We start from the raw sequence: 887,500 nt of genomic DNA, 5'->3' as shown, positions 1-887,500 counted from the left end.
AGAAAATTTGAACTTGAACCATATATTATAGCAAGTAAACCTCACAGGTAATTATAGAATATTCTATTCAACAGTAGCAGCATACACAAGTGCACATAGTACATTTTCCAGGACAGATCATATAAGACATAAAATCATCCTTAGCAAATTTGAGAAGACTGAAATTATGCCAAGTATCATTTCTGACCACAGTGGTATGAAATTAGAGGTTAACAACAAGAGAAAAACTGGAAAATATACACTTAACACAAAAATTAGAAAACATAGTCCTGACCAAAGAATGGGTCAAAGAAAAAATAAGGAATTCAAAAATACTTTGAGACAAATGAAAATGGGAACACAACATACCAAGATTTATGGACTGCTACAAAAGTGGTTCTGAGAGGAAGTTTATAGTGATAAATATTTTTAAAAATAGAAATATCTCAAGAAACCTTACTTTGCCTCTCAAAGGACTGGAAAAGTAAAGAACTAAGCCCAAGTTTACCAGAAGGAAGGATATACTGAAGATTAGAGCAAAAATAATGAAATTGAGATGAGAAAAATAATAGAAAAAAACAAACAGCTAATTTAAAAATACACATTTGACAAATCTTTAGCTAGACTAAGAGGAAAAGAGAAGACAAAATCAGAAATGAGAGAGATGTTAAAACAGCACAGAAATATAAAGTTTCATAAGACTCCTATAAAGTGAGATACTAACAAATTGGATAACCTAACAAATGGATAAATTTCTAAAACCCACCAGCACTAAAGTGGAGAGAAATAGAAAATCTGAATAGACAAATGTGAGGAAGAAGACTAGATCAGTAAACAAAAACCTCCCAATACAGAACCTTTAGGAACAGATGGCATTGTTCATTGACAAATTCCAACAATTATTTAAAGAATATTTCAAACTTTTCAAACTCTTCATTTCCAAACTCATTTTACAGGGCAGGATTACTCTGTTACTAAGCTAGATATAAGGACACTATAATAAAACTAAATACCCATATACCTAATGTAAAACATAGATGCAAAGATTCTAAACAAAATATTAGCCAACCAAATTCAACAGAATATTAAAAGGATTATGCACCATGATCGAAAGGAATTAATTCCTGGGATACAAAGATGTCTCAATGTATGCAAATATCCACATTAACAGAAAATAAAAATCATATGATTATCTGAATAGATACAGAAAAAACATTTGACAAAATACAGTATTTTTTCATTAAAAAAAAAAAACACCTATCACCAGCCTGGATATAAAGGGAATCTACCTCAGCACAACATAATACAGGCCATATAAAACAAACCAATAGGTAGCATTGTATTCAGTGGTGAAATATTAAAAGATTTTACCCTAAGACAAAGAACAAGACAAGGATACCCACTCTCACTGCTCTTATTCAATGTGGTATTAGCAGTCTTAGCTGTAGCATTTAGGCAAGACGAAAAAATAAAAAACATCCAAATCAGAGTAAAAGAATTTAAATTGTCTTCATTTGCAGTTAATATGATATTAGTAACATCCTAAAGATTCAACCAATAAATTGTTGGAACTAATCAACAAAGTTAGTAAAGTTGCACAATATAAAGTCAGCATACAGAAAATCAGATGCGTTTCCATACACAAAGTTGAAAAATAAAGAAAACTATCTTATTCACAATAGTATGAACAACAATAGGAATACATTTAGCTAAATAAAAACTTGTACAAAAACTCTGATGAAAGAAGTTTATGAATACACAAAGATATCCCTTGTTCACAGACTGGAAGAATTTTGTTAAAATGTCCATACTATATTAAACAATCTATAGATTCAATGCAACTCCCCAACCCCAATTACAATGGCATTCTTTACAGAAACAGAAAAATTAATCCTAAAATATGTATGGAACCACAGAAGACCCCAAATAGCTAAAGCAATTATGAGAACTAAGAACAAATCTGGAGGCATCAAACTTCCTGATATAAAATACTATAAGCTACAGTAATCAAAGCATGCACACAAAGACAAACCAAACAGAATTGAGAGCTCAGAAAACAAAACAAAACAAAAAAACCCCTGTACATTTAAAGTCAACTAAGATTTGACAAGCCCAAATCCTCAATAGCAGAAGGATAGCCTCTTTAACAAATGGTGCTGGGGGCACGTAGGTGGCTCAGTTGGTTAAGCATCAGATGGTGATCTCATGGTTCGTGGGTTTGAGTCCCACATCAGGCTCTGTGCTAACAACTCAGATTCTGTCTCTTCTTTGTCTCCCCCTTTCTCTGTCCCTCCTCCACTTGTGCTCCCTTGCTTGCTGGCTCTCTCATAAATAAATAAATAAATAAATAAATGTGCTGGAAACTCTGGATAATCATATGCAGCAAAATGAAAATGGACCTCTATCTTACACAACTCATAAAAATGAACTCATATTACAGATTTTAACATAAGATCTCATACCATAAAAGTGTTAGAAGAGTTCAAAAGGAAGTGCTCCTTGACTTTGGTCTTAGAAATGCATTTTTTGATGTAACACCAAAAGGACAAGTGACAAAAACAAAAATGAACAAGTGGGCTTATATCAAACTAAAAGCTTATATACAGTGAAAGAAACAATCAGAAAAATGAAAAGACAGAATTGGAGAAAATATTTGCAAACCATATATGGACAAGGATTAATATCTGAAATATATAAAGAAGTCATAACTCAATGGAAAAAAAATGGGAAGAACTAAATAGACACTTTTTTTTCAAAGAAGAATCCAAACAGCTAATAGGAATCTAAAAAGATGTTCAGCATCACTAATCATCAGAGAAATGCAGTCAAAACCATAATGGGTATCACCTTATATCTGTCAGAATGACTATCATCAAGAAGAGAATTGGCAAGGATGCCAATTGGCAAGAGATTGGCAAGGATGTGGAGAAAAGGGAATGGAAACTTTGTACATTGTTGGTGGGAATGTAAGTTGGTTCAACCACTATGGAGTTGAATATGGAGTTTCCTTGAAACCAATATGGAATTTCCTTGAAAAATTACAAATAGATCTACCATATGATCTAGCAATTCCACTTCTGGTTATATAACCAAAAGAAATGAAAAGAGGATATTGAAGACATGTATGCACTCCCATGTTTATTGCAGCATTTATTCATAGTAGCCAAGATATGGAACCTAAGTGTCTATCAATGGATGGCCAAATAAAGGAGAGGTGATCATTCTCCCTCCCTCACCACCCTCTCTCTCATGCCTGTGTGCACACTTGCGCACACATACACACACACACACAATGTATTATTCGACTGTGAAAGAGAAGGACATCCTGCCGTTTGGGACAGTATGGATGAATCCTGAGCACATTATGCTAAATAAGTCAGAGAAAGACAAATACTGTATGATATCACATATATGTGGAAGTTTTAAGAAGTCAGACTCATAAAAACAGAAGAATTGTGATTACCAGGCTCAAGAGGGTAGGAGAATTGGGAAGATACACTGTTGAAGGTATAAATCTGCAACTAGTAGGATAAATAAGCCCTGAAGATCTAATGTACAGCAGAGTGATGAAAGCAATTTGAAGTGTATGATACAGCATTGTTATCTAAGACTAGAGCTTAATTTATGGTACCACACACACAAAAATTCTGTGATGTAATAGAAGTGTCAGGTAAAGCTAGGATGGTAATCATATTGCGATATATAAATGTATCAAATCAACATGTAGCATACCTTAAATTTACATGTAATTTTTTAAAGACACAAAACACACAAAAGAAATAAATTATATAAATACAATATATCTTAGACAAGCCTGATTAATATAATTTTCTGTGTTGATGAAAATATCCTTGGCCTGCAATGGTGTCTGTCCACCAGTAACAATGGAGTGTTTGAATAATGGTTAGTGACACGAAAATCAAAATTTTTAATTTTGGATTTTAATTATTGAGAAAAGGGTACTGAGTAATAGAGAGTTGATGTGTCTCATTTCTAAAAGTAGGTAGTTAACAGATTTAAAAATAGCACAGAATCTTTTAATATAAAATCTGGGTAAAAGCATGGTTTCTGAAGAAGAAACCACAACATGGGTAAATTTTACTTTTTTTGAGTAGGGTCAATATATATGATAAGAGATATTAACTTATATTTTGCTCAAACTTTCTGAAAAATGATAAAATGTTTTCATATTCAAAGATCTAAATTTTTAAAATTATCATGCAGTTAGGATAATTTTTATTAATGATCTAGAGATTAAATGCTTGATTATCTAATGGAATTTCTTTTCGCTTTTTTAGGCCTCTATATTTACATTCCATTGACCTGTGTAGGGTTACTTTCATAAGATTTTTCTAAATTAACTGTATCCATGTACACCCCCCCCCCCATTCTGTCTACAAACACTGAATTCCTTAGGTAAATATACACCCACAGTATAGGTGAGTATAAGTAAATAACACCCACAGAATAATGTGTTCTCATCTTGTGTTTCCACCATGTATCCTTAAGTCCGTTCTTTTTTTGTTTCCTCCTCTACTACTTTCTTTCTACCATGCCTTTTGGAACTTCTTGTCAAGCCTTTTACTTAAGTTATTAATATTTATATTATTTTAATTTATAGACATTAGTAGAGATTAAAGTTACTCTTGGAGAAAACTTCAGAATCATCTGTTAATACACAATTATTCATTACATTCTTAAGCGTATTAATATAATAAAAGGGTTATGTATCTCTGCTTTATGTACTCAGAAAGCACAGAAACTTTCCACTTGTCATTGAAAATTCAATTTGATTCCTCACAAGAGCATTCTGTTGATATTTAGATTCTATCAACAGGATTAAAAACGTTAGATCTATAATGCATATATGGTTTATGACATTTCTCTAATTCATTTATTTTTCCATTAAATCTTTTTTTTCTCTAGGCTTTTATTTTTTTCAAAGGAATATGTTCTTTACTTTTCAATCATTCATAAAGTTTTCATACCTCATGTTTCAGAATGTTAGACTTTATTTTTATTTTGCAATTCTCTGTAGTTTTAATTCTTCTGAAACAGTAATTTTTTAGCAGTAAAATCTAGGTGGAAGAAAAATTGGCAGCTACAATAAAGTATGTGTTTCAGATGTACAATAAGTATATCTCTTTTTAATATCAAGATCATGCACTGAATTTTCAGTGAGTTTATCATGAATATAAAAAAATCCCTTTGACTTTCTTAAACAATATCACACTATATTCATGTCTGTGTCTTTTAAATTTTTTAAAAGACAGAAAATGATTTTTCTTAAAGAGCGTGGAGCTGTCCACGTTTCTCTAAATAACCTAAATGCTGACCTAACCCAGAAATGCACCCATTTAAGTAGGCATAGGATTCATTCAGGTATATTGCACCATCTGTTGTATTAATGTTTTATAAGTATTTTAGCAAAACACATTAACAGTTCACACTTTTAAACATTCATTTATATCTGTAATATGTCTGAAATTATTTGTGTCAAGTTCAGTAATTTGATGTACACATGTATGACAAGTTAGACATCCATCCTTACTTCCCTCTAAATTCACAAGCATTTGGATAATAATGTATCCCAGGAAAGCCTGTCTTTCTGGGAAGTTATCATGCTCATCTAATTACACAGAGATTCATCCATGAGGTTCCAACTTAGTGCAATCAATGAGAACATATGGAATCACAGGTGTTTGGTTCTCCATGAATGAATTATACCTACAGGATGCATTGACTGTATGAAGAACCTTTTATACAACACTCAAGCTTAGGTCTAAAGCTTGTATGAGAACTAAATCACGTAGATCCACTTTTTCTCTACAGAAATTATCTTCATTGTAAAAGTAGTATTAGAAGAAATTGGGGGAGGGATCTCATAGAAAAATAATTTTATGTTCTGAGTGTAACAAATAAGCAAAACTTCCATGAAACAGCAATAAATTTGTGTTTGATTCATAGTTCCTTTTATTTTGCTAGAGGGTAATATTAAAATACTTTCATTTGTAGAAAAAAATGGCAAGGTACGAGAACCCAGCTTCCACATCTCTCCATAAAGAGAAGTGATTGGACAGCTATCCACAAATAAAAATAGCTCCAGAAGACCTTGAAAACACATTTAGGAAATTTTAGCCACAGCATGGAATGAAAACAAACCTGAGAATAATTATACAAGAAGTAAAAGAAGACTTCGTTTAGCCTGCATCATCACATTCCCCAAGTTGTCACTGTTCTCTGACAATGAGGGTCTAACCAGCTAGAAAGAGTTCTCACCAGGAAAGGAAGAGTGGGGTGACAAACCAGCCTCTTCAGGCATGATGCAAAACAAAAGTCCAGCTTTGGTTTTATAAAACCCAGACTGGCAAAGCTAATGCATATAAATCTCTTTAGGAACAAACAAGAAAGTAAAGACAATTGTTACCAGATAGGCAGGGGGAATGTCTGTGGTTCCCAAAGATCTGCTCTGTATATAGACTCAGCAGCTTCCACCACTGACAAAGTCACCAGCCTGTACAATCACTGTAGATCCCCCTCATATCTTGGCAGTTATTAGCTTACAGGTATTTTTGTTTCCTAAAATCAGATACTTCAGTCCTTCCCTGACCCTCCCACTGTGCACCTGTATATTCTCAGACTGATCCTCATCACTAGCCTCCATTGCAGTGTGCATGCCCAGTGGGAGAGTATACATAACTAGGAAAGCACATTGGCATTGTGGGCCCCCACAACTGCTTGCAGGCCCAGATCAGGCCCTCCATTCTGTCGTTGGCAACACCATGACAACATATAATTAGCCCCTCCCTCCATGTGTGCACCTGCATACTCCCCAGTGTGACTCCTGTGACTGCACTTCACTGCACAATACACAACTAGGGATGGGGTGTGAAGCCATAGGAGAGCACACTAACATCTGGGGCCTCCGCAGATTCCAGTGAGCCCATAGTTGGTTCTGACCTTGCTACCTGCCCTGATCTACATCTCCATGAGTTTGTCTCTAACTGGTCTCTGCCACTACATAGACACCTACATCTAGCCTCCACAGCTAAGTGTGTGAATACCACGGGCCATGGACACCATTGCTCCCTGCCCTGGTTTCTAGCTACTGGACTCGAAGGCACCACTTAAGACTAATCAACCCTTGAAACCTTTGAAGATTCTCCACAATCCTTGCCAAGGAAAACTTAATTATCAATATTGTGGACCCAGTTGCTTGAGTTGAAGAGATATCACACTTCCCCTGCATTGGCACACTCTACAACCAGACCCAGGGTCACAGCATGATACAATATGCCCCCATCTTCAGGGGAAAGACTTTCATTATCAAAATCAGCCCATAAATCTGGAAGAGGTGACTGATTCTTCAAATGTGCAGACATCTACACAAGGCTACAGGAACCACATAGAAACAGGGGAACATATATCCAAAAGGAATATAGTAAACATCTAGTAACTGACCCCATGGAAATGGAAATAAAAAAATTCAAAGTAACTGATATACAGATGCTCAAACTGTTACAAAGCATACAAGCAATTTAACATCAAAAATACAAGAATAAAATAGAAGTTAAATAAAGAGGAAAAAAACCCCAAAAAATCTAAAAAAAATTGGAGCTGAAGAATGCAATGACTGAACTGAAGAATTCCATAGAGAACTTAACAGCAATTTTGTAAAAGCAGAAGAATCATGAAAAGAAATAATATATGTATTACTGGAGTCCCAGAAAGAGAACAAAGAAAGAAAGGTGGAACACTTATTTAAAGAAATAATGGTTGAGAACTTCTCAAACCTAAGGGGATTTTTGGAAAAAGAAGTTCATGAAACTAATAGGTCACCTTAAAATTTGAATCCAAAATGCTCTTCTCCAAGACACACAATAATAAAACTGTCTGACATTAAAGGAAGAACTTTTTAAAAGCAGCAAGAAAAAAAAATTATCAAAAAAAGAAAACCCAGTGAATTTATCAGATTTCTCAACAGAGACCAGGAAAGAAATGGGGTGATATATTCAAAGAGCTAAAGAAAGAAACTGCCAATCAAAAATATTTTGCCCAAAGTTGTCCTTCAGAATTAAATAGGGGCGCCTGGGTGACTCGGTTAAGTGTCTGACTTCGGCTGAGGTCATGATCTCCTGGTTTGTGGGTTCAAGCCCTGCGTCAGGCTCTGTGCTGACAGCAAAGAGCCTGGAGCCTGCTTTGGATACTGTGTCTCCCTCTATCTCTGCCCCTCTTCTGCTCTCATTCTCTCTCCCTCTGAAAATTAACATTAAAAAAAAGCTGAAGGAATCCTTTGTTATTAAACTGTCTTGGAGCTCTCTTGGAAGATGGCGGCCTAGGAGGACGCTGGGCTCACCGCGCGTCCTGCTGATCACTTAGATTCCATCTACACCTGCCTAAATAACCCAGAAAACCACCAGAGGATTAGCAGAATGGAGTCGCCAGACCCAAGCGCAGACGAGAGGCCCACGGAAGAGGGTAGGAAGGGTGGCGAGGCGGTGCACGCTCCACGGACTGGCAGGAGGGAGCTGGGGCGGAGGGGCGGCTCACCGGCCAAACAGAGTCCCTGAGTCTGGCTTGCAAAAGCTGAGGGGCCGGGCGGACTGTGTTCCGACAGCAAGCGCGACTTAGCTTCTGGGAGGTCATAAGTTGGCAGCTCTGCTCAGAAAGCGGGAAGGCTGGAGGACAAAGGGAGGGAGAGCTGCTGAGCCCCCGGACTACAGAGCTCAGTTTGGCGGGGAACAAAGGCGCTCACCAGCGCCATCTCCCCCGCCCATCCCCCAGCCAAAATCCCAAAGGGAACCAGTTCCTGCCACGGAACTTGCTCGCTCCGCGCAAACACCCAACTCTGTGCTTCTGCAGAGCCAAACCTCCGGCAGCAGATCTGACTCCCTCCCGCTGCCACAGGGCCCCTCCTGAAGTGGATCACCTAGGAAGCGAGCTAAGCCCGCCCCCCCTGCCACCGTGCACCTTGCCTACCCACCCCAGCTAATATGCCAGATCCCCAGCATCACAAGCCTGGCAATGTGCAAGTAGCCCAGACGGGCCACGCCACACCACAGTGAATCCCGCCCCTAGGAGAGAGGAAGAGAAGGCACACACCACTCTGACTGTGGCCACAGCGGTGGGCTGGGGGCAGACATCAGGTCTGACTGCGGCCCCACCCACCAACTCCAGTTATACACCACAGCACAGGAGAAGTGCCCTGTAGGTCCTCACCACACCAGGCATTATCCAAAATGACCAAGTGGAAGAATTCCCCTCAGAAGAATCTCCAGGAAATAACAACAGCTAATGAGCTGATCAAAAAGGATTTAAATAATATAACAGAAAGTGAATTTAGAATAATAGTCATAAAATTAATCGCTGGGCTTGAAAACAGTATACAGGACAGCAGAGAATCTCTTGCTACAGAGATCAAGGGACTAAGGAACAGTCACGAGGAGCTGAAAAACGCTTTAAATGAAATGCAAAACAAAATGGAAACCACCACGGCGCGGATGGAAGAGGCAGAGGAGAGAATAGGTGACCTAGAAGATAAAGTTATGGAAAAAGAGGAAGCTGAGAAAAAGAGAGATAAAAAAATCCAGGAGTATGAGGGGAAAATTAGAGAACTAAGTGACACTCTGAAAAGAAATAATATACACATAATTGGTATCCCAGAAGAGGAAGAGAGAGGGAAAGGTGCTGAAGGGGTACTTGAAGAAATAATAGCTGAGAACTTCCCTGAACTGGGGAAGGAAAAAGGCTTTGAAATCCAAGAGGCACAGAGAACTCCCTTCAGATGTAACTTGAATCGATCTTCTGCATGACATATCATAGTGAAACTGGCAAAACAAGGATAAAGAGAAAATTCTGAAAGCAGCAAGGGGTAAACGTGCCCTCAAATATAAAGGGAGACCTATAAGACTCGTGACTGATCTCTCTTTTGAAACTTGGCAGGCCAGAAAGAATTGGCACAAGATTTTCAGGGTGCTAGACAGAAAAAATATGCAGCCGAGAATCCTTTATCCAGCAAGTCTGTCATTTAGAATAGAAGGAGAGATAAAGGTCTTCCCAAACAAACAAAAACTGAAGGAATTTGTCACCACTAAACCAGCCCTACAAGAGATCCTAAGGGGGACCCTGTGAGACAAAGTACCAGAGGCATCACTACAAGCATAAAACATACAGACATCACAATGACTCTAAACCCGTATCTTTCTATAATAACACTGAATGTAAATGGATTAAATGCGCCAACCAAAAGACATAGGGTATCAGAATCGATAAAAAAAACAAGACCCATCTATTTGCTGTCTACAAGAGACTCATTTTAGACCTGAGGACACCTTTAGATTGAGAGTGAGGGGATGGAGAACTATTTATCATGCGACTGGAAGCCAAAAGAAAGCTGGAGTAGCCATACTTATATCAGACAAACTAGACTTTAAATTAAAGGCTGTAACAAGAGATGAAGAAGGGCATTATATAATAGTTACAGGGTCTATCCATCAGGAAGAGCTAACAATTATAAATGTCTATGCGCCGAATACCGGAGCCCCCAAATATATAAAACAATTACTCATAAACATAAGCAACCTTATTGATAAGAATGTGGTAATTGCAGGGGACTTTAACACCCCACTTACAGAAATGGATAGATCATCTAGACACACGGTCAATAAAGAAACAAGGGCCCTGAATGAGACATTGGATCAGATGGACTTGACAGATATATTTAGAACTCTGCATCCCAAAGCAACAGAATATACTTTCTTCTCAGGTGCACATGGAACATTCTCCAAGATAGATCATATACTGGGTCACAAAACAGCCCTTCATAAGTTTACAAGAATTGAAATTATACCATGCATACTTTCAGACCACAATGCTATGAAGCTTGAAATCAACCACAGAAAAAAGTCTGGAAAACCTCCAAAAGCATGGAGGTTAAAGAACACCCTACTAACGAATGAGTGGGTCAACCAGGCAATTAGAGAAGAAATTAAAAAATATATGGAAACAAACGAAAATGAAAATACAACAATCCAAACGCTTTGGGACGCAGAAAAGGCAGTCCTGAGAGGAAAATACATTGCCATCCAGGCCTATCTCAAGAAACAAGAAAAATCCCAAATACAAAATCTAACAGCACACCTAAAGGAACTAGAAGCAGAACAGCAAAGGCAGCCTAAACCCAGCAGAAGAAGACAAATAATAAAGATCGGAGCAGAAATAAACAATATAGAATCTAAAAAAACTGTAGAGCAGATCAACGAAACCAAGAGTTGGTTTTTTGAAAAAATGAACAAAATTGACAAACCTCTAGCCAGGCTTCTCAAAAAGAAAAGGGAGATGACCCAAATAGATAAAATCATGAATGAAAATGGGATGATTACAACCAATCCCTCAGAGATACAAACAATTATCAGGGAATACTATGAAAAATTATATGCCAACAAATTGGACAACCTGGAAGAAATGGACAAATTCCTGAACACCCACACTCTTCCAAAACTCAATCAGGAGGAAATAGAAAGCTTGAACAGACCCATAACCAGCGAAGAAATTGAATCGGTTATCAAAAATCTCCCAACAAATAAGAGTCCAGGACCAGATGGCTTCCCAGGGGAGTTCTACCAGACGTTTAAAGCAGAGATGATACCTATCCTTCTCAAGCTATTCCAAGAAATAGAAAGGGAAGGAAAACTTCCAGACTCATTCTATGAAGCCAGTATTACCTTGATTCCTAAACCAGACAGAGACCCAGTAAAAAAAGAGAACTACAGGCCAATATCCCTGATGAATATGGATGCAAAAATTCTCAATAAGATACTAGCAAATCGAATTCAACAGCATATAAAAAGAATTATTCACCATGATCAAGTGGGATTCATTCCTGGGATGCAGGGCTGGTTCCACATTCGCAAATTAATCAACGTTATACATCACATTAACAAAAAAAAAAAGAGAAGAACCATATGATCCTGTCAATCGATGCAGAAAAGGCCTTTAACAAAATCCAGCACCCTTTCTTAATAAAAACCCTTGCGAAAGTCGGGATAGAAGGAACATACTTAAAGATCATAAAAGCCATTTATGAAAAGCCCACAGCTAACATCATCCTCAACGGGGAAAAACTGAGAGCTTTTTCCCTGAGATCAGGAACATCACAGGGATGCCCACTCTCACCGCTGTTGTTTAACATAGTGCTGGGAATTCTAACATCAGCAATCAGACAACAAAAGGAAATCAAAGGCATCAAAATTGGCAAAGATGAAGTCAAGCTTTCGCTTTTTGCAGATGACATGATATTATACATGGAAAATCCGATAGACTCCACCAAAAGTCTGCTAGAACTGATACAGGAATTCAGCAAAGTTGCAGGATACAAAATCAATGTACAGAAATCAGTTGCATTCTTATACACTAACAATGAAGCAACAGAAAGACAAATAAAGAAACTGATCCCATTCACAATTGCACCAAGAAGCATAAAATACCTAGGAATAAATCTAACCAAAGATGTAAAGGATCTGTATGCTGAAAACTATAGAAACCTTATGAAGGTAATTGAAGAAGACTTAAAGAAATGGAAAGACATTCCCTGCTCTGGATTGGAAAAATAAATATTGTCAAAATGTCAATACTACCCAAAGCTATCTACACATTCAATGCAATCCCAATCAAAATTGCACCAGCATTCTTCTCGAAACTAGAACAAGCAATCCTAAAATTCGTATGGAACCACAAAAGGCCCTGAATAGCCAAAGGAATTTTGAAGAAGAAGACCAAAGCAGGAGGCATCACAATCCCAGACTTTCGCCTCTACTACAAAGCTGTCATCATCAAGACAGCATGGTATTGGCACAAAAACAGACACATGGACCAATGGAATAGAATAGAAACCCCAGAACTAGACCCACAAACATATGGCCAACTCATCTTTGACAAAGCAGGAAAGAACATCCAATGGAAAAAAGACAGCCTCTTTCACAAATGGTGCTGGGAGAACTGGACAGCAACATGCAGAAGGTTGAAACTAGACCACTTTCTCACACCTTTCACAAAAATAAACTCAAAATGGATAAAGGACCTAAATGTGAGACAGGAAACCATCAAAACCTTAGAGGAGAAAGCAGGAAAAGACCTCTCTGACCTCAGCCGTAGCAATCTCTTACTCGACACATCCCCAAAGGCAAGGGAATTAAAAGCAAAAGTGAATTACTGGGACCTTATGAAGATAAAAAGCTTCTGCACAGCAAAGGAAACAACCAATAAAACTAAAAGGCAACCGACGGAATGGGAAAAGATATTTGCAAATGACATATCGGACAAAGGGCTAGTCTCCAAAATCTATAAAGAGCTCACCAAACACCACACCCGAAAAACAAATAACCCAGTGAAGAAATGGGCAGAAAACATGAATAGACACTTCTCTAAAGAAGACATCCGGATGGCCAACAGGCACATGAAAAGATGTTCAGCGTCTCTCCTTATCAGGGAAATACAAATCAAAACCACACTCAGGTATCACCTCACGCCAGTCACAGTGGCCAAAATGAACAAATCAGGAGACTATAGATGCTGGAGAGGATGTGGAGAAACGGGAACCCTCTTGCACTGTTGGTGGGAATGCAAATTGGTGTAGCCGCTCTGGAAAGCAGTGTGGAGGTTCCTCAGAAAATTAAAAATAGACCTACCCTATGACCCAGCAATAGCACTGCTAGGAATTTATCCAAGGGATACAGGAGTACTGATGCATAGGGCCACTTGTACCCCAATGTTCATAGCAGCACTCTCAACAATAGCCAACTTATGGAAAGAGCCTAAATGTCCATCAACTGATGAATGGATAAAGAAATTGTGGTTTATATACACAATGGAATACTACGTGGCAATGAGCAAAAATGAAATATGGCCTTTTGTAGCAACGTGGATGGAACTGGAGAGTGTGATGCTAAGTGAAATAAGCCATACAGAGAAAGACAGATACCATATGGTTTCACTCTTATGTGGATCCTGAGAAACTTAACAGGAACCCATGGGGGAGGGGAAGGAATAAAAAAAAGAGAGGTTAGAGTGGGAGAGAGCCAAAGCGTAAGAGACTGTTAAAAACTGAGAACAAACTGAGGGTTGATGGGGGGTGGGAGGGAGGGGAGGGTGGGTGATGGGTATTGAGGAGGGCACCTTTTGGGATGAGCACTGGGTGTTGTATGGAAACCAATTTGTCAATAAATTTCATATATTAAAAAAATAAATAAATAAACTGTCTTAAAAATGGTAAGAGAAGTTATTCAAGATGAGGCAAAGTATCACAATTAGTACCATAAAAACATATGTAGATATGCAACACTGATAATGTTAATCATGCAGTCAGATTCAGAATCCTTTAACTGTAATACAATGATGTGCTACTTAACTCTAGAACAAAAGCTAAAAGGTCAAAATTATTAAAAATAGCCATAGCTTAAACAATTTGTTAACAGATACACAGTAAAAACTATGTAAATGGTGACATCAAAAATATAAAAGAGGTAAAATAACAATAAACTTAAACTAAAATTTTAAATGCAATTGGGTGCCTGGGTGGCTCAGTCAGTTAAGCATCCAACTTTGACACAGGTTATGATCTCACGACTAGTGAGTTTCACCCTGCATCAGGCTCTGTGATGACAGTGCAGAGCCTGGAGCTGCTTCGGATTCTGTGCCCACCCCCCCCCCCCCCCGACCTTCCCCTGCTCTCACTCTGCTCTGTCTCTCACTCTCTGAAAAATAAACATTAAAAAAATTGAATTTAAATGCAATAAAAATTAAATTATCTGTATAAAATGGATATATGTGATTATATATTATATATATAAAACATGACTTTTTTGTGTAAACCTCTTGGGAGCTACACAGAGAAATATACAATACGTACACAAAAGATAAAGACAAGCACACACTGTGGAAAATCATCACATACATAGAAGGCAATGAAGGGTAGGAAGGAATGAACCACAAAACAGCCAGAAAACAATAAGGTGGCTTCAGTAAATATTTAAATGTTAAAAATACTCTAAATGGATTGCATTCTGCAATAAAAGATATAGAGTGGCTGGATGTATTGAAAAAAAAAACTCCAGCTTCAGGACATATATAGGTTAAAAGTGAAGGAATGCAAAAAGATATTCCATCCAAGTGAAGATCAAAACAAAGTGGAAGAAATGATACTTTCATCCAATTGACTTTAGGCCAAAAACATTGATAAGAGAAAACAAACCATTGCATAATGAAATAGGAGTCATTTCATGACAACATATAACAATTATATATGTACCCAACACTGGAGCATCTGAATTCATTAAACAAATTCTAACAGATCTGAAAGGAGAATTAACAATAATAGCAGAGAACTTCAGTAGCCCACTTTCAACAATGGACAGATCACACAAAAAATCAACAAAGAAACACTAGACTTGAACCACTCATTGGTCCAAATGGACCTAACAGACAAGTATAGAATATTTCATCCAATAGTAGTAGCATGCACATTTTCCTTAAGGGCACACAGGGCATTGCATAAGATAGATCACATGCTAGGTCACAAAACACCTTGGCAAATGTGAAAAGACTGAAATAAATCGAAATATTTTTTCTGCCCACAGTGATAGGAAACTAGCAGCCAATAATAGGAGGAAACCTGAATAACTTACAAGTGTGTGGAGATTAAACAGATAATCAATGGATCAAACATGAAATCAAAAGGGGTATCAAGAAATATCTTTAAACAGATGAAAATGGAAGCAAAACATATCAAAACTTCTGGGATGCGGCATAAGAAGTTCTATAGGGGAGTTTCTAAGCACTTACACATTAAGAAACCAGAAAGATCTCAAATAAAAAACCTCACTTTATACCTCAATGAACTAGAAAATAAAGAGGAAACTAAGCCCAAACTTAGAGGGAAGGAAATAGAGTTAAGAGCAGAAATAAGTAAAATGGAATCCAGAAAAAATAATAAGAAAATAAAAGAAAGGATTGATAAAACTAAGAGCTGGTTTTTGAAAAAAAAATTAACAAAAGTAACAAAACTTTAGCTGGACTAAGGAAAAAAAAAGAAGACTCAAAATTATAAATGAAAGAGGAGGCATTACAACTGATAATACTGAAATACAAAGGGTCCTGAGATAGACTGCAATGAACATATATATGCTAACAAAGTGGATAACCTAGAAGAGAGTATTCCTAGAAACAAAACCTATTAAGACTGAATCATAAAGAAATGGAAAATCTGAATAGATGAAATACTAGTAAGATTGAATTAGTCGTCAAAACCACCCAACATGGAAAAGCCACAGATTGTTTCATTGATGGGTTCTATGAAACTAAAAAAATAACCTAGCCAATCGTTTTCAAAATCTTCCCAAAAATGTAAGAAAAATCAACATTCTCAATTTTACATGGCTAGCATTACCCTGATACCAAAACCAGATAAAGAAACTATAAGAAAAAAAATACAGACCAGTATCACTAAATATTGAAGAAAATTCTCAATAAAATATTAGTAAGTCAAATTCAGCAGCCCATTAAAATGTAATTCACCATGATCAAGTGGGATTGATGCCTGGAAGAGAAGGATAGTTCAACACACACAAATCAATAAATGTGATAACACCACATAAATAGAGAGCTAAAAATCCTATGATCATATCAAAAAAGCATTTGATAAAATATATCCTTTCATGATAAAAACATTCAGTAAGTTGTTTATATAAGAAATATACCTTATCAAAATAAAGACCATGTACAATAACCCCACAGCCAACATCATACTTAATGGTGAAAGGTCAAAAGTTTTTCCTCTAAGATCAGAAAAGACCAGGGTACTCACCATTACCACTCCTATTCAATATAGCACTGAAATCTTGGGATTCTTTGTCTCTCTCCCTCTGCCCATCTCCCTGGCTCACCCTTTCTATTAAAAAAAAACACAAAAAACAGCAACTTCAGCACAGCAAAAGAACAATCAACAAAATGGAAAGGTATATTATAGAATGGAATATATCAGCAAATCATGTATTTGAAAAAAAGGTTAATATCTAAGATATAAAAACTCATACACCTTAATAGCAAAGAAATCTAATAACTTGTTAAAGGTGGGCAGAGGAACTAAATAGACATTTCTCTGAAGAAAAACTGCAAATTGTCAACAGGCAGAAGAAAAAGATGCTCAACATCACTCATTATCAGGGAAATCTAATCAAAACCACAATGCGTTATCACCTCACATCTGTTAGACTTTCTTATCAAAAAGACTAGAGATAACAAGTGTTGGTGAGGGATGAAGAAAAGGGAACCCTTCTGCATGGATAGTAGAATGAAAATTGGTATAGCTTCTATGGAAGATAGTATGGAGTTCCTCAAAAAATAAAAATAGAACTACCATATGATCTAACAATCTTACTTCTGGGTAGGTATCCAAAGGAAACAAAATCAGTATCTCAGAGATCTCTGCACACTTATGTTTATCGCAGCATTATTTATACTAGCCAAGATATGGAAACCTGTGTGTGTCAATGTATGAATGTGTAAATAAGATGTGATACCTACACATACATACATACACACACATATACACAATGGAATGTTTTTCAGGCATGAAGAAGAAGGAAGTCCTACCACTTGTGGCAAAATGGATGGATTTGAGGACATCATACTAAGTGAAATAAGCCAGACAGAGAAAGAAATATGGCATGGTATCACTTACATACTGAATCTAAAAAAAAAAAGCCAAACTTACAGAAAAAAGGACTATAATGATGGTTGCCAGGGACTGAGGTCAGTCAGAGGGTACAAACACCCAGCTATAAGATGAATAACTTCTGGAGATCTAATGTTCACCACAGTAATTACAGTTAATAATACTATATTATATACTTGAATATTGCTAAGAAAGTGTGACCTTACACATGAAAAGATGCTGAACATCTCTCATCATCAGGGAAATGCAAATCAAAACTAAAATGAGTTATCACTTCACACCTGTCAGAATGGCTAAAATAAAAAAAAAACAAGAAACAACAGGTATTGGTGAGGATGCAGAGAAGGAGGAACCCTCTTACACTGTTGGTGGGAATGCAAACTGGCACAGCTACTGTGGAAAACAGTATGGAGGTTTCTCAAAAAGTTAAAAATAGAACTTTCCTAGGATCCAGAATTGCACTACTAGAGATTTATTCAAAGGATACAATACTACTTTGAAGGGATACATGCACCCCAATGTTTATAGCAGCATTATCAACAATAGCCTGAACGTCCATTGACCAACAAACGGATAAAGAAGATGTGGAATGTATATGTATGTATATGTGTGTGTGTGTGTGTGTGTTACTCAACCATAAAAAGAATGAAAATCTTGCCATTTGCAACAATGTGAATGGAGCTAGAGAATATTATGCTAAGTGTAATCAGTCAGAAAAAGATAAATACCATATGGTTTCACTTAAAGGTGGAATTTAAGAAACAAAACAAATGAGCATGGGGAAAAAGAAGAGGAAAAAAAATAAGAAACAAGAGAACAAGTTGATGGTTACTGGAGGAGAGGTGGGTGGGGTGATGGGTTAAATAAGTGATGGGGATTAAGGAGTACACTTGTTATGAGGAGCACTGGGTGTTTTATAGATGTACAGAATGACTGCATTGGACACCTGAAAAAAATATTACACTGTATGTTAACTAAATGGAATTTAAATCACTTTTTAAAAAGTTTCAAATACTTTAAATAATTTTAAACGAAAAAAGGAAGTATAATTTTAAATGTCCTCCCTACAAAAAGAAATGATAACTTTATGATGGGAGGCAGGTGTTAATGTTATTCTGGTAATCATTTTACAATATAGAAATGTACTAAATTAACACTTAGTACACCTTCAACTTAAAAACGTTATGCATCAATTTTATCTCAAGAAAACTGGGAGAGGGGTGGGAAGACATAAAAGAAAAGCAAAAGAAAACATAAAGCATAATTTTTTAATGAGATCTACTACTTTCCAGTATTAGAAATTTACATCTTTCCAAAGTAATTTCAAACTTATGGAAAAGTTTCTAGAAAAGGCTATGAAACTGTTTATGACCTTCAACTACATTACCCATCTATTAAAATTTTTCCATACATTCTATTTATCTTTCCATATGTCTAATTGAGTATTTTTCCATGAATCACTGGAGGATAATTTGCAGATAGGACACTTTATTACCCCAATAATTATTATATATTTCCTAAGAAAATAGGAGAGGTTTCTACACTCTCTTCTATAACCATTATCCCATGATAAAAATCATAAAATTATTGATATACTACCATCTAAACCACAGATTTTATTGAGATTAAACCTAGGTATCCTAATAACATCTAAATAAAGCAAACAGGAGAAAAGTTACTGTGGTCCAGGATCTGTGATTCAATTACTGGCATCCCCTTTAGACTCCATTCTAGTTCTTCAAAATGATTTTTTGTCTTTTGCATCTTTGACATTTTGAAAACACAGCCAGTTATTTTGCAGAATGTCCAATTATTGGATTTGTTTAATATTTCCTTGTGATCAGAACCAGGTGACTCATATTTGGCAGAATTATCACAGAAGTAGTGTTATGTCCTTTTCTGTGTATATTGTCAGAAGGCGATATCTTGTCTTAATCCTGTTTATGGCAACTTTAATCACATGGTTCAGGTGGTGTCTGCCAGCTATTCCTATTTTTGCTTTTGTAATTTATAAGCATTTCTTGCGGAGATACTTTCAGGCTGTATCTTGTTTCTCATCAAATTTTCACTGTTAGTTTGAGCATTAATTTAGGATCATTTTCTGAATAAATTAGTGTCTTGATTGCCAAAATGGGATTTTCTAACTACATCATTTCTTCTACACTTACAAGTTGTTATTCCACTGGAGAGAGAGCAAGGGGGGAGATGGAGAGAGAATATATACACATACTAACTAGAATTCAAAATTTGTTGAAATACTTTATAATCTTTGGCCTTAGGATAAATAGTAAAAAACTGTACTCCAAAATGTACTTGTGTCCAAACTCCACTTTCAGTTAGAATGTAGAATGTTGCAAAAGATTCCACACTACTAAATGTAAAATCTGTAATGTATGCAATCAGATACTTTTAAAGCTCAGGGACAGAAAAGACAATGAAGTGACATGCCTAGTGACAAAGGTATGCAGACTTAGGTGATGTTGGGTGATATACCAAAGCTTATTTGTTTATTAAGTTATTTGTTTATTAAGTTTATTAAGTTATTAAGTTACTTGTTATTAAGTTATAAGCTTATTTGTTTATGCCCTGGACATTTCTCTGATATGAAGTTAAAGGGGAAAAAAAAGATTATTGCAGAGGGAATGACAACAAGCCTTCTTTTCTTCTCTTTCCTCCTCCTCTCACTTGGGGATATACATAAGCAAATAACTTTCCACTGTGTAAAGGTCAGGAACCTCCTTGTACCTGGGATTTTCTGAGGATACAATGCAGGGTGCTGCTATCACTGAAGACAGAGCAGGAAACTCTTATGCTTAAACTCACCAAAGGGAAAAGACAAGGAAGGCTGAGCAAAGTTTACTCTAGGACTCAGGTGCACAAGATATGAGGAAGCATGAAGATACTATAGGAGGACTGAGAAAAATACCCCAATTATCACAATGAAAATTTTCCTGAGCCAAGTACCAACCAATAGTCTACCTCTGGGAGACTGACCCTCTAGAAAGTGTCAAAAAGATGGCAGGGTAAGAGGACCCGGAGCTCACCTCATCCCATGGATACACAAGGTAACAGCCACATTTGTTCAACTCACTCTGAAAATGACCTGAGGATCAGCAGAACAGACCTTTCATAGTTAATCATACACAGGAAGCCACATTAAACAGGTTAGGAATGGGGTGCATGGGTGGCTCATCTAGTTAAGCATCCAACTTTTGATTTTGGCTCAGGTCATGATCTCACAGTTTGTGGGTTTGAGCCCTGAGTCAGGCTCCATGCTGACAGTGCAGAGCCTGCTTGGGATTCTCTTCTCTCTCTGCCCCTACACCACTCACAATTTCTCTCGCTCTCTGAAAAATAAATAAACAAACTTAAAAAAATTTTTTAAAGGGTAGGAGAGGCAGGTACGCAGTTGGGAACCAAATCGCTGATGAGACTAATCACAAATGAGACATCACAAGCATGGAGAAGCCTGAGGATCACGTTATTGGGACGACTGCTCACCACATGAGATTTTGAAAACCAGTGGGGCTAAAATTCATGAGCTTTAAAAATTAGTGGATATTAACTCTGGACACTTTAAAAATCAGCAGGCTTAGCTCCTGGGAAGGTGGGGGACAATAGGAAACAGTCTTAAAGAAGCAGCATAATTCAACTGAGACATAGCACAAAAGCAGCAGTTTGAAAAGCACTTGAGTTATACATGAAGGAAAGTTATTTACTAATCTCAGAAAGTGATTTGAGGGGCAGAGAACTCAGGAGACTTCTTCAAAAACAAAAGTGCTAACAGGCACCATTTCTTTTTCTTTCCTCTCAGTCTAGATATGGGATTTGTGTGAACCAGCAGGAACACTTTCCACCTATTTTTCCAGCACTGAGTGCCCTGTCCCCCATGTTTCCCCTGTGGATCTACCTCATCAACCTGCCGGTCTCAGCAGATATCCTCTAAAGCAGCTTGGACTTTGACACACATTGAAAGCAGTCCAGGCTGGAACCAGCACCACTCCAGAGTGACTCCTGCCCTGGGGAAAGGGGAGATAACCACATCCACCAGCACGCCATCAGTCCCAGCTGCCTAGTTTCTCAGCTGGCCGTGCAGGAAGAGTATCCTCCCATTTAGTAAGCCTGCATCTCTGGAAAACAGATGGGATGCAGACATCTGGTCTGATTATCAACCCTGCCTACCAATGAAAACCTATCAGGAGGCCTTACAGGGAAAACACATAGCCATTTGAGGCACATGCTTCTGTAGCAGACAGAGTAGGTGCACACTACTAACCAGATTGCTCATACTACCTACCTTCAAGCCCATGGAACCTCAGACAGACCCCTTACCAGTTCAGGGACCAAAATCTACCCAGTGCACCCACAGCAGGTAAATTGCAGCTTACTGGACTGAAAGCAAATGCCAGTTAGCCAAACAGGAGGGCACAGGCAGCTCACACAGGAAACACCCATGGACTGCCTGGTTCTGTGACCAGAGGCATCGCACAACAGGGTACCATAGGATTTCTTTTTCATAAGGCCAGTACTTTTAGAACAGAAGATGTAGCTGACTTTTCTAACAAATAGAATCAAACATAGAATCAGACAAAATGAAGAGACAAAGGAATATGACCCAAATAAAAAACCAAGACAAAATGACAGCACAAGAGTTAAATGAAACAAAGATCAGCAATATGCCTGATAAAGAATTCAAAGTAGTGGTCATAAATATACTCAGTGGACTTGACAAGAGAGTTGAGGATCTCACTGAGGCCCTCAACAAAGAGATAGAAAATATAAAAAAGAAGCAGAACTGAAGAACTCAACACCTTAAATTAAAAAATACACTAGAGGAAATAAATAGCAGATTAGAGGATGAAGAATGAATCAGTGATCTGGAAGACAGGGTCATATAAAGCAACCAAGGTGAAGAGAAAAAAAACGAATAAAAAATGGGAATAGGTTATGGTAACTCGGTGATAGCCTCAATCAAAACATTTGCCTTATAGGAATCCTAAAAAGAGAAGAGAGAAGGGGGCAGAAACTTATTTGAAAAATTAATAGCTGAAAACTTTCTTAATGTGGGTAAAGGAGACAAATAAACAGATTGAGGCACCACAGAGAGTGCTGAACAAAATGTACCCTTGGAGGACCATACCAAGACACATAATAATTTAAATGGCAAAAAGCAGTGATAGAGAATGTTAAAAGCAGTAAGAGCAAAAAAAAAGTTGTGGCATAGAAGAAAATCTCTATAAGGCTATGAGCTGATTTTTCAGCAGAAGATTTATAGGCTAGAAGAGATTGGCATGATATATCCGAAGTGTTGAAAGGAAAAAAAAAGTTGCAACCAAGAATTCTCTATCATAATAGAAGGAGAGATAGTTTCCCAGACAAACCAAAATTTAAAAAGTTCATCACTACTAAACCACTCTTATAAGAATTGTTAAAGGGCATTATTTGAGTGAAAAAGTCGTAACTATAAGTGAGAAAATAATGAAAGAAAAAAATTTCACTGGTAAATGCAACCATGTGGTCAAATTAGATTAATTACTTATAAAACCAGTATGAAAGTCATAACACAAAAGCCATAAAATTAATTATATGTATAAATATCAGTCAAGGGATGCACAAAATGAAAGAATGTAGAACAGGACATTATATGTATAAAATGTGGGGGGGGGAGCAGAGTAAAATTTAGTGCTTTTAGAATGTGCTAAACTTAAGTGACAATAACTTAATATGGACTGCTATACACATAAAATGTTCTAATATGAACCTAATGATAACCACAAATCAAAAACCTGTAATAAATACACAAAAAAAGGAACCCATGCATACATTAAAGAAAGCCATCAAGGCACAAGGAAAGAGCAAGAGAAGAAAAGAGTAAAAAAGAACTACAAATATAACCAAAAAACAATTAACAAAATGGCAATTGGTACATACATATCAATAATTATTTACTTATTTACTTATTTATTTAGAGAGCACAAGCAGGGGAGAGGGGCAAAGGGAGAGAGGGAGAGAGACAGAGAATCATAAGCAGACTCCATGCTCTCTGTGGAGCCCAAGGTAGGGTTCAATTCCGTGACCTTGAGATCATGACCTAAGCTGAAGTTAAGAGTCAGATGCTCATCCAACTGAACCACCCATGTTCCCCAATATGGGCTAATGCTTCAAGAAAAAAACACACACATACATATAAGGTGACTGAAAGGATTAAAAAACGAAACCCATATATATGCTATCTACAGGAAACTCACTTCAAATCTCAAGACACATGCAGATTGAAAGTAAATGAATGGGAAAATATTTACCATGCAACTGGAAGTGAAAAAAAATCTGGGGTAGCAATACTTATATTAGACAAAGTAGATTTAAAAACAAAGACTGTATGGAGTGTCTAGGTGGCTCAGTTGGTTAAGTGTCCGACTTCAGCTCAGGTCATGATCTCGTTGCTCATGGGTGTGAGCCCGGCATCGGGCTCTGTGCTGACAGCTCAGAGCCTGGAGCCTGTTTCAGATTCTGTGTCTCCCTATCTCTGTGCCCCTCCCTCACTCATGCTCTGTCTCCCTTTCTCTCTCAAAAATAAATAAACATTAAAAAAAAAGACTGTAGCAAGAGACAAAGGAAGGCACATGTAATGATAAAGGGAACAATCCAAATAGAGTTATAACAACTGTAAATATCTGCGCACTTAACATGGAAACATACAGTGAATATCAACAGATATAAAGGGAAAAATTGTCAACAATACAATTATGGTAGATGACTTGACAACCAACCTACATCAATGTATAAAGATCATACACAGAGGAAATCAACAAAGAGACAATATTTGTTTTAAGTTTTTTATTTATTTAAGTAATCTCTACACTCCATGTGGGATTCAATCTCATGACCCTTAGATTAGGAGTCATATGCTCTTCCAACTGAGCCAGCCAGATGCCCCAGGAAACAATGGTTTTGAATGACCCAATAGACCAGATGGACCTAACAGATATATACAGAACATTCTATTCCAAAGCAGCAGAATACATAGTCTTTGAAGTGCACATGGAACATTCTCCAGGATGTTAGGCCACAAAACAAGTCTCGATAAATCATATGAAGCTTCTTTTCTGACCATAATGTTATAAAACTAGATACCAATTACAAGAAAAAATCTGTAAAGAATACATACATGAAGACTAAATAAGATGCTACTAAAGAACAAATAGGTCATGCATAACATCAAAGAGGATATTAAAAAATACATGGAGACTAAGGAAAATGAAAATATTATGGTCCAAAATCTTTGAGCTGAAGTTAAAAGCAGTTCTAAAAGGAAAGTTTATATAAATATGGGCCTACTCCAAGAAATAAGCAAATCTCAAATAAGCAACCTAACCTTACACCTTATAGGAGGTAGAAAAAGAACAAAGCCCAAAGCCAGAAGAAAGGAAATAATAAATATTAGAGTAGAAAAATGTGAGAGACTAAAAATACAATAGAAAAGATCAATGAAAACAGTATCTGTTTCTTTACAAAGATAAACAGAATTGGTAAAACTTTAACCAGACTCATAAAAAGAAAAAAAGAGAGAAGACAAATATAAATAATAACATAAGTGAAGGATGAGAAATACCACCTGACACTATGGATATACAAAAGGCTTATTAAAGAATATTATAAAAACTAATATGCCAACAAACTGGATTAGTGAGAAGAAATGAGTAAATTCTTAGAAACATACAACCTTTCAAAACTGAATTAAAAAATAGAGAATTTGGACAAACTGATTACTTGCAATGAAATTTAATAAATCATCATCATCATCATCATCATCATCATCATCTCCTAACAAACAAATGTTCAGACCAGATGGTTTCACAGGTAAATTCTACCAAGTATTTAAAGAAGAGTTAGTCCTTATTCTCTAACTAAAAAAAAAATAAGAGGAAGAAAAACATTCAAAATCATTCTACAAAGCATTACCCTGAATTCAAAACCAAAGACATTATAAAAATAAATAAATAAAACTATAGGCCAATATCTCTGATGAACAGAGATGCAAAAAATCCTCAAGAAAATATTAGCAAATCAAATTAAACAACACATTAAAAAATCATTCAGTAAGATCAAGTAAGGTTTATTTAAGGGATACAAAGGTGGTTTAATATTTGCAAATCAATCAATGTGATTTATTACATCAAGAAGAGAAAGAATAAAAACTGTATGATCATCTCAATAGATGCATAAAAAGCAATGAACAAAATACAACATCCATTTCTGTTAAAAATTCTCAACAAGGTAGGTTTAGAGGGAACGCAAGTCAACATAATAAGAGCCATATGTGAAAAACCTGCAGTTTACAATACTCAATGATAAAAAATTGAGAGCTTTCCCTCTGAGATCAGGAACAAGAGAAGTATTTTTACTCAACACTTTTACACAACATAGTCCTGGAGGTCCTAGCTATACCAATCATACAGAGAAAAGAGCTAAAAGACATCCAGATTGGTAGGGAAGAATTAAATCTCACTATCTGCAGATAAGGTAATAATATATATAGAAAACCCTAAAGACTCCACCAAAAAGAAACTATTAGAATTGATAAATGAATTCAGTAAAGTTGCAGGATACAAAATTAATACACAGAAATCTGTTGCATTTTTATACACTAATAATGAAGCAGCAAAAGAGAAGGAAGAAAGCAATCACATTTACAATTGCACCAAAAAGAATAATATAGGACCAAACTTAACTAAAGAAGTAAAATACCTGTAACTCTGAAAACTATAAAACATTGATAAAAGAAATTGAAGACCACACAAATAAATGCAAAGATATTCCATGCTCATGGACTGGGAGAACTGGTATTGTTAAAATATCCATATTACCCAAATCAATCTATAGATTTGATGCAATCCCTCTCAAAATACCTACAGCATTTTTCATCGAACTAGAAAAAATAACATTAAAGTTTCTAGAAACCATAGAAGACCTTGAATGGCCAAAGCAGTCTTCAGAAAAAAAATGAATAAAGCTGAAGGTTTCACAATCCCAGATTTCAGGATGTACTATAAAGCTGCAGCAATCAAAACAGTATGGTACCAGCACAAAAATAGACACCTAGATCAATGGAACAGAATAGAGAACCCAGAAATAAATACACATATAGTCAATTAAACTACAACAAAGTTGTCAAGAATATACAATGGGAAAAAGACAATCTCTTCAACAAGTGGTGCTGGGAAAAATGGACAGCTACACGCAAAAGCATGAAACTGGGCCATATTTTTACACCATATACAAAATAAATTCAAAAAGGCTTAAAGACTGAAATGTGAGACCTGAAATCATAAAAACCCTGAGAATAAAACATAGGCAGTAGCAACATTTTTCTAGATAGGTGTCCTGAGGCAAGGGAAGCAAAAGCAAAAATATACTTGGTACTGCACCAAAATGAAAAACTTTTGCACAGTGAAAGGAACCATCGACAAAACAAAGAGGCAACCAACTAAATGGGAGAATGTGTTTGCAAATGAAATATCCAATAAGAGGTTAATATCCAAAATATTAAAAATCTTATACAACTCAACACACACACGCACACGCACACACACACCAAGCAATCCAATTAAAAAATGGATGGGAACCTGAATGGACATTTTCCCAAAAAAGACATATAGATGGCCAATAGGCACATGTAAAGATTCTCAACATCACTTATCATCAGAGAAGTGCAAATAAATTTCTTCAAACATAAAGTGAAAATATAGTCAAAGTTTTCTAAACTTCTCTACCTCTCTCTGACTTCAGTCTGAATAATGACATTATTGCAGTTGACAAGCTCCCCTTTCCCAAATGCCTTTATTTGGGAATCTCCGTAATTTCCTAATGTCTAATCTTTTATTCTGTTCCGTCTTGGATTTTTCCCCCTTTAGTTGTCTAGGTGATAGCTATAAAATATGTTACAGATTCAGCACAATGTAGAAGGAAGACTTCAGAATGAGGGAAGGAAAATGACCCAGTCCAGATATTTCTTCATTTCTACCCCAGACAATGATCTGAGTTATTTTATAAAGTCCACTTCTACACTTATAAGGGGACTTATGACAATGCACTGAAATAATTATCAGGAATGCCCAACACAAATAGAAAACATTATTAGCAGTGTTTAGACTGAAGGCAAGGATTGTGAATCTCTGCTTGATGGGAAATTAAAAGAAATATTAGTTACATGGATGCCTAAGTGGCTCAGTGGTTGAATGCCCAGCTCTAGATTTTGGCTCAAGATCCATGTCAGCATGGAGACTACCCGGGGCTCTTTCTCTCCCTCTCCCTCTGACCCTCCTCCAGTCACACTCTCTCTCTTTCTCTCTCTCTTAAAAAAATAGTTACATATTGATACAGTAAAATATTTCTACATCCTATCAATACATTAACATATTGCTGCAATTTGTCATTTAATGCTTTCTTATAAAACCTTTGAAAAGTGTTTTATGATATACAATAACTATGAAATTATAATATTGAGAACTCTACCTAATTGTTACTTTTCTAGTAAGACTTCATATTGAAAGGTCCCTATCTGAAACTTTAACAGTTGGTTAATCCAGGAGAATAATTCACTGGGGGCTGCAGAAGCAGCTATGGCCTTTTCAAAGCCCCAAATCCTTTAAACCTCTTTTCTCCTTCATTTTAGAAACATGAATAGCAAGACACAAATCTCACAGCCAGATTTTTGCAGGGTATTCTTTTTTCTCTCACAATTTGAGTAACATATTTCTTATGACGGTCTTTACAATAAGCAAATGTTTATGGAAAAGCCAAGTGTTAAGGCAGCCATGCAAATTAACCATCTGGAAAGAACAACACTGTTTTGTCTAATATCGAGCTCAACAGATTTATAGGCTTATAAAATATCTTCATCTTTTAGCCTTTGCAATATTTGGGGATATATGACCAATCCTTATGAGTCATCAAATATAAATTAACCTTAAGAGGTGGGAGAAAATAGTTGACTGAGCCTTCCTGTTTCTTTGTATCAAGACAGTTATTTTGGAAATCATGACCAAAATAATAGGCAGTATCTAAAAACATATTTGAGAAGAATATTTTATTTTTGCTCAATGCATTTTTTTCAAGAAATGCCTAAAACCCACCATCATGTTTTAATTTGGTTGTGTGAACATATATTTAAGAGCCCTGCTGATAGTAATTGTGAGGAAGGCTGACATGATACAAACAAGTGAATAATGTGACTTATGGTCAGGGAACTCATGCATACCAGAGGCCAAAAAGACCCTACCATTTAAGGAAGAATTATAACATTCTTCCTTCCACGGTTTGCTGGAGACCCACCTATGTTCCTTCATAGACAGGAAAATGTCTGAGAATGTTACTTCACAGTTGAAAATGGGAAGGGCAAACAGAATAAATTGATGTCCTGTCATTTGTTGACAAAATATCTGAGATGTTTATTCTGATATTCATGACTTTCCATGTTCTAACTCTAACTTTTCAATTTGTGCAGCAACAAATCCTGTTGATTTATCTTTTATTCTAGTCATGAAATTCACTACTGCTACATACCCTATACCTATACCATATGATTTCTTCCCTAGGTACCTTTATTCACAGGTTTTCCTTTTTCCTATCTATCCCCTCTGTCCAGCAACCAATCTATATTCAATATTTAAATTTAAAATGTATTGAAGTATGATTTACAAGAAAATAAACACATTTAAAGTGTACAGTTTGATGAGTTTTGACAAATTATAGGAATTTCTATATTCAAAATAAAGAATATATTCACTATCTTTTACACATAATTCTTATAATCATATCTGCTTTTAACCCCATTCCTCTTCACACATACCCTGAACCCAAGGCAAAAACTGATCTTGTGAATATTCATATTATGAATAACTGATAGTATGATATTATGAATTTCTGATATTATGACTTAGTTTTGCCTTTTCTAAAAATCCTAATAAATGAATTTTTGTAGTATATACTCTTTTGTATCTGGTGTCTAGTGTTTAGCATGTTTTTCTGAGATTCATCCATGAGGCTAATGTATTAGTACTACATTCCAATTTATTCTTATACTCCATTCCGATTATTTATATGCAATGTATACATATTACCAAAATTTATTTATCCACCCATCTCTTATTGGACACAGTTTCCACTTTTTGAATATTATCAATAAAACTTTTATGAGCATCATATGTAAGTTCTTATGTGCATATATACCTTTTATTTCTCTTTAATAAATTTCTAAGGGTAGGACTGTTGAATCATATATTAAGTGTATCTTTAGGCTTTTTAGAAATTGCAAAAATTATATCCCCAAGTGATTACACCTCTTAAACTCCTACTAGAAATATATAAGATTTTCAGTTACTACACATATTCAACACTTGGTACAGTCAGTCTTTCTTATTTTAACCATGCTGATGGATGCCTATAGTATACTGTGGATTTCATGCACATCTTTCCCATGACTAATAATTCCAAGCACCTTTTCATGTGTTCTTTAAAGTGATTTATATATCATTATCTTTAGTTAAGTTTCTGTTCAAATCCTTTATAAATTTTTACTGTATTGTTTTTCTTATTTTGACTTTCTTCTTATGCATTCCTTGGAAATAGGCCATCTAGGAATAAAGGCAGTTTTTCTGCATCTTTCTATCTACAAGTTATGTGCATTTTCTGTTCTATTATTTCACTAGGGCCTCCAAAAACACGATGAGTAGAAATATTGAGAGTAGACTTTACTTTCCCCTGATCTTGGGTGAAAACATTTGATGTTTCATCATTAAGCATAATGTTGGCTAGTTTGCCACAAATTAATGTTTTGTGTTTGTTGTTTATTATCACCAAGCTGTTGTATTGTGGCAAAACATCTGAATCTATTGAAATAATATTAAGGTTTTTAAAAATGGATTAATAATTTGAATTACATTAATTGTACTGTTAAACTAACCTTGAATTCCTAGAATTGCATATTTGTCAAAAATCTCTGAACTGTACAATTGGTCATGGGATATTATTTTTCCATATTTCCTGAGTTCATTTTGCTAGAATTTTAAAGAATTCTGTTTTTATGTTCATAATGGATATTTAACTGTGTCTTAAAATTTATTTTTCCAGCTTTATTAAAGTATAATTGACATAAAGCTGTAAGATATTTAGAATATATACCTGATTAATTTATATATATGGTAAAAGAATCCCCCATCAAATTATTTAACATATCCATCACTTCACATGTTTCCTTTTTTTAAAAAAATAATGCCCATTGGATTTTGTTATCATGGTAACAGTGGCTTCATAAAATCAATTGGGAAATAGTTCCTCTTCTTCTAATATTTTGGTGGGCACCCATAGAATAGTTATTTCTTTCTTTAAATTTTTTTTAATGTTTATTTTTGAGAGAGACAGAGCATGAGTGGGAAAGGGACAGAGAGAGAGGGAGACACAATCTGAAACAGGCTCCAGCCTCTGAGCTGTCATCAAAGAGCCTGATGCCAGGCTCGAACTTGGGAAGGCCAGATCATGACCTAGGCTGATGTTGGACCCTTAACCAACTAAGCCACCTAGGCACTCCAGGTACTTCTTTTTTATGTTATAGAATTAACAATTGGATCCATGTAAGTCTGGACCTTTCTTTTTGGAAGGTGGTGAAGTATAAATTTAATTAATAGATTTAAAAAGTGAATTAATTCCTAAGTGTTGACACTTAAAGTTTGGAACTTTCCCATTTTATTTATATTATTGAATTTATTGCTGGAATTTGTTCCTAATGATCTCTTATTACACCTTTAACATCCTAGGGTCTGTAGGATCTTTTTTTCTGAACTCTGGAAGTTTATCAATTTTCCTGTTATGTCAAAAAATAGAATGATATTTTTGGGTAAACTCATCTTCGTTTTTTGCTTTTTATTTTACTAATATCTGTTCATTTTAAAATTATTAACCCCTTCCTTCTACCTAGATTTTAATTTGGTTTTTTAAAATCATTTTTAATGTGGAGGTTTAGATTCTAATTTAAACTTTATTTTCCATGTACTGCTGTAAATATTCTTCTAGGCACTGATTAAAATCCATTTTTGAAAACTGGATAGGTCGTGTTTTAACTTGCATTTAATTCAATATATTTTCTCATTTTGCTCGTAATTTCTCCTTTGACCCATGGGCTGTATAAAACAATGAGACCAAAACAAATGTTGTTTGGAACTCTGAGTAACAAATGGGATAGAAAATAAAGGAAGGATGGTTTGAATTTATCTGCTTATAGCGACAATGATACTTAGGAAACTGCATTAAAAACTCAGGATTAAAGTTACTATATTCACTCAATGTAAATTATATATATATATACTTATATTTATGTCAGAATTTTCACCAGTTAGTAGTACAGTAAGATAAGGAAGATAAAATCCCTCTTCTCAGAGTAACTTTAGTCTAGTGGCGACAAAAGAGCAAACATATGGGGCAGATGCTGTACAACAGAAATATTTTTAATTTTTAACTTTGTAGTAATGATATTAATAAAGTAAATGAAAAAAATTAAGTTTAATAATAATATATCTTATTTAACCCTATATATGTAAATATCATTTCAACATGCAATTAATGTAAAATTATTAATGAGGTGTTTTATTTTGTCACTAAGTCTTCAAATAGTTGAGAAGTATTTAATATTTCCAGTACATCATAATTCAGACTAGTTACATTTCAAGCGCTCAATAGCCACAAGTGGCTGGTAGCTACTTTATTGAACCTCAGTATGCTTGAAATAAACAGAAAGTGCTAATTTAGTTTTTACAGAAATATATCTCCATTGGACAAATTCCAGTGGAGTTCCATGGAACTAGCCCATGATTTTTCAGCATGTAAGAGATGTGATTTGAACCAAATTTTTTTTTTAAATCTAAATCTTGTGTTATTTTTATGACCCTCGATATATCTACAGTTTCTGGTTTCCCTGCCTCCTACCTTTTTAGATCATTAACTCCTCACTTTCTAAAATCATTATTTGAACTCATGTAATCAAAACTGATGGGCTTTTGGACTACACAGAGCGTTGAAGCAAAAAGCTCATCTCACTGATGTGAACACAAGGTAAGGACAGGAATGTAATAATGCTTCTCTTGACATGACTAGGGAATCAAGTTCTTCATATCTCGAAGTATAAAAGTGCATTGCAAAGGTATAATAGTGTGTTCTGGCTGAATCTGTTTTACTGCATAGGCTTTTAAAGAATAATTGGGAAAATTCTATTTGGACAAGCATGATAATAAAGTGGATTATACTTGGTTAAAAACATGAAAATGGGTTTTTTATCCACAAATGGGTAAAAAAGTTTTCTTATTGACTGAGAAGCTCAGAATAGTTGATAGGTTTAAGGGCCTTATACTTCAAGATGTCACTGGTACAATCTAGACTTATTTTTAAGCCACCAGATCTATGTCATATTTTGGGGATATACTTTGTGTCCAAAGAAGTTTTTTACATATTATGAATGTCACATCTGCAAAATCTAATTCTAAAAATGAACTGACTCACAGAATAAATTTAAACTCATTAATGCAGTCATCGAGACATATATAGTTGACTCTCGAACAACATGGTTAGAATCATGCAGGTCTGCGTATGCAGATTTTTTTCAATAAATACAGTACTATAAATGTACTTTCTCTTCCTTATAATTTCCTTAAGATTTTATTTTCTCTAACTTATTTTTTTATAAGAATACAGCATATAATACATATATAAAACATGTTAATTGATTGTTTCTGTTATTGGTAAGGCTACTGGTCTACAGTAGGCTATTAATAGTTAAGATTTTCAGGAGTCAGAAGTTATATGCAGATTTTGAACCTACATCAGGGGTGGTCAACCTCCCCCTAACTCCCATCATTGTTCAAGAGTCAAATGTGGACATATTTATTAAGCATGACAGACTTGGGTGCTGGAATTGCTTACTGAAATCACACAAGTTCTGATTTCTAATACTGCCTCTGGTGAAATGTCTGATTTTGACATATCTCTTAACTTCTCAGGCAGTCTTTAGTGAATATAGCCTGGAAACTATGCGCCTATAGCTCATATTCCATCGAGCACTTGAGGAACAGAGAAAAATATGTTTCCATTGTAGTCTAGTCAGACGTGTAAGCACAAATATTTGATTATTCAAAAACTCCCATGAGAGGTTTGTTTCTGAGATTTCTGTTTACTAGCTCTCAGATCTTGTCACACTTCTTTTTTTTTCCAACGTTTATTTATTTTTGGGACAGAGAGAGACAGAGCATGAACGGGGGAGGGGCAGAGAGAGAGGGAGACACAGAATTGGAAACAGGCTCCAGGCTCTGAGCCATCAGCCCAGAGCCCGATGCGGGGCTCGAACTCCCGGACCGCGAGATCGTGACCTGGCTGAAGTCGGACGCTTAACCGACTGCGCCACCCAGGCGCCCCAAATCTTGTCACACTTCTAAGCAATGTGATTGTTGCCAATTTTTAAAAACTTTATTGAAAAATATTTTAAGACAGCTGAATAAATAGCTTCCATATTCTCGGAAGGAGAGACTCAATATAGTGTATATGTATACATATTTTCATATAGTTTTATATATCTAGATTTACATTGTTATATGTCATATAATAATTTGTCCTATAATAGTCATATAATAAATGTGTCTTGAATTAGCCAGTGTTGTGAGATTTGACTGCTATGTTTTACCTCCAGGTCAGAACAAAAATTTTAGAGAAAAAATGCTCTATGAAAGGTGTCCGCTAGCCTGCTTCCTTAGATACTAGGTAAAGCAGCTGACTTAGAACATCAGTTGACACATTGCAGTTAGTTTGACTCACTTCCACTATGCTGTTTCTAAGCCAGTTTAAATTTGATAAGAAAGCCAAGTTGTGCGTTAGAGAGGGTAGGTTTAAAGACTAGCCATTTACAGCTCATTTGGATAACTAAAGAGCTTTGCTAAACTTTAAGACTGAACTTCAACATATAAGATCCTTCAAAAACTGGTTCAAGATAAGCAGACATGATGAAAACAGAGTCTTAAGAAAAATAGTGATAGGTAATACATGCAGAAAACAGGCATGACACTACAAATATTAAACAAAACAGCGCATGATTGGGTTCAGAGAGCTGTTTGAGGCAATGAAATAGTTACCTGTGCTTGGGCAAATGTAGGTGAAATGAGGTGTAGAATTTGCTTTGCAAGAAGGCATACCTAAGAAGAATAATAAAGACGTGAACATTGAAATGGATACGAGTAAGGAAGGCAAATCTTATCAGAGATGCTGATTACAGATACAGGTCATGAAACTGAAAAATAGCATTTACAAGTAGCACCAAAGGCAATTTCACAGGGCAGTATTCATTCAGATACAACCAGAATCATGCAAGTTTTTATTTCTATTGCAAAGATCATCTCTCTGCTAGTACAAAAGGATGGTTGAAAATGACTGGATCTGCTAATGTGAAAGGATTAGCAACTTACCAAAGTGAAGTGCCTGTTCTTTTGGGGAAGGTAGAGAGCATCTGTGGAGAAATGGTGGTGGTAAGTCTGGGAATCTCTTGAGTGGTGAATGTGGTGACCAAGTATTTAGTTTGTTTGCCATTGAGCTGAACCAGAGGAGAGAAAGTTGCTTAATTAAAGCTATCCTTAATAGTCATGACTCCCAATCAATTATTCCTTCCTACCTGCCTCACTGCCTTAAAAACAAAAACACAACATCTCCTTTGCATTAATCATTGTTCTTGCATCTGAGGCTTTACCAGTAGGCAAACTAAATAGTATTTTCTCTAACTTGTGGAGGTTATATTTAAATCAGGGCAAACAGACACCTAAACAATAGATAAAATGTATATATGTGTAAGTTAGTAATAAATAAATTTGCAAATGAGGTAAGGGAAAGAGGGATAGAAAGCTACTTACAAAACAGTCATCAAGGAAGGAGTCTCTCTCTAGTAAGGTGGCATTTGACACTTGAACGAAGTAGAGTGAGACATGGTATCTGGGGAAAGAGAGCACCAGGCAGAGATAACTTGTATGTATGACTTTGTTCATGCTATTATTGTATTATCTATGCCAGGAATGTTCTTTTGTCTTCTCTGCCTACCAGTATCTTATTTTGCAAAGCTAGGATTGAATACTCTTTCTTCTTTGGAATTTTTCTTAATTTCAACCAAACTGTTACTTGATAGGCTAATACAGCCTTTTATTCATGTGCTATAACATCTTTTTAGGCTTATTTATTTTGAAAAGGAGAGCAAGCAAGCACAAGCAGGGGAGGGGCAGAGAGAGCAAGGAACAGAAAATCTCAAGCAGTCTCCACATTCAGTGTAGCATGGGGACTTGATCTCACGACTCTGAGATCATGACCTAAGCAGATATCCAGAGTCCATGCTTAACTGACTGAGCCACCCAGGCACCACTAGAATAGTATCTTTTAAATCACCAAATAATAAAGCATGTGCTAGAGGCTGGGAACATGAAGAATAGGAACTCATGCCCTCACAGAGCCAGTGAAATCATACTCCCCTCAAGGAAGTTATGCTGAGTTTTAATTTTCTAGGATCCTGTCGTCCTCTTTTAGGAGACTATAAGCAATTCGAAGATAGAGACTAGATTTAATTCATGTTAGTATTGCCATATAATTGTAGCATGCCATGTGTTGCAAAATCGTAAAAATATTGACTGATATTGATAGAGAACAGCATTAATATTCATCCAGTAGTATCAAGAAGTTACATGTCAGAATATAGTGTTAGCTATGGCTCTACTTGGAAAGTGGTTCTTTCTGTTTAAGGAAATAAAGTTATCTCCTTTATAGTGAAGAACATGAACCAAATGGAGGAAACTTAATGCTGGTACAGACAAGACCTTATATGAAAGACATAGGGCTTAGCATGTAGGTAGCATTTTGAAGAGAACATTGAAGGGATCAAAGCTGCTATGGAAATCAGCTGAAAAGTGTGTTCTTAAAGTCAGCTTTGAAAAACTGCAAGAGTGTAGACCAAGAATACAAAAGCAAAGAACCAAATCCAGTGCAGATAATCATAGAACAAGCTTTAAAGAAAAAGATCAGCAGTAAGATTGCTACTTTTTCCTATGCAGGCTGCATTCAATGCACAACAGCAGGGGGTGATATTAACATACAACACTATGTGAATGGAGCATTCTGAAGTTGTGCAATGTGGCAGTTACTACTACCGTTGTCCCATCACAACTCCAAAGCTTCAAAATCCAGAAAAGAATATGACTGGTTCTTCTGTCACCCAGGCTAAAAATTTTCCCCATTGCATTTGTCAGAACACTTTGTAATTAGTATTAGAATTCTATTTTTTATTCAAATTCATTTTAAAATATGATGTTCTTTTGTATGTGGTTATTGTCAATGTATATAAATAATTTTTCCATTTTTATGAAATTTCACATTAAAGATCCCTTTTCCTGTTGTCATAAATTGCTTCCCTTAGAGAGAGAACACTTCTTTATTATTATGGAAAAAAATAGGGAGCTCAAAAAAGTAAAAAAAAAAAAGAGTGGCATGATGCTGTTTCAATAGGAAAGTTTATTTCTGTCCAATGAGCTGCATATTATAGGCATTTAGTACAGATGGTCAAATTATGATTGTTCAACTATGAATTTTTGATTTTATGATAGTACTATATATATATATTATATATATATATATAGAGAGAGAGAGAGATATTATATTATATATATATCTAGAGAGAGAGAGAGAGAGAGAGAGAGAGAGAGAGAGAGAGAGAGAGAGAAGGCTTCTATATATATATAGAAGGCTAATTAGGACTTCCAGGGAAAATGGCAGAGGAGAAACCTGGGCTCATCTCCTCCTAATGGATACAACAAAATAACACTCACATCAGTGTAAATAACCTGTAAAATGACTCAATGACTGGCAGAATGAACTCCACAATTAAATGTAGATGAGGCCACAGTGAAGAGGGTAAGAAAGGCAGAGACATAGTCAAGAGCTAAATGGACTCCTAGGACTGTTCAGGGAGGGAGAGGGATGCCACTGAGGCAGAAAGGGGAAAGAAACAGATTTTCACACTAGGGCACCCAGAAGGGGAATATGAATTTTCATATTTGGCTTTGAAAACCAGAAGGGCTAATTTCCTGAGTTCTTAAAAGCAGTGGGACTTCAAGCCTAGAATTAAAAAAGGGGAGGGGGGATGTGCCTGGGTGGCTCAGTTGGTTGAGCATCCAACTTCGGTCCAACTTTGGTTCAGGTCATGAACTTGCAGTTTGTGAGTTTGAGCCCTACATTGGGCTCTGTGGTGACAGCTCAGAGCCAGGAGCCTGCTTTGGATTCTGTGTCTCCCTCTCCCTTTCTTCCTCCCCCACTTGCACTCTGTCTCTTTGTCTCTCAAAAATAAATAAAGATTAATTTTTTTTTTTTAATCAGCAGGCTATGCTTTAGGAGAGCCAGGAAGATGATAGGAAACTGAGAATATGTCCTTAAAGAGAAAACACAAAAAAAGGCCCATGGAGATAACAGCATGGAAGCAGCAGTTTGAAAGGTGCCTGCAGCATATGGGAAGGAGAATTATTTACTAATCCCAGAGCCAGTCCCAGTAGGACAGACATCTCCATGGACCTCCTCCAGGGACAAAGGAAATGGCAGATGCCATTTCCTACCCCACTCCCCAGAGTAAATACATGACCACCTGAGGGACTGAGTACCTAACTTGTTGGCACTGCCGCCCGACTGCACCACCCCTGCACTGTGCTTCCCTGGGTCCACCCTCTCCAATACAGTCTTGTCTTGGCCAGATCCCAAACAGGGTGGTGCCACAGGCCTGGCAGTGTGCAAGCATCCCCTACAGTGGCCAGCACCACTCCCAAGTAACTACTGCACTAGGAAGAGGGAAAGATAATCCCACTCACACTAGTAAGACGGCAGCCCCAGCAGTGGGCAGGAGGCAGAAAACTGGATTCACTGCCCACGAAAGAAAGCTTATTAGGAACAACACAGGGAAAGCACCCTTAAGTTTGGTGCTATTGCATCTCTGGCAAACACCTGTCTGACTCAACTCAAGCCCAAGGCAGCCCCAGACTGGCCTACAAACACCACAGGGACCAAGCACTGTGCCCACAAAGGCAAGGGAGCAATTGTCGACAACTGTCTGAAGGAAAACGTGGGTGAGCCACAATAGCAGGGCACATGCAACACACATAGGAGATACCCCAGAAATTCCAGGTTCTGGTGAATAGGGGACAATACACAGCAGGACATGACAGGACCTTTTCTTGGTAAGACCATTATTTTCCCGTGCAGGAGATGTAGCTGTCTTTCCTAACATCCTAACACACAGAAACAGACACAGAGATTTAGAAAAAATAAGGAGACAGAAGGATAGGTTCTAAATGAAAAAAACAAAAACAAACAATGAAAAAACAAAAAAAAAACAAACAGAAAAAAAAACAGGACAAAATCACAGCAAGAGACCTAAGCCAAATTGATATAAGTAAAATGCCTAATAGGTAATTTAGAGTAATGTTCAACAAGTTACTCACTGGACTTGGGAAGAGTGGAGGACATCAGTGAGACCATTAACAGTGAGATAAAAAATAACCAATCAGACATGAAGAACACAATAAATGAAATTAAAAATACGCTAGATGGAATAAATAGTAGACCATGTGAAATAGAAGAACATATCAGTGAATTAGAGCACAGAGTAATGGAAAGTAATCAAGCTAAGCTGTAGAGAGAAAAAAAATGCAAAATGAGAAGAGACTTAGGCAACTCAGTGATACCCTCAAGCATAATAACATTCACATTATAGAAATCTCAGAAGAAAAGAAAAAAAGGACAGAAAATTTATTTAAAGAATTAATAGCTGAAAACTTCCCTAATCTGAGGAAAGAAACAGAAATCCAGATCCAGGAAGTACAACAAAATCAATTCAAAGATATCTACACCAAAAGGCATAATCGTTAAGATGGGAAAATATACTGTTAAAGAGGTAATTTTAAGAGAGATAAGAGGAAAGAAAGCAGTTCCATACATGAGAAGACCAATAAGCCTGTCAGCAGATTTTTCAGCAGAAATCTTGTAGGCCAGAAGGAAGTGGCATGATATATTCAAGGTGCTGAATGGGAAAAATCTGCCACCAAGAATACTCTATCCAGCAAGGCTATCATTCCAAATAGAAGGAGACATAAAGAGTTTCCCAGACATACAAAAGTTACAAGAATTCATGACCACTAAGCCAGTCCACTAAGAAATGCTTCAGAGGACTCTTTGAGTAGAAAGAAAAGACCATAAGCAAGAGTATGGTAAGTAGGAAACATAAAAACAGTAAAATAAATGTATCTATAAAAATCAGTCAAAGGACTCACCAAATAAAAAGTATGACACCATACACCTAAAATATGGGAGGAGGAGTAAAGAATGAGTTCAAATTTAAGCAACCATCAACTTAATATTGACTGCTACATATTGATGTTATATACAAACTGAATGGTAACCAGCAATAAAAAATGAGTAATAGATATGCAAAAATTAAAGAGAAAGGAATCCAAGTATATCACTAAAGAAAGCCAGCAAACCAAGAGATAACAAGAGATTAAAAGAATGAAATACTATAAAAACAATCATAAAACAAGTAACAAAATGGCAATAAATACATACCTATCAATAGTTTCTTTGAATGTAAATGGACAAAATACTCCAATCAAAATATATAGGGTGATGGAATGGATTAACAAAAAGACCCAACTATATCTACAAGAGATTCATTTCAGAGCTAAAGATATAGGCATGATTGAAAGTGAGGAGATGGAGAAATATTTATCAAGCAAATAGATGTGAAAAAAAAAGCTGATGTAGCAATATTTATATCAGAAAAATAGACTTTAAGCAGACTGTGACAAGAGACAAAAAAAGGATGCTATATAATCATTAAGAGGACAATCCAGCAAGAAGTTATAATAATTATAAAAATTTGTGCACCCAACGTGTGGCACCCAAATACTTAAAGCAGTTAAAATAAACATAAGCGAAATAATTGATAATAATAAAATAGTACTAGGCCACTTTAACACTCTATTTATTTATTTATCTATTTATTTATTTATTTAAAAATTTTTAATATTTATTTTTGAGAGACAGAGTGTGAGTGGGGGAGGAGGAGAGAGAGAGGGAGACACAGAATCTGAAGCGGGCCCCAGGCTCCTAGCTGTCACCACAGAGCCTGATATGGGGCTCAAGCTCACGAGCTGTGAGATCATGAACTGAGTTGAAGTCGGACGCTTAACCAACTGGGTGCCACCCAGGCACCCCTTAAGACTTTATTTACGTCAATGGACAGATCATCCATATACCAAATCGACAAGGAAACAGTTACATTCAGAACACTCCATCTTAAAAAATAGCATTTTAAAAAAAGTATATTCTTTTCAAATGTACACAAAGCATTCTCCAGAATAGATTACATATTAGGTCACAAAGTAACTCTCAACAAATTTAACAAGATAGAAGTCATTCCATGCAACTTTTCTAACAGCAAAGCTATGAAACCAGACATCAACCACACGAAAAAATCTGAAAAGACCACAAATACATGGAGGTTAAATAACATGCTACTAAAAAATGAATGGGTCAATGAAAACTCAAAGGGGAAATAAAAAAAATATATATGGAGACAAATAAAAATGAAAACACAACATTCCAAAATCTTTAAGATGTGATAAAACTTATTCTAAGAGGAAAGTTTGTAGCAATACAGACCTACTTCAAGATATTAAAAAAAAAAATCAAATACCCCATCCTTACACCTAAAGGAGCTAGAAAAAGAAGAACAAGCAAAACCCAAAACCAGTAGAAGGAAATAAGAAAAATTAAAGCAAAAATAAATGAAATATAAATTAAAAACAAAAAAAATAGAACAGATCAATGAAACTAGGTGCTAGTTCTTTAAAAAGATCAACAAAATTGATAGATAAGCCTTTAGCCAGACCCATCAAAAAGAAGAGAGGACTCAAATAAAATTGCAAATGAAAGAGGAGAAATAACCAACACCACAGAAATATAAAGGATTATATAATATTCTGAAAGATTATACACAAATTGGACAACCTAGAGGAAATTGATAAATTCCTACAAACATAATGTTCCCAAACTGAAGAAAAAATAGAAAATTTGAACACACTTATTACCAGCAATGATATTGAATCAGTAATTAAACTCTCAACAAACAGAAGTCTAGGACCAGATGGCTTAACAGGTGAATTCTACCAAATATTTAAGAAAGAGTTAATACTTATTTAAACTTTTCTAAAAAATAGAAGGGAAGAAAAACTTTCAAATGCATTCTATGAGGCCAGCATTACCCTGAGAGCGAAACCCAATAAAGACACTATAAAAAAATTGCAGGCCAATATCTCTGAGGAACATAGATATAAAAATCTTTAGTAAAATCTTACCAAACCAAATCCAACAATATATTAAAAAATCATTCACCACAATCAAGTGAGATTTATTCCCAGGATGCAAGGATGGTTCAATATTCACAAATCAGTCAATGTGATACATCACATCAACAAGAGAAATTTAAAAAAACATATATATGATTATTTCAATAGATACAGAAAAAGCATAGACAAAGTATGACATCCTTTCAAGATATAACCCTCAACAAAGTAGGTTTTGAGGGAACATACCTCAATATAATAAACATCCTCTATGAAGAACCCACTGCTAACATCATACTCAATGGGGAAAAACTGAATTTCCTCTTAACATCATGAATAAGACAAGGATGTCCACTCTCACTACTTTTATTCAATATGTTACTCAAAGTCCTAGCCACAGCAATCAGACAACAAAAAGTAATAAAAGACCTCCAGACTGGTAAGGAAGGAGTAATAGTTTCACTGTGTGGAGATGACATGATACTATATATGGAAAACTGTAAATACTCCACCAAAAAAATGCTAGAACTGATACATGAATTCTATAAGGTCTCAGGATACAAAATTGTACAGAAATCCATTGCATTTCTATACACTAATAATGAAGCAACAGAAAGAGAAATTAAGAAAGCAATCCCATTTACAGTTGCACCAAAAATAATAAAATATCTAGGAATAAAGCTAACCAAGGAATTAAAAGATCTGTACTCTGAAAACTATAAAATATTGATGAAAGGAATTGAAGAAGACACAAATGGAATATATTTCATGCTCAAGTATTGGAAGAATAAATGTTGCTAAGATGTCTATATTACCTAAAGCAATCTTCTTGTCTAATGCAATCTCTATCAAAATCCAAAAAGCTTTTTTTCACAAACTAGAATAATCCTAAAGTTTTTATGGAACCCCAAAAGACCCCAAATAGTCAAAACAATCTTGAAAAAGAAAAAGCTGAAGGCATCACAATTGTGCACTTCAAATTATATTACAAAGCTATAGTGATCAAAACAGTGTAATACTGGCACAAAATAGACACCTAGATCAATGGAACACGATAGAATGTCCAGAAACAAACCTGTGATTATATGGTCAATTTATCCTGGACAAGAGGCAAGAATACACAATGGGAAAAAGACAGTGTCTTCTATTAATGGTGTTGGGAACACTGGACAGCTGTGCGCAAAAGAGTGAAACTGTACCAATTTTTTACACCACATACAAAAATAAATTCAAGGTTGATTAAAGACCTAAATGTGAGACCTGAAACCATAAAAATACTAGAAAAAAGCACAGGCAGGAATTTCCCTGAGTTCAACAATAGCAACATTTTCTAGCTATGTCACATGAGGTAAGGGCAATCAAAGCAAAAATGAATTATTTGGATTTGTCAAAACAAAAAGCTTCTGCATATTGAAGGAAGCAATCAATAAAACTAAAAGACAACCTACAGAATGGGATACATTCCGTATCCATGATACATCCAATAAAAGATTAGTATTCAAAATATATGAAGAACCTATACAACTCAACACCCAAAAGAGAAAACAATTAAAAAATGGGCAGAAGACATTAATAGACATTTCTCCAGAGACATCCAGATGGCCAACAGGCACATGAAGAGATGTTCAACATCACTCATCATCAGGGAAATGCAAGTCAAATCTACAATGAGATATCACCTCACACCTGTCAGTATGGCTAAAATAAAAATACAAGAAATAACAAGTGTTGGTGAGGCTGTGGAGAAAAAGGAATACTTGTGCACTGTTGTTGGGAAAGCAAACTGGTGCAGGTACTGTGAAAGACTGTATAGAGTTTCTTCCTAAATTAAAAAAAAAGAAGTACCCTACAATCCAGTAATCACAGTACTGAGTATTTACCTAAAAAATACAAAGACGATAACTCAATGTGTACATGCACCCCTGTGTTTATTGCAGCTTTACAACAGACATATAACAGAAGCAGCCCAAGTATCTATCAATAGTTGAATGGATACAAAAGATGTGGTATGTATGTATGTATGTATGTATGTATGTGTGTGTATATATAAATACACACACAATGGAATATTATGTGCAGTATGGATACAACTAGAAATTATAATGCTAAGTGAAAAAAGAGAAAAACACTCATGATTTCACTCTTATGTGTACTTTAAGAAACAAAATAAATGAAGGAAAAACAGACAGACAAACCAAGAAACAGACTTAGTTACAGAGAACAACCTGATGGTTACCTGAGGGGAGGTAGGTGGGGCGATGGGTGGAACAGGTGATGGGGATTAAAGAGTGCACTGATCATAATGAGCACTGAGTTACTATATATTGTACACCTGAAACTAATATAAAATAAACATTGTATGTTAACTACACTGGTATAAAAACAGAAAACTCAAAAGTGATACACATTCAGTAAAAATTGTCCTCAAAATTGAATTTTGATATTTTCCTGAGCTATCGATATGCAGTATTATACTCCCGTGATGGTGTCAGCAATGGCAAGACAGTTCCCCATCAGCCATGTGATCAGAAGAGTAATCAACTGATACATTTGCAACCATTCTGTAAACATAGAGCCATTTTGATTTTCACTTTCTGTACATATTCAATTAATTACAGGAGATATTCGACAGTTTATTACAAAATAGGCTTTATGTTAAATGACTTTACCCAAGTGTAGGCTAATTTAAGCATTCTGAGCACATTTAAGGTAGGCTACGTCCATTAATTTCATTTTTGACTTCTGTTTTCAACTTATAATAATCTGTATTTGAAATCCATTGAGTTTTATAATAATTATGGCCAACCAGTGGTCCCTGAAAATCAGCCTGTGTGCTTTGATACGCTCTAGGCTTCATTCTGTCAGAGCCTGATTGCTTCTATCTCCAATCCAGCTAAATGTAGCCGTTTTCTCTTGGCACACTGAAGTCACATAAGGTTGAACTTGGTTCTTGCCTTCATAGGAAATGTCCTTAAATGAAGTAGAGTTTTAGAGCAGTATCTCAGGAGGGTAAATTGCCTTGTTGCTGTTCATGTATCTTTGTCTTCATGACCCACCTTCCCAGGCTAGATTCTGTCCTCTTAATTGTTGAGTTGCTGAATCTTGCTGTCTTTTTTCCTAGGCCTTTGAGATCAATTGCCAGGCTACCTTGAGCATCAGTACTTGTGGTGTCATAAGTACCTACTCTCATATACCAATTTCCATTCTTCTCTGGTAGTTGGTCCTCAGCTCATCCACTACCACCAACCTCCATACTCAAGGCAGCCTTTCCCATCTTTCAGGTCCCCTTTCTTAACACTGGCTCTCCTGTTACCACTTCTGACTGCTGAGTACTTCAGCTGTTGTCTATGGCCTGGCACAAAAAGACAAGTGGAATATCAAATTGTCAGATACCTTGATGCAGTCTGGATTGCCTCAAAGGTGATTATGAATGAGGCTGCTATATAATTTAAAAAAAAAAGCTTTGGATCTTGGAGAAAATGAATGACCAGTAAAGTTATAGAATTTTTTAATTGTCTGATAATCTAATTACATCTCCTCTATAATCATAGATGAAAAGGTAGGTTTATGATGCAATTTTAGAAAGGAATATAATTTTTATTATGATATGAAGAAACTGTGAAATGTTCACTGTAAAAAATATGATTATGTAGAGGTTGTGATTTTGTGTATATAGGTATGAAAACTAGACATGCTTGTCTATGTCAAGAGCCCATCAAGATTGTTACAGCCAAACACTGTCCTATTGTTTCCATATTATTTAATCTGTATAACCAACCTTGTTGATAGGCATGATTATGAGCCCAGTTGCAGAAATGAAGAAACTACGGCAAAGGGAATATGCTCACATCTGCAGAAATGCCAAGCAGCAGAGAGATTTGAACTCAGGCTGTGTAGCTGACTACATGGTCTTACCTACTCATTGTCATTCTCATGCTAGTAAATACAGGAAAGGCCCAGAAAGGATATGCTCCAAAGCACTAAGAGTGTTCATTTCTGGAAAGTGGATTGAGAAGTAGGAAAGATAGGAAAGGTACTGCACTTTTTACTATACATAATTTTGTATTATTTTCACTGATAAAGAAAGAGAAGTCTTTAAATTAGGAAGGTCCTTCCCTTATCTTTTTTTAAATTAAAATCTTTGATTTATGGGGCGCCTGGGTGGCGCAGTGGGTTAAGCGTCCGACTTCAGCCAGGTCACGATCTCGCGGTCCGTGAGTTCGAGCCCTGCGTCGGGCTCTGGGCTGATGGCTCAGAGCCTGGAGCCTGTTTCCGATTCTGTGTCTCCCTCTCTCTCTGCCCCTCCCCCGTTCATGCTCTGTCTCTCTCTGTCCCAAAAATAAATAAAAAAAAAAATGAAAAAAAAAATCTTTGATTTATTTACATATATATACTTAACATATAGTTATACTACAGCACAATTCTCAAGTTATTTTACTTGAAATATTTCTGTTTTGTTTCTAATTTTCTTTCTAATTGTGAAATTGACATTCAGCTTCTGAATAACCTCACTTTTTGAACATGGTACATCTATACCATTAATTCAAATGGCAGACAAATTTTATCTATATCTATATATCTATCTATAACTATATATAGATAGATATTAATATACATATGGCCACATATGGACTCTTAAAAATGATCTGATGAATGAACATTGAAGATGAATGATTCCATGCAGAAAAAATGGAAGTGCACACACTGCTTATATATAGCACAAGTATCACAAATTAATACAGTTTATACAAGGGAAGAAAATATTTTGTATCCAAAAAACAGAAAATCTTTACCTTCAGTGAGATGCTCAAGGATTTAACTTATTGACAAAGTGTGCAATTAAAAAAAAACACAGAATGCAATTAAAGAATATATATAGTGTTTAAAAATACCTTGTTGAAAATTATACTTAAAATGTGATGTGTAATTAAGGAAATAATATCTTAACTGTCTGGAAACAAAAGCATGCATTATAACATGCAAACATCATTTATGAGTCCACAGTTTCAGGAATGCATCATGTATAAAAGGAGGCAGGCAGTTGAATTACCTTGGTGAATCCTTTAAAATAGGCAAAGAGCTGGCTACTTTCCACATAAGTTATTATATTCTTTTGGTTGCAAATAATGGAAACTATATGAGCTTAAGTGAAAAGAAGAATTTATTATTAGAATAGCAGGTGACAATCTCCACTCTTTAAGCCAAGGAAGAAGGCTTTGGAGCAAGGTTTCTCAAAGTGTGGTCCACAGCTTGGTATCAGTCAGTTAGTTACTGGATATTGTCTGGATCTTCTACCAGCTTTTGAAGACATGGAAGCTTATCCTTGTTAATATCATCCAGTCCTGTACCACAGCACCCTGCCATGAGGGAAGCCTAAAAGGGCGCCTACTAAGGAGAAGCATAGGGAGATTTGCCTTCTTCAAGAGTTGCCATTAAACCTCTCTGAAGTGGTAGTGAGGGTTTAAATTGAGTATTGTACATCAAGGGCTTGGCTCCGCCCTAGCTTGTTGAGAGTGGTCCACTCATATTATCATTACCCCAAGCAAGAATAACCAGCCAGAACCCAGGATTGGGATTTGGGGTAGAGTTATGGGGCCCGGCTTCCTCTAAAGAGATTCATTGTAAAGGCCCAGCAGCTGCAGATGCATGCCGAGGGCCATCTACTTGCATCTGTCTTTATTATTACTGACCATGATTTGGTTTTGGTAGAGTGCATCCTGGATATCTGATAATCACGAACCTACAGAAAAGTCACAAGTGCATTGCAAAGACTTTCTCTCTGATGTTATTTGAGGATCACAGCAAACCTGGTGCCTTCGATATTTTGGTGTGTCTTTTCTACAAACAATACATTATCCTATGTAACCACAATATAACCTTCCAAAACAGGAAATTACCATTGGTATATTGCTGTCAATTAAGCCTCAGAAGTCATTAAGATTTTGTTGCCCAATAATATCCCTCAGAGCAGAATAAACAGAAATAAAATTTTTTCTCTAGTTTTTTTTTCAATACTTAATAGCCCCTCAGTCTCTTCTTGGCTTTTATGATTTTGACACCTTTGCAGATAACTGACCAATTATTTTGCATTATGTTCTTCTACTTGGAATTGGCTCACATTCCTTAAGAAGCACATGAAATAGAGGGTTTTTCTCACTGTATCTTTTATAGTGGCAAACTATCTCAATTTACCTAGTTATTGATGATGTTAACTTTGATTACTTGATTAATATGGTATATTCCAGGCTTCTTCACTGTTAAGTTACATTTTCTCATTGGAATTAGTCAGCATTTTGTGAGGAGATGCTTTGAAATTATATAAATATACCATTTCTCACTAAACTTTATGGTTTTCCACTTATTTATAACATCATATACTTATGTATTCTTATTCAATGAGCCATAATTAATTTTAATAATTAACTACTTTAATATTTTAATTTCAAATTGTTTCCCATTTGGTTTGTGGAAGACACCTGTGACTAGCCCCTATATCCTTTTGATATACCCCTATCATTTTTGGAGCACAACCTTATAGCCCAAGATGTTCTGGGTTTGCATTTTTTCCCTTCTGCCATAGTCATGTTCCTTTCCATGAAGTAGGCACTACATGAACTCATTCCTTCTGAGGTGGGAAACATGGATTTTTCCTGAAAAAAAATTGTGGAATCAACTGCTGGGTGGAATTGAAAACTGAGATGATATAATACAAGTATAGTTTTTCAAAGACAAATTTAAACAAGACTGACTACAATGCAATTTAGATTCATTCTAAAGTCCTTCTCAGAAACCCTTTTTGGATAAGTTGTTTTATTTTTCTTCTCCTTTATCATCACCAGGACTTTGGTGTCTGAGTGCTCTTGATCTGTAGTAGCTATCATTTTAAATCTCAGGACCTCAGGGGAAACTGTTGGTCTAAAAGCCATAGACTAATACACCACTGAAGTAAGGACCCACAAAAGTGAGAAGATGGAGCAAAGACCCATTTAGTCATTGTCCTATTCTTTGATCCAAACAAAAGAAACCAGTGTTCTATTGATGTCTTTAAATGTGACTACAGGCAAAATTGAAGGCAACTAAAGGAAAGGTTTAAAAGTAGTATTTATTTTCCTTTCTTGTGACTTGCTGCAAAATCAATACATGGCATTGAGTAAAAATTCCAATTTAAAAAAGAATCTCATCCTGAATTACGAATAGAGAAATAGTTATTGACTGGCTTTCTAAAAATAGTGCTATCAAATATCAAAAAAAGTCTCTTGGTTGTTAGCACAGCTGATTCTGATGCATAATAAATTTTCTAGGAAGAAGTATTATTTTACAAGCTATCCTACAATTAGATATACTTTACATAGAAAATTCTGCAATCTTTCTGAGTAATAGATAACATGTAAAGGGTTCTATAGCTAAATTATATAATCATATCTCATATTCTCTCTGAGAAATCTGATGATGTAAGTATTATTCAGCTCATATTCTGTTTAAATAAAGGTAAACCTACATGCTATGACACCAAACATGATTCAAAACAAATAAATGAACAGATGTGGAGGTAGAATCACAAAGGATATAAGAGATTTGTCCATGATCACTAAGCTACTGCTGGTAAAGCAGCATCTTCTTTTTTTTATTTATTTTTTTATTTTTTTTATTATTTTTTTTCTGAAATTTATTGACAAATTGGTTTCCATACAACACCCAGTGCTCATCCCAAAAGGTGCCCTCCTCAATACCCATCACCCACCCTCTCCTCCCTCCCACCCCCCATCAACCCTCAGTTTGTTCTCAGTTTTTAACAGTCTCTTATGCTTTGGCTCTCTCCCATTCTAACCTCTTTTTTGTTTTTTTTCCTTCCCCTCCCCCATGGGTTCCTGTTAAGTTTCTCAGGATCCACATAAGAGTGAAACCATATGGTATCTGTCTTTCTCTGTATGGCTTATTTCACTTAGCATCACACTCTCCAGTTCCATCCACGTTGCTACAAAAGGCCATATTTCATTTTTTCTCATTGCCACGTAATATTCCATTGTGTATATAAACCACAATTTCTTTATCCATTCATCAGTTGATGGACATTTAGGCTCTTTCCATAATTTGGCTATTGTTGAGAGTGCTGCTATGAACATTGGGGTACAAGTGGCCCTATGCATCAGTGCTCCTGTATCCCTTGGATAAATTCCTAGCAGTGCTATTGCTGGGTCATAGGGTAGGTCTATTTTTAATTTTCTGAGGAACCTCCACACTGCTTTCCAGAGTGGCTGCACCAATTTGCATTCCCACCAACAGTGCAAAGGGTTCCCGTTTCTCCACATCCTCTCCAGCATCTATAGTCTCCTGATTTGTTCATTTTGGCCACTCTGACTGGCGTGAGGTGATACCTGAGTGTGGTTTTGATTTGTATTTCCCTGATAAGGAGCGACGCTGAACATCTTTTCATGTGCCTGTTGGCCATCCGGATGTCTTCTTTAGAGAAGTGTCTATTCATGTTTTCTGCCCATTTCTTCACTGGGTTATTTGTTTTTTGGGTGTGGAGTTTGGTGAGCTCTTTATAGATTTTGGATACTAGCCCTTTGTCCGATATGTCATTTGCGAATATCTTTTCCCATTCCGTTGGTTGCCTTTTAGTTTTGTTGGTTGTTTCCTTTGCTGTGCAGAAGCTTTTTATCTTCATAAGGTCCCAGTAATTCACTTTTGCTTTTAATTCCCTTGCCTTTGGGGATGTGTCGAGTAAGAGATTGCTACGGCTGAGGTCAGAGAGGTCTTTTCCTGCTTTCTCCTCTAAGGTTTTGATGGTTTCCTGTCTCACATTTAGGTCCTTTATCCATTTTGAGTTTATTTTTGTGAATGGTGTGAGAAAGTGGTCTAGTTTCAACCTTCTGCATGTTGCTGTCCAGTTCTCCCAGCACCATTTGTTAAAGAGGCTGTCTTTTTTCCATTGGATGTTCTTTCCTGCTTTGTCAAAGATGAGTTGGCCATACGTTTGTGGGTCCAGTTCTGGGGTTTCTATTCTATTCCATTGGTCTATGTGTCTGTTTTGGTGCCAATACCATGCTGTCTTGATGATGACAGCTTTGTAGTAGAGGCTAAAGTCTGGGATTGTGATGCCTCCTGCTTTGGTCTTCTTCTTCAAAATTCCTTTGGCTATTCGGGGCCTTTTGTGGTTCCATATGAATTTTAGGATTGCTTGTTCTAGTTTCGAGAAGAATGCTGGTGCAATTTTGATTGGGATTGCATTGAATGTGTAGATAGCTTTGGGTAGTATTGACATTTTGACAATATTTATTTTTCCAATCCATGAGCAGGGAATGTCTTTCCATTTCTTTAAATCTTCTTCAATTTCCTTCAGAAGCTTTCTATAGTTTTCAGCATACAGATCCTTTACATCTTTGGTTAGATTTATTCCTAGGTATTTTATGCTTCTTGGTGCAATTGTGAATGGGATCAGTTTCTTTATTTGTCTTTCTGTTGCTTCATTATTAGTGTATAAGAATGCAACTGATTTCTGTACATTGATTTTGTATCCTGCAACTTTGCTGAATTCCTGTATCAGTTCTAGCAGACTTTTGGTGGAGTCTATCGGATTTTCCATGTATAATATCATGTCATCTGCAAAAAGCGAAAGCTTGACTTCATCTTTGCCAATTTTGATGCCTTTGATTTCCTTTTGTTGTCTGATTGCTGATGCTAGAACTTCCAGCACTATGTTAAACAGCAGCGGTGAGAGTGGGCATCCTTGTCGTGTTCCTGATCTCAGGGAAAGAGCTTTCAGTTTTTCCCCATTGAGGATGATGTTAGCTGTGGGCTTTTCATAAATGGCTTTTATGATCTTTAAGTATGTTCCTTCTATCCCGACTTTCTCAAGGGTTTTTATTAAGTAAGGGTGCTGGATTTTGTCGAAGGCCTTTTCTGCATCGATTGACAGGATCATATGGTTCTTCTCTCTTTTATGTTAATGTGATGTATCACGTTGATTGATTTGCGAATGTTGAACCAGCCCTGCATCCCAGGAATGAATCCCATTTGATCATGGTGAATAATTCTTTTTATATGCCATTGAATTCGATTTGCTAGTATCTTATTGAGAATTTTTGCATCCATATTCATCAGGGATATTGGCCTGTAGTTCTCTTTTTTTACTGGGTCTCTGTCTGGTTTAGGAATCAAAGTAATACTGGCTTCATAGAATGAGTCTGGAAGTTTTCCTTCCCTTTCTATTTCTTGGAATAGCTTGAGAAGGATAGGTATGATCTCTGCTTTAAACGTCTGGTAGAACTCCCCTGGGAAGCCATCTGGTCCTGGACTCTTATTTGTTGGGAGATTTTTGATAACCGATTCAATTTCTTCGCTGGTTATGGGTCTGTTCAAGCTTTCTATTTCCTCCTGATTGAGTTTTGGAAGAGTGTGGGTGTTCAGGAATTTGTCCATTTCTTCCAGGTTGTCCAATTTGTTGGCATATAATTTTTCATAGTATTCCCTGATAATTGTTTGTATTCTGAGGGATTGGTTGTAATCATTCCATTTTCATTCATGATTTTATCTATTTGGGTCATCTCCCTTTTCTTTTTGAGAAGCCTGGCTAGAGGTTTGTCAATTTTGTTTATTTTTTCAAAAAACCAACTCTTGGTTTCGTTGATCTGCTCTACAGTTTTTTTAGATTCTATATTGTTTATTTCTGCTCCGATCTTTATTATTTGTCTTCTTCTGCTGGGTTTAGGCTGCCTTTGCTGTTCTGCTTCTAGTTCCTTTAGGTGTGCTGTTAGATTTTGTATTTGGGATTTTTCTTGGTTCTTGAGATAGGCCTGGATTGCAATGTATTTTCCTCTCAGGACTGCCTTTGCTGCGTCCCAAAGCGTTTGGATTGTTGTATTTTCATTTTCGTTTGTTTCCATATATTTTTTAATTTCTTCTCTAATTGCCTGGTTGACCCACTCATTCGTTAGTAGGGTGTTCTTTAACCTCCATGCTTTTGGAGGTTTTCCAGACTTTTTTCTGTGGTTGATTTCAAGCTTCATAGCATTGTGGTCTGAAAGTAAGCATGGTATAATTTCAATTCTTGTAAACTTATGAAGGGCTGTTTTGTGACCCAGTATATGATCTATCTTGGAGAATGTTCCATGTGCACTCGAGAAGAAAGTATATTCTGTTGCTTTGGGATGCAGAGTTCTAAATATATCTGTCAAGTCCATCTGATCCAATGTCTCATTCAGGGCCCTTGTTTCTTTATTGACCGTGTGTCTAGATGATCTATCCATTTCTGTAAGTGGTGTATTAAAGTCCCCTGCAATTACCACATTCTTATCAATAAGGTTGCTTATGTTTATGAGTAATTGTTTTATATATTTGGGGGCTCCGGTATTCGGCGCATAGACATTTATAATTGTTAGCTCTTCCTGATGGATAGACCCTGTAACTATTATATAATGTCCTTCTTCATCTCTTGTTACAGCCTTTAATTTAAAGTCTAGTTTGTCTGATATAAGTATGGCTACTCCAGCTTTCTTTTGGCTTCCAGTTGCATGATAAATAGTTCTCCATCCCCTCACTCTCAATCTAAAGGTGTCCTCAGGTCTAAAATGAGTCTCTTGTAGACAGCAAATAGATGGGTCTTGTTTTTTTATCCATTCTGATACCCTATGTCTTTTGGTTGGCGCATTTAATCCATTTACATTCAGTGTTATTATAGAAAGATACGGGTTTAGAGTCATTGTGATGTATGTTTTATGCTTATAGTGATGTCTCTGGGACTTTGTCTCACAGGGTCCCCCTTAAGATCTCTTGTAGGGCTGGTTTAGTGGTGACAAATTCCTTCAGTTTTTGTTTGTTTGGGAAGACCTTTATCTCTCCTTCTATTCTAAATGACAGACTTGCTGGATAAAGGATTCTCGGCTGCATATTTTTTCTGTCTAGCACCCTGAAAATCTCGTGCCAATTCTTTCTGGCCTGCCAAGTTTCAAAAGAGAGATCAGTCACGAGTCTTATAGGTCTCCCTTTATATGTGAGGGCACGTTTACCCCTTGCTGCTTTCAGAATTTTCTCTTTATCCTTGTATTTTGCCAGTTTCTCTATGATATGTCGTGCAGAAGATTGATTCAAGTTACGTCTGAAGGGAGTTCTCTGTGCCTCTTGGATTTCAATGCCTTTTTCCTTCCCCAGTTCAGGGAAGTTCTCAGCTATTATTTCTTCAAGTACCCCTTCAGCACCTTTCCCTCTCTCTTCCTCCTCTGGGATACCAATTATGCGTATATTATTTCTTTTTAGTGTATCACTTAATTCTCTAATTTTCCCCTCATACTCCTGGATTTTTTTATCTCTCTTTTTCTCAGCTTCCTCTTTTTCCATAACTTTATCTTCTAGTTCACCTATTCTCTCCTCTGCCTCTTCAAGCCGAGCTGTGGTGGTTTCCATTTTGTTATGCATTTCGTTTAAAGCATTTTTCAGCTCCTCGTGACTGTTCCTTAGTCCCTTGATCTCTGTAGCAAGAGATTCTCTGCTGTCCTGTATACTGTTTTCAAGCCCAGCGATTAATTTTATTATTCTGAATTCACTTTCTGTTATATTATTTAAGTCCATTTGATCAGCTCATTAGCTGTTGTTATTTCCTGGAGATTCTTCTGAGGGGAGTTCTTCCGCTTGGTCATTTTGGATAGTCCCTGGCGTGGTGAGGACCTGCAGGGCACTTCCCCTGTGCTGTGGTGTATAACTGGAGTTGGTGGGCGGGGCCGCAGTCAGACCTGATGTCTGCCCCCAGCCCACCGCTGGGGCCACAGTCAGAGTGGTGTGTGCCTTCTCTTCCCCTCTCCTAGGGGCGGGATTCACTGTGGGGTGGTGTGGCTCGTCTGGGCTACTCGCACCCTGCCAGGCTTGTGATGCTGGGGATCTGGCGTATTAGCTGGGGTGGGTAGGCAAGGTGCTCGGGGGCAGGAGGGGCAGGCTTAGATCGCTTCTCCTTAGGTGATCCACTTCAGGAGGGGCCCTGTGGCAGCGGGAGGGAGTCAGATCCGCTGCCGGAGGTTTGGCTCCACCGAAGCGCAGAGTTGGGTGTTTGCGCAGAGCGAGCAAGTTCCCTGTCAGGAACCGGTTCCCTTTGGGATTTCGGCTGGGGGATGGGCGGGGGAGATGGAGCTGGCGAGCGCCTTTGTTCCCCACCAAACTGAGCTCTGTTGTCAGGGGGCTCAGCAGCTCTCCCTCCCTTTGTCCTCCAGCCTTCCCGCTTTCCGAGCAGAGCTGTTAATTTATGACCTCCCAGACGCTAAGTCGCGCTTGCTGTCGGAACACAGTCCGCCCGGCCCCTCCGCTTTTGCCAGCCAGACTCGGGGGCTCTGCTTGGCCGGCGAGCCGCCCCTCCGCCCCGGCTCCCTCCCGCCAGTCCGTGGAGCGCGCACCGCCTCGCCGCCCTTCCTACCCTCTTCCGTGGGCCTCTCTTCTGCGTTTGGCTCCGGCGACTCTGTTCTGCTAATCCTCTGGCGGTTTTCTGGGTTATTTAGGCAGGTGTAGATGGAATCTAAGTGATCAGCAGGACGTGCGGTGAGCCCAGCGTCCTCCTAAGCCGCCATCTTGCCGCAACTCTAAAGCAGCATCTTCTAATTCCAAGTTTTTACTACTCCTATACTTGCCTTTACACACTGCTTTCCATCTTTTACCTTTACCCAGTGCATACTTTTTTAAGACTGTTTTTTAGTATCATTAAGTTTACAACAAAACTGAGAAAAAGGTACAGAGATTTCCCATATGCTCTTGGCTGCCACCCATTCATAGTCTCCCTGTTGTCAGCATCACTCACAAGAATAGTGCTTATTTTTTAAAATAACAAGGATAAACCTACATTGAAAAAAAAAAGTCACAGTCCATAGTTTACCTGAGGATTCGCTATTGGTGTTGTACATTTAATAGGTTTGGCTACCATTGATATTTAAATTTTCTCCATAGATTTGTTTTTTTCAAGAATGTCATACAGTTGGAATCAAAGTAACGTTGACCCTTGAACAATGTGGGGTTAGGGTCACTGACCTCCCATGCAGTTGAAAATCCATGTATAACTTTTAACCCCCAAATCTTTACTAACTGAATACTGTTGACTGGAAGCCTTACTAAAAACATACCATAGTTTAACACATATTCTATATGTTATTTTCTTATATATTACATTTTACAATAAGCCAAAGAAAATATTCTGAAAATCTTAAAAGAAAATGCATTAACAGTATTGTATTTATTTTAAAAAATCCACATGTGAGTGGACCCACACAGTAAAACCTGTATTGTTCAAAGTCCACTATAAATAGCCTTCTCAGAATATCTTCTTTCACTTTGCAATGTGCATTTAAGGTTATTATATGTATTTCCATGGCTTATTAGATCACTTTTTTTTTTTTGGTCATATTGCATTGTGTGGATGTATCACACCCAATTTAGTAGGGTTCAGTTGACTGGATTTGCCAATTCAGCTAAAAGTTATCAGCAACATGATCTTAAAGCATTAAGAGAATTTTTTTTAATGAAAGTTTGTGATCTTTTCTCAAAACAGGTAGATTCAGTAGGTTCATGATTATACAGAACATTTCACAGGATTTGTAGTCATAAGAAGTGAAACATTTTGCCCTGTGAGCTTACTTATGATTATTTCTACCAGAAATCACTGTGGCAGACAAGATTCTATACACAGAGAAAACAAGCTGAGATTTGGCTAATCAAGAAAGTAGATGTTGATAATTTGTTTTTTGCCTCAAATATGTCAAGCACCCTTCCATCTGTTGTAAGAAAGCACTTTAACAGTGTAGAGTCAAGACCCAATGGGGAACTTAAAAACTACGTTTTGTTTTGGAAATTTTAACTAATTGAACAAATAATATAAAACATTCCTATCAACCAGTGAGTTAAAATGTCACATACAAGCCTCTTTGATCACATTAGGCCTAGCACAGGAGGGGAACAAGACTTTATTTAATTAAGTGATACCTTCATAGCATTCCCAAATACTCAGAAAGCTTAAAGATATATTTTTGGCATTCACTATTTCTCCAAATTGTCTTTTCTATAGAAGCAAGAAAAATGAAAGACATGTTTTCTTATCTACCACATGCTGCTCAGAGCACCACAGTTTGTGAATTTTTAAGCAAAAATGGAAATTGTTTTTATTTCTCTGATTCTTATTTGCAAGTTTTATGCCCCAAACCTGTGTGCCTTCTGATCAAAAGTGACAGCTGGAAGTAGCAACTCGTTTAAGAGTGACATGTTGTGTTACACTCAGCACATCTCTGGTTTAGGAAATTAAAGGACAAAAAAAATATGAAAACAGAGGAGGGAAGATTGCCACTTTTCTTGATTTTTTTCTTTATATTGAAGTTTAAATGAAGGTAACCTACATGCTATGACACCAATCATGATTCAAAATAAATAAATGAACAGGGTTGGGAGCCCCTGTATACATTCCTTTGGCCCTTTCCTGAATATCCTATCCAATTTTTCCAAATTCTCCCCCGCCAAAAATAAAGAAAAAGATGACACACAGAAGATTAGATAAATAAAATATATTCTCAAAGCGTTATCTAATTTGTATTTTCATCTGTAAAAACCAAATTGCCTTTGAACTTAATTTCTTTATACAGACTAGAGGCATCATTTAAGTAATTTGAAATTACAGCAAATACTGCTGACCAGTTCAGTTTACAGACTAGTTTGATTACGTTTGACTTCTCAGTGTATATTGAAATACACCAAACACTTGTTTTTATGAGAAATAAAGGGGATTCATCATTCCCTATTTTTTTTGTATCTTGAATTATTTTTAGGGGGATATTATGTTTCTTTATAAATAAATGCATGCAGAAAAAGAAGTCTTTTATTTTATATATATATATATATATATATATATATATATATATTAATGTTTATTTATTTTGTGAGAGAGAGAGACAGACAGACAGAGCATGAGCAGGGGAGGGGCAGAGAGAGAGGGAGACACAGAATCTGAAGAAGACTCCAGGCTCTAAGCTGTCAGCACAGAGCCCGACGTGGGGCTCGAACTCACAAACCATGAGATCACAACCTGAGCTGAAGTCAGATGCTTAACCAACTGAGCCACCCAGGTGCCTCAAGAAATCTTTTAGTTTTATCTTAGAACATTAGAATAATACAATTTTGTCTTTCATTTAAAGAGTTTTAACAGGATATCTTACATTGGGTTCTCCTGAAATAAGTCTCTGAGTCATATATTTGAATACAACTGGTGTTTGGCAGGGAGGTAATCCCAGAAAGCCAAACTGATAGATGAAGAGAGTAAAACACAGAAGGGAGAGTGAATAAAAAGGTGTGTAAATGTGTTGGCCTTCACCATGCAACCAGTACTCTTTCACAGTTGCTTCTAAGAGGTCTTACATATCTCAAAACGGTCTACCCAGATGATGAAGGGTACATGCAGTTAACCATCAGCTGTGTATCACTTGGTTGGCACTGGAAGTGTTAATTACCCTGGATTTCCTGGGTACATACGCTTGAGTGATAATCAAGATGCCGTAGAGTTTTATACACAAGGGTGTCAAAGAAAGTATCAATCACAGTGTAAAACAAGAAGTATCCAGTATGTTCTGAGGAAAGGATCTGCTTATTGGTCTATGAAATATATCCATTATTGATGTTTGTCAGAGGCTCCACCTGGCATGTGATACATTATAGAAAAGGCTAGTATCATCATATCTGTTGGGCTACATGGCCTGAGTGACAGAGAAACTTTCACCATATTCTGGACTTGGAATTATAAAGTAGCTTCTTCCTCTGAACCCCGCTTTTGCCTAGAACTTTTCCAAGTTACCCATTACTAGAGGATTCTGAAAACTATGACTTGTAGGCCAATTCCAGTATGCTTTTTTCTTCAAATCAAATTTTATTAGAACATAACCACATCTACTTGTTAATGTGTTGTCTATGGCTACTTTTTTTTCCACAATAGCAAAGTTGCATAGTTCCAACGAAACCATTTTGTCTGCAAAGCCTAAAATATATACTATCTTACTCTTTATAGAAAATGTTGGATAACTTCTAGAATAATAAACTGAAGACAGGAAGAATTTTCCTAAGTGTAGAATGTAGTGTTTTAAAACTGGGAAGTAAACTCAAGTAAAGTGTCTCAGTATGAATGGTATGTGATAGAAGGTATGACATTTGTCTTTTATCTTAAAGGGAGATATCCTGATATGCCAAAGACCCCAAATCCTTTGCCAATGTGAAAGATGCCATATTAGGGTTTATATTCCTATTTTTATTAAATCATTTACCTGACTTAAGCATAATCTTAAATGCAGATATAAGATTTCAGAGTCTCCTTAAAAGATACCAGAGAGGCTACTAGATCTCAGAGTTCAGTGAGTTGATAGATGACTGACTTGATCCTTACACTCCTTTATTTAGTGTTTCTATATTAGTTAACAAAAAAGATAACTTATAATACATGATAACCACCTCTGTCATACTGTTTAAGGACTATAGCCACCTTCGATCCTTATGCATTACTTCACAATCCACCATGGGTGAGAATCTTGGTAATTGTAATGCTATTGTATGCTAGGGGTATCTCACCATCCTACTTATCAAGAACCATGTCCACACTGCTGTGTGACCTGTGAGTGACCCGACTCTATAATCACATGTTAAAGGTCTGATTACTAAGACCACATAGGGCATAAAACTACATTAGTCTAAGCTTGGATTCCCTGAAAGCAGAGCTGGAGACAAAGATGTGTATGCACATCATTAACTTCAAAGTATCATCCCAAGGCCCAGTGATCAACCAGGATCCTGAAGCAGAGAATGGGATAAAACAAATACAAAAGGCCCATTATTAAACTGGCCACTGTTACAAAGAAATGGCATTTAGTTACACAGTCCCATGGGATCTTTTAAGGAACCTTTCGAAGTATTACTGGGGCATTACATTTTTAGAATGTATTAGTCATAAGTGAGTACTGAGCCTTTTCACTGGCATTTTGTAACATAACCACAGTCTCAGAGCAGAAAATGCAAAGTTCATGGCATGTGTCCAAAGCAAGGGGACATTAGGTTGCATGCACCAGTGTGAATCCAATAAAATAAACCTTGGCTTGAGGAAGAAAGGAAACAGATGTACCGAATGGGAGATGTCCAACACAGTATCAATTTTGAATTTTCCTGTTTTATTTTGATAAAATTGGTTGCAACCAATACAACAGCAACACATCACATATATTTAAAGTTCTAACCATTCACCTTCTGGTATGGAGAAGTAATAAACATTAATGCTAGTACAAATAAATTCTAGAAAACATTCAAAAAGTGAGGACAACGAGTGGGTTTCAAAGGAGAGTCAAGATTATAGGAAGCAATGGAATGTTTCATATTTTGTAACTGGGCAGAGGAACTGAATACACATTTTTCTAAAGACAACAAATAGCCAACAGGTACAGAGAGGGGCTCAACATCACTAATTGTGAGGAAAATGCAAACTGAAAGCAAAATGAGATACCACCTCACATTTGTTAGAATGACTGTCATCAAAAAGACAAACAATAAATGTTGTCAAGAATGTGGAAAAAAAGGAACTCTAGTAGTCTGTTGGTAGGAATGTAAATTAGTGTAGCTATTGAAATAAAGTATGGAGGTTTCTCAGAAAATTAAAAATCAAAGTACCATATAATACGGCAATTCCACTTTTAGGTATATTGCCAATGAAATGTAAACAAGATCTCAAAGAGATCTCTACAGTACCAGGTATATTGTAGCATTATTCAGAATGTATATTGACCACATTCTGACTATTAGTGCACTCCCGTGACCAAGGTGACACAATGCCACCAAGAGGGCTCCCCTAGGCCCTTGATCTCCCCACTGAGAATAAGAGTTCAAGATGAACATTCAGGTCCCCCATAGCTGTGGCTTACTTTCTGGGAGGCCCACTAGGGTCATACTTCACAGGAAAATAGGTGGTAATCAATGGGGCTTGGTAACTGGAGAGCAGGTTATAATGGGGAAGGGTGGGACTGGCTGCAACCAATCTTGATAGACTGAGTTACTACTTGTAGAAGTACCTGAAGATAAATCCCTGACCGTGGCTTTACCTATCTGCAGAGCTAAGAGGGTGACCCCACTGATCAGAGAAATCAGTTTACAGTTCTTGCTGGCCTTGGAGCCTGTTCCACCACTGCATCCAGGCAAGGAAGTTAATTCATATCCCTGTCTACTGCTGAGTGTCACCTGAGCCCCACCTGTCCAGGAAATCTATGGCCACAACACCTGGAAATCTATGTAGCCCAGAACTTTAGTGGAGAGTCTGGCTAGCAGTACTGCCCTTTTGTAAAGCCAAGTCAGAGGTTCTGTCTGACCAGGGAGCTCAGGTACTGTTCTGCCTGATTTGGAATCCCAAACACTGAGCCTTGTTAGACGAGGCTCATTCTATGTACCACTCAAGCAAGGGATATAATCTGTAGTGCCACTAAGTCATGAAAACAGCCCTGGCTGACCAGGAAATCTAACCAGACCACCTGGAAAGCTGTGTAGTCCATCCTATAGCCTAACAGTGTAATAGAGCAAAGAGGCCAGCCAGCAGCTCTGCCAATCTGTAGAACAAAGGCAGTCGCTCTGTCTGCCCAGAGAGCTCAGTGAACATTTCTGCATGAGTTAGGTCCTCAAACCACAAGCCAGGTTGGCCTATGGTTTGCACTGTTGCCCTGCCTAGACAGTGAGGCTAATTCCTAGGCCTATCTACTGCTAAGTATGGCACCCAATCCTACGTAAGGAGCCTGATCTGACAATCCAGGCAACTATAGAGACCATAATGCAGCCACTCTCATGCAGGGAACCAAGCATGTGCTATCCAACTGTTTCCATCCAATGGTACCATTCCTCCCAACCTCAGAGACTCAACAGGCATCTCACCCAAATATAGACCTTGACAGCAAGACACATCTGACCAGGGATGTTGCTAGCTTACCCATCCAGAACCCTGAATTGAGGTGATTGGTAAGGCTCTACAAAAGCAGACTTTTAAAGTAAGGGAAAGGAGACTCTTTACTCAAATGTAAAGATACCAATATAAGGAATCAAGAATCATAAAAAATCAGGCAAACATGATACCACCAAAATAACCTAATCAAGCTGAAATAACTGACCCTAAAGAAATGGGTATCTCTGAACTGTCTCACAGAAATCAAAATAATTCTCATAAAGAAGTGAAGTACAAGAACACAGGCCAGAAGAGAATGGGATAATGTATGAATAGTACTGGTAAACAAACAAACAAAAAAACCTGTCCACCAAGAATATTATACCTGGCAAAGCTGACCTTGAGAAATGAAGAGATACTTTTTCAAACAAACAAAAGCTGAGGGAGTTCATCACCACTAGCCCTGCCTTACGATAAATGCTAAATGTAATTCTTCAAGCATAAATAAAGAATGTTGGGGTGCCTGAATGGCTCAGTTGGTTAAGTATCTGACTCTTGACTTTGGCTTAGGCCACGATCTCATGGTTTATGAGATTGAGCCCTTCATTGGGCTCTGCGCTGACAGCATGGAGCCTGATTGGGATTCTCTCTCTCCCTCTCTCTCTCTGCTGCCCCTCCACCTCAAAATAAATAAAAATTTAAAAACAAAAGAATGTTAACATCATAAAAAAACTTATGAAGGTATAAAACTTATGTGTAATAGTAAATATATAGTCAAAGATTCTCTAATATTGTAATGCTCATATGTAATTCAACACAACTTTAAGTTAAAAAATGTATTAAAATAACCACAACTATAATAATTTCTTATTGTGCACTAATATAAAAAGTTATAATACACATAATACATATAATACACATAATAAAAATACACATAGTATTTTTTATTAACAAGTGTTGCAGAGGATATACAGAGAAAAAAACTCTCATGTACTTTTAGTGGGAATGTAAATTTGTGCAGCCACTATGGAAAATAGTATGGAGGTTCCTCACAAAATTAAAAATAGAAACACCATATGATTCAATAATTCCATTACTAGAACCACCCTAAGAAAATGAAAACACTAATTTGAAAACATATATGCACCCCTATGTTTATTGCAGCATTATTTACAATAGCTAAAATATCTAAGCAATCTAAGTACCTATCAGCAGATGAATGAATAAGGAAAATGGGGTATATGTACACAGCTATAAAAATGGATGAAATCATGCCACTTGAGACAATATGGATAGATCTAGAGGGTTTTGTGCTGAGTGCAATAAGTCAGGCTGAGAATGACAAATACCTTATGATTCTAATCATAAAGGGAATCTAAAAAAATTATACAAACAAACAAAAAAAAAGAAGCAGACTGATGAAAAGAGAGAATAAACAGATATTTTCCAGAGAGGAGAGGTGGGTGGTTGGGAAAAATGGGGTAAAGAGAGAGAGAGAGAGAGAGAGAGAGAGAGAGAGAGAGAGAGAGATACAGATGTCTAGTTATGGAATGAATAAGCCATGCATCTAAAAGGCACAGCATAAGGAATACAGTCAATGATATTATAATATTGATTTAACAGGATAGATGGGAGCTACAACTGTGGTGAACATAGCATAAGTATAAATTTGTCAAGTCACTAAGTTGTTCACCTGAAACAAATGTAACTGTGTGTCAACTCTACTAAAAAAAATAGATGAATTGTAACATTAATAACCTAAAAGAAAGAGGTAAAAGTGTGAAGTTTAGGAATGCTATTGAAGTTAAGTTGCTATCAGCTTAAAATAGAATGTAAGAAATACTTTTTTATGTAAACCTGGTGTTGACTACAAAAGAAAAATCAGTAGTAGTTATGTAAAACATTATGATAAAGGAGTAAGAGCAAATTTCCACAAAAGTCATTAAATTCACAAAAGATAGCTTGCACAAACATGCATCTACAACACAGGGAAAAAATGAAAAAAAAATCGTGACAGTTGTTACCTATCAACAATTACTTTAAACATAAATAAATTAAATTCTAAAAAGACAGTATTATTATCCATAGCTGAATGGATAAAAAAAGTTCCAGCAATATGCTGCCTATCAAAGACCCATTGTAACTTTAATAACAAATACAGAGTCAAAGAAAATGGGGAAAGATATTTCAAGCAAATGATATGTAAAAGAAAGCTGGTGTAGCTATAATTCTATCAGACAAAATATACTTCAACTTAAAAATGATCAAAAGAGACAAAGATCTTCATTATTAAGGGATTAATCTGTCAAGAAGATATAACAACTCCACATATTTATGCTTCTAACATATATAAAGCAAATACTGACAGAACAGAAAGGAGAAAGAAACCGCAACACAAAAAGATTTGGGGACTTTAATACCTCACTTTTGACAATGGATAGATCCTCCAGTCAGATTATTAATAAGGGAAGAGTAGACTTGAACAACACTACAGATCAAAAGGACCTAACAGACACATACAGACGTTCCACACAATAGTAGAGTGTGCATACTTCTCAAGTGCACACAGAACATTTTTAAGACTAGATTATATTTTAAACCACAAAAGAAATATTAGCAAATTTAAGAAGACTGAAATCATACCAAGTGGGTTTTCTGACCACAATACTATGAAACTAGAAATGAGTAGTAGGAGGAAAGCTGAAAATTTCAAAACACATGGAAATTAAATAACATACTTCTGAATAACAAATGGATCAAGGAAGAAATTAAAGAGGACATGAAGTGTCTTTAGACAAATGAAAATGGAAACACAATATACCAAGTTATGGTATGCAACAAAAGCAGCTTTAACATTGAAGTTATAGACATAAATGCATACATCAAAAAAACAGACCTCAAAAAAACAATCTAACTTTATACCTAAAGGAACTGGAAAAAGAGCAAATGAAGCTCAAAGTAAGCAGAAGGAAAAAAAAATCATAATCATAAAAAAATAACACAAATGACATAGAGTACAGGAAACTAATAAATAAAAATAAATGAAACTAAGAGCTGGCTGTTTGAAAAGATATAGAAAGGTGAGAAACCTTCAGCTAGACTAAAAAAAAATAAAGAAAAAATAGCACATAAATAAAGTTATAAATGGAGGAGACATTAAAACCAATACTGCAGAAAGAGGGTCATAAAAGACTATTGTGAACAACTATATGTCAACAAAATGAACAACCCAGAAGAAATGGAAAGCTTTCTAGAAACCTATAACTCACCAAGACTGAATCAGAGGAAAGAGAACAACTGAACAGGCCAATAAGAAGATTGAATCAGTAATCAAAATTCTCCCAAGAAAGTGAACCCCTGAACCCTGGATATATAACTCCATTGGTGAATTCTACCAAATATTTGAAGAATTAACACCAATATTTCTCAATTCTTCCTAAAAAATTCAAGAGGAGGAAATACTTCCCAATTCATTTTACCAGACCCACATTATCATGATACCAAAGTTGTAAGAGGGCACTATGAGAAAATCAGAGGCCAATAACCTTATGAATATAGATGCAGAAATTCCCAAAAGAATAACAAAATTTAGCAGACTTTAAAAATTTCATACCCCATGATCAAGTAGGCTTCATTCCTTGGATGTAAGAATGGTTCAATATAGGTAAAATTAATCTGATAACCAATCTATCCAATATTCTATATCACTCTATCTCTCTATCTCCCAATCTATATATCCATGCTTAATATATGTGATATGTGATATGTGATATATGCTTAATATATGTGATATACAATTTGATAAAAATCCTAATATTATCTCAATAAATGGAGAGAAAATATTAGATAAAATTCAACATCCAATTATGATAAAAACTTTCAACAAATTAGGTATAGAAGGAAGGTATACCATAATAAAGGCTTATATTCTCACCAAAAAAATGTGAAATGATGGATGTATATGTGGTAATCACCTAGATAGTAGGTATCCATACACAATGTATTAATAAAAGAATTAGAGATAGTAATGGGAAGTTTCAACTTGTGATTTTCCCCTGGGAGAGGATCCAGTTGTTGTGGAGGTGTAGTGTATACCTGATGTCTGATAGGAAAAACTCACCATCTTTCATGTCAGAGGACCACTGGAAACGGATTGGAGAAAGTAAGATTTCTGAAGAGTCAAGAGAGGCATTTCAGAATGGAGAGAGCCAGGGAACTCCAAACGTAAAACCTAAAAGTATAAAATGTCTAGAAGAAAATTTGATGGGATAAAATCTTTTTGATGTTGGTTTAGACAAAGATTTAACTGCAGTGCTAAAAGTATGATCCTTAGAAGAAAACAGAAAACTAAGTTTGACTTTACCAAAATGAACTTTCATCCTTTCAGAGATGGTGCTGAGAATAAAAACCCAAGACACAGACTGAGAGAAAATATATGTTAATTACATACCTGATATAAAGGACTTGCACCTAGAATATATAAAGTCCCCCAAATTCGAGGATAACAACTCAAGAAAAAAAAAAGGCATAAGGGTTTGAATACTCACCAAAGAACCTATATGAATGGCAAAAATTAAATGATGTTCAAGATTAGTTAGTAGGGAAATTAAAACCATGATGATGTTTCATTATATACCAAATAAAATGTTTAATATTTTTAAAATGTCCACTCCAACTATTTGCAAGAATGTGTCACAACTGGAACTCATATACAATATTGGTGGGAATGTTAAAATGAAGCAATTCTTTGTAAAACAATTATGCCATGTTTAAATATGTACCTATGTTAGCACTATTCTATTCCAGTGGAATAGATGGAAAATTAATGGAAATGGAAATGGAACAATGGAAAATAATGGAAAATTAATATGTGAATGGATGAACAAATTGTGGTATAGTCACATGATAAAATATTACCAAGCAGTGGAAACATGAACTTTGCGGTGGGGGGTGTATATTCTTGTCTTAACAGCAGAGATGGTTTTAGAATGTATAAAAATGTAAAAATTACATAATTATAAACTTTTTACAGGTTTAGTTTGTTGTATATCCATATATTTCCAATAAGCATGCCTTAAAATAGTCATAGGATATAAACAAGTAATGCTGAAAAAATAGAATTTATGCAATGTGAAATTCAAAATATTATTTCTAGTTTTCTTACTTTAAGAATCCAGTGTAGAGGGTAGAAAGATGACAGAATAGGTGGACGCTAATCTTGCCTCATCTCATGGATACAACTAGATAACACTAACATCAGTGTAAATAACACCCCCCCCCCCCAAAAAAAAAAAAAGACACAAAGACTGGCAGAACAAACTCCACAACTAAAGGTAGAGGCCACATCAAAGAAGATAGGAAGGGCAAAGACTCAGTTTGGGAGCAAAACAGACAGGGGTTGTCCGTGATGGGGAGGGAGCTAGGGGGACAGAGAATAGCAAAAACCAAGACTATCACATTTTGGAGTCTGCATGGGGAAGACAAATTCTTTTAATATTTGTCCTTAAAGAAGGGCCAATCTCATGAGTTCTTACAACCAGCAAGACTTAAACCCTGGAATTTTAAGTATCAGCCAGCTCAGATATTAAAGAGCCTAGGGGGTGTTAGGAAGCTGAGTTCATACTCTAAAAGAGATAGCAAAATAAAGAGCCGGCAGGGGCACCTGGGTGGCTCAGTGGGTTGAGTGTCCTACTTCTGCTCAGGTCATGATCTCATGGTTGGTAAGTTCAAGCCCCATGTCAGGCTCTGTGCGGACAGCTCAGAACCTGGAGCCTGCTTCAGATTCTGTGTCTTCCTCTCTCTCTGTTTCTCTCCCACTTGTGTTCTCTCCATCTCTCAAAAATAAATAAATGTTTAAAAAAAAATAAAGATCCAGCAGATATACTGTATGGAAGCTCTCTCCATCTCTCAAAAATAAATAAATGTTAAACAATTTTTTTAAAAAAGATTCAGCAGAGATACTGGAAGCAGTTTTTGAAAAAATGCTGTAGGTAGATGGGAGAGAATTATTTACTCATCTTAGACAATGGTCTGAAGAGACAGGGATCATGGGGATACTCCTCCAGGAACAAATGAGCTATAAAGTGCCATTTCCTCCCCTTCCCCACCAGCATAAACACACTGCCACCTGTGGTGACCAGTATGGTATTGACACCCACTACCTAACTTACATAGACCATGCTTTCCTCCCTCCATGCTTTGGTGTATTTGCCCTTCCCAGTCACATCTGCCTCAGTCCCAAGGCTGAAGGTCTTCTACCCCAAAAGACTGTGGAAATATCACCAGCACCATGTCCCTGACCTATACCATTTGCAGGGCCTTAGATTCAGAAGCAGTGGTGACAGGTAACATTCTGCAAAAAGGCCAGCACACAATTTGGTAAAATGCACTCCACCCAGTCAGGGACCAAACACTGGACACAACAAGCAGAGTCTCCACAGACAATAGGACTGAGGAAAAAGAGGCTAGAACTCAACAGTGGAACATATGAAACACACACACAGGAGACATTCCTTAAATCAGTAGATCCTGAGGAACAGAGGACACTGCACTTCAGGGCGCTATAGGATATCTTCTTCATAAAGCCATTACCTTCAAGAGCAGGAGACATAGGTGACTTTCCTAACACAGAGAAACCGACAGAGTGCTAAACAAAATGAGGAGACAGAGAAATATGTCCCAAATGAAAACAGGACAAAACCATAGCAAGAGCCTTAAGCAAAACAGATAAAAGTAATATGCCTGATAGAGAATTAAAAGTAATGATAAGAGCACTAGGTGTTGTATGTAAGTGATAAATCACTAAATTCTACACCTTAAACATATATCACAGTATATGTTAACTAACTTGAATTTAAGTAAAGACTTGAAAAAAATATTGATCATAAAGATACTCACTAGACTTAAGAAAAGAGTGGGGGCTCTTGCCACAGAGATAAAAAAGAACCAGAAATGAAAAACACAATAAATGAAATTAAAAATAGACTTGATGGAATAAAAACTCAGGCTATATGAAGCAGGGGAACAAATTAGTGACATGGAACTCAGAATAATGGAAAGTAACCAAACTGAGCAAATAAGAGAAAAAAATATGCAAAGTGTGAAAAAATTTAGGGAATTTAGTGACACCATCAAGTGTAATAACATTCACATTATAGGGAACTTAGAAGAAGAGAAAAGGAGACAGAAAATTTATTTAAAGAGTTAATAGGTAAAAAGTACCTGATCTGGGAAAGGACACAGATATCTAGATCCATGAAGCACAGAGATCTCCCCAAAAATTCAACCCAAGGAAGTCCACAACCAAGACCTACAGTAATTAAAATGGCAAAAAGCAGAGATAAAGAAAAAAAAACTTTACATCAGTAATTGTAAAGAAAGCAGGCTTTTTTTGTGTGTGTGTGTGCAAAAAAATAAGGATCTCAGTGGATTTTTCAGCAGAAATTTTGCAGACCAGAAGAGAATGGCATGATAAATTCAAAGTACTGAAAGGGAAAATCTCCAGCCAAGAATACTCTATCCAGCAAGGCTATCATTCAGAACAGAAAGACAGATAAAGGGTTTCTCAGACAAACAAACAAACAAACTAGAGTTCATGACCACTAAATCAGCCCTACAACTATTAAAGGGGATTCTGTGAGTGGAAAGGAAAGACCATAAGTGAGAATATGAAAAGTAAAAAACACAAAGCAGTAAAAATAAACATTTCAGTAAAAATCAGTCAAGGGACTTAAAAATATAAGGATGTAAAATACCTAAAATTTGGTATATACCTAAAATTTGGTATATACCTATAATGCAGAGAGGAGAGGAAAGGAATAAAGAATGGGTTTACATTTAAGCAACCATCAACTTCATATAGATTTCTGTATGCAGAAGATGTTTTATATAAACCTAATGGTAATTCAAAATCAGAAACCACTGATATGCAAAGAATAAAGATAAAGAATCGATATCACTAAAACAAGCCAGTAAACCACGAAAGAGAGCAAGAAAGGATCAGAGAAAGACTACAAAAGCCACAAAACCAGTAAAAAAAATAGTAACAAATACTTATTTATCAATAATTACTTTGTAAATGGAATAAATATTCCAATCAAAAGATATAGAGTGACAGAGTTGATTAAGAAAAAAAAAATACCTATCTGTATGCTGTCTACAAGAGACTCATTTCACAGACACATGCAGATTGAAAGTGAGGGATGGAGAAATATTTATCATGCAAATGGATGTCAAAAAAAAAGCTGAGGTATAATTACTTATATTGGACAAAATAGACTTTAAAACAAGGACTGTAACAAGAGACAAAGAAGGACACTATATAGTTATAATGGGGACAATCCAACAAGAAGAAATAACTGTATTTATGCACCCAATATGATAGCACTGAAATACATAAAATAGTTAATAACAAACATAAAGGATCTAATTGGCAGTAATACAATTATAGTAGGGAATTTTTAACCCTGCACTTACATCAACGGACAGACCATCGAAAGAGAAAATTAATAGGAATCAGTGGCTTTGAATGGCATACTGGATCACATGGATTTAACAGATACGTTCAGAATGTTCTATCCTAAAGCAGCAGAATACAGGTTCTTTTCAAGTGTGTATGGAACAGTCTCCAGAATAGATCACATACTAGCTACAAAACAAGTCTCAACCAATTCAAAATGATCAAAGTCATACCAGGCATTTTTTCTGACCACAATTCTATGAAACCAGATATGAGCCAATAAGAAAAAAATCTGGTAAGATGACAAATACATGAAGGTTAAATAACATGCTACCAAACAACACATCAACCAAGAAATCAAAGATGACATGAAAAATAACATTGAAATAAATGAAAACAAAAGCAAAATCTTTGGGATGCAATAAAAGCCGTTCTAAGACAGAAGTTTATAGCAACACAGGTCTATCTCAAGAAGAAAAATCTCACCCAGTATAACCTTACACCTCAAGGAGCTAGAAAAAGAAGAACAAACCAAACCCCAAAACAGAAGAAGGAAGAAAATTGTGAAGATTAGAAAAGAAATAACATAGAAACTAAAAAACAATAGAACAGATCAATGAAATTAAAAGCTGCTTCTTTAAAGATCAACAAAACTGATAAACTTCTAGCAAGACACATCAAAAAAAAAATAAAGGGGGGACCCAAATAAATAAAATAATGCAAATAATTATAATAATATTATAAAAAATTATATACCAACAAACTAGAACAAATTGATAAATTCCTATAAACGTGTAACATTACAAAAGTGAAACGTGAACAAATAGAAAATTTGAACAGATTTTTTACCAGTAATAAAATTGCATCAGTAATAAAAAAATTCCTAACAAAAGTCCTGGAGCAGGTAGCTTCACAGGCAAATTTTACCAAACATCTAAAGAAGGGTTAATGCCCATTCTCAAAGTAAACTAAAAAATAAGAGGAAGGAAAACTTCCAAATTCATTCTGAGGCCAGCATTACCCTGATTCCAAAACCAAATGAAGATACCAGAAAAAGAGAGAACTACTGGCCAATATCTCTGATAAACATAGATGCAAAAACCCTAAACAAAATACTAGCAAACCGAATCCAACAATATATTTAAAACATTATTCACCACAATCAAGTGGGATTTATTCCCAGGATGCAAGGGTGGTTCAATATTCACAAATCAATCAAAGAAATACAACACATTAACAAAAGCAAGGATAAAAAACCCATTTACACTTCAATAGATGAAGAAAAAGCATTTGACAAAGTAGGACATCCATTATGATGAAACCCTCAACAAAGTAGTATTAGAGAAAAAAATACCTCCTTTATATGAAAAACCCACAGCAAACACCATCCTCAGTGGTGAAAAACTAGAGTTTTTCTAGAACTCTGAAGGTCAGGAACAAGACAAGGATGTCCACTCTCACCACTTTTATTCAACAGAGTAGTGGAAAGCTGTAGAAATCTGTCAGATCCTATACAGTAATAATAAGGCTGCAGAGAGGGAAATTAAGAAAAAAAAATGTTATTTAAAATTGTACTCAAAAAACAATAAAATATCTAGGACTGAACTTAATCAAAGAGGTGAAGACCCATACTTTGAAAACTTTAAAAACTGATGAAAGAAACTGAAGATCACACAAACAAATGGAAAGCTATTCCATGTTCATGAATTGGAAGAACACATACTGTTAAAATGTCTATGCTACCTAACGCAACCTACAGATTTAATGTAATCCCTATCAAAATGCCAATAGCATATTTCACAAAACTGAAATTTCAAATTCCAAAATTTGTACAGAACCACAAAAGACCCCAAATAACCAAAGCAAACTTGAAAAAGAAAAACAAAACTGGAAGTATCTCAATTCCAGATTTCAAGTTATATTACAAAGCTGTAGCATGGTATTGGCATAAAAATAGATATCTAGATCATTAGAACAGAAAAGAAAACCTAGTAATAACCCCACAATTATGTTGCCAATTACCTTCAATACAGGAGAGAATATACAATGGGAAAAAAAAAACAGTCTCTAACAAATGGTGTGGGGAAAACTGAACAGCTACATACAAAAGATAAACTAAACCACTTTCTTACACCATACAGAAAAATAAACTCAAAAGACCTAAGTGTGAGACCTAAAACCATAAAAATCCTAGAAGAGAACAAAGCAAGGGAAATAAAAACAAAAATTATCTATTGGGACTACATCAAAATAAAGTCTTTTACACTGTAAAGGAAAAAAATCATTAAAAGGCAACCCAGGAATAGGAGAAAATATTTACAAATGACATACCTGATAAAGGGCTAGTATGCATAATGTATAAAGATGGGGCTCCCAGTTTGTGAGTTCAAGCCCTGTACTAGGCTCTACGCTGACAGCTGAGATCCTGGAACCTGCTTCGGATTCTGTGTTTCCCTCTCTCTCTACTCCCTCTCTTTCTACTCCTTCCCAACTCATGCTCTTTCTTTCTCAAAAATAAATAAACATTAAAAAAATTAAAAATGAAACAACCCCCCCCAAGATGTATAAAGAACTTATATAAATCAACACCCAAAAAACAATCCAGTTTAAAAATGAGCAGAAACTGGGGCGCCTGGGTGGCTCAGTCGGTTAAGCAGCCGACTTTGGCTCAGGTCATGATCTCGCGGTCCATGAGTTCGAGCCCTGCATCGGGCTCTGGGCTGACAGCTCAGAGCCTGGAGCCTGTTTCAGATTCTGTGTCTCTGCCCCTCCCCTGTTCATGCTCTGTCTCTCCTTGTCTCAAAAATAAATAAAATGTTAAAAAGAATTTAAAAAAAAATGAGCAGGAAACATGAACAAACATTACTCCAAATAACACATACAAATAGCCAACAGAGACGTAGAGAGATATTCAAGGTTACTGATCAGAATGCAAATCATCAACTGATGAATGGATAAAGAAATTGTGGTTTATACACACATGGAGTACTACGTGGCAATGAGAAAGAATGAAATATGGCCCTTTGTAGCAACATGGATGGAACTGGAGAGTGTTATGCTAAGTGAAATAAGCCATACAGAGAAAGACAGATACCATATGGTTTCACTCTTATGTGGATCCTGAGAAACTTAACAGAAACCCATGGGGGAGGGGAAGGAAAAAAAAAGAGGTTAGAGTGGAAGAGAGCCAAAGCATAAGAGACTCTTAAAAACTGAGAACAAACTGAGGGTTGATGGGGGGTGGGAGGGATGGGAGGGTGGGTGATGGGTATTGAGGAGGGCACCTTTTGGGATGAGCACTGGGTGTTGTATGGAAACCAATTTGACAATAAACTTCATATATTAAAAAAAAAGAAGCACAAAAAAAAAGAAATGCAAATCAAAACTACAAGGAGGTATCCTCTGTCACCTGTTAGAATCACTAAAATCAAAAACACAAGAAATAACAAGTGTTGGTGAGGATGTGGAGAAAAAGGAACCCTCTTACATTGTTGGTGGGAATGCAAACTGGTCTAGACACTGTGAAAGACAGTATGGAGTTTCCTCCAAAGGTTAAAAATACAACTACCCCATCCAGTAATCACACTAGTAAGCATTTACCCCAAAAATACAGAAACACTGATTCAAAGGGATACTTGCACCCCTATTTTATTGCAGCATTATTTGCAATAGCCAAATTATGGAAACAGCCTAAGTGTCCATTGGTAGATGAATGGATAAAGAAGATTTAGTATATATACATACAATGGAATATCATTTGGCCATAAAAATAATGAAATCCTGCCATTTGCAGCAACATGGATTGAGCTCTAGAGCATTATGCTAAATTAAATAGGTCAGAAAAAGATGAATACCATATGATCACACATATGGAATTTAAGAAACAAAATAGATGAGAAAAGAAAAAAAAAAGAGAGACAGAGAGACAAACCAAGAAACAGACTTAACTGTAGAGAACAAACTGATGGTTACCACAGGGGATGTGGGTGGGGGATGGGTAAAATAGGTGATAGGTGATGGGGATTAAGAATATACTTTATAGGAATGATGTATAGAATTGTTGAATTACTGTACTATACACCTGAAACTAATCCAGCACTGTATGTTAACTATACTGGAAATAAATAAATAAATAAATAAATAAATAAATAAATAAATAAATAAAATAAATAAATAAAACCTTTTTAAAAAGTTTAAGAATAAAAACAAAATACAGTTTTGTAGCTACCCAAAGGTCATTATTTCCTTTATTTTTTGTAATGGTATACTGAATTCTGTGTGGGTTAATGGGCTCTCCTCCACTGTTGCAGTCCCAAAGTCTCCCTTCATTATAGAGGAGAAACATAACCCACATAGAGTTGTTAGTGGATTCCTTAATTCCCTAGGCGTTAAATCTTAAATAAAGAGATGAAAGGTGGGGGAAACAGCTGGAGTTCATGAATCTTGCAGCAGAGCCTTGAAAACCAAAACCAAAACCAAAATAAAAATGAACAATGAAACAAAACTATCGATAAGTTTCTGTAACTAGAACTCTGAATCTTTTCCATTTCCTATTGTTTCTAGTTCTATAGCCTTTTTTTAATTCTATGAGTGAGTTGCTAATTTAGTAGATTATTTTATGATTAATTTATCCAAAGAAATTTTTGGTTACTTATGGAAAAACAACAAAAATTGTTAAAAGGGAAAAAATGGGAGGAACATGTAAAATTTAGTGTTTCCTAATTCAATATGATTGAAACATATCTTTATTTCCCTTAATATTTTGTGAGTAAAACAGAGCATTTCTCTTTTTCTGTTTTGTTTTGTTTTTAGAGAGAATGCAAGAAGTGAATCAGGCACAGAGAGAGAATCTTAAACAGGCTCCACAGTCAGGTGGAGTTCAACATGGAGCTCAATCTCATGACCCCAGGATCATGACCTGAGCTGAAATAGAGTCAGATGCTCAACTGACTGAGCCACCTAGGCACCCCAAAACATTTTTGTTTTTAAGTGAACTAATGAAGTTTGGTATGTTGGGAAGAAACAAGAGCTTTCAGCCATTCTCAAATAAGCAGGAGTTGGGTCAAAGACATTATAAGAATTCTTTCAGACAAAGATTATTTTTGCTGTTATTGAATTTTCATTTCTCTTATTTGTTGATAATGATGGAGATAAAGAATTTTCATGTATGTTTACCCATCATTCCTTACTTTGGAATACTTGCTTTGCTAGGCTTACCAGAAACAAAGCTAGAGATTTATACTAAATCCATGACCTTTCCTTAGTAATCTCCTTTGTAACTATCTTCCTTCACTTAGGCCCTCTAAGCTTACCTTTATACAGAGATACTTCATGTTCCCCTTAGTTCTCTGTACACACCTTACTTGTATAACATCATCTAATCTTTGATAGCTATGTAGGACTTGGTGACCCCTAAGTCTATTTCTCCCTTAGATCACTTTCATGGCTCCAGACTTATTAAGCCACCTGCTTGTTAGACATCTTGCTTTAACGGCAATATGACTAAAACTGAACTCATCATCTATCCCCACCATACGGCCTGACATCTATTCCGAACTTCACATTTCCTGAATCCAAGTTACTCGATCTTCTTTTTTCACACCCCATCCCAAAAAATCACAGAGCATTATAGTCTTAATTTATGTTTCTATTGCCTGTGGTGATTCACTATTGTATGCAGAGTATATTGCCTGAAATATAATGACTCTTCAATGAGTATCTCCTAAGTGTATTAAGGAATGTTCCAGATGACTATTTCAATTTCACTGGCCTACTTTGAACCAGCTATTAACCTTCTTCTTGACTGTTTTTAGTTTCGTACCTTTCTTAAAGGTTTTCCATACTTTTTTCCAGAGTGATTTTTTGAAAACAAATACAACTGATCACTCCCTTTTATAAGGCTTGCCAATTACCTACCAATTACTGGCAGACGCCTTAGTTGGTTCTACCTGAACACTGTTTCCCTTTCTCTCTAATAATCTTGACCATCCTCCATTATGCCATCTGTACTTACTGAATTTAAGTTTCTTAAATGCTTCGTAGGTTTGTTTGGGTTTTTTTTGCTTCAAAAATTATTGAAGATGATTTTTCCCTGCTAACACAACTGTATTTCCCGGAAAACCCTTATCATAATTCAGATATCAGATTAAGTATCATTATTTTCCAATCAACCATCTTAGATTTCATTAATTTAGTGAAGTATCTTCATTTTGTTCTCCTATAGCCTTTTGTAATTCCTTGTGCTTAAATTAAATACCATTTCTAATTAACAGTAAGCTCCATGAGGGCAGGGGCCCATCTTATTCACAGACACATGATGAGACTCTAATACAATGTCTGATACAAGGCATTGCAATGCAGAGCATTAACCTTTGTTATTAAATAAATTATTCAAAATTATTTTAAATGTGTCTGTGATTGACAAAATTGAAAATTTAGATCATTTAAGATCTTTTACATTCTTCAATTTCATATGGTCAAAGTTGTGATTAGACCACTTTTCCTATTTTAATGGTGAAGTTTTACTCAGAAATTTGGATAGTAAGAAAATTACAAGAGCCATAAGAACAATGCACTTTTTAAAATCAAATATATTTCACGGTGCCTAGGGTTATGACAAGTGTTAAATAGGAGAACAAATACACAAATGAATTGATGTGGTACAACTCATTCCAGTAACAAAATGAATAGATGTTTAGTCCAAACACAGAAACATTCTTAATATTTTCCCAGTGGTACTGAGATCAAGTGCAAAAAGAACTTTGTGAAAGTGGTGCAAGAGGAAAGGGCGAAACATTCAAGTTCAGTGAACAAAGGAGTCAAAAACTCAAAATCTTTTGATAGTTAAAACCCTCCAAATAAACAATCCAAAGTTCTACATATAGAACTTTAGTGCATTTGGTGATTCTTTTAAAAATCTGAAAATAACACAACTCTGGATACCACTGTCTTGCAAAAAATCTGTAACCCTCTTTTTTAAAAACCAAAATGTTCAGAGTTTGATCTGTGCAACAGTCAAATGAACCAGTTCCCTATTAAATTACTGTGAATTTTTTTAAAAAAATATCTATAATATAAAGAAAGGACTCTTTCAGTATTAACACAAAATGAATTATTTCAATTTATTTTCAAGTATTCTTATTCTGGGGAGTAATACTGAGCTCACCTTGAACAATTCTTTCCTTTTTTTTTTTTTTTTTTTGCTTTGAGCTATTTGACCTCATCTCCAGTGGAAATTATCTCCATTCTACCTCAATCATCCACTATTGTGTTTATACCCTTTATGTTGACATCATTATTTAAAGAACACCTTCAATATTCCAATTTCAAGCCCTTGCCTTCTTTTCTTCCCCTCTTCCTCCTCCTCTCATTCCAGCTGGATTAAATCACTCATTTTTTTCATGATCAAGCTTCCAAGTTAACTTCCAAGTCAAATTGTATATTTCATTATTAAAATCCTTTACTTGCAAAAATCCTTCTGTTGACATCTTCCCTCCTTTATGTTCACTGGTTGAACTGCAAATCTAAGTAATCTAACACTTTTCTTATATTATACCTGCATGTAGGAAGCTAAATTTTGCTATAGCAAAATGCAGACATATTAAGTGGACTTTCAGTTCATAACCACAAGTCTCAAATTGGTACTCAACACTATCTAGACAATTTTGGTATATTTCCATAATAAGTGAGAATTCTCATGGACAACCTTTTATGCTACAACACAGCATTTGGCTCTTTTTCTTACCTTTTCCCAGAATAATATAAAAGTAATCTATAGTTGCTATCTCCTTATCTGCATTTTCTTTCAAATCCTTTTTGATCAGGCTTTTGTCTTCTCTACTTTGCTGAAATTGCTCTCATTAAATTCACTAATGATTTCCATGCTTCTCAGCAGACTTGAACACAACTGGCAACTATATAATTCCTGCTTTTTTTCTTTCTTTTTTTGTTTTGTGCAACTACACTTTCTTGACTTTTTCTCCTTACCTTTTTGGATTGTTCCCTTTGTCTACCCAATCTTTGAAAATTGAAGTGACTTAGAACTTGGTTTTAAGCTCTATTCTATTATTTCTCTAAAAAGTCTTCCTCTATAATCTCACCCAATTGCATTGCTTGAAATACCAGGAATTGGGCAGTAAGTTCCAAACATACCTCCTCCTATCTAACTATTCCCCTAAGCTCCAAATTCATAAACCCAACTGTTACTTAAATGACTAATAGGGATCTCAAATTAACCATGTCTAAAGTATAACTTTTTGATTTGTGTCTCTCTTCCAATGACATGATTTTTCATCAATCTTCCCTATCTCACTAAAGAATATTATCTTCCACTCAGTTCCTCGAACCAAGAGGACCGTTGTCATTCTTAGTAACTTTATTTCCCTTACCACCACTCCCCTCAACACACACACACACACACACACACACACACACACACACACACACACCACTATTAAATCATGTCACATTACCTCTAACACACACACCAAATTTGATTACTTTTTTAATTCTTTGTTGCCATCACCCTCGTCTAAGACACCATCATTACTCACTGGGCCATAGCAATGGCATCTTAACTGAGTTTCTCACTTTGTAAACTTGGTTAGATAAAATTTATTCATTTAGAGCAACCAAATTAATCTTTTACAATGAAGGGAAAAATTAGATAATTTCAGCCCTTGCTGAAAACTTTTGAATAGTCTTTATGGGCACTTAGAAAATCCAGATTATTACCATGGTTTATATGTCATTTTTCTTTAGGATCTCACCCCTGCCAAACTCAGTCACCTGATTGCTCAACCCTCTCCTCTTTGTTTTAGGTATGTTGGTGTCTCATTGGTCTCTAAGTCAGTGCTCTTGTCCCAGCATCATACCTTTGCATTTGCCATGCCTTTTGCCTAGAATATACTTTCTTTTGTCTGTTCCTTGTCATTCATGTCACAGAAAGAAAATTATAAACAATGTGGCCTTCTTATGTCCTGTTTTATTGCACGAATTTAGTTTATTCACAGTACTTTTCAAAATCTAAAATCATCTTTTGTGTATTTATTCATTTGACATCTTGTTTCCTTCTTCCCCACCACTTCTCCCAAGAAATAAATATCTTAAGGGCAAGGACCTTGCCTGTTTTCTAATCCTATTTTGAGTGCTAACAACAGTAATAAAAATGAGTATAAAATTGGTATAAAATATGCAAAATTATGGACAAAAGACTTCTTACTAGGATGTCCTTATCAATAACTAAGTATTTGACAATTTAGTTTTGAGCTACTAGAATTAGCCATTTCAAAGTGATATTTTGTAAATGGGATGTTCTGTTTACTCCAAAGGATAATATTCTTAGAATGTATGGTACTCATGTAAAAATATCTTTGAGAAATTTCATACACACAGGTATATGCATTTATATTATATAACTCTTCTTTTTTTTTTTTTTTTCAACATTTATTTATTTTTGGGACAGAGAGAGACAGAGCATGAACGGGGGTGGGGCAGAGAGAGAGGGAGACACAGAATCAGAAACAGGCTCCAGGCTCTGAGCCATCAGCCCGGAGCCCGACGCGGGGCTCGAACTCACAGACCGTGAGATCATGACCTGGCTGAAGTCGGACGCTTAACCGACTGCGCCACCCAGGCGCCCCTATATAACTCTTCTTGATATAATAGTTTCAAAATTTCTTAATTTTAATGATACATCACAGGCATTTATCCCTTTATGATAACGTTCCATAGCATTTCAATTAATTTCCTTTGCTACCAGTAATAGATAAAGTGAATGACTTAAAAACAGACTTTTGAGATAAGCGCAAACATATACTTATGTTCTACTCTTATTGTAGCCATACCCACCTGGAGAAACAATTTAGAGAAAAACAAGAAGGAAAATTTTGCTTTTCTGCTTTTGTTGAAGTATCTTTAGAAATGCACTGTTGAAGGAAAGTAAAGCTTAGGGAAGGGAATCAAGAGTTACCAATCATGAAACATAATCACATGTGAATTTTGAAAATTTCTTAATGGCAAAGTTCCACATATTAAGTTACACTGGCACTTAAGTATTAAAGATTAAAGATAACATCTAACAAAGTATATTGCAGTAAAGAAATTATTTTTCAAATAGTTTTTATTCCTTTTTATCATAGATTATACTTACTCATGAAAGTCTTCATTTAAAATTCTAAATGTCATATCATCCCTTTCTAGAAGTCGAAAATGCTCAGCTCCTTATAGGCCCTATAGGATGTGCCAGGAGGATATATTGAAATTCAAAACTATGGGAAGTTTTTTCTAGAAATGAGTTAAGGCATATTTGAGATATAAAATTTTTAATTTTCTGAGTTTTTTTTTTTAATTTTTTTTCTCATCGTTTATTTATTTTTGGGACAGAGAGAGACAGAGCATGAACGGGGGAGGGGCAGAGAGAGAGGGAGACACAGAATCGGAAACAGGCTCCAGGCTCTGAGCCATCAGCCCAGAGCCTGACGCGGGGCTCGAACTCAGGGACCGCGAGATCGTGACCTGGCTGAAGTCGGACGCTTAACCGACTGCGCCACCCAGGCACCCCTTAATTTTCTGAGTTTTAAAAATTGATTTATCGCGTCCTGTTTTTAAAAACGATAGTAAATATACCTTTAAAATGGTTTTTTTTTGCACCTGCTTTATTTTTATTCTTCAGGACAAGGGAGATAAAAATATTATCGTCATCCAAAGAGACTTGAGCATGTTAGCCTAGCAAAGAAATCTTGGAAACTTAGAATATTTTATGAAAATACGTCATTTTGTAAAAGACACTTGGACAGCTTCCTTACTAATATTTGTCTAGGAATGCATTCAGCTCTTCCTCTGCCAAGAATTAGTTTATACCTATCATTTGGTTCCTCTATTTATTAAATTAATTTTGTTCTATATTATTCATTTTAAGCTAGACATTGATATAGGCACTGGGGATAAACACACACAAATAAAAATACTGTTCTACTGGAGAAGTAGTTTAAAATCTAGTAGTTTAAAATATAGTGGAGAGTTACAAATGTACCAAACGGACAATACTATCATCGCTACAATGTATGTGCATGTGTATGTGCATGTGTATGTGCATGTGTGCATATATAGAATATGTAGATTATATTTATTATATATAAATACACAATGTAGTAGGAGCACAAGATTGGATCTCCTAATCTTCTCAGTTGGGGTAGTGTCCCAGAACCTGCTCACACCTGTGTAGCCCAGTCCACCATCCCTCATCCCAACAATGAGTTGTCTGCTCCAGTATGAGCTTATTGAAAAGGACTGGAGATGGCTTAAAGCAAAAACTGGGTAGCAAAGACATGCAGGAAAGCTAAAGAACAAAACTGCAAGAACTACAGATCAAAGCAAGTTGAGATTTCCATTGTCCACACCAGCGAAAAAACAATTATGCAGTATGTAAGAGTTTAAAGAATGGAATCAGGATGGTGGTCAAATGAACATAGATGAAGTGGTGTAAGGTGACAGGTTTAGAGCACAGTCACAGCAGCTGGGAAACCACCATACTGGTTGGCAATTTACTGCTTGATCCTATCTACCTTGTATCTTTCATCCATCTGAGAACTAGCTCTGAAACAATGTGGTCAGGTTTCTTTTGATCACTTCAAACAACTGGGAAATGATAATATAGAAAGAATCAAACATCTTCCTTGCAAAGAGTTATAGTTATAAATAAGTAAAATTTGAAATCAAGGGCAGTATATACCACAGTAATCAAGTTCCAGAGATGTTGACTTTGATCTCTGTTCACTGTTAGATCTTGTTAAATACCTGGTAAATTCCCTGACCTTAGCCAGACTATGTTCTGCCCATCAACCTTGTACATATTTCCACTCTGTTTAATTTTGCTGTCTATATTCTAGAGGATACTCAGAACCCGAACCGCATCTGAATGTTATTGGTTGGTGCCTTCAAAAACAGCAATCTCCTTCCTTCTCCATACCCCAAAGAAAATGGACTTCTACCACTTATATAACCCTGGCCTGTGCCTACTTTGCTTGCTTACTCATTCTTGTATCTATCTGGAGCGAATTATTAATGTTTCTTTGGACTCCCACTCTGTTTTACATTTCTTCTCATCCTGGATATTCACAGTGAACAAAAATTTCTAATGTCAAATGACAGCCATTAACCAGCTGCTTGATTTTATATATATATGTATATATACACCTACACACATGCATACCCATACACACACACGCATGCATATATATATATATATATATATATATATATATATATAACCAAATATAGTGGCTGCCTCCCCTTGTTTAGCTGACAGTACTATTTTTCTTTTATTCTTCTGTAAAATAGTGCCTTTATTACTTATCTGTACCAGGTACTACTGTTAACAGTTTATGTATATTAACTCACTGAATTCCTATAACAACCTTACTGAGTTAGCTAATATTATTTCTATTTCATACATAGAAAAAAAAAAACCTCAAAGTACTAGTAGGTTAAATGGATTGAGAAGTTTCCAAAACTGCTAGGTAAGAGAGCTATGATTCACATCTAGGCAGTCTGGCTGCATGTTCAAAATTTTAAGGGTGACTCCATCAGATAGGAGTTTTAGAAAATCCTTATGAAAGCACTAAAAAAAGGACTGGTTTTTGGGGAGAGGGGGCTATGATAGGGAAGAATGAAAGTAGAGATAACAGTGAGTCTACTTAAATCAAGGCAAAATTTTGAACTTAAGCAGTGTCATTGGAGATGAGAGGAGAAAGCACTGAGATGAAATCAATAGGACACAATGACAGACTAATAATATGGTCTTGACTTGTCCTGACATTCTTGATGTCACAAGAATAATAATAAAAAAAAACCAATGATTGACAAAATTTCTATCATGTCAAGGAATAATACTTTACTTAGTTTTGAACACTATTAACAATTCCATTTATCATGTCCTTTAAGAATATGTTGAAACTTTTCCCCCCAAGGCTTCATTTCTCGTAATCTGATTAAACCCTTCAAAATCCATTTCTAAAATAGTTTTCACATTCCAGCTTTATGTTGAAGAGGACTAAAAAGAAACACATGAGCAATAAATGACATGGCATTTGGGACTTGTCACTATGAATACATACTAGATACTATTTGCATACAAGAGTTTAAATTTAATAAATGTGTCATTTTCAAATATGTTTGCTTGTGGAAGACATATTATAGGTTCTATTATTTCATGTAAAATTATGACAAGGTAATAAATTAGTCATGATTTTGTATTCTATTACATGACAACATCATTCTTGTCTTATTTCTGTTAGGCATTTTGAAAAGACTTCTCCCTGTTTCCATATATGACACCTTTATATGCTAATAGTTGCTAAAGAGTATCAGGGAAATACTTGATTTTTAGTGGAACTATACTCAGATATATGGAATAAAAAATGAGAAAAGTATCCCTACCTCACAACAATTACAGCACTTTCATTATTTCTATGAAACTCCTTAATGTATTTTTTTTTTTTTTTTTTTTAGTTCTTAAACTATATTTCCCAGCAGCTCTCATTGATGTTTCAATGGAAGGGAGCATGGACTCTCTTTTAACAATCCTCATATTATTCTAAGATGCAAATTCTTTTTAAAATAAGTTTTGTCTTATTTTAGAGCAAAACAGAATTTCATAAATTTAGTAAACAGTAAAAGATATTTTATTTTTTCAATATATTTTATGCAAATTTGTTATCTGTTTATAAAAACAAAGATAAAATTTAATCATGAATGTAAGGTAATAGGACCACAAAGTCAATTTTACCAAAATCTGTATTCTTGGTGGTAGCACTTTATAGTCTACAACCTTAGGTAAGTTGCTTAAGCTTTCTGTGCTTTAGTTTCATTATATTCAAAATGGAGATAGTACTGCCTGTTTTATGAGGTTATTTTCAATGAGATAAAATATGGAAAGCATTCAAATAATTCTTGGGACAGCCTTTTTCCAGGCGGCCGGGAAGATGGCGGACATTCAGACTGAGCGTGCCTACCAAAAGCAGCCAACCATCTTTCAAAATAAGAAGAGGGTCCTGCTTGGAGAAACTGGCAAGGAGAAACTCCCACGATACTACAAAAGCATGGGTTTGGGCTTCAAGACGCCCAAGGAGGCCATTGAGGGCACCTATATTGACAAGAAATGCCCCTTTACTGGTAACGTTTCCATCCGAGGGCGGATTCTGTCTGGTGTGGTGACCAAGATGAAGATGCAGAGGACCATTGTCATCCGCCGGGACTACCTCCATTATATCCGAAAGTACAACCGCTTTGAGAAACGCCACAAGAACATGTCCGTGCACCTGTTCCCCTGCTTCAGGGATGTCCAGATCGGCGACATTGTCACAGTGGGCGAGTGCCGGCCCTTGAGCAAGACTGTGCGCTTCAACGTGCTCAAAGTCACAAAGGCTGCTGGCACCAAAAAGCAATTCCAGAAGTTCTGAGACTAGACGTCTGTCCACACCCCCGAAGAAAATAAAGTTATTTTCCCAGTAAAAAAAAAAAAAAAAAAAAAAAAATTCTTGGGACATAATGGATATTAAAGAAAAGTTACCTACTATTTGTATATTATGGGGATAAATCTCATCTTGTAAATTGCTTTGCTACAAATGGCCATGAACAATATAAAAAATATTTCTTTAAAACTGTATTTTAAAAATTAATTACAGAAATGTATATTCATGTGCTTTATGAGAAATCACTGTGTTGCTAAATAATAAAGACTTTTCAGGTTTTTGAGGCAGGGATCCTAAAGAGGACACTTAGAAAAAAATGCTCTGGGATAAAGTAAAGTATAAAAACAGAAATTTATCCAGGAGAATTTAAGACACTAGAGTGTCCTAAAAAGTAAAAAGCATAAGTAGAGTGACCAGTATCTAGTTCTTATGGTTGAACACATAGGAAGTCATGGAGGGAAGGAGACGGAAATGTGTAAGAGCAAATCAAACAGAAGAAGGAAATCAGAAAATCATTTCAGTTTCCAGAACTTTCTCAGACAAGACAAAAGACACAGAATCAGAACACCAGAAACAAGGTAACATAGCTTTAGACAATCAAAGGAGAGAAAAGTATTCATAATAATCTGTTTGTTAAAATAAGGTATAAATTCTTCAGTTTTTAATACAGACCCAATAAGCCCAAGCAAGTTATGGACCAGTTATAAATCTAGAACCACTTCCTATGGGGAATGATTAAAATCTCTGAAAGCACATCAATCATAAAAATTATCTGAAAGGGATTCCAACAGGCAGAGTGTGCTTAAATTAGAATTTTATATGTTGAATTGATAAAACTTTTTTTGAAAGAAAAATAACATTTTGTAAAATCCACACGTGATCATTTTTAAGTTTATAGGAACACTAAAAGGTGCATATTTATTAGCAAAGTCTTACACTTACACTATCCATAAACAACTGAATTTTCCATTAGGTAACCACAGCCACCTGTCTAGAATTTATAAAAATAAAATAGAGATAAATATTGTTGATTATTGATTGATAACCATTGATAAGTAGATAAAGGGAATATTTGAACTCTAGATAAAAATATACAATATTTAATTTTTAAAACGTTTAAAATTTTTTTGGAGAGAGAGTACATGCAAGCAGTGGAGGGGGAGAGAGAATCCCAAGCAGGATCCACAGTCTCAGTGCAGAGCCTAATGAAGGGCTCAATCCCACAAACCACGAGATCATGACCTGAGCCAAGATCAAGAGTCAGACGCTTAATAGATTGAGCCACCCAGGTACCCCTAATTTAAGAAAAAAATAAAGTATAGTTGATATACATTATCATTTTGGATGTACAACGATTCAACATTTACATACATTACAAAATGCTTACCATAAGTGTCATGTGTCACAATAGCGTCTTTACAATATTGACTAGGTTCTCTAGACTGTGACTTCCATCTCCATGACTTATAACTGGAAGTTTGTATTTCTTAATTCCTTTCTATTTCACTCATACCTCCACAATTTTCCCTATAGCAACCATAAGGTTGTTTTCTGTATTTATGAGTCTTTCCTACGTGTTTTAATTTTTAACTTCTAAACATAGGTGAAATAATACGGTATTTGTCTTTTTCTGGCTTATTTCACTTAGCATAATACTTTCTAGGTCTATCCATGTTACCATAAATGACAAGGTCTCATTCTTTTTCATGACTAATATTCCATTAGATATGTACACACCACACCTTTATCCATTCATCTATAAATGGATATTTCGGTTGCTTCCTTATCTTGACTATGCATATATTCCACAATAAACATAGGGGTTGTATATATCTTTTCAAATTAGTGTTTTCATCTTTTTCAGGTAAATGTCCAGAAATAGAATTATTGGATACATTGTGGTTTTTGACTTGTATATCTTTATATGTATCTAATAACTCCTAATAATTAACATTGCATATCTTTTTATGTATCTGTTGGTTAATCTGTATGTCTTCTTTGGAAAAGTATCTATTCAGGTCCTCTGCCCATTTTTTTTTTAATCAGATTTTTTCTTTTGGTGTTGAGTTAAAGAAGTTCTTTATATCTTTTAGATATTAACCTCTCACTAGATATACTGTCTGCAAATATCTTCTCCCATTCAGTAGGCTTTTTGTTTCATTGATTGTTTCCTTTACTGTGCAAAAGCTTGCTAGTTTGATGTGGTCCCACTTGTTTATCTTTGCTTTTATTTCCCTTGCACGAAGACACCAATCACAAAAATATTGCTAAGACCCATGTGTAAGAGCTTACTATGTTTTCTTTTAGGACTTTTAAGATCTCAGGTCTTACACATTTAGATTTTTAATCCATTTTGAGTCTATTTTTGTAAATGGTGTAAGAAAGTGATCCATTTAATTCTTATGCATGTAGTTGTCCAGTTTTTCCATCACCATCTGTTGAAGAGACCATCTTTTCCCTATTGTAATCTTGCCTCCTGTATTGTAGATGATGAATTGACCATATAAGCATGGATTTCTGGATCTATATTCTGTCTATTGATCTGTGTATCTATTTTTGTGTCAACACCACCACACTATTTTGATGACTAAAACTTTGTTGAAATCTGAGATTATGATACCTCCAGCTTTTTTCTTGTTTCTCAAAATTGCTTTGTCCATTTGAAGTCTTTTGTGGTTGCACAGAAATTTTAGTATGATTTGTTCTAGTTCTGTATAAAATGCTATTGGTATTTTGATAGGGCTTACATTTAATCTACAGATTCCTTTAGGTAATATGGGTATTTTAATAATATTCTTACAACACCTGAGCATAGGACATCTTTCCCTTTATTTGTGTCATCTTCAGTTTCTTTGATCTGTGTCCTATAGTTTTCAGAGTATAGATTTTTTACCTCCTTGGTTAAATTTATTCCTAGGTATTTTATTCCTTTTGGTGCAATTGTAAATGAAATTGTTTTCTCAATTACTCTTTCTTTTAGGTCATTAGGGTATAAAAATGCCACAGATTTCTGTGTATCAGTTTCATATTTTGCAACTTTACTGAATTTATTTTTCTAATAGTTTTTTGATGGTGTTTTTAGAGTTTTCTATCTACAGTATTGTCTCATCTGTAAATAGTGAGTTTTACTTATGAATTTGGATAGCTTTTTGTATGATGGGTACTATAACTTTCAGTACTATGTTAAATAAAAGTGATAAAGTGGTGGAAGCAGACATCCTTATCTTAATCCTGATCTTAGAGAAAAAACTTACAGATGTTCAGCATTAAATATGATGTTATCTGTGGCTTTATTACATTGAAGTATGTTCCCTCTATACCCACTTTGTTGGGTTTTTATCATGAACAGATGCTGAATTTTGTCAAATGTTTTTTCTTCATCTATTGGTATCAGGACTTTTAGCCTTCATTTTACTAACGTGTTATGCCATATTGATTGACTTACAGATACTGAACCATCCTTGCATTCTTGGAAAGAATCCCTTAATATTTGTGGTAAATGATCCTTTTAGTGTATTCTTGAATTTGGTTTGCTAATACTTGGTTGAGGATTTTTGAATCTATGTTTATCAAGGATATTGGCCTCTTTTTTTTTTTTGGTTAATTTTTTGTTGTGTGTGTGATTTTGATATCAGGATAATGCTGGCCTTATAAAATGAATTTGAAAGCATGGCTTCCTCTTCAATTTTTTTTTGTAATAGTTTGAGAAAAATACATAGTAACTCTTTTTTAAACGTTAGGATTCACCTATGAAGCCACTAGGTTGATTTTGATCACTAATTTCATTGTTATGAATCAGGTTGTTCAGATTTTCTTTCTTCATGATTTGGTCTTGGAAGTTTGTGTTTCTAAGACTTTATCCATTTCATCTAAACTGTCCAGTTTGTTGGCATATAAATTTTGTAATGGTCTCTTAAAATTCTTTATTTACGTGGTGTTGGTTGTAACTTTTTCTTCATTTCTGATTTTGAGTACCGTTTCCTGACAAGTCTGACAAAGGTTTATCAATTTTATTTCTTTTCAAAGAACAAGCTCTTAATTTCACTGCTCTTTTCGATTGCTTTGTTAGTCTATTAGTTTATTTCTGCTCTGATCTTTATAATTTTCTTTCTTCTATTAACTTGCGGTTGGTTTGTTCTTCATTTTTTATATCCCTCTAGGTTTAAGGTTAGGTTGCTTTAAATTTTTCATGTTTTTTTTTTTAATTTATTTTTAATGTTTATTTTTGACAGAGAGAGAGCACAAGAGGGGGGGTGGGTGGGCAGAGAGAGACACACACACAGAATCCGAGGCAGGCTCCAGGCTCTGAGCTGTCAGCACAGAGCCCAACACGGGGCTTGAACTCACGGACTGAGAGATCATGACCTGAGCTGAATTCAGATGCCCAACTGACTGAGCCACCCAAGCATGCCTGGGATTTTTCATGTTTTTTAATGTAGGCCTTGAATCACTATAAAATTACTTCTTAGAACTGCTTTTGCTGTCTCCCAAAGATTTTAGACTGTTGTGTTTTCATTTTAATTTGTCTCCAGGTATTTTATTTCATCTTTGATTTCTTTGTTAACTTACTGGTTGTTTAGTAGCATGTTATTTAGCCTCCACCTTTGTGGGTTTTTTTTCCATTTTTTTATTATAATTGATTTCTAGTATACCATTGGGGTTAGAAATGATGCCTCAATGATTTCAATCTTCTTAAGTTTATTGAGGCTTGTTTTATGTCCTAACATGTGATCTATCCTGGAGAATGTTTCAGGTACACCTAAAAAATGTGTTATATCATGTTGATTTGCAGATATTGAACCATCCTTGCATCCTTGGAAAGAATCCCTTATGAATGTTGTTTTTATACAGAATGTTCTATATAGATCTGTTAAGTTTATCTGGTCTAAGGGTCATTCAAAGCCACTATTTCCTTACTGATTTTATGTCTAATCTATCCATTGAATGTAAGTTGGGTGTTAAAGTTCCCTACTATAATTATATTACTGTCAGTTTCTCCCTTATGTTTGGCAATATTTATTTAGTCACTCCAAAGTTTCATGCATAGTTACACTTGTTATACAGCTTGTTGGATTTGTCCTTTTATCATTATGTAATGCCCTTTTGTCTTGTTAGATCACACAAAATAGATTTAAAAACAAATACTAAGTATGGCTATCCTAGCTTTCTGTTTCCATTTTTATGGTATAGGTTCTATTCCTTCACTTTTAGTCTGTATGTGTGTTTAGGTCTGAAGTGTGTCTCTTGTAGGAAAACTATAAACAGGTCTTGTTTTTTTTTTATCTTTTCAGTCATCCTAGGTCTTTTGATTCGAACATTTAGTTCATTTGCATTTAAAGTAATAATCGATAGGTATATATTTAGTGCCATTTTGTTCATTGTTTTCTGGATATTTTTGTAGCTCTTCCCTGTTCCTTTCTGTTTCTCTTGTTCTCTTCCTCTGCAACTGATGACTTCATGTTCTTCTTGGATTCCTTTCTATTTAGCTTTTGTCTATCTATTATAGGTTTTGGTTGGTGATTACCAAGAAGTTCATCTAGAACATCCTCTCTCTATATAAAATCAATTGGTATCTATATTTTCAATTGGTCACCCAAGTTTGAACACATTCTAAGGGCACACTATATTTTTACAAAGTTGTTTTATGCATACAAAGTCTTATCTTTATTGTATGCATCTTTTAATTTTTGTAGATAAAACCAAGTTTGCGCATTATGTCTTTCAACCTTTATACACCAGCTTGAAGGATTTTCTTTACAACCTTTACTATTTGTCTGCTTTTATTAGTGATATTTTTCTTTCATTTTTTTAACTTTTAGTTATGGCCATTTCTTTTCCACTTAAAAGAAATATTAGAGGAACTTCTTTAAGACTGTAAGACTGCTTTAATAGTAATAAACTTCTTTGACTTTTGTCTGGAAATTATCTCTCCAATTCTGAGTGATAATTTTGGTAGAGTGTTTGTAGTTATAGGTTTTTTTTTCTTTTCAGGACTTTAAATTATGCCATTCCCTTCTGGCCTGCAAGATGTCTGTTGAAACAGCAGGTGAAAATATAATGGACTATCTAAAACAAATATAATACTGTCTTGTTGTGCTTATGACAGGCAAAATTCAGATGTATGAGAGACACAGCATAAAAGAGGACATGGAGACATTGGAGTATATTGTTGCAAAGCTTCAATACTAAGTGAAATGATACAATATTGTTTAAAGTAAATTAGAATATATTAATGTTATATTGTTTGTGTTGGTGAAACCATTAAAATTAAAAAAAGATAAAAGTAAGAAGTCAATAGTGGAAATAACACAGAATCATAATAACCATTTTGTTTTTCAAAATGGTATATAAAAGGGAAAAAGCACAGGAAAGACTAAAAACTACCAAGAAAAATTTAAATTGTAACAAAAACCTATAGTTTTATATATAATATTCTAAACACCCAACCCCAAACATTGTCTAATTAAATTTTAAAAGACAAAAAAACCCCACAACTCATACTATTAAAATAAATCTAATATATGAAAACATAGATATGTTAAATTAAAATGATGGGAAAGATGTTTAATAGCACTAGTAATTAGAATAAAGATGGATTGGCTATACCAGTACCAGACAATGCAGATTCCAAACAAAAGATATTATCAGAGGTAAGAAGGGAAAAATCATAATCATAAAAAGAAATCATTAAGAAGATACAATTTTATGTGTATATTCACAGTTCCTTCAAAAACTATGAAAAAATTGAGAGAACTGGTGAAAAAAATAATTTATAATTATAGGGAGAGACTGCACTCCCTCCCAGAGAAAGGAATGCATGATGACTATCATTAATCACCATGAGCTAAGTGAATGTGTCAAACAACAACAGCACAACACACAATTTCAAGCACTCACCAAACTTTCACCAGGTGACCATATTTTGGACCTTAAAATGAACTTAATCAGATTTAAAACATTCTAAACAAAAAACAAACTAGAGTTAGTAATAATTTAAAAAGATATCTTGAACATTCCTCAGAGACTTGAATGTTAAAAGGACACTTCTAAATAAGATTGGATCAAAGAGAAAGTCACAAGAGACATTAGTAAACATTTTGAATTAAATAAAAAATACATTTTTAAACATGTGTGCAATGCAGCTCTAGTGCCTAGAGTTTATACATCATAAGTTTATATTAGAAAACAAGAATAATCTCAAAGTACATCTATCTCATCTTGTACCTTAAGAAATTAGAAGAAAATTAAAGCCAAAGCAGTAAGGAAAGAGAAGAAAACTTGGAGCTAACATGAATATAAATACAGCTATAAAAATAGAGAAGGATTTGCCAAAGGCAATGATAAATGACTTGTATACAGAAAATATAAAGAACTCTCAAATTTTGCCGAAGAGAATATAAATATCCTATTTATTTATTTATTTATTTATTTATTTATTTATTTATTTATTTTTAAAGTTTATTTGAGAGAGAGAGAGAGAGAGAGAGAGAGAGCGAGCAGGTAGGGGCAGACAGAGAGGGGAGAGAGAGAATCCCAAACAGGCTACACTGTCAGCATAGAGTCCAACATGGGCCTTGAACTCACAATCTGTGAGGTCATGACCTGAGCTGAAATAATGAGTCAGACACTTAACTGACTGAGCCACCCAGGCACCCCAAACATCCAATTTAAAACAACAATTTACAAAAGGACAGAAACTCACACAGACATGCTGGCAAAGATATGGGTAGCAAATAAGCCTGTGAACCTAAATTTACTCAGTATCATAAGTCATTACATCCATGAAAATATAAGCTATAATGAGATATCACTACACATCTATTAGAATGGCTATAAAACAAAAGCAAAACAAAAACAAATAAACCAACAAACAAACCCTGGCAATTCTGAGTTCTGGTGAGGATGAGGTACAGATAGGGCCCTCAGACCTATTTTTGAGAATCCAAGGGGATATGACCATCTTGGAAAACAGTTTTACAGTACCACAAGAAGTACAACACACTATGGTGTGATGCAGCAATCCAACTCGTAGGAATGCCATGTTTCTCCAAGAGAAAATTTCTCCCAGAGAAATGAAATAAGACTTGCATACAAAACAAAAAACAAAAAACAAAAAAACTATTGGTGAATATTTTTAGCAGCTTTCTAATTGCCAAGAACAGGAGAGAATCCAAATGTCAACCAAGTGGTGAGTGGATAAACAAATTGTGGTGCAGCTAAATGATGATTTATCATTTAGCCAATGACACGAAATAACTATTAACACATGTAGCAACACTGAGGAAACTAAAGGGCATTATATTGAGTGAAAAAAGTCAAATTTGAAAGTCTGTGTGCTTTAAGATTTCATTTATATAACATTCTGTAGAAGACAAAGTCATAGGCATGGACTTCTTACCAGTGGTTGTCAGGGGACATGAGTGGAGGGAGGGGATGACCACAGACTTGGGCTCAGGAACCTTTTTTTTTTTTTTTTTAATTTTTTTTTTCAACGTTTATTTTTGGGACAGAGAGAGACAGAGCATGAACGGGGGAGGGGCAGAGAGAGAGGGAGACACAGAATCGGAAACAGGCTCCAGGCTCTGAGCCATCAGCCCAGAGCCCGACGCGGGGCTCGAACTCACGGACCGCGAGATCGTGACCTGGCTGAAGTCGGACGCTTAACCGACTGCGCCACCTAGGCGCCCCTGCTCAGGAACCTTTTGATGTAATAAAAATATTATCTATATTCATTATGGTGGTGGTTATGCAAATTATTTGTCAAAACTCAAAACTATACACTTACAGGTAAATTTTACTCTAAGTAAAGAGTTACTGAAAAACATGAGAAAATGGGGAGCATCTAGGTTGTACATATACAGGTTTTAATGTACATTTTTCAACTTTGTTCTATGCTTGGAAGTTTTCATATAAAATATTTAAAAACAAAAATTTTCCCCCCCAAAGAAAATCCTTATGATAATATCAGGAGAAAAAAGTTACTAATAAAAATAAAAAAAATTTTAGATGAATTTAGCCTAAACAAACTACAAAGTATATAATTTTCCACTTCAGAGTCACAGGAGCAAGTAAATGACTCTAAGATGCCATTTTATCAACATTCATCTAGTCATAAAAATTCACATTTGTATTTACCTTCAAGTTTATAAATTCAATGTTACATATAGGATCTCTTTTGACCTAAATAATAATTAAGTTGGATAAATGGCATTACATTCCAGATCTAGAAACATCTACAGAGCAATTTAGTAACATGCATTAGGTCTATAAACCAAGACCAATGACTCCAAATCCTGTGTCAATTTTTTTTGTAAATTTCTATATTGAAGCATAATATTCAGAAAAATACATATATTGAAACAGAATATGTACTCAGAGAAGTGCACAGATAAAGGTACAGTTCAATGGATTTTCACAAACATCCATGTAGCCAGAAATGAGATCAAGAACTAGAATATCCCCAGCATACCAGAGGTACTTCAGTCTTTTTTAAGGAAGATCAGTGTAGGAAATAAAAGTTTCATAAAATTTAACGCAGTGGTGCTATCGTCAGTGTAAATAACCCTCCCTTTAAGGGGTCTTTAAATAGTCAACTATTTTACTATATTTTAAATGATTACTTATATTTATTTGCATACAGCATTTTAGGAACATAGATACAGGCAGAGCAATAGGAAAACACCTCCCAAATAGCATCGATTGGTAGTCAGCATTTATACAATTACAAGCAAGTCTATATAAAAAATTTCTATTGATTGTTTTTAGCCATAAGCATGGTTAGAATGCATTGACTAATGGGATTCACTTCACTAGTCAAACACAATTTTTAAGATATTTATAAGCATAACCAAGATGACCTTAACGTTCTTCTCATTTTGACTACACCTTAGACAAATGTCTTCCTGAGTATGGAATTAAGCACAGAAATAAACTCATTCATGTAAGGTCAACTAATATTTTGACAAGAGAACCATTGTTCAATGGGGATAAGATAGCAACTTTAATAAATTTTCTGGGAAATTACCTCAAAATTAAGCAAAGACTGAAGCAGGAGACCTGAATCCATAAAACTTTTAAAAGAAAACATAGAGGAAAAGCTTCCTGATTTGTTTGTCTTGGCAATGATGTTTTTGGATAGAACACCTAAACACAAGCTATAAAAATCAAAATTAAACAAGCATGACATGCAAAAAAAAAAAACAAGAAAAAACAAAAATAAAAATAAAGAAAAACAGAAAGAAGAAAAAAACCCACAAATCACTCAATTTAAAAAGTGTAAAAGACCTGAATAGACATTTCTCTGAAAATATTCAAATGACCAACAGGTACATAAAAAGATGCTCAACATCACTCATCAGGGAAACACAAAATTACAACCAGAAGGAGATCTCCCTTCATACCTATCAGAGTGTTTAGCATCAAAAACATAAGAGATAACAAATGCTAGTGAAGATGTGAAGAAAAGGGAATCCTCATACACTGCTGGTGGGAATGTAAGCCGATGCAGCCACTATGGAGAACAGTGTGCAGGTTCCTCAAAAAATTAAAATTAGAACTCCCCTATGAACTAGCAATTCCACATCTGAGTATGTATCCAAAGGCAACAACGAAAATCACTCTCTTGAAAATGTATCTGCACCCTGGTGTTCATTGCAGCATTTATAATAACCAAGACCTGGAAACAACCCAAGTGTCCAGGACTAAGAAAATAGGATTCACACACACACACACACACACACACACACACACACACACACACTATTCAGCCTAAAAGGAAGAATTAAGTACTGCTATTTGTGACCACACAGATGGACCTTGAGAACCTAACGCTAAGTGACAGAAGTCATATTGAGAAAGACAAATACTGTATGACCTCACTTCTTATATGTGGAATCTATAAAAACAAAACAAAGCTCAAACTCATAGATACAGAGAATAAATTGGTGACTGACAGAGGTGGGAAGGAGGATTGGGGAAATTAGTGATTAGTGAAGGTGATTGTCTATTTCAAGGTTGCTGACAGATTTAAATGTTTTTATCACAAGGAAAAAAATTACAATTATATGAGGTGAGGAATGTTAATTACATTTGTAACAATTTCACCATATATCAAATCATTTTGTTATAAATCTTAAACTTACACAATGCTAGGTGTCAATTATATCTCAATAAAGCTGGACAAAAAAAAGACCTGGAAAGTATCTCTTGGAAACATAACCACCACAAGAAACAGAGCCCCTATATGCCAGGGTCTGTGGGAGGGTGGAGACCCAACTTTGATAACTGCGGATTAGTCAGCACAGAAGGCAGTAACCACATGACCATCCCCGCTCCTCCAACATCCTCCAGTACTTTTCTACTAGCTCACCCCCGTGCTTCACAACTCTCTTGTCTTTTGTTGCAGGGGAGTTGAATTTTCTCTCTCTCTGCTACTACAAGGGCCTTAAGGTAAGTCTTCCTTGCCTATTTAATTCCTTCTTGCAGTTTTTCTTTGCTAAGCACCGCCTATATTCTAGGTGATATGCCATAAACTCAGACCTTGGATCTACTCAGGTAAATAATTAAGCAAATATGAATGAGTGTGATCAGTGCAGTATTCACACATTTACAAACTTGCTATAAAAAAGCAGCTAAGACAGGGTCTCCCCCTCAACCCCCACTCTCTGGAGTAGGAGGGATGTTAGGAAGTTACAGATTAGAAGACAAAGCTGAACCATGAAGGAATTATGGAAAAAAGCTTCATCATATGAGGGGAATTTACCAAGACAATACAGCATGAATGACAACATGGGGGTGCAGCAGGATTCTCCCACAGAGGGACAGAACACCGAGGCCTTTCTTTCCAGGAAGCAGCTTTATACTTGCCAGTACAGGCTCAGTGGGCTAAGACCCCAAAAGGCTGAGCCCCTAGCAGAGTGGGGTATAGCCTTTTATGCAATTTCTACTTGTTTGTCTTTCATATATGGTGACACATTTAGTCTGATCGGACACGGTCCAAGTTACAGAGTGTGTCAGAGCTATGCATACGTATATAGGAGTTGATTGGGTCACCTTGCTGTTCTTTGTTCTGAGAAGGCTTCCACCGCATTCCTTAGGGAGGGGCTCTACCTCTGCCACAGGGGCACAGAACACAGAGATCATGATATTTGGGGAATAAGAGGTCAAGAGTCGCTGTAACATAGTGTCAGCATGTTGGTGAACCAACGAGTGAGATCTTGTTGGGGTGGCTGGTAGACCGACCGCATTCAATTTATGAAAATTTAAGTAATCCCAAGTAGTCTGGATGCCAGGAATTGTAAAGGGAACAGAATTAGATCAAACGTGATGAAATACTTGTATCTGAATATTCCTTTGCTAGCAGTGTAAAGGTTTATTGCTGGTACACTGCATCTTCATTAGGATATGGGTGGGAGAAAGCCCTCACTTTGTAGGGCTTACAGATTTCCCTGATGTCAACACTCCCACTGTGGCTGATTTCAAGCTGCCAAATGTTTAATAACCAGATTTCAGATCTTCCTTACTATTTAACAATTGTGTTCTCATGAGCCAGTGCAGTCTGTGCTAGAATACCACTGGTGTCAGGGGAAGAGAATGGGCTTTGTCTAGGTGAAATAGAGGAGAATATGGACTCATAAAGCAGCTGTGTTTATGGATAGGAGGAAATCTAATTAGGGGCATTATAGAAGTGAAGCTAAGGGTCCACTAAGAGGTGTTAATCACATTATAAGCAGTCTTTTCCCTAAGGGCCTTTTAAACAGACAACTACTTAAAAGTCAAATAATGCACATCAGAGGTCAAGTAATGCACCCATGGTCACCAACTTTCTCAGTGTCAAAGCCTGGATTTAAACCCAGTCTGGCGCATTCCAAAATCCTACACAAGGTTGAGGGGTTTGACTCAGGTTCACCTGGAAAATGAACCTAACGGGATTGTTCTAACAATTAACATACTATATATTCAAAACACCTAAAACAACACCTGATATCTTTAAACATTTATGAAAGGGCAGCTAGCATTAATATTGTAATTACCATTATTCTGGTCTTGCCATGACCAACATGTTTAGTTGAAGGTGTCAGGACAGTGACACAACAATACATCAGAAGATGTTAATACAGAAAGCAATTTTCTGTGCTTAAGAGGTTTACAAGCTGGGGAGAATAGTACATTTAAAGTGAGGTGGGTTTTGGATTTTATTTGTTAATCCTCTCTGCTCCAAGTATAAACTAAATCTTATAAAAACAAATCTACTTAAATTGGAAGATCAGCTTCTTTTCTATCATCACAGTGGAATAGGCTTCACTGGTAATGGTCAGCTCATCACATTCCCTCAGCTTAAAAGCTAAGATAATGGCCCTGTAAACAAACATTGTTCCTTTTATTGTCCTGCTAAAATCAGAAGTAGAATTGAGTTTTGAATTATTCAGGTAATGTCCATAATCCTCAAGTAACTGAAAACTGTGTGCCCCACGGAATATTTCCAACAGGAGAAAGACACCAACGCCCAGCCCAGCTTTGACCACTGGAAATTATATAACCTGTTGTCTATGTCACACACCACTGAGTTTAGCATCTGGGCAACGAGTTAGCTGCACCGCGGGTGAGATAAACCTTTTAATCTATGTACAAAGTAAGAATCTTTTTGGCCACAGCTTTATAACCTCTGGTGCTTTGGACCTACAAATAAATCACTCATAAAATAGAAAATCTGGCAGAAAATTTGGGACACTAAAATAGCCTGCAAATTATTTAATTTTAGAAATTCAATAACTGCTATCAAACACACATGATGAAGATGAATGTATCTCTTGGAATTTTCACAGTTTGGCCCACCAGAGAATACCTGCAAGGCAAGGTCACCAGAGCTGGGATTGTGTTCACACTTTTGAAATTAAGTCCTTGATAAAGAAAATATCTTCACTCAAAATTGAAACATACATTCACAAACAAGAATCAACACACAATAAAGTACTGCTTCTGACTGAACAATTCCTGATAGTACTCAATGCAAGTCAATGCCAAAAGAATGCATGTCACATTACTTACTGCAGAAAAATTGCTATGTTATGTAATTACATTCTTTCTATATTCACTAGTTTTGTTTAATGTTTATTATTATCACCCCAAGTTTCAGCCTTGGCATACACATTCTCACTGTGAAAACAGTGAGTCATTTGTTATTTTGTTCTGACCAAAAATAAACATACTACAGATTTGCAATAAAAATTATAACTGTTTTGCATGTAAGCATGAAAGGGATGTTTGCAACCAAAGCATGATGTTCCAAAAAAAAATTATTTAAATTCTGGCACAGAGGGCAAGTTGAATTTCTTTTCTCAGCAAAGTCTCAAGTGGGAAACAAATATTTGCCCTATCTCTGGAGTGAACTTTGATTCTGTTTGTTTAAAAGGAAAGGGGAGTCACATGATGAGAATTATGTTAAGTAAAATTTTATACGGCATCCGTTTGAAATCTTTTTCCCCTTAACCACCCCCAATTGAAATTTTAATTCAAATCGGTGGAGGTGAACTGCCAGTTGGCCTCACACCCTCTGTGGCATGACTCTTGAATCTACTTTCTTGATCTTTTGTGCATCCCTTATGGAGGGGATTGTGGTGAAGAGATGTTTTAAATACAGCATGCTAACAAAAAGTTTTAGGGGTAGTGAGGTCAACAGATCAGGAAAACAACTGCTATTGAAAATAATAATAAAACAGTACTCACAGTTGCCAAGAGGAGAGGGCACAGCATGCCACAGGAAGCCCCACGGATGAGCAGGGAGGGGAAGGTCTGCCGGGGGGGGGGGGGGGGGGGGGGAGGGGGGGGGAGGTCTGCCAGGGGGGGCGAGGTAGGGAGAGGAGCTGTGGGCAGGAGTCTTTATTGTGGTTTCCCGGGATAAGCACAGGTGAGGCAGGGCAAGCAGATTTAGCACTGGCTAGTTTGATATTTTCACTGGGCCCCGGGACCCTCGTTTTCTGGTACCGGGCCTTGGGGCTCATTAAGGCAGCTGTGTAATGGCCTGGAGTACAAGAGCCCAACTCGTTAGTCATATGGACTCTGCATTGGTTGGTCTGTATTTGAAAAATACATCCTTAGGAGGAGGACTCCTCCTGAGAACGGGGCGGGGAAGGCAGAAAGACAAGGCAAAGTGATTTAAACATATTATCCACTTTTCCAGAATGAGGCAGGTCCAGCACATGCATGCAGGGCAGCTATTAATTGGGGAAATTTACAAAAGCTACAAACACGGTAAATACAAGAGGGATGACTTACTGTCGTAAAACCGAAGCATATGACACACGTAGAGGGTGCTGTGGGCAGACCACGTTGATTCCTGTCACAGGGCTGTTGAACCAACACTGCTTGAGATCAGCTGCTAAGGGATCACAGCTTTCTCCTCTGGAGATGTGCTCTCAGCCAGTGGTGCTCAGACTTTGCTGTGTATCAGAATCACCTGAGGAGCTTGTTAAAACTACAGATCACTCGGCCCCACCCCCAGAGTTTCTGATTCAGCAGGTCTGGGCTGAGGTCCAAGAAACTATCATTTCTAACGAGTTCCCTGGTGATGCTGATGTGCTGGTCTGGGGACCGTACATTGAGAACAACTGCTCTAAACTGACAGGAGTCACCTCCACTGGGGATTATACCCTCCAGAGTCAAGGAATGACTGATAGGGAGTGTAAAAGTCCAGCTAACTTGCCTCAGATCAGGATAATTCTGTGCTGCGATCCATGCTCCAGAGCTCTACATGAGAACAGCCTGTGGCAGCTTACTCTGTGTTTTTACCAGGTGTCTTGCCCCACCCAGAGCTGTTTCCCTCAGTCCCTTAAAGGTTTCTCCTTAGTAAACCATGGACGCAACACATACTACTCAGTTTTTGTTTTTAGGATTCCCAACTTAAGAAAACAGATTTCTACACAAACTATCTATTACCAAAACTTCATCTAAGAATTAGTTTATCATTTTAAAATTTGTTTATCCTCAATATTCTTATTGATCCTTAAACACAGCAATGGTTTTTGATGGTGGTCAGTAGTAGTCAAAATGCTCAGAAGGATGGAAAGTGTAAATAATGGAAAAAAATGGAGGTAATTGGGGATATTTGTAGAATAGAAAACAAAAGGGAGATTAGTTACCCTTGTCAAGAATATCCAAGATCTACTTACTGATGGCATTTTTTTTTTAACCAGGTGAATTAAAAAGAAATGATTCTACCTTCTGGCACTTCACACTATAAGGGATTGCCTGAAAAGGAATTTACATTTTTGGGAGGGGATGAATTCACACACTGAGTATTAGGGGCAATAGTTTGATATCTAAACTAACTCCCCACAGTTGATTTATTTCAATTAATAAAATTTAATTAAATTATATGCATGAAAGAATAAATGAATTAATATACACTTAATAATCTGAATATATCAGATATCGGGCTACCCATTTTCTCCTATACCATTTATTTCATCCTTACGATTAAGGACTCTGAACAAGTTTTCAGAAAACAAAGAAATTTGGTGTATTTTTAAAAGATAAAGCAGAGAAAGAGCACAGACCCACTTAGTGTTGCTATTTTCCTGTCAATAATATAATGCTGTTAATACTGTTAACTGATTCTAATGAAGTAATATATGATTAGTGTCCTAATTAGTGTTACGGATGCATGAATAATTAATGTCATGCTTACCAATGATTTCAGCAAAACAGTGCAAAATGTGGGACTACCTCTCCCTCACCCTCTTTCAAACTTTTGAACAAAAGTTACTAAATTTAATTCCAACTCCAGAAGAAAAAAGGACAAGTATTTTTGACCTCTACTTCCTTATCAGAAGCTAAAACATGTGATGGATGAGGTGGAATAGTGAGAAAGAATTGGAGTAGATATTTCTTAAATTACTACTGAGGACAATTCATGCAATGAATTTATGCAGTTCAGGCACCAACCTGTGTTCCAAGGCTATGGTTTAAGAAAAATAGTTTTGGTCTCATCAGACTGTTTTAAGATGCAGCATGTTGTAGTAGAATGAGTCCAATATTGTGTGTTCAAATTCATGTTTTCCCACTATTTTCTGTTTTATCTAAATCAAGTTATGATTGTTCTGGATCTCAATTTCTTTATCTCTAAGTTGGTGATGTTAATGCCCATCTCGATAGTATGTTGTGAAAATAAAGTAATATATGTAGAGTTTTATACATCATAGCCAAAATATCACAGGTTCACAATTTCCCCTACTTTTAATTTTGTCTATGGCCCCTTCTTTTAATCAACACATACTATGTGCTCCAGTCAAGCTAAACTACTATTATCTATAAACAAATCCTGTAGGATCTAGCCCTCCTACCTCTTTACACCTCATGCAATCCACCTTAATTGCTGTTCTATTTTTCCTAGCCTTTCTAAACTACTGTCCACAATTCTCTAATGCAGTGTGGTTTATTCCTCCTACGAATATCCAAGGACACATCTTACATGGAATTTGGCCCATTTTGCCATGTATTACTCTTGTACACAGGTTATATCGTTGATGTTATTGAGTGCTGTGTTTTATTCTACCTTTTACAAGGGTGCCCTTTGTATATGTCCCTGTAGAAATAATGACATGAAAAAGCATGATAACTATGTTAGCAGTTGTCTGTTTGCCTCCCACACTATATCATAAGCTCTTGGAAAGGACTATGCATTTCTTCTATTTCTATGTTCTCTATTTCTCTACATATTCCTCTACATTCTCTGTGTCTCTCTGCATTTGACCTCAGTAGTGTGCTTGCATTGGTACTTCCACTTTTGCAACCATATGGAAGTTCCATTGTAGAGGCATATATATCCAAGTCAATGTTTCATCTTGACAAATTTAGTGGAAGTTTTAATATGTTCAATAATTTAATGGCTAAAATTGGTAGCTACTAATCTGAAGAAGGGACATTTGATACATACATGATGGGAGAGCTCCTATTGTGTTTGATCTTCTCTGTGAGACAATCACAGATCCAGAGGCATTAGATCCTAAGGGACCTGGAATCTCCAAGAAGTAACTCACAAGTCATAAACAGGTGGAGTTAAAAGTACCTACCATGTCATTGGAGTCAGAGCTTCCAGGACCCCTCCTCTTAGATGGTGACTGTCCTATCTTCCTCCTGAATTTCCTCAACCTCTGTAGCTACTCTTGCTGATTTATGCTTAGTGGATCTGACTCTACTTCCCAGTATTACTCATCATGATGTGTTATCCTCATTTGGACGTCCTGATCGCTTTATGTTTTACTCCAGAGTGAGACTGGTGTGATTTTGACCCTATACTGATACCTAATATCAGACTGCTTTCCATTCATCTTTTTTAGTACTGCCCGTTGTCTGACTGCTGAATCCTTCCTAGCATTACAACCAAATGTAATCTTTTTTTCTGTGAAAACAACCGTGTAAAAATATGGACATAGAATATTCCCCCCCACCTTTTTTCCCCAGACATAGCAGAACTTCTTCTGACTTATTTGGGTCCTCCTCATCATCTTGCCACTGAGGCTTATTAATTTTGTGTGCGATGTCAGGAAAGAGAGGTGCACAAACCACACTGAGAAACCACCTCACACCTGTCAGAATGGCTAAAATGAACAACTCAGGCAACAACAGATGTTGGCAAGGATGCAGAAAAAGGGCAACACTTTTGCACTGCTTGTGGGAATGCAAACTGGTGCAGCCACTCTGGAAAACAGTATGGAGGTTCCTTAAAAAATTAAAAATACAACTAACTTAATCCCAGCAATTGCACTACTAGGTATTTATCCAAAGGATAAAAAAAATACTGATTCAAATGGGCACATGCATCCCAATTTTGATAGCAGCACTATCGACAATACCCAAATTATGGAAAGAGCACAAATGATTATCAACTAACAAATGGATAAAGAAGATGTGGTGTGTTATATATAAATATACACACACATAACGCAATATTAATCAGTGATCAAAAATAATGAAATCTTGTCATTTGCAACAAGGTGGATGGAACTAGATTGTATTATGCTAAGTGAAATAAGTCAGAGAAACATAAATATATGATTTGACTTTTATGTGGAATTTAAGAAACAAAACCGAGGAACATAGAGGAAGGGAAGGAAAAATAAAAACAGAGAGGAAGACAAACCATAAGAGACTCTTGAATACAGAGAACCAACTGGGGATTGCTGGAGGGATATCGGCTGGTGGGATGAGCTAAATGGGTGATGGGTATCAGGGAAGGCACTTGGGATGAGCAGTGGGTGTTGTATGTAAGTGGTGGGTCACTAAATTCTACTCCTGAAATCATTATTACACTATATGTTAACTAACTTGGATTTAAATAAATGAATGAATGAATGAATGAATGAATAAATAAATAATAAATAAAAAGATGGGTGTGTTTTTCCATAGACATCTCAAGGAATAGGGACTCTACAGGCCTCCCCAGTTCCTCAAGGCATATAACTTTCGGAACCAATTCACAGGCAAAACCTGAATCTGAATCTGCCATATAGAGCCAGGAAGAAACATCTGGATGAATGTTTTGGAGACATACAAACTATAGCTATGTGTTTCAGGAATCACTCATAAAGAAGGCATAGGCAATGTTGTCTCTAGCAAGCAGAGTAATGTAATTATGACACCTCTAACAACACTTAGGCGTAAATATTCAACCTATGTGGACAGGTAATAGATCACACCTTTTGGCAGAAACAAAAGCAGAAAGTACATTTGTTTGGTTTTCAGTGATATGAAATACCATATTTTTAAAAAAATTTTGGACTCCCAAAGAATATGCGTTGCACTGCTGGAGAGTATGCTGAAAATAAGTTTTCACCGGGGTAACTAGAGAGTTGAGAAATGTAACCAGATGTTTCAAGCAAAAGAACATCAATCCAGTCAGAGATAATATGTTGGTGGGTTATGTCAACATGAGCTATAATGAGGCCAAGACCAAGGCCATGCCCATGGAAAAACCATCAGGGATGAGAAACAGTGATGAGCAGGAGATGACTGTATAATGATCCATGCTAAAATGCATAACCTTTTTCAGAGAATAAATCTGGGCATGCAAGAAAAACATCACCAAATCAAACAAAAATCCTCTTAGACACCTCCACACTCCAGCCTCAACAAAGTGGCCAATTTCCAATTGTTGGATATTGGATAAGCATGATTCCAAGTGTTCTGCATGGTTGTACTTCCATTGTTCTGCTGAGCTTTGACTTTGTAGACAGATTGTCTGGGTCTCATTTGAACCTATAGGTCTTTTAATAAACATGTACATTCCACTCTCTGAAATGCAAATCACTTTCATGATCACTGGGGAAACGTGAACTGCAAGCTATTTTTCTATTTTATCTCATTAGCAAGAATTCATTTTCCCTTTAGATATAAATATGATATTTGGGTAAAAAAATACAGGATTCTGTGAGATACATATTTTTAAGTTATATTTGCATTATAGTTATTTTTAAATTTAATTCCATTTTCAAAGGAAAATAAGGCAACCTGGTTCTTCATTGAGATATATTTTAACTTCATGAGTTTATGTGTCTTACAGACAAGGCTTGAATAATACATGAAAACTTGACTTCACCATTTGTTTAAAACTTGAAATCAAGATGCATTTTACTTTCATCTCAAGCATTAGTAGAAAAGGCGAGGAACATCATTTTCCTAACTCTAAAGTCCAACCGCATGGCCAATCAAGGTTGATTGATTGAAGATGTCAAAAGAGTGGCAGCCAATATCCTCCAGTCTGCTGACCTTGCGTTCCAGAAGACAGATTAAAGCAGGCTGTCTTTTTCTAAATTCAAATGGATTGGGGGGAAAAAAATCTTTGTGCCTTGATCCATTAGGGGGTCTGTGCTTAATTGATCTTTGACTCTACTGCAGCTGAACAACTTAGTGACACTGACATGAGCACTTGTTTACAAAATGGTAAGTTGGGATGATAGTTCACCTCCAGCTTTTAAACAGAGTAACAACTTAATAAGGTGATGAAAACAAACTATATAAAAACTATGAAACAGCCCCAATCAAGCAATATTCTATTAAATTGCCAACATTTAAAAGTTTTCATTAGCAGTGATAGTTTGCATGCCTTGGTAAGCTTCATATCCATACACCTAGCATATTTGCTGCTGATGTTTTCAGTATTTAGCCTCAATATTATTTTCAATATTTAAAATCAGCTTGCTATAATGCAAAAATAATTCCTGCATACCTACTGTACAGTGACTACAGGCAGTGTGCAACTCACTACTCTTCGGTTAAATAATGAGTTGTTTGCTACTTCAAGTTACATAAGAACTTCGGATGACTGTATAACTTGAAAATAATTTTTGATGTCAATTTTTATTATAAAAACCAATTCTTAAAAGTTTTAAGGTAATATCCTGTTGTAGATTACCATGACAAAAAGTTGCAAGTGTTCTTTCATGGCCATGATTTTCCTTTATTTATAGCAAATTGAAAATATTCAATTGCTTTCTATCAAATTATATATTTATTACTTGCAAAATTTATAAGGATATTTTGAATTAATTTCCTTGGCAGATAGAGAAGTGAGTTGTCATTGGATGTAATCTCAGCATAATATATTCACCATAAAATTATAAAGTTTGGATGTAATAAGAAACATACAGATAATATACTATGTGACTTTAGAATATCCTCCTCCTCAAACATATGTAGTGATTCATTCATTTCCTATTATTTTATGTTAAGAAAATAAAATTTCCCTCATGGATCCTTAAGCATTCTCAAGAAAGAGTGTTCAAATACTTAATGTATTTGATATGTGTGTGTGTGTGTGTGTGTGTGTGTGTGAGAGAGAGAGAGAGAGAGAGAGAGAGAGAAAGAAGGAATTATATTAATTTATCCATGTGTGTACTCTGTTGAATAGTCATCATAATAAATTTCATTAGATCTAAAACAGCATTAATTGCAAGATGCATTATTTTATTTACTAACATAAAAGATAACGTCTGCCAATTAAACTGTGACAAAGTACTAAGCTGACATCAATTGTATGATACATTCTGATTTCAGGGATGTAGGACATGCAAAAGAAAGTACACCTTAGACTAACTGAACTATGGTAACTTCATCATGTAGGTCACACAACCGTGCTCTTCCCAGTGATTCCTCTGGCCAATAAGAATGTGAACAAGAAACACACTATGCTGGTGTTCTTTCATTTGTGTCACAGTCTCCCGTGTTGTGTCATCGTCTTCACTGCTTCTGACAGTTGGAGTGTTCCAAAGTTCACTCCTCAGTTCCAAAGTTCACTTCTCTCCTCTGCCTATTTTCACTCCATAAGTGGTCTTACCTAATTCCTTGCCTTTAAATATCACCTATGTGGCAGATGGATCAATCTTCAATTGTGAGATCATTTCCAACCTCTCTCTGACCACTGTTCCAACTACCAGTGTGATCCTTCCACCAGACACCTAAAAGCCCCCAATTCTGAATCACCACAGAATTCTTGGTGGCTGGTCTTCCCAGTTCTCCTAATCTCAGTAAATGGCACCAGCCATCCAGCAGTTTCGACCAACAATTTAGGAGCCTTTCGTGATTTTTTTTTCTCAAGTCCCCTATTCACTCCTGTCAGGTCTAATTTCAAAATTGGTTCGAAACTGGCCAACTTTTTGATCACCTCCACCACTCTCACTTAAGTCCTAAATTCCCTCAGCTTTCTCATGTGCTGCTGTCTTGGACTCTCAGCTGGTCTTTGTGCCTCTGCACTTTTACATTCTCCACAGTGGGGCCAAAGGGATATTTCTGCAAAGTCAATCTTATGTTATACTCCTGCTCAAATCCCTTCATTAGTTTCCAAACTTAGAAAAGTACAAACCTTTCTCTTCTATGGTGTATAAAGTCTTACAGTATCTGGTCCATTGGTATCTCCTAGTATCATTTCCTAGAACTCACTTATGTGCACACACACACACACACACACACACACACACACAGATTCACTAGGACTCCACTAGACTGTAGGATTCACAATTCATGACTGCTACTGGAACTTGGTTTTATCTTATTTGCCACTCAATAGCCAGTGCTTGAAACACTGACCGACATATAGCAGATATTGAATAAATACTGATGATGGAATGAATAAAAGAATGAGTGGATGGATGGACAGATAAAACAGGAAAAGAAAAGGCTTTGTAAACGTGGATTCATTGTCTCCTCTTCCCACCGCTGGGATCTGGTGCAATACCGAGTGGTAACATATCTAAAGCTGAATCTGGGAGTGCTGAAGAAATGTACAGAGTTATGAAGGTCAAAGACTCTTGACTTGTGTCCAGGAATAGAGATGTTTTGGTTAAAGAACTGTCTTGAGACTACTGGTGTTTTTAGTCAGTGCTGCTAACATCTTTAGTATAATGGTCAGTTACAATATTTGCTCCTAAAAGTCCCCAACTAACATTAAAAACATGCTCTTCCAAATCTCAGGCGCTCTTCAGATGATCATTTCCCTTGTTTGTCAGCCTGGCAGTTGCGAAGTTAATGATCTGCCAGCTATCAAGCACCAAGGCGGGGAAGATGTCTACCAGACATTCAACTAGATTGCTGTCCAGACTGCTGAACCTAAGGCTAGGAATTTGATGTCAAAGCTCCTCACTGCTGTCTGGCTATTAGGCGTGTGAGCAGCAGAATAACTGTTGTTACTGAAATTCATCACAAAATGCTCTGTCCAAAACTTATGCTGAGGCACTCAGTGAAATCTGTCTCTGTGGGGCAGAGGGTCATCTGTCATCTTGAAAGAAGCTTGTGTGAGCTCTGGCACTCTCAAAGGGTTTCTCTAATATGAAATATTTATGTGAGAACAGGGACTGGGTGTGACTCTGGGGCTGTGGAGCAAATGATGGTACTATTTTTGCTCTAAATCAGAATGTTCTGGCAGTAGATAAAGCAGTCTGAGATTCTGAAGCTGTTCCAGTCATGTGATTTTCTGGCTTCACAGTTCCCACCCGATGCTGTGTGCTCCTCCCCCATGGCTGTGAGCTTATTAGCCTCTACCATTAAGGGAAGCTACCAGCAAATCACCGCAGGTAGAGAGACACCATTTATGATGACTTTCTGTAATGAAATGAGCATTTTCTTCCCTTGGTAGAAATTACATTTCTTAATGGTTTGGTGATAGTAAGTTGTCTTTACACTGGAAACTGTGGGGTTTTTTGTTTGTTTTTCCACTTTAAAACCATTTCTCTTAGGTGGATATGAGAAGCCTGAAGGTTTGGAAAGATGGGCAACTAATGACCCTATCTAGGGAGACCTGGATGACTCATTTAGTCTCAGGATACCTAAGTCACAGAAAGAGAAGACAAAAGGTATCTCAAGAATTTCATGGGTATTACAGGGCAACCAAATGATAAATATTAGCAGAAAAATCAACTTGACAGAAATGACACAGTGAGTCAGGATCACTTCTCAGAACTTCTAGGAAGTTCTAGGCTGAGACCTGATTTTAAAGTAATTGGAGAAGGAATCGTGTCTCACAAACACTTCCTCATGTGAAACTCCAGGATAATAATAGCTAATCCACAAAATTGTTGTGAGAATTCAAAAGAAGAAAACACACAGAAAAGCACCTGGTAAATTGTGAATGGCAAAACAATATTCAAAAGTAGTTTTTGTTATTACTTTTGTTGAGTGGGAATGAACCTCAATTACTGCCACAGCTCCCAGAGAGATGTTGAACTTCAACTTAAGGAGGAAATGGCTAATTGGACACATCCAGGTTTAGAGCATCAAACACAGTTTACATCTCTATCTACATCTCTAGGTCTCAATCTCTCTCTCTCTCTCTTTCCCTGACAAAAAGATACATATATATATATTTTTTCCCTCTGGTCTCTTCTTGAAATATAATAAGAGATAATTGGTCAGGGATTAGGATGTGGTCTGAAAAAGGAAATTTGCTTTAGGTGAGCCCAGATCATAAGAAATAGCAATGCAGTCTTAGAATGTATTTAGAAGAATATTTAAACTATGTAGGTAAATGTCTCTAGCAAACATTGACAGGCTGTAGCAATGCATTCCTACTATACTCCTAACTTGGGGCATATTAAAAGTGACAATATGTGTACCATCCTCAATTGTAAAAAAATGAAGCTTCTTACAGCTGAGGGCAACTAGTTAGGTGATTAGTGGCACCTAAACTCTGCCAGGCAGCCTAAAAGCTGAGGAGATCAAAATACCGGAACACACTGCTTAGAGATCTCAGGCTTTAGATCTACAAAGCATCAGATGCTGGCAGCAACACTTACTACCTTGTGAAAGTCACCTAATCTCTCTGAACCTGCATCGCCACATTTGTAAGACTCGGATAATAATCTTTTCCCCCAGGTACTCTACATGAGGTTCAGATGACATGGTGTTTGTGAAAGATGAGAAAAGTAAAGCAACGTATAAATTTTTGATATGGATACCGAAGGTAATTTGAGTTTTTCTGCTGATTTATCAAGGTTTGGGTGCAACTGAGCAACTTGGAGCTGTGACTATACTTAAAAATGAAGAAGTTCTATAATGGAAAGTGGTAAAAGCATATTGGACAGGGTGGAAATGGAAGAAAATGAGCATGATTTTATCACCACATTTGTTGTTGAAGTTGTCGCCACCCAAATGAGATGGAATTTTGTTTTTGAAAATGAAAGACAATTATTTCCCCACATTTCCAAAATATGCAATTTCTGCTGTTATTTTACTATCTTATATTTCAATATTTAGGTCTCTGAATGTCAATCCAGAATATACCGTGTTGAAATGTTGGGTCAGTGTCTGAACCTTGTTCTTTTTCAAAGAGGACAACTGCCTAATCTCCTTTCCAGCCAAATGATAAAGTAAGGCATTCTAAAAGAAACAAGCTCAACTTACTGTATATTTAATACATGAAATATTCCTCTTTTGTCCAATTACAGAGCTAAAAGCTTTACTTTGGGAGTCAAAAAATAGATTTGTAGAATAAAAGACCTATTATTTGCATTCTGTCCCTACTTTTTCTTACAATACCAGCAAAAATAATAAAGGGGCAGGGGATGGGGGAGAAAATAGGGAAAGGAATTCTGTTTACCTTTCTCTCAAGCTGGCCTGGCTGAAAATTCTAGCAATGGATGGCTTGATGGTTAAGAACACCAAGCACTATCTCCCTTGGCTGAAGATCAAGTCTTGTCTCATTTGTAATTTTCTCAGTACCCTTGGCTAAGGAAGAAGTACCATGAGGTTGAACATACCTGCTTTCACCCTGAGTCCCAGTGAGAACAACCTCTAAGTAGACCCTCTTGCAGATGAGGATAAAAAGCAAAATATACCGGAAAACACACACACACACACACACACACACACACACACACACACACACACACAAAAGAACTAAAAGCCATAGTAGAGAGAGCTGAAGAGAGATTACATGGTATTATTATTTCATTTCTCACTTCATGGAGAGTTATAATTTGATGAATCACATATGCACTGTCTTTAAAATGTAGAAGGACTCTTCAGAGGCAAGGGAGAACATTTTTACTAATAAAAGCAATGATGAATTAATTATATTATCAACATGAAACTTTAAGTAGGTGTTTTATCATATTCAGCCTTGGTATGTTTTTTTGAATTTGTGATAATGGAAAATATGAACTATACAACCTATATTCCAAATATATTTTATGGCATTGTTTTTAGGTTCTTTAAAATAAGAAGTATCATATTTCCACTGAACAGAACTAAAATAACATGTATATTCACACAAAATAACCATAAGGAAGAAAACTGGATTACACAACGTGGACATGGGAACATGACAAGAACAGGATAGGAAACCACATGTGGTCAAATAGTCAGAGGCCAAAGCGATCTTGTTTCTTTGGCAAACTGTTGGACCTTCTTTTTTGGGGTGCTCTAGCATCTCCCTTGCAAGTTACTACATTTTGTCATGTCTACTTCTAACAAATAGAAAGAAGGTGAAATTCTTGTGTGATGCATAGAAGGCAGCAGTGCCTAGCTAAAGATGACTGTGTTTATTTCCCATGTACAGATATAAGTGGGAAGGGAAACACAGCCCATAGGAATATTATTTTACCAGTTGACACATTTGTTGAGAAGGGTCATTTCTTGGTGATTGTCTTAATCTTATGTGATTCAACTTTTCAACTTTTTTTTTAATACTATATCTGTCTTCAAGTTCTACGCACTCATGAAAACACCTATGATGATATAAACTAGAAAGGTATTTCCAATGACCATTCTTAATCTTCTTTTCTCTTGTCTTCTGAATTTGTTTCTTTCCTAATTCCACCATAAAACAAACCTACTTTTAGAAAGATCCTAGAGGAAGTGGTTACTTAGGATAAGAGAAGACTCTACAATAGAAATGGGGACCAGGAAGGAAGAAAAACCAGGCACCCAGAATCAAAATATAATGAACCTTCTTTCTCGGGCCACTGAGGAGTTTTGCTTAGGCAAGTACATTCTGGAAAGTTACTGTGATTATTTATTTTAGTTTAACAAAATAGATATTCACTCTCAGAAAAGTGATGACCCAAACTGATGGGAACCACAGTTACCTGCCTTTGTGAGAAGCTGCATTGTCCAAAGATACGGAATAGAGAAAGATAAGCAAACCCAGGCTCCCTGAAGAGTCTAATCACATAACTGACTTAGAAGCAACTTCAAAGCTGCCAGAGAAACTATTTGAAAAGCCTGCCAGTGTGTCAGATCCTGCTGCTAGCAAAAGGTCTTTCAAAGGCTGGCATCTGGGTCCTGTGATTGCTATTCAGAAAGGGTCGCTGGGACTTCATGCTTAATCTCTGGTGATCATGTGCTCTGGCCATTACTGGACTATTTGGACTGTGAAGACGGTTGTCTTGATTCACGATGAAAGCCTATCTTGTTGTTTCACTTCTGAATAGGATTCTTTCACACTGTCCTTTTAATTTACTTACCATTTTGCAGTGACTTGAGCATGTGTTTTCTCTGTGCCATGAATTGAGTAAACTCTCTTTTTCACAAAACAGGGTTAAAGTTAAAAACCCAGCCTTTTGCACACCTGTGGTTCAGAAATCTCATAAATGATGAGCTTCATGTCCTCTCTTTTTAAAATACTATTTTGAGACAGTTCTTTTATTATGACAGATCGTCACATTTGTTTTATTCACAAATTTCTTTAATTCACCTCCATGTAGCAAGCAATATCATGTAGCTATTACACACGTGAAAAAGCCTGTCGTATCTCCTGTCCCTTTCCCCCACAATACTCCCTGCCATGTCCCATGTTGACATGGTCTCCCCTGACTGTGTCAGTAATGGAAATCCTCATGCCAGTATTTTGGGAAAAAAATTGTTCTAATCTATGTTAGGCTTGACTAAAGAGGTTACCAAAACTGCACTTCTCTAGTTAACCTTCGTTTAGCCATCCTGTTGAGGTAGCTTGCAGACAACTCATTTCACTCCCTTTTGTCTGCAAGGCTCACTACCACTTTCACCTGCCTTTAGCTCACTTCTAATGACTTGTCATACAACATCCTCCCCAATCGTACATAGTCCATTAGACAATTACATCTGCTTGGAATCCCTCCACAGAAGGGATTCTCCTTCACAATTCTCCTTCAAGTGCACATACCAATAACTGGCCAATATTTCAATGGTTTTCTTCCTCTTAGGTCTGTTTTATTCTTGGCTACCCATCATCCTCTCTTTCCAAATATCAGTCTGTGGTTCTAACCCATTGTACTGAAACAATCCTGGTCTTGAGATGAACTCCTGTGTGATTAATGTCACTAGCTTGAGGCTCCTGCAATAATCTTCATGCAAGTATATAAAATTCAGTATAAAACTAAGATGTCACTGAGAAAACTCTACTTGAACACTGGCACTTTTCTTAAGTCTGTTCATTATTTTTTTTGAGAGTATAATTATTATTCACAAAATTGTGGAGAATTCGTGAACCGTAGAGAATTTTGAAAGGATTACTGATTTCTAAGATATTTACCAACCAATATCCAAATTTATAGAATTATAGCCATGGGAAATGTAAATAGAGCTGTAGGCATCTGTTTATTTGTGTAAAATTGTCTGTAATGTTAACTGAAGTTTCGACTCATATTTAAAAGAGAAACAGAGCCATAGATGTGGTTTTGCAACCTTTAATTAAAATCCTTGACATGCTGGCATCTTTGGCTTTTCAATTACTATCATGAACACTTAGGCCTGAAGAAAAGAATAAGGGTTGATAAGCTACACTCACTTTTATAGCATGTCCATCCAAGCTTTTAATTTTGATGTGCAACTTATGAGGGAAACAGAGTTACATACATAACAGTGGAGGAAATACATACCTGATATTTAGATTAACCCAATTTTTAATTCATAAAATATAAATGAATGGTCAAGTATAATTAGACAAATGAGGAAAATCAACAGCATATAAAAGGAAGACTAACCAGAACTGTTCACCCAAAAGATGAAAAATCTCAGAAGTAATTCAGGAAACAGAAAAGATTTTTAAAATTCTAACTCACTCATATACACACAAATTTATAAAATAAGAGTCAAATGCTTTCAAAAGGTAACAAGGGAAACTTCAGGGAGCAGGAAAGAGTCCTTTGAAATTAAAACACACATATTGAGAGAGAGAGAGAAAGCGAGAGGGAAATGGCAGAATGCAAAAGTTAATAAAAAGGGGATAGAATCTTAGTTACAGAAGACTAATATAGGAAGTAGAAATCCAGCTAAGAGAAAAATAGAAGGGAATATTTTCTAAGAAATAATTGACTTAATTTTTCATAGTTGAAGACAAATATCTTTAGATAATATGGTGCTTCAGGGACCTGTAGGAAAAATGAAGAAAATCCCATGTTTTGATAAAACCTAAACTGTCAGAGTGCAAAGATTAGAAAACACAAAAGATTGTAAAAAATTTCCAGAGAAACATGGCATGTCTCTGATAAATGTACAAGTAATCAATTTGCACTAGACTTTGTGATCGCTAATGTGATATGTTGAAACAAAGGAGTAATATCTCCTGAGTTTTAATAGAAAATGGTTGTATACCAAAACAGTAAATGCAGCCTGGGTTATTTCATTTAAAAGAGGTAGAGAAGGAGGATTTGTGGCTGTTTGTATAATTATACATAAAATACAAAATATAAATATTCAAGAGAGTACTGAATCTCGGTTGGTGTCTCAGTATTACTGTTTAAAAGAAATAGTCTTTGGGGTGCCTAAGTAGCTCAGACGGTTAAAGCGTCTGACTTTGGCTCAGGTCATGATCTCATAGTTCATGGGTTCAAGCCCTGCACTGGGCTCTGTGCTGACCTCCCAGAGCCTGGAGCCTGCTTTGGATTCTGTGTATTCCTCTCTCTCTGCCCTTCCCCCACTTCTGCTCTGTCTCTCTCAAAAATAAGTAAACATTAAAAAACTTTTAAAAAATAGCCTTTGTTATTTCATTAACCCCATAGTCTTAGTTCACTTGTTTGTGAAGTGTTCCACCGGCTCACAGCATAGTTTTGAGGATGATGTGAAGTAATTAGTTTGAACATGCTTTAATGACTGTTAAAAACATAATTTAAAGGTAAGTTTCTCACCTCTGTTTCTTATAACTCCACTCAACAAGCTACTCAGTCAACATCACCATTTTATTTCAGGAGGATTCTTGGATAGAATATTTCTTGTGAAATTTTGATCTTTAGATAGTATATCTTCTGATACACTATGATGGGTTGGGAGCTATGGAATTAAAAGGGAAGGCAAAGTGTTTGTAGTGCTCTGTTAATTATCTATGTCCTGTATCAGTAAAAAGTTTGATTTTTGTTTAAAAATTTAGGTTACAATGGACATATACTACTGTTAATCTACTCGCTTTTGAATCTGTATTCCCTGATCTTTTTGCAATGAACTAATGAAAACACAGTACTTTCTCAGAAACCGAGGTGATTCCACGGCCTAGGAGAACTTGGGTGGCTCCCCTTCTCTATGAAACATGTGCCTATTTCAGGGACAGTTTGGGAGCACATAATGGATTCTGGAAGTGATGCAGGTTGTTCAGTGAACAATGAAATGCCTTTCTTTATCTCAAAACACTTGCACTGTCCCAGTTCTTTTATGCATTGCTAGCCTGCTTTACTCAAGCCTGATGGCCAATTTCTCTGTTTACATCTTCTTTTCTGTAAGGTGAGTACATGCACATATTGCTTTCATTGAAGTTTTAATCCACTTTTTGTAAGTACTATCCTAGCAGCTGCTATTTCTCTCTAAATTTCCATTATTTTTCACTTGAAGGGGGCACACTAGTGTGTTTCAAAATACACATTCCTAGGGGAGTGCCAGTTAGTTTTTATTTATGAATGGATGAAAGTGTCAAATGGATTCTTTTGATTGAAAGAGTGCCAGTGATATATTGCTTTGTCATCAGAATTTAATTTCATTATAGGAATATGAGTGGCCGCTGAACATTTTTCCTTTGGATGACTACAAGTGCAATGCAGATTCCAGCAGGTGGCTGAGTAGCATATATATAAACTCTTATGATCAGAGTAGGGATTAGCTATTATGGATTGTCCATATCGATGAATAATTTTGCATATAAGTGATGTTTGTGGGAGTCTATGATTGCATACATCATTTCTCCCAATTAACTTACATTAAATTTCAATTGTCTTTTGAATTTCAGCAATCCCTGGGAAGGGGGTGTGAGCGTGTGTAGGTGCCCTTTGAAAGAAGTATCATTTAGCCTCTGCCTTCAAGTATAGAAACAGGGACATAATATTCTTTGCAATAAAAATTAATCTATGTTGCTGCTATGTTCTTTCCATAAATGCGTAGATGGGTAACATTAAAAGGGCTGTTTTGCTGTCCCTAAGAGAGGATGCAGTGGCCACAAGAAGTTTCTGTGTAGTGCCTTCAGCCACTCGTTTTATCAGGTGCTTTTGGAATGTGTATCAGTTCTATCTGCTTGTCTTTGTGCAAAGCATGTGTATTCACTTCTGCTTCTCTAGTGGTCACTTCTGTTTGAAGATTACCATATTTCTTTGTAAGAACTCTGATCTGTTCCCTGTTATCTTCGTGTGACTGATAAGGTATGTTACTTTTATCACCCCTAAGACCTTTGGAAATAAATAATTTAATTTGCATGAATAAATTTCTTATGGAGATACATTAGATAGGCAGCTAAAGGAAGGTGACTTGGATAGTTAATTGAATCTGCTCAAGTAGTCACAAAATACATTTTTCAACTGAATTCTTCTTTTGTATATATTATTAATTCCCTGCTTCTCTATGAACATGTCTGCTGCAACTTTAAAATAAAAGACATACAAACAGATGCTAAGACAAGAGTTAAAGACTAAATCAATATTATGTCCACTTCCTAAATTGCACATATATGTTCTTCAAAAGCAGCTCAGATAGGGGCGCATGGGTGGCTTAGTCGGTTAAGCGTCCGATGTCAGGTCAGGTCATGATCTCACGGTTTGTGAGTTCGAGCCCTGCATTGGGGTCTGTGCTGACAGCTCAGAGCCTGGAGCCTGCTTCACATTCTGTGTCTCCCTCTCTCTGTCTCTCCCATGCTCATGCTCTGTCTCTCAATAATAAATAAACGCCAATTTTTATTTAAAGCAGCTCGGATAGAATAGATGGAACTATTCACAGGAGTTATCTGTGAATTACAGTAATGTCAACAATTTAACTTTTTTTCTCCACAACTGCTGCCTTAAACATGCTCAGCAATGAGCATTCAAGACTTTTATGATCAAGATACTATTTGAATAATTTTTTATTTAAAATTTAAAGAAAGAAATTATTTGCAAAAAAGAAAGTTTACCTAAACACTATAAAAAATATGACTGGTTCAAGCCCTTGGGGTCCTCTACTACATAAATCACAGAAATCTTAGCATACTATTATCAGATCATGAAACTGCTTCCCCCCTGCCCAGGTGAGTAGACTGAGTAGGTGATAAAAATGTTAAATTACCTTTCCAATGTCTCAGTGGCTGGATCCAGGGTTCCTAACCTCTGACAAGAGGTTTTACATTATATAAGGCTCCCTTTTTTTCCTTTTGAGTTTGTTTGTTTTTGAGAGAGAGAGAACGCACATGTGAGCAAGTGGGGGTGGGGGGCAGAGAGAGAGGGAGACACAGAATCTGAAGCAGGCTCCAGGCCCTGAGCTGTCAACACAGAGCTCAATGTGGGGCTGGAACTCACAAATCATGAATCATGACCTGAGCTGAAGTCGGATGTTTAACCGACTGAGCCACCCAGGCATCCCTAAAAGCCTCCTCTTGATGGAGAAGATACTTCTAAGAATCTGACAACAACCTAAGTAAACAAAAAAATTCATCTTTCCTGCCTGACCTGTTATTCCTTTATTTCTTATGCTGAATTTTCATTCTCAAATGAAAATATCCCTATTTGTTGCTAGAACAGCAGATAGCATAGTAAATGGAGAAATACCACACTGAATCAATATTAATTTTTCCACATATTCTCATCCATTTACCTCTTACCAAGTGTCTCAGACATGTAAAGTAATGGGTAATAATTAAGTAATGCAGGACGACATGGGATATAACATGTATGTTGAACGAATCCTGGAAAAGAAGCTGTTGGGCTTTGCTTGCTGGTAGGAGCTCTCTGAAGCCTGCAAGCTGGTGAGGTTCTATCTTCTCTATCATTTCAGCAGAACTTGCCAGGGAAACGAGCCAGCACAGACGCTGATAGCGTTAGTTAACTGCATAAATCGAGATGTTCTCAGGACCTGCACATTTCCTAGACTTTTCATTTGCCCGATCTTACAAGTTTCCTGCTACAGTTTATGATAAAGTGAGGGATTGTGTTTTGTTTTGATCACTTTTATTTAAAATACTCTTGACGAATACGTGGACTTTGTTGTCAGCTTCTGTGTTTGCGTGCTAGGGCTGCCAGAACAAACTGCCACAGACTTTATGGCTTAAATGACAGAAATGGATTGCTCACGGCTCTGGAGATGAGAAGGGCGCGATCCAGGTGTAAGCAGAGTTGGGTTCCTTCTGAGGGCGTGGGAGGAAGAATTTGTTCCGAGCCTCTCATTTCACTTGCTGCTTTGCTGTCAATCATTCATGTTCTTTGGCCTGTAGGTCTCTCACTCCAATCTCTGCCTCCTGTTCACATACTGTTCTCCCTGTTTACGGGTCTGTCTCCAGGTTGATCCTTTTTATAAGGACACCAGTCACATTGGATTAGAGTCCACCCTAATGACTTTATTTCAACTTGATTACCTCTGTAAAGACCTTATCACATTCCTATTACATTATGAGATGCTGGGGGATTAGGATTTCAATATATAAAATTTTGAAGGACATGATTCAACCCATAACAGCTTCTGACTGAAGCCCCAACTAGGCTATGCCTTTAACACTTCTAACCTTCAATGAAATGAAGCCCAGAACCTCTCAAAATTTACATAAAGAGACCATTCTTTTATGCTCTGACACATTTTCGAGAATGACTGAATGTTATCCTAAGGTTTCCCTCCTTGGCTTTTAGTTCGCCTTCTCTGTTGCCAGGTTGGCCCACTCAGGCCTCTGTACCTTGCTGGAGATTGGGTTCTCCAATCCAATTCTCTCATCAGTTCCAGGGAGGCATGTTGCTTGCAGGAGTTTTGGCTTCCACTGCTCAGTGAACCTGCTCAGGCAGCTGTTCTGCGTTGGGACCCAGCAACTGCCTTTGTATCGTGAGAGTATGGACTTTCTATGAAATCGACCCTACCTGCCAAGGAATACTATGTCAAACTCTAATTCCCCCTCTCTTGCAATTGCCTGCAGGTACTTGGGGTTAGTTTGACAATCTACCTTCTCTACAACTGGATCAAAGGTCACTCTGTGCTTTCCCTTGCATACCATCCCTCATTCTTACCACCCATGCAATGAGTCTGCCATTTTGTGAACAGAGTGTTAGTCATTTCTCTGTTTGCCACACCAGCGAGTTCTCAGGCACCCACCTGGGAGCAAAACCAACTCCACTTGATTTAATTGCCATTTATAGCCTAGTTACAGAAACCAATATGTATTTGTTTGGTGAAACAAACACTTTCTTTCCCTCACTGTTCTGCTTTGAATTTATCATCTTGCTAAAGCTCACACAAACTAACTCTGTGTACATAGAATCAATTAAACCCTTCAGTAAAAGTAATAGCGTGGAGTGCCTACTATATGTGAGGAAGTCTGAAAAACACTTCATAGATAACACAGCTTTAGTCTACAGAAGATCCTCATGAGGGATGCAGTATTGCTTACTGGTTACATGTTTTCCATGGATAAATTACTAACATTTATTGCAGGTTTACTATAATCAAGGCACAATTCCACTCATTTCATGTTTGTTAATTTATTTAAGCCTTACAAAAAAACCTTATGGCTATTATTTGTGTCATTCAGGGTCTCTGCAGGAAAAGGGTGGCTCAAACTAAGATGTTTTAATGCAGAGCTATAATGAGGAAATAACACTGAGGTACCCAGATCCTCTTGAGATGGTAAGATGTACCACCTCGAGAGCCAAAGGGACTAGGGAAGGAAGATAACTGATGTAGCCAGAAAGCAACTGGAGCCCCCATGGGAGCTAGAGCATGATGTAGGGGTCGATTGGCAGCTGCAGAAGTCTGGAAGCGATGATGATGCCGTTGAAGACAAGAAGGAGAGAAGAATGAGCAAATCATCTTTAAAGACAGATTCTTGAGGATGCGCATATTATTTCTGCTTCTGTCCCACTGATCAGAACTTAGCCTTGACACCATGCCTAGATGCAAGGGTGTTTGGGGATTTCAAATTACACTGTTAATTATGGACAGTCATGTACCTAAATCAAGTCTAGAGAGAGAGGATATTTGAAGGCAAAGGAGAGTTTCAAGCAATTGGATTGAAGTTAATTATTGCCTTAATTTATTCTCATACATTATTGCTCTTAGGATATATTAGTTTCTTCCCTCTAATATTTTTTCAATAATTCTGATTTGTTCCAACTCTTAAAAAAATTCTTCTCCACTCCCCTTCATACACAATGTACTTTCTCAATATATATGTTTCCTGGACTTTACTTTTTTTTTTTTTAATTTTTTTTTCAACGTTTATTTATTTTTGGGACAGAGAGAGACAGAGCATGAACGGGGGAGGGGCAGAGAGAGAGGGAGACACAGAATCGGAAACAGGCTCCAGGCTCTGAGCCATCAGCCCAGAGCCCGACGCGGGGCTCGAACTCACGGACCGCGAGATCGTGACCTGGCTGAAGTCGGACGCTTAACCGACTGCGCCACCCAGGCGCCCCTGGACTTGTTTACTTTTGATTAGCCTCTAAGCACCTCTCCCAGGTAAATTACAGCTGAGGAAAGATACACTAAAGAAGAGAGGCCTTAAATAATTATAAATAAAAATGCACATCTGTATGCATTTTAAGGGCTCAGAACCATCTTAAAACTTTTTTTTAAATCTATTTAGTTACCTTTCACAAGTAACAGGTACTTGTCGGTAGATATGAGCTTCTTGTGCTGAAGGAAATCAGGGTTTATGCCTACTTATAAACTACTTTCCTGAACCCTGAAAGCTAATTTAGCATTTCATGTCACTTTCAAAGTTTTTCTCACTTCAACAAGAAGCACTCATGTTGTCTGGGATGTTTGGTAATTGAGTTTCTCAAGGAATATGTGACACATTGTGATGTAGTGTAAAAGGATTTTAGAGCTATCCATTCCCAGACCCTTCATAATCGGCTAAAAATATATTTCAGTGTCCCTTGCCTGTGCCTCAGGAGGCCCTTCCAACCTCATATTTCTTAATCTGATCTTATTTTCTGGCCATCAATTTGATTTCTCAGCAACTGGCAGTGCTTGGTCTTTTTTGAATAGCCTCATGTCTATAAATCTTTATCTCTATTTTTTCAATTTTCCTCCCAGTGTCTGTTGATCTTAACCCCTGAATTTTTATCACTTGTAGCCTGAATTACAGGTGACCTTTTCATTGCTCTCGGTCAAGTTTCCACTTAATAAGGCTGGAATGGCCCTTGTCATTTAAAAAAAGAATAATGAGCAGTCCTGAATGAAAGGTGGAGAATAGAAATACCCAGGAAGAGGGAGGGAGGCAGGGGGTAGAGGGAGAGAGAGAGACAGTAAGGGAGAGAGAAAGAAAGGAAAAAAACCCAGTGCCTTAAAAGTTGAGAGCTTCACTGACTGTGTATTTTTCCTTCTTGTTTATATCTAATCTACTCCATTTCCTGTTTTCTGGAAAAATAGCTGAAAACTTGAATCTCATACTGAGCCACTGTGAATAAACCAAATATGTTATATGGTGAATAAACTACGATTTGAGGGAGAAAAAGATCAACACTTTTTCTGTTGACCTAAATGTACCTTTGTATAGTAGCAAAAGGTAAATCACTTATAATTTTGTATTTTCTGTGTGATTTTTTTGTAGTCACGGAGTTTTTAAAAAGTGCTTCAAAGAGGTAACTATTTCCTTGTGTAAAACATGTCTAGTCCCTCCCAACCTTCTTTGGACCTGAGAAATTTAATTATGAGGCTGGACAGCATCTGATAGACATCCATTTTATGCAAACAAAGTTTTCTTTTTAAGTGTTCACCTTCTCTCCTCCTGATTCTCCGACAAATCTGTCAGATTTGTAGTTTGTTGTTCCACATGCATGAAGCCGTTAGTCTATGATAACTGCTACAAGAATAAAGCAGAGGTTTCACTGCCTAGGAATTTGGGCCCAAGGGAAATAGACAGGCTGTTAAAAGAGTTCACCTGAGGATGGGAATACTTCAGCTTAATTCTTTAGATACACTTCTTATTGTTTAATATACAAAGCAAGAACTTAACGACAACATCAGAAGAAAATAAATCTGATTCAGAATACTTTGGCAACATGAAAATCATGCTAAGTTAAGATAATGACAATCAATACCATTTGTAAAAAAAATGAAGGGATAAATACAGAAGAGTGACATATAGTATGATGTGCGTGTAACAGTCCCAGCAAGGCTGCCTCTCCTGCTCAACACCATTGCTGGGTTGCCTCTCTTGAGCGATGTGGAAATGAAGCCACTGTGTATATTCCATTCAATGGGTGTTTATTAAACAACTACCATGTATTTAGGCTTAGTTTGGTCTAAGAGATTAATAAAACTATACTTTGAAAACTTTCTAACTTAAGTAACAACCTGTAGCAGCTATTGAGGGAAATGACACACATCTAGAAAACTAGTTTTATATATATATATATATAATATTTTACAGAACATATAATGTATAAATAATATATATTGTATAAATAACATACAAGATACATATATATCTTACAATAGGTTATATTAACATATATGTGTATATGTGTAGATAGATAGATAGATATACACATGCAAAAAAAATCGAGGACTCCAAACAAAAGCATCTATTGTTTTCTGGGAAGTCCCCTTAAATAATTAATCAAGATTCTCTAAGCTCAAGACAGAAGATTATACATATATTTTAAAATGCTATCAAGGAAATGGTCTATTATTAAGATCTGTTAAAAAAAAACATACTGTCAATTGAACTATTTCACATTTTCTTACCACAAAATTTTACTTTATACTTAATGAAAGATATATTTTTGTGGAATTTTATCCCATATTACTTCTGTACATGCATAAAAATATATGTGAAATAAATTAAAATTTTCCTAAAAATTTCTTCATATTTAGAGGTTCAAATTTGTAATCTTTGGAATCTAGACATATTTTTCTATCTAGAGTCATGAATGCCCACAATTTTCACAAAATATCAACCTCTGTTCCATCAAAAGCATCGGTGGCACAGAATTTCCTAAAATAATCTATAGAAGCACTAAAAGGCCTTAGAGGTGACTCCTAAGGTGGCTTCACAACTGAAGGAAGTCAGCCTGCTTGCTTTCTTAATTTGGGGATAAAGCACAGCCCTCCACTTCCCCACATGTTCCACCTCATCCACAGTCTTTTGATTCCCAGGAAATACAAGAGGGCTATGGTATTGTCTGTGAGATTCTCTTCTAAGCCACTGACACCCAAACTGGACATTCTGATCTTACACTGCACGTGAGCAGGCGATGACAATCATCACCTCACCACAAGTGTAAGGCACATTGGATTTCAAGGGACATTAATATGTGGAGGGAAATGCACTGCAGAACTAATAATACACATCATTCCTTTTAAAGGTCAAGCATGGCATTAGAATGGGGATGCTCTGACCCTCAACCAAACATTCTAAAATCAGTGAGTGTGCAAAGGAATGACGGCAAATTTCCTTCAGTGAGCTTGACCTCAACACTTCTATCTTCTATCTAATGACAGAGAATTCCTTTAGGGGGGGAGGCAACATAAGAGTAAAGCAGAAGTTTATCTGTAAGAAACAGTGTATACTAAAAAGGCATTCCTTCATGTATTTAAAATGTGAGTAATTTGTTTCAGATATTCTCAATACTCATCTCCAGGACTTGCCATTAGCCTTAGGGGGGTGGGGGGAAGTTGTTGTTGTTGTTTTTTTTGGAAAATCTAACATATTATAGTATAGTAAAAAAAATTGAAACTAACATTTTGGATGTCTGAATCTTTTCTGCATATAGTGTGTTAAACAACAGGGACTCCTAACAAAAATTAAAAAAAATGTTTTCAACATTAATAAATCTACTTCCCAGATATAAAAATACACATGACTGTAGCCAACTTCTGTTTCCAAGAGGTTACAGTAGATGTAGTTTTTCCTATTCCTCTAAGTACAACAGAAAATTATATATAAAACATTATGTATAAAACAATCATTAAAAGATGCTAAAAGGTAGAGAAAACAAAGCAGACTGACTAAGAAACTTGCAACCTGAGGAATGACATTGTGCTGTGTTCCCTGGATTTTCTTTTTGCCTCTTATATCCCACAGTGGGAACTGAAGATGATAACAATCTGTAAAGGCCAACAGGTACATGGTAGGAAAAAAAAAAGCACCAGAAAAGTCTGCTTTTTTAAGCCAAGGGAACAAGCTAGGGCAGTCTAGTAAAACAGAAGACTTTTAGACAATAACTACTCTAGTCCAGCCATACACTGCAGAAAAAACCTGGGGCTCTCACCCCATTCAACCCAGCAATGGCTATGTGGTTAACCTAGACTTTCACCCTATGAAGTTGTAAAAGGTACCCCCTAACTCCCGGGTTAGTGTCAGAAAAGGTTAAGATAGGAGACTGGACTTCTTTTCCCGCCAACTGGTTAATGAAGCTCTCCACCACCTGTGATATCAGTGCTGACCATGTGGGTACTCTAAATGTCACCAGCATCTGGCAGTTAGGAGGTGTCCCTCTCCCTTACCGGTGGGACGATGTGAAGAAAAGGCCTAGTGGAACCCGTTAACTCCACTATTTGCTCTCCCTTCTTTGCCATCAAAAGCTTCTAAGGGATGCCTGCTATCTCAAGAAGCCTTGGTCTCTTTCATCTCTAGTCCTGCAAGCTTTCAAGGCTCTGCCTTTTGGTTCCTCAGTAGCCAGTACTAACTATGCTTTGTCAAGTTTCATACAACACTGACGTCAACTCTAAGTACAAATAGTACATGTATTTTTCTCTTTGTTGCCTACGGTTAATTGGATTTTAGAAAGTTTTGTGACTATATAGCCTGCAATGGCATTCTACTTTTTTGAGAATGTGTCTTCTCAAATGTTGATTATATTTTGTTTAATGCCAGTGTAAAATTTTGAAAAAAAGAAAAGAAAAACAAATGAGGTGAAAACTTGAGAAAAAAGCCACTTACTGTAGAAGACTGAACAGAAGGCTTGAGGGAAGCTGGATTTTAATGGTTCCATGAGGATGACAGTAAAATACCAACTTCTTATGTACAAGAAGAAAATAAACTGATTAAAAATTTAAGACATCATTTTCCAGATTGTCTGTCACTTGTAGAAAAATACAATCCTGGTTGATGTATCTGCCATTGTGTGTTCCACGCCCTCGCAGAGATGTGACTTGTTCACAGTGTTTCCCGTTTTTAGCTGTTAAATTAAGGCAGTAATTAGATTTGAAAGTGCCCTGCAGGTATTTAGATATTCAAGGGAACAGTATGAACAAGCTTTCTAGAGTGACTGCCATTTTCCACACATGGATTAGCATGGGGTATAGTTAAATCAAAAATGAGATGAAGTCCTGAATCTTGACTCCGTTTCAGAAGAGTAACATGAAACTCTGACATTCCAAAAGCAACAATTCTGTAATGGCTTAGGCTCTGTCTCTTGATAGCAGATTGACAGAACTTACCATTTGTTGTTGGTCTGAACAAAACCAGAGTGCTCAGGGAGAAAGATGCTGTGTGGTCTAATGCCCTCTTGATTCTCAGCCCCTCACTTAGAGCAGCATGTGGCTGAGAGACCTAAAACCTTCTTCAGGTTGATACACGAATAAAGGATTATTGTGGGACTGTCCATAGGATTAGAGGGCTGAGAAACTATAGAATCCAAGTTAAAGGAAACCATAAATCATTTTATTCTAGTTTTAAATATTGAAAGGGTTTTTCATTCTCCCATAGGTTGTTGATTTCATGAAATAGTTCTAATTTCTTAGGAAATTCCTATTCCTTTGGAAAACTCCTTAGAAAATAAACTTCAACATGCTGCTTCACGTTTTGCATGTTTCCTTAGAGGAATTGCTGATCACCTCATTTATTGGGTGGTACTGGGTCCAATAACTGTCACACTCTCTAATGTCATGTCTTCATTTCCTTCATGGCATTCATCATATTCTCGTTATTACACCTATTTTTCTACCTGTTTATTGTCTCATGCTTCCAACTTGAATGTTAATTTTCTTAGTGAAGAGATTACATCTGATCTGTTCATCCTTGACTTTTTAAGTTATAACACGTAGTAGGTTCATGATGCATTTGTTGAATAAGTGAAGGCATGGGTTATTAAGCAAAAATGAAAGCCAGGATTTATGACATGCTATTAATTTCAAGAATAAATGTATAACTTTGGAATTACTGTGAAATGACTTGAAAAATTACTTGAGATCCTGACCTACCCGGTATTATAAAAGCTCACAGAATTCTTAGTGGTATAAGAAATGGAATGTTCCTGCCGAGTGACCACTGTAATCTTTGAATATGCTTTTTAAAAAACATTCTAAATGGCTTAGTAATACTTTCAATTCTTGTATGTAGTTTTAAGAAACTTGTTAAGTTACCTGGATTTAGTCAAAAGAATGTTGTTACAATGGCCAAATATATCTCAGTTGGAATACTTTACTGCAAAGCTACATACACAAAGAGACTTGAATGAAAGTGATAGTATACCAGAAAACGGTGCTTGATTGATTTTTTCCCCCAAATTCACCTGAAACCATGTATCTGTCCTTTGAATGTAGTCTTCAAATCCATCATACAACTTTTTAGTAGAAGAGTTTTAGTCTTATTTGAAAACTCATGGCATTTCTGACAACTTCCAAAGGAAAAAAAAATCTATTCAAGCTGGAATTAAAAAAAAATGCAATCCTACAGTCAATATACAGCCACAGACATAAAAATATTAGCCAGTAGAGAATCATTCCTTTGTTGGGCAGAAAATTACAATTATTCCTCAAAGTTAGTTAACAGAACATCATTCTTGTGTCCCTACATCCCATTGAGATTTATGGCTTATATAGGATCTTCATGTGGATATTTTTAGGCAGATCATTTTTCCACTCAGGCAACATGGACACTAAGAGTCTATATTAGGACATCATTTTGCAAAACAACAAGGCTTCTTTTAAATGGGAGGCTAAATAATTTACCAAACCCTTGTATCTGACCATTACACATTCTGTTATTTTTTAACATTTCTCAACTATCACAATATGTTTTGTCCTGGATGCTAAATGGCTTAAGAATATGACCTATAGTTCTATTAATGTCACATTAAAGCCTCACCTTTTAAAATTTGAATTATAGTGTGGCCCAGAGGTCTGTGTTAAAATCCCAACATACCACTTTTGGAAGCATGATCTATTAAACGTGTTTGGCAAATTATGGTCCATTAGCCAAATATGGCTCATTGCCTATTTTTGTACATAAAGTTTTAATGGAACATAGCCATGTCTGTTCATTTACAAATTGTCTATGGCTGCTTTTGTGTCACAAGGACAGCGTTGAGTAGGTGCAACAGAGACAGTATGTCCTCAAAACTGAAAATATTCACTATCTGGCCATTTACCGAGAAAATTGCTTACCCTGTATTAAAACATTAGTGACAGCTAACCTGAAACTTAACTATGCTTATGAGATTCCATATATTCCACATTGTAGAGGACAAGACAAGTGAAAGCACAAAGGAACAATGTCTACTTATATCTACTTATGTGGCCCTGGGTACACCAATTGGGAATCCTGGAGAGGCACATGGAGTGCATGCTACCCCAGGGGTTAAATGAAGAAAGAGTTGAATCAATGGGAGTGCACCCCAAATCAACTTCAGCTACTCAATTATTTTGCCATCAGGGTCTTGGTAAACAAAGGGGTAAAATTAAAAAGAAAAACAATGCAGGGTCTTTAGTAAGTTTCTATCTGAGTCACTTTTGATTACAAGGGCTGCTCAATGATACCCTGATTATATATATATACTGCTTCTACATGAAGAATGACAGCAACAAAATATCAAAAAAACTACACCATTTGGTTCTCTCCTGAATAAAATAAGAAGGAAAAAAAACCTGATTAAAAAATTAAACTACCATTATTTTACATTTTGGCATCACACATTTTATTAGCTTACTCATATTCATAAAAAATTAAGAAACAGCTTTAGTTTTATAGCACTTTAATAAGCAATCCAAAGCACTTTCTATTGTTTTATCATAAAATTTAATAATACACAAAAATAGCATTTTCTAATGTCACCAACACATAAAAACATAAGGAAAGCAAGTTCAGATATGTGGTCTCATTGAAAACCCCCAAACTAAAACTCAGTTATCAGTTAGAAATTTACGTCTCCTTTTGGGAGAAATATAAACATGTGCTTTACAATGAGATATATTTTTCATCAAATATGTGGAAGGAAAACTTTCAGTTTCTTGATGACCTCCCGGGAAAAGAAAAGGCAAATTCAAATATCAAAATAACAAACCAATTATGTATGAATTAGCAGCTTTAAATTATTGGCAAAAATTCCTAGAACTGAGACACATGTCATCCCACCAGAGTGCCATTAGGGTAACAGCAGCTACATGTGCTATGACCCAGCAGGAAGATGGAACAGTCACAGCAGTTAGCCCACAAAAAGTTACACACATAAGCTTTTAGCAAAGATGGATGATTAATATGGACCAATTTAACTTCCTGCCAATAAGCAACTAAAAGCCAGTTAAATATTTGAAACAAAGTTTCTAAGATATTGGACAGTAGGTAGTACAGAACAGTTATTCCTGAGAGAGAGGAAGCAAAAGAGATAAACCCTGTGATTCGCCTACCTTACCACATTGGGAGAGTTTCCTTTTACCTAAAGCAGGAATCCTCAAAGATCTTATTGTGAGACTGGGACAGCCAGGTCACAGGGCATCATTATCTGGACTTTAACTTATCCTGCAAGAGGTTGTATAAATTTATACTCCCTGCAACAGTGCATGGCAGTATTTTTTCCCTATTTTAACCACTTTGGGTGTAATATCTTACGATTTTGATTTGCATTTTCCTAATGACTAATACCTTTCACATTTTTTAAATGTGAAAAGGCTTTTATTTGGCTTTTTGTTTATTTGGATGTCTTTGTTCATCGGCTATTTGGATGTCTTTTTTGTAAAACGTCTCTAAGTCTTTTATACATGTTTTTCTCTGAGTTTGAATTATTATTTTTCTGACTGATTTGCAACAATTTTTGTGTGTTCCAGATTTGAATGATGTGTCATTTGTATTGCAGAGATTTTTCTCCCACTCTTTGGCTTGCTTTTTTATTCTTTCGATGGTGTCTTCTGATCAACAGAAGTTTGTAACATCACTAACACCCAATTTGTCATGTATGTTTTTTTCTTAATACATTTTAGATTCTCTTCAAGAAATATTTACCTATTCACACAGTGAGAGATTTTAAAATAATCATCTAAAAAGTAGACAGAAATTAGGGGCACCTGGGTGGCTCAGTTGGGTAAGTGTCCGACTTTTGGTTTTGGCTCAGGTCATAATCTCACGGTTTGTGAGATTGAGACCCACATCAGGCTCTGCACTGACAGTGAGGAGCATGCTCAGGATTCTCTCTCTCCCTTTCTCTCTGTCTGTGGGAGGCCGGACCCCGGTGCCAGGCTGAGACCGGGTTGAGCAACGGCTCCCTGTTGACTCAGCCAACCCAGTGGTTCCCCCTCCCACTCCCCCACTTGCAAAGGCATACGAAAGCCTTGTCAAGGCTGAGAAATCTAATTCCTGAAGCCTGTGGTCTGTGGGTGTTGGCAGTAATGTTACCCCCCTTTCTACCCCGGGTCAAATAGAAACAAACATGGGAACTGTGTTTTGCTAGGAATCTATCAACAGGACCTTGCTGTGACCCGTTTAGAAAGTTCACAATGTACACAGAACTAAATGTTTTGGTTGGCAGTGATCATGTGAAACCTGTTTATTCTTAGAATGACCTGACCCATAAGAGTCTTGATATAAAAGATTGTGTACGGCAGCAATAAAGCCATCACTTGGGCCATCAGCCTAGGGGACCCTCCTGTTCCCAAACTGGCTTCTCTTCTTTTCTTTCTTACATTCCCCTACCCTCAGGACCCTGATCTCGGCGTTTGTTGCGCCGGTCGCGACACTGTCCCTTCCCTACTCTCTTGCATGTTCTCTCTCTCTCTTAAAATAAATAAACAAGCTTAAAATGTAGACAGAATTTAGTAAGGATATAGAAGCTTCCAATGACAGCACAACTAACAAGTTGATGTGATGGACTAGTATAGAACCTTGTACCAAAGGACAAAGGAAATAAAATACTTTTTAAATATACACTCCTTGGGTCTATTTCATAATGGCTGGCTAATACCAATCAATACATACCAATAGAGCTTAAATTTTCAACTACTTCTCCTAGTGCTACACATTCATTGAATATATGAATAACATGCAAGTTATAGCAGCTGATAGTTTTATTAAGTGTTTTGTTAATGTATAACATCAATTGTCACCTTTTTCACTTCTAGGACTATACCAATATCACCCCATATCCACAATATCGGAATTGACTTATAATCCTATAGTAACACAAAAAACCAAAATCTTAATCGGTTAATGAAACAAAAATGTATTTCATACCAGTTCTACATAATAGTGCATGCAACTGAACATTGAGTCATGGTTATTATAAGAACATGGTAATACAGTACAATCTAAACTTCATGCCAACTGGTAAAGGCTAGAAATATTTTCTTTCAAAGTACTACTGACTACTGCATACAAGAGACATATAAAAATTAATCAAGTACTAGATTACATGTCATAAGAAATATCAAAGAATCTGAATCACATAGAAATAACCCAAAGTCACATAAGTTTAAAAGTAGGGAATCAACAACTGAAAGCTAACATCCACTCCTCAAGATATTTGGAATAAAGATAATCATGTAAAATCTTCCAAATCAAAACAACAGACCAAATAAGAAGTTTTCATAGAGAATGAAACATATTTAGAACTAAACTAACAATGAAAACGCAATATGTCCAAACTTGTTAAATGTGGATAAAACAGCAGTTTCACAATTCAAAAAACCCTTTGGTCTTAAATGTTTAAATCAGAAAATAATAAATATGGAGGACGAATCTTAACTCAAGAAATTAGGAAAAAGAGAGAAGACTGGGTGGCTCAGTTGGTGAGTGTCAGACTCTTGATTTTGGCTCAGGTCATGTCCTCAAAGTTCATGAGATGAAGCCCTGCATCAGGCTCTGTGCTAACAGAGTGTGGGGCCGGCTTGAGAGTCTCACTCTCCCTGTCTCTCTGTCCCTCCCCTGTTCACTAGCAGTCTTTCTCTCTCTGTCTCTCTCAAAATAAATAAAGGTTAAAAAAATAGGAAAAAGAAAACAGAGTAAACCTAAAGAAGGTGATCATAAAAAATTAAAAATAAGAGCAAAAATCAATAGAAATTAATGAAAAAAAGCAATTTTATGTAGAAAGACAAAAGTGAAGTTGCTAAAAGAGACACTATGATAATATGATACCATTTATGCATATTTAAACTCTTTAAGCAGTAATGTGTACTATATATGGGCACATACATACAAATGCAGTAAAATACATAGACATGCCTGAGAATGATACACACCATCTATAGGAAAGAACATAAGGTGAAGACCAGAAAATGAACTGTTTGAAAGCATGGACCTGAGGTCTCTAACATTTTGTTTTAAAAGAAAAAAAGGATATCTGAATTAAACATGCAAAATGTTACAATTTATTAAATAAAATCTCACTGATGTGTGTTAGGTAGCAGTTTTATTTTCATATTTCTCTATTTTAAGTGTTTGATAACTAAAATATTAGTTTTAATAAGGATAAAATATATATCAAAAGTTGTTTAAATGTTCCTACTATTAATCAAATAATTCCATTCCTGACAATTTATTCTAAAAAATTAATCGTTAAGAAAACACTGAAGGGCATGGGGAATTAGAATATAGATACACGTGTTAAAAGCAGATAAAAATATTAACATTACAAAGTAACATGGGTCTTTGTTTTGAGTAGTGACAATCAAGTTTTGGAAATGAAAACTTTGCTTCTCTGAGTTTTGATTCTACAGGAAAAGAATAGCAGTGTCAAAGCCCTCATCAGCTATTATTTGGTGAGGTAGGCTGTGACAAAGCAAAATGTTATTTTATAGCTGTAAGAAATATAATTATTACCTGAAAATACACTGAGGCTATAAGTAAGGGGAAATGAAAGGAAAACTGTGAGTTGCAAAGCTGATCTTGTCCCAAGGCCTAGAGCAGAACAAGTTTGGTGACAGACTCTGTTATATGATTTGCTAAAACTTTCCCAAACACAGCTTCTACACAGACAGCATGTAAAGGCCTCTTTCTGATTCACTCACCATCCTAAACACAAGCACCAAATACTGTAATCATCTTTACATTCACACAGGAAGAACAAGTCCCTTGGCTTTCTACCCACACTCCAGTTAAATTATAAAAGTTGTCAGAATACTCTTTAGTACAATAGTTTCTATTGCTATATTCAGAGAGCCTGAAATGGAAGCAAACCTTTTCCTTTAAAAAAGAAATTAAGAGGATAAAATTTGAGTTTAAAATGGAGTTAAAATGGAGACATCTCAGTGATGTTTTTGTTATTTCAACTCAATGAAACACAAAAGCTGTAAAGACATCAATAAAATTTACAGGAACTATGAAATTGATTTGACTTGATATAATCCTGAGTGATAGCTTTAGGTAAGCCTTCCTCTTTCTTATAAATTACCTTGAGCAGAACTCTTTATGAAATAACATGCCATTTACCAAAATCCTATCATGTTATCCTGCTCTGCTGGTGAATGTCTCCCATTAAAGTTGGGCCAATTACAAAATACAAATGCTTGATTTTTTTTTTTTTCTTCTTGCCAACACAGAGGCCAAGTGTCTGAGAACCTGTTGTGTGGGTGGAATTAATTTTCTTCTTGTTCCAAATGAGACTGTATACCTGCATTTCTTTGGATGCTACCAATTCTTGGAGAAGGCTTCTATAGCTCATGACATCATTGTTACATCCTTCCTCAGGCTACAGCTGAGCAAGTGATGGATTAGCTATGAGGATTTTTGCATGATGTAGCAATCCTGGTACCTGGTGATACAGTGGATAGTAACAAAGGGATTTCCCAGAAAAGTATTGATTCTCCTTCAATTTGTAAAATTAATTGAGGAGAAGCTGTAGCTAGTTAAGATCACTCTCTTAGTACATAATTGATAGATTATTTTTATTAGTATAATTTCATGTAGTTGTATACTTAATTGCATAAAATTCTATTGCTGTTGATATTTCTTTAGCTAGAGTTTTTCTAACCAGAATATTTTATAGTATTCTGATCATTTTTAATGTGATAATTTCATGCATTCCAGTGATAGCATATTTCTATTTCCTATTGGGAAACTGTGAAGGAAAAACTTAGATTTTTCCTTCCTATGTAAAGAAAAACACAGTTCTTCCCTACTATGCCTTTCTTCCCTGAGAATCTCCTTTACCACTCCCACGGAACACTTCTGACACTTCTGCTCACTGTGTGTGTGTGTGTGTGTGTGTGTGTGTGTGTGTGTGTGTTGTTCCCCCCACAACAAGCAAGTCTTCGACACAGGCGGGTGTTCTACAGTTTTAAATTCTGACACTATCTACCTGGAGAAGCATCAGATCTCACAAGTAAGGGCTCAGTGCCCAAGACTGCCCCCTACCTCCATTTCAGATGTCAGTTACCACTCATAGTTCTGACCAAATAGTTACAGATCAGAGCCTCCAACCATCTCCTATTCAGGTTTGGTGAATCTGCCAGAGAAGCTCAGAGAACTTCAGGAAGCACTTGCTTAATGTTTATCAGTTTATTAAAAGATATGATAAAGGATACAGATGAACAGCCAGATGAAGAGATAAATAGGGTTCTGTAAGAATCCTTCATGCAAGAGTTTCTGTCCCCATGGAGCTGGGGTACATCACCCTCCCAGTGTGGATGTGTTGGCCAAGCTGGAAGCATTCCAGACCCCCTACTATTGTAATTTTATGAAGGCTTCCTCATGTAGGCATAATCAACTATTACCTCCATTTTCTGCCTCTGTCCCCTCTCTGGAAGATGGAAAACATGACTGAGAATTCAAAGTTCTCATTTCTAATCATGACTTAATCTTTCTGATGACCAGTCTCCATCCACAAGCCCACCAAGAATCACATCAATAGAACAAAAGTTGCTCCTAATGCTGTTAGGAATTTACAAGGGTTTCAGAAGCCTCATGTCAGGAATTGGGTCAAAGATAAATATTAGAACAACAGATATTCTTAATGTTCTTATCACTTAGGAAATAAGAGTTTTATAAGCTCTGTGCCAGGAACTGGGGAGATATATATATATATATATATATATATATATATATATATATATATATATTCATTCATTCTATTATCTCACAGATACTAACTTCAACTACTTGAAATGATCAAACTTTTATAAATTGTATCTGAGACAAAGCAAATAATAAATAAAAGACTCCATATGTTTACTATGCTTGTTAGAGGTTAATTATTTCTACTGGGAGGTGGTCACGAATAGATTAACATTTCCATGTCCATAGATACAAACTAGAACACCAAAGCAAGTGTAGGCACACCTTTAGTAAACTTCTGCAGCTGCTCTTTCCCATTACTGAGATATTTCCTTATTCATTTGTGTATAGACAGATTCAACGTTTCTGCCAGCAATGGATAGTTAGATACTTAATTATTCAATATAGCTTCATGTTTGAGTGTAAATAAACATTCCTGAAAATTCCTAAAGATAACTTTGTGAAGGCCCCTAAAAATGTGATGAAAATACTGTCTAGGGCAAGATGCGATTTCAGTCAACGCTGTCTTCCCATTGCTAATGGAGTACAGTGATAGCAGATATAATCCAGGGCACAGGGATAATCCTATGTCCTATAGATTTGACTTGAAGAACATCATATTTTATAAAGCAGATTTACTTTTCTGGTTAGCTGACTCAGGGCTAACAATCAAATGTGTTGGTTTTTCCTTGGAGAGTGAAACCTGAACTACATTGGGTACCAGAGTAAACGAACTTGTCACTGCTACATCTGTGGTTCCCTGGCCACAGAAATGGATGGGCTGCATTTGTTCACAAAGTATTCAAAATATATTAGATGGTAATAATTTTCATTAAATTCATTGTTCTTAATGCATTTTAAATCACTTCCAAGATGATTTCATTCGGACCTTTCAATAAATTAGAGACAACTTAAATTTAGCCACTAAAAAAGAAATAACTTGGGAAAAGTTTTAGCATACGTTATGGCTATAAAAAATTCACCTTATTGTATGTAATATTGCCATTCTTTATTCTAGAAAATTCTTCCAAGGATGATACTAGTCATGATCACCAAATTACATAGCACTGTTAACATTTCATATACTTTAAGAGTTTTATGATTTCTATTGCAGGACTATCAACTTTCTGCTTGTCAGCATCCAGTCATTTATTATAAAAAAACAGGATATCCTTGTCAGGTGCCCATCTGTCAAACTCCTAGGGACATCGTGATTTACTCTCCTATAGAAAAAAGCATTATTGCCTACAACCACGATTATGCTTCCTGTGCTTCTCACAGGTAAGTTCTTCTACCTGTGCTGTGCCACTCTGGAATCCCATCACCCATTAGGTACCCTGATTCCCCAGCAGATCTCTCACAGCCTCTGGACTACAGAGGACAGCCATCACTGAACTTCTCAGAGTTCAGATGTGACCCTTATTTAAGCATTCCTTACCACTTTAATATAATTTAGAAGTTTCTTCTAGGCCCACTTTATAAAAATAGAAAGATTTGTCATTCTTAGGCATTACAGGTAAATCCATTTTAACTTTCACAACTCCTTAAATCTTCTGAGTCTTTCAATACTATGTTAAAAATATATATATATACAGCGTCTCTCCCTCATTTGCTACAGGCTGTTTTCAGGCTCAGGCTTCAAAGAGCCATTCATTAAAATTAAGTCCAGCTATAGGTATTTATGCTGATATTTTATTTTATTTAGTTTAGTTTATTTATTTTTGAGAGGGAGAGGGGCAGAGACAGAGGGAGACACAGAATCTGAAACAGGTTCCAGGCTCTGAGCTATCAGCACAGAGCCCAACACGGGGCTCGAACTCATGAAATGCGAGCTCATGACCTGAACTGAAGTTGGATGCTTAACCGACTGAGCCATCCAGGTGCCCCTATGCTGACATTTGAAATCCAGAGTCATGGGCAAATACTCTCATATGAATGAATTATCTTCTATTTAGCTTTATTTTCTGTATTTCCTGCTCTAATACTTCAAGGTCCATGATCTTGCATGTTCACTCAGTACCACCAGTTCATATCTTCCAGGTGTCCTCTTCCTTCACACATTTATAGAATCGCTTTCCAGCTGACGTGAGATATACTAAAATCAGATTCTGGTTTTTGGCCTACAGGCAATATGGTGGTGAATTTCAGGAGAATGACAATGTTTTACTAGACACTGGAGGTCTTTGCATTGTTTCCATATTGAATTCAGAGATTTAATAATCTTGGGCTCATCCACTCAAAATTTCCCATTTAATGAACTTTGCTATTATGATGCTGGCATTGACATCAAAGATCTTTGGAGACTGCTAATTTAATATCGATGGTGGCCCTGACAGCCTTATGATTATAATCTGGGCCTGTCTTTAATCATAATCTGCTATGTGTCTGCAGTGTATTGGAATCTCCTTTAAACCATAAAAGTTGTCTGGTTTCCATAGCATCCCTTATGTTAGCTGCATTGACCTTATAATTTTATGTTCCAAGCTCTCTGACTTCATTAAAACAGATATCTCAAACCACAATCTCCATAATTATCATTGTCTCCATAGTGATTAAATGATGTACCCATCCGATTTCCTTAAGCTTTAGATACCACTTGCATTCATCAAAATTAACCATGGGTCAAATTTTCAGTAGTTGTGGTGTTACTTCATTCCAAGAGTTACTATCATCTTGGAGTGCCCGAGTGGCTCAGTTGGTTAAACGTCGGCTTAGGCTCAGGTCATGATCTCGTGGCTTGAGTTTGAGCCCTGCATTGGGCTCTGTGCTAACAGCTTGGAACTTGGAGCCCCGAGCTACCTTTGGATTCTGTGTTTCCATATCTCTCTTTGCCCCTCCCCTGCTTGTGCTCTGTTTCTCTCTCTCAAAAATAAATAAACTTAAAAAAAAATTTAAAAACCAAACAAACAGGGGCGCCTGGGTGGTTCAGTCGGTTGGGTGTCCGACTTCGGCCCAGGTCATGATCTCACGGTTTGTGAGTTCGAGCCCCACATGGGGCTCTATGCTGACAGCTTGGAGCCTGGAACCTGCTTCGGATTCTGTGTCTCCCCCTCTCTCTGCCCCTCCCCTGCTCATGCTCAGTCTCTATCTCTCAATAGTGAATAAATGTTAAAATTTTTTTTTTAAATAATAAAAAACAAACAAACAAAAAAGTAGTTACTATCATCTCACTTACCAAAAGACAGGTGAGCAATACAATACTAAAATCAAACTCCAATATCTGCATTTGTGAGATATTCCTAGTACAAGTTGCTTCAACCCAAAATCCCTAAAGTGTAGAGCTTGAGGAATAGATTGTGAGCTGGGGCTTTGTGGGAACGAAGATGGGTAGTTACAGGAACTAAATTTACTTAATAGCTTTGGGCTATACAAATGATCTATTTCATATTCAGTGAATTGTAGTTAAATTCTGGTTTTCAAGAAAGGTTCCATTTCACCTAAGTTGTCAAATTTTCTTTCTCTCTTTTGCTCAGTCTTACTAGACGTTTGCCAATTTTTTTCATCTTTTTCAATGAGCCAGATCTTTATTTTAGTGTTTATTCTCTATGTTATTGTTTTCAAATTCATTGATTAATGCTCTTATTATTTTTCTCCTGCTACTTGGCTTAGGTGTATTTTGCTCTTATTCTCTATGTTTTTGAGATAAAAGCTTAGAATATTTATTCTTTTATAATTTGTGTATTTAATACTATAAAATTTCCTCTCAATCCTACTTGTGATATATGCAAATTTTGATATACTATATTTTCCTTTATATACAGTTTGATACATTTTTAATATTTCTCCTGTGACTTCATCTTTTAATAACGAGTTATTTAGTGGTATGTCGTTTAGCTAAAAATGTTCATTAAATTAATATATTAAGCTGCAGCTACTATGCTATATACCTGATTATGGGACATCAAGTAATTATGCATGATATGATGATACTAGCAGGAATTGATCTGTCGATACATTATAATCCCGTTAAAGGGTTATTTTTAAAAATGGTGTGAAGGAACATTCTTCTAGTGGCTAAATTTGTGAGCAGTACACTGGAACATCCACTTCATCTGAAGGGAGAAACAGTCATAGATACAGATACATACTTGTGGAAAATAATGAATACCTCTGCTACTTGTCCAGGAGCCTGAAGAAAAACAATGAAATGAAAAAAGAAAAAGAAGCTTTTGGAAGAAGTAAGTGAACAGACTGACATAAACAGGCACAAATAGTCTTGAGGTCTTTATATCCTGTGTAGATGACTACCAGAAAGCAGCCGCCATAGAAGGAACTCTCAACTGGATGGACAGAATAACCTGTCCTCTGCAACCTACTTCTTGGCAGCGTAGTGCTTATGTAATGGATCTATAAACGAAAGAATCATAGAGGCATAGTTGGAAGCTACACAGGCATACCTCATTTTATTGTGTTTTGCTTTATTTCACTTCGCAAGTACTGAAGTGTTGTTATTATATTTTTAACCAAATTGAAGATTTATGATAATCCTGCATGACTAAGTCTATCAGGGACATTTTTATAACAGTATTTGCTCACTTTATGTCTCTCTGTGTCCCATTTTCACAATTCTCATAATATTTCAAACTTTTTCATTATTGTTTGTTACAGTGATCTGTGATCAGCAATTTTTGGTGTTACTATTATAATTCTTTGGGCACCATGAAATGTGCTTATCTAAGACAGTAAACCTTGTCAATAAATATTGTGTGTGTCCTGACTGTTCCACTGAATGGCTGCTTCCTTCTCTCTCCCTCCCCTAAGGCTTCCCTATTTCCTGAGACACAACTATATTGAAATTAGACCAATTAACAACTCTACAGTAGCCTCTAAGTCTTTAAGTGAAAGGAAGAGTCACATGTCTATCATTTTATTTTTATTTTTTTAAGTATTTTTTTTTAATTAAATTTTTGAGAGAGAGACAAAGCACCAGCCAGGGAGGGGCAGAGAGAGAGGGAGACACAGAATCTGAAGTAGGCTCCAGGCTCTAAGCTATCAGCACAGAGCCCTACGCAGGGCTCAAACCCACGAACTGTGAGGTCATGACCCGAACCAAAGTCAGACGCTTAACCGACTGAGCCACCCTGGTGCCCCACATGTCTCTCATTTTAAATCAAAAGCTAGAAATAATTTAGCTTAGGAGGAAGGTGTGTTAAAAGCTGAGACAGGCCAAAATCTAGGCCTCTTATGCCCAGCAGTTAGCCAAGCTGTGAATGTAATAGAAATGTTCTTAAAGGAAATTAAAAGTTCTACTCCAGTGAACATACAGATGATAAGAAAGCAAAGCAGTCTTACTGCTAATATGGAGAAAGATTTAATGGTTTGGATAGAAGACCAAACTAGCCACAATATTCCCTTAAGCCAAAGCCTAATCCAGAACAAGTTCCTATTTCTCTCCAATTCTGTGAAGGTTGAGGGAGGTGACAAAGCTACAGAAGAAAAGTGGGAAGTTAGCAGAGGTTGGTTCACCAGGTATAAAGAAAGAAGCAATTTCCATAATGTGAAGGTACATGGAGAAGGAGCAAAAGCTGGTGTAGAATATGCAGTGAGTTATCCAGAATGTCTAGCTAAGATAAGTAACGAAGATGGATAGACTAAACAGTTTCAAAGTAGACAAAACAGTCTTCCACTGGAAGAAGATGCCATCTAGGACTTTCACAGCTAGAGAGGACAAGTCAATGCCTGGCTTCAAAGCTTCCAAGGACAGGGCGACACTCTTATTAGGGGCTAATGCAGCTGGTGACTTTAAGTTGAAGTCAATGCTTCTTTACTATTCCATAAGTCCTAGGGCTCTTAGGAATTATGTGAAATGTAGTCTGCCTGTGCTCTATAAATGGAATAACAAAGCCTGGGTGACAGCCTATCTATCTACAACATAGTTTGCTGAATATTTTAAGCCCATTGTAAGAACGACTTTTCAGAAAACAAAGATTCCTTTCAAAATATTACTGTTCATTGATAATGCCCCTGGCCTCCCAAGAACTATGATGGAAATGTACAAGATTAATATCATTTTCATGCCTGCCAACACTCATTATGCAGCCCATGAATCAAAGAATCATTTCAACCTTCAAGTCTTATTACTTAAAAAATGCATTTTGTAAGGCAGTAGCTGCCATAGATAGTGATTCCATCTGCTGTATCTGGGCAAAGTAAAGGATTCACCATAGACGAATAAAGAACATCTAGATGCCACAAAGAACATCTGTGATTCATGGGAAGAGGTCAAAATATCAACATAAGCAGGACTTTGGAAGAAGTTGATTCCAAACCTCATGGATGACTTTGAGGGATTCAAGACTTCAGTAAAGGAAGCAACTGCAGATGTGATATAAGTAGCAAGGGAACTAGAATTAGAAGTGGGACCTGAAGATGTATTCACCTGAAGTGAATTGCTGCAGTCTCATGATAAAACTTTAGTGGATGAGCACCGGCTTTTTTGGGATGAGCAAAGGCAGTGGTTTCTTGAGATGAAATCTTCTCTTGGTGAAGATGTCAAGATTGCTGAAGTGACAGCAAAGGATTTAGAATATTGCATAAAGTTAGTTGTAAAGCATTGGCAGAGTTTGAGAGGATTGGCTCCAATATTAAAAGATGGGTCAAATTCTGTCAAACATCATCACATGCTACACACAAATTGTTCATGCAAGGAAGAGCCCACTGATGTGGCAAACATTATTGCTGTCTTATTTTAAGAAATGGCCATGGTCACTCCAACTCTCAGCAACCACCATTCTTATCAGTCAGCAGCCATCAACATCAAGACAAGACCTTCCATAAGCAAAACATATTACAATTTACTGAAAACTCAGGTGATGATTAGCATTTTTATCAATGAAATATTTTAATTAAGGTATGTACATAAAAACATAATTCTATTGAACAATTAATAGAATGCAGTGTAAATATAAATTTTATATGCACTGGGAAGCCAACAAATTCATTTGTCTCACTTTCCTGCCATATTCACTTTATTGTCATGGTCTAGAACCAAACCTGGAGTATCTCTGAGGTATGCCAGTACCTGGCCCAAGCAACATGAATTCCCACACCTACAATGATCTATCTATTGCTACTGATTATTACCCAAACCTCTGTAGCACAGATTGATACTTAATCTCTGATTTGGTATAATTGTTCGATGAGATGAAATAGCTTACTCAGTGAAAGTTTGATGACATTGGATCATTTCCACCACGGTGGAAGGGACACTTTTTATTTACTGGAACTGATACTGAATATCAGTGCCTCTACCAGTACCACATACTGAAATTATACAGAGTACCAGATTTGGGGGGAGTCATCCTACAATAATGCCTCAGTTCAAGGGCTCATTTAATAACCAAGTAGTTCCATTAATAGATAGGTCTAAAGGATTTATTGGAGAAGCAGACAGGTGGATAGATGCATGGAACTGACTGCTAAAGACTCAGCTTTTGTATCAGCTTAGCTTAAACACATAAATCTTGAATATTATCTTCCAGGATTTGGGATATGATCTAAACCAATGGCCAAAACTATGTCTTGTGTCTGGACCAAATTGAATAGATGAGTCTAAAGCCTATGGATATAAGTAGGAATGATCTTGTCACTACAGTAGCTAGTAACTTTACTCATGGAATTTAAACTTTCTATCCCCGAAATTTTAATTTGTAAGCTCCAATAGAAGTCTTGATTCTTTGTCAGACATGGGGGGATACTTCCACCATAGAACATAATAACTCTGTTGATACCTGAAACTATCACCTGATTACTTTTGGCTTCTCATGCAAAAAGAATAGCAGTTATTTAACTGTAAAGGGAAGTTGACTTCAATCATCAAAAAGACCTACAGTTACAACTACACAATGGAAGCAAAGTCGATCCAGAACCCAGGTGATTCACTGGATGTCTTTTGGTACTTCTGTGACCAGTGAAATATGTGAATAGATCTCTGCACAACTGAAAAAATCATGCTCCTCTGGGTTGGAATTTAACATCTAAGTTACTCTAGAAAGCAAGCAAGCCAGGTGAGAGAAAGTAATATCCAAGGAAGAGAGCAATCCTAAATGGGCAGTGGAAGAAGGAGACAATAAATTTAAGTGTTGGCTGTATGGCTAGCTGAGGCATTTTAGACTATAGTTTTAGTTTCATGAAATTTGTGAATACCTTTAAAGAGATAAAACCTGTGCATTCCCTGTTAGAGATGATATGATTGCATCCTGTTCTCATGCGAAATCCAAATATCATAAAGGGTTGTAAGCAGATCTGAAAGGCAACAAGAGACGGACTATACCAGACTGAGTTTGTCTCTTCAGTCTCAGTCTTTCACTTGATGGAGAATAGTGGATGCCACTCTTTCATTTCCTCTTCTGTCACTACCTACAGTGGCAGCCTACCTTCGGATAAGAATTAAAACTTAGGGGCGCCTGGGTCGCGCAGTCGGTTAAGCGTCCGACTTCAGCCAGGTCACGATCTCGCGGTCCGTGAGTTCGAGCCCCGCGTCGGGCTCTGGGCTGATGGCTCAGAGCCTGGAGCCTGTTTCCGATTCTGTGTCTCCCTCTCTCTCTGCCCCTCCCCCATTCATGCTCTGTCTCTCTCTGTCCCAAAAATAAATAAACGTTGAAAAAAAAAAATTTAAAAAAAAAAAATAAAATAAAACTTAACATAGACCCTGTTGCTATCATCACAGAGTGGGCCAAAGCAACACAAATACTAAGTCTCATGAACTGGACCCACAGAGACTCTATTCCTTTCCATCTCTTTCTGACTCAGTGGTAGTACTAAGACCCGGCATTTAACATGTAGCTTGTCCAGCAATTGCCTAGCCAGGCTGCGGAACACAACCCAGAAGACCTTAATGCCCATGGAGAGAATATTTTTAAATGAAGGACAGAAAATTCAAGAATTCTGGCAGGTAAATATCTTTCCCTTCCTTCTCCCAATGGACTTTACTAAGGCAATGTGATTCTACATGGCTTTTCTGGAAGACATTTTTCATTACAAATAAACATCTGTTTGCTTTCCTTCCTTCTCTCCTCACTTCCTTTTCCTCCCTAATCCTCAGCCTGGAACTGCACCTCTCAATAAAACCTTAGCACAAAGCTTTTCCTCATGCCTTGCTTACCAGGGAACACTTGATAAAAAGTAAAATAACAGTAACAAAATTAATATGAAGTAAAATACGTAAGAAAGTAAAATAGTCAATTTATCAAACAAAATATACATCTTATATTCTACAAAAATATTGGAGGTATACTTTCTAGAAGTAGACATAAAGAAACAAAATCCTTGCCTAAGCCACGAGTTCATAAGGTAATAAAAAACATAATAATCAGAAATTAACTTTACTCTGCAAAGTAGGTAACATCAGACAATCCTAGATTTCACAAATGACAGAAAATACCTGGTCTCCTCCCATTTGTTTAAATTTTTGAGAATTAATACTATGGAGTGGTATCCCAGAGAGTTACCACTTATTTTCAGGGAGATTGGAAAATAATCCAGAAAGCATTTTGTAATAAAAAATCAATTTCCAAAACTTGTGTTTTCTGCCAAGTGCTATAGTACATACTAGGTTCTGTTGAAACAAATATGTCCAATGTCAAAAACTCTTATAAACCAATGTATACATATACGGGTGTACATGTATAAAGGAGAACAGCATGGTTTCTAACACAAGTATGCCAAGGGTTTAGAGGCGGTACAATAAATGGATTAGTTAGTTCTGCATGAGAACAGCAGGAAACAGCCACTTCATCAATGACGTGAATTGTATAATGAAATTTGAATACACACACACACACACACACACACACACACACACACACACACACAACGTGCACGCATGCACACACACAAAGGTTTTAATTTTCCTGGCAAAGGAATCAGTGTGAGGCTTGACACCGTAACATTTTGGGAGATTTGATGAATTCAAAGTTGGATCTTGAGGTCCTGGAATACCAGGTGAATGGGAATGGTGAGAAATAATGTTTAATAGGTTAATATAGGGCAGATTGCCAGATAGCAAAGAACCATTTACACTCTGTCAAAGTTTAAACTTTCTCCTTGGGAAATGGGAGTGGTGATGTTTGACAAGTAAAGATAGGGCAGATGGCATAGGGCTGGTTATAGCATGAAAGGATCTATGCCTTCCTACTGGGAACCATTTAGGGGTCTTAACCAGTGAGCCATAACATAAATTTCATTTTGGAAAAAATCATTGTGACAGTAATATGAAGAACAGGAATGGCTTTGGGAAGAGGTGGCAAAACTAGGGGTAAGAAATCATGTGGACATTGTTATGATAATCAAGCCAAGAGATGACAAAAGCCTGAATTATGGTTAGTAATGGAGACCTAAGAAAGGAGTTGCTGGGATGTTAGGCAGTTAATATAGAGAGAAGCAGAGCACACCTTGGATGCAAAGGAGAATTCTAACACTATGATGATGATCATCATAAAAAAATTATACAGAGCTCACTTTGTGTTAGGTATTGCAGTAAGCACTTTGCATAAATTAATATATTTATGTTTAATCTTAGTTTGGTGACCAGATGGATGGCAGTTCCATTTATAATTCAGTATACCTGGGAAAAAACAAGTTTATAGGACAAACCACACTTCTCCTACTTAGTAGCAAAGTCAGACAGCTTCTCTGAATCTCAGTTTTTATCAGCTGAGGATAATTCCAAACTTGCAAAATCACTGTGCTATTTCTTTAAATTTCTTTTTTAACATTTATTCATTTTTGAAAGGCAGAGAGAGTCAGAGCGTGAATGAGGGAGGGGCAGAGAGAGAGGGAGACACAGAATCTGAAGCAGGCTCCAGGCTCTGAGCTGTCAGCACAGAGCCCAAAGCAGGGTTTGAACTCATGGACCGCGAGATCATGACCTGAGCCAAAGTCGGACACTTAACCTACTGAGCCACCCAGGCACCCCAGTTTTTTTAAGGAGATACAATACAGAATGCACCATAACACATTGTAAGCATTCAAAAAATAGTGCCTTCCCTCCCTTCTTTTTACTTTTTAATTAAAAAAAATATATCTACAGCAGAAAGTGCTTTTTCGCAAAAGAAAGACTTTAATCATAATATTAAAATGCTAGATTATGCTAATATTGTGCCATGGTTTTCAAATTTGGGTTCATGATGGCAATTCTAGGTATTACTTCTAGATATTTCAATTTGTTTTTTGGTAAAATTCTACTGGAATAATTTAAAAACTTAATACTATGAATTTTAAGTTCAAAGCTATAGCAAAGTTACTGCAACATTATATCCCAATAGGCAAAAGACAAATTTATTGTGATTATCTTACAGCTTTTTTTCCTTTTTTAGTAATTCAAAGCATAGCTTTGGATAAGTCTAAACTATTATGTAGTCCATATATCTTATTGGAATTGCAATTTGTGTTTAAATAATTTTTCTTTTTTCTTTTCTTCCCTTCCCTTCCCTTCCTTTCCCTTCCTTTCCCTTTCCTTTCCTCTTACTTCTTTACTTTCTTACTTTAACATCTCATTAGCCAGTTCGATTGCTGTTGTACCACTAAGCCTTTATTTAAATTTACCAGTTGGGCTGTTATGAAAATATGAGATACTATAAAGCACCCTCACTGGGTGGGTAGTACGGCTTAATTGTCCAAAGCATGGATTCAATCTCCTTGAAAGTACTTGTGACCTGTGATAGCTCACTATTATTGCCAAGTAAATTATGTCTGTGTCTCTAGCACATGAAAATGTTAAGAATGCAGTACATCCATTTTGTGCGTTTATTCCTGAAACGCTCATGACCTTGACTGAGGACAAACAGATAATTTTTACAAATAATACTTTTTGTTTGCCAACAATCCTCTGGAGGGAAAAGAAAACATTCTCTGGAGTCCCCAGGGATTATCAACTCACCACTGAGCTCTCAGCCATCCCCTTGCTGGCTTTTCACTGTTCAGAGATGGCCAGATTCTCCTAATATGGCAAGTATTCATTGAGATTACAGTATCTATTTTGGAATCTATGACCTCAAAGTACCAATTAGCACACTGTTGTCATCACTGACTAGATCAGACACAACAAGGGTTTTCTGAAGACAACCAGTTCACAGATATTAACTAAAGCCAAACTGAATTAGTCACTCCATGTTCCTTAGGGCAGACATTCCAGATGTAATGAGGAGATTTCCAGGGGAAAGTCTATATCATAAATTGTCAGATACCAGAAAGAAAAATAAAAGCTTGAAATCAGCTAGAGACTTCAGACCAACAATGTTTTGCTGATACTAATGAAAGTGTCAAGTGTGAACTAGCATATCTATGTTAAAAAATACAGACTGCCTGTCTATTTGATTAATATATTTACACAGCTATTTATAGGTTTAGAAGTTATAATTCTGAAAAAAAACTGTTATCTCTCCTGAGCAACCTAACCTCAGAATCAAAGTGTTTTAAGCATAAAGTTAGCTTCATATTTCGTTAGTTCCAAATTGAAAATAGTTGATCAGATTTTTATATCATATGATTTTCATGCTTTTTTAAGAAGAAAAACAGAAGTTTATATACACTTTAGCTTTTATTATCATTATTGAATCATACTACACATTTCATCATTTTTTTTTATTTTGGCCAAGAATATCTGATTTATTAAGAATACTTTTGTTGAGGGACATTTAATCTTTCTCCGATTTTTAATGAGAGAGCAAAAGAAAAAGGGAACTAAAGCGATCTTTCTGCTAGTAAGTGTTAAAATAAAAATAACTATTTCATGTAAATACAGCTTGAATAATTAATCACAGATGGTGTTGAAGTTCCTGTTTTAATCAATGAGAATTTAGCCACAAGAAGAAGAAACATTTTGTGCTCCTGCTTAAAGGAAAATTTATGTTTTGGGAAGTTAGGTCACAGAGCACTAAATTGTATTCTGTGTCAGTATCTTTTTCTTAAGTCTACGGCAATAATCTGTCACAATGAACCAGCATGAAACACCAGAGCCAATTTTAGCAAGGTAAATTTGAGATACAAATTGAATGAGAATAAAATATTGAAATAAATAAACCATCAGCCCGCTTTTCCTTAAGTGAACTATGGGTAGGAACAATTCAGGTGGTGGGGGGTAGTATTTATTAATACTACCATCTTACACAGCATTTACTTCTTTCAGCTTTTCAGCCTAGAAAAAGAAAACTGCTAATAAATCTACCTCACATATAAATTGGTTTTCTTGGTTTTTACAGAAGAGTTCCTGGTTTTGTTAAGAAGTCAATTACATTTTCTGTAATGTGTCCCTTAACATAATAGACCTTTCATACTGTAGCTCTATTATAAGTACATTTGAATTGTATTTCACTCAGGTTTATGAAAGTATAATTAAAATATATACTATAGAGTACAGAGTTTTAATTTTCAAAATATCACTACTGGTTAAGATGTAAAGGAATCTGAATCAGCAGCAGAATTTTATTCCATGTGTGTCCTATACTATGTTTCATAAAATTATCATATATCTAAAAATAATATACAAGGACACTGAGGTAAGGAATAAATGGGACCAATCAAAATAATTACACTTATTGGCAAAATGCATCTGGAGGTTTTACAGCATATATGCTAAATATTGGCTAATGGTGTTGATGTATTATTTTCTGTTAAAGGTATATTATTTCTTTTAAAGGTGTATTGTTTCCTTTCAAGTTATATTATTACATCACTAATAATCTTATTTTAATAATTATATTTGAACCTCGTATACCTTTAAAAGAGTCCGAAACATGTACTTTTTCAACAGTCCAGAAAATGACATTTTTAAAAAAAATGTAAGTTATAAATATATAAATTTTAAATTTAAAACTAATGCAAAATCCATTTCATAACTAAGCTATGAAAACTTACAGGACAATATTAACAAGTCCAAATCAAGGAGTCATATGTGGAGAAGCCATTATCAAACATATTATAGCTGTTCAGATAGTGCAGGAAAGAGACATATGACACTGTTTTATAAAAATTCTTCCTTTTGGCTACCTTCATGGTGTATAGAATAGCACATCACAGCATAGAAGAAAAAAGAGATTTAACTTACCCACTTGTACAGAGAAAATATTTCCCTGAGTTTGGAATTATGTCAAAAATGTCTGGAAGTTTGGTCCTTGCTTTAAGGCAGATTCAGAAAGGCATCAATGCAGTCTATTCCCTTGGATTTTGTGTCAAGGTCTCCCTTTCCAAAATCCCATCTAATTATTTTCCTCTTTGCAAGATTCTAAAGTGTTTATAATATCTACAGACCTGGGTTCTTGATGTTCATGAGCAAAGAAAAGGAAGGTTTTATAGACAAAAGAGGGTTACGCATAACTTGCTGGTACTCTATGTACAGTAAGCAAAAGAAAATCCTCAGCATTATCATCAAAGTTTTCGTGAAAGGATTTGACTGGCTCTGGTATGAATAATTGGTGCTAGAATTGTTACCATACACAATATAAATGGAGCAAAAGATTTGTAAACAGATTCAGTGACAACTGTATAAACCAACATATGTAATACTGAGATACGGCAATGGACTTTGTGTCAACATTGCCAATTATCATAGCTCCACTCGCTTTTTTAAAAAAAAGGAATGAATTTTCAAGAAAAAGCTGGCAAAGATGTAGAGAAATGGGAACGCTATTGCACTGTTGGTGGGAATGCAAACTGGTGCAGCCGCTCTGGAAAACAAGGTGGAAGTTCCTCAAAATTTAAAAACAGAACTAGCCTATGACCCAGCAATAGCACTGCTAGGAATTTACCCAAGGGGCTACAGGAGTACTGATGCATAGGGGCACTTGTACCCCAATATTTATAGCAGCACTCTCAACAATAACCAAATTATGGAAAGAGCCTAAATGTCCATCAACTGATGAACGGATTAAGAAGATGTGGTTTATATATGCAATAGAATACTACTTGGCAATGAGAAAGAATGAAATCTCACCACTTGCAGTAACGTGGATGGAACTGAAAGATATTATGCTAAGTGAAATAAGTCAGTCAGAGAAAGACAGATACCATATGTTTTCACTCATATGTGGATCTTGAGCGATTTAACAGAAGACCATGGGGAAGGAGAAGGGGGGAAAAAGTTACAGACAGGGAGGGAGGCAAATCATAAGAGACTCTTGGATACTGAGAACAAACTGAGGGTTGATGGGGGGTGGGAGAGAGGGGAAACTGGGTGATGGGCATTGAGGAGGGCACTTGTTGGGATGAGCAGTGGGTGTTGTATGGAAGCCAGTCTGTCGGTAAATTATATTTTAAAAAAAGAAAAAGAATGCTTCAAAGCTTTTGTAATCAAATCGAATTATGGTTATGACAGCAATTTGTAAATGTAAGCTCATATATAAATTTTAGCTGTTATTAAGCCATATAACATGGGTAGGGGCATCATACCCAACGGTTGACAACTTTAGCTATTCACATTACCTAGGAAGCTGTAAAAAATATTGGTGCTTGGGGCCCACCCCCAGATATTCTGATGAAATTAGTTTGGGATGCAGATGGACATCAGATCTCTTGGTAATTCTAATATTCTTTCAAGGATGAGAACTTCATTTGAGTATATAATATGGGCTTATTAATTTGCCCATATTATTTCTAATACCTATCATGACTAGAAGTAACTATCATCCCCATGTTTGAGAATGAAGAATCTGAAAATCAGAGAAGTTAAGAAAAATTTCCAGGTCCACACTGGTAGCAAATTCAGAGCCTGGAAATGGAGCCAAGTATCTTGGTCCTCACACTTAACCCTGGCATTTTGAAAATATCATACTACATATGTGATTATAGAGCAAAATATGTATGACTATTATTTCCTGGGTAAAATAAAAAATCAAGTGTTTAACAGGCGAGAGTTTATTGTTATGCATTATTAGTGCAATGTGCATTGCTGCGCTCATTTTGGAAAGTCATTTGCAAAATCTGTGAAAAGATTCGTAAGTTGTTTTATAATAACTAACAGTAATTGCATGCTTACTCTCTGATGATCCATTCCCAGGCACTGCATGTGGATGACCTCATTTGCCTATCACAGGAAATTTATAATACAGATGCTATTATTCCTATTTTACAGATAAAATGAAAATGTTTTACAAAAAAAGCTTGAAGGGTTTAATCAACTACCTGAATATAATACAGACAATCAATGACAGAATTTGATTCAAACCCATCAGCCTGGAGTTTGGCCCTATTTTCTTTTAACTAAGTAATTTTGCATTTATGAATATGTCCTAAGGAAATAATCCTGAATAAAAAATAAGCTATATACATAAATATCTTTACTGTAGTATTCTTTTTTAAAGGTAAAAAAATTGGTGACAAAATCAAAATATTCAGCAACAGTGGAACTGTCAACGATATGATGAATATTTGCACACCTAGTAAAGATAATGTTTACAACAATTATAAATGCGAACAAATGTTTATGAGGTCACTTCCACCTATACATAGGAAGCTAAAAATTGTAAAAACTGTCTCTTTTTCACTTGCAACAAGAAAAATCCAGATAATTTGTAGAATCATAATTTTTATTGATCTCATAATGGGGCTAGTGAACCTAATCAGATTTACCGATTCCAAAGATGGACAAGCCTATCCAAGGAGACACAGGGCTCGCAGAAGGTCTCTCCTGTGGCAGAGCAGGGTAGAAAGAGGTGGCTGCCATACAAATGAGTAAGAAGAAATTAACATTTTCATGAATTTTAAAACATCAAGTATGTACCAACTTGTCATTTGGTTGTTCTGGGACCCCAACACTCACTTCCCACTCACTTAAAAACACATCACTACGTGTATCTATCAGACACTCATTTAGGGCAATATGTAACACTGGTCAAGGTTCACTGATTTTGGTTGTTATTAGGTAAGTGGGAGACAAGAGAAGGAAATCATCTTTTTTTTTAAATTTTTTGATGTTTATTTTATTTTTGACAGAGACAGAGCATGAGCAGGGGAGGGGCAGAGAGAGAGGGAGACACAGAATCCGGAGCCGGCTCCAGGCTCCGAGCTGTCAGTACAGAGCCCAACGCGGGGCTTGAACTTACAGACCTCGAGATCATGACCTGAGCCAAAGTCAGATGCTCAATCAACTGAGCCACCCAGGTGGCCCAAAAAGGAAATCAGTTTAAGTGATTAGTAGGCATGCATTTTTGCGATTATGAACATCACTACCTAGTATAATATTATATAAACCGTATCATCCCATGATTTTGGTGTTGGCTCCTACTGTGTGTTCCATCAACTTTAGGTAGCAGAGCTAGAGGTACCTGCCTTACCAATGAAAGAATATTGACCCTTTTCAAAAAACTAATTTTTTTAAAGCCAGGTTTTAGGTTCACAGCAAAATTGAGGGGCAAGTACAGAGATTTCTCTTATACCCTCAGCCCCCACACATGCATACCTTCCCCTATTATCAACATCAGTCACCAGAGTGGTATGTCTTTTTATCAAAGATGAACGGGGCGCCTGGGTGGCTCAGTCAGTTGAGCTTCTGACTTCGGCTCAGGTCGTGATCTCACGGTCTGTGAGTTGGAGCCCCGCTCGGGCTCTGTGCTGACAGCTCAGAGCCTGGAGCCTGCTTCAGATTCTGTGTCTCCCTCTCTCTCTGACCCCCCCCCGTTCATGCTCTGTCTCTCTCTGTCTCAAAAATAAATAAACATTAAAAAAAAAAGATGAACCTACACTGACACATGATGATCACCTAAACCTCACAGCTTACATTACAGTTCATCCTTGGCACTGTATGTTCTATGGGCTTGGACAAACATATAACGCCATTTATCCACTACGATAGTATCATACAGAGTATTTTTAGTACCTTAAAAATCTTCTGTGCTCCAGCTATTCATCCCTCATATCTGCTACCCCACCCCACAATCTCTGATATTTTTACTCTCTTCACAGTTTTGCCTCTCCTAGAATGTCATATAGTTGGAATCATACAGTAAGTAGCCTTTTAGATTGGCTTCTTTCACTTAGTGTTGTGCATTTAAGGTTCCTTTATGTCTTTTCATGATGTGATAGTTCATTTCTTCTTACTGCTGAATCATATTCTGTTGTCTGGATGTACCACAGTTTATTTATTCTTTCCCCTACTAAGGGACAACTTGGTTGTTTACAAGTTTGGACACATGAATAAAGCTGCTGTGAAAATCCATGTGCAGATTTTGTGTGGATGTAAGTTTTCAATTCCTTTGGGTAAATACCAAGGAGCATGGATGCTGGATCGTATGGTAACAGTACATTTAATTTTATATGAAATCGGCAAACTGTCTAAAAGTGGCTGGACTAATTTCACTTTCCCACCAGCACTGAATGAGAATTCCTGTTGTTCCACGTGCTCATGGCATTTGGTGTTTTCAGTGTTCTGGTTTCAGCCATTTTATTTTCTCATCTGTATCTTTTTCTGGGAAGTATTGGCTTTTGTTTAAACTATATTTTTTCAAATCCACCTTGATAGGAATTAGAGGTATTATAAATATTCGTAAGTATGATGTTCTAGGTTCTCTGATTCCATATTCTACAATGGATTTTGCCAATTCACAAGGGAAAGCCAGGCTGAATTAAATGATTGTTTACTATTTTAATTGCAACACGCATGTTGTGATTTGGCCCCTTAAACAGTTAATTATCCATTGATTTAATTCTGAAACTACTTAGTGTAGTTTCAAAAGATGGTTATATCATTTCTCAAACATGTCACTTATCCTCTAGTGGTGAGTGAAATCATTTCACATAGCATTTGGCTGTAAGACCTTTCATTTAGGAAGGCTAAGATAATTTTTCTCCATTTTGTTACATTGATGGGATAAAGAGGAGACGTACATATACACAAATTACTCACCCAAAAGGAAAATCACACATACAAACCCACAATAGGCATATATAATGCTATACCAGCATGTATTTTCTTGAACTAAAGCTTTTCTACCACAGATTTTGGGTAAAACTATTTCTGCCATCTGTGTACAATATTTAGAGATGGTGAGATGTTGCAAATTCAGATGACAGTAAGTTCTGGTTCTTCACACTCATTGCATCTGGGAGACAGGTTTGAATTAATCTTGAGTAGCTTGACTGCCATGAAATAAATCTTCAGAATAAAACTGAATTGATTGTGTCTGTGTTTTTGCAAGTGTCTTTTCAGAATAAAATTTGACACTTTTCCCTTCTCCTGGGGGTGGCAGTTTGTTGCTGGTTATCATTGCTGTTTAATGAAAGGGCTTTCAAATGAAGAAACTAATTACTGTATAGTTTCAAGAGGTTTCATTTCTCCCTCCCATTCCTTCCCCCTCTCCACATCCCACCCCACACATGCATCATGGGAGAAAAGAGTTATGTTTACTTATAATGAATAGAAACATATTCTGGCAATAATGCATTTTTTTGTAAACTTCGATGATAAGAGATTGAGAAGAGGTATATCATCAGTTTCTCAGGAACCTAGGCTTGGGTTAAGCTCAGGGAAATGAGAATGACAATGGGAGCCTGCCTCTCTGGGTTCCTTTAAGACTCTTTAACTAGCAGAAACAAAATATACCCTGGGTTTCTTTGAGCTTACAATTTCAATTCTAATTCTGGCTACTCATCTTTGAAGAAACAGGAGGCACCCAGCTCAGGCCCAGCATGTAATTGGACCTAAGTCATAGCTTCTGCCTGTAATTATGTCCCTGAAGTCTGATGGTTTAAAGTGGGATCAGGGCCATGTTTTTAGCTTCTTAAATGTAGGCTTATATTTTTGGAATGAAAAAGATTGCTTGATTAATTTCTAGGATATATATCCTCTAAATATTTAAAAGTAGACTGTTAAATTATAATAATTAGTAAATTAGAATCAGAGGTGAGGGGTGTGAAGAATAAACATAGAGAAATAAAAACGAAACACCCCAACAAAAATGACACCTGCTATTAGAATTTACTTATTGGAGAAAAAAATGGCCATGGACTTCGTCAATATCGAGATACTATAGACTGGTAAACCATGCTGTCTATAGCATGGTTTTGGAGGCTTTGGATGTGAGCTGGAAGGCACTGAAGCTTAGCAATTAATTTTATTAATATTGGATTATGCTATGAAAAATGAACAGCCAATCCCCAGCCGCAGAGATACCAAACTCCAGTTTTAACCCATTTTGATAGTCTTAGGAAAAGATTCTGATGAGGCCCCAAAAGATGCTTTCTCCATATCACCTAGAAAATTCCAAAATGGAAATAAATACTTTATGATAGCAAATTAAGGGAAAGCATCAAGCTGAATAAACAAATGGGGAGGGAAGTAATGAGCGTAGAGTTCAAAAACAAAACAAAACAACAAAAAAGAGAATACAGATGGCATATTGTCTTAGAATTCAAGCAAGGGATTGGCATGTTTTCTTAATCGGTTTTTGTTATAGTTATTACCCTTAATGTAATACCCAGTGAGTGATTATTAAGACATAATAGTACTTACTCTCTGGAAAGTTCAGAATTTTAACTTCTAGGAAGGAAAAATCTAGATGAGCAGCCAAATCATCAAAGGCATTCTCCAAGGCAGGAATAAGATTTGAGTCTTTGTGTCTAGAATTATGTGCTCTTTATGAATATTCCATTCTGAAAGGGTTTATCAGGGTTGCATTGTATGTGAGGACAATAAAAATAATAACCCCTGAATCAGCATGGTGTATTTATGTATAGAATGTATTTTCACATGCATTCTCTCATTTGAGACTAACAGTGAGGCCACTGTTTAATGAAGTGACACTAGAAAGAGGTATGTATATCTTAGTGTTAAAGACAAATAATATCCAGAAAGAATGATATGATCCCTTGAGTTGGGTTAAACAGAAAGTGAGAATCTAATGCCTTCTAAATACCTGGGACTGAGAGTATTTCAACTCTAAACTTCATTACAGCACAGCATATCTCAATACACAGTATATCAATGCACCAACCTAAGGGGAAATACCATGACTTTAATTCCTGCTTATTCTGAGAGGCTTCTAGCTCAATGGTCTTTTTAATAGTCCTATTTTTATCTTTTAGAAACTCTTGCCCAAGGGTGTTCTGATGGCTAAAAATACTGAAACTCCTCTATATCTTAGTCTCTCCAAAAAAATAAATAAATTAGAAAAATATAAATCATTTTTGTCACATTGCAAATTAACTTAGAGATATCAGTAATGACTTAGGCTGCTTTAACTTATTGCCTATTTATATGTTTAGCAATCTAATTCATGTAAAGTCTTTCTATTTGAAAGGTAAGATGGATGGGACTCCTGATAGGTTCAGATGTTTACAGTAGTAATTTTACATGACTAAAGAGAATGCCTTTACCTTTCGGCAACATCAACTTCAGGTAATATTGGTGTATATGTTTTTATATTAATATGAGAGCTAAACAAGAAGGGTTAACATTTTTGTGAAGGGAAGAAACTGTCAATCATCAAATCAAACATATTCTATACTACTAATAAAATTACGAAAGCAAAAGAGATAGAACAAGATTTATGAACCAAACTTTTTCTTGGAATTGGACCACCTATCCAGGCTATATCCAGTTGCCAATTAGGAAGTTGAAAGGACACGTAAATGTTAGTGGTGTGGCAAATGTGTGTATGTTAATCCGAAATGCTTGGGCTTTCAATCTATGCTATATTTCCCATTAAAATGCTGACTCAAGGTCATTCTTTTCCTTCCTTATCCCTCACATGTACCCATCAACAAAAGGTTTTAATGAAAGTGATGCCACTTCAATAGATACACCAGTAGGTGAGATAGTATGTGACAAGTTGTTTGAATTGAGTGGATGGAAGAAACAGCATAAGATCATGATATAAATTTCAGCTATATAGTTTATCATTTCTATTTTGAGACTTTGGAAAAATTAATCCAGTACAGGTGAAACAAATTGGTCAGAAGTCTGCTAACAAATTAGTAGAGACTTAATTAAGGTTTTGGCCTGTGGACTGTGAGCCTGTAGCTAAACCATAGACCATTCCTATGTTGTACTTCACTTATATCACTGCTATCTCACAAAAAAAGCATATTATTCTTCCATAGATTCCTTGGAGGTAGGGCTAGTATAAATCAAATTTTCCCCAGCTTCTGCTCCTCTTTTCGAATAAAATCTTAGGTTAAACAGAATAAAATAACCTCTTTACCCACAAGACATTTGGGGCTGGACCAAAGAGAAAGTTTAGATTAGGAAAGAAGTGAGGGGCTAACATTAATATTGACATTCTCCCTCTATCTCTTGCAGGTGGCATGGCGCTGGAGGAGGAAAGGCACTGTTACAACTAAAACCTCAGATACTGGAAGACAGTTACTCTTCTTCAACAAATAGACTATAATTCTGGCTCCAGATATCTGTTCATTTTCTACTTCTTACTGGTTACAAAATTTTGGCCAGTGACAGACCTAACAGGCTTCAGAAAAAGAGAGAAACTCTAAACACAACATATCTAATGGTTCTTTTGCAAGTACTTCCACTAATTAATTTAGATGTATGATCTACGAAATAACACATACTAATTTTTATATCTACAGTAATATGCAAGGTCCCTTTTAACACACCTGAGATAGGTCTGGAGTATCTGGTCATCCCACATAAGTCAGCCAAAATCATTGTTGCTCATGTCTAAAGAGGTCATTCAGGACTGAAGAAGTTTTCTCACTAACTCTACATACACATTTGTCGAAGAAACTGTGGGTGCAACTCTCTCTTCAGGGAAGACCCTGAATGCCGCAGCTGCTGGGGGTGCTGACAGTAGACAACTTCCCCCTATCAGATCCTTCAGGGGCTGTCTTAGCTGCAGAGAGCTGCCCTACCCAAGGTCATGTCCCTTCTTAGGATGACCTATGTACAATAACTAAACGACATGGGTATGTAAAAGCTTGGTTATCTTAGACCAACTCAGGACAACTCTGAGGCACCCTTCTAACTCCAGAACTCTCCAAGCTGATACTGTTGTTGGGATTCACAGCACCTTCATTTCTCTCACTGCTTGATTCTACTTTCTTCCCTTCCCTTCCCTTCCCTTCCCTTCCCTTCCCTTCCCTTCCCTTCCCTTCCCTTCCCTTCCTTTCCCTTCCCTTCCCTTTACTTCCCTTTACTTCCCTCCCCTCCCCTCTCCTCTCCTCTCCTCTCCTCTCCTCTCCTCTCCTCTCCTCTCCTCTCCTCTCCTCTCCTCCCCTCCCCTCCCCTCCTCTTCCCTTTCCCAGGCATCAATGGATGCTCAATTGCATGTTCAATTCTCTCCAAATCCACTTCCTGGCAAACATGCCTGTGACAGTACCTCACCATTTTTTTAAATTTGCCTCAATTTCTTTGGGCTATGATCTACTTTTAAAAGCAAGTAGTTACAACTTCTGGATAGGATATCAACCTAAGCATCTTTGCCCATCTCCTTAAAATTATTCCAACAATGTTCAGTCCATACTTTATGTAATAAAAGGAAATATGCACTATAACTAGATTCTAGGGATTAGTGACAAGCAAAAATTATTAGCTTAAAATAAGATAATAAAACAAGTAATTATAATCCAGAACTGCAAGAGTGATTCAGTATTAGAAAACCTAACAATACCAGCATCCAGAGTTACATATTAATAGAGAAACAGTATACGACTTTATTACAATTGCAGAAAAAAAGCATTAAACATTTCTACAAATATTTTTAATTTAAATGATCATAAATGAGAAACAAACTTCCTTAATTTGATAAAATATATTTGTAATACCATAAAAAAATCTTACATAATTGTACAGCTTTAGACATAGTTGCATTAAAGTTAAAAACAAGTATGGGGTGCCTGCGTGGCTCAGTTGGTTAAGCATCTGACGCTTGGTTTCAGCTCAGGTCATGATCTCACAGTTTGTGAGTTTGAGCCCTGAATTGCTCTCTACCTTGGCAATGTAGAACTTGCTCTCTCTGTCTCCCTTTCTCTCTGCCCCTCCTGCTCCCGTTCTCTCTCTCTCAAAATAAATAAATAAACTTAAAAAAAACCACAAGTAATAATATTAGTTTTCTATTGCTGTTTAACAAATTTTCATAACCTCAGTGACTTAAAATAATACTTCTTTGTCAGCTCACACTTCTATAACTCATCAAGTTTATTGAGATCTACATGTTAAAAATGAACATCATTCTACCCACCAGCAATACTCAACTAAAAATATAGTAAGTGAAAAATTATAACTTTTAATAGTATACATAATATTTTTATTTATATTATTCTATTTTTTCATGTTCACAAATAGCATTTTGAACATGTTTCCATGTTTTATTTACCAGTAAATGTATATATAATATATATTATAATATATTTATATTACACTGAACATTATATAATAAACATACAAATATATTAAGTGGGAAATAAGTAAAACAAAGAATTATTAAAAATGCTATTTAGAAACATGAAAAATCTGTAATTTGGGGCTTATATCATTTCTGTTGATAAGAAACTCAATTGATCTCAAATTATTTGTGTATTTTATGAAACTAGGGTCAAATTTAATTTTTCAAGGAACATGAAGAAATTATTTTAAAATTCATAGAGAACTGAAGTTCAAGCATCACTAAAGAGCAGACTCAAACTAACAGATCCCTAAATCCTTCTTAGAAGAACATAGTAAAAACATATCTTTTCATAGTAAACTGTTAAATATTTCAGCAGAAAAATAAGCATGTAATTAAAAGAAGAGGAAACAAGAATGGCCAATAAAGTTATGAGTAATATACAATGACACAGGGAAATACAAATCAAACCATTAATGAGACAACATTTTATACCCATTGAATATCCGGAAAGTGTAAAAATCTAGTAATACTAAGTATAGTTAAGGAGGTGGGGAAAGATATAATTGTATATAGAGTTGTATACAAACACTGAAGTCTATTCTGGAGAGTAATTCAACATTAGAGAGTATTTAAATATGTCTAAATGATTAGACATTTAGGAATTGCATCTTGGAATACACTGGCACCCTTCAATATAGTAGTTACTAGTCACATTTGACTATTTAAATTAGATTTATTTTCAATACATAAAATTTTAAATTCCATACCATATTCTCACTAGATATATTTCCAGTGCTGGTGGCCACCTTATTTGAGAGCACAATTTATAGAATAGTTCAATTATCACAGGAAATTCTTATTGCACAACCCTGTATAGACCCTGAGGAAATTCTAATATATGTATATTGAGCGTGTCAATATATAATGCTTTATATTGTCTTTGCTTGTAACTACACAAAAATAAATAAGGACAGAGGGAAAGGAAAGGGAAGGGAAGGAAAGGGAAGGGAAGGGAAGGAACAAAAAAAGGAAAAGAAAAGGAAGAAAGGGAGAGAGGAAGGAAGGAAGCAACCATGAACCAAAAATGTGGTGAGGGTTCAAAGAAAAGTAAATTTGGGGAGGAAGAAGATAGATATTGGTCATTGTTTTGGGGATGTTAAAGTTTGATATGCCCACTAATCGCCCTAGCAGGCATGCTGTGTAAGAATTACACAAGGTTAGAACTCAGGGGAAGTGTGATTTAAGTCCACAATTAATACATTTCCATTTGTTCATTTTTTTAAAAAAATGTGTATTAATTTATTTTGAGAGAGTGAGAGAGAGAGAGCAAGGGGGGAGAGAGGAAGAGAGAGAGAGAGAGAGAGAGAGAGAGAGAGAGAGCGAGCAAAGAGGAGAGAATTCCAAGCAGGTTGAGCCCTGTCAGGGTGCAGCCCTATGCAAGGCTTCATCTCAGGAATCCTGAGATCACGACCTGAGCTGAAATCAAGACGCAGACCCTCAACTGATAGAGCGATCCAGCCTTCCTAGACAGCTCAATTTGTTCAACTAACCCTTAAGAACAAGGAAGTTTTCATGAATGGTTGTTATATCCCTATATTGTATTTTCAGTAAAACGAAATAAAAGATTAGATGTTTTATGAATGTTTCTCCCATCACTATCAAGAGTTAAAGATTTGTGAGTGTGGTTGTGTTCGCTGAGGAGAATGAAAACAAAGTTAATAGTGAGACTTTTTTTTTAAGTGGATATATTGCAATGCAAATGCTCCAAATCTATTTTAAAGAATTTCTTTACATATAGCAAACTTGCTCAAATGCCATATACACAAAATGAAAAGGCCCACTGTATACTCTTCCCAAACATCAAAAAATTAACAATACCTGTTCTTTTCCTTATGAATGTGAGATAGATAAAAGTGATGGGTTATTTTCATGTTCAGTTATTTTCAAACATACAGGCAAAAAACAGGAGTCTATTTCCATGAGGTATATATTATTGGAATAAAACACAAATCACTTTTAACCCCGTTTCAAAGACAGCCTAGAATTTTACATCTGCTTTGTAAGGCAGTTTCAAAAAGGCAGGCTGGCAGTGTGTCTAAGTAATATTATGAGACATTCTGATAAAAGGCTTAAGGATGACTTTCCTTTTCACTATGAACAATGGTTTATATTGAATAATAGGTGAATAAAATATAAACCTCTGATGTCTTACAATGTAACTAGGATTTGTTGGTTCTTTGCTGATGTATTCTTTGTAAACAGCTTCCAGAAATGTGTTCCCTGAGGCTAGATGCCACTGTTTCTCCCCCCCCCAATAAATAAATAAATAAATAAATAAATAAATAAATAAATAAATGCATACATACATACATACATAAAACAGCAGGGGCTGCAAAATTCCATATCCCTTATTCTTATCTAGCTTTGGCCTGATGGAACTTTTGAAAATTATCATTAGAGCAAAGATTATTTTTGTCACTGTAGTCAAGTATCTATTAGTATTTCCTTTCAAAAGTGCTTATGCCTCTGGTTTTTAAATTTAGGCCTACACATGCTATGGCACGTGCCCCATAAAAGACTCTCCTGGTTTTCTTCGGATGCTTCCATCTGGTTGTATACTGTTCCATGCTAAATACAGTAAATAAGCTGTAATTATGTGTTATGCACAATTCACTATGCATCTTCATTTTGCAACATTAAGCAACAAAACAATGTGCTTTCTCAAAGGAACTTGCCATCTGCATTTTGCACTCCAAGATGGGAACAGTGAATGTAAAAGGTAATACGATGATAATGAAAATGAGAATTGTTATAGACCTAATAAATGACTGCAATTATCAGGCATTACTGCACTGCTACTTGTCTATACCATCTACAGAAATCTTGAGACCAGGAAAGGGATGGGTGCATTCAGTCAGAGGAGCAGAGGTGATCGCGACCACAAAACGTGGCTTCACACCCCCGCTTCCTTGTTTGTGCACATTTTCCTGTTCCTTTTTTCCTCCTTGGTTCTCTTTCTCTTTCTGTGATTTCCTTCCACCTCCCCCACATCTTCCTCAAACACAAAACTGCATGTGTTATTAGGAGGCTAGGGGAACAATAATTATTGCTGTATTTTCCATCCTGACTTGGAAGTTCTGGGTCACTGTTGGGGGTGATTTTACAGTTACGCATTTGTTCTAGAAGTTTTTATCATCTTTCTGCAGCCAAAAATCCACTTGGGGAAACAACATCCAGAAATGAGTTTCAATGGGAGGAAACCTCATCTCTGCATTGGAAGTGCTTCTTGTCAGTTCCCTTGTTATTCAATGGGTGGCATGTATTTCTTTTTTTTAGTTTCTCCTTTGGAAAACAGAGACTGGAATGACATAAATTACAGAAATCATTGAGAAGTGATTTTCAGTTTTTTCCCAAACTTGGAGTTCTTCTGCCCATGAAGTCATTAATTATGTCATTTTCTTATTTTTTAAATTCATGAATAATTTGGTTAATAAGTTTAGGGGACATTAGTCTATCAGCATGAGAGTCTGAACATAGCTGTACTTTAAAAATTTTTTTTTTACATTTATTTAATTTTTGAGACAGTGTGAGTGAGGGAGGGGCAGAGAGAGAGGGAGACACAGAATCTGAAGCAGCCTCCAGGCTTTGAGCTGTCAGCACAGAGCCCAATACAGGGCTCGAACCCACAGACTGGGAGACCATGACCAGAGCTGAAGTCAGACACTAACCGACTGAGCCACCCAGGCACCCTGAACATAGCTGTACTTTTAAGTCTTATTTCTATGTGTTATTAGAAAAAAAAATTCAGAATTTATGATCTTTCATAGCATGCAATGCAGGTAGCTCTATTTCCCATACAATTTTGGAAAATGATCTTATAAACAGTTTTGTCACAGAAGTGGGGGGAACAAGTAGCAGTGAAGCCAATTTCTCAAATATTAAAATATAATCTTTCACTCTTACTCATCAGCTCCCAACTGTCCCTCATCCTGCCAATCAGTCTACTTCATTGTTTTGGGGGAAGCAAAGCCAGATTTTGTAACATTACACGTCCTTATTTTGTCATCTAAGCATTATGTGAAGGCCCACAACTTTTGATATTCCAAGCTAAGCTTTTTGAACTCAGAAAACTTTCTTCCTTTCAGAAATGTGTATGATTGAAAAATCAAAAAAAGATTTTAGAAGTGGTAACTTGCTATAAGTTATAAGAAACACATGTAGATTCTCAGCTAACTGTCCTATTTTTACTGGGTTATTTTGTATCTCCCTATCTCGGGCAAATATGTGCTTCCTCAAGTAATGGTGACTTTTAATTCAATAGGCGGTGGTTTGTGAGGCAATGGCAAAATTCCATGAAGGAACAGCTTATCAACCTGGTATTATATCCCCTGCCCCGTTAACATTGTCATAAGCCAGAGAGCTAATGGAATCATCCTTCATGAAGGTTTCTTTGCTATTCCTCCTGAAGGACCAAGGATTCTATAAGCTAGGTATAGTGATCTCTAAGAATCGTGGTGGCAAATAATTGCTTAACTTCCAACTTACTTCCTATTTACATTATTTCTGTAAATAACAATTTTTTAGAAAATTACATCATTTTTATTACAAATAATCCATTGGGAAAATACAATTTCTATAGTATATATTAAGTAGGCAATGCTTAACTGATTTGTAAAATAATGTTACAAACATTGATATAATGTTTGAAAACATATCCAAGTCTATGAATATTCTCTTTCTCTGAGTTTGGGACATACATTTCAGGTGAGACTTATTACAAAGGGATAGACTTTAAAGAATAATTTCACATTTTTACATGTATAAGAATTGTATTTTTACAAGTACATGGAATGAGCAGTTGACCATTTTCTAAGTTCTCACACTTGTTAATGTTGACATCTTAAGTGCAAATGAACAAAAGTCTTTGTTGTGAAGGTTTCCCAGGATCTGATACAGTAAGCCTCCTACAAATATTCATCTCTTAATTGTTTATTAATAGGGGGTATACATTAAGCCCTATTTATAAACTTATACCTTATTAATTTATTTTCATAATATTGCTGGCTAGTAGCAAAGGTAAACAATTGTCCATTTTAGCACTCTTTTCCTTTCCATCTGGTGGACATAATACTTATTAATTAAATTAATACAATGGCAGCAGGTGATAAATACTAGTAAAGTTAGTAAAGTAAATAATATATAAAGTGAATTATATGCAATTTAATCATTGAAAGCAAAACCCAAGAAATCCAGTTTATGAGTTTTATAACTTTTTAGCTCTCTTTTATGATAACATCTCTAGTTGTCACCTGAGATTAATACATAGTAAATCATGATTTTTTTTTTTTTTATCAACAACATGGGTATTTTGCCAGGACAAAACAGCCTGGGAGATCTTTCAAAAGAAATTTGCCTCTCTGATGAATTTTACTCCCTCCGTAGAAAATGACCTCCCACCATCCCATGGTTTTTCTGTCTTCAAACTCCATTCATTCTACCTCTGTAATATTCATATCTGTCTCTCCTTCGTATTTTCAGCATTAAGAATCTCATTTATTTATCTTTTATGGACAAATTAGTGTAGTAGCTCCTTAACTAGATACCTTTCCTCTATCTTTTTATAGCCTATCTCTTTCCATTATCATCATCAACATAATCTTTCTACAATAGATTTCAGATGACTTCCCTACTTAAAAAAGAAAAAAGAAAACTTTTTTTCATCTTCCTCGTTGGGTATTGACTGAAGTCCAAACTTCTTAGTAAAGACGTTTAAGAACTCTTTTTAATATCTACTTCATATGGGAACTTTTCCATAAGACTTCTGCAGTCTCCAGTTGATGTAAATTATTAATTTTATTGCTTATTTAGCATTTTGATTCAACTTGTGCTTTACTTTTGTCAGATACATAAGACACTTTATATTATAACCACTTCAGTTATTGCATACCATACTCACTAAATATAACCTATTCAAGGACAGACACACACTACTATCTACCAAATTACATACTGAATATACTAAAATATGCTTAAATTTGCTTGTGTGTGTGTGTGTGTGTGTGTGTGTGTGTGTGTGTGCTCATGTATCCCAACCGATGAGGTGTGAAGTTTCATCTTACAATTTTAACATTCACTTTCTATACTATTTCCCAGAAATGGATTCATTCATCAATCATAAATGTTCATGTTGTGTTTATATAACTGCCTAAAAATATCTTTTTCTTTGCTACTTATGATGAGGTTGTTCGCATGGTGATGTTATAATTTGTACAAATAATAATTACCTACCAAAATGATAGGATTCATTTTCTCCTCCTACTTTTTAAGGCCCTGCTCACCATTTTTTAATTAATGTCATCATTTTTCCATTTCAAGCACTGAGCACTCAACATGTATCAGGCATTACATTAAATTATATATACATATACATAATATTTTACATTATATACTATATATGCGTATATATACACATATATATATATATACATATATATGTGTGTGTATATATGTATGTGTGTGTATATAGATACACACACACACATATATATATATATACACACACACACACATATATATATATATATATATATATATATAAACCTTTATCCCAACAATCCCATAACAGATATTATTCCCATTTATAGATAATAAAATTGAAGTTTACAGAGGATAAATAACTGCCTCACATCACAGAAATGGAATTTGAACATCCATCTTTCTGGCTTCAGAACTTATGCTTAAGTTATGCGTAAACCCTCTTTTTATGATTTTCTCCTACTTCTATTGTCCTCCTTCCCTTGCTTATTTTCTACCTTTTCCCATTCTATTGTCACCACTCTGAATTTCATACCTAGTGGCTAATCCCTTGATCAAGACCCATCTTCTACAGAAACTGTCTCTGATTCTCTTAGTGCAAATGACAATGGAAATGATGGCAGTCATGCCTTCACACTATTTGTTGAGTGCTTGCCCTGTGCTAAGAATTTTATATCCATTGTATCTTAGCTTTTTCTTAAAATTTTGAGGATTATACACATATATCGGTTTGCAGATAAGAATATTGAGGCTTAGGGTGATTTTGTAAACGTCAATAGCAGACATACTTTCTGGTCTGGATATAAAAGTTTTATCTAACTACTGTCCATTTTTTATCCTTCTTTTAAACTTATTGCTACCTAATAATTGTGTGTGATTTTAGCTTGATTGCAAAAAAATAATTGCAAATTCTCTTGGAGTCTAGCTGCCTTAGGTAAATAACAGGAGACATTTTACAATTTTTTGAAAAATGAGTTAAAAATTCTTATTTAGAGACACATTATGGACACACAACCATCTAAATACAGATCTCACTGAAATTTGTAATTGTTAATGGTTTAGGTTTTTAAAAACAAGAAAGTATACTTCTAGGGCTTATATAAATAACATAAAGATCTAATGACAATGTCAGATTCGATTAACAATTTGACAGAAAACTAAAGGCAATGAAAACCATGACTTGAGTGATATATTTTTCTTTAAGACTGTGATTGATGTTTCCACCTTGTCATAGGTGGCATTCCTTCTATGTTACATCAAATAAAGACATCTTAATTTGCTCAGTCATACCTTCAGTAGAGGAAGTAGGGGTGCATTTGTAAGAGGTCTCAATGTGTGTACAGCAAAGAATCTAGTTTCCCTGCTTCTCAGGCTAAATGTGATTTATTAGCACAAAGCACATTATCAGCATTTACACAGTTTAAATATTATCAAGAATCTGGCATGCCTAGATGGCTCAGTTGGTTAAGTGTCCGACTCTTGATTTCAGCTCAGGTCATGATCTCACAGTTCATGAGTTTGAGCTTTGTGTCATCTCTGCACTGCTGGTGAGGAGCCTGCTTGGGATTCTCTCTCTCTCTCTCTCTCTCTCTCTCTCTCTCTCTCTCTCTCTCTTTCTCTCTCTCTCTCTCTCTTCCCTACCCCTCCCTCTTTCTCTCTCTCAACAAACAAACAAACAAAAAAACAAGCAAGAAGCATAAGAAGCTATTTCAATTCCTGTAAATAAGGTAGGCTGTGGTATAGCAACAGTTAAACCCCAAAATATCAGTGGCTTAAAAACACAGGTTTCTTTCTTGCTCATGTTATATATACTGTGCATCGAGCAGCCCTCCTAAGTAGTCCTCCTACAAGTGGTAGTTCATTAAGCCAAACCTCTCCCATCTGTAGCTATGCTACTGGAACGCAAGGTCACAAACATTACAGCAAAAGAGAAAGAGAGAGGTGGAAGATGCCATGGGACGCCTTACATGGTCAGACTTGGAAGTGGCTTATGTTGCTTTCTCCAACATATGTACCTTTGATGAGCACTCTCTATGACACATTATATTAGTTTATTACTATTATAATAAATTATCATGAACTTAGAGGTTTAAGTAATACAGATTTAGTATTTTGCAATACCAGATGTCAAATCCCTGAAATGGATTTCAATGGGCTGAAATTAAGGGGTCAGTAGGGCTGCATTCCTTCTAGATACCTTAGAGAAGAACCCACATCTTTACCTTTCCCAGCTGATGGTGGCTACCCACTGTCCTTGTCTTATGGCCTCTCTCCTCCATCAATATCAGGCCAAGTCCTCAACCCACCATCTCTCTCAACTGCTTCCCTCTTCTAGTTTTAAGGATTCTGTAATTACATTGAGCCCACCCCAATAATCTAGGTTAATTTCCTTATTTTAAGATCAGGTAATTAGTAATCCAATTCCATCTGCAATCTTAATCTCATATGCCAGGTTGCCTAACAGATTCAGAGGTCCTATGGATCAGAAGGTAGCCATCTTTGGAGGGTCCTTATTTTGCCCACCATACATACATCATTTTACCCTAAATTTTATGGTACATATTCCAGTTAAAGGGTCAAGATTGTCATATTGGCTAAAAATAAGTGAGACCAAAAATAGCCTGTCTATAAGAAATCCACATTAAATATAAAAACATAGAAATGTTAAAAGTAAAATAACAGAAAATGATATAACATGAATACACTAAATAAAAAAGAGCTAGAGGACTCAACCATACATACTTCAAAATCGACTATTACAAGAGATAAAGAGAAATTTCAAAATTTCATTATATTTTCCTTTATTTTTTTATTATTTTTTAAATGTTTACTTATCTTTGAGAGAGGAAGAGACAGAGCATGAGCAGACGAGGGGCAGAGAGAGAGAGGGAGACACAGAATCCAAAGCAGGCTCCAGGCTCTGAGCTGTCAGCACAGAGCCTGATGCAGGGCTCAAACTCATGAACTGCAAGATCATGACCTGAGCCAAATTCGGACGCTTAATCGACTGAGCCACCCAGGCACCCAATATGTTTTATTTTAATACATACAAACATCAAATATTTGAGCAATTCCGGGGTTACTGGCGCTGATTCCCCACAGTCAAAAGTCCATGTATAACTTTTTGACTCCAAATACGTAACTACCAATAGCCTACAATTGAGTGAAAACCTTACCAAATACATAAACAGTCAATTAACACAAATTTCATATGTTGCTGGGTTTTATACTATATTCTTATCTAAAGTAAGGTGGAGAAGAGAAAATGTTTTTAAGAAAATCACAAGGAAGATAAAGCATTTTTACAATGGTGTACTGTTTATTGAAAAAAAAAATCCGCATATAAGTGGACGCACCCAGACACACCCAGTTCAAACCCATGTGGTTTAAGGGTCAAGTCTAAATCAAAAATCTGTTGGAACTAAAAAGAGAAATTGATAAATCTATAGTTGTATTTGCAGAATTGAATACTCTTTTTTCAATAATTGCTAACATAGAAAAAGTAAACAAAAATCTGTAAGAGTGTAGAAGATTCAAATGACACTGTCACTTAAAGTGTTCAAACTGAGATTTATAGAAAAAAAGTCTATCCGACAAAGCAGAATATGCATCCTTTCCAAGTGCACATGGAACATTCAAAAAGAAATACTCCATTCTGTACTATAAATTGCCAAAAATATTAAACATTGAAATCATACAAAGTGTGTCCCACTAATACAATAGAATCTAACTGTAAATCAAAAGCAGAAAAATATCTGGAAGGTCTTCAGATGTTTGATAATGTCACAACATATGTCACCAGGGAAACTATTTACCCTAAATAAATGAAAATACATGTTTACACAAAGTTATGTAATCAAGTATTCACAGCATTAATAGCATCTTTGTTATAGCAAAAAATGAAGAAAAAACCAATGTCTATCAAATGTACAATGGAAATGTTACTTAGCAGTAAGAAGACATGAAATCTCAATATATGCGGACACATGGAGAGAGAGATTGAGAGAGAATGTGCACATGTTTGTATGTTTCTGGGGTAGGAAGAGGTTGAAAACTACTTGCTTTGGACACAATTTTATTACACATTTTACCTTAACTAGATGTTATGCAATTTTCCCTATTCTCTGATACAGAATATTCTTTTCAAATGCTTTGTTGCCATTTTGCTTTTCCTAAAGGACCAAAAGAAGATATTAGTCCCCTTAAAAATTTCTCTCAGCTGGCACTTTACAATTTAATCTATTCAAAAATAATTTGTTTTCTGTATACAGGTGGGGTTTTACTTTGTTTTCAACTGCCGCTTAGTCTACAGACATCAGCTTAATGGACTGAGAGTTCCAGCAACTTGTAGCTCAACTCACCCGTGGCAAACTGAAAGCCATTCTTGTCCCCATCAAATGATTGCTTACAGTCATGAGAGCCCTTATAATGTTTGCTAAGAATGGGAAAAGATTGTGTCTTTTAGATGGAGATAGGATTCTATGTGAGAACTGCAGTTATTTTGCAGAGTATCGTTAGATTCCGTGTAGCCACTGGAGACACAAAGCGTACGGGGATGGATGGAAAACTTAAAATTCTTCAGCAGTAAGATAGGAGCTGCGTTGAGGTTCCTTCACCTTTGTTCCAGTTGCCATGTGTTCACTCGGGGCTATTTTTAGCTGCGTTAAACTTTCTATACTTTGCAAAAAATTATAATTCCTTGTTATTTCAACATGGCTGCGGTACCAGTTAGAATCAAATAGTGGGTTTATTTCATGAGCTCCTTTTCTTGAGAACCGCAAATCTTCTTACCCCCTCATTAGACTTTCACACATAGGCTGATGGAACTCAACATGAAAACACCACAGCTCCAGTAAATTAAGGAGCAAGGACTTCAAAGTCATTTATAATTTAACAGCCCCACGCATGTACCCACAAACATGTACATCGCCACCATCAGCACCATCACAAACAACAACCAAAAACTTGGGTTTTGAAAGCTGAAGTGGATCTGCTTATTCAATATTTACAGTTTGTTTTTGTGAAGATATTTTAAGTACACAGTTTTTTTTGTTTCCAGTTCTCAATGTTTTATGAGTTTCTTTGGAGTAAGTAACACATTTAAACACGCTTTCCAAACATTCACGAATTGTTGCCAATTTATGAAATAAACAAACTGGCAAAGTGATATTAGTTTTTTTTCCTGTTGAACTTTCTTTATATCTAATTTTTTAAAGATTTCTTGAAATAAGTATTCAACAAAAAAGATACCCTCTTGCATGGCCAAATATAAGAATGTCTACATACTCAGTCTGTTCAGGATGTCTACCATATTCTATATGAGGTCCACAAGAGCTAGAGGCTGGGACACACACATGGAACTTTCCCTTCTGAACAATGTTCAAGGTCCCTTACCTAGGGATCCTTTATGATATCCCTCTAGCAATATCCTTATCCTATTCCTTATATAATCTCTAACCCACAGTTCCCTAATCAGAAATCAAACTTCAAATATCAGTATATCTGAGAATGGTGGTATGTAAAGGGCAGCAGTCAGAATCGAGCATAAAAGACCTAAAGATCCTGAGAGCAGTAGAGAGGGGTTAGTCTGTTGTGGGAAACAGCTCTAAATAGAGTCCTAAAGGGCCTGAAGTCAGCTGTTAATTATCGTCAAGTTTGGTCAAGATACGGCCTTGTCTAGACACGAATAACAGTAGTAGAGGCTACTTACTCTCCTTTAAAGGGTTAATATTATCTAAAATATTCTGGCGTGGAGCCATCTTCATCTTTTCTTTTTCCTCCTCCTGATCTTTTTTCTCTTTTTATTTTTTTATTCCAGGCAGAAGGATCATGGTATCTAGAGGTATAGGTTAGAAATAGAGATCTCTATCTATTGCACATTGCAAGTTGTAATGGTTATTTTTAGAGAAATATGTATCTGCGAGAAGATTTCAAAATATTAGTAATAATTACAGTTATCACTTATTTAATATCTACCATTCTACATTCTTTATACTGATGGATCAAATTAAATATCTCAACAACCCTGCCAGTCAGATATTTGTAGATCCATTTTAAAGGTAAGGCAATTGAGGCTTAGTGAGACCGTGTAACTAACTGAGGCCACAAAGCTAGTACAAGTTTTGAATTCAGGTAAGTCTGTCTCTAAAAACCATACTTTCCCACTTTAGAATTTTAATTACTTTTTTCTCAATAAGTAGAAGACAGGATTTTTTTTTTTAACATACCAAAAGTACCTATTTTACCAGGGAATTAGTTGTTGGTATTTTCAACGTTTTTTTTGTTGTTGTTGTTTTTTTGTTTTTAATTTTATTTTTGGGACAGAGAGAGACAGAGCATGAACGGGGGAGGGGCAGAGAGAGAGGGAGACACAGAATCGGAAACAGGCTCCAGGCTCCAAGCCATCAGCCCAGAGCCTGACGCGGGGCTCGAACTCACGGACCGCGAGATCGTGACCTGGCTGAAGTCGGACGCTTAACCGACTGCGCCACCCAGGCGCCCCAGGTGTTGGTATTTTCATTTTATCTCTACTTTGGGATTAGCACGGATAAGTGACTCTCTCTACAAGATCTCTTCTCATTCACAGGATTCTCTATAACTTTAACATTCACAACCAAATTTTAGTGTTTTCTTTTATTATGCTTTAATGTCAAAAGGTTGTATAACCCAGAGAGAGGGGAGGGAGGATAGTGAAGCATTCCAGATGAAAAACTCTGGGTTTTTCAAGAAATGAGAGAATGTTTTACTTAAGAGACTATTCTTTTCTGGTTGGAACAGGTGGTGTGTGAAACTTACTAAAATGATGAATAATGAGTTCTTTTTCCATCTGTCTATATTAAAATAAGTAACTTAACTGAGATTAATATTATCAATTTTATTAGACCAACTTTATATATTTTAAAATAGAAATAATTGTACTCTTGATAAAATATATTACTGTTATATTTCTCCCTAATGATCATGAGTTATAAAAAAAAAAAGCCTTACATGAAAAACAGAGAGAGGAAAAGCAAGAAGGAGACAAAGATAATAAAAAAGAAAAAGCAGCATCCATGGTTATTTTATTCATTAGTATTGTATATTTTCCAATATTTAGGTCTGAGATTCATTGGAAAGGTGCTGGCTCTGGGACCATATTTAAGTTTGGCTTATTTTAAAAAAATATTTATTTATTTTCGAGAGAGAGAGGGTGAGTGGGGAGGAGCAGAGAGAGAGGGAGGGAGGGAGAATTCCAAGCATGTTCAACGCTGTCAGTGCAGAGCCTGATGTGGGGCTTGAACCCATGAACCTGGAGATCATGACCTGAGCTGAAATCAAGAGTCTGATGCTTAACAGAATGAGCTGCCCAGGCATCCCAGAGTTTGGTTTATTTATAAAAATTGATACTACTTCTTAAAGCAGGAAGAAATCTGTGCTGGGAGTGAGTGAAAGCAAAGTTGTGAGTCATCTGAAGTCTCAACCTTAGACACTCCCCTGACATCCCACTGCTAATTTCTTTTGTCCACCACACAGGGAGAAAACAAGAAAAGGAAAAGGAAGAAGCGTTGATACTATTTTTACTCCATTTGATCAAAATATTTTAAAATAAGTGACAGACCAATGATTATTATTTTATGTAGTATGAGTATCAAGGACAAACTATCTTTTCAACAGTGAGTGGAATAAAAACAGAATATGAGCTCTACTTCCAGATTTAGCTCAACATGTGAAGAGTTTACAATCTGTCCCTCAGTCCTTACAACAAGAAATATTTGGCAAAACTCAAAATCAGTGACTTTTTCTTGGACTCATCAGAGAACTGATGTTAAAGGGAAAAATATTACTGCCAAATCTGGAAAGGCAGACAATTCAGTCACAGGAGAGAACTGCTTCCCAGGAGCAGAAGCCCCTGGAGTCATAATCAGATAAGAACATTTAAGGGGTAATTCTGAGGAACTTCTGGAGCCTGAATGTGGTTTACCCTCAGAGTGAGAAACTCTTGAGGTCCATGTTTAAGAGGTGTTATGTCTAGGAAGCAGATTCCTGCTTACCTCTGGCAGTGAGGAAGGAAGATTAATCATTGCAAAATATGCCCAGGACATTCTCCATTTTTACTTCCCTATTTTTCCTCTCAGTCTTTTTTTTAGGCTCCGTTTTTGATGCAGTCCTTAATCGTGGCTTCAGATAGCACATACCCTTTAGGGGGATTTCTGAGTTGGATTCTCTATCTGGATTTGAAAGCAATAGTGACCACGTGGCTCATGGTTAGTGGAGGAGGTAATAACAGTTGGTATTTAGAGAGAACATAATTACTAATGTTCTGACCTATGGTTAACTGCAATTGAGTATAAGTAGAAGACAAGACATTGGAAAATCAAGTGGCTGCTTGCATTGATCATTATGGGGACAGTGGTTACTGATCTTTTGGTAATACTGCAAACTTTGAGAAAAATTAAAATGACAGGCTTATAGAATCTATTTTACATATGAGCCAAAGTACCTTTATGGAAGCTTACAAAAAGGCTCTCACATATTGTTTCTCTAGCACAGTGGGCTGAAAATAAAGCCTAAGATCTGAATATAAAATGGCAAATCCGGAAAGGATACCAAATGTGTCATCTTAAGAAGTCTCATATGTTAAACAAGGGTCCTGGCCAGGAAAGAATGGGCCCCTAAAATCTGGGATGGTTATATTTGAATAAATAATCCCGAGAAGACAATCTTGCTGAATTTTCCATAATATTCTTGGTCCATAGAGACAATCCTAAAAGAACTTATCAGAAGAAAACACCTGCCCTTTCCTAGGAACTATGTACTGACTTGACCTAAAGCAGGGGTCTGAAAAGATAATGTTTGTTTTCTGTAAAATATGTCCCTAATATGCTTCACTGGTTCCATACCAATCAAATCTCATCACATTCCAAGAAGAGAAGAATAGGTTTTACTCTCAGAAGAAAAGTCCTAAATAAGAAATTAAAGGCCTGGTTAGTGTATGCCACCAGAAACCAAGGAACCAAATATGGGAATGGATCCTAACTAAAGGTTATAGACCATGAACGTAAGGGTGGATATGCTTCCATTACACAACAGAGGCAGAATACAGCATGTCTGCACCCTAGGAGATTCACTGGTGCATATTTGGATGCTCCTCTGCTCATTGATAATTGTGAATTAAAATTTTCAGCAGCTATAACCCAACAAAGCCACGTTAAGATTTCAAACCCATTAAAACAAATGCTGTGTCACTTCCTGAGATAAGCAACACTGATTTGTTGAAGCGCTGAGAGAGGGAAAGGGAAAATCAGAAAGTTTGGGTGAAGAAGCATGATGAGAAACATCAATTCTGCACTACCAGCAACAGTTTGAATATGGACCTGCTTTACAAACCTCTTTTAGTCTTTTTGGGAGATTGCTCCGACTTTGAGGAACTAGGTTTACACCTCTCTTCCTGGGTAAGAATTACATGTAGTGTTCTTATGTGAAATCTGGAGACGGTTAAAGGCTGTGAGTAAATGTAAGGGGTTTCTGCCTTCTGAATCTACTTGGCTTCACCTGATCCTCAAGTTTTGACAGTTTGCTCTCTGGCCAGAATGGGCTTAGGAATGACTCATGCCATGACCTCAATTATCAAGCCTAGGTCATTGCCACAGCCCTCAGTGCCATCACAACCATCACAAACCAAGTAATCCTTATGCCCCAAACACACACATACACACAATCTTGGAGGAACTGATTGCAGCAAGCACTAGCTGGGCTGGACCTCTGGAAGCCCTCATGTTCTTCACACTTTCCCAGAGAGCCCAGGTGGTACAACCTAGAAGTGTAGGAGAATTAACTCATGAGCTATACTTTGGAAATAGGAAACAAATGACAAATAGGAATCAATAGGGAATTCACTAGCCTTTCCTCCCTGCTTCAACTTCCAAGAGATGGAGCCAACCACAAAGTTAAACAACTCACCAAACAGAGCTATCAACTATGCTTCTCTTTTGTAAATTTTCCTTCTTTCTTTCTTTCCTTCTTTCTTTCTTTCTTTCTTTCCTTCCTTCCTTTCCTCCCTCCCTCCTTCCTTCCTTCCTTCCTTCCTTTCCTTGTTTTTGAGACACACACACAGAGAGAGAGAGAGAGAGAGAGAGAGAGAGAGAGAGAGAGAGAGGATGAGAGCAAAAGCGTGTGCATGCTTGCTTGGGGGGTGGGGCAGAGGGAGAGAGAGAATCACCACATGGGGCTCACATCTATGAGATCATGACCTGAGCCCAAATCAAGAGTCAGATGCTTAATCAACTGAGCCATTCAGGTGCCTCTCAACTATGCTGCTCTTGAAGTTGTGGTCCATGTGGTACCAAGCCAACTTGTATTTATTCTACTTCCATTATGGTCTCTCTTCTTTTATCATCCACTTTTGCTACCAGGAATTGCCCCCTCAGCTACTCCCATTAAAATATAAGGATTTAAGTTTTGTCTCAGGTTATATCTTCAAGGAAACTCAGATTAACACAGTCTTCTTTTGTCTTGGCCAAGCCAATAGTAAATCCATGTAAGGCTTTTAATGAAAAATAGGTGATACAGAGAGAGCAATGCAAATTCGCTCAATACCATTTTTTCAAATTTCTTGAAAGTCAGTATTTCTTTTTTTTTTCTTTTTTCAACGTTTATTTATTTTTGGGACAGAAAGAGACAGAGCATGAACGGGGGAGGGGCAGAGAGAGAGGGAGACACAGAATCGGAAACAGGCTCCAGGCTCTGAGCCATCAGCCCAGAGCCTGACGCGGGGCTCGAACTCATGGACCGCAAGATCGTGACCTGGCTGAAGTCGGACGCTTAACCGACTGCACCACCCAGGCACCCCGAAAGTCAGTATTTCTTAATTTTATGTAGTTCAATACATTTTTAAAAAAATTTTCTTTTAATGTTTATTTATTTTTGACAGGGAGAGAGAGAGAGAGGAGAGAAATTTGAGAAGGGAGGGGCAGAGAGAGAGAGAGAGAGAGAGAGACCAAGATACAGAATCCGAAGCAGTCTCCAGCCCTCCAGACACGGGCTCGAACTCACCAACCGTGAGATCATGACCTGAGCCGAAGTAGGACGCTTAACCGACTGAGCCGTCCAGGTGCCCCTACAGTTTAGTATATTTTAAATTTTAACATTTAAATTTTTTAAATTTAAATTATTTTCATTCTGTTTTCCGATCAGCTGTGGATCTTGATTTAGCTATCTCTATAGATAAAGATGGGTATTTAGAACTACATATATCTATATATTTATTGCTATATACATAGGTAGACATTTAATTTTTTTTGTTTTTAAGAATATTTTTATGATTTCTCTTTCTGTCACTGGAGTATAAGTGAGAAAGTAACCCATGTTAGTTTTTAAAGTTTTTAATGTTTATTTATTTTTGAGAGAGAAAGAGCTTGAGCAATGGAGGGGTTAGAGAGAGCGGGAGACAATAGATCCAAATTGGGTTCCACCATGACACCACAGAGCCTGATGAGGCACTTGAACTCATGAACCATGAGATCATGACCTGACCAAAGTCGGATGCTCAACCGATTGAGCCACCCAGGTGCCCCAATCCACGTTAGCTTTAAAATGTTTGTTTTTAAAGATAAAGATGGGGGAGGGGGGGTCAGTAATACAATTTTGCGAACTATAGAACATCCAAAATGCAATTGTTTCTTGTGCATACGCAGGTAATAAAAACATAATAAAAGACTTGTGAGATTTTATCATTAAAAAGGAGTTTAGATGCCATTTTAATCTAGGAATAAAATCATATTATATAAATTTATTGTATTTTATATAAAAGGGTAAATGACGTCCAGAAATAGGACCAGGAGTTAGGACTACAACCCAGCAGAGCCAGTTTGCTTTCCCACTTCTTGCCTGGCTCCAGTTTATACTCATACATTTTTTTTGCCATTATTTAATTTTTAAAAAATAGGAAAGAACAAGAGGCTTATTTCACAGAAATAAGACTTCACAGAAGTCTGATACTGAGAAATTGCTCCGATCTGTTCTTAGTAGAACAGCCACAATCAGAGTAAAATTGAAAGAATAGCTTTTCTTTTGTGGCAGCATTTATTAAGATTATTTAAATAAAAGACAAATTCAAGGGGGCAAGCTAATGGAGAATTCCTGGAAATATGTTGATAAGTAAACAGCACTTCTAACAACAAAAACAGTCCTCACATCTACTATGCACTAATGATTATTTGAAAACTGAGTGACAGAAAGGTTTCCGCCATTAGGTGTATCAATATGTTTTGGTTTATCAGACAAGAGCATCACTTAATGCTAAAGCCAAGAATCTTCAGATTCTTCCAAGTGTGTAGACTGAGCAAATTTTTGACAATATGTTTTAGGCTGTTTCTTCAAGTATCCTCATTTTCCCCCAGAGTCTGTTTCTCAAAGTAGATTAGAGAATGAACAATAATGTCAAAGCATTGGAATGTTTGGAATGTTTGACACTAGATTCTTTTTTTTTTTTTTTTTTTTTCATGAGCACTGCTATGTAATTCCCTTGAGTTCAGTGGTTTGTGAATTTTGGATTCTTCACCTAACTTTTTAAAGTTGCATATTCAAACCATGCTATCTCCTTCCAGGATGGGCAAGTTCATTTCACCCAGCCATGAAGCTGAGGAAGCTCCTAACATTTTATCCTAATTTAAAATCCATGGAGAATACACTGTGGCTATTGCCCAACTTGGCAGCTTTGAAAATGCAGAGGGCATGGTGATATACACCCCAGGAAAGGCAGGCAAAGAAACAATTTCAACAATCGGCTCTCTACCCTTTCCTTGGCATCCATCCTGGGTTCTTCTTGTGAGCAGTGCTATCCAAATGGCAATTTGTTATGAAATCCATCCATTCTACAAAATGAACAAATTGAGATGATAACTTGAATATGTTTAGAAAATACCTTTAAAATGATTGCTTGGTGCTAGCTGGGTCAACAAAGCCAAATAATACTGTCCTGGTGGTTCCACTCTCTTCACCTAAGGCTGTTCTCAATTTCTTCCCCAGGAAGATAATTCTATCACTATGGCACTAACCCTGGAAATGACGGTTATGTCTCCACTTTTGAGGAATAAGACTCTAGGACTTTATCTAGTGTTGGGCCATTTATAGCTACACAAAGAAATTTCTGTTGATGAAAAAGTGATACTGTTTTCAATAAATCTCTAAATGCCCCTAAGTTTTCCAATGCCAGAATACTGACTCTACTTTTGCATACAGAGCATTAGGCAGGTCCCATTTTTGCCTAGGTCTTGGCAAACCTGATTCTTTTCCTTTAAGTGCTTTAATGGCCATGGGAAGTGGTATCAAGCTGACCAACTGGACTGCTGAATGTTCAATTTTTACATGGGCTGCCGTTCCTGCTGCACAGGCAATAAAATGATGTGGAAGATGGCTCCTCTTTCCAAATCCAGACTCACCAGTAGCCAAATATCAAACACAAAATATGCTTTTCACCAAATGTCAGTCAACTTGGGCAGAAAAATATTCAATTCACTATAAACTAAGAAGCTAAAAATTATTTCCTAGTATTTGATCAAGAGCAGGAAATGGGGTCTGGATCTAGCACCTGTTTTCTCTCTCTTACAAACTAAGTATTCACCAAATTTAAATCCCAAGAATATTTGTCAATCTAGCACTTATCCTTAGTGCCTGGCCACAAACTGATGGAGAAGTTGACCGATTAAAATGGCACCTACAGTACTTATTACAGAGAGATCTTGAGCTAAATATATGGAATGATAAAATCATACCATGCTCTGAAAATCTGATGAAAAATTTGCAGACACTGCATATTTTAGCACCACTATCTTTTAAATTCTCCAGAGGGAAACTCCCCTCTGAACTTGACATTTTTGAGATAGTTATACCTCCAGTAGGATCTTTAATGCCCAGAATATCTCCTGAAATGTCTGGGTACTGGTAGGGAATTAGGATACCAGGTAGTATATAGAGAAGAAAAGAAATAATATTTAACTTCAAACTTAAATGGAAATAATTCAAAAAAATATATTAAGGTCTTATTCATTTCTTGAAGAAATATTAGCACTATCTTCTTTCTTTTGACTAAAACCACATCCTTTCCTTATGCTGTATAAATTTTGATGTTCTTAATGCCTCGTGATTTAGTTAGAAGTAAAAACAGTGAATAATATGGCAATAGGCTATCCTGATTGTGAACATCTTCCTCATTCCTGAAAAATGGATAGAAAACAATATCATTTAACAATATCTATTATTTTAAAGTTTCAGAAAGAGATTGAAAGTTATCTAAACTTGTATGTGGGATTATGAAAAGAAGTTCATACTGACTTTTAAAAATAATACCAATAACAAAATAGTAATACTAATAATATTATTTCAAGTATCCACTATGTACCAAGAAATGTATTCATTTTTTTCATATGTTGCATGAGATAGGAATTATTTCCACTTTACAGATGAAGAGTCTTTACCCAAGACTAAACTAACAGGTAAGTGGAAGACCAGAATTTGAGTCTCTACATGCAATGACACCAATATATTATAAATCCTGCCCTGCAAAATAAGCTCATATTTATACTTTATTACTTAATGCAACACAAGGTTGCCATGCCTATTGGATGTTCATACCCCAAGACCACCATCAGTATCTCCCTAGTGCTGTTTTGTGCTAAGGTGCTGTCGGCACCCTTTAGGTCCATTAATGAAGTCCATGTCTTTCCCTCAAATCTTCCTTATGCCAGTAGTATTCTCCATTCAATGGGAAAAGTCTACTGATCATAGTGTTTTATCCAACATCCTCTTTATTTATAGTCCCTCATATTTTCCCTATAGCAATGAAATAGTTTACATAGTTGTTATTGTTTCATTGTACAATGAAATTTTAATTTTTTACATTTCTTTTTAAAAAGCTTTTTGACATTTATTTATTATTGAGAGACAGAGAGATACAGAGCATGAGCAGGGGAGGGCAGACAGAGGGGGAGACACAGAATCTGAAACAGGCTCCAGGCTCTGAGCTGTCAGTACAGAGCCCAACGTGGGGCTCGAACCCACAAACCATGAGATCATTAACTGAGTCGAAGTTAGATGCCCAAGTGACTGAGTCACCCAGGCACCCCGAATTTTTTACATTTCTGATTGTGACCTCATCTCTACAAATATCTTTGTGGACCCATTAGATTCCTAAGAGTTGTATCTTTTTATTGGTTTCTAGTTGGCCAAAGCACTGGATGGCCAACATGTATCCAAATATGTATTTCCTAATTTGTTTTGAAGTACTATGTGTCCTTGATGTTAGCTTCTGAGCTTTTCTCTCACTGGTATTTTCCAGAAAATTACAATGTCTGCTAAACTTCCCTACCAGTTGTATTAAAAGTCAATATCTCAAGTTCATTCCCACACTATGTTCGGGTGAAGGACATGTGTTGATTTATTCCGATCAGCTTTTATATCTCCAGGTGCTTTGGAGAGATAGGGAGCACTAATATGACGCCAAGTTCAACACAGATTCAAAACCTATGGGTTTTATCAACAGACATGAAGCTCTCGAGATATATTATGATAGGGAAAGTCACAGAAAGGTTTCTTATTAAACAGCGTTTTTGTTTTTATTTTTGTGGTTAAGTATAAGTATTATTCTAAGCACCTTTTTCTCCTTGGAACTTCTCTGGCAGCTGTTGAGCTGTGCTGTGAGACAAACAAAAATGTAAAAAAATTTTTAAAAGAAAATTAACACATATAATTGTGTAATTTATAGGAAGCATCCTAATTTGGTCCTTAGAGGGAATGCCAAATTTAATATTTATAACAATTTTGTATTATTTTCCCTTCTTTTACAGATAAAGAAATAAAGTACTGAGGCTTAAAGTAAATTTTTAATGGTAATGTGGATACCAAAGGGCAAAACAAAAGCTGAAACCAGGACTAAGTGATTTGAAAGTTCATCGTCTTTCACTAAACCACATTGTTTTAACTAGAAGAGTGAATCCTTATAAATGTCCAATTAATTCAGATTTTAATTCACTCTTCTGATAGTACATTGCTTATCAGTATAGATGTAAAACTTTTGACACTAAGTATTACCTAACTGTAGAAGATATTTACATGAAACCTGTACCAAAAGGAAGTTGGGAAACTTACTCTAATTGTCCACAGATTTAAACCATCTTTAGAGCCTCCTGTAATAACTTTAAAATTCATGCAAAATTTGCATCCTACCATATAACTCTTTATTTTAACACAAAAACTATTTTTTTCAATATATGAAGTTTATTGTCAAATTGATATCCATACAACACCCAGTGCTCATCCCAAAAGGTGCCCTCCTCAATACTCATCACCCACCCTCCCCTCCCTCCCACCCCCACCAACCCTCAGTTTGTTCTCAGTTTTTAACAGTCTCTTATGCTTTGGCTCTCTCCCACTCTAACCTCCTTTTTTTTTTTCCTTCACCTTCCCCATGGGTTTCTGTTAAGTTTCTCAGGATCCACCTAAGAGTGAAAACATATGGTATCTTTCTCTGTATGTCTTATTTCACTTAGCATAACACTCTCCAGTTCCATCCACGTTGCTACAAAGGGCCATATTTGATTCTTTCTCATTGCCACGTAGTACTCCATTGTGTATATAAACCATAATTTCTTTATCCACTCATCAGTTGAAGGACATTTAGGCTCTTTCCATAATTTGGCTATTGTTGAGAGTGCTGCTATGAACATTGGGGTACAAGTGCCCCTATGCATTAGTACTCCTGTATCCCTTGGGTAAATTCCTAGCAGTGTTATTGCTGGATCATAGGGTAGGTCTATTTTTAATTTTCTGAGGAACCTCCACACTGTTTTCCAGAGTGGCTGCACCAATTTGCATTCCCACCAACAGTGCAAGAGGGTTCCCGTTTCTCCACATCCTCTCCAGCATCTATAGTCTCCTGATTTGTTCATTTTGGCCACTCTGACTGGCGTGAGGTGATATCTGAGTGTGGTTTTGATTTGTATTTCCCTGATGAGGAGTGATGTTGAGCATTTTTTCATGTGCCTGTTGGCCATCTGGATGTCTTCTTTAGAGAAGTGTCTATTCATGTTTTCTGCCCATTTCTTCACTGGGTTATTTGTTTTTCGGGTGTGGAGTTTGGTGAGCTCTTTATAGATTTTGGATACTAGCCCTTTGTCCGATATGTCATTTGCGAATATCTTTTCCCATTCCGTTGGTTGCCTTTTAGTTTTGTTGGTTGTTTCCCTTGCTGTGCAGAAGCTTTTTGTCTTCATAAGGTCCCAGTAGTTCATTTTTGCTTTTAATTCCCTTGCCTTTGGGAATGTGTCGAGTAAGAGATTGCTACGGCTGAGGTCAGAGAGGTCTTTTCCTGCTTTCTCCTCTAAGGTTTTGATGGTTTCCTGTCTCACATTCAGGTCCTTTATCCATTTTGAGTTTATTTTTGTGGATGGTGTGAGAAAGTGGTCTAGTTTCAATCTTCTGCATGTTGCTGTCCAGTTCTCCGAGCACCATTTGTGAAAGAGGCTGTCTTTTTTCCATTGGATGTTCTTTCCTGTTTTGTCAAAGATTAGTTGGCCATACATTTGTGGGTCTAGTTCTGGGGTTTCTATTCTATTCCATTGGTCTATGTGTTTGTTTTGGTGCCAATACCATGCTGTCTTGATGATGACAGCTTTGTAGTAGAGGCTAAAGTCTGGGATTGTGATGCCTCCTGCTTTGGTCTTCTTCTTCAAAATTACTTTGGCTATTCGGGGCCTTTTGTGGTTCCATACGAATTTTAGGATTGCTTGTTCTAGTTTCGAGAAGAATGCTGGTGCAATTTTGATTGGGATTGCATTGAATGTGTAGATAGCTTTGGGTAGTATTGACATTTTGACAATATTTATTCTTCCAATCCATGAGCAGGGAATGTCTTTCCATTTCTTTAAATCTTCTTCAATTTCCTTCATAAGCTTTCTATAGTTTTCAGCATACAGATCTTTTACATCTTGGGTTAGATTTATTCCTAGGTATTTTATGTTTCTTGGTGCAATTGTGAATGGGATCAGTTTCTTTATTTGTCTTTCTGTTGCTTCATTGTTAGTGTATAAGAATGCAACTGATTTCTGTACATTGATTTTGTATCCTGCAACTTTGCTGAATTCCTGTATCAGTTCTAGTAGACTTTTGGTGGAGTCTATCGGATTTTCCATGTATAATATCATGTCATCTGCAAAAAGCGAAAGCTTGACTTCATCTTTGCCAATTTTGATGCCTTTGATTTCCTTTTGTTGTCTGATTGCTGATGCTAGAACTTCCAGCACAATGTTAAACAGCAGCAGTGAGAGTGGGCATCCTTGTCGTGTTCCTGATCTCGGGGAAAAAGCTCTCAGTTTTTCCCCATTGAGGATGATGTTAGCTGTGGGCTTTTCATAAATGGCTTTTATGATCTTTAAGCATGTTCCTTCTATCCCGACTTTCTCAAGGGTTTTTATTAAGAAAGGGTGCTGGATTTTGTCAAAGGCCTTTTCTGCATCGATTGACAGGATCATATGGTTCTTATCTTTTCTTTTATTAATTTGATGTATCACGTTGATTGATTTGCGAATGTTGAACCAGCCCTGCATCCCAGGAATGAATCCCACTTGATCATGGTGAATAATTCTTTTTATATGCTGTTGAATTCGATTTGCTAGTATCTTATTGAGAATTTTTGCATCCATATTCATCAGCGATATTGGCCTGTAGGTCTCTTTTTTTACTGGGTCTCTGTCTGGTTTAGGAATCAAAGTAATACTGGCTTCATAGAATGAGTCTGGAAGTTTTCCTTCCCTTTCTATTTCTTGGAATAGCTTGAGAAGGATAGGTATCATCTCTGCTTTAAATATCTGGTAGAACTCCCCTGGGAAGCCATCTGGTCCTGGACTCTTATTTGTTGAGAGATTTTTCATAACCGATTCAATTTCTTCGCTGGTTATGGGTCTGTTCAAGCTTTCTATTTCCTCCTGATTGAGTTTTGGAAGAGTGTGGGTGTTTAGGAATTTGTCCATTTCTTCCAGGTTGTCCAGTTTGTTGGCATATGATTTTTCATAGTATTCCCTGATAATTGCTTGTATCTCTGAGGGATTGGTTGTAATCATTCCATTTTCATTCATGATTTTATCTATTTGGGTCATCTCCCTTTTCTTTTTGAGAAGCCTGGCTAGAGGTTTGTCAATTTTGTTAATTTTTTCAAAAAACCAACTCTTGGTTTCGTTGATCTGCTCTACAGTTTTTTAGATTCTATATTGTTTATTTCTGTTCTGATCTTTATTATTTCTCGTCTTCTGCTGGGTTTAGGCTGTCTTTGCTGTTCTGCTTCTATTTCCTTTAGGTGTGCTGTTAGATTTTTATTTGGGATTTTTCTTGTTTCTTGATATAGGTCTGGATGGCAATGTATTTTCCTCTCAGGACTGCCTTCGCTGCATCCCAAAGCGTTTGGATTGTTGTATTTTCATTTTCGTTTGTTTCCATATATTTTTTAATTTCTTCTCTAATTGCCTGGTGGACCCATTCAGTCTTTAGTAGGGTGTTCTTTAACCTCCATGCTTTTGAAGGTTTTCCAGACTTTTTTCTGTGGTTGATTTCAAGCTTCATAGCATTGTGGCCTGAAAGTATGCATGGTATGATTTCAATTCTTGTATACTTATGAAGGGCTGTTTTGTGGCCTGGTATGTGATCTATCTTGGAGAATGTTCCATGTGCACTGGAGAAGAAAGTATATTCTGTTGCTTTGGGATGCAGAGTTCTAAGTATATGTGTCAAGTCCATCTGATCCAATGTGTCATTCAGGGCCCTTGTTTCTTTATTGACCATGTGTCTAGATGATCTATCCATTTCTGTAAGTGGAGTGTTAAAGTCCCCTGCAATGACCACATTCTTATCAATAAGGTTGCTTATGTTTGTGAGTAATTGTTTTACATATTTGGGGGCTCCTGTATTCGGCGCATAGACATTTATATTAGTTAGCTCTTCCTGATGGATAGACCCTGTGATTATTATATAATGCCCTTCTTCATCACTTGTTACAGCCTTTAATTTAAAGTCTACTTTGTCTGATATAAGTATGGCTACTCCAGCTTTCTTTTGGCTTCCAGTAGCATGATAAATAGTTCTCCATCCCCTCCCTCTCAATCTGAAGGTGTCCTCAGGTCTAAAATGAATCTCTTGTAGACAGCGAATAGATGGGTCTTGTTTTTTTATCCATTCTGATACCCTATGTCTTTTGGTTGGCGCATTTAGTCCATTTACAGTCAGTGTTATTATAGAAAGATAGGGTCTAGAGTCATTGTGATGTCCATAGGTTTCATGCTTGTAGCAATGTCTCTGTTACTTTGTCTCACAGGATCCCCCTTAGGATCTCTTGTAGGGCTGGTTTAGTGGTGATGAATTCCTTCAGTTTTTGTTTGTTTGGGAAGACCTTTATCTCTCCTTCTATTCTAAATGACAGACTTGCTGGATACAGAATTCTTGGCTGCATATTTTTCTGTTCATCACATTGAAGATTTCCTGCCATTCCTTTCTGGCCTGCCAACTTTCAGTAGAGAGATCCGTCACGAGTCTTATAGGTCTCCCTTTATATGTTAGAACACGTTTATTTCTAGCTGCTTTCAAAATTTTCTCTTTATCCTTGTATTTTGCCAGTTTCCCTATGATACATTGTGCAGAAGATCGATTCAAGTTATGTCTGAAGGGAGTTCTCTGTGCCTCTTGGATTTCAATGCCTTTTTCCTTCCCCAGATCCGGGAAGTTCTAAGCTATTATTTCTTCAAGTACACCTTCAGTACCTTTCCCCCTCTCTTCCTCCTCTGGGATACCACTTATGCATATATTATTTCTCTTTAGTGCATCACTTAGTTCTCTAATTTTCCCCTCATGCTCCTGGATTTTTTTATCTCTCTTTTTCTCAGCTTCCTCTTTTTCCATAATTTTATCTTCTAGTTCACCTATTCTCTCCTCTGTCTCTTCAATCCAAGCTCTGGTCATCTCCATTTTATTTTGCAGCTCATTGATAGCATTTTTTAGCTCCTCCTGACTGTTCCTTAGTCCCTTGATCTCTGTAGCAACAGATTCTCTGCTGTCCTGTATACTGTTTTCAAGCCCAGCGATTAATTTTATGACTATTATTCTAAATTCATTTTCTGTTATATTGTTTAAATCATTTTTGATCAGTTCGTTAGCTGTTGTTATTTCCTGGACATTTTTCTGAGGGGAATTCTTCCATTTCGTCATTTTGGATAGTCCCTGGAGTGGTGCGGAACTGTGGGCACTTCCCCTGTGCTGTCTTGAATAACTTCTGTTGGTGGGCGGGGCCACAGTCAGACCTGATATCTGCCCCCAGCCCACCGCTGGGGCCACAGTCAGAGTGGTGTGTGCCTTCTCTTCCCCTCTCCTAGGGGCAGGATTTACTGTGGGTTGGCATGCCCTGTCTGGGCTACTTGCACACTGCCAGGATTGTGGTACTGGGGATCTGGCATATTAGCTGGGTTGGATCGCAAGGTGCACAGGGGCAGGAGGGGCAGGCTCAGCTTGCTTTTCCTTTGGAGATCTGCTTTGGGAGGGGCCCAGAGGCACTGGGAGGGAGTCAGACCCGCCAGAGGGACGGATCCGCAGAAGCACAGCATTGGGTGTTTGCATGGTGCAAGCAAGTTCCCTGGCAGGAACTGGTTCCCTTTGGTATTTTGGCTGGGGGATAGGCAAGGGAGATGGAGCTGGCGAGCGCCTTTGTTCCCTGTCAAGCTGAGCTCTGTCCTCCAGGGTTCAACAGCTCTCCCTCCAGTTGTCCTCCAGCCTTCCCGTTCTCCGAGCAGAGCTGTTAACTTATAACCTTCCATAAGTTATGTCCCACTTGCTGTCTGAACACACTCCCTCTGGCCTCTCCGCTTTTGCCAGCCATACTCCGGGGCTTTGCTTGGCCAGCAGGCCACCCTCCACCCCGGCTCCCTCCCGCCAGTCCGTGTAGCATGCACAACCTCTCCGCCCTTCCTACCCTCTTCCATGGGCCTCTAGTCTGCGCTTGGCTCTGGAGACTCTGTTCTGCTAGTCTTCTGGTGGTATTTAGGCATGTGTAGGTGGAATGTAAGTGATCAGCAGGACGCACGGCAAGCCCAGCGTCCTCCTATGCCACCATCTTCCCAGGATCGCAAAAACTATTTAAAGTTTCACTAACCATAAAAACACAAAAGCCAAACTAATTTGTCATGTTAACTAATGGGCTTCTGTTGTTAGAGTTCTTCTAAGGACTTTGTAAAATGGGCTGAACCAAGACTCAAATGTCATTCCATATATAGTAGTCCTTAATATGGTCTACAAACTCACATCTGCTTACCCCGGGCTATTCTTCAGACTTCATTTCCTCTAAATTCTTCTTGAATCAGTTCAGCCACATTACTTTCCTTCTCTTTCTGCCAAAACCTCACCTCAGGGATGTTTCAACAAACCACCTGCCTCCACCACCACCTGAGTTAAAGCAGTGTATGTGGTGGTCACATGCTATCCCTAGACGCTCAACTCCTTAACTCTGGGCTCTGATTTAACAGGAAAGACACTCAATGAGTTCCCCTTTGACTCTTGCTTACTCTATTTGTTTATCTCAGGACCAAAGACCCGAGTGAGTGCACCAGATTAGCAAATTCTAGGTCACATGGCTGATCCCCAGATCAAGGGTGTCAAGAAAAGTGAGTTTCACGTTTCTAACTTGAGAAGTGTTTCTTCACATAGGAAATTCTCTAGATGGAAGAAAGCAGCTCAAAACATGTGGCATGGGCCAATAATAACAGTAATAGTAATAATAATAATAACAATAAGCAAATGTCATTGTCCCTACTACGTTTCTAGCACCTAGAAGCACGGAACATACTTGAAGCATTCCACAGTAGTTATTAGGTGAGTGAATGAACATATCATGCTCATGTTCCAGGTAACGTATTTTCCTCATGCTGGTGTTCAAATATTTTGAAAGTTCAATTTGCAGAAACTCATACATATAGTAACAGTTTTTTTTTTCCACATTGTTTTGGAAATCCAAAGCACACCCAAAGAAATAGAAAAGTGATGTTTTCAGGTTTCCTTCTGGTGAAAAGTTTTTAGTGTCATCCTTCTGAGGTTCCAATGAACTCCACCATAGGATGGCTGCAGTGAACCGAACTGGTGAGTCAGTCTCATTTATCATCTTAGGGAAACCCTCATCAGAGGGCTTTTCAGTATAGAAAGATAGATAATGATTCCTATCATTTATTTTGCATTAATAATCTGAACAGGTCAACAATTTCTTGTCTAAATCCTGTTGGGGCAGATATGTTTAGACTTTCAGAATTTTGAGATATTAGAATGTTTATGCGTACATACACCATATATTACATAACATTCTCAGCTGAGTCTAGGGCTATAATCAAGCCTATTACTGCATGTTCACTGAAACATAACATAACCTACTTAGTAAGGTAATGACCATAAATAGCCTTACATCTGTTCATATGAAGTTTTGTTCTCAAATAAATGATAGAACTGATTTGGCTTTCAGAAGGTTTTGGATTTTGGAATTGAGAATAAGAGTGTACAGACCCATGAATGTATCAAGTGTCAAAGAATGAAGACACTCACATGTTTATTGTTGCTGTGTCAACGTTCTTCATTCAGCTGTTTGACTTATTTTTAGGGCTCTGATTGGACATAGAAATTGAACACAGTCACTTTTTTCCCCTTTTGATTTATTCAGCTTAGCAAAAAAACCAATAAATTTATATTCCCTACACTTACTTTCCTCTCCTTAAATATAAAACTCAGGTCTTAACTAAAGTTTCTAACAGCATTCTGCAGTTTTTCCCCTAATTATGCTTTACTTCATTCACTAGCTGCTATGAGTGCCTGCATGATACCATCATCAACATTTAGTTTTTTCATTCAGTTCTACTTAGGTTCTCGCATTACCTTATTCTATTTATTATAAGATTATATTGGAATTTATTGTTTTTCATACTTACTAAAGTTCCCAGATGACACATAAAGAGATTGTTCAAAAAAATAACAAGTCCAAAATAAAATAAGGTTTAAAGGGCAAGAATGAGCAATAAAACATTATTGCACCTGTTCATTGCCCATCTAGCCAGAATCAACTCGAATAACACTGATTAATGTTCTGAAAATCTCTTAAGTGGGATATTATTTGATAAGAATTGCCTACCACACCATCATTTTTAATTCTGATTTTCTTCTCTCTATAGTTTTCTTTCTTCTATATTATTAACAGATAATGACTAAAAATATCCCTGGATCCTCAGTACTCAGTAAAAGGTATATATCTTTTATTTACAGCAATTTTTGTCAAATAGTATTAAACAATGTTCCCTGCTACTATCTGATCTCTACAAAGTACAGTGCTGTGTGAATAGGAAAAACCAATTTAATTGCAACAATAGGCTTGGCATCTAATATTTTTAAACGATCAATAGTGCAACAGATATTACAGTCTTTCCTATCATATAGAATTTCTAACTTTTACACTGACAAAAAGCTATTTTGGGTGAGCCTTCCAAGGTAAGATGACTACATGATATTTTTAGTTTTATTTACATTTTACTAATACTCCTCTTTTGTAACAAAAAAATTAGTAGTTTTATTTACAGAGTCCTGAAATTTTATAAATTATATTTTTAGAAGACAGAGTAATTTAAACATTATACAGATACAGATACAGATATTTCTGTCCTTTTTTGCCAAAATTCTCAAATAAATCTCCCTCAATTGTAGTGAATTCTTTGACCACAGTAATTGGAAGGGCAAGGATAAGTAGTTAAGGGAAAAGTGGCATAAATCCCACCTGAATTCTCTGAATTCTCTTGAATTCAGACTATCTCAACAGACCAACATTACCTATTTCAAACACTGCCCTATGTCCTGAATATTAATATGTAAAAGATGTGGAAAGACTCAAAGGCGGCCACAGGTTTTTGATGTCTTCATTAAAGCCTCTCAGCATTAATAATTGGAATTGTCACTTTGTTCCTTAGAAGTTTTTCATCCCACCACCATGCAGCACAGAAAGTGTTTGACAGGCTGGAGAAAAAAAAATGCTTTTCTTTTGTAGACAAAGAGAAGAGAAATTGTGAAGGGAAAAGGGGGAACAGAGAACCAACAAGAGACCTAGACAGTGATTGTATTTGTTAAGATGTAAATATGAAAAATAGAAATTTGAATATTGTCTTAATATGTATGCCCATGCATAGCCCCTATGTAAAGGTTTTCTATAACCCACAGTATGTGTATCCTAATTTGAAGACTATGCTCTAGAATGACCTTTATCCTACATTTTAATCTATCCTCTCCCCTACAAAAGCCAACTCTTAAGTGCCCTGATTTAAGAATACTGGATTGAGATCTTTGACGTCAGCAGAAATTTATTTCCAGACTACCTAGCAGTGCTGTCATGTGTGTGGAACCCAGGTGTCATTTGTGTCTTCCAGCCAAATGGAGGTCACGTTCTTTTTACAATTTAAAATGAAAGAAAATAGATAAGGACTCTAACCCATAGTTTTCTTTAACCCTCATCTCTCCTTTCTACTTTATGTGGTCATTCTCTTATTTTTCTGACAGGGCCAGTCACATCTTGTGAGCCTCCTTCCTTGGACTCCTTCTGGCTTTCTACTATGTTCTTGGGACTCTTCTCTCCATGATTCACCAGGTTGTCCCAAGAAACTAAAAATTCTTCAACTTTCATCATAGTAATTCAAAGATCTCTTTATCTCCATCTGGCTATGGAGAGGGGCACATATCATATGTTATACTCAAAAAGATTTTCTGTAAATATTCCTAAAGGAAAAGGAGTTGTCAGGGCGCGTGGGTGGCTCAGTCAGTTCAGAGTCAGACTCTTGGTTGCAGCTCAGGTCATGATCTCCCAGTTCATGGGTTCAAGCCCCACATCAGGCTCTGCACTGGCAGCATAGAACCTGCTTGGGATTCTCTCTCTCCCTCTCTCTTTGCCCCTCCTCCACTCACACTCTCTGTGTCTCTCTCAAAATAAATAAACTTAAAAAAAAGAAAACAAAGGGAGTTGTCTTGCTGGGGGGGAATTCCTATCAGCATATTCTGTTTATATTTGTGTCCAGTGTTAGTTTGCAATTTTTTCTTTCTTTTCTCTGTCATAACTCTTCATGTTTTTGTTTTTGTTTTTGTTTTTAGCTGAAATTATATAGACCCTATTATCCAGAGAATCTTCTTTTATTGCTATATTTTGAATAATATAAACTTTGACTTATGTGGATTATATTAATAGACTTTCTAAGAATTTGGATATTTTTAAAATCATTTAGCCCACGCAAGTTTGCTTCTCCCCCCTCCCCCCACCGATGGATATTGTGTTGTTTGGGACACTTAGTTTTTGTTTCCCATTGTACACTAGCTAGTGACTTTGTTTGCACATCTTCAAAATATTTTTCTCCTTACAAAAAATTGAAAACTAAAATGAGATTCTGTTTGTTTGTATACACTTAAAGATCCTTATGGGAAGTTAATACTGAAATATAATGTTTGGCCTTTTCATTAGCCATGAAATATGGAGGCTCTAAATCCAAGAACATATAAAAATTAAAGTGTGGGTCTTAGACATATTATCACCCAATAGTTTTGTCTGTTAATATGTTCTTTTAAATACTATAGGTGGCTTTCCTGGGTTGTACTCTTCCAAAACAGTGTATTTCAACACTGGCTGCATATTAGAGTCACTTAGGGTAAAATTAAAATACTACAAATACCCGAATCTACCCCCCAGAGATTCTGAGTTAGTTGGTGTTGGATAAGGGCCCACATTTTTGCAGCTTTTATGTTTTTGTTGCTATCGTTGTTTGTTTTTAACAAATTAGGTATTTCTAATGTGCAGAAGAATTGAAAGCAACTGTTCTAAAGTGAGGGTATGTTTCCATTTTTTCCCCATCATGGCAATTTCTAATTTTAAAAATTATCATTCATAATAGCATTGAGTATACAATGAAGTTAGGAAATAGCAAAATGCATGCAAGAACTTTATGTACAAAATTACAAAATGTTTTTGAATGCAATTAAACAAGATCTAACCAAAGAGAGACAAATAATGTTTGTGGAGAAGAAGGCTCAATATAAAGAAAGATTTCAGTTTCTTCCAAGGTGGTATGTTAATTAAATATGAACCCACCAAACAGGATTTTTTTTATGTTAGGAAAGCTAATTCTCAAATGTATCTGGAAGATCAAACACTCAAATCCAAGGTATTCTCAATGAAGACAAGGTGAAGGGATTGATATAAAATATCAATTGATTATAAACAGTAACAAAGACAGTTTACATGAGAGTGGTAACAGGCATGCAGACAATCAACTCAGTACAGTTTTACATCTTTTTAACACCTACTGAATTCTGGTTTTGTTTTAAGGTTTGGTGATTTTGCAATACAGGACAAAACAACAACAACAACACTGTTCCCGTGGAGTTTAGGTATATCTGAGGAGAAAGCAGTAAATGAATTGAAAAGTAAAACATATTAGATGGTGATCGGTGCTCTGGAGAGACAATAGTGAGGAAAGTGTGTAGAAAGTACATGTGTGTTTGTTGAAGGGGCAAGTGAAATTGAATTTTAGGTAGGGATACCAGTGAAGTCTCACTGGGCAGGTGATGCTGGAGACAAAAACCAGTAGAAATGACAAATGACTGAGAGAACTGTGATGTTTCATGATGCACATCGTGGGGGAAATTATTAAATAAATAGTTCTGAGACAATATTTGTATATATTTTAAAATATATATATAAAGTAAAATTTGTCTTCTATCTCATGTGTATTTTTTTTTAATTTTTAATGTTATTTTTGAGAGACAGACAGAGTGAGACTGGGGGTGGGGGGTGCAGAGAGAGGGAGACACAGGATGTGAAGCAGGCTCCAGGCTCTGAGCTGTCAACAGAGAGTCTGATGTGGTACTTGAACTCATGAACCGTGAGATCATGACCCGATCCAAATTTGGACAATTGATCGACTGAGCCACCCAGGCGCCCCTCATATATATATATATATATATATATATATATATATATATATATATATGAAATATATGTATGAATTATCCAATTGAATTCCAATTGATTCAAATATCCAATTGAATTAAAGGCAAGTGTGAATAACAAAACCTTCAAAGTATTAGAAAACAATATTAAAATATATATTTAGACATTGGAATAGGGAAGGATTTTAAAAATAAACCCTAAAAGGCCAAACCATAAGGGTACAGATTCACATATTTGCTTACTTTAAAATGATTCCAAGACACTGTAAGGTGAAGACGATTTAGAGGCACAAGTTTCCAGTTATTAAATAAATAAGTCTCGGGGATAAAAAGTGCAGCAGAGGGAATATAGTCAATAGTAATCCACAAACTTTGTATGGCGACAGATGGTGATGGTACTCACTGTAGTGACCCTTGCCTAATGCACAGAACTGTTGAAGCCCATGTTATACACCAAAAACGAATACAGCATTGTATGCCAACTATACTTCAATTTAAAAAAAAAAAGATACTTTTAAGCCATAAATTTGAAGGAGATATTTTAAATTTGTTTAATTAATTAATTAATATCCAATTTAGTTAGCATATAGTGCAACAGTGATTTCAGGAGTAGAATCCTTAATGCCCCTTACCCATTTACCCATCCACCCTCCCACATCCCCTCCAGTGACCCTCTGTTTGCTCCCTATACTTAAGTCTTTTATGTTTTGCCCCCTCCCTGTTTTTATATTATTTTTGCTTAAAATAGTATATTAAATTCCTCATGTGAGTAAAGTCATATAAAACATTTTTAATCAAAAAGGCACTAGAATAAAAAATCCATACTTTAAAAATGTATAAAAAGTCTTACAAATTAATAAGAAACCAACATCCAACAGAAACTATTTAGTAAGGAAAAGTTAAGTCACTCAAAGAAAGAAAAAAAGAAAACAGGAACAGGCATTTCACAAGAGAGGGAATAGGAGTGGTTAATCAAAATATAAAAAGATACACAAACTCAGTGGTAATCAAGGAATGTAAATTTAATTCATAATGAGATACCCTTTTGGTCTGACTAAGCAAAACATAAATAACTCTGTCTATATAAAATTGTGGTCGGGATATTAATACCGGGAAGTTGTAATATATTATTGGTAGAAGTGAATATTGGCAAAATCGCTTTAGAAAACCATGTAATACATGTCCCTTCTTGGATATATTATTTTCCCTAATAAAAAATTAAATATCAGGTAGGGCTTCTAAGACATCAGGAAGACTTTGGCTTACCCACAGACAGGAGGGAGGAGGAGTGGTATAATCTGACATACGCTTTACAAGCACAGGCTGGATGGCTGCTCTTTAGACCATGTACTCTAGGAAAGTTAGGCAGAAGTACTGTGATTAGCTGGGAAATGCCTCGCACTAATGTTGTAGCCATGGAAATAGTGAAAGTGGTCCAATTCTTAAAGATCAGATCTGGTATGTAAGGCCAAGAGGAGTTAAGAATAACTCCTTTTAGCTGAAACAGCTAGAAGATAAATTGGCTACAAAATGCTAATCATACATTTTCCTGTAGCATTTTCTTCCATATTGTCTACTAGGCTGGTGACAACCCATCTCCCTATGTTTATGTAGTACTAAAGAGATCAGTACATCATTTCAATGTTCACTTTAATGACACTGGTAATTAAATTTTAAAATTTCTCTAAATATGTAGAATTGTAGATAGCTACTACCAAGTTTGCTGATAAACCTTTTCTAACCTTGAGGATACACCAAGCAGTTAGGGAGAAAGAAGAAAAATGTTCTGTTCAGCTTTGCTTTGATATCTCCCTTTCAAAGAGATTTATCTTATTGAAAGGGAAGGACCAATCTCTGGGAATTGCTGGTGTCAGCTGCTACAGGCAAGGATGATTTCCTTCACTTGTTTCCAAAAGGTCAAGAGACTGCAGGCAAAACCCAGCATGGCAACTAACATAATTAGGACAGAAACAGCCTGTTCTCTAGAAAAGTCCATATCCCATTGGGTATTGTGCTATTATGTTTATGCCAAAACATTAAGACCAATATAGGGCATGACCCCATAGCCAAAGAGGCCAATTTGTGATTGGGACAGTCTGTTTTCTCGCTAATGGGTGTGCTTCAGGGGAGAAAAGGATTAGAGTCAAGGATAAATGAGATAATGTGATTGACTTGTTAGAGGCTATTTTACCCTCTTTTACTGTAGGCACTTTTTTCCTGACCCACGTACTAGCAGAAACTAGCATCAGAGTAGGTGCTCAATATTTGCTTTTATAAAAATAAAATCTTTTGAATACATGTGAAATCAATTGCTGCTGTGAGTGCAGCAGGTTAGTATTTGGCCATGGCAATATTTTCCTAAGTCATCACCATTGATTAATGTTGTTATGTGGCTCGTTAAAAAAAAATAGCTTTCAGGTCTTCTTTACTTCACCTTTTTACATATCTCTGATGACTCCACTTTCCTGAAATTTCTTGATTGCTGCTTGAGGTTCCTTACTCTCTTCAGCCCTGTCCCATCCATTTTCTACTATAGATTAGGGCCCTATTCATTTTCATTGTACTTGTAATATTGTGTGTGTGTGTGTGTGTGTGTGTGTGTGTGTGTGTGTGTGAGAGAGAGAGAGAGAGAGAGAGAGAGAAAGAGAGAGACAGACAGACTGCTATGCCATCATATATGCTTCATATGTAACCACTCACGCAAAGTTTCTATTTCAACACTAATCCTTACTGACTGAAAGTCTCTTTCTTATTGTCTAAGCTATAAGTAATCACTTTTTCCCTTTTATATTAGATTTCCTCTCGGTCTCTCATGAGCAAAATATAAATCCAGTTCCAATATAGTCCAGACAAAATGAAAACAAAGGTGTGGTGACACAAGTCAGTAAGTAGATACTCTGGTAGGGGGCAGGGATTGGGGTGCGGGCATTGTCCCAGGAAGAAGAATGAGAATCCTTTCTGTAATGTTGGAAATGTCCTGTATCCTGTTTTGAGTGGTGACTTCATAGGTGTGTATGACTGTAGAGTTAACACCTCCACATTTTAATGTAGGTAAATAAAAAAATAAAAAGAATATAAGAAAATAAAACAAATTTTAATTATTTTCCATTTATCATTCTGCCTAATAACTTCTATTTAAGTAACACAGCTACTTCTTCTGGTGTCTCTGTCGTCTTAAACATATTTTTAGTCTTTGCTTCCTGCAGACAAACACTCAATATGTGGCAAATATAAGAAACAATAAGTAAATTATTTAAAAGTAATTGTCACGGACCAAACATCTGAAAAGGAAAAAAAAGTGTTATTGAACCTTCAAAATACATTTTATAACCCCACATGAGTATCATTGTATATGGAAGTAAAAATCAGCACTGGGAAAATCTCTTATTTGGTAGCTACAAAAAGCTAAATAAACATAACCACCCATTCCTGGAAATGCCAATTTCCTTGATTGAGGATCAGGGAGGAAGTCCCCAAAATGTTTCCTCTAAATTTCTTTCTACCTATTTCTATATTCATTACTGTATTTGCTTTATCTATATAAATTTGCACAAATAAGGATAGAGATTTTCGAGTTTAGGAAAACTATTAGGAATTAAATACCTAAGGGATAAACAGAGAAACGAACAACTGAAATGAACTGGAAGTCAAAGTCATTGGAGAAGTAAAGGGCAAGGAACTGAGAGGCCAGGTTATTAAAAATATTTTATAAATAAATGTGGAAAAGATTTGGACCAGAAGACAGCAGTATCTTTGATGAGACAGAGTTCAGATTCTAAAGAAGAGGGTATTCTTTGGAATTCATGGCATTTAAAAATTTCTGGGTGAATAAATAGGACTTTTCATAGTGATGCATATCTGTTGGCAACAACTAAGGTTGATCAATCACACTGTACTGAGCCAAGAGCTAAAATCATCATCACAGGTTTGTGAAAGACTGAAATGGTTCAGTATAGAGTTAGAGGTAAGGGGTGATAGAGCAACAGTGAAGAGGAAGGCAATAGAGGGGGCAAGGTATACATCTATCTTCAGAATCAGTGACATAAAAGATGTGAAAGACAAAAATGACCTCCATGTGAAAGAACTCTAATGAGATATTATTCTCAGAAGGAAACCAGGTCTCAGTTCAAACAAGACACTGTGAGAAATATTCAGAAAAGAATAGTGAAGAAACACAAGATTGTGTGGATTATAATCTCTGAGTACTAAGGAACACAGTTGAATTATTAAGCACTTCAGGAAGGCTATAGAATGAGATCAGGTGAGGTGTTAAAGAACAGGGAATGGAACTTTTTTATTACACTTCTTGTGGTGCCAGGATAAAATTCACCAAAGGAAACTGGTGGTGAGACTCTGGGTTTGGAAGAAGGTTTGGTACTGGCCATGTTTCAAGAGAGAGAAAATGAATGAATGATCAACCTATCACAAAGGTAACATTATCAAATCAAACTCCTATAAATAATAGATATTACCCAGAAACATTATTTGCTACTTAATTCGAGGATGCAATTCAATCAAGATCCATAAACAAAGCAAGGAGAAGTTTGGAACATCAAGTACAGCTCCCCAAATCCTTCTCAAAACAGTCCTGTTGTACTCTAGCCAAGAGTAATAGATTTTATCTGTAATGAGGTGTATGAGTTACCTTATGGAACAGGGAGTGTTTAAGACATATGCTTCTTCTACCTAGATAGCTACATAGTCTATGTGACATTTTTCATGGAGCCATGGAAAGCTCCTAAATGCATAGATTCCAGATTTTCTACTGTGAGGAATCCTAAACCAGGAGCAGCCTGCTAAAAACATTCTACACCTAAGGACTCTCCTCTTAGGAAACAAAAGCTGTCCATGTCAAGAAGTTCGGTTAACATCAAATTTAAAAGGTGACTAGCCTGGGACAACTTCTTTCCTTCCCTAGAGAGCTTATCTCCAGTGAGAGGAGATAAATTGATTGCAAGAAGCTGCTTTAATGGCTTCCTCTAAGACTATTATTATTTTATGGGCACTTTCTCATTTTAACTTTCAAACCTAGTGATTATTTTCCCCATGAAGAGAAATGGTGAATGGCTATCTGAGAGTTTATCTCATTATCTCAACATAATTTCCATGTGAGAGCAACACAGAAGCTTCTTCTGATTTGGAGTCAGAATGAATATGCCATCTCTGCTTACAGCTGAGTTATCAAGAATGGTCTGCATTGGAATCTTTGGGGGAAATAAAACTAATTTCACATAATTTAATAACTCCATTTTAACCCCTTGAGAGTTCATTTAAAATATTTTTAAAGACAAATGCTTACTAATTTAGGTTTTATAGAAGTGCCTGTAAGATTTTTGGGGAAGGGCAATGTTGTATTTTGTTTAAATATGTAGATTTGATGAAAAAAAAAAACGTTTTGTTTACTAAACCAAGGTGGACAGTATTTTAAATGTTCTACAAATTTGTCAAATGTGGGTTGAAATATTGGGAACCCTTCTCTAATTTTTGATCATGCTTTTATATTCTGGTTTAATTTATGGCTACACACTTGCTTGATGGATTCTCTGGCTAAATGTGTATATGTGTATGTACCTGCATGCAGGCATGCTAGACTAGAGTGAGAACCATTAAGACTTCTAGTTACCTTATCTTGATCATTGTATTACCATATAAATAGTTAAACCACACAAAGGTGACTACTTACTTCAAATGATGTATATGTTATAGTAAGATAAACAAAAATTATTAAACAGAAATTTACTAAGAGCTTAAAAATTACACATCTTTACCTTCAGACATTAATTTCCTGCTTTTGCTGATACACATACACACTCATCAAAATATTTCACTCAATAAACTTTTAGATATGGCATGGCCAAAACAATACTTTGAAAATCACAGTTTCCACTTTAAAATTCTCCACATGCAAAGAATATCCAGATACCATGGAGATATGCAGAATATCAAAGACTGAAGAGATGGGGAAATGTTACCCAGAATACACACAGGGAAGACTCAAGTTTTTATTCTGGTTTTGACCCTGAACAGTTATGGTTTGTGCCAATCAAATGCCTTTATCTGTTTAAGCCTCGGATTTTTAGTTGCTGTTGTTGGTCTGTTTTGCATTTTAATCCACAATCTGAGAGACTTGAATAGATTTGTTGTGATTCCCTTAAGTACTAGTATTGCATCCTTTGATAACCTGGAAAATACTGTAGCTAGCACAGAGGCATGAGCAGAGTTGATCTTAGGAATACCATGTAGTCCATGTCCTAATAAGCACCCAAAATCACCTTTTGAGAGTCCATTTGTTTGTATCTTTTGGGTTAAGTCTTTGAGTGCTTTTAATAAATATGCCTGACATCATTAGTGTGTGTGAACACTCCAGCTTTCTTCTACCGAAAGCTTTTGATACCAGGAGGGTAGTAGAGAGATTTTTGAGGTCCTGGATGCTTAAGGATTCTATGGGAAAGAACCAGAGAAGAGTGCTAACCCAGGAAGAAGGCGGGGAAAAACTTTCTCCCCATCTGATAGGTGTCAGGGTCTTCACGGAGATGAAGGGTGTCCTGATCCTTAGCCAGCCTTGGCTACTGTCTCTGGCTGTAGGTCAGTCTGCTGCTCTTGACCTCCCAGACCCACAATATAGGTGATGATATTCCCTGATGAGGAAGCAGGGGCTCACTGAGCAAGCCCCTAGTTAGAAGCATGAGTGGGAGCCACTAACTCATTCAAAGAAAAGGATAGCAGCTTGTGATTCACTGAAACTTACTGATTTGTACTAGGCTATCTGGATATATCAATTTCATCTTTGAAAAAGATGTATCAGATCTTCTTATTTTTAGAACCCCTGCCACTCATTAGGTGACTGTGTATTTCCTTTTGTTCAAGCAAAGTCTCATGTATCACCTGCTCCAAGCCCAAATAATAGTTGATTCTCATTATATCCAAACTGAAGACTGCAGTCACAAGGTGATACATTAATGATGTGATATCTTGTACCCTGAAGTACTTCCTCAATGCAGAAAATTTCTACTATCTTATGCAGAGCACAGCGCACCCACAGAAATTTAACCTGCTCAGCCCGGCTAATGGCAGAATGCTAATGGAGGAAATGTTAACTTTTCATTCTCTTTGCATGCTGGATAAAGAGTTGATGTATACTGCAGAGAGCTAATCAAATGAAAATAGAACAATAAAAGCTACCTAAATTTTGGCAATATCTTATTGAGTTGGTTTTTTAAATTATTTACTTAGAATTCATAAAAAATGTAACTTAGGAGAAGAAAGCATGTTTTAAAACTCGCTTTCCTGGAAACTTTTGGGAACTCACTTTCAGTAAGCTGAACCATCTGGACAACTATCTCTCTGTAAGATAAGAGACCATAGAGAGGTCAGAAATGTTACTAAAAGTTGATATTTTAGTTTAATGGCATTGCACAGATTCTTAAACTTCAAAAGTATCTTTGATATCATCTTGTTTGATCTTTCAGTTTAGGAATTTCTTTTAGGACATCCTGCTGAAATACCTCATGTGACAAAGAACTCACCACCTTGCAGGACAACCCATTTTATTTTTAGACAGAATTTAGCAATTAAAACTATAGTTAGACCCACTTTCTTTACATCAAAACCAAGTTTCTTTCTGATCTTTTTTTTTTGTCTTATTGGTTTCAGTTTGCCTGTTGCAATTAGGCTGCGTAAGTTTTATTCTAATGCTTGATTCCACTGAGTTATTTTTTCACTTTCTTGTTAAATATCTCCATTTCTTCCACTGGTGTACAGGCTTTCCAGATCCTCACAATTTCTACCTGGCTTTCCTTGGACACATTCATGTTGGCCAACCATCCTTTAAAAAGACAGCCTCTAGAAAATACTCCAAAGAGATCGGCATTTTGCAGAGTGTGATTTTTTTTCAAATAAATTTAAGTTGAAAATGTATTAAATAATTACTGTAACATTGTGTTAGACCATGCACCAGGCTTTGCCTCTATTCCCCATTTCACACCATCTTATATTTTTCCTTGATTTGCATTCCCATTGTCTCTTCATTAACCCCATCTACTGGGATCATCTCTCTGATTTCCATGAGCAAATGACACGCACACCACATGGTGCTTAGCTAATATACCATTTAGGGCCTCAGATCCTCTTGTCTGCAGGAGTTTCAAGGGGCTGAACCCAGAGAAAGCTAACCATAACTAAACTGGATCATTTATTTCACCTGTTGGTTAAAGCTCTGCCACTAGGCTCATCTTAAGATTCCCATCTGTTTAATTGTGTGCTAGAGTGAAAAGGCAACCGGTCTGGGAATCAAGAACCCAGGAATTCTGGTTTGGCAGCAGTGTGGCCCTTCTTACACCACTTGAATTCTTATTTCCAGTAACAGTGCTCTCTTTCTTGGTCTCCTTGCCACTCAAGCCCAGAGATATAATGGCACTTCACTGATGCTAGTGTTGTACTTTGTTGGTTTCCTTAACCTCTTCATGCCTCTAAAAACAGTTCCTTCAGCTACCCACCTGTCAATATTATTTGTTTCCTGATACCCTGGTTGATAACCTCTCTAAGTCACAGTTTTCTCATCTGCAAAATCACCTAACAATACTACTTACTTTACAGCATTGCCCTGAAGGTTAGTGAAATAATATGAATATGTATCATAGAACCTGGTAATTTTGTAATAAATGTGATATATTTATATTATTGTTGTTATTAAGAATTGTTTACAGAGAATATAATGTTTTCTCTCTGCGAAATTTTGTTGGATAAACTGCACAGTCCTTCCAGCACAATGATTTATTATCTCACTTGTGATTCTCGCCCAACAAACAAACTCAATTCTCAATATCAAAGCCTGTACTTAGTGATGACTGTTAGTTCTATCAGTGTCTTGCAAGAATGCTAGAAGAAAACTAAGTTTTTTTTATGGGAAAAAAAATTAGCAGCTTTTTTTCTTCTTAGAAAAATCAATATGAACATGTGGCCAGCTTCAAAGTCATGTTCCATGGAGAAGTGAGTGTGTACTGCCAGTTACAGTAATGATTCTGCTAAGTTGTGTATGCATTTATAGTCTTCTCAAGATTCCAATCAATGTTTGATCCATGTTCCCAAATGAATAGCTCGGTTAGACTCCTGGTGTTATCACAATCATGATGTTTTCCTGTATATCCCAGGTAGTTATGAAGACCAAGAGAAGGACTGAGATCCAGGGCCCTTTCTGTAGTTTTTGTCTTTGCAGTTTTTCATCAATTTACATAGGAGTCTGCTCCAACTAATACTTCCTGCAAAATACGTGTTATATACTTCTCTTGCTAACTTGGAATTGCTTTCCTACATTTTATTCTTTCCATATGTATTGTCTGTTACTTTCAATGCTTTCTCTGATGACTGCATTCTCTCCCTCCATTTCTGGAGCCATAGAAAGAAGAGCCATTTGGGGTCTGTATTTTGACTGAATGCAGAAGGTCCATTTCCCAGTACTGAACACTTCTCATGTAGGATCATTAAGCATTCCCTGAGCAAGAGTAGTTTAGGTGCCTTCAACTTAGCCATCATGCCCATATTGTGGTGCTTTAATGGATACTTAGTGCAAGTTCACTGTGTTTTCACTGTGTGTGTGGTTATCACAATCTGAAAAAACAATGAGCCTCAACAAAAGAACTAAGAAAAGCAAAATCTCTATTGATCTCTGAAACGCTGCTTGCTGTGTTAACGCTCACCTACTACACATGGCCATGTAAGAAGTCTGTTTTAAATATTGTAGTTTCCTGAAGCATCTTACATTAGGCATTCTGAATATAAAATACCCATCAGGAAGAGGTCTTGATAATCCGTAGTCCCTATTCTCCAAGCTAAATGTGTACATTTACTGCATATCACATTCTCCAAATATCAAGACCAAATATCTCTATAACAGTATTTAGAAGGGTTTGATTTATTGCTGTTGTTTTTAAAATTCAGACTGTTTTTAACATATTTAAAAGCTTTTATTTATCTATTATTTTTTTAATTTTTAAACTTATTTGTTGTCAAATTAGCTAACATACAGTGTAGTCTTGACTTCAGGAGTAGACTCTCGTGATTCATCACTTACATACAGCACCCAGTGTTCATCCTAACAATTGCCCTCCTCAATGCCCAACACCCATTTTCCTCACTCTCCCAACTCCTCACCCCCATCAACCCTCAGTTTGTTCTCTGTATTTAAGAGTCTCTTAAAGTCTCTATGGACTTCTGTTAAGTTTCTCAAGTTCCACTTAATGAGTGAAATCATGGTATTTGTCTTTCTCTGACTGACTTATTTCACTTAGCATAACAACCTCCAGTTCCATCCATGTTGTTGCAAATGGCAAGATTTCATTCTTTTTCATTGCTGAGTAGTATCCCATTGTGTGTGTGTATGTGCACGTAGTTCATAACTTGATGGACATTTGAGCTTTTTCCATAATTTGGCTACTGTTGAAAGCACTCCTATAAACATTGGGGTACATGTGTCCCTATGAATCAGCACTCCTGTATCCTTTAGATAAATCCCTAGTGCTATTGCTGGGTCATAGAGTAATTCTATTTTTAAATTTTTGAGGAACCTCCACACTATTTTCCAGAGTAACTGCATCAGCTTGCATTCCCATCAAAAGTGCATTCCATCAAAAATTCCCCTTACTCCACATCCTTGCCAACATCTGTTGTTTCCTCAGTTGTTAATTTTAGCCACTCTGACCAGGGTGAGGTGGTATCTCAATGTGATTCTGATTTGTATTTCTCTGATGATGAATGATGTTGAGCATCTTTTCATGTGTCTGTTAGTCATCTGGATGTCTTCTTTGGAAAAGTGTCTATTCACATCTTCTGTCCACTTCTTCACTGGATTATTTGTTTTTTTGGTGTTGAGTTTGGTAAGTTCTTTACAGATTTTGGCTACTAACCCTTTATCCAACATGTCATTTGTAAATATCTTCCCCCCTTCTGTCAGTTGCCCTTTAGTTTTGTTGACTGTTTCTTTTGCTGTGCAGAAGCTTTTTATCTTGATGAGGTCCCAATAGTTCATTTTTGCTTTTATAATTCTTGACTTTGGAGACAAAGAATCCTTGCTAGACAAGAAGTTGCTGCAGCTGAGGTCAAAGAGGTTGTTGATTGTTTTCTCCTGTAGGATTTTGATGGTTTCCTGTCTCACTTTTAGGTCTTTCATCCATTTTGAATTTATCTTTGTGGATAGTATAAGAAAGCGGTCCACGTTCATTCTTCTGCATGTTGCTGTCCAGTTCTACTAGCACCATTTGCTAAAGATACTGTCTTTTTTCCATTGGATACTTTTTCCTGTTTTGTCAAAGATTAATTGGCCATACATTTGTGGGTACATTTCTGGATTCTCTATTCTATTTCATTGGTCTATGTGTCTGTTTTTGTGCCAATGCCATACTGTCTTGATGATTATAGCTTTGTAATACAGGCCAAAGTCTGGGATTGTGATGGCTCCAGTTTGGGTTTTCTTTTTTAGGATTGTGTTGGGTATTCGGGGTCTTTTGTGTTTCCATACACATTTTAGGATTGTTTGTTTTAGCTCTGTGGAGAATGCTGGTGCTATTTAGATTGGGATTGCATTGAATGTATAGATTGTTTTGGGTAGTATCGACATTTTAACAACATTTGTTCTTCCAATCCATGAGCATGGAATGTTTCTCCATTTTTTGTATCTTATTCAATTTATTTCATAAGCTTTATATAGTTTTCAGCATACAGATATTTTACCTTTTTGATTAGGTTTGTTCTTAAGTATTTTATTGTTCTTGGTGCAATTGTAAATAGGATCTATTCTTTGATATCTTTTTCTGTTGCTTAATTATTGGTGTATAGAAATTCAACTGATTTTTGTACCTTGATTTTATATCCTGTGACTTTGCTGAATTCATGTGTCAGTTCTAGCAGTTTTTTTGTGGGGTCTTTGGGTTTCTATGTAGAGTACAATGTCATCTGTGAAGACTCAAAGTTTGACTTCTTTACCAATTTGCATGCCTTTTATTTCATTTTCTTGTCTGATTGCTGATGCTAGGACTTCCAATCCTATGTCAACAACAGTGATAGGAATGAACATCCCTGTCGTGTTCCTCATATCATGGGGAAACTCTCAGCTTTTTACCCTTGAGAATGATATTAGCTGTGGGTCTTTCCTATATGGCTTTTATGATATTAAGGTATGTTCCTTCTATCCTGACTTTCTTGAGAGTTTTTGGTAGGAAAGGATGCTGTATTTTGTCAAATGCTTTTTCTGCATCTATTGACAGGATTAGATGGTTCTTATCCTTTCTTCTATTAATGTGATGTATCATGTTGATTGATTTGCAAATATTGAACCAGCCCTGAAGCTCAGGAATGGATCCCACTTGATCATGGTGAAGAATTATTTTAATATACTGTTGAATTAATTTTCTAGTATCTTGTTGAGAATTTTTGCATCCATGTTTATCAGGAATATTGGCCTGTAATTCTCCCTTTTTGCAAGGTCTTTGCCTAGTTTGGGAATCAAGGTAATGCTGGATTTATATAATGAGTCTGGAAGCTTTCCTTCCATTTCCATTTTTTGGAACAGCTTTTGAGAAAAATAAGTATTTACTCTGCTTTAAATGGCTGGTAGAATTCTCCTGGGAAGCCATCTGGCCCAGGACTCTTATTTGTTGGAAGATTTTTGATAACCAATTCCATTTCTTCACTGGATATGGGTTTGTTCAAATTTTCTATTTGTTCCCTTTTTAGTTTTTGGTAGTGTGTGGGTGTGTAGGAATTTGTCCGTTTCTTCCAGATTGTCCAGTTTGTTGGCATATAATTTTTCATAGTATTCTCTAATAATTGTTTGTATTTCTCTGGTGTTGGCTGTGATCTCCCCTCTTGCATTTGTGATTTTGTCTATTTGTAAATAAACTCTCTTGTGTCCCCCCTTGGAGCTGCTGCTTTCCATGCAAAGCTATGCACCCACATATCCAGCAGTTCTTGGAGCTCATCAAGAGTGAACACAGCCTCCCTGGATCCCAAGTATTCAGAGACAGGCAGGGCTTCCAGGTTGGGGATCTGCAGTCCATGCTCTGTATCTTTGGGTATTCAACTGATGGATTCCGTCAAGTAGCAGAAACTTCTATCTCATGAGCACTTCTGAGTCTGCGCTTAGGATCTCAGTTGGGCCAGCTGCCCATTCCTCTCCTGAGGTGACTGCATAAACTGCCTACATGACAGGATGACATGAGGTGAATGATATAGGCACTGTGAGGTGCAGTTAGGCCACTATGAACCTTCTGATGACTTATCACCAGGAGGTTGATGGGCTTCTGGACCTCCTCAGTAAATCCCAAGTAACTGAAAGTGCAGAAAGCAAAAACTTCCCCTAAGCGTGGCTGGGAGGGGGGTGGTGGGGTGGAGGAGGTGGAGGGTTGGGGGGACAACAACTGAAACTTAGCAACAGCCAGATGGAAGAGACTTTGGGTGTCCTATGTGGGAAGGGCAGCTTCCTTACCCTTTTCCAGGACCTCCACATGAAAAATTCAGAATTTTATAAAGAAAACAAATGGTCAGTTACAAAATAAGTATTTACCTATTGAAATGAGAACTGTTTCCATGTAAACATAATCAGCTTGATAGCTACAATGTACAATGCTATTGGAATACAAGCCACTGCCATTGCAAAGTAATCTTCCTTTGCTCACAGCATTTTCTGATGTAATTGTACAAAGTAATCCTCACATCTCACTGCATGGTGGTCACTGGTGTAAGGATTCAGAAAAACTCCTGATCTAAGGGCAACCAATGTCTTGACTGAGTTATTATGATTTTTTCCCCTAGAGGTCCATAACTTAGACCAGACAAATCCAGTTAGTTTTCTCTGAGCAGCTGAACTAAGAAACTAAAGTCATATAGATCCAATGCCTGACATGATTTCATAGTGACCATTAGGAGGGATACTGTGCTATATATGACACTAGGCAGACCTGGACATAAAAGAAAAGAGGAGAAATATCAGAGAAGCTGAGAAAAAAAAATAGTTCCAGGTTCAGTGAGAGAGGAACAAAATTCCAGCCCACCCCTAATTTTATGAAGGCTAACTCAAGGCTCTACATTTTCTGTTTTTTTTCCCCCTTTTCTTTGCTTATTCAAGAGTTTGTAAGATTTTGTCCTTTGAAGTTAAAACTCATTTTTGTTTATTTAGTAGTTATTTTAAAGTTTATTTATTTATTTTGAGAGAGAGGTGGGGAGGAGAAGAGAGAGAGGGAGAGAGAAAATTCCAAGCAGCCTCTGTACTATTAGGACAGAGCCTGACATTGGGCTCCGACTCATGAACCACAAGATCACCACCTGAGCTGAAATCAAAAGTACGACACTTAACCGACTAAGCCACCAGGTGCCCCTACAATTCTTTTTTAAAAATGACAAACTAAATTGCTACTGGCAAGCATTGATATTATATTATAGTACTTGTTCACAATGAAACAGTTAAAGTTTATTTGCATCAGACAAGGGTCTGAAAGTTTCAGTTCCTCATCTTCTTGTCTAAAATGCCTTGATTTTCTTGTGGGTGATGTATATATAGTTCTTGTGTCATTCTTGTCTCTCAGGAGAAGTAACATTCTTATGCTGGGGGCCTTATCTATTTCTCCATAGGAATTTGCTTTAAAATTATTCAGGGATTATGATCTTCATAGTTGTGCTTCCCAACTCATTTACTTTTTTGCAGTGTTCTACAAAATGTCTAAAATTGACTATAAAAATATTAATAGATATAATATATAAAGAGACAAATCTCAAAACATAAAAAAAGTATGTAGTGTAAATATATTCTTCTTTCACCCCTCTGTGCTATCACCACCCATGCCTTACTCCAGAGGCCACCGCTACTCTGAGACTTAGACAATATTTCCGGTTTTTATAGTTTGTTATTTTTAATATTTTGAGTATGCACTGCACTGTATTTCAAAAATGTAGTTATAAAAAATGCACAATTTCTTTTCTCTCACCCTTCCCCCTCAGTCCCACAACTTTCTCTTCCTGGGAGAAATTAACCTTACCATTTTTTTGTGTATGCTTTTAGAATTTGTAAAAATTTTAACAATGTTTTTAACCAGCTGTTTTTGACAAATAACTGATATACATCACTGTGTAAATTTAAGGCATATAGTTTAATTTACATATACTATGAAACGATTACCACAAAAGACTTCACTAACATCTATCTTTTCAAATAGTTAAAACAAAAAGAAAAATCTTTTGTTAATCTTCATTAAATATTTGGTTAAATTCACCTGGGGAAGCCATCTCATCCTAGGCTTTTCTTCATTGGGTAATCTTTGATTACTGATTCAGTCTCCTTACTAGTAATTGGTCTATTAGGATTTTCTATTTCTTCCTTATTCAGTCTTGGTGGGTTGTATGTTTCTAAGATATTTTCCATTTCTTCTAGATTGTCCAGTTTGTTGGCATATATTTGTTCATAGTAGCCTCTTATAAAACTTTATACTTCCCTGGCATTATTTGTAATGCCAAATAATTGTTTTTCATTTATAATTTTGTTGATTTTGGGTCCTCTCTCACTTTTCATTGGTTAGTCTAGCTGTGGGTTTGCCAATTTTTCATATCTTTCCAAAAAACCAACTCTTAGTTTGGTTAACCTTTTCTTTTTTTTCTTTTCTTTCTTTCTTTTTTTTGGATTTTATTTTTTTCTGCTCTAATGTTTATTATTTATTTTCTTCTGCTAACTTTGGGTTTAGTTCGTTCTTTGACTATTTCCTTACCGTGTAGAGTTAGGTTGTTTACTTGAAATATTCCTTGCTTCTTAGTATAGGCATTTATTCCTATGAACCTCCTTCTTAGAACAGCTTTTGCTGCATCTCATATGTTCTGGTATGTTGTGTTTTCACATCAGTTTATCTCAAGAAAATTTTTATTTTCCTTGTTTTTTCTTTAGTGATACAGTGGTTGTTCAGGAGAGTGTTGTTAAATTTCTATGTGTTCATGAATGTTTCGGTTTTCCTTTGTTAGTGATTTCTGTTGTGTCCATTGTAGTCATAAAAGACAGTTGGTAAGATTTCAGTCTTTTTGACTTCACTAAGACTTGTTTTATGTCCTAACATATGGTTTATACCCCTTCAAAAATGTTCCTTGTGCACTTGAGAAGAATGTATATTCTGCTGTTGTTGGATAGGAAGTTCTGTTTATGTCTGTTAGGTCCATTTGGTCTATGGGCTGTTCAAATACACTGTGTCCTTATGATTCTTTGTCCAGATGATATATCCATTGTTAAGAGTGAGGTATTAAATCCCCCAACTATCATTTTACTAGTTTATTTCTCCCTTTAGCTCTGTTTTTGTTTATATATGTGAGTGCTCCAATTTTGGTCAGATAAATATTTACAACTATTTTATCTTCTTGATGGTTGATCTCTTTATCATTATATAAAACTATCTTCTTTATTTTTACTATTTTAGTTTGTTTGTTTGTTTGTTTCCAAAGCATAGTTACCCATGCTTTTCCTTGGTTACTACTTGTTTTGCTTTTTGTTTTTGTTTGTTTTGTTTTGTTTGTTTTTTTCCCAACCCTTCACTCTTAGCCTATATGTGCCTTTAAGGTTAAAGTGAGTCTCTTTCAGGCAGCATACTATTGGGTTTTATTTTTTTATCATTTAGCCATGGAAATACTTTATGTATGTACAAGAAAATTGTCTCTTAGCTCACCCCATTGTTAACATGAAATAGTGATGTATTATGCACATTTATGTGTGCTTTGCTTTTTATACTTAATATATCTTACAAGTTATTCCATAATGATACATAAAGAGCTCTCTCATTCATTTTCATGGTGACTGCTCCCATGTATGGATTACTTAAATAGTCAGCTGACTGACATTTATATTTTTTTTCCTTCTTTTGAATTATGAGCAGTGTTCATATGTTTAGTCTACATTTATGTTATGGTCGTTTGTAATATTGATAGATATTAGTAAACTGCACTCTACAGAGGCTATACCAATTTACAATCCAACCATGAGTATGAGTCTATTTCCTCACAGTTCCTAATATAATAGCACATTGACTTTTGATTTATGCATCTATGTATTAATCGTATCATATATTATATATTACTAGATATATTATTAGATATAAAATTATTCAATATATACTTAAATATTATATTATCTTTGCTAATCTGAGAGGTAAAGTATTACATCTCATTGAATTATTTTGTTTTGTAATTGAGTCTTATTTTATATATAATAAAAGTGTTCAGCTCAAAAATTTTTACGTATGTATACACCTGTGTAACAACCATCCAAAATAAGACATAGAACCTAACCAGTACCCCAGAATCTCTCTTGCTTATTTTTGATATCCAACTTCCCCAGAGATAAACACATTCTGACTTTTACCACAATAGTTTTGTGTATTTTGTAATATAAATTATTGAATATAAATAAAATCATAAATATCAAGACTTTGTTTCTGACTTTTTTATGCAACACCATGTTCCTGCAAATCTTGGAAATTCATTGTTTTATGTTATATATATAATTCCATTTGTTAAATATATCAGCTCTGTCTTTTTAATTTTGTTTTTAAAGTTTTGGAATTTTCTATTTAAGTGAGATTGATATCTTGTTTTTTAAAGACAATTTGCATTTTTAATAAACTTTCAGCAAGAGTTCTTTTTTCCTTTTTCTATTAAGAATATGCAACTATATATATGATTAAGTCTTAGCATATATATATTATATAATCGTACATGTATTTAGACATTGTTTATGTCACAATTATTTTTCCTATTTGCCAATTATCTTTTAAATACTTCACCTTTCTTATATGATTTTCATCAATTTTTAACATTCTAAGAAAGATCTACATTCCAAGATTATTTTTAAAAATTCATGCTTTCTTAAGTGATTTTATAGTTTAATTTTCTACATTTAAGTATCTGATAAACTGTATTCTAGTAAAAAGTGTAAAGTATGAATTCAAACCAACCCCCTGACAATTTCTCTTTTTCAGAACCTGACTTTCAGATCTTGCCTTGCAAGAAAGTTGTGTGGACAGTGGTCTCTGTGTCAGCTACTTGTCACACGAAAACAAAATTGAGCCTCAATGTGAGATTCAGGCAGGGACAAGACATCTCTTTTCCTCAAATAAATTTCAAAACTGTGTAATGCTGTGTAATTAGACCACAAACTAGTATATGATAATTGCTTATGAATGTTTTCTTCACAAACCCCACCCAAATGAATACAGAAATAAACAAACTTTCAGGAAGATACTACCTTTCTCCCTGCACAAGATTCTGTGCTGGCTCCCAAATCACTCCTTTACTAACAGTGGGGGTTTAAAGCCGCAAAATATCCCTGGCAATGAACAATGGTGACTTTATCATGTAGTAAAAGACTAGATTCATCAATTTGCATTCCAGCAAACATGGTCCCAGTTAGTTCAAAATAAAAAAAAAAAACAAAAAAAAGTAAAGTAAATAAAAGTTTCTCAGTGGCCGAGAAAAGTCTTAAGTAATCAATACATTCCCCACAGAAATTAAGGCAGTGGAGGAAAGGAAAAGAGATGTAAATCAAAAATTGCAGGAGCATCACTCTGATGTAATCTATCTGGTATAAAATGGAATAAAAAGACCCATTATTTCAACATTTAACTGCAGTGTTTCTCAATTTCTCCAAGCTGCTGTATCTCATATTTAAGTAAGATGTACTTCTGAGAAGGCATATCATCTAAAATCATTCTGTGAGCATAATGATCATGGGCCTGCAGCCAATATGTTACAGAATGCACGGTATATAGAGGAAGAATGAGCCCCAAAATTTAGAGAATGCAACTGGCCTGAGCTAGAACTACTAGACCAGGTCTGTAAAATATTACTTTAAGTTTCTTAAACTAGGTTAGCATTTTTCTTATCCTATAGTCTCTCTGCAGTTCAAACTAGAGCAAAGAGCATTCTGCATATGAGATGTATATTAACAATCTGCCTTTTGCTGAGAAAGTCCAATGCTAAATTGCTCAAATAAGTACTTTAAGCAATGATCACCTTTAAATAAGGCTAACTTCTGAGTTCACCTCAAAAGAAAACTTCTTTAGTTTACCTTCAGGACCAATCCGACTACTTTGGGCAAAGTCTCTTATAGAACTTACGGACCAAGAGACAAGAAAAGTGCAATCATCAGAAAAAGGGGCCAAGTTAGAGTGAGTTTGCAAAACTATTAATTTCCCTTTTGCTAAGTAAATGCCTGTTTTGATTCCCAATATCTAATTATGATTTTTGACGAAGTCAATGAAAAAAGATGTACTAGAAAGTTAAACACTGTTCAGTGTAAAGGACAAATGACTCGTGAAAGTGATGACAAATGAACGCTAGTTAGAATTTCCATGTAAAGACACATATGTCATGGATCTAGATTCTGTGCCTGGAGCGTTGGACTCTGACATACTCTGTGATTCAGTAGAGTAAATAAATGGCTCTGTTTCATTATAAGAATGTGTGTGATCTGGAAATGAATAGTAATGAAGGAATATTTAAGTTTGAAAATGATAAATGTGATTAAGTATCAAGATCTATGCTTATTAAATTTAATCATCTGAAACAATAAAATTCAATTCAGTGCAACTGACATTTATAAGGAAATTCATACATTTCATGCACTGTGCCGAAACTTTAAACTTAGAAACTATTTTTTTCATTATAAAAGTATTATGGTAATTTTCTATTTCCAGGAAATAAACTCATGTTCAAATCTCCCTCACCTAGATGCAACTTGAAAAATGACAGAAAATATCTGAAAATTAAGATTAGTGATGCACATGCAAACTTGTGAAAAATAAGAGGGATTCACAGGACACTGCAGCTATAGGACATCCATGACAAGTGATACTGGAGGGTAAGCCCAGTGCTTGGCACAGGCAAGCTATGCCAGTAAGGTGGCACAGTCCCTTGTGGGAACACTTATAAGTCAACCATCACAAGAGGTCACCCCACTGTAGTCACAGAGGAAATGGCTATAGCTACTAGAAGACAGGATGTTAAAGATTCATGAAAATTAAGACAAAAAAAATCTGAGGAAGGCCAATATTATCATAGAGGCACAACAATAAAGAGATCTTAAGTTGAAAGAAATTAAAGTTATGAGAAAAATCACAAGAAAACTTTAAAATCTGTATGTGAGACAATGAAAGGAATCATCACTGAAATTAAAACAGGATGCTATAAAACAAAAACAGATGATAAGAAAGATCTAATGAATGAAAAATTTAGTTGTTGATATGAAAACAAAATAAATAGGTAAAGAGCAAATTATACATTTTGAAAAATTAGTGACCAAAGATCAAACTTAGAAGTTCTTCCAGAATCAAACAAAAACCTAAAAAACAAATTAGAACTGATAAAAAACAAAAGAGCAGAAAATTATGGAGAAAAGTAAAGGTTGTATTTGACAAGAACAATGACTTATAAAATTTGCAACTTAATCACTGAAGGAGATAAAAGATCCCAGGAGTAATTACAAAGAGGTAAAAAACAAAAACAGTAATTAAGTACCAGTAGAAAAAAGAAGTAAAAATTAGAAGAACAATGTTGGTAAATTTATACCAGTAAATTTGAAAACCTAGTTAAAATGAAACATGAACAAATTTCCAGAGAATATCAAAAATTATTAAAAACAAATTTTAAATATGAAAACATGCACACATACACAAAATTACCAAAAGTACAGATATCTTTATGGAATCTTCAAGGAAAGGACAATTATCATCTAATGCAAAATGTTTTAGAACACAGAACTAGCTCATTACTGACCCATTGATTTTACAAGGCATGATTTCAGAGTACCAATATCAACAATAGACAAAAACTGAAAAACAGAAAATATACAGCTTTTTCTTATAAACATAAGTGAAATGAATCAACAATTTTAAAGTGCATAGAAATAATAAAATTCAACAAGACTACTGTATACAAGTTCAACATACAAATTCAATTATTTCTACACAAAAGCAACAACCAACTAAAACTTACTTTATGCATTTTATATATGTATGATACATTAGTTTTGTTTCATAGTATATAATAAGTGGTACAAGCATTTTATGGAGACATTCCAAGAAGGTTTATAAAAAATGAAGAGTCTTAAAGTCTAGTTATGTAACTGTAGGGATGTGTCAGTTCTATGTAGAAATCAATTCCTGTAAATTGCTCTATAAATCCAAATTAATATCTTTTAAAATCCCATCAGAGTTTCATGGAACCTCACAACCTACTTGATAAAATTAATTGAAAGAGTAATTATGTGCAAATTAATCAAGAATTTTTTTGAAGCATGAGGTTGAATTGATATAAAGTCCTTTAAAGAAAAATCAAGATATGAAACTATGCTAATTAAAACAATAGTGTTACAGCAACAGTAGGAGAATAAATGTTGCTGATATTGCTATCAGTATCAATATGGGAGATATATTGTATGCATATGCATAAACAATCACACGTGGGTATACCTGCAATCTATATGAATCTATCTTATACTCTGACAATTTGACTTATTTTTCTCCCTTAAAAAAATTCTGCAGAACTCTACTGTCTGTGCCCATAACACTATTTCACTGCTTTTGATAACAGTGAAGTTATCCCATTTCATGGATATAACTTTACATGAAATAATTTCATTATTTATTTGTAATTACATTATTTTCAGTAAGCAACCTTGTTGACAAACTTACTACCTAATATGAAGATATCAGTGAGGAATATTCCCCTGAATGGAATTTCAGGAACAAAGATATACAAATTTTAAGTTAAACAAAAGAGTATCCCATGTTCTTTGCAGAAGATCAAGTTTACTGTCCCACCAGCTGTGCTTATAATACTATTTAAGCCAAGTCTTTGTTTGACTTATTTGTGTTGAGTTACACTCAGAAACTCTCTCCCTGATCTAATGGTAGTTTCCCCATATGTTTTATTTAAAATATTTACAATTTACTTCTAGACGATGATAGGAATATGCCCTTACTTTATTTTTTCCCCATAAAGCTAGATAGTCTTAAAAAATTGTTTATTGGATGGTGGTTAATTTTTCCACTAGTATGAAACACCACCACTCTTATAGCTAAAGAGCTTTGTAATTTTGAGCGATACTGTAAATCTGCCTGGTTTTCTAGTCCCAAATTTCTTTATATGGTGAAGTTTTGTCTCATACATTTTAATGAAAGGTAGGGCTACAACATCCTTTCCATTTCTACATTCATAAACAGATGTTTTATTATCTTTAGCATTTTAAAAACTTATAAAACAAATCCATAGCTTTATTTTCTAAAAATGCTAATTTAGAATATATTATAAATAAATGTTATATGTAGTTAAAAATATGCCTCAGAATAAATCAAACAAAAATTTCAAAATCTATGCTAGAAAATATGTAAAACTCCACTGAAGTACATTAAAGGCAATGTAAGGAAAGAGAAAGGCATGTTTTCTTAGAGAGACCAATAATATATTATGTCACTGATTTATAAAGCAATCAGTAAATTCATTTCTACCTCCAATCAATGAGCAATGGTGTTTTTCACCTTGATAAAATGATTATAGTTTCCAGAATAACACACACACACCACTAACAACAAAGGAAAAGATGGAATAATTTGATTACATTAAAATACATTCATGCAGTGACATCCACAAGATGGCAGAGTAAAGGGTTCCTCACTTGTGTTCCCCATCAGGAATACTAATTTGGCAGCTATTCACGGAAAACAGTGAATTTGTGGGGGCTTTGGAATCCATATTTTTGAGAGGTCAGTCCCATGCCCAGGTACGGGCTCATAGACTGTAGTCCTAGTTACAGACCTAGAAACAGCACTAATCTCTGTAGATTCAGTCATAGCCTGTTTGACCTGCCACCAGAGCCATCTGCCAGGGACATGGATGGGAAGAGTCATGTCCTATGTTCCTGGGCCCGAGGTAACAAGCCCTCCAAAATCTGTCTTTTGTTGTAGGCCCTGAAGCATCCAGTCACCTGGCTCTAGCTCCTCTCAGTCTTGGTCCAGAAGCAGTTCTATCCTTACAGGGACAGCACAGAAGATATACACACTGAGGCAGGCCCATCAAATTTTGTCTGACTGCGTATCCTGAAACTGCTCTTTAACTTGGCTCTAGCCCCTCTCATCTGGAGTTGGGAGTAATCCTGAATGCACAGGAGCCATGCAGGAGACACACTCATCCAGGCCCAGCGGAGCAGACCTGCTGACTTTGGTTAGATAGCAAATCCTGGAAAGGCTCTGTATGCAACTCCAGTCCCTCTTAGTCATAGTCTGGGAGCAGTACTACCCCCTCAGGAACAAGGTGGAAAACACCTGAAGGCAGACACATAAGAATGCAGCATGACTTCAGATCCTGAAGCAGCCCTGTGAGCTACTGGCAAGGCCATCAAGGCAGGTCTGCCTATCCAGGGACCAGACAGGATGCATGCCCACCAGAAGCCCTGGAAACAGGGCCACCAATCATGGATCTCATAGGAGACAAAGGAGGTAACTATATATAATTATATCATCAAGATAATATATAAGTTGTAAACATAAGTGCAACCACATTTAAGCACTTCAATATATAAAGCAAATATTAACAATTGGAAATGTAATATGAAAATTATTTAAAAATAAGAAGATAACTCTTAGAGACTAAGTGGGAATTTGGAGGTAACTAGAATTCAATTATGCTCACATTGTATTAATGTATATATGTCACATAGAAGAAATTGTGCCACTATTTGTCATAGTTCCAGAAACTTTTCCCCACGGCCTTTACTTTAATTTCAAGCCCTGCTTAATCCTTTTCAGGGTTACTTTCTCAAAAAGGAAAGGCTGAAGGCATGCCTTAAAAGAGGCATAAGAAAAGAGCAATCAATTCTGCATTTAGTTTATCCAAAACAACAGAATATACATTCTTCGTGAGTGCACATGGAATATTCTCCAGAATAGATCACACAAGGGGTCACAAATCAGCCCTCAACAAGTACAAAAAGATTGAAATCATACCTTGCATATTTTCAGATGACAATGCTTTGAAACTCAAAATCAACTACAAGAAAAAATGTAGAAAGACCACAAATACTTGGAGATTAAAAAACATCCTAATAAGGAATGAATGGGTTAACCAAGAAACCCAAGAAGAAATTAAGAAGTACATGGAAGCCAAAGAAAATGAAAATGCAACAACCCAAAACCTCTGGAATGCAGCAAAGTCAGTCATAAGAGGCAAGTATATAGCAATCCAGGCCCTCCTAAAGAAGGAAGAAAGGTCTCAAATATACAAGCTAACCTTACATGGAAAATAGCTGGAAAAACAACAACAACAACAAATAAAACCCAAAACCAGCAGAAGAAGGGAAATAATAAAAATTAGAGCAGAAAGCAATGATATCGAAATCAAAAAATAGTAAAACAGATCAATGAAACCAGGAGCTGGTTCTTTGAAAGAATTAACAAAATTGATAAGCCCCTAGCCAAATTGATCAAAAAGAAAAAGCAAAGGACCGAAATAAATAAAATCAAGAATGAAAGAGGAGAGATCACAACCAACACCCCAGAAATACAAATAATAATAAGAGAATATTATAAGCAATTATATGCCAACAAACTGGGCAATCTGGAAGAAATGGAAAATCCCTAGAAACATATAAACTACCAAAACTGAAACAAGAAGAAATAGAAAATTTTAACAGACCCATAACCAGTAAAGAAATCAAATCAGTAATCAAAAATCTCCCAAAAAACAAGAGTCCGGGGCTGGATAGCTTTCCAGGAGAGTTCTACCAAACATTTAAAGAAGACTTAACACCTATTCTTTTGAAGCTGTTCCAAAAAATAGAAATGGAAAGAAAACTTCCAAACTCATTCTATGAGGACAGCATTACTGTGATTCTAAAACCACACAAAGACCCAACTAAAAAAGAAAACTAGACCAATTTCCCTGATTAACATGGAGGCAAAAATTCTCAACAAAATATTAGCCAACCAGATCCAAAAATACATTAAAAGAATTATTCACCACGATCAAGTAGGATTTATTCCTGTGAGGCAGGGCTGGTACAATATCTACAAATCAATCAATGTGATATATCACATTAATAAAAGAAAGGATAAGAATCACATGATTCTCTTAATAGATGCTGAAAAGCATTTGACAAAATACAGCATCCTTTCTTGATAAAAACCCTCAAGAAAGTAGGAATACAAGGATCATATCCCAAGATCATAATAGCCATATACGAAATACCCACCGCTAATATCATCCTCAATGGGAAAAACTGAGAGCTTTCTCCTTAAAGTCAGGAACATGACAAGGATGTCCATTCTCACCACTGTTACTGAATATAGTGTTGGAAGTCCTATCCTCAGGAATCAGACAACACAAAGAAATAAAAGGCATCCAAAGCAGCAAGGAGGAAGTCAAACTTTCACTCTTCACGGATATCTCCATATGATACTCTATGTGGAAAACCCAAAAGACTCCACCAAAAATCGCTAGAATTGATCCATGAATTCAGGAAAATCACAGGGTATAAAATCAATGGATAGAAATCGGTTACATTTCTATATACCAATAATGAAGCAGCAGGGAGAGAAATCAGGAATTTATCCCATTCACAATTGCATCAAAACCCATAAAACACCTAGTAACAAATCTAAAAAGGTGAAAAACATATACACTGAAAGCTATAGAAAGCTTATGAATGAAATTGAAGAAGACACACAAAAAAATGGAAAAATATTCCATGGTCATGGATTGTAAGAACAAATATTGTTAAAATGTCAATACTACCCAAAGCAACCTACATATTCAATGCAATCCCTATAAAAATAACAGCATCATTCTTCACAGAGCTAGAACAAACAACTCCAAAATTTGTGTGGAAATACAAAAGACCCCAAAGAGCCAAAGTAATGTTGAAAAAGAAAACCAAACCTGGAGGCATCACAGTTCCAGACCTCAAGCTGTATTACAAAGCTGTAATTATCAAGACAGTATGGTACTGGCAAAAAACAAAAAACAAAAAACAAAAAACAAAACAGATACATAGATCAATGGAACAGAATACAGACCCACAAACGTATAGCCAACTAATCTTTGACAAAGCAGGAAAGAATATCCAATGATAAGACAGACTCTTCAGCAAATGGTATTGGGAAAACTGGACAGCAAAATGCAAAAGAATGAAACTAGAACACTTTCTTACACAATATACAAAAAATAAATTCAAAATGGATGAAAGACCTAAATATAAGATAGGAAGCCATCAAAATCCTAGAGGAGAAAGCAGGCAACAACCTCTTCAACCTCAGCCACAGCGACTTCTTACCTGACATGTCTCTAGGGGTAAGGGCAACAAAAGCAAAAATGAACTATTGGGACCTCATCTAGATAAAAATCTTCTGCACAATGAAGGAAACAATCAGCAAAACTAAAAGGCAACTGATGGAATGGAAGAGGATATCTGCATATGACATATCAGATAAAAGGTTATTCAGAATCTATAAAGAACTTATCAAACTCAATATGCAAAAAAAAAACAACAAATAATCCAGTGAAGAAATGAGCAAAAGACATGAATAGATACTTTTCCAAAGAAGACATCAAGATGGCTAACAGACACATGAAAAGATATTCAACATCACTCATCATCGGGGAAATACAAATCAAAACCACAACGAGATATCACCTCACACCTGTTAGAATGGCTAAAATTAACAATTCAGGCAACAACAGATGTTGGTGAGGATGCAGAGAAAAAGGAACTCTTGCACTGCTGGTGGGAATGCAAACTGGTGCATCTACTCTGGAAAACATTATGGAGGTTCCTCAAAAATTAAAAGTAATACTACCCTATGACCCAGCAAGTGCACTACTAAGTATTTATCCAAAGGATACAAAAAAAATGGTGATTCAAAGGGACACATGTCCCCCAATGTTTATAGCAGCACTATCGACAATAGCCAAAGTATGGAAAGAGCCCCAAGTGTTCATCAACTGATGAATGGATAAAGAATATGAGATACACACACACACACACACACACACACACACACACACACACACACACTGGAATATTACTCAGCAAACAGAAAGAATAAAAATTTGCTATTTGCAACAACGTGGATGGAACTAGAGTGTATTATGCTGAGTGAAATAAGTCAGTCAGAGAAAGACAAATACCATATTATTTCACTCATATGTGAAATTTAAGATACAAATCAGATGAATATAAGGGAAGGGAAGCAAAAACAACACAAAAACAGAGAGGGAGACAAACCATAAGAGACTCTTAAATACAGAGAACAAATGGAAGTTTGCTGGTGGCTCTTGGGTGGGAGGAAGGGCTAAAGGGGTGAAGGGTATTCAGGAGGACTCTTATTGGGATGAGCAATGGGTGTTACATGTACGTGATAAGTCACTAAATTCTATTCCTGTAATATATATATATACACTATTATATTATATAATATATATGTAATATAATATGTAATATAATACACATAATATACACAATATATATGTAATATATTATATAATATATATGTAATATAATATGTAATATATATTATATGTGATATAATATTATATATATATTATATTTTTTAAAAGTCATATCTAAAAAGAATCAAGTTCCCAATATCCAAGATGTTAAATCAGGAAAATATGGTGAAAATTTTTCCCATGGAAACACTGTTACATGTGGTTATCAGGTTCTTTAGAACTGTCAGTTTTATATCTCACAAATTTCTGAATTAAAGTTTTGTAAGCCAGCTTGGGAAAAAATAAGTTGCCTGGTATAGATGAGAGAAGATGGTGGCTTAGGAGGACGCTGGGCTCAACGCACGTCCTGCTGATCACTTAGATTCCATCTACACCTGCCTAAATAACCCAGAAAACCGCCAGAGGATTAGCAGAACAGAGTCGCCGGAGCCAAACGCAGACGAGAGGCCCACGGAAGAGGGTAGGAAGGGCAGCGAGGCGGTGCCCGCTCCACGGACTGGCGGGAGGGAGCCGGGGCGGAGGGGCGGCTCGCTGGCCAAGCAGAGCCCCCGAGTCTGGCTGGCAAAAGCGGAGGGGCCTGACGGACTGTGTTCCCACAACAAGCGCGACTTAGCATCTGGGAGGTCATAAGTTAACAGCTCTGCTCGGAAAGCGGGAAGGCTGGAGGACAAAGGGAGGGAGAACTGCTGAGCCCCCTGACAACAGAGCTCAGTTTGGTGGGGAACAAAGGCGCTCGCCAACACCATCTCCCCCGCCCATCCCCCAGCCAAAATCCCAAAGAGAACCAGTTCCTGCCAGGGAACTTGCTCGCTCAGGGCAAACACCCAACTCTGCGCTTCTGCGGAGCCAAACCTCCGGCAGCGGATCTGACTCCCTCCTGCTGCCACAGGGCCCCTCCTGAAGTGGATCACCTAAGGAGAAGCGATCTAAGCCTGCCCCTCCTGCCCCCGTGCACCTTGCCTACCCACCCCAGCTAATATGCCAGATCCCCAGCATCACAAGCCTGGCAGGGTGCAAGTAGCCTAGACGAGCCACACCACCCCACAGTGAATCCCGCCCCTAGGACAGGGGAAGAGAAGGCACACACCACTCTGACTGTGGCCCCAGAGGTGGGCTGGGGGCAGACATCAGGTCTGACTGCGGCCCCGCCCACCAACTCCAGTTATACACCACAGCACAGGGGAAGTGCCCTGCAGGTCCTCACCACGCCAGGGACTATCCAAAATGACCAAGCGGAAGAATTCCCCTCAGAAGAATCTCCAGGAAATAACAACAGCTAATGAGCTGATCAAAAAGGATTTAAATAATATAACAGAAAGTGAATTTAGAATAATAGTCATAAAATTAATCACTGGGCTTGAAAACAGTATACAGGACAGCAGAGAATCTCTTGCTACAGAGATCAAGGGACTAAGAAACAGTCACGAGGAGCTGAAAAACGCTTAAACGAAATGCATAACAAAATGGAAAACACCACAGCTCGGCTTGAAGAGGCAGAGGAGAGAATAAGTGAACTAGAAGATAAAGTTATGGAAAAAAAGGAAGCTGAGAAAAAGAGAGATAAAAAAAACCAGGAGTATGAGGGGAAAATTAGAGAACTAAGTGATACACTAAAAAGAAATAATATACGCATAATTGGTATCCCAGAGGAGGAAGAGAGAGGGAAAGGTGCTGAAGGGGTACTTGAAGAAATAATAGCTGAGAACTTCCCGGATCTGGGGAAGGAAAAAGGCTTTGAAATCCAAGAGGCACAGAGAACTCCCTTCAGACGTAACTTGAATCGATCTTCTGCACGACATATCATAGTGAAACTGGCAAAATACACGGATAAAAAGAAAATTCTGAAAGCAGCAAGGGGTAAACATGCCCTCACATATAAAGGGAGACCTATAAGACTCCTGACTGATATCTCTTTTGAAACTTGGCAGGCCAGAAAGAATTGGCACGAGATTTTCAGGGTGCTAGACAGAAAAAATATGCAGCCAAGAATCCTTTATCCAGCAAGTCTGTCATTTAGAATAGAAGGAGAGATAAAGGTCTTCCCAAACAAACAAAAACTGAAGGAATTTGTCACCACTAAACCAGCCCTACAAGAGATCCTAAGGGGGACCCTGTGAGACAAAGTCCCAGAGACATCACTACAAGCATAAAACATACAGACATCGCAATGACTCCAAACCCGTATCTTTCTATAATAACACTGAATGTAAATGGATTAAATGCGCCAACCAAAAGACATAGGGTATCAGAATGGATAAAAAAACAAGACCCATCTATTCGCTGTCTACAAGAGATTCATTTTAGACCTGAGGACACCTTTAGATTGAGAGTGAGGGGATGGAGAACTATTTATCATGCGACAGGAAGCCAAAAGACAGCTGGAGTAGCCATACTTATATCAGACAAACTAGACTTTAAATTAAAGACTGTAACAAGAGATGAAGAAGGACATTATATAATAGTTACAGGGTCTATCCATCAGGAAGAGCTAACAATTATAAATGTCTATGCGCCGAATACCGGAGCCCCCAAATATATAAAACAATTACTCATAAACATAAGCAACCTTATTGATAAGAATGTGGTAATTGCAGGGGAACTTTAACACCCCACTTACAGAAATGGATAGATCATCTAGACACACGGTCAATAAAGAAACAAGGTCCCTGAATGACACATTGGATCAGATGGACTTGACAGATATATTTAGAACTCTGCATCCCAAAGCAACAGAATATACTTTCTTCTCGAATGCACATGGAACATTCTCCAAGATAGATCATATACTGGGTCACAAAACAGCCCTTCATAAGTTTACAAGAATTGAAATTATACCATGCTTACTTTCAGACCACAATGCTATGAAGCTTGAAATCAACCACAGAAAAAAGTCTGGAAAACCTCCAAAAGCATGCAGGTTAAAGAACACCCTACTAATGAATGAGTGGGTCAACCAGGCAATTAGAGAAGAAATTAAAAAATATATGGAAACAAACGAAAATGAAAATACAACAATCCAAACGCTTTGGGACGCAGCAAAGGCAGTCCTGAGAGGAAAATACATTGCAATCCAGGCCTATCTCAAGAACCAAGAAAAATCCCAAATACAAAATCTAACAGCACACCTAAAGGAACTAGAAGCAGAACAGCAAAGGCAGCCTAAGCCCAGCAGAAGAAGAGAAATAATAAAGATCGTAGCAGAAATAAACAATATAGAATCTAAAAAAACTGTAGAGCAGATCAACGAAACCAAGAGTTGGTTTTTTGAAAAAATAAACAAAATTGACAAACCTCTAGCCAGGCTTCTCAAAAAGAAAAGGAAGATGACCCAAATAGATAAAATCATGAGTGAAAATGGAATGATTACAACCAATCCCTCAGAGATACAAACAATTATCAGGGAATACTATGAAAAATTATATGCCAACAAACTGGACAACCTGGAAGAAATGAACAAATTCCTGAACACCCACACTCTTCCAAAACTCAATCAGGAGGAAATAGAAAGCTTGAACAGACCCATAACCAGCGAAGAAATTGAATCAGTTATGAAAAATCTCCCAACAAATAAGAGTCCAGGACCAGATGGCTTCCCAGGGGAGTCCTACCAGACGTTTAAAGCAGAGATAATACCTATCCTTCTCAAGCTATTCCAAGAAATAGAAAGGGAAGGAAAACTTCCAGACTCATTCTATGAAGCCAGTATTACCTTGATTCCTAAACCAGACAGAGACCCAGTAAAAAAAGAGAACTACAGGCCAATATCCCTGATGAATATGGATGCAAAAATTCTCAATAAGATACTAGCAAATCGAATTCAACGGCATATAAAAAGAATTATTCACCATGATCAAGTGGGATTCATTCCTGGGATGCAGGGCTGGTTCAACATTCGCAAATCAATCAACGTGATACATCACATTAACAAAAAAAAAAGAGAAGAACCATATGATCCTGTCAATCGATGCAGAAAAGGCCTTTGACAAAATCCAGCACCCTTTCTTAATAAAAACCCTTGAGAAAGTCGGGATAGAAGGAACATACTTAAAGATCATAAAAGCCATTTATGAAAAGCCCACAGCTAACATCATCCTCAACGGGGAAAAACTGAGAGCTTTTTCCCTGAGATTAGGAACACGACAGGGATGCCCACTCTCACCGCTGTTGTTTAACATAGTGCTGGAAGTTCTAGCATCAGCAATCAGACAACAAAAGGAAATCAAAGGCATCAAAATTGGCAAAGATGAAGTCAAGCTTTCGCTTTTTGCAGATGACATGATATTATACATGGAAAATCCGATAGACTCCACCAAAAGTCTGCTAGAACTGATACAGGAATTCAGCAAAGTTGCAGGATACAAAATCAATGTACAGAAATCAGTTGCATTCTTATACACTAACAATGAAGCAACAGAAAGACAAATAAAGAAACTGATCCCATTCACAATTGCACCAAGAAGCATAAAATACCTAGGAATAAATCTAACCCAAGATGTAAAAGATCTGTATGCTGAAAACTATAGAAAGCTTATGAAGGAAATTGAAGAAGATTTAAAGAAATGGAAAGACATTCCCTGCTCATGGATTGGAAGAATAAATATTGTCAAAATGTCAATACTACCCAAAGCTATCTACACATTCAATGCAATCCCAATCAAAATTGCACCAGCATTCTTCTCAAAACTAGAACAAGCAATCCTAAAATTCATATGGAACCACAAAAGGCCCCGAATAGCCAAAGGAATTTTAAAGAAGAAGACCAAAGCAGGAGGCATCACAATCCCAGACTTTAGCCCCTACTACAAAGCTGTCATCATCAAGACAGCATGGTATTGGCACCAAAACAGACACATAGACCAATGGAATAGAATAGAAACCCCAGAACTAGACCCACAAACATATGGCCAAATCATCTTTGACAAAGCAGGAAAGAACATCCAATGGAAAAAAGACAGCCTCTTTAACAAATGGTGCTGGGAGAACTGGACAGCAACATGCAGAAGGTTGAAACTAGACCACTTTCTCACACCATTCACAAAAATAAACTCAAATGGATAAAGGACCTAAATGTGAGACAGGAAACCATCAAAACCTTAGAGGAGAAAGCAGGAAAAGACCTCTCTGACCTCAGCCGTAGCAATCTCTTACTCGACACATCCCCAAAGGCAAGGGAATTAAAAACAAAAGTGAATTACTGGGACCTTATGAAGATAAAAAGCTTCTGCACAGCAAAGGAAACAACCAACAAAACTAAAAGGCAACCAACGGAATGGGAAAAGATATTTTCAAATGACATATAGGACAAAGGGCTAGTATCTAAAATCTATAAAGAGCTCACCAAACTCCACACCCGAAAAACAAATAACCCAGTGAAGAAATGGGCAGAAAACATGAATAGACACTTCTCTAAAGAAGACATCCGGATGGCCAACAGGCACATGAAAAGATGTTCAGCGTCGCTCCTTATCAGGGAAATACAAATCAAAACCACACTCAGGTATCACCTCACGCCAGTCAGAGTGGCCAAAATGAACAAATCAGGAGACTATAGATGCTGGAGAGGATGTGGAGAAACGGGAACCCTCTTGCACTGTTGGTGGGAATGCAAATTGGTGTAGCCGCTCTGGAAAGCAGTGTGGAGGTTCCTCAGAAAATTAAAAATAGACCTACCCTATGACCCAGCAATAGCACTGCTAGGAATTTATCCAAGGGATACAGGTGTACTGATGCATAGGGACACTTGTACCCCAATGTTCATAGCAGCACTCTCAACAATAGCCAAATTATGGAAAGAGCCTAAATGTCCATCAACTGATGAATGGATAAAGAAATTGTGCTTTATATACACAATGGAATATTACGTGGCAATGAGAAAAAATGAAATATGGCCTTTTGTAGCAACGTGCATGGAACTGGAGAGTGTGATGCTAAGTGAAATAAGCCATACAGAGAAAGACAGATACCATATGGTTTCACTCTTATGTGGATCCTGAGAAACTTAACAGGAACCCATGGGGGAGGGGAAGGAAAAAAAAAAAAAAGAGGTTAGAATGGGAGAGAGCCAAAGCATAAGAGACTGTTAAAAACTGAGAACAAACTGAGGGTTGATGGGGGGTGGGAGGGAGGGGAGGGTGGGTGATGGGTATTGAGGAGGGCACCTTTTGGGATGAGCACTGGGTGTTGTATGGAAACCAATTTGTCAATAAATTTCATAAAAAAAAAACTCAAAAAAAATTGCACAAAGCCCATGAATAGGCAATTCACACAAAAAAATACAAATAACCAATAGACATATGGAAAGATGCATATATGCACATTTCTATAAAAGAAAAACAAGAAATTAAAAAAGAGTGAGATACCTGTTTTGCCTCTTAGGTGAGGAAAATAGGAAAAGCTGATTATCTCTGGTGTGAATGAAGAATCTAGAACATCCATGCACTATTTTTTGCAGGGCAAATTGTTATAAGAATTTTGGAGAATAGACAATATGCACCAAAATGTTAATTTTGCACCAAAAGTATTAATTCTCTAGCCTATAAATTTCATTTTAGAATTTATCCTAAGGAAGGAATATCATTACACAGATGTATATTAAAAGAATATTCAATATGGCATTGTTTATATTATGCAAAAGTTGTAAATAATTTGAACTTAAATAGGATGTTGATTAATTCAATACTTACATGTATCAGATAAGAACATATCTATAGCTGTGTGGAAAAAATACCAGAAAAATAGATTGTGTATGATTCTATTTATGATACACCAAATTTAACATGCACATTTTTTCACATTCGTAAAATTAAAATGCATCTTAGAATTGACAGCAAAAAAAAAAAAAATAAGTTGCCTGAAGAACAATGGTATTAATGAAATCTATTATCATCTAATATATTTAGAACAGCCATACTATATAGTTTTCTCTCATTTATAAACAAATAAAACCCATCAGTTCTGTAGACAGGGAGCCACAGATATAGCAGTGACAAGCTCATTTACTCTGGCACCCAATATGGTTCAGGTTTCACCCTCCCAAAAACAGTGAAATAGTTGACTGTTAGCTGCAACCCAGGGGAACCAGGAAAGTAAATCTGCTTTATAAAATATAGTGTTCTTCAAATCAAATCTACATGACATAGATTTATCCCTGTGTTCTTGATTATTTCTGCTATCACTATACTGCATTAGCAGCAGGAAGGGAATGTTCACTGAATTCTCATCTTGTCCACATCCCCTATTTTTATGTTATTTTTCAAGGCCCTTCATGAAGTTATCTTTAGAAATTGGCAGGCATGTTATTTACACTCATATGTGAAGCTGTACTGAATAATTAACTATCTAACTGTCCATTGCTGACAGAAACATTCAGTTTGTATGTACACAAGTGAATAAGGAAATAGATAGCAATGGGAAGTAGCCAGCTGCAGAAGTTTACTAAATGTGTCTGACACTTGCTGTTCTAGTTTATTTTTATGGAAATGGGAATGTTAAACTATTGGGGATCACATCCCAACAGAAATGCTAACCTCCAATCCAGCATATTAAAAGTATTGACTCCGTTATTCATTATTTCCTTTGAATCCTCTCAGATGGGATTATAAAAATAGTTGATCACTTCGAGATGTGGAAGTTAGTATACAAATAGTAATAGAAATCTGGTATTCATTGGAATGAATAAAATCACCATGTAAAAATATTATCAGAACACTAGAATACATTCTGGTTGGAAAGACTGGCTGAATAGATGCCAGCAGCGGTAGAATCTTACGCAATTAAGTATAAAACTGCATGAAATCTATTAATAAAAATTAATATGTCAACTCTGTAATAAGATAAAAGATTGGTCTTAAAGTGCTACAGTTTCTCCTAAATTACTTTTGCAAACTGAAGGAAAACCAGGTTTGTGTTGCAAAACCCCTTTGTTACTATGCAATGTAGCATTAGGTAGAAAAGTTGCTGTATCACACAAAAATCCTTGTAACGAATCTATCACATGTTCAGGGTAGCTGAAGAGTTATGTAACAGTGATGTTATGAGCTTCAAAACCCTTCTCCAAGAATTGGGAGCATACTAAAAAATACAGGTATAGAGTCTCATTTGGAAAAAGAAGAAAACTCATTCCACCCAGACAAAGATTTCTCAGGACATTTGACCTTGGTGTTGGCAGAAAGCGAAAAAAAAATAGACAGCGTTTGTAGACTCTAATTGCCTCTACCTCAATGGAAGGCATTCACTAACAGAGCAGAACACCAAGCAGGATTTTGGTAAATGGCATGTTATTTCATAAGGAGCTCTGCTCAAGGTAATTTATAAGAAAGAGGAAGGCTTACTTAAAGCTACCGCTTAAGATTGTGTCAGATCAAGTCAATTTCATAGTTCCTGTAAATTTTATTGATACTTTTTCAGTTTTTGTATTTCATAGAGCTGAAATAACAGAAACATTTCTGAGATGTCTCCATTTTAAACTCAATTTTTATCTTCTTAATATCTTTTTTTAAAAGAAAAGGTTTGCTTCCATTTCAGACTCTGAATATAGCAGTAGAAACCATTGTACTAAAGGGTGTTATGACAACTTTTGGTATTTAACTCGAGTGTGGGCAGAAAGCCAAGGGACTTGTTTTTCCTGTGCGAATGTGAAGATGATTATAATATTCGATGCTTGTGTTTGGGATGGTGAGTAAAGCAGAAAGGAGGCCTTTACACATTATCTGTGCAGCAGCTGTGTTTGGGAGAGTTTTGGCAAATTGTATGATGGGATCTATCCCCAGACCTGCTTGCTCTAGGCCTTGGGACCAATCAGCTTTGTAGCTCAAACTTTTCCTCGTATCTATTAACATTACACAATCATTGCCCTGAAACTGATATTCCATTCATTTTCCTTCACTTGTAGCTTCAGGATAATTTTGGCTAATTATTACCTTTCTTGTAGTTATAAAATAAGAGCATTTTGCTTTGTCACAGCCTACCTCATGAAATAATAGCTGATGAGGACTTTGACACCGCTATTCTTTTCCTGTATATTCAAAACTTAGAGAAGCAAAGCATCAGGGTTGATTTCCAAAATGTGATTATCACTGCTTAGTCTGAACAATACTACTAGGCTAGGAAACCAGTGGGAGATGTTCTCTGTGTACCCCAGGAGAGCCAGAAAGGACCCTATACTTGGTTTCAGCACCTTCCAGACAAAGTCCACAAGCAATCCCCCTGGCCCAGAGACCAGGTGGGAAACACTTATGTTTGCACCTGAACGAATCCTGAAAGGTTCTGCATTCAGTTTCAGCCACTCCATAATCTGTTAATATATGTACAATATAAAAAATAGATAAAATATGACCTCAATAGCATAAAATGTGGAGTATGGAGAAGTAAGATTGTAGCATTTGTATGCAACTGAAAATCAGCTGTTATTAGCTTCAAATAAACAGTGAGATTTATAAGATGTTTCAAGGAAACCTAATTTTAACCACAAAGAAAAAAAACTATAGTAATTACACAAAAGACAGAGGGAAAGGAATTAAAGTTTATTCTACTAATAACAAAAAATAAGGGATGAACACAGTCAGAAAATATTAACAAAATGGTAATTTTAAGTCTTTACGTATAAATGATTAATGTAAATATAAATGAGCTAAATTATCCAATCACAAGACACAGAGTGGCTACAGGGATTAAAAATAAGATACAAGGGGGGTGCCTGGGTGGATCAGTCGGTTAAGTATTGGATCAGGTCATGTTCTCACAGTTTGTGGGTTTGAGCCCTGTGTCAGGCTCTGTGCTGGCAGTTCAGAGCCTGGAGCCTGTTTCAGATTCTGTCTCTCTCTCTCTCTCTCTCTCTCTCTCTCTCTGCCCCTTCCCCAGCTCACACTCTTTCTCTCTCTCTCTCAAAAATAAACAAACATTAAAAATTTAAAAAAAAAGATACAAAGATATGCTGCCTACAAGAGATTCACTTTAATTTTAAGGACACACATTAGCTGAAAGTGAAGGGATGGAAGAAGATACTCCATGTAAGTGGTAAATAAAAGAGACCTGGGGGAGGCTATATATATATATATATATATATATATATACATATATACATATATATATATATATATATATATCAGAATAAATAGATTTTCAGCAAAACCAGTTATAAGAAACTAACTAGGACACTATATAGTACAAAGGGGGCTCCATTCATTAAGAGAATACAACAATTGTAAATATATATGCTCCAATATTGGAGCAACTAAACATTTAAAGAAAATATTAATAGAACTGAAGGGAAAAACAAACAGCAGTACAGTAATAATAGGTGACTTATATACTCCATTCAACACTGTATGGATCATCCAGAAAGAAAATTAATAGGAAAACAGCAAACCTGAATAATACTATAGACCAAATGGACCTAACAGACATACACAGAACATTCTATTCAACAGCAGCAGGATACACATTCTTCTCAAGCACATATGTGACATTCTCCAAATAGATCACAGATTTGGCCACAAAGTAAGCTTTAACAAATTTATGAAGATTGAAATTATATCTAGTTATCTTTTCCAATCACAAAGGTATGAAACTAGAAATTAATTACAGGAGGAGAATTCATGAAATTCATAATAGATGGAAAATTCACAAATATATGGAAATTAAAAACAATCTCCTGAACAGTGGGTCAAAGAAGAAATAAAAAAATGAAATCAAAAAGGATTTAGAGACCAATTAAAATAAGAAAACAACATATCAAAACTAATGGGATAAGCTAACGCAGCACTAAGGGAATTTTAGAGTAATAAGTGCTTATATTAAGAAAAAAGAAGTATCTCAAGTGATTCACCTAAATTTACACCTCCAGGAATTAGAAAAAAGAAGTACAGACTAGGCTCAAAATTAGTAGGGGCAAATAAAAGTAATAAAGATCATAACAGAAATAAATGAAATGCATACTACAAAACAAATAGGAATAAATCAATGAAACTAAGAGTTGGTTTTTTGAAAAGATAAATAAACTTTACAAACCTTCACCTAGACTAACCAAGCAAAAAAAAAAAAAAAGAGAAAGGACTCAAACAAAATTATTAATGAAAGAAAAGACATTACAAATGACACCACAGGACTGCAAAGGATCATAAAGCTTACTTAGAATAAACAGATGCCAACACATTGGATAATCTATAAGAAATGGATCAGTTTGTAGAAACATACAACTTACTAAGACCAAAACATGAAGAAATAGAAATCTAAACAAGCCAATTACTAGGGTTTTTTTTAATGTTTATTTATTTTTGAGAGAGAGTGAGAGAGAGATTGTGAGAGAGGCAGAATGCCAATGGGTCAGAGGCAGGGAGAGAGGGAGACACAGAATCTGAAGTAGGCTCCTGGCTCTCACCTGTCAGCACAGAGCCTGACTCTGGCTTGAATTCACAAATCATGAGATCATGACTTGAACCAAAGTCAGTCACTCAAACAACTGAGCCACCCAGGTGCCCCAAGACCAATTACTAGTTAAGAGATGAATCAGTAATCAAAAACCTTCATCAAAAATATGCCCAAGACCAGATAGTTTCACTGGTGAAATCTACCAAACATTTAAAGAAGAATCAACATCAATCTTATTCAAACTCTTAGAAAAATTAAGTAAGAAAAACGATTTCCAAACTCATTTATGAGGCCGTGATTACCCTGATGCCACAGCCAGATACAAGCAAGGAATACTCCAGGCCAATCAATATTCCTGATGAATATAGTTGCAAAAATTCTCAATTAAACTCTAGAAAAATAAATTCAAAATTTCATTAAAAGGATCCTACACCATGATCAAGTGGGATTTATCCCTGTAGGATGGTTCAATGTATGTAAATAAGTAAGTATGATAACACCACATTAATAGAATGAAGGATAAAGAACATTTTCTATCCATAGAGGCAGAAAACAACGTTGCCAAAATTCATAACATTTTCATGATAAAAGCTCTCTGTGGGTACAGAAGGAACACACTTCAACATAGCAAAGGTCATATATGACAAGCTCACAGTTGATATCAGACCAAACAGTGAAAAGCTGGAAGCTTTTCCTCTAAAATCAGGAACCAGACAAGGGTGGCCACTTTCACCAACATAATACTGAAATTCTAGAGAGAGAAATCAGACAAGAGAAATAAAAGCCCCACAAATCAGCAAATAAAATTAAAATGGTCTCTGCAGATGACATGATCATGTACAAAGAAAACACTTAGGACTCCACTAAAACACAGATAGAACTAACAAGTGAATTCAGTGAAGTTGGAGGATACAAAATTAACATAAAAAGTAAGCCACATTTCTATACAATAACAAATATGTGAATGAGAAATAAAGAAAACAATCCCTTTTATCAGAGCATCAAAAACAATAAAATACTTAGAAATACATTTAACCAAAAGGTAAGATATCTCTCCCCTGGAAATTATAACACTGATGAAAGAAATTGAAGACACAAATAAATGAAAGGTATCTGTGTTTATGGACTGGTGGAATCAATATCATTAAAACGTCCATACTACCCAAGCCATCTATAAATTCAGTGCAATCTCTATAAAAAATTCAGTGGCATTTTTCACAGATACGAAAACAATCTGAAAATTTGTATGGAACTGCAAAAGACCCTGAATATCCAAAACAATCTTGAGAAAGAACAAAGCAGAGGTTTCACGCTAATTTCAAAGTATACTACAAAGCACAATACTTATAGTAATCAAAATAGTAGCCAAAAAACAAAACAAAACAAAAACTAGATATGTAGATTAGTTGAGTAAGACAGAAAGCCTACAATAAGGTCATGCATATATGCTCAACTGATATTTGACAAGGGAGCCAAGAATACTCAGAGGGGATAAGATAGTTTTTTCAGTAAATGTTGCTGGGATAGTCACACGAAAAAGAATAAAATTGAACCCATATCTTACATCACTCATAAAAATTAATTCAAAATGCATTAAAAACTCAAATGTAAGAACTGAAAAAAATAGCATAGAAGCTCCTGACATGGGTCTTGGCTATGGTTTTTGAATATGACACTAAAGTACCAACAAGAAAATAAAAAACAACCAAGGGGGACTGTATCAAACTCAAAATCTTTTGCAAAGCAAAAGTAACAATCAGAAAGAAAAAAGTAACAATCAGCTGAATGAAGAGGTAACTCATGGAATAGGAGAAAATATTTGGAAACAATATATCAGATAGGAAATTAATATCAAATATATATATATATACACACACATATATATGTATATATATGCACACATATATGTGTGCATATATATACATACACACACATATATGTGTGTGTATATATATATATACACACACACACACACACTAAGGATCTAGACAAAGTCTTAGGGAGATGATGTTTAAACTTACTCTTGAAGGTTAAGTAAGAGCTAGGAGAAGAAGAAAGAAGGTGCAGAAGGTGGGCATTCACGCAGCCTGAAGAGAGGCTCATGAAACTTCACAGAAACAAGGAGCAGCTTGGTATTAATGCATTGTTAAGTGTAAAGCAGAGGGGGTTGGGAAATAGAACTGGAGAATTAAGCAAGGCACCTAGAATGGAGAACCTCATGTGTGCCATGTTTGGAAGGCTGGTCTTTTTCTACTGATTCTGGGTAGCTACTAAAAGGTTATAAGCAGAGAAGGGTCATGATCAGATCAGTCTTTTAAGGGAGTGCTTGGAGAGCTCAGTCAGTTAAGCATCCAACTCTTGATTTAGGTTCAGTTGGTGATCTTGCTGTTCATGAGTTGAGCCCCACATCGGGCTCTGTGCTGACAGTGCAGAAGCTGCTTTGGATTCTGTCTCCTGTCTCCCTCTCTCTCTGCCCCTTCCTTTCTTGTCCTCTCTCTCTCTCTCTTTCTCAAAAATAAAATAATAAACATTTTAAAAAAAGAAAAAAAAGATCAGCCTTTTAAACAGACCATAGAATTGAGAGGGAAGTTTGAGAGTCATGTGATAAAAAGAGATTATGGAAATAATTTTTTTTCTTAAGGTTTATTACAAGCTAATAAAGAGAAGTCATAAGAGATCAAAAGATATAAACAACATCCAGTTCTTGAGTACCCAGAAAGACACTTTTGCTTTTTCTGACATTTAGCAATAGTTGTGATGTTTACAGTGACTCAACCACACTTTTTATCCAGTTTCCTATTTAGCCATTAACATATATTTGTGAATAGTTTTAAATCATCAGTACTGTACACATTAGGTGCTCAAAATTAAATTTTTTTTTGAGAGAGAGGGAGGGGCAGAGAGAGGGAGAGAGAATTCCAAGTAGGCTTTGTGCTGACAGCCCTGACATGGGGCTTAATCCCATGAAATGTGAGATCATGACCTGAGCTGAAATAACCAACTGAGCCACCAGATGCTCCTCAATAATTATACTGTTGATTTGTTGTGGTTGCTAGACAGGGTTGAGCATAGGCATGGAGCCATGTAATAGTTTGGGTTTTTTTTCCCCCCTCTGTGTGAAGTTAATTGGACTATGTAGAAATTTAATTCTCAACTTGGCCTGAAAAAAAAAAAAAAAAAAACCTCTCTTTTTATCATCTCAGTAGGAAACTCATTTTAGGCATTTTAAGCATACTTTCATGATTTTGACGAGATTATCATTATCATAATCATTATTATTATCCCTCATTAAGTTCCTGGAATACAAGGACATACCATCTTGAGACAGGAAGCTTTTTAAATAGCCTTCACCTTTTTTTTTTTTTTACTGCAATAATTATAGCAAATTTTGAATTCTAAGACCCTTTATATTGTCTAGGCTAAAATCCTTAGGTCCTTTGGTTAATATTTGTCCTCATTTTTTAGAGATGTGTTGATAGCCTCAAGCAACCCAATAAGATTTTGTAAACACACACACACACACACACACACACACACACACACGCGCGCGCGCGCGCAACTAATAGCTACTGTAGAAATATGTATAATGTATGATTTTTATCAGGTCTTAAAGAATAGATTTCCTATAGCCCAAAATATGTTTCTAGTCTAGGCAGTTACTATACTATACAGAAAATATATAACTTAGACCAACATTAGCCACACCACACAGGAAAAAAAAAAATCTCACGTTCTTACTGAACTCTCTGTACCAGGATTTCTGCTTTCCAATCTAGACTGCACATTGCCACCAATGAGTGTCATTTCTCTGAGGCACAATTCTGGACATGTACCCTCCCACAGTGGAAGACACTCTAATAGATCCCTTTTGTTCACCTGAAAAGGCTGGCATTCAAAGCCTTTTGTTGTCAGGTGGCTGTACATTTACTATCAGCCAGGCACTCCTCTGGGTGAAGTGGAGATAGCCGTGAAGAGGCCTGACTTGAAGGAGTTTGTATATTGTGGCCGAAATGGAAGGCAAACATGAGGAAACATAAAATGTGGTTCTGTGCCATGAGGACAACATGACAGGATAATATTGTATGACAACATGGGAGGTGCTTCAGTCAGGCAGTCAAGGAAGAATTTCTGAGGAGAGGAAATACGAGTGTGTCTAAAGGTTGTGAAGGAAAAGTACATGAAAACATTTGGTATGTGACATTCCAAATGCAAGTAGCAAAGAAGACTTTGATATGTAACACCCGCCCTATAATTAAGGTAGAGGAAGGGCCAAGCAAGTGTTCAGGAGGTGAGGTATTCAGCAGAGCTTATCACTGGGCATGCCAGAAGGAAAAAAAAATATCTTCATTGACATGATTTTCAACAGGCTATGGGTGATGAGGATTGCATTTAAGAGAACGCAGTGTAGCAAGAATCTTCATATTCATATACGGTTCATGATGTGATACTTCTTGTGCAATCCAGCACATTTATCCTATGTGTGTAATTTTATCTTAGAAATACACAAATAAGGAAGTTGTGGGTTGTGAAATCTCCCAGATGTGTTTGGAAAGTATTAACTGAAGAGAATTCACCCAAAGTGTCATCTGTAGTCCCATGAGAAGGGTGGTCAAAGATCCTAAGAAGTGGAGTTTTTTTTTCTCTCTCTCAAGACACTTCATATACCATTTTTTAATATCATGATTCACTCTTTTACAAATTTATGCATTAATTTAGTAAATATTGAGGGGTCACCGTGTGCCAAAATCTATAATACTGTCTGGAGATATGACGGTGAGCAAAACAATGGTGGCTTATGGTCTTTTCTTGTGGATGTAAAAGGCCTTAACTTTAAGAATCCAATTTCATAACTCATTATGGTCCCCTATAGTACCTGTTAGCACATTTATTTGGCAAGAACCTAATAAATGCTTGGAGGGAAAAAAACCTGGATTAAAAAAAAAATGAAGAACCAGAATGAACGTACACCTGGACTCAAATCTTATATAGAAATCCTAGGGAAAGCTGCTGGCTTAAAATCTGCTATGGTAAAGCCTGGGCTATTCTTTAACAAATGCAATGGGATTTGAGTGGCAGGACAAGGACAACCTTTCTTAACTCATTGCTCAGGAAGTCCACAGCAGAAGAGAAAACTAATTGTGCATGGTAGCCACGATTCTTAGATGCCTTATTGATACTCTTGATGAGGGGACATTTGGAGCCCCAGACAGAATTTACTTCAGAAAAACGTTTCCATAATCAAAGAAAGAGGCATTCATGCCATTGGTTTAATTTGAAGAAAGATGCCTTCCAACAATATTATGGAGCCTTGGTCTTACTCTAGGTTTCTAGTTCTGGGGAGTTAATGGAATTCTACAATCATTTTAGGTAGAACCATGCCCCTCCTACATTACACCACACCTAAACTAACAATCTAAGACACATTCTGATTAAACAATGTATGGTATTACCCACTGTCAACACAACTGACATATTCCACATGGCATGTGTATTTTAATAGTATTTTTTTTTACTAACTGCATCAACTTGAAAATGCAGAGAATGCTTTGCTACAAAGAATAGTTCCCTGGTCTCTAAGTACAGATGTTTGTTCATGAAAAAAATATGCACGTGCTAAAGGGCCAGGCTGGCCACTGTTATTGAAGGTAAGGCGTGAAGGAAATTGGGAGAGCTTTGAGAAGCTTGATTCCAGCAACAGCAGATGCTACAAGACTGACCCCAGATGAGGGATTCCCCTGGGCACTAGTGAGCCTGGACATGCGAGAGGGGCTGCTGCATCTTTTATATCTGGACATGTCCTCCTCTCAGGGGCGTAGAGGCACCCATGATTCTGGGGGGGGGCTCCTGAATATTCCTGAGGGGCATGACTCCTGGAGCTGCCCCCCGCTGCAACTCTTAGTTTCTCATTAGATGTAAAGGCAAAACATGAGCTTTTATTTTAGGTCTTGTAAAACATGTCATCTTGTGGTAATAGTGGTTTTGCTGGTAGGATTTTTCTTTGAGGTCTTTAGTACTTCTGACTGAAGTCAGATCATTTGCATCTTGGTCTCACTGCTGCCTCATTTGCTGGAAGTGATTCCTATATCTACATCTTAGTACATAACCCAATGCAAACTGCCACTGCAGGGGAGGGGGTTGCATTCATTGAACATTTACTATAAAACTATCCAATTCTTGCATAACTTATGCTTAGCCACCTACTTTGCTGATGGAAGATTCCAGGTGCCTTACCACTGATAAACTCATTATAGTTAGGAGAGTAACTTATATATTGTATTTGGATAGTTATTATGACTTACAAAGCTTTTTAACTTGTATTACTTCATATCATATACGTGACAACCCAGAAGAAAGAAGATGCTTTTTCCATTTTGCCAGGAAGAAGCTAAGGTTCAGAAATGTTACATGTTCACAGAAATACAACTAGAAATTGAAAGGACTCAGATTCAGGCTAACAGACTTAGAAGTCTCTCTTTTTGCCAGTGCTACGCTGTCTTTCTAAAATGGGTACAGCCCCAGCAGATCCCTAATTATACCCTAACAAGCAGTGCACTTCTCTCTTTTAAGAGCGAATGGGAGTACTCTGGTTTATACCCTTGGCTCCAGGCATGAGAGGTGCAGGTTTTTCCTCTGGAATAGGGGGCATAGATACAGCCAGCATGCCATGACAGAGCAGCCCTAGGTAAATACTAATACTCTGGACTAGCAACTCCGTATCAAGTTGCCTCCGAGAAGTAGTTTGAATGCAGCTTTGGCAGGACCCTTTAGCTCTTTTTTAAAGATCAGATACTTATGGATGGGGTGCCTGGGTGACTCAGTTGGTTGAGTGTCTGTCTGACTTTGGCTCAAGTCATGATTTCACAGTTCGTGGGTTCGAGCCCCACATCGGGCTCTGTGTTGACAGCTCAGAGCCTGCAACCTACTTCAGATTCTGTGTCTCCCTCTCTGTCTGCCCATTCCCCAATCATGCTCTGTTTCTCTCTCTCCCAAAAGTAAATAAACATTAAAAATAAATAAATAAATAAAAATGAAGATTAAGTACTTATGGAGTACTCACCATGCCCCAGGACTTGCTAGGCACTCTGAACAAGAGGATGTGGTCTCTGCCCTGGGGGAACCTATAATTTAGTAAACAGGACCAACGCATCAGTTATGAAACTGGTTCTTGGCATGACAGGGAGGCAGAGACAGAGAGACATCAAGAGTGACAGAGCAAAGATTTCTCTGTACAGATTTGCTACTTCAAGTAGTGCTGCTGTGGTGAGATGCCCTGTTCTGTGTACTCTCTTTCCTAAAGACTTGAACAGTAAAATCTATTTTTTTTCCAATGGTAAGAAATAAAACTTGAGGAAGCCAATAGGACACAAACTTCAGATTCCCCAAAGGCTTGATATAACCCAGCTTTAATTTCAGAGCTGAGTTTTTATGATAAAGTTAGACTACCTCACAAATAAATTCAGCATCGACTCAGTTCAAACAGGGAAAGTTCACAGCAACCTTCTGACAGATGTTCAAAAAATGCCAATGGTTCAGGAAGTAGGAATAAAACCAAAGATGGAAATGCAACATTAGGCTTTACAAAAGCCTGGTGAGACTGTCCAATCTGCATTTTAGGCAGTAAGTACTGAAGGGTGGTTCTTTCATGAGACCCTTCTTTCTGACTCCCATGTTTCATGGGACAGGGACCAACAGTGCAGTGGCCTCCCGTGGTACACTGCCTCATCCCCCTCGTCACCAGACCTCAATTTGCTCACAAGTGCACACCTCTTGGCTCATTTTTGGACCTTGGGCCATGAAGGAACCTCATGCCTGGGCCTGGAGTAGGTGTGCAGCAGTCTTGAACCAGGACTCAAGTTGGACCAGAATGATGCATTTTTCTGGAGTTCAGGTACCTGCCCATGAGTATTTTTCATCTGGGGAGATTTCTTTAAAAGCTAGACCTATTGATCTTTAGATCTTGGAGAGCTGCAGCAAACTGATAGAAACTGAAGTATTCAATCAAGTTGGTGTAATGTACATGTTAGAAATGTCATGATTTTTATTCTGTTGCTCTTTAACTTCATAATGTAGCATGAACGTGGGAGTCAGAGGTAAAGAAATCCAGAATAACCAGGCTATTTCCGTAGGGCATTGATGTCTCCAGTGGGGACCTGTCATTGTCAGATTTTGGTTCCTAAGATACATTTTTCTTACATTAAAAGTTCAGAGTAAAAACCAATGTGTGTCTGTCTGCCTATCTATCATCTACCTATCAATCTATTATCTCTGCCATCTAATCTAATCTAATCTATCTAGGTTTAAGGCATGTACCCATTACTATTACTATTAAAGAGGCTGTAGCAGGAACTTCTGGCTGAATTTGACACCAGACCAGCTTTGTCAATAAAGTCTGACCTTTCTATCTGAAATTGTATGCATGCTAAAATGTATTAAATTAAACAGGAGAAGTCTGAGTAAGCAATACAGTCATACAAGGCCAGTGAGGCCTCTGAGATGAAATTAAACATAAGGGAGGTGTCTGCCCTCTGCATAGTACTCTGTCCCAGCTGAGTATTGGGGTAGCAGCAGTTTGAGCTCCGCATAGTAAGTTCCCGCTGATATTAGCTTCAGCATCTTGTTGGAAAAACAATTGTGTGTGTGCTTGTGTATGTGTGTTGCAGGTGTGTGACAAGCTGGATCACAAAGAGGTGTAACACTTGGGGCTCAGGTGGGTTTTGCTGTGAGATTTCACTGGATGAGCTTGAAACCCAGGCTACTCCAAGACTGCTGGGAGAGTCTGCAGAGACTTATATTAGCATCTGAGGCAGCAAGAAGGCCCTGAGACTCAATGATACCATACTGCATTCGGGGCATTGCCTCATGGTTAAATGCTTTAAGCAATAACTCTAACATCCTACTTTGGCTGTGGTGGCTCTGGAAAATAGCAAAACCAACAGACCAGGAGGTCAATGTTACACAACTGGCTTTGAGGAGCATCTCTGAAACCCCAATTTCACATCACGTAACTAAAAAGAAATGAAAGGCTGATCTTTATAAAGAACCACCAGGGAATCAATGAAAGAATTTGAAAAAAAAAAAAAAGCAGAAGGAAAAAAATATACCTGTGGCTAACTTGTGAGGTATTGTCATTTGACCATGCTGTAAATGTTGACTTTGTCACAGATTGAGATCTGAGGGTATAACAATTATGCTAGGTTATGGACTGAATGTTTGTGCCTAACTCCCCAAATTCAAATCCTGAAGCTCTGTCCTCCAATGTGATGGTATTTAGAGATGAGGCCTTAGAGAGGTAATTAGGGTTGGATAATTAGGTCATGAGAGTGGTATCACCAATGGGATTAGTGCCCTTATAAGAGGAGATATTAAATAAAGGGCTTGCTCTCTTCATCTCCCCCCATATGCACAAAAAAGAGGTCCTATTAGAAGGCTGAAGGTCACATACAAGCTCAAAAGCCACCGCCTCAGAATGAAGCCTATTTTGTGGGTACATTGATCATGGACTTCCCACCCTCCAGAACTCTGAGAAATTTCTGTTGTGTAAGTTCTACCAAATCTGTACTATTTTGTTATGGCTGCCTGTGCTAAGCTAGTTTGGAGGGGAAAAAAAACAAAAACAAGAAACAAATATGATTCTTCATCTTATTTGGGCAAATAGAATTAATAAAACTAATTGCAAAGCACTGTGAAATGAGATCTGAGTTTCTTTCTTTCTGTTTTCTCAAGCCAGAGACTGACTACCAATTCTTCTGCTCATAAACCATCTACAAAATTTACAAAATGACTACAAAATTCTACCACATCTGAATGTTTTAAAATGTTAGTGAGAAAAGTTTTGCCTGTGTACATTTAGAAACTTGTAAATTATTGTCATTGATTTCAAGTTTAATGCTCTTTTCTGTCAAGTCAGTTTTGTAATTGACTTTATTGTTATCATTGTTCGTCATTTCTCATCATTGCTTAAATTAGGAAACACTGATGAAAGTGAAAACAAAACTCAAGGGAAAAAGTATTGTTTATATTGTGGGATATTTGAATGTTCATTCAGTTTTATAATCAGATCACAAGCAGCATCAGTAAGCAAAGCAAAATAGTAACGCAGGCTTTTGCCTACTCCCTATTTTTTCACTCTGCTCTGCCTTTCTGGGTCTGTAAAGTTTCATGTCATTAGTCCCCTACCACAATTTATCAGCCTTGGCAAAGATTTTAATGACAACTGGAGATCATCTCGCTCTGGGAATTGTTATTTACATTCTGTATCTCTAGTGTTTGGCTAATAGTTAGCCTTAAATGAAAAATAATTTAAACACCACAGTTGTCTTTGGAGTTTATTGTGATACTCACAATCAGAGTCCTAAGGGGTGTTCTGGAAATAATTTGAGATGAAAGAAAAAGGCAGAGAGAGAAAGCAGGTTAGGTGAGCTAAGACAAATTAGCACCTAAGTACAGGGGGTGATAGGATTTTAGAATGGTAGAGAATCGTAGAGGAAGATTTCAAACATCAGGTGGTTTGATGGCCATCAACTATACTCTCTTATATTTCATCACAGGGAGCATAATCGACCAATGGATCCAGGTGACATACTCTGAAATCCATTGATATGTCTGCTTGGGGGCCATGCTGCCTACCATGCTCTCACAGCCAGTGACTGAATGCTACAGGGATACCTAGCCAGGCCGCTTCCTGGGGGATATGAGACTCCTATGACTGGTGACTTTGGCTCAAGTATTCTTTGTTGGCTTTGCTAAAACTTTGCTTGAACTGCATTTACAGTCTAAGAGTTTTCCTACTCAACCTTCCTTGCTTCTTTCTTCCTTTCATAGAAATTAGACCTGTATCTTGCTTTAACAATTCTCCCAATCTATTCTGACTCCCTCTTGATTTTTCCTCATAGGCATTTTCTCCATTAAATTTCTTACACGGCTAATAGCAGCATGGTATCTGCTCTTCAGAAGACCCTAATTCACACAGGTGGGAAGGTAAAGATAATAAAAATAGTGTTGAATAATAAGATTCTGTGATCCTTGCTGTTATCAAGGATATCAGCTGACCCATCTAGGAGTTTTCTCCAAGATAATTAAGGCTGAATCTCGAGGATATATCAGGATGCTATTTGATATATTCACACCTGTGTGATGTGGGTTTAAAGAAGCTGGTATGTTTGGAGCCTAGGCAGTCAAGGCAGCTGAGGAAAGCAGTAGTTTATTCTTAATCTTACCCTGAAGTCCATAGATCAACTAAGACGCAGGGAATAAATGAGCATCTGAGTCCATCTAAGAGGGCAGAGAGGCTCAGGGTCATTTTTTTTTTTAAATACCAAACCCAAATTTAGGGTTTTTTTCTCCAGTTTCATTACCTTGGTAAAATATTTTGTTTTTAAGTGGAAGGTAAGCAGTCACATCAATAGTCAATAGTTACTAAGCCCTTGTATGTGCCAGACACTCTAATAATTGACTTAAACTACAATCTCATGAGGCAGAAATTATCATTATTATTCTGTGATAGATGGAGAAACTGAGATGCAGAGAGGTTAAGCAGTTTTCCAAGTTTCCATAGCTAGCAGAAGATGGAGATAGAATCTGAACGTGGGCAGTTGGAGCCCCAAGCTCTTATTTTTTAAAAGTCATTTTTTTAATGTTTATTTATTTTTGACAGAGAGAGAGAATGAATTAATGACTGAGTGGGGAAGAGGCAAAGAGGGAGGGAGACACAGAATCCAAAGCAGGCTCCAGGCTCTGAGCTGTCAGCACAGAGCTTGACTTGAGGCTCACAGACCTCGAGATCATGACCTGGGCCGAAGCCGGCCACTTAACTGACTGAGCCATCCAGGCGCCCCTACCCAAGCTCTTATTTTTAACACTCTAAGGCATGTGTCTCAGAAGTTATATTTTCTAAGACACAATTTTGGGGGGAAAATAAATTAGAATTTTCAACTATCACATGCCAGTTTGTTTTAGTCAGGTTGTATACAAAACACTGAAGATAATCATTGTTATCTGGAGCTTTTTGAACCAGCGTTGTTCCAATAACTAACATGGAGACACATTTTTGAGGACAAATACCCATCTGGCACAGACCACTCAGCCTTGAAATTAGCCATGAACTTGACCTGATTATATCCATTTTAACTTTCTTACATGCAATTAGCATATTTTGCAAATTTGCATGGTTTTGAACAGATGTTTTGTTTGTTTTCTTTTTCCTGACACATGGCCCAAAGTCATTTTTTGTTTTAGTTTTTTTTTAATAATTCTCAAATTAATCAGAATGAAGAAGAAACAAAGCTATATATTTTATAAAAGTGTGAGATTAAGAAACAGACACAAGATCAAAATATTCTCTGAACTGATCTGAATCTCTTCAGTTCAAATTCTTTCAAAAGAAAATCTCAGTATTCCCCTCCTTGGTCTTTTTTTAAATTTTATTCATTTTTATTTTATTTTAGAGGGAGGGAGAAAGATCATTAGCTGGGGAGAGGGGCAGAGGGAGAGTGACTCCCAAGCAGACTCCACACTCAGTGTGACTACACAACACATGGCTCAATCCCAAGATTCCAGGATCATGACCTGTATGGAAATTGAGAGTCAGACACTCAACCAACTGAGCCACCTAGGCGCTCCAACCCTCATTGGTCTTTACTTTAATCTTTATTTCTGCTTGCAAACAAGGTGTTATGAAATAAAATACACTTTATAGTATATCTTTGTGTGTGTGTATATATGTATGTGTAGATATGAAATCCTAAATGAGAGAACAAAATAAATGGATAATAAAAAAAATATTTTGAGATTGTCTATAACAGACCAAGACATTTAAAATATATACTTTTTCTTCGAGAAAAATCATCACTCGGAAATATAATTGTCTTAAGTTCTGACCATGTATTATTATATGCCCTTCTATTAACTTTTTTATATTGATAATTCTAAGACACTATTTAAAATAGGTTCTGAAAAAGTGTTGGCAATGTCTAAATTTATCATCTAAGAATACACCACCTTCTTGGAAACCATTGATGGGAAGTAATTTTCCCACATCCTCCCAGCCTTCTGGTCTTCACCTTTATTCTACATGGGTAGGCTTTGTTTCCAAGACATGAGACCTGAAAGATGGTTCTGAGTAATATTCTGCCTAGAATATGCTTGCCCCCAAGACAAGTCACATGCTGCAAGGGGTCCAATGTAGCCGTGACATCCTATGTGCTGATTTTAGAGATTATTTCCTTCCTCAATGCAAGGGAGATGAAGTTTTCATTGAAAGGGAATTCAGTCTGATTCTATCTGTTCACTTGCCAGGGATTTTATATAAACTAAAAGGAAATATTGCAACCACAAGCAATGTTTGTCAATTATAAATATGTCATTTCATAGATCAATTGGACATGACTAGGCACCTACAAGTGAGAATTTTAATAAAGCCTATGGTTGTCTATTGCAGAGTCTTTTGAAATAAATCTGACAGATTAGGAATTTTTCAGTAAAATACTCTCTTTTTCAAAGAACTGGAAGATGTGGTATGGGAAATTTAGTAATGAATGCAATGTTTAAGAAAATTATATTCTGCAACAGAGCAACATTAGGTCTTTTAAGTAAGTATTTTTTTTAAGTTTATTTATTTATTTTGAGAAAGAGAGAGCGTGCAGGCAAGAATGGAGGGGCAAAGAGAGAGGAGAGAGAAAATCCCAAGCTGAGAGCACGAAACCCAACATAGGGCTTGAACTCACAAACTGTGAGATCATGCCCTGAGCTGAAACCAAGAGTCAGATGCATAACTGACTGAGTTACCCAGGTGCCCCAAGAAAATAATTTTTTAAATAATATTTTGGAAGTACAAAGCAGCAAATGTCAGAAAAAAATGTGGTGAGAGACAAAGCCTGTATAACAGGCTGCTATAAAATAGATTCCTGGATCACTTTGCACTATTAGAACAGCACAATTTTCTATCCCCAACCCCAGGATTCACCCCTCTGCCCTTTCCTTCTTGCCAAATGATTTGGACTAAAGGAAGGAGAAAGAAGAGCAAATGTATGGATTTAGGATAAAAAGTAGAAAATACAAGGGACAAAAAAAAAGGCAGGAGGCATTTTAAATATTTTGGTTTTTATTCACTAAGAAGAAATGAATATTTAAAATTGCCAGAATCAGAACTACTATTTCAGTCCACTTTAAGAAGTGAAGTAAGGCATCCAGCACGTTTGATGGAGCATTTATATAGGAATTTCAGCTTGCTCTGTGATGGAGCTTTTGTATTTAGCCAATTTATTTTGTGATCTATTTATGTTTCTTCCCACTCCCACCAGCGAAAATACTCTTTTAATGGGCTATAGGTAGCAGAAAAGTGTCTATAAACCCATCTTTTCCAAGGTATAAATGGCTGAAGTAATTTTGCATTTTGATAGGGAAATAAGGAAGAAATGTCTATGGTGAATTTCTACAGTAAATACAAAGCTTGAAAATTCTATAGTGGAATTTTAGGCAAAAGGGGCCAGTCAATGAAAAAGAAATATTTTTTTTTTTCAGTTGTGGTAGGCAAGAAGAAAGGAACTTTAATGAAATAATCAATGGGCATTTAATTGTTATTGACTATTTTCTGCTAGGACTTAATGGGCCTGCAAATAAAGTATATGAAAAATTAACAATTAAATACCAAACTTCTGTCTTGCATTTTCTCTTCTCTTCTATAGCTATGCTATATTTCCCATACTCCCTTGAAGTTGGATGTATCCATATGACTGAGATCTAGGCAATGGAGTGTGAGCTAAAATTATTTCTAGGCCTAACCTGTATAAATATTTCATATATTCTCCCCATCTTTTCCCCATACCCTGTCCAGGGAAACTACAGATGGTACCCACGGAAGCTTTGGGAGCTGTCAGTTGAAACCATTTAGCTTGGTTTCTTAAATACCATAAGAAGGCAGTCCCATAGATCTATTTATTCATTTAGTAGTTCTACTGAAGGTAAAGTTTACTTAAAGCAATCTACAGATTCAGTGCAATGCCTATCAAAATACCAACAGTATTTTTCAAAAAATGAGAAGAAATAATACCAAAAATTGTATTCAATCACAAAAGACCCCAAATACCCAAAGCCATCTTGAGAAAGAACAAAGCTGGAAGTATTCCATCCCAGATTTCAAGATATACTACAAAGCTGTAGTAATCCAAACAGTACAGTACTGGCACAAAACAAACACATATATCAATGGAAAAGAATAGAGAACCCAGAAATAAACCCATACTTGGCCAATTAATCTATGACAAAGGAGGCAAGAATATACAATGGAAAAAAAGACAATCTTTTCAATCATTGGTGCTGGGAAAACTGAATAGCTACATGCAGTAGAATGAAACTGGATTAATTTCTTATACGATATATAAAAATAAACTCAAAATGGATTAAGGACCCAAATGGTAGATCTTAAACTGTAAACCTCCTTAAAACATAGGTAGTAATCTCTTGGACTCTGGCCGTAGCAACATTTTTCTAGATCTGTCTCCTTATGCAAAGGAAACAAAAGTAAAAACAAACGACTGGGATTACACCAAAATAAAAAGCTTTTGCACAGCAGAGGAAACCATCAACAAAACAAAAAGGCAATCTGCTTAATGGAAGAAGATACTTGCAAATAATATACCCAAAAGGGGTTATATCCAACATATATAAAGAACTTATACAACTCAACACAAAAATAAAAAATAAAAAAAAATGAATCCAATTAAATAATGGGTAGAGAACCTGAAAGACATACAGAGGGCCAATGGACACATGAAAAAGTGTTCAACATCACTAATCATCAGGGAAATCAGAAGCACAATGAGATATCACCACATACTAGTCAAAATGGCTAGGTCAAAAATAAACAAGAATTAACAAATTTTGGTGAGGATGTGGAGGAAAGGGAACACTTGTACATTGTTGATGAGAATGTGAATTGGCTCAGCCACCATGGAAAATGTTACATAAGTACCTCAAAAAATTAAAAATAGAAATACCATCCAATCCAATAATTCCACTACTAGAAATTTACCCAAAGAAAATGAAAACACTAATTCAAAAAGATATGTGCACCTCTATGTTCATTGCATCATTATTTATAATAGGCAAGATATGGAAGCAACTGTCCATCCATAGATAACTGGATAAAGAAGATATGATATGTATAGCAATGAAATACTACACAGCCATAAAAAAGAATGACTTCTTGCCATTTGTGACAACATGGATAGACACAAAGAGTTTCATGCTAAGAGAAATAAATTCGAAGAAAAAAACAAATGCCATATGATTTCATTTATATATGAGATCCAAAAAACAAAACAAATGAACAGCAACAACAAACAAAAAACAGAAACAAAACATAAATACAGAGAACAAACTCGTGGTGGCCAGAGGGGAAAGTGGAAAGAAAGAAGGATGGGTGAAATATGTGAAGAGGATTAAGAGGTACAAACTTCCAGTTTAAAAAAAATTTTTTTGACCTTTATTTATTTTTGAGGAAGAGACAGAGCGTGAGCAGGGAAGGAGCAGAGAGAGAGGGGGACACAGAATCTGAAGCAGGCTCCAGGCCCCAAGCTGTCAGCACAGAGCCTGACATGGGGCTTGAACTCATGAACCTTGATTTCATGACCTGAGCTGAAGTCGGATGCTCAACCGAATGAGCCACCCAGGTGCTCCACAAACTTCCAGTTTTAAATTAAATAAGTCATGGGGTTGGAAAGTGCAGAATAGGAAACAGTGAATAATATTGTCTTAATTATATGATGACAGATGGTAACTACATTTATTGTGGTGAGCACTGCATAATGTATTGTTGAATCACTATGTTGTAAACCTGAAACAAATACACCATTTTAAGTCAATTATACATCAATAAAAGAAGAAAAAAGAAACTTTAATAGTTTATGAAAAATAAACTTCTATTAAATTTGCATCATTATAATTTCTGGAGTCTAATTGTTATGATAGATCACTCAACATTCTAAACAGTGTGATGATACTCAGCTCAATTACAGGAAAACCTAGAGGTAAACTTTTTATTCCTTTCCTCTTACCAATAAAAATCAGACATAAGTTTTAGGTGATTATACTTGTAATAGTTTTTATGGAAAAGGAGTTTCCAACCTTAAGCTTATTACATTATAGTAAGAACCATTGACATTTGTGAGTGTGTCTATTCTACCACTTACTATATTCCTTTAAACAACTTGAGAAAATAATTTTTTTTTTAATTTTTTTTTTCAACGTTTATTTATTTTGGGGACAGAGAGAGACAGAGCATGAACGGGCGAGGGGCAGAGAGAGAGGGAGACACAGAATTGGAAACAGGCTCCAGGCTCTGAGCCATCAGCCCAGAGCCCGACACGGGGCTCGAACTCACGGACCGCGAGATCGTGACCTGGCTGAAGTCGGACGCTTAACCGACTGCGCCACCCAGGCGCCCCGAGAAAATAATTTTTAAAAAACATCTTATAGGGGGGCACTTGGGTGGCTCAGTCGGTTAAGTGTCCGACTTCAGCTCAGGTCATGATCTCACTGTTCTTGGGTTCGAGTCCCTCACTGGGCTCTGTGCTGACATCTCAGAGCATGGAGCCTGCTTCAGATTCTGTGTCTCCCTCTTTCTCTGCCCCCCCCCCTCATGTTCTCTCTTTCTCTCTCTCAAAAATAGACATTTAAAAAAAATTTTAAAAAAAGTCTTATAAAGGAGCCTGGGGGGCTCAGTTGGTTGGATGTCTGTCTGACTCTTGATTTCATTTCAGGTCATGATCTCGTGATTCATGAGATCTCTCTCCCTCTCTCTCTCTCTCTTTCTCTCTCTCAAAATATAAATAAACGAACATTAAGAAAACATCTTACAGAATAGGCTATGGGTTAAATAAAACATACTATATAAATCAAAACCAGTAGTTATTATTCTTGATATTATATTCATCAGTCATGAAGAAAGTGACCGTTTAATAATTATAATAGCTAACACGTGCAGAACATTTACCAGTTACTATTCTAAGCATTTTTACATATACTGAACCGTTTAATTCTCATAACTATGAGACACTGCAATGACTTTTGACACCAACCACCCACAATTGTGATAGACATCACAGATTAAGCACACAGTCCTCCACAACACTGTTTTGTTGTTCACACACCAGCTGCAAGGTCCGGGGCCCCAGGCCACTCTCACTTCTGACCGATACAAATTTGAAGATTCCTACTACCTCTAAAGTTCAATAATGTGCTAGAATATGAAGGATACATTAGCAAGAGACAAGATCCTAGAAGATATTTGATTCCTAGTCCATCAATAGACCTTTGGATGGGGTATAAAATATAGTCATGTGAGTCAACGAATAAAAACATGAAGCATGATGATTACCACATGATGTTATTAAGCCTATTACACAAGAACTGCAAGCTCTCAGAAACATTCTCATTTCATGTAAATTTCCAGATGTATAACTATATAGTTACATTTAAAAAAGTAGGAACTATAGTTAGGATAATTTTAAAAAATTATAAGAAGGGGAGTGATAAGACCAAATGGCAACTTTGCTCCCCCTCAGAACTATTCCTGGATAAGAGATCACTGAGGGAACAATAGAATACAGAGGTGAGGTTGAAGCACCCCCTGCATCATTGAGACCAAGACAAACAGCACTGGAAATGTAAGAAGAGGAGCTACGTGCTGATTTGACTGTGTCTCCCCCAGACAAGAAGAGCACTATGCAGAGGTCTTCCCTGAGCCTATGGTTCCTCAAGTGGAGGAAGAGAGCATCGGGTAGACATTCAGCTCCCCCCTACATTGTGGGTTGCTTCTCAGAAGCTGTTGCTCTGGTCTCACCCCACTGGGATTACAGGAAAATCCATAGGACTTAACCATAGGGAATTCGAGATAGAGAATAAGGAAGGGACTTGCAATAACCAGCACTAAAATTTTGGCAGACTGAGTTCTTACCTGCGGTGCCCAAGTAGTACTCTCAACAAGCAGCTTCTCAACAGCAGAACCCAAAGGGTGCAATCTGACCAGAAAACTTGGCGGGGTGCAGGCTTGCCTGATTTGGGCTTCCCTGCAAAGACCTCTGCAAGCCCTGGAGGCTCCTCAGCCATCCCCCTACCCAGGCAAGTTTGCTGAGTCATAGTTGGGCTCACTGTTAATTATAGCTTCCGGTCTCTCCTGACCAGAAAGCCTGACGGGGAATGCTGGAAGCTGCATAGCCCAACAGTGCTTGAGCAGAGGGTGTAGCAAGCAGAGCTGATCACAGAACGAATTCAGTGGCACCATTTGGCCAGGGAACGTGGAGGTTGGGTCAGTTTGAGTCAAAACCACAATCAAAAAGCCTTGCTAGGCTTGGAAAGTTCCCTTGCCTCAACTTGGCTGGGGAGCTAAATCATAGCCTGGCCTGCAGCTGAGTAGTTCCCAGCCCCTCCTAACCAGAAAGCCTGATTGGAGGGGCACCTGCGTGGCTCAGTAGATTAAGTGTCTGACTCTTGGTTTCAGCCCAGGTCATGATCTCAAGGTTCTTAAGATCAAGCCCCACCTCGAGCTCTGCACTGACAGTGAGGAGCCTTCTTGGGATTTTCTCTCTTGCTCTCTCTCTGCCCCTCTCCCACTCTCTCTCTCTCTCAAAAAAAAAAAAAAAAAAAAAAAAAAAAAAAAGGAAGCCTTATTGGAAACAGCTGGGAGGCTGCTTCAAGCTGGCCTTTAGGTCCCAACCCCATCAAAAAACTGTCAGTTCTAATCAACAAATCAGTAAAGTTGCAAAATACAAAATTAACATACAAAAATCAGCTGTGTTTCTATCCAACAACAATGAATTATCTGAAAAAGAAATAAAGAAAATTATTTCACTTGTGGTAGCATAAAAAAACAATAAAGTGTTTAAAATTAAATAGAATAAAAAAAATACTTGGAATAAATTTAACCAGGGAGGTAAAAGATCTCTCTACAGAAAACTAAAAGACATGGATGAAAAAAATTGAAGAAAACAAATGGAAAGGTGCTCATGGAATGGAAGAATTAATATTATTAAAATGACCATACTACACAAGCCTTCTACTGAAGGCTCTATTGAATCTACAAGATTCAATTCAGTCTTATCAAGATTCTAATTTTTTACAGAGGTAGAAAAAAAAAACTAAAATTTATATGGATCCATGAAAGACCCTAAATAGCTAAAGCAAGCCTGAGATACAAGAACAAATCAGGAGGCAACACACTTACTACTTTCAAGCTATTATATACAACTATAGTAGTCAAAACAGTATGGTAATGGCATAACAGACACAGGCCAATGGCACAGAGCCAAAAGTTCAGAACTTAAACCATTCATGTATGGTCAGGTAATATTTGGTCAGGAAGTCAAGAATATTCAATGGAGAAAAGATGTCTCTTCAATAAATGGTGCTGGAAAAATTGGATATTCACATGTAAAAGATGGAAACTATTCCTCTATATTAAATCATTCACAAAAAAATTAACTCAAAATAGATTAAAAATTTCAATATAACACCAGAAACTATAAAAGTCTTAAAAGGAAACACAGGAAAAAAGTTCTCTGACATGAATTTTTGCAATGAATTTTTGGATGTGATTTCTAAGCCACAAGCAACAACATATAATGTAAACAAATGGGGGCACCTGGGTGACTCCATCGGTTAAGCATCCAACATCAGCTCAGGTCATGATCTCACGGTTGGTGGGTTCTAGTCCCACGTCAGGCTCTATGCTGATAGCTCAGAGCCTGGAGCCTGTTTCAGATTCTGTGTCTTCCTCTCTCTCTGCCTGCCCCCCATCCCCCACTTGCACTTGTCTCTCTTTCTCAAGAATAAATAACGATTAAAAAAATTAAAAACAAACAACAACACATAAAGAAGTGGGACTAAATTACACTAAAAAGCTTCTGCACAGCAAATGAAACCATCAATAAAATAAAAACACAATCTACAGAATGGGGAAAAATATTTGCAAGCCATGTATCTGATAAGGGGTTAATATCCAAAATATGAATAAGAACTCATACAACTCAATAGCAAAAAACAAATTAATCCAACTAAAAATGTGCAAAGGAACTCATTAGACATTGTTCCACGGAAGATATATGAATGGCTTACATTGCAAGAAAAGGTGTTCAACATCACCTTTTCACTAGGGAAATACAAATCAAAACTATAATGAGATACCACCTAATACATGGTAAAATAGACATCGTCAAAAAGACAACAGATAAGAAATGCTGGTGTGGATGTAGAAAAAAGGGAACTCTTGCACCCTGTTGGATTGCAAATTGATAGAGCCACTATGGAAAACAGTATGGAGATTCCTCAAAAAAATAAAAATAGAACTACCATGTGATCTAGCAATTCCAATTCTGGGAATATATCTGAAGGAAATGAAAATACTATGTCAAAGAGATATCCACACCACCATGTTTATTGAAGCATTATTTACAGTAGCCAAAAAGTGGAAACAACCTAAGTGCTCATTGGTGGATGAATGGATGAAGAAAATGTGATATAGAGATAGGATAGATGATAGATAGATAATAGATAGATAGATAGATAGATAGATAGATATCATTCAGTCATGAAAAAGGGAAATCTTGTCATTTGTGACAATATGGATGGACCTTGAAGGTATTATGCTAAGTGTAATAATTTAGACAGAGAAAGACAACTGCCATATGATCTCACTAATATGTGGAATACTAAAAAAAGAAAAAAGAAAAAAAAAAGGAACTCATAGAAAAGGAAATCAGACTTGTGGTTACCAGATGTCAGGGATGGGAGGAGGGAAATCAGATGAAGATGGAAAAAAAGTACTAGCTTTCAGTTATAAGATAAACAAGTACTAGGGACATAATGTATAGCAGGATGACTATAGTTGCCACTGTTATATGATATACATGAAAATTAAGAGAGTAAATCCTAAGAGTTCTCATCACAAAGAAAAAAACATTTCTTCTTCTTTATATTATATCTGTATGAAATGATGAACATTGACTAAACTTACTGTGGTAATCATTTCACAAGAAATGTAACTTAAATCATTATGCTGACACCTTAAATTTATATGATATGTAAGTCAATCATATTTCAATAAAACTGGAAAAAACAATTATTAAATAAAAATAAAAATAAAAATTTATGGAGAGCTTGAGTGGCTCAGTGGTGTCTGACTCTTGATCTCAGCTCAGGTCTGGATCTCATGCTTGAGTTCAAGCCTTGCATTGGGCTCAGTGCTGGGCATGAAACCTACTTAAAATAAGTTAAACAAACAAACAAACAAACAAACAAATAAGATTTTGTAAAAACAAAAGGAATGCACCAACATCTTTTATCTTAAGTTACCATATCATTATGGCATAATAATAATATAGATGGAATAATAATAATAGCAGTATTAATAATCACTGGCAGAAGGAGGAAGAGTTGAATAAATTATAGTACACTACTGTCAAAAATTTTAATGTATTTCAGGCCTTGATAAAACTCATTGGAATTGAATTAGGTAGTATATTAAAAAAAACTAATTTATGTGTGCTTTAGTCCCCATTTCCAAGATTTGAACTTAGATAGGTAATGATAAGAAAAAAACTACATCTATGAAAATGTTCATTGAAGGATCTTTTATATTAACAAAAAGCTAGAGAAGAGTCTAAATAACAGTAAAATGGGGCATGGTTGTGTAAGTTATGGTATAATCACTCCATGCAGTTTTCTGTGTAATTTAACATGCTGATTAAGAAACAATGTGGCATGAAAGAGTTATAATGGTCAAAAAAAGTAGGGTACAAAAATCACAAGGTATACCATTACTCTAGAGCTTGACAATCTTGACCTTGTCACAATGTTTTCATCATTCTTGTGGGTTTAGATGGGACTGATAGGTTGGAGCTATTGTCTTTTAACCTGCTGGTCAACCATGGTTGCTATGCTCTTTCCTGGAATCTGTCTGCACATCTCAATTGAGGAAATGTGAATAACACTGGCAACTTTTGGATTAGCTAACTCTACCAAAATATTTAAATGCCCTACTGTCTAAAATCTTCATTAATGACAGGTCCCTCAAGTTGGCACCTGAGCTCATTGCCTCTTAATGAGCACAGTCCCTGGCACATGATCCCACTTCAAGATACAAAGTAGACAAAGTAATGTGTGGTCCCAAACACTCATTCTTTGAGAATTTTTCTCAGTGTCACAGTAGGTTACCGAATTCTAATGCAAATACCACCTACACAACTTTAGCAGGCAGATTAATTCTCCACTGGTAGGGTTCAGGATACATTTGCTTCTTCAAATTTGACACAATGATTGTGAAAACTCAGCTCTGACAGGATTGGCATATGACGAAAATTGATGAGGGCAGAAACAGAAAGAGAAGAGGCATGCCCAGGATGGCCAGTGTAATGCTTCAAGGACATGCCAGAACTCAGCCTGAAGCACTGAAACATCTCTGTCTGTGGTGACAGAACACACCCCATGCTGCCATCAAGGTGCAACAGCTTAATTTGAAACAAAGGAACCAAGGCTGGTGCTGCAATTCAAAGCACGACCTTCCAAGGAGAAACATATGGATATGGACCCAAAAGACACCTTTGCCTATGTAACAAGGAAGCCAGAAAATCTCGTTTATCAGTCAGACTTTATTGATAACAAATTCCTTTATCACCGGCAATGACAATCACAAATCAGGAAGAGACCTTTCCCAGTAAGCTCACGCTTTCACATGGGTGGTTTTTTTGTTTGTTTGTTTTGTTTTTTTTTACCACTTTCATTCTACTCCTAGACTTAGGATAAAAAGGACGTTTGGCTATTACTCAAGCTGGTGAGAAAAATAAAACAATTGGGATAACAGACAATAAAAAAGCTTATGAAATAATGACTGCATGTCAAAGACATATCTAACAGTCATGTCTTAATAAATAACAGCCACTAGGTCAACTGAATGGTGACCTAGAGTGCCTATCCTCTTAATGAAACGAAATTTGTCTGGAGAGTTTGCCAAAATCTAGAAGTTGGCTTCATACAGACTGCTTTTCTAAACCGGTGATCTCAAAAATCTTCACCTTTCTTTGAAATCACATTTCTCCACCTGGACATGCATTAATTGCTGACAACAGCAGCCTACTGCTCAACTCAAACTCAAACACATTAGTATCTATGTAAATATATCATCAGGCCATATATTACTATTACATCTCCTATGCATATGCAGCACATTCTGAATCATTCAATAGCAACAGATCTTGCACCAGTATAGTCACAAGACTCCAGTCTCAAGACTTGTATCTCAGTCAAGATATGTTTAACAGGAGTGACACTGAATAAAATTTAAAAGGAGCAGCCCATTGAAAAAAGATGTTTTTTTTCTCAATTCATCTTTCTTTGAAGGAACTAATGAAACAATTATCATTAATTAACCAGACAGTAATTTTTATCTCACGCCATTTCATGAAATAGACCAAATGTGGTTTTGGGAACAAAATAGGTACCTAGGTACAAATACAGGCTCTTTCATTATGTACCAAGTGCCATTAACTTCTTTAGCACTGGATGTTATTTATCTTAACACACAGTTTGCTTTTTTTATTTTGTTTTCTTTTTCCTCCACTAAAATGTAAGCTCCAGAAGAGCAGAGTGTTTTGACTGTTCATGCACTGCTCTGTCTCTTGCATATAGTAGCTACTTCATGCATATTAATAAAATGAGTGAGGAAATCACTCTCCAGAGAATTTCCAGCTTGTCCCACCACTTGTACAGAGCAGTAGGGACACTATGTATGGGGAAGTAGAAATATGTCCCCAAATGATGTTAGTAATACTGCCTCTGACAGGATCAAACAAAATCCCTGAATTTATAGAGGTTATGTGATAAGTACTTTTACAAATCAATGTAAAATTTAAAGTATGTTTTAACACTTTATGCATGTCTGTACATTTTACAACTTTAAGGAAATTGATCACAACCCATGGCTAATTTAAAAATTAAAATGACATCTAGGGATGCCTGGGTGGCTCACTCAGTTAAGTATCCAACTACCACTTAGGTCATGATCTTGCAGTCCATGGGCTCGAGCCCCATGGCTTTAAGCTGACCATGTGGAGCCTGCTTGGGATTTTCTCTCTGTCTCTGTCTCTCTCTGCCCCTCCCCCACTCACACTTTTTCTCTCTCTCTATCTCAAAATAAATAAATAAACTTTAAAAAATTAAAATACCATTTAAACAGCCTCTCAAGTTCAACAAATATTTGATCAATTAATCACGAAAGTTTTTTTTCACTTTTACCCTTTGTTTGAAAATATATACTTTAATTTACAAATTATAATCTATTTAATAAATTCCATCAAACTTTGCACACTGGCCCTCAGTAAAATAACATTGCCTCAAATCAACCAGAAAGCTGAGAGTCTTCTTCAAGTTTTGCAATCATTATATTACTCAAGAACTATTTATTGAATGCCTACTATGTTCCTGTATGAGTCTAAGAAATAAAAAAAAAGTGTTGAACAAAAGAGGAAGAAATCATGCTCCCATAAAATTTATTTTAAAAATGTACTTCTATGAATATGAATTTAAACACATATAACCAAAAATATAAAAGTAAATTTAAATAGAATAGTAGGGTATTTATTATTGTAAGAAACAATTCAAAGTGAATAGTATGAATAGTAAAGTAGATACTCTTTTTATATTGGGTGGATAAGAAATTCTTCTCTGATGAGGAGTTATTTTTTAAAACACCTGAATGAAAAAAGGGAAGGATTTGTAAGAGAACCTGAGGAAAGAACGTTCCAGTCAGAGAAAAGAGCAAATGCAAAGCTCTGTGTGGGAAATGCTTGGCTTGAGGAACTGCAAGATCAGAGACAGAGGCAACAGAAAAAGAGGAAGTTGTAGAGATTGTCAGAGGTCAGACGAAATTGGATTTTAAAGGCTGTTGTAAGACCATTGGATTTTATTCTAAAAAAAATTGTGAAACTATTTAAGAGATTTTTATCTTTAGGATAGCACTGTATCTCCCCTCTGTGGTTCTGGCTGTAGAAACGGGAGATCCAGGGAGAACAGGTAGGAGGCTATCGCTATATGACAGGTGAAAGAAGATGGAATATACTGAGAAGGTAGCGATGGACATGATAAGAAGTCAGTTTTGGGGTATACTGCGTAGGTAAAACTGGTAGACATGCTGACAAGCTGGTGATAAGGATGTGAGATGTGAGTGAGAGACATCCAAGAGGATGCTCAAGAGTTTAACATGAGCTATTGGTGGGTTAACTGGGTGGCTCAGTCAATTGAGCATCTGATTCTTGATTTCAGCTCAGGTCATGATCCCAGGGTTGAGGGATTAAGCCCCATGTCGGGCTCCGTGGTGAGCTTGAAACCTGCTTAAGATTCTCTCTCTTTCTCTCTCTCTTCCTCTGCCCTTCTTCCCATTCATGCATGCCCTCTCTCTAAATAATTTTTTAATTAATTAATTAATTAAAAAAAAGAATGAGCTATTGGGAGACAGATAGAGCTCTTTACAGAGCTGTGTAGCACTGGGGAAGGAAAGGATTTATGGAAGCAAACCAAGAGTTGCTTTTTGGACACCGGGTTCCTGATGACTAGTAAACATTCAATGGAAGTTTTGAGTGAGTCATCAAATAAGTAAAAGTAGAAATGAAGGGAAGGTCATACCTGAAGATATAAAGTTGAGAGCCACTAGTGTATAAAAGGTTCTTAAATGCCTGATACTGAATCAGATCACATAGTGTGTATAATGGAGGTTAGACAATGTTTAAGAACTAAGCCCTTTAGTTATTCCGACATTTAAAGGTTGGGAGCCTAAGGAAGCTCTGGTAGTGAAGGTGGGGGAAGGAAGGTTGCAAAAGAAAAAAAGAAAAGAAAAAAAAAACAGACTTAAGGAAAATCAAAGTGCATAGTATCCTAGAGTCGAAGAAAATTATTTCAAATAGGAAGAATAATAAATGCTATTGAGAATAGATTGACTATCATGGAGTTTGAAAGGGACCTTTCTCAGGAATGTCCTGGTAGGTTGGATTATGATAAATGTGTTCATCTCATGTCCTTATGATCTTATGTCCTCATGAATTTCTTGACATTTGTTTATGCCGAAATTTCTAATATTACTTTACTTCAGCTATTGAGCACACTGAGGCTTCAATTCTGTCAACAATATTGGCTTCGGATTCGAATAATGGAGGATTCGAATAATAGGCTTTATGGAATTTGTACAATCCAACAATTTATTTGTATACTTATATTAACATTACATTAAGTCAAGTTAAAGGAACTTTGAGCTTTGACTGGATAATGTCAAATTTGTCCAAATGTCATTGTCCAAAATTGACAGTTTGGTAGTAAATATTACTACATGAGATAAAGATACAATAAAGGTAAATGTTCTGATGAAAAAATGATGCAAAATTATTAGCCCCATCACCCTTTCCACCCATCATTTGATTTTGCCTTTGTTTTGGTCACTGCTGAACAATCCTCCTAACTGCTTAGGGAATGACTAATTTAAAGGGGGAAAAATCATGCTCCAGGTATTTCCTAATGATCTATTTCTACAATGAATTTTCTTTATTCTCTTTAGGTCTTGGAAATATGGAAGAAATCAATTTGCTCACAAACTATAAGTAATTAGTGATAAAGGACAAGTGTGTATGAGAATGTCTTGATAATGAATGAAAAAAATCCATGATACCATACTAAGATCCAGCAAATGAGGGCAGAGATTATTTAAGGAGTAAGATTTAAATCATATTCCCACACTACTGGTCATGCTTGATTAAAGCAATTCCCTAGTGAGTTGAGTTCTTCTGAGAATAAGAACTTATTGGGGTTCTTATTTTCAGAGTTTACATTAATATTATTATGAATGTGCAGAATACCATCATGTCCATATTATCAGTTAGAGAATGCATTCCAGAAACTATTTATAGCAGTCTGTTAGAGCATTACTAAGTATTGTTAGTTTTTGAAACAAACAAATGGAAATAGAAAAACTTCACATGGTATTTACATAATAGGTGTCAACAAAGAATGCATCTATAGAACTTTTAAAATCATATTTATTTTTAGTTCAAGGAAACAGCTTTATTTTATAACACTAAAATTTTAAGAAATAGTCTAAGAAATCCCAGCCTTTAAATATATAATATAAATATATACAATAATAAATAAAATGTTAAATGCATTTTAAATTCAGCAGTTTAAAATACAGAATATTTCCATATCATTTTGATTTTGTATTTATATTTTGGTATGATTTTGTTAGAAATGCATGACTAATACTCTTATACCATTAAGCTTTTTATTGAAAAAAATATTATTGCATTGAACTACAGTCCAAGTAATTTATTAAACAACCTAAAAAAAAAGCTGCTTTGCATGTACAATAGTGCAATTTACTTAGCCACACTATAATAAAAAAAGCATTTTGTACAGAGAATACAAAATAAAATTATTGGATTATATATAATATTGCCAGACTATCATCCAGTTTAATTACAAAGTAAATACTTTAAATAGGACTGAGTAAGGTAGGAATTGGTTTTAAACAGCTACATAACCAATTTACAGTATCAACTATTTTATAACCTCTCACAAGTGGAAGGAACTGAGAGTTTTTAGCATGGTGGAAAGGAAATCTTTCTTAAAGTTGATTGTTCCAATGAGTGAATGTGTTTTGGAAAACACTATTTTGAACTAATATTTCTCTTTTTAACAAAGAGAAAGGTCTACGACAAAAGACTGGAATATATTCATTAAAAATGCACACTGGCATACATAGTCACATGTACACACATACATATTTTGTACATTTCCAATTTGTCTGATTTATGTTTCTGCCAAGATGATCTTGCTATTTCAAAAAGGCAGTGAGGTGCAAAAGGAGGCAGTGACTTTGGGAAGGGAATTAAGAAAGTGGATTGAGAGGTTGCCCTCTGATACAAAGCTGCATAAAATGAAAAAAAAAAAGCCCCTTTGGCTTATCTCTCTAATATTGGCTTATTCTAAACCCTACCGATTCAGCCACTGCTTCCATTTTAATATAGCTTAATCCAACGCAATACAACAATCACCTTCAAATGTCTACCTAATAGAAGCAGTGGATAATATTTTTGCTGGAATGAAATGATAACCTTTGAAAATCCTCTAGACCCAGGTTTATTGGCTGGAGAACTCATATTTTAGTAGGAAACTCCTATCTTTTTGAAGTAGTTTCAGTCAGACTCAAAGAGAAGTAAACTCTTGACTACTATATGGAAGTGGTCACCCTCTTGCTTTTTCATAATTTTTCCGTTTCCCAACAAGAGCACAGTTCTCTTCTGGAGTTCACTCATTTAAAGATTCAAAATTAAATCTCTTCATGAGTCCTGCTAAGGCAGAGATAAGCACTAGGCCAATTTTGCCCCTAAGTACATTAGTTACGTACACTGATGTGTGAGATTTGGGTTCTTTCTATTGTGCTTTTAGAAAATTGGATTTGACATCTACAAATTTTTCTTCAGAATGTTTAACCATCTCTCTGAAAACTTCTGGGGCAATTTTCCTGGAAAATTGAAAAATGTACTACCTGTTTGAGATGACCAGCAATGTTATTTCACTAATAATGAGGCAGTGAACTCGCCACGCAGCCTGGGGAGGACATCTGGATGTTTCCTTCATATATATCTAAAACATTCGGATAACACGTGGTACCCTAAAGGCTAGAGCATCTCCATATCTCCAATTACTGTTCCAAACGCTTGGAAAGCATGATGGCATTTAATCGTTTACAAGTATCATGGTCAAGTTTAGAAGCTGTGTGACTGCCATCATTGGGAACTGTGCGAGTAAGCAACAACTTCATGCATGAAGGAAATAGCCCAACCCAGCAATATGAACCTGAGTACTTTTACTGATTAAATATTCCATTCAATTGGAAAGCTTTATAGGATTAATTTCTTTGAATATATTTCAATTCAAAGATACTAGGGAGATTCTGTTAAATCCTGGCAGAAACTGAGAAAAAAAAAAAGTCACCATCAAATCCAGGTTCTATAAATGAAATCAAAACTTTTTAGGGGATAGCTCTGTGAAATATCTGCCTAAGAAAAGACCCTGGGAAGTCGGAGCTTTACAAATTACTTCCTGTTTTCTAATCATCTCTTATGTTTTGTAACATATATAAAGGTGAACTCATAGGGAATATTGAAATACAGTTTTTGAATCCCACTGTATTTTTTTCATGCTGAGTTGGCAGGGAATTAAAAAGATGAACTTCCCCAAGTTTCCAGTTCTTCATACAAAGAATTATTTTGTTTAACCATACCCTGAGTCCAGGAAGGCTATCTATTGGTGGACTGGTTCTTAGTGTCTAAGAAAAATATATAGTGTGGATGTGCATGTGTGTTTGTACATGTGTGTGTGTGTGTGTGTGTGTGTGTGTAAAGATTACACAGACTTTCTTAAAACATTTTCAGCTTTTAATTAAGCATTTATAATTTAAGACAGTTACAAAAAATACTTCAATGAGCCAGAAATGTGAAAGAATAATCCCATGAAAAGAATTACTCCATAAATATTAGACAATGAGTATAACAGACATTTAATGCTAAAAATCAACTATCAAATACTTATGTGAATGGAAGGAAACAGTACTGAAAATATAATTCATCACAGTGACATTTTTTTAAAGGATCCATTTTAGAATTAAATATATATTTAGAATTCTATTTCATTTTCTTCCAGAGTGTATTTCACTTAAGTAAAAAAATGTTCAGGCCCACACTTACTAATTTTGAGAAAGAGGATGGCTCAGCATATTCTCCACAGCAAGAAAGGCATTTTGAGTATTATCAGAAGGAAAAATTAATCCCAAACTAAGCACTATAAATCCGCAACCTGAAATTTGGAAATTATCCTAGAGGACAATTGAGTAGATCATTGATAACAAGCAAAATTCTAGTAGAACTCTTTTGAAAATCCTTACACATTTTACTCAACCAAATGTACAAACGTACTTGGATATTTCAGTGATGGAGATTTTACAACTTTATACAAACAACTCAGTTTATTAAGGTTTTCTTCATGTCGAGTCAAAACCTACTTATTTGTAGTATCTACTCTCTATGCCCTGAAGAGAATAGAGACTATCTTCCACAAACACACTTCCATGCTACCAACCAGACATGTAAAGTTAGAAGGTTAATTCTCATCTTCTTTCCTCGGCAAGTGTTCTTTTCTTTGGAATACACATAGTCTTTATTTTTCACATGGTATCTACCAGATTTGGTTCCTTAGAATATTAGTTCTATGGGATGGTCTACAGGAAGAAAACCTATTTCTGACATTATTATCTTTGGGAATTCAATCTAGTCTGCCCCCTCTCATGGAAATGTCTGGTAAAATATCGCTTGTCAAATGGTCTGAGATATGTTGAAGTAATTAAATAACCATGTAACTCAACATTCTCCTGAAGTATATGAAATGGATTTTTTTCAGTTAATTTTTGTTAATTCACCAAATTCATGTTATTCATGAGTGTGAAAACATAAGATTGACCTGGTCTTAATTAGTCAAATCTGCCATTTGTGGACACACTTCAGTTTGCCAATAGTTCTCTTAAATAGTGTCCCAGAACAACACTTGGTTTTTCACAAGTGCTGTGTGTTTTCCAAGTTCTAGAAGAAATCCGTCTTCCAATTCTGTATGATTCCTTCAGTACAACCTAATAGGTCAAAATTTTTTCACCAGCCTTTTCACATCATTAGGTTATATGGAGTTGATAATCTACTAAGCCCTTCATTTTATTGATGAAGTTAGGCTGTATGTGTATAAGATTTTTTTAATTAAAAAACGTAGGATCTGACATCTGTTCACGTTCAATTTAACCTTTCAAATTTTGCCCTATTTTATGCTTTTAAAATTTTTTCATGTTGTATTTTGCCATTCACTATATTTGCTATTCCTCTTGGGTTTGTGTTTTTCTCCTCTTTGGTACAATTGTTCCATGATTTTGTCTATGTTTTATGGAGGTTTTTATGACTGAGTGCAATACAAAGCCTCATAACCAATCTCTACAACCCTCTCTCCAGTTTGGAATTAATGCAGGCTTTACTACTCCCTAGGTATAGTTGTTTGGCTATAAAACATTTATCACACAGTGCTGACTATTATCCATAAGGATATTTATAAGACTCGTACAATGTCTCTCTGTAAAATTCCCCATGTATTTTACTATTTTTTGCCCCAACCACAATGTCTCTAGTAAGGCGACAGGTGAGCACTACATGACTGAAGAAATACTCAAGTTTCCATCTTCTTCTTGACTCAGCAACATGTGACAAAATTGATCATCCTCACTTATTTGAATCACTTTCATCACTTGCCTTATATAGTTCTGATTTTTTCCTATGTAACTTGGAATTCCATCATGATCTCATTTCTTAGTACCTTGAACTGTTACATACACCCTTAGAGTGACCTGGGGCTCAGTCTTCGAAACTTTTTTCCACCCTACCTACCCCTAATAATAGTATTAAAGCTAATGGCTTTTATATACTTACTACGCATTGATGATTCACAAAAGTGTATGTCCTTTTCACACCTCTACTCAGATCCATATTTCCAACTGCCAACTCAGTATTTCCACTTCTATAATGACTAGACACTTCACACAGAGTATTTAAGCTGATCCTCTCTTGCTCTGCTCCTCCCAGTGTTCCCATTTCAGTTAACTGTAAATCCACCCATGTGCAAAAACTATTACAGCATTTCTAATTTGTCTCTTTCTCTTACACCTTACACTCAATATGAAGCACATTTTCTCAGCCCTGCTTTCAAAATAAATCTAGAGTCTTGTACTTCTCAACATTTCCACCAGACTATTGCTGAGCGAGTCCTTGCCTCTCTTGTCTGCATTCCATCTACTAATTGGCTTCCCTACCCCAAACTTTACTCCCCTGGAGATTATTCACAATGCAATAGCTGAGTGACCCTAGTAAAATCTAAGATGAATCATGTTTCTCCTATGCCAAAATATCCAGTAGCTTCTCACCTCACAACAAAAGCTAGTCATTAAAATGGTGGACAAGATCTTACAAGATTTTGTTCCACAATTATTTCTATGACCTTATCTCCTATAATTCTCTCGCATGAAACCTTTCCCAGCCAGTGTTTTCCTGTTATTTCTTGAGCATGGTAAGCACACCCAGAAGCTTATTGAAACCTGGTCTTGTCTTAGTCTAGAATGCTCACTCTCTCACATCCTTCAGGTCTTTGCTGAAATAACACTTTCTCAGTGAAGCTTCCCTGGACTACTCTATTTAAAATAGTGCTTTACCTACTACCCCCACCTGAGTCACTTTATCTGCCTTTCCAATTTATTTTCCTTAGTAGCATTTATCATCATCTTTCATAATATATATTTCACTTGTCCATTCTGGTTTTTGTTGGCATGACTCAACTAGAATTAAACTATATGACATTATTTTCATTAGTTTGGATCATTACTATATCCCCAGCAATTAGATTACTGTCTAGGATATGGCCCTAAGTATGTATTTGTTGAATAAGAATGAAAATAAAGTGGACAAATGAGAAATAAAATGCTTTTGTATTTATACTCTTTGTTCTTAATGTACCAGTTATAGTTACCATATAGTTCCTTTTCATAAAACATTATGCTTCACATTTTATTCATAAATATGCCCACTTTTAAATCAGTAATATCTATATTCAATATTCCTCCCATTATAAATGTAAAGATACTCCAAAGATATTCAAGCTTCTCTTCTATTCTGCATCTTTTCTCAAGGACAATTGATATCATGAGGGCCTCTTTAAGCAATTCTAGTACTCTATGCTGAAATTCATTCAAACATGAAGATTCAAAATCATTTGTATTGGCCGGGAAATGATTTTCTTGATATGTTCCAAATTCCTCATCCATATTTGTCTTGTAATATCCACTTTGAAAAACTTCCCGCTTAAGAGAGAAAGTGTAATGAAATTAGATTTAGGTCACACTGCCATTTTGCTTGTTTGCTAGTTTCATGAGATCATCTGCCCCTACCAGTAAGCACTAAGGAGAAGCAAAAATATTAACCTCTTTTGATATTTCCAGTAAGTGATATATTAAAAAGACATTAACCTAATCTGTGTTCATTTTGATCCACGGATTTATCGCAGTTTAACAATTACTCTGAATGCTTTCCCCATTCAGTTCAGATTGGATTGTTTAAAGGACTAATTTTTTTTCCTGCTTATTCAATATTTATAATTGTAGCTTTCCTCATGTGATGCCACAACTTTTACAATTTCTCACTCTGGGGTACAAGTTATTTTCTCTTTAAATGGTGACGACTGCTTTACCATAGTTCAAGATAGTATATCCAGTGAACATTTTCATCACTGATGATACAAGACAAAAGTTATTTCCATGCCATCAACTCATATCAATCTATCCTTATTAGTCAAAATGAAGTGCCCAATAGAGGTTCTCTGATCTAACTTCTAAGAGATTAAATTGTTGCAAAGACAATTACAAAAATTAATCAGGTACTTTCTTTCTCATAATAGGACTTTTAGTGTACTCCCATAATTACTCTGGCTTGGCTCTATGTGAAATTTGTAATCTGTTTTAGGAAATAGTCATCCACATTAATATATATTTTTTTAATCGGCCGGGCCATTTGTCATTTATTTTTATAATAAATATTCTATTTATTTCATTTTACTGGATTCACCTAATGTTTATTAATGTTCTTTTATAATGATTTTTATGAAGTTCCCTGCAAGTATACAGAGGATTTTTTGTTGTTGTGTTTTTGCTATTTGATGCCTTTCTTCCATTTTCTATTCTTTTTAGATAAGTTAGACATTCTCGCTGCCATATCTCAGTCAAAATCCCCATCTTGCAAGTTTCTGGTGATACCTAGGAACTATATATTTTCTTTATGTTACAATTTAAAAATGACATTATCTCCTTTCTCTGTCTCTGTCTGTCTGTCTCTATTACCAGTATCAAAGATATTCTTTCCTACTATTTACCAAGTATTAAGAATTTATCCTCTCAACTCCATTTTCCTCCTCTGTAAGGGAGGAATAATATTAGTCTCAAAATACCTTTGTGAAGATTAAATGGAATAATGTAGACCAGGTGCTTAGCCTGACTCTACATAATAGACACACAATATGCCTTCAATGAGGATAGCTCTCTTTCCTGTGAAGCCCAGGCTGAAGAAGATGCCCATTGCCCATCTCATGTAACAGAAGAGCTGATGTCATCATACACACAGTAGATAGCTGATCACTCCATTTCCGCTTAGTTGATTTTCTCTGAAACCCATGTTTATGTGAAACGTGCAGTCACATGAGTTTGTCTTTCATTTTAAGAATATAAAATAATAAATTTAACTGAGGGGCCATTTAGAATAGTGATGCAAGAAATGCAGGTTCTGTGGACCAAGAAAACATTTTGAATAAGTTAAAAAATATTTAAGATCATTTGCCAAATTACATTAATGGTGATTTTATTCATCACCATTCAATGTGTTTTACTGATATATCTACTCCAATTGAGTAAAATGCACAAAATTATTTATAAGATTTTCTCAATAACTATGATGTAAAAATTCTGACATTTCCAAACCTTTACCTCTCTACTTACGCATACTATTGGCTGAACCCAGTAAGATTTCTGAGTAGAAGAATAAAGAAAACTTAATATTTTATTCCCTGTAGTATTTGAAATATTAACCAATATATTTAAAATCTTGAGTATGTTTTATTTTTTATTTTGCATTATCAAATATTAATGCTAGCTTATATATGTTTTCTTATACAAAAATTATTAAACATTCTTAATTTTAGATATTGGTGACTCTTACAGTTACAAAATTTTCTTAACACAGATGTGTATGAAATGAAGATAACCCAGTTTCTCCAGAAACTCCACAATACAATGTGTGTGAAGATTGTTTTTCATTGAAGAGTAGCTTCCAACTTGAATCAATCATTTCCTATGAAAATATAAATTATTTTGATTGAAACAGATTATATTGATTGAAAGCCTAGATAACAGTTAACCATAGGAATTATTTCTCTGATCTTTTAGTATTGTCTGATGCATACAAACCAAATGTGCAATTCACTCACTTGCTCAACACCCCCTAGAACATACAATATTACGTTCCATTTGATTGTTTTGTAATATCAATGATTTGCCTGAACGTTTTCTGTTATCATTTTATAACATTATATGAGAACTCCTCCAAACAGACCCTTAATGCTTTTCCCTCTACCGTCCAGAAAGTTATTTTCAATTTGCTCTGTTATTTATGCAAGTTAAAAGATATTCTTAAAATGCTCCTATTTTAGTATTGGCAATTCAGTTCTTACATGTATATACTAGTCACATTTTGAGTTGGCACCAATATTTTAAATCTTACAATAGTCATACCACTTTAAATATATCATTTTGTAGGTAGTGACAATTTGTTTTATTTATCCACAAGAGGGGCTTCGACACCTATCAGTTCAAGTGCGTTGGTACATTTAAGGCCTCTTTCACTCCGTTTAACTGCTGCATCTGACTCGAGCAAGAATGGTGGCAAAGATCTTGACCTTGAAACACTGGTTGGATTAAAGGATTCAAGTGGATGATAGAAGCCGTGGCTGGGTTTAAGTGAGGGCCAAACAATGCAGGGATCAACGCGGCCGAGGGCAGGGGCTGCAGCGCGATGTGCGGTGGGTGGAAGGGGGCAGCAGTGACCAAATGCAGCGGGTGACCCGCTAAGAAAGTGGGGTGTGCGGGGATGATGGTCGGAGTCAGAGGTGACAACGTGAACGGCGTAAAATGTGGCTGGGAAAGAGGATGTAGGTGAGCTATAGGGAGGGGACCACCATGGGAATTTATGGAGGCAGAAACAGCAAAATGCTGCAGGAAGGTGTGGTGGATGGTGGTGATGGAGGTGCGCTGGTGAACTGGTACCGTCTGGACGGCCGAGGCCGGAGAGAAGGCAGTGGGCCCCGAGGCAGGCACAACTCGAAGATGCTTTGAGAGGAGCTGTTTCTGCACGTGCTGCTGGGCTTGTAGCTGTAAGAGCTTATATTTATCTATTTCATCAGGAGAAAATGTTATTGGCTGCTGAATTAAGGGGGGAGAGCTAGATTTATGGCACACTTCTAATTCATCTTCTACTTTGTCATGCTTCTGCAAAGTTCTGTCAGAGTAAGAGTTTATATTCCCCTCTACGTGATTCATATGCATGCTTACATCCTGTAAGTCAGGATTTATTTGGTCCTCTTTGGTCTCTGTGGAATCAGTAACACCAGTATATCTATTAGATGGAAAAGCACCAGGGAAATCATTTGGTAGTGGGTCACGGCTTTGAATATAATGTTGGACTTCGCTAATTAAAGGTTTTACTGGTTCTTTTGTTGTTGGGTTCTTTTTCATGTTTGGTGACTGTGAATCTGCTACTACATGAATTATACCTTTAGAAAGATGGTTATCGCAATCAGGATCTACTAAAACATGAAAATTGTTTGTCTGTGAACTTTTGACTTTGTCTTTCTCAATAGTTCTTTGAATTGTACTGCCTTTATCAATTCTCTGTTTACTTGTGTTCTGTGTTTTTTCAGACAAAGGCAGTGCGGGTCTGTTACAGCCCAGTGGCGTGAATTGAATTGTGCATTGAATTTGTGAATGAGCCTCTGATTCATTTTCACAATTCTTTGAAGAGACCTCAAAATTAGTTGATTGTTCCTGACACCTCTTGGCTTGCGCTCTTTCTAAAAGGTTTTTGGCTGTCAGGGGTGTCCTCTCTCCTGTAATGGCCAACTCTGTGCTTTCTAAAGGGCTGGTAGAACAATTTCTTAGAAGGCAGCTGATATTCCCAGAGTTATACTGCACGGATTTTACTTTTCCTAGGTCACAAATACGAGGGCTGTCCAATGACTCTTGACTTCTCTCGCTTTTACTTAAGCAATAAATTCTCTCTCTTGAGTAAGAGCCCAATCTGCTGTGCTGAGGTCCCTGGCAGTTTGGTGCTTCTTCACTATTTCCGGAACAGGAAACCTGTGAGCTAGAATCACAATGGGTGATTCTCCTGGATTTGGGCCCTGAAAACTGCTGTTGATTTTTGCCCAGTTTATATCTTTCTCTGCACCGACTGTATCTATGTTTTGAGGATTTTTCATTCTTAAATGATTCCCACAATCTGTAGTTGCGGTCTCTCTGTATTTCAGATGGCAGGCAGGCGCTCTTTGCTAACTCCTCAGACACGCAGAGGCAGTTCGGGTTTTGGTGTCTCCCTTTGTGCCTTTCAACTGGGTTGTGTTCTCTTTTACAAAAGTACAGCAAATTGCCTCTACCCTTGTCACTGGACTTATGAACTGAACAAGTAGCTCTCAAGCTGGCTGTGCTGCCAGCGTATGTGTCTGAAGGGCTAGAAGTTCGATTCAGAGACAACTTTGGAGAATTTCTCTTATAAGTTTGGTTTCTACATCTAGAAACCCTGCTGGTCATGCTGATGTGGTTCCTATTCACAATTACACTAAAGTCCTTCCCATGATCACTATGACCCCTCACTGGGTAAGGACTAGAATTCCAGGTAAATTGATTTGCATCTTCAAAATCTGAATGAGGATCGCAAGGGATCAGTTTTGGTTCTTTAGTCCTAGAGATGTAAGGAGAAAAAGATAGGCCCTCATTTACATCATTTAGAACTACCCTTTGACAGCTTTGCCAATGGGTCCTTGAAGGTTCCTTAAGTCCATTATCACTATTATCATTGTTTTCTACACATTTCTTTAGAGAGATATCAAGGAAAGCAGGCACTTCAGGATTTTTCATTTCCAAATCACTTGCACTAAAATTATCTTTACTCATATTTGGCTCAGAATCACTGTAGCCCGAATTACATTTTCTCCGGAAACTTTCCCAATCTGGATTAGCTATCATCATCTTTGGTTTCAGAGATTGATCATTTTCTTGGATCAATTTCTGTTGGTCTTTGATTAAACCTGAGACTTGGCTCTCTATTGTAGTCTTCATTTCTGAGGGCTCCTTAATCAATTCTCTTTTTAAGTCCTCTGAATCATGGTCACTCTTTGTGTTCCGAGAAAGCTTAAAATCAAAATATAATGGGTTGCATCCATAAGAGATACAGGGCTCCGTTTTTGTAAAGAGCAGAAGTTCCGTGGGCCACTGGAGAGTGGTGTGGCCATCCTTACTTTGTACATGGAGAAAAGGCAATGGTTTAGACTTCACGTCATGTGGACATGCTTCTCTTACAAGCCTTGTTGCATTTTTGCCAACTCTTTCTGTTTGATCTAAAGATTTTTCTCTCTTCTCCATTCTGGAGTTGGGATTCAGATGCACTGTACTGTTTTGCTTACTTGGCTCCAGTGATGGAAACTCATCCAGACATTCAAATATCCTGGCATCACTGTGCCTGTAAATGTTTGGTGAGCTGGAGGAAGCATTTGCTTGGCATGAGTGATTAATGCAGTTTTCTGAAGTGTTCTTCGGTGTACCTCGAATTTCTTTTTCTCTGCTGCAAGGAGTAAAAGCCACATCTGAAAGATGAATATTAGATTTAGAGAATGAAGCATGAATGCCAATCGAATCTTCCAGTGTTTCATCAATAGAGTCATTTTTGTCTTGCACGATTTGAGAGCTGATGGAAAAGGTATTGTGTAAAACATGTTCCAGATGGCTTGGTGTGATGTTTATATCTTTTTCCTTAGTAAGAGGTACGTCCTCACTTGCAAACCTGCGGCACTTACATTTCTCTGCAGTTTCTTTTGCTTTATAGCTGGGGGACTTGTTACAATCGTGTGTTTCTTCTGTGTTCTCACTAAAAACTGATGCTGAAGACTCTAATTTTAGATGTACTTTTTTGGAAAAAGAAAATGATACTCCTGTCCTGTGATTTGCATTGCTGAGGTCTGAAGATGTCTGTGGCACCCGATTTCCGAATAAATAACGTCTGTCCATTGGTAACTGGTGTCGATTTTGCATGGTGGACCGCTGTTTATCAGAAATGCTTCTGGGGAGATTCTTTCCTTTAAGGAGAAGAGTGCTCTTCATGCACGATACCTTTCTGCCATTCTTAACTGGGAAAATTCCTTGCTGGAGTTGCTTTTCTATGGCTACCCTGGGAGCTTTGTATGCTGGTCCATTTCCAGAAACACTGTAGACACAATAAATATTTAAATGATTAAGACATTAGATTTGAAATCTCATGTATATGTGAACATTTCTTAGTGTTTCTATGATGAGTTATGCTATCTACAAACTATGTCTATTGGAATATCACCATTTCACTGTGTTTATGTAACTCGGTATATCTATGTTTCATAGAGGCCATTTCTAAAATGCATCACTTAAATGTGCTCTTTTGAAATTAGCAAGAAGCAATAATATGTGGATATCTATGCTAGTGCTGCAAAAGAAAATAAAGTACTGCATTTACATCCCAATATATGTCCTGCAGAACCTATCAATTTTTTTAGAAATATAGACTTAACATTCTTTCACAAGGAGTTTTTCAATCAGTGACCTCCCATTAAATAAGAAATAAAATGGAATTAAAAGTCACTTCCAAAGTGTAAAAATATATATTTAATGTCATTTTTTGTATAAGTGCTACCATTTCATAATTTTTGTTGCCTTGGTTTTAAAATTTCTTCATGTTTGCTTACTTTGGAAAAGTGTGACTATTTCTTTCTCCATGACTTATCATCATTTTGACCAATTATAACAAATGCATAAAAAAGTAACACACATTTACAAGCCATCTCAGTATCTCAATTATTTGAAATCTTTTCTTTTGCATCTTCCTCACCCAAATACTTTCTTTCTACCTTTCCTGCATACATTTGTTTTACCTTTTAACAGCTTTTGTAAAGACTATTCATTCTGCTGAGCTTAATTTGTGATTCAATCTGAGAACTAGAAATAGCAATACACCGAAGAGATGAAACTCTTTAGATTAAAATTGTCTCTTCTGTGTTTACCTTAAAACCTCTACTACAAAACAAGGTCTGGGCGGAGGTGGGGTGGTGGAAGGCAACAGAAAACACATCATTCATCTGATCTTTTGCTTTGAGATGGCTTTCTTTTCCTTCTCCTTTTCTTTATCTACATGCTTGGATATGTGTGTTTGCTTCTTTCTAGTTTAGATTTTTATTTTATTGTATTCATTCATTTGTTACTTGAGTAAAGAATACTAATAAACTGTTATCTTTTCCATAGGTAGCTTAACTTCTAATGGAGAGGTATGTTTTCTGAGCCCTTTTCTGAGAAGTTCTTTCTTGTTGCCTTCACCTATCACTGATTTGGCCAATCAGCACAGAACTCTGGAATCCCATTCCTCTTGTCCACCAAATCTCATGTATATAAAACCTTGGTTTGCGATAATAATTCATTCCAAAAACATGCTTGTAATCCAAAGCAATTGTATATCAAAGCGAATTTTAAGAACCATTGGCTCAGTTGTTATCATGTGACAGTTGGCATCAGGTACTACTCCTATTGAAAGACACTGCTTGTTTGTCAAGTTAAAATTTATTAGAAATGTTTGCTTGTCTTGTGGAATACTTGTAGAACAAGCTGCTTGCAATCCAAGGTTTTATGGTACTTTGCTTCATTGTCTTTACATGTTTAATATCACAGAAAAATACTTACTAATCCTCCTTTTATTCATTTTTGAAAGGAATCTGTTGTGCACTTGTGTGATTTGTAATTTTCTTTTTCATTTATATATATTTATAATATTTACAACTTACATTTTTATTGTAAGTACTATCCACAATATATTGTTATTTTAGATTATATATATATATATATATATATATTCATATATTAGATGACATATATATATGACGTTTTTACCAGACCAGAGTTACAGATTGATTTCTTGGGTTAATTTTCACTAGTACTGTTGGGCACTTTCAATTCAATTTCTTTAGCTCAGTTGTATTTTCTTCTCTGATTTCTCTGATTATTGCTTCTTCTCTGTCTTAGCTTTTTATGCTGGAATTTATATGTTAAATGTGTTGGCTTTCATGAATATATCTTTTAGGTCTTATTGTTTATCTCAATACTTTCGTGTCTTTGGTCTGTTTCTCTAGTTCAGAAGGAATTTCTTGTTTTTAATTTCTGTTTTACTCTTTCAATTTTTTACAATATCCAATATTTCATTTACTATGCTCATATGGATTTTAATTTATCATAGTTTCAGCCACTATTCACTTTTTAACAATTTCAGATTGTTCCTTCTTCATAAACAAATTTAGAATTATACTGGTCCCTTGAATCTTGTGGAAAATAAATTCAGAAAATTTTCAGTAACTGTTCCATAATGAAAACTTTCTTCTTACTCATTACATTAATCTTCTTTTTGTGAATCATTTTTTTATGTTCTTTAGAGAGGTTGTTGAGGCATTTTGGTATGAGGAATAGAAAGGAACACACTAAGATAGTGTGTGGCTTATTCAGTATTTCTTTCAAACAGAAAGGAAAATAGAAAGCAGAGAGGTTAACTGTAGATATTGGTCTTTTAAAATGCCTGCAGTCTGGGGATAGAAGGGTAAGGGAGCAGAAAGATCTGCAGCTCAGAATTTTGTCTCAGTGTTAAAGAGTTTCTTTTCCATATTTAGTAGCCACACTTTTGATTAAGTAGGAGCTATACTTCGTTAAGTTACCTTCTCTAGGAACGTCAATTAATCTGATATTATCTGCACTTAGAAATTATTTCAAAAGCCTGGTGTATGGATATTAGCATTCTGCTTCTATGATTCCATTATGACACAGATATGTTACCATTTTTATATTATCCACCTATATTTTTTCCTCAATAATATTTTTTTTCTTATTATCCTGGCACTCTTTTGTGTATTTTCTTGCTTTGATTTATGTTAGTCTAAATGTTCTTTTCTGTATGGTTGTTTTATGTGACAATTTATCTCTCTAATGTGCAAGCTTCTCCCTTTTATATTCTTTTCAATATTTTTAATCATCTTTACTCTTATTGTTTTTATATTATATTTTGCTCTTCTTGTCCTTAATTTTTGTTCTTACTGTATAATCCAATCTACATTTATGATTATATTTTTTCACAAGTTGTAGCATTTTATCCTCATTATTAATCTTTTCTACCTCTAGGGTTTATGCTTTAAACTGTTTATCTCATTGCTTTCTAAACTTTAAGTTCCCTTATCATAAATCTAGTTAATTTTTGTTATTTTAGAAAAATCCTAATTTTCTATCTTTGTGGTTTTCAATTCTATTATTTTAATACTACTTTATGCCTTTTAACATAATTAAAGTTTAATTTTTATAGTTATATCCTTACTTACAATTTCACTGTTTTCTCTAGAACTTTTTTTAATTTATTTCTATTGTCTACCTAATTATTTTTTATTTATAATAAAAAAGTGACTATAAAGTTAGCCCTTTCATACTTATTAATAGATTGTCCATTCTAATAGGTCTCCCCAAATTCTAATTCTTGACAAATAAAAACATGCACTATTTAATTATCTTCTTGTAAAAGAATACTTTCCAACCAGGAAACAAAACATATCAAATATGTTTGATGCATATTTTCTTTAAATGATATAACATGATCCATCTTTTATATTCTCAGAATCAGTGATCTTATATTTTTTAAATTTGGAAAAAATATCCATATTAATATGCACTATACTTAGATTTATACATGTACAAGTTTACAAACCGAATGACTCTTCACCCCCATGCAGTAACTGGGCTTGCTAAGGAACAAGGTTGGGCTGAATTTCCCAAGAAATGGCCAAAGTTGACTGTCCTTTATAAGATTCATCAATAGTTTTCTGCCATCATTTTTTTTCATCAGTCCAACTGCAATATTCTTACCACTAGTAAATTCTCCTCTCTTCTCCATAGAAATCATAAGAGAATTTTCTTGTTATGTGCACCATCCTACTGAGAAGACCTTGTTATGAGAATCATGGACAGAGAAAGGTTGTTTAGGAGAGGAATACAGATAATTTTTTTCTTTTTCATTTTATTTCTTACTTTCATTTTTCAAGTAAGCTGCCAAAATGAAAACATTAAATAATTCTATTAAGTGACTTCCCTTAGGCCATGAGGCTGCTTAAGCAAAAAGAACAATTATCTGGAGCGCAGAGGACAGGTAACAGCAAAAAATGTAATAATTTTCCTAGTTCCATGTTTTGCATGTGGAAAGCTTAACACCTATCATTTCCCTAACAATATGAGGGAAAAACAAACAAACAAACAGAACCTAGAAAGTCTGTCTATCCTATAAGGAATGAGCTTGAGTTTGTGTTTGTTTAGTTAATATGATTTTCAGCTCAACCTTAATCGAGTAGAATTTTTCATTTGTTTTAATTTGGAAAACACTTAACGGGTAGCATGGCAAACTCAGAATTTTTAAACAGAAGCATCATCATCATCACCATCACTATATCTCCCATAGGAAAATAAAGAAATGTAGAAGCATGACAACTTTCCAGTAATAAAAAAAGGATATATGTTTATTAAGGCTACTAAGATTTTTTGTTGCATGGGCTGAAAGGACCTATCTAAAGGTTGTCTCTCTACAGTAAGATTTGCCCCCTCTTTTATATTATCATAATAATCTCATAATAAATCACTCAAGAATTAACATATTCCCCACATTTTTTCCCTATATGCTACCATAATTATCATTAGACCTTTCCTTCTCAATCCTTTTTTGACAAGGACAGTTTGATATCTTATTGACACTGTGTTCGAATAGCATAAGATCCTCATTGTATTGGCCAGTGGAAAGCTCAGTACCAGATGTGTGTCCCATTTCTATGACTGTGTAGGAGCTCAGGGCATACATTTTTATATTAACCTCACCTCTGGATACATGTTTTTCCAAACTTCATTGTTTCCTTATACCAAATTTCTCACTTATTTTTAATAGGATTATCTTCTATGTATTTTCTTGAGTTAATTAAATTATTGTAAGATAGTGGTACAAATACCTAAATATGTGTAAGGTGAATACTGTGTTTTTACTCATAAATTGATCCTTAAAACAAATGTTTCCTTAGAATCAAATTTGAGGTCTAATATATTATGGTACTCAATTATTTGAGTCATTCATTCTCAAATTTATTGCATTTTGTTTTTCATTTCAACAACAGGGGTTTAAATTGTGGCACAGAGCTATAAATTTCACAATTCACTAGGTTGCTGCCAACTGCATTAATTAGCTACATTAGGTGTTTTACATTATGATTCATATGAACACAAATCACAATGTGCAAACTTAATTGAGTTCCAGGTAACAATCTCCTCACTTGGAAACATTCAGCAGTTCCAAGCTCATGAAAAACAGCTATTTTTCAGCTACAAGAATGTATTAGTATAATGCATGTTATAATTATCAATTTAAATAGCAGGGTGTGGTAAATTTAACTGCATTCACTACATCATTTTTTTTTTTTTGTCATCCAGACAATGATAAGTGTCATTTATTCTAGGTTCAGGTATGTACAGGGAAATGCAGAGAAGATTTATTTCCTCCCCAGAAAGATGCACTGTTACTTAAGGTTTTTAAAATTATTATTACAAAAAAATAAACAAAATAAACATTATTACAAAACTTAAAATAATTACTAAAAAGCTCTATGGGCCCATTTAAATCAGCTGGATAGAATAAGTGCTAGTACATGAGAATCATTCTTAGATCATTTCATGAAATAGCACATAAAATTAACAACATTGGGAAGGAAAAGAGTCAGATACCAAAGTAACTAATCTATTAGCCTTTAACTATTAATACATTTGCCCTCAAGCATGTCTTTTGATTAATTATAATTTGCTTCCGTGTGACAGTAAATCAAGTAAATTTATCTTGACATTTCCCCAATGATCGAACAGACTTTTTTTTGGAAGAGAGTTTTGAACCATCTGAGATACCTCTAATTCTTACCATTCAGACTGTTGCCTTAACTCAGCCAGCTGGTGAAGCCGTTTAAGTGCTTTTTCTTGTTTCTTCTCATCTTTCCATGACTTGGAAGCTACATTTCGAGCAAATTCCCGTTGCTTTAATTCTTTCAGTCTCTATGGACAAAGAAGAAAAACAGAAAGGGTACTATAAATAAGTAATATCTTTTCTACCTGTAAGTCTCCTTATTAAAGTTTGTCTTGGGTGCACAGGTGACTTTCTGGATAGAGAGGGTAAAGCACTATTTCCATGGGTGTTCTTCTCTTCTCCAAGATAAAGTTAGTTGTCAACTGGCTTATTTATCAAAGCTTGTCACAATCACTACAGAAATGTCCTGCCCAGTGCTTTTTGGGACCACTGTGGCTACATAACTGCAATCATTTATGTGTCTGTGAAAACATAAATGGCAGAACGTGTGATATATGAATGAGGGTGAAGGGAGAAGAGGTTATGGGGTGCACTTTCCTCTCCCTACTGCCCACAGTCCTCCCACTTGTGAAACATGCTTAGTCTTATTCGTGCAAATTGATACTATTAAATATACTGGGTGAAATGAGCTTGTTTGATTTAAGAATATCTATTATTGGGAAAGATTCAGTTCAAAGCTCTAATGAGTGATTCTTAACTCTTTTTTTTTTCCTGGTGGAGGTATTTATCCAATGCAGATTTCTATATTGTATCAAGGAGGATAAAGATAGGTCAGGATTTAAACTCAGGGAAGATGGTTGCTTGACTTTGCTTGATTTAAATTAACCTACCACTTCTTTTAATTAATCTTTTCTCTAAAACAATTGACTTACATGCAAATTGGATGTTACTCATTACCTGTTGGGATTTCTACTTCAGAATTTGCCATTAAGCACACCCATTGATATTGAACAAATTGAGAAGCAGCCACAATCAAATGAGCATCTTGAAGTTTGACATTTAATCCTGAATTGAGAATATATTTGAAGATTAGTCTCTCTTAACTAAATTATTTTAAACTGTCTGAAATCTATACCCATTCAATTTGTTTTCGTTTTCCAAATCAAGTCTAGAAGATATTTCCCAGGAATGGCAAAAACCACATAGCTATCAAGTGAGGTTATAATGCTGTACTAGAATACTGCCCACCCATGAAGTGAGGGTACAATGTTTAATGGTCATTAACATTGTTCCTGAAAGGGAACATACTTCTGTGAGATGGTGGCCAGATAACCACACCTGGGCTAAGTATCTGAAGAAGGAGGCAAAACCAACCTTTTAAAGAGAGAATATTCTAAGCCCAATGAACAAGAGTTTCACAGAACTAGAAGCAGCCACAGGGGCAATAGTGGAGCCAATCTGAATTCAATTTTTGACAAATGCTTCACAGGCTTTAAAAAAAAACAGAAAATTTCAAGAATTAAAATTGTGGCCCATGTGTTTTAAACAAAAAAGGATCAACAGTTCTCTGGAGTTGATAAATAGCAGAGTGTCTAAACCTTAAGGGACAGGCATGGTCAGAAGACAGAGAGGCTTTTAAAATCTTCCTTACTACTTTTCCTCCTACTCACACTTCCTCAGCCCCCATATACATAATAATCTAGTCTTCCAGTGAAAGCTTGCCTTGTGAACAAAGACCTTTTGGAAATTGTTCTACACAATTTAAGGGCCCACATAAAATGAAGTTCAACTCTGTCAAAGAGAGAATATGGCTACATAAGTAAAGAGCAGAAAGATTGTTTTTTTCTTTACTCTGTTACTACAGAACATAAAATACTCTATTATATGTATGTATATGTATATATATATATACATATATATATATTTAATTTTTTAAATGTTTATTCATTTCTTGAGAAAGAGAAAGACAGAGCATGAGTTGGGGAGGGGCAGAGAGAGAGGGAGACACAGAGCCCGAAGCAGGCTCCAGGACCTGAGCTGTCAGCACAGAGCCCAATGAGGGGCTTGAACCCACAAACCGTGAGATCATGACCTGAGCCGAAGTCGGATGCTTAACTGACTGAGCCATTCAGGTGCCCTAAAATACTCTATATTATATTTAATATTTGATATGACTGGTATGTAAAACCTGAATAGCCTAGGAGAGGAAATTTGTTCATTTACTCACATCTGACACTTTACCCTCATTATTGGAATTTTGTTTGAAACTTCCAGGTATAACTCTCTTTCTTTAACCCCCCAGTTTCCAGGGATGCACCTTTAACTCTGAGTTATAGAAATGAGTGAAAATTCTGTCTTACTCACCCAACAACAAATATTGTCAACTACTACTATATAACAAGGATATAAAGTTGTCAAATCAATCATTTTCCCTTCAGGAGATACAGACAAGGGAAGAGGTATTTTCACAAGATAGTTTTGAGTTTCCCAATAGGGGTGGACACAAGTGGCATTAGAAGCATATAGGAAAAGTTAAGATAGAAGGGGGTGAGTACAGATTTGTTGTGTTAAGGAAGTCAGCCAAGTTAACATGTGTCTAAGGAACACAGAAAACTAGAGGATATTTTGTTTAATGACATCTAGCCATAGATTTGGCTTAGCAAATGCTGAGTGCACAAGGCTGCACAGAGGGGAAAAAAAAAAGAAAGCTACAGAGAGATCCCGTCAAATTTTCAGCATACTGAATTGCAGCACATGTACACGAAAAAACTACTCCAAGCCAAGAAAAGGGCCACCTGAAAGAATTAATGGCATCAGTGCCTGGCATGCATATAGGGTCAGGAAGAGTGTCTGTTCTCACCAACAAAATGGAACAAACCCACAGGACACTGAGTATAGAATTCATGGAAATCTTGCCTCAGTAGAGAATAATTTGCTGTGGATTGAGCATTACTTTGGATTTGCCTAACAAATGATAAAAGCAAGAGCTACAAACATAAATCTGACCATAAGTAACTTAACTGCATTTCAGAACCAAATTTAAAGAAATTTATAGAAATACAAAAATATTCGGCAACAACAAGGAAAAAATTAATAACATCTGACATGCAATCAAAGATTAAGATCAAAGATTATCAAGAAAGCATGAACTAAAATGAGGAAAATAATCAATCAAGACCAATACAGAGGCTAGAGTTGGCAGAAAAGTACCTTAAGACAGTTATAACTGTATCTTCTGTGCTCAAAAAGTAGATAAGAGATGATTGCCAACTGGACAATTATGCAGTTAGAGTCTCTGAAGAAGGAGGAGGGAATATTTGAAAATATAATGGGTGGAAATTTCCAAATTTCCTGAAAACCCACAGATCTCCCAACATCTCAAGTGCAAGTAACATGAAGAAAACTATCCCAATGCTTGTTATTATCAAATTTTTAAAAATCAGTCAAAAAAGTGGAATTTTTAAAAGCACCTCAAGGGAAATGACATATTCCTGCACAGAACAAAGAGTAGGATGGCAAAAGAATTCTTCTTGGAAACAATACAAGTGAGAATACAGGGGAGCATCACATTTAAATTTATGGAAGAAAATTAAAAACTTCTCGGAATAAAATTTTATACTTTGTGAAAATATCTTTTCAAATGAGGTGAAATAAAGATATTTTAAGACATGAAACGCTGAAAGAATTCCTCAGCGCACCCACAGGTTAAGAAATGTTAAAGAATATCCCTGGGCAAAAGGAAAATAATACCAGATAGAAATGTGTGATTACACAAAAGAGCAAACACCAAAAATAGTAACTACAGGATAAGTAAGACATATTTGTTAGTGTTGAAATGTACATAGACCATTTAAGCAAAAAAAGTAGCTACGTTTGGGGCAATTTGTAACAAATTATACATAAAATGTTTGTCAACAATAACAAAAAATCCAAGAAGGAGAAATATGTTGAAAGGTCTTATTCAATACTGAACTGGTAGATAACAATTGAAGGCGGATTGTGATAAGAAGTGGACAATATGGTGGGGCGCCTGGGTGGCGCAGTCGGTTAAGCGTCCGACTTCAGCCAGGTCACGATCTCGCGGTCCGTGAGTTCGAGCCCCGCGTCAGGCTCTGGGCTGATGCCTCGGAGCCTGGAGCCTGTTTCCGATTCTGTGTCTCCCTCTCTCTCTGCTCCTCCCCCGTTCATGCTCTGTCTCTCTCTGTCCCAAAAATAAATAAACGTTGAAAAAAATTTAAAAAAAAAAAAAAGAAGTGGACAATATGGCAACCATTAGTCTAATAAAACAAAGTGGTTTAGCTAATAGGATAACAAAGAAGGTAAAAGGAAATCATTACATCTACTCAATCCAAAAGAAGGTAGAAAAAAGTAAAACAGGAAGGTAAAATAGATGGGACAGTGACAAAACAAACAGCAAAATAACAACTAAAATCTAAATACATCATTAATCAAATTAAATATAAATGGTTAAAAAAAAACACTGGAATTGAAAGTTAGAGAGTATCAGTTTGGATTAAAAAGTGAGCTCCAATTATATATTGGTTATAAAAACAAACTTTAAAATACAGCTACAATGGGTTAAAAAAATATAAAAAGATTTACCATGTCAACACCAGTGAAATAAAGCTGGAAGGACTCTATCACTATAAAGCAAAGAAGATTCTAGAGCAGATATACTATTAGGAATAAAAAAAGGGCTATTTCATAATAATATGGAGTAAATAAATCAGAATGACAAGATAAGCCTAGATGTTTCTATGTCTAATAACAAAGCTTCAAAATACACAAAGCAAAAGATAAAACTGCAAGGAGAAAAAGTTAAATCCACAATTATAATAGGAGTTTTTAATGGCCTTCCACCAAACAACAGAATGCTAATCACAGATATATATTTCTGGAAAAGGTTACACCGAGGTGACCAAAGCTCTTAAAAAAAGACCCTTCCAACAATTGATTTATCTAATGAAAAGAGAACTGGACAGATAAGGAAACCTTTCCAAAAACGTATGGGTCAAATTTTGCCAACTTCGTATTTTAGCTTGAGTTTTCCCAAGTTTCTACTTTTCTTCTCGTGTCTACTTATTTAAACAATGGCATGTGCTAAACTGTCAGTAATCTTACTTAGTTTAAACAGAAGACAAACCAATTGGAAAAAAATAAAAGTTCTTTGAGAGTATATAGTAGATGAGTCCTTACTGAGAACAACACAAGACAAACGTATTTCAGGGAAAAAAAATTACTTACACATTTACAGAGAACTGTAGAAAGCTCAGTGATGGTTAATGACTTGGGATGAATAGATCAGAGGAGGTGAGGTTGAATCTCCCTGGGGGAGTAAGGAAGACAGAAAGTAGCACCTAACAATAGGGGGGAATTAAATGAAGTGTCTGCTTTCCAGAGGTGTTGGATGGTAGACAACACAGTATAGGACTTAAGAGAAGGATTCTGAAATCAGTCAGACCTGAGTTTGTATACTGTCTCTGTCACTTACTAGCTTTGAGTCTCTAAGGTTACTCAATCTTCCCAAACTTTAGTTTACACATTTGTAACCTGGAAGACTATCACTATTTACCATGTAGCGTTCCTGGAATTAATATTTGAGTTGAGAAAAGTAAAACAATGAGCACAGCGCCTGATACATACATTGCAAATGATCAATGAGTCTGAACTATTATCACTATTAGAGATAAGGAATGGTCAGATTTTATGGAACTGTGGGAAGCAGCGTCAATAAAGAGCCCTCGATTTACCTGACAGTGGGGAGCCATTAAAAACACTTGATTGGTATTCTTACTGAAAACCGAGTGTTTAAGAGTTTTCATCTGGATTTTATGAAACTGGTAGGTGTAGTCTTTTCTAAAGGAGACTATGGAAAAAAGAAGGAGGCTGGGTATGTCCCTCTTCCTTGTCTTGAACAATTTATACTCTTTACTTGAAACATGTATTTTCTGTAAGTCCAAGATCATATGTCACTCCCAAAGAAAATTATAAACTTTGGATTAAAATACGATTTGTTGTCAGACTCTTCTTTGATATCTCTTATTTAAAGTTTGCTCTTGGGAGAGGGGAAATTGGAAGATGGCGGAGTAGGAGGACGCTGGGCTCACCGCACATCATGCTGATCACTTAGATTCCACCTACACCTGCCTAATTAACCCAGAAAACCACCAGAAGACTAGCAGAATGAAGTCTCTGGAGCCAAGCGCAGACAAGAGGCCCACGGAAGAGGGTAGGAAGGGCGGCAAGGCGGTGCGCGCTCCACGGACTGGCGGAAGGGAGCCGGGGCGGAGGGGCGGTCCACCGGCCAAGCAGAGCCCCCCAGTCTGGCTGGGAGAAGCGGAGGGGCCGGAGGGAGTGTGTTCCAACAGCAAGCAGGAATTAGCATCTGGAAGGTCATAAGTTAACAGCTCTGCTGGAAAGTGGGAAGGCTGGAGGACAAAGGGAGGGAGAGTTGCTGAGCCCCCAGATGACAGAGCTCAGTTTGGCGGGGAACAAAGGCACTCACCAGCACCATCTCCCTCGCCCATCCCCCAGCCAAAATCCCAAAGGGAATCAGTTCCTGCCAGGGAACTTGCTCGCTGGGCACAAACACCCAACTCTGTGCTTCTGCAGAGCCACCCCTCAGGCAGCGGGTCTGACTCCCTCCAGCTGCCACAGGGCCCCTCCAGAGGTGGATCACCTAAGGAGAAGTGAACTAAGTCTGCCCCTCCTGCCCGCATGCACCTTGCCTACCCACCCCAGCTAATATGCCAGATCCCCAGCACCACAAGCCTGGCAGTGTGCAAGTAGCCCAGACGGCCACGCCACCCCACAGTGAATCCCGCCCCTAGGAGAGGGGAAGAGAAGGCACACACCACTCTGACTGTGGCCCCAGAGGTGGGCTGGGGGCAGACATCAGGTCGGACTGTGGCCCCGCACACCAACTCCAGTTATACACCACAGCACAGGGGAAGTGCCATGCAGGTCCTCACCATGCCAGGGACTATCCAAAATGACCAAGCGGAAGAATTCCCCTCAGAAGAATCTCCAGGAAATAACAACAGCTAATGAACTGATCAAAAGGATTTAAATAATATAACAGAAAGTGAATTTAGAATAATAGTCATAAAATTAATCGCTGGGCTTGAAAACAGTATACAGGACAGCAGAGAATCTCTTGCTACAGAGATCAAGGGACTAAAGAACAGTCAGGAGGAGCTGAAAAACTCTTTAAACGAAATGCAAAATAAAATGGAAACGACGATGGCTCAGATTGAAGAGGCAGAGGAGAGAATAGGTGAACTAGAAGATAAAGTTATGGAAAAAGAGGAAGCTGAGAAAAAGAGAGATAAAAAAATCCAGGAGTATGAGGGGAAAATTAGAGAACTAAGTGATACACTAAAAAGAAATAATATATGCATAATTGGTATTCCAGAGGAGGAAGAGAGAGGGAAAGGTGCTGAAGGGGTACTTGAAGAAATTATAGCTGAGAACTTCCCTGAACTGGGGAAGGAAAAAGGCATTGAAATCCAAGAGGCACAGAGAACTCCCCTCAGAGGTAACTTGAATCGATCTTCTACACGACGTATCATAGTGAAACTGGCAAAATACAAGGATAAAGAGAAAATTCTGAAAGCAGCAAGGGGCAAACGTGCCCTCACATATAAAGGGAGACCTATAAGACTCCTGACTGATATCTCTTTTGAAACTTGGCAGGCCAGAAAGGATTGGCACGAGATCTTCAATGTATTGAACAGAAAAAAATATGCAGCCAAGAATTCTGTATCCAGCAAGTCTGTCATTTAGAATAGAAGGAGAGATAAAGGTCTTCCCAAACAAACAAAAACTGAAGGAATTAGTCACCACTAAACCAGCCCTACAAGAGATCCTAAGGGGGATCCTGTGAGACAAAGTACCAGAGACATCGCTACAAGCATAAAACATACAGACATCACAATGACTCTAAACCCGTATCTTTCTATAATAACACTGAATGTAAATGGATTAAATGTGCCAACCAAAAGACATAGGGTATCAGAATGGATAAAACAACAAGACCCATCTATTTGCTGTCTACAAGAGACTCATTTTAGACCTGAGGACACCTTCAGATTGAGAGGGAGGGGATGGAGAACTATTTATCATGCTCCTGGAAGCCAAAAGAAAGCTGGAGTAGCCATACTTATATCAGACAAACTAGACTTTAAATTAAAGGCTGTAACAAGAGATGAAGAAGGACATTATATAATAGTTACAGGGTCTATCCATCAGGAAGAGCTAACAATTATAAATGTCTATGCGCTGAATACTGGACCCCCAAATATATAAAACAATTACTCACAAACATAAGCAACCTTATTGATAAGAATGTGGTCATTGCAGGGGACTTTAACACTCCACTTACAGAAATGGATAGATCATCTAGACACACAGTCAATAAAGAAACAAGGGCCCTGAATGACACATTGGATCAGATGGACTTGACAGATATATTTAGAACTCTGCATCCCAAAGCAACAGAATATACTTTCTTCTCGAGTGCACATGGAACATTCTCCAAGATAGATCATATACTGGGTCACAAAACAGCCCTTCATAAGTATACAAGAATTGAAATTATACCATGCATACTTTCAGACCACAATGCTATGAAGCTTGAAATCCACCACAGGAAAAAGTCTGGAAAACCTCCAAAAGCATGGAGGTTAAAGAACACCCTACTAACGAATGAGTGGGTCAACCAGGCAATTAGGGAAGAAATTAAAAAATATATGGAAACAAATGAAAATGAAAATACAAGAATCCAAACGCTTTGGGATGCAGCGAAGGCAGTCCTGAGAGGAAAATACATTGCAATCCAGGCCTATCTCAAGAACCAAGAAAAATCCCAAATACAAAATCTAACAGCACACCTAAAGGAAATAGAAGCAGAACAGCAAAGGCAGCCTAAGCCCAGCAGAAGAAGAGAAATAATAAAGATCAGAGCAGAAATAAACAATATAGAATCTAAAAAAACTGTAGAGCAGATCAACGAAACCAAGAGTTGGTTTTTTGAAAAAATAAACAAAATTGACAAACCTCTAGCCAGGCTTCTCAAAAAGAAAAGGGAGATGACCCAAATAGATAAAATCATGAATGAAAATGGAATGATTACAACCTATCCCTCAGAGATACAAACAATTATCAGGGAATACTATGAAAAATTATATGCCAACAAATTGGACAACCTGGAAGAAATGGACAAATTCCTAAACACCCACACTCTTCCAAAACTCAATCAGGAGGAAATAGAAAGCTTGAACAGACCCATAACCAGCGAAGAAATTGAATCGGTTATGAAAAATCTCCCAACAAATAAGAGTCCAGGACCAACGGCTTCCCAGGGGAATTCTACCAGACGTTTAAAGCAGAGATAATACCTATCCTTCTCAAGCTATTCCAAGAAATAGAAAGGGAAGGAAAACTTCCAGACTCATTCTATGAAGCAAGTATTACTTTGATTCCTAAACCAGACAGAGACCCAGTAAAAAAAGAGACCTACAGGCCAATATCCCTGATGAATATGGATGCAAAAATTCTCAATAAGATACTAGCAAATCGAATTCAACAGCATATAAAAAGAATTATTCACCATGATCAAGTGGGATTCATTCCTGGGATGCAGGGCTGGTTCAACATTCGCAAATCAATCAACGTGATACATCACATTAATAAAAGAAAAGAGAAGAAGCATATGATCCTGTCAATCGATGCAGAAAAGGCCTTCGACAAAATCCAGCACCCTTTCTTAATAAAAACCCTTGAGAAAGTCGGGATAGAAGGAACATACTTAAAGATCATAAAAGCCATTTATGAAAAGCCCACAGCTAACATCATCCTCAATGGGGAAAAACAGAGCTTTTTCCCTCAGATCAGGAACATGACAGGGATGCCCACTCTCACCGCTGTTGTTTAACATAGTGTTGGAAGTTCTAGCATCAGCAATCAGACAACAAAAAGAAATCAAAGGCATCAAAATTGGCAAAGATGAAGTCAAGCTTTCGCTTTTTGCAGATGACATGATATTATACATGGAAAATCCGATAGACTCCACCAAAAGTCTGCTAGAACTGATACAGGAATTCAGCAAAGTTGCAGGATACAAAATCAATGTACAGAAATCAGTTGCATTCTTATACACTAACAATGAAGCAACAGAAAGACAAATAAAGAAACTGATCCCATTCACAATTGCACCAAGAAGCATAAAATACCTAGGGATAAATCTAACCAAAGACGTAAAAGATCTGTATGCTGAAAACTATAGAAAGCTTATGAAGGAAATTGAAGAAGATATAAAGAAATGTAAAGACATTCCCTGCTCATGGATTGGAAGAATAAATATTGTCAAAATGTCAATACTACCCAAAGCTATCTACACATACAATGCAATCCCAATCAAAATTGCACCAGCATTCTTCTCGAAGCTAGAACAAGCAATTCTAAATTCATATGGAACCACAAAAGGCCCCGAATAGCCAAAGTAATTTTGAAGAAGAAGACCAAAGCAGGAGGCATCACAATCCCAGACTTTAGCCTCTACTACAAAGCTGTCATCATCAAGACAGCATGGTATTGGCACAAAAACAGACACATAGACCAATGGAATAGAATAGAAACCCCAGAACTAGACCCACAAATGTATGGCCAACTAATCTTTGACAAAGCAGGAAAGAACATCCAATGGAAAAAAGACAGTCTCTTTAACAAATGGTGCTGGGAGAACTGGACAGCAACATGCAGAAGGTTGAAACTAGACCACTTTCTCACACCATTCACAAAAATAAACTCAAAATGGATAAAGGACCTGAAGGTGAGACAGGAAACCATCAAAACCCTAGAGGAGAAAGCAGGAAAAGACCTCTCTGACCTCAGCCGTAGCAATCTCTTACTCGACACATCCCCAAAGGCAAGGGAATTAAAAGCAAAGTGAATTAATGGGACCTTATGAAGATTAAAAGCTTCTGCACAGCAAAGGAAACAACTAACAAAACTAAAAGGTAACCAATGGAATGGGAAAAGATATTTGCAAATGACATATCGGAAAAAGGGCTAGTATCCAAAATCTATAAAGAGCTCACCAAACTCCACACCCGAAAAACAAATAACCCAGTGAAGAAATGGGCAGAAAACATGAATAGCCACTTCTCTAAGGAAGACATCCAGATGGCCAACAGGCATACGAAAAGATGCTCAACGTCGCTCCTTATCAGGGAAATACAAATCAAAACCACACTCAGATATCACCTCACGCCAGAGTGGCCAAAATGAATAAATCAGGAGACTATAGATGCTGGAGAGGATGTGGAGAAACGGGAACCCTCTTGCACTGTTGGTGGGAATGTAAACTGGTGCAGTTCCACACTGGAAAACAGTGTGGAGGTTCCTCAGAAAATTAAAAATAGACCTACCCTATGACCCAGCAATAGCACTGCTAGGAATTTACCCAAGGGATACAGGAGTACTGATGCATAGGGGCACTTGTACACCAATGTTTATAGCAGCACTCTCAACAATAGCCAAATTATGGAAAGAGCCTAAATGTCCATCAACTGATGAGTGGATAAAGAAATTGTGGTTTATATACACAATGGAGTACTACATGGCAATGAGAAAGAATGAAATATGGCCATTTGTAGCAATGTGGATGGAACTGGAGAGTGTGATGCTAAGTGAAATAAGCCATACAGAGAAAGACAGATACCATATGGTTTCACTCTTATGTGGATCCTGAGAAACTTAACAGAAACCCATGGGGGAGGGAAGGAAAAAAAAAAGAGGTTAGAGTGGGAGAGAGCCAAAGCATAAGAGACTCTTAAAAACTGAGAACAAACTGAGGGTTGATGGGGGGTGGGAGGGAGTAGAGGGTGGGTGATGGGTATTGAGGAGGGCACCTTTTGAGATGAGCACTGGGTGTTGTATGGAAACCAATTTGACAATAAATTTTATATATTGAAAAAATATTTAAATAAAGCTGAACCTTTTATTTAATTAAAAAAATATAAATAAATAAAGTTTGCTCTTGGGTACTTGCATTATCCAAAATGGATCTCAAGCAAGAAAGAGGGTAAAAGTATTTCCTAGAGGGAAATGGGGATATCTAGTTCATGTCCTTGTTATTTTGCAAAGGAATTTAAAGGAGAGATCGCAGAGCAGATGGTCTTCCTGGTTCTGAAGAGAGGCTACCTGCCATGGTCCTTGCCCAGATCAAAAGCAATTTAATAAAGGACAGATGCAGGGGTCAAGTCAAAGGAAATAAAGCAGACCTCACATATCTTCTCCAGTTTCACAAGGTGTTTCATTCGCTCTCAACCACAAGTACCATAAGGCTTATGGAGATATATTTGCTAAAGCACATTTATGAAATATTTGGAATTTAATTTTCTTCTTAGCTTCATTTTAAAAGCACAAACTAAGCAATCTTTATTTCCCTACCTGCCAACATGAATGCTTGGCACACGCATTGCAAGTGGAGTTCAGCTGTGAATAAATAAATGAAGAGGCAAATTGATCAGGTCAGTGAGTCTCTATGTGCTCGGAATGGTAAAATCCCCACTATTATTGCACACCAGTCAGAATATGCATGTCAGCACCTGTCCACTGGGGTAACCACTCTCCGTTCATCTTCACTGGAGCAGAACAGCACATGTGAAACACATTTACTCAAGTGTATCTACTTTCTCCTTGTCTTAAATAGAATAATTCCTTTCATTCCTGCACTTACATCCATAGATCCCAGGGTAATTTACTGGCGTTAATGTTTTTCTTCACAGAGGAACAAAACCCCAATGCAAAAGGTCAAAATTATTAACTTCCTTTTAGAGGCAAAGCAACAAACATAGGAGGTTAAATGGCACGATCCACACCAAAGCAGACACCAAGAAAAGAATTGCGACTTGAAAACAGAATGTCTCATCTTCAAAAAAGTCAGGAAAAGTCACAAGAATTTATGAAAAATTTGAGATATTTACAATAGTTTCATTTTGTGAAATTAAAAGTCTATCCAGTTCTGAGATATTGTTCATTGTTCAGAAATGTTTTTGCCACAATTATTTGGGAGACATTTATAGATAATTAACAATAATCTTAAATGGGAGAGGGCATAATGTGAACAATATGATCAAGACATAAGAATTAAATTCCATAAGAAGTCTTTATTATTTTTCAGAAGAATTCTACATGCTGAAATGGGACTTGCCTTATTTTCTTCTTTTTTGCACATCATTTTTTATGTGATCTGGTAGTCATACAAACACAGAGAGTGAAACAAACTAAAATATTTTAAGGTCTCCCACCTTAGAAGATACAGTTTGGGCCACTCACCAAGGTGAGTTCCCTGCTATCTTCCGGAATGAATGCATCTGCACATATTCCCTCTGATAGCATTTACTCCTCCAAGGACCAACAGAGCCACGAGCAAGCCAAAAACAGGTGAGACGAAATGAACCTGGAGCCACTACTCTGCCTCCACCCATTTCTTCACAAGTGCTTACAGCAGCATCTGGAGGATCCTTCATATCCCTGCTGAAATGGGAGTTGCCAGACTTTCCTATTAATCGCTGATGGCCAGCCCACTGTACTTTGACGATCAGGACCTAGAGATTCCTTGTTAGGCTCATTTTTGGACTCTTCAACTGGGTAAGCCCAATGTTCAGGAGAGACACAGGTATGAAGACACCACTGATTAAGCATGAGTTTGGGGATGTTTCTAGATTCTAAAATTATCTGAAAATGTGGTTAATATAAAAGAAGTTTCTTTATAACCCCAAATAGCCTGAGATACCTCTGTTGCTGAAGGAGGGGGATACACTCAGGTGTGTAAGGTATGTGCCCATGGCAAGCCACCATGCCACCCCCTTCCAAGGCCCAGGATCCCCTGAGAAGTCCTCAAACAACAAAACAGACAGCTGTAGCGATTCCATTTCTTCTGAGCCATTCCTTCCACCTTCTAGCTATTGTGGTCAGGATCCAAGTCAGCTATGATACCAGACACGAACCTTTTACTGAGTTTTTAATTGTAAGGTTTATTTACCTTCTGTACCATGGCATAAAGTTTTTAGTACTTTGTAAGCCGTACTGTATCAGGCAAGAATATAGCCAATAAGATGACGACATCCTTATCTCTAGTAACTGTTGTGAAATGATGAGCAGTATTACAAAGGAAGCACTTTGGTGACGAGTAAATGGAAGTGGCTTTTCAGACTGGTTTAGTAGCAAAATCAAGGAGCTTTTAAACTCCACCCTTCTCCATGTTCACAGAATGATAAGAACCCATACACCATATTAGAATAGCATTAATTCTAATATGTGTCTGCACATATTAAGTGTCTGCAGAAAGTATGTCCAAGTTTGGAGAAATCCAGCATTTCGGGAATGAAGAAATAGAAATTCATTAATTAAAGTTATGACTTGTGCAAACATTTGATTAGACTAATACTTAATTAGACCTCAGAAAAATAATTGTGCATCCCATCACAGTACACACCATGGTAAATAAATTCAATATAAGAAACACAAGAATGTAGACCAAGAAAATCCAGACACCTTTCCCCATGCAACAGGGTTTCAAAACTGCAACTATTTCCCTAGAGAAAAAGTAGAGAGTGTCAAACGTTCCATACAATTTTTTATAGTCTAGTATGTAAATTACTTATAGTTTATCTTTAAAAAATGTTATTCATGCCCCAAAATGTTCAAGTAAATTTTACAAATCTCTCTTTTAGAAACAAGTGTCAAATGTCCAAGTGTCAAAATGTAAAGTTGGAATGGGTATCAAGGGGTTAATGAGTTAAAGTATCAAATGTGTTTAGAATATTTTGCTGTGTGAGGTTCATTTCTTTTTTTTTAACGTTTATTTATTTTTGGGACAGAGAGAGACAGAGCATGAACGGGGGAGGGGCAGAGAGAGAGGGAGACACAGAATCGGAAACAGGCTCCAGGCTCTGAGCCATCAGCCCAGAGCCTGACGTGGGGCTCGAACTTACGGACCGCGAGATCGTGACCTGGCTGAAGTCGGACGCTTAACTGACTGCGCCACCCAGGCGCCCCTGTGAGGTTCATTTCTATCTGGCATTCCTAGTCATGTGTGGACTAGAACAAGTCCTTAAAGGAATATTTTATTTGTTTATTTTTAAAGATCATGAGAATTAATCACATTCTTTGTGGGAAAGTTTTAGGAAATAAATGATGTGCACTGAGCCCAAAACGTCTAAAAAGGAGATCTTACAAGAATCCCATGGCAAACATCTGCCCTCCCAGAAGACCGTGTGGTTGTTGTCGGGATCCCATCTTTGTTTAGCAGTTCCTAAGGAAAACCTGACCTGATGCACTCTGACCCAGCTACCCCACTGCTTCTTTAAGAGCAATTCCTTCTATTTCAGAATCTTGTACAACCTAACATTATATTGATTTTTAAAAGCTCTTTCAATTTCTACTTCATCCTCCCACTCTTTCATACCCTAGTTGTGGGTCAGTGACACCGCTGAGAACATTGCAGGCAGAATTATTTAATCTGAACATACCTGCAAATGAATACTGTCTTAGTACAGGGAAAGTGTTTTCGAGATTTCTTCAATTTCCTAACCAAATGCTATTTTGAAATAGAACTGTCTTTGAGAAGAAGCTATTAAAATAGAGACAGAAACAGAAATGAGACATTAATGAAATTAGACTCTGGTGTAAAATTGAATTTTGGATCATGTTACACTTACACAATAAATAGAGATGATATTTTAAAGCTAAAGATAGAGCATTCACTTGGGTGGTGTGTTAGACACCTGACTGCAATGACTTAGTCTAATAAGGTTAATTTTATCCTGATCCAAGAATCTATACTCAAGTATACACCACAGTACTTATAACCTTCTCTAGAAAGGCCAGAATCCAATCTCCTTTAAGCTTTTAGTTTCCTCCAACTTAAACACATGACTTTCTCATCCTGGCTGCAATATAATGGAGAAATATCAGGCATCAAAACTGCATTCCAGGTAGGAAGAAAGGAGAGCTAAGGGCAAAAGCTAATTCTGTACTTTTTTTTTTTTTAGTCCTATAAACAACAGCTTTTTGGAAGCTGCACCAAGTAGATTTTAGTTGCATATCACTTGCTAGAAGAATGTCACATGCCATTAGCATTTAAATAAGGAGTATGGTGAATCCAGGATTTTAGCTAGGCATAAGGCTGCCCCTCAAATAAATCCAAGTTTTGTTAGTAAGGAGAGAGGGTGGAATGGACATTGAATAGGTAAACACAGCGTCCCTTCTACTAAACTTGCTAAATGTTGACCAAAGGGATGGCTGCAGTTAGTGTTCATCCAAGTGCACTGCTTCTTTCAGACAGAAAATTCCTCTCTACAAGCTCTAAGCCACTGGGCTGCAAAACAGGATATGGAGAAGTTTCAAGGTATTTTACTCTACATCTTCATAAAAGCCTAAATTTAAAGTTACTAATTCTCTTAGAAGATTTGAGATTGATTTACCTCTTTAGTACATTGGGTTAGAAGTAGATAGAGGTCAGCAAACTAAGGCCCATGGGTCAAACCTGGCTCTACGCCTATTTCTAGAAATCAAATGATAATGAAATACAGCCATGCCTCTTTGTTGACATCTCATCTCTGGCTAATTCCAAGCTAAAATGGCAGAGTTAAGCTTATGCAACAGAGACCATAGGACTTGGAAAGTCAAATATATTAACTATCTGACCCAGAAAGTTTGCCAACCCCAGCAAGAGAAACAATCCTGTTTCTGTTCAAAATGAGGGAGGTAGTTAATTCCATATTTACACACCACATGGGATATTCTCATAGAGAGAAATAATGAGATCCAGGAAAAACAGTAAAGCAGATAGTAGCGGGAGAAAGACATAATGGTATTTGGAGGAAAATACCAGTTTTAATTAATGGACAATAATAAATCTGTAACTGCGAATGCAAAACTACCAGCGCTCACAGAATAACTTCTAGTCTTCCTATTAAGATGTTGATTTAGCTTTAACATTCCCAGTTTCCTATGGGAAGTCTCACTGAATCAAGCCTGACTTTGTTAACAAATCAAGCCCTGAATATTCTCTCTGAAATAGGATCTCGCAGAGCTATTAAATGCACAGCTAATTTTCTGAACTCAACAGATTGTATCGTTTCTTATTTCAAGTGTTTCACTGATAATACTCACAGAAAACATTAGGCAGATATGAGATTCATGGCTTTTTTCTATACTTTTCCTATCTTTGCATGGAGGTACTGATGAGGAAAGAAATAAGGAAAATATAGATAGTTCAGTCAAGAGTGTCCTAATGTTCCTAGAATAAGAAGCATCATATTTGAATAACACTAAAGAGACTCACTAGTTCTGGGGTAGGAGAGTTTTGCAAGTAAAACTGATAAGTAGTCTTCAAATACTTTTATTCTCTTCTGTTTCAAAAGTATAACTCCATTTACTAAGTGCATTGTGGGAAACTTCTGATAACTGCCCCCTTGCTAAATGCAGGAGACTAGGGAAACCAAGGTTTTACCTGAGCATACACTTGAGGAAAAAAAAAAAGATTTTAGGCAAGATTGTGAAAGCAACTCCTTTAATTTGACTCTTGATTTCTTTACCTCCTTAAGTAAATTAGACTTGATTTTTTTAATATTTAGGGCAAAATTTATTTTCAAAGCTTACATTTCCTAGACTATAAAAACAAATATTTCTAAAAGCCCACTTTAGTTATTTTCTCAATAATTAATGCTTCTCTGACAAGGAAATAATTTGATTGAAAAAAGTATTATTTTTAAAACTGGAATTATTTGACCAAAATTTCATCCATATCTATAGTTACTATTACTCCAAAATAGCATTTCATATGTTCTTTCTTATAGTGATTGCAAAACTTCTTGGAAAAGTAATCCAAATGAATGTATTTCCACTAAGATTACATTTATACTTTAATTTAAAGTGACAATTTACTTCATAAATCTTAAACTTCCAAAACACTGAAAGAATTGTCTTGTTTACAAATTGCCCACTCTCAGATACTTCAGTAAAGTATGATATTTAAGCAGAACATAAACATAAGTGTGCATTTCTGAAAATTTACAATAGTTATTTAAAATTTGGCCAGTGTTTAATAGACTTAAAAAATTGATGAGTGTATTCACTATTTCAAAATTATTACAACAAAGAATATTTTTAGTTGTGTTTATGCTTTTTCTCACACCGTATGCATTATTCATAGTGTATTTTATATCTTCAAACATATTTATTACATTTTTTTAGGTTGAATGCAGGGGCACCAAGAAAGGCTGCTAAGATTTACTTTAACTTTTAAAAATAAAATAATTTCATTTGTAAAGAAATATACTGTAACTGTCAAAGAGACCCCAGTTTTTCATTGATCAAACTAACGAAGTCATAATGTTTTACAATACCCAGTAGTGTTGAGTTTATGACAAAACAAGCATATCCATTCACTCTTGGTGTGAGTGCAAACTGATGCAATCCCTTCAGAGGGTAATTTGGCAATAGCAATTACATTTCTATATGTACCATCCTCCTGACTCAGCAGTGCTACTTCTAGAAACGCACCTCTCAGATAGAATTACACATCTGAACAAAGTCTATTCCTTGTAATATTTATGGAACTAAGTTCAGGGGAAGAAAAAAAAAAGCCTGTTTAATTCCGGAGTCCTTATTCTTAACCACTACTCAAATTGCCTGTGATAGCTTCTTTCTGGGAATGACACACAGTTATAACCATATTTGTAATCTGTGTTGCTTTCTATTCCTTTTAATCTAAGTCTCTTCCTTATACTTGGTCGTGAAATTAGTCAAATAAAAATTTAAAAATAATTAGAAAGAAGAGAAAAAGTCTACCATATTACTTTTTTTTTTGTTTTAAGAAATATTTGAGTATAGAAAAGAAATTATCAAACTCAGGGTCTAAAGAATCAGTGGCCTCAAAATTTACTTTCTAAAGGCCAGAGTCAAATAATGTCAGAGCTTTTGTTTTCTAGAAGCTTTTAACTTTTCTAGAAAATAAAATAGTGCATCAATTGAGATGAGGATGTTTTAAGGAATTGAAAATTAAGATTTATGATAGTGAGTCAAAGTAAAGCAGAAATAAGAGTTTCTGCTCAGGAGTCAGGCAGAGTAAGAGCAAGTTGAGAAATGGGCAACAGCCAGGATAGGATTCTTGGCATTGGTGAAAATATCAGGGGGTTCTTTCTATTTCCTTCCTTTGACGTGTTCAACCAGCTATTACATTCAAATCTCTAAAAAATATCACAAAGACACAATTTTAATGGAAAATTTAATGCGATTATGCAATTAACTGAAATCTGTGATTCAAGTAAAAACCTTCCACTTTGACATTTCAATTAGTGGTTGATTGGGGACAAATTATGCCTGGAGATGAAATCTGTTTGGATAACTTAGTTATCAACAGCTATTTAATGATGCTGTTTATTTACCCCTTATTTCATTTAGCCTAGTTTTAATTAAATTCCATAAATCTTATTAACCATGGTAATTCAAAATTTGGACAATAAATTATTAAATTTATGAGTAGCAGCAACTTCAGAAGGCCACACATTTCAATTTTCCTAAATCAAACCATCTAACCATTAGTTGTTTTACAAAGTGTTAGAATAAACATAGAGATCATTAAAAAGCACACATTGTTATTCAGTATAAATAAATAGATACAAAACAATGAGTGAATAAGTTTCATAGGAAACTTCAAATAAATACAAATGGGTCAAAAATATCTCCCTTCAAAAATTAATACCTGAAATAACAAAAAAAATGTAAATATATAAAATATTCCGCTGAAGACATATCAGCAAAGCCTTTATTTCCTTCGAGTTTATGTAATATTTATGTCTATCATATTTATTATCATGGTGAAAAATTGAAAACAAGCCAGAAGTCCAACTATAGAAATCGGTTAAACAAGTTATGATACAAACATTTCATAAAACACTTGCCACCAAAAAAAATCTATGCTGAAGGAAAAAAACTTAATAACCTTGGAAATGTACATTGTAACAGATACAATGTTATTCAAAAATTACACCCTGTTGCAGCACTAAGGTGGCTCAGTCAGTTGAGCCACCAACTCTTGATTTTGGCTGAGATCATGATCTCACAGTCATCAGATGGAGCCCTGCATCAGGCTCCACTTTGAGTGTGGAGCTTGCTTGGGATTCTTTCTCCCTTTGCCCCTCTTCCCTATGCACTCTCTCTCTCAAAAACAAACAAACAAACAAACAAACACCCCACCATAACACCATGCTCTTCTTCCTCCCTGCTAACACATTTTTTTAGGGTTTTATTTTAGTTTTTGAGAGACAGAGCACAAGCAGGGGAAGAGCAGAGAGAGAGGGAGACACAGAATCCAAAGCAGGTTCCAGGCTCTGAACTGTCAGCACAGAGCCGCATGAGGGGCATGAACCCACGAGCGCAAGATCATGATCTGAGCTGAAGTCATATGCTCAATGGAGTGAGCCACCCCAGGTGTCCCCTCCATTTTTTTTTTGTTTTTGTTAGGTATTATGTGGCAATTTCTTGGCCTCAGATGTACATGTGACTCTGATATCGCCATGGTCATAAATAAACTCCTACAATTTGGCCATAAGAGAATCGTAACAGACTCAGTTCCCATGCTCAAATCAAATTGCCAAGTGACCACTATGTTCCTCCCTGAAATGTTTTAAAATATTTAATAAACATTAATCAGGACAGGATGGCAACAAAGTAGTATGCACAAGACCCAGTTAAAAGTGTAAGTGCTTTAAAAAAAAGTGCAAATGCTTTATGTATATTAATTCCCTTAATCTTCACAGCAAATCTATGACATAGATGTTATTACTGTCATTCCATTCTACAGATGAATTGAAGATGGCTAGAGGCAGAGTCAGGCCAGTTTAGAGTGTGGCTCTAGCAGCCAAAATATGCCCCTCTAATGCAAATCTATCTCAAAAGCAATGGGGAGAATTTCTTTCTAGGTGAAAATATTTTGTGCTCTTTTGAATTTTTAACTCTGTACTGCTTTTCAGAACATTTTTCCCTTTCTCTTTAGATAGAGGAAAATGAGATCCAGGTAGGATGAAGACCACGTCTTTTGCTCTATGCCACTCTGTAAGGCAATAGTCAATAGGGAGTTGGACATAGACTGGAGGTCTATGCTTTAGAAATCTAGCAGCTGTCAAGTTTCTGTGGCTGATACTTCAACTGACCCCGACAACTGAGTTTTTGATGTTGGCAGCTTTTGCTGAAATAAAATCATTATAATCTAATCAGAAACAAGTTTGAGGGTGATGACTTTAAGAGAGACTGACCTTCAGTTCCTCTTCAGAATTTTTAGCTAACAAATATTTTTAGCTAACATTCTTGTATATACACATACATAGACATGTACACATACATACATAGATACATGTCTCAAAATGTGTTTGATACATGCTCAAAAACATACCCTGTATTTTCATTTTTACCATAAATACAATGTTTGTAGTATTAAAGGAAAAAAAAATGCACTGCACAAGCTAAACAAGAAGGAAGACTTAATTCAAGACTATTGCAATAGGGGAGAGAAAATGAACACAGCTTCGCTGGAACAAAACGAAGGATTTTCAATGGCTGGGGTAAGATAATGGAGAAATACTGGAGGACATTTTGGGGAGCTCTATCAATGTGATTAGGCCTTCTGTGTTTGCTAATTGTCCCTTCTTGAAGTTAGTTTCCTATGTACCCACAGAGACTGAGAGATAGGAGTTCAATAAATACATTTCAAAGGCACAAATCCCATGGCCTGAGGGAGGCATTCTGGATTGTGGAAGATTTACATCTCTAAGTGACAGAAAGAATTTACAACTGCAAGTTTTCTAAAGTTAGTGCTCTAAGAAAAGGGCATTCAGGGGCCTAAAGTCAGAAGGAAACCTGTCTAACGTTTAATCAAGCTTAGGGGAACGTTAAGGCCATCTTGGTCAATGGCAAGTTTGGAAAATACATGTAGAAAGAATTAAGAATATGCATTACCTTTACTTATTAACAAAGATATCTATCAACATTTTGGTGTTTGCCCTTTCAGTGATTATGCATCACTTATTTATAAATATAAATTTGTCCTACATGCAATTTTATACTCTTTTCCACCCAATTCTTATCAGAGCCATGGAACAAGTGAAATCAGATGAAAATCTATCATAACTACAACAAAACAACAAGAAGCCCCATGAATTACAAGATTTTTACATGTCAGGCATTCTGGTAAGCCCTTTACTTCAACAATCTGATTTAGTATCCCCAAAAGCTTTTAAGTACAATTTGTACCCATACCCCACTTTTTTACATGAGAAAATTGAGTCTAAGAGATGCTGAGTAAGTTGCTGAGAATTATATAACTAATGGTCAGTTTTATAGAATTTATTTAGTATTATAGACTTTATAGAATATAGCTGCCTCCCTCTCAAGCCCTAGCTGGGAACGCCTATACACTATTTTGTCCGACAGAATCTTTATGTACTTTGCAGCTTTTCATTAACCCTCCCTTAGAATCATGACATTGTCATCACCAGGACTTTTCAACTATATTTTGAAAGTCATATTTTCTACTCTACATAAACTGTATTTTATAAAACATACACCCATGAAAGCTTTGAAATGTTCATTTGGGATTTAGCATCTGAAATTTAGAATGTTTTTGTGCCAGCAACATAGAAACATCTGCTTTTTCCTTGGTTAACAAACAAAACCTCTACAATGCAAATCAGCTTCAGAAAAATTATTATTTACCAGGGTACAATTACGATCCAGGAAGTATCTTTGTGTTTTTTTTCCAAATGCATGCAACTTACCATAAGTAAAGCCAGTTATTTTCTTTACTATACTTCAGTCCAATTTAATAATTCCCAACTCAGGTTTACCATAATCCAGTAAGTCTTAAGAGAAAATCTCAATGCTACTGAATTTCTCAAAGGAATTTAGTTTGAATTCACTTTTAAATAAGCCTAATCCAGTACTGTTAGCAATATGGTGTTAAATTCAAGATTCTCAAGAAGTGGTAAAAATAACTGAGCATGTCTTGACTGTTAGTGCTATTCTGTGTGAGGCAATTGGCGAGGTGTTGTGGATGAGAGATGAAAATATGACACACAGCAAAGAGCATGCAAAGAGAAAGGAGATATGCACATGGTCTCCAACAAGAATGGTTTACTTATTAGCAACAGAAAATACTAAAACTAGGGATGATTTCTTGGAAGGGTACAAAGTATCTTACTCCAAGACCTGGAAAGTGTAGGTAGACTAAACAATGGAATAACACAGGAACAAAAAAGCTATCAACTGAGATGATTTTATCTGTCAGTAGAAGATTGCATCCCTTCTGTGGGCACACAAATGGCATTATTCTGTCTCTGTCCAGCATGCCTGTCTCTATTTTGGAATATATTAGACCTGGTATTGCCAGTCTAAACTAGCTGTACCATGCCCCAAAGTGACAGATCCTCTGACTCTGATTTCTAAGTCATAGAAAGAAAGAATGTACCTGAAAAAACTAAGGCCATAGGTCTATCCAAATCCCAATTACCTTGGACAGAGTGGGTGAGAGCTGTGGCTTAACTTGCATTTGGCAAGAGTTGCAGGTATAAACAATGTGAGAAAAGGACATAAGCAAGTTCTCTAAAAATTGCATATAAGGCAGAGGAGAAAAAGTTCAGCACAGGAAATTATCATGTGCTTGTTACATACACAATCTATTTATTTTTATTTTTTAAATGTTTATTTTTGAGTGAGAGAGAGACAGAGTGCAAGCAGAAGAGGAGCAGAGAGAGAGGGAAACAGAATCGGAAGGAGGCTCCAGGCTCTGAGCTGTCAGCACAGAGCCTGATGTGGGGCTCGAACTCATGAGCTATGAGATCATGACCTGAGTTGAAGCTGGACGCTTAGCCAACTGATCCACTCAGGCACCCTGGTACATACACACTCCTAATGCACAGTGGAATGTGCTAAGTACTCAAGAGATGTAGACATATTGTTATGATAGTGAAAATATAAAACATTATTTATTTTTGGTCATTTATATGTATATGTATTCATGTATATACACATATATATGTACAAACAATTTTAACATGTGACATCATATTCAAGGTAATAACTCAAACTATTATGTCATGAGTTTTTCACATAGAGTTACAGCATTTGAAGTGAGCATTAATAAAGATATTGATATCTATCATTAATTTAGTGCCTAATTTATGTTGACACTGTTATGAAATGTGTTCATGCATTATATCATTTCATTTTTAGAGCAACACTATAAGTAGACTCTATTATTTTCCCCATCTTAAAGGAAGAGTAAATGGCTCTTAGAGACAATAAGGACTTGCTGGAGACCACATGTCTAAGTAACAGAGGCATGATTCTGACCCATATTTCTTAAACTAGTTCTCCTAATCACTATGCATTACTGTCATGCCACGCCCTGATGCTGGTAGAATGTTTTTAGAGAGATGGTATTCTAATATGTCACTTGGAAGACTATAGGAGCAGACAAGAGGATGGGAACATTCTGGAGTACTCCAGGAACACAGAGGAGCTATTTTTAGCCGAAACATGGGATGCACAAGGAGAAGAAAGAGACCAAACCAAAAAGATCAATCTAGCCCTGAGCATGGTGGGTCATGAAAACCATGATAAGCAGGAGAAAAATTAAGTGAAATAATTCTTGAGGAAAGTATGATGGTAGTGAATAGAATGTCCAATCTGGGAGGAGAAAATACTGAGTCATAAAAATCTTATGAAACTATTGCACTGTCCTGTCAAGATCATCTACTGCAGTCCACTTTATTTAGTTGATGTAAATAATAAGCATCTTGCAGCCACTCATGAATGAATGAACTATGTAGCCAAGAGATCAGCTAAACTAATAAGGTGAAAAGCTGTCAAAGTAAGTGAGTAGAAGCTTAGGATATCTATTACTGTTTCTTTTCTATCATTTATTTTAGAAAAAAATGTAGAAAAATGCCATTCTCTGAAATTCTCTATCTAAATGCAAGGCAATTTTTCTCAACTCCCTATGCATCACCAAGTCCTATTTGACTCTACCTCTAAATTATAGTCTATATTAATAGTTAGTTTTTTGTCTCTGATGCTTCCACCTTAACCCAGTCATCATCATATCCTGTAGAGCATAATAACTTTCTAGCTAGTCTCAAAACTGCCAATTTCACCCTCCCTTACATCTATCCATGGTTCACAAAGCAAACAGAGCAGTCAGTTCAAAAAATCTTTCAGATTAAGCCTCTTACCTGATTAAAAGTTATCAGTGGTTTTGAAGTGATCTGAGACTAAAATCCAAAATCATTAGAAAGGTCTGTCATACTGTGATATTGTTATTTATAAGAAATATGCATTTGGTGTTCATCCACAGTTTCTGGCGCACAGCTCCCTAAATCTTTGAGTTTCCTGTGTTGAGAGTGACAAAGCTATCTTTTGTTATATACATGAAGTTACTTTTGGGCTTCACCTAAGGATGGGAGCTGGTTGCCAGGAGAACTAACCACAGAATCCAGAGGTTGGAACATTCAGTCTCCGCCCCCCCCCCCCAACCTGACCTCTGGAGAGGAGAGAAGGACAGAGATAGAATCAAGTGCTAATGGTCAATTATTTTTTTTTTTATTTTTTTAATGTTTATTTATTTTTGAGAGAGAGAGAGAGAGAGAGAAAGAGACAGAAAACAAGTGGCAGAAAGGCAGAGAGAGGGAGACACAGAGTCTGAAGCAGGCTCCAGGCTCTGAGTTGTCAGCACAGAGCCCAATGCAGGGCTCAAACCCACAAACCATGAGATATGGGCTGAGCTGAAGTTGGCCACTCAACCAACTGAGCCACCCATGCGTCCCCCAATGGTCAATTATTTAATCAATAATTAATTTAATTAATTGCCTATGCAATGAAACTTCCATAAAACCCTAAAAGGAAAGGGTTCTAAGAGGTTATGGGTTGGTCAACACATGGAGCTTAGGAAAATGGCACAGCTAGAGAGGGCATGGGCGCTTTGCAACCTTCCTCAAACATTGCCTTATGCATCTCCTCCATCTAGCTGTTCCTAGGTTAAATCCTTTTATAATAAACCAGTTTCTAGTAAGTAAAATGTTCTCTGGGTTCTGTGAGCTACTCTAATAGAGAGGTTATGGAAACCTCTGATTTATAGCCAACTGGTCAGAAGAACAGGTAACAACCTGCACCTGTGATTAGTGTCAGGGGGTCATGAGAATGTCCAATCTGTAGCCAGTCAGAAACACAGCTAACAATCTAGTCTTAGGTTCATACAACCTTGTCTGAAGTATGTGGGGACAGTCTTGTAGAACTGAACCCTCAATTCGAGAAGGCTGATGCCACCTCTGGATAGAGAGTGTCAGAATTGAGCTGAATTGTAGGTGTATTAAGCAATGCTTGTTGAAATGTTGGAAATTGGGGAGCCCTCCCTACCCACATTGAAACTGGGTTTAAGAACACTAACAAATACTATACGTGATTTAGACAGTCTGTACTTTTCCAGCTTCATTCTCTGTTATTCTCCCTGTCATGGTCCCCACATCCTATTGCTCTTCAGCTATACTGACTTCTTTCTATTATTTAAATACTCCATAATCTTTCTCAATTCAGGAACCATGCCCTTGGTGGACTATGCTCAACTCTTCTTAGATGGTCAATGTATTCTCATCTTTAGAATCTAGGACTATGCTATCAGAGAGGTTTAACCTAACTGATCATTTATTTATTTTTTTTTTTAATTTTTTTTTCAACGTTTTTTTATTTATTTTTGGGACAGAGAGAGACAGAGCATGAACGGGGGAGGGGCAGAGAGAGAGGGAGACACAGAATCGGAAACAGGCTCCAGGCTCTGAGCCATCAGCCCAGAGCCTGACGCGGGGCTCGAACTCCCGGACTGCGAGATCGTGACCTGGCTGAAGTCGGACGCTTAACCGACTGCGCCACCCAGGCACCCCCTAACTGATCATTTAAAACAGCTTCCAAAATGTTTTAGTACATCACAGAGGAAGAGCATTCTTTAACCTATAAAGAGTGAGAGCTGCTGTACGGTGTTCCGGATCAAGGGAAGAACATACACAAAGATCTATACATAAGAGAAGAAGACCTATAAGGCTAAAATATAGATTCAAGTAGAGTAAGGACAAAAAGTAGGTGAAGGTAAGAGATAAGATAGGAGTGGTTATTGGGATACGCAAGGCTTTTAAAGCCAATATGATGAGGTTAGGCTTTATTTTGAACTGTTCAGTGGTTTATGAGAAGCAAGGTAATGAAATGTTTTCAGCAGAGGAGTGTGACCATGACTGCATTTTAGAAACATGAAGGGTACTAGTGTATAAGAGGGGGAGGGGGGAAGGGAAGACTGCAGACAAGGAAACTAACCAAGCAGGACATGATGGTATCCTCACATAAAAATAAGTGGCTGTGGGGTGAGGGCCTAGCAGAGAGGAATACTTTGCACGCAGAATGAGGTGTTGGGAGATTACTCACCAACTAGAAACCTATTGCACTCTTGACACTACTGTTACTAAAACCAATTATTTATTTCAATGAGATATTCTGTTTATGTTTTTTGGTTAAGGCCATTATTGGTTTAATTAAATGAGTGCCTCTATTCTTATCATAATGAGAAGGAGATGTTGTAAATAGATTGATACAATTATTTTTAAGAGCTGAAAGGCAGGAAGCAGTTAACTTTCAACTTAAAACATTATTTTAGGTGCTGGGGACTTGAGAGCAGTGAGTCGTGTCAGAGGTATGTAATCCAAAATGAAAACTAGATACTTCCAAAATGGGCAAATTGCTGAAATGTACTCTAAATTATGCAGCTGAGTTTTGTTGTTACTGTTATTATATTGGAGAGGTTTTTTTTTTCACATTTGATTTTGGCGGTTTAAAAATATAGCTCACTTCTTCTGAAAATGCTTTCACTTGTCATATATGAATAAAACTTAAAGCAGAATCAGAAATTAGAATCCTAGAAAGGAGGAAGAAGAAAATATTTCCACTGTAAAGATCAATACAAATTTCAAGAGTGACATCATCCAGATGGGAGACCTCAGCCTCTAACCCCCTTCCAAAGATCAACAGTTAGATAGCCATGCAAGAACAAAAATAGCTGTAGATGAGGAACCTGGGTGGCTCAGTAGGTTGAGTGTTCGACTCTTGATTTTGGCTCAGATCATGATCTCACAGTTCAAGAGATCAAGCTCCACTTCGGGCTCCATGCTGATAGCTTGGAGCCTGCTTCGTATTCTCATTCTCTCTCTCTCTCTCTCTCTCTCTCTGACCCTTCGCCACTCACATTCTCTCAATCTCTCTCTCTCTCTCTCTTTAAATAAATAAATAAATAAATAAATAAATACACAAACATTTTTTAAAAGGCTCTGGGAGAGTTCTAGAGTCTACCTAAGAAATGTCAGCAACATGGTAGAACAAAATACTTTGAGAATAACTGTGTAAAAAGGGAAGGAAGACAGCTTCATTTTGCTTGCATCATCCTATCCCCAAGCTGTCACTGCTCAGTGCCAAGAAGGGAAACCTTAGCTAGAAGGAGTCCCTCCCAAATAGAGAGCACCATGAGTGGGCAGCTTTCCCAGCATAGCTGAGATGTACAGAGCTAGCTAGGAAAAGGGGGAAGAAAGAGGGGTTACCAATAGCAGTCACGAAATGAAAGATTTATAGGCCAAAAACTATAAGACGATGAGGAAAGCAGAACACTCAAATAACTTTTGTGTTCACAGATCAGAAGAGTTAACATCATTAAAATGCCCATACTACCCAAAGCCATCTATAGAGTCAATGCAATCCTTATCAAAATTCCAATGGCATTTTTCACAGAAATAGAAAAAAACCATCATAAAGTTCATATGGAACAACAAAAAGATCCCACCGAGCCAAAGCATTCTTGAGAATGAACAAAGCTGGAGGCCTCATACTTCCTGATTTCAAACCATATTATGAAACTATAGCAATTAAAATATTATGTTACTGGCATAAAAACAGACTCAAACGTGATGAGGAGGAAGATGATTAAATGCACACAGTTCCATAAATGGATGGAACAGAATCCAGGACCCAGAAAAACCCATGTCTGTATTTGGTATTTGACAAAGTATTTTGTCAAACTAGTATTTGACAAAGTAGCCAAGAATACTCAATGGGGAAAGAATAGTGTCTTTGATATATGGTTTTGAGGAAACCATATATTCACATGCAAAATAGCAAAATTGGATTCCTGTCTTATGCCATTCACAAAAATTACCTTGAAATTGATTGAGGTCTTAAATGTAAGACCTAAAATCACAACTCCTAGAAGAAAACATGGGGAGAAGCTCCTTAACATTGGTCTTGGCAATGATGTTTTTAATACAATACCAAAGCACAGCCAATACAAGGAAAAATGAAATGGGACCACATCAAACTAAAAAGCTTCCAGGTACCCAAAGAAACAATCAGTGAGACAAAAAGACAATCTATGGAGTGGCAGAAAATACTTGTAAAGCATTCATCTCATAAAGGATTAATATCCAAAATATATAAGGAACATATAAAACTCAATAGCAAAAGAATGAAAAATAATGGGCAGAGGATTTGAATAGATATTATACCAAAAAGACATTCAAAAGGCCAACAAGTGTGAAAAGAGGTTCACCATTACTAATTATCAGATACTAAGTATCACCATTACTAATTACAATTATCAAAACTGCAATGAGATAACACTTCACACCTGTTAGAATGGCTATTATCAAAAATACAAGAAATAATAAGTGTTGGCAAGGGCGTGGAAAAAAAGGGAGCCCTTGTGCACTATCAGTGGGAAAGTAAATTGGCACAGCTGCTATGGAAAAGAGTATGGAGATTCCTCAGAAACTTAAAAATAAAAGTTCCGTATAATCCATCAATATCACTACTTTGTATACATCTGAAGAATAGAAATCATTATCTTGAAGAGATATCTATACTCACATGTTCATGGCAGCATTATTCATAATAGCCAAGACATGGAACCAACCTAAGTGTCTGCTGACTGATGAATGGACAAAGAAAACGTTGTATGTATCTAAAATGGATTATTCAGCCCTTACAAAAGGAAACCCTGCCATTCGTCACAACATGGATACACCTTGAGGGCATTATGCTAAGTGAGATAAGTCAGAGAAAGACAAATAGTGTATGATCCTACCACATACAGAATCAAAAACTGTTAAACTCATAAAAATGGTACAATGGTGGTTTCTGGGGGCTGTGGGGTGGAGAAACTACAGTGGCGTTACACAAAGTGTACAAACTTTCAGATGTAAGATATTCTGGAAGAGCTAATGTACAGCATGATGATCAAAGTTAATAATGCTATATTGTATACTTCAAAGTTGCTATTAAGTACAGCCTAATGCTCTCACTTTAACAACAACATACTGGTAATTATGTGAAGACTGTTAACTAACCTTATTGGGGTAAACATTAAACCATATATATGTGTGTGTCAGATTTACATTGTACACCTTGAACTTATACAGTGCTATATTTCAGTTATCTTTCAATAAAGCAAAATAAAAAAGCAACAAAGTTTTAATCTCAAAACAGCAAGAAAAAAAATTAATACTTTATTTTAAATTGTTAATGAAAAACCAAATCAATTCTATGGTGGTAAAATAATATGTTCCAGATACCTGGTGTTGGGGTTGTCTAACCCGATAATATGAAATAACAGAACTCCTAGAGTAGCATATGAATAGTTGGTCAAAAGACCATCTTTCTTGAATATTAATTGCATCATTTAAGCTTGACATAAAAACTGGAAAGCAGACAATTAACTCTTAAGATCTTAGACAAGAATGTACAGTGCTAGTAATTTATGTAATTGGTAGCTCATAAGCTTTGAAAAACAGAGAGGTGGAAAGAAGGGCTGAATATTTATTATGAAATTTGAGAAATCTGATTAGTACTTTTATCAAGGTATAGGAGTATTTTCTGTGAAAATGGGCCAGAAGGGTGCCCAAGTCTAATCCATTATTTTCTTAAGTAGTTTTTCTGGAATTACCCCAATTCCAAAACAAATCACTTCTTAGATTTATGTTTTTAACCTGTTCTAGAACTGGCCACTCTCATACATAACCGGTAGGAATGTAAAATGAACCTACCACTTTGAAAACAGTTTTGCCTGTTTTTTGTAAAATTAAGCACATATTTACTATACAATACAGCAATTTCATTCTTAAATATTTACTCAAAAGAAATAAAAATACATACATATATATATATATATATAAAGTATGATAAAACTTGTACCAAAAATTTCAAGGTAGCTGTATCATAAAAGTCCAAAGTACAGAGAAGACGGTTTCCAATTTAAATTGCACTCAACAGGAGAATGGAAAAATTGTACATATAACTGAAGAGTATTTCACTTCATATATATATATATATATATATACATATATATATATGTATATATATATATATACACACACACGTATACATATACGTACCTAAGAAAACATAGATATATTACACAGTCATTGCACTGAGCTCAGGAAGCCAAACAAAAAACAACACATACTCTATGTTTCCACTTATAAAGAGAGCTGAGATGATGGAAATGTTTTAGATCTTTATAATAGTGCTGATTACAGAGATACAGACATTTGTAAAACTCATTAAATATGCATGTGAAAATATTACCTAAGAAATAACTGAACAAATAGGGCACAGATTAGCAGTATTTCAAATCAGAGGAGACTAAAGAGACATAGGGGATTGGAAATTAGCGTTGATACCAGTCTTAAATTTCCTAACTTTGTAACTCTTCAATGTTTATGTGAGATAGTATCTTTACTCTTAGAAAATGCACACTGAAGTATTTAGAGTTAAAGGGGCATGGGATCTCCAAATTATTCTCAAATGATTTAAAAAATCACATCTGGGGCACCTGAGTGGCTCAGTCAGTTGAGTGTCTGACTTCAGCTCAGGTCATGATCTCATGGTTCATGGGTTCGAGGTCCACATCGGGCTCTGCGCTGACAGCTTAGAGTCTGGAGCCTGCTTCAGATGCTGTGTCTCCCTCTCTCTCTGCCCTTCCCCCCCTCTCAAAAATAAATAAACATTAAAAAATAATTTTTAAAAAGCCACATCTGTATTTCTATGGAGAAAAAAAGTTAATAAATATTATGGAGAAAATAGAAAGAAACGGTGAATCTGAGACCTATGGGATGTCTTTGTGCTATTCTTCTAAATTTGAATTATGTTAAAACAAAATCCCCCCACACATCAAGAAAATAAATAATAAATATGCAATTGAAATTCAGAGTTCTATAGCATATATAAAATATGGCAGAATTAATGTGAGCCTAACCCTTTTAGGAACTATTTTACAATCTACTTATCACAGACATAGCAGAATCTCAGACAATATTCTGAGGACTGTGCTTAATCTTACAGTTGGGTTTCCCAGACTAATGTATGATTGAAGTGAACAATTAATTTGGGAGAATATATTTCAAGGTTGATGACTGTACTTCAGTATAATTAATAGTAAATGATCATTAACCACTTAAATATGAAGACCAGTTGCCTCTGGAAATAATTTGTAGCTCCTAAAGAGAAAACATGTCAACAACACAACACAAAGAAACACACGTATGTCTAATTTTATTACTTCAGAATAGCATGTGTCCAATTAGTTGAACTTAGTAAAAGACCATTCAAAATGAGTTATAGAAAAGGGGAATTAAAACATAGTGCTAGTATTTTTTATAATACTAATTGAATAATATAACTGAAACTGTAACTTGGCCAGCCAAAGAAACTGGCTGCTACTGTACTAATACAATGGTATTAAAAGATTTAGATTACATGGAAATATGAAAAATTTAAGAGCTATGTTAAGTGTGTATTGTTTGCACACATAGCTGTTAGTTAATGCAAAGCAATAAAAGCTACAACTAGTCATATTTGACTCTTAAATGATTTCTTAACAAAGTATATACAGAACAAATCAATAGTAAAATAGTTAAAACAGAAACCCACGCTCTCCTCATTTAATTAATGCATGAGATAGGAATCTTGGGCCAACCGCTTAATAAGGAGAAATTCTGTGGCTCAAAAAAGTTACAGAGAGTTCTGGACATCCAAAGATTCCCTAACTAGAGGTATACCCTCAGTTAGTATATCCTAAAATATATTTTGTTTTTAGCCCCTGACTATTACGGAGCATATAGCTTTTAACACTGAAAATTAGATGAAAAAGTTCAGGGAAAAAAGAATGGAAATCTAGATAAAGTGAGATGATATCAATACGCCCAGAGTCTTGTTTGTTTTATCCTGAATAGTCCAATTTAAAAATATTAATTGATTTAATAAACAAGAAAGCTTAGTGTTCTGAAAAAGCCAATATTTATTGTAAACAAATTATATGGTTTAAAAACCTTGAGACTGATTCAAATTTGCATACTGTTAACATAATCTGTTTTTCATTCTGCCCCAAATCCAGTGAAACGAGAGAAATGTAATTTTATAAAATGCTAAATTATTGATAAGAGTGGAAGCCAAATAAACAAGTAAAAAGCCCTATTAAGGGACTATTTTGACCACTTCAGGAAGATGAGAAATGGAGAGAAATCATTCAGTGGGTAATAGGAGTACAAAACACGTGCAGAAAAAAAATGACCTTCAAGGTGAGAAAATCTGCAGGTCATATGCAAAGTCGGAGTCAACAAGAGAGTTTTGAAAGTGAGTCACTGCCAAACTGCATTTTCAGCAACTGTGTTGCCCAACATCTTGTACTGAACAGTGGGCGGAAGTGATATGTGTTCCTACATCAAGGACAGGGTGCAGCCAATGACAGCAGAGGTGTAAAAATGAGCCCAGAGAGCTACCGACTCTCAGGAGAAGCAAGAAGTTCTCACTTTCAAACTAAAAATGATCAGAATCCTCAGATAATAACACACTGTATCTACATAATTACCAGAGGCGGACTAAGACACATTGAACTACCAACCACAGACCAGTCAGCAGGAATTCTCAAATGCAAAAATTATATACTGCCAAGAATAGTCAAATAGTTGGGGAAAATTAGTACCATGAAACTCTTCACACAGAAGAACCTGAGAAAACACACTTCTCATGATCAAAATCGGTTTCTAGGCTACAATGGAGCGAACGGCATTTCAAATGGTCTGAGGGAAGATGATTTTAAAACTCAAATTTTATACTTGGTTAAATTAGCATTCACTTGTGAGGGCAAAATGCAACTATTTCCAAAAACTTTTTGAATTAAAATCTAGAATAGATTTCTGGCTTCTGCTTAGGTTACAACCTTGCAGCAGAAATTTGGCAAGGTCATTGTGTCCACCAACAATAGAAAAGACCAGAAAGTCTCAGTAAAATTAATTTCCTTTAATTTCCTGTTCTGATTTATGTTTTTAGCTGTGTCTTTATTGTATTAGTTTCCTGCGGCTACTGTTAAAAACCACTACAAACATGGTGGTTTATAACAACAGCAATATATTCTCTTAGAATTCTGACAGCTGGAAGTCAGCCATCAATTCCATGGAGCTGAAATCAAGGTGTTGAGAGGGTCCAAATCACCTCAGAGGGTCTAGGGGAGAACATGCTCCTTGCCTCTTCTAGCTTTTGGTGGCCTGCCAGCCTTCCTTGGCTTGTGGCTGCATCACTTCCATCTCTGGTTCTCTGATGACACAAGAAAGGAAGCTCTTTTCTTGTGTCATCCCATCTCAATGACTTCCCTTAGAAGGATGCATATACTTGCATGAAAGCCAATCCTGGTAATGCAGGATAATGTCAGCAATAATGCATTTCAAGATACTTACTTGATCATATCTGCAAAGATTTTTTTTAATACAAATAAGGTTGCCATTACTGGTTGCAGGGATGAACACCTGATATTTTGGGGGACAACTATTCAGTCTACTATACTTATCATTTCATTTCTTGATGCTTTGGGCATTTTATTTTGAGGTTCGCTGGGAGAGAAAAGCCTTTGTGTTTGTTGTTGTTTTCTTTGTTTTTGTCAACTCTTTCTTTTCTTCATTTCTTAAGTGACCTGTCCCTGGGTTCTCCAGGCTAATCAGGGTCTTGAGGTAGCAACTGGCTTTTCCGTTCCATTGTGGTCTTTGCATTGTGACAGGCACATGGACATGCACCATTCCTAGTGATTGGTTTGGGGGCACCCCTGGCTAACAGCTTGTTAAAAGCAATAGCCATAGTTTGTGTTTTGTCACTGTTTGTGTTATATTTTTGCAATCCCTTTGACACTTTTCTTGCGTGAGGAAGCCTACCTCAGGGCTGTATTTCAAGCGGGGAGTTTCAGGCTCCATCTGAGTGGATTGCATTACTCTTTACAATTGTGGAAATATTTCTGCTTGCGTTAGCACGACCCATGACCTAGCAGGATTATGTCACCTTTGTGTTTCTGGTCTAATTCTAGTCTACAGAGATATTAATTTCATTTAGAACCTTGCTATATCACTTGTTATTGGTGTTGTCTATGTGCACATTGTGCTTGGCATTGCCATATATTTGAAGCAGAGTGTTGTGTCATAACCTAGACCTACTATGCCATCTATACAAGGGATTCTAGTTGATTTTATTGACTTGTGGTCTTTAATTATATTAAACTGTGGAAAAATGAGTATGAATTTTCACAAATTATCCTGGTTGACATTCACATGAAGGTCAGATATATATCCTTAGGCGTTCCACTGTAACTTAGCATTAGTTATGTGCATTTAAAACATTATCAGAGTTTGGGGTGCCTGGGTGGCTCAGTCAGTTGAGCGGCCGACTTTGGCTCAGGTTATGATCTCACAGTTCATGAGTTTGAGCCCCGCATCAGGCTCTGTGCTGACAGTGCAGAGCCTGGAGCCTGCTTCAAGTTCTGTGTGTGTCTCTCTCTGCCTCTCCCCTACTCATGCTCTCTCTCTCTCTCTGCAAAAACAAATAAACATTAAATTTTTTTTAAATTACAAAAATAAAACATTGTCATATCATTTAAGAAAATACTGGTGAGATTCAGTTCTTCAGAAGTTTCTGAGATTCTCACATTAAAAAAAAATAATACACAGCTATTATATTTCCTCCCCTAATAGCCAAATAAAAGATTAGTAATTAACATTTGAAACTCAACTTGGATAAGAAATTTATAACCATGCCAACCTATCAATTATAGCTATCATAATACTATGCAGACCTTAACAAAGTATCCCTTAAAGAAATATATTCTACAATACAAATCCATGAGCACCAAGATATATGATTAGCTTACACAGGACACAATTCTGCCATTAAATTTTTAACATTAATCATGAAGTCAAAGATGCAGAGAGTCAAGATATTTTTAAAGTTTACTACAAGTCATTAATGGTTGGACAACGATTAGATACTATATCACAGATACTGAAACAGAAGCATCTTGCAAAAATTCTCCTGTATACGTTTCTGATGTTGGATCTTACCATCACATATGACTGATAACACATACACACATACATACACACATACTTGCACACATTAGTACTAAGCAAAAAAGTTAATTAAATTTGACAACCAACCAAAATTATCTTACATTATTTGACTACACATTTCTATGTGCCTATGCAAGCAAATTTAGGATACATATAGCCCAAACACACACACATATACACTAAAACACAGATATAATATTTTTCAGGAGGATGAAAAAACAACTTATAAACACTGTTTTTGTGATTTAGAGAATTCTATCTATACTGTTCAACAGATTGAAGTGATAAAAAGACTCTGAGGGGTGTTGCAACATCTGTGGATCCATACGAAATACAAAATACACAATAAAGTTTCAAAATGATAAGTTCTTGGAGCGCCTGGGTGGCTCAGTCAGTTAGGCATCTGACTCTTGGTTTCAGCTCAGGTCATGATCCCACAGTTTGTGAGTTTGAGCCCCACATCAGGCTCCATGCTGACAGTGCAGAACCTCCTTGGGATTCTCTCTCCCCCTCTCTCTGCCCCTCCCAGCTCACTCTCTCTGTCTCTCTCTCAAAAATAAATAAATAAACTTAAAAAAGGATAAGTTTCCAAATGCTTTAATGCCAGTTAATTTCAAAATTAATTTAAATATGGTCAAATGTCCAATTAAAGGGGTACTATGTTATAATCAAATGTGTTTTCAAAGAGCCTCAAATTCTATTATAACTACTGGGTTAAATCATTAGGATTTTATTTTGACTGTCAAAATATATTTACTTTTTTTCTCTTGAAACATACATAAAATAGGTTGTATAATATAACTTTAATTAACCTCAGAGTGTTCAATTGTATTGTACTCTCAAAAATAAATATTTTGTGGTAAGTTTGAGATTAGTTAGTGTTTATGTTTTAGTGAATCTCCCCCATAAAAATACAATAGACCTTCTGAGAATTTGTGTCCTAAGGCAATGTAATCATCAACTTCTATATACTAGATGTGAGGATATTCAAAGTCTTTTATGTAAACAGGCAAGTATATAAGGACACATTTGGGTAATTTACACAAAGTCAATAGATAACTTTTAGAATGCCTAGTAGGTACAGGTAAGCTTTCTTAGATAGTGGAGATGTGTTAGTAACAGGAACAAAGAGTAATCTCGATCCTCATGGAGTTTACTTTCTGTGAGAAGAAGATAAAAATAAATAAATCATTAAAACATATAGCATAACATGATAAAAATTATATAAAAAACAATAAAGTAGGAAACAAGAGATATGAAATAACAAAAGGATAAGTTGCAAATTTAATAGGCAGTCGAGAGAAGTCCCATTGAGGGCTGCCCGGGTGGCTCAGCCTGTTGAGAATCCAACTTCATCTCAGGTCATGGTCTCACAGTTTGGGAGACTGAGCCCCACATTGGGCTTGCTGCTGTCAGCCTAGAGCCTAGAGCCTGTTTCAGATCCTCTGTCCCCCTCTCTCTGTTCCTCCCCTCTTGCACTTTCTCAAAAACAAATTAAAAAAAAAAACAAACATTAAAAGAAAAAGAAAGGTCCTATTGAGAAAGATGGAATTTGACTGCAGATATGAAATAAATAGGGGAATCAGCTGCCTAGATATTAGGGCAAGAACATTCCAGGCAGGGAGAACTATAAGTGCAAGAGCCCTGAGGACAGAGTAGCTAGGAGGGATGTGTCAAGAGAGCAATGAGTTAAAAGAAAGCAGTAGGAGGGGGCGAAACCTTGTCAGCTTGGCTTCTAATTTAAGACAGACACAAAGGAGTTGGAGGGTTTTGATCCAAATAATAAGAATGATTTGATTATTCTTTTGAAAATAGACTAAGTGGAAGATGGGCAAGTAAGAACAGACGTAGATAGACTGGTCATAGGGCTATTGCAGTTATTTAGACAAGACCAGGGTGGTAGCCAACAAGGTGGTAAGTAGTTCTATAGTTTTACAGGGACACACTTTCCTGATTTCATGACCAATGAGAGAAAGAGAGAAGTCAAAATTTTTGGCCCGACAAGCTGGAAGTGGGACTTTACTTTCTGAGAAGGGAATGCCTCAAGGAAAAGCGGGTTTCTGAGAATAAAGATCAAAAATAAGATTTTTCATCTCTTTTAAGGACATTTTAATTTTGAGGTGCCTTTTGGAAATCCAAATGCCCATACTAGTCTATTAATTAACATAACAGTCTAGAATCAAGAAAGTGGCTCATTGAGAAGCCATAAATTTGGAAATTTTCTATTCCCTACCTCAAGAAGACCAGGAAAAATCACCAGGGACTACATAAGATAGAAGAGGCAGAAGAGTTTGTGGCTTGAGCCCTGGGACATTCCAACATTCAGAGATAAGCAAGAATCCTCAAGTGAGAAGAAAACAAGCTGTCATTGAGCATGGAGAGAAATCAGGGTACAGTAGTGTCCTGGATGGAAAGTTTGAGTAAGTAAGTAGGTGAGTAGGAAAGAAAGGCAAAGAGAGGAGCTAACAGAAAACTTTTGGATGTACAGACTTTTTCATAACAACTGGAGTCAATGCTGAAGAGGTGATCAGAAGCAGGCAGGTGGGTTGTGTGGTGTTAGGAGTTGGGGGAATTTCTCCTCTACGTGCACCTATTTTCTTAAATAGAAAAAATGTCATCCGTTGAGAATGAAGATTGGCGAGGTAGCACTGGGGGTTTAGCAGAGAGATGATGTAGAATAGTCATCTATCGGAGTGGGAGAGCACATAAAATACGGACTTCTAGTATGACTGCTCTTTTTGACCCAGGCACAGATTTGGAAGACCCCTGTTTGGAATATGAGGTGCAGAATGTGGTGAAGAACTTAAGAAGAAAAAAAAAATCTTTCCTCAAGATGAATATGTAACCTTAGTGATACAAAAAAGAACTGCCTCAAATATGTAAAGACGTTTTATCGTTTTTCAGAGAGATGCCAATATTTTGTTTTGTTTCTTTTTCCATGTTTTATTTGTTGGAAGTACTGATGACCTAAGAAATGAGAATCAAATGGGAGCTCTGGGGAAAATGTAAATCCAGCAGCCAAAACACCCATCATGCAACTGCAAATCAATGAAACATTAACTATTTGAACCTTTATTATGTGCTAGGTATCAATGTGAGATCGGCAAAGGAAGTTTCGTGAATAGGAAAAATACTCCAGAAATAGTAGATTAAGTCCCATTTATCTTTTTCAGTTGTCAATTTCCTAATCACGTTATACTTTGCAAATGAGAAGTATCAAACTGAGCAAATCGAGAGCTTCTGGCGGCAAATATTTATAAATTGGCTAAATGTAGATAAAATTCTAATATTGAATTAAAACCTGAGCACTTTAAATAATTTTAAGTTGGAAATTAATTGTAATAAAATGAAACATTTATTTAATCAATAACCCCACCTAGGCTTTTGCACTTGCCTTTTATCTGTAATCCAAGAGATGTCAGTAGAAATCCTGATGAAAGCATTCTTTGAAACAAAGAAAAGAAATGTAGTGCCTTTCTTTCATTAGACTTGGCATGATTTCCATTTTGATGGCTGTATTGTCTCATGTTGCCTCTTTGTAGTTAGTAGCATGAGGTCACTGTTTTCGTCTGTCCTTTGAAGTTGAATTTTTCTTTTAAACTCTGGTTTTAGTAAAATATCCTCAAAATTGCTTGCAGAGTTTTGCTTACTTTGGGGACACAGTGCTTAGGGTTGTTATAAAAACTGATTAATTACTTTTTAAATAATTATCTACATCTGAGAAGCTGCCTTTTAAACAGCTGAAACATTTTTTAGAATCATAAGAAAGAACTGTTTTATTTTTTAAACCTAAAGCGACACAAGCATTTGAAAATCAACTTAACAGTATTTGTTTTTCTCTGCTTCACAAACAGTGTCAGGAAGCAGGAAGGCAGCATAAGTGCAACATTTGTCCAAAAATTGGAGAATGGATAAATGGAATTGGAGTTGGCCTTTCCAATGTTCTGAGATAGTTAATTAAATGCTTCTTCGTTTTCTTGATCCTATGGTGGAGGGGATATATATTGTTTTCTTTACAAAAAATGAAATAAACAACCACAAAAACCTTCCACCTAAAATCTAAGAGAGGGAGAAAAATGAAGATGAAAGAATTTCTTCCTTCCACAACTCTCAAAGACTTGCTGTGTTACAAATAAAGTTCAAAGGATCATTTTAAGAGTGACAGGAACATAGCAGGACATAGAGTAATACAGAGCCACAAAACTCAATAGTTATTTTGTGGACTATGCTAAAAATCATACACTGAGAAGGTATCTGTTGTTTTGAAGCCTGCCTTCAACCTCAATTACCTGTATTTAGAATTACTAAAAACACCATCTCCATAACTAAACCATAAATATGTACATTTGTTTTTTTGGCTCTTGTTCTATTTGTGTTTATGGTACAGATTCACTACATTATGTATCACATTACCTCATCGTTAAGACATACAGTAGTCCCCCCTTATCCACGGAGGATATATTCCAAGACCCCAGGGGATACCTAAAACTGGATGATACTGAACCCTATATATATATACTATGTTTTTTTTCCTACACATACATACCTGTGATAAAGTTTAATTTATAAATTAGGTATAGAAAAGATTGACAACAGTAACTAATAATTAAATAGGTGATTAATAATAATACACTGTAATAAAAACTTGTGAACGTGGTCTCTCTCTCTCTCAAAATATCTTGTTGTACTATATTTCCCCCTTTATCTCATGATCATCTGAGATGACAAAATGGTGAGGTAATGAGGTGAAGTGAAGTGAATGATGTAGGCATTATGATGTAGTGTTGGGCTACGACTGACCTACTGATGACATGTGAGAAGAAGGATCATCTGTGTCCAAACTGAGGTGGACCATGGGTGACTAAAACTATGGAAAGCAAAACCATGAATAAGGGGGAACTACTGTACATTTTAAGGAATAAATTGTAATTGATTTTCAAAAACAACCTTCTGCATTTTGCCTGTGAGGTACTCAAGGCATAAGTTCTTATCCCATTTTAGAATATATGAAATTGAATCACATGAAATTGAAAATAAATGAAAATGAATTGAATATGAAGTTACTCAGGGCACCTGGGTGGCTCAGTGAGTTAAGCGGACAACTTTTGACTCCTACTCACGTCATGATCTCACGGTTCACAGGTTCAAGCTCTGTGTCAAGCTCTGTATTGGGATTCTCTATCTTCCTCTCTCTCTGACCCTCCCCCACCTCTCTCCCTCTCCCTCCTACCCTCCCCCCCCCAAAAAATACATAAACTTTAAAAAACATTACTAATTCATATATATGCATTATACTCTGTGCCAGGTACTTTCTAGGTCTTATGACCTAGAAGACTGAGTAGGAATTCAGTGGGGAAGGATGTTCCTGGTAGAGGAAACAATATGAGAAAAGATAGGGAGATGCTAAGGAGCAAGACATATTGGAAGTATGGCAGATACCTCAAGGTGGCTGAAATACGGAATGTGCAGCTGGAGAAATACTATGAGAGAAGATAGCTAATTGAAGAATTTAATACTAAGGAATTTAAACCTTATCCTATAAGTAAAAGGTACACATTGAAGGTTTTTAAGGATCTTCAGTTTCCTAGAAGATTGGTCTGGTAGAAAAATAAATCAGGTAGAATTATGCCTGCTGTGTGGAATGGGGGAGATAGGAGAGTATGGACACATCAGGAAGTTGCTGGGATACTTTAAGGGAGTATGATGACAAAATTGTTTCAACATCGATGGAATGTAGGGAAAAGAATCTCAAGACATCTAAGACGGAGGTGGGATTGCTAGCATTGCACATGCAGATGAGAAAGAGAAAAACCAGACTGGCTCTGATCTTTGTAGGTGCTCTAACTGAGAATTTGGTAAAGTCATGGGATTAGACAGAAACACGGGAAGAGGAAGAGATTTAAAAGAAATTATAAAAAGTCTAACTTTTTTTATGTGTTCCTGCTGATAGGTATTTGGAAATGCAGGTTTGTACTTCAGGGTGCTGTTCTGAGCAAAAGATACAGAATTTGTTCTTAATGTCATTTAGATATATTCACATATAAAAAAAATTAATCAAGCACAAAGGTTGCATATTGGGCTAAAATAATGGAAATCTAGAGAACATTTATTTAATAAAGAGATAGCAGAAGAGCAAAGGAAAACAATTCAAAAGCAGGTGCAAGTTACAAAGATATGCAGGATAGATATGATTTATAAAGACTAAGGAAGGAGATAACTCTAAGAAAGAAGTAGTCTTGAAACCCTTTCAAAATTCTCTTTCAAATAAGTAATACCCCAAATTTAGGAGTATATTTCCATTCCAATTGATTTTTAATTTATTTAAATGTTTATTTATTTTTGAGAGAGAGACACACACACACACATAGAGTGTGAGCAGGGAAGGGGCAGAGAGAGAGGGAGACACAGAATTCAAAACAGGCTCCAGGTTCCGAGCTATCAGCACAGAGCCTGACTCAGGGCTTGAACTCATGAGCTGTGAGATCATGACCTGAGCTGAAGTCGGACTCAACCAACTAAGCCACCTAGGTGCCTCCCACAATTGATTTTTAAGATATCAGTGCAACTTAGTATATGCAGCTTTAGTCTGGTAAAATACTTTTCACTGTCCCCACTACACACACACACACACACACACACACACACAGTATTATCAAATTTTTGAGCCACTGTCTCACCTGTTTCACTATATTTTTTTAAAATAATACATCTGATGAAAATGCTGCTTTTCCAAAAACCAATAATTTTGGGGCCAAATAAACAATGAGAAAGGATGTATGGGTAAAGTGACAAATGAAGTACAAAGTCTAATTCCTCAAAGTAAAAACAGAGTTCACCTTGAAGTTAACTAACAGGTCCATATTAAGATAACATCTGTGGGGTAGTGATTCGTACAAGAGGAACTTCAGAGTTACTTGGAGTATACTTACCACTTTGGTTTCATATGCAGAACTCTATGTTAAACAAAAGCATATTATAATTGTTATATCTGCATCTTTGTCCCTGTAAAGGATCATAGATACATAGCCCTCCTACAGTTCTTACTGAGGGATATTTACTTATAGTCAATGCTACTTACAAATTTGGGAGTTCATATTATTTATAATACACATTAACATCTGGCAGGGCAGAGAGTCAAAATTCTGAAATGTAAATATAACCTTTATCATGAGCTGTGTGAGGATGGGAAAAGAGAGAAAATAAGTCAACCTTGGGGCCAGACTGGCAATATCAGAAACGGCAGTGACAGGGGTGTTAGGACAGCTATTCTGGTGGCTTGTTAAAGACAAATAGGCAAGTTGCTCAGCAGAGGAATAGAAGTGGCCCTATTCCAGAGGTCAGTGAAAGCCCTGACTGACATCTTCAAGAATCTATTTGGAAACCTCAAATCCTCTGACAAATAGGGGGAGGAAAAAAATCTAAGCGTAGACAATGGTATTATACTTGCATCAATTACTTGTGCCCATGGCTGTAGAGAATCCATAATACCATCACTTCTTCCATTAGTCGAGATGTCTGCGATAGAATGGAGTGACCAGAGGTCTCTCCCTAAAAGGATTGCAGTTCGGGAACTTACGCTGAGGCCCTAGTGAAAATTAATGTAGCTGCACCCACTGCAAGGCCGGTTTTCATCTCTGCCGGCAACTACTGCCAGGGGTCAAGGCCCAAGCAGATGGTGGGTGACACTGCAGACAGAGATGTATTACTCCTGTTGTTCCTATTTCTTAATTAAAGTGGAAAAATAATTTGTATTTTCACACAATGTTTTGGTTTTCTTAGCAGAATCATTATTAACATTGTATCATTTTATTCTTATAATTATACGAGTTTTTGTTTTAGGTAAACTTAAATGGAATAAAAAATAAATTCCAGCAATACAAGAAAAGACAGGATTTGATCGTTTTGTATTGGTTTAAATACAAACTGTTTAAGTTGGCATGTATAGCCTTCACCAATTAGGGATCAACCTAAGTTTCTCCCATCAACCGCACTTGAACATAAGCTTCAGCTCTATGCACATTAAGCTTTGAGTTTCTCCTTATTATCACCTCAATTCCACGGCACTCCTTTCTGATTTTGTTTCCATTGCCTAAAACGTCCTTTTTGTGCTCATTTATTATTTACTATAATAATTTATCCCAAATCACAAACATATAAACACACTTTGTCCTCTGACTTTTATTCCATGCTCCTGGAAAACAGACTCAGGGACAGATGCTCTTCTCCGCAGCCTTGCCATTTTGTCCATCATCAATCACAGCAGTCTTTCTTCTGACTCTGGAGGTCACCTCACTATGCTTCCCAACCCTGTTCTTTAGGCAGAGCCTACAAATCACTAGGAAATGGTGATTGAGATGAAAACTATTTTATCATTCTAGATACAATTTTATATCCCACACACAAGAATAAAATAACTGCTTAATTAGGTACAAAGATATGATAAGGGAGGGCACACAAAGAGCCTCTTGATGCTGACAATATTCTGTTTTTTGATTTTTTGAATAGTGTGTTCACTAAAACAGGTAAGAGAGTAACAGGTTTAGAGTACAGATAGGTGGATATCAAAGATAAATGTCAAAGTTGGAATGTCCTTGGATCACCCTAATTAGATATGTGGGGTCACTTAGATGTTCAGGACTGAAGCTCCAAAACAAACTCTAACTTAACAGGACATATTTCAGAGTCACCCGTGTAAAAACTTAAGAAAAATCATGGGTATGGATGAGGTCACCCGGAGATCATGTAATGTGGGAAGACAAGAGAAAGAAAGATGGAAACTTAAATAAAACTCCTGATATTTAAGGAGGATCTGGGGGAAAGAAGCTTCTATGTGCTCAAGAGGGGACAGTTAGCCAACAGCAGAAACACAAGGGGAGGCTGACTAGAGATTGAATTTCTACACTGAAGGGCAGTGGTCAGAGTCTAAAGCCAGGTCAATTGAAATAAGAATCAAAAGTGAAAGCATACTTAGGCTTTGGGAACGTGAAGGGCACTGGCACCATTAGCTTTCAGAGGTGTGTTGGGCTCCAGAGACAGACTGCATTAGGTTGAGATATGATACAGAAAGGACAGTGAGTGCAGGCTACTCTCTCTCAAAAACTGGTCCTGAAAGAGAAACAGAATGTAGGACAGATGTTGGAAGATGATGTGTCAAACCTGAAGGAAGTTTTTTTGGTTGTTTCATTTTGTTTTGTTTTTCTTTTTTCATTATGATTATTATTATTAAGATTATTATTATTTTGGAGGAGGCTTGGTGATGTTTATATGCAAACGGAAAATCTCTACTAGATTATAAAGTTGGGTCAGTTAGTAAAGCAAAGGAGGAAGTGAAAGAGGGTTACTAATACAAAACTAGCTTTCAACATTAAGAGGGACAAAGGAGAGGGGCGCCTGGGTGGCTTAGTCGGTTGAGCAACCAACTTCAGCTCAGGTCATTATCTCAGGGTTTGTGAGTTCTAGCCCCACATCGGGGTCTGTGCTGACAGCTTGGAGCCTGGAGCCTGGAGCCTGCTTCGCATTCTGTGTCTCCCTCTCTCTCTGCCCCTCCCTTGCTCGCACTCTGTCTCTCTCAAAAATAAACATTAAAATTTTTTTTTAAAAAAGAGGGACAAAGGGGGTAGGCATGGATATAGATAAAAATAAATTCACAAATGATGAAACTGAAGAAGCTTGTGTGTTCCAGTCTTGATTTCCTCTGTTAAGTAGGAGGCAGTGTTTTCTGCTGCTACTGATATTGTGAATATTCACAGAGGAGGGATCTGCATTAGTTTTCTGGGGCTTCCATAACAAGGCACCACACACTTAGTCCCTGTAAACAACAGAATTTTATTCTCTTACAGTCTGGTAGCCTGAAGTCTGAGACCTTTTTCACTAAAAGGTATAAGCAGGGGATGCTGTCTTTCTAACAGTTTAGGAAAATTCCTTCCCTGCCTCTTCCAGCTCTGGTGTTCCTTGGCTGTGGCTGCAGAATTTCAATCTTTATCTTTATCTTTCCATGGCCTTTTCTTCTGTCTCCCTGAGAGCCTCTTATAAGGACATTTACTGGATTTAGGGCCCCTTTATATCATCTAGGATGATCTGATCTCAAGATTCTTAACTTTATAACATCCACACAGAACTTTTTGTTTGTTTGTTTTAAATAGGTCTCATTCACAGGAGAAGGAGGTATGGGGGGACATATCTTTTTGGGGTCACCAATTCAACCACTATAATATCCAGTGAGTTCTGTTATAAGAAGGAAGACTTGAGGGGCGCCTGGGGGGCTCAGTCGGTTAATCGTCCAACTTCAGCTCAGGTCATGATCTCACGGTTTATGAGTTTGAGCCCCATGTGGAGCTCTGTGTGGGCAGCTCAGAGCCTGGAGACTGCTTTGGATTCTGTGTCTTCCTCTCTCTCTCTCTGACCCTCCCCCACTCATGCTCTGTCTCTCTCTCTCTCTCTCAAAAATAAATAAACATTCAAAAAATTAGGAAAAAAAGAAGGAAGACTTGAATACATTTTATAGTTTTCTCCTGCTTCAAATTCATAGACATGATTTTATCATATATAAAAAATATATATATAATCTCACTCAAAAACAAAAAGGGGTCAGTCTGGATTAACTGGAAACCCTGGCAAATCCCTGAAAAAATAGAAAGCAAGAAGAAAAAGAGCCAGAGAGCAAACCACAGTGGCAAAATGTAAAAGCAACATTCTCATGGTCTATGCTGGGAAGGCATGGAATCTGTGAAAAGGAGGGGACCAAGGAGGAACACACAGTATTATTTTACTTTTATTTAAAAAAACATTTTTTTATGGGGGCCTGGGTGGCTCAGTCGGTTAAGCGTCCGACTTCGGCTCAGGTCATGATCTCACGGTCTGTGAGTTCCAGCCCCGCGTGGGGCTCTGTGCTGACAGCTCAGAGCCTGGAGCCTGCTTTGGATTCCGTGTCTCCCTCTCTCTCTCTGACCCTCCCCCACTCATGCTCTGCCTCTCTCCCTCTCTCAAAATAAATAAAAATTGGAAGGGCAGAGAGAGAGGGGGACATAATGTTTATTTCTGAGACAGAAAGAGACAGAGCATGAGTGGGGGAGAGACAGAGAGAGAGAGAGAGAGGGAGACACAGAATCCAAAGCAGGCTCCAGGCTTTGAGCTGTCAGTACAGAGTCCGACGCGGGGCTAGAACTCACAGACCGGGAGATCATGACCTGAGGCGAAGTCGGACGCCCAACAGACTGAGCCAGCCAGGTGCCCCAGGACACACAGTATTATTAGTTATGATATCAGAGCAGGAGCCACTAGGTAGGTCACGTTTAGTGAGAGCAATTGAAAGTTCTCCTGTCAGAAATGGTAAGTGAAACACTTTAGGAAAAGAGAAGCACACATGTCTCCTGAATGGCTAATATTTGGTTGTGAGTACCCAACTTAAAAAATTAACTGCAAAGGGATACTGCTCTCTGAGTCACAGAAAAAGAGAACAGGCAGAGGTTAGCTTGCATGTATCTCTCTGAACAAAGAGGAGACAGTCATACAGGATATCTCAGTTACAAAGTTAAGTGTACAAATAAGCTACAAATATTGAATAGACTCCTAAAAGAAAGACAGATGAGTTAATCAATGGAAAGCTTACATATGACCAGAGTCAACAGCAATCAAAATAGAGTTTTAAAAATACACTTAATATATATTTATTATTAATATCTACAGAGAGATATGGGAAGATATAACATCCACAACAAGAATAGGTAATTGTGAAGTAAGAAATGATTACAAATTTTTGAAATGTAAAAAATACAGTTGCTTTAATTTAAGAAAAAAGTACAAAAAACAACAAAAACAAACAAACAAACAAACAAAAAACACTGTGACTATAGAGACAAGAAAGGAAGATGGACATATCTGATAGATACCTAAGTGCCCTGAAGCACCAAGCCCAGGAATAAGTTTATAAGTAACACCAGAGGTTACATAGATGGAAAGCATGAAAGCGACATAGAGAATGGATGGAACATTTGCACATCTCTATAAAAGTAATCTTAGTTGTAATAAAAGCAAGTGCTTACATACTATTTAAAATATGCCAAGCAGTGATCTAAGCAATTGACATTATACAAATGTATTTAATCCTCACAACTGGCCTTTGAAGAAGAGAAGTTAGTGACTCACCTAAGGTCACATAGCTAATAAACAGAGAAGCTGGGAAATGAACCTTTGCAACCAGGCTCCGGATAGCAGCTATTAACCATTATGCTCAGCTGCCAGAGCATGAAAATAGTAAGCACAGACAGGAGATCTAACTGAATAAGTGATAGTAGAGAAGCTCCCATAACTAAAGAAAGACACAGAGCTTCTTTGAGGACAAAGGAATTGAAAGATAAAACGAATCAAATGGCAAATGGCGCATCTCTAGTCCATATTTTATATTATTTATTCAGGCTTCCAGACTAATCAACAAAGTTGACAAGGAGGGATGATTGTTGTGTGTTTTGGTAATTCATAAGGTGTTTTTATTGTTTATTTTAGTTTAAATATTTATTTTTTTGAGAGAGAGAGAGAGAGAGAGAGAGAGCGCCTGAGCGAGGGAGGGGCAGAGACAGAGGAAAAGAAAGAATCCCAAGCCAGCTCTACACTGTCATCAGAGAGCCCAGTGCAGGGCTCAATCCTACAAACTATGAGATCATGACCCGAGCCAAAACCAAGAGTCAGACAGTTAACCACTGAGCCACCCAGGTGCCCCTGTTTTCATTCATTTATAAGATTTTCTAATGCCACTTTCTTTATAATTAAGGTTAATTAGGGGGATATACATAAGTCTTACAGCTGTATTTTCCAAAAATATTTGTAGTTACTCAACATGAAAACGTAAATACAAGCAGTACAACGAACCCACAGAGAGTGAGTCAGAGGAAAGAAGGATCCCAGTGACTACAGTATAAAACACGATCCCTCGCTATACAGATGTCTGTAAATTTTATTATTTTCACCTGTATTTGATTCTCCAATTATAGTGTTACCTTGACTAGGAATAGCTACTTATTCAATCTACTTGATTTTTCCTAAATTATTTTGTTTCAACACAACTACAGGCACATCTTGTTTTGTTGTGCCTCACTTTACTGCACTTCAGACATAAATTGTGTTTTTTACAAATTAAAGGTTTTTGGTAATCCTGGGTTGAGCAAAGCTATCAGCACCATTTATCCAACAGTATTTGCTCATTTCATGTCTCTGTGTCACATTTTGGTAATCCTCACAGTATTTCAGACTTTTTAATCATTATTAAATTTGTTATGGTGAACTGTGATCAGTGACCTTTAATGTTACTATTGCAGTTGTCTTGAGGCACCATGAAATGAGCTCATATAAGGCTACAAATTTAATCAATAAAGATTGTGTACATTCTGCCTGCTTCGCTGACTGGCCATTTTACCATCTCTCTCTCTCTCCTCAAAGCTCCCTATTCCATGAGACACAACAATATTGAATTGAGGCCAATTATTAACCCTACAATGGCCGCTAAGTACTCAAGTGAACGGAAGAGTCACACATCTCCCACACTAAATCAAAAGCTAGAAATGATTAAGCTTACTGATGGAGGCATGCCCAAAGCCAAGATAGGCTAAAAGCTAACCTGTGGCACCCAAGAGTGAACCAAATTGTGAATGCAAAGGAAAAGTCCTTAGAGGAAATTAAAAGTGCTAACCTAGTGAACACACAATGATAAGAGTAAAACAACCTCATTGCTGATATGAAGAAAGTGTGCATGGCCTGGATCGAATACCAAACCAGCCACAGCATTCCCTTAAGGGAAAGCCTAATCCAGAGCAAAGCCCTAACTCTCTTCCATTCTAAGGGAGGTGAAAAAGATGTAGAAGAAAACTTGGAAGCTAGCACAGTTTGGTTCATGAAGTTTAAGGAAAGAAGCCATCACGTTAACGTACAGGTGCAGGGTGAAGCAGCCAGCTCTTATGTAGAAGCTGCAGTAAGTTACCCAAAAAAGTTAGCTAGAATAAGTAATGAAGGTGGCTACACCAAGCCACGGATTTTCAGTGTACACAAAACATCCTTCTATCGGAAGAAGATGCCATCTAGGACTTTCTTAGCTACAGAGTAGTCAATGCCTGGCTTCAAAGCTTCAAAGGAAGGCTAACTCTCTTGTTAGGGGCCAATAACAGCTGATGACTTTAAGTTGAAGCCAATGCTCAGTTACCATTCCCCAAATCCTAGGGTTCTTAAGAATTATGCTAAACCTACTCTATGTGCTATAATTGGAAAAACAAAACCTGGATGAATAGCACAAGTACTAATAATATAGTTTACTGAATATTTTAACCCCACTGTTGAGGTCTATTTCTCAGAAAACAATATTCCTTTCAAAATATTACTGCTCAGTGAAAATGCACTTGGTCACACAAGAACTCTCTCTGATGGAGACGGAGAATGAGATGAATGCAGCTTTCCTGCCTCTTGACATATTGTCCATTCTTCTGTGGTTTGCTAGGTCATCCATTCTGCTGGGTCAAGGAGACATTTTGAATTTCAAGTCTTATTATTTAAGAAATACATTTTGTAAGGCTAGATATGCTACAACTAGTGATTCCTCTGATAGATCTGAGCCAAGTAAGTTGAAAACCTTCTGGAAAGCATTCACCATTCTAGATGCCATGAAGAATATTTATAATTCATGGGAAGAGGTCAAAATGTCAACATAAACAGGAATGTGGAAGAAGTCAGTTCCAACCCACACTCATGACTTTCAGGGGATCATGACTTAGGGGGAAGAAGTAACTACGAATGTGATGGAAAGAGCCAGAGAACTAGAATTGAGAGTGGAGCCTACAGATATGACTGAATTACTGCAATGTCATGATAACATTTTAATGGATGAACAAAGAAAGTAGTTTCTCAAGATGAAATCTACCCCTTGTGAAGATGCTGTGAAGACTGTCAAAACAACAACAAAGGATTTAAAATATGGCGTAAATTTACTTGATCAAGTAGTCACAGGGCTTGTGAGGATTGACTCCAATTTTGAAAGAAGTTCTACTGTGGGTCAAATACTATCAAACAGCATCTCCACCTCATACTACAGAGAAAGGAAAATTCAGTCTACAGGGCAAATTTTTCTGTTGTCTTATTTTAAGAAATTGCCACAGTCACTCCAGTGTTTAGTAACCACCACCATGATCCCTCAGCAGTCATCAACATGGAGGCCAGACCCTCCACCAGTAGAAAGATTATAACTCACTGAAAGCCTAGATGATAGATAGCAATTTTTAGCACTAATGTATTTTTTAAATTAAGGTATGTCTTTTTTTTTTTGATATAACACTACTGCACACTTAATAGACTATAGTGTAAACAACTTTTATATACACTGGGAAAGCAAAAAGTATTTTGACTGACTTTATTGGAATATTTGCTTTATTATGTTGGTCAGGAACTGAACCTGTAATATCTCTGAGGTATGTCTGTATGTAGCCAAAATTAATTATACTCTTAGGCAATTGTTACACATAGTCTCACTGCCGTGGACAAAGATCCATTTTCAATTAGCCCAAGTGAGCAGGATCCTGAGTAATTATGGGGAAAAAGAAATATCCTGATGTGATACCATTTAAGGTTGGCATATTTGGATGGGGTGACTTTATAAGGCATGGGGTTCTATATAATGCACCTCAAAAATATGTAGAGCATCCAACTCTTGATATTGGCTCAGGTCATGATCCCATGATCCAGGTCAGGATCAAACCCTGTGTTGGGCTCTGTGTTGAGTGTGGAGCCTGCTTGAGATTCTCTCTTTCTACCCCTGCCCCTCTCCTCCACTTGTGCCTTCTCTCTTTCACTCAAAATAAAAAAATATTAGTAATTTTTTTCATGTATAAAGGGAATTGCTGTTAGCATAATTTCATGTGACTATTTACACAAAACAAGCTAGGGGCATTAGATACATGATGAAATTAGAATACAGAGATTACGTTTATAAAAACTACTATCAACTGGAATTATAATTTCTTTCTCAGTATTATTTCTGCTATACCATGAGATATAGTATTTTACCTAGAAACAATTAGAACTTCATATTTAATATGTTAATTTAAAAACAGATTTTAAAGGAATTCATAGAAGGATTTTTGATAACTTCTTTTAGGAATTAATGCTAGTATTTAATGCCACTGTGTAATTGAGGAAAATTTCTCCTGCTGCAGGAGATGATCCAGCCTCTTAATTCAGGTTATTATGTGTGTTTGTAATTAAACTCAGCACAGTTGATGAGAAGAAAACATCCTAAAATTTGCTCTTTAATGAGCCATTTTATAGAGCACTAACATGCTAGGAGCTATAGCAACTTGTCTAACTCAATCACCTGGCCCACAATAGCATCTGAAATTTCATATACCTATGCTACCTAAAAAATAAAAAAAAAAATCATTTCTGATATCTAACAAATTAAAAGTAAATTAAAATGAAACATATGCAGTTTAGAGAATAATAATTTTAAAAACACCTATGAAATCACCACCGGCTTTAAGCAAGTGAATACTGTGGGCACCATAAAGGCCTCTGTTGTAAAGAACTAACTACACTACCAGCTTAAAGCGTGTGTAAACCACTCACTTGACTTTCATTATAACTTTATCACCTATGTATGCAAGCCTAGACAGTATATTGTTGCCTCACATGTTTTGGAGATTTATGTGAATGGAATCATACCCTACGTATTCTCCTATGAGTTGGCTTTCTTTGTTTGCTCATTATTATGTTTTTGACGTTCCTCCATCTGACTATAGTGGTGACAGAATGTTTATTTTCAGTGTTTTATAGTGTTGCACTGTATAACTATTCCTCAGAACACTTTGTCAACCATTTCTGATAGCTTATTTGAGTTATTTCCAATTTCTTGCTTAAAAACAATTTTTATAAGAATATATGCATCAGAATATATCCTTATAAATAGTCTCGCGGCAAATGTAACCAGAGTTATTCTAGTCTATATGCATGGGAATGGGTTTGCTTGGTCACAAACATACCTGTGCCGAATTACTGGTAATGAAGATCACAAAAGGGTTTTTATAATTTATATTAGTCCTGTCAATAATACTGAATAAGTTTTTAATTTGTGAAATTTGGTGGCTTTGATTTGGAATTGGGTTGTGTTGTAATTTCAAGTTCCCAGACTACTATTAAAAGTTAAGGTTTTTAAAAAAATAAAGCTTTGAAACATTTGCATATCCTCCTCTGCAAAATGCCTATTTATTTCTTTTACTCATTTTTTATGAGTCATCTCTTCTTACTGCTTATCCTCTGAATAGTAATAATCTGCTATTTATAAATACTATAGATCTTTTATATATTATTACTTCTATTCTCCCTCTCTGTACGGTATCTTTTAATAAATATACGGTTTTTTTTTCTGTCATGAAAGTTATCAATCTTCTTTTAGGCTATGTAATTTTTATTATTTGATTAAAATTCTTGCTTCCACCACAATTATAAAGATATTTCCTTAGAGCTATGCAAGTAAGTCTTTAATTCATCTAATACTTATTTTGGTAGAGGGTGAAGTAGGAATCAATTTGATTTAGGTATTTTAATACATGACCAAGTTTTCCAATATTATTTATTGAATAGTCTCTCCTTTCCCCACTGACTTGCAATATCCACTCTTCTATAAATCAAATTTGCATTCATGAATGCGACAGTTCCTGGGTTTGCTATTTTGTTCCTTTGTTTACTTGTCTATCTCTTCATCAACTCCTCTATGTCTTAATCACTATACTTTTTAATAAGACTTGGTGCTTAAAAGGAAATTTCAGGGACGCCTGAGTGGCTCAGTCGGTTAAATGGCCAACGTCAGCTCGGGTCATGATCTCATGGGTGGTCCTTGAGTTGGAGCCCCATGTTGAGCTCTGTGCTGACAGCTCAGAGCCTGGAGCCTGCTTCAGATTCTTCTGCCAAAAGAATTGATCATTATTTTTTAATCTAATTATTAGGTATTTTACATTTATCAAGTTATTGTCATTTTTATCCGTTAATACAGTTATATTCTCCAACTGATTTTTACTGCTGTAAAATCAGCAGTAAATGTTTCCTTTTGAATACTGTTATCTAGTAACATGACTGATTTCTAAATTAACTCTAATAATCAGTAAGTTCAATTATGTTATCTAGATATAATGGCCGTGCTGTTTCTTCCATTCCAATTTTTATACCTTTTTTCCCCCCTTATCTCAAGGCATTAGCTAGCGCTTTCAATGCAATGTTAAATAGAAATTGTGATAATGGGAACCTGTGACTTGTTCTTTGTTTCTAATTTGAAGAGTTTTCAACATATACCATTAATATGACGTTCATTGTGGTTTAGTGAGCATCATTTGCTATGCTAAGAAAATTCTCTTCTGTTTTTAGTTTTCTAAGGATGTTTATCCTCAGTGGATATTAAATGTAAAAATTTCCCCCAATACCTTCTGTAGGAATAATGAGGTGATTTACATTAATTCACTTTCTAGTAATAAATGGTCTTCACATTCTTGGGATAGATCCAGCTTAGATTATGCTATATGTTTTTGTTTTATAAATTGCTAGATTTAGATGCAAATAATGTATTTAGGGTTTTGTATCTGTTCACGAATCATTTTTGGCCTGTAATTTTCCCCTTTTCATTTTTTATACTTTTCTGTTTTTGTTGTAGGCCTTTCCTTTTTTATATGGTGTGGAGAAGTTGCATAAACTGAAATTATCGAAAAAAAACCTTGTGTTTCAAGCCACCTGGACCTGGTATTACCACAATGAGATTTTTTTTTAAATTGTGTCTATTGGGGCACCTGGGTGGGTCAGTCAGTTAAGCATCCAACTTCGGTTCAGGTCATGAACTCACGTTTGGTTCCTGCGTTCAACCTCAGCATGGGGCTCTGTGCTGACAGCTCAGAGCCTGGAGCCTGCCTCAAATTCTGTGTTTCCCTCTCTTTCTCTGCTCTTCCCCCACTCACACTCTGTCTCTGTCTCTCTCAAAAATAAACATTAAAAAAAAATGTGTCCATTATTTTGACGATAATAGAACCATTCAGATTTACCAGTTCTTCTGGGGTCAGTTTGGATGAGCTGAGGTTTTATAAAATTCATTCATTTCATCTAATTTTTATATGTGTAAAGTTTTCATAATATTCTTGTATAAGGTGCATAATACAAATAGTATCTCTAGTTTTATCTGTTTTGTCTTTCAACGTGGTATATGTTGGGAGTCTTTTTATTAATCATCCAGGGAACATATACGTCATCAATGTATTCAAATAGCTCTCTTGGCTAGGTTGGTCCTCCCTCTTGCACTTTTTATTAAATTTTACTTCTATGTTTCCTTTTTTCTACTTTATTTGATTGTCTCCTTAAATCATCTATCTTTTAAGTTGGATATCTGGCTTATTAATTTTTAGGTTTATTTCTGTTCTAAATTAAGCTCTTAAGCTATACATTCCCCTTTGCTACATTAGGACATGCCAGAAGTTTTGAAATGCAGTAATTTCATATTTTTTTACTTACAAATAAATATTTAAGATTTCCTTTTTTAATTTTGATGATTTAATTTGTGAGAATTTAGATATATATTTTCTAATCTCCAAGTATGTGAAGTTTTCTAATTGAGACTTATTATTGATTTCTAATTTAATTCCACTGTGATTGAAGACTGGCCATTTTAATCCCTTTTACTACGTAAACAGTTATAGTCATTACATCTTATTCTTTTACTGATGACCTTAGCTATTGTAACACACACTCTAAACTAATGAAGCACTAAAATTAGTGTTTTTACTCTTCAGCTGAGCAAAACAAAGACTTTATATATTTCAACTTGAATCATACCCTCCTACCTTACATGTTACCTTTTGCCTTGTGTTTCAGTTCTTTTGTTTCATTGCGTTTGGAAGGTATTATTAAGTATTTTAGATAGTGATTTTTCATAGAATTTATGCACATATATTTCAACACCTTTTTTCTAACTTGTTATTATATTTCAGACGTTACTTCTGTTATCATTTTTCTTACACCTGAAATTCATTCGTTGGAATTTAAATTCAATTTAGGAAGAATCTAAAGGCTGTAAATTCTCTCAGTGTTTGTTGTTTTTCCCTGAAAACTGCCTTTATTTGTCCTTTATTCTTTTTTTAAATTTTTTTTTCAACGTTTTTATTTATTTTTGGGACAGAGAGAGACAGAGCATGAACGGGGGAGGGGCAGAGAGAGAGGGAGACACAGAATCGGAAACAGGCTCCAGGCTCTGAGCCATCAGCCCAGAGCCTGACACGGGGCTCGAACTCACGGACCGCGAGATCGTGACCTGGCTGAAGTCAGACGCTTAACCGACTGCGCCACCCAGGCGCCCCTGTCCTTTATTCTTGAAAGATAGTTTCACTGACTCTACAATTCTAATTTGACATTTATGTTTTCCACATATTAATAATAATTTTTCATTGCCTTTTGCCCTTTATTCTTGTTTCTGAGAAGCCAGGCATTAGTTAAATTACTGTTCTTTTCTCAGTAAGCTGGTTGTTTTGTTTTGTTTTGGTTTGGTTTGGTTTGGTTTTCACTGCTTCCTTTTATGATCCATCTCTGATCATTTTGATGATTTTGTTTTTTTTTAAGAAAGAGAATCCCATGAGGGGCAGAGAAAGAGAGAAAGAGAGAAGCAGAGCTCACCCAGGGTTCATGTTTTACCTGAAGCAGGGCTCGAGCTTACCCCATGTGGGGCTCAAACTCACAAACTGAGATCATGACCTGAGCCAAAGTCAGATGCTTAACAACTGAGCTACCCAGGTGCCCTGACCATTTTGATGATTTTACATGTGATTTTCATTTTATTTTTTGCTTGGGCTTACTTTGTTCTGAAGTCGGAGAAGTCTGTTTTTCAATAATGTTGAGAAATTCTTATTTATCATTTCTTCAAATAATAGATTTTTCCTCCATTACCTATAGTAATTCTTTCTAGAAGTCCAATTCGAGACACCTTAGACTGTCGCAATCTCCCCTTGATGTCTCATATTCCTTTTTCATAATTTCCAGACAAAGGTCTCTATGATGAATTCTGAGTATTTTCTTCAAATACGTCTTTTCTAACTCTCTGTAAGGTCATGGCTAATTATTATTCACTGAGGCTATTATTATTATTATTATTACTATTATTTTATTTTATGTCTAGAAGCTTATCTATTTTCCAAATATTCATGAATCTCATTTCATTTGCCTGTAGTTTCACGCTATTCCTTCATTATAAAAATCCTAGTCATAATTAAGTTTATAATTTGGTGTGTGATATTTTCAGTTTTACATCTGTGCGGGTATGATCCTAATGTTTGTTTTACTCTTTCTCATTCATGGAGACCTTTAGCTAGTGTACTTTGTGACTTTTGTCCATGAGTTGTTCATTCTCCTCAGAACTTTATCTTGGGGATGATGTGAGGCCAGAGTTTACGCTGCCATTCCTCCAGAAAAGAGTGTCATTTTCTTGTGTAAGTTGTCTGACACGATCTTAAAATAAGCAAATTTGAGATTCTTCAAATCACAAAAATTGTGAATTAGAATCCGAGAAGTACTGAAATTTATTTTTTTAATCTGTACTCCTAGCACCATGGTATGGTGACAAGTTTCTTTGGAATGTTTTTGGTCCATACTTTGCAACACTTAACTTTGCCCTCTTCTCTCACCCTGCCCTTCCTCTACTACCACCACACAGAGGATAGAAACAATAAATCCCAGGTTTATTGTCTAAGCAACACACCTTAGGCATTCCCCAGTCTTTATCTTTTGTGCCCAGGTCCCACAAAGTTGTTTCTAAAAAGGTCAGGTTTCCAGAATTCCATACAATTCTTCGGGGAAAGACTATCTTGGATCCTCACTTTCCACTCAGGAGTTCTAACTTTCTTCACATGCTGGCCTTTGTGGATTTCCCTTTTTTTACAATTTTAGCAATGGATGTCTACCCAGAATTATCATTAGGAGGGTTCTATAGTGTATCTAGTGAAACAAACCATCTGAAAGGAGGTATGTATGCTATTTTTCAGATATAGTAATATCATAAAACCTATGTATAATGTAATATTAAAGTAGATAATGTTTGCAAAGCTAAGCAGAGTGCCTCACATGTAGTAAGTTTTAAAACATTTCATCTGTCAGGACACCTGGGTGGCTCAGTCAGTTAAGTGTCCAACTTCAGCTCAGGTCATGACCTCACAGTTCATGAGTTTAAGCACTGTGTCAGGCTCTGTGCTGACAGCTCAGAGACTGGAGTCTGCTTCAGATTCTGGTCTCCCTCTCTCTCTCTGCCCCTCCCCCACTCATGCTCTATTTCTCTCTCAAAAATAAATAAACATTAAAAACTTAAAAGAAAATAAAACGTTTTATCTATGTAAGATCATTATAAGTGAGATGTGGTAGATGTTGAGTTCTCTATGCACAGCTACATAGAAAATTCAGAGAGATCACATGTATCACTCCAGGTTTCACACCTCTTGACTATCACAAACCTACAGTGTTGAAAACAGCATTATAAATGTGCAAATTTGTGCTACATTTACCTTACTTACATAATGAAAACAATTTGATGGGATAATATTGTCAGTTCTGGCATTCCTCCTTTCTAGGAGAAGTTGTAATCTCTACCCCTTTGAATTTATTACACAATAGATATGTTAAAACTAGTTAAAATATCAACTCTTTCCAATTTATGGAATATGTATTTGAATTATAAAATTGCCCTGACACTTTATACTAAATAAAATTGCTCTTGAAGCGTTGTTCCATAGTTTGCCTTTCCAATGCTTATTTACCATGTGTTTTTTTTTCTAATTTAGGTATAACTGACATACAACATTACATCAATTTCATGTGTACAACTATCATGTGAATTTCCAACTCCAAAATAAGTTTGTATTCTATATTCAATAGCAAGGGAAAGCTGAAGTTAGAAAAAAGCAAAATAACTACTTCTTTTCCTATTAAGCTTAACATAATGGCTAAGATTGCACTTCCAACTTCCCCTGAAAATGTCTCAAACATATTTCTTCCTTTATGTTTCCTTAAATACAGGATAATAAAGTTATTAAATACTCAGTTTTTTAAAAATCCATACAACATCCTTTCCCAACATGTAGAGTTGCCAAATAAAACAGAATGCCTAATTACATTTAAATTTTAGATGAAAGATGACCATTTTTATAGCATCCGTATGAGCCATGCATATTTTTGACAGTCTATACGAAAAAGTACTTATTGTTTCTATGAAATTCAAATATAACTGAGTATGTCATTTTTGTTGTGGTGGTTGTTTGCTAAAAACAGCTACCATACTATTATGGCAGCATCGTACATGCACACACTATAAATAGACTTTTTCTAAAGTACTAATGAATTACGTCCCCATATGCTTTCTCAAGTGTTTAGTGGGCCCCAAATGATTAATTTTCTTATTTGTAACAGCTTGACCTCATTTGTGTTTTAGTCATACATTTAAGTTTATTCACAGAGGCCAAGTTCTACAGTATCAAGAGTAATGAAGGGGCTTCTTTTAATTAATTAATAAATAATTTTACAAAAGACCAGGTGTTTACATTAGAAGATTAATGTCAAATGGGGGAAAACTATCAGGTTACATTTTGTGATCCTGCAAAGTCAGCAAGTAGGATTCTCAAGCACTCATCTTGGCCTCTGTTAAAAAGAAAACAAAAACTTCTCTCATATAGATCATCTCATATATCAACAAGACACTCTATATAGAAACCCCAAAAAACTCCACCAAAAATGGCTAGAACTGATGCATGAATTAAGTAAAGTCATAGGATACAAAATCAATTCACAGAAATCTGTTCCATTTCTATACACCAATAATGAAGCAGCAGAAAGAGAAATCAAGAAATCAATTTCATATACAATTTCACCAAAACCCATAAGATACCTAGGAATAAACCTAAGCAAAGGAGTAAAAGACCTGGACTCTGAAAACTATTAAACATTGACAAAAGAAATTGAAGGGGACAAAAAGAAATGGAAAACATTCTATGTTCATGGATAAGAAGAATAAATATTGTTAAAATGTCAATACTACCCAAAACAATCTACACATTTAATGCAATCCCTATACAAATACCAACAGTAGTTTTCACAGAGCTAGAATAAACAATTTGAAAATTTGTATGGAACCAGAAAAGACCCAAAATAACAAAACAACCTTGAAAAACAAAAGCAAACTGGGAGGCATCACAATTCTAGATTTCAACTTATATTACAAAGCAATAGTCATCAAGACAGCATGGTACTGGCACAAATACAGACACATAGGTCAATGGAACAGAAAAGAAAATGCAGAAATGAACCCATAACCATATGGTCAAGTATTCTTCAACAAATTAGTAAAGAATATCCAATGGGAAAAAGACAGTATCTTCAACAAATAGTATTGGAAAACCTGGACAGCAATATGCAGAAGAATGGAATTGGACCACTTTCTTACATCATACACAAAAATAAATTCAAAATGGATGAAATATCTAAATGTGAGACAGGAAACCATGAAAATCCTCGAGAAGAACACAGGCAGTAACCTCTTTGACATTGGCCATAGAAACTTCATAGAAACAAGAGACATAGATACATCTCTTGAGGCAAGGGAAAAAAACAAAAGCAAGGATAAACTGTTGGGACTTCATTAAGATAAGACATTAAGACAATCAACAAAACTAAAAGGCAGACTATGGAATGAAAGAAGATATTTGCAAGTGACATATCTCTAAAGAGCTTGTATCCAAATTCTAAAAGAACTCAACACCCAAATAACAAATAATCCAGTTAAACAATGGGCAGAAGACATGAATAGACATTTTTCCAAAGAACACATCCTGATAGCCAAAAGACACATGGAAAGATGCTCAACGTCAGTCATCATCAGGGAAATACAAATCAAAATTCACATCTGTCAGAATGGCTAAAATCAACAACACAAGAAAAACAGGTGTTGTCAAGGATGTGGAGAAACGGGAACCCTCTTGTGCTGTTGGTGGGAATGCAAACTAGTGCAGCCACTCTGGAAAACAGTATGGAGGTTCCTCAAAAAGCTAAAAATAGAACTATCCTACAATCCAGAAATTTGCACTACTAGGTATTTACATAAAAAACATAAAAATACTAATTTGAACGGACACATGCAGCCTGATGTTTATAGTAAGATTATAATAGCCAAGTTATTGAAAGAGCCAAAATGTCCATCAACTGATGAATGTATAAAGAAGAAGTGAGATATATATACTCATTCAGTAAAGTCGTAGGATACAAAACCGATGTATAGAAATCTGCTGTATTTCTATACACTAATAATGAAGTAGCAGAAAATAAGTATAAAAATATATATTATATTAATGGAATATTAGTCAGCCATAAAAAATTGCAAAGTGCCATTTGCAATGATATGGATGATGCTAGAGAATATTATACTAACTGAAATAAGTCAGAGAAAGGCAAATATCATGATTTCACTCATATGTGTAATTTAAAAAAACAAAACAAACAAGCAAAAGGACGAAAAAAGAGAGAAACAGAGGCAAACCAAGAAGCAGACTCTTAACTGTGGAGAACACACTGATGGTTACCATAGGGGATGAGTAGGGTAATGGGTTAATTAGATGATGGAGATTATACTGGATGTTAATGGGAATTTAAATAAAAAATTTTAAAAAGATATAAATGTTTAAAACTTAGGAGTCTAAGAATATAGGTAAAGACCTGTGCTTACCTTATGGAAACTACAATGTGTATAATGTGCCCTTTAAGTAACATCTTCATTCAGTAAGATATAAGAGTTTTTACATGTATGTGTGAAAGCATATGGGAATAGCCGTGTGCTTAACTGGTTGATACTACAAAATATATAATTCTTCTTTCAAGTAACATTTTCATTCTTTAAGATATAAGGGTTTGTACATTTTATATAGGAACATGTGAGAATAACCTTATGCTTATGCTTAACTGATTAAAACAACAGTGTATATAATATATATATATGTATATATATATACATATCACCTCAAATATATGTAATATAGACAATGTGTACCACATGTATACACTGTGTATATCACACATCATATACCACATATATATATACCATATAATCATGCTATATACCATATATATTATATATACATTGTATGTTTTATCTCATATATAGCATCGTAATACTCAAGTTGCTAATATATGAAAAGTTTGATTTTTTCAGAAGATTATGATTATAGTCTTAAAACCAAAATATAGTTGGTAGATTTCACCTACAATCTTCATCATAACTACACAAGTAGGTTCAATAAAGATCCAGGAAAACATAAACTTTACATATCATCCAAGAAATGCAGTATATTATATCAGGAATACCATCTACAAACATGGGTAACTTGAATTTCATATTATGTGTCTCTTTTGAACGTTCAGATTATGCCTAAATGTCAACATCACATGACAAGAACTGTTGAACCTTCTAGCATTTTATGAGTGTGTGTGTATATGTGTGTGTGCATGTTACACTTTTCAAATTATTTCATTCATATGAAAAGACTTTGTCTTTTGGCTTCCAATTTTGTTCAGTATGTTCACTTGAGGACAAAATCAGTATTATGAAGCTGTTAAAAAGTAGCATGACATTTCACAGACTGCCTAGAAAGCTTTTAAATGTTAGCCAACCGTATTACGTCCCTGAGAGAAAGATTCAAAACTACCAGAGGTTTTTTTTTTCTTTTGTATATACATTTAGTGAGGTGTAGTGTGGTTTTGTTTTTCTTTTTAATTTTTTTTTAACGTTTATTTATTTTTGAGACAGAGAGAGACACAGCATGAACAGGGGAGGGGCAGAGAGAGAGGGAGACACAGAATAGGAAGCAGGCTCCAGGCTCTGAGCCATCAGCCCAGAGCCTGACGCGGGGCTTGAATCATGGACGTGAGATCATGACCTGAGCTGAAGTCGGACGCTTAACTGACTGAGCCACCCAGGCGCCCCTGTAGTGTGGTTTTCTTAATAGCATGTAGAGCTTTGTGCAGACAGAAGTGGGTTTGAATTCCAGCTCTCTCTTTTTCAGTGTTTGTTACTACTGACCTTTCCCTTTGTGTGTTAACACACCGCTGGTGGTTCTCCATTCACTCAGGGTGCTCCATATAAAAACTATAGCTAACGCTTCCTTCCTTATCTAAATTTAAAATGTTGGAGTTCCTCAAAGCTGGGTGCTAAGGCCTCTTTTGGCCCTCTTTTGATTCAGTAGTTTCTCCCAGGTGATCTTTCAACTTAAATTATATTTAAATGCTGATGACTTCCAGGAATCCTGACCTATCTTTCTAAAAGTCATCATACATATAGGGCACCTGGGTGACTCAGTTGGTTGAGCATCCAACTCTTGATTTTGGTTCAGGTCATCATCTCATGGTTTCATGCATTCAAGCCCCATATCAGGCTCTGCACTGACAGCACAAAGCCTGCTTGGTATTCTCCCTCTTCCCTACATTTTCTACCCCTCTGTTGCTCACGCTCTGTCTCTCTCAAAATAAATAAACTTAAAGTAAAAAAAAAAAAGTCATCATACACATCCACACAGACCTTGAGCTGCACAGCTTGCTGCCTTTGATCTGTGATGTACAACCTGCACAACTGCACATGGAAGCCTTTTCTGAGATCTGGAACCGCCTAGGTAACTGAATTTGGCAGATGCCAAATGACTTGAAATGACTCCTAGGCAACTTATTGGTACTTAGATTTTTCGATCTTCATCTTAGGATGACAATCATGGCTTGGTTAGAGTTTACCAAATACAGCTTCCTACTCACACATGCTCCCTAGTTACCTTGGTGAATTAGAGCCATATTCTGCACATACTTAATATTCAAGGACAAACCTACTAGTCTCAGCACACTGGTCACTCAGAGGGCAAGTTTCCATTAGTTATCAGTTTAAGGTAGCTTTTCTCACTGAGACTTATAGAGTAGACCAAAAGTGCCTGGATTATTGCAAGTGCATAACAAGTATGTGTTGAAAGAAATATTCAGCAAATGAAAATCTGACCAGGCCAGGGTTCTTGACCCAGCCATGTAGAGATATCAAGACCCGAGAGACAGGCTGACACGGTGCCCTCACTGACATCTCAGGTCGTCTAGCTCTTCCTAGTTGCAAAACTATGATTCTGGCCAATATCAGAATAGCAAAAGGCTTTATTAGTGAGAGAACATATCTGCAAAACCCCAAAAGGTCAAGGAGCAGGGCAGGCCCACCTGTTTGACTAGAACAGCATCTGGGTCAAAACCTCAGTGCTTTAGGTAAACTTACCTTAAAGCTTAGCAGTTCACTGACAAAATGTAGAACGGTATTACAATAGCCATTCCTCTAGTACTGCCCCCCACCTAGTTAACACATCCATGACTTTCCAATTTGGATGTTTCTGTTTGGACTCTTTTGGAAGAATTAAAATCTCAGCACACAAACAAAATAATGAAATATTCTTTGCCAGTAAGGATGGTCATTCATTCTGTTCTCAGTATAAAATTCTGGCAATAGATTTCTGTAATTTCTAATACAACACAATACGAAGAATCATCCTACAATAATTTGACCATTGCTAACAACTATGAAATTAACTGTCCCAAGAATTTCTTTCCAATTTAAAGAGGGTTAAATTGCTCATTTGCATGTTGATTAGCATTCACTTTAAAATCTGGCAAATGTAATTCCTCTGCATCCAACATTTAATGACAAACTTAGCACATCTAACCATTAAATTTAAAGGGATCACTACTTTGTTTACTAGATATTTTTAGATAATAAACTCATTATTCCATGCTGTTTCCAAATATTAAAAATGCTGATTTATTTGCTTTCCTTGACATAAAAAAGAATGTTCCCAGTGTGGCAGATACAGCATTTCATAATAAAGCCCAACTGTCTTCACAAATGTGTAGGTTTAAAATAAAGGATCGTGTAAGTTGACATTTAACTTCGGAATTTGTTGCCATAAGGCAAAACTAATCACTGGCCTGTGTTCAGTGGCATTTAATAATTAAAGTTTTTCTCTTATAGCACTGCTATAATACATAGTTATTTAATGAGCAAATAAAGAACATTATTTAACCCTTTATCAAACTCATAAGCTCTGTTTCAATACATAATTTAGAAGAACAATACATAATTAATAAATTTTACAAACATAACAAATAATTAAATGTAATTTTTATGTTACATATGTTTTAGAAACAGCATGCATTTTTTAAAGAATTTTTTTAATATTTATTTATTTTGGAGACAGAAACTGCATGAACGGAAGAGGGGCAAAGAGAGAGGGAGACAGATAATCTGAAGCAGGCTCCATGGTGTCAGCACAAAGCCTGACCTGGGGCTTGAACCCACAAACAGAGATCATGACCTGGGCTGAAGATGGAACCTCAACTGAGTCACCCAGGTGCCCCATTCATTTTGAGATCTAGGTTTTTTGGGTTTTTTTTTTTTTTTACTTAAACAGAGATCAAATTCAAATATGGTATAATTTTAAGTTGTCCTTATTTTTATTTTATTTTATTTTATTTTATTTTATTTTATTTTATTTAGTTTTGGTGCAAGGGATAAGCTAAAGGCTTCTTGCATATAGAGTCAAAACTATCTACAGATTTACCACCAGCAAGTTCTATATTGCTCATACACTGGAAATAGGGAAACACAATTAATTGCTTTAGTGACATAAAAGCAGGGATGATAAATGAGAAGGCAGATAATTATCTGTAACCATTTGAAGCAGTGGGGGAGCAAATGTTCTGTAACTATATAGATTTAATTAAATCCACTTGAAGTTTTAGCGATAACTTATTTCCACCAATATTCATAAATGTAGTCATTATCTGACAGGTCAGTGTCTGTACATACTCAACACCGTCCTAGGTGCTAAAGTGGCAATAATAAATAATCCAGTCTTATCAGTTTTGGATCTTGCTAGTGGGATGAACAGGAAGTTAACAGTTAAGTAGCTTACGTGCTCTGAGGGAAGAAAGTACTGGAGACCATGTCAGTTTATAACAGAAGTGTCCAAAATGCTTTGAAGGATCAGGACAAGCTTTGTAGAATACCTGATAAATGGAGTTTTACAAGCTGAGTAGGACATAGCCTGGCAAAGAGAAGTTGGTGGGAAGTATGGAAGATCACAGGGCATCGCTCTTTTAGGAGGAAAGTTAAAAAGAAAAAGAAAAAGGCGGGCTCTTCTACAGCTTTTCACTGAACATTATCCTCCTTCTCTACAGTTTTTGTAGTGATTCAAAAGGACTACAGGAAAAAGACATTTCCACTGGAGGAACATCTATGATTGGTGATGGAATCACAGACACGGACACAGACCCTCACATTTTGTCACACTGGTGACCGCTGCAGTGGCTCTGTCCACCCAGTGTGAGATAATTCACCCCACTGAGCTGCAGAGAAAACACAATCATATCTGGGAGAGAGTACTCAGCAGGAAAGGGTAACATTTCTTTTAATTAGATGCAATGGTAATAGAGTATGTACTATGATATGAGTCAGGTTCTGTAGTGATTTAGTTCTCCTCAGATCTAGGTGTTTTTATCCTTTATAAATGAGAGAACTATAGCTGCAAGAATAGTGAAACAGACTGGCTGATAAGGACTGGAGGGCAAATAGTGTATTGGGGAGGGCTGGGAAAAAGTGGCAGGGAGTAGGGCCAGGGGTACAGATAAGGGAAGAAGGCCAGTAAAGGGTATGCTATGAAACTACCCTAGGGAGCAAATGAAAAGCCCGGGAAAGGGAGGAAACCCACGTCTCAGAATTGTCCTGTCTATGGAGAAGGGGACTGGGATCTTTATATTCATGAGAGTCATTTGTTTGGGACTCTTGGGGGTGGGTGGTGTTATTCCAGTATCTTATCTCCTACACATAAGAACAGAATAGCCTTCTGTGGTTTCAAGTAGAAAAATAAAAACAAACCTCTCAGGCACAGACGTGTAGGCACTGACATTTGGGAGCAAACCAGAGAACATTGAAAGGTCTGAGCAATGGGGACAGGGCACCACCACTATCTGTGACAGATACTCTACAGTTTAGAAAAATCATTACAGACAAAATAATAAATAAACCATGACTAGGAATGATTTAAAGTTATGTGAGTCTCTCATGCCTTTAAAACAATATGCCAACCATATTTTGAAATACCAAAGACCCATCTTCTTAAAACCAGTGGCAAAAGCAATTACACATTACAATAAAATAGGAAAATTTTAAGTGTTGAGCAAGAAATTATGCTCTGCCCCCAAGGTTCACACTGTGGTCTAATATTAATAACTTGGAGTAGAGAGTTGAAGAAGATGGATATGAAACCAGAAAAAAATCTAAGGTAAGAAAAAAGTAAAAGCAGTTGAGATGTACAAAATATAAAATGAAGACTATATGTAGAAAATATAAGAACTATGTCAATTATAAATCAAGCAAGAGGTCAGTTAGGAAAAGATTCACTTCTAAATTGTAAATAGCAGAGGTTATTTAGAGACAAGATGGATGGTTAATAATATAATAATTTTTTACTTAAAAAAAGTAGCCATAAGACTTAATGCTAGTGGCACAAAACACATACTTTTTACAGAAAAATAAGAGAAGGAAAGGCCTTTCACCTGACCCTGGGCTTTGTATAAACAATCATAGGCAAAGTTCACCTAATCATGAGGCAATTTATAGACATATTCCTTCTAAAATACTTCAGAAGTAACTCACAAAATTTGGACGGAAATAAAGAGTGTGTGTGTGTATGTGTGTGTGTATATATATATATATATATATATACACATCTCTCTCTATATATAGACATACACACACCTATGTGTGTATACACACACACACACACACACACACACACACATACTAGAAATATAGGCTAGGTTGTGTCAGTACTAACTAGCAAAATGACTTTGGAAAATTATTAAACATCTATAGACCTCAGTTTTCTGTTTACAAAACACCAGTTTGAGTGTGATGATTTGTACGGTAACATTTAAGAGGGAAGCCTTCCAAACATATTAGTAATTAGAACCAGACATTTTATTTAATGTGTTTATAACTAGTAAATTGTTATGTCATCTCTGTTGAGTGAGTAATTTATGGTAAAGGGGTAAAGAAGTATATATTTTAATTTAGAATTTAGATATGAATTACCAATGTGAGAATGTGTTTGCCCAAAATTAAACACTCATTGAATAAGAAAGAACATATGTAATGAAAATGGTCTCAATTAAACTTTGAGTATTTTCAACACAATTTTCAAAACCACTGGAATGAAAGTCAATCTGCTACATTCTATGAATATCAAGAAACTCCACATTGTTAAAAAATTAGTAAAAGTGTAAGAAAAACTTGTATTCTCCATGTCATTGTATCTCTAGGTATAAATAAACTGGTCAGCACACAGGAGCTATTCTGGTCTATCACGATTACCAACCCCAGAATCAGTCATTTAAAATTAGTTTAGGGGCACCTGGGTGGCTCAATCAGTTAAGTGTCCAGTCCAGGATATGATCATGCAGTTTGTGAGTTTGAGCCCCGTATCAGGGTTTCTGCTGTCAGCAGAGAGCTCTCTTTGGATCTTCTATGCCCTGCTCTATCAGCTTTTCTCTCTCTCTCTCTCTCTCTCTCTCTCTCTCTCTCTCAAAAATAAATAGACATTTAGGCACGCCTGGGTGGCCCAGTCAGTTAAATGTCCAACTGTTGGTTTTGGCTCAGGTCATGATCTCACAGTTCGTGAGTTCAAGCCTCACGTTGGGCTCCGCACTGACAGTGTGGGGCCTGCTTGGCATTCTCTCTCTCCCTCTCTCTCTCTCTCTGTCCGCCCCTGCTCTCTCTCTCTCTAAAATAAATAAGTAAAACTTTAAAAACAAATAAATAGGGGCGCCTGGGTGGCGCAGTCGGTTAAGCGTCCGACTTCAGCCAGGTCACGATCTCGCGGTCCGTGAGTTCGAGCCCCGCGTCAGGCTCTGGGCTGATGGGTCGGAGCCTGGAGCCTGTTTCTGATTCTGTGTCTCCCTCTCTCTCTGCCCCTCCCCCGTTCATGCTCTGTCTCTCTCTGTCCCAAAAATAAATAAACGTTGAAAAAAAAAATTAAAAAATAAATAAATAAATAAATAAACATTTAAAACAAAAAAATAAATAAAAACAGTTTACATATCAGAATGCTTGTAAAGAGCCTAATTTGAAATTCAACTGATACACACCTTGCCATGTTCACGAGCATAATCAGGCAGCCAGTTCTATATATTTGGGGTATTTTAAAAAGAATAGGATTGAGAACAGAACTTAGAAAAGTTAGAGTGTTATGATCCTCTGAGGAAATATGAAGGGCTGAAAAGCCAAGATTTGATAAAAAACTGAAGCAAAAGGAAGAATGAGGATATAAGCTGGTCATGCTCCTGACCCCGGGAGTCACAGGCCCTCTCTCAAGGCAGAGTGCCACTTCAAGGAGTAGGGCTCAGGGAGTAATGCTGTGGTTTCCATTTTGTTTCATGATACACATTTATGCTTGAGTTTGGCCTCTGCTGATCCACATACCTATTCCATAGACTTTGAGTACCTTTAAACTCACTCAATCCTGCCCTGCACAAACCAGCCCGTTACCATGCTTAGAGCTTCAGCTCATTTCTTGTACCCACCTTTACTAGTATCTTGGCCTTTGAGGCTCTCAAACTGAGATTCTACATGTAGACCCAAACAGATCCAAATGGCAACAGCTACTTTCAAATACATAACAAATCCTCATTGTACAGAAGTGATTTGATGTATCGTGTGGCACCAGAAGAAAGAACCATAAACAGATATTACATGTAGACATTAACAGATGGTAAACTTAAGGCTCAGCAAAAAAGATATTTTCTAAAGATAAAGCTTCTTAAAAAGAGAGGATAACCCTGCACCCTGCTCAGCAAAAAAGATATTTTCTAAAGATAAAGCTTCTTAAAAAGAGAGGATAACCCTGCACCAGGCTAGAAACTCCAGTCTGCCACCTTCGACCTAGTCTCAAAATGCCAAGACGTCTTTGTTTCCCTAACAATTTTGCCTCCACGGGGTCCAGTTTCTAACCTTTGATCAACATCATGAACTCCTCTTTGTATTTGTGCTTCTGGCTTCCTGGGAGCCACTGGAGAAAGGCAAGGCATTATAATGATTAGCCCAATACAAATCTAAATTAGCAAACTGCATTCCAGCTCTATTTGCCTCTTGGCAACATTTTTATTCAGTTCAGAGTTTCTCTAGTTCAGTGGCTTTTGGAATTTTTTTTTTAATTACACTCCACAGAAAGAAATCAATTTTATGTCATGACCCAGGATACTCATACATATCTATTTAACTGCAACAAAATTTCATGGAACAAAGCTTACCCTTACAAAATGTAGTGTGCTCTAATATTTTCTGTTTTATTCTATTTTGTTTTGGAATATACTAGTTGCAACCGACTGAAGTGATTATATGACCCACCAATGGATCGTATACCCATGTTTGGAAAACTAGTAGTTTCATGATTTAGGCATGTATGCTTCAGTACATGACTCCTAAAATCAAGAGAAGTCATAAATGTCATCTTTTTCTTCTACATTTCACAATATGCATTTTTACAAGCATTGTTTTACCGATGCTCTTGTTCCCCTAGTTCTCACCCCCTCCTCTCCAAATCCTCTTTGCTAGGCTTCAATGGAATCCCAGCCGGCCTACTGAAAACTTCTTCTTCCATTATTCCCACTCTCCTGGCCCCTAACTGCCCTTGTATCTTGTATCTCTTTCCCCCACTTCATTCTTCCCCTCTATAGACAGATATTTTTGGATCAGTTCTCTCCTATTTTGGCAAACAATGAAAACAACAACTTCCTTTGAGTCAGCCTTCTGTGAAGAGTAGCTATTTTCTTAACTCATCATTTGTCAATTAATTACTCTTTTGAAACTTGATAAGGGGTTTTAAACCCTTTATTCTCACTATAAGTTTTTTGTGTTTATTATTTCTCTGCCTGGATTGGAAATGCCTTGAGAATAGCAATTGTATGTTGTAGCTCTTTGGTGTGTAATTTCCCTGAATCAATTTAGTGCATTGCGGGCAGCAATCAGCAGGCCCTGAATGACTGGAATAGTTGGAAGATGTCATGACAGGAAGTTCACATGGTTCAGCTTCTCTGGAACGTATGTAACTCTGAACCTAAGGTTCTGCAGGTCGTACACAGGCATGGAAGCCACTGATTACCTCACTCCAGTTTTTCTGGACCGTTTTCTTCCCTGCACCTCCTGCCTACAGCTAGGATACTATACAGATAGATTTGTTTACAAAGTCAAGGCGATAAAAATAACGGTTTGTTTGTTTGAAAATGTGTGGAGTACTTTACATGAATCATCTTAACCCATCATCATCACATGAACCTTCTCAGCAAAGGGGGCAGATCTATGAGCCCCACTTCACATCGGAGAAAACCAAAGGGATTCATTAAACTAGAAAGATAGAGCTGAAGTTACAAAGCTACCATGTGATCAAGCCAGCGTTCCAATCTAAGCCTTCTGACTGAAAGCTTGGCCTCTTCACTATGTCAAGTTTCGCCCTCAATCAAGAAACAATTACATGGCAATGAGAAAAAATGAAATATGGCCTTTTGTAGCAACGTGGATGGAACTGGAGAGTGTGATGCTAAGTGAAATAAGCCATACAGAGAAAGACAGATACCATATGGTTTCACTCTTATGTGGATCCTGAGAAACTTAACAGGAACCCACGGGGGAGGGGAAGGAAAAAAAAAAGAGGTTAGAATGGGAGAGAGCCAAAGCATAAGAGACTGTTAAAAACTAAGAACAAACTGAGGGTTGATGGGGGGTGGGAGGGAGGAGAGGGTGGGTGATGGGTATTGAGGAGGGCACCTTTTGGGATGAGCACTGGGTGTTGTATGGAAACCAATTTGTCAATAAATTTCATAAAAAAAAAAAGAAACAATTACATGCAGATTTTCTTCTAATCAACTAAGTACGTATATATGTGTTTTGAAAACTACAAGCTCCACATAAACATTGAGCTATAAATGCTATTGCGATTCTTGTTCCCATAACACTTCTATTTTTAGAGTCCTCCTAGGTTTTTTTCACAATTACTCTTTCCCTATAGGATAAGTGAAGCAGGTGTTACGATCACAGTATTCAGATGAAGAATTGATGCTAAGAGAAACTATGTGGCTTCCCCAATTTCCCACTACTCAGTGGTGGTGGAGTCACAGTTGTGGGTGCAGGTCTGGCGTTCCACACACTGTTCCACGTTACCTTTATAGCCTTCACAATGTTAAAACCCTCCCTAATGTTTACCATATAAAGTCTGAAAAACTGACTTGAACTTTAATAATTAATTATAAAAGAATATTCTAACCCTAAAAACAAGACTGCAGGATTCTAAAAGTGCTGATCAGAACATTTCAGTGGAACTGCAGAAAAATACATTATGATATGTAATTTACTAATACAAACCTCATTCGTTTCCTTATATAATAGAATCAGCTCAGAAATCCAAGAAAATTATTTTATAACCCTAAAATTATGTGTATATATACAATATATACTATATATATATATATATATATATATAATTCTCATGCACAGGAATATAATTTTAAATTTCACTGCAATTAAGAGCCCTTAAAGCCTTGTAGTTTGCCAGGAAATGAACATCATAAAGTGTATATTTCTAATAACACTATGAACAGTTGAACATCCTATGTACTTCAGATAGACTGGAAAACTCCACTTTTAATTATCGTGAGAGAGAATCAATTCTTTCTGTATGTATGAATGGAAGTTTGCTGTATGTTAGTGAAATGAATATTGATCTTGTTCTACTTTCTTTCAGTCTCCAAGGAAGTTTTTCTAACTCTCATAATACTTGGCTTAGTATTTTAGAATTATGTGCATAGTTGTCTTGCCCTCCTCTTCTCATCTCATTTCCCTCATTTCTCTAGGCATTTCCACGTTTTCCCAAGACTTCATCGGTTTCAAAAATGAGACCAGAAGAGTTGGTCATTATGTATATACAAGCTTCCTGAAGACTAGAGACATATCTTACTCCAATTTTCCTCTTGAACCACACTGGGCAGATTTCTGCAAATGATAGGCTAAATAAACATTGGTTGGCTTTAATGAAATGTGAAAGCTGAACACTAATAATTTACTCATGGTTATTACCAATTGCAATTAGACTCACTACACATTATAACCTGATTTGTATTTGAGAAGCTACAAAAGCTTAGGAATCAGGTTTAAAAATAGATATGTGGTTATGGAATGAATAAGTCATGGGAATAAAGGGCACAACATAAGGAATAGACTCCATGATACTGTAATAGCATTATATAGTAACAGATGGTAGCTACACTTGTGACCACAGCAGAATGTATAAACTTATCAAATCAATGTGTTGTTTACCTGAAACTAATGTAATGCTGTGTGCCAACTATACTCAAATTAAAATATGTGACTCCCAATTAAAGATTCAGAAATAAAGTGGTTTTGAAGAGGGGTTTGATTGAAAATATTTAACAACTTTTATTTTTAATAAATATTTAATTAGTACCTATTACTGAACACTTACTCTGAGTGCAAAGCATCATAGCAAGCATTGAAAGAAAACCATTTCAGTTCAGTTCAGTTCAACCAATCATTTAATTCTTCAAAAAACAATTTTGGCCCAAGTTAAAACCCATCAGTTTTTCCTGCATAAGAAGAATACATTTGATATCCATAACTGCTTTTTTAAAAACTGCCACAAGGAATAGGTGGCTGTCACTGTTAGTATTGGCCAATTAAGTCATTTTTTTGATTATATGTCTTGCTACAGAATGTTTTTGTAAAGGGAAGCTCTGATACAGCTCAAATTATGTATATCAGCATATTCAAAATTGAATCAAATGTATTTCAGTTTCCTTAATGATGCATAGAACATATGGACTTCCATGAAGTCTGAGAATCATTCAAAATTTCAGTACAAATTAATCCCATATTTATCACCATTACTGTGTGGGAAAATCTTTTTGTTTACTTTCTGTTAGCTTTTGAATTTATGAGGACTTGGCTATGATGTATGGAATGAAAGCTCAATGTACTTGTCTTTCTGCCAACCTTCATTCAAATTTTATACCTCAACAGACTTCACACTCATATATTTCTCTGGACAGACAAGTACCAATTTACAGTAGAGTGAAGAAAGTTTTGACTATCTTTCTAATTTTGAGGCTTATCATTTGATCATCTCTGATGAACTAGGAAACTGAAACCCCTAATTGCAAATAGGAAGATAAGGATTCTATTACACATACAAATATTTTAAAAGCTTTGTTATAAAAGTGGTATTTGTTGTGTCAAACACAGCATTGAGCAACTTTATAATGGTATTTAATTTTATGGAAATCCTATGAAGTAGGTATCATTTACTTCTCAGAGAGGTTATATATATTATTAGATCTAGGGTTAGAACCTAGTTTGATTATAAGAGTCCTTAATTACTCTGGGCAGCGGTCATAGTAAATTCAATACACTTCCTCCTGTTAGACTAATTATAATAAAACAAACGGCACTTGCTCAAATTAAAAAAAAAGAAAGAATAAGAAAAAAGACTATCACAAAATAATAATTCCAAGCAAAAGGAATAATTTTAAGTTTATATACTTCAACCATTAATGAGTTTATATAGGTAGACTTCTGGATATATTACCAGTGGTTCCAGACCAAGGCAATAAAGTGACTATTGCAATAAAGTGAGTCAAATTGATTTGTTTTGTTTGTTTCCCAGTGCACATAAAAGTTATACTGACACTATTCCATAGTCTATTATATGTGCACTAGCATTATGTCTAAAAAAACAATGGACATACCTTAATTAAAAAATGCTTTAGTACTAAAAAGTGCTAACCATCATCTGAGCTTTCAAAGAGTCTTAATCTTTTTGTTCATGGTGAGTCTTGTCTCCATGATGATTGATGGCTGATGACTGATCAGGATGGTGGTTGCTGAGCACTGGAGTGGCTGTGGCAATTTCTTAAAACAGGACAATAATATTTGACCCATCAACTGACTCTGCCTTTCATGAACTATTTCTCTGTAGTATTCCAAGCTGTTTGATAGTATTTGACCCATAGTAGAACTTCTTTCAAAATTGGAGCCAATCCTCACAAGCACTGCCACTACTTGATCAAATAAATTTATGTAAGATTCTAAATCATTTGTTGTCATTTCAACCATCTTCATAGCATCTTCACCAGGAGTAGATTCCATCTCAAGAAACTACTTTATTTGCTCACCCATAAGAAGTAACTCCTCATCCATTAGAGCTTTACTGGGACATTGCAGTAATTCAGTCACATCTGCAGGCCCCACACCCAATTCTAATTCTCGGGGGATTTCTATCACATGTGCAGTTACTTCTTCCACTGAAGTCATGATCCCCTCAAAGTCATGCCTGAGGGTTGGAACCAACTTCTTCCACACTTCCATTTATGTTGATACCTTGACTTCTCGTGAATCACAAATGTTCTTCATGGCATCTAGAATGATGAATCCTTTCCAGAAGGTTTTCAATTTACTTTCCCCAGATCCATCAGAGGATCTACAAGCTATAGCAGTTCTAGTTCGTGAAATGAATTTTTTTTAAATAATAAGACTTGAAACTCAAAATGGCTCCTTGATCCCTGGGTGGATGGTGTGTCAGCAGAATGGATGTTACGTCAAGAGGCAGGAAAACAACATTCATCTTATTCTCCATCTCCATCAGAGCTCTTGTATGACCAGCTGCATTGTCAATGAGCAGTAATATTTTGAATGGAATCTTGTTTTCTGAGCAGTAGGTCTCAACAGTGGGCTTAAAATATTCAGTAAACCATTCTTTTAAATAAAAATGCTATCATCCAGCTTTTGTTGTTCTATTTATAGAGCACAGTCAGAATATATTTAGCATAATTCTTAAGGACTCTAGGATTTTTGAAATGGTAAGTGAGCACTTGCTTCAACTTGAAGTCATCAGCTGTCTTAGCCCCTAAAAAGAGAGTCAGCTTGTACTTTGAAGCTTTGAAGCCAAGCACTGAACACTCTCTAGCTAAGAAAGACCTAGATGGAATCTTGTTTCAAGAGAAGGCTGTTTTGTTTACACTGAAAATCTGTTATTTGGTGTAAACACGTTCCTTGCTGGTCTTACTTAAATCTCCTGGAGAACTTGCTGCAGCTGCCGTATCAGCACATGCTGCTTCACCTTGCACCTTTATGGTAACATGATGGCTTCTTTACTTAAACCTCATGAACCGAACTGCTTACTTCCAGCTTTTCTTCTGCAGCTTCCTCACTGCCCTCAGCCTTCATAGAATCGAAGAGAGTTAGGGCCTTGTTTTGGGTTAAGCTTTGCCTAACATCTGGGAATGTTGTGGCTGGTTTGGTCTTCTATTCAGACCACTAAATCCTTTTCCATATCAGCAGTAAGGCTGTTTTGCTTTCCCATCACTTGGGTGTTCACTGAAATAGCACTTTTAATTTCCTGAAAGATTTTTCCTTTGTATTTACAACTTGACTCACTCATGCAAGAAGCCTAGCTTTCAGCCTTTCCCAGCTTTGGACATGCCTTCCTCACTGAGCTTAATCATTTCTAGCTTTTGATTTAAAGTGAGAGACCTGTGACTCTTCCTTTCACTTGAGCACTTAGAGGCCACTGTGGGGTTACTAATTGCTGTACTTTGATATTGTTGTGTCTCAGAGAATAAGGGAGGCCTGAGGAGAGGGAGAGAGATGGGAAAATGGCCGGACACTGGAGCAGTCAGAACATACACACATTCATGATCAAGTTTGCTGTCTTATATAGGTGTGGTTCATGGTGCGCCACCCCCCACCCGGCCTGCCCTGCCAATTATAATAGTAACATCAAAGATCACTGATCACAAATCACCATAAGAAATAAAGTAATAATGAAAAAGTTTAAAATATTGCAAAAATTACCAAAATGTGATACAAATACACAAAGTGTGCAAATGCTGTTGGAAAAAAAATGGTACCAGGAGACTTGCTCAACACAGGGTGGCCACAAACTGTCATTTGTAAAATGAAGGAAATAAAGTGAAGCACAATAAAAGATATTATGCCTGCATTTAATAATTCCATTTTGAGAACAAACTCATTATATTATCTAGGTATGTGTTTCATACTTTATTTTGGGATATAAGTCAGAAAGTTATATCACTTGTTTTAAAAATGCTAAGGTTATTTGCTGAGATGAACTTATGGCTACGTCAAAGATGCAGCTGTCTTTTCTCAAACAGATACGAACTCATTTCTAACAGTTCTCTGTGTAAAACTAATAGAGTCACACTCCAATATAAAATATTCATGTTTTTATTCTCTGCACTGGAGTAGATACAAGACTACTTCTTCTGAAAAAATCTTGGCTCTGTTTTTCAAGTGTTCCTCCAACCTACACCTGAACAGAAACCCATCTCAACATTGATACAGACTTACTTAAGCTTTGTCTCTTTAATAATCAGAATAAAGCATAGAGGTATGTCTTTAATCCTTACATGAAATAGTTACATTCATGCTTACCACGAAATCCTCAAGGATTTCACTATGTATTCACTTTTCTGCCCAGAATTACTTTGTTAATCATACTGGCATGTAACTTTGTACCCTGGCATAGTTTTATTGGTCATCTCATAGAATTACCTTTAAGGAAGCCATCAATAATAGTTAACCTAAGCATTCAAGATTGGTGAAAACTCTTTTAGAAAAAAGATGTTAAATTTGTGAGCATAGAATTTTTCATAATATCCCTTTATTATCCTTCTAATATCCATGGAATCAGCAGTAATTACTGCTCTTTTGTTTTTAATATTAGCAATTTGTGTCTTTCTGTCTCTTTTTTTTAGTTAGTCTAACTAAAGTTTAATCAATTTATTGGTCTTTTCCTAGAACTAGCTTTAGATTTTATTGACTTCCTCTATGGCTTTCCTGTTTTTAATTTCATTGATTTATGCTCTGATTTTTATTTCTTTTCTTCTGCTTGCTTTGGATTTAATCTGTAATTTTTCTGTATAGTTCCTAAGGTGGAAGCTTAGATTATTAATGTTAAGTCTTTCTTTGCTTTTTTAAAAAATTTTTTAAAATGTTTATTTATTTTTGAGACAGAGAGAGACAGAGCATGAATGGGGGAGGTTCAGAGAGAGAGGGAGACAAAGAATCTGAAGCAGGCTCCAGGCTCTGAGCTGTCAGCACAGAGCCTGATGCGGGGCTTGAACTCACAGACCATAAGATCATGACCTGAGCCGAAGTCAGACGCTCAACTGACTGAGCCACCCAGGCGCCCCAGTCTTTCTTTGCTTCTAATATAACATGCAACAATATAAAATTGTTTCATAAGCTCCACTTTGGTTGTATCCCACAAATTTTTACAAACTGTGCTGTATTTTCATTTAGTTCAAAATATTTTAAAATTTCTCTCTGAGACTTTCTTTGTTTCATATCATTTAGAAGTGTGCTGTTTAATCTCCCATTATTCAGAGGTTTCCAACTATCTTTCCATTATTGATTTCTAGTTTAATTCCCTTTGGTCTAAGAGCAAATTTATATATATATATATATATATATATATACATATATATATATATATATATATATTTTTTTTTTTTTTTTAATTTGGTAAGATATGTTTATGACCAGAAGATGGTCTTTCTAGGTGAAATCTTCACGTGAGCTTGAAAAGAATGTGTATACTGATAATGTTGGGTGAATGAAGTATTCCAGAGATGTCAATTGATCAAGTTGATTGATGGTACTTTTCACTTCAACTATCTTCTTAATTGCTTTTCTACCTGCTGACCATACCAGTTACTGATAGAAAAGTGTTGGTCTCTCCAAATTAGTAGTAGATTTATCTATTTCTCCTTGCAGTTCTTTCCAATTTATCTCACATCTGTGGACGCTCTGTTGTTAGGCACATACACATGAACTATTGCTGTGTTTTCTTGGTGACTTCACCGCTTTATCATTATGTAATATTGTCTTTATCCTTGCTAATTTCCCTTGCTTTGAAGTCAGCTTTGTCTAATATATATATAGCTACTCCAGCTTTCTGTGCAGTAATGTTGGCATAAGATATATTTTTCCATTACTTTACTTTTCAACCATCTTTATATTCAAAGTGGGTCTTCTAAACATGTAAACTGTGTCTCTCTATTTTTTTTAAATGAACTGACAATATTTTTAATTGGTGAATTTATACCATTAACATTTAAAGTGATTACTGATATAGTTGGATTAATATCTGCCCTTCATGTTATTGCTTTCTATTCATTGCTCTTGTTCTTTGCTAATTTTTTGTTTTTGTGTTCCACTCTTTTTCTGCCTTCACTGGTTTCAGTTGGGTATTTTACATGATTATATTTTTTCTCCTCTCTTACCATATCAATTATACTTCTTTTTTATACCTTTTAGCGTTGCCCTCGATTTTGTAAAAAAAAAAAAAAAATTACAACTAATCCAAATCTTCTTTCGCACAGCATTATAGCACTTCTTAGGTAGTGCAATTATCTTATGATACAGTGTTTGCAATTTCTCCATCCCATTTCTTATAGTCTTGCTGATATTTATGTCTTTTATCCATATTCTATAATCACTGAATATGCTGTTGATGTTGATATTATTTTGAACAAATAGTTATCTGCTAAATCAATTGAGAGCAAGAGAAATATAAGACTTTATTTAACCTTCATTATTCCTTCTCTAATCATCTTCTTTTCTTTATGTGAAAGGAGTTTCTGATGTATATATTTTCTTTCTTTCTGTAGAATTTCTCCTAACAGTTCTTTTCAGGTAGGTCTACTGGTGACACAGTGCCTCAATTTTTGTTTGTCTGAGGAAGTTTTTATGTATTTATTTTCTGTTTTTGATTTTCTGCAGTTCGAATATGATACACCTAGGTGTAGATTTATGCATTTTGTCTCTGATGTTCTGATTAGTGTCTCTGAGCTTCCTAGATCTGTAGTTTATTGTCCCTAATTAATTTTGAGAAAATCTCAGTCATAATTACTTCAAATATTTCTTCTGCTCGCTCTCTCTCCCTCTCTCCTTTCCTTCCTCTCTTCCTCTCTCTTTCTATTCATTCTGGTAATACCATTACATGTATTTTATGCTTTTATAATGTTCCCACTATTTTTGGATAATCTATCTTTTTCATTACATTTTTTTCCCTTTGCCTTTCAGTGTTGGAAGTTTCTCCTGGCATTTTTTTCAAGTTCACTGATTCTTTCCTTAGTTCTGTCCAATCAATTCATGAGTCCTTCAAAGGCATTCTTCATTTCTGCTGCAGTTTTTAGAATTCTTATTGCTCATATTTTCTTTTATTCTTTATTAGTTTCCATCCCTCTGCTTACATTACCTATCTGTTCTTGTATAATGTCTACTTTTTCCACTACCGCCCTTAATCATATTAATCATAGTTGTTTTAAATTCTCAGTCTGATAATGCCAACATCTCTGCCATATTTGAGTCTTATTTGAAGTCTTGTTCTGTCTCTTCAAACCATGTTTTCTGTTATTTACTATGTTTTGCAAGTATTTTCTTGAAAGCCAGACATGATGTACTGGGTAAATGAAACTGAAATATGCCTTTAGTGTAAGGTTTATGTATATCCAGCTAGGGATTTGGGTCTTTCCTCTAGTTGAAACTATAATTTCATCAGGGCCTAAAATTTCATCTGGTGTCCATGTATTTATCTCCTCTGTTGTTTTCAGGCTTCTCTAGAGGCTTCTTGAATAAGATTAGAGATATGCTGTTCTTTCTGTTGAATTCCTCTACTATTCTATGGATGTGGTGGTAAGGTGCTGGCGAGAGGAGGTGAAATGTTCTGGAGTCCTGTGAATAGATCTCAGCCTTTACTGACCTGTTTGGCTATGACTCTCTCAAGTGCTCCTCAGGGCTGATCTCTCTCTCCCTCATCACCCTTAGTTGACACAGGAAGACTAGAACGGGAGATGGGCATTTCTCTTCCCTGAGGTTGGCAAAACAGTTTTTTTTTTTTTTTTTTTTTTTAGTTTTTTTGAGGGTATGTCTTGTTAAGAAGCCCAGAATGCTCTGACACATTTTTAAATGATGACTTTTCCTCTTGTGCTGCTTGAAGCAGAAGGGAATTTTTTTTTCTTTCATCTTTAATTTAAGAACACGATAGATCTCCCAGAGGTAAAATTTATAAAAGCATGGTGGCCTGCTTGAGACAGCCCTCTACCCACCTGAGTTTTACCTCGAACTTATCCACGCTGAGCCTCCAGCAATTCTTCAGTATACTGCTAATGATTCCCTCAAAATCCTCACACTTCAGCTTTGCAAAGTTGTAATTTCTGATATCCCCTTGTCCAATTTTGGGGAAAGCAATTTGCCCCATAACCTCAGTTCACTGATGGTTCTAAATAGAGCTGTCGATCTTTCAGTTTGTTTAGTTTTCATCTGTTTCTGTGGATGGCCATTACAACTTCCAAATTCTGTACATAATGGACCAGAAACTGGAAGTGCTCACTTATTTTTATATCTATAGAATACAAAGTACCTAGCACAAATGAGTTTTGAACAAATGACTGAAAGAGTGAATTACTGGATGATTTCCATATCTAATCGACAGAATTACATGGAAATAGGAAAGAAATAATTAATTAAAACTGATTTACGCATCAAGCATGGCTTTCTGTGGTCTGGACTTATCATGAACATTTCTGGGCAGTGAGTTCCAGCCTTACAGTTCTGTAATATCTTGTCTTTTTGATTATAATGAGTATAATTTTATCACTTAAATAACCAGATTAATTTATGTTTCAAGGGAGGAGCTCACCTAGTGCCAGACACTTAACAGATAATACTTAATAGATAAGGAGAATAATATTGCCATTTGTAAATCTTCAACAATGCCATAATAGAAGCTATCATTAGACATTGTAGGATTAATTTTATGCATAATTCATTCAGCACAGAGCTACCATGATATGCTGAAATATTATGTCAAGAAGCCATAACATAATTTTAAAAGAAACTAAAAAAATAAAAGGCTAGGAAAAGTAAACCTATAGATCTGTAAATGCAAAAAGCATATACATGGTAAAGAACCAAGACTCTGCCGTATGATTTTTCATGATATCTGACATCTGATATACATCAAAGTGAAGTTGCTGAATTGTATTCAGAAAGTAAAAGCCTGACATAGGTGTTATGGCTCCAGGGACCTAATGCTAGCAGCACATTATTATTTTTTTCTTCACTGCCAAGTCTAAGCCTGAGATTAAATCAAGAGACGGAAAGTTGCATTTAACTACAAATTTACACAATCATAATTTCAGAGATAAAAATTTTATTATTAAAAAATATTTATTATTAGAGGCCCTCCAGGTTAGCCTCCCATTTGGCGAAAGAATCCCTCAAACAGTATTCTTGAGAAATGAGCCCCAGCTTCCCTTGGAAACCACACTTTGTGAAACATGCCTCCATCTGCTCTGTTGAGCACTTACTATATGCTAGGCAATGGGCCAAGATTTTCATGCATTGTCACAATAACTCTGTGAAGAATATAGTGTTGGTTCTATTTTACTAAAAAAAAAAAAATATATATATATATATATATATATATATATTGACCTAAAGTGGTGGGAAAGACAAGAGGGAGGAGAGAGAAGGGAAGGGACAAGTAACAGACAAGGTAGACCAAACCACTGAGGTGAGGACTAGCTGACATTAATCCAGCAAATTTTGGTAGAGAAGTAAAACTGGAAAAGTAGAGGTTGGGACTCAAAATAAACCAGTTAGTCCTTATAAAAGAGGAGATGGGCCAGCAGATCCCCTAGTCTACTCTGGCAGAAAACTGAGGCTTGCTCTCTGGAAGAACTGAACCAGGTAGGATTTAGTCTTAGGAACATCTGATACAGTTTAGGGCTAAGCTATAAAACCATTTAAAATAAGGAGATTAAGTGAAAATTTGCATACAAGTGAGATTTCAAATTTCTTTTCTGTTCATGGCTTCTGAAAGCTTCACAGATACTGACCCCTGGAGGTCATTCACTGAAAAAAATAATAATAATTACTACTTATCACACCATACTGAAGGTTGCCATCTGGTAAACTCAACCCATACACATAAACTTTCCAAACAAACTTTTGGTCCCTTAGTTATAAATAAGACTGTCAGGTAAACAGCCAAGTACTACAAAATATATGCGGAATGCCTCAAGCACATAAACTGTAGATCAAACCAAATGTGCATTTGCTTGCTCTCTCTCACTCTCTGTCTCTCTCTATTTCCCCCCACACACATACACACACACAATATGAAAAAAATGTTCAGTAGAAAATCTGGAAGATAATATTGTGAAAATCTCACAGAATTTTGACCTAAATATTAAGACATACACATTAAGACATAAATATTAGGACATATTATTAACAGCAAGAAAAATAATAAGGAATTTGGAAGATTCATTCTGGAGTTATAATATCCAAATAAGAGAATTTTGAAAGGGAAGAAAGAGAGCAGATGAGGAAATTATCAAATATAATATTTTAAAAAATCCCAAAACAAATGGCGAGATTTTCCTAATTGAAATATTCTATGGAATGGCCTGCACAGTGATTGAAATTTGATTCATAGAAAAGCAAGTCATTATAGGATGTTAGCATATTAGGAATCTTTGGAACAGTGTGCATGGTGTGATTTCCCAGACTTTACGTGGAGCATTCCCTCTTCCTGGAACATTCTCCCTCAGATAGATGGCTGTAATCAATGGCTCCCTGTATCTTCTAAGTTTTATCATTGTCTTTTCATTAAGATCTTCACTGAAGTCCGTAATTAAAATTCTGTTTGCCCAGAGCACCCCCTCTACACTCTACTCTTATTTTCCTCCATAGCACATAGGACTACCCAGTGCTGTGCATATTCTATTATTTTCTATCTTCTTTTTTAGAAGAAGATCTTATTTTCTATTTTCTGTCTTCTTTTTCTTTTTCTTTTTTTTTTTTAAATTTTTTTTTCAACGTTTATTTATTTTTGGGACAGAGAGAGACAGAGCACGAACGGGGGAGGGGCAGAGAGAGAGGGAGACACAGAATGGGAAACAGGCTCCAGGCTCCGAGCCATCAGCCCAGAGCCCGACGCGGGGCTCGAACTCACGGACCGCGAGATCGTGACCTGGCTGAAGTCAGACGCTTAACCGACTGCGCCACCCAGGCGCCCCTCTGTCTTCTTTTTCTATTTTCCCACACTCACTGTGATGTCAGCTCCACAAGTATGGAGATAATTGGTTTATTACTGTATCCCCAGTAACTGGAATGGTATCTGGCCCATAGCTGGCTATAAATAAATGTTTCTTGTGAGAAGAAATGATGAAGAGAAATGTCTAAATGTTTTCAGAAAGAAAGGATAGGGATTAAAAATGACATATAACTTTTCAACAGCAACATTAAAGTTGAAACCCGGTTGAAAAATAAATCAAGTATAAAAGTAGAATAATCACATTTACATTTACTGATAGACGTGGGTCCCACAGTTTTACCTTGTGTGTCTTAGGAAGCTTCTGGGGACTAGGTTCCAGCAAAAGGAGGAAATAAGATATAGGAAGCCATAAGATCAAGAAAATGAGGAATAGAATCTTGGAGAGAAGCAAAAGCAGTCACAGGATGATGATAAAAAGAAGTCTCAGAACAATAGCTGTGCAGCAGGAGTGGAGAGCAACCTGTGGGGACTGGAGTAGAAAGAGAGAGGTCTCTACCACATATTTCTCTAAAATGGGAAGGAGGGGAATAAAAAACAAAACAGAACTGACCTATTGCCTCATGTATCTGACATTTTGTATTAATACATCGTTATCAGAGGCACTGGTGGTTCAGTCAGCTAAGCAGAACTCTTGATTTTGCCTCAGGTCATGATCTCACAGTTCACTTCAAGCTCCGCATCAGGCTCTGCACTATCAGCGTGGAGTCTGCTTGGGACTCTCTGTCTCCTCTCCTGCCCCTGCCCCTCTCTCACATGCTCTCTCTCTCTCAAAAATAAATAAATAAATGTTAAAAAAAGACCTTGCTATTATATATGGTACATAGTTCAGAGATAAATTTGTAATAGGCAGTGATAGAAAACAAGGCAAATATAAGAGTAAAGCAATTTCTAACTCCAGGAAAAAAGAGTTGTACAAGAAAGAAAACATAATCAAAAGGTAATAATATTATATATGAAGCTCAGACAATTTACAAGTCACCGTGACATAAATTCTGGGTATCGACTTACCACAATAAAATAGAAATCTTTATGGACTGACAAGATGTAAGTGAAAACATATGAAAGCAGAATAATATGTAAAATAAAATCACATTTTATGTTTACATTTCCTATAAAAGTTAACAATTTGATGTAAACGTTTAGACGCTTATCTAAAAAGATAGGGACCAAATTGTTACTATATACTTTTACTCATTATTCTATACTTCTGATTTTTAATTTTTGATACAAGCAAGTATTCAAACATTTCTTTTAATAATTAAATTTTGTGTAAAATATAGATCCAAAATGCAATTTTAATTTTTACATAGTATTCCAGTTTATATGTGTCATAATTTAGTCATTCTCTGTTTTTTTTTCATTGTATGTTTAGAATGTTTTCAGTATTTTTCTATTTTAAACATCCTATACATCAATCTTTGGAATTCATTTGATTATTTTTCTAGAATACATGCCAGATGGAATTGTTGATGGGAAAATTCCCATTTTAAGTCTTTTGATAAATAATCCAAAACTGAACATCAAAAGATTGAAACAATTTATATCCTCATAAGGACTGTTTACCAGTGTTTGTTTTCTCACATCTTGTCAACACTGAGTAGGATCATTCTTTTATCATATTTGACAACCTTATAAAAAAAAACTCTCCAAGTTTGTATTTAGTTCATTATTAGTGATGTAGACCATGTGTTCATGTGTTGCGAGCCAATGGCAATCGTTTGAATGCACCCCTTCTCACTTTCTCTCCTTGTCACTGCTATATAATGATTTCTGATCATCTCTCTTGGGCTTTTAGCCTCATATCTTATCACAGAGCCAAGCTCTTGCCCGGTGTACCATCTCTTAAACTGCTTTTAGATATATTTTTCTAAATCACAAATCTGATCATATCATTTGCTCGCTTAGAAGCCCTTGAAGACTAGCAATTTCCTACAAAATAAATTCTAAAATTCTTCAAGGGGCACACCAAATCAGCACTGATATGAGCTCAAATATTTTCTAAATTATAAAAATGGGTTTTTATGACAGCCTTTCTTCAATAATTATAAAGAATGTGGGATTAGAGGCCCCATCTTCTTTACTCTAACATTCACTCTATCTACTTAAGAAGCGTTTAAGGAGTGACATCACCAAGATGTCAAGGTAGGCTGTCCCTGATTTCACTCCCTTTTAAAAGAAGAACAGTTAATAACTGATTAAAAACAAGATACTACTATGAGACTCCTAGAAAATGGCAATGAGGATGAAGCACCCCACTGCACCTCAGAGCCCAAGACAGACCACATTAGAAGGGAAAGAGAAGCAGCTAGACATTGATGTTATTGCCCTGCCCCCAGGCCAGTGAAGCACCACATAGAGAGATCTCCCCTGAGTCTCTGGTTCCTTCAGGAGAGACAGGGGAACCTAGGCAGGGACAACTGACCCCCACAGCACTGTTGGTCACTTGTGGAAGACTCTACTCTGATCTCGCCCCACAAGTACTGCAGGGGAATCTTTGGGCTCAACCACCGGGATGTGACAGAGAAGTGGGGAGGGGCATGCAAGAACCCACGCATGAATCTTGGCAGGCACAGTTGATATGCCCAAGTATTAACCCAAACCAGCGGCTTTGCTAATTTGAAGAACCAAGGCAGTGGTGTACTCTGGCCAGGGAACTCTGTGGGGTGTAGCTCTGCCTTATTTAGATCCTTAAAATGAGGAATTTTGCTGGTCCTAGAGCTGAGTTTGCCCAACCCAGACAGGGAGGTGAGTCATAGGTGCCCACCATTTGTGGAGAGTGTTTTCAGGCTACATCTGACCACCGCGGCTGGCCACAACTCCTGTCCTAGCTACACTTGAGCAGAGCGGTGGGATGACAGAATGGATTGCCCCCACATCAAAGCTAGTAGCCAGCAGAGAGGGTATGTGTGCTACACACAGGCAGAGGGATTAATTCATAGCCAAGCCTAAGGGTAGTCCCAGTTCGTTCCAATTGGAGAACTTGTTTGAGAGATTGAGAGTTACCTGGAGCATCCCCTTCCCTGCCCACTCAGACGAGGGAGCCGAGACCCAATTCTACCTGCCAGAATAAAACAGGAATAATGCTCCTTGACATGGCTGTTGGCAATGGTTTCTTTGATATGACACCTAAAACACAAGCAACAAAATCAAAAATAAACAATTGGGACTAAGTGAAACTCAAATACTTCTGCAGAGCAAAAGAAACCATCAACAGAGTGAAAAGACAGCCTACAGAATGGGGGAAAAATCTGCAAGCCATGTATCTGATAAGGGGTTAATAGCAAATATATAAATAAAATTCATACAACTCAATTGCAAAAAACCAAATAGCTCTGGTAATTTATTTAAAAAACACCCAAAAAACTCAAAAGACATCTGCACCCCCATATTCATACAAGGATTATTTATAATAGCCAGGACATGGACACATCTTAAAAATCCATCAACATTATACAATGGAATATTATTCAGCCATAAAAATGAGAAAATCCTACCATTTGTTATGTGGATGAACCTTGATTGTATTATACGAACTGAAATAAGTCAGAGAAAGACAAATCTTTAAAAACAATCTTAGTAAAAGGGATCAGAGTTGTGGCTGCCAAATGTGGAGGGTGGAAGGAGGGGGGATTGGAGGAAGATGGTCAATAGGAATACAATTCCAGTTATAAGATAAATAAGGACTAGAGATGTGATGCACATGATAACTTATAGTTAACACTGCTATATGATATATAGAAAAGTTTTTAAGAGTAAATCCTAGGAGTTCTCATCATAAAGCAAAATTTTTTTTCCTCTGTAACCACCCACAATATATATAAATCAAACTATGCTGTATACTTTAAATTTACACATTAATATATGGCAACTATTTCTCACTAAAACTGGAAAAAAATTAGTAATGGTGGATGAATATACCGATGTAGGACAGAGTGGTATTCACTTACTCATTCTTTTTAAAACATATTTATGGAATCATTACTATGTGCCAAACACAGCTCTACACTTTAGAGAGACAAGGATGGATACATGGCCAATAGAACCAACAACACCCTCCTCTTCTCTTTGTGGAGTCAATGGCAGGGAGGAGGGGAGACAAAAAAATAAAAAGGAAAAAATTGTGTTTACAGAGTAATAAGCAATGATGTGCTGATACACAAACACTCTGGAAAAATCAAAAAAACCTAAGAAGCATTGTTTGTAGTACTTGTGTATTTCCCACCACAAACCATGGCTGATTTCAAGCTACTGATGGTTGAAGAGCCAGCTCTCAGAATTCTTATACATTGAACAATTGGCTCTGGAGAGCCAGCACAAATACAGTCTGACCACCACTGAGGGCAAACAGAGTACTAAGGTTGGGAGAACTGACAACTGTCCACTTGAGGTAGAGTTGCAAAGCAGAGATCCTCCCCCGAACCCCCGCCCAGAGAAAGTGACATTGAACTACCACACAAATGAAGAGAAGAACCAGGAAGGTTCACATGGAAGAACATTACAGAGAGATACATTGCAAATGTCTTAAAGCAGGAAAGCACTTGGCACATCTGAGATACAGAAAGAGCTAGAATATAGATTTTTAATTTATTTTTTAATCAGGAGACAACCTTAAGATCAAAAAGGCTTTAACTAAAAAAGGTTGGCAGCAGCATTTTAGGAAAGCTGAATTGTGAGCCAGAAGCTAAGATCTTCTTTGAGTCTTTTGTACTCTTTTTGCTAATGGAGGTTCCAATTACTGCTGGGTAATTCCAGGGGGTGGGGTCAGTGAGGTATGTATATATACATTTATATTTACATATACATTTACATATACATATGAATGTACACATACACACACGCACACACACACACACATAGCAGAAAGCTGGATTATAGAATGCAGAATATAAACGAAGATAAGTAGTATTTTATTTCACTAGCATGTATGTTTCTGAGAATTTCCATTCCAGATACTTGAGTCTACATTTCATCAACTTTGCTGATCCTACAAATTAAGTTTTTTTTGCCTTGAAGTTTTTTTGCCACATTAAGAGGACTAGTAACTTAAACATATTATGGTGAAATATACTATCAGGACAATTGGGGCAGTATTTGGAGAAAATTAAATCCATTTTGGGCACCTGGATGGCTTAATCGGCTAAATGTTCTACTTCAGCTCAGGTCATGATTGCATGGTTTGTGAGTTCGAGCCCCACATTGGGCTCCACGCTGGAAGTGTGGAGCTTGCTTGGGATTCTCAGATTCTCTTTCTTTCTCCCTTTCTCTCTGCCCCCCACCTATTTGCATTTTGTATTCTCTCTCTCTCTCTCTCCCTCTCCCTCTCTCAAAATAAATAAGTAAACTTAAAAAAAATCAAATTATAGGAGCAAAGCAAGGGGTAATTGGACTGAATTTGTTTAGCAGTTGTGGGAGTCTTCCTCTTGGAGACAAGACGGCAAAGGTGATTCTGTTCTGTTATTTTATCCTGAGCAGGTAGATTTGGGGAGAATCCAAAATAATATTTTAAGAATGAATCAGTTGGAGTTGAAATTCAGGCTTGACAAGTTCTCCTGAGTGAAAATAAATCCAGTCGTGAGGCAAATGAAAATTAGGAGGATTAAATGTCACATGTGGAGGATCTAAAAGTGGATTTGTTTTTTATTATTGAAGATATTTTCATGGATTGTTTGTATGGGGATCGGGCTCCTTTGTTTTTTCTAAATTGAGATGAGCCAGTATGTCTCTGAGGCAGGAGAGATTTTTATTGCATGTAAGGATGTGCAGTTTCATTTCAGTATTATACACTTGTGGCTAACTGTCTTGAGAAAAGAATTATGACTTGTAGAGAGTCTCACAAGAAATTAGCTGTAATTAACATGTTAGCTATATTAATAGTTACACTGCTGTCTTTATCCAAGTGACTATAATTTGTATATACATTCAAACTGCTTTAGTGGTAATGCTCAACATTTACATGGAAACATAAGTTCAAGGCAATAGCTAAAACAATGGAGTTATTTCCAAAAATGTGAGTTATATATAGAGCTAGGTTGTTAAAGCTAGAAATTTATTTTTCCGCTTATTGAATATCTATAAAAAATTTAGCTTTTTTTTACTGACAAGCAATCTTTCTCTACCAATAATACCTAAGAAAAATATCCTTAAAAAAACTTTTTTTAATGTGTATTTATTTTTTGAGAGAGAGAAAGAGAGACAGAACACAAGTGGGGGAGGGGCACAGAGAGAGGGAAACACAGAATCTGAAGCAGACTGCAGGCTCTGAGCTGTCAGCACAAAGCTTGACGCAGAGCTTGAACTCAAGGACTGCAGGATCATGACCTAAGCCAAAGTCAGATGCTTAACCAAATGAGCCACCCAGGCACCTCACCTAAGAAGAATACCTTAATTTTGTATCAAATTATAGAAAAATTATATTAAATGCCCAATGGAATTAAATTAAAGCTATGACTCTCAGGCTATTTTACTTTATTTTTAAAGTCATATATTTTGACTTACTTCTCTAGAATTATAATATATCTCTGAATAATATAATCTTTATAATAAAATAACACAGGACACTGCTATTCAGGTACAAGACAATATAAAAGCTTAGAAATCACTTATTCAACTGAAGGAGCCTAGGGAATAATAAAAATTCAGATTACGTTGCTTCTCATTCTAAGTCATTCTACCAATGAGTAACAGAATTCATTTCATGTGAATTTAGAGTCACTTCAAAGTATACCAAAAAGACCATACTGTTGGAAGTTCAACAGAAGAGGACAGATATTTTGTCTGAATCCACATGGAAAATAAAATTATAGAAGCTATTCATATTACTCAGGCCAAAAAATATTCTCAGCCAAATCCTCACCACTATCATTATAATCATCATCACAATCAAGAAGAGCCCTTACTGAAGCAAGAACCAAACAGACATATTTAGCTTTGGAATTTGAAAAAAAAAAGACTTTTGCATGTTTTACTTTAGTAAATACTTCCCTTTTCTGTATATAAAATTCAGTTTCATTTAAAAGGGAAATTGTAAACCCAGTTTCATTTAAAATTCAAGCTATTGTCAAAATTTTAGGCTAAAATAAATCTTTAGGTAAAAAAAAAATTTCAACATTACACAAGAAAGCAGTCTTACAAGGTCTACAGCACATTTAATTATTCCATTGTTTTCCAAAGTGGACTTTTGTATAAAATTCTGCACAATGTTAACAGATTTTGATCAAAGAGAATTTGGAAAATGCTGTCAGGTCAGCTTACCATGAGATCTCAGCTCTTTGAATATCCAGATAAAAATTGTCAATCTCTGCATTAAATACGCAGGAATATATGTTGAAATACAGCCATGAACGAGATGGGAGGGCATCCCAGGCAGAGGGAAGATTAGGAGCCAAGATGAGCAGGTGGGAAAGCATAAGGCATCTTTGAGAAACTGTAGGGAAATTCTGGAGTTGCAGGAGATAAATCTGGAAATGGAAGCCAGAGCCAGACTGTGGACGTTTTGAATTGACAGGCTAAGTAGTTCAGACTCTTGAAAAAGTCAGTCATCACCCCCTGAACGTGGTCATTTAAGAAGATTAAATGGCCATAAATGGGTAACCTGGTTTGGAGCAGGGAAACTACTGGAGATGGGGAGTCCAGTTCGAAGGCCCTAGCAAAGATTCAAAAGTGAGATTAAATACGAATGGTGAAAAGAGATTGCAGAACGAAGACCGAGAACAAGATCTACTGGAAAAGAATGAGAGGAATGAGACACAAGAGCTCCCCAGGATAGTGACGGTGACTTTAATGGCCATAGAGAATCTGTTGCAGTTTCTCTGTGGGTGGGTCATGCTCTGGAACTGCCGCATGTCTTGGTGTAGGTTTTCTATCATATAAGACCTAACATTCGCCAATACACAGTTAATTTCTAGTCATTCTTTAAGAATTCTACCTTAATTGTCATGTCTTCTTTCGTAAATCAGTTTTGTACACTTAGTGTCTTGGGTATACAATTGCTAGTACACTTATGGTGTGTGGATGTGTCTGTCTCCCCAGTTGGGATGTCAGCTCCCAACTGAAGTTAGGGACCAAATGGGTCCATTTTTCACAACTAGCACAACAGTACATAACAGAAGCTCAACCCTTGTTTGGTGAAGGAGCATACCCAGGAACATTAGAGCACTGATAAGCCTAAAGACACACAGAAATAGGGACACAGATAAAATAGAAGGCTGGAGGAAAGTTTGTTTTATCAACATGTTGGAAAGCCAATGGAAATAAGATTGAAGGAACTAATAAAAAGGGAAATTGATGAGACAGAATTCCAGAGTACAAGAGAGGCTGTGACAGGTAGAGCAGGTGTGGAGAAATCACCCTCTTAGGAGTCCAGTGCTTTCTACAGTTTTGAAAACATGTCTCATGCCCTTCTATTTCCTCACCTTAGCTTCTTGTGTTTCCACTGTCAAGAATGCCATCCCATCTTCAGCCTCAAGTTCAACATCTACTTCTGCATGTTTAAAACACAGATCAAATGTAGCTATCCCATGAGAACCTTCTCTGGTTACTTATTTTTCTAAATCATATATATGTAATATATATAAATCATATATATTACATATATGTGTGTATATATATATATATATATATATGTGTATGTATATCATCTCAAGACCACCTACATAAAATCCACTGGGAGTGATGCTTATGGAAATTTCTCTTTATAGACATATTCCATGTAATTAATAATGAATGGATGATAGAATTAGAATCATCATTTTACAACTTGAAATGAAGTAATAGATTTAAGCAAATGATCATCGATGGTTACAAAAATCATTAGTGGAAAAAAGTGAGGTACTTAATGATGGATGGATCAAACAGCTATTATCTAAACCCATTTCTCAAACTTAAAGTCATAAAAATAGAGGCAATTAGACATCATATGCCTCTTTACAGAAGGGTACAATGTGCCTTGTACTTTTGCCAAGAAAAAAGTATGAACTTGAATTTGTCTAGATCTCTATATGTAACAATCAGTTTAAAAGAAATACAGAAGACAGAGGAAATGAGAAAAGACAGTATTGGATTACATTTAGCAAAATCCTGAATATGTCTAATTTTTTCAGCAGATAAATTGCAAGAAGTAAACATAAGGAGGGAATGAAAAACCTATAGTTGAAATATATATTCAAAGAAACTTAAACACGTGTCAACCAAAAGTATGGATATGCATGTGTGTATGTTTAGAGAGAGCAAGCACATGCATGCACTAGTGGGGGAGGGGCAGAGGGAGAGGAAGACAGAATCCTAAGCAGGCTCCATGCCCAGCATGGGGCTCGATCACAATCATTGGACCCTGAGATCATGACCGGAGCTGAAATCAAGAGTCAGTTGCTTAGTGGACTGAGCCACCCAGGTGCCCCAATAATGGATATTTTGGACCCTGTTTGAAATTTTCCATTTTAATCATTTAAAAATGCAAGTTCCTGGGCCCCACTCAGAACTATTGAATTAGAATACCTGAAGGAGAGTCTGGGTATCTGCATTATCAAGTTCCAAAGTGATCATTATGCACACTAAGTTTTGGGAATCACAGTCCTAAAACAGTTTATTCCATGTCCTTGCTCTTGACTGAAAAATACAATAAATTATGGATACATGCCACACCTTTAAAAATAGAAACTGAACCTTGGATCTCTCAAGGACAAATATTTTATATGCACTCAGTAAATACTAGGGATGTTAGTCAAAATATTTGTTGTTGTTTAGCCTGAATAAATATTTTAGGTCTAGATTATAGAAGAGTTCCCCACACATTCCAAGATATCAAATCCATTTGGCATCAGGAGTGTGCACCTTCTCACAGTTGTTAGCCACAGTCAATCCTCTGACCAAGTGGTATCTCTTTCTTAGTGGTATTTAACACTCCTAATTCTTAAATGGCCAAAATCTTCATACCTCATGCAACAAAGATAAAAGCTAACAGGATAAGAATAATAGCCTCCTCTTGCATAGAGAGATGGAAAGAGAGGATTATAGTAGCATGCATAGAATATCCAAACTGATAATGTATATATATGGCCCTTTAAGGAAAAAAATGAAATGTTTCTATATGAATTACCTCTCAACTTAGCCTCTCAGAGTTTTCGTATATTTGTTTGCAATGGTCCATTTATTAAGTAACCACTTTGACTTTCCTAAGAGGGTATTCTTTGGAAAATGTAACCTTTTAATGAGAATTGTTTTCCTAAAGTCCTAGTTTTCGCTAAACCTCAGAAATCTTGAAAGAACCCTGTAACAGATTCTGTCCAGTGCTCTGCTTTTGCCACTATCTAGTTAGGTGATTTTGAATAGGTCACTCTTTTTACTGGGTTCTGGCTTCCCCGTATGTGTAATTCTAAAATAAATATCAGTCTGCTTTTAGATCTTCTTTAAATTCACCTACAGTTTTATGTGACTTCTAGTAAAAAAAAATATTTCACCTAACATTTAAACAGAAAACAACCTTTCAAGAAAAAAAAATGGTTTCACCTCAGCATCTTAGATGACAATAAATAAGGCTAAATGCATACATTCTGTTGTGAAGGTACAAATCTAGGAATAAGAAAGATTTTTCCCACTCGGGCTTACCTGCTTATGAGCGTGGTCGTAAGAATTAATATGATTGTCAAACTCCTGGTGCTTGTGATACTGCTTGTCACATAATTCACAGTAAAAGTTTGCTTTTACATCTTCTAGGGCCTTTGCTGTGGACTTCTCCTTTTCTGGAAAGTCCTTTAAAGGAGGAAAAAATGTTGGTTATATTTCTCTCTCATAGCATAACCAGATCTCACATTAACCAACTTGTTATTTAAATTTACTGTGACTGAAAGAATATGGTGAGGCTCATTATTTTTATTTATTTACTTTTTTATTTTGGAAATTCATGGCACTATGGAAATAACTTTCAACTCAGCCTCATTCCTAACTTATCAACAAACACAGAATGAATTCCCCCAAAGAAGCCCACAGTTGCAGCTTGGTCATTCTCTTTCTTGCCATCCATTTCCAGGTTGGTCTACTGACTCACCTAACTGAAAGACTCATCACAATTTCCTCTGCCAATCCAATGGCTGATCTCAAACACAAGCCTCCACTATGTCCTTGAAGCACCCATTACTACAAGGCCTCTCTACTATAATATTTTATTGGGACATTGATGACATTGCTTTATGTCATTCACTTACTGCTTCATGTGTTTTAGCCTCAATGAAACTGTCAGTGTTGGGACTTGCTATTCTATGCACACAATGCCTATTCCCACCTTGTCAAGTTGATGAGCTCCTACTCCTTTCCCAACACCCAGCTCTTTGTCCCCTCTGCAGTGCTTTCCCATGGCTTTATCGGAAGGACAAAGTGCCCATTTCGTTGCTTGTTACCAAACACATCCATGAACATTCATAAACACTTCTTCTTCTGATATTACCCCTTACGTTCCTGTTTCACACAATTCCATCTTCAGCCACTGATCTATCTACTCCATACAGTCTCCGTGGATGACCTCCATTCACACTATAGCTAGGGTCATATTTTTCTGCAGTCTCTAATTCCAGGCTAAGCTTCTTCGACAAACATCAGTTCATGCTAGACACGGCCAATGAGTTTACCACATAGTTTTCAAAAACATTACTCTTATAATTTTGACTGTGCTTTATCACAGACAGAGTTTTGGCCACATCACTCCCCTACTTCAAATCCTCTTGAGCATAGAGAATACAGTTGGTGGTATTGTAACACCACTGCGTGGTGACAGATGGTAGCTACACTGGCGGTGAGCATATACAGAGATGTTGAAACGTTATGTTGTACACCTAAAACTAACATAACATTGGGGGTCAATTATACTTCAATTAAAAAAGAATAATGATCCTCTTGAATTCTCTGATTTCCTATAGAATAATAGTGATGAATACTTACTGAGCATAAGCTATGTGCCACGTAGTAAGCTAAGTATGTGGTGAATTATCTCACTTATTCCTTACACCAACCCTATAAAAATAAGTTCTCTTTTAATCTACACTTTACAGATGTATCAATCAGCACTTAGAATCACACACTCATGGCCACTGAGTAAGTGGAGGGGGGATTTGAATTCAAATAATGTATGCCTAGCTCCCTTGTTAATAAACAAGATGCTTTGCTATCTCCCTTGAGGCCAGTCCTCTTAATGTACCATACAAGCTCCTCCCTACCTCATCAGCGTCATATTGCATGAACCCATGCTCCCATATTACCCCCTTTAATTCTATAATCAGACAAAGTCACATGATACTAGATTATCTTTTTTCATGTCTATGCCCATACATCCTCTGAGGGAAGGAACTGTTTTATTCAACTTTGTGTCGACAATGCCAAACATATTGTCTAGTCCAGAGTTACCTATTTAGTATACATTACATAAGTTAATGGATAATAGTAGCCTACATATTCACGCCTTCTGCCATTCTGCAAGTCCTCTATTATCCCAGTGCCTAAAGAAAAGAGTGACTGGCACATAGAGGGTACCAAATAAATACGTATAAAGAATGAAGAGACAGGGGGTGCTGAGTGGCTCAGTCAGTGAAGCGTCTGCCTTCAGCTCAGGTCCTGATCTCAAGGTTTGTGAGTTTGAACCCCACATTGGGCTCTCTGCTGCCAGTGCAGAGCTTGATTCAGATTCTCTGTCCCTGTCTCTCTGCCCTTGCTCCACTCGCACACACACACTCTCTCTCCCTTAAAAATAAATTAATAAACTTTATAAAAAGGATGAAGAGACAAAAGAAAGGATGGACTTTAGTTCTGTTTCTCTAATGTGACTAACACTCTATAGAAAGAAATCAGGCCACTAACCTGAATCACAGGACCACTGCTGACCAGATAAGAAAGCAAGCACAGGGAATGTAGGCAGATCATCACAGCGTTGGGCAACGTGATGGAGCAATGAATTTAGACATGGGAGCATAATGATTCAAGCCCAGATATAAGAGGCTAACACAACATGGCACAAAAAGCAAGCAGGATGGGAGTACCATTAGCAAACAACAAAACTAAACCAAATATCTGGACTGTCTATGTAAGAGAATTAAAGTATCAATTTGGTTACATTCTAGGCTAATGGGGGATATAAAAACTACTGACAGGATGTATCCAGTAATGAGAACACGGACTTCAATTTCAGGACAAAAACCCAGTTGCGCAAAAAATTGAAATAATGGCTTGTTAACGTAGTCACTTGAGAACTGAGGCAGAGGTGTAACACCGAGGTAGAGCTCATTCTTTTGAACTAGTAGCCTTACAGTTAGAGGCAACCATTATTTCTCATCCCATCTTTCTCCAGGGATAATTTTACATGTCCTTTACATGCCCTGTCTAATTTCAAAGACTGGGACTAGGGACTACTTAGGTTTACCCACAGTTTTTCTTACATGATCACGACACTAGAATAATAACCTTAGAAAAGTGACCATGTGCCTTGGACACGGAAAACCTCTGCTTCAGTGATCAGAAGTGCCTCTGGGGCGCCTGGGTGGCGCAGTCGGTTAAGCGTCCGACTTCAGCCAGGTCACGATCTCGCGGTCCGGGAGTTCGAGCCCCGCGTCGGGCTCTGGGCTGATGGCTCAGAGCCTGGAGCCTGTTTCCGATTCTGTGTCTCCCTCTCTCTCTGCCCCTCCCCCGTTCATGCTCTGTCTCTCTCTGTCCCAAAAATAAATAAACGTTGAAAAAAAATTTAAAAAAAAAAAAAAAAAAAAAGAAGTGCCTCGGCTTCATTAACTGGAAGTGGGTGGTAACTGAGAATTCAGGGGAGCTAAAAATAACCTCTCATGTTATTCCTGATTATGTGGAGGATTTTTTTTAATGTTTATTTATTTTTGAGAGACAGAGCAAGACCGAGCATGAGCAGGGGAGAGGCAGAGAGAGAGAGAGAGAGAGAGAGAGAAAGGGAGACACAGGATCTGAAGTAGGCTCCAGGCTGTCAGCACAGAGCCCCACGCAGGGCTCAAACCATGAACCCTGATATCATGTGACCTGAGCCAAAGGCAGACCCTTAACCCACTGAGCCACCCAGGCACCCCTATATGGAGGATTTTTATAACAACAGCTCAATGACTAGGGGTGAGGCTTCTGCAATTACTCTTGGTATCTTCATCTACACAGCATTTATTACTAAAAAATCCTTTAATTATGACATTAAGTGAATTTCATTGCAAAATTTATAATTATAAGAGAGTTACCAACATTTTAGCCATCTCCTGTGAATGTCCACATTTCACCTTTATCAGACTAAACTGCATACCCCATTTCTTAATTCATTTTTCTTGCCGGGAAATGGTGCTGCTATCCCCATCTTCCTTCCTTCTAAGGAATTAATGATATTCCCCAGGGTATATTCTAGTTCCCTTATTAAGAGAGGAGGAATACATATGTGGGAAATAACTGCCATTAGCATAGCACACAGAGGTCACAATCTAGGGTGTCTATCAAACCCAGAAGTAAGAGCATAAACTTAACAGCAGATAATTGGGGGTCAGAAGTGGGGAAGCTGAGACCTGAGAATGAAAGTCTCAGGCAGAAGAGAATATAAGCCAAGAGTTGGATAGGGCGAGAGGAATCACAGAGGAAAAGAAAAAAAAAAAATAATAATAAGGTTTGTTAAGCATCTTTGGCAAAATTGGAAACTGTGGTTGGCACTAGAGCTACTTGTGGTAAAAGAACCATAACCCAGTGGTCCATGTGTGAGGTGGGCCTGTTCTCTAGTGTGAAGTTGAACTGTCCATGGAGAAGGAGCTGAGTTGGTCTAGCTGTATGTACCAGAAGACTGGAGGGCAAGGGCTCAGACTAGCAGACTAGTAAGGAAGGTATCATGTAGTGTAAATCTACCAGCTGAAAGAGACCACTGATGTTCAGTAACTTCATGAGCTCTAGAGAATCAGGCAATGGTAAAGCAGGGAACATTATCCACCGTGCCATGCTTCTTCACCCATCCAGTCATTCATTCTTCCCTCTAACCACACACTCATCCGACTAATCACTAAGTAGTTATACATTCAAGAATTGTTAAAAAATAGAATTACCCTCTGATCCATTAATCACACTAGCTGGTATTTACCCCCAAAATACAGAAGTACTGAGTCAAAAGGATACAGGCATTATTGCATATTTACACTGAATGCCATGTTTATTGCAGCATTATTTACAATAGCCAAATTATATAAGCAGCCCAAGTGTCCATGGACAGATGAATGGATAAAGAAGATTCATACATACATATATACACATATGCATACATACATTCACACACACACACACACACACACACATACATATATATATAATGGAATATTATTCAGTCATAAAAAAGAATGGCATGTTGCCATTTGCAACGATGTGGATGGAACTAAAGAGTATAATGCTAAGTGAAGTAAGTCAGTCAGAGAAAGACAAATACCATAAGATTTCACTCATGTGGTATTTAAGAAACAAAACAAATGAACAAAGGAAAAGGAGACAAAGCAAGAAACAGACTCTTGACTATAGAGAATAAACAAAAGGTTACCAGACGGGAAGTTGGTGGAGAGATGGGTGAAATAGGTGAAAGGGATTAAAGAGTACTCATCACGATGAGGACTGAGTAATGTAGAGAATTGTCAGATCACTATATTGTACACCTGAAACTAACACAACACTGTATGTTAACTATACTGGAAATAAAATTAAAAACATATAATTCTATCATTGACTTGCTAGTTATTCAAAGTTCTCTTTCACACTTTGCCTAAAAGGAGGCTTTAGAAGCTTATTTAACAGAAAAAAAAAGTAACATTTATGAAGCAAAAGAAAGCCTCATGTTAACCATTCTCAATGATTCATTAAAAGGTTGAAAAAGAATTATAAATTGAATATGACAGTTATCTTAACAAGAGTCATTTTTAAAACATTAGGTATTGCCAGTGGGCATTTTATGTTTCAGTTCAATAAGAATTCTGTAGTAATTAATTACTTTTAATAATTAATATTTTGGGTGCAGGGAGGGAACATGGACTTTTTCACACCAAAAATTTACATTCATGCAAATAACAGGGACATATCTAATGTGGCAAGAATTCTGACTAGAGTAATGCTTTTAATTGGAAATATGGCTATTTTGCTACCAAATTATTTTATTATTGTAATGATGATTACACAGTAACACCCACTGAGCATTCATTGTAAACTGGAAATCTGCTGAGCACTTCGCACTTGTTAACTCCCTTAATCTTCCAAATAACCTGATGAAGTATTATCTATTATTATTCCATATAAAGGTATGGAAGACAAGGCACAAACATGTTTAGAAACTTGCTAATCACTGAAAAGCAGAGACTAAATTAAAAATCAGATCTGCCTGACTTCAGAACTATTAATCACCATGCTAAAGGCTGTCCCAATTACTTAGGTTTTATCCAGTTGCCACAAAATTTCAAGCTGCCTCTGCTAACATTTTGTGGATTTGGGATGATACCAAGGCCCCAGCTCCCAGAGAGTGTAAGAGGAGTAATTATAATTTTAAAAATCTATTAAGTTCTTGAAGCTGAGAGATAGGCACTAGGAAAATACAAGGTGGTAGTCTTGTTTCTACTGGTTGTGAATATGTGCCCTGGTTATTAAAAAGGAAACGAAAAAATCAATTGCTGCTCTTCATATCTCCTTGATGGTAATACCAGCTCAGAGCTTTGAGGATTGAATTCATATTCTTTGTATGAAAGCTCACATTTGACCTTTCACTATTATGTGTAAGAGATTGCTTTAAGAATTCTAATATTCTCTAACCTGTTCTATTATATTGTCCCCAAATAAGATCCTGCTTCAAAGACAGTGCATTCCCCTCCTCTGATCAAGTGGCTGTCATGGATTCAGAAAACTCTTTTGGTCCCCATTGTCTTCCTGAGTCTTTGCAACAGACTGGATAATGGAAAACTCACTGTAGGGGGTTTTATTCATTGATTTATTTTATTTTTGTGATAGGGAAAAAATATTCCTTGGAGACTGACTAGCTTGAATCTCAGTCTCTCTCTTATAGAAGTTTCAGTTATTTCAGTATAAATTAAGGAGAGTAATGAGTAGCTTGCAGAACTGCTGTAAGTATAAAATGAGTTTATTTTTATGGAAGCACTTAGCATAATGCATGGCAAAAGTAGAACTTGATGTCTAGATATTTTGTGTGTATATGTAAACATGGATGCATCATTGTATGCATGTGACACTAGGAAATTATTTTTAAAAATACCGTTCTCTCATGAGTCTACAAAGCAACTTTAATTTTCTGATGGCAATTTGAGCAAGTGAGAGGAGCCCATCTCAACCTCATTCGACCATCTCATCTGAGAGCATGATCAGTTCATGCTAGTCAATGCAAATTTGGCTGATGCAATTAGGAGATTCAGAGGTTTTTATCTCAGGAGAATTGTTTAAATTTTGGACTATTTTGGAATACCACACACAGTCAAGAGATCATCATATGCACTCATACTTGAGCATTAATAAGAGTAATATTGATTTTCCTAAAGATGTCACTAGTTTCTTTATAAAAAGAATGCTCTTTGCATTATAATAGCATCTACCATGGCACTTTTTATTTAGAAAAACTCAATAAATACTTGTTGAATAAATAAAACTCATGAATTAAAAGGCAGAGAATGCCATTCCCACTACATAATAGATAGCATGGCCTGCCCTGGCAATGTAAGTCATATCATGGAGAATGAAACTGATGAAATGATGGCAGATCGGTATAATCCCAAACATATGAGGTTTTAGGTATATATATATATTTTTTTAATGGAGAGTCTAAGGTCTAAGGAACTCAATGAAGGATTATCCTAAAGTAAGGAAGGATAGTTCTGCACACAGATTCACAACCAGAACTACAGATTCTTGACTTTCAGTACTCATCTGACCTTGCCATAATCAACTTTTTGCTTTACAATTCATTAAGAATCTGGTAATGGGTTACCCGACTTGGACTAGAAAATGACCAGAGGTGTGATGTCAGCCACTTCCTAGATTTGAACGATTTTCCCTTCTTATTAATAATTCATTTCAGGCACCCAGATTAGAAGACAAATACAACCACATTAAATATATGAACTCTTGCCTCTGTGTAGCATGTTGTGGAGACAGTTTGGCATCATTTCTAATTTGGAAAGAAATGACAAATTTCTGACTTACTGGCAAAATGGCAGAGTGAAGATTGCATTTCTGATCATGAAGTAACAATTAAATACTTAGGGTTTGCTTGTGTAACTGCTTATTTTGGAAAAGCTTCCTAACTGGCTGCACTTGAACAGAGACTATTTTTGAAAAATACATGCATTTCTATTAGAACCACTGTTCATCAGCATTCTACACCACCAACTACATCTTCCTCAGCATATATTAATATACTTTTCTTCCACCAGAAAAACAATTTAGAAAGAGAGTAAGGCAGTCTCAGATGCACCCTAAGATAATCATAACAGTAGCTGTTGCTTCATTGCTTACCTACGCTTGTCCACCATGAAGGCAAAAAGGGGGCCGGTATAATTTCCAGATTGCTTATCGATTGCATACAGGTGCTACAATGTACATGTTTTAAAGGTCATGAAATGGTTTGCAGAGGTTTTTAACAATCGACAAAACAGTAAAATACACAAAAAGTGATGAGCCTTGCTGGACACAATATATTAGCTCATCAAGATGCAAGGACTACCAAGCAGTATACTTGGGTTGGGGAGAAAAAGAGGGTGCATGAACAGATATGCAAACTAACCCAGGGTCAGGGAAGTGGTTGAATCCATTAAATAGCAGTGCTTGGCCTGCTAACACCCATTAATGAATGCATGAATGAATAAATATATTGAGTGAAGGAATAAATACATTCAATTTCTCTTTCACTTTTTGTGTGGGTGCATATTGTGCTATAAGGAAGAGCATTGGAATGCTGAAATGTGTATGGTGGTGTCAAAGCCCATATAATTGTACAAATCAAGAGTGAACCCTAATATAAACTACAAACTTTGGCTAATAACAACATATCAATATCAGTTTATCAGTTGTACCACAGTAACCCACCACACAAATGCAAAATGGCAATAATAAGGGAGATTAGTTTGTAAGAGTTGAGTAGATAATATGGGGATTTTCTGTGCTTTCTGCCCAATGCTTCTGTAAACCTAAAATTGTTCTTGAAAAAGGTGTCTCTTATTTAGAAAAAAAAATGTACGGCAAAACCACATTTTGATAGTCCTACTTTCATTGCACTCAAAGAAAAACAATGTACAGTGTAAAATTAATCTGATCTGTGCTATATTATGCATATAGCTGAGCTTGAGGCTTGCCATGTGACAAATGCAAACTTCTTTGTATGGAATGATCTTGACACTCTCAGTTCCTTTCTGTCATTTTCCCTGAGACAAAGAGCAGCCCTCGTCAACCTTCAAGAAAGGCAACCTCCTGGCAGACCGTATTTACAATCATTAGATCCAATGGAAGATCAAGGGCAAAATTTCTACACTTGAAAGAAAGATCCTAGAATGTGTCTATTGTGTGGGCGTATAAAACATGATAAGAAAAGGAATTTTCTTCCTCCAGACTGACAATACTGTCCCATTTATAAAAGTAGTAATTACCACCCCATCAATTCAGCCCACAGATAAGTATAACTGTAATGAATATAGACATATTGCATTCATCTAAATTGAATACATTTAAATGAATACATCCATTGTGCATTAGACAGAAAGTGCCTTCATTTAGCCATTACTCCTGCTATAACTACTTATTGTAAAAACGCAATTAATAGTGTCTGACATTTCATTTTCTAATATAAGAGAAATCAATGAAAAATGTCAGGTAACTAAGTTTTCTAGAAAGTTGCAAGTGACACCTGCTCAATTACAAGACTCTTTTTTTTTAATTCAATATTTCAAGCGGTTATTTAGGGGAGAAATGGTCATTAAGAGATGCTGATCTAGACACTGTTTCACTGTGGCTTGGGAACTGGCTTGCAAGTATGCTCCCTTAAATAGATTCAGGTGATTGTCAGGTAAGTTCTCATTCCCAGGTCTTCTCAGGTTCTTCCAGTACTAATCTGTTCAGTTCTAAAAAACTGGGTTTACTTTCCACATGTGCTAAAAACAGGCCCAGGAACTCCTGAAGTGATGTATGAAAAGAGGATAGTGCCAATGGCTTTGCTTTTAAGGACATGCAAGCCAGATAAATGCCAAAACTCCAAGGGCATTGTCTGTTTTCCTGAATGCTATCATGCCTGATAAAACGTCTACTACATTTGGTTTACTCGTTCTATAACCAGGGATGTTTAAAAAGTGACTGTGCTCACAAAGGCACTTCATTATTTCAAACTGGCTGCTTCAGGCTTCTCTCTATTGCAATTCTAATAGGTAATTTACTTTCAAACTTAGAGAAAACTAGCTATTGTGAAAGAAGTATGCTATACTGAAGCTCTGTGACTCAGATCTTGAAGTATTAAGTGCAACCTGGGAAAATGTGTCAAAGTAAGGAAAACCTATTAAAATGCTAGCTTGAGAAAAAGGCATTCACATGGGCTAAAAGAAATGCTATAAACTAGATTATGTTCATTTCAAGATCATGAAATGATGTACAAAAGCTTGGCTCCGTTGTCATATAATTTGGAAGAACTATTTGTCACTTATATTTTATCTATTTATTATTAGTCTCACAGAACTTTGCAAAATATAGTTTAGTGACTTCAGAAATCCCTAAAAAGGAAATCTGCATACCAGTTTTATGGTTACACACTTGCTTTTTGAAAACAAACTTAAAACACTTGTCGTTTGAAGTCATAAAGCCTGATCACCAGCTGGAAACTGGGTCATAATGGTAGTACCGATGGTACATCCCACCCACATTGTGGCCAATAGACTATAGTTGTTACAAATTTTCAAAGTTGCTTGAGCACTTGGAGGATCCATACTTATTTAACACCAGTACCAATTTAATAAGCCATACAGCTGTGCTCCAATCTATTATGTGTGTGCATGCACACCCATCGGTGTATGCACTGTGGATAGAGCAAGTCTAAAATCAGAGGTAGCTACAGTAAAATAGAAGTTGTGGGTCCATTGTATAAGAAGGGGAACAGAAAAGTTAGAGTCATTATAGACACATGTAATTGGAAGGGACTTCATAAATTCTCCACATAAAGAAATTTAATCCAGAAGCTTTATGGTTTGCCCGGGCTGATGTAGGCTAAGTAGCAGATTCAGGATGAGAATTCAAGTTCTTGACTTGTATCTCTGAGACTGATGGTAGAGAAATTAATTCTATTTCTTCACTTGGAAAATGAGATAGACCTAAGGAACTAGATTTTTGTGTCTCTGAAACACAAGAAGTATAAATGAATATTCAGTGTTTTAAGCTGATATAGATGTAGATATAGATACAGAATATTCCCTTTCTTAAACCACACAATCAAAAACTACTTAACAACATACTTAGAAAATTATGTTCTTGCTCTTGCAATACCAGAAATAGAAAATTTTCAGTTTTAAACAATCCCATACAGAAGGAGAATCACCCTCAAATATACCACCCCCCCTTCCCTTTATTCCACAGAGCTATAAAAAAAGCATTTAGAGCTTTATGAATCCATAGATCATTACAGATAGTTATCTGGGATTGAGCACTGAATTTAGCCAGTACTAAAGACTGGCTCTAGAAAGGAGGAAGTTACCATCTTTTCTGATATTGGAGGGATATCTGAGGTGAAAAGAAAGAAAAAGCAAAAAACCAAAAGAATTCATACCTCACCTTTATTTTTTTAACTTTTCTATGCTGCCCTTGAAGGAGTTTGGTACAGGGTAGGGATTTAGTTGTGCTATGAAGGTTTGAATTAGTTACTGTGCTATTCCACTGTGCAAGATAATGTAACACACAATTCCTATTTTCAAAGACTCTCAGACCACCTGCGGGGATAGAATTAATTCACAAATTGCAAGCCACAACACAAAGGGATATATAATCATTTGGCTGGGATTTAAAGTGCTATGTGTATTTACAGAAGGGAAATAGCCATGCTGTTTGTAATGTGCCAACATACCTAAGCAGAATAAGCCTATTATGATAGAATTTTATAATGAGTTTAAATTAATAGTCTTGGATTTGACTTTTATATATAAAAATGAATAATATTCGATGGGCTCTTTAATTCTGGAGTTTATGAAAGTACATAAGTATTGCTGAGCATGAATGAGCCCACATCTTGTGAGGTGAATAATGCAGATTTTACTCTATGTGCTAATAAACAAGAAGTCACACAAACTTTAGGGAGGCTGTGATTCCTATCCTCCACTTCCTCTTCTATTCCAGCTGGTATTATTTCCGCTCAGTAGCTAAGACAGGAATGATGTTCCTGCTTATACTGTTCCTCTGAACACTGTTTGTGATTGTTTTCCCAGGACATCTCTCTTGGACTCTGCGTCTTGTGTCAGAGTCTTTACACAAAGTCTAAGTTCACTTTGAATGCCCAAAGCACAATGAAGTGATCTAAAAAAATGGATTCCTATAGGATGTTTTCCCTCTATCCATTATGTCAGAGAAAATCCTGACTGGCTGCTGTCTGCCTAAATACTCTGGAACCTGTATCCTTATTAATGGCTGCATTTATCAGCAAATCTCTAGTTCGTATTAGCTGCAGTGGTGGCAGGGGACATTTATACCCCTTTTAGTAGAAACAAGTCTCTTCTATAACATAAAAAGAAAAGAGAGCCTTCACTGACAAGAAACAATTTCTAATAAATAAATATATTTAGCATTCCCTAGGAGCAACAGCATAGGCTTAGGCAAGAGAATCCCTCTTCATTTACTGCATGACCAAATATCACAATGGCTTTATGGCTTTACTTTGGATTTCCCTGTAGGGTAGAATGCCAAGAGACAGAAAACAAACAAAAAAAAAAAAAAAAAAAAAGAAGTAGTAGTAAAACCTGCATGAGGAATATGGACAAAGACATAGAGTAAGAAAAAGAGACACATGGGATAAATAGAAGAACCTATATTCTCTCATAGAGGAGTGGCATACAAGGCTAATGGGGAGGAAAGAACCAGGTTTATGGCACTGAAAAGTAGAATTTTAACATAATATATTGGAAGGCATAAGTCATAAATATTTTCCTTAGCCCTAGGTAATTTGTTTAGCCAATAGCTATTTGTGGGGGTCGAGAGGGATTTAGTTCTTCTAGGTTGTCTATGATTTGAAATTTAAAGTATAGGAAGGTCAATATTTACATTTCATATGAACCATCTTGACCTTTACATTCTTAGACTGACCAAGTTCAGATCAGTGTTCCTCAAGGGGAAACATTTTGCCATGGGATATTCTTCAGGAGTCCACACGTTTTGTAGTAAATTTGTTTCAGTTGGAAAGTCATAGACCAGGACAGGAATTCAAAGACTGGAAATAAATATTTATTAAGTTCTTACTGTGTTGGTATTGCTGTGTTAGGTGCTGCAGGAACTGTACAAAACTCAAAAGGTATTATTATCCCTACACTAAGAGAATGTACAGTTAGCCAATGGAGGCGATATATGAGGGAAATAAGGAAGTACTTTGCATAATAAAGAGTAAGCATTTAGGAGATAGAGATTGGGGTAGGAGTCTGAAGCCTAACTCAAGGCCCTTCATTGCATTACCTAATTTCCATAAAACAAGAATAAAAATGTCATTGTCAGAGAATGAATGTAACAATGAAACAAGTTCAAACATAAAAAGCCCCTAACGCAGTTTCAGGCACTACACGGAACTATAGTGTAGATGGATAGATGGAGACAGAGATAGATGTATGTGTCTATTTAGAATAAATATAATCTTAAATGCGGAGGAAGTGGGCAAAATGGAAAGATGGAGTGGGAATGGAGTCTAGGAAGGCCTGTTTTGAAACTAGTTATTAAAAATGGAGGAGGCAATATGTCCTTGTGATCAGGAGTATAGTTCTGTATCAGGCAGCCTGAGTACAAATCAAAGCTCTATTCTTCACGTGTATAGGGCACTCATCAATTCCAACTACGTGTGTGCCTTCAACTGTGAAACAGGAGTGAGAGATAACAGTAACCCACGGGGCCACTGAACTAATTACAGAAACAAATCAAATGAAATACTTGGCACAGTACCAGCCTCATATTGCTATTTGTTACTTTGTGTATATTTCCTAGGCTTGGGAGTTTGTTTTTCATTGTGCTTTTACAGAGTTTAACAGCAAATAGAAAAACATGGCATTGGATTTGAGTGTGATATATTGGGCCAGTTAAGGACAAACAATGGGCAAATTATAGTACAAGTGTTGGGGCTGGTAAAGGAGACTTGGAGGAGAGTCTTTGAGGACTGCACCAAAAAATACTGGCTCCAGTAGGGATGGGGAGCTGCATGGCCCATAACCAACACCCAAACAATGTAAGTATGTAAGTATAGGCCCATAAAGTCCAATAAAAAGAATTTCTTCCCACAGGGAAGAGATGTTATCTGTACCCGACTGAGTGATGTACTGTGCAGATGACAAGTTTTTCTTCCTATGGGACCTGTCTTTGTGTTGCAAACTAAAGGGAAAAAATTCAATGCAAAACAAGCGGAAGCTTCAGTCAGCCACTTAATCATGCTCCTGTGAGAACACTAGTGCCCTTTATTGCTGACTCTTTTATTTCCAAACTCCCCGTGGTGCCATATTCCAGATAAGTTACTTGTTAGAAATAATGTTCTTTGCATTAAACATACGTTTTCCTTTCTGTAAATAGACGCTGCTTTCTACTACAGATGGTGAGCTGAGCTGGCTTCCTGACCTGGCCTTTTGCTACTGTCTTTTGGATTTCTGCCTTTGGCACAAGTACAGATGGACTAATTTTTTTTTTATGCACTTTTGTTGCTATTGAAAAAAAGCTTTAGTTATTTTCAGTTACAGTTCTATTACTCTATAAAAATTATAATTTGAAAGTCTATAATTTATAACATATAGGAATCTACCTCTCAGAGAAACAGTAAGTAATGCTCACTCATTCTGCAATGGCATGTTTTGACTTCTACTCCATTTATGTGAAAATATTCCTTAGGTCTCACGACAAATAATCTCAAGGTCACTTTATTTTTTATTTAGTATCAAACACGTGCTACCTTATACTATTTTTCACTGATTGCAACATGACCTAATTTATTCTATATTTTCATTAAAAGAAAAAATATTCTTACAAATGATATTAATATTGTACAGAAAAAAGCACTCACTCAACTCAATGTAACCACAAACTTGGAAGGTGATTAGAATTCATTTTGAAACTTACACATTTTATTATTAATAATAAAAATGCAAGAATCGATTTCATAGGCTCTAACTAAACAGGGTGTCCAGACTCATCCCAATTATTTTATCTCTTCAGCAAAACTTTCAAAATGTGTTATGTGTGTATATGTTTGTGTGATAGTATTTCCATAAAATATTTCCTTTTCACCTATCTGCCTTAAATCAACTCATTATTTGATCAAGCTATATTATAATCAAACATGAATTTGTAAAGTTCTAATTATCTGTTGATTTTGTCACTTCTTCTGTTGTCCATTTAGTTAACATTTTCATGAAAACTTGGATACTCTAAGGTCAGTGTTCTATTTATCAGTCTTTAATGACCAGCTCTGTAGGTTGAAACACACCAATAAGATGTCATTATTTTACAAGATGTTTAGCAACATCTAAGCATTCAATTTGCTAATCAATTGAAGAACAATTTATTCAGACAGAAATGAGGTCATGTTTCCTCAATATTTGAGATGAAAAAGTAGGAGATTTCCCACTTTCTTGTGTCTCCATTTAACTAACTTAAATTTAACTTCACCAACCTATGCATAAGCTGTCTTTTACAGTGTGTTGGGGAAAAGAGCAAGAACCTAAGTGTGTCCTTAAGAGCTAAATACGAATTCCAATGAGTAATCAAGTGGCAAGTATATTAAATTAAAAGCTAAGATTCCTGTTTCCTCATAAGTAAGTTTTCAAAAACATTTCTCCCCTTTTTATTTTAACACAGAAGTTATAAAAAGGAGATACCTTGTGCAAACTTTTAACATATGCAACACGTGATTATAATCAGACAGCCCATGGAAGAAAAAAAGGAAAAGAAATGAAAGAGATATTACACAGATAATGTCTTTTGGTAGAAGATAAATTTGCAAAAAGAAGCCATCAACAAATGGAGAGATGGTGGTGTGCCTAAAACTTGTACCTATTTTGCATCTGCTTTTTTTAAAAAAAATTTAAATGTTTATTTATTTTTGAGAGAGAGAAAGGGCAGCACGTGAGCAGGGGAGGGGCAGAGAGAGAGGGGGACAGAGGATTCTATCCTGGCTCTGTGCCAACAGCAGAAAGCCCAGTGTGGGGCTTGAACTCAAGAACTGTGAGAGCATGACCTGAGCCAAAGTTGATGCTTAACCAACTGAGCCACCCAGGGGCCCCTTGCATCCTCTTCCTGTCAGACTTTTGTGAGAATGTATATTGGCTCTAAAGGAATTCTTAAGCTTGCTATAGTCAGGCACTAAGGACTTTCTGTTCTGTTTTGTTTGGACTAGGAACTGAAGAATTTGAAGCAGAATTCTTTTTTAAATTTTCTTAATGTTTAATTATTTCTGAGAGAGAGAGTGCACACACACAATTGGGGGAGGGGCAGAGAGAGAAGGAAACACAGAACCTGAAGCAGACTCCAGGCTCTGCGCTATCAGCACAGAGCCTGATGCGGGGCTTGAGCTCACGAACTGGGAAATCATGACCTGAGCTGAAGTCGGACACTCAACCGTCTGAGCCACCCAGGCGCCCTGAAGCAGAATTCTTAAACAACTCATACACCTTACCAAAAAGCTAATTAAACATTGATGTTTTATTTTTTGTCCTAACAGTTTTCCTTTCTTAATACATAAATGGGATCATGCCATATGTACTCATTAGCTCTAACTTTTCACTCAGTGTCCTTGTTTTGAGTTTAATCCATGTTGTGTGTGTCACTGGCTCATGTTTATCAGAGGATGGCATTCTATTATATGGTTTATATCACTGATGTTTATCCACTCCCCATTAATGGGCATTTGGCTTCTTTCTGGTGGTACTCTGAACTGGGGAAGGAGTAGAAGGGTTGTAGAGGTAGAAGGAAGGAACTAGAAAAGGGCACTAGAAAACAGTTGGTCATATATATTATACAATAATCAAATATATGTGAGGATATCTTGATTGTAGTGATGAGGATTTTGTAGGCATATATAATATGTCATAACTCATTGAACTGTGCATTTTCAATATGTGCAGTGTGAAAATAGCAATGATTAGTCTTTCTAATTTATTTTCCATACTCCTAATAAGAATTCCTTATGCTCCCATTGTTAAAAAAGGATATGGGTAGATATTATCCCAAACATAACAACATTAACATTTTCTTCCAGTATATAATTATTTCTTCTTTATCCCATTCTAAAAATAAAAATTATTTTCATAACTTTACATGAATGACAAAAATAATTTCATTGCCAGATAAAGTTTCCTTCACACGTTTACCTTTCCAAGGGCAAGGTACAACTTAATACGGAAAATATGTTTGATGGAGGAACTTCTAAAACTCCTGTTCAGATTTCTCCCCCTGCCACTTGGCTACAGTATTTTTATTCTGCTCCCAACATAATATTCTCAGGCAATGATTTTTTTTTTCCTTTTCCATGTGTCCTGCTCGGCCTGGTGATGTATGTTACCTTTATTTTATGGAAGTGATCAAGAATCCTTAAGTTCCTGATGTGAATACTACTGAATGTCATTCAAATTCTTTTTTTAAATATAGATTTCATGATTCATTACAGAGACTAAAATATTACTGAAGTGATAACGAGTGGTTCAGTTGAGGAGATAGTTAATTCCCATACCTTATAGGCATAGCCTTCAGCTGATGAGTTATTCAGCATTTAGTTAAAGGCAAATTTAATAATCTGGTGGGCTATTTTTTTTTTATAGTCTATTAGCGTTTATGAGGCATTAACAACATTCAGGTTATAAAAGATCCTTTCTCAGGGCTCCTGGGTGGCTCAGTAGGTTAAGCATCCAGCTCCTGACTTTGGCTCAGGTCAGGATCTCATGGTTTGTGGGCTCTAGCCTCACGTCAGGCTCTGCAATGGTGGTACAGACCCTGCTGGAGATTCTCTCTCTCTCTCTCTCTCCCTCTCTCTCTGTCCCTCTCCCACTTATGTGCTCTCTCTGTCTCTCTCTCTAAATAAGTAAATTTAAAGAATTTTTAAAAAAGATAATTTCTTGTACCTTTTGGCCACTTGACAGTAAACGCTGAACATCATGGGCAAGAAACAATAAATAATATATTAAAATTAATTGCTCACTTGCATATTTTGTAGATTCATAATTAATACTGAAAATTAAAATGTTGATAAACACTCATATTATGATTCCCAAACTTTTTAGAAATACACATGATAATTTGATATGAAAATGAACATTTTACCTGTTTTATGTAATTTTTAATTAATGGTACTCTTGAGAACTTCTATTTAGGTTGGTTTTTAAAAAAATATGCTTTTAGCAAAAATTTACCTTACCTGAACTGGACACATATTTTTTAAAAAAGTTATTCATATAAGGAAAATGCAGTAAACAGTGTGTGAGCCCAGTTTTGAAGCAGGAAACTAGGGAGATCTCAGTTCTGTACCTAGCTTTGCCTCCAGCTAAGATGTGTGCGGCATCCTTCATTCTCAGTTTTCCTGTCTTTAAAAGAGGGGTTTGGTTAGTTGACAAGTTTCTTTTGAACTCTAAGATTGTGCCATTAATTTTTGTGTTTTTGGAACAGAATTTTTTTTTTTTAAGTAGGCTTCATGTCCAACATGGAGCCCAGTTTGGAGCCCAGAGTAGAGCTTGAACTCAACACCCTGAGATCAAGACCTGAGCTGAGTTCAAGAGACAGACCCTTAACCAAAACTGAGCCACTGACGTGCTTTTGGAACAGACTTCTTAAATATCAAAATGTATGTTTGAGGAGAAAAAGATGCAGTTAATAGACTATCCTGACAATAAAATGAGGAAAGAGTTTGGGGGGGAGGAGGTTGAATTATTCAGACTTGCTGGTTTCTGCAACAATATACTCAATGACAGAACCCATGAATACTTCTCCAGCCCTTTGTCACTGTAGACAAAGCCCAAGGAACAAGAAGACATTAAACCAAATGACACGTGTCATACATTAAGAGTTAATAATATCAAAACCTTCCAAATATCTTGAATCTAATTATTTCTGCCAAAAAAAGGCATCTGATTATATAATTACAATTTAAATGTGTTGACGCCCACTTATTTAACCTGTTTTTTACTTTGTTTTTGTTTTCAATTTGTTTGGAGTTCCCTTAGTTTCCACTCAGTCTAGATAAATGACTAAAATAAATTAACATAACGTGTTTATTGATGTGCTTTCACATTTGCAATCCGCTAGTGAGAAAGAATATGATGAGACTGAAATTGGTAGGGTGGAAAATATCATTTCGATTAAATGAGCTTCTGCATCAGAAAGCCAAAGAAAAAGATTTGGAACTTGAAAGGATCAATCCCAACCAGTAAGAGCTCAAGCTGATTCCCTGCCAGTGGTGGTGAATGCAGTGATTAGAGGAGGGAGGCCTTTGCATTTCCAACGTGGAGTTCCGCAAGCCACATTCCAAGTCTAGAGTGAAGAATTAAGCCACTTTCCTAAATAAATAAATAAAAATTAAAAATAATTTTTAAAAAGCCCCTGAAATTTGTGCTTTTTCAAATAAAATGCTGAGTAACTTTGGAATTACATTCCAAGATCATCATCAAGGTTGACAGAACCTATCAGATTTTGACAGAAAGATTTAGAGTAGAAAGTCAGGGGCTAGAGAATTTGGTTTGTCCAATCAAGGTCCTTGGAATGATTGTTTCCTTGGAGATTATATTGCAAAGGGCTCTTATTATTTATAAAATGAGCAGAAAAGTGATTTTCTGTTTCCAAAAGATGTATTTATAGAAGCAACACAACTACTAAGCCATATCACTCAAGACTCATGTAGGTGAACAAATATATTGTTTTCTTTTTCTAAACATCTTTTTTAATCAAGAAAAGATTACTATTTGGGGAAGAGTTATTTATTTTAAAATCAGATGGCTTGGCACAGGGCTTACCAAGAGCTACTGCTCAGATAAGGACAAAGTTGTTTGCCCTTTTCTGTACAAAAAAAAGAGTTGGGGTGGGAATTTAACCTTTAAAAGGAATACAAACAGAAGAAAAGAATGAATTCTGAAAGTGTTTATAATCAGGTGTTTGGTTTTAGACATTTGGCTACATGATAAGAATAGTTTTTTTTTTCTTTCTGTTTTCACTTATTTTGCCTCTTTGAGGATAATTCTTATAAAATAGTCTTACCTAAATCTTACTATATTAAACAAGCAGACTTTTTCTATAAAAGAATAAAAATGTTGTTATTTATAGTGAGATATCTTATTTACCCAAAGATTAACTTTAAGGTACTGAAAAGTAAACTTGCTTTTAAAAAGTGCGTTCTTTTTTTTAAAACAGGAATTAGTACTTTATACTGTGTATACTGTCATTTCTAAGATATTTCCATTTGCGGAAGGAACGATGTGTTTTATAAATACTTTTACCTTGTTTACATATGTGTAAATGGTGTTTTTATAATTTAAAAAAAATTTACAATGTTTATTTTTGACAAAGAGAGAGACAGGGCATGAGTGGGGGAGGGGAAGAGAGAGGGAGACAGAGAATCCGAAGCAGGCTCCAGGCTCTGAGCTGTCAGCACAGAGCCTGATGCGGGGCTTGAACCCATGAGCTGTGAGATCATGACCTGAGCCGAAGTCAAATGCTTAACTGACTGAGCCACCCTGGCATCCTGGTGATTTATAATTTTTGTACAATATTTTATCACGATTTAAATTGACAATATTCTTACTGATTGTTACTGACTGTCACATTTCCTTTTCTATAGTTAACTTTTCAGATGGTCAGTCGAACATACCAATATATGTATATAGGCACATACATTTTAATCTAATTGTTGTTTCACATACCTTCAATATATTTTTTAAATTTCCACTTCAGTTTTTTATTATTTTTTTAAGTTTATTTAAATATTTTGAGGGGAGGAGGGGCAGAGAGAGAGGGAGAGAGAATCCCAAATAGGATCTGTGCTAACAGCACAGAGCCTGATGTGGGGCCCAATCTCACCAACCATGAGATCATGAACTGAGCTGAAATCAAGAGTCAGGCGTCCAACCGTCTGAGCCACCCAAGTGCCCCACCTTCAATATTTTTAATGCAGTAACTTTTTAAAAAATATTAATTAATTTATTTATTTTGAGAAAGGGAGGGGCAGAGGCAGAGAGAGGGAGAGAGAGAATCCCAATCCACACTGTCAGCACAGAGCCCAACACAGGGCTCAATCTTACAAACCATGAGATCATGACCAGGGTTGAAATCAAAAATCAGACACTTAACCAAATGAGCCACCTAGGCACCTCTTGAGGCAGTAAATTTTCTATAGCACAAACCCTAATCCAAATAAAAAATCAAAACTTTCTCCCTGATTTCCTGGAATAGTCCTAATATATAAAAATCTTGCTTGGTTATTCCTTAGGACAACCAATTTTAAATGTGTAAAATATGTTAATTATAATACTGATATTAAATAAGCATCTAAGTTAATACATATGTTGTGGATTCTTCAAATATGATTCTCTAGAACGACGTGAGTCTTAGACTCCCAACATGGTAACAAGTGGATAGAGTAGCCTGCATAAAGAGCGATAACAGAGTCATACAAGCTAGAGAACTCGATGAAATCCATGTCTGCAGTGAAGGAAGAGTTGGGAGTATTTTTTAAATACCACAGAAAAACAAGCACTAAAGAAGAATTATTTATAAATACTGAAGATCCTGAAGTAACATGAGCACAAAATTCGAAGAGGACAGAACAAGAGAAAGAACTGATATTGAAAGTTGACACACCCTATGTTAAATACCTTATAAAGACCACATTACATCAGTAACCATTTATTCTTCTCTCTGGGAAGGCTGGGGGGAGGAAGAGATAAAAGAAAGTCATTTATTCTTTTTCCAAACTGTTACATCATCCATGAAATGAATCCATAAATTGGATTTTGTAAGCCACTCTACTAGGTCTGCAATTTCCACTATTATTTATTAGAGGAAACTTCAATATATAAATCAGACAAAAGTGTACTGCTTTAAATGAAGCATGTGTGTCTGTGTGTGTGTGCCTTTGTGTGTCTGTGTGTGTCTGTGTATGGAGGATTGGAGTCCTGCAACCCGTGGGCTTGTCCAGAGCACTCGAGTGTCTCTGAACAACGTGGAGGCTTGCGCTCAGCTAGGCCATCTCTAAGTGACTTTCACCTCACAAACTCAGTGATTCCATGAAGCTGTTCTGATCTTATTCCAAACTCCTTTCCATACATCTAATCTTAAAGCAGACCAGCCTTTTCAGGATGGAGAGCCAAGCAGTAGTTTCCCTGTTTACTGGAGTTTGTATGATTTCACAGTGACAGCAGCTCATAAAAAGGCTAACGGTATAAGAGGTTGGAATTAAGGGCCCACAAAAAAATGTGTTTTTGACTGTCACTCCTCCTGGCTTCCAAGTGACTCGGGCCTCCCAATAAGATCCCGCATTCGGAAGCTGCATTTTCAAATACCAGAAGGATTTAGACACGATTGTGCAGATGGCTGTATAAATAAAATGACTGTCACTGACTTATTTTTCTTCAATAAAACGAGTGCTATGATTCTGGCTAATCTTGTCATAGCCATTTTACCATTAAGGCAGGCATTATTTGAAAATTAAAAGCATTCCACTTTTCATTCACATCTGAAATTTGTTCTATCTGAACGTGCAGATGTACTTAGAAATGCAGGATGTGGAGCCAAAGAAGAACAAAAAAAATGATTAAGCAGGGGGAAAGCCTGCTACAACATTCCTTCCTTAGAGAAAAAAAAAACAACTATTTTTAAACAGGAAATTATTTTTATAGATTTTTTAGTACCAGTACTAGCCTGACTTTTCTCTTGCATGGATGAGCAGACCAAGCTAGACTATTCCTCTGGGACTTTCAAGAGAACTTTATGTGCTCTAATACGTCTTACATATGGTTGCCCAATAAATAATATCATTCGGATCACTTGCCTAATGAAAAAAATGCATATGCTTAATTCCTCCATGATCTGGCTCCAGTACACCTTGCAGTCTTATTTCTCATGGTGCTGCCACACACATCTGGCATCCCCATCCAGGTAAGTGACTCATTATTTACTCTCAGTATCTATTATTTTCCTTACTCTGTACCTTTGCTTTAACTCTTCTTCCTGGAATGCCATTCTTATGCTTCCTCATGTTTATATTCCAGCCAACATTCAAGACTGAAATCATTTGCTATATCTATTCCACGAAGCCTACTGTGGTCACACTCTCCAAATGTAATCCTTTGCCACGACCACCCCCCTTCCGTCCCTGCTGTTGCCCTTAAATACTTTTCATATGATCTGTGTCAATTCTACATTGCATATATACCTTTTCTTTGGTGTCTATTTCTGGAAAACATAGATCATACCCATATTTTGCTAGTATTTAACACTTTTCCTAGTACAGAGTAGACATTCGAAGTATATGTTTTTGAACTAACGTGTGGGCAGAGAAACTCTGCGTGTAGCCAAAATCCAATCCTGAGCACAATCAGATAACAGTAGATCAAATCAAAGAATACAGATGAGCAATGTAAATATTCAGTCAACTCTGGTCATTTCTGCCGCAGATTAATTTTCCTATATTCATGGTGCAACTCTCTCTCTGCTTTCCACCCTTGTGGAAACAGAAGCAGAGAAAGACTCAGGGGTCTGTCTTTTAGTTTTCAGGAGAAAGAGCCAAACTTGCTTATTTACAAAGTTATCAAGAAAAGGTTTTTATTTTTGAGAGACATAGAGAGACCGAGCACAAGTGGGGGAGGGGCAGAGAGAGAAGGAGACACAGAATCCGAAACAGGCTCTAGGCTCCGAGCTGTCAGCACAGAGCCCAACACAGGGGTCGAACCCACAAACCGTGAGATCATGACTTGAGCTGAAGTCGAACGCTTAACCAACTGAGCCACACAGGCACCCCTCTGATAGCTAATTATAAAGCACATCCATCCAAGAGCGTCAGCCAACAGCAAGAAGTTGTTTCTTGAGTTTTTACCTAGCACATGCTTATCATTGACAGTAATTACAAATAAACTAGGCCCCTCCATGTCTTCACATCTATTGCACTAAATTCTTCTACTGCCATATATAATTCTCATGCACATTATAGTATGTTTTATTTGCTGAATTTTGATTAGTGATAAGGTCAAGCTCAAATTAGCTTAGCCTTACTTTGGAGAATGTGTTTTAACAATACACCTAAGTGTCTCTTTACATGTTATCACAATTTTTAATTCATGAATGCTACCCACAATACTATGCTTCCCAAAAATAGAATGGATAAAAGCAAGTGATTTAGTATCTGTAATTAGGTAGCATACCACTGTAATAGCATCTTTAAGAAAGGGCAATTTCCTATTTGATCTTGTTTGAATTAAATGTCATCTGCTCAAAGTTAATTTGTTGGAGTTTCTATCTGATTTTATCCTCAATTCAGAAAGCTTACAGGTTGAAATATTAAGAATGTACTCTATTGATTTGGTGGCTAATGGAGAATAAACTGGCACTTAACATGTCTCTTAGGGAGTTGCTCTTAGCAAGAACATTTATTAAAGTGTACCTTATTAAAACATAACTTGCAAAGAGTAAGGGAACAAATCATAAATTCAGCAAGTTTTTACAAAGTGGACACATCCTTTCAGCCAGCACTCAAATCAAGAACTGGATCATCATCAGTGCTGCAGAATATCCATCAAGCCCTCTCACAGCCCCTGTTCTGCAAAGATAACCAATCTAACTCTATGACAGTCCAGTTTTGCCTGTGATAGATCCTGTTCCCTTTGAGCTGCCATAACAAATACTATACACCGAATGGGTTAAACAGTATTTATTTCTCACAGTTCTGGAGGGTGGGAGGTCCAATACCAAAGCACCAACAAATCAGTGTCTGGTTGACAGCCCACTCCCTGGTTCATGGAAGGCAATTTCACTTCAGAAGATATGTTGAAAATATTCAAGGCAGTATTATGAGAGTTCTTGCTATGTCCTCAAATGGGGAAAAGAGCAAGGGATCTCTCTGGGGTCTCTTTCTTAAGGGCACTAACCCCATTCATGAGGCCTTTGCCCTTCTTACCTAATAAACTCCGAAAGGCCCTACCTCCAAATACCCTCACACTAGGGATTTTAACATATGAATTTGGGGTGGATGCAAATATTCAATCCATAATAGATAGATGATAGATAGATAGATAGATAGATGATAGGTAGATGATCGATCGATCGATCGATAAACAGATAGACAGACTGATTCATCAACATATGTGCTTTTGTGCCTGGTTTCTTGTGTGCAAAATTATGGTTATAAGATCCATTTATATATTGCCTGTGATGATATCTTGTTTGTTTTCATTGCTCTATGTTATCCCAATAGAGGACTATACTACCATTTATCCATTCATTCCATTTTTGAAGCACATTTGAGTTGATTTCGGTTTGGGACTATATAGAATAGAACTGTAATACTGTAATGAATATTTTACCATACCTTATGAAGTGCAATTACTGGGTCTTATGGTGTATATATATATATATATATATATATTCATGTTTATTAAATATTTTATGTATAGGTTTAAAGTAACTATTTTTATAATTCCATAATATTCAGTAGTTTATAACAGCGTAACTTAAATTACTCAATATTAAAATTTGGCTAAATATCAGTGATATCTGTATAAGAATTACAGGGAAGAGAGATTTGGGTAAATATCAGTGATACCACTATAAGAATTACAAGGAAGAGAGAGCACTATTGATTGGAGAGGACTGGGATATAAAGTAAAATTCCGTAGCCTTGAATCACAATTTACAGACACATGTTTCATCCAGGAAGGGATTAACTTTTTGAGTGAAATAAGTAAGACCATTAATTTTAGGTCCTTTGTTAAATAATGTGGGACAGAGAGAATTCATGGATTAATTGATGCCCCAGGAGGACTTATACAACAGTGTCAAACTGTAATCAGTGCCTTGAATTGTTGTTTCTAGAAACCCCAGGTCTCCATGGCATCACCGCTGGCATCACTCATTAGCTTCTGTTTAATGCATTCTCATCAAATACTGTGATAGAATTAGTGCTACTCTTCAAAATTTATTCATTTGAGGATATATGAGGATGAAATATACACGATTGCTATGTCAAAATGTATGCTTAAATTTTTATTCCAGAGTCCAATTCCAAAACTAAGGTCATGTTTTATTACTTCAAAATCAGGTGGAGTGGCAGGGGTGAGAGTGGGGACAAGCCTGCTTTAAATTTTAAATTATGAGTGAGACACAATCCCCTGAGTTTGCTTAATCACAATGAATTCTGTTTATTTATAAACACATATATTTCAAATAATTTATTTTTTTAAGTTTATTTATTTGAGTGAGAGAGAGCAAGAGAGCCAGTGGGGGAGGGGCAGAGAGAGAATCCCAAGCAGGCTTCTCACTGTCTGAGGTGGGGCTCAATCCCCAGAACTGTGAGACCATGATCTGACCCGAAACTGAGAGTCAGAGACTTAAATGACAGAACCACCCAGGTGCCCCAATATAAACACCTATATTTCAAATACCAAGTTCTACAAATGTCAATTAAGTATGTTAAATTTGCTACACTGCTATAAAACATACCTGGTAGGAAATCTCAATCTTACTCTATTTAGGTGGCAAAATAATAAAATAAAAGGTGCATCTACAGTTAGTAAAACAGCTGACATGGCAAAAGAGAAAACAGATACATTGCAGGGAAGAAAATCAACAAGGATTATGCAGGTGACCTTCTATTTCTAGACTGAATTGACTGAGGTAGGCACAAGCACCCTACACAGAATTTTTGCTTAACTGAAGAGTTCGACGAGAACATCTAGCTAACATTTTGAAAGACAGACTCTACTAACTGCTATCACTTTCTCACTTCCCATGTACTCTTGTTGCAAACTGGTACTTTTCTCCATCTTACACTGAAATGTTTCTCTCAGAAGTGATCCAAAAGTGATATTTTCCAAACCAAATGTATCTTCTAAATCCTCATTCAGATATTCTAGTGCCCTCCGTCCCTAACCTATCAGGCTTTGTTTCTTTGTCTAGTTTTATTTAAAATATGGTGACAAAAATTCAAAGTACCCCCTAAGCGCCAGGGTTTGATGAGACCATGAAATCTTTTGACAACTATCCCACACTGTAAGTCAATTACACGAGTCCAGTTCTGAAAGGGTCAGGCTTTCATCTCACAAAGAGCCCTTCCTGTGATGTCAAAACTCTACTGTCTGGCGTTCCAGAATTCAAGTTTGAAATGACTCAATTAGTATATTAACTGGGGGGAAGCAATATACTTTAGGATTAAGATCCTTTGAAATCAGATGAGCCGAGTTCAAATCCCATTTTTGCCACTACTAGCTATTTGCCTTTGAACAAATTAATCCTCGTAGGCCCTGTTTTCCCCATCCATGATTTTATGGTGCTGTTAAAAATGTTTCCTATATAGAGTTATTAGAAGGAAGAAATAAGATAATGGACATAAAAGCCCCATGTGACTTGTACTCTTTAAACCCCAAAAATCTGTTATTTTTGTTATTCTTACTGTTTTGTTGTCATTTTATTTTGAAGTAGAAATGGGGAGAGCATAAGCACATTTTGTAAACTAAGCAGAAACCAGAGTTCAATTCAGGCTAGAATCAGACCTTATTAATCATTCATATAAACATTCTTCCTGGTATATTTTGTCCCACAGTATTAATATTACCATGAATAAACACAAAATTTGATAATGCCAGATATTCGAAGGTAAATAAAGGAAGACATGTTAGAGGTGTTGGCCTGTGGGCTGATTGTTAAAAGGTGAGTTAAAAAAATTGGTGGGTTCAGGGCAGGTGGTTCAGTTGGTTAAGTGCCCGACTTTAGTTTGAGTCATGGTCTGAGTTTGTGAGTTCAAACCCAGTTATCGGGCTACGTGCTTGGGATTCTCTCTCTCTGTCTCTCTGACCCTCTCTCTGTCCCTCCTCCAATTGCACACTCTCTCTTCCAAAAATAAATAAAAACACTTTTAAAAAAATTGCTGGGCTGTTGAATGAGGGAAGAGTGATTGAGGCAGATGTGTAAATACTTCCCTCCTCCAATTCCCTCAGCTTCTTCATTCCCAGTTCATCCCAGGTATAAACTGGGAGAAATACACCTCTACTCTTTCTGAATTCATAGCCTTAATAAAAATGACCAACCCATGAGCAAGGAGGCCTAGAGATAAAGTCACTCACCATTTTTGTTCACTACAACAAAGAACAAGTTAGTGTAGCCCTAGTTTCTGTAACAAGATGTCCGTTACTAAAGGAAAATAGATGGACACATTGATTAATTAGGCAAATCATTCTGGGCCATGACATCAAACTTAACATATCACTACAGCCTGAAAAAGATAAAATACCCATTTCTTCCCACTTTAAAATGAAGAGTAAAATTCCGTTTCTGATCATACCTATTTCAACTCAATATGTGTTTTCATATGAAACATATGACCAAGAAAATACTTTGTGACTTCATTTTAAAATCGGCAAATACAGTGTCTTCCAAATAACTATTTCACAGATGTGTTCCATCTAGGTTCTAAGTATACAAACAGAAAGTTGAAGTGCGTATATTTGAAGGGCACTGAAATCTGGCTTCTCATTTTATCCAGAGGTCTTTAAAATTTTTCAGTAAGAGCACCCTTTAACTGATCTTTAAAGCACCAACCTGAGGGCTTACCAGTGGCTTCCTGTTCATTCCAGACCATGCAGCCTGAAGCCTAGAATGCGGTGAAGGCCTGCCCTAGCACACCATCCTCGGGCATTCGAATACTTGACCTCCCGGCCCCCATGCCATATGCTTACATAAATTATTCATATTTCTTCCCAACCTGATAATGCACTTATTCTCGCTACTGCAATTATATCGCTTAATTGAATATGTCATATTGATAAAATATAAGTTTGAAACGAAGGAGCTGTTTCTATGAAAACCAGATTTAATCCTTCAGAAAGATCCAAGAATTGATGTTATTGAATTACATGTGAGGACAGTGATATTAAAATATTGGGGGATATAGCACAAATCTAGAAAGGTTTGGCATTCATATTGTTTCACAAGTAGCAATTAAATTCTCACTCTACTCTGAATAAGCCAAGGAAATTGAGGATGATGCATTAGGATATATTTCATGTAAGAAAGGGTAATATGCAAATCTACTCCAATAAGCAGATCCATGCTCAAAGGAATGTACTTGGCTCTACTATAAAAGGTGAAGGAATATTCTAAATTAAAATTTTTCACCTCTGTATGTGTCCTGTCTCATAATTTCTGGATTTAATGGATAACTTTTTATTAACTAACCAACCAACCACAAGTCCCAATGGCATTAGCTAGTAAGGCTGCCCATTAGAACTCATCAGGCACAAGGCAAACAACATCAAATTCCCTCTTAAATGCATAAAATTAAAAAATAATTTGGAGGTATTAGCACAACTATAGCTCAATCCTTTCCTAATTTTTTTCCTCCCTCAATTTAGCTCTGATATGTGCTAAAATAATGTGGTAGAACAGTTTGCTCACGTATCTAAAAATAACCACTTCAGGGATTTCATTGTACTTCAGAAGGTCTGTGAACAAATACTTGTTTTCATGCAATTGGTTTGTGTTTTCTTAACAGGATTTCCTACTGAAAAAAACTTACAGTAACCAGCATATAAATACTATGAAGACTACAAAAGGGAGAAATAAAAAGAAAAAATGTCCATCTTGATAGAAGGTAATGGAGAGTTATTTTCTCAGTGGATAAGCCTATTTCTGTTAATAAGATTGTCAATTCCCCTAATAATTTCATTGAATACCATGTTAAATATAGATTATTGGTATTCAAAGTTAAGCACCATGTACAGGTTTTGTTTGAATGCATACTGTATCTTATATTAAATCTTGGTATCTGTGCTTTAATGACCATTTTATTTTACTGGTATTGCCAGAAGAGGTCTTTTTTGGTGGTTTCTTTAGTTTGCATTTAAGATGCCATAAAACATGAAACTAAGAATAATAAGAGACTTTATGACAAGTTGTATAACTTAATGCTAACCACTTGGGCCCCTCATTTTTCCATTTGAGATTCAAGTCTATTTAAATAATGAATGCCACAATCTGCATTCTACCTGAGCTGAAATATGCAGAGTTCAACGAACTCTAAAGCATTTTTATAGCAGGACTTTTATTCTCTTCATAAAAGTCATTCTTTAATTCTGGCAACTCTTATCCCAACTGTTCACAATTTTTTAAAAGCACTGAAGAAGCCAGTACCCTCTGCATATGTCCTAACTTTCTTGTTGGGAATGAGTTGTTTTGTTTAAAATACAGCTTGGTGACTCAGTTTCATGTGTTCTTGCTGCATAGAAACTCATTTCATGTTGGAATCCCAATATGCAAAAATGAATATCAATAAAATAATGACATATGAGGCAGTATAACCTGAAATCTTTGCATTTGTGGGAACCACAGGATAGAATACCAATCCAGCACCTCCTCTTTATGCAAAGAATTATGGAAAATCTATGGGCCCCTGGGTGGCTCCGTCGGTTAAGCATCCGACTTCACCTCAGGTCATGATCTCACAGTTCGTGGGTTTGAGCCCCGCGTCGGGCTCTGTGCTGACAGCTCAGAGCCTGCAGCCTGCTTCAGATTCTGTGTCTCCCACTCTCTCTGCCCCTCCCCTCCTCATGCTCTGTCTCTTTCTCTCTCCCAACAATAAAAAATAAATAAATAATTAAGAATTATGCAAAGTCTGGTGGCATTCTGAAATCACTTCTTTGACAGAAAATAGTAATGTAGAAGTTATTTTATAAACAAACACAATGAAATTTTAAAGGCATAAATTAAAATGTCTTGTAAAACTACTCAAAACACATTCTGATTACAAAGACATGGGATGACAAGCAATAGGTCAACACTGACTTGCAATGATTGTATTTAGGAACTCATTCATTTCTCTTCTAAAAGCATCTAACAACATGATTGTATATTTGAGCTGTTTTTCTTCATAGTTTCTTGGAGAAGGTGAATCAAGCTTCTTTCTAAATCTACTTCACAATCATACTTTCTAACAAGAATCTGCTGTTCGGAGTGCAGGATTTCTTTAGAGACTGTATAAAGAAAATAAAAATGACTGCACTTACAGTCTTTGTATTAATTTTCACTGGACATAGACTAACACATAAGGTATTTAAACATGTCTCTGCAGATGCTTCCAGATGTTGCCTTTTGGTGTCTTCATTCAGTTCTGGCTTAATTACCTCTTCTTTGGCTTCTTAAAATATGAAAAGATATTTCTGTATAGTGCTAAAATCTTCTTTCAGTGCTAAAACTCCCGTCTTGGCTTCCTCCTGAGCTGTAAGTCAGAGAGGTTTCTGATTTCCCCCCAAATTACTAAAATCTCCATCATTGGACAATTGTGCCAAAAAAGACTTCTCATTTCTTTTCATTAATTTTCCTGTTTGACTTTGCAATATTTTACGGTTTTGTTTTTGTAAAGTACAGATTAATCATTATTTTACCAATTCAATTTAACCTACTTGAGTATAACACTTTGTGACATTATTTTCTATTTATCTTCCATGCCTTGCATAGACCTCAGACATTTCTTTATCTGTAGAGACTGTGTCTCATTAGCAGGATACCTGAAATTCAGACATAGGTCAGTGGCAAAAGGTAGCCTGGTGATACATACATTCCATATTGGAGAAAAGGCAGAAAAGCACTATAAAAATCAAACTACTTTTTCCCCCATAGCTTTCTGGTTGTAGTATGAGGCAAAATAATCAGTTTGAAACATAAACTTTGAATCTGGAAGACCTGGACTTAAATCCTGATTATTCTACCCATTAGCTGTATAACATTGGGTAAGTTATTAGATTGTAATAAACTACTATTTCCTCATATTTAAAAGTAAGGTAGAAATACATGTCATACATGGTTGCTATGAGGACTAAATGGCATAACATATATATATATATATATATATATATATATAATATGTGGTATAAAGGCCAACACATTGAAAACACTGTACAAACTGTCACTATTAAATTTTCCATCTCATTATTTAGCATTGAGACAAACAGTTCTAAATACCTAAAGGTTATAGACATACGGCATCAATGTTCAATACAGCAAAAGAGGACTGAGGTATGCATCTAAACCATCAAAATTATATTCTGATAGTCTTTGAGAAAAGAGAGAAGTCTGTTAGAAACTTCAAGTTTGTCACAAAACAGTAAAGATAATGCTAAGTTTGGAACTGAATAAATACCTAAAGTGAACATCTTTTCACTATTGTTTAATGACACGATGAAGAGAGTTACCGGGAACGTCAGTGTTGAGAATGACCAAAAACACGAACCACATACCTACTGCAGCCCTGTGAACATACTACTCAAAGTGCATCACTTAAGCTCCAAAGTCTTCCTGAAAGCTTACTTTTCAGTCTATGGCAACAGAAATGGGATCACTTAGTACTGTGCTTGTTCACAAAATAGACGAGCTATCAAAGTTGACTTGCTGACACTTTTTTCTAACTCCCCATGATACCTGCCTCAGAAATGGAAAGGTATTGGGTACTTGTGAGATCACGTGATTCCTGACATACAACTACAATTGGCTCTGTTTAGTATTTCTCAAACTGCTGACCCTGAGAACACTGCCACATGGTCATAATGGGCAAGAAAAAGTGTCTTTTTGCAGTCAGTTATTCTCTGGGTCATTTGTATGCTAATGTCAATGAGAAACTTCTACAGCAGATTATGCAATATTATCAAAACTCAATGGGGCGCCTGGGTGGCTCAGTCGGTTAAGCGACCGACTTCGGCTCAGGTCATGATCTCGCAGTTCGTGAGCTCAAGCCCCACGTCAGGCTCTGTGCTGATAGCTCAGAGCCTGGAGCCTGTTTCAGATTCTGTGTGTTCCTCTCTCTCTGACCCTCCCCTGTTCATGCTCTATCACTCTCTGTCTCAAAAATAAATAAACGTTAAAAAAACTCATTTGATAAGAAAATGAATATTTTGAGTGACATATTTTTTTAATTAAAAAATTTTTCCAGTTTTACTGAGACACAATTGACATATAATATTGTATTAGATTTAAGCATACAACACGATGATTATATATATGCTTATATACAAATGATCCCCACAATAAATTACCATCCATCACCTCACAGTTACAATTTTTTCCCTTAATGACGAGAACTTTTAAGATCTACTCTGTTAGCAACTTCGAAATACACAATTATTACCTTTGAGTGATATGTTTTAATGTTCTTGCAGCATACTTGAGGAAACATTGTTTGAAGGATACTAGTTTTGTTGTAAAAAATCCTTTCAAACTAAAGAAATGCAAATTTGTTATTCTCTTGTGTAAAGGTATTGGCTGATATTTGCCAAGATATCTAGGGAGAAGAAATGGAGAAAGGAAAAGAGGAAGAAAGGAGAGAGGGGAAGAAGCATGGGAGGAAGGAAAGAAGAGAGGAAGGAAGAGAAGAAAGAAAGAAGGAGAGAAGACAGAAAGCAAGGAAGGAAAGAAGGGAAGAAGAAAGAAAAGGCAAGAACAAAGGAAGAAATGGAAGAAGAAACTGGTTCTAAGTGGTTAAAAAGACAATGTCTGCATTTAGGATAATCTTTTTTTCTTTGTTTCGAAGGTCTAGGTGGAAAAGCTTTATGAAGCAGGTAGCAGGTATAGATTCAACCAACTGCTCTACTGTCTACCCAAACTCTTGATCATACGTTGAAAATCCATAAATATTTCATAAAGATATTTTTATTCTTGCAACTGGACAACATTTCAGTTATAGCTGCTTTTTGTTGACTAGATTTACTACTGACAGCCTAGGAGTGATGGAAGTAAAATAAATAAAGGAAATACAGATAACACTAAATGATATAGAACTCACTTTTTCTATCGTCCCCCAAAAGGTATACTGTCATTGCATTGGCTGACTCTTTACCACTTTCTCTGCCTTAGAGAAAACAAATTAATAGATTAGGCCCCCAGCTCCCAACCCCCCAAAAAAAAGAAGAAAGAAAGAAAATGGAGAAAGGAGTTTCTTGATTTAAAAAGTAATGTACCCAAAACAAAACTTTTAAGGGAAGAAATACTGAGCTCCTATGTTTGTCTTTAACTGCAAAAGTTCTTAAAGCCACCAGTGGCCTCTGCTGGCAGCTGTGATTTCACTATAGGAAAAAATAAAAGTGGGTAGTACATACAAAGAATTAAGTAGGGTTTTTTTTTTCCAAACTAGAGGGAAATTTTACAAAAGATCTACATTAAGCTGAATCATCACACCGATTCATTACATTCAATCAACAACTGCATAATATTTTCCTAGATTCTATTTTTGGTTCAAAAGCTACTTAGAAGTTTCATTTTGGTCATATAGCTAAAATGCATTTGAAAAACTACTGGGTTAAGTGATATCTTCATAGTCACCTCCAATCCCAAATTTGAAGTGCTGCATATGTTCATAAGATGAATTTATAATAAAGCTTCGGAACTAACTGCAGAGTTGAACGTTTAAAAAAAAATAGAAGGAAGGGCCCTAGGGAGATATATATCCTTATTTCTTATTTCAAAATGGTGACCAGTTGTAGCAAATTACATTTACATTCAATAAGGCTTCTCTCTTTTCTCCCAATAGAGATGTCATTCATATGCCTCAGAATACAGTACACAGACACAAAGCTGATTCCATAATAATAGATATTATTAGAATGTCACAAATAATATATCACATGATAAATCCTAAATATGTTCCCTTTATCCATCACATTATGCAGTCATTATCTATAAAGGCCATTACCAACATGCTATGTATGAGAAATTTTATTACATGTAATATATGTGGTTAAAATTCACAATCTCATATTGGTATAGAAATTAACCATTTTATACATCACTATCCTAATAAATTTCCTACATCAGAAAAGGAACTGAAATGTAATAAATATATGAGTGAATGCTTTCATAATTTAACATCTCCTGAAACTGGAATTAATAATGCCCACTTTTACCCAGATATTGAGATATTTTACCAGCTCTTTACAAAGAGACAAGAAATTTTTTACCAAAAAACAAGTTTCCTATTCAGAAAATAATACTCGTAAGGAAAAGCAATAAAACTTTTGTTTCTTCAATAATTATAACTGTTTTTACCACTTCTAAATTAAATACTAATAAAATCATGCATACTTTTTATTGCACTAGCCATTGTTTCATATACATTAGTTTATTCCAAGAGAATTGTTTTTAATATAAAATTGCAAAGCATCAAGTTCATGTCACCTAGGGAATGTTCTGTGGGCTTCAGTTTCAAAGCTTAGCACCAAATTCAGTATGTACGGGTTCAAGAAGAGTGTTGACAGGCCTTTCTCTAGATGAATCCTGCTGGGTTTTAGAAACTGCTTGATTTCAGAAGTCATGCTGTGCTACTAATCAGAGCACAATTGCACAATATGCTTTCACATGCTACAAAGGTCTCTCTGCACAGCTGTGGGAGTCAGTCCTGGGCTCTCAGGCAGAAGTCACAAGCCCTGTCCCTCCCAGGGAATGGAAACCTAACCATGAGGCAATCTCTCCAAGAAAAGTGATTTGAGTATTGCAGGATATGGTTTCCTGGCAGGATGTTCAACTTTGTATGAAAGGAACGAGTGAATAGCAGGACATGGAAATTGATGTGTTTGTAAATAGCACTAAATACCTGGATTTCTAGTCTTAGTTCTGCTACTAAGCTGTATTACTTTGGACTATGTGACTTTGACCCTGTTAATTCCCCTCTTTCAGCCTCAGTTTCTTCCCCTAGCAAAAGGAAATAATGATATAGGATGATAGCCAAGAATTTGTACTATAATGTGCTTAGCGTGAAGAAGTTATTCAGTTCAGATATCAATTTAATAGCTATCCAAAAAGAAGCCAAAATCAAAAAGCCAACCAAAGAAATACATACAAATTAAGGTATTCTAATACCTGATAAATGTCTTTATTCTTTCTGATCAGTGCCTCATAGCTCTTGTCTGCTCATTCATGCAAAACAGGGTTCATCTTTTTTGCAGTATGAGGTATGTTCCATTTTGCAACCCTGTGTTATTTAATGGTTACTGATAAATTTAATGTGAATTTCTCTCAGTGCCTTTGGTACTAAAATTGTAAACTGTTTTTTTCATGGCTGGACAATTTTATTTTGTAAGGTTTACTTCAACAATGGGGAAGTACACATAAGGTTTTGGAACCACTGCAGAGCATAATTTTTAAGCATTCTCCAAGATGTCACCACATATGGTTATTCATCACCACATCCTAGAGCATGTCAAATTTTATTAGTGTGACATGATGGAATGTGACAGGAGAGATACTATTGAGTCTGATTTATTGCACACATGCACACATACAAAGCGTAAACAAAGATGTCACACGAAGTGCTGTCTCAAGGCGCGGTTGCCAAAATTACAGGTTTTCTAAGCCAAGGTAAACTAGAATAATTAATTATTAATTAAGAACTCCTTCAGAAGTATGTTTAATAATGAGATACCCTATAAGATAATGTCTGCCTTAGAATTACCACTGTTTAAACATATCAAGAAGAAGAGAAAGTGATGAGAAGATATGAATGCCACGGCATCTTTCGGCCACACAAACACTCATACGTCATCACTCAGCTAGCTAGCTCTGTCTTTATATCAAATACGAGCTTGATCTGGATTCTTCTTTGCTTTGCATGCTAAGAAAATATTCCAATGACCCTGTTGGAAGGATGGCTGGCTGTCGGGGAACTTTTAGGTATTTTATAATCCTTAAATTGGCTCTCATTCTTAAGCCTTCCCTAAACCCATGCAATATTGTAAACCATAAACGGAGAGTTCTTACTCTACCGTGAATGTTTTCTTCTTAAAGAATTATTCAACAGGACATATGTAAATACTTCATTTCGAGTCAGTGAGCATATTCTACACCCATCATTAAAGATTTCATGAGTTAAGTACTAGAAGTAAGAAATTACTCATTTATGGAATATTACCAGATGTTAACTCATGAAGTTAGTGAAGATCACTAAGGGTCTGTAATAACAGGAGCCTCTATTTCATATACATCCCTCTGTTCTCTGCTTTACCTGCACCATTGCCTTTAATTCTCCCAGTTGTTTATGGCACTGTAACTTATAACCACTTTATACATGAAGACACTTGGGCTCAAGCTGATCAGGTAACATGCCCAAGATCACAGAACTAAAAAATGGTAAAACCAGGCTCTATCCATCTCCAGGGACCTTGCTCAATTCAGTCCATAACATGGGCTCTTTGACGCTCTGCAGATCTGTGGGTCGTGGGATTTCTAACCGTTCATCCACTTTTGGCTTCAGTGTGCCCGGGCCCAAGATGTCTCTGGATTGAGGTTGCAGATTGGGTCAGAGTGAGCTTGTGGACATGAGTAGAGAACTGAATGATTAATGGAGTTCAACTTTTATTTGGCCAACATTCACCAATGTCCATGTTTGTGCAAGATGCCATTTTTAAGGTTGGGGAAAAGAGATGCTGAAGCAAATCCATGGCACTTAAGGTTACTGGGAACCTCTGGGACCCTATCCCCAGGATAATAACTCAGAGACTTACAATGGAGTCCTGGAATGCATTTTTGTTTAAGAGCTATTCAAGTGATCCTGGTAATCAGTAAGTCAGGAATGAGCTATATATTATATGACAAGATAAATATTTTCTAAAAGTACTGATGAAGTTCACAACACGAAATGGTTTATCTTTGTTGGGCTTTTTAGGAAATGTGTCACAGGAAAGGAACCTTTGAACTAGGTCTTAAAGAATGATTCATCTTTTCGTAGGTGGAGAAAGACATATGTAAGGCTGTGAAGGGGAATTTTTAGTAGAGGGAAATCGTTTTCAAAGACATGGAGAATTAAAAGTTGAACTGCAGAATAGAAGTACAGGAGATGAATTTAGGAAAATCGTATGGGTTCTAAGATGATTTATATGATTTAATAAGTATAAACTATAATTCACTGAGGAATAAGTAGGCATTTTAAACAAGGGGAGAAGACTATTATTTTGGTGGCAGTTAGAAGGAGAATCAGAGTGGGGGAGAGCCGAACAAAGACACGAGTTAGAGGATCATAGCAATAATCAAACTCAGGGAAGATGAGAGCAGGACTGACACAATGGTCCTGAGAATACAAGGTGTTTCAGAGATGAAGCTGAAAGAACTTGGTAATGGAATGAGTATGGAGGGTTTGAGGAGGAAATAGGAGGAAAAAGTGACTGAGATTTTTAGCTGAGGAGGTTATATGGAGAGCAGTAGCTTTAATTTAAAAAGGATACTTGGGGCGCTTGTGTGGCTCAGTCGGTTCAGTGTGCAACTTGGGATCGGGTCATAATCTCACAGCTCGTGAGTTTGAGACCTGTGCTGACAGCTCAGAGCCTGGAGCCTGTTTCAGATTCTGTGTCTCCCTCTCCCTCAGCCCCTCCCTCTCTCGCACTCTACCCCACCCCCCAAAATAAACAAACTTTTAAAAAAATTTTTAAAAAAAAGAGGATACTGTATGATGATTTGCTTTAGGGAAATAAAATTCAGTTGTAAATTGAAGAACTCTATGGAACATTTAGGAGATGTTTGTACCAGAGTCTAGAGCTCAGAAAAAAGTTTGAAGCTAGAGCCAAGAAAGTAATTCAAACCAGATTCATACTGTGATGTCAGCTCAATATATCCTTTGTTAAGCCCCAAGAGTTACCTTAGGGTTAAGTTAGGCTTGTTGTCATAAGGAGAACACCCCTATGAGGCTTTCTGAAATGGACACATAAATTCCAAAATAGTAGAAATGTAAGTTACTAATTTCTATTAATTATATTATATTTTATACTATTAGTCATTAAGCTAAGTATATTTGGCAAGTTTATCCAATTCACAGTATAAACTTTGAATATATTTTTCACTTCAATTTCCATCACTTATTCTCAGCCTTTTTTGAAAGGAATTTTTCAAGTCAAACCTGCTTTCCTTGATCAGACTTACGTTCACACCTGACTTGTCTTTTACCTTTTCTATGTAAGTGTGCAAAAACAAGAGGGAAGCTGAAAAACATTTCAACTAGACATCAGAGAAACATTTGGACTGATTTACCTCCTATCAACTTGGTTTATAAGTTTATTTTCAAAGTGAGGCACACATGGGGAGTTGAGTTAAGCACAGTATGGTTAAGTCTAGGAAATCTCGAGATGTTCATCTATATGCAATCTATTGTGCAACACTCACTCATTTGTTCATGCTGAAGGGTCAGTGTCAATTAGGTAAGAGGTACAGTATTAAACTTTGGAGGTCATAACATGATTACAGGGCTATGTTTATTTCACCACACACTGCCTTTCAAACACAGCCTTTGTATTTCAAAATCTTTCTCCCTCAGCATTATGGACATTCTATTCCCCTTAACTTTACAATAACATTCACCTTTGGATTGGCTCTTCCTGACTCAGAGAAAGATGACTGCCGAAGATAATTACTCCGTTGTGATTAATGAATCCTTTTCAAAATTGCAGTCACCAGATCGGAAGTCAGATAACTTTTATAACATCAAAGAATACTATTATCAAAAGACTTTATTCTTTTTAATTTTGTTGAAAAAAAATCTGATGTCCTATTACATTTTAGTAGATGACAATATGTTCATCAAAGAAGTGTTTTAGTACATGCTTACAGCTTATAAAAAGCTTACAAAAATCAAAAGCTTTCTCACTAATTGTGGATGAAAATTGATGGTTGAGAAAGACGAATCACTAATTAGCCTAGGAAATCTTGACATTTCCTTTTTATTAAATAGGATGTGTTAATTAATTTGTATTTTAGATAACATAATTTTGGTTTTAAATGACTTTAAAGAATAAGAGAAATTTTGATCCTAACTATGTCCAACCTAAGCAAATCCCATAATTATAGGGTGCTAGCCTGGGTGCTTGTTTTCAGCAAGTCTTGTTTCATGTGCATCCTGGGACTAAACATACACAGCATGCCTAGCTGAGAGCCTGTCCCACATAAGTTTGCTCCTGCCTCTCCTCTTGCATCTGTGCTACTCTCAAGTAATGAGGGTCTTTTGAAAGCCAAGTGTGTGAGATTGAAATGCAAAAGGAAAGGGGAAATCCCACAACTGCTTTTTCCATCTCCTACCTCCCTCCTTGCTCACTGGTTATCAGGTTCTGAATGGTTCTCACTGCAGCAATTAAATGCCCAGTAATTGCCATCCTTGGAGAAGAAAGGTAAGACACAATCACTTGAGTCTATTTTATCTTTGACCGGTATAGAGTTTCAGTCTTTAAGTGTACAGGTACCATTTACAGTTCTCATTTTTGCCAAGCTTAGAGATAACTCTACAGGTAACACAATGTCATGAAATTCATATATTTCAATAATCACTCTGAATGTAAATGGACTAAATGCTCCCCAATCAAAAGACATAGGGTATCAGAATGCATTAAAAAACAAGATCCATTTATATGCTGCCTGCAAGAGACTCATTTTAGACCCAAAGACACCTGCAGATTGCAAATGAGGGGATGGAGAGCCATCTGTCATGCTAAGAGATGTCAAAAGAAAGCCAGAGTGGCCATACTTCTATCAGAGAAACTGGATTTTAAAACAAAGACTGTCACAAGAGATGAAGGGCATTATATTATAATTACGAGGTCTATCCATCAAGAAGATCTAGCAATTGTAAATATTTAGGCCCCCAAATATATTAGTAACAATTAGCAACAATTGCAATTAGTAACAATTAGCAACAAACATAAAGAAACTCATTGATAATGATACCACAATAGTAGGGGACTTTAATACCCCACTTACAACAATGGACAGATCAAGTAGGCAGAAAATCAACAAGGAAACAATGACTTTGAATGACACACTGCACCGGATGGACTTAACAGATATATACAGAACATTTCATCCGAAAGCAGCAGAATACACATTCTTTTCAAGTATACATGGAACATTCTCTGGAATAGATCACATACTGGGTCACAAATCAGTCCTCAACATGTACAAATAGACTGAGATTATACCATGCAGATTTTCAGATCACAACAATATGAAACTTGAAATCAACCACAAGAAAAAAAATTTGGAAAGCCCTCAAATACGTGGAGGTTAAAGAACATCCTACTAAAGAATGAATGAGTTAACCAGAAATTAAAGAAGAAACAAAACGAAACAAAACAAAATACATGGAAGCAAATGAAAATGAAAACACAACCATCCAAACGCTTTGGGATGAAGCAAAGGCAGCCCTAAAAGGAAAGTATGTTGCAGTTCAGGGCTATCTCAAGAAGCAAGAAAGGTGTGAAATACACAGCCGAACCTTACACGTTAAAGGACATATTTTTTTATGTTGTCTAAGAGAAGTAGCACAAAAGCAACCATTGATTAAAGAAATTCATCATCGTAACAATCATCATCATCATCGTCAACCCTCCAGCAGAGGTAGGCTTCTCTAAAGATACAGACATAAGGAAAAAGAATCAATGCTTTTTGAATACCTACTATGTTCCCAGCATTTTCACATACCTTATCTCACACTACTCTTACAGCAATGGGCAGAAGTCTTTTCTGTCACTCCCATTTTATAGCTATGAAGTGATTGTCATAGAAGACTGCATGTAATATGATAATTTTGCACAACTGGAAAATGTCTTCCAGGATTTCAAACTCTTCTACAGATAACATAATACATCTTATCAAAGAAGTATCCAATTCTCATTTATCCTCTTGTATTTTGGAAGGGGAGCAGTCCTGGAAAGCCAACAGTCAGTCACTTGGTCAGTCCCTGGCACCAAGAGGGGACTGATGAGCCCTGATCATGGGGTGTGTTTTTCCAACTTCTTTATTTTGTTTGTTTGTTTTTTTGTTCGTTTTTTCTGTGCCCAGCTAAAACACTACATTTTTTCCGGTCCCCTTTGCAAGTACTAACCATTGTGCATGACTTTCAGGAAAGCACCCGAAGACTGAAAGGAACACCTCTGGTGGCTCTTTTTTTTTTTTTTTTTTTCTTATTTTATTTATTTATTTATTTAGTACCCATTAGAGTGTATGGCTCATCACAGGTCCTGAAATGCTGCCGTAGAAATTCCAAAAATTATGCTGCTTGAATCCACTATAAAGTCAAGGACTCTAAACATTTTATGCTACTGTTTGGTTTTTTTTTTCCATTTTCCCAGATTACCTGTGGTCATTATGAATTCAAATTGTCAACTATACCATACTCTATGTAAAATCATAATGTATCGATCTAACTTTACTAATTCTAGGTCATTCTTTAGGTATAATAAAAATCAAAAAGTACTTTCTCTATATACATATTTTTTCCTTTATTTAAATTCTGGAAAAAATACCCTAGCATGTTAACAATATAGGTTCCATTTATTATTTTTTTAGTAATGCATTTATTTTTTGGCCTTGTTAGAGAATTATACAATAAGCAAGTGATTTTATGTTAATCTATTAAAATAAAAGATAATTGAAAAAATTATGTTTTAATTCCTGAGCACCAAAACTGATCTTGAGCTCAAGAGAAAAATGTAAAACAGAAGTTATAATTTTCTCTCAATATTCTTAACTTCATATTTATTCATTCATAAGTTATATGTATAAATTATGATAAAATACTTGGTAAAAAATTCTAAATAATATTTATTGAATAAAAATTAAATGAGCAAAGTCCATTATGTATTCTTATTTTTTATAAGACATGATTGCAGTTCAACTAACATATTCATATGAAAGATTTTTTTTTTAAACTTTTGACATCTTTCCCCCATTTTTCCCACTCTCTACCCTCAGGGAATTTATCCAAAAATGAAAACAGTAACTCAAAAAGATAACTATATCCCTATGTTCATTGAAGCACTATTTATAATAGCCAAGTTATAGAAATACAAGTTATGTGACCACCAATGAATGAATGGATAAAGAAATTTGTGATACGTATATACAAAATGGAATATTCTTCACACATAAAAAAGAATACAATCTTGCCATTTGCAACAACACGGATGGATGTCAAGGACATTATCTTAAGTGAAATAAGTCAGATGTAGAAAGACAAATACTGTATGATCTCTCTTATATGTGGAATCTAAAAAACAAACATAAAAACCAAGGTTACAGAAAACAGACTGGTGATTGCTGGATCACATGCTAGTCCTAATTTTAATTTTTTGAGGACACTTCATACTGTTTTCCACAGTGGCTCCACATTCTTGCCAACACTTGTTATTTCTTTCTTTTCTTTCTTTCCTTTTCTATAAGAGACATTCAAACAGGTATGAGGGATATCTCATTGTAGTTTCTATTTGCATTCTATTTGCATAATAATTAACATGATTAATGATGTTAAGAATTTTTATGTATTTGTTGGTTGGTCTTCTGTATATCTTCTTAGGAAACATTTCTGTTGAGATCTTCTGCCCATTTTTTCAAATTTTTATTTACTTTTTGCTATTGGTTGTATGAATTCCTTATATATTTTTGAAATTAACCCCTTATCAGATGTGTGATTTGCAAATATTCTCTCCCATTCTGTAAGCTGCCTTTTTATACTGCTAATGGTTTCCTTTGCTATGCAGAAGCTTTTTTAATTGACATAGTCCCATTTGTTTATTTTTGCTTTTCTCTTGGTGTCAGATTAAAAAAAATCAAGAGGTATACTGATTATGTTTTCTTCTAGGAGTTTATGGTTTATGGTCTTCTGTTCAAGTCTTCAAACCATTTTGAGTTTACTTTTGTTTATGGTATAAGATAGTGGTCCAGTTTTCCCAGTACCATTTATTGAACAGACTGTCCTTTCCCCATTGAATATCCTTGACTCCTTTGTCTTAAGTTAAATCGATCACATATACATGCATTTATTTCTGGGCTCTCTATTCTGTTCTGTTGATCTTTGTGTCTATTTTTATGCCGATCCCACACTGTTCAAACTACTACAGCTTTGTAACAGAGTTTGAAATAAGGAAATGTGATGCCTCCAAGTTTGTTCTTTGTCAAGACTGCGTGGCTAATCTCTTTATGTTTATTTACTCATTCTAGAAAGATATTTTAAGTTTCTTTTATACACAGGCAAATAGGGATTTATAGAAATGAAAAACACTATCTCTATCAGCAAGAACACTATTATCTAGGAGAGGGAATCAGGCAGATCAACAAACAAGTGCGTAACAACATAAATGATACAAAGGAAGTAATGCTAGAGCACAACAGATAAACACATGCTGGGGAATAAATTCTTCCTGAAAAAGAGAAGGTCAGGAAACATCTTAGAAGAAGCAATGTTTAAAGAAAGTGTTGGGGAAAAAAATCAAGTGATCATCATCAAAGGCAGGCATTCTAGGCAAAGATCACAGAATACGCAATGACATGAAGACATGAGAGGGACTGGTATGTTTAGAAAATAGCAAGTAGTCAGGGTGAATAAGCAACTGCATGGTGGAGTATCATTGGGACAGAAGATTCGTGAGATAAAAGAGTCAGGGTTGCCTGGGTGGTTCAGTTAGTTGAACCTACACCTCTTTGGCTCAGGTCGTAACTCCAGGGTTGTGGGATTGAGCCCTGCATCAGGCTCTGTACTGAGTGTGGAGTCTGCTTAAGATTCTCTCTCTCCCATTGGGGCACCTGGGTGGCTCAATTACCTGTGTGACTTTGGCTCAGGTCATTATCTCATGGTTTGTGAGTTTGTGCTAACTCACAGCTGTGCTAACAGCTCAGAGCCTGGAGCCTCCTTCAGATTCTGTGTCTCCCTCTCTTTCTGCCTCTCCTCCACTCATTCTGTCTCTATCTCTCATAAATAAATAAACTTAAAAAATTTTTTTTTAATTTTAAATAAAAGATTTTCTCTTTTCCTATGCCCCTCTCCCCCACTAGTGCACATGCATGCTCTAAATACATACATACATACATACATACACACATACATACCAATGGCCTGCCATGCCATAAACCAGTCTTGATTAGTAGAAAATGGAGAAAAACAGTGGCAGAGAACCAAATAATCAGGTTTTCACTTTTGAAGCATCACTGACAGCAGAGTGGAAGACAATTCTGGGGATGTGAGGCCGGAAGCTGGGTGACCTGATAGGAATCTACTGCAATATTGAAGAGACACATGGTAAGATGTTCCACTAACACAGCACCATGAGTTTTGAGGTGAGAGATGATATTTTAGAGCCGTACACTTGTAGCATTTACAGAACTAGCAGCTATTTGAACATGGGACTTTTGACAAAAGGAGAAATCTGGGCTTACTCTCTTCTTTCTGGTTGGAGGATCAAATGGATGTGTTAGATTTATCCAGTGTGAAGTACCATGGGCCAGATGGTTAGCGACAGCAAGCCTAAGGCTGAATAACTCTTCTCTTTCAATTTTGTGATCTCTCTTGATTCCAAAACCTTCTGGCAGTCCAGCCTCCTTCCCTCGCTGTTCTTCCCTCACCTCTTCTCAGCTCCTCTCTCCACTAGAGCTATTGAGTCAGGGGATCTGAATGGAGTCCTCCACAAGGACGTTTCAAACAACATATGATGAAGAAATTTTTGAGCACATGTTATTTTTATGTTGATGATAAAATATAAAATATGGTAGTTACACACAAGTAGGCTTTTGAGTGTTAGTTTCTAATAATTTTCTGTTATCACACCTTTTTTTATTCTGGTAAATACACATAACCTAAAAGTTATGATCTTAATCATTTTAAGGAGTACAGTTCAGTGTTACTATATTCATTCATATCATTGTGCAACCATCACCGTCTATCTTCAGAATTCTTTTAATCTGGCCAAACTCTGTATCCATTAGACAATAGTTACCCATGACCCTTGGTGACTTCCTGCCTTCCTTCCTTCCTCCTTCTCACCCTCCCTCCCTCTTTCTCTCCTTCCTTCCTTCTCCCTTTTTCTTTCTTTCCTTTTTCATTCTGTTTTTTAAATTTATTTTTATTTTATTTAAATCCAAGTTAGTTAAAATATAGTGTAATAATGGCATCAGTAGTATTTAGTAACTCATCACACCCATGTAACACCCAGAGCTCATCCCAACAAGTACTCTCCTTTTTAAATTTTTTAAATGTTTATTTATTTTTGAGAGAGAGAGAGAGACAGAATGTAAGTTGGGGAGGGGCAGAGGGAGAGGGAGACAGAGAATCCTAAGTAGGCGCCAAGCTCTGAGCTGTCAACACAGAGCCAGACATGGGGCTAGAACTGTGAGATAATGACCTGATAATGACCTGAGCAAAAGTTGAAAGCTTAACTGACTGATCCACCCAGATGTCCCTACAAGTACCCTATAAGTACTTAATGCCCATCACCTATTTAGCCCGTCCCCCTAGCTGGCACCCCTCTAGCAAACCTCAGTTTGTTATCTGTATTTAAGAGTCTCTTATGGTTTGCCTCCCTCTCTGTTTCTATCTTATTTTTCCTCCCCTTCCCCCATGTTCATCTGTTTTGTTTCATAAATTCCATATATGAGTGAGATCATATGATATTTATCTTTCTCTGACTGACTTATTTTGCTTGGCATTAATACAGTCTACTTCCATCCACCTTGTTGAAAATGGTAAGATTTCATTCTTTCTGAATGCTGAGTAATATTCCATTGTGTATAGATACCACATCTTCTTCATTGATTTGTCAGTCAATGGATATTTGGGCTCTTTCCATAATTTGGTTATTGTTGATAGCACTGCTATAAACATTGGGGATCATGTGCCCCTTCGAATCAGCATTTTTGTTTCCTTTAAATACCTAGTAGTGCAATTGCTGGGTCATAGGGTAGTTCTGTTTTTAATTTTTTGAGGAACCTCCATACTGTTTTCAAGAGTGGCTGCACCAGTTTGCATTTGGACCAACAGTGCAAAATGTTCCCCTTTCTCTGCATCCTTGCCAACATCTGTTGTTACCTGAGTTGTTCATCTTAGCCATTCTGATCAGTGTGAGATAGTATTTCATTGTGGTTTCGATTTGTATTTCCCTGATGATGATTGATGTTAAGCATCTTTTCATGTGACTGTTAGCCATCTGGATATCTTCCTTTGAAAAGTGTCTATTCATGTCTTTTGCCCATTTCTTCCCTGGATTATTGTTTTTTGGGTGTTGAGTGTGATAAGTTCTTTATAGATTTTGGTTACTGACCCTTTATCTTACATGTCATTTGCAAATATCCTCTCCTATTCCATATGTTGCCATTTATTTTTGCAGATCATTTCCTCTGCTGTGCAGAAGCTTCTTATGTTGATGAGGTCCCAATAGTTCACTTTTGCTTTTGTTTCCTTTGCCTCTGGAGACATTCTAGTAAGAAGTCGCTGTGGCTGAGGCCAGGGAAGTTGTTGCTTGTTTGTTCCTCTAGGATTTTGATGGTTTCCTGTCTTACATTTAGGTCTTTCATCCATTTTGAATTTATGTTTGTGTATGGTGTAAGAAAGTGGTCCAGCTTCATTCTTCTGCATGTCACTGTCCAGTTTTCCCAACACCATTTGCTGAAGAGACTGTCATTTTCTCACTGGATATTCTTTCCTACACTGTCAAAGATTAGTTGGTCATGCATTTATGGGCCCATTTCTGGGTTCTCTATTTTATTCCATTGAGTTATGTGTCTGTTTTTGTGCCAGTACCATACATTTTTTGATTACAACTTTGTAATATAGCTTGAAGTCCAGAATTGTGATGCCTCCAGCTTGGGTTTTTGTTTCCAACATTATTTTAGCTGTTCAGGGTCTTTTGTTGTTCCAGAAAAATTTTGTGATTGTTTGTTCGAGCTCTGTGAAGAATACTGGTGTAATTTTGATAGGGACTGCTTTGAATATGTAGATTGCTTCGGGTAGTATCGACATTTTAACAATATTTGTTCTTCCATGAGCATGGAATGTTTTTTCCATTTCTTTGTATCTTCTTCAATTTCTTTTATCAGCTTTCTATAGTTTTCAGCATACATATATTTTACCTCTTTGGTTAGGTTTATTCCTAGTGGGTTTTTTTTTTGGTGCAATTATAAATGGGATTGATTCCTTGATTTCTCTTTCTGCTGCTTCATTATTGGTGTATAGAAATTCAACTGATTTCTGTACTTTGATTTTATATCCTGAAAATTTGCTGAATTCAGCTATCAGTTCTAGCATTTTTTTGGTGGAGTCTTCGGGGTTTTCCACTTAGAGAATCAGTCACCTATGAAGAGTGAAAGTTTGACTTCTGCCTTGAAGGTTTGGTTGCCTTTTATTTCTTTGTGTTGTCTGATTGCTGAAGCTAGGACTTCCAACACTATGTTGAACAACAGTGATGAGAGTGGACATCTCTGTCGTGTTCCTGACCTTAGAAAGAAAGCTCTCAGTTTTCCCCATTGAGGATGATATTAGCAGTGGGTCATTCATATATGGCTTTCATGATGTTGAGGTATGTTCTTTCTATCCCTACTTTCCTGAGGGTTTTTATCAAGAAAGAATGCTGTATTTTCTTTCTTTCTTTCTTTCTTTCTTTCTTTCTTTCTTCCTTCCTTCTTTTCTTCCTTCCTTCCTTCTTTTCTTCCTTCCTTCCTTCCTTCCTTCCTTCCTAAGAGTTTCTTCCCCATTCCCCCTGCCCCATACCCCAGTCTCTGGTAACCATCATTGAATCTGGAGGACATTATACTAAATGAAATAAGTCAGACATAGATATGGAAGATATAGATATACATAAAGTCAAACTCATAATAATATAGCAGAATGGCAGTTGCCTAATAATAAAAATAGTTTATAATCTTCATTTAAAAAGAGATATGACATCTTAGTTTTTGTTGTTAAAATCTATGCATACACTCATTGATGATATCTAAAAGTCTTAAAGATTGAGGGATATGAGAAAAGGCCAGTCAGCATACATATGGCCAATGACCTAGAAGACTTCAGTTTACCTATTCTACAGCTGCTTGTCATCTGAACATGAGCAGGCAAAGTCTCAGAATATATGAAAAATGTCAATCATCAGAAGTAGTAATTTAGACTACATTTTAGAACAAGAAAATACTTAGGCAAGTTTATTTAGGTGCTATCATTAACATCAAGAAAATAAGTAATTATATCTTGTATGTTTTATAAAGAATAACAGTTTTGCTGAAGAATGATAATATATTTATGAAAAAATTCAAGCCACAGAAAGAATCAAAGACTAAAATTTTAAATCACCTAAAACTGGGAAATCAACTATCCTTTAAAATTGTGTGAACATTATTTTGAACACCTCTTTCTGCATGTGTAAAGATAGTATAGTCAACTTACTGAAAAATAGGATCATATTCATACACAATTTTTAAACAAAAACATTTTAATTTTATTTGGATTTAGCAGAAGAAAGTACACTAAAGCTGAAGAAATTGCTAAACTTCAAACAAGTTTTTTTTTTAATAAGACCTATGAGTTCTTAAAATATCTCTCTAGAGTAAGGATAAATTTTTTGAAAAGCAAATTGGTAGTTTGAAGAAAAATGTGCTATAGTTTGGATCAGCATTAGTTGACTCCTTGCTATGAAAGATAATTAGCTCTTTTACATTACTTAAAAATATCTGGCAAAACTCTAAACAAAACATGGCAAGCTAAATCCATATAAACACAGTGTAAATTATCTGTAAGTCAATATGAATAATATAAATAATAGTGCATATTGTCCAAGTTGGGTGAATCCCAGGAACAGCAAGTTTTAACACTATACTTTTATTAGCGTAATTCATAGGTGAACAATTAAAAAAAACAGAAAACAGCAAAAAAATTATCAAAATTGACACACAAATTCCTGACACCTGTATGACAAACAAGCAAACAAACCAATAAACAAAACCACATCTGTGTCCTGTTGTGTGATCCTTACACAGTGTTCCTCCCTAAGGGTAAATATTCAACAGTAAAGATGGTCTATGAGTTGTGGGTTCTTCTACACCACCATCTCCCCCATATACGAGTGCCCAGGTTTATAGTTCCGTTCATAGGCTCTTTAGACAGAGTTCCTGGCACTGTTTTCAGGTAAATTGCTTTCCACATAAGGTCAGAATAGGTTGACTTAGATGCTTATTCTCTATCACATTTTGTTCTATATTCCTGAATACTTAACAGTTTTACATTTAGTATAAGTTGATTTACCATCTTGTAGTCAGAAACTCATTATGAATGTTAAAAGTTAATAATAATCATGAAAAACACCTGTGGTCTCTCTACTCAATAAAACAAATTATTTTCCATGAGTTCAGTTGTACGTTGGTGGTTAAATTTTTTCTTGAGAAGAGACCACAAGGACTTTTAATGTTGACAACTGTATTTCTAGATTGGAGTATGTGTATTACAATCACATGGGAACAGATGGATTATGACACCAATGACAGAGCAGAATAAGTAAATAAATTAATTAATTTGATCAAGGAGTTTCTAATAAAATATAAGTAGTAAAATCCCTATGCAGCCTTTACTAGTAATGAGATTTCAGGGGTCAAAAAATACCACACTTTGTTTTCCCCCAATTCTCACCTGAACCTCAAATGTAGTATTCCAAATTTCATATCTGGTGGTGTGTGGGAAGGGAGGGATTATTTTGAGTCTAGTACTTTTTAATTACTTTTAAAATGGATCAAAATAAACATGACTTTGTATCACAACCCAATAATTTGATTTTCTGATCTCTTTAATCTGAACTTTTTTTTTTCTTTCTAGAATGTCCACTCCAGTGTACTTTTTAGCTATTATACCAGTTCTGATGTACTAACTGCAATTGAATATTTAATAACCTGTCCTTCTTTCTTTAGACTGACACACCCTAAGCACAGATACTAGTTTTTCAAGGGTTTAGGGTGTGCCATAGCTTCATAGGTAGAAACTCACCAAATAATATTTAAGGGTCTCAAAATATTCATACACCATCCAAAGAGGATACCATGTACCCTGGGAAAGATTAGCCCCCTCAAAAAGCCTGAGCCTGGTGCTCCTTCCTGCTCCCTTCTCTGGAATACGGCTCTAGTTTGATCCCTTTCAAATGTACCCCTTTTGTCTGTTAGGGGAAATGCTTAATATCCCAATTCCATCTCTTGACAAGTTACCCATGACCAACTATAGAAATATAACTCAAATGAAAGGGACAGAGGCACCTGGGTGGCTCAGTCGGTTAAGCATTGGACTTCAGCTCATGTCATAATCTCCTGGTTCCCGAGTTCAAGCCCTACATCAGGCTCTGTGCTGACAGCTCAGGGCCTGGAACCTGCTTTGGATTCTGTGTCTCCTCTCTCTGCCCATCCCCCCCTCGAGTTTTGTCTGTCTCTCTCAAATATTAGTAAAAAACATTTAAATTTTTTAAAGAAATAAATGAAGGGGATATCAGAAGGCTCTGTGACCTCTATAGTTCTTAAATCTTCCAGACACTCTTAAAACCCTCACACTTTGCAGGTAAAGTGACACGCAGAGAGCATTAAGTGACCTATGTAAGGGCAAAGATTTAACTAATGAAAAAATGGGACTGGAGGTCGGGCCAGCAGATTCCTAGCCCTGGGCTTCGTCAAACAAGACAGTGTTTCCAAGTGTGTTCACTGGATCATCTTAATGAGAGCTAATGCATGTACTTATACATTTGTAAATTCTCAGCCCCACCACACAATCATAGAATCAGTTTTCCAGTGGGAGAGCCATCTATAATATTCGAAATATTTAACAATAATTATGGCACAGATATGGACTGTTCAAAATAGAATTAAATCTAGGTCCTAAAGGATATCAGCTGTCAACAATGGATGTTTGGTAGTGGTATTTACCAGATGAATATCAGGGCTGGCTTGATATAATACTGAGAACCCTGTATAAGCCCCTCGCTCCTGCCGATTCGGTGCTCCAAAATGGGGATTTACTATTTGTCTCCTTGTGCCAGGACTGCATGAATTTTGGAAGTATGAACTCTCTGAGATTAAATACTTAAAATAAAAATAGATTTGAGGATTTTTCTCCCCACATGTTAAGTGATAAAACTCTTATCTCAAGTTTTAGATAATGACTATTTGACATTAAGATATGAAAAGTGCTTTGGCATTTTTACAATAGAATAATTGAAAAGACACAAATTACTGTCTTTGAATACTTGTTCACTACATGTTATTTACCAAGAAGAAAAATAATAACTCCACTGTCACTATTGACTTATTATCAATGCTGGCTAACTTAGGGTAACTGTAGGAATTAAAAGTGACTATAATCACTATAACTATAATCAACGGAATGGCAGATTTGTGACTTTCTTTATACAGTAGTATTTTTAAAAACTTAAATTCTTGGCCAAGGTTTTGTACCTTTATTTTGAATGGATTCCATTTGCAAAGGTAAGCCATGTAAGTTCAAGACTGACAGCTTAAATTTTGTTATTTGGGGTTTGTTTTCCTAGGAAACCCTTGGGAAATTGATTTGAAATACTGAATGGGAATTCGGTGAATAGACACTAAAACTTTACAATGGACAAATAAGATGTGACCCAGCCCAGAGAACAAAATGAAAGGTTCGTGCAGTAGGGTCAGTAGCTCTGACTTCAATTTCAGCTCAGAGGTAACCTTCTAATAGCTTCTTCCATTGAGTGACAGGATAAGAAGCCAAAGGCAGAAAATCAGCCTAATTCTCCCAGGCAGCAAGTCAGAAATTTCCAAAGAAGCCCCAGGAGTGACTCAAAAGGAGCAACTAATTCTCATAGGCATCTGTCGACTTGATTGTTTATGGCTAGCTTGTTCCTTTTTTAAGGTAGTAAGAGAGAGAAACAGACTGAAACTCAAGATTTTTTTTTTAAACAGGGATATTCATCAGAGAATAGAAAAGATTGAAGAGAGTTCAAAAATGGGACAGTTCAACAAGTGTAGTCAATACAACATCATTTATTAGTTTCTTCTGGGTAGTGTCTATCTGATGATGGCCTGTGGTATGTGATTATTAAAAGTTCTATTCACAAACTTCTTAAGTGCCTGCATTTCAACAGCAGCAATATTCTTGGGTAAATCAGGTTCTTTTGATTTCTTTGGAGAAAATATAGATTTAATTTTCTTTTTTTTTTTTAATTTTTTTTTCAACGTTTATTTATTTTTGGGACAGAGAGAGACAGAGCATGAACGGGGGAGGGGCAGAGAGAGAGAGGGAGACACAGAATCGGAAACAGGCTCCAGGCTCTGAGCCATCAGCCCAGAGCCTGACGCGGGGCTCGAACTCATGGACCGCGAGATCGTGACCTGGTTGAAGTCGGACGCTTAACCCACTGCGCTACCCAGGCGCCCCTTGATTTAATTTTCAAATCACTTTTTATTTTATTCAGCAGACTACTGATATTAATATTTTTAAATAGATATTATTTTAGAATTGCTTCAGTAAGATAATCTACACTTTTTCTTTGTTTATGGTAGAGAAAGTTAAAAGTAAAATACAAATAAAATAAGAGATTGAAATTTCCAGGAGAATGAACAACTTGCCTATTTCTGTTCTCTTTTTCTGCTCATGTACTCTTATTTGCTATTTGTATGTCAGAGGTATCTGGAAGCCACAGTGTATTTAGTTATACCATACACACTGGAAACACTTTTACTAGCAAACGGTATGGATGAATAATATTCAATCAGAAATGATAGCTAACATTTGTTGGAAAAGTACTATGAGTGAGTTACCCTATTAAACATTTCACAAGAAGTAACTTAGTTAACCAGTGATAACAATCCAAAGATATAAATCTTGTATCCTTGCAGCTGGGAAAATTAAAATTAAATGATTTGTCCAAGATTACAGGCATCAAAAGTAGCAGAGTTAGACTAGGAATCTACGTTAGCTTGACTTCATAGCATATTCTCCATACTCTACATTTTCTGTTGCTATATGTAGGTAAATTATGTAATAATTACTAACTACTGTATTCAGGAACTTAAAAAGTAAAGGTATTTGATTCAACATGACTAAAATTTTGACATTTCCCCCCTTAGTATTAGGCCACTTTTTATGTCATCTGCTAGTACTTACTAATAGGAAAACAAATGCAGGCACAAGACTAGGGCTGGAATCCTTATCATCCTTTCACTGACAACAAAACCAATAGGAATCTGGGCTCTGGTCTCCAATATCTGGGTTAGAAATTCAAATGATGACTGATCAGTGGTTGGAAACATACATATGGCATTCTTATAGTTTGATTTATTTTCAGGTCTGCTTGTAGAATCGCTTTGTGATCACATTTTTTTTCTATACTTTACACATTCATGTATAAACACTTTAATTATACTATTTATCTTCAATGCTTTTAACTTAAACAGTTCATTTTATCCTCTTTCAACTGAGCCCCAGTATACAAGTCTGTCCCAATTATAGTTACCTTGACTATTCGGCTTCCCTTAGTTCCAGAAATGTGCAGAATTACTTCTCAAGTATTTCAAGGTGTACCATTTTGAAAACTGTCTATTTATATGGCAGACCTTAGGAAGAAAAACTGTCAATGTCTGAATGGCTTTACTTTATTTCTATAAGTCTATAGGACATCTATAGGAAACTACCTCAGCTTATCATTTACACCCATTGCTGCATTTTAAATGCATTGCAATTTACATGTCTCCTAATTTCATTACAAGCGCTCTTAGAAGTACTTGACTGGCAATTGCTATTGCCATGTTCATTATCCCTACATTTAGATTAATGTCACATCCTAATATGCTTATAAGTAATTCTGTAGTTTTATGGGTACATTATTGCATCCTACAAAATGGGCTTAAGCTATAAGATCTTTTTTCTGTCTCATTTCTGATAGATGTTCATTGATTTTCTACATCATCTTTTGAGTATTTTTAAATTTACCAAAAAAGTGGATCCCATCAATATCTCTGACCACGTACTGATGTTTACAGATGTTCCATGGTAATAATGTTTCTAGGGGATGATATTTTAATGCTTCCCTGTTGGAGGATAATGAGTTTAAACATCATTTGGAAGCTCAATGATCTCTTTATTTGGAGACTGATTCAGAGTATGCTGAAGATCCTAGTTCATTTTGATTTTATGCCAAAAACTTTCTGGGAGTGGTAAATGCAGCACGGAATTCAGGAGCTAAGTGGAAAATATGTCTAATTTTTGTGACTTTAAAGATGAAAGAACATATTTTATTTTTTTAATTCCCCAACCTAAGCTTTACAGAACTAACTGAAAATTAAAAAAAATAATAAAGAGGTTTTATCCTCCGGATTAGTGCACTGATATCAAATCAATTATAATGAATGTCTCTGAACAACCTAGGGAAGGAAACACATTGTATTCATCAATTTGTTCACTAAAATGGAGCATAGGGTCTGGTCCACAGTATGAAATAAGTATACATTTGTGGACAGAATCAAGTTGTTAAAATGATTACATGATTTTGTTCATGATTACAATTAGTTTATAGAGTGTAAACGACTCCTTAAATCAAAATCTGATGATTTTAAGAGCTGAATAATGCTATAATCAGAAAACCAAAGAACTGGTTGTCTTCTACCTAACACAGTGCTGGACACACCGTATATGTAAAGTAATATTTAACGTATGAATACATTAGTGAAGTCATCAAAACAAATATAACTTCAATGTTTAAACTATGACACTATTTGGTCACAGTATCACATGTTTATTGTTGAAATGATTGTCTTTTCAAGATATAACCATGGTTTCATTCCTGAATCCTCCCATGTGTTCATTTATTACATATGAATACTAGCTCTTTTTCTTTTCTTTTCTTCTGTAAAACATTGTTCTTTGGTGACATTTTTTGAAATATAAATATATAATCATGTAAAGCTCATTTGATTTTTTGAAGGTCTAATGCCATTTTAGATTTAGAATCTTCTTGAAAAATAAAACTTAAGGCTGCTATTTCTTTTTTATTGCAATAGAATACTAGCAAATACCTACTAGATATTATTCACTTTGATCTATCCATTATTTTAAAAGAAAAGAATGCATATTAGCCTGGATCCTAAAGCTTACCACTATTTTAATGACAATTTTTTCCTTAAAATAAAATGACATGCATTAATTATAGGATTCATGGAAAATAAAGAAAAGTATAAAGAGAATTTTAAGTTCATATGACATTTCTGAAAGTTTTTGTGTTTCTCTAAGCTAATTCAAATATATTTTCCCTGTTATTGGGAGATTATAAAGGTTTCATAAACCCTACTAAGACTTTAAAGAAATGAATATCTATACTTTTTTTTTCCATTCACCAGGAGTAACTATAAATAGATACTCTTCATACAAGGATATGAGTTGAATAGAATATGTTTATCTAACGTTATTAGAAAGAATATATCTACATGCTAGGACTTCTATACCAGAAATGATTTAAAGCAATTTATACCAGCTCATGTTGGAATAATGGGAAGAAAATGACATATACTCACTGTGTTGAAATTTGTAGGAAAATGTTCTTGCAGAACTCCCATAAAATGTTTAATTTCAAAAGCAAAGAAAAATTTCATTCTCATTAGGATAGCTATTATTCAAAAAGAAAAAAGAACAAAGAGAAGGAAGGAAGGAAGGAAGGAAGAAAGAAACAGACAAGAAACTAACAAGTGTTGGTGAGGATGTGGAGAAATTGGGGCCTTTGTACATTCCAAAAGCAAGTTCAAAGCTCATAAATTTTGAACTATTTTTCAGGGTTAAAAATAATTCTAAGACAAAAATGCACTTGATATTTCTCAGGTTGGTTTTTTTTTTTTTTTACTGTGATATGATCAATAAAGAATAGTAAGCCAAATGAGAGCTTCATATTCTGTTCATTTATGCAGTTTCAATGTGTTTAGAACATATAAAAATGACTAATTTTGTCATCTCCCTTTTGGTAAACACATCTAAGCTAGTGAGAAGCACATTTATATTTCCTGTCAGACAAAAATATGTGGAAAGATGTCAAAAGTAGACAGGACATACATGATACCTTTTCTCACAACTAAAATATATCTTAAAATATCAAGTTTGGTACCAAGAGTAAAATGACATGAGCTAATAAAAAACCTTCATCTTAATTCCATCTCTCTGCATCATATGGAGTATATTTTTTATGGAATGTATAAGAAAGATGTAAGAATATCTACATATCTAATGACTTACAGAGTAAAAGAATTTATAACTAACAAAGACCTTTGTGATATGAGTTCTGTTAGGAAATAGCTAAAGGAGTTAAAGCAAATGCTAATTAAAAGGTTTTAAAGTGAAAATGGGGAATGGGCTAGATGGGCAATGGGCATTAAGGAGGGCACTTGTTGGGATGGGCACTGGGTGTTATACACAAGTGATGAATCACTAAGTTCTATTCCTGAAATGATTATTTCACTACATGTTAACTAACTTGGATTTAAATTGAAAAATAAATTTAAAAAACTAAATAAAGTAAAAATGTGGCAAATCAAATTAAACTATGATACAGACAGAAGAACTATCAAGAGGTGCTGAGGAGGAGTAGACTGCTCACTTAGAGACAGGTTGCACAGACACCTTTATGCAATATTTGGAAAATATCCAAGATCAGCAAATACCTCAGTTACTTTCTTGGCTTTTACATGGCTCCATACCTCACATCAATATGCACCAGAATGCCCAACTTTCACATATTTTTCAAGTCAGAAAAATGCACCCTGGGGATTAACATGTATAGATTTCTATTGGAGGTCAGGCATAAAAAAGAATGGTGATGAATACTTGTAATTCAATCCTCATTTATTTTAGCAGTTTGTTAATTATCAAATATAATCAGTGTTTCCTAATCACTCTGTAGCTGAAAACAAGGGTTCATGTTGGATGATTTAACAGACCGTAATGTAGGATTTATAATCCAAATATCCTTTTCCTACCTCTGAAATACATATCTAAAGAAATAAGGTTAGGAAAATGCAGCTGTTTAAAAATAACAAATCTTAACCATTGGCCAGAAATCTGTGTCCATAAAGGACATGCTCAGTAGTTACAAAACACATTTTCCTTTGAAAGTGAACTACCAGGAGAATAGGATGTTTAGCAATCCATACAATGAAGAGCAATAAAAATGTGGGATATTACATCTTGGAGTAAAGATCAGACACACTGAGCTAAGTTGTTCTATGCAGCCTTACGCAAAAAGATCACTGAAGAAGACAGGCATTAGAATCTTCCAGAACTTTGCTCCAACTTGAGTGATTTCTGAATCCATACACCTGAGACAAGGCAGGGAGTTGGAGATAGGGAGGATTATGGGAAAGGTGTGCAGAGAAGCACTTAGGTCAGACTCTCTAGATGTGCAGTCATGGTGGGTACTCTACTGAGCAGAATGCCTCCCAGACTTAGCGAGCTCTGTCGCAATTTCCTTTGAAGTCCTAAGAAAGTAATCGATCATTCTTGATTCATCATTTCTGGGTGCAGAGATCATGCTCTGGTGAGCAGGCCCATTTGTCATTAAGGTTGGCCTGAGACAGCGGAGGGCAGAAAAGGGCAGCTCGGTTCCCACTCTGTCACGCGTTTGCCTGGAAGCTGCAGCTTTCCTACATTTTCTCCTAAAACTGTCATCTTTCCCATCAAAAACTTTCACATAAACACGTGGTGTGTTACTCTAATGGATAGTCAATCAAATATATTCTGGTTCTAGTTGCATTTATTAAGTTCAAACAAGTCCACATAGGTACTGAAATATGTTAAAGGGTATTTTGTTTGCTTGTTTTCCAGGGGGATTTTATTTAGCTTCCCCCCCTCCACCCGCCCCCCGCTCAGGTTGAGTGACTAATTTCATGAGAAAATAGGCCAATTCACTGAAACAATCCTTTCCATGAAAATGAGAAATCCATTTCCATATAACGGCAAGTCACATTAATTCCCTGTGACTTAGGTCCTTACACAAAAAATTGGGAGAAAATGATGCTTTTTGTATGTTTCTCAGAGGTACTCCAGGTAGTAATGAGATGGTGTCTTTAGAGTCTAGGAGTTCCCTGAGGAGATGTACAATACAACTCAAATTACCACTCCATTATGATTTATCTTTGCTTTATATAAGCCGTTTACTGTTAGCAGCATTTTCCATGTAGAAACCTTTTATATTGCCGAAGTGCATTAGCCATGATGTTTATTTCTACTCCTTGCTTGTAAAGGGTCGGAGGCTACAAAACAGAACTCTTAACTGCATTAGGCGTAACTATTGTCTTCCAGCACTAATTTGTCCTTCCTTAAATGACTTCTATACAGCAAGCAGCTTTGAAAATGTGAGCAAGAGCTCCCAAGGGACAAGTGAAATGCAACACAGCGGTACAGGAAAGCTAATTTCCAGTCGCACGAAGGCAATGGAAGATGGGCCCAGCTAACATTGTAAAACATACAGAGATAAACAGCACACTCTCTCCGCCATGCCTGGCCTTATGTGCAAGGAGCTGAGGTCCCTCTTGCACCCTCTCAGCAAGTCAGCCCTCCAGGAGCTACCATTCTCAGTCATTGGGGCCCCATTGCCAAGACTCAAGCTTACTATCTCTCACTTTCAGGGCCCAGGATAGTCTCATCCATTTTTTTTTTGCCTCCTGCCGAGTGAATCTATAGCACTGGTTCTTCTCAGGTCTCAGGGCTGCCATCTTAGTTTATTCACCTCACCTCTCCTAGAGTATTCCGGCTGCCACCAGCTACCACCAGGCTGTTTTTCCTGAACCTGAACCCATTTCTACTTTGAACTCATCTAGTAAACTTGTGTCCGACTTTTGCCTCAATCTCAGGACCCTCTATCATTTAAGTTAAAGCACTGTAATGGAGCAGTTTAAAACACTGGGGTGATGGCCAAAAGATTGCACTTCCAATTGCTGACTGTTCTTTACCAGCTGCAGGACTCTCCAGAAAATTGCTTCTTTAATTCTCAGCTCCTTCAGCTGAGAAGTAAGAGAAATAATCCTTCCCTCTCCCCCTCTCCAGGGGTTGGTTGTTAGGAATAAGAGACAATGTAGGCAAAGTGTTGAGCACAATGTCCATCACGCTATCTGTAACAAGTAGTAGTTGCTGTTGTTGCAAAATCTGGCTTCATTCCAGCCATGAAAATCACATCTTTTAAGAGTGGACAACAATAAGGGCCCCTGGGTGGCTCAGTAAGTTAAACAGTTAAGCATCTGATTTTGGCTCAGATCATGATCACACTGGTCATGAGATTAAGCCCCATGTGGGGCTCTGCGCGACAGCAGGAAGCCTGCTTGGGATCTTGTCTCTCTGCCCCTCCTCCACTCATGCACTCTCTCTCAAAATAAATATATTTTTTTTAAAGAGTATACAACAACACAATAATAGTGATAGTAGCTAACATTTGTTCAGTACTTCCTAGATATCGGGTCTTAGTGTAAGTGCTTGACATACGTCAACCCATTAATTCTCAAAATATTCCCTTAAAATAGATATGATGGTTACCTTCATTTTACTAACAACAGAAGTGTGGCACAAAATGATCACATGATGCCTAGGTTACACCAGGAAGTGGGGGGGGGGGAGCTGGGACTCAAATCTAGTAAACCTGGATCCAGAGCCTGTGTTCCTGGCATATGCCTCAATGGTTCCCCGATTCAATCTCTTTGCCATTCCCTCCCTAGAACCTGTGGGCTGCTATTTCTCTTTTTTGGAATTTCTTCCCTTTCAACTCTAGAGTTCCCTACCTTATGCATTATTCGAGTCCCACTTCAGGTCCCCCTTTTCCCAGAAAATGCTTCCAGTTCTCACTGCATTCATTCTTTTTCTGAACTCTAACAATCCTGTGTTACACAATGTGGCACTTAATTACACACTGCATCATATTATTTTAAAATTTTTCTCACCCATGTTGTTTGCACTTAGTAGCCTTCTAGGACCTTGAAAGCCACAACTCTATCTTTCCTATGCACAGCACAGTACTGAGTCATTGGGGTGGGTTCTCAATCAAGACATGGAGATTGTTACATATTGTAATCTTCTGCATAATATTGCTTTGCCTGTATAGTGCTGTTTCCTGCATTTTATATATGCTACCTCATTTGAATTGCAGGCAATGATTCACATACAAAAATACTCAGTAACTATTTGATAGGTCATGTTACCAGGCTTGAATGAAAAGCAAGCTTAGTATCTCTCTGGAACCCCTCTTCTAACCCAAACTCACACAATTCCTGAATCGTCCTCAGAAGAATGAGGAGTTGTGACAGATAAAAACAATTTTTCTAAAGTTTGAGAATACCAAGTTTGGGGATCTGCAGAATCCTTAGATAGATCCATTTTTTTTTATTTAAGGCATTTTGAGAACTTATAATTTTCTAAGAAGACAATTTCCTTAAGAGTCATACATAAGTAGAGCTCTTACCACCAGGCAATTTCCTCTGACATTTTCTTTAAAATTTCGATCTTTCCTCTTTCATTGGATGACTCCTCCTTGCAGCTTTTGGTGTTTTGCTAAGTGCTTCTTTCCCCCTCCTCTGTGATTATAGCCTCTAACATGGCCAGGCGGTTATGAAGTCCACTCTTTAATCAACATTTGTCCATGTGAGGCATAATTGGTCTTTTCATCTTACTAGCGATGATGAGCTGCCTATCCAGGCTGGCAATATTTTATTACTTCTCAGTAATACCCCTCCAAAATGGAAATAATTTAATGTTTGGACTATTTTGGCAGCCTTTCTGATTCTCAAATAATAAATTGTGCTAAATATAAATCCATGTTTACTAAGAGACCTCCCACAGTGTTGAAGATATTTTGATTATCTTTGAAATTAGAACAAAGCCGACTTAGATATTGGGCTTTTAAAATGTAATTCTCTGTACAAAGTGCAGCACAAAGTCAATTTCAGTTCTATGTTCCCTCCCATCAAACATCTTCACAGAGAGGTGAATTTGCCTTTACCCTTTCTAAGGAGGGCAGGTAGCATTCCAAAGCCATACCACTTCTGGCTTCCCCACCAGGTTCCTAACAGTCCAAAGGAGGGGAAATTTATAAAATGTTTTCTTATGCTTCCATATAGAAAGCATAAATGACTCAGATGACAAGTAGTTGATAGAACAGTTCTTCAAACTATACAATATATCTGAGTTTTATACTTGGGCTCCTAAAAGGAATTCATAAAGCTTAATCCCTAAGTTCCTAAAATACAGGAAACTGGCACAACAAAATTTCTTTCATTTTGTCCTCTGGTAATAAAATACCCAATTTCCTAAAGGAAAAGACAAACATTTTTGAGTGCTACTGTGCCAAGCAGTGGGCTACACACTTTTCACAGATATTACCTAGTTGTACCTTAGATACATTGGAGAAATTTTAATTTAATGGGTCAGTGAAATACGTGACTATCTTTTCCTGTGACAAATTGTGAAGATCGCAATTTTTAACATCTGTTTTTTAAGGGCCTTGAAAAACATATACACTCTAACTGTGACAATATTAGGGGTACTCAGTTATAGTTGTTGAACTAGGTCAGGGGAACCTAGAATAGATAAATAAAGAACAAAAAAAAAGAATCAATAAATATTCCTTTTGGTTTTAGTTTTCATTTATTTTAAAATGTTTGTTTATTTTTGAGGAGAGGAGGGGCAGCGAGAGAAGGAGAGAGAGAATCCCAAGCAGGCTCTGCGCTGTCAGCACAGAGCCTGACCTGGGGCTTGAACCCATGAACTGTGAGATCATGACCTCAGCTGAAATCAAGAGTCAGATGTTTAACTGACTAAGCCACCCAGGTGCCCCTCCACTTCTGTCTTATTGAAAATATTCAGTGTTTAAAGTTTTTGGTGTTGCTGTTGTTGTTGTTTGGTTGGTTTTGTTTGTTTGCTTGTTTGTTTGTTTTTTCCCTCTCCCCAGCATGGGCCAGTCCCAGTCTGGTAAAACTGTCAATGAAGATGCTGCTTCTCTGTTATTCATTTCACTTCTTTCCTTCCTCAAAGTGGTATTTTTGAAGAGAAGCTTCATGAAGAACAGCAAAGCCTTACATGGCTAGTGCAGTCATAAGCTGCATCAGAGTATTCTCCAGGGTAGGTGTGTAGTCTCTCTTTCCTTCTTGGATGTATTTGTGGTGTTTTCAGAGGTACTTTCTCTGGGTCATCTTCTATATTACAATTCCCTTGATAAGTCAATGCCTCCTCCAGTAGGCTGCTTTGCTCCACCTAGACTGCTGGTTCCCCTCCTGGGTCACTTGTGGTTGAGGTCATCCTCCAGGGACATGCCCCTTCAGAATGGCAGATGGGCCACAGCGTTCTAACATGAATCGCTCAGGGGGCCCCCCAGAATAAAGGGCCCCTCTTTTCCAATGAGATGCAACTCCAGTCTCTTTACTCTATAGGCAGGTATACCATTCCAGTTAATCTTTTGGCTTTTGACTTCTCGGTGAGAATCAGATACTAATTCCACTGGAACTGATTTCATAACATCTCAAGATATAACGTACCTAGTATGGTTTACTGAAGGCATGAAGTTTGATCGAGGTTATATTTCTCCATACTTTATTAATACATCAAAAGGTCAGAATGTGAATTCTAAGATGCATACATTTTATTGAGTGAAAGGAAAATTTCTAGTGTCCAGTCCTTTGCACCTTTTCTTGAAATTGCCAATGCTCACCATAAGCCCTTAGTCATAATTGCTGAAGATGCTGATGGAGAAGATCTGAGTATACTCATTCTGAAATTAGCTAAAAGTTGGTCTTCAGGTTATAGCAGTCAAAGTTCCAGGTTTTGGAGGCAAGAGAAAGAAACAGCTTAAAGACATGGCTATTGCTACTGGTGGCAGTGTTTGAAGAAGGACTGACTCTAAATCTTGAAGATGTTCAGCCTTACAACTTCAGAAAATTTGGAGAGGCCATCATGACCAAAGATGATGCCATGCTCTCAAAAGAAAAAGGTGACAAGCGTCCAGTTGAAAAATGTCATCAAGAAATATATTGAACAGTTAATATCACAATCAGTGAATATGAAAAGGGAAAGTTGAATGAACATCTGGTAAAACTCTCAGATGGAACAGCTGTGCTGAAGGGTGGTGGGACAAGTGATGTTGAAGTGATTGAAAGGAAAGACAGAGGTAGAGATGCCCTCAATGCTCTAGAAGCTGCTATTGAAGAACGCATTGTTCTGGGAGGGGGTTGTGGCCTGCTTTGGTGCATTCCAGCCTGATTCAATAACTCCAGCTAATGAAGGTCGAAAGTTCGTACAGAAATTATTGAAAGAACACTCAATATTCCTACAATGACCATTGCTAAGAATGCAGGTGTTGAAGGATCACTGATAACTGAGAAAATTATACAAAGTACCTCAGAGGTTGGTCATGACACTATGCTTGAAGATTTTTGGGATATGGTGGGAAAAGGAATCACTGACCCAACTAAGTTTATAAGAACTGCTTTATTGGATCCTCCTGGAGTGGCCTTTCTGTCAACTATAGCAGAAGCTGTAGTCACTGGAATTCCTTAAGAGAAGGGCCCTGGAATAGGCGGAATGGGTGGCATGGGAGGTGACATGTTCTAATTCCTAGAATAGCGCTTTACTATTATAAATGCACAGTGAGAGGAAGGTCAAAGCAGTGCTCCTCAACAATAACTTCAGAGACATCAGCTGAAGGAAATGACTGAGGAAAAGGCTGACTGGTGGTTAAGAAAATCACAATACGGAGCCTGGGTGACTCAGTCAGTTGAGCATCAGACTCTTTGATTTCAGCACAGGTCAGGATCCCAGGGTCATGGGATCCTTCACTGAATGTGGAGGCTGCTTAAGATTTTCTCACATTCGCTCTCTAAAATAAAATTTTAAAAAGTCACTATAACCATCAGTTACTACTTTCAACTGACAACATTTAATGGTTTACTGCGGTCACCGTATTACATGCCTACAGACAACTTATTTTGTGTCTTTAAATAAAAAGACATTTGTACATTCCTGTACTGAATGCAAGAGCCACGTACCAACGTACTACTTTCAACATAAATCACTGGGGCATTTTTATGACTATTCTGTTAAAATTGGGATTTTAGTGCTTGCCATCTCCAGATGAAAAGTTAAGAAGCAGCTTCTCTGTGGAAAGCAAGAATAATTGTGTGGAAAGTAGCTAAATATCCAATTATGTGACAACCTTCGTGTAATTAAAATTTGTTTAAATTTTAAAAAGAAGAAGAAGGAGGAGGAGGAGGAGAGGAGCACATGTCCTGGAGGTGACAGACCTGGGCTCAAATCCTGGCTCTGCCACCAACCTGCCAAATAATCAGGAGGAAGTTACTGAAATTCTCCATGCCTGCTACCCTAATCTGTGAATGGTGACACTAACTGGTGGTAATGTTTAACCTCATCAAATAATATGGGGGTATAATAAATATCGATGTCTTAGCACAGTTCCTAGCTTATAACAAGCACTCAGAAAGTGTTAATTATCACATATAGAAGAGTCTGGCCTCTACTATATTAGTCTCCACATTGGAGACCTCAAATCCAACTAGAAAGAAAAGATATGTTTGTGCTCTGTTTCTGAGAACATTCTGTTACATTAGTTTTCTTGAGTACAGCATATTTATTTCCATTCCCTTCCTGTTTCTCAAATGATTTGTGGTCATTTTTAATAAATGATAAATATGCAATAACAACGTTAAAATAAGGATAAAGGCCCTAACGTCATGTAACTGAGGTAGATAATTATGTCCAATGTGCAAGCCAATGGAATTTTTAAAAATTGAGTATTAATTTTAACTCCAGACATAATGGAAGTCATAATGACCCAAGAAAATACGATGCTGTGTAGTTCTCATCCCACAAAGAGTTACCACTTTGCTGAGTTACTTAAACTTCAAGTTTTGAATATGTAAGACAGTGTCTCTATAAAGCTTCAAGCATAAAGGAAGGAGCACTGAAGATTAAAAACCAAACAGCAAACAAACAAAACAGCTTTCCAAAGGTCTCTTTTGATAGTACTGTCTTCAATATATGTGGGGACTAATATTCAAATATTAACAAAAGCGTGCATTCTCAAACTTCAGCATGTGTAAGAAACACCTAGAAATAGAGGCACCTGGGTGGCTCAGTTGGTTAAGTGTCTGACAGTGGATCAGGTCATGATCTCATGGTGTTTGAATTTAAGCCCCACATCAGGATCTGTGTTGACGGCTCAGAGCCTGGAGCCTGCCTCAGATTCTGTCTCTGTCTCTGTCTCTCTCTCTGCCCCTGCCTCATTCCTTTTCCTTCCCTCCCTACCCTCCGCCCCCTCAAAAATAAATAAACATTTAAATAAAGCTAAAAAAAAAGAAAGAAACACCTAGAGATTAAATGAAGATTCCTAAGCCTGCCCCTGGAAGAAATGGGGGTGCAGAGTGTCCAAGAATCAGCTATAGATGGGCACTACACTAAAGTTTGCTACAAGGAGGGCTCGGACCTCGCTCACAAACACTTGGCCAAATGTGGGCACAGCTGCTCTCACTGGGCAGCAACCACTTAAGAACCACAGATAAGACACGATTATGAAGTTCTCATTTCTGTGCCTCAGACCCTCGTCGGAAGGCAACAATCTTACTCCTACTACTCCTAGCAAGAAAGTTAGTTTCAGAATTAATGGGTGCTTTTTAATGATGCATCAGATGCAAAGACAATTTAGTTATTTAGCAGAAAACACAGGTATTTTAGTATTTAGTAGAAAATAAAGATAGTGAAAAAGTATCTTTAATTACAAAATGTTAATAACCATTCGAAAAATATGAACAAAGTCTATGAAAATGGAGGGGGGCGTTAACATATTCTACACAAGGGAAAAGAAATGGCCAATAAATACATGAAAAGATGGCTGACCTCATTATTAATAACATAAATTCAGACTGAAATAAACAACAGTTTTTTATGTATCAGACTGGGAAAGGAGAAAAGATCTCTGTTAACACATTCATAATGATATACAGATGAGCAAAATGGCATTTCCATACACTTAGGTTGCAGAGAAAATTGCTACATTTTCGCAAAGGGGATCTAGCAATATGTGTAAGTTTTTATAAGTGCTAAATTTTGGCTAAAACAATTACTCATCTTAGAGCTTGGCCCTGAAAAAAAATAACTGTGTATATACATTTACAATAATGTATAAAAATGTTAGTTTGGCAACGTTCATCAAAGTACTCTTTAGGAAAAAAGAACTTAAAAGCCCAACAACTAGAATTAGTTAAAAATTATAATATTCATTACAATGCAATACTATGAAAATACTAAAAACTACAATGTGTAATTATGATGTCCACAAAAATGCCCACAAAAATATTTAAGTGCCAAAAGTTATGAAAACTTATGCATAGTCGGATCCCATTTTCCTACGGAAAAACTGATTGCATGGGGTAGAAAAAATTCCTAAAGGTTTTACATCACCATAGTAATTACAAATGTTTGTAGTTAAAATAAAAATGGACTTTAATGGTTTTTTATCTTTAACTTGAATTTATCATCAAAAAATACAATTACATATTTTTTCTTAAAAATATATTAAATAAAATTAAAACATATGTGATTTAACCACGTAAAGTAGGTGATTTGTGTGAATCAAAAAGTATGTTATTCAGGAGTATAACACTATGGCTTTTCTTTGGCACCAAAAAGAACTACATGTTAGCTGGGTTTACATTTCTTTCTCTTAACTACTTCCTTGGATATCTAGTCGCTGTAGAAATATCTGGGAGTTACACAAAAATCAAAATTGAGTGCAAAGACACATTCTGACCTGTACTTTTAAAAGTACTATATAACTTTCCCAAGAAGGAAATATTCTGATCATTGAGACACTTTCAGTATTTTCTCTTCAATGCCTCAGAGACTTCCACTCAAAATAACTCTACCTTGAACAATACGATAACTTGGGGAAGAAAAAAAAAACTGTTATGGGAATTGTGTTCCTCCAATGTGTAAGGAGAAAAATAGTCCAAAAAAATAAACCTAAGACCAAAAGGAAAAAAAAATCACCATTCAATTATTTTTACTCTCATAGTTTCTTGAAGAGTTCATTTCTGAATTTTTAGAAAGCTCCTGAAAATCAATATCAATATTTACTTATCTCTTCTAGTGTTTTCCCAACATGAATAATGTTTTGAAGTAAACATTTGCCTTGACACAATATGTATTTGAGCCAGAGATGGTTTTGTCTCTGGTTAACTTATAAGCTGCTCTACTTTTCAGAATCCATCACGTACAGTTGGGAATTATGATCATTATCATTATTGAAGTTTCTTGTCTTTGTAGGCTGCTTTGCAATGTACAAAACATTTTCACACGCAATGCGTTCCTTTCATTTTTATTTTCTGACATTCTTGTGAGGTAGGTAGAGAAGATATCATTTTCTTGAGAGAGATGTGAGTTATAAAAGGTAAAGCTATTTAGGTAAGATCTATTTATCTTGTCACTATCTCAGTATACTAATGGTGCTTTAACAACCTACAGGTCTTCGTGTGGGATCACACAGTGTATAATTTACAGAAGAGACAAAAGATTTAGTCTCAAATCTCGGTGAAAAAAGAACCCATGGCCTTGGAACCTGTAGAAGGAGATGAACAGCTGGGCCTCTATGGTTTCCAGAAACCATAGTGTCACCAAAAGAAAATCGAACTTATTTTTTTAAGAAGTAAAAAGCCTGAAAATAAAAGCCTTTAAATTCCAACAATGGCATATAAAATTTTGATATGTTTTTGATAATAACTAATGATATACCCTTGACTAATATTCTTGTTTTCAGACATGAACAAGTTCTAAAAATTATTTGTAAGGCGAGTAAAGATTATTAATAAAACAGAAGCGTATCATTCTGGGTCAGAATTACTTTGTGCTTTGACTGGAGACTGGTATTAATACAAAACTGGCATTAGCTTCACTTCCCAGAAGTTTTAAGACTGTTTAATCTAATATTCCCCCAAAGGGTATTCCATGACCATGGAATCCTCTTGAAAACAGATTTAGAGTTGACTATTTTTAGAAAACCCAATATACGACACTGTCCTTTCAGACATTCATAAGGCAAAGTGGTATACTATAAACGACCATAGAGGTTTATGCAATATGCATTGCCCCAAATTTTTCAATCCCTTCTTATAAAATCTATTTTCTTCAACAAAACCTATTTAACTTTTCATGGAACCAGAATACCAATATGTTACTTGAGACTTTTGTTGTTGTTGTTGTTGTTAGCACAGAAACAAAGTAATTTTGAAATAATAACCAAAGAAAAATATCTCTTATAAAATACATTTTGTTCTCTCATAAACATTATAGGATACTCATTTTAAATTACCTTAGATTATTGGAATTTCAGCACAGTGCTCTAAAATTAGCGGTTGCAGTCACTTCGGAGCAAAGGAGGCAGACACAAAATACTGATTGTTGTAATTTACTCACTCTGTTCTGTAACAAACATGTCAAGACCTAGAGGCAGGAAATGTAGGATCACTCATTACTCTAGAAATAGCAAAAACTTACTCTCTAAGCATTCAAAAAAACAGTGCGCCCAAGTTTTAAATTTTATGTTTTAATTAAAAAAAATTTTAAGCTAAAACTAGAGCCAGGTTTCTTCCTTCTTTAATGAAACACTCAAGAATGTGTAATTATATACAATACTGGTTAAGTAAGACTATTAGGATTTTTTTTTAGTGAAACTCAAAAACTAGAGATTTATTGATGTATAAATTGGTTTCTTTGAAAAAAAGATTAAGGAGAATAGCAAAAAAGTACAATTTATTTTAATAATTTCTATTTCTGTATTTATAAAAGGGGTGGTTCTGTAGCTTGTGTGTGTATATACATACTGTGCATCATACAGATATATTCATATTGATATCTATATCTATATGATACAGCAGAATATGTTCATATGACCACTTCAGGAAATGGACTGCTCCTGTTTACAATGATCTTATTAGTATACCATTAAGTTGTTAAACCTCTATTTAGCTCTTCTCATGGCTGCCATCACAGATGTGACAGCCAGCTCATCACCAGAATCAGGCCTGTTGTTAGACACCCCCTTAAGCTTAAGAGATTAAGAAGGAAGCCACGTCATTTTCCTGATATTTGTCATAGTGACAAGCCAGAATTAAGTACAGCTGGAAAGAACTAGGCAATCTTGTCTCTAGAGTTTTCTTCTTGAGAAGAATGAAAGTCAATCATGATGCCAAATATTGGTCATGGGAGCAATAAAAAACACAACACTACCCAACCAGTCCTGGATTGCCTACAAATGTGGACAAAGAGAAGAAGGATGCTTAAATGAGAGCAAGTCTTTCTGAGATGAGACTGCTTCCCATATTTTCTTCAAGGACCTTGAAGTTATCAAAACCCAGAAAACTGTACTTTAGAATTACCAACCAGATCCCTTTGTGCATTTGGTCCTAAATAAAAACAAAGATCTCTACTTACCTACCCCTGTAGACCACACTGTAAAATCATGATCACTGATTTTGGAGACAGGCTGATAGAGCTTTACTATTTTCTCTTTATGTAAACTTTGATAAATGGCTTATTCTCCCTAAGCCTCAGTCTTCTCACCTATAAATGAGGGATCACTGTCATTTCACAGGATTGTTATGTCATTAAAGGTTATGTATGTGAAGTGCTTAACACAATTACTGGCTTACAGTAAGTGCTTCATAGTAACTAACGTTATTGTATTATTGGCATTCACATCTACCAGTCGCCCAGGCAGAGAGAGCACTAGGAAAACATCTCTCCTGTTATTTCACTATGTGTGTTCATCTGTGGTTCCTCATTATCTTTCCCCTAAGTTCCCCCCAGCCAAAGCGTCTTCCCTTGCATTTTCATCATTATCGCCAGTCTTTCTGTTCAGGACAGAATTAATTTACAGCTAAACTGGGAAAGAGTTTCCTTATTTCTGGGGATGTGTTGTTACCTGGATTTGGTTGTTTTAAGAGAAAAACAGTGGGATTTATGATGTGCTATTTAAACCCAGAACTCCCTATCTACACCCCCCCCCCCAGAACTGTGTTTACTGATGCTTTTCATCCAGCATAAACTATTAGACAGCCTACCATGACAAGTGATGAGGGGAGCAAACGTACCCCGCTGGTAATTTCTACCTTAGCTCTCCCAAAGTCAAGATTTGCTGCACTTAGTGCATCAAACTGTGGGTGCTAAATGACATTTACTCTCATTATCATCATAGTTATCTTTCTTTTGTGTGTGTGTGCCTTGTTCCTAACAAATAAATTTACCTCTTAAGGGCAGATAAAATGTTTTAGTCATCTTAGGATCATCAGTTTCTAGCAGAGTGCTGAACAAAAAGAAAGCCGTTTATTATATTTGTTACACTGAACTGAACAGAGCCACAAAGAATTTCAGGATAACAATTTCTAATAGGTTATCAAACATCTGTAATTATCTGAGCATTAGGGAGGACCTTGACATACCGAAAAATTGATTTGCTATAGTAATACACCTCAAGTATTCTATAGTCTTGAACATGTAGCTGACATTCATACATTTCATTTTAATTGCTCATACTCTTGCCCCTCGTCCATTAAAATTTTCTTTAATGTTTATTTATTTTTGAGAGAGAGAGAGAGAGAGAGAGAGAGAGAGAAAATGAGCAGGGGAGGGGCAGAGAGAGAGGGAGACACAGAATCTGAAGCAGGCTCCAGGCTCTGAGCTGGCAGCACAGAGCCCGACATGGGGCTTGAACCCATGAACCGCAAGATCATGACCTGGTACCGCGAGATCATGACCAGAGCTGAAGTTGGACGCTTAACTAACTGAGCCACCCAGGTGCCCCATCTTGCCCCTACTCCTAACTCACAAATAAGTTATTCAAAATAATAGTAACACTCCTTCCCTTCTTTCCTTCCTTTCCCTCCTTTATTCCACAAATGTTTACTTAGTTACCACTCTATACAAGCACTGAACCAAATCCTGGGGGCTCAGAATTGAATGAGATATTTCTAATATCTTCTAGGAGTTTATATTCTGTTGAGCATAAGAGACAGGAAATCTACCTTTCAAGTACACCATGAAAAGTAGTATCAATACAGAATGCACCAATACTATAAAAGAGCAGAGGTGGGTCAGGGATGACTTTCTATACACACTGGGGTGGCTATACCCAGTGCAGATTTTGTGAAAGATAGACTGCAGTGGAATGAAGAATGACTGGGACACAAACAGACCATGACCATGGAGTACTATTTCAGGAAATAGAATATAGAAAGAAATGTAATGGTTAAAAGTTGATTAGCGTTGTAAGACAAAGCCAAGGTACAAGAATGTGAATTTTTATAAGAGTAAGGCACAGATTGCTTAGATTTATGATGAATTGCCAGTAAGTGGAGAAAAATGGAGAATGGTTGATGGAGCATGTTCTCTCAGGAGATAGGATAACCTGGCATCCAAACCACACTAATCATGATAATGCCTTATTAAGGGGGTGAAGGAAACTTAAATCCCACCACATATCTGCAAGAGTTTAGATGAGAGCCATAAAAGGATTAATGGATTCCTGGAGCAGTGGCAAATCCAGGACAGGCCAGGGGAGTAACTATTCCCAGTGAAGGCAATAAGGGGTACTTTGTCTATAGAGAATTTTTATATAATGGCAACACCTACTAAAAGTTAGTCTGATTTTTATTATCCCCTTGCACTGTCACTTCTAAACAATGTTAGTAATAAAGTATTTCCCTCAGTCAAATTTTGACTGGACTAAATTTCAAATCAGTGCTGGCCAACAAAATGTTATGAAATGATGTAAGTATTCTATACATACAACACTGTATGGATGTTCTATACATCCAACACTGTAGTCACTAACTATATGTGGCTATTCAACATGTGAATTGCAATTAATGTGACTGAGGAACTGTAGTTTTAGTTCCTTTAATTTTAATAAATTTAAATTTATTATAAATAACCATTGTGGCCAGTGGCTACCATATTGGACATTGCAGTTCTAATAACTACTATGGTTTCTTCTGTGTTTCAATTTTATAAATAAATAAAATTTCAATATACATCTATTATGATTACACAATTTAATATCTGAAATAATTTATACATATGCATGTGTATAGCATTTTATTACTTATCTTTTAATAAATGCTACTGTGGATGGATGTTAATTCAAAGAATTCCTAGTTATACAGTTGACCCCAACTCATATACACCCAGGCACATACAATTTATTTTGAGAATAAGTTCATAGTAGTTTGGAATCATCAAAGTTCGTTTCTGTGCAGTTCATGTCTCTGTGACACTAGATCTGAATTTAAACAGTAATTTATAAAAACATACTGATAGCATAATGATATAAAAATAAAGAATCAGACATTGATTTACTTTAATTCTATGTTTGTGTATAACTCTTTGGAGTATGTATTAAAAATTTGGAAATTTGCAGAAGACTAGAAACTGAACTTGGAATGTCATAATCCACTACTATGATAGACCACTGTGTGGATTTTTTTTTGTTTTCTAAAAATACATTAATGTAATTTAAAAATACAACATATTACATTTTTGTACTATAACATTTATTTCTTAATTGCATATATTCATGTAAAAGTTCAGTAAAAATGTTTAACTGTATTACTTTTCTAGTCATCTTAATCATTTATTTAATTTCATGATTATTACTAAAAATAATTCTGTAATATAGAGGAAAATGTTTAAGATAAGCTGTCAAGTCTTCTAGGTACATTACCATATTGGAGTCATCTTCACAACTTATACACAGTCTTGACAGAATATAAGTCTTACTAGGTAAAATTATAGGAAGAACTCATATTATTCTTATATATGGATCTAACCCCTGCAGGAAACCAGAGACTTTCATGACTTCTAACCTAAAAAGCAAATATTTGGTGTAAGCACAAACCAATTGGTTCTCTACTGGTGTGTCATAGTCCTGTGGAGCAGACAGCATGGTGGTTTGAGAGAGCACATGCTGTGAATTCACACCTTGGCTTTACCACTTAGACAAGTTCCTTAACCTTTCTGAATCTCAGGTGCTGCCCTTATAAGATGGGAAAATGACAGACATATTTTGTGATGACTAACTCAGATAATATACGTGCAATATCTTAGACAGTAGGTGCCACATAAATGGTGGCTCCATTCTTATAGAAAAGGCAATGCAACAAAAGTCCATATTTCACAGAAGACCATGTGGGAGGGGAAGGGAAAAAAAAGTTATAGAGGGAGGGAGCCAAACCATCAGAGACTCTTAAAAACTGAGCATAAACTGAGGGTTGATGGGGGGTGGGAGGGAGGGGAAAGTGGGTGATGGGCATTGAGGAGGGCACCTGTTGGGATGAGCACTGGTGTTGTATGGAAACCAATTTGACAATAAAATTTCATATTAAAAAATATTATTTTCTCTAAATAAAGCTAAGACTGTATTCTGACCTAAATAAATAAATAAATAAATAAATAAAAAGAAAAAGCAATGCAGATTCCTGAATTATTTGACTCAACACATTGGTCATTAACATCCTTAAACATCTTCCTCTATTGAGAAGACTATTTTAAAATTATAATCATTACTACTATTATTATTTTCCTTTGCAAAATATTTGAAGCGCTATCAAAAATTGTTATTTTTTTTGATTTGGGGGAAGAGTGGTGGGTTTTTTTAATCTTCATTTTTAAAAGAAAAGAAAATGGTGTACCTGAAGCAGTATTATTTTAAGAAAGGAATTATCTGTGATATCTCTTTTATGCCTCGTGAGGGCCGTTAGCTGAATTTTACTAGTATCTCTATACCTTGTGCCATTTCTTTTTTCAGTCCATTAGAGGGGAAAAGATGCTAGGTAGGTCAAAGGAAACCAGCTCACTTGGGAATGCATTTTGCTAGCAATATTGAACATGTTGAGTTAACAAACAAAAAACAGAGAAAGACAATCAAAAACTCATATTTCTTAAATTAAGTAATTTTAATAGGCTTTATGCTTTGGTAGTTTCTCATGTCAGGATTATCAAATTAGGTGAGTCCTGAATAATTAGCTTGCTTGATAGAACTGAGTGGGTACAGCCAAGTCCTATGTATGTGTCCTGTTCCTTATTCTAATTTCTAATTCTCTTCACTGGAATTCCCTAGACCAGATGCTCTTGACTTACAGAAGGAAATAGTAAAGTGAGTGCAGAGAAGACAAACTAAAGAGTATCAGAGTTAGAGATGAGAGCCCTTTGGGTAAGTAGTTACGTAGTTTTAGGATTATTGATTTATTCTGGTTATAAGAAGAATGAGGAAAAGCAAGCTGAATTAAGATTTCAATACCTCATACTTCATAGAGGTATTTTTTGCCAAAAAGGTTTTTCAGTGAAAAAAGGGCTCCCGAATTTTATAAACTGACCAGAGATAATACAGAGTAATATTTTTACCTTGAAGTTGACAATCTCTCCCTACCCCAGCTTCATTTTTTAATCCACTTGGGAGAATTAAAAAAAAAAATAGTGATACCTGTTTCAGGCCTCTTGAAAGATCCTGATGTGATTTTTCTGGGGTGAAGTCTAGGCCAGGCATCAATATTTTTTAATGTCTCTATATAATCCTGTTGTGCAGTGAGGATGGGAAACCACTGTTAGTGATGCTAAAGACTACAGTGGCCACATGAGATAATGTATGCCAAGAGCCCAGTCCAGTACCTGGAAGATGGTAAGTATTCAAAATGTTATATTACTTTACTCTTTCGTTGAAGTGAGTCTAAAGATGATGCCCTAATTGACACGATAGCTTATAAAATTTAACAAGAATGTATATGTTGAAAGAAAGCTGACATTGACCTAGACAAAAGTGGGAATGGATCATAGTATTCTCCACAGTTGGACTTCCTTTCGTGTCAGATTTGTCATTGTCACCTACATCACCATCATCACCATTATCATAGACCTCATCTAATCTCCTAGGACTCCTTCCTGCAAGAAAACTCTAGAGTGATGAATGGTGGGGACGGGGAGTTGGACAAAAGCGTGACAAAGACAAATGTTAATGAGGATTTGGGATTTTACCTTGTTCTGCCCAAATACGTTTAAGCCTGCTTTTATTTTAGTGAACTAAAATAAGCAAAAGATAATAAACAGTTTGTTACTACACTTTAAGATGGAACTTAATTTCATAACATTAAAAGTATGAGAACCAGGGGCACTTTATGTTATAGATCCTTTTCTTTCTCTTGAAAAACTCATTACTGTGCACTATAAAACTGAGGAGGTAACATTTTGCTTTCATTTAAACAATGCTGGGCTCTATTTCATCATTTGCTGAATGACATTTTTCCTGTAATTTCTGAGAGAAGACAGATTTTGCAATAACTAAGTGAAAATATTCAAAACTTCATTTCCTGTATATCAAGGTAAACAGCCTTAGAACTATGAAATGATTACAATAATTAATGGAATGACCATATTGTTAAGGTAGTGCTGAATGCAGATAGGAAAAACTAGGTGGACCTGCCTCCCAGTTCTGACTCAGTACTCCAAAGGGAAGATATTTAATTGCTCTGAGCCTTAGTTCTTTTAGCTATGAGATTATAATACTTGGAAAAATAATTGTAACATTAGGAGTTAAGCATGTGGTAGTATTTTGAAAAGTATGTCAAACCTCAAAAAAGAAAGTTTTTACTCTGCATCATGTGACAGAAAGTACATCCAGTTCCTTTCTGGTCTAAAATTAGTTGTTCCTTGATTGCACTTTGCTGTTTTCAAATGCAAAAACATTCTTCGAAGCACAAAAGAATTTCTCTTATTGTATATCAAGCCTACAGCACAATCAAAATCTGCTGACAAATGGTACATTTTCCATCACTTGTAAAGGTAGTTGAACAGAAAAAAAAAAAAAGAAGTATTCGCGAACAATCTTGAGAATATGTCACAAAACTCAAACTCTAAAATCTTTACTGGAATATTTTAAAAATCTCCAAGCATGATATTATATTTATGTGCAAACTATAAAAGAAAGCATCATGATTACAACCTTTCAAAACTTGTTTTTCCAGTCACGTGGTTTACGATTATGGGAATTTGAATACTAGATTTTCTCACTGCCACAAATACCATAAGTTTAACATACCTACAATTCAGTCAAGACAGCATCAACAATATGGCTGAAAAGCATCACAATGTGAACCTCTTCAGACTTCACTCCATTGAGCAAATTACTTGAACTTATCCAACTTGGCATCATACTGGGGAATGGCTGTATTTGGAGTCATGATTGGAGAAAGCCTTCAAAAGGTACAATCTTAATTATTTTAAAAGGTAACAAGGGAGTTAATCAGTTATGGTAAATAAGCTATAAGAACAAAGAATGTAGAGTTGTTTTTTCTTTTCTTTTTCCTTTTTTTTTTTTAAAGACAAACTTGGAAAATAACCTTACCTGGGTAATACTCAAGTTGAAAGAAACATATGAGATTCATTCTGGCAGAACATAACCCAGTAGCTGTCATACATATCTTTCTCTGTAGATGATGCATGGGGCCTCTATTAGATTCCTACAGCTGCTGTAACAGATCACTACAAACTTGACAACAGAAAATTCAGTCACATTTCGGAAGGTTAGAGGTCTCAAATCAGTATCATGAGACCAAAATCATGTCATCAACTGGAGCACATTTGCTCTGGAGACTCCCGTGGAGAATCTGCCCCTTGCCACTTCCAGCTTCTAATGGCTGCCAGAATTCCAAGGTTTGTGGCACACTAGTCCAGTCTTCAAGGCGAGCATCTTCACATCTCTCTCAGTTCCATCTTCATATCATCTTCTTGGTCTCCATGTGGTCCAATTTGACTCTTCCTCCCTCTTATAAAGATACATATGATTGTAGGCAGGGCCCATCATGATAACCCAGGATAATAGCTCTACCTCAATATCCTTCATCATATTGCAAAGTCTTTGTAGGTGTTAAGATCTGATGTATTGGGGGCCATTAATCAGCCTACTACTGTGTGTTAATGGAATGCAGCCCATTTAAAAGTCTATTCTTGTTAAACAAGAGAGAGAGAGAGAGAGCTTCCAATTATTATCTCATGATTTTGTTGTTAGGAGGAGATATAAGGGACAATGTTGAGAAATAAACTAGGAATTAAGACTCTGGGTATAATCTCTTTCATGAAAATGAAGTTACTGTACCGTTAACCAGTATAACTGGTGAGGAGGCTTTATTATCTCTAGAAATGAAGACTAATCTTTGAATCCTTAAAATTAATTTTAGGTACAATATATTTCATTTCTCTTCAAAGCTGTACAAGAAATAGTTACAGGTAATTTTATTTTAATCACACTGATTATGAAGACTCACAATACCTCCTTTGGGCATTAAGGTCAAACAGAGAAATGGAGTCTCACTTCCTAGGACTTTTCATGTGGAGTGGGTGATGCAGAACACTCAGTTATAATGAAACTACCTTCTATTTTCCAGGTCTTTTAACTAAGGCAGAAACATAAGGTTTTTAATAACCATGATTGTCATAAATCATATACACATTAAACCAGAGACAGCACAAATACTTTACTTGGGTGTCTTGTCTTTCTATTCTCAATTTAAAAAATCCTTTTCATTGACCTCTTAATAATTGTTTAATTAATACTCACTAATAAGGAAGACTGCAATTAGCCTAGAGCTTGATTTCTCCATTAAGAAATGAAACAAGGTTACAATAGATAAAAACCTTGCAAAGAACTATTATTTCTTACCTAAGTTCATGGTACAATTATTATTTAAATATGCATAATTTATTAATGTAATCAAATGCCTATCTAATCAGAGAACTATGAAAAAGCTAAGGGAGAAAAATCATGAATATCCTAGTATATTTTAATACTGTCAAGTCTACTGGACTTGAGACAACAATACCAGCAGCCTAGAAAAATAAACATATTTCAGAAACTCTTTACTTATTGCCTAGAATAAACAGCATATTGAAACAGTTGAAAAACTATAAATAGAGAAAGAAAATTTGGCCATGCTAAAAAGACATCACTGTTGGTAGCTATTAACCTAAGTGAAGAGGACACTGGACCTATGCTCAAAAACGATTTATTCTTTTGGGGCGCCTGGGTGGCTCAGTCGGTTGAACATCCGACTTCGGCTCAGGTCATGATCTCACAACTCGTGAGTTCAAGACCCACGTCGGGCTATGTGCTGACAGCTCAGAGCCTGGAGCCTGCTTCGGATTCTGTGTCTCCCTCTCTCTCTGCCTCTAACCCACTCGCATTCTGTCTCTGTCTCTCTCAAAAATAATAAATAAACATTAAAAAAATTTAATGGAGATTTATTCTTTTAATCCATTTTAACTGCACAGTTGCAGTTCTGTATAACATGGGAAGAGGTCAAATGGGAATAGACTGGTTCAGGTTAAACATAAATACTTTATTATTATTTTTCCTGAAAATATGAATAATGAATCTGTATTAATGGTAAGGATTTCTATAGACAGAATTTGCACACACCTGTATTCATGTGATACTTCAATAAATAAGTTTACTGAAAAAAAATCTCTATAAAAATATCATAAGCATATGATGCCTTTCAGATTATTTAATTTTTCCTCTCATTATGTCCACTGCGTATTTGGCAAATTTATAATACTAGTTTAATGCAATTTTATATTTATAATTTAATTTATTTTTCTCTAACATAACATATTTTATGGACCTTATATTTTTGTTTGACCTTATGTAAGGCAGAACGATGTTATTTGGAAAGCCAAATTATGTGAAAAATATTTATTTCCATTCTACACATAAAACAAACGAAATATAATGTTTTTGAGGTAGTATGTCCGTTAGTTGGCTGGATCTGTCATCCACTCAACACATTAAAATGTCAGGAATCAAACACATAAGGGCTAGAACAAATGATTAATGCTTGTTTTGGGCCACAACTTCATTTATTAATAAATTATTATTAAAGGCGATTATTAAGGATTGATATTAAGACTAAGACCAAACTACCTCTCATTTCTGGCCCTAAGCCTGGGGAGGAGGTGCATGATTTAAGCAGAGAAGGATTGTGCCCTATTTCCCATTGGGATATTTAGATCGACAGTGCCCTACATTCTTGTGATTGGGGTCATTACAGCATGGCAGGTTGCAACCTCAGAGCACCCACGTAGGGGAAGATGGACATTTTAAGGGAAGCCAGCCATGTATCAGAGGATAGCCACTGGGCACATATCTTCACCACAGCACACATGGAAGGAGGGATATGAAAGGAAATTCTTTACAAAAGGAAAACCACATTAAAATTGAATTAAAGTGATCACTTCAAGTTTCAAACTGATGACCTTTGAATTAAACACTCCAGCTCCAAGCTACCTACACTCAATAGGAATTAAGAGAAGAATTCAGAGCAAATTGAAAAAATTAGAGAAAATAATCATTTTCCCCTTTGCACGCTTTGGAGTATAAATTTTCACTTCCTTACACATATTTTAAAAAGTTATCTAATACAACAGCAATATTCAAAGTGAGGCATGCATGCATGTAGGCGTTCATAAAGACATCCCAAGGGCTATAGGGTTATGATATCTTTACAGGAATCAACTTTCAGGCATTCAAATTCCATGTGTCATCTTGCCAAAATGTATCTCGTTGAGAATACATCTGGGGTCAAGATATCTTGCTCTTCTCTCCCACATTGCCTTGTCTCCCAGTGTACGATTACAGGCATAACTGCCCCTATGTGTTATCTTAATATGGTACATTTCCCTGGGGTGGGAAAAGCTTCAGGACAACTGATAGTGAGCCAGCACAAAACATCAGTCTCTGCAAATCTTCCCAAGAGTGTAAGCTTGTGGTAGATGTCTTCCTTATCTTTCTGTTAAGAGCAAAGTCTGGCATCTGAAATTAGATCTTCTGGTCGATGTGTACAATGTCCAGATTTCAAGTATACTGTTGCATGGACAGCAGGAGTGATGACAATTTTCACTCAAAACCCTTGTCTAGAATGTTTTCAAAGAATGCTCTTAATGGAAAGTTCATCTTACCAGTCATAATTTGCCCTTAGTTGCCCTTCCTACTCCTCTGTGCTCTGCTGTGCATTTTAAGGGAGGTAGGGCCTCTCTCTAAGTCACACGTTCAAAATTTCTTAGCCAAATTCCTCCCACTAGAGGAACTCACAGGTTAAAGGAAGACAGGAAGATAGGAAAAAGACTCTCTAACTGCCGGTCTCTAGACCGTGATAAAGGTAAATATTCAATGCTTTTTGCAATTCTTGTCCTTAAGCACAGAACCACATCCTTAGATGGAACATCAGTGCTCAGAGTCTCTCGGAACTCCGAGAACCTACTTGGGACTGCCTCTTCTCCAAGCACTGCCTCCAGGAAACCCACCATGGTTCTGATCCCTAGTAACCTCAGATCCTGCCATTCTTCCCTTAGCTGTGATCATTTCATTAGCTGTGATCATTTGTCCCTGCAGTTAAAATCTAAAAGATTTCTCTGTCTGCCTTTTTCAATTCCTTTCCTATCTATATAATATCAATCTTATGCATTAATTCTCTATCATTGTATCCTGACAGGGAGTAAAGAGAGCATCAGTAAGACATATTAACATCAGTGGCACTAGATTCCATTCAAGGAACAAAATCATATTCAGACTCCATGCCTTATCCACCCATCTATCTGAGAACTGGACTGTTCAAGATTTGTAAATCTTGGGATTTACAAATTTGTGACAACATCTGACATTGCTGCATTGCCATTACCCTCAGTAATGAGAAAAAACTTAGTGACTTGTTTCACTGACCCACATCTCAATTTTACCTGCATATTTTGCATGATTTCAGGGAGAAGGAGTTGGAAATTTCCACTCTTTACTTCCAATAAATCAATGCTAAGTTTTAAAGTAAAATATTGGAAATAAGTTATTCTAATGTTTTCTTGAACATTTATTCAGGATCAGAGGGGAAATATTTGTATTAGCTCTTGTCAGATAAGTATTACATACTAGGAATTTATATTCATTTTTTTACGATGGCCCAAGTATCAAACTTGTTGTTATTCTTCAACCAGTTCTCCATTCATTTATTAATTGCTTGGGAGAAATTTTGTTCAGGTTATTTATTTACATTTTGTCCAGATTACTTCTTGCATTTGTGCTGGGAATCACATTCCTTTACATTGCTTTGGGAAAACATCTCTGCATCTCTGTACCTTCCAACCTTTTTCTAGTTCTGTGTCCTCAATATACACACATTCCAATTTATTCCAGTTAAATAATGATGATCATAATGATGAAAATGACCATTATGCCAAGGGTGGCAATTGTAATGCTAATGCCAAACTGTTCCTTGCCCCTCTATCATCTCTCTCTAATTATACTACACCCCTGTCTCAAGATAAGCATTTTTTATTAGCTGTATATATTCATGGCTTTAATTCATGTCCATGAATTATGGTTTGCCATTGCATTTTTCCTCTTTATGCCATTTTATTACATTTGACATTACTGACAAGTTTCTTTCTTGAAATTCTTTTGTGGCTTCCAAAGCAATCTTTTCTACTATTTATTTTTTTATTTTTTTAAAGTTCATTTATTTATTTGGAGAGAGAGAGTGCATGCATGAGCAGGGTAGAGGCAGAGACAGAAGGAAGACAGAGAATCCCAAGCAGGCTCCATGCTGTCAGCACAGAACCCGATGTGAGCTCAAACTCACAAACCATGAGATCATGACCTGAACCGAAACCAAGAGTCGGACGCTTAACTGACTGAGCCACCCAGGTGCCCCTCTACTATTTACTGTTTAATTTTTTATTTCACCTATGACATTTTCACTATGGTTTCTCCACGGGCAACTTTTCCTATATCCACCTTAAATTTTTATATTTTCTTACATCATATGTTCTTTTTAAGCAACATCATGTATATCTATGGATTCAATTATATGTATGTTGAAGATTTCCACATCTTTATATACTGCCTAGTTCACTGTATTCCAGATCCCTTTATTCAATTTTATGTTGGTTGTATTTATCCGGGTTCCATGTGGAAATTCAAATTCTAAATATCCAGTATCTAACTTATCACTATCACTTCAAGATCTTATGCCCAAATGAGTGACAAGACCTGTCTAGTTTCCCTTTATCAGAGAAGTAGAAGTAATCCCTATTTCCTATATCTTTACTCTCCACTTAAGCATTGAGCAGTGCTTATCACTGCAACTAATTATTGTAATCTTAATATCAACAAAATTGTTAATATTGTTGGGATGTCAGCGCTTCCAACTTAATCTATTAGACACAATCCCAATCAAAATTCCAGTAGTTGATACACCTTATGTGTATCAAAAAAACCTGATTTTAAAGAAGTTACAGAAAGGCAAAAGAACCAGAAGAGCCACCACAATATTGAAGAAAAAGAACAAAGTTCGAAAACTAACACTACCCAACTTCAAGACTTACTATAAAGATAAGATATAGTGATCAAGACAGTGTGGTATTTATGAAAGTATCAACACCTGTTCTTGCTCAGTGAAACATAAGAGGACCCAGAAACAGACCCACACAAATCTAGCAAACTGACATTTGACAAAGGAGCAAAGGCAATCCAAAAGGAAAAGGATAGTTTTTTCAACAAATGGAAAAACTAGACATCAACATGAAAAAAGAAATGAATCTGGGGCGCCTGGGTGGCGCAGTCGGTTAAGCGTCCGACTTCAGCCAGGTCACTATCTCGCAGTCCGTGAGTTCGAGCCCCGCGTCAGGCTCTGAGCTGATGGCTCAGAGCCTGGAGCCTGTTTCCGATTCTGTGTCTCCCTCTCTCTCTGCCCCTCCCCCGTTCATGCTCTGTCTCTCTCTGTCCCAAAAATAAATAAAGGTTGAAAAAAAAATTAAAAAAAAAAAAGAAATGAATCTATACATTAACCCTAAACCTTTCACAAACATTAAGCCAAAAAAAAATCACAGACCTAAATGTAAAATGCAAAACTACAAAACTTCTAGAAGATAACATACGAGAAAATTTTGGTGATCTTAGGTATGGTAATGAATGTGTGTGTGTGTTTGTGTGTGTGTGTGTGTGTGTGTGTGTGTGTATGTGTGTTGTGCGTGTGTGTGGACAGAGAGGGAGGGAGGGGAAGAGAGAGAGAGAATATACATAACATAAAATTTACCATTTAACCATTTTTAAATATACAGTTTGGTGGCATTAAGTACATTCACAATGTAGTCCTGGCAGTGAGTTTTTATATACAATGCCAAAAGCATGATCCATAAAAAAAATTGAAAAGTTGGACTTCATTAAAATTAAAAACTTCTACTTTGAGAAAGACAGTGTTTTTTATATATACATATAATATTAATACCAAATGCTGGCGAGGATACGGAGTAACAAGAACTCTTACTTGTAGTGGGAATGCAAATTGGTACAGCCACTTTGGAAGGCAGTGGGTAGTTTTTTACAAAGCTAAATATATTCTTACCAAACAATCCAGCAATCACACTTCTTAGTGCTTACCGAAACTGTTAAAAACTTATGTTCACACAAAAACTGCACACAGATGTTACAGCAGCTTTGTTTATAATTGTCCAAATTTGGAAGCAACCAAGATGCCCTTCAGTAGGTGACTAGATAAAGTGTGGTACACTGAGACAATGGAATATCATTCGACAATATAAAGAAAAGGGATATCAAGCCACTAAAAGACATGAAGAAACTTTAAAAGCACATTGCTAAGTGAAAGAAAGCAATGTAAAAAGACTACACACTGTATGATTCCAACTATATAACAAAAGGCAAAACTGTAGAGACAGTAAAAAGATCAGCAGTGTTGTTTGATTGAGTGAGGTGAGGGGATGAAACCATAAAGCACAGGGTACATTTAAGGCAGAGAAACTATTCTGTATGATACTGGGATGGTAGATGCATTACATTGTGCATTCCTGTTGATCCCCATCCCGTAAAACCATACCACACAAAGAGTGAGCCCTCATGTAAACTGTGGACTATTGTTGATAATCATGTATCAGTTTGGGTTTAGGTTCACCAAGATTGGGTTCATCAATAGTAGCAAATGTCCATCCTAAAGTAAGAGGTTTAGGATAGGTATATGGAACTCTTAGTACTATTATTTTTAATTTTTTTAATGTTTATATTTTTGAGAGAGAGAGAGAGAGAGAGAGAGCGAGCATGAGTAGGGGAGAGGCAGAGACAGAGGTAAACACAGAATCCAAAGCAGGTCCCAGGCTCCAAGCTGTCAGCACAGAGCCTCACGCAGGGCTAGAACTCACAAAGCACGAGATCATGACCTGAGCTGAAGTTGGACACTTAACCGACTGAGCCACCCAGGTGCCCCTCCATTCAATTTCTCTATAAATCTAAAACTATCCTAAAATGTCGTCTATTAATTTAAAACACACATGTACACACACACACACACACACACACACACACTCTGAGGTGTCACTTAAATCTGTTCCCTTAACTCCATCCATGCCGGCACTCCCTTTTTCAGACCCACGTGGTAGCTCACCAGTACTGCTGTAACAGCCCTCTATCTAGTAAATTTGCCTTTAGTTCATTCAGACTAAATCCATCTTCCACAAGGCATCCACAGTGTTTTCCTTCTCAATTGAAAATTTCATCATGCGGGGGCACCTGGGTGGCTCAGTCTGTTGAGCATCTGACTCAGGTTTAGGGCATGATCTCACAGTTCATGAGTTAGAACCTTGTATTGGGCTGGCAGTGCAGAGCCTGCTTGGGATTCTCTCTCTCTGACTCTCTCTCTCACTCTAAAATAAGTAAATAAACATTAAAAAACAAAACACAAATTTTATCATGGTACTTTCCTGTTTCGAATCTTTTAGGACCTCTCCATCTGCTCACTATTTAACTTGTGTCGTCTTTGATCATCTGGCATTAGCAAACAAATTATAGTTGTATTGTGCTGTTCTATTTGACACTGTGATACTCCCAGCTCAACTACCCACCTGTAACAAGCCCCCTATGTACCAGCTAACTTTTTCTAAAGCGTTAACTTGTCCACTCACCTCTGTGGTATTCTTCTGAATTCTAAGTTGAAATCACTAGTTTTCTCATCTGCTTGCCACACCAGACTGGTGTACTTAAGGGCAAATGCACCAAGGTTTTGCCCTTGTTCCCAGTTCCATATGCATCTTTATATCAGCAGGCCCTGAAACCAAGTTTGGTTCAAATATGCACATAATATATTCAGTTTCAACATGTGAATTAATTAAATGTGTACCACATTAGACAAGGGACCTCAGGTAGGACACAAACATTCTCTTTAGGGGCAGAGTGACCAAATATTGTTTTTCCTCTGATAGAAGAGGGAAAAAAATCAACAAAAGGATAACAAAGATGAAGCTCAGAGGTGCTAGTGAATTTTGGTAAAGAGAGAAAATGATTAAAGATCTGCTTGAAGAGGAGGAACGAGGTATTAGAGTAAAGGGGAGGATAAAAGAAAGACGTGTGACAGTTGACAAATTCCCTGCCTTCAGCAATAATGCAAAAGTGGGGCAATGGAGTCTGTGGCAGGGAAGTGACCATGAAAATGAAATCAGAAGGTAAAAGACTGAAAAGTTCCTGGTGACTGAGCCTAGGGACTGTGTTATGGCCCAGATCCTGCCAGGATGACAGCAACCAGCACTGGGACAGATGACAGCTTGTGATAGCACTGCAGAGAAAGCAATCCCGTTTAGAGAGAAAGATTTTAATGTAAAATAAATTACTATCACGAAAGAACATTTAATGTACACTTAGGATGTTTTGGCTCTTCTCATAACTGTAGGAGAACAGCCATTCCTTTATTACTTCACAGTATTCTTATTCTTCCTTCAATGTGCTGGTCCAACAAAGAGACAATCAAATACATCGCAAGCATTATGTTTTCATTTAAAATAGGGAGATGCATTAAGTAGAATCATGTTGTCAAATTATTTGCAATGATCCAAGTATTCTCCCAGTAATTACACCTAATGCATGATTTATTCCGGGTCTATTAGTAGATTAAAAATATTTTTCTCCTTTATTGATGCTCTCTTACTAATTATACCCAAACATGATTTACTTCATGGTTATGAATAGATTATAACTATTAGTTGGACATTTTTTCTCCAATACTAATGACACAACTCTGCAGAAAAGCTTTTATTTATGAAATATCACTATGGTTTAAACTTAACAGCAATTCGCAAACTAGTTTTCTCCTCTCCTGCTAGTATTTTCAAGCAATCTCTCTCAATTGGCTTCTTCCTTTCTAGCCAATATTTTAAAGAGATTATTCTTTCTAACTCTTGCCCTTCTGCTAACCACTTCTTTTGGGGCACATTTCTTTCTTTGTCTCAGCCATATCGTCCTCTCCTTCCTCTTGCAATTTGTCTTCTGCAAGCCTTTCTATGAAAATGGTTTTCTAAAAAGTCACCACTGACCCAGATCTTGCCCCATCCCACAGAATCATTCTCCCTGACCTTATGCGGCACTAGACAGACCATTAAAAAATGTCTTCTGTATTGTTACTGTTTCCAGATAAATATGATCATCTTTCTAGAGACGAACTTTGAGATTGCTTAAGGAAAGTGAACCCATTCTAGAATAAGAAACAGTTTCTAAAAATGGGGTCTTTTTGAGACAAGCGGTGGAAATCATTGTATAATATTCAAAGTATCCCTTTCTTGAAATTCTTTGCTTATTCTCCTTCCTCATAGCTCATCCTTCTTTAGAAGCTGCTGATCTTTTTCTTCCTCCTCTCTCTTGAGAATCCCCTGAAGGATCAGGATTCAAGCCTGTGCTTTTCTCTGTGTGTACTTTCTAATATATAAGCCACACATCCTGGCTCTCTACAGGTGGGAAGTGAGGGGGGTGGGAAAACAACTAATTAATTTCATACTATCATAACTAGTGACCACTAATAAATAAAGGAAATAGTCTAGCACTTTTAATTCCATATTGTTTATGCTTACATCCCCTGTTTTCTTTGTAAAGCAACATTACACTCAATTGTCAATTATTTGTATCAGTTCACATGTTTTATGGTTTCTTCTCTTCCCTCTGTTGACTCAGTCCCGTTTGACTACCTGGCTGTGACAGTTGTTGGAAATTGGGAGGTTTCCTTTGCTGGCTCCAGACACGTGACCCACACTACAACCTCCCCAGGCTTAGCTCTTCACTCCAATCAAGAGACCTCCTGGGAAGGACCCACTCTCTGGCATCTCAATTCCCCACCCAACATGGAGCCCACAGGAAGTTTGCAAATTACTTCCCATGCCACTTAGTAACATCTGAGCCCTTTGGGAAGTTGTCTCTGGCCCTCCCTGTTTCTTGCTTTTGTATAAGTCAAGACTGAGACATAGGATACAACTCTGCCATTCTTACACTTCCAAGAGGATTCCAAGGTGTTCCAACCACCCATACTCAAGGGGTAGGAAACAGAATGCATGTGACTGCACTGCATCTTTCTTTCTTTCTTGTTCCCCAAACTACCCACCCTCATCCCTCACTTTTCTCCAGTTCAGAGGACCAACTACCTTGTCTGACAACAAGACAAAATGATGATTTTGTGTATTCAAATGCACCCCCTAATCAAGTTGTAACTCCTGCCTTTTAAACTTAGAAGCTTAAAAATATAAAGTCTTTGTTCTCAGCTATAAATAATTCCTAAGCACTAAGAGTCCTTCTATAGAGCTTCTAATAAGGGTCCATCAGTGATTGAAAATATCAACTTCTATTTCACATAACACTCCATCATAGTTACCTCACACATATGGAAAATATTACAAATGTATTTAATGGCAGTGGTTAATACCATATAAATTCATGTAAGATGATCAGGGAACTTTTATACTTCAGCAATATAGCCTCAAGTAAACATCCTCTAAGAGAATAAGCAGAAAAGAAAAGAAAAGAAAAGAAAAAAAAAGAAAAGAAAAGAATCATCATTATGTTAAATAGTGATTTTCAATATCGAAAGGATTGGAAACCAATGCACTAGTGAAATACATAAATTTATGACATCAATTATAAATAAAAAGTGTTTCACTTATTAACTAACATTTAAAACCAGCAGGCTCATTTCCATTTGGACCACATTCTTGAAAGACTCACCATTTGCTTCATTTTACTGTGCTGTCAATAACTAGGCCTTTAACTACTGGAGCTGCATCCCTACTTATGTACTTTATCTGAATTTCAGTACTGTATTTACAACTCCTGTTGAATATTTCTAGGAGGAGTCACACAGCCATCAACTCTCTGAAGCTTCAAACCAAAGTCATCATGTTCCTTCCACCAAAATCCTGGTATCCTCACTATAGTTAATGATACCACCTGCTTCCTACAGTCATATCACCCACCCCCTGCTTGAAAATGTGGTAGGTCCTTTATTCCTGTGCTCTGGTCCTTCCTCCATATTCAGCTGGTTCTGTTTTCATCTATGAAACCACACTGAACTATCTCCACTCACAGTTGTCTCCCTTCACTACCCCAGTCCAGCCTTTGTTAAAGCACATGCCTGCATTTCTAGTGAAACCTTCTACCCAGTCTTCCTACCCTCAAGTCCCTCTTGGTGGAGGTAACGGGCTTCCTAAAATATAGTTCTTTCTCATTTTATTTATCTTCCCTGGGATTTAAAATAGCTTTCAATTGTATTCTCATTTATTCATTCAGAGGTCTGAGAGTCAAGCCTCTCAATAATGGGGACCACTTCTCTCATCTAAGTCTCCAGTTTCTCCTTGTAGGAACACTACAAAGTGTTCAGGCTCAGACTAGCCCCCAGCAGCATCCACCATCATTTCCTCACCTCACTCCCCTCAGTGTATTATTTATCTTGCCTTAAAGGCATTTTCTTTTTTTTTCTTCATTCTATTCCTATGTATTCTTTTCTTTTAATGTTTATTTATTTTTGAGAGAGGGAAGGGACAGAGAGAGAAGGACAGAAGATCTGAAGTGAGCTGTGTGCTGGCAGAGAGCCTGATGCGGGGCTTGAGCTCACGAATCATGAGATAATGACTTGAGTCAAAGTCGGATGCTTAACCAACTGAGCCACCCAGGTGCCCTATTCCTATGTATTCTTAAAGACCGAATATTGCTTCTCTTCTAAATGCTACGCTGACTGATATAGAGCCTAGACTATGTGTGTCTTGCTGTATCATCGGATTAAACCACTTAAGATGTAGCACATAATACTAAAAATCACAAGTAATACTGTAGTATTACAAACATTGGTTCTTAATACTTAAAATGATTATATAAAGTTTCAAAGAATACCTCAGGATAAGTGATTATGCTTTTTAACATGTGTTCACTGAAAAAGCAGAAATATGTGACATTACATATCTCAAATACATTAAACTGTTTTTGAACTCATGCATTCGGCAAGCTTTTCTTGAGCGCCTACATATGTTGGCTCTGCCCTAGGTACTAGGTGAATAAGACTGACACCACCTCTGCCCTCTTGGAACTTACATTTCATTTAGAAACCCTTTATTTTAAAAAATTTTTAAATGTTTACTTATAATTGAGAGTGAGAGAGCGAGCATGAGTGGGGGAGGGGCAGAGAGAGAGAGAGAGAGAGAGAGAGACACAGAATCCGAGGCAGGCTCCAGGCTCTGAGCTGGCAGCACAGAGCCCGACGCGGGGCTCGAACCCACAAACCGCAAGAGCATGACCTGAACTAAAGTCAGACACTTAACCCACTGAGCCACCCAGGCGCCCCTAGAAATCCTTTTAAACACATTTGTAACACTATTTGCAATCAAAGCGTGGAAAGCAATATAATTTTCACATTGCTTTTATACCAGCTACTTGGAATTAATTACTTTTGTAATTAATTACCAAAATTGGTAAATTTTTGCATATCTTTTTCTGTAGTGGGAAGGAGGACTTTTCACTCCTTTTATAAATGTGAGTTACAGTTGTTTATAGTCCTCAAAGTGAAAAATAATTAAGATATTTGATTATTGTAAATAGATCTAATTTTATAATTTCAGTCAAGTGCCTATTTATGTTCACCACTAAAACTGCACTGTTTATCAAATAGAGAGTATCATGAAGAGAGTTTTAAAAATAACCGTCAAAAGCGCAACATAGCTGATAATAATGCAAAATATTCACTTGTGACCTGTCTGTCTGGATGCAGCCTTGCCAAATTGGTGATTCACACACCATGCAAATAGCTCAGAGCTAATAAGTCGTGCTAGAGGGGCTGGTGCATATAATGAATACAGATGACTGAGTTTTGCTATAGTGACTATGAGGAAATGAAACGCTTTTGAATCAGTCTGTGTGTACTAAAACTGCTACATTAAAGGATTTCACTCTGAAATTGCACTGCTTTTTGTATTCCATTAATGAATTCTGGTTTCAAGAAAAATGATTAAAATAGATAGAACACATTTATTTATTCCTGGGGGTGGTTTGATATGAATTACATTTGAAGTTTTCTGATAAAACAGTGGTAAAATCTAATATCTAATCTAGTATCTAATATCAATATAAACTTGATATATACACCATATCTATAATATATACTCGTGAAACTACCTTGCTATTATGGTCTCTTGTCATTTTCCTAAGGGAAAATCTATTAAAAAGAAAAACACCTATGTTTGAAACACTGTGTTTAATCTGAGTTTATCTAAATGCACATCGTTAGTCTCTACTTGGATTTTAGCCTTCAGAATTTACCTCTTCTTTAGGAACCAACGCCTAAAGTTTGAACCCTCTTTCAGGTGAAAGGGGTAAAAATTGTTTTGTGTAACCAACTGGGGATTGGAAGAGGTCATCCTTGCAGTTAACCTGGTCTGGATTTCACTGACACCAAGTTAACATATCCCAGCTTTGCATCTCTGACCCTGAGTTTTGTCTTTATAACTTGTCTAACACTTCTAAAACTAGGGGTCTGCCTTATTTCTGACAGTTGATAGTTCCCCTGGGTGAGATGATGTCTTACCTCAGAACCCCAGCCCAAACCCTACTGAGCATTTTCCCCCATGCCGAGATGTTTCAACCAGAAAATCATGGGCATTGACTTGTGCCTGAACCACTAACTGCCATGCCCATGCATCAACTCCAACCCTCCCACTGTAATGGTTTGATACCCATGATGCCTATTGTCTACCCACACTGCCAACTCCTCTCATTTGTCACATCTGAACACCATTTTCCTTTTGCCAAACTGGATGTTTTCCCAGCCCCTACAACAGGCTTTATTTCCTAGTGGCTGCTGCTTCCCAGTGAACAGGTGGGTTTCAAAATATGTCTGCACACATGTAAGACATATTTGAAATGTAATTTAACATTTTTTTTTTTGGAAAATGCTTTGCCTCAGTCGGTTAAACGACCAACTCTTGATTTTGGCTCAGGTCATGATCTCACTGTGGTGAGATCCAGGCCTGTGTAGGGCTCCATGCTGAGTATAGAGCCTGCTTGGGATTCTGTCTCTTTCTCTCTCTTTCTCTCTGTCTCTCCCTTTGCCCCTCCCACACTCACACATACACATTCTCTTTCTCAAAATAAGTAAATAAACTTAAAGAAGAAGATGAAGAAGAACATGGATTCTGAACATAACCCAGGGCTTGAATCCAGGCTCCATTTTCTTCCATGTATGACCTTAGACAAGTTATTTAACATCTCAGTTCCTCCTTCCCCTTTTAAAATTGAAATATAAATTATTCCTTGTTCCTACCTCAGATGATTTTTCTAAAAGTTTGAACTAGGGGCACCTGGGTACTCAGTCAGTTTAAGCATCCAACTTTGGCTTAGATCAGGATCTTGCAGTCCGTGGGTTTGAGCCCCGCATTGGGCACTGTGCTGACAGCTCAGAGCCTGGAACCTGCTTCAGATTCTGTGTTTCCCTCTCTCTCTGTCCCTCTCCTGATTGCACTCTCTCTCAAAAATAAATAAACAAAAAAAAATTTTTGAAAGAGTTTGGACTTGATAATATAAGTGCTTGTATCAGTACCCAAGCTACTGCCCCAAAACATTATATTATATTATATTATATTATATTATATTATATTATATTAGTTAGTTATAATTATATAACTGCTGAATGTCTTAAATGCTAACTATATGGCAGCTCAGTGATATGATGAAACACAAGCTTAACAGAGTAGGTAATTTTACTGGAATGTTTCATGAACAGTTGCCACAAAAACTGGGTGATGCGTTTGTAAAACACAACAAATCCCCTTCAAGAAGATGGGTAAAATAGACTTTGCGTCTTTGTGGGAATTCCAACTCAACAAAACCACTTACAAACGTAAGCAAAGTAGAGTATTTCTACAGTGATATAATCAGGGTTCTGGGTTGGCATTTTTTCACTGTTGTAATACATATTCCTTCTCTTTCAAAATATAAGCACGTTATTATGTTTCCATTAACTTCTTGTTAGGTTTAATCTGAGTCAGCTTTTGTGATTTTCTATAACTTTCAAACCACATACTGATTGGACCGCTGATTCATGATTCTGTTTAACAGCCAGCCTCCAGCTTGGCTCTTTGCTCCTAACTCATTTAATATTTGTCTTCATTTAAGTTGATTGGATGCTAGCTGGCACTCTTCTTACTCAAACTGTCTTCTCCTTGAATTGGGTTTCATCACCCTTCGTTATTTTCTCTGCTTCCAATCCCAGTGTCATCTGCAGACTCAGAAATTTTGTTTCAGTGCCTTCATCCAACTCATTTAGGTATATTACAAATATCTATGCTGCTGAAATTAATCTATGGCCCACAGACAAGATATAGTCAGACTTCAAGTGAAATGAGCCAGCAAGAGTCACAGAAACAGAGCTTATGCTTTTCTCTGAAGCAGGTACAACAGTCCTCAAAGTGCATAAAGGGCAAGTGGGGAGAACCAAAGGAAGCAAGGGAAGGTCTACACAGCCATGCAGCTGCACGTTTCCCATTACTTTCGCTTAGGGACTCAGCATGAACCTGAATACAGGATTTAGCCCGAAGCAATCTGGGCACCTTTCTGAAAGTTAGTTCTTGCAACTGAATGACTCTCCTGACAAGCAAAGATTAAGGATCAACAATGCTAGGGATGAAATCTAGGGAGTGAATAATTCAACACTGCAGGTGTGAGGACAATCCCAGGATCCGAGAACAGCGTCTGCTGTGAAAGTCGACCAAAATACCAAATTTCATCGTGAAATTTCAACTTGATTTCATTTTACAGAGGCATAGTTCCCTGGAAAGGGCCCATCAGCCATTTAGAGTAAATTAACTAATTAATTAATCAACATAAAAAAGAAAATTATACATGTCATGAAAATTAACTTTGAAGAGGAATATGATAGGAAACCTACATTCAAAAATATAAACAAAATTGATAATTTCAATCTTTAAAAGGATACAGAAAAGAGTAAGACATTTTTCTGAAATTCCACACGTCCTTTCAGACCAGATTATCTTAAAATCAGGAATGGGAAAAAAATACCCATTCAAGGAACAACTGGGGAGGTAATGACAGTGAATATATGTCTCTCATTCCACAATGCATAGATCACTCCTGTGTCGAAAAGAACTCAAAAGATAACCAAAGACTCTGAGAAAGGCCAGCTAAAAACAGCATTTCATAAAAACCACTGTGTGACATCAACCTCAGTATCAGTTCCCCGACCAAGTGCCCCTCCAGTCTCTGGACAATTGTTACCTCCATGGTTCTTTTCTACCTATCAAACTTTCTCTTCTTCTCTCTCATTCTTGCCTAGTGACACTGTGAATTTCCCAACTTATTCTGCCCCTGCCTAGATCTCCAGATCTGCCACACTTCTTTCCAGGGCTCAGTTTTGACACATACTTGTCTGGCTAAGCCTTAGATTAACCATTTGTCATATGCTGGAATATTGATTTTTTCAAACTGGGTTCTACAGACATGAATTTGTGATTAGGTCTAGAGAGAAGTTGTAGGGGAGCTGCAAAGGTCTGAGCAAAGAATAGTTTTGTGTATCTTTTAAAGAGTTTACAATTTTGAAAATAAATACTTTGTATATCAAATTTGAACATGTCAGAATTCTCATTTGCTAACTTTTGTACTTACCTGATAACTTAGTTGCAGGCAAAACTTGTAAGAGAGTATTTCCTGCCTTGCCATAGCATCCATTTAAGTTTTTGTAAATTTATCATTAAGAATACTAATGATTTACACTGATCTTTGTTTTCTTTCATACTTGTGCATATCTGTGTAATTATTTGTCCAATACCAAGCAAGGCTCAGATATATCTTTCAACACATGTTCTCATTTTGGCACAATTGTCTCTTGAACAATTGTGCACAAGAGAACACAACTGTATTGTGACAACAGCACATTAGAAGAATTTTAATGTTTACATTTTTGGGGGAGACTTTTAAAAAAATTTTTAATCTTTATTTTTGAGAGAGAGACAGAGTGTGAGTAGGGGAGGAATAGAGAGAGAGGGAGACACAGAATCCAAAGCAGTCTCCAGACTCTGAGCTGTCAGCACAGAGCCCGATGCAGGGCTTGAACCAATGAACCGTGAGATCATGACCTGAGTCGAAGTCAGATTCTCAACCGACTGAGCCACCCAGGAGCCCCAAGGGTGGGAGGAGACTTATTTTTTTAACTTTTATATTTATGAAAAAACTGACCTATGATAGATATTCCTAGAAACTTAATTTTGAAACAAGTATTAGTTACTCTTGCTCCCCTTTAAAGCTTCTCAATCAGTTTAAATTGAATCATATCCTAAAATTGCAAGGCAAACTATCTTTTTAGATCTGTTACCATATGTAATGAGTTTTTTTTTAATTTTTTTCTTCAACGTTTATTTATTTTTGGGACAGAGAGAGACAGAGCATGAACGGGGGAGGGGCAGAGAGAGAGGGAGACACAGAATCGGAAACAGGCTCCAGGCTCTGAGCCATCAGCCCAGAGCCTGATGCGGGGCTCGAACTCATGGACCGTGAAATCATGACCTGGCTGAAGTCAGATGCTTAACCGACTGCGCCACCCAGGCGCCCCTGTAATGAGTTTTTAATATGAATATTAATGTTATCAATACTTATATAAGCAAAATAAAATAAAGAACCTAACCCATACTAAAATTGATATAAAAGTGCAATCATGACTTGTATCTTGGAAAAGGGACAGAAACTCAAAATGTATAAACAAAGCTTTGCTATTAATAAGAACTACATTGTAGCAAGGGAGAAGGGTCCAACAGTCAGGGTCTGAAAATTACTACACCTCAATTACAAATGCATCAAAATTTCAGGATTTTTTAAAAATGTCTGGTTATATACCCAAAATATCCTCCAAGAATTGTTTTATGGACATCAGGACAGTAGTGGAGGTAAGATCTCTTAGAACACTAAATAGGAGAAAAATGACTCCTCAGTGCTCAAAAAAGAAAAAAAAAGTGGGGGCAACTGGGTGGCTCAGTCAGTTGAGCATCTGACTTCAGCTCAGGTCATGACTTCGTGGTTCATGGGTTTGATTCCACATCAGGCTCTGTGCTGACAGCTCAGAACCTGGAGCCTACTTCGGATTCTGTGTCTCCCTATATCTCTGCCCCTCTGCCCCTCCTCTGCTTGCACTCTGTCTCTCTCCATCTCAAAAATAAATATACATTAAAAAAAAGGTGAACCTAATTACTTAGAAAACTTGAAAGAGGCCATTGGAAAGAAGAACTAATAGGACATATTTTAAATGAGCCCAGACATATATTTTCCTCCAGCTTTACTGAGATTTAAGTGACACATAATATTGTGTAAGCTTAAAGTATGCAACATGATGACTTAATGCATGTATATACTGTGAAATGGTTGCTACATAAGTTAATTCACACATCTGTCATTTTGCATAATTGTAATTATTTTGTGTGTGGTGAAAACACATTAAAGATCTACTCTCTTAACAACTTTGAAGTACGTAGTAGAGTCTTGTTAACTATAGTCGCCATGTTGAATATTAGATCACCAGAACCTATTCATCTTATTCATCTGCAAGTATGTACCCTTTGACCAACATCTCCCCAATTTCCCTTACCATCCAGCCTCTGGAAGCTATCATTCTACTCTGTTTCTGTGAGTTTGGCCTTTTTTTAGATTGAACCTGTGAGTGAAATAATACAGTATTTGTCTTTCTCTGACTTAGTTCACTTAGCATAAGCATTTAGCATAAGATCTTTCTATATTGTTGCAAATGGCAGGGTTTCTTTCCTTTTTATAGGTGTATAATATTCCATTGTGTATGTATACACCACATTTTCTTCATCCGTTCATCTGTCTATGGACACTTTGGTTGTTTCTATACCTTGGCTATTGTAAATAATATTTCAGTGAACATGAGGCTGCAGATATCTCTTCAAAATATTAATTTCAGAAGTCAGAAGTGGGATTCCTTTATCATATGGTAGCTCTATTTTTTAGTTTTTTGAGGAGCTTCCATACTGTTTCCTATAGTGGCTGTATCAATTTACATTCTCTACAATAGTTCACAGAGGTTTTCAGGGAATTGCAGTCTTCTTGGGTTAGATCTAGTTATGAGGATGCTGCTGAATCTATAGTTGGCCAGCTTGTTTTCAGAAGTACAGGCAGGTGTAGATCCTGTCTGCTTCCGGATAGACAGAACTGCCTCTAGTATCCTGCTCCATAGGATAGCAGAGGGACAATGGTCTGCTTCAGGCCCCACAGTTGGGGTCTCAGATAGTAGGCCTATTACCAGATGTTCAGTTAGTGTGGCTCCCACTAGATCCATTGCAGGGCTGCTGCCTGGTCACTGCATGGGTCCCTGGGTGGGCAGAACTGGCCCTGGACCATGGCTGAGAAGGGCTAGAGCTGAATATAGGGCTCTTTCAGAACTGTAGCATGGGCACATATGGTAGAACCTAGAGTGCTGGAACCTAGAGTGCTGATGACCAGTTGGAGACTGGGGCTGTAAGGAAGCTGGAGCTATGTGTGGCACCCTTTCAGGATCTCTGGAGACACAAAAAGGAATGTCTCCTACAGGATCCCTATACCAATAGAACCCTGAAGACTTGGGTGGGATGGGCTGGAGCCCAGTTACAGGGTCTTTCCAGAATCTATATTCTGACCAAGTTTGGAAGGCTTGCTTCCAGGGGCTCACAGACCACAAGAGGAGGGGAGCTAGAGCTGGTTCATAGGCCATTGCAGGGCACATAGCCAGGAATGAGGTCTATATGTCTATTACCCTGCACATGGATGGGTGTGATTCTTCCTGGGTCCCTTGGCCTGTCTATGGTCCTGATGCCAGACCCAAAGCCAGACAGGACTGTGATCAAATTCTCAGGGTTATCGAACTGTTTCCATTTCTATAGCCAAGACCACAGCTGGTGAGTCAGCCACCTAAATGCCAATCTGCCTTCTCAAAATACCTATCTGCAGTCTTGGACTACAGCATAGTTTCACAATGGCCCACTTGGATCTCAAAGTTTCACAAAGGCACTTTTGTCCATGGATGAATGCCAAATTATTGTTGTTGATGGGAAGGGTACTTGTGGGAGATACTTATTTAGCCATTTGTCAATATCGTCATACACATGTTTGAGAAGAGGCAAGTCTTTTGAAATATTTGAAAACAAAGGAAGTGACAGTATTTCTTCAGAAGAAGGCAGTAGGGGAATTGAGGATTTATATCTGTGTCATGATGTTGGTTCACCAAAATCATTGTTAGTTGAAATTTTTAGAACTTTTAGAATATGTGATCTGAAGGACCTAGAATATTTGCAATATGATAGTTTTCAATAAATATTGGCCTTCTTTTCCTTTTTCCATTCTTCCAAATGTGTTTGAATGACCACTAGACCTTGTGTTTGATAGTACCAGAGAGTGCCGGTAATGTCCTTGATTAAACTATACCCATATATTTATGGAATTAACTAGAAAACAGTAAGCTCTGTATTACATGGGCTTCTGAGCCCCGCGTACTAGAGTAAGCTTCTAAAAGTAGTGAAAGGAGCCGTCCCACAACAATTTGAGTGGTTTCTCAAAGAGCTAACTCAGTTCCAGACAAATTGAGACCATTTGGGTTAAGTGCCCAGGTCCTGAACTAAAAGATGCTTTGACCTGAATTACTGAAAAGTCATCCTTGGACAGCATGGACATTTCTATATCCACTGCTGGGCATCCTCCTCAAGAGGCCAGCTAAACAACTCTTTGGCTCCTTCAGATACACCTTTCTCCTATCCATACAAGTGTAGAGGTCAAATCCCCTTTCTATCTCCCAAGAAAGAACATATTCCTGGCCAATAATGAGTAATTAACAAATACTAGACCCTAAGACAGGATGATGTGAATATACACAGGGAATTTTTGGGGAAGTGCAACTATTCTGACAGGGTAGTTATAGATACATGAAGCTAGCTATACATTTGTCAGTACCCACAGGCCTTTAAATAACAAAAAGTAAACTATAATGTAAACCAATTCTTAAAAATCATTTAGAAGTTTGAAGGAATTCCAGAATGGACTGCTCAACGTGATAAAAGAATCCCACTGCATTACAAATTATGAAACAATCTCTCTAATGACTAGAAGAATTAACTTGGGAAATGAGAGGAGACTTCAAGACTAAAGGCAAAAGGAATGGACATCGCACTGTACTCCAGTTGCTGTTGTTTTCCACGGAGGTAGAGATAACAGTTCTGAAATCATTTTTCATGCATACTGGAATTGAAAAATTAAGTAAATGGATGGAGGATGGTTAGAGTTAGTTTTCCTACCATTGGTGTGGGTGGTCACACGTAAGTGAAAGGGAAAGGCTAGAATGATTTGAGCAGTGATGGTTAATAGAGATAACAGGATGAACTATTTTTTAGTCTAATATAGACACAGATGGTTATATGGAGAAAGATTTATAGATACAAGTATATGCAGGGCTTAGTATACACATACATATTCCCTTCAAGTTCCAGTTAAACTGGCAGAGAAGCAACAACATGTCATTGGCAATGAGTACACCTAACACTCAGATCTTGGTTTCTAATATTCTTTTCTAATAAAAGGAACCAGGAAAATAAGGAGATATACAAGATAAGTTGCAATATCTTGCAGTGCAAGCAAGAAAGTGCTTAAAATATAATGTTATATTTATATTTACATAATATATATTTATATATATACTTGTATATATAATTTACATAATATATACTTATATATTATGTAAATATAAATATATACTAGATAAATATATTTTATAAGTATTGTACAATATAAATATGTTTATATTATTTTTTTATTTTTTTCACATTTATTTATTATTGAGAGACAGAGAGAGACAGAGCAGGGGAGGGGCAGAGAAAGAGGGAGACACAGAATCCGAAGGAGGCTCCAGGCTCCCAGCTGTCAGCACAGAGCCCGACGTGGGGCTCGAACTCACAAACCGCGAGATCATGACCCGAGCCAAAGTTGGGCGTTTAACCGACTGAGCCACCCAGGTGCCCAATATGTTTATATTATATAATGTAGAGAGGCCCAAGTGCCAAATAAAAATCTCCCAATAGCCAAAGGTGGAATAATTTGAGCAAGAAAATGAATAAAGTAAATATTGGAATATAATCCAAAAGATAAAATAAATATCCTAAGTCTGTATAGATATACATAGGAAGAAGAGAAAAATTGCTAGCACGTAAGAATTCCAAATGATTTATGTGGATACTGTCCCCCTCTCCCACCCCAAAGAAGTAGAGTATAAGACTAAATAGGCATAGGATGATGAGGAAAAGCAAAGAAAAAAAATGCCTCGACCTCATAGTTTCACACATTTACTAAACCCTAAAGGACAGCCCTGACCAGACAATATTCCATTGGAAGGCACTGGATCCTTGCAGGTGGTTTCAAAGAGTGGGCCATAGAGGGGAAGTGAAAAGACAAAAGCAAGCCCATCACTGCTATGTATTATCTACCTTTGCAAAATAAATTTGAAATTCCCAGAAGTCATGTGCTTATTTACCCTCTTTTGATCATAACCAAGCATGTACCAGGTTTTCTTTCTTTCTTTTTTTTGTACATACTTTAGTTTGATGGAGCCTAGTTATCTACACTCTATTTTTACTGAGAAAACTAGTTTAAAATCCAGTGTCTACTCAAAACTCTCAGACTGCTCAACCCAAGAAACAGGCAAATCCAGAAAACAAACCATTTTCTTGTAAACATGATACCTATTATTGCACAGTTCCTTCTGATGCTGATTTTGCTCAGTCATATCATGCTTTAAAGGAAATTCTTTGTCTCTCTTTAGACTAGTGTACAAGTTACTCCTAATTTATATCTAAGTTAGCTAATTTGAAAAAGTTTAATTGCTTTTTTTTCCCTGATATTATTCTAAGGTGATTGGCATTCCTAAATCCATGAGACATGCTACAAATTACTAAGGACAATTCTTATAGGGTTTATTATTTTTTCTTAATATTTATTTTTGAGAGAGAGAGAGAGAAAGAGAGTGACCACGAGCAGGAAAAAGGCAGAGAGAGAGGGAGACAAAAGAATCTGAATCAGGCTCCACGCTGTCAGTGCAAAGCCCAACTCGGAAATCTAACCCATGTACCATGAGATCATGACCTGAGCGGAAGTAAAAAACTCAAGGAACTGAGCCACTCAGATGCTTCACCAATTCTTTATATTATCTAATGATAAGACTATCATCAAATTGTTCTGATAAAAATAAAGTAGAATCAGAAGAGAAATGAGAGAGATAATGAAAATAAAACAAAGTAATACGTAAGATCTTGAAGGGGAACAAAATTTGCCACTCCATAAAGTGTCTCTGCCCTGTGGATTATTTTAGGCTGATTACTTTTAAAAAGCAAAGACTTCAGAAAAAGTCTCTAGAAGTTGTTGTTGTCGTTGTTTTTTTCTTTTTAGTCTCCCTTCTAACTGCCTAAGATAATTTAGATAGAGGACCTGTTCCCAGAAGTGAGCTATCACCCTAGATAACTACAGTATAATATGAACAAGCTGTGGGTAGACAGGGAGGAACCCAGCAAAGTCTGTTGTTAAAATTCATCTCTAGGTCCCATTGTTTCTGTGTGGCCCAGCAAACATTTGTTTACCAAACATTTTCTCTTTTCCATAGTCCTAAGAATTGTGTTCCTTCCCTTTCAAGTCCTGTACCTCTCCTTCCTTCTCCTTAGCTCTAGATGGCATATAAGCCTAAATTGCCTGCCCGTGGGCTTCAGACTCTGTGGAGCCCCTTTATACAGTTAAATTGGATTTTCTCCTGTTAATCTGTCTCATGTCAACTTAATTCTTTGTTTTTAACATTTATTTTTGAGAGGCAGAGCATGAGCAGGGGAGGCAGGAGAGAGAGAAAGAGACAGAGAGAGAGAGAGAGAGAGAGAGAGAGATACAGAATCTGAAGCAGACTCTAGGCTCTTAGCTGTTTGTTAGCACACAGCCTGACACGGGGCTCGAACTAATGAACTGCAAGACCATGACCTGAGCTGAAGTCAGATGCTCAACCGACTGAGCTACCCAGGTGCCCCTCAACTTAATTCTTAAACCAGCCAGAAGAACCTTAATGGGTAATGTAAATTTTTCCTCATCAGCGGTCTGCTCTTCTCTCTTTAATGTATGCCTCAACTTTCCTCAAAATGTGACACTTGTTTCCTAATTCTAATCATCCCCTTTATTTTGAATTATGTATGTAATTCCTCACCATTTTTGCATTTGACTCAGTATGTTTTATTGTTTTTTTTTTAAACGATGATTTCATTTTTTTTTTAATTTTTTTTTTCAACGTTTATTTATTTTTGGGACAGAGAGAGACAGAGCACGAATTGGGGAGGGACAGAGAGAGAGGGAGACACAGAATTGGAAACAGGCTCCAGGCTCTGAGCCATCAGCCCAGAGCCCGACGCGGGGATCGAACTCACAGACCGCGAGATCGTGACCTGGCTGAAGTCGGACGCTTAACCGACTGCGCCACCCAGGCGCCCCTGTTTTATTGTTTTTTAAAATTTTGTAATGTTTATTTTTGAGAGAGTGACAGAGCACCAGTGGGCGATGGGCAGAGACAAAGGGAGACAGAATCTGAAGCAGGCTCCAGGCTCTGAGCTGTCAGCACAAAGCCTGCCGCAGGGCTCGAACCCACAAACCATGAGATCATGACCTGAGCCAAAGTCAGATGCTTAACTGACTGAGCCACCAAGGGACTCCATTAATTGTTTTTTTAAATGTTTTCATTCCATTTATACTTTGTGTCTGTGTCTGTGTGTGTCTGTGTTTGTGTGTGAGAGAGAGAGAGACAGAGAGAGAGAGAACACAAAAGCATGCATGTATATTTGTGGTCATTCTACCAAGACAGATTACAAAATTCTTAAAGATCAGAATAGTATCTTTGAATTTTCTGAGGGGGAAATGGAGTAAGAAAAAGCCTTCCAAAAGCTTTATAGTTGTATGGACAACCCAAAGTACTCAAATTACCAGTGAGGTAATTCTCTTCTTGATAAAGTGGACCGTAATGCTAGTTTTCTATTTTATCCACCTTTATAGTCTAATAGTCATCACTAGGCAAGTGAATATTTGGAGCAGTCAAGAAACTAAAACTCTAACTATATATGGTATTGTGGTTTAAAAGTATTTTATCACTTTTATGTTGGTAATGTTTTCCTAAGTGCTAAGAACCGTACAATTCATTTAGGAGATAAACTACATAGTCATATCCTGAAAATGTTCTAAATAACTGCCATTCTCCCTTGACACCTTTTTAAATTTTTTTTTAATTTTTATTTAATTTTGAGAGAGAGAGTGAGTCCAAACAGGGGAGGGGCAGAAAGAGGGAGACACAGAATCCGAAGCAGCCTCCAGGCTCTGAACTGTCAGCACAGAGCCCAACGCAGGGTTCGAACTCACAAACTGGGAGATCATGACCTGAGCTGAAGTCAGATGCCTAACCAACTGAGCCACCCAGGCGCCCCTTTCCCTTGACACGTTTTTTTCCTTCTTACGTTTTTTTCTAAGACTTAAATTATTTTCATGTTTATTCAGGCCACAAATATTTACTGAGTACCTATTATATTCCAGGGGCCCCTCTATTAGCTGCAGGTGTAGCAATGAACAAAACAGAAATTCTGTTCATGTGGATCTATTATTCTCTTCCCATTTAAATATTGAAATTATGATGAGAAAAGTTCAGTCCATGAAGTATAAATTTAATCACTCACCCATTACTAATTAATGATAATAAGAAGAGAAAGCCCAATTGGCCACCAGAGGTTGAAACCTCGGAATATTTTTTGTGTTTAATTTCTTTTTCTTTCACAGTTGTGATGATCAGATACATATGTTTTGCTTTCTCTAAATTTAAAGATTACTTTTTAAATCTGAGAAAGAATTCAGGCTTTAATTTTTTTTTTTCTAAATGATTTAAATACACAGATCTCTGGAAGGTTCTTCCCATATATTTCAGATAGCACAGCTTAGAATCCATTCTAAGTAAATACTATCTTGCTGAGGATTATTCAGTATAAATTTACATGAAAATCAGTACATGAACCATCTTTAGAAAGTAAAGTTAGCAGAAAATACCACATCTGCACTTTGAATATTCACTTGCCACCTGCACATTTGCAAGGAGTATCAAATTAAAATAACATTGACCTGAGAATGAATTGAATTCCACTTTAATTATATTTGAATAATTATATGCTAACATATTTAGATGTTTTGTTTGAAAGTGTTTCTGCTTTTGAGATAGGTGAGTGTGCTGAGATGTGTGTGTGTGTGTGTGTGTGTGTGTACTGGGATGTGTGTACATGTATGTTGTGGGTGTGTATGTACCAACATTTTTTTTAAAAGTTTTTTTCCCTTCCATTTATGAAGCATTTTATTATGAAAATACTTGATTTAGACTACCACTCATTTTTACTTCACAAAAGGAGTTACCAGGAAATTTTTCAGACATTATTTGCTGTCATAGCAGAATTCAAATAAGAACATTATATACTGAGGTGTATGATTCTAAATATGCCTATTTAGAGAAATGGGAAAATGTTTCCAAGACAGAGCAATCTATATGTAAGCACAGCACATTTTTAGGCAATAAATACAATAAAACATTATGTCTTGTTACAAAATGACAGTAATTTGAAATGTGTAGAATTTCTTCTTTAAGAATTAGCACTGAGCTGAGAAATAGTTTACCAAATACAACATCAATATAAACCAGTTATTAAGAACAATTCTTGAAGGTCACTGCATGTAATTTTCACAGCAATCAACGTACATTTAGCTTTTCAGCTCTGCTTTATTTATCTTTAGTCTCCTAAGAAAGAGAAGATGAGGCAAAAGCTTATGTGATAACACTTTATGCAGGAGCACAGGGAATGAAGAGTGAGAATAAAGGGGAGTGAGGTGGCAGCCAGGGGCAGAGGACAGCAAGTATAAAGAAGGAGAGCGCTGCTGAGGTGGCCACAGCTCTGTAACAGGCAGGTGTTGTCTCACCAGCCATCTTTGGAGAGGCATTACGTAGCTACTGCATGTTTGAAAAGTCTAGGTAGGGGTAGAAGAAGAAAGAAGAGATCTGCTAGTTCTCATGTCTCATTGTGCAAACTGCCTCCACACAGCATTAATTCCCAGTGTGTTCAAGTGATGTGGAGCTGACCCGAAGCAGCAAGGTAACATGAGGTAGAAGGCATGGGCCACTGCAGAGTTTTGTTCTCAAATAACAAAAGCGATATTAGAGGCAGCAGCCATGACCTTTCTCCAGGATGCCAGGATGGTGCAAGTCATTACCAAGGGCACCATGGCCAGAGAGCAAAGCAAGCGCAAGAACCTGGGGTAAAGAAAGTATAAGCTAAGTCCAGTCTGCTATACGTGGGGTCTTTGCCCATAAGCCTAATAGCAGAAAACATCTTTGAGCTTTTTCGGAATTAACTACAAATCATTCTTAAAAGCAAGCAAAAACGCATCAGTAGATAAGCAATATAAACTATTGTTTATAATAGATTTTAAGGAGTTATCATATATTCTAAACTTCTTAGTGATCTGAGATCCATTACTGTCTCCTGCTTCTATTGTCTTTATTCCGTAAGTCTTCTTGGATAGAGACATATTTACTTACCATTTCCCTTTCAGTATTAATCTGATTGTCTGATATTGATTTTAGATATTTTCCCCCGCCTGTTTGACCTTCTCTCTCATGCCTTAACATTAATAATCACCAAATTATAAAACTTCAAGTAGAGAACCGGCTCAGAACATGTGGGAATATAAATTCTCAAGTCATCCCAATGGAGTTGGAATGCTGGCTCCATCTTTTAGAAGTTGTGTAATCCTGAGGCATATTTTTCCTTGTCTCTAATACCAAACATACTGATCTTAGGCATGGTGGGAATTAAATGCATTCATATACAAAAAGCACTTAGGAAAGGAGAGGATGCAACACATGTGCTACAGTAATCTCTATTATACATTTGTTGAAAGATCTTTACTGCTGATGAGTTTCTAATCAAACATGGCCATCACTCATACAATATCTTTTGATTTGCAGTTAGCCAAGGAGGGAGGACTCTGCCCAGCATATAATATATGTTTCTCGCAGTAGGTAAGAAGAAAAAAAGGCAATTAAAGATTTAGAAAATGGAACGAGTGGAAAGTGGAACCAATCACAAAGCTGTGTGTGTTACATATGAAGACAAATCTAAGTGGAACACTTGAGAGGACCCATTACCAATGGGTCCCACCTTTTAACACAATTTTAGTGACATCTAGTTTAACATTTACAGATCAGTGGACACCAAAAATACAGAGTCAAATAAACAATTCTGTGGCGAGATCTATCAATAAAATCACTTATATATCAGAACTATTTCAGTGATACTAAACTTGCAAATTCAAATACTTTTAATACACTGATGTTGCGGGGGTTTTCTTAATGTTGAGATGCATTTTTTTCCTGTCTACCTAATTAGTCAAAGGATTTGGAGATTGTGACTTTTGGGATTTTGAAACCTTACAATCATGTTTACTTAAAATATGGAACCCTTTTTGTAATCAGAAAATATACAATAATTGAGATGTCATAATGCCATTTTGGCACAACTATAATTTAGATAAGGGCAAATCAAGAATTGGAAATAATCACCGTTTGTCTTAGCCATTTTCATATTTATGCCTTAAACTTCTTTTTTTTTTATTACCAAAGCTGAAATCCATTTAAACTTCCGAGCATACATCAATTCTGTCTTGCCACTTCACTGGTGCATTCTAAAAATCAATATACACTAAGTTCTTTAAAAACTGTACTTCCTTTCATTTTTGAGAATCTATGCTATGAACTAAAAAGAATAATTTGGCACGGATTCCATTTCATACAAAGACAAATGTCCATTATAACGATATTGACAAATTACTTACATACAAGCTTCCAGACAGAAACAAATTGTAAGAAAAGCCCTGGACTAGATCTCACTTTAGCAAACTTTGAAAAATCACCCATAAAATTTTGCATCCTGGAAGTGCACCATCTGCTGCATGATCCAGTGTTTAACCTTTGCCAAATAGCATTATTAAATGACTCAATTGTACCTGCGACTAAGACAGGACAATTTAATCCCAATTTATTAAACATAAAAAGGCCCAAAAACTTTATCTTATCTCTACACCCCCAGTTTTTTGCACTTATATGGGTGATATAATTTTTATGTCAATAAAGTATTCTCACCATCCAAATACCCTGATTGGCGTAATTTAGTAATTACGTTTCACCTGATAAAAGAGCTAGCTGTTTGGCAAGTGCAGGAGCTATAGAGGAATGAGCTATGATCTCAGGATATACATTTGTATGTAAATTGTCATTTTCATATGTAGAAGAGCATATGTAAGATCTAAAAATGCTCTCATATAGAATAAATAATGGCTGAACATTACCTTTCTACATCATGAAATGCATAATAAACTATTTTTATAAATTCCTTTTCATGCTATCACCAGACCCTAAAAAGGTTTACTTTGTCAGTACCTGAATCATCTCTTTAGGAAACTGCACAGCGAAAGCCTATTGCTGGTAAATTAAAAAAAAAAAAAAAATCAAATCACAGCAGGCAAGCAGAACAGGAAATGATAACAGAATCTTTCCTCACTGCCTCACCAACTATCTCATATTTAGTCAGTAGATTAAGTCATGGAAGATTAAAGCAGAAGCTTGCTCAGGGCATGTAGAAAATGCAAAATAACTGATTTGCAAAAATGTAAAGTGTAAAAGAGGAAAAATGGGTTGGAAAAGCAATCAAGTTTAAAAAGTCCCTTAAGAATCTAAATATCACTCTATTACATTTTTGAGGGATTGCCATAGTTTGAAGATAACCCATTAAATCTATCAAAGTAACCGACGGGAGGGCAATCCAAATGATAAAGCCATTCTAATGAAATGCAAAGATTAAAAAGAATTAAAAGTGACAAGTAAAATCCATTAGAGAACAGCCTTTAACTACTGTAATCAGAAGACGATTACTTACCTTGTCAATTAACAGCTGTGTGCCTCCTTTGCACACAGACAAAAGATCCTGCAAAGTGTCACAGAGACACTTGTAAAATATACAAAATGCAGTCATTTGAGTGGTTCGCAGAGTATGCGTGCTTCCAAGTGAAACATCCAAACATCATTGAATCTACCAAACCCACAATTAACTATGCTTCAATGGGTTAACAGTCACTCTTGCAGAGTGAACGTGGCAGATTTGGGAAGTAATTAAAAGCGGCAAAATAATTACATTTCGATTCATCAACTCTGTGAATGTTTCTCAACAGCTAGAAAAGCTGTGTTACTTTGTTAAAAATATAACTATTTGCTTTATCTAAACATTTCAAGACATTTATGGAGACATTATGAAGTCAGTCTCAGTAATTCATCCGGCTTCCCTGACCTTTTTGGTAACAAAATCTATGTCAGTTTCAGCAGTGCAAAAGTAAATGGCTAGTTCCAACTGATGGAATAAGCCTCATTCTGAGTGTCTTGACACTGAGTTCTCATACTCAGCATAGTTACTCCTCACCATGTGTGAAATATGAATAGCAGCCATCACCTGGGAGAGTTTGTGTAGCCTGGCATCCCATGTGCCTGAGAGGAGGGCCCATGATCAATGGACTTCTGCTTAGCCCTATATATCACTGTTTATGCTGTATCATCCAATAGCTCTTTCAGTATGTCAATTTCACAACTGTTGATTCTCCTGGGTTTGAGGTTCCTCTTGAAATCTAATCAGAATGCTAGATTCTGTCACTCTGTCTCCTCAACCACCCTCCATGCGTCTCTTCCACTCTTGAGTCTGGCAACGGTGCTCACTGACTGAAAACTTCTCAGAACAGTGTTCATTGCATAACTTAGGGCACTGCCACTGTTGAGTTACTCCATCCTCTGAGCTCTACCTTTAGATCAAGTTACTTTGCATGCCCATCCAGATTTTGAACACTTGCACAGCTCACCAAGACCAGTGAGGCCTACAAGCTATCTAGGTATCCTTGTTTTAGTCCACCTATCCCCAGCTTCTGCCATTTTTCCAACAGTTATTGCAAGGCTTTATAATCACACAACATGGCTGAAATCATGGTGCTAGCCTTAGGCATCATAGCATAGGCTCCATGCACATATGAAATGTATTTGGAGCTCTTTAACCACCATTTTCTTCCCATTCTCTGGGGTTTAAAACAAAGATAAATGAGAAGTAGGTTTCCTTCTGAGGTATCAATTTAATCCACAGGTTACAGCTTTTAATTTCTGAAAACAAAAATGTCTTCAAAGATTAAATGCCTCAACATGTGCCATTAAGCTTAGATTAAGTTAGAGGAAATTTAGTATTTATATTGGTTGGAGTTCTTTTCAAGGTGTATGGGTTTTGCTAAGCATGAAATGTGAACCGGTCTTATTCAACCATATAAAGTTAGACACACTTTTCTTCAAACACATTTCTGAGTAAGTATTATAATAACCAATTTGGGAAGAAGTGGAAAATGAGAGTGGAGTGTAGAGTAACAGTCAATATCATTCATTCTTGGCTTGCTCCTTTATTTCTTTATAACACTGCTGAGTCTCAAACATTATAGCATTTTCCCCCCACATAATTAGAAACAAAGAACCAGGAGAATTCCTTTGGAAAGGAAGACACAGTCAATGAACTGAAATTATTAACAAATTTGATTATAAACACATACTATTTTTTACAGAGTTCACAACCTTTCATAAAGTCCAAATAATTGCACATATTCATTCAGGAAAATCTTATAATATTATACCTTTTATTGTGGGGTGTGTGTGTGTGTGTGTATGTGTGTGTACAAACAGATTCCATATCCTACTACCATATATTCACCCTTGCTAGGCCAATTAGCAGAATTTCAAATTATGTAAAAGCTAAAAAAAAAGTTTTCTCTTTAAAGTCCTCTTTATTGTAAAGAGGATCTTTATGTCAAGAGTTTACAAAAATAAAATCCCCTTGGAAATTCCTGCTCCAAAAAACATTGAACAGAAAAACATCAAACAAAACAAAATTGTTACAAAAATACTTTTTCTGTTAACAGTAGATACTACTCCTCAGATTGCCAATAAACATGATTACCTACAAATTGAACATCAAGGGAATTGTCAAGTGCTGCTAATTTAGTTGAAATACTAAAGATGTTGCTGGTGGGAGAGTCTAGGTTATGGGAATAGTGGTCTAGGTTGTATGGATTCCTCAGGAAAGATTTACATGGGATCAGAGCTCTAACAAAGACAGCCAGAAGGAAAACAGAGAGCACAAAGCAGTTTATTAAGGACAGTACACTCTCAAGGAGGGAGGGCAGTTAGGCCCAGAGGTCACAACTGCCCTGAAGTTACAGCAGTCCTTTCCTTTTGTGTGAATGGGGTCTTGCATCATGGACAGGGTGGTCTCTACTAGAAGTTGCTTCCAATCATTTGGGGGCCACATCTCACAGGTTTGGAGGGGGAGTTTTTGACCCTACAAGATTTGTAATGGAAAACTCATGACAGTCTTTCCCCCATGGGGTAGAGGGGCTATAACAGCCATGCAAATGCATTACAATGAGTCTAGGGGTTACTTTGCAGCAGAGGTGAAAGAGGAGAGGGCATGATCTGTACCAGTGGCTCTTGATCTGTTAGCCCCAGGGTTTTGGAAGCCACAGGGTCAGGATGCTGTGCCCTCAGACTTCCAACGTGTAACCTATTTATCACTGTCCTTTCCTCTAATTCATGTCTAATTAATTGCCTACTCTATCATTTCCACCCTCAAGGACTTGGGACTCTGGAATCTTTCAGGTCAGAGGTATGAAGTCTCCTCAGGGCTTTCCTTCCACTGCTCCTATCCACCTTCTGCCTAATGAAATTATCCTTAGAGAGTTAATTTCCTTTATACTCCATGAGAATTTCCATTTTTATATTTAGATCCCTATGAATATTTTCCACTAAATAGTGCAAGATCCCTGGGTATCATATTTTTCCAAATAAGAGATATATATGACTTAATAATTTATTTTATTTTTAATCACTTAGATTAGCCCTACACATCGGCTCCATTGGAAGGAAAGTAACAGTGAAATTTCAGATCTAGAAACCTTAACCCCTCTCTCTCCCACCTCCATCCACAACCTGATGATGGCATTTCAAATGAAGACAGGTTTTCTTCTTTTTTTTCCTTCACATGGGTCATATAACAAACTATGTAACACAATCTTCCACTCCTTAGTGTAAAAAGATTAAAAGTATTTTATTTTTGAATTCTGGATTTGAATGAAAAAAACATAAAAAGATTATAACAATAGGTGCTTGTGGGAAAAAGAAAGCGTAAGAAATGCTTAAGACCAACTTTGCCCACTTTACAATTTTCACTTTGAGTAAGGCTCACCAAAAACATATGGGGATAAAATAAGAGATACTCTGGACCTTTTATTATTTAAATGATCTCTCTTGTATTTGAACACACATTTGTATTTAAGTTTTGAACTAATTTTGGATGACTCATCAGTTGTCACTTTGTACTTATTCCATTTCACCAGTGCAATATTATTAGTTAGCATTTATTAATAATCTGAAGGGAATATTCACCCATGTCCCGTCATGTGACACTGGGATAATATTTTGATTGCTCGTGGAGAAATAATTGCTGTACAGTACTTAAACAGTTGATATAATTTAAGTCCCAAAATTTACAGGCAGAAAGATAGAGGAGAGGTTCACTCCACACTCCATCAAGACATAATTCTTAGAGTTGGATAATATTAAAGTTTCCAGGACACTTAGAAATCATTCAAGTCAATTCATGGAGTTTGGAAGAAGTTAAGATAATCCTTTAGATTTGCAAAAGAAAAGAAATAGTTTCAGACATAAGGGATAAAGTATAGAAAGTATACTAAAGTATTGGGATCCCTGTGTGGCTTTGTTGGTTAAGCATCTGACTTCAGCCCCCTTCGTGAGCTCATGGTTCATGAGTTTGAGCCCAGCGTCGGGCTCTGTGCTGCCAGCTCAGAGCCTGAAGACTGTTACAGATTCTCTGTCTCCCTCTCTCTCTATCCCTCCCCTGCTCATGCTCTGTCTCTGTCTATCTCTCAAAAATAAGCAAACATTTAAAAACTTTTTTAAAATAAGAAAGTATACTAAAGTATAGAAAGTAGGGCAGAGTCATTTGCTATTGATAAGTCATTGATAGGATGATCTGTAACACTACTAAAATAAAGCAAGATGAGCAATTTACTCAATAGAGATGAAAAAGTGTGAAGAATCAACACAGTTAGATATTTTTAAATGGTGAGGGGATAGAAGAAATATCTATTTTCCAAAGATGTCCATGATAGACATCATGCAAATCTACAGCTATACCTCAGAATGCTCTTCATTTAATTTAAAATTAATTTGCTTAAATCTTGATCCTCTGATGATCTATTATTCTTCATCTCTCCCTGATTTCCTTCCACAACTAAGTTCATATATATACAGTATACTGTGCTTGCGCATAGTGTGCATAATGGTTAACAAAACCATCCTTAGAAGAACTTATAAGCTTATAGTGGATTGGAAGTAAGCAATATTGATCAAATATCTGGATAAATGTAAATGTATTACTCTGATAAGAAAATATACAACGAGTTATGAGAACACTAAAGAAAGGAGGCATACCAAAGTAGGAGAGGTTGGGAAGGCATTTTTTTAAGTTTATTAATTTTGAAAGAGAGAGAGTGTGTGCACAAGCAGGGAAGGAGCAAAGAGAGAGGGACAGAGAGAATCTCAAGCAGGGTCTGTTGTGTCAGCGCAGAGCCTGACACGGGGCTCAATCTCACCAGCTGCCAGATCATGACCCGAGCCAAGATGAAGAGTCAGTCACTTAATCCACTGAACCACCCAGGCACCCCAGGAAGGCATTTCTGAAGAACACATGGTCCTGTTCAGTGCCTTCCCTGTCTAGTTGCTAAATGGACTCAACACTACCTTTAATTTTGTTCATTTGTTTTTTCTGTTTTCAAGACACTAAGTTTCAAATTTCTGACCTTCAAATTGACCAGCGCCCCTGACGAAGGCTGATTTTTTCTCAAACATGAAGGGCAACCTTAGCTCTACTAGATAGACAATAGCAAAACCCAGCTCATCTCTGTTGTTCCAACATCCCTTGGTTAACTGTTCCTGCCTCTGAAGGTCTAGATTTGCTATGACTATTGTAGATGTCCTTACTAAAGTTTATGTATCGAACAAAAGCATTCAGGATACATCAAACTCTCCCCATTTCAATGTAAAGAAGATCATCAGTTCATTGATTTTTGACAGATTTCTAACTGTGGATGAATTTGAAGATGTATTAGAGGTTTAGACATTTTCCTCAATAAGCTTAGGGTGTGTATGTGGGAATTCTTTATTATAAAAAAATAAAATAACACAACACCATGCTTTAGACATGTTACAAAATGCACTTAAAATTTATAGGAAGAAGACAGCTCTTTATCAGAGATCTCTTCTCTTATTCCTGAAGATACCTAGATTATGTGTGCTGAAGCTGAACTGAACTGGTCCGCTCATCAAGAGAATCTTCCCAGGACACACAACCAACCACAAGGTAGCTGGATGTGATGATGTCCGATGGTGAAGGGCATAACCATAAAGTGTCACTTTGATCTGCAGATTGCTATCCTTATTAAATAAAATTCTAATAACTTTAAATGAAAGAAATGTTCTTTGGACATAGAAAGCTTACTACACGTTTTCCTATCACAACAAAGAAGAATTACTTCCTAAAAGTGATGTAATCCTGCGCATTCAGTCTTTGATATGGTGTGATTTTAACTAGAGTAAATGATCCAAATAACAATATCCAGTATTGATTTGATTCCTATGACTTGTGTTTCACAGAAATCCCATAAGGACAGAGCAAATGATATGTTCCTTTTTCAGCTGGCCAGACTTAAACACCATGATTCTTCTTATAGGCTCACATGCACAATAGGCTTTTTTTTTTTCAAATTTAATGAATGTCAGTAGGATTTGATTGAAGTACCTTGAAAACATACCCAAATTTTGACTGCTTCCCACCACCGCCACTGCCACCACTCTGATCCAAGGCACCATATTTGTCCTCAACTTACTGCAATATCCCCTAATTGCTTTCTCTGTTTCTGGACTTGTCTACGTCCAGTGTACTCACAACCCAGCAGCCAGAGTGATCTTATTAAAAACCTTAAGTCAAATCTCATCATGCCTATGCTCAAAGCCTTCACTGGTTCCCCACACCCTGCAGAGTGCTGAATAATCTAGCTCCCAGATGTGTCTGTTCTATCTTCCCACATTCTACTAGCACCCTCGACCTTGTTCACTACGCACCAACCGCGACGGCCTATTGCTGCTCCTTGACCATAAGTAGTATTGACCTCATCTCAATGCTGTTGGGTGTCCTTTTTCCTCTTTGGAAAGATTTCCCCCTATATATCTGTATGGTTGGTTTACTCAAAAGTCACTTCTTGGAAGGGCCTTCTCTGGCCACACTATCTAAAATATTTATTATACTACATCAGTTCCTGTCCTGTTTCTATGTGTTTTTCCCTTGCACTTAATATCTAAATTCTATGTATTTTACTTCTCCGCTTTTTAAAATTACTTGCCTGCTCCAACTAGAATATAAGTCTCATAAGGGCAGAGTATTTATAAGTTGTACTCACTTGTAAAACTTGTAAAACTTGCAGAAACTATGTAGTTTCTGTATACCTAGTAAGAGCATTTGGCAGAGAGGAAGAGCTTAATCAGTATTTGTTGACTAAGTAAAGTTGAGTAAGTGAAGTTCCCAGATGTTAAACCACTGATGAAGGTCATATGGCTAAGAATGAAGGATCTTGTATTCATATTAGGTCTTTCTTACCTTATGGTGTTTTATTTATTAATTTGTGATGCCTGCCTTTCGTAAGTGGCACTTGCTACCTTCTAAACATAGAACTTCAGATAGAATGTTCAAATTTGAAACATTTACCCTAGAGCCTGACTTTGGTAGAGAAATGACAAGGTAATATTTTATCCTCCAGCTCCAATTATTAGAACACCTAACAGCCATATTCAAGAAGCACCGCCAGGCCTGTATTTTGATACCTCTATCCTCCAATTCTAAATGGGATCTCTACATCTTGTGGGCCTTGACAAAAATGTCTTCTTTGCTTAAACAAGTATGTGTGGCTTGGAAAAATCAATGGAGATTGGATACACTTTCACATCGAAGTGACACTTACACTTTGAATCCTTCAAAGCTGGAAGAGTTGTGGATAAAACAGATAAAAACAAATAAAGCAGGGGAAAAGAGTCATAAGAGCCACAACTACTAGGTCAGAATTGCCATAATAAACAGCTGGATCCCTACTCCATCTCCTTCCATCTCCTGAATGTATACAGTTGGCCTTACTCTACCTTGTACAATCATGATTTAAACACAATGGACAATTATGGAAAAACAATTTTTTTGAAGGTGTACAATGGTGGAAGGGAAAGGAAGGAGGTTAAGATCAATTTTATTTCTCAGATTCCCTAACCCATTCTTCTTCTTCAGTTGTCATTTTATCCCCTTACAGAGGAGCAAATAAAGGTAGGGATACTTTTGATGGCAATTGAAAAAGTTTTCCTTAGAAAGAAAATATCTAAGTAATGAAATGTTAAAACACAGCTTTAGGGGCGCCTGGGTGGCGCAGTCGGTTAAGCGTCCGACTTCAGCCAGGTCACGATCTCGCAGTCCGTGAGTTCGAGCCCCGCGTCAGGCTCTGGGCTGATGGCTCAGAGCCTGGAGCCTGTTTCCGATTCTGTGTCTCCCTCTCTCTCTGCCCCTCCCCCGTTCATGCTCTGTCTCTCTCTGTCCCAAAAATAAATAAACGTTGAAAAAAAAAATTTTTAAACACAGCTTTAGCTAAGCTGCAATACTTTTGTTTTATTTTGCCCTAAGACCTTTATTTAATTCATGTGATTGCAAAATATTTAGATAATATTTTAAAGAGGAAGAAAACCCTTAGGATTTCCTGCCATAGTAAATATCCCTCACTGATGGGAATAAAATGTCATGAAAGCTTGTGTATTGGCAGAGAATAAGAAAACAAATACAACACAATTTCTAGCCAAATCAAAAAGATTCTATTTTCTCAACAATTAATTTCAAAGACTACTGCATACTGGTCTTTAGAGGATATAGCAAGTTAGAAGCAAGACCAACAATTTCTAAAATTCTTAACTGAGTATTTCCGTGAGTTCATGCTACACTAAAGGCAGATAAAACTTGGGATTTGTTTTTCTTAGCACACAATGTACTGATTAAACTTCATTCCCCTCAAGTCACTGAAGCAATAATATATACTGAGGGACTGTGAAAGTCTGGACAAGTTAGTTTGTCTTCATGGGAAGATCCACCTTACTAATGAGAAAGTATTTAGACATTTGAGATACTCTAACTCATTCTCTCATTAGTAGGTTTGTAAACATTTAGTATCCTCGAGTCTCCCAATTGCCAGAAAAAGCTTCTATTAAAAAGTAAGGCCTCCTGAATATTGCTCTTACTAACCTTATTTATTCTACAGGAACTATTTTGATACAAAGATGGTTCTCAAAAGTGTGCACTCATTGACCTGAATAAATGTGAGAACGATAGTTCAGCTAGGTGGCATATAATAAAGATTCCCCAGTGGCTTTTCTGCAAATATTTTTAAGGTAGATAGCACTCCAGGTGTTTCAATTAATGTTGATATAGTTAAATATTTTTTCAATGTTTATTCACCTAAGTTCATTGGAATCCCCTTAAGGAACTTAAGAAAGGGAGAATTTGGGGGATGCTAATATAACACATGTCATTTAAATTTTTTTTTTTTGCTTTTAGGAAGAAGCAGCACTAATAATATAATTAAAGTTTTTTTAAATTTAAATGTGTCTTTTGAACTTGAGCAAAACATAAATTGCTATGGCACCAAAGACCATGTGGTTTTCTCTCTTCTTTCTGTTATTTTAAATTATTACTGAAGATTAAGTCATTTCATTAACTCACCTCTCACCCAATTAATATACAGGTTGCTCTGATTATTAAATGTGTAATTTTTGTAGATGTTATATCTTACATATCTTATAAACTTCTACATGAAATAACATCATCAGGAAGTGCAAATAAAAACCAGAATGAGATATCACATCACATCTGTTGGGATGGCTATTATCAAAATGACAAGCAATAACAGGTGCTGGTAAGAACATGGAGAAGAGAGAACCCTTCCTTAGGCACTGTTGGTGGGAATGTGAACTGGTACAGTCACTATGGAAAATAGTATGGAGGCTCCTCAAGAAATTAAAAATAGAACTACCATATTCTCAAGCAATCCCATTTCTGGATCTATATCCAGAAACAGAAACCAAATTATTATCTTGAACAGATATTGATACTCCCAAGAAAACTGCAGTATTATTCACAACAGCTAAGGTATGGGAAACAACCATTTAAGTCTGGAAACAGACTTGAAAAGGAAGAAAATCCTATCATTTGTGACAGCACGCATGAATCTGGAGAGCATGGTGCTAAGTGAAATAAGTCAAATAGAAAGAAACAAATATCACACGGCATCACTCACGTGGAAAAAAAAAAAGTTGAACTCATAGAAACATAGTAGAATGGCTACTGCCAGGAGCTGGGGAGTGAGGGAAAATTGGGTGAAATTGGTAAAAGGCTACAAATTTTCAGTTATATAATGAATATGTTCTGAGGATCTAATGTATAGCATGGTTGATAATGTATGTATAACCTTAGAATAATTAGAACTTATTGGCTCACATAAATAAACACTCTGATAGTTTTTTAGCCATGGTTATATCCAGACACTTAAATAATATCGTCAGCCTTCTTTCTTTAAAAAAAAAAATTAACGTTTATTTATTTTTGAGAGAGGGAGAAAGAGAGAGAGAGAGCAAACAGGGAAGAGGCAGAGAGAGAGGAAAACACAGAATCTGAAACAGGCTCCAGGCGCTGAGCTGTCAGCACAGAGCTCGACGCGGGGCTCAAACCCACAAACCATGAGATCATGACCTGAGCTGAAGTCGGACACTTAACCAACTGAGCCACCCAGGTGCCCCAAAGCTTTCTATCTCTCTGTTTCTCACCTTCCTTCAGTGTTTTGTTTTGCGTTGTGTTGTTTCCTAAAGACTGCTACTTGCCTTGTGGCGCGTGCTGGCCATACAAGCTGAGTAATACTGCTGATACCAGCAGAAAACCTGATTCCAAATGCCTGAAGTAGATTATGTGATCATCTCAGACTCCATCCAAGAGATGCAATTCCAAGAATGATACCATCTTGGATAGTATGTGAACCTCTATCAGTAAAGCTAAAACTTCGGGGGAAAAAAGGATGATTTTCTAATAATGAGTAAATGATAAATGATTAATGATAAATCAACAGATCAAAAGTATTAAAAGATCTACAGGCAAAAGTTTATTTTACAGCTGAGTTCTATATAACTTCTAACAAGAGGTAATTCTGATACTATCCAAATTTCAGGTTTTATTTTGAGTCCAACAAAACCAGTAGAACAAAACTGAAGATGATGGTGTAAAACAAAACAAAATAAATAAATAATAGCAAAATTTCTTTAAAAAAAGAAAAGAATTAAGCATCTAGAATGGGGCACCTGTATGGCTCAGTCAGTTAAGCGTCAGACTCATGGTTTCTGCCCCACATTGGCCTCTATGCTAACAGTGTGGAGACTGCTTGGGATTCTTTCTCTCCCTTTCTTTCTGCCCCTCCCCTGCTCATGCTCTCTCTCTCTCTCTCTCTCTCTTTCTCTCTCAAAATAATTAGGGGCGCCTGGGTGGTGCAGTCGGTTAAAGCGTCCGACTTCGGCCAGGTCACGATCTCGCGGTCCGTGAGTTCGAGCCCCGCGTCAGGCTCTGGGCTGATGGCTCAGAGCCTGAAGCCTCTTTCTGATTCTGTGTCTCCCTCTCTCTCTGCCCCTCCCCCGTTCATACTCTGTCTCTCTCTGTCCCAAAAATAAATAAACGTTGAAAAAAAAATTTTTTTTAAATAATAATTAAATAAACTTTAAAAAAAAAAAGGAATCTAGCACATATCAAAAGCAGAAACATGGGCACCTAGATGGCTCAGTCAGTTAAGCATCTGACTCTGAGTCAGGTCATGATCTCAAGGTTTGTAAGTTCGAGCCCTGTGTCAGGCTCTGTGCTGATAGATAGCTCAGAGCCTGGAGCCTGCTTCACATTCTGTGTATGCCTCTCTGTCTCCCCCTCCCCCATTCATGCTCTCTCTCTCTCACTCTCTCTCTCAAAAATAAAGAAACATTAAAAATTTTTTAAATAAAGCAGAAATGGAAGAATGGCTGAATAACAAATGTAGTAAAATGAAGGGAATGATCAAATAATTATGAAAGTATATTCAGAAAACCCATTCTATATAAAAATAAGTCTATTATAATAAAATCTTTAGGTAGAATAGCACAGAATAAATTACTTTTCTACCGAAAATCTATTTTAGTGGGCATCTTTCTGGTAGCCCATTACATGTGAACACTCTTCCCCTATATAGGAAATGATTCACATTATGAATTCATGCCTCTGCAAGGTATAAGCTGAAAACATACTTTCCAAGCTTTAGTTACTTAGAGCTATTTTGCATAATATATACATGATTTTTACAAATCAATAAAGAATTCAATCAAAAGTGCTCGTTACTTTTTTTTTCTTCCTGATTTCCAGTGGTCACTGTTTTTAGTTAACAGTTAATCTTTTAAAAATTCATTAAATGTGTTTTGGCAAATTATTTTAAAATTTTCTGTAATTTATTATTTTATCAATTTTTAATATTGGGTCAACAGCCATGACTTCAAACTGGCTCTCCATAATATCTGATTAAAGGTTTTTAACTGCTTCCTAATTCCTTTAACAAGATCTCTGCATACCCTGGCCTAAACACATTTAGAGAATCCATTTATTACCCAAGTGCATTTGTGAGGCTTCAGCTTCCTCTTCATGATACATAATAGAAGAAGATAAAAATAAGGGTTCACACCTGTGATTCCCAAGTGGTGTCTTTGTATTTTCTGTACATAGTTGAAACAAGAAAAAAAACAAAAAAATAATCTCTAGACTTCTTAAATAACAGGTTATTATGTGCTGTCTTCCTGCTTATATGCATATAGGCTCAGATGACCACTCTTCTGAATTCATCCTTCTTTGAGGGCTCCTAGATCATTTTGTGTAAAGTCTATCCATATTCTTATGTTAAACCACTTATCCAGACACCTCTGTGGCAGTGGCCCAAATTTCAGGTATTAGCCTCGAAGAGAGGCTCAGATTGCATGAGTTAATGCAAGTTCATACTATATTAGATACCCATAAGTTTAAATACTACCAAAAGAATATTTCAAGGATAGTCCAGTGTTCATTCTTTTATTGAAAAGGCATTGGTCGAGTATTTCTACAACCTGCTGGACAGGACAAACAAAAGTGGGGGAAAAAAGTCATGGTAGTACTTTCTACTCGTCTTGACTCCCACGAAAGTTTTAAATGACAGCTACCCAAGTCATTCTAACTGTGGAAAAGGAAACATACCAGAGACTCCGAAAAAACTGTAATCTAGAATGGAAGCACTAGCTATCCTTCCATTATTTATGTGAGTGTCTCTCCTTTGCTGAGTGATCTCATTTCTTCTTATTTCAGAATGAATTGTTTTAAAGGCTGGGCCATGGAAATTACTCTTCTAAGTCTCAGATCTCCACCTACAGAGAAACTAAAATTCAACCCTTCCCTTTCCAAGTTCAAACTCTGGAGGAGGGTCTCTGACCTGCTTAGCCTACCTCAACTTCTCTTCCCCTTCTAATCACCTATAGCCAAAGGATTAAGGTCTTTGATTGACCACAATTGGGACAAGTCTCCATACTGATAAACTGGCCAAAACAATTAGGGTTTATAAGAAATAGTAACAAGAAAGACTTCATGATCAGGGTGAAAGAAAAAAGAACTTTTTAAAAGAATGTTTTTGGAAGACAAATTAAATATATGTGTGTGAGTTTGTACTTTCTTCTTCATACTTGATAACCTCTATTTGAAAAGAATTGAAAATATTTCTCTTCATAGAAAAGCATATTTCCTTTTGTTAAAATGTGGTAATGTCAAACATTTTAAATTGGAACTATAACAAAATGGACCTGAATTTGAGAATGAGACAGTTGTGATCTAATGAGACAGAAAACAGGATACAAGCTAGTGACTGAATTGGCCATTTACTGATTATTGCTGTGACTAATGTTTGGTGGAAAGTACTGCTTTCTGATAGCAGAGTTTCATTTATAGTTTTTCTTGGATAATTATGCCTTTGCCTAAATTCCTCTGGCCCCAGCATCACATGAGATGACACTGTACAAACATTCTTAACTTATAAATGTGCTTAAAACAAAGATAAAGAATTAATAATTAACATTGTTATCAAAGCATTATTTATGTACAATAGTTTCCTGATTATGATGGTGTTCATATTATTTTGAATCCTTGATAAGTAGGAATTGGGACAATGCTATAATAAGACAGTAAATCGTTTTCCCTTTCTCTACAACTGGAGATATGAAAACCCATTTGGGAGCAACGTCTTCTTGACTTTGAGGGAAAAAGAAAACCACATTAACAGGATATTTGGCTTCATAAAAGTTGCATCTACAACTAGCCACAGAGGCCATGAACAATGGTAAGAATTCTTACTAGAGGCCATGAACAATGGTAAGAATTGTTACATGCTCTACTTCATGGAGGTTTCACGACAAACAAGGAGGTAGATCCTATTGTTATCAATTTATAGATGAAGAAACTATGTGGAGAGAAGTTAGTTTGCTTGTTCCAGATCACAAAGCTAAGAAGGAATTGAAATGGGATCAGCAGTCAAAAGCCTAAGTCTAGTATTTAGCCTCTGGACTTCAGCACTCCAATGATGTTCCATTGTATTCAGAACCAAATCAGAAGCTCCTTATGACCTGAGCGGGGTGGGAGTACCTCAAGGTCTGGCAGGGGACCCTTCTGTCCCACACAAGCTTCATTTGACTTAGTGTGTCCCAGCCACTCACTGACTTTCTCTTTCTCCAATTCACCAAGCTCTTTCGCAAGTGAGAGCTTTTGCACTTGGCTCTACCTTCAAAATATTTTTTTTTTCCTATCTGGGACCATAGTACCTAAAATAACTCTGCCCCCATCCATTCCCAGAAGTAAGGTTCATCTCCAGGACACTTTACCATTTTACTTCCTTCCCAGCACAAAACATGATCTAAAATATATTGTTTACTTTTAATTATCTCTGTGTTTGGAGATATACTTGGGCAGTAGGTAGCAAGAAACAAAGTATTCAAATCCTTTAGAAACAATTGTTTTGCTTCTACCCTAGGGAAATGAACTCAATAATAATAGTTAACATTTATCAAGCGCTAAGTTGATGGCAGGCATCTTGCTTACTGTTTTAAGCCTATCATCTCATTTAACTCATGCTCTATTCCCTGCCAGCAGGAACTATTGTTATCTTCATTTTCAGAGGATGTGGAAACTATGTGAGGGAAATAATGCCCAGTCATGTCCAAGGCCATTCAAATAAGTCGCTCAAAATTGAATTTATCCAATTTTAGCATCTATGCCATTAAGCGTAATGCTAAATACTGAAGAAAACGCTATAAAAATTATATAGCAATTATTTCCAATAGTGTAAAGATGGACTGTAGCATACAGATCCAAATATGACACAATCACAAAATGGAATATTGTGTAGTCATTAAAATAATGTTTATAAAAATCATAGAATAATATTCAAAATGCTTATCTGGGGCTCCTGGGTGGCTTAGTTGGTTAAGCATCAGATTCTTGAGGTCAGCTCAGGTCATGATCTCACCGTTCATGAGATCAAGGCCCACAGCAGCATGGGACTCTCTCTCCCTTTCTCTTTGTCCCTCTCCCTCCCTCTTTTTCCCTCTCTCCCTCTCTCAAAATAAACTTAAAAAAAAAGTGAAAGCTACAAAATCTTACATATGATGTAATTACATAAGTGAAAAAATTAATTCTGCATTAAAAATATTGAAGAAAATGAATCAAACAGTGATTGTGTTTGGGTGGCTGGATTATTCATGCTATTTCCTTTTTTCCTTTTTTTTTTCTTTTTTAAAACTCCTAATTATCCTTAATGAGCCTGTAATAGTAATGGTGTGAATTTTTAATTTCACATACACAGTCTTATCTGAGACATTTAGACTTTAATGATACATGAGTTTTCCTCATGGTGGGAGGGCTCTACCCTTCTCAAGCCCTTCACAGGACTTCAAACTCTATTTAACTCTATCCTTCTGGATAAAAAGGATTATATTTTCCACAGTCATGACAGGCAGGCCTCACACAGATTTCCTTCTTGCATAAACACAGCCACATGATTAATAAACAGGCCAACACTGGAAACACACCCTCTTTTGTCTTCTGCCTACTGGGTATTAACAAATCTCCGCTGGTTTAGTTGGTGTAGGAAAGGGCCTGCTCATCCTTTGTGTTATCCAGTCACTATTTACACTCAATGAGTCCAAATCCAGTCACCAGCCTGAGCACCAGATTTAAGCCCATTATTTCAGAGGCACTGGCCTCTTCCCCTGGGTCAAAATTCAGCTCAGCATCCACACTGATCCAGATTTCTAGCTGCAATCTTTTAAGTGTCTCTAAGTGTCTTGTTCTTTATAGTTCAAAGTTTCTGGACTAGATGGGCCCACACTGACTCTTTTCTGAATTATACTTTCTTAGGTAAGTGTTGAAATTAATCTGTTCATATAGAGTTTAATAGTGAGATTCTCAGTCACAATGCAGATATTTAAATGGCAAAACACAAATTCTTAAAGATTCCAGATAGACCCCTTTTTGCCAGTACTCTAACACATCTAGTCCATACCTTTATTTCTTCCTCTTCCCGAACTTTCCTATCTGTTCCCAGTTCGGTGCAACTAAAGCCTCACACAGCCCAGCATTTAGAAAAATGTAAGGATCATTTTTTTTCTTTTTTCTAAACCGAGTGTTTCTTTTTAGAAATATACTAAAACTTCTGATCACATTCACTCTCCTTGCAGAGAGAACAGTGAATAGAAATATCTATAAATCAGTAATATCCCCAGGCAAACATTTGGTTTTTAGTGACATTGTTTCTACTTCATAAAATATTCATATATCACAACAGGGTACTTCATTAGGTAGAATATAATAAACATAGTATCGAGCTACAGTAATATATATAATACTCTAAATGTCATATACATGTAATATATAGAAGTCACAAAATTGAGCATGTTGCTACAAATTTAAAAGGATAAGGATCACAATGTTTTTCCCATTCACAACTACCCTGTCCTAATTTTCCAACAATAATTATAAAAATGAAATGGCATAAATAGGAATTTATTTTGTTAGCTGTTTCCGAATATTTGATATTTAAAACGTTTTTAAGTACCAGCATTTACTACTTTGTCATCCACATTGTGTTAAATATTTTGCATGAATTATCTCATTGAAGCTTTTTAATTTTTTAACATAAACTCGGTAAGAAGTTCTCATGATTCAGTACCTTGCCTAAGGTCACACAGATGCAATATGATGAAATCTGGATATGGACTCAGACTGTGTGACTTCAGAGCCCCTGTGGTTCACTATTGCTATTAAACTGCTTAAATTTGTAAGAATTTACTTGTTAGGATACACATGAAGCTATTCACTATTATGTAATAAGCATAAATTGTAAGAGGACAGCCTTTCTTAATTATTTCAGAAGGGACAATTTTAGCCAGTAACACCAAGAATGTTATTATGGACTTCTGATGTTTCAACTTGACTAAGCTAAGCTGTGAGAAAGGAAGGGAGGCTGGCAGTCATCTTGTATTATACACACAACTTATTTCAGTTATCCAATCAGACATGAATCTAGGTGCTGCTGGGAAGGTATTTCTGCAGATATAATTAAAGTCCCTGAGCAACTAACATTCAACAAAGAAGGTTTTCCTGGATGGCCTTGACCAAGGTGAGCCCTGAGAAGGGGCTATACTCTTTCTCATGATAGAGTCCACAAATAACAGCTTGTTCTGCAATTGCTGCCCCTTCTCTGGATCTTCCCTACAGATTTCAGAGTTGCTTAACCAGCCTCCATATACAATTACATAGGCCAATTACTTGTAATACATATCTCCCTAAAGATGATAGGTAGGTAGGTAGGTAGGTAGCTATGTTGGTCAGTAGGTAGATAGTGAGATAGATCGATAGATAGATAGATAGATAGATAGATAGATAGATAATTTGCTTCTCTTATTGAAGTCTGACTGATACAAGTTTTATCAGTATCAGGTTTTGATTTCGTGGGGCCTGAAACTTACATAGTTTGGTGCATGAGTAGATCCTCTTTAAGAAAAAAAAAATTTTAATTTTTTTTAAAAAAGAAAAGATATTAGACATTTAGATATGAAACTAAATATTTAAGATGATAAAAGAATCATAAGAAATAAAATTTTAAAAGCTGACAAATATCACAAACACCACATAACACAGAATAATATTTTTATTATGAACTGCCTGACAACTTTAAAACACTTTTCTATCTATAATTTTTAACTGCATACTCCTTAACTGCCTCTCCATATGACAAATATTCAGTACTGCCATTTTCTATAAAGAGAATTTAAAAATAATCTGTCCTCCAGCATTCGTTGATTGAAATCTTTTATTAATGACAGTTGTGATCAGATGTCAACAAAACCCAAATTCTTTACTTATAAGTTTAACCTATTGATGGCTACAATAATTTTCTACCAAATGACTTCAGGCTGCATGTATTTCAAGCCCTGATTCTCCTCTACTACCTAAATACATAGAGTTTGGGGCACCATGGGACATATTTTTATTGCAATATCATCTTTGGCACAGTACCCCTAAGGCACAAAAGGGAGAACTATTCCCAGAAGCCAACCCCACCCCCAGCAGCAAGCTACACCTTATAAATACAAGGTTGTGACTGTGAACAGCATCAGTGCATCTCATTAAAACAAAACCAAGTCTATCTTCAAGTGAAACCCCTCTTAGAACCCAAAATGGCTGAAGCTACTCCGACACTACCAGATTTGAGGTGAAGTATAAAAGCAGGAGGTAAAAGAGATGACCATCTTAACTGTGCATGGAATATCTTTCTTCTACTAACTGTACCCAGACATAAGATCACATTGTGGTCAACTGAAAAATGGCTGCCCAAGATGTTCACCACCCAATCCCCGGGCCTATGCAAGTCACCTTATATGACAAAAGAGACTTTAAACATGTGAATAAGTATTCAAGATGGGCAATTCTCCAGGATTATGGGGTGGGCACGATGGAGTCATAATTGTCCTCATAAAAGGGAGGCAGAAGGTCTGAGGAATGGAAGGTGATATGAAGATGGAAGCCAGAGGTTAAAATGATAAGAGGAAGAAGCCATGAGCCAAAGAACACAAGCAGCCTTTAGAAGTTAGTAAAAGCAAGGAAAACAGAGTCCCCTGGGAATTCTCTAGAAGGAATATAACCCTGCCCACAGTTTGGATTTAGGCTCTTAACCTCCAAAACTCTACAACAATAAATTTGTGTTCTAACCATTTATGTTTGTGGTAACTTGTTAGAGCAGCAACAAGAAACTAATACACATGTACACATTGCTAGGCCTCTTCCAGGGCCTTCCAAGGAGACTGTGCTGGTGAGGGGTTCTGGGGCTTAAGCTTTATGTACCACAAACAGAACAAAACAAAACAAAAACAAAATTAAACAAAACCTGTAGATAGTGCCATGAAGAAACCCTAAGCCCTGAGAGAGAGTCAAAGTGGAAGGGGGCTCTGGGCCATCTGGGTAATATGGTGCCCCTTTAAGTAATACATTTTGTTGAATATTCACGTAAGAAGAAATCTCAATGCTGGCCCCAGCAGGCTGCCATCAGGGCTGAGAAGAAAGGCAACCCATGGCAGCACCACTCTGAATAATTTAATTCTAACTCAACGTGCCTTCTTCTAAACACATTTTCTACAGTTAATTTACTGACACACAAGAGAAGCTCCTCTCAGAGGGTCCTTCTTCTTGTCAGATGACTTCTCAAACTCTTGCTTCTAACCGCAGACAGTACTCATCTCTGAGAAAAATTATGGTGATCTTTTCCCCCAACTCATGTTTTCAGTAATATTTCAGTGGCCTTTGTGAGCCAACACCCTGGGCAATTGCCCCTCTGACCTTCTCCTGAAGTCTGTTCTGGAGATAATCATGGAAACTTGTGCCCACCCTGTTTCTTGTTTTTCTGAACAGCTCTTAGATGGAACTAGTGTATTGCAGAAAACAGAGCATTAGTTTTTGATTCCACCAGACAATCTAATCCTGTTTCTCATACAGTCTACCTGCTTATAGCGTGGCCACTTCATGGCCCTGAGTCTCAGCATCAACTTCTTTAACTGATGCTCCTAATATCGACCTTACCACCCACATTTAGTGAGGATTAGAAATAAGCACAAGGGGGGGCGCCTGGGTGGCGCAGTCGGTTAAGCGTCCGACTTCAGCCAGGTCACGATCTTGCAGTCCGTGAGTTTGAGCCCCGCGTCAGGCTCTGGGCTGATGGCTCAGAGCCTGGAGCCTGTTTCCGATTCTGTGTCTCCCTCTCTCTCTGCCCCTCCCCCGTTCATGCTCTGTCTCTCTCTGTCCCAAAAATAAATAAATGTTGAAAAAAAAAAATTAAAAAAATAAATAAATTAATTAATTAATTAAAAAAAAAAAAAAAAAGAAAGAAGCACAAGGGAGCTTCCAGTTTTCCATAGGCATCTGGTGGGTAAAATCAGAGATGCCACCAACACCCTGTAACGCACAGGACAGCACCCCATTAGGAAGGGAACCTAGGGTTTCAGAAACCTTTAATTAGGACAAAGTTCAGGACTTTTGCTCTATGGTTGTTGAAGAGATTTATTTCTAAAAAAACAACCACAAATGGATGTACACCCACCAAGATTGAAAGTCTAATCAAGCCACATTTAAGGTTTACTCAGCTCTAGGGTCTTCAGTCAGGAAGCCATTATTATTTCAGCCAATGTGAGTTGTTTTTAAGTTATTGCCCTGAAAGCTTCCTCACCAGTGCAGTAGATGTGGAGCTGTCCTGGACAGCTTCTCCTTCAACAATGCACTTGCTAGCCCAGCTTCAGGGAGTGCTGTTGGTGGATCACCAGCTTTCAGTCCTTTGGGGATTATTTCTAATATAAAGAACTGCCTCATCCAAAGTCCTGTCCTCATGAAGCATACGCACTCCAGTTACTGGTTGAGGCATGGGTATAAAAGCTCAGTCATTTGGACCCAATGTATGAAAAATCTGAGTGGTCACGAAAGGTCCAGAGCTCTTTTGTGGGGTCAGCCACTGCTGTTGTTCTGGCCCACAGTGCAGCTCAGCCTCTCCCTCTGCCGAGTCCTGCTTCCCCCACCTTCCTTAACAAACATCCTGAACGTTAAACTCTCAGTTTGTTTCCTGGAGGACTCAATCTGTATTGCTGATACACCACCAGCTCTAAACTGTCCAATAAATATTAGCTGATAGTTTATTGAAAGTGGTACACAATGCTAGCAGTCCTAAACTACAATATTCCTGAGGGCAGAGACTTTATCTGGTTTATTTATTACCCATAACCAGCACCAAGACTAGTGCCTCGCTACTCACATATTAATTCAATCAATTGCGATGCAGTGCCTTTTACGTGCGAATGAATAAACAAATGAATGGATGACTGAATGAAATACTGACACCACAGATGTGAGCAATTTTAGTTAAATCATGTGGAAGCAAGTATAGTATTTTAAACTTCATTATGGCCCTTGTCTTTCTCCATTTTAGGGTATTTTTCATTCTTTTCGTTTGCTGCAAATTACAGAGTTTAGGGTGGTTACATATACTTTCCCGATTACCCACCTTATTCACTACCCGTGACGCTCCATAATAATGATCTGAATAGTATGAAGCATCCTGCTGGCATGATACCCACTAGGTACTTGTTGACTATTTGTTCTGCTAACTTTTCAGTTCAATTTGTATTTACAGTAGGTCTGTATTTTCCTTGTGCCACCAGTCTTCATGCCAGGATGAACATTTTGAAGAGGATGAAACCATCTACTATGAGCTCCTTGACTAAGGATTCAGTCTCATATATCTTTATACTGTCACGGTTTAGCACAGCATACCTGACATAGAGTAGGACCCTAAATGCCCCAAATTCAAGCCTTCTTATGATGATAGAGAATAAAAAAGTTTGCTTAGTTTGAATGGCATTTTCAAATTGCTCGTTCTCTGTAGGGAAGAGCCTGTCCCCTGCAGTTAAGTAAATAATATTAATTGCTGACAGTTACAAAGTCCTTATTTTCGTATCCAACAGTGTACTAAGTACCATAAATGGATTATCTTCTCATAATAACCGTATGAAATAAAGTTTACTATTAGGTTCAATTTTCAGATATATCTTAAAAGTTAAAGCATCTTGCCTAAATTAAATAGCTTGTCAGAGCAAAGTAAAGTTTCAAAATAGTCTCTCCTCAGACCATATTGAATTTTCAATCATAGCAAGTTTCTTCAGATGATGTAAATGTACTGTTTCATAAGTGAATCATTAGAATATCTAAAAGTAGTAGAAAAACCATAAAATTTGAGTGTACACATATACAGCTGACCCTTGAACAACTTGGGTTTAAACTGCACTGGCCCACTTATATGTGGATTTTTTTTTCCAACAATAGAGTACAGTATTGTAAATGTCTTTTCTCTTCCTTATGATTTTCTTAATAACATTTTCTTTTCTCTGGCTTACTTTACTATCAGAATATATAATACATATAACCTATAAAATATGTGTTAATCAACAGTTTATGTTATTAGTAAGAATTTGAGTCAACAATAGGCTATTAGTAGTTAAGTTTTGGGAAATTCAAAAGTTATACACAGATTTTTAACTGTGCGGGAGGTTGGCGACCTTAACCCCATGTTGCTCAAGGGTCAGCTGTATTAGGAATTACATGTCATGTTGAATTATTATTGATTTTACTCACTTCAGTTAATCTGGAAAATAAAGAGTTGGCTTTGTTATGTCCACTCAGTAGAAACTATTAAATCAGGTGATGATGATTTTTTTTTACCATCTTAATTATCACCAATAAATCACACGATATTTTATTCACTAATTCAAAAGACATTTATGAGTGCCTTCTGTTTCCAGTTCTACTTTATGCACCAGAAAAACAAACCAAGGTTATTACAGGTTATTTTATTCACTAATTCAAATTATCACAGATTATTTTATTCACTAATTCTACAAACATTTATGAATGCCTACTATGTTCAGCTCTACTCCACGTACCAGGAAACAAAAGTAAATTATCACTATGCCCTCAAGGAGCATATAGTCAGGTGAAGACAAAAATCAACACATAAACAAGAAATCACTCACACACACACACATACACACACAAATAGGACAAGGCCAGATTAGAGGCCTTGGTTGCTAAGGAAATACATCTAATGAGTCTATTTGAAGGTGGAAGGTGGACTGAAGTCAGGGAATCCTGCAGATAGAGGTCCACTTTAATTATGTCCAAAGAATAAGTAGGAAATAGGTGGATAAAGGAGAAGTAAGAAGGACATTCTGGCAGTGGGCACAGCAGCTTGATACAGCAGAGTATATTTAATGATATGAGTATTCATGTAAATTTTTGCTTAGGGCAAGGGTGTATGAGAAGGGAGGTGACAGGGTCCAGCAGGAGATGGGTGGCAAAATGGCAAGAGGGTGCTGGAGAAATACCTACAGGGCTGAACATGAGTGCCTTGCACTTCCCATCCAGAAGTTCCAATGCTCTTTTGTCAAGAATGGAGACCCACCGAAGGATTACTAAGTAGGCAACTGACAATAGGATTGTGATTTTCTGCTAAGTATTTCTGAAAGACAGCTCTGGTGACAGTGTGAAGGATGGAACAGAAGGGCCCTCAGGTGGGAAGCAGAGTTCATCTGGAGGTTATTATGGTGGCCCAGCTTGGACGTGGCACGTGTCCAGCTTGGGCCTTGGCAGCTGGGATAACAGGAGGCATAGCTGCTGGACTCTCAAGGAACTAACTGGATGGGGCAGATGCATGGAGGAAACCAAGATTCCTGACTTGGCTAATAGTTGACACTGGTATGGAAAGGAGATGAGAGATGACGACACATACCAAGTTTAGGCATTTGTGAGACATCCCGATGGAGAACTAATATTAATGATAAATACTTATCTGGCACTGTTCTCAGCATTTCATAGGTATTAATCCTTCTAATCCTTACACAACCTTGTGAAAGGAACAAAGAGGCAAAGTCAAAAATGCTTGCAAAGCCGGTTTGTGACAGGGCAGCTAGAAGGATCTTCCAAAGCTTACACCTTATCAAGGGCATTTGGAGCTTTTGAACCCTTGTAAGGAGGGGTGTCATATTTCGATTGCTTTAAAGAAAGGTTCTTCTGTCCGCTGTGTGAACAAATGGCTAAAAAGGTAATACTGAGGGAGCAGTTGTGCTTCTCCATCTAAAAAATTAATACAATTATAAACTGGCAGGACTTGCTTGACATGGGTCTTGTACAATTTGGTAACATGGGACAAGTAGAACTTGAGCTGGAGCCAAACACAATGCCTGGTACAAAGTATACATGTCATCTATGTTGGTTTCTCCCCATCCATTTCTAATTTCCTTCTTTTCTCTTGCCTTCTTAAAACAAAAGAAAAAAGCCCCCACTTGTAAAACTTTAGTGCCACCTCTCAGAAACAGTTTGGCTCAGGACAAAGTGTGGACTCATTTGGATAAATACATTTCAGAATTATAAAACACACAGGTGGCAGGGGAATCTCTCAACAGAGAAAAGCTTAAATTCACATTCTCTGATGTGTCCTTTTCCCTGTCACTCACACACACATACACACACACACACACACACACACACACACACACACGAAAGGTTTCATGAGCACAGTCTCAATATATTTCCATGGGGCAAATGAATTTGGCCAAAACAGAATTATTTGGCCTGAAAAAAAACAAAACAAAAACAACAACAAAACAAAACAAACAAAAAGAGTTTGAGAGTTAATTCTGACTCTCTAAAAAGAGTCTAAGAGTTCTGAGAGTTAATTCTGACTTCTCCTAGTCAAGCACAACCTTCCTTTGTTCCTTGAACTTTCCAGACCTCCCTGTCATTTTGCATCCTCAAGATAAGCCTGGTAAAAGCTAAAACCTTAAAATGCTAGCTTTAAATAAAAGCAGAATGTTTATTTAGCAGGAATGCTGTAACATGCTACAGAGTGGATAGTATATTTTAGTAAAAATCCTAATCAGATGTGTAGAAAGTAAAATCCATTAAGATGCTCTTTTTGTGTGTGAATCATTTTATAGTGATAATATCAATATAAAATTATGTTACACCATAAAGGATCTTTCTCAAGCTTGTGCTAAATTTGCTGTTTTATGATCTTTAAACAATTAAAAAGCTATAAAGGTAGAAACCTGATGACAGTAATTATTAAGATATAACTGAAATCGTTAACCTCTACCATACCTAAGCAGTTTCAAAATGTCCCCATATTTCAACATATTATTTTATGTGCAGATCTTTAATATAGCGGTTGCTTTTCTAATAAATATAAGGAAGCCATCTTATGACCAGTTAATAAGGACAAGTAAGCAACTGGAAGAATGCAATCAAGTCCGTGAAATGGAATGCTAAATTATTGTTGTTTTGAAAATATAAAGCCTGAATATTGACCTTCCTCCAGAAACTACAACACCTGTCTCCTTTCCTGGGACTGAGTATTGATAAATGCCTCTATTTTTAGTGCAACTGTTGATAAAAGTTGTTCACCGGCACATGCACACTGAGTTTATGTCATCACTAGGGTTCGTTTCTGTAATGATGTACTTTTCTACCCACTCTTGCATTTCTTTATATTTGAAATGAGAATCCCTTGGCCTCATCCTCCAAGGATAGTTTTCTCTCAAAAGCACCCCAAGCCTACTCTACAGATGCAATCACACTGTTTCACTGGGGCTGTTTGTCATCGGCCTCCTTTCTACTTCTATCCAGGCCCCTCACTCCATCCCTCATCCCCCTGTTGCAACGCCCTACTATTAAACTGGATGTTCACAAAGTCAGGGATGCAAATGAAATTTATATAATAACGTAATTTCTATTTACACTTCTCTGTGCCCAAAAGCAGACCTGGTGGTGAATGCTTTTGATTACTAATTTGAAAAAAAAAATTAAATGAAGAGAGTTCTGCATTACTGCCTTAGTCCTTGAAGAAACTGTGACCCTCATTCTGACCCATCCTTGGTTAGGTCTGTGCAACCTTTCTTGGCCTCCCTTTCTATTTAATCTCCTCCCTATTGCCTGCTGCTTAGAGGTCTAGTTGGTTTCAGGGAATAGGCAAAATCTGGTCAGATCCAACCTCTTCTTGACAGCTAATTAACCTTCCATCCCATTTCAGTGAAAGAAAAGTATTTTATTGATTGATTCTCTGAAATCTGCATGGTGTATTATTCCTGCAGACGTTCAGTCCTGCCGATTTCTGTGTTACAACAGCAAAGATGCTTTGCACAAAAGACATCTGGGACTGGAGGAGAGAGAGATTTTCTTACTGTATAAGAGGGCTACTAATTTTTATCAAAGCTTCTCCCTGACCTTATGTCTACCTCATAAGCGCTAAGAAGACACATGCTGTCTATTTTCCTCAAAACCCCCACGCCCACCATTCTGTTGATTTTACTTCCAAAACATGCATAGTACCTCTCTATTTTTCTCCGTGTTTAATGTCAACATCAGCACTTCCCTTATAGCTGGACAACCAGGATGCCTGTCTCTGGTCTTCCAGCTTAACTGGGCCCAATTTTGTCCACCTCCATGTTCCCCCTTCCTTACAGGACAAGCAATCTGTGGTGCCAAACAATCCTACAACCAACACTACCACCACCACCACCAGCTCACAAGGCCAATTCTTATCCCTTTCTAAATACAAGAGACCATGGAATTTCCTGCCCAGATGACTGGATTGTTCAGTAGCATGTGTGAGCTTCCCCATAGGCCAGAGAAAAAGGGGAAGGTGGTTTATAGCCCTAATCCTCCTTTTGTTCTCTTTCTCCAGGCCCCAAAATGTTTGAGGTGGGCCTGAACATCTTAATCCCAATGCTCATTCATTTAGCCTGTGTCCTCATTGATCTCTCTGCTTCCGGGGCTGCTCCCTAGCAGCCCCTTCTCCACATAGCAGCCAAGCTGCCAAGCAGATCTCAGCATTTTGCTGCTTGTATAATCTATTTTTCTTCCCACTGAACTCGCAGTGGCCTCCAAGATCTGGAAGATCTGTACCTGCGCACAGCTCATCTTCCACCATTCTCTCCTTAGATCCCATGTTCCATCCACAAGGGCCTCCTCCCCCAGCTCAGTCCTTCCTCACAAGCCTTTCACCCTTTGACCCAGATCTTTACACAAATGACACTTCTGTCTTGTCCAATTCCTGCCTCAAAATACACCTTCTCAGGTAGATCTTCCATGGCCACTCAACATTCAACAACACCCCCGTCACTCTATGATTCATCACCCTAACTTTCATAGCAACAACCAGTCACTACCTTAATTTTCTTTTCACTTCAGTATTCATTTTATTTTCATTATTTGTCTCCCTGATGTAAGATGTAATAACACTGTAGAGCAGGGGTGCCTGGGTAGCTCAGTCAGTTGAACATCTGACTTTGGCTCAGGTCATGATCTCATGACTCACAAATTTGAGCCTCGTATTGGGCTCTGTGCTCACAGCTCAGAGCCTGGAGCCTGCTTTGGATGCTGTGTCCCCCTCTCTCTCTGTTCCTTCCCCACTCATTCTCTCTCTCTCTCTCTCTCTCTCTCTCTCTCTCTCTCTCAAAAATGAATCAACATTAAAAAAGTTTTTAAAAAATAAGGCTGTATAGCAGCAAGGGCCTTACCTATGGTGTTGATGGCTCTATGCATGATAGATGTTCAATAAATAATTGTTGAATCAAAGAGGAGACAAGAAGAAAGGAGAGGAGGGAAAGAGAAAGGGCAGGGGCTTGCAGGGAGGGCTGCCTGAGGGCCTGTAACTTTGGAGAGGTAAATATTAACCTCTGGAAAAACTGACTGCCTCCTCATCCCCCACTGCAAAAATGGATGAATGAAACTGATTGCCCTGTTCAGGTAGGCCATCTGTTTCCTGGAAGAATGGACAACTGGAAACAAGACCTGCCTCTCCCTACTAACCTACATCAATTGAGAAACAACAAAATGAAAAAGGATTTACTCAGGGCTTGGTCATCCTTTCCTGCTTCTCATTCCTCTATTTCCTTCACTTCATTTCTATGTCACAACCATTTTCTTAGCAGCAATATAGCCCAGGAATTTCTCCAAAAAACAAACAAACAAACAAAAAACCTAGTCTTTAAAAGAAAACTTATGTTGCCATGATTTGTGCATTCATCAAATATTTATCAACCATGTGCTATATACTAGGTAGAATACTGGCATTAGTTTTCTTTCTTTCTTTTTTTTTTTTTTAGCCCCAAAAGGTCTGCATGGTTGTATTGTTATGCAGTAAACATATACAAGGTAGCAATTAATTTAGTGAAATACAAAATAAATGCCAAGGAGGAGAAGGACATTGAGAAGAGGAGCAGGCTAATAAGGACTGCTTCCCATGGAAACTTCCCCCTGCCAGGTGAGCCAGATCCCCAAGGAGACCAGGCTCGGAATTCTGCATGAAACTTGGTGAAAAGAAGTTTTAGGTTTAATACCATATTTTAATACCATAAGGGCTATAGTTGTGAAAATGTAACTGAACGAGGTAAAAAGAGAGCAAAGCCACATCTGAGTGCTAAAATTGGACAGTAAGTGACAACACTTCAACATAGACAGAACCTATTCACTATGCTACCCCTATCCACAACAGTGCTACCGAGAGAGGACAAGTAACCAGCCAGCCAACATCCAATTATTTTGGGACTTCAATTTCTACCTTCAATTCTCATATTACTCTCGTATTACCATATTCAATCCAAGAGGCTCAGTTCACAGGTCTTGGGAACTTTTTTCTGATTCAATACGAATGTCAGATTTGTTATATTCAACAGAAAACAGAAAGAGTGGGAAAGAAAAAGCATTGTAAAGGAGAAAAGGGAGGAAAGAAATTTCAAAAAATGTCTGCTGTATGTTGTCACAGGAAAAAAAATGATTACAGAAAAAAAAAATCCAAAAAGGTGTAAGCCCTGTCAAAAATAGTGACATTTATGCAGGATTCTTCTTTGATCCCTGTTAGGAAGTTCAGATACAAATTGGACTACTTTTGATATTAATATTATTCTTAATATTGACATCTTCTCTCTTTTTCAAGATTTTATTTTTAAGGAATCTCTCCATGCAACAGGAGACTTGAACTCACAACCGCAAGATCAAGAGTCGCATGCTCTTCTGACTGAGCCAGCGAGACACCCCCTAATATTGACTTCTGTAGAAATTCAAAATGAGTACTTCCAGAAAGAATTCACCCAAACCAACTTTCTTATTCAGCATAAGTCACCATTACATATTATTTTTCTAGATACTGGAGTTAAGCACAGAACCAAGAGCATCTGAGGTAATGGAGAAATGACAAGAAACACTACTAAGTTCAGCAACAAGACTCCAAGTGTCTGTCAAATTAGAATTTATGACTATATGCTAGAAAGACAGTGAGGAAGTAAATGCAATAAGGGCACAGTTTTGAATAAAGTAATGTCACTTATTCATTCATTTGACAGACTTCCCTCCTGACAGCTAGCATTGTACTTATCACAACCTAAAATGTCTTTTACAAAATTCTCCCACCAGAAACTAATTGTTTAATTTCATAAAACCAGTATATTACAATGATGTTATATTTATATCTAAATTTAATGGCTTGTATAAACCGATGCAAAATATTTGATTTTGGTAATTTTTGAAATATGTTTTAATGCTACAAAAGGAACCATTGATTTTGTTAAGTAGGGTTGATTTTAATGAAACAATACATTTGAAAAGCAACTTGGCAATATCCATTAAATTTTAAATTCAGTAGCAGTAACTCTCCTGGGATTTTTTTTTCCTTTGGCTTTAAAAGCACATACACACATGCATGTATGTGTACACACACACACACACACACATACACACAATGCAGCATTCTCACAGAGGAGAGAAAACACAAAAACAATCTGAGAATGGCTGAAGAAATTGAGGGGCGACTGGGTGGCTCAGTCAGTTAAACATCCAACTTCTGCTCAGGTCATGATCTCAGGGTTTGTGAGTTCGAGCCCCACATGGGGCTCTGTGCTGACAGCTCAGAGCCTGGAGCCTGCTTTGGATTCTGTGTCTCCCTTTCTTTCTGCCCCTCCCCTGCTCACATGCTGCCTCTCTCTGTCTCTCTCTCTCTCAAAAGTAAATAAATATTAAAAATTTTTTTTCAACGTTTTTTATTTATTTTTGGGACAGAGAGAGACAGAGCATGAACGGGGGAGGGGCAGAGAGAGAGGGAGACACAGAATCGGAAACAGGCTCCAGGCTCCGAGCCATCAGCCCAGAGCCTGACGCAGGGCTCGAACTCACGGACCGCGAGATCGTGACCTGGCTGAAGTCGGACGCTTAACCGACTGCGCCACCCAGGCGCCCCAATATTAAAATTTTTTTAATGAAAAGAAAAAATTGATACATATTTGTTATAGAATATTATGTAGCCATCAGGAAGAGTGAGTAGAATCTTTTATCTATTGACCCAGAGTGACACCTATAATATATCTCTAAGTAAAAAGCTAAAGTTGGAGAATCAGGTTTATGGTATTCTTCTGCCTTAATAAAGTCTCAAACAAAATAATAAAACCTATTTATTTGTATATATACTTATGAGCTTAGAGAATGATGTGAAGTGATATGCATAGTGTCAAAGTTGTTCCTACAGAAAGATAAGAATTAAGAGGGGCTGGGGTAGAGATATTAGCTTTTCTATTCATTGCTATCATTTCACTTGTTACAACAAGCAAGTTTTGTTAAATGAAAAATAAGCCCTATTTTGAAAAAGACAAAAGGAGAAAAATTATTAGTTATTGTATTTAAATTCTTTTCTAAGTAATATACTGGTAGATGAAGGCATTTAGGGCACTTTTAAAACATCAGCATTGTATTCTCTACCAAACTTTAAATCATCACAAGCAAGTATAGTGTGTCAAAAGGAGTCCTGATGGACACCATGAATTGATAAAGTGCCTGGGTGGCTCAGTTGGTTAGGCGTCTGGCATTGGCTGGGGTCATGATCTTATGGTTAGTGAGTTTAAGCCCCACGTCAGGGTCTGTGCTGACAGCTCAGAGCCTGGAACCTGCTTTGGATTCTGTGGTTCCGTCTCTCTCTGACCCTTCCCAACTTGTGCTCTGTCTCTCTGTCTCTTTCTGAAAAGTAAATAAATACTAAAAAAAATTTTTAATAAAAAATAAAAGAAGATAAAGTGACTCTCTGATCATCTGGGACATGAATCCCAGGCTCATGCACTTGTGATATAAAGAATTAGTTGTAAAACCATTATCCATAGAGCAAGCACTGGAATTTTGCCAGTTTCCCATGTGAATTTTATTATAGATTGAAAATAGTGTGACTTTGTTTTACAGGAGCAATTATCTTAGACCACATGAATACTGATCTAAGACAGATTCCATGATTTTTTATGCAGCAATAAACTATAATCCCATTTCATCTGGGATGGGAAAAGAAGTTTTATAGAAAGTTCATGATGCTGCATTAATGGATAAAATTTCATATGTAAGTCATTTGGTAATAAAAATGAAATTTTTTTGGTCCTTTCCATTTAAATTTTTTTTCCAAAAATTTTAATTTTCTTCTAAAATATCCTTTTATATTTAAAGTATCAGCACTTTGAATCTAAAACAGCCAAGTTGTGGCAGCATGCTCATTTTTGGAAAACATTATTACTCCACAGGCTTATTTATGGATTTAGTGGGAAATGTTCAACTGCTCAAGAGGAATTATATCCAGAGTAGTTTAGTTCTAAAGTATATGTATAAATTCTTTTACTTGAAAATTGACACTAAATAAAAAAAAAATCTATTCATTGGCATCCTTGTTCCTTTTGGTAATAACTAAATTAACCACAAACCAGATTTGCTCAATCAACTCCTGATGTCTACATCCTACCCTATAGTGATTAAATTTAGAGTTAAGTAACAATCAACTTGCTGCAGTAATGAAGTTGTGAAAATGAATCAAATACGCTAAAAATGTTGAACAACATGATCTTTGGGAGATGGAGGGGCAGAGGCATTTTCCAATTTGTGTGGTATAAATACTCACACTATGACCAAGTTCAAGCTACCAAACATTTAAATATCAGGTGACAAATTCCCCCCAGATTTAATAGCTCTTACAGGCCAATTCAGGCCAGCTCCAGCATATCACTGAAATGAATTGTAAAATTGTCCCCGCATTTCAACTGTGAACCATGCTAATAAGAAGGAAAGTGGCCATCTCCGTTTGGTGGAGTGTTGGGCTGAGTGAGAAAGCTGGATTCTTACCAGTGCATCCCAGATAACCTGCTCAATAACCTTGTACTAACCAAAGTGAGTCCACATTCTTATTGTATACAAGGTACCTCAAAGAGTCCCAGAATATGGCTAATTATTAAGTATTCACATGACATGATTATTAATGACATGATAATGATAGACAACAACTAGTTTTACAATCCCATAGAGGTGATTTCCATTGGGAAATCTAACTACAAATACATGGACTAATTACAGATAAACTAAAAACGCATTTCTATTTTGTGAGCAAGTGTTTCATAGAGAAGCATGCCCCTGAAACTGAAGCAAAGATCAAGACAATTTGTCATAGAAATTCCATATTTTAGATACTACTTTGCTATCATTGTACCTTGAATTTGGCCTTGATTTATAGTGTGATCCACAAAAAGAGGTCAAGCAAAACCATTAGTTAATACAAAGAAAGGGTATAATTAACAACAGTGGTGAGGGAATGGTGAGCAATGTACTATAACCAGGTAAGTAGAGTTCTGTAATACAAAAATCTTTAATTTTCTCTATCTTCACACAAGTTCCCTTATTTCAAGACCACCTTTCAATCTAAGTACCAGGCTTATATTCTAATTAAGTTACTTTATCAGATTAAATTAAGAACATGAGTTAAATTTTTTTTTTAAAGGCTTCATACCCGGCACAGAGCCCAGTGTAGGGCTTGAACTCATGCCCGTGAGATCAAGACCTGAACTGAGATCAAGAGTTGGACTCTTAACCAACTGAACCATCCAGGTGCCCCAAGACTTATTTATTATTAAAATACATTATCACTCATTTTAACAATCACAATAATAATGTTACAAGTGCCAATCACCATATATATATTTATTTATATATATACACTAATATATATTACATATATTATATATAATAATATAAATATAATTTAATATATTATATTTATTTATAATAATGTATATTATTTATTATTTATATATAGTGCCAATCACTATGTATATTATACATATATAATATTTTCTCTTATGAGTAGGTGGAAGATATCTGAGCTTGCAGAAATCAACTAACATTTAAAATCACACAGCTAGTAAGTATCACTACTCATATCTAAATTCAGATCTGCCTATTTTGATAGCCTAAGATATATTTTGCAGTTCTTTTTTAATAAAAGAACTTGTTTTCTGCATTACTGAGATATACATTTGCTTAGTGGCATTTGGTTGCCTAAATCATCTAAAAGTCAGACCTCCAATATACCATAAAGTCCAAGATGTGCAATTCTGCATTGATGTTATTTACAATTGTTATGGAATTATCTAGGGGTGCTGATGCTTGTCTGCAAAAAGGAGCGAAGTGAGTAATGCGAGATACAGTCTAAAAGTTGGAGTTAACCACAGATATTTAACATAACTTTAAGCCCCAAAACAAAGGACAAATTTAGCCATGTGTAAAAATCACCAGCCCTAAGGAAATAGTCAGAAAATGAATAACTAAAGGTGCAAATTTAAGCTCATTAAGTTATTCAGGGTGTAGTCTCAAGAATATATGACTATGTCTAAATATACAAAGCTATTAAAGCAAGTGAGGAATAAAGTTGTAATAAATGAATTATAATTGATCATAATAACCAGACTAGAGCATTGATCTAATTAATTACATTCTAATTTGTGGGTATATTTGCATTTGAATCACTCTCAATGGAGACTAAAACACAAGATGTAGCAGGGTATCTCCAACATCTGGAGGACTAAGAAATATAGAGGCAACCTCAAATTATCTCAAACTTCTAGTTCTTTTCTTTTTTAATTGTCAAAATAGAAAAATCTAATCACAAATTTATAAGATCAAAAATATTCCTTCTAAACCATTTGCAATGACAATACTTTAGGATTCGAACAAGTCTGATTGCTTTAGAGAGATACATTTATCTAGTCACCTATCCATACTAACATCCACATATCTAGACATTTTTTCAAACAGCCATAGGATAGTGGCCTTTATTTAGTCCATCAAAACCCTGTCACTCAGCTTTTTACTACTGGGTATGATGCTAGCTGCAAGTGTATCATATATGGCATTTATTATGATGAGTACATTTTTTCCATACCTAATTTTTGATAGTTCTTATCATGAAAGGATGTTGAATTTTGACAAATGCTTTTTCTGCATGTATTGGGATCATCATATGATTTTTACCCTTCACTTTGTGAATGTGGTATTTCACATTTATTGATTTGCATATGTTGCATCATTCTTGCATCCTAGGGATAAATCCCACTTGATCATGGTGTATCATTCTTTTATTTTTATTTACTTATTTATTTTTAATTAACTAATTTCTTATTTTTTAGATAGAGAGCGTGCAAGTGAGTGAGGAGCAGGACAGCGAGAGAGAGAGTGTGGAGCATGGAGCCCAGAGTGGGGCTCGAGCTCACCTGAAGTGGGAGTTGAGCTCACCCAATGTGGGGCTCGAACTCACAAACAGTGAGATCACAACTTGACTCGAAGTCAGATACTTAACTGACTGAGCCACCCAAGTGCCCAGGTGTATTATTCTTTTAATGTGCTATTGAATTCGGTCTGGTAAATATTTTTATTGAGGAATTTTGCATCCATGTTGATTAGGGATATTGGCCTAAAATTTTATTTTCTTGTAGTGTCCTTGACTGGCTTTGGTATCAGAATACTAATGCTGGCCTCATAAAATGAGTTTGAAAGTATTCCCTCCTCTTCAACTTTTGGAAAAATTTGATGAGGACTGGTGTTAATTATTGTTTGGTAGAAATGGGAGGTTTTTGATTACTGATTCAATTTCCTTATTCCCTATTGGTCTGTTCAAATTTTCTATTTCTTTATATTTGTTTTGGTAGATTATATGTTTCTAAGACTTCTTCTTTTTCTACTAGGTTATCCAATTTTTTGGAATATATGTCCACAACGTTCTATTATGATCATTGTATTTCTGTGGTGTCAATTGTAATATCTCCTCTTTCATTTATGATTTTATTTCATTCGCCTCTCTTTCTTAGTTAGCCTAGCTGAAGATTTGTCGATTTTATCTTTTCAAAAGCCCAGATCATAGTTTCATTTATCTTTTCATTTGCTATTCTAAGTCTCCATTTCATTTATTTCTACCCTAATCATTATTATTTTCTTGCTGCTGCTATCTTTGGGTTTAGTTTGGTCTTGTTTTTCTAGTTCCTTAACGTCAAAGTTAGGTTGTTTGAGATCTTTCTTCATTTTTAATATAGGCATCTATTACTATGAAATTGCTTCTTAATATTGTTTTGGCTGAATTCCATTAGGTTTTGGTACATTTTTCCTAATGATGCTTTAGTTATTGGCTTTAAATAGGTATATGCCATACATATCTCATAAAGTCTGCTCTGATAAAGTAATCATCCTTCAAAAGCAAAAGTAAACATGTCTTTAATTAAGGTAATTCAGGGGCGCCTGGGTGGCTCAGTCAGTTGAGCATCTGACTTTGGCTCAGGTCATGATCTCGTGGTTTGTGAATTCAAGCCTTGTGTTGGGCTCTGTGTTGACAGCTCAGAGCCTGGAGCCTGCTAGGGATTCTGTGTCTCCCTCTCTCTCTGCCCCTCCCCCACTCATGTTCTGTCTCTCTCTCTCTCTCTCTCTCTCAGTCTAAAAAGTAAATATTAATTTTTTTTTAATTAAGGTAATTTAGTAGTTAGACAAAAGTTTTAGAGGGCCAACCTTTAATAAATAAGCCTTTGATTTCAGAACAGAGGATGTAACCATAACTTGTAATTTTCTTATGGAAGGTGACAAGCAATTAAATTACAAGTGGGGATATTTTAAGAACTCAGACAAAATTATTTATGTTTTCCAAAATAGCACCAGAACTCAGTCTCAGAAACAAAAATATGTAAAAACCTATTTACATTGATCACAGTATCACATATATTGCAACATGTTGGCCTCCCAATTAGACCTTGATCTTAATTGTCCTCAGTCCCTTGAAATGAAATGAAATGAAATGAAATGAAATGAAATGAAATGGGATTAAACAATAAGACGTTCAAACTTTGCAAAAAGACTGTTCAATAACCACTCTCCTTAATATGAGCCATTACAATATGGCTGAGATTCTCTTTGTGCACTGGTTTTAGGATGTATTAAAGATCACGTAAAGTTTAAGAACCAGTCATCTTATCCCACCATGCATGCTATAGATACTTAAATTTTAGTCTCCTGTTTATATTCCAGCAGTAAATTATCATAAAGTCAGAATCACAATGTAGGCCTCCTAATTGCCAGTTGGTCTCTCAATCAATAAGTATGTGTCAAACAGGGCAAAATCAGAGTCAGGCTATGAAATACAAAGTTGAATATGATAGTTATTTTGAGTATAGGAGAGTCAGGAGAGCAAATCATTAAGTGGTAATACAGTGGGATAATTAATACAAACCTGTCACATAAAAGGAGCTACAAAATACACAAAGCAGAGACCAAATAAGTCTTTGAAGAGCAAGAGACAAGAAGTATAATTTGAAGTAAATTAAATAATGGATCTATTACCAGGCAGCAAAGACAGGAGGTCATCCAGGATGCACAAAGATCTGAAAACAAGAAGAGCAACAGGCAGCTGGAATGTGACTAGAAGGCCTGAGAAGGGCTGACTGAGACAGCAAGCAGGGCTAGAACAGACATTCAAGAGGGCCCTTTAGGGGACATACATTTAAGAGTGCTGAGGAGCTGGGACTTAATTCTGTTAGCCGGGAAAATGATCAAAATTTTAAAGAGACATATTTGAGTCTGTGGTTCGAAAGTTAACTCTGGCTACAGTGTGGAGGATGGGCTGAAGAGGGAGTCACGCAGGTGAAGGGAGGAAAGCACAAGGGGAGACAACAAGAGCAGAAATGACAAGACAAATTCCAGATCCAGATGTGTCTGGATATGGAAGAAGACAGATGAGGATGGACTTCAGGATGACTCTGAACAGCTGGATACAAGGTGACACCTTACACAAAGCACGAGAGAAAGAAGAACTAACCGGCAGGGTCATAGAGAAAGGGCGTGTTTCTTCTAAGGCTGAGGCACCAGTGAGAAATATGCTGGTAGACAGATAAAGGCAACAGGAAATCCCTCCACACTCTTTTGATGTTTTCTTTTCTATTAACTTACTTTAGCTAATTGTCCTTTAATATGTACACAGTGAAGCTGGTCTTACTACAAGGAGGTCGCTGACCCAGTTTGGAGCTTGGTTGATGCTCTGAATTTAAACAACAATCTTTACTGTTCTTAAATGTTGTCGTTCTCGTGTTCAGTAAGCACCTTCCCCTAGCGAGATCAGCAGAGAGAGTGAATCATAACTGCTTTTAACTATAAACCACACAGTGCTTTTAAATATGAACCACGGTACATTTGTTAAAATGTGTTCCCATAAAGATTTATGGATTCAAAGAGTGCATTTGCAAAAGTTAATACAGAAATCTTTTGAACAGCTCTCAGCAAGTTTCTTATTAACCATGACACTTTCTGGCTGATGCTATATTATGTTTCTCAATGAAATCATTCATTGAGGCACTTTCATAACTCGATGTACTCTATAACCCACTTGGACATTATTCTATTCAATTAAACATAAAAATAATTCGGTGTATGTAATTAAAAGTAGAAGTTAGTTTTATTGTGTCATATTTGAAACAATGAAGGTTGATGATGTACAATGATATAACCACTATGTTGCTTAACTGCATAAAATTCACATTGAAGGAATTTCTGCCTCAGGCTGCAAATATTTGTCATTAAACAATATGGCTGATGGGGCGCCTGGGTGGCTCCTTCTGTTGAGTGGCCGACTTCGGCTCGGGTCACGATCTTGCAGTCCGTGAGTTCGAGCCCCGTGTCTGGCTCTGTGCTGACAGCTCAGAGCCTGGAGCCTGTTTCAGATTCTGGGTCTCCCTCTCTCTGACCCTCCCCTGTTCATGCTCTGTCTCTCTCTGTCTCAAAAATAAATAAAACGTTAAAAAAAATTAAAAAAAAAACAATATGGCTGGGACATGCATATCTTTAAAATGACCCTCATTGTATGTCAAGAAATTAATTTGTCTTGTTTTATCCTATTAGTATGCCTCAGAGAATCCTGGCATTAATCAAGAGGAATGTCAGACAACTATGAGTTTATTTAGAAGTTTTTTTTAAGGGGAATCTCAAGTCTCTTCTTTCAGCATTTGACTGTAATTTATTTTATAGCTATCTTTGTTTTTCATGTTAGTTTTACACATACAATTCTTATGTGAAGAAGTTTACAAAAAGGGCATACTTTATATAATGGAGTATAGAAATGAATCTACTATCAAGGTTATTTCAGAGAAAATCAAATCAAAAGTGTCATATATATATATATATATATATATATATATATATATATATATAGTATGCGGTGTATGTTTGGTGACCTATTATCAAGATTTTAAAAACCTGCTCCCATCTCATATCCCCGCAATACAAACATCATATATTTTGGTCTCTGAAAAATAGTGGTGTTGAACTACTTATGCCTGAGAAGCAGGAGATGATACAACTCATTCAGAAGCTCTAGATTTCAATGCCATCACTGATTCAAATGGGGAGTCTAACAGGGAATGAAGAACTCAATAAATAGAGTACATTTCTATCCTATCCTTAAGAGAGGGGCCGGCCCTGCACTAGCCCCAAATTATGATAGCTGAAATCTGAGCTCATTTCACTTTGAAATCTTTCTTCCCCCTAAGACTTAGAGAGCTTGCAACTGAATTATATAAGAAAACAAAGTTTAGAAATCATTAGGAATTCGAACCCTTAAATATTACTCAGTGCCACTAGTGAAAAATCTCATTCGGTAAACATTTTAGGCAAATTATTCTCACCATCTGAATCAATGTGAAATAGGCATATCATACCTTTTCTCCAAAGTGAGACAACTTTAACAATTTTCTCTATGAAAAATCCTCAAGAAACTCTTCAAACAGGTTTATTTCATCTCTCAAAATTAGAAGCCTTCAGAGAGAACTTTCAGAAATATCCTAATATTTCAGTATACAGCAGGCACAAGCTAGTAAATATTAAAGCTGACAGAACTCTCCAGCTCCTGCTCTGCTTGAATCCAGGGCCAGAATCTGTGTGCTTTACCCAAACTCGCTACTATCTAGAGTTGAGCTAAACGAGAAAAAGTGTAACACATTTCTCAGCCTTCTTTGATCTTTTATCATATGTGAACTCCCCTGGCAGGAATAGTTTACTTAAAAAATAACTTTGAATCTTAATTTAACTCCTAAATAACAATATCATGTTCTAGAACACACACACACACACACACACACACACACACGTCAACTTTCAAATTTATATTTAAATAATTTGATACATACATTAAAATGATTTGGTCCAATTACAAAAGATACCACACAATCAACAGCTTTTTCTAGTGTGGTAACATTTATTATGTGCTGGTGAAACATAACTGAAAGCAAAAAGTTGGTCCCAAAGAACAACGTCAACATTAAACACTATGTGGTCTGCACTAGCAACATTAATGGTCAGTTTATTTTATTCCTACTGCTATTTTTTTAATGTTTTATTTATTTTTGAGACAGAGAGAGACAGAGCATGAACAGCGGAGGGTCAGAGAGAGAGGGAGACACAGAATCTGAAGCAGGCTCCAGGCTCTGAGCTGTCAGCACAGAGCCCGACACGGGGCTCAAACTCACGGACCGTGAGAGCATGACCTGAGCTGAAGTCGGACGCTTAACCAACTGAGCCACCCAGGTGCCCCCTTACTGCTATTTTTAAGAGCCAATGCTGGCAAGCCAGTTTGAACATAATTCTACTGACACTTGGACCTATGGGGACTCACACAGATTTTCTTTTTCTTTTTTGGGGGGCCCTAGGATGATTTATTGATACCATCTATCCTTAAATTTTCTTTAGGTTAAAATCTTCTCATCCACATAATGTGGCAAGTAATTAAATATATTTAAAGCTCGTTTTGCAGGAAAATATCAACTATACCCACAAGGCATTTCGGAAGCTGACTGATGTGAGAAAGTACATCAAGCCTCATAGCAAGAAAATGATTTTGGTTTCCACACCTTTGCAACAGAAGGACAATTCTGACTAACTAATGTCTGACAACTTAAGCATATAGGTGTCACATTAGTCAACATCCAACTTAACAGCTTGGAAGTGACTCCAGCCAGGCCAAACATAGGCTACTTCAGCTTCTCAGTGATTGGAAAGGGCAGCATAATGTGCTCAATACCCCACGTTCTGAAAGCTGACTTTAAAAAGCCTAGTGTGTCAGATTCCCAGAAAATCAGGTGTCCACACCATATTGTTTTAACACGTGGCCATCAAAAAGCCTTTTCTGTGGTATGCCTTAACACTAAGATTTCAATTTCTGTGGAGGGTTGATAAAAGAAATATACTTACGTAGAATATATTCACATGCCTTTATGAATGTCACACTTAAATAAAGAGCATGTTAGAGTAAAAGATTTCCCTTCAGTTTTCCCTGGCCATAAATGCTTTTTTTGAATTTTGTTGCTGGCGGAGGAAGGAGGAGGAAGAATCTCACTATATAACTTAATGTACTTTCCTTTGTCAGACAAGATTAATATTATTATGATTATTCATTATTATTGATTATTATGATTATTCATTGCTAATATTCATTGAGCTTATAATGGGTATTTAGAATATGTACAGCACTTAAGTGTCTTATACATAGGAAAGAAAACCTACAATTCTCATAGCAGCCCAGGACAGTATTACTAAAATTATATTATTAAATATATTATATAAAACCATAGTATTAAATACTAAATTGATTATAATTATTTTAATTGTATATATAAATATTAAAAAGGGATATTGTCATCTCTTTTTATGCTTGAGAGTTCAAGGAGAATAGAAAAAGTTAGCAATTTGCCATACAGCTATTAAGTGGATGAGTCAACATCTCAGTCCAGGAAATGAGAGAACTATATATATCCCAAGATAGGTCCCATTTTGCTTTGGTTTCCAGGAAATTCATGGTTAAAATTGAGTGTTCAACAGCAGTGAGCACTGGGGGTGCCTCATCCTATGTTTTGTTCTGTTGCTTTTAACTGGAATCCTGTGTTTAGTTTTACAATCCCCAACAAAAATTGTAGCGAGAAGAGTTTCAAATGGTAAACAAATGAGTCCTGTATATTTGGGATGACTGCAAAGATCCCAGTGTATTGTTTTCTTCCACATATTGTAGGTCCAATGTACTAACAAAATACAGTATTTGAATGTGTCCAGTATGCTTAAATCATATATTCATAGATTTTGGAATCTGCCAAAACTTTTTTTTTTTCATTCATTGCCTTTTGAAATAGGACCATGCCAGCTAAGCAATGTCTGGAAGCCTAATTGATTGTTAATTGATCAAGAAACCGCCTTGGGATAAGAAACACTAATCAGAAGCTTGTCACTTAAAGCTTCACCCTGAACACACACTTTGCTCTCAGGCTTCAATTCTAAAGATTTATGTCTGGCTCAACTCATCTATTCCATCACGTGGGAAACATACACACACAAATGCCCCACTATCCTCAAGATAAAAAGCCAATGAAGGTGATTAAAAAAATACACCATCTTGTTATTCTAATAACACAATTGGCTCCCGTGGCAAGAAATCAGAATTATGCCCTGGGGAGGCTTTTGAACTATAATGAAATGAAATTAAACTCTATTCATTACTAGTGATGGAACCTACCAAAAGAGTTCTTTATTGAATTGCTTGTGATACTCCCGCTCACATAACATCCCTCTGAATGGATAATTACAACAGCAATCATGTTTGCTTTTTCTTTCTGAGCAGGTGGGTCTTTTCCACATAGACTGTGCAAGAAAAAAAATAAGAGATATCTGGTTTAAAACACTTGTTGAAAATTTGGGTAAAATCCTGTCTTCTCAAATACTGCTTTTACCATCCTACTTTTCCAGAACGCTCATGCACATGTAATCTCATCCCCAAAATGTAATTATCTATGGTGATTCTGTGAATGTACAATATGCCACTGGAGAGATACAGCCCCTACAGTTCTCTCCATAGAAAATTTATAGAGGATAAACTACCAGATCAGAATTTTGTACATGATAACATCAGGTAGATGGTTGAATAATCAATAAATTATGCAGGGACTTTTTAATTTCATTTTTCTGATAAATGATATAGAATAAAAAAAGAAAAGATGCATCAAGGTTGCTACATTATGTTCAGTGGATGCCATTTAATGTAGTTAACAACATTTTTCTAAAAACTTTTCTATCTGATTATAGGGCAGAGACTGCATGCTATTAATCTATTATTTTCAATCTCCACCAAACCTAATGCATGTGGTACTAAATAAATGCTTCTTGAGTGTATTAAACATAGGATAATTTTGAAAATTTTTGGCTGGGGTTCAATGCCAAATAACTACCACAGACATGAATATGTAGGAAGAAATTATACTTCAAAAATTATTTTACTATATTTTATAGATTTTGTATGTATGTGTCTTAAAAAAGAATAAACATGTGCTTATAAACACTGATGTTATACTAGTGGTCAATAATACTTAAAATGATGCAATCAATGATGTTCATAATTAATTCCTTAACTGGTTAATGATTAATATCATAAATGATATTCCTGAAGGTAGTATTTGAAGGTTCAAACCAGAAGGGCTTCTCACCATTTATTAATAAATTCCTCTTTACTTCCTTATTTATATTCTTAAACCTAACCGTAACTACCTCCTGGAACAATTTTTCTTTTTTCAGATTTCTTTCATTATGTCATTCTTCTAAGAAGGCAGTTTTTTCTTCATTGAGAAAATAGTCAAATACACTTTTCACAAATTCATGTTTTAAATTTTGCAATAAATGTAAAAGGAAATATATTTGTTTTCTACTAGGGAAAAGGGTTCAGCATTCCCAGGTGGGTCATGTTGGATAATTTCAGGTGGACAATTTCGTATTTATCTTCTACTCACTGATGCCCATCCTGTTTTCAAAATGACTTGCATCCTGAAAGCTGCTCAATTAGTGAAGTTTCAAGCTTTCTTCCTGACCATGTAAGCATCTGCACTGCTTTTAACGCCCATGTACTTTATGTACATTGTCACGTTTCTAGATGTGACACCTTTTTAGATATGAACACCCTTATTAAATTAAAGGTGATCTCATACTTTTCAAATGCTCCAAAACTAAGATTAAGGAAGGAAAGTAAATAAATCTATATTGTCTCCCTCATATAAAATGAAGACTCGTTATTCGTATTTCCCACTAGTTCCTGACATCTAATATTTCCCTTAATATATTCTCTGTATTCTCTCTCTCTCACTCTATCTCTGTCCTTTGCTCCCTCCTCCCTCCCTCCCTTCCTCCTTCCCTCCCTCTCTCTCACTCACACACACTCTTCTGTTCCCTGGAATATATTATAAAAATATTTCAGGGCATACAATCCCCACAACTGAAGTCAAAAAGATCTGAAATCCTTTCTGGGCTTCTTTGAAATATTCCTATCACTATGACATAAAACTTGAGGGGAAAAAAAACAGCCTCCTAAAAATGTTGCAAAAGATTAGCTAGCACTATCATATTTAATAGGATGGGGTTTATTTCAACTCAAAATAAAATGGTTTGTGTGATCTTGGCCTAAAACTTAGCTAATATATTATTCATACTCCAGAAAGGAAAGCTTGCAAACAAATGAGGGACACAGTGTTTGCCTCCCAGCCACTGAACAGGTTGTGTCAGGGGGTAAAAAAACTAGTATAGAAATATTATAAGCATTTGCCAATAGGAAGTAAAATCTAGCTAAGCCAGACAAACCCATTCCCTTTATGTATCTCAGCCTTGGAACCACATTGATTTTTTAAAAGGTTGCCTTTTACCTAAAGACATAAATTCACCTTCAACAGTCCTTCTAGGAGGTAACTGACTAGCCTGAAATCTGAAATTTGCATGATATAATATAAATTTGAAAAAAGGTCATGTCAGTATTTTAAGAGGTGTAAAAAGTTTATTCAGTTTATTCCAGTGGTCTCAATACAGTCTTTAATCATAAGATATTTTTACTGAAACAGGACCTGGATATTATTTAATTCAACTCTTCCTGTAAATATGGGGAAAACAGAAGCCCTTAGAGAATATTTGCCTTTTCCATTTCCTCTAAGTTTTCATGGCAGAGCAAAGAAGAAAAATAGGATGTATTGTTTATGTTCCCATTTATGCCATTACGTTGGTGAAGTTTTTCATTATCTGGATGATATAATTTGTAAATTAAGTTCAACAAAATTTTATTTATCTTCTACCCTGTGTCAAGTCTTTTGGAGATTAAAGAGAGGGAGTTAAATGTGCTGTGCCCTTAAGTAGCTCAGGGTCTGTTGGTGAAAGTGTTGCACAAGAACATGATACTAAGGGGTGGGGGGGACTACTGTAACAGGACTGTGCATGGTGGCAAGGGGGGGAGCGGTGCAAGAATAAGTAAGTTCAAGGGAGACAAAATCAGGGAGACTTCAAAGCAGAGAAAATGTCTAAACGGAGTATTGAAGAAAGAACCAGCATTTGACAAGCGACGAAGGCCAAAGGAAGGACATTGCAGGAAAGGCTCACAGTATACACAAGGGGACATCAGCAGGAAGCTGAATGATACACTTAATAGCTACAACTATAGCTGAGCATAATGTTGGCGGGAGAAACCACAAGTCAGTAAGACTGGAGAGAGAGTCAAGGTCAGATCCCAAATGGCCCTTTATTAAGGGCCATTAATGTTTAGTGAGTGAGCCTAGGAGCCCAAGGGAGCAAGTGAACAGGACTGATGTGACCAATTTGGGTTTGAGAATGATATTTTTCCAATATTGTTTAAAATAATTCAGGAAAAAGATAAGAAAAATAGGAAATCACTTTCCCTTTTCTAAAATTTAATTGCGAAATAAGGCAGGACCACATGGGGTAGGATGTTTAAGGTTAGAATCTTAGAACACAAGACTGATGAATGAGGGAGAAGCAGAAAAGGAGATCAATGTAGGAAACCATGAGGTTAAGTCAGTATTAGTGGATCTACTTACGTTGCATCCTGTTTTCTTTGTTATAACTAAGTACACATGTTAATTAATAAATCACAATATTCTCTAACAAGCTAATACAGGATGGATAAAATTAAATAGGAAAATCCAAAGTGCTAGGAGTCAGATGTTTTTCAACCTGTATGCTATCTGCTGATATGATCACAGTGATTCATCTCATCAGAAGACTGTGTTTGACTTCCTGCTGCACTTCCTCACCCAAAGAACTTAACTCTTTTCTGGCGCAGTCATGACTAATGCTTGCAGATGCTAACTTAAGCTTAACCCCGATATTTTTAGTTGGTTTATTCCCAAAGTAAGTCTCTTTATATATCTGATTTTTATATCAAAATCGAGTCATGTTTTTGTACAGAATTGCTGCTCGTGTTACCTATGCAAAAATTGGAATACGACTAGCACAGTACCATGTGCAAAACCTCTAACTCCAACTTCTCCCACTCAGAATAATTACATTACTGGATGGAGAATCTTATCAAAATGAAAGTTACACTGTATGAAGTAGAAAAGTCACTGTTACAAGGTGCTTTGTCTTATTTTAAGTCTACTAAGTGAAAGGTAAAAAGTGACCATGAGGATGACAATAGAGACCTGTGTGGTAAAGCTGGTGGCAGTGGTGAGAATCATAGCCAGAATTCTACCTCTTTAATGGAAGGTATATGCAATCATCACGACAACCCCACAGCTAAGCACCATTATACTGGTTTTGCCAATAAACAACCTGAAGCTGAGTGAAAGTTAACAACTTGCTCAGATCACCCAGCTAGAAACTCAGTCTGATTCCAAAGCTGTGCGTTCATTTCTTTTTCCTTTTCCCCACATTGCATCTCAAAATGTCAGTCATCTGTTAATATTAGCTTATTATATATATATAATATATATTATATATATTATATATATAATATTAGCTTATTATATTATATATATATATATATATATATATATATATATATACCACACACACACTAGCTTACTCAGTTGTAAGCTTACTCATTCATTTGTTCAGGGAACAATAAATGTGACAGCTCTGTACCAAACCCACACTAAGCTCTTGAAAATATACAGACAACTTCGATAAGCACTACGCAGTCTAGTAGTAGATTCAGGTAAATAAATGATGGAAATACAATTAAATGTAATGATTTTAACAAGAGCTTTGATAATGATAACTATTATGACTAATTTTAATTGAGCACTTAGATTGTGCCAGGGATTACTTTAGGTTCTTTATGTGTGAACTCATTTAATCCACAAACAGCATTACAAAATAAGCACTGTTATTTTCCATGTTTGACAGGTAGGGAAATTGAAGCACAAAGAGCATAAGAAAACGACTGTGAAACAGTCACCACAAAGGGAGCATAATTTTACTCTTTACCACAAACATTTATGGCATGTCTACTGTGTGGCAAGCCCTGCTTGATAATTAGGAAAGGCTTCACAAAGAATAAAGCATACGAGTTCATTCTTCAAGGATCAAGTTTCATTGAATGAATAAAATGAAGCAGAAAAGGGCCTTCAAAGCCATGCAGATAGCGTTACACCAACAGCATTGCACATTTAATAACTGCACGCAATCAAGGCATGCTATCGCACTAGTCTCCAACCTCCACTGGCTTTGCAGGCTGCACAGCAGTCCTATTTCCCTTGCTCAGGCTTCCTCCTCAGTGTCATCTCATGCTTTCCCGTCACCTAGAAACCTCTAAATCTCCCACTGTCTGCTCACTCTTAGTACATAATTTTGCTTTCCATTTCACAGGAGCTAAGTTATTACCAACATTTGCATCTGCTTTCAATTGATCCCCAGAAAAATAATTTTAGAGTCTTGCCACACGTACACAAAATTGTCTTCTTGTCGGAAAACAGTTTCTTCCATGATACCCTCCCTTTCTGCACTGAAAGTCCACACATGCCAATACACGCTCATCCGGGAAAGGTCCCCTCTTCCTAAAGGGCAGAAGAGCCATACAAATAATATTCTCTATTTTGCCCACTGCACCCTCATAAATGGGTCTGCAGTATCAGTAGCTCAATGTCACCATTATAAAATTTAATTAGCATCATACAGGGTAGGAGGAACTGATGAGAAATATAAGCTTTGAGTTTTTATTTCCAATTGTAGGCTCTAAACCTACAATCCTAACTGCATCTATGCTTATTTTTTGCTCTATTACCATGGAAGAAATACCTCTCCTATTGTGAGGTCCATAATTCCTCCTTTGTGCAGAAGTTGTCCTGTCCAACATCCTGAGAAAGCTAGCATTAAAGATTCTTCTTTCTCCATCTTCCAAACATTCCCTCTCTTTTGACTTCTTTTCTCCAGTATTTAAACATGTTAACTCTATCATTAGCTTACTAGCAAAGAATGAATTGCCTTTTATGCAAGCGAGTGGATACTTTTTAGTCAATGCTTTACCTTATTTGATCTACCGCTCTTTGAAACTCTGTCCCATAGATTTTCTGATTTCTCATCACTTTCCTCCTGCCTGTATAGTCACCCTTTCTTTATTTTATTTGTGAACTCTTTACTCCTCACCTATACCTAAGTATTGATATTTCAGGTGCTATGATCTTACATGCAGGAAATCTCAAAGACTACATACACACACAATTTTAGGAGTAATAAAGGAATACAGTAGAGTTTCAAGATACAGGGGCGCCTGGGTGGCTTACTTGGTTGAGTGTCCTACTTCAGCTCAGGTCGTAATCTCATCGTCTGTGGGTTCCAGCCCCGTGACAGGCTCTGTGCTGACAGCTCAGAGCCTGGAGCCTGCTTTGGATTCTGTGTCTCCTTCCCTCTCTGCCCCTCCCCCGCTCACACTATCTTGTCTCACAAAAATAAAATAATAAAATAAAATAAAATAAAATAAAATAAAAACATTTTTAAAGTTACAAGGTACAAAACTGTGTTTCTATACACTAACAATGGACTATCTGTAAAAGAAATTAAGAAAACAATCCCATTACAATAATATCAAAAAATATCATACTTAGGAATAAACTTAACCAAGGAGGCAAAAAACTGGTACCCTGAAAACTGCAAATCACTGATGCAAGAAACTAAGGAAAATACAAACAAAAGGAAAGACATCCCCTGTCCATGGATGGGAAGGTGATATTGTTAAAATGTCCATACGACACTAAGTGATATACAGGTTCAATGTAATTCCCATCAAAATATCAATGGCATTTTCCACAAATATAGATAATCCTAAAATTCATGTGGAACCACAAAAGACTCCGAACAGCCAAAGTAATCTTAAGAAAGAAAAAGCTGGAGACATTATAGTTCCTGATTTCAAAATATTTTACAAAGCAATACTAATTAAAATAATGCTGTATTGGCATAAAAACAGATATATAGATGAATGGAACAGAATAGAGAGCCCAGAAGTAAACCCATGCACATACACAGTCAATTGATCTGTCAACATCGAGTATGAAGAATACACAATGAGAAAAAGATAATATCTTCAAGAAATGGTACTGGGAAAACTAGATATCCACAAGCAGAAGAAAAAAAAAAGAAATTTGACTTTCAACCTACACTATACACAAAAATAAATTCAAACTGTTTTAACAATTTAAATATAAGACCTAGAATTATAAAACTCACAGGAAAACATAGGTAAAACTCTTTAGGACATTGGACTGGGCAATGATTTTTCTTGGATATGATAGCAAAAACCCAAACAAGAAAAATAAAATCAGACAAAAGAGACCATATCAAGCTGAAAAGATTCTTCCCAGCAAAGAAACAATCAACAGAGTGAACAGACAATCTAATGAGTGGGAGAAAATATTTGTGCTATATATGTGTGATATATATGTGATAACTAATTACTAATAAGAAATATACATGGAATTCCTACAACTCAATAGCAAAAAAACAAATAACCTGATTTCAAAATGGGTCAAGGACTTGAATAGACATTTCTCCAAAGAAGATATATAAATAATCAATAAGTACATGAAACAGTTCAACATCACCAATCATCAGGGAATGGAAATCAAAACCACAATGAGTTTCACCTCACACGTTAGGATGGCCATAACAACAACAACAACAACCACACACACATACACACACACACACACACACACACACACACACACACAGAAAATGGAAACTAAAATGTGTTGACCAAGATGTGGAGAAACCAGAACGCTTGTTTTAGTAGGGATGTAAAAGAGTACAGCTTCTATGCAAAACAGTATGGAGGGTTCTGAAAAAATTAAAAATAGAACTACCGTATGATCCAGTAACCCTACCTCTAGGCAAAAATTCATCCAAAAGAATTTAAAGCAGGAACTCGAAGAAATACCTGCACTTCCATGCTTATTACATATTATTCACAACAGCCAAGATGTGGAAACAATGCAAATGTTCATCAACAGATGAATGAGGAAAATGTAGTATGTACATCATTGCTTTAGAAGCATAGAAATAATGGAGTTTCATTTTGATAAACAGTGATAAAACAGAGCTATCAATATGATTCCCACCTTCTAACAGTGGTTTGAAATTGTTCCAAGGGAGAATACATGTAATTTTTTAAGAAAAATGTGTCATATTAAACATGTGAATAAACTCAGTGCAGCTTGATTTTATAAATAATGCATTAAAGAAACTTTTATTTCATTCTGGAATGGTCCCCTACATATAGTATCTTGAAAATCCCAAGGATAGCACATCCTTGTAGTATAATGCAACTAACAGAGTTTGCCTTAATTGCTTTGTAGCCTGTCAGTTTCCAAGGCAGATAATAGTTTCATATTAAATGATAAGCTAAGAGCTCAAACTATAATATGCTTAATTTATATTTAGATTTTAACTAATCATAAATAACACGGCCTATGCCACTCAGCTAGTACATTTGCCCACTTAAGTTCGGTTTCCAAGCAAAAAGTCTATTTCGATTGCCATGACAGAGTTGACCTGGCAAGGTTATAACATGTCTCAGTTCTAGTAGTTCAAACTCAGCTTATGAGTACTTAAGAGTCAATAAAATGGTTAAGACTAATCATTAGATCACTTTTTCAAATTGTATAGTAATCCCCGAGAATAAAATTGAAAAGAGTTGTGAAGTAGTCTAAGTGGGCAAATCATATACTATTATAGTGGGTTGTGTCACTACCTCACAAAGCATGATGTAACTAGCTATTTGAACACTTTTATCTCTTCCCACTCCCAACATGCCCGAAATGGGGACCATAGGTTTCTCTTAAGATGCACCTCTTAATTGGTAGGGTTAATATAGGTACATACTTTATTGCCTGTTAGCATTGATCACTGAAGCATTTTGGTGCTGGATAGCAATACCTGGGTATGGTGCAGAGATCTGAAATAATTTTTCCCCTAAGAGACCACCCCAAAGCTCAAAATCTGTCCCGACTCCTCCTGCCACCAAGCCTTTAGAGCTTTTTCTGAAAGACAACTCTAAAGGGATCTTAGGCCAAAGAAACATGAGATTTGTGGATATTTGAAGATTCAAATGAAAGCAAATGTAGTGATTTGATAATTCTGCCTGTGGCCACATTTCCAGTTATTAGTGCTTGTCACAGTATACCAGTTCTCTCAAACATTTCTTGAGACTGGGTTTTTACTTATGTTATAAGAGGCAGGAGCAATTTCAGGTGAAACTCAGTATGTTTCTGCTTCTGATCCTAAGGTTGATAATACCTGCGACACATAAAAGGCTGTATTAACAACTGACTTTGGGAAATACTGACATGTCATATTCTGCAGCAGAAACTAGGAAGAAATTTCAGTTGGCATAACCTAATTTTTGTGGAATAAACATTGTATATTTCACCTAATTCCATTTGTTCATGTTGTCATCGTCCAAGCCGCTCTTAATGGAATTACACCATGCTCCTTACTTGTGTTCTTACAACTCAAAATCATCTCTGAATTCCTGCTGTGAACTTGATAGGAAGATTAGTTTGAAAAGGAAAAGAAGGAAGATGTCAGAGTTGTTAAAATAGCATGAGTCCTTTTCTTATTTCATCTCCTATTTGGGGTTTTCTTTGTTTCTTCTTTTCTGGGGTAATTATGATTGAGACGGAAAAGAGCCCCAAAGATATTCCCCATAAATATTAGCATCTGAAAATCTTCAATATCATGACATGTAATTAGAATGATGGGGAGTTGGCTGTGTAGACCACACAGCTAGATGGAAAGTGTTATCAGTTAGGATTTCCAGACCAATGAAGGACTGGACAATCTCCTAGAAAAAGACAGTCCTAGACATTCTCAAAGATAGAGACTTCTCTGAGAAGACTATGGACACTGTAAAGAGAGTAACAGCTTTCTCAATGAGTCCCATAAAAGAGATAGTTACAGAGCTTCCTAATGGCTATGCCATTGGTTATAAATGAACAGCCAAAGCTATGTGAAGCTGGTGACTGCCCAGTCATAGGAATGGATAGAGCCCTGGTGACAGCCACATTTTTACTGTGATGTGCCAAATACCATTTGCATGTGTCATGATATGTAAAAGGAAAAGAAATCCTAAGTTAGTGGGCTAAATTGTAAGTTCAATAGGGAGATGCTATCAAATTCTATAATAATAAATTGGCAAGAGCTAAGCAGCAAAGGAGATTTCTCTCCACCTGAAATAGTAGCCTGAAAAAATAAATGGTCATCTAATATTATAAATAAGAACATGGGGTAGACTCTACCAAGTAAAGGAATCAAGTCTGCTTTCTTTCGACCACAAGTAAATGGTTATTCAGAGACTAGTTTCACGGGGTCTAAGTTACATCTCATCTAGTCAACGGGATATTATTAGACATGAGAGCTCTGCAAAATCACAGCTGCTTGGCAAAGAAGTCCTCACTATTTTAATGTGAAATGTGAAGTATCTACAGACATAGTCATGCAGTGGAAGAAGACATATGGTGAGGGTCAAAGAACAGCCGCAAACACCTTCCACTTGGCAGGATGCTGCCCACAATTTGACAAAGTTAGGAATCCTACGTCAGTTTGGTTTCATTACGATTTATTCTCATACGATTTATTCTTATACGATTCCTACTCCATGGGGGGGAAAAGTGACAGGAAAAATGAGGCAAGAGTGACACTGTGCTACAGCTAAGAGAACGCTGTGTACATGAGCAGCGACCTGAGAGGAAGAAGCAGCTAAAATGGGAATCAAAAATGGTCAGACAAGAAGAGATTTCATGGAAAAGCACTGTAGAGTCCATCACCTTTCCATGAATCTCCCGTGTATATCTCACACAAATCTTCGTGAATCTTGAATGTTTTGGGTGTAAACAAATGGATTTGTCTCTATCTGGTGATTTGGAAAGACTTTGAGACTGGTGCAGACAGCATGCCCAGTAGGAAATTACTAAATTTTGGTAAAATGCTCAAGTACGTTGACATGGTTCATAAAGATAAATTAATTAACATAAAGACCAAAATGTCATTTTTATAGGTATTCGTTTAGTTGGACTTCATGTTTATTATTTTATACCTGCATCACCAATAAAGCAGAATTTTTAAGGTATTTTACCCTGAAGTGGAGGAATGATAATCTGTTCCTGTCAGGATGTACTGACTGTTGTGTCAGGGAAGGAAGACATCTATCATCTTAACACATTTTCTCACTAGGGACTTAAACACAGGGCTTCAGTTTCCTCGGTTAGGTATTTGAACAAACTGAGCCAATCAAGCTCACGAGTGAGAAAGAACCACAGGAGAGATTCACACTGCAGTGTGCGCTGTTGGAAAATGCACCTGAAACAATATCTATGGTGGCCAGCCCTCACCTATCCAAATATTCAAGATAGGGTGGTTGAGCGGGCAGAGAAGTTCCAGTAATTGAAGAAACAATGTATTCCTATCAAATTATTATAGTACTTTGTTTTGAGATAGACATTTAGTATTTACGGATTCAGAAGCGGTATGTGCAGATAAGGCTAACTTCTCTCAGCATCATTAATAACAAAATTCTGTGGAAGTCAATTCTTTGAGTACATGTTTATTTACTTATCTAGTTATTTTTTTTTCTCTTAGAGTATGTGGGGTTTGTCTTATGTATTAACATGGATGAAAGTGTGTTATTATTTAAAATACTAGATTCTCCATCACATTGCTTTCTCTAACTACTGTTTTCTTAATTTTGTCTTGCATTGTCTACACAGGGTACCCCAGGTTCTTTGTCACTGATGAGCAAAAAAAAAAAAAAAGTGGATGTTAACAAGAGTTAAGTATTTCTTTGCTATCTTGCCCTTATCTAAGAATTACAAAAGCAACTTACAAGCTTCCTGACAAAGAAGACACTCCTGACCAAGAAACCTTTACTTTAGGAACACGGACTCAAAGATCTGGGTGTTCTTCAGTCACCATTCAGGGCAAAAGTAAGCGGACATATTTAAATTCGATTTTCATAAACAACTTGGAATTTTTGGAAAATATAAAACAAAGCAACAAAAACCTAAAATATGGCCCGACAACTAAGACTCTCAGGCATTCCTAATTGAATACAGAAGGAAAAGTCTTTCCACATAAATGGGGCCCTCATACTACTGCATAGCTGCTAGCTGTCTACCACCATGCAAAACTCAGAGATCACACTGGTAGATTGAATCTTCATTTGCAAATATATATATATATATATTTTATAGTGAGTACTAGCTTTCTAATTCCCACATGTTTCTTCCCTCTTAATTGCTCTCAGGAGCATGACTAACTTAAAGTTACCTTTCTCTGGTAAGATCTTATTACTCTCAGGATACAATACTCAAATCACTGTATTTTTATCTTATCAAAAACTTTTGCCCAATAATAAATGTGTATACATCATAACATCTTGGACTTTTCCTGTGAAGAAGCAGAGCAATCAAAATCTAACATTTTATAGAAGAAACATGTTCCAAAGTGGAATTTAAAAAGCTCTAAATTTTACATGACCTTTCCACAGTCTTAGACTCTAGTATGATACACATAATAATTTTAGCTCCCTAATGGTGGACAAGAAATGCATCTCTTAAAAGAGAGAGCTTTGTAAGATGTAACTTCACTGCAGAGATATCTGCTCTCACTGTTTAGGGTAGAAAAATAAAGCAAGTAAATACTAACAAAAATTTTGCTTTTTTGGAGCTTAGTGAGAAAACCCGATTAAATGTTTTTGTGGAGAGTATATTTTCAGCAAGCAAATATTTCCCAGTTAATGTAGAAGTTTCTCAAGTTTTCAAATTTTTTTTTTTACTCTAAGAACGTTTTTGTCCCCTTCAGGAATTTTTCTGCTGCCCGAATACTAAAAGAGGGAGAGAATCCCCATACTAAGGAAGAATTAGTAACTACTTGCTTTAACTTAACATTTAAATATGGGTTTACATTTTTTTCTAGGTAATACCAATCTGATGACTAAGCAATTGATGAGTACTGTAATGAAGAAGCAATTGAATGTAAATTCAGGCAACACAATTTCCTGTTCTGTCTCCTTAAAATTCGAACAACCTTGAGCAATGTCCCTTGGCTTCTCTAAATTTCAGTTGTGAGATTAAAATAGAAACTAAATGTTAGCATGCTTTGAAAATTATAAAGTTGTGCAATGTATTATTAATAATATTATTGTTTTTATCATTCAGTAGTTACTCCAAGGGTCCAAGGAAATGTAAGAGATACGGGCATTTTGTTCAAGTGGCCTATAATCTAGTTGGGAAGTAAAATATATATACACACAAATTAAAAACAATAAATATAATCCTAGTCTAAAGATTTGGTGATGAAGCCGGGGCTGAGAATAAATTTGGGAAATGAGACTCAGTAACATTGTGTATGAGAAATTAAATGGAAGACTTCTTTTCCATGGGATTTGGAAAAACGTGTTAACATTGATTAAAACTAGACTGACCCAAAAGGAACTCCACATTTGTGAAGAGATACAGTGTTTTAAGTTTGCCATGAGAAAATATTCATCTTGTGAGTGATTGGAACTACGTGCCTGGAATTGAGAGGTTCAGCCTAGAGACAAATTTTTGATTCAAGACTTGAAACAATGAAATTATGAGCATGGCTTACATTTAAAGAATGATCAAAAATCAAGAGTAAAGGCTTTAAAATAAATGCTGTAGTAACTGGACGAAGAGAGTGGTAAAGAGAAGGTAGAGAATCAGAAAAGTGCTGTCTCTACTGCAGACTTAAAAAAGAAAACTAAAAACAAAAATGCCAGTACTATGGGAGCTGGGAAAAAACTGACACTAGAGGAGAGAGTAAGAGAAAGGAATTTTAGTAACAAAGCAAACCTTTTAAAGGGGAACCTCAAATGCCAGAATTATTTAATAATAAACACGTACCTTGTGCAAGCAGGATGAGCTCTCATAATCCAGGAGTCCAGCCGGTAAATGAAGGGAAAAAAATCTTCACAGGGAGAAACGTAGCTGGGTTAGTTAAAAATGGCTAATACAAGATACACTTGAACATGTTCAAAGGTCAAAAGGAAATGGCCTTTGGAAGAGGAAAACTGAAAATACTTAAGAATGAGAGGTTAAATCTGGAATATACTCAATGAGGTGGGAATGGGAAAAACAGAGGGGTATACTTGAAAGAGAAAGAAAATCTTCCTCTTAGCCTGGCTAGAATTCTGTGAAGAGGGTTCTAAGCTCAAGGTCTGAATACAAGTGGGAATTCAAGCCAGGTGGTCTCAATATTTCTCCTTAAGTAATGGATAAGGTCATCAGGTGCAGGTGAGAACGTGGCAAGTTAGAGAGATTGGAAGCTAATGAGAATCAAGTCCAGCCACCAGCTGTACCAGCTGTGCTGGAATCAGTGAATGGATAGGACAACAAAAAATCTTATGAGCATCAATAAAGACCTGGTGAGAAATGCATGTCAATAATCTGTGTTTTTTCAGGTCAGCACAACTCTTTTTCTCAGAATTGATCTCAGACTCATTAGGATGAGATGTAGTCTGTTGCTTATAGAAAGCAAGGCTTCGCTGTGAAATTCCCAGTGAATGGCTAGCATACTTTGAGTATTTTCTGTCCCTTTTAAATTCCCATAGGCTGGTTTTATACCGATTTAGGGGAGGACTTTCAAGAATCTGTTTTTGCCAAACCAAAGAATTATATATATAAAATAATTCCATGTATAAAAACACCATGTTTGTTTGTTTGTTTTTAAGAGAGATTGGTTGTTTGATGTAATACATGCAATCAGGAGAGATTGCCCAAGACTTGTAATTTAGCCACAGAAGTCACTGGGTGTCATTTTAGTGGAATGGTAGACGTTGTCTAGCAGACTTTCTGGGGATTATCTCATTCAACAGGGATGAGTATCTTTAATTCATTTTTTGTTAAGCAGAGAATTGTAGAAGTTAGTACGTACAAAACTGTCATGTAAATAATTATTGTCCATAAAAGTGCAAAGGTCTTTCATCTGATGCAATTGATTTCCCAGTTCTAGAAAACATGACATTTTATTGCTTTATAGCTTATTAGTTTTACATTTATTAGCAGACTTATTTTAACATTTCTGACTACTTATATACTTAAACTTTTTCCTTTGAGCTTAACATCTTACTGAATCTCATTAATTTCTTTGCCTCTATACAGCCACACTTTCTAAATATTATAATGCTTTCAAATATTTAAAAATTAAAAAGACATAGATTATATATTCTATGTTGTACACATATAATTGTACATACATATAATTGTACTGTGGATAGCTTTATGGAGGAGCTTAGGTGGCTTGCATGGCTTGAAGTCTCTTGTAAAAGCGTGTCTCCTTACACAGTTGATGGTAACAGTGACTGCCGGTCAGATAACTGTTTTTTAAAACTGTGGCCTCAGGGTGCCTGGATGGCTTTGTGGGTTAAGCTGTTGACTCCTGATTTCCACTGAGGTCATGATCTCGGTTTCATGAGTTCAAGCCCCGTGTCAGGCTCCTCGCTGACAGTATGGAGTCTACTTGGGATCTTCCCTCTCTCTCTGCCCCTCTCTTACTCACACTGTCTCTACCTTTCTCCAAAATAAGTAATAAATAATAACTTTAAAAGAAAACTGGTCTCTTACCTGACTTTTATCTCATACAAGATGTATAGACATTGAAAATAATTGTTTGGAAACTTTGATACGACTGTGGCATTCAGTCACATATAATTCTTATTATATTATTTTTAAGTAAAATAATTAATTGATTACAATATATATCAAAATTAATTGTTTTGATCATAAATTTCAAAGTAACATTCCATACAAGATTAAAAATTAGATCGCCCTGGGGCGCCTGGGTGGCGCAGTCGGTTAAGCGTCCGACTTCAGCCAGGTCACCATCTCGCGGTCCGTGAGTTCGAGCCCTGCGTCGGGCTCTGGGCTGATGGCTCAGAGCCTGGAGCCTGTTTCTGATTCTGTGTCTCCCTCTCTCTCTGCCCCTCCCCCGTTCATGCTCTGTCTCTCTGTCCCAAAAAATAAAAATAAAAATGTTGAAAAAAAAAATTAGATCGCCCAAACTCCGGTCCTTCACAGTGGTGGAGATGAATGAGGTTCCAACCTAATTTATATTACATAAACTTCTCATCTGTTCTTCAGGACAACTTTTTATGTGTGGCCAGATAAAATATAAGGTGTTTGAGGAATGAACTGTATGATTCTCCCATCACTGATAAAAGGCATTGCTGTTACATCTCAAATACAAAGTAGAAGACATATTGATTCAAAAATGAAGAAAGGAGGAAAAAAGAAACTGAGACCTGTCTGGACTATAATCTGGGAGATTAGGCAAAGATTGTGTGGTACCCAAAATCATTATTTTATCTAGACCAAGTGCTCTTTCCTTGAGCTGCCCTTAAATCCAAAGGATTTGTAACCAGATTCAAGCACTGTCAGATCTACTCTAAGGTAGTATATATCTTCTTATAAAATTGTCTGTTTTTAAAAATCCAGTTACAAAAAGAATCATTTTGAGACTGAAAGCAACTCAAGATTGTCTATTATTGTTCCCTTCTCCCATCCTGCCAAAGAGAATATCTAGTCCAATTTTCTTTTTCCTTCCCTAAATTAAAGAGCAATAATTGTGCCTGTGGACAACTGCCAGGTATGTTTATATAATGAAGAATTGGGGGCAGAAAAAAAAACAAACAAAACACCAAACAACAATAACAAAAAAACCCTCAGAGCTGATGGAGGAGCAAGTTTCTGAGGACCGTTACAGGTCTGCCATGTCGGAAGAAGAAAGAATTTTATTAGTATTGTGCCTGGAAACACTTCACCCTTTTTCAAGACATGTAAGTAAAGATTTTAAACTATTTGATGCAACTTGGTTGTTTGGATTCTATTCCTTTGGTCGTAACACTGCTCTCCGATTGAAACCAGGGGATGCAGGGTTTATAAGAGGAGTTTTCATATACGGAGTATTTTACATCTGCAATAACTTAAGTTTTCCTTAGCATAAAGTCTCACTAATGAAGGGTTTTATTTATTAAAACTTGAGTATTTTGTTAATGTTACCTGAGAATAATAAATTGGCTCATCAAAATTGATGACAGTAATTTGCACTTCAGACTACACACTCAGAAGTATTTTAATGGGACTATCACCTTTGACCTTGACTTTGGAATTTGGCTTACAGCAGAGTTCATAACTATCTAAAGAACAGGAACAAAATCTGTTATGTGCACTACAGAGCCTCTGAGTACCCTGTCACTCAGTGCTTTGCACACAGGCAGGGGGAATCCCCATAAAGCCAATAATGCTTCCAACTTAAAAAGTAAATAATTTTACATTTACATTGAGCCCTATAATATCTGACACTAGGAGAAAGGCCTAGTTTTAGAAATGCCTAGTTTTTGTGATTAGAAAGAAAACAGTGCTGTCTTGGAATGGAGTCAGGCCAAAAGGGTTAGTAAGAAGAGATGAAGCCAAGAATAATGTTAAGAAAGGCCTGAACGCCAGTCAGAAGGGCATTCCCATAATCCAGATGTGAGTGGCAAAGACCTTTTAAATAATGATGGTGTTTGTGTCAATACACTAGAAGGGGAAGCTTTTAGAAATCTCATAATAAAAATAGCAAGTAACTAATGATTACAGTGAAAGTCTAGAAAAAAATTTTAAGAAATACAAATAGTATAGCCTGGGAAATGAGGAAAATGGTGGCCCTGTTGAGAGACATTTTTTAAGTCAGAAGACTCTTGCCTCAAGCTTCCTTTTTGGTATTCCATACCTAAGTATCTAAAAGAAGGAAACACTATAAAATTATGAAACACTTTTTTTTTAATAGAAATGACTTATAATTTAGGTTCCACATTTTATAAGATCAAATAATAGAACCACTAAAAATATTCACTACTGCATAAAGAAGCAAAAATTGATTGAACAATAGTAGTAGTCATGGTTACCTACATGCCATCACTACACTATGATTATACAATTCATTTCTATGAATAACACAATTATAGTCTAACATAATACAAAATAATCTTGCAACGAAAGTACAAAAAAAAAAACCCACAGAAACTATTTAAATCAACAAGGCCCACAGCTTCTCAGTATAAACTTGCATTCCCTGTGTGAGTAATCCAACCATTCTATATGCATCCCCTTAATTTTATGATCACACTTCATATAAATAATGACCAAATTATTCATGACAGCCCAAGGTATAAAAAGTGGGGTTTTTTTGAAAAAATATAACCAAATTCAGAAGAGAAGCAAGAAACTCACCCTTTCCTAACTAGGTCAGCATTATAACATCAGCTATTATAATTAATGATGGTTAAGTGTTATTTATAGATCATGTAATTTTTGTTGATTTGCTTTCCCTAATATATTTTCACATCTTTAAACATACATTACCAATGACTAGTCCACCAATCCTTGCCTATCATGAAAATAAATTTTGATTTGTTTTAATGTCCTTTATTTTAGATTATTCAGTATTACATTTTTATATCATATTGTAAAATTCCTCTCATCTTGTTAGTTACTTGATAGGCTGAACATACAAATTTATGCACAATGGCAATAGAAAATGCTGCTTCTGAGACTGTGGTATTCACAGGTAGTCAGAGTGGACTCAATTACATGTTTAAACATAATTGATATAATTGAATTACACCATAAAGAGATGGGTTTTCATCTACATGATTGATATAGTGGTTATGAAAACAGAACACTATTTATAAGTTGAATAATTGCATTAAATTTGTGAAGCAGAGGTAGCTTAATATAAGAGACAGCATGAGGTACTCAATAGAGCACTGGGCTTTGTATTTGAAAATCTAGATTCTTTTCTAGATTTGACTTCCGTTAAGTGACTTAACTTATTTGAGCCTAGTTTCTTCATCAGTAAATTGAAGAGTTGATGCTAAATGACTCCTTCTGGTACTAAAACATTATGACTGAAAGTAATTCTGTATACTAGCTACATAGCTCTTCAGTTACTAGAAATCTCATGTAATGGTTTTGTGTATATCTTCTCTCTACCAATTTGTCTCAGCTCTTACATGCATTGGGAAAATTTCAGATCACAAATTGTCTCACTGAATATTGTGAACCTAAAAAAATACACCATATACTCTTCCAAAATATATGGACAATGTCCAGCAAAACGACTAAAGGTGTTGTTTGGGATTTCCAAAATCAAACATCTGGATTCAATCTGCAATGACTTAATCCCATATTCATCCATAGTTCTTTCTCCTTTGGAGAACTATGTTACATGGCTGCTTCTTAAAGAAGCTAATGAACTTCTGAATAAATCATATATGTCCTTTCTGTGCTTTTGTAGTCCAGGAAAACTTCAGCTGATATGAAAGCGTTAACCATTCATCTGCAAATGAAATTGAAATGCATTTAATGTATATCCCTTTCTATAAGCCTGGCCTCTGAAAACTGGTAAGTCTCTGAACAAAAAGTACATGATAGCCAGGTGAAAGCAATTATGATTGGTGACCTTGTGCAATAAGTACCTCCAATCACCACTGCAGACTGCTGCAGAGCTATACTGGATTCCCATTCAAGAATGGAGTTGACTTCTATTTCAGCATAGACTCAAGCTGTGCCTATAGAAACCAGTTTGATCAGCTGATTTTTTTCTTAAAATTTTTTTAATGTTTATTTTTGAGAGGGGGGAGGGGCAGAGAGAGAGAGAGAGAGAGGGAGACACAAAATCAGAAGGAGGCTCCAGTCTCTGAGCTAGCAGTACAGAGCCTGACACAGGGCTCAAACTCACAAAGTATGAAATCATGACCTGAGCTGAAGTTGGACATTTAACTGACTGAGCCATCCAGGCGCCCCAATCAGCTGATTTTTAACCTCTACCTTCTTCATTCAACTCTACCTTTCTTTATTATATTGTTCCCAGTAACACATTAGGCTCAATTTCCATTCCCTGCCCCCTTCAGTCAAATGTTTACTGTTCATAGAGCTAGCTTGAAGACATCTTTTAACATAAGACAAGAAGGCTAAACTGAGTTGGGTCCCTAAATACCAAGGAAGGGTTATTAGGTCTCCACAAGGCAGTGTCCATAAAAGGTTAAGAACATGGTACTTGGAATTACATAACCATGGATCCCAGTCCCTTCCCTGGGAGTAACAAAAAGGAACTCCTTTTGTATTATCACTTTCCTCATCTACAAAGTGTTACCACAAAAGTTGTACTTACTCTATCAGTTTGCGTTAAAACCAAATGAGATAATTCACAATACATGTAAAGTGCTTAACACAGGACCTGAACATGGTAACTTCTCAATATTAAGTAAAGTGGGAGACATGCAAACACGTTACTGAGGAAAACATATCAGTTATAAAATATTAGATTTTCTATATGAATTTCTGAAGCAACATATGTAAACTTGTTCACTGGGAAGCTCATTAAATCTTTCTATGTTTACTTTATAGCTCAACTAAAGTAAGCACCAAACTCACATGTCATGACCCTATCCATACATTACACTCAAAAATCTTGTATAGGATAGTGGCTTAAAAGTGCTTTCAATTTAAATATATTATTGAATTTGAACATTTTCAAATGCTGGTTCAAATTCACAGAATTTGACTGTTGTGCCCACTGACATAGCAACTTCTTTATCTATAGATCAACAGTACTTTTGGGTAAAAAGCTTTCATCTTCTCTTTGTCTACAAGTGAAATTGCTTATTTCTAAACTGTCACTTGTTCGTGGTGGTTTATATATGGTCTCCTGGCATTTTATGGTACATCCTGCTCATATTTCCTAAAATTAGCTGGCAAATGGAATGTGCTTTCTGGGTCATCATATGTAATGTACCATTATGTAAAGACATTTGTGAGAACCTGCAGAATCCAAGGGAAGAGAAGCGATTTGCCCAAGGCCACATTGGACTGTGCTAGAATTGAGATCATCTGGGTCCTGGACCGGCCAACCTTCCCATCACATCAGCATCTTGCTACTTCCCTCACTCTTAGTGAAGAGGGAAGAATGATGCATCCTCGAAAAGTATGAAGTAGTAATAATGCTTTCTTCCCATTTTATTTCAATGATCCTACATAAAGCAGAGAAGTAGGCAATCATCTCCTTTCTTTTCTACCTGGCCGTCTCTAGAATGTATGAGGTTCGGTTAGTAGGACATTCTTTCCCTATTTCCCATCCCTTCCTGGGATCGTTATAGAGCTAGATGTTAGCAGATAACTCAATTCACAGAGGACCAGAAGAGAACAGAACTGGCCATAGAGTCCTGAATCTTTCTTTCCACTCACTTGCTTTCCACTTAACCCCGTTACTGTGTTAGCAATAAAAGATCGCTCCCTCTGTAGGATTTAATAGCTAAAAATTAGGAAAGGTCTTTTAGAAGATATATTGTGTAGCTTTCTTCAATTTATACTGCGTACATTATAGCTATTTTAGACTCTCAGTAAATATTTGTCAAATGAATGAGCAAATGCGTTTGCACTGTTAGCATTATAGAGCTAATAGCCTGCCTGCACTGAATAGAAGCTTGTAGTTCCCTGTATGGTGACACCACATTTCCACTGAAGTTTTCTTTATCCAGACTTTATCTTTTGTTATGATATATGGGACTAATAGAACACCAAGTGATATACTCAGTTGATGTTCCAAGTAGTAGAAAAATAGGACTATGACTAAAGATGAGAAAATTTGATTTGACCACTATTGACATAAAAAGAATTTGAAAAATCAATGAATTTCATAATTACAAATGACAGTGTTGCCTAAAAGTAAAGTGTTAACAATGCATCTTTCTTCAAGTCAGTCCCTGATAATCCTAGTATATAAAACTATATTTTAAGACAAGTGTATTTTATTTTATTTTCAGTTTATTTATTTTGAGAGGGAAGAAGAGAGAGAAGGAGAGAAAGAATCTTAAGCAGGCTGTATGCTGTCAGTACAGAACCTGATGCGGGGCTGGATATCACAAATCATGAGATCACAACCTGAGCCAAGATTGTGAGTCAGATGCTTAACCAGCTGAGCCACCCAGGTGCCCCAAGACAGGTGTATTTTAAATCCAAAAGGACACTACCCAGAAACCTCACCTGTTTTTTTCTATTCATGTCATATATATGAAAATATATTAGGACAGAAGCAGTGAAAGGATATGTAGTAGCAATTGTAGATCCTGATGCCCTTAGGATCCTTTTGGGACAACTGGACTGTGTTAAATTGCCAATGCTATGCCAAGAGTCTTCTACAATCTAGGATTCTTTCTTAACAAATAACTTATTTCTTCTCGCTCTTACTGGAGGAAAAGATGAGAATACTGAATATAAAGGGGATTTCTCATTTATGCATTGAGAAAAAAAGATATTTTAATGTTACGTATCACTGGGAGATGAAACAAAGAATCTAGTTGTTAACAAATTTTCAAAGGGACTGCATTAAGTAGAATATTAATTATGTTCTTAAAGAAAATATCTGGAAATAAATGTTTTATTTAGTAAGTGACTGTCAGAATATATACAGCCAAACTTCCTTTCTGCTTATCCCTTTGTAATTTTTTAATTGGATGTTAAAAATTAAATAAGTGTTTTATGAAAAGGAAAAACATTTTGAAACACTGATTCATTCATTCCATGTTCTCTGTAAAATGCTATTTTTAATTTCACACAGCTATTCATTTTTTACTTATGAAAAATATCAACTATCTGAGGCATAAGGCAATAAAAATGCTTTGATTACAATTAATTGTTGTGTGCAATGAATGAGAAATAGAATTCCTTATTAGAAAAAAAATAATCAAAGCAGTAGATAATAAAAAACAGGTTATGAAAAGTTCTTTAAACGTGAATTGCTCTTTTCCGTGTTTTTCTCTTTTAATAGTCCAGATTATAAATCCAATTGAAAAAAAACAACCAAAAGTGATATATAAGTGAATTACATTATTTTACCCAAGTTTTAACATTCTCATCAAATATTCTAGTCTTTAGGCTAAAATAGGGATAGCAACTTTACATACTACTGGTTTGGGACATTTTAGTACTGATATAAAATATGCATTATGTTATAAGAACTTTAGTTAAATTGTGTTGTGTTTAAATTTCATCAGTAGGGAATTGTCCAGTATGATTCTTTAAAAATAAATTGATAGTCTCTCAAACATAAGCTATTTGGTTTCTTGTAAAACTAATTGAAGTCCTATGGTTTTTCCCTCTCACAGTATTCAAATAATGTTTACAAGTTCTCTAAGGTAGGTTGAGAAACTCAGAACAGAAGAGAGAATAAAGTATATTGACAGTTAAATATTAATAACAAATGATTGCTTCAGACAAAAACATCCCCCAGTTTTCCATATGTTTTCCTTAATGGTTAAACATATTTAACTAAATCTTGGTAATCTGACTGTAAAAGCCCTTTTACTCTTACTGAGAACTATTCACAGCGAGCAGAGTTAATGCAGGCTCATCAAGGAAGCCACAGCAGTCTCTACATTAGGACTCTGCTCTGCGCCCCTGCTTTTAGCCCAATTATCCCAGGTTGTGAAATGACGAAGGACACTGCTCCCAATCTCTGATTCTCTTGATTTTTTATGTCTCTGTGACATTACCATCAATTTATCCAGGGGTTCTCAAAATTAACCAATTGTAAGGGTCATTCTGGAGCTTCTTAAAATCAGATTCTAGGATCCTTCCACAGGGGGCTATGATTTGCTTTGTACAGGGTGGGTCTCCTAAATCTACATTGTAACAAATTGGTAAGGTATTTCTTATGATCAGGCAAATTTGGAAATAATATCCGCTCCTCTGCTCTTCTTATCTCCTGAGGATGAAGTCTCTCACCCCTTTGTCATTCAAGTCCATTGCACATTCTTTCCTATGCACATCCGCATGTAATCTTTCTTCCATCTTTCTTCCCATTTCTGCATCCTTGGGTCTGCACCTATATGCTTTCCTTTTGTAGGGCAAATCTCACTTCCCCATTTTCTTCCAAAGCCTCCAGGATTAGAGTATCTTCCCCCAAAGCTATGGCATTTAGGGACAGGAAATAAGTAGAAGACCAGCAAAGGTTATATGGACAAGGAGCATACTAGAAACAATAGATGCTCAAAGCAGGAAGACTGGAGGAAAAAGACAGGGAACAGAGCAAGAACCTGAGCAAGAAGAACGCAAGTTTACAAAACAGGGTGGGAACCTAAGGCTGTGGCCAGTGACATTACATGGAGGACATAGTGCACTGTGTGCCAGGTTAGGATGATAAAGGGCAGACAGTCTGTTTCAGGAGGGATAGGCCAACAGGGCACTAAGACAGGTACACAAACAACTGTCATTCAAGACAGAATATAAGGAAATGGTTTTTAAAAAGTCTTTTGGTACTAGCATCCTGAAGAGGGAGAGGTCACAAATATTTTAAAGGGTTGGGATCATCTTAATGGCAAAATGGCATTTAATCGAGTTCTGAAAGATGGGTCAAACTGTGAAAGGCGCAAGAGGAGAGCAAATTCTTTCATCAGAGGCAATTAATTAATGGCTGAATGAATTAATCAGTGAACAAAGGAAATGAGTTAAGGCAAAAATTGGTAACCCAGGGGTGCTGGGTGACTCAGGAGGTTAAGAATCCGTCTCTTGGTTTTGGCTCAGAGCATGATCTCATGGTTCGTGAGTTCAAGCGCCAGGTCGGGATCTGTGCTGACTGGGCTCCCAGCTGACTGTGCAGAGCCTGCTTGGGATTCTCTGTCTTTCTCTGCCTCTCCCCCATTCGTGCGAGTGCGCACACGCACTCACACACACACACACACACACACACACACACTATCTCTCTATTAAAATAAATTTAAAAATAAACTTTAAAAACAAGTTAGTAACACAAATACCATTTCTAGATAGGTGATATTTTTCAGGTTTCCGGATGGCCGCTCCTACACATAAAATGACGCTCTGCAAGGCAATACAGATGTTTATGACACACAGATATTTTACACAAAATATCTAGGGATATATGTCCCATGTAATGATTAGAACTAGAACTTTAGTTCCTATCTAAAAATAGGAACAACTTCCAACAACCTCTTTATTAGGATTGTGTTGCTCTATCATTAAAAAAAAGATTATGTAGTAGTTTAAATAAAACTCTTTGCCTTTTAAAGAAATAGTATAATTTTCTTTGAAGCCCTAAATGAGGCTGAGCCAGAGGTAGGAAACTAAGACTTGTGAAATTAACATATTTGTGAAATCAATCACATCCCGTATTAACTGAATGTAATGATAACTACAAAATAAGGCGACCACTTTAAATAAATGATAGTAAAAAACAAGCATGTTAATTTAATGTTTGATTTGATGATCCTTAAGGTAGGTTTCAAATCTAGTTCTAGTTCTCGGTGAAACAACCGCTTTGTTAACAGTTTGGGATAGTAGCCCCCAGCTCACACTTTAAGCACTCCACGTGTGTGTTAGTAAAACACATTGTTTTTCAAAGTTCCACAAGTACAGCATAGGAAATACAGTCAGTGGTATGGAAATAGTATTATACAATGGCAGATGGTCACAACGCTTGTGGTGAGCATCACATAACATATAGAGTTGTTGAATCGCAATGCTGCACATCTAAAACTAGTGTCACAAGTGTGTCAACTCAACGTCAATTTTTTTAAAAAAGATTAAAAACAGTTATGCAGAACAGGGTTTTGGGGGGCTTCTTAACCTTTTTACTTTAGTTCTACTTAGTTAATATACAGTGCTATGTTAGTTTCAGGTGTACAATTTAGTGATTCAACACTTCCATACATCAGCCGGTATTTATCACACCAGGTGCACTCATTCATCGCAATCACCTATTTCACCCATCCCCTCACCCACCTCCCCTCTGGTAACCATCAGCTTGTTCTCTATAGTTAAGAGCCTGTTTCCTGATTTGTCCACTGCTCCATTGTTATGGTTCTTAAATTCCACCTATGAGTGAAATCATATGGTGTTTATCTTTCTCTGAATGACTTATTTCATTCAGCATAATACTCTAGCTCCATCCATGTTATTGCAAATGGCAAAGATCTCATTCTTTTTTATGGCTGAATAATATTCCTTATGCAGACCATTTTTCAGAAAGAATTGTATTCAATGTGCTATAGCATATACAGTTTACACACACACACACACACACACACACACACACACATACACACCTTTTACCAGGCGCATCTGTTGAATCAGAGGAAGGAAACGACAGATGTAGGTGTCTTCCAACCTAAATATGGTGGTGAGGGCCTCAGTTCTGGCTCAGTCTTAATCCTGTCTGTACTTTGTATCTCACTATGTCAAGATTTTCAAATTCCTTTTGAGGCCATTTACATGTTTGCTACCTAATGGAATACTGATTTTTTTCTTGGTCATTCTATGTTGTGGATGTTTAAAATCCTTTTAATAAGAAAACAGCCACATTATAGCTTTAAAATAAATAAAATGTGATAACCAGACTCTTTACATAGGGCACAGACTTTAAATGCTGTCTAATGTAAATTGTTATATTTCAACAGTATTATTTCAGAACTTCCCATTCAGAGTGATCATCCATAAAAACCACATACTGATTCAAGTAGGCATGGTAAATGTAATGTTAACAGATAACTTAAAAAAAACACCTGAGGGGAATAGATAACTGTGTATGTTCACTAAAATGTGTCAGAAGGATACTCAAAGAACATTAAATATGAGGAGGAATTACAATCAAGAGCCAGTAAACAAGAATAAAAGAAGAGAACACTCTGGATGTAAACACTAGCAATGGAGTGGACTGACAGAAATTCAAGCAATAGTTTTCCCAAAGGACGAAAGCTTTAACCTTACATAATGCAAGTTCCTTTAGACAGAAACATATAATATAAGGTCACTATTTTATGTAAAAATAGTGGATGGAGTTAGAAGATATTTTCTCTGAAAATGCACATAATTTCTGGTCAGAGAAATTTTTCTCCTATTATTAAGATCAGGTTAGAATGGTGCATTTGTAGAAATTAATGAACCAATGCTGATACATATTATCTACTACAGTCCACAGCTGATTAAGATTTTCTTAGCTTTTACTTCATGCCTGTTTCTATTTCAGAATTTCATTAGGATACCACATGAAATCTAGCCATCATATTTTTTAGATGCTCTAAGCTGTAATGGTTTCTCAGACTTCCCTTGTTTTGGGTGACCCTGACAGTTTCGAATAGTGGTCAAGAGATTTTGCAGAATATCTCTCAACTGGCAATCATCTGATGTTTTTCCCATGATTGGACTAGGGTTATGGGGTTTGGGGAAGAAGAACACAGGTAAATAGCCATCTTCATCAGGCCATGACAAAGGTTCAGTGCTAATGTTAAACTTTCTCACATGGCTGAAGTGGTGTTTGTCAGCATTCTCTACTGTAAAGTTACTCTGTTTTTCCTCCTTTCCATATTACACTCTTTGGAAGGAAGTCACCAAGCATAGCCCAGACTTGAGGAGTGGGCAGGTATATTCCCCTTCAAAAGGGCTGAATATCTGCATGAATCAATTGGGATTCTACTGCACAACAAACTTGTCTATTCTCTCACTTATTTCTTTATTCAATCAGTTATTTATATCATTATGGAGTCATGGATATTTACTGTACACTTTGAGTTAGAATCCAATACTACCTGATCTATTTTGTTTCTCAAATTATTCCAGTTTTGAACATTGGGAGCTATTTCAGTTGACTCCTGTCTCTGACAGACATCCATCAATGTGGTATTTTTGAGCACTTCCTCACTTTAGGGCCTAACAAGATGCCCCAGGGTAATCTGGTACATTCCCTGCCCAACCCTAGAATTAGGCAATCAAGCATTTCTCTAACGAGTCTTGGTTTCTCTTATTGGAGAATGATACTAGAAATCAAGGTATGAGTGCTAAGTGTGCTCATTGCTACTGGGACACCACTGCTTTCCAGTCCCTCTCAGGTGACAAAACAAGAGAATGTGTGTGTCTGTGTGTGTGTGTGTGTGTGTGTGTGTGTGTGTGCTAGCCTGTATATGTGCATACACACATGTATGCCTAAACGTACTTCTCTCCTTGCTCATCTGTAGTCTCCCACCCCAACGGAAAGAAATCAGGATCCACCATTTGCCATCCATTATTTACTTAATTATCCAAGTCTCCAATGATTAATTTTAAGGTTAGAGCCAGATCCTATTGTTTCTCAAATCTGTATTGTGTTTAAACATCGTATAACACATAATTTAAGGATTTAAATAGAGATATACCCCTTCATTCTCTCATGTCCATATCACCAGCAACACATGGTTTAAAAACCAAGCAAGTCAAGGGGTACCTGGGTGGCTCAATCAGTTAAGCATCTGATTCTTGATTTTGGCACAGGCCACAATTTCATAGTTCATGAGATTGAGCCCCATGTGGGGACCCATGCTGACAGCACACAGCAGCTTGGGATTCTCTCTCTCCCTCTCTCTAATTCTCCCCCACCACCTGCCACCTCTCTTTCTCTCAAATATAAATAAATAAATAAATAACTTTTAAAAAAGCAAGTCTTGCTCTGGGGTTTGCTCTTGTCCTCAGTTAGTTATATAACCAGTGGGACCAAAACTACATATAGGTTGTGCTCTAAGTGTTTGCTTTCCAGTCAGTCATTTAGAAGTTGTGGCTTTTCTTTTAATTGAAACAACTTTATACAACAGTAAGATTTCTAGGATAGCCCACAAAGGCCTATTTAGCCCAGAATACAGTTGTAAGAGTATATATTCACAAATTAAAATAATAGGAAATATAAAGGGAAAACATTAAAACAAATAAGAAGTAGTCTTGTATTAATCTTAGATATAGATATTTAGGCAAAGCAGAGAGAGGTTGGGAGTAGCAAGTCCATTACATGCAGAGAAAACATCTGTGAAAGAGAGAACTAGCCTGGTGACTTCTGAGATTGCTGGAACACACAGGGTGTGATGTAGAGTGGATTTTAATGAGCCTGGACAGGCAGGCAGTGATTTCATTATTGTAGGCTTTATATGCCATGCTAAGAAGATTGGATTTCAATTTAGAAGAATGAGGAGCTCACGAAGAATTGCATGCAAAGGTATGGCAGGGTCTGAGTTGTGTCTTAAAAACATTACCTGGATGACAATCTTTTTTTTTCAAATGTTTACTTGTTTATTCTGAGAGAGAGAGAGAGAGTAGGGGAGGGGCAGAGAGAGAGGGAGAGAGAGAATCCCAAGCAGACTTCACACTGAGCTGAAATCAAGAGTCAGACACCAACTGAGCCACCCAGCCACCCCTACCCTGATGACAGTCTTAAGGATGAATAGGAAAGGGGTGACAATGGAGGCAGGATAAATTAGGAAAATATTGAAATGATGAAAAAAATAGATGAAGGCCTGATATAAGTTAATAATCCAACAATCTTGAGGAAGAGTGGCCAGGCATGAGAGATGATAGACACTTTGTTAATAACTAGTTGCTGTCACTGCAGTGAAGGAGGAATGAACCTCTATGATTTCTCTTTTACTGGTTTGAGAGATGAAGAGGTTAACGTGGGCATCTGTTGGTGCATTAATCAAGAAAGATATGGTAGAAGTTTGGATAAAAACATAACAAGTACTTTAAAAACCTGATTTCCACCAAATCTTAAGCATTCAAGTATTTTTATACTAATTAATAGCAGCAGTGATTTCCTAGGATATCTGGTAGAAAATGGCAAACAGAGAAGAGTACAAAGGTGTTATGGAGAATTCATATGTATTTAGAAGGAAAAATTATCAAAGATTTACTTTCATAACTCTAAGCAGTGCCAAACAGAAGAAGTAAAGTGAAGATAGCACACACTGGATGTCCCTGAAAGGGAAGGAAAAGGTTAAAAGACACCCAGTGAGTCACCAAAGCAGGCTCCAGCCAGGAGTTGGCACCTTCAGTATAGCTGGAGCATACTGGAATTTGGGGACAGAATTGCCTAGGGGAAGAAATGTGCAGTGGGTTATTTCTTCATATAAAATCAAACTTGAGTCACATGCATTTTTTAGGAGAGTGGAATAACACCATGAATCATTTTAGTTGTCATTTCTACTCATAAGGGTTTCCTGGGGATCTTCTTGGGGTACAATTTAATAAAATTAAAATCTGCCTCACCAGTTAGATAGTATGTCTGTTATAGGTCTATAACTGCAATGTATTCCATTTGTGACTTAAATTTCATAATTACTTGTAATAATTTTTTAGACCAGAAGTCAATTTTCTTTTTTTTTTTTTTTTTTAATTTTTTTTCAACGTTTTTTATTTATTTTTGAGACAGAGAGAGACAGAGCATGAACGAGGGAGGGGCAGAGAGAGAGGGAGACACAGAATCGGAAACAGGCTCCAGGCTCTGAGCCATCAGCCCAGAGCCCGACGCGGGGCTTGAACTCCTGGACCGTGAGATCGTGACCTGGCTGAAGTCGGACGCTTAACCGACTGCGCCACCCAGGCGCCCCCAGAAGTCAATTTTCTAACCACTTAATCTCATCTCTGATCCATCTATTTTCCTACTTGCAAATCAAAGACCTTCCATCTATGACACCTCTATCCTCCCTCTTTCATTCAATCTCTTACTGCTTACCACACCTGTGGGTATAGAGAAGAGAACCATGGCAATAGGAAAACAAATAATGTGCCAAGATCTCTGGAAATCTGAAGCTCTAGAATGACCAGTCATCACTTAGTACCTACTTTTTTGTTGGTAAACAAAATAAAGCAAATGACATTATCAACAACAAAATCAAACCATCAGATCTTTCTTCATGTGTATTAATTGATTCCCATTCAGAAGCTGATATATAGCCTGGAATTAATGTTCATATTTTTTTCCTTTTCTATGCAAAATAGATCCACAGGAAATTGATGAATAGGTGAAGTTTTTATACACTTCGCTTACGTTAACCTTATTACACTAATGAATGGGATAAAAATAAATGAATATGATTAAAACAAAGCAAAAAAAAACCACAATTTGAGAAACTGTGGTGGCATGGAAACCTGAGAGAACTTGTAGTGAGAAAAGTGATAATGCGCATGCACAAGACATGGTGAGACAAAATGTCAGACAGTGAGACTGACTAGTTATGTGGGTTGATATGCATTGTGCAAGACCTTGAACCACCAAACCAAGGAGTGTGGCTTGTGCCCAAGCTCTAAGTACTTGAGGTATAATTGTATAGATAACTTAATCATTTCACAAGATCATTTTTTGGGGGGTAGGTAACTATGTGAGTAGTATGAAAAATGAGCTGATACTAAATGTGGAGAAAAGTATGTGAAAGAGAAGATTGAGAAAAGGAAACCAGGCAACCATAGCCAATGACCTATTTCTCTGAGGCTGGGACAACCTGGAGGACTGAGGAGATCAGACATTCCCAGTGGTGCTAGAAACTGGCAGGGCCCTGTCCTGTCAGGATTCAACACTGCTCACATGTGGGTGTTGAAACTTATAACAGACTAGTGGAATTAAATGTAGAGCAAAACATCATGTGTTTTGTAAAACTGTAACTCCCTGACAAGTGGTGCTATATGAATACTTAGAAGTACCGTGGACATACCTCAGTGGCCACCAGAGAAACAAAGGGTCAATCAGCTGGGGGATCAACTCTGAGATGTACATTTTTGCCGCCCTTGCTTCAGTCAATGTAACTCCTTTGCTACTGATTGTTTTTTAATTTTCATACAGGACCCCTGATTAAGAATTTGATTAAATAAATATTTCTGTGGTTAAAAAAGCAAAATTAAAAACTAACAGTGTGCAAGGCCCATATTTTCCAAAGCAGATTAAAAAAAATTCCTTGGTATAGAATTCCTAAAGGATTCTTGATCCCAAGAGATTCATTTACTATTTTCTAAATTAGCTTTATGAAACACTTCTGAATTGTCTTCAATTTTCTAATTTTACCACAAAGATTTTTCCATGAACCATAACAGATCTACGGACAACCACTGAAATGATAACTTTAGGGTAAACAAAACATTTGGACCCCACTCCCCAATGTGATATTTACAGCATGGCCTGACAGTGAAGATCAAATATTTGGAGTATGTTGCCTTCAATGTCAAGATGCTTTCAGGAGCATTTTCTGAAAATAGGCTTCTCAGGTGAAATCATGGTTTTGCCGGTATCCTAGCAAAATTTTGAGACAAATTAAGTAATGTCTATGTCACTGCAGTTGTCCTATCTCTTAAATGTGGGTCATAATAATATCCCCTACCTAGGGGGACAATGAGGATTGAATATTTGGAACAGTAACTTCAGGGAGAGGAGCTCTATTACTGTTAGCTATTATTATTGGCATTAAGGTAAGCCTAGGGTCTTATTAGGAAATTGAGCCAGCTTTTGGACTTTCTTTATCAGCATCTGCTCAGACTAGTATGCCATCTGGCAAGTTGTTATTTGCTTATTGCGTGTCTCTCCCTGCTGTAATGTATGCTCCTTGAGAGTAGAGTTTCATCTATTTTGTTTGTTGCAGTACCTCCAGCTTTTAAAAGGGTGCCTGGAAAATAATAGGAACTTAGTAAACATTTGTTGAATGAATGAGTGAATAAATTCTTATTCTACTGAACGAGTACTAATTCCAGTGTCCTTTCCATGTCTCACGTATTGATACTCCTGGAAATGGAAAATAAATTACAAAGTCTGGGAAAGTAGAGAGACAGGTTTTTAAAAGAGAAGACTGGGCAGTTGCCTAGATGAATGAAAATTTGGGGCCAAAATCTGGAGGGTTTTTGAAAAATGTGCTGGAATGCTCTGTTCCCCATCTCTTCAAGACACTTCGGTAAAAAATTAAATTATTTTACAAGATTTTGTAAATTCTGTGGCATAATATCTTTGGAGACATGTCCTTGCCAAGCTGATCATCAGATGGCAGTGACATGGCTGCTATTTATTTATTTATTTATTTATTTATTTATTTATTTATTTATTTTGCTCCTGTTGTCCATGATTGGCTTACATTCAAAGTCTACTTCAAAATTTTCTGTATCATCAATAAAATAAACATTTAGGTACAGTAACTTTGGATGAGAAGACAGAAGGTCTGTAAGCTTTTAGACTATTTTCAATTTTCTAGCTTTTTTACAACTTGAGCAAAATTACTACCCTAAGTTTTCCCTAAGAACTGGTCAATTTTTGGAATTAGGTATTTAGAATCAAATTGGTTGTAAATGTCATGAGATAGTTTAAAAAACTATTGCACTTGTATGTTTTGATGTGTCAAAAGTACATAAAATACATGCATAGCCATCATCTTGGCCCATTTAATGAACACGAAAGAACTGTTATGAAAATAGGGAAGAATTTTTTATAATAATACTGCCATTTCATTTTACATAAACACTCTATGTCATGTTATATTTCAAAATTTTCTAGAATTGAGTTCATTTGGCAGAAGGCAATTAAATCAAATAAATTAATTGGGAAGAGTTAGCATCTGATGAAAGAATTAAATCACTCAGATTTAAAGACATTAACTCAAGCATAGCAAAAATTAAGTGTGAGATAATATTATTTACGATGAATTTCATGTAAGATGAAGAATCAATGAGGTTAAACTGATTTTATAAAGAAACTGTAATAGCATACGAAAATGCTTGTTATAATATTAAGCAAATAAATAAGCCTATACATATATTATATAATCAAAACTATGAAAAATCTGCTTAGGAAAAAAGCCTAGCATAAAAACATCTAATATTATATTGATAGTGAAAGCTTGTTAAAGAGAGCCTGATCACTTGTTTCTCTTCAAATGTTTTGTCTCCGTTGCTCAGAATAAATACCAATTCATTTTAAAATAAGAATAAGATCAAGTAAATAAATATGTTTTAAATGAATAAAACAGAGCCTTGATCTTATAACGCTTTTCTCAAAAGCCTTTATGAGACCCCATATTTCTATTTATATATTACAGACCTGTTCCAGCAGGCATGTGGATTTTCACTTGTTCAAAATGAGCAGATGCTCATTTCTGGTTGCTTTGTTAGCAATTTTTTGGGCAGCTGGATGGTAGCTTTGTACGAATATTTGGGAGATGACAGCAATTCCACCTTATCTTTAGTGCATGAAGGAACAACTCTTTTTGGATCACTGACTTTTTTCTTGTTCATTGAATTATGCAGGCCAACTAGCTAATACAAACATTAATATTTCATTTTACTAGTTCTGAATTTAATAAGCTCTTCTTTTTCTTAACTTTTGTTGTTGTTACTTCAAATGTCAACCTAGCTTCATCCAATCTTTGCAAAACACTAATCTGACCTTTAAGGATTTGGTAAAGCTAACAATCTGGCTCAAAATTTCTGAACTTCGAAATTCTTAGGAGAGAAAGGTGATTCAAGTGATTTGTAGATTAATGAAAACAAAAATTTATATAAAGAAATTACTGCAACTTTTTCATACCCTCCTCTGAATTGTAATGAAAACATTTAGAAAAAATAAAAGCAATGTCTCTTATGTTTTGAAAGCATTGGAATGAAATACCCGATCTCATAGTGCAAAAAAAAAAATGTAAATAATACCAAAAACCTAAATGTTTTATAAACTAGTATGTTGTAATTAAATCAGGCATTTGTTATGTGACACTATTTTCCTTTAATAAATCATGTGGGGTCACCTGCATGGTTCAGTCAGGTGAGCCTCTCACTCTTGATTTTGGCTCAGGTCATGACCTCACAGTTGGTGAGATTGAGCCCTGCTTTGGGTTCTACGCTAACAGCATAGAACCTGCTTGTGATTCTCCCTCTCTTTCTCTCTCTCTCTCTCTTTCTTCCCTTTTCCCACTTGCACACATGCTCTCTCTCCCTCTAAATAAATAAATAAATAAATAAATAAATAAATGTTTAAGAATGACATCATATGGCCTTTACAACAAAACCAACAATTAAATACAAGAAAATTATGTTTATTTTCACTCTAGAAGTTTGAAAAGTACAAATGTTATTTTATGACTTGAATAATCTCTTCACAAATTTCTATGAACTCTGAGAAGTACTCTATGGCTATTATAAACAAAAGAGTTATACAAGTCCCAGTGATTAGTTTTCTGATTTCAAATAAGAAATTGTTTCAGGCAGCATTCTAAAAATGACCCACCAAGAATCTGTGCCCTAATTCCTAGGACTCCGAGTATGATGAGACAATTGCATTTGATTTGTTACATTACATAGCAAAAAGAATTTTGTAGATGTAATTAAAGTTACTCATCAATTGACTTTGAGTTAATGAAAAATAAGATTATCCAAATGGGCCTGACATAATTCCATGTGCCATTTCAAAAAAGAGATTCTCTCCTACTGGTGGCAGAAGAGGGAGTCAGATAACTTATCCATTGCTTAGATAGATGGGACCAGGAAATAAGGGTCTGAAAGCCATTCCTGGCCAACAGGCAGCAAGAACACAGAGACTTAGGTCCTACAACCACAAGGAACTGAATTCTGCCAACAACTTAAATGAGCTTGGAAGCAGATTTTTTCCCAGAGCCTCTAGGTAAGAACCCAGCAGGGGCGACACCTGGTGAGACCCACCGCAGAGTATCCAACTGAGCTCACCGTGAGTTTTCATCTACAAAACTGTAAGAGATAATTAGACGTCATTTTAAGTTACTAAACTTGTGTTGCTCTGTTAAGAGACCACAGGAAATTAATACAGAAATTTAGATTATTTAAGCCCAGAAAGGACCTTAAACAACCATGTAATTCTCTCCTCACTGAAGATGCAAGGAAAGACTGGCAGGATGGGGGTGACCTCTGACCAGGACAGTTAACAGAGCATTGCGAAGAGAAAAACAAAAAAAAAGTTAATATTTAACCACTGATATTAAAAATACTGTCTTAAAGCAATACAATATACTTAAAACCAAATTTTTGGAAGAAGGAAAGGGATTGCGGATTTTCTAGGGTTCTTTAGCATCACTTAACACATCAATGGCCAGTTAGTGTATTAAATTTTTCGCCAGAATGTCCATTCCTAAAATTGGAATCAGAAAGAAGGAGGAGCTGATGTAGAGGAAATAAAAGAATAGCCAGGGCCTTATGACGCCTGAGGATTGCCGGGAAGATGAAGCAGAAGAGCGAGATAAGGGTAAAGAAAGAGAAATGTCAGGATACTCATTTTTTTTTCTCATTTTCAAAACACTATCTCCAGGATTCTTTAAGTTTAGCTCTTTATTTCAAGCTATTAAATGATAGGCTGACATGGGTTGTGGCCAAATCATATGTGAATCTAGAGGTGTGAAATGTTGAAGCAAAAAGGCATGATATTTAGCACTCTTGACCTTTTTTTTTTCATTTTTGAGAGAGAGAGTACACATGTGTTCATGTGTGAGCAGGGGAGGGAGAGAGAGACAGAGAATCTTAAGCAGGCTCCTTGCTCACATAGAGCCTCACACAGGGTCAAGCTCAAGATCATGAGATCATGACCTGAGCCAAAATCAAGAGTGGGTTGATTAACCAACTGAGCCACCCAAGTACCCTGTCCCATTCTTGATTTCCATCTGGTGGGATAGGATCCTAGATCTTCTAAGAGTCTGGCTAAAGAGGCTGGCTTAGACACCTACCAGATAGGCTGTGAGGGAGGAGCCAAGTACTCTAGCAGCAAGACTGTAGGATGGATTACCTATAAAAGGTCACAGAGTCATGCCCATGGGAGCATCCAGGTCATCTACTGAGTCTTCTCAAGAAAGTTCCAAAAAGAACTCTGACTTCAGTCACAATGTTTGCATACTGCTCAAGGGGACCACATCCAAGAGGACTCCATTCACATGGTAAATCTGTGCATTCATTATGACAATTTTCTGACAGGTGAAAATCAAGTGTCTTAAGAAAGGGGTATCTTTTTCTAACACATATAAAGACATCATAATTTGTTTCCAAACAAAATTTGGAAAATAACGCAGCACACTTTTTTGAAAAATACCTAAAGACCTAAAATAAGTCACAATAAGTATTTAATCAGATTTCATGCTTCCCATAATGTGCTAAATATCATACTTCTACAATAGATACTCTAATAAATATCAAGATTTTGTACATTGAAAATATTTATTATATATTTTTTAAATGAAAAGAATGTCATAAAACTGTACATATAATACCATATTAATATCTTTTTAAATACTAGAAAGGTGGACAACCAAATAATACTAGTTATAACTGACTGGAACCATTATAAATGATTTATAATCTTTTTATTTTTCTGAATATTCCAACTTTGCTATTACTATATAAGAAAAATTATAGATAGATAGATGATAGATGGATTAGATAGATAGATAGATAGATAGATAGGAAGAAATAATGACAAAATCTCTTGTACTATCATCATAAGAAGAAAAATTAGGGAGAGGGAAGAATGAGGAAGGATGTAAGTTCAAGTGACCAGTTTTAGGATTTCCAAGTGATTGCCTTGGTCCGGGCTCCATTCTGAAAATATCCATGATGCTAGTTCATTAAACTAGTTTGGGAGTTTTCCAAGGGTTCACATCAACTCTGCTTTGATTTCTTCCCTCTGATCTCACAGTTTGTGGGTTTGAGCCCCACATCATGTGGAGCCTGCTTGGTATTCTCTCTACCCTTCCCCCACTGATTCTCTCTGTCTCTCTGTCTCTCAATAAATAAATAAACTTTTTTTAAAAAGAGAAAATTTGTAAGTTATCTTTAGATATCACTAGACAAATGGTCACTGGAGACATCTGACTATAGTTATGTCCATATTCTAAATATATCAGTTTAGAGGACAGACTGCATTCTTTATTGCTCTTCTTGCATAGCCTTTTCATGCTCTTGAGTAGAGCGACAAGCACTACAGCTCAGACTAGTCCTTGAGAGGTTAATTTTGGGAGTGTTTTCAATCTTCTGTGTCCCTAATGGAAGGACACTAATGCAAAGAGGCCAGGATAAGCCTGATGTTTACTCCTCATGTTCATGGACAATTAAGGTTGAGGTTTACTCACTCTTGACATGGTCAAAGTAGAGTTGCCTTTGAAATGCAATGAATAGCTGCTCTGGAGATACAGTAAGACCTAAGGAACTTATAACTGAATCAGAATCTCTGAGGACAGGACCTAGATATCAGCATTTTGTAAAAATTCTCTAGAATATTTTAAAGTATGCTTAAAGTTGGAAACCAATAATTTAATGGGAGGTGTACTCATGTGCAGACAGAGAACAATATCAATTCTTGCTGTATGAACTAATGTAATCAGAAATTTCTTCTATCTCTTCCTCAAGTTTCCTTTAGTCATATCCATATCAACTTTCCTTCTTCCTGTGGAGATAAACGTCTTTGTCTTGTGTCATTCCTATGTTCTGCAGTTGCAAAAATAACATTTGCAAGATTTCATCAACAATCAATTTCTAAAGCTCCACATCATTTTGTTGTTGTTTTTTCAAGAATACTGAAATAACTCCTTGTAATTGACTTAATTCCTCTTAAAAGATTAGCTGTGGACTTTCTACTCCCCTTGTCTGCTCTCTGCTACTTTTGTTATTCTAATAAAGCTTTGCAGTAGCTATTATTATAATTAAGTATTTATGCTGTATACACATCAGTGAATGCATAATGCTCTTTGCCTATTAAACAATGGGGTTTAAACTGTATGCTCCCATATCAAGTATCATTATATGCAAAAGAGAGCAGAATCTCTCTCTTGTTGACAAACAATTCAGACAATGACTCTGAACAACCAAATCTCCACATTTTCAAAGGAACAAACAAAGCTTTGATCTATCCCTGGTGATATTTTATTTTCATTCCACATCTCATTTGTTAGTCATTTGAATCCATTCTCTCAAGATACAGAGAGCTTTTCTCTTTTTCTTTTTTATGAATGATAAGGTTTTTAGTATGTTCTTACTTTTTAGCCTACAAACAAATTTTGTTTGATACACTAATAAAAAACGTGTTCTCATAATAAAATTTGAGTATGAAAAAGGAGATTAATGATTCTTTATAAAGTTACTGGTGATATTTATTATGTTCCTATCAGGGAGCATCCAGAAATGTTAGGTTTTTTTAAGCAACACAGAGACATATGGACATAGTTGATTTCCTTCTTGTGCTTGGAGTCCAGTTCAGGAAATTACATTTGAAAATTATACACTTGAACATTCTCCTAAGAACAATGTAATATAAATTCTGCACAAATCAAGCTTTAGCATATCCACTCTAAAATAGTGACTGTTATCATCAGGGTGTGCTTCATCACTTTGTGAAGGGAACCAGAACTGAAGGATACTTGGAAAGAAATATAAAAATGTATTGATAAAGAATAAAATGTCATAAAAGTGTAATAGTCAAGCAGTTGAGAGTCATGTAAGTAACCACCTCATGAGAAAAGCATGGTAAACAAAGCAGATTATATTACATAGAACTATTTAAAAAAGAATTTTGAATAAAAGACCCAAGGAAAGGAATGACTCCTAATTATTCAAGTTAAAGAATTATCCATCATTATTTCAAAAATTGATTTACTTGGAAATGAGATACTTTTTTCTAAAAGTCTATTTAGTAAGTATTCTGCTCTGTTCAACTTTATTCAGCTTTGGGCCCACTTTTCTTTTGGGGCATGAAATAGGCCTGACATAAGGCCTCAAGGTCAAGAACTAGGTTGGGGAGTAGAAGAAATGATAGCTACTTAAAGACCTAGATACAGATCACGATGAGGGCAAAAGCAGATTGGTATCTAAGGTGAGTCAGAAATGAATGCCAGAGGAGGTATAGCAAGTAAAAGGGAATCTAGGGCTGGAGGGGGGCATGGGGGAAGGGGGCCGGGGGGCAAACAAAACAGAGTATAAGATGGAAGACAACAATAGGGAAGAAAGAAAGCTACAAAGCAGAGCAATGTGAAACATGGAATCAAGAATTTTTATGTACTGGGATCTCTGGAGTATATTATTTCTGGATACAAGGTTCATAAGTATATCAGGTAGAGTGAAATACTCAGTATTTGTGTAGCCAGTGAGCATTAAGCACTTTGGGAGGGAGACCCATTTTACTTCTTTGGATAAAAAGCTAGATACAATGAAAGCAAGAATATAAATGAGTATCCACAATTGCTAAAAAGAAGGTGAATCACAAATCATTAGTAGTCACTAGCTCCATTTTGCTCTAAAGAGGCTTGGAGATATGAGAAGAAATAAATTAACTGAAGGTGTTGAAAAATAATTACTGTTGGAATAGCACTAGTAAAGGCAGAAGGAATTTAAACAATTAGGCAGTCTGTCTTGGCTGTGTTGCTTTGAATATTACATTAATGTATTTTATGCCTATCAGGGCCTGTATGTTTGCCAGAACTTGCATATGCCCTGCCACATTTATAAATGGAGGACTCATCCAAAGAAATAAATTATTGTAAATTATATTTCAAGTTATGTGGGGATATTTGAGGCACCGGATGCATCATTTTGAAGGAATATAGGTTTATTGGTTCCTACTAGAAGGAAGTGTATCCTCCCATAATGACATGGTTTACATCCGAATTTACTTCTGCTTCCACTCCATTAATCTTGGCAAGTATGCAATCAGTTTGTCACTGAGGAAGAATCAATAGATCACCCATGGGGCTCACAGAACATTTCTATACTTCCAAAAGGTACATGGTCCCTGTGCCTGTTAAAATCTTCTAGCACATCTGATTCTTGCCTAGGTGGAAGGCATGCCAATTTACATCTTTCCATTAAAGGAAGATCTAACATTTTAGAGTTTGAATTTTTGTGTTTCTTCCTTCTCTCAGTAATGGTAATCTTACTAAGCCAAAGAAGTAAGGGTAACTAGTTGATACACATGAACTGTCCCTGATGGAGTTTCTGCTGTGTGTTACACACAGAAAGACCTGCAAATAAGGGGGAGCCATCAGATTCCCTTCTCTGCCCTCATGCCTTCTACACTGTGGCCTTCCATCTCAGACAAGCAGTTCTCTCCTCTAGTCCACAGATTTCTGCCAAGTAGAGTCCACGGGAAAAAATAAAAGCATCATGAGGGGTAGTATTATGATTTCTTAAATAAAAATAAATTTATATATTCAAAAGTTGGTTTTATCCTTTCTACACTTTAAAAATATTCTTCATAAAATGAAAGAGATAATGGATGGCCATTTTTCTTTTGGTTAAACAAACAGATATATTTAATGGCCTTGTATATAGAGATATAAAAAATCCAATTTCTAGTATTTTTTGGAACATGTTAGTCCATTAATCTATATACCTATAAACCACTACTATAGACTTGGGACTTTTAAAATAGATATATTCAGATATATCAAAGAACAATAAAATGAAAATATAAATAAACAAGAAATATAAATAAATGCATATAAATTAATATAAAATATTATGAACCCAAGGTACTCATCCTGTCAACTGAAACTGAATGAAGGCAAAGAGTGTCTTTGATAAATTTAAAACCATTTTAACATTAGGATTAAGTTCAAGGCAGACCATTTATTCAGGCATATATTTTCCTGGGCATATATGTATATGTATATTCCCTGTCCTCAAAAGGGTCACCTTGTAATCAAGGAGATGGACAGGAAATGGACAATTACAATAAAGTTTAAGTGATATCTTTAGAAGTATTTTTTATCTCAACTTTTTATTTTTTATTTTTTTATTTTTGGGACAGAGAGAGACAGAGCATGAACGGGGGAGGGGCAGAGAGAGAGGGAGACACAGAATCGGAAACAGGCTCCAGGCTCCGAGCCATCAGCCCAGAGTCTGACGCGGGGCTTGAACTCATGGACCGCGAGATCGTGACCTGGCTGAAGTTGGACGCTTAACCGACTGCGCCACCCAGGCGCCCCTAGAAGTATTTTTTAAAGGCTTACAGGAATTCAGAAGAGGAAAATACTGCCTACTTGTTTATGGGAAGCATCACAGAAATTTTGAGTCACATAGCTCCAGAGAGATGAGTTGGAACATAACAGTCAAGGATTTTTTTTCCATTGACACAATCTGTTGCTTTGAACCATTATTTGCATTTTGACCACTCAGGATGTCATAGGCAAAAAAGAGTTACTCAAAAATCTGGTACAAATATAGAAGAAAGAGCCAAAGTTTGAGTCCGGTTATACAGAATGGATGTGCCTCTATTAAATAATAACTCTAAAAATAGTAATGGTACAACATAGCCAATGGTGTCCCACATCTGAGAACAGCATTAAGTTGACATATCAGGAAAAGACAATCATAGTGTTATAATTCATTTAAAAAGTACTAACCCTTGCAACATGAAGTGTTAGATTTCTCCATTGAGAAGAAATGATCGCTTTGTTGCCAGACATGTTTACCCTTATGTGAAACTCCTACAGACTTGAACCTACACAAATCGGAGTGGACAGTTTCTGAATGATCAGTAAGAACACAGTCTTCATGTCACCTACTAGATGGAGGGGAGGCTGCACTAGTGGAAAGTGAAAAAGAGTGGACTTTGAGGTCAGACAAATTTGTCCATGCATTTCACTTGCTAGTCAGAGGACCTTCTGTAAGTTATTTCTCTTTATGTTCCTCATTTGGAAAATACAGATACCTACTCCATAGTATTTTTGTGATCAAACAAGCTATTGTATGTGTAACCAAGAATGTTAAAATTGTAGGTGCCAAGATCTGTTAGATGTGGCATACCAGAGCACAATGCATGACCAAATAATAACTCTGCAACGTAGATGACCAAGAATCAGTTTCAGAACCCCCTCTGGAGCCTCTGAGCCAGATGCAGATTAAAACAAAAAGAACGCTGACCAATAAAGTCATAATATGAGCCAGATACATAATTTTAAAGTTTCTAAAAGTCACACTAAAAATAGTAAAAATAAAAAAAGGTAAAAGGAATTTTAACAATACATTTTATTTAACTCTCTTTACAGTTAAGATACTAGCATTTCAACATGAAATCAACATAAATATATATGTGATGTGTTGCATTTGTTCCTACTAGGTCTTTGAAATCTGGTGTGTATTCCACAGTTGCACAGAGAGGGCAGGACACATTTCAAGGGCTTGATGATACCATGTGGCTGTGGCTGCAGTATCAGACAGTGTGGGCGTGAACACGGTGGTTCTCAAGTGTGATTCCTGGACTGGCAGCAGCAGCAGAAGCACACAGCTTGGCTGGAAGTACAAATTCTCAGACCTCATCTCAGATCCACTGAATCAGAAACTCTGGAGCTGGCACCTAGACTTCTGTGTTTTAACAGGCTCTCCAGATGATTATGACACCCACTGAAGTCTGAGCACCACTAGTCTAGAAGAGCACACTTCTCAAATGTTAATGTGGACACACATCACCTGAGGATCTTGTCACGTGAGGAATTTGCTTCTGGGGGTCTCATGTGGGACTGGCTTCATCTCGAACAAGCTTCCAGTAATGTGACTACTGTTGATCCAGATAACACTCAGAAAGGTGGAGCAGTGGTGCTCAACCCTGACGCAACCCGCAGGGTTGAGAACCACAGGTCTAGAATCTGAAAGACGGTGGGGAGAGACTGACAAGACAGATTGTTGGAGGGAGGGCTGCAAATCCCACCCCTTTCCCCAGGCAGGCTAGAGTCTCACTTTTTTCACGTAAAGCCCAACAAGAGAGACTTTAAGGGGAATACGTGAAGAGTTTGAGATGTTTCTCCCGGGAGTTTGGAGGACTCAGCAATCTGGCATCAGATTACCATCCTGGGTAGCAGAAGGGATGGCAGCGAGTTACTCTGGCAGAGAAGCCAAGGTGGGTTGTGCTGTGTCTGGGAATAAATTTTCTCTTAAGGCTGGTAAATGGATGCTTATGGGTTTCCTATGGTCCAATGTGAACCCAGAGCAAAGAAACGCAACCTCAACCTTTTTAAGTCCTGACCAAGGGAAGGCATAAAGAATCCAAGAGATTTCAAAGCAAGAGCTGGGTGCAGTGGAGCAGCAAAAACTGCAGGCTAGTGAAGGGTGGTCCATCAATGAGGAGACCCAGCCCAGGTCTGGGACTTGCTCCTGGAGGATGCTGCAGGGTGCTGTGACAAGTCCATGATAGCATACATGAGGGAAGGAATCAGCCTGAATATTTTACATTTCATAAAAGAGTTTACATTTTATTCATATAGGACATATAGTTCTCTATCTATAAAATATGCATTATTGTATATTTGTTTAGTATTTTTAATATTTTTACGTGCCCAGAGAGTTCAACTAAGAAACAGTCTGAATCCCTTTCCTTCAGTCCCTGCATTCCAAATTGGGGAGGGTTTGTAATGACAGTTAGCAGGTGGGGCAAAAGAGGAGGGAGAGAGAGGGGCCATGTGCCTGCCCCCTACTGCAAGAAGCACTCTATGAGAGGGGACACTATGTGACACTAATCATTTGTCTGAATTATTGTTAGAAATTGGACATTCAAATGTCACAAATGTCCCATGATTGTGATTTAAAGTAAATCCAGGGCTTTATAATTTCTAAGAAATTCCAGAGAAGTCATGAACTTGGCAGTATTCTTACACAAATTGGAAAAGGGACTGTGAAGAATGAAATGGTAGTTGTGTCCACGTCTTGATGACATTTTGTGCCTTGCTTGTTCAATACAAAGACCATGCATTGTGTAAAGTCCTGTATGCATTATCTTCACATTTCTTTTCTTCAAATAAGCAAAGCTAGATGAAAAAGGAAGCCAATGATCATTAAGTCAATTACAAATAAAAGTCGGATCCTAGAAGCAACGCTGAACTTTATCATGGCATCATGAATAATCAATAAAATACACATTTTCTCCCAAGATCAAGAGAGTAGATCACTATAGCATGAAAAGACTGCAAATTATTTACTTTGAAGTCTCCTGTTAACAGCATATCTACATTTCATAGCTTTGAGTCAATAACTACTTCCTTAAAAAAGAAAGAAAAATCCCTTTCAAAGTGCTCTAGTAGAAAACATTGCCTGTTAGGAAATTAAATAGCACAATTAAATAGGTTTGCAGGCCTCATAGATGAAGGTTGGTTTTTTTGATCACACCGTTTAAAATGAAATACATACATAGTAAATATACCAGGAATGACCTCTTTTCCCTGAACATACTTCTTGTGGCTTTTAATTGCTACTATTCCATGTCTTGCAAGCTCTGAAGCAAGCCACCATGATGTCATCTTTATTCACAAACTATTCACAAGGGTGCAAGTTCCCTCCCTAGAGAAGATAACTTTAGTTTGCTATACAACATGATGGATTACACTCTGTAGAAAAAAACCCACCACACTATTTCAGTGAATACTTGAAATTGAAATCATCTGAGAAATAACTACTATGGGAATATAGAGTGGCAGAACTTTCTTCAGGAGAAAACCTTAAAATACTGATCATTATTTCAATATTCAATCAATAATTTGCATTAATCTCCCGCTAGAGTATATTCACATGTTGGGCACTGTCTTTAGAAGATATAAATATTTACTTTTTATTATTTATTTATTTATTTATTTATTTTTATTTTTTTAGAGAGGGAGAGTGAGCAAGGGAGAGGGAGAGAGAGAGAGAGTCTTAAGCAAGCTGCATGCTCAGCACAGAGCCTGATGCAGGACTCAATCCCATGACCCTGGAATCATGACCTGAGCCAAAATCAAGAGTCAGATGCTCAACCAACTGAGCTACTCAGGTACAATGAATATTTTCCTTTTAGAAATTATGAAATAATATAATAATAACATCTGATATCCCATAATAAGGCCCAGTTATCCTAGACGTTTGTAGAAAACAATCTGCAAGTTTACCACTCATAACACTATACTTATTCAAATATATATCCTTTCCCCAATACTTATTCCCATTTTTATTTAAGATCAGGTGTACTAGAGGGGCATTTCGGTGGCTCAGCTGGTTAAACATCCAACTCTTGATCTCAGCTCTGGTCTTGATTTCAGGGTCCTGAGTTCAAGCCCCACCATTGGGATCTGCACTGGGCGTGCAGACTACTACCAAAAAAAAAAAAAATCAGGTATACTAGCAGTACAGCAAATATGTTATACTAGCAGCAAAGTGAATTACAGAAGGCTCAGGAGTCTTCAAATATTATTGACATTATCAAGCCTAACCAAATATCTTTTAAATTATAATCAACTCCAAAGATGATTCAATTTTCATCTAAAAGTAGTCTCTCAGATCAGCATATTCTATTTTTAAAAAGGACGCTATATTTTGTAGTTGAATGTGTACTTATGAGAAACTGATAATGAAGTGAAGTTGTGTTTCTCAACCATATTCCTCCATTAGTGTTTACTAAGGGCCGATGCTATGCCAGGCGGGCACCATGTTGGAGTCCGGAAGAGGAGGGGTGGGGGAGCGGAGAGTGAAAACAGCTTCCTTGCTGAAAAAGCAAACAATTCAGGAAAAAAGTCTGACAAGTAAGTACATAATTCATAGTAAAATAAGTTAGGTATTGCTACCAAGAGATGAATAATGGATTATTTTAACACAGAGATTGGACCCATTAGCACTACCTGGAGAAACTGGAAATAGCTTACAAAAAAAAGGTGTTTTAAGCAGGAAAGAAAAGAGGCTGTACAGGCAGATGAGAGCACATTTGTGGTGTAGAATGAATGAAAGATGGAGAATAGGCACACAGTTCGAATTCCGTGTTTACTGAAGCTTCGGGCTTGGTGTCATCACTTAGCACAGCACCGGACATAAAATAGCTTCTCCATGAAAACCTAATGTTTGAATGATTTCAGAGGCAGGAGGGTAAATAAATACTGACTCCTCATCCTGTCCTTGTATCTGCTCACCAAATATGACCTCTGTTAGAAAAACATGAAGCCCTGAAGCCACAACTCTGGGGAACAAGGAAAGGGATAAAAGAGAAACCAGGTGAGAAGTGAAAAGAGTTCTATTTAATCACTTCTACTCCAGGCTCCAGAGTATCCCTTTATATTTTTTTCAAAAATTTTTAACGTTTATTTATTTTTGAGACAGACAGAGATGGAGCATGAAAGGGGGAGGGTCAGAGAGAGAGGAACACACAGAATCTGAAATAGGCTCCAGGCTCTGAACTGTCAGCATAGAGCCTGACGCGGGGCTGGAACTCAAACTCATGGACTGCGAGATCATGACCTGAGTTGAAGTCAGCTGCTTAACCAACTGAGCCACCCAGGTGCCCCAGAGTATCCCTTTAATTAACACTGAGTGTGTCCTCACAAAGCACATGCTACTAGAAAAAAATTCTGCTGCAACACAATTTCTGTTTAAAGCAGTAATGTTAAAAGAGGAGGAAGGAGGAGGAGGAAGAGGAAGAGGAGGAGGAGGAGGAGGAGGAGAAGGAAAAACATGTATCTTGAATTTAATTCTAAAAATGTGTGAAAGGGATACAGGTAGAGGATGCAAAGAGAAAAATGAGAATAATTGTGCCAGTAAAGCCAATAATACTATTCTTAACTTATAGCTATGTGTCTCATTAGCTATGAATTTTCTTTACATATCTCAGAAGGTTTAAAGAACAGTGATTTCAGAAGTTCAAGGCTAGTGCTTCACTATTCAGAGAATTATTACTTTGGAGAGCTGGAAAGTTGAAAGGTGCAAATATGGCTTTTGTAGTACATCTTGCAAACTGTATGAGTAATAGAATGATCACATCTCTAATAGAGTTTGGCACATTATATTGAAATTTCTATCTGTGCATCTCTTTATCATCAAGGGCTATCTTAATCAAGTTTTGTTTTCTCATCATCTGGCAAAGTACCTGGCAGATAGGAAATATCTAAGAAGGGCTAAAAAAGAAACAAGTGCCTAAATGATGAACTATCTATATATTATGAGGCAGCGACCTTCTAACTAACGATATATGACAGTACAGCCTTTGGTGATGAGGTCAAAATATCAAGATAAATGTATGCTTTTGTACAGTGATTGGCAAACTTCTGTTATTAAGAGGTAGAGAGTAAACATTTCAGGCTTTTAGAGCCAGACGGTAACCATTGCAACTACTCAACTCTGCCACTATAGTGTGAAAAGAGCCACAAACAATAGGTAAAGAAATAGATGTGGCTGTGTTTCAATAAAACTTTATTTACAAAAACAGGCAGTGGGAAGGATTCCCACCCCAATTCATTAGGTCATTTTCTTAAAGATACGGGCAAGAAATAAAACTTGAAAATATTTACTGTTATATCATTAAAATCTATTCTGATTCTGAAAAAACAAAACATTAATGTTAGATATACAAAATTCCTGAGAGAGATTTCAAAAAAACCCGTTTGATTATTATGAGATGTTTGGAGTATAAAGTTTTTCTTCTCCTCCTTCTTTGATGTAGAGGTGTACATAAGAAAAGTACGATGCAACATACTACCAAATTATGTTGCTGAAATATCTTTTCTCACTGAAAACAAACATAGGCTTTGCACTTTTAATTACCGCACTGTAGAAGAAAGCTGCAAAGAGTGCAGCAATGAGGAAGGCAAGGGAGGAGAGAGAGGGCAAAGGGAGCAAAAGGGGGAACAAACAAGAGGACAAGCTGAGTTGAGTGTTACCGCTTTAGGTTTTACATCTGCACTCCAACCTGTGTGCTGGTCAAGATTCACACTTTGAGAAATAACTACTTAATGTTCTGTTACAATAGTAAAGCAAGAGGATTTTTACAACCCTGATATTTACGCAATGTATACAGAAAGTCTCTATCTTGTTTCACAAATTGGAAGAAAGTGACTAATGCTATGACACAAAACACAGCGTTCCCTTTCTCGAAGCAATCCTGTATGTGGCAGATAATTTTAACTAATAAACACAAAGTGTTCCAGGTGCAGAACGCTGGCTGTGAAAATGTATTGGTTGCTTCAGCTACACAAGCATAATGAGTTTGACTCAGAGGCACGGCAATTCAACGTTAGAACTAAACAGTTTGTCCTCCTTTCTTCCTACCTCTTGTTTTTCTTAGATTTGACTGGGGACAGAAGGAAAAAATGTCACTCTAATGACACTAATTGTTGCCTAATGGCAAGCATGCTGTCAAATTAGCCTAAGTGTCCATTTAAAAGCAAACTTTTATGTGGTTTGCTAAACTATTAAGGCTATTAGTCGAGACATGGAATTGATTTATTTTACCCATTGCATTAACCTCATCTTGCATACTCATCAGTTTCTTATAGAGGGCAAAGTAAATGCACCTTGATGCTTTATAAAATTGAATTTAACATCCAGCCATTCACTTTTAAAAGCTACACATTGCTATAATGACAAGAGGCTGACTAAGTCTGCCAGAATCTTCATTACTAGCAACTAAATGGAGCTTCAGCAATAGACTCATGGAAAATGAATTTCATGTCACTGTATACTAAATGTAATCAGTAGCAAGAAGGCTTTATTTTGGTGGGGTTACAGGGTCTTTGACCCATAAAACCAAGAGATAGGCACTTTTTACCTGAACTAAAGGAAGCTAGAGAAAGATCAGCTACTTTAATAAGAACCCAACTTTCACCTGACCATGAAAAAGGAAACAGTTGATTTGATAAAGGGTTAATATAAACACAGTGTATGCAAGACAATAAAGCGAGTAATTATGTAATTGTAAAAATACAAAATGTAAAAAATATGTCTGTCCCAGAAAAATTGTGTGTATTCAGAAATAAAATCTAACCCATGTAATATGGATTGAGGATGTACACAGGATATAGTCAACTACCCCTGGTATCATAGTCTGGTTATCATCTTGACTAGGAAACAATTTAATCAGTCCAGTCATACTGCTGTGAATAAATGTTATAGAGCAACACTTTCCCCTTTGAAGAACCTCCTTACATTTGTAATTTATACATCTTGCCTTTCTATAAATACATTCATTCATTCATTCATTCATTTGTTCATTCACAACCTAGCCCATTCTTTGAAACTGCATCCATTCTAGGCACCATGTTTCAGGAACTTTGCATATCAGTCTAAACTAAACAATCTTGTAAGTAAGGAAAGATATGAAATGACAATATATAAAAGTGTATAAAACTGTGAACATGAATAAAACCAGCTAGATAATAGTGCAAATACTTGAAAACAGTGGGAGACATTCACATTTACAGAAAGGCGAAAAGGAAACAAATTAGTGACAGGATCAAAGAAGATACAATTAGAAAAGGAGATGATTAATCAATTGCATCATGGAAGGTAGAGTTTGAACACTGATTTCTGACCATTCAGGGCTTCATTGCTGCTTTAAGAAAACTTATTGCTTAAAAAAGCTTAATACTGTTAGGAAATTTCAACATAATGTAAGGCCCCTGACAACTTAATTATTGCCTTATTAAATATCATTAGCATGCTAAAAATCTAATATTATTTTCAGTAGTTATTACTGGTGAAATAAATTGTTAACACTGGCTTAAATGTTATTATTAATCTTCCAGTATATCAAGAAAGGACTTCCCCAATGAACCTATTTTAGAAAGGTTAGAAGACTAAGGTCATATTATTATTTTTTAAATATTTTATTACTCTAATAAACTTAGTATTAGAGAAGGGATACAATATCCTGCCACATACTTCTCCAGCTTCAGGAACATTCTAGGGTAAGAGTGGTTGAAGAACAATTCAAAATTTGTGCTGTTAAACAAAAACAATAAAATATCAAGGAATAAACCTAACCAAAGATGTAAAAGACCTGCACTCTGAAAACTATAAAACACTGATGAAAGAAATTGAGAACAACACAAAGAAATGGAGAGACATTCCACGTTCATGGATTGGAAAAACAACTATTGTTAAAATGTCTATACCACCCAAAGGAATCTACCTATTTAATGTAATTCCGATCAAAATACCAATAGCTAAAACAAACAATTCTGAACTAACTAATTTAGTTTAATACCAATGGCTAAACAAATAATCCAAAGAGCTAAAACAAACAATTCTAAAATTTGCATAGAACCACAAAAGACACCAAATAGCCAAAACAATAGTCATGACAAAGAAGAGAAAAATGGAAGCAGCACAGTTCTGGGCTTCAAGTTATATTACAAAGCTGTATTAATCAAAATAGTATGGTTCTGGCAAAAAATAGACACATAGATCAACAGGACAGACTAGAAAACTCAGAAATGGACCTATAACTACATGGTCAATTAATCTTCAACAAAATAGGAAAGGCTATCCAGCGAGAATAGTTTCTTCAACAAGTGGTGCTGGGAAAACTGGGCAGCAACATGCAAAAGAATTAAACTGTACCACTTTCTTACAAGATACACAAAAATAAATTAAAAATGGATTAGAGACCTAAATGTGAGACCTGAAACCATAGAATTCCTAGAAGAGAGCATCGTCAGTGACATCTTAGACATCAACAGGAGCAACTTCTTACTAGATGTATCACCCAAGGCATGGGAAACAAAAGCAAAGATGAACAATTTTGACCTCATCAAAATAAAAAGCTTCTGCACAGCAAAGTTAACAATCAACAAAACTAAAAGGCAACTGATGGAATAGGAGAAGATATTTGCAAAAAACCTATGTGATAAAGTATTCGTTTTCAAAATATATAAAGAACTTGTAAACCTCAACACCCAAAAATTGAATAATCCAATTAAAAAATGAGCACAAGACATGAATAGACATTTTGCAGAAGAGGACATATGGAATGCCAATGGACACATGAAAAGATACTCAACAACACTGACCATCAGGGAAATGCAAATCAAAACTACAATGAGATATCATCTCACATCTGGAAGAATGGCTAAAATCAACAACCCAAGAAACAACAGATGTTGGTGAGGATGAGAAGAAAGGGGAACCCTCTTTCACTATTGATGGGGATGGAAACTGGTACAGCCACTGTGGAAAACAGTATGGAGGTTCATTAACAAGTTAAAAATAGAACTACCCTACAATCCAGCAACTGCACTAGTAGGTATTTACCCAGAGAATACAAAAATACTAACTCAAAGGTATGCATGTACCTCAATGTTTATAGCAACATTACCTACAATAGCCTAAAATGTCCATCAACTTTTGAATAAAGAATGGAATATAGAATATTACTCATCCATAAAAAGAATGAAATATTACTATTTTCAATGATGTGGGTGGAACTAGAGAGAATTATGGTAAGTGAAATAAGTCAGAGAAGACAAATAACACATGGTTTCACTCAAATGTGGAATTTAAGAAACAAAACAAATGGGAAAAGGGGAAAAAAGAGAGAGAGAGAGGCAAAGCAGGTAAGACTCTTAACTATAGAGAACTGATGGTTACAAGAATGGAGGCGATTGGGGGGATAGAAAAAAAATTTTCTGTTAACTTGCCTATCCATAATCCTATTTTTATACATAGTTCTTTTGGCCTATCAGTTCTCGCCATCATTTATGGCTTCCCACCCTGAAAGATAAGAATATGTCCATTTATATCACTCATCAATAGCTCTCTCCTGCCTCCTCCCTGTTTTATTATTCTTTTATTGGTAATATTTTGGGTACCTTTGTAATTTTAATCATATACTTAAATCTCTGCTTCTTATATCACCAATGTCAGACATTAACATGAAGCTCTTTTCCCTTGCCAATCATCTCCTCAATTCTCCACCCAAAATCTATTCATTAACTCTTTTCCTTTTACACTATTAAAGTTGAAAATTATACATTTTAATCTGTCAGTTCAATGTTATTTAAACTAAAGAGGATCCAGGGTAACCATTTAGAAGCTTGATAAGTGTCCCCTAGACTTTAGAGGACATCAGGAACTAGTATCTGATCCACAGCTGAAAAATCTAGAATGCTGGATTCTGTGGGTAGCAGTCTTCTCTGATATGCAACAACCAACCATTCAATCATTACACATGTAACTCTGACCACAGCTTACTTAGAGATATTTAAATATTACACTCGTCTGGAAATATTAATAATATTCTGTGTGTCGGTATATGTGTGTGCATGTATATATGTAAGCAGATGACTTATATTACTTGAAAATGACTCAGCAAATCACAGAGACTACCCAAAACTCACACACAGGAAAAGAATAGCTCTTCAGTGTAAGTTTAGAAGGACAAGAAAATAAATAATCCTATCTTGCCTCATTCATTCTACCTACGGGTTATAAGAATAACACCTATATTAGGGCTAACTATCTAATGCAGAAATTCTGAAGTATCACTTGTATATAAATAAATATTAACTGAAGAAAGGAAGTGAAAATTTCCAGAGTCCTTTTAAAAACACAGATGAGGGGCCACCTGGCTGGCTCAGTCAGTTAAGCCTCCGATTGGATTTCAGCTCAGGTCGTCATTTAATGGTTCATGAGATGGAGCCTGTGCTAACAGCATGGAGTCTGCTGGGGATTCTCTCTCGCCCTCTCTCCCGCTCTTCCCCTCCTCCCTCAAAATAAATAAGTAAACATTTAAAAAAATTTTTTTAAATGCAGATGATGCTTAGCTTCACCTCAAACTCACCTAATCAGTTTCAAAAAGTAAAGTCTGGACATATTGGTCTTTCACCAGCTACCCTTGTGATTTTGATGTACATTGGTTATCATAGTTATAAATAAATGTTAGAATCATTTTAGTTAATAACTATTTCAAATTGTGCTCCATTGGGGATTATGAACTTATTATGGACATTTGAGAAATGTCAAAGGATACTGGTTAATGGCCGTATCAATCACTGTTTGCTTTGTATTACTTGAGGATAGAGGATATGCTCTGAGATGCCAGAATTATCCTAATAAGTAGCAAACACTCTCCATTCACTTCAATAAGGGAAAGCAGTGGCAGCAATTCACAAATGGCTTGTAAGGACAAAAGTTATGAAATGGTAGAGTGCTCTTAGATTTCAATTTACATGATTGACGCTTCTTTCAAATGCTCCACAATTCATACTGACAGAAACAGATGGGCCATCTGTTTTCAAGTTTCTCATCTCTTTATAGCTCAGACATATTTGTGATAGCCAAACATAAAGGGGAAAAATGGCAATCCCCATATATGGTTTGCCATCTCTTTATTGTCTCCCTTTCAAGGTTAAACTTTTTCGTGCAAGAATATTCCAACTTCTAAGAGCAGAAAATAGCTTCTACCCATACATCCACTCAAAGTGTGGATTTATACAGATTTATGTAGGACTATTTTGCATAATAGTGTAGGAAATCCCATTGATTCAAATTTCCAAAACAGAGAAACCATAGAGAATCACTTGTCTCCAATTCCTCTCAACACCTTTTAGTCCATTACAATATGAGCATGGGAGGGAAGTTATAAGGAAAAAAGTGCTAAGTCAAGGTGAAATGTGTGATGACACCATGATGAAATAAAGGCAAGATTATGATAGGGTCTTATTAAGAAAATCAACTCTATTAGTTATATTAGTTTCTATCTTTAAACATTTAAAAGTTTGTGCTCAAATTCCTTCCTGGGTTATTAAAACAAAATTCTATTCAGGTACTAACACCGAAAATTACAAATCTTCATATCCTATAAAATCATTTCAAACAGAAAAATCTCACCCAAGAGTTATCTTCAAACTGCAATGAATACCTAGGCAAATCATGGTGGAAAATTTGTTAAGAAGCTTTACACAATTGTCTCGTCTTTAAAAAAAATTTTTTTTAATGTTTATTTTTGAGAGTTAAAAGAAACAGAGTGTGAGCAGGGGAGGGGAAGAGAGAGACGGAGACACAGAATCCAAAGCAGGCTCCAGGCTCTGAGCCGTCAGCACAGTGCCCAACATGGAGCTCGAACTCATGAACACTGAGATCATGACCTGAGCTGAAGTTGGACCCTTAACCTACTGAGCCAGTCAGGCGCCCCCAGTTGTCTCTTCTACATGCAGAATTTCCTTGTATCTGAAGAGTTCTGCCTTCCTCAACTTTCAGATAAGCTTTTTAGGGCCATCATGTTCCACACAGTCCTACAGAGAACCAAGAGCCTTAGTTCAAAGACGTTAGGTCACAACACTGGTTGTGTTAATACCAGAAATATTGTTTCACATGTGTCTCCTTGTTTTGTTGTTGTTGTTGTTGTTGTCGTTCTCATAGGTTAGTGTGTGTGTGTGTGTGTGTGTGTGTGGTAAAGTACATATAAAATGGAACATTTTAAGCATGTGTATGTGTACAATTAAGTGGAATTAAGTACATTCACATTTTTGTGCAACCATCACCACTATCCATCTCCAGACCTTTTTCATCCTCCCAAACTAAACCAATGAAACTATTAAACATTTACTCTCCATTCCCTCTTTGCCAGTCCATCACCTGATATAACCACTACTTTTTCTGTCTCATCAACTTGCCAATGTTAGGTACTTCATTTAAGATAATGCATACAATATTTATCCTTTTGTATCTGGTTTATTTCACTTAGTATCATGCTTTCAAGGTTCATTCATGCTACAGCATATATAAAATTTCATTCTTTTTTAAGACTGAATAATATTCCATTGTAGGTATAACCACATTTTGTTTGCCTATTTATCTCTAAATAGACAGTTGGGTTATTTCTACCTTTTGGCCATTGTGAATAATGTGGCAGTGAACGTGGGTGTACAAATACCTGTTCACATTCCCTGTTTTTTTTTTATCATTTTGGGTGTATACTTATAAAAGTGGACCTGTTGGATCCTTTGGTAACTATATGTTTAATTTTTTTTGAGAAACTGCCCTGCTGTCTTTCACAGTGGCTGCACCAATTTACATTCCTGGCCAGCAATGCATAAGTGTTTCAAATTCTCCACATATTCACCAACACTTGTTATTTTCTGTTTTCTTTTAGTATGTTAGCCATTCTACTAGGTGTGAGGTGATATCTAATTGTGGTTTTCATTTGCATTTTTCCAAGAGTTAATGATATTAAATATCTTTTCATATTCTTACTGACCATTTGTTTCTTAGGATAAAAATCTTTTCAAACCCTTTGCCCATATTTTAAGAGGTATTTTTTTGTTTCATTTGAGTTATAAGAGTCCATTATGTAATATAGATATTATTCCCTTATAAGATACACAATATGTAAATATTTCTCCCTCTCCAAATGTTGTACCTTTAAACTCTCAATAGTGCCCTTTGATGTAAAAAACAAACAAAAAACCTTTCTAATTCTGATGACATTCAATGTATTGATCTTTTTCCTTTTGCTGTGCTTTTGGTGTCACATCCAAGAAATCACTGGCAAATCCAATGTTATGAAGATTTCTCCAGAGCTTCTTTCTAAGAGTTTTATTGTTTTCATTTTTATATTTAGGTCTTTCATCCACTTTGAGTTAATTTGTGTATGTGGTATAAGGTAAGGGTCCAACTTCATTCTTTCGTAGGTGAAAATCTGTTTTCCCAGAACCATTTGTTGAAAAGGCTGCCTTTTCCTCTTTGAAAGGTCTTGACACTCTTATCAAATATCATCTGACCATGTAGGTCAGGGTTTATTTCTGATCTCTCTACTCCTGTATGCATGTGTCTTTATGGCAGTGCTACAATGTTTCAACTATTGCAGCCTGGTAGTAAGTTTTAAAATCAGAAAATGTGAGTCCTCCAACTTTGTTCTTCTTTTTCAAAATTGCATTAGCTATCCAGAGTCCATTGAGATTTCACATAACCTTTATCATGGGTTTTCTATTCCTGAAAAAAAGAACCTTTGGAATTTTGATAATGATTACATCAGATTGGTAGATCTCTTTGGGTTGTACTGACATCTTAATATTAAGTCTTCTGATAAATGACAATGGGATGTTTCCTCCTACTCTTCTTTATTTTTGAGACCATCCTAGACATTACCTTTTTAGTTGAACGCATTCCTATAGTTTCCCATTCTCAACATGATACTTGTTTTTCTGTGACATTAATAAAAGTGATCATAGAAATAGCTGTATCTGTTGGGTGCATACTTTTATATTAGCACTTTATAAATTGCTCTATTACAGAGAAAACTACTAAGTTAATGTTTGGATGGAATGCTTTCTCTCTATTTAAGACACTGGGATATTCAGGGGCGCCTGAGTGGCTCAGTTGGTTAAGTGTCTGTCACTTGATTTCAGCTCAGGTCATGTTCTTACAGTTCATGAGTTTGAATCCTACATCGAACTCTATGCTGATGGTGCAGACCCTGCTTCAGGTTCTCTCTCTCCCTCTCTCTGCCCTTCCTCCACTAGCTCTCTCTCTTTCAAAATAAATAAGTAAACTTAAAAAAAAAAGACACTAGATGGGGCGCCTGTGTGGCTCAGTTGATTAAGCATCCAACTTCAGCTCAGGTCATGATCTTGCAGCTTGGGTCATGATCTTTCCACTTTGGGCTCTGTGCTGACAGCTCAGAGTCTGGAGTCTGTTTCAAATTCTGTGTCTCCCTCTCTCTCTCTCTGCCCCTCCCCCTGCTCATGCGCTCTCTCTCTCTCAAAAATAAATAGACATTAAAAAATTAAAAAGAAAAGATACTGGAACACTGGTATAAATAATAAATGACAATAAAATTCTATAAATAAAATCTGATGTATTATCAACACAAGCTGAGATCTCTCTGTGTGTGAACTATTCGCATGTAATATTATATAACAAATGTATATGAAAAAAAGAGAGACAACAGGCCCCAAATAGAATCACTTGTGCTAAGCCCCACATCAACAAACCAAGACTTAATATCTAACTTTATTGCTGTTTCAGCCTCTCCCAGAAACATGACATTTAACTTAATCTGGAATTACCTGATTAGCACTAGTGAGGTCATCAGCCTGATTGACCACCCCTCTCTCCCCCGACATACACACTTCCTTTCCCTCAGAAACTTCCTTTTCCACTGTTTTCTGCCTATAAAAGCCTTCCATTTTGTACAGTTCCTGGGAGCTCCTTTCTATTTGCTAGATAGGATGCTGTCTAATTCATAAATCATTGTAGAGAGCCAACTGGATCTTTAAATTTACTTAGCTGAATTTTGTGTTTTGTAAACTATATATGGGTATATAAATACCACATATAGTATTTGTATAATTTTTTTATGTCTGAAGGTGTTCATCACCACCCCCATCCCCAGCATGTATCTCTCTTCCTGATATATTTTAAAAATTTTACATGTTTAATAATATGTATAATTTACATATAAAATTAAATATTAAATTATATATAAAATTAAAATATAATTTTAGGAGCACTCAACAATCACTAAAAGCTGGTAATGCCACAGAGGCACTTTTCTTTCTTTTTTCTTTTTTTAAATTTTTTGTAATGTTTATTTATTTTTGAGAGGGAGAGAGAGAGAGTGGGGGGGGAAGAGAGAGAGGGAGACCACACAATCTGAAGCAGGCTTCAGGCTCTGAGCTGTCAGCACAGAGCCCGACTCGGGCTCGAACCCACAAACCATGAGATCATGACTTGAACTGAAGTCGGACGCTCAACTGACTGAGCCACCCAGGCGCCCCTGCAGAGGCACTTTTCTTAATTGTACACATCTACAAATGAAAGAAAATTTAAAAAAATGGTATATATATTAACATACTTTAGACATACTTCCTACGTGAATAATGCTTCCTCCTAAGTATTAATTCATGGTCTCTGTACCAGGCATTGTTCCTTTTCTGTACGTTTTGAAAAATGAGCTAAAATGGAGGCATATTGAGTTGAGTGATGAGAAAGTTCAAATCTGACCATAGTCCACACTACTACACCTTTACAAGAAACTGAAGGGTGATATATGACTGTTATTTTGATACAGCTACATTTCCTCATTAGGGTTCAGCTTGTTACATACACTGAAACATGAGATGGTATAGTAGAGAAGAGCCCTACAGATGCTGTGTAAAGAAGCAATACGATGTTCTATCCAAACATTGTTCGACATAAATTTTACAAAAGGCAACTTCCTGGTCCTTAAGGAAGTGAGTATGGAGAGAATGCATTTCACGTCTATAAAAACCTCAGGACAATGAATTGTAACTACAAGTTTCTTCAGTGCAATTAAAGATATTGCAGCTGGATACCATTTTGACAATAAAACTAGACAGCTTTTACTAGAAGAAGCTTTTCCAGGCAGCAGAGTATGTTTTAATCAAATTCCCCCTAAAAGCTTATGTACTATAGAGAAAATTCTAAAGTAAAATTTAAAAGCCAACTTCTTTTGAAAAATTTACTGTTTGGTATTCCCTAAGTGACTATGAAGTCCCCTTTTCATAGGAAAGAGTACTCAGAAGAGATTGATGAAATGTGGCAGGACAGCACCAAAGCTTTCGGACCTTTTATTTAAAATGCTTTTCTCTTGCATCCTCTGGTGTAAGTTGCTGAGCAATCATCATTTTATTTTACCTTTTGCTTTTGGTAATATAGTTGGTGTCATGCCAGGATCATAGTTCCCTGACATTAATTATGAACAACTGAGATCTACTTTTTTACCTCATGCCCATGAGGGCAAGTTCTGAGAGGAGATATGAGATCAACTGAATACATGTGCTCTTCTTGAAGAATTTCATTTCAACTCAGTATTTTACAAACCAATGCTTGATTCCCCTCCCCCCCCCCCGCCATAATAAAAGCTGTAAAAGAGGTCACTGCTACATTTGGGGCTACCTATTGTTGAAAACTTCAAAAACAGAATAGTCACGTAGGAAAAGAAAAGGGTATCCCAAAGATGCCTCACTTGTGTGTACCTCAAAGTTAAGTTCAGGGCAACAATCAATTTTCATCTAGCATCTAAACATTCATATATCACACAATCAATAAGACACAGTTGGAGAAGACCAGCAACAATCCACCTTAAAAATCAGAAAAGGATATTCTTACACATCAAAGAAGATATATACTTTCCTTTTAAAATCATGAGACACTAAGCATTCTAACAGTAATTTTTAAAGATGTGGATAGGGGCGCCTGGGTGGCTCAGCTGGTTGAGCACTGACTTTGGCACAGGTCATGATCTCACGGTTTGTGGATTCAAGCCCCTCATTGGGCTCTGTGCTGACAGCTCAGAGCCTGGAGCCTGCTTTGGATTCTGTGTCTCCCTCTCCCTTTGCCTCTCTCCCCAACTCATTCTCTGTGTCTCTCTCAAAAATAAATAAACATTAAAAAAAATAAGAAAAAATAAAGACGTGGATAAATATTTAACATAATTATTCTGCATTTATAAAACTTTTTCTTTGAACTGCAATAGGTAGTTTCAATTTCATGTCAAAAGTTCTAGCCCTTTTCTTATTATTTAAGCATGCCTTAGACCATATGTAATAGAACTGGTTAGGGCTGGGGGCAGGGATTGACTCACATTCAATTATTTTATGTCTAAAATATATTTCACATGCCAAAACTCTCTTAAGTAACTATAAGAGTTCTTATATTGAATAAATCTTAATCTTCTAAGGCTATTTGTAAATGACCAAATCAGTGGCACATTCAAAAGTGAAAAAAATTATCAAAACATTTGTTTTGCTTTGGCCCAAACAGAAAACTAACAACCAATTTAACATGTTTTTCAATGGATATGTATTGTTAAAAATCAACTACACTCTGCTGGAGAAGCTAAAAAGTTCTACTCGGAAATAAAAACCATGTTGTATGGGTAACTTTTCAACTGACTCTATTTTCACAAAGTTCACAGGATTCAATGCTCCATCTTAGAAAGGATAATGACATCTTGAGTTCATGAGAGTAATAGAAGAAATTGAATTTAAAAAAATATCACAGAGGCAGTATGTTAAGTAAAATGATATCTAAAAAGCTAATGATGCACTGTGTATTTTTAACACAGCGTTCACCTAAAAGTCACCTAAGAGCATATTTCATCTCATTTCTCCTCATGCCCCATTTCTACATTCCTTGTATCCTCTTGTTCTCCTTCCTTCTCATGCCCCTATATCTCAGATTATCACCTTCTCTAAGAAGTTTCTGGGATCCCTCTGCTTCCCTTCCAGCTCAGACAACCCACGGGCACTTGCACACTATCTTTTGGCCACAGATTGCTCATATTGCTTAAGTTGCACTACATCATGCCAGTTTACTTGTCCCTCCAGCTCAGTAGACTCAGCATTTTGAGGGCACAGTTGAGTCTTATTGCTGGTGCTGTCTCCCAGAACCTCACACGTCACCACCCATATCCTAGTGACAACCAACAAATACATTTAAAAAAAATTTTTTGATGTTTATTTTTGAAGGGGAGAGAGAGAGAGAGAGCATGAGGGGAGAGGGACAGAGAGGGAGGGAGAGGCAGAATCCGAAGCAGGCTCCAGGCTCTGACCTGTCAGCACAGAGCCTTACACAGGGCTGGAACCCATAAAACACGAGATCATGACCTGAGCCATCCAGGCGCCCCCCCCCCCCCCAACAAATACATTTTTAAAGTAATTGATGAACAAACTACAAGGACAAATGTGTAACAACAACAACTAACATAAGAGCACAAGAGGATTTACATAAAAAAATGCGTACCAAAGACACTTTCATAAAAAGGAAAACAAAGAGCCCTTTAGGAAAATACTTCAATGTTTGTTTTTGTTTTATTTTGAATAAGTGAAAAGTCAAATTTTCTGCGGTAGAGACTGAGCTAATTTTTGTATACAATAAGCCATCAGGAAGTTTGGGGTCAGAACTTGGAACTAGAGAAGAAGAAAGAGAAGAAGACCAGAGTGGGAGCATGCCCGTAAGAAGTTCACCCCAACATGGAGGGTTGAATTTTTGAGTGATAGCTGATATTAAATTCTAAGCTGTTGCCCATACTGAATAGGGTTGTAAATCACTTCCATTATCCAAAATATTGAGTAAAATTTCGACCACATATAATTATTGTGAGTTGTGACATGGAAGGTGGGAGGAGATTAAGGTGTTTATGAGCGAAGAGTGTGGCTTGAAACTATCAAAGAAGCAGAGGAAAAAGACTCAGTGTGACTTCTGAGAAACTGGCAAAAATAGGATATCAGAGCAAGAGCTGAAAAAGAGAAATGACAGCTTTCAGAGATTCTTAAGGATATTCTCAAGCAAGCAGAATGGAAATTCTAGCTTTTTTATCATTATTAACATTAAAAATAAGAGTTCCCAGGAGGCTAAATGATTTGAGGATAGCAAGGCTGACTTGTAAATACACAGAAGCTTTTAGTCTGAGAAAAGTTTAAATGTGTTCCAGGGGACATTCTGATTAACAGAGCATTCCTACAAATAACCTGAACCCACATATTGGTTAAAGTAGTAAACTGATATATAAAATGTATTAATGAGATAATGTGATAAAGTTGAACTGTCCTCTTCTCAAAGCACACTTGAAAGGGTAATAAACTTGCCAGGGACAGTGACAATACATGAAACATGTGTGCCAGGTAACAAGAAAAATATATGAATCTCACTCACATTGAAGGAGAATACTTCAGAGGGAATGATCTTGGTATGTAAATGAGAAGTCAGGGACTAGGCAACCTCTAGAGCGACGGAGTACATGAAACGGTATACAAAGCTCAACACATCAGGCTGGTGAACAACTCTCAGTGCAAAGGATATTGAACTCTTTTTTTTTTCTTTTTTTTTTTTTTTCTTTTTGTAGTCATAGATGAAGTAGGCCCTGAGAAGATACTGCATCTCTATCTAGGAAGCACGAATTCACTTTCAGGGATTTGGTTTGAATCATAATTCCTCTGTGGGCAGACAATATAAAAAAGAGAACATGTCTGCCTCTCCATTTTTCAGATTAATGCAGAATGGAATGGGTGCAGCCAAATTCTTTCCAACACCATCATTAATCTGCATTTGTCTTATGCAAGGGAAAGACAATGAATAACATAGGCATCTTATATCATGAGAATCTGCATCTGAAATGCAAAAAGTTACTGTTGGATGTGACATTAAATCTGAAAGTCTCCAGAGGTGAATTGAAGGCCATTCTATGTTATCAAAGTCAAAACTATTATTAGACATATGGTAAGCTACAAGGTGGCCGGCCATTTTAATAGTATTATACATACTTTACAATGACCACAGTGAACAGATTAGAGCAAATTCTCTGAAGCCAGCAATATTTCATGTTGACATCTGCAGATGACTCTGTGTATCTTATGCCAGGCCATTTTCTCCTTTAAAAAGCCAAAAAATAGTTGTGTAAATAAAATAAGATATATGAAAACTTTGGGTCTTTGAATGAAAGATATAACATAAGCAATGGCATTATCATTTAAATATGTGTTTTGTCATATGTATGAGGGAGTATTCATTTTTATGAATAGTTTTCAGGAAACTAAGCCCTTTGGTTATATTTCTACATGTTTGGATCTATTGAATTTACAAAACAAAATATTCATATGAAAGAAATGAAAACATATGAAGACAAATTACCAACTGTCACCATCAATTGAACTTGCAAGGAAAATTCTAGATCCAATGGGCTTCAATTGTTTAGCTGGTGTTTTCCACGATAAATATTTATGATTTGTGTCTTTGAATTGGTGACTTACTTTTGTTACTAAGAATTCTACAACAGAATGAACTGTTTTTAGATTCACTGTTGTGGGATAAAATCTGCTTTTAAGAAAATGTTGTCAGCTGTTTTTCCATTTCAAATTGAATAAATCCATAACTACAGAATGTAAGTAGTACTCTCTCTCTCGGCATATATATATATATATATATATATATATATATATATACACACACACACACACACACATTCATATATGTATTTATATGAAGGTAGAGACTAGCTCAATATTTTAGAGGTAAATGACTAATTATAATTTCCTTTTAGGTATATTTCTGTGCTTGGAGAAATTATCTTTAAAGATCAAGCCCCAAAATAAAACTTAGGGACCCAGAGAAAGAAGAACAATGAAATAACTCAATAAAATCAGTTTACATTTGTGTTTCTCCATATATTACGTTAGGAAAATATTTGGTTCAAAATAATAAATAGATTTTTTTCTCAAAACCTTATCTGACTAAAAGCCAAAATCCTTCAAACAGCAAGAAGGGTCTAAAAATCTTGAAAAATTTAACCACATTTCTCTTACATATATTATGCTAGAATCCCAGAAAATAAATGTTTTTAGTTATTACAAACCTTGCATATTTCTTTACTTAATTCATATGTTTAATAACTTCTGCATTAAAGAAACACACACACAGACATTACCCTTCAGGTAGTATTTATACAATAACACTATATGCATGTATAATTGTGCTTGAGGTTATGTACATTAATTCACTTCAGCCTCTTTATTCTGCTTATAAATGAGCACAAACTGATTCAGACAGTATTATTCTCATAGAAAATCATAATACAGTTTCTTAGGGCGCCTGGGTGGCTCAATCCATTAAGTGTCAGACCCGATTTCGGCTCAGGTCATGATCCCAGGGTTGTGAGATCGAGTCCCACATCAGGCTCCCTGGTGAGGGTGGGGTCTGCTTGGGATTCTCTTTCTCCTTCTCTCTCTGCCCCTCCCCTGCTTTCTCTCTCTAAAAAAGAAAAAATTCTTAATTATTAAATTGGAAAGAGAGCCAAGTTGAAGATAGTTCAGTGAATACACGCTTTGAGTGTACGCTCTTATTATACCACAGAATAGGTCTTGGGAACAAACACTAACCTCACAGAAGAGAAAGGAAACAAAGTACCAATGAAGCCAGAGGCTTCATAATTCAAGTGGGCTTTCCACAAACACTCAGTATTAGTGCTACATCACAGACTGAGGAGAGGCAAGGTGACATGTTCCAAGTTCAATCATTGACCTTTCCACTCCCAATTCAAAGTGTTTAAAAGGAATTTCTTTTACAACATGAGAGAGTATCAGAACTCTCATTTTTTTTAGGCAATAAGCATCTGCTAAGAAGGAAGTTGCTCTAATTAATGCAGCATGAATAAGACAATGAAGAGAATTGGCCACATCTTAAATGGAACTTTCATACCATGAGAAAAGCAGGTGCAACAAAGCAAAGAGAGTGACATTAGCATTTACAGACAGTTAAGAACTACTGAACGGCATGGAATCTTACCCATATGATTTGCATAGTAGGAGATAACATGTACAGAGTCAGAGTAACTTTATACAAACATGCTCATAATGAATTTCAGAGGGAAGTGAAATCAACTACATTTAATACTTCTCTTCTCCCTCTGCCACATTAAAAAACTATATTCAAGGCAGACAGCCTCTCCTCTGCTATCTTGCCTGCCCCTCCCTTGGGGTGTATTCAATAAACTTCTATCTTCTTTAACACAAAACAAAACAAACAAACAAAAAGCTATATACAAGTTACAGGTAGCCCACCTAAGATTTATTTTTTTTTTTTTTGCTTTCAGATTAATTTAACTTAGGAAAGTAAAAATTTTAGATGGCAGGTATTCCTCTAAAACTTAAGATGTTATCACTTTTTTTATTTTAAAATGTGAAGCTAAAATTTTGGAAATACAGAAATAAAAAGCATCATGAAAATTGTTATTGTTACATTATTAATTTAAGCCTTATAGGCAAAGTGATAACAGCCAGGTTATAATTCGGTTGATGTGGAAGATACACAACATAGACTTACAAACATTCTTATTATTTTTCCCCTTAAGATTAGATCAAATAATAGAGACTGTAAAGTATCCTAAGGTCTAAAAATAGGAGTCTAAAAACTCAACATCTCCCACAACACCATCTAGACAAAACTATACCCAGTGCAGCTGTGCCACAGATATATAAGCCCAAACTAACAAACAAAAATATTGACTCAGACAGTCACTTTGACACTCTAATCCAGGGTTCCAGAAGATGAAGAAACAGCTTGACAGAGAGAAAATGACTGACTGATACAATCATCTAATTGAGAAAGTCAATGTCAGAAGATGTGTAAGATCATACTGATGAAATGGTTTTATCTGGGGGGAGGGGGGAAGATTAGAAGGAACCTGTCACTAGACAGTGCTAAAGAGATGGGTATAGAGGAAAATATCACATTTGATTCCTTGTTTATTTTTCTAATTAATAGACTTTCTATTTTAGCTTTATATGTGCATGAAAATGACTCAGGTAGCACTGAAAGTTCTCATATACTATGCTTCCCCTGAACATAGTTTCCCCTGATATTAACATATTGCATTAATGGGCTACATTTGTTACAATTAACAAACCAATATTGATCACTTATGATTACTAAAGTCCATAGTTTACATTAAGGCTCATTCTTTGTGTGTTACAGTTCTATGGGTTTTGATAAATATACAATGTCATATATCAACCATGTATCATTAAACTAACAATCCCTTGTGTTCCATGTATTCATCACTCTTTCTCTCCCCCAAGCTCCTAGAAACCACTGATATGCTTACAGTCTCTAAAGGTTTTTTTTTAATGTTCTTTATTTTTGAGTGAGAAAGAAACAGAGTGTGAGTGGAAGAGGGGCAGAGAGAGAGGGAGACACAGAATCCGAAGCAGGCTCCAGGCTCTGAGCTGTAAGCACAGAGCCCGACGCGGGGCTCGAAGTCACAAACCCTGAGATCATGATCTGAGTGAGATCATGACCTGAGCCTAAGTCAGATGTTTAACCGACTGAGCCACCCAGGCACCCTCAGTCTCTATAGTTTGGACTTTTCCAGAATGTCATATAATTGGCATCATATGGTTTGCATATGTTGATAAGGAAGCTTGCAGTATTATATGCATTGAACCGATGAGCAACACAGATATTGTTTCTTACCGGTAAGTTTTGAGCCTGATTTTTGCTGAACTTCATTTAAGAATAACATAGCAAACAAGAACAAGAAAGAGTGACAGCTTGAAACAGTTCATTTCCCTATTTTGGCTGAAATGAGCATATGGTAAAACAGACAAATTACTTTTCTCTGACTCCTCTTCTAGGAAAAAAATCAATCTTCTTCACTTTAATAATGCAGTTAAATTGAAATTAAAACTAGAAAGGTAGACAGGTAGATCTAAATTTCCTCAACTTTTTTGAAAAGATCTGTTTTTCCTTTTAAGTGTCTAAAACATAAGTATTTTGGCATTCAGAATTTCAAATAATAACATGGAAAAAATTCAAAAAGGGACCTACCTCTTAATATAGCAATGTTATTTCAAGGAATGTAACCTAGAGAAATATTTAGAATTGTACATAAGACATGTGTACAGAGATATCCATGGAGGGGACACTCATAAATACAGAAAAGATGGGAAAACCCAAAATATCAAAAATAAGAAGTTGGTGATTAAAATATATGTTATATTCATGTAATAAAACATGATGCAGTCATTAAAAATCATGTCATAGTATAGTATATATTTACATTAAGAGGAAAATCATCATTCATATTCTCCAGGGAAGGTGGACAGCCTTTGTGTTTTTCAGAGTTAGGACTCCCTCATTTTCCTAAGGGAGTGTAAAAGGACTCCTGAGAATCTTTGATCTGGAACTTTTCTAATAATCATACTCATCCTATTGGATAACCAAGCTCTAGTATCCAACATTCATGTAGCATTTATTTATCAGTCACTTTCTCTGTGCTACATTCAACTAAACAATGAAAACACAGAAGGGAGTGAATAAAACAAACAAGCTTCCTATTTACATGGAGCTTAAAGTCTAGTATGAGAAGGAGGAGGGCAGTGGGAGAGAATCAAGAGAGACAATAAACACATAAATAAAACCACAAGGCAATTTTAAACAATGTGTACTAGTTGAAAAAAAAAAACATGAGGTCAAAGAAAGGGAAGGTATTGACTAGACAGTTATTCAGAGAGGGTGGCCAGGGAAGGCCCATTTAAGGGGTGACATTTGGGTTGAGAACTGGTAAAGATCAATGAAATGAGCATTCCAGATATTTTAACACAGCCAATAAGCCCTGAGCCAGTAATGAGTTTGACATGTTCGAAGAACAAAACAGAAAGAAGGCATATATAATGAACTCATACTGAGCAAAACGGTAAAATGACAGGGAATGAATTGGGAGTGGAAGCCTAGAGCCAAGTGATGTAGGGTCTTGTAGGTTATTTAAGGTCCAAGATAAGAATGTAAAGGACAGGAAAGATCAGAAAAGTTCTAAGTCTGGGAGACTGGGCATGTGACTCAATTCTGACACCATTGTAGAGCTGACATGAGGCAGTAAAAAGGCATGGATCAGGGGACAAGGGAACCAAGATATGAGTGATACCAGGGACAGCAGAAGCATGCACAAGCAAGAGGACACATCCAGGAACCAAGGTCCAGGGGTGATGGACCAATGCATCTGCTTTCATAGCTTAGCAGGATTCCTTCAGTTGCCTACATTCAAAGATACTGCCTACAAATCAACCATAAACGATATTCTTAATATATCTGTCATTCTTTCATTTATCTTCTCATGATGTGATGACTCAGTCCAACAAAAACCTAGGGATAGGGTTCAAGTCCTCACACTTTAAAGATCCAACTTTACTGCTGCAGTGTTACTTAAGCTGGGAAATACAAACAGATACAAAATCAGTGGGAATAAGTGGTTAGAGGCAGTTTTATCTGAGATTTTTTGCTCCAGTGTTTTCCAAGTTTTCTGGCATTACAATGTTTTATTTTTGTAATTGTGAATAAAAGCAGTTAAAAAATCAATCAGTAAAAGAAGCCCTTCTACTTCTTTAAGCTGGTTTCTTATATGATTTATAAAAGCCTGGACAGGCTGTTAATAATAACCTCTATCCAAAAACTAAATCATAAGACATGACAGTAACAAATAAGATAAAGGACGTCATAAACCAAAAGTGCACATACACAAACCAAATTCGTTGTGTTCTGAACCACATCATTATAATTTGACCTTTGTATTTCTCCAACTTGGACCCGAGCATGGTTATTAATAAAATGCTTTTTTTCTAAAAAATAAAAATGGACATGGTCATCAGTTTGAAGCCTTACCAATAGTCTGCTCCTCTAAAAGCTCCAAACAAATCCAGAGAATAAGAGGATAACATACATATTAGTTATACTAATGACAATAATTCTATCAGTGTGCATATGGCATAAGCCCAGTCAAATTATGCACACAGCCTGGTCAACAAAACCATCAGGACTTTATAAGACCCATTAATTTGAGAACTGAGCTTTCCAGTGTTGCCAAAGTGCAGCCACATTTCTCTGCCTTGCACTCAGGGACTCCTCAAAATGACATTTCTGAGCTGGAAACGCCATTGCTCGTAGCTAAATGAATATTCCCCTAAGCATTTGCTTTTCAAGATATGAGTTTCCAGGAATGAGATACCACCCACCACCAGCTGGGAACAGATATAAATAAAGAGAAATTTACCCTTGGATGAGGATTCAATTTTTTTTTTAGTGTTTATATATTTTAAACTTGGAGTTTCATCATTTTTTTTAAGTTGTCCTTTTAGAAGTTATTCAGAAATATGTTGAAGAGTGAATGACTTGCCTACATTTGCATTAATTAGTATTTTTAAAAAGTGCTTGAGTTCAACACAGTTGGTCAGTGCCCAATGGTCATGCTGCTCATCTCCAAGTGCCTGTCTTGTGTCCATGTGTGTATTGTTCTATATCTTCCCAGAAAACTTTTATAACAAAAAAGATATGCAGCATTTTATGTAAAAATATTTTCAGTCACACAAAGTAAGGACATCTTAAAATTTTCAAATATTTTTAAAGAGACAATCAATAAAAGGTATTACTGCTATCATGACAGAATCAATGACAAAGATAATAATAGATGCTACACATATACACATTTCGGTATATAGATAGCGTGTGTGTTTGGTGTGTGTGTGTTTATGTTTACAAAATCAGTTGCCATTTGAAGCAGGAATGTAATAAGTAGGCTTCAAATTCATTTTCTACTTCAAATCCAAATTGGCATAATTATTAACCAAAGTTGCTATCTTAATAATAAGTGTTGAAACAAACAACCACAAGTGGATACTTACATATTTTTTCTTTTCTTTTCTTTTAAAAGATGTTTGAGAGAAGACAGAAGAAGGATTAAAGCTGCCATAGCAAAGACCAAGCACTAACACAGGAAACAAACGTTATCCTTTGTGTATATGGTCCTAGACACATGAGACCCACGAACACATTTTTTTATGAGTCCTCTAAATATTTATTTTCTTTTAATTTTTTAAATATTTATTTATTTTTGAGAGAGAGAGAAAGAGAGAGAGAGAGAGAGAGAGAGAGAGCGCCTGAGTGGGGGAGGAGCAAAGAGAGAGAGAGAGAGAGACAGAATCCAAAGCAGGCTCCAGGCTCTGAGCTATCAGCACAGAGCCCATGTGGGGCTTGAATCCATGAACCTGCGCTGAAGTTGGATGCTTAACCGCCTGAGCCACCCAGGCACCCTTAAATTTTTCTTATTCAAGAGAACTTACACACATTTTTGCAAAGTATAAACATTTCTTAAACACTATGTACATTTGGATGAAAGGCATTTAAAAGATGAGACTCTTAATCTCCCAGGAGCAACACTTCCATAATTGTTTACTAATTTTTTCAAAGGTACTTTATGTAACAGTAACTAGCAGCAAAAACAAAGCTCATTTTCCTTTCTTCTTGAAGCTTTGAAGGTTCTGTGGTAATTTTCTGCATCCCTAGAAGCACTGCCAATTCAAAAAGTATTTATGGAGTATATACTGCATGCATAAACCATATTACTAGCATTTGTCTCTCGTCTTACAACTCAAAATATGATTTCATATACATCATCTAATTTGACCCTTGTAAGAAATATAAGGCTTCAAATATAGCTAGCAATTTTTTTCAAAACTGCAAAGATATTAAGAGAAAAGGTTTATTTTTTTCACATACATATAACATAATTCTCTTACTACTTTGATTGAACATCTGTTGCTGTACAAAGACATACAAATAACACAGAGACTTACAAATGAAAGGAGAGGGCATTGAGTTCTAAATGTTTTCAGAGCTAAGATCTACACAGAAGCCACTGAGAAGAGATGAAGAATCCTGTCTGTGTTTCCATAGACTCAAAGTTATGTAACTGTTATTTAGACTCCCAATATCAAATAAGTTAATAAATGGCTGGATAGAAAACATTTTAGGGCAACTAGGTGGCTCAGTTGATTAAGCGTATGACTTTTGATATCAGCTCAGGTCATGGTCTCACGATCCTGAGATTGAGCCCCTCATTGAGCCCTGGATCGGGCTTCCACACGGAGCATGAAACCTGCTTGGGATTCTCTCTCTCCCTCTCTCTCTTCTCTTCCCCTGCTCACACTCTCTCAAAATAAGTAAACATTAAAAAAAAGAAAACATGTTAAATCTTGTGATTTAAGACATTTTAGTAAGCTATCTTACTAAATGACTTATTTTTGAAAATGCCTTATTGAAAATTATTTAATTGATGACATAATTTATAGATAATGATTTAACAGACAGTATGGAAATATTTCTATGACCACAGATACAATGTAAGTCTGCTCAATGGGGAAAAAACTCCCCCCAGCAACATATAGATGTATTTACTCTATTTACAGAAATATGTATCATCAGTAATTATTTTAAAACCTTATGGGAATTTTTTTTTTTATGACCAAGAAAACCCTAAGCAAATACTACTCCCACCCTAACAATAAGGAAAAGCTGGGTAATTTGCAAAATCATAATTATTGTTGAGCTTATAAGAAAGCTAAAATTGCTAAACCATATAAAATAATTACAATCAGACAGAATATGTTTTCTCATACTGTAAAAAAGGTAATTTAGAAATCAATAACACACTTCTATATATTCATAGGTCAAAATAGAAGTCGAAAGCAAAATTAGAACATATTTAATTGAATGAAAATTAAAGTACAACTTATCAAAATTTTTGAGATGCAGTTCTTAAGGAAACATTTATAGAATTAAATGTTTATCTTAGAAAAACATTAAGTGTCAAATTAGCAACAAAAAGTTCTTGGGGTGCTGGGTGGCTCAGTCAGTTAAGCGTCAGACTCAATTTCCACTCAGATCATGATCTCATGGTTCCTAGAATCAAGACCCACATCCTTTTCTGTGCTGATAGCGTGGAATCTGTTTGGGATTCTCTCTCTCCCTCTCTCTCTGTTCCTCCCTGTCTCAGGCTCTCTCTCTCTCTCTCTCTTTCTCTCTCTCTCAAAATAAATAAATAAACATTTTTTTAAAAATCAAAATTTCCACCTTAAGTAGACAAAAAAAAAAAAAAAGAAAACTAGACAAAGAAGAGGAAATTAAATCCAAAGCAAACAGAAAGAAGGAAATAATAAAGATATGAATAAAAATCAATGAAATTATAATACTGAAATATAAATGAAATGAAAAGCTGTTTCTTTTTTTTTAATTTTTTAGCGTTTTTATTTATTTTTGAGACAGAGAGAGACAGAGCATGAAGGGGGGAGGGGCAGAGAGAGAAGGAGACACAGAATCCGAAGCAGGCTCCAGGCTCTGAGCCATCAGCCCAGAGCCTGACACGGGGCTCGAACTCACGGACCACAAGATCGTGACCTGAGCCGAAGTCGGACGCTTAACCGACTGCGCCACCCAGGCGCCCCAAAAAGCTGTTTCTTTTTTAAAAATCAATAAAATTGACAAATTTCTAGTCATATTGAATAAAAAATTACCAACATCAAGAATTAGAGAGTCATTACTGGTGACAAGGAAAATGATAATAAAGATATATGTGAACTAGTGCCAATAATTTTGGCAACTTAAGAAATGAACAAGTATTTGAAAAACAAAATGACAAAAACTTACTTGGGAACAAATATAGTGAAAATTTCCAAAATCACTCATCATCAAGGAAATGCAAATCAAAACCACATCGAGATACCACCTTACACCGGTCAGAGTGGCTAAAATTAGCCCCCAGGAAACAACAGATGTTGGCAAGAATGTGGAGTAAGGGGAACTCTTGCACTGTTGGTGGGAATGCAGACTGGTGCAGCCACCCTGGAAAACAGTGTGGAAGTTCCTCAAAAAATTAAAAATAGAATTGCCCTATGACTCAGCAATAGTACTACTAGGAATTTATTACCTAAAGGGTACAGGAGTGCTGATTCGTAGGGTTACATGTGCCCCAATGTTTACAGCAGCACTATCAACAATAGCCAAGTTATGGAAAGAGCCCAAATGTCCATCAACTGATGAATGTGGTTGATATATACAATGGAATAACTCTTGGTAATGAGAGAGAATGTTACCATTTGCAACAACATGGATGGAACTAGAGTGTATTATGCTAAGTGAAATAAGTCAATCAGAGAAAGACAGATATCATATGTTTTCACTTACATGTGGAACTTGAGAAACTTAACAGAAGACCATCAGGGAACAGAAAGGGAAAAGAACAGAGAGGGAGGCAAACCACAAGAGACTTAAAAGCAGACAACAAACTGAGGGTTGATGGGGGAAGGGCAGGAGATGGAGAGGGGAAAATAGGTGATGGGCATTGAGGAGGGCACTTGTTGGGATGAGCACTGGGTGTTGCATGTAAGTGATAAGTCATGGGAATCTACCCCCAAAACCAAGAGCACACTGTGTACACTATACATTAGCTAATTTGACAATAAATTATACTAAAAAAAAGAAATTTTAAAAAGTTCAAAGTCTTCTCATAAAGCAAGTTTCAATTCAGAGGGCTCTAAAGTAAAATTTGAGGAAGAAATAATACGAATGCTACACAAACTTTTAGAGAAATTTGAAAACACTACCTGATTCAATCTATAATGCCAGTATTAATCAGATACAAAAATCAGATAAAGACATTACTAGAAAACTACAGGCCTACACTCCTAATAAATATAGACTCAGGAGATCCTTAAAATATTTGCAAATATATATAACCAAATGAATCCTACAAAGAGCATAGCACTGATTTAACATTCAAAATTAGTTATTTACCTTACTAAAAAGGGACATGGTACTAATACATACAGTGATATGGGCAAATCTCAAAAGAATTATGCTAAGTAAAAGAAGTCAGATACAGAAGGGTATATAACTGCATGATTCCATTTATATGGCATTCTAGAAAATCCACAATTATAGAGGCAGATATTAGAACTGAGTTTCCCAGGGACTGGAGACAGAGAGGAGACTGACAATACAGGTGCCCAAAGGAGCTTTTTGGAGTCATGGGAATATTCTGTATCTTGATTATAGTGATGGTGATCCTGTCTACATTTGCCAAAACTCATTGAAATGTATACTTAAATGGGTGAATTTTACATTAACTCAATAACCCAGACTTAGAAAACAAATAAAAACTAGGCTTTGGTTTTCCTATAAAATTGAAAAATCCAGATGTAAGAGAAATTAAAGCTGAAAACTTGTATAGTTCATATCCATTTTGATGTTGTATAGCTGGGGACCATATATAGTTGAAAATTACAAAGAAAAGTATATCAGTATAAGGAAGGTGTTGCTAACAGTACAAATAGAATGCATTGCTTAGAGAGGATATTGTGGTATGTTTTATGGAAACCAATTTGACAATAAATTTCATATATTGAAAAAAAAACATATTTTAATAGCTGTAACAAAGAAAAAATCCCATGGTCAAGAAATTTTACACTAAGTAGATATTTTCTTTGCAGATTCTATTAGAGCCTTTGTGTGCAGTGTGGAATCCCTAAAGGGACTGCAATATCACCACAGAGCGTAAAGGTGAATGTTCTAGATGATGGTGAGATTAAGCGTCCTTTAAGGTTCTCTCTAACGCTAAGGCTTAAGTTTTAAAAAATGCATTCAACATCTTACGCTGTGGCTTATAAATAAAGAATCATCAGAAATATAAATTCTTAATAGCAACGACTTGTAGCATTCACAGTGGCAGGGACAATATGTTTTACTTCTTTTCTGTTCCTCATGATATTATGAAACACAGTAAATATTGGCTGATTTAGGTATGAATAAAAGTTCCATCAATACGTACACAAACCAAACACTGAAACAAACTTGTACTGAAAGATGATGTGGTATAGAATACACTATTCTTGCTATCTTTCCTAAAACATGTTTTCTGTTATATAAATTGTCTGTGTTCTCAGCACTGTTTGACTTTGAAAACATGGAAATGAATCCACTTGACTCAGTATGAAGAGGCACGTTTTGGGGAGGAAATCTCATTATTTCTTGCTTCTCCAATACCTGTGCTGGTAATCACACCCCTGTAGTTCATACACCATGACTTTCAGGGCCCAGAGAGGGGTGGAGGGGACTACTGCTAGGTAATGAGCTCCAGCAGAGATAAGATTCCAACTTCAATTATGTAACATAGAGAAATATCTTTTCTGAAACAACATAAATCTATTAAATCCTGATAAATTATTTTTGATATTCAGTATTCAATAAAGCTAACTTAAAGCAGACAGAAAGAAGCTTTTTCCTCTTCATAATTTGCTCTATTAGAATTACTAGGGATTGTCTATGACTTTGTTTTTAGCCGGCAAACATAATGGTAGAATTCATCAGCATGCATGACAAGTCACACCCATACATTTATATACACAACTGTCATTCTCACCTTTGGGAAAGAATGCCATTAATGAACCTTATTGCATGTAAATATTACATGACTACAAATCAGTACAGGCTAATATTGCCCCTAAAAATAAGGTCCGCAATAACCACTACCATAAGCTACTTAGTGGATGAATATAAAAAAGGCAGTAAAAAACACACTTGAAGGAGAATGGCAATGTTTAAGAAAAAATTTCAAGAAGAACCAATATACATAATATATAAGACCTCAAGACTAAAGAAGATCTTTTAATATTTATTTTTACTTGATGGTAGCACTTTGTCTAATCTAAATACCTTTGGTCTTTTTTCTCATGTGATTCTTTGTTCTTTTATACATTTATTTAAAATTGTGAATTGGGCACCTAGAATATCCTAGGCTTTGTTTTTTCTCGGATGAAGAGATACATCAATGAGTAAGACAAAGGTGTTACAATAATTTAATGCAAAAACAAAGCAAAAAAATAAAATAAAATAAAATGCAAACACCTACTCCGAAACACAATCTCTCCTTACTCTACCCTACTCTACTTCAATCTCTACTGAACACACTTTTTTTTCACTCACACACATTCCAGAGTGAAATCAAATTACTAATTTTAACGAGATTCCTAAATGGTCTTACATGTATTAGGAAAAAAGTGTCTGAGTACTACTGGTTAATTGGTGCCACATTTTACTGAGGAAGGAAGGAAGGAAGGAAGGGAGGGAGGAGTGGAGGGAGGAGTGGAGGGAGGAAGGGAGGAGAGGAGAGGAGGGAGGAAGGGAGGAAAGAAGGGAGGGGGGAAGGGAGGGAGGAAGGGAGGAAAGAAGGGAGGGAGGAGGGAGGGAGGAAGGGAGGAGGGGAGGGTTGAAGGGAGGAAGAAAGGGAGGAAGGGAGGGAGGAAGAGAGGAAAGAAGGGAGGGAGGAGGGAGGGAGGAAGGAAGGAAGGAAGGAAGGAAGGGAGGAGGGGAGGGAGGAAGGGAGGAGGGGAGGAAGGGAGGGAGGAAAGGAGGAAGGAAGGAAGGGAGGAAAGGGAGGAAAGAAGGGAGGGAGGAGGGAGGGAGGAAGGGAAGAAGTGAGGGAGGGAGTAAGGGAAGGAGGAAGGAAGGAAGGAAGGAAGGAAGGAAGGAAGGAAGGAAGGGAAGGGGAGGGAGGAAGGGAGGAAGGAACGGAGGGAGGGAGGAAGGAAGGAAGAAAGGAAGAAAGGAAGGGAGGGAGGGAGGAAGGAAGGGAAGGAGGGTGGAAGGAAGGAAGGGAGGAAAGGAGGAAGGGAGGGAGGGAGGAAGGAAGGGAGGAAGGAAGGAAGGAAGGAAGAAAAGAAGGGAGGGAGGAAGGGAAGGAGGGAGAAACAGAAGAAGGAAGAAAGGAAGGAAGGGAGGAAGGGAGGGAGGAAGGGAGGAAGGAAAGAAGGAAAACTCTAAATCCTAGGGAGGCCTAAAGTCTTAAAATGATTATTAGTTGAATTAACTTCCAAATAGAATGAAAATAACATTTCTTTTTTTTTTTAATTTTTTTTTCAACGTTTATTTATTTTTGGGACAGAGAGAGACAGAGCATGAACGGGGGAGGGGCAGAGAGAGAGGGAGACACAGAATCGGAAACAGGCTCCAGGCTCTGAGCCATCAGCCCAGAGCCTGACGCGGGGCTTGAACTCGCAGACCGCGAGATCATGACCTGGCTGAAGTCAGACGCTCAACCGACTGCGCCACCCAGGCGCCCCGAAAATAACATTTCTTACTTATTTTTAAAAATTATTGTTATTATTCAAATTGAAATATAGCTGACACATAATGTAACATTAGTTTCGGGTGTATAACATAGTGATTCAATCTCTATACATTATGCTGTGCTCACCACAAGTGTAACTACTATCTGTCATCACAATACAACACTGTTACAATAACCACTGACCATATTCTCTATGCTACACCTTTTATTCCTGTGACTTATTCATTCTATAACTGAAACAAATTTTTTATTGTTTTTCATAAAAACATACAGCCCAACTAAGAAAATAGAGCAAATGCATATATATATAGATATATAGATACAGATATAGATATAGATATAGATATAGATATAGATATTTCTCTTTCCATCTGGGAAGCATCAGTAGGTCTGGAAATAAAGTTTATCACAGTCTAAAGTTTTCTTAACATGTTTCAATTGATCAAATATAGTCAAGTGTTTTGAAGTTATTTAAATATTGGATTACTGTTTCTTTTATTCAGTCACTAATTCATTTGACAAATATTTACTGAGCATTTGACTAGATATCAGGAAAGGTGGTAGGGTCAGGAATGATGATGTACAAAATTCAACTCAGCTCTTGATTATGTGGAGCTTAGAAATCAGATACAGAAGACAGACAAACATAATAACACATGTAAAATTATAATTGCATTGGGGCGCCTGGGTGGCGCAGTTAGTTAAGCGTCCGACTTCAGCCAGGTCACGATCTCGTGGTCTGTGAGTTCGAGCCCCGCATCGGGCTCTGGGCTGATGGCTCAGAGCCTGGAGCCTGTTTCCGATTCTGTGTCTCCCTCTCTCTCTGCCCCTCCCCCATTCATGCTCTGTCTCTCTCTGTCCCAAAAATAAATTTAAAAAAATTATAATTGCACTCAGAGCTATTAAATAGTTTATGCCAGATTATATGAGGGAGAACTGTCCTTCACCTTTATCGTATTTTTCAAAAAGAAAATATATATTGTCAATTAACACAGTATCAGAAATTCATAAAATTTCTTTCAATGATGATGGGATGGTCTTCCTTATGCTCTGCCTATAACATCATCTAAATAATAAAGTAAGTGGCCTTTACTCATCAGTTAAACTGCAGAGTCTAGTAAATTCAAGAAACAATAACCAATTATTATAGAGACACATGCATAAGATCTTTGTGCTGAAACACTAAACTCGTCTCAAATATAAATACCAATTATTTACCTTTCTGAATTATCATGCATGAGTTAACCATAGATTTGATTTTATGGTTTCATTCCTAAATTTAGATATTTCTTTGCTAACATTGTAATGATTTTATGAAAAATTTTAAGCCTTATGGCAAAGATGCAGCTTTCCCAGGAAAGTTTATACTGTATATACAACTCCTACAACAAGAACATCAATAAAACTGACTCACCGAGGCAAAACACACACATCAAATTCCCCTGAGCCAGTGACAATGTAGACAGGTATGCAGAAACTACTGAATTATAAACGCTGTGGTTCAATTCCTAAGCTACTGACCAAAAGGAGAAGGCCAATGTAATGGCTAGTATTGGCTGGACTGTATTATCTACTGATAATAAGAAGGACATTTTCTCATAGGGAAAAAGCCTCCAATAACTATTATATCAGCACTTGCAGCATAATCTCATAGATATAGCTATGAAATAAAGGAGCATCTCTATGACTCTAAGTGGTTGAAAGAGGAAGATGATAGAGTCCTTAATTTATTTGATGAATCATAATGCCAGAACCCTCAAGTTTTTCTTTTCCTAGTGAATACTCCTTTGAACAATCCACAAAAGGTCAGCATGCTAGGCCATTAATTCTCCCTTTCTCCCTTATCAATTACCACAAAACATAGTGTCTTAACTCAGTGTGCATACACATCCAATAATTTCCTCTAATGGTAGTGAAAGTTCAATACATTAATCATAAAGATAATTCAAGAGACATGAATCAAAGAACTTTTCAAATCACTCTGAGACTTTTTTTTTGCAACTTAGGTCTAGATTTACATTCTGTTACTTGTTCAACTAGAAAATATGGCTGAATTTTTAAAATATATATTTTTCTTGGCAACTATGTGTCTGTATTAGAGATGATCAAGCAGGTTGCCTTTTAAGTTGTCAGAGTGATAGTTGGCTATTTGTGTTGAAATGTGACACAGAAACACTTTCTATTTCTCCTCAAAGATGACATACATCACTTACCAAATATCAATATTCCTGAGATTCTTACTTGTTGCAACTGTATCTAGTAAGAAATCAAATTAATTTCTCCTACTAATGCACTTTTTTTTAAGTAGGCTTCAAGCCCAACAGGAAGCCCAATGTAGGGCTCAAACTCACAACTGTGAGATCAAGACCTGAATGGGATCAAGAGCCAGACGCTTAACCAACTGAGCCACTTTGGTGCCCCTCTCCTTTTAAACATGGTTTAAAGCTTCAGACATTTGTGACAAAACCTCAAAACAAAAACTAAGAAAAATATGTAAATAATATTTAATGTTGTTACTGCTACAATTCATCTCCTCCTGTGCTTTGAAACCCTTTCAATAAGTTCTGTAAGAATAATAGATAGGCAATTTTTTAAGATTTCTATAAATTTTTACATGGACACTCCACAACTACACTGAGTGTAACTCAGACATACATTTCCCTGAACCACAGTTCCTTAAACGGATTTTAAACTAAATGCACTTTTGGAAACTGGAAAAAATCTTGGCTCATCAAAAGCTTGAAATGATTTTGGAGTCATAAATATATTAAGGATGGATTTACGATATCTGTGCATAAGTTGAATTCTCTGTAAACTTAACTCACTAATAAAAGATGAACACAAAATTGTAATCTCTTGAAAATACTTTAAAATCATCATTACAGTTCTGATAGAATCACAGTAGAATCCATCAAAAAGATGGTTTCCAACAGAGAAATATTTTTCGCTGTCAAATCATACACTCTCTTGCCAGCTAGAATCAGGAAATGTTGACAGCTACCTAGTGCTATCACAAGAAGAGAATGAGGATTCCACACATATAAAGAGAAAGCAGGAAGTTCCTCTAGGAAGTCCTGGGTGTCAAATGCCCTTGTACAAACTGTAAAAGATGTGACATGCATCTGTCATGAAAGCAGTGGTTTTATAAACCTTAGCACTATCAAAGTCAGAGATGATAACTATATAAAGATCTGTTCATGATCAATACATACCTTTGAGCTAGAAAGCTCTATTAGTTAACAAAACTCTGGTAGATGTGTAAGTTTGAGATCCTTAAATCACAATTTAATTATTATGTTTTTCTTTTCTCAGGACCCTAAGGACATATATAGTAAAAAAGTAGGATCCGCTAGGATTTCTTGACTGGTTGTCTCACCTTATACAGGAGTACACTCACACTGGCCTCAATTCTTCCTCTATTTCCACACCTATTGGGGGGTTTAATTTCTAGTGATAGCCACAGAAAAATTTTCAGCCTAAGTTTTGCATATGACAAAGGAACATAATCTAGGAGTTCAATATTATATTCAAGTTGAGAACGGAAGTCAGGAAATATTCTCAGAATTGGTTAATACTACAACTAGAACCAAAAGATAAATGTATCACATTTTATTTTTCCTTGTCTTTCATTCTTTATTCACTGAACTACTTAAGAGAAGAATTCAAGGGACTATACTGTACAAAATATATGTGCCAGATGTGAGCCAACCAAAAGAATTAGCCAGAAGGATGGTAATGATTACCAATAAAAAGAACTAGAAAAACAATAATCACAGCATTAACACTCAGAGCTGTAACCAAAAAACAAAATACTTTAATGTTACTATCTGTGATTTCTCATTCATAATCAGATAGTATATACCATTTCTCTTCCTAAGTTTTCCAATTATCTATGATTCAAGACTAATGGCAGACATCCTGACAATTTTAATTTGAAGGGCAGAGGGAAAGGAGAGAGAAAACTTCAGAGATTACCTTGTTCACTAAAGGCATTTCTGTCATTTTGCTTCTTTTTTTAGGGAAACACCCCTGGATCTCTTCAGAAATCAAAATACAGACTAAAAATAGGCCATCCTAAAAATATGTGCCAGATGTATCATATCTAGGGCTTTTCTCACCCCAGGGTATTTGCCAACTCCCACTTGACACATCCCAAATATTTTTAGCACTTCAAAGTCTCTTACTTATTGCTTGCACAGCTGGTAGCTAAAAATACTTACTCTGTATAATGCTACTTTACATGTCAAAGATTATTTTTCTAAGTACCATTTATGCACAATATGCTTTCAAAATGAGAGCTCAGGTAAAAGCAGTTCAGCTCAGAATGGAGAAGGTCAGAAAAAGAAGCCCAAGAAAAGTTAAGTCCATTCTACAAGAATGAAAATATGGATAGGACTCAATTAGCTACATTTTCAAAAGAATCCAAATGACTGGGTAGTCTTGTGCAGCCAGAGTGGACCTAGCAGCTTGGAGACCTACATACAGGTAATGATAACTCTGATGAGGTTTGGTAGGAGATAGGAGGGATACAGTAATGGATAAAGTGGGGTTCAGGGAGAGAGAATACAGGCTCTTGGAAGGCTGGACCATAAAATAATTCAGCTATGAGAAGAATTAAGCAGGTAGAGCAAAAATGTAAATGCATGGTAATTTAAGGACAAGGTTCAGACAAGGTACAGTTTCTATTACTATAAATGAGGAGGTAATGAGGATATGATTGTGAAACCATCAAAGGGGGCAAATGTCACTAGGAAATATGCATACTTGAAAGGGAAGTGGTGATCACTGGGGAAAAGGCTAGAAACCAATTACTGGAGACCGTAATATCCAAATCACAGAGGGCCGAGGAGAAGGGAGAGAGGGGAAGGAGACAGAAATTCTGCCGTCAATGAACTTGTGTTCTATGATAAAACTTGTCTTAAGGACTGGAATAAGGCAAGGCTAATTTTCAGGCTGCCCCTAAGATGCAAAATACATACGGTCATGGATTTGAGCAGTTCTCTACATAAGCTTAACTTATGATTCCAAGTGAGCACAGTGTCTCGGGCCTTCAACAAAGCGATGCCCCCTTCACATATTGAAAGCATCGAATAAAAAAAAAATCCACCAGATTGTTCACGTAAACCACAAGACTGTTCTCTAGTACAAACACCAGCCATTTGTTCCTTTACTAACGTGAGTCTGATTTTCTCAGAAATGCATCAGATTTTCTGAACTTTGTCTTGAGCAAATATCCTTATCTCTACATTAATTTAATCAGAGTTGTTAATGGCATTCGATTCTACAGAATGAGTATTCACGCCTGACTGCTCCAATGCTCGTTTTTAATAGGGCACTTTTGAAAGCTGGCTCCGACTTACCTTATCCAAATTATAAATTCTTAAAATTCTAAAAAGACAAATCTGTCAATTTTGTCACCGCTTTTATGATGGGGACACACCCGGGAATACAGGAACATTTCCAACAAGATCTTGAAGGACCCAGTTCCTCTTCACTAAGTCTCCAGGATATAGGAGCTGCCACTCACTTTTTTTTTCATTCTTGTGGGGAGATCTGAGCTTGTGGAACAAACTGAAAAGCAGCTGTTTCTTTCTTTCTTTTTTTTTTTTTCCTGGCAGACATCAAGCTCTAATCTATAATTTAATAGAAACTAAGAGGTAAGAATAAAGCAGCATGTTTTTTTTTTCATTTAATGAAATCAGAAACATAAAAACACTTAGCAAAAATACAAGTTCTACTAAAAGCAAGTTAGTGTTTTCTCAGCTTGGTGTTACAGGTAATTCTGAGATGCAATTAAGAAAATCACCTCATGGCTCCTGAGTGGCTCAGTCGGTTGAGCATCTGACTTCAGCTCAGGTCATGATTTCACAGTTTGTTAGTTCATGCCCCTTGTCGGGCTCTGTGCTGACAGGAGCCTGCTTTGGATTCTGTCTGTCTGTCTGTCTGTCTGTCTCTCTCTCTCTCTCTGCCCCTCCCCCACCCACGCTCTGTCTCTCTTTGTCTCTCAAAAATGAATAAACATTAAAAAATAATTTCAGGGGCGCCTGGGTGGCGCAGTCGGTTAAGCGTCCGACTTCAGCCAGGTCACGATCTCGCGGTCCATGAGTTCGAGCCCCGCGTCAGGCTCTGGGCTGACGGCTCAGAGCCTGGAGCCTGTTTCCGATTCTGTGTCTCCCTCTCTCTCTGCCCCTCCCCCGTTCATGCTCTGTCTCTCTCTGTCCCAAAAATAAATAAACGTTGAAAAAAAAAATAATTTCAAAGCAGATGCCATCATCAACCTCTGGGAAAAGAAAAAGAAAATCACACACAGCAGTGATATCATGGACGTTTCAATGTTGGACTCGGGGGGAAAGATGAATTAGGAAATGCCAGCTAACAAGACTAGGGTAAGATATTACTCTCCTCCCACCTCCAATGAGGATATTGTAAAGAACTGATAGGATGTGGACAATTTATTTGGCTTTGAATAAAAGAATGGGGCAGAGTTAACTATGTCTGCCTCAGGTTCCCCAGGTTTCATGAGTGAAATCACGGATGGTCTTATCTTTCTTCTCAAGCCGCACCTGCATTAGGTTTACAAGGTACTTCAGCGTGCTGTCTGGAATGTAGTGATGAATTCTAAATTGTCACTCATTGCCACTGTCTCAGTATTTCCTACTTGCTGCCTGCCGTGATGACCTCTTTAGAATGGGGTTTCTGCTTTAAGGTTTTGACCTAGAAAACCCATTCCTTTCCAAGACCTGACTCCAGTCTATAAGGCAGGTACTTTAGCATCTTGCCTAGATTTTCCATATCATGCCTTCTATTTCACTCTGCCTACTGGGGATCATGCCACACAATTGTGAAGATCACTCACAACCATGACCTTGCCACTTATTCTGATTTTAGTTTTTTCTATGCCCACGGCTTTCTCTTCTGCCATGCTTTGCCTTGCCTGCTGGATCAGAATCCTTGCCACTGACACCTGACTGCTTTTAGCTAATGTACCTCATCCTTTCTTTTCTGTGTGTTCAATGGCCCAGCTGCTCCTGCAGGGGCCAGATGGGCTTCCTTAATCTCTCTGAGAAGGGCATCCAACAATGAGTTTTTTCTCTTTTCTATTATCCTTGCTTTTTAAAGTTTCTAGTATTCTTCGTCTATGAGCATCTCCAACTATAATAAAACAGAGACAAACAGGCAATTCTAAACTCAAATATGGGTTGTTTTCAGACTAGACATTCAGGAATGCATTTTTCTCTCAGAAACAATGCTTTAATTAGTACTTATATCATCTTTTCAATTTATTATGTGATAACCAGAATACTTAATCGCTGAGAAAATGACACTGGAGGTATTAAGGGATACTGCAAAAGATTCCTGGCTGTATCACTAGCATCTAAAGCCACCACAGACTTTTCCTTTTATTCATAACCCCTTGGAAGCTAGGCTATCCTCAGGTGCCATCGCTGCCCCCACAACACTGTGTGCTTAAGAGTGACAAAGCCTCCCCAGACATCGATATCAGAAAAATCATAGTCATTGAGAATGAGGCCCATATATGACTCCAGGCATATGCTTTGTGTCCAGTGAAAGAGCAGGGATGTGGTAGTGTATTAGTCTGCCAGGGCTGCTATAACAAAATGGCACAGACTGAGTGGCTTAAACTACAGAAATTTCGATTCTCATAGCTCTGGAGGCTAAAAATCCCAAGATCAAGGTTTCAACAAGTTTGATTTTTCCTGAGGACTCTCTCTGAGGCTTGCAGAGGGTCATTTTCTTGTCGTGTCCTCACATAATGTTTCCTCCGTGAGCACAATTTCCTGGCGTCCCTTTGTATATACAAATTTCCTCTTCTTTTTTTTTGTTTTAGTTTTTTTAATGTTTTATTTATTTTTGAGAGAAAGAGTGTGAGTGGAGGAGGAGCAGAAAGAAAGGGAGACACAGAATCTGACGCAGGCTCCAGGCTCTGAGCTGTCAGCACAGAGCCCGATGTGGAGCTCAAACTCACGAATGTGAGATCATGACCTGGGCCAAAGTCGGACACTTAAAGGACTGAGCCACCTAGGCAACCCTCGGGATTCTCTTCTGATAAGGACGCTGGTCAGGTTGGATAGGGCCTAACCTAATGACCTCCTTGTAATGTAATCACCTGTTTAAAAACTTTATCTCCAAACAGTTACATGCTGAGGTGCTAGGTGTTAGGAGGGACATGAAGTCAGCCCAACGTGGCAGAAAGCACCAGTCTCTCATACGGGTGGCACCCTGGCATGGCAGGATCCAGGTCTAAGCCATGTATAAGTGATGATGGCCTCAGAACAGAGCAGAGAAGTGGCCAGGATACTCATACACAGCTACAAAACCTATTTACTGCTTAAAGTATTACTGATGTGAGACAAAGGAATCATAAACAATATTCACAGGCAGATCATTGGTAACTAATGTTAAGCAGTACCTATATACATAAGGATTTGTGAAGAAAAGAAGTGTTTTAACCAAATGTAGATCCATAGTATAGTCCTAGGTCAGTTTTTTTACAAGTTACATGAAAGATTTCAGTGACTTTCAGATATTGTTTAAAACCATAGTTATCACTCAATATAAAAAAATAAATATTTTACTCATCAAACCTGAAGTATTTACTGCACAAGGCAGAGTTTCAGATGCTGCTTGTACAGGAGTGGACAAAACAAAGACATCCCTGTTCTCATGGAGTCTATTGTATAACAGAGATCATGAGCAGAAAGGTAGATATGTATTCACAGTAATGAGAAATACTATTTCTATGAATAAACATAAAGTTGAATGTAGACAAAGAGTTACAGTAGTGTTATTTTCATCCTAAATAAAATGAGGGAGTCATCTGCACCTCTTGTGCAAGAGCTTTCCAAGTGGAGGGTGTAGTGGGTTGTTTGAGGAATAGTCAAGAATTAGAGTGGTTGGAAGTATGAGCCAGAAGCAGGTAAGATATAACCAAGAGGAAGTAAATGGTGCCTTATTATGAAAAGAATGTATAGGGGAAAAAATCTTTGCCAAACATGTAACAAATAAAGGGTGTTTATAGTACATACAGAGCACCTATGAGATGATGATAAAAGGACAAACTAAGGCATAAGAATAGGCAAGGCAGAGATAGGAAAATATAATAGAATGATCATAAATGCATGAAAATATCTCCAAGATATCATACAGATAAGGAATTGCAAAATTCAAAAAATAATTGGATATGATACTTTTTCACAAATCAGATTATTTTAGAAAAAGAAGAGGGAAGAAAAGATAAGAAATGGCATTATTAAATGGCAAGAATGCATGTAATGGACAGCCTCACAAATGACCAGTGGAGTTATAAATCACTTTAGTCATTTTTGAAGACAATCCAGCAATCTTTTTTTTTTTAATTTCTTTAATGCTTATTTTATTTTTGAGAGTGAGACAGGGCATAAGCAGGGGAAGGGCAGAGATAGAGGGAGACACAGAATCCGAAGCAGACTCCAGGCTCTGAGCCACCAGCACAGAGCCTGATGTGGGGCTCGAACTCACTGAACTGTGAGATCATGACCTGAGCCAAAGTCGGACACCTAACTGACTGAGCCACCCAGGCCCCAATCTAGCAATCTTTTAAAAGTATACATATCATCTGGCCTAGCAACTCAATTCTTGGAAATCTACCCTAGAAGAAAAGTGTACCAATTTGAAAGTTATCTCTTGAAACATCATTTGTAGTAGCAAAGCAAAAACACAGCTAGAAACAACACAAATGTGTATCTCCAGAACAGCCACATAAATCATGGTACATGCAACTTATGAAATACTATACAAATGCTTAAAATAATGTTTTAATTGTTTCTGTTAACCTAGAGGAATATCTATGATATCTTAAACACAGAAAGAAAACTTATCTGCTACAATCCTATCTTAGTAAAATAAACTTAAAGATACTTCCATTTTGTATATTTCTATACTTATTTATATGTGTTTGTATAAGGATAGACTAAGGTGGAAGAATATATACTAGGCTGGTAATATTTATTTCTTCAGACAGATTGAAGATTCAATGGTGATTGAATGCTTCAATACAACACCTGGTGCTCATCACAAGTGCATTGCTTAATTCCCATCACCTTTTTAACCCATCCCCACCACCACCTCCCTTCTGGTAACAATCAATTTGTTCTCTATGATTAAGAGTCTGTTCCTTGGTTTGCCTCCCTCTCTCTTTTTCCTCCTATTCTTATTCCACAGATAAGTGAAATCATTCAGTATTTGTCTTTCTCTGCAGACTTATTTTGCTTAATATAAAACTCAACACCCGAAAAATTACTAATCCAACTAAAAAATGGGCAGAAAATATAAATAGATATTTTTCCAAAGAAGACATACAGACGGCTGACAGACACGTGAAAAGATGCTCAACATCACTGATCACCAGGGAAATACAAATCAAAACTACAATGAGATATCACTCACACCTCTCAGAATGGCTAAAATCAGCAACACAAGAAACAAAAGGTCTTGGCGAGGATGCGAAGACAGTAGAACACTCTTGCACTGTTAGTGGGAATGCAAACTGGTGCAGCCACTCTGAAAAAGAGTATAGAGTTTCCTCAAAAAGTTAAAAATAAAACTACTGTACAATCCAACAATTGCACTACTAGATATTGACCCAAAGAACACAAAAATACTAATTCAAAGATATACATGAACACCAATGTTTATAGCAGCATTATCTATAAGAGCCAAAATATGGAAACAGCCCAAGTGTCCATCAACTGATAGATAAAGAAGATGTGGTATACACACACACGCGTGCACACACACACACACACACACACACACATGCACACACACACACTGTAATATCACTCACCCATAACAAAGGAATGAACTCTTGCCATGTGCAACGATACAGATGGAGCAAGGGACTACTATGCTAATCACTATCATTTTTAAATAAAAGTAAAATATGTGTTCAAGAGACATTTGCACTAAATTATATCCTTTCAAGAGACTTAAGAATGAAAACATTTCAACCATATTTCTGTTTCCATGGCATGCCGTAAAACTAGATTGAACATTGCAGTAAACTGATCATTTTGAACAAGTTAAGTTAGTTACTTTGTCTTAGATAAATGCAACCATAATTATCTAAATATAAAAGAGGGGTACATGACTTTTCCATTTATTCTGACAGCAGAAAATTTAGAAGACAATTGTCCATAATTGACCAGTGTGAATCTAGTTTTTTTTTTTTTTAAAGAAAACCCACCAATAAACAGAGTGTAATATGGAAATGGACTTAATGGTATCTCTATCCACTGATAGGAAATTATTATCAGGCAGTCCTATGGCATAGACCCAAGATGGCATTATAGATGTCTATATGCTCTCTTATGTACAAACACAGTAATGAACACGTTCTCTCTCTCAGATCTCTTTATGATGTGGGTCATCTTGTGTCATCCATGATGCCATAACAGAAAGCCTGCATCCATCTTATCTTTGTTTTCAGATACCAGTAATGAGATTGTAATATTCTGAACCTTGTAATTAAATGAGAATACAAAATGATGATGGACAGGAAATCTACAGAATATAAAGTGCTCCTCTGTGAGTTACTTTGTCCTTGATAAGTACCTAATCTATTAGAATTGGATGTGGTTTAAAATAATGCAGTTTTACTTGGCAATGAGAAAGAATGAAATCTGGCCATTTGCAGTAACGTGGATGCAACTGGAAGGTATTATGCTAAGTGAAATAAGTCAGTAAGAGAAAGACAGATACCATATGTTTTCTTTTTTTTTTTAATTTTTTTACTGTTTTCACTCATAGGTGGATCTTGAGAAACTTAACAGAAGACTATGGGGGAGGGGAAGGGAGAAAAAAGTTACAGAGAGAGATGGAGACAAAACATAAGAGATTCTTTAATACTGAGAACAAACTGAGGGTTGATGGGGGGTGGGGGAGAGGGGAAAGTGGGTAATGGGCATTGAGGAGGGCACCTGTTGGGATGAGCAGTGGGTGTTGTATGGAAACAAATTTGTCAATAAGTTATATTTAAAAAATTTAAAAAAATAAAATAATGCTGTTTCATATGTCCTTTTTCGATACTCAAATATTTTTTCTTTCTAATTTCAGAAATATGAGATGGGTAATGTGCATCTAATTTATTATAAGGCCATATTGAATATATTTTTTTCCTCAAACTATAATTGAAAAAAAAAGACTTTTAATCAGCCTTTTAATCAATCCATTGCTCTCATGAAAATAACAATTGTATAAAAGATTGATTGCTGTCATGTTGGTGGTCATAAGGATCACACTATACACCCTTCACAAACTATACAACATATTTATCCATGAGGCAAGTTAGAAAAAAATATTAATTGGAATTAAAGTCAGTGTTATTTCTTACAGGATCTGAGAAGAATTACTTTTGTGACATGAATGTCATCTTATAAATATATGTTTATACATATTAATTATACAGATACCTCAACTCTCCTACCATCTTATCATAATAATTTTAGAACCACAACAGTCTAGTAAACATTAATAAAAAGTGAAGTTTCAAGGGCTAGACCGACTTCAGAATTGATAGTTCAGATGACCATAGGATAAAGTTAAAGGGACAGTGGGTCTTGTAGCTAAAATATCAGGGAGAACCATTTTCAAATCATTATATCTAATTGAGAAATGTGACAGTCTCCAGCAACAACCGTTGATAAACTATTCCCATGGTAAAGAAAAATAGTGAGTTCTAAATGCACACCTTATGCTTTACTTAGGATCTTAAAATACAAACAGACAGTAACAGGATAGCAAAAACAGGGTGGGGAGATTCTGAAACTTGTTGATCTTCAAGCTCTATCACAATCTCGTGCCACATCTTTCTCACTACAGACTGTTCACAGAAGGTACCACCCAAGCAGGTGTTCAGAAATGAGTTAGAAGTGTCAACTTTGAATAACATGCATTTTCTTTTAGAGTGTTTGGCATTTTTTAGACTTTAAATTCTTCTTTACTCAGTGAAGGGCAGTGAATTCTGTATCAGTGGAAACCAACTCCAAATTTGAAAACGTTGCTACTAAAAGAGAGCCGTATCTCCAAATTATATCCTCGCTGTCATCTTGCTACATCATATTTATTCTTAAATTTATATCTTCTTCCCTAGAAAGAAAGGTCTTTATCAACTAGTGTGTGATTCATGTCTCTATCTGTTACTGGGGGCACTTATAAGAATAAGAGAAGGCAGGTTGACCTGGTTTAATCTTCTCGTAAACGTGCTGGTAACTGAACTCCCAGAAGCAAACAAATAGCATATGTTAGGAAGAGAGTCCTAATCCATGAAAATCTTTTGGTAGGTGGTCCATGGATCGGAATTTCTAGATTTCATCTGGGAAGCAAACCCAGAATATATGGACTTATGAAGTATGACTCCCTACAAATGTCACACAAGCTATGCAATTATTTGTGTATAAAAAAAAAAGATGTTTCATTGTCCAAGATGGTCTCTGCTGAATGAAGTAAACCACATACTTCACATAGATACATATATTATTCTGGTCTAGAAAGTGCATCTGATGGGAGAAGGAAGGACCTTAAGAGCTAAGCATGGAGTCCTAGAGACCTCCAGGATTTACCCATGTCTCTCATTGTTTCTATCTTATAAATTACTAGCAAACTTGAATATTTAACTTGACCATCCACCTCTGTGTTAAATCATTCTTCCTCTCCCACCAGCTGTTTATTTCCTTCTCTATCCTTACCTTATCCATCTACTAGTTCTTAAGCACCACCTAATCCCCCCATCATTTCACCTCACGCTCACCCTTCTCTGATAGAACAGAATCTTAACAACGTTGTACAGCCAAAAAGGCCTTAGTGACCATATAATTCAGTTTCCTCATTTTATCGATGAGGATACTGGTCCCTAGAAAAAGTGTGTGACCTATGATGATAATTTCAAGTACAGGGCTTTACACATGATTTGTAGCTCTTGTTAACCACGGAAATTTATTCTGTTGATTTGGGTTTGCATGCAAATATTTACATATCTCATGTCTTTAGACTATGATATCTTATCATATAGGAACTACATCTATTTAATTTTTATTGTTCACAGACAATTATATATCTACAATAAAATGTTCAATAAATATATATGCAGATGAATGAATGAAAAATTTTCTTGATCTATAAAATGAGTTTTGACTAGATTTTGGACTGCGTACTTAAATAATCATCAAGGAGCGCCTGGGTGGCTGTCGGTTGAGCGTCCGACTTCGGCTCAGGTTATGATCTCATGGTCTGTGGGTTCGAGCCCTGTGACAGGCTCTGTGCTGACAGCTCAGAGCCTGAAATCTGCTTCGGATTCTGTGTCTCCCTCTCTCTCTGCCTCTCTCTCTCTCTCTCTCTCTCTCTCTCTCTCTCTCTGTCAAAAATAAATAAACATTAAAAAAATCATCATAAAATCCCCAAGTAATTTCTAGTAAAGTTCAGTTTTTGTGTTTTTTTTTCCCAGTTTTATCTTCCCAGCTTCCTCCTCCTGCATGCAACATACTCACTTCCTCCAAGTAGATTAAAGTCAACAGATTGTGGTAGAGCCTGACAATCTTTTATTTTATAATACCTCAGGATATTCTGATGATGAACCAGGTTTAAGAGCAAATGAACTAGCTGATTCAATAAGTTGGCTTCTAAGGTTAAATTTAAGATTTATCTGATTTACTTATGGAAGAAAGTATTCACTAATGTAGTGGTTTATTCTACACTACGTGCTATTTATAAACTGTGTTTCACTCATGAGGATCTTCAGATAAGCTAGTATAAGAATTTTTATTATAAAATAAAATATTTTATAAAATATTATAAAATAAAAATATTTTAAGTTTATTTATTTATTTTGAGATAGAGAAAGAGACAGCGAGAAAGCACAAGTAGGGGAGAGGTAGAGACAGAGAATCAGGCTAAAAATGGAGCCTGACGTGGGGCTGGATCTCATGATTGTGAGATCATGACATGAAACAAAACCACAAGTCAGACACTTAACCAACTAAGCCCTAGGTCCCTGTGATTACAAATAAAATCTTAAATGTGCATTTCCTATTGGAAATAGGTTAGAAACACCATCTATATATAATATATTTGCTTTAGGATTTATAGTAAGAGATATAATATAAATAGTTATTATATTATATTCAAGGGAAGGATTAAATGTTTTCCTGAAGTTTGTAAATTATGCTTGTTTCCTCTTACTTAATCTGCTGTATGTAGGGCTGGGGGTAATTTGATCTTTGTCATATCTGAACCTATGAAGTATATTTCCTGTAAGAATGTTGCTGAACATCTATTAAAATTATAGTTTCCTTTTATTAGGCCCATAAGAGAAATATCTCTTATGTTTTGGTATTTCTAGATAACTGGTTTGTTTTGATTTGGTGAGTAGAATAGAACAATGGATCCTATTTCTTAGTCACACTATTCCCTAGGGAACTAAGAGTTAAATATAAGGCTCACCTCCAGCAAAAGTAAGCACTTTTCGGCAGGCATGTGTTTTGCTAACTTCCCTCCTTGCTTCATTTTAATTGTTGTAACTACATTTCTGTATCCTCTAGATTTCTTCCTATACTTACCTTTTCTCATTTAGTAACATAATTTTGCATACTGCCTTGAACACTTGTAGAATAAATAGTACAAGGACAAATAAATTCATTTATTGCAAGAGTCTATCGGAGACTGTATCTGAAAACCAACTTTCGGTTCAGTTATCACAATGAACTGTAAACTAGCTCATTTGGGAGTCAGCCCCACAGAAATGACCTCCCCCACCAGATCAATAGGTGGCTGCAGCGATTTAACACACAGTCTTGAAAGTTACTAGGTGAATGTTAGTAGTAATGTTATATTAGTAGTAACAATCTTTGACATGATTCCAGTTATGTACAACTAATACTCTAAAACCAGGAGCTAATTTCCAGCTGAATTATTATTACTCCTTCTGAATTATTATTAGTACACTTTTATACACTGAACTTTCTAAATTACAAGAAAATTATTAAGGAGGATCCTAATTTATGATTATTTTTTAAAATAGTTCTAGATATTAAAATTTTTTGAGAAACCTTCTGTGCTAACTTTAATACTCATGGTAGTTTTCTTTTAGTGATTGGAAGTAATGCCTTCCTTTATTAGGCTTGAGTTGTATTTATCTAAAGTTCTTCTTTCTACGTCTGTCAGGCTTCCTTCATAACATGCAGGCAAAAGCTTTTGGATGTTTTCTTTTTTGAACTGCTGTGAAGGATAGACCTTCACCTCTGGTGGGTTCTGTACTTAACACATGTCTGAGTACAAATTCAACTACTTTTCTTCTCTACTGATCTGTGTAATGATTAGGATATAGGAGGTCCTGACTGACATTTAGAATGAGGCATGTCTTCGAATTTAGGCTGTTAATCAGAATTATTACACTAGGGAAATCTATTACTTTTGCAGTTTAGGTGATGCTATGAGAGAAGTGTATCTGGATCACAGATTCTGAGTCAGTCTAGGACCAGATCTATGTGACACAGGAAATAGACTATACTAAAACCACTTTCATTCAATTTTCAAATTTTGGAGTCACAGGAATAAAAATATAGCTCCTTGTGAGCCAATATAACAATTTTTTTCAAAATATAACTCATTCTCTTGCCATATATAGACTTAGCATAATCTTAAATCTTGTACTGAGAGCGCTTCTTTTGTAAGGGACCAAATGATGCTAAAATGCTATGCTTTAAGAATAATGTCTTTCCCAATATATAGGATATTAACACTCATTTGTTCCCAAGTACAACATCCTTTTCTGGTTAACAATTGAACTTGACTTCCATTTTCTCATGCATCACTAACATTTATTTTCCTCTCTATTTCAGTGATTGAATCTGTTTCATATTACCCAGTGCCCAAGTCATAATTATTTTAAGATTTTTTGTTTCACTACATTTATTTGTAAGCAATTATGGCTTTTAAAACCATCAACTGGTTTATAAGAATAAGCTCTTTCCAACATTCTCCAAGCACAGAAAGGCCCCAGAAATATAGATAATAGAAATTCAAATGATAACTCCATATTTATACTTAAATATGAAGCTCTAAGGTGAAATATAACATATCCATAGATAATAAATAATATGATTGAGTTTTGAAAGCTGCACAATGTTAAGATCCCCTCCCCCAAATTAAGCACCATCTTAACTAACTTGATTTTCACAACCCAAGTCAACTAAAAAATTTCATTCCTCTGTTTGCCTTTTGCTGGATCTCATATATTCCTTTGGTGTGTTTCAATTGCTTTCTATAAGAAATATAGCTAGAGAATTCACTACAAATATATATATACACACACATATATATATGTATATATATGTATATATATATACACATATATATATGTGTGTGTATATATATATATATATATATATATATATATACACACACACACACATACCCAAGTTCACAGAGAAACACTTGTTTAACTAAAGAATCAAGAAGAATCCCTATTTTCTCCCTAGACCTTACACATAGAAGCCACGGAGCATTTCACTGAAATAAAAATTCATCTTGACTTACCAATATATGTACAACTAGTCTAACTTCACTGTGGAAACACAGTGTTGGATGCCTGGTCTCATTAATTACATTAACTTTTGAATAAGAAGAGGCATGAATGACACTGTACAATTCATTTTTCATTATGAGATTTTAAATCTTAGTGCACAATTTTATTTTAATGTAAACCTTCTCCGTAATTGTTGAAAATTGAAGTAGGATTCTAGGAAACAAGACACTCTTACTTCTCAGCCCTGCTCAGAAAGTAGAGCAATAACTCATGCAAAGAATCATTATGAAATTTAATGTAACAGATATCCCTGGAATGAATCAGTCAGTGATGCTCCTGAATTTTGACTTGCTACTGAGAGATCAAAATCTCCTCATCATAACTGAATCCAAAAAAAATCCACTACAAACACAATAGCTTATATAATTCAAATATTGCCAATAATTCTAATATTTTATTACTTCTTTAAAAGCACATGTCAATGGGGGCACCTGAGTGGCTCAGTTGCTTACACGACTGACTCTTGATTTCAGCTCAGGTCATGATCTCACAGTTCCCAAGCTTGAGCCCTGAATCAGGCTCTGCGCTGGCAGCATGGAGCTGGCTTGGGATTCTCTCCATCCCTCTCTCTCTCTCTGCCCCTCCCCCATTCGCGCTGTCTCTCTGTCTCTCTCAAAATAAATAAATAAAGCTTTTTTTTTAAAAGAAAAATCACATGCCAATGGATTCTCACATTTCTTTAAAAGGATTTACTGAACTATGAAACCAGAGCTAGGATTCCCTAACCGCTCCTGTTGTCCTTCCTGTGCCACATTAACAGCACTGCTGATGGTTATCTGGCTGAGTCTCAAAATGTGCTAAGTGAAGGAAAATTCTATTATCTTTCCGAGAGAAAATTATTCTCTATTATTACTCAAGTTTCATTACCAAGGTAGTGTTTGCTGATAATAATGCCAGTGTATCTTTTTACCTTAACTTATCTTTATTATTTTGAGGTAAATCTCAAATTAATCATTTCTTCCCTTAAATGGTACTGTCTGCTCAAACAGATATTGACTAATTTTGAATTCTCCTACTCATTTCCTGATCTATGTATTCTGAACAACTCTCATCTTTAAATTATCTCTGGATTTCTCTCAATTTGCTCACAAATTTCTTCTAATTAAAAAGTAGAACAGAATGGAAGAAGTGGCAGAAGTTTTTCAGAGCAATATCCCCAAATCCCGTGGCAAGGAACTACCCACCCACACTTTTTTGTATTATAGCATCAAATGTTTAGTACTCAGAGATTACATTGAGCTTGGCAATCTTGATGCGATTTTCAAGATCCTCAGAAAATATTTCATAATCATCATTTTACTAAAGAAATAGTTGAGTATGTATGAGAGTGGTATAGTGGGTGTCACTCTATTCTGAGAACAGAATCTTGGTCTCCTGATTCCAAAGATGCACTTAAAAAGCACAAGCTGTTGAATCTCTTATTTCCTTTTGAATCAAAGAATACACCAGACACAATGCTATACACAACTGTAGAAGATCCATAACAGAAATGTTCAACCGTATTTTCCATAGGATCATATTCCTCATTAATCTCAACATGTGTAGTTGTAGCCTTTGTACAAACATTAGCATTTTACCATGTTCCAACAGCAATGTCACTACTGTGTTCAGTGTGCTCAGATCATTTAAATACTAATTTATTTATAGCACATTGTATCTCAGCTAGTGTTGTCAGGTGAAGAATCTAGGCCTGAATATTTGAACAAATAATTTCCCACTGAAAACACTAAAAACAGTATATTACAAATCATAAATATACATATACCCTTACTATGAGTCATACCATATTTCTTCCAAAACGATACTGCATAATTTTCTTAAATTCTGAGTAGATGTTGGTGATTCATAATGCAACATGTGTCTTAAAATATAGAGTATTCTGTTTTATAATGTAACACACTAAAGTGTTACTAGATGAAGGACTCTAACATTCCAGTGTTATTATGACAGAAATAAAAGGCACAGAAATATATGATATAATCTAATTTGTATAAGTAGGCATTCCTCTAGACTTCTAAAGAGCGAAAGACAAATAGTAGTGCTTGATGTTTACACTTTATTCTATAGGCTCAAAGACATAATTGCCACCAATCTCTAATTTTTCTTTGTCAAAGGAAGGCTACCACGATGCATGGAATCCAGGCAGGTCAGGAGCAACAGAGCACAGTGACACAATTATAGTCAGTTGGTATCACAGGCATTGCTTTCATTACCAATATCATCATGACACATTATAATGTATGAGATGCTCAGAAAATACCTTATACCTACCATTTACATAAGAAATTCTTGAGTATTTATGAGAGTTAATGATCATAATTCATTCATACTTAGGAGGTGAGTTTTGACTGTTCAAATCTGAGCTGTCTATTTTGACTCAATATCTGATACAACTTTCACAAAGAGACTGGGGTCTACTTCTATACATTAATTTTTATATAAATAACAGAATATATAAATTCAGTTGCCTCCCATATTCTTCCTCCCAAAGTCAAAAAGGCCTTTGAGGTCAGGACAGCTCCATAACTTTTCCCATAAAAGAGCTTTCACTTTAAATGACCGTCTGTTTTTTAAGCCCAGAGAAATATTTTTCTTTCTTTACAAAATAAATTTAAAAGGATTTATAATCTTAAATGTATGCATTCCAAATATATGTTATTGGAGCCATATGAATTATTCTGATGCCATTAATTAACTAAATATTATTTTCTTTTAGTATAGGGCTTAAATTCCTTTATAACATTTTTTGGGTATATTAAATATATTACATCATAGGCTTCCTGCAGTACTCATATTTTTGTGATGAACCTATAATTTCAGCAAGTGTCTAATTTGGGTAATACATCTTAAATACTACCATTAAATAAGTAACTACATTCCTATTCTTTCAACTCTTCTCTATTTTAAATATAACACTATTTGAATTTTTTCCAGATTTTTTTTCTGGATCATATTGTGAAGTTCCAACTATTGAAAATAATTCAGTGTCCATTAACCTGCACCTCAGGATTCAATTCCTGCAAGGTCCTAAAATATAAAAGGTAAATTTGAAACAAAAAATCTGTTTCTGAAAATTAAATAATTCATAAATAGATACCTAATATAATTTTCTTCCAGTACTCTTACTTTCCATTAATAAATGCATAGGCCATTTCAGCCATTAAATTTAGCTATGTAATTTGTTCATAACGTGTACTCATTTTTAATTTTCTGGTTATGGTGGAATAGAATCTCTACCGGGAACATTTGTCCAAGAGCATTTCATGCATAATCAGTAGCGTTTTAATATGTCACTGATTCTGTTTGTGACAATATGCACTTTGGGAATTTACAATTCACAAAACAACATTGCTAATCAGAGCAGGTAAAATTATTGGCAGTATTTAACGTAAGGACACGTACCTGGAAAATGTATTGTCAGGAAGTTATTCTATTAAAATAAACATCAGTGGTATTAGAAACTCCTATTAAAGATAAGCAAGTTATTTTTCTTTTTTTAAAAAAAATTAATGTTTATTTATTTTTGAGAGAGAGAGAGAAAGAGAGAGACAGAGCGTGAGTGGGGAGGGGCAGAGAGAGAGGGAGGCACAGAATCCAAAGCAGTCTCCAGGCTCTGAGCTCTCAGTACAGAGCCCGAAGCGAGTCTCTGAACATACGAACCGCAAGATCATGACCTGAGCTGAAGTCGGATGCTTTGAGCCACCCAGGAGCCCCTACAAGTTATTTTTTCTTAACACTTGGTTGATATCAAAATGGCATCCAGAAACTTGAAAGTATGCATAATTCAACTCTTGTTAGTAGATCAATAAATAAAAACTGCTTGCTAAAAAAGGATGGGGAGAGAGAATGTGCTATAGATATTCTAGTTTTTAAAATATGGATTGGGTTAAATCTAAATCTTTATAAAACTCAGAAATAAGGTCCCTGGTGAAGAACATTTTAAATTCTGAGAATACAAAATTTTTGGCATGAGAATGCAATCTTTTATATGCTAATAAATCCCCAGATTTGTGCTTTTGTCCTCAAGTTGCTTAATAAACAAAAGACATAAACCAAAATAAAAATCATATTTAAGTTAAAACACAATCTATTTGTCAACAATGTCTTTTGAAAAAATAAACCCAGACATTTAATTTACAAAGTGTACTATTTCCATTTTTCATTTACCTATTAATGATTCTCAGAAATGTTTATGTAATTTAAATATGAAACATAATCATTAAAACATATGTTAGTGAATTGTGCAAAGAAGTCAAAATTCAATATTTTCTGACCATTAGTTATGTATGAGACTTTAGTTAAATTACTATTTTGGTGGTTTAGCAGTCAGAGGGGTTACTAAATATCTCACAGATCAATCCAGCACTGACTAGGATAAAAGACTGTTGTTCCACATCTGGTACTGGTCATTTGTCTCTAACAAAGAACATCTTCTGGGCCACATTTATCTCATTTGTAACTAGATGAGGAGGGTTAGCAGGGATATTAGTGAAAAAAGGGAGGGGCAAAAAAAATACAACAAAGGAGAATGGTGAGGTTGTGCCAAACATGGACCCTTTTAGTAGCTAAAATGTCCTATGAAGTCCTCTGAGAAATTCTAGCTTGCCCTTGAATGGAACACAATGGGAGACAAAGTTTGCATTGAGGAGCTTCATTTCCATTTTTTTTTTAGTATTTATTTATTTTTGGGAGAGTGCAAGCAGGGGAGGGGCAGAGAGAGGATGACAGAGAATCCTAAGCAGGCTCTGCTCTGACAAGTTGACAGCAATGAGCCCGATGAGGGTCCAGCTGGAACTCAGTAACCTCAAGATCACACCTGAGCCAAAGTGGGCTGCTCAACTGACTGAGCCACCCAGGTACCCCTTCATTTCCATTTTTTTGAATTTGTCACCCTTAGTTACCTAAGTCCTGAATTTAAAGAGGAACTGGTGTAAAGGGAGTTGTAGAGAGATAAACAGGCAAAACATCTGCCCACAAAAGCACCCAATATGGAGCAAGCCCTTAGGCACATTCAGTGGGAATTGGTAAGTCTTTTTCCTAGAACCCGGAATTCAATTACAATCAATGCCTTTGGTTTAGTTCTCCTTGGAAAAGTCTGCAAGTTTCCCATGGCAACTTTGCTCAGTCAGCTCTATTTACAGCCTGCCCCTTTAGCAATACTATAATGTCATACCCCTTAGAAATCCTCAGGCACTCACAAAGTCAAGCTGAGCTTCTGGGAAAGCAGGTTATCTTTTACTATTTTTGCTAGAAATAATTACCATTTTGACACTTAGCTAAATGATTTCGTCAGTAAATCCATTTGTGTCATATAGACAGGAGGACAATACACTTTTTAAGAGTGCAGATCATGCTTAAAATTGCATCAGATTCTAAGCTCCTTAAGAATAAAAATGATACTGCTCTTTGTGCCATTTCTAGAAACTGGCAGAAGTCATGAATTCAAATAATGAATTTTTCTAAATCCATTATATCTGCATTTTTCACAAAAAGAGGTATAGTATTTTTCAAGTACATATTTCAATGATTTCATTAACTCCTTACATTCCAATTTCATCTTTCCAGGAATCATACAACAAAGTGAGAGTTAAGCAAATGAAAATATATCCCATCAAAGCACTGGGATAACTCTACCAGATACCAAGATTTTGCTTGTGAACCCACTTCCTTTGTGTTACTAGAGGAGGACTATAGTCTTCATTTGAGCGCAAAAGTATCTCTGTTGATACTGCAAACAATCTTATCTAATGTTTTGAAAATATCAATACCAATCTAAATTCAGAAGGTTGCTTCTGACTGCTTCTGAGAGAAAACATTTAGTAAATACTGATCCTTCCTCTTGTAACATTCTCCTTTTGTTCCATCCATAACTCTATTAAAACTTATGATTCACTTTAACAAATAAATCAAGATAGGTAAAATCTAGATGAGTAAAACTAAGCACCTTAAGCCTGGTAGCAATAACAGTAACATTAATGCACACAGCATTTGGAATCATCATTTCAAATACAGCATTCATAAAAACGCAAAGCAAAATACTCCTATGTAAATCTACACCATGAAAATAGAAATAAATATGAAAAACCAGCCTTTGTATTCAATAGACTTACAACTATGTTGAGAAGCTAAGGCTTTCACACTGTTGGTGGGAACACAAACTGGTATAGCCCCTCTGGAAGAGAGAAGGGAGTTTCCTCAAAAACTTAAAAATAGGGGCACCTCGGTGGCTCAGTCGGTTAAATGTCTGACTCTGATTCAGGTCATGATCTTGTGGTTCATGAGTTCAAGCCTTGTGTCGGGCTCTGTGCTGACAGCTCAGAGCCTGGAGCCTGCTTTGGATTCTGGGTCTCTCTCTCTCTCTCTGCCCCTTCCCTACTCATTCTCTCTCTCTCTCTCTCTCTCTCTCTCTCTCCCTCTCTCCTCTTTCTCTCTCTCAAAATTAAATAAACATTAAAAAAATTTTTTAAACTTAAAAATAGAACTACCCTATGATCCAGCAATTGCACTATTAATTATTCATCTAAAGGATACAAAATACAGATTTGAAGAGGCACAAGCATCCCAACGTTTATAGCAGCACTATCAACAAAAGCAAAATTGTGAAAAGACCCCAAATGTCCATCGACTGATGAATGGATAAAGAAAATGTTGAGAGATATATATATATATATGTATGTATATATATGTATACACACACACACACACACACACACACACACAGACATACATACACACACACACATACACACACACACACACACACACAATGGAATACTACTCAGGCATCAAAAAGAATGAAATCTTGCATTTGCAGCAGTGTGGATGGAACTAGAGTGTATTATACTAAGCAAAATAAGTCAGTCAGAGAAAGACAAATACCATATGATTTCACTCATATGTGGAATTTAACAAACAAGACAGATGAACATAGGGCAAGGGAAGGAAAAATAAAAGATAAAAACAGAGAAGGAGGCAAACAATAAGAGACTCAAACACAGGGAACAAAATGAGGGTTGCTGGAGGGGAGGTTGGTGGGAGATGGGCTAAATGGGTGATGAGTATTAAGAAGGGCACTTGTGATGAGCACTGGATATATATACATATACATATTTATATACATATGATGAATAACTAAATTCTACTCCTTAAACCAAGACTACACATATGTTAACTAATGTGAATTTAAATAAAATCTTCGAAGGAAAATAAAAACAAAGAAGATAAGGCTTTCATGTGAAAAGCTGACTAACACAAAGAATGAAGAGGTGATTAACAAATTTGTTTTAAAAAAAAACCCACAAGGCTTAATGGAGATAAACTTAGATCTTTATCTCATTTCATACACAAAAATTAATCTGCGATGGGGATAAACAAAACATGAAGTTCAAAACCATAAAGCTTCCAGAAGAATACACAGAAGAACATATTTGTGGCCTCAGTGTCAGCAAAGGTCCCTTATGCAGGACACATAAAGCATTAACCTATAAAAGGAAAATATGTAAATTGTACCTCATCAAAAATATCAGTTCACCAACAAAAAAAAATTAAGAAACTTGAAAAATTAGTAAGATGAAGAACCATGCCACAGATTGGAAAAAAAAAACATATTCAGTATACATATCTGACATTCTGGATCATAAAAAACTTAAAAAAAAAAACAATGTAAAAATAAGCAACTCACTTAAAAATAGACTTAAGATTTGAACAGACACTTCACAGAAGAAGATATACCAATTACCAGTAAGTACATATGAAAGTATCCAACCTAGTCATCTTGAGAAATGGAAACTGACAGTGGTTTCACAACCATTAATATGGCTAAAGTGAAAAAGCCTACCAACAATAAATGTTAGCAAAGATATGGAACAGCTGCAATTCTCATACATTTTTGGTGGGAGTGCAAAATAGTACAACCAGTTTAGAGATTATTTTTTTCTATTTTTGTGGTTTCTTATAAAGTTAACACATACCAACAATTCTCTAACTGGAAATAACACAAACATGTGACAGGAAATGACTAAGTAAATTTCTGTATATTCACACAATAGAATGCTACTTGGTAACAGAAAGGAACAAACTATGAAACATGACAACAAAGATGAACCTCAAAAATATTGTGTAATGCAAACATTAATTTGAAAGATACATTCACCCTTATGTTTACTGCAGCATTATTTACAATAGCCAGGATATGGAAGCAACCCAAGTGTCCATCCATAGATGAATGGATAAAGAAGACATAATGTGTGTATATATGTACATGAACATACATAATGGAATATTACTCAGCCAACAAAGAATGAAATCTTGTTATTTACAACAATATAGATGGATCTAGAGAGCATAATGCTAAGCAAAATAAGTCAGAGAAAGACAAATACCATATGAGTTTACTCAGAAACAAAACAAATAAACAAAGAAAAAAGGAGACAAACCAAAAAATACTCTTAACTATAGAGAACAAACTGATGGTTACCAGAGGGGTGGTAGGTGGGGGGATGGGTGGAATAGGTGAAGGGGATTAAGAGTCCAACTTGTCATGATTGGCAGTGAATAATGTATAGAATTGTTGAATCACAAAATCATACACTTGAAACTAATATAACACTGTATGTTAACTATACTGGAATTAAAATTTTTAAAAATATATATTATGTAGTTTAAAAGAAGCCAGACATAGAGGCACACACACTATATATATATGTATGTGTATATATATATGTATGTATATATATATATGTATATATATGTATATATATACATGTATATACATATAATCATATATTTATAACACAAAATGCACATATATAACCAGAAAAACTAATCTATAGCAAGAGAATTCAAAAAAAGGGTGGGAAATTCTCCACAAAAGGATACTTCGTAGGCCCTTTCTAGCGCTAGGTGTGGTTATATGGTTATACATGGGTGTGTATAACTGTCAAAACTCATCAAACTGAACACTGAGATATTTTTTTCTTTTGTATATTAATTATACTTTAATTAAAAATAGCAGCAAAAACAAAAGCCTGCCTCAAAATAATGAAGGATTAATTGTTAAATGAGTAGACCAGAAGAGATATACACTGGGGTGGTATAGATTTACAATTTATTAAGTTAATAAAAGCGAAATATATAATGAAAGATAGATATATATAATAGATATAGATACAATAAGATGCATGGTTAATGAGATATATATAAAATGAGATATACATTTGTGTTGGGTCTTAAAGAAAAAATAGAATTTGAGTGGTAGAATACAGACTGAAGGCTTTCTTCAAAGAGATAAAAGAAGAAACATCAAATACTTAAAAGCTTCATTGTGTCATTAAAAAAACCCAAAGACACTTATTATTAGCTGTTCAGGTAAAATTCTACTTAGACTATGATTCTGAACTTTCCACAAGTGCCCTTTCACACTGATGTATATTTCTCTATTTTAGGCTCTAGTGCCCATTTTAACCTCTCTACCTCCAAACTGTCATGCAAACATGATTTTGCTGGTTCCTTCTTTTATGCCATAGCCTCCATAAATTTCTTCCAGACTGGGAATAAGACCACAAATTATATCCTCTAAATTTCCCATGATTATATGAGTTGCATGCGGACTACTCTCTTACCTTATCATATAAATAGCAGCTAAAATATTGCTTCTACTCCAAAGTTATTTCAGTGACACAAGTATTTATTACTCTCCTGGAGTGGAAATTTTTTACTGCTTATGGCACATGAAACACTCAGGCAAGAAGAAAGGATTGCTGAAGGAATATTGTGAGTTTTCATGGTTGATAAGATTACCAAATGTAGACAGACTCTAATCTCATTTTGCAGAACATCTTCTGATTCTTTGATCACACTTGCATTGGATCTAGTCTCCATAAATATTGAGCAAAAGGGAGGATTATACAACAGTCAGCTTAAGGTAGTGAGCAGATGAAACATACTCTCACCTAAATGCAGAGAATGAAAGTGTAAAGATTCACAGTTTGAATCTCTCAAACTGTAAAAGAAATCCAAGGACAATTTATCTACACTGAAGGAGCATCTATTATTTACCAACCACTGAATGAGACCCTTTGAAGAATTAATTTTCCATGCTTTTTAAATATTGTAGGTTTGAGTGTTAAAATATTTATTAAAGCATGACAGTTTATGGAATTAAGCAAAGCATTCCTTTAATCTACTAGACAGACATCCAATCAAGTTTCCCAGAGAACTACTAGAAATATGGTATTCCAAAGAAGCTTCTACTTCACCTTGATGAAATTTAAATTGAGGGACCCTTCAGATGCTCTGAAATATGAAGAGCTCATTCCGTTTATCAGTGCTGTCTGAAATTACTTTCAGAAACAGAGAACAGTTTTAGTGACCTAGTTTATCTAAAAATATGAAAAAAAAATCTCAATGGAGAGAGATAAAGCTGATGTGCAGGTTATCCATGCTGTGTTCTAAGATCGCCTAAGGCTATCTCCACAGTCATCTGTATCTACCAACTCAGTCTTTCCCTTGGTTATGTTTTTAATCTGTTGGGGATTTTTTTCCATAAATTATAATGTATCTTAGTATATATATATATATATATATATATATATATATATATATATTTTTACATTCCAAGTTAGAAACAAAGCGAAGATAAAGTCAAACTGCCGTCCATATTGACAGCAAATGTATCAAACCTGCATTAAAGAAGTTATTATTCACACGAAGCCATTTAATAACAGAAATGTGAAATATGTGAATAAAACCAAATTTGCATGTAGACATGAAGGTAATTAGCACATATACACAATCTTGCAATATCAACAGGTCAGGAAGTAAATAGCAATCAAGTCAAATTGATTCGTAGGAACTTGGAAAAAAAAAGGGACTCTAAATGAAATTCAAGTGAAGAGAACTTCCTAGGCTGCATAACAAATATCAATCAAACTAAATGGATTGCTAGGGAATAAGAGCATTAACAAGGCAATCAAGTCAACTCCAAGCCTGTGCAACATTAAATCTTCTGAATTAGAGAAGGTTGAACAAGAGAATTGGAGAATGGCTTGAGTTAGTAACAAAACTCAAGCTAAATGTGGTATTAGAATATTTACTTGGAAATACAATGAAGTCTATTCTGTAATTTTAAGAGGGGAAGGCAGAAGAGGAAGACGAAAAAAAAAACAAAACATCACCTACTTAATGGCCTGCCCTGCCATTTTCAGCCTTTTCAGTACTTAGCAAAGCAAAATGAAATATACTCCAGTAACTCAGGAATTTTATCACTACACTTTCCATCAGGTTTAGAAAAATAATTAGCAATTTGATCCTAACAACCCACAACAGTCAAACAAACAGTATTTTTCATGCTTGTTAATCTTCTCACGCAGAAGAGGAAAGATAATTTATCATCTGATGAGCATATTTTAAACTATGTAACCTTCTTAACTAAGAACAAAACTACAACTGAAGAAATGCAGGGAGAGAACAGTTTAGTTAGGGGGTCTGTAACTGTCCTGGGAATGTCTGACTGTATTTTGCAACCAATATCTGCTGTAGACTAACCATCAATTTCTTTCAATTAGTAAGTTTTCAAAAATAAATCTTGGTTATTTTTTTCTCATCTACTGTCACTGAATGGTAATACATTTGAGGTCAGGATACTTGTTATATAAACCTTTAAAGTTCTTGTATCAGCAGTGGTATATAGCTTGTCTGGGAGTTAAGAATTCCCCATCCTCAGGGTGCTGGGGTGGCTCAGTCAATTGAGCAAAGGCTTGTTTTCGGCTCAGGTCCCAGGGTCATGAGATTGAGCCTCACACTGGCTCCATGCTTCATGGAGCCTGCTTGAGATTCTCTTTCTCCTTTCACCACTCTCCCCTACTCTCTCTCTACTCATTTGCATTCTCTAACATAATAAAATAATAAAATAAAATAATAAAATAAAATAAAATAAAATAAAATAAAATAAAATAAAATAAAATAAATAACGCCCTGTCCTCTTCCAGGTCCTTCTATCTGGACTAAGAATCAAACTGACATTTTAAAAAATTAACAGGAGAAAATCAAATTTATTTTCACACACACAGAGAATCTGCACAGACATGGAAGTTCCACAGACAGGCAAAATGAGGTATGTATGTCATCCTGAGCTAAGGAGGAGGTAGGGTCTGGGACTTCAGAGAAAAGGAATGTACCTCATAATGTGATAAGAAGAGCAGATATTTGGGAATTAGATGCCTGCCCTACCATACAGAGGGTGATTTAGATCCAATTTATCTCTAGTAATAGCCCTTACTCTGGGAAAGACCCCAATTTAGATTCTTCCATGTGGTTAAAGGAGGAGTAGATTTTCTCTTGAACCTGCAGGATCTTGATTGTCTTCAACTCAAAATAGTCCGCATGCCAAGGAGAGCTATCCTGGGGCCACCTGTCTTTGGCCCCTACAATCTCAATAAATACTTCAAACAATGATAAAATTTTATACTTTGGCTCAATCCAATTACTTACTAGATAAACTGAAGTGTTCAGGGAGAAGCAGAATTGCTCCTTATCAAACTGTAAGAGAGTGGCAGACAGAGGATGGACGGGAGGGACTCCCTACTTCCAAGGCCATATTACTCTCATTATGTCATGCTACCTTGAATGAATTGTGAATAGATTTTCATAAGTAATCACATGATATTCGTGGTAGGTGAAATGCTTCCCTTCTTCTCAAAAGCCTTCTATAAAGTCAACAGGTTGGTGGCAGAGTGTGGGGTGGGCGGGTAGAAATGGCAAAGTCAGCCTTAAAAGAAAAAGTTGTTCAACAGACAAAATTTAAAAATAAAGATAAAAACAACCCTAAAGCTTTTCTCAAGTTCTAATAGATTCTCTTTGAAAATGATTACTGAATGCATGAACAAAGGTAGAAATGTTTCTAGTCAGTTTGACACACATTTCAACAATCTTTATTCTGTGAAAATAAAGGAAACTTCATTTAAAATGGAGACACTTAAAATGAAGAGGGAGCTCTCACAACACTACTCACAGCAGCCTATGTAACCATCAGGAAGAAGGAAGATACTTCCTTTGACAAAGTTGAACACTTTTTACATGAGGATTTATCTCCCGACTTTAAGAAAAAGAAGAAACACCCTTCCCAGTCCCAGCAACAACTAACCATTGCCCACAGCCAATGAGCAATGTCCCTAACTTCAAACTCTTGTTCTTCTCCCGTGAACTTCTACTCAGGACCATCGTCCCCTGTTTCCTCCTAAAATCTAAATAAGCTGACTTTCCCTTTGTCTTTTGGACTTGCCTCTGCTTCCCAAACCTTGCGTGTCCTGAATTGCAATTCCTCTGCTATTCCAAATAAACTCATTTTTTTTTAACTTCAGTAAAGTTGCTCTTTGCTCTATTTAAAGTTAACATTACAGATAAAATATGTGTTTGCCCAAGGTTAATATAACTGTTTTTAAGCCATCTGTGAAGAAAAAGCTGTGATATTTATGTTGTTGTTGTTGTTTTTGTTTTCTACAAATTATAATGTGCAGGCATTAATTATTTTCCTTGAATTAAGTATCATTCTTAAAAATAACAGGACCAAAAAACTAGAAAACCAATCAGAGTATATCACATATATCCATTATAATTAGACTATGGAAACTATTTTTTAAAATATGGCTTGTCTACTGTTAAAATCTCAGAATAATATCACCAATTAAGCATCTGTTTCAAAGGTTTGGAGATCAAGACTGTTTCATACTAGATTTCAATTACTTTAGCTGGAAAGACCAAATGTCTTACATACTTTCTTTGTTCTTTTGTCTTCCTAACCTCTCTGCAAGGAAGCAAAATATACTACCCCAAAATATGCCCTTTAGGCATACTGATTATTTTAATCAGTGACTTTTTTAATATTTACTTATTAATTGGGAGTGCATAAGCAGTGGAGAGGCAGAGAGAAGGGGATGGAGGATCTGAAGCAGGCTCTGCACTGACAGCAACAAGCCTAATGTGGGGCTCAAACTCACAAACCCCAAGATCATGACCTCAACCGAAGTCAGATACTCAACTGACTGAGCCACCCAGGTGCCCCTATGTTGTTATTTTTAAGAAAACAGACACTGGAGAAACTCTGAAAACTGAGAAGAAGTTACCCTTTTGTAAGAAACATTTATATATACAAGGGAAGTCTCCATTTGTGTGGGTGTCTCCCTCTCTGTACCAAGAAGAGGGGGATAATTCAATCCCTAGAAACTCTAACCAGTAGAGAAGACAAGACCTAAAGCCACATAAGAACCTTGCTGAGCTTTTCTGGTAACTACCTACAACCCCACACCCTTAACATCCTTTGTCTTTAGCTGAAGATTGTATTTAAGCTAAAGATGATATACAAGTATACATGTTATCAGACTTGTTTCTCTTTTTTTCCTGTTAATCCTTTTATATCAATGTACTTATTGGGCCAGCCAAAGAACCTAGAAGGGAAGAAGAGAAAAATTTCTTCCCCTACACATCAGAGGGCATTCAAGTAAATGTTATGATTGACTAATGAAGGAATCTTACCAAGATTGCTTGTTCCCAATCTTCTAATTCATAATAAAACTATTTTTTGCATGTAGTCCCAATCTATTTAGTCAAGTGATCAACAAAGTTAAAACTAAAGTTAAAACACCTCTTTGATTGAACAGACTGATTTTTCTGATGGAAAAATAGTCCTTCAGTTAAGAAGGACTTATTTAATAGGTGAATAAAATTTATCTCTTAGATAATGCATGGGTTCACCAGAGGGTAAATAAAAGCTAAAAAGCTAAAATTTTTTGTTAAAAAAATGTGGTATTGGGATTGGTTTAGACCATGAACTCTGGAGCAAGTTTACCTAGTCTTAAATGTTAACATTTACAAAGTTAAAGACCTTATAACCTTGGACTAGTTAATTAATCTGCCTCTGTCTTAACTTCATGCTCTATAAAATGGACATTAGTAATAGCACCTCACTCATAGAGAGATTTTCAGGCTTAAATGAATCCCTGGTACATAGTGTTATGGTAGTGTTACCTTCTGTTATTACTATTAGGATAGTAGTAGACAAGTTTATTAATATAGAAGAAACAAATAATTCTTAAAATCACAAACTGATATTCCACATTTGGGACAGAAGACTCATACTGTTGTATTTGTATTGAAAGACAGAAAATGTCATCTTGGAATTTACTGCTTTTGTTTCATCTTTTGATTGAAACTTAGAAATAAAAGCATACCCATATTTTAAAAGAATGTAGCCACACTCTTATTCATTAAAACACATTTTCATTTACAAATAGAGTATTTAAATTTGCTTTCAGAACTGATGATATTTAAGTAGAAAAGAAGGAGGAAATTATTTTTCTCTAATAAATATAGTTTTTTTTTAAATTTAGGCTCTTGAAAAAAGTTAATCACCCTTCCCTTAATGGACTCACCACATTAACTTTTACTCAACATCAAAATATCTCTATTTAATGCATTTTACTGAAAAAAGGCACAACCATATTTTTATTGACTAATGCCCATGGCTTCTGCTCTGTGTGAGTTATGTACATTCAGAATCAGTAGTCTCTGTTTCTCCAAATAATTTACCTTTTATTCTAGTATTGCATTTATATAATTAAATTGAAAATTAAAACTATTTACTTATTTGAGAAAAGGAATTCTAGTGTTATGGTATTAATTTCAATACTTTGGGAAGACTCTACAAAAATTAGTTGCTTCATAAAAGACTTATCAAACAGATGTGAATGAGATGATTATGAAATCTTTTGGAAACTAATAAAAATGTAGAATTATATCCTAAGATTGCTTCTCAGACCTTTATTTCTCTCCACTTTAAATAAACAAAAACTGAAAACTTATATATGATGTATGAGGGATGTGCAACAATGAGAGTCTATGTGGCCGTCTCAAACTCAAGAGAAAGACCCTAGATCTGAATCAAAAGAATGACAAATGTAGAAACATTCATTCAGTTATGATTAACATTAAAATATCTAAGTTTTGCATATATCTTTTTATGATACTATGCTTTGGGTGGCTTGGACCCATTAGTTAAATGATTTTGTGCTCTGATCATATTTTATGGGTCTTTCTCTGGAAACGTAGTAAGGACAGAGGCTCAAAAACAAGTAATTTTAGGCTTTAGTGTCATATTAACCTACCATTATTTGGGATAGATGGGAAGAGCTTACCAGAATAAAACATACTTCTAATAACTCATTATTATGACTCTATCAATACTAGAAAAACTATGTGAATTCAGTCTGAATCTTTGCAAACTAACTCAAGTAAAAAACATGTAACTGAGGAATCAGTTCACTGAAGGCCCATAATTTCCAGTTTTACCACCTAAGAATTTGCTTTTGGACCAAATTAGCCCAAAACAGCTTCCCCTCCCAGACACCCACCCCACTTAGTCTATATAACCAATATATTCTATTTAACACCAAATAAATAGCTGGATGAGTGATAGTAACAAAGGAGTTATCAAGAGATTCCACAGATCTTTTACTTGAGCCTAAAGCTGTGTATGAGAGTGGAATACAAACAGTGAAGTTGTGTCTGCTATCTCGTATTTGTAGGCTTCATTTATCCTAGTAATGTTATATATTCTATGGCATAAAGAACAAACATTAATTCCAAGATTTGGTGAATTCTATAGGAACCCATTATTTTAAAATTCTGGAAATTTATCAGTATAAATGAGGTGAGAAAATGAATTGCCAATACACTAAATGGAAAATAATTATTTTATTTTTTTAATTTTTTAAATGTTTATTTATATTTGAAAGAGAGAAAGAGAGCATGAGCGGGGGAGGGCAGAGAGAGGGAGACAGAGGATCCCAAGCAGGCTCCACACTGGCAGCAGGGAGCCTGACATGGGGCTCAAACTCAGGCACTCAAGAACATGACCTGAGCTGAAGTCAGTAGCTCAACTGACTGAGCCACCCAGGTGCCCCCCAAAATAATTATTTTTAAAACCTTAGGTTTACACAACTTCATTTCAGACTAGTAAATGGGATTAATGTTCTTGGTCCTAAATGATTAGTTACATTATTTCAGACTGAAATGCTGTTTGGGGAAAAAATATTGAAAAGGGATAAAACATTGAGATCTAATTCTAATGAATTATATTGAAAAATACCTCACTCATAAAATTTCAAATTTTTTGTTGAAAAAAAATCATTAATTCAATATGATTATATCTCTTGAGTACTAAGAGAACAATCTAGAAGAAGGCTAAATCCACTAACAAATTGAAAAAAAAGCAAGAGAAAATGGAGTAGATAGATAATATATTGAAAATATGAGGTCATAAACCACTAGAAATATTTTTTAATGATTATTTATTTTTCAGAGAGAGAGAGAGACAGAGTGTGAGCAGGGGAGGGGCAGAAAGAGAGGGAGACACACAATCTGAAGCAGGATCCAGGCTCTGAGCTGTCAGTACAGAGCCCGATGTGGGGCTTGAACTCACGAACTGTGAGATAATGACCTGAGCTGAAGTCAGATGCTTAACCGACTGAGCTACCCAAGCTCCCCAACCACTAGAAATATTTTAAAATTACTTTTTTTGAGCGATCTTATAGGATGACTGTTTTAAACATGTATTTTGCCTTTGTTTTGAACATAAAAAGTAGGACAATTTTATACAAAGATTTTCTCCATGGGTCAGTCTGATAACAGTTAATCTCAGTAAAAGCTAACAGAAATGCAACATCCACATCTTTACTCATTTCCATTTAAATATGTTTTAAGGTATCTGAATGGTTCATCATGTATAATGACTTTTAATCCAAGCTTCAAGTAAAACAATCTAAATAAAACAATCTAAATAAAAATGTAGACAAAACTAACAGTAAGGAAAGTTGTCAAGTTACCTGAAAATTTATCATTGTGTAAGTTTCAAAGTTATCATGGATCATTTTACATATGCTTTTTAGTTATTACTAAACACATCAGTTTTAATGTCGGTACAAGGCCTTTATTTATATTCAAGCTTTTAAAAACATTGTCCTGTATGTTGTAAGTTTGTACATCCATGGTGATTGGATGGACATAAATATTTATAGCATACAGATGATCCTTACATCTTCAAAGGAGGCATGAAAAATAGAAATCTAAGATGCCATGCTCACTCTTTCACTTACTCCATCTATTCACCCAATATTTATGGAATTCCTACTGTGTGCCAGGCCTGTGCTAGATGATATATATACAGCATCAAACAAAACAGACATAGCTTGCTTAGTTTATATTCTAGTAAGGACAGGCTGTAAGGTATATAGTATGTCAGAATATAAATGCTATGGAAATGAAAGCTTTGGAAAATGAATAAAGCAAAGAAGGAGTTTTCTATTTACATTGCTTGTTCAGGGATCACCTCACTAAAGTGCAGATAGGTAGGAGATGAAAATGCGAGCCATGAGAATATATGGGGAGAGTGGATTTCAGACAAAAACTTAGTAAAGAGGCAGGAGTAGGTGTGGTGTGTGTTTCAGAAACTCCAGGAAGGCCAGAGTGGCAGAAGCAGAATGAAGGAAGGGGATAGAAGATTAAGGCAGAGGGATAATAAGGGCCAGGCTGAATGAGTCCTGGCAAAACAATATAAGAATGTGCACTTTCACTCTCAGTGAAATGAGAAGCCACTGAGGAGGACAGATATCATTTGACATTCGTTTTTATGATTTTTTTAATGTTTATTATTTTTGAGAGAGAGGTGGGGAGGGGGAGATGCAGAGAGGGAGGGAGACACAATGGGAAGCAGTCTTCAGGCTCTTAATTGTCAGCACAGAGCCTGATGCAGGGCTCGAACCCACAAACCGTAGTGAGATCATGACCTGAGCAGAAATCGGATCCTTAACTGCTTAACTGACTGAGCCACCCAGGCACCCCTTGACATTCATTTTTAAATAATAATCTGCTTCCATGTGAACAGACTGTAGCAGAACAAACAACCAAAGTTGTTAGCACCTTAAATGTTTATTTTTTTCCTACCTCCTCATCACTGTAAATTTGTCACATTAAATTTTTCTTATATCAAATCCCTATATGATGCAATATACTAAATTTTAATCCCTCCTATTATAGAATTTAGATTATGTATATTTCATATACAGTTGCCCCTTGAACACCATGGTTTGAACTGAGCAGGTCTACTTGCACACGGATTTTTTTATATAAATATGATGCAATATTGTAAATATATCTTCCTTATAGTTTTCTCAACAATATTTTCTTTTTTTCTAGCTTATTTTATTGTAAGAGTATGGTGTATAATACATATCACATAAAAATTTGTGTTGACTATTTATGTTATCACTAAGGCTTCTGGGCAACAGTATGGTACTAGTCACATTTATGGGGAATCAAAGTTATATGTAAAATCTTTACCATGGTGGGGGAAAGGGGGGTTGGCGTCCCTAATCCCCGTGTTGTCCAAAGGTCAACTATATATGAAATACATGTGGATTACATATATATTTCATTATTAGAGAGGTATATTTTTAGAGATCAGCTGTACTCATTTGAATTTGTCTCAATGACACAATACTCCCCACCTCCCACCAAGTCTCCCTGTTCTGCATCATTTTCTTCTCTTTGTTGTACTACACCCTACTAGGATTCTACCTTCTTATGTTCTGGCCACTTTCCCTTTGAGCATGGCTATCATGAAGGCATCTGATTTATTTCCTTACTCTCAGAAGTAAGTGACTGATATGATTTAAAATACCATCTTCCCTAGGAGCCTGGGTTAAGCGTTATGATTTTGGCTAAGGTCATGATCTTATGGTTCATGAGTTTGAGCCCTGCATCAGACTCTGTACTAAACGTCAGGCTCTGTACTGACAGTATGGAGCCTGCCTGGGATACTCTCTCTCCCTCTCTCTCTGGCCTTCCCCCTGCTTATGTTATCTCCCTGTCTCAAAATAAATAGGTAAACATTTAAAAATAATAAACTAATGGCCCTATGCATCAGGGCCACTTGTACCCCAATGTTCATAGCAGCACTCTCAACAATAGCCAAATTATGGAAAGAGCCTAAATGTCCATCAACTGATGAATGGATAAAGAAATTGTGGTTTATATACACAATGGAATATTACATGGCAATGAGAAAAAATGAAATATGGCCTTTTGTAGCAACGTGGATGGAACTGGAGAGTGTGATGCTAAGTGAAATAAGCCATACAGAGAAAGACAGATACCATATGGTCTCACTCTTATGTGGATCCTGAGAAACTTCACAGGAACCCATGGGGGAGGGGAAGGAAAAAAAAAAAAAAAAGAGGTTAGAAAGGGAGAGAGCCAAAGCATAAGAGACTGTTAAAAACTGAGAACAAACTGAGGGTTGATGGGGGGTGGGAGGGAGGAGAGGGTGGGTGATGGGTATTGAGGAGGGCACCTTTTGGGATGAGCACTGGGTGTTGTATGGAAACCAATTTGTCAATAAATTTCAGAAAAAAAAATTAAAAAAAAAAAAAAATTAAAAAAAAAAAAAAAAAAAAAAACTTAAAAAAAAAAAAAAAAAAAAAAAAAAAAAAAAAAAAAAAAAAAAAAATAAAAATAATAAACTAAAATATCATCTTCTCATAGGGTAATTTTTTTTTCATTTTATTTAAATCAGGGACAAAATTCATTTGTGGCATAAGAAAAAAACAGTTTCAGCACACAGATTGGAATGAATGCTCTGGTTGTGTAGGAGAAATGGAGGAAATAGGAGGACAAAATGCTATGAAGGAAGGCAACTTTTTCAGTGTCTTTTTTTATCCTTCTCCTGCCATTCCCAGATATCACTCTTCTGCATATACATGTCCTCATAGTTACGTAGTTAAGTTGAACAAGAGTATCATGGCTCTGTATAGCCCTACAGTCAGGAGCTCAGAACCTACGGTTCTAAGGCTGCTATTTCACACTTTTCAAAAACTTACAAAATTATATTATTGCCTGGTAACAGGTTTTCTGATAGCAAATTTCACTCCATGCATGATACCAGCAATGCATTTTTACAGCTCAGTAGAGGAAGAGTTAAAATGTTAACCATTTATAATTAAGAGGAAAATTACTCTGCTTGTTCTTACTTAGTTTTGAATTTTAATGGAATTCTAACCCACCTGCACACTATGCTCTATTGGGGTAAAAATAAGTAGTCAAGGTTGAGCACATGATTGAGACAACTGCTGTTACCCATGTTATCTAAGTAACATTTAGCTAGAACATTCCATCAGCCATAGATACCTGAATGTGTTCTATTAACAGACTATAAAAATGGCAATTTATGAGTCCATTCCAATATGCCAAAATATTTAATAACACTCCCCCGAGAGAAGGAAGGACTCACATTTATGAGGGCATGACATGCCTACTGATGTAGATCTGCATAGAATTTGCATCAAAAGCACATGCTGAGTATTTGTAACCTCCCTTTATAGGAGTCCACTATAATTCAGAATTGGCTAACTTACTTGAGGTTACACAGCTAGACTCACTTCCAGGCCTATCACTAAGTCCAGGACAGTGTCCTCTGTATCCCAGGGAGTCAATTTGCACAAGAGCTTTTAGAATTCCATGTACAATGTGAATAGAGTTTGCTCAGATACTGTAATTGCTTTCAAATTCTAAGTCAAATGTCCTTCTTTGTTTTCTGCCTTCTGTGTCTCAACTTTCACCATCTACCTTTCTGCTTTTTCCTATTCCAGTCCTTGCTTCCCATGGTATTTTTCTTCCCTGTTCAAAATCTCCCTTTTACTTTTCCCTTTCTTCCTACAGATAAGAAAGAACTTGAGTGAAACAATCCAGGTTTCAGTCTGTAAAGCAGCCAAATGCCTTTGGATTGAGTTAGTTGGCTCAACTACTAAGAGCAAACCTTTCAAAGAGCAAGGAATTCTAGATGGTCCACAGGACCAGAAGACCTCTTCTGATTTCTTTTCTTTCCACTCCTTCTACCTGTTATTAAATCTCTGCTTTTGATGTCCTCTTGCAGGTAACACATGGTCTTGCAGATTTCTCTCCTTTCACCTTTGTTTTTAAAAATATTTTTTTGGTTCTTTACTGGTAGGATAAAAATATCTCTTATTCTTCAGGTATGTGTACACATTAGCTATATTATTCCTCAGTAGGGGTATGAGTCATTAATAGCCAATACATACAAATATGGATAAAAATTATCAAATTTCTTGAAGGAGAAGACTTTTTATCTGTAGATCTAAGTGAGCTTAGTTTCAGAGTGAAAAAGTGATAACTAACATTATGTCCACTACATGAAATCAAGTTGTAACAATTGAAACATATGCATAAAATCAACCAAACTTAACAAACATGAATGGTTTCAAAATAAAATTAATTTTGAGAATGTTTAACACACACTGATTTTTTTACTGAATACATGGCTATTCACTGAACTAGTTTAGTCTTAGCTAAGACACAAAAAGACAATTAACATAATAAATGGGCCCACTATCATTTAATTCTTTCCAATTTACTTATTATTAAATGAACATATTGTAAAAGGGAATAAATAACTGCTTTTTATTGGTTTCATAAAAACTGGGTAGCAATGTGCAGTATTTTCATTTTAATGCACTGTTTTTGTAAACTACAACCCATCACCTACTAGATGGTCACAAAATCAATTTAGTGGCTCATAGAAGTATTTTTAATTGTTTAAATATGTACATATTCTATAATGTAGTTAAATGATAAAAACAATTTTATATTAACTTTGGCTTTATTTTATTATATATCAGTTAAATATTACATGAAAGTTATTTCAATTACACAGTATACATATACATAAACACATATATATGTGTATATATATATATATATATACACACACACATATGAAGGTATTCATATTATATATGAAGGTAGGAATATGTATCATTTGAAATATAAATGTATTCTTACTAGCCGTCTCAGACAAAATAAACAGTCTTGTATACTATGTACTAAATATGTAGTAGAATTTATAAGACTTTGTATAGAGTATGTTAATAATTCTTTGTAGTTTATTACAAAATCACCAAATTATGGAAGGTATTAAATTTTGAGGATTAAACCAACATATCGGAAAGAGTAACAAGTAGGACTAAAAAGAGAATTGAAATACTTTCTTAAGCTAATATGTGTAAGAATATGCCAGGTAAGAGGTGCTCTGTGATCATGGCTGTTACCTACTAGCATATTTATTTTTGTGTTTTGTTCATAGAAAGATATAGAACTGAGCCCATAACATTATATATTTTTCAGAGGTACTTGTTTGCCAGAAAGAGGAATACAGAGTAGGATTTGGGAAGAACTGCTGGAAAGAACAATAATTAGAATTCTTCAGGGAAGGTGTGCATGGAGCCTTGAGTTTCTGTACTACTTGGTATGTCATTTCTCCTGTGACTCAGTGAGGACTATGGTGAATAAACCAGGTGCTCATAGATCCACATCAATGACACTGTCCTTGTCCAGACACCTGTATCAAGAAACCCCTGGGCTGAGAGACAGCAAGGCTCATTCTAGGTGGTTTCTGTCTGCCAGTTTGTGTTGCTAGTGACTGTGGCCGCAATCTGTCACTCTCCCTGTTTCCTGCTGCCACCAGAGAGTATCCAGCCTGCTCAGAGAGTGTTATACAGGGAGTGAAACCCTTTTTTTCCTACACCTAATAAGCCTCTTCATGTCTATCTTGGAATGCCGCTAAGAGCACAGATTTTCTCTACTTGTTTATTTCTGAGAATATTTATTTATTCCTGCATTCAACAAATGCTTACACATTTCTTGAAAGTCTGAATGTCCAGATCATACAAGACATGAGGGATGTAAAGATGAGCTCAAAATTCCAACATGATCTGTCAAGATACGCACTAGTGAGCTAACAACTGCACTTAGAAAATTCAAAGCAGGCTTCACTGGGATGTGGTGGGGAGAAGGGGGGCAGGACCAGTATTTTTAGCAATATAAGAGCAGAATTAGACAAAGCAATCAGATAAGGTGAAAGCAGAGACGCAAAATCTATGCAAATGGTCTGATAAAATAAAAACCACAATGCCCTTGCTGTCAGTCTTATTTTGCTCAGGTGTGCTATCTGAATTCACCAAATACCACAGTGTTTTCCATAACTATACTGGCTTCTCTGGTCATAGTTCTAAAATAAGATTGGTATATTAAAACTACATATTCTTCACATCTTTATTCGAATTTTTGTTTGGCATTCTGGTCTGTCATAACTTTAGTTCAGGTTTGATTATCGAACATATAATTATCCAGCCAGTTTCTTTGCATCTGGTTTTCCTTCTCACTGCTGTGGGCTATTTGATCATCTTCTGTCTGTGGATACCACCATCAGAAGGTAAGCAAGGCAGCCTAGCTAGATAAATTATTATTTGTAGTTGGACAATTTTCTTTTTTTTTTTTTAATTTTTTTTTTCAACGTTTATTTATTTTTGGGACAGAGAGAGACAGAGCATGAACGGGGGAGGGGCAGAGAGAGAGGGAGACACAGAATCGGAAACAGGCTCCAGGCTCTGAGCCATCAACCCAGAGCCTGACGCGGGGCTCAAACTCACGGACCGCGAGATCGTGACCTGGCTGAAGTCGGACGCTTAACCGACTGCGCCACCCAGGCGCCCCTGTAGTTGGACAATTTTCTACTTATTTGTTGATCACCTAAAAATTCTGGTAAAGAGGGAATGACTAGAATCTTAAAGTTAAAATACAGTTTTGTTATACGAATTTTTCATTTAAGAATAATAATACCTGATGTTATTCCTGTGGGCAATGAAAACATTAATACCTATATTTTTCCATTTATTGTCCCAACAAAGCGTCCTCAACATGGAGCAACACATTTTCATGTGTAGTAAAAACCTACATATTCACTAATCTTAGCATGAATGACTTTATTTTTCTTATTCAAGTCACTAGCATTTAAATAGCCTATATTTCACCAGAAAACAGTTTTCTGTCTGAGATACTTAGAGTCTATGATGGACATAAATATTTCATAAGAGAGACAAAGCTCAATTAATTAAAGCCACCTTTACTCTGAGGATATATTTTATTTTAACTTATTTTTAATGAATTGCTTTGGGTTAATTCCCTTCTCACTGAAGAATATAACAACCAGTTCTTTAAAATCCATATAGTGTTACTTGGGTGAATAAATAATTCCACAGGGAAGACACTCTGAGTTATTTCCTAAACTACCTTTGATAGTATAATAAATCTATTCAGGATACATCTTTGTTTACTTACAATCTCGATGTTTCATCTCATAAATCAAAAAAGAAATCCAAACCTTTACATGTAAAGTGAGTGTACTAATTCTGTTGCTCTCAAATTAGTTTTTAAAACCTGTATCTTGCTGTGGTCTCAAAAGAAATTGGAACTCCCAACCTACAATTTTAAATATAGCCTTAGAAAATAAGCTTATTGTTTCATTCAACTATCCCTGAAATTTGAATTTTGAGAAAAGCCAGATTCATAATACTTTTTGTCCCATAAAACTCAGGGTTTCAATCTGAATGCATATGAAAGCCATATGTTAATTAAATTACATAAACTATGTAAGCTAGCAATGTAGAAGGTAAGGACTTGTATTTTTTTCTCCTTTTAGAAAACATATTTACTGGAATGCACATACTTTGGACCAATGGATTTTATGTACACAGAAGTAGATTTGGATAAATGATGTTGGTAGTACTGGGAGTTCACACTGGAAAGCAACCTATAGCCCACTTCCAGATGACTTTATATTGAAGTTTGTTGAATTAACATGAAATTGATCCCATTAGTAATGAAAACTTTTTTTTAAATTTAAGCAAAAGAGCCAATAATGATTCTGTTCGTTTTGAAAAGAACTGTCAAAGTAGTGGACAGATGAAAAGAGGAGAGTCAAGAGGCAAGAAAAATGGTTACATGCTGAGGCAGTGTCTCAGGTGACTTGGATGTAGACTTGGATGAAAACTCATGCCGAAGAGGTGCAGGGAAAGTCAGCTGAGAAAGAGAGCTCTAAGTTATGCAATCAAGACACAAGATAGAATGCCAGTGAGGCACAGTTCCAGAAATTATGTCAACTGTCTTGTCCACATATGGATATGAATATATTTAGGAAGCAGATTTTTCTTATTACACGAGGTTACATAAGGTGACAAGGTAATGACTGTCCTTGGAAAATTCTACTAGGATCAGTTATTCTATTTATTTTAGCTGTTCCTTTCCAATATTCTTGATGTGCATGGAAGTGTGAGAAAAAAATTTAAGATACTATATATGAAGAACCCAATCTTTCCAGGAATAAAACTTGCAGTGTTTTAAGAACAAAATATTGATCTCTCCCTCTCACACTGCTCAAATATCAAAAGCTATGTCACTGTGGACAAGGTTGGTGTCTGAAGAAAAGAAAAGGTCCCTAAAATGGAATTCACCGTAAGCCGGGTGGTAGGGATGTATATCTGAGTTGTCGACTTGGGGTCAGAACTGGAACTTAAGAGTTGAGGTTTGGTTGCTTCTGGAAAAGACTCTGGTTAAGACTGCATGCGTTCAGAACTCAGCACCTTGGCCTGTATGTAGGTTTCTAGGAAACAACATCTGAGCATAATGAGTGAGCCAAGGGACCACAACCATGGAGCAGGAACCCACGGGCTCCTATGGACTGTACTGAGACCTGGGTCAGCAATGACACCAATGTAAACAAGCACAGAGAACACAAGTAAATAAGCACCTAGGCCTCTCTTTAGCAGCAACATCACAGGTAGTCAGAAATCACATCTAGCATTTAGAAGAAAAAGTGAGTCTTTCTAAACCAGTTTCTGTAATAAAAAAAAATTCTAAGGAAAGGTAAGGCCTAAAGAGGGAGATTGTCGGAAATACTTTTAATAATGGTAGGAGAAACTTCTGGATTGTGGGGGAGGGGAGTGGGGAAGACAGTGACAATATAAATGAGATGCGATGCCCATATCTGGATTCCAAGTGAAGAATTTTACATGTGAATTATTAGGTTTCCAGGATATGTATACAACAGAAGGGAAAGTCATGAACACAAGGTTTCTAGCTGGAGGTTGAAGGAGAAGAGAGGGGGCAGAAAGTGTCAGGTGGATGGTGAAGCTATAAGAATTAGAAGCAATATAGGAGGTGGGGCAGATTTCAGAGTTTGGATAATAAATTAAATTTGAATTCAAAAGTTCAATAAAGTTGAGTTCAAAATTTTGAACATATTTGGCTTTTTAAAAGGCCTTCAGGCTGTTTAGGTGGATCTGGAGATGTACTGCCAAATAGCCCAATTCATTTACTTCCCATGACAAAACTATGGGTTAAGTACTGTTAATCTACCCATTTGTGGGTAAGGAATCCTAGGCAAAAGGGAGTGTGTTTCCTTCCCAAGAAGTTAGGCAGCTTTGCCTAGGAATTGTTAAGGGAGGATTCCAAGAGAGGCAGCTTAGCTCCAGGGCCACTGGCTGCAGCAGAGGTGATAGACTTAAATGAGTCTACACTTTAGAGGAAAATGAACCTGGAATGAGACCTCGGCGTTGTCACTCACTAACAGAGAAGCTGAATATATTCCTTAATTGTGTTAAGACTCTACATCATTACCTATAAATTGAGGAATCGGAGTCCCAATTTAAAGAATTCTTTTGCCTCCTTGGTTAAATTTACCCGTAAGTATTTTATTCTTTTTGATGCAATTGTAAATAGGATTTTTTTATTAATTTAATTTTCTGTACACTGAGAGATATAAGACACTGATAAAAGAAATTGGAGAAGACACAGATAAGTGGAAAGATATTCCATGTTAATAGAGAGGAGGTAGTAACATTGTTATAATGCCCATACTACCCAAAGCCATTTAGAAATGCAATGCAATCTCTATCAAAATCCCAATGAAATTTTTCACAGAAATAGAACAAACATTCCTAAAAGTTGTATGGAACCACAAAAGATCCCTAATAGCCAAACCAGTCTTGAGAAAGAAGAGAAAACCTAGAGGCATCACACTCCTTGATTTCAAACTATATTACAAAGGTATAGTAATCAAAACAGTATGGTATTGGCATAAAAACAGATAAATGGATGAATAGAACAGAATAGAGAGCCCAGAAATAAACCCACACTACATGGTCAATTAATTTATAACAAATGAAAAAGAAACTTAGTGAATGGAAGAAAATATTTGCAAAATATATGTGCAATTAGGGGTTAATATCCAAAATATACAAAGAATCCATACAACTCAATAATAAAAAAATTTGACTAAAAAATAGGCAGAGAATCTGAAGAGGCATTTTTCCAAAGACATACAGGTGGCTAACTGGTACATGAAAAGAAGCTCAATGTCAGTAATTATTCGGGAAATGCAAATCAAAACTATAGTATCACCTCACACCTGTCAGAATAGCTGGTATCAAAGAGAGAGGTTGGCAAGGATACAGAGAAAAGGGATCCTCGTGTAGTTTGTGAAATGAAAATTGATGCGGGTACTACGGAAAACAGTATGAAGATTCCTCAAAAAATCAAAAATAGAATCAACATATGATCCAGCAATTCCACTTAGGAGTATTTATCAAAAAAATGAAAATACTAATTTGAAAAGATATACGCACCTCCATGTTCACTTCAGCATTATTTATAACAGCCGAGACATGGACACAACCTAAGTGTCCCCCAGTGGATGAATAAAGAAGATGTGAGACAGACAGACAGACACACACACACAAACACACACACACACTACTCAGCCATAAAAAAGAATGAATTCTTGCAACAGTGTGAATAGATCTAGAGGGTATTATGCCAAGTGAAATAAGACAGTGAGAGAAATAAAAATACCATATGATTACACTCATGTGTGGAACTTAAGAAACAAAACAAATGAAAGAACAAAAAAAGAGACAAACAAATAAAGAGACTCTTAAATATAGAGAACAAACTGGTAGTTGCTAAAAGGGAGGTGAGGGGGAATGGATGAAGTAGATAAAGGGGATTAAGAGTATACTTATTTTGATGAGCAATGAGAAATGCACAGAACTGTTGAATCATTACATTGTATTATATTATTTTATATATTTTATATTATTTATATTATATTTATACAGATATACATATATTAAATATGTATACATAATATACATATTTACATAAATATATATACACACATACACACACAGCACAATAGTACTCGGACACAAAAATAAGTAAATCTTGCCATTAGCAAGAACATGGATGGACCTGGAGGGTATTATGCTAAGTGAAGTAAGTCAGAGAAAGACAAATACCATGTAATCATTACCATGTAATTATCTCACTTACATGCAGAATCTAACAAAACAAAACGAACCAAGAAACACAACAAAACAATCTAAACCTGTGGATACAGAGAACCAAGTGGTGGTTGCCGGAGCAGGTGGAGGAGGAGTGGGAGAAGGCGGTCGGGAGGCACACACTTCTAGTTGTGAAATGAATAGGTCGTGGGGGGTGTGGTGTGCAGTTCGGTGTGCACGGATATTTGAAAGGCTGACAGGAAAGTGGATCTTGACAGTTCTCAGCCACAGAAAAAAAATTCTTTTGGTAACTTTTTATGGTGATAGGTGATGACTAGATTTATTGTGATGATAATTTTGCAGTATATACAAGGTCAAATCATTACATGGTAGAGCTAAAACTAATATAATGTATGTCAATTATACCTCAATATAAATGAATTCATTAAGTAATTAAAAAGCTACAGAGTTCTGGTGGGGTTTCACGGCATAATGTATTAGTTCCCTATTGTCCTTTGTAACAAATTACCAGAAACTTATTGATGTCAAACAGCACAGATACATTCCCTTAAATTTCTCTGTATCAGAAGCTCCAAATCAGTGTCAGCAGAGCTGTGTTCCTTTCGGAAGCTTTGGGAGAGAATCAATTACCTTGATATGTTACTTTATCAACTTACAGAAGCTGCCTGTATCCCTGCATTCATGGACCCTTCCTCAATCTTCAAAGTATAACATTAACCACTGATTCTATTGTCACTTCTTTTTTTCTAACTCGGTCTCATTTTGCATCCCTCTTATGAGGATTCAGGTGATTACATTTGGTCCACCTATATAATCCAGGATGATATCCCCATTTTAAGATCCTGAACTACATCTCATCTGCAGTCTCTTATGCAGTATAAGGCAAAATACTCACAGATTCTGAGAATGAGTGCATGGAAAATCTTAAAAGGGGCACTAACCATCCTACCACAATGTATGCACAGTGGCTGGGTGAATATAAGATTAATAATAATATTAATACTAACAACAGCAATAAAAGTTTATTGAACATCTCTCTTAATTATCAATTCTCGATGTTCAGCCCTTGACAGGAGTTGGAAAGCAGTCAACTTGTGATTGAGCTGATAATAGGCATAAATAAAACGTAGCTATTATAAACCCTGTAAGCATTATTTGCTTTTATGAAGGGAATTAATATGCATAATTCTCATGAGCGTACTCTTTTAAATGCACTGCCAAATAAATTTCTCACATCTGAAGGGTGACCTTTCTAACTTTCCTCTCAGAAGAGTACTGGGCAAAACACGTAATTGCAGTTTCATACTCCATCTTCAAATCCAAATTGATTATAGCTATAGCATTCCAGTTAAATGTGCTGGCCAACTGAGTAAGTATTGCCTCCCAGAAAAACCTCTGTGATTAGCCTACCCCTTAAAATGTCTTCAATCTCCGTGCCATTTCTCTTCAGATAATTGTTACTTTTTTAAAAGTTGTCAAATATGCATACAAAAGGTTATGTGACCTATCCATGAATATTAAAAATAATACAAATAGAAATAGCATCCACTAAATAAAATATAAAATATTACAAATCTTTGTGAAGTCCCCTAGGTGCCTTGTTCCTCAGGTAATCGCTATCCTGAATTTTGGTTTCAATATTTCTTTGATTTTTCTGTGCAATTTTAATAAGCTTGTTATTTGAGAATAGTTTGCATTTACAGAAAAGTTGCAAAAGTAGTAGTGTTCCCATCTACCCCACACCCATTTTCCCATATTAGCATCTTACATAAGTCTGTTAGACACAACTAAGAAGGCAATCTTGATCATTATTTTGAACTAAATGCCATATTTTATTTAGATTTCCTCAGATGGTTTTTTTCATGGTTAAGTGGAGTAGTGGATGTGGGGGGAAAAGACCACAGATAGTGCCATCTTAGCACATCATATGACGTTAAGCTTAATCACCTGGCTGGGGCAGAGTCTGCCAGGTTTCTCCACTGTACTCTCTCTACCCTCTGCCCTTCAAATGCTCTACTCCTTGGAATGAAGTTGCCATATGCAGCCCACATATAAGGAATAGGAAATTATGATCTATCTTTTTGACAAGAAAGTATCTACAAAAATTATTTAGATTTCTTCAGCATGGGAAATTTGTCTATTCTCCCCATGTATTTAATTGTTCAATCATTTATATCAGTATGGATTCTGGATATTCATTTGATAAATTTGATTATAATCCAATATAGGCTATGTTATTGCTCACATTGTTTCAGCTCTAACCACTGGGAGCTTTTCCACTTGCCTCCTGTATCCCTTTGACACATCCCATTGTCTTGTTCATTGAGCACTTCCTTACTTCTTAGCACTACAAGATGCTCTAGGCTCTTCTACATTCCCAGCCCTAGCCCTAGAATCAGGCATTTCTCAACGAGCTCTAGTTTCTCTTGCTGGTGAATAATATTAGACACCAAGATTTTGGTGCTGAATATGCTCTTTATTAACAGGATGTCCCTGCTTCTAAGTCATTTCAGAAGACAGAGCTAGGAAATTATATATGTACACTAACACACGTCTATAAACATTTCCATGCATATGCTTCTGTATCCATAGCAAGCTAAACATGAAATCACACTGAAGTCTCTAACTCTAATCCTTTAGCACCATGTTCATTTTGGCCTTCCTCCTTTCTTATCTGTAACTTCCCACCTCAGCAGTGAGAAATCTGCCTCCCACCATCTGCCAACTACTCATTTAACTGTTCAGTCCCCACACAGAAGTATCATGGTTCTGGAATTGTTAACCTCAACTCCCTTGGGAAATAACTTTATCAACTATAGTATAGTATTTATGTATAGTTTTTTTTAATAAATATTTAGTATTAAGTCTCCACCAATTTCCTATGTTACTTACATGAGTTTTAAAAAGTAAAGACAAACCTTAACACCCGCCACCAGTTAGATTCTTCTGTCATTCTGCATTCCATCATAGACACTGTGATCTCCTAATTAAGTTTTAAATGTATATACATTAAGGTTCACGGTGCCACCTAGTTTTAGAAGTGTTTTAAAAATGCATCAGAGGCACATATACAGCAGTTCAGTATCATCCAGAATAGGTTTGCAACCCCCCCCCCAAAATTCCCTGTGTTCCACCTATTCATCTCTCCTGGCTTCCCCAACCCAACAACCCATTTCCTGTCTCTATAATTTCACCTCTTCCAGGATGTCATCTAGTGGAATAGACTAGCCACTTTCACTTAGCATTGTGCGTTTAAGATTTTTCCATGTCTTTTTGTGGCTTGACAACTCACTTCTTTTTCTTTTTAATTGTATTCATTTAGTTTTGAGAGAGAGAGAGAGCATGAGCAGGGGAGGGGCAGACAGAGAATCCCAAGCAGGCTCCGCACTGTCAGCACATAGCCCAATGTGGGGCCCGAACTCAAGAACCCATGAAATCATGACCTGGGCTGAAATCAAGAGCTGGATGCTTAACCTACTGTGCCGCCCAGGCACCCCCATTTCTTTTTATCACTGAATATCATATCAATGAACCACAGTTTGTTTATTCATCTACCTATTCAAAGACAATCTTGGTTGCCTCCAGTTTGAGGCAATTATAAACAAAACTGTTGTATTTACAACAGTAAATTTTTAGTGTGTAAGAAAATGCCAAACTAGCTTCCAAATTGGCTGTACCATTTTTCTTTTGTATTTCCACCAGCTATGAATGCGAGTTCATGTTGTTCCACATCTTCAGTAGCAACTGATATGGTCAGATTTTTGGATTTCAGCAATTCTGACAGGAATATAGATTTTCATACAGTTTTGTAGAATTAAAATGCATACATTTACAGGATGTATAATTAATAATTTAAGATTTAGTTGCTGCTTCTCAAAATGTTATAAACGGGACCATGTTGTGTGTAACCTCTGTGACTTCTTTTTTTATTTAAATATATTTTGCAGAGTCATGTAAGTTGGTACATACAATTGTAGGTCCTTCCTTTTCATCACTCTATGTTATCCTACTGTATAAAGTTCCTATGCATAAAAATTATCTATCCTATTGTTATTGAGGACATTTGAGTTGTTTCTGGTTCTCCACATATTCATGACACATAATATTTCCATGCAAGTCATGTACATGTAGATTTACTTCTAGATATAGTGACCTTTTGTGTGCTTAGTACCTTTTCAACTTTTTTCAATTCTCATTAAATAAGTTATCCCCCTGCTCTCCAACAGAATACAGGCTACACAAAATCAGACACTGTGTTATTTGCCAGTGTATCCCTACCACCCACAACAGTGCCCTCAATATTTATTATTTAATATTTAATGATATAAAATCATATATTATAACCTAGATAATGTTTATTAATTCTATTCTCCCCACTGATGATAGCTATATCCATTTTGCTTTACTCTGTTGAGGCTGCTATATTATGGCATACACATTGGTAATTCTCTCTTCCCAGTGGAACGTAATTTTAATCAATATGTATTAATTCCTAACTAAGGTTGCAGTTGAAGTCAATTTTTCCTGATATTGTAACAGCTACACCCATTTTACTTTGTTATTTGACTATCATATCATTTCCACATGTTTATTCAAACTTGACATGTCCTTATGTATCATTTGTGTGACAACATTCATGGGTCTTTTTAATCCAATCTGTTAACCTCTGATTTTTATCTGAAAAATGCATTACTTTTACCATTACTGAAATCCCTGATTCAGTTGAGTACAAATGGGTTATCATTTTTAGCTTTATATTTGTCCTCATGTATCTAAGTTGATTTTTTTTTTTTTTTAATTCTGGCCTACTCTGGTCAGTTCTATTCCATTTCTTCCTTTTTTTTTTAATTTTTTTTCAACGTTTATTTATTTTTGGGACAGAGAGAGACAGAGCATGAACGGGGGAGGGGCAGAGAGAGAGGGAGACACAGAATCGGAAACAGGCTCCAGGCTCTGAGCAATCAGCCCAGAGCCTGACGCGGGGCTCGAACTCACGGACCGCAAGATCGTGACCTGGCTGAAGTCAGACGCTTAACCGACTGCGCCACCCAGGCGCCCCTCCATTTCTTCCTTTTACTAAGTTTTGTAGTTATTCAATGATTTACTGTTTTTGATATTTACCCAAAATATTTTAATGTGTAAATTTAACACATATAAGTCAACAAAATGTCCTAATGTGTTATATCCAACCACCTTCTTAATAACTTAAATGCTTTCATTGGTGTTATTGTTTGATAGTGTTTAGATTTACATATTTTTTCCCCAAATCTTCCTTGATCTCTATTTTTTTCTAGATTCTTAATTCTTTCTTCACAGGTAATATTATTCTTGAGATACAGACATTTATGTAGTGCTTTAGGAAGTGTTAGTGTTTTAGATTTATTTATAAATAGTTTGCCTCTGTATGTAAAGATATTATTACTTTCATTCATGAAAACATAGTTTTGCTGGAAGTAATACCTCTAGCTTACTAGCAATTTTATCTTATCGATACTATTATCTTCTGTCTTCCAACATTTTTGTTGGAAAGTCATTGTCATTCTACGTGTCAATCATTTGCATGCAACATTTTTTTCTCTGAATATTTTTAAAAGTTCTATAGCCTCACTACCTTTTGTCTCATTGCAGACCTCTTGAAAAAATTTATCCTTGTCAATGTTCATTGGATTTCCTATAATGATAAATTAACATCGTTCATCAATTCTGCAAAGTCTGAGCCATTATTTTCTTTAATATTAACTGTTTCTCTAGCCTCCCTCTGAATTGTTATCTCTGCTCTCTATATGTTTCTTAAACTTTCACATCTTCTCTCTCTGTCACTTTGTTCCTGGCAACACCCATTAGTGGGAACACTAATTTGGGATCAATTAAAATAGAAATTTTTTTTTGAATTATATAGGTGTTGTGACTTTTAGCCCCACATTTGTTTAAATGTAGGATTATGGTCAGAAATTCTTAAGGGAAACTTTTTTCTACTTCTCTCTTTGTTTTCCTTGTCAGAGCAGTTTTTTAACTAGTTTGTTTGCAGATGTTGCCCTTTACATGGAGTTTTGATGGTGATTTCAGATTTGACCTATTTTCTTGGGTTCCAGGTTTTGCTTCATATCTCTAGAGCACTTTGGTCATTACATTCCAGAATCGAGGTCAGCAACTATCAAAGATAAGCTCCAGGGTAAATGCCAGTTCCAGCACTTGCTTTCCATATGTATCACTATTTATAGTATCTGACCTCTGAGGAATATAGCTGCTTTCTCACCACATATGCCAAAAATTTTAAAGTCTGTTTCAAAATACCGCACATATCATTTTGGAATATGCTTATAGGAAATGGACTAAGCTGAATATTTGTAATCCATATTGCTTTATTATGTTCTTCTTAAATTTAATTTTTGAAATGATGAACACATTATTGCATATAAACCTCTTTAAAATTAGTTTTAAAATAATTAGATGTATGTGTTAAATATATACCTTTTCTACTTCTAGTTTTCAAAAAGTATGTAAACTATAATATAAAGTATGTAATCGTTAATAATATTTTGATCATTAATCAAAATACTTTACATACTATACAGTATGTAATCATTAATATAGCTCTAAAATATCAAAACTTCATTGTAGAAAGTAAATTACCAAACTAGAAACGGTCACAAAGAACACATATCAAAATAGGGTGTTCAACTTAATAGAATGCAACTTAAAAGTGTGGTCATCAAAGGGTAATGGCAATCAAGAAACATAACAAGGAAAAGTACTCAGACACTTGTTCTTCTTGGCATTTACCTGAAAATCTATGTGTAATATGGATCTTTATATGATGAGACCCCTTGAAGAACAACTAACAACAGCATCCAATAGTTTTCTTGAGTGGCAGAAACAGTAATACATAACTGTTTCTAATTTCCATTTTCAATGTCCATCCTAGCGTTTGAAATTAACATTCATTGTAGGCATTCTTACATGAAGCTAATTCAATATGGACAAGGGTTGGAACCTTCTGATGATTGCTTTAAAATAGGAAAAGAGCATGAAAAGTTAGATAAATTTATTATTAGCAAGTCCCTAAAATAAGCAGGATCTACATCGATCGATTGATCTACCTGTCTACCTATTTACCTATTGTCCAAATGGACCTTTCACAAGTATTAAAGAACAGTTAATTTTATATTGAATATGATAGTTATTTTCTCAGTTGTGGACTTTAATAAGTGAAATGGAAAAACTTTCAGCAATAAAATGTATTACTGTCAGTATTTAACTGGAATACATTAAGAGAAAAATGTCTAATAATACTTTTTTGTAACTTATCCTGTATATGTTCTTTGTCTCCTCTTCTGGCTTATAGGCGTCTACAAATCAGACACTTATTTCTACAAGACCCTTTAAGTTCTCCATAGCTTCTTCATACTTGTGTTTTTTACAAAGAAAAATTCAACTAAAAAACTGTGTTAAATTATAAATTTTGAAATAGATCATTGAAATATTTAACACATTTCCATATCATTAGAAGTTAAAATCTAATAGTTGACAAAAAATTGTTGCAAAAATATAAAAGTTTATTCCCTCAGTTAACTGCATTGATTGATTGACAGTTTAACCTAAAAAATGCAAGGCAGTTGTGTGCATTTTACTTGCAAAGGTTATTACTTGAGCAATATGGAATTTAAACTTTTCAGTTATAAGAATACAAAAAACAATTTATTTACTCTCATACACACCAATGATTTTAAAACTTTATGTTAAAATTAAGAAAAGAATATGGAAAAAAGTTGAGACAAAAATATATAATTATTTGCGAAGAATATTTTTCTATCTGTATGAGAGTGTTATTGCAAAATTTCTAAAATTACTCCTAATTCAAAATATATTACAAAATAATCTACTGTCACTGTAAAATTTGAATTTTTAAAGTTTACAATAGTAATTTTAATGAATAGCATTCTCTATCTCCAACTAAAGCAAGGAACGGGGATCAACAACCGACCTCTCCCTAACACATTTCATAAGTAAAATCACACAGCATGGCCAAAACAATAAAATGTTATTTTTAATAAGGTATTCTTCAATAGGGCTACTATAAAACTGTTAAAGAAAATGTGACAATAGGTATACATCAACACTGAAATTTTCCATATTTTTTGTTGAAATCGCAAATATCAGATATATATGTCTTTGTATACAGTATTTTCCTGTGTTTCTAAAAAATATGCATATATATGTATATATAAAACTTAACCATATCAATGTATCAATGTTCTGTGTGTGTGTGTGTGTGTGTGTGTGTGTGTGTGTACACTGGGTAGAATGTAGTGAGGAGAAAGAAGATGTAGAACTAAATCTGTACTCTTTTTTGCAATGAACATATACGGAGTTTATTTTAATACTCTTTAAAACATAAACTGGACATGTATAAGGCTGATCAATATTCACAGTTGGGGTTTTCAGAAAGAGCTCATCCTTTTTAAGGGGAGGTAGGATGATGGTGCTAATAGGGATTTATGGAATGCGCCCCTCGGAGATGGGGCCCACAGCTGATACAGGCCAGGCTTATTCTGTGTGCAAAAAGCTATCAGGGTGAGACAGATTCAGGATCTGCTAGTGTCATATCTTACTTTCAGTGTCTAGGTGGGAGGTGAAGTGGCAATAGCAAGGAGAGTTGGAGTATTTTGACTGGTATCCTAATACTTAGATATTGTAAGCATTATCATTTATAAACCAATCAAATGACTTTGAGACAAGGAGATGGGTTTAAAGCTGGATTAACCACTGGGTACCATCAGTAGCTTTATCACTTAATTATATGGTATGTGTATGTATATATAATACATAAATACATTATACTTGGAATCTTTTCCACTTTATAGGACATAATTACAGATGTTTCTTGCCCAGTGAGCCCAGATGAGCAGGAGCTTCTAGAGCTGCCTGAGGTGGGAAAGCAATGACGAGAAGGAAGCACAGTCACCAGAAATAGGATCAGCATTCACCTCAGGCCTGTGTTGTGGAGGGAATCACGGGCCCCACATGGAACACCTATCAGGAACATTATTAAATCATGGCTTACTTTTTGTCCCAGGTAATAATAATAGAGACAATAGCATCATTTTTTTGACAAGGTCCAATGTTGAGGGAAAGGGATGACTAAAACATATTTCATACCTTAGTATAGATATTTCAGAAAGAGCTTGTGTAAAAAGATAAAGATAGCTGTGTAAATAATAACTCAATATGCTAAGTTCTGGAAACTCAAAGCAGCAAATGATATGCTCCTAGGTGTTAAGGAAAACTACAGTTGGGAGGTTCCCTTAGTAGGTGATGAGTAGGTGACTGAGTAGAGAGGCAGGAATGGTGGAAACAGCAGCCCACAGACATGAAAATGAATAACACATTCTCAGAACAAAGGACTACATTGTGGCTACATGGTAAGCTGTGCGAACAGGAAGAAAAAAGGTAAATAAAGAGGTAAATAAAAGGGAATCTATGTATGAGAGATTTTCAAGCCTCTTCTAAGAAATTTGGACAACATATTTGGACAACATGCTCCTGCATAACATCTGTGCTTTCGTGAGTCAGACAACCATGTGAAAACTCCATTTAGCGGCAAAATGAGAGTCAGGAGAGGAGGACGGAGAAGCCGAATGCAGAGGAGTTATGTACGGAAGGAAAAGGAAAGGAAACTCACGTGAGCAATGTTTAAGTGCCAGGGACCATGCCAGGCTTCGTTTGAGTATATGCTCACTCACTCTGCACAGTACACCCATGGGAGCAGATACAATGCCCATTTTATGCACTAAATTTCAGGGACGTAGAAGTGAGAGCCATACTCAAGTAATTTAACTAATGCCACTTGGCAAAACTAATCAAAGTGACTTCTGCTATGGGATAGGCAATATCTCCTTCCAGAGCAGCAGACTGACTTCTGCCTGGCCAACTACCTTTCACTGAGTTCAAAAGTTATGGTTCATCAAATAGAGTGTAAAGGAAAATAAAGAGCTAAATGTATCTGATGAGAATGAGAGAACTGGTATGTCAGCAAAGTACAGCAAGACAAGAGGAAGAACGTGATTTTAAATATACGTGGTGGGGAAGGAAGACAATTGACACTAAAGGAAAAATGCCATTGAGGGACACCTGGGTGGCTCAGTCAGTTAAGCATCCAGCACGGGCTTGGGTCATAATCTCATGGTTTATGAGTTCCAGCCCTGCTTTGGGCTCAGTGCTGACAGTATGGAGCCTGCTTGGGATTCTCTCTCTCTGTTTCTCCCTACCCCCAATCCCGCTCTCTCTCTTTCTCTTTCTCTGTCTCTCTTTCAGAAATAAATAAACATCAAAAATATGATGGAAAGACAGCAGTGGCCCCCAATGGTGAAAACAAGAAGATTTAATAACACTGCCATACAAAAGCATGTCTTATGGGAGTCGTGTAGGGACACTTCAAATGAAGGAGTTATATTCCCTTCCTGAATTTACATGGAGCAGAAACAAAAGAAAAGTTCCAGAAGAGGCAAGATAAGTACAAGGAGAAAGTTCTAGTCAGAGGAGACCTGGAAAAATTCAAGATTCTCGGAAGCTCTCAGAGATAGGAGGAGAGTGGAGGGGCCGGGGGATCTGCACTAAATGGAGTTCAAGCAAAGTTTATACAACTATCAAAAAAGGCAATTCCCATTAACATCTGGGTTTTTATAAGGAAGGCAATGGCGGATATTCTGGTTAATTTACCAAATGGGCCAGAGCACCAGGTACTTGTTAGCAAGCAGGGCTTCTGAATAACATGGACAGCAACCCATGCTCACAAATCCCCTTTCCCTTGAAAAAGAGAAACTCCAGAGGAAAGTGGCATCCCTGATCTCTCTACCTTCACCATTTCATCCCCGATTTCATCTGAACTTTTGGAATAAATGTATATTACAACTGTTTCTTTATTTGTGTTAACAACCTTATAACTATACATTCTATTGTTGTGGACTAACCCAGCCTCTAAATTCTTTTAATACTTTATGGTCAAATTTAAGATATGTATATATTTGCGGTTGATGGAAAATTAATAAGATGCCTCAAATTCCTGAAAAGGAAACATACATATTCAATTTAGACTTTCCATTTAAGTATTTTCTCCAGTAATAAATTTCAGAGCAAAAGGTTAACTTGGAAACTCAGTAAAGAACATTTTATTTTCTCAGTGACCTGAGTGCTAATATAATTAATAATGCATCATTTTCTTTCACACAATATATGGGAATTAATTTCCAATTTCATTATAATGTTTCATCAGGTATAAACAGATGCAGATTAAATGGCTTTTATATGTTACAGATTTAACTATGAAAAAATAATTTAGATATTCTGGAAAGTAATCTTGTGAAAGCTTATGGAAAGTAAAAATCTAATTTCTGAAAGAGGCAGACAGAGCTATAATTCATAATAAACTTATTCTTTTCAATAGGTTGCCCATATCTGGTATGTTATAAAATTGCTCATAGTTGCCTTTCGTACTCCTGCATTTTTAATATAGTCAACTTAGAAAAGATAGACTATTTCAGGCAGAAACACAAATTCGCTAATAGGAAATGTTATATGCTTGTACTGAATTATCTGATATGGTTCTCCTTTTAACCAGATTTTAGAAATTTTGTATTGTCCAACCAAAATCAGATCAATACCTCACTGAAACAGAAGCAGCCACAGAAAAAAACCTGTATTATTTTATGAGAAAAGATGAATTAACACAATATATGCAAGCTAGTGTTCTCATTTACCGATCTTCACTCGAAGCAGTTCAATACTCTGTTGAAGAAAACTAAAAGACAATTTTTATCCCAAATCAAAAATCCCTGCCCTGAGGGGAAAAAAATGGCAGGTAGTGTAACATGATCCCCAACTATTTTCACATTGATGAGAAGATCCTAAGCACATAAACTCTGGATTTCCTTCAAAAATAAGAATTACCAAATATGGGATAACTAGAAATGAAGCACTGCATTTGAGGTTGAGATACAATTACATATGCATTAAAATGCTTTCTCTTTTGCATTGGTTGACGGGAGGATTTAGTGTGGTAATACATTCAGGAGCACTTTGAGCTCAAAGTGGAAAAGCATTAAGGGAAAATTATTATTAGTATCCTTCTAGGAAGGAAATGTGCGCACGCTGATTCAATGGTTAAGACTAATATCCATAATTGTAGACTGCTACCAGGGCAACTTCCAGTTCATAGCAGTAGCATTCTGATGAGAAGTCGTTTCACAGTAAAATAAGAAGTATCTATAGAAAGCTGTTAATTATAAAGGGTTTTTGCACAAGCTTTAATATTTTATAGACAAAAGAATATGAACGAATTCTAAATTGCAACACAATTTACTAGGTGAATGAGACTGGACAAGCAGGTTTTCACGTCTAAACACTTTTACTGCAACTGTCACACGGTATGAAACATAAGTGGCTATGTCAAATATTGAATTTATATAAAATGCCAAGCCATTTGTCTGAATGTATAATGATTCCTCAACATGCAAACAGGAACCACTAGAGGGAAATCAAGCCCATTTAGGTGTATAGAGTATCGTACCGTTTTTTACACTTTAAAGAGAAAAAAATGGAAAGTTATTTTTTTAAAGATGCAAAACTAACTCACTTAAGTCAGGCATGTAAATGGATAAGGTACATGCATTTCACATTTGAAAATCTCTGACATGTTTAGGAAATTGAATAATACCCTCTGTGTTTAAAATATGTAAATAAAGTATATCTCTGGAAATAAAACCTAAGAATTGTTTTTTCCCTAACACTGTGCATTATTAACATTTATCAGGGTTGTATTTTGCTCTGTCTTCTAAAGGAGATAAAAAAGAGAGAGAAGACTCAGAAAAAAAAATCAAAAGAAATAATTACAGAAATATAAAATAGCACCTTAAGGGAATGGTTAGTATTATTTGGCTTGAGATAAAGTAGCCAAAAAAAAGTAAGATTAGACATCTGCTTTCATTATGATCTGAACTGAGCTAAATGATTTCTTGAGATCCAATTTCCTTTTTCTATGATCTATAATGCTACTTTCTTCTAAAGTAAATATATATGTATATATACAGATGTAGATATAGCTTCATAGGTGATGTATAATTGGTAACATGAGCATTAAGAACACTGCTTATTACTTAAACATACACATACACACACTCACTCTTTCTCAAAGCGTAGACCCACAATCACACAAATCAGAATCACCCAGTTACTTTTAAAATGCAGATTCCGGAACACTTCCCCTCAATCTAATGAATCAGAATCTTAGCTGGTAAGATTTGAGAATCTGTGGGTATAATAAGCACTGAAGGTGATGTGTATGTGCCCTGAAAGTGGAAAGCCACGGACTGATAGGAAGATGTCTGTGCGTGTTTTGTTAACTTTTGAGGTGACCATGCTGGTCACTCCATGTAAGCTAGCCTGCAAAGGAAAAAGAGCTTGGACAAGTGTGTTGAAGAATTATGAGCCAGAGTTGATCCGGCTCACATTCTGTGGGCTACAATTCAGTTGGATAGCCACGCATTACATAAGGGTGACCGGGAAATCTAGTTTTGTTGTGTATACAAGAAGAGGAGACAGCAAGTCTCTGCCCAATTCTAACTACATTGAAGACAGAGACAGAAGATTCTTTTCCAATGTTTCACAAAATACGGTTGATATAATTCCTGGAGTTTCCTAAATACACCCTGACAGGATTAGAATCCCTATCAGTCGGGCCTAAAAATAATCATTTAAAACAACTTTCTCATGATACTCTCATACATCCTGAAATTTGATGGTGGCTCTTAGCTAATGCTTCTCTCTCTCTCTCTATTTCTATCTTTCTCTCTCTCTTATCGTGTCCCATGTTTTCTCCTAAAGGTAATTTTAAAAATTTTCACTTCTGCTTTTCTAGGAAAAAAAACCCAGCCTTTTAAAAAATTATTTTGAGTACATGTTTTAATGAAGAGTTGTACCAGTATTAACTCTTAAAATGAAGACCTTCTGTGTATAGACAATCTTAAATACCAAGTAAAGAAAAAGGTGCCCATAAGCTAATGCAGAGCACTTAAAGCTTCTGTTGTGTTTCATCCACAAAGACCTTGTTCTGTGTGAAAGGGAGAATAGATTCAGAGTAATGGCTCTGTTTCTGTTTTCCCGGCACAAACAAATTTCTATTCCTACATTAGCGACTTTTTCTGCTAACGAGCTCTTCTAAGACAAATGCTAATGTCTTTTGCTGAGGGATGGTTATATGATTCTTCCCTTCTAAAATGAGGCACTTTCCAATTGTTCACTCGGCCTTTCCACATACATTTGGTGAGAAGAAAGTTCCTACAACATCAGATGTGCACAGGATCTAGTAATTCCAATTATGTCTTGTCAAGACCCGCACCTTCAAAATTGACTAGAACAAACATATAATGAAAAATTACAAATCTGTGATGCTATTTTTGGAAAAAAGATATCTCCAAGTTTACGAATTCATCTTCCCCTTCCCCCTCCTTCCCCCTCCTCCTTGTTCTTTGCCCTAATGTGAAGTGCAGTGCCCATGTGTTCTGCAAGCGATGCCATGGGTTAATGAGGAGAGCATGTGTAACCTAAAGCATTTTAATGTTTTCTCAGTAATTGGTGAATATTTTGAAGCATGTTCAGATGCCTCGAACTCAAAATCTTCTTTGTGAAAGCAGTAAGATAGTTAGACTAGATTCAAATTCTAACAAATACTGACGGAGAATCTAGTATGTGCCAGGCGCCTGCAGAGGAAATATGTAGAACACTGTCCACATGGGTCTAAACAGGCAATATATTTTCACGGTACATTCGTAAATACAGACTGAAATCCTTATTCAGATCTAGTTTTCATTGTTCAAAAAACATTATTTGTATGATAAAGGTAGTTGTATGAAAAACAGCATATTATAATTTTTCTTCCAAACACAATCCGTTTATACCTTTTTATAAATTACCTACACTCCATTAAGAATCATTTTTTGCTAGCAGTCATAATTTAAAATGCACTACAGTACTTTAATAATTATAAAGATATTTTTATTTTATCTTTAAAATGCTATTTGAAAACTGGGGAGACCAATATACTAATCATATAATGAAAGAAAAAAGTGATGGGATGTTCTTTGTTCAGCGGTTAGACAATGATGATACAAGTCTTTAACCAAACAGCATTAATTTGCTTCTATTAATCCACCTCACTAAATGCTTTAGTGTTCAAGGAATTTTCAATTAAAATAATGCTCACTGGCCACTAATTCATGCAATTAATACTAGAACACTATAAGTATTAATACATGTAAGAATCACAAAAGAAGCAAAATTTCTAATTACCATATTAAAAATAGAAAGTCATCAATTTTTAATCAAGCTTCCCCACCACATATAACAAAAATTTAATTAAAATTCCCCTTCCTGATTTGGCCCATTGTATATAGTGTCTACCCTTAGGTAATTCTGTCACATTTGGTAAATTTGGCTGCATCATAAATTAAACTACAAAATGGCAAAAAGAAAACTAACATTGAATTTAAAAAAAATAAAATGAAAAGAACAAAGCAAATTGTTAAAAAGAATTTAAAATACATATTGGATCAAGCAGTGTTTACTTTGTTTACAGATGTTTTTATATATCAACAAGAAAAATGACAATCCAGCAGAAGATGTCAGACAAAGAATTACGCTACAGCATGTCAGGAAAAAAATACAAATTAGACAATTTATATACAATAAAATGTTCAACCTCTCTCAAAATTAATTTCAAACAAAACAAAAAATGATGTAACGTATTTGTAAACATTAAAAGATCCCTAATATTTAGGTTTGATTAGCACATGAAAACATGAAAATGTGCTAAGTCTCAAAGAGTATGGGTGAGTGTGAAACCATACACAACAATCTTGAAGGACAATTGCCAACATCTACCAAAAGTTGAAATTTACCTGCTGATTTGTAATTCCATTCTAGGATATGCTTTTACATTTAGGCAAAGCAGCTCACTAGTTCTTGTCTTCCTGGATTAGTTTAGTTGTTTTTCTTTCTTTTTTCTTTTCTTTCTCTCTTTCCTTATTCTGCCATAGTACATTTTGAAATAGCTTTCTTGAAATAGGTGTGTGGGAGACAGTTTCCTAGTTCCTAGCATATGTGAAAACATCTTTGTTTTGTCCTTCTAAGGGAAAAATTGTATCACTAAGATACATTCAAGGGGGAGAGCATGTTCTTAAGTAGATGTAGATCATGAGTCCAGTGGGATTTCAGCAACTTCTACAGTGATTTTACTGCCTAGTGGGGTTTGGAGATTCTTGTGATATGTAAAGATATTTGAGAAAAAGCTGTTTTTAAAAGAAAAGATGAGAGAGACCTTACTTAAGCATGTAGCTCATTGCTAAGATTTGGTCATTAAATTTTTTTAATGTTTACTTTGAGAGAGAGAGAGAGAGAGAGAGAGAGAGAGCTGCAAGAGTGAGAGTGGGGGAGGGGCAGAATGAGAGGGGGATAGAGGATCCCAAGTGGGCTCTTCCCTGAGAGCAGAGAGCCCAATGTGGGGTCTGAACTCAAGAACCATGTGATCGTGACCTGACCAGAAGTCAGACACTCAGCTGACTGAGCCACCCAGGCATCCCGCATTAAATTTAATGAAATTTGGGCAAATACCATCTACTGAAGGACAGACATGTGCTCATAGGCAGAGATCATGGCTCCAGAATCTATATATTCATTTTCATTTTCTCTCCATGTCTTAATTACAAAATATGTTAACTCTGCAGCTCCCCAGTGTCCCTCCTCTTCCAAAATCCTGCTTCTTCCTGTGTTGTATCTTTAGGGTCCTATAGAGTGTATCAGTCAGTTCCCCTGTTATCCCTATGGGCTCTGACATCCAGAAGGTATTAGGAAAAATGAAGCCTTCCTGATGGTACTGCCTAAAGCTAAGTAAATATTGATCTTCTATTGGGAAATTCCCTATAATTTATTACATTACAGAGTATCCCAATTCACAAGGTTGCCTATATTCATTGTCTCCAGTTTTTAAGTGCAATTTCCTCCTCAATATACTCTAATCTGCTTTCAACCACCCCCCCCCCCACCATTTGCTTCACCAACACAGCTTTAAGGAAACTAATGATTTCCATTTTATTAAATTCAATGAATATTATAATGAAATTCTTCAACTTCTCAGCATAATCAGGAACTATAAAATTCAAACTCTAATCAGAATTTTTTTTCTTGCCTCCGCTAGCAAAATACCATATTTCCTGGTGTTCTGAATTATCCTCTACACCAATTTCTTTGGGAATTAATTCCACAGGACCCTTGCTCATTATATATGCCTCTCCCCAGGTCAGTAGCTTTTAACCCTGGCTACCTTTTACACTTAACTTGGGACAAGTTAGATCTCATTTAAAAATGAGATTTCCAATTAATGGGGCCCAGAAGTTATTTTAAACCTCTCCGAAGGACCTTAATGTAAAGCAAGATTTGGAAATTATTGAACCTGATGAACTTGTTTATGCACATGCCTTCAATTCTTATTTGTACATGACTCCTAGAGGATGGATGATAGACACACAGAAAGAGAGAGAGAGAGAGAGAGAGAGATTGAGAGAGAGAAAGGAAAGAAGGAAGGAAGGAAGGAAGGAAGGAAGGAAGGAAGGAAGGTTCAGTCTGCAGAGAGTATATCTGTCAGTATATATTCCCCTAAGATTATTATGAAACCGTGCCCCACAGGGTTAATGAGATTGAAACTAGCAACACCTTTAAAGCTTGTTTTTCAGAGAAGTATCCCCCTCCCAAACAGCTACTGTATCTTTTCAAACCCTACCAACAAATCCACTAGTTGTCTCCACAGAAGCCTGAATTTAAGGTCAACAATATGGTTCCAGCCTTGGAACAAGCAAGGCCCTGCATTCCTTACCAGAGATAAAGACCAAGACCACATTCAATTTATATTGTCTCTCAGAGCATGCCCACAGCCCCCTCTCCTTGTCCCAAGATAACCTCCTGACATCAGAAGCTGAATTCTGCCTTGCTCTGACCTTAAGTCTCCACCCCAAAATGAATATGGGATACATGTTACATATGTTTGCTCAGTGCACATGCTCCACCTTTCCTCATGAACAGTCATCAGATTCCTCACCCTTTTCATCACTATGTATGTAATCTCAACCCCTGTGATTATTAAAAATTAGTTCTCTCCCCCTTCTGGGAGGCAGAGGCAGATCTGAGGCTTGCCCTCCTATATTCTCCTTTGGCTGTCTCTGGAATAAACTCTTTCCTTGCTGCATACCTGATGTCTCAGTGATTGGCTTTGCTGTGTGTCAGGCAGACAGACTTGGGTTCAGTTACATCTCAGTATCCTTACCTAGATCTATCTGTCCCAGACCCATTATTAGAGGTCTGTGCCTCTTTAATACCTTCAATCTTTTTTTTTCTCATTACCCACCTTTCCCAAGGAGGCTTATACACATTTTTTACCTACTTGTTCCCATAAAATTTTAATACCATATGTACTATCTGTTTGTGTGTTATATGTATTTCTGTGTTGTGAATAAAAAGAGTAAGATTTTTTACCACCCAAGGAATAGTTTTCTCTCCTTCAGGGGTGGTATCACCTCCATTGAAACATATGGATATGATGTATTATGGGAATTTTTTTTTAATTTTTTAATGTTTTTTTTTTTTTTTTGAGAGAGAGAGAGAGCATGAGCGGGGGAGGAACAGAGAGAGAGGGAGACACAGAATCTTAAACAGGCCCCAGTCAGCACAGAGCCCAACGGCGGGGCTCGAACTCACGGACTGAGAGATCATGACCTGAGCTGAAGCCGGACGCTCAACCAACTGAGCCACCCAGGCGCCCCTGTCATGGGAATTTTAAATTGTACAAACACCACTGTTTCTCCTCAAATAAGATCCCTCCAAGAATTGTTATTCATCAGTAAATGTCACTAACATCCAATCAGCTTCAAGCGCCAAAGATTTGGAAGGCATCCTTGTCATCTCCTGCTCCCCAAATTCCTGTGCTAAACCACACAATCCTTCCTGTACTACTCCCTGAATATCTCAGGAATCTGCATTTCTCCATCTCTCTTTCCCCATCCTAACACTGCCTGCATACAGCTAATAGAGTAACTTTTGGCTGTGATGGACTGAAGCATAAGTATGATTGGGACTGGCAGAGAAGAAATGTAGGGTATTTGGGCATAACCACATATATTAAGATCTGGAAACAGGAATTTAAGTGGCATATTAGGAAAGGGTGCGGATAAAAGATCACTGACAAAGAGGGCAAATTATATCACCACCATTAGATAGCATTTAAGTATTAAAGTACTTTCTAGTTCTTATCAGTCAATATCTACATAGAATCCTATTAGTCATTTTGTTTTAATTACTATATTTTCCCAAATATTCTCCTTACAGTTACCTGTACTACCTCAGATGATGTTTCAGGGTGAAACTCACTGTGATATTTTCTCTCTAAATTATTTATTTTTAAAATTCTTATCTCTAGGGGCGCCTGGGTGGCTCAGTCGGTTAAGCGTCTGACTTCAGCCCAGGTCATGATCTCGCGATCCGTGAGTTCGAGCCCCGCGTCGGGCTCTGTGCTGACAGCTCAGAGCCTGGAGCCTGTTTCAGATTCTGTGTCTCCCTCTCTCTGACCCTCCCCCGTTCATGCTTTGTCTCTCTCTGTCTCAAAAATAAATAAACATTTAAAAAATTTAAAAATAAATAAATAAATAAATTCTTATCTCTAACATTCCAGTGTGATCAACATTTATTCTACATCCATTTTAAGTGCTTTTAAAATGGTATATCTTTTACTACCAATTCTAGATTACTTATTCAGAGACTTCATTCGAGCAAAAGTACCATATTGACACCTCCTGGAAGCTGGCATATGTGGTAGGCATTGCATGTAATTAAGAATAAAGAATTATTCTTTATTAAGAATAAAGAAAATACCACGGTCCATATTTTTAGGGTGCTTACAGCCTCTTGTAGGAGAGATGATTAAAATCATAAACTTAACAGCAAATGATATAAGACAGAATTTTGCTAAGTGCAACAAGAGAGTACAACAGTGAGGAAGCCAGTGGATTATAATGTATAATTGACTTGGTGGTCAGAAAATGAAATGATAGAGAAGATAAGGTCTGGCTTGGGGTCACCAAAAATGCTTAGGATTTGGTCACTAGATAAATGACAGAGACAGACATCTTGGTTAGAGGGATAATTGTAAACAAAGACACAGATGTTAGAATGAGCATCATTAGTTCATCTGAATTCCAGAATCCTAGGCTCATTAGAGGGAACTGGAATGCATTGAGAAAAATGGAAAATAAATTCAGCTAAATTAGATGCAACCATATCTAGAGGATTTGAAAAGAGAAGTTTAGATCTGATGTGACAGAAAAGAGTCACTCAGGGAACCTGTTCAAGAGAAAGCAATGATCTAGCAGGCTCACAAAACTGGATGGAGTAAGAAAGCCTTGAGTTCAAGATGTTATGATAAGCCCGTTTGGGTAAAGTGGGAAAGAAGAAAAAGAAACGGATTTAGGAAAAATAAGAAGGAGAAGTGGTTTTCATCAGCCAGAATGCAAATCAATTCTTCCTAGAAGGAATTAGCAGTTAGTATGGTAAAAAAAAAAAAAAAAAAAAAAAAAAAAAAGTCATAGATTCTAAAGAACTACTTGAATTTTTCCTAGATCTGCTACTCGTTATCTGGTTTTGACTTGTTTATTTAAACTCCCCTGAATCTCAGGCCACCTGGGTGGCTCAGTTGGTTAAGCATTGGACTTTGGCTCCAGACAAATTGGGTTCAAGCCCCATGTTAGGCTCTGTGATATCAGCACAGGACCTGGTTTTGATCCTCTGTCTTCCTTTCTCTCTGCTTCTTCCCTGTTTCTCTCTCTCTCTCTGAAAAAATAAAGAAACACTAAAAAAGAAAAAAAAAAGAAAAAACTCCCTGAATCTCAATTAAATGTGTTTACCTTTTTTATAGTGTTTCAATAAAAAAAAGCATGCAAAATTCCTAGTTGAGTTCCCATAAGACTCAAGAAATGTTGTGTTTTCCAAATAAAAAACTTAATTATATTTGACTATGAGCATGGTTCATCATGGAAATCAATTATATACCTTCTGTAAACCATAACATTTCCTACATACTATTTATTGTACTTCAGTTTTCACTTTTATCATAGTTCTCAAGTAGATAGGGCATTCTCAGATGGTAATTTTGAAATTTGAAAATAAAAAAATATCCCGGGGTACCTGGTGGCTCTGTGGGTAAGCGTCCGACTTGGCTCAGGTCATGATCTTGCGATTCCTGAGTTTGAGCCCTGTGTAGGGCTCTGTGCTGACAGCTTAGAGCCTGAAGCCTGCCTCATATTCTACATCTCCCTCTCTCTCTCTGTCCCTCCCTCGCTCACACTCTCTCTTTCAAGTATAAATAAACATTAAAATATTTTTTAAAAAAATAAAAATATTTAAAATAAAATAAAAAATAAAAATAAAATAAAATAAAAAATAAAAAAATCCTAAAAAATAAATAAAATTTAAAAATCCTAAAAGTAGCATCGTATTTTTAATGAAGTTTATATATATATTTTACTTATGTTTCTTTGTTATACTTATATTTTCCTCAGATTCACTAGGGTATAGTATAATTTGCCTGTTATATATCATTCATGCATTTTGTATTACTTTTTAATTGCTATCAATTGAAAAATTTTAAAAAGCGTATTTACTTTACTGTTTTAAGGACTTTGGTATTGCCTTCTTTTCCTAAGGTCAATGGTACTTATACTTTTCTAATACAATAACAATATGTTTCCTCACCCTTCCCCCAAGGGTGAATAGCTCATTAGAGATCAGAGAGATGGTTCAAATTACCATACTTGATTTTACTTAATCACCTTAGTGAGAATGAAAGGTAGCATGTTTTGTTTTCCAAGTACCTTTACCTCATTGCAGAAGCCAATTCTAGGTATCAATTAGTTATTTCTCAATGGCTCGTGAGTTTATTTAAAAAACAGTTTATATTGTTCTCCCAATCTTGCAGACTTGATCTAAAATTTCCAATCCTCTTATAAGAAATTGTTTGATATTAATATGGAATTTAATATAATGAGAAGCAAATGATATTAAATCATTATCAATAAATCTTACTAACACAGTTAATATCCTTCCTTATGGCAAACATATTAAATGTTAATATCCAGTCACAATCATCAGTAACAAATATAAACAGAAAAAAATGTTAAAAATAAACAGAGTAAAGGTCCAAAAGTAATGTTCTAGTTTATATAACAAATGATTTGGGAATATTTTGTTTATGTATATAACGCTTACTTTTTGCAATGTGTAACTGTTTAGATCAGGGGAGGTAAAAACGGTTCTTGAGCACTTGCATTTTGAACAAAACATTAAGACTAACTTCCTTTGGCATCTTTTCCAATACTTTTGGGTACATTGGGGCACAGAAAGCCAAAATCTACATTGTCAAGACTCCCTTGTAACTACATCTCTGAGAATGACTTAGGTTCTAAAAATCATTTGTAATACATTTATTTGGATTTGAATTAAGTTTAGGGATGGAGGGAGTGGCTTAAACACACATATTTTCAGCTGATATGGTTCTAACAGTATGGCAGGATGGTTTCCTGATCTCTGAATCTCAGTGAAGACTAACAGGAAGCGGCCATTTTCCAAATGCCTAGCTTTCTGATTGGTGACAATTGGCAGAATACATGAAGAACCTACTCTATACTGTGGTGATGGTGGCCAACCCAGAAACTAGTTCTTCAGCCCTTCCAGCTATTTTATAACTGTTTATTTCCTTATTTTTATTCCATGATCTGAAATTGAACTCTGCCTGATGCATCCCAAATCCAGGGGAAGGCTAGATAATAAGAAAAGTCTTGGCAGATTCTGTGACTTGCTCCTTCTACACAGACTAAAGGCAGGGAGTTTGCCTTCTCCACAACACCATTAGCTTCAGACTTATCCTTGGATTAAACATGCAATTCCAGAGGTCCTTTATCCTCAAGACACCTTGCCACACATTTTCTAATACCAAAAAATATATTTAAAAGAGACTAAAATATTACATTGCCACAATTAAAACTTAGAAGTTAAAGTACAAATTTTGGTAAAGTACATATTTGGCTTATAAACTATTTATTTTGGCTTATGATTACACAATGGAAAAATAAATGATTGTCAATGTTCTTTTTCTTTGTCTTATGGGGTGCAAGGAGGTATTAAAAAGAAAAAGAGAAAGTTTTCTAACATCAAAAGGAAGAAGTCACCAGAGATGGGGGATGTTGAAAAGTGTCATAAAGATCAAAGGAGAGCTGATTAATAACTTGTTAGTTCTGCCTACAGAAAACATTGTTCACCTTAAAAGTGATGGGTTATTGCTGTGAGCTGAAAGACCGAGGGATGAGTCCCAGGATAGGTTTGCCTGGTGGGGAATAAAAGGGACTGGAGGGAAGGTGAAAATGCATCAAAAATTAATTCATATTTTATAGTTGTGGCTGATGCCAGCAGTAGTCTCCAAGGGATTAGGGTGAAAAACTTTCAAAAATATTCATAATCTAGTATGCGTACCGAAATATGCTTTTGTCTCATAATTCTGATTAAGAATTATTTTATTACCAAGACATTCTCTAAGATGAAAGCATGTGGTTTTTACAAACATCTTGTTTCTTTAGTATGTGATAAGGTTGAACTTAAAGAAGAAAAACAGACTAAATATGTGTATATAGCAAAGCATCTTCAAAACATGATTCTTCCCACTTCACTAAAAAAAATAAAATAAATGTGTTGTACTTGTGATATACCTAGACTTAAATCATTAAAATGAGATTTCCTTCTTTTTTTTCCCACATGGAACTGACATCTAAGGAAGCTTTGAGTTCTTTTCAGACCAGTATTTCAAAAGCTACTTTGCTAGCTGAAATCTAGATTTGGCTTCACAGATTCAACCACTGAGTTCAAAGATAGCTCTAAATTTGACCCAACATGTTTTCTTGTCTTTAGATATGCTGTAAAGCATCTAAGATTAATGGGAAACATGAAATAAAAGGTCTTGGAACCTGAAAACATCAATAAGGGCAGTCGGCCAGTTTAAGCTGGCAGTGGTTGGCCATGGTGTTAGTCAAATAAATTGCCAATGGCAATGAGCTGATGGATGGCATAGTGTTTGGCATGTGTGTATGTGCCTGCATGGTTAAAATCCATTTCTCCAACCCCTCCTATTCTGGTCTCTGTATCACAAAGTGATACACAAAAAAAGATAAAAATAATTTTCCCTACTTGGTAAACTAGGAGATAATAATTATTAGCTAGCATAATACTGATGAACAAATAATAGATTTCACTATATTCAAAATGCCTTTATTCTGTCCTAACATCAGATTCTTGCTCTACAGTAATAGAGATACATGAACAAGTTGGTTCATGGGCTGATCAATGAGCAGTGAAGGGGACTGGAGAAGTTCATTGTAATTACAACATGCAGATAAGGGATGCAAGGAGGAAAAGTTAGATGTGGTCAGGCTATCAGTAAACAGATGTCATTTACCAAGGCTAATTACTACCTCAACATTCCAAAACATCTTGGAATGGAAGTATATGTTGCTAAGGAAAAAACATATAATATATACTTACATATGTATAGATAAGTTTATGGATATTATATATACATTAAATATATATATAATATATAGTATAGGTTACTATATAATAATTACATATTGCACAGCTAGTAGTTAACACTGAAGGTTCTGAAAACCTAGTTCCAGTCAGACTGTATCTCTTGTTGTATAGCTTGAGACAGGTTACTTAACTTCTCTGTATTTCAACTCCATTGACAATAAAATGAGTTTAATAATAGTAACCATCTCATATGATTGTTCTAAGTATTAAATGAGATATTATTTACTAGGCACAAATAAAGACAATAAAAATGCATGTTCTTATAGTTCTTGCCTTTGCTATCATTACATTGTACAAATTATTAGGGACTTGTATGATTTCAAGTTAGAGCAAATTTATCTTAATTATGTCAATGCTTTTCCTTTACCTAGAGGCTCCTCAACCAGTTGCTGTTTTCTCATATTTCCTCCATTACTCCTTCTTCAACTAATGAGAGTCTCCTTTGTGTATATTACCACTGGGCAAGGTGTGTAATTCTGTTGTGCCCATCTCACGGTGCTTTGATAATGTTCTATTCACAGAAATACTCAATGGTCTCTTATAAACTGAATGAACATGCTTTGCCATAAATCAAAGCTAAGGCCCTTATCAGAAATGAATTAACCAACAAACCAACTTTTTACTAAGTTGTAAAGTTTCGATTTTTAAAGGAAAGGCAAAGCTACATATGGTAATTTGGTAATTCATTGATGTGCAACAAATGACGCAAAATTTTGTAAATTAAAGCAATGATTTGTAATTTCCTATGGTTCTGTGTGCTGGGTGAGTTCAGCTGAGTGGTTGTTCTATTGCAGGTGGCATTGGCTGACATTACACACTTGGGTGCATTTCACTTGGCTTCAGGGATGGGCTGAGAGCCACAAAAGGGCTTCACTCACCTATCTGGTGATTCGATATTCCTTTATGCTGCCTCTTTTTCTCCACATGACTAGTCTTCTGATAGCATGGTGGTGTCAGGGTAGACTACCACTTACACTGCAGCTAAATACCCCCATGGTGAAACTGAAAACTTTTAATCTTCTTACAGACACCTCTTCCATATTTTGTTGACCAAAATAAGTCATAAACCCAGCCTAAATTTAAGAGGAAGGTAAATAGATACCACCTCTTGATTGGAAAGCAATATACACAGGAAGGAAAAATAATTGATTAGGCTCATTTTTAAAGACTCTATCATAGATATTCATTGCTTTAATAAGTTTTTAGAAAATTATTTTAATTATAATAATTAAAGCTAGAGTTTACTTTATTAGTGATATGGTGAAATTAGAAATATTATTTCCTGGTCTTTTTTTTTCCCCCAGGTAAAAGGAGATAAGATAAAAAGATTTATCAAGATTTGTGTACCATTTAATCTTACTAGTATAGCTTTGTTTAACCAACTGCTCATTATGAACTAGATAGTGAACCAAACAATTGACATATAAAGATGAGTGAAAAAAGTGAAAGAATTTGATCTTATAATATTTTGGGAGGAATATATAAAACATACCATATTAGAACAATGTGACAAATATTATAATTGGCGTAAGGGCAAAAGACCACAATAACTAAGAGGAGAAGCACAACCAACACTCAGACTGAATTGGAGAAAGGGCCATTGAAGGTTCTTTAGCATGGATGCCATCTGGACTGAGTCATGAAGAGACAGAGAAAGAAGCAGAAAAGATCATTCAAGGTAGAAGGGACAGTAGGGTCAGAGCCTAAAACCACTTACGAGCACAGGAGGACACAAGGATCTAAAGGGGGCCAGGGGCTAGCACTGCAAGGGGTGTCAAGTGTGAGACACACAGAAGCTGGACCTAAGTTTTGGCAAAAAAGAGAGAAAAATAGTGTAGAACAGAGAGAAATTTAAGGTCATGGGACTTTGTTTCTTGTTTTTAATTTTGCCGCTGTTGGTGGTGGTGGTGGTGATTTTTATTTTAGGGTGACTAAAATATTCTTATGGGCTGAGAAGAAGGAACCCAAAAGGAAATAAAGTTTGAAGATCTTCACTAATCACTTCTCACCCACTTTCCGAGTCCCTCAGCTTCACATATATCTCAAGCCCTTGGTCATTCGCTCCACTGTGGTTGCCACAGTGACTGACCTTGAGTGGGCCCACAAAGGCCTAGTGCCTGAGGCCAACACCAAATCTCTGGTTCTTCCCATTGTATTTCAGACAAAGCACAAGCGTGGGATTTAGCTTCCCCAGAGGCTACCTAAAAATGCAGGTGATCCAGAAGGGGAACATCAGTACATTGACTGTTGGAAATTGGGAGTGAGAAGGAAACCAATAGATGAATTCTCTCTCCATTCTCTGTGATGAATACTCCCCCAGGGGTACATTTTCTGTACATCCCATCTGGAGATATCTCATATGGCTAAGCATCTAGCATGTCTCTCTGGGAGCCAGCTGTGTAACATCAACTCCTATTTGTTTCACATTCTGCCTGCCCTCACTTTCTATTTCCTTGGCCCTGAGACTGCATATCTCAATAAATAACCACATTACCACTTAAGTCTTACTTAAGGTTCTGTTTTCCAGGAGACCTCAACCAAGACAAAAACTGAATCCTTAGCACAGATAAGGCATGTATACATTCAATGTCTCATTCACAGCAACAAATATTTATTGAATTCCGATTAGCTTATTATGCCAGGCATTTAAGCTAACCACTTGAAATGTGTAAATGAATCCAAAAGTCCCTATTCTCCAGACACTGTTAGAAGGGAGAGAGGTACAAAAACAAGTACAAGTAATTATTCTTCATGTTAAAAAAATATGAATGCAGTAGCACAGAATTACAAAGGGAGATGGCCAATTCTATCCAAGGAGTCTGCAGGCATGTGTCTATGTGGTGGGGATGGGCAGAAAGAAGGAGGGGAGACATCAAAATGTGTAAAACCAAGATAACTGCTGAGTCAAGTTTTAAAATGGGATTCAGGAGTGCAGGAGGGTAACAGACACTAAAGAAGTTTGTGACCACTAAACCAGCCAGGCAAGAAACAATGACAAAACAAGTAATAAAATGGCAACAAAAATATATCTATTAATAATTACTCTGAATGTAAATGTACTAGATACTCTAATCAAAAGGCACAGGGTGACAGAACGGATTAAAAAACAAGACTCTTCTATATGCTGCTTATAGAAGACTCCTTTTAGACCTAAATACCTGCAGATTTAAAGTGGGGGTAGCTGGAGAAACATGTATCACACAAATGGATGTCAAAAGAAAGAACAGCAATACTTAACATCGGGCAAACTAGACATTTTGTTCTTGTAGTATTTTTATCCTGTTTTCATATCAGGGTGGTAGTGGCCTCACAGAATGATTTTGAATTTGTTCTCTCTCTTCTATTATTTGTAAGATTTTGATTAAGATTGCCACTATTTTTTTTTTATGTTTGGTAGAATTTGCCAATGAAACCATGTGGTCTAGACTTTTCTTAGCTTGGAGATTTTTGATTCACAATTCAACTTTCATTCTTGTCATTGGTCTAAGAAGATTTCCTGTTTCTTGAGTTCAAGATTCATGATTCATGTCAACTTGTGTGTTTTTAGGAATTATCTGGGTTCTATTTTTTTCTAAGTTATCTGATTTGTTAGTATATAATTGTTTGTAGCAATCTGTTGTTATCACACTGTGTAATCTGTGGTATCTGTTGTAGTGTTTTCTACTTCTCGTTTTTGGTTTTTGAGCCTTCCCTCTCTCTTTCTCTCTCTCTCTCTTTTGTTAACATAGTTAAAATATTGCCAATTTTGTTTGTTTGTTTGGAAAAACTGGTCATTACTATGTTATGTTATTATTTATTCTGGGCTCTATTGTTTTTTAATTTTTTTTAATGTTTATTTTTGAGAGAGACAGAGATTGAGTGTGAGTGGGGGAGGGGAAGAGAGAGAGGAAGACACAGAATCTGAAGCAGGCTCCAGGCCCTGAGATGTCAGGACACAGCCCCATGCAGGGCTCGAACTCACAAATGGCGAGATCATGACCTGAGCCGAAGTCATATGCTCAACCGACTGAGCCACCCAGGAGCCCCTCCACTTTATTTTTTTTTTATTTTCTTTTGTTATTTCCTTCCTCTACTGTATTTCAGCTAAGTTTCTTCTTTTTCTAGTTCCTTGCAGTGTAATGTTAAGTTGTTTACTTGAACTTTTTTTCTTAATGCAAGCATATAGCATAAATTTCGCTCTAACATCTGCTTTACTGCATCCCATAGGTTTTGGAATATTGTGTTTTCTTTTTCTTTTGTTTGGAGACATATTTTGATTTGCCGTTTGTTTCTTATTTTAGCCCATTGCTTGTGCAGTCATGTGTTATTTAATATTTACATATTAAATATTTAATGTTTACATTGTAGATTTTCCAGCTTTGTTTTATTGTTGATCTTTAGTTTTGTACCATTGTGGTTGGAAAATATATTCGATATGATTTCAGTCTTCTTAAATCTGTTACATCTCTTTTTATTCTTCTGTGTGTACTTGAAGAGAATGTGTATTCTATTTTTCTTGGATGAACTATCATGTATATGTATATGTATATGTATATGTATATGTATATGTATATGTATATGTATACGTATACGTATACGTATACGTATACGTATACGTATATGTATATGTATATATTTAGAACCTTGCATTCTAAAGTATGCTTCAAGTACAAAATGTTCTTAAAAAATAATAACTTGAACTGAGGGTACTCATTTAAAATAAAGCATATCAGGGGCACCTGGGAGGCTCAGATAAGCATCCAACTTCGGCTGAGGTCATGCTCTCACGGTTAGTGACTTTGAGCCCCATATTAGGCTCTCTGCCGTTAGCACAGAGCCCACTTCATATCCTCTATTCATCCACTGCTCATGCTCTCTCTCTCAAAACTAAACATTAAATTTTTTAAAATAATAATTAAAGAAAGCACATCGGGTGAGTGGAGGGATGGGTAAAATAGGTGAAGGGGATTAAGAGTATGCCTATCATGAGGAGCACTGAGTAATGTACAGAATTGTTGAATCACTATATGGTACACCTGAAACTAACATACCACTGTATGTTAACTGTACTAGAATTAAAATTGTAAAAACTTTAAAACAATAAAGGAAGAAAAATAAAAAACAAAATGTGATTCAGTCACTATGTTGTACACCTGAAACTAACGTAACAATGTGTGTCAACTATACTTGAGATAAAAACAAAAAGAAAAGAAAATGTGATTTAGTACAAGAAGCCTCAGAGATAAAGGAGATGTAGTCTTACACTTCAGACACCTGCAGTCTAGTGAAGGAGGCAGGCACATGATGGTGATTTTTAATTAAATCTGCAACACTGGTCTTCCTCTTCTTCCCGCTGCCAAGCCTGCTGCTGCCTCCAGAATGTTCACTGGCCTTTCTCTCTGCTTAGAAGTTCTGCAGCCTAACCTCAATATGATTTGCTCCCTAAGCTACCTCATATCACTTTCTTCCAAATCACCTTGCTTTATTATTGTATAGTTGTACAGCAACTACACCTATATGAAATTGTATTTTTTATTATTTTCTGTTCCCAACCATTAAAAATGTAAGCTCCATGAAACATGAGAACTTTTTTGTCTTACTCTTCAGATTAACTCCAGTGTATGACACATAGTAAGTGGTCAATGATTACCTGTTGAATGACTGAATGAGATTATTTTAAAAAGACAAAATAATTACACATTGAAATTCAAGTCATGAATGGGCATGGCAAAGGCTAGAAAGGTAACCGGGCTTTTCTGGAAACAAGGGAAGAAGTTTCTGAGGAAGGGTTTTTTTGAGATAATATCAGGAAAAGTAAGCATTACAGAAGCCAAGAAGTGGAGAGCAGAGGGACAGGAGTATCAGAGCATTCCAGGGAGAAGGAACAGCATGTAAAGAGCCATGATCTGGGAGGCAGACTAATGCATTCCAGAATCTGAAGGTAGGTAGATTTGGCTGGGGTACAATGAGCTAAGAAAAGGCTGGATGAGACGAATCTGGAGGGAGAGGCAGGGATCAAGCTGCTGAAAGGTCTTACGCGATGTCATAGGTCTTTTTCATGAAGGCCATACTCTGACTGCCATGAGATGCAGGATGATGAGTCAGAACACTGCATCCCTCTGGGTGTAAGACAGCAGATCCTCAGAATGAGACAGGAGGTACAGCAAAGTGAAAAGTGGTGTGGGGTAGTGAATGGTACAATTAGCAGTATTAATGATGAAAAGATAAAAAAAAATAGGAGAGTGTACACATCCATGAATAAAGAGCTCCACAAACTGGTTTTGTAGTTGGCATCTGAGGAGTACAAGGGGAAAGGTTAGGCCTGTTTACAAAAATAAATGGATAAAAGTAAAATAAACATTTCTCTGACTGGGAAATTACTAGTTTGTCCTAGTCAATGCCACATGGAAATTACAAAGTGATTATGCACGTTATAAAAACAATACAAGTAATGTAACAAGTAATCTATAAGGAAAGATTTTCAGACACATGGAGTAAATTATCACCCAGAACAGTCCATTACTTGCAGTTTCTACATATCTACCATTCGTAATACTGTTTTCTATATTTATTTGGTTTAAGTCGCTCATCGATCATCTGTGTTTTCCGTTATTAATCTTGAGGCTGTCAATTGCCTCATCATGAGTAATTAGATGTCCCACAATCAGTGGGATGATGGCATCACTGGCTGAATGATGCGGTCCTTAAGGGTCTTTGATTCTTTGGCATTCCTAGTGCCAGACACCGTGCCTTGAATCTATGAAGCCTTTTGGTTTGGTTTGGTTCTTTTTTTCTTTTTTTCAACTTTATGAAGACCCAAAGGGACTGGGTAACCCTGAAGTCGATTATGAATGATCAAAGAATATTTAAAATATGAGCTGCATAATTTTTTATTACATGTCTTTTTATCTACTTCTTTGAAAGCACATAATTCTATCTCAATGTTACGTTAAACAGAATATTTGATTTTGTAAAACACTCCATTCCCCAATCATGCCAGATAGAAGTCTGCTACAGAATCAACTGCTGAAGTGTTCGAGTGAGGCTGGCTATCGGGAGATGGAGAAGTGACGGTACGTTGCCCTTACTACCGTCTCTCCTCCCCAACACACTGCTGACTCTCACCCCAGGGCACTACACTGTGTTTTCTTCTTGTACCCCTGATTCTAGTGTTTCCTACTGAAAGTACCCAAGGGATATGATGGCCACTGGGACACTTTGCTTCTGTTCTCCCTTTTATAAAATGATTATAAAGTATACTCTATCTACTTCAAGTTCTGCTGAGAATAAAATTAGATTTTTTTTTCATTTGAAAGCATACTTAAAATGTAAAGAATAAGTAAAGAGTTAAGATATGAGAAGGATTGCTATTATAGTGAAAATATACTAGAGACTGTGATATCAAAGCTTTTAGGAACCATAGGAGGAAACTTGACAGACCCACATGAGAGACTGGTAACACCCATACAAAGAAAAATGTAGAGCGACCTCTCATCCCTGCTAAGGATAAAGTCCAAAAATCCTTAGCGTCATATACTAAATGCTTTACAATTAGATATTAATAGATATCTGCACTATTCAGGTTCCAACCTCCATGCCCTTCTGCAATCTGACCTAAATGTCTCTCCTCAGGAAAAAAAAAAAATCTTCAGCAGGCAAATTCCTCCTCTTCCAATACACTGCTCTCCTCTTTTTGAAGCCTCCCACTCCTACCTTTTTCTTTAGTTTCAGGGCACTGTGTATCTACCCACACTATGGAAATATTTAAAAATATAATGACATCAGTTAATAGTGTCTGCTATCTACCTGGTGCTTCACATGGTAACTATTCATGGTAAAAGTCTGTTGTTTTTCATATACAGAATTTACCCTTCAGTAGACTGAGATTCCCACGGGGATAGAAGGAATCTACCCAACTCTGAGTTCCCTGACACTTAAAACAATGTCTGCAACACTCTTGTGCCTCAGTATATATTTGTTTAAAAAAAAAGGAAGCTGTAGGGGCACCTGGGTGGCTCAGTTAGTTGAGCGTCTAACTCTTGATTTCAGCTCAGATCATGATCTCAGGGTCATGGGATCAAGCCCCTTGCAGGGCTCGGTGCTGAGTGTGGAGCCTCCGTTAGATGCTCTCTCTCTCCCTCTGCACTCTCCCCCACTCACACTCTCTTTAAAATAAAAATTCTAAAAATAAATAAGTAAGTAGGTAAATAAATTAATTAATTAATAATAAAAAATTTTTAAAAGAAACTATAAATAAGGTAAAGACTTATATTTTAAACTAAGACAGTCAGCATCCTAGGCAGGAATTTAGTGTGAATGACTAGTGTGATTCCATGATAGACTTTCACCAAATTCTAATTCTGCCAAGAATAAATAACTTACTTTGAATATGGAATGAAAAGCACAAATGGGCACTACCCAAAACAACATTTTGTAATCAGTATTCTGGTGTTATTTTTTAAATTGGCCTTTGGGAAGATGCCAACCAAGACCAGAAAAAAATTTTGAAGACCCATTGTTTTATACAAATTAAATATTTTGATTCACTTACATCTCATATTAGTTAATATAGTCACTAACCTATTTCTTTCATTTGTGTTTTCCTATTTACATGCATCAGGTTTCTTCTTTTCTCACTCCCTTTTCATTTTTCTGTTGTTAGCATAATTCTTTACAAAAGCAATCCAATTATTTCAGAGACAGGCCTATAAATATAAAACTTAGATTCCCATAACTCAATAATCCTACTCAGAAAGAGTTCACATGAACTTTGGGTAATTTGTTTTCATCCAATTATGGAGATTATTTATTTCTGAACATGGAAAATAAAAAATTTATCGGAGCCCAGGATTTCCAAACATGGTTTTGCTAGTCACTACAGCATGCATAAATATATTCAAATAAACCTCGCTTTAATTCACTTTTTATATGTTAATAAACATATCACTTGTAGTACTTTATGGGAAGTAGAAAGTACATTCCAGTATTAAGCAAACAAATAAAAACTAAAATATTAAATCTGCTGAATGCCACATGTATACATTGTAAGCTTAATTCTATACCTATTTTTATATTTTTCAAAGAAAAAATTATCAAATTTTGTCAATGATAATTTTATAAAATTATCATCCAGAATATTTCATATGATAATAATCTAAAGCCAAATCTCACAGAGCAAGAGAATTTTCTGTCAGATCAAATCTGATAAATTTTCATTTTCCAAATAATAACAAAGTAGAGTTAATAACTGTATCTGAAGAAGTCAGTGTAATCAAATTTTAAAAGAATTATGGTCATAAGAGGGGCATCTGGGTGGCTCAGTCAGTTAAGAATCCTACTCTTAATTTTGGCTCAGGTCATGATCTTATGGTTCATGAGTTTGAGCCCGATATGAGGTTCTATGCTGACTGCACAGAGCTTACTTGAGAGTCTCTCTCCTTCTCTATCTGCCCCTCCCCCACTCCTGCATGCTCACTCTCTCTCTCAAAATAATAAATAAATAACCATAAAAAAAGGAAATAGGGACATAAGATAACACTATAATCTAGAGTGTGTATACAAAACATCAAATATTAATCTTAATTTCTCTATAGTTCTCAATCTTTATAAATTACTGATTTTCTCAATAGAGAAACTTACACTCTTGGTCTGACTATAACTTTATTTTTTTGAACTAAACTAGGAAATTTAGATTAGTTTGGTATTTAAAAATGAATACAATAAATTTTAGAAAATATTCTTTTGATTATAAGCACATTTTATCTGATTATTCAAAGATCTATTATGGAATATTAGTTTACTTACTAGATATTATTTTACATGTAAATAAAACTATATTTGCATGTTCATATATGGATACATATGTAAATATTTACTTGGGATTTTAGTTGCACATAGTTTCTTGTGAAAATATTTTTGTCTTAGGGGGCCTGATGATTTATCAACAATTCTACAAGTTATTATACCCAAATTATAATATCTAAATGAAAATATATTATTTATATGTCTATAAATTATAATGCCAGTATGTCGTTCAAACTAATGAGTGAGAACATTAAAGAAAAGAGTGCATTCTTATTCCTCAAATAAAATTTTGCTAAGTCATGTCTGCTCACAAAAGTAGCCTCAACTAACTACAATATTAATGCCTGACAATATTTTCAGTTAGAGGAAAGTTTGTGCCCTTTTATTTAAAATATGGCTTATATTAACTTTTGCAAAACAGATAAAAAGATTGCTTGACCCAATTTTTGTACTTAATTCATTGATTTTGGTCATTAAGTTGAGTTGTTTTGTAATATTTACAGATAAAACACCACCCCTAAATATGACCTAACGGAAACATATCACACACACACACACACACACACACACACACACACACACTCCTCATATAATATCCACACATTCCCCTACTGTTATTGATGGAAGAGTGTTATCTGCAAATAAACCCAATAAAGTTTATCTGCTCGTTGGACAGAGAGGCCTGATGTTAAGCAAATATATACTTATGTGACAATATTAATATTTAATGCTTTCATAAAACTGTTCATTTATATATGTACCCCTAGACATTCAGGAAATGTTTATAAGTTTCCCCATTAATAATCTCTGTCTCAAGCTATTTTATTTCAAAAACCACTGTTGACAGTACATCTACCTTACAGCCATGGAACCAGAAGAATGAAATAAATAGATTTGGAAAATATTGGCATCATTAAGTCTACAGTTGCTGCTGTGGTATTATCCCAAATGCATAATGTGAATGATTATTTTCAAAATTATTATTCTTTGGAACATCCTGTATTTTTTATGCAATAACATTTCTAAGACTTCCAAAGGATACATTATTAATTTTATTTTAAATAAGTACAATTCATTATGGTCTTATTGTTAATGGTTTTCTTTATCGTGTCTATAACTGCCTCCAAGTCCCTCCCTTCATTCACTGCATCCTAGGACTTCAGTTTTCTGTATTTTTCATCTACTATAAAATACTCATCAAACAAGTTGCATGTCCTAGTCAATCTGTCCCATCTTCAATATTACCACTGTATAAAAAGTGGTCCACTTTCATCCCAGAGAAGGAATGATATCCCCACCCCCATCTCTATTCCTTGACTTGAAGTTATATGAGTGCTTACATTTCATTTTTTTAAGAAAGTTACTTTCTACCTTTTGCAAGAAAGGATAGAAAGTTTATCAGGTTTAACTCCTACTGCCAGAAGAGACTTTCTAGTCAAGAAAGAACCTTGAAGAAAGAAACTTAGGTGAGTAATACCCACCTAGAAAAGTCCAGAGACCAGCCTAATGTGAGGACAAAGGAATATTTAGATCTCCTGGTTATTTATTAATCAGAGAAATTAGAGCTCAGGAGGAATAGATTAGTTACACGGAGAAAAACACAGTACTTAAGAACGTAGTCTCTGGAATCAAACTTCCTGATTTTAAGCTTAGTTCCCAGTGTTTTATAAATGTATAAAATCTTGGTTCCCAGTGTGTTTCAAAGTGGACAAATGACAACTTCAATGAAGCATCCATTTATCATATATAAAAATGGAAATAAAATATTAAATTCATCACGGAATTACTTGAGGTTTATACAAGATGACTCTTGTGACAAGTCAGGCACATCGCCTGGCTTATCGTAAAACTAAATGTTACCTACTACTTACATTAGGCCAGAGGACCCATGAGTTGTGGAAACCATAGATTTCTTGCACAATTTAAAACGCTTTCTCCTGCAACTTTAGCTGCCTGTGTATGGGATCAAATTCTGGGGTGGATCATCTGCAAGGGTTAGCAAGATATCCACAAATTAAATCCCACATTTAGTTTAAAAATAAAAGAATAAAATTAAAAAAATACTATTATCATTAGCTATGTATCCTACATATTTCCTTCATGGGATTTCATGCTTAAGGAAAATGTGCTAGGTCTACTTAAATAGCCTAAAAACATTTTAATATCTTGATCATGATCATCATTGAACACACATACATTAATTCCCCATGTGTGTTTAAAGTTTTGAAAGTTAGAATTAAATACACCACCTATTTTCAAGAAAGTCACACCATCTTAATATCTATGGCTCTTTGCCTATTCATCGTTATTATACATTGGTCAAATTCTTGGCCAAAAGTCAAATGAAAAAATTTGAAAGACTTGCTATATTGCTAGCATATGTATGAAAAGCATATGTATATGCTTATGAACTATTTGAGAGGACGCTATTTCTGTATCTTTTGGGATACTGCATTTTAATCTGATATATCACTTATCCTATATTTTAAGTGTTTTAGAAATAGATATTGACTCTGTGGAAAACAGTAGATGTTTGCACAGAATGAGAAAAATTAATGTTAACATAACCCAAGTAACTCTCAGTCACCAATTCTTTGAAACTGGCACTTCTTCATTCCCCAGAATAAATCCACTTTACTAAGAACTCTTGGAGAGCAACACAGATTTTAGTTAAGATCTTGTACAGACCTGACATCACACAACCCTCCCCAGATAACTGAATACATTTTTTGCATACCTTTTCTGCCAAGTCTGTTGGCTCTGCTTCCAATAGCATTCCTCCTTATTCACCCTTCTCTTGCGTTAGTGAATCTAAAAGCGTCTCAGGGCCACTATTTTAGCTTGTCCTAGCCTATGTGTGTCTGAATGATGAAAGACTAATATTCTAATTCTAGCAGAGAATAAAGCAGGTTATCTTTTCTCCAGATAACTGAGTCTTTTAACAGAGATACTAATTCACAGAATATGGTGAAAACACACACGTGTGCACACACACACACAAACACAGGCACACACATCCCTTTAATGTCTTTCATTCCTCCTGAGATTCAGTTAGAGATTCAGTTAGAGATTCAGGGGGTAGCCAGCAGGGTATGGTAATTCCTATGGTACAGAAAAGAGAACAGCTATGTCAGTGTGGAGAAGAGGCAGTCTAGTGTAGGGATGAAAAGCATAACCTTGGAGCCTGACTGCCTGGTTTGAATCCAAGAGCCATCATCTGCCAGCTCTGGGAATCTACACAGTTATATAAGCCCTTCAGTCACCTCATCTGTAAAATCATGATAGTACTGGCCTCACAGGGATGATTTAGTGCATGTGTGAGAATTCAGTGATGTATTATGTGTCAACTGCTTACAATCGTGATGGAACAGAGCAAACACTAAGTGTTAGCCAACCCTATCAGAAATTGCCTGTGGTTCCCAATGAGAACACAGCATACATCAGGTGCACATCTTGGAGAGTCAGTGAGCCCTATTTCACACAGGATCATCCAGGTTTAATCAGAGTCTCTCTAGGAGTGGAAAGGTAACTCCTGAGTGTGGAAAGCTAACGAGAGTTGGGCAGAAGTGCAGTGTGAGTGTTGGGTACTTACAAAATTCAGGGACTTCATCGATCCAGGCAAAAATTTCCCTCACTTGCCTTAAAAAACATACATAATGAGTATGTTCAGAGTATATTCTCTGAAAGAATATATCCTAAACTGCTTATCGGTCACTTGTAGGGAGGGAAACTAAAAGCCTAGGGGATGGAAGTGAGAGAAAACATCTTTATTGTACATCCATGAGAGTTTGTGGCTTACCCAGAACATAAATTAAAAAATTTTTAATGTAGCTAAAAATTAATTGCACAATTATTTTCCAACATAACTTAGTTGCCTAATTTCAAACTGCTATGCTGCAATGACCTTGCATCATTCCATTTTTATAGCCAAGGTCAAGGACTTTAACTCCTCTCAGAGCACTGGCTTTCAAACTCTTTTGACTGTGACTCACAGTGAGTAATATATTTTACATTACAACAAGGATATATGTGTGAGGTGGAAAGCTAGAGACCAAACAGCACTTTATTTGTCCCCAAATTTTACATCGTGATGCACACACAGCCTTGGGGGCGCCATGCCTCAGTGCTGCCTGTCTGCAGAAAGAACCAGATGCCCAGTTGATCTTTTGACTTTTGAGTTCCTTCTTTAAGACAGAGTTTTTCAAACTTCTTTCATCGTGGGTCTCACTTCTTCCACGATGTTTACCATGATGAACTCCCTGCCCTCCCTCCACCAGCACATGCTAATTAGACTTGAAAACACTGTCAGTGGGAAACAGAGATGATCCTTTATTTAGAGCGGCTATTTGAGTCTCTGAGGTCATTCGTACTGGATGCTGCTCATTCTGAAGAATGACTGCACAGGAATGATCACTTGGGGACAAGGCCACTCGTTGTACTCTCCTTTCTTCCAGGTTTTTTCTATAACCCATTTCCTAGCATATCTCTGAGAGAATGGAATACTGACTCTTTAAAAAGACAAAATAGATCGTTGCTTCTCTCAATACTTGAGGGGGAGAAAGAAAATATCTCAAACAGTTTTTTTCTATAATTTGACCTCTGTCTCCTTCCTTCCACATTTCATAGAGCAAAATATGCTCTGAAAAGTAGGGAAGAATCTTTTTTCAAGACTTTTAATCCCTGTTTTCTTCAGTGTTTTTGGTTTATAAGCCAAATGGCATGTAATGTAAATGCAGAAATTACAAGGTGGCCTCTGTGCCACAATCTAGGACATTTCTCTACATGCCTCTGTAAGGTACTTAGAAAAGTGTTGAAAATGCACCGTGATGGGGAATCCGGGCCAGTTATGAGATTCAGACAAGGCCAGCCTGTAGGAGCTCCATGCCTCCCCACAGCCCACATACCCAATGGGGCTTCACATGGATTAGCATAAACATAGTACATTTATCACCATCCTTTTACTTTTTTATTCATCCTTTACTTTGAGCCTATTTGTGCCTTTACTTTTAAAGTGGGTGTTCTATAAACAGCATTTAATTCTTTTCTATCCAACCTGACAACGTCTGCCTTATGTCTTTTTAGCTTAACATTTAACATGATTACTGATGTGATTGAATTTAAAAATACCATCTTCATATATTTTTTCTACTTGTCTCAACTTTCCATCATTCCTTTTTTCCTCCTTTTGTCCCTTTGGGACGGGGTATTTTTTTCTAACTTCATTTTATCTTCCTAGCTACAATTCTTTGTTGTGTCATTTTACTGGTTACTTCAAGATTCATAGGATCCTTAATTTCACAAAATGTATACCATCAACTGGCATTATATGACTTCACATACAGCGTAACAACCGAACCACTGTGTGCGTGCACCTATTTTTTCCCTGCAAAACCTTGTACTACTGTTTTCACACATTTCACTTCTGCATATCCAGTAAACTCCATGATGTATTATTATTAGTGTTGCTTTAAACAATTATTTCTAGTGAAATTTAAATAATAAAAAAAATTGTTATATCTCCTCACCTAGTTACCATTCCCGTGATCTTAATTTAATTTTTGTGGAGATGCAGATTTCCCTTTGGTAGTGTTTTTCCATTCTTGCAGTGTGGGTCTGCTGGTGATGAATTCTTTTAGCTTTGGTATGTCTGAAAAAGTTTCATTTCACCTTTGTTTTTAAAACATATATTTTGAATTCTGGGTTATGGCTTCATTGTTTCAGTATTTTAAAGATGTTGCTCCCGTGTCTTTTAGCCTGCATTGTTTCCAAAGAAATCTGCTGTTAACATTACCTTTGTGCCTCTGTTTCTTAATGTGTCTTTTTTCTTATTTGCATTTCGGATTTTCTCTTTTATCATGGGTTTTAAACAATTCGATTGTGATGTGCTTTAGTGTAATTTTCTTCATGTTTCTTGTGCTTGTTGAGGTTCTTGTTTATAGGAGTGTATAGTTTTCATCAAATTTAGAAAATATTCACCTATTATTTCTTGAAATATTTTTATGCCTTTAACCCAACTTTGGGCACTTCAGTTAGGCATGTATTGGAATATTTCAGGTTGTATCACAACCTATTAATGCTTTATGTATATTTTTAGCACTTTTTTTCCTCTCTGTGTTTCCCACTGGATATTTTCTATTGCTGCTTTCAAGTTCAGTAACCTTTCCTGCAATGTCTAATGTGCTGTTAGTTTCAATTAGTATGGTTTTAATCTCAGACATTGAAGTATTTCATCTTTAAAAGTTCAGTTTGTATCTTTCATGACTCTACTTAGCATGTTCAACTTTTCCTCTAGCTTTTTGAACATATGGAATAAAGTTATAATAAGTTTTTAAATGACATTTTACTAATTCTATCATCTGTGCCATTTCTGGGTTAGTTTTGATTGATTGATTTTTCTCATACTTGCCTGCTTTTTTGCATGCCTTATAATTTTTGCTTAGATGCCATTCATTGTGAATTTTTGTTTACTGAGCACATTTTTTATTCCTGTAAATATTCTTGACCCCTGTTCCATGGCATAGTTGAGTTTCTTAGAAAGTTTGATCTATTGGGGGTCTTGCTTTCAGAATTTTTAGACTTTTGTCTTGGGTAAATTTTCACTGAGACAAGAAAGTTCTGAGTACTGTCTCCTGTGAAATACAGAATTTTCCACTCCATCTGGTAGGATTAAGCACTTTTCACAAATTTTTTTCTAATAATTTTGGGTGATTCTTTCCTGAGTCCTGGGTTGTCTCCACACACATATGAACTGACCAGAACTCTACTAAATAATCACAAGGCACCCTATGCAGAAATCCGGAGCTGTCTGTGTATTTCTCTCCTCTCTGGAACTCTTTCCTACAAAGTTTAGCCACCTTGGGTTCCCTGAACACCCAGATCTATTTCCTTAAGTAAAGAAAACTTCCAGACTAGACTTGAGCTCCCTCTTTTTATGTTATGCCCAGAACTTTCTCCAGGCAGTACAAAGGCACTCATGTGGGACATGCTAAACTTCTTTGTTCCTACTTCATAGGGATCTCTGTCTTTACTGACTGACATAAAATTTCTTCAGAGTAATTGTTTTAAATATTTTGACTGTCTTTTGTTTTGTTTTGTTTTTAACTTGTTTCAGACAGAAGGTAAATATAGTCTATTTTCTGATCTGGAGGTCTCTTCCTTTTTTTAAACATTTAATCCGTCTGGAGCTTGTGAAAACACTTTGCATTGATTCACACTCACGTATTTTGCTGGTGCATTTTTATTATATTTGTAACACAAGGCAGAAGGATGCCTGATTCTTTCTACTATGCAAAAATCTGAGAACTTAATGCCTCAGGTTTAAAATAACCTTGCTTAATTGCAATTATTAATTCAAAATGTTTTATAGATTCAAGTGAGACTTTAGCTGAAATGGCTTTGAATAAAGACTGAAGGCAACCTTACATTTTGAAGAAGTAATTTTTAACATAATGTGTTTTCTTGTTCTCCTATTTGTCAATGATTGTCAATGATTCACATGTTACCCGTTCAGTATTTATGATAAAAACATAAAATGTTAGGTTGAGTCTACTCTTATTTTTTTTATCTTGAATTCCTTTAAAAAAATTAAAAATATATCAAATGTTTCTTTTTGAATAGATAATATCCTTCCCTTTTGGTGAGTTCGATCTGAACTTTATTAGAATGCAGGCATACCTTGTTTTATTGCACTTCATAGATATTGTATTTTTTACAGGTTGGCATTTGTGGCAACCCTGTGTTAAACACATTCACCAGCACCATTTTTCCAGAAGTATTTGCTCACTTCAAGGCTCTGTGTCACCTTTTGGTAATTCTCACAGTTTTTCAAACACTTTCATAATTATCATGTTTTTTTTCACAGTAACAGTGATCATTCATGTTACTGCTGTAATTGTTGTAGGATACCATGAACCGTGCTCATGTAAGATGCAAACCTAACTGGTGAATGTGTGTGTTCTGACTACTCCATCAACCAGTCATTCCTCCATATCTCTCCCTCTCCGTGGGCCTCTCTATTCCCTGAGACACAACAATATTGAAATCAGGCCAATCAGTTACACTCCAATGGCCTCTAAATGTTCAAATAAGAGTCACACATCTCTCATTTCAAATCAAAAGCTAGAAATGATCAAGCTTAGTGAAGAAGATACATCAAAAGCTGAGACAGGCTGAAATCTAGGCCTCTTGCACCAAACGGTGAGCCAAATTGTGAATGCAAACAAAAAGTACTTGAAGGAAATTACTATTGTTACCCCAGTCAACACATGAATGATAAGAAAGTAACACAGCCTTACTGCTGATATGGAGAAAGTTTAGTGGTCTGGATAGATCAAACCAGCCATAACTTTCCATTAAACCAAAGCCTAATCCAGAGCAAGGGCCTAACTCTCTTCAATTCTATGAAGGCTGAGAGAAGTGAGGAAGCTGCAGAAGAAAAGTCTGAAGCTGGTGGAATTTGGTTCATGGGGTTTATGGAAAGAAACCATCTCAGTAAGATACAAGTGCAAGGTGAAGAAGCAAGTGCTGATGTAGAAGCTGCAACAAGTTGTCCAGAAGATCTAGCTAAGATAATTCATGAAGGTGGTTCCACTAAAGAACGGATTTTAAATGTCAGTGAAACAACCTTATATTGGAAGAAGATGCCATCGATCACTTTTACAGTTGGAGAGAAGTCAATGTCTGGCTCCAAAGCTTCAAAAGATAGGCGATTTCTCTTGTTAGGGGCTAATGTAGCTGGTGACTTTAGGTTGAAGTCAATACTCAGCTACCATTATGAAAATCCTAGAGCCCTTAAAAATTACACTAAATCTATTCTGCCTGTGCTCTATAAATAGAACAAAATATGGATGACGACACATCTGTTTAAAACATGGTTTACTAAATATTTTAAACCCATTGTTGAGATATACGACTCAAGAATAAGATTCCTTTCAAAATGTTACTCTTCATTGACAATTCATCTGGTTACCCAAGAGTCCTGATGGAAACTTACAGTGGGATTAAGGTTGTTTGCATGCCTGCTAACACAATGTCCATTCTGTAGCCCATGGATCAAGGAGTCATTTTGACTTTTAGTCTTACTAGTTAAGAAATACTTTTCATAAGGTTTTATTTAGCTGTCATAGTAGTGATTTTTGAAGTATTAAATTGAAAATCTTCTGGGAAGGTTCACTGTTCTAGATGCCATGAAGAACATTCATGTTTCATGAGAAGAAGAAAATATCAACAGGAACAACAGGGTGGACAAAGTATATTCCAGTCCTCATGTATGACTTTGAAGGGTTCAAGACTGCAGTGGAAAAAGTTACTGCAGATGAGGTGGAAATAGCCAGAGAACTAGAATTGGATGTGGAGCCTGCAGATGTGACTGAATTGTTGCAGTCTCGTGATAAAACTTTAAAGGATAAGGAGTTATTTCTTACGGATAAGAAAAGAAAGTGGTTTCTTGAGATGAAAAATACTCCTGGTGAAGATGTTGTGAAAATTGGTGGAACCCCAAAAAAGGATTTAGAATATTACATAAATTTAGTTGATAAAGCATTGGCAGGGTTTGAAAGGAATGACTCAAATTTTGAAAGAAGTTCTACTGTGGGTCAAACGTTATCAAACAGCCTCAGATGCTACAGCAAAATTGCTTGTGGAAGGAAAAGTAATTGAAAGTGGCAAACTTCAGTGTTGTCTTTATTGTTTATTTTAAGAAATTGTCACAGCTACCCCAACACTCAGCAACTACAACCCCAATTAGTCAATGGCCATCAACACTGAGGCTAGACCCTCCACCAACAAAAAGATTGACAACTCACTGAAAACTCCAATGATGGGTAGCATTTTTTAGCAAGATGGTATTTTTAAAGTAAGGTATATACCTTGTTTTTTTATATACATAATGCTATTGGACACTTAAGAGACTAGAACAGAGTGTAAAGTAACTTTTATATGCACTGAGAAAAGACAAATTCATTTGATTTACTTTATTGCGGTGGTCTGGAACCAAACCCGCAATATCTCCAAAGTATGCCTATATTCAGGTCAATGTGAATCATGGTAAATGAAGTGAGATATGAAACAACAAAGTTGGGAAGAATACAGATGCAAGAGCGAAATAAATCACTGAAGTGTTGGGAAATGTGTCCGATGAGGAAAGGCCAAACGACTAAGTGTATATACCTAAGAAAATTGAAAGGAAACTTAATAGCACATTTCATGTATATAAAAGAAAATTTTATGGGTGGCAGTGAGCAGCTATTTTGTTTGTAAATTGAGGGCAGAACTTGAATAGTCTCCTAGATGATCGTGCTGTCACATGCCTCATTTTCTTCATGCTATGATCTATCTAATACAGGGTTGGAAACACAGTATTACTCGAAGGCCATTTTCATTCATTTCTCTCCTATTCAGGAACTTACAAGGACTCTTTCTAACTGACTGCATCAAATCCAAACTTCCAAAAACTAGCATAGAAAACCCTCCATCAAGTAATGCTATGTTTTTCTACCTCAACGCTCAATACTTCCATTCTAGCCCCTCCGTTTTAGCCAGACATTTCTATGGCATAATTCAACCTCTCATCTCAAGATTTTTTCCCATTTTTTATCTATTTACCTGCCCTTCCCAATTCTTTCTGGTAATCATGCCTATAATCTCTAAAATTAGACACAATATTGTTTTATAAAAAGTTTTTCACGTATTAAACACCATCTAAACCTAAATCTACTTTACCATCATTCCATTTCTTTAGTTTCTTCATATTTCATAAATGCGAACAGACTTCTTCACTGTGGCTGGTCATGAAGGTCATTGCTTTGTGCAAGTAACTCCGGAGGAGACTACATGCATTGTGACCTGTGTGGACACACTCCCTAGATTTGGGCCTATGTACATCTAAGCAGCTGTACGTTTGAGCCTGCACCTTGCCTTTAATCCTTCATCACTGCTAATACTCATGCTATTAATTTCTTCCTGAGGCTGGTATGCAGAGCCACCCTAATCCCCCAATATGTGGACATTGTCTGCCTCCTCTTCTTTTCCTTCTCCCTCTCTAACCACCTCAGCTTCCATGCTTCAGCCAAGGTCTTCCCAAGCTTGGCATTATTGACATTGTGGGATTGGGCAATTTTTTTTGCTGCGAGCGGTATTCTGCCTGTGCCGCAGGATGCTTGGCAGCATCCCTTACCTCTCACTCCCCCGCTAGATGCTGTAGCATTCCTTCGTAAGAGCCAAAATTTTCTCCAGCCATTGCCAAATGTCCCCGTGGGGGCAAAATCACTCCTGATTGTGAGCCATACCGAGTTAGTAATACTTCCCCAAGCACTAGCCACTGATTCATGTGTCTGTGCCTCTGTCAGCGTGAATCCTTCTCTCTTTTACATTCTTCCTGTATGTAAAACTTGAGTTTTATCCACACTTAGAAGACAAACCAACAAAAAAAAAAGCATCAACCAAAAAAATACCACAATAATAGTAGTTTAGGTGCCACCATATGTACCTAGGCAGAACTTACTTCTCTTCTCTTTGTTGTCATACATTTAGAGGACAAGCAGTTTCCTACTGCTGCACTCATCACATTTCCTCATAATTTATTTACTGAAAATCCATCTCACCTAATATAACACAAACTCTATAAAATAATGTAAGCCCTCGGGGCGCCTGGGTGGCGCAGTCGGTTAAGCGTCCGACTTCAGCCAGGTCACGATCTTGCGGTCCGTGAGTTCGAGCCCCGCGTCAGGCTCTGGGCTGATGGCTCAGAGCCTGGAGCCTGTTTCCGATTCTTCTGTGTCTCCCTCTCTCTCTGCCCCTCCCCCGTTCATGCTCTGTCTCTCTCTGTCCCAAAAATAAATAAATGTTGAAAAAAAAATTAAAAAAAAAATAATGTAAGCCCAAAGTATCCCCAGAGCCCCATGCCAGGCACTTATGTAATAATTATTGAACATAACATCGAACATTACTATTCAATTTGCACTATTTCTCCAAATCAAACCACCTATACACACATTATTCCAAGCTTATTGAAAACTCTTACTATTTATAATTTTAATAACACTGGTGTTTTAGAAATTAAGCTTTTAAAATGAGTATCTATAAACAGACAAATGGTTTAAAAATTAAGCTTCTAATGTTCAATTGTTTTTCTTAATAATTTTACTAAAGAAAGAAAACTTTTTATCTTTTTTTTTTCAATGTTTATTTATTTTTGGGACAGAGAGAGACAGAGCATGAACGGGGGAGGGGCAGAGAGAGAGGAAGACACAGAATCGGAAATAGGCTCCAGGCTCCGAGCCATCAGCCCAGAGCCTGACGCGGGGCTCGAACTCACGGAGCACGAGATCGTGACCTGGCTGAAGTTGGATGCTTAACCGACTGCGCCACCCAGGCGCCCCGAAAACTTTTTATCTCTTAACGCAGAATTGCAAACTCAGTTTCTGTTCAAATATTAAGTGAATAGAATTTTGCTGAAAAATTTTCTGTGCTTTGCTTTTTCACTTCCCTTATTATGTATGTGAATACTATTTTATTATATTTTCTAAAGTATATGTCATTTTGCTAAATTTAATCAACTCTACTTTAAGCTAAAAGCATCTTCACGTATTCCAGATCCACTGTCAAACTGAAAATATTACTTTTGTTACAATCTTTGCCAAAAATCAAAGGATTGTTTTCTGTTTCTTTACTGTCATTTTCTATTTTCTTCTAAGTTTCTGGGGCAATATTTGTTAGCTGTCCTTAAATAATTGTGTGCGTGTGTGTGTGTGTGTGTGTGTGTGTGTGCAGTATTTCCACATATAGACTGCTGCTTATGCTTTTTCATCATCCTATTGAAAAGAATATGAGGCTAAGGAAGAAATGAATCCCCATCCTTCAAGTTCCTCCTCATACCTTGGAAAAGAAGTGTTGTGTGAGTAGCTGAGCTCCAATCGGGTCATCCTGCTCCCAGTTAATATCTAACAGTGCCACGTTCCAAGGCATCCAAAGTGAGGGTGAAGATAAATGTCTACTTACAGATTCTGACCTGCACATCCCCGAAGACACTGAGGGAATACCAGATAACATTTGTCTTTTTGTTTTTTGGTTTTTTTTTTTTAATGTTTTATTTATTTTTGAGACAGAGAGAGACAGAGCACGAGTAGGGGAGGGGCAGAGAGAGAGGGAGACACAGAATCCAAAGCAGGCTCCAGGCTCCAAGCCATCAGCACAGAGCCCGACGCGGGGCTTGAACCCACAAACTGTGAGATCATGACCTGAGCCAAAGTTGGACGCTTAACCTACTGAGCCACCCAGGCGCCCCAACATTTGTCTTTTTGGAGCCTCTTGTCCCTCACCCTAGTTTCCTCTCCTTTGTAGGGGCTCTGTAAAAACTTTCAGAAAGCTGGAGCCTTTCTGGTCTCTCCTTGGGATCTTTCTTTCATAAATATTATTTTGGCCGACAGTTATTTCTGTTCAGTTCATTAAGCATGTCCAGTACTTACTAGGGACTCTGGGAAGTTTTATGAATACAAAATGCCTTGGACTCTGCTCCAGTATATCACACTCCAAAGGCTGCTCATATGAGAATTTAAAACAATAAGGGATTTCTTGGGCCTCAAGAGTTATGGGCATTATTAAGTTCCTGTCATAAATTGTTAAATTAAAAAGTTCAACTTAATACAAAATGTTCTGCCTGTGTCAGTGTTGTCTTTGACTACCAGGTCCTTTCTGCAATGGAAGTTGGTGATATTCCAAAGCCAGAGCTTAAATCAGATCTCAGACCCCTGTTATCGATTACTTCTCTCTCTTTCCCCTCTTTTCTCCTCTTTGCTCCTTTCCAGTGTTGGAGAAACTTACAATTTTTTTTTAACTCATGCATTATGCATATATTTATTGCTTACAGGACTCTAAGAACTGACTAACAGAGATGAAAAAGACATGGTACCTGACCCTGAGGCCCCTCAGTTTAGAAAGAAAACAGTTACACCAACAAATCAATTGCAAACTGGTAAGTTCTGTAATAAGAAGACAAAAGAAGGCTCAGGGAAGGCTTTAGAAATGAGACAACTTGCATCCTACTTGGGAAGAATAACTAAGACTTTCCATGGCAGAGAAAGGAAGAAGAGTAGTCCCAGAGAGAAAAGCAAAAGCATGAGCAAAAGCCAGCAACTTGAAATTGCCAGTCTCTTTTGAAAAAAAAATGATGAAAACGTGTTATGGACCATGCCTGGAGCTAACACTAGCAAACTTTACGTGGCTGCCTACTGCCCCTCATTTTTAGAAAGCTGCGATTGGGACTGCCAGCTTCTTCCTCAGGGGTGATGCCACCAAGTGATTCTCTGGCTTCTACACCATGTACCAAGATCCACACGAATAAGTTACACTTTTTTGTGAGCACCTACTGCTATTTGTGATGTATGAATTTGTGTGCTTTTACTCTGTCTATAACATTCAACATTTTAAACAAAATTTTACGTCCAAGTCTGACATAAAATAGATCTGATCTGGTTGAGAGAAGCACTCGTAGGTGCTTTTCCATAAAATCCACCACTTGTGTTATCTAAGCATCCGCATCTTCCCCCTATAAGTTTTCCAGAAGCAAACCCTGCTCTGCTTTTTTCTGGAATTAGATAAAAGGAAGAAACTAAGTTCTTTCAAAAATAAACCTGCAGGAAAGGATTTGTATGCTGCTTGTGCTTTGCAGAGGGAACTTGCAGTCTGCAAACCACAAACATGATGAGCAGTTTTATATTTTTTAGAAGTCTAAATTAGAACATGGCCAAAAACAATCGAGGATTAACTCCCATGTCTCCTATTATAAATCTCAGAATTATGCGTTGTCAAGCTAGGGAAATATAAATAGAATGAATACAGTGTGACTGGCAGAGATTAGCATGAAACTCAAAGTTAAAAATGTATAGCCTCCAGTTGCGTTCTCCACAGCAAGATCCAGATGGGGAACAGAAAAGCACACTCTACCATGGCAAATCCAAGCTGTCACCACCTAAATCCACAGATCACTCAGCAAACTGAATAATGGGACGATTACACCTTGTGTGCCTCCAGACACCATCACTTACAAGGGTTTCTTCCCAAGATCCTTTAACCTGATTTTAACCAAACTGCTAAATCTAACTTCCTGTTTATCAGTAAATAACAAAGGGAGTAGAGGAACAAGTCACATGATACTATGAGGCAGAGGAAATCAAACATGCAGTTAGTGGGACCAGCATTCAACAAGTCAATGTTCACAAAAAGATGGGTGGGGGTAGGATGGTGTACTGGGACTAAAGAGATCAAAGAAACATACAAACTACAAACTAAAAATCGTGCCTTACCTTAATTGGATCTTTGGTTGAAACAAATGAACTTTACAAGATTTTTTTTGTTTAATTTGTAAAATTTTTAAATGCGATTGATATTAAGGAAATTTGGTCACATGTTGGATACAATAATGATACCCCCTGGTACTGTAATGGCAGAAAAAATGTCTCATTTTAGACTCAATACAAAAATAGTTAGGTTTGAGATACCATATCTGCAACTTACTTTAAAATTATTTGACAGGAAAAAAATGAAGGAAGTAAATGTGGAAAAGATCAGCATTTGCTGAATCTAGATAATGAGTGTATGAGTCATTTTATAATCTATATTTTTTCCACATATTTGAAAGTTTTCATAAAAACTAAGTTTTTTTAATTGTTGTGATTAGAAATGTGATACTAACTTGTGATGTTAACTTGTATTGTTCAACAGTTTCTTTGTTTTTTTTTTAAGCTAAATGAACAAAGGGCATCAAGAGGATGTTTCTTTTTTTTTTCTTTTTTTTTTTTCAACGTTTATTTATTTTTGGGACAGAGAGAGACAGAGCATGAACGGGGGAGGGGCAGAGAGAGAGGGAGACACAGAATCAGAAACAGGCTCCAGGCTCTGAGCCATCAGCCCAGAGCCTGACGCGGGGCTCGAACTCCCGGACCGTGAGATCGTGACCTGGCTGAAGTCGGACGCTCAACCGACTGCGCCACCCAGGCGCCCCAAGAGGATGTTTCTTATATAAAAGTGTTTCTGAAATAGTTAAAAAAAATTTTATAATTGCTGTTGTGATTTAGATATATGATGCAATAATGAGTTTGACATTGACCTCATTTGTTCATTCATTGCTCATTTATTCTCCTCACTCAAATGAGTTCTAGTGGTGTCACAGAAAAGACATTCTCCAGCGATCACTGGTTTTTTTTTTTATTTTGATTTCTCATAGACCTGTTGGCTTAAGTTATCAAAACAACCTGAGGTTCTATTTGTCATCTGTAAAATAAGAATATTAATAAATTTCTCACAATTACATGAGGAATAAATAAGACAATAAGTAGTAAGTGCTAGAATTCAATGACAACTAAGAGACTGGTGGAGTCATTACAAATAGTGGTGTCACTGACATCAAAATATAATTATAAAAGTTTTCTCAGTATTTTCCAAAACATTCTGTCTGCTTCAGAGCAACTCCCCATTGAAGAATCATAGCAAACTCTATAGCATATGCTAAATTAGTTATTTTGTAAAAAGCAGAATTAAAATTCTAATCCTTCTTATGATTTAAAATTATAGCATTTATGAGAATAGGCACATTTCAATGGAAGATATTTTTTTTTCTGTATTCCAGAATCCTTTAGATTATTTTTGTTACTGAGCATGTAAAATAAAAATTATAAAGTGCTCAGGAGTTTTTAGGAGTAATTCACAAAACTTCAATTACATTTTAAAAGGGTACCAGGGGCGCCTGGGTGGCGCAGTCGGTTAAGCGTCCGACTTCAGCCAGGTCACGATCTTGCGGTCCGTGAGTTCGAGCCCCGCGTCGGGCTCTGGGCTGATGGCTCGGAGCCTGGAGCCTGTTTCCGATTCTGTGTCTCCCTCTCTCTCTGCCCCTCCCCCGTTCATGCTCTGTCTCTCTCTGTCCCCCAAAAAATAAATAAACGTTGAAAAAATAAATAAATAAAAAAATAAAAGAGTACCAGATGAGTTCCCCTAAAAAGCTTGGGCCACAGATTACATAATGATACAAAGCAGTGCAATTAATTTCTTAAGTATATTCCTTTAAACAACAGGGCCCAAAGAATCCCTGTACTTTCTAAGTAAAATGCCATGCTGATTTTAAAAAAGTCTTAGTTTCCAGAAACATTTGATTTCATAAAGAGACTACCTAATTAAACAGATTATGTGCAGGGAGATGAGGTGGCAACCTTCCTTAACTGATTTCTAACAATTCTGTAACTACGGTGCTACCATGTGTGTGGCTGTAATTAAAGGCCCAGTGTTTCGATTTCTACTCTTCCTTTTCTGACCTGTTCAGAAATATCTGCCGTGGGCTGACGCCCACAGTGCAAGGTTTTATTAATAAAGGATCTGAAATATAACTGTCATAGAATTTACGCTCCCCCAACAGAGTCGGCAGTGTTCCACTTCATGGGAGAGCTGGGTTCTGCAATCTCACTTCCCAACAAATGACAAGAGCTGCAGCACAATGAGTGTGAGCTAATCAAATGGAACCAGCCTAACTTGGCTGGCTCAATTCATTTGTACGATTGATGAGGACACAACAAAATAATTAGTCTTACTATTCGCAGGTCATTAAGACAACGTTAGGGAAAATCAGACAGAAAAATTTCCCAACATGGTAAAAACATAAAAATTGAGATGGGCTTGGGATATGCTACCAAAATATCTATATTTTATCACTTAATGAAAAAGTGAATAATTTATATTGTATAGTCTAATCAGAATGCAGAGCATGGCTGAAACTATGACGTATTCCTATCAGTGAAATATCTGGAATAATAAAAGAATCGAATTTCAGCTAGACATGTATAGTAGGTAATCAATAAATACTACATTACTTGAGTGTTTGATTATCTTTTCCTAAGAAATAGGATACACCCAAATTAACAATAAAACTCTACTAACTATAATGTATGCTGAGAAAATTCAGAAGGCAATTCAGGATTTAACCATGCTTCTAATGTTTAGTAAAAATACTCAGAGTTGGCCAAACTGTGACCTTTGAGGGAATGGTCCCCAATGCTGCCCTAACTTCTGACACCAACTGCAAATTCAGGCAAGTTCCCCAAACCATTTTCAGGTTCTAGAAAGACCTACAGAACTTCCTGAAAGCTATTATATTTGCACTTACTGTTTATTATAGGGAAAGAATACAAAGTAAAGTAAGCCCATAAAAAGAGATGCATGAGTAACAGTTGAGGAGGAGTCCAACCACGAAGCTTCCATTGTCCATTCCTGGCACCGGTGTATAAAATTTGCACAGAGTATTGCCAAACAAGAAAACTCATCCAAATTTCTGTGTCCAGAGTGTTTATTGAGGCTTCATTATGTAGGCATGATTGATTGAACGCTGACATGGTTGAACTCAGTCTTTATGATAACTTATATCACTTGACTAAAAACTCCCATGCTAGGTCACACTATTGGTCTTTCCGGTGGGGTAGGCTCACAAAAGCTACAGGAGGGTGACTGACTCCATCCTAAGATCCAGTGTAGTCGGTTCTATACCTTAAAGACACTCCTGTCAGGTATGAAATAGATTACCTTCCAGAAGCTATGGTAAAGACTAGATCTTGTGGGGGCAAGGCCAAATTCTCTACTACACAATGAATGTTAAAGATCACTTTAATGATCTAAATGTGCAGTTAAAGAAATATGGAATAGGTAAGTGTATTGTGATATCTCTACTTTTATCCTCTGTGATTATTTTTAACTAACACAGCATAATCATCCACTATTAGATATTCTATTCCCTAGCAGTCAATGAATATTTTGTTTATGTACTTTGGTGCAAAATCCTTCCACACTTGGGACTTCTGAATCTTAAGCTCAAGGCATTTTATTTTAGTCAACACTTTTTTCTTTCTTTCTTTTCTTTTCTTTTTTTATAAATCCATGTCTTCTCTGAGGTGCTTTCTAAAAACTCACTAAGAGTCACATCATACCACATACCACTCTGCCCCACCTCCCCAAACACAAATGGTAATCATTCAAATTCTTGGCTCTCCCTCTGTCCAATCCAGTGGCTTCTCAGTTAATTTATTCAGTTCAGTCTCATTTCAATTTAAAACTATGCCTAGGAAGATAATTTAATCTGATAGAAAATGAGTTGATGTCCATCAAATAGAACTGAGTTCGTTCAGTATTTTAGTATTGTAACTGAATCTGACCAGTTTCAACACGATTACTAACACTCCCATTTTTAAGAAGAATGTCTAAAAAAGGATTAGCATTTTCAAAACTAGTAAGATTATCTGGTGATGCCTCTGAAAATAAATGAAATACAAAGCATTATGATTTTATAAATATGGCATAAACAAAACGATATTATCGCTCTACCACGTAAAATTCCATTTAGAATATATTTATCCAGATGGGGAATACTCAGCAGAGGACCCAGCAACAGGAAGAAATAAGCTGCCAATCAAGAAAATGATCATAGGAAGAAAACACTTTGGATGAACAACTGATTGCAGGGTTGGGGCCAGAGCATAGCTTTGCCACATATGGGATTGAAAAATACTCTGGTGTCTGTGGAAGGCTGTGCGGATGCTGCTTCTGTGACAGAACTCAGTACTTCCCTGTAGGAATATGTTTCTCTAAAGTCTATCTCCGAGGTGGATATCAGTTCATATTATACTTCTCTATAGGATCATCTAAAATGCTTTGGTATTCACCATGGAGGGGCCAACACATGAAGGAATGAACACCTACAGTAATCTTGAGGGCATATGGCTTCTTTGGGAACTCTCTTTTAATGGAAAATAGCTATGACCCAAGTAGTCAAACTAAAAATAGTCCCAGTTTAAGGGGTACAATGACATATGTTTAACACTTAGTATATGCTGTGTGCTATGTATATATAGTTTAATTGAACCCCCCCTGACCACCCTATAAACAGGAGATTATTATATCTATTTTCACTATCAGATGAAGAAATGAGGTATGCAAGGTTTCAAGAACCTGATCCAGGTTAACCTACTAGATTGGTAGTTGAAGGATTCAATACCACTTTATAGTACTCCAAAGATGGCGTTCCTTCCCACACTCTTGCCTCAACTGTTGCAGAAGCTTAACAAGAAGGCCTAACTGCTCTGGCCTCAGTACTGTGAACAGCCTTATTGATGACTAATTATGTCAATATTTTTCCTTCAGGCTAGGAAAGGTAAAGATGCTACTAGCTTTCAGGAAACGAGATGTTCAGCCTCCTCCTTCAGGGATGAGATGGTTCAAACCTCTGATCTGAAACTTACTAGCTCTGTGACCATGAATATATCACTCAACATTCAGAACAATTCTTCCTCCTAAGTGAACTAGGCATAATGTAACCAACTTTATAGGTTTACTATACAGATTCAATGAGAAAATGTAAATAAAGCTCTTAACACAGTACCTGCCATTAAGGTGTGGGACAGCACAGCAGCCTCTGAGGTGCCAAATATAAAGGAGGATCCTTTACTAAAACTGATCACAGAGTTGATCAGTCGCTAGGAACTCAAGTTTTTCTATTAAAGTCCTTAAACAATAGGCAAACAAAATGGACACAGTTCTGCCCAAAAACAGAGTGGAGATAAACCACGCTTGGGTTAATCTATCCGTTCAACATTTTTTTAAGGCTAGCAGGAACATTGAGTGATAAAATTGCAAAATCTTTGAAAGCATCCAAGTATCAGACATTGACGATGGAACACACAGTTAACAGAATATTTGAACTGAAATGTTGCAAGGTCAAGTTACATTTAACTGAAATACTGAACCCCAGTTATGTAAGGTGTGGTTCTAAGATGTTTAGCTCTACTTAAGTTATAGGAGTGACTGCCTTACACTACTTGCTTAAAATCATAAAAACAGCTCAAGCATATTGAAGGCTTACCATGCTGCCAACAGGGTTCTAAGACTTTTATATGTGTTAAGTCAAGGAGTTCTCACAAGTTTCTTAAAAGGTAGTTTTTATTATTATTTCAGTTTCATGGATTAGGAAATAGGCACATAGAATTTAAATGACTTGCCCGAAGACCTCCAATGTCAGAAACAAGGAAACTTGAGCCCCTGTTATCACCGCTATATCATACTGACTCTCTAAGTTAGGAGTGGTTGAAAAATATAAAACAAAAGATATTTAAGTATGTTAACCTACTCAATAGTACTGGTAACAAATACCTATTTCAGGGGTGCCTGGGTGGCTCAGACAGTTAAGCATAGGACTCCGGCTCAGGTCATGATCTCAGGGTTTGTGGGTTTGAGCCCCACATCAGGCTCTGTGCTGACAGCTCAGAGCCTGGAGACTGCTTCAGATTCTGTGTCTCCCTTTCTCTCTTCCCCTCCCCCACTTGCGTTCTCACTCACTCGCTCTCTCGGTCTCTCTTAAAAATAAACAGTAAAAATTTTTTTAAAACCTATTTCAAATTTAAAAATGTGTAGACACATTTTATTGATAGAAAATTACTTTTAATGCCCTTCCAAATAAACACAAAATTAATATTAAAACACACTCTGACAAGGAAGTTTCGTATGTCTCTTTCTGGACTTGGCACACTTAAATTCTGAAAAGTGCTAATACAAGCAATAAATATTCAAAATCTACAGTTGCTTTTGTTTCGAATCCTATTTTTCACAGAGCGCTTTTTACCCTCCCTTAACTTCATTGTGAAAATTTTGAAATGACAGTACTATAAGTATGGGTATATCTATACACCCTCATCTAGATTCATCAACGGTATCATGTGGCCATATATATTTGTATTTTTCTACACACACGCACACAGTTTGGGTTGGTGTTTTATTTTGTTTGTGTATGATTTGCTCTACCATCTGAGGCTAAGCTGTAGACATAATGATATTTTACTTCAAAATGCTTCCTCATGAATCCCTTAAGAATAAAATCACTTGGTGCTTTACTGGAAATGGTGTTAATTTCATTCTCTGTATCCCAGTTTTATAAGTGAGTCTAAATCAAGAGATACCCAAGTATTATAAATCTTAACTAATTCAAGGAAGTTAGAATATGAACAGAATGGCCCTTGCATGCAATTGCTACAGAAAGTATCTGTGAGTCTTTAGTAAGTCCTCCTGTCATGGTCAAGTACTATCATTATCCTCAAATAAAAAAAGATGTACAAATCACAGGCTTGGTATATGCTCAACTCAAGTACAGCTCAAAGCTCTTATGTGATTTGCCATCATTTTTAGAATTATGTCTGGGATCCAGATGGTGCTTGTCCTCAACACTTCAGCCTTTGTAAATGGAGAGGAACACTCACTGCTCCCTCAACTTGGATATTCAGCATATTAGTCTTAAAATTCCACTAACAAATAATGTATCCCAACCGTTAAACTATCAACATTCCTCAATACATACTCGCTAAATAAAAATAAAAACTTGTGAATCTGACAAATTAAATGACCTCCAATATTTAAAAATTGGTTACAAACTTAAACACCATTAGTGGAGATTTTATTTTAAATAACTCTAATAATTTTTTTTGAATATTGAAACCACTGTGAACTTTAGACAAAATATAGCACATAAATATACAACGGCATTTCAGAGTGAAAACTATACAGCCATGTTACCCATGTCCAAATTCTGACTTTTCCATTGAATAGCTGTGTCTTTGGGGAGATTGTACCTCATTTTCTTTAACTATAAAGAGGAGTTTATAATAATATTTATATAATTACTGTATTGTGAGAATTAAGTGATTGAGAATATATTAACAGAGCTTTGATAGCACCAGGCATATGGTACTTGAAAATGTTGGCTATCAAGTGGTGGCTCAGTTGGTTGAGCATCTGACTTCAGCTCATGTCATGAGCATGTGGTTCATGAGTTCAAGCTCCACGTGGGGCTCTGTGCTGATAGCTCAGAGCCTGGAGCTTGCTTCGGATTCTGTGTCTCCCTCTCTCCCTGCCTCTCCCCTTCTTATGCTCTGTCTCTTTCTCTCAACAATAAATAAAGGTTAAAAAAAATTTTTAAAGAAAATCTTGGCTATGTCTATAACACCACAATGATTAGAAAAGTCATTCTCTAACTCTCTGGTCTCTAACCCCTTGGCTGAGAGTCTCACAGAGCTATTGTTTTACATTTGTTATATTTGTCAGTGTTTACTGTGTATGAATTTTTTCTTACCATGTACAAAATTAAAGTTGAAAAAAATAAAATGTGAACTAATGTAAAAATAACAGTAATAATTGTATCATATGTTAAAGTGAATAATATATTTTAGAAGGAAATGTCTATATTTTCTCTCCCTGAAATAACAAGAATGGTACTATTTTACATTTTTGCACATCTCTTTAGAGTCTGGCTTCATAAAAGACAGGGAGATTCTCCTGTTTGCTTCTGGATTCAAAGTGTTGTAATACACTCTTTTGTATGAAGCTTGTGAAAATCCAGACTCACACAGAAATAGAAAGCTAGAAATAAGAGAAGTATTTTAAAGAAAGAAGTATTTAAAGAAAGTATTTAAAGAAAGCTGGAAATAAGAGAAATGTTTTAATAGACTTTCCAGAAAACGTTGGATATTCTTCTTGATACTAGGCCAAAACTCAGTAAGTGGCAGTCTATTCAAGCTTCATTGCAACATGCAACCTGAAACCAAATCAATGAACTGCTAAATTCTGTTACCTCTTACTCTGTTACATTAAATGCTCTATATTCATTTTGGAAAATATTGCTTCATGAGTGGTGCATTTCTTTCAAATATGAACATATTTTTATTAAATAAAAATATATTTGTGTATACCACCACCATCTTTGTAAGAAAAGTTTGCAAAGATTGGGAAGCTCTCAAGCTCAAAGTGGCTGTCACAAGTTTTCCAAAGTCCTAATTTTCCCTTGAAAGCTTGAATCGTGTCATTGGCAACAAATATCAGTTGATTTCCTTTGAAGTGACAAGATCACTTCTTTCATTTTTAAGTAAATATTTTCCAATACCCAAGTACTGAAAAAACGGTAGTTTGTCAATCTTTCAAGTAAAAATTGTGCTTCATGAAAAGAACAGGATTGTTCAACTCTCAATTCAAATGGACAAATGTTTTTTTCTTAAGAAAATCATAATATTTCAGCATGCAGTAAACATGCTTTTTGTGTACTTCTCATTTCATCCCACAAAATACCAAGCAGACACGTGCTCTCCTGCTTCTGGACAAGATAGACTGAGAGGGGCAGGATTTACCTTCCCCCATGTAACAACAGCAGCAACACTAACAAAAAACATAACAGACAAGACGTATGAATTAAGAGTTTTCAAAAACACTGGACATCAGCCAATAAAGAACACTGATCTCTGACAGATGGAAAACAAATGAATCCAGTGCTTCCAGTGCCCTACTTCATTCCCTAGACAGTGGCCAGGTCATGACACACGGACAGGGAATGAGGCAAAGCCAATGGGCTCCCTGGGTTGGAGTCTGAGATTCCAAGGAACTAAACGTTGATAGGAAAGAAGAAGAATGAACTTCACAAAGAAACAGCCCTGGATATATTCAGAGGGTATCCCTCAAATGTTCAGTAGGGTGCTGATCAGCAATTTATTTTGTATTTGTTTATGTATTCATCCACTCATATCGTTATTATATTACTATTATTATTCCTAGTATTATACCTTCTTGAGGGTTAGTATTTTAACTAGATATTTATTTCAGAAACTTCCTGGAATAATAATAATATTACTTTTTAAAAATAGAAAGATCAGATTTAAATGTCCTTGCTGGTTCTTGTTTAAACACCAAGTAAATATTTGTATAACCCAGATGATTTTGATTTGCTGCATCATGGGACAAGTCCAGTCTTTTCACATCAGTTCCAGAAAAGATGTGTTATTTACTTTTCAAATAGTCAGTACTACCTAAGTCATCATCCTTGTGCAGTTACCTATACAAGTCTTTTATTATGATTAAAAATTTCTATTTATCTATAACTTAAAATCATTAGACTGTTCAGCCATTTTATCTCCTGGAAAATGGAGGTTCAAATCTAACCCAGTAATTCTCCCCTTTGGAACATTTGGCTGAATTATCCTGAAATATGGTATTAATTAGTTATTTGTGTGACTACCCGAGTTGATCATCTATGGACAATCTTTCTACCTCGTTATGATATGCTGGAATTATTTGGTAATTAGGCATCTGCTAATGTCTTGCCTTGTAGGGTTTTCGGCAGAATTCTTACCTTTACAGAGAATATCCGGCCTACTCAAAATGAGTCCTCTTCACTCTTTCTTATAGATTATGATTACACACAGATACATACATACATAACCTGCATACCCAGGAAAAAAATAAGCTCAAAGTATTTATACCTGCTTCCTTTTTCAGACATATGTTTCCATATTGCTTTTCAGTGTTAACCTTCTATATATAAACACTGAAACAAAGATATATGTATATGTAGAAAACATGTGCAAATGCATTCTGTTCTACTTATTAAAATCAATATAAACCAATCATCTACTTTCAAGGTTTTCTTTTTTTCACATTACAATCACTCGACTGCACATTTCATTTTCACTTTTACTCTGAGATTCATTTTGAACTCATGGCCATTTCTAAACTTGAATTATTTCAATTACTTATGATTTCGAGCTTGTATTTTCATCTCTTAGCTGGTGAGAGCCTCCTTCAGCTGGATTAGTTATCCATTTGGTAATAGCCCTGATGTAAAGCTTTTTGATAATAATAGAGAGCTTATGCCCATTCCGAATTATCTCTGTCCAAAATGGAATCAAATCTTCTATAAATTCTGACTCCCTTTTTTGTAACTGGGGTTAAAACTCAAACTCTTGGCACAAGGGGCACCTCTGAGTATTGGCTGTGTGAAGGGATAGCTGCTTCTGTCATCACCTTCAATTTTAAAGTAATATAAAAATCAATTGATTACACCAAATGAGTACTACAGTTCTGTTCCAGAGTGAGAGTATACCAAGAGTCAGGGGTATCTTCTACATGTGCTTTCTTGCTTGCTTGCTTGCTTGCTTTCAACTGTTTCTTTTCTGTCAACCTTATTTGCATTTTCTGTTTAAAAGCATATGGAAGAATAGCATAAAACCATTCAATGTTTTGTTTTTTGTTTTTTACCCATTCAGTGACCTGAGCAGTGGGTGCTAAAGGCCATTCGTTACTGACAGGCTGGGTGTGCCTGCCTTCATAGTGAGTTGCTGTATAAGCACAGGGGACACCTTCCCCCTTCAAATAAGTCTGTGACCTCAGGTTGAATAGAAGCAAATTAGAGAGCAGAGTCTACTGACCCTGAAATTCTTTCTTGGTCCCAGCCTTTTCACCAGTGGCCTGATCTACTTTTTCAATCTCTTTAGGATCTCTGTAGAAGTAGAGATCACTTGTGACTTCTCACTGGTATTTACTTGGTGCCACATAAGCGCACAACTTCCTGAGCCAGCATCCAGCACATCGGACCCACTGAGTGAGCTCCCTTGTTGTAGCACTAGAAGGCAGTGTCTACACAGTGCAGAAGAGTCCGTGTACACAGAGCTAGCTGTGGCAAGCAGGTTAACATAAGATGCCTCTGTGAGAGGGTGGTGGTCACCCCTGGGATCAGTAACCAATGGAAGTTGAGGTTCCTGGAAGGTTGCCTGGACCTGGTTGGTGAAGGTTCCAGGAAGGAAGTGGCCTGCAACAAGAATGGCTCCAACGGCAACAGCAAACTTTGAGCACAGCTTGTTGGCCAGTACTCCTGGCAGGTAGCACACTGATATCAGCCAGGTTTTTAGTGGTAACAACGGCACAAGCTACCTGCAGAAGCTCCTCCCACGATCTCTACAGATTTATGATGTATATGTCATCATATTTCCCTATGTACATGTACCGTTCCATTTGGAAGTCAAGATTGTGTGCCAGCTAGCGAATCGCCACACCAAAGAATTTGAAGATATCCTCCTTCACTTGCAGGACATCAAGGGTCTGGATATTGTGAAAGTCTCCCTTTAAGTTATGAAAGCAACCCAGGGCAATGCCATGTAGACCCCTCTTTGGGGAGCACCTTGTACAAAATGCTGCTACTGAACTCTGCAGAGAGCTGGTGACTTCCACAGATATCAAAATGTTATCATAAAGTGTTCTGATATATTGAAAGTACTTCATCATCCCTTTTATTAAGAATTTATTAACTGCATTTATTTCCCAAAAACTATATTTCTAATAACCAAAGTATAAGGAGCTGGGAGACTGAACGAGTAAAAATAAATGGTTTGGTAAACAGAGCATCTAACATCAATACCACATCAAATTTCAACTTAAACTAATGTTTTGTTAAATCCACTTAAGGTATAATTTATATATAATAAAATGTGTACGTTTTAAATGTACAGTTCAATAAGTTTTGACAAATATAAAAGCACATAATACTGCAACTACAATCACAGAAATCTATCAACTATTATAAGGTAAATGTCACTAAGGGGATTGTAATTTTCTTTAAGAACTTTTTATTATTTTAAACCCATTGTCACATATCTTCTCAATTCTACGTTCTTAAGATTATTAGAATTACTTGTCTCTTAGTCAATTAGAAAGGATTAGTTCATTTTCCTTATATAGAATTATTGGGATTCTGAAACATCAACTAAAGTGTATGTTGGGTTTATTGTCTGAATATAGTTTTCGCCATTTGCTAAATGATTTGGGCTATAATAGCTGTAATAGCCACAATTCAAAAATAATTCATAATATAGTCTATCTTCATTCCTCTGTCATTTGTATGTAATTATAATCACATTTATTTAAAATAATAGTCATTTATAAAGAGATTTTTGTACACAATTTTTCTTAGAAGTTTTTTTTTCTTTTTTCACATAGAACTACCACTTAGTCTCAAGGTACCTTTGGTTTATGGAGTTCAAATTATTTCTGATGATAGTCTCTCATCTGAACCTATACTTCAGAGTGGCTAGAGTTTACTGGTATGTATTCAAAACTAAATAAATACTAAAAACTAGCTCCATTCGAAAGAAGAGCTCTTTCTCTATAATTTTTTAAAAATTGTATCATTCACCTGAAAAACTTCTGATCTCATTTTCTTCAAAGTGTTTCTGAGAAAAAAAAATGAGTGATTTTGGATTCAGTGTGGAAATGTATAATAGTCTATAAAACAACTAGGAAGTTGGATCTAGCCATGTTTAGTTTGTCACTAAAACCCTGAGAAAGTCACCTCAAATCTATGGTACTCAATTTCCATCCTAGTGGTGTTTCACAAATACAGAATCAACCCTTCTTAAACTTTTTTTTTCCTTTTTGGTTGTGTTTTACAAACAGCATAGACGATTTGAGGACCTTGGCCTTCTCATACTAGGTCAATAGAATCAAGGCTCTTGGTTAACTTAATAGTGAAACAGCCAATCAAATAGGATGACAAGGGATTTTTTTCTCATTATATTATTAGCATAAATAATGCAATTGAAACTGATATGAGGGATAGAAGCAGAAAAATGTTCACCTTATCCCAGAAGGCTGACCTATAGCCTGCATAGTTCCAAAAAGGAACAAAAATGTGCTGGTTGCTACATTCTTCTTTTTTTAAGTTTATTTATTTGAGAGGCAGAGAGAGCATGAGCAAGAGAGAGAAGGAGAGAGAGAATCCCAAGCAGGCTCCATGCTGTCAATGTAGAGCCCAAGATGGGGATCAAACTCATGAACAGTGAGATTATGACCTGAGCTGAAACCAAGTCAGATGCTCAACCAACTGAGCCACCCAGGTGCCTCTGTTTGCTTAAAGGGTCTCATCACTGTCTATATATTTCACCAACAGTTAATATTAAAGTGAATGATAATCACCACAGAAATTTTGTGAAAGTAGTTTTACAAGTAGAAATGCGAAGAAAACATTTATGATCTAATACTCCCTTCATGTCCCCTCCCCTTGAGCACTAAGCATATAACCACCAGCTTCCTACAGCAAAAGTGCAGCTCTTTCTGCCCATGGGTAGAATAAATAAACTTACTAATACAAACTAATAAACTTACCATACAAAATCTCAAGAATTCTTCCTTGGCCATTGTGCTTGATGACCCAGCAACAACACTATAATGCCCTCCTGGAACCAGTCTTTTTCAAACCCTCAGCCTTTAAATTGCATATCCTTTATTAGATTTAAAACTTCTTGAGGGCTGAGTTCCTACCTTCACCATCTTAATATTGTCATACACTAGCAACAGGCCAGGCATATGTGATCACTTAACTTTTTAAACAAATGAACTGAAGCACCTCAATTAATCTCACTACCACCTTAAAAGAAAAGCTGTTTCTGGGGTACCTGGGTGGTTCAGTCGATTAGGCATCTGACTCTTGATTTCAGCTCAGGTCATAATCTCATGTTTCATCAGACTGAGCCCCATGTGGGGCTCCACCCTGACAGGGCAGATCCTGCTTAGGACTCTCTCTCTCTCTCTCAAAATAAACTTCAAACAAACAAACAAACAAACAAAAAACCACAAGCTGTTTATAACTAATTTTATTGATTGGAAAAAAGGATCAGAAAGGTGAGGTAATTTCCTCAGAATCCCATGGATTGTAAATGACAGAGTGTAGAGGGCAAAATGGAATCTCTCGTGTCAAGCAGGGGTCTGTGTCCAGCAACGACACAGATAAAGGTAGTGAGTGCACTAGGAGAGATAGCTGGAACCAGCATCAGCTGAGACCTCAGAATTGATAACAGGCAGAACCAGAGGAGGTCTGCAGGGGCCCAATACTGATAAAATCCCTTTAAAAAGGTGAGGAGTTTTGGGGCGCCTGGGTGGCGCAGTCGGTTAAGCGTCCGACTTCAGCCAGGTCACGATCTCTCGGTCTGTGAGTTCGAGCCCCGCGTCAGGCTCTGGGCTGACGGCTCAGAGCCTGGAGCCTGTTTCCGATTCTGTGTCTCCCTCTCTCTGCCCCTCCCCCATTCATGCTCTGTCTTTCTCTGTCCCCAAAATAAATAAACGTTGAAAAAAAAAATTAAAAAAAAAAGGTGAGGAGTTTTGCAGCAATCTATCAGATTCTTAAGACATGACCTCCCTATATCTGACCATTTAAAAAAGACAACTGCCACCAAAGGCCCTGTCCAATTGATTTCTGAAGAGAACTGAGATCCTTCACAGCTTGAACATAGTAAGAAGTAAGTGCTGAGAGCTGACCTGAACTGGACAGAGGCCTTGTCTCAACTGAGCACTCAAAGACTGACTTTGCCTTTGGTTAACTTCCTGCACCCTTCTGTCATCTTGGTTGTTGTGTGGTTTTGTCTTACATCCTGATCCGTGTGCTGTGTAAGAAGCCAAGTTTAATCACATCATAAAATGTCATTGAGTTGGGAATCCTGAACCTGCTTTATAATTGTGATTAACTTTGCTTTATGATTTAATAACGCTCACACAGTGGAAAGACACAACTTGTATGTGTGCCTTCACAGCCTGCTCATGACACAGAGTTAAGACTGCATCCTCAAATCTTCTAAAGTTAGAAAAGGTGGATAATTATGGAGGCAAGCTGATTTATTTAATATCACCAATAAAATATATTGGTAAAAAAGAGGAAGATAGGAGAGAAAAAGAAATCAGGAGGGAAACATTGAAAGAGGATAGGAATTGTAAATTTGAAAATTTGTGTTTCGCAAGTATAAATTCATATCAGGTTAAAAAATAATGGGATGTTAGCACTAAATCATTTGAATTGGCCCAGGATCACTCTACTAATAATACTGATACGTTTTCCAGCTGGCAGTCAAGCCTAATTCCTCAGAGTCTATGGTTGTGCACTTAAAAATTTGTTAAGAGGGTAGATCTCATGTTAAATGTTCTCATTGCAATATAAAATTTTTAAAGGAAAAGAAATGGTTTGACCAGTTATAAAGCAGGTCTGCTTCTTCATTCTGGCTATCAGATCTCTTCCTATGGAAAATCTTTTAAGAGAAGATTGATTTCTTTATCAGTATTGTTTTGCTTTGCTTTTCCCCAGAGTCAAAGTGCAGGTGCAGGGGACGTGGGCTGTGTTCAGCCTCAGAGAAATTTCAAACAGCAATGACTAAGTCAGTAACTCTCTTGACTGATTTAGAAAATGTCAGATGATCAACATGAATGTTAGCAGTAATCCTTCCCTTGATTTTTTTTTTTTTTTGGAGTGGGACCAAGATTATTTGTGGCCTAACTATAGACCTGGACCATAAAGAACAAACAATCAAAAATCAGCTCCTGCTTTTTTCTTGGTTCTAGAAAGATAATATTTAGTGGAGGTCCGAAGTTCTTTGATTTTTCATAAGAAGTTAAGCACAAGCTATGCTCATCTTCCAAATAGATCTTCAAATCAATTTGAAATTATATTGAAATCAGTTTGGGTAGGCAATTGTGCTGGTTGTCTGAACCTTTAAAAAAATATTAAGTGTGTGCCATAAAGTAAAAAAAATGATAGTTAATATGAGATCCTAAAATTAGTAAATTCTAGTAATATGCTGATTTAAATAACTTTAGGCAAAAGCAAAGGCATGTGATAAATTTTTGTACTTATGGGATGGGAGAATAGTGGACAATTTTCACTAATGTGCTTTATGAGCAGAAATAGTACTCATTAAAGCTGAAATGCATTGGAATTGCCTTCTATAGATGCATATGTCAGAACTAGTTAATTAATCGGGGACACAGAGAGTCCTACCTAATATTCATGTTAAGTCAGTAAGTTCCACATATATTACATGGTAAAAAGGAAGAAAAAAAGAATTAGAAGAAACATTTATTTAGGTGTGTATATAATATATGTACCTTTGAAGATTAAAGCACAAAATATTGGGGTGTCTGGCTGGCTCAATAGATAGAGTATGCAACTCAATCTCAGGATCATGAGTTCAAGCCACATGTTAGGTATGGAGCGTAACCTAAAACTTTTTAAAAAATTCAATCTTAAAAAAAAAAAGCACAAAAGAGTGATAAAGATGTTCATACATGTTTCAAAATCTGTACAACATATAGAGCAAAAACAAAAGTAAAAAATAGGCAACCAGTGAAAGGAAAATTGGCAATATATACGTAAAAAAATTGTTAATGTATTTTACAATTAAAGAGTCCTTAGGAATCAATAATAAACAATCATTTCAAGTTGAAACAAATAGCATAAATGAGCAAAAGGCATAAATGAGCAGTCTATCATAAGAAAAATACAAATTTCCAGTAAACGTTGGGAAGAAAAATTTAGAATCTGTTATTCAAAGAGTTAGAGGCACCTTTCAAATAAGATATTATTTTTCTAAATCTCTAATACCAGTTTTCGGTAAAGGCTCAAATTAGAAACACTTTTCAAATTTATTTTAGCAAAACGTGACAAAAGCTTTAAAAATGCACTTATACTTTATACAAATAATTTGATTTCTTAAAATTTATCTTTCAGACATGAATAGAACTCCAATAGGATGTTAATTAACTATCACTTATAATGTGAAAATTTGCATAACCTAAATACTTAATGATCACTCATTACTTAAATAAATATTAAAGCATTACTACCATAGAGTACAATGTAGACATTTCAAAATATATTGTATGAGACTAACTAAAGATGTAAAGAGAAACGTCCAGAATAGGCAAATCCTTAGTGAAAGAAAATAGGTTGGTGGTTGGCTAAGGCTAGGGGATTTGGTTAGGAAATTGAGAGCACCTGCTAAGGGCTATGGTTATTTGGGGGGGGGGGGGGAGTGATAAAAATATTCTAAAATTAATTGTAGTGATGGTTGCACAATTCCACGAACATACAAAAAAAAAACAATGAATTGTGCGCTTTAGATGGCTGACATGTATGGTACGTGAAATACATTTCAATAAAGCTGTTATTTTTCAAAACATTATTTAAAAAGTCAAAGACAACTGAAAACCTGGAGAGAAATATTTGCATTATATATCACAAATAGTTAATATTCTTTTTTTAAAAAAAATTTGTAATGTTTTTATTTTTCTTTTTGAGACAGAGAGAGACTGAGCATGAGCAAGGGAGGGGCAGAGAGAGAGGGAGACACAGAATCCAAAGCAGGCTCCAGGCTCTGAGCTGTCAGCACAGAGCCTGATGCGGGGCTCAAACTCACGGACTGTGAGATCATGACTTGTGCTGAAGTTGGACGCTTAACCGATTGAGCCACCCAGGCGCCCCAAGAGTTAATATTCTTAACATGTAAATAACTCCTCAAGTGTTTAAAACCTGAAACCCGTATTAAAAAAAAAAGGCAAAAACCATCAACAGACGTTTCACATAAAAAGATGCCAAAATCAGGGTGCCTGGGTGGCTCAGTCAGGTGAGCGTCAGATTCTGGATTTCATATCAGAATCCCAGGGCTGTGGAACTGAGCCCTGCTTGGAATCCATGCTGAACATGGAGCCTGCTTAAGATTCTGTCTCTCTCCTTCTGCCCCTCTACCCTGCTCACATACTCTCTCTCTCTCTCTCTCTCTCTCTCTCTCTCTCTCTCAAACACACACACACACACACACACACACACACACACACACACACACACAAAGTAAAAATGATGCTTAATCTTAGGAAAAGATACTTCATTCACCATAAAATACAAATAAAAGCTACAGTAAAAATAAAATTACACACACACACACACACACACACACACACACACACACACAGAATGTATATAAAAACTGGCAAAATCCAAACAAGGTCTGTCATTCAGTCAATACTATTGTACCAGTGTCAATTTCATGTTTTTGATCATTATATTCTGATATGTAAAATGTTATCACTGGGGGAAAATGAGTACAAGATACACAGAAAATGTACTATTTTTACAACTCTTATGGTATCTAAAATTATTTCAAAATAAAATCTTTTAAAGATGTAAGGAAATGTTAACAACATATCAAGTTTAAAGGGAAGTTATACAAAGACATGCATATAAGGGTCTCAACATGTTGAAAACAAATTGCAAACTAAATAAAAGGATAGGATGAAAAATTATATTATCGTTAAGTGATTGAATTTTAGGTGGTTTTTATTTGTGTGTGTGTGTGTGTGTGTGTGTGTGTGTGTGTGTGTGTGTATCCATGGATGATGGGGATTTCTGTACTTTCTAAAATTTCTAACAACTATTTTTTTAGTAGGCTGCACATACAGCATCGGGCCAAAAACGGTGACCCCAAGATCAAGAGTCACATGCTTCACCAACTGAGCCAGGCAGGCACCCCCAACTTTACTATTTTTATAATGGGGGAAGTTTCTATTAACATAACAGAAAAAAAATCCATAAGTGCTATGATTATAAGTTCACCTGCATAAGAACATTAAGTGAACTGGACAAGGTCTTTGCATTTGTTTGGGTTTTTTTTACTTATCTTTCTACAAATCTATAATAAATCAGCTGAAACATATTATTTTTTAGACATATCAGAGCTTGCAATTGCTGCTAGAATTTCCAGAAGGAAATTGTATTACATATAAAATAGCATACAACTGACTTCGATGTTCTATGTCCAGCACACTACTTCAGAGACAACCTGTTCCCATCATTCAATTTGACATGCCTTTTCCAAAACATAACTTTTCATCCTGATGATAGATCACTTTGTGCTCTGGTTAATTTGATCAGCATAAACACTTTACTTACATAATCTGAGTTTCCCAATGCCCTTTGGCAACACAAGCCTCAGTCTAATTCCTTTTTAGTAAGCAAATATGATTTGGTTTGTAAGAAATTCTTTAGAAATACCTGCAGTATTTTTTTTTCTCCCTCCTTCCAGCTGCATTGGAGCACACTCATTTAAACAAAGCACTGTGCCAAAATATCAGTGGGCACATGAGAGATTAAAAAATCATAACTCAGTGATGAAATAGCATCTTAACTACTGTTCTTCAACAACTGAAATATATGGTTTACAGATGTATTTAAATATGTGGAAAAAAACTTAAAAGACGTAAGATCAATTAAGAGTCAATGATGTAATTGATTATACTGTTAAAATCACTATTGCCATAACATACTCAGAGTAAAATATTATAGCACAACTTATGATTAAAATAAATAACACATGTTTTTTTAATTTCTATCTCAAAGAGGATTTTATACAAAATAATAAGTGTTTTAACTCTTTAACATTTTAACAAACGACTGTTTCTAGAATAAACAAGATCTTTGGGGAGTTCATGAATAAGTCACACAAGTCATTATAATAACACATTACCAACTTCTCTTTATTTTTATTAAATTAAAACCAATTGTGGCATCTTAGCCAGTTTTATTACATGAAACTTCCTTAGGTTTCCTCAGAAAAGAAAATTATTTAAATTATCAATTGCAAAGTTTAATCTCAAATTCTGGTTAAAAAATTTTTTTTTAACTTTCCCTTTAATAGAACCATACTGGTTCACTAGTTACTCCTTCAACTGTCTTCCTTTGAGCTTTATGATTCATTACTGCCAGAAGGATTGTCTCACCAAGGAAGCATTCCTGAAATGATTGATACTTAATTAGAAAAGAGGCTTAGATCCATGTGGCTTTGGCAGAATAGATTCAGTACTTTGGTCGACATAACCCTCACAATGACCTCACAGATCATTAAACAAAAAAGGACATCTAATCTCCACAATAGATATTTGATAAAAGATCACAGATAAGCCCCAACAAAACAATTACCTCTTCTTTCTCTTCTCTCTATCCTCCTAACAGTTTAGCAGCTGAATCAAGACAGACTTATTCTGTAGGGCAGTAATGCGACCAGAGGGCCCCCTACAACTACAGAATATTTTATCTGTCAGATAATCTAATTCACTATTTTTCCTAAATCTTACCTTTGATAACATCTTGGAGAATTCACTGACCAATAATAAACTAAAGAACAAAACAAAACAACAAAAACAAAACAAAACAAACAAAAACCACAGCTCTCTTTATGGTTTCAGGAAATTGTTAGAAAGAACACCTTTAAAACTCTCATGCTGAATTGGCTTTTTTTTTAAACAGGCCAGAGCTGTTAACCATTTTTCTATGATTTTGTTACCAAAAAATCCTATTTTTCAAATGAACTTATTACTCATTAAAATAATAACTAATATTAAATGAGTGGCTACATGGCTAGGCACACTTTTAAATAACTGAAGAAATGGTATTTAAACTAAAAATGGATAAATGAATAGGAGTTGGTACGCACTTTAGCATGTGTTTGGGGTTGGGGTGGGGAGAAGTGTCCCAGGCAGAGGAAACAACATTGGGGAATATCCCGTATCTTCATAAATAGATCAGGGAACCTACCATTGAACTGAGAAAAACAAACAGAACAAAAATAAAACAAAAAAACAACTCTTAATCATGGAAATCAAAAGGAGCTGGGGTGATGTTTGAGGTTGCCTGAGATGGCACTCAAGGGAATTTTCTAGACTGATAGAAATTAACCTATATCCTGATTTAGATAGGCATATAAATTTGTCAAAATTTAGCAAAATGTGCACTTAAAATGGTTCCATTTTCATTTTATATTAATTATATCTCCAAATTGATAAAAACTAGAAAGGGAATTTGACATCAGAAAAGTATGGAGTGGTAAGCATCATTTAAGGCCTTGTAGGCCATGTTAAAGATTATGTTACTTTCCTTTAAGGAAAAAGCTATGAGAGGACACTGATAGCATTTGTGGGTTTTTTTTTTAATTAAAAAAAATTTAATGTTTATTTATTTTTGAGAGACAGAGAGAGACAGAGTGTGAGCGGGGGAGGGGCAGAGAGAGACAGGGAGACACAGAATCTGAAGCAGGTTCCAGGCCCTGAGCTGTCAACACAGAGCCCAACCTGGGACTCAAACTCAGAAGCCAGGAGATCATGACCTGAGTCAAAGTTGGACGCTTAACCAACTGAGCCACCCAGGTGCCCCGCATTTGTGTTTTTAATATTTGACGTGACAATGAGAAAAATAACTTGGAAAAGTACATTTGGAGAGATAATTAGCAAACTCTTACAACAGTGCCTAGGAAGGACTCAGTAACTTAACCTATGCTTGTTGGCAGGAGAAAATGAAAGAAAATGAATCCAGGGATGGATTCAAGAGATGCTTAGAAGGTAAAATCAAAAGGATGTAATAATCAGTGGGAAGAATGGTCCCTAATTTTCTGACATACAATAAGATGCTTTGTGTTTACCAAGATGGGGCATGTTAAGAAGGAGCAGTCCTATGTCTTGGACATTCTGAGAGTTGAATGGAGGAGGTGGGCAATGGATAAAGAATTTAAGTGGGGTTACATTCAGGTGAGACAAGTAAAGTGAGATAGTAAAGTTCAGACACTAAGTAGGCAGCTACAAAATGGATCTAGAGAGACAGACCAGAATATCAAAGGCTAACATCATCATCACCAAATTTCTTCTATATATTTGCCCAAATGAATGTTAATACACACACACACACACACACACACACACACACACACACACACTTGCACCAGCATGTCAAACCAGAAATACTTTTATTATTTTTTATGTTTATTTATTTTTAAGAGTGAGAGAGTGTGAGCAGGGGAGGGGCAGAGAGAGAGGGAGACACAGAATCCAATAGCAGGCTCCAAGCTCTGAGCTGTCAGCACAGAGCCTGGCGCAGGGCTCGAACTCACGGACTGTGAGATCATGACCTGCGCTGAAGTCAGACACATAACCGACTGAGCCACCCAGGTGCCCCTCAAACCAGAAATACTTTTAAACTGAATGTTTTATAAGATAACATAGACCAGAATTTAAAAATTTATGCTATCATTCTTTCTTTATAATTTCTAAACTAAATTTTAATCTGATCAAAATTTTGAAAGTTTCCACTAAGTTTATTTTTAACAACTGTGTGCTTTGTTCTCTTAGAGACTAACAGTATCTATCTCTATCATGCGCTAGAATATTAAGGCTCCTAAACATTCTTTATTTAAGATATGACTTACTTTTGTTTAAACCAGTGTTTCTCAAATTTATTTGAAAACAAAGACCATTTTTGAGCAATGGATTTTTGTAGATCTAAATTGATAGAATATAATTTTTGAAATAGTAATCTATATAATTTTCAAATTGCTTTCTGTTTTGTTACTTATTTCTCTACATGATATCTTGCAGGAATAATGGAAACAACTCATTTGTCTTGGAAATAGGTTCTGTTTTATTATTTAGTCCCCAAGTATTTCTTTCTTCCAGAAATTCTTCATACAAAGTCTTCCAATTAATGAATCAGGTCCTTACATTGCCTTATTTTTAGCATTGTTCCTGTAACAGTAAGTCTCCATAAATTTTCCAGAATCCCTTCTGGCTCTAGAATTATGTACCCTATGCAAAATATATTCATCATTCTCCTTTTTAAAATATTCCTCATTGACAGAGTATTTCTATACTATGAACTTATAACAATAAATTGGTATGACTCTATTGTAAAGCAAAAATATTAAGGCCATGAAATAAAGATGCTTTGGGGTTCACCCAAGCTTAGTAATATTCCTTAAAGCCACCATCTAACTAAGACTCATGGGAAAGACCTTAGCATAAACTGAATTTATATCTAAAAGCCTTAATTAGACCAGACCTCTTTCAAAGCCATTATCATTAGGTTTTCTATTGTGCTTGGTTGCTAAAAGAGTCGTTCTCGCTGTGTACAATAAATGGAAAAAAACATCAAATCGTAACATTTTTGGACAGGAAGGTCCCTTTGAGATTAGCTGTTTCAACTTCTTCAATTTATAGATGAGGAAAAGAATGTGCAGTGAGGTTAAGTGAATTGCTTAGAAGTAGTTTTCAAAATCTAAATTCGTTATATGAATTTACAGTATATTGTGTGAGCCATTAAAAGGTTTTCAAATGTTACAAAATATTTCCTCAAATCAAATACGTAAAATCAGTTGTACAAAAGAAAAAGAAGAGAAGTACCAAACTCATTAAAGTATGATGGCAGAGATGACAATGTTCATTCCCAAGTATCTTCTTTTCCCACAAAGTTCATTTGTGATCACTTCAAGCACATAGATCACTAAACTTCACAAGAATATGGACTCACCTATGTTATGAGAAATCTTCCTATTATATTAAGAAGCAAGCTGACCTGTTCTCAACAAATTATTTGCTGAGTTTGCAGTTCAAAACTGAATTTTTAAAAGGCAGACAAGCAAATAAAACAGGTGCTCTTCATTTTATATTGCTCTGTTTTAGATGTGGGAGGAATGGGCCAAGACAGTGCTGATTCAAAGAGGAAAATGAGTCAAACCCAATTTGGTGGATATTGGTTGAGACAAAGGATAGGCTTAAGTATTAGGCATCATTATATAGGTACAAAATGGGACTGAGCAAGATTTGTTCAAAATTTCATAAAGTCAGTGATCCACGGTATTGGAAAATGTGAAAAGTCATCTAGAATTGACTTCTAAAATTGATGAGGAAACTGAGGTCCAGAAAGGAAAAGTAACTGTTGGGTTTCATACTAGTCAGTTAGATACATCCAAGCTAGAGGCCAAGTCTCTTGGGTTCTAATAGAACACTTTGACCTCACCACACTGTGGAGACCAAAGGACCAAGATATCTGTAAGTTAACACTTATGTAGAGAAGTCAGAGATAGAGTAAGAAGTCAGGAAGTATCTGGCCTGAAATCTGAGGGTGTCCCTGGGGTCCCAGAGTATCTGGTTGGTATATCTGCTTCTCTGTATACCAGATGCTCAGAAGCTAGTGCCTTGTGATTTTTCGATCCCATAAGTTAGTCATCTCTTTCTCTTGCAATCATGTCTTCCTTAGTCGATTGTTGGAGATGACTGAGAGAGGGTTCACAGTGCATAAGCTGTGGTATTATCACTATCACCAGTGCCAGGACCTGTAACTCTGCCCCTAAAGTACGTGACAGGCTGAGAAATGTGATTCTGCAAAATGAGATCAATACCTTTGCTTTTGCACTATGATCATCTCTAAGGAGACCTCACTCAGCCTCTCCTTAATCCAGCCTTCCACCTGCCTTTAATTTTTAAAAACATTTCTAATGTTCATTTATTTTTGAGAGAGAGAGAGAGAGAGAGAGAGAGAGAGAGAGAGAGAATACCAAGCAGTTTCCACACTGTCAGCACAGAGCCCAACTCAGGAATCAAACTCATGAACTGTGAGATCATGCCATGAGCCAAAATCAAGAGTAGCATACTTAACCGACTGAATCAGCCAGGCGCCCTTCCATCTGCCTTTTATAAATAATGATCCTTTGAATGTAGAACCAGATGAGAACAAAAATTTACCAGAAAAAAAACTTCACCATTGCTTTTTAGACTTGGGAATTTCTAAAGTGCTCGTTCACCAAAACCAAGACCATTGGATTTGCTATCAGGAATAAGGCTATGCCTGATTAATCTTGCTTGTCCATTAAGAATGAGCCATTTGTCCTAAACTTCCTTCCTAGACTTATTTGAGCATTACTGCTGTGTAAATCTCAGCTCATATTATTTTGGAAAATCCACTCACCTAAAGGACACACTTAACTTGAATTCTGGGATAGGGTTCCACGCTCTGGGATGGGTCAGACACAGTCTAAAAATTAAGGACAATGCCAGAAAGCCAATGATAACACAAAAGGGGATGTATTCAGCATCAGGCTTATAGGGGATTGCAAAGGAGCTGACAAAAGACAAATCTAGAGGCCAGGAACAGGTCAAAAGTGGTGTTTAAACAATATTAATTTGAAGGTGTAGATATGGAGACCTTTTGTTCTTAAAAATTTCTTTGCTCTATCTTGAATTGTGGTTTCAGTCAGGAGATAATGGTTTGGAAATAGAACAGTATATATCTGAACCCTGAAGTGTGAAAAGACTTCATAGTCTTTTTTTAAAAAAAATTTTTAACGTTTATTTATTCTTGAGACAGAGAGAGACAGAGCATGAACGGGGGAGGGTCAGAGAGAGAGGGAGACACAGAATCTGAAACAGGCTCCAGGCTCTGAGTGGGTCAGCACGGAGCCCGACGCGGGGCTCGAACCCATGGACCGTGAGCTCATGACCTGAGCCGAAGTCAGCTGCCTAACCGACTGAGCCACCCAGGCGCCCCAAGACTTCATAGTCTTATATCTGCAGGAAGGACCACTTCCCAGACTTGGCTACAGCTCGACAACAGCTATCATGGTGAAGGCTTTGAGTGTTGCATTGGGAATGTTTTGCACTCCATTGCCACCTCTGATGTGTACATGCACTGTGTTGTTATTGCCCTTTTATGAACAGACTCACACAGGCAATTCTAACCACGCACCTTGCCACTTCTCACACAATTCTTTCTACCAAGTAAATGCTTGATTAGATAACTCTTGATTCTCAAGATCCAATGATGTCACTCAACCAAAATGGAAAATCATTTATATGGCATTTGCTTATTGTATTTGTATTTACAAGTGGCCTGGACAGAGCTATTCTTGGAATCTATGTCACTTCAAAATCGTGTGCTACTGTCAAGCCTCATCGAATTGTATCATTTTCCACCCTGCTTCTCGGTTGGATTACCTCTTTTTCTCTCTACAGTATTGATTAAGAGGATCAATTTTACAATTGAGAAAAAGCATCAGACTAAATAGAACTTTGTTCAATTGTTCCCAAGCTAAAGCTCACTATCTTTTCGCCCATACTTTCCCAGGCTGAAAGAGATAATTAAACATTTTAGAATAAAAGGTCTTCACTTTTAGCACCAGCTGGCCTGTGGGCTGCATTGAACGATAACTATAACTAGGGGTGGCAATAATGTTAATGAACTTTAAGCAGAGAAAGTGACTAGATAAATAAGGATTACTTGTGGATAGACTATCATAAGGCTATCTAATCAATGTTTAGAGTCTTTTCTGTTGTTGTTCCCATAAAAATAAAATTTGTCCTTTGTTGTTTCACTTTTGTAAAAAATTCTCTTTCATAAAACTGAGGATTTTTCAAAAGTCTCTAATAATACCATTAAAGACCTTTTCTGCATGGTGCCACTGCCTTGAGAACTCTGATTAAAACAACACCATGGTAAACAAAACAAATAAAAATAAGACCTTTAGCTGGTCTTATGCTCACATAGTCTTTCTAAATATTATTATAGCTTGGTTTGGAGATGAATCAATGACAGTTCATACGATGGCCATATACCATGGAGAAAATTTTGGATTTTCATCTATAGCAAACTATTGCATTATTATAACAATACAATGTTTCCAAAACCCCTGGTGCTCTAGCATTCCTTCTCATAATAAAAAGAGCCTAAATAAAGCCAGACAGTATAAATTATGTAGACAAAAATCAGTAGGGGGACTATGATATAATTTACTTTCCCCAAGTGGCATGGCAAAAGAATAAATATTTTCTTTAAGAATTGTAGTACTTTTTTCTTGATTTTTATAAAAATAATATTGGTCAGAAATAAAATTTTGAAAGACAAGAAGCCGATTTTCCAGAAAGAATATTTGACTTTGGCACTTCTTCAGAATTGCCTGTGAGGGTTGGTTATGAGGCTGTAATTCTAAATTTGTGCAAGTGTGTGGTAACCCAAGGATACTGTTTAGAGATAAGAGTTACTACTGAGGAATTGTCTTTGTGTTTGGAACTGCAACCCCTTAGCAGCACCAGTTTTGACAATCCTATATTTTTCTCATCCCATAGTGCTGTATATACAAGACACATTTTTAAATTTAAAGTAAATCTGTGTTGGAAACATTGGGGACTTGTGAATTCCATTTGTGGTTGCTGAAAACAACAGAAAAACCATTGATAATATTGCATACAGTCATGGAGATTCTTTTTATCTGGTCATTTCTTTAAAGAATTCTTTCATTTGGAGTAAGATTTCAGCAAATATAAATTGCAGTCTTGGAATTACTGTGAGCATTTACTGAGCCCACTAGACCTGGACTTACTGCTGATTTGACTTGGCTAGGAGCTACCGTGACCAGAGAATTATGGTTTACCACAGTTTCTTTATAAACTCATAATACAAAGGTGGTTCTTGACATTTACAAAACAGATACTTTTTGTTTATTATAAATCCATGTGCTAAACCACCTTTCACGGGCCAAATTCAGAATTTCATACTAAAATTGACTGAGAGTGATTTAGAGAAACCCAGGGAGATTTGGGCAAGGGAACGGAGGCCTGCCTTCGTGATGTGGCTGTGGCATTTGTAAACTATTATTTGCAACAGCACCAGCAAAGCCGAATAACCAGAATGTTCTCTATGTTCACGATAACATGCCCAGTCTTTTTAATCCTCCCTTTCTCTTCCATGCTAAGGAGTCCTATGAAGATTCTTAGGACTGGAGGATGCCCCAAGTTATCAGCACATGTGTCATCATCATCCACAGCTAGTGTCCTCTTACCCCACCTCTCTTCCCTTCCCTTCCAAACCCCTTCTTCCTTAACTCAACTCCAGGCTATGAGAGTGGAAATAAGAAGAAAAGGTAACTGGCAGCACTCCTGTGGAGGCAGATGGGGCGTCTCGTCAATCCAGGTGGCCCCATGCATAAGTGTGAGACATGTGCCCAACTGTCTTTTGTCTTAACCATGCTCCAGAACACTACAGGCATCTAGTCTAGGTAATTTAAAGACTAAAAGGCACTCAACATTGCTATGGAAGCAATCAGACAGAGGTAGGAGTGGTGTGAGAGGGAGGCTCATGGTTTGATGTCTCTGGTTCCCAGGAGGGAGCTGGCAGGTTCTCTTTTATAGTTGCTTCCTGTGTGCCTGTGAAGGTTCACACTCACCCACTGGAATGCCTGCAGGCATGGTATTTAACAATATAATATTAATTTTTAGCTTTCCAAAAATAGAATACTACATCTACTCCTAAAAAAATCCACAAGCACTTCAGTTATTTTCCAGACACTGGATTTCTCAAACATATTTTTCAAGAATGTATTACATACTGAAGTATGGGCTACTTCTACGCTGCAAAAGATGTCACCAAATATGAATCTATATGCCCACCTTAGAGTTCTTAAATTATTTTGTAACTAAGAGAAAGTCTTCTTTCCTTTTGGGTCTTACCTATCCTACTAAAAAATAATTAGAAAAAAAACCATTTATTTATCACTTTGTCCTTTCATACATTTGGGACAGCTTTCACTACAACCTAAAATAAGACTAAGTTCAGAACACTGATCGAAAATATCTAGAGAATCTTCAAAAGTTACCTTCAAAATGCTAAACAGGACAAACCGTACTCCCTGAACAAACTTGGATCAGTCTGTTGACCTTGCCAAAACATATGGGTTAGCCATTTTGTGCAATCTTCAATAAATGCCAGACTGTCAATTAAGCAGGAGAATCACACTTCCTTCCAGTCTTCAGAACAATTTTGCTAAGCTTATTGGAGGACAGAACTTTTTTTATTCATTTACAGATTTTTATAATGACTTTCTACCTAGAATCTTATGTGCTTCATATAATTGTTCAGGGGGAAATTTTCTAATAGATTTTTTCCATCTTTATAGATTTTTACAACTTATGAGAAAGTGTACAGACAAAGCACTTTTGGGTCCCTGGGACAGGTCAGTAAGGATGTAGTGTTCTAGATGTGCATATCTTCTAATACAGCAGCAGAAGTTGATGGGATGCATCAAGTGGTGTCAGTCCTAAAATGTCTCAGATGCCCCACTGTTCATTGGAACCAAGAATAATTGAAGGAGATGCAGAAAGTGAGGACACACTGTCATGGACTACCACAGTGAGCAGTAGAGAGAATAAAGCCAAGCATCCTAATGTCTCTTCCTGCTCTTTACCTATAAAAGCTTTATTTTTGTTAATACTGACGTTTAAAACTACATGAAGAGCCTAATACGTTCTGATTATGTCCACCTCATTGTTTCTGACATATATCTAAATAAACAACATGCTGGTACCAACAATAAGCAACACGATCAGCAATTTTATTTAATATTTTGATACACCTAACATTCGCTAAGTGATTTCACAAGCATCACTCCAATACAGATGCACAAATATAATTATTATCCCCATTTTACAGATGATACAATGTAAAGTCAGAGACACAACATAGCATCTGATATTAGGAGAAACAACGTGGCTGAGAAGAAAGTTGGCCAATGTTTCCAACTCAAAGTCCAGCATTCTTCTCACTCTATCCTAAGCTACAGAATCCCTTGAAAATGAATTAAAATCATCTAATCTCCTGTTACAATTTGCCAGTAAATGTATTTTCTACATTATCAACCCATTATTCCCCCTAAAACAAAATATTTGTCCAAAGAGAAAAAAGTAAAGAGAAGTAACATTTGCCAATCACTCACTATATGCTAGGTGGGAAATTTTTATGACATAGGTATCCTTACAAATGCATTATAATTCTCTCCCATCCCACATTAAAATAATTTTGCCTAGGAACAAAAAATGACATGATTCCTGTTATCATTTTTCTTTCCAAATGATTGGCTATAAGTTATTCATTTAATTAGGATAAGCTCAGATTTCTCAGCAATCATTTTGTAGAAAGCCTAACCTACAGATTGTTTTCAAATATAATGACATTTTTATGAATACTAAATTTAACAACTCATGAAGTTGACATAATGTTATGCTTCATAGACATTTAAGAAAGCATTTATCCATTTAGATTCTGCCATTTTCTTTTCATAGTTTCCAGGGAATGATTCTTTTCTTGATATCAACATTTTTTACAGGCCACTGAAAAACCTATAGCCCCCTAACACTATGCCTCTGGTGCCTGAAAAATAAAGTGGCCCAGACCTTATCTCCTCAGATTATCTTATATAAAAATGCAAGTTAAAAAAGCATGCTGGGTGCAGATAATAGGTTGCTATAGCAAAACACCAGAAAATCTATACATAAGGAAGATGATCTCCAAGGGAATTCCTAACACAGCAACAATTTTAGTTTTCTTCTATTTGAATAACAATTGCGTCCTGTGGGAGAAATTGCAGTGAAGATAAAGGGTAAACTGAAGATACATGGACAAAACCCTTCTCTCCCCTTTAAAAATGTTCCAAAATGTTAATCCAGGGTGGACTTAATTTTATAAAAGTGTGTCAACATAGTTCGTTAGTTGTGACAAAGGTATCACACCAATGTAAGATCTTAACAACAGGTAAATTGAGTGTGAAGAATGCCAAAATTCTCTCTACTATCTTTGCAATTTTTCCATAAACCTAAAACTATTCTAAAATAAAAAGTTAATTTTTTAAAAGGCAATTGTAGTAAAAGTGTTTCAAACAAACAATAATAATCTTCTCTTTATGCTTTCCCTTTACAGACAATCCAGTCATAAAGTCATTAGGTGGGGCAGTGCTAACCACCTATGCAGAGGGCAGCTCTTAAGGGAATGATCAAACTCAAAGATGGCGAATAAGTAATCTACATGGAAGAAGGCACCAGGTTTCTTGTTAAGTGTGTTACAAGTAGGGAAAGAGAAAACTAGAATGCACCTTAGATACTTTTAAGTAGAACTGATACTTTTAAGGATCAGCATGAACTGATGGTTTTTAATATACAGAAATAGATATTAGCGTGAGTGAGCATGTGAGTGTGTGTGTGTGTGTAAACCGTCCACTGAGAAGGAACTAGAATCAGTTTTGCCTCAGTAGCAACCCAATACCCAAAGACTAACTTCTAAATACCATTCTCAACTAAAAGAGACTAGGGTTCTTTAAAGAAATAGCAGATACAGGGCTGGGGCAGGGAAAGTACAAGACAAAATATCTATTGTACCAGAAAACAATGAGGGGGACATGTCAAAAGTATAAAGTAGTCTCCTTGCGTGTTCTATGCCCAAATGTGGGATGGTAATAAATAATAAAGCAGTAATGAATAAATAAAGAATCCAGGAGTCTATGCTGATATAAATTAAAAAATGAATAAATCTAAATTTGATGAAGAATAAGACATTTAAATAGTTTTTGATTAACTCCCAGGATAGACAGAGCGAGCCCCGCACATACGCACACTGCCTGGAAAATGACCATGCTCTTGTGATTGTATCCTATGTGTGTATATGTTACATTATATGGCAAAAGGAATGTTACAGATATAATTAAATTTACTAATCAATTGGTCTTAAAATTGATGATCTTGTGTTGTCTGGGTGAGAATGACAGAGAAATTCCAAATGTGAAAAAAATTTGACTCATAGTTTCTGGCTGTGAGATGCAGAGGCTCACATTCCTATGAACCAGCCAGAGGTCTCCAGGAGCTTTGCTATAAATTTCAGATTGTGTCAAAACATATATATGTTAGTAGTATATAATATATAAATACATTGTATTTATATAGTTATTTAATATATAAAATAATGTATATAATTGTGTATAACATATATAACACACATTAAATAATATATAATATCATATAATGTGTTATATAAAATATATAAATATATTAATAATTTGTATACTTATATATATATATTTTATGATCCCATAATATAATTAATTTAATTTATTTATTAATAATAACCTATCTTGACAATATTTTTAACTTGTAGTCTAAAAAGGAAAGAGTTTGACTTGAAAAACTGTACTGGGGTTCTGGTATTTAATACAGTAAGCCAATTTGCTATGCTTAGTTTTTGTCCAAGTTATATTCTGTTATGCTGAATTTCTTCACAATAATGTGAAGAGCATAAGCTGCTAAAGGAAAAAGAGTTTATATTAAAAATACAAAGAAATTGCCCTGTGTAAAAATAAGCTACATTAAAGGATTTTATTTAGCCTAGATAAGAGAATACAATAAAATAACATTTTATATGTTTTATGTGTATGTGTGTGTACGTATGTATGTATGTGCGTATATTTAACTAAGAAACCTTCAGGAGAAGTTTAATTTCCAACAGGATAACCAGAATCCATTCTACTAAAAGCTGAGGATGAAAAACAGGTCACTGTCCAAATTTTTTCCTCATATTTCTTCATTTAAGAACCAGACAGTCTTTTTGGTAACATAAAGGAAAGCAAGGGGAAATAAAAGTGAAAACGTAACTCTCCCTATAGGGAATGAAGGAAAAGAAACATGACTTTTATTGGATGTCAGACATAGAACTAGGCAATTAATATTATGTTTTGTTCTATATAGCAATTCTAGGTAGGCATTGCCATCTATTCCCATTTTAAAAATTAGAAAATTATCTAAGAAATTTAACTCATAGTTTAAGGATCTATTTATAATAAAAAATAGAGGCAAGATCTGAATCCAAACTTGTATTCACGTGAAATCCGTGGTCTTTGCAGTGAATTAAGTTGCTTTGATTTAACCTTATCATAATCTTATATGGTGAAAAATGCAAGTAAATCACCATTAACGTGTGCATGTGTGCATGTGTGTGTGTGCAATCGTGCGTGTGTGTAAGCAAAAAAAAAACAGACTGATTTAAGTCTTTGTAAACATATAAAAACACATATAAATACTTCTAAAAACAAATACATTATACACACAGACACATACATATACTTAAACATATACAAACATTAAACAACACATGTAACCAGGAAAGTTACATAACAAACTTAGTACTTCAGAATAAAAACAGTTTGGGAGGTGCCTGTGTGGCTCAGTTGGTTAAGCATCTGACTCTTAATTTTGGCCCAAGTCATGATTTCATAGTTCCTAAATTCGAGCCCCCTGTCAGGCTCTACACTGACAGCGTGTAGCCTGCTTGGGATTATCTATCTCCCTCTCTCTCCTGCACCTCCCCCACTCACATGTGTATATGTGCACACATGTGCTCTTTCTCTCAAAATAAGTAATAAATAAAATAAACTTTAAAAATATTTTTTCTGTATCAGAGTCATATAAGAATTAAAATAATACATTATTCTATGAATTCTATATCCTTTCATATATTATTCAATCTGGTTAATTAACAGCCAAATGTACATTTTTTTTAAAAACTGATTTTTAGGAATCATGTATAAGAGTGTACACTATTTTTAAAAGACACATGACATACTCTTTTGACAAAAAGTTTCCCAATTATAACACTTAGCTATGTGATATTAGACAATATCCATGAGCAGACTATATAAGATATTAGAGTCAAAAGTAAGTACTATAAATATCAATTCTGGACACTTTTCCTTCAAATCAGATTCTTCCCAGATTCAAAAATCCCTACTATTTCTTTTTTGCTTCTGAGTATCACCAATGGTACATTAGCCATGCGTGTCAAGGAGTATAGTATAAAACGTGTGCTAGTTCACTCTTTCTATTTAGTACTTGGAAACCCACGTAATGATACATGTAGGACTTTGGCTCAGGGTCTTAGAGTAGACATATTTATAAAAACTACATAATTCATTTAGCATCTTTAAAAGATAAAGTATTGTGTAGAAAAGAAAGTACATAAACTTATGTGGATCCTGAGAATAGGTCTAGTTTATCTTCTAAAAAGGGAAAGAGTTTCATTGGAAACTGTACTGAGTTTCTGATATTTAACATAGTAAGTTTATTTTCTAAGCCTACTTGTTGTCCAAGAGATATATTTTGTTGTGCTGAATTTTTATAAAGTAACATGGATAGCACTGATTGCTAAAGGGAAAAGATTTTGTATCAAAAACATAAAGAAATTGACCCTGTATAGAAAGCTAGGTTAAGGGACTCTACTTAGTTTCAATAAGAAAATACAATAAAATTTTAAAATGACATTTAAAAAATATTTTTAAACTTTGCACATGGGAATTGGACACTTTTGAAAAACTCTATATGATAATGGGTGTGGGAAACATTTATGTTAAGGATTTTTTAATTGAGATATAATTCACATTACATATAATTCATCATTATTTTTACTGTGGTAAGAAACACATAACATAAAATTTACCATTATAATCATTTTTCGCTGTTAAGTATATTCCCATTATTGTGCAACCAAAACCAGGACTTTCATCCTGCAAAACTGAAATGTTATACCCATTAAACAACTCCCCTTTAATCCCTCATTCCCCTCAGCCCTTGGTAACCACCATTCTATTTCTGTGTCTATGAATTTGACTACATTAGATACCTAATAAGTAGAATTATACGGCATATGTCTTTTGTGATCAGCTGACTTCACTTAGCATAAAATCCTTAAGTTTCTTCCTTGTTGTAGGATTGTCAAGACTGCCTTCCTTTTTAAGAGTCAGTAAAATTCCACTATATGTATAAACCACATTTTGTTTATCAATTCATCTGTATATGTACATTTGGGTTGCTTTTACCTCAAGTGTTATGAAAAATACTGATATGAACATGGGTGGGCAAATATCTCCTTGAGAGTTTGCTTTCAATTATTTTGGACATATACTCTGAAGTAGGATTTCTGGCTAATATGATAGCTGTATTTTTAATTTTGAGGAAATTCCATACTGTTTTTCATAGTGGTTGTACCATTTAACAATTCTAGAAACAGTACACAAGGGTTCAAATTTCTCTACATCCTTGTCAACTTCCTTGTTACTTTTTTTTTGTTTGCTGGTTGTTTTTTAAAATTGTTTTTAAAAATTTAGTTACAGGATCCTGGGAAGATGGCGGTGTAGGAGGACCCTGGGCTCACCACGCGTCCTGCTGATCACTTAGATTCCACCCACACCTGCCTAAATAACCCAGAAAAGCGCCAGAAGACTTGCAGAATGGAGTCTCCGGAGCCAAGCGCAGACGAGAGGCCCACGGAAGAGGGTAGGAAGGGCGGCAAGGCGGTGCGCGCTCCAGGGACTGGCGGGAGGGAGCCGGGGCGGAGGGGCAGCCTGCTGGCCAAGCAGAGCTCCCGAGTCTGGCTGGCAAAAGCGGAGGGGCCGGACGGAGTGTGTTCCAATAGCAAGAGGGACTTGACATCTGGAAGGTTATAAGCTAACAGCTCTGCTCCGAGAACAGGAGGGCTGGAGGACAACAGGAGGGAGAGTTGTTGAGCCCTGGACGACAGAGCGCAGCTTGGCTGGGAACAAAGGCGCTCGCCAGCACCATCTCCCTCGCCCATCCCCCTCGCCCATCCCCCAGCCAAAATCCCAAAGGGAACCAGTTCCTGCCAGGGAACTTGCTTGCACCGTGCAAACACCCAACACTGTGCTTCTGTGGATCCATCCCTCTGTGGGTCTGACTCCCTCCCGCTGCCACAGGGCCCCTCCTGAAGTGGATCACCTAAGGAGAAGCGAGCTAAGCATGCCCCTCCTGCCCCCATGTACATTGCCTACCCACCCCAGCCAATACACCGGATCCCCAGCTCCACAAGCCTGGCAGTGTGCAAGTAGCCCAGATGGGCCACGCCACCCCACAGTGAATCCCGCCCCTAGGAGAGGGGAAGAGAAGGCACACACCAGTCTGACTGTGGCCCCAGCAGTGGGCTGGGGGCAGACAGACATCAGGTCTGAATGCGGCCCCGCCCACCATCACAAGTTATTCAAGACAGCACAGGGGAAGTGCCCCGCAGTCCTGAACCAGTCCAGGGACTATCCAAAATGACCAAACGGAAGAATTCCCCTCAGAAAAACGTCCAGGAAATAACAACAGCTAACGAACTGATCAAAAATGATTTAAACAATATAACAGAAAGTGAATTTAGAATAATAGTCATAAAATTAATCGCTGAGCTTGAAAACAGTATAAAGGACAGCAGAGAATCTGTTGCTACAGAGATCAAGGGACTAAGGAACAGTCAGGAGGAGCTAAAAAATTCTATCAATGAACTGCAAAATAAAATGGAGACAACTACGGCTCAGATTGAAGAGGCAGAGGAGAGAATAGGTGAACTAGAAGATAAAACTATGGAAAAAGAAGAAGCTGAGAAAAAGAGAGATAAAAAAATCCAGGAGTATGAGGGGAAAATTAGAGAACTAAGTGATGCACTAAGGAGAAATAATATATGCATAATTGGTATTCCAGAGGAGGAAGAGAGAGGGAAAGGTGCTGAAGGGGTACTTGAAGAAATAATAGCTGAGAACTTCCCGGATCTGGGGAAGGAGAAAGGCAATGAAATCCAAGAGGCACAGAGAACTCCCTTCAGACGTAACTTCAATCCAGCTTCTGCATGACATATCACAGTGAAACTGGCAAAATACAAGGATAAAGAGAAAATTCTGACAGCAGCTAGAGACAAACGTGCTCTAACATATAAAGGGAGACCTATAAGACTCGTGACTGATCTCTCTTCTGAAACTTGGCAGGCAAGAAAGGAATGGCAGGAGATGTTCAATGTGATGAACAGAAAAAATATGCAGCCAAGAATCCTTTATCCAGCAAGTCTGTAATTTACAATAAAAGGAGAGATAAAGGTCTTCCCAAACAAACAAAAACTGAAGGAATTTGTCACCACTAAACCAGCCCTACAAGAGATCCTAAGGGGGATCCTGTGAGACAAAGTACCAGAGACATCGCTACAAGCATGAAACCTATGGACATCACAATGACTCTAAACCCTTATCTTTCTATAATAACACTGAATGTAAATGGACTAAATGCGCCAACCAAAAGACATAGGGTATCAGAATGGATAAAAAAACAAGACCCATCTATTTGCTGTCTACAAGAGACTCATTTTAGATCTGAGGACACCTTCAGATTGAGAGGGAGGGGATGGAGAACTATTTATCATGCTACTGGAAGCCAAAAGAAAGCTGGAGTAGCCATACTTATATCAGACAAACTAGACTTTAAATTAAAGGCTGTAACAAGAGATAAAGAAGGGCATTATATAGTAATCACAGGGTCTATCCATCAGGAATAGCTAACAATTATAAATGTCTGTGCGCCAAATACAGGAGCCCCCAAATATATAAAACAATTACTCACAAACATAAGCAACCTTATTGATAAGAATGTGGTCATTGCAGGGGACTTTAACACTCCACTTACAGAAATGGATAGATCATCTAGACACACGGTCAATAAAGAAACATGGGCCCTGAATGATACATTGGATCAGATGGACTTGACAGATCTATTTAGAACTCTGCATCCCAAAGCAACAGAATATACTTTCTTCTCAAGTGCACATGGAACATTCTCCAAGATAGATCACATACTGGGTCACAAAACAGCCCTTTGTAAGTATAAAAGAATTGAGATCATACCATGCATACTTTCAGACCACAGTGCTATGAAGCTTGAAATCAACCACAGGAAGAAGTCTGGAAAACCTCCAAAAGCATGGAGGTTAAAGAACACCCTACTAAAGAATGAATGGGTCAAATAGGCAATTAGAGAAGAAATTAAAAAATATATGGAAACAAACGAAAATGAAAATACAACAATCTAAACGCTTTGGGATGCAGCGAAGGCAGTCCTGAGAGGAAAATACATTGCAATCCAGGCCTATCTCAAGAAACAAGAAAAATCCCAAATACAAAATCTAACAGCACACCTAAAGGAAGTAGAAGCAGAACAGCAAAGGCAGCCTAAACCCAGCAGAAGAAGAGAAATAATAAAGATCAGAGCAGAAGTAAACAATATAGAATCTAAAAAAACTGTAGAGAAGATCAATGAAACCAAGAGTTGGTTTTTTGAAAAAATAAACAAAATTGATAAACCTCTAGCCAGGCTTCTCAAAAAGAAAAGGGAGATGACCCAAGTAGATAAAAGCATGAATGAAAATGGAATTATTACAACCAATCCCTCAGAGATACAAGCAATTATCAGGGAATACTATGAAAAATTATATGCCAACAAACTGGACAACCTGGAAGAAATGGACAAATTCCTAAACACACACACACGCTTCCAAAACTCAATCAGGAGGAAATAGAAAGCTCGAACGGACCCATAACCAGTGAAGAAATTGAATCAGTCATCAAAAGTCTCCCAACAAATAAGAGTCCAGGACCAGATGGCTTCCCAGGGGAGTTCTACCAGACATTTAAAGCAGAGATAATACCTATCCTTCTCAAGCTATTCCAAGAAATAGAAAGGGAAGGAAAACTTCCAGACTCATTCTATGAACCCAGTATTACTTTGATTCCTAAACCAGACAGAGACCCAGTAAAAAAAGAGAACTACCGGCCAATATCCCTGATGAATATGGATGCAAAAATTCTCAATAAGATACTAGCAAATCGAATTCAACAGCATATAAAAAGAATTATTCACCATGATCAAGAGGGATTCATTCCTGGGATGCAGGGCTGGTTCAACATTCGCAAATCAATCAACGTGATATATCACATTAATAAAAGAAAAGAACCATATGATCCTGTCAATCGATGCAGAAAAGGCCTTTGACAAAATTCAGCACCCTTTCTTAATAAAAACCCTTGAGAAAGTCTGGATAGAAGGAACATACTTAAAGATCATAAAAGCCATTTATGAAAAGTCCACAGCTAACATCATCGTCAATGGGGAAAGACTGAGAGCTTTTTCCCTGAGATCAGGAACATGACAGGGATGCCCACTCTCACCGCTGTTGTTTAACATAGTTGGAAGTTCTAGCATCAGCAATCAGACAACAAAAGGAAATCAAAGGCATCAAAATTGGCAAAGATGAAGTCAAGCTTTCGCTTTTTGCAGATGACATGATATTATACATGGAAAATCCGATAGACTCCACCAAAAGTCTGCTAGAGCTGATACATGAATTTAGCAAAGTTGCAGGATACAAAATCAATGTACAGAAATCAGTTGCATTCTTATACACTAATAATGAAGCAACAGAAAGACAAATAAAGAAACTGATCCCATTCACAATTGCACCAAGAAGCATAAAATACCTAGGAATAAATCTAACCAAAGATGTGAAAGATCTGTGCGCTGAAAACTATAGAAAGCTTATGAAGGAAATTGAAGAAGATATAATAAATAGAAAAACATTCCATGCTCATGGATTGGAAGAATAAATATTGCCAAAATGTCAATACTACCCAAAGCTATCTACACATTCAATGCAATCCCAATCAAAATTGCACCAGCATTCTTCTTGAAACTAGAACAAGCAATCCTAAAATTCATATGGAACCACAAAAGGCCCAGAATAGCCAAAGGAATTTTGAAGAAGAGACCAAAGCAGGAGGCATCACAATCCCAGACTTTAGCCTCTACTACAAAGCTGTCATCATCAAGACAGCATGGTATTGGCACAAAAATAGACACATAGACCAATGGAATAGAATAGAAACCCCAGAACTAGACCCACAAACGTATGGCCAACTCATCTTTGACAAAACAGGAAAGAATATACAATGGAAAAAGACAGTCTCTTTAACAAATGGTGCTGGGAGAACTGGACAGCAACATGCAGAAGGATGAAACTAGACCACTTTCTCACACCATTCACAAAAATAAACTCAAAATGGATAAAGGACCTGAATGTGAGACAGGAAACCATCAAAACCCTAGAGGAGAAAGCAGGAAAAGACCTCTCTGACCTCAGCCGTAGCAATTTCTTACTTGACGCATCCCCAAAGGCAAGGGAATTAAAAGCAAAAGTTAACTACTGGGACCTTATGAAGATAAAAAGCTTCTGCACAGCAAAGGAAACAACCAACAAAACTAAAAGGCAACCAACGGAATGGGAAAAGATATTTGCAAATGACATATCAGACAAAGGGCTAGTATCCAAAATCGATAAAGAGCTCACCAAACTCCACACCCGAAAAACAAATAACCCAGTGAAGAAATGGGCAGAAAACATGAATAGACACTTCTCTAAAGAAGACATCCGGATGGCCAACATGCACATGAAAAGATGCTCAACGTCACTCCTCATCAGGGAAATACAAATCAAAACCACACTCAGATATCACCTCACGCCAGTCAGAGTGGCCAAAATGAACAAATCAGGAGACTATAGATGCTGCCGAGGATGTGGAGAAACGGGAACCCTCTTGCACTGTTGGTGGGAATGCAAATTGGTGTATCCACTCTGGAAAACAGTGTGGAGGTTCCTCAGAAAATTTAAAATAGATCTACCCTATGACCCAGCAATAGCACTGCTAGGAATTTACCCAAGGGATACAGGAGTACTGATGCATAGGGGCACTTGTACCCCAATGTTTATAGCAGCACTCTCAACAATAGCCAAATTATGGAAAGAGCCTAAATGTCCATCAACAGATGAATGGATAAAGAAATTGTGGTTTATATACATAATGGAGTACTACGTGGCAATGAGAAAGAATGAAATATGGCCCTTTGTAGCAACGTGGATGGAACTGGAGACTGTTATGCTAAGTGAAGTAAGTCATACAGAGAAAGACAGATACCATAGGTTTTCACTCTTATGTGGATCCTGAGAAACTTACCAGAAGACCATGGGGGAGGGGAAGAAAAAAAAAAAGAAAGAAAGAAAGGTTAGAGAGGGAGGGAACCAAAACATAAGAGACTGTTAAAAACTGAGAACAAACTGAGGGTTGACGGGGCAGGGCGGGGCGGGGGGGGAGTGGGTGATGGGCTCTGAGGAGGGCACCTGTTGGGATGATCACTGGATGTTGTATGGAAACCAATTAAACAATAAATTTTATATTTAAAAAGATAAAATAAAATAAAATATATGAGAAAGCATCATTTCACTCAAAAACAAAAAACCAAAACAAAACCTTTGAAAGTCACATAGCCTATATTCCAAATGTATTCAGATCCATACCTAAGTTTTAAGTTAGATTAACTTTCATCCTGCTAACTAGATCACTAAATTAAATCCAACATGTTCAACCATTTCATTCAGTTCTGATTTTTTTTTTAGATTCTTCTTTCCATTAGGACTACAGTTTCTACTGATATTACACATTTCATTGAATTTTGTGTCTCTCTCACAGCTAGCGGTCACGACATCTAAAGTCTTTCTCCTGACAACTGTGTATGTATTCACATATATCTTGGAGACATAAAGCAGGAGTGAAAAGAAGGCTAAATCACTGGGAAACTGTTCATTTTGGGGACACACAGACCTCGTCTTCTTGCTACCCTACCTTCTATCCCAGGCAAGTTGATAATATAACACCGATAAAACCTAGGAAATAAGTTCTACTTTTAAAATACATACATATTTATTTATTTTTTAAAAGACCAGACCACTTCTCCAGCCTATCTTTTGGAAGAAAGAGAGTGTATTTAAGTGGAAACTCACTGGCTCGGTCTGCGATGTGGTGTCATATGGGCACATGGGGTCAGTGGCACCAGAGCTGTCACACTGCCCTTCAGCCTGTGGCGTGCCTTGACAGTGGGGTCCTGACACCGAGAGAGTTTTAGTGCCTTAGTAGAGCCTTTTTCACTTGAGTTACGGGAACTCTGTGGACTAGAAAATTTAATAGTGAATGAGAAAAATAAAAATGTTGCCTTATATTTAGAACACCTTGCTTATACCATACCCAGAGCAGGAAGGTAAAAGAGAATTAATCGTGGTCAAGGGTTTTAAAAAAACAAAACAAAACAATTATTTACTGATTTCCAATCCCAAAATAATGCTGAAAAATCGAAAAAGCAGTCCATCACCCTACAAAAGAGTTACAGCTGGAGATCCTTCATACTGTATAGCCCACCAATCTAAGAGAGCTCCAGTTTTAACTGCACCATGAATAAAAAGACACCAGCCTCCAGCACCGGGATTATCATCTACCTACTCAGAAAAATGATTAATTTAAGATAAATAGATGCTGGCTTCAGACACACTGATTGCATTTCTCAGTTACTTTTGCAGCAACACTCAATCATCTCAGATGTTATGAAGTATTCAGAGGGATTATTCTTTTCTACTCATATAACACAAAGCATTCAAGATTTAATCTAGCTCCCTGTATGGTAGAGTTGAATTGTATTCCACTTTACCATCACCCTGCCAACAGAAATCTCTTAGTTTTCATTTTCATAACATAAACTTCCTTTTGTTCTTTTCATTGCCCACCTTTATATTTCATTATATTAAAGTGGCTTAACTATAAAATAGTAAAATGATGCCACTTAAAACCCATTAATAAGTCAAACAGAAAAGACCAATCACAACCTGGTAATATTTTTTTAATGTTGCAGAGCGTGACTATGCTTTAGTTTTCCCTGAAAAGATTTTAAGATTAGCTTTTTATTTTTTTTTTGAGAGAGAGAGAGAAAGGGCATAAGTGAACAAGGGGCAAAGAGAGAGAGAGAACCCCATGAGGGGCAGAGAGAGAGAAAAAGAGAAGGAGAGAGAAGGAGAGAGAGAGAAGCAGGCTCATCAAAGCAGGGCTCGTGTTTTGCCCAATGCGGGGCTCAAGCTCACCAACCGTGAGATCATGACCTGAGCCAAAGTCAGATGCTTAATGACTGAGCCACCCAGGCACCCAAGATTAGCTTTTTCAAAGTATAGGTTATAAGTATAAAGTTATCTTCAGTCAAAAAAAAAAACTACTGATTTTTTAATTCTTAGTTCACAAAGAAAAGAGCTAGTTGAAGGCAAAAAGGATGTGCACTAGGCCAGAGAGCTGCACTTGATTCCAAATAATAATATCATGACCAAGAAGAATTTCCCTCTTTTTGTGAGGCACAGGTCCTGGAGAATGACCTTATAAAACATGTAAGACTAGTCTGGTTCTCAAATACATCACTGGAAGCAAATTTCTAACAACCAAAAATGTGTTACTGAACACAAGTCACACCGCTGGCCTCCACCTCTGGAAATTCATTAAACATCACTTCCCACAACCCGGTGAGCCTGGGTCCAAAATAGACTTTAATCAAGAGCCGAAGCTTAAAAGTATGCTTTCTTTGTACTGCTGCACTGTCTTATCATTGAAAAGGCACACACACAAACACACACATGCACACACACACACACACACAAACACACACACGAGATAGATCTTAAATACAGGTCCATGGTAGCTAAGTACAATATTTTGTGAAGTAGACTGGAGATTTAACCCATCAAGCAATGAAAAGGCTAGGATATTTCTGTACCTTGTAAAAAGGTTCCCTAAAATTTCCATATATGAAAGTCATGTTATACTTTCAGCTCTGTTTATGATAAAAACAAAGTTATCCTTCCCAGAAAACCGTAATCAAAAAAGTGTGGCCTCTCTCAAAGTCAGATTGTCTTTAATGAAAAATTATAATCATAAACAAAAACAATTATAGCAATCAATACTCAAGTTGTTTGGCTAAAAGTTCTAAGAAGTGACTGATCCAAATGACATTACTTTTTCACAATGAAGATTACTGGTGCCTGAGAATTTTGCCTTTATCAGTATGCTTTTATTCATCTTCTATTAATAGTGAATTTTTCTGAGTATATCACACATAAATAGTAGAAATGGCTCAGCTCAAGAAAAGTGAAAAGTTGTGTGTGAATATAAAATATTCACATAGAAATCATAATTGTTTCTATTAACTAGATCATTGGGTTAAAAATTAAGACCTTCTTGGTTCAGCCATAATCTTATTAAATGTGATGCTTGGAACTTCTCAAGGCTAGGGGCGCCTGGGTGGCTCAGTCGGTTAAGCGTCCGACTTCAGCTCAGGTCACGATCTCTCCGTCTGTGAGTTCGAGCCCCGCATCGGGCTCTGTGCTGATGGCTCAGAGCCTGGAACCTGCTTCCAATTCTGTGTCTCCCTCTCTCTCTGCCCCTCCCCTGTTCATGCTCTGTCTCTCTCTGTATCAAAAATAAATAAACGTTAAAAAAAAATTTTTTTAAAGGAAAAAAAAAAGAACTTCTCAAGGCTAACAGAGGGACAAAATGATTATCCATGTTTCACCACACAAAGGCACAGAGTACAAGACAGCTTTGCCTAGGGACTCTCCTGGAATAAGTATTCATACTGAAAAAGTTTTTCCATGGGGTCAATGGTGTCACATATGTAGCTGAGCGGTGCCTGTCATAGAGACAAAGAACTAGGGTGACAGATGAGGCATGGACCAGAAAGGCATTCATGCATCTCTAGCAGATGCCAGTGCTGAAGAATGATGATGGAGCACCAGATGCCTACACTTCCCCACTGTGATGCCACGGTAGAGCCTGTGAATTTGTCCTCCCAAGTGAAGTAATTACCCAAGTATATGTTCATTTTCTATAACTCACTTCACAAAAAAGTGACTGGACCTTATGATTACATATATTAAAACAATGGTGCATAGTCTCTCATGAGGCTGTCAAACATCCACAACTACTAAGGTTGGTGGGTGTAGCTTCTGAAAAAGTATGAAATTTCCCTGAATTAGGATGGGCAAAAGGGCTTTAAATTTAGTGTAGGCTGGAAAGGTTGCAGGATCATAAAGATGTGGATAAATAAAGGAAAATCTGTTTGGATACCTAGGGCATAGTTAATCTTTAAAAATATTTCACTATGTTGTTTTTACCTACTGCTGCTCTGGATACATAAAATAAAAATTATATAGTTACTTAGACTTGGAATATTAACATTACTCTTCATTTAGACAGAAATACTTTCCAACATTTTAAATTCTAGCCTGAATCTTCATTACATGTATGGGACATAACAATATTTTAGTAGGCATTTCTGACTCTAGGATTTTTCCCTCCCCAAATATCCTAAATACACATTAAAACCATTAAGTGTGGCACCCCTCAGATTACTTCTCTGTGTAAAAATATTGCCCAACTCCTTCCTGAGCACCACAAAATTCAGATTCCTGTACCTTTTTGGAAGAGCCATAGCACAACTCTACTTATTGAAATATCTATCATATTTCCTGAAAAGTAATCTAGTAAGAAGTATCATCTCACTGCTTCCGTATTTCATGCATGTTGTTTTTGTCAACCTTGATATAAGGTAAGCTACTTGATGGCAGTAATATCAATTGGCCTCTTTGTGCCATGTTTTCCTTAACTGAAAAAGGAATATGCTATGTCAGTGATGCTAAGTTTCCTTCCAACTCTAAACTTCTTTCAGTTCCATTTTCTCCATTCTGCACAGCACATTGATCAAAATTAAACCAAAAGCAGGCACTAAAATAGATATTAGCTTATTGATGATGTTTTTTAGCATAACAGATGATGTGAACCAAAGTAGATACTTGTGCTGAAATTACAAAGATACTACTCCAAGTATAATGACTTTTCTATGTGGAAGGCAACTTTGTTATTAGAACTCAAAGTTTTTAAAGGCACGAAAAACTAAGTTAAGACTTGTGTTTAGATCACTGACACAACGTGCACCAAATGTTAGTAATTTGTATATCTTTGGGGATCTTCTGTTTGCAGAACATAAATTTGATAAAGGAGGAAGAATAAATACAATACAGAGTTCAGTGTTATTTATGGTCTCCAAAATCTGTTTAAAGCTGACGATCTAACAATATTTTCAAAGCTTACAATATAGCATTCGATTTTCAGACTCCACCTTCCCGGCTGGACACAATGGCAGTTAAAAAAAAAAAAGAACAGTATGCAGTATGCTAGTTTTTAATAGAGAAAAACCTAGGATCACTGTAGGATAATTACCCTATAATCTTCTCCCTCTGTAATTTACTACCAGAGTGCTTTCATTCTTCTTACTGCCAATTGTTTGGGAGGAGTAGACTACTCTTTGACCAGTTACTCTATATTGACTCAAGTCAGCAACTGTAACCTGGCTTCCCTCAATCATTTTATTGATTTTTTTTTTGTTAAGTCTCTATGACACTTGTAATTGCCAATACTAGAAGGTCACTTCAGTCCTCAAGCTTTTTTACCTCTCTTTAGAATTTTACCACTATCACTCACTTTTAAACGTCTCTCCTTAATTGACCTTCATGGCCCTGTTTCCTTAGTTCCCCATCTACCTTTGATGTTCTGTTGCATCTTTCACTGGCTCTCATTTGCCCACTTCTTAAAATTAAGTGTTTCATATGTTTTTTTCTCCATCTTCTTCCTTTCCTGTCATTACTTCACAAGTACATTGGTGCCCATGGTTTCAACTTTTCCCTGAGTGCAGATGATGATCAAATTTGCATCATGATGCTGACTTTTCCAGATCTCTGGGCTCCTAATTGCATTTCTACCTGGATGTTCTTATGGAAAGTTCACTTCAACATAATAGTTACAAATTATTTTTCTTCCCAAATCTGGGCTTCTCCTTTATCCTCCATCTGTATTTTAAAAATAAGTCTTCCCAGCTACTGACCTTCACATTCATGAACCCTCTTTAAATCTTTCCATAGCTCACCCACACATCCAATTGGCCAAGTCATGTCTACTTTGGTGATGACTTTCATACAGTCCTCATTCTAAGCAACTCCCAAAAGCTTTAAAGACCCACCTTTCTCCCAGTGGTAGGCTTTAGGCTACTCATACAAAGAGGATCTCACTTTATGCAAGGTGTTTCTAAACTGAAGCTCCTGGACTGTGTCTTGATAAAAAGTCCATCTTCCATCTCTGTGTTTTCCCATTCTGACTGCCAATCAGTAAGCCCAGACATCCTGAGTGCTGATCCTTCTTGTTCCACTTGGTCCAGAATCTTTCCTTGTACAGCTTCTACCCATCAGCAGCCTCTCAAACTAGACTATTCCAGTCCACAAACAGAGCAACACAGTATTACCTTGGACCAAACCAGTACCACAGCCTATTGGGTTTTTTAATGTTATTTTTTGAATAGAATAGTAATGTAGACATTCTTAGAGAAATTTTATAAATGCAAAACAAATATCGCCATCAAATTCCACCATTTTTAACATTTGGTTAGATTTCTTTCTGTGTTGTCTTTTTTAAAATAAAATGGGGATCACATGTTATATGCAACTTAGCATATTATATTACTTACTTTGAGAGTAACTGTTTTCTGTGCATTTAAAATATTCTTCAAAAATTATTTCAGTGCATCACAGTATTGCATAATTAATATATCCATTCAATTTTTCAAAATTCTCTCTAAATTCCTACAATAACCATCACTGCAAATATTAAAATGTTTGTCAATAATTTTATTCATGATATGTACCCAAAAGAGGAATTAGAGTATGAAAATTTTAAGCTCACGATCCATATTACTATATTACTTTTGAGAAGAGGTAAACCAATTTACTCTTTGACTATCAGAAGAGGAGAGCACTCATTCGCCAGCTGCAGAATTCTTAAAAGTATTCTGGCTGCCTCCACTATTTCCCATCTCTAATTCCTCTGCACTTCACAAGCAACTTTCTAAAACACAGTTATGATTATAGGCACTCAAAAAGTCCCAGTGATTCCCTACCACCCACAGAGTAAAATTCATACCTCTGAGTGTGGCATCCAAGTCCTCTGCAAAAGAGTTGCAACTTCTTTTTTCTCCTTTTCATGTCTGCCTTCCGTTCACCCTCCAACCTAGACCAGCCATTTCACTCGGGGCTATACTTAGAATCACCTGGAGAGGCTCTCACAAACACACATGCTCGAGTTCCTTTTCACACTAATTAAATACAAACCAGGAGCTGGCTTCTTTAATTCTCCACCAGATGATTCTAATAGACGGCCAGTGTTTAAATCACCACAAGCCAGCCCATTCTTCCTTAAATGGAAACACTGGAAGAACTTTTGTCAAAAAGGCAAATTTTTGGACCACACTTCAAGTGTACTAACTCTGACTTTTTAGGGTTAGAGACCAGGAATCTACAATTTAACAAACCTGCAGATTCTATAGCTTGAGAACTACACTCTAGTCACACAATACCATTGTCATTTTCTTACCGAAGTGCCACATTTCCCAGCTCTATAATATATGTCCTCTTTATACTTCTTGCTTATAGTCTGTTCTGTATCTTCCTTAATCCCGATCTCTTCCCTACCCCACTCCGACCCCCCACATAAATCATATCGTTTTTTATGTCCAACTTAAATGCTAGTTCTTCAAGTCAGGTTTAACTGTTCCAGCATTTTTTTGCTTTCTGTGTTTGTTGTTTATGTCCTTATTATATTTCTCCTTGCCAGTCCTGTACTAAGCGTAATTGTGTAGACTTTAAGATCTACTCATAGAAATGACTCTTTCACGTGTAGATACAATATCTGATTTACAAGAACATCTCCACAACGTCTGGTGCATTTTTCTACATAGAGTAGATATACGCTAAATGTTTGAATTGAATAACAAAGTATTTTTAGCCTGTGCTCTCCGTGATAAATAATTACCAAACACTACTCCATAATGTTTTTGACAAAGAGAAGCAATGCTTTCTTTTTTTATATATAAATCTTCAAATATCTCATGATTTGATAACATCTTTTTTGCTCTGCTAAATCAAGTGGGGTTTTTTTTTGTCTACTTAATAGTTTACACATGTGATCTTAGTGAAAGGGTCTACCCCAGTTGTTAGCCATTTATTTAGAACATGAATTTTCATGCTAATCATTTAGATATATCAAAACACAGAAAACGTTAGTGGCAATGATTTAGAGTTTTCTGTTTCTCTAGTATATGAGCACTGGTGAAAGTTTAAAGTGGGATCTGGTATTCCAGAGAGAAAAGAAGCAAGTCAGTCAGTGCACATCCTCCCATTAGAAAGAAGTGAATTCAAGAAACATTCACAAAGCCACTCTCCAGCTCTGTCCCCCTGAGAAGGCATGCCCAATAGAAGTTCATTCATTAAGCTTTCCAGAAAACCAGAGGCACCCTTTCTACCTCAGTGCTTCTAAAGCACTGAACATCATTCACACCGTATATATTATGTCTTCCCCTGCCCAATGGTCATTCATGGATATCTCAACACCTCTTACCAGACTCTAAACTCCTAAAATTAGGGAGCAGGTGTTTTCCATGTTTGTGTTTCTTACAATGCCCATGATGTTACCTGGCACACAAAACGTGTAGATAAACCTGGGATAAATGAGGGATTAAAGACAGTAAATCAATTTTGTTGAATTACAGGTATGAGGTAAGAGTTTTCAATCTCATTTATCCAAACCACAAGGTAGCCTTCATTTCTAGAAAAACTGTCACATCATAGAGAAGCAAAGAATGGTCCTGTGAGCGTGGATACTGAGAGGAAATAATTTTCCTGTTCTTTAGCTTAGGTAGACAGAACAGGGAGGTTGCTGAGAGCATGTGTGAATTGTGTGTAAAGCACTTAAATAGCCCATGCTTTAGTTTCATCTTCTATAATTGTGGGCTAAATTTCTATCTACCTTATAGGGTTGTAGTGAAGACTGAATTACTTAATATGTGTAAAAGCATCTAGTGTAGGACACATGGTAAATAATCAATTAGTGGTATTTAATTGTTAATCCTTTCTTTCTGTCTCACAAAGATAAAGGATCCTGAGGTCTGTTTTTCAGAAACACGTGGTTCTAGAAAATAAAACCAGAGCATAAAGTATATAGTAAATATTAATGTGCATGCTTGACATGAGTAACAAATACACGCTGTGTACTTCTGTGAGATGGGCTGGATAATAAGAGTGGATAGTAGAAAATCTGAAAGAGGACTCCTCAGCATTATCAGTTTCCATTCAGGTTCTGCTACTTGTCGGTTGTTTGAACTTAGATACCTATTCTAACAGACCACTCTGGGAAAACAAACACCAATGTCTTATCCCATTGGACAGACAGAGGAGCTCTTCTGCTTGACTTGCCACCTGAAGATAAATAACTGGCCTTTAATCGATGGAACACAATTACTGCGGCATCTGAGAATTCAAACGCCAAGTGTCCATTACACAGAGCTTGTACAATTATCAAGTATAATTACATACAACCAGCCCATACAAAATTGCCCACACTGTGTGTTGCTTCTATTCCTATCTTCTCAAAACTTTACTCTTGACACTTAAGAGGATGATTGATGAAAGGCAAGAAAACAAAGTAAGTTGCCTTTAACTGTGATGTAACAATGAAACTAAAATGTGTAAGCAACAACCCAGCAACTAAACATGCATCAAGAAATGGAAAAATACATTGGGAAAATATATGCCAAGCTATTTATTATCTCTGGTGGTAAAAACTACTGATTCTAAATGTGTTCTGTTGAACCACACAAAACTTAGAAATGTATAGAATTGCCCTCTCCTAGCATTCTATGGAGGGAAGTAAACAGGAAAGACTTGATTTAAAAAAAGTAGTCCCTGAGCTTTAGGAAGCAGATGTGTCATGAGGTCTTAGAGTTTCATGTTCTTAGCTGAATAGGCGAGGTGGAAAATACTGAGGGTGGGAGATTCTTATTAAAATCCAAACAAAGAGCAAGGATTACAGAGAAATCAACAACCTATGATACATTTCAAAGTAAAAAGTAAACAGACTTAATAACAGAATAGAGTTGGGGGATAATTTTTAGGAAACATGAAGACATAAGATCTAGGATGTTGGCCTTGGAGATGAGAGAAAATTGTAAACTGAGACACAAATATTTGTAAAAGGAAATATCCAGAGAATAATAATAAAAAAATGTTGGCATTTTAAGTCTAAAAGGTTAGCAGTACATCCAAAGATAAGAGTTGTAAATAGGATTACAATTTAGGAGTTCTCTGTACAGAAAAATTACTGCGATGGAAATTCCATTTTTTTCTTCTTTCTCAACCCCAACAAACTAACTGTATCTGCCTTGAAACTTATATTGAGAAGGAGTCCAAGTCCATGGCTGGACTGAGCAGGAAAGGCTCCATGGTCAATCAGCAATGTCGATCATTAAATTTGGAGGCAAGAGTGACATTGAGGACCACTCATCTGCCCTCACAAAAGATGGTGCTAAGCTACTTGGGCACGGATGAACACAGAGCTTCAGCTTTTCCCAGAGCTGAGTGTGAGAAGGAACTGAGCAACCCCACAAACAGAGATTTGGCAAGAAATTCAGGCAGGTCCAGAGTCATAGAAACCAAGGGAGGAGAGAAGGCCATAAAGGAGGTTGTGGTGAACACAATCACATTCTACAAAGTAGTAGGAATGATGAGCCTGAAAACAAGCCCTGGAGTGAACAGTGACAAGTTTCCCATGTGCCTTGGGAAAGACTGTATCATTTCAGGAAGCAATGAAATGGACCCTGGAAAGAATTAGTTTTTATGTACCACACAATTAAAGAATTATGAAGTCACCTCTTATTACTGTATGTCATTAAAAACAGATCATAAGTTTGGATAACAGAAACCTTAGGGGGAAAAATACTCTAAGGTTTGCTTTTTAAAAATTGAATAAGGGTGTTTTCTAAACTTGTTTTAAAATTATGGTTAAAGCCCCAATGAATGCAATTTTAAGATATGGTATTATTATTTTTTATTATAAAAACTAACAAATTTACACTACATTAATACCTCATAGAAGAATTTTCTTAAAGCAGTCACCATTATACAGAATCCAACATGCGTTCTTACTTAATTAGTGCATAAATAGAGTAGGGAGGTTGCTTTAAAGCATGTTTGAATTGTGTGCAAAGTATATAACTACTCCGTGCTTTAGTTTTCTCTTCCAGAAATTGTGGACAAAAAGTGAAAAGAAAAGAAAAGAATATGTCTAGGAAGATGTTCAGGTCCGCCATCTGTCTGACTACCATAGGCACCTGGCTAAGAATAAGCCATTTCCAGAAAAGAAGCCCTCATTTCCTCACTGTGATGTTGAGGTGTCTGTTGAGATAACATCATTAAATTAAGAAATGATACTTGCCAGTGTGCTCTGGCCCTTTAACACCACTGACGTCCTGACTCACTAAAGCACCATGGAAACGAGAATAGAACATAGGAACAGCTGGGAGCACCCAAGACACTGGCAGTTGGAAAAGTGATGGAGGACAAGTAGGACCTCGGGGGCAAGTAAAAGCAAGAAGCACTTGAAAAAGGAAAGAAATGTTAAGATGACCTGGAGGGAAGAAAAAGAGATTTGGGAGAAGAGTAAGTTAAAAGTAACACAAGTTATTATTTGATATCCACAATAACAACAACAAAAAGAAGGAAAAAGAGACATTTCTGATGTTTTTTAGAGTAAAAAAAAAATCAAAACTAGTTACTTCAAAAATTTACTGTTATTATACAAGCAATAGTATTAACTTTTAGTATACTGAGTAAAGATTAAGAAATTAAGACTTAAGAATTTCCCAGATTTTTTTTTAAATTTACTGACTGGTTAAATTTATAGAAGAAATTGGGAAATTACCATAAAATACCACTTTTTAAAAATTTGACAAATTAAGGACAATCTATAATTATCATTACATATATGAAATTTTAATGTGATGCCGATGCTATGGTCAGTGACTGTCAGCAGCTATGTTCCTGTGTGTGTGTATATGTATGTGTGTATTCATGTGTGTGTATGTATGTGTGATTCAAGAATGGGGGCTGAGAAAAAATGCACTATAAATTGAAGGAGAAAATAGTAATGCAAACAAAAACAGAGTTTAACTTACTCTAAAGTATGTTCTTTCTTCTCCCCACTCCTCAGTGTATTAGAGGGTTTTTCCCTACAATGTGAATGTTAGTTATTTCATTATAAACTTAAAAAAAAAACTCTATAATTTGAATCTTGTTTTAACATTCTGTTTTATTTCAGAGACAGTATTGTTGGTAACACTGGGAAGGGATTTTGCTATACATTAGCATTTGACAAATGGGGGAAACTTTATTTATTTGTTTGTTTGTTTGGTCAGAAGAAATTTAAAAAAAAATTCATCACTGAAGAGGTATCCTGATAATGTAAACATTGTGATAAGCTAAAAACTGGAACCATCTAGAAGAATAAGACCCATCATGTCCTTCTCAGGCCATGCCCAAAAGACCAGCAAAAGGACTTTTCCAATGGAATCTGTTCTAATGCCCCAAGTTCCACGTGGCAATTACTTGCATCTTCAGGAAGAGAAGCAAAGACTACAGCTCAAGAAATTCCTTCTTCACAGGATGTTTCTTGTGGCCAAGATAACAGCAAACACAGAAAAAAAAATTATTGCTGACTACTATGAACAAGTGCTTCAGTCAACTTTAAAACTTCACAAAGGAGAAGCAGTGACAGGGTTTTTGCTCATCTATCCTACTTCTATTCTGCATATTCTTGAGTCCTCCAGTGATACGCTTTACCAAATTCTTTTAGATCATCTTGACCAGAAAAAGAATGACACAGAATTTTTTATCCATGGGATGAAAATTATAGTTGTGTCCCATAACATCCCGACAAGACTCTTCATGCAATGGCATGTATCAGAAATAAAAGCTCCAGTCATGTATCTCGATGATGTCACACAGACACAGTCCCTAGAAGAGGTCATCACCGAGTTTCTCACCCAGACTCATAAACTGGCAATTCACCTTTTAAAGACTGTGAAAGTGAGTGCTAAAGGACCAGGGGATAACTTGCACCAACTAGCACCTGAATTGCTCATCCCAGAACAAATAATAAAGTACTTGTGCAAATCTGAAGAATTCATGGATCCAGAAGCTTTCCTAAACATGTATAATAAACCCATACATATCACTTTGGATTCTGAGGTGGTATGGCCTGCTCCTTCCCATTTCTAGGATTGAGAGAGATGTGGTTAATGTGGTCCAATCTCTCAAGGAATTGATGCTACTTAAATAAAAAGAAAACACTTCTGAGGGGACTCTTCTCTTGAAAAAAGAAAGGACCATATGCCACAATATACACAAAGGTAATACATGAATCTTTACAGAGTATGTTGAGCTAAACTTGAAAATATACATTTATTCTGATAGCAAGTTCAACACATTGTTTTAATAAGTGGATGGGGTTTAATAAGTTAAGGAATGCTCAAAATTTAACATCATCTTGATGAAATGACAATTTTTTAAAGAGAAGTATAGACAATAAAGGATACATTCAGATTCATATTCTCATTCATTCTTTCAACAGTCAATGAGAAGCTGCACCACCCAGCATCAAATTTCAGGAAAAACAATTTTGTTCTTGGAATATAAAATTTAGGGGGGAAATACCATCATTGAGTTGCTTGCAATGTACATTTAGAGGAAAGTATGTGTAAAAGTAAATATGGTACGATATGATATGATCATTATTTTAGTTAGTAGTAAAAGCCTTAAAGGAATAATCTCTATATTATTACTGAACTCAGAAAACAAAGCCTAAACTTTGAAAATAGTTCCAAAGTTCACATATTCTGAACTGTCTAATCAAGAATATTGAGGCCATTACAAAGCTGAACAACAACAAAAACTGAAGAACACAGTAGCTTTTTGAAACAACCAGAAAATACATTGTCAGAAGGCACTACATCTTTCATGCAAAATCATTTTTTGAACACCCTTCATGTGACAGACATTTGCCAGATGTTAGGGATATGGCAGGGTACACAGAATGCATGATTCTTGCCCACTTGCAAAACACTTATAAAGGATTCCACATAAGATACACAAATGATTTTTTTTCCAATTTATGTCCTATAAGGCAATTAATGATATGTAGTTTCTATATGACCTATTTTAAGTTGCTCTCTCCCTTCCCTCACCCAGGATTAATGCTTTTTTGAATATTTAAAACTTTTTAGTTTGTTTCAACAATTCACATCAATATCTTGACAACTTCAGTGATATCTATCCAAAATTATTTCAATGTCTTATGAAACAGGCTTTGGATTTAGTAGAAGAAATATGGTTGCATCATTTCACTTTTTTATTATTTGATCTTCAGCCTCTTCAAGGGAAAAAGAGCAATCTCAAAATACACCTCAGATTTGTCATATGCAGATAATTTGTCATCACTTGTTCCATATAAGAATCAAAATTCAGGAAAGACCTTCTATTTTTAAATTCTGTAATGTAGATTTAGACACAGAATGGCATTTTTCACCGTTAGCCGAACTCGAAGTTCTGTTCATTTAAATTTAGTAACTGAAAGGGTACATTCTAGATAAAATGTGAAGTAATTCTTCTGGTTAAGAAAGATTAATAACATACAAACATTTTATCAGTTTAGTAAATATTAAACACCTAATGTTTGTCAGCAATGTGCTACTTACTCTTTGAAATGTGAAAAAGACCCAAGCATCCACTCATTGAGAGCAAATGTTCAGCAACAAAATGAGTGGAGATAGAAGTAAATGTTCTCCAGGCCAAAACAAAACAAAACAAACAAACGAAAACAAAAACATAGAGAAAAAACTTGGTAAAGAAGTAAGCCGTGGTCTAGGCTTGTGGATGTGAGGAGAGGTTGGGGAGGGCAGATGAGAACAGAGAATAAGCAGAAACAGGAAGGAGAAAATGAACCCTAAATGTTCATTGGATCAGGCAGAATTCCTTCAGCAAGGTAAATTATGCTTGTTTGGGAAGAGTACTTGTTTAAAGTTTAAAGTGACTAGAAGAGCAGTTTACAAGTAAAGTTACGTATTTCACTTTTATTGGTCAATAAAACTTTCTGATATGAAAAATATCAAGTGAAAATTAATTTATTAAGACAAAGACATTAAAAATCTGAGTCATTTTTAGAGGAAGTTATAGAAACTATCTCAGTGGTAATACTATTAATTTACTTAGTATACTGTTATTTTACAGTTAAAGGATTTAAAGTGTCAATCATGAAAGTAACTGGAAAATAAGCACAAAGCAAGTTAAATAAATTACTTATATACTTATTTATCTTTTTTAGTGAGAACACCAGAATGAATTTATTCGAATGAAAGTTATCCATCCTAGTAGTAACCACATCAGGAGGGCTAATACTTATTTCCGTCACAACATCACTGCTGAAAACATTTAGTGACTTTTAAGTGACAGATGAATTAAGAAGGTTTATAAATCAAAGGGAGTGTAAATAGTTTAGCTACCTCTAGTTTTTTGATTCCCAAATAACATATACTCCAACTTGACTGGTGACCTTAATATTCAGTCTTCATTCATAAAAACTTTTTTTTTAAATATTGCACTCACTCTCAAAGGAAATCTGCTATCATGAAACCTATTAAAAGAAAGTGACACTGTCTATAAGGGAGAACACAAATATGTTTTCAGTAACTCTTGCATTATTGAGATTCCTATATAGCTCACTAATATCACGTCTTTAAAAGGAAGACACCCATGTACTATATGTTTGGGTATATTTGATAAAATGCTGAAATATTCAGACCTTATGAATGTAATTTAATTTGACCAAGTAAAAAAAATGTGACTTATTAAACTTCAGGACAAGTCATAAGGTAATTCTCAGTCCAATGAGAGTTATAGTTTCCTTACAGTAAAATTTTCCATAAAACTAGAGTCCAGAAAGAAGTTAACCGAAACAGAAAATGAGTATTTTAATACTGAGCATGTAGCATTCAATGTTCTTATAACAACGAACATAGGACATACTATATATATGTGTATATATATATATATGTGTGTGTGTGTGTGTGTGTGTGTGTGTGTGTATATGTATATATATATATATATATATATATATATATATATTCAATAAGCATGTGACATTTAAACTGGTGTGGCCTGTGCCATTCTAATTCTTTTATTTTGATATGGATATCTTTACAGTAAACAGACATGCCAATGCTCTTATGTTCGTTTCAGAATAACCAAGGGCTTTCGGGAAGGTTATAGTTTTCATGAAGGTTAACTAAAATAATGTTATTTGGAAGGAAAAATCCTCCCAGGGTGAATTTAAAATTTTTACTGTCTTCATTTTAATTAAAGAGGCATCTGGATTCCTTCATGGAGAATTATTGTTTGATACAAATAGATTTTTACATTCAGGGACTTTATCGTAACTTTAGTGACACAAAACCACATTTCAATTCAGTTATTCCCACAATTCAATTCAGAATTCCCCCAACTTCCATGAGGAAGTAGAAATGAGACAGCCCATCACCAACTCTGAGATTATTTCATAGTGGAGAAAATGACTTAATATAGAATTAGAGTTCTCCCCCTTGTGGCCAATTATGTAAATTTCCAGATTACCTGCTGATGGGATTTAAGCAATAAACAGCACATAGTTGTTCAGAAAATATAAAGGGAACCCTCAAAGGCAATTTTCAAATGTCTGCTCTACTCTACTTGTTTGGCAGATAAAGATTCTGAGACCCAAAGACATGAAGCATTTGCACGCAGTGAAAGCAGGAATTGATAACACAAGTGTCCTATATCCATTTCACTAATTTACATAATTAGCTGTGGTCACAGTTAGTTTAGGGGGTCTGGATTTAATTCTGAGTGGTCTCTTCACTGCTGCACATTACCCTTCCTGTGCTCCAGCCCTCACTCACATACTGCCTTCTCCAGATGTCCCACTGCATTTCCACAGGCGTCTCTATCTCCATAAGCTCTAGATGGAATGCATCCTTCCCTGCCACCACACTTCCTTTGATTTCCCTCCCCCACTGCACTCTCTGTTGCTATAAAATGGACGACTCTCCACACAGTTGCCAAGTCAGAAACTTGAACTTCAGCCTAATTACCCTTCCTCCTTTTCATCAGTGACAGCCAATTAGTGCAAGCCCCACCCACCCTCTTTCCACAGAAAGTATTTCTAGTGTCTGGCCTTGTCTTTGGGCTCTCCTTTGGGATCTCCCTCACTCCAGTCTCCTCTTCCTCCTCTTTCTCTTGCTAGTCCATATGATATTTCCATCAATGTTAAAAGAAGCGTAGCACAAATTTAAGAGAGCCGCCTCTGGTATCAAATTGCTGTGTTGAACTAGCTCCAGAACTTGAAGTGCTGTAATTTGCTGCTTCACCTTTCAACACCTCAGACTCCTCACCTATAAAATGATTGTGATAACAGTACCTACATTATAAGATTGATTGGGGGTATGTTGCATGAAATAATGGTATAATAATTGTGCATGTAGTAAGCATTCAATAAATGTCATTCCTCCAATCAAAATTCTTCAATGACTTCCATTTCACCTCCAGGATAAAATGCAAAATTCTATCATGATCTGCAAAGCTTGGATTCCCAATATTCCACCTCTCTGTCTTTATCTTCTTTCTTTACTTCTCTTAGTAAAATTCTGCTTATTGATCAAATTATATTTCCTCTGTGAAGCCTGGCAAACTCGAGAAACCCTCATTGTAAACTTGGACTAAGAATACCTTCTGGAAGTGATTCAGTGGAACTTTTGTATTTATATGTTACTATTCACTGAGCCAAGAATAGGAACTCATTCCAATTCATTGGATTAAAAATAAAAATACTCCTTCCTGTTGAAGCATCTGAGCAAGCTACTAGTAAGGTATATAACCTTCATTTCATATTTTAAAGCTGTTTTCTTTATGTTCTTCGAGGCCTTGTTTCAGTAGCCACACTTACCTGTTCTTTGAGAGATACATGCTTGAGAAAGCTAATATTTATTATCTAAATTTTCTTAAGTTATTATAAAAGTATAAATATGATTCCATTTTATTCATACACTTCATATTTCTAAACTCTTTCTAAAATACTAAGCCATTTTTAAAGATCCTGTTTCTAAAACAGTGCATTAAATGCAAAGCCTTGATTTACGGAGAAATAAATGTCTGAATATTGAACATATTTACATTTTACCAAAATGCATTCTAGTGTAATGACCTCCCAGGGGAAATCTCTCACTCATGTCTCACCTTCTTTCTGTCTCCCTCTCTCTTGTTTATACTAGACTCAGTTTATACCAGACTTTACTTTTTGAAAGCAAGAGTAATAGACTACAACAAGGTTTATTTTATCACAGGTAAAACTAGACACCTTGTAATATTTTGATTCATTGATTCTTCACTTCCTATCCTATACAGTGGCAATTCATGAGTATATTCCAGCCAATATCAAAATGACAAAATGAAAAGAACATTGTAATGAGAAGACTTACCTTTGTTATGCACTCCATTGCCAACTCATTATGTGGCCCTGAACAAGTAATTTGTTCCTTCTGGGTTCTCTCTTCATCTACATTGTAGCATCTCTGAGCATTATAAACAAGTCCCTGAAGACCTTGAACTGTTAAGCAAAAATGTGTCTGAATAGAAAGACTTATTGTTTTAGATCACTAGGAGGAAAAGATTAAGATGTTTTTATTAAAAATCTGAAGCCTAATGTGTGAATGAATGAATCTACTTTATCAGAGAGTACCCATGGACAATACCCACATTTTCCTTTAAAAATTTCATCCTGGATGTATCCATTTTAGTGCAAGGATGAATGGGAAACTGACAAGCCAGAAATCTATATACAGGATTATGACATCTAAATAGCAAGTTTGGTAGCACTTATGAAGTCAGAAGAAACTGTGAAGAGTGGAACATTTTACTTTAAGGTTGATGGGAAGCCATTGAAGATTTTCAGCAGGGCATAATCAGACCGGTTTGGCTACTGAGTGAAGAATGGACTGGCAGGAGACATGTTGACAGACAGCCTTCTTAGGAAGGGGTTACAGGTCTTCTGGGAGGGGATGATAATAGTTCCCACCAGATTAATGACTATGGAGATGGATCTAAAGGAACCAGTTTGAGAGATAATCAGGAGGTAAATAAACATAGGTTATGAGGGAGTGAAAAGTGTCAACTATTTTAGGTTTCTAGTTTTTACCACAAGACGGTTCCATTCCCGAGGTAGGAAATATATAAGGAGTATAGAGTTTGTAAAGGAAAATGTGCTTTCAATTACTGATATATTACAGTTACATCAGGTTGGAATCACTTTTGTTTGATTCTTCAACTATTAATATCTTTCGGTGAGGTATAGAGAATGTGTTTCATATTAAATCTCATACTTTGTTGCAATGGCTAAGTACTAATATGCATCTTCTGATAAGAGCAAGTAACTTCCAGGAAAGTTAAAACAGTTTGATAAGTTAAAATAAATCAATCTAAAAGAGCAGCTGCCCCAAAGATTATCCTGAGTCTGATATTCACTGCCATGGCTCCCCTTAATATCATATCTGCATTCAGTTGAGCCAAATATAAAACCAGCAGCTTTTATTGAGCTTAATTCCTTCCCTTAGTCAAATAAAGCTCATTCGAAATATTAATAATCATTTATTGATTCCCACATAAATTTATTCAATGCCATGCCATTGTCATTTATTGATATGTACAGTCATGTGTTAAGGGCACAAACATATAAAGGCCTCCATAGGGCCCTTCCAAATTCATTGGCATACTATTTATTCCATTTGCAATAAAAATGTAGGTAAAAAGGTGTCTTTTGGCATTATATTGAAATGACTTGTCCTCTGTTTCTCTCAGTTAGTTGCAGGACAACATGACACACACTGAATTTTACTCTTTCTCCTCATTTAATCATTCAAGTGTGAACTGACAAAGTGTGTCAAACACTTAATCAGGCATGGAGGTGTGGGGGTGCCATGCAATCATGAGCAAATAATATGCGGTCTCTATCTCCCTCAACCTAGACACAAAAAAATTAAAGTTACAGTAATTATATTAATATGCAATAATATATAATTATAATTATTGTTATCGTCTTGAATGTACAGGTTGCAATTATTTTCTAACTTTACCTAGGGTAAAGAATTAGGGGATGCCTCTGAGGGAAGAAAGATACAAGGATTTCTGGAAGTTACATAGAACTGAGCCAAATAAAAGGCACGGAGTAGGAGGGGAGTGTTCCTGGTGGAGGATACCAGGGATGTGCTAAAACCCAAAGGCCAGAAGAGTCACACTGTGTTGGATGGAAGTTGAGAAAGAATCAATAAGGCAGGGGTTGAAGTACAAATGAAGTACTCTTATGAAGTACATAAGAGATGAGATTGGATAGGTAGGCCTGGGACCAGATTATGCAGACACTTAGAGCTACATAAGCTAGATAAGCTACCAAGATTTCATCTCAGGTGAAACGGGACACAGTTTTGTTTAAATCAGAGAAATGCCACGATCAGCTATGCATTATAGAAGTACCACTTTGAATTGAGAGATGAGAAGAGTACTTGGTAACTAGACCAGGTACACCTATCAGGAGGCCACTACAATAATCAGGTAAAGAGATGAAAGGAAGTCTATACAAAGATAACGACAATAAGAAGAGAGAGTGCTGCCAAAAATCAAGAGATATATATCTTGGTTTCTGATTGAAAGTAGAGAGTGTGAAGAAGACAGAGTCAACATGAGCCATGGTGCCATTCCCCAAGATAGGCAATACTGGAAGAACAGCAGTGTGTAGGGAGTGAGGTGAAGTTTTCTGTATTGAACATGCTGAATCTGAGGTTTCTGCGAAACATCAATGTTGAACTATCCAGTAGAGATTTGGATATATTCCCCAAAGCTCTGGACATGGGTCTGGTAGAGATAGAGATCGAACATCACCACAGATGATGACTGAGCTTTCAGGAGTAGTACTATCCTCCAGCACAAGAAGATAGTGAAGAAAGAAGACAGTCTACTTCAAAACCCTGAGGAACGTCCTGGGAAGAACAAGGACCCACAAAGAAGTCTAGGAAGACATTATTTAAATTGCCCAGAAGCAGAGAAAATGAAACAGATAGGGAAAGTGTCAAGGAAGCCAAAGGAAAAGCACATTTCTTTTAAAACAGAGTACTCGATAGTATCCATTGTGGTCTCAAAGTCAAGTAATAAAAGGAATAAAAAGTAAATCTAATGACAAAGAGATCACTGGTGACTTGGAACAAGTGACTGGAGACAGAAGCAGGATACAGTAGGTCGAGGAGTGAGGGCTGGGTGAGGAAACAGAACAAAGTATAAACAGCATTTCTACAAGCTTGGCTATTGACTCAGTTGTTAGTGAATCTGCAGAATCAGTTTAGGAATGCAAAGGGCCTTCTTGAGATTTTAAAGTTTTTACTAAAAGAGAGCCCATCATTTATTCTGGTTCCAAGAAAGGAATCTGTCCTCTCATGGGAGATTAAACATCCAATCATGGCCCAAGAGGAAGAGTTCTACCCAGGTTTGAATGGCAAAGATCTGGTCTTGCACCTTAAAGGTCCTCAAGTGACTATTTGTACAGTTCTGGAAAAGAATGATTGCTCAATAAACATTTTGTTTAGATAAATGCACTAATCTCTGGGAGAAATCTAACTATGCAGAAAGTGGCTTTAGAATATATATGAGCTCAAACTTCTGGTTATTCCATTGGTGCTTCCATGGTCAAACTTTTATAGTTGACTGCAGATTATGCCATGTGCTTTATCTACTTTGTGGATCAGCCCCATTACATTTGTAAATTTTGCTCTGACCATTATCCAGACTGCTTCCTTCTTTGCTCAGTCAGGGCATGCTAGGAAATTGCAAATTAGAATCAAATCTCAATTTTCCAAACTAATGATTTTAAAGAGCAATAATGCATAATCCAAAATGATGGTGAATTCATGAACCATTTATCTCTGTAATGTATATTCATTAAATTTGACTATAAGTACATCTTAGATGTCATTCACAATGAAATGATGAAGCATTTCAACTGAAATGGCTCAAGAGGACTTGCAAGGTTTTCTAATTTCTATTTCTGCTTCCTCCTATATCCTATTATATCACCTTTTATGTTTAGGTGACTCATTAAAATAAAATAACATACCATGTTTTTAGGATGGAGGAAATAATAAGCAGCATTTCCTTACTGTTGCCATCATCCTCTATAGTGTGCGCTCTCTCTCTCTCTCTCTCTCTCTTCCTCCCTCCCTCTCTCTCTGAAAAGTTTCATTCAAAAAAGTAACGAGAACAGTATAATGAACCTTCAACAGTGATCAGCGTCTCTTTTTAAAATGTACTTTTTGTTAAGTAACACGACTATGATCTCTGAGATATCATAGATTAAGAAAGGACACAGGAGCACCTGGGTGGCTCAGCTGGCTAAGCATCTGACTTTCACTCAGGTCATGATCTCACAGTTTGTAGGTTCAAGCCCCATGTTGGGCTCTGTGCTGACAGCTCAGAGCCTACAGCCTGCTTCAAATTCTGTGTCTCCCTCTTTCTCTGCCTCTCTCCTACTTGCGTTCTCCCCTACTTGTCTCTCTCAAAAATAAATATTTAATTTTTTTTCATTAAAAAAAAGAAAGGACACAAGTATGATAACTAGAAGGAGCTTCATTACAAGGTGTATTACAGTCTCATCCTTCAGTGATGAAAATGGAGCAAGTAGGGGTTCAAAGCACAGCACTGACTGATGGTAAGGCAAGAGCTAGACATCATCCACATCTTGCTTATCCTCTCCAATGAAATTAAGGCTACACCTCTACTGCCTTATTCTTGGTACACAATATTTCCAAAAATCCACATATTATTAAATGCTATTTCCCACCATCTTACAATGTGCAAACTATATGCAAAAACTTGGAGGGTTTTAAAAGTCTGCATATTAGCCACATGATTATCAGGCTGAGTTTTTAGGGGTGAACAGCTGAGTGATGAGTTGTAAGAAGCAAAGAAAGTTCTCACGTCAGATGTTTTTTAAAAGGATATCATCCATGAACGTACTCAATATTTATCTCTTTATGGGATGAGTTCAGCAATTCTTGTACTCCTTTCACCACCCACAAGGGGAGGTAATTAGCAGCTTGACATTTTCACTTTTGACCTTCTTATATAAGCAGCAAATGTTTTTCTAGACTTGAAGATGTTTAGGGACTTCATATAATATTAAGTCGAAATGAGTATAGTGTTTTCCTGAAGAGTCCTCCCGTCCATAAAAACTGCTTTGTGGGATAATTCTTATGAGGGCCACTAACTCATGTCTGCTGCTAAAGATGTTTACTCAAGGGATAGTGCCATGTCAGAGATGCTGGAGACCCACAGCTTACAGGCAGGCACACTCCACTCACAGAAGTGCCATTTCTTATCTCTGGCACTACCTGGCTCTCTTTGTTAATATTAACCAAATGATAGCTGTGTAAGCACAAGTAATTAGTTTACAAATGACAAAAAGACAATGCTTCCCCTTTTGTATCATAGAAGAGACACCAAAATATCTCTTTGATAAAGATAACCCTCAGTTGATTAACAGGAATAAAATGCTTACATAAATAGAATTATATGTGCATATTTGGAATAGAATTGTAAGTTAGACATATCAGTATACACACACACACACACACACACACACACACACACGAGTATATGCACAATGCTCTTAACCCAAACTAGAGAAACCAATTAAGATTCATGAAACTACTCCGAATCAAGTGGGAGAATCAGGGATTTAACTATCAAAGTTTAACAGAACAGTACAAGAAAATCCTTTTGTATAAATAATACAGATCATTCCGTTACCAGATATGTCCTCCCATCTCCTCTCTGACTCCCATCTGAGAAGCTGCCCATCAAACTTTCTCAGAGTGTCTCCTCCCACAGCTCCTTGTGTGGGTCACAGACTGCCCTGCACCTTTCCTCCCACCCAATCTTTCTCTCTCCCCCTGTTCCATTAAGTACACACACATGTACACACACAAGCTAGACTAATCATTATCTATCAGAGGCAGAGAGAGGCCATTTGTAAGGCAGTGATTGATGAAGCTGAAATAAGAAACAGATGAGATATCTGGAAATACCAGAGACACAGTCTCCTCAACTCCCGATTCCATTTCCTAGCCCTGACTGAGGCCCTAACATTTTCGAACCAGGAATCTTCTCTTTTGTTTAAGTCAGTTGAAGTAATTTTGGGGTTTTTCTTTTCCTTGAAGCAAACAATTTCTTAGCAGCCTGACAAATGTTTTTCAAAGCAACCCACTCACACACAGTGCAGAGTTCTAGGTTTCGTACTAGAAGATTTGTGTTCCACTCTCTTATTTTCTGCTAGCTAACTGTGACCTTAAGACAGTTATTAACCTCTCTGGGCCTCAGTTTTGTTGCCTATAAATTGAATGAGCATCCAAATATTAAATGAGATAAATCATACATGAAAATAACCAGTAACTCAATAAGTCATTATTGAATTCATCAGAGTTTACAGTGTGCTCTGTGAGTCTGCAGTTTTCATAATGCAGTTATGACAATACGCTTTGTGACAAGGACATGAGATGGTTTGAATTCTGACCAGCAGCCTAGGGAGACCTCAGGGACGTCAGGCCAATTAGTCAAGCTGCTGATACATAATGCTTCTGCAGCAAGCATCCAGTCATCTAGAGATATTCTAGAAAATCCCCTAGCAGGGTAAAGCACAGGGTTAGTCCTTTAGCTGGCTTTTGCTCCTGCCTTTAATATTTTCTGGAAGAGTCTGAGCTACTCTTCTATAAATGCTTAAATACCACTTCAGACAACTGGACCCTGATAAGTTAATTAACTTTTATTAATATGTGTTATGAATACCCGACTTATACTCTCCAATAATAATGTGAAGATTAGAAAATCACTCACCACTGTAATTAAATGGTTTAATATACTTATGAGGGAATTTATTATTATTATTTTTAAAAACTTGAATTCTAATAAGATGAAAATGGACTTATGTAGGTTTTATGAGTTTTGTTTCTATTACATGTTTCTAAGAAGAAATTGGTTGCTTAATCACATGTACCTGAAGGGATAAGGTAATAACACCATTATGCGTTGTCACCTGACATACATAGATTGATTTTTAATATTCATAATTATGAGGAGAATTAGGGTATTATAAAATAAGAAATAGTACATAATAATAAAGAAAGTAAATAAACATTTTTATTTTCTCCTATGAAGAGAGATAATTTGGGGTCTTCACGTTGAAAAATTACATTATTTGCAATTTATATGAGATAAAAAATTCAAAATATCCATTTCACTTTTCAATTATTATGCATTCTTAGTGTCTTTGGGTTCTTGGAAAATGCCTTTATAATTTTGTGTAATTGCCAATAGCGAGCTTTTATCATTAGTTTTTTTTTACTAAAACCTGAACATTAATTATACCTACACTTTGACTGCAGTACATACGAATATTGTGTCAAAGTTCTATCTGCTAATTTTGCCATGTGTGCAGGAACCCAAATTTTACACTTACTTTAACTTTTTTTTAAATGTTTATTTATTTTGAGAGAGAGAGAGAGAGAGGAAGCAGGGAAGAGGCAAAGGTAAAGGGAGAGAGAGAGAATCCCAAGCAGGATCCACAGTCGGGTGGCTTACAACCCTGGGATCATGACCTGAGCTAAAATCAAGAGTCAGATGCTCAACCGACTGAGCCACTCCCCACCTACTTTAGCTTGATATTTTCATTTTGACCCACTCTAGGCAACTATGACTCAATGAATGAATCCAAGAATGACCAAGGGGACAGAGTTTTATTGAATGCCTCCTGAACTACAGACTCTGCAGTACCCAGGTGCTGTCATTTCAATGGCAGTCTCCTGCTGCCAGGAGACTCAAAGAAAGAAAAACAGATATGTGAACCAACAATTTAAATGCCATTATACTGTAATAAAGGGATGTGAAAATCATCATGGTGGCACACAGAGAGAATAATCAATTCTCCAAGAAATGCTTTCACATCTGAGCCTTGGAATCTGAAGGTCCTGGATCTAAGCCCAAGCTCTCTGACACTCAGGAGTTGTGAAATGGGGAGCTTCATCTCATCTGCAAAATGAAGCCAATAGTGCCAACATTTTAAAATTGTTTTAAACATGAAATAAAACAATGCATGAAAGGCTTGCTTCGGCCTAGTATGTCTGACATAAAATGAGTGCTTCTAACCTGCTGCTGTAACTGTGACCTGGGAATTAGGGAGGAATTTAGAACTCCAGGGCAGCTTCATGGAGGATACTCACAGGACTTACCAGTGGGAAAAGGAAAGGACAGAGAGTAAGAAAATCACAAAACCTTCCTCTGCCCCGGCCTCTGAATTACAAATCAAGGCAGCATTGGTGAGTGGCCACTGGTTCACTAATTCCCTATTGTTAGTGTGTACAACACACTCATGGGCTCCTTGTTTGAAGTGCAGATCCCCGGCCCCACCCCAGGCATTCTGATTCTATCAAGTCTAGTCTGGGGACATCAAATTCTGCAGTTTAACCCCTTTTAGACAGTAACTGAAGAAGAGGAGCTCTACAGACAGTTCTAACTCGATTTTACTACAAGTAGCTAAATTGCCATATTTGGCTTGTAATTTAAGTCTTATCGTTCATCTTTATGTTCTAGAATCAGGAGAAAGTGACACATATACACACAAAAAAGTACTTACTACTGATTGCATTTAAAGCAGCCAACTTGATGGCTTTCTCTAGAATATTCACATTCTAACCCCAATTTTTAAAAAATGAACCATAATGGCAAAGATTGGAAATGTCCTCTTCTGAGACATTTGTCACACAGGTTTATTTGTATAATGTGGGTTTTCCATTCTAGACTGTAAATTCCCTTGAGGCAGACAACAGGGGCACCAGATTTGCATCAGTAGCCCCCTCAGCTCACACAATGCCAGACAAAGTTAATCAAGAAGCATTTTGTTTTTAGAAAAATGGAAAATGCTTGCATTCTTTGGCAGGAGGAGGAATGGCAGAAGAATCACAGGGCAGGAGTAGACAGGAGAAATATTTAGGAAGTACAATGAGCAGGTGTACCGATCTGATGAGGGATTAAAGAAAAACACTCTCAAGCTTCAAGCCTATGTTGTTGGATGAAAACGATATCCCCAACCAAGGAAGAACACACTTTATGGAAGATATATTTTTAGAGGTTATATGTCTGAGATGTCTGTGAGAGATAACAACGAGTGAAGGACTACACATGCGTATGAACCTAAAATTCTAAGGTGTGGTGAGCAGAATAACAGCCCCCATCAATGCCCGTGATCAAATTCTCAGAACCCATAAATTCTATCTCACATGTCAAAAAGGTCTTTGCAGATACGATTAAAACTAAGAACCTTGAGAGGAGGAGCGATTCCTGGATAGATAGGTCCAGTCTAAACACGTGAATCTTTTAAGGCAAAGAGTTTTTTCCAGCTGTGGAGAATCAGAGAGATGGTACCAGGAAAGAAACTTGCTGGCTTTGAAAAATGGAGAGGGGTAATCATAAGGCAAGGAATACAGGCAAATTCTAGAAGCTGGAGGAGGAAATGGATTCTGCCTTAAAGCCTCCAGAAAGGAAGGCAGCCCTTCCTATCCCTTGATTTTAGTCCATTGAGATCTCTGTATGACTTCTGATCTACAGAACTAAGGAATAATAAATGTATTGTTTTAAAGCTATTAAGTTTATGGTAATTTATTAGAGCAATAGGAAAATGATATACATGAGGTCTGGGTGGAACATAAACATTTGAACCCATTCTTCAGATTTCTGTATAACAGATACAGAATAATTTCCTTCCTTAGTTAATGTCCCTCCCTCTTAGTTTCTGCAATCTTAGAGTACCCGGTTTCAATGCAGGGCTGGGTATTTCTCTGTTGTCATTCAGCTCTACACTTACCATTCATACTCTCTTCTGGGACTGGAAGCCACAAAGCTACAGCTGGCCCTTGAACAATGTAGGGCTTAGGGGCACTGACCCCAGGCAGTTGAAAACCTGTGCCTAACTTTGACTCTCCCCAAAACTTCACTCCCTCTGTCGACCAGAAGCCTTACTGATAACAATGAACATATTTTGTATGTTACATGTATTATATACATATTTATTCTGACAACAAAGTAAGCCAGAGAAAAGAAAATGTTATTAGGAACATCTAAGGAAAATATACTTACAGTACTATATCGTATTTAGCAAAGCAAATCTGTGTATACGTGGACCAGGAAGTTCAAACCCATGTTGTTCCAAGGTCAACTGTACTAGCTGGAGACGTGTAAACTACATATCCATAGAGCTCCTTGCCAGCCATTCTGGTTAGGTCTGCCAATGGAAAGCACCAGTGGGAGAGTGGAATTCTCTGCTACTTCTGCCTGAAGCTGCCTTGGCATCTTAACACTCCTGGGTTCGGGTAGCGGTGGCAGCCACACAGCACAACGGCTGGCCTCTGCGACACAGCACAATGTAGCAGCAGCCAGCAATGGTAGGCCGGCCACTCGGTCAGGGAGGCCAGCAAAGAGAAGACCTGCAAACTCGTAGATGTTCACAGAGCAGAACCTTTGGCGGTTTCAGAAGCAGCAGCAGCAGCCAGAGAACCAGAGTAAGGTTTCCAGGGCTTAGGGAACACCAGTCCCCTTTTGCTCCTCCAGTCCCAGGGGCTATAGTGACTTCCTACAATTACTAACCTCTGGGTATCACAGCACCTTCCTCTTTTGTCTCCCTCAGACCATTCAACACATTTGGGAAGAATTCCTTGCATTGTAAACCCTCTGTCTGAAAAGCTAAGAATGGTTTCTGTCATCCTGACTAGACACTAATACAAATGCTTTTTGCAACAATGATAAACATTGATTGAATATTTTCTATATGTATTCTGTGCTAAAAGCAGAATGTATGTGTGTAAGAGCTTGTATCTCCCCACGGACCTTAATATTTGCTCATAATGTGATCTTATGTAGAACATACACAACCCTTAGCCACATACTATTTCCTCCTTTCAAATATTTTACTGTTAAAGTAGGTTTTTAACTGGGGAGAGAAAGTGATGGACGAAAAAACACCCGATTGGCTCACTGGAATATCCAAAGTCAGTGAAAGATATTTAAACACAATAATGAGGCTGGATGCTTATCAGCACAGAGACAGCAGTCTTAGATTAAATATCTATCTCAAATGGAAAAAAAGGAGAAAAAATTCCTTCCACAAGGCAGCAAGATCATAACAACAACTCATCTACTTAACTCGATTTGCTTTGACAAAAACAACAGGAAAATGTAGCATTGTCATGAATTAAAGCTGTATCAGGAAAGTAGGGCACATTGCATTTTCATTATGAAAGTTGTGAAAACACGGAGCTGCTATTGGCAACAGTCGTGTTAAACACAAAGCTAACTGGCCTCCATGCCCGTGCTTCTCTTCCCAAGAAGACAATTCTAGTAAAGAGCAGTCTGACAGGGTTATTCCAAACAGCAACAGTTTCAACAAGTTAAAGTTGAAGCACCAAGCTCTCAGTCAGTGCTGAAAACATTTTAAGGGGTCAAGGACACCTGTTTGCGACAGAACAAGCCAGCTGCTCTAGGAGAATCCGTCAGCTGCCATTCGCTGTTGCACTTACTAAGTGCCTGATACTTTGCTAAGCACATGACATTCATTAGCTTGTTCACTTCGTACGATGGCCCTAGAAGACCATAACATCACCAGTGAGCAAGCTGAGGTTCAAAGTGGCAAAGCAGTCACATAGCTACTTGGGGCTGGAGAGGGAGGTCACAACAGGACAGGTCAGTTCGACTCTAACATCAATGTGGCCTCAGGACTTCTCTACACTGATGCAAGAAGGGAAAATGTTCATGCTCCCACCCTTAAACTGTAGGGGTAGGAGGGATACATGCATAAAATAAGATAAAATACATGCATAAACAACACAACAAAACCCTAAACACAGCACAGTTGTTACCTTCAAATTTCAAATAAAGATAAAAACATGTAGCCTTTGTCACCAACCAACACTGGGAGGGACTTATCTTTTAGTGGGCACACATGCATTTCAGAGATCTAAGGAAATTATTATTGTCTTGGGTCGTCAAATTTATTATATTATACCTTTGATCAAATTTCCTTAACAAAGACAAAATGAATTTCTGTAATTGATTCAAAACCTTCTTTAAAACCTCCATTTTCCTTTGCTTTCTTGATGGAAATGTTCTATACCCTTAAAGCAAGGAAACTCTCCTGTGGCCAGACCACCCCAGATTACCCTAAAACAGCAAAGAAGAATATTTTGGGTGAACTTTAAAACATATCATTCCTGTGTATATATCTGAAAAGTGACTTCTCAGTTCTCTTCTTATAAGAAAGGGACTAATTATAATGAACTTACTCCACAAGTAACTACGTTACTGATAATTCGATTTTGGTGCTCTTATTTTCTTATTTATAAATCATTTGAGTTTGTAACAACAACAACAACAACAGCCATGTTACCTATCTCATTTGGCACAACTCATAGAAAGTAATTAGAAGTTCTCAAGCCAGAACTACTCGAGCGTATCTAAAATTCTGTAGTGAGATTAAAAGCCACATTTTTTCCCCAGATGATTTCCTCATTTCCTTGTTTTGCCTTGCTCCTAGGATTTTCTTTGAACAAAGCATACACATCATAGCTTCAAAAAACAAAACTACAATCTGAAAACAACTGGTCAAACATTAGTGAGTCGTTTCCCAAAAGGGAAGTAACATATTTAGAGGTTGCAGTTTCTTACCACACTTCACCAAGCACAGCACTCATCAAGATCAGAAACTGAATCCTAGGACTAGCCTGATCTTCATGACTTAATGAAGAATTTAAAATTTTACATACCTAAATTTTTGTCACACAAGAAGATCACACATTGTATTCCAGTTACTGTCTGTTGGGTCTAATTCTAAGATCTTCAGATTAAGTGATGCTTATATACTGTATAAGTATGTATTCCCTGTAGAGAACTGGTTTTCTCTATCACTTTCAAAAGTGGAGTCCACCCTGATGATCACAGAGTATATAGAACTGACTATGGCTTAAAAAAAAAAAAAAAACATACAAATTCACAGCAAAGTGACCTACTATTGGAAGGGACACATAAGGTAGATTCATTGCTCTTTATTACTTTTTTTTATGATGATTAACAAATCATCAGTGGCTGTCACCAAAGATTTTCTAGCAACATTAGACAGAACTCTTAAAATCATACTGTATAGCAAATGGATATTGGAAGATGAGCATTAAATTTCATTGAAAATATATGGTCAGTTATTTACATATATTTAAATTCATTGAAATTAGGATTGATTAATATAAGCATTGTTTGGGTTTTATCTGTAAACCTCTTGGCAATAGTCCTGTTTCCATAGTAACACAAACTTGTATTTTATCCCCGTGCATGTGCGTGAAATTATAACAACTTTTGTAATAAAGTTTCCACATCATTTGCACATAAATTTCATTTTTTATGAAAAGTCCAAGCTAGAGGTTTATTTTCTTAAATGATGTATTGTTATCTTGCCACTAAATACATAATTCACATCTCCCCTCAATGAAAACATACCAGAGCCATCCCTAACCACTTGCAAGAGATTACTGAATCTACATGATGGTCGGATCTTTGAATTTCAACATGTGATATTAAGGAAAAGATAATGAAATACTTCACAGATGTCACCCTGGATATAATCTGTGTGTTTTATTAGCATAAATCCATTCATTCTTGTCCAATCAGAATTCTTTTGTTCATTTGTTTCAAACAGTTAACAAGTTTGCTTCGGTCACTCAAAGAGAAGTAGAAAACAAAGCAGCTGAAACACTGGCATGCCTATCCTGACCTAAAAAGAGGGACTTAATTCAACAGTTTTCTGGTGGCTAAGCTGCAAATTCATGCGTTTTTTACTGAAACTCATTTTGACATCATTTAAAAAAAATACGGCAGTTTATAATCTGGTGTTCGGACTTTCACCGCCTTTGGGGTAGGTGGTACTTGAAAAGGGGACATCTGGGGCTTCCAGGGAGGTGTGATGTTCTCTATCTACATCTGAGGCATGAAAAAGCTGTACGCTTATGATCTGTGACAATTCACATCTTATTTTATTCTTCGACACGAAAGTTAAAAAATAACTTTCCGTTCAGATACCACTGTGCCTAACATAGCAAACGTTGGGGATTTCATGAAATTACAATTATTACTTTAATTGATCTCACCACTTTTTATTTAAAACTCATGCCTTCCCCCTCCTAGGAATTAGCACGTGTCTAAATCAAAGACTAAAGAAATTATGAAAGATAGCCTCAAGATGTGCCTCTGAGATGATCTGGCTTTTGTGTTCTTAAGTTCATCTGCTGTAAAGATGATGGATATGATATAAAAAGGGAAATATCTGGGGAAGTAGTTGAAAGTGTGGACAGTATTTTTCTAAGTGTATGATAATGTTTTGCCAAGTTTACCATCTTTCAAGAATATAAAACCATAAGTATGTTATATTTCAAAACCTGGATTACATTACAAAGTGTAATAAATAAAGCACTTTGAGTTGCAGAAAATTCAATTAATGTGTAATAAAATAATGCAAATGATGTACAGAGAAGATTAGTTAGTTCTCACAAAGTTTTCAGTCCTTTACATGATTTAACAATGAAAAACCACCAGCTGTCTCTGAGTAGTTGAAGGGCTGTCACATCCTAGAGGGGATAGATCTATCCTCTTGCTTCCAAAGGGCAGAGTGAGGAACAGTGACTAAAAGCAAGAGGGAGGCAGAGGCATTTGGGTAAAAGCAAGAGGAGATTCAACCTTGATGACATTAGTTTCACAAGAGGATCAGTCACTCTGTTGAGCAGAGGGCCTCCCACCATTGGATATGTTCACCCATGTTAAGAGTGGTTGTATTAGTTTCCGATGGGTGCTCTAACAAATTACCACAAATTTACTGGCTAAAGAGAATACAAATTAATCATCTTTCAGTCCACTAAGTCAAAAGTCTTACTGGGCTAAAATCAAGGCACTAGCAGGGCTCTGATTTTTCTGGATGCTCTATGGGAGAATCCATTTAGGTGCCTTGTGGAGCTTCATTCTTTGACTTGTGGCCACTTCCTCTGTCTTTAAAGCGAGCAGCATACCATCTTCAAAGCTCTCTCTCTGCCTCTGACATTTCTGCCTCCCTCTTACAAGGGCCCTTGAGATTGCAGTGGGTCCATATGCATAATCCAGGACAATCTTCTCAACATCCTTAGTTTAGTCACATCTGCAAAGCCTCTTCTGCCATGTGAGCAACAGATTTGAACGTTTCGAGGATTATAACACAAACATCTTTGGGAAATTATTATTCTATCATCGTGATATATTTAAAAATTTATACTGGGAGATTAAACTAGATTGCTAAGGGTCCTTCCAATATTAATATCCTACAAATGAGGCAAAGAAATCAAATATCTGTTAACAAGTGTGAAAAGTTTATTTGTATAAAGAAACTGAGACTACAGGAAACCGGATTCTTTCCATTCCATATAGTATTACTATCTCTCTGTATCTCCATAATAGATGGCTGGATATTTTAGCTAAAATTCATTGTTTAGAAGAAGTCCAAGCTTCTCTTATTGACAGTGGCCACATCTTGGCTGATCCAAGAAACAACAAAGTTGTTGGAGAGTGTGTGACTAGTAAGTTCAAGCAATGGGAAAGTATTGGCAACTATGCAAAAACCACCCTGTGGCTGCTCCAGGATGGTACTTCCTCAAGGGCTATAGTGACCAGTGATCAAAGAATTATTGTCTCTCTTTCAAAAGAAAGAAAAAATGACAGAGATAGAAAGAGAGAGAGAAGGATGAGGAGGAGGAGAAGAAGGTGGAAGGAAGGATGGAAAGAAGGAAGGGAGGAAGAGAAGAAGGGAGGAAGGAGACAGAGAAGGAGGAAGAGAGGAGACAGGGAAAGAAAGAAAAGGTGTAAGAACCCCTGTTTTTTCTCCTTATTATATACTCCTAAATAGGAAGGGAATAACCAAGTTCCTAACTTGAATTCATTTCTCAGAAGCTATTAAATATATGCCAATGAAAAATATGGCTTAACTAACTCATGTACAAATTTCATCTATTCACATATAGCCAATCTTCAGTCTCTTGTGGCCTTTAACAAAAATGTTCTGAAATGGTTACATGGAATAAAGCACTCTGCAATTTGGATTAATAGGAAGTATTAAATTATACTCGAAGCAATTGACCAAATGATCTTGGTAGATGTTAAAGTGAGAAGCATTACCATGAAAACAGTGACCACTTAATCCATCAGTATAACAGTGTGCATTCTAAAAGATTCTGACTAACTAACTTGGGAAAAAAGTCTCTAAGGAAAAGTTTTCTTCATGGAGCTACAAGCAGGACCAAAGGGAACTGTTTACACTAATTAAATTTCCACTGAAATCCTTTTTTTTTTTCTATTAAAATCAATAGTAAACCAGAAGCTGTGCTTAGTACTGGGGATATAAGGATAACAGCAGACATGACCCAAAGGTCTCACATTCCATGGCCAAAATGGAGATGAATAAACAACTACAGTTCAGTAATAATCTAGGTAAGCAATAGATGTGATGGCAGCCTGAAAGAGAAACATTTGACTCATGGTAGGGAACTCAGTGTCAACTCACATGAGAACCCAACTCTTTAGTTAGGTCTGAAAGAATATATACGACATGGCCCAACAAATGAAGGCAAAAAGAGGATTTGTGCCAGAGGGAACAGAATGTGCAATGGCATAAAGGTCTAGAAACACCTATCATAGTCAAGAACTCTGAGTAGTTGGGTAAGGCTAGAGCATAATAGGATCAGGTGGAGAAACAGAGTTAAAACTAAAGATGCAGGTAAGGGCTGGATCATGAAGACTCTTCGATACCATTCAGGGACTTAGAACATTTTAAAGATAATGTGAATGTAATTAATATGGCCACCAGGGTATCTTTCAACTTCACATTTTGATGAAGCAAATCAATAAGAAGGGCAGACTTAAGTAGGGCTTCCAGCCCCTCCATCATTCAAAAAGGGGGTCCAATGGTTATTTTCTGTTTAGAATATATTTATTTTCATCTACAAAGAGGAAACGCATTTGGCTTTGCTTGCCAAGAAAAATGTTAGGGAATATAATTATTCATTGCAAAATGGAGATCTGGCAAGGATACATGTGTGTAGGGGGAGGTACTGACTGTATTTGTTGCTCAGGAGGTAGATAGGACAAGTCAAGTGCTGAGTAATAGCTGTGGGAAGGTGGGCAGGGGAAGAACACTGGGAGGTAGTTCTGAATGGAGATAGGCAGGAAGCTCTAAATGCGGAGGGTGAACAGAGAAGAAACGTGTCTGCTTGGGCTAGGAAGCAGACAAAATGGCATGCTGCTCACCATTTGCAGGGGTTTGTACCTCCGGAGTTAGACATGTACACCAACATTTGTGCATAAACCAAAAAAGATATTGAAAAAATTGATAATCATGTTAACAAAAGGAATAAGGATCAAGGACAAGAGGAATAACAGGGAGGGGGAAAGATTGTTTGGAAAAAAAAAACTGGCAGTATCTGTTTCAAAATAAACTATATCCTGCCTTAACACCCACACTAAAGTGAAATAAAATTTGCCAAGAGAAATTTGCCAATTGTCAAAGCAAAAAAATTGGCAGCCCTAATTATGCTTGTTACAAATGAACAAAATGAATGTTCTCTATTCCATGAATCGTGGTCAAAGCCTGGATGACCAGTACAAAATCCTGAGTGGCATCCTTATCTTTAGGTATTCTATATCTTATTATTTATTTATAGCCTGACTTACTTTCACAACAGAACTAAGTCATATGAAAGAAACTTTATACATGAAAATGATCGAATATAAATTTAAATGAATGAGAGCCATGGAAAATAAAATTAAAATGAAAGCTGAACTGGGAATAGGAGATGAGCAAGGATGCGGAAATCATGTTGCTTTGAATGCCATCATCAATTCCCATGGCTTTGTTAAGCCACAGATTTCTCTCTGAGTTTCCTACCAGCCAAAGAGGAAAAGAAAAAATAGCTAACTCTAATAGCTGTCTTTATCTGTGAAGAACAGTATATTATCAGTTTTTCAGAAAGATATGCTTAGATTTTAGGTATCAAATTCGAGTGAAAGAGGGGATTAGTTCAAAGCATGTTATCAGGGGTCCATCTCAGGAAAAGCAAGATCATACATTAGTAAATATTTCTAAAAGCCCTTTTTCATTTCATATGCCATATAATATCTTTTTGCATTTTTTGTTTTCAATAAATTGACAAGGTCTTAGTTACAAGTGAGAATACTGTCTAAGGTATAAAGTAATTCAACTCTCCAGAATTTCTCAAGTTCAGCATGTACTTCCCATGCAAGAGAGACTGTGGAAGTAGGGAACTGGCATATTCCTTTCATCATTATAACTACACCTTGTCATGAAAACATATCAAATATTTAATTTCTCTCTCCACACCTTATCCACTAAGTAAACCTGACTCATAATATCTATCTCCAAAAGGCTGTCACCTGCCATTTTATAAGGATTATCTGAAAAAGTATACTTGTTAAAACCAAGATATTTTCAAGCAAAGTAGCATTTTTATTTCAATTTTGCTTCAAATTACTTTCTACAAAATATGTATGTATATGCTAAGGAATTATTCTGACAATGTGCATTTTGAACAAACCAAATTCACACTGAAGTCAATGACTTCATAAAGTTATTCGAAATATATATACTCCTGCTCCTTGCTCCCAATACAGCCTAAAACCTACCTACATTTCAAGCTTTGTTAATACATAACACATGAAAAACATTATCATCGTGCCTACACATTGTACAACAAAGTTTTCATAGTTACTCTTTCCACTACAAATGATTATGTTCTATGTTAAATTCCACCTTCATTAAGTCTAAACATGATGCCAATATGTTTTACTTTTATTTTGTTTCCAAATCATGGAGTAGAAATTTAAATTCGAGGTTATCTTAATTGTATATCTAAAAGAAAGAAATTGAAGTATTTGATCTATCAAATTTTAACTATGAAATAAATACAGTATAATCTACTAAAAGTCATGAATTATAGCATTCAAACACTCATTTGATTCTTCTTACTATGGAAGCTTTCTAAAGTCAGATAGACACACATTTAAGACCTAGAAAGTTGACACTTATATTTGAAAGCATAAATGCCAACTATAAGTTTCTGAAATCAGTTAGTTGAAAAAAAGAAGGGTTGAAAAGGCAATGAGAAGAAAGGAGATTACACACTTCTTAAAAAGTATCACCCTAAGCTGCAAGAGAGTGGTAATATGCTGAACATATACCATGGATCAAATATACAACTACAAATATTATTAATATTTAATCAATCGATAACCTGAATGAGTCATACTGTTAAAGACACAAATTAAGTAACAAACCATACTCAAATCTAAATTGAGACAATGTTTTTCTTTTTTTTTCAATTTTTTTAACGTTTAGTTATTTTTGAAGGAGAGAGAGACAGAGCATGAGCAGGGGAGGGGCAGAGAAAGAGGGAGACACAGAATCAAAAGCAGGCTCCAGGCTCTGAGTTGTTAGCACAGAACCCAACCCCAATGTGGAGCTTGAACTCATAAGCCAGAGAACTCATAAACCTGAGCCGAGGTCTGATGCTTAACCGACTGAGCCACCCAGGTGCCCCAAGACAATATTTTTCACTACAAAAATAACTAAGAACGATTCAAACACATTTTTGACACTATAGAGAGAATATTTTTTGTTTTACTGAATTCAAACATGGGGATAGAAGAACTTGGAAGTTCACAAAAAAATGAATTCACTTATAGATTGTTTTCTTAATGAATACTTCAATTACTGTAACAAAGTTTTAGAGTTAACATATATGATGGTAAAAGACTTTATAACATAATGCATAGTGACTTCTTATGTTTGAGCACCAATAATAATGTATCTGTATCTAGGTGCATGTGTGGGTGTAGACCTGTGTGTGTGTGCATATGTATCTCAAATGGATCTTTTAAAATTATCGTTCAGTCATTTTATTTCAAAGTTCTGATAGGGTGAGGGATAAATATTCTAAATTGTGAGGACGCAAATTTATTTTCTAAAATCAGAGACTTTTACCATCAAGTACTATGTCATCATACTAAATGGTCTACACAGTACTATGTAATACTGTCATTTTTCTTTTCTTTTCTTTAATGTATCCCCACATTTAAAGTAACATAAACTATCTAAAATCAATTATTCACATTCTAATTAGGATGAAAAGCAGTATGCTATTTTTTTTTCATATCAAGTCTCGATGCAACAGATAAGACATTTGCATGTTTTTACTTTGAAGATAGGAGCTGAATTTTACTCTAGGATTTTCAGTTTGCTGATCTGTGAACATTGTTTGGGGGTAAAATGCTTTATTTCTTTCTCAAGTATCCCACTAAGTATCTGTTACAGGAACTCGATGTAATGATTCAATGTTTTCTAAATGAAATCCTTTGAAATAAAAATGTATATAAATATAATAATTTTCCTTATATGGTCAGTTTAATGTCGTATGTTCAGATTCTACAGACATGTGATTTGAACATGACAAATGTATATAACTACTTTAAATATAGAACTGAATAATTCTATCTAGAAGACACCAATTCATATTAAGTTATATTATTATTAAAAAATAAATTTAAATTATATTAAATTCATATTATCCAAGTATATGTGTGTATGTGTGTGTGCGTGCATTATAGATATAGATAGATAGATAGATATAGATATAGATATAGATATAGATATAGATGATATATATAGATATATATCAGAAGAAATTCCTGTTACATCAGAAAGGAATTGTGGCTTTGCTCCTTTCTGAAATTACAGAATATTCTCATTTGATAATTTTGTTATGTGCTACTTTTAAAGAGCTCTATTAAAACAGGAAAATATGGATTAAAGTAGAAAGGAGGGACACTTAGATTAGAAAAGTAAGAACCAAAGTTGAAGTATCGCAGACCTTAGTAAGAGTGAGTTAAATCAGCTAATGGTTTCCCAGTCCAGAGTCCCAGATAATCTGCATCTCAGTGAGTTGAAATAATCCAAGTCAATGATGTAGAGGTCAATTTGAGACTACTCAGGGTACTAAATTTGAAAAACAAACAACAAAAAAAAGGTATTGTCAGAGTAGAAATGTGTTTTATGAAAAAAATTAATGACTATCTTACGGATCTGTGAGTTTCATATTTATGTTGATGAAAAAAATCAATAAATTTTAGGTCGACCCGAAACTAACTAGGGTGTGTGTATTGCTCGATATTAAAAAAATGATGTATAACCACAGTTTTTAGCTCCATGCTTCACAACTCATTAATAAAGAAGGCAAATATACACTCTTATACACGAGGAAACTCTTACTTAAGTGCTCAGGGGACTAAGGTCCAGAAGGTAGTGACCTATTTTAATTTAGGAAGAAAGACTAAGTGTCATGTAATGTGAAGGCAGTGACTTTTTTCAAAAACCTGCCTATGACAGAGAAGGAATGAACATCAATTTTTCACATACTGCCTAGCTCATGTGAGAAACTACTGAAACCTTGAAAAAGCCATTCAAATTCCATAGTAAAATGTAAAAGAAGAAAAAATAAATCAGTTGTAGGAAGCCCACATACAGACTAACAGATATTTTTAAATCATGCAAATGTAATTTAAGCACACTCAAATGTGTTAATATTGAAGAGAACAATCCCATGAGTCAAAGTGTAGCACCTAGATAAAAGTAAATGAATTAGTATCTTAGTAAAAATGAGCCCAGCAGCGAATACGAACAGTGTCCTGTGCGTGTGAGCACCTGGTCAGCTAGCAGAGCCATGTGGATTATGGGATGTCTTGTCACGTCCACACTCATGTGTCCAGTCCCTGGGGCATCAATCAGACTTCTGGGAGATGAATGACCAATAGTGGAGGAGGGAGGACACCTTCTGACCATGTGACAGAAATTTCCTCTCCAAGCCACTTAGATTTTGGAAGATTAACACCATATTCTAAAGCAACTTCAATAGAACTGAACACTAGGAACTAGGAATTATTTCTTCCTTTATCCTGTGAACTACTAAGGCATACATATACTATAACACACTACCCAGTTCAGATCTCCATAATCAAAGAGAGGGTTTTGGAACACAGCCACAAAGATTATCGAAGCGTTGGAAAATAATAAAAGGTGGAAAATTCTAGGTTTTCAAGATGAAATGAGCTTAAAGAAAAATTTGATATATTTAAGTTTGCTATAAGGAAGATTCTGACACTGTGGGTTGTTAAACATTGAGGTGGTTTGCTGAGACTGCAGAAACTCCAATCCTGAGAATCTTTAAAAATAGAAAGGATTCCGACCAGCTGCTCAGAAGGATTGAATGTGGGCTTTATTCAACTAAAACTCTCCAAGACCACTCTAACCCTAAGAGTTTATTTGAAAGTGCCAATATAAACAGTATATTCCATCTAATGCTTTTGATTCAGTACTGCGTAACTGAGGAAGTCGGAGGGATTACAATAACCCCACACTTCCAGGGCATAAAAACATGTGAGGCAATAGTTTGTCATAATTAGGACTTAGTGATACCTCTGGGCACTTGGACTTTCTGATTTTAAATTTCTCATGCAAATCACATATGGTGCTTAATCAAAAATTTTAAAGATATATTGTAGTTTTGAATAACTCATGCTAATGAAGCATGAAACCATGATGAAAAGTACAAAAAGTAAATAAATAAAGATCAGGCAACTTAAGTTTTCACTCGTTATATCAGACAGACTTAAAATACTGGTTTTTGTATTAAACTAGAAACTTGATCTTAGTCACATAAATAATCCAAAATTTTAATGTTTCATGACATTTTTTGAAACACATCTGAATCTGTAAAACAGTTGTCTATAATACGTACTAATTAGTAAATTAATAAGACTCTCAGAAGTCATAGAGTCTGGTCAAAATTGTTTCTTAAAAAAAACATGAATAAATCACATAGTAAACTAAATTGAATAGTATACTAAGTTGAGCGATCAGTCAAATGGCATATAAATACATTTGTACCTAATACCACAAAGTATCCACTTCATCCACAAAGGACTCTTGGGCTTTCCTTAAAGAATGTATACAGTCAAGCATTAGATTTAAGCAAATTTTAACATCTAAACCCTTTCCGTTTGCCAGTGCTCTGATGCGAAATCTTTAAAGAGTTTATTTTCTTGTAAAGTAACAGCAGCATTATTTAACTAATCCCAACTAATGACTTCACCAAGCACGGTTATAAAGTGCCTCTCAAACTTTCTACACTGCCCAAATCAGCAGATTCATAACTTGACAGAGCACGCTAGAGCTACCTTTACAGCCCTGCAGTTAACTGCATTCAGTAAATATTTGCATCCACAGCACTATAGATGTTAATAACTGTGATGAACATATATACACATATAAACACACACCCCTCCCTGTGTAACAGTCTACCAATAAACTGTAAAAAACAGACACAGTATACTTATGGGTAAGGTAGATATCCGCCAACCACTGATTGTACCAGGACGATATCTCTTTTTGTTTATCTTGATTTTCAACGTGTGTGTGTCTGTGTGTGTGTGTGTGTGTGCGCGCGCGCGTGTGAGCAGGTTACCGGAGAGGGAGATCCATTCTTGCAGAGGGGCCCTCGGAAGACTCCTTTAATGCCCCGGTAGTGCCCATTGCTGAGATGTCTCGAACTGATGACCAGGTAACAAGCCATGTGGGTCCAAGCAGGAGGCGCAGCGTCTCAACTCCGCACCAGACGCCCAGCCGTGGAAATGCGGGCTGGTTTCTCAGCAGCAACAGTGACTGCCACCTCTCGAGAAGAAGCGGCCAGCGGCAAGCAGGGGACGCGGCGGCCGCGCGTCCCCACTCCTCGCCCCGCGCCGGGCTCCTGCTGCCGGCAGCGGCTGCTCTGACGGCGGCAGCGGCAGCCACACAGCGCTTAGGGGACCCGGCGAGCCAGTCCACATGCTGCTCTGACGAGGCGGCTGCTCAACCGCGGGCCGGCGATAAAATTTTTTTTTTTTTTTAAGGACAACTTCCTGGGTCCGCCAGGGAATCAGGAACTCCCCCGCCCCCTTTCCTCCCGCCCCCCACTTTCGCACCCAGTGCACGCCTCGAGATGCTCCGGCGCGGGTCTCGGTCGCCTGGCCGGGGTGGGGAGGGTGGGGGAAGGCGTCCGCGGGCTGGGCTGCGGGCAGGGGGCTGCGACGCCGGGCGGCGGCAACAGCAGTCGGCGCCGGAGAGCCGCGGGCAGCCCCCAGGAGCGCCAAGCCGCTGCCCCCGCTGCAGTGGCGGGGGCGGGGTCGCAGGAGGCAGCGCGCGGGCTGGGGCCAGGCCCGGGACGTGGGGACGCTGCGACCTGTGAGCGGGAGCAGTCAGCTCCCCCGCTCAGAGCGGTCGGCTGGGGGCGAAGGGCGCGCCGGGCGGCCGCGCGGGGAGGTGACAGCTGCCGCGGTGGCGCCCCCGAGGCCCCGGCGGCTGCGGGACACGCCGCGCCCGCTTCCTGCCTTCAGCCGCCCCAGCCCCCTGGTCGCTCCGCGCGGTCTCCGGGCCAACTTTGCACCGGGTTTGCGGGCCCCAGCCCGGGGCGCCTGCGGAGAGCCGCGGCGGAGGAGAGGAGCAAGAGGAGAGCGTTTCCTTCACTCTTGGGCTGCCTGCTCGCCTTCAGCGTTTTTCCGCGCTCCGGCTGCCGGCGGCGTTGGCGGAATCAACAGCTTCCCAGCCGGCTGGCTGTTTGGACGAGCCGTGCAGCCCCAAATAAGGGAGATTGATTAGATGCGCGATGGAGGGTGATGGATGCAGGAGGAAATAAGTTTTAGATAGAAAACTTATGTAAGGAATAGAAACGAAACGTGCACTCGCGTGTGTGTGTGTGTGTGTGTGTGTGTGTGTTTCCAGAGTTACAAACACTTACAAGTCTTTCTGTGTCTTTAAGGAGGCAGATACTTTGGACCTGTCCAGGACGTTTGCGTGTCCACAACCCTCAACAATCGCCCCTCAGCGGTGTTTCTTAATGAACGTTAAATCATTTGCTGTAAATGAAGCCACCAGGGAGCGAGGTGCACGGAGAATAAATGACCTGTGCAGATACGTGTTCTGAAATGAGAAGGAAGCCTTGCCGGAGTCAGGAGGAGGTGTGCCCTTTCCACCCCGCGCTGACCTAGTGCGGTTCTCTCTCGCCCCACTCGCCCAGGTCTGTGCTGGGGAGAAGATAAAGGGGTGGGGGGGGCTCCTTTCCTTTTTGCCTTAGCACTGTAATTAGTGCAAGGTTAAGGCTAATGCTCCCAGTCACCTCCCCAGTTTTTTCCCTCTTCCGTCTCGCACAGTGCTCCACTAGCATCCTGGTTGACCCTGAGGACCTTTCACAAATGACAGAAACAGGTCAAAGAAAGTAGGTAATTCAGTTTTTCCTATTGAGGCAACTCATAAAACTCTGAAGCAAACATATATTCCAATTAATATACTTTTTATAACGTATAAAGTCAAGTCAATAAAGATGACTTTTTGTTCACATTATTACAATAGTTTATATCCTTAATATTTTATTAAACACATAGATGTATTTCTCATTTTAAATGTTTCAGATAGTCTTTATAAAAGCGCTTATATAAGGCAAAATGCCGATTTTTTGCGAACTTCGAGTTGAAAACTACTGAAACTGACATAGTGTAATATAAATCTTGTAGGAATTGTTTATTTTATAACTATCTTGTTGGTAAGAATGTCTGAAATAAAAAATAATAGAGCAGTGACAATAGATACAACATAACCACATTTTCCTTTCTATTAAGACTGATGTGCTTAACAATGTGGTGTTTATTGAACTTAGAGCTGTGAAATGTTTCCTGAAGCTGAGAGTAAGTAATATTAGTCATATATGGACAGTAGATACATTCTATACCAAGAAAACAATGTTTTTGCAAATAGCAAAATTTCAAAATCAGGCAAAAGCTTTGCCAAAAAAAATGAATGAAGTGAAATTTTAAAAGGAGATAGTGCAGCTCAGTCTATAACTACTATTTCACTCTTCATAAATGTAATAAGCATTGAGGACATAAGTGTAAGCATCCTGGAATGGACTAGAAAAATGAATGATGTCACATGCTGTGAATAACAACTCCAAAGATACTATCCCTTTTTAATTAGGCAAATTTAATTCCTAGTAATGTTTAATCACTAAGAATCAGGTATACTCTCCTAAAATGAAAGAACTGACAAGTAATCAAAAAGTATAACTATTTGGCAATGAGAAAGAATGAAATATGGCCTTTTGTAGCAACGTGGATGGAACTGGAGAGTGTTAGGCTAAGTGAAATAAGTCATACAGAGAAAGACAGATACCCTATGTTTTCACTCTTACCTGGATCCTGAGAAACTTAACAGAAGACCATGGGGGAGGGGAAGGGGGAAAAAAAGTTACAGAGAGGGAAGCAGGCAAACCATAAGAGACTGTGAAAAACTGAGAATAAACTGAGGGTTGATGGGAGGTGGGAGGGAGGGGAAAGTGGGTGATGGGCATTGAGGAGGGCACCTTTTGGGATGAGCACTGGGTGTTCTATGGAAACCAATTTGATAATAAATTTCATATAAAAAAAGTATACAATTCACATATACCATCTTATTGTATGATTTTTTTATTCAAAGTATTTTTTAGCTATCCTGATATTCTAGTTCATTTGACTGTTCTCCCATGTGCATTTGAGTTTTCCCATAGGAAACAACGTAATCCCTTTCTATAGTAGTATTTCAAAGACTGTAGTAATTTCCCTAAATTTCTTTAAAATTATTTAATTTTTGCGGTCTTTCTTCTTTAAAATGAATGATACCCGGGCACCCGGGTGGCCCAGTCTGTTAAGCATCCAACTCCGGCTCAAGTCATGATCTCTTGGGTTTGAGCCCTGCATCAAGCTCTGTGCTGATGGCTCAGAGCCTGGAGCCTGCTTCATATTCTGTGTCTCCCTGTCTCTCTGCCCTCCCCTGCTCACACACTCTCTCTCAAAAATAAATAAACATTTAAAAAATAATAATAAAATGAATGATACCAATTCTGTTGTTTGCCATATTTTAAGTCAATTATGGTTGTTCTGTTCTTTGCTTTCTAATTTTGTCATCCATCTTAAAATGTCAAGGCAAAAATTGACACATTTGTTACTCTCAGCCAATTTTAAGAATAGTTTTTAAAATAAACAACAATCGCAAAAACAATTGCCTTCTATTCCTTGCCAGGTTGTGATTGATATCTATCTGTGTGATGCCATCATATTCAACAACTCCCCATCATTGCTGGCCTGTATTTTAGATGTGGTTTGCCTAATCTAATTAATAGAAACCTAAGTGATTTTATTCGCAGGGGTGCTACGGACACAAAGTTGCTCAGTTGTATTCTCTCTTTGCTAAACGAGGCACTTTCTAACCTTAGTAATTAAAAATTTTCAGAGGGAGTGAAAGGAAAGGAAAACACTTTAAAATAAGCCTATGGTAAATGAATTTTAGATACAGGTCAAATTCTATTACAACAAACATTATGTGCAGTCTTGCAAGGCCCATTTATAGTAAAGTAATATTGATCTGATGAGTTTTCATTTCATGGAAGGAGATGTGAAGAACAAAGGGCATGGATTTCAGCCTATGATCAATTTGACATTTCCATGTATTTCCAGATTCATGGCTGTATCACAGATGGTTGACAGAATGAGAATCCCTTCCTTCCATTACCTTTATCAAACACATCTCAAATTGATCTCCTTATTTTCATATCTGCTGTCCAACCTTAGTCCAGATCCTCATCACCTCTTGCTTGGACTATTGCAGTAACCTCCTAACCAATCTCCCTGCTTCCATGTTGCTTTCATACATAGTAGATTCTCTGCACCCAACAACCACAGCGATATTTTTAAAACACAGATAATTTCCTACCTTATTGCTTTTTATTACTGGAAGAATGGAATATTTTAACAGTATTCCAGTAATGAATTGAATGGTACCTCTCCCCCCAAATACTAAAGTCCTGATGCCCTGTGAATGTGACCTTATGTGGAAATCGGGTCTTGGGAGATGATCAGGTTAACATGAGATCATCAGGGTGGGCCCCACTACAATATTACTGTGCTCTTATTAAAAAGGGGAAATGTGGACACAGAGACAGAGGCACAGGGAGATTGCCATGTGAAGACTGGAATTATGCCTCCACAAGCCAAAGAATGCAAAAGATCACCAGCACACCACCAGCAAGGACAGACGCATGGAGCAGATTCTCCCTCCCAGCCCTCCGAGGTAACCAATAAGGCCAACATCTTGATTTCAAACTTCCAGGCTTCAGGACTGCGGGACAATTCCTGTTAAAGCAACACAGTTTGTTGTACTTTGTTCTAGCAGTTTGAGGAGACTAATACACCTTGTACAGATGTGCCACAGTCTGTTTATCCATCACCTATTGAAGGACGTCTTGGTTGCTTCCAGGTTTAGGCAATTATGAATCAAGCTGCCATAAACATTCATGTGCGGGTTTCTGTGTGGAAATAGCTTCACAGCTCTTTCGAATAAACACCAAGGGCTGCAACTGCTGGATCTTATGTTCCATTTTGGGAGAAACTGCCCAACCGTCTTCCAGGGTGACTGCACCATCTAGCACTGCCACCAACAACAGATGACAGGTTGTGGTACTCCACGTCCTCACCGGTATTCGGTATTGTCAATCATTTTGTGTTTTAGCCACTCTGACAGGTATGTGGTAGTATTTCACGATTGTTTTAATTTGCAATTCTCTAATGACATACGATGTCGAGCATCTTTTCCCTTATGCTTATTTGCCATCTGTATATCTTCTTTGGTTAGGAGTCTATTTATATCATCTCCCCATTTTTTTTTTAAATTTTTTTTTCAACGTTTATTTATTTTTGGGACAGAGAGAGACAGAGCATGAACGGGGGAGGGGCAGAGAGAGAGGGAGACACAGAATCGGAAACAGGCTCCAGGCTCTGAGCCATCAGCCCAGAGGCTGACGCGGGGCTCGAACTCACGGACCGCGAGATCGTGACCTGGCTGAAGTCGGATGCTTAACCGACTGCGCCACCCAGGCGCCCCATCCCCATTTTTTTTAATTGGGTTGCTTTTTTCTTATTGTCAAGTTCTAAGAATTCTTTGTATATTTTGGATACTTCTCCTTTATCAGATATATGTTTACAAATGTTTTCTCCCAGTGTGTGGCTTTTTGGGGTGCCTGGGTGGCTCAGTTGGTTGAGTGTCGGATTCTTGATTTCGGTTCAGGTCATGATATCACAGTTCGTGTTCAAGCCTGACGTCGGGCTCAGTGCTGACAGTGAGGAGTCTGCTCGGGATTCTCTCACTCTCCCCACCTCTCTCTGCCCCTCCCCTACTCAGCACACTCTCTCTCAAAATAAATACTTAAAAAATATGTGGCTTTTCTTGTCATTTTTTAACAGTATCTTTGCAGAATGTTATTAATTTTAATATCATCCAATTTATTTTTTTCTTTCATGGATTGTGCTTTCAGTGTTGTACCTAAAAGTCACCACCAAACCTAAAGTCAACTGGATTTTCTTCTATGTCATTTTCCAGGAGTCTTATGGTTTTGGCACTTTACGTCATGGTCCATGATCCATCTTAAGTGAATTTTTTGTGAAAGGGGTTTCTGTCATATTTCTGGTTTGCATGTCGATGTCCAGTTGTTCCTGCACCAGTTGTTGAAAAGAATTGAATTGTCTTTGCTTCTTTGTCAAAAATGAGTTGACCGTATTTGCGCGGGTCTATGTCTGTATTTTCTAGCCTGTTCTGTTGATCTCTTTGTCTACCCTTTCACCAATACCACAGTTTTGATTACTATAAGAATCTAATTTTAACACTTTAAACTTGTAGATGTTTTCAAATTTTTATTGTGTATCTAGGTATCAATTAGTTCTCATTCTTGAATGACAACTCTGAAAGCAGGGAGCTCCTCTATTTTGTCCCCTCTCTGGTTCTAACACCTAGATGAGTACCTTGCCAATGCAGAAGCTCTTAAGTGATATTTGGGAAGGGAATGAATATGTGTTTTACGTTTTAACCTCCTGATAACTACAGTTAAGGTTTTTTCCATATGAGTATACATGTATATGTACATACACACACACATACACACACGAGAGAAATTCTGAAATTTGGGTTGCAACATTTTAGGTTTCTTAGGTCTGCATTCTAAGACACATTTGGTCAAATTCCACTAATTCCACTACTTAAACTGAAATAATTCCACTATTATTAAACACCTTTTGAACTCTTAGCTTCTCCCAAATTCTGTGCATTGTATTCTGATTCTTGAAAAAGAAACTATTGTAGAAAGTATGTACTTAATTGCACTAAAGTATTTATTATTTGGTGGCCAGAGATTTGACATTATTAAGTATGTGATCCCCAAAAGACATGTGTTATCCCTCATACTGATTAAGTCTGTTAATCCAAAAGAGGTCTGGTTAGCAGAACTCAGACTTTAAAAAAGGAGACTATCTCAGAGCAGGGTCCCATACTGGGTGCCTATCGGACTAGGCTGGTAACGTGAACCCACGAATTGTGTTGGTATAGAAAACAGAGAGCATGGTGGGCATCTCATGTGGGCAGCTCCTATAGAGTCTTAAGTATATGAGATCTCAAGCAGGATGTTTCAGAAGTCTTACAGTATTTTAAAAGATATCTGAAATCCAGATATTTATATAAAATCTCCTAGTATTTAAATATTGGTAACTAAAAGAACGTACTTGTTCAATACTATGAGAATTATAAACAAAAGCACCATATTATGAATGAAAGATAAAATTTCACTGGGAGAAGATATAGACAATATAGAGATACAATAAAGAAGTCCCATCTACAATACATAAAGAACTTATATAAATCAGTAGTAAAGAATTAAAAAGTAAGACAAGAACTTTAAAGACATTTCACCAAGGAAGGTATTGATATAGCCAAAAAACAGAAGAAAATATGTTCAATATAATTACTCATCAGAGAAATGGAAATTAAAACAGCAATTGCATATCACTATACAACCCCAAGAATGACTAAAGATTAACAAACCTAAAGCATAAAATGGTGGCCAAGAGTCTGGAACTCTCTCACGTTGCTGATGGGAGTTTAAATTGGAGAAACCTATTTGGGAAACTATTTGGCAATATTTGCTAAAGCTAAACTTATTCTATGACCCAGCAATCTTATTCCTAGGTAAACACCAAAGGGAAATGAGAACTTAGGTTCACCGAAGACACATACAAGAGTATTTACAGATGCTTTGTATCTAATGGCCAAAAAATATAACAATGCAATCTCTTCATCACCAAGAGAGCAGATAAATAAAATGAAACATATTCATTAAAAGGAATATTATACTGCAATATAAAAGGAAAGGTGGCTGTTGTGTAAAATAACACTGATTAATATTACAGGCATAAAAAATCAGCAAATGAATTGAGAGCTGAGTGACTAGAAATTGCATGATTCCATTTATATAAAATTCAAGAACAGGGAGAACCAATCTCTGATGGAAGTCAGATAGTGGCTATTTCTTGGTGGGGTGCACTGACTGCAAATGGATACAAGAGACCCTTCTTGAGAGTCTTGCCAATGCAGTTTTGATCTGGGTAGTGGTCATGTGTGTGCATGAATGTGCATGTAAAAATTCTTTGAGTTGTATACTGAAGATTCAATGAGATACTAGTACACATCCACCCAAATGGCTAAGATTAAAGAGACTCACAGTACTAAGAACTGGCAAGGTAAGGATAAGTGTAACTTTAACATATTATATACTTAATACAACAACTCTAGAAATACTGTTGGCAACATCTAGAGTTGAGTGTTCGTATAACCTGTGATCTAGCAATTCCATGGCACATATACATGTGTTATCACACCAAAATACACATTCAAGGATGTCCACTGAAGAATTATTCATACTAGTCCCCAGATGGAAACAACCCACATCTTCATCAACAGTGGAATAGATAAAAACTGTTTGTACGTTCATACAGTGGAACAGAACATAGCAGTAAAAACAAGCAAACTGCTCCACAAAAGAATTGAATGTATCCCATGGAGATCTGGCTGAACAAAAGAAATCAGATGCAAAGAAGTATATAATGTATGATGCTATTTATATAAATTCAAAAACTGGCAAAAATTCATCTATGATGTTGTAAGTCAGGTTAGTGGTTACTTTTGGGGGTTAATAAGGGAAGGGGAACAAAGGTCGATCCTGGGGGGCAAATAATATCCATCATATGATTTGCTTATTCACTCAATGTATGTTACAATCAATTTTTAAAGTATATTTAAAAAATTAAATCCCTCATATTATAGATGAAGACAGTAAGGCCTAGGGAAGCTTAAAAATATTCAAGTGAAGCAAATTGGAAACACAGCTAGTCCCCTACCAGCTGGCTCTCTACTGGGTTTTTTGTTTGGTTGGTTTCTTGGGCTTTTCTTTCCTGTGACCAATTTAAGTTAGTTAGTTAATTTATTTATGCCAATCTTCTTCCACAAGCAAAGGAATGGAAGACCAGTACACTGGTCATCATTTGATACAAGTAAAGAAGGTGAACGTGAAGTCCCGTGCACTTTTCTCATCTGTGTCCAGAGTAACAATCCAAACCAGTGCTGTGGTCTCAGGGCCTCGGAAGTGATCCCAGGTTCTCTTTATTCACTTTCATCACCAATGGGCAGTGGATTCACATGACGGTTATGAACAGAATATGGTTACCATCTCCCCAGGAAAGGGGCTGGACCTGATGTGAAAATGGAGGCAAGTGATGAACCTGGATGTCTGGTGCTCTTCAGGGAAGCATTCATCATGCTCAGTCCCAGCCCAAGAAGCATGATGAGGTAGGTAAGGTCTTTCCTTCTTGCTGTGGGTACCACTCAACACAGGCTGCCTCAGCTGTAGCCAGACCTAGCTAGCAGCATAGAAACCCAGGACCCAGGTGCTGTCACCGTGCTGACCCAGACCACCGCAGAGCCAGAAAGGGAAGGTCTACATTTTCTGATTTCGTCATACAGATACATAAAAGAGACTGCAGATAGGTAATTCTGATTTTCACTAAAACAAATTATCATGGTAGCATGACTATGAAAAGTGATACAATTTTTAAAATAAATTCCTCAAACTTAACACTTTTTGAGAAAGTCTTCAGAAGCTACAAATTGTAATATTTTTCTTTTCCAGACATTTCTTCTACTGATTCTTTCATTCTAAATTGTCTTATTGATTTGCTAATTGCATCTCTTCTCTCATTTTTTCACTTTTTCACTTTTTCACTTTTTCACTTTTACAGGTCTGTTCCATTTTACCCTAATATTTAGCTTAATAGAGGTTTAAAGTTTTGAAATAAGAAAAAGCAATGTTTTTCAACCAGTTAGTGTCTAACTCTGCTTATGTCTCCAAACAGAACTAGTCATTCTTTGTGTTTGCCTCTAATCAGCACCTGATCCAAACTCCAGCCACAACTCCGGGGAACTGGCCAAACCCTGGCCAGGCCAAGCTCACCGAAAGGCTCAAATGAGAAGTTTGAGGCTTACCACGTGCCTGACTCCAAACCGCCCCAATTACACGGATTTTTTTTAACCAATCTCTCTTCTCCTAGGTCTTAACTGTTAGTGAACTTTTCTATGAAGGGTAACTGTTTCAAACTAGTTTCTTACAGGCATAATTTACCTGCACCTGCATAGGAAGTCACGGTAAAAGATGAAGAGCCTTAGCATTTTCACAATTGTAAATCTAAAAGTAAATACAAACTTCCATATGCCAAGTTCTATCTGAGCTTAAAGCATACCAAAAAAGAAAGAGAGAAAGAGAAGAAGTGGGGGAAGAAGGAGAGGATGTGGGGAGAGAAAGAGAGAGCATTTTTTTAGCAGCATCTTTAAAATCCTTAGGGAGTGACGTTCCCCCCTAAAATGAACCCAACAGGGTTAAAAAGTGGATTGAAGAGGATTAAAGGGTCCTGCAGTCCCTAAGGCAGAAAGTGTACTGTTTTTAGTACTGCCTCATAGCAGATCAAATAACAAAGACAGGGATGATTATTTAATCAAAGTCAAGAAAACAAATTAGGGTATGAGTCCCTCAGACTTAGATTTAATAACTAATTTTGCAAAACGACACCAGTAAGTCAGAGAGCTACATTTATACTGTGAAACATGAGAATACAGGGCAAATGATAAGAAATCAAACAGACCTCATAGATTTATTTAAAAAGCATTTCCAAGATTTGCCTTCAAATGAAAAAAAGTTTCAGTTTAATTAATCAAAACTACAGCATAGAGAAACCTCTGAGGCTGATTGCTGTTGTCCTGAGTCATCAGAAGAAAGACCTCGCATTCCCATTAAAATTCAGAAATTCAAAACCAAAGAAGACCTATCCATAGCCTCCCACTGTAAGGTACCCAGTCCCATTCCACCCTCTTCCTCCTCATGGAAAAGCCCCAGAAGCACAGGAGGTAGAGAACAACTTCAGATGACAGAATCAAAAAAAAAGGGAACCCACAGTCCCTACTGTTCACACAGCATTTTGGAGTTCTCATTTCCCTATTTCCAAAGCTTTGGTCCAATCTGATAAAACTGGAGAGAGAAGAGAGTCTTGCCTGCCAGCAAATGGCAAGAAAGGGGGTCATCATCACATCTGTTGGCATTCAGAATCCCAGTAGAGTCTGGAAGGATGGGAGAGTAATTCATTGTAGCTGTGACCCTCTTCTGCTTTTCCTGGAGTTTTGCCATGTCACATTCAAGGGCGGTAACCATTCGTTTACATATAAGGTGCGTTTTCTAAACTTTACTGTTTCTGATTTCCAGGTGCCACAGTTTCAAAATACAACCTGATTGTATATACCCTTGAAATTTAAAGTGAATCTCAGTATACTTGATATACTATAAAATCTGTTAGCACTTTGGAGATGATACAAGACAAAAAGGTTTTTAACACTGGCAGATAGAACATTTCCTTTTTTTCTTTCTTTCAATCTCACTCTACATATTGGAAAAAAAAACCCACTCTCAGCACACATTGAGGGAAGGATGGAAAGAGGAAATGTTTATGAATTGCCATCCACTTGCAAGGTTTTTTACATTTGTCATATCATTTCGCCTTTACAACAATGGCTTTATTGTAGGTAATATGGCTACTTTTTCAGAGAGAAGGACACCGAGGCACAGAGAATTTAAAGAGAATATATAAGGTCACAGAACAAAGTGGTAGAGCTAGGATTCATGCACATATTACTTAAGGCCTAGACTCTTTACACCACATTGCCTTTTATCCTGTATCACTCAGCCTCCTTGGACGATCAAAGGAGGATAAGCCACAGGGGCTCCAGCTTTCATCAAGTTGAAAATTCTCTGGAGGAAAAATAGGAAATACAGATGTTTTTGCTAAATTAGTAGCATGAGAACGAAGTGGAATTCCTGATTCTGGATTGGATGCTAGGTTTTAAAAAAAAATCTATAAAGATACTTCAGGATAGAGATATTTAAATTGGAATAATACCTGAAAATATTATTGGATCAAGTTAAAATATCATGGATGGTACCCAGGTTATACAGGAGAATGTTTTTAGAAGACACAAGCTGAATTATTTCAGGGTGAAATGTCAAAACGGCTGTGACTTATTTTCAAATGAAAATAATTTTCGTTATTTGAAAATTGAAATGAAAATGACTTATTTTCATAAGAAAAACGTGTGTGCGTGCATGAAGAGAGAGAGAGAGACAGAGAGAGAGAGAAAGTAATGGTGCACAATGGTAAAGACCACTGAATCTAGGGGAAGTAGATAAGGGTACTTACTGTGTTTTTTTCTGTTTTAGGGTGAAATAGGAGATTATGTAATATGGCTTGCAGTTGCAACAGCATTCACATAGTTTCTAAAAGGAAAAAAAAATTGCATGAGTTGTAATCGAAAACAGGTGATGAAGGAGGGCACTTGTTGTGATGAGCACCGGGTGTTGTACGTAAGTGTTGGATCACTGAATTGTACACCTGAAAGTAATATTATACCATATGCTATCTAACTGGAATTTAAATAAATTATTTTTAAAAATTACATTTCATCAAGAAAAAAAGTTAAAAGACATGACCAGTAGAAAATCATACCAGTCTACCCTTGATAATTTCTCTTTGTGAACTTTAAGGATAAGAAAGTATAGAAGGAATAATAAATCATAGATTTTTGCAGAGGACTGAAGTTTTTGGAATGAGGGTAATTGATAATCTTAATACAAGAGAATATTTGATTATAGCTCCATAATTTGCAGGGCTCAGTACAAAATGAAAAGGAGGGAACTCATTCAAATGTTATTAGTATCCTGGCATTATTAATACCAGAACATTAAACCAAGTGTGGGTCCCTTCACAGTGGGACACCCTGTGAAACCACCCAGGTCTCATGTCCACGAAGCCCATCCTTATTACAAGTAAAAAAAAATGGTAAATATGTCACAGCTTTCTCCCTGTAATTATAAAAAATCAATAGTCACTCAACCAGAATAGAGATTGTATTGAACCACTGTAGCCTGTGTCGAGAACTATAGTTGAAATAAATGAGCTCTACAATGCATTCCTTCCACATACAAGTTCCATAATTTATTAACATTATTTTGCATTAATAGTATTTATTAAATTTTGTATTCAAAATATAAATTCATATGTTAATCTTTCATATCACATGACCTGGGGCTATTATATGAAGGCTATATGAAAACATTTGTCATAAGCCACATAAATTATACTATGTGAGCTGTAAACTGGATCTTCTCAAATGTGTCCATGAGAAAGTAATCCAGCAATTTAATAATAATATACGAGAAGACATAGGTTTTTACTACGTTTCTTTTCACATTTTCAGTTATTTGCACATGAATTGGTTTGTAATGTTTGCATTTGTGCTGTCAAATTGTGCTGAACTGGTTATTTGCCTGTGACTTTTGTGCAGTTCTTAGAAAGAATCGGGACTACCAGCCTCTGTCTTAGAAAACTCATGCCAGAGGTAAACAAGTCAAACTAAGGAACACTGGCTACTAAGTTTATCTTATTACCATTTCACAGTTATGTTATGTCACAGACTTCCAATGAATGGGGTTTCTGTTGTTGAAATGCTTACCCCATAAAATGTTCTTTCATTAGGATAATTTTTCATTTTCCTGTACCTGTTAGACTATTTCTTTAGTTATCATTAATCATGCTTTATGCAAATCAACTGCACAGGCAAACTGCCAACACAAAAGGTCTTAATGAAAATTTTAATCTTTATTTTTTCATAAAATACTTTCATTATGAATTAGACCATATTGGTTATAAGGCATAATATCTAATTAACTTCCAGATATAAATATAGTTCCATTACTCAAAAAAAAATAGCTGCATTTCCTGACTTCTTATAATATCAAACATTTCATGTTAACCCTTGAGCTTTTAAGACATTGTATCAAATCTTCTTGAAGTTTTCTGGATTTCCATATTAGAGGAAATGCAGAATATAAGACAATACAGTTATCAGAGAAGATGGGCATATATCTGGTGATATTTCAAGTAAGGGAAAAATCCCTGCAATGTGTATGTATATTTGGATTTACTAATAAAGGAGATGCTTTCATATAATACTATTTTAGTTTTATTTTAAGCAATAATCACATGTTTCTTAGTTCTCTTTTAAAAATACCTGTTTTTCAAAACAAAACAAAGAATATCAAGCTAATGGATACAGAGAAGAGACTGGTTGTTGCTTGAGGTGGGGGATGGGGGGTGAGCAACATGGAAGAAGGGGGGGTCAAAAGATACAAATTTCCAGTTACAAAATGAGTAAGTCATGGGGATGTAATGTGCAGCACAGGGACTACAGCTAAGAATACCATATTGCATATTTGAAAGTAGTAAGGAGAGAGGATCTTCAAAGTTTTAATCACAAGAAAAATAATTTTGTAACTCTATATGGTGATGGATGTTAACTGGACTTACTGTGATCACTTTGCAATATGGACAAATATAAAATCATTAGGTTATACATCTGAAACACAGAATATTATGTCAATTATACTTCAGTAAAAAAAGAAAAACCCACTATTTGTTTTATTTGTTTTGTGTTTTTTTCATTGCTTTTAAAAAAATTTTTTTAATGTTTATTTATTTTTGAGAGAGAGTGAGTGAGAGAGTGAGCAGGGAAGGGGCAGAGAGAGGGAGATGCACAATCCAAAGCAGTCTCCAGGCTCTGAGCTGTCAGCACAGAGCCCAACACGGGGTTTAAACAGATCATGACCTGAGCTGAAGTCAGATGCTTAACCGACGGAGCCACCCAGGCACCCGAAAAACACACTATTTGTAAGCAAAATACTTCTGGAGTATTTTATGATTCCTCCACAATGGAAATAGTGACCTATTGACCAATACTTTTTAAAAGGTGCTTTTACATAAGTTGATCTGTGGAGTGGATACCATGCCCATTAAATGAAAGAGTTCCCACTTGTTTTCTTGCCATTTGACACAACTTATTTAAGTTGCAAAAAAAAAAGGAAAAAAAAGAGATTATCAAAAATGTTTTTAGTAGAAAAACTAAGAAGGCTGACAACCTTCAATCAAATATCAAGTGACAATCAAATATCAAGTCACATTTCAAAACAGTTGTAATCAAAACAGTATGCTCCTAGAACAAAAATAAGTTTCATGAAGATAAAAAGAATATAGTGAAAATGTCTGAAAGAAACTTTAACTTTTTTATTCGACATAGGTAACATCTGGAAATAACAGAGACAAGAAAATTAATAAATGAGAATAATTAATTAGAATTTGTGGAAAACTTAGGTACATAGCTCACATACAGTTTATCAGTCTAGTTCCTGATGGATTGTTGAATTAAGTAAAAACAAATCCTAGAAAATTTAATTAAGTACAGATCACTACAAGGATGATCCATCTGTAATACATACAATTTATTCAAATCAAGACCCCAACAGATAAGTGAACAAAGATAATAAATAATTTACATTAAAGGAATTTGAACCCGCCTAGAAGCTATAAACTTCAATAAACTTCAATATCTGCCTATAAACTTTAATTTTGATACAGAAGAAATGCAATTAAATGAAAAGGTAACATTTTATTTTCTTTATGTTGAAAAAAAACTAATGCTAATATCAAAACACAGGATATTTGACTTTGGGGTCAAACTAGCTTACTCTGATGAAACTGTCTGTACATATTCTTTATGAGAGGCAAACTATGATCTTTAAGAACAATTGTAGATTTATTGCTACTAGTGATCTGAATTCCCATATTTCCAAGAAATTCATGCAAGAAAATAACTTAACTTTGCAAATCTATACATACAAACCAGTTTATAACAGCAACATAACAATAAATAATTAGAATATATGTACGTTTCGATGATGAAAGAATGCTAAAATTGCTAATTTTACATCAGTTGCAGCCTTAACCATCTCCTTTAAACCTTTATAGGAAAATTGGCAACATGATTATAATGGTCATGTAGAAGAATAAATGTAGGAGAATCTCTAGAAAGTATTACCAGACCTTTTCTAGTAAATATTAAAATTGACTGTAAACGTTTGAGTATAATCTTGGTTAGAAATCATATGTGCAAATCTAAAATTTTCACAAATCACTATGTTATACACCTGAAACTAATATAACATTGTATGTCAACTACATTCAAATAAAAAAAATTTTGTTTTAAAGAGAGCAGCAGGGATACCCTCACTGCTTAGACTTTGAGTGATGTAGTTTAACAATATGTATCAAAGCTTCTAAAAACAAGTGTATTACTTACCATAAAGCAGTATTTTTTTTTAAAGATCCTAAATATATAATGGCTCAAGACCAGTATCTTTCACTCGACCAACCCCTGAGATGAATGTTCATGGTTCAATTAAAGGGTAGCTCGCTCCACATGGTGGCTAAGGGGCACAAATTTGTTCTGTCCTTCATACCTCTTCCTCTGCTGCCTCCTGGCACCCCAGAGGAAAGAGGACCTGGAGGAAGGAGATCTGCTTGTCAATTATCTTAGTCCAGAGATGGCACAAAAGAATCATACACTTCTATGCCACTGACTAGGACTCAGTCACGTGGCCACACCCAACTGCAGGTGGAACTGGGAAATGAGGTACCTGGTTCCTCGGAAGCAGAGAGAAATTTGGGATATGGCTAGAAATCTCTGCCACAACATATACATCATATGAGTCAGAAAATTTATCTTTGAGAATTAATCTTAAAGAAATAATGATACATTTATAAGAATGTATGAATAAGTATATTCACTAACATTAGTGCTCATTTTTCTAGTGAAAATAATCTCCAATGATAATAATTTATAGGACATCAAAACAATGATGTACTATATAGATAGAATATATATAATAATGATCCTGGTATAAAATAAAATGAAAAGTGCAACATAATATTAACTGGAGAAATGAAAAAAATCAAGGATAGAACTACAGGGTATGGTTCAAGATTTGTTATAATCAAAAGTATAAATAAATGTGGATGTAGTTATAGGTATATAGATTCATATATACATACAGACATAATCGCATGAGAAAAATAAGGACATGCCCCCAAATTGGTTATTTTTTTTCCGGTAGAATCAGACAATCAATTTTTCCTTTTGTAAAAAAAAAGTTTGTGTTTTCTACCATGACTAATCATTCCTTAAATAATTAAAAGAAAAAAACAAAAAAATAGTAAGTTTTGTAAATTGTTAAAATATTGAACAGACTTATTAGATGCTAAGACTAAGCACAGTATACAGTTGTAAATAGATGAGGATTAAAATATGCATTTTTACATATTCACATACATACACAAAGATACAAAGACATTTGTATAAATATATACAAATTTTTCTTTTTTTTATTATAAGTTTCCCATATTTAAAATGTTACATTATTTGCAACCATTTTTAATGGGTTGGGTCTTTTAATGAGAAGAAAAATGCCATGTAAAATCAAACTGTAGCGGCACCTGGGTGGCTCAGTTGGTTGAGCCTCCAAGTCTTGATTTCAGCTCAGGCCATGATCTCATGGTTCATGGGATCCAGCCCCGTGTAGGGCTCCACACTAACAGCACAGACCCTGCTTGGGATTCTCTCTTTCCATCTCCCTCTCCATTTTTCCTACTCCTCCCCTGAGCACACACTTGCACGCACTCTCTCTCATTCAAAATAAATAAAATTTAAAAATAAAATAAAATAAAATCTAACTGTAATTTGCTCTAAAAGCCCTAAAAGTACAGAAGTATTCTGGAGGACAGAATTGGTCTTCCTCCTTTAAATTGGGAAAACACTCACATTGTCTGCCTCTCATTGTGATGCTTGAGAAAACCAGAGTTTGCTTAGATTGAGCCTGTGCAGCAGGTCATATGACAGCCCCCCAAAAGAGAAGCCTATATCTTAATTCCTGGAACCTCTGAACGTTCCCTTTTGCAGACAAAGCTTATTTGTAGGTATTTTAGGAATCTTGAGATGGGATCATCATCCTGGATTACACAGTGGGCCCTATCTCCAATGACAGTCTCCTTACAAGAGACAGAAGAACTGGAGAAAAGAAAGTCACAGGATGAAGAGACTGCCATGATACAGCCACACACAGAGACTGCCCCGAACCACCAGAAGCTAAGACACAAGGAAAGGAATATCCCCTGGGGCCTTGGAGGGAGCATGGCCTCGCTGACACCTTGATTCCAGACTTCTGGCCTCAAGAAGTGTGAGAGAATGAATGTGCTTTGCTTTGAGCCACACAGTTCATGGAAATTATTACAGCAGTCGAAATAAATCACTCTGTGTAATAAAGTAGCAAGAATAGAGAATCTCTTCCTGATTGTGGGACAGCAAATTTGAGGGTACCTGCATGGGGAGAAGAGGATTTCGGAAATAATCTCCAGAAAGAACATAATGTGACACAAAGTGGCGAGCAGGACTGAGGTCCGTATGACCAAGAAGCTATCAAACTAACGAACTTAGTTTCACTTTGATGTTATTATCTATGCTGTGCTGTTCCCTAGCTTAACCTTTACCCTTCATCCCTCCTTCTTTGGTGAAAGTGTTTTCCTAAAAGAATGGTGCTTTGGAGAGTGAGCAAGCAGGGGTTTGCATTCCGAGTCATGGAGAAGCAGGGTCAAGGGAGAACAGTACAGGGAAGGGGCGAAACAAAGAAGGATCCCAGAAATCAGCTGTGGCATGCCAACAGTAATGAGTAGTGAGAAGGAAAACAAAAACCAGACAACCTACAGGGACCTGGAGGAGGCAGGGGACCTTTCACAGCACAGAGCATTGGATCCAGTGAGTGCATGTAGACAGTAAAGGAGAAATGAGCACAGAGCTGCCAGGGGCTGGAGAAGTACACAATAGCCACACACAGACAAACAGGGGTTTGGATTACAGAAGGAGAGGTCAAAGTCAATTTCAAGCAGGGTTAAAATCCAAGTTTCTTTCAAAACCAGCCACCTGAGGGTTGCCTGGGTGGCTTAGTCAGGTGTCTGACTCGATTTCAGCTCGGATCAGGATCTGAAGGTTCATGAGATCAAGTCCCACTGTCAGGGCAGAACCTGCTAGGAATTCTCTCTCTCCCTCTTTCTCTGCTGTTTCCCCCACTCACACTTTCACTCTCAAAAGAAATAAACTTCAAGAAAAAAAGCCACTTGAGGCCATAGCCTTTTCTCTCTCTTCCTTCTCCATCTCTTCCATGTTATGATATGGATTTTTCTTATTTTGGTATATAGTAGGAATAGTCAAGTTAAATCCAACACCAGAGGCATGCTACCCCATTGCAGGACTGATCCTGTGACAAAACAATCAAAGCACAGAGAGCTTGTGAGGACTCCACATGAGGAGGAGTGATGAATTAAAGTAGTTGTCTTTCTTTGAAACAGCGAGGAGGGGAGGAAAGTTGAAAAAGGAGAGATGCAAGCAGATGAGAACAGTAAAGTAACAGAAGCTTCTGGAAATGGGTGGAGGGGTGATTCAGGAGTAAAAGAGTAAATAGAAGTGTGGTTAAAATCAAACAAGGAGGTCAGGAAAAGTTGGAAGAGATGGAGAAAAGAGCTCAGCAGAAAAAGAAGTAGAAGCAGAGAAGAAGCAGAAAGAGAGCTTTGAATACAGAACACTGTATCATCATAATAAGGTAGTTTGTATTAAACGTGAATATTTTTAGAGCCTATATAAAATCATTTCAACTTTCTGGCTTTTAATGAGAAGTGTAGTCAATTTAAATTTTAATTTAAATAACACTTCCCAAAGACCATAAAATTTCGGACTCCATCAGGATTTATTACCCTCTAGGAAAAGTTAGGTACTTTACAAATGCATTAATTCCCTTACGACATTTGGCTTTTGCCACAGAACCAGTTTCTGGCTAAATGACTCTGTGACCTAAAAGAGCTCATTTATTTCTCAGAGTGAATATTCACTTTTACGGAGCATCTTTCATATTAGGGGGCTCCAGTTCGGGTTTGTGGAGAAACACTAACGAAGAAACAGGACTTGAATGCTCCTGTTTTGAATAAATTATTAGCCCCTTCTAGTGTCAGCACTAATTTTATTATTTATGTGAATTAATATAAACTCTGAAAAACAAACCATTCCATGTTATGAAGTTTGAAAAATGTGACTTTGGAAAACTTTCAGTCATCCATTTTAGTTTTATACGAAAGAAGTTCTTTTCAGAATGATGAGATGTGGAGGTGATAAATATGTAATAATGTTTTCATACACTTGCCAATTTAATGTGTTTGCATAAATATTTAATACATCAATCTTTTCAAGAAGAACATGTTCTGCATTTCAATGTGTCTTTTCTTTTTCATTAGATTGACCTATTTCTAAAGTCCCCAGAGAAAATTTTTTCATTTGGTGGACATTTCCAAGACAATGATCAAATCTCCTTTTTTTGTGAGCGTATAAGAAAATGTGAATTTTGTTTGGACTTTATGCAAAATCATCATTATATATATGTATATGTTATTTATAAGAGTAAAATCCACTTCAGTGGATTTGTATTATAAAAAGTATGGAGGACATAATTTGAGACAAATATTTAAATGAAGCAAATGTGTTGAAATGATTTTAATTTAATTAAAATAAATTTATAAATAATTTATTTAATTATTTTAGTTATTTTAATTTGAGTCCAAAGTAGGAAAGTTTCTGGTAAATGGTGACCCCACAACTTTGTCCAAGTTTGAGATATGTGTGTATAACACATGAACTTTTTTCAAGAAATTCACTAAGCCTCCATTCAAATTATTATCTTTTTAAGGTCTGCCCAGCTAAACACAACTCATTAAACCAATCTCTCTAAATAGCATTCAAATTTGGTTATTTTTCCAGTGTGCCTTCTCCAATCATATATATACCTGATTACTGCATAGATAGTTCCTCTCAACTACACCTTGCATTGTTAGTTTATTTCTTTACATGTGGTCTTTGAGGTTATATTTCATATACAGGTGCTTGCTGCTGTATAAGACTATTTTATCTCACGATGTTGCTATTCTTGTTTCTTTTCTCTCCATACATTTCTACTGGGGTATATCATTTTGAATTTTTTTTTCAACGTTTATTTATTTTTGGGACAGAGAGAGACAGAGCATGAACGGGGGAGGGGCAGAGAGAGAGGGAGACACAGAATCGGAAACAGGCTCCAAGCTCTGAGCCATCAGCCCAGAGCCTGACGCGGGGAATCATTTTGAAACGATGCTAAAAAGGGTTGTACAACTACACACCAGATATCAACTACTGAGCATCTTCCCAGGTCTTCTGAAGCTGAAGAGGCAGCCCTCTCTCACCTTTCAAGTTTCCTGCAAGTCCTGAAGGTCAGCAAGACACAGCTTACCCTCCCAGGACTGGGTAGGTAGGTAGGTAGGTAGGAGCTGCCTTCCCCCTGGGAAAGTCATTTACTGGGCTAAAAGGCCGAGCCCCTCTCCTCTGAGTGGCAGAGTGTCCTTGCCGTCTCCTTCAACAAAGAAACAATTGAGAGGTGGAGAGTTGACAAGCATTCAGGCTGCCCTTTTCCTCGGAATTCCCTAGTAAAAGCGTTAGCTTAGTAGTTGTAAAATTTGAAGAGATGAACAGGGGAGGAGAGAAGGGAGCAAATGAACAAGAATATCTACACTGGAACGTAGAACATAGCTTCTCAGGGAACAAAGATTTTGTCTAGTTTCATATTCCTCTGTGGTTAGAAATGAGCCTTGTACATGCCAAATGCTTAATAGTTAGTTGTAAAATAAATGAATCAAAGGAAGACAATAATTTTTCAAGGGAAAAAAATGGTTTTGTAATATGCCATTTATAAAATCAAATAATAGACTGAATATCTAATGGATAAAGTAGATCCAGATTCAAATAACTCCAGGGTGGGCTTGGTAAAACTCTAGGGGTTTGGTCTTCTCTGGGAATATGCTACCAAGTAACAACAATCCCCTTTTTTTGTATTCGAGAAGCTTTTTTTTCCCTATCATTCTATTCAAGAAACACTTCAATCAGAAGAAAACACACAATTAAAATAATTGAAGTTTAGGGAATGTCTATTTCTGACAGACTTTAAGAAATATGCGTAAGACACCTTTGAATCATTGAGGCTGGAAGGAGAGCAGTCCTTAAAAAATAATAGACTTTTAAGTGAGTGCGCAACCTAAACTATGTGTTATGAATGTGGTCTGGCGTAAATCACTAGGACTTCTTTCAAAGGAAGATTCTGTAATTTAAATTAAGTCATTTATTTTTTGAATAAATATAGTAGTTCTGTTTCCGGAACTTAATGAGTACTGTATCACAGGGACAGGTAAGACATACCAAAACCATGTAAGCAACCTGGTTACCATGAATTGTATGTATATTTATGGAAAGAGGAAGAGTAAATTACTTTTAATTTTACTTTTGTACTTTATATTACTTCTAAAGAATTGGGAGACACAGAATCCCAAGCATGGCCTTCTACACAAGGACAACTTATTAGAAAATTCTTAATTATTTAGTTGAAAGGCTGATAACTTTCCCACAGATTATTTGTAAATCACACAAAAATGCTAAGATATGAAAAGTAGGAATTGATAAATGGCATTCATTAAATATGATAGAAATTGCTAGTGACCCAAATAGCCATTAATGTATAATTCAACAATTAAGGTAATTCAACCCAATAGAAAACAATTGTCATCAAGTATAATTAAAATATTCCATTACTTATAACAGAAGTCCATAAACTTTTCCTATAAATGATTAGATACTTAATATTTTACGCTTTTTGGGTCTTACAGCTTCCGTTGTAACTACTCAACTTTGTTCTTAAAGGATGAAAACATCCACAGCCATGCATAAAAGAATGAGTGTAGCCATGTCCCAATAAAACTTTTTTTACAAAGGCAATCAACAGTCCAGATTTGGACCATAGATCACTGTTTGACAAATCCCATAATATGGCACAGAAGACTCTTCAGAATATAGCAAAAACGTACAGTATTCCACATTTGAAACATAGGGGGCCACTCCCAAATTTACTACTTGTTCATATTCTCTCTCCCCCTTCCTCTCCTCTCCCCATTTTTTTACTCTTCCTTCCTCTGACCTGCTGTATCACAGTTCATCAAGGGCAGGGGTGAAGGTGTACAAAGGGAGTAACCTATGCCAGAGGAGAGGAGTATTTTTTGATGCTGTTTAAATTGTCAATTCATGGTAATAATAAAAGCAGGCTGAATTTTTGTTGGCTTTACTGTTGTACTGAAATCCCACATCATTTTTATTGCCCATGACTGCCCACTCAAGGCAGTCTGCTGCCACGATACCCAATGCTCTTCTGTATCTTAAGTGGAAAATATAACTGTGTGTATTGGACTTTTTTCTGAATTAATAAATATTCTTTAACTGTCGTCTAGAGGTTATAGGATGCATCATAACTTAATAAAGCCTACATTGATATATATTTAAACTATTCCAAATGTTCTCTGGTACAAATAATGCTTCACTCTATATATTTCAACACTCTTCTTTGCACACTTGTGGGAGTTTTATTTGAATAAATTCCTAGAAAGTAAATTGATGACACATTTAAAATTTTAACATATATTGCCACATTGCACTTCAAAAATTCTGTGTCAGTTTAAACTTTATCCAAGTATAAATGAATCTTATGAATAAATCCATACTCTCCAATAGAAAATAAAATCAATATTTGTAACTTTTGCCAATTTTTAACTCAAATGTGATATCTCATTTTATTTCAAATTGCATTTCTTTTCATAAATTATCAACCATTTTTAAATGTTTTCCTCTGAAAATACTCTTCAATATATAATACTGTATAATTTGGGTTTAGTTAAAGGGAATGTCCATAAAGGCAATCTTACAAACAAATAAAGTTTAATATATTCAAGTAGAGTATGTTAAAATTGTACAGCTTGTTAAGCTGGATCAGTCTTGTTAAGATTATTTAGCCTCATTAATTAAATGTGTTCGGACATTTTTGTCTTGTTATATTTAAAAACTCTCATAGGCTCCTCAATAAACTTTTTGTATTTTTGTCAATAAGAAATAATTATTTGAAGGAGGACCCAAAATAGCGGAACAGCATGGAAGTTTTTTGTGTGTCTCACGTCCATGAAATACATCCAGACCAACACTAAACCATCCTATACACCTAGAAAACTGATTGGAGGATTAACACAACAATCTGCACAACCTGAACCACAGAATTCAGCAGGTACATGGCACGGAGAGGTGAATTTGGGGAGCGAGAAGCCATGAAAGGTAGGGAACCACTATTGTGGGCGGAGAGAGAGGACAGAGACTGGGGAGGGGGGGAGAATATGGGAAAAGCACCCCTCCTCAAAAGCAGCTGAAGAGAAAGTGGAAAATTGGAAACAGCCACAGGGACTAAACTAAAAAGGGAGAAAGGAGAAAGGAGAGTCTTAAATTCCATTAAGACTGTAAACAAGGGGAGCACAAAGGCTGCAACTCCGCAGCTCGATACCTGGTGGTGCTCTGGTAGGAAGGGCGAATCCCCAGGAACAGAGTGGAGGTGGAGGTTCTCGGGTCACATGGGGAAAAGCGGTTCCACTGCTGGAAAGACATTTGGTAGAGACTGTTGAAGCCACCTGGTCCCAGCAGACCCCAGAAAACGGCCACATTCGCTGGTGCTGGAACAAGGTTGTTAAGGGTGAAGCCTGGTGCCAGATGTGTGTTGTGATTTTCCATAATCCCTGAAACGCTGCTGCTACACTGTCTTGCAAACTTTTTCTGGGGTAGGCTGGCACCTGGCCACAGTCTCTGGGCACCGGCAGCAGCAGGGTCCAGAAAGCGTTCCTGGGTGCAGCCAACATTCGGCCATTGCTCATTTGGCCATTGCTTGGTGAGACCCTCCCACAGAGGGGCTGAACAGGTCAAAGCCACAGTCCTTCGGAAGTAAGGGGCTGGGGAAAACAGCCACATCTGAGATAAAACTCGGGAGAGAGGTACTGTCTGGGGCCTGGTCACGGAGGGTGAAAAAGCGGGGAGTGAATGAGAGCTGAAGACAGAGGACAGATGTGTGATTGCTGACCCGGGAGAACAGACTGGGTAGCTGGGTGGCACCATTTTTAGCGCTCCCACACATGCGCATATGCACCTACAAGCACCACAACAATCCACCCCAGTAGGCTAGTAGCGCCATCTAGTGGAGAGCGGAGCTGTTACACTGATCCCCGCCCAACTGGGCCAACTTCGCTCTTCAAGAACACAAGTCTCATCGCCAGCTTAGTTTATGGACTATAAAGAGCAACACAGACTGATTTCTGGGGGAAAAATGAAAGAATTTCAGTCCTCTTTCAATCTGTTAGCAGATTCATCTATTCAATTTTCTTTCTTTTTCTTTTCCTTTTTTCTTTTTCTCTTTTACAATTATTCTTTTTTTGAATACAGAAAGAGAAAAAATTCATTTTTATTTTGAATTTTTATTAAAAATATTTTTCTTTAATTTTTATTACTATATTTTTTATGTTTGTGAAATTTTTTCAAATTCTATTTTACTTCCATCATTTTATTTTAGTCTACTTCAGTGTATTCACCTTTTCAAGTTTTCAAAAAATTTCCTTTTTTTAATTTTTGTTTTTCTTTTTTTTCTCTTTTTCATTTCTTTTACTTGAATGTAGAAAGAGAAAAACTTCATTTTTACTTTCAATTTCTATTAAAAATATTTTCCTTTACTTTTATTACTATATTTTTTACTTTTATGTACATTTTTTCAAATTCTATTTTACTTCCATCATTTTATTTTAGTCTACTACAATCTATTCACTTTTTCAAATTTTCGATTTCATTTTTTTCTTTTTTTTATCTTTTTTCTCTTTTTCATTTCTTTTCTTTTTTCTTAAATACAGAAAAAGAAAAAATCATATTTGTTTTTAATTTTTATTAAAAATATTTTTCTTTAATTTCTTTCTACTGTGGTCTTTATTTTTGTGTATATTTTTTCAAATTCTATTTTACCCCCATCATCTCATTTTAGTCTACTTCAGTGTATTCATTTTTTTCAAATTCTCAAATGATTTCCTTTCCCCCCAACTTTTTTTTTGTTTAATCTGTCAAACCACTTTGAACACCCAGACCAAAACACATCTAGGATCTAGCATCATCTATTCAATTTTGTGTGGGGGTGTGTCTTTAATTTTTAATTTTCATATTTTTTTACTTTCAATTTTTCTATCTCATTAATTCCTTTTCTCCCTTCAAAAGGACAAAACGAAGGAATTATCCCAAAAGAAAGAGCACAAAGAAACGCCAGCCAGGGATTTAACCCACACAGACACAAGCAAGATGTCTGAACCAGAATTTAGAATCACGATAATAAGAATACTAGCTGGAGTCAAAAATAGGCTAGAATCCCTTTCTGCAGAGATAAAAGAAGTAAAAAATAGCCAGAAGGAAACTAAAATTCTATAACTGAGCTGCAATCATGGATGGGTGCAGCAGCAGCAAGGATGGATGAGGCAGAACAGAGAATCAGCGATATAGAGGACAAACTTGTAGAGAATAACAAAGCAGAAAAAAAGAGGGAGATTAAGGCAAAACAGCACGATTTAAGAATTAGAGAAATCAGTGACTCATTAAAAAGGAACAACATCAGAATCATAGGGGTCCCAGAAGAGGAAGAGAGAGAAATAGGGGTAGAAGGGTTATGTGAACAAATCATAGCAGAAAACTTTCTTCACCGGGGAAAGACACAGACATCAAAATCCAGGAAGCATAGAGGACCCCCATTAGATTCAACAAAAACCGACCATCAACAGGGATATCATAGACAAATTCAGAAAATACTCAGGCAAGGGGAGAATTATGAAAGCAGCAAGGGAAAAAAGTCCCTAATTTACAAGGGAAGACAGATCAGCTTTGGAGCAGACCTATCCACAGAAACTTGCCAGGCCAGAAAGGAGTGGCAGGATATAGTCAACGTGCTGAATCAGAAAAATATGCAGCCAAGAATTCTTTATCCAGCAAGGATGTCATTCAAAAAAGAAGGAGAGATAAAAAGTTTCCCAGACAAACAAAAATTAAAGGAGTCTGTGACCACTAAACCAGCCCTGCAAGAAATTTTAAGGAGGACTCTCTGAGGGGAGAAAAGATGAAAACATATATATATAAATAAATAAATACCAAAAGAAACAAAGATTATAAAGGACCAGAAAACACCACCAGAAACTCCAACTCTACAAGCATCATACTAGCAATAAATTTGTACCTTTCAGTACTCACTAAACATCAATGGACTCAATGCTCTAATCAAAAGATATAGGGTAACAGAATGGATAAGAAAACAAGATCCATCTATATGCTGTTTACAGGAGACCCACTTTAGACCTAAAGACACCTTCAGATTGAAAATAAGGGGATGGAGAACCATCTATCATGCTAATGGTCAACAAAAGAAAGCCAGAGTAGCCATACTTATATCAGACAATCTAGACTTTAAAATACTGTATCAAGAGATGCAGAAGAGCATTATATCACAATCAAGGGGTCTATCCACCAAGAAGACCTAACAATTGTAAACATTTATGCACCAAATGTGAAAGCACCCAAATATATAAATCAGTTAATCACAAACATAAAGAAACTCATCAATAGTAATACCATAACAGTAGGAGACTGCAACACCCCACTCACAGCAATGGACAGATCATCTAATCAAAAAATCAACAAGGAAACAATGGCTTTGAATGACACATTGGACCAGATGGACTTAACAGATATATTCAGAACATTTCATCCTAAAGCAGCAGAATATACATTCTTCTCCAGTGCACATGGAACGTTCTCCAGAATAGACCATATATGGAGACACAAATCAGCCCTAAGAATGTAAAAAGGATAGAGATCATACCATGCATACTTACAGACCACAATGCTATGAAACTCGAAATCAACCACAAGAAAAAATTTGGAAAGGTAACAAAAACTTGGAGACTGAAGGACATCCTACTAAATAATGAATGGGCTAACCAAGCAGTTAAAGAGAAAATTAAAAAGTATATGGAAGTCAATGAAAATGATTAACACCACAACCCCAAACCTCTGGGACTCAGCAAAGGTGGTCATAAGAGGAAAGTAGATAGCAATCCAGGCCTTCCTAAAGAAGGAAGAAAGATCTCAGATACACAACCTAACCATATGCCTTAAGGAGCTGGAAAAAGAATAGCAAATAAAACCCAAAACCAGCAGAACACAGGGAATAATAAAGATTAGAGCAGAAACTAATGCTATCGAAACCAAAAAACAGTAGAATAGATCAATGAGACCAGAAGCTGGTTCTTTGAAAGAATTAACAAAATTGATAAACCACTAGCCACTTTGATCAAAAGGAAAAAGGAAAGGACCCAAATAAATGAAATCAAGAATGAAAGAGGAGAGATCACAACCAACACAACAGAAATAAAAACAATAATAAGATAATATTATGAGCAATTATACGCCAATAAAATGGGTAATCTGGAAGAAATTGGCAAATCCCTAGAAACATAGACACTATCAAACTGAAACAGGAAGAAATAGAAAATTTGAACAAGCCCATAACCAGTAAGGAAATCGAATTAGTAATAAAAAATCTGCCAAAAAACAAGAGTCCAGGGCCAGATGACTTTCCAGGCGATTTCTACCAAACATTTAAGGAAGAGTTAACACCTATTCTCTTGAAACTGTTCCAAAAAATAGAAATGGAAGGAAAACTTCCAAACTCTTTGTATGAAGCCAGTATTACCTTGATTCCAGAACCAGACAGAGACCCCACTAAGAAGGAGAACTATAGACCAAATTCCCTGATGAACATGGATGCAAAAATCCTCAACAAGGTATTAGCCAACTGGATCCAACAATACATGAAAAAAATTATTCACCACGACCAAGTGGGATTTATACCTGGGATACAGGGCTGGTTCAATATCCGCAAAACAATTAACATGATTCGTCACATCAATAAAAGAAAGGACAAGAACCATATGATCCTCTCAATAGATGCAGAGAAAGCATTTGACAAATACAGCATCCTTTCTTGATAAAAATCCTCAAGAAAGTAGTGATAGAAGGAGCATACCTCGAGATCATAAAAGCCATATATGAATGACCGAACGCTCATCCTCAATGGGGAAAAACTGAGAGCTTTCCCCCTAAGGTCAGGAACAAGACAGGGATGTCCACTCTCGCCACTGTTATTCAACATAGTATTGGAAGTGTTAGCCTCCGCAATCAGACAACACAAAGAAATAAAAGGCATCCAAATCGGCAAGGAGGAGGTCAAACTTTCACTCTTCGCAGATGACATGATACTGTACATAGAAAACCCAAAAGATTGCACCAAAAACTTCTAGAATTGATTCATGAATTCAGCAAAGTTGCAGGATATAAAATCAATGCACAGAAATCGGTTGCATTCCTATACACCAACAATGAAGCGACAGAAAGAGAAATCAAGGAATCGATCCCATGTATAGTTACACAAAAAAACCATAAAATACCTAGGAATAAATCTAACCAAAGAGGTGAAAAAACTATACATTGAAAATGATAGAAAGCTTATGAAAGAAATTGAAAAAGACACACAAAAAAATGGAAAAAGATTCCATGCTCCTGGATAGGAAGAACAAATATTTTTTAAATGTTGATACTACCCAAAGCAATCTACATATTCCGTGCAATCCCTATCAAAGTAACACCAGCATTCTTCACAGAGCAGAACAAATAATCCTAAAATTTATATGGAGCCAGAAAAGATCCCAAATAGCCAAAGCGATCTTGAAAAAGAAAACCAAAGCAGGAGGCATCACAATCCCAGACTTCAAGCTATACTACAAAGTTGTAATCATCAAGACAGTATGGTACTGGCACAAGAATGGATACTCAGATCAATGGAATATAATAGAGAACCCAGAAATGGACCCACAAATGTATGGCCAACTAATCTTTAGCAAAGCAGGAAAGAATATCCGATGGAATAAAGACAGTCTCTTCAGCAAGTGGTGCTGGGAAAACTGGACAGGGACATGCAAAACAGTGAACTTGGACCACTTTCTTATACCATACACAAGAATAAACTCAAAATGGATGAAAGACCTAAATGTAAGACAGGAAGGCATCAAAATCCTTGAGGAGAAAGCAGGCAAAACCTCTTTGATCTTGGCCACAGCAATTTCTTACTCAATACATCTCCAGAGGCAAGGGAAACAAAAGCAAAAACGAACTACTGGGACCTCATCAAAATAAAAAGCTTCTGCACAGTGAAGGAAACAATCAGCAAAACTAAAAGGAAACCGACAGAATGGGAGAAGATATTTGCAAATGACATATCGCATAAAGGGTTAGTATCCAAAATCTATAAAGAACTTATCAAACTCAACACCCAAAAAACAAATAATCCAGTGAAGAAATGGGCAAAAGACATGAATAGACACTTCTCCAAAGAAGACATCCAGATGGCCAACAGACATGAAAAAATGCTCAACATCACTCATCATCAGGGAAATACAAATCAAACCACCATGAGATACCACCTTACACCTGTCAGAGTGACTAACATTAACAACTCAGGCAACAACGGATGTTGGTGAGGATGTGGAGAAAGAGGATCTTTTTTGCATTGCTGGTGGGAATGCAAGCTGGTGCAGCCACTCTGGAAAACAGTATGGAGGTTCCTCAAAAAACTAAAAATAGAACTTCCCTACAACCCAGAAATTGCACTACTAGGCATTATCCACGGGATACAGGTGTGCTGTTTCGAAGGGACACATGCACCCCCATGTTTATAGCAGCACTATCAACAACAGCCAAAGTATGGAAAGAGCCCAAATGTCCATCGATGGATGAATGGATAAAGAAGATGTGGTGTGTATATATATATATACATACACACACACAATGGAGTATTATTGGGCAATCAAAAAGAATGAAATCTTGCCATTTGTAACTATGTGAATGGAACTGGAGGGTATTAAGCTAAGTGAAATTAGTCAGTCAGAGAAAGACAAAAATCCTATGACTTCACTCATATGAGGACTTTAAGAGACAAAACAGTTGAACATAAGGGAAAGGAAACAAAAATAATATAAAAACAGGGAGGGGGACAAAACAGAAGAGACTCATAAATATGGAGAACAAACTGAGGGTTACTGGAAGGGTTGTGGGTGGGGGGACAGGCTAAATGGGTAATGGGCACTAAGGAATCTACTTCTGAAATCATTGTTGCACTATATGCTAACTAATTTGGATGTAAATTTAAAAAAATTAAAACTTAAATTAAAAATATTTAAATTAAAAAAAGAAATAATTACTGATATTTTTGTTTGGTGTGTAGTGTCAGTAATTTTACTCTAACATGGGTAAGATATTTTCCAAAGGCATACGTCCTCTCCAGGAAATCCTACCTCTCTTCTTGGACATTAGGAATGAGGATAGAGTACACTTACACATAATCACCCATACTATTTAATAATAAAATATATAATTTCTAATCTAACTTCATAGGTGCAGAGTTTACTATCTGTTTGGTATGACATGATAACTGTAGACAAATACATGATGATCTGAAATGCTTTTGGACATTTGGCTTTTATGGGGGGAGTGTTGAGCTGTTTTTAAGTTTTGAAGTACATCCTACCCATGATATGTGCACTCAGCCTTCTTGCTTTTTGGCAGTGGTACAGCTTTTGTCTTGGCTTCTTCCCTGTGACCCTTCCCATTAGTTTCTAGCCACTGCTCAACCCTCTCCACTCAAAGAGGAAGCTTTATCTCTTTTATTTCCTTCCAGTTCCTGTTAAAAAAATAGAGGCCTATTATTATCCTAATTATTATGCATAAAAAGATAATATTTTACACCAGAAAAGAAAAGTTCTCTGTCCATATTACATCAACTCAGGCAGAACTCTTATACCCAAATAGTATACACTCTGTCTTCTCCCTGGTTCCAATGAGTGAACTGTCAATGCTCTTCTCTAAACTCAGGTGTTCTACTCATTCACCAGATGCCATCTGCTACTGACTACTCAAAGAATAACTTCTGTAGTCGTTCTCTCTCTCTCTCCCTCTTGTATCACTGTATGCAATGTTGGCATGCCCAGGGCTCTGCCCTGTACTCTTCACATCTTGGTCTACAACTGACCCCTAAATGTTCTCAAATTTAGACTTCAAATACACTTCATCTCTTGAAAGATTCATCACTTATATCTCAAAGCCAAACCACACTCCTAAATTCTAAATTAATATATTCAAATTGCTTACTTAACATCTCCAGCTGCATAACTAAGAGGTGTCTTTAACATATTTAAAACTGAGGTCTTGACCTTCCCTGTATCTTTTCTTCTCAAGGTTCCACATCTCTGAAAATGGCAATCCATGTTTTCCAGTTGCTCAGATCAAAACATTGGAAGCACAACTGAGTTTTCTCACTTCCTCATAACTACATAACAACCAACAACAAATACTCTGAACTTTGTCTTCAAAATATATCCATAATCTAATAATTCTGAATAATCTAATTACTACCATCATTGCCCCTCTAGTCAAAGCCACTATTATCATTCACTTCAACTACATGGATTCTCTCCTTCCACCTTTGTTTCCATGCAGTCTGTTCTTTACACAGGAGCCACAGGCAGGTCATGGCATGCCTCTGCTTAAAAACATCCCATGGCTTTCCAGCCTCCTCAGAGTAAAAACCAAAGTCCTTGCCATGGTTTACAAAACCCTATGTTATCCAGCCCAATAAGATCTCTTTCCAATGTCATCTCTTACCCATTCCCCCCTTGCTCACTTCTAGTCACACTGGCATGTTTCTATTTTCTAGAACACATCTAGCCCTCAGTCATCCAAAGAGCCTGTGTTCCTTTGCCTGTGGATCACCTTTCCACATGGATCAACAAAGCAGACCTCTTCACTGTCTTCAATCTTCTGTTAACTTATCATACAGGTCTGACATAAAATAGAATATTAATAAAGGCTAGAACATGCATAATAGTAAATGCTTGCTATATCCATCATTAGAGATTGTATTGGATCAGATGTGATATATATTTAGAGAAATACAGTTTCACTGTATGAATGAAATCTAGAAGATTTAAAACAATAAATATCTTCCATGTAACTGTGAAAGAGAAATACTAATTGCTAACACTTCCTGAATTCTATTTTCCTGGACATTGTGTTCCTTATGCATATTAAATCACTTAATCTTTAAAATTGCCCTGGGGAATAGGTAATATTATTTCCATTTTAGAGATAAGACACGTGCAAAGAGAAGTAATTTGCCCCAAGTCACAAAGAACGGGAGCTGGGATTTCAATCTAAGTGATATCTTCAAAACTATGCCTTTCACCATCACGCTCAGTCATTTTCCAAACTATGTCCATAATTTCAGGTTTCTTCATGAAACAAAATTCTCTAGGTTCAACCTTGGTTTTTTAAAAGTACCACTCTTAGGAGAGATGTTGATAATAAGGGAGGCTGTGCATGTGTTGGGGGAGGGATTTTATGAAAATTCGCTATACCATCCTCTCAATTTTGCTACCAATCCCAAACTTCTCTAAAAAGTCTTTTAAAAATTCCTTTAGAAAAAAAGTTAGAATGCTCAAATAAATTGTAAATAAGATTACAAAAGTAAAGACAAGTACGGTTGGCACAATTCTAATACCCTCCCAAGATTCTTGCCCCTTGCTGTACACTTCTGCATGATCCTCTCTGTTGAGGGTAGGCAGGCTTTGTAAATATGATGGAATGGTCACTCCAATGCCTGGATAATGCTACTTTGCACAGGTGACCTTAAGAAAGAGTGATGTTCCTCACTGGGCTCCAGCATAAGTAAGCATAAGTTCAGGGAGCCCTCTTCCTGAAAAACAAAGTCAAATTCTGGAACACAAATTTTATGTGCAGGAAGTTTTCCATTGTGGGCTTTGAAGATGGAGAGAGTCATATGGCATGGACCTGCGAGTATGTAAGTGACCCTCTAGTAGGTTTCTATCAAGTAACTGAATTCTGCCAACAACTAGAATCATCTTGGAGAAGGACTCTGAACTTCAGATGAAGATACAGCTGAGAACCTAGCTTCTCTGTGCCTGGATTTATAACCCACAAAACTGTGAGATCGTATATTGGTATTACTTGAAGCCATTATGTTTGCAGCGATTCCTTACTTGGCAACAGAAAACTAAGACAACAGGCATCTCAGTTATATCAATGAATATAATTTGTTCACATTCACTCAGAAAAAGAAACGACTTTGTCTGATTCGGTTTAAAGAAAATATTTTGCCTAGAAGAAATATATATCTAAAGCAAAATGCTGTAGAAATAGAGCAAAAAAGTGGCAATATTAATAGAGTAGATTGAAAAAATAATGCAGAGGCACTAGGATTGTTTATATTGACCAAAGAGTTATAATCTACCAGATAGGTAATACAGCCATACACTTCTATGTGCCTGCTACACAAAATAACAAAGTGAAGCATGAGAAGTACAAGATGAATTTGAAACAAAGATCTTGTGAGAGTGTTCGATACATCTTTGTCAAGCTCAGATGAGGTTCATAGAATTTGTGTGCTTAAGGGATCATGGAGGTTGGTGGCAGCAAGAACAGATGAGAAGCAGCATGGAGAGGGATTCCTGCTGATTAACTGTTGCTTAATTTCAGTTATGCCCTTCGTGTAAGAGCAAACTTCAGGTCAGAACCTGAAAGGACACCAATTTCTTGCTCTTTGCCCCATTATCTGGTTAAAATATACTGAAAAACCTGAGTGTTTAAAGTATATTCAGAATCCACATTTGACTTAATTGTATACTTTATCCTGGCTAATATACAGTTATGTCAGCATTTGGATGAACATTACCAACAAAATATTGAACAAAAAATATATACAGTGCGATTGTTATTAATATGAAACTATTGTGACATTCAGTTTATTGTGGACTTGACCTACTTTTATTAAGATTTTTATTGTTTCACTGAAATTAAGTACCTTACCTGTTGATTCGTTTTAACTGGACTGCCAAGTCCACAGTGTGGCATGGAGCTGTGGTCTTCACACAAGGTTGGGCATAAACACACCAGAGGGTACACAAAGACATTCCAAGGGTTCAAGTTTCCTTTACTGACACTGATACTTTCAGATCCTTAGCTTCTATGTAGATTCTTTTCCAATCCTTATCTGAAAAAGAACATATTTTGCTGATTCTTCATTCCCAACTCCCCTTTCATAATCCTTCCTCCTACTTCACCCAGATTATGATCCTCTCACATTATCCAGAACCTTGCAATGAAGTGTGTCCCTAGCCAATAAAACTATCCCAGGCATCAAATTAAGTCAGTTTGATTGAAAGAAACATTGGTGAGTGACTTTAGTGACTGTTTAACAACTTGTTTTGCAAGTCAGTTGGCTTTAAATTCTTTGCTTTCAACAAAGTTGATGTAATACCCAATAAAATCAATAACATATTATTGAAAATAATTTTTGTGACTTTTGGCATATTTATATAAAAGCTTCAGAAAAATTGAGTAATATTAATACTCCCATCCCATCCACTTAAAAATGTGAAAAGGATTTTACATTCATAAAAACAAAACCTAACAGATTTGATTGAAATCTGATTCTCTAACAATTCTAATTATTCATCCATAGATAGAAGAGAAAGTTTAATCTCTCTCATTTAGAAATGTAAGACTGATCAATTTTGTCATATTTAATAATTATTTATCAGCCTCTTAACATGTCTATATTGTTCTGACCACATGAGACCTAATAAAAATTGCATTGGCAAATTAATTATGAAGATATGTCTTAGTAATTAGACATAATTCTTTTCGTAAGAAATTTTAAAAATTAATTTTGAATTATATACCCATATTTATTGTAGGGAATTATAATAAGGTGATCAATAAAAGATACTAAAAATAGAATATTACATTAAGATAAAATGTTATGAAAGTTGTATAGCAAAACTCAGAGATCTAGGATAAAAAAGGTATTATATAGAATTCCTAAACATAAAAAGAATGAGTACTTTTTAAAAAGTAAATGATTGTAGGGGTGCCTAGGTGGCTCAGTCAGTTGGGCAGCCGACACTGGCTCGGGCCATGATCTCATGGTTCATGGGTTTGAGCCCTACGTCAGGCTCTGTGCTGGTAGCTCAGAGCCTGGAGCCTGCTTCAGATTCTGTGCCTCCTTCTCTGTCCCTCCCCTGCTAATGCTCTCTGTCTGTCTGTCTCTCGCTCAAAAATAAACATTAAAAAAATGATTAAAAAAATAAATTATTGTGAGCATGAAATCACTGTGATATTTAGGTTCAATCGGACATTTTTAAGAGAATTATCTAGATGTTAATTTTTAATGAAAATAGTTGCAGTCTGTCGAATTGCATCTTTATGACTATTTAAAATTTTGATTAAAAATTTTAGCTATCAACTTAGACGTGCATATTGGAGAGCATATTTTTCACAATGTATTAAAGACAATATGAGCAAAGAAGTTTGAAGGCATTACCACAGAGCAGGGGCTTTGGATTTGGTCATTCCTAGGATGTAATAATTTCTTGTACTACTTTCTAACCAGAGCATAGCATATTCCATCAGCAATAAATTAGGATTAATTCCTCTTTCAAGATTGCTGAGAATAAATAAAATAATGTCTATAACTGACCTACCCTGTACTTAGTACCCGTACCTCCCTCATATCTTCCACTACAGGGAACATGGTGCCTAACCTAGTAAATGTGTTGACTTAATTTCAAAAAAAAAATCAACTTTAGCCATAACAATACCCAGAGAAAAAGCTTTTGATGACAAGGGGAACCAGGTCTCTGACCAACATTCCAAGACATGGATGCCATTAAAACAGACTGCTTTTCTGTTTCTTTTTTTTTAATGTTCATTTTTGAGAGAAAGAGAGACAGACAGACAGAGCGTGAGTGGCAGAGGGAAAGAGAGAGAGGGAGACACAGAATCCAGAGCAGGCTCCAGGCTCTGAGCTGTCAGCACAGAGCCAGATGTGGGGCTCAAAGTCACGAACCGCGAGATCGTGACCTGAGATCAACCAACTGAGCCACCCAAGCGCCCCTTGCTTTTCTTTTAATTAGAATTATGTGCCATGTAGATGAATTCAAATATTATAAGGAGAATTTCTGAACTTTACACATGCTTGCCATTAAATTATAAAAACTAATATTTTACAAGAAAAGGCATACAGATGTTTTCTTCAGGAAATACTAGACTTACCCTTAAAAAAGGTCCATAAAAAAAAAAAAAACACTCCTCCCTTGAAATTAGCATATTCTATTATAGCTAGTAGAGATTTCAATACAGAATATCTTTTTTAATTTTTTTAACGTTTTATTTATTTTTGAGACAGGGAGAGACAGAACATCAACAGGGGAGGCTCAGAGAGAGGGAGACACAGAATCTGAAACAGGCTCCAGGCTCTGAGCTGTCAGCACAGAGACCGACGGGGAGGCTCGAACTCACGGCTCAAGAGATCATGACCTGAGCCAAAGTCGGCCACTTAACCGACTGAGCCACCCACGCGCCCCTCAATACAGAATATTTTTGTGGCTCTCTAATGGGGAACTCAAAATTATCTGTGTATCTTTGTATTTCGTAAACTGTAAGGCTGGGGTTTGTCTGAAGAATACAGTGTATCAGTGATCTTTAAATAGATGTGAGTAAGCAAGAGATTGCAAATTTATCAGAAACATGGATAAAATTTAAAATTAAGGGTTTCAGTAGGTCCTCAAACCCATGAACTGCAGTGAGAGGCAGACCAGGTTTCTTTGGACCTCATACCCCATGTTAGGAAGAATAAAGAAATTAGTAACCCTGAGGAATGAATTAATAGAAGTCAAATCTGTGGAAAAAAGGACCAAAATCAAATACATAAACTGGAAGATTTATCCAACAGTGATTTTGGTCGTAACAATCAACTACAATTTATTAGCTTCCATAAATTAAGGCCCTTTGTGAATTAATCAATCTAAAACTTAACCTCTAGAAAATGGTTCATAGATTAGATTTCTGATTCATTATGACAGATGAATGCCTGGGTTTATTTTTTTTTTTAATTTTTTTTTCAACGTTTTTTATTTATTTTTGGGACAGAGAGAGACAGAGCATGAACGGGGAGGGGCAGAGAGAGAGGGAGACACAGAATCGGAAACAGGCTCCAGGCTCTGAGCCATCAGCCCAGAGCCCCACGCGGGGCTCGAACTCACGGACCGCGAGATCGTGACCTGGCTGAAGTCGGACGCTTAACCGACTGCGCCACCCAGGCGCCCCAGTGGGTTTATTTTTAATTTTCATAGAATCCTTAAATATTCCTGGTTAAATAAACTCTTGGCAAATAGGAATGACAGATTCCTAAGTACAATTGTGGCTTAAGCAGATACAAGGCAAGAGAAAACTATCCCCACACCTACCTCCACACAAATAGGACTTCAATAAAAAATAATTTTCACCATCCTTCTAAAGTTTTTTCTTTTTATGTAGACAAGTAAAGTTGGACTGGAACTATGAAGTTACATATTCAGAAACAAATGTATATTTATTTGATAAATCAAATTATGATTCAATCTTAGTAAGGCGATGTATACTATGCTTATGTCTAACTTTATTTAATCATCTTTATTCGTGCATACATCTCTTTATTATCTTTTGTCTTTAGGGTTTTTATAAGAAATAACTGCTTATGCAAAAATGTAAATTTGGTGCCTGGGTGTCTCAGTGAGTTAAGCATCCAACTTCAGCTCAAGTCATGATCTCACAGGTCGTGGGTTCGAGCTCCGCATCAGGTTCTGTACTGACAGTGCAGAGACCTGGAGCCTGCTCCCGATTCTGTGTCTCCCTCTCCCTCTCTGCCCCTCCCTGACTTATGCTCTATCCCTGTCTTTCAAAAATGAGTAAACGTCAAAAATTTTTTTAATGTAAACTTTTGAAAGCAGTCATCTAAAACTAAATACTGGCCATCAAAAGAGTCAAGTGAACCATTCAGCACAAGCAAAAGGTTTATGCCCAAAGGTTTTACAACATTCATTTATATGAAAATAAGTAAAACATATTTTAGCATATATATTCAGAATTGATTTTATGCACATTATGTATTCTAATTATAACATTCTAATTTATAAACAATACATACTATGGTTCTGACAGTGAAACTGTGATGAAACACAGAGTACAAATTTTAATTACATACAGTTCTAATACAGTGAGCACTGCAGCATTTCTGTCATCTTTGAAATGGTAACAGAATGAAAAAAAAGTTTTTGAAATATGAGCATGAAGGTAATGAGATCAATAAATGTCAGCTAGAAAAAGTAATCACAACTCCTGAGACTCACTGACCTTTCTACAAATTCCAGAAATAATAGAGTAGCTTGGGATGAGGAATTCTTTAACAATGAGAAACTGATACAATTATAAGAAGAAAGGGAAGCATAGATTGCCTTATGACAGCAAAAACATTGCCTATAAAGGTAATTTTGACACAATAATTTATTCCCTTGATTTTTCTGCTAAGGTCACCACCAACATTGATCACAAATCTTTGGTCTTTACAGAGACAAAATTCCCATTGAAGCCTTGTGAATACTGATATACCTGCTTCATAAACTTTTAGTTTGCTTTGTCATATTTAGCATCCTAATAGAGGTTAATCGTGCAGTTAGTTAATTTAAATGCCCAAAGTGAAAAGCATTCTATTTTGGAAGTTGTAAAATCACTCTATCAGTATCTGAATATAATCTGGAAAAATCCAATTTTGGAAAGTGTTTGAAGGAGTCTTTGGAAAGATTTAATCATCATTAAATATTCAGCATTTGAATATAAAATGAAATGACACTGTAAAACTCCGAACTATGATATTAAAATATTTTTTAAAGTCCACAAAATTTTAGAACATACTGTAAAATAAGGCTTCTGGAATGGCTAAGTTTCTACAGAACCAGAAGGGATGAGAAAGGAGTAAGTTTTCATTTATTATGGCTTTTATTCTGAGTGCAGACTGGAATTGGCACTATAAAAGTGGCTAAAATTTCAAGGGAAAACCCACAGTCGTTCTACACCAAAAAATGAGAAAAAAAAAAGTTCAGGGAAAACACAGGTATTTAAAAGTGAAGGTAAAATCAAGGAAATTTAAAAACCAGAAATATAAACCACAGATTCTGCTCAAATACCTCATCCATATGTTTGGGTGACCCCGAACTATACATGCGCTGGGAAAAGTCAAAGTAGTATGTCTAAATATAAAAAAAAAAAAAAAAAAAAAAAAAAACAAAACTAAGATTTAAATATCCAGCCAAGAGGCAGAGTTTTCAATTTGACTCCAACCAAATTACCTACTGAAAGAAGTCATCAACACACTTCTTAGAAATATAACAAAATCCAGAGACTCCACAACCTGAAATTCAGGATGCTCAGGACATGATTAAAAACTACTTGACTCATAAGGAATCAGGAATCTTAAAAAAAAAATCATCTGAAACCCAATCAAAAAAAGAAACAGGTCTTGAAATTATCAGAAAAGGAATTCTAAATAACTGTTATAATTAAACTCAATAAAAATATGATCACAATGAGAAAAAGAAAGCAATTCTTGGAGATGAAATAAAAAGATATAAAAGAGAACTGAATGTGACAGGATTCTGAGAAGATATTAAATAGAAAGTACCAGGAATCTGTCTTCCCAACGAGGTAACACTTATACTGGCAGAATCTGTCTAACATAACTATTTAGGAACTCTAGAGGCTACTGAAGGTTGCAACTTTCAAAGGAAGGCTTGAATATTAAATTACAGTTAATTTCGGGGCGCCTGGGTGGCTCAGTCGGTTAAGCAGCCGACTTTGGCTCAGGTCATGATCTCGCAGTCCGTGAGTTCGAGCCCTGCGTCGGGCTCTGTGCTGACAGCTCAGAGCCTGGAGCCTGTTTCAGATTCTGTGTCTCCCTCTCTCTGACCCTCCCCTGTTCATGTTCTGTCTCTCTCTGTCTCAAAAATAAATGTTAAAAAAAATTTTTTTTAATAAATAAATAAATAAATAAATTACAGTTAATTTCAGTTGTTATCAAAATAGCAGGTACCCATTCCTCTCCTCCAGCCCTATGGCAGATACACATGTTCCTAAAACAGCCAGCACATAGCTTGTAGGACCCACAGTGAGCACATGTATGGGATCATTAATAAGTTTATCACCAAATTTCTCATCAGAAACTTTGGAGGCCAGAAGGCAGTGGGCAGATATAATCAAACTGCTAAAAGAAAAAAGCTGTCCACCAAGAACCCAATATCCAGCAAAACTATCCTTCAAGAGTGAGGGTGAAATTAAGACATCCCCAGATAAACAAAAGCTGAGGAAATCCATGACCAAATATCTGACCTGCAAGAAATACTCAAGGAAGCCCTGCAGGGTGAAATGAAAGGACACCAGACAGTCACTCAAAGCTACATGAAAAAATAAAGATCTCAATAAAAGTAAATAGGGGTGGGGGCACCTGGATGGCTCAGTTGGTTAATTGTCTGACTCTTAATTTTGGCTCAGATATGATCTCACGATTATGAGATAGAGCCCTGTGTTGGGCTCTGCACTGACATTGTGGAGCTTCTTGGGATTCTCTCTCTCCCTGTCTCTCTCCCCCTTCCCCATTCTCTCTCTGTCTCCCTCAAAATAAGTAAATACATTTTTTTTTATAATTTTTTTTTCAACGTTTATTTATTTTTGGGACAGAGAGAGACAGAGCATGAACGGGGGAGGGGCAGAGAGAGAGGGAGACACAGAATCGGAAACAGGCTCCAGGCTCCGAGCCATCAGCCCAGAGCCCGACGCGGGGCTCGAACTCACGGACTGCGAGATCGTGACCTGGCTGAAGTCGGCCGCTTAACCGACTGCGCCACCCAGGCGCCCCAATAAATACATTTTTAAAAAAGTAAGTATCTTCTCCCATTCTCTCAGTTGCCTTTTAGTTTTGCTGATTGTTTCCTTCTCTGTGAGGAAGGTTTTTATCTTCACGAGGTTCCAATAGTTCATTTTGCTTTTGTTTCCCTTGCTTCTGGAGACATGTCTAGTAAAAAGGTTCTGGGGCCGAGGCTAAAGAGGTTGTTGCCTGTTTTCTCCTCGAGTATTTTGATGGCCTCCTGTCTTACATTTAGGTCTTTCATCAGTTTTGAGGGGTTTTTTGTGTATCATGTAAAAAAGTGGTCCAGGTTCATTCTTTTGCATGTCGCTGTCAGTTTTCCCAGCACCATTTCCTGAAGAGACTGTCTTTTTCCCATTGAATATTCTTTTCTGCTTTGTCAAAGATTAGTTGGCCATACATTTGTGGGTCCATTTCTGAGTTCTCTATTCTGTTCCATTGATATATGTTTCTTTTTGTGCCAATACCATATTGTCTTGATGATTACAGCTTTGCAACACAGCTTAAAATATGGAATTGTGATGCTTCCTGCTTTGGTTTTCTTTTTCAAAATTGCTTTGGCTATTCAGGGTCTTTTATGGTTCCATACAAATTTTAGAATTGTTTGTTCTATCTCTGTGATGAATGTCTGAGTTATTTTGATAGGGATTGATTTGAATGTACAGATTGCTTTTGGTAGTATGGACATTTTAACATTATTTGTTCTTCCAATCCATAAGCATGGAATTTTTTTCCCATTTTTTTTGTGTCTTCTTCAATTTCTTTCATAAGCTTTCTATAGTTCTCAGTATACATATCTTCTATCTCTTTGGTTAGGTATATTCCTAGGTATTTTATGGTTTAGCATATTCACAAATGACATATCAGAAAAGGATGAGTATCCAAAATCTATAAAGAATTTATCAAACTCAACACCAAAACACAAATAATCCAGTGAAGAAATGAGCAAAAGACATGAAGAGACACTTTTCCAGAAAAGACATTCAGATGGCTGAAGACACATGAAAAGATGCTCAACATCACTCATCATCAGGGTAATACAAATCAAAACTCCTGTCAGAATGGCTAAAATGAACAACTCAGGAAATGACAGATGTTGGCAAGGATGTAGAGAAAGTGGAATCCTTTTGCACAGTTAGTGGGAATGCAAACTGGTGCAGGAACTCTGGAAAACAGTATGGAATTTCTCAAAAAATTAAAAATAGAACTACCTTGACCAGCAATTGCACTACTAGGTATTTATCCAAAGGATACAAAAATGCTGAATCAAAGGGGCACATGCACCCCAATGTTTATAGCAGCACTATCAACAATAGCCAAAGTATGGAAAGAGCCCAGTGTCCATCGACTGATGAATGGATAAAGAAGATAGGGTATATGTACAATGGAATATTACTCAGTGATCAAAAAGAATGAAATCATACCAGTTGCAACAACATGGATGGAACTAGAGTATATTATGCTATGCAAAGTAAGTCAATCAGAGAAAGACAAATACCATTTGATCTCACTCATGTGGAATTTAAGAAAGAAAACAGATGAACATATGGGAAGGGAAGGAAAAATAAGATGGCAACAGTTAGCGAGGCAAACTATAAGAGACTCTTATACAGAGAAGAAACTAAGGGTTGTTGGAGGGGAGGTGGGTGAGGGGATGGGCTGAATGAATGATGGGTACTAAAGAGGACACTTGTTGGGATGAGCATTGGGTATTATATGTAAGTGACTAAATTCTAAACCATTATTACACTATGTGTTAACTTTGATTTAAATAAAATATTTTTAAAAGTAAATGAGTGGGCAATTATAAAAGCTAGTATTATTATAACAATGTTTTGTAGTTCTACTTTTTTCCTACATTATTTAAGAGAGTAAAATATATTGTATTAGTCTAAAAATGTAGTATTATTTTAACTTTGGTTTGTAATGCCACACTTTGTTTTCTACATAATTGAAGACTACCACATTTAAAAGAATTATTAGTTTATTTTTGGGGGCATACAACATATAAAGTCATGATTTGGTCACATGAACAACTGAAAAGTATAGGAATGGAGCTGGAAAAGAGCAGAGATTTTGTATGTTATTGAAGTCATGCTGGTTTAAATTCAATTTAAGATATTATAACTTTAGGATGCTAAATGTAATTCCCATGATAATCACAAAGACAAGAGCTACAGAATATACACAAAAGGAAATTAGAAAGGAATTTAATCACTGCACTACAAAAAATTAACTAAAAACACAAGAATAGAGTAATACAAAAAATGAGGAACAAAAATATGGGGCATATAGAAGCCAAATGAAATAATTACAGATGTCTCCTTTTATCAGTGATTACTTTAAATAAAATGGATTACACTGTCCAGTCAAAAGACAGAGATTGCCAGAATGGATAAAATCATAATACAATTATATTCTGTTACATCTATAGACACAAATAGATTGAAAGTGAAATGATGGAAAACAACATTCCATGCAAATAATAAACAAAAGAGAGATGGGGGGAGCCATACTAATAACAGAACAAAATAGGCTTTAAATCAAAAAAGATTACAAGAGAAAAAGAAGAACATTATATATTAGTAAAATGTTCGATACAGCAAGAATTTGTAACAATTATAAACATTTACACACCTAATAAGAGACCAACAAAATATATAAAGCAAAAACTGACAGAACCAAAGGAAGAAATAGAAAACTCTATGACAATAGAGATGTCAATACCTCACTCTCAAAAATGGACAGATCAATCAGACATAAATTAAGAAAGGAAACATAAGACTTAAAAATATAATAAACTGGGATGCCTGGGTGGCTCAATTGGTTGAGCGTCTAATTCTTGATTTCAACTCAGGTCATGATCCCAAGGTTGTGGGATGGAGTCACACATCGGGCTCTGTGCTGAGCATGGAGACTGCTTAATGTTCTCTCTCTCCCCACCTCTGTCCCTCTCACCCACTCATGCTCTCTCTCTCTCTCTCTCTCTCTGTCTCTCTCTCTCTCTCTCTCTCTCTCTCTCTCTCTCAAATAATAATAATGATAAAATACAACAAACTAACTAGATCTAACAGGCATATACAGAACTCTACCAAACAACAGAATAGACATTCTTCTCAAGTGCATAGGAGACATTTTCCAGAACAGCTCATATGTTAGGCCACAAATTAAAGTCTCAATAGATTTTAAAGATATATCATAGAAACTATTTTCTCTGACTACAGTGGGATGAATTTAGAAATCAATAATATAAGTAAAACTGGAAAATTCACAAATGTGTAGAGATTCAATTGTATACTCTTAACCAATTGATCAAAAAAAAAAAAGAAATCACATAAAAAAGTGGAAATCCTTAGAGAAAAGTGGAAATTAAAACATAACATACCAAAACTTTGGGGATGTAGTGAAATCGCTGTAAAGGGGGAGTTTAAAGATTTACAATCAAACATTAATAGAGTTCCAGGAAAAGATGATTATATAGGAAGATCCTGAACTTACCTCTTCCTACAGACATACAGATTCTACAGTTATATATGGAACAATACCCTCCAGGTGAAAAAAAAATCCTAAAAGCTGATGAGAAAACCCCTTTACATCAAGCAAACGAAAAGGAAACCACATCAAAGAGGGTAGGAAAAGCTGAGAGATAATCTCACCATAATTATACCCCACCCACAATGCAGCAGCTCTCAATCAGGAGAAAACTCAAAACTTAGAGCTTCTGAGGAGTAAAGGGCTCATACGCCACATTGGACACCTGAACTTTTAAGACTAGCATTTGAGAGACAAGTCCCCAAAACAATTGCCTTTGAGGACCAATGGAGCTCATACCCATGAGACATGTAGGGCTGTGGTGAACTGAGAAATAGCTCTTGAAGGATCTGTCCACAGATTGAGCCATCCCAGGGCCCAGCACAGAAGCAGCCCATTAGAAGATTGCCCAGACATTATGTGAAAGGCTGATTTGCTAATTTTAAAACATTGGCCTGAGGGGCAGAGGCCTGCTGAGATACTCTCCAGGGATGGAGGCTGGTGGGTGCCATCTTCTGCTCTCAGCTTGCTAAAGTCAGCAGGCAATGTCTTTTTCTCCTTTTATTTTCTTTTTATTCTTCTTATTTATTTATTTTATTCTTACATTTATTTATTTATTTATTTATTTATTATTTATTTATTTATTTATCAGTGTCATGTTTGCACTCTGCCTCTGACCCACTCCAGCCAGTGGGTGCCATCCACACACTCTCCCTTTGTCTCACCCCAGAGTGCCATTATCTCCTGGAGGAAGGTTCTACTCACATCCGACTTTACAGTTTTTATGTCCGGTGACACAGTATTTGTGGCTGCCACCCAGGGGATACCTGTTAATTGTCTGGATCCAAAGACCAGGGAGGGATTTGTATTCCTAGGTCTCATGGGACTGTAACAATGCAGAGACAGGTCTTGGCAGACTACCACTCCCAGTCGTTGTACAGACAGTAGATTGAAACGTATCCCCAGCCGTTCTGTCAAATAAAGTCTATTTGTTTATCCAGAAGCTTTAGCCTGTTGGACAAATTATGCTTTGGCACACTTACAGTGGCTTATGAAGGTGCTCCCAGGGGAACAAAGGCTGGTGCACATCAGCTTTTTACTCTCCTTCTGCCTTGCTCTAACTCACTAGTGTCTTCCAGAGAGGAGCTTATACACTTAACTTGTGCCCTGAGTTTTGGGGCTGCTGCCAAAAATAAACACCTACATTGCTTGGCTCTGGTGGCCAGCAGGGCTTGTATTCACAGGTCCCACAGGACTGTAACCAATGGAAAAAGAGCTTTTGAACAGCTGTCAAGCCCAGGACACAGCAAGAAGCAACAGACCCAGGAGCTCAATTTGTATGTAAAAGAGGCCTATTAGCTATTCATTACAGCTAATGCTTGAGGGTCACACTTCAAGTTAGGCATACATCTAAGGACTGGATGTAAATTCTTCCTGAGACTTCAGAGAGCAGGGGCTACCTCTGTCCTTTTCCTCTACTGCTACAGAACGCCAGCATATCTTGGAAGAGACCTCTTACAAGTCTAGTACACCAGTCTTTACATCTGGTGCTCTGGTTTTTGAGGTTGCCGCCCAATAGATATCCCTTGATCACCTGGACCTAGTGGCCAGAAGGGTTTGTGCTCCTGGGGCCCATGAAATTGCAACATTGAGAAAGACAATTGTGGCAGACTACCAATTCGAAGTTACTGCACAGACAGCACACTGAAACACATCCTCAACCATTCTGTAAAAGATGTCTACATGTTAGTCCTGGAGCTTCATCTTTAGATATAGGCTTCAGGGTTGGCACACATAGGGGCTATTGAGGGAACATAGGTTGGGATACCATCACTGTGCTCTCTCTTTGCCTCTCTTCAGCTACAAGCATCTCCCACAAAAATGCTTATACCCTTATTTGGTGTTCTAATTTTTGCAAGAGCAGTTCAGGGAACACAACCAGATTGCCTGGCTTTGATGTCCAGTGGGGCTTAAACTATGTTACCACAGGACTGAATTTATTTTTATTCTTTAAAAGCTGTCGCCTGAGGGTTTGGCCTCCAATCAGCCTCCATCTAGGTACTGACTGAAATCTACCACTTTGGGACACTGACTGGTCTTAGCATACCCTCAACTCCTGGGAGTTATTAAAAATAAAAAAGGCTGCCTAGACAATCAAAGAGGTTAGAAAGACAATCAAGATCGAGAGCAGGATTGAACAACAAGTTTCATCTCCTATATAAGGCTAGCCCACCAAGACTCAGAGAAATGGGTGTTTCATCTAATAGGTAGAAACTAAACAGAGTCAAGCAAAATGATGAAACAAAAAAATATGTTCCAAATAAAAGAAAAAATAAATAAAAGCTCAGGAAAAAAAAACACTTTTGAAACAGAGATAAGTAATTTAACTGTTAAAGAGTTCAAAATAATGGTATTAAAGATGCTCCCCAAACTCAGAAGAAGAACAGATGAACACAGCAGGAACTTCAACAAAGAGATGGAAAATATAAGAAAGTACCAAACAGAAGTCACATAGCTGAATACAATAAATGAGCTGAAAAACATTCTAGAAGGGTTCAACAACAATGAAGCAGAAGAAAGGATCAGTGCACTCAAAGACAAGGCAAAAGAACTCATCCAATCTTAACAGCAAAAAGAAAAAATGATGAAAATAGTGAAGACAGTTTAAGAGACTTATAGCACAACCTCAAGTGATATAGCATTCACATTATAGGAATTCCAAAAGTAAATAGAGAGATGAAGGGGAAGATAATTTATTTGCAGAAATAATGGATAAAAACCTCCCTAACTTGGGAAAGGAAACAGACATCCATATCCAGAAAGCCCAGAGTTCCAAATAAGATGAACTCAAAGAGACCCAAATGAAGACACATTATAATTAAAATATCAAAACTTAAAGACAAGGAAAGAATCTGAAAAGCAGCAAGAGAAAAACAATGTGTTATGTAGAAGGGAACCCCTATAATACTAACAGCAAATTTTTCATCAGAAACTTTGGAGGCTAGAATGAAGTACCATGATATAGTCAAAGTACTGAAAAGAAAAACTTCCAACTAAGAATATTTCTACCTACCAAAGTTATCATTCGGATTTGAAGGAGAGATAAAGAGTTTTCCAGACAAGCAAAAGCTGAAGGAGTTCATAAACAGCCCAATAAGAAATACTAAAGGGACTTCTTAGACTGACAAGAAAGGGTGCTAATTAGTAACAAGAAAACATATGAAAGTGTAAATCTCACTGGTAAAGGTAAATATATAGTAAAGCTAGTGGATTAATCACCTACAAAGCTAGTATGAAGGTTAAACACAAAAGTGATGAAAAAAAAACCTGTAACTACAACTAACGATGTAGAAGATGAAGTGATCTAAAATGTGATATCAAAAACATAAAACATGGGAAAGGGGTAAAAATGCAGAGCTTTAGAATGAATTCAAACTTAAGCTGTTATCAACTAAAATAGAATGTCATAAACCTAAGTTGTTATATGTAAGCCTCATGGTAACCACAAATCAAAAACCTATAGTCAATACACAGAAGATAATGAGAAAGGAATCTAAGCATATCACTAAAGAAAGTCATCAAAACAAAAAGGAAGTCAGAAAGAGAAAAGAAAAAAAGAAAAGAAAAACAGACGAAATACAAAAAGAAAGAAATTATCAAAATGGCACAAAGTACATACCTATCTGTAATTAATTTAAATGCAAATGGACTAAATTCTCCAATCAAAAGACACAGAGTGGCTGAATGGATACAAAAAGTAAATAAATAAGACACATCTATGTGTTACCTATAAGAGATTCACTTCAAATGTAAGAAATTATATTAACATCTTTTCTGGCCATAAAGGTATGAAACTAGAAATCAACTTAAAATATAAAATGAAAAAATTAAAATAGGTAGAGATTAAACAACATGCTACTGAACAACCAAAGGTTGACAAACCCAAACCAGAAATCAAAAAATACCTTCAGACAATAATGAGAATAAAAATAAAATATACAAAAACTTACAAGACACACCAAAAGCAGTTCTAAGAGGGAAGTTCATAGAAACAAAAAAAAAAAATCTCAAGCAAAAACCTAACTTTGCACCTTCAGGTAATAGAAAAAGAAGATCAATTAAGTCCAAAGTTAGTAGAAGGAAGGAAAAAACAAAAATCAGGGCAGATATAAATAAAATAAAGACTACAAAGACAATAGAAAGACCAATGAAGCCACAAGATGGTTTTTAAAAAGATAAAATGAACAAATTTTAGTTGGACTCACTAAGAAAAACAGAAAGAGGATATAAATATATAAAATCAGAAATGAAAGAGGAGTTGTTACAACTACTACTACAGAAATACAAAAGATCATAAAATACTTATATGAACAGTTATGCATCAGCAAATTGGACAACCTAGAAGAAACAGACAAATTCCTAGAAAATACAATCTTCCAAGACCAAACTATGAAGAAATAGAAAATCTAAACAGACTGATTGAAGATCTAAGGAGACTGAATCAATAATCAAAAACTTCTTGGGGCGTCTGGCTAGCTCAATCATTAGAACAGACAACTCTTGATCTCAGAGTTGTAAGTTTAAGCCCCACATCGGGTGCAAAGATTACTTAAAAATAAAATCTTTAAAATAAAACAAAACTTCCCAATAAACAAAAGCCCAGGACCAGATGGCTTCACTGATGAATTCTACCAAACTATTAAAGAACAGTAAGACCAATTCTTTTCAAACTCTTACAAAACCAAAAAACAGAAGAAGGAACACTTCAAACTCATTTTACAAAGCCAGCATTATACTGATATGAAAACCAAAGAAGGACACCATAAGAAAAAAAAATCATAGGCCAATATCCCCAATAAACATAGATGCAAAAATCCCCAACAAAGTAATACCAACCAAATTTCAACAACACATTAGAAGGATAAAAAACCACGATCAAGCAGGATTTATTCTAGCATGCAAGAATGGTTCAACATCCACAAATCAATCATAGTGATACACCACATTAACAGAGGGAGAAAAATCATTGATCGTGCAGAAAAATTATTTGACAAAATTCAACCTCCAGTTATGATAAAAATTCTCAATAATGTGTATATAGAGGAAATGTACCTCAACATAATGAAGGGTATATATGAAAATACCATAGCTAACACCATTTTCAATGATGAAAAACTGAATGCTTTTCCTCTAACATTAGAAATAAGACAAGGATGCCCACTATCACCAATTTTATTCAACATAGTACTGGAAATTCTAACCAGAGCAATTAGATAAGATAAAGAAGGAAAAGTTATCCAAATTGGAAAGATAAAAGTGAAAGTGTCACTATTTGTAGATGACATGTTATTATATATAGAAAATTTTAAGGACTCCAACAAAAAACTATTGCAAGTAATGAAAAGATTCAGTAAAGTTGAAGAATGCAAAATTAGCTATATATATATATATATATATATATATTAGCAATATATATATATATAAATATATATATATATATATCAAATTGTTATGTTGTATACCCCAAAGTAATACAATGTTGTAAGTGAATTAACCTTAATAAAAATATGAAAAAAGGCAGACATTAAAAAACAAGAAAGATCTCAAATCAACAACCTACCTTTACAACTTAAGAAACTAGAAAAGAAGAACAAATTAAGCCCAAAGCTATCAGAATAAAGGGAACAATAAGAAATAGAGCAGAGTTCAACAAAACAGAGAATAGAAAAATAGAGAAAATCAATGGAACCGAAAGTTGGATCTTTAAAATCCAACTTGGATCCAACTTGGATCAGTAAAATTGACAAACTTTTAGCTAGATGGACTAAGTAAAAAGAGAGAGAGAGAGAAGATTCAAATTACTTAAATGAGAATTTTTAGTGGACATTTTTATTGATTCTGCAGAAATAAGAGAATCTTTATAAGAGAGTATTATGAACACCTATATGCCAACAAATTGAATAAACTTGAAATAGACAAATTCCTAGAAATACAAAAGCTATCAAGACTAAATCATGAGGAAATAGAAAATCTGAATAGACGCCTAACTAATAAAGAAATGAATCAGTAATCAAAATCTCCTGACAAAGAAAAGCCCTAATCCAGATAGTTTCTCTGGTGAATTCTATCAAACATTTAAGAAATAATTATTACCAGCTCTTCTCAAACTTTTTCAAAAAATGGAAAAGGAGGGAACACTTCCTAATTCATTCTATGAGTTTTAGCATTACCCTGATGCCAAAGCCAGACAAAGACACTACAAGACTACAGACCAATATCCCTTATGTGGCTATGAACATGAGTGTACAAATATATCTTTGAGATCTTGCTTTCAGTTTTTTTATTAAAATCCAAAGAATTTTTTAAAGCAAATATTACATTATCTTGTGGGGTTATCATGCATGTAAATGTAATACATATAATAGCTATAGCATTGATGATGAAGGAAAGGGAGACCAACATAATTACACGTTTGCTACATTTTACATTAAATAATACAACCATATTTACAAGGAATGCATACATTAATCTCTAAAGAAACTACAGATAAACAATGCAAGAGAGATAGCTAAAAAGTCAATAGTTAAAATAGTTGCAAAAATTATTCAAAAAATCTATGAGAATGCAGAAAACGGAATAGAGGAACAAAAAACAAAGGGGAATTAAAAGAAACAAATGGACTAAACATGCCAATTAAAAGGCAGATATCAAAATAAATTTTTAAAGAAGAGCAAGACTCAAGTATACACCACCTATAAGAAATATACTTTGATATAAAAACATAGATAAGCTGAAGACAAGTGGTTCGGAAAGACCATGCAAACAATAAACATAAGAAAGCTGATGTGGCTACATTAATATAAGACAAAATAAACTATAAGAGTATTACCAGAGCTAGAGTCACATTTCATACCAGTGGGAGGATCAATTCATCATGAAGATATAACAATCATAAATATGCTTGTGCCTAAAAACAAAGTTTCAAAGTGTATGAAGTCAAAAGCCATAAAAAAGAAAGTCTCAAATTTTGCAAAATAATGTACCATTGGACTAGGAGTCAAGACACCTGAATTTAGCCATTTACCAGCTGACTGCCTTGGACAATTCATATTGTCTCTCTCAGGCATTGTTTATTCATCTTAGAAATAATAATAACACCTATAGTTAAGATTTGTTTTGGTGATTGAAAATAATGAAAGTGAAAGATCTAGGAGAGCATCTAGCAATCAACTAGAACCTAAAAAATGCTTATCACACGTATTGAATCAGAATTCTTTTCTATTCTTACCACTGCCTAAATCAAGGTAAGAAATGAAGACTGAATAAACAGTAAATAACATATTAAACAGTAACACTGCTGAAACACTTTTGATAGGGCAGAGGGACAGATGGTCTTTAATAGAATTATTGCAGAAGCAACATGGACCTTTGTATCTATTTCTCAGCTGAGATCCTAACCCAAAAGGGACTTTTCCTATGAAAGGGATCTTCCTGGCCACGTCTGTCTGTCAGAAACTAAAAAAAGAGCACACATTTAAAATAAAGTGAAAGCTTCAGGGCCCTACAGAAGCCAGTCATGGGGTTAATAAACAACCCGGGGGGGGGGGGGGCGGGTAATAAAAAAACTGGGCAGCCACCATTTTCTAGAGCATATTAGCAGGAAGCAAAATTACTGGAGAATTTACCTATGTTGTAGTATTTATATTTTGAGAACTTGTTAATCAAAAAAATGAGAATTTTTGACAACTGATAATATAAAGAATGACTATCACAGTATCAAAATGGAGTATAAGCATGACATGGGATGCATACAGGTAGGAAGAAAAAGACAGAATTTCACAATGAGAAACACCACTTAAAAAAAAATGGCAGTATCATATTTAAAACCTAAAAGGATACGTGAGTACTGATGTCAAAAAGTGCCCTATAATATTCACATTTTTTTTTAATTTTTTTTCAACATTTATTTATTTTTGGGACAGAGAGAGGCAGAGCATGAACGGGGGAGGGGCAGAGAGAGAGGGAGACACAGAATCGGAAACAGGCTCCAGGCTCTGAGCCATCAGCCCAGAGCCCGACGCGGGGCTCGAACCCACGGACCGCGAGATCGTGACCTGGCTGAAGTCGGACGCTTAACCGACTGAGCCACCCAGGCGCCCCTATAATATTCACATTTTATTAAATATGTTTTCATTTATATCAATGAATATTAAAGATAACATGGGTTTATTCCTAAGTACTTGTTCACTCTCAACTACTATTTTTGTTCTCTTAATAAATTTTCAATATAGATAATTGAGCTTATTATTAATATACCTGGTTGACCCTCTACCTGAAAACAGCAGAGAGAGTCTGATGCTCAGAGTTATCAAAGACAGAATATTTTCACAATGCTTTCTTCTTTCTGAGGGTGCTATACATGGCAAATGAATTTTCCCCCCAAAAAGGATATTTTTAACACAAGAGAATATTCCTATTCCAGAGTCATGTCTGATAGTTCTTACATGACTAAAATGATGAAAAGTCAGTATTAATGACAGGACACTGAGGCTTATACATTAACCAAATGTTCCTAGTGCTTCTAGAAACTTAAAAGATGTTATAAGTCAATCTCTACTTTTCTATGGAAAAGATAATTACCTGACATAAATGCAACCTCTGACAGACCTTGGGGAAAAAACACATACATCAACCTGTCATACTACGATTTCTTGATAGGTCAAATTTCACTCCCAGTGGCTCGCCAAGTGCTGAGCATATTACCACCTGGTACAGAAGTGTAAAATAATATTAGCTTCAATAATAACTCAGGCTCTACCTGTGACATTATAGGAAATCAAGCCCATGACAATTTTTCATGAACCTGAGTTACTTATTCAATGGGAAAATTATAATTCTACCATAATAATTTATCTACAATATTAATATTAGTGACTCATTTCCTGGTAGTTAAAAAAATACATGCTTAAGTGAATAGACATAAGCAAAGGAAGAATGTGGTTCTGTCAATCATGCCGGTATTGTGTTTTCTATATGTCAGTAATTTAAAATTGTCTGAAAATAGCCAATGGATTTCCATCTAATATACACATAGGCCCATGTGATTTTCTGCATCAGAATGATCCAAAATTACAAAATCCCTTAGAGATATTAATGTAAGACAAAAAAGACCATAATGTGATGGCACTCATCTGTTAAGTGATGAACTAAAGAGGATTATCCTAAATGTGACCAATGGAGAAAATTTGTATTTTTGCATGAGCTTAAAGCCCACAAATGAATCACTTGATCACATTAATATCGCTGCTAGAATTTTTATAAAAGTGCTACTAATAGACTATACTGGCAAACAGTAACCATAGATACGGCGGCTCTGTTTGAGTATAAATTTCAGGCAACCTGAGGGGCAGAATCAGTAGCATGTTAATAGGAACTTCATAGGTATGAGTGACATTCACTAAGCAAAGTACTAGATTATACATCATCACTGAACACTTTAGACAAACCTGGAGAAAGTATAATCAACAGGAACATTTCTATATGGAATAACATAACGTATGCATAGATAAAATGCTATCGAGTTTTGTAATTGCCATTTACAACATGGAGGAATAAGGTCAGCAAGAATTAAATGTCCAATTTCACACAGCAAGGCAGCCATGAAGCTGAAACTAGTCAACAGAAGAGAAAATTTATAGCTTTCAAATACCTGAAATATACCTGATGTGGTATACAGTTACTGCTTCATGCTGAGCTACCATTTGTTCTTGATGCAGGACAGTAACAAAAGAAATCAAAATTTAAAAGACTAAAAAGTTAAAACAACCCACCCACACAGACCTCCACCAAATGCATTATAGCCTTTGGATTTCCCTAGGACATAACCATTGGAAATGTGCATTTCAGCAATAAACATGGTACTTTTCTTCCATGTTCTCAGTGCTTTTGTTTTGAAAAAGCTACACATTTCACCACATATGAACCCTTAAAGGAAGGAAGTGCACACATTTTCCTTTGAGTTCCTTTAGTTCAAGTGGCATTAGGTATATAATTATTGTGTTTGCGTATACTCCAGTAAATGCTCTCTTAAAATTTGCCTGAAAAAACTATACAGCATTTCACATTTCAAAAATGAAAGCTCTTTTTTAAAAAGTCAACCAAGATAGTCTCTTACCTATAATAACAACAGGCAAACCACTTAGACTTAGAACTCAATTACAGTACCCTGACATTCTAAGTTCACTTTTTTATATTGCTTTAATTCACTACACTTACAAAATAGAACAACACACAAAAGAAATACAGTTACAAAATAAAAGGAAAAAAATAACTTTCTTATTATAGTAGCAGCAATGTGTTTAATGATTAGATGCTTTTAGGCATAAAAATGAGACTTTATAACATTTACCTTCCATACAAACTATAAATATTATATATAATAATATATATTTATTATATAATTTTAAATATAATAAATATATGTAAAATAGTTGCTATTCTTTAATACACTAGCCAGTACAGCATCCCATTATAGTACTTCCTCCTTAAATTAGTACCTTAATGAAATTTTTTTGCAATTTTTTATCCTATCTGATACAGCAAATATTTATATATATATGCAAAATGGAAATCAAATGACTATTAAAAGAAAAGCTATTTTGATAAAGGTGTATAATAGAAGCATGCATTAGCTTTTTCTTTGTTTCTTTCTTCCTCCTTCCTTCTCTCCCTTTATTTTTTAGAGGGAGGGAGGGAGAGAGAGAGAGAGAGAGACTGCACAAGCAGGGGAGAAGGGGAGGAAGAGAGAGAGAGAGAAAGAGACAGAGAGGGAGAGAGAGAGAGAGAGAGAGAGAGAGAGAGAGAGATTTTTAAGCAGGCTCCACACTCAGCATGGAGCCAGATGCAAGACTCAATCCCAAGATCCTGGGATCAAGATCTGAGCTGAAACCAAGAATCGGAAGCTCAGCCAACTGAGCCACCCAGGCAGCCCTAGTTTTTTTTTCTTACTATCTACTTAACATAGTTTTTTTTCAATTATTAGAAACTATTTCTTATACGTCCATATTTATATGTCCATATTTGTACAGGTTGAATATGTAACTCAGATTACTGAAAAATTTGTCATTAACTTGATATCTCTAAAAATCATGTCTAAATCTTGAAAAATAACTGATGAATAATTACTGATGAAAACATTATTTTACACACAAAGATGAAAGAATACTCAGCACTTTACAAACCATTAGTAAATAAAGTTTTACCCACTAAGAAATCAAAATATGACAGTTTGATGTATATCATTTCTTGAGTCATTGTGGTATTTATTACAAATTAGGTAAATGCTATTCATGACTGATCTATGTAGTGTACCATACCTTTGTTTCCTTTCTTGCACAAATTATTATTGGCCTAATAATCTGTATATTTATCACTATTAGTCCTAAACATAATGCCTCAATTATGTAAATCTTCACTCATCATATCTAAACCCATCAGGAAGCCTAACAATTCCATCTTCACAGAGATATTTCTCCCAGACACCTCTGACTTGCTCAATCTGGTCAAGTTGCTCGGCAGTTATTTTCATATATCTCTTCATTCCCATCCTGAGATTCCCTTCCCCTCTCCTTGTCCCAGATCTCCCATTTATTGGATCCTGCATATTTTTTTCTCAGTTTACTCCCTGCTTTGGGAAAAGCACATACTTCAGTAGTTTCCTGGAAGAGAATACATGTAAGATTCTTTTTTCACCTATCTTGCGTGTCTGAAATGTCCTATTTTTACTCTTATGTCTGATTGATAGTATAGAATTCTAGATGGTAAATAATATTCACTGGAAATTTTCAAGACCATCATCTAGCTCCAGCATTGCTGAGAAGTCCATTGTCATTCTGATCCTTAATCTCTCGAAGGAAATATATATTCTTTCTCTCTCTCAAAATTTGCAGTTGCTTCACGGATCAATCAGGTGACTTCACTTGAAGAGATAAAACAGGAAGCATATGTGATCAATTGTCTCTCTGGCCTGTGATTTGCCTGTTTGGGCCCTCTCAATTTGTTTGTGTACTTAAAGAGAGAAGCCAAAGAGTTAATTCAGGTCTTAAACATCTCACAAATCAAAAAACAAATGATCTCAGAACAATACACCATAGCTAAGGCTCTTGTCCCAAATCTCCTCACCATCAAAACCAGGGCCTATTTTTTATTAGACAAACTCTCCACTAGGTTGTTACTTCGAGACTTCATACTCATTGGCTTATTTAATCCTAAAATCCAATCAGAGGCACAGAGGTCTATTTTGGGAGAGCAGAACATTTCACTGTGCTTAGAAACACAAAGCTTAATAATACTGAAAGCCATTATTTAAGTGGCCAGGTCATGGTGACCATTTAAAAATAATCTCTAAATCACTCTCATAATAATATGCTGATCATGACTTGCAGGGCCCCTTTTCCCACAGAGAAACATTCAAAAAGATTTTTTTTTACCTTGCACATTAGTTTTTATTGAAGTGTAGTTGACACAATATTATATTAATTTCAGGTGTACAACATGGTGATTCAACATTTATAAACATCATGAAGTGATTGCCAAAATGAATCTAGCTACCATCTGTTACCATACAAAGTTGTTACATATCATTACATATTACCAAAAAAGATTTTAAAAAATACACACACACACAGAAATAATAATGCGGGGCACCTTGATAAAGGACCACGATATTTTTTATAGAAATGTTTCCTCAATTTTATCTCCAAAATTATGAATTTTTACATGGTTTCAGAAGCTGCAAAACGATGTTCAGGATAAAGAATCAGAAAATAAACTAGATATGACTTTGAGATTCGATATGTTTCATTAGCTTTATTGACTATATTCTTTTTAAAAATTCCGGATGAGGGAGTTGAACTATGTACCTCATAACTCTTAATCCAGGGTTTTTATTACTGAGCATAATTAAAGATATTAAACCATATTATCTTCTGTACAAATGATCATGTTGGTGTCGGGGGCAAAACAATGAACCTTTCCCTCTTCACAGTTGTGTGCAGAATTTTCTGTATACCTGGTTTTCCTTATGCCTCACTAAAATCTTTATGTTCATGAGGTAACATTAAAGTAACTGACTGGTGGGAGTTTTTCTAATTATCCAAAGAAAAGATTTTTTTTTTAGTTTAACAAATACTATATGGTAGGCACACAATAGAAGTCATCTTCATTTGTCCACCTCATAATAATTAGTTCTCACTTAACTACTGCATAGCAAATAATTTTAGCCACATTTGACAAATTTAAAAAACTGAAGCCCAGACATATTAGGTAACATGACTCACTTCCCAAAGTTATAAGTGACAGCATTAAAATTTACATGCAAGTCTTCTTTTAACTCAAATTCTTATGCTTTTCCAGTTTTGATGAGTAGATTTAAACAGAGTATGATGATGTTTGCCTGTCACTAATAGAACATTCAAACGTTTAAGACATTTTCCTTCTAACAGGAAGAAAGGTTTAAGTTTTAAAAATTGCTTTAAAACTTTATAACTATTATGAAAATGCACAAAAGTCCTTAATAATAATAAATGGTCAGCTATATCACTTTTATAATAGAAAGCATTTGTTTCAACGTCTGCTTCTAAAACTGGTAAGCCAGGTAATTCAGGTAAGACCCTGGCTAAAGATCCAGACTGAGAACAAACATTTTCCCCAGAGAACCTAACGAAATACAGTACAGAAATAATCATCAGGAATATGAGTATGGGGTATCACCAGTAGGCCAAGAAATTTAACACATTCTGGAAGACAGCATACTGGAGCATTTCTCTTGATAAAAATGGGAGTAAGAATACACTAAATAGAAACCACAGGGCCAGAGTTACCCCATTTGTCTGTTGAAACTCCAAAGGCAGCAGATGTAATGAGGGGTAAGGTGCAATACGAGTCTGAAAACAGTAGAATTAAGTGAAGATATGTGTACAGAACAACAATGAGGGTCAGCTATCCCCTCATTCTTTTCCTCCACCCCAACTCAGGACACAGGCATCTGGTACTTAGCCCAGTCTTATCCCAATCCTAAATGGCTCCTCACTTAAGAAATTCTCAAAAAAGCTAGTGTATATACTAGCTCCCTAGAATAATATTCTTCTCGTTCTGACATCTGAGGGCCTATAGCCTGATCCCCAATTCCCCACTTGTTCATTCTGTCTATCTGGAGTCAGTACAGGGAATAGAAACCATTCTGGGTTGGCTTTTGTAGGGGGGGGGAGGGGGAGGTTGAATAAAGGAAATTAGATGATTACAAAAGCAATGGAAGTGATAAAGTAACAAGATCTAAATCAGCTTTCAGATAGGACCCTCACAACAGTACAGAACTGATCTATAAGAATAGAAGCTACTTCTGCCAAAGTAAAACTATGAAAACTACTGAGCTCATGAACATACAGACTGGAAAACAGGAACCAGGAAAGAACTGCTGCGTGTTCTGACAAGCTCCGGAAAGCTGGAGATGAGAGCCTGAAACACTCCTGCAGAGGTGCACCTCCAACACCTTTACTGCCAGCAGGAAATGGCCAAAAGACAAGAGGGAGAAGATCTTTGCTATAACGTGCAGAACCTACTTGGCTCCTAGAAACTTGGCCACTGGTGATTCTAGGGAATAGTATCTTGTTTTCCAGTTGGTGCAAAAAGTTAAGACTCAACAGAAGGTGCAACTAGACCATACCCCACAAACTCAGCCCCAGGAAGAGCATGTGAACATTAGCACTTCATGACTTACCCCACAAGGAGCTCCCAGTCAGAATACCAATCACAGCAGAGATCTGATAGGAATCCACACCTATTTACACAATAGCACAAAACCCCACACCACCTACCCATCCCTTCATAAATCATCATTAAGGACAACCAAAGATCATGAGGCCTGAGAGGAGAACCAACATTGTAAAAGAGAATGATGACCAAAATAAGAAATTTCACATCACCCAGGAAGCAGAAGAGACACCTCTAACGTGATCAGGGAGATTAACGAAAGCTAGGATTCTTGGGGAAAGTGTTAACTAGAAAATGTGAAAGCATTCTTAGAGATTTATGTTAAAATTGCTACAATTAAACAGCATAAAATATTTGAAAGTGCATAGAAGAAAATATGGACAGAAAATATGAATAGAAGGAGGCAAATAAAAGATCTATACAAGAGATACAGCCTCCAAGTAGCAGGAGTTCCAGAATAAGAGAACATACTCAAATGCAGCCCAACCCAGAGAGCATCCAATCCAGACTAGAGCAGGAGGATAGGGGGTCTCCAGGAGGAGAAAATTCTGGAAAAAGGAGAACTTCTCACATTAGGTAGTATAATGTAAAACTCAAGAAGCTAAAAAAAACTTCTCCTAAGAGTAATACAATTTTGGTAACACTATTCCTATAGAAATGTCATCCTAGCACACATTTGACAATGACCAACAATATAAATGCTGCTCACTACAGTGAAGACACTTTTAGAGTAAACCCCAAATTATCCAGATTTTAAATGTCAGCTCAAATGTATAAAATATTACATGGGCCAAATAAAACAAACACACAGGATGAGTCCAGGCCACAGACCCCAACCATCAGCTGACAGAACCGTCAAAATGGTGGTGTTAAGCCAGAAATTTTCAAAAGTTTCATTTTATTTGAGAAGTTTGTAGCCATTACCATGTTTGATTCAGAAAGTCAGGCAGGGGAGGAAAAGCATAAATAATATGGCTATGGGTTCAGAAAAAGTATATAAATGTCAACACATTAAAAAAATTAATCTATAGTTGATTGATCATGGCAGGCAAAAAAGCGAGGAAAGGTGAAAAAAAGGATAGGGAGACTGGAGTCCCTACCTTATGAGTGGGAAGCCAAGAGATACTGTTGGTAGTTGAGAGCATACGCACAAAAAAGAGAAGTGTAAACATAACATGAGAAATGCAGAAGAGATCAGTATAAGAAATTAAAATAGTTTAAATATTTGAAAGGAGGAGGAGAAAAAGTGAGCCAAATTCTCATGTTTCAGAGAAGGTGTCAATAGATGTTTATTAAATACCTACTCCATGCCACACACTAGGCCAGGTGCCAAGGATGCTGTAATGCACACAGGAACAAGAGGGGGAAACTGATGCTTGAAAGGTATCTCATTGTTGTTCACCCTCTCTCCTCTTCCTAGAATGCTTTATTATTCTTGTGTTCTGGAAAATGTCTATTCCTCCAACACAAATTCATGCTTAAATGCATGGAATCTGACCATGACTAGAGAAACAGTGGTAAAAATATATAATCTAGAGCTATGGAAGTTAAGAAATATAAAAACAAAGAGTAGAACAAGGTTGTCTACGGATAATAAATAGCATTAGTGATTGGATGGAGAGTTGTGGAGGAGACTGTTCCTTTCCTTGAAATGCTCTTTGCACTAAGAGGCCACTGTGACTGAAACATGGCCCCTTCAGTGACAGATTTCCCTGGCTGCTGGGAGTGCTGTTCACCATCAACCCCTTCAGCAATTGTCTCAGGTGCAGAAAGTCATTCCTCCCAAAGTCAGGCAGCTTCCCAGGCAGCCACATTTAATGACAGACTGATCCTTAAGTTAAGGTTGGCCATCTCAACCCAACTTGGAACCAAGAAATCTTCAGAGCCATTCTAGCTTCTGCGAGTCACATGATATTGTCACTGGGCCTTCACTTGTACATATTTCTGCTTTCATTCCGTTCCACAAGGGTTAATCCCAATAGTGTTCAGTAATAACCCATTCACTAAACTCTCTCTCACAACTCTCTATGACAATTTAGTGGAGGTATTGCATTGATAAACACAAGTTTAAATGCTATAGGAGTGCCAGTGATGGTTTATTCACTGTAATACACAACAAATAATTAGCCAGTAAAACAGAGAAGATTTGTGACAATATAATTCACTTTCACTTTTATTAACGTAAGTTTCACTTTATTTTATTCCACTTTGTTCTCTTTCGTATTTTTGTTAAGGATTCTCTGCTTTCTACCTAATATCTAGCCCAAACATGAAACTGGAGTGTCGTTTTAAATACAAAGAAAACATTACTAGTTGTTTATTACTGTGTTTCCTTTCTATTATACACTTTAATTTCATCAATACTTCCTTCCTGACAAGATATCGTTACTGATTGGGCAAAAAAACACATCTCAGTTTTGAAATCTATTAGCTCATATATTTTTATAAAACTTTACCACCAAGTGATAGTCAATTCTTTTTTGCAGTGTATCTCTGCAAAGCAAAGATTGTAGCTCATTAGTTATGTATCTGATTCCTAAATATTTTACATAAGGCAGATGATCAATAAATTTTTAAAGCATGAGTGAATGAATGAATGAATGGACTTGCTTCAATACAATATTTCATCTAGAAATCTTTGTACAATTATTAGCACATGCTGACTTCTTGCTATTTTACCCATGATATTCTAAGTTGTAGGCATGTCAATCTCCTTGCAGTTCCTAGACACTCCAAGTCTCTGCTCCTCAATCATTAAGTTCATAAGTATTTATTAAATACATACTCTGGAACAAACTGAGTGTTGATGGGGGGTGGGAGGGATGGGAGGGTGGGTGATGGGTATTGAGGAGGGTACCTGTTGGGACGAGCACTGGGTGTTGTATGGAAACCAATTTGACAATAAATTTCATATATTGAAAAAAAAATACGTATTCTGTGCCCAGGTAGTATGGCAGGTGCTGAGGATACAATCACACTCGTGGTTTGAAATGCATCTTGTTGTTCACCTTCTGTCTTCTGCCTGGAATACCTTATTGTTTTGGTTTTCTGTCAAATTTTTATTCTTCCAAAATAAAGTCATGGTAAAGAGTATGGAGTCAGACGACCAACATTCAAAGCCTTGCCCAACAGTTACTATGAACTTGACTTTAACCAAGTTCCTTAACCCGTAAGTCCGCAGTTTTCTCCTATTTAAAATATGGATAATAATTACTTCTGCTTCTTACCAGTTGTTGAAAGGTTTAAGTGATACAATATATGTAAAGATCTCAGGTTAGCCCCTCTTCATAATTGTTTAATAAATGTTAGCTATTATTGCCAATATTACTGTGTCCTGCTGCTAGAAAAATAGTTGAATGATGACAACAAATTCCAAGATATATTAGCTGCCACCAAAGTAGTGTGATGTTAGAACATCAACAGATCTTTTACTCTTTTTATGAAAGTTTTCTAATCTGAAAACATAAAATATTGTCTAGTATGTACAATAGAGAATTAATAATCAAGCTAACCTATCATATCCAGAAATCACTACAAAGTTGTGGAAACTGTGGGAAGAAGAGCAAAATTTGGAAAGGAACAAAGGAAGGGAACTCACATTGTTCTAGGTTTAAGGAAGCAAGTGTTCCAAAGCATATCCATTTTGCTTTATTTATTTTTTTAAATTTATTGTCAAATTGGTTTCCGTACCATTTTGCTTTATTTGGTTCTTTGGACACTTCTATGAACCAAGTAAAGCTTCCACAATTGTCCTCAAGATTCAAGAATTGAAAACAGTAAACTGTTTTCATGTTTTCCTTTTATTATGGAATAAAACCAATACTAGAAACCAGAATATATAGCTTCTTGTCAAATGTTCTCTCAAGTATCCAAAGTTCTTAATATGCACACAAATAATTTTATTTTATTGTTTTAAGTGTTTATTTATATTGTCTGCCAGCACAGAGCCCTACGTGAAACTCAAACTCACTAGCTGTGAGATCATGACTTGAGCTGAAATCAAGAGTCAGATGCTAAACTGACTGAGCCACCCAAGCACCCACACAAAGGATTTTAAATCAAAGCCGTTTATTAAAAGGTTCTTTCCCGTGTCAAGCTTAAGTGATCTCGATAATCACTGTGGTATCACTTATGTGAGTGCATGGATGTGCAGCCTCTCCATCAACAAAACACAGAGTTCCACAGGAGGGATAAAGTGGAAACAAGTGTTGCCACAAATGTAGTGAATTGATACTCTTTTCTGCCTCCTCTTTCAATCGGGCAATCCATCAGCAGCATACATTAAGCACCAATCATACACTCATTCTATAGGTACTCTAAGATATTGAACCTGATCTTATTTACCTGAAATTTAAGTGAATGCCAAACTTCTGCCCATGCAACAGTGAATATTCTAGGGTTGAACAGTTTTTCTACTTGGAGATCTTGGACTCAAGTGCCTTAAGTGTAATAAAGTCAACTTACTTCCAGAGTTGTTGTGAAGATTAGTTGAAACACCATATGAAAGTCTCTAGAGCACTGCCTAGTGCATAATAAAAGATCGAGAAACACCTAAGTGCCCATAGGTAATGTGCGTATCTGTAGTAGTGGACAGCTAAATTTTGAATAGTTTAAGCCTGTGGGTTCAAACGGTAATGACATGCTTATGGAAGCATTAATGTGTATTAATTAGCTGGATGTCCATTTTTGGAGGAAGAGCTTTTTTCCCTAAATGAGATTTTACATTCCGTTTTAGGGCCACCATATCAAAATACCACAGACTGAGTAGTTTAAACAAGAGAAATGTACTTTATCACAATTCTGGAGGCTAGGAGTCAAAGGTCAAGGTGTCAGCAGGTTTGATTTCTTCTGAGGCCTCTCTCCTTGGTTTACAGATGGCTGCATTCTTGCATGTTCACCTGGTTGTCTCTCTGTGCATGTATGTTTCTGGTGTCCCTTCTTCTAAGGGCTCCAGTCATAGTGGAAGATGGCTCACCCTGAAGACCTTGTTTTAACCTAATCACCTCTTGAAAGACCTTACTTTCAAATATGGCTACATTCTGAGGTAGTAGGGGTCAGCATTTCAATAAATGAATTCAGGGAGGACACAATTCAGACCGTAACACCTTTGCAAGGACACATAGCCTCACAGGGATGGACTATATTCAACAAGCTTTATTATTGCCTTGTCCAAGGAACCCAGTGGAAAAGAAAAGAAAGGATCCTTAGCCAAAGTGAGAGAGATAAGGGCAAAGTCTGTGACTATTGCAGAAGAATGTGACACACACCTAAAGCATGAAAGAGTAAACAGACACTCTGTGGATGGATGTGCAGATTGAGTCTAATTATACAGAGGAAAGAGGAATGGAATTTCCCTCAGTAGGTCTCATAAGGTTTAACTACAGGGCACAGAATGAGAGTATGTCCTAATACCTCAGTGTCTGGAGAGATGATTACTGGCACAAGCCATCTCCTTCTTACAGGCGAGCATTGCTTTCTTTTCAGAGTCAACAGGAAACAGAAGAGGGTGTCTAATGTTATCTATTTGTGGTGTCCATGCACTCAGGGTCTAGAAATGCCCTGGCAAGATAAATACGCCAATACTTTAGACTGAATGATTATGAAAGTGTTATGGAAGATGTCACTATGAAGTACTATTTTCTGGAGCAACCTTTGACACCAGCAACATGGTCTTGCTCCATAGAAACTATAATATGTAATGGTTAAGACTCTAGGCTCTTGCTCCAAAGTTGGCTGGCTCACAGTCAGAAGTGATACTTACTAGCTGGATGACTTTGGGCAAATTCCTTGACCATTGCTTCTCAACAACTTCATATCTAAAATGGGAATAATACTGGTTCTTTCATCATTGGGTAGCCTGGGAATTACCTGAGGTAAAATGTGCAAAGTGATAAGAATATTTCATTACCAAGGAATCCAGAACAAAGAACTCAATCTCACTAGAGGGGAGGAAATTTCCAAAATTTTCATTGTCAGATACAGCAAATAAAAATACAGGATGCCCAATTAAAGTTTATTATGCTATAAATAATGACTATTTTTTGAATAAGTAGGTCCCAAATGTTACATGAACACTCTTATACTAACAGTTTATTTGTTGTTTATTTTAAATTCAAACTAACTGGACAGCTTGTATTTTATTAGGCAACCAGAAAAGAAACGTATTGAGTGACATTGATAAAGAATATCAAAGAGCACAATACCTTGAATTTTGAAGTTGTTTAAAACACACATACCTTAGGGATGACTGAATAATTTAGTAGAGCCAAAGGGCTACAATGTAGAGAACCTGTGAGAGAAATGGAGCATTCAGATTGGGATTGCATTAGGAAAACCGGGTAGCTACAAAATAGAAAAATGAATTACTAAGTATCATGAAAGTAGCAACTGAATCATCATCTCAGTTCAGCAGAATTTGTGCATTTAGAAGGTATTCAATAAAAGCCTGATACATGAAAAATTAGTGAATGATTAAACAAATAAAGAACACAACTATTTGAATGAATAAAATATTTGATAATAGTAAATTAGAAAGTATGAGGTAAATGAAAGGGATCATGGATTCAGGGAGATAAATTAGGAATGGCTTGTGGGACTCCAGTCTAGAATAGACGCAGTTGAAATGGAGAAAAAAAGGTTCTAAAAATATTTCAAGATAAAAGTCACAGGACAGGGGAACTATGCACAAGCTTTATTACCATCATCCAGCTGAGAATGCTCTCCTCAAAAATGTATCAGTTCTCTGTCAGGATGGCTAAAATTAACAACACAAGAAATGACAGGTGTTGGCAAGGATGCAGAGAAAGGGGAACCCTCTTGCACTGTTGGTGGGAATGCAAACTGGTACAGACACTCTGGAGAACAGTATGGAGGCTCCCCAAGAACTAAAAACAGAACTACCATACAATCCAGAAATTGCACTATTAGGAATTTACCCAAAGGATAAACAATACAGATTCAAAGGGGTACATGCACCCCAATGTTTACAGCAGCATTATCAACAATAGCCAAACTATGGAACCAGCCCAAGTGTCCATCGACTGATGAATGGGTAAAGAACACCAGTCTACATAGATATAGATGATATAGATATAGATACAGATATTGATATAGATATAGATAGATGTATATATAGATGATACAGATGATATAGATGTAGATATAGATTATAGATATACACATAGATGACATAGATATAGATGTAGATATACATGATATAGACATAGATGATATAGATATAGATATGGATAAATATAGACAGATATTACTCAGCCATCAAGAAGAATGAAATCTTGCCATTTGCAATGATGTGGATGGGGCCAGAGTGTGTTATGCTAAGCAAAATAAGTCAATCAAAGAAAGAAAAATACCATATGATTACATTCATATGTGGAATTTAAGAAACAAAACAGATGAACATATGGGAAGGGGTGGGAGCAAGAAGAGAGGGAAACAAACCACAAGAGACTCTTAATGATAGAGAACAAACTATGGGTTGATGGAGGGAGGTAGGTGGGTGATGGGCTAGATGGGTGATGGGTACTAAGGAGGGCACTTGCTGTGATGAGCACTGGGTGCTGTATGTAAGTGATGAATCAATGAATCCTACTCCTGAAACCAATATTGTACTGGATGTTAACTAAAATTTAAATTCAAAAAAAGGTAAAGGAAAACCAAAACCAAAACAAAACAACAAAAAGAAATCAATTGGTTTGGATGCTTCAAACTTTGTGGGGTTTTTTTTGTTTGTTTTTGTTTTTAATTTTTTAAATGTTTATTTTTGACAGAGAGAGAGAGAGAGAGACAGAGAGACAGAGAGACAGAGCATGAGTGGGGGAGGGTCAGAGAGAGAGGGAGACACAGAATCGGAAACAGGCTCCAGGCTCCCAGCTGTCAGCACAGAGCCCGACACAGGGCCTGAACCCACAGATAGCGAGATCATGACCTGAGCTGAAGTCAGTCGCTCAACTGACTGAGCTACCCAGGCACCCCTGTTGCTTCAAACTTTGTTTACCATGCATTCTAGTGGACAAAACCCTTCCTATGAATCCATCAAGGCTTTCCATTTCAAAGATTGTGGGAAGAGTACAATAATGAAAACCAAAAATTTGTTGCTGTTGTTTATTTTTTTCACAAAAGAAGTTTAATCGTAATCAAAAGTAAATATTCATTAGACAGTGAAGAGTCACATTGTCTAGAAGCAGATTTTTAAAAGTAAAAGAGAGGACATGTATACATAAGTATTTGAGAGACCCAATGTAAATAAGCTTCATCTAAGAATGTTGTTCCAATATTCTGATCTGTACACATACCAGACACATCCGAAGACTCCCTCCTCTTGAATATAATACAAGAGAAAAATACAAGTAAACCTATTCGAAGTGGCAAATCACAAAGGATTTTCTCTTCTAACAGGTACACACAAAGTGCTTATTGATGCTGTATCAATAATGCTCATGCGTGAACCAAGAAAGGAATAAAAAGAGTTGAAAGAAAGTCAAGTCATTATAAGGCTTATTTATAAAAATGAAGTATATCTCTCATTAGCACAGAAAGGTATTGAATTTTTCAAATTGTTAATATTTCTTTAAGCTTCACAGTTATGGAAAATCTGCAGCAGGAATAATCTTATATTTACTAGAAATAAGTATTACCATTAGTGTGACTGAGTGTTTTAGAATTCATGGAGAAATTGCAGGGGTTTATTTTGTTTTTTAATGTTTCATGGTTTTGGCATATCACAAAACAATTTTTAAAGGCATTGTTCCCTAACTTTCAAACTCATTTATTTCAAAAAAAAAAAAAATGATGTTTCTGATGCAATTAACCCTAGTTCAAATTTTTGAACACTAATTGGTCTCATTAACAAAGAGATTTTTTTCCTTTTAACTCAGAGGGGGACAAAACTTTTCCAAAAAAACCCCCAAATAGTTATACAGGGTTGAACTTTGAAATGTTCTCTGTGGAACTTCTACCAGAAAAGCAGGTTGTCTAGTACACGCCATTTAGTTGGATGGCAGGAGAGCAATGCCACAGTCCCCAGAATGATCAGGCCAGACATTCACACCGTCCCACTTTCACCCCGCTCACGCTTTCGCCAAAGGATGCTGTGCCTCCACTGTTACATATTTAGAAACCCGTTTTCATATTTTCTGAATATTCTATAATCCAGCACTTCAGGAATATGACTGCAGTAAGGATAGAACAGAATTAGAGCAAGAGCCAAACGGAGACACCAACAAGAGTGTTTCCACCACTATTTCTCCCTCAGAAGCAAGGACAGATTAAGAGTCTGTAGCAGCAATGTGAAAGCGGAAATGTTCAAGTTCAGCCTATACTCTATGACAAAATTAAATACTAACGTTAGCAATATTCAAAATGAAAAGCTAATAGGCAAAATACTGCAAAGAAAAACATTTCTTTCAATTCCTTAGTCTTGTTATAATCTTAACACCTAATGGGACTCCACAAAATGTTGAGTTACCTCACAAAGAATTGATAATATTGTTACAAGAGAGTCAAAAGGTAATATTAGCAAGTAACCAAGCTTTGTTTTTATTCATTCAATATTTATTAAACCATAATTCAATGTGCTAGGAATTACAGGAAGTATATTAATAGAAGCATATTAATCTGTTACATTAAGTACAGCACATGAATAAGTCTTCATGTGGTTCCAAGAATCTATTAACATAAAAACTAGTTAGAAGATGGAGTGCCTGGGTGCCTCAGTCAGTTAAGTATCGGACTTCGGCTCAGGTCATGATCTCATGGTTCATGGGTTCGAGCCTAGGGTCAGGCTCTGTGCTAACAGCTCAGATCCTGGATCCTGTTTCAGATTCTGTGTCTCCCTCTGTCTCTGCTCCTCCCCCGTTTGTGTTCTGCCTTTCTTTCTCTCTCTCTCTCTCAAAAATACAATGAACATTAAAAATTATTTTTAAAATACCAGTTAGAAGCAAACACATGATGGTGGTCATGATTGCCACACTATGAGGGAAGATGCTATGTACATCTATGAAGTTAAGCTCTTGGCCTGTGGAAAAGTCAGAATTAGTTACCTAAGTTAATGCATCTTCACAAATTAAACAATTTAATTTTTTAATAGAAATATTAGGTTCCTAAATCAAACATAATAAGCCAAAGAAGAAAATTAAAAAATGATACCTCCTCAGCTTGGGGGGATAAAACACTCACATTCAGTATTACCTAAAATCAGAATCATAAGTCTTGCTTCAAATGAGTGTATAGTTTGTCAAGAAAAATGACTGATATCTAAATAGCTATAATACAAGCTAGAACATGATTAAATGCCATATGTGAGGACCAGAGTATGAGATGGTAGTTCAAAGAAGGGAGATAAAGTATACTGTTAGGAAATCTGCCATACTCCATAAGGCAGACAGTATTTGAGTGTGTGTCCAAGTCTTTGGGAGGGTTAGGATCCACTGGCCTGAAGAGGGAGTTCTACATAGAGAGAATAACACAAGCAGAGTTGCAGAAGTAAGAAATTCTGAGACATATACCACCAGGTCCAGAGAACAATTCCATTGGCAAATGCTATGCATAAAGGGGAAATATGAGTAATAATAGGGAAATAGTGAGAACACATAGGGAAATAAAATTTCCCTGATTTCTCAGTGCTCCTGTAAAAAGCTGGAAACATAGAAATAAAAAAGAAAAATGCTTGCTTTCACTTTCCCTAGAAACATTTTACCTTCCATATATCATTAAGGTTAGATCTGCACTTATTTGTACAGTTAACTGCTCTGATCTGTACATATGATAAAACTTCTCTTATCTCCCCTAGAGAGCCAAATGCTTACAATCTGGATTAGGCACCTAGATTAAGAAATCAAGGTATTACGAAGACTTTTTCCCTAGGAATTTATAATTCAAAAGGGATGAAACCCAGACATTGGATACATCTTTTGGTTACAAAAGCTGTGGATCCCAGGGTTTACATGTTCCTTGGAAACATGTATTTATATTCTAAAAGGTTCCAGTGAGTGACAACCCAGAATCCTTTCCATTCCATTTCAAAAGATCAAAGGGTTTTTTTCTCCTTTCAGAAGGAGACAGGAAGAGTTGTCTTTCTCCTCCTGAACAAATCCATTGTTCTCCATCTCTCCTCTAAGGAGTGAAACTTATCACTTGCCTTGAAAGTGTCCATAGGAGTTTATGTTCCCTCAGTCTAGCTGTGGGGAAAGAAATGTCACAATGTTACTGTTGATTTGGTTGTAAGTATCAATACAGAACTCTTCCCTCACCCAGCTGCCTCCTGTTCTTGTATTAACACACACACACACACACACACACACACACACACATAAGTCTAAATATACACACCCATATACATAGATATGCAGCATTCATGTACACAAATACACACATAAGGGAGAACATCTCAGAACCTTCATCGTTTTTGACAAAACAGAGATCATGATGAACATTCACTGGCAAGCCAAAAGTTTTAATTTTAAAATGCTTCCTTTTGAACTGCAGGGAACACCTTCCAAAAGCTGCAGGGAAGTGGTGTCTTATCCCTGCAGACATTACAACTGTTTCCAGCGTAATATCATTTCTTTGAAAGAACGGCTCTAAAATGTCACTGCAGCCCACAACAGAGAACGTAGAGGCAGGTGAAAATCCAAACAGAAATTGAAACCTGAGACAATTTAGTTCAACAAAACTCAATTCTATTTAGTTAACTCTGCTCTTGGGAATTTGAGGATACTAAAAAGATATTTTTCAAGACAGCTTCCTCCAAGGAACGGACTTTTTTTTTTCTCATGAGACAAGACAAATACACACTTGAACTAGACCATGCTAATATTTTTGATTTAGACAGTAGTTGATAAAAATGGTTAGGAAGGGAAAACTCAGTGCATTTAGGAGACCGTATTTCTGAAGGTGTGTTCAGAAAGACTCTTCCTTCCCTACTTTGTAAGTAATTAGCAATTTCCTTATATTGTGGTTCCCCAAATGGAACTGATAACTCTATAACTACCTGCCTGCAACCCTTAACAATCTCCCAAAGCACCAGATGTCAAAGAAGATAAGGATAGAAAGGCTGGGTTTACCAGGGTTAGAAATCATTTATAAGAGCATCTAGAATTTGCTTGATTTTCTCATTCAAGATCTTTGTACCTCTTGACTTTGGAGTGAAATAAGGTTGAGTGTGATCTTGGACAGTTTACTTAATCTCTATGAGATACAATGTTCTCTTCTGTGAAATAATGAAGCTATGCAGACAAATGAGATGCCAGGTATAAAATAACCACCATATCATCTGACTCACAGACACTCAATAAATATTGTTCTCTGCTCTCCTGAAGCCACTCCTCTTATATATTCCTGATTCTAGAAATGGCTTTCAAGTGAAATGTGGGACAACAGGGATGTCATTGTGTTGAGCAGAGGTGGATAGTCAGCAGTATATAAGAACATAAAATTGCTTATGATTTTCAGCTTAGGTCATAAATATGAAAGGTGACAGACACAGGAAAAATATTAAGAGAGAGTTCCCTATGGCAGTGCAAGCTGCAAAATCAGGCAAAATTTGAAAAGCAAGTGTTTGATTGAATTTTTCTCCTCAATGAACAAGTAATAGCAGTGACAGGCATACAAGTGGGAAAAAGCATGGATCCAACCGAATTTTTAAAATATGTAAACAGGATTGTATTCAGTTATAGGAAAAGTATCAACAGCACATAGTGTGATCAAAAATGTTTCTAAGTTAGAGGGCAAAAAATTAAGAATTCATGATTTTTGAAATTTTTAATAATGTAATTGGCTCAGATTTTCAATAAATTGCAATGTTTTCTCAGGAGAAAGAATAAAGAATAGAAATTAATCAAATACCAAAAAGTGAAAATTACATTTGGTTGAACAACAGCAATGAATCTCAACATGTGCTGGAAACTCAGGAAAGTTGATTCACCATCAAGCTTCTTGAATGATTGGACCTGGGTGAATAATCTTTTCCGATAATACTCCTTGTGTCTTTTACTTCTCAGTGTGTGATCACTGTCATCATTTGATAACGAAAAAGTTTTTAACTGTAATAAATCAGTGTGTTTTCATAGTGCTACCTGGCTGCAAATCTGAGGTATCATCAGGCACAGGCTCTCTTTACTGATCTTAAAGTTTGGAGAAGGCAAAAATCAAGTTCTGTCTGAATATTGTGCTTTTGTTTTTCAAGATAAACTATTGCTGTTTGAGGGTTTTGTGGGTTTTTCTGAGTTTGCTTTATATACGTTTCTTCTAAAAATATATTGATCTAGGACACCTGGGTGGCTCGTTCGGTTGACCGTTCGGCTTCGGCTCAGGTCATGATCTCGCAGTTTGTGAGTTTGAGCCCCGTATCGGACTCTGTGCTGACAGCTCAGAGCCTGGAGCCTGTTTCGGGTTCTGTGTCTCCCTCTCTCTCTGCTCCTCCCCCGCTCGTGCTCGCTCTCGCTTTCTCTCTCTCTCAAAAATAAATATTAAAAAAAATTTTAATATATTGATCTGACTGATATGATGCCAAGATTTTGCTTTCTAAATAGGGAATTTTTAAGCTTCTCCTTTCTCATCTGATTACAGTTGCACCTGTTGAGGACAGGAACTTCATGGCTCACAGTTTTTCCCTATGTACCATATACCCAGTAATAAGATTCTTGGTCAATTTCCCTCCTAAGACTTCAAGCCCCCTGAATATGTGGAATGCATTCACTGCTTCCCTCTGTCTTGAAAAAATAGAAATAACAAATTCATTATGTTAATTACTTTCTCAAGTATACTTACCAATTTGCATAAATTTCTCAAAAAATAAATCTGGCATTTTTTAATAAGCTTGCAAAGTTCCAATTAGAAACAATTTGCCAAAAACGGTACTAGACTGCTTTTAAATGGTGTTATTAAAGAGCGGAAGGGGACCTGTCCATTGAACCTGCTTCAAATGAGGTAATAAAATTATGATTAAATGAAATCAATGCCAAGGGAGGCTACGAGAGATCTTAGAACACCTGCTCCTGCCTCAGACATTTTTTTACCTTTTTATTGAAATGTAACATGTGTACAGAGAAATACACAAGTCATTAGTACATAACTCAAAGAAATGCCACAAATTTAATGTGCCTGTGCAATAAAGAGCCTCTTGTGAATTACTGTTCTGGTCACTACTCCTCTCCAAAAGAAAAACGACTATTCAAACTTTTAAACCATAGGTTTATTTTGCTGTTTTGAAGTTTATATAAATGGAATCATAGAGTATATGCTCTTGTGTACAATTTATTTTGTTTCATATTAGGCTTATGAGATCAACCCACCTTGTAGGCATGAGACTAGGTTTGGGCAAATCTGTATTTTCTGCCTCCTCAAGTGGTAGACATTCCCAACCTGTAATATTCACATAAAATGCTGAAACCAGTAGAGTAATAGCTTTAAATTCTGTGAAATGGTCAACTTATTTTGAAAATGAAGTATATACAAAAGTAGAGAGAAGAATGAAATGAACTCACACGTAGTTAGCATCTAGTGGCCATGACTTCGTCGGCTAAGGAATTCTTATTTAATCTAAAGTTCCACTTGCTTCCCTCTCTTCAATCCACAATGTGGGGTTATTTCTTAAATACCCAGTATCATTCCATCTATAAACATTTCACTGTTTAACTCAGAAAACAACAAGTTATTTTAAAATTTAGTTTAGGGGCTCCTGGGTGGCTCAGTCAGTTAAGCATCTGACTCTTGATTTCGGTCTAGGTCATATCTCATAGTTCATGAATTCGAGCCCTGGGTCAGGCTCTGCACTGACAGTGCGGAGCCTGCTTGGAATTCTCTATCTCCGTCTCTCTCTACCCCTCCCCCATTCACTCTCTCTTCCTGTCAAAATAAATAAACATTTTTAAAAATTTATTTTAAATACTATTATCATCCCTAAAAATAAAAGAATTTCTTAGTGTTCTGGTTAGCATTCAAATGTCCCAATTTTGTCATTTTCCCCATGTTTTTTGTTTGTCTGGTTGGTTGCTTAAAGCAGTGCCCAAAAAAAGTCCACGTGCTTTATTAATTAATTAATTTGTTTATTGAGAGAGAGAGAGAGAGAGAGAGAGAGAGAGAGAGAGAAAGGGTGCAAGTAAGCAAGGGGCAGAGAGAGACAGACAGAACTGGGGATCACCAGAAGTGGGACTCGTGCTCAGGAATTATGAGATCATGACTTGAGCCTAAGTCAGATGCTTAACCAACTGACGACCCAGCCACCCTTTTTTATTATTATTCCTTCCTTACTCCCTTGAGAGAGAGAGAGAGAAAGAGAGAGAGAGAGAGAGAGAGAGAGAGAGAGAGAGTGCAGGGGAGGGGCAGAGAGAGACAGAGAGAGAGAATCCCAAGCAGTGTCCATGCTATCAGCACAGAGCCCAATGGAGGGCTTGAATTCACGAACTGTGAGATCAAGAACTGAGCTGAAACCAAGAGTCAGATGCTTATCTGACTGTGCCACCCAGATGCCCCAAATCCATGTGCTTTAAATTAGGTTAATATGTCCCTAACCACCCTTAATCTTGTTTTTTTCCTTGCAATTCATTTTTTTTTTAATTTAGAAATGGAGTGGTCTTAAAATTTTGCCAAAGTATGGGTTTTAATGCTTGCCTTCCCTTGGTGTCATTTTTCTTTTTCTTACTAGATTAGCTAGTGGTTTATTTTGTCTATTTTTCTCCCAAGGAAATTAGCTTTTACATTTATTCTTTAGTTCCATTGTTTTTATGTTTTTCAGCTCATTAACTTCTGTTTTATCTTTATTAACTCTACTTTCTTTTACTTTGCTCTTTTTCTAGTTTATTGAGCTGTTTAATCTATTTCTTTTTTGTGTTACTTAAATAGACATTTGTACTCTACTTTTTTCTTTGTTAGTCATTCTGCTGGTGTCCCTGCTGGTACCCTGCTGGTATTTTTTTATGTCATGCTCTATAATTTTGAAAAAATTTTATAATTTTATTTTTTTAATTTGACCCAAAATTTCTTAACATTTTTTTTCTTTGATTTCTAAGTTGAACAACCTACGTGGTTTCTGTTTTCTAGTTGTTGTTGTTTTGGCCATTATTCTTTTGTTTTAAAAGTTTCCCCATGTACATTCTCTGTTGAATCTCTTGCATTTTATGCTTTATGAATTACTGCTGTGTTAGTGTACACATAAATATTAATGACTATTAAATTTATTGTGATTCATAACCTTTAAGATTATAAAATATACTTATTTATCTCTTTGATGATTTTTGGTCTGACTTCTGCCTTGAAAGGTATGGTTGTGAGCCCTGGTTTCTTTTGATTTGTATTCATCTAGTATATCTTTGCCCATCTTTTATTATTTTTAAGAAGGTTTGCTGAGACATAATTTACACACAGTAAAATTCACCCTTTTAGGTCTACAGTTCTATGAATTTGGACAACGATAAATAGTCATGTTGCTGCCACCAATCAAGACATAAAATCGTTCTATCACCACAAAAAGTTGCTGTTTTTAGGCAACTAGTTAATAGTTAACCTCCTCCATCCCCTGACAATTCCTGAGCTGATTTTACCACTACCAAGTTTTGTCCCTTTTTTTTTCCAGTTTTCATTTGAATTCCAGTTAGTTAACATACAGTGTTATCTTAGTTTCAGGTGTACAATACAGAGATTCAACACATCCATAAAACACCTGGTACTCATCACAAGTGCACTCCTTTATCCCTAACACCTGTTTCACCCATCCCCCACACCCCCCAACCTCCCCTGGTAACCATCACTTTGCTCTCTACATTAAGGGTCTGTTTCTTGGTTTGCCTCTCTTTTTTCTTCCCCTTGTACTCTTTTGTTTTGTTTCTTAAATTCCACGTGAGTGACATAATATGGTATTTGTCTTTTCCTGACTTATTTCACCTAGCTTTACCCTTGCTTCCATAACTTCGCATAAAGCTTTTGAAAGCTATCCACATTGCTGTATGGATCATGGGTACATTCATTTCTGGTACTGTGTGGTATCTGTTTTATGGTGTACATAGGTGTTTATACAGTCACCAGTTGAAGGACATTTGTGTTATTTCCATAACTGGGCAAATAGTGAACAAAGCTGCTATAAATATTCACATGAAAGTTTTGTGTTGATAGCCTCATTTTCCTTTAGTAATTACCTAGGAGTGGAATAGCTGGGTCACATGGTAAACCATATGTTCAGTTTAATGAGAAACTGCCAGACTGTTTTCTAGAGTGGTTGTACTACTTTGCATTCTTATCAGCAACGTATCAGAGTTCCAGCTGCTGTCAGTTGTATTTTTTCCCATTTCCTTTGCTTTTCTTTACTTTCCTTTATTGCCCTTCCCTCCCTCCCTTCCCTTCCACCCCTCTTTTCACAATTCTAATTGGTGTAACATGGTAATGAATTATGGTTTTAATTGGCATTTCCATAATGGTGGTGATCATTTCATGTACTTATTTGGCCATTGGTAGTTCTCTGATAAACGTATGTTCAAATTCGAAGTCCTGCGCCATTTACTTTATATGGAGTTGTGAGAGTTCTTATATTTCAGATATCAGATCTTAGACATTTGTTTTGCAAGTAGTTTCTTCCAGTCTCTGGCTTGTCTTAATTTCTTAACAAAGAATTTAGAACAGCAGACGCTTTTAATATTTATGTCCAATTTATCATTTTGTTTTATGGTGTGTGTTTTTTGGTGTATGTGTTCTATCCAAAAATCTTTGCCAAATCTAAAGTCACCAAGATTTTCTCATGTTTTCTTCTAGAAATTTTACAGCTTAATTTTTACATACATTTCTATGACTCATTTTGAGTCACTTTTTGTGTATGGGTGTGAAGTACAGGTCTAGGTTCAATATTTTTGCATATCGAGGTCAGATTGCTCCAGCACAACTTACTTAAAGACCATTCCTTTCCATTGAGATGCCTTGGAAATTTGTCAGTGTTAAGGGATATTGGTATCGGTCTATTTCTAGACATTCCATTGTCTTCCATGGTGTCTAACTTTCACAAATACCACATTCTCTTGATTTTTGTCGCTTTCTAGTAAGTATTGAAATCAAGTGTCTTTTTTTGATTTGTTCTTCTTTGGGATTGCACTGAATCTACAGATCACTTTGGGGAAAATTGGTATATTAGTAATGCTTAAGTTTTCCAGTCCATGAACACAGTAATTTGTTCATTTATTCAAGTTTTCTTTGATGTGTATCATCAAAGCTTTATACTTTTTAGTATAAAGTATTTCACATATTTGATAGATTTATCTGTATTTTCTGTTTTTTGGTGCAGTTGTAAATGGGACTTTTCATTTTTTAATTGTTCATTGCTAGTATATAAATTTGATTTTTGCATTATGCTTATATCCTGTGACCCTGCTCAAGTCACTAATTAGTTGTAGTGGCTTTTTTCAACATCCTTTGTAATTTTCTAACTCAACGGTCATATTGCCTGCAATGTGTCTGTAAATGTATTTCTTCCTTTCCAATCTGTATGTCCTTTGTTTCTCTTTTTTGCTTTATGACAGTGGCTAGCAGCATCTAGGAGACGTGAATAGAAATGGTGAAAAAAGACATCCTTGCCTTATTTCCAATCTTGGTTATAAAACATTCACAACTGAGTATGATGTTAGGTGTAAGGCTTTTGTAGAGGTTCTTTTTCAGGTTAAGGAAGTTCCCTTTTTCTCCTAATATAATTCCATTATGATCATAGGTCATATTTTGTAGGATTATAATCCTTTCATAATTATTTTAATGGCTCATAATATGATCCATCTTGTTGAATATTCCATCATATATGTGAGAAGAGTGTGTATTCTCTTGATATTTATTATTCTATAAATATCAATTAGGTTAAGTTGATTGATAGTATTTTTCTACATCCTTGGTGATTTTCTATTTTATTGATTACAGAAAGAAGAATATTACATCCTCCCTGTCAGTTTTTGCTTCATGTAATTTGAAGCTTTATTGTTAGGTGCAAACACACATAGCATTATTATGTCTTTTTGGTGAAATGAGTCCACTTGGTGAATTACTCCCCCTTTATGTCTAGTAATTTCCTTGTTCTGAAATCTACTTTGTCTTACAGAAATATATTCCTCCAGTTTTCTTTTTATTAGAGTTTACATAATACATCTTTTCCACACCTTTTAAAAGTTATTTTTGTTGTTGTTGTTGTTTGTTTCCTTTCAGAGAGAGAGAGAGAGCACTTGCAGGAGCCAGGGAGAGTCGCAGAGGGAGGCGGAGAGAGGGAGAGGGGGAGAGAGAGATAGAGACAGAGACAGAGACAGAACGAATCTTAAGCAGACACCATGCTCAGTGCAGAGCCAGACACAGGGCTCAATCCCATGACCCTGGGATCATGACCTGAGCCAAAATTAAGAGTTTGACAATCAACTCCCTGAGCCACCCAGGCTCAAAATTCTTATTTTGAAAAACTTTCAGAATTACAGGAAAAAAAACTAAAGGGAGTGCAGGTAGTTTCCTTCCCCTTCCACAGTGTTAATATCATACAAAACCACAGAATAGTAATTAAAAAAAAAAGCAGGAAATCAATGTTACACAATAGGAGCAACTAATACACAGCTCTATTATTTTCTGGCTTTCATCTTTCCTTTCTTTTTCTGGTACAGGATTCAATTCAGGATCCCACATTTCAAATAAATGCTGTCTCATTATTCTTCAATCTGTGGTCTTGCTTAGCCTTTTTTTATCCCCCTGTGTGACACTGACACTATTGCAAAGTATTGACCACTTATTTTGTAAAATTCTCCTCAATTTGACTGTGTAATATTTTTTCATCTTAGACTGAAGTCAATTTCCCAAAAACAAAAAACACAGAAATAATATTGGGCCCTTCTCTAAGAATACCAAGTGGTAAATGACGTTGATATGATTTATTACCAATGATGTTAATATCGATCACTTAGTTGAGATGGTGGCTCTTATGTGTCTGCCCTGTAAAGTAACCCTTTTCATTTTTATATTTTTAAAAATTTTGTGGGAAGATGTTTCAAGTTTATGCAGATTTTGTTTCTCATCATATTTTGGCCACCAATTTTAGCATTCAGCTTTGATTCTTGTCTGTACCTATTATTACTGTGGTGTTTGACTAATGGTGGTTTTTATTTCCCTCATTCCATCTACATTTATTAATTGTATTCTACTATAAAAAGGTGTAATTTCTATTTATTTATTATTTATCCAGTCATTTGTTTATATCTTTATGGACTTATGTACATGTAATTTTCTTCTGAATTATAATATAGATTTTTTTCTCAACTTGTCCCAAATTTGGGCATTCGAAGTTGGAAACTTTGTTCTGCACATTCTCTCATTATTTTTCAATTCTTTGTTATTTTCAGAAAATACACAATGTTGCAGTTTCATTTTATAATTTACCTCATTCATACTTAAAAACTTCAAGAAGCCCTGGTCCCTTTTATTGGGAAATATTTAGAAACCATGTCCTGGATGTAACGTTTGCTTATTAATATTACTTTAATAAATTTTATCAAAATTCATTTAGGAAACTGTCCATTTCATCTACATTTTCAACTTTTTTTCATAGATTCCTGCAATGTAATCTCATGATTAAAAAAAAAAAACTTTCCTCTGATACAATACTTAACCTCTTTGTTTTGTCTTAGTTTCTATCTGTGTACATCCTTTCTTTTTTCATCAAGTTAACTAGTGTTGTGTCTTTTGTGCTCACTTGTTTTTTTTAAATGAGATTTTTGAATTATTGACTAGGTCCACTGTTTTTCTCTTCTTGACCTCATTAGCTTTTTATCATTATTATCTCCTTCCTTGAGTTCTGTGGTAGGCAGAATAATGTCCCTCCCAAAGATGTACATATTCTTATCCCCAGAACCCGTTAGGTAGCAGAAGGAATTAAGGTTGGAGATAGCATTAAGGTTGCTAATCAATTGATCTTAAAATAGGGAAATTCTTCTTGGTTTATCTGAGATCATGGGCGTTGTAGGGTTGGTTCCTTCTGAAGACTTATGTTGTCCTGTTGGCGATCTCCAGTATTCCCAATTCAACCTTCATCTTCACTCTCCCAGTGAATTAGAGACTTCCCTTACTCCAGTATGCCCCCCTCCTGTCTTGACTAGTTACATCTAGAGAGACCTTATTTCCATGTAAGTTCACACTCTGAGGTACTGGGAGTTAGGACACAACTGAACCCATAACTAAGCAATCTTTTGTTTCAAATCCACTCCATTTTTGAAGTTTTACCAAATATACTACTTTCAGGTGATTCCTAACTGATGACTATAAAGTTTAGGAGTGGATTTGTTCTTTATTAAGCAACAATTTAATTCTGAGATACATTCTGCTATCTTTTTGGATCAAAAATATTCAAATTATACCATTAAAGGATTGAGTTGATTCATAAACTTCATAATTCTATGTTGATTTGCACTCATGACCTTGGAGGTACTGAGATAAAGTTTAGGAAAGATTTGCCTAAAGTATAGCCTAAGAAACAATATACATAATACCCAACCAGGCATCCACAATTTAAAATAAACATTAAATAACTTATATTAAATACATTTAAATTATTTTAATTATAAATATTAATTTTATATAAATATTAAGTAAATCATTGTACATATAATTAAATGAATTAATTTAAAAATTTGATAATACTAATATAATAATGCATATTATAAATTAACATTAAGAAATATTTATACAATTTTATATTGCCCATAGATATCTGGAAAGGGGGTCTGAGAATCAATAGGATTAGCAGGGATTTCCCCAAATGATTAATGAAAACTGTGGGTAGAAATGTCCAAATTGCATTACCATGTCAAGGAAGAGTAAGCTCATGTCATGAAACATAATACTGTGTTTTGGTTCTCTGTAATACATCTCTCCAGGCCACTGTTCCTTGTGTAGATGAAGATTCAGGATGCAAGTGAATCATCTATTGGTTATTATATATCTCACTTTCTCTACAGTGTTCTCCTTCTGTCTCAAAAGTTATATACGTATATAAGGGTTGATTATGAGGTTCCTCTCATTTGAAGTGGTTAGTTAATATATGGAGGTAACACAAGTAAGGAAGGATACAGTGGGGTCCCTTGGTCATTTGTATTACATTACCTTCTATCTGTGTTTGAAACAAGTTCTGGTACAAACAGAATGCCTGGCCTCTTAGGATTATAAGCAACCCCACTTAACTGCCAAAGTAACATGCTTGCCCTGTACTCTCTCTGAGTCTTGTGACTCCCATGAACTGTTAATCCATTGGAATTTTGCATTAACAGGGCACGCTGAATACTATATGATAATGGAGAACAAAGGAACACTAGACACACTATCTTGCATGTACCTTCTCTGTTCACATGCATGCTCCCATAATTCTCTTACAAATCACAAATTCAAAGATAAAATTAAGAATGTCAAGAATGGAACTGGAGGGTATTGTGCTAAGTGAAATAAGCTAGGCAGAGAAAGACAGATACCATATATTTTCACTCATATGTGGATCTTGAGAAACTTAACAGAAGACCATGGAGGAGGAGAAGGAAAAAAAAAGTTACAGAGAAGGAGGGAGGCAAACCATAAGAGACTCTTAAGGACTGAGAACAAACTAAGGGTAGATGAGGGCTGGGGGAGAGGGGAAAGTGGCTGATGGGCAGGGAGAAGGGCACCTGTTGGGATGAGCACTGGGTGTTGTATGGAAATCAATTTGACAATAAATTATATTTAAAAAATTAAAATAAAAAAAAGGAATGTCAAGATGACAACAGGAAAGCATTAAACCAAGCATAGGGTCCTTCTCACTGTGGAATCTTGTGCAGCTGCTTAGGTCAGATGCCCACAAAGCCCTCTCTACTCCCAAGTTGGTTGTCACATACTCCTGACAAAGTGATAAAAAAGGCATATCATCTGTATATTATTCTGTCTAAAAGCTCATAATCCCAGTCCGATGCTGAAATATGTATCAGACAAACCAAGATTGAAGGAAACTACAAAATACTTGGCTGGCACTCTCAAAACTATCAAGGTCATCGAATACAAGAAAAAAGCTGAAAAATTATCAAAGATCAGAGTACACTAAGAGACAAGATGACTAAATGAGATATGATAGGCTAGACTAGAATGTGGAAGAAGAAAAGGCATTAATGATAAAACTGACAAAATCCAAATAAAGTGAAGTATTTAGTTAAAAGTAATGTGCCAATCCTGGTTTCTTAGTTTTGACCAATGTAGGGACAATGTAAACTGATAACATTGGGGGAAACTGACACCTGATGAGTATGTAGCAACTCTCTGTACTATATGAAATTCTTCTGCAGATCTTAAATTATCCCAAAATAAAAAGTTTATTTTTAAAAGGTATTTTATCCCACTTTCTCTTCTACCTATTATCCTCACTTTTAACCTGACAAATAAACAATGATAATGATAATATTATGTTTTAAAATAAACTTTTCAAGGTGCCTAGGTGGCTCAGTCAATGAAATGTCTGACTCTTGATTTCAGCTCAGGTCACAATCTCATGGTTTGTGAGATTGAGCCCCCCATCAGGTTCTACACTAACAGTGCAGAGCCTTCTTGGGATTCTCTCTATCCCTTTCTCTCTCTCTCTCTCTCTCTCTCTCTCTCTCTCTCTCTGCCTCTGCCCTATGACTGCATGTTCTCTCTCAAAATATATTTAAAACAGTTTAAAAAAAAACTTTAAAATGAACTTTTCTCAAAGAATTTTAATGGCAACTAAGCTAATAAATGGAAATATAAATTAGAATGTTTTTAATGTTTGTTTATTTTTGAGAGAGAGAAAGATAGAGTATGAGCGGGGTGCAGGGGGGTAGCAGAGAGAGAGGGAGACACAGAATCTGAAATGGGCTCCAGGCTTTGAGCTGTCAGCACAGAGCTGGACATGGGGCTCAAACTCATGGACTGCAAGATCATGACCTGAGCTGAAGTTGGATGCTTAACTGACTGAGCCACCCAGGAGCCCCTAAATTATAAATTTTTAAAGATATGATTAAATTATGGAGAGAAAGGGCTCCTGGGTGGCTCAGTCAGTTGAACATCTGACTCATGGTTTTGGCTCAGGTCACAATCTCACAGTTTCATGGTTCTGCATGATCTCACATCAGGCTCTGTGCTGACAGCATAGAACCTAAGTAGGATTCTCCCTCTTTCTCTGCCCCTCCCCAATTCATGCGTGCGTTGTGTGTGTGTGTGTGCACATGCGTGTGCTCTCTCTCTCTCTTAAAATAAATAAATAACTTAAAAAAGAATAAATAAAGTCTACTAAATATCTTAGTTACAGAAAAAAAAACAGCATTCATATAAGAAGCAATAGGTTCTGTTTAGGTAATAACTTCATATCTGCAACAAATATAGGAAATTCACATTACCTCTTACTTACCATTCTCTATCTTTGAAATGGCAAATCTCATTGTAATATCAAAATGTAGTAACAGTTCCTTAGACTATTTTCATCTATGTTTCAACAAAAGCTATTGAGATAACTCTAATACACAAAGAAGTACTGTTCAAGGTTAAGAAGAAAAAATGTGGGATGAGGATAAAACCTTTGTGTCACCAAGTTTTATAGCTGATAGCAGATAGAAAAATACTGTGTAGACCTTCTCAAACTGGCATCTCAGAAATCCTTTGTGTATGACTAACTGCCTTGATAAACTGCAATTACATTTGTATCAAAAGGTCCTGGAGAGGAAAGGTACCGACCCAGGGAAAATGAAAAAATCCCAAGGCACTCTTTGAAGGCCATTTGTGGCCAAACTTAAATAATTACAATATGAGCCCAGCTTTTTAACCATATAACTCTTCAATTCGTGAGCTAAACCACAGGTGTATAACATAGGTTAATACACCTTTTACTTAGTAAGAGTATAGCAAACAATTCAGTAACATGAAAACCAAACTATTATGTAAAAATATTATACTAGTGCAAATTTTAAGGTCAACATAATTGTTTGGGTAATGCAAAATAGTTACTTTTGTGGTAATGGCACTTATAGGTGATCATTTAAAATTTTAATTCAATGTTTACTAATATCAAAGTTACACATGTTCATAGTTTCAAGACTCCAACAGATTATATGAGGCTTATCATAAGAAACAGCAGGTCTCCACTTGACTCCATCCCTATTTCCCAATCTTGAAATATTCAAATTCACTTTTTTTTCCAGCTGATTCATTAGTATTTAATTCTGGTAAGTTTTTTATATCTATATGCATTTGTTTTATCTCAACAATAATACTGGGTTTCTGTATCAGAGGCAGACCAACTGTTTACTCACAAAATATCTTGCCTCAGTATACTCTATGCTCCATTTCATCCACAAGGCAATTATTTCTCAAGTTTCATTGCAAGCTCCGTTTTGAAGAAACCAATATAAAACAGGGTCTGTCTTCACTTTACGTGCAGGGATTCTGTATTTCTGATTCCAGAAATTATGAAATTGGGAGAGTATATCGAAGCTGCCACATCTACCCTCTCCCCTACATTAAGAGACACAGAGACAGAGACAGAAAGTCTTTCTTGGAAGAACAGGGAAAAGTGTAAGCATTTGGCTCTGGGAGAGATAAGAAAAGTTTTGTTAACCTATTGTCCTTTGAATGGGGGCAGAGGGCTCTGCAATGAAGGATAAATGATTACAGGTCAAGCAGCCTTAGGGATGTGAAGACCAAATAGGTCTAGGGGGAAAAGGAGACATTCTCTCCACTTTCAGCAGTCAGCTTCCATTGCTCAGAAAGCCCTGACCATGCAGAAACACGAAAATATTCATATTGCTTCCTGACGTATTTCACATTTATGAATACCATACTTATATTGCTGTTTCTAACTTTTAAAATTGTAGGCACTACTTTTGGCACCTCACTGTTTCACATGCCCCCAAATGAATACTCTCTACCCCCACAACTCTAAATGGAGTTATATCATAATCCTGGTTAGCTCAATATTCAACATGTATATTATTACTGCCGTGTAAATGATACTCACTTTTGATGCATGTAACACACTATGATAGCTTTTGATAGCTTTCCTATATTGCTCAATAATAGTCTTCTCTGAAGCTAATAATGTACTTCTCCCCTCCCCCCTATTATTTAGTACTCTATTTATTTACCCACTAATTTAAGGCCACACTCTCCCCTCACCTATCTTTACTTACTATGTTAGGTAGATAGTCTATCCGGTTCACCTTGTTGAGGAACTCTTCGGAAGAATTATGACGTGCAGTCTCAGAGAACAACTCTGTAGCCATGAAATTCAGGGATCTGTAGCAGTCACCTTTGCTTTCTCACCTCAAATTGTCTCCCCTTGTGTGATTCCAGCTGCAGCTGGAACAGACCATGCCCTGTGATTTCAGACTTACCTTGTTGTGGCATCATACCATCTCAAGCTCTCTTTGTACAACTTTCTGCCCTCTGACTGGGCACCTTAGCCAACTCCCAAATGTGGCCCGGAAGTGAGGAGGAGTTAACCTTTCTGGGGTAAGATCAAACAACTGGGATGGTGGCCACTGGATAGAGTTTCAGCCTCCTCTCCCACAAGGGAACAATTCTTGGGGCCACTTTAGATGCTTCTCTGGAATGGAGTCTTCGTTCCTTACAGTGACACTAATACAGGCATTTTTATATTGTTTATTTTTTCTCTTTCTTTTTCCTCACTTCTCCATTCCCTCACTCCTACTCCCTGGGATTATCTCCCAACATAAAGCACTACCAAGTTCTTGTTCCAAGGAAACCCAATATAAAACGGTATCTCCCTTCACCATCATCCTGGCATTTTTTCTCCTCCTTTCCCTTGGGTTGGCATCCCTGCTCTATGGATCCATTTTTTTTCTCTCTCTCTCTCTCTCTTTCTTGGTTTTACCCTCTTTTTTTGTGAAGCACACCCTTCCATAGTCTCCTGAGAAAGTATCTTCCTTAGAATTTTGAAGGCATTCTCCAATGTTTTCTGGCCATGCCTCCAAGACATCCAATGCTTTGTAACAGATACTGTATTAAATATATTTTCCTCTCAGGGCACCTGGGCGGCTCAGTCAGTTGGGCATCCAACTTCCACTCAGGTCATGATTTCAACGTTGTGAGTTCAAGCCCCACATCCGGCTCTGTGCTGTCAGCTCAGAGCCTGAAGCCTGCTTCAGATTCCGTGTCTTCCTCTCTCTCAGCCCCTCCCCTGTTCACTCTCTCTCTCTCAAAAATAAATAAACATATAAATAAATAAATAAATAAATAAATAAATAAATTTTCCTCTCTGGAAGTTTCAGGATCTTTCTTTGTTTTTTCCCTTAGTATGCTAGAATGTCATTTATATGGTTGTGGCTATTATCAATTCACTTAGGAAACTGATAGAAAATTCTCATATTCCTATTCTAGAAAATTTACTTGAATTTTTTAATGATTTCCTTTCCTCCATTTCTTTGTCCCCTTCTCTAGAAATCCTATTTCACAGATGCTGGACTTCCTGGAATAGTCTCTTAGTTTCTTTACAGTTCTCTTTATAGTGCTCTTCTATTTTTCATCTCTCTCTCTCTCTCTGCCTTTAATTACTGTCTGGGAGAGTTCTTCAAGTTTATCTTGCAATTCTTTTATTGCAGTTTTAGTTTTCACTGCATACTTAAAATTTCTAGAGCTCTTTTTGTTCTCTGAATTATCCTTTTTTATTTCGCCATGAATATAGGTCTTATTTATGGATTCTGTGTCATCTTTCATCTCATCGCATATAATAATAATGGGGGCAGAGGGTTTTTCTTTTTTTTTTTTTTCCCTCCCTGAAATTGCTTCCTCAAAGCTGCTGTTGTTGATTTTCTCTCTCTTTCATATTTAATGTTGAAGCATTAGAAAGCTGACTGGGCCCTTCTGTTTGTTGTTCTCAAAATTTTCTGGAAGGTAACAAGGTTGGTAATTTGGGAAGTGTATTGTCTCTTTTGCTGATCTGAGCCAGCATTGGAGTGTTGACCCTCTCCTACCTGGAAGGTTTAGTGTGTCTGCCAGTGCTCTGGATTAGAGTAGAAGAAAGCTGGAGGTCTCAGACAATGCAGAAATTCTTAGTTTTATTATCTCGAGAGAATAAAACTTCTCTTTTCTGCTAGAAAGGGAGAGGAGTAGTGAGCCCTGCCATCGATGGAATGGGAGAAGGGATCTTGTGGATCCAATTGTTTGTTAAAGAATTTTTCAACTAATCATTCTGGTTTTAGCCCCTCCCTTATCTCTACAACTAAGAGTAACAAATCAGTAACAAGAAGTAACCAAAACCTGAGCCTCCTGGGAAATTTATTTTTAAGTCCTTTACCTTCACCACTGCTAATACAGAATTCAGCATTTTTGCATCTGCTAGGGCATTGGTCACTTTATCCGCTTTCTAGTTAATAAGATCTTTTTTACTTTCTCCTCTCTGAATTCTTTGTCCACGTGTCTTACACGATTTTAAAAGTCCTATATTATCATATTAGTGCTATTTTAGGAGGTAGTGATATACAATTGTGCACTCACTGCCACAGTTTCAATCAGATGTGCTATGTTTAATAATTCATAAAATGTTCTTATATAGAAATATCTACTCTCTTGTCTTTATTTTCTTAAATAGGGTTTATCATAAACAATTTTACTTTTTTCCTAATTTATGGCAATTTGATTGATCAATTATATGATTTTGGTACAATAAATTATATCCTCAACATTTTATTTCATAATATAGGAGGCTACTTATCTTAAACTAGGTAGCCCGCAAGTTTTCTAATTTTGCTTAATTTTATACTTTTATTCTATAATTATTTGGCTTATTTTTAATTAATCTTTGTATCTCATTACTGACAGGATGAATTAGTGGCTTCTATTCCACCTATTTTACATACAATATGGAAGGCTAGAGTGGTTCTACTCTATAAAGGCATAAAATAAGAAATTACTGTTTCTCCTCTAGGGTTTTGATGGTTTCCCGTCTCACATTCAGGTCCTTCATCCATTTTGAGTTTATTTTTGTGAATGGTGTAAGAACCTGGTCTAGTTTCATTCCTCTGCATGTTGCTGTCCAGTTCTCCCAGCACCATTTGTTAAAGAGACTGTCTTTTTCCCATTGGATATTCTTTCTTGCTTTGTCCAAGATTAGTTGGCCATACTTGTGTGGGTCCAATTCTGTAGTCTCTATTCTATCCCGTTGGTCTATGTGACTGTTTTTGTGCCAATACCATGCTGTCTTGATGATTACAGCTTTGTAGAAGTTGTGGTTTATATATACAATGGAATACTACTTGGCAATGAGAAAGAATGAAATATGGCCTTTTGTAGCAACGTGATTGGAACTGGAGAGTGTTAGGCTAAGTCAAATAAGTCATACAGAGAAAGACAGATATCATATGTTTTCATTCTTATGTGGATCCTGAGAAACGTAACAGAAGACCATGGGGGGAAGGGAAGGGGAGGGAAATGTTAGAGAGGGAAGGAGGCAAACTGTAAGAGACTCTTAAAACTGAGATTAAACTGAGGGTTGATGGGGGGTGGGAGGGAAGGGAAAGTGGATGATGGGCATTGAGGAGGGCACCTGTTGGGATGAGCACTGGGTGTTGTATGGAAACCAATTTGACAATAAATTTCATATTTAAAAAATAATAAAAAATAAAGGCATAAAATATTAAAATAAAATTTTTATAGGTACTTTGCTGGAGGTCCTAACCCTCTATTTTCCCTCTCTTACATACATTTTTAATATGATTTATATTATTATAATATAGTCTTTGAATAAAAGAGGCCTTGTTGTACCTTAATAACAATAATAAAGATGATGGTGGTGGTAATAATCAAAATTTGTAAAATTTATTGAGGACTTACTTTAAGAACTATTTTAGGTGCATTATGTATATGTCTCATTACAATCTTACAAAGAAGTAGTATTATCTCCACTATTGTAGCAAAAGGAAAACAGAGGACTACACCAAAGATACTGCCTATTCCTAGAGTGAAAAAAAAAATTATAATCTGGGATTTTCCCTCCAGTTTGACTGACTCCAAGGTGTCTGTTTTCCCATTACCATGCTATACTGACTGACTCTGCAAAGCAGCATAATGGATGTCACAAATGGACAACAGATATCATAAGTGCATTTTTGTATAATTTATAAAGTTTACATTGCTGGCCAAGATTAAATCAAGGACAAGAAGCTCAATGAAAAGAGTCATTGCGGTCACAAGGGGAATGCATGTGTAGCGGCTGCCAATCCCCAACCCTGTATGTCACAAGCCTGCTCCTGAGTTTACAGAGAATCTGATACCAAAGATATTTAACATCCACTGTGACACTTCTTAGATCAAGGCAATATGCACTTATTCACAATTCACAGTGTACCGAACTGAGGTAACTGAAAAATTGGGGATATAAAGAAAAGATATATATTCTCTGCCTACAAGGGACTTACAGTCTAGTTGGAAATATAAAACTCATATGAAAATTCAAAGAATTTCACAATACAATACAATTTTTTTTTTAATTTTTTTTTTCAACGTTTATTTATTTTTGGGACAGAGAGAGACAGAGCACGAACGGGGGAGGGGCAGAGAGAGAGGGAGACACAGAATCGGAAACAGGCTCCAGGCTCTGAGCCATCAGCCCAGAGCCCGACGCGGGGCTCGAACTCACGGACCGCGAGATCGTGACCTGGCTGAAGTCGGACGCTTAACCGACTGCGCCACCCAGGCGCCCTCAATACAATTTTTTAAAGGTTTGAAATGCACGCAGGATAGCATTACTTCAGAAGAGAGAGCTTGGTAGGGAACAGTTTGAGATGAGTAGTGGTGTGCAGCAGCCAATTCTTGAATATAGACTGAAGGGTTATAGAGCTTTCAGACTGACAATGAGGAGTCACAAGTTTTGCTCATCAGGTGGAGATACCATATGAAAGACAGAAATGAAAAGTATATGTATAGTTGCAGGGCAGAGAGGAAGAGACACAGCAAAGAGGATTCCTACCTAGAGAGGGGATTGCGAGCAATGCAGTCAAATAGAGGCAAGGCGGTATAGTGGAATTGTCTCATAGAGGGGGCCAGTGCATAAATACTAGTCAGGATTGAAGACACCAGGCAAATCAGGCTGAGCAATCTGGGCAGTATCCTTTGGCTAAAGGGGAGATTTCTTAAGTTTTTTCTAAGAAGAATGACATAATGGATCCTTAGGAAAAATAATCAAAGTGATATATAAGAAGGAAATAGGAAGAAGGGCAGGAGCCTCTCATGGCTGACAAGATATCAGAAGAAAACCACAGAAATCTGGGCTTGAGGTTACGATTGCCTAGATACGTGAGGATGAAGAAATGCACAATGGGGGCCCACTCCTTTATAAAGGAGACATTGCCAGGTGTCATGGCTAGTAAGAAAAGAAATAGAAAGTTAAAAATAGCGCTCGGGTTTTCAAATCAAATTACCAGGATTATTTATGAAGCTCCCAACACTCAGGATATGTAACATCTTAGTCATCCCCCATCAAACAGGCTCCCTGCACCTCTGAACTAAATTAGTATTTTTTATTTGGGCCCAGCTGGTAGTTCTGGGACGTTTGCCAGAGGATCTGCTGACCAGCTTAATAATTACATGTTTATTAGAATGTGTAATTTATGAAAACAACTTGAAAAACGAAACCCAAGACTGCCTTGAATGAAAGAAACCTTATTAAATGCAAAAACACATTTAATTTATTTATTTGATTCTATCCTGGAAAGGAAAGAGAGTAAACTCTCATACCTATACAGAAAACCCAATAATTATTTACTCATTTAACTAATTGCTCAATTAAGTGAATAACATACCCATTCAACAAATATGACATGGAGCACATACTACTTGGCAGGCACTGTACTAGGTATTGAAGATAGAAATAATAGTAGAATAATATCCCTCCCCAAGAGGCTCATAGAGTGATCAAAAGAATAATTCAAGATGTTGGGGAATCACAAAGGGGTGGCAGTTACCCACATCACCTCTGAAAGTGGCAAGAATAAAAATGGACAGTACTCTGATGTGGAAAAGGGCAAGAGGTGCTTCATATTTAAGTGAAATAAGCTTTGCCCCTTTTCTCTTGCTCTAGAGTCATTTTTGATCTCCTTCTTTCTTTACACCCAACATCGAATCCATTAGCACATTTTATGAGGTCTACCTTCACAATCTATCCCAAATCTGATTGTTTTTCTCATGCTATCTACTGCTCTGTACGCAGCTAGTTCCAGTTCCAGTTATCTCACACATGGACTAATGCAATGGTCTTCTCACTGGTCTTCCTGCCTCTATGATGGCCTCCTAGCATCTCATCACCCAAATTCAGAGTGGGCTTTTTGAAGTTAAATCAGGTCTTGTCACTCCATTGGTTAAAATCTATGCTCACTTAGAGTATAATGTGAAGTTCTAACCATGCCCCATAAAGCCCTACACAGACTGCACTTATCTCCAATCTCCTCCCCATTCTCCAGCCCAGCTTCCATGTGCCATATGGCCTCCTTGCTGTTCTCCAGAAAACCAAGGGCACTCCCACCACAGGCTTGCATGTTACTGTTCTCTCTGCATGAAACAGTTTTCCCTACATAGCTGCTTCTCTTCTTTTTGTCTTTGCACAAGTATCACTTAATATAGAATCTTCCCTAAATCTTTAGTCCTATTACTGTTTCTTCTTCTTGTTTATCACATATTTGTTTATTGTTTGACCCTCCCTGCTGAAATGAAAATGTCACAAGTACAGAATACTTGGTATATTTTTGTGTGCTGCAGTATCTCTAAAATAATGTGTGGCACAAAGAATGCCCAAATACAGACAGTATTAGTTGAATTAGCAAGTCAAATATAACTGAAATAGCTCAGGGATTTTACTTACTTTCAGCCTGCTTAAGTGGGCAACTAAACAAAGGATAAGTATTGAAATGATAACCCTCATTTATAATCAAGTCTTTAACCTGTAACACCTGTAAAGTTTAAGGAGCCTATAGGTTACCTTTTTTTTTTTTTTTACATTCAAATAGGACTTTACAGAGATTTCAGACTTATATAGATCATTTTAGGAAATTTTTAAAAATAGAAAAGTATGCTTTAAAAAATCAGCTAGAAATTTATTTCCCCAGGTTATCCATGGCTAATATCTTCACGTGGGTGTCACAATGCATGTACAATTTTATACTCTAATTTTCATTATCCAATATTTAGGTTTTTCTTAGCACTAAACAAAATTCTTTGAAGCTATATGTGTGTGAGAGAGTTTATACACAAACTGCTTTCCAGAAAGGATCTATCAATACACACCTCAGTGAACACACATGGTTATCTGTCTCTCCTTGCTGGTGCTGAGAACTCAGAGGCAAGGTAGTAGTGTGCTTGAGAGCTCAACAGCCAAAGGCACACTGCCCAAGTCCAATCCTAGCTTCGCCACTTACTAGCTTTGTTTGGGAAATGTGTGTCATCTCTTATTGCCTCACTTTTCCTAGCTATAAAAAGGAGCTAACAACAATACCAAGCTCACAGGCTTATCGTGAGAATTGAGTTGGGTAAACATAAGCAAAATGCTTAAAATAATGCCTAGCAACTACTTAACATATACAAATGTTAGCTGGGAAGCTGAAGAAAATAATATTCAATATTGTATACGAACATTTAAGCATGAGGAAAAAGTGATAATATCCCACTTATCTTTGGTTATAAACATATTGACTAATTTTTTATTTCTTGATCATTTTTTCATATTTAGTCTAAGTCCTTTGCTTATAATTTATAGATTCATAAGGGTTATTTATATATTGAGATTAACTCTTCACATATTTATTGAAAAATTCCTGTAATTTGTTACATCATTTGTTCATTAATATTATGCATTTTATTTGTAATGTAAAGAAAAATTTTAATTTATATTATCAAGCCTATCAACTTGTGCTTTCAAATTTTATCCATTATTTTATGCTTCTACATGTTCTTCAATATTTTATGACTTAGAATTTTATATTTAGCTTTTTAAGTTATATGGAAATTAGTGTATGATAGGATGTGAGAATTTACCTTGAAGTTTCTATGGAGCAAATTTTCTCAATATCATTTATTTAAAAATCCACCTATAGCCATTCTTTTATTATACGTCCTTTAGACTAAGTTTATATGAATTTATAATATAAGTTTATTAAGTTTATATGTATATCTATATATACACACACACTTATATACACGTATCAAAATTAAATTCTCTATCTTAAATATTATTTTACATTTTATGTCAATATTTATAGAATAAATAAATGATTTTGAGCTGAGTGGACAGTAAGGATAAAAAGTACATTGGCAGAGTTTTCTTTTGTCTGTCCAAATAAGGCTAAATATTTCCTTCATAGGGAACTTTTCATACTAAATTCCAATTAAAGATTAAAAGCAGTGTGTGAGAACCTCCTGCAGAATTTGCTGCACGCAGATGATCTGTGCAACACTAATAGCTTCACATACTCAATGTGATTGTGCATGAGCCTGTTACTAATAAGCCCACTCAAATAAGCTGGCTAATGTATAGCACAATAAATAGAACAATTAGAAATGTCACAGCGTCAACCAAAGCATTTCTGAAATTCTAATCTTTGTTTCTAACCATTTGGGCTTGTTTCCCTGCTGTTGTTTCTAAAGCTCACACTCTCATTAACACAGAAAAGAACAGAGGCTTTCAAGAGTTCTGTGGAAGGCCTGCTGCTGATCACTTGCCCCCATATTTTTTAACGAGCCTGAACATTTGAAAGTAAATGAATTTTAAGTGCAGCATCTTGAACTCATTTCAAAATGAGTACGTAGATCTCATTTCTAGTCCTTCAGTTATTAGAATTAGATAAATGAATGAGTGGATGGATAGATCAATCACTCAGGTAAAAGGCCATCCATTTCCTGCCTTGTACTGTTGGACGAGATGACTGCAATTAACTGTCTGTGGTCCCTCCACTAGGGAGGAAGCACAGTCTTCCTCTGGGCACCCAGCAGGAGAGATGCTAGGGCTGAGGTTAACATGTTTTTGGATCACAACAGGAGACCTCAGTGAGATAAACAATTAAGTTAAGGACATTCCAGATCATTTTATCCTTGATTTCTTTTTGACCAATTTTTCCTGGTCAAAGTTGCTATGGTAAGATTAGCTTGCCTTCTACATGATTTTTTATGAGGTATAAAAGCCAACCCTAATGCTTGTTTTCATTTTATGGTCAAATGTCTTTAGTGTTTTCGGTAGATTTATGTGTTTTGGGAGACATTACTGTGGTATTTTTTTTTCTGGTTTCACTTGTATTTTTGCAAAGATTTGTGACCCATTTGTCTAAAGAAATGTAGCAATAAAAAACTTTACTTTGTTAAAATCTTCTTGGGCTGTATTCTTTGTTTAATTCAAAATAACATCATCTGATACATGGATAGACTCCAATTAGGTAAAAACACAGAGCATCTATTTTAGAAAATAGGTATATACTGTATAAACCGATGCTAACATCCAGCTTGCTAATTAGGAATACAGACTGTCAAAGATCAACTTAAAGAGACACATGTCACTCAGAACTCCCAGGGTGCCTGGGGTGTTCAGTAGGTTAAGTGTCTGACCTCGGCTCAGGTCCTGATCTCGTGGTTTGTGAGTTCAAGCCCTGCATCAGGCTCTGTGCTGACAGCTCAGCACCTGGAGCCTGCTTCAGGTTCTGTGTCTCCCTCTCTCTCTCCCCCTCCCCTGCTCACACTCTGTCTCTCTCTCTCTCAAAAATAAACAAATATTTTTAAAAAAACTCCCTACAAAATAAAGAAATACCATGGCATCATACCACATTTAATCAGCAGATGATGAAGTCTATTTACAGTAGAGTTATGACTATTATATTGTTATGCTATATTCATAGGGTCCAAAGCAAGCTCTGAGGGAAAACTGGGACATCTGCAGATGTGTCCAATAGCTAGCAGAAGAAGATCAAAGTCTTTCAAGGTTGTGGTTATGGAGGCTCGTAATCCTGTGTTCCTTCCAAGTACAATCATATCCTGGCTACAACGTGAGAATCTTGTGAAAGCTTGGAGTGAACTTCAAATAAGGCTCTTGCGTATGAATCACAACCACAGGCTATAATAAATAAAGTATTCCATTTTCCCAGGAGAAAAGTATTTAAATTATTAATCGTGCTCAACCTATGAAGAACTGGCCATCAATACTACTTCTACAGATACTAAATTATCTCTCACCAAGGAATATTCCAAATTTAAACACCTCACATATGAATCTCTGTTATCTTTTACATGTTCTGATGTGTCAACAGGCTTTCTAGGATTCAGAATATGATTGATTGTTTCAGTGAGGTGCTAATCATCAGGGTAACAAAAATAGAGAATGTCAGAAAGAATCATTCACAGAATCCTTTTTCAGTTTACTACATCAGGAATCCAAGTGAGAAAAGAGAAATAAGAAATCAGACCTTTCAAGAAATCATTTTAATTAACCTCATCAGCACTGCTTTGGTTCAAAAATGTGGAAGATACACAGTTCCTGTGACATGTTTTCCATATTAAATACTTAAAACAATGATGAAGAGGTGTCTAGGATCAGCTATGACAAAGAGATTAGAAATTACCACCATTCCATCCTTAACAAGAAAAAGCCGGACAAACTGAAAATCAATGACTTGTTTTGGACCCATCAGAGAACTGACATCACAGTACAAACTAAAACCCCATCATCTAAAGAGATACATACACCCAGAGACACAGGCTAGATCAGCTCCCTTCAAGCAAAAGCCTCTGGGGCCATAAGTCAGTAATTCTGATGACTTGTTAGAGGCTGAATACTCTTAGTTTGTCCAGTAAGACAATAATAATACATAAAATTAAATTAAAAATTATGCAGTTTGGAAATGAAGAAATAAAACCATTTTTATTCAAAGACAGCATGTTGTTTATGGACAACACTCCAAAGAATCTGTTAAAAAAAAAAACTATGAAGAAATTCCCAGAACCAATAACAAAAATGCAAAATTTCAAGATACAAAGTCAAAATACAGAAGTCAGTTGCTGTATACCAGCATTAAGCAATTGGAATCTGAAAGTTGAAAAGCAATCCCTTTTACAATAGCATCCAAAAACTGAAGTACTTTGGCATAAATCTAATACAGTTTGCACAGGATATATATCTAGCAAACTAAAAAAAAAAATAATAGAAACAAACCAAAGAAAGTATCAAAGGATCTAAAATAGCCAATACAAAACTGAAGAATAAAGTTGGAAAACTTATACTACTTGATTTTAATGCTTACTATAAGGCTGTAGGAATCAAGACAGCACACTACTGGAGAAAGAATAGATCTATATCAATGGAACAGAAGAAAATCCCAAAAATAAAACAGCAATTCAATAGAGAAAAGGTAGCCTTTCCAACAAAGGTGCTGGAAAAATTGGACATCCCTAAATAAATAAATAAATAAATAAATTCTTAAAATTTTGCAAAACTCTAGACCCAGACCTTATGTCTTACACAAAAATTAACTCAAAATAAATTTAAAACCTAGACGCAGAACACCAAAGTATAAAAATTTTAAAAGAAACAGGAGAAAATCTGTTACCTCAGTTTTGGTAGTGAGTTTTTAGATAAAATACCAAAAGCACAATCCAATTAAGAAAAAACTGGTAAGCTAGACTTTATTAAAAACAAAGTTTCTGCTATATAAAAGACACTAGTTAGAGAATGAAAAAACAACTCATGGATTGAGAGAAAATACATGCAAAACACATGTCCGATAAAAAGACTTATACACAAAATACAAAAAGAACACCTAAAATTCAACAATAAGAAAGCAAACAACCCAATTAAAAAATACCCAACAGATCTGAACAGACACTTCACCAAAGAATAAACACAAACAACAACAACAAAAACAAAGTATCATTTGTCATTAGAGAAGTGCAAGCTAAATAACAAGAGCTCAACAACTAGGAGACTAGCTAAAATCCAAATTTTGACCATACAAATTGCTGACGAGAATACAGAGCAACAAGAACTCTCGTTGGTGGAAGGCAGAATGGTTCAGCTACTATGTAAGGTCATTTAACACTTTCTTACCAAACTATACTTTCAACCAGACAATCAAGCAATTGAGCTCCTCCTTATTTACCCAGCTCGTTTGAAAAACTTATTTCCACATAAAAACCTGTACTAGAATCCTTACAGCAGCTTTTTTCTTAATGGTCAAACATTTGGAACAGTCAAGATGTTCAATAGGTGAATGGATAAACAAACCGGTACATCCATATAATGGAATTATTAGTCAGTGTGATAGTCAGCTATCAAGCAATATAAATAATAAGGATGAATCTTAACTGCAGATTTCTAGTGAAAGAAGCCAGTCTCAAATGACTACCTACTACATAATTCTATTTATATGATGCTCTGAGAAAGGCAAAAACAGTAGCATTGATAACAGATCAGTGTTTACAAAGATTCAGTGGGAGGCAGGTGCTGAATAGGTGGAACACGGGAGTTTTTAGAATGATGAAACTCTTCTGTGTTTACTGCAGTGGTAGCCACGTGACACTATGGATTTGTAAAAATTCATAGGACCTCACAGGACGAAAAGTGACCCTAACCGATAGCTATTTTTAAAAAATCACTTAGGAGGAATCCAAGGATGGAATAAATATGGTGACAAAATAATCTAACTGTATCACAAATGTATGAAACAATGTCACTGAAGTGGATAGGGAAGAAGGATGCCCTCCCAAGTAATTCTGGAAATGAGTGGAGATTGTAAAACTAATGTCAAAAGAGGTATTTCTTAAGTCCTGTACTATAATTGATAGTTTTTTTCCTTCACAGGAATATAGATTAAAATTTCCAAAACTACTATAAATATATACTTCACTTTAATAATTAGGTAAATATATGGCAGATGGTGGGAGCCAGGTTTCTCAAAGTTGACTTAGAAAATTAAAAATAAGTAAGCATTAAGGCTAGAATGATCCATGTGATATTGGATTTGAGTTGGAGATATCAGTAAAGCTCATGCTTAACTTAATGAAGATACAGATAACATGCATAAAGAAATATAGATACTTATAAATACATGGGTTAGGAAGGAAAATACAATGGTACATGGGAGCCAAGTAAAAGAGCTCCTCACAACCAAAGTTGGAATACTTTTTGCTCAAATAAATGATATTCATACTAAAATTATGACTCTAATAGTAAAACAAATAGGTCCATACTAATAAAAATAAATTATTGAATAAAGAAATAAAATGGGAAGAATGGGAAGAACAGTTTATGTAGCAAATCCAAAGAAACTTTGTAGACGCTGTATGTTCAAGGAGCTGGAGCTCGACTCCCTACTCCTTAAGTGTAGGTGGTACAACGACTTCTTTCCAAAAGATACAGCATGAAAAAAAAAGGGGGAAATAACTTTAACTGTAGAGAAATTTAACAAACGCTACCTCAACCAGGTGATCAAAGATAACAACAGTGAAAAGTCACAATGATAGTATGTACCCTTGATATTATGTGACAATAACAGCACTTACCTCCCTGCTCTTCCTCCTAAAAACCCATAACCCCTGTATAATCATGAGAAAAACATCAGACAAAATTGATTAAGAAATAGTCTACAAAATACCTGACTAGTAATCCTCAAAACTGTCAACGTCTTCAAAAATAAATAAAGCTTAAGAAACTGTCAGAGCCAAGAGGGCCGAAGGAGATATAACCAAATGTAATGTGGTAGCCTGGCTGAGATCCTTAAACAGTAAAAGAAAATGAGGTAAAAGGGAAGGAAATATGAATAAAATGTGGACTTTAGTTAAAAATAATGTACAATATGGTGACAGATGGTAACTACACTTAGTGTGGTAAACATAGCATAATGTGTAGAATTGCCAAATCACTATGTTGTACGTCTGAAACTAGTATAACAATGCATGTCAACTATATGTCAAAAAATACTCAAATATATTTAAAATAGAAAAAAACACATATGAATATAGAACAAAAATTAATTTTCTAAAAAATAATAACGCACAATACTGGTTCATTATTAATAGAGGAAATTGGGTATGAGGTATATGAAAATTCTCTATATTATTTCACAACTTTTCTATAAATGTACAACTATTCTAAATTTTTTTAAGTATTAATATATCTTAGATACAACATGAACCCCTCACTCAACTGATTGTTTGCAAATATTTTCTCCCATTCAGTACGTTGCCTTTTCATTTTATTGACTGTTTTTTTTTTTCTTTGTAGAAGCTTCTCAGTTTGATATAGTCCCACTTGCTGATTTTTGCCTTTGTTGCTTCAGCTTTTGGTATCATATCCAAAAAATCATTGCCAAGACCAATATCAAGGAGCTTCTTCCCTGTTTTCTTTTAGGAGCTTTACAGTATAAGGTCTTTTATTTAAGTTATATAAAGAACACATACAACTCAATAATAAAAATAAACAATCTGATTATAAAATGAACAGAGGAAATGAACAGATATTTTTCAAAGAAGACATCCAAATGGCCAACAGATACATGAAAAGATGTTCAACATTACCAATCATCAGGGAAATGCAGATCAAAACCACCAGGAGATACCACCTCACATCTGTTAGAATGGCAATCTGTAAGAAGAGAAAAGATAAGAAATGTTGGCGAAAATGTGGAGAAAGGGAACTCTTATGCACTACCTGTGGGAATATAAATTTGTATAGCCACTAAGGAAAAGAGTATGGAGGTTTCTCAAAATATTTAAAATAGAACTATCAAAGGCTTTCATGCAGACGGTTTGAAAAAAAAAAAAAAAAAACAGGGAATAAGTGCCAAGCCTTAGCCTGTTCCTGTGTTTTAAATGTGTTTCTTGACTATCTCATTTTCTAACTTCAAGTCTAGAACGCCAACTACTTCACTGGTAATTACTTTGAGTAGAAATGCCTGAGTCTTGTACCATACTTGGATATTGGCTAGAAGTCATGTATCATCCCTCTAAGCAGGAAATGTCAGCACAAACGATGCAGATTACAAAATGAGAAAATCCAAAACAAAAGTTCATGTGCAAATCTCCCAGGTGTACAAAGTGGGACATTGAATGGATAAGAAACATCATGAACAAAGATTCAAAACCTACATGAAATGGCAAGTTCTAGAGGTTGAGAAGTTGATGAGAAAGGTGCCCACAGACTGGTATCTGGTGAAGGACACTTCCTGGTTCATATGATGGCCATCTTTTCACTATGTTCTCCTCACGTGGTAGAAGAGATCCAAGATATTTCTCTAAGGCTTTCGAAGGCTTGTAGATTACAGACATGGTGATGATCATGATCAATGGAAAACCTCAACTACTTTTCTCTGAATTTGAAGACATCATCTATCATGTTCTCTGTCATCTTCCCTAACCATAGTCCCTGAATGAATACAATTCTCTACCCCTTAGGAAATGAAAACAGGAATATTATTATCTTTATGACTAATTCCTCCTTTAATTTTAAAGATGGGCATCAAATAAAGTTTATTGGTATCAATGGTTTGGACTATAATCTATAAAAAGTTTAAATTATTCCATATGAGGCAGAAGTACATAATCACCCTCTGATCCTAAGAATGATTTTAAGCAATCATATTGGGGCATCTGGGTGGCTCAGTCAGTTGAGCATCCGACTTTGGTTCAGGTCATGATCTCATAGTTCATGAGTTTGAGACCCACATTGGGCTTGCTGCTGTCAGCTCAGAGCCTGCTTCAGATTCTCTGTCTCTCTCTCTCTCTACCCTTCTCCTACTCAAGCTTTCTATGAGCAATAAACATTAAAAAAAAAAAAGCAACCAAACTTACAGATGAGAATGGGAAAAAAAAGAACTATCATTGAGGTAACCATCCTACTTCTGGGTACATATCCAAAGGAAATAAAAACTAAATTATTAAAAAGTTCCCTGCATTCCTATGTTTGCTGCAGCATTATTCACAATAGCCAAGATATGGAAACAACATAATCATCCATCAACAAATCAATAAAGAAGACATATGATATTGTGATATATCATATGATATATGATGGAAAGATGGAAATCCTACCATTTCAACAACACAGATGGACCCTGAGGGCATTATGCTCAGTAAGATAAATCAGGGAAAGACAGATACTGTATGAAATCACTTACATGTGGAATCTAAAAAATGTGAACGCATAGAAACTGAGATTAGAATGGTGGTTACCAGGAGCTGGGGATCGGGGAATTGAGAAGATGTTGGTCCAAGATTACAAATTTGCAACCAGAAAATGAGTAAGTTCTAGAGATATAATGCACAGCATCGTGATTACAGTCAACAATACTGCATTATATACTTCAAAATTGCTAAGAGACGAGATCTTAAATGTTCTAACCACAATAAATAAATAAATAAATAAATAAATAAATAATATTTACATGACATGATAGAGATGTTAGCTAACGCCATGGTGATAATCATACTACAATCAACACTTCACACACCTTAAACTTACACAAGTATATGTCCATTAAAAGGTATTAATAAGATGCACACAATATTGAAGATGCCCCTGTAGCTTACATAGTTTTTTTTTTTCCCATCAATTTTTATAATTAGTGTTCAGGATTCAAATTCTAACTCAAATTAAATATTATTAGAATGCATTTTAAATACATTTTTATCAAGTTTAATTTTGACTATGAAAACACAGACCTTTTTAGTATGAACATACAAATATATATATAATTGTCTTTTTATTTTTCTGTTAATTTTACTTGGATGTTCCAAAATTTCCATTAGGTGGGTCATTTTTGGAAACCAACAGATCTCATTCAATAATTTCTCCTAAGTGAGAATCACACAGATGCATTTGCCAACCCCCCTCCCCCACCAACACACACTCACTACAGTTCTTTTAATTTACAAACTCTTGATGAATTTTTTCTTTAAATAATCAGCATATTTCAGTAGGAAGTAGTACAGTATGGTGTTCTGATCCTATTTCTTTATATAAAACTGAAAATAGAATTGCAAGGTTGAGGCTTGAATCTTTAATAGATTTATCATTTTGACAACATTATTTAATGTGGATTCCAGAACTCCAGGCACACCTTTACACATAAGAGATTCTGTGTGAAGAGAAAAATATATGACTTCAGTTTCAGAGTTTTCAAATTGATCTTAATGTGTAAAGCTTTTATACCTTCCTATCATTGCTACAACACCATCAATACATAAATACTATGCAGTGTGTTTCAATCCGATCTCATTTTTTAAAGGGTTCATCTCCCATATGACTATGCCACCTCCACAGTTTGTTTTGTTGTTTCTTTCAAATCACTTACTGCTTCTCAGCATTTCTCTTAGGAGAGTCTAAGTGAGAGGTAAGAAGAGCTAACTTTTTAAAACCTGATTTCCTACAGACTGGTCTTTCTGAGAGGTGGTGGCTGCTGGCAGAGCAGAACCAACTGGAAATACAAACCACTCCACAGAAAAGAGATACAAACAAGTACTAAGGAATTCAATTCTATAAGAATGCTAAGGCAGTAGTGAATCAGAGTTGGAAGCCAAGGGTTTGTTCTATCATAGATGTACAACACAGGCATGGACCCAAATCTCTGATCATAGCAGCTAGGCTTATACTCTTCCAACCAAAAATAGTAATATGGCAAATCAGTGCAAATGGTCAAAGTTCTATCAGATCATAGGACTATGACTACAATACTCAGCCTGCAGTCTACACCATGTGATAGTACTTCTTCTGCCAGGGGACCAGCTCTTAGAGTCTGATATCTAACTGCCTTATATTCCTGTGGGCTCCTCCAGAGTGCCTTTTCAGGCTGCACTGCAAATCTGCTAGTCCTCCTATATCACAAGTTTCTCTTTACAGACATCCAGGCTTGGTGTGTGTGTTCTTGGGTCATTTATCCTCATTTGATTGACAATTTGGTGCAGAAAGCTAGACATTTTGCCCCAAACTTACCATAGGCTTCAAAAGGGGAACCAAGGGATTAGAGATCAAGAACATATCCAAGGAAGGTTAAGAAATTATTCAGAGGATGGTGGGTTCTATCAATGATGAGGATTTGAATTACAGGTTACTAATTTGTTACTTATCTCTTCTGTTGATTGTATCATACACCAGGGACCAAAGACAACCTTCTTTTGTTATTATTAATGATCTTGAAGGGATTTTCCCAGAAATGAAAAGTCTCCATGAGGGAGAGAGGGAGATTAAAGCTACAATTTGCTAACTGATATGGGAGAAATAACGCTCTTTTGATTTCATCCTTTATCTTCTTCTGAAACTAAGTACATTAGTCCAAAACCAAATAGTGCTGCTAGGGTGCTCCACGTTCTGTGTATACAGAAATTAAGATAAAAAAAGGCCAAAAACACATGGCCCTCCCATTAGAAAAGTAAGTCACATCTAAAGGTACCAAGTAAACCTGACAGAGTCACTCGATATACTTTTTTAAGGAGTCTCCCAATTATAAGGCTATAAAATAACTTTCAGATAAAGAACATGAATATGATGAGATCTATGATGTTCCCAACCTTAATTTATATAAAATAAAACACTGGAAGGTGGGAATGGGGGCATCCTTCAACTGACCAAAGAACTGGTGGGATTGCACTAACTGCTTAATACCTAAGTTATGGGATAAAGAGAGGGCTCAGAACTTTCTAAAAATGGAGACAAAAGGGACTTCAAAACTATAGCTACTCCCTATGGTTTAAGGTTTATAAAGTGATTGGTCCTGCAAAGTAGCCCCTCAAGAGTCACCAGTCAGGGGCGTCTGATTTGCAGAACCATTGCCTATCCAACTGTGGATACACCCATATAGTTTAAGCACTAGAGACATTGTTCTATTTACCATTGGACTATCCAGATATCATCCAAACAAACAATGAAACACTCTTCAAAGATCTGGAAATACAACAGTCTAGTTCTGGTAGGGGAACTACTATCATGCTCTGCTTTAGTCACAGAGTGCAGCACAAAGGAGAAACTTACTCCAAAACCCTAGAACTCTGTGTTATGTTCTCTTTGGGACATAGCAGAGCCTCCATGTAGCCTCCCCTTTTATCCTTTAAGTGTAATTGATCTACTGGGTCAAAGCCCTGAAATTTCAACTTGTTGCAAATCCTTTTTTTATTCTGGGACCCTTTCAAGATCTGCAATTAATCAGTAAATGAATTGAAAGAGCATCTCCAAGTATGAAGTATGTTGACTTTGATATTCAGAGAAGCCCACCAATTGTGACTCTTTCTTTGTATGGAGCGGTACGAGGTAGAACAATCCCTTTCATTTAAGGAGCTATCTTAACATTTCTGAGATCATTCAATCCTTAGAGACTTTACCATTGCAGCTGCCCCCTGAAATTTTATTTCCCATCCTCTGGGTTATGTTTCTTACTGTTTCTTACTGAGATAGCTAGGTACTTGCTCATTTCCTTTTCACCAACATAATGTCGTACATGTAACGGACCATAGTGAGGATCTATAGGATGATCAAGGTCCCTGTAGACTTTTATGATTATATTATGAATATACAGAATATACAGATATTCTACCAGACCTACCTGAATTTTCCACAACCAAATAGACCTAAATATGGACATTTTAAAAAGGACCATCTCTGCATCTTTCAAGTATTAAGCCCATTATTCCTACTGAAATTAACAAACTCAATCCACAGTAGTATCTTCCATCGTATTTTTATTTACCTTCTGATGTGAGTAACCAGGACAAAATGATATTCCATTCCCCAATGTAGTTCTTAATTTCTTGGTGAAGGGCATGTCTGCCAGACCCTCCTAGATATGTAGTTAGAGAATGACTAAACTAGGTGTATACAAATATGTGTACTTCAATATTTCTATTTCACTAATTGTTGGGACTTGGTCCTCTAAAATATAAAATGGAAGCCCTTACATCTCACCTCACTCAACTGTGGGCAACAATTGTGTCCAAGCTTTGATTAACCAACCCAGTACACATAATCCCTCTCCAAATTGCCAGATCCAACAAATCTTAAATTCCAGTTAGCATACTCGCTTATATATTTTTTTAATTTTTTTCAACGTTTTTATTTATTTTTGGGACAGAGAGAGAGACAGAGCATGAACGGGGTAGGGGCAGAGAGAGAGGGAGACACAGAATCGGAAACAGGCTCCAGGCTCTGAGCCATCAGCCCAGAGCCTGACGCGGGGCTCGAACTCACGGACTGCGAGATCGTGACCTGGCTGAAGTCGGACGCTTAACCGACTGCGCCACCCAGGCGCCCCCATACTCACTTATAAATCAACCTAATATATGTGCAAATTTTATATTCTTTATTGATTGGTCTAAGATTTTTTCCATATGTGCTCCCAAGTTACAATAGAGATGGCTGGAATCCATAACTCCTATGGTATCTAGGCTACCTTTTCCAGAAGAAGGGTTGGCAATTATTCCTGAGATACAATGGTATTAAATAGTTGCTATTGGCCTAGCAATAGATGCAATACAAAATAAATGAATAAATTTTTGTTAAATCTAATATTAGACTGTAAAATTATATTAAATAATTATAATTATTATAAGAATTATATTAAGATTAATTTTTTAGTTTCTCAGTTAGGTTTACACTGCACTGTGGTCTGTTAAGTATGCAACAGTATTCTGTCAAAAGAACACAATTTTTACTGCTAAAAAAATGCTAACCATCACTTGAGCTTTCAAGTCATCATCACTGATCATATATGACCATAACAAATAAATAATAAAAGAATTTGAAATATTGCAAGAATTACTAAATGTGGCACATACATGACATGAGCAAATGTTGGAAAAATGATGCTGATAGATTTGCAAGATACGAGGTTGCCAAAAAACTTTCAATTTGTAAAAACACAGTATCTGCAAAGCACAATAAAGCAAACTCACTAACAGGAAGTATGCCTGTAATAAAGATAAATGTAAATGACCTAATATTAGCTATGAAAGAACAAACATCATTAGAGTGGAAAATTCACTGGTTGCTGAATTAATGAAATCTATTGTTTTGTGACATCTTTACCAGGGGGCTCTTAACAGTATTTTTTTTTAATGTTTAGTCATTTTTTTTTGAGAGAGAGAGAGAGAGAGAACAATCAGGGGAAGGGCACAGAGAGAGGGAAACAGAGGATCTGAAGTGGGCTCTGTGCAGACAGCAGAGGCCAACATGGGGATCAAACCCATGAACTATGAGATCATGACCTGAGCTGAAGTCAGACACTTAACTGACTGGGCCACCCAGGTGCCCCTCTACCCTCTACTTGAAACAGAGTCAGGACATTTCACTTAAATTATACCAGCTAGGAGAAAGAGCTATGTGCTATGCATGTCAGTGCCACTAGGGTTCAATATAAATAACGAGTATAAGTTGCAATGTTTAAAGTTGGGTTTGTCTAGAGAAACATCTTTAGGAAAAAGAAGAGGAGAAGGGGCAGAGGAAGGAGGAGAAAAAGAAAAAGAAGGGAGGAGGACAATGAGGAGGAGGGGAACAATTAATCAAAGGCTCATTATCTCCTTCCCAATTAGTGGCAGTCAGCATAATTCATAATTAAATTACTAAATTTGAAATGCTGTTTAATGGCAGTTGTTACATAAATTTGACTGTTGTACTAATTTGATTACAGATATTAACAAATAGTAATTGGTCCTGGATCCACTTATACTATCTTTTTGGTTTGTTTTGTTTTGAGAGAGAGAGAGAGAGAGCGTAGGAGTGCACATGGGGGAGGGGTAAGACAGAGAGGGAGAGAGAGAATCCCAAGCACAGAGTGCATCTCATGACTGTTAGATAATGACCTGAGCAGAAATCAGGCATCCCTTGTTTTCTTTTAAACTATCCACCCACTCTTCATTTTTTATACCTCCCAGTTGTTGAGTCCTGTGGTTGGTTGTCTGTGTTTTAATGTTTATAAACATACACACATTAGCCTCTTTTGCCCATTATATGCATGCTCCTTGAATTCTTAAAATACATATTGTTCTTGTATTTCTAGTGTAGAGCTTTGTTGATAATGGATGCCTTTTTGCTGTTTCTAGAGGTGAATAATAACAGCAACATTAATATTTGTGGTGGGTGTCCACTGGAAAGCCTCATGCTCTGTAAGACTTGATTTACTTTACATGAGCAAGTACCACTATCACAATGATTTACTTACCTTGCCTCTACATGGGATTATACCCTGTGGGAATAAATATGCATTTAAAATCCTAAATAATGGCAGTGAATTTGCCTAGAAATTATGCATGTGGGTTGTATAATG

General features: G+C 36.3%; 3 protein-coding genes and 1 pseudogene across 4 annotated transcripts; 3 read left to right on the top strand and 1 right to left on the bottom strand.

The window, feature by feature from the left end:
* The first annotated feature begins 84,480 nt into the window (after window positions 1-84,480).
* Window positions 84,481-84,994, top strand: LOC125152443 (40S ribosomal protein S11-like). Its single transcript, XM_047834390.1, has one exon. It carries the CDS (start codon window positions 84,503-84,505, stop codon window positions 84,977-84,979), a length of 477 nt encoding a protein of 158 aa, XP_047690346.1. The 5' UTR covers window positions 84,481-84,502; the 3' UTR covers window positions 84,980-84,994.
* A 183,942-nt stretch (window positions 84,995-268,936) lies between these two features.
* Window positions 268,937-779,225, bottom strand: ZNF804B (zinc finger protein 804B). The gene is made up of 4 exons (XM_047851012.1): window positions 779,118-779,225; window positions 373,796-373,939; window positions 278,476-278,606; window positions 268,937-272,691 (listed from the first exon to the last, which is right to left on the bottom strand). Exons 1-4 carry the CDS (start codon window positions 779,223-779,225, stop codon window positions 269,025-269,027), a joined length of 4,050 nt encoding a protein of 1,349 aa, XP_047706968.1. The 3' UTR covers window positions 268,937-269,024.
* On the top strand, window positions 436,913-437,963 carry LOC125161120 (60 kDa heat shock protein, mitochondrial-like; annotated as a pseudogene).
* Window positions 748,829-755,231, top strand: TEX47 (testis expressed 47). 2 transcript variants are annotated; one of them, XM_047851011.1, is made up of 4 exons: window positions 748,829-748,962; window positions 749,621-750,710; window positions 750,932-751,051; window positions 755,027-755,231. In XM_047851011.1, exon 2 carries the CDS (start codon window positions 749,818-749,820, stop codon window positions 750,577-750,579), a length of 762 nt encoding a protein of 253 aa, XP_047706967.1. In that variant the 5' UTR covers window positions 748,829-748,962; window positions 749,621-749,817; the 3' UTR covers window positions 750,580-750,710; window positions 750,932-751,051; window positions 755,027-755,231. The 2 variants fall into 2 exon arrangements, with proteins under 2 accessions (XP_047706967.1, XP_047706966.1); XM_047851010.1 differs by lacking the exon at window positions 750,932-751,051.
* Window positions 779,226-887,500: the final 108,275 nt, after the last annotated feature.

The sequence above is a fragment of the Prionailurus viverrinus genome, chromosome A2, assembly GCF_022837055.1.
Source record: "Prionailurus viverrinus isolate Anna chromosome A2, UM_Priviv_1.0, whole genome shotgun sequence".
Taxonomy (NCBI): domain Eukaryota; kingdom Metazoa; phylum Chordata; class Mammalia; order Carnivora; family Felidae; genus Prionailurus; species Prionailurus viverrinus.
This window is presented reverse-complemented; position numbering and strand designations above follow the sequence as displayed.

Excerpts from the sequence above, each read along its gene's own strand:
- ZNF804B (XM_047851012.1), bottom strand. The coding sequence starts at position 779,225 with ATGGCTTGTTACCTGGTCATCAGTTCGAGACATCTCAGCAATGGGCAC. Across the intron at positions 373,940-779,117 it reads AGAATGGATCTCCCTCTCCG|GACTTTCCAGAAAAGGAGAA; the intron begins GTAACCTGCTCA and ends CCTCCTTTAAAG. Across the intron at positions 278,607-373,795 it reads ACGACCACGCTCATAAGCAG|AGACTGAAAGAATTAAAGCA; the intron begins GTAAGCCCGAGT and ends CTTTGTCCATAG.
- TEX47 (XM_047851010.1), top strand. The coding sequence starts at position 749,818 with ATGTCCTTCTCAGGCCATGCCCAAAAGACCAGCAAAAGGACTTTTCCA.
- LOC125152443 (XM_047834390.1), top strand. The coding sequence starts at position 84,503 with ATGGCGGACATTCAGACTGAGCGTGCCTACCAAAAGCAGCCAACCATC.